The sequence below is a fragment of the Heptranchias perlo genome, chromosome 15 (genome assembly GCF_035084215.1).
Source record: "Heptranchias perlo isolate sHepPer1 chromosome 15, sHepPer1.hap1, whole genome shotgun sequence".
NCBI lineage: Eukaryota > Metazoa > Chordata > Chondrichthyes > Hexanchiformes > Hexanchidae > Heptranchias > Heptranchias perlo.
The window spans coordinates 42,090,306-43,003,072 of record NC_090339.1 but is presented as its reverse complement, the minus strand read 5'-3'; the positions used below and the strand labels follow the sequence as shown (position 1 = coordinate 43,003,072).

Below are 912,767 nucleotides of genomic sequence, written 5' to 3'. Positions count from 1 at the left end.
CGTCTGATCAAACTCCTTGATTTATTTTTGAGGAATTGACATTCTAAGTGGACTGTGGAAATCTCTACGATGTGATGCACCTTGATTTCCAAACAAATATCTGACCAGATTCCAAACAAAAGGTCACTATTTAAGCTTAACACAGTGAGGATTCAAGGTAAACCTGGGAATGGATGAGAAATCGGCTGAATGATAGGAAACTGAAGGGACTTGTTGGAGGTGTTACGCTGAGTCGGGGCAAGTGCTGAGAAGGATGTCCCAGGGATCTGTTGGCGACCCCTGCTGTTTCTAATTTCAGTTAATGACTTGGATTCAGACGCTCATGTAAATTAGTCAAACTTGCTAACAATACCAAACTAAAAGTAACAGTTGAATCTGAGCAGGCACATTGGGAGCTACAAAATGACAGATAAAATTTAATAGACAGAGGTGAAGTCCTCCACTTGGGAAAAAAGAAATGGGAAACAGAAGTACTCAATGAATGGTGTCAAAATATTAATGAAGCTGTAGAGGTTTTAGTGAAGTCAATGTTCAACACATGCAATCGTTGCAGAACAACAATCAACAAAGCAAACAATACTGAAAGATATAGCCAAAACAGTAGAGGTCAGGTGAGAGCAAGTCATGCTCCAACTGTATAGTCTTGCGTACTGATCCAGTTCTGGTCACTGAGAAACATGGAAAACATTCAAGCTCTGGAGCTGTTCTGAGAAGAAGCATGAGAATGATCCCTGTGTCAGAGGACTGAGTAATGAAGAAATATTGAAGAAACCTGTGCTTTTCAGCTTCAAAGGGACTAACTGAGATTATACAAGATTGTAAACGGAATAGAATAAATAAATCAGGAACACTACTTCAAGCCAAACAGCAAGGGAACAGACTATTTTAGATCTAGTATTGTGTAATGATTAACAGGGTTATTTAGTAATCTTATAATGAAGGATCCTCTGGGGAAGAGTGATCACAATATGATAGAATTTCATATTGAGTTTGAGGGTCTTAGATTTAAACAAAGCCAATTACGTAGGTATGAGGTGCGAGTTGACTAAGGTAGATTGGGAAATTAGATTAAAAGAAATGACGGTAGGTAAGCAATGGTGAACATTTAAAGAAATAATTCATAATTCTCAACGAATATACATTCCACAGGAAAAGTGATCCAACTGCGGCGAACTAGAAAAGTTGAGGATAGTTTTAGATTAAAAGAGGCTTACAGTGTTGCCAAAAAGAGTAGTAAGCCTAAGGATTGGGAGGGTTATAGAAATCAGCAAAGGATGACCAAGAAATTGATAGAGGGAGAAAATTGAATGAGAGTAAACTAGCAAGAAATATAAAAACAGATTGTAAAAGCTTCTACAGGCATGTAAAAAGGAAGAGATTAGCGCAAGTAAACATGGGTCTCTTAGAGACAGGAGAAATTATAATGGGGAATAAGGAACTGACAGAGATGTTAAACAAATATTTTGTATCTGTCTTCAATAGCAGAAGACACAAAAAACATAATGAGAGTGAGGAACTTTAAAGTAGTTAATATTAGTAAAGAAAAAGTACTGGAGAAATTAATGGAACAGAAAGCCGACAAATCCCCTGGCCCTCATGGCCTACATCCTAGGGTTCTAAAACATTAGTTGCGGAGATAGTGGATGCATTGGTTTTGATCTTCCAGAATTCCCTACATTGTAGAACAGTCCCTATGGATTGGAAGGTAGCAAATGCAACTCCGCTGTTAGGTAGGGAGTTCCAGGATTTTGACCCAGCGAGGATGAAGGAACGGTGATATATTTCCAAGTCGGGGTGGTGTGTGACTTGGAAGGGAACGTGCAGGTGGTATTGTTCCCATGTGCCTGCTGCCCTTGTCCTTCTAGGTAGTAGAGGTCATGGGTTTGGGAGGTGCTGTCGAAGAAGCCGTGGCGAGTTGCTGCAGTGCATCCTATGGACGGTACACTGCAGCCACGTTGCGCCGGTATTGAAGGGAGTGAATGTTTAGGGTGGTGGATGGGGTGCCAATGAAGCGGGCTGCTTTGTCCTGGATGGTGTCGAGCTTCTTGAGTGTTGTTGGAGCTGCACTCATCCAGGCAAGTGGAGAGTATTCCATCACATTCCTGACTTGTGCCTTGTAGATGGTGGAAAGGCTTTGGGGAATCAGGAGATGAGTCACTCGCCGCAGAATACCCAGTCTCTGACCTCCTCTTGTAGCCACAGTATTTATGTGGTTGGTCCAGTTAAGTTTCTGGTCAATGGTGACCCCCAGGATGTTGATGGTGGGGATTCGGCAATGGTAGTGCCGTTGAATGTCAAGGGGAGGTGGTTAGACTCTCTCTTGTTGGAGATGGTCATTGCTTGGCACTTGTCTGGCGTGAATGTTACTTGCCACTTATCAGCCCAAGCGTGGATGTTGACCAGGTCTTGCTGCATTCGGGCACGGACTGCTTCATTATCTGAGGGGTTGCGAATGGAACTGAACACTGTGCAATCATCAGCGAACATCCCCATTTCTGAACTTATGATGGAGGGAAGGTCATTGATGAAGCAGCTGAAGATGGTTGGGCCTAAGACACTGCCCTGAAGAACTCCTGCAGCAATGTCATGGGGCTGAGATGATTGGCCTCCAACAACCACTACCATCTTCCTTTGTGCTAGGTATGACTGCAGCCACTGGAAATTCCCATTGACTTCAATTTTACTAGGGCTCCATGGTACCACACTCTGTCAAATGCTGCCTTGATGTCAAGGGCAGTCACTCTCACCTCACCTCTGGAATTCAGCTCTTTTGTCCATGTTTGGACCAAGGCTGTAAGGAGGTTTGGAGCCAAGTGGTCCTGGCAGAACCCAAACTGAGCATCGGTGAGCAGATTATTGGTAAGTGCTGCTTGTCTGTCGACGACACCTTCCATCACTTTGCTGATGATTGAGAATAGACTGATGGGGCGGTAATTGGCTAGATTGGATTTGTCCTGCTGATTTGACCTGAGGAGAGATTGAGTAGAATGGGCCTATATTCTCGAGTTTAGAAGAATGAGAGGTGACCTCAATGAAATGTATAAAATTCTAAGAGGGCTTGAAAGGGTTGATGGTGAGAGGCTGTTTCCCTTGGCGGGAGAGTCTAAAATTAGGGATCATAGTCTCAGGATAAAAAATTAGGATTGAGGTGAGAAAAAATTTCTTCAGTCAGAGGGTTGTGAATTTTAAGAATTCTCTACCCCAGAGGGCTGTGAATGCTCAGTCGTGAGTATATTCCAGGACAAAGCAGCCCGTTTAATTGGCACCCCATCCACCACCCTAAACATTCACTCCCTTCACTACCGGCGCACTGTGGCTGCAGTGTGTACCATTCACAGGATGCACTGCAGCAACTCGCCAAGGCTTCTTCGACAGCACCTCCCAAACCCGTGACCTCTACCACCTAGAAGGACAAGAGCAGCAGGCACATGGGAACAACACCACCTGCACGTTCCCCTCCAAGTCACACACCATCCCGACTTCGAAATATATCGCCATTCCTTCATCGTCGCTGGGTCAAAATCCTGGAACTCCAGACTGCAGCAGTTCAAGAAGGCGGCTCACCACCACCTTCTCAAGGGCAATTAGGGATGGGCAACAAATGCTGGCCTTGCCAGTGACGCCCACATCCCATGAACAAATAAAAAAATATATACTCAAAACTCAGATTTGATAGCCCACGGTTCCCTTAGTATCCAAAAATCTATGAGGTGGGTAAGTGGAGTTGAGGCAGAAGATCAGCCATGATCCTATTGAATGGCAGAGCAGGCTCGAGGTGCCTACTCCTGCTCCTATTCCTTATGTTCTTAATAAGAGAGGGGATATACGTTCAAACTATTTAAAGACAAATTTGGGACTGTTGTTAGCAACTAGTTCTTCACACATTGATCACCAGATGGATTGGAATTCCAAGTTGAGTAGTAGAATCATTTTAGAAACCGTTGGATGCCATGATGGGGGTGAATGCCCTTTCTCATTTGTATCTTATGATTATTGGTCATCATGTACTGTGTTAAACTAACAATGTTGCCTACATGTTTGATGCACTCTTGGCTTCCAAGAAAGGCTTAGCCTTAAAATAGCAAATTGAAAAGGTTCATCTACTGGGGCCAAGAGGCCAACATCTCAAGTTATAATCCTTTGGGAGATATTCCAGCTGTTCTACCACATTTGTACATTTGGCTGGAACATAGACTTTCATGTAGAGGCAATATGAGGAAACATTTTTTATGCAGTGAGTTGTAATGATCTGGAGCGAACTGCCTGAAACAGTGGTGGAAGCAGATTCAGTAGTAACTTTCAAAAGGGAAATGGATAAATACTTGAAGGGAAAAAAATTACAGGGCTATGGGGAAAGAGCAGGGGAATGGGACTAAATAGATAGCTCTTTCAAAGAGCAGGCAACAGGCACGATGGGCCGAATGGCCGCCTCGTGTGCCGTTGCTACTTATGATATGCAGCTCACAAAGGGTTTATGTAGCAGCTGTGTCAACTTAGCACACACTTTTAGCAGGAAATTCAATTGAACAACCTATTATGTTCGAATTCATGAAAGGTTAAGCCATTTATTCAGTTAACTTAATTCTGGTTCTGAGCACTGCTTGAACCCATGTATTCGTGTGCGATGAAGATCTTCACACTTTAAATTGTTACTGCAATATAGAGGCAACAATTATGTAGTGCATTTCTGATAACCTGTAGAATGGATACAACTACAATAAAATGTATTTATCCGAACTCTTATGCAAGTAATTTTTGAGACAATCTAGAACAGAAGTTCTCAGTTTTTCGGGGAGCGAGAAGGACTCCAGCTGTAACTCACTAACCGGTTATATCTGCAATACGTATTTTCTCCATTGGTGGCGCTGTAGCACTCCTCAACTTTCAGACTGATTCTCTAAAACTCGGGCATCCTCTGCAAACAGTTCCAACTTTAACAGGTATTTTCAAAATTCCTCAGTTTAATAGCGTTTTTTTCATCTCTGCTTCAAAAATCTGTTGAAAGGTACTTTGCTTCGAGTTCTGCTGCTTTGTGGAGTGTTCTTTTGTCCCTGCATCAAAATCCTCATCAGCCCTCAGGACCCCTGATGCTCAGAGGGAATAGATATATAGCCTTCCTTTAAAAACTTGTCTCAGTCTCAAAAATTACTTTATTGCCCAGTGCTTTACACATTTCTGGAAAGTTTATTTTGCCCTGCTTGAATTTCGTGTTGCTGGCGTCGTCTTAAATTGAAAAATAAATGAATTGCATCCGCACAAAAAAAAAACGTATTTTACCTCCTCCAAATCAACCCAATGGTTCATTACTGCCTGTTTCACTCCCAAACAATCTGACTAAAGGCCCATTGTAGTCCCGCCTGTGGAGGATTGTATAACCTGCACCTAGCTCGCATCCCCAACCCGAAACGAGGCCCGCAGTTTTCCATTCACTTAAGTTGTTGCAGTGTCATAGTACTGGCTAGGAAATTCCTTGAATCAGCTCACTCTTAACTGGCCTTACTTCGGCAGAAGTGCGTCAGAAATCCCGTTTACTCGCAAAGTAACGCCAGCAATACGGGAGCAGATCCGAGGAATTTCCTGTGAGTTCTAATGATATGATTTGGGTTTTAAGATTAAGCCCAAAGTGGAAGGGAGCAGAATTAAACAGCTAAAGTGACAAAACTGCTTAAGTAATTTGGGTTACCAGCGATATTTACACGAACATTAATAATGCAAAAATACTGTTTCTTAAAGAGGGGAGTGCGCATAGCACATACATTTCCAAAGGAAGTCTCAGTCAAGTTTAGGAACCTCTGATCAGGCGTCATTCAAAAAGGGGACGTTTGAACCTTTTAAGATTAGTGTGAATTATCCGAAGTTTGGAGCATAATTGTACCTGTATTAATTAAGTTAGGTGAGGGTAGGTAGGAAGGAGTTAACAACCTGACACTTAGCAGCTGACAATCTGAGAGAGTCCGGTAGACAAGAGCTCTGTTCCACTGGCCCTGTATAAGGATGCTGATATCTGGTTTTATTACTAAGAGGAGGATAAGTCATAACCGTGAAATAGATTTTTTTTAGTTAGAGAGGGATAGGGCAACTTTTGCTGTGCTAGGAGGAGCCACCTTGGATAGAGAGAAGGGAACAGGTGGAAGAAGTAGAAAATTAAGGTCAGGAATCAGTACTACATGAAAATAAAGTTCGGCTTACATTTGGCACAGCATTTGGTGAGCCTGTGATCCTCCAGTTCTGCAGTTCAAGAACAAACTTGAAAAAGTAACTAGTGTTTTTATTAGTAAGCTATAAAAGTAATTGTACATGGCCCTCGAATGTAAACAATTATTGATTCCATATATCTGATATCATTAGCCTCTTACTGTACAGTAATGAAGTATTGTATACTACTGAAAACACACTACTGTATATTAGAATTTTGATAATGCTTTGCCAGTGTCTATGATATCCATACTGTTGTGTGTATAACAGCAGCATTGTAATCACAGCCTTGAGTTTATAAACTTAATTTATGTTGTATCCTCAAAAAATAAATCTTAGCAGTTGAATTAAAACGCTGCCCCTTCCCTGTGGAATAGTGATGTACAGGAAGTGCTTTCACATTTCAAATCATAAAGTCTTTTCAGTATCTATATTTGAAATGTGACTGCCACTTTAAATTCATTTTATTATAGACTTAGTTCTTCTGGATTGGGGCTAGAATTCACATTCCTTCTGGGTGGATGGAAATTGCCATTGTGGAGGAACTGTTCACAGACATTTCATTTTTCATATTCAAGTATGTTTTGGTTGCAAAATTGTTAATAGGTATAACTCAAAGAACCACTAGACACAACTGTCTGCACCCTATGAAGAGCCACTGGAGTCAAAAGTAGTGTCAGAACCAGGTGACAAATTAGTCTGTGTCTAACATTTATTTTGAATCTGTTGACACACCAACGGAGCAACTCCATGACAGCGGATTGCTGTGTAGATCACTGGATAACTTATAGCTTTATTTATTAACAAAAGATGTACATTTGATTTACTTTGTGCAAATGGGCCAGGTAGTATATTGCACCTAAGCAAGCTGTAGCTTTTCATTTCTGCTTGTATCGCTGTACTGCAGCTCACATGAAAGTCAGATGAAACCTCATTTATCAGTTTGTATCACAGACACTGGTTGAGATTTGGTATTAGAGGAACTAGCAAAGACTTTTGTTATTTTTGTACCCAAAAGCTCTAATGAAATGAAATCTTTTATATTCGCTTTCTGCTACAGTTTAATTTTTACTTTCAATAAAGCTGATGTGTCATTTATAGTCTTAAGTCGCACAGTCTGATGGTATTTTTTTGCTGAAGATCAGGAGAACACAAGAGGATTTGTACCATTTTCAATAAGCTAATGATAGTAAAACAGGTTTCTGTTCAACCCTGGGCAACATTACAATACCATATAATGTGTGGATAAAATCACCCAAGTTTGCAGGAAGTTAGGGCTTTCTTGTAGGAGTGGTCTTTGGCGCAGAACATGAGAGAAATATCTGGTGACGGCCTAGAAATGTAACATAAAGCATAGTGGATAGTGCATATTTGTTCTCAGGATGTGGGCCCTCTGGCAAGGCCATACCTAGTTGCCCTGAGGGCAATAAGAGTCAACCTTGCAGTATGTGACCACTCACATGTAGGCCAGACCAAGTAAGGGTGGTAGGTTCCCTTCCCTGAAGGACATTAGTGAACCAGTTGGGTTTTTATTTTCATGGTTTCATGCAGCTTTCATGGTTATTTTATCTGGTGCCAACCTACAAATCACCAGATTTAACTAATTCAGTTCCCCAATTTGCTATGGTGGGATTTGAACTCACAACCTTTGGATTGATAGCACAGTACCATAACTACTAGGCTACCATGCCAAAAAAAACTTGCATTTATATAGCGCCTTTAAAGTAGTAGAACATCCCAAGGTGCTTCACAGGATTATCAAACAAAATTTGACACCGAGCCACATAAACAGATATTAGGACGGGTGACCAACAGCTGAGGTAGGTTTTAAGGAGAGTCTTAAAGAAGGAGAGAGAGACGGAGAGGATTAGGGAGGGAGTTCCAGAACTTACAGCCTAGGCAGCTGAAGGCACGGCCGCCAGTGGTGGAGTGAAGAAAACTGGGGATGCGCAAGAGGCCAGGATTTGAGGAGTGCAGAGATCTTGGAGGATTGTAGCGCTGGAGGAGGTTACAGAGATAGGAGAGGGTGAGGCCATGGAGGGATTTGAAAACAAGGATGAGAATTTTAAAATCGAGGCGTTGCCAGACCGGGAGCCAATGTAGGTCAGCGAGCACAGGGGTGATGGGCGAATGGGACTTGGTGTGAGTTAGGATATGATCAGCAGAGTTTTGGATGAGCTCAAGTTTACAGAGGGTGCAAGGTGGGAGACCGGTCAGGAGAGCATTGGAATAGTAAAGTCTAGAGATAACAAAGGCATAAATGAGGGTTTCAGCAACAGATGAGCTGAGGCAGGGGCGGAGATGGGTGATGTTACGGAGGTGGAAGTAGGTGGTCTTGGTGACAGAGAGGATATGGGGTCGGAAGCTCAGCTCAGGGTCAAATAGGACATCAAGGTTGTGAATGGTATGGTTCAGCCTCAGACAGTGGCCAGGGAGAGGGACGGAGTCGGTGGGTAGGGAACGGAGTTTGTGGTGGGGACCGAAGACAATGGCTTTGGTCTTCCCAATATTTAACTGGAAGAAATTCCTGCTTGTCCAATATTGGATGTCGGATAAGCAGTGTGACAAATCAGAGGCAGTGGAGTGGTCGAGAGAGGTAGCGGTGAGGTAGAGTTGGGTGTCATCAGCGTACGTGTAGAACATGATGTGTTTTCGGATGATGTCGCCAAGGGGCAGCGTGTAGATGAGAAATAGGAGGGGGCCGAAGATACATCCTTGGGGGACTCCAAAGGTAACAGTGTGGGAGCGGGAAGAGAAGTCATTGCAGGATATTCTCTGGCTACGACTGGATAGATAGGAATTGAATCAGGCAAGGGCAGTCCCACCCAGCTGGACAACGGAGGAGAGACATTGGAGGAGGATGGTGTGGTCAACTGTGTCAAAGGCTGCAGACAGGTCAAAAAAGATGAGGAGGGATAGTTTACCATGGTCATAGTCACATAGGATGTCATTTGTGACTTTGTTAAGGGTCGTTTCACTGCTGTGGCTGGGGTGGAAACCCAGTTGGAGGGGTTCAAACACAGAGTTGCAGGAAAGATGGGCATGGATTTGGGAGGCGACAACACGTTCAAGAGCTTTGGAGAGGAAAGGGAAGTTGGAGATAGGGCGGTAGTTTGCAAGGACAGAGGGGTCAAGGGTGTTTCTTTTGAGAAGGGGAGTGATGACGGCAAATTTGAAGGGGAGGGAACCGGTAACAATATCAGCTAACATGGGGGCCAGGAAGGGAGTTGGGTGGTCAGCAGTTTGGTGGGAATAGGGTCGAGGAAGCAGGAGGTGGGTCTCATACATAGGAGAGAAACTAGAAAAAGATGCGAGTTCAGGGCTAGGGGTAGGGAGGAATATTAGGGGAAGTTTGGTTTGGTGGGCTAGGGGAAAGGAGAGAAGTGGCAGAGGTAGCTGAACGGATGGTCTCAGTCTTAATGACAGAGAAGTCCATTAGCTCCAACAAGGAGGTGAGGGCGGAGGGACAGTGGAGAAGTGTTTAAGAAAGCGGTTTGCAGTGGAGGAGAACCCGGGGGTTATCTTTGCATTCTAGGATGATCCTGGAATAGTGAGCAGTTTTGGCAGAGGAGAGCAGCACCCAATAGAGCTTTGTGATCCAGCCAGAATACCCATAATGAACTGTACAGATCAGGCTCCCCATAAGATGATATTCCAAGTTAGCTGAGCGGTGGCCTCAGCATTCATGAACTAGAAAGAGGGGTAAAAAACTGGCTGTATTTCCTGCTCACTGCCTGTGAGAACAAGATCAGCTCAATTTTGATGGCACCCACAGTTAAACAGCCCATTGACATCAGGCTTGCATGTGAAGAAAAGTCAATTGGGAGACATGTGTGACTGCTGCCATGGACCCCACTCCAGCATGAATCACTTTCAGGAGAGGAGAGGTAAATAAGAAAAGTTTGCAGGAGGAAAACATGTGAAGTTGTACTTCATTTTAAAGGAAACACAAACCTTTTTTCCATTATGTCCTAAGTTTGAGATTTTTTTTAAAAAAAAATCACATGATCCCTCTCCATGGTCACCCAGAAGAGAGGCAAGCAGTCGAAGCAACCCTCCAGCAGATCCTTCGCATCCCCGGACCTATGAATGATGGTTTTAGCCAAGCCCAGAAGCATTTTTATTCTTTTCTCCAGGAGAGAAAGTTTGGAGCTAGAGACGGTATTGGAGGGAGTTGCCAATTTTTCCCCCCAAGGGCAGAAGATGAGGGTGGGTAGATTTAGAAACAGGGAATCTATGACAGAAACAGCTTGTGGAGCTGTCCTGATAATCCTATTTTTGATAAAGTTTCAACTCAAAAACAAGACAGTTGAAATCATGTGGTTATTTATTAATTTTGAAAGGAATCCAATTGAAAATTGTAAGCTAAAGATAAATTGGTGATATGAATTAACCTCTTCTCTACTTCAGATGAGTTCTCTCTTCTGTGTGCAGTCACACTTTTGGTATCTCAAACAAGATAACTGATCCTGCAGAGGCGGTCTTGATTTGATGCTTTGGTATCAGCATTGGCTTAGTGGTAGCACGCTCATCTCTTGAGTCAGGTCATGAGTTCAAGCCCCACTTCACAAACAGCAGATAACCTTGGCTGACCTATGACAGTGCAGTAGTGAGTGCTGCATTGTCATAGTTGCTGTCTTTCATCTGAAATATTAAACCAAAGCCCCCCTCTTGGGTGGATGTAATTGATCCCATGACACTATTCAAAGAATAGAAGGGAAGTTTCCCTGGTGTCCTTGCTGATATCCGTCAATCAACATCACTAAAAAAAAACAGATTATCTGGTCATTCATCACATTGCTGTTTGTGAGACCTTGCTGTGTGCAATTTGGCTGCTGTGTTTTCCTTCATTACAACAGTGATTGCACTTAAAAAGTACTTCAATAGCCGTGAAGCACTTCTGGCCTCTTGCAATCGTAAAAGGCATTACAGAAATGCAAGTTCTTTCTTAAAATTGATCAAACACTAACTTGGTTGTATTTATGCTGTAACCTTGTCAATCATTTATGATGTGGAGATGCCGGTGATGGACTGGGGTGGACAAATATAGGGAATCTTACAACACCAGGTTATAGTCCAACAATTTTATTTTAAAATCACAAGCTTTCGGAGATTATCTCCTTCATCAGGTGAGTAGTGAATGAGAGGTTCTCAAATCGCATATCTTATATTAGGCTGGGACACCATCACACCAATCAAAGGTGTCGTTCGTGTTCAGACAGGTTAGCCACGGAAAACAGTAGGTCCCAGTATGCTGAATACACAATGTGTCAAATTACACAGACAGAGAGAAAGAGACCCGAAAGGCAGAGAGAGAGAGAGAATTTCCAGTTGTATTAAAAACAGATAACTTTTTTTCCCTGCTGGTGGGGTTACATGTAGCGTGACATGAATCCAAGATCCCGGTTGAGGCCGTCCTCATGGGTGCGGAACTTGGCTATCAATTTCTGCTCGACGATTTTGCGTTGTCGTGTGTCTCGAAGGCCGCCTTGGAGAACGCTTACCCGAAGATCGGTGGCTGAATGTCCTTGACTGCTAAAGTGTTCCCCGACTGGGAGGGAACCCTCCTGTCTGGCGATTGTTGCACGGTGTCCGTTCATCCGTTGTCGCAGAGTCTGCATGGTCTCGCCAATGTACCATGCTCCAGGTACATTTTCCTGCAACGTATGAGGTAGACAACGTTGGCCAAGTCACAGGAGTATGAACCATGTACCTGGTGGGTGGTGTCCTCTCGTGTGATGGTGGTATCTGTGTCGATGATCTGGCATGTCTTGCAGAGGTTGCCGTGGCAGGGTTGTGTGGTGTCGTGGACGCTGTTCTCCTGAAAGCTGGGTAATTTGCTGCGAACGATGGTCTGTTTGAGGTTGGGTGGCTGTTTGAAGGCGAGTAGTGGAGGCGTGGGGATGGCCTTAGCGAGGTGTTCGTCGTCATCGATGACATGTTGAAGGCTGCGGAGAACATGGCATAGTTTCTCCGCTCCGGGGAAGTACTGGACGACGAAGGGTACTCTGTTGGTTGCGTCCCGTGTTTGTCTTCTGAGGAGGTCAATGCGATTCTTCGCTGTGGCCCGTCGGAACTGTCGATCGACAAGTCGAGCGTCATATCCTGTTCTTACGAGGGCGTCTTTCAGCGTCTGTAGGTGTCCATCGCGTTCCTCTTCGTCTGAGCAGATCCTGTGTAGTCGTAGGGCCTGTCCATAGGGGATGGCCTCTTTGACGTGGTTAGGGTGGAAGCTGGAAAAGTGGAGCATCGTGAGGTTGTCCGTGGGCTTGCGGTAGAGAGAGGTGCTGAGGTGCCCGTCTTTGATGGAGATTTGTGTGTCCAAGAAAGAAACCGATTCTGAGGAGTAGTCCATGGTGAGTTTGATGGTGGGATGGAACTTGTTGATGTTATCGTGTAGTCTCTTCAGTGATTCTTCGCCGTGGGTCCATAGGAAGAAAATGTCGTCGATGTATCTGGTGTATAGCGTTGGTTGGAGGTCCTGTGCAGTGAAGAAGTCGTGCTCGAACTTGTGCATGAAAATGTTGGCGTATTGGGGTGCGAATTTGGTCCCCATGGCTGTTCCGTGTGTTTGGGTAAAGAACTGGTTATCGAAGGTGAAGACATTGTGATCCAGGATGAAGCGGATGAGTTGTAGGATGGCGTCTGGAGATTGGCTGTTGTTGGTGTTGAGTACTGAGGCTGTTGCAGCTATGCCGTCATCGTGGGGGATACTGGTGTAGAATGCCGAGACGTCCATCGTGGTGAGAAGTGTTCCTGGTTCAACTGGTCCGTGGGTGCTGTAGGAAGTCTGTAGTGTCGCGACAGAAGCTTGGGGTTCCCTGTACGATGGGTTTCAGGATGCTCTCGACGTATCCAGAGAGGTTCTCACACAGGGTTCCATTGCCTGATACGATAGGACGTCCGGGTGTGTTGGCTTTGTGTATCTTTGGGAGGCAGTAGAAGTCTCCCACGCGGGGAGTACGTGGGATGAGAACACATAGGATGCTTTGAAGGTCTGGATCGAAGGTCTTGATCAGTTTGTTGAGCTGGTGGGTGTGTTCTTTGGTCGGATCTGCGGGTAACCGTCTGTAGTGTTCCTGGTTGTCCAGTTGTCGGTATGCTTCTTTGCAATAGTCCGTTCTGTTCAGTATGACAGTGGCTCCTCCTTTGTCCGCTGGTTTGATGACGATGTTGCGGTTGGTCTTGAGAGCGTCGATGGTGTTGCGTTGTGCTCGGGTGACATTCTGGACTTCGCACCCCAATACGCCAACATTTTCATGGACTGTCTTGTGAGTGTGGCTGATGAATCTGGCATTGACGCATCTCCTGACAGCTTGAGCATACATGTCAAGCTTAGGACAGCGACCCTCCGAAGAAGTCCAGTTTGACTCTCTCTTCTTCGGTTGCTGTACGCGGATCCCTCTGTCTGCTGTTCCGGATCGTTGATTGTCTCATTGGGTTCGCTGCTGAAATCTTGGGATTTGTGGAAGAATTCCCGGAGTCTCATTCTCCTGATGAATTCCTCTGTGTCCGCCGCGAGACCGATGGGGTCCATTTTGGTGGTGGGGCAGAAATTGAGCCCTCAGCTGAGAACTTCGATTTTGTCTGGTTGAAGGGTGTGGTCGGACAAATTGACGATAGACTTCCCTGTGGTTGCAACCGTGAAACCGGGGGAGGCTTGGTTGATGCTGGTGGTGATGCCGAGTTTCTCAAGCTTCCTGCTCTTGGTTTTCATGTAGGCGGCGTAGTTCCGTTGCCTCGTCTGTTTGGCGGTGTCTCGTAGCTGGTCTGCTGTGTCCTGAGTACAGGTTGAGAGTATGGACTCTATCTTGGTTTCGAGGTTGCGGCGTCTGCTGTAGAGTTGGTGTTCGAGATGGTTGCAGAGTGTGCGAGAGATACGACGGCAGAGTCTCTCAGCGTAATCTGCTCAGACGAAGAGGAACGCCTACAGACGCTGAAAGACGCCCTCGTAAGAACGGGATATGACGCTCGACTTGTCGATCGACAGTTCCGACGGGCCACAGCGAAGAATCGCATTGACCTCATCAGAAGACAAACACGGGACGCAACCAACAGAGTACCCTTCGTCGTCCAGTACTTCCCCGGAGCGGAGAAACTATGCCATGTTCTCCGCAGCCTTCAACATGTCATCGATGACGACGAACACCTCGCTAAGGCCATCCCCACGCCTCCACTACTCGCCTTCAAACAGCCACCCAACCTCAAACAGACCATCGTTCGCAGCAAATTACCCAGCTTTCAAGAGAACAGCGTCCACGACACCACACAACTCTGCCACGGCAACCTCTGCAAGACATGCCAGATCATCGACACAGATACCACCATCACACGAGAGGACACCACCCACCAGGAACATGGTTCATACTCCTGTGACTTGGCCAACGTTGTCTACCTCATACGTTGCAGGAAAGGATGCCCCGGAGCATGGTACATTGGCGAGACCATGCAGACGCTGCGACAACGGATGAACGGAAACCGCGCAACAATCGCCAGACAGGAGGGTTCCCTCCCAGTCGGGGAACACTTTAGCAGTCAAGGACATTCAGCCACCGATCTTCGGGTAAGCGTTCTCCAAGGCAGCCTTCGAGACACACGACAACGCAAAATCGTCGAGCAGAAATTGATAGCCAAGTTCCGCACCCATGAGGACGGCCTCAACCGGAATCTTGGGTTCATGTCACGCTACACGTAACCCCACCAGCAGGGAAAAAAAGTTATCTGTTTTTAATACAACTGGAAATTCTCTCTCTCTGCCTTTCGGGTCTCTTTCTCTCTGTCTGTATAATTTGACACGTGGTGTATTCAGCATACTGGGACCTACTGTTTTCCGTGGCTAACCTGTCTGAACACCAACAAAACCTTTGATTGGTGTGATGGTGTCCCAGCCATAAGATATGCGATTTAAGAACCTCTCATTCACTACTCACCTGACGAAGGAGATAATCTCCGAAAGCTTGTGATTTTAAAATAAAATTGTTGGACTGTAACCTGGTGTTGTAAGATTTCAATCATTTATGGTGCTCGATTGGCTAAAACTTCAGCCTTTGGAATCAGTTTTCAGGGAATTTGATCCCACCTTCAAAATAGAGTCTAGGAGCTGGGAGGCATAGAAGTACAAGGCAATTAAGTGTTCTGATAGAAAAAAATAGAAAAGATTATACAGTAATTAGAAGGGGGGAAAAAAACAATTTTACTACCAACATAGAAACCAAGATTAGGCTGTTCAGTAATGTGGAACATCGTGGAACGGGTCTAATGAAAACTGTGGGATGGGGTGGGGCAGAATTCCCACTCTCAGTATACAGCAATGTGAATTACAGCAACAAATAAAAGTTAGGAAGTGGCACCTGGACATAAAAGGAAGAAATATGTGAAAAGCAGGGCTTTTGGGGCTTGGGGGATGGAGAGAGTCAAGGTGCCAGGACCACCGGTGGGGGAATGAGAAGCCAGTTGCACCACTTTGGGGGAAAGGGAGAGACTTGAAATCTGTAGCAGAAGCCAGTGGCTGCAGCATAGGGAAGGGCAAAGATAGATAAAAAGGAATGTCAGCAGTTGTGGGGGGCGGGGAGGAGAGATCAGAAGTCAGCTGTAGCTAGTGGGGGGGGGGGGAGGGGGAGGGGAATGGGAATGAGAGTATCTAAATCAACAGCATCATGGTAGGAGCACGCAAAAGCAGCACTTGACCAGGGGAATACTGGAAACAAGTTGGGAGCTTTGGTGAGGAGGGGCGCAGGAGAAAATTGTGTTCCCAAATCCCTCTTTTAAAAAAATGTCTTGTGTATTCAGCATGCCCTTTCAAGCATTTGAAGTTGAGAGTGATATTTAATATATATTTACACCTTAAGCTACAAGCCCGTGTCCCACCATAATTTCAGTGTGATTACTTGCTTTCACATGATGTGGAGATGGACTGGGGTTGACAAATGTAAGGAATCTTACAACACCAGGTTATAGTCCAACTGTTTTATTTGAAAATTACAAGCTTTCGGAGGCTTTCTCCTTCGTGTTGGACTATAACCTGGTGTTGTAAGATTTCTTTCACATGTGATAGGTTTTTATTTGAGTTGTCAGTTTTGTTGGGTCTGTGTCTGTATAAAAGCAGATAACTATTTACCTCAACACTCCCAATGTACATGTGTCATTCGCTGTTCCGCATCACTTGCTCACCACGAATAACCAGTCTTTGTGGCTGATAATCTGTCAAAATGGCCGCCTCACCACGCGCAGCATTTGAACTGAGAATCTCCCGCCAAACCGGAGATTGACATCACAACTAACCAATCGGTTCCCGGTTGCCGCCGGATTCTCACGCTCGTTGGATCGTGCCCGCTCTGGATAAACCAATCAGAGTAGGGGCGAGGGGCCGTTTTGTTGGGGAAGCTTCCAGTGCGTGTGAGAAAGAAGTTGAGGGCGTCTGTTTGGTGAACCCCTCCTGCCCCTCACAATCACCGTCCATTTTGTTCACCCCCCCCCCCCCCCCAGGACGATTATGAATCCTGTCATCGCCACTGAGATTTACATCGCCGCCTGCCGCTGTGCGATGCTGATGTCTTCGAGTTGCGGCGCGGAGTTGGAGCAGGTGCTGGCGGATCTGTGTCAGTTGCTGCCCTACCTGCGCCAGTCGCTTTCCTGCGCCGTCTGTGGTAAGCGGGTCGGCAACGGGCAATAAAAGTCGACCTAGATTTGAGGGGACGAAATACGCAAGAAACGGCTTACCTAGGAGTGAGTCAGCCGCGGTGGTAGATAGTTTGGGGGGAGGGACGCGGGAGGTTGCTGTCCACTGATGCCTCGACCGAAAGCTGCTCTGCCCTCTTCGTTGGCTATTTTGAAGGTGCTTGTTGAAGGCGGGCGGAAGGGCAGCACAACCCTGTTGGTATAATTACTTTTGGTTTTCAGATTTTACATTTCAGTACCTCCCCCCCCCCCCAAAAAAAAATCTCCGGTCTGAGATCCTCATCTGTTTTGGTCACTGAGGCACGAGGGAGGCATCGCAGCCCTGAAAATGGTGAAGAGCACGGTTGATCCCTAGGATTACAGCACTGAGTTAAGAGAACAGGCCGGCAGCCAGGCTGAATTGATAACATTCCGGGACTTGAGCACATAATCTATTTTGGCACATCGTTGCATTGCTGAGGAAATGCTGCATATTTGAAAAACGACCTTTTCAATGAAATGTTAAACCAAGGCCCCATTTGCCTGTACAGGTGCATGTAAAAGATCGCGTTGCATCATTCGATTGTTCATAATTTTTGTGTTCTCTTACACTGGCTGTGAAAAGAATAACTTAGTTGTTGCCTCAAATGCAATTTCGTTTTTAACCTGTTTCAAGAATATAAAACTCAACACAACCATACTTTACTGCAAATGTTCTCAGCACAGCAGCTTATTAATTGCATGCTGATTCAGAGTCGTAATGAAGCAGAAACTGATTTCCTGATGCTGGAGCAGCTCTAGCTACATGTTAAACACGACTGACAAAATTTGTTTCAAATGTATGTCAGGTTAGTTTAGGGAAGGGGGAAAGATTTAAATTTCACAGATGAGCAAGCCAATTAATTGTTCAGGGTCTATGTTTCCTTTGCCAACATTTTTGAAAAGGCACATGAAAACATCACTGAAAGATTCTGGTCTCCATCCTCAGTTTAATAAACTCTCAGGACTAAATGTAAATATTGACTAAGCTCTTGTCCCAAGCTGGGTTTCACTATGATGACTTTGGAAATCATTGGATATGCCAAACATTTTTTTTCAGGGAGCAAGATAAACGTATAACATTAAAGACATCACCAATTAATGAAAATCAAATTTGTTGTTCTTGAAACTGCTGTGATCTTGTTTACAAAATGCTCTCTGGTGGAATTTTTATGGTGGGTTTTGATTAATTTGTAATGGAGTATTCAGTAAAATTGACATTGAAGAACCTTTTGGATGTTCAGGGCATTAATACATCAATTAATTAATTTAATACAAAGTGTCAACCTTGGCTCAGTCGTTGCACTCGCACCTCTGAGTCAGAAGGTTTTGGGTTCAATTCCCACTCCAGAGACTTCACATAATCCAGGTTGACACCCCAGTGCAGTACTGATGGGAGGTGCCATCTTTCAGATGTGACGTTAAACCGAGGCCCTGTCTGCCCCCTCAGGTGGATGTAGAAGATCCCATGGTGCTATTTGAAGAAGAGCTGGGGAGTTATCCTGGTGTCCTGACCAATATTTATCCCTCAACCACCATCACTAAAAACAAATTATCTGTTGATGTCATGTATCTCATTGCTGTTTGTGGGACCTTGTGTGTCCAAATTGGCTGCCGTGTTTCCCTACATTACAACAGTTACTACATTACAGAAGCTCTTTGGGACATCCTGAGGTTGTGAAAGGTACCATATAAATGCATGTTCTTCCCTTTTCCTTTACAGTAAACACAGTATACTGCCAAAAGGGAGACAATTTGTGATCTTTCACAATTTTTGTTCAAACACTATTCTGTACTTGTAGACATGCATAGAGAATCTGCAACTTATGGATGAAGAAATTGAAGAGCAGACTGCATTTCAAACTAATGTATAAAGGCCTGCAATGTGTGTGCACATATGGATTGTGGATTCCTTACATTATATTGGTAGGGCTCTGTTTAAAAAAAAAGTTACAACATATTACCAGACTTATAAACTTGATCTGGAATGCTGTAAAGTTGTTAGGTAAAGTAGTAGAGTTTGCCTCTATTTGTTAGCAATGATGAACAATACATGTCATGTAATATAACTAGCATAGTAGGAATTACAGTCTGGGCAAAGAAGCAATAAGGTCACCATTGTGCTCTGCTTGTTGTCACTCTTCCATTCAGATTGTCCTGTATACATCTTTGGTTTTCTGCATGGTATCGTAACATCCAGGATGCATTCCTTAACCTGAGGCAACCTATTTTGCAGCCCACTAGCACTTCACCCACATGCTCATTCTTTGCGAGCGTGCCTAGCCATGTGCACGTGCACTTTCCAATAGGAGGTCACTGGATATCAAGTGAAAGCATAAAAGCCTGAATAGCAAGCGGTGGCTGGTTATTTTACCATTTGGTGCATCACAGTTGAGTCCAATTCTTTGCTCAACTGTTCCACATGTGTACTTTCTAGTTTGGGACACTGGATAGTGATTGAGAGCAAGCCCAGTTGATGTTTTTCCTTGTGTAGCATGGGTTGCTATGGCTTTGCATTGATGTCAGGATCATAATTACAGCCCTCATAGCTCTTCTGACTTAGGAGTTGTTACACAATCTTTTCCCCAACCTGCAGAGAGTTCACCTATCAGCCATCAGAACTTCTTATTCATCTTTGAGTGTACAGCAGTATCCATGTTCATGAAAGGCACCTGGAAAGTCAAATTATTTTGTTCAGTAGCAAATCCATATCTGGGATTTGAATGCTAAGTAAGCTTGCCAGACCCATTTGAGCATCACATTTCTCACATTTAAGAGTACAAACTGCATACTGTTAAGCTGTAGGGATCAGCCAGTATCTGTTTTGATGGTAGTTCCATGCTGGCCTGTTTGCCATTTGCATAGGTTATTAAGAAGCATTCATACTTCTTGCCAAAAATTATATCAGAACTTTATTTTTCTTGGGCGAGAGCAGTGGTGAAATTCTTCCAATAGCAGCTTGCTTCTTACCTTTGAAGGAAATGCCATTTTGTGGTTGAGGGCTTTTGGTGTTTATATTAACAGAAGACATTCAGTATAAAGCTATTATTCATTTTAATTTTTCAATAAAACTTTAAACATTAATAAATTGGTTGTACATCAAGTTACTACATTAGTTCTTTGTTGGCTAGATACCACTAGGGAAATTTAGAGATCATTACACTTGGCCCAAATGTCATGGACCAATATGGAACAGGTTTTTCTCAATACCATCTGCAAGAGAGCTAATTAATGTAACAAGTGTGCTTTAACTAACCATTATGGTCTTGGACTGAGAGTTGAAATTGATGAGCACTTTCTCATTGTTGTGCTGGAAATTGGCATCAACATTTTGGTTGTAGAATTTATCATTTACAAATTTTTGATGCTTTGCCATCATTCATTGTTTTGTTGGAACAAATGAGGAAGAATCTCGGTTTGGTTGCCTTTGGTTTCTATTTCTTGCCCGATTTAACTTTGTGTGTCAGGACATCTTTGATCTCTTTACTGACCTTTCCAGTCAAAGTATGGCTCAGAATAAGGCCTTTATATACAAAAAAGATGAGGAAGAACATCTGACCAAGATGCCCCCTCACATAATGCAAAGTGTTAATTTTTTTGTGGAGGTTGAACAGTGGTCCAAAGGATACTTTTTGAAAAAAGGAGGAATACTTCGCTTCTCATGGTACTAAACTGAATGTACTAATTTAGTTTTTGTTTGGTGGGAGCATGGGAGAAAAGGTTAGAATAATATAGGCTAGAAAATTGAGTGTAGGAGAATGAAGAGAATAAATCATGAGCTAATTGAAATGGTTATCTTTTTCTGTTTACCAGAACTAGCCACCACTGTAGCCAATCTATTCCATTGCAGCTGTGACATTACAATTGATGCAACAGTGTGGAAAAATTGCTCAGGTACGCCTGATGTGCAAAATGCAGAACAAATTAAATCTGGCCAATTACCACCCTGTCAGTTCTTCCACAATTGTCAGCAGGTCACACCTACTTGCCAATGCTCAGTTCAGATTCCGCCAGAACTGCTTAGCTCCAGACATGGATGCAAGAGGTGACTGAAGGAACTGCCCTCAACATTGATATTTGAATGAGAACGGCACCAAAGAGCCATAGCAAAACTGAGGCCAAGGGGAAACCATGCAATGGCTGCAGTCATACCTAACACACAAACATAGTTGTGATTCTTGGAGATCAATGCATTGCAGCCCCAGGATATCACTGCCAGAGTTCCTCAGGATATCATTCTTATCTAACCATCTTCAGCTGCTGCATCAATGACCTTTCCTCCATCATGAGGTCAAGAGTAGGGCTCTTTGCTGATTTTACAACTTCCATTCACAACTCCTGTGACAATGGAGTCACCTATTGGCAATCTACAGCAGGACCGAGACAACATGCAGACGTGGACTGATGTGGTAGGTAATGTTTGTGTCATATAAGGGCCAAGCAATGACCATATCCAAGAAAAGGCCCAACCACTTACCCTAACCTTCAATAGCACCACCATCGCAGAGTCCCCCACCATCAACATCCATGTGGTCACTAGTAACCAAAAGCATACTGGATCAGCCATATCAATACCCATGGCTCCAAGAGGACAGAGGCTGGGTACTCTGCAAGAAGTGGATCACCTCCTGAAGCTCCTCCACAATTTACAAGGCTCAAGTGTGATGGAATACCTGCCTGGGGTGCAGTTCCAAAAACTCAAAACCATCCATGACAAAACAGCCTGCTTAATTGGCATCTCTGCCACTGAACCCAATATCCACCACTGTGCTGTAGTATTATCTGCAGGATGCACTGCAGAAAACTTGCCAAGTGTACTTTGAAAGCTCCTCCCAACCCTGTGACCTCTTCCACCAATCTGGATGAGAGCAGCAGCATCATGGAGACAACTTCACTTCCAAATTTCATACCATCCTGACTTGGGATATGTATTGCTGGTCCTTCATTGTAGCTGGATCAAGATCCTGGGATTTCCTACCTAACATTGTGGGACACCATCAACACAAGGACGGCAGTAGTTCAAGGAGAAGGCCTTAACTTCTCGGCAATAAATGCAGGCTTGCCAGCATCACCCACGTCCCAAGTGTAATTTGTTTTTTAAATGTTAAAACCAGGTTCACTCACAGCTTGTTTTGATATAATAACCCCAGAATAGAGATGCTATTCTATGTTTGGACAGATGGCTGAGGGAGAGATCAAACCATTTAATTCAAATACAAGCATCTTGTGTATTTTATTTGTAAAAATGTTTGGCAGCTGTTTTTGAGTTGGAGACATTTAAATTTTGTTTCTTCTGGACATTTTTTGAAAAGTATTTTTGTCTTGCACAACTTGGGTTGTCCAAATGAAGTCTTCAGGGAGACTCTGGACAACTAGCAACAAACCACCACAGAAAGCTTAATATTCAGGGACCATGTGTTTGATCCAGTTCACGCTACTGTTTAGTGCACCAGATGTGACTGTTATTTTCCTGTCTTCCACGGAGGGTTGTTAAGCCTGTAACCGCTGTAAATTTACACTAGTTGCTCATCCTCTGATTGGTTGATGAATCTGTTTGACACTTTATAGCTTAAGCCACAGTCCAGTGAAATGTTTATTCTACCACCTTACAAAAGAAAGACAAACTCGCATTTTATAGCATGCCTTCAGGATGTCCCAAAGTGCTTTACAGCCAATCAATTTCTTTTGAAGTGTCACTGTTATGTGGACAAACCTGCTAATTTGAGCACAAGGCCTCATGAACAGCAGTAAGATAAATGACCAATACATTTGTTTTGGTAGTGTTGATTGAGGGAGAAATGTTGGCTAGGATACTGGGAAAACACCCTTGGTCTTCAAATCATGCCATGGGATCTTTTATGTCAATCTAAGTAAGCAGAATGGGGCCTCATCTCATTCAAAAGATGAATTTGCGGATTTTTTAAAAATTCGTTTATGGGATGTGGGCGTCGCTGGCAAGGCCAGCATTTATTGCTCATCCCTAAGTGCCCTTGAGAAGGTGGTGGTGAGCCACCTTCTTGAACCGCTGCAGTCCGTGTAGTGAAGGTTCTCCCACAGTGCTGTTAGGAAGGGAGTTCCAGGATTTTGACCCAGCAATGATGAAGGAACAGCGAAATATTTCCAAGTCGGGATGGTGTGTGACTTGGAGGGGAACGTGCAGGTGGTGTTGTTCCCATGTGCCTGCTGCTCTTGTCCTTCTAGGTGGTAGAGGTCGCGGGTTTGGGAGGTGCTGTCGAAGAAGCCTTGGCAAGTTGATGCAGTGCATCCAGTGGATGGTACACACTGCAACCACAGTGGTGAAGGCAGTGAATGTTTAGGGTGGTGGATGGGGTGCCAATCAAGCGGGCTGCTTTGTCCTGGATGGTGTCGAGCTTTTTGAGTGTTGTTGGAGCTGCACTCATCCAGGCAAGTGGAGAGTATTCCATCACACTCCTGACTTGTGCCTTGTAGATGGTGGAAAGGCTTTGGGGAGTCAGGAGGTGAGTCACTCGCTGCAGAATAGCAAGTCTCTGACCTGCTCTTGTAGCCAGAGTATTTATATGGCTGGTCCAGTTAAGTTTCTGGTCAATGGTGACCCCCAGGCTGGTCGGGGATTCGGCGATAGTAATGCCGTTGAATGTCAAGGGGAGGTGGTTAGACTCCCTCTTGTTGGAGATGGCCTTTGACTGGCACGAATATTACTTGGCACTTGTCAGCCCAAGCCTGGATGTTGTCCAGGTCTTTCTGCATGCGTGCACTGACTGCTTCATTATCTGAGGCGTTGCAAATTGAACTGAACACTTCAATCATCAGCAAACATCCCCATTTCTGACCTTATGATGGAGAGAAGGTCATTGATGAAGCCGATGAAGCAGCTGAAGATGGTTGGGCCTAGGACACTACCCTGAGGAACTCCTGCAGCAATTTCCTGGGGCTGAGATGATTGGCCTCCAACAACCACTACCATCTTCCTTTTGTGCTAGGTATGACTCCAGCCACTAGAGAGTTTTCCCCCTGATTCCCATTGACTTCAATTTTACTAGGGCCCCTTGGTGCCACACTTCGTCAAATGCTGCCTTGATGTCAAGGGCAGTCACTCTCACCTCACCTCTGGAATTCAGCTCTTTTGTCCATGTTTGGACCAAGGCTGTAATGAGGTCTGGAGCGGAACCCAAACTGAGCATCGGTGAGCAGGTTATTGGTGAGTAAGTGCTGCTTGATAGCACTGTCGACGACACCTTCCATCACTTTGCTGATGATGAAGAGTAGACTGATGGGGCGGTAATTGGCCGGATTGGATTTGTCCTGCTTTTTGTGGACAGGACATACCTGGGCAATTTTCCACATTGTTGGGTAGATGCCAGTGTTGTAGCTGTACTGGAACAGTTTGGCTAGAGGCGCAGCTAGTTCTGGAGCACAAGTCTTCAGCACTACAGCCGGTATGTTGTCGGGGCCCGTAACCTTTGCTGTATCCAGTGCACTCAGCTGTTTCTTGATATCACGTGGAGTGAATCGAATTGGCTGAAGACTGGCTTCTGTGATGGTGGGGATATCGGGAGGAGGCCGAGATGGATCATCCACACGGCACTTATGGCTGAAGATGGTTGCAAACGCTTCAGCCTTGTCTTTTGCACTCACGTGCTGGACTCCGCCATCATTGAGGATGGGGATGTTTACAGAGCCTCCTCCTCCCGTTAGTTGTTTAATTGTCCACCACCATTCACGATGGATGTGGCAGGACCGCAGAGCTTTGATCTGATCTTTTGGTTGTGAAATCGCTTAGCTCTGTCTATAGCATGTTGCTTCCGCTGTTCAGCATGCATGTAGTCCTGAGTTGTAGCTTCACCAGGGGATGTCATATAACCAGTAGCCAAAATGTACTGAGAAATTTCTGTTCAGTCCTTGGATCCATTCTGCTTTACTTGGATATTAGGTAGGTAAAGGCATAGGGAATGAGAGCTCTCCAACTTGAGTGGTCTGAATCCCAAGAAAAGTATTTAGAGTAAATTACAATATAATCCACATACTGATCCAGTTCCTTTTATATAAAAAATAACAATTGACCCCAAATTAATTGCCTTCTGTGGGAATTTGTTCACAGATCTTCTGTTTTATGGGGGGAGAAAAGTGTTTAATCTTGTTCAATGCTTGCGAATTTTGCATTACCCTATGCTGTCAAAGTTAAAAAGCTTATTTACTTCAACCTCTTTTTTTATTCGTTCATGGGATGTGGGCGTCGCTGGCGAGGCCGGCATTTATTGCCCATCCCTAATTGCCCTTGAGAAGGTGTTGGTGAGCCGCCTTCTTGAACCGCTGCGTAACTTACTATCCTGAGGACTATCATCCTAGTCATTCTTCTCTGAATCCTTTCTAATGTATCCATAACTTGTTTCATAAGATAAATTCAAATGAGGAAGGCCATTCAGCCCCTCTTAATTCATCCATCCAGAAAAATCCCAATGTCCACTCATTTCAGCATCCAATTGTTTTTTAAATGATTGCAGAGTTTTTGCCTCCACAACTCTTATCTGGAAGTTTATTCCACACTTCGATTGTTCTGTGTGTGAAGAGAAATTTCCTGATATTGATCCTAAAATTACTGTGTATTAGTTTGAATCTGTGTCCCCTAGTTCTATTCCTCCAGTTTAATTTAAAGTAATATTCCTGGATAACTTTTTTCTATACCCGTAACAATCCTTTATGCCTATCTGAGGTCACTTCTCAGAGGTGCCCTTTCATGCTGAAAAGCCAAAGTCTATCTAGTCTTTCCTCATAACTCAGACCCTCTGCGCTGGGGATCAACCTGCTAGCTCTTCTGTACAGTGCCTCCTGCACTTGAACGTCTCTCATTTCTTGGTGACCAGACCTGGACGCAGTATTCAAAATGTGGCCTGACCAGAGCACTATGCAGTTTGATCATTACCGCCTTTGATTTATATGCTACTGTTTTTGCTATAGTTCAGCATTCTGTAAGCTTTGTTGGTTTCATTAGTTGGACATGTTTAGCGTTAAGTTTACGAAGACTCTTGGGTCTCTTTTCACTTTGTCCATGGCTGTTTCAATACCATTCATGGAGTATGCGTGTCATCTATTTTTCCTTCCTATGTGTAGCACTTTATACTTGTCTGCATTCAATTTCATCTGTCAGTATTATGCCCACTTATGTTTTTTCCAACTCATTTTCTAATTTTTGAGCTGCCTTTTCCAATTTCACTGCCCCTCTAGCTGGTGTTATCTGCTAATTTGACCATTTTGCATTGAGTTTCTGAATCCAAGTTGTTAATAGAAACAGTTTTGCGTTACCCCTCTTAGTATCCCCGCCCCCCCGCCGTTCCACTGTGGTACAACTTCTCCAGTGAATACTAATTTCCCGCCTTTCAGTCAGTTTCTTATCCATTCTCAGGGTTTTTGCCGAGTCCCTACGGCTCTGAATTTAATGAACGTTCATGTAGAACTTCATCAGAAGTCTTTTGGAAGTTGAGGTACACCACATCATATGGTTTAACACAGTCCACTTGGGTTGTCACTTCCTGAAAGTGAGGAGGTTGGTCAGGCCGGATCTTCCTCTTCTGAATGCATGCTGACTACTGTTAACTTGATTATTGTTGTACAGATGATCCTCAAGTTTACTTCTTATAATCCCTTATTTTGAGGTATGATAACTAAAACTGCATGCTATTTTTGCCTTACCATTGATCTGTATGTCATGTTCTGACTTGTGGAGGGCATTGAAATACAGTCAGTTAAATACCTGACTTGCCTTATTAATGACTGCCTCACAATGACCAATTCTTTGGCCAATCCAGAGCTGCTATTTCAGTCCTCATTTTGTGTAATATATAGTTTTTGTTTTGTCAATCACATTGAAACTGCTTCAAAATATATTTGTATCCATATTTGAAGTCTTGTTTCTTTGATTTAGGTAACCTACTGAAAAATCCAGTTGGTCCCAAAAAGTCAGTCTGCCAACATTTTGTATGTAAAAGATGTACAGGGCAGAAAATGCAAATGAAGCCTTCCTGCAGTTGGTGCAAAGACCATGGAACATTTGTGGAAAATGAGCAACTTCGTATTCTTCTAGCTTGTTATAAGAAACTTTGTGGCTATATAGCTGGCTGTGCCATTATGGAGAATATTTCAGAAAGAAGCACCTTACCAATTAACCTGAATATTTTGTTGGAAGAAGGCATGATGTTGGTGCAGGATGAAATAGAGTCCAATGTGTTGTGTTGCACAGAAAAAGCTATGAAAATAATAAGTAAATTGACTCCACTCCAGGTGGTACAAGTACAGATGGTGCAAAAATCTATTATCTCAAATCAACCAACTGACAGTGTTGATACCAATATAAAAGACAGGAAGAAAGCTGTTAGTGTCTCTACTAGAAAGATTTGCAAACAAAGCATGTCACAGACAAATCCTGATGGTTGTAATGTAGAAGATACTGAGGATCAAAGTTTAATTCAAGCATCCACAGAGCAGATCCCTACATCATACATACCACCATCTGACAAAAGTTCACTTAACTTAAAGAAACCTACTGATAATAGACACAGTAGTGTCACTGAAAAGTTGAAGAACATGGTGAAAAGTTACAATGCTAAATACAAAAATGTAAAGAGGTTAGGCGTTCAAGAATGTGCTAGTTCAGTGAAATCTGTGTGCAAAAAGCCAAGAGGGAAACCTGGGTGTAAATGTGGCCGTGCAGCATGTGCCCCCAGCGTTCTCACTTGCAGGGGGCAGAGGTGCCCTTGTTATGCAAATCGTAGAGCTTGTCTAGACTGTATCTGCTGTGGGTGTAACAATTCTTACATGGAAAATGGTACAAAGAAATTAGAGTCCTTTGCTGTTCCAGAGATAGCTCATAAGCAGAGCAGATTACTGAAGAGTGTTGGTAGTTCAAGTCCAATAGCTCATGCAAAACAACTGTGATTTATTTTTATGGAAATGTTATTAATAAGTGCACCGGTCTTGAAAGTTTTTAATTATGTTTCAAGAAAGACAGCCACATTTTTGAACATACCTAGACAACAAACAAGTTTATATTACAGTTTCCATTTTGTTAAGTGATTTATTATTCTCATCTTGGCATGAAAGAATTTCTACTATTCTAGGGACTATTATACACTCGTTATTCTTCCTACCACTTGAGAACAGCCTTGCTGATTTTTTAAAATAAGGATGTACTGGAAGGAAGCAGAAGTGCTTCCCTGACAAGTAGAAGTTGACCAGCAGTCCCTGATGCATCATTGTCCACTCTTACTCAGCTTTTCAGAGGTGAGGGTTCATTCAAAATAGAGAAAGGATAGTAAGGAGGAAGAGAGGTAAACAGGAAATATGGGGAAATAACATAGAAAGATAGTGACAGAGGTGGGACAAAGATAACTTGTACAAAAAAAACTGAAGAATTTTTATTTTAAATAAAAATGGAACACACTGCAAAATATGGCAATTTTGGAATACCATCATCCTGTAATTTTGGAACTTGTAAATATATTAAAGTTAACCAAATTAGTGAAATAGTTGTCTTTTACTGGACAGAATTTGTCCTGGTACAAGTGTTTCTACTTTAAGAATGCAAAAATAAAAAAAAAAGGAAAGTTAAAGAATTATAAGGGAAGTCCATAATTGTCCTGTTTCTCACAAGTATTTGCTACAACCCCCCTGAAACTATATTGTGACTGGTCATTTAGATATGAGCACATGGACCACTAACATTTATCTTTGGAGTAGCCTGTAAACTTGTGAAAATTATGGTTTGCTCTTGCGTCTGAGAAATTCTCATCTTTAAAATCAACCAGCAAAAAGCGGATTAGCTTTAGAATCTCTTGATTTTTTTTCCCCAACAGTTAATGTTGATAGGTAACATTTTCTCTTTACCTGTGCAGTTTGGAACAGCTTCAAAAGTTTTAGGTTTTAAAGTGATCCAATTGTGCTTTGTTAAAAAAACAATCCTTCTCCAAAGAACAGTGATATGTTGGGGGGAGGGGGAAGCGGGGGAGGAGGAGGAGAAGGAGTAAGGATTTGCAAGGCTGTTGCTTTTATACTATCATTTTGGTGTCAAAATTATTCCTGTATACAGGTGTAAACTTGAGACCAAATTAGCATTGTAACACTGCTGAATCCAAAATCGTTTATTTAGACACTAGTGAAACCCACAAAAGTAGGTAGTCTGATTCTCGAATAGTACTTTGGCTCTGGTATAACTCTAGTAAAGGACACCATAATTTGGTGTGTACCATGCCACACACAAAAACAAATCTATTTGTTTTCCCCCCACCTCCAATCGATAGACTTGTGCGGTGTTTTCTGGCCAGATGAAGAGGATCACGTACGAAATGTTCCAATTTCCTTGAAAACTTGCACAGTGCTACATGCACAGAAGCATTTGTATACTTGTGCATTTGCAGTGGGTCTTTTAAGATCTTGCATTTGCAGTAATGCCACTGGTGTAGGCATTTATAATCCTTTCAGTTGTAAACATAAAGCAGAAAAACTCTGAATTTAATTATTCAGATTCCCTGGACTCTCAATTAGTACATCTTCTAAACCAGTAACTCTGTTTCAAAATATTTCAAAAAGAAGTTTTTAAGTTGGATTTTGTAACTGATTTTTTTAAAGGGGTGAATGCTGATACTTGACACTTTTTTTCTGGGGTAGGGGGAAGCTAATTTTTTTTTGATTATCAACACTGATGGAGTTATTGAACCTGCTCATATGAAGGAATTGAACTGATCGAGGTGCCACCATTCATACAGTGAGGGCTTCAGCCTCTGTCACTTAAAATTTATATATCAGTTCATCATCTTGACACATTATTCCTTCAATCCAATTTCTTCCAATGATTTTTTTCAGCATTTACACATTGAACACATTGAAAGAAATTCAACGAGGAGGGGTGAAGGGATGGTGACGTAGAATATAATTCTTTGCAACTTTTGGATTTTTGAAAGGGTACTGATAAGATTTCATCCATAGATTTATTTGGTGCAATTTAAGTTGTTGAGTTTTATTGGACAGCATTGAAGACCTTGAACTGCCTTCTCCCTTCTCTGCTCCCCCCACCCCCCCACCGAGAGTTACTACAAAGCAACAAGCTTAAATATAGCATTTGAATGAAAATTCAATTTGTACTGATTAGAGATTATTTCCTAACCATCCTTATGTACTTGAGCTATGAGTATAGAGTAGACAAACAGTATTGTTTAACTGTAAGATATTGATATGTTTTAATAGGCTCAGTGCGCGTTGTTTGTTGTTCTGTTTTTGGAACATAAAGTCGCTAAACTTCTAATTCTTTCTCTTCATGGGCCAATAAAACATTCTGCATCCTAAACAGTATGTCATGTGTAATGATTGTAATGCCTAAGAAGCAGGGGATAAAGAGCTTATGGTTTTGCTAAAATGTTATGTCACTTGTGGATCAGGTTTTCATTTTTATTTTTAATGAAAAATTAATTACATTTTGAAAAAATGTGGTACATTCTTTTCATAATGATGCTCCAAGTTTCCTGTACCTTGTTGCTTTCCAGAATTCTCCCCAGGGGAGAAAGGAATCTAAAGCTATATACCTGTTTTTAAAAAATATTATGATTTTTTTTTAAATTAGCATTTTTTGCACCTGCTTGTGAAAAAACATGTTTCTAGTTCCCAGGTGGCTCAGTTTCCGTCCCCGTATAATTCAGTTGGTAAAGGCAACATGCAAGTTAGCCATGCTGACTGGAAGATGTCTAGATTGATTCTTGTAAGGAATCTTACAACACCAGGTTATAGTCCAACAATTTTATTTTAAAATCACAAGCTTTCGGAGATTATCCCCTTCGTCAGGTGAATGAGTGAAAGATTCTCAAATCGCATATCTTATATTAGGCTGGGACAGCATCACACCAATCAAAAGGTGTCGTTGGTGTTCAAACAGGCCAGTCACGGAGAACAGCACGTCCCAGTACACTGGATATACATTGTGTCAATTACACAGACAGAAAGAAAGAGACCCAAATGGCAGAGAGAGAGAGAGAATATTAAAACACATAACTTTTTTTTCCCCTTTTTGCTGGTGGGGTTACGTGTAGCGTGACATGAACCCAAGATCCCGGTTGAGGCCGTCCTCATGGGTGCGGAACTTGGCTATCAACTTCTGCTCGACGATTTTGCGTTGTCGTGTGTCTCGAAGGCCGCCTTGGAGAACGCTGACCCGAAGATCAGTGGCTGAATGTCCTTGACTGCTAAAGTGTTCCCCGACTGGGAGGGAACCCTCCTGTCTGGCGATTGTTGCGCGGTGTCCGTTCATCCGTTGTCGCAGTGTCTGCATGGTCTCGCCAATGTACCATGCTCCAGGGCATCCTTTCCTGCAACGTATGAGGTAGACAACGTTGGCCGAGTCACAGGAGTATGAACCATGTACCTGGTGAGTGGTGTCCCCTCGTGTGAATACCACCATCACACGAGAGGACACCAGGTACATGGTTCATACTCCTGTGACTCGGCCAACGTTGTCTACCTCATACGTTGCAGGAAAGGATGCCCTGGAGCATGGTACATTGGCGAGACCATGCAGACACTGCGACAATGGATGAACGGACACCGCGCAACAATTGCCAGACAGGAGGGTTCCCTCCCAGTCGGGGAACACTTTAGCAGTCAAGGACATTCAGCCACTGATCTTCGGGTCAGCGTTCTCCAAGGCGGCCTTCGAGACAAACGACAATGCAAAATCGTCGAGCAGAAGTTGATAGCCAAGTTCCGCACCCATGAGGACGGCCTCAACCGGGATCTTGGGTTCATGTCACGCTAAACGTAACCCCACCAGCAAAAAGGGGGAAAAATGTTATGTGTTTTAATATTCTCTCTCTCTCTGCCATTTGGGTCTCTTTCTTTCTGTCTGTGTAATTGACACAATGTATATCCAGTGTACTGGGACGTGCTGTTCTCCGTGACTGGCCTGTTTGAACACCAACGACACCTTTTGATTGGTGTGATGCTGTCCCAGCCTAATATAAGATATGCGATTTGAGAATCTTTCACTCATTCACCTGACGAAGGGGATAATCTCCGAAAGCTTGTGATTTTAAAATAAAATTGTTGGACTATAACCTGGTGTTGTAAGATTCCTTACGTTTGTCCACCCCAGTCCATCACCGGCATCTCCACATCATAGATTGATTCTTGGTCAGTGTTCAGCTTGCTGACCTCAGTGAGATGGTTCTTTGAATGTCACAGATGGCCTCAGCGCTCTTGACTTGGAAGCACGGTGGGGAAGGTTGCAACAGAGATCCCAGCCTGTGCTGAGTTAGTTACTTTCAAGATTGTGTCACAAAAATTAACAAGGAGGCAATACCTTCAAGAGGGAAACGGAAAATTGGCTGGAGAGAAAAATAAATTAAAATTCACCACCAGGTCACACATTCTTCCCTGAATTACTCTACCAGTCTTGTAACGCAACAATTTAAAATTTTTTTGAGGCACATTCATCATAATTCAATGTCATCTGGAGCAATGCTTTTAAAAAAAAAATGGTGCAGTATATCTGAATGATAACCAGATGGTTTTGAAGTACTTACATTTTCTGTTTTGTAGTATCAGGACAATTTTCATCTTCAAGCATAAACAGTTCTATTCTAGCTTGTACTGCTTTAAGACTCCCCAGAATCCCAAGTGCTAATAGCATGCAATTTTTGTGACTAGCTTTATTTGCATAATGATTCTCAATTCCAGGTCCAAACTCCACCGGTTCTACGGATGACACCAATGGCAGAGACGAAAATTGCGTGCAAGTCAAATTTAAATGGATGTGAGTGATTAAAGGGAAATGTCACAAGGAGGGGGACAAAAATTTAGAAACCTCTGGAGAGCATTAAAAGGCATCTCAACTAATCAGCAACCTTTGCCGAGACTGGAGGGACATGGGATGAAGAAGTGGCAGGCCAGGAAAAAAGGGAAAGGCACCTTTAGGTGCAAGCATGAGCCTGCAATCAAATGACAGTGCTTCCTAGCACTTGGCCTCCTTTAGTGGCTGCTAAGGTTGAGGTGGTGGTTCCGCAATAGATATTTGCAAGGGAGGTTTTGATCTCTGCTGTTGTAAAGCACCATCCCATAGGTCAACCCTGCATCATGCCTGCAAGAAGGTGCACCCAAGTTTCATGTCATTGCTGGCCGTTAGTGTGCCTCAGCATGTGCAAGCTCTATGATGCTTGTAGACGCTGATGTTTTTGCAGCAGAGCTCAGCATTTTCCCCTCTGCTGAGGCTCTAAGAAGGTAGGTTACCACAGTCACTCCTAGATGGGTTTGCCATACATAGCCTGCAGAAATAGTTGGCATTTGGTAGGTGTGACTAAACCGCAGGCTCCTGATTACCCTGTCATGCTTTCTTTCGTACAATACGACATAAGGCATGACTGCCCACAGCCTAGTTTCCCCCACCAGTTTTAACTGGCATGCTGGAGACTTGGCATACAGCAAACCACTGGGACCGAAAAGCACGCAGAACCTTTCCACGCCCCCTTTTGAATACGTTAATTAAGCTCCCACCTGCTTCCAGCTGGAGCTTCAGATGCCTGCCCCAGGCCCAACTCAAATATCGAATGGAACCATAACTGAGTGGGAATTGGGAGGAACTGATTTTAGCCCGATTTTTATACCTTCTCCATCTTGTTACCACCCAAAATTGGGGCAGTAGCAAGACGAGAATTATTCCCATAGTATATTGTAATAACATGGTAGCAATTTATGTCATTGCTATAGCAAAACAAATTTGTTAAATCCTACTTAATGCGAGCTCTTTTCACTGACAAATAAAAATTGATCCAAGAAAAATAGGGATTTTTTTCTATAATTTATTTTTAAGAAATACCTTGCTGTATAAATCCACAGAAGAAATGTTATTCTACAAAGTAGAATTTGTAGACCCCCACCCCACAAAATGAAGAAATAGAAATGGAGCACCTTAAAAATTCTAGGCGAATGATGGCTGGAAGACAGTGGGTAAATTTGGACTCTTGGGCGGCTGACCGGCAGAGTTCGCTGGTTGACTGCATATTCTGGCGGCGAAGTCACCCCATGATTTTGAGCCTCCGGCCTTATTTGAATTCGCCAGGCGAGCTGTAGGGTGCCAAACAGGTGTCCCAGCACAGCTCACCAGACTGAATACTGCAGGCATGTAGCATTGTGGTGTGCATTGCCCATGTCTGCCCACCATTTTGTTTTTACCCAATTTTCCTGTAGATGAGCTTTATTTTTAATTTAATCTCTTTTAAATTTACTTATTTTCATTTATTTTTATTTATTTGACACCCGTGGGTGTTTCTCCAGCATCCAGCTGGTTTCAGCAGCCATCTGATCTAATCTCTTTTCCCACTTCAGCCATTTCTTTTCCTGCTTTGAGCCTCAGGCCACCTGCAAGCCCAAACTGGTCTCCCATTTCTGGAATTTGGCCAATCTGCAAAAATAGATGTCCACCTAGCCTGCTTGCCAGTGACCTCAAATTTTCTGCCACTGCTTAACACACCTAAAGCATATAGCATAATATGTGGTTATTGACTTGTAAAAGATGACTCATTTATAATACAAAGGCTCTTTAAAAAAAATTGTTACAGCTCTATTTTCTTTTTCCAATAATATTTTCTTTCCAGAAAATCAGGCCTGTTTTATGGTCAGGTTGTAGTGAGTTTTTGAGCCCATATTTTTGTATGTACAAAATTAATTTTGTATCTGTTCATGCTGATGTGTGGCGAATATCCTGGCTTCTAGTTTCAACATAAGCAACAGTTAGTGGTAAAAGGAGACAGTTGGTGGTTTGAGTCAGGTGCTGATTTCAATAAGAATGGGCGTGTTAAAATCCTGCCACTTCTATGTAAATGTTGCAAGAACTCGCCTCTGATACATGCACTTAATCATTAGATTCACAGCTCACTTTCATTTTGAAACTTCTTGAAGTTCTCTTTGTGAGATTATACACAGTATCATGACATTAATATAGAATACCTGTTGACTCAAAAATAGAAAAGTGGGTGTAATAGATTTAAAATGTTGTTTAAAAAATTGACCAACACTATTCCAAAATGCAAGAAGTTCATCAGTGATTTGTAATGATATGACTACTAAGTTGTAATTTCCACAAAGAATGGTGATTTTTCTATTTGCTCCCCCCTCCCCCCCGCCAATTTTCCCCTGAAGACACTGACTCTTGGTTCCAGGGGTACCATCTGGTACCTTGACGAAGTATCTATTCTAAATGTATGAACTTAAGCATTGAGTGTCTGCAGGCTATTCGACTATGAGAATCGTCTTACAAATTGGGGTTTGCCGCAGATATCTGCTTGGCTTTGTTGACATCAGCTGCTCCCTTAATTGGTCAGGTCACATACATACAAAAATGACGGACAGGAAAAGACCTACTCTTCCATTCAGCCTGACCCATATAGTTGTAAGGCCTTGTGCATCACAGTAGAAGCACTCCCCACCCACCATGGAGCCATGTAATATGGAGAGGTGAGAAACCAGATTAAAAACCCAGGCCAATTAGGGAGAAAACTGGAAAAATCCTCTCCAACCTCCTTAGGTGATCAAAACTAGTCCAGGAGGTCACATTTTTCCTGATTTATGTCACAGGATACCAGCCAAAAACAGGTTCAACTGTCGCTTGAAGGAATACAGCGAATCAGCATTCACTGCACAAGCCGGCAACCTGTTCCACAGGTACACTACGGGTAAAGATCCGCCTAATATCCAACCTAGTTCTGCCCTTGAATAACTTGTAAATTTGACCCCTGGTCCTCCACAGCCTAATCAGTTGAAACAACTGGTCAACATAAACACAACCTTGTCCCTTCATTATTTTATAAACCTTGATCAAATCACCCCTAAGTCTACGCTTCTCTCAAGTATAGAGACCAGGGGCTTCATTTTAGCACCCGCTATTGGGTGCGTTCATGGCGGGGGAGCTCCAAAAATCGGGAAATCCCGGAGCGGGTCCGGAGCCCGGCTCCAACCCGCCCACTTCCGGGTTCCCCACAGACGCGCCGAGGTGCACGCGCAGCCCCCGTATGTGGGACCCCCTCATGTGGGACTCCTGCAGGCAATTAAAGCCGGTGGGGGGCCACTTGACAATATTTATCTAGCTATTTCAGGTCATCAACAGACCTGATTAAGGGATTATGTGAGGAGGGGTGGGATTTTAGAGACAACTAGGACTGTTTCTCATACTGGGGGAAACACTCCCAGTTGAAATGGACGTGTTGCAGCTGTCAGCCTGTGGCAGCTGCAAAGGTCCATTTGACAGGTGGTGGGGGGGGGAGACCCTCAGTCATTGCAGGAGGCCACTCTGTCACTTGGGACAAAGTTTGGCCTCCACCACCCTCCTCCTGACAAGAAAATTCACCAACTTGCACACTTACCCCAGGGTCCAGAGACATGTACCTACCTTGCAGACCCCCTCAGATGTACATCTTTCAGATGGGAGCCGCCGTAGCTGCAGTCATGACCTCCTCGGAGGGCGAACAGCATCACCAGCCTCGCCGGCCACGCCTTCCGCCTCTGACAAGTGGAGCTCCACAACACAGTGCTGTGACACATCCACCTGCACAGCAGGAGGGAGGGCAACCGCAGAGAGAGATGCGTCGCAGAGGGCACTACCCTCGCCACAGGGTCCACAGACCGAGGCTCAGCTTCCTGGACCTCTCTGAGCAGCAGTGCATACGGAGGCTCAGAGTCACTCGACATGTAGTCGTGGACATCTGCAGCCTCCTTCATGCCGAGCTGCTCCCGGTTGGCCCGAGCACCATCTTCTTACCTGTCACTGTCAAAGTCACCACTGCCCTCAAAAACTTCTCCGCATCCTTCCAAGGTGCCACCGGGGACATCACCGACTTCTCTCAGTCGTCTGCACAAAAGAGCCCTGCAAATACACCTACACCCACTCTGCAGTGACACAATGGGTGTCATCAGTTGTGGGTCTTCATTGTGATCCTCAGGAAAGGGCATTATTGCACAAACCAGACAAGATTCGCAAAGACGTGGCAGTAGTGGTGCCAATATAATATGTGATGTGAGTTGGTCAGAAATTCAATGTAAGTAAAAACCACGACAAACCCTCAAACACTCTTGTGCATCCCCTTTATGCTCACGACACGTTTGCCTTACGCTTCCTACTGCACATATGCGATGCATGCCCTGTGGCTGCAGCACAGGTAGTGGCAGGTTGAGTGAGGCTGACTGTGAAAGAGATGCACGAGAGGGTGAGTATGAGATCGAGCCATGAGATGGTATGAGGATTGGGTTGAGTGGTAGTGGCGGGATGAGTACTGGCGAGGTGAGTAAGTGCAGGTAAGATGAGGATGAGGTTTGAATGGGTATGAGGGGTGATGTGACAGAGTAGTGTTGGCAGTGCAGAAGGAGATGTGGGGTGGGGGCGGTGATGTGGCAGACGGAGTGTAGGGGAAAGAGTAAGTGTACTCACTTTGGCTGACCTAATTAGGTCATTGCAGCGCCTCCTGCACTGTATGTTGGTGGTGCAGGTGACCTCCTCTGTCATCTCGAACCAGGCCTTCCTGGTGGCAGAGGCAGGCCGCTTCCTCCCGCCCGCCGGGGGGAAGATCTCTGTCCTCCCCCTCCTCCTCACCCCATCTAATGATACCTGGAGTGAGGCATCATTAAACTGGGAGCAGCCTTCCCCCTGGGCTGCTCAATGCTGTAATTTTTCCTATTTGTTGCAGCATCTGTCAGTGGAGGACTGCCCCTTTAAATAGAGCTCCTCCAGCTGACAGAGCTTACTGCGCATGCGCAGTCCGCCCGAAGTAAAGGGAATTAGGGGTTACGGGGAGTGGGCAGGAAATTGGACATGAATTTAGATTTGAGGTTAGGATCAGATCAGCCATGATCTTATTGAATGGCGGAGCAGGCTCGAGGGGCCGATTGGCCTACTCCTGCTCCTATTTCTTATGTTCTTATGACGCGCAGATCAGCAGCGGGGAACCCAGAAGACCAGGTAAGTGGATCCAATTAGGCTGCGATCGCACGGGGGGGCAGACTGATTTCGCCGGGCGCGTTACCCACACGCCCAATAGCCCCCCCGCCACGAACCCGCAGCTCTGGTAACATCGAGCCCCAGCTCTTTGACCATATCTGGGTAACAGGTGTTTTCAACTGAGAATTAATCTTGTGGCTCTCTTCAGCACCCTTTCCAAAACCTCGATATGCCCTACCATATGAGGAGACCAAAACTGGGCACGGTATTCTAACTGAGGCCTAACCAAGGTTTTATACAAGGATAAAATGGTATGTTTTGTTTTATAGTGAAGTGTCCTGTAAATACATCCTAGTACCCTGTTCGCTTTGGCTATAGCTTCATGGCATTGGTTATGGACCTTTAGAGATTAGTGCACTAAAACAGCCAAATCTTTGTCTTTCACCACTGGTTTTAATTCTTTTTCCAGCAGGGTATATATATGTTTAACATTTGACCTTCCCCCGTACGTGCTGCTACGCTTTTCTAAATTGAACATAATTTGCCTAACGGGCCCAATCCTCCAGCACATCAAGATCTGCTTGTAGTAGTTGAGTATCCTCTACAGTCCTAACTATTGCCTATATCATGGGACAGTACCTGTCCCATCTCCTTAAGGACCCGCGGATGGATATCATCCGCACTAGCCGCCAGATCTACTTTAATGTTCCTTATTCTTTCCAAAGCAATATCCTCATCTATTTTAATAACAGTTTTATTGTAAACAGCATCATTTAATGCTGTCAGTTGTGCACCTTCTTCAAGTGTGAACACTGATGCAAAGTACTCATTTAGTATCTGCCATTGCCTGAGGGCCCTTGAGTATCTTTCAGTAGATCAATACAGTCTTTGGATGGTCCTCTGACTCTTCATGTAGCTGGAAAAGCTATTCCCATTGTTACCACAATTGTCCACGATCCTCTTTTCCATTAACTTTGTAGCTGATCCAATAGGAGCCTTAGTTATTTTCAACTGTTTTTGGTACAGGTCTTTGTTTTGCTGTATATTATGTACTTTCAGTCTACAAAAACATTTCTGTTTACACCTTATTTGTCTTTATACATGACCAGTCAGCCACCTTGTCTTCTTTCCACATTCTCTTTCGATTCTGAGGATGTATATGGCTTTTACGTGTTTAAGTTTGCCAAAAACTTGCATTAGTTTCGCCCCACCCAGTAGGTTTGATCAATTGACATGTTCCAAATCTTCTGCCATTCTATTAAAGTTAGCCCTTTTGAAATCTGGAATTAATTGTAGATTTTCAGTACCTTTGGTTCTAATAGGCAATTGAAACCTCATAATATTGTGGCCACTGTTGCCCAGGTGTTCTCCCACATGAAGGTCCAATACCAAGTTATGCTTTTTATGGAAGTAGACTCCTGCTGCCCTATATTTGCTAGCGTAGTGGAACCTGGACCAGTCCCTTTGGACTGGATCCCCATGTCTCTTGCACTTGTACTTCTTCAATCTCTCCGAAGGCAAATCGTTCACACTAGACAAGGCGTCATTTGGTTTATTGCTTTATTCCACAGTAGTATGGTGAAAGTCATTTGGTACAACAAGTTCAACTTCTGTTCACATACTGTTACAAAAATAAAGAATACACATAACCTATCCCACTTGGAGGGTTTCTTAACGTAGAAATATAGATTTGCTCTGTTAGCTGTCCTGCCATCTGAGTCCATATGATAGCTGGTGTGGAAAACGAAAGTGCCGCATTGGTGCAGCTCTTCTGTTGGGGTACAGTAGAGGAAGTTTTAATTTGCTTATATTTATACCTAATGTGGGAAAGTTTGATGCTGACAGTGAGTGCCTGAAATGGAAAGTGTTCAGTCTTCCAGAGTTAACATTCCTTACTTTGAATGCACAAAAATTTAAAATGTAATTCTTTGATTGTATTATCTCTGTCCATACTGATTTTGCTGCTAATGAAATGTAAATGTGGGAGAATCTTCAATGAAACCAAGAACTTGCATAAAAAGGGAGAATTTTCTAAAAAATCAATCTTTTTTTGCAATCAAAATCTAAGTTCCTACTTTAAACATATGATATGGAACTGCTTTTTTTTCCAAATAAATTGTATTTTATGCTGTCATAACCAAGGCTTCTAATAATGAAATGTCAAATTCCACTTTTATTGCATAGAATTCAGAAATTTTTACTGCTGCTTGAGTGTCACATTCCACTATTCCATCCATTATTGGTAAAAAACCAAAACTGAAGCTTTGGTTACAACTTGTATTGCTGTAAGGAGTCGCACAACACCAAGTTATAGTCCAACAGCTTTATTTGAAATCACAAGCTTTCGGAGCTTTGCTCCTTCGTCAGGTGACCTGACGAAGGAGCAAAGCTCCGAAAGCTTGTGATTTCAAATAAAACTGTTGGACTATAACCTGGTGTTGTGCGACTCCTTACATTTGTCCACCCCAGTCCATCACCGCCTCCACATCATGACTTGTATTGCAGTATACTTGTAATTTCTACATTTTTCACCAGATGGCATGAGAGAGCAGTATTACTGGAACAATACCATCCAGGAAAACAGCCTGGAAATGGAGACGCTTTGGCGTAAAATTGGTGTTGCGTATTCGCTGCCCATTATAGAAACCGCCTGGTTTTCATTTCCATTGGAACCGTGGGGCGGCCGATTTGCAACGCCGACTTTAAGCCTGGGTGGCAAGTTGAAAGTCTACCCCAGTATGTTTGAATTGTATGGATACATAATTCGCTATTGAATTGAGTATTATCTTTTTTACTAACCATTAACATTTGATGCAGCTTTTGCAGTAACAGATTTAGGAATAGAAGTACAGTACCAGTATTAGACTATTGAAATTAAACCAAACTCCAAAAGAAGTTGGCTGCTATATTATACAGTAATAACTCAGTAACCCATCATGCGAATGAATGCTTGGAGCACTTTATAATATGGAGAGGAGGATGATGATCAGCAATAGAATACAATATGGAGAGAAGGATGACAAGCAGAAGAGTGCTTTATAGTTTAGAGAGGAGGATGAAGATGACTATGAGGGGTAGGAATTCTTTACAATATAGAGAGGAGGATGACTAGCTGGAAAATAAAAGGAGGAATGCAAAGTATAATCAGTGTTTTGGAGGCTTCTGAACAAAGGAATCAAACTTTCACAGCAAAAATGAGAGAGATTTACAAAGAGCATGGTGTAGTGACTGAAAGCTTAGCTTCCAAAGGTTAAGTGGGGTATGAGTGGAGGTGTGAACTGGCACAAATAGCTGGAGAAGATGATTCAGGTAGGGTGGAACGAAACTGAAGGGATTTGAAAAGAGGACAAAGAATTTGTAGTCATGCCAGGAGACAGGAAACTATAGAGCTTGGAAAGGGGAGAGTGATAGGTGTGCAGGACTTTGTGCAATAAAGAACTTGGGTGACCGATTTCTGAATTAACTGAAGTTTGTGAAGGGTGAAGTAGAGGAAGCCAGTGAGGAGAGTATTTGAGGAATTCACTGAGGCGATGAAGCTGTAGCTTAGGTTTTTGGCAGCAGAATCAGAGGTAGGGATGGAAATGGACAATGTTCTGGAGGTGTAAAAAATGCAGTCTTGGTGACTGGATGTGGATTAAGGAGGTCAGCTAAAGGTCAAACAATGCCATGGTTCTGTACCATTTGAGTGGGCAGCTGGAGAGCTATAACACAAAACCATGGAGCTTCATTACCAGACTGCCCTTGGGCAGATACCCAATAACTGTGATGTATAATGCCTCTCCTTCCTGTTCTTAAAACTACCCTAAAAATTGAAAGAAATAGCTTGCTTTTACTACAGCTGTCATAGGAACCAGCAGAAGAAACCAAATATTAACATTTTGGTAGATGTATCTGTCTAGCCAGTAGCTGGAGGCCACTATTACCAATCCATACAGCAACAAGGGGAAGCTAGATAAACAGATGAGGGAGAAAGGAATAGAAGGATATGCTAATAGGGTTAGATGAAGTAGGAAGGGAGGAGGCTCATGTTGAGCATAAATACTGCCAAGGACTTGTTGGGCCGAATGGCCTATTTCTGTGTTGCATATTCTATGTAATATTTGTTCTCAGGATGTCAGCGATGCTGGCAAAGTGGCATTTATTGTCCATCCCAAATTGTCCTGAGAAGATGGTGGCTGACTGCATTCATGAATTGCTGCAGTCCTTGTGATGATGGTACCCCTATAATGATGTTAGGTAAGGAATTCCAGTTACATTGACCCAATAATGAAGGAATGATAATATATATCCAAGTCAGGGTGGTGTTTGATTCGGAGGGGTTCTTGCAGTTCATGATCTCACAACATTGCTGGTCTTGTCCTTGGTGGTTGAGATCACAGGGGAGGGAGGTGCTGCAGTTCATCCTGTAGATATTACCAGTGTGCCGTTGGTGGATATTGAAGACATTAATAAACTTGCAGAATGGGCGTGTAATAAAGACATTAATAAACTTGCTGAATGGGTGTGTAATTGGCAAATTATTTTCAATATAAGTGTGAGGTGTTACATTTTGGTAGCAAGAATAAGGAGGCCACATACTGCCTGGATAATAGTCTAAATGGGATAGAGGAGCAAAGGGATCTCGAGGTGCAGATGCACAAATCACAAAGTAGTGACGCAGGTTAAGAAGCCCATAAAACAAGCAAACAAAGCAGTGGTGTTCATTTCTCGAAGGATAGAATTGAAAAGCAGAGAAGGTATGGTAAACTTCTATCGAACCTTGGTTAGACCACACTTACAGTAGTGTGCACAGTTCTGGTCTCCATATTATGAAAAGGATATAGAGGCAGTGGAGAAGGTGCTAAAAAGATTTACAAAGATGGTACCAGAACTGAGAGGATATACTTATCAGGAAAGGCTGAAAAGACTGGGGCCCTTTTCTCCAGAAAAGAGAAGGCTGATGGGTGACCCCTGCCCCCCACCCCCCCAGAGGGGTCTTTAGAGGTCTTTAAAATTATGAAGGGGTTTGATAAGGTCGACGTAGAGAAGATATTTCCAATTGTGGGGGAGACTAAAACTAGAGGCCATAAATATGAAATAGTCACCAATAAATTTAGTAGGGAGTTCAGGAGAAATGTTTTTACCCAAAGAGTGGTATGAATGTGGAACTCGCTACCACATGGAGTAGTTGAGGCGAACAACATAGAGGCTTTTAAGGGAAAGCTAGATAAGCACATGAGATTTCTCTCAAACTTTCATCTGCTCCCTCAATACTGTCCCCACCAACTCGACTCCTCAGTTACCTTTGCTTGCATTGCTAATGGTTTCTTTTCCTTAGGCATTGTCTGTCTCACATTTAAAACTGCTGCCATCATTCCCCCTCTTCAAAAAGTCCATCCAGTCCAATTACTGCCCCATTTCTAACCTTCCCTTCATTTCCAAAGTCCTTTAAGCTGTTGTCTCCTTTCAGATCCATGTCCACTTCTTCCACAGTTCTGCTTTTGTTGGCAGAACTGAGACCAACAAAGCAAAGTCACAAATAATAGTCTCTGTAATTGTGAACATAGAATCATACGGGATCTTGGGCTTTACAAATAGAGGCATAGAATACAAAAGCAAGGAAGTTATGTTGAACCATTATAATACACTGGTGCGGCCACAGCTGGAGTATTGTGTCCAATTCTAGGCACCGCACTTTAGGAAGGATGTGAAGGCCTTAGAAAGGGTACAGAAAAGATTTACTAGAATGATTCCAGGGATGAAGGACTTCAGTTTCGTGGATAGACTGGAGAAGCTGCTAGTGGTCTCCTTAGGGCAGAGAAGGTTAAAAGGAGATTTGATAGAAGTGTTCAAAATCATGAAGGGTTTAGATAAAGTAAATAAAGAGAAACAGTTCCCATTGGCAGAAGAGTCGAGAACCAGAGGACACAGATTTAAGGTGATTGGTTCTTTTGCCAAAGGTGACGTTAGGAACAACTTTTTTATACAGCAAGCAGTTATGATCTGGAATGCACTGCCTGAAAGGATGGTGGAAGCAGATTCAATCGTGGCTTTCAAAAGGAATTGGATAAATACTTGAAGGGAAAAATTTGCAGGGCCTCGGAGAAAGAGCGGGGGAATGTGACTAACTGGATTGCAGTTACAAAGAGCCGACACTGGCTTGATGGGCAAATGGCCACCTTCTGTGCTGTAACCATTCTATGATTCAATGAAATCTGTTATGTTCTGGGGTTTCTTTACTCTTTATCTTTTAAAAGTCTTGTTGTGGGGCGGGGGGATTTTAACCTAACCACTTGGCAGGATTGGATGTGCCACCTATTTTACGCCCCGCCTGATTTTACTTTCAAGTGGGTGACCGATCCATTGATGTCAGTTTCCCCCCTGATATTTTTGGATCCTGTATTTCAAACTATTTCTGCAGGGGTGCCCTAGCTCCTTTATGTATTTACTTGCTTGGATATCTAGCTAAATTCAGAGCATACCCAGTGAATGAACAATGAATCCTCTTCAGTTTATTTCAGCCACCGGTTTTATCCTGTGCTTTCACATGATCTTCCTTCTCTTTGGAATGATTCAATACTAGACTTCGATTTAGGCTTTAACTGCCTAGCAGATTTATTAAACTGTAAAAGAACAAGTGTATAGTTGCAGTGACACAACATATATTCTTACAATAGTTGTTGAGCTTAGCTAGCTTCTTGCCTAGTAGAAAATAATAAATAGCTCATAAATGCTGTGCTAAACTATAAGTAATTTTCCTACATAAGCAATTCCCTCCCTTTTCATTCCATCTACGGAGATTATCTGGTCTGACAATCTTTCTGAAGGCTACAACAACAACAACTTGCATTAATATGGCATCTTTAATGTAGTAAAACATGGCAAGACACCAAGCCACATAAGGAGATATTAGGATGGGTGAAAGAGGTAGGTTTTAAGGAGTGTCTTAAAGAAGGAGAGGTAGAGAGACAGAGAGGTTTAAGGAGGGAATTCCAGATCTTAGGGCTTAGGCAGTTGAAGGCATGGCTGCCAATGGAGGAGCGATTAAAACTGGGGACGTGCAAGAGGCCAGAATTGGAGGACCGCAGAGATCTCGGAGGGTTGTAAGGCTGGAGGAGGTTACAGAGATAGGGAAGGGCAAGGCCATGGAGGGATTTGAAAACAAGGATGAGAATTTTAAAATCTATATAGATAGATACACTGATTTGAACAAGATAAGCTGATAATTTAGCTTTCAAAAAAGACACTGGGAACAAGCAGCTATAAATGTGTCTGTTTAAATTCAGGAAAGCTACCAATTAAACACTTAAGGTTTTAATGTACAGATTAACAAAGGTATCTAGTGACTGTTACTTCATCAAATGTATGTTGTAGTTTAAAATTATACAAGTAGCTCTCCAATGGATAAAGGGACCACTGCGTATTGTACTAAGCCATACAGACCAGAAGATACTAGGCTCGATTCCTGATCTCTGCTGAGTTGGCCGATGTCAGCTGGGATGGGTGCAATTAGCCAGAATCCCCACTCGAGATTGCTAGTGCCAGATATGTGTATATGTGTTGATTGGGCTCGGCTGAGGTACCCACCAAAAGTGAAGGCTGCAAAGCCTTGATTCACTATCTAGGTTCACTTTGGCGATTTGAGTGAGGTACCTTATGGGAACCAGCAGCCTTGATACTGAACAGTGTCAGTGACTTCAGGAAAGGAAAGGAGGGAAGAAACCTAGAGAAATACAAAACAAACAAAAAAAAATCAATGTCAGGATTGAGAACCTGGCTACAGCTGAATATAAATGTTAATCAGCATCTTGGTAACCTGATTGGTTACCTGCATCCTTTTGATTCTAACTTACTGAAAATAGATTTGGACATGGAGATACACTGGAATTTCAATGTGCTGAGGCATTGCATTGTATAGCATGCATCGGCACCTGTAATTTTTGGAAAAAAAAGTACTGATTCAGTTGCTGGATTGTGTTTAAGTGGGTTGTTGTAGAAATATTGAGCACTTTCTGTGAACATAAGCGCAGCCTCCTATTATTTGATGACCAGATGCCATAATATAGTCATGATTAATGATGTGTGGTTGTGGTTTGGGTTTCCAGTTCGGAAAGCTCAACCATAGCTTGAGTATTTGTAGTTTACCATTTTGTCTGAGGTTTGTGACCTTTTTGTGTTTTTATAGATGGTATCTTATGGTATGACTTGATTAGACAGATACATTAGTTTCTACTTTAGTACAATATTTGGCATAGAATCATTAAATGTTTTACGCAGTATAAAATATGTATATATTCTAAAAACTAAATTCATTCTCATTTTAAAAATACCATTACACTTTACAGTGCAATACTTCTGTAACAATCTGGTACATCCAACATAAACTAAAAGAATGATCTGTAACATTATGATGCTTGTTAAAGTTTCAAGGCTGTTAGTACTGTAATCTCTTTTGTTCCCATTACCAGACACTTGTCCCCTATTGCCCCTTGGTAAGTCTATATCCAAGAGCTAACAATCACCCTACTTGCAATAATCAGCTTAACAAATTTCCCTCAAAATTGTGGATGCTGTCATACAGACCAGAGTTTCACAGACTGATGCCTCTAATAACTTTATTCATAAATAGCAAAACAAAAAATACAAAATGGCAAATACTAACAATTCACTTAATTAGTAAAACCAAGTCATGATTTTGTATGATAGTCTCTAAATTGATGAACCAATATAAATGCAAGTTGTTATCGTATATAGCACTTCTAACGTAGTAAAATGTCCCAAGGCGCTTCACAAGAGTGTTATCGAACAAAATTTTACACCGAGCCACATAGGGTGATATTAGGACAGGTGAAAAGGTAGGTTTTAAGGAGGAGAGAAGGGCGGAGAGATTTAAGGAGGGAATTCCAGAGCTTAGGGCCCGGGCAACTATGTACAGTTTTAGCATGACATTTCTGACTTGTGTTCAACTGACCTAGCAATAAAATTAAGCATTCTGTTTGCTTTATTGCTGCTCAACAGTGATATCATGTTAAGTGCCAAATCTATTTATCTATTTTGAATTTCATCTGCCACTGGTTGTCCCAGTTGCAGATTTTATCTATCTCTTTTTGTAGGTCCCTGGCTGCTTCATCCATCTCGTCAGCCCTCTCTAATTTGATATCACCTTGACCAATGTGTATTCAGTTTCAGTGTCTAAGTCATTTATTTAGATTAGCATCAGTAGAGCCCCAGCACCAAATCCTGGATCATTCCACTCAACAGCCCCCACCCCGTTCCCCACCCTAACCAGTAACCACTGTTTTTCCCCTTCAACTAATTCCTTATCCACACTCAGTGCTGTCTATGGATTGACTCTGCCTCTGGATAGGGAAACAGTAAAACTGTGTCTAAACATATACACTAAGTTCCCACTGCTTTCAGTTTTACTTGCAGCCTTTTGTGAGCAATCTTATGTACACCACGTCATTTGGTTTTTCACTGTCTACTGGGGTTTTATTTCCTCAGACATCATCTTCCCCTTCAAAAGTCTATTATTTAATAGATTATCCTCACACAACTATTCCTCAAGTTTGTTTCTGATGATTAATTCCATTATTTTCCAGTTATTGAAAATAGACTGATGAGTCAGTAGTTGCATGATTAGATAAGGTAGGTTGCAGGTCGGTTTATTGAATAAAAACAATGTATGTTATAAATAATAGAAGAATATCTAGGAACAGGAAAAGGCCATGGGGCCTAATAAGCCCATTCTTTTTCATCGATTAATCACACCTTCTTTTGAACTCATTTATACTACCCACTTCAGTGACCTTTCTTGGTAACTCTATTACCCTTTAGATAAAAAGGCTCCACTTGACATATGTCTAACTTTCTAATTTTTAATTTGTGTCCCCTGGTATTTGAACTCATCACCGTAGTGAGCAATTTGCCTGGATCAATTTTGTCATTTTCCTAATTGACAATACTAGGTTACTGTGGCATTGATCTGTCTTGTAACTGGTGAACACGGCGTTGCAAAGATCCTAATGCACAAACTCAGAATCTCATCTGCTTTTCAAAATTGTGTCCTCTTTGTTAGCCTCTTTGTGAATGGTCTTGTGGTATAATTACAAGCTTGAAGTCCATTTGATCTGCTTTGTGGTTAGATTCAACCCATTTTGATTACTCTGTGGTTAGTTGCATGAATAGGGTTTGTATTTGTGCATTTTTAAAAGCATATGAGAGGGATGTGATGACAATAATGAATGAGAAAGTGGGTTTGTACCATCCCACTTGTTGATTTTAGCATTTTTGGCCCTTACCACTTCCCCCAATGTGTGTAAGCCTTTGTTCATTACTTGCTAACTAATACAGTACACATTTTTTCATTTTTCATTTATGCAAATTAATAGAAGCATATTACGAATTTAAACCTCTGCTTTTCTCTGCATGAGCCACCTAGCTTAATCCCACTCTCCTTTTAAAATAATGTTTGGACAGTAAATTGTGTCACACATGGTGAGTGTAAAATTTTACAGGATGCCATGCTGTGCCAAATCACTTGCTGTAAATGTGGGCATTTGCCAGTGATTTGCCACAGAGTGAGCTTCTGATTTCAAATTCTTGGAGCAGTTACCAAATGGACTCTAGACGTTTTCCCACAGGAAGAGATGGGAGGAACTATAGTTCCATTGGAAAAACTAGTGGTCCCATAGTTTGAATAGAGCCCTTTCACTTAATCTTTGGATAGTGCTAACTTGTGCTGTTTCTCACTAGACTGCAAGTGAAGACTGTATCTCAGCTCTTATGGCATCCCAAGCTTGGTGGATAATGGATGAAGGCCCAAGAACAAATGAAGAAGCTGTTTTGCAGAGAACCACAGATTTGTATGCAAAATGGGCCATAAAAGGCCTCCAAACCTATTACTGATCTGGGAGAAAAATCAGGTTGTCATCTTTTGCCCTGTCTAAAACCAGGCTGAGAATAAGCTCTGGAAAGATATGCTTGAACATATTCAAAGCTGTAGACAGCTTTGCTCATGAATGTACAGAGTAATTTTTAAGATGTAGGGATTAAAAATGGAATTCTTGCTCTCCAGGTTTCAATTATGAAGGTTATTGGGTCGTCACCCTGCAAAATATTGACTATCCACATCAAAGCCTGATTTTCACCTTAAATAGTATCCAAACATTGGATCTGACTCCTGTTGGGCACAGTTAACTTGTCACACGGACACTGTATATGATGAAGAAGTGGTGTTTTGTTGGCAAACCTCTGTAAAATGGTTTTAAAGTTGAGCTCCTTACAATTTTCAAATGATAAAGTTAACATTGAGTGCATTTTAAAAATGTGCTCTGAATGGTCGAGTTGAGTCGAATTGAGAAATGGAGTCCCTGTGGTAGTCGGATAAAATACATCAAATTGGAAAAAATCCTTTCTGATACAATAGCTTTGTTTTAACAACATGCAGCTGCTTTTAAAAACCTCTCTCTCTTTCAGGCAGTAGTACACTTAACAAGAAACTTAACAATAGAATGATATTTGGACATCAAATTGTTTTATTTAGTCAGCTCTAGAGACCATCTTAATGCAATTAGAATGGTAAAATCAATCTGTGTTGCTCACAAGTTAAATTAAATAGAAGGTCATTGATGCATTCAACAGTGTTTAGCACTTACATAACGGGATGCAGTATTGAGCATATCAAAGCAAGGTTTTTGAATTCTGAGTAAGGAGGAGTTGTCAGGCATTGTACTGGTCTTCAGAAACCAATTCATTTTCTTGACATGCCATAAAGCACAAACTTAGTGTTTTCAGCTTCGACATAATTAGACTGATGTCCACTGAGGAATATATTCTTGGGTTGATTCCACTGTGTGCTCCTGGGCTGAGTGGAAAGCCAACCCCACTGGATTCTAAGTGGTCAGCTCATTTAAAAAATATCAGTACCCTCCCTGTATGTTTCTCTACATAGGGAGTCATGATGTGGAGATGCCGGTGATGGACTGGGGTTGACAATTGTAAACAATTTTACAACACCAAGTTATAGTCCAGCGATTTTATTTTAAATTCACAAGCTTTCGGAGATTTTCTACATTTGCCTGAGGAAGGAGAAAATCTCCGAAAGCTTGTGAATTTAAAATAAAATTGCTGGACTATAACTTGGTGTTGTAAAATTGTTTACATAGGGAGTGTTATTGCACATATGGAGGCACGGAATCAAGAGAGCAACAAGTGTTAGAGATCTGCTGCACTTTTAAAGGCAGGCAACTTTTTTTTGGACCGAGTTAATGAACGTGGCTGGAGGAGCTCCCAGAACTGTGCACTCCATAAAATGAGCCTGGAGGTTTTATGTGAGGAGATGGCCCTGAAAAGAGTGCCAATTTCTTAGGGAAGAGGGAAATCCTCCAAATAGAGCCAGGGTGTAGTAAGCATGGTAGGAGGTTGTCAATTGCGTGAATGGTATCTCTTCAGTGTATTGCTCATGGAGGCAAATGAGTCAAAAGATCTTCCAACTGAACATCGGGAAGACCAAAGTGATTGTTTTTGGGCTTCATCATGAACTCCAATTTCTTGCCACTAATTCCATTCTCCTCTGCAGCCACTTGTTCAGACTGCGCAAAATATTGGCATCCTGTTCGACCTGGAATTGAGCTATGAACGTCACATCCTATCCGTCACCAAAATTATTTATTTTCATCTCTACAACATTATCTGACTCCATCCCTACCTCAACCCCTCTGCTGATGAAACCCTTATCCACAGCTTTGTGAACCTCTACTCGAGGGAGCCAAAAATGCTCGGCCTTTCTGATGCACTCCCATCGTAAGTATGGTGGAAGGGTTGCAAGTTAGGTTGGATGTGGATGCACTAGGTCCCAGCCTTCCCTGGCAGTTTCTGCGGGGCCTTGTTAGGAGCCCTTCTCAAACAAGGCCAGCAGTGTAAGTGGGAATTTCCTTGTCCCTGGTCTGGAAGGATATCAGGTATGTTGAACATGGGGCTTGGGATGCAGCCTGGACCCCTGTAGATAGAGAAAATTCGAGGCTTTATTTCACTCCTCTTTTAAAGGGGCTGATTGGTAACATTGCAATATCTTTCTGATGGAGGCCCCAGCAACCACCCTGAACCTGGCACCCCAGGCAGCAATTTTCAGCCTCCTTGCAGAGTGGGTGGATAAATAGAAAATGTATTTCAATATAGCGAAGTAGGAAGTGGTTAATTTTGGTAGGAGGAATAAATAGGCCACTTATTCCTTGGAAGGTAAGAAACTAAATGAGGTAGAGGGGCAGAGAGATCAGGGACTACAGATAGATAAATTGCTAAAAGTAGCAAAGCAAGTTATTAAGACCATAAAGAGTGCAAAGTATAGGGGTTTATTTCTAGAGGAATAGAATGCAAAAGCAGGCAGATGAGCCCCGGTTTTAACCTAATCCGCCCAGTAGGAATGAGATGGGTTTGGGTTGGACATCTAATTTGCACTTCACCTTATTTTATGCTCCATTGAATTCAACTGAGCCTAAAGTTGGGCGAGATGTAAACAGACATCCGACCCAAACATGCACCATTCCCACCGGTCGGGTTAGGTTAAAATCGGGGCTGTAATGTTAAATTTATTTAGAACCTTGGTTAGACCACACTTGGAGCATTATGTGCTGTTCTCGTCTCCATACTGCAAAAAGGATCTTGAAGCACTGAAGAAGTTGTAGAAAAGATTTATAATGATGTTACCCAGAATTGAGAGGATGCAACTATCAGGAAAGATTCAGCAGGCTGGGGCTCTTTTCTCTGGAAAAGAGAAGACTAATAGGAGACCTGATGGAGGTCTTTAAAATTATGAAGAGGTTCGATAGGTTGGACATGGAGAAACTGTCTCCACCTATAGGTTTGCCCAGAACAAGGGGACATAAATATAAAAACAAAAGCAAAATACTGCAGATGCTGGAAATCTGAAATAAAACCAGAAAATGTTGGAAGTACTCAGCAATCAGGAAGCATCTGTGGAGAAAGAAACATTTAACGTTTCAGGTTGATGACCTTTCGTCAGAACTGGAAGAAGTTGAAGGACATAAATATAAGATGGCCACTACCAGATCAAATAAAGAATTTAGGAGGAATTTCTTTACACAGGGGAATGGTGAGAATGTGGAACATGGAGTGGTTGATACATTTAAAGGGAGGCTTGATGCATATACAAAGGAGCAGTTAATAGAGGGATACAGGGGGCAGGGTGGGAAGAGATAATTTGAGTGGGAGGAGGCTCATGTGGAGTATAAATACTGACATATTCCAGTTGTGCTGACTAGCCTGTTTCTGTGCTGTAGATTTTATGCAATTCTATGTAAATATAGGTTAGATAGGTGGTTGAAGGAAAGGGGGATGAAGGGATATGGGAACACAATGGTTTGTAATGCCAATACAGACTGGTTGAGCTGCATGGCCTGTTTCCATGCTGTGATTTGTATGTAACGCTATGTAATTTCCTGTAATTTTCACTCCAGCATCTTCGGCATCCAGAGTTCCTATGGCAACGGAGGACCTTTTAAAAGTTAACAGCCACCTTAGCCTATGCAATCAATTTCAGGGAGATTGAATGCATCGGCTAAGGCAGTTTGGGACAAAGCTGAAAGAAAAACTTTGCACCTGTCCTGGAGGCTCCCAGGTGCGTTGCACCATGGCAGGTGCCTGAGCCCTGCAGCTACTATTTTGCATCTCCCCCTATTGAAAATAGATACATGTTGGCTTATTTCCAATCCACCAGGAACTCCTTTGTATTCACTGACCCGCTCATGATGACTGACAGCACTTAATACACATTATCCCTAATCACACTTCGTACCTTCCAATATAGGGTTTATTGGTTTTGAGCCTGTCTAGGATCTCTTTGTAAGTGATGTCAAAATCATTAAAGCTACATTTACTTTGTAGCCTGTGTCTTGGGAGAGTTTGTTAACTGAGCTGCTCAGCTACATTTAATTTTGTAATGTACCATTGGTCTTCCAGTAAACTGACTGTACTGTGAGGGCCAAACATGCCCCACATGCACAGGGCTGGCTGTGACATTTTGGCCACTTACATGGAATGGCGATGTCATGACATATGAAATGGGCAAGTTAGTGCCTGATAACCTCCATACCAAATTATGCTGCTGCCACAGTGGTACAACTGGCGGCAGCCAGGATGCCCGGTGAGAAATGGATCTTCCTTGCCAGTGATCTAAAGGAATAGCAAAGAATGTGATTATAGAAGACCTGGACTACAGTAGCCGGCAGCTGAAGAGCAATATAAAAGCGGCTAATGTTTAGTTGTAGAACTTCCTCTGTTGTGTGGCATGCTACTAATGTCGTCTCTAGTGAATACTTCCAGGAAGTAATCATTTAGTATGTTAACTATACTTAGTTTATCCTCTATTTCAACCTCATTTACATCCTTAGGGGTTCTCCATTCTATTTTGACAATCCTCCTGCTGTTCTAATATTAGAAGAATTTCTTGCGATTGCATCTGGCTTCTACAGCTGTTCCCTCTCCCCCACCAACCTCCTGAATGTGGTCAGAATGCTAATTATGCTCAGCAATTTACACTTTTATTTTGAATAACACTTTATAAATTCTGAATTTATGAAATAAGCATTTGGTTTGCTGGTACAGTCTATGTTAATTATTTTTGTGATCTTACATTTGTTCCCTCTCATTACTGTTTTGACGACCATTGGAAATAATCTCTATTTACCCTATAATAGTCCTTCATAATCTTTAAGTCCTTTATCAGGTCGCCCCTTAACGTTCTCAACTCTAATGATAAAAACTCTTTTCATTAGTGAAGAAATGCATCATCTAAAACATTTGCCAACATTCCACATTGGTTTACCCAATAAAATAAATTTCTAAACTATAGAGATGAAAAGGAAAACTGCAAATGTTGGAAATTTGAAATAAAACAGAAAATGCTGTAAATACATTCATCAGCATCTGAAAAAGACTGCTTCATGTTTTGGGTGGAAATTCTGAAGAAGTGTCTTCACACGCAACATGAACCTATTAACCTTTTCTCTTTCAAATGCTGATGGACTTGCTGTGTATTTCCAGCACTGACTATTTTATATTTGTTATAAAATTTGTTTGCTTTATAGGGATGGGTGGGAGAGGGAATAAAACTTGTGTTTAAATCATTTGTATGTTATATTGTCTTAACACAGACTTCTTGGTTTGCGATCTACAATAAAGAAAGTGTGAAGAAAGAAGACTCTTCACTTTAGACCTGTGATCTATCATTGCTGTAAGAATAGTTTCTGGGGAAGTCCCATTCTGTCAAATCATGGAGACCATTTCTTGATAGTCCAACTCATGAAGGTAAATCATGTTCCTATTGTCAATGGGCCAAGATCAACATCTAACATCAGCCTGGATACCTAGATCAGTCTACTGTTCCTAAACCCAAACATAAATTTCTGCATTATGGGTGTGGCAAAAAGAGGATTTTTTTTTGTCCTTGATCTTGTAGAAAGAAAGAAAGACTTGCATTTATATAATGACTTTCATATCCTCAGGTAGTCCCAAAGCACTACATGACTGGTCAATTTTGCGATTCAGGCAAAAATAGCATTCAATTTATACAGAGAAAGATCCAAAAAAACAGCAAATGCAATAAAGAGCCAGATAATCTGTTTTGGTGGTGTTGGCTGATGGATGAATGTTGGCAGGATGCAGAAGGAGTTCTTTGCTCTTCTTTGAATAGTGTCATGGGATATTTTACACCTGCCTGAATAGGGAGATAGGACTTTTGGTTTATCATCTCATCTGAAAGACAGAATCTCCAACAATGTAGCACTCCCTCAGTACTACACTGAAGTGTCAGCCAAGATTGTGTGCTTGAGTCCTGGAGTGGGGCATGAAGTCCTAACATTATATACCTTGAAATAGAAAGGGTGATAGTTCAAAATGGGGCAGTTCTGTTGCCAAATACAAACTAGGAGATTTTGCATTTGTAAGAAATGGGCAGTGTTGTTTGTCCACATAAAGGTTCTCTGATGGGTGGCAGCATGTTAGTGTTTTTTTTGTATCATTCAACAGGCTATAATATATAATTTCTGATTGTTGGCATGTGTTGTTATGCTTATGCACTAGCACCAGACACAGCCTTTTTAAAAAAAAACTTGACAAGGGAGTCAGGAGAACTTGGGTCTCCACTGTCATCCAGTTATATGTACCTGTACAGTATGTTGCTTAGGTATTTGCTTCTGTGAATCATTTTGATTGTAACTGCTCATGAGTTGCCATGTATGAAGTGGTGCATCATTGGGAATATTTTCTGCCTTCCAAGATGTCAGCCTCAACTCAGTGGTAGTACTTTCACTTTCAGATTTAGACAGTTGAAGATTCAATCCTGTCTTTTGGATGTGACGTTAAACCAAGGCCCCATCTGCTCTCTCAGGTGGATATAAATGATCTTATGGCACTATTTGAAGAAGAGCGGGGTAGTGGGGGCTTGTTCTGCTGTCCTGGCCAACATTTATTCCTCAACTAACAGCACCAAAACAGATTATCTGGTCATTTGTATCATTGCTCTCTGTGGGAGCTTGTGTGGAACATGACTATCAAATTTGCCTATATAACAGTGACTACACTTCAAAAGCACTTCACTGGCTGTGAAAAGCTTTGGGACTTCCTGAAGATGTGAAAGGCTCTGTATTAATGCAAGTTGTTTCCTATCTTCTAGCCAGCCAGCTAGCTGTAGTGGGCATCCTACATGTTCTTCAGTAGTACTTTACCATTATGTTAGATGTGGGCTATGATAATGCAATACAGCAGACAGTAAAATACATGGCTTTCAGTTCTCAGGAGTTATGGTCTGTTTTTGGAAGCTTTTGTAAAGCCATTTACAAAAGAAAAGCTCAAGGTGGGAATGAACTGCAGCAGTGAGCTGGGTATCCTCACCATACATGTTATAGATATACTGTCTGCATCGGATAGCTAGGAATGGAAGCATGCAAAGGAAGTTCCTTGGAGCTGGATGACAGAGAAGAAGCAATGGAGGAAGAAGGATGGAACAACTGTATTAAACACTGTGAAAAGATTGAGGAGGATGGGAGGGATAAAGCATAGCAATCACAGTCACAGAGTCATTTGTGACTTTGGCTTAAGGCTATTTTGGTGGTATGAGAAGGATGGCACCTGGACTGGAGGGATCAAACAGAGTCTCAAAAAAAGATAGGCACAGAGTTGGGAGGTGATGACACATTTGCAGGCCCACAGCATCCAGGAGCATTGGACTTTTGCTGCCTGGTTTTATATTAAAAATGGACAGCCACATCAAAAAGAGGCCAAACCTGATTGAGTGGCAACTCTAGATAGATTATTTCAAATGGACTAAAATTGATATATTTGTTTATAATTTCAAATAAGAATTGAATCACCTGTTTTTTTTGGTGATATTTATTTCCCTGTTGCAGTTGTGAAAAGGGTACCTTCTACCTCAAGTAGATTTTCCTGTCAGTGATAATGACAATTTATGTGATTCTGAGACCCTGACAGTTTGATTTTTATTCCAATCACTCACCCAAGATTGGACAATGAATATAATTAACACTGTAATTGTGGAAAGGAACTGTACAGTTTCTAATTATTTAAATGATTATTATGTTGTTGTAACTTGCCTCCAATTTTCAAACACTTTCATTGTATAGAAGTAAAAACTCAATTGACAACTTGCTAATTTTAAAAATGAATGAGCTTGTGCACCGTGTTTTTTCTGAAATGTATACATGTGTTCATAAGGTGGCAGTAAAAGCCCACATGTTAAACTCCAATGTCTTTTCCCCCCTGTGCCTTCCTCAGTTCTCATGCTGCTATGTTGGCCACTGGGAAAGCTTGTGCCACAACCGATGCTGTTGCTGCTGGAGAGGAAACTTCTTCTGCAATATGACTTTTAGTTATTTAACTCTTTCTACTCCGTATAATCTGCAGTGCAAGGTAATGTGATGATGTGTGGCTAATCAAACTATTGTGCCCACCTTTGTATACAAGGTGATGAAATGTTTTGCGAGACGTCCTTTTTGTGTGGTTACGTTGCATTGTTTTTAGATTTCCTAATAAACCAGCATTGAACAATATTGGAAAATGTAGGCTTATTATATATTTTAAAACAATTTTACATAAAGCAGCTTGCAAATTGCATCTTGCCGGTTGACTGACTTCAGTCTGGATTTAAACAGCTGTCTAATTGCAACATTAATACAGCATTATGCAGTGTTAAGGGAACATCTCTAAATTCTCATCATTACATTTCTCCAGTTTATTATTAACGTTCTTCTGCTGAAGGCACTGTGGAATGGTTCTACAAGTACGGGTAAACAGCGTGGTACCTTGCCCAGGTACGTAAACATAGACAAATGAGTGTCAGCAGGTTTTTTGACTCTAGCAGACATCTTGGCTGAACCTGATACTGTCTTTGACGAACCGGATTCTTTTACCCTTAGTCTGGTTCAGCAAAAACTGAGTCGAATATACCTTTAAAGTTCAACACAATTTTATTAGCTGCAGCAGCTGACCTATTCTACAGAATCGATTTCAACTCTGATAGAGTCTTTGTCAATCTCATAGAACAGGCAAAATTACATGCGAAGATCCATACAATTATACATTTTCAGACAGGGGAGGGACATGATTATCAAAGGGTTAACACCAATCATAAGCTGAGTCTGGTCAAGCCAGGCTGAGTGACATAATGGCCGACCACTCACAGGTATTGTGTATGCCAAGGGAAAGGGAGGCTTCCTTATCTCTGGCTTGGTATGTTTTTCGGCCTTGTCTGAAAAGGGAGATCCATTCATTACTGCAGCTGTACAAGACCCCTACACCAGAATTCAGCTTTATCTTATCTCTTCACTTGATTAACACAAGGCATGCTTATACATAAAGGAAATTAATAACGTAAACAGGTGGTCAAAGAAGAAGCTCATTGTTTCTAATTCTAGCTAGCAAAATGGGCTACTTATATTAACCTGTCGTTCACACTGCTACTTGCTATGGAGGTATCTCACTGAACTACTAAAAGCTTATATGCATTTTCATTAGAGGGGGCACCCTTAGACATTCTCATCTTCACCCAATGTCCACACAGGCAATTTCCAACAGGCAACAATGGATGCTGCCACCACCCCCCCACCACCCGCAGCCTGTGGTGCAACTGTAGTCCCTTTACTGCTATCCTGGCCAAGATCAACTTACTTGTCACAGATGAGAATTAAAGCAGGGACTTTTCTCTTAAGATATCTCCCAAGTGCTTAATGTTATTTTTCCTAATTAACTCCATTACCTCCTTAGAAGAGAAGTTACCAATTTTAATTCATGTAATTTGCTTTATTTTAGTTATAGTTCAAAACAAAAATTGGATATCATGATAGAGCAGGTGTTGAAAATGCTGTACAGTAAAGAAAAAAGTTTATTAATATTGGTTTCATTTCCTGTCAATATTGCTACTCCAAGTTATGGAGTTGACTAATTGACCACAATTGTCCGTTGATGTTAGTTCTCTTTTTACCTTTTTTCTTGCTCTGAGGAGCGGTGCCTACGCAGGCAGATTGAGTCTGCAGGCTCCTTGCCCCCCTATCTGATCTTGTCAGTTTGAGAGGCTCTAAAGTCTTCCTAAAGCTGTCTCAACAAAGAACTCTCAGTCTCGCAGTAAAAGTAACTGCTGCCCCCAATTTCTTCGTCTCTGGGTCCTTCCAGGGCACCACCGTTGACATCTCCAGGGTGTCTCAATCATCTGCACATAAGTGTATAAGGCAGGTGACGCGTTGTTTGCCAGAGGCGTCCGATTATGTGTACTTCCCCCACAACGACATCAGCCAGAAAGAGCGGGCAGTGCGTTTTGCCTCTCTGGCTGGCTTCCCATGGGTGCAGGGCGCAATCAATTGCCCACACATGGCAATCTGAGGACCACATCATGAGTCAGGAGTCTTCATAAACTGAAAAGGCTATCGTTCCATTAATGCACAGCTGGTGTGCAACCATAGGAAAGGATTTCTGCAGGTGTGCGCCAGATTCCCTGGCAGCTGTCATTGCTTCATTTTGCTTGAGTCCAACATTCCAGACAGGAGACAGACTTAACGGCTGGCTCTTAGGAGACAAGGGATACTCCCTGCAAACGTGACTCATGACAGCTATAAGGAACCCCACCAATGAAGCGCAACAGCGATACAACCAGATTTACATGACCACTAGGTGTGTCATCAAGCAAGCCATAGGCCTGGTGAAGATGTGCTTTAGAATGCTGGATAGGTCTGGAGGAGCCCTTCAGCATTCACCAGCAAGGGTGTCCAGAATAATTGTGGTGTGCTGCGGCCTGCACAACATAGCGCAGTAGGGAGGCTTACAGGTGGAGGAGGACAAAGGCGTCCATCCATCATCCTCTGCTGGCGGCAACATTGAAGATGAGGATGATGAGGAAGAGGATGATGAGGAGGAAAATGAAAATGAGAGAACCATCGCCAGACCATCCACGCACATTGCTGCCTGCGATGCCAGGGATGCACTCATCTCCACAGGTTCTCATAATAAGAGTTGCAAAATAAAGAAATTGAGATACTCAGGCCGCCTGTCACAACCACCACCACCAGCAACACCCTCCCCGCCCCTCCCACTTCATTTGCAAAAAATAGTCCTTCAACCACACATACACCCTTTACACATTCACCCACTGGGTAACGTCATACATTGGCATTCATGAAGAAGCAAATGAAAAGGCGACTTGGGACGCAATAGTGGGCAAGACGTGGAAGTGGTGATTATTAATAAATTTAATGTACCAATATATAAAAAAGGAGAATGAACAACATAACATTTATCTAAACACCCTTGTGCATACCCTTGGTGAACAACAATTGAACCATAGAACCATAGAAAAGATACAGCACAGAAGGGGGCCATTCAGCCCATCGTGTCCGTGCCGGCTCGAAGAACAACCATGTGCCCATTCTAATCCCACCTTCCAGCACCCGGTCTGTAGCCCTGCAGCTTACAGCACTTTAGGTGCAGGTCAAGGTACTTTTTAAAAGAGTTGATGGTCCCTGCCTCTACCACCAATTCAGGCAGCGAATTCCATACACCCACCATCCTCTGGATAAAAAGTTTTTCCTCATGTCCCCTCTAATCCTTCCGCCAATCAGCTTAAATCTATGTCCTCTAGTTCTTGAACTCTCCGGTAGGGGAAACAGGTACTTCCTGTCTACTCTATCTGGGCCCCTCATAATTTTGTATACCTCAATCAAGTCACCCCTCAGCCTCCTCTGCTCCAAGGAAAACAACCCCAGCCTATCCAATTTCTCCTCGTAGCTGCAATTTTCAAGCCCTGGCAACATTCTTGTAAATCTTCTCTGCACTCTCTCCAGAGCAATTACGTCCTTCCTGTAATGTGGTGATTCAAAACTTCGCACAATACTCCAGCTGTGGCCTTACCAGCGTTTTATACAGTTCCATCATTACATCCCTGCTTTTGTATTCTATACCTCAGTTAATAACGGAGAGCATTCCGTATGCCTTCTTCACAACCTTATCTACCTGTACTGCCACCTTCAGGGACCTGTGCACATGCACTCCAAGGTCTCTCACTTCCTTTACCCCTCTCAATATATTCCCTTTTACTGTTTGCCCTCCCTAAGCGCATTACATCACACTTCTCCGGGTTGAACTCCATTTGCCACTTTTCCGCCCACTCCACCAACCCATTGATATCTTCTTGGAGTCTACAGCTATCCTCGTCACTATCAACTACACGGCCAATTTTTGTGTCGTCTGCAAATTTGCCAATCATGCCCCCTACATTCAAGTCCAAATCATTAATATATATACCACAAACAGCAAGGGACCCAAAACTGAGCCCTGTGGCACACCACTGGAAACGGATTTCCATTCGCAAAGACATCCATCGACTTTTACCCTTTGTTTCCTGTTACTGAGCCAGTTTTGGATCCAATTCGCCACATTTCCCTGTATCCCATGGGCTTTTACTTTTCTGACCTGTCTGCCATGTGGGACCTTGTCAAATGCCTTACTAAAATCCATGTAGACAACATCCACTGCACTACCCTCATCAATCCTCCTTGTCACTTCCTCAAAGAATTTAATCAGATTTGTAAGGCATGATCTTCCCTGAACAAATCCATGCTGACTATCCCTGATTAAACCATGCCTTTCCAAGTGACAGTTTATCCTATCTCTCAGTATTGATTCTAATAGTTTGCCCACCACCGAGGTAAGACTGTTCAGCCTTTCCCTTGTATCCTTTTTAAACAATGGTGCGGACAACACCATGAACTGCTGAGAGTTTGGTAAGTGTGGGAGTTTAAGGGTTAATCTCCTTAAAATCTAGTGTATGTTGCTTTCAACTGTTTAAGTTCAATTGCTATCAACTGTTAAAGTTCAATTTTAAAGTTTAAATTTTTATGTTTCTGTCAGGCTTCAGCAGAGAGAGCTGCTGTAGTAAGTTAATTGGTTAGCTAGATTAAACTGGGACCTGAAGGTGGGGCAGGCCTGACTCATCTGAGTCACAAACTGTAGAAATACAGGGGCCTGTTAGTGCAACCAGCACGGAGTGCGGCAGGACAGAGTGACCTGCTGAGGGTTTGATAAGTGTGGGAGTTCGGTGAGGTGGGGGAAGGAGGTGCTGCTTTGCCTTGCTTTTCCTAACTTTTTCCCCAGAGCAGCAGTGGACCTGAGCGTAGAAGACTGAGATTGGGGAATAAAAGCAGCAGCAGACCTGCAACAAGAGAAAACTACTGTGCGATGTCACAGGTGAGGCAGGAGAGTCCGAGAGGTGAGCACAGTATAAAAGGAGAGACCTAGAGCGGGAGGAGAGTCTGAGAGTCTAAGGCAAGTCATGGCAGCACAGCTCGCACCCGTGATATGCTCCTCCTGCACTATGTGGGAAGTCATGGACACTACCAGTGTCCCTGGCGACCATGTGTGCAGGAAGTGTGTCCAGCTGCAGCTACTGGCTAACCGTATTTCGGAGCTGGAGCTGTGGGTGGATTCACTGTGGAGCATCCGCGATGCTGAGACTATCGTGGATAGCTCGTTCAGTGAGGTGGTCACACCGCAGGTAAAGATTACGCAGTCAGAAAGGAATTGGGTGACCGCCAGGCAGAGTAAAAGGTCTAGGCAGGTAGAGCAGGAGTCCCCTGGGGCCATCTGCCTCTCAAACAGATATTCTGCTTTGGATACTGTTGGGGGAGATGGCTTATCAGGGGAAAGCAGCAAGAGCCAAGTTCGGGGCACCACAGGTGGCTCTGCTGCACAGGAGGGGAGGAAGAAGAGTGGCAGGGCTATAGTGATAGGGGATTCAATTGTAAGAGGAACAGATAGGCGTTTCTGCGGCCGCAAACGTGACTCCAGGATGGTATGTTGCCTCCCTGGTGCTAGGGTCAAGGATGTCACGGAGCGGCTGCAGGGCATTCTGGAGGGGGAGGGTGAACAGCCAGTAGTCGTGGTCCATATCGGTACCAACGACATAGGTTTAAAAAAAAGGGATGAGGTCCTGCAAGGTGAATTTAAGGAGTTAGGAGATAAATTAAAAAGCAGGACTTCAAAGGTAGTGATCTCAGGATTATTACCAGTGCCACGTGCTAGTGAGTATAGGAACCGGAGAATAGACAGGATGAATGTGTGGCTGCAGGGATGGTGTAGGAGGGAGGGATTTAGATTCCTGGGACATTGGGACTGGTTCTGGGGAAGGTGGGACCTGTACAAGTGGGACGGGTTCCAGCCGAGCAGGACCGGGACCAATGTCCTCGTGGGGGTGTTTGCTAGTGCTGTTGGGGAAGGTTTAAACTAGAGTGGCAGGGGGATGGGAACCTGAGCGGGGAGTCAGAAGGGAATAAAATTGAGAGCAGCAAGAGAGGGGAAGACCCAGGGGAAATTTACAATACAAATAGTACAAACAGTTGTTCAAGAACAAGTGAAAGGGAAAAGCATAGAGCAGCGGAAAGAAAGTGTACTTTAGGCACGACAGATAAAATAAAAATTAGAAGGCGTAAAGCGATTAACCCAGCATCAAAGCTGAAGGTCAGGCTAGGGTGTGTGGCCCAACTAAGAGTTCTATATACAAATGCACGGAGTATAAGGAATAAATTAAATGAACTACAGGTTCAAATTCAAATTGGAGGGTATGACATGATGGCTATTACTGAGACTTGGCTGCAGGATGGTCAGGATTGGGAACTAATTATACCAGGTTATAAGGTCTACAGGAGAGATAGGGAAAATGGAAGAGGGGGAGGAGTAGTCTTAATGATTAGAGATGAAATCACTTCAATGATAAAGGGGGATATAACGAGAGGTAAGCAGCCAACAGAGACATTATGGGTTGAATTGAGAAATAGGAAAGGATCTAAGACTATAGTGGGAGTTGTATATAGGAGCCCTGGCAGCAGCTCTGAAGTGCTAGATTGTATAAATGCAGAGATTAGACAAGCGTGTAAGAAAGGCATAGTGGTCTTAATGGGGGACTTTAACCTTCACATAGATTGGGAAAAGCAGACTAGCAACTGTCAGAAAGGTGGTGAATTTCTTGAGTGTGTCCGGGATAGTTTTCTACAGCAGTATGTCCTAGAGGCAACAGGGGGGCAAGCCTTACTAGATTTAGTAATGAGTAATGAACCAGATTTAGTTGACGGCTTAACTGTGCATGAACATCTATCCAATAGTGATCATAACATGATCGAGTTCAATGTAGTGTTTGAAAGGGAAAAAAGTGAATCAGCTGCTAAGATTCTAGACTTGGGCAAGGCCGACTTCAATGGGATGAGACAGAGACTGTCCACAGTAAACTGGGCAAATCTGTTAATGGGTAAAACGACTGATGATCAGTGGGAAATGTTTCAAGAAACATTTAACGTGATACAGAATCGGTTTATACCCCTGAGGGGCAAGAACTCTACTTGCCAAAAAAAAACAGCAATGGACAACTAAAAAGGTAAGGGACAGTATAAGACAGAAGGAAAGGGCATACAAAAAGACAAAAAATGGCACAGATCCTGGCGAATGGGAAAGATACAAAGATAAACAAAGGGTCACAAAACAGATAGTAAGGGCTACAAAAAGAGAGTATGAAAAGAAACTTGCAAGGGATATCAAAACCAATACGAAGAACTTTTATAGTTATATTAGGAAAAAGAGGGTGGTCAGGAGCAGTGTTGGCCCCTTAAAAACCGAAAGTGGGGATATTGTCATTGACAATGGGGAAATGGCGGACATGTTGAACAATTACTTTGCGTCAGTCTTTACAGTCGAAAAAGAGGATAGCATGCCGGAAATCGCAAGAAAGCTTATATTGAATCGGGGACAAGGACTCTATAAAATTAACATAAGTAAAGCAACAGTAACGAAGAAAATAATAGCACTAAAGAGTGACAAATCCCCAGGACCAGATGGTTTCCATCCCAGGGTTTTAAAGGAAGTAGGTGAGCACATTGCGGATGCCCTAACTATAATCTTTCAAAGTTCTCTAGCTTCAGGAACTGTCCCTCTAGATTGGAAAATTGCACATATCACTCCGCTTTTTGAGAAAGGAGAGAGAGGGAAACCGGGGAATTATAGACCAGTTAGCCTAACATCTGTTGTGGGGAAAATGCTGGAGTCTATAATTAAGGATAGGGTGACTGAACACCTCGAGAATTTTCAGTTAATCAGAGAGAGCCAGCATGGATTTGTGAAAGGTAGGTCGTGCCTGACAAACCTGATTGAATTTTTTGAAGAGGTGACTAAAGTAGTGGACAGGGGAATGTCAATGGATGTTATTTATATGGACTTCCAGAAAGCATTTGATAAGGTCCCACATAAGAGACTGTTAGCTAAGATAGAAGCCCATGAAATCGAGGGAAAAATACGGACTTGGTTAGGAAGTTGGCTGAGCAAAAGGCGACAGAGAGTAGGGATAATGGGAAGGTACTCACATTGGCAGGATGTGACTAGTGGAGTCCCGCAGGGATCTGTCTTGGGGCCTCAATTATTCACAATATTTATTAACAACTTAGATGAAGGCATAGAAAGTCTGATATCTAAGTTTGGCGATGACACAAAGATTGGTGGCATTGTAAGCAGTGTAGATGAAAACATAAAATTACAAAGGGACATTGATAGATTAGGTGAATGGGCAAAATTGTGGCAAATGTAATTCATTTTAGACAAATGTGAGGTCATCCACTTTGGATCAAAAAAGGATAGAACAGGGTACTTTCTAAATGGTAAAAAGTTAAAAACAGTGGATGTCCAAAGGGACTTAGGGGTTCAGGTACATAGATCATTGAAGTGTCATGAACAGGTGCAGAAAATAATCAAGAAGGCAAATGGAATGTTGGTCTTTATATTTAGAGGACTAGAGTACAAGGGGGCAGAAGTTATGCTGCAGCTATTCAAAACCCTGGTTAGACCGCACCTGGAGTACTGTGAGCAGTTCTGGGCACTGCACCTTCGGAAGGACATATTGGCCTTGGAGGGAGTGCAGCGTAGGTTTACTAGAATGATACCTGGACTTCAAGGGTTAAGTAACAAGGAGAGATTACACAAATTGGGGTTGTATTCTCTAGAGCTTCGAAGGTTAAGGGGTGATCTGATCGAAGTTTATAAGATATTAAGGGGAACAGATAGGGTGGATAGAGAGAAACTATTTCCGCTGGTTGGGGATTTTAGGAGTAGGGGGCACAGTCTAAAAATTAGAGCCAGACCTTTCAGGAGCGAGATTAGAAAACATTTCTACACACAAAGGGTTGTAGAAGTTTGGAACTCTCTTCCGCAAACGGCAATTGATACTAGCTCAATTGCTAAATTTAAATCTGAGATAGATAGCTTTTTGGCAACCGAAGGTATTAAGGGATATGGGCCAAAGGCAGGTAAATGGAGTTAGATCACAGATCAGCCATGATCTTATCAAATGGCGGAGCAGGCACGAGGGGCTGAATGGCCTACTCCTGTTCCTATGTTCCTACATTTGCAGTCTTCCAGTCCTCCGGTACCTCCCCTGTATCTAATGAAGATTGGAAAATGGTCCTCAGAGCATCCGCTATTTCCTCCCTGACTTCCTTCAATAGCCTAGGAAACAATCCATCCAGCCCTGGTGACTTATCAACTTTCAAGGATTCCAGTCCCTCTAGTACTGCCTTTCTCGTAATGTTTACCTTATCCAATATTTTACACCTCTCCTCTTTAATTACTATGTCCGGATCATCCCTTTCCTTTGTGAATATGGAGACAAAATATTCATTTAAAACCCTACCCACATCCTCTGCTTCTACACACGTTACCCTTATCATCCCTGATAGGCCCCACCTTTTCCTTAGCTATCCTCTTGTTCTTATTGTACTGATAAAACACCTTTGGGTTTTCTTTAATCTTACTAGCTAATATTTTATCATGCACTCTCTTTGTTTTCCTTATTTCCTTTTTTACGTCATCCCTGTACTTTCTATACTTCTCTAGGCGTTCTGCAGTATTTAGTTTTCTGTGACAGTCATAAGCTTTCTTTTTCTGCTTTATCTTTCCCCGTATACTTCTAGACAACCAGGGGGCTCTAAATTTGGCATTGCCACCATTTTTCTTTGAGGGGACGTGTCTGCATTGTACCCGTAGAATTTCACTTTTTAGTGCCTCCCACTGGCTTGCCACTGATTTCTCCTCAAGTCGTTGTGTCCAGTCCACTTCTGCCAAATCACCTCTTAGTTCTGTAAAATTTGCCTTCCCCAATTTAAAATGTCTACTCCTGATTTAACTCTGTCCTTTTCCATAATAATGCTAAAACTAACTGAACTGTGGTCACTATCCCCAATATGGTCACCCACTGTCACTTCACCCACTTGCCCATCTTCATTTCCCAGGACTAAATCTAGAATTGCATCCCCTCTTGTTGGGCTTGTCACGTAATGGCTAAAAATGTTCTCCTGGACACCGATCAAGAATTTTGCGCCCTCTATGCCCCTCACACTGTTTGAATCCCTGTTGATGTTAGGGTAGTTAAAGTCCTCTACTATTATTGCCCTCTTACTTTTGCACTCAGAAATTTGCCTACATATTTGTTCTTCTATCTCCCTTCTGCTATTCGGGGGTCTATAGTACACTCCAAGTAGTGTGACTGCCCCTTTTTTATTTCTTAGCTCAACCCATATGACCTCGATTGATGATCTATTTCACATATCCTCCCTTCTCACAACTGTAATTGATTCTTTAACCAATAATGCTACCCCCCCCCTCCTTTTTTATCACCCACTCTATCCTGCCTGAAAACTCTATATCCAGGGATATTGAGCTGCCAATTATCCCCCTCTTTAAGCCAGGTTTCCGTTGTAGCAATGGTATCCTGCTGCCAAGTGTCTATCTGTGCCCTTAGCTCATCTGCTTTGTTTGTAATACCCCTTGCATTTAACCCCATCAAATTCCTGTGCTGAACACTATTTAACCTTTGCTTCTTTTGCCTTTCTGAGTCACTAACTACGTCACGAACTGCTTTTCTACTTCCCGTTTCCTGGTCTGAATTTGTCCTATCTGTACCTGCCCTTTGGTTCCCATCCCCCTGCCAAACTAGTTTAAACCCTCCCCAACAGAACTAGCAAATGCCCCTGCGAGGATATTGGTCCCGGTTCTGCTTGGGTGCAACCCGTCCAGCTTGTACAGGTCCCGCCTTTCCCAGAATCGGTCCCAATGCCTCAGGAATTTAAACCCCTCCCTCCTACACCATCTCTCAAGCCACGCATTCATCTGGTCTATTCTCCTATTTCTGCTCTCGCCAGCACGTGGCACTGGGAGTAATTCTGAGATTACTACCTTCGAGGTCCTGCTTTTTAATTTATTTCCTAACTCCCTATATTCTGCTTGCAGGACCTCATCCCTTTTTTTACCGATGTCATTGGTGCCGATATGGACCACGACCTCTGGCTGTTCACCATCCCCCTTTAGAATGTCCTGCAGCTGCTCCGTGAACTCCTTGACCCTAGCACCAGGGAGGCAACATACCATCCTGGAGTCACGTCTGCGGCCGCTAATTGCTTTAGCTTAATGTTTCCTACCGCTTCTATGTGGTGCATCCCCTGTGGCTTCAGTAGAGGCAGGCTGCTCAGATCCCTGCCCTGACTGCAGAGATGCTCTTGGCCGACGACCTCTGGACTTTGGAACCCCTGAAGGCACCGCCAAAGACAGCTCCACCTGCACCTGTGCAGGAGTAGACTCGGTCATTTGGAGAGGAGGCAGCATGTGGGTACTGGTTTGGGGGTGTGGGGGGGGGGTGTGTGGTGGTGGTGGGCAACGGGTGAGATGTGGGAGCACCTTGAGTGGAGTTCCCACTTCCATGTCCCCTCTTGCCATCATCCCTCTCCCGGGCCAATGCCACATCACTCCTACCACTCCGCTGGAAAGCAGCTTGGTGCAGATCAGTGATGTGTTGTGAGGCCACAGATAAAGTATCTATCATCCTGTTTAAGGAGGCAGACATCTCCTGCATTGCCATGGTCATGGCCTGCATAGACTCATTTGAGAGCCGTGCTTGAAGCTCCATGAAGGCAGCCATTCTCTCTATTGCAGACATTCTCGCAATTACCCGCAACATCAATCCACTAATGTTGAAGTTGGACTCCTCCACCCTCTCTGCTATTGTGGAGAGTGTGCATGGCACGTTTTCCAGTATCTTGCAAAGGTACAGCTGCAATTCAATCATTCTCCTTCTCAACGATGGCCTCCCGGGATTCAGCATCTGTGTCGAGATGAGCAGAGCTTGGAGAGGTGTGCACCCTCAGATACAGACTCTCCACCGCTGCCCCTGCCACCAGTGCATGCTCGTGCTCACTTGTGAGTGGTGAACACCAGGTGACAACCCAACTATCTGGCTAACAGGCCCCACTGAAGTGGCAGTATCTGTGCTGGTGCATTGCTGTATGTCCAGTGATGGCGCACCCTCGGAAGGAATGAGGTCCTCAGAGGAATTAATTTCTTCCGTGTTGTTGCATTCTTGAGCACGTGAAGGCCCAGAAAGTGATATTAATTATTCATTGACAAAGTGACAATCTTGCCCATCGCCATACTCAGGTCTGTCAGAGTTCAGTGATTGGTGAAATAAAGTCATCTCTTCCTCTACGGTAGACAGGGTGCAGCTGTCCCATTTATCTTCTGGTGCCCTTATTTAAGGAAGAATATACTTGCATTGGAGGCAGTTCAGTGAAGGTTCACTAGGTTGATTCTGGTTTTGGAAGGGTTGTCTTCTGAGGAAAGACTGAACCGGTTGGGTCTATACTCATTGGAGTTTAGAAGAATGAGAGGAGATCTTATTGAAACATACAAGATTCTGAGGGGACTCGATAGGGTAGATGCTGAGAGGATGTTACCCCTCATGGGGGAATCTAATACTAGGGGGCATAGTCTCAGAATAAGGGGTCACCCGTTTAAGACGGAAATGAGGAGGAATCTCTTCTCCCAGAGGGTCGTGAATCTTTGGAATTCTTTACCCCAAAAAGCTGTGGAGGCTGAGTTAGACAAATTTTTGATCAGCAAGGGAGTCAAAGGATATGGGGAAAGGGTGGGAAAGTGGAGTTGAGGTAAAAATCAGATCAGCCATGATCTTATTAAATGGTGGAGCAGGTTCGAGGGGCCGAATGGCCTACTCCTGCTCCTATCTCTTATGGTCTTATGGCCTCCTCCTCCGCATCTGTGAGTGGTGGCCCACCTCCAGTCCCGTCGTCTCCTTTGCATTTTGCCTGCTCTTCTACAAAGGGAGAAAGTACAGACCTGTGAGTGACTGAAGATCACACATTCAGCCGATGGACGCATTGCTTTAGGTGAGGCGGACTATGAAACAGATTCATCAGAGGGTGACATTGCATCACATTGCATCAGGATTGGGGTGAGTGGTAGTGGTGGGTGCACAAATGGGGAGGTGAGGAAGTGCTTAGAAAGTGAAGGATGATTGACACTGAAGCACAACTAGGTATTAGGAGTGATGCGATGAAGTAGGCTTGGCAAGACAGAGTGGGGGGGTGGTGTGGCGCGGGTTCTTATACAACACAGGATGTGGGTGAATCAGCAAATGTACTCACTTTTCCTGATCTGTTTAGGTCATTAAGACCACGGCAACATGCACCTGCGGCTCATCTCTTCTGCCACCTCCAGCCACACCTTTTTGGTGGCAGAACCAGGTTTCTTCCTCCGTTCACTTGGGTAGATGACGTCCCTCCTGCTTCTCACTGCACCCAGCAGTACTTCAAGTGACGCATCTGAAACCTGGTTGCTGCCATCCCTCTATGTGCATCTATCGCTTCACTTCCTCCTTTCTCCTCGAAAATCCATGTTTGCATTGGCCCGTTAAATAGTGGACTTCAGATTGTGTTATGTGGATGTCCAATATGCCAGCTGCGCAGCTTGGAGATTTGAAACCTGGAAGTAAAATTAAGTGCCCTTAATTTAGTTGTAATCGCAGATTCCGACACGCTCACTTTAGTTTCTGGGTTTGCCTAGCAAAAATCTACCCACCCACTGAGTTCCCAGCTCCAGGTAAAAACCATGCCCCTGATACCAAAATAGCTTTCCTGAGGGAGAGACATCGTCAACAGATTTTGTGTTTTAAAAGAACTATGGTAAATTTTGAATCACAACAACCACCTATATTTGCAAAGTGTTTTAAGCATAGAAAAATGTTCCAAATGTCTCAAAGCACTTCACAGAGGTGTAAACAAAAAATGGATGTTGAGCCAAAGAAAGTGATATTAGGAGAGATGACCAAAAGCTTGGTCAGAGATGGGTTTTAAGGAGGGTCTTAAAAGAGGAGAGGGAGGTGGAGAGATAGCGGGATTTAGGGAGGGAATTCCAAAGTGTGGGGCCTAAGCACCTGAAGTTCCGCCTGCCAATGGTCTGGTGAAGACAGGGTGGGTGCAGAAAACGCCAGAGGTAGAGGAACGGCGAGTTCTATGGGGATTATAGGTCTGGAGGAGGTTACAGAGATAAGGAGGGGCGATAGTATGAAGGGAATTAAACAAAAGGATGAGAATTTTAAATTGGAGGTATTGGGGAATCGGGAGCAAATGTAGGTCAGCAAGGACAGGAGTGATAGGTTAACGGGACTTGGTGCGATATAGGATATGGGCAGCAGTGTTGTGGATGAGCTGAAGTTTAGAGTCTGGAGGATGGGAGGCCCACCAGGAGAGCATTGGACTAGTCAAGTCTGGAGGTAATAAAGGCATGAATGAGTGTTTTAATGGTAGGTGGACTGAGGTAGGGGCAGAGGTGGACGCGGTTACTGAGATGGAAATAGGTGAGCTATGTGATGGAGAGGATTATGTGGTTGGAAGCTCAGCTCGGGGTCAAATAGCATGCCAAGGTTGCAAACAGCCGCTCATCTGTAGGTGTGGGGTCACCTTCTACATATATCCTGATCCCATGTTTCCAAATGGTCTGCCTGTCTGTCTCTCTGTCTGTCTGACTGTCTATCTATCTACGTCCTTGAATTGAAATGATTTTTCCTTTTATTGCATAAAGTTCTTATGTGTCCATTTGCAAAAGGAAATTGTTGAGGAAAATAGATAAAGGAACTTGAGGGAGCATGCATTCTGTTTTGCTATTAGAATGTTTGGTGAGTATTGATACCATACAGAATAGCTAATACTGAGAAATTACATGATAATAAATCAAATGTCAGGAATGTTCTTGCAGACTTTTAGCTGTTAAATTTATTTGAAAGAAAACATATATTGATGGCAGTGGATTTGACAGCCTTACAGAAGCAAATCATTTCAAATTGTGGCAAAAAGTCTCGATATTGATGGTTCACTTCACTGGTGCTGCCTGCATCAAAATAACTGTGGTGCACGTTTCTGTAATTTGACAAATGTTTAATGTCCAAAAATCCCATTGTAGTTAGAACATTAATTATTACCATGACCTGATGTAACAAATTAAAACCAAATCATTAGAAATGCCTGCAGTAACCAATCCATGCCATTTCAATTCATAGATTTTTTTTTGTAGGATAATTGAGTTCTGATGAAGGGTTACGTTTCTGAAATGCCATAGCCTGTCTTTTCTCTTTACAGATTCTGACTGACCCATTGTGTATTTCTTAATTTTATGTTTTTATTTAAGATTTGTGAGGAGCAGCTGTGCATGAAGGAGCGTGCAGTTGCCTGTGACCACCTGGCGACTCAATCTAAGCCTGCATAGGCCACTGCTCCTCAGAGAGGTCCAGGAAATTCAACCTCTGCCTGATGACCTTCTCACATGGGTAGTGACTCCTGTGAACTCAGCCCCTCCGTCGGTTCCCTCTTTGCTCTTCTGCAGGTCCTTGTGGTGCACGACTGTCTTGTGCACCGGCAACTCCCAGAACTGCTTGCCGTGCTTGCCACAGATGGTGATGTGCCTCCTCCTCAGATACTGTTGAATAAATCCATTGCGTCCCTAATGCTGTCAGTTTGAGGGGCTCCAAAATGTAGGTAAATATGTCTGAACACAAGAATTCTCAGTGTGAACAAAGAAATCTCAGTCTAATCATGAAGAACTCCCAGCCAAAGGTTTGTCTGAGGGAACTGAGTGCCCTGCTGCAAAAATTCACCTTTTATTCATGTGTGTCGATCACTGGTTTAAAGGTCCAAATGAGGTTCGGCTGCAACTTGTCTGTTTCCAGAGCATGTTTCAGAGGCCATGGGAGGCATGTTCAGGAAAAGTTAAAATTGTTTGCATAACTCAATAAACAAAAAGTTAATCCCCTTAAGAGCTTTAAGTACGTTAATTTGTCCTTTAAATATCGGAAGCCGGCGGGACTTCCGGGTGTCAGAAGCATGCGTGCATCCAAATGCGTCTGGGTCAAACCAGAAAGTGGGCGTATTGGAGCCGAGATGCGGTCTCCCTCCAATTCCTCCGAATTTTCACTGCCCACCTGTCCCCAACCCACCTGTTCTTGGGGTTAAAATGCACCCCTAGCTGTCCTGTGGCTTCTCTGACTGTGGTTGTTGTTTGGTTCCAAATTTTGGGCCTAGTCTTGTGCCCTGAGCCCATGCCTACTAGAAACAGAATTGGAACTGCCCAAAACTATTTCATGCAATAGTTTTGATTAGACCTAAAGTAGGTTTAAGTGGAGTCATTGCTTTCTCTAGACTAAGCTTTAGAAACTGACAGATGAGCTTACTCAGTCTCCTTTTTGCTCTTGACATGCAAGTAAATCAATTTCAGACGGACATAAGCTTTCACAAGAAAACAGTTACAGAAAGATTTGATGAAAGGTGTTAGAATCTCTGAAGTTGTTAATGATCCATATATCCTTTTCCAAATTAGCTCCGTAATCACAGTTTTTAAATGCTAGCCAGTAAATCTGGAAAACTTACAACTATATGGTTTTACTCATCTGAGTTTGTGGTAATGCAGTATATTGACAACTGAGATTTGGGTGGTGCAAAATCTCTAAGCACCTGATATGATATCTAATTAGGGCTCCTTTGATGACTAAGTAGGTAAAGGCACCAGCTATTGTGGTACTGAGCCACTGGAGGGTAGATGTTTCTGTCCTGCATGACCTTTTAGGCTTGCTTACAAAGTGGATGAGAGCTACATTTCAATATGAAAATCAATGCTAATAATATTGAAATTAACATAGGTGTGATTCCTTATTTGGGGAATGTATTATGTGCTCAGATTGCCTGTATAAAATAAGCAATCAGGATAACGCATGTTCTGAGCTGAGGAAGTTGCTATTTAAAGGGACTTGAGCTTATTTGATCCATAAATAAGAATGGATTTCAGTTCCTTCCACCTTACCGAATCCTTCCTGCCTGGCTACACTTTCCAACATTTGCCCTACCCAAACTGCTGTGGTGATGGCATTGCTCGTCATCAAGTCCTACCTCAGCCTCTTCCACCTACTCCACTGGTACCTTTTGTGCACCTCAGCCTTTTCCATCCCTCCTATGTCTCATCTGAAAATTACTATCATCTATTACACTCATAAGCTGCACAGTGTCTTAATCAGAAATCTCTTTCCTTCTCGCTTCCTTTCTTCCCTTAACTGTCACGCCTCATCTTTGGTGATTTCAGCCTACACATAAAGTCTTAGATCTCTCTCCTCCAACTTCTCCTCCTCCAAGGCCCTGGAAGAGGAGGGCTACTAGATTAATGACTTTTGGTTATCAGGACAGGTTGGAGAGGTGAGGCTTTTTACTTTGGAAACGAGGAGACTTCAAGGTGATATGATTGAGATCTTTAAAATAATGAAAGGATTAGACTTTCTCCATGTGGATAGGCTATTTGAGCTAGGTAGGTTAGGGAGAATCAGGGAACACTTTAGATGTTAGGAGGTACTTCTTTTTCCAGAAAGTTGTTGACCTTTGGAATAAGTTGCCGGCAAGTACAGGAAGTATGGATTCACTGTAAGCCTTGAAAAGGGAGCTGGATAAGTTCTTATGATTGGAAAACATCCCTATATATAGAAAGTAGGTGGGTCATTGGGGGCTTGTCTCACCAGTCACCTCCTGAAGCTTGTTTGATTGCCTGGAGCTTGCTTGTTCACCTTTGGGAGTCAGAAAGGAATTTCCCAGAGTTTTTTTCCTAAATTCAACTAATTTTTCTTTTTACCTCTCTCAGGAGATGTATGACTGTGAGATGGGGGTGATGGTGTGTGTAAGCTATATTATGCCCAGATGGAACAGGCCTGTTGGATCAGCTGGTCTTTTCCTGTCCTTTTTCATATATTCATACCTTTCTTGGCCCTGTGCTTTTTGACATTATCGATTGGTCACTTGCTTCAAAACCACTGCCACCATACCTCCCATCCCATTTCATATGAGCCTACCTTTGTCCTGTGTGTTGTCTCAAGCTACTGCCTCAACTTTAACCTTCCTTTTGTTTTCAAGGCCAATAGAACATGTCATCACCACCCAGCTACATGTACATCTCTCCCAGACCTTGCTGTATGGATCTCTTTAGTCTGGCTTCTGTCCTGTCGGAGCACTGAGAACAGCCTGGCCAAAGTCACAAATAACATCCTCTGTGATTATGTCAATAGTATGTCACCCCTCCTTGTCCTCTTCAACCTCCCCATGGTGGTTTGCATAATTAATAACACCATCCTCCTCCATTGCAACACCTCTGTTGTCTAGGTCTGAGAACGCTGTGAGTGGTTCCACACCTGTCTGATTACTGCCTTGTCCTGCATGCAGAGAAATAGTGTTGAGATGTTGGAAATTTGGAGAGCATTGCAAGTACCCATGTTGCATCTCAGTGTGTGAGTAAATGAATATGCTTCAAGCAAGTAGATTGTGTTGTAAGGCTGCTCTAAAGGTTGATCTTTTGAAATGGCAATGCAACAACAGTTCCAGTTTGAAGTGGCAGTAATACATGTGCCCTGCTGCAGAATGGGCATGTATGTGAAGCTTGGAAAGAGCTGCTTTGAGGGCTTAGCGTGCATTGTGGTTTAATAGGGTGAGAGGAAACTCGTTATGACATGCATAACTTGCCAATCTACTTTGTATAGTGGCCAGCCTTACTTTGGCAGACTTGCTCTAAGCTGTTAAATCTTTTCCTCATCTGCTGCCACATCCTTTGGCTGTTGGGTGCAGCCTTTACTCTGTTTGCCACTTCATGCCGAGCAGATTGAAGTTGCTGAGGGGAGGAGGCTATCCTGGTGGCCCAAACAGAGCATCTTGCACGATCATCACCAAAGCAGCATCAGACAATTGAGTTATTTTGCATCCCTGGCCATGCATTTCCGGGTTTGTGTCCGGCAAGAATAAAGGAGCCTCTTTAACTAGCAGCTGCAGCTTTTAAGAACTGTGCCTGCATGGTATTGCATGCTATTCCTTCCCCGGCTGAAAGTGAACTCCAGCTGGCCGGTTTAATCCAGTCCAGGAGCTTGCTATGCATGATTAATGAAGACAAGATCCCAAAATCTAGTGCGGTCAGCCCAGCATAACTTCAGTGAGCTTCAGTTGCAGGACTGGACAATCTGACCTTAGATGTCCCAGGTCTGATTGCTGATCCATGCCCTACTACCAGGTGCAAGGTTCATACTCCTGTGACTCAGCCAACGTTGTCTACCTCATACGTTGCAGGAAAGGATGCCCCAGAGCATGGTACATTGGCGAGACCATGCAGACGCTGCGACAACGGATGAACGGACACCGCGCAACAATCGCCAAACAGGAGGGTTCCCTCCCAGTCGGGGAACACTTCAGCAGTCATGGACATTCATTCCCCGACCTTCGGGTAAGCGTACTCCAAGGCGGCCTTCGAGACACACGACAACGCAAAATCGTCGAGCAGAAATTGATAGCCAAATTCCGCACCCATGAGGACGGCCTCAACCGGGATCTTGGGTTCATGTCACGCTACACGTTACCCCACCAGCGAACAAATGTTATCTGTTTTTAATATAACGGGTCAGTTGCTGTCTTTTCTATGTTTCTACCTCTCTATCTCTGTTTTTTTTTTGTTTGTTGTTTTTTTTTGGTGATTTGTATATTCTGTGAGACCTGGCAGGTAACACCTGTCTGTCTGCACACTGATTGCCTTGGCAACGGGCAGTTGAAAAAACTGTCTGTACTCACCAAGCATTGTTCTGTGAATTATAAATGCGATTTCATTTCGAGGATTTCATTTTCACATCGTTCACCTGACGAAGGAGGAAGCCTCCGAAAGCTTGTGAATTTAAAATAAAATTGCTGGACTATAACTTGGTGTTGTAAAATTGTTTACTACTAGCTGATGTCAGCCAAGGTGGCAGTAGGGACAACAACTGATGTCAGGATCCGTGAGCTAGGAGTCAGCCAGAATTCCCAGACTGAATTGAGATCCAGTGACTCTTGCTGGAAAGGGTACATGTGTGAATGTAGGGTGAGAACAGGATCTGTCTCAGCAATGTTGCCCTCCATCGATGAATACACTGTAATAATCACTGTTTGGGATCATACATTAATAAAGAACACTTGGGGAAGGTACAGATGTGTAACTGGCACCTATGGAACAATATGCTAGCAAAAGTCAGCAATTTCAGGGGAGGAGGGGAGAAAATGGAATATAAGGTGTAACTTGAGCATTAACATTAACTCCTAAGCATAAAAATTACTAAATATTGTCACTAAAAATAAACAGAAATTCTATTTGAGATTAATTCGCTCCCCTTCCCGCCTGACTGTCCTTCTGTTCAGATTAACATTAGTGATGTGACGTGAATCTTGGTGTGAGTGTCAGAAAAAGCATTTCGAGTCTAATGAGACCCATATATGAAGTGCAAAGCAGGTGATGTTTATTATGAAACACACAGCCGCATCTGGTTTCGCACACTCGCTGAGCCCTGGATGTACGTGTGATGTTTTGTATCACCAGATGTTCTGCCTCACGTCTAATCGTAAGTTACTTTGTACTTGCATTTTTAGAGTAGCGCTCTTCAATTTAACACCTTTATTACTGATGTGTTACATCTAGCAGGCTACCTGCATTTGCAGTCATACAAAGTGAAACATAGTTAATGTAACCTAGTTTAGATTAAAAGAAAAAAGTACACTGCTGGAAATCTGAAACAAAAACAGAAAATGCTGGAAGTAAATAATCGAACTGTTGGTATCCGAAAAGAGAACAGCTAAATGTTTCAGGTAGAGAATTTTCTTCACAACCTTGCTTATATATCATATATGATACTATGATCGTTGTTCCCTAAATATTCCCTCACTGACACTTGCTCCACTTGGCCTGCCTCATTCCCCATGATCTCTATCCACAGACATCTGACAAGTTTATATGTGTGGACAGGAGGGGATCAGTTGTGATGCTCCCACCGCCCCTGACAGTTGAATAACCTCCCTACTGAATACCACTTAGGCAAGGTACCAAAGGGAAGATAGCACCTGTGGAAACACCCAGTGCAAATCAATACCTTTTAACAGAGGTAGGAAGGAAAGTTTTTTTTAGGGGAGGGGGAAGAAGTCTTTTTAAAAAAGCTTATGTGTGCTAATAGAAAAAAGATGTTGCAGGTTTAAAATGAATGACTGGTTACAGACATGTGTACAGCATTTCCTAAGATTGAGGGAGATTTTTTAAAAAACAGAATATGCTTCGACACCTTTTGCATTCAAGCATATTTATGTGTGAAAAGAAACAGTTTCAAACCACAGTTTAAAATCCACAGACTTGATCAGCAGGATGTAACATATGAACAACTCAGCCCTGCATATTGAAATGTTCCTTCGCTATCTTTTGACGTTTGATTCTAAGTGATAAAGATCATGTCAGTTACAGAAGGTGACTTTCACTTTTCTGTAAAATCTTAAACAATGTAAACCACTGCTTGAAACATTATACAATCCTTTTCCTTAGCAAGATAACGGGCTAGCTAAATTTTGGAGATCAGGACAGAAAAGAAAGTTAGAATCAGGAAATTACAGGCTCATTAGCTTAATTTCGGATGTAGGCAAGTTGCTACAAGGGATCATTAGGAACACACTGCATGGCCACCTTATGATAAACTTGATAGAGGAGGGGTTATTACAGAGTCTTAACACAGCTTCTGGAAAAGGTCATGTCTCTTCCTCTCTTTGGAGGAAGTGACTAGGTTGGTGGATGTAGGTAACCCAGTTGACATTGTGCACCTTGACTGTCAAAAAGTCTTTGACCAGATGCTGCACATTAGGCTATTTAATAAGATTGAGTCCTTAGGGATTAGCAGGCAGATTTTGGATAAGTAATTGGTTGAACTCTCATCGATAGTAGGTTGTTGTTAATGGTAGGGATTCTGCATGGGGACTGGTTAGATAGAAACATAGGAATAGGAGTAGGCTATTCAGCCCCTCGAGCCTGTTCCACCATTCAATGAGATCATGGCTGATCTGTATCCTAACTCCATTCACCCATCTTGGCTCCATATTCCTTAATACTCTTGGCTAGCAAGAATCTATCGATCTCAGATTTAAAATTATGAATTGAGCTAGCATCTACTGCTTTTGTGGGAGAGTGTTGCACACTTTCAGCACCATTTGCGTGAAGGAGTGTTTCCTAACTTCTCTCCTAAATTGCCTGGCTCTGATTTTAATTTTATGTCCCCTTGTCCTAGGTTCCCCCACCAGTGGAAAAAGTTTCTCTCTATCTACCCTATCAATTCCTTTCAAAATTCTAAAACCTCAGTCAAATCTCCCCTTAACCTTTTATATTCCAGGGAATAAAAGCCTAGTTTATGTAATCTCTCATAATCTAACTCTTGGAGCCCTGGTAACATTCTGGTGAATATGTGATGTACTCCTTCCAATGCCAATAATATCTTTTCTAAGGCGCGGTGCCAAGAACTGTACACAATACTTCAGAAGTGGTCTAACCAGGGTTTTGTATATCTGCAGCAAAACTTCCTCCCTTTCATATGCTAGCCCTTTAGTTATAAAGGCTATTGGCCTTTTAAATTATTTTTTGTACCTGACTACTACATTTTAGTGATCTATGTACATGGACCCCTAAATGTCTTCGGATCCTCCATCGTTCCTAACTTTTCACCATTTAAAAAATACTCGTATCCATCCTTTTTTGGTCCAAGATAGATGACCTCACACTTACCTGCGTTGAAATCCATCTGCCACAGTTTTGCCCAAGCATGCTACATTTACCTATTCATGCCTCAAATTATTCATTGCCTGTATCCCAATTGGATTGATATCAAAGTGATGAAATCTTTGTAGGTTCAGAGGCTCACAGTCGTTTTAAAAAAAAATGAATGCTACCAGTTGTGCTTTTTTCCAGAAGGACGTTGGGAATTTTAACCCGGAAGAACGGGTGGGTTGGGGTCAGGTGGCAAGTAGAAATTTCAGAAATTTGAAGTGCAACCGCAACCCGCCTCCAACGCGCCCACTTCCGGGTTTAACGGAGGCGCATTTGGCTGCGTGCGAGAAACCTACTCGCCAGAGGCAGCTCGATCATTAGGACAGGCTGGTCGGTAATTATCGCAGTCATTTAGATGATTAGCAGATGTTAATGAGGCGATCTTAAATTGAATTCAACAGTCACTTGAATTTAACGCCTCCAGCACGGGTTTCCCAGAGCTCGGGAAACTCGTCGGTGAAACGGAGAAGGGATTGGGCTGCAGTTCATGGGGTTCTTTAAAGTTAGGATTGCCCGATGTGAATAAAAGCTCAGTGCTTACAGCTGGTGTCTCAGTTCCCTCTGACAAACGATTAGCTGAGAGTTCTTGTGATCATACAGCTTTTTCAGAACTTTGGAGGCTTTCAAACGGACAAGATCAGGATGCGGGGTGGGGGGTGGGGGGGGCGCTATGGATGTATTAGGACATCGGATGAGGAAGAGAATCACCATCCATGGCAGCGACGTTGTGCTGTGGTGGAATCGACAGGTGCACAAGGGAGAGGTGCTCAACACAGATCTGGAGAAGAGCAGAGAGGGGAGCAAGGTGGAGAATAGCAGAGAGAGGAGCAGAGTGGGGAGGAGCAGAGTGGGGAGGAGCAGAGTGGGGAGGAGCAGAGGTTGCAGGAGGCACTACCCATGTGAGACGGTCTACAAACAGAGGCTGAGCTTTCTTGACCTATCTGAAAAGCAGTGCCTAGACAGGCTCAGATTGAGTTGGCGGGTGGTTGCAGACATCTACAGCCTCCTTCAAGAAGAGCTGCTCCCGGCCGGACCTGGTGGCCATGCATTGCCTGTCGCAGTCAAAGTCACCACTGTCCCCAATTTCTTTGCCTCTGGCTCCTTCCAGTGCACCACCGGTGACATCTCCAGGGTCTCTCAGTCGGCTGTACATAAATGTATAAGGCAGGTAATGGATGGGTTGTTTCACAGGGCATCTACTTATGTGAACTTCGCCCGCGACGACGATAGCCAGAATGAGCGGGCAGTTAGTTTTTCCTCACTGGCTGGCTTCCCACAGGTACAGGGTTCCATCGATTGCACACACGTATCAATCCGAGGACCACCACATGAGCCAGGAGTTTTTATTAACTGCAAGGGATTTCATTCCATCAGTGCACAGCTGGTGTGCAACCACAAGAAAAGGTTCATGCAGGTGTGCGTCAGATTCCCTGGGAGTTGTCATGATACCTTTACAATGTGCCAGTCCAAATTCCAGAGCTCTTCCTACCAGGAGACAGATTTAAGGGCTGGCTCACCGGAGACAGGGGATACCCCCTTCAAACTTGGCTCATGACACCTGTGAGGAACCCCAGCAATGAGGCGCAACAGCGCTACAACCATAGCCACGTGACCACCAGATGTGTCATCGAGCAAGCCTTTGGCATGTTGAAGATGTGTGTCAGGTGTCTGGATAGGTCTGGAGGAGCCTTCAGTACTTGCCAGTGAGGATGTTCAGAATCATAGTGGTGTGCTGGATCCTGCACAACATTGTGCAGTAGGGAGGGTTTCAGATGGAGGATGACCAAGACGCTCGTCAATCATCTTCTGATAATGAGAACATTGAAGAGGAGGAGGAGGAGGACTAAGAGTAATATGAAGGTGGGGCACCCATCGCTAGACCAGCCGTGTACATTGCTGCCCGGGATGCCAGGGATTCCCTCATATCTCAAAGGTTCACTTAATTAATCAGATTGGGAAAAATAAAAATTGAAATACTCCAGCCCTCTCCCACCAGCACCAACCCCCCCCACCCCCAATTTGCACAAAACAGTCTTTCGACCACACATATACCCAATGCATATCTGCCCAATGGATCCCATCATGTATTGACATTCATCATGAAGCAAATGAAAGGGCAAGTTGGCACTCTGGACCCAATAATGGCCAAGACGTGGAAGCGGTGCTAATCAAGGAGATGCTGTCAAAGCAAACTTGGTGAGTTGCTGCAATGCATCCTGTAGATAGCACATACTGCCGCCACAGTGCATTGGTAATGGAGGGTGTGGGATATTGAGTCCAGTGGCAGGGGTATTCATCGAGCCAAATTGCTGTGCCCTATATGGTGCCAAGCTTCTTGAATGTTGCTGTGGCTGCATCCACCAGTTGAATGGTGAGTATTGTCTCATACTCCTGACTTGATGATGGAGAGGATTTGAGAGGTCAGGAGGTGAGCCACCCATCACAAAGTACTCACTGTCTAAGGTCAATATCACTTTCTAATTTATATATACTGGAATAAGCCAATGGTTTAAATGCTGATTGATTGCTCTATTAAATGAAAACTAACACCACTGGTAACTATCCCTTTAAGAAGATAAATCAATGTATGCGCACTTTTAGCAACGCTGCATTTATTGGCCATCCTGAGATGCACTATCAATCATTGTCTTGATATGGCTGGACCAAATATACTTCTAGTCAATGGGGCTCCCCAAGGTGTTGATGGTGGGGGAGTCAGCAATGGTGGTGCCTTTGAAGGGGTAGGTGGATGGATTTTCTCTTGTTGGAGATGGCACTTATGTAGTAAAAAATGTTGTCTACCACTTATCAGCCTCACTGTTCCACCAAAATTCATGGAGTAACCTGGAAGCATGTACATTTACAGAGATGTCAGAGACTACCCAACCACCCCAACCCTACCCGTGGGCATGGTGCACCTTCTTCCCTGTGTGGGGCCATTACAAAACAGCATGCATGCTTTTTGTGGTGGCAATGCTCATTCACAGCACAACATTGAACTATCATAGTCAAAGTGTTGGTGTGGCCTGCTAAAGTGTGCAGAAATGGCAGAGAGGTTATCTGCATACTTTACATGCTATCTACTTAAGGGTGCTGCAGGTGAAAATTTACATTTCTGCCCTGCCTTTGATTCCTCAGTGATGATAATGTACACAAAGGTGGAAACACTATCCTTGGCACTTCTGTTGAAATCGGTGAGCTTTATTTGCATTTTCTCCCAGGCCCAATTAGCCTGCACTCATTCAACTTGGACTTGTACATTAACACCTGCTCCATAAGAGCATCACCCTCCTTTGCTGTATCTCATACAGCAAGATCCCTTGCTGTACCCTCCAAATGAGTCCTCTAAAAATATGGGAGTTTTTCCCATTGCGCTCATTGCTTACATTTTGGCTAAAATAAACTATTCACTCGCTGTTTTCACAATGATACTTGTGCTGTCATGAAAACATAACTAAAAGTCCCCTCTTTAATGGTGAAAAACAGCTTCTCAAAAGCTGCTACCAGTGATTTTACAACCCCATCCAGTCATGCCACTGGCCAGCCTTCCTGTGCATGTTTTTGATGCCAGTGCAGATGCACTTGTGCCACGGGCAGATGCTGCACTGATTTTGCTGCCCTTGCAACATTGAGGCTTAAGCATCTTGTTGGAAAGTACTTAATTTCCCTATCACAGCTTATCCTAGTTGAGCACAAAAATTGACCTCCCAAAAATTTTAAATGATTTTTTTAAAGTCTAAATTTGACCAAACTTTAACTATATAGGCCCAGAAATTGCTCAGAGTGGCGAACCAACAATAAAGCCGCTCCATAGATTTATACTAACCCACTAACTTAATGTGGTCTTTACTGGGTGCACTTCCTCTAATAGGAAGTGAAGAAGAGCCCAGTGTTCGCGCCAGGGAAGCTGGGACCCAGGGGAGAAGTGAGAGGAGCATTCTCTCCCCTCAACCAATTAGATAGCAGGATTTTTGACAAGCTGTGAACAGTTTCTGCAAACTGGAACCTAAGATCCAGGAAGTGAAAGGTACAACACTAAAATCATTTGTAAAAACAGTTATAGACAGCGAAAAAAAGAGAAGATAAGAAATAATCGAATTAAACAAAAGAGACAGAAGGAAAAAGTAAAAAAAACATTTTTTTAATGATCAAAAACTATTAAAATAAGGAGTAATGAGACTCCACGTTTTTAGAAGTTAATTTTTAGTTGTTTGACAGTCATTAAGACTTACTACGCTATTAAAACCTAGTTTAGACCTGGTATTTTTAAGCGTATCTGTTTTGGGGCTATATTAGTTACTTTCCAGCTGGGCAGAAGAGCAAGTTGGCGCTGGTTGGTTGATTCTGTTGATTTCAGCCAACGATATCCCTTTAATGCTGTTATGCCCTCACCGTTTGTTTTTAAGCAATTTCTGGGCCATTATTAATTATGAAAGTGTTCATAGTACTTTATGCCTAATGATAATGTGTCAATGTGGAAACTTGAAAGTGACTTTCTGAAGAGCATCTTATATCCTGATGTGCAAAAATCTTAATGTTGCATATACATTTGTAAGCTGTGATGGATTGATGACTGCAATGCTTGGTTTCCCAATTTGTGCAGCAAGAAAACATATACAGACAGTATTATGCTTGCAAATCTGCTTGCAGGTGTATTCTGAAACTATGATTTTCAAAAATGTACAAAACAAGTTGCAACATTTTTTTCAGTGCACTGAAATAATTGGAAGTGTAAATGAAAACTGGAATCTCTCAAATTTGTAACATTCTCGGCTCAAAAGAGTCATAATGAAAATCGCCCGCACTGTGTTGATTTGATATAATTTGCACCATTCCTCCTAGAACTGATACCTGTTAATGTATGACAGCAGCAAGTTTGGGAATGGCTTTGCAAGTCATTTTCCCACTGATGATCATGCTGCACAGAGATACCCATAAATATGCTGTAAATAAGTACTAGAGTTTCTTCAAACACTCAATCGCTATTGTTCAGAAAACAGGCCCTCATGAGACTTGTTTGATTTGTGTGGGTGTGCAACTCCTATAGCACATACATTGAAACTCAGTGATATCCCTTTGAACAATTATTTTTATATGCATGGCATTTCTCGTCATTACCTTTTGCTACCTGTATTATTTCAAGCCTAATTACCAAATTGTTATGCCTGTTGACTGTAAATAGTTTTCCAACAAATTCTGGTGTTTTAATGACGAGTTCACTGATTGATGCAGTGGCAAAGGCAGCTGAAGGCATAGCTACCAATGATGAGGCAAAGGGAAGGAAAAGGACTTTGCATAAGAGACCAGAGTTGGAGAAACAGAGAGCTCTGTGGGAGTTGTAGGACTGAAGAAGGTTACGGTTTTAGGGAGAGGAAAGGCCATGAAGGGATGTAAACATGAGGATGAGAATTTTAAATTGGAGGTGTTAGAGGTCCAGGAACCAATGTAGGTCAACAATGATAGGAGTGATGGTGAGCAGGACTTGGTGCAGGATACAGGCTGAAGTTTACAGAGGGTGGAGGATGGGAAGCCGGCCAGGAAAGCATTGGAATAATTGAGCCTGGAGCTGACAAATGCATGGATATAATTTCAGCAAAAGGTGGGCTGAGGCAGAGATGGAGACCAGCTGTCCTGTGTAGATCCTTCCACCATGCTGAAGTTAATGTCTATCTTATATTTGATGAGAAAACTTGCGATGGGTAGCGCCTCTTGAAATCATGGCCCTGATATTTGTGGGGAGGGATCTTGTGGAGGTGGGGGGGGTTTATAGCGGCCGGGAAACCCGGAAAAGTGGATAATGCGGAGGTCCCGTCGAATTTAACGGCAGGACCACATTGAAATTTTTTTTCTCTGTTTCTCTGCCGGCAGTCAGCCGGACTGATAGGCTAGCTGGGTGTCAGGCTAGGCCGCAGTCGGGGAGAGGAAGGAAGGAGGGAGAGAGAGAGTGAGGTTGTAGAGGTCGGGGGGGCGCGGTTGTGGAGGTCGGGGTGGGGGGCGGTTGTGGAGGTCGGGGGGGGCGGTTGTGGAGGTCGGGGGGGGGGTGGTTGTGGAGGTTGGGGGGGGGGGCGTTTGTGGAGGTCGGGGGGGGGCGTTTGTGGAGGTCGGGGGGGAGAAACTGTGTCTTTGGGAGATCGGGAGGGCATCGGATTGCGGGGAGGGAGGCTGATGGAGGAGGGGGTGTCAGCGGATTGCGGGGAGGGAGGCCGATCGCGGGTGGGTTCTGTGGATCGTGGGGAGGGAGGCCAATCGCGGCAGGTTCACTTGGGGTTTGGGAGGAAGCACTCCTGCCCCTCCTGGCCCACAAGCAGCGCTGAGAAGGTCCATACCTGCTGGATCCGGCCATTCTTGTCTCCCTTCAGCTGCTGGGTTTCCCAAGCCCAGGGAAATCTGGCCCACAGCCGTTAAATGTAAAAGTCTGGTAAAATTTGCGGCACGCAGTCTCATTAACATATTTAAATAACTGACCTGCCCCCCAACCCACCTCCGTTAAAACTGGAAGTGGGTTGGGGGGCAGGTCAGTTATTTAAATATGTTGGAGACAGGTTGGGGTTGGGTTTCCGATTTTTGAAATTTTAACCCCTCCTGCCCGTTCTGGGGGTTTAAAATTCCTCCTCATATCTTAATATATTTAAAGTCCACTGCCCACATGATTGAGTTGCACAGAGGCAAAGGATTGATTCTTCAACTGGTAAAATCACCATCTGATGGGTTATGGCATATGTCCACGCTGCAGTCTGGAGAATGGTGGCAATGCACCTGCACGTTTTATGGTGACTTGTGCTATTCACCATGCTGGTCATGAAGAGCTTCTATTACCTGCTGTCCGCCCACTGAGAGCTCAAATCCACATTTGTCAGTTGCCTAATGACCAACTGGTGACTATTCTCCTTGGCAGCAGAGCGTGTAAGCAAGATCTCTTAGGTATTGAATTGGGTCCATTGAGGCAATGCGCAAATGGAACTACAAATACTGCAGCTTTTACTATGAACTTTATTCACGTTTTTCAATTTGATAGTTTAAGAGAAAGGTGTTAAAACTTCAGCCAGTGTATCACATTCAACCCCAGGTCTTGGCCATCCAGTCCTTGAAGCCCAGGCAACTCAGTTCTATTTGTGCTAATATTTCTTATTCACTGATTTGTCCTGATTTAATCTTGTGGACCTGGAGGGCTGGTCTTAGTGCTGTTGTTTCATTGGTGTGTAAATCCTAAATCAGAATGCCAAGATGAGTTAGCATCAGTAAGTGCAAATTAGTAGGTACATGGATTTGAACTTTATCCGTGGTCTTTGGGCTCCCTGGTGAGCACCAATGCAGCCCATGGAAGCAAAATGCTTGGTCACGCCGGCTAAAGGTATTACAAATGTTTTCATAGTTAGCCATAAGGTCACACAGATGTGAGGGCCAATTTTCCTGGGTTTAACATGCAAATAATGCCTGAAAAATAAATGTTATGCGCACAAAAATGGACACTAATTCTTTTCCTCACGTTCTGTGTCTGACTAACGCTGCAACAGAATTTCCTGTATGGCTTTTCAGTTGGTTGAATTACATGCAAATGAATGTCTAAGGCCTCTGCACTTGAATTTCCTGCACTAGCACTGGGTGCAGTTCAGGGGCAAACTACTTCCAGAAAAACCTGGCACTATTTCCAGAGCCAATATTTATATTTAGCTATCAATCTTCAAGGTACAGGCTGGTTTTGCCAGGAAAGGTCTTTATTTTGGGATTTTTGAATAAAAAATGTTTTTTTTTGCTTCTGTCCTTGTTGCAGTATGCACATTTAATGATGCAGCCCACGTTCAGTACTGTGCGGACTGCCCCCGCCCCTTGTGCGATTTGGTTTATTTGAATGCATGTGAGGAACAGCAACCACAAGCTCTCTTGACGGTTGCTGAAGTCATTCATCAAGGCCTCTCCTGAGCCACTAACAGCTGTTACCCTACCACAGAGTTGTAATTCACCCTCCCCTATCTTACACCTGCTCCATGCCACCAGGAATAAAATGAGAGCCTCACGGTGAAACTAGCACCCTCCTCCTATTCTCACACCCACACTTGTTCCTCCATCTATTGCTTGGCACAACTCTGATGCCTTTTACTAGCTCCCCACTAGGCAGACGGCAGCAAATTGCTGCCACTCCAGCCCTTGAACTCATCCACAGGGGACAGAACCTTTAAATTAACATGAAGATACGCATGTCACAGCTTTTGGCACACATGAATTAAATTCAAAGCTTTCCATAATTCATCAGAGGTGTCCAGATGAAAATCCTGCCCCATTACCTGCAGGCAACAAAGCGTTTCTGGCTCTCCCATGGATATTAACTATATCTGTCCCTTTAATGGTGCTGCTGCCTTTAACGGAATACCCATCCTCACCTCTTTATGAGGTGTGACAAAGCCGGCAATAACCAAGAATAATGAAGAAATGTATTCGCTGGGATGGGCATGTTTTGGGGGGGTTCCAAATGTGCTGCACAATTGAGATGAGGAAGAGGAGTTCCTGAATGGCCAGCACATGCAGAAGCAACAACCCCTCAGGTCTTTTGACCACATCAATCACTACCCCTGCACCTGTACCTGAACATGTCAGACGAAACCTAGCTTTGCTATCTCTGCCACAAAGTTGTGCCATCTGCTGCACAGCGAACTGCCCATTACATCTGGATCAGGGGTGCCTCTGCTCATAAAAATGGATGTGGAGATGCCGGTGAAAAATAAATGCCGGTGAAAAATAAATGCCATAAAAATGGAGGTTACCACAGCATGAAGCTACGAACTTGCCATCTCCCTTTAAGAAGCCTGCTTCAGCCAATGAGGTCCTGGGGCTCACGATGCACTAGCTTTTTATGGGCGAGGCTCACACTGTGTAAAATTCAACCTGGGACCAGAAGAAAGACGATTTTAATATTTAAATGAGGCTGTGTATGCCTGTAATGCAACCTTATTATTTTGGTCTAAATTGCCTATCAGAGAAGCAGGTGTGTGAGTTCAGGCACCCAATTGTTCAACCCATAAAGGCTGTGTGCAAGGCCCCATGGCTGCTGGTGTCACCTCACAAAACCTAAACTACAACCTCATCCCTAAAGATACACTTCAAGTCAACATGGAACAAAAGAAGGCTCGTCTGATTTATCCAAGAAACTGCTCCAAACCAAGAAACTGTAAGAAAAACTGAAAGCAGTGTTTACTGTTTTAAAATTACAGTTTGCAGGGAGCAACATCTTCATCACCTTTCCAGTGGGTGCTCTTGACTCCACCAGTTATACATGGTACCCATGTGGGCTTTAGAGCTCTACATATCAACCTCATGGCCTTCATGAAGAGAAAGGGCTTGCAGTCATTTAATGTTCAGGTGACATCTGACCAAAGAAACATCATCATGCACAACAGTGCCTATTAACTAGAGAGCAGCCATATTGCCTTCTTTGTGCAACATTCTACAGTGCCTGCATTATTTGAAGGAGAAGATAGACTTGGTGGATGGCTCTTAGGAGAATAGGGCTATCCTCTGCTTCCATACCCACTGACCTCACTAAGGAACACCCAACAGCAGAGAAACTCCTAAGGCTGGATGCCGCAGCTTCAGTTTGCTGTTGCTCGGCCACCACCTCCAAGAATGTTAGCCACATTGAAAGACCTTGTGCAATAGGGCATTGCTTGAAATGATACTTTTCAGAGGGTGGGGCAGTTCCCATCTTGGGTTTGTTCTGTGCTTGGTAGGTCCTAACAGCTTCTTTTCTCCATTGCCCACCCTCTCCTTAAACCTCCCTGCTCTGCCCCCTCCACCCTCATTCCAACAAATGTGAGGACTTCTTTGCCACGAAGGTTGAGACCATCTGTTCAGCTACATCTGCAAACTACCACATAATCCCCAACATCCCTTTTCTTTTCAAAGTCCTTGAATGTGTTGTTGCTTCCCAAATCCATGCCCATCTTTCCCGCAACTCCGTTTGAATCTAAAAATGGGCGCACTGAATTTCTAGGCCCATAAGTGGGGAATTGGATGACGCAGTGAGTTAGACACTGATGTCTGGAGCATGGGTTCAAATTCCACCTAGACCACTGAGATTATTATCTTCTGTCTGTTAGCGCTAAGTGAAATGAGTTTGGGCAGTGTCAATCACACAGTTCCTAATGGGCATAGGCCCATAGTAGAAAACTGCCCTTAATTCAGCACTGAATTAGTAGTATTACTCAAGGCGCTACACAGCCAATTAATTACTTTTCAAGTGTAGTCTCATTTATTATGTAGTTGAACCTTGGATAGACTCTGACGATGTTTACTCCCAATAATTTTTGGTACTTTTATCTTCATCAGAGTGATTGTCACATGTTAAATTCTCTTTCTGAGAACAAGAGCAGGAATGCAAATGGGATGAAAATGAACACTTCATAGAACAAACCTCAGCAGAGGTCAATGCTTTGGCCGTTCTTTAATCAGATCATCTGAGCTGCCCTGAAGGCTTGGTGGGAAAGACACTGCCTGTTGTAGTTCTAAGCCACACAGACCAAGTGCCAGGTTCAATTCTCAGTCTGTGCTGAGTTAGCTGGTCTCTGCCATGGTAATCATTGGGGCATTACAATTGGTGTCGACACACCGGGACTGGAGAAACAAGTTGCCCTGCATTGAATGATTGCTACAAGAAGGTGTTATATTTCAGATGAGGACCGAATCAGAAATGGCTATGATGCCCTCTGTTTAGGCATAATCTGCCAATATTCACTGTCCAAGCTTATACCTGCCTTTTGGCAGGAGGTTACCCTGGACTGCCGATCCCCATGAAATCATAGCCCTATCTGAGTCAGGATTTCAGAAGGGGGGATTGAAGGGGGAAAAAAACTGGAAAACAATAATAATAATCTAATCGTTGAAAATATTTTTTCTCTAATTCACCCTGCAACTTGTTGTAGTGCCATTGGTTGATGGTAGGTAGAAATATACAGGAGGAGATGATTTTGAACATAAGTAACAATGAAAGCCTTTGCAGACTTGTAGAAAAAATAAAATGAAACCTCATTTCTATGGCTGAAAGGCCAATATCTTACTTTGGAACCAATATTTCTCACACAGTAAAGTGGGGAATGAACAGAAAAGCAACGAGAATTGTGATCGACATTGATGGGAGAGAGTCAGCTGGTGAAGAGATGGTGTAAGGGCTATACACAGTGAATGTGAAGGATGTTTCACATGGATAGAATCATAGAATGGTTACAACAGAGAAGGGGGCCATTTGGCCCATTGAGCCCGTGTCGCTGGACGGCAGAATATACTGTTTTGGGGTCAGGCGCCCTAAAAATTTCCCTTTTGGTATTGTTTTGTCAAGGGAGATTGCCTGTGGTATGTGGAGGGGAATAAATGAAGAACAAATTATTATTTCACTTCTCGGATCAGGTACTGACAAACATCAGAGTGAGACCGAGACATTGTCACACAAAATTTGTTTCTGCATTTCTAAACCATAAAGCTATAATCCTTGTTGACATTTTCTGTTAAAACATTTATGTTTCAGCTGTCTGCAATTTACTAAAATGCTGATATGCCACTATAATTTAGATTCTAAGGCAAGCCTTAGTTGAGATTAAAAGATTGTAAATGCTTTACTAAAAACAGACAATCCTGTAAATGTGCAACATTGGTCAGTCAGCAAGTGAAAGAGAAAAGACGGGTTAACATTTTGGGTGTATAATATTCATCAAAAGATCAACTCCTGTCAGGGTTATTAAATAATTATAGAGCATTCAGTACAACAGTATCTTCTGTTTCACACATTTAGGCAGGCAACGTGTTGAGTATGGATAAGCAGTAAAACAAATTCTGAATCTACCTCGATTTAATTGGAATTTGAACATTTTTTGAACTTCAGTCTCGTTTGAACTCTTTGCATATGCAATGAGATGCCCTTTTCAAAAATACCATCTTGTGTGTGTAAAGTAATTTCCCATTTTCACATCTTCATGCTTCATTTGCTAGTGTCCATAATTACAGCAGAATGAGCAGCAGCAGGTTTGTGACTTTATTTTTTTGTGATTTTCTGTGCTCAATGTAAGTGATGTCAGTATTGGGTAAAGGAAATCTTTTTCATTTTGAGCATCCAGTCTCGGCATCAAGCAGTCCCAAATTGAATGAAGCTTTCTCTATGCTACCCCAATACAATGTCGCAACCCTGGCCTAAAGACCCAAAACTGCTCCTTCTGCATCAGTGCAAGTTGTCTGTTTCCCACATTTTGTTTTTATTCGTCCATGGGATGTGGGTGTTGCTGGTGAGGCCGGCATTTATTGCCCAACCCTAATTGCCCTTGAGAAGTGGTGGTAAGCCGCCTTCTTGAACCGCTGCAGTCCGTGTGGTGAAGGTTCTCCCATAGTGCTGTTAGGAAGGGAGTTCCAGGATTTTGACCCAGCGACGACGAAGGAACGGCGATATATTTCCAAGTCGGGGGAATGTGCAGGTGGTGTTGTTCCCATGTGCCTGCTGCTCTTGTCCTTCTAGGTGGTAGAGGTCGCGGGTTTGGGAGGTGCTGTCGAAGAAGCCTTGGCAAATTGCTGCAGTGCATCCTGTGGATGTTACACATTGCAGCCACTGTGCGCCGGTGGTGAAGGGAGTGAATGTTTAGGGTGGTGGATGGGGTGCCAATCAAGCGGGCTGCTTTGTCCTGGATGGTATCGAGCTTCCTGAGTGTTGTTGGAGCTGCACTTATCCAGGCAAGTGGAGAGTATTCCATCACACTCCTGACTTGTGCCTTGTAGATGGTGGAAAGGCTTTGGGGAGTCAGGAGGTGAGTCACTCGCCACAGAATACCCAGCCTCTGACCTGCTTTTGTAGCCACAGTATTTATATGGCTGGTCCAGTTAAGTTTCTGGTCAATGGTGACCCCCAGGATGTTGATGGTGGGGGATTTGGTGATGTAAATGCCATTAAATGTCAAGGGGGAGGTGGTTAGACTCTCTCTTGTTGGAGATGGTCATTACCTGGCACTTGTCTGATGCGAATGTTACTTGCCACTTGTCAGCCCAAGCCTGGATGTTGTCCAGGTCTTGCTGCATGCGGGCTTGGACTGCTTCATTATTTGAGGAGTTGTGAATGGAACTGAACACTGTGCAATCATCAGCGAACATCCCCATTTCTGAACTTATGATGGAGGGAAGGTCATTGATGAAGCAGCTGAAGATGGTTGGGCCTAGGACACTGCCCTGAGGAACTCCTGCAGCAATGTCCTGGGGCTGAGATGATTGGCCTCCAACAACATGAGCCACTCTTGTGGCCTGCATGAGTGTGAGTGACAATTTGTGCATCGTTGTGGGCAATTTTGTGATTTAAATCCATATTTTAAGGAAAAGGGGAAGAAGTGGTCGTGCAGCTGTTATGAGTCAGAGTTAAGCGATGGTTTGAGTAATGTTGTCATGTTGTTTACTCATGTGAATAAAGGGTGACACAATCTAGTGGAATGTGGGCAGTTTGGACTGAAGACACCGCAGGTCAAGCTAAGGACATACAAGGTTTTCCCAATGGGCTTTCTGCATGTAAGTATATAAATGTATATGTCTTGCTTGTTTGCTATGATTGATTTACCAATAAAATATCAAAGCTGCTGACTCTAGGCTTACAAACCTATTAATTAAAATACAGGAATTAGTGATCTGATATCATACACTCTTGCCTCTGTTCTGGGTTCAAACCCCATTACTGGACTTGAGCGCAAAATTGAGGCTGACATTTTATTGCAGTACTGAGGACATGCTGCACTGTTGGAGGTACTATTCTATCTGACTGGTGTCTAATGTCAAGGCATGCCTGAGCCTGGCCTTTCTCCGGCTTCACTGCTGAGACAAGCCGGGAAGGGCTCTGCATTATGCTTCAGGTTGATGTATCTTGTCTAGTAGTAGCCTTATATGCAACTTTACCATATGAAAAGGTCTAGAGTTTGACATTGCTGGGGAGGTGGCTCTATCTTTGCTGCAGACAGAACTACATGGATGAGAGCATCGCAATGACCTTCACTCAGTGGTCTCCTTAGTGACATCTCATTACTTAAGTCTTCTCTTCTGTGTGACACTGTCTACCTTTGATACCAGAGCTTTACCTCCTTCTCCCTAGTTTCAAATGAATGAACTTTCCCACAATCCAGTATCCAGCCTAGAACATGACAACTGATCAGTCCTTTGCCCCTACATGGGCATGCCAATAATCATCACTTGGTTGAATATGCCAGCATCAAAGAAGTGCACCCTTTCCTGTTTGACTCTAAACTCCATGGGTAATAAAAGCATGATGCCAGTGCAATATTTTATTACAATAAAGTCCAAAGTGAACAGAAGCCAACCTACTCTTTCCTAGCACTGTGCTTCCCCAGGGTGGCTACACGAGCCTTTCTTTCACCTATTTTAGTGCTTCTCCTAGGTGCATCCCAAGGGCCTGTATTGTGAGGGGTGGTTAGTTGCTTATGGGACTGAGGTGGCCCTCCTATCATGGTAGCTTTCTCCTGGCAGGGAGCCATTACTGGTTGCATCTCTGCAGCTTGTTCCTGGAAAAGCTGGTCTCTTACATTTCACTGTTGCAGTGCTCTGAGGGGAAAAGCCTGTGGCTTGGCATGTGCTGATGTCCTGAGAGAAGGTAGTGTCAGGCAGGTGGACTCCAGCCATTGTTATTCCATTGGGACCTGGATCTGTGTACCTACTGAACAGCAGGATGGCTGGTCTAATGGTAGTTTTCAGATCATGAAAGTTAAGAAGTGACCAGGATCCAGTCAGTGACTCCACCTCCGTGGAAACACTACAGATGTGGTAGCAATAGGGAAAAGAATAGATAGCATACAGTACACCAACTTCCTAGACCATGGCGACTGCAATGCATGCTGATGTCTCTCAGAGCTTTCATGTAAAGTCATATTAAAAATAGAAAATAGCATAGAAAATACATTCTAATTGACTTCCGGAACCACACTTTAAAAAAAAAATATAGAAGAAACAAAGGAATTCTGACCTTTAACCAACCTGAGTTCTAACTTAATAACTGATGAAGGAAGAGAAAAAGAGATAGGGGACTAGATTTTCCCTTCTCTGCCTGTTTTCAGGTGATACCAGGGCAGGCAGGAAAGGGAAATCACCTGGTTAGCTGTTCCACTAGTTGAAAGCACTTCCAGGCCTTTCCTCCAGAAGTGACAACAGACACTGACTATGCCCTCCCATATTTGGACAGGCTTATTTAAATAGGAAAGTAATGAAGGAAATAGGCCATTCATTGTATTTTCCTTCATTAACACCTTACCTGGAAGTCAGGAATGGCATTGCTAAGGAGGTACAGATTTTGCCCACTTCTTCAGCTGGCCCTGAGGCAGCTGACCACAATTCTCTGCTGCAAATGCCTAGGGCCAGCAGCAACTGTATCCCTCCCCCACCACCTCCCTCCACACAGTTCACTCTACACCGCTACCAGAAATCCTGCTGACAATATTTAAATTAGCTGGCCCAGGAAAATCCACCGGATTAGTACTGGGAGCCATGGGTGGGTATAAAGCCCATTCTACTGCAGCTCTGGTGGGAATACCACTGAAGAGGAAAATGTAGGTTGGAATATTGTTTTAAGTAATGAAGAGGTGAGAAATAACAAAAACATGCTAAAATATAAGTATTGAGGAGGAAAACAGAGAAAGAATAGGAAAAAATGTTAACAAACACAACATTTTACATTAGAGTAATGTATCCATCTTATGAAATTGCTGGAATAACGCATCTCGCGGTGAGCAATGTGAATTGGACTGTTTTCCTCCCCCTTCAGATTGCACTATATTTACACCGCCCGGTGCTGGAAACGCGAAAAAAACAAAAGGCCATGAAAATAGCTAACGAGAAACATTGCAGAAGCTGGAAACCTGATATATAAAAAAACATAACTGAGTTCTGACAAAGTCTACAGTTGCAGTGTAAAGCTGTATCCCCTTCTTCCAGTTGCCGGATATGTTGGTTTGGTTTGCTGATATTTGAAATGCAACCAATGTGCAAGTGTGCAAAGAGCCAATGAAAGCACATAACTTTTTGAGCAGTCCTTGGCAGAAAGCTGGGACTAATATATTTGAATGAATATTAAATGTCTTATATCTGCATGTACTTTCTGTCAGTTTTTCTTTTATAAATTCCAACAACCACAACTATGATGGAAACTGCCTATGTTCGCAACCGTTTGACCCTGAGCTGAGCTTCCGACCCCATATCCTCTCCATCATCAAGACCGCCTACTTCCATCTCATTAACATCGCCTGTCTCCTTCCCTGCCTCAGCTCATCTGCTGCTGAAGCCTTCATCCGTGCCTTTGTTACCTATAGACTCAACTATTTTAATGCTCTCCTGGCAGGCCTCCCACCTTGAACCCTCTGTAAACTTGAGCCTCCTCCAAAACTCTGCTGCCCGTATCCTAATTCGCGTTCACCCATCACCACTGTGCTTGTTGACTTACATTGGCTCCTGGTCCAGCAACGTCTTGATTTTAAAATTCTCATCCTTGTTTTCAAATCCCTCCATGGCCTCGCCCCTCGCTACCTCTGTAACCTCTGCCAGTCCTACAACCCGCTGAGATCTTACACATCCCCGATTTTCATCGCTCCACCATTATTGGCCGTGCTTTCAGCTGCCTAGGCCCTAAGTTCTGGAATTCCATCACTAAACTTCTCTACCTCTCACTCCTCCTTTTAAGACGCCCTTAACCTCTTTGACCGAGCTTTTGGTCACCTGTCCTAATATCTCCTTATGTGGCTCGGTTATTTTGTTTGATAACGCTCCTGTGAAGTGCCTTGGGACATTTTATTACATTATAGGTGCTATATAAATGCAAGTTGTTATTACATAAACTTGTTATGGTTTAATTACACCCTCCCGCCAGCAGAGGCTCTGCAGTGTCTACCACTATAGAGAGAGTGCAATCACACTGCAACAAGTTTACATAGGCAGTTTCCAGTAAAAATGTGAACATAGGAATTTATAATGTAAATACAAAAATAAAGACAAAATGTGTGACTTTAAGAATGGGGACCGAATTATGACTGTGTACCCTGATCCAATTATCTCCCACCGCTTCACCTAAAGACTACGCTTCCCCATGCTTCCACCGCACCCTAAACACTGGGCCAAAATATGGCAGATGGAGTTTAATATGGGCATCCATTTTGGAACTAAGAAAGATAAATTGGAGTATTTTCCAAATGGTGAGAAATTAGGAACTGTAGAGGAGTGAAGAGATTTGGGAGTCCAAGAACACAAATCATTTAAAGCACAGATACAAAAAGCAATCAAAAAAGCTAATGGGGTGTTGGCCTTCATTTCAAGTAATGTAAATGTCCCAAGGCACTTTACAGGAGCATTATCAAACAAAATTTGACACCAAGCTACATAAGGAAATATTAGAACAGGAGACCAAAAGCTTGATCAAAGAAGTAGGTTTTAAGGAGCGTCTTAAAGGAGGAGAGAGAGATAGAGAGGAGGAGTGGTTTAGGGAGGGAATTCCAGAGTTTTTTTTATTCGTTCATGGGATGTGGGCATCGCTGGCGAGGCCGGCATTTATTGCCCATCCCTACTTGCCCTTGAGAAGGTGGTGGTGAGCCGCCTTCTTGAACCGCTGCAGTCCGTGTGGTGACGGTTCTCCCACAGTGCTGTTAGGAAGGGAGTTCCAGGATTTTGACCCAGCGACGATGAAGGAACGGCGATATATTTCCAAGTTTAGCTGAAGGCACAGTGGTGGAGCGATTAAGATTGAGGGTGTGCAGAATTGGAGGAGCGCAGTAATCTCGGAGGGTTTTGGGCTGGAGGAGGTTACAGAGATAGGGAGGGATGAGGCCACGGAGGGATTTGAAAACATGGTTGAGAAAATTGAGGTATTGCCAGACCCGGAGCCAATGTAGGTCAATGAGCGCAGGGGTGATGAGTGAACAGGACTTGTTGTGAGTTAGAATACAGAGAAACTATTTCCTCTGATGGGGGAAATCAAGAACGAGCAGACGTAATTTTAAAATTAGAGCCAGGCCATTTAGGAGTGAAATCAGGAAGCACTTTTTCACCCAAAGGCTCATTGAAATCTGGAATACTCTTCCCTCAAAAGGCTGTGGATACTGGGACAAGAAGGGTTATCATGTTTGGCACCCTCCTTAAGAGGCATCTATCTGAGTTACATGAGAAGAGGTGGTAGAGCAGGTGAATGTTGTGTCAGCTGTTACAATGTTTTTCTCCTAGATGAGGAAAAATATTAGCACTTTGAAGAAGTTTGCCAAATTGTAGAAACAATAAATCAACAAAATTTGGCTGCTGATTTTATCTCTTTTCAGTGTTCTACTATGATATGACACAAATCCACACTTTCAGCTCCACCAGCTGTATAATTACATGGGATGCTTATCTTAATTGCTTCTTTCGGTCTTTCTAACAGAAGCACAAGGCAACTTATATTCAAGAATAATGCATCTTTCACATATCCAGGAAACCACTTGCTGATGTTCTTGATTCTTCTCTTCCCTCGAGGAATTTGTCATTTACTCAGGCATTCTGCCAATAGGTAACTTACCTGGCATCACAATGTCATGGCATTGCATGGGTGGATACTGAAGGAGTGTCTTCTGGATTGTATTATATGCTTCGTCCTATCGTGTTTCCATAGGGATAGTTCAGGGGCCCATCCCCCTCACATGACACAGTGCCACTCATTCCACTGACAACAAGCATCAGCCCAGGAATATTCTTTCCAGGGGAAGACATAGAGCTATAGTTGAAGCAGGGAGCACCAGATGGAGCATACAGCATTGTTACGTTTCTCTTTCGCCCGAGATTTAGTTGTACAGAATCAGCTGCAACTATTACTTGTATTGGCACTTATTAATTTTTATTTGACTCAGGAGCAGAGGGATTCGTCAACAATGGTAGGGTACGGTAGGGTAGTGGTTATGTAGTAATCCAGAGGCCTGGACTAAAAATCCGGAAGATGTGAGTCAAATCCCATTATTAAAGTTTCAGAATTTGAATTCAGTTTGAAAAAAAGCTGCTGTCAGTAAAAGTGACCAGGAAGCTGTCGATCGTCGTAAAAATCCAACTGCTGCACTAATGTCCTTTAGGGAAGTAAATCTACCTTACCTAGTCTGGCCTATATGTGATTCCAGTCCCACACCAATGTGGTTGACTCTTAACTGACCTTTGAAGTTGCCTAGCAAGCCACTCAGTCATATCAAATCGCTAAAATGCAGCGATTCAAGAAGGTGGCCCACCACCACCTTCTCAGGGCAACTAGGAACGAGCAATAAATGCCAGCCTTGCCAGCAATGTCTGCATCCCAATAATGAATATAAATATATATAAAAAATTGATTTAAATCCTGTACTTAGTTTATTTATTGTTTCTACAATTTGTCATTCATAATATAGTATTATCCTGACGTGACTTTCAACACTCAGCCCTTTCAAGTGCAATCTGGGTCCGCATGGCCGAATGATAGCTTGGTCCTTTTGTTTCAGTGATCCTCCTGGTTTGTCGTTGGCTTCTTTTGTCCCACGACAGCAATTTCACCTATCTTCTTCCAACTTTTATAACCCACTTGCTCGTGACCAATTTTCTTCCTTATCTTATTTTTAACCATCCTCAAGGTTCCTTTGCTTATTAATTTTCATCAGTTCATTAATTTTATCTCATTAGAGCCATTGCAACCCCAACCCACATGCTTCTTTGCAAGTACATACAATTTTTAATTGGTATGGTACTTAACCCTCTCCATGTAGTTCAATTTCTGCAGAAACTTAATTTTAGTTAGCATACCACAATGATTTATAATAAACATGCATATATAATGATATACAATAGCATGAGGCAAGGAGCAGTATTGCAAGTGGCGAGAGCAAAACAGAAACAAGTTGGCCAGAATGCCAGCTCCAGGCCACCCTCAAATGTTGAATGTTGGGATTGGTACCATCCAGGATCTGCTGACAAAGGAAGGCTTTCTGAACACCATCAATTCATTGAATTCTTTGAATGGGCACAAAGATCTCTGCAAAGTATGATGGCTAATAGGAATGAGTCCACTACCTGCATCTGTGCAGTTATGTTTGACCACTTCACAGAACTGAGATCCGTCCTGGAGCGAATCTGCAGGGGAGCCCTCCTTAACCAAGGTCCTAAATACAACAACAACAACTTGTATTTACATAGCGCCTTTAACATAGTAAAACGTCCCAAGGCGCTTCACAGGAGCATTATCAAACAATACTTGACACTGAACAGGGCAGCAAGCACAGCTGTAAGTTCTTTCCGGAGCAGCATAACTGATGCTATAGAAATCTTGGGCTTTGATATCTGTGATCCAATTCTGTCTGGATTCACAATGCTGGAAATTGTTCGGGTAGCACCTTGATGCAAGGCTTCAGTGAGCTCATTGCTGTTCTGCACTGTCTCCACACAGATGGCAAGAGATACTGGGGGAGTGTCCAGTAGCAGGGGCACAGCAGGAGAAAACACAAATTAGGGTACTGTCTGTCAAGGCAACCGTGCCACTCAGCCACCCCACTCGAATGATCCATGTGAGCCAAAAAGCAAGCAGGCTCAGGCAGCCACCACATATCTTGCAGAAGGAGGTACAAGCTACCCCTGTCCCAGTAATCCCTTGGGGACATCATTCTCTCACTAGAGCAGCTGTGGAAATAACGCAGAAAAATTAGTGAGAGATCCTCACCATGCATTGTCACAAAGAGAAACACAGGGGTAAAAAAAACACTGTTAGAGAAATAATTTTTTTGAATTTGGACCTGAACTTTGTGCTGGGAGTTCCTTTGCGTACACGGTGGGAGAGGTACAGTAATGGGTCATGATGTTATGTGGGATTTGTATGACAGTTCCTTGGAAACATGATACAGGAATGTTTATGTTGGATGGGCTTCTAAGTTTTAAGAGAGCTAATTCTCTACTAATTGTTGCTCCATTTGACATCTGTGGGGCTGCTCCTGGGGCTTGACCTTATTGTGTCCATCTTTGGCCCCTTCCTGACCTTCCTCTTGCCCCTGCTACATGATGAGTCCTTTCCTGATAGTATAATTGTGCAGCATACAGCACACGACTATAATATGGACAACTTTTCAGAGCTCGACAAAAGCATTTCTGGAACCTATCCTGATAGATAACTTTGTTTCAGCCACCTTGCTCAATTTGTATCCTTGTTGGAGGGCGTGCGTCATTATGCAGTTGTTGGATTCAAGATTGGTGTTATTAGCCACAGCTGGAGCGCATATCCCAGGTCATCCAGGACCCATCCATCGAAAGTAGAACTGCCCTGAAATAATGTTGGGACTGTAGACTGGCATAGAATAAATGCATCATGGTAACTTCCAGAGAACATGGTATCTATTTGCAGGATTTAGTTCTGATGGTGACATACAAGCTGCATCTTAATGGAACGGAATCTCTTCCTATTTATGGATGCTAATTGAACCCATATGCCCGCATCAGTTCCGTCAATGAGGCCATACATTTTTGGGAAGCCAGCCATTCTGAGAAAGTGAAAAGCCCTCTCATGTAGATGGTCATCGTCCTTAGGAAAAATGATTAAGTCTTTGGGCCCAGCAAACAATGCGTCATCGACCTAGTGTATGCAGCATTCTGCCTGTCAGATGTCACCTGAGGCAGCCTAAAAGGAGCCAGTTGTATAGGTGTTCCAGTCAGCCGTGACATTCACTATCATGGGTAAAGCTGTCCCAATCGTTCAGGAGGATTGAAGGACTAGCTGCAGGAGACTGAAAAGTTCCACAACTGCCTCCCTGTGAAGCATAAGTGGCGATGGCATGGCTCCTGCGACATATCTAAGTAACAGTTGTGTATGCCATATGCCCACCTCCTGAGGTAGGCATGGGTCCACTGAGTCCTCCTTTAATGCAAACCAATGTTCTAACAGGTACTGGCTGGACAAGTGGCAGGAATTTTACCAGTGCTCTGTGCAGGTAGGCTCTGTGCTTTTAGCTGTTTAGATGACATCTGTATCAGTTGCCATCTCCTAGCCTTCGGCAAGGGAGGGGTCAAAAGACAAGTTCCCTGATCTAAATGCCAGCTTGATCCAGTACTCAGCATGTGTACCCTCAGCACATTATGTCAGCACTGTCGTCTCTGAGTCAGAAGATTGAGGGTTCAAGCTCCAATTCAGGGACTTGAGCACGTCCTCTAGGCTGACACTTCAATTCAATATTGAGGGAGTGCTTCATTGCTGGAGGTACCGCTTTTCAGATGAGATATTAAACAGAGGATGGAAGGGAAGTGAATGCAAAAGATCCCATGCCACTATTTGAGGAGAAGCAGGCAAGTACTTTGGCCAATATTTATCCATTAATCAACACCTCCAAAACAGATTCATTGGTTATTTATCTGATTGATGTCTGCAGAACCTTTCTGACGACAAGTTGGCTGCCATAATTGTCTACAAAACAACAGTGCCCACTTGTCAAAGAAGCAATTCATTGACTGTAAAGCAGTTTGGGACATCCTGAGGACACTATCATAGCATCACGGTATCATTTCAGATCGATGACCTTTCGATGAAATGTTAATTCTGTTTTTTTCTCCACAGATGCTTCCTGACTTGCTGAGTACTTCCAGCATTTTCTGTTTTGATTTCAGATTTCCAGCATCCAAAATATTTTGCTTTTCATCATAGTATCTCAATAGGTACAGCATAGGAGGAGGTCATTCGGCCCATCATGCCCATGCTGGCACTTGAAAGAGATATCCAATTAGTCCATCATCCATGGTATCATTCTAGTAAATCTCTTTTGCCCCCACTATAAGATCTTATCTATCCAGTCGTAGCCAGAGAATCAACTGCAATGGCTTCTCTTCCCACTCCTGCACTGTTACCTGTGAAGTCCCCCAAGGATCTATCCTTGGCCCCCTTCTATTTCTCATCTACATTCTACCCCTCGGTGACATCATCCGAAAACATGATGTCAGCTTCCACATGTATGCTGACGACACCCAGCTCTACCTCACAACCACCTCCCTCGACCCCTCCACTGTCTCTCATTTGTCACATTGCTTGTCCGACATCCTGTATTGGATGAGCAAAGATTTCCTCCAACTAAATATTGGGAAGACCGAAGTTATTGTCCTTGGTCCCTGCCGCAAACTCCGTTCCCGAGCCACCCACTCCATCCCTCTCCTGGGCCATTGTCTGAGGCTGAACCAGACTGCTCGCAACCTTGACGTCCTATTTGACCCTGAGATGAGCTTCTGACCACATATCCGCTCCATCACCAAGATTGCCTACTTCCACCTCCGTAACATCGCCCGTCACTGCCCCTGCCTCAGCTCATCTGCTGCTGAAACCCTCATCCATGCCTTTGTTATCTCCAGAATGAACTGTTCCAATGCTCTCCTGACTGGCCTGCCATCTTCCACCCAGCATAAACTATTTTTTATTATTCATGGGATGTGGGCATCGCTGGCAAGTCCAGCATTTATTGCCCATCCCTAATTGCCCTTGAGAAGGTGGTGGTGAGCCGCCTTCTTGAATCACTGCAGTCCATGTGGTGAAGGTTCTCCCACAGTGCTGTTAGGTAGGGAGTTCCAGGATTTTGACCCAGCGACAACGAAGGAATGGTGATATATTTCCATGTCAGGATGGTGTGTGACTTGGAGGGGAACGTGCAGTTGGTGGTCTTTCCATGTGCTTGCTGCCCTTGTCCTTCTAGGTGGTAGAAGTCGCGGGTTTGGGAGGTGCTGTCGCAGAAGCCTTGGCGAATTGCTGCAGTGTATCTTGCAGATGGTACACAATGCAGCCACGGTGCGCCGGTGGTGAAGGGAATGAATGTTTAGAGTGGTGGATGGGGTGCTAATCAAGCGAGCTGCTTTTCCTGGACGGTGTCGAGCTTCTTGAGTGTTGTTGGAGCTGCACTCATCCAGGCAAGTGGAAAGTATTCCATCACACTCCTGACTTGTGCCTTGTAGATGGTGGAAAGGCTTTGGGGAGTCAAGAGGTGAGTCACTCGCCACAGAATACCCAGCCTCTGACGTGCTCTTGTAGCCACAGTATTTTTGACTGGTCCAGTTAAGTTTCTGGTCAATGGTGACCCCCAGAATGTTGATGGTGGGGGATTTGGCGATGGTAATGCAGTTGAATGTCAAGGGGAGACTCTCTTGTTGGAGATGGTCATTGTCTGGCGCGAATGTTACTTGCCACTTATCAGCCCAAGCCTGGATGTTGTCCAGGTCTTGCTGCATGTGGGCATGGACTGCTTCATTATCTGAGGGGTTGCAAATGGAGCTGAACACTGACCTCATCCAAGGCTCTGCTGCCCGTATCCTAACTCGTAACAAGTCCCATTCTCCCATCACCCCTGTGCTCGCTGACCTACATTGGCTCCCGGTCCGGGAATGCCTCGATTTCAAACTCCTCCATGGCCTCACCCCTCCCTATCTCTATAACCTCCTCCAGCTAACAACCCTCCGAGATCTCTGCACTCCTCAAATTCTTGCCTCTTGCGCATCCCCGATTTTAATCACTCCACCATTGGCGGCTGTGGCTTCAGCTGCCTGGGCCCTAAGCTCTGGAATTCCCTCCCTAAACTTCTCTGCCTCTCTACCTGTCTCTCCTCTTTTAAGAAGCTCCTTAAAACCTACCTCTTTGACCAAGCTTTTGGTCACTTGTCCTAATACCTCCTTATATGGCTCAGTGTCAAATTTTGTTTGATAACGCTCCTGTGAAGCACCTTGGGACGTTTTACTACGTGAAAGGCGCCATATAAATGCAAGAAAGAAAGAAGATGCATTTATACAGCACCTTTCATGACCTCAGGACATCTCAAAGCGCTTTGCAGCCAATGAAGTACTTTTCATGTGTAGTCACTGTTTTAATGTAGGAAAAAGTTAGGTCTTTGAAGAGGGTTTAGCCGAGTGTGGGAATCTTCAACTCACAGCCAGTCAGAACCAGGCTGACCAGGAAAAGTTAAATTAGCTGATTTAGTGGTAGATTGTAGCATGGTTTAATATTTTTCTTATTTATTCACGAGCATGGGTTTGAAGTGAAGTAATTGAGTTTTGATTATAACTGTCAATCTGTATGTGCACTTGCTATTGGTAAAATAAAGCAGCTTAACAATTTGTATCTGGCCTTTTCTTACTAAATTGTTTTTCAGTCTGTCTACTGAAAGGTTGGAGAAGCACACATAAGGGCATCTGTGAAAGAGATAACATCCAGCTCAGATCACAATGGGTACTATTGTTACACCCCTGGGTTAAGCTATCGTATTAGATATTGGGAAAAGCGGGAATGCCCAGAAATGCTGAACCCGGGAGAATACATAAGGCAGTCCCAAAATTTGTAATAGTTGGTCACTGGACAACTGACAAATGTGGATTTGCACCCTTGCTAAATGGACAACAGTTACAAGGATCTCCTCATGATTGACATCGTAAGTAGTGCAACCCAATCATACAATATGTTCTTATGTTCTTATGTTATGTGTATGCTTTGCCACCATCCTCCTGACTACAGAATAGACACACGCTATGGCTCATTGAATGGTATTTCCATCAGATGGAGCTGTAGAACTTCAGCAGGATCTGTTTGTCTCCGTGCAACCCCAATTATGGTAAAATTATAGAATTTTATAGCACAGAAGGGCTCCTAAAACTGGATATAAACTGTAATCTAACCAATGATTTGTACAGGTTTAATATGCTTTTACCCTATATGTCTCTGTTTATATCACCTAGGATACCATATACCTTTTTTTTTACAATTTTATCAATCAGTCTTCCTAGTTGCAGTTCCCTATTTTTCTGTTGTCTGCAAATTTTGATATTGTGTTGCCTATACCTCAGTTCAGATCATCTATATATAGATATTTTGTTTTGGCTTCCTACATGAAGGTAATATTGCTTTTGAGATTGGACTGTGCCGTGTTCGCTTTTATCAAATGATTTTTTTTGCTTTCATCTTATACAGTACATATGCAGCGTGTTTGCCATGAGGGTGCATGTGAAGCAAAGTAAAGGAACTGTGGGTGTGAAACTGTCCAGCCAGATACATGCCTGATGCCACTCATCTGGTTTTCTGCATCATATTGGATCGATAGCTATTTTTATTCACAAGTACAGTTTATATTCAAAATCAAGAGAATGTGGTTATTTGATGAAGGCCATCAACTACAAAACCAACTGTGTGGTTTATATAAATAGCTTTTGATCATCCTCTTCCGCTACAGACAACTTAGTCAAAATTAGAGTCTTGCCACATTGAAGGGCACCTCCCATTCCTGCCCATTCAGGTGCAGCCACTTTGCAATGACTTTTCTCATGCACCCACCATACGTCTTATTTTCAGCAAAAGTAAAGGCAAAATCATAAAGACTTTTGGACTGACATTCCATACTGTGAACTTATCATATGATGTTTAATGGGTTTGTATGAAATTCATTTATCTGCTGTTTAAAATTAATTTGCCAAAAATATTAATTGAAATATGAACCCCTGCTTTCTATTGCAGACACTAGCAGACCAGAAATACTACAAAATGCTGCGGTACAGAGGGATCTGGGTGTCCTCGTACATGAAACACAAAAAGTCAACATACAGGTGCAGCAGGTAATCCGGAAGGTAAACGGAATATTGGCCTTTATTTCTAGGGGGATGGAGTATAAAAGCAGGGAAGTCATGCTACAACTGTACAGGGTGCTGGTGAGACCACACCTGGAGTACTGCATACAATTCTGGTGCCCTTATTTAAGGAAGAACATACTTGCATTGGAGGCAGTTCAGAGAAGGTTCACTAGGTTGATTCCGGGTATGGAAGGGTTGTCTTATGAGGAAAGATTGAACAGGTTGGATCTATACTCATTGGAGTTTAGAAGAATGAGAGGAGATCTTATTGAAACATACAAGATTCTGAGGGGACTCGATAGGGTAGGTGCTGAGAGGATGTTACCCCTCATGGGGGAATCTAAAACCAGGGGGCATAGTCTCAGAATAAGGGGTCGCCCGTTTAAGACAGAAATGAGGAGGAATTTCTTCTCCCAGAGGGTCTTGAATCTTTGGAATTCTTTACCCCAAAAAGCTGTGGAGGCTGAGTCATTGAATACATTCAAGGCTGAGTTAGACAAATTTTTGATCAGCAAGGGAGTCAAAGGATATGGGGAAAAGGCGGGAAAGTGGAATTGAGGTAAAAATCAGATCAGCCATGACCTCATTGAATGGCAGAGCAGGCTCAAGGGCTGAATGGCCTACTCCTGCTCCTATCTCTTATGGTCTTATGGTCTGTTGTGTAGTTGCAGCGTTTTCTGTTTTTCAGATTTCCGGCATTCAGTTTTTGTTTTTATCTCTAAGACTGTGGTGATAAGTTCAAACACAAGTAAGATAATTAGATTCAAACATTCCAGATTTTAAGGAATAACATCGAAAACTGATAAATACTGCACATAACTCTATCCTCAAAGAAGACCTTGACAAATTCCTTAATCTTGCTTACTAACTAGCAAATAAACTACTCTGTCATTGCAATGCTTAATCTGTGAACTAGCAGTTCAAAGAACACAATTTGATAGCAAGTTTGCCACTACATGGCATGCTGCAAATGAACAAGAATATTACACAATTATGGTATGAGAGTTGCTAAATGCCACGATTGAATTGTATACTGTTGCACAATTTGCACTAGTTTGTTTACACTGTCTCTCAACAGTGAAGAGGTAAGATGATTTTGAATGTTTTCTTTTAATTTAGAAAGGTTTTCGTATTCTATGTTCCTCCCTCCACCACCCTGAAGGTGCTGACTCATTCTGGATTAAAGTTCCCACAGCTGGGAAGCTATTCTTCATATCTGGCAGGATATTCAACACGTGGGGATATTGCAGCTGAGCCTGGTCGTGTCCTGATCCAATTGAATAGCGGAACAGGCCCGAGGGGCTGAATGGCCTACTTCTTTCTCCCAGAGGGTCGTGAGTCTGTGGAACTCTCTTCCCCAGACAGCGGTGGAGGTAGGGTCATTGAATATTTTTAAGGCTGAGTTCGATAGATTCCTGATTAACAAGGGAGTCAAAGGTTAAAGTAGGTAGATGGGAAAGTAGGGTTGAGGTCACAATCAGATCAGCCATGACCTTATCAAATGGCAGAGCAGGCTCAAGGGGCCGAATTGCCTACTCCTGCTCTTAACCCGTATGTACGTTCGTATGTTCTGTTCCTAATGTTCCAATGTTCCCTCACTGAACATTCACACAAATATTTTCCTATCGAGGTCAGAGGATAATGATCAGAGTGGAAACCTGATTGATTTCCTTCCCTCCTTAACCCAGGGGCACGGTAGCTGAGATCAGCTGACTCAACACAAACTGGCTACCCAGCATTTGGCCTTTTGTTGACATTGTGGGTGGTTTCAGAGCATTGTCAGGAACGCCAAAGCAATTGTTATTTAGAAGCCACATTTGTGACTTTAAGGTGCTGGGTGTGCCCCTTTCCCATTGTTGGGAGAAGGCCTATTGCCGGCTTGTATGGATAGGCTGAAAGCTGACTGTCTCAGAGTCATGGTAGATAAACCAAAAAAAAATGCTTTCTCAGCTGCATGTAGGACATTACTGCCACTCCTCTAAAGTTTGTTATGTACTTTACAGGAGTGGAAATAATGCCCTACCCAAACTATATACATGTAAAGGGATTTTTATCTTTCCATGTTGTAGACTAAATGTGGTGGATTAAGAATAAGAAATGAAACTATACAGCAATATTGTTTATAATGCACCCACTAATAAACATGAAAATATAAAGGAATTAGCACGAGGGTACTGTGGATTAACATTTACTGAATTCTGGCATGGTAGAGATGCCCTCTCTTCTTTGGGATTTTACAAGTTGCTGGCCTCTTAACATAATAATGTTCAACTCATTCAATGGCCAAGTAGGAAATGGAACTACCTGGTATAGTACGAAGCTGGATGCGGGAGTACTAAGCCATACAGAAGGTCTCAGGTTAATTTACCAGTCTGTGCTGTGAAAGCTGATTCAGTTGGCGCTATAATTGGAATCAGCACCCTGACCCAGTACACCATCTCAACTTTGTTCTTTGCACTGAGCCAACTAGCACGGAAGCCCTTCTTAGCCTTTGCTGCTATCCTTATTCTGCACCTGAGAGGCATGTTCTCCAGACAAAGTGCTCATAAAGTGAACCCTATTTCCCTACAAATCTTCAGTGCAAGAAAATGGCCAGGTACTAATTTTAATTGCAATAAAACCGGAAAACTCTGACAATGCACGGCAGGTCTGTCAGCATCTGAAAGAGAAAGATAGATTAACATTTTGATGAAATTCTGATTAAGGGATTCAGCTGAAATGTTTACATCTTTCTCTTTTGAATCCAAGCTGGCCTGCTGTGTATCTCAAACAGTTTCTGTTTTTATTTCAAATTTCCAGCATTTGAGGTTTCTCTTTTTATCTCTAGTAATTTACCTATTCCTGATAGTTTTGATATTTTGTATATTTAGGCAAAAGTTGATCCACCACTTTGACCTAGGCTAGGAATCTGTCTGAAAATATACATCGCTACGTATAAAGGAGCTTGAATAAGATGTTATGATTGTAGGCTGCTTGCAACATCTTAAATTACACATACCAAAGGGCAGGTCTGAGTAATATGCAATGTTGAGCTTATGCATAGTATTATTTATCTGTGAACAGATGGCAACACAGGATATGGCTTGTTCTTCAAACCAATTCAATAACTTATTTCCCTAATCTTTAAAAAGAAATGATTTTGCCTGACCTGCACTCTGCCTGCGTATGGTGGTGGTGTGGTGTATTATGGTGAGTGAAACATGGAATGAAGATCTGTGCTTTGTAGTAAATTATGGTAACTCCCTCTCCCCCTCCCTCCCCCAGCTACACATAAACTGAGGGAACATTTGAGTATTAAGTTATCATGTAAACAGTCTGCACACCTGCGGTTTGAGATAAGACTATGCTGGAAAGTATTCATTTGCATAAGATGACATTTAGCAAGCTTGGAAAATACGCGATGGAAGTTTGCTTTGATCCATTCACTGTTGTAATAGTGAGAAACTGAAACAAGGAGGAAGATGGAGAAAACGACCTTGCAAGTCAACTTAGAAGCACTTAGAAGATATAGATCAGAGAAAGGAAAGAGAGTGGCTGTGCTTGATCACTGCAAATTCAGTAGGTGTAAGTCCTCATTTGGTGCATCTTCCTTTAATTTTAATTTATTGACTGATTATATAACATAAACTTTATCCAAATATATATTGAAGGCCAATCATCTCAGCCCCAGGACATTGTTGCAGGAGTTCCTCAGGGCAGTGTCCTAGGCCCAACCATCTTCAGCTGCTTCATCAATGACCTTCCCTCCATTGTAAGGTCAGAAATGGGGATGTTCGCTGATGATTGCACAGTGTTCAGTTCCATTCGCAACCCCTCAAATAATGAAGCAGTCCGAGCCCGCATGCAGCAAGACCTGGACAACATCCAGGCTTGGGCTGATAAGTGGCAAGTAACATTCGCACCAGATAAGTGCCAGGCAATGACCATCTCCAACAAGAGAGAGTCTAACCACCTCCCCTTGAGATTCAACGGCATTACCATCGCCAAATCCCCCACCATCAACATCCTGGGGGTCACCATTGACCAGAAACTAAACTGGACCAGCCATATAAATACTGTGGCCACAAGAGCAGGTCAGAGGCTGGGTATTCTGCGGTGAGTGACTCACCTCGTGACTCCCCAAAGCCTTTCCACCATCTACAAGGCACATGTCAGGAGTGTGATGGAATACTCTCCACTTGCCTGGATGAGTGCAGCTCCAACAACACTCAGGAAGCTCGACACCATCCAGGACAAAGCAGCCCACTTGATTGGCACCCCATCCATCACCCTAAACATTCACTCCCTTCACCACCGGCGCACAGTGGCTGCAGTGTGTACCATCCACAGGGTGCACTGCAGCAACTCGCCAAGGCTTCTTCGACAGCACCTCCCAAACCCGCGACCTCTACCACCTAGAAGGACAAGAGCAGCAGGCACAAGGGAACATCACCACCTGCACGTTCCCCTCCAAGTCATACACCATCCCGACTTGGAAATATATCGCCGTTCCTTCATCATCCCTGGGTCAAAATCCTGGAACTCCCTTCCTAACAGCACTGTGGGAGAACATTCACCACACGGACTGCAGCAGTTCAAGAAAGCGGCTCACCACCACCTTCTCAAGGGCAATTAGGGATGGGCAATAAATGCTGGCCTCGCCAGCGCTGCCCACATCCCACGAACGAATAAAAAAAAATTAAAGGAAATTTAAATCAGCCGGGTTTCCCACCTCATTATTTCCATCCAGTGACCATGTTCCGTTCTCTCAGAGAATACTTTTATGTTCAGTGAACTCCAGTCTATTCTCGTCACTTGTCATCTGTATTAACTAAAAGAAAAATCCAAAATTTTTTTCTCTTCTGTACCTTTTCTTCCTTAGAGATATCTCCCTCCATCTACATACCAATTCCCATTCATTGATTCTAAGAATGTTTCATGTAAATTGGGGCAGCAACTGTAATATTTCCTATATTCAGTCCAGGGTGGTGTTAGAGAGAACATTATTCACATTAAACATTTAAGATATATTTTTTCTAAAACACCTTTCCAGAAATGGTTGAACTTTAGCTACATTTCATGTGCTTTCTCCAGTCAGTGATTTTGTTAGAAACCTTTTTAAAAAAACAATTTGTGCTCATTGTGCATTTCAGGCACTCAGTGTCAGCATCAAGCTCCCAGGTCAGGCATACCATGGCTAGATGCAGAATAAAGCTCTTTCGACACTGCCACAATAATGTGTCCAGTCCAAGCCTCAGAACAGCATCTCATACTGCACTAACATGACATTTTTTCATTTCCCACATCAGTTACCTTGTGACCTCTCTGATGCCAAATGGGTTCCATTTGTGATGCCTTGCAATTGAGGGAATTATTCCATCTGGTGAAAGCTCTGTACCTTGTCCACGGGGAAAGTGATGAATATGTTGCCCTTTGCAAACATTGCATTTGTCACTTGCTTGATATTTGTGTTCTCTGCAGACTGCTTGATGTGCTAGATGTGGCGAGTGGCTTGGAAGAATCCAGTAGAAGAATTCAGAGCTTCATGCTATGGTAACCTTCACTTCTCTGACAAGAGCTGCCTCTGTTGGCAGGTCATCCTGTAATAAATGGCATAATTCTGTGATAGCCCATCTTGTAAAATGGAGGCAGTTGGGTGGAGGGGTCTATAAGTATGGTTCACGGAGTAGTGACAGGTGTCGCCAAAACATCACAGGTGTCTTTGAACCTACATTTCCTGACACCTCGCAAACTCCTCTTCATCATCTAAATCATGCAGCGCAATAGGAAAATTTCAAAAGTGCAAAATGGAAGAGTGCACAGCAAACTAACTAGTGCATCGAGCACAATGTAATTAAAAAAACAAATGAAAAAAAAACTTTTACCAGCCACTGAAGCTGCCACCTCCCTTTAAGAAGCCTGACGAACAGGCCAGGTCCTGGGACCTCATGCACCCATTTTTTATGGACAAGGTGCATGCTCTGGGCACAACTTTTTTTGAAGCTGCAAGATTCAGTGTGGGATCAGTTTTAAATAATTATTCACTTTAAATGAGGCCCATACATGCTGGTAGGAAGGCCTCAGTTTTCTACATCAAATTAGCTGTGCAAAATGTGGTACATAGTGAATCGGGTACATGCCCAATTTCCCAATCTCTGCCAGCGAGGTTCATTGCTGCCAGTGGGATCTCAGAAAATCAGCTCTTATGTGTTTATACTAAATGGAACTTCTTATAGGAGATCAGTGACTACTTTTACAAACAAATTCATTTTGAATTCATTGTGACTTTCTTATTCATCTGTCTGTTGTGTTCCCTGTGAATGTTATACGCAGTTCTTGTCCCTGTTAATTGAAAACCTTACTATCACCCAGAGAAGGAAAGAAGCGAGTGATAAAATGTTCCTTGTAGTTTCTCCCCCCCCCTCCCCCATCCCTAATGAGTAAAGACACTGTTCAGTGTAGAAAGTCAAAATTTGATTTCCAGTTTGTACTGAGTCAGTTGATCTCAGTTGGGGTGATGCAATTGGTTTAAACGCTTCTGGTCTAGGGAGGAGAAAAAAAATTCAGCTGAGTTCCTGTTCCTCAATGCTTTCCAATTACTCCAGCTGGAAAGTGGTAAAGGGCGGGGGGTAATTTTGACATTGGGTGATAGTGTAAAATGGGCAGTATCGAAGGCAATGGAAATGAAAATCGGGAGAGATGTATAACGGGTGGCTGAATCGATATCGTCCATTTTACACAATCACCTAAAACCAAAATGACCCCCGTCGTGTGTGGCAGTTGGCTGAGAACAGCAATGGGTTTGCCTGCGATACCCTCCACAATCAAATAGCCTGTCAGCACTCGCTGCCTTTGCTCATCAAAGCAGGGGCAGAATTCCTGGCTAATTTTTCCTTTTGGTAGCCCGGGGCACTGAAACTTCAATGATGGTGTTAACTGTTTTTTTGGGGGCTGGGGACCTTATGACAGACAATGGCAGATGACCAGCTTTGCTTCTGTGCCAGACTCCCAGACTCTTCCATCACCATCCCTGGGTATGTCCTGTCCCACCGGCAGGACAGACCCACCAGAGGTGGCGGTACAGTGATATACAGTCAGGAGGGAGTGGCCCTGGGAGTCCTCAACATTGACTCTGGACCCCATGAAATCTCATGGCATCAGGTCAAACATGGGCAAGGAAACCTCCTGCTGATTACCACCTACCGTCCTCCCTCAGCTGATGAATCAGTCCTCCTCCATGTTGAGCACCACTTGGAGGAAGCACTGAGGGTAGCAAGAGCACAAAACGTACTCTGGGTGGGGGACTTCAATGTCCATCACCAAGAGTGGCTCGGTAGCACCACTACTGACCGAGCTGGCCGAGTCCTGAAGGATATAGCTGCCAGACTGGGCCTGCGGCAGGTAGTGAGCGAACCAACACGAGGGGAAAACTTACTTGACCTCGTCCTCACCAATCCACCTGTCGCAAATGCATCTGTCCATGACAGTATTGGTAGGAGTGACCACCGCACAGTCCTCGTGGAGATGAAGTCCCGTCTTCGCACTGAGGACACCATCCAACGTGTTGTGTGGCACTACCACCGTGCTAAATGGGATAGATTCAGAACAGATCTAGCAGCTCAAAACTGGGCATCCATGAGGTGCTGTGGGCCATCAGCAGCAGAATTGTATTCCAGCACAATCTGTAACCTCATGGCCCGGCATATTCCTCACTCTACCATTACCAACAAGCCAGGGGATCAACCCTGGTTCAATGAGGAGTGTAGAAGAGCATGCCAGGAGCAGCACCAGGTGTACCTAAAAATGAGGTGCCAATCTGGTGAAGCTACAACTCAGGATTACATGCGTGCTAAACAGCAGAAGCAACATGCTATAGACAGAGCTAAGCGATTCCACAACCAACGGATCAGATCAAAGCTCTGCAGTCCTGCCACATCCAGTCGTGAATGGTGGTGGACAATTAAACAACGAACGGGAGGAGGAGGCTCTGCAAACATCCCCATCCTCAATGACGGCGGAGTCCAGCACATGAGTGCAAAAGACAAGGCTGAAGCGTTTGCAACCATCTTCAGCCAGAAGTGCCGAGTGGATGATCCATCTCGACCTCCTCTCGATATCCCCACCATCACGGAAGCCAGTCTTCGGTCAATTCGATTCACTCCACGTGATATCAAGAAACGGCTGAGTGCACTGGATACAGCAAAGGCTATGGGCCCCGACAACATCCCAGCTGTAGTGCTGAAGACTTGTGCTCCAGAACTAGCTGCGCCTCTAGCCAAGCTGTTCCAGTACAGTTACAACACTGGCATCTACCCGACAATGTGGAAAATTGCCCAGGTATGTCCTGTCCACAAAAAGCAGGACAAATCCAATCCGGCCAATTACCGCCCCATCAGTCTACTCTCAATCATCAGCAAAGTGATGGAAGGTATCATCGACAGTGCTATCAAGCGGCATTTACTCACCAATGCTCAGTTTGGGTTCCGCCAGGACCACTCGGCTCCAGACCTCATTACAGCCTTGGTCCAAACATGGACAAAAGAGCTGAATTCCAGAGGTGAGGTGAGAGTGACTGCCCTTGACATCAAGGCAGCATTTGACCGAGTGTGGCACCAAGGAGCCCGAGTAAAACTGAAGTCAATGGGAATCGGGGGAAAACTCTCCAGTGGCTGGAGTCACACCGAGCACAAAGGAAGATGGTAGTAGTTGTTGGAGGCCAATCATCTCAGCCCCAGGACATTGTTGCAGGAGTTCCTCAGGGCAGTGTCCTAGGCCCAACCATCTTCAGCTGCTTCATCAATGACCTTCCCTCCATCATAAGGTCAGAAATGGGGATGTTTGCTGATGACTGCACAGTGTTCAGTTCCATTCGCAACCCCTCAAATAATGAAGCAGTCCGAGCCCGCATGCAGCAAGACCTGGACAACATCCAGGCTTGGGCTCATAAGTGGCAAGTAACATTCGCGCCAGATAAGTGCCAGGCAATGACCATCTCCAACAAGAGAGAGTCTAACCACCTCCCCTTGACATTCAACGGCATTACCATCGCCAAATCCCCCACCATCAACATCCTGGGGGTCACCATTGACCAGAAACTTAACTGGACCAGCCACATAAATACTGTGGCTATGAGAGCAGGTCAGAGGCTGGGTATTCTGCGGCGAGTGACTCACCTCCTGACTCCCCAAAGCCTTTCCACCATCTACAAGGCACAAGTCAGGAGTGTGATGGAATACTCTCCACTTGCTTGGATGAGTGCAGCTCCAATAACACTCAAGAAGCTCGACACCATCCAAGATAAAGCAGCCTGCTTGATTGGCACCCCATCCACCACCCTAAACATTCACTCCCTTCACCACCGGCATACTGTGACTGCAGTGTGTACCATCCACAGGATGCACTGCAGCAACTCGCCAAGGCTTCTTCGACAGCACCTCCCAAACCCGCGACCTCTACCACCTGGAAGGACAAGAGCAGCAGGCACATGGGAACAACACCACCTGCACGTTCCCCTCCAAGTCACACACCATCCCGACTTGGAAATATATCGCTGTTCCTTCATTGTCGCTGGGTCAAAATCCTGGAACTCCCTTCCTAACAGCACTGTGGGAGAACCGTCACCACACGGACTGCAGCGGTTCAAGAAGGCAGCTCACCACCACCTTCTCGAGGGCAATTAGGGATGGGCAATAAATGCTGGCCTCGCCAGCGACGCCCACATCCCGTGAATGAATAAAAAAAGAATTACACCAGAAGGGATATTTGGCCGGAAGCTGCTACTGGGATTTATTTTGCCGAATGACACAGGAATACCATTGCTTGTAATGCAACACAAGAGAGGGTTTTACACTTTATTAAAAGTAGTTTTCTATTTAACTGATAAAAAGGTCCACGGAAAGTGATATCATAACTTTAATACACTGGTATAAATCAAAAGGGTAAAACTTCAATCGCTTAATGTGGTACTACAATATTCCTGTGTAGCTATTAACCTATTTATGTTTACATAATAATATGTAAAAATAGTGCACATAGGAATGTAGTATAAGAACTTAGGAACATGGGAACATTAGGAACAGGAGTAGGCATTTCAGCCTCTCGGGCCTGCTCCACCATTCAATTAGATTCATTTTCCCACCTTTGCTACATATCCCTTGATACCCTTACCTAACAAATATCTATCTATTTCATTCCTGAAAGCTCCAATTGTCCTCGCACCCAAAGCATTTTGGAGGAGAGTGTTCCACATATCAACCCTATCAAGTCTTTTTAACATTTTGAACACTTCGAATAATTTAATCACCCCTCAATCTCCTACACTCGAGGCAATACAAGCCAAGTTTATACGATCTGTCTTCATAATGTAGGCCTCTAGCCCCGGTGTCATTATGATGAATATACGTTGCACCCCCTCCAAGACCAATATATCCTTCCTGAGGTGCAGTGTCCAAAACTGAACACTACTCCTGATGGGGTCTGACCAAGGCTATACAACGGAAGCATAACTTCCTCCCCTTTTGCATTCCAGCCCCCTTAAGATAAAGAGAAATATTCAATTAGCCTTTTTGATTCCTTTTGGACTGCCTACTGGCTTTTAATGATTTGTGTACATGGACTCCCAAATCTCTTTACTCCCCTACAGTTCCTAGTTTATCACCATTTAGGAAATACTTTGATGTATCTTTTTTGGGTCCAAAGCGGATGATCTCATACTTCCTCACATTGAACTCCATTTGCCATAGTGTTGCCCAGTCACTTAATCTGTCTATGTCCCTTTGCAACTTCTTGCTCCCATCTGCACGACTTACTGACCCTCCTAACTTAGTGTCATCAGTAAACTTGGATATATGACTCTCTATTCCTTCATCTAAGTCATTAATAGATCCCTAGGGAACACCATTAGAATCATAGAATGGTTAAAGCACAGAAGGAAGCCATTCGGCCCGTTGAGCCCGTGCCAGCTCTCTGCAAGAGCAATCCAGCTAGTCCCACTCCTCCGCCCTTTCTCTGTAGCCCTGCAATTTTTTTCCCTTCAAGTACTTATCCAATTCCCTTTTGAAAGCCACGATTGAATCTGCCTCCACCACCCTTTCAGATCATAACCACTCGCTGCATAAAAAAGTTTTTCCTCATGTTGCCTTTGATTCTTTTGCCAATCATCTTAAATATGTGTCCTCTGGTTCTTGACCCTTCCGCCAATGAGAACAGTTTCTCTCTGTCTACTCTGCCCTCATGATTTTAAACACCTCTATCAAATCTCCTCTCAACCTTCTCTGCTCTAAGGAGAACAACCCCAGCTTCTCCAGTCTATCCACGTAACTGAAGTCCCTCATCACTGGAACCATTTTAGAAAATCTTTTCTGCACCCTCTCTAACGCCTTCGCATTCTTCCTAAAGTGCGGAGACTAGAATTGGATACAATACTCCAGTTGTGCCTGAACCAGTGTTTTACAAAGGTTCATCATGACTTCCTTGCTTTTGTACTCGATGGGCTCGATGTTACCAGGGCTGCGGGTTCGCAGCGGGGGGGCTATTGGGCGCGTGGATAACACACCCGGCGAAATCAGTCTGCCCCCGGCGCGATCGCAGCCTAATTGGATCCACTTACCTGGTCTTCCGGGTTCCCCACTGCTGATCTGCGCATGCACAGTAAGCTCTGTCAGCTGGAGGAGCTCTATTTAAAAGGGGCAGTCCTCCACTGACAGATGCTGCAAGAAATAGGAAAAATTACAGCATGGAGCAGCCCAGGGGGAAGGCTGCTCCCAGTTTAATGATGCCTCACTCCAGGTATCATTAGATGGGGTGAGAAGGAGGGGGAGGACAGAGATCTTCCCCCCGGCGGGCGGGAGGAAGTGGCCTGCCTCTGCCACCAGGAAGGCCTGGCTCGAGGTGGCAGAGGAGGTCACCTGCACCACCAATGTATTGCGCACCTACATACAGTGCAGGAGGCGCTGCAATGACCTAAGTAGGTCAGCCAAAGTAAGTACACTTACTCATTCCTCCACACTCCATCTGCCACATCACCGCCCCCACCCCACATCTCCTTCTGCACTGCCAACACTACTCTGTCACATCACCCCTCACACCCACTCAAAGCTCATCCTCATCTTACTTGCATTTACTCACCTCGCCAGTACTCATCCCGCCACTACCACTCAACCCAATCCTCATACAATCTCATGGCTCTATCTCATACTCACTCTCTCATGCATCTCTTTCACGGTCAGCCTCACTCAACCTGCCACTACCTGTGCTGCAGCCACAGGGCATGCATCAGATATGTGCAGTAGGCAGCGTAAGGCAAACATGTTGTGAGCATGAAGGGGATGCACAAGGGTGTTTGAGGGTTTGTCATGGTTTTTAATTATATTTAATTTCTGACCAACTCACATCACATATTATATTGGCACCACTACTGCCACGTCTTTGCGAATCTTGTCTGGTTTGTGCAATACTGCCCGTTCCTGAGGATCACAATGAAGACCCACACCTGATGCCACCCATTGTGTCACTGCAGAGTGGGTGTAGGTGTATTTGCAGGGCTCTTTTGTGCAGATGACTGAGAGACGTCGGCAATGTCCCCGGTGGCACCCTGGAAGGATGCGGAGGAGAAGTTGTTGAGGGCAGTGGTGACGTTGACAGCGACAGGTAAGAAGATGGTGCTCGGGCCAGCCGGGAGCAGCTCGGCATGAAGGAGGCTGCAGATGTCCACGACTACATGTCGAGTGACTCTGAGCCTCCGTGTCCACTGCTGCTCAGAGAGGTCCAGGAAGCTGAGCCTCGGTCTGTGGACCCTGTGGCGAGGGTAGTGCCCCCTGTGACGAATCTCTCTCTGCGGTTGCCCTCCCTCCTGCTGTGCAGGTGGATGTGTCACAGCACTGTGTTGTGGAGCTCCACGTGTCAGAGGTGGACGGCTTGGCCAGCGTGGCTGGTGATGCTGTTCGCCCTCTGAGTTCATGACTGCAGCTTCGGCGGCCCCCATCCGGAAGATGTACATCTGAGGGGGTCTGCAAGGTAGGTACATGTCTCTGGACCCCGGGGTAAGTGTGCAAGTTGGTGAATTTGATTGTCAGGAGGAGGGTGGTGGAGGCCAAACTTTGTCCCAAGTGACAGAGTGGCCCCCTGCAATGACTGAGGGTCTCCACACCCCCCCACCTGTCAAATGGACCTTTGCAGCTGCCACAGGCTGATAGCTGCAACACATCCATTTCAACTGGGAGTGTTTCCCCTGGTATGGGAAACAGTCCCAGTTGTTTCTAAAATCCCACCCCTCCTCACATATTCCCTTAAACAGGTCTGTTAATGACCTGAAATAGCTAGATAAATACTCTCAAGTGGCACCCCGCCGGCTTTAATTGCCTGCGGGAGTCCCACATGCGGGGGCTGCGCGCACGTCGGCGCGTCTGTGGGGAACCCGGAAGTGGGTGGGTTGGAGCCGGGCTCCCGACCCGCTCCGGGATTCCCCGATTTTCAGAGCCCCCCTGCCAGGAACGCATCAGATAGCGGGTGCTAAATTGGAGGCCTATGCCTCTATTTTTAAAGCCCAGAATCTCGTATGCTTTTTTAACTGCTTTCTCAACCTGCCCTGCCACCTTCAACAATTTGTGCACGTATACCCCCAGGTCTCTCTGTTCCTGCACCCCCTTTAGAATTGTACCATTTAGTTTAGATTACCTTTCCTCGTTCTTCCTATCAAAATGTATCACCTCGCACTTCTCTGCTTTAAATTTCATCTGCCATGTGTCCGCCCATTCCACCAGCCTGTCTATATCCTCTTGAAGTCTATCACTATCTTCCTCACTGTTCACTACACTTCCAAGTTTTGTGTCATCTGCACATTTTGAAATTGTGCCCTGTACACCCAAGTCCAAGTCATTAATATAGATCAAAAAAAGCAGTGGTCCTCGTACCGACCCCTTGGGAACACCACTGTATACCTTCCTCCAGTCAGAAAAAACAACTGTTCACCATGACTCTCTGTTTCCTGTCACTTAGCCAATTTTGTATGATTCTTTTGTAAGCATTTGTCACATCCCGCTTATCAGAGTACCTGTCTTTTATCCCCACTCTCTCTCCTACTTCCCAACCAATTTCAAACTTAAGTCAAAAGGCTCCCTCCAATTCTGTGCACTTTCATTTTTGCTAATAATCTCTTGTGTGGAACTTTATCAAATGCATTCTGGAAGCCCATGTAGATAACATGCATAGACACTCCCTTATCTACCTTATTAGTGACCGCAAAAAATTCAACTAGATTAATCAGACATGACCGATCATATTTATTCAAGTGCTCAGTCACTCTATCCCTAAAGACAGATTCTAGTAGCTTCCCCATGAATGATATTAGACTGACAGGCCTGTAGTTACCTGGGGGCCGATTTTTGGACAGCCAAGCGGGTGCTTTGGGGGCTCGTAAAATGGGGGAATCCCGGAGCGGGCACCGAGCCCGGCTCCAACCCGCCCACTTCCGTGTTTCCCAACGACGCGTTCGGGTGCGCGCGCAGCTCCCGCATGCGGGACTTCCACCGGCAATTAAAGCCGGCAGGATGACAATTCACATACTTATTTAGATAGTTGAGGTCCTTGACAGACCTCATTGACAGGAGATTTTGGCAGGGGTGCAATTTTCAAGTATCCTCGGCGGGTTTCCCGTGCTGTGGGAAACACTTCCTGTTGGAGCAGACATGTTTCAGCCAGCAGCCAGTGGGAGGTGCAAAGGATTATTTGACAGGTGGGGGGAAAACCTCATTTATTGCAGCAGGGCAGTCTGTCACTTCAGACAAAGTTTTGACTGCAACACCTTTGTCTTTCCACTCAAAATTATTAATTTACGCCCTAACCTCTGCTGTGCAAACACATTTACCCACTTTGCAGACCCCCTCAAACTCACACCGTCAGGATGGGGGGGGCGCCATAGCTGCATTCATCACTTCATCTGAGGACAAGCAACATCACCAGCCTCGCCAGGCATGCCGTCCACCTCCGCCATGTGGAGCTCCACAACGCAGTGCTGCGCCACACGCACCTGCACAACAGCACGGAGGGCAACGACAGAGAGAGCGGAGTCGCAGAAGGCACTGCCCTCACCACAGGGTCTGCAGACCAAAGCTCAGCTTCCTGGACCCCTCTGAGGAGCAGTGCATATGGAGGCTCAGACTTAGTCACCGGTTAGTTGCAGACATCTGCAGCCGAGCTACTCCTGGCTGGCCCGAGCAGCATCTTCTTACATGTCGCCGTCAAAGTCACCACTGCCCTCAACTTCTTCGTGTCCGGATCGTTCCGGGGTGCCATCAGGGACATTGCCGGGGTCTCTCAGTCGTCTGCACATAAGTCCATAAGGTAGGTCACCGACGGCTTGTTTTGCAGGGCCTCGCACTATATCAACGTCCCCATGGATGACCTCAGCCAGACGGAGAGGGCAGTCGGATTCCACGCTGTGGCTGGCTTCCCACAGGTGCAGGGTGTAATCGATTGCACCCATATAGCAATACGAGCACCTCCACACGAGCCAGGACTGTTCATCAACAGGAAGGGCTATCACTCCATCAACAGTCAGCTCATCTGTGACCACCACAAGAGATTCCTTCACATGTGCGCCAGATACCCTGGCAGCTGCCACGATTCCTCATCCTCCGGGAGTCTAACATCTCGCCCCTCTTCCACGCATCCAACACCCGCAGAGGCTGGCTCCTCTGGGACAAGGGATACCCTCTGAACACATGGCTCATGACACCTCTGAGGAACCCCACCACCGAGCAACAGCGTCAATATAACGACAGCCACAGCTACCAGGTCTACAATTGAGCATGCTATAGGGCTGCTCAAGATGCGCTTCAGGTGCCTTGATCGTTCCAGGGGAGTGCTTCAATACGTGCCAGACAGAGTGGGACGCATTATAGTTGTCTGTTGTGCCCTGCACAACATGGCACAACAGAGATGGGTGCCCCTGGAGGAGGCCCCATCCACATCTGCCACCCATATTGAGGAGGAGGAGGAGGCCGAGGTGGAGGAGGCAGAGGAAGAGGAGCAACCCATGGGCAGAACAGCGGCTCACCTGGCTGCTCGTGAGGTCAGGGAGTCACTGATATGTGAACGGTTCTCCTAACATCAGACAGTGTGAAGAGTCCAGTCCTCACCACCTGGACAGGGGAGCGGCCACACCAGCCCCCTCCCCACCCCCTGCACAAAATAGTCGTGCAACTACACCTACGCCCACTGTAGAGTTACCCAATGGGTGGCATCAAGTGTGGGTATTCATGGGAACCTCATGAAAGGGACTTATTGCACAAGCCAGTCAAGAATGGGCAAGACGTGGCAGTAGCGGTGATAATAATAAGATTTATTGTGAGTGGAAAAAAAATCAAATATAAAATAAAAAAAAACATGACAAAGCGTCAAACACCCTTGTGCATCCCCTTTGTGCTCACAAAACCTTTGCCTTACGCTTCCGGCTGCTCCTACTTGGTGCTTCCCCTGTGGCTGCAGCAGAGGTAGTAGCAGGTTGCTCTTGGTCATGCCCTGACCGATTAGATGCTTTGGGCCGACGCCCTCTGGGTTTCGGTGTCCGTGAGGGCCCCTCCAAAGACTGCTCCACCTGCACCCTGTGCAGGGGCAGACTCGACCACCTGGAGAGGAGGCAGCATTGTGGGTACTGGTTGAGAGGGGGGCAACGGGTGAGACGTGGAAGCGCTTTGAGTGGCGTCCCCACTTCCATGTCCCCTTTCGCCATCATCCCTCTCCTGGGCCAGGTTCAGATCACTCCTACCATTCTGCTGGACAACAGTTTGGAGGACATGTGTGAAGCCTTGTAAGGCCGGTGCTAGTGTACCTGCCTGCCTGTTTAAGTCGGCAGAAAGTTGCTCACCCTGAGTCCGAACGGCCAATGTCAGGGCTTCAATGGCCTCATTGTTGAGCCGTGCTTGAAGCTCAATGGAGGCTAGCCTTCCCTCCATCGCAGACATTCCTGCACTTACCCGCGACACTATCTCAGAGATGCCTTCACGCCCCCGTGACAGTATCTTAGAGATCCCCTCCTGTACCTGTGCCACCATTCCACTCTTGCAGGAGTTGGATTCCTCCATCCTCTGCGGGATTGTGGCGAGTGCGCGCGGCACCTGTTCCATCATCTCGCGAATGTGCTGCTGCCCCTCGATCATTCTCCTTTTCGTGGATGGCCCCCAGTTCAGCATCTGTGTCCAGCTGAGCAGAGCCTGGAGAAGAATGCTCCCACCGACGCGGACTCTCCACAGCTGCCCTTGCCACCAGTGTCTGCTCGTGCTCACATGTGTGGTGACTCACCATGTGCAATCCCAACTAAGTGATGACGGGGACCCACCAAGGTGTGCGTATCTGCGCTGGTGGATGGCTCGCTCAGATGTGATAGTGCCCCCTCAGAGGCCGGCAGGTCCTCTGAGGAATCGCCCTCCGCCGTCACAGCAGTTGCTGAAGGCCCTTTTAAGAGAACAGAAGGCAATATTAAGCATGATGACAGATGGTGAGGTGCAGAAAATGGCAAGGCATGTTAACATCATTTGCTATTGTGAGTGCTGAATGTTAAAGTTCTGTTACCAGCCGTTTGTCGGGTGGCAGTCTCGGCATTCCCCACGGACAGGCATTCGAGGGTGCGGCTCAATTCGAGAGTCTCCCCCCTCCGGACTTCGCCCTCTCATGTGCATTCTGGGCTCTCTTTTCCTATTAGGGGATAAAGTAGAGAGGCGTGAGTGAGGGTTGGTGACGTGGCCAACCGCTGAATGCATTGGTTTGGATGAGGCTGACCGTGAAAGAGATGCATCAGAGGGTGAGTATGAGACAGTGCCATGACATTGTATGAGGATTGGGTTGAGTGGTAGTGGTAGGATGAGTACTGGGGAGGTGAGTAAGTGCAGGTAAGTTGAGGATGAGGTTTGAGTGGGTGTGAGGAGTGATGTGATAGAGTAGTGTTGGCAGCGCAGAATGAGTTGTGGGGTGGGGCCGGTGATGTGGAAGGCGGAGTTGTAGGAGAATGAGTAAGTGTACTCACTTTGGATGACCTAGTTAGGTCATTGAAGCACTTCCTGCACTGGATTCAGCTGCGGGATACGTTGCTGCTGCTGCTGACCTCCTCTGCCACCTCGAGTCATGCCTTCTTGGTGGTAGAGGCAGGCCACTTCCTCCCGTCCGCCGGGTAGAAGATCTCTCTCCTCCTCCTCACCCCATCCAGTAACACCTGGAGTGAGGCATCAGTAAACCTGGGAGCGGCCTTTCCCCTGGGCTGCTCCATGCAGCTCTTTTGGTTGTTTGCTGCAGAGCAGCATTGGAGGACTGCCCCTTTAAATAGGGCTCCTCCAGCTGACAGCCTGTGATGCGGGTGTGCAGTCCGCCTGCTGCGCAGGTTTCCCGGAAGCCAAGGTAAGTGGCTTTAATTTACCTGCGATCGGGTGGGGAATGCACCGATTTTACTGGGCGGGTTACGCACACGCCCAGTCGCCCCCCGCTGCCAACCCGCCTCCCTGGTTATATCGGGGCCCTGGCTTCTCGCCCCCACCTTTCTTAAATAATGGAGTGACATTAGCAAATTTCCAAACTAATGGCGTAATTCCCGAATCGAAAGAGCTTTGAAAGATTTTGACTAACGGTTCTGCTATTCTCTTACCTACTTCTTTTAATAACCTGTGGTGGAAGTCATCGGCTCCAGGAGATTTATCTATTTTAAGTCCCATTATTTTCTCGATTGCCATTTTGTTACTTATATTGAATCCAATAAGTTCCTCCGCTTGATTTATTTCTATCACTGGCATTTTATCCTCATTCTGTGAAAACAGATACAAAGTATTTGTTTAATAAATCTTCCATTGCTTTGTTGACTATTACATTGTTGGGATAATTCCTTCCTTATGCTTTCAAGAGATTTATAAAACTAGAGACAGTAATATGTCTGAGAATTAACTTAATTTATTCTTGCTTCAAAACATTCATCTTAAAACCTTCATACAGAATAGCACACATTTAGCCCCACATCTAAAACCATCTGTACAGGGAACTTCTAGGGGGAAATCATGAGAATGGCTTATCCAAGCCTATTCATGTTACCTGGTCTTGAAGGTTGGCAAAAGTTCCGACTGAGTGAAACGATTTTTTTATACCATTTTCTTTTGTGGTCTAATTCCTGCTGGATGCAGCACTATCAGGTGTTTTAAGACCCCCAGTTCTTTGAACAGATTGCTAGACAAGGATGAAGGGCCTCATACCATACCGTTACTTCCTAACATTGCTTTTCCTGAGTCATAGCTTTGTTGTACAAACCTTTGATGTTATGCTTGATAGCAACAGGAATCTATTGCCTTTTTATATTGCAGCAATCTCCTCTCTTACAGTCTCACCTGCTGCGATCAAAAGCCTGTGTTTTAAAAGCCTATCCTTACAGTACAATGTCTTCAGCCCTGAAATTCATCCTCTCCAATGTTATCAGCATCATTGAGGGGAAAAGACATGATTTGCGAGCAAACAGTTTAAACCAATTCTGCTACATTAGCAGTTCTGTTTTTGTTCTGCATTAGAATAATGCAAAAACATATCTATGTTCCTACATATGGTATCACCTGCATCTGTCTTTCACGTCCCCTTTGGCCACTGTCTTACTCTTGATATATTTATAAAATCTTTTATATTTATAAAACTTCACCAATCAGTACATCCACAGTACACTTTCATTTCATAAATTGCTATAGAAGCTAATACAAATTTTTCTGAAGAAAAAAATACTTCCAAATGTGTGTTTACGTATTGCCTATATAACAGCTATTACTTTCAAAACTGCAGACACATTAACATTTAACCATTTAATATTTCATAATAAAGGAAGATGTCTTTTTTAGAGGAAGCTGAAACCCTGATGATAGAGATAAAAACTATTTTTGCTGAATTTACTGTCAATGTGTTGTTTTGATTGTTCTTGCACAGCTAAAAAGTTATATTCATAAATTGCCAATTAACTAAATGTTTGGAATTTATTCTAGTAAATCGTGGATACCTTTATTTCTCTTAAATTGTGTGTGTATATAAAATATAGACACACTCTTGTTGATTCTTCATGGTTTGTAGGTGTGCATCCGACTTTGCAAAAGTGCATTAGCTTTTTAGGTTAACGGTTAACCATATGAGACAGATACAATTACTGTGAGTTGTCAGACTTCTTGTGATGCTGAGGGATTATTTGTGACATGATAAAAAAGTCTGGTTGGTGACCTTGAATGACTTGATCTCCTATTCATTCCAATAGGAAAGAGCGGTTTCTCTATCACAGGGCATTATCTGGGTGATCAGAGTGATCATGCAAATGTATTGAATGTGTAGTTTTTCAGATCTTCCAAATGGTTGGCTACAATTCTCAAGTAACTAACTAACTGGGCCAGAAAACTGAATTTGGCCAGTCTGATTGATTCTTTACAACTTGTTTTGTATTTTTCTGTAATCCCTTCACTTTAAAAAAAAATCTATGATGGAAGATTTCTTCTGATCACTGACTTCGTAATATTGTAAATATAGTGGGAACGTTTCCTTTGATTACTACTTTTCGTGAAATCAGGAATGTGTTATTTTAGAACATTTTTACATGTTTTCAAAACATAATGAACAAAAGAAATCTTCCTGCTATATTTATGATATTGTTAACATGTGACAATCATAGAAAATCTTCCACCTGTATGTATTCATGTATGGGGATTCACAGAAGGGTACCTGTAAATTTGAGATGTGGGGAAATTGTAGCCACCACTTTTTTGCAAGAAACTTGTGGTTGTGAAATGAACAATTAAAACAGAACGACATCTGTTTATGATCTATATTCCAGAAGAAAGACTCTTACTGGGAATTTTCTTTGGGGTTGTCCTGATTGGCCACCGTAACTTCAGTGGAAGATAGGCAAAAACCCCAGATAGACGTGTAAATGGGGTGTCCGCTGATCTTTCATCGAAGTTATGGCAGTCAATCAGGAAAACTCCTAAGGCAATTCCCAGCATCTGTCTCTACACAACAAAGATGAAATCTTCTATTTTAAAAATGGATATATATATATATATATATATATATATATAAGCTCCTTTGACAGCGTTGTGACTGTGGGGCATTTTTTTTTATTCGTTCATGGGATGTGGGTGTCGCTGGCAAGGCCAGCATTTATTGCCCATCCCTAATTGCCCTTGAGAAGGTGGTGGTGAGCCGCCTTCTTGAACCGCTGCAGTCCATGTGGTGAAGGTTCTCCCACAGTGCTGTTAAGGTAGGGAGTTCCAGGCTTTTGACCCAGCGATGGTGAAGGAACGGCGATATATTTCCAAGTCGGGATGGTACGTGACTTGGAAGGGAACGTGCAGGTGGTGCTTTTCTCATATGCCTGCTGCCCTTGTCCTTCTAAATTGTAAACAATTTTACAACACCAAGTTATAGTCCAACGATTTTATTTCTAGGTGGTAGAGGTCGCGGGATTGGGAGATGCTGTCGAAGGAGCCTTGGCGAGTTGCTGCAGTGCATCCTGTGGATGGTACACACTGCAGCCACGGTGCGCTGGTGGTGAAGGGAGTGAATGTTTAGGGTGGTGGATGGGGTGCCAATCAAGCGGGCTGCTTTGTCCTGGATGGTGTCGAGCTTCTTGGGTGTTGTTGGAGCTGCACTCATCCAGGCAAGTGGAGAGTATTCCATCACACTCCTGACTTGTGCCTTGTATATGGTGGAAAAGCTTTGGGGAGTCAGGAGGTGAGTCATTCGCCATAGAATACCCAGCCTCTAAGCTGCTCTTGTAGCCACAGTATTTATGTAGCTGGTCCAGTTAAGTATCTGGTCAATGGTGACCCCCAAGATGTTGATGGTGGGGGATTCAGCGATGGTAATGCCGTTGAATGTCAAGGGGAGTGGTTAGACTCTCTCTTGTTGGAGATGGTCATTGCCTGGCACTTGTCTGGCACGAATGTTACTTGCCACTTATCAGCCCAAGCCTGGATGTTGTCCAGGTCTTGTTACATGCAGGAATGGAATACTTCATTTTCTGAGGCGTTGCAAATGGAATTGAACACTGTGCTATCATCAGCAAATTTCCCCATTTTTGACCTTATGATGGAGGGAAGGTCATTGATGAAGCAGCTGAAGATGGCTGGGCCCAGAACACTGCCCTGAGGAACTCCTGCAGCAATGTACTGGGGCTGAGATGATTGGCCTCCAATAACCACTACCATCTTCCTTTGTGCTTGGCATGACTCCAGCCACTGGAGAGTTTGCCCCCCAATTCCCATTGACTACAATTTTACTAGGGCTCCTTGGTGCCACACTCAGTCAAATGCTGCCTTGATGTCAAGTGCAGTCGCTCTCACCTCATCTCTGGAATTCAGCTCTTTTGTCCATGTTTGGACCACGGCTGTAATGAGGTCTGGAGCCGAGTGGTCCTGGCGGAACCCAAACTGAGCGTCGGTGAGCAGGTTATTGGTGAGTAAGTGCTGCTTGATAGCACTGTCGATAATACCGTCCATCATTTTGCTGATGATTGAGAGTAGACTGATGGGACGGTAATTGGCTGGATTGGATTTGTCCTGCTTTTTGTGGACAGGACATACCTGGGCAATTTTCTACATTGTCGGATAGATGCCAGGGTTGTAGCTGTACTGGAACAGTTTGGCTAGAGGCGCAGCTAGTTCTGGAGCACAAGACTTCAGCACTACAGCCGGGATGTTGTCGGGGCCCATAGCTTTTGTTGTATCCAGTGCACTCAGCTGTTTCTTGATATCACGTGGAGTGAATCGAATTGGCTGAAGACTAGCTTCTGTGATGGTGGGGATATTGGGAGGAGGCCGAGATGAATCATCTACTCGGCACTTTTGGCTGGAGATGGTTGCAAACGCTTCAGCCTTGTCTTTTGCACTTACATGCTGGACTCTGCCATCATTGAGGATGGGGATGTTTACAGAGCCTTCCCCTCCCGTTAGTTGTTTAATTGTCCACCACCATTCACAACTGGATGTGGCAGGACCGCAGAGCTTTGATCTGATCTGTTGGTTGTGGAATCGCTTAGCTCTGTCTATAGCATGTTGCTTCTGCTGTTTAGGATGCACGTAATCCTGTGTTGTCGCTTCACCAGGTTGGCACCTCATTTTTAGGTACGCCTGGTGATGCTCCTGGCATGCTCTTCTACACTCCTCATTGAACCAGGGTTGATCCCCTGGCTTGTTGGTAATGGTCGAGTGAGGAATATGCCGGGCCATGAGGTTACAGATTGTGCTGGAATACAAATCTGCTGCTCTTGATGGCCCACAGCGCCTCATGGATGCCCAGTTTTGAGCTGCTAGATCTGTTCTGAATCTATCCCACTTAGCACGGTGGTAGTGCCACACAACACGTTAGATAGTGTCCTCAGTGTGAAGATGGGACTTGTCCTTGACCTCTGCAGCCTTTGACATGGTCGATTACACTATCCTTCTCCAATGCCTTGCCTCCGTTGTCCAGTACAGTGGGACTGTTCGCGCATGGTTTCACTCTTACCTATCCAATCATAGCCAGAACATCTCTAGCATTAGCTTCGCTTCCTGCCCCCACACCATTATCTCCAGAGACCCCCAAGGATCTATCATTTCCCCCTTCTCTTTCTCATTCACATACTACCTCTTGGCGACATCAACCACAGACACAGGGTCAGCTTCCAAATGTATGCTCACGACACGCAGCTGTACCTCTCTACCCCCTCTCTCGATCACTCCACTGTCTCTGTGTTGTCAGACTGATGTCTGACATCCAGTCTTGGATAAGCCGCAGTTTCTCCAGCTAAACATTGGGAAGAACAGAGTTCCTGCTTTAAGTCCCCGCCACAAACTCCATTCCGCTCCCTGGCTATTGTCTCAAGAATACCAGACTGTTTGCAACCTTAGCATCCTATTCAAGCCCGAGCTGAGCTTCCAACCACATCCTCTAGACCTCAAAGGCAGCCTGTTTCTTCCTCTGTAGCATCACCCATCTCTATCCTTGCCTCAGTCCATCTGATGCTGAAACCCTCATCTCATGCCTTTGTGATCTCCAGACTCAACTATTCCAACGTTCTCCTGGCTGGCCTGCAACCCCACACCTGTCGTAAACTTCAGCTTACCCAAAACACTGCTGCCCAAATCCTATTCCGCATTAAATCCTACCCACCTATTACCCCTGTTCTTGCTGACCTACATTAGCTCCCGGGAGCTCAAAGCCTCAAATTTAAAATTCTTATCCTGTGTTTAAATCCTTTAATGGCCTCACCATTCCCTATCTTTGTAACATCCTCCAGCCCTACAATTTTCCAAACTCTCCGTTCCTCCGATTGTGGTCATTTGTGCACCCCCCCCCCCCAATTCCTTCACCCCACTATTGGCGGCTGTGGCTTCACTGCCTATGTCTCTGGAATTCCCTGCCTAAGCCCTTTTGCCTCTTTACCTCCCTTTCTTCCTGTAAGACCCTTTTTAAAACCCACTTCGTTGGCCTATCGCCTTCTTTGGCTTGGTATCCATTTATTTTTGATTATGGCCTTGTGAAGCGCCTTGGGGTATTTTTCTATGTTAAACACACTATATAAATGCAAGTTATTGTTGTAAAGCCACCATCTGATGTGGTGCCAATTTCAGGTTTGTGCTGAGTTGGCTGACCTCAACCAGGGTGCAAGTAGAGTGACTAGGATCTTAACGCCCCTGAACTATGGAGGGAGAACTTCTGCTCACAGTTGTGAACCTTGTGAAGTTTGTATACAGAAAAGGAAATTCTAAAAATAATGATGTCAACTTCAACAAGCTAGTGATGTGAGGATTGGCTTTTGAAAATTATATTTCAGACTTTCATTCTTAATATTACCAAAGCCATCTTCTTGTCACCCTCCAGCTTCCAAGAAACAGATTATCCCAATAAGTCAACATATATCAAGCCCAGTAGCTGTATTCTCTGATATAATACAAACTCTAATACAGCATGCTTTAGATTTTTGAATGTCACCAAATATAAACATGAATGCTGGTGATTAGCATAAATATTGTGTATTAAATGAATGTTGTGTAACAGAACATATATTCATTAAAACTGGAAGTTTATTCATTCTAACTGGTACATAGACCATAAAAGAGGCAACTGCCTGCTTTATATTGAACTGAAATTGCCAGTGCAATTGCTTGGAAGTAACCATTTGGTGATAGAAAGAAACTAAGCAAACTGTTATTACTGATAAGTGAAAATGTGGGGTACCTTTAAAAAGTGCAAATAAACTAAATATATGCAGTATATATTTATTTATTTAGCCATACCTCATACATCTAAAGGAACAGTCTTGCCATCTATTTCCTATTTCTTTTGATTTTTGTTTTGAATTTTTAAAACTCAAATTGTGAGTGCTGTCTCTAATCAGGAATTAGCTGGAGACATCACTAAACCTACTGGGGAGAAAGGAATTCAATTAATATCAGTAGACAGAGGCCCAGAATTTCCTGGAGCTTTTCAGCATAACTATAGCGTTAGAGAGGCCTTACACTGTTTTTCTCCCCGAGGAAATTTGTGTGTAACTGATTTATGCTGGTTTTACAACGAGACGCCGGTACACGCTAGTTTCCTCAATCGTTTGTGCCAGTTTCATGAAAAGTGTGTCAAAACCCTTTGCCACTCATTTTCAAAAACCCCGCCCCCATGCAAACGTGCAGCTCGCATAAGTTTCATGCATTTCTGCCTCATGCGCTGTCGGGGCCGGTGGTGGGTAAAATTATCTGGGGTTCCTGATATTAGTCACTATCCAGTGACGCCTGCTGGGAAGTGTGCCTGTGTGGCATTGCAGGAGGATAGGATCGGGCTCGGCTGTGATACTTCCATCATCGAATAGCCCACTGACATTCACTGACAATGAACAATTGCACTTAGGTGAGGTACTGGAGGACTATCAGCAGCCATGGAACTGCCAACAAGTCAGTGATTTCATGGATGAAGAGAAGAAAATCAGGGGGAAAAAGTGTCAATAAGAAACACACCACCTCAATGACTTGGAATTTGAGCAATCTCACTTGAAAAGGTATAAATAAAATGGTGTCTCTGAATACCAGATAAGTACATACAAAATTCAAATTAAACCTTTAACAATGAATAAATCACTACTGAATACAAATTGTACTGTGAGTCCCCAGGACCTAATCAATAATAAAATCATTAAACCCATTAGAAACAGTTACTCAGGATTGATTATACTTGAAATCCTAATGGGTTTATAATTCCCAGGAAGCTCGTATGAGCTTGATTGTCAGAAGTCTAATTTTAAAATTAGCTTTAAAACTATTAAATGGCAGTCAGTCGTAATTTGCTCAAAAGGGCTTAAATTATGATTATCCAGATTTCTATCTGCCATGTGGCCTTATTATTGCCAGTCAATGGTATTGCACGATAGTGCTCCAATACTCCCATTGGCTATACAAGAAGTACTCCACAGCCAGCGAACTGGAGAGTTGAGCAGTAGAATTTAATCAGAAGGGTTGGAAAAATCCTTTAATTGATGATCTTAGCGTAAAGTCCAGTTTTTCTTTTCTTACCTTGCAAGCCTGTGGCAATTGACCAGGAAAGTAGTTTAGTCATTTACTTAACATTGCCAATGTTATAACTATTAAAACAAACTTAGGTTTCAGAGAAATTGGGGGCAACTGAGCTACCCTGAATATTAATGGGTGGAAATTCTTATGGGGCATGTCTGTGATTTCCTGATCTGTACTCCTGGTGGTTGAAGCTCTGTACCAGGAACAGACATTTGGCAAATCAGCCCTTAAAGGTAAAAACTGGGATTTGAATTTGGACCGGGAACCAATGTAGGTCAGCGAGCACAAGGATGATGGGTGAACGGGACTTGGTGCGAGTTAAGATATGGGCAGCAGAGTTTCCGATGAGCTCAAGTTTATGGAGGGTGGAAGGTGGGAGGCTGGCCAGGAGAGCATTAAAGTAATCAAGTCTAGAGATAACAAAGGCATGGATGAGGGTTTCAGCAGCAGATGAGCTGAAGCAGAGATGGGCATAGGCCGTCTTGCTGATGGAGCGGATATGTGGTCAGAAGCTCATCTCAGTTCACAATCTTGGCATCCTATGTGAGCTTGTCTGGTTCAGCTTTACAAGTCTCTCGCAATACACAGAGCAATGAACACATAAATAATTCGTGGATATGGTAATAAAATGAGTGAACTCAATTGAATAATACTTGGATGAGGAAATCATAAATGGGCTGTGAAATGTATGGCTATCATATACAATGAGATTCTACTATGTTTTCTTTTTGCAGCAAAATCCATGAACAATTGCTGAGATAACTATTCAAAAATAGGAAAACAAATTCTGAATTTCTGCCCGGATGATTGACAGAACAGATTTGGGAGATTTTGGGAGTTTTTAGGGACAGGGTTACAGCAAGCAGGACCAGTATGAGAGAGTCTGTTGGGCTGGGACGATAGGCTATTCCAGGAAAGCAACCTAAATTCTTTGAGCCAAATAATGTTCTGAAGATGATATCCTGAAGATATTCCTCATCAGTTGTGTTATTAAGTTATAATGTTGTTAGGGTTCCTAATAATTCAGCACTGAATGATAAAGATGAAACAACTAGATTTATTTTGGTTGCAAACATCGTCACATAAGCAGCTCCCTAATGGAAGGCTTGGTATTCAAAAATCCTTCATGGCACTGCTGGCAACCTGGGTGGAGAGATTTATGCACTGCCATGCCATGCAAAGAGTATGTAGCAATGCTCCTGCCATGAGTGCACTTTGTAGCCAAAGTAAGATTGTATTCGATGTGTATTTGTAGTCCCAGAGATTACAGCCCCTGTTTCACTATTTGAAGGGGTTACTGCTCAACTTTTGGCTGCATTTCTCACCATTTATATTTATTTTAGGTCCCCCAATATACATAGCAAGCAGGTTGGAAGATCCCCTGTGGGTTTGTTCCTGGGCTTGGTTACATTAATTATTCAGAGGTTCAGGACGTGTAGGTTGCTAAGCATGGTGTTTCCAACTGCATGCCCATGTTTAAAACTTTAACACTTGTCTGGGTAGCCATAGAGTATGATCACATTGGTTAACTAGAAGGCTTTGGTGACCAGCTGGCTGCTACACAGGACTGACTCCTTCATCAGATTTCACAATTGTCATTTGAATTACTTGATACTGATTTTAGTTTGGACAGACTATCTGTTTTACGGCAGTGGTATCTTCCTCCTTCTAGGGGAGTGATTGTAGGTGCTTTCCACAAGCTCAGCTTTTAGCTGTAGCCTTCAACTTGCAGGAGTTGGTCTGGATCTAACCAACTGATGCTTAATTGAAAGATTGATACTTAAATGAAGATCTCTAAATGCTCATACTCAAACTGATTATTCATTACATCAAGAAGAGTGCCTTTGGAGAGAAAGGCTTTGTGAGGCTGCGGGGAGGTTTTGTATCAGGCTGGCAATGAAGTATACTTCTGTAAAAGGTAAAATTGCCTCAAAAGGCAATTGTGTGTGAATGATTAGGTTGGAATGAATTGTGCCTGCCAGATTTAATGGGACTTGTGTTAATGATTTGATTCCATATTTACGTTACAAATGTTGATCCAAAAAAGATGTGCCCAATGGGTGTTGCACAACTTGTCCAGCAATTACAACTGTGTTGTAAAAGGAAATCGGTGCTTGGATCAGTTCAAGGGTAATAGTCAAAAGAATCCATCAAAAATATGTTTAATTCTTTTCCTAAATACTGTGCTGGATGGTGAATGGAATACCTTATATTTTGGGCACCCAGTGTTAGCACCACTCACTCCCAAGTCAGTTATAGCTCAGTTAGATAAAAGAGAAAAGAGAGCAGTTATTCTATCCCAATAATATGACTTAGTTCTACCTCAGAAGAGCAATCCCTAATACATCATTGTGTCATTTTCCATTTCCCACACCAGCCTCTGAAGTAAGATCATCAATTTAGTGCCAAATTAGGGACACTTATCAGCTGTGGGCCTAAGGCCACTAGGAACAGGATTGAGATGCCCAGACTTATTTCATTTAGGAACTTAATTGTACTTAATGGAAATTTGTCTTCTGTTCACAGCAGCAGTGGCTTAAATAAAACTTGCTAATTATACGCCACTGTGACACATAATTCTGATGTAAATCACATCCCAAAATGGTGTTACTGTGATGTTTCAATAATGTGAATAAATAGCACAGGATCTTTTTCTGGCAAGCCAATATCAGCAGCGAATCAATCCTGAGATCAATCTGATTATGTGAATGTATTTTATTGTTTCCATACTTTAGCAGAATCTTTGGAACATTCAAATGGTAATACTGATAATGTAATATTTTGTTTGATTAGGTTCAAAATTTGTGTTTTACCAAAACCCACTGCCACTGATATTGCTTTTTTGCAAGAAATAAAAAGTTAACATTTAAAATGTTGACATTTTCAAATATGCTAAAAAATTGCTTTGTGTGTAATGCAAAATCCTTCAATAGCAATATTCTCTTTGAGGCTGATCCTGATTTTTTGTTTACAAGGTAGGCACAAGAATCTCACAGTGTCTGCTGTGGATACATTTTAGATTAAAACTATCGCACAGTATTAATCCTGGTCTAAATCATAACTACATTATTCTGTTTCAAGGACCCTAAGTGTGAACTTGCTTACTGCCATCTAACCATGGTGTGACCTCCATGGAACATAAATTGGAAAAAATTGATACTGTTCAGAAAGGGAGAGATATCAGGCAGGTAGAGGTTATTAACAAAACAGTAAGATCTCAGTAAAGCATAGTGGTAAACCTGTGTAATTATTGTACTGTGTCCAGTTATTTGTGAAAAGTAACCTGCAGTACATTTGTCCTCCTCCTAAATTAGGGTGGTGTTTGGAGAAAACATTTTGAAATACATTACACGAAGGTGAAGTATTGGTGGTTACAGGCCCCACACTAGTGATGGGAGCAATTTCAGCTTTAAATAGTGTGCAACAAGTATTTCCACCTCAGACAGCTGCACCTTGACTTTGTATGTATCTGCGAGTAATTTTGACCTTGGACGATATTGCAAAACAGGGAGATATCGGATCAGCCGCCCGTTACACATCTCTCCCAAGTTTTATTTTCATTGACTAACAGGTACAAGGCAGTGGGAGTCAACTTCTGGAGAAAAAAAGCAGGCAACCAGACCGCTTATCGAACCAACTGACAAACTGAACCTGAGTAGCTATCTGGAGCAGACCCGAATTCATAACACTAGCTTTACTCAAAGCACCCCACACTGCCGTGTGACATACCTTGTCCCTTTTTAAGGAAACCTTTTTAAATTTGTAACAACTTTTATATTGCATATTCATAGTTTTTAATTAGCACATGGGGTCCATTTGGTAACTTGTATTTATTGCTTCTTGAGATTATTCCCTCTACTGTGTCATAAAAGGATCATTTTATAAACGTGTCTTCTCATTGTAATTGTTTAGGAGCGTTAGCAATTTCCCTGTACTTTGAAACTGATGTAATTAAATAATTTGGATATTTTCTTTTCCTTTACCATTGTTCCCCCGGTAACCAGGTATTATGGGATTACTGTAAAATTCAATTGCAAATAGGCCAGTCAATAAAATTTAAGTTATTAGCTACCAGTTCAGCTGAGTGTGACTAATTAATTTCTGTCTTACAATTTTTTTTTAAAAATGGCTTTGAACACATTAACAAAAAAAGAATCTGACTAATGGTCTCTCTGAGGGGAAACTTTTAGCGGTTAAATTTGCTCAAGTTGGCAACATTTGTTTAAGTTGATCTATAAGATGATAGTTGTATTAATCATATTTATTGGATTTTTGGATTGGAGTCAGGCAATGGGGGATGGTTTATGGTTGGGAAGGGACTGCAGCGTAACCATCCTGCACGGGGCAAATTTTCATTGTAGCTGGACATAGGGCGGGCAACGGCATAGTGATCGGGATGCTCGCTTGAAGTCCCTGGCGAGAGCCCATACCGTTTTCATGATCAGGCCTCAGTTTAATTTGATAGGTGAGCTGCCTAAGGTAGGACTCCTTAAGGGGACACACACGATAACAGGGCCGGGGGGGGGGGGGGAGATTGCGGAGGGACCGGCCGCAGATATTACCATTTTCGTGGGCCCAGGAGGGCCATTCATGTAACAACTTACCACCAGCGTTTTAGGCTACTCCACGAGGAGTCCTTTTCAAAGCAAAACTGTGGAGCTTACAACACACTATCACTAACCCGGATACTCATGTACGACTGTATGACAAAGCCCCACCGGATCTACTGAGGCACCCAATGCGTATATTTTAACATTCTAATTGTGCAGAATGAACCTCATTGTATCTTAGCTCTATAGCTCTACTGAGGTCCAGGGGAACTGCATAGATGCCATCCGTCAAGGCTAAAGGTGTTAACCTTTGTCACCCAGGATCCAGCAGGATGCATGCCTTTCATCTTGGAATAGTGCTGGCACGGTGGACTACTCCTTCTCATCTTTCTCTACGTCAACCAGACGCAGATGAATACCCAAAATGAATGTAATACTGTCCAGGATAGAATAGATAAGTTCTGCCAAATTTGCCAGCCAGACAACAATACACACAATAGAACAAGTTAAGGCGTCATTACAGTTTAATACCTTAATTTACTTTTTACATTGGCAAGTAGGCAGGGTCTTCCTGCACCTGATATCACTTCCAACAGAAAATTGCACAAATGCAAAAATGGTTGTGACCTAGTGGAATGGGTCCTCGGCCCATTCCCTGCCCCTGCCCCAATTACACTGATTTAGCAGCACAAATATAGTGGTTACCATATTTGTCAGGTGTGACTACAGCAACTGGATGCTGCCAACCCTAATGGCTGTGCTCTCTCTACATTATGTTGTAAAAGGCAAAGGATAGTTTCCATTTAATTCACTTATTAGGTGGTTTTCTTGATATCACTAAATATCTTCTGGACCTTATCATCTGGGACCCAGCCTTGACACTAAGTTAAATTTTACATTCAGCTAAATCCAATTTTCAGGCACAAATTGGATATTATTAATAGGAAAATGACCTGGAGCTTCATTACAGTGGATCTCATCCCATTTTCTTCTCTAATTCCATGGTTACAATATCAATGACCCCAGGATGCATCTGCCAATTTATGGGTGAATGCATGCTACTTTCCGGCATTTCTGGTCGTATAGTACTGTTTGCATTACTTGCCCATATAAAATGGGTATCTAGGGTTGCTAGGGACTGAGTTATATACAGAGTTCATTTTAAGAGCCCAGCAAGAAGATTCTTTGAATAGTTTTTAAAGAGGATTTCCTCTACCAGGATTAAAGGTCTAAAGTTAGGAGGCTCTAAGTGATCTCTGACAGTTGTCGTCTCATGCAAGCAGAATAAATGAAGTGAGAAGTTCCAATTGCCAAAGTGAAGCACAGTAATATTCAAGTTTTAGCATGCAACCCATAGTGAATATAATCTCAGTTACATTTAATGGAAGGATTCTTTTGGGCTGAATGTCTGTAAGGATATGGGTGAAGGGAAACATCCAAGCGAAGGTTGGGGTAAGATTAGGAAGTACTTTAGGTCAGTGTGAGGGGAGCTAATTGTAAATGCCATACTGTTTAATACACTGCATTAATGAAAGGTCTAGGATTGTTCTCCTGGTATTACACTTTTCCTAGTACTGCTTCCAAGTCAATGTTATGGTGGAGCTGGCAGTCACACTGTTTGCTTCTTCTCAGGGAGCTGCAGTGATCTGTTGAAGAACAACCCCTCCATTGCCTCACTTCCTCTTTATGGCCCAATCCAAGAAATGGGCTGGTCGGAGTCAGCACATGATGGGGGTTAAATTCGATTACCCCCGAATCTGGACACTGGGGTTGCAGCACGCGATTAACCCGTGCCCAGTCATTCCGTTGCAAGCATGCGAGATTTATGCTGCCTGCTCATTTACCTGATTTCAACGTGAGCAGCCAGGCCTAGCTGCGTTATTCAGTGACTTCTCACCAGCAGGGGGGCCCAGATATCGCATGAATGGCTCACACCTCTTAAAGGCAGCCTGTGCCTCTTATTTGCAAAAAAAGATACGGGTCCGCATGGAGAACAGACATCGCACACGTAAAACACAGATGCAGGAGGTCCCGTCCCTATGTTTACAAACTGCTGAGTTATGTTAAAACACAGAAAAAAGGTTGCACACTACTAAATCCCACATGCTCCAATCTGCACGGCAGACCTCACGGATCTGCCGATCTGAGTTTATACCAGGCCTGCGCGACAGCGTGCACCAAGGTTCTCCGATGATGCACTAGAGGCCATGGTGCAAGAGGTGGATAGAAGGAGGGGCATCCAATATCTGCAGGGGGGGCAAGAGGCCCTTCAAACAAATGCTGAAGAGGCAGTAAGGGACGCAGTCAATGCCAGGCGCACAGCACCACGAACATAGATGCAGTGCAGGAAGAAGTTAAATGCTTTGACACAAGTGGTCAAGGTGAGTGAGGTCAACTGTCAAGTGGCATCTCCTACGAACTGCATCACTAGCTGCATCCACTGCTCCACGCACTACACCCCCCCATCACCCACCTATCAGCAAACTCTTTCAATCAGTACTCAACTCTTCCAATCAGATGCTTCCTCTCACCCTCACACATTACCACTGTTGCAAGCCGCACACCCACAACTCACAGGTCACACACACTGGCAGCTATTCAACCATGACAGCCACATCACCCAAACATCCTGCAGGACACTCACCAACACACATCCCACTATCTTGCAGGAGAAGGTGGCACATAACAGGAGGCAGCAAGCGGCAGTGACATTTAGCCCCTTGAGCCTGTTCTGCCATTCAATGAGATTGTGGTTGATCTGTGACCTAACTCCATATACCCGCCTTAGCCCCATATCCCTGAATACCCTTGGTTAACAAAAATCTATCAATCTCAGATTTAAAAGTGAAATTGAGCTAGTATCAACTGTCATTTGCAGAAGAGCATTCCAAACTTTCACTACCCTTTGCGTGTAGAAGCGTTTCCTAACTTCATTCCTGCAAGTCCTGGCTCTAATTTTTAGGCTATGTCCCCTAGTCCTAGTATTCAAGTTTAGGAGAACTCCAAAAAAAGGTATAAATGCATCAGCAGCCAGAAGGAATAATCCAGCAACTAACCTGTAAATCCTGTATGATCCCTTTAAATAGCGCTGATGGGGGTTCCTCCAGGCCGTCCACGACATGTTCAGCTGTTGGTGGTTAAGACAATATTGATCTAATGCATATTTTCCCTACTTTACATGGTACCAGCGTTTGTTATCTGCGCGTGTGCAAATGTCTTTACCAAGATAGCGTCTGACGCACGTCATGCTAGAAGCGTGCGCGTGCATTCCGGACACCATTTTGGGACTTTAGGAGGTTGCGTAGCACCTACAAAATGGGCACTACACAGTCCAATTTATAGCCTTATGTGTTTCATGGGTTCAGCTATTACATTTCTTTTTTGAATGGGCTTTTGCCCGATTGGAAAAGCTATGCTTCTGTGTCATAGAATCATACAATGATACAACATAAAAGGAAGCCATTCAGCCTATCGTGCCTGTGCCAACTCTTTGAAAGAGCTATCCAATTAGTCCCACTCACCTGCCCTTTCCCCAAAGCCCTGTAACCTTTTCCCCTTCAAGTAATTATCCAATTCCCCTTTGAAAGTTACTATTAAATCTGCTTCCATCACCTTTTCAGGCAGTGAATTCCAGACCATAACAACTCTGCGTAAAAAAACATTCTCCTCATCTGGCCTCCGGTTCTTTTGCTAATTACTTTAAATCTGTGTCCTCTGGTTACCGACCCTTCTGTCACTGGAAACAGTTTCCCTTATTTACTCTATCAAACCCGTTCATGATTTTGAACTCCTCTATTAAATCTCCCCTTAACCTTTTTTGTTCTAAGGAGAACAACCCCGGCTTTTCTAGTCTCTCCACATAATTGAAGTCCTGCATCTTTGGTACCATTCTAGTAAATCTCTTCTGCACCCTCTCTAAGGCGTGGACAGCCTACCTGAAATGTGATGCCCAGAATTGGACACAATTCTCCAGTTGGGGCCTAGCATAACATCCTTGCTTTTGTACTCTATCTCTGTGTTTATAAAGCCAAGGACCCCGCATGCTTTTTAACAGCCTTCTCAATTTGTGTATATACATCCGCAGGTCTCTCTGTTCCTGTACCCCCTTTAAAATTGTACCATTTAGTTTACATTACCTCTCCTCATTCTTCCTACCAAAATGTATCACTTCACACTTCTCTGCATTAAATTTCATCTGCCATGTGTCTGCCCATTTCATCAGTCTGTCTATGTCCTCCTCAAGCCATATCCTCCTCACTGTTTACTACATGCTGAGTTTTGTTTCATCTGCAAACTTTGAAATTACACCCTATACACCCAACTCCAGGTCATTAATATATATCAAAAAGAGCAGTGGCCCTAATACTGACCCCTGGGGAAGACCATTGTATACTTCCCTGCAATCTGAAAACAACCATTCACCATTACTCTCTGCTTTCTGTCCCATAGCCAATTTTGTATTCACACTGCCACTGCCCCTTTAACCCCATGGGCTTCAATTTTGCTATCAAATCTATTATGTGGTACTTTATCAAATGCCTTTTGAAAGTCCATATGCACAACATCAACTGCACTACCCTAATCAACCCTTTCTGTTATTTCATCAAAAAACTCAAACTGGTCAAACACGATTTGCCATTAACAAATCCATACTGTCTATCATTTATTAACCCATATTTTTCCAAGTGACAATTAACTTTGTCTCGGATTATTGTCGCTAAAAGATTCCCACCACCGACGTTAGGCTCACTGACCTTTAGTTTCAGTGTTTATCCCTCTCCCCTTTTTTGAACAGGGTTGTAACAGTTGCGATCCTGCAGTCCTCTGGCACCATCCTGATATCTAAGGAGGATTAGAAGATTGTGGCCAGAATCTCCACCCTTACTTCCTTCAGCAACCCAGGATGCATCCCATCCAGACCAGGTGACTTTTCTACTTTGAGCATTGCCAACCTTTTAAGTACCTTTATTTATTTTTATCCTATCCAATTCCTATACTTCCTCCTCCTTTACTGTGACATTGGCAGCATCCCCTTCTTTAATGAAGACAGATGCAAAGTACTCATTTAGTACCTCAGCCATACCCTCTGCCTCCACAAGATCTCCTTTTTGGTCCCTAATCAGTCCCACCCTTTGACTATTCATATGTTTTATGAAAGACTTTTGGGTTCCCTTTTATGTTATCTGCTAATCTATTCTCATACAATCTCTTTGCCCCTCTTAGTTCCTTTTTCAGTTCACCTCTATACTTTTTGTATTCAGCTTGGTTCTCTATTGTCATATGACATTTATTATAAGCCGCCTTTTTCTATTTCATTTTAATTTCTATACCTTTAGTCATCCAGGGAACTCTAGCTTTGGATGCCCTTCCTTTCCCTCTCATGCAAATGAATCTATTCTCTATCTCCTCTATGAAGTCCTCCTATTAGTCATTTATTGTTTTACCTGCCAATCTTTGATTCTAATCCACCTGGGCCAGATCCCCTTTCAACTCACAAACTATCCCTGCTTCAGTTGAGTATTTTCACATTTGATTGTTCCTTGTCCTTTTCCATAACTACTCTAAATCTAATGAAATGAGGTGTCACCCCTTGCCTGGCACAAAATCAGCTCGCTTTGGAGAAGGTATAACCTGCTGGCAAGTCATCATTTCTTTGACTAGGCCAATAAAGTGCCTTTTTTTTTTGCTACCCTCTGCTTTGCATAGCCAGTTTGGTGGGCACAGCTGCTTTTATTTGAATTGTCAGCTCATTATTCCACTTAAGTATTAAATAGCCTGTGTCATGATTGGGTAACTCTTGGTGCTAAGATGAATATCAAGAGGAGGAAGATTAGTAGCCAGCAGAGATCCGCATCATGTTCACATAGGCAACTACTAATTTCTTTCATTATTACGAGTGTTCCATTAGTCATAAAGCAGATAATTTAGCCCCCTGAATGAGTCTGCGTGCCACTGTCACTCTTATGTTATTAATCTATGGCCACTTTGAACTAGATTGAAACTGCCAAACTCATTTCACATAATGCCATTGCAATCAAGAGAGAGGTATTCATTTCATTAAGTTGGGTTGGACTTAAATGCAGGTCCCCGAGAAGAAAGAACAGTGTGCTAACCTACTACACAATAATGTGCTATGAGAGTTCCTCCCTTCTCATTCTACTCTATAATTTTCAGCACATCATTTCGAAATAGCTATATAAAGTTAAAACCAGTATCTCAAAGTTCCATTTTTCTTGTAGCTACCTTTGTGCTAATCAGATGACATTTTGCTTCAGATTGCGGTTTCCTCCTGACACAATCCTGTCAGGCATTCAGAGCACGTTGGAAGGTGTTGGGACCAACAAAAGGCACTTTTACATTGGCAGCATTGGTTTTAGGAAAGCAGCACCAGGAGGGCAGCTCTCTCCCCATTTATATTTCTACAGCCACTGATTTCCATCAAGGTAATTTGGGTAGTGTTGGTTCACATTCAAGGTTACTCACATGATGGGTTGCCCTTCCTATCATTGGGAGATATTGGATGGAGGCCAGGTGCCTCTCAAAGTCAGAGGTTGAGTCGCTTGGCTCAGGGTTCAAAAGCTGCTTTAGCAAGAAGTAAATAAATAAGAACTAATATACATCAATACAGAAGTAATCTATCAGATTATTAAATAATATCACCAGCCTCCGCCCCTGCATCAGCTCATCTGCTGAAACCCTCATCCACGCCTTTGTTACCTCTAAACTCGACTACTGCAATGCTCTCCTGGCAGGCCTCCCACCTTGCATGCTCCGTAAACTTGACATCATCCAAAACTCTGCTGCCCGTATTCTAACTCGCATCAAGTCCTGTTCACCCATCACCCCTGTGCTCGTTGACCTACATTGGCTTCCGATCCGGCAAAGCCTCAATTTTAAAATTCTCATCTTTGTTTTCAAATCCCTCCATGGCCTCGCCCCTCCTATCACTGGAAACTCCTCCATCCCTACAACCCTCCGAGATCTCTGTGCTCCTCCAGCTGTGGCATCTTGCGCATCCCTGATTTTAATCGCTGCACCATTGCCGGCCATGCCTTCAGCTGCCTAGACCCCAAGCTCTAGAATTCCCTCCTTAAACCACTCTGCCTCTCTACCTCTCTCTCTTCCTTTAAGACACTCCTTAAAACCTACCTCTTTGACCAAGCTTTTGATCTCCTTATGTGACTTGGTGTCAATTTTTGTTTGATAACCCTCCTGTGAAGCACCTTAGGACGTTTTGCTACGTTAAAAGGCACTGTTTATATGCAAGTTATTGATGTTTAGTCTATTATTGAGGACAGAGAGTCAATGATCCTAGGTCACAAAGCACAAATGTTTAGAATAGATCAGAACTAAACTGGCCATAGCAAGAAAATGAGCTAAAAGATAGATCAAAATTTGGAAGAATAAAGGTTCCTCGTGCAGAATTATGAAGATCCTGCTGGAAATTACGATATGGCCAGTAGTTGCCTTTGGTGCAAAGAATGGAAACTGACAATGAGGGATGGAGAAATGTTACAAGCTTTTGACAAGTGGGATACAGGAAAATACACAGAGTCCAATGGACTGTAAAAAGGTAAAGAGGACTAATGAATGGATACTTGAAAGGTGATGAACTATGAGAGAAAAGTAAACTACGATATAGCTAGAGGAGGAGACTACCTTGGCAACATGATCAAGCTGGAAGAAATAAAAGACCAAAGACAAAGGGAAAGATTAACGAAAAGATGACTGATATACGGAACTGTGCAGTAATGTCAATCAGACTGGCATTAGCAACAGTACATGACAGGTAACATTGGCACAAGATCATCCACATGGTTATCATACCTCAGAAATAAGAGGTTGTGTCACATATCACATTCTTAGGTGTTTCTGGCTCCGGCCCCAGTGCCAAGTGGCCCGTCTTTTCTACTAGTATGTATCTCCTTTAGGAGGGCATCCAGCTCAGACTCCTGGAAGTTTGCTGCTTGTCTCTTTGATCTTTGTTGCCCAGGTTATCTGCTTCTTCCAGTGCCACCATTGCCTCTTTAAGTAGCAACAGGTTTACATTCCTGCTTCTGCACCAGGTATCCCCTTCTCCTTCAGTTATTTTCTGCCTCATCTGACAACCACTGAAATTTTATTTGGAACCTCAATTCTGCCCCTTCATGATTTTCCATCGCCCCCTTTCCACCAGTCTATCTGAGACATTGCAGGCATACCTCTCAGCATTTAAATGAGCCGACCCTGCAATTACGGTGGGGTCAGTGCCCGAACATCATGGCGGGTGAATGCCCTGCCTTGCCTCACTTTCAATGATGCAACGTGCCCTCAGAATTTTGGGCCCATAATATCTAGCATACATAATAATATTGAATGTACATTTATAGAGTCAATAATGTGAAATAGCCAATAATTACCACTGGATACTAAGCAAGCATTGCTATAGTTTCCACAAAGCAAACAAAAACTAGAAAGGAAAAGGGAGGGCTGACTTTGTCAAACTGTCAGTAAGAAGCCACTGAATATCATCACTAATGAACCAGCATGTTGCCAAATCTTAGCAGAATTAAAAAATACATACGTGATTTTCTCCAAGGTTAATTAACACCTCCCACATAATTTTAAACCACATTTGGTGTGCTCATATTTCAGAACTGTTGTTTTTAAAACCTAGGCTCACAGTGCTAGAGCATCTGCCAAATTTATATTTTACTTCAAGTGGAAATTGTACCTCAGTATATAGATAGCACATACACAATCTTGTTTTGCAATTTATCCAGATAAAATGAGCCAGTCTTTAACCCAATGGTCTGGGTGAAAGAGAGGGACGATTAAGGACTGGCTCAGGATGAAGGCATCATGACAACTGCCAGGATATTGGGCACAGAACTGCATGATACGTTGTGTGTCATCGCACACCAGCTCTACGTTTAGCAAGTAGAAGCCCTTCCTCTTCATATATGCTCTGGGGTCTTGTGTTGGAGCACATAAGGCCAAGTGTGTGCAGTCGATGATGCCCTGCACCTGGGAGAAGCCTGCAATCCTGGTGCAGCCCAGAGCCTGTCTTCCTGTTTCTTAGCCTCCATAGGGAAGGAGATGAAGTTGTGGCTCTGGCGAACAGTGTATCCATCACCTGCTAAGATTTGGCAGCCCATATCCAAACTTGCACCAAGTCCCATTTACCCATCACCTCTGTGCTTGCTGACTTAAATTGGCTCCCGGTCAACCATTCTCATCCTTGTTTTCAAATCCCTTCATGGTCTTGCCCCTCCCTATCTCTGTAATCTCCTCAAGCTCTACAACCCTCCAAGATCTCTGTGCTCCTCCAATTCTAGCCTTTTGCACAGCCCCGATTTTCATCACTCCACCATTGGTGGCCGTGCCTTTAGTTGCCTCCCTAAATCTCTCCGCCTCTCTACCTCTCTCTTCTCCTTTAAGACGCTCCTTAAAATCTACCTCTTTGACCAAGCTTTTAGTCACCTGTACTAATGTCTCCTTATGTGGCTCAGCATCAAATTTTGTTTGATAACTCTCCTGTGAAGCGCCTTGGGACGTTTTACTATGTTAAAAGCGCTATATAAATGCAAGATGTTTTTGTTGCCTGATGCAGACTTGAACAACAGATTGACTAATGACACCTGCTACAGCTGAAATGACTCTGAGGCATAACAATTTAGGGCCATAGTTACCTTCAGAGCCACAGGCTAGGATGAGTATAACCTGGTGCTGGGCTGCAGTTGCTGATGGAGCAGATAACATAGCTCTGTGACAGCCTCCCTGGTAAAGCAGAGTCTCCTCACAAAGTACTCTTTGCCGAACTGTAGGTACAGTTCTTGGCCTGTACACTCTACTGGGGTAAGGCCTCCCGTAAGCTACACTTCTCCTGCCTCTTCTACCTGCAGCTGAAGCCTCCTCCTCCTCTACCAGCCACAATGGCATTCTAACAACAACACCCATAATGCCAACAAGAAGTCTTGTCAGAAGCCTCTGATCAAAATTTCACTCTAGACTCAGCAAAATAACTTTTGGCAAAATTTCATCTCTGTTACAACAGCCAAAACAGTAAAAGCAGTCAAAATGAACAAACCATTGACTTATCTGAGAGCAGGTGCGGATCTCTTTAAATAACACCAGAAATGACAGCCTCCAAATTGTTGCTGCCCATGATTAGTTTGGTAGCACTCTCACCTCTGAGTTAGGAGGTTGTGGGTTCAAGCCCCACTCCGGAGATTTGAGCATGTAATCCAAGCTGGCACTGTTGGAGGTGCCGTCTTTTGGATGAGACGTTAAACTGAGGTCCCGTCTGCCCTCTCAGGTGGACATAAAAGATCCCAAGACACTATTTGAAGATAAGCAGGGGAGTTCTCTCCAGTGTCCTGGTCAATATTTATCCTTCAACCAACATCATCAAAAAGAGATTATCTGGCCATTATGCCATTGCTGTTTGTAGGACTTGCTGTGTGCAAATTGGCTACCGTGTTCCCCTACATACAGCTCTTATCTCTTCCCAAACAAAAGGTTTATCAAGTGTATAATGTTAAATAAATTTCTTTGAAATTGTACACGTTAACTTTTTGTTATTACTTTTTGTTTATTTCAGAGCTAACATTTTTGTTAAAATAATAGAGAAATTTTATACGAATGGATTTACATGTTCCTTACTGATAGGGCACAGCATCATTTTAAAACAAGTATCTTTTTAATTTACTACCTCAATATAAACTTGGAAAATGTATCCTTGATGTGTAAATACAGAAAATTTTATTGGTACGGTTCCCAAGGTTTATAACAGGTGCAGAGGTGTTAAGGCAATTAGCCGGCTATAAGCATTGGACGGTAAAACCATCGATCGAAAGCACTTTATTACTAAGAACAGCCCCCACCTTTTATGAAGTCTTCTTACTACTCATGAAAGAGTCCCCGGGGTAGATTTAACAGAATTCCCTGTGTTTCGGTGATTTTTGTGACAGATTTTACAGAGTCTGTCACAGGGCTGATCTGAACTCGATTCCCGATCCAAACAGTGTATCGTCTTTTAGAGACACCAAGAGAAAATGGGAACTGAGAAGGAAACAAACAGCTGATTGGATTCCAATTCTGTCCCCGCAGTTACTCCTTGATCAACTAACCAATTGGAGTAAGCGTAGTGCAGCATTTACTTCTCTAATCAACGTATTTTGAACAGACACAGAATTAAACGGGAACTTGGCAGCGCACCCCTTTTAAATAGACACTGCCCGAAATAGCTGACGCAGTTAACATGTTATAAGCAATACCTTTGTAATTGACTCCTATGGTATTGACAAATGGTTAGTGCTATTTGCCCAATATAGGCGGCTGCCCATGATAAGCGTGGACGGTGTAAGTGGTGTGAACTATATTTAGGTTTGTAACTTGCAATAATTTTATTGACAGATGAGGCAGTCCAACTCTGCAAACTATTACTATGCAACCTACATCAGGGAAAAAAGTCCAGAGTCTCTTCATTTTGACGTGTTCCCAAATATGCTTTAATTAGAATCCTGCAGTAATGTTAGGATCTAATTGCCAAACGTTGCTAGTGAGTTTTGTTGGGATGCCTCTTTTTTTTCCAAGCTAGAGAACATTTTTCTTGTTTACATGCTGTTACTCATAGATTTCTCACACTCTGTACTTACTAGAACCATATCATGCCATGCATTGCATCACTTACCAGTCAAAACAGCACTGCTACGTGTAGTTAAGTTTGTTTGTTCTGCTCCCGACTGCATTAATAGAGTAGTTTTACTGCAAGCTTTGGCTGTGGTTCCTGTGTACCCTCAGTTATTGACAGGAACATGGCTTTGGATAAGAGAGGTTTGTTCGCCACTAGGCATAGGGACAAATGGTTTTTGCAGTTGAAGATTTTTTTTTCTTTGTGTGCATAATTACATCTGATGATATCGCCTATAAAGTTTGCCTTGGGGCAATTTTAGTTTGTTTATGAACCTGTAGTCCAAGCAGATCTGTTTCACAAAGAGTTTGCATTCAATGCTTCAATGAGATCAAATCCAACATAAATCCTAATATTTTATTGCAGGAAGTCTAAACTTTAGTTTAAATATCCTTGCCCTTCTTCTCATCCCACAAGAAGACGCTGTGTGTAAGACAAATCATTGGGTGAGATTGTACTGTGCCATATATACATATATATATATCTGCTATTTTAACTAAGGTTTTAACCCATTTATTTTAGATATATTGCAGTTGATTTTGCTGTTACGGGACATCTAATGGCGGTCGGCCATTAGTTAGACTTGCCCTTGCATGTTTAATCGCAATGATTCTTTTGTGACGCAAATTGCTGGAAGTATGAGATGGAAATGGCACGGTGCAGACAGCAGGGCATCAGAGCTACGTCTGGAGGTGACTATGAAAAACTCTGACCACATGGCACTATAAATAGCAACAACACACCCATAATTCAGTTAGGGGTGTTACAGAGAGGTGAGTAATGAACGGTGACTTGAAATGACCCAAAACTAATTGTAAAAAGATACTTTAATTGTAAAAAAACTTTTAAAAACATTTTATAAAAAGGCACGCAAGGTCAGTTTTTAAACAGCAGTGCAAAGTAATAAACAGTTTTTAAAAAGCCGTTGAAAGGTAATACAGCATGCGCTTACTCACAGGGGAAAGATGGCTGAGCAATGGCACATGGGATGGATAAGAAGACGAGGTCTCACAACTTTGCTGATGAAGGCCTGCGTGCACTCCTCCATGAGGTGGAGTCGAGGCATCAGCGGCTTCTGGGGAATGAGATGTCGAGGGCATCACGGAAGTCAGCATATTGGTGTGGAAGGAGATGGCACAGGCCCTGAGTGCAAACTCCACAGTGCCACGGTCATTGGAACAGTGCCAAAAAAAATTTAATGATCGTACATAATCCGTTAAGGTTTGTTAAGATTATTAGAAATTTTAAATGTAAGATTTTTTAAAATCCCGTTTGGTTTCCGATGCACTCAATAGCCAAAGTTTGTTTGAGTGGTCGGGGTTCAATCTAATGTCAGCTGGTCATAAAACTCAGTTGCCATTGGAGACAGGCCTCACTATATGATTTTAAAGATCTCTTATTTGTACTCCAGAGATTTGAGGTGTTAAAGCCAATTAGTGAATTAGGCCCTGTCACCGAACCGTTAACTATCTCTCGCTCACACCAACAAACACAAACTATTTTAAAATTTTCATATCTGTGAAAGATGGTTCATAATGTCTGTGAGTGGTCTACGATGGGTGGCGGTGTTGAAGAAAGGGCCACTCAGCTGCAGGGCAACACTACTAGTTCACTGACTGGTGCCCAGACATTGGAATGAGGCAAGGTGAGTGTCACATTTCTTGCTTTGGCCATCTGCATGTTTAAAACCTGTTTCTTGGCTGCAGGTTGGGAAAAGGAGATTAGAGTGGGAGGATGCTCGGGAAGCGTCTGAGCATTTGGGGTGATTTGCCCTTTTCCATGTCTCACATTGAATGTGAAGATGAAACTTCTGTGATTTGGAAGATGAACATGCTTTACCATTGTAACATTTTGTTCTTCCTCCCCACAGGCTGACAGCTGCCTGAGGAGGCGGGCGGGGGGGGGGCTGCAGAGGGCGCTGAGACGGGGGGCTGCAGAGGGCACTGAGGCAGTGACTGACTGGGAGGAGGAAGGTGATGGCTCCCACCGCAGACACAGTCCAGGCTCAAGAGTACCCGGCCGTTGAGGATGAGCCAGCAGTTTGCCCTCCACCGGACGCTACTTCTCCCCATGTCCCCTTGGAGCAGTAGCACCCCAGCTCCCAACTTCCTGATGACGACCAACAGACCAGTCACAGAGGTTGTGCCCTTGGCACAAGAGGGGTCCATTCACTGGGAGGAGTGAGGTGCAGGAGGGAATAGGGTGCCCCTCTCATGAGCTGACCCTCAGGCACGCTGTGAGGGTGCAAGTCTGTTAAATTTGTTGCTGTTTGTTCTTGTTCAATTGTTGGCGTTGTATCATTTATTGATATCAATATTTCTCTTTTGATTGTTTCCATTATAATTGTTGTTGTGGTTGCTGCTGCTGTCCTTTAAATCATTTAGTCAGAAGTTATTTGGAACTGTTTAAAAAATGTTAATAATCTTAACCAAATTTACAGGGGCCACATACCATGGCTCCAGCGACATTGAGGTTGGGATCCTCCACGTCGTCCATTTCCACTGGCATTTCCTTTGCCTGGTTAAAGGTCAGTCCTTCCTGCAGGGAAAAGTTCTTCAATGCACAGCAGGCCACCACAATCCTCGCCACTTTGGTAGGCAAGTCATGCAAAGTACACCCCAACCTATGCAGGCACCGGAAGCGTGATTTCAGCACCCCTATTGTCCTCTCCACTACTTGGCGTGTGCACACATGTGCATAGTTGTACCTTGGTCCTGCGGTAGGGTGTCATCAGCCATGGCTTTAGCGGGTAGGCCTTGTCACCTAACATCCATCCAGATCCTTGCCTTGCTATGGTGAAGTCATCATGTAAGTTTGAGTGTTGAGGACGAAGGCATCATGAGCACTTCCTTGGTGATCTAATTGACATTCAGGTTGGAGTATAAGAGTAAGGAGGTCTTGCTGCAATTATATAGGGCTCTGGTGAGACCGCACCTGGAGTACTGCATACGGTTTTGGTCTCCTTACCTAAGGAAGGATATACTTGCCTTAGAGGGGGTGTAACAAAGGTTCACCAGATTGATTCCTTAGATGAGAGGGTTGTCCTATGAGGAGACATTGAGTAGACTGGGCCTATATTCTCTGGAGCTTAGAAGAATGAGAGGTGATCTCATTGAAATGTATAAAATTCTTTGAGGGCTTGACAGGGTAGATGCTGAGAGGCTGTTTCCCCTGACTGGAGAGTCTAGAACTAGGGGTCATAGTCTCAAGATAAGGGGTGGGCCATTTAGGACCAAGATGAGGAAAAATTTCTTCACTCAGAGGGTTGTGAATTCTCTACCCCAGAGGGCTGTGGATGCTCAGTCATTGAGTATATTCAAAACTGAGATTTATAGATTTTTGAACACAAAGGAGTCAGGGGTATGGGAATAGGACGGGAAAGTGGAGTTGAGGTAGAAGATCAGCCATGATATTATTGAATGTCGGAGCAGGCTCGAGGGACCATATGGCCTACTCCTGCTCCTATTTCTTATGTTCCTATGATCTGCAGTTGAGCATCACAAAGGATTATCACATTTAACGAATGGTACTCTTTCCTGTTGATGTATGTCACAGGCATGATGGGGTGCCTTCAATGGCACATGGGTTCTGTTGATAGCCCCCTGCACTTTAGGAAGCCAGCGATCCTGTGGAATGTGATAGATCTCTTTCTTTACTGTGCTGGGGACATTTCCCAGCTGATGAAGTCAGAAGCCCTGGGGAATATGGCATCCGTGACCTGCTGAATGCAGACTCTCGCAGTTCTCTGGGTGATGTTGCACATATCACTGGTGCCTGATTGAAATGACCTGCATGCATAACATTTAAGGGCTGTGGTTACCTTCATGGCCACTGACAAGGCCCTGTGGGATTTAGAACATGGCTGAAGGTCCTCTTAATATTTCACAGAGGCGGCCGATTGCCTCCTTACGTAAGCCTCCTCACACAGATCTCCTCCAACCGTCTCGAAAGACAACCTCTTCCTATAGATTCTCTGGGGTAGGTAATTGTTCCTCCTGGTCAGCCTCCGGGCATGGTGCCTGACTATTCATTGTTGTTCCCTGCGTTGGCCTTCCATGATTTACAGTAAAAGCAGAAACAGTGGGATGCTTAGTGGAAAAGGCATTACTTTTCCCAATTTTTTTTGTCTCACAGGCCTCTTTAAGCATTTGCAGGGAGGTCGATGTCACATAAATGTGAAAAAATCTGATGCCCTGCGTCTCACAGATGTTTCTGCAAATAATCGCATAACTAAAAAGCTCCCTTTGTCTGAATCCAGGCTTAATCAAATATGCGTGGACCATAAATGGCGCCAAGACAGGGTACTTGCGTCACTTCAGAACAACCCTAACTTTCTGTGGTGAGTTTAGTTCACATCTACTACACAAATACAGCAACTTCATGCCATTTAATGAATGTCAATGATTAGGCAGACAATGAGATGCTGTTTTTGCGAAGCTAATGGTGGACTCGGACAGAAGTTTTTGGATATTCGCATTTAATTACACATCTGCCCTTCGCCTGATGTTGCTGTACCATTTACGTATAAATAGCGGCGAATGCCATTAGCCTCACTGTTATTTTGACAGCAAAATCTTTACCCAATAATGCTTTGGTTAAAATAGTATACAACACAATTTCATACAAACTAATATCACACAGTATGATTTCAACCCACAAATGTTTTGTTCCAATTTTTTCCTTCTGTCCCCTCCCCAGAAAGCACTGAGGGAGAAATTGGTTAGCTCCTGACTACAATGCACGCCTGAAAAGGTTGGTCTGAGGATCTCCTGAAATCCGTACTCGAACCTCATCTTAATAATTGTAGTGAGCTGCATACCAGTTGCTGTGGGACCAATTTGGGCTTTGGGAAGGGGGAAGAGGAGAACGGAAAATGGGCTAGCGTGGACCGACAGCAGCCCTCAGGAGTGTTGTGGAGCAGGCAGGAGCTCTCTTATCTTTTCCCCCTGGCTAAGTTAGAAAAGATTGACTTGCCTTTTTGGAGGCGGACCCCAGCTGTCGCTGCTTTACACACTGCTGGCTAGGCTGCATTACGATCCAAAAAACAATGACTAATTTAATGAAAAGGTCCCTAAACAAGCGTTAGGCCCCTCATTAACATATCCAAAGGACCTATTGTCTGTTTTAGGCAGCCAGGGATGCCTGAATATCAACCAAGCAAAATAGAGTCGGACATATTTCAGGCACCCTTGTGGTGCTGGACATTTTGCCCCAAAATGGGTCTTCTTGCCTCCATTTTCCACCTGGAAAACGGGCATAATAAGGATCAATTTTCCCCACAATGACTCTTGCTGCAGTCTAATTTTGGTGCTCAACACAGCTCAAGCTGGGAACTGAATGAAGTATGAAGTGAAATCTTGTGATGTTTTTACACATACAAAAAAATAATTGTGCTACATCCTATTCTCAAAACCAGCTGGTGACAGCATGCCAGTTTTCAGTAGTGCAGAACAGCACAAGGTTCAGAACAGCTAATTAAAAATGCTCCAACAGGAGAATCTAACCCACCTATCAATCCATTTAACACCTGACCAAGCTTGAATACCCTACTGAGAAAATGAAGCTTTTCCATATGCTGAAGATGTCAGACAAATGCCAAACGCAATATATTTTTTAAAAAGAATTTTAAAATCTGCACGTGATCATTACTGTAAACATATGGCACGCTGGCACATCTGCAGTTTTATTAAATGCTTTTCTTTTAAAAAGTATTTTCTAATTGGCCAGCGTTATGCCACAGCGAGTGCTTCAAATTCACTTCACTTGAGATAGCTGGGAGGCAACACAGTGGGCGACGAGCAAGTATAATTTTGCTGCTGTTGCTGAACTCACTTTTGATGTTGCCACAGTTTATTGCTGTGAGAAAGCAGGGTCCCAAAGTTGTCTCTTCTATCTCTGACTTTGGAAACCCACGAATGGAGTTTCGTTTGAGATGTCATGATTCAGCTCCTATTTGCTACTGTAAAAGGGGTATTAAAACCTCAACATCGGTGTTCTTACTGTGACTGCGTATCAGGGTGCCCTTTGCCAGTGGCATATCCACAAATACCGGTCTCATTACTATACCAAGTGATAGTATTGATCAATTATTGCTCAACATTAAAGTAGATTCAATTTTCACCAAAATCATTCTAAAAATACACATAACTCACATTTATAAGTGTTCACTTAATGCTCTGCAATAGGGTAGAATATGTCTGAATTTAATTTAAAGGTCGCACAAATGCTCTCTTGTGTCAAAGGCTGTGCTTGTACTTATTCACATTAGGACCACTGAAAATAACAGAAAGAAAACTGATGATTTACTTGAAGCAGTGCAACATGGTCGATGACTCTTGGGACTGCTGGCCATCGTCAGTCGGCAGTAGCGTGCTGAAGTGAGAGAAGCAGTAAAGGACTTTGAGCTACAACATTGTACCAGTGTGGAGGCAAAATGCAAGAGATGGAAGGATCAGCAAAGCAAGAGGGATCAACAGAAGAACCCCCCAGGAATGTGGTTATGCAAGGCTTGTGGTAGGCAATGTCTATCTTATATCGACCTGCATAGTCATCAATGCAACCATCTCTCATGAACTTATGCTCCTTTCATTGTTGGCACCGTCATCCTGGAGTAGGAGGGACACACTATTACTACTACTCCTAGTCCAGGGGCATTCAGGCCAATTCTAACACCCCAAAATCCTAGTCCAGCTGATATCAGCTAACTCAGCACAGACAAAGGGCTGAACATGTGCCCGTCCAGGTCTCTATGGCTGGCTCAGTACCATCTTGCAGAATGCATTTATTAATTGAGTCATTGGGAGCCCCCATTTTTTAATAACTTATAAAGGTCCGTTTATGTTTTGAAAGCACACTACAGTAGAGAATGTATATGAGCTTTGCAGCAAAGGCAAAAAATAAACCAGATGTTTTAAGAACATAAGAACATAAGAAATAGGAGCAGGAGTAGGCCAATCTTTCTTGTTTAACATAACATGTGGCTTGTTACAGAAACATCACAGAAAAGACTGCCTGTTCTTCATATGCAACTCAATGGGAAAAAAAAACAATATGCCAGTAAAGGCAGATGGCATTTCAGTGGTGACCACCATGAAAAAATTATCAGCAGCAATTTGTCAAAGGTACAAAAGCAAATTTTAATTATTTCAATGACCGTGCCAAAGATTTTTGGATCGTCATCATTTCAAAATGGAACATTAAGGTTTTGTAAAACAAGGGATCAGAGAAAGGGTGTAGTAGGGTAAAATGAGCAGTTTCATTGAAATTTATATTTTGTTTCCAGAGTTTTGTTCACTCAGTTCCTTTTAAATGAACTTTGTGCACATCAATGTGCACTCCTGTGTCAGATAGAGTAGACTTGGTACAGAGTAAAGTTCCCACTACTCTTCCCCAACATTATATCTTAGCCCCATTCTCTGTTCCCTACACCAGCTATCCTGTGGACTCTTTGATTAAGATTGCCAATTTTTTTTTTTGCCTTGGGCCTATGTAGCCAGGAACTGAATTAAAATTGCTCAAGCACATTCCCTGTAGGACCCTTACAAGTAACTTTATCCCATCAGTTTTGCTTATTTTCCTGTAGAAGATGAGATGATAGTGGCATTGTTTCACCCCTAGAATCGCAAGTCTGCAACGCTAACAGCTGTTGTTGTGCTGTTGTTGTAATTTGGAACCTTTGTATTACCACAACTTATATTTCTATTGAACTCCTCATACAGAAAGATGTCTTGGTGCTGTACAGTGTGGCGAATAAAAAAAGTGTATGCTGAGCAAGGAGAGGCAATTTGTAGGGTGAGGTGAAAGCACATTAGAAGAAGGAAGTTTGTGAAAGGAGGATGGGAGTTCCAGAATTCAGGAGAATAGCAGCCTAAGAAGTGGTTCACAATAGTAGAGGAGGGAGGGAAGAATAAGTTTTAAGCCAGACTCAGAGCAGGAAAGTATGCAGAGCAGCAAAGTATGTAGGTGGAGGAGATTGCTGAAGTAGGAAGGGTGTGGCTTTGCAAGGATTCATGGGTCTGCGATTCTGCAGCCAGGATAAGGGAGTCAATCTTAGTAGTCTAAATGCAGGTAAACCAATCACAGATACTGGTCTCCTGGAATTTGAAATAAATGAGTACCAGTGTAGGGACAGCTTAACTTCAGGCCATTTCAATTTCTCCGGTTGCCATTCCCAATTCTATTCACATTGGATTATCCATTCATCGATTGATAGCATTTTGCCTACTTTGTAAGTTCATAGTTGTATCATAGTATGGTACAGCACAGAAGGAGGCTATTCAGCCCATTGTGCCTGTGCTGGCTCTTTGAAAGCCCTGTAAATTTTTTCACTTCAAATATTTATTCAATTTCCTTTTGGAAGTTACTGTTGAATCTGTTTCAGGCAGTGCATTCCAGATCATAACAACTCACTGGAAAAAATGCTTCCTCATGTCGCCTCTGGTTCATTTGCCGATCACCTAAATCTGTGTCCTCTGGTTACCGACCTTTCTGCCACTGGAAACAGTTTCTCCTTATTTATCAAAACCGTTCATGATTTTGAACACCTCTATCAAATCTCCTCTCAACCTTCTCTGCCCTAAGGAGAAAAACCCCAGCTTCTCCAGTCTCTCCACATAACTGAAGTCCCTCATCCCTGGTACCAATCTAATAAATCTCTTCTGTAACCTCTCTAAGGCCTTGACACACTTCCTAAAGTGTGGTGCCCAGAATTGACCACAATACTCCAGCTTAAGTGTAACCAGTGTTTTATAAAGGTTTAGCATAACTTCCTTGCTTTTGTACTCCATGCCTCTATTTATAAAGCCAAGGATCTGTCATGCTTTTTTAATGGCCTCCTCAACTTGTCCTGCCACCTTCAAAAATTTGTGTACATACACCCACAGGTCTCCACAATCCAACATTCCCTTTAAAATTGTACCATTTAGTTTATATTGCCTCTCCTCATTCTTCCTACCAAAATGTATCACTTCACACTTCCCTGAGTTAAATTTCATCTGCCACGTATCTGCCCATTTCACCAGTCTGTCTATGTCCTCCTGAAGTCTGTTACCATCCTCCACATTGTTTACTACATTTCTGAGTTTCATGTCATCTGCAAACTTTGAAATTATCCAGATCATTAATATATATCAGAAAGAGCAGTGGTTCTAATACTGACCCCTGGGGATCATTAATGTATACTTCCCTCCAGTCTGAAAAACAACTGTTCACCATTGTTCTCTGCTTTCTGTCCTCTAGCCAATTCTGTATCCACACTGCCACTGTCCCTTTATTCGCATGGGCTTTAATTTTGCTAACAAGTCTATTATGTGGTACTTTATCAAATGCCTTTTGAAAGTCCATATGCACAACATCAACCGTACTACCCTCATCAACCCTCTCCGTTACTTCATCAAAGAACTCAATCAAGTTAGTCAAACACGATTTTTCTTTAACAAATCCGTGCTGACTTTTATTGGTCCCTACTTTTCCAAGTGCCAATTAATTTTGTCCTGGATTATTATCTCTAAAAGCTCCCCCTCTACTGACCTTAGGCTGACTGGCCTGTAACTGCCTGGTTTATCCTTCTCCCCTTTTTTGAACATTTGCAATCCTCCAGTTCTCTGGCACCACTCCCCCATCTAAGTAGGATTGGAAGTTACTCCTTCTGGACATTTCTTCTCTGTGCCAAATAAAACAGTCACTTTTACAATAATTAATTTGAATTCTGAATCAGGAATTTCATCTTTTGTTGGACACTCAGAATCACTGTTGAATCTGGACATTTCCTTTGAGATACATTGCAAGGACCAGTTCCAAGAGCCTGCAGCCAATTTCACCACTAATCACTCTATGTATCATTTACATTCAGTATACACTCATTATCACCTCATTAACGTGCCTTATGTTCTGGCATTGTGCAGTCCGAGCAGGGAAATAAAATGCAAAATATGCAATGTGGTACATAAATCTGTGTTGTGCACCAATTTTGTGCCAATGCACATCATTAGCCCACAAGCTCTGCCGTCCTTCTTTGCCATTGATTTGGCTGGTAAGGTGCTCCATTTTTAACTGGGCTAGCTACAACAGCCAGAAAATTCATGATATATTCTTGTCTTCCTTTTACATAGTCTATTTTCATGTTTTCTAAACAATTAGAATTTTAAGGAACAGAAAAGGCATTTTACACAATGAATAAATTACTTCCTTGATAGAGAAACCCTACCTACCTGCTTTCTCACTGTACCCCTAAATCCCTTCAATCTTACATTGAATTACACAGAATATACAGCACAGAAACAGGCCATTCAGCCCAACAGGACTATTCCCGGGTTTATGCTCCATATGAGCCTCCTCCCTCCCTACTTCATCGAACCTGATCAGCATATCCTTCTATTCCTTTCTCCCTCATGTGTTTATCTAGCTTCCCCTTAAATGCATATATGCTAGTCGCCTCAACCACCCCTTGTGGTAGCGAGTTCCATATTCTAACCACTCTCTGGGTAAAGAAGTTTATCCTTTTTATATTTATTTATCAATAGGACGTAGGATTGGGGAGTGTCATTCTTTTTGTCCAATCACTCCATGTTGCTATGCCTCAATTATTAACGTACCCCAACGATTGACAGTTTAGGCTGTAACTGGAGACCTTTTGATGTAGAAAAGGCCATGTGCTCGAACCATGGAATGTAAAAGGCCCCTTTACTATTTCTGTTTATGGCCTTTCGTGTAGAGACAGTCTCTTCCCAGAATTTCATTCTGCGTAACTATTACGAAGGTAAGTTTTTAAAAATGTACTTACCTTGAGGCTGCATGTAGAACCAAAAAACTGAGTGGAGTTGTATTTGAACTCTGCAGCATAGTGCACAAATTTCTTGGATTTGTTTTTCACTCCCTTTTTGATCTTAAAAACTGATTAGGTCATCCTGAAGTCTCTTTTCCAAGGAACAGAAGTCCAACTTCCTTAACCTTTTCTCATAGCTTACATTCTGGAATCATGATAACTGCTCACCTCTATACCTTCTCAAGGGCAACCACATCCTCAAAAAAGAAAACCATTCTGAGGATTTTACACACAGCTCCTTTTCTACTATGCTATAATACATGTAGGTCATAGAAGAGTATAAAGTATGGAACAAGAAAGGGGTATTCAAACCCATTAAGGATGCCTGAAAAATGTCCGACATAATATTGGCCCCACACGATTTTCAGACTTTAGGCCCCTTGTATATGTTAACGAAGGCCTAACGCCTGTTTAAGGACCTTCAGTGCAATTGGTTGGCACTGAGTGGCACAGGCGTTGGGTCTGCTCTGCTCAGTTTTTTGGTTCTACATGCAGCCTCAAGGTAAATACATTTTTAAAAACTTACCTTCATGTGGAGCTGGGGGGAGCAGGAGTGCTCAATTTTGGGTGAGTCTTGGGCTTCTGGCATGTGCTCCCAGACGCCTATTTCAGGCCTGAAAATGGGCTGAAACGAATTTCTACCCCATTGTGCCCAAGCCCACTACTTTTCAGGTTTCAAAGAAATGCACAGAATCACAGAAACAATCCCCAAAACACTGGTAAAAAATATACATAACAACAACTGAATATGACTTACTCAGCCACTGTAAACCAGTGGGCTTGATCGTGTATAACAAGTTCAAGACCTCAGGGTCTTGTGATCCTGGCTCGACAAGCCACTTTAACAGCTTGGATGATCATCTGCAACGTGACTAATTTAACAAAGTCTGCTAAATAGGCTGCACATTGCATTTCATCTGAACATGCAATTTTTCCTCACTCTCCCTTCATGCACCATTTCTCCCAAACTCAGAGATATGCATTTATTCACTATTATTCAAGGATAAATGGGCAATAAGGAGTAATCACAAGGCAGTGAGCTAATTGAGGAGTTTTGGCAAGGATTAATTTCCTTTGACAGTGCACTGGTTAACATGTCTGGGTAAATTCTAACTCAGTTGTTAACTCATTTATTTTAAATTAAACACCCTAAATTGAAACTTAAGCAATATGCATGAGTCAGCTGAATCCTGAGATCAAATGATGGTGTTGAAATCACTTCCTCTCACCCTTTGTGTTGCTCATTATATTTCTGTATTAATCTAAATTGTTTCAGATGTATGTTGTGTGTGTTTTGTTCCCATAACCTCTCTGTCTCTCTACCTCCCTCTCCTTCTTTGAAATGCTCCTTAAAACCTACCCCTTTGACCAAGTTTTTGGTCACTTGTCCTAATATCTCCCTTTGTGGCTCGGTATCGTTCCTGTAAAGAGCCTTGGGACGTTTTACTACGTTAAAGGTGTTATATAAATGCAAGTTGTTGGAAGGAGAAGAGGAAATGGTAGCTATTCCACAATCTTGTACTAGCAGTGTCTCAACGCTCATCACTGCTGTGCAATTCTATCGTAAATATTCACACTTTTGCAAGCCTGCTGTTTTAACTGACTTGTTAACCTGTATAAAATAAACATCTCCATTAAAACAGAAGACAAATGAATTTGATGCAAAGTTCTGTAAGATCGTATTGCATAGACTCATTCCCAGGTGCATGTGCTGTATACTGTGGAAGAAAGTTCAACTCTGACACAATGGGCCCGATTTTACCAGGGGTGCGGGTTAGCGGCGGATGGGCAAGCGGGCACGTTGGTAACGCGCCCGGTGAAATTAGTGGGTTTCCTGCGCGATCGTGGCAGGCAAACCACTAATTGGATTCACTTACCTGCTCCTCTGGGTTCCCCGCTGCTGATCTGCGCGTCGGGCGGGCTGCGCATGCGCAATAAGATCTTTCAGCTGGAGGCGCTCTATTTAAAGGGGCAGTCCTCCACTGACAGATGGTGCAACCAATAGAAAAGATGACTGCATGGAGCAGCCCAGGGGGTAGGCTGCTCCCAGTTTAATGATGCCTCACTCCAGGTATCAATACATGGGGTGAGGAGGCGGGGGAGGACAGAGATCTTCCCCCCGGCGGGCGGGAGGAAGCGGCCTGCCTCTGCCACCAGGAAGGCCTGGCTGGAGGTGGCAGAGGAGGTCACCTGCACATAGTGCAGGAGGCGGTCCAATGACCTCAGTAGGTCAGCCAAAGTGAGTACACGTAGTCTTTCCCCTACACTCAGTCTGCCACATCACTGCCCCACCCCACATCTCCTTCAGCATTGCCAACACTACTCTGTCACATCACCCCTCATACCCACTCAAACCCCATTCTCATCTTACCTGCACCTACTCACCTCGCCAGTACTCACCCCGCCACTACCACGCAACCCAATCCTCATAGAATCTCATGGCTCTATCCCATACTCACCCTCTTGTGCATCTCTCTCATGGCCAGCCTCACTCAACCTGCCACCACCTGTGCTGCAGCCACAGGGCATGCATCACATATGTGCAGTAGGCAGCGTAAGGCAAACGTGTCGTGAGCATGAAGGGGATGCACAAGGGTGTTTGAGGGTTTGTCTTGGTTGTTACTTCTATTGAATTTCAGAACAACTCACATCACACATTATATTGGCACCACTACTGCCATGTCTTCGCGATTCCTGTCCGGTTCGTGCAATAATGCCCGCTCCTGGGTATCACTATGAGGACCCACCACTGATGCCACCCATTGTGTCACTGCAGAGTGGGTGTAGGTGTATTTGCAGGGCTCTTCTGCGCAGACGACTGAGAGACATCGGCGATGTCCCCGGTTGCACCCTGGAAGGCTGTGGAGGAGAAGTTCGGGAGGGCAGTGGTGACTTTGACAGCGACAGGTAGGAAGATGGTGCACGGGCCAGCCGGGAGCAGCTCGGCATGAAAGAGGCTGCAGATGTCCACGGCTACATGTCGAGTGACTCTGAGCCTCCGTGTGCACTGCTGCTCAGAGAGGTCCAGGAGGCTGAGCCTCGGTCTGTGGAACCTGTGGTGAGGGTAGTGCCCTCTGCGACGCATCTCTCTCTGCGGTAGCCCTCTCTCCTGCTGTACAGGTGGATGTGTCACAGCACTGTGTTGTGGAGCTCCACGTGTCAGAGGTGGACGGCATAGATGGCGAGGCTGGTGATGCTGTTCGCCCTCCGAGGAGGTCATGACTGCAGCTACGGAGGCCCCCATCCGTAAGATGTACATCTGAGGGGGTCCGCAAGGTAGGTACATGTCTCCGGACCCCGGGGTAAGTGTGCAGGTTGGTGATTTTGACCGTCAGGAGGAGGGTGGTGGAGGCCAAACTTTGTCCCAAGTGACAGAGTGGCCTCCTGCAATGGGTGAGGGTCTCCCCCCCACCTGTCAAATGGACCTTTGCAGCTGCCACAGGCTGACAGCTGCAACACGTCCATTTGAGCTGGGAGTGTTTCCCCCAGTGTGGGAAACAGTCCCATGTTGATCCAAAATCACACACAGTCCCTTAATCAGGTCAGTTAATGACCTGAAATAGCTAAATAAATACTCTCAAGTGGCATCCCGCTGGCTTTAATTGCCTGCGGGATTCCCACCAGCAGGGGCTGCGCGCACACGCTGGCGCGTCAGCGGGGAACCCGGAAGTGGGCGGGATCGAGGCGGGATCCGTTCGGGATCCTGGATTTTCCGATTTTCGAGGCCCCCCTGCCGAGAACGCACCCGATAGCGGGTGCTAAAATCGGGCCTAATGTATTTCACAGATATTCTTGGCATGGTGCCAGTTGCACTGGAACTCGTGTTCCATAGAGTATTTGACTGTATGGTAGAAGCATTTTAAGTTACTCCAGTATTGCCAGGAAATGAATAATAACTGCCTTTAGTTTGAAGTTTCAGTTTGTGCCCAATATCAAGACCTATGAGATAAGGCAAGTTGGGTCAAATGGCTGTTCTCATCTGTATTTATCTTCTGATAGGCATAATCTGTGGATGCAGCTTCTTTGAAGACTTTTGCCAGGTATAATCAGTTTTAGGTGCCAGGCTGTTTGCAAACTTGAAAGGAGAGATTTTATGAAATTTATAAGATCCTGCAATAATTCATGGTGTTGCACACCATCGTTACTTTACACATGATATGATTTAATTGCTTTCCATTTCTTAGACAGAACACAATTCAAACACACACAGCTGGCTGACCCCCTTTTCCTGATGTATCATTAATAATCAGTAAAAATTTGCATCCCTCCAATTCCTCTTTAGTTCTGAGTACATGCTGATTAAACACTCCTGGTAAGTCGTTTTTACTAATCTGTCTGTTCAGGATACATTTGAGAAACTGGGGCTTACATGCACAGCAAAGCCATTAAATTGAATGAATTTTACAATGCATTGAATGCAACTGATTCAAAAACAATAGCACTTAACAGATCAAGTGGAAAATCAAAAGTTATAATTGCATTGCACAAGGTCACAAGATAAATACAAATAACAAGGGCCATTCGGCTTATCCTAGCTCATCTGTCCAGTTTTCCTATCATATCATCCAACTGACTCTTGAATGATTCTAAGCTTTTCGCCCCCAAATATGCGGGTTCACCTCCCGTGTACTTACATTACGAAAACCACTTCCCTTATCCTGACAACAGAATCATAGGACTGTATTTTGATGGGTCTATGATGCCATCAGTTTCTGGAACCTGGTTTGTTTATCATCGTATCATATCGTAGGTACAGCACAAGAGGAGGCCATTCGGCCCATCGTGCCTGTGCCGGCTCTTTGAAAGAGCTATTCAATTAGTCCCATTCCCCTGCTATTTCCCCGAGGCCCTGTAAATTTTTTCCGTTCAAGTATTTATCCAGTTCCCTTTTGAAAGTTACTATTGAATTTGCTTCCACCACCCTTTCAGGCAGTGCAGTCCAGATCATTGCAACTCACTGCCTAAAAAAAATTTCCTCTTGACGCCTCTGGCTCTTTTGCTGATCACCTTAAATCTGTGTCCTCTGGTTGCCGACCCTTCTGCCACTGAAAACAGTTTCTCCTTATTTACTCTATCAAAACCGTTCATGATTTTGAACACCTCTATCAAATCTCCCCTTAACCTTCTCTGTTCTAAGGAGAACAACTCCAGTCTCTCCACATAACTGAAGTCCCTCATCCCTGGCACCATTCTAATAAAGCTCTTCTGCACCCTCCCTATGGTCTTGACATCCTTCCTAAAGTGTGGTGCCCAGAACTGAACACAATACTCCAGTTGAGGCCTAACCAGTGTTACAGAAAGGTTTAGCATAACCTCCTTGCTTTTGCACTCTATGCCTCTTTAGACTATCAGTATAAAGTAGACTACTTTATACTATGGAGTGCAATTGGCAGATGGAGCCCAGAGGAGTAATTTTAACCACCAAGAACGGGTGGGTTGGGGACAGATGGGCATTGAAAATTATAAGAAATCCATATCCTGGCTCCAACACGTACACTTTTTAAAAATTCGTTCATGGGATGTGGGCGTCGCTGGCAAGGCCAGCATTTATTGCCCATCTCTAATTGCCCTTGAGAAGGTGGTGGTGAGCCGCATTCTTGAACCGCTGCAGTCCGTGTGGTGAAGGTTCTCCCATAGTGCTGTTAGGAAGGGAGTTCCAGGATTTTGACCCAGCGACGATGAAGGAACGGCGATATATTTACAAGTCAGGATGGTGTGTGACTTGGAGGGGAACCTGCAGGTGGTGTTGTTCCCATGTACCTGCTGCCCTTGTCCTTCAAGGTGGTAGAGGTCGTGGGTTTGGGAGGTGCTGTCGAAGAAGCCTTGGCGAGTTGCTGCAGTGCATCCTGTGGATGGTACACAGTGCAGCCACCATGCGCTGGTGGTGGAGGGAGTGAATGTTTAGGGTGGTGGATGGGGTGCCTATCAAGCAAGCTGCTTTGTCCTGGATGGTGTCGAGCTTCTTGAGAGTTGTTGGAGCTGCACTCATCCAGGCAAATGGATTTGACCCAGACGCGTTTGGATGCGTGCGCTTCTGACACCCGGAAGTCCCGCCGGCTTTAGGTGTCGATATTTAAAGGGCCAATTTAGGCATTTAAAACACTTAAGGGGATTTAATTTTTGTGTATTGAGTTACACAAACGATTTTAACTTTCCTTGAACGTGTCTCCCGTGGCCTCTGAAACACACCATGGAAACGGAGGCGAGTTGCAGCCGACCCTCATTTGGACCTTTAAACCTGTGATTGATACACGTGAATAATAGGTGAGTTTTTGCAGCAGGGCAATCAGTTCTCTCAGACAAACCTTTGGCTGGGAGCTCTTTGTGTTTGGACTGAGATTTCTTTGTTCACACTCAGGATTCTTGTGTTCAGACAAACTTACCTACATTTTGGACCCCCTCAAACTGACACAACATCAGGATGGGGGGTGCGAAGGATCTATTCCACAGTACATCTGAGGAGAAGGCACATCACCATCTGTGGCAAGCACGTTGTGCAATTCTGGGAGTTGCAGCTGCACAAGACAGAGATGCGCCACAAGGACCTGGAGAAGAGCAGAGAGGGGAACAACAGAGGGGCCGAGGTCACAGGAGGCGCTACCCGTGTGAGAAGGAGGACAGACAGAGGCTGAGCTTCCTGGACCTTTCTGAGGAGCAGTGGCCTATGCAGACTCAGATTGAGTTGCCAGGTGGTTGCACACATCTGCACGCTCCTTCATGCAGAGCTGCTTCTGGCTGGGCCTGGTGGCTACGCATTGCCAGTCGCAGTTAAAGTCACCACTGCACTCAATTTCTTCGCCTCCAGATCCTTCCAGGGTCCCTCAGTCGTCTGCACATAAGTGTATATAACAGGTCACAGTTGCTTTGTTTGCCAGGGCATCTGACTACATCAACTTCCCCTGCGACGACATCAGGTGCAGGGCACATTTGATTTCACACACATAACAACCCGAGGACCTCCACATGAGGACTGTTCATCAACCGAAAGGGATATCACTCCATCAATGCGTAGCTGGTTTGCAACTGGCAGAAGAGGTTTCTGCAGGTGTGTGCCAGATTCCCTGCAGTTGCCATAATTCCTTCATTTTGCACGAGTCCAACATCCCAGCCCTCTTCCATGCACAAGACAGACTTAAGTGCTGGCTCCTTGGGGACAAGGGATACCCCCTGCAGACGTGGCTCATGACACCTGTGAGAAACCCCATAAACAGGCACAGCAGCGGTACAATGACAGTCACATCACCACCAGCACTATCATTGTACAAGCTATAGGAATGCTGAAGATGCGCTTCAGGTGCTTGGATCAATCTGGGGGAGCCCTTCAGTATTCACAAGTGAGGGTGTGCAGAATAATAGTGGTGTGTTGCGTCCTGCACAATATCATTCAGCAGAGAGGGTTACAGGCGGAGGAGCTCGAATGCACTCATGAAGCATCCTCATCTGCCGGCAACATTGAAGAAAACAATGAGGAAGAGGAGAAGGATGAGGAGGTGGAGGAGAAAGACAAAGATGGGGAACTCATCGCCAGAGCAGTGGCGCACATGGCTGCTCATGATGTCAGGGGTTCACTCATATCTAACAGGTTCTCATAATGAGATCTGCAAACTGAAGATGGTGAACTTCTCAGACCGCCTGGAACAACCACCACCACCAACACCAGCCCCCCACCTTCCATTTGCACAAAACAGTCCTTCAACACATAGACACCCATTGTACACGTGCCAATGGGTAGCACCATGTCTTGGCGTTCATGATGAAGCACATGAAAGGGCGCTTTTACAAAAGAGACTCAAGAATGGGCAAGACGTGGCAGTGGTTGTGAGAATTATAACATTTAATTTGCATTTAACAAAAAACAAATATAAATGAAAAACATGACATTGTGTCAGACACCCTTGTGCATACTATTGGAGATTACAAAATCTTGGCCTTCCTCTTCCTAGCACTTCCACGTGGTGCATCCCCTGTAGCTGCAGCAGAGGTGGTGGCAGGTTGCTCAGATTCATGCCCTGACTGCTGAGATGCTTTTGGCCTACAACCTCTGGGTTTTGAAGCCTGTGAGGGTATCACCAAAGATACCCACCTGCATCATACAGGGGCAGAATCAGATGTCGGGAGAGGAGGCAGCATTGTGAGTACTGGTTGAGTGGGGGGGGGGGCAATGGGTGAGATGTGGGAGCACTTTGAGTGGAGTCCCCACTTCCACGTCCCCTTTCGCCATCATCCCTCTCCGGGGCCGTGCAACATAACTCCCACCACTCAGCAGGATATTGAGGAGATGTGGCGCTTTCTAAGGCCATGGATGAAGTTTCTGTCTGCCTGTTTAAGGCGGCAGACATGTTGGCATCCAGAGTCCACATGGCCGTTGTCATGGCCTACACGGCCTCATTTGAGAGCCGTGCTTGAAGTTCAATGGAAGCCGCCACTCTCTCCATCGAAGATATTCCCGCACTTACCTGCGCCGTCAATCCACTAGCATTGGAGTTGGACTCCTCCATCCTATCTGCTATTGTGGGGAGTGCGCGTGACACCTTTTCCATTACCTCGATCATTCTCACTCTCAACAATGTTCCCCGGGGTTCATCATCTGGGTCCAGCTAAGCAGAGCTTGGAGACGAGTGCGCTCCCCGACACAGACTCTCCATAGCTGGCCCTGCTACCAGTGTCTGCTTGTGCACACTTGTGAGTGTTGAATCATCAGGTGACAACCCAACTATCTGCCTAACAGGACCCACCGAAGTGCGAGTATCTGCGCTGGTGCATGGCTGGGTGTGATGTGACGGTGCACCCTTCCTCTGAGGAATCGCCTTCTTCCATGGCGCCTGCCTCATCTTCAATCCTTGAAGGCCCTAGAAGAGAACATAAAGCAATATTAAAAAATCATCGCAGATGTTAGTTTGCAATGAGCATACTGAGGTGTGCAACAGGTGAATCATTGATAACATCAATTCATGATGGGTATGAAGGATGTTAAAGTTCAGTCACCAGCCATTTGCGGGTTGTCAGTCTCACCATCTCCAATGGCCAGGCATTCAACCATGTGACTAAGATCCAACGCCTCTTCCTCCGCATCTGTCAGGGGTATTATTTGCCCCCACCAGTCCTACTCCTCTCATGTGCATTCTGCGCTCTCTTCTATAAGGGGAGAAAGAACAGACCTGTGAGTGAGTGAAGGTGATGTGTTCACTCGATGGATGAACTGCTTTGGGTGAAGCTGACAATGAAACAGATGCAACAGAGGGTGACTATCAGACAGATTGATCACATTGCATCAGGATTGGGATGAGTGGGAATGGTGGGTTCACAAATGGGGAGGTGAGGAAGCGATAAGAAAGTGAAGGTAAGTTGATGATGAGACTTAAGTGGGTGTGAGAAGTGATGTGATGGAGTAGGCTTGGCAACACAGAGTGAGGGGCCGGGTAATGTACACCACAGGATGTAGGTGAATCAGTAACTGTACTCACTTTTCCCGACCTGGTTAGGTCATTAAACCGCTTCCTGCATTGTACCCACGACCTTGCCACCGTGCTCCTGCTGCTTAGCTCCTCTGCCACCTCCAGCCTTGCCTTCTTGGTGGCAGAAGCAGGGCGCTTCCTCCAGTCAACCGGGTGTAGTATGTCCCTCCTGCCCCTGACATCAGCCAGTAAGAACTCAAGAGAGGAATCGCTAAAACAGAATGCTGCCGTACACCTGTGATGTTGCATTTTTGAAGTTTCCTCCTTTCTCCTTCAAAAGCCATGGTTGTAGTGGCCCTTTAAATACTCCAGTTCCCAGCACATCATTTCGGTGCACAGTACGCTCGCTGCACAGCTTGGAGACGCGAAACCCGGAAGTAACGTTAAGGGCCTTCAATTTAGTTGCGATCGCTCGAGCCAACATGCAGAAAATTTTCCCGGTTTCCCACACGACTACTCACCCACCCGCTGACTTCCCGCTGGCATATTAAAATCATGCCCTGAGTGTCTATAGTCGGCTGCACTCCTACACAGTGTAAAGATGCAGACTGACCAGAGCACTGTACATTTTCAGAAGACTTATTCCCTATTGATTTAACAATATATTTCAGCATTCTGTCCACTTTAGTTGATTACATTTGAAAAGTGACGTAACATACTAAACTAGCTTACTAATACTGAGAATATTTTATAACTTGCCTTTAGCTAAGTCTACACCGTTCATAGTATAGGCGTGTTGCTAATTTTTGCTTTAGTGTGGAGTACCTTACACTTATATATCAATATTAAATTTCATTTGCTACTGTTCTACCCATTTACAGATTGTATTTAGTGTCCTTTTGCAGATCCCTGGTTGCTTCCTCCATCTCAAACTAACTAGTTTTGTATTATCTGTAAACTTGACCACTTTGCAATGAAATTCTGAATCCAAGTGGTTGATGTAAATTAGAAACAGCAGGGGTGCCACTACTGGTGCATGAGGTACTTCACTCAGAGGGGGTAATTTTAACTTTGGCCGATATCGAATTGGCCTTCCAATATGTGCCTCACCCGATTTTCCCTTCCAGTGACTTCAATGGAAAGGTAAATCGGGAGACGACTATAATGGGCGTCTAATTCGATATTGGTCATTTTACACCGTCACCCAAAGTTAAACTTACCCCCAGAGCTTCCTTTCCTTTCCCCAACCTGACATCAACTCCCCAAACCAGTACTTGCTGCTTCTTTCAGCTTGAATTTCAACCACTTTAAGCTTTAAGTGTCAGCTTGACTCAGTCAGTAGCACTCTCTCACCTGAGTCAGATGGTTGCAGGTTCTAGCCCCATTACAGATCTGAGCACATAATCTAGGCTAACACTTCAGTGCAATACTGAGTGAGTATTGGAAAGCATCAACCAGGAGGCCCCTAGTCCAGAAGATCTGGTAGGAGCTGAACCCACTTACCTGAGGTTCTCTTCAGCTTGCTGCTGGGTCGTCTCAGACCATCCAATCATAGGAAGACTCCAGCACAAGCCCCACCACCAGCTTCTTGGGCACCACTCATCTGGGTGCCCCATGCAGGAAATTGAGATGTCAGGCCAGGAATCCAGTCCATCCCTGTGCATACACAGGTCAAAAATATAAAGAAATGAACACTGACTTGGTGTTTGGAAAATAAATGGATTGCTGTATATACTCTTTATGTGTCCTTATTTTTTTGTTTGCTTTTTTCTCCTCCCACACGCTGTTCATTCACAATGTGGTTATAGTACCATGAGTCCCAAACCATTTGGCATTTCAATCAAGTTGATCTCCATTTTCTGTAATTTATCGGCTACAATCATGACAAAACTCTTTAACTCAGATAGACTTGGGTTGTAGATAGAATGGTTAATAACACCTCCTCCTTATCAAGGATGTGGCTGAGATATGCTTCAGTACGTTCTGGGTTCTGATCATTTGTTATAACAAAAATGTTGTACTTTCTGAGGTGTCTGTTGATTGTGTGACTATTTGCTATGAATTTGCCTGTGCCACTGGAGAAATGTGTGAACACATTACATGTAGATACAGAGTGTGTGACAAGTAATAACAACTTGAATTTATATAGTACCTTTAACATAGTAAAGTGTCCCAAGATACTTCACAGGAGCATTATCAGACAATGGGCTAGATTTTGCTGTCAAAATAATGGTGAGGCTAATGGTGCTCGCCGTTATTTGTGGGTAAATGGTACAGCAATTTCAGGCGAGGAGCAGATGCGTGGTTAAAAGTGAATATCCAAAAGTTGCTGATGGAGTTGTGCCGCTGTTAGCTTCATGAAATCAGCATCACACCCTTAGCCTCTCTGTTCTTTTTAGGAACTTGCTGTATTTGCCCGTTAACTACCCATTAAGGTCACCACAGAAAGTTAAGCCTTGTCATTATGTACCCTTTTAATAACGTGATAAGTGTTAATGACTGCCAATCAACTTCTCTGGCACCGAAAATTAACTATTACAAGTGTGGAGTCTGATTCCTTCATGTTTTTAATTTTTTGGGAAGATTTTAAAAATGTCAAATTTTAATTTTATTTTTTTTTCTTACTTTTCCTTTCTGTCTCTTTTTTCTCTCTCTCTTAATCGAATCTTTCTTTCCCTCTCATTATTTTTCTTTCTATGCTTGGTTTGATATTGAATTCATGCTCTTTAATTCACCTCCTTCTCAGTTCTTCCTGTGTTTATTTCCCAATCCTTAAATCTCATCGGTTAAGGAGATACCCTGTTGGTTGCCCTGTTCACTCAGGTCCCAGATGCCCTGTTTCCCTCGGTCTGCCGCTATCAGCTCGCACTTTCAGCAACTTTGTGGGTAAACAATTTTGAGCTGAAGGGTACACGGACAAGTCTAACTAATGGCAGATGCCGTTAGATGTCCTGCTACAGCAAATTCTGGCCATAATTTGACACCGAGCCACATAAGGGCAGGTGACCAAAAATTTGGTCAAAGAGGTAGGTTTTACGGAGCATCTTAAAGGAGGAGAGAGAGGTAGCGAGCTTTAGGGACAGAATTCCAGTGCTTAGGGCCTAGTCAGCTAAAGGCATGGTAACCAATAGTGGGGCAAAGGAAATTGGAGATGTATAAGAAGCCAGAATTGGAGGAACACAGTCTTTTTTGAGGTTTTTAGGCTGTAAGAGGTTACATGGATAGGGAGGGGTGAGGCCATGGAGGGATTTGAAAACAAGGATGAGAATTTTAAATTTGAGGCATTGCTGGATCATGTGCCAATGTAGGTCAGCGAGCACAGGGCTGTAGGGTGAAAGGGACTTGGTTCGAGTTAGGATACGGGCAGCGGAGTTTTGGATGAGCTCAAGTTCACGGAGGATGGAAGATGGGAGGCCAGCCAGGAGAGCCTTGGAATAGTTGAGTCTGGAGGTAACAAAAGCATGGATGAGTGTTTCAGCAACAGATGGGCAGAGGCAGGGATGGAGACGGGCAATATTACGGAGGTGGAAGTAGATGGTCTTGGTGATGGAGAGGATATGGAGTCAGAAGCTCAGCTCAGGGCCAAATAGGACGCCGCGGTTGTAAACTGTCTGGTTCAGCCTCAGACAGAGCTTACTAATGCTCTGTGCAGGTAGGCTGTTACAGTTTAGATCAAGGTTAGCTATTTCAAGGTTAGCTATTTAAAGGTTCTGTAGGTGACACCTCTCCGTCTGAACACGGTGATTGCCTTGGCAACGGGCAGTTGCAGGGGCAGTCTGTAAACACCATGTATTGTTCTATATGTATAAATGCGTAGGCTTCGAGGAGCTCCTGAGCATTTACCTGACGAAGGAGGAAGCCTCCGAAAGCTTGTAGATTTCAAACAAAAATTGTTGGACTATAACTTGGTGTTGTAAAATTGTTTACAATTGTCAACCCCAGTCCATCACCGGCATCTCCACATCATATTTAGAGAAAGGTAAGAAGTTATGGGGAAAGGGCAGGGAAATTGGATTAAGTGGATGGCTCCTTCAGACAGCCAACAGAGGTGAATGCCCTTCTTCTGTGCTGTGAAATTCTATGATTCCACGCCTCAGTTAGATTCAGTGGGGGATATTTTAACTCCCCCCATGGCAGAAATGGAGAGGCAATGGAGTTAAAATGTATGTGGTAGACTTACCGTTTCATTCCTGCTTTGCCGCCATATTTTCTGGGGCCTTCTGCTAGGCAGCCGAGGCACCTACCTGATTCAGGTAGAAGCCTCATTAATCTATGTAAGTCGGGGTCCTATGATGTACGTAGGACTCCGGTGCCACTTTAAATGCCTACTGGAGGCAGCACCCACCATGGACCCTCTGCTCAATAAAACCGGGTGGAACAGCAGAAGAGATTGTCCGATATTGGACTGGCCCGGAGCTGGCGAGCTGCATTGGGATGCCCGTTTAGCACCCACACCCCACCGCATATATGTTAATGAGACCCGACTCCTGAAATGGACAGGGCCTCCTGCCGACACTATTGGATGGCTAACTGGTGCACTCCATCGGTTGGCACCCAATCTACCCCAATAATTTGAAAAGGACAGGCTGATAAATCCTTCCAAAACACTAAGTGGAGCCAAGCAAAATTTAAATAACCGTTCATTTCAAAAACTGCTAATTAGACATACACCTGAACAAATCACACAGCATGTCTATAGTTGAATTGAGTAGATTTGCCCCTCCCATAAGTATCTAATTGATGACAACCGACTAATCATCGCAACAATGTACCAAATTAACATGGAATGTGATTTCTGAGAGTGATGCTAGTTCTAACCCTTTTTGTAGCATGACAGAATTAAGGAAGGCAATACCAAGGTAAATCTTCGACTTAAATGCTTCATTTTTGTCACATCTATTATAGTGTAATCCATACTGTCAGAACAGTCTCAAGTTCAGGCATCTTGTGCTTAATACTTTGAGTGTATAGGTATAAACACCATATTAAATATAATAACATTTTTTATAGATATTTTGAATAAATTTAATGCATTTCATTTGACTGTGAATTTAAATCCATTTTAAGCTGTACTTTAAGTTTAAAAGAAGGAGTTCTTCACTCTCCGGATGCAAACAAAGCACATTGTTTCAGTAAAGTCAAGGAAAAGCATAAAGATTTCTGTGAACTATAGCCGAACCACAGCATCCTGGTTTTGTTTTTTATATCTGTCACTGCAAAGAAGAACAAATTCAACCACAGTGGCCCTATTTACATGCAGTCATCAACATCACCTGACCTGTTAGGTGGAACTGCTGTTGACAATTAAGCTGAATTATCTATTGAAACATTTGTGCAGAAAATTGAAAATATATCCTGTTTACAGTATTTTATACTTTCAAAATCTAATCTAATTAAAGTTAAAATAAATCTTGTTATATTTTATGTAACGTCCAAAATGGCCAACAAGCCTAACATGGCTCAAACTAAACTGTTCTTTGATCTGGTAATTGATGGGTTGAATTGCAGGAGATAGCAGTTGACCGTGTTTGATTATTGGTCTGGGATATGTAAGTATTTGGCAGCAGCTGCATATCGTAATGCATGTAACTAGCAATGTATACCAAACTATATGATAGGATACTATAATGCTTTTCAAAACGTTGAAAAGTGTCATTTCTTCTGGTAGTGCACTGACACGATTTGTGTAAAATTCATTTGTGCACTAATTGAACACATATGTTCACCTGTTTATTTTACATATTAACTAGTGCACTACTAGGTAAAATGAAACTCCAAAGAGCATATTTCCCAATTATTATATGAACAGAACTTCGGAAGTGCGTAAATTAGCCTGATGGGCTTCAAGAACATTTGTTTTGGAACCATAGGCTTGATTCTCCTTGGTGGAACCACCCATTTTAAAGCATTATAAAAGGAGGCCTGGAGCAGAGAGGCCTTCCACCAAAACTCTGCCTCAAAAAATGGCTGCCACGGTTTCCTTCCCATGACCCTGTCACAGCACTGAACTGCCCACCCTGACATGTACAGACATGTAAAGGGATTTTCCTGACTGACCACCCCTAGAAACCACTGCTATTCTAAAGGTAATGCTGTTGGGCCAGAATGAGATCCCGGAAACAGCAAATAATTGAAAAGGTCACAGGTCACACAGTGAAGCAATCTTATACTTTGTTTTTTTTTGTCAATTTTCTCCCCTTCCCTTTTGACAGTGTTGATTCTTGCTAGGATAAAATTCCATTGGTGCCAAGTACCATCCGAAAGTGCACAAGTGGCCATTCGTTGTGTATAAGTGTCACATTTTGGGATTTCTGACAACACCTCCATTGGGGGCCCTTTGGTGTACAAGTAGGTATAGGACAGTGAGAGCCAATTCCCCAAAAACGTAAGACACTCAGACCACTTACGGGAGTGACTGACACCACTGAACCCAAGACGGCATCTATGGCAGACCTGAATTTTAATAATGAGCCTGGACAGTAACTGTCAGCAGGCTATTATTGAAGAGTTCAGATCCTAACCTAATCTTGTTCTAATCTGTATCTTTGTGCCAGCACTCACAACCTATAAAGAATGACCACTTGGGCAAGGTACCAGAAGGCGACTGGCATCGGTGTAAATGTACTCCAGCATGAGTCTCTGCCTTCACGTGAGGAGAGAAAAAAGGTAGCGCACAAAAAAAATGCACACATTTTACTCTGTAAACACAGTCACCATTATACCATATTTACCAGCAGTGCCTTATTTCTCCCATGAGCCATAGCTGGAACTATTTCGTTAATCCACTAAAGCACGTGTGTTAAGCTGGTTGTGGTAATCATTGGAAAATAAAGCATCTTACAACAGCGGGGCTCCACAACCCACCCACTGCTCAAGGTTGTTGGTTATGTGGTTTGACCTAATGATAAAACAATGTTCACTATCAACTCTCTTTCTTTATTTAGTTTTTTTTTAAAAGAAAGTGAAGACTTTTTGATGTGGCAAACATAGGACTTCAACCACAGTTTTCAGCATGCTGATTATGGGTCAAAAATTCCAGGCAAATAAATGGACCCTTTAGCTGAGAAAATACATCTTATTTTTAATTTGAACCTGTGCACATCCAAATGATGCTAAGGTTGGCATTGGTAGGGGAGATAGCATTATGAAGTATACACAGGAGTAATTGAGGCAGAGACCATTGCTTCTTTTAGAGAAAAATGGATAATTGCTTGAAGCAGAGAAAGATACAACGGTATGGGGAGAGTTCAGGGCAGTGGGATTAGTTTTGTATTGTTGTAGCAAAGAGCCGACACAGCAACAATAAAGTATGACCTACTTTAATACTCTTTCCTCTGCCCAAAGAATATGCCATGGTGCCAACCACAGAAAAGCACTCCCTAGTGCACCAATGCAACATTTCCATTTCCGATACCACGTCGGAGCAAGATTGTCAATTTAGCACAAAATAATGTCTGATTATGGACTGAAATCATGCTCCAGGAGATCAAACTCATTTCACTTAGGAATATTGGCCTAGAAATTCGTTGGCGTAAAACGGGCGCCTAAGCATCCAATATGGCGGTGCGCACATGCAGGCCTGTCCCGCATTGCAAGTGCGCCACCTGCCATATTGGATAGGGCTCCTCCATAGGTCTCCAGTGTTGGAAGTATGTTAAATGGTAATTACAATATTTAAATAAGGTTCATATAGGTAGCAAGGACCTTTCAGACAGTAGGTGAGCTCAAGCAACACTTCCGCTCCCTGGACCGATGAGGGGGAGCTTTGCAGTACAGCACTGAGCGGATATCCAGATTTGTGGTGGTGTGCTGCATGCTCATACCTTTGCCATCTTGAGGGACCAGCCCTTACCACCACCTGGGCATCAGGAAGTGCAGAAGGAGGAGCAGCAAGAAGAAGGTGAAGAGCAGGAGTGGCATCAATCACCAGTGCCCCTAGCTGCCAGAGCTCTCAGAAAGCCACTCATCCAAGAGTGCTTCACGTGAACCATCCCTCCCATCCCCAATACATCAACAGTTCCGCAATCCTTATCACCACTGTCCTCATTACCACCATCCTTCAATCCAGCCTTATTGGTCTTGCCCTGACTTCACTATGCAAATATTAACACCAAGTCCAGATTAAAAACAAATTTATCAATCTACTGAATTCCATCTGTATCTAACAGTTAACAGAAATAATTATGAATCACCCTTGTCCAAGCCCTTAGTGCCTGTCTTCTGTGTTTGTTTTCCTATTCTAGCGCTCCTATGAAGTGTTTCCCCAATGGCTACAATTTGGAAGGTCGAAGGCTGTTGAGCTTCTATTGAGAACACTTCAGATGACCGTGGTGGATGACCTTGAGCAGCTCCGGGCCTTGAAGGCCCAGCAGCAGACTGCATCATCTCAGCATGGGCTGGGGCAATCTAGCCCAGCTGGCTGTGTGGCACTAACAAGTGTACTGGCAGGGGACTATATATGCTGTCATCCTGAGAGAGGACAGAGGTGCCTCACCTGTGGAGCCCAGGCCACTCTCCTGGGACTGCGCCTCAGCACTCTTCCAGCTCTGTGTGAGAACAGAATGCTGGAGTGATGTGACGCTCTGGAAGCCACTGCCAACACTGGCGCCCAGAACCAAGAAGGCAGCTGTGTGAGCTTCCATGGCAACAGTGTGAGCTGCCATCGAAGCTGTGAGCAGAGGCACAATCACGGTAGGTGCCATGGTGCCACTGTCATATTCATGGAGCTGATCACTTGGTCCATGTTAGACAGAATGGTGTCCATGCTCTGCGCAAAGCCATGACAAAAGTTGGAGCTAGACTCCTCCATGCTCTGAGCCAATGTGTGCAAGCTCGCTGACAGGCTGCCCAGTGCACCTGGCATTTCCTTGTGTATGCCCATCAGCTTTCTTTGGCAGCCTGGGCCTTCGAAGTCAGCATCTGAGGAAACTGAGGCCGCCGCTGCAGCAACAGAAGAGACTGTGAAGGGGCAGAAGAGCCCTGAAGAAGGCAGGAGCTAGAGCTCTGTAGGACTCATCAGAGACCAAGGCCTACAGAGGTAAATACATAGGGGCAAGATTGGAAAGAGAGGAGACCCCTACTTGGCCTTCTTTCTCCACTTTGCACTTTGCCTATTGGGAAATCCAGAACATCATAATTTCAAGGCCAGAATGTTTCATGCCCATGAGGAAATATCACATTGTTAGTTCCTGGAACCTTGCATAACGTGACAATGGAAATAAGATCACAGATTTCAAATAAAAACAGAAAATGCTGGAAAACACTCAGCAGATTGGGCAGCATGGGTGGAGAGAGAAACAGAGTTAACGGGCTCGATTTTAGGGTCGGGTTTCCTGCGGGTTTCCAGCGGGGGGGCCCCGAAAATCCCGATATGAGGTCACGTGACCGGATCGCGCCGCGATCCCGACCACTTCCGGGTTCCCCGATGACGTGCGGGGCTGCGTGCGTGGCCCCCGCTGGTGGGAATCCCGCAGGCAATTAAAGCCAGCGGGGTTCCACTTGAGAGTACTTACCTTGCTTGTTGAGGTCAGTTAATGAGCTGAATCAGCTGTCAAAAGAGGAAGTGTGGGATTTTACCTGCATCGCAGACTGTTTCACACACTGGGGGAAACAGTCTCTCTCCAACCAGGCGTGTTGCAGCCAGCAGCCTGTGGCAGGTGCCAAGGTGCACTCCACGGGGGAGAGCCCTCACCCACGCAGGAGGCCACCGCGTCACATAGGGCAACCCCTGCCCCCCACCCCCCCCCGCCAAGCCAGAGGACAGACCGACACAAAACCGCAGCCCCAGTCCGAGGAACCACCCACCTACCCTGCACAACCCCTCAGACCAACACCTGCCAGATGGGTGGTGCGTGGACACCCTCGGAGGACGAACAGCATGACCAGCCCCAGCAGCCTCGCAGTCCGCCGCAGAGACGTGGAGCCCCCCAACACGGTGTTGTTGCACGCCCACCTGCACAGCAGGAGGGAGGGCTACCACAGAGAGAGACGCATCGCAGAGGGCACTACCCTCGCCACATGGTCCACAGACCGAGGCGAAGCTCCCCGGACCTCTCCGAGCAGCAGTGCACACGGAGGCGCAGATTCGCTCGACATGTAGTCGTGGAGATCTGCAGGCTCTTTCATGCCGAGCTGCTCCTGGCTGGCCCCAGCACCAAGTGCTTACCTGTCGCTGCCAAAGTCACCACTGCCCTCCACACCTTCTCCTCCGCATCCTTCCAGGGTGCAGCCGGCTGCACCGCCGATGTCTCTCAGTGGTCTGCGCGGACGAGCCCTGCAAATACACCTGCACCTACTCTGCAGTAACACGATGGGTGGCATCAGTGGTGGGTCCTCATAGTGATACCCAGGAGCGGGCATTATTGGACACAACAGACAGGATTCGCGGAGACATGGCAGTGGTGGTGCCAATATAATGTGTGCTGTTTGTTGCTCTGAAATTCAATATAGGTAACACCCATGGCAAACCCTCCGACACCCTTGTGCACCCCCTTCATGCTCACGAAACATTTGCCTTACGCTGCCTACTGCACATATGTGATGCATGCCCTGTGGCTGCAGCACAGGTGGTGGCAGGTTGAGTGAGGCTGGCCGTGAGGGAGATGCACGAGAGGGTGAGTATGGGATAGAGCCATGAGATTGTATGAGGATTGGGTTGCGTGTTAGTGGCAGGATGAGTTCTGGCGAGGTGAGTAGGTGGAGGTAAGATGAGGATGGGGTTTGAGTGGGTATGAGGGGTGATGTGACAGAGTAGTGTTGGCGGTGCCGAAGGAGATGTGGGGTTGGGGCAGTGTTGTGGCAGATGGAGTGTAGGGGAAAGACTTCGTGTTCTCACTGTGGCTGACCTACTGAGGTCATTGCAGCGCCTCCTGCACTGTATGCAGGTGGGCGATATGTTGGTTGCGCAGGTGACCCCCTCTGCCACCTCGAGCCAGGCCTTCTTGGTGGCAGAGGCTGGCCGCTTCCTCCCGCCCGCCGGGTGGAAGATCTCTGTCTTCGCCCTCCTCCTCACCCCACCTGATGATACCTGGGGTGAGGCATCATTAAACTGGGAGCAGCCTTCCCCCTGGGCTGCTCCATGCTGAAATTTGTTCCATTGGTTGCAACATCTGTCAGTGGAGGACTGCCCCTTTAACTAGAGAGCCTCCAGCTGACAGATCGTACTGCGCATGCGCAGCCTGCCCGACGCGCAGACCAGCAGCGTGGACCCCGGAGGAGCAGGTAATTGATTCCTATTAGTGGATTGCCTGCTACAATCGCGCGGGCAACCCACTAATTTCACCGAGTGTGTTGACCACGCTCCTGAAACCCAACCCGCCGGAAACCCGCAGGCCTGGTAACATCGAGCCCAACGTTTCAGATTGATGACCTTTCATCAGAACTGGAAGATGTTAGAGATTAACAAGTACAGAGCCAGAGAAAAGTGGGTGGGGGAGGAAAGAATCAAACGGGAATGTCTGTGATGGGGTGGAGGATAGGGCTGATTATTTTTCAACATTGCTATTCTTTGTTAATTATACTTTCAAGAGGTTATATTTACATATATATTTTAGGAATTCATTTTACATTTTGATCATACAGGGTTTGCAGGAGGAATACACTGATACATTAAAAATTCTTGGCATGATTTTTGTTTGCTGGTAGCAATATAGGCTTAAGGGTTATTTGCTTTTGGGCAGGGGAATGAAGGGGTCGTGCATACTCGCGGGTCCAATGGATTAGAGCTACGGTCGTTTTTTTGGTGGATCAGTGCTGCTGGTTTATTTCCTCTCATGATCCGTTTTCTCCTCTTGGGGGACGGTTTGGTGTTGGTGGAGGGAGTGGAAAGAGGCTTGTAGAAATTCCTAAGTATAATAAGGGCATTATCTTCATTGAAGATTTGACAAAACCTATTTTTGTTCAGGGAGGGAGAAGAGCTGTGCCTCACTTTTGTCATATTTTGATACAATCTATATCATGTTTTGTGTCTTCGCAAACAAGAAGAGTTTGCCAAACTTTTCTTTAAAGGAGCAGCATCCCTTTAAAAAGATGCTTTGAGTTTTTTATTCATTGCAACTGGCAGTTTCGTCAAACTTTGGCCATACTGTGTAAAAGTGTCAATACTTCGATGTTATAAGATACTTCCATCAACTAATTCAGATACCTGTTGGGCAAACACGGTCCCACCAGTTAGAGGTGGCATGATCCAAGGTTCAATTGAATGAAAGGATCAGAATATTATTGACAAGACTTCCCAGGTCTCTCTTTCGATTTCGGGGGATAGCATCTATAGGAAATCTGATTGCAAAACGTTTCTCTCTTTTGTTGGAGAAATAAGACGGTAGATCTTTTCCCCACGCTACCCCTTCGCGTCAATATGACGTGCTGATCTGAGAAGGTGTCAAACAGCTCAAAAGCGAAGCATCCGCTTCGATCGCTGCAGGAGCATCGCAAACTAAAATAAATAAAAAAGTCATTGACGCGCTTCGGAAAGCAAAACAATGGATCATCCAGTTTATCACGGGAAAATCAACCGAGAGATCGGCGAGAAACTGCTGAGTAGCAACGGCAAAGACGGGAGCTACTTAATCAGAGACAGCGAGTCTCGACCAGGGGTCTACTGCCTGTGTGTGCTGTAAGTACCTGCATCGTAACCTGCACCGCACCTGTACCAGAACCAGCACAGCATGCTCGCACCAGCGCTGCAACCAGTACTTCAGTTCCCAGGCAGTTGTTGCAAACTCGCTCAAGTCACTGAAGAAATCCAAATAAGTGAATAGCAATCGCGTAAAAACAACCTCTCTCTCTCCCCCCCCCCCCGTTTTTGTTAAAGGGACCCCCCTAGGGATAGAGTCATTGTTTGGTTGCATGAAGGATCTAGTGAAGCGTGACAACTTAATGCAATAAAATTCTCGTGAGAATGTTTTTAAAAAGGGTTACGAGGCTCAATTACTAATTTAAAATGATAGTTCACCGACGAGTTTCTAGTAATGTCACTGCCACTCAAATACCTAACTTACTCATTGATCATTGCTTTGCCCCATTGAGAAAGTTGTATTTGCTGACAGCCTGGGAGGACTAATCTGCTGTCTCTTGATTGTGCAACCCAATCCAATCCAAGTGAGAACGTGGGGCCCAATATCTCACAGTTACACGTTTTTTTTGCACCAAATCGAGAAATAAAGTACAATTTTGTTTTTCAAAGTTAATATTTTAAACAGCTGTAGATCAATTTGTCTGATTAGAAATGTTGCAAAAAAAATCCATTTTATGCTGTTGTGAGATTGGGCATTTTATGCACGCACCAGAACCACGGAATGTTCTTGTATACAATCTGCATCTTTGAACTGACAACGGAAATGATGTGAGTATAATTAACTCAAAGAAACATTGCCACTCCAAATGGTAGAGATGAAGATAAAATTGTAAACGCCAGAAATCTGAAATTAAATAGAAAATGCTGAAAACGTACAGCAGGTGCATCAACATCTGAAACAGGAAACATAGGTTAACGTTTTGGGTGAGGACTCCTCAGATAGACCTCTATCAAAACGTTAATTAACCTGCTTTTTCAGTTTCAGACACTGACAGACTTGTTATTCTGAAGACTTATATGTTGGACATGATGTGGAGATGCCGGTGATGGACTGGGGTGGGCAAATGTAAGGAATCTTACAACACCAGGTTATAGTCCAACAAATTTATTTTAAAATCACAAGCTTTCGGAGATTATCTCCTTCGTCATTCAATCATCTGACGAAGGAGATAATCTCCGAAAGCTTGTGATTTTAAAATAAATTTGTTGGACTATAACCTGGTGTTGTAAGATTCCTTATATGTTGGAGGAAGGGAAAAGAAACAGGTGGCCAGGGATTTGCAGATTTGTTCACATTGAGGGAACCATAGAAGTGAGCTTCATGATCCAAAAGAGTCAGGCAGATTGCAAACCCATTTAAACAGAAGGGTAAATTTGACAAATCTGTGTTCCTGGGGTGGAGTTTCATCCACTTGGAGCACATAACTGAAGTTTGGGTGTCGAGGTGAGTGAGCCCTGCAGGATTTCCCATAAATGGAAACTGGCCTCTCAGGATTTTCTGTGCATTAAAACTAATGAAGGGAAAATCCTGCAGGGGCAGTTGACTTCTGTGCCCAAATTACCATTGGGTGAAACTCCACTCCAGAAGTGCAAGTTCATAACATTTATGCCATGAAGCTGTGTTCATTTTTTTTAATAAAGATTGAAATATATCAAAATAGATCTAATTTTTAAACCACTTTGAATAAGCAATGCGTGGACCAAGTGCCATAGCAACCTAAAAATGACAATTGCTACTTGGTGTTGTGAATGTGGTTGAGGTCCACTTTCTCTCTGGTAGGAAGATCTCAAGGTAATGTGAAAGAAAAAAACCTAAAACTGTTGATACTTAAAATTAAATTACCGCCTACTAGTAGGTTGGTAAGTATCTGCACACTCCGTGCAATTTTTCGACCACAGAATAATTTTTTCCAGATTGTGGGTACTTTGTTCTATTGCTTTATTTTTAAAATTTTCTTATTTTTTTCTCCCTTCCTTTCTTTAAGATGCTGTTTCTTGCAGCGATTTGGCTCCATGGGTGCTGGCTGTCCTCTAGTACTTTATCCAGGTTTACGAGCTTGAACAGACAGTGTCAGTGGGTTATTCAAATACTGTAAATTATCCTGTTCTCACCTTGTCCTGCCATTCACACATATGCACTTTCCAGCATGAATCACTGGAGAGTAATCAGGAGCAACAATGTATGTTAGGGATAAGACAAGGCCATATTTTTCATTGAAGCTCACCTTTCTGATTCATTAACTCTCCCATCATTGTATCTGATTGTCTTTTAAATAATCCCAATGTTTTTGCTGCTATTACCTTGGTAAATTACCCCAAACATTTATTGTTCCTGACTAAAGATGTTTTTACTGATATTTTTTCTGAATTTTATTTTTCACTCATTTTTATTTATGTTCTTTGATATTATCTTCCTGGCTTACTATGAAATAATAATCTGGATTTGCCTTATATTTAATATTTAATAAACTTTAAGGACATCCCCATCAAAATAGATATTAAATAGCATATGTATCTGGTATGGAGGACCTGTCTTCGTTCTAGACTATGAAGCGTGAACTTTAATCTTTCCCCGTAGCTCATTAAAAAACATACTGTTGATACTGGTGTTTAAAACTTCAGTCTCATTTCACTTTTAAATTGCACATTCATCATAAATAGGAATTTTGAAAGTAGGTTATAGGTTCACTTCTCACTGTTTAAAAAAGTGTTTTAATTCACTTTTCTTCAAGAAAAAAAACATTCCATCACCATCAAAAGAATCGTAGTGTCCAAAAGTGCAAACAAATGACCTTGAGTCTCGCAAGATCCACCAAATATTTTTAACACTGGAATGAAACATTTCAGCAGACTACAGTGTTTTCAGTTAAGCCTGCGGCCTGTATCGAGTGTGTGTGGGCTTTGCCTGAAAGAACTCAACTTCTGAAGAGTTTCTTTTACTAGCATGCTAAATACCAACAGTGTTAGTGCCTAAAATGAGGAATTGTGGCAGTTGATCAGAAAATGAACTATTTTAGGGAACTAGCTTTGTTTCACTTCTTTCTGTCAGGAATTTAGAATCTTTCACAAAATGTTATTTATATCTGTAGTATTTATTCTATGTTCTGATTGTTTTCCAAATAGCACCCCTCTGCTCCTACCCCTTTGTTTGGAATTAATAATTGCTAACTATCTAATTGAATCTAAAATTTTAATTAACTATGTATTCATTTAAAATATATATATATTTGCAGCATGCAGTCTTTTCAGCTCTTCAAAATGAAGAGATAAACTATTATGATTGATCTGTGGGACAGAATGACACGCACTCAATTCCAAGCTTGCACAACGGTAAAGCTGTGCACTTACTTCTCCCCTGGAATACACAAGTGTTCTGCCATAATACTCTATTTTGGAAGTGACAGCAAGCATTTGCTTGGTTTACAAATTGTTCAGTAGTTTCAGTAATTAAAGCCTACCCTTTTTCTACCACATTGAAAGCATGCTAATGGTTCAAATTCATTTCATCCTTTTCTTTTCTTCCCTTTCCTCATACAATTGCTTACGTATCTACCATGTACAATTTCAGACATTAGCCTAATAGTCCCGATGGACAGTGCAGTTGTAAAGGAAACATTTTGTGAAAAGAGCAAAACAAAACAAGACTAATGATCAGCATTCTCTATAATACGAAACTAGGTAGACTTCTTAGCATTTTGTAGGGACTTTTTCTTGTTGAACATCAAAAGAATGTTTGCCGCTTTCTTCTGCAAACTTCAATCTTGCTGTTTTGTCCTAAGCTATCCTTTTATGTGTACTGTTCCATATTTCTCCTCTAAAAATGAAACCACAATTTTAAAAGAAATTGTTCTCAAAATTCAACTATAAATAAATATCAAACTACTTTGAAAATGATTACCAGTCTGATGTTTATATCTAGTTGAATTTGATAGTTGGATCCATTTTTTTGTAGTGGACTACATTTTCATTGTGAGACTTACTCAGAGCTAGCATTTACAAATCCAAATGGAAAGCAAAGATACTTTTAGTGCCATAACCTAATGCTATGGGATTGAAGTAAATAATCTATTTTATAAAATTGTAAAATTCAGTCCCCTTCATTAGATCTAGTCTTGTTTTCTCCCCCATCTCTCTCTCAAATTATAACAATAAAATTGAAAGTTTAAAGAAACAAATCACTTTTGAATTGTCGGCTGTGATAAATCATATTATAGGTTTAAGTTACATTTGTTTACATTTAAGGCAAAAAACAAACATTCTTGTTTGTAAAAAAAAATCAGAAACTTACTAATATGCTCAGTTTAAACAGAAAAACACTCTATGTCCTTAGGCTAGGGAGGGGGAAAATCAACAGCAATTGTATATCTGTATAAATCAGTCAGGGTATATGACACTGATCACTACTGAGTGAATCCTAATGGAAAGTGCATGTGTGTTAATGTTCAGTGAGAACAGGCTTGGGCTCAGCTGTGATGTCCTCCATGGTGAATAGTCTTAGGCTTACATATGAAGATTGGCCAATTGGGCCAAGCACTGGAGGGCTACTGTTGCACATGGAATCATTCCCCAGCAGGAATTGGTACTTTAAGGAGAAGAGAGAAAATTGGTCAAAAAATCACATTTGCAGCTCTTTTTAAAAGAACCTGTGTTACTGGACCCTCTGTTTTAGAGGAGTGCAGACACTGAGGGCTTGACCCACTTTCAGTTTCATGATTTTATTTGGATTCATTTAGTTGTGTCCATTGTTCATACTTCAGTCTTTCCTGTGCCTCTTCTCACTTTATTTTTTCCCAAATTTTCTGTTGGACGATTCATGTTGGATTGCAATTTCATAGACACTAATGACTCTCCAGTACCTCATCCAAGTGGTCGTTCTTTATGTGGGGACCTAGACAGTGAGTGCTGGCAGACTAATGGACCGTGGATGCATCACAGCCTGGCCTGTTCCTATCTTTGTTTGATCAAACAGATGCACAACCCCACAGGGGTCATTGAATAGCGATCAAGGGCTTGATATTGATTTGCAGAATGTGTTAGCAGAGACCTATTTATTGTGTTGTTATGTTTGGGTGGTAAGTCACCTTCCTTAACAGTAAAGTCTTCTGCAAATAAAAGAAAATTACAGAGGAGGTGCAACTAAAGACTACAGCAAAATACCAATGAAAGTTTAAGCAATATTTCATAGCAAATTGAACTTAGGTTGCACTATAGGAGCATTTGTGGAAATATAATTACTTTAAACAAAAGAAAACGTATGTACATGCTTCAACACAAAAGAATATGTGAATTATGCACCCAAGTAGAGCCTATTTTTCCTGTTAGCAATGAGAATGGTAATGATGCTCATTTAGGAGATAATGCCATTTAGTAAAATGTTACCAAAAAATGAGGTATATACATAACACAGAAACAATAGATTTCAGTCTAAGAGCATCTACTGATAGTTAATGGATGCATCTACTGGCGTGAATTCTTGCTGCGCAATATTAGCACATAACACTATAATGCGTTCATATGAAATTCATTTGTCCACTATTTTAAAGGAGGCATTAACCCATTTATAGCGATCAAGGGCAGGCACCCTGGCTGATTTTCTCCTTGCTTGCCCCAAGGATATTGAGGTCAGTTGAATTTCTCCCATTGTTAACCTGGTTCAACTCAGCTAACTCAGCACAGAGCAGGAATTAAACTTGAGACTTTCATAACCTGTTTCTTACTCTTCTCGATCTGCCCTTCCCTACATTGTTCTTGGTCTCTCTCTTTCCATGTAGTCTCAGAATGTGTTCTATTTGCATTTGTGGCCTCCAGATCCCAGATTAAATCTGCAACCTTTTGAGAATAAACTATTGCACCATTTCTGTGAGACTGCATTTTCTCATTATTCACATAGATGAAGATTTTCGGAAGTGTCAAGAGACAGAGAATTACAGTCCTGAATTACAGGCAGTCCTGCCTCCTATTGCATAGAAAAATTAAATTCAGATCAGATCTGGAATTCACAGGCTACTAGAAATGTATGGAAGCACAATTTATTTTTTCTCTTAAGATGTGCCAGAGATTTTTTAAAAACAGAGAGCTGAGGTGGAGCAGTTTATGCAGGGAATGGTTCAGCCAGTGGGTATCAGGCTGGAAGGTGAGTACTGTTGCAGGAAGATATGTACCTCAGTAACTAATTTCTAGTCTAAATTTTCAAAAATTGGGTGAAGTCTCAAGCCTTTTGAGGTCTGTGTTAGAATTTTGGCTGGAAAATTTAAAAAATATCACAAGGTTTTATTTTAGGTTAAAAAAAGTTCTATAGACATTTACATTCCTCTTAAAAAATGAACAAACATTGGGGGTAATTTTAACCTAACTGGCTGGCGGGAAATGCCGGTTTTATATCCTATTGAACCCAATCTCGTCAGTCTCCTGACGAGCAGGTTAGGTTAAAATTCTCCCCATTACATTAATTTTTTAAATAATGTCACAAGGATTCTGCATTTCATTGCATGGTTTATGTAAAAATACTGTTTAATGACAAATTATGAAATCATATCTTTCAAAGAGTGATCGATAAAATGCAACAAACCTGACCGGATAAGATTATTCCTCATGATGTTTCCTTATAGAAACATAGAATAACGGAAGGAGGCCATTCGGCCCATTGAGTCCACGCCGGCTCTACGCAAGAGTAATCCACCTAGTCCCACTCCCCCATCCTTTCCCCGTCGCCCTGCAAATTTTTTCCTTTCAAGTACTTATCCTGTTCCCTTTTGAAGGCCACGATTGAATCTGCCTCCACCATCCCCTCGGGCAGTGCATTCCAGATCCTAACCACTGGCTGTGTAAAAATGTTTTTCCTTATCAAATATCACAATTGACATTATGGTGAATGCGACTTTCAAACTATGTACTTTAGATCTGATCATTTTACCATCAATCCCTATGTGCTCCCTTTATAATTTTGTAAAATTATACTTCAATTATCTTCCACATGTGAAAGACACTGAACCAAATGGGTATTATCAAGGTGCTACAAATATGAAGGTATTCTCTAACAGAAACCTTGATATTGATTTGAAGAATGTGTTACCAGAGACCTATTTATTATGTTGTTATGTTTGGGTGGTAAGTCACCTTTCTTAACAGTAAAGTCGTCTGCAAATAAAAGAAAATTACAGAGGAGGTGCAACTAAAGACTACAGCAAAATCCCAATGAAAGTTTAAGCAATATTTCATAGCAAATTGAACTTAGGTCGCACTGTAGGAGCATTTGTGGAAATATAATTACTTTAAACAAAAGAAAACGTATGTACATGCTTCAACACAAAAGAATATGTGAATTATGCACCCAAGTGGAGCCTATTTTTCCTGTTAGCAATGAGAATGGTAATGATGCTCATTTAGGAGATAAAGCCATTTAGTAAAATGTTACCAAAAAATGAGGTATATACATAACACAGGAACAGTAGATTTCAGTCTAAGAACATCTACTGATAGTTAATGGATGCATCTATTGGCATGAATTCTTGCTGCGCAATATTAGCACATAACACTATAATGCGTTCATATGAAATTCATTTGTCCACTATTTTAAAGGAGGCATTAACCCCATTTATTTTCAACAAGTTAGCACCTTAGTTCAAATAGAATTTTATATGAATACTTTAAGCATGTGTACACTAATATTTAAAGAGGTTAATTTCAAGACATGTGTACTTCTAAACTTTAGATGTGACGAGACAAAATATTTTGAGCCATTAATACATAACTGCAGGGTAAAGGTCACTGGTGTGTGACTGCTGTTAGGAAAAATTTTGGATGATACATTAAATGTTAAAGTAGCTTAAGTGTGATTTTTCCAGTGATGTATTGGTACCAGTATGCACAATAAGCTGAGTCAAGTCTACATCATGTCTGTTACTCAGTGGTTTTCAGACACATTTGCAGAACTTTTAGAAGGAAATAATTAGTCATTGTTGTATTGTTATACTTTTATTATTTTTAACAATTATTCTGACTCAATAACCAAAACTTTCGGAGAGGATGTGAAGAGATCCTTTAAAACTAAAGAAAGAAAGAACTTGCATTTATGTTGCGCTTTTCACAGCCTCAGGATGTTTCAAAACACTTTACAGCCAATGAAGTACTTTTGAAGTGTAGTCCCTGTTGTAACATAGGGAAACACGGCAGCCATTTTGCACACATGGCCATGAATGGTGGGGCAAAGGGAAGGTGCAATGCACAAGAGGCTGAAGTCAGATGAAAGGTTAGTTCAGGTAACGGGGCTGTGGGGCTGGAGAGGTTACAGAGAAAGGGAAGGGTGAAGCCATGGAGGGATTTAAAGACAAGAACAGGAATTTAAACTAGAGGAAATCCTGTCAGTGTATTGCCTAGCAGTGATAATGTAAATAATATTCCTCTCAGTGTACACTCTAGTAGAAGTAATGTAAATAATGATCCTTTTAGCCAAACATGTTGTCTTCCGTGATCTATTGCATTGTTTGTTCAGTTGTGCCCAATCTTCTCACAGCACCTCACAAATGGTCAAAAATCTCTTCCACCACAACCTGGATTACCCAACAATATTTATTCAATTTATCTACTGTTTCAAATTAAAATACCATGGGGAGAAGATTTCCTCGGATCAATATATATAAACAACATTGTAAACATAGTGGGAAGATTGCTTTTGATCACTATTTCCAGTGAAATCATAAATTAATTTGTTAGAAATATCGAATGTGTAAAATCGTCCCACTGTGTTTGCAATTTCATTAACATATAGTGATCCGAGGGAATCTTCCCTTCATATTACTCAATCATAAACTTATTAAAACAATGAACACTACTATAATATATTATACTTAAATTATGCAAATGACAAAATTACATTTCTTACTTTGAATCAAAGATGAATAAATAATACATTATGCAGATAAAGAATGACCTCTTGCTGAGGTAATGGAGAGCAGCTGACGACATGAAACAGCAGCATGAGCCAGTGCCTTCATTAAAAGAGAGAAAATTGAGGATAGGGAGGAGAGAATCTCCATAAAAATTATATCGCTCTCATTTCATTCGTATCAAACCTACATAAATGATCAAATGCAGCAAACACTTTTAGAATTAGTGCCAGAAGCTTTAAGGGGGAGATTGGAAGAATTTCTTTCCTGCAATGTTTTAATAGAGTACGGGCTGCATTAATACAAGTGGCTATTGACGTGGAATAAATAAAGTTAAATAAACACTTGAGAAAGAAAAAGGAAAGAACAAAGAAATGGGATGCAAGCAGATAGTTCTGATGTGGAAGTAGCACTGGGGTAGATAGGATTAAACAAATGACCTGCTTCAATTATCAGAATTTCTATGAAACGTGATATATAGTCAAATATTCAAAGATCTATTCATGAAGAATAAACAGATTTCATTAAAGCTATATTCAGATTTATTTCCACCGAGAACATATAGCCAAGACCTTTAGTGCAGGACAATAGGAAGGTTAAAAAGAGTTGCAGAGAAGATGGAGTGAATAAAGAAGTAGTGGTTAGGTGATGCCATATTTGGGTTTTAAAAATTATTTAAACATTTAAAATAATGTCCATAGCCTATACCTAATTTTATATCTATCTCATTATTAAAATGATATGTTACTTTATTGTTGGAATACCCAAAAGGCCAAATTGCTATTATCTGTTAGACATAAAATTAATACTATCTATACAAATTCAATCACAGCTGTAAAATGTATTTGTAATCCCTATATCCTATAATTAGCATAATTCGTACTAAATCATAGGTTTTTAAACTGGGTTTCATAGACGGAGGGGATACTACAGAGTCTGTGAGATCATCAGGTTTCTATCAGTCTGAGGCTGGGCATATTGAGTATAGTGAACACAATGTTTTGAGAAATCTGTATTGTATATTTTTTCTGTACTAGCCGATCTGATGTGTCATTGCATACAGCAAGTCAAGCCCAAGTGCGGTATTCAAGTCAAGTAGGGTTAGATGGCAGAGTAAGGGGCAGAGGTGGATAATGTTATGGAGGTGAATGTTGACAGTTTTTGTGATGGAGAGGATATGAGGGCATAAATTCAGCTCAGGGTCGAACAGGACACTGAGGTTGCCAACTGACTAGTTCAGCCTGAGACTATGGCCAGGGAGGAGGTTGAAATCAGTTGTGAGGTACAGAGCTTGTAGTGGGGACTGAAGACGATGGCTTTGACCTTTCCAATATTTAGCTGGAGGAAATTACAGCTGATCTAAGACTTGATGCTAGATAAGCACTCTGAAAGCACAGGGGTGGTGGAAAGATACAGCTGCATGTCATCAATGTACATGTGGAACCTGACCCCATATCTGCAGATGATGTTGCCAAGGTGTTGCATGTAAATGAGGAAGAGGATGGAGCCAACAGTGGATTCAAGGAGGACTCCTGAGGTGATGGTGTGGGGTGGATAGAGAAGCCAGTGCTATCATATCCCAGAAAAAGTTTGTATCTTCACCCCAGGAGCAGAGGGAAGAAAATTGGAGAGGAAAAAACTTTTATCAAGGACATCGAAAAAGAATCACTAATGTCCTCCATACAGGCAGAGTAGAACTGGCACTGAGATAAAGGAACCTGCGATTGTTAGCCACAGGAAATGAAGCGTAGTCAGAGGGACAAAGCTGGAACCAGTTTACTTAGACTAAACCTAAATTGGGCACACTTGTTGGACTAAGTTACATAAACATTAGCATGCTACCAAATTACATCTGAGTGCTCAACTCTACAGTTGGGAAACAAAGAGTTGCTAATGCAAACAAAGCATTGGGGTTCATTTCAAGAGGAACAGAATTGAAAAGGATGGAAGTTATGTTACGCTTCATTTCCTGTTGTAAACAATTTTACAACACCAAGTTATAGTCCAGCAATTTTATTTTAAATTCACAAGCTTTCGGAGGCTACCTCCTTCGTCAGGTGAACGATCGTTCACCTGACGAAGGAGGTAGCCTCCGAAAGCTTGTGAATTTAAAATAAAATTGCTGGACTATAACTTGGTGTTGTAAAATTGTTTACAATTGTCAACCCCAGTCCATCACCGGCATCTTCACTTCATTTCCTGTGGCCAACAATCGCAGGTTCCTTTATCTCAGTGCCAGTTCTACTCTGCCTGTCTGGAGGACATTAGTGATTCTTTTTAAATGTCCTTGATGAAAGTTTTTTCCTCTCCAATTTTCTTCCCTCTGCTCCTGGGGTGAAGATACAAACTTTTTCTGGGATATGATAGCACTGGCTTCTCTATCCACCCCACACCATCACCTCCGGAGTCCTCCTTGAATCCACTGGTATAGAACCTTGGTTAGATCACACTTAGAGTACTGTGTACAGTTCTGGTCTCCATATTACAAAAAGGATATAGAGACACTGGAGACGGTGCAAACATTGTTTACAAGGTTGATACCAGAACTGAGAGGTTATAATTATCAGGAAAGACTGAATAGGCTGGGGCTTTTTTCTCTAGAAAAGAGAAGGCTGAGGGGTGACCTAATAGAGGTCTTTAAAATTATGAAGGGGTTTGATAGGATAGATGTACAGAAGATATTTCCTCTGGAGGAGTCTAAAACTATGGGCCATAAATATAAGATAGTCACTAATAAACCCAATAAAGAATTCAGGAGAAACTTCTTTACCCAGAGAGTGGTTAGTATGTGGAACTTGTTACCGTATGGAGTAGTTGAGGTGAATAGCACAGATGTCCTTAAGGCGAAGTTAGTTAAGTACATGCAGGAGAAAGGAATAGAAGGATATGAAGGGTTAGGTGAAATAGGGTGGGAGGAGGTTCATGTGGAGCATAAACACCGACACAGACCAGTTGGGCTGAATGGCTTGTTTCTATGCTGTAAATTCTATGTAACGCAAAAAAATCCTATTGAAGCTGTCAAACCACACAGCTTTAAACAAAAAATATATGCCCAGACAATAACATTTTGTAAGATAGAAGACAAACTCAAAAATGACAGAGAACTTATGTAAAAAACATATCTAACCAAATAATCAAAGCAATCTAAAAATTGTAGGATCATTGTGCTCATAATCAGTATTTATAGCTTTCTTCCTATTAATCTTTGTTCAGTGACAGATTTGTTATTCCATCTGTCTCTGGACCTCCATTTATAGGCTCAATATTGTAGGGTGTTAAGCAAACTGGGGTTCAGTGCTGTTCCTCTCCTTTTCTTGCGGTCTAACAAAAGGTGGCAAAGGAATGCTGTTATAAGAGAGGGATACACAACCTTCCAATACAGCAAGTAAATGGACCCTATTAAAATAAAAGTGTTGTTCTTGTAATTTTTTTTAATGCTTCGTCTGGGGGAATGTCTGGCCTCTACTTTGCAATTGCCCACCATGGTATGATTGAAGTTAGGACTGAATGGGAAATCGCAAGTGTAGGTCACTTCATGCTGTAGATTTCCTGAGAATAGCCCTCAAGCAAGACATTTGTTAGGATTGTGGCCTTCACCAAAAGATTAGTGAATAACACTGATATACAAAGAGCAGTGATGGTTTTCATCCATGAATAACAATACTTTATAATAGTAATTGTGGCATGAACTTTTCAAATTGTGTTTAAATTATAGAGCTCCTGGTTTTGCAGGTGTGAGTATGAGAAGTTAGTGATCATTTCCTTAATTTTGTGCTTTCTGATCCAATACCAGTGTTTCTGCAGACACTGTCTCTTGAGGAATGTCACAATGAGCAGTAGTGCTCAAACTGGTCATCATTTAACAGCGGATAGCTGTGTAACTGTCAGCAGAGGAGAAATAGAAAGGAAAAAATTGTAGTGGAATATAAACATTAAAGTCATGTATTTAAAAAGAAAACAGCGATACCAGGTGAGGACAGAATTAAACTTGGCTGCAATACCCCTTATTGTCGAATAGCCTTCCGATGTTCAATTTCTCGGCTTACAGATGAAAAATGATCACTTGGCCAAGGTACCGTAGAATAACTGGTGCTAATGTGTCCATATCCAGCAAGGAGCCTATAATGTCAGGAAAGAAACACACGACAGAAGTAAATTGGTATGATATGGAGGGAAAATGGCTAATGGCTAACATAGTGAAGTAATGCTGGTGCTAAGAGAAATAATTCTCTTCCCTTCTCTCCTGAACTCATACGGTTTTATGAGTCCCAGCTCGCCTAAGTAAGCATTTTTCATATGTGAGCCAAAGGGCAAGCGGTTTTTCCCATTGAGGGCTTCATAACTGAGTTTGGTCTTGTCTTCAACTGTTATGGACACACATAATGATACACAAGTAAACCACAAAAAGAAATCCCAGCAGGTTATGGGGTTGCTAACATTAGGTTACGGGAACAAAGGAGACAAACCTCACCGCATGATCCACCTGAATATATTAGTGTTACAGTGACACCTCCATTATTTGCACTCCAATCATCTGCCACCTTAATTATCTGCCAGAATTCTCTCAGGATAAAGCATTTTGTGAGAAGTCATCTCATGGCACAGTCTACTACTGTGAATCTCCTCCAGTCTGATATGATCAATCTCACAGATTAAATTCAGTTTGTTTTATTTGTATTGTCCTTGGTTTCATTTCTATGCCTGCAGCATACCATATATTTAAGACTAGAATTTGGGGGCTCTCAATCATCCATCAATTTCCATTGTCTACCAGGCTGAGGGTTGGCTTGGGGGAACATCCATTGTATCTAATTGTTCAGCAAAGGTGTACGTTCAAAGGTAAAGACTGTAAAAAGCAAGCTAGATGTGATTCCAAGCTTGATTTAGCCCCACTGCATTTACTCTTTTGAAGCATGCAACAAGCGCAGGCGAGGACTTCTTATCACCAGCAAGTCATGATCATTCACTGTTGTTCTCCAAGTAATGGTGAATGGCAGTATTCATTATTTAACAGACTGTAAGACAGCCCAAAGAAAACTGAAATGGAAGACAGTCAATGGGAATGACTTGGATATATTCCACGATTAGACCATCTAGACATAAGTGAAAGCCAAAAGTGAGTTACAAAACACAAGTTGAACATAAATCTTATTTAATAGATCTTTGCAATGTATTTCTTTTTCTAACATACTCATTTGCCCAAATGACTTTTCAAGGTTGCATCCATCTGCATTATCTGCCAATCTATATGAAGGCAAATGAAAAGGCACTTGATGAGTGTAGCTTTATTGGAACTGTAGATGCATAGACCACTGCTTGCTTATGTAAAATGAGTGAAAGGACACACAGCGAGTTGGTAACAAGTAGAACAAAAAGTGCATCCTGTGACTGTCCTAGAAAAGTTAATGCCTTCAGTGATTTGTGTTAAGTATATTTCAGCAAACTGTAATCAATCATAATTAAACATAGGAATGAGCACAGCTTTCCTAATACATACTGGATAAAGGTACCATCTGATATAATACTAATCCATGCAGATGTGAAGGTTCCAGGATTAGTTCCTGGTCTGTGTTGAGTGAGTGCTTCTCAACTGGCTGCTGCAGTCAATACTCCTGGGATAATGGGGGTAGGAAATCAGCCAGGGTTCCTGCAACGGATTGTTATTTTCTACTGGAAAATGCACCTGTAGATGTCAAGTGAGATTGAGATTAGGCTCAATTTGATGCCCTCCGCGTCATTTTAGAAACGATTATCTGGGACAAAATTAATAGTTACTTGGACAAATGTGGATTAATATAGGAAAGCCAGCATGGATTTGTTAACGGCAAATCGTGTTTAACTAACATGATTGAGTTTTTTGGTGCGATAACGGAGAGGGTTGATGTTGTGTATATGGACTTTCAAAAGGCAATTGGTAAAGTGCCACATAACAAGCTTGTCAGCAAAATTGAAGCCCATGGAATAAAAGGGGCAATGACAACATTGGTATGAAATTGGCTAAGTGACAAGAAACAGAGAGTAGTGGTGAATGGTTGTTTTTCGGACTGGAGGAAGGTATACAGTGGTGTTCCCCAGGGGTCGGTACTAGGACCACTGCTTTTTTTGATACATATTAATGAATTGGACTTGGCTGTACAGGGCACAATTACAAAATTTGCAGATGACACAAAAGTGTAGCAAACAATAAGGAGGATAATAATAGACTTCAAGCGGACATAGACAGGCTGGTGGAATGGCGGACACATAGCAGATAAAATTTAATGCAGAGAAGTGCAAAGTGATACATTTTGGCAGGAAGAATGAGGAGAGGCAATATAAATTAAATGGTACAATTCTAAAGGGGATGCAGGAACAGAGAGACCTGGAGGTATATGTGCACAAATCTTCAAAGATGGCAGGACAGGTTGAGAAAGCGGTTAAAAAAGCATATGGGTTCCTGGGCTTTATAAATAGAGGCATAGAGTACAAAAGCAAGGAGGTTATGTTGAACCTTTATGAAACACTGGTTTGGACACAACTGGAGTATTGCACTGCACTTTAGGAAGGATGTGAAGGACTTAGAGAGGGTGCAGAAAAGAATTACTAGCATGGCTCCAGGAATGAGGGACTTCAGTTAAGTGGATAGACTGGACAAGCTGGGGTTGTTCTCCTTAGAACAGAGAAAGTTAAGAAGAGATTTGATAGAAGTGTTAAAAATCATGAAGGGTTTAGATAAAGTAAATAAGGAGAAACTGTTCCCATTGGCGGAAGGGTCGAGAAGCAGAGGACACAGATTTAAGGCGATTGGCAAAAGAAGCAAAGATGGCATGAGGATTAACCTTTTTACACAACAAGTAGTTATGATCTAGAATGCACTGCCTGAAAGGGTGGTGGAAGCAGATTCAATCGTGGCTTTCAAAAAGAAATTGGATAAATACTTGAAGGGAAAAAATTTGCAGGGCTACGGGCGAATGTGACTAACTGGATTACTCTTACAAAGAGCCGGCATGGGCTCGATGGGCCTCCTTCTGTGCTGTAACCATTCTATGATTCTATGAAGTCAGGCGTCCTTGGGGAGGGAAGTCGGACATCATTGTGGGTGGAAGTCGAAACATCGTGGGGGGGAACGTCAGACATCGTGGGGGGGCTGTCAGACATCGTTGGGGGTAGAAGTCGGACATCGCAGGGTGTGTAGAGAGGATAGCTTGGGGGTGCCGGGGGAAGCACTACTGCTCCTCCTGGCCCACAAGCAGTGATATAAATACATTTACCTCATGGATCTGGCCCTTCTTGCATCCTTTTACCTGCTGGGAATCCTGCGGCCTGGGAAACCCAGCCTTCATGGGTTAAAAATAAAATTTTTAATTAAAATGGTGGCACGCAGCCTCCTTAAAAGATTTCACTGACCGACCCATTGGTCGCCTACGCCACCTGACTCGCCTCTGTCCCACCTCAGTTAAACCCAGAAGTGGGCGCATTGAAAATGGATTGTGGTCACGCTTCAAATTTCTGCCATTTTTTCTTCCCACCCAAATTCTTGGGGGTTAAAATTCCCCAAAGAGTCAGACTGCTTTTCTTAAATCTAGACTAAGTGAATAGCAGCAAACTTTAAACATTTTTTATTACATTTTCTTCCATGGTAAAGAAAAGCAGGCTACTGCATTGGTATCACCTGTTCTCCACCCGGCGATAAAAGTGAAAATTACCCCCAGGAGTGCAAATTTATAACATCGACTTTATAGTTTAGTATCCCTCACTCAGACCTATAAAAACCACTGAAACAGTGAGCTTTTCATTAAAGTTATAATTGTCCAAAATTTTTAAAATTGCTTCCCTACAAGAACATTATAAGTTAATTTTTTAAAATGCAAATATATTGTTTCCTCATTTCTTCAGTGAAATCATTTGTAGAATGTATTTTTTTTGTGCAGTTGTTCTATCTTAGGCAGTCAGTCTTTCTTCCATCCTTTCTTTGGGTCAAGTAGAGTGAGAAATATGACAGACAATAATTGTGTCTGTCAGTCTGTCACAGGAAATTGGATCAGGCTGCAAGGAGCAGAAATAGGCTTGTCTCAGCAAATGCATGTTCAAAGTTATGGCTCTGAAAGAATAGCAGGAGTACCTATTATTTTGTAATTTGAGTATATATTGTTTTTTAAATTACATATTTTACATGGAAGAATGTTGGTAGTAGAATTATATTTGCAATTTCATTCCTGTTTAGGTGTACTGCTCCTTTAATTGTTATTGTAAAAGGAAAATCCAATCTTTTGCCATCAATGTATTATTTCACTGTATCATAAGCTGACTTTAAGCATTTTCCAATGAGCTTATCTCCATTGGAGCGGCTTATTTAACAAGAAACAAAACCGTCATCTACATAATAAAAATATGAAGGTGTAAAGACCAGAATCTCAATTTGAACACTATTGGATTGAAATCACACTGCATGATATTAGTAACAAATATGTTAATATGTTTGTATGAAATTCCTCTGTGTAACTAAGACATTAACCCTATTAAAATAAATCGATTAAAGCCTTTGGGGTAGATTTTTAACCTGCCGCCCAGCTCGTCCGCACATTATTATGCCCGGGTGGCAAGTTACCCCTTTGTTAAATTGTGGAGAAACACATTTCATTTGAATGGATTAGTTGTGTTTATTTCTAATATTAAACAACACCATTTCAACCATTCTGAGTGCCATAAGAGAATTACTTGTTTTACAGAATGTAAAAAGTTTGTTCTTATGAAAAAGTTGTTTTAAGACTTCATAACCTACATCATCTTTGCCTACATAACAATAATCATTACACTTTAAAAGTAATTAATTGTGTGAAGAGCATTAAGACATGTAATGTGATAAGTACTAAATAAATGCAAGTGTTATTATTTATTATGATATTTTAATAGCATGATTTCTTTTTAAAGATGTGGAACTCAATACATGTTGTTGTGTTGGAGGCTGTGGATCCACATTTTGATGGTTATTGTCCATCATTACTGTGACAGAAAAACATTGTAAACACACCCTAATCTCGCGTTGATGTTATTACATAACAAAAAAAACATGTGTCGAACATAATGAACTTTCTCGATGGCTGAGGGTTAAGTGTATTAATCAGTGTGGTACTGAGTCCTGCAAATGCGAAAGACCCCAGGTTTACTGCCAATCTATGCTGAATTAACTATTTCATCCAGTGTGGCAGTAGGAATGCTACAATTCATAGAATCATAGAATCATAAAATGATACAGCACAGAAGGAGGCATTCAGCTCATCGTGCCCGTGCCGGCTCTTTGAAAGAGCTATCTAATTAGTCCCACTCCTCTCTTTCCCCATAGGCCTGCACATTTTTCCCCTTCAAGTATTTATCCAATTCCTTTTTGAAAGTTATTATTGAATCTGCTTCCACCACCCTTCCAGGCAGTACAATCCAGATCATAACAACTCGCTGCGTTAAATTTTTTTCCTCATGTCGCCTCTGGTTCTTTTGCCAATTACTTTAAATCTGTGTCCCCTGGTTACCGATCCTTCTGTCACTAGAAACAGTTTTTTCTTATATACTCCATCAAAATCCTTCATGATTTTGAACACCTCTTTCAAATCTCCCCTTAACTTTCTCTGCTCTAAGGAAAACAACCCCAGTTTCTCTAATATCTCCACTTAACTGAAGTCTTTCATCCCTGGTACTATTCTAGTAAATCTCCTCTGCACCCTCTCTAAGGCCTTGACATCCTTCCTAAAGTGTGGTGCCCAGAACTCGCAGAATACTCCAGCTGGGGCCTAACCAGTGTTTCATAAAAATTTAACATAACTTCCTTGCTTTTGTGCTCTATGCCTCTATTTATAAAGCCAGAGATCCTGTAAGCCTTTTTAACAGCCTTCTCAACTTGTTCTGCCATCTTCAAAGACTTGTGTACGTACACCCCAGGTCTCTCTGTTCCTGTACCTCCTTTAAAATTGTACCAGTGTACTAAGGGTAGGGAGAGAAAAAATTATCCAGTGCCTTGGGGTATTTCATCAAAAGAAGGAGAATAATTGCACATAATGGGGTCGATTTTGCAATGGTGGTGGGTTGGCAGGGGGGGTGGAGGGGGTGGGGGAAGGTGGGGTGAAGGTGCGCGTGGCAAATCCGCATAAACAAAACTTACTGTTTCCGACGCGATCGCATGTTGATTGCTGACGCGATTGCATGTTGATTAATGTCCTCTCCGGGTTTCACGCCCGGCAGCTAGCCTGATTGACATGCTGGCTGCCGTCAGGAGCTGCAACGCATGGGGGTGGAGGGGGGAGAGAAAGAGAGAGAGCGAGACGTCATCCAGCACTGGAATGGAAGACCGGGGGGTGGGGAGAGGTGTAGATCGGGGGGGGGGGGGGTGGGGAGAGGGGAAGATCGGGGCAGGGGAGAGGGGAAGATCGGGTGGGGGGAGAGGGGAAGATCGGGGGGACATCGGGGTGGTGAAGAGGGGGACATCGGGAGGACATCAGGGGGGTGAAGAGGGGGACTTCGGAGAGGGAGACATCGAACATCGGAGCAGGGTGCAAAGGTAGGTTCATTTTGTGTTTTAACTTCCTTCTATGGTTTTTTATTTAATTTCTTTTAGTTTCTTTTTCCCTTATCCGGCCCTTCACGTCTGGTTTTACCAGGCGTGAATCAGAAGCGGTGGGCAAGCCGCCCAGATAAGTTAAAAATCGTTACAATTACTTCATCTGTCACAGGTAAAGTGCCTTAAGTACCTCAATGAGTTACATTTGGCACTTTAACTGTCACAAAGCCGGCGGGACTTCTGTGTTCGGGTCGCCCGCGCGCACACAGGTGGGTCCCTGGGAAACTCAGAAGTCGGCGGGTTGGAGCCGGCTTCCGAACCCGAACGGGTTTTACCCAATTTTCGCAGCCCACCCTGCCCCCAACGCACCCACAATTGACCCCTAAAATTGAGCCCAAAATGTTAATTAATCGAAGGTAAATTTTCAACAGATATCCATAAAATAGCACAATTGACATACATTTCAAAAATTGTTATAGTTAGATATGACGAGTACTTGTGGTCTAAATTTAAATATGCAAAAAGATTGAACTTACATACTGCCTTATGTTTCTCAGGAACATTTTAATGCACTACACGCAATGAATTATTTTAAAGTGTAGTAATTGTAGGTTATTTAGGCAAATAACAATGAGATAAATAACTAGCTTCTCAGTTTTCAGTGGGTTGAGAGAGAAATGTTGGCAGGAAAACTCCATTCTCTTTTTTTAAAATAATGTCATATCTTTAACTTGAACCACTGGAACAGGCAGACAGGACCTCAGTTTAACATCCAATAAACACCATCCTCTAACAATGCTGCACTCTTTTAGTATTGTTGACTTGGCCTCGATTATTTGCTAAAGCTCTCGATGTGAACCCATAACCTTCCAACTCTGAGGTGAGCTTGCTATCATGTGAGCCAAGCCGATACACAGATGTCTGTGTGTGTGTATGAAACTGCCTTCTGGCTATATGCGATCGACTAGGATAAAATGCCAGCATATAAATTAAAAATGATTTATTACCAGTTACAGATTCATTATTATTATCTTAAAATATTATACAGAAATATTCACTCATTAAGACACAAGAGCATCACAGATGAGATAAGTGTTTAACTTGTAACCACAACTTTAGTACAAGCAGGATTTCCTGATTCATGGAGCCATAAAGTGAAGTATGTTAATTGTTTTCCAAAATGTTGAAAGAAAAATACTATCTGCCATGATCTGTACTTGATTATTATAGCTAAGAAAAGAGTTTGTATTTGATGGGCCTCTCTAATGGATATTAGCCATAGGCAAGTTTACATTTTTTCTCCTCTCAACTGTAGCAATAAGGCAACTGAAGTAACGACTTTGATCATATTTTTTATTGTTCATAAGATGCTGACTTACCTCTTTTTTTTAATGGAAGCCCTGGGAGAAGACACTAGCCTTTCACCTCTGGAAACTGGATTAAATTCAGCTCCGGCTGATGGGATGAAAGTCTCCTCTGTCTGCGGGCTGTATGGGTCCTACGTGAAATGAATTAAGAATCTAATTCTATAAAACAGCCAACAGTTCAGAACTAAAGGTCAGCTTTGGCTCAGTGGTAGCATTCTCACTTCTGAGTCAGAAGGTCATGGGTTTAAGCTCCCCTTGAGCACATAATCTAGGCCGACACTTCAGTGCAGTATTGAGGAAGTGCTGCATTGTTGGAGGTGTCGTCTTTCAGATGAGACATTACACAGCACAATTTCAACCTTATGAGTGGAGTAAGAGAATTGTTTTACAGAATGTAAAATGTTTGTCCTTATGAAGAAGTTGTTTTAAGACATTATAACTTACATCATCTTTGCCTACATAAAAATAACCACTGCACTTTAAAAGTAATTGCTTGTGTGAAGATCATTAAGACATTTAATGTGATAAGATGCTAAATAAATGCAAGTGTCATTATTTATTATGATATTTTATTAGCATGATTTATTTTTAAAGACATGGAAGTCAATAGACATTGTCTTGTTGAAGCCTCATCTGCCCTCTCGTAAAAGATCCCACGGCATTATTCAAAGAATAGCAGGGGCGTTCTCTTGGTGTCCGAGCCAATATTTATCCCTCAACCATCACTAAAATAGCTTATTTGATCATCTGCCTCACTGCTGTTTGTGGGATCTTGATGTGTGCAAATTGGCAGCCACATTTACCTGTGTACAGTAACTACACTTCAGAAGTACTTAAATGGCTGTGAAGCGCTTTGGGATGTCTTGAGGTCAGGAAAGATGCTGAATAAATGCAAGTTCTTTCTAAATGCGCTAAACTAGTAATCACAGGCACAGCACCGCTGATGTTAGAAATGTGAAATGTTATGTTGATGCTGTAAGGGATGCTCTTTTAAGGTTGGAACCTAGGTACATTGTTGAGGCAGAGCAGAGAAAGCTTTACTCTGCATCTAACTGTGCTAGCCCTGACCTGGGAGTGCTTGATGCCAGCACTGGGAACTGTTTTGTTCCCTAGCATTATAATCAGTCACCTTAATGAACACAAAATGTTCATCTAAATAGTGTCATTAGAAAACATTAAAATGGAGTCCAATTATTATAATACCCAACTGAGAACGTATTACAGGGATATAACACATCAATACATAATTGGGCAGAATAAAGACAGATGAAATTTCCTTCAGAAAAGTAAAATGTACTGCAGATGGGAAATAGAAATAGATAACACATACTCCAAAAATAACAATGAATTAGCTAAAGACAAAGTTGACAAAGATCTATGGGTATTAATAGACTCAACTCTCATATTTTGAACCAATGCAGAGCATCAATCAACCAAGTCAATAGGATGTTGTATTCTATTGTTTTGGCTGTATCGTGCAAGTCAGTGGAAATCATGACCAACCTGTCTCGTGCTCTGGTCAAACCACATCTTGAGTTCTGGTCACTGAGACACAAGTGAAGCATTCGCATGTTGGAGGCAGTGCAGAGAAGCTCTTCCCTAGTCTTAAAGGTCTGAATTATGAGGGAAGATTGGAGAAACTTGGGCTTTTAAGCCTTGAAAGGAGGCACCTGAGAGCTCATATTATGTAGGTATACAAGATAGTAAATGGTATGGAAAAGATAAATCCAGAAAATTACTTTAAATTAAATTGTGAGAGTAGGGCAAAGGGCTGCAGATTCAAACTAGTAAAAGATAAATTTAGGACTATCAGGAAGTTTTTCTTCACACAAAGAGTGATCAATACATAAAATGGATTCCCAGATAGATTAGTGGAGACAAAAAATCTTGGAATCATTTAAAAACCAATTGGATGCTGCAACGGGGGGACTTTAGGGTTATTCTGTATGAATGAACAAAGATGAGCCAAATGTTCCTCCTTAACTAATTATTTTGTGATCTTGTAAATGCTGGAGATAATGTTACAAACTGTAAAGTGACAATTTCTTGATCATGAGATGCATGTTAAAGCCTTTCTGTAAACGTACTGCTGTGTTTTCAACTATTCAACATAATACAAACCAGACTTTCACATAACGTTGTCAACTTTCTTGCCTAGGTAGTATGGGTTTTTTGAGTGGGCTGTCTGGAAATTTTCAAAATGTAAGGTGGACTGATTTTTTTAAAAAAAGCACCAAAGCTCTTTTTGTTCTCGCTTCTTTTTCTTATAATGTAGAGGCATTAGTCATCACTAGTTTTTAATGAATTTTCAACAGCATCAAAGCAAACATCGGAACTCAACTCATGATTGCAGCCTGCCATTTTCCTGCCCACTGCCTGGTTTTGGAGTTCGCAAATGGTGCCAATCATACTTTCATTTCACATTTTTATTGATGTTACAGGGCTTTAACATGCATCTCATGATCAAGGAATTTAGTGATGAGTAGGACTGATTAGAGAATAATTCCTGTTATCTCTGCTTGCTCTCTCTGGTTATCCTAATTTAGCAAAACAGAGGTGTTTCATGCCAACACTGAGTGCCCAAACTGAATGTATTGAAAGGATTAACCCAGTGGTCATGCTTTTCAGCTGTTCTAACAGGCAGGAAGGACGCTTCAGCGGTGCTATTTAAAGGGCTAATCCACTACATAGAGGTTAAACATAGAAATGTAGAAAATAGGGACAGGAGTAGGCCATTAAGCCCTTCGAGCCAGCTCCGCCATTCAGTATGATCATGGATGATCCTCTATCTCAATAGCATATTGCCGCTCTCTCCCCATACTCCTTGATACCTTTTTGTGTCCAGAAATCTATCCAGCTCCTTCTTAAATATATTTAGTGACTTGGCCTCCACAGCCTTCTGTGGTAGAGAATTCCACAGGTTCACCACCCTCTGGGTGAAGAAATTTCTCCTCATCTCAGTCTTAAATGTCCTACCCCATATCCTGAGACTGTGACCCCTTGTTCTGGAACCCCCAGCCAGGGGAAACATCCTCCCTGCACCCAGTCTGTCTAGCCCTGTCAGAATTTTATATGTTTCAATGAGATCCCCTCTCATTCTTCTAAATTCTAGTGAATATAGGCCCAGTCGACCCAACCTCTCCTCATACGACAGTCCTGCTATCCCAGGAATCAGTCTGATGAACCTTCGCTGCACTCCCTCTATGGCAAGTATATCCTTTCTTAGGTAAGGAGACCAAAACTGCACACAATACTCCAGGTGTGGTCTCACCAAGGCTCTGTATAACTGCAGTAAGGCATCCTTGCTCCTGTACTCAAATCCTCTTGCAATGAAGGCCAATATACCATTTGCCTTCCGAACTGCTTGCTGCACCTATATGTTTGCTTTCAGTGACTTGTGTATTAGGGCACCCAGGCCCCTTTTTACATCAACATTTCCCAATCTATCACCATTTAAATAATACCTTTCTGTTTTTTCTTCCGAAGTGGATAACTTCATATTTATCCACGTTATACTGCACCTGCCACGTATTTGTCCACTCACTCAAATTGTCTAAATCGCCTTGAAGCCTCTTTGCATCCTCCTCACAACTCACGCTCCCACCTAGTTTTGTGTCATCATCAAATCTGGAAATATTACATTTGGTTCCCTCATCCAAATCATTGATATATATTGTGAATAGCTGGGGCCCAAGTACTGATCCCTGCGGTACCCCACTAGTCACTGCCTGCCACCCCGAAAAAGACCCATTTATTCCTACTCTCTGTTTCCTGTCTGTTAACCAATATTCAATCCATGCCAGTATAGTACCGCCAATCCCATGTGCTTTAATTTTGCACACTAGCCGCTTATGTAAGACTTTATCAAAGGCCTTCTGAAAATCCAAATAAACCACATCCACTGGTTCTCCCTTATCTATTCTACCAGTTACATCCTCAAAAAACTCCAGTAGGTTTGTCAAACACGATTATCCTTTCATAAATCCATGTTGACTTTGTCTAATCCCATTGATATTTTCTAAGTATCCTGTTATCACATCCTTTATAATAGACTCTAGCATTTTCCCTACTACTGATGTTAGGCTAACCAGTCTGTAGTTCCCTGTTTTCTCTCTCCGTCCTTTTTTAAATAGTGGGGTTATATTTGCCACCCTCCAATCTGCAGGAACTGTTCCATAATCTGTAGAATTTTGGAAGATGGCAACCAATGCATCCACTATTTCCATGGCTACCTCTTTTAGTACTCTGGGATGCAGATTATCAGGCCCTGGGAATTTATCAGTTTTCAGTCCCATTAATTTCTCCAGCACTATTTTTTTTACTAATGCTATTTCCTTTAATTCCTCCTTCTCACTAGTCCCTTGGTTCCCTAGCATTACATGGGAAGTTATTTGTCTCCTCTTTCGTGAAGACAGAACCAAAGTATTTGTTTAATTGCTCTGTCATTTCCTTGTTCCCCATTATAAATTCTCCCGTTTCTGACTGTAAGGGACCTACATTTGTCTTTACTAATCTTTTTCTTTTTATATACTTGTAGAAGCTTTTACAGTCCACTTTTATGTTCCTTGCAAGTTTACTCTCATACTCTATTTCTTCCCTCTTAATCAATCTCTTGGTCCTTTTTTGCTGAATTCTAAACTGCTCCCAATCCTCAGGCTTGCTACTTTTTCTGGCAACTTTATATGACTCCTCTTTGGATCTAATACTACCCTTAATTTCTTTTGTTAGCCATGGTTGGGCCACTTTTCCTTTTGTATTTTTGCACCAGAAAAGAATGTATAATTGTTGCAATTCGTGCATTCGTTCCTTAAATGTTAGCCATTGCCTATCCACTGTCATGCTTTTTAATGAAGCTTCCCAATCTATCATAGCCAACTCACTCCTCATACCTTTGTAGTTTCCTTTGTTTAGATTTAGGACTCTAGTTTTGGATTGGACGACTTCACTTTCCATTTTAATGAAGAATTCTATCATGTTATGGTCACTCTTCTCTAAAGGACCCTGCACAACAAGATTATTAATTAACCCCTCCTCATTGCACAATACCCAATCTAGGATAGCCTGTTCCCTAGTTGGCTCCTCAATGTACTGGTCTAAAAAAACATCTCGTACACACTCCAGGAATTCATCCTCCCCAGTATTATTGCTAATTTGGTTTGGCCAGTCCATATGTAGATTAAAGTCACCCATGATTACTGTAGTACCCTTGTTACATGCATCTCTAATATCCTGTTTGATCCCATCCCCTACATTACCACTACTGGAGGCCTATAGACAACTCCCACCAATGTTTTCTGCCCCTTGATGCTTCTTAACTCCACCCAGACTGATTCTACATCTTGATTTTCTGAGCCCAATATCCTTTCTCACTATTGCTCTGATTTCATCCTTTACTAACAACGCCACCCCACCTCCTTTTCCTTTTTGCCTGTCCTTCCTAAATATCAAATACCCTTGGATACTCAGCTCCCAGCCTTGGTCACCCTGCAGCCATGTGTCTGTAATTGCTATAATATCGTATCCGTTTACATCTATTTGCGCTGTTAATTTCTCTACCTTTTTACGAATGCTTCGTGCATTCAGATACAATGCCCTTTGATTTGTCTTTTTTAGACATCTTAATTTTTTTTCTACTATGACCCTGTTTGTCTCATTACCATTTTTTCTTACCCTATTTGTTAGTGCACTCTTTTGTTTATATGCTCTGCCCCTTCCTGACACAATCTGGTTATCCTTATCCCAATCACTTTCCTGCTCTGCTTCTTGTCTTTTCTCTTTAGCATTCGAGATTTCTCTCTATCAGGACCCTCCCCCCCCCCTTATTTAGTTCAAAGCCCTATCTACCTCCCCAGTTATTCGATTCGCTAGAACTCTGGTCCCAGCATGGTTCAGGTGTAGTCCGTCCCAACGGAACAGCTCTCTCTTTCCCCAGTACTGGTGCCAGTGCCCCACGAATCGAAACCCACTTCTCCCACACCAATCTTTGAGCCAAGTATTCATCTCCCTGATCTTATTGACCCTATGCCAATTTGTGGTTCTGCTTTTTAATTTAGTCCCTAGCTGCGCAAACTCTCTCAGCAGAACCTTTTTCTTAGTATTACCTATGTCGTTGGTGCCTATGTGGACCACGACAACTGGATCCTCCCCCTCCCACTCCAAGTTCTTCTCCAGCCCGGAGGAGATATCCTTAACCCTGGCACCGGGTGGGCAACACAGTCTTCAGGACTCATGCTCCTGGCTGCAGAGAACAATGTCGATCCTCCTAACTATACTGTCGCCTACTACAACCACCTTCCTTTTCACTCCCCCCACTTGAATGGTTTCCTGTACTACGGTGCCGTGGTCAGTTTGCTCGTCCTAAAATCTATTGGACAAGTGCAGGGACTGAGGCTCCTGCAATACTACCTCCTAGATCTCCGTACCTGCCTCACTCGCAGTCACACACTCCTGTCCCTGACCACGTGTCAATTCTAAAGTATTTAATCTAAGGGGTGTGGCTGCCTCCTGGAGCAAAAGGTCCAGGTAGCTTTCTCCCTCCCTGATGTCTCGCAAGGTCCGCAGCTCAGACTCCAGCTCCTCAGCTCGGAGCCGAAGCTCCTCGAGCCGCAGACACTTACTACAGATGTAGTCACCCTGGGCAAAAATGTCCACAAGCTCCCACATATTGCAACAGCAACACATCTCCTGTTCTCCCATTATTTTATTTATTTAATTAATTAATTTAGTGTTAATCAAATTATTTACCTCGTTTAATTTATTGGATTAATTAATTTTGTTTGTCTCTGCTTAAGCCTGACAGAAACTTAAAAATTTAAAGTTTAAAATTGAACTTAAACAGTTGATCTTACTTAAAAGCTAATAGCAATTAATACTAGATTTTAAAAGAGATTCACCCTTACAAAATAGATTAACCCTTAAAACTCCCACACTTACTAAACTCTCAAGTTGTTCACTCTGTGCCCGCTGCACTCAGTGCCGGTTGCTGGTTTTCCTTTTTAGTAGTGTAAGCATTTTGGTAGGTGTAAATTTGTACATTTATCACGTGTAGTGTGATTTGTTGCCCGAGTACCACAGTTTTGGGTATAAAGTTCCCTAGGCAATGGAAATTCTGGTTTCTGATTGGATCTGAGCAGTAACAAATCATTTGTCGCAACAAATTATTTGCCATGTGGATTGCTGATTTAAACTGTAAGCCACTAATTAAACAATACTGTACATGCCAACAGTCAGTGCTTCACACTGGCAGTCAGCATTTGCAAAGTTGTGTCTGCGTGTCAGTATTTGCTGACAAAAATCAATGCTTCCTGCAATGCCTTGCCCCTCTCCTGATGTCGCCCCAACATGCTCTACAGTTTGGTTCTGCGCATGAGCACTCTGGAGCTTGTGCACATGTGCAATCACATGGGTGCCATGCTGACTTGGCACGTAAGGAGCCTCTAAATAAATACGTCTTCTGAATTCCTTGATTTGACACTGTCAAAAATATGTTCAAACTGCTGGCACTACCTTTACATAACTCTATAGGCAGCAGTGTTAGAGGCCCCAAAATTCTTGGGGGTCCATTCTACTTGTGCAAGTACAGTGGAGCAGAATCCCCACCCGCCTTAGCCCCAGACCGGCGACTCCATCCCAAATTCCCGGATGGGTGCTACATGGCTGGGTGGGCTGCCAGAAGTTGCAAGGAAGCATCGGTGGCGACCAACCACTACTCCACCTGAGTTCCCTGGCGGCCCATCTGAGCTGAAGGGGAAAGAAAATATATTTTTGAAGTCTTCGGTTCCATAAGGAGCCATTTGCCCTCCAGGTTCCATCCCATATTCCAATTCCCTGCTCCTCACCACCCCCCAAAACTGGTCAGAGATTGAGCTTTCTGCCATTTTCAGCCTAGGAATTTTGGGACCAGACTCTTTTAACTTAGCAGAAATAGAATATATACTATCAACCTTTTTTAAAGATTAGGATTTAAAGCCACTGCAGAAAAGAGGAAATGCATTGCTATTTGCTGTTTTTTGTGTTTTTCTTCCTCTTTTAGTTTGCTTCCTCCTCACCTTTTCACCCAACTTTGCATCTTTCTGGTCGAAATGCTACAAAGATAAGTTTTTCAAAGACTCCTAGTAATGGCATTATAATTACCACTACAAGGGGGGACATGAGTGAACTGAGTTCACTTACCTCTCAGCTTTACTTCCCTTTCTCTGGTAACGTATTCCTGTTTGGAGCCTGCTCTAATAACCCAATTACGATCAGTAAGATAATATGCTTTGTCCACCCACAGAAAGGGTAGCTCAGTACCATTCGTGCCGAACCTGGGGGAGTTACAGATACACACGTGGTCCTAACATCAATTGGTTTCAAAATATGCAGGGGAAAAAAGCTCTGTTCTAGATGGAGAGTGAAGATGGTTTAATTCGGGTCCAGTTATGGAAATTTTTGCTCTTCTATTGAAAATGTAAGTATGGAGAGCATGAAGAGCCCTATGGAAGTAACACCTGTCATGTTATTTATATCAGTGTTATTTTTGTGTGTATTATTACATCTATTTCAAAAATGTTATGTTATAAGTGAGCCTCTAGCCCATTATTATGTGCAGTTATGATATATATATATATATATATATACATTCAGATCTGCAATTGTAACCTGTAACAACTACTTTATTTTAATATTTATAATATCTGCAATCTTTCCAGAAGAAATTAATTTTGGCTTCATAAACAAAATTACAGTAGACTTCAAAATGATGAAAAATGCACCAAATAAGTGTAACAAAAAAAAAAAATCAAAATTTCCCAGAGGGGTATACCCCAAAGTTCCCTGCTAGGATGTACATTTTATGCCTTCAGTGCACACATCCCCCTTCAGAAACTTTTCAGAAACTTCTAATTCTGAAACTGCAAAAATGCACTTTGTATACTTTAGTTTTCCCATGCAATACGAGTAATAAAATAGTGGGCATGCTGGTAGCTTAAATTACCATAAGCTCACATCTCACTAATTGTTTTTACGTTTCAAAGGCAAGGCCCTTGGATTTCGGTAATCAAGGAAAAATGAACCAAATTGCACACTCTGCTCTCCAAAACAGGGGTAAAAAACCTTTGAATCCGGTGCAATAGAAACAGAATTTAACTTATTCGGCCATGGAAAAGCTAATGCCTTGGTCGTAGAGCTGGCCTCGAAATTTGTTGGCAATGTACCCATTTTGTAGGCGCAAAATGGCACTTAAACATGCAGCATGGTGGGCGGCCATACCAAGTAGGAAGTGTACCACCTGCCATTTTGTGTCGGGCTGTTCTGTAGGTGTCCACGATGGCGCCAGAAGTATGTTGAACGCCGATTAAAATATTTAAATAAGGGTCCAATGCTTGTTGTAGGATATTTTTGTGATATTGGCCTGCCCCAGCGCCTAACTTACCACATGATAAACTCATTCAGGAACTTGTGGTGCTAACATGCTCATCAGCAGTGCTATTTAAAGGGCACATCTACTACATAGAGGTTAGTTGCTGGTTTGTACTTTTAGGCTGCTGGTTAACTTCTGGGCATTTTTGGGCTTATTTTCTATTTATAAATGTTCATTCTGACTTCTGAGAAGAAATTTTTGCTGTACTGTTTTTAGCTGCCTTCAAAACAGTTGTACTGCAGTTATGCAGGTGGTCTGGTAGGACTGCCTTTGGGGCTGGAGGACGTGGGGGAGCAGCTGAGAAGACAGGAGAGAGCAGGAGCTACTGGGAGAAGAGGGGGGAGGAGGGCACTGTGCAGAAGGCCATACCCACAGCGGGTCTTCAGGAAGCACTTCTTCTACCTGAACTTCTCTGAGGAGCAATGTCTTAAGCCCCTTCGCTTCACAAAGGAGGCTATTGCTGAGCTCTCTTACCTGCTGCAGCCATAACTTAAACCTCGAACCAGGACATGGACAGCACTGCCTGTGGCTGTCAAGGTCACCGCGGCCCTTAACCTTTTTTCTCATGGGGAAGAGTGTGTGCAGGCCTCCTCCGGTAGTAGCCTTCTGTCTTAAGTTGTGCATGACCTTCTCTTCTAAGAAAGAAGGGACTGTGTCAGTGAGATCCTTGTGAGGTGTTTAGAGAATGTGCCTGTCATGGTCAAATAGTTGGTATGCAGCATGTAAGATGTGAGGTGTGTGGAAATGAGTGTTGCAATAGTGGCGAGTGTGAGTATGAGAAGGAGGTGGAGTGAAGTCTGGTGCAGTAATTGCAGGGGAGTGGGGGAGGGGAGTATTGTGAGTAGTGAGGCTGGAGGTGGTGGAGGTGTGAGCACCTGCTGTCCATGTCCTGGTTCGAGGTTCGAGGTTTGAGTCGTGGCTGCAGCAGGTGAGATAACTCAGTGATAGCCTCCTTTGTGAAGTGAAGGGGCTTAAGACATTGCTCCTCAGAGAAGTTCAGGTAGAAGAAGCGCTTCCTGAAGACCCGCTGTGGGTATGGCCTTCTGCACCTCTACCACCTCCAGTAAGAGATCAGTATTTTTACCTTGACAACTCTGGTGAGGTCATTGAATGTCTTTGGGCATTGCAGCCATGCCCTGGGAGCTAAACTCCTGGCATTGATCTCCCCTCCTCTTCCCACTGAGGTGTTGCCTGCAGTGCTTTCTGCCTCCTGCGGAGGAATAGGATCTCCCTCCTCTTGTCCACTGCCTGGACCAGGGCCTCCAATGTGGCATTGGAGAACCTGGGCACCATGTCTGGACCTTTTCCAGCCTTCTTCTTGAATCTGTGCCGTTTCCCTGCTGTCTGAAGGCAGAGCACACCTCCCTTTTAAGAGGTGATGGCTGTCTTTAAGTGGCGTCAGAGACGGCGATTTCCCATCCTCCAAACTGGCATGCAGACAATGAATAGTGCGGGTAGTGCTGGCTGCGTGCCGAAATGATTTTAATGAGGTCCCAGCACGAAATTAATGTGCTGCCTGGGACCACATAAACAGGTGAATGCAACGTGCTTCCTGCCCCCTGTGCACCCGCTTTCGGGGGTGATCAAATTTCCAGTCCAATATTTTTGAGTTGTCAGCTGTTCTGAAGCTGTCAGTTTTTGCTAGTATTCTAGATTGCAGTACTGGGATGGAAATTCTTAAAAAAGTTTGTGGAAAAACCTCTTGGGGGAAAAAAAACCCAAATCCTACTTCAGCTAATTGCAAAAATTGTCTTTTCAAATCAAATTCTATTTTCCTTTGAGAGATTCTCAGTTACCTATACGTTTGAATATTAATGAAGCATTGCATTAAAACAGAATTATTACATTGTAAAATTGAATTGTAACTGTAAAACAGTTTTACTGTCCTTATTTTAACATTTCAGACAAAGACTGCAACACCATGTTATTTAGAACCCTCTTATCTGTATCGATTCTCCATTCAGTATTGAACAGTTCCAGCGACAATTTTTAAACACTTAACCCCCTTCCACCAAAAAAATTGTTCTTGCTACTAATATGAAAAGATAAAAACTCAGCCAAAAACAAACACCGAAAATGGGAAAGCTAGAAACCCAATGCCTTAAATACTCTGTTAAAAATAGCACACCAACTCATAATTACGCGAAAAGGCTGTGCTTGCGTGTCAAGTCAGGGTAATCATCTGACCATTTAAAAAAGCAGTCTGATCATACACTAAAAGGGAAAAACTGCAAGTGCTGGAAAGTTAAAACAGAAAGAGCTGGAAGTAAACACCAGATCAGTCAGCACTTGGACTTCGGCAGAAACGTCATAAATGGCGCCAATCTTCATTTGATGTTACGGTGGGAGATCAGCAGAACCCCTGCAGAAATTACTGGCGTCAAACTTTAGTCTGATTGTACACACGCTCAATGAAAGACTAATTCACATATGCAGACAGCCTACTTGTGCAATGATGAACCTTGGACTAGTGGAGACAACTGCTTACTATAACAAGTTTGATAAATTTGAATTTTAAATCCTCTGCACATGCTTGGTGCATTATGCTTCATACATGAACACAACACTTTCCTTTTTACCACTCACTATTTGCCTACAGTTACCAGACTTTTTTGTCTGGTTTTAAATAGCGACCATCACCATGCACCGGACTGTCAAATTAAGATAGGTGGTCACCTTATATTTAATATGCAACTTTTTATTACCTGAGATAATTTAAACTCAGAATCCGTATATCATTAAATAGTCCATATTCTCTGATATAAAAATAGAAAAATTTGCTTTTTAAAAATTCTATGACAATAAGGAAATTATATTAAGTGCTTTTCACTGAATTGCAAAGTAGGAGTCTAACCTTGCAAGGAACCAAATAAATTATTAGAGCTCTCAGCCAGGGTAACAAATTCCATTGACTGTCCTGTCAGCACTCGCTTTCTAGACTTGCACATGAGCAATGGCCACTTGGCCATCTGTGTTATCATACCCAAACAAGGAATTAAGATCTTCAGGAGAGGAGGAGGGAAAATTGGTGGAAAAAGAGAGGAGGAAAAAAATAACCAGAACCTACAATGTGAAATTGTAACCTATTGTTGGTGAAGACACTCCCTACTGTTGTTTTGTGATGCTCCTTTAAATCATTGTAGACTTGAACAGTTATATCAGTGTCTGTGTGGAATTATGCTAATAACATTCTGTACCATGAATTAGTTGAGTAATGAGGCCCCCTGAAGTATTCTTCGCACACTTTTCTCTTGCTTCTTTAACTCAGTATTACTGCAGTCTCTGCATCCACTCACTCCTCTTATTTTGAATATTAGAGTTGCCTGCACCTACCCAATCTTCTTCACCTAAACTTTTTTGCTGTTTCTGTGGTTTGATGAGAAAGTGTTAAGATTGTAAGAAATAAAGCATTTCAAAACAGTAGATAAGTTTAAAAACAAATCTCCATTGTATAAATGGAGAACTGCCATGGAAAAAATGGAAAGATTTCATCTATGCATTATGTATAGCAAAATCATAAACATGTTGTTCGTTAAAATGCTTGTGATTTCACTGGATGTAGTGCACAAAGGAAATCTTCCATGACGGTGTTAATTAGCCCAATAGTGAGGTACACAGATAAAGTGAAATGCTGCAGTTCGCAATGGTGCTCAGAAACTAATTAGAGATACATTGCTGGTGACTGTTATAATCGGACAGCCTTAGGTTGGTTGGATTGCCCAAGTCTTAACTTCTCCCTCCACTGCCCTAATGCAGAGGTTGGAAGAATAATATATGGAGAAGAAACAATCTTTGCAGGGACTGTCTAACAGAATTTGAATAGCAACCTTCAGATCAGCCCATCTGGTATAACTGATAGCTCCTCTGCTAAGCCAATTACTAAGACTGCAACACAGCTGCTGTGTGATCTCAGAGTGGTGCACCATCTGTACAAAAGTAGTTCCATTTACAAGATATTTTAAAACAATCTGAGTATTTTTTCAATTCCAGTGAATATCTTTGACTTAAAATAATATATTAAATAGAACACTCAAAAAGTACTCACGAAACATTACTCTGCCTTTCTGTTTTTCCTTCCGAAGTGGATGACTTCACATTTATTCACATTATACTGCATGTGCCATGTATTTGCCCACTCACTCAACTTGTCTAAATCGCCTTGAAGCCTCTTTGCATCCTCCTCACAACTCATGATCCCACCTAGTTTTGTGTCATCAGCAAACTTGGAAATATTACATTTGGTTCCCTCATCCAAATCATTGATATATATTGTGAATAGCTGGGGCCCAAGCACTGATCCCTGCCCCCACTAGTCACTGCCTGCCACCCCGAAAAAGACCTATTTATTCCTACTCTCTGTTTCCTGTCTGTTAACAAATTTTCATTCCATGCCAGTATATTACCACCAATCCCATGTTCTTTAATTTTGCACACTAACCTCTTATGTGGGACTTTAATCAAAGGCCTTCTGAAAATCCAAATAAACCACATCCACTGGTTCTCCCTTATCTATTCTACCAGTTACATCCTCAAAAAGCTCCAGTAGGTTTGTCAATCATCATATCCTTTTCATAAGTCCATGTTGACTTTGTCTAATCCCATTGATATTTTCTAAGTATCCTGTTATCACATCCTTTATAATAGACTCTAGCATTTTCCCTACTACTGATGTTAGGCTAACCAGTCTGTAGTTCCCTGTTTTCTCTCCCTCCTTTTTTAAATAGTGGGGTTACATTTGCCACCCTCCAATCTGCAGGAACTGTTCCATAATCTGTAGAATTTTGGAAGATGACAACCAAAGCATCCACTATTTCCATGCCTACCTCTTTTAGTACTCTGGGATGCACATTATGAATGAGATCTCACTAGTCCCTTGGTTCCCTAGCATTTCTGGGAAGTTATTTGTGTCCTCTTCTGTGAAGACAGCACCAAAGTATTTGTTTAATTGCTCTGCCATTTCCTTGTTCCCCATTATAAATTCTCCCGATTCTGACTGTAAGGGACCTACATTTGTCTTCACTAATCTTTTTGTTTTTACATACTTGTAGAAGCTTTTACAGTTCACTTTTATGTTCCTTGCAAGTTTACTCTTATACTCTATTTCTCCCCTCTTAATCAACCTCTTGGTCCTTTTTTGCTTAATTCTAAACTGCTCCCAATCCTCAGGCTTGCTACTTTTTCTGGCAACTTTATATGACTCCTCTTTGGATCTAATGCTATTCTTAATTTATTTTGTTAGCCGTGGTTGGGCTGCATTTCCTTTTGTGTTTTTGTGCCAGAAAGGAATGTATAATTTTTGCAATTCATGCATTCATTCCTTAAATGTTAGCCATTGCCTATCCACCGTCATGCCTTTTAATGAAGCTTCCCAATCTATCATAGCCAACTCACTCCTTATACCTTAGTAGTTTCCTTTGTTTAGATTTAAGACCCGAGATTTAGGATCTTAGATTGGACTACTTCACTTTCCATTTTAATGAAGAATTCTATCATGTTATGGTCACTCTTCCCTAAAGGACCCCACACAACAAGATTATTAATTAACCCCTTCTCATTGCACAATACCCAATCTAGGATAGCCTGTTCCCTGGCTGGCTCCTCAACGTATTGGTCTAAAAAACCATCTCATACACACTCCAGGAATTCATCCTCCACAGTATTATTGCTAATTTGGTTTGACCAGCCTAAATGCAGATTAAAGTCATCCATGATTACTGTAGTACCCTTGTTACATGCATCTCTAATATCCTGTTTGATCCCATCCCATACATTACCACTACTGTTTGGAGGCCTATAGACAACTCGCAGATGGGATTTTATGGTCACTTTTTCTGGTGTTAACCCACAAATTAGCAGATTCATTGATTTTAACTCCATAACTGGCTATGGTGGAATTTGAATTCACAGCCTCTGGCTTGCTGGTCCACTACGATAATGACTACGCTACTATACCTGAGCAATGCTGTATGTCTGAAGCACTGATTGTGTTGTGTATGCTCATGGCTGTGTAAACATAACCATATGGGATAGAAAGGGTAGCTTGTTCAGGGTGCTTATATTGTGTAGATAACCATTTTTATACATCATCCTTTCATTGCTTGCTCTATTAGAGTTGTGATATAGTACTTCTGCATTTTATGTAATTGATAAATGCTCGATGATACCATTCATTAATTGGCACTCTCAAGCAACTGCACTAAATGTGTAGGCAGATCACACATAATACGACAGTTCTGACGGGCCACAGCGAAGAATCGCATAGACCTCCTCAGAAGACAAACACAGGACGCAACCAACAGAGTACCCTTCGTCGTCCAGTACTTCCCCGGAGTGGAGAAACTACACCATGTTCTCCGCAGCCTTCAACATGTCATCGATGACGACGAACACTTCGCTAAGGCCATCCCCACGCCTCCACTACTCGCCTTCAAACAGCCACCCAACCTCAAACAGACCATCGTTCGCAGCAAATTACCCAGCTTTCAGGAGAACAGCGTCCACGACACCACACAACCCTGCCACGGCAACCTCTGCAAGACATGCCAGATCATCGACACGGATACGACCATCACACGAGAGGACACCACCCACCAGGTACATGGTTCATACTCCTGTGACTCGGCCAACGTTGTCTACCTCATACGTTGCAGGAAAGGATGCCCCGGAGCATGGTACATTGGCGAGACCATGCAGACACTGCGACAACGGATGAACGGACACCGCGCAACAATCGCCAGACAGGAGGGTTCCCTCCCAGTCGGGGAACACTTTAGCAGTCAAGGACATTCAGCCACCGATCTTTGGGTAAGCGTTCTCCAAGGCGGCTTTCGAGACACACGACAACGCAAAATCGTCGAGCAGAAGTTGATAGCCAAGTTCCGCACCCATGAGGATGGCCTCAATCGGGATCTTGGGTTCATGTCACGCTACACGTAACCCCACCAGCAAAAAGGGAAAAAAAAGATATGTGTTTTAATATTCTCTCTCTCTCTCTCTCTCTGCCATTTGGGTCTCTTTCTTTCTGTCTGTGTAATTGACACAATGTATATCCAGTGTACTGGGACGTGCTGTTCTCCGTGACTGGCCTGTTTGAACAACAACGACACCTTTTGATTGGTGTGATGCTGTCCCAGCCTAATATAAGATATGCGATTTGAGAACCTTCCACTCATTCACCTGACGCAGGGGATAATCTCCGAAAGCTTGTGATTTTAAAATAAAATTGTTGGACTATAACCTGGTGTTGTAAGATTCCTTACACATAATACAGGAATACAAGTATAATTTCAGATATAATGCTATTGTGGTCGTGGCTTGTAGATATGAAGAATGTTGTGCATCAACTGCATTAGTGTAGGTGAAACATCATTAGTGTAGATACGTTATTTAGTGGTTTCAACTTCACTAAGGAGCATGGAGTATAATTACTGCTATTGGGAATCCATGGAGTAATCAGTTATTTGTGACATAAATTTTTTTTTTGAGATTATGAAGTCTTCGGTTTGCTTCTCAGTCATCCTAGGTGTACCCAAGACTCAACCAATGCCACTCTAAGCCAGTCCCTAGAAGATGGGAAAGATATATCCTCCTCCCCTCCTAGCTTTTGCTTGGCTGGTCTTCACAACAAGGTAACCGAAGACAGGAGCTGATTGAATGGAGAAGTGAATCTGAAAACCACCATTCTGCAGTGTTCTGTTACTGTACTGGTGATGAGCCCACCCAATTTTATACTCATAGCCATCTGGCTAAAAAAGTAGCATTGATATCACAATCACTTTTCATGATGTTTTGATTGTATCTATTTATGACACCCATTTGTATAGATGTATGCAAAGACCAGATCCTGATCCAGAATGAGACTACCAGTCCCATTTTTGCAGGTTACAAATTAATTTTTAAAAATGTCCAGTTAAAAGAAATACATTATTACTTCTTCCCCCTTCCATATCTTTCCTGAAGGTGCTAAATCATGGCAGGATAGGGTTGAATGAGCAAATTAGTCTTCCAATACTTCACACAGATGACTATTCTCCCTGTATGAGCCTATGTGTCATTTCTTTTCTTGAACATTCTTGATCATCAGTGACTGTATTCGTGAATCCAGTTATGGATTCTGTCCTTCCAAACATGGGCTGTGTCTGGAGAGAGTATTTTGAGAGTATAGCACTACTGTGAAGTACTGGCAGCTACAGGAACATCATTGGTAGCGGCAGAAGCAAATTGAAATGATACATTAAGAGCACCACATAAAGTGAAAGCATATTGGCTTAAGTGTGATTTTTTTTCTCTATAAAGTGTTTGTACAATCGGATCACAAAAAACAGGTTTCTTTTTAATAAATTATTATTTACAAAGACTACATAGATTTAAAGTAATTGGTAGAAGGAATAGAGGGGAGCTGAGGAGAATTTTTTTCACCCAGAGGGTGGTGGGGGTCTGGAACTCATTGCCTGAAAGGGTGGTAGAGGCAGAAACCCTCAACTCATTTGGATGAGCACTTGAAGTGCCATAACCAACAGGGCTACTAACCAAGTGCTGGAAAGTGGGATTAAACTGGATAGCTCTTTTTCGGCCGGCACTGACATCATGGGCCGAATGGCCTCCTTCTGCGCCGTAACTTTTTGTGATTCTATGATTCTACATAAAATATAATAAATGTCCACAAATATCTAAGGAATGAAGATATGGAAAAACGTTTAAAATATATTAAAACCACACAGCATTTTTTATTAATTTGCAGGATGTGGGCATCACTGGCAAGGCCAGCATTTATTGCCCATCCCTAATTGCCTTGAGATGGGGGTGGTGTGACTTGCTGGGCCATTTCAGAGGACAGTTATGAGTCAACCACGTTGGTGTGGGACTTGACTCACATTTAGGCCAGACCAGGTAAGGCTAGCAGCGTTCATTCCCTGAAGAGCATCTGTGAACCAATTAAGTTTTTACGACAATCTGACAGCTTCACTGGTACCAGATTTTTATTTCCAGAATTTGTTTTTTGAACTGAATTCAAATTCTCAAATTGCTACAGTGGGATTTCAACTCACGTTCTCTGTATTACTAGTCCAGTAAATAATGGTACCCCCTCAACTTGAGAAAAGAAAGGCAACATTTATTTAATAGAAAGATAAAAGATATACAAAGAAATTAATTCACCTTAAAAGTAAAAAAAAATTAAAAACTAAGAAGCACAAAACCAACAGAAACTAATTACAATTCAACAACAGGCCACTTATATTTCTGTACAATTAGCAGTTGCTGGGATACCAGGCTGGGTGAATCAATGACAAACATGGTGTGAAACCCTTTGGCTTTGGAAACTTCCAACACAGTGCCACCTACATATATAACTGGCATTATAGATACTATAATGGAGTTTTTCCTAAGAGCAAGATTCACATGAAAATTTTCAATAAAATATGCACCCCACGTACAGAATTTAATATATAACAGATGTTTTGTCTAAATAGTAGCCATTCATTAAAGCAGCGCTTTTTTCTTGACAGATATTCTGGATTAGTTTACACGTACCGTGTTTTCAAGACGCCTACTGATTCGTGGACTGTTGAAGTAAGAGAAATGTTAATTTTTAAAAAAACTTTTAACATGTCTGTTTACACTGTGCTTCATACACTGGTATCTCACAGAGGTTCTGAGTGTGCTGGTAATGCTGTGCATGCTTAAGCTTTAAGGACTTTTCAGGCACTGTGCATGAGAAGTTTAGAGGTGATTGTTGATTGTGGTTCTGCAGGGAGGGCAAGCAGGAGGTAGGGCAGAGGGACACATTGGACTGGATAACCCTTGCTATGGGCTTTGGGGACCAGGGTGATGCTGTCTTCTGTTACTTTAGATATGCCGGGCATCACCCTTTTATGTGGGACATTGGGGCACTCCTGGGAGTGACTTTGTCAAGTAGGTTTCCAAGAAGGGACCCAGATTTCCTGGTATTGCTCCAATTCAAATTGAAGCCTTCCCACATCCATTCGTAATGGCATATATCCCACTGGTGCTTTATCCATAAGCTTAATGTTGGAGTGGGTGTGCTTTTGACTAGCAATCAGTTTCCATTATCTCCTTCATTGATATATGGACATTCCATTATATGCTGAACCATGGTACAGTTCTAGGGCTGACCATTGACAACTCAACCCAAATTCTCCAGCTCTTTTTGTGATCTAAGCAACCTTGCTGTTACGCCACTTAATATTTTAAATAAGAAATTACATACATCATTGTGTGTTCCTTTAAAATCAGTGGCATTCAAAGTTGTGTCAGTTGTTGGAAACGGAGTAAATCATCAATTTTTCTCCGTACTTCTGGGATTAACATTTAATATTTTAGTAGATTTTCTATAAAAAGCAAGGTAACTCTATAAGTGCTCTCACTTTTAGATACTTAATCATAGATTCCTCCTGGATATAAGTTATTTTTCCAAAATGTTAGTTTTTATTTTAACAGTCTAAACTTACAATTATCCACCTTGTATCCATGTAAACACCCATTTCAGACAATGAATTGGATTAATTTATACACATAGAATGGTGTATAAGGGATTGATTTTAACTCTCACTGCCGGGTGGTAAATTCAGTGTAGCGGATCAGTCGCCCATTATACACCCTGCCGGATTTACACCCATTATACACCCCGCCGGATTTACACCCATTATACACCCCGCCGGATTTACACCCATTATACACCCCGCCGGATTTACACCCCGCCGGATTTACACCCATTATACACCCCGCCGGATTTACACCCATTATATACCCCGCCGGATTTACACCCATTATACACCCCGCCGGATTTACACCCATTATACACCCCGCCGGATTTACACCCATTATACACCCCGCCGGATTTACACCCATTATACACCCCGCCGGATTTACACCCATTATACACCCCGCCGGATTTACACCCATTAGACACCCCACTGGATTTACACCCATTATACACCCCGCCGGATTTACACCCATTATACACCCCACTGGATTTACACCCATTAGACACCCCACCGGATTTACACCCATTATACACCCCGTCGGATTTACACCCATTAGACACCCCACTGGATTTACACCCATTAGACACCCCACTGGATTTACACCCATTATACACCCCGCCGGATTTACACCCATTATACTCCGTGTCGGATTTACACCCATTAGACACCCCACCGGATTTACACCCATTAGACACCCCGCCGTATTTACACCCTGCCGGATTTACACCCATTATACACCCCACCGGATTTACACCCATTATACACCCCACCGGATTTACACCCATTATACACCCCACCGGATTTACACCCATTAGACACCCCACCGGATTTACACCCATTAGACACCCCACCGGATTTACACCCATTAGACACCCCACCGGATTTACGCCCATTAGACACCCCGCCGTATTTACGCCCATTAGACACCCCGCCGTATTTACGCCCATTAGACACCCCGCCGTATTTACGCCCATTAGACACCCCGCCGGATTTACACCCATTAGACACCCCGCCGGATTTACACCCATTAGACACCCCACCAGATTTACACCCATTAGACACCCCGCCAGATTTACACCCATTATACACTCTCCTGGATTTTTCTTTCCATTGACTTCAAAGGAAGGGTGTACAACGTGTATAACTGATCTGCGGTCACCAGTTTTCCGCCTGGCATTGAACGTTAATATCCACCTCACAGTCTCAGAGCTTTCTCTATCCATTTTATTGATACGGTGCTTATCTCTTGGTCCTTTTAAGCCGCAAATAAACTATCCTAAATATTCTTTCTTTGCCCCACATCCTCACTGTGTTGAAACCAAGACTGATCATTCAGTCTCTAATTTATTCTCTTGTAGAAATATTTATTTCTCTCGCTCTTTCCGATTTGCTACAATTTCAGTCTTTTTAAACCCAAGCTTGGTGTCACTTAGTCACTTCTTTCTGATTTGCCTACTCTGTTTGATCTTGGTGGTATCTTGCACATCTTGGTGGTATATTGGTGGTTCTTGGTGGTTCTTCAACGTGTTTTCTTAATAAAAGAAATTGTGTGAATTAAAAACTGCAGTTATTGGTAGTTTTGCTTTCTGTGCACTCGACATTGAGAGATCCAAATATCTTATCCAACACATGGTCTGAAAGGATGGCCTCCCCAATGTTTATTAGGGTAAGTACTGGGGTTTGCGCTTGGAATTAATCTTACACTTTAAGTAGATTACAGCTGTAAAAGTTAATTATGCATAACAGTTGCGGTATCTGGTTATGAAACTCAGAAATTGGGAACAAAATATACAAAAACACTATGATTTGATTTGGTGTTGTCAGTTCATGCCATAAATGTTTGAATCAAAGACTGAAACAAAAACAGAAAAGCTAGAGACACACAGCAAGTCAATCAGCATCTGTGCAGAGAACAGACAGTCGATCTTTTTGGGTGCTTACCCTTCATCAGAGCTGAAAAATAAGATGAACAGGTATATTAATGGAGAGAGGGGTGACAATAACAAACAGAGAGAGGAAGTATCAGTGGAATGATGCAATAGGTCTTCTCAGTCAATAGAAGCATTAAGGAAATAAAAGAGATTAAAGAAATAATCTCTTTATTGGACATGTGAAGAGCTAAGAAGTGAGAGGCCTAAAGAAAATGTGAGAAAATAGGAGAGATGGAAAACATGGGGATAAGATAGGAAAGTAAAACAGCTTTGATATTGAAATAGAAGATGCTGGCGAAGTACAGCGAGGCCACCAGATCCCAAAGAGAAAGAATAGATGAACAGGTGTATGCCCCTACACCAGCATTGTGTTCTGATGAAGGGTCATCCAAAAGGCCAACCCAGATACAACCAGATACAATCTTCCCTCCCCCAGATACAATCAGACCCATTTCCACGTCATCAGCACCCCCTGCTGAAATGGAGAATATAACTAAAGTCTGAGGAGACTGAACAATTAGAGAAGGCCACAATGCGGCTTGGGGAGGGGGGGAATGACCAGAATCCACTAGAGAGATTGATCAGGAAGAGGAAATTAATGTTGGGTATGAGCACCTGAGCAGCAATGTGCAGAGTACATTAAACATTCATTTGGTATTTGACGCAGTACATGTAGTGCGTGTTTGTATTGGTAACGTTGAACTGAAGAATGGGGGGAAGGAGAAGTTAGCAGAAATTCTCAAAAGGTGTTCAAACAGCTTGGGAGAGAAAATGAATAAGCATTTGGTTTTGCATGTCATTTGAATGGCCTAATGTAGTCTCTTTTCTCTCTGAGCTCAAACATTTTGTATAGCTGGTCATTACGAAGTATAGTAAGAAATAGTATACATAGAGTGATTGGATTCTTGGTAGTTTTTTTTTAAAACCTCTCTCCTTTTAAACCTCTACATAATTCCCTGAAAGTGTGAGTGGAAGTAAATAAAGCTATAAAAAAGACCAACAGCATTTTAGGTTTTATACTAGACAGCGAGTACAAGAGTTAAGAAGTAATGATGAATTTATACAAAATGTAGGTTGTGCCATTATAGAAAGGACATTAAAGCCATAGAGTGTACAGTGCAGAACAACCAGGATGATATCAGGTGTGGGAAACTATAGTTTTGCAGAGATATTGGAACTGTTTTCACTGGAGCAGAAAAGGCTAAGAGGAGACATAATAGAGGTGTTTAAAATTATGAAGGGTTTTGAGAGGTGAGTTGGGAAGGACTGTTTCCTCTGGTTGGGGAGTCAGTGATGAGGGGGTCATCAATTCAGAATTGTGACCAAGAGAGTGAGGAGAGAAGTTAGATAAAATGTCTTTACTCAGAGGATTGTTGGAGCATGAAATGCTTTTGCCATAGAGAGTATTTGAGGCAGAAACTATTGCATCTTTTAAGAGGAAATTGGATAAATATTTGAAGGCAGGGGAGCTGCATTGCTATGGGGGGAGCACAGGGCAATGGCATTACTTTTGGATTGTTCTTGCAAAGAGCCAGCACAGACATGATGGGTCAAATGGTCTCCTTCTGTGTTGTAAACATAAGGTTCTATGGTTACTGAAATCAGTGTTCAGAATAGAGGACTGCAGAGTGCTCAGGAGAAAGGCTCCTGAAGTTTTCATAGGAACTTGTGAACAGGAGTAGGCCTTTCAACCCGTCGAGCCTGCTCCACCATTCAATTAGATCATGGCTGATCTGTACCTCAACTTCATTTACCTGCCTTAGCACCATATCTGTTGATGCCCTTACCTAACAAAAATCTGTCGATCTCAGTCTTGAAAGCTCCAATTGTCCCAGCATCCACAGCCTTTTGGGGGAGAGAATTCTAGACTTCTACTACCCTGTGTGTGAAAAAGTGCTTCCTGATTTCCCTCCTAAATGAAGGGAACACTGAACTTTGTTGGAACAGTGTATGAGACAGAGAGGTCAGAATGGGACTGGGATGGGGAATTACAATGGTGGACCACAGGTAGCTTGGGTCATACTTCTAGACAGAATACTGAAGCGGTCACCTAATCTACATTTGGTCTCTCCAGTGTAGAGGAGACTGAATTGTGAGCAGCAAAAACTTTATATAAGAAAGTACACATAAATTGCTGTCTCACATGGAAGGAGCATTAATGCCCTGGACAATTGTGTGGAAGGAAAGGAATGGACTGAAAAGTCCAGGAATGGAAGGAAAAAGTTGTAGATGGGCCATGCGAAGGTGAGGGATAAATGGAAATTGGAAGCATGGCTAATGAAATTCTCAAGATAAGAACAAGAAGCACCATCATCACAACCATCATTGTAACAGATGTATAGGTCTTGTAGGGGGCTGAATTAGAACTGGGACAATGAGTATTCAATATATCCTACAAAAATATGACATAGCTGGGACCCACATGGATTCCCATAGTGACACCTTTTATCTGGAGGAAGCGAATGGAGTTAAAAAGGAAGTTGTTCAAGGTGAAAACAAATTCAGCCAGATAGAGGAAGGTAGTAGTGAATGGTAACTGTTTGGGGATGCTGTTCAAGGCAGTAAACCAGTCCGACCTGGTGAAGGATGGAGGTGTAGAGGGATTGTTTGTCCATGGTGAAAAGAGGTTGAAGAATATGAAATTGCTAAAACTGAAGAAGGCAATCTACGTGAACTTCCTCTAATGTAGTATAAAGTTTTTGCTGCTCACAGTGCAGTCTCCTCTACACTGGGAAACCAAACACACATTAGGAGACCACTTTTCTGAATGGTTCCTTTCTGTCCAAAAGATTGACCTTGGGCTACCTGTGGCACCCCCCTTTAATGACTCTTCCCATTCTTACTTTGACCTCTCCGTCATTGCAATACACTGTTCCAACAAGATCAAAGCAAGCTTCAGGAACAATATCTAATCTTTCTCCTGGGCATCCTGCAGCCCTTTGGTCTGATCACTGACTTCAGTTAGTTAAGATTTTAGCTACATCCTCCATTATCTTTATAGCAGAGATTGCTGGTAAAGTGGGGGTGTGCCTGTTGGTGGCCCGGGGTGGGGGGGGGGGAGAGGAATGAATTGGCGATTTGGTTGGGGAAGCAGGAGATCCTATCTGAGAATATAATGCGGACCGTATTCTTTCACTTTTGGATGCTGGTGGACCTGCTGCAATTTGTCAGCATCTTCTATTTCATTTTAAAGCCTGTTTTAATTTCATATTTGATTTCATTTTGATTCCAACTTTCCTATTTTCCTTTGGCCTCTCACTTCCTTAGCTGTTCACGTGCCCTTTGTTTGTTTAATATCTTTTATTTCTGTAGTACTTCTGTTTAATTGACTGAGATGATGTTATATCATTCCACCGGTACTTCTTCTCTATGTTTATTTCAGTTTGTGTTTTACATATACAATGTATTGCTCCACTTTATCTGATCCTGTTAATATGCCTATCCGTCTCTTATTTTTCAGTTTAGATGAAGAGCACCTGAAACATTGACTGTCTGTTCTCCCCATGAATGCTAGTCAACCTTCTGTGTTTCCAGCATTTCCAGTTTTTGTTTCAGATTTCTAACATCTGTAGTATTTTGCTTTTTATTTGCATAAAAGATGCACTTGATCAGTGGATGAAACAAAAAAGAGCTTTAGAAACACATAACAAATGATTGTAAGACTGTGTATGAAGACAGAGGACTCCAATCTCTGTCTTTTCATCAAATGGAAACTGCTGGAGGAATAATTCTAAAATAGGTTCCCCCACTGTTACCTTTTCAAAAGTCCCGTTGTCATGGAGATTTACACTCTCTCGGAGAGTGGCAACATGGGTTTGTGCCGCCAGCAATTTGAACTCACTTGAATTCACACCAATCATTGTTGATGATAAATCTTTTCTCCTTTCTCTTCACCACACCATCTAATTGCATTGTTAGAAAAGCAGATGGGAAAAGCAGTTAAGTATTGCTTATCAGAAACGCAATTTGAAAACTTTTCAAACTTTACCTTCTGAAATATTTAATTTCTGTCTGAGCCATTAGATGCACAGTTGGTTGTGTCAACCAGAAAATAATGAAAATAGGGATTATGTCTTTGTTACTTCCAGCACAGTGCAAATGACTTTGCATGGTTTCATTCTTACCTATCTGAAGTAGCGATGCATGTCCAACAGTGCCCTTTCTTTCCACCTTTGGACTGTCAAGTCCCTCAAGGATCTATCTTTGCCCCCCATCTCTTCCTTATTTACATGCTGCCACTTAGCAACACCATCTGCAGGCACAGGGTCGGCTTTCACATGTATACTGATGACATCCAGCTCTACCTCTACCTCACTTCTCTTGATCCCTTAACTTCCTCTGAGCTGTCAGGCTGTTTATTCTATTACCAAGTCTTGGATGTCGTAACTTTAGCTCAATATCAGGAAGACAAAAGCCATTATATTTGTGTTCCACCACAAGCTCCGCTTCTTTGCCACTGATTCCATCTCCTCCCCAGCCAGTATCTCAGGCGGAACCAGACCATTCATAATCTTTGCATCCTGAGCTAGCTTTAGACCCCCACATCCTATCCATAATCAAGACCACTTACTTCTGCAATATTGCCTGCCTATGTCCCTTTACTGCTAAAACCCTCATTCATGCCATTGTCACCTGCAGGTTCGGCTACTCGCCGTGAGTCCGAAGGTTGTGGGTTCAAGCCCCACTCCAGTATTTGGGCACATAACCTAGGCTGACACTTCAGTGCAGCACTGAGGGAGTGCTGTATTGTCAGCAGTGCCATCTTTCGGATGAGACATTAAACTGAGGCCCTGTCTGTTTGCTGAGGTGGATGTAAAAGATCCCATGGTATTGTTTGAAGAAGAGCAGGGGTGTTCGCACCTTGTTCTGGCTCACTTTTACCCCTCAACCAATACCATCAAAACAGATTAATTGGTCATTTATCTCATTGCTGTTTGTGGGGACCTGCTGTGTGCAGATTGGTTGCTGCGTTTACCTACGTTCCAACAGTAACAACACTTCAAAAGTCCTCATTGACTGTGAAGTGCTTTGGGACATTCTGAGGAAAGGCACATGTAAATGCAAGTTTTTTTCTTTTTTCTCACTCCAATGCTATCCTTCTTAGCTTTCCATCCTTTACCCTCCATAAACTCTAACTGGTCTAAAACTCATTCGCACATATCCGGTTCTACACTAACATCGCCGGGCATACACCTTCACCTCAGCTGATCGGCTGTTGAAACCCTCATCCATGCTTTTGTTACCTCCAGACTTAACTCTTCCAATGCTCCTTTGGCTGGTCTCCCATCTTCCACCTTCCATAAACCTGAACTCATCCAAAACTCTGCTGCCCGTATCCTAACTCGCACCAAGTCCTGCTCACCCATCAAAACCTGTGCTCGCTCACTTACATTGGTTTCCGGTTCCCAAATGCCTTCAATTTAAAATTTTCATCCTCATGTTCAAATCCCTTTATAGCTTTACCCCTCTCTCCAGCCCTACAACCCTCTGAGTACTCTGTGTTCCTCGACATCCCCCACTCCTTTCACCCTACCATTTCGGCTGTACCTTCAGCCATCTAAGCCCTAAATTCTCGAATTCCATCCCTAAACCTTCACTTTTCTATCCTTTGTCCCTCTGTAAATTTTACCTCTTTAACAAAGCTTTTAGTCAACCCTCCTAATATCTCCTTCTTTGGCTGAGTGCCAATTTTTGTTTGATTTGGCCTTTGGGCCATTTTCCTACGTTAAAGGTGCTATATAAAGGCAAGTTGTTATTGTTGTTGTAATGGAGAGCTACAGCCCTTCAAGAGCTGCTGCCGTGCTGCTATCACCTTCCACAACCAAGTGCGCAACAGGCTAAGCTCGCTGGACAAGCTTTTTAGAGCCAATAGCTTATTCAAATTAAAGGGAAGGACTCCAGTTTGGAAAATTCAGCACAGGTGAGCCTCTGCTATTGGCCCACTCAAACCCACTTCTGTCATTTTCAGAAAATCAGGACTAACAGATTTAAAGAAACTCTCACTCAAACCAGTAATGGTGCAAAATATTCAACACAAGACAAATGAAGTGGAGGTGCATGTTTTAAAGCTCATATTCAAGTTAATATTTCATTAATATTAGAACACATTATTGGCAATAAGACCTCAGATCATTTTGAAAACTACTGATAATATACTGAAATAAAGAAATAGAAATAAAATATGAATGGCTTTGTAAAGGTCGACCAAGATTAAGATCTTATTATGATTTGAAGTTTATCTCCAGCATCTTTACTGTGCTAAAACGTATATTTCATGGCATAATCCTGATTCAATTTATCTTTGTAATTCATGTAAATTTGTCCCTTGATTTCCATCTATATAATTCACGGTCTCTATCAATAAATCTTATTTCTTTTCCCATTATACTGCAGTATATTTATTATCTATAAGTAGATGGGTAAACGTGCAGAATCATTTAATATACTCTGACCAATTAGCTTAACGTTGGTGGTAGGAAAGATAATGGAATCCTGACTCAAAGATGTAATAGAAAAACATCCCATCTAGAAACTGAAAACATAATAAATACTCAGTACAGATTTCAAAAGGGAAGGCCATGCTTGACCAACCTTATTGAATTCTTTGAAGAAGTAACAGAAAGCGTAAACAAGGGTAATGCAGTAAACGTAATATATTTCGATTTTCAAAAGGCCTTCGATGAGGTACCACATGTAGACTCATGACTAAGGCCAGAGCATGTGGAGTCAGGGGACAAGTAGCAGAATGGATAGCAAGCTGGCTACCAAACAGAAAACAGAGAGTAGGAGTTAAAGGTAGCTACTCAGACTGACAAAAGCTGGGAAGTGGTGCTCCGAAAGGATCAGTACTGGACCACTGTTGTTCACAATTTACATTAATGATTTGGACTTGGGAATCAGAAGTACAATTTCAAAATTTACAGATGACACCAAATTAGGGGGTATAGTTAATACTGAGGAGGACTGCGGAAAAATACAGTAAGCTATTAATAAACTTGCAGAATGGGCGTATAATCGGCAAATGAATTTCGATATAGAGAAGTGTGAGGTGGTACATTTTGGTAGGAAGAATAAGGAGGCCACATACTGCTTGGAAAATAAGAGTCTAAATGGGGTAGAGGAGCAGAGGGATTTGGGGGTACAGATAAACAAATCACTAAAAGTAGCGACGCAGGTTAATAAGGCCATAAAAAAGCAAACAAAGCACTGGGGTTCATTTCTAGAGGGATAGAATTGAAAAGCTGAGATGTTATCTTAAACTTGTTTTGGACCTTGGTTAGACCACACCTGGAGTACTGTGAACGGTTCTGGTCTCCATATTATAAAAAGGATATAGAGGCACTGGAGAAGGTGCAAAAAAGATTTACTAGGATGATACCAGTACTGAGAGGTTATACCTATCAGGAAAGATTCAACAGGCTGGGCTTCTTTTCTCTAGAAAAGAGAAGACAGAGGGGTGACCTGATAGATGTATTTAAGATTATGAAAGGGTTTGATGGGGTAGATATAGAGAAGATGGAGGCTAAATTGGTTAACCCACGAAACTGGGTGCGGGTATTGCGATCCGTGATTAACCCGCGCTCGGTGCTTCCGTCACAGGCAGGACGAGGCCTACCTAAACCAAGAGTTCCAAACAAGCGTTGACACGAGGATTCAATGACATTTGCACTTTCCACCAGCAGGGGGAGCCCGAATCTCTGAAAGGCAGGTTGTATCTCTGACAGGCAGCCTGCATCTCTTAAAGGTAGCCAGTACCTGTTGTTTTCCAAAAAGAAGGTACGGGTCTGCATGGAGCCTGAACGGAGATCAGACATCACACATGAGAAACACAGATGCAGGTCCCGTCCCTATGTTTACAAACTGTTGAGTTATTTTAAAACATTGAGTAAAGGTTGCGCACCACTAAATCTCACATCTTCCAATCTGTAAGCCAGACCTCACCAATCTGCCAGTCCGAATTGGTACCAGGCCTGTGAGAGTGCGTGCTCCAAGGTTCTCTGCTGATGCACTAGAGGCCTTGGTGCAAGAGGTGAACAGAAGGATGGGCATCCTATATCCGCGGGAGGGGGGGGGGTCAAGAGGCCCTCCAGACATATGCTGAAAAGGCAGTGGGAGGCAGTAGGGGACGCAGTCAATGTCAGGTACATAGCACCACGAAGGAAGAAGTTTAGTGCTTTGACACGAGTGGTCAAGGCGAGTGAGGTCAACTGTCAGTTAGCACCTCCTACCAATTGCACCACTCGCCGCATCCACTGCTCCACGCACTGCACCCCCCTATCGCCCACATACCAACAAACTCTTTCCATCAGTACGCAACTCTTCCAATCAGATGCTTCCTCTCACCCTTACACATTAACACTGTTGCAAGCCACACACACTGGCAGCCATTCAAACATGACAAGCACATCACCCAGACACACGTCCTGCTTTCTTTCAGGAGCAGGTGACACATAACAGGAGGCAGTAAGATGCAGTGGCATTTAGCCCCTCGAGCCTGTTCCGCCACTCAATGAGATCATGGTTGATCTGTGACCTAACTCCATATACCTGCCTTAGCCTCATATCCCTTAATACCCTTTGTTCACAGAAATCTATCTATCTCAGATTTAAAAGTCACAATTGAGCTAGCATCAACTGCCGTTTGCAGAAGAGCGTTCCAAACTTCTCTCACCCTTTGCGTGTAGAATTACTTCCTAACTTCACTCCTGCAAGTCCTGGCTCTAAATGTTGGGCTATGTCCCCTCGTCCTAGTATTCAAGTATAGGAGACCTTCACAAACAGTTACAAATGCATCAGCAGCCAGAAGCAATAATCCAGCAACTAACCTGTAAATTCTGCATGGTCCCCATAAATAGCTGTGGTGAGGAGTCCTCTGGGCACTCTAAGATATGAATAGATGGTTGCTGTTAAGACAGTGCCTTGATTGGAGCGTTAAGTGCCAAAATGGTGTGTATCACTTTAAATCAGCATTGCACACTGATCTACCGCATATTCTCCCTACTTTACATGAAGCTGGTGTTCGTTATTTGCGCATGCGCAGAACCCTTTACCAAGATAGCGTCTGGCACACGTCACGCTAGAAGCGTGCATGCACATCCAAGATGCCATCTTAGATATCCAGGAGGCCGCATATTGCTGAAACAATGGGCTGTATTCATCTAATTCTATCAGCATATCCTTCTAATCCTTTCTCCCTCATGTATGTATCTAGCTGCCCCTTAAACGCATCTGTGCTATTCACCTCAACTACTCCATCTGGTAGCAAGTTCCACATTCTAACTACTCTCTGTTAGTTTTTCCTGAATTCCTTATTGGATTTATTAGCGAGTATCTTTTATTTATGACGCCTAGTTTTGGACTCCTCCCACAAATGGAAACATCTTCTCTATGTCTACCCATTCATAATTTTAAAGACCTCTATTAGGTCACCCCTTAGCCTTCTCTTTTCTAGAGAAAAGAGCTCCTGCCTGTTGAGTGTTTCCTGATAGTATTAGCCTCTCAGTTCTGGTATCGTCCTTGTAAATCTTCTTTGTACCTTCTCCCATGCCTCTATATCCTTTTTGTAATATGGAGACCAGAACTGTACACAGTGCTCCATGTGTGGTCTAACCAAAGTTCTATACAAGTTTAACATAACCTACTATGGAATTGATCGCAGCCCTGTGAGTCATCATCACAACATTGTAAAACCCTCGATGCACACACGCAGAATGTTGTTAGAATTTTAACTGTGTCCGCTACATGATTCTGCTTCCCGTTGGTGAAATGGTCCATCATTCTACCTAATCTTTGTTTAAAACTGTCAAACTATTTGCAGCATTGCTCCTCTGAACTTTCCTTTTTTGTTCCTTCTAAGATCTAAATACAAAATATGTTGTTCCACATTATTTCTTCTCTGCATTCTCACTGTGTTAAAATCTTGACTCATCACTTCATCTCTTATTCTAATTCATTATTTCCTAGGACCTCAAAACTATGGCATTCTTTACCTCTCCCCTTCCTCCTGCAATTCCAATGTTAGCTTCACATAATTATTATTTCCTGATTTATCATGTCCGTCCTCCTACTCTTTTGATGATCTTAAGGATCAACAAGGTCATCTATGTGCGGAACCACAAGAGATGGGTGAGATCCTGAATGAATATTTCACATCGGTATTTACGGTTGAGAAAGGCATGGATGTTAGGGAACTTGGGGAAATAAATAGTGATGTCTTGAGGAGTGTACATATTACAGAGAGGGAGGTGCTGGAAGTCTTAACGCGCATCAAGGTAGATAAATCTCCGGGACCTGATGAAATGTATCCCAGGACGTTATGGGAGGTTAGGGAGGAAATTGCGGGTCCCCTAGCAGAGATATTTGAATCATCCACCGCTACAGGTGAGGTGCCTGAAGATTGGAGGGTAGCAAATGTTGTGCCTTTGTTTAAGAAGGGCGGCAGGGAAAAGCCTGGGAACTACAGACCAGTGAGCCTGACATCTGTAGTGGGTAAGTTGTTAGAGGGTATTCTGAGGGACAGCATCTACAGGCATTTGGAGAGGCAGGGACTAATTAGGAACAGTCAGCATGGTTTTGTGAGAGGAAAATCATGTCTCATGAATTTGATTGAGTTTTTTGAAGGGGTAACCAAGAAGATAGATGAGGGCTGTGCAGTAGATGTGGTCTACATGGACTTCAGCAAAGCATTTGACAAGGTACCGCATGGTAGGTTGTTACATAAGGTTAAATCTCATGGGATCCAAGGTGAGGTAGCCAATTGGATACAAAATTGGCTTGACGACAGAAGACAGAGGGTGGTTGTCGAGGGTTGTTTTTCAAACTGGATGCCTGTGTCCAGCGGTGTGCCTCAGGGATCGGTGCTGGGTCCGCTGTTATTTGTTATTTATATTAATGATTTGGATGAGAATTTAGGAGGCATGGTTAGTAAGTTTGCAGATGACACCAAGATTGGTGGCATTGTGGACAGTGAAGAAGGTTATCTAGGATTGCAACGGGATCTTGATAAATTGGGCCAGTGGGCCGATGAATGGCAGATGGAGTTTAATTTAGATAAATGTGAGGTGATGCATTTTGGTAGATCGAATCGGGCCAGGACCTACTCCGTTAATGGTAGGGCGTTGGGGAGAGTTATAGAACAAAGAGATCTAGGAGTACAGATTCATAGCTCCTTGAAAGTGGAGTCACAGGTGGATAGGGTGGTGAAGAAGGCATTCAGCATGCTTGGTTTCATTGGTCAGAACATTGAATGCAGGAGTTGGGATGTCTTGTTGAAGTTGTACAGGGCATTGGTGAGGCCACACTTGGAGTACTGTGTACAGTTCTGGTCACCCTATTATAGAAAGGATATTATTAAACTAGAAAGAGTGCAGAAAAGATTTACTAGGATGCTACCGGGACTTGATGGTTTGACTTACAGGGAGAGGTTAGACAGACTGGGACTTTATTCCCTGGAGAGTAGGAGGTTAAGGGGTGATCTTATAGAAGTCTATAAAATAATGAGGGGCATAGATAAGGTCGATAGTCAAAATCTTTTCCCAAAGGTAGGGGAGTCTATAACGAGGGGGCACAGATTTAAGGTGAGAGGGGAGAGATACAAAAGGATCCAGAGGGGCAATTTTTTCACTCAAAGGGTGGTGAGTGTCTGGAACGAGCTGCCAGAGGCAGTAGTAGAGGCGGGTACAATTTTGTCTTTTAAAAAGCATTTGGACAGTTACATGGGGAAGATGGGTATCGAGGGATATGGGCCAAGTGCAGGCAATTGGGACTAGCTTAGTGGTATAAACTGGGCGACATGGACATGTTGGGCCGAAGGGCCTGTTTCCATGTTGTAACTTCTATGATTCTATGATTCTATGATTTTCACCGCGATGGGATCCTACAGGATTGCTCCTTCAAGATGGACTGGATCCTGTTCATATGACAAAAATAAAGCATTTTTGTCCATAGTGGATTATTTATTGGATTATTTCCTTTTGGTACAGGACACACTGGGTTAAAATCAGTGTCTGCTAACTTTTTTCAAGCTGCAGGGAATATACATTGCAGTCTGGCTGATATTTACACCTCAAGATGAGACAGAGACATGTGCAGTTTAGGAAACAAAAACAGAAAATGCTGGAAACACTCAGCAAGTCAGGCACATCATCTGTGGAGAGAAGTGATAAGTTAACATTTCAGGCATAACCCTCTCTCCAGTCTGACTCATGCAGCACTTTTCACTCCTTTCCACCTTTCTAAAAAAAACTGTTCACAGGCTGCAAAATCCATTGGTTACTACTTTGGATTAGCAGTTAGCATATTTGTATGCTTGATATTTACCTGTTTGTACTATATGTATTTCTACTCTTGCTATTGTTATACTCGTACCCTTCATTTATTGTTTTGGTTTTCTTTCTTTTTCCAGTTCTGATGAAGAGTTTCCACTTGAAAAAGTTCTCTCCTCCCCTCTTTCTTTCAGACCATCTTATAAAGAGGCAGTCTTGTCTTCTTTTTTCTAGATCTTTTGAAATATAAACCAGTCTTTTCTCTTTACAGATGCCTAGACTTGCTGTGCATTCTAGCATTTCCTGTCCTTATTTCATATTTTCTGAATTTGTAGTTTTTCTTCTTTTTATTTCTAATATTTGACACCATGGGTAATGGGCTTATCCTGTCAACTAAATTCTTTGAACTGATGATTTGCCCAGAATTATTAGCAGGAGAAAAAAAATGTCATAGCATCCCATGAGGCCATAATAAGTGAGCACAGTGTGGTCTAATCTGGGGAGTAAAACAATTTGAAACAATTACAATTTACAACAGAGAGTAAATAATGTAATAAAAGTAATAATGGTCATCAGTGATGTTCGGTTCCATTTTAAAGTGGAACCTACACTCAGAGCTACATGTTGCATTAACAGGGTTCAAATACCAGTGAACACACATTTAAAAATTGCAAAGTTAGGAGTAAGACAGAAGTCAAGTTATATCTTTTTCACCCAACAGATAATAGAGTTGTGGAATATGTTAGCAAGAATGGTTGATGAAGTAGGGCCATTTGTTCGGAGTTTGAGCTAGCAGATAGAACATCGTGGGCAGCATGCCAGGGATTTTCTGAAATGCATTGCTGGTGGCTAAATTTCCCAGCTGGCAGCACCAACTTGAAAAATGGCCCTTATAAATGGTGCATTTCTGGAGAGAGAAGGAATTGAAGTGAGAAAATGGGTAGCTGGGCCTGATCTGAGACAGAGAGATAAGCTTATTTCGGCATGTTGGCCTTTACCTGTTCCTAAAAATTCTTTTGTTCTTATGTGTTTTCAGACTGCAGCTGGAGTCCATAAGAGGTTGTTTCGTAAAGTGAAGAACTTAATTGCTGCATACCAGAAGGAAGACCAAGGCCTAGCAATACCCTTATTATACCCTGTGTACAGGCAGAAAGGTATTTAAACTTTCTTTTCTGAACTGAATCATATGTGGTTGGAAATTCTGCTTTTCTCATCTACTGTTGATTTGTAAATGAATAAAAGGTACCTTATTTTAACATTTTCCTAGAATCATGTTTTTGCTAACTGGATTTGTTCTGCACATTGAAGATATTGTTGAGGTTTTTATAAAAAAACTTCTTTCAAATTTTTGATAAGTTTTATAATAGTTCCTATTTTTCAGAGCTGTCAAAGTTGTGTGCTTGTGTATGTAGGGCAGGCTGTGGGAGGTTATAAACTGTGGGTCTTAAGACGACAGGTCCCGGCTCTTCACATTGCCCAGTGAAGCCCATCATGCAGTGGAAACTGGAATCCAATGCTAAATGTATATAAGGGGCAAGGCGGAGCACAGAGTTCTCTCCTCAGCCAGGAACAAGGAGCCCACTTCCACTCATATGGAGGCGGGTAGACCTCATCTCACTATGCACTGGCCTCCAGAATGACACTGATTCTTAAGTGAACCACAAAAGCTGGAACTCCTAGCTTAGGGAGTCCCCGTATCTCACTCCCTCCCCCACCCCCGCCAATGACATTTTCTTTTAAGGAGTACGCAGTGGTTCTGTTCCTTACTAGGCAAGCCAGAAGATCCTGGAAACAATGGAGATCCGGCACAGCCAAATCCCCCTGCTTTCTGATGGATTCCACGTTTCTCCAACTCTACCCACTTGTGCATCCCGAAATCTCTTTGCCCCATCTTTGGAGTCCGTGCCTTCAGCCATCTAGGCCTTAAGCTGTGGAAGTCCCATGCCAAACCTCTATGCATTTGCACCACTCTCTTGTCCTTTAAGGCCCTTCTTGAAACCTATTTCTTTGACCAAGCTTTTAATCTCCCCTCCCAATATTTCCTTCTTAGGCTCATTGTTTATTTTTGTCTGAAGTGCCTTGGGACGTTTTCCTGTGTTGAAGTTGTTTTTTTGATGCAAGTTGTTGTTGTAATTGACAGTGTGAGGGATCACAGCTGAGCCCTATGTAGCCTGCACCTGACAGGCACTTTTTGCAGGTGATGTCACTGTATAGCGATCAGGAGTGGAAACTCTAGCTGAGTTTTTTCCTCTTCTTCCATAGCCCAGGATGGGGACTGAAGCCAAATGCACAACTGAGTTTAATACTGACCAAAACTTGAACTGGGAACTTTCTGGTCTTCATGGTTTAGTACTACACTGGGATAGTACCTTTTGCCCAGTATGCCATTGGACAGCTCATGCATAAACTTAACTGTGACTTAAAGATAACATATGTAATTTTCATGCTGCTTTATTAACTGAAAATGTCCTTATAACACTGGATTTTTATTTGTTTTTTCAGGTGTTGAAAAAGAAGAAGATTATCTCCTGATGCAACCAGCTGAATGATTGCATGTGCTTTTTTAAAATTGCTAACATGATGTTGGACTGAACATACTATAAAAGCTTTCTGTTGAAACGAGCTACAGCAGTCAACCTGGATACATCTTCATTGACCCTTGATAGTAGCATGCACTGTTCAACATTCTAAATATTCTTTTCTTTTTTCCAGAGTATCAGATGCTCAACTAGCAATTATTGTTCTTGATATATGTTTGAATCTTAAGTTCTGGCATACTTCAGTACACAGGTTCTTGATGAAGCAGGGGGCTCTTAATATTTCATTTATTTATTTATCTTTTTCCCAAACTTGTTAGAGAAGGGATCTCTACCTTTCATATTGTTCTAAGGCAGCTAGTGGTAAATAATTTTTGCAGAAGGATAGTTACAGTACTGCTATTTTTGAATAATAGCATACCAGTGATACAAAAAGTGAAAACAAATTTCCACTGTAAATATAGACCCTGAATTTCTGCAGGAGTTGTCCTGATCTCTCACCGTAGTGAGAGATTAGTCTCCGGGGTTCTGACAATCTCCGTCCTAGATTATGGCAGGAGATTGGGACAACCCCTGTAGAAACTCAAGGCCAGTGTTTTGCGTGCAGTCAGTGAAGAATTAGTTTCTCTCAACAACTTCCTGAGCTCAACAGTCACACCAGACATACAAGATGTGATGAGCTGGCTCTTCATGGACAGCTGTGGGATTATTATATGCTCAATGAGTGATTTAGTATCATAGATGGAGGACACTGCAACACTTCATTATGAGCCATAGCAACCCACCATTATCAATCTTGCTGTTCTTCACAATGCTCGCCCCCTGAATTTGATTGTGAAATGTTACTAACCAGAAGAAATTATTTCATGTATCTTATTACCAACCAAAAGTAGCAGCAGCACTGCACCAAATGGAGTTACTTTTAGTAAAGGTACATATAAAAGTAAAATAAAAGATATTTCAAGTGTATTAAAGTGAAAAGTAGTCTTGAGACTTGAACATGCCAATATGTGGTTAGGAGGCAGAAGTGCTGGCTATCTGCTTTAATAGATTGCTACTGAATCCTTTTTAAAAATTAGTTTCTGTGAAACAGGCTTGATTTCTTTCCCAATTTTTAAAAATTGATAGATGTTCTAAGATTTGTTTTTGAAGAATTCGAGTGATCTAGCAAACATGTTCCCTTCATCCTTTTCTTTTTTATTGGTGATAGGAGTACATTTTTTTCTAACCAAACTGTGAATTGTGATGATAAATAATTGTTGTTTCTATATATTCATAAAATTATTTGATTTGATGTTTAGAGATTTAGCAACTTGTTTTGCTTTTATACTTTTCATCGAGATCTGCAGGATCTAGTCGGCTTCAGAAATGGAGACGTTTAAAAAACATGTAAAGTGGAAAAGTTAAAAGCTTACATTAAGGCTTCCACATTGCAATCATTTTTATATTTGTACCTTGTATTTTCCCCAATGAAGGCATTGACTTTGGTTGGGTACAATTCCATGGGCACTGCTAGCCCTCTAGTATCTTGATCATTCTTCATGTGACAACCTCGAAATGAGTGTCCACAGGCCATTTAATTGTTTAGAGAATCACAACTGTGATCAATCCTGTTCTCACCTAATGTCCACAAGTACATTTTCCAGCAGCAGTCACTGGATAGTGAACATGAGCAGGAAGCCTGGCTGATATTATTCCCCCCAGTGTGGGATGTTAAGACCAATTGTAGTGGGCCAACTGCCACCATTGCTGAGATCCACTAACTCAACAATCACCAACAATCCAACCTGAGACTTTCTGGCCTGTATGGCTCATTCCTAACCCCAGGCATTGCCTTTATCCACTGGTCTAGCCCATGTCCTTTGTATTTAAACAATGGTTTGCAGCTTATGTGACTTTCATCATTAAAACCAATAAATACGTATGCAGCAATGGATGGGTGAAACATTTTTATTTTTATATTATGTAACTGATGAATTAATAAAAGATTTTTTGGAGATCTTTGTATGCGAAAAATAAATAAAAATATCTTCAATACTGTATGAGTGATGCATCTTTTAACACCGTCCCACCCTACATTTGTCCAGTGTCTCTAATTGCAAATGCAAGTATTTCAGCATAGAGAGACTTAATTACACCTGATTGTGCACTTCTTAATGCATTTGCATATAATTCCTTTGTGTGCTGCTTTAATGTAATAGTTTCCCATTTTTTAAACAGGCTAGTGACTGCGTTAAAATGGCGAAAAAATAAATTTTACTTGAACAAATAGATAATGGGCCAGAAACTGCTCGTAAAAAAACGGTGAGCCTAATAGCGCTCACTGTTATTAATAGGCAAATCGAAGAGCAAGTGCTGGTGACCGCACATGCACAGTCAAACATGGAAACCCGGAAATTTCTCTTCCTCAATTGCTGATGATGTGAAAGCTTCGCATTAAAGGGACCTCGCCAGCTGCAATCAATGGACCAGTGCGAATTTGCTCTCCTGCCCAGCTGGAAACTAACTCATCTCGCCACAAAAAGGTACACTAAGTTTTTTTAGGTCTAAACTAACTTTTAACAGCATAGTAAATATTAATGACTGCCAAACAACCTCTCTGGCACTGAAAATTAACTTTTAAAATTGTGGCATCTTATTACTCTTGATTTTAAAGCTTTTGGACATTTAAAAAAATCTTTTTAAAAAATGAAAACTTTTTTTTACTTTTTCTTTCTGTTTCCTTTGCCGGGAATTGGGTGTGTGTGGATATTGTGTAAAGATAGGATTGAGATGCTTCATTTTTGTCCCAGTGATATTTCTTACTTTTTTCACATTGTTTTGATTTATAGCTTGGTAGCATTACTTGTTGGGTATTGATTCCAACATGTTATGAGGGGATTGGACAAGTATTCATGACCAAGAATCCTTTACATTCTGCAATCTCAATCTGAACCAAGTTGCTGTGGCGGTAGATATGGATCAGGAGACGCACCTCACCACAGGGAGGGGAGAATCACTCCACACCCCTCACAGTGGTGCGCCTCCTAACCAATTTCAGAGCAGAACTGACAGAAGGTTGAGACCAGTTCACTCCCACAATCTCTTGGTCAGGGCTAGAGCATGAGATGGGGAGCCCTAAGAGCCAGGAAGGGGACAAAATAGAATCATAGAATTGTTACAGCACAGAAGGAGGCCATTGGGCCCATTGAGCCTGTGCCAGTTCTTTGTTCGAGCAATCCAATTAGTCCAATTCCCCCGGTCTTTCCCCGTAGCCCTGCAAATTTTTTCTCTTCAAATATTTATCCAATTCCATTTGAAAGACACAATTGAATCTGCTTCCACCACCCTTTCAGGCAATGCATTCCAGATCATAACTAATCGCTGCATAAAGAAGTTTTTCCTCAGGTCGCCTTTGGTTCTTTTGCCAATCACCTTAAATCTGTCTCCTCTGGCTCTTGACACTTCTGCCAATGGGAACAGTTTCTCTTTATTTACTTTATCTAAACCCATCATGATTTTGAACACTTCTATCAAAGCTCCTCTCAACCTTCTCTGCTCGAAGGAGAACAACCCCAGCTTCTCCAGTCTAACTACGTAACTGAAGTCCCTCATCCCTGGAACCATTCTAGTAAATCTTTTCTGCACCCTCTCCAAGGCCTTCACATCATTCCTAAAGTGCGCTGCCCAGAATTGGACATAATACTCCAGTTGTGGCCGAACCAGAGTTTTAGAAAGGTTCAACATAACTTCCTTGCTTTTGTACTCTATGTCTCAATTTATAAAGTCTAGGATCCTGTATGTTTTTTTAACCGCTTTCTCAACCTGTCCTGCCACCTTCAAAGATTTGTGCGCATATACCCCCAGGTCTCTCTTTTCCTGCACCCCCTTTAGAATTGTACCATTTAGTTTAGATTGCCTCTCCTCATTCTCCATGCCAAAATGTATCACTTCACACTTCTCTGCATTAAATTTCATCTGCCATGTGTCTGCGCATTCCACCAGCTCATCTATGTCCTCTTGAAGTCTATTACTATCCTTCTCACTGTTTACTACACTTCCAAGAATTGAGTCATCTGCAAATTTTGAAATTGTGCCCTGTACACCCAAGTCCAATTCATTAATATATATTAAAAAAAAGCAGCGGTCCTAGTACCTACCCCTGGAGAACACCGCTGTATACCTTCCTTCAGTCCGAAAAACAACTGTTCACCATTACTCTCTTTCCTGTCACTTAGCCAATTTTGTATCCATGCTGTCACTGCCCCATTTATTTCATGGGCTTATGTGGCACTTTATCAAACGTCTTTTGAAAGTCCATATACATAACATCTGCCGCATTGCCCTCATCAATCCTTTCAGTTACTTCATCAAAAAACTCAATCAAGTTAGTTAAACATGATTTGCCTGGAAGAAATCCATGTTGACTTTCCTTTATTAATCCACACTTGTCCAAGTGACTCTTAATTTTGACCTGAATTATCGTTTCTAAAAGCTTCCCCACCTCCGAGGTTAAACTGACTGGCCTGTAGTTGCCTGGTTTATTCTTCCACCCTTTTTTGAACAAAGGTGTAACATTTGCAATTCTCCAGTCCTCTGGCACCTCCCTCGTATCTAAGGAGGATTGTAAGATTATGGCCAGCACCTCTGCAATTTCCACTCTTACTTCCCTCAGCAACCTAGGATGCATCCCATTCGGACCAGGTGACTTAACTACTTTACGCATAGCCAGCCTTTCTAGTATCTCTATCAATTTTTAGCCCATCCAGTATCTCAACAATCTCCCCTTTTACTGTGACTTTGGCAGTATCTTCTTCCTTGGTAAAGACAGTTGTAAATTTCTCATTTAGTACCTCAGCTATGCCCTCTGCCTCCATGCATAGATCTCCTTTTTGGTCCCTAATCGGCCCCACCCCTCCTCTTACTACCCGTTTACTATTTATATGCCTATTGAAAACTTTTGGATTCCCTTATATGTTAACCACCAGTCCATTCACATACTCCCTCTTTTCCCCTCTTAATTCCTTTTTCACTTCTCCTCTGTACTTTCTATATTCAGCCTGGTTGTCACTTATATTATCAACCGGACATATGTCTGCTTCATCTTACTCTCTATCTCTTTCGTCATCCAGGGAGCTCTGGCTTTGGTTTTCCTACCTTTCCCCCTCATGGGAATGTACTTAGATTGTATCCGAACCATCTCCTCTTTAAAGGCCGCCCATTGTTCGATTACAGTTTTGCCTGCCAATCTTTGATTCCAATTTATCCTGGCCAGATCCGTTCTCAACCCACTGAAATTGGCCCTCCTCCAATGAAGTATTTTTACTCTAGATTGCTCCTTGTCCTTTTCCATAACTAATCTAAACCAAATGATACAATGATCACTTTTCTCTAAATGTTCCCCCACTGACACTTGCTCCACTTGACCCACCTCATTCCCCAGAACCAGATCCAGCAATGCCTCCTTCCTCGTTGGGCCAGAAAGATACTGATCAAGAAAGTTCTCCTGAATACACTTCAGAAATTCCTCCCCCTCTTTGCCCTTTACGCTAGTCTATATTAGGATAGTTGAAGATTCCCCATTATCACAACTCAATAGTTCTTGTCCTTCTCTGTAATTTCCCTGCAAATTTGCTCCTCCAAATCCTTCCCAGTAGTTGGTGGCCTACAGAATACACCCAGTAGTGTAATGACACCTCTATTGTTTCTTAACTAACCAAATAGATTCTACCCTTGACCCACTCAAGGACATCCTCTCTCTTCAGCACAGCAATATTCTCCTTAATCAATACTGCCACACCCCCTCTTTCTCCCCTCCCTATCTTTCCTGAACACCTTGTATCCAGGAAAATTTAGTGCGCAATCCTGCCCTTTTTTGAGTCAGGTCTCCATTATCGCCACTATATCATATTCCCATGTAACTATTTGCGCCTGCAGCTCACCAACCTTATTTACCACGCTTCGTGCGTTTACTCACATGCACTCTAAACCTATCTTCGACCTTATCGTATTGTCTCTTAGTCTGATCCCACCTAATACTGTACTATTTTTTACTCTAGTGCTATCTGTCTCTCCCAATCCTTTGTGTACCTTGTTTCTCCTTACTAATGCTACATCCTGGTGCCCACCCCCCTGCCAAATTAGTTTAAACCCTTTCCCACATCACTAGTGAACCTCCCTGCGAGTACATTGGTCCCAGCTCTGTTAGATGCAACCCGTCCACCTTGAACAGACTCCTCTTGCCCCAGAACTAAATAACTTTAAAAAAATGAATCCTAACCTTAGCGACAAGCAAATGAACGGGGTAAATTATGATTTCTTATCAAATTACAACATATTTAACTGTGTTTTCCAACTCCAATTAGCTTTGTAGGGATTGTGCCAATGTTTATCTCATGGGGAAGGGTGGGAAAAGAAATGGCTATAAACATGTGAGAAGATGGAATTTCTTAGCTGTGGCTTGATTCTGTTGCATTTGTTGGGAGAAGGTGCTAAATAAAAGCATTCAAACTTCCACTAGACAACGACATTGATTTTAATGAGCATGGTGTCCATGAATTATAAAATGTTTTGTTGATGGCATCTGAATCTCACAACCATCCTACAGTTGTTATTATTCTACACCTAATTCAAGGCGAAAAAATATTTTTGCACAAATTAAATTGAAGGGGAAAAAAATCAAGTTTTTCAGCTTTGCAGCAATCTGACATGTACACTGAGAGAATGCTTTTTATTTTAATATCATATGATTGCATAACTAAGTTAAAACTGACTGCTTCCTGACAGCATTGTGCATAACTTACCCTTTCAGCTAACAGACGATGAAGTTGTAGAAGATTGATGTGGACAGTTTTTGATGTTCTATGTGAGCATTCACTTGACTAGAGAAATAGGATCCTTTCTTGATTTATTACTCAAAAGCCCAGAAATTGGTTTTGCGCATATTCCCGGTGCAAAGTGGGCGGCGTGTCTGTAATGCGAACCCGAAGTCTAAAACTCAAGGTTCACTCCAAATTGGGCCTTGGGGCTCATTTCCATAAAACTGGTGAGCTGTGGGTGTCAATCGGGCATCCTGGTGCAGCTCGCCGGTTGGGGCCTTCTCAAAATCGGCCATCTTGAATGCTGAATGAGCTCACAAGTAAGGAACATGGGAACAGGAGTAGGCCATTCAGCCCCTTGAGCCTGTTCCACCATTCAATTAGATCATGGCAGGTCTGTACCACAACTATTGGCCAGGGCACTGGGGAGAACTCCCCCGCTCTTCTTCAAAATAGTGCCATGGGATCTTTTATGTCCATCTGAGAGAGCAGACAGGGCCCCGGTTTAAAGTCTCATCTGAAAGACAGCACCTCCGACAGTGCAGCACTCAGTAGTGCACAAGACTGTCAGCCTGGATTCTGTGCTCAAGTCGCAGGAGTGGGAATTGATCACCTGACTCGGAGGTGAGAATGCTACCAACTAAACCACGGCTGACACTGAAGGGGAAACATTTGCAGCACTATGAGGAAAGAGCAGAGGAATGGGACTAATTGGATAGCTCTTTCAAAGAGCCGGCAGAGGCATGAAGGGCCGAATGGCCTCCTTCTGTGCTGTATCATTCTCTGATTGTATAATTCTATGATTTGGCATGAACTATGCTCTGTTAACACTATAAAAAATAGCTGAAGTGCCTAATCAGAAGTCTTGGGTTTGAGTCCAGTCGGTGGCTGGACAGCTGAATTCAATCAGGCCAGAATTACAATGCAACAATTGACCTCAGTGCCTGTGGGCTAGGAAGGGGAAAAAACAACTAGGATTCCCTTTCCTTATTGGTACTTAATGACTCCTGCTGGAAAGTGTATGTGGATGTAGTGTGTGGACAGAATTGGGCTTTTGTGTGATGCCCTCGTAATTACTCTTCTTTCTACATTAGCCACTTACAGTCCAATCTCAAGTTCTGCTGAATGCACTAACTGCAGCAGCAATGTTTGCATTGTGTTTCTGTGAGGGAGGTAGGCAGGGAAGGAGGGTGTTGCTAGTTTTTCTCACTTCTTACATCGCTATGTTCCTCTTCCGCATGCAATGAAACCGTGGATGTGCAGGTGAGATAGCTCACAAAATGCTGTGCATTTTCGAACTCCTCAGAGCGAACATATGGAAGACCATATGAGCAGTACAAACAGAGAGCTGAAACATTGACTGCTCTCTCAAAACTTGAGCAGCTGGCAACTGTGAGACTGAATTTAGTACTGTGAATAGGAAGGGAAGTTGAAATGCTGGGCTGGATTTTCCTTTGTGATCCGTCTCTAAATTGGACAGAATAGCGGCAGAGAATGAGAGAAAACTCAGACGGTGAGCATACCATCAGCTCACTGCCCAACCTGTATTTCCCTCCCCAGTTTTAGTTCCCCCATATTTCAAAAGAGGTAAGAAGAATTTACAATTGTATAGTGCTTCTCATGCAAGAAACAAGTCTTAAAAAGTTTGTTATCAAGTCATCGGCAAGCGTTCAGTGGAAAGCGACAAAATAAATACTAGAACTTAAAAAGGTTGAGCTACATAGAGCAATTATGTAGCCTGCAGAGAACAGACTAAGGGGAAACTTGATAAAAGTATTTTAAGATTCTATGATGAAGGGAATTGATAATTTGGAAACAGATAAGCTTTACTGTGTGCAGAATTTCAAAACCTTGATCATTGATTCAAGATAAGGAGACCTAAAATGAAATATGCAACTCAGACAAAATTTCTTTAGCAGAACAATGTTCAACAAGTGGAACAGGTGGTTGGATCGGAAACTTCGGGGAGCTTCAAAAGGAAGCAGCCAAGCTGCTGTGATCTGAAGGGATTCATGGTTAGCACATTTTATGAATAATTGATATAGATATATCATGAAAGAAAGTGACTATTGGAAGGGTAAACTAGATGGACATGGTCTTCTCCTGCTAGAAAGATGTTACTATGTAGTATCCTTCATCAATTCTGATATCCAAAATCAAATCTGTCATCTTCTAATCTGTGTGGCACAACTACAGATGCTCTGGATTATCAGAGGAGCTTAACAAGACAGGCTTGATTTTAATGATTAAAAATAACACTGCTATCTATAGTCTAAAAAATAATGAACTGGTGACAATGCAGTGATTAGAATAAAAATGACCTCATTTTGGGATTTAGAAACGATAAGGTGGTCAGGTTTTATATTATCTGAGGCCCCCATTGAGATTACATTTTGTGATCACTGCTACTGACCAATCTTTTCCAACAATATACCATGACCATACATTCGTCTCTTTATAATAATCCTACCAATCAATCTAAAATTTAATAATTGCACAGCACCAAGGCTTCTGACTGTAATTAACATGATGCTTAGCTGCATTTAATTTAAATTAGTGGCGATTTAATTTATCCGTCACTCACCAGTACCTAAGTATGTTTGGCTTTATTATCATTCAAAACACAGCTAGAAAGCTACCATCATTTTCCATATTTTAGCTGCGGCTCCTCTGGTTGTTGCACTAATTATGTATGGAAGATAAATACTATACCCCCCCACCCCGCCAAAAAAAACCCCAGCAAAAATGCAGCAGTGGAGGAATGGAATTTTGCTATACAAAGATAAAATTACAGGCCGCTAAATTGGGCCGTGTAGCGCCCGCTGTTTTGGCACTACATGGCCTCTCTGGCATCCAAGATTGTGTCTTGGATGCACACGCACGTTTCCAGCGTGGCGTGCGCCGGACGCCATCTTGGTATAGGAATTAGCGCAGGTGCAGATAACGAATACTGGAATCATGCAAAGTAGGGAGAAAATGGCTTCAATCAGTGTGCAACGCTAATTTAAAGTGATAGACACCATTTTGGGACTTAACGCTCAACTCAACGCACAGTTTTGACCCCGACCATCTGACTATCTGTCTTAGAGTGTCTGCAGGACCCACTACCAGCGCTATTTAAAGGGACCATGCAGGATTTACAGGTTAGTGGCTGGATTATTGCTTCTGGCTGCCCAGACATTTACAACTGTTTTTGGACGTCTCCTATACTTGAATACTAGGACGCAGGGACATAGCCTAACATTTAGAGCCAGGACGTGCAGGAGCGAAGTTAGGAAATGCTTCTAACCGCCAAGGGCGAGAGACGTTTGGTACGCTCTTCTGCAAACGACAGTTGATGCTAGCTCACTTGTGAATGTTAAATCTGATATTAATAGATTTCTGTGAACCAAGGGTATTAAGGGATATGGGGCTAAAGCGGGTACGTGGAGTGAGGTCACAGGTCCACCATGATCTCATTGAATGGCGGAACAGGCTCGAGGGGCTAAATGCCACTGTCACTTGCTGCCTCCTGATATGCACCATCTTCTCCTGCAAGAAAGCGGGATGTGTGTCGGGGTGATGTGCCTGTCATGGTTGAATAGCTGCCAGTGTGTGTGGCCTGTGAGTTGTGGGTGGGCGGCTTGCAACAGTGGTAATGTGTAAGGGTGAAAGGAATCATCTGGTTGGAAGAATTGAGTACTGATGGAAAGAGTTTGCTGGTATATGGGTGATGGGGGGTGTAGTGCGTGGTGCAGTTGGTATGAGGCATCACTTAACAGTTGATCACACTCACCTTGATGACGCATGTCAAAGCATTGAACTTCTTCCTGTACTGCATCAATGTTCATGGTGCTGTGTGCCTGGCATTGACTTTGTCCCCCACTGCCTTTTGGATATACATCTGGCGGGCCTCTTGCTGCCCCCCACTCCCCCTCGGATATAGGATGCCCCTCCTCCTATCCGCCTCTTGCACCAAGATCTCTAGTGCATCAGCAGAGAACCTTGGTGCACACACTCTCGCAGACCTGGTACCAACTCAGATCGACAGATTGGTGTGGTCTGGTGTGCAGACGGGAGGATGTGGGATTTAGTATTGCGTAACCTTTATTCAATGTTTTAACATAACTCATCAGTGTGTAGACATAGGGATGGGATCTGCATCTGTGTTTTATGTGTGCGATGTCTGATCTCCGATCAGATTCTGTGCAGACAGTAGACTGTTATTTTCAGCAAATAACAAGTACCAGCCACTTTTAAGAGATTTCTAAGAAACATCCTCCCTCTAAGAGATTGAGCTCCCCCTGGTGGTGGAAAGTGCGAATTGCATTGAATCCACATGCAAGGCCTGGAATGGAATGCTGATTGCAAATGAGTCCTCGGGTGGGCCGAAACTTGGTTCCTGCCTGCTTAGGGGCCATTGGGCGTGGGATAATAGCACATCACGCTACCTACGCCCAAAAACGGCCTCTATCCAATTATTCCCCGACAGTGTTTAATGAACCATTCCAAGATCCCCCCACCCTCAGTGATGATGTTGTGTATACTTGTCACTGTACTGCTAAGCCATGCAGACTGAAAGATCTCAGTTTAGACCCCTAGGTTGTTCTGAGTTGGCCAATCTCAGCTACAGTAGTCATTGGGATTACTACAATCGACCTCTGTGCCCCTGGACTAAAGAGGGAAAAATCATTCCCAGTTGCTGCTCCTAATAGTTATCCGTGACTCTTGCTGGAAAAACAGCATGTGTGGATATTTGGCGAAAACATGATAGGGATTGACCATGATGCCCTCCATTGTCAAATATCCTGCTGACACTCATTGTATAACCTCATAATAGAGAATGGGAATTGGGCAAGGTACATGAAAAATGCAGATACCAACAGAACTACATCTCAGCTAGTATCAGTGCTTTCAGGAGAGGGGTGAAAGAAATTAGAAACATAGGAATCGGAGTAGGCCATTCAGCCCCTCGAGCCTGTTCCGCCATTCAAAGAGATCGTGGCTGATTTGTATCCTAACTCCATCCACCAGCCATATTCCTTAATATCCATGGCTAGCAAAAATCTATCAATCTCAGATTTAAAATTATGAATTGAGCTAGCATCTACTGCTTTTTGTGGGAGAGAGTTCCTCACTTCTACCACCCTTTGCGTCAAGAAGTGTTTTCTAACTTCTCTCCTGACTGGCCTGACTCTAATTTTGAGGTTATGTCCCCTTGTCCTAGACTCCCACACCTGCAAAAAAAAGTTTCTTTCTATCTACCTTATCAATTCCTTTCAAAGTCCTAAAAACCTCAATTAAATCACCCCTTAACATATATTCCAGGGAATACAAGCCTGGTTTATGTAATCTCTCCTCATAATTTAACCCTTGGAGTCCTGCTAACATTCTGGTGAATCTGCGTTGCACTCCTTCCAAGGCCAATATATCCTTTCTAAGGTGCAGTGTCCGGAACTGCACACAGTACTCCAGATATGTCTAACCAGGGCTTTGTATAACTGTAGCAAAACTTCCTCCCATTCATATTCTAGCCCTCAATTTATAAAGGCTAAAATTCCATTAGCCTTTTTGATTATTTTTTGTGCCTGACTACTACATTTTAGTGATCTGTGCACATGGTCCCCGAAATCTCTTTGGACCTCCACTGTTCCTAGTTTATCACCATTTACAAAATACTCGGATCCTATCCTTTATTGGTCCGAAATGGATGACCTCACAATTACCAGTGTTGAAAGCCACCTGCCACAGTTTTGCCCACTCACTTAATCTATCTTTGAATTTTATGCTCCTGTCGACACTACTTACGATGTCACTAATTTTTGTGCCATCGGCAATCTTGGATATATGGCTCTCTATTGTGTTATCTAAGCCATTAATAAATATAGTGAATAGTTGAGGCCCCAGCACAGAGCCTTGTGGGACACCACTCGTCACCTCCTTCCTCTACCGCCTAACCAATCTCCTAACCAGATCAATGATTTGCCTTCAATTCCATGAGCTTTAATTTTAGCTAACAGTCTCTTATGTGGAATCTTATCGGATGCCTTCTGGAAGTCCATATAAACTACATCCATAGACATTCCCCTGTCTACTACTTTAGTTACTTCCTCAAAAAATTCAATTAGGTACATTAGACGTGACCTATCCTTTACAAATCCATGCTTTCTCTAATCAACTCAAATTTCTCTAAGTGCTCTTTCCTTAATTATAGATTCCAAAAACTTCCCCACAACAGATGTTAGTCTAACAGGTCTATAATTTCCTGGTTTCTCTCACCTTTTTTAAATAATAGAGTTACATTTGCAATTTTCCAATCTAAAAGGACAATTCCTAAATCGAGAGCGCTTTGGAAAATTTTGGCTAAAGTATCTGCAATTTCTTCACCTACTTCCTTTAAAACCCTAGGGTGGAAACTATCAGGTGCTGGGGATTTGTTAGTCTAGTGCCGTTATTTTTTCTAATAATGTTTTCTTGCTGACGTTAACTTTGGTGAGTTCCAGTCCTTGATTCATTATTAGATTCCCTGGAATGTCAGGTATATTATCCTCTTCCTCTACTGTGAAGACTGAAACAAAGTAATTATTCAACAAGACTGCCATTTCCTTATTTTCATTTGCAATATTACCTGCATCTGTTTGTAAAGGGCCCACATTACCCCCAACTACCCTTTTTCTTCCAATATGATTGTAAAAACTTTTTGTGTTAATTTTGATATCCCTCGCAAGTTTTTTTTGCAGCTCTCACTATCTTTTTTGTCTTCCTTCGCTGTTCTTTATACTTCTCCCAATCCCCTGGATCTACACTATTCTTTGCATTTTTATATTTTCTTTTATGTTATCTCTCACCTCTTTTGTCGACCATGGCTGTTTTATTTTGTAAGTAAAGCTCTTGTACCTTAGGGGTATATACTAATTCTGTATTAAGCTAAATTCCTTTTTGAACACCTCTCACTGTTCATCTGTAGTTTTACCATATAACAATTTTGACCAGTTTGCTGTCGTCAGTCTTTGTCTCATTCCGTTAAAGTTAGCTTTACCAAAATCTAGAACCTTAGTAACTGTGTTAAGTTTCTCCTTTTCAAACCTAACATTGAATTCGATCATATTATGATCACTGATCGATAAACATTCCCTTACTGTTAGATTAACAACTAAGTCTGGCTCGTTATTAAATCTAGTATGGACTGCCCTCTTGATGGTTCTAGAACATATTGTTCCAGTAAACAACCTTGACTGTACTCAAGAAATTGACTACCTTTCTGAGTTGAGCAACTCTGCTCTTCCCAATCTATATGAAATGGGGGAAACTTAAAATAAAATACACAAATGATGTAATAGAGTACTGTACAGATCATTATCAGTGTCTCATAGCCATTTGCAGTCATTCAAATGGTCTGCCTGTGCTTATGCAAGGACTTCATTATCCTCAATTTGCTTTAGTGTTGGTCAGGCTCGCCATGTTAGAGAGAAAAAAATCTTTCTTGGCTATGGGCCCTGACAACATCCCGGCTGTAGTGCTGAAGACTTGTGCTCCAGAACTAGCCGCGCCTCTAGCCAAACTGTTCCAGTACAGCTAGAACACTGGCATCTACCCGATAATGTGGAAAATTGCCCAGGTATGTCCAGTTCACAAAAAAAAGCAGGACAAATCCAATCCGGCCAATTACTGCCCCATCAGTTTACTCTCAATCATCAGTAAAGTGATGGAAGGAGTCGTTGACAGTGCTATCAAGCAGCACTTACTCACCAACAACCTGCTCACCGATGCTCAGTTTGGGTTCCACCAGGCTCCAGACCTCATAACAGCTTTGGTCCAAACATGGACAAAAAAGCTGAATTCCAGAGGTGAGGTGAGAGTGAATGCCCTTGAGATCAAGGCAGCATTTGACCGAGTGTGGCACCAAGGAGTCCTAGTAAAATTGAAGTCAATGGGAATCAGGGGGGAAACTCTCCAGTGGCTGGAGTCATACCTAGCACAAAGGAAGATGGTAGTGGTTGTTGGAGGCCAATCATCTTAGCCTCAGGATACTGCTGCAGGAGTTCCTCAGGGCAGTGTCCTAGGCCCAACCATCTTCAGCTGCTTCATTGTTGACCTTCCCTCCATCATAAGGTCAGAAATGGTGATGTTCACTGATGATTGCACAGTGTTCAGTTCCATTTGCTCAGATAATGAAGCAGTCCGTGCCCACATGCAGCAAGACCTGGACAATATCCAGGCTTGGGCTGATAAGTGGCAAGTAACATTTGTGCCAGACAAGTGCCAGGCAATGACCATCTCCAACAAGAGAGAGTCTAACCACCTCCCCTTGACATTCAACGGCATTACCATTGCAGAATCCCCCACTATCAACATCCTGGGGGTCACCATTGACCAGAAACTTAACTGGACCAGCCACATAAATACTGTGGCTACAAAAGCAGGTCAGAGACTGGGTATTCTGCGGCGAGTGACTCACCTCCTGACTCCCCAAAGCCTTTCCGCCATCTACACGGCACAAGTCAGGAGCGTGATGGAATACTCTCCACTTGCCTGGATGAGTGCAACTCAAACAACACTTAAGAAGCTCGACACCATCCAGGACAAAGCAGCCTGCTTGATTGGCACTCCATTCACCACCCTAAACATTCACTCCCTTCACCTACGGCGCACCGTGGCAGCAGTGTGTACAGGATACACTGCAGCAACTCACCAAGGCTTCTTCGACAGCACCTTCCAAACCCGCGACCTCTACCACCTAGAAGGACAAGGGCAGCAGGCACATTGGAACAAACCATCTGCACGTTCCCCTCCAAGTCACACACCATCCCGACTTGGAAATATATCGCTGTTCCTTCATCGTCACTGGGTCAAAATTCTAGAACTCCCTTCCTAACAGCACTGTGGGAGAACCTTCACCACACGGACTGCAGCGGTTCAAGGCGGCGGCTCACCACCACCTTCTCAAGGGCAATTAGGGATGGGCAATAAATGTTGGCCTTGCCAGCAACGCTCACATCTCTTGAACGAATAAAAAAAAAATGCAGGACTAAGGAATAACTTAACTTGTTCCTAAGTTTGTACATATTCTGTGGATGTCTTTTGGTAGTTGGTTCCAAATAAGTTAACAAGGCCTTGGTGACCTAATTATAATTTTTTAAAATTATAATGTATTTCATTTTTTCTGAATAAGTTTGTAAATAAGTGAATTATAACAAAATTTTTTGTAAACCGCAAATATTTTTGGAATTATGGCTTTGATAAATTTTTTTCTTAGGAATTAAATCTAAAACCATGTGGATAGCACACTTGCAAATTTATTCTCATAGCTAAGCTTCTGATTATTCCTTTTATTTTAAATGATAGATCATTTAAACCAGGATACAAAGAAATTTTATGTAAATGTGCTGAACAATGTACTACCAGATGAAATGAAATCACTGAGGGTGAGCAAGCCACTTTGTGAAAAGTACTTCACCTCAAGCCCAGGGCTGTCCTAACCAAAGATCGCGCCATCACCAATCAGCTAACTCAGCATTGCGCTCAACCAACACTACCAGAAACAAATTCTGATCATTTATTTATTTTCTCTACACAAATTTGCTGCTGAGTTTGCCTACATAATGGACTGAACTTCAAAAAGTCATCCCTCGACTGTGAAGGATTTGGGACGTCCTGAGAATGATAAAACTTCATCAACCAACCTCACTATAACAGACTATCTGGTCACGATCACATTGCTGATCGTGGGACCTAGCAGTGCGCAAATTGGCTTCTGCGTTCCCTACATTACGACAGTGACTTCACTTCAAAAGTACTTCATTGTCTGTAAAGCACTTTGGGATGTCCTGAGGTTGTGAAAGGCGCTATATAATTGCGAGTCTTTCCTTTTTCTTTAAAAGGTACTATATAAATGGAAGTTCTTTTTTTGAGGAGTAACATTAAACAGTCAGAAACTACTGTGCATTGTTGTATCTCTTTCAGAAAACTGGCCCTACATCGATTGAATACTGTACTTAATAACTGGTTAAACTTTAATCTTTGTCACATGTCTGTTAAATGCCACGATCTTCAAATAGATCAAAATTTGCAACCATGAAATTTCACAAATGTCCAGTTTAAAAGTTACAATACTACTCAGTTCCTGCTGATGGCAGTGCAAAACCTTCAAGATGGGAACTAATTGCCACAAGTGCAATGCTTCAAAGTGCTGTAAAGCCATTATTATCTTCAGAACTTTCATTCTGCCTCTGCAATATCAGGAAATGGAATGAAAATTATAGACTCTCAAACATTTTTGAGTACATTGTAAAATGCATAAATTCCCCTTCATTTTTACAGCTGAGTCTGAAAAGGGAAATAGACAGGTTAGGTGAGTGGGCAAGAAGGTGGCAGATAGAGTATAATGTGGGGAAATGTGAGGTTATTCACTTTGGTGGGAAGAATAGAAAAACAGAATATTTTTTAAACGGTTAGAAACTATTAAATGTGTGTCCTCGTACAAGAAACACAAAAAGTTAGCATGCAGATACAGCAAGCAATTAGGAAGGCAAATGGCGTGTTGGCCTTTATTGCAAGGGAGTTGGAGTACAAGAGTAAGAAAGTCTTACTACAATTATACAGGGCTTTGGTGAGATCTCACCTGGAATACTGTGAACAGTTTTGGTCTCCTTATCTAAGGAAGAATATACTTGCCTTAGAGGCAGTGCAACGAAGGTTCACTAGATTGATTCCTGGGTTGAGAGGGTTGTCCTATGAGGAGAGATTGAATAGAATGGGTGTATACTCTCTGGAGTTTAGAAGAATTAGAGGTGATCTCATTGAAACGTACAAGATTCTAAGGGGGCTTGACAGAGTAGATGCTGAGAGGTTATTTCCCCTGGCTGGAGAGTCTAGAACTAGGGGGCATAGTCTCAGGATAAGGGGTCGGCCATTTAAGACTGAGATGTGGAGGAATTTCTTCACTCAGAGGGTTGTGAATCTTTGGAATTCTCTACCGCAGAGGGCTGTGGATGCCGAGTCATTGAATATGTTCAGATAGGTAGATTTTTAGACTCTAGGGGAATCAAGGGATACAGGGATCGGGCTTGAAGTTAGGGTGGAGGTCAAAGATCAGCCATGATCTTATTGAATGGCGGAGCAGGCTCGAGGGGCCGTATGGCCTATTCTTGCTCCTGTTTCTTATGTTCACCTATATTTTTAAACATAAAGATTGTAACTACTGTTTCTGTTGATTTAATAGATGTGTTCAAAATTATGAGGGTTTTTGATAAAGTACATAGGGAGAAATTGTTTTCACTGGCAGGAGAGTCGGTAACCAGAGGACACAGATTTAAGGTAATTGGCAAAAGAACCAGAGGGGAGATGAGGAGAATTTTTTTTATGCAGCAAGTTGTTATGATCTGGATTGCACGGCCTGAAAGGGAGGTGGAAACAGATTCAATAGTAACTTTCAAAAGGGAATTGTATTAATACTTGAACAGGAAAAATTTGCAGGGCTATGGGGAAAGAGCGGGGAAATGGGACTAATTAGATAGCTCTTTCAAAGAGCTGGCATAGGCACGATGGGCTGAATGGCCCTGTACGATTCTCTGATTCTACTTCTATGATTGTATGCCAGTTGTCAACATGCAAAACCAGTGTGTACAATCGTAAAATTCATCCTTATACTTCCTTCAGTTTAAGTTGTGCATGAATATTTCCTTCCTTTTCTTTTACTTTATGCTATCCTCCTGTCTTCTCTTCCTCTTTTGCTTTCTGGTCTTTAAATTGATACTCTATGCTACTCACCATCAAACCCTAATGAGATTAATTTTTTTTGATATTTAATTAAACTTTGCTTTCTCCTCTTTCTTTTCCTCAAATGTCTGCTGATTAATTGTAGCTGATCCCAACACCAATCAAAATCCATAGTCTTTGTTATTTCCTTCAGTTCATCCTTCATAATATACATAATAAGTGCATATTTCACTCATGAAAAGAATATATTAATAAGTTTATATCACCACATTTATTTCTGATTCAGCATTAGGCAAAAGTAAACTTAACTGTAGGGAATCATTGCATTGTAACAAAAGGAGAAAGACAAGTTTACCATAGCTGATTAATTATTGTATCCTGTGATTGTAATTCGCAAGTCTGCGTAATGTTTCCTATGGGTGCTTAGTTGTTTTAATGGGTGAGTATGTGTGATCTGGTCTCTGCCAGACCAGCAAATTATATTATTCGCCTTGATGTAGGAGATTCTCTGAATTGAAAGTGGTGGCAATCAGATTTTCCTGAGCCTCCTGGTCATACTATTTATTGAAAAGGATGTTGGCAGATACTATTGGACAGAGTTCAAAGATGCTGTGGTTTGTCAAAGACTTTGCCCTCCTATCTCTACCTTCAGCTGGAATTAAAGGCAACAGAACTGAAGTATGCAAACTGGATCAACCTTCCCAGCTGATAAGCTTAATTTTTTGATGAACTTAACTGATGCTTTTCCAAAAGTTTAAACAAACAAATTGTTTTCCTTCTTCACCTCTGCTAAAGGACTCCTGCCAACATTCACCTTTCATTATTTGAGGGGTTTGTTTTTAAATTTTGTTTTTGTTTCTCCCCTATACTAAATATATTTCTGGTCACCTGATGCACAGGGAAAGCAGAGTGAAGGATCTCCTGGTGGGCCTGCTCAAAACAGCCATCCACATGTCCAGGATACGAATGATCGCAGGTAGGCGTCCTTCGACTGCTTGTCCACGTTTTGAGCTATAGTTCATGCTTGGATTGTCCTTGAATACCAATATGCCATGTCTACTGGTTTACGGGACTGCTGGCTACCAGAATGGAATTTTCAATCTAATTTCCCCCAACCTCATCATCTTATTTTGATTTATTTATTCTTAATTTAAAAGTCAGATTATAGTGGACCAGGCTAGCCCTGGAAATATTAATGGTATCATTTGTTTAAGGGGATGCACTTTATTGTGTCCCTGTGGGGCTCGGCTTGCACAGTCCTACATTTCCACTGACCTATCTCAAAATATGGCCCTTCAACTTTGACTGTTCATTATTTGAGGGATTGCTTTTAATTTTTTGGTTGGTTTTTCACAATTCAGTTTATTTTCAGTCTTTTAGTCCTGCGTATCCTGGTGGGGCTGGGGTTAGCCTAATCTCACTGACCTATTTTAAAATTGGATCCTTCAACCTTCCTATTGTTTCTATTTCAACAAGCATTAGCTTATTAATACATTTATCTGCATTAAAATCTACCTGCAACTATGTTGATTGGGTTTATGTTGTCAAAGCCATAATTGGCTTAATTGAAGTTTTTAGTTAACGATTTGTATCCTTTACCCCTTTCTCAACAGGAAAGGCAAGCTGACCTTAAAATATCTCCAAGAGCAACTATTTGTTCCAGGTCACATTTTCTAAGTGGCAAGTAGGCAGTAAAATTACTTACAATGTAAAAAATTGCATCCAATAACTTTCCTCCTTAAATAGCACCAGTCATTCATTCTTTCTTGTGTGTAGAATTTAGTTCTAACAGTAACAAAATCCTTTTGTTGCTCCACAAAGTTCACATAGATATATAGCAATTTCAACAAAGATATCACACCTTAATCTCAAGGGACGTGTCATATAACCTCCTACCTGGAAAGTGCGTCACAAATACTATCAGGTCAGGCAGGATCCTTCAGCTTTAGGGTGAGTGATCAACTTTTTTTGAAAATGGTGGGGAAAAAAACAGCGATACAATGTCATGAGTGAAATATTCTCTTTATCTATAAATATCTCTCTATAAATATTTATCATAAATGTCACAATGGAAAAGAAAATCAGGCAGGATGTAAAACAGTCTGCCAATTCACTTTTGTCTGTTTTGCGCTATTGCCAAAGATCAAATTCACCCCTATGTACCTTCACCTGCCTCCTGCAGCTAGCACAGGTTGTCCTCCACATTATCTTCAGGCTGTTCTTGCTCCTCTGGCTGATCGCCTGGCTGCCCTTGTGCTTTCCTTCTCCAGGGCTGCATTATGAGACATCATTGTAAGGCAAAGTTATACCGCAGGCAGCACACCACCACACTCCTTGAGACCCTTGCTGAACTAGATTGCAGAGTATCCCCAGATTGATCCAGAAATGCATCTCCAGAATTCCCATTGTGAGCTGTAGGATGACTGAGGTGAAACAATGGACATCATTATAGTGATGCTCAGCTGATGTCCTGGGAAAGTGTCATCAGCATGGCTGTAGAGCTTTGATCTTCCAGGAACCACTTGAAGACTTGCCTTTCTGGGTGAAAGAGTGCAGGCATGGTAGATTGCCTTAAAATGAAGACCTGGAGGCAGCTGCTAGGAGAAGAGCATTCACTTGTATTTTGTGGTACTGCTGTTTGCAAACTAGCTGAACATTGAGAACTGGAATCCAATGCTGCTGACATAGGTGAAAGAATTGACCAAGGCAGCATGTGTGGCCACATTGGTTCAATCTGTGATCCTTGGACCCTGGTAAATGCACTTAGTACTCTTAGCTCCATTGCAACACTGCGGGTCGCTGCTGGCCCGCAATCAATACCCCCCTACCACCTTCCTATTCACCTTCCCCCTCCTCAGGACCTACCTGAGGGCCACTGCAGGCGTCTGGAGCAAACCAGTGACCTGACTCTTGATGCCTGATTGGAGCATGCAGCTCACCGGAATTATTCAGATGAGACCTGAAGCACAATTTCAGATGAGCCTTGGGCCTCCAGCTTCTAGCGCGTACTCTGAGCAAGCCGACTACTTTGCGTCAAAAAACAGGCCTAAGCGAATTTCTCCCGCATTGTGTCTGCTTTAATTGCCTTCCCTGGCAATTTACTGCACAACTTTAATTGCCTTCCCTGGCAATTTACTGCACAACTTTATTACCCTTTGGGTAAAAAGTTCCACCTGTCTTCCTTTCTTATTCCTAATTTTCTTATTTGTAATGCATGTACCTGATATTTGAACCCTTCTCTATAGTGAACAATTTGCTTGGAGCAAATCTTGCTGATTCAGCACTAGCACACTGCTAGACACTGTCCCTTTAAGGGCCAAAGCAATTGCAGTGTGAACCTCAGTGAAAATCATGCTTTGGCAAAAGCCTGCACTGATCCACTCGTACATTGGTGAATGAACGAAAGTTAATATCGAGCCCCGTTGTGCTACATTTATTTATAAACTTTCATACAGAATCAGTTGTTTCCACAAATCCAGAACTAACTTCCATCATATCTTGCTTGAATGCAGATTGCATACTCAGTACATGAAAACACGTAACAATTAGCAGGTCGCAATGGCTGGCGTTAGTAATGTCTACCAGTAACTTCACAACATAATTAAAAAGACTAACAGCTTGTCTGGCTTGCTCTTCATATACTGCAAATGTGCGTTGACATTTCGCCAAGACTATATTTTAAAATTAATTACACAGAAGTTAGTTAAGAAGTTACACTTCTGTGTGTACCTCTTGGTATGGTTATACCTGAAAAAAAACAAATTGCTCATTAACCTAGCAATTACACCATCAAATGATTTAAATGAGGAAATAGCTGGTTTTAATGGTGAACAATAAAGGTATGCTTTACTGGGGAAATAATGCACATCAGGCTTTCACCACACCCATCACCATAAGCAGTTTAAAATAGGTGTACTGTGCTTTATACACCAATCGTACATACTCTTCTTGTTCACAGTATTATAGACCATTCACGATTAAATAAAAAATAAACAATATCAAAATTAAACATCTTTAGCTAACATATGTAGCCCAATAATGCCACGCACCCTTAGACAATCATTTTGTGACAGAAAATATGTGACTCTGAACTGTTATGAAGAACACAGTTGGCATTTTTTTCTAGTGGTACATTAGAGACAAAATACAGTATTTAATGAATGCACTCAACCCCTACTAGTGCATTCTGGAACTATAGTATAGATTTATGTCTGATCTGAACTGGTCATTATTGTCCAATGTTACTGATTATGGACCAGATCTGTGGTCCAACCACTCAAAGGAATGCTAATCAGGGGTATTATTAAAATACCATATTTTATCACATTTGAAAGGCAGCTTGAAAATTGACTTGCTTCTCCATCACAATATTTACAGGATATCATTCTAGAAAAGAGTACAGCAAATCAACAAATGTCTTAAAAACAGGCAGTCTTTGGTGACTGAAAGGCAGACGTTTCTTCACCGTTACCTCTTTCCTATTTCACTCTGTCTCATAAACTGGATGTTGTTGGCACTGTCGGAAAGATCCGGATACTGTTCCACAAACAATACAAAATAACCATCGTAGCCTTGCACCTTTCCACTGCTGAGCAGCTGCCGCTTTTCTCCCTCAGTCCAAGACCTGGCACCCTCCTCCCCATCTTGCACCCTGCGCTGTTCCTTTGCCCAGGCTTGGGCTACAGCTCTCTGTCTGGCCATCTCTAACACATGGGTTTTTTCTTCTTCAATGGTGGCACCATATCGAATGTTGAAGCCTAGAGCCCCATACTGCAGTTGAATGTCTGCAAACCTTCTAGTCCTTCTATTCACTACAGAGGTCATCTGTGAGACAGTCACATTAACTCCATTTTCCAGCACGCGACCTCCTCCAGTATTCCCAATTATGGCCAGGTCTTCTTCTAGAGGCCCTGACTTAACGAAGTAATGTGTATCTCGACCATCAATGGTAAAATGGAGGCTTTCCAGATAATCAGCACTGTTGAGAATGGCAGCAATTCGTCTGCTGTCTTCACTGGCGACTCCGATGATGTCAGCAGTTACCTTACCATCCTTGATGGCGAACTTGACTCCTTTGCCAAACACGGAAGGAACTGCAGCAAATCTTAGCCGTTTATCTTGGCATTTCTGGTAGTTCCTTATGTAGGCCTGGGGCAGACGTTCCAGAGAGATGAAACTTTTGAGCTGCTTCTGTAGTTCACACTGTACGCCTAAAACAACCTGAAAAAACAGAGGAGAAAGAGCTTCTGATAAAGTGCACATAAAGAGACAGTAGGGAAAGATTTCCTCTAGTCACTGTGTGTTAGTGAGATTATGAAGATAGCAGGAAGAAATTGTAAATGCTCTCTTTTAGGATACTTTTATGATTTCATTTGAAATAGTGAACATAAAACATCTTTCTGTGTTTATAATGTCACTGACACATACTGACAGGAAAAATATTTCCCCCCATGTGTCAGATATTCTCTACATAACATGCAATTTGCTAGACTTTCTATGACTCCCAAAAGGTATATTTTGGAGGAGATCGATTATATGAGGTAGGTCACAGTATTATTTGAATAAATCCAAAGCTGAATTAGATAGCAGAGACACAATTATTCACAAACTAATCTGCGTTAAGAATCATACAAATCATGCCTGTGCCACTGCCAATTTTCCTGCACTTTCCTCATACTCTTTGATTTTTGTTCAAGTGCTTATCCAATTCCATTTAAATGTTGTGATTGACTTGTTTTCAATTGCCACTTGTGGTAATCTGTTCCATATTCTAATAATGCTTTGTGTGGAAAAACCTGTCCTCATGCACTTCAAAACTCCAATGAACTCCATTGCCGCAACCTGGGATCAAACTATGACTTTTAGATTTTCAGTCTATCACTCTTGCAACTCAGCTATCACAGCCGCTGACCTTGTAAGAAGAATAAACATAAACACTGTAAAACCTATTTAACCTCATCAGGTCACATATTGAATTATTAAACTAAACTAAGAATACAAACTTCTGTAAAAGAACTCCATTTTTATGGATTTTTCAAGGTAAGTTATCACCATTTTTAAAATATATGCAAATACATAAAAGGAAAAATTACCAAACAGTAATATTTAATCAAAGAAAACTGTTTTAACATAAAATTGATATCGCCTGCATGTTCTTAACCTAATATAATTTACTCAATTTTTAGTTCACCTCTTGCTGCAGATGGCTTACTTGCTGATCTCCATCCATTGTCTCACTGATCTCCATCCATTGCCTCGCTGACCTGCACCCATGGCCTCATAGAATCATAGAATGGTTACAGCACAGAAGGAGGCCATTCGGCCCATGTAAGAGCAATCCTTTGTAAGAGCGATCCAGTTAGTCCCATTCCCTCGTAGCCCTGCAAATTTTTTCCCTTCAAGTATTTATCCAATTCCTTTTTGAAAGCCACGATTGAATCTGCTTCCACCACCCTTTCAGGCAATGCATTCCAGATCATAACTACTCATTGTGTAAAAAAGTTTTTCCTCATGTCGCCTTTGGTTCTTTTGCCAATCAGCTTAAATCTGTGTCCTCTGGCTCTCGACACTTCCGCCAATGGGAACAGTTTCTCTTTATTTATTTTATCTAAACGCTTCACGATTTTGAACACCTCTATCAAATCTCCTTTTAACCTTCACTGCTCTAAGGAGAACAACCCCAGCTTCTCCAGTCTAAGATGGGTATAGAGGGATATGGGCCAAGTGCAGGCAATTGGGACTAGCTTAGTGGTATAAATTGGGCGACATGGACATGTTGGGCCGAAGGGCCTGTTTCCATGTTGTAAACTTCTATGATTCTATAACTGAAGTCCCTGGTCCCTGAAACTATTCTAGTAAATCTTTTCTGCACCCTCTCCAATGCCTTCACATCCATTCTAAAGTGCCGGGCTCAGAACTGGACACAATACTCCAACTGTGGCTGAACCAGTGTCCTTTAAAGGTTCAACATAACTTCCTTGCTTTTGTATTCTATGCCTCTATTTATAACACCCAGGATCCCGTATGCTTTTTTAACCACTTTCTCAACCTGTCCTGCCACCTTCAAAGATTTGTTGCACATATACCCCAGGGCCAGGTGTCTCTGCTCCTGCACCCCCTTTAGAATTGTACCATTTATTTTATATTGCCTCTCCTCGTTCTTCCTGCCAAAATGTATCACTTCGCACTTCTCTGCGTTAAATTTCATTTGCCATGTGCCCGCCCATTCCGCCAGTCTGTCTATATCCTCTTGAAGTTTATTACTATCCTGCTCACTGTTTACTACACTTCCTAGGCCTTGCTGGCCTCCACCCGTGGCCTTGCTGGCCTCCACCCGTGGCCTTGCTGGCCTCCACCCGTGGCCTTGCTGGCCTCCACCCGTGGCCTGTCTTGGACTTTCCCTGACTAATGTTACCTGATTTTGGCACAATTCAGACCAAAGACTGAGTTAAGTAGGAAAGAACTGAGTCGCTGCATCCATAGCATTAGATATTAAGGCTTTAATACTCATTCTAGTTTGGAATGATGAATATATGATGAATTTCTAATATTTTGTTTGACATCTTTCAGAGAATAAAATATTTTTTCTTCCTGCATAGCCTGCCAATTCGATTATATAATAGATCATATTAGAATTCTTCACTAGAGTGAAGGAGTCTTATTGTTCACCACAAAATAATATTAAGAGTAAGAAGTAACCTAACGTATCATTTTATATGTAATCAAGGCTTTGTCTAAAGGGAAGAAGGAAGAATCCCATTGCTGCTTAGTAGTTAATCACAGGCTGATGGGAAACCTAGGACAAGGTTTTCTGGCTGGGGAATGGTTCAAGGAGCAGGTGGACTACAGAGAAGGGAGAATTTTTTATATATATGTATGTATGTATGTATGTATATGTATAGTTATACACTTTTAGTAGTTGCGCACTGAGTACATCACAAACATATTTATTCAGTTAGGATGTCATCGTACAACATCCTGGTCATCAACAAACACTGTAATGCTTGTCACCAAAATGACCCTGGATAACTTCATTTTTTTTGCTGTGTGTGGGATTTCCAAGTTCTTTCTTTGAGTTTGGCTCTAGGTGCTGTTGCACAGCTAAATTGTCAGCAGACCCTGTCTTATTTTGGCATGTAAACCAGGACAACCTTTCATCTCTGAGATTTCACTTAGCTAGAAAAATGACCTGTAAGACAGAAAGAGTTTGCATTTATATCGCTCCTTTCATAACTTCAGGACATCCCAAAAGTGCTTCACAGTCAATGAAGTAGTTTTGAAATGTAGTCACTGTTATAATGTAGGGAAACACAGCAGACAATTTGGTCCTGTTGTAGTGGTGTTGGTTCAGGGATAAACGTTGGCCAGGCAGTGGGAGAAAACCCCATCTCTTCTTTGAATAGTACCTAGGGATCTTTAACATCTACTTTAGAGCGCAGACAGGACCCTGTCTTAACGTATATTTCCGACAGTGCAGCACTCCCTTAACACAGCTGAGATTATGTGCCCCAGTCCTGGTGTGGGGCTTGAAACTACAACCTTCTGACTCAGAGGCAGGAGTGCTACCACTGAGCCAAGGCTGACACCTTGTAAACTATAAAGGTGGTTGTCAACCAATGTAAATCTTTCTTTAAAAAAGAACTTACTCCCACGTCCAAAATTGACAGCGTAATGCAGGAAGAAATAACAAGATAAATGAACAATTTTAAAGTTAACTTTTTGGGAGGGAGGGTTATAAAAGATAAGAATTAGATAAAATTACAGTTAAAAATAGGTAAAATAGGAAATGAGATGGAATGGGGAAATACAGAGCAACGGGGCAGGCTTGATTAATTGTTTCAAATGTTTTTCTTACTAGGTTTAATGCTAATATTACAGAAGAAATCTACTGCTGACATCGGACTAGCCTTTTACTGAACTATAATGTTTGTTTTAGCAGAATGTGAGCTAGAAACGTGAAAATATGTCTGTCCAGGGAGTCAGTCATTTTTCTGGACCTGTTAGTCTAAGGGTTGAATGGCCTTACACACAAGAACTGGTCAGATGTTATTTTATGGTTCAAAATGCACTGCTAGCTCTCTGATGGCTCAGATACTAAAGACAGCAAGTAACAGCCATGCAGATCAGGCTTGATTCCAGTGCTGAGTTAGCTGGTTTCGGCTGAACTGGCAATAGGGGAGGTACAATTGGCCTCATCACCCTGGGGTATAGAGGGGAAAATGAGGCAGAGTATTCGCTCCTGATCACGACCCAGTGTCTTTCCTGGAAAATGCAGATGCATGGATGCTGGATGAGGACAGGATTGGGTTGGGCTGTAATGCCCTTCAGAGCACCAGCCTGCTGATGTGCATTGCACGGGTTCATACATGAAGAATGGCCACTTGGATGCAATATTGGAGGATCGATGGTGATTGTGGAACAGGAGCCAATTGCTTTCATGAGAGGAGAGGAGGGGAGAAAATTGGAAAATAAATTGAATAAAAGGTAGAGAAATGTCTTTGCTTATCATACCTTGCTGGGGTCCCAGTCTTGTGTTCTGCTTTGAGTTTTCAGAAGTTCATAGGTTGCTTCCATGATGTTCATTTCAGGCTTTGGAAATCCAGGCACTACATTGTGAAGCTGGAACCCAAAAAGCTCCAGCCAACTGCCAATGTCTATAACCAGAAGAAAAACACCACAAAAAATAAGATGACATGTGTCCATACTAGCACATGTTTGTAAATTATCACTCTGTTTGGCCTCGTGGGTCACAACTATTAAAGCCATTTTACTTATTATTAAACACCGTTAGATGTTCAATGTACACTAAACCTTTATTGCAAATTCTCTCCGGCATACTATAAGCAGATTGATTGCACTGGACAGAGTCAAAGAAGGAAGAATTGTACATGATGTAAGGAGGGAATGAGCTTGATGGTTCAAATGGCCTTTTTTCATTGCGTACTTTATTTGCTCGAGAGATTTGGCCAATATTTACACAGCATCAGATTGTATACCACTAACCTTGTGAACTGTCATGGGTCAGTCAGAAAGAATGGAGCCATGCTTGGAATAGATTGAGATACAGGTTAGAAATAAAAAGCCAGGGGTCAGCAGAGATGCAGAGTGAAAGATATGATGCAAAGTGTGGCCCACCAGGACTGAAAGAAACTGTCTAGGACCACAGAGACACAAGTCAGGGAAGAAAAGATTACTAAAATATTTTACTCAGGCTGTACAACATTTTACATGATGGATTCAAAACCCGGCTGCAGTTTATATGAAAACATTTTTATGAATACAGACATCAAAGGTATTTTTTCATACAATGCCTATCCACATATGGCAAACATCTATTCCTGTAATTTTGAAGCACTTGGAGCGACTGACAACATCTTGTACAGTGAAAACTCAAACCAAAACACAGGAGTGGGCTTGATGAGCAAATCTATTTCCCTAAGTTTTGTTTTTCTAATTTATTTTTCAGTTTGTTCCCCTCCTCAGTGACTAATGTTTGGGTATGGTTCAATGCAGGGCATCAGCCCTCTGATACCTTGCCCATGCAGCCACTCTTCATATATAAGCCTAAATATTGAGTGTCAGCAGGCTATTTAACCATGTAGGGCATCACAGTCAAACTGAATTCTGTTCTCACCCAAGCTCCAGTCATGTATATTTTTCAAGTGCAATTATAAGTGATTTGGGCAGTTTTTTGGAGCTAGGAGAAAGTGCATGTGTGTGAATGACAGGCGAGGACTCGATCAGACTTGCGACTGATACTCTCCATGGTACAATAGCCTGAAGCAATAGTATAAATTTGGTTGGAAAATATTGGAGCAATATTTATTGACTAGTGGATCTTCTGTGCCATTGCTCGTGCTAAGTCAGAGGTGACTCTGTTTTTAATGACAGGTATGCATGTAAAACACAATTTATTATTATATACATACAATAATGGGTGTATTTATGGTCGTCAGAGTCCTTTCTGAAGAGGCTTAACGGGATTATATTGAAGAAAGCCATCTGTTGCTATGATGGAACTGTTATTTACCTGATCTATCCCTTTAAGGTCAGGAAGTATAAACCATGCATTTCTCATTCCTGTAGGAAAATGCCCTACATGAACAATCATAGGAAAATAGCAATAGGAGTAGGCCATTCAGCCCTTCAAGCTTGTTCCACCATTGAATTAGATCAAGGCTGATCTGTACCTCAACTGCCTTCGCTGCATATCCCTAATACCCTTACCTAACAAAAATCTATCGATCTCAGTCTTGAAAATTTTAATTGAGCCAACATTTACAGACTTTGGGGGGAGCGACTTCCAGATTGCCACTACCCTTTGTGTGTAAAAGTGCTTCCTGATTTCACTCTCAAATGACCTAGTTCTAATTTTATGATTTTGCCATCTAGTTCTGGATTGCCTCACCAGAGGAAATAGTTTCTCTGTATCTACCCTATCTAATTCCTGTGTCATTTTAAACACTTCAATTAGATCACCCCTCAACCTTCTAAAACTCAAGAGAATACAAAGCATATTTATGCAACATATTCTCAACGTTTAGCCCCTTAAACCTTGAGATCTTGAGTTCAAATGCAGGCTAATTGCTGTCGCTGAGGGAGGCATATATGTGGCCATAATGATGAATCACCCCATGAGACTCAATAGAAGGGCCTCTAGATTGGTAGTTGCTTGTAAATCTCCAAGTCCTCCCCCAGGGAGATGCTAGGTTATCAAGTTCAGCAAAAACGAGCAGGGAAGACTGGCTTTCTTTGTCTTTTTTTAAAAATCAATTTTTGAAAATTGTTCGGTTGTAATTTGTTGCAATTTTTTTTGAATATTTTGAGCCATTCAGTTGCTATTATGTCAGAGTCACATTTTCAAATGTGACATTTTGAGGTGTCACAGACATGCTTGGCAAAAGATTTATTATATACTCATGGATTTCCTGTCGGGTTGCTGACGGGAAGTCAGAGAAAATCATGAAACCGATGGAGGTAGGAGATAAATTGAATGTAGAAACTTTAATACACTAATTTATAAGAGAAATATAATTATATATTTATTTAAATGCTGTCTGTTGGGTATGGGGGTGACAGTGAATTATTTATTTATTTAAATTTAATGTTTAGAGACATTATATTAGATACAGGATCTGAGAGGAATCATGGAGCAGATGAATTGAATGTGGAAGATTGTATGAATTAATTTGGAACAATGAAAGAATTATTTAATTCTTTAAATTTTGAATTGAAAAATAGAAGTTATAAAATAAGTTTCTGAATTTAAAAAGGGATCAAAAATTAAAATTGTGAGCTTATTTTTTTTAAAAGGAATGGTAGATAGAAGAAAATTAATGACATAAAACATTTTTGGTATTTAATAAATAATTAATAAACTAAGAAACATTTTAAGGAATATTAATTAAAGAAACTAAAGGTGATAGAATAGCTTATTGTATGTAAAATGGATTAAATGTAAAAAAAATTAGCAGTTTATTGAAGAAAAATTAAATGGAAGGTAAGATGTTAAAACACATTTACTTACAGCTCTGGGCTTCCCCACTGTTACTGCAGTTTTTATTGTATTTCATGGTGTCCTTGGCAATCCTGGCTCCATGTTTTGTCCTCTGTTGGGGGAGAGTGGCGAGTTGTCAAGGTGGCGGTGTGAAGAGGCAGCACTATTAGTGTGTTGGCAGAGGCAACTTCATAGCAGTGAGAGAGTGGGCATAGAAATGAAGGAGTGAGTCTGGGATGCTAAGTTGGGGTTGAGGGGGAGGCGGAGAAGTGAATGAGCCAGGTCATAGCCATGAGGACAGCCTGTGAAGAGACCGGGAAGCAATAGATTTCCCTCAGTGGACCTGAAGAGAGCAGCAGGGTTTTCCTGACAGTGGGCCTGTGGAAAGCAGCAGCATCTATATGAGTAGAGCCTGTAGAGGGTTTAGGTGGGGAAGCAGGGGATGGAGATCCAGTCAGAGGGGGATTCCAAGGCAACGGGTTAGAAATGATGGAAAAACATTTAAATTAAAAGAGGTGGCCAGGGAAACAGATACTGGTAAATCTCTCCTGGTGTTGCTCACAGCATGACACTGAAATTTGTATTAGACAGTGTGTGACGTCTGAAGTATTGGGATTTTTTTTTCTACGTTAGACGTTCTATATGCAAGTTGTTATGTGCTAGACAGGGAGTGCAGTCATATATGAAGTTGTTATAACATTACTAGCAGTCTTATTTTTCACTGCACATTATAAAACAGTGCATCCTCTGATTTATTTAGACAGGAATATTAAACCACATAAAACACAATGCATTAGTCTTTTGTTAAAGTAGGTTAAGGTTACAAAGACTAATTGTTGTTAAGTAAACTCTGGGTTCATACATATGTCAAGGAAAAAGCTGCAGATTATTTTCTGTTCCTGCAAAATGTATTTGTTTCTTTATACGATTCTTTGAAGTGTGACATAGAAATTTGAGTGGGACAGAGAATTGTGACAAACAGAACATGTATACCAGATGCACTGTTTTTATAATATTATACATGATGTGGAGATGCCGGTGATGGACTGGGGTGGACAAATGTAAGGAGTCGTACAACACCAGGTTATAGTCCAACAGCTTTATTTGAAATTTCAAATAAAGCTGTTGGACTATAACCTGGTGTTGTGCGACTCCTTACATTTATAATATTATAGGTTTAGATATATATTTTCAATATTGGGGTGAGTTTGCTCTTTATGTTCCAATAGGGGGAGTCACACAGCAGATCTGAATGTACGGTATATGTGGTTGGCTTTCTGGGTAAAGGGAAACTGTGCATTATATTCAGAAGTGTGATGTTTGTGGTGCGTGATATGGTACAAGCAAAGCCTGGTGGGCAGGTCACAAAGATGAAATAAGAATGCTGTTCAGCCATTAAAGCAATGATCTCATCATAATGTGAATTTTGTTTGACTCTCAATCACGACAGCCTTAAATTATGCTGTGGGGTACTGGTATATGAATACTTGATGCATTTATCTAAAATCACTCTCTCCACCATTCTAGGGGAGGTGTTAACCTGTTTATTAACAGGTTAATGCCTCTGCCAAAGTGGTGAAGATAGGAATTTCACATTGCACAACTTCAGGACCCATGTTTTAAAGAGCATCAGATGTTCCTGAAAAGATTTTATCAGAACTTCTCACATCATCCGGTTGTGACATCACTGTGGCACGTACGACGAGGACAAATAACTTGGTGCAGTACAACATCCTGTGACAAACCCTGCAAACTTCTACATTCACCACATGCAGCATCATTTTCTGCACATAACTTTGCATAAAAAGTCTCGGAGGAAGTGACAGCGCTGATTTCTGAGCAGCTTTGAATGACAACAAATCACGCACAGCAAATGATCGGCCCTAAATATAGTGCATGGCTTTTCTGCCTCTTCTAAGTTCCCAATCAAAAGAAGGTTTGGCCCTCACTTTTTTTTCATGAATGACATTTCTCTTTAAGAAGAGTTTACCATGCAAAAACTTTAAGGACCATTTTATTTCTATATATAGAACATAAAACATCTGTCTGTTATGCAAAGCAATATCTCAATCAGGGTCTTATAATTATGTTGTGAATTATGACAACACAGCTCCTGTGGTTATGCAGTCATCAGACTGCATTGTACTGTTTAACACACTCATTGTCGAGTGTTATGCTGTTGGTCTTCGATTGCTCTTGGGCTCAGGACAATTAGTTGTGGCAGGGCTGACAACAGATATATTAAATAACATAGCCAGCCCTCCCCTTTCCTAATTCCCAAAAAGCTCCAGTTCTGCATTTAGCAGTGTTGTTATTTGGCACAATATATATTGCATTATTGCTGCTAATCATTTTTTCTATTAGGTCTCTATCTCCCATTACTATTGCTGGCATTTTCCATCGGAATATTAACTTCAACTACCATGCTGCATTTTTCCATTTGAACAACCTACGGCAGAACCAGAAATGGCAGCAATAAATGCACCATGACTAAAAAGTCCAAATTCTATATTAATGCTACGTAGTGTAAGGAGGTTTTTGGAAAGCACCTTCCTGAGATTATCTACATTTTGTATTTCTTAGAACAAATGATCATTTAGTATCCCTGAAAAGAAAAAGGATGAGTAGTTTACTGATAAAATAGCACTTTTTTTTTTGAAGCAGATTAGTGATGGTACTTGCAACTGTCTGGAGTGTAGTCGATTCCTTTTTAATTTCACACTGATTGAATTCAGTGCATCAAACTATGACATGGAATGAAATTACTTCATCATATGTCTGTACAGCCTTTTCAGTACAATTATCTGTCAGTCTGCCATGTAGTTTTCAACAACCTTAACCGCTTTTAGAAATAAAATATTCATAAATCTGACACATCTGAAATAAGAATGCTGTTCAGCCATTAAAGCAATCAGTCACTCAGGAGCATTTGTCAGAAAGTTGAAACATATTTAACTTTCTGTCTAGATTAACAGTTAAAGGAAAAGCATACTAACTGGAAAGCAACATACTTACTAGGTGGACTCAATGACCTAGAAATTTGGCTGTGCAGCACTCATATTTCGGGTGCTAAACACCCTCCTAAGCCTCTAATTTTGGCAGGCAGGAAGCACAAGCTCATTATGTGTGCCCGCCACATTGGTAAAAATCAAAAAATCGGCATGCAATGCCCATGCCTGAAACAGGCATTAGGATCTTTGCATACCCAAATAAGGGGCCTAACTATGTTTGAGGCCCTCACTGCAATTGGATTGCCCTTAGGCAGCCAGCACCAGAAAATCGGGCCTACAAGCAGCCTAAAATGAACCACCTGTTAGGCCGCAACCAACAAGGTTAGATTTTAAAATATACTTACCTAAATTTGGAGCCGCTAGGAGCTGGAGTGCTCCTCCTGACCCCACATTTAAAGAACATGGACCACTGCCAGCCACTGCTCCCCTCGACCCTGACCACCACTTCCTTCCTGACCCGATCATCCCCCTTCCCATTCACCTCTGACCCAATTGACTCCCTTCCTCACTTACCTAAGGGCCGCTGCTAGTGTCGCAGCTGCCCAATCGTCAATGCTGCTTTGTCGGCGATCTGCCTATTACTGTCCGCAGCTCGCCAGCTCAACGGAAATTAGGCCTGAGGCCCAATATCGGGTGCGCCTTGGGTCTCACTATTCAGGTGCCTTCATCGTTCCCTGTGCCCAAATTTCTTTACTGAACAATATATAGTTCATATGAATATATTGACCTGTGAAGTACACTGGGAAGAGGTATTGTTGTGGTAGGAATTCATCCCATTCAATCTCAATCTACTACTAGGTAAATTAATGTAATGACTGATATTTAGATTAGCAACGAAGCAGCTTAACAATGAAGCTGTGGTAATAGGATCATTTAGGATAGGGAGAGAGTAACATATCTTGATTACCTACTTTACCAACGAGCTGTGTTGGTCTCAAAATTACACTGTATTTTCTTTTCAAATACATGTTAAAGGTTCACATTTGCAAACCCAAACACTGATAATGATTTAAAAAACGTAAGCCTGATTTCCCTCGTCTACTCTCTTCAGTCTTGGTTCTGTCCTATACTTTGGCTAGAGTCACAGCATATGTTGACTGAATAAGTCAAATTCTTGTTTATTACATTGGAGTCCGAGACTATTGCTCAGTGTTGTGGGGATCAAATTCCGTGATTCCATCCATCGTGAGAAAATTTAACTCAGTGGCCTTGGCCTCAGTCCTCAACCTTTGTTTCTCTATAACAACAAAACAAAAATTCCTAGTGGCCCCCTCAAGAGCAGCATAAGTGAAGATTCAAAAGTAGGAGTGAGATTAATAGGTTGATTAATAGGGAATACATTGGATTGAATATGCTTAACAGTGACTCACTGGTAGCACTCATACCTTTAACCTGAAGGATGTACGTTCAAGCACCACTCTTGGCCTTGAGCACATAATCTAAGATGATGCTTCAGTGCTGCATCGTTGGATGTGTTGTCTTTCATAGAATCATAGAAAGATTACAGCACGAAAGGAGGCCATTGGACCCATCGAGTCCGCACCGGCTCTGTGCAAGAGCATTCCAGCTAGTCCCACTCGCCCGCCCTATCCCTGTAGCCCTGCAATTTTTTTCCTTTCAAGTACTTATTCGGTTCCCTTTTGAAGGCTATGATTGAATCTGCTTCCACCACCCCCTCAGGCAGTGCATTCCAGATCCTAACCACTTGCTGTGTAAAAAGGTTTTTTCTCATGTCACCTTTGGTTCTTTTGCCAATCACCTTAAATCTATGTCCTCTGGTTCTCGACCCTTCCGCCAATGGGAACAGTTTCTCTCTATCTACTCTGTCTAGATCCTTCATGATTTTGAATACATCTGTCAAATCTCCTCGCAACCTTCTCTGTTCCAGGGAGAACAACCCCAGCTTCTCCAGTCTATCCACGTAACTGAAGTCCCTCATCCCTGGAACCATTCTAGTAAATCGCTTCTGCACCCGCTCTAAGGCCTTCACATCTTTCCTAAAGTGAGGTGCCCAGAACTGGACACAATACTCCAGTTGTGGCTGAATCAGTGTTTTATAAAGGTTCATCATGACTTCCATACTTTTGTACTCTATGCCTCTATTTATAAAACCCAAGATCCCGTACGCTTTTTTAACCGCTTTCTCAACCTGCCCTGCCACCTTCAAAGATTTGTACACATATACCCTCAGATCTCTCTGTTCCTGTACCCCTTTTAGAGTTGTGCCCTCCAGTTTACATTGCCTCCCTTCGTCCTTCCTACCGAAGTGTATCACTTCGCATTTATCTGCGTTAAGTTTCCTCTGCCACATGTCCGCCCATGCCACCAGCCTGTCTATATCCTCTTGAAGTCTTCCAAGTTTTGTGTCATCTGCAAATTTTGAAATTGTGCCATGTACACCCAAGTCCAAGTCATTAATATATATCAAGAAAAGCTGTGAGGCATACATTTGTTCTATGGGCCTACATTCATTTCACCCACACTCACTTCACTTATGATCCTTCGTATGGGATCTTAAACTGAGACCTTGCCTGTCTGTTCATTTAGATTCAAAGGCACTTTTTCAAAGAGAAGAGTTCTTTCTGTGTTCTGGCCAACACCATTAAAACAAATTAACTGGTCATTCATCTCATTGCTGTTTGTGGGGCTTTCCTGTGCGCAAATTGGCTTCCGTGCTTACATAAGAACAGTAATTAAACTTCAAAAGTAATTCACTGGTTGTAAAGTGCCTTGAACATCCCGAGGACATAAAAGACACTATATAAATGCAAGTTCTAACAAAAAAATTATAATTTTGAAATAAATGTATTTGATGTCAATTGTTTCCTTAAGAATTCATAGACAAAGACAATGTTGACTTAATGACATGAAAAATGCAGCCTTTCATTTACAAGAGATACATACGATGGTGTAAATATCACACCTGACACTTTGGGGAGAGATACAGAATAACACTTCCGCTACTCGGCCCAAGAAAGGGCTTTGGCAGCAACCTTAGAAGAGCACCTGCTACTACAGCAACGTGACATTGTTCCATTTCCCACACCAGTCATAGATTTGTTCTATGGGCCGACACTCATCTCACCCAGGTCTTACGTGCAGAAGCCCAGTGTCAGACCCATTGCCCCACCCAGTCTACTTAGAAAGTGTTGATTAAGGTTGTGAATTTGCATTTAACTTTTGGCTCTTATCCAAAGCATTGCTGTTCTCTATAGGATTGTATCAGGAATCGTGTACATGTGCCTTTGCGGATGTTTGACTGAAGTGATATCTTAGTAGTTTCAGGAGTATAGTACATTATGAATAAAGCCCACTTCTAGCACTGGCTAAATTTATTTTGATCCTATTGATAGCAATGTCTGCTTAAAACATTTTTTTTAAAGAAAGGCTTTGATGTTACCTTATTCATAAACAATGAATATTTAAAAAAATCCATTCAACCTGCTGTGCACAATACAAAAAACTAAACAGTTCTCTTTCTTGAAGGCCGTATCAAAGCTTTTGATTTGAATATTTCTCAGAAGACATCAATTAAACATACAAACAAAGCATCTTTACCTGTGTAACAGGCATTTAAACAGGACAGTTATATAAAATTCAATAAGCTAGAGCTCCTGCAGGACTGAGAGCGTGGCTTTTTAAAATATTTGTTTTTTAGTGTATTTGTTTGAACCACGCTTGGGATACAGGCTACTAAGCCCACTTTTTCTAATTCATAAATTATATCAAAATGTCATACCATGGTATATCAATACACAAAGAAAAATACTTAAGAAATATATACAAGGCAAGGCTAGCACAGGGTATGAAAAATCAATATAGGGTCACATTTAATTGACAGTGCTTTCACTTCTAAAGAGCTATAGGATCAGATCTCAATCACTGAGGAATGTTGGGACAAAGTGGAATTGGGGATTCATTCATCTCAAGGAGGGTGGGCTGTGACAAAGCAAAGGAGAACTCTTGGACTTCCATACAGGTTTGCAGGTAACAGTGCCCATTCTGTCTTTATGGAAGCTATAATGAGATATGCTGACATGAATACATTTCTGTTATTCAGTGAGGTCTTGTTTGCATAATTTATGCATCTTCAGATACTGGAATTTCTTTCATAGTTCCTAGAACTACCTCAGTCAAAGCTTCGCAAAGGTATATATTTTAACTAGAAAAGAACTTTTAACCCTAAACACCCAGGGGGAAAAACTCAACTTGTGCCCAGCGTGGGCAGCAAATTGACAGAATGGTCGCTCTGCACTCCGGTCCAGGCCAGCCTAAGGCCTGAGCCAAATTCGGCATCGGGCCTCATTCGAATGGCTTTTCCAACAGGTGCAACTTGCGGGAAGAAGAGTCGGGGCCGAAGAGGCCCAAACAGATGGATTTTTAAAAACTTATTTTTTTACTTTGCTGTGGGGACAGGAGGAATAGGAATGTTCCTATGATACCATAAGGAAAATTTAGACCTCCTCTTCCTTCCTTACGGATTGCATGGCCCAAAAACCCCATCCCAAGACTTACCTGAGTGCTGGGTACTGTTCCTTTGGTCCCCAGCATCGGCCTCCTGCCGCCTGACATCTCACTCCCACTCACTGGCCAGTTGCCAATTCCCACCGGTTTTGGGCGGGAAACTGACTGGGGCATGGAGATAAGGCCTGGGAGATAAAATTGCCCAGGCTTCACGCTGCCGAGGTCAGGACAGTTTGCTGCCTGTCTCGGCCCCCGCCTGCCCAATCCCCATCCCAAGTTAAAACTGGGGCTATAGTTTCCCATCCCTGGCCTCATTCTGGTGAATCTATACTGTACACACGACACTCTGTGGCATTATTGCAATTAATGGGGTGCCCAAAACTAACTGTGGCCTAATGAAGGTTTAGTTCAAATTTACCATTACTTCTTTACTCTTGTATTCTATAGCCATTTATAAAACTCAAAATCCTGTTGCCTTTTTATGTCTTTATCTGCCTGCACTCTTACTTTCAGGAAATTATGTATTTGAACTCCCAGGTCTCTCTGTTGATCCACACTGTTCAGCCTGTTTCCGTTAAGTGTACACTTCCATTCCTTGTTTTTCCTCTCAAAAGTTATGTTTTGCTATGTTTTTCAGAGCCAATTTCTTATCTATATATCCTCCTCTAGTACACTCACATTCTCACTTCCATCATCATTTTTTGAAAGTGATACAAAATATTTAGTTAATGTCTACTCCATAACTTTTCTCCAGAATTAGACCGCCCCCTTCATGCCTGAACAGTCCTACCCTCTCGAACTATTCTTTTATTTTTATATGCTTATGAAAACTCCTCACTATTTCCTTTTATATTATTTGCTAGCCACTTTTCACCTTCCTTTTATCCCGACTACTCTCTGAGAGTCGGAGTGCTTTTTTTATCCAAACCTATTTTGTGATAGTGAAAAATAAATCCATGCAGAGGCAACTAACTCTTTTTGAGATGCTGTTTGAAGATTACACAAAGTATTCAATGAATGTTCTGAAGTTTCCTATTCCAAACATTTTGGAAAGTTAGTTTGGGGAATTCAAATCCGACACACTCAAACTTCTGAACTTTAGCTGTCTTGCAAACCCTTACATCTTGTAAGACATAATTTTTATTTTCTACTCTTACTGAAGACAGATAATAGGCTTGTAGTTATGCACTATTCCTTACCTGTAGTGAACTGTGTGATGTCCTGAACAGTGCTGACTGGGTTGTTGTTTTTAAATGAGTACAGATTAAATGGAAACAGGTTGCTGTTTAAGTCTTTCCAGAGATTATAATTTGGTGTTGTCCATCGACCAGATACAGCATCGTAATCACGGCGGCCTAAATGTAAAAGCTTGGTCAGTGGATCATAAAGCCCACCGTGAAAACCAACGATAACTTGAAAATCAGAGTTGGAGTCTTGGTAAATATCTCCATAGGGTGTGTATTGTATCTGTTTAATTAATTGCCCAGAATTACTGAACACTGCCAAGGGAGTCCCTGCATTATCACAGGTTATGTAAAACTCTTCACCATTGCTGATCTCCATAGCTATGAGATGACCCTGAAGATCATAATAGAGTGACGTGATTTCAGAGTTAGTGTGGTTATACATATGAGTGACTCTGGTTGGGTTAATGAGATCTGCATAAAAAAACTGCAGGTGTTGTCCGGTGTTTCTTTTACTGGCTACACGCCTTCCTAATCCATCGTAGCGATACAGCATACTCCAACCTGCAATATTACTGTATGCTCTGTTGAGCAGACCATTGGAGTTGTAGTCAAATACGATATCACCCCTCTGCTGGAGGAAGCCATCCTCGTCCATTTTGTACTGCACTTCTCCGAATCTGGTAATCCTATCTCGCAGGTCATATCTCAGTGGAGTTAGATGAGCATTATTCTCATAGCTCATCAAGTTAATGTTTCCATTTAGGTCATAACTGTAGCGCCATTGGGGTTTGTTGTTAATTGAAACAATTCGGAGCTGCCCATCAGCATCATATTCATAGGAATGCTTAGTAAGATTGGTATCAGCTCCCACTCTTATCTCACACACTATCATACGTCCCATGTTGTCGTACTGAACTGTCATCCAATATGTAATGGATCTCAGGATCTCAAACTGGACCTCTCTCACTTGGCCATTGGCGTTAAATCTCTTGGTGTGTGTCATAACAGTGGTGGTTATAATCTGGTTTAGATCATAATAGATCACACTGAACTTTCCAAATTGTTCTGTCCGCCCTGACACATCATCGTGACGATAAAGATCAATGGGCAGCGGAGTTTCATTGATCATAGCCTGCATGCTGGTGATTCGGAGGTTGTTATAACTGTAGTCAAAGCGAGCATTAACAAGGTCTTCATCACTGAACCTGAAGATCTGTCGAGCAACAAGAGGGCCTGATTGTCTAAATCGGACTGTGCACGTGAATCCTTCATGTATCAGCTGGATGGTTTTAATCACACCAGCCACTTCATCATAAGTGAAGTTGACCTGAGTGGTATCGTAAAGAATCTCAGAAAACTTGGACAGTTTAGTGTATTTGTAGATCACCATTCGTCCAGTCCCCAGGCACAAAGATTGAAGCAAGCGCCCATCCTCAGTATAATCCTGTATGATGGAGGCACTACTATCAGGTGGAGTGTAGATGTTCCTATAATATCCTACAGAGCAAATGGTCTGCATGGTATGTCGAACCATACTGGGCATAGTGACTGAGAAAAGTCTGTCAGTCTGATCGTAGTCAAAAATGTACCTTCGTTGGCTATGCAAAAGAAGTGTCACAGACTGTTGAAAAATAAAACTAAAAGTTACTTAATGACAATTTGAGATACCCACACAAAAGATCTTGAAACAATTTCAAAGCAGTAAAACAGAGTAATTTAAGATACACTAACAGTACAATTTTAGTGCTGGTGTGAAGCGGAAAGAAGCAATGTGAGACTCCCTGGAGAGTGTGGTCTCAAACCACATGGCTTTGACACCGCATGGATTGTAAATTCAGTGTAAATCAGGTGCAAAAAGTACTCAGGGGGGTTTCTTGGACTTCCTCAACACTTTTGACACCTACTTGCAATGAATTTAAATGTTTAGACAGTGCAGACGGTGCTGCCCGCACTGTTTAAATATAAAATTAACTGCATGTAAACACACATGAACAGAGCACTATCCTGGGCACCAGAATTCAAGTTTCGCCCAGGCAATGTAAACAGGGTTAAAAACAGAAAATGCTGGGAAACATTCAGCAGGTCAGGCAGCATCTGTAGAGAGAGAAACAGTGTTAACGTTTCAGGTCGATGACATTTAATCAGAACTGGAAGGTGTTAGAGATGCACAGCTTTTAAGCAAGTGCAGAGCCAGAGAAAAGGGGACAGGGAAAAAAAAGGAAAGGTCTGTGATATGTGGAGGGTAGGAGTGATTAAATTACAAAAGTGATGATGGTGCAAGGCAAAAGGAGGTGATAATGAGACAAGTTTGGAAACAAAAAATGGGTCCAGAGGAGGTGCAAATGGTTACAATAGAATAGCAGAGGAGGAGGGAAGCATGGAAAATCTGGCAAAGAGAAGGCTCCCATGGCGCAGGAATGTGACGGAAGAAAGGCAGGTGCAGATCTACTGCTGGCCGATAGGAGATCCCGACCCCAAGTATCAGCCCACATCTCCTCCACATCCAATGGCTCTGGTGCAGCCATTCTCCATTGCCAGCACCTGCTATCTGAGAGAAATTTTATGGTCATGTGTCATTTAACCATCTCCTGCCACTTAAGCACTTTCTTTTCTCATATATATGCGTTTGTGTGTTTTCCCCTCCTTCTTCCTTTTGTTCAGTTCCTTTTTAAATGTTGTTCATCTGTAATATCCTCCAGATTTGACGAAGGATCCACATCCGAAAGGTTTACTCCTTTGTTTCTCTCTCCACAGGTGCTGCCTGACCTGCTGAGTGTTTCCAGCATTTCCTGTTCAAAGAATTCTCACCTGAAGGGACCGCTAGGTGCCCTGTGCCCTGTGTCCAGAACGTTGCCAGTGCTGCTCTTTCATCTGCTGGAATATGCCTGATTGCAGCACCGACTAATTTGCCTTCCGATTTACTCTTCCTCTTTCTGGTAAGATATCTTACCCTTGTCTACTGCTTTCCCCATGCGGTTCAGCAGTGACTGATAATTCATCTGCCCCTCATCACAATGGTGCAATACATTCCGCTGTCCTAGGGGGAGTGTTTGCTAGTGCTGTTGGGGAGGGTTTAAACTAAAGTGGCAGGGGGTTGGGAACCTGAGCAGGGAGACAGAGGAAAGCGTGTCAGGAAGGGACAGAAGGTATGGAGTAAAAGGTAAAGTGTTAAAAAAGGAAAAAGCAGGAACTAAGTGTCATAAAACATATTTGAAAGTTCTTTATCTGAATGCACGTAGCATTCGCAACAAAATGGACGAGTTAACGGCACAAATAACTACGTATGGGTATGATCTTGTGGCCATTACAGAAACATGGCTGCAGGGTGACAACGACTGGGAATTAAATATGCCAGGGTATTTAACAATCAGGAAGGACAGGCAGGAAGGAAGGGGAGGTGGGGTGGCTATGTTAATAAAGGAAGGAATCACTGTAATACAAAGAAATGATATTGGGACAAAGGATCAGGATAACGAAACAGTTTGGGTAGAGATAAGGAATAATAAGGGGAAAAAAACACTAGTGGGCATAATATATAGGCCTCCTAATAGTTGCAACTCTGCTAGAAGAAGTATTAATCAGGAAATAGTCGGGGCATGTAATAAGGGAACAGCTATAATTATGGGGGATTTTAACTATCATATTAACTGGACAAATCAAATTGGGCAGAGCAGCCTTGAGGAAGAGTTTATTGAGTGTATTAGGGATGGATTTCTTGAGCAGTATGTAACTGAACCAATAAGGGGGCAAGCAACCTTGGACCTGGTCCTGTGTAATGAGCCAGGATTAATTAATAATGTCCTAGTCAAGGATCCCCTTGGAATGAGTGACCATAACATGGTTCCATTCCATATCCAATTAGAGGGTGAGAAGGTTGGTTCTCAAACAAGTGTACTGAGCTTGAATAAAGGAGACTATGATGGTATGAGAGCGGAATTGATTAAAGTGGACTGGGAAAATAGATTAAAGGGTAAGACGGTACATGAGCAGTGGTGTTCATTCAAGGAGTTATTTTACAACTTTCAAAAAAAATATATTCTACTGAGGAAAAAAGGGTGTAAAAGAAATGACAGCCATCCGTGGCTAAGTAAAGAAATTAAGGATAGTATCCGACTAAAAACAAGGACATATAAGGTAGCCAAACTTAGTGGGAGGATAGAAGATTGGGAAGTCTTCAAAAGACAGCAAAAAGTAACGAAAGGATTGATTAAGAAAGGGAAGATAGATTATGAAAATAAATTAGCAAAAAATATAAAAACAGATAGCAAGAGTTTCTACAGTTATATAAAAAGAAAAAGGGTGGCTAAGGCAAACGTAGGTCCTTTAGAGGATGAGACCGGGAAATTAATGGTGGGAAACATGGAGATGGCAAAAATGCTGAACAAATATTTTGTTTCAGTCTTTACGGTAGAGGACACTAAGAATATCCCAACACTGGACAAACAGGGGGCTCTGGGTTGGGGGGATGGTGGGGAAGGAGCTAAATACGATTAAAATCACTAAGGAATTGGTACTCAGTAAAATAATGGGACTCAAGGCGGATAAATCCCCTGGACCTGATGGCTTACATCCGAGGGTCTTGAGGGAAGTGGCAGTAGGGATTGTGGATGCTTTGGTAATAATTTTCCAAAATTCTCTGGACTCAGCAAAGGTCCCAGCAGATTGGAAAACTGCTAATGTAACACCCTTATTTAAAAAGGGTAGTAGGCAGAAGGCTGGAAATTATAGACCAGTTAGCCTAACATCTGTGGTGGGTAAAATGTTGGAGTTTATTATTAAGGAGACAGTAACGGAACATTTGGATAAACATAATTGAATAGGACAAAGTCAGCATGGCTTTATGAAGGGGAAGTCATGTCTGACAAATTTGCTTGAGTTCTTTGAGGAAATAACGTACAGGGTGGATAAAGGGGAACCAGTGGACGTAGTGTATTTAGATTTCCAGAAGGCATTCGACAAGGTGCCACATAAAAGATTATTGCTCAAGATAAAGAATCACTGGATTGGGGGTAATATTCTGGCATGGGTGGAGGATTGGTTATCTAAACAGGAAGCAGAGAGTTGGGATAAATGGTTCATTCTTGGACTGGCAACCAGTAGCCAGTGGTGTTCTGCAGGGGTCGGTGCTGGGTCCCCAACTCTTTACAATCTATATTAACGATTTGGAGGAGGGGACCGAGTGTAACGTATCAAAGTTTGCAGATGATACAAAGATGGGAGGGAAAGTAGAGAGTGAGGAGGACATAAAAAACCTACAAGGGGATATAGACAGACTGGGTGAGTGGGCGGAGATTTGGCAGATGCAATACAATATTGGAAAATGTGAGGTTATGCACTTTGGCAGGAAAAAAATCAGAGAGCAAGTTATTATCTTAATGGCGAGAAACTGAAACGTACTGCAGTACAAAGGGATCTGGGGGTCCTAGTGCAAGAAAATCAAAAAGTTAGTATGCAGGTGATCAAGAAGGCCAATGGAATGTTGGCTTTTATTGCTAGGGGGATAGAATATAAAAACAGGGAGGTATTGCTGCAGTTACATAAAGGTATTGGTGAGACCGCACCTGGAATACTGCATACAGTTTTGGTGTTCATACTTAAGAAAAGACATACTTGCTCTCGAGGCAGTACAAAGAAGGTTCACTCGGCTAATCCCGGGGATGAAGGGGTGGACATATGAGGAGAGGTTGAGTAGATTGGGACTCTACTCATTGGAGTTGAGAAGAATGAGAGGCAATCTTATTGAAACATATAAGATTGTGAAGGGGCTTGATCGGGTGGATGCGGTAAGGATGTTCCCAAGGATGGGTGAAACTAGAACTAGGGGGCATAATCTTAGAATAAGGGGCTGCTCTTTCAAAACTGAGATGAGGAGAAACTTCTTCACTCAGAGGGTAGTAGGTCTGTGGAATTTGCTGCCCCAGGAAGGTGTGGAAGCTACATCATTAAATAAATTTAAAACAGAAATAGACTGTTTCCTATAAGTAAAGGGAATTAGGGGAGCGGGCAGGAAATTGGACATGAAGCTGATTTCGGATCGGTCAAGGCCCTGTGGGTGGCGGAGCGGGCCCAGGGGCTGAGTTGCCGGGTCCTGCTCCTACTTCTTGTGTTCTTTAGATTTGAGGTTAGGATCAGATCAACCATGATCTTATTGAATGGCGGAGCAGGCTCGAGGGGCCGATTGGCCTACTCCTGCTCCTATTTCTTATGTTCTTATGTATCAATGTACGGTGATTCTGAGGCCACTGCATGATCTATCTTTAATATTCAGGAATATTGGTTGAACAGAGCAGGTCCTTCAAAATGCTGAAATTATGCCTGCATGTACCACAAACACCATGATGGGAAGTCAGTAAAACTGTTTACTCAAGTCACTAAAAGGTGACTGTGAAACGTTAGCCTGTCTTTTGTCTTTTCAGCTATTGACAGATCTTTTGTGTAATTCGAGCATTTTATGTTTCTCTTTCAGGTTTCCAGCATTCATTTTTTTCTTTTCATCTCTATTTTCTTTTCTTTGTAAGATGAACTGAGGTGCATTTGAAAATATATCAATTAGCTATCCTGATATTAGGTTGCCCATGTTTATTATTAAGCTATACATGTAAATTAGGTGTACATGTAAATTAGGTATAATTAAAAATACATCAAAATGTTATCCTTAACAAAAAAGGCACACATGCTTCACATTTAAAAGAAAGGAAAATCTATTTTATTTAAAATTTGTGCATGCAAATTTGGTTAATCAGAAGAACAAATTACCCCAAACAGTATAATACACTCTAAGTTTCAACTTAATTTTTTGAATTACTAAGGGAATGTCTATTTTATAATGAACTTAAGTTGCACATGCATTTTAGCATAATTAATGCGCTATCCCTATTAGCACGATCAATATAGCCTCCAGATCTTTGTTCATTTTATGCTTTTGTACTGACAAAATGATACAAACTACTATATATTACAACTTTACTACCGATGTGTTATCTGTGTTAGAATCCTTTATACTAAACAGAAACTAAAGCAGTGCCCTTGATGGCTTAGTGGGAAAATGCATTGTTCAGTGTGGAACTGAGCCATCAACACCAAAAAAAAGCCCCAGATTCAATCCTGTTTTATGGCTGAATTTTTAACTCTTGCTATGGCTACAGTTGGCCTTGGACTCTTTGGCACTATCGAGGAGGGAAACCCAGCGAAGGTTCCCATTCCTGATCACTGTGCAGTAAATTCTTCTGGAAAGTGCACGTGTATGGATGTCACTTGATGGTAGGATCAGGATTGGTTGTAGTGTTTCCCTGGTGGAATAGCTTGCTGACACTCACTGTCAAATTCACACACAAAGGATGGCCGCCTGAGTGAGGTGTTTGAGTGTAGTTGGTCCAATAGAAGCATTAGTGAGCGGGAAACAGTGCCTTCGGCAAAGGAGGGGAAAAAATTGTGAGCTGGAATTCAATCATGTTCATAACCAAAAGGTTTTGGCAACTCTGAATAAAGATCATAGAATCATACAGCACAGAAGGAGGCCATTCAGCCTATCGTGCCTGTGCCGGCTCTTTGAAAGAGCTATCAAATTAGTCCCACTCCCTGCTCTTTCCCCATTGCCCTGCAAGCGCTTCCTATTCTAGTATATATCCAATTCCCTTTTGAATCTACTTCCACCACTCTTTCAGGCAGTGCATTCCAAATCATTAAAACTCGTTATGTTAAAAAAAATTCTCCTCATCTCCCATCTGGTTCTTTTACCAATTATCTTAAATCTGTGTCCTCTGGTTATCAACCCACTCGCCGGTGGAAACAGTTTCTCCTTATTTACTCTATCAAAATCTCTCATAATTTTGAACACCTCTATTAAATCTCCCCTTAACCTTCTCTGCTCTAACGGAGAACAATCCTAGTTTCTCTAGTCTCTGCACATAACTGAAGTCCCTCATCCCTGATATCATTCTGGTAAATCTCCTCTACACCCTCTTGACAAGGCCTTGACATCCTTCCTAAAGTGAGAGTACCCGGAATTGGATACAATACTCTAACTGAGGCTTAACCAGTAATTTATAAAGGTTCAGCATAACTTCCTTGCTTTTGTACTCTATGCCTCTATTTATAAAGCCAAGGATCCCATATGCTTTTTTAACACCTTTATCAATGTGTCCTGCCACCTTTAAAGATTTGTGTATGTTAACCCTCAGGTCTCCCTGTTCCTGCACCCCCTTTAAAATGGTACCATGTAGTTCATATCGCCTCTCCTCATTCTTCCTCCCAAAATGCATCACTTTACACCTCTCTGCATTAAATTTCATCTGCGCCATGTGTCTGTCCATTTCATCAGTCCATGTCCTCCTGAAGTCTGCTACTATCCTCTTCATTGTTTCCTACATTTCAAGTTTTGTATCATGTGCAAACTTTGAGATTGTGCCTCCTATACCCAAGTCCAAGTCATTAATATATCAAAAAGAGCAGTGGTCCTAATACCGACCCCTAGGGACATCACTGTATACTTCCCTCCAGTCTGAAAAACAAGCATTCACCACTACTCTCTGCTTGGTGAGTAGTGGTGACAAAAAAATACAGGGCTATAAATTGGTCACGTAGCACCCATTTTGCAGGTGCTACGCGGACTCCTAATGACCAAAAATGGCATCTGGAATGCGCTGCACACTTCTAGCGTGACGTGTGGCGGACGCCATCTTGGTAAAGGGGTTTGCGCATGCGTAGATAACGAATGCCGGCAGCATGAAAGTAGGGAGAATATGCGATAGATCAGTGTGCAATGCTGATTCAAAGGGACAGATGCGATTTTGGAACTCAGTGCATTGGCTGGAGCACTGTCTTAACCTCGCGCAGCTGAACAAGTCATAAACAGCATGGAGGACCCCCCACCAGCGCTATTCAAAGGGATCATGTTGGAGTTACAGGTTAGTTGCTGGATTATTGCTTCTGGCTGCTAATGCATTTGTACCTGTTTTTGGAGGTCTCCTATACTTAAATACTAGGATGAGGGGACAAAACCTAAAAATTAGAGCCAGGACTTGCAGGAGTGAAGTTAGGAAACACTTCTACATGCAAAGGGTGGTAGAAGTTTGGAACGCTCTTCTGCAAATGGGAGTTGATGCTCTCTCAATTGTTAATTTTAAATCTGAGTTTGATAGATTTTTGTTAACCAAAGATATTAAGGGATATGGGGCTAAGGCGGGTATATGGAATTAGGTCACAGATCAACCATGATCTCATTGAAAGGCGGAACAGGCTCGAGGGGCTAAATGGCCTACTCCTGTACCTATCTTCCTATAATAAAGTTTCAATACTCTACAGGGAATGGGCTGGCTAGCTGACAGGCAACAGCAAGGGCACTGGCAGAGTGGCAGGGGTGGGACAGGAATACTGTCATCCTGAGAGAGGACAGCAGGTTCATGTTCCATGGGGCCACTGCCACTTGCTGACTCCTGTTATGCGCCACCTTTTGCAAGAAAGCTGGACGTGTGTCGGTGAGTTTCCTACAAGATGTTTGGGTGATGTGCCTGTTATGGTTGAATAGCTGCCAGTGTGTGTGGCCTGTGGGTTGTGGTGTATGGCTTGCAACAGTGGTAATGTGTGAGGGTGAGAGGAAGCATCTGATTGGAAGAGTTGAGTACTGATGGAAAGAATTTGTTGGTATGTGGGTGATGGGGGGGTGTAGTGCGTGGAGCAGTGGATGCGGCTCATGATACAGTTGGTAGGAGATGCCACTTGACAGTTGACCTCACTCACCTTGACCACTCCTGTCAAAGCATTGAACTTCTCCCTGCACTGCATTCATGTTCGTGGTGCTATGCTCCTGGCATTGACTTCGTCCCCTACTTCCTCCCACTGCCTCGGGAGCATATGTCTGGAGAGCCTCTTGCACCCCCTGCGGATATAGGATGTCCTTCCTTCTGTCCACCTCTTGCAACAAGGCCTCTAGTGCATCATCAGAGAACCTTGGTGCAAGCTCTCTCACAGGCTTGGTATAACTCAGATCGGCAGATTGGTGAGGTCTGGCATGCAGATCGGAGGATGTGGGATTTAGCAGTGCGCAACTTTTATTCAATGTTTTAACATAACTCAACAGTTTGTAAACATAGGGACAGGACCTGCATCTGTGTTTTACGAGTGCGATGTCTGTTCTCTGTTCAGACTCCGTGCGGACCTGTATCTTATATTTTGCAAATAAGAGGTGCAGGCTGCCTGTAAGAGGTGAGAGCCACTCGCGATATCGAGACCCCCTGCTGGTGAGCAGCCACTCAATGTTGCAGCCAGGCTTGGCTCATATGAAACAGCAGGCAGCATGAATGTTATGTGCTACCTGCATCCCAATGACCGGGCACAGGTTAATCACGCACTGCGACCCCTGCACCCGGTTTTGGGGGTTATCCAATATAACCCCCACAATATTTTCAAGCGGCTTTCAAGAGACTCTAACAATTGTACATATGATAAAGTTCAGATTTAGATGTGGTGCTTAGCATTGATCGGATTAATCCCATTTTCACTGATAATTACAATGACCTCAGTCTTTGAGGCTAATTATTAAAGTTGAAGGATTTATTCTTGGAATTTCACCATTTAAAAGCAAGATAAATCAATGTTGTTATTTTTTTAAAAATGGAATAAAATGCTGTTTTACAGCATGTTGTTATTTATATCTTTTGATGAGAAAATTAATTGGATTTTGGGTTTGACTGTGAGGCACAATTGTGGAAGCTTAATGAGTTATTAATCAAGCTACGAAGGATTCGTTCTACTAGCAGAGTGTCTCAAATGGTGGGGTGGGAGTGGAGCTGTAGGAAGTAACACCTGACATGGTGTGTTGCACATCTTGCATTGCAGCAAGTGGGCTTCCTGTCAGTTGGACACAGGCCAGGCACTAGCATTGAACATGTGGATAAGTCTGTGGTTTAGCCATCATTCTAGCTGCAAAAGGAGCACATTAAGATGAAAGCCTTGGAGAAGGAAAAACTTAATTGGCAATGAGAATGAAAATAAACTGCTTTATAGCACTGGGTCACAGTGAGGCATTTTTAACACTCCTGTTGAGCTGTGGAAAGTCTGCATGTTTGACCTGGGCCTACAGTGCAACATAATTTAACAGCACAGTTTTTGTTTTTTTTGCCATATGTTCCTGTCAGTGCAGACTCAAAATCAATTCCATTTTTTGCCTTTCTGATTTGTTTTTTTAAGCACAAGTTATTATGGCTTAGGTTATCAACCTCAGTTCACCCATGTTGCTAAAGGCAGTAAGTTTTCTTAGACAGGATATGAGCAAATGAATTAAAAAATTAAGTAACAGAACAGTGCTTATGTTGTGATACCTTTTCTGAGTAAGTGTAACTCCATATTTTCCCATCTGCCAGCACTCTGGATATAATCCTGCCACTCTGATCATATTCCATTCTTTGAACCCAAGTTCCCCGTTGAATGCCTGTCAGCAGCCCCATAGGAGAATAGGTGACATTGACCTCATTGAACTTGTTGCTGGGCGACCAAAGCACTGGGCGTCCCGATTGGTCATACTGGATCTTGAGAGTAAACTTTCGATGATCATCATAGATCTTTCCGATTCTGGTGACACGGTCAAAGTCTATAGACAGCAGATTTCTGTTATGAGCCTATTGACAAACAAAACTTGCATCAGCAAGAGTCACCTACACAGGCATCATTAATAACAAGGCCATTGCTTTGGCTTATAAATCAAAGTCAATTTAAAATCTAAAACATAAGTTGCATTGTCTGATGTACAGAAAGACTGGTCACTTTTCCGTATATACATTGTAATTTATTTTCCAAAGAATTCTTCATGAAGAGCTTGTGGATCTCAGCAGTGCTGAGTCTAGAATTTCTGTAAAGCATAATAGCGGGTGCGACATTTTTGTACTTTGTCAACAACAACAACTTTCACGTATATAGTGCCTTTAACATGGTAAAAAGTCCGAAGCACTTCACAGGTCCATTATAGAAAAATAGCCGGCAGGATATTTGCCCTTCCAAATACGTGTTGTGTCTGGAAACAGCATTTTGAGCTGTGCAACAGTAGGGTGAAATACTGGTAGCTACAGTTCACTGATGTCACAAAAACATCAAAGTGATGGTTGGGTCCAGATACTTGATCAAAGCACTAAAAAGAAAGGAAAGACTTGCATTTATGTAGCGCCTGTCACGATCTCAGGACCTCTCAAAGCCAATGAAGTGCTTTTGAAATGTAGTCATTGTTGTAATATATAACTATTCTGCCTGAGGCATGATATTCTAATGTACCATTTGAATCCAATTGCAATGAGTATAATTCCTGATCGAGGCAACTACTTTTCTCAAGATCTATGATCTTCAGGTAATTAATTTTGTTTTGATATATGAAGCATATTGTAATGCAGAAATATGCATAAGCAGCACCCCAAGCGTGATAAATTAGTTTGCTGATAAATTTAGTTGCAAACAATTTTACAACACCAAGTTATAGTCCAACAATTTTATTTGAAATTCACAATCTCCACATCATGGATAAATTTAGTGGTTTAGGAGGTATATTGAGGTTATTTAATATTTCTTTCATAAAATAAAAAGACATCCATCAAGTCAAAAAATGAAATACCAAATGTTAAGCCTTATTGTTTTGAAAAAGAAAATGTCACATTTTGTTACTCCAAAAGCAGGGCCCACTTCTCCAAATATGTGTTTATACTACACCTGTCTCAGTACATTTTAATATTATGTTTAATCTTGCCTCAGGTAAATTAATTCTACAACCTTTCTTTTAAGTTTATTATTGAACCATAGAAGTTTGCAGCATAGAAGGAGGTCATTTGGCCCATTGTTCTGTGCTGGTTCACTGCAAGAGCAATCCAAAACTAATTCTGCTGCCCCTGTTCTCAAACATTTATCCAACTTTCTCTTAGAAATATAATGGTCTCAGCCTCAACCACTGCTTGTGGCAAAGCATTTCCTGCTCCTACAACCCTCTATAACAAAATTTCTCCTAACCTCTCTTCTCACTCTTGGTGATAATTATAAATTATGACTGCTCATCACTGACTCTGCAACCACAGGAAATAATTGTTCCCTATTCACTCTATTAAAACCCTTCCTAATGATAAAAAATCTTTATTAAATCTTCTCTTAGCCTTCACTGCTACAATGGAAATAGTTCTAGTTTATCAAGTCCCTCCTCATAATTGGCTCCATCCTGGTGAATCAAAACTGTACATACTTCATAATTTTAATATCCTTTCTATAATAGGGTGCCCAAATGAGGTGCACACAGTACTCTAACTGTGGCCTAACAAATGTTTTGCATACATTTATCATCACTTCTTTACTCTTGTATTCTATGCCCCATTTATAAAACTCAAAATGCTGTTGGCCTTTTGTATGTCTTTATCTGCCTGCACTCTTATTTTCAGGGAATTATGTATCCCTAGATTTCTCTTTTCATCCTCACCTTTCAGCCTGTTTCCATTGGATCCATTCCTTCCAAAATACATTACCTTACACTTATCCACATTAAATTGCATCTGCCATCTGTCTGCCCATTCCGCTAACCTGTCTATGTCTTCTTGAAGTCTTTAACAACCCTACTCACTGCATCTCAAATCCCCTACTTTTGTCTCATCAGTAAGTTTTGAGATTTTGCTTCCTATGCTCAAGTCCAAATCATCTATATAAACTGAGAACAAAAGTGGATCAAGCACTGACTCATAGCATACACCACTTCCAACCTTCCACCAATTTCAGCAGCAGCCATTTAACCTAAATCTTCATTTCATGTTCTATCCATGCTGTTACATTTCCTCATACTAGTTGCATGAATATTTCTAACAAGCCTTGTGAGACACTTATCAAATGCCTTCTGAAAATCCACATACACTACATCTACTGCATTTCCTTTTATCTATCCAATTGGTCACTTCTTCAAAAACTCTATTAAATTTGTCAAACACAACTAACTGGTCTATAGTTTATCTATTCACCTTCTCTCCCTTCTTGAACAAAGCTTTTACATTAGCTATTGCCTTGTCCCATGGCACAATTAGCATTTTTAAAGAGGATTGAAAAATTGTGCCCACAGAATCTGCTATCTCTTCTTTGACTTCTTTCAAAAGCCTAGGGTGCACGCCAATAGGGCCAAACTTATCCATCTTGAGTTTTGTGAATTCCTTTTCTATAGTTATCTCTAACAATGTTTTCATATCCTCCTTGAGTATCCTTAGTTTCAAGATCATTTGAAAAAACTGATGCGAGTTATCGATTTACCCCTTTTACTCTTTATATATGCTTATGAAAACCCTTATTATTTCCTTTCAAATTATCTGACAGCCTTTTTCCTATTTGCTTTTAGCCCTTTACATGTTACTTTTCACCTTCCCAGTATACTTTCTGTATTTCTCATGATTGTATTCAGTATTGTTATCCCTAATTTCATCACTTTAGTTTTAAGCTCTCTAGTAATCCACAGAACGGTATTCTTTGATGCACCCCCTCAGTGCCTTATGGGAATATACTAACTTTGTATTCAATCCATCTCATATTTGAAGATTTCCCAAAGCTGATCTGTTGATCCGTTTTCTAATATTTTTGCCCAGTTATCGTTATTGCTTTCGATTCAAAAGTTAAAAGTTAAAGCAAACATATAAGTGGGAATTTACGAAGGAGAAAAGACTTTTTCTCAGTTTGATTGTTTAAGTCCAATCCATTATTGGTTTGGTGGCTGACATCTAGGTGGATTCTAATAATGAAATTATAACAATAATTGGCACCTGGTGAGTCAACAAACGATACATTACATAAATCACCCTCCTGTCAGTTAGTCATGTTGAGTAAAACTATAATTTAATGTTTTTTTTATTCGTTCATGGGATGTGGGCGTCGCTGGCGAGGCCGGCATTTATTGCCCATCCCTAATGCCCACCACAAACATCTGGTGATACAACGTTAACATTCATCACACACAACATGCATTGACGTTAACAATTATTGGCATATTGAACACCTCAGTATGCTCATCGCAACATGACACTTCTGTGACGATGCTTAATATTGCCTTCTGTTCTCTTACAGGCCCTTCAACACCAAAGTGACGAGAGGGGGCGATTCCTCAGAGGAGTTCCCGGCCTCTGAGGGTGCACCGTCATATCTTAGTGAGCCATCCACCAGTACAGATACTCACACCTCGGTGGGTCCTAGTAGTCAGTTAGTTGGGTTGGCACCTGGTGAGTCACCACACACAAATGAGCACGAGCAGACACTGGTGGCAGGGGCAGCTGTAGAGAGTCCGCGTCGGTGGGCGCACTCCTCTCCAGGCTCTGCTCAGCTGGATGCAGATGCTGAACCATGGGGACAATCCTTTAAAAGGAGAATGATTGAGGGACAGCAGCACATTTGCAAGGTACTGGAACAGGTGCCACACACACTCTCCACAATAGCGCAGAGGATGGAGGAGTCCGACTTCTGCATTAGTGGAATAGTGGCACAGGTACATGAGGGAATCTCTGAGATAGTGTCACAGAGACGTGAGGAACTGTCTGAGATAGTGTCGCACGTAGCTGCTAAAATGTCTGAGATAGTGTCGCACGTAGCTGCTAAAATGTCTGAGATAGTGCCACAGGTAAGTCCGGGAATGTCTGCGATGGAGGGAAGGCCAGCCTCCATTGAGCTTCAAGCACGGCTCACAAATTAGTCCATTCAGGCCCTGACAATGGCCGTTCGGACTCAGGATGAACAACATTCTGCCGCCTTAAACAGGCAGACAGAAACTTTACAACTGGGCTTCCAAGGCATCATACATATCCTCCAAACTGTTCTCCAGCAGGGTGGTAGGAGTGATGTGGGCCTGGACCAGGAGAGGGATAATGGCGAAAGGGGACATGGAAGTGGGGATGCCACTCAAAGCGCTCCCACGTCTCACCCGTTGCCTCTCTCAACCAGTACCCGCAATGCTACCTCCTCTCCAGGCGGCCGTGTCTGCCCCTGCACAGGTGCACGTGGAGCAGTCTTTGGCGGGGCTCCAAAATCCAGAGGGTGTAGGCCGAAAGCATCTAAGCAGTCCGGGCATGGACATGAGCAACCTGCCACTACCTCTGCTGCAGCCACAGGGGATGCACCACGTAGAAGTAGTAGGAAGAGAAAGGCTAAGGATTTGTGATCACGAAGGGTATGCACAAGGGTGTCTGACAGACTGTCATGTTTTTCATTTATATCTGGTTTTTGATAAAGTCACATTAAATGTTATCATTCTCACCACTACTGCCACATCTTGTCCATTCTTGACTGCCTTTTGTGATAGTGCCCTTTCATCTGCTTCATCAGGAAAGGCGAGACTTGATGCACCCAATGGGTGACTTTACAGTGGGTGCATATGTAGTTGCATGATTGTTTTGTGTAGGGGGTTGTGGTGGGGGGGTCTGGTGTTGGCGCTGGCCTTTCCAGGTGGTTTGAGGACTGGACTATTCTCACTTTGTGATATGAGAACTGTTCACATGAGTGACTCCCTGGCCTCACAAGCAGCCAGGTGAGCCGCTGCTCTGCCCATGGATTCGTCCTCCTCCTCCTCCTGCTCCTGCTGCTCCACCTCAATGTTCATTGCAGATGTGGATGCTGGATGAAGGCATGGGGCCTCATCAACCAGCAAACCTCTCTGTTGCTCCATGTTGTGCAGGACACAACACACTACTATAATGCGAGCCACTCTCGCTGGTGTGTATTGAAGCGCTCCCCCAGAACGATCGAGGCACCAAAATCGCATCTTCAGCAGCCCTATCGCATGTTCAATGACTGATCTGGTGGCGATGTGGCTGTCGTTGTATCGACACTGTTGCTCGCTGATGGGTTTCCTCAGAGGTGCCATCAGCCACGTGTGCAGGGGGTATCCCTTGTCCCCGAGGAGCCAGACCTTAAGAGTGTTCAGTGCGTGGAAGAGCTCCGGGATGTTGGATTCCCTCAGAATGAGTGAATCATGGCACCTGCCAGGGAATTTCGCACACACATGAAGAAATCTTTTGCAGTGGTCACAAACGAGCTAAGTGTTGATGGAGTGATACCTCTTTCTGTTGATGAACAGTCCTGGCTTGTGTGGAGGTGTTTGGATTGTTATATGCAATTGATTGCACCCTAAACCCATGGGAAGCCAGCCACAGAGTGGAATCCCACTGCCCTCTCAGTCTGGCCGAGATTGTCCATGGGGAAGTTGACGTATTGTGAGACCCTGCGAAACAAACAGTCGGTGAGCTGTCTTATGCACTCGTGGGCAGGTGACTGAGACCCCACAGCGATGTCATCGGTGGCACCCTAGAATGATCCGGAGGTGAAGAAGTTGAGGGCAGTGGTCACTTCAACAGTGACGGGTAATAAGATGCTGCCAGGCCCAGCCGGGAGCAGCTCGGCATGAAGGAGGCTGCAGATGTCTGCAACCACCTGGTGACTCACTCTCAGCCTTGGTATACACTGCTCCTCAGAGAGGTCCAGGAAGCTCAGCCTCAGTCTGTGGACCCTCTGACGAGGGTAGTGCCTCCTGTGATGGTAGTCCCTCTGTTGTTCTCCACTCTGCTCCTGTGCAGGTGCCTGTAGCGCAGCACTGTGTTGTGGAGTTCCAAGTGGCAGAAATGCATGACATGCCTGGCGAGGATGGTGATGTTCCTCGTCCTCAGATGTACTGGTGAATGCAGCCATCGTGCCCCCCGCCCCATCCTGATGGTGTCAGTTTGAGGGGGTCTAAAAAGTTGGTAAATATGTGTAAACAGGACAATTCTGAGTGGAAACCAAGAATTTTCAGTCTAAACACAAAGATCTCCCAGCCAAAAGTTTGTCTGAGAGAACTGAGTGCTTTGCTGCAATAACTCACCTTTTATCCCCATCTGTCAAACGGGGATTTAAATGTCCAAATGGCTGCCGGCTGAAACCCGACTACTTTCCCATGGCATGTTTCACACAGCATGGGAAACATATTGAGGCAGCGTTGAAATTGCTTGCCTTCATTCTTAATTAGATTTATGGACATTTCAAGTACTTTAAGATGGCTCTGGGTCGTACACGTTCTTCAGCGTGTTGAAGCCGGGATTTCTGCCAGCTCCTCAAAAACCTGATTTTCTTTGTACCTCCCCATCTCGCCACCCCAACACACCCGCACTTTTCTTCTAAAATCGTGCCCAGTGTATCAGGGTCGTGGTGGAGTTTGCTGCTGCCCTGGTGGACTCCCGCAGAATTTGGAGTTAAGTTTGCTGGAAGAGCTGAGAAAATTTGTCTCCCAATATAAATGCATTAGCATGATTGTTACCATCATCACTTAGCACAATTGCAGCCTATTCATTTTTAATTTGTTATTGTCCACCTGATGAAGAAGCATCAACCTGGAACATTGTCCATTGCAACATTTACAACCTTGAGAGAAACAACTTGGAAAATGGTGCATAATTGATAATGTGGATACGGTAATGGGTTTGGTGGTTGTGGGGTCCTCTTATAAATTTGGGTCTGTGTAGAAACTGTCTCAGGTTCAGAGGCGTCAGTTGGTTTCGTAATCATTTTACTGTTATGGGATTTGACTAACTCCGCCCTACCTCTACTTGTACGATAGCGTAATCCAGGAGCATAACAATTGTGTACAGATGTGATCTGGGCTGGATATTTATTTCTTTTGTATACTTCAATCTTACCATTGTCCTGTGGCATGCACTGAGCACATAGAATATATAATTAGTTGCATGATATTTCATCAACAAATTTTGTATTGTTATGGGAATGGTTTCTAATTATCAGAACATCAAGATAATTTTGCATTCCCTTCTAGAAGTAACACAATTTTTCTTTGTACTCACCCTGAATCTCCTTCCAAACACAGCAAGGTTCCCTTTGGCCTGCTCCTTTCTCTGCCTCCACTCCACGATGTTAGGATTGTGTTCAGTAGGCAATGAAATGTTACATTTCCCCATAGTTGGGTTTGCAGCTCCACCCAAGATGTGAGGTTCTGTCTGTAGGGTCAATTCCATCCCGCTGGCAAAAGTTACTCGCAAAGAACCATCGGGGCCGACCCGATAGGTATTTTGAATGTGCTCTGGAAAAAACAAAATCCCCAGAATGATTAATAATTAAATTTACTTTTAATTAAAATAATTCTGCTGGTTCTGCCTTAGTCCCCCAACAATTGAATGATTCCATTCACACCACAGTGGAATAGAATGTAAGCTAAGCTGTGGTTTGCAGTTTGATATTGAGCCCAGCACATTAATAGAAACAAATTCATCAATGCTAGGTTGAGTTTGCTTAACACAGCTGTGAGTGGCTTCCAGTTCATTGGCCCAATATAGCCAAGGGAATATTTTTGAGGACTTGTCCTTGGCACTTTTGCCTCATTTTTGATTAACTGGGGAGAAAACAAATGATTGCTTCTGATCCCTAACCAGTGACCTCACTAAAAAATGTGCCAGTGTGGACATTGGGAGAGGACATAATCGAGCGTGACTGTGATGCTCCTCAGGTTAGAATAGCCTGCCAACTCTCATGGTTTGGGCACAAAAATGAGGAATGGCCACTATAAAGATGTAATAGAGGCAATTGGAGGCAGTGGAATTGCACTTTAAAATAATTAATGTCTTTAGAGGAGAAGGGGAGAAAAATGATCATTGTGACAATTAAGGAATAAATGAGCAGAGCTGTATTTTATGGTGGAGATCACAATATGCCACAAAAACTGCATTCATTGGAAATACATTTGTATAGGTTAGTGGTGCTAAAAGCACTTGCTCGTCATCATTTCGGTCTATAATAAACAGATATGTAAATATGCTAATATATGTAAATATATGGTAACACCCTGCCTTTCAGTTTTTTTACCCCAATTGTTCAGTATATATTTTACTAGGCTAACATACAGCAAGTTCCCTTGAAATTTCCCACCCAGAAATGTTCATTTTTTTGCAATGGGAATTTGCAGACAATTTTTTGTGATGGGGACAGTTTCAACCCTCTGCTTTTCTGTAGTAGAAAATTACACCTTTAAAACAGAGCCCATTATGACTAAACTTTTTGTTAAAAAGAGAAAAGGCCAACATGCTGACATAGATAGGTCAACAGGTTGATACGTATTTGGAATATTTTTGAAGCAGCGTACAAGTATCAACTTATATATTGGAACAATTAATAAATATATATCCACAAATACACAAACGGTCATCTGTAAACTGTTAATTTTTTGCTCACTGAAGCTGAAATTTGCTAGGCACTCACCATAATACTATCATTTGGATCCTTGGGAGACTGTTCCTGCTAAACTTCCCTCATGGTCTGCATCTTGATGATAACCAGTAACTTACCATATTTAAATGACCACTGTGGGACCTTAGGCTTTCTGGTGGCTAATATATGTTAAATGAGGGCCATTTATTTTTTTTCCTCCTTTCCTCTACTGAATCCATTGATTTCATCCTAGGGTCTGGTTACAATGGCTACCAGTAGTCCTTTGGTACCTTACCCAAGTGTCTATTCTTCATATGTGTGCCATTAGTGAGAGTTGGCAAGCTATTGTTGGCTTTTGGCCCTCACAGCTGAGCCTGAGCCAATGCACACCCCATGACCACACATTAGTGTCAATGGATAATGATCAAGAGTAGGAATGCCAAGATATTTTCCTCTTCATAGTCCAGGAGCACATAGGCCAATTGTAGCATTTCTACTGCCATTCCAATGAATTCAGCCAACTTAGCACATCAAACCTGGGACCTCCGCTCTGTATGCTCAGTTACACATTACTATTAGCAATTGAGTCATCGGCAAAGCCACGAAGGCCAGTTTTCAGCACTGAATGAATCTTTCAACTGGCTTTAACAATTTGCATTGGAACTCAGAGTGAAAATCTGTTCTACTGAGGGCAGGATTCCGGTCTCATCTGATGGGAGGCACACTGTTTAGATAAGGGGTCATGCCATCATTGCTACTAGCAGTGGAAACGTGGGCAATGGCCTGGTTGTTCCACTACCCTGTCTGCTTTTGTGCGGACCAGCCTGTAATATCAAAATTTTGGTCGTATCCTATTGCCAGCACCAGAAATGGGGAGGTGGGGGGCGAGTGGTGGAGAACTCTGAAAACAATTCAGCTCTACAAGCAGGATAAAAATGCTGGAGGTTGTCTCCAGCTTGAAATTCCACCAAAAAGTGTGATAATTTATCTATTGGAAGGGGCTGTCAAAAGAAACATGTGCTGTGTCAGAGCTCATCATACATCACAGTTGGAGCAAGGTTAGAAAGAATGTAGGCAGCATTTTCCACTGGAGTTACTTACTTGCATAACTCAAGAAGATGTGGGTAGGATATTGCTCTGGGGTTCAATCTTCACCCTCACCCACCACTTCCAGGATCTGCTGCTAGAAGTGATAAGGGATGTAGAACATGCCCACCTAAATATGGGCAAGTGTGGTCATGCAAATAATGGGAATAGACCACACAACGTATTTCCAACCATTTGTACCCTGGCAACACTGAACGTTAGGAAGGCATATGCATGTCAGGCGTCCAGAGTTGCTATTGTGGTAGGGGGATTTAAAATTTAAAGTGCCACTGCAGCCTTTGCAATCGATCACACGGGGCTCGATTTTAAAAGTAAAAAACAGGTGGGTTGGGACAGGGGGGCATTGAAAATTGCCACCATTTCAGACCCGCCCCCAATCCACCCATTTCCGGTTTTCACTGGGGTGGGAGGCCAACCCGCTACCAGGAGGTGGGTCGGGCCCGAAAACCTTTCAAGGAGGCGTCAGGCCTCCATTTTTAACTAGTTCCCGATTTCAACCCCGGGGGGCGGGAATCCCGGGCCTTCTGTTTTACGCCTCGTAAAGGCGGCGAGAAGGCCCGAGACTGCAGGCAAGTGCCTAGAAAGGCACAGCTTGTGGGCAGGGAGGAGCAGGAGTGCTACCCCCAAGCCCAACAAACCTACCTGCACCGACACCCCCCCAACCCCGAACATCCGACCCTGATCCCACGACCCTCCCCCTCAACGATCGCGGACCCCCGCGATGACTCCCGATCCCGCCCCCCCCCCGTGAATGATCCTCGATTCCATCCCCCATAACTCACGACCCCCTTGCCCACCTATGCCCCTTGCCCACTTATACCAAACTATGCCTCTTGTCCACCTGTGCCCCTTGCTCACCTGTGCCCCCCATTCCCTCCTCACTCCATGCAAACAAAGACTTACCTGCAGATCTCCCATCCGACTAAGACCAGCCTGTCAATCAGCCGGTCAGTCGGACCGGAAACCGACAAAAAAAATAAAAGACGTCCTGACGTCAAAATCGTAAGGACGCCCGGGAAACCTGTACTAATGGGTTTCCCGACCTCAAATTGACCCCCCCTGCCCCCTTCTCGGCTCCATTTCAAAATTGAGCCCATGATCTCTGTGGCCTGCCACAGCTATTTTCCAACCCCTATCCCTCCAGAAGGCTCCCCAATGGAAGTGGTAATTCTGCCTGCAGCTAACCAAAACTAATTTAAATGATCCTGACCCCAGGAAATCAGCCAGGATCAGGGCTGGGCCATTGGAACGGGTGGAATTTTCATCCTGCCAAAGATGCGCTGGGATTCTGCAAAGTGGAAAATCCCAGCCAGTGTTTCTATGGTTTGTTAGAGAGGGGAGGGTGGATGGGAAAAGAGAAATCTGTAGAAAGGTTTAGCAAAATCTTCATTAAATCATTGTGAAATCTGCATTGAGTCTACTGCAGACTGAGCCAATAAACTCAATAAGAATGCAATGGAATCATATACTTTTAAAGATACGCTTACACACAAAGGCAATAATACAGCCATTTGAAACTTAAGCAACACTTCCAGCAGGGGCCACATTAATCCATTTTCTTTTTTTTCACTGTTAGCCTTATTTTGGGACAATTTAAATTTAAATTTTAAAGGACTGATTGACAGATTGATTGTAAGTTATTTGACTGACAGATAGGTCTGCACAGTTCACATCCCATTACTGGTATCTGTAGCTGGAGTGGAGTTAACGAATGATAAGAATGCCAGAATTTAATTTCACTTATAATTTATAATGTGACAGCCATTCTCTGGGTTTATTGATACTGGAAAGGATGAGGTCCCTTTACAATGCTGTGGTGGCTACTTAAAAAATGTGAGTTACAATAGAACACAGAATTCAAACACCAAATCTGACTACTTTGAATTGTTGCTGCATAGGGTTAGGCAACTTCCAAAGAGAGACGTTAAAGAACTTAATTACTGTGTAATTCACAGGGAAAAAGGCAACATTTTTGTGTTCTCTTATCGACATGAGTATTGCATGTTAAATCACAGCTCAGGATCAATAAAGTTGGCTTTTACCAACGTACATCATAATCCCTGTTTTTTTTTTGAGTTCATGGATTGTTAAAAAAATGAATCTTTTTTGAATTTTTAAAAATGAATTCTTTCTGTAATTCTGCCTGTTTTTCATGTTAAAATTCGGGTCCTCAGGTGTGCACACATTTCATTTGTGATAAGAATGGGAAGAATTGTCTTGAGGTGATTTCAGAGTTTAGAAAGAAGAAAATTTTAGCAGTGACTGTTCTGCAGGACAAACTCATTCCAACTGCTTTGCTACGGTCCTTAAAATTCCAGGATTTTGGATGACCATGAGTAGTTGCACTGACAAGCAATTACATTGAATTATTAAGTTAACAAAAACTAGTTTGAATGCTTTTGCAAATTATACTTACTTTGTAAAACTTATATTTAAACTGTCTACAGCTATGCTTACACAGGCAGAGTCAACATGGTTTTATGAAAGTGCTTGACAAATCTATTAGAGTTTTTTGAGGGTGTAACTAGCAGGGTAGATAAGGAGGAACCAGTGGATGTAATATATTTGGATTTTCAAAAGGCATTTGCTAAGGTGCCAGACAAGAGGTTGTTACACAAAATTAGGGCTCATGGGATTGGGGGTAATATATTAGCATGGATTGAGGATTGGTTAATGGACAGAAAACAGATAGGAGGAATAAACGGTCATTTTTGGGTTGGTAGGTTGTAACTAACGGAGTGCAGCAAAGATCAGTGCTTGGGCCTCAACTGTTTACAATATAGATCAATGACTTAGATGAGGGGACTGAGTATAATGTATCCAAATTTGTTGATGATACAAAGCTAGATGGGAAAGTAAGCTGTGAGGGGGATGCAGATGGAGTTTAATGTGTGGAAATGTGAAATTATCCACCTTGGTAGGAGTAGAAAAGCAGAATTTTTTTTAAAAGATGAGAGACTAAAAACTGTTGGTATTGTGAGGGATTTGTGTGTCCTTGTACACCAATCACAGAAAGTTAACATGCAGGTACAGCAAGCACAGCAAGCAATTAGGAAAGCAAATAGTATGTTAGCCTTTATTGCAAAGGGGTTGGAATATAAGAGTAAGGAGGTCTTGCTGCAATTATATAGGGCTCTGGTGAGACCACACCTGGAATACTGTGTACAGTTTTGGTCTCCATACCTAAGGAAGGATTTACTAGCCTTAGAGGCGGTGCAACAAAGGTTCACTATATTGATTCCTGGGATGAGAGGGTTGTCCTATGAGGAGAGATTGAGTAGAATGGGCCTGTATTCTCTGGAGTTTAGAAGAATGAGAGGTGATCTCATTGAAACATATAACATTCTTAAAGGGCTTGACAGGGTAGATGCTGAGAGGCTGTTTCCCCTGGCTGGAGAGTCTAGAACTAGGAGTCATAGTCTTAAGATAATGGGTTGGCCATTTAGGACTGAGAAATTTCTTCACTCAGAGGGTTGTGAATCTTTGGAATTCTTTACCCCAGAGGGCTGTGGATGCTCAGTCATTGAGTATATTCAAGACTGAGATCGATGGATTTTTGGACACTAAGGGAATCAAGGGATATGGGGATAGGTCGGGAAAGTGGAGTTGAGGTAGAAAATTATCTATGATCTTATTGAACGGCGGAGCAGGCTTGAAGGGCCGTATAGCCTACTCCTGCTCCTATTTCTTATGTCTTATGTTACATTTAATTATTTTCATACATTTTTACAGGCCAAAAACTTGTGCTAACTGATCCAAATGTATGCCAAATCTATTATTTCTTCAATCATAAGACCAAAATACAGTGCTTTGTACTTGACATATAACATATACTTCCAAGGTAACAATATAATTCTGCAAACCTCATATTTTTATCAATATGCTCAATTCAGCAAATACTCCCCAAACATCCTAAACTCCGAGAGCATACACGACAATTTAGAAGCAGTGTTTAAGAGACAACAGGAGCACTAATATTATAGGCTCAGTGAGGTCTGAGACTCGAATCACTACAAATTAAAAGTAGTTTCCGATATTTTAGGCAAGTGGTGCGTTCAGTGAATAAAGTCTTGTTTACCTTGCTTGAATATATATACAGCGTTGGTAGCTGAGAAGTTGGTTGTGATAGCAAAGTTCTCTCTGTTGGATAGATTTGCCTCCACTTGCACCGATTTGTCCACATCACTATAGAAACTGCTGACTTGGCCCGTAGGAAAAGTCACATTCGTCAGATGACCATCACTGTCATACCTGGGTAAAAAAACATTAAAAATTTTAAGAAATAAATTAGAAATAACACATGTTGTTGACAACATATAAAGCTGCCTTATTATAGGCTGTTCTGCTCTCAGGAATGAGGGACCAAATATTCAACTTTTCTTTTAGATTAAAATGAGTACTGCAATATCAACATTCATTCCATTGTCATACAACTTGCCAAGCATCACCACAAAAACTGGGCATCATAACATGAACCAAAGTTTTGTAGCTCTCCTCATTTCCCCATTCAAAATAATTGTTGGACTGGGTGATGCAGAAGGTTGATATTAGCCCTGCAACTTTGGGACCAAAGTCTCCTCCGTCTAGGGTGGAATGAGGTTGGGCAGTCTCGCTCTGGTGGGCCTAGAACAAAAGAACAAAACTGCCCCAATTGGCACAAACTGGCAGACTCTCAGGATGGCTAGAGTGAGAAATAGAAAAATGCTACACTGGTGCAATAAGGGCTGCTCTTCTGAGGGCCATTGCTGGGGTAGAAGCTTTATCCCACGTCTAATCTTACTATACCTAACTTAAGAATGCTTGACACTGGCTACAATTAGTCACCTTTATATGGTGTCTGAACTGGAAGATATTTCATCCCTAACACTAACATCTTTCTTAGACATCTACCATCAAGAAACTAGATGGCTCACAGTGACGGGAGAGATAACATTGTACATCATGGTGAATTAACAGTTAAAAAAAATAATTTCACCAGACTATTTTATATTTCAGGGAGAGTGGTGCTATGCAGGCCTGCCTTATTTCTACTTCCACCCACCAAATCTGGTGCTGGTTCCTAGAATGGATCTCTGTTGCTGCTGGAACAAAGTAAGTTGGCCAGTTTATATTTATAACTGTATACGATAGTGAGAGAACATCAGCTGCAATTCTTAAATGTGAAATAGAAAAATGATAATTTGGTGATTAAAGAATGGGTGTAATAAGTATGCAATCAAATTCTTGTAATTCAAGTCTTGTATCACACTCACTAAGATCACTATCATTATTCCCAACAGTCTGGGGGCAATTTTCAACCGCCGCCCACCCATTTCTCACCTGAAAAATGGGTGGCCAGCAGTAGAAAATCAGGGTTGGGGGCCACCTCAGTCACCCCTAAGATGCCCAACATCCATCTAATTTAAACTACTGGGAAGCTGCTTATATCTGCAAATTGAGGTCCTACGCTGGTTGTAGGACCTAGTTTGCCATTTTCAGGTGCGCCACATGTTCTCTGGAGAGTGTCCTGAAGTGCCAAGCACAGTAACCTCTGCCCCTTGCACCCACATCTACTTTGGAAGTCATCAAACCAGGTTAGATTCCTCTCCACTCCATTATTTGGCCATATACTCCATTCCCTGCCTTCACATTGGGTTTCATTTCACTTCATGTTTGCCTCGGACTTCTTTTCCCCTCACCCCTCCACAATCTTGGCAAAGGCTGACAAGTATTTAAAATCCATTTGATGCTTCATAAAGGCTGAAACAATTTTGCAGCCACTTCTCTTTAAGTGCACACTTTACTTTTGTATTATTTCCCCATTAGGCTAGTTGCTGGTGCAAAGCTGAAACTGTCTTGCAAGCCGATTCTTATTATTCAAATTAGCTGACTATGCAAAATTGGGCACAGTCACCTCAGTGTGCTATGTGACAACTTGGTCCAGGCAGCCAGCCACTCCATGCACATATATTGCTGAGTTTGCAAAATTGGGTCTAATATGCGTATGACTAGGTTATATTTGCTGCAGACACTGAGCTCTGTGGTTTTCCCTAAAACTTGTATTACTGTGTATGCGGAAGGGATGTATGTAACAATTTGCTTTGCAGTAGATAACACACACTTTTGGGAGCAGAAACTTGCTAGCAGCTAATATGACAGCTTTGATAAAATTTTTAAAAATTTGTTCTTGGGATGTTGGTGATGCTGGCAAGCTTACATTTATCACCCATCCCTAGTTGCCCAGAGAAGGTGATGGTGGGCCATCTCCTTGAACCATTGCAGTCCTTGTGCCAATGGTGCATCCCAGGATATTGATCCAATGACAATGAAGGAACAGTGACATATGTCCACATCAGGATGGTGTGTGACTCACAGGGGAACTTGGAGGTGATGGTGTTCTCATGACATTGCTACCCTTGTCCTTCTGTGTGTAGTGGGTGCAGGGATGGGAGTTGGTGATGGGAGATGGTGAGCTGCTGCTTTATGTCCTATGGATTGTTCGTAGTACAGCCAAGGTGCACTGGTAATGAAGTGGATGGATATTGAATCCAATAGCAGGACATTGATCAAACAAATTGCTCTTTCAAGGATGGTGTTGAGCTTCTTGAGTGTTGTTGCCATTCAGGAAAGTGGTGAGTATCCCATTACACTTGAGCCTTGTAGATGGTGGTGAGGCTTTGAGAGGTCAGGGAATGAGTCACTACCAGCCTCTGCCCTACTTTTTTAGCTGCGGTGTTGATATGACTGGTCAAGTTCAGCTTTTGGTTAATGGTACGTTGAAGCTGTGGGACTCAGCAGTGGTATTGCTGCTGAAGGTTAAGGGGAGATGGCTGGGTTTTCTCTTGTTTCACTTATGTGTCACAAATGTTACCTGCCACTTGCCAGCCCAAGCGAGATGTTCTCCAGGACCTGTTGATGGCTGGTATGGGCTGCTTCATTATCGGAGGATTTATGAATAGAGATGAACACTGTGAAATCATCTCTTAACAGCTCCATTTTGACCTTATGATGGGGCGTTAGGTCATTGATGAGGTAGCAGAACATAGTTGAACCGAGGACACTTCCCTGAGGACCTCCAGCAGTGATGTCCTGGGGCTGTGGTCATGGGCCTCTGACCACCACAACCATCTTCCTTTGAGTTAGGTCTGACTCCAGCCACTTGAGAGTTTTCCCATTGACCTCTGTTTTGCTAAGGTTCCTTATTGCCATACTCAGTCAAATATTGCCTTGATGCTGAGAGCAAATACTATCACCTCTCCTCTGGTATTCAGCTTTTGTGGATCATGTCTGGATCAAAGTTGTGATATGATCTGGAACCAAGTGGTGCTTGCAGAACCTGATCTGTGCATCAGTGAGCAGATTATTGTTGAGTAGATGTCGCTATGGATGACACTTTTCATCACTTTACTGATGATTGGAAGGTGGCTGATAGGATGGCAATTGGCTGGGTTAGAGCTATCCTGTCTTTTGTGGCTAGGACATACCTGGGCAATTTTCCACATTGTCAGGTAGATGCCTATGTCATAACTGTACAGGAATAACATGTCATAGAGTCATAGAGTCATACAGCACGGATAGAGGCCCTTCGGCCCATCGTGTCCGCGCCGGCCATCAGCCCTGTCTACTCTAATCCCATATTCCAGCATTTGGTCCGTAGCCTTGTATGCTATGGCATTTCAAGTGCTCATCCAAATGCTTCTTGAATGTTGTGAGGGTTCCTGCCTCCACAACCCTTTCAGGCAGTGAGTTCCAGACTCCAACCACCCTCTGGGTGAAAAAGTTCTTTCTCAAATCCCCTCTAAACCTCCCGCCTTTTACCTTGAATCTATGTCCCCTTGTTATAGAACCCTCAACGAAGGGAAAAAGCTCCTTAGTATCCATCCTATCTGTGCCCCTCATAATTTTGTACACCTCAATCATGTCCCCCCTCAGCCTCCTCTGCTCCAAGGAAAACAAACCCAATCTTCCCAGTCTCTCTTCATAGCTGAAGCGCTCCAGCCCTGGTAACATCCTGGTGAATCTCCTCTGCACCCTCTCCAAAGCGATCACATCCTTCCTGTAGTGTGGCGACCAGAACTGCACACAGTACTCCAGCTGTGGCCTAACCAGTGTTTTATACAGCTCCATCATAACCTCCTTGCTCTTATATTCTATGCCTCGGCTAATAAAGGCAAGTATCCCATATGCCTTCTTTACCACCTTATCTACCTGTTCCGCCGCCTTCAGGGATCTGTGAACTTGCACACCAAGATCCCTCTGACCCTCTGTCTTGCCTAGGGTCTTCCCATTCATTGTGTATTCCCTTGCCTTGTTAGTCCCTCCAAAGTGCATCACCTCGCACTTTTCCGGGTTAAATTCCATTTGCCACTGTTCCGCCCATCTATATCGTCCTGCAGACTGAGGCTATCCTCCTCGCTATTTACCACCCTACCAATTTTTGTATCATCAGCGAACTTACTGATCATACCTTTTACATTCATATCCAAGTCATTAATGTAGACCACAAACAGCAAGGGACCCAGCACCGATCCCTGTGGTACCCCACTGGCCACAGGCTTCCAGTCACAAAAACAACCTTCGACCATCACCCTCTGCCTTCTGCCACTAAGCCAGTTTTGTATCCAAAGTGCCAAGGCACCCTGGATTCCATGGGCTCGTACCTTCTTGACCAGTCTCCTGTGGGGGACTTTATCGAAGGCCTTACTGAAATCCATGTATACCACATCCACTGCGTTACCCTCATGGCTAGGAGGCTGGCCGTTCTGGTGGCACTACAGGTGGGATATTGTCATGGCCCCCTGGACTTCATTGAATCCAGTGCACTTGGTTGTTGCATAATGTAATGTGGAGTGAATCAAATCAGCTGGACATTGGTATCTATAATGTGAGCACCTTGGGAGAAGGTTGAGTTCACTTGGCACTTTTGGCTAAAGATGTTTGAAAACACTTCCGCCTTGTCGCTTGCACTCATGTGCTGGGCTCCATGATGGTTGAGGATGGGGATGTTCATGGAGTCTTCTCTTCCAGTTAATTGCCTGACTGTCCTCCACCATTCTCAACGGGATGTGATAGGCTACATAGCATTATTCTGATTCATTGTGGGGCTGCTAAGCTCTGGCTGTAGCTTTCCACTTTTGGTATTTAGTGTGGAGTTATCTCTGTATAGTAATTTCATTACATTGGCACCTCATTCTAAGGTGTAGCCTTATTGTCCTTCAACACTCCAGGGCTGGTCTCCTGGCTTGATGGTGATCGAGTGAAGGATGTGCTGGGCCATGAGGTTACAGGTTATGGTGGTATACAATTTAGCCATTGGTGATGATCCACAGTGCCTCATGGATGCCCGGTTTTGAGGCTTTTAGAACAGTTTGTACCTACAACTGACCCTAGCTGAAAACTTCCTCAAAGAGATACAATGCCCCTTTAAATTTTGCACAAGTGTTTAATACATTGAATACAATTAAGTCACTGACAAAGTTAAACTCTTAAATAAAAAACAACAACACGCAGCTCAAACTAAACTATACAGTTACCAATATGCAAGGTGTACTTGCCAAACAGAGGAGAGGCTGGATGATTCGATGGCTTTACTATTGTCCCTACAAGATTGATGTGAAGTGCCAATATGGCCAACACTTCTGATTTCATTAATAATTTACTGATTTTGTATTATTCTTTGGAGAGATACTTACTTTCATACACCACCTTATGAACGCAAAGCACTTTGCACAATTGTTTTTTGGAATGCAGCATTGTTGTTACACATGAACACGATTCAAAAATAGAAGGAAGAGAGAGATAATTTTTCTCTTTCTTGCTCTTACCCCTGTGAATTGTGCAGATTTACATAAAGGAGCAAAATCCATAAATCGTTAATAAAATTGAGTTTTAGTAAAAATTGAAGCTCTAGCTTACTCCTAATTTGGTAAGATAGCATGCTTAAAAGCAATTGTTCCTATTCATTGACATGTTAAAGGATATTTTACATTACAGTTCCACATTTTTCAAACCTTATTTTTTCAACCCTGCTACTGTACTGTTTCTGCACTTCCCCCACTCGCCTGTAATTTATTCCAATGTGTCATCACACTGCCATCAAACTCAAGTGTCCTCAACCAACAGCAGCTGAATATACCTCTCTGGCAATCAGTTTGAAGTACTCAGTTGAAGCATTATTAAAATGCACCTTCGATGCATTTGCAAAATAAAGACATTTTGTGAGTCCTTGAGACATAGGTAAGTTTGAATAATTTTCAATGCTACTAAGGAATGCACTTGAAAAGCTTTAGTCCATTTATGTTGTAAAATTGATATATCTAGTGTATATTTCCTGTCCATCATACTTTCTGCATCAAGCTCTAGCATCAAATTTTGGTAAATGGCTCAAAAAAAAAGTGATCGATCAGAATTCAGGGAATGTACAAATCAAAAGCTAGAAAGTTATCAGTGAGAAAGTGCCAAAGACTTAAGAGAACAACCAATCCTGAATGACCAGATAGGAGAGCCTACCAATAAAAAGAACATAGGAACAGGAGTAGGCTATTTAGCTCCTCGAGCCTATTCCGCCATTCGTTGAGATCATGGTTGATCTGTGACCTAACTCCACATACCCGCCTTAGCTCCATATCCCTAATACCTTTGGTTAACAAAAATCTATCAATCTTAGATTTAAAATTAACAATTGAGCTAGCATCAACTGCCGTTTGCAGAAGAGAGTTCCAAATTTCTGTAGAAGTGTTTCCTAACTTCACTCCTGAAAGTCTTGGCTCTGATTTTCGGGCTATGCCCCCTAGTCCTAAACTCCCCAACCAGTGAAAATAGTTTTGCTTTATCTACCCTATCAGTTCCCCTTAATATCTTGAAAACTTCAATCAAAGCTGAACCAATCAATTAGCTTAAAATACTTAAAATGTAAATTTTCCCCTTCAGGCTGCTAACTAAGGGTTCAAAATAATGTTTGTAACAAAAATACATTTTTCACAGGTGCATGATTAAACTTATCTATAAGATTGTCTTTTGTGTCTTTGAATATCTTATAAGTAAATGAATCATAGAAATTACAGCACAGGAAGATGCCAATCGGCCTGTGCTTGTGTTAGCTCTCCAGGTGGGGCTACCTACTCTAATTGCATCTTTCCCACGTCACTTTATATTTTTTGTTTTCAAATAATTATTTAATTCCCTTTTAAATGATGTTATAGTCTCTGCTTCAATAGCCTCTAATGGCGAAGCATTCTATGTTCTAATTGTCCTGTATGTGAAAACCTTCTAACTTTCTGAACATAATCTTGAGCCTATGTCTCCTTTGTACTGATCTGCCAAACAGCATAAAAAATCTTTCAATATTTATTCTGTCAAAACTTTTATAACGTTGAAAACTTGTGTTAGATCCTCTGTAACCTGTTCTGTTTCAGTAAAAAGCCTCAATTTTTCAAGCCATTCTTTATAACTTTAACTTCTCATTGCTGGTACAATTCTATGAATTTTTGCTGTAGCCATTCCATAACTCTAATATCCTCCTTAAATTGTATGCCCAGAACTGCACATAATACTCCAACTATGGCCAAATCAATGTCTCGTACAAATTCAGCATCATTTTCTTTGCTTTTATATTCAATATGTCATAGATAAAACTCAGATTCCATTTGCCTTTTTATGGCTTTTTCTCCTGGCATTGCTACCTTTAAAGATCCATGTGTGTGCACCCTTAGATCTCTCTGTTCCTCCATTCTGTTATCTTATCGTTCAGGATATACTTCCATTCATTGTTTTTCCCCCCGCAAAGTGTACTACTTACATTTCCCTGCATTGGACTACATCTGACCACTACCCTAACCTGTCTATCTCCTCATTGCTAGGGCCCAAATTATGGGAACTAAGTCATGTGGTGTATTTCTCCAATTTGCGCTGGGTCACATTACGCACACCCCACTTCAAGTAGGATTTTTGATGTGCGAAAAATGGGGTGGGAATCAATTTTGCACCTTCACTTGCCCGGATTACAGCAGTTTTCCAATGCAACGTTGAAAGAAATTATGTTTGACGTGTGTTTTGCCCATCAGTTCTGCCTAAATGTAAATTTGTTGCGCATTAAAAAAAAATTAACAAAGAGGAAGCAACCTGATTTTTTGTAATGTTCAAAGAAATTTCCTTGTCAGCAGAAAATACAGGCCCTTCTCTCTTAAATATTGTCAGAGCTCTGCCAGCCCAAAATCGTCCCAGACCCCAGAATGCAATCCTACCAATTGTTCCCAGAGATCAACACTCCCACACCACATCCCTCACAGATACTTCTCGATCCAACCTCCCCACTGTCTCACACATTCCAAAACCAATATGTTGCTTCCTCCTTATCCTTCCCTCTCTATTGTCCATGTTGTAACACCTTTCCAACAACCTTCACACACATCTACCTCCAAATTGGTATATGTTGCCTCCCATCTGCCTGCATTCCCTGGGCCTTAAAAAAGGTAAGAGATTGATATTAAGTATATCAGCAAAAGAACATGCCACACAGAGGCACAAGAGACATACAGGAGAGAAAGGAGAGAGATAGGAGACTTGCAGAATAAGTGGAACAGAAACATTGAGAAAAAGTCAGACAGACCAATACAGGTACCACGATGAGAAAATTGTGACAATCATACAGCAGAGAAATCTATTTCTTTTGTCTGTGAGCAATGCCAGTGGGGATCAACTATAGGACAATACATTTTGTGTTACATGCTATTTCGCTCCGGTCATTTTAAAATAGTGTAACCTTGGATTCTATGCTATCTGTCAGTGTGGTAATAAAAGAGTGGTAATAAAAGTGAAAGGGAAAAGCATAGAGCAGTGGAAAGAAAGTGTACTTTAGGCACTTTAGGCACGACAGACAAAATGAAAACTAGAAGGCGTAAGGCGATTAACCCAGCATCAAAGCTGTGGCAGGGGGTTGGGAACCTGAGCAGGGAGACAGAGGAAAGCGTATCAGGAAGGGACAGAAGGTATGGAGTAAAAGGTAAAGTGTTAAAAAAGGAAAAAGCAGGAACTAAGTGTCACAAAACATATTTAAAAGTTCTTTATCTGAATGCATGTAGCATTCATAACAAAATGGACGAGTTAACGGCACAAATAATGACGTATGGGTATGATCTTGTGGCCATTACAGAAACATGGCTGCAGGGTGACAACGACTGGGAATTAAATATGCCAGGGTATTTAACAATCAGGAAGGACAGGCAGGAAGGAAGGGGAGGTGGGGTGGCTATGTTAATAAGGGAAGGAATCACTGTAATGCAGAGAAAAGATATTGGGACAAAGGATCAGGATAATGAAACAGTTTGGGTAGAGATAAGGAATAATAAGGGGCAAAAAACACTCGTGGGCGTAGTATATAGGCCTCCTAATAGTTGGGGGATTTTAACTATCATATTAACTGGACAAATCAAATTGGGCAGAGCAGCCTTGAGGAAGAGTTTATTGAGTGTATTAGGGATGGATTTCTTGAGCAGTATGTAACTGAACCAATAAGGGGGCAAGCAACCTTGGACCTGGTCCTGTGTAATGAGCCAGGATTAATTAATAATGTCCTAGTCAAGGATCCCCTTGGAATGAGTGACCATAACATGGTTCCATTCCATATCCAATTAGAGGGTGAGAAGGTTGGTTCTCAAACAAGCGTACTGAGCTTGAATAAAGGAGACTATGATGGTATGAGAGCGGAATTGATTAAAGTGGACTGGGAAAATAGATTAAAGGGTAAGACGGTACATGAGCAGTGGTGTTCATTTAAGGAGTTATTTTACAACTTTCAAAAAATATATATTCCACTGAGGAAAAAAGGGTGTAAAAGAAATGACAGCCATCCGTGGCTAAGTAAAGAAATTAAGGATAGTATCCGACTAAAAACAAGGACATATAAGGTAGCCAAACTTAGTGGGAGGATAGAAGATTGGGAAGTCTTCAAAAGACAGCAAAAAGTAACGAAAGGATTGATTAAGAAAGGGAAGATAGATTATGAAAATAAATTAGCAAAAAATATAAAAACAGATAGCAAGAGTTTCTACAGTTATATAAAAAGAAAAAGGGTGGCTAAGGCAAACGTAGGTCCTTTAGAGGATGAGACCGGGAAATTAATGGTGGGAAACATGGAGATGGCAAAAATGCTGAACAAATATTTTGTTTCAGTCTTTACGGTAGAGGACACTAAGAATATCCCAACACTGGACAAGCAGGGGGCTCTGGGGGGGGGAGGAGCTAAATACGATTAAAATCACTAAGGAATTGGTACTCAGTAAATTAATGGGACTCAAGGCGGATAAATCCCCTGGACCTGATGGCTTACATCCGAGGGTCTTGAGGGAAGTGGCAGTCGGGATTGTGGATGCTTTGGTAATAATTTTCCAAAATTCTCTGGACTCGGCAAAGGTCCCGGCAGATTGGAAAACTGCCAATGTAACACCCTTATTTAAAAAGGGTAGTAGGCAGAAGGTTGGAAATTATAGACCAGTTAGCTTAACATCTGTGGTAGGTAAAATTTTGGAGTCTATTATTAAGGAGACAGTAGCAGAACATTTGGATAAACATAATTTAATAGGACAAAGTCAGCATGGCTTTACAATGGGGAAGTCATGTCTGACAAATTTGCTTGAGTTCTTTGAGGACATAACGTACAGGGTGGATAAAGGGGAACCAGTGGACATAGTGTATTTGGACTTCCAGAAGGCATTCGACAAGGTGCCACATAAAAGATTATTGCTCAAGATAAAGAATCACTGGATTGGGGGTAATATTCTGGCATGGGTGGAGGATTGGTTATCTAAACAGGAAGCAGAGAGTTGGGATAAATGGTTCATTCTCGGACTGGCAATCTGTAGCCAGTGGTGTTCCGCAGGGGTCGGTGCTGGGTCCCCAACTCTTTACAATCTATATTAACGATTTGGAGGAGGGGACCGAGTGTAACATATCAAAGTTTGCAGGTGATACAAAGATGGGAGGGAAAGTAGAGAGTGAGGAGCAGGTGATCAAGAAGGCCAATGGAATGTTGGCTTTTATTGCTAGGGGGATAGAATATAAAAACAGGGAGGTATTGCTGCAGTTTGCCTGAGGAAGGAGAAAATCTCCGAAAGCTTGTGAATTTAAAATAAAATTGCTGGACTATAACTTGGTGTTGTAAAATTGTTTACAGCAGTTATATAAGGTATTGGTGAGACCGCACCTGGAATACTGCATACAGTTTTGGTCTCCATACTTAAGAAAAGACATACTTGCTCTCGAGGCAGTACAAAGAAGGTTCACTCGGTTAATCCCGGGGATGAGGGGGTGGACATATGAGGAGAGGTTGAGTCGATTGGGACACTACTCATTGGAGTTCAGAAGAATGAGAGGCGATCTTATTGAAACATATAAGATTGTGAAGGGGCTTGATCGGGTGGATGCGGTAAGAATGTTCCCAAGGATGGGTGAAACTAGAACTAGGGGGCATAATCTTAGAATAAGGGGCTGCTCTTTCAAAACTGAGATGAGGAGAAACTTCTTCACTCAGAGGGTAGTAGGTCTGTGGAATTTGCTGCCCCAGGAAGCTGTGGAAGCTACATCATTAAATAAATTTAAAACAGAAATAGACAGTTTCCTAGAAGTAAAGGGAATTAGGGGTTACGGGGAGCGGGCATGAAATTGGACATGAATTTAGATTTGAGGTTAGGATCAGATCAGCCATGATCTTATTGAATGGCGGAGCAGGCTCGAGGGGCCGATTGGCCTACTCCTGCTCCTATTTCTTATGTTCTTATGTACATTTTTAACTCCACCTTCAGATACTCTTTAGTTATTCACGCCCCCTCCAATCCTAGGTTGCTCGACTACTCAACACGCCCCTGAAGCAAGATTCGCTTTTTAAACTAGTCAATGAGCAGTAATAAATACAGAAAGTTCAATTCATTTCACAGAAATATTAACAAGCAGAGTTTCTGAAAGAAAGTAATGGCATACAAGCCACCAGAGGGAGTACCACTCCACTGTGTTTACAAATGCACAGCTGTAATACAGAAACACCCTGGGAGAATTTTTGAAAGACACAAATCTTAGCATTGCTTCAAGTAAAATGGGATATTTGCTGTTGCACAGTAGGATTTAATTCAACATTTCACAGTGTGGAGTGACTAGTCTTTTGTAACCTTTAAAAAAGTCCATCTTTATACGTAGCCCCCTGTCTGCATTTAACATAGTGCATATAATGGACACATGTAACTGTGGCACCAGGGCTTCAGCTGTTTTACTACAGTAACAGAGTTACTAAGCAACAAAGGTTAATCTCAATCATATGCTAATTAAAGGATGAAATGGAAATAAAGTGAAAAGATAACATTAAAATTGAAGGCAAAATGTCTGTAGAGCACAGGACTAACACAAATTAATACTTAAATAATCTAGTTAAATCATTTTCAGTCTTTTTTTGGGATGCCTTTTTAATTGTTAGAGGTAGAAATTGTGCTGCAGAGAACATGCTTATATTTACCAAGTCTCTGCTAATTCGCTTTGTTAGATGTAATAAGAGCCAGAGTTTTTGGTTTTGTTTCTATTTGGAGCCTGGAGAAGTTGACTGTTTGTAAAAATCAAAGGCATGTCCTTCATGCTGACAGGGGCCACAGATACATTCCTTCTACCAAACTGCTAATGATGTCAGGCACTTTTACATCGACAGGAATTAGCAAAAGATACCACTGCCAAGGATTGGAAACATAACGTGCCCAGGGCTCAGCAGCCCATCAACCCTGCAAAAAATGGGGCACGGACAGGCCCATACTGATCAGCCCACCAATACTGTCAGAGATTGGATGTGTATGGACCCTGCTCACCAACAGTGACAGAGATTGGAATTGATCATATGCCCTCTACACTCCAAGGGTAACTGGATGCATCTCGCAATCAATCAGATTTGCAAATTTGGACAGCTCAGTCGAGTTGTCACCTTGTACCCATTCTAACAGGGAACCACTGTGCACATGCATTAAATAGGTCTGCCCGTGTATGTGGAAATGTGAAACGTGTCCGATCACAAGAAGCACAAATGAGAAACAGGTCTGGTCACGAAGATGCAGACATGAAACATGTCTGATTGTGCATACATGAAAGTGAAACAGGTCCGATCATGCATTTGTAAATGAAAATCGGGTCCGCTTGCACATCTGTGAAAGAGAAACAGGTCTGCTCACACATGTATGAGTGAGAAACAGATCCACACTCACATGTATGAATGAGAAACAGGTCCACTCGTACATGCGCGAATGAGACACAAGTTCACTTGCGCATGTGTGAATATGAAACAGATCCATTTGTGCATGTGCAGCTGAGAAGCAGGTCCATTTATGCTCCCATGAATAAGAAACAAATCCAGTTGCGTATGCACAAATTTCAAACAGGCCCACTGGTGCATGCACAGAGGAGAAACAGGTCCTCTCATGCATAGCATTTTTTTAATTCAGTGATTGAAAGAGTTTTTGCTGTCCAGTTTGAGTTATTAAAATTACTTGGCAGAAGGGCAGGCAGGCGGCCACCTTTAACACCAACCTTGTGACCATTGTGTCTTAAACACCCACCTTTGTTGCTTTTTTTCCCAGCCAAAGACAGCACCTGCTTCGCTGGCTTTCAGACATGCTGAAGGGAGCCATAGTAAGATGTGCAAAATGACTGTGTACATGCACAGTGTTAAAGGATGTTCTTCTGTGAAATTACAGTGGTATTTTGTTTTTTTCCCCACTGCATCCAACTCAAAGTGCTCAGAATCTGGGGTATTTCAGTCAGTGCAACTTGAATTGAAAAGCTTCACTGCACCTCCCTCTGGGTCCCCTATTCAGACCAGTTCTCATTTCTGCTCCCTGTCTCACCTCCATTTCCTGTCATTATTGTTATCATTCCAATCCCACGCCTGGCCCTGAATCTCCTGCATTGTGTATTAACCCCATCACAACCCAGTTGTGATGCTGCAGATACTCTCTGTATGACACTTCGCTCTACTTGTTCTATGTCTGTGAATTGATGATAATCAATTTACAGATGATAAGAGAGTGTTAGACCTCTAAAAATAAACTGCATTAAGTTTTTACCATGTATTGGATTGTTTAGGATATATTAATAGTGCTTTATCTGTAGGACACCATGGACTTAGAAGGGATAGTAGCATTTTCTCACTATCACAGCCTGGCAGCGAGATTTTTAAAAATAATCTGTACTGTATTCTCATTCTTTTGATGATTTTTCATGAAGATTGTTTTTGCAACCATATATCAGGAGGTAGGATACAAGGACAAAGATTTATTTTCTTAGATGTTTAAATGGCTGTCTTTTAAATACAAACATATTTCCTCTTGAATTTATGCAATTACTTTGGCCTCATTGTTTCTTTCTAAGAGTTATTTTTAGTCTTATTACAGTAATCCGTCGACCAAGGAGCCCTGCTCCTCAATAAGCTCAGGCTCATTTTGAATTTGTGAAATGGACAGGGAATTGCCTCAATCAGCTACAGTGCACTGCATCTAGAATATACCCAGCTGTAACGAGTCCCTGCCTGTAATGAGTATTTTTGGATGCATTGATTTGAATCCAAAGTTTGCATACAACAAACAGATTCCCTGTTTGTGGCATTATATTTGGGTAGTACTACTATGTAATTTGGGACATTTAAGTTGCATTTATGGTTAAAGAGGCTAGTGAAAGGGGAAAAGATGAGCTGGCTATAAGGATGAGGCTGAAATTTACTTACTGAGACTGTGAAGGAACAAGTGCTAAACACCAGGTGACTGATAACCTTGATGATTGACAGTCCTCGAGTAAGAACGGGAGGGCGTCAAATAATCAACAGCCCCAAGCACAAGCAACCGAGCATCAGATAATCAACAGCAACACACACACGCAACCGGGCATCAGATAATCAACAGCCACACACACAAGCAACCGGGCATCAAATAATCAACAGCCCCAAGCACAAGCAACCAGGCGTCAGATAATTGACAGCCCCAAGCATGAGTGGCTGGATGCCAGATGATTGACAGCCCTAAGCACGAGTGGCCGATTGCCAGATGATTGACAGCCCTAAGCACAAGTGGCCGATTGACAGATGACTGACAGCTCTAAGCATGAGTGGCCGGGTGCCAGATGATTGACAGCCCAAAGCACGAGTGGCCGGGTGCCAGATGATTGACAGCCCTAAGCACGAGTGACCGATTGCCAGATGATTGACAGCCCTAAGCACGAGTGGCCGGGTGCCAGATGATTGACAGCCCTAAGCACGAGTGGCCGATTGCCAGATGATTGACAGCCCTAAGCATGAGTGGCCGGGTGCCAGATGATTGACAGCCCTAAGCACGAGTGGCCGATTGCCAGATGATTGACAGCCCTAAGCACGAATGGCAGGGTGCCAGATGATTGACAGCCCTAATCACGAGTGGCTGGGTGCCAGATGATTGACAGTTCCAAGCTCGAGTGCAGAAATAGCAGCTAACACTAAGTGTAGAGAGAACAAGCACTTTGAAGGGAACTGGAAAGAAGCATTGGAAGTGGTGTACCACAGGGGCCAGTGCTTGGTCCATTTTTGTTCTTGATACATATAGATAACGTGGATTTGGGCATCAGGAATAGAATCTCAAAATTTGTATAAGACATGAAACTGAAAGACACGGAGGACTGTAAAAGACATTAGGAAGAAACAGACAGGTTAGCTGAATGAGCAGATAGGTGGCTGATGCAATTTTAGGAGGGTAAGTGTGAGGTAATATATTTTGGGAGGAAGAAAACAAGGAATGGGAGTATACACTTAATGGAAAGACACTGAAGGGTATGGATGAACAGAGAGACCGAGGGGTTCAAACACATCATTTCCTGAAAGTGCAAGTGCTAATAGTTAAAGCTATAAAAAGGCCAGTGGGAACATAGGAAGATAGGAACAGGAGTAGCCATTTAGCCCCTCGAGCCTGTTCCAACATTCAGTGAGACCATGGCTAATCTGTGGCCTAACTCCATATACCCGCCTTAGCCCCATAATACCTTTGGTTAACAAAAATGTATCAATCTCAGATTTAAAAATAACATTTGAGCTAGCATCAACTGCCTTTTGCGGAAGGGAGTTCCAAACTTCTATCGCCGTTTGCGTGTAGAAGTGTTTCCTAACTTCACTGCTGAAATTCCTGGCTCTGATTTTGAGGCTATGTTCCCTCGTCCTAGACTTCCAACCAGCGGAAATAGTTTCTCTCTATCTACCCTATGAGCTCCCCTTAATATCTTGAAAACGTCGATCAAATAGCCCCTTAATCAACCCTAGTTTGTATAATCTCTCCTCGTAATTTAATCCAGGTATTATTCTAGTAAATCTACGCTGCACTCCCTCCAAGGCCAATATATCCTTCCTAAGGTGCAATGCCCAGAACGGAACACAGTACTCCAAGTGTGGTCTAACCAGGGCTTTTTATAGCTGTAGCATAACTTCTACCCCCTTGCATTCTAGCCCTTTAGATATAAAGGCCAGCATTTCATTAGCTTTTTTGATTATTTTCTGTACTTGTTCATGATATTTTAATGATCTATGTACATGGACCTCTAAGTCCCTTTGGACCTCCACTGTTTTGAGCTTTTCACTATTTAGAAAATACTCTGATCTATAGAATTTTGGATTTTATCAATAGGGGCATAGAGTACAAGAGGAACAAAGTAACAATACATTTCTATTAAACATTGATTAGATCACAGCTAGAGTACTATGTTCAGTTTTAGGTATTCCCGTTATAGAAAGGGTATTAAAGCCATTGAGCATGTACAGCATAGATTCACCAGGATGATGGCAGGGAAAGGAAACTATAGGAGAGACTAGAGATACTGGAATTATTTCCACTGGAGCGGAGAGGTGAAGAGCAGATTTAATAGAAGTTTTTAAAATTATGAAGGATTTTGTGAGGGTGAATAGGGAAAACTGTTTCAGTGATGAGAAGCATCAATTTATAATTGTCACTAAGAGTATGAAGAGAGGTTAGGAGAAATTTCTTTGCACAGAGGGTTGTTGTGGCACGGAATGTTTTTTAAAATTTGTTCACGGGATGTGGGCGTCGCTGGCGAGGCCAGCATTTATTGCCCATCCCTAATTGCCCTTGAGAAGGTGGTGGTGAGCCTCCTTCTTGAACTGCTACAGTCCGTGTGGTGAAGGTTCTCCCACAGTGCTTGTTAGGTAGGGACTTCCAGAATTTTGACCCAGCGACGATGAAGGAACGGCGATATATTTCCAAATCAGGATGGTGTGTGACTTGGAGGGGAACGTGCAGGTGTTGTTGTTCCCATGTGCCTACTGCCCTTGTCCTTCTAGGTGGTAGAGGTCACGGGTTTGGGAGGTGCTGTTGAAGAAGCCTTGACTAGTTTTGCCAGAGGGAGTGGTTAAGACAGACACCTTTGCATTTTTTAAGGGGAAATTGGAAAAATATTTGGAGCAAAGGAAGTTACAAAGCTATGGGGAGAAAATAGGGCAGTGGGATTAGGCTTTTAGTTTGCTCTAACTCTAGCAAAGAGCAGGCACAGATATGATGGACTGAATGGCCCTCTTCTGTTCTGTAAACTACTATGTTTTTGTTACGTGCGGGGTCGACTGCATTTAGAAGTAGAGCCGTAAGAGGTCAGTGTTGTCCAAGATGTAAATACAAATGTTAAAAATAAATGAGTGGGTTCCCTGATTTCCCTGTAAGGCTTAGTTTTGATTAGTCCCCACCATTGTCAGATAGCTTGCTGGTATTCACTGTCCAGGTTCACACATAAAGAACAACCTTTTGGGCAAGGTACTGGAGCATGCCCAGCAACCATGGAATCATAACCTGGCAAGAAGTCAGATCCTTTAGATGAGGCAAGAAAATTCACTTAAACTAAGGGGTTGATTTTAACTCCTAGTGGGTGTGTGTGAAACTTCTTCATTTGAGGCCTGGGATATTTTAATTCCCGGGCCCCATCTGCATGCCGCCAGTCTGCTGCCCACCTGAAACAGGCAGAAAGTAGCAGCTGGCCGGTGGGCAGGAGTGGAGGTTTGGATGGTCAGAGGCAGCTGGCCAGGACCAAAGGATGGCTTGCCAGCAAGCAGGTGAAATGCAGAAAGGGGGTTTCGGGAGGGTCTCACAGTGGGGGGGGCAGAAGTCCAAGGCAGGTAGCCGTGACTTTCCTTGTGGTGCGTGGAGCAGTATCCCTACTCCTGGCACACAAAGGAAAGTTTTTCACTTACCTTGGAGGGCCTCTTCATCCTTTCAGACAGCTGCCAACCTGCCTTCACCAGGCGGGAAAGCCGCAATGGCTTCCCTGCTCAAGCCCAGGTTTAAATGTTATAATATGATAACAACCTGCATTAATTCATAAGGCTCCCTTCTGCTTCCGATGGGCACCTCAGCCACCTAACTGCAGTGAGAAGTTAAAATGGTGGCCAGCTGGACTCCAATGGGAACCGGGCAGTAAGGCAGAACACTCCATTTTAAAGGTCCCCCTTGTCCCGTTCCTTCTAGGTGGAGTGGATTAAAATGAACCCCCAAGTGTTAATGACAAAATTTTATATTGTAGCTGATGCAGTGCAACAGTGTGCAATTCCACCTATCGCACAAGTAGATTTTATAAACTGAAATCAAAAATATAAGCAACACTAACAATATCTTACTCGTAAACTGTTGTCCATCCGTTTTCATTGTTCTTTGTTGCCAGGAGACCGGTGTTGCCATGGTAAGTCATCATTGCTAAGTCGTGACCCTGGGCAGATACCCTTTTCAAGGCCCCATTGTTGCTGATGGTTAACCAATATACCTGACCACCAGGTACCACGAGCCAGAGAGGTGCACCATTAGCATCTCTGCGAATATGTAGCGAATTACCATTGTTGCCAGTGATGGTGCTGATGTCGCCCTCACTATTGTAACTGAAGTTATAAACATAGTCTGCTGTTATCAGGTTCAAGGTGTTCAGGTGGGTCCCATTCATGTTAAAGAGATACAGCTCTTGATCTGCTGGGGAAGCCACTTCATATACGTTCAAGGGGCTGTAGAGGGGTTTATTCCTAGTCACCGCTCGGATACGGATGTTGCCAAGGTCTGCTATGTATAATGTGCCATCTGGAGAAACAGCCAAGGAGGTCGGTGTTTTCAGCTTTGCGTCCTTGGCATATCCACCATCACCTAGACGTGGAGCAGATGCAATAATATTAATAACAACAAAAGTACTTTTTTAATCACCAGTGGAACCGTTAGAATAAATCTAGAATCCCATATACAAAGCTGATGAGAAATTTGGGTGAAAAATGCAGGCCTATCACTCACCCAAAACTTCAGCCATTGTTTGTTACAAATCTCTCTTTCCCCCTCTCATCACTTACCATTAGCTGGAGATGCTCTATTTATTCTGTGGTCATTATTTTGAGGTTTTGAACAGGTTATGGTTAATATATTGCCAACTTCACTTCTACTATGCTTCCTTTATTAGTTACAGGTATTGAAGTACAGCCATTTTTGTAAATTTCTTTTTTAATTTTCTCCTGTTCTGAAAGTGCTGACACTTGCTGGGGTGCAGTGATGCGAGTGCCAGCAGACCACTGATACCTCCCCCGAGAGTCTAAACAGCGAGCATCAACACGTTATTCAACCAATTAGGGGATATCACAGCCGAGCCAGATCCTCCTCACTACAGGCATTTCAGCACCAGAATCCTTGATTGAAGTTTCACTTCCCTCACACAGAGGTGCTGATGCCAATTGTGGTGACTCAAGTGCATCAGCTAACTCATTAACAAACCCCAGGCTATTATGGTCTGTATGGCTTCGTACTACACAAAGATTGACTTTATCCACTAGATCATCAAGAGAGCTCAGCACCTTTGTATTTCATGTAAGAATAAAAAGAATGAACAAGGAACCACCAGTGCTTTTATAGAAGCAACTATTTGCAATCTAATAACTGCTATTCAGACTTAAGCTCACATTCTATTTTTTACCTTTCTCCTCTATATTTGTTCAATAGTACACACTTGCATTATGGGCTATTTAACATTCACAGACAAATTTTGTTGTCTGTTAAAGGGGCACAGTCTTTGTGGAGCAGGTATTGTGGCAAACTTTTATTTTTTGTTTGTTTGCAAACACAAGACATGACAATTTGAATCATGTGTCACCTTGCCTTAGTTGGTTGCACTCATGCCTTTAGGACAGTAGGTTGTGGGTTTAAACCCACAACAGGGCTTGATCTCATAATCCTGACTGACACTCTAGTGCAGTACTGAGGGAGTCATGCATTGTCAGACATGCTGCTTTTTGGATAAGGCATTAAAACGAGGCCCTGTCTGCCTCTACTGGGAAGATAGGAAGATGGTAGGATTGGAAGGATAAGGTCAATAAAATTATAGGCCTTCCTCGTCCAAACTAACTGAACTGAAAAAAAATAAATGCATCAATCCAAGCTGTTCCACTACGATGAATATAATATAAGGTTTCACTCCTTCTGCAAAAAAAAGATAGTCAAAAAATTTTTGTGAAGATACTGCCCCTTAAAAATTTTTTTTTTTTTAACAGAACAAGACTATCAAATTAGAAAGACTTTGTCTGTAAGAAATATTAACTTTCATCAGGGGTACAATTAGATTTTTTAAATTGGCAGCCGATCAGATTATCTGCATATCATATTTGGCATCCTGCCTGAAAAGCTCTCTTAATTAAAACATGTGTGAGTTTCCTAATTTATTTCCTTTGACTCCTGTTTTTGACAGTCTCCTACAGAGTGAAGGCAAGACAACATTTTAACACATTTTACAGGGGGATTATCAATTTTGCTCAGAAGTTAGAACATCTAGAACAAACACAAATCGTTTGTTATAATGGCATTATGCATGGGGATTGGGGGGCACAATGGACAATACATTGTCCTTTCACCTCTGGGACCTGGGTTTAAATCTAGCTCAGATCAATGAGCTGAAAGGTGCTACATAATTGAGTTTGGACAGTCTCAATTCAGTTCCAAATGGGCAGTTCACAGAACTGCATTGGAAAAATGTCACAATGGTGCAGTAGAAGGCACTCTTCTGAGATATGGGTTGATGCATATTGTTGGGAACAGAAAAGCCTAACCTGGGAGTGGTTGATAGAAAAGCCTAACTTGAGAGTGGTTGATATCGACACTGGGTGCTTGAAGATGGAGAGTGTTCCATTCTGCAGCAGCTTCATCAGTACAAACTTTACACAAAAAGAAGTTAAAAAAATTATGAGATTACACCTAACTGATAGTGATAGAGACATTTCATTGAGAACAGTATTATATTTTATTGTTCCTTGGAGTGACGATGGCTGAGGCAGGACAGGGCTCTGTTGTGATGGTCCTCGTGGTCATCGTCACAGAGCCCACTGTCACTCACTATTCATGCTTACAGATGAAGAATAGCATGTCCATGTACTTTCCATGAGTGTGTCTGTCAACCATGGAGCAAGGATCTGAATAAGAGTCACAACCTTCAGGAGGGGTAAGGGAGAGAATAGAAACAATAAGAGAAAGGGAAAAAAAACAACTTATATTTGGCAACAATATCAACCCAGGCTACTGCCTATGGGAAAATCCTGCCTCTTGCACATGAATGATGTATAACTATAGTAACAGATCTGATGTACAAGGTACGATAGCTTTCAGTTTGAAATTCAAGACAATTATTTTACTAGGGTGAGGAGCAGACACAACTCAGTAATACCAATGAGTAATGCAAACCCACAGGCACTATTCTATCAACCTTACTGAATTAAATATTTGGAATTCACTAGCAGTACAATGATACCTGTCTCACTCTTTGACAGTTTCATGTCAGTTGTTTAAAACAAGGCTCAGCTCTGTACCTTAAAATACAATCACTATTTGACTTTGAAAACAATTTTGTTCTAATTTTGTCTCCTCTTCCTCTGAAGGCACTGACTCTTGCTCGCTTATCGTTCTATATACGTTGACAGTCCTCCAGTACTTTGTCCAAATGGCTGTTCTTCATGTGTGAGCCTCGATGGTGCATGTTGACTGGCTGCTCAAATGTGAAGGGCATGATAGATGAGCCAGATCCTTTTCTTACCTAATGTTCGCACACAAATACTTTGCAGCAGGGGCCACTGGACAGAAATCAGGAGTAGGAAACAGAGTCGATTTTTCGCCTCCATATATCACCCACTTCTGCCATGCCAGCTGAGATCAGCTAACTCAGCACAGACCAGATATCCAACCTGGGACCTTCTCATCCATATGATTCAATGATACACCAGATGAAACCTTTGTTCAGTAGAGTGCCAGACAGTTGTTCTTACTAACTCTTAGTCAGGCAGGTAGACTGTCACTTACACTACTTCTCTGGCTCATCTCATCTCGCCCTGGTGGTAAATTGTCAAGGTGCAAAGTCAGCAGCAGAGCTTTTGATATACTGATAAAATGACCCTGCAAACACAAGTATAAGATGTGAAGAAGATACTTGATTTCCGCAAAGAATGAATTACGGGAATTTTGTTCACATAATAAAAAAAAAATCCTAACTTCTAAAGAGAGATTGCAATATTTCAGGATGCACAAATCAAAATTTAAAAATGAATAAAGATTGGCCTCGGTGCTCCAGTAACAATGAGCAATAAAGCCCAGACAGCCCCAGCTTGGTCTTTGCTGAGTTAGTTGATTTGAGTCTGGGTGAGTTGGTGGGTGGGGGCAGGGGGAGGTGGTGGTGGCAGGGGACATAGTGAGAGATACAGTTGGCCTCAATGCCCTTTGTTTGATAATCGCTCCTGTGAAGCGCCTTGGGACGTTTTACTACGTTAAAGGTGCTATATAAATGCAAGTTGTTGTTGTTGTTGGGTGACAGAAGGAAAAGTCAGCCACGGTTTCCAATCTTGATGGTTGTGCAGTAAACCCAGCTGGAAAGTGAATGAGTGTGCACTTAGGGCAATCACAGGATTGTGCTTGGCTGTGATGGCCCCTACGGTTGAAGTGCTTTCCAACGCTCACTGTCTAGGCTAATCCATGAAGGACGGCCACTTGGGCCAGAGACCCATAAGTGCTCATGGAACCATCCCCTAGGATAAGGAGGGGAGAAAATAGAGAGAAAAGTAATACAGAAGTTAAAACAGTTGGCAAGGACAAGCAGTGATAAATGGATGTCTTTTGCTTTTGATACAAAAAAATGATCATAAAGAGTTTGGCAAATGGATAGCAATGTAAAATCTGCTTTATTTGAATACCCTTTTATAACCTGATTAGGAGCATCATTTCCATAATAGACGTTTCAGCCGATTCCTTTGAATCTCATTTGTGCGTTATTAAACCATGGAGCGCACTGCTGTGAGGACTGGTTATGATATAGTACGTGCATTTATAGGCATTCCCTTACTTCAAGTAAGTCTCCCGTTTTGCACATGCCAATAGTAGTGGCATTGGGGAAGCCAGGGATACTTCAAGCTCCCCCTCCCCCAATAAGGAGAACACCACTAATAAATTATGGACACGCTGTCTAAACTAAAAGCCAATAACCAGTTTCTCAGTGACAATTGTTAAATTTGTGCCAATAAAACATTCAATATCTTACAGTCCCCATTGATCATGGAAAGTTTTGAGCAAACAGGTGGAAACCACATGGTCACATTCAGTGGTCACCTGCATGTGTATTACACATCTAAATATGGGAGCCACTCTCCTCAGTAACCTTAGACATCCTGGATCTGTACAATATCAAGGACTGCATTTCTGACAACACCCAAGACCTGAATTTTCATTGGTCCTGACTGTTGCTATCAGAGGCAGTGCTCAACACGTGCTCTCCAATGGGCCCAACAGAGATTGGAAGGACACTGGAAGTTGAAACGGTGAGAGGGGCACAAGTGGGTCACGAGTCTCTGCCTCAGTTCCACTCTGATGCTGTGATAGGTTAAACACAAGATGTAAAGCAAACGTGCGGCCTCATCAATTTTGCCCAGCCACTCAGGATTGGCATCCAACTACAGAATCACTGGAGCTGATGGGCTGCATTAATGGTCAATTTAATATCAACATTTAAAAGTGAAGCCACATGTTCTCGCCCAGCATAACATCTGTGCTAACAGCAGAGAACCTTTAGACTAGGGTCAGTGTGAAAGAAATTGTTGTATTGACTAAATTGAAGTGTCAGGCCAGAAGTCCAATTTTGGATTTGCTTGCAAATTTCTCAAATGTAAACTTGGCTCCTAAACTTCTTTTTAAAAACCAGATTCCACTTTTTATGCTTACTTTTGATTCTCATGATGTGGAAACATTCATGATTAAAGTTACTAATGAATACTTATCAGCAGCAAAGCAAATCTCAGAGCTAAAGCCATGATTCCTTTGTCCTCATCCAGTTTTGGTCTTTGCAAAAATTGACAACCTTAATCACCACTAATTGCCCTCCACTGTAACATTCAGTAGGCTGGTGATCTTGTTTTAAGAGTACTTTGGGATAATTCCATATTGTCTGTAATCTATGTTCTTTGCCTAAATAACCCCAGAGAACAGGATCAAACCAATTGTAGAGTGAATGCAGGATAGGATAGAGTAAAAAGATCCACCCTACGCAAATTTCTGCCTCTGAGTAATCCCTTTATTAATACTTTTTTTTATAAAAGGTACACAGTCATGTGTTATATCACTGCCTATAGGTGATTCCAGTCTAATATCATACACTATCATGTAATCATTAATAAACTTGAACTGACCGTAAGAAAGAACTGTGCTATAAGGTTTTCACCTTTTGTGAAGTCCAAAATGGGGAGGAAGGAGGAATGGAACAGAGATTGGGGTTTAGAGACAAGAGAACAACATGGCTCAATCATCATGCTATATAGGCAGGAACTCTGGTGGAGCAAAGTTTATTTAGAGTGAAAATTGAGAATTCTGTAACTGGACTGGAAGAATGTTTCCAATTTCCATGTGGGTGAAAAGGTATGTGCACATTATTTTGTTGTAAACATGTTTGAAAAGTTATCTTTTACTGTATAGTTTTCAATTATCAGAATTATTGAGTAGCCAGTTCCAAAACTGAAATGTCCACTCAGGTGGACGTTACTCAACTGGAAAGTACCTTTCAGCCAATCAGATCATTCAACTGACGCACAAGTGAACATCATTAATCACTGGATTACAATCATAGAAAGGTTACAGCACGAAAGGAGGCCATTCGGCCCATCGAGTCCGTGCCGGCAAACTGTGGTTTTTGGACAAATCTCGACTGAATACAGCATTACCTGAGAAGCAGTTACAGTTGGGGTCGATCTTGCAGTCACATTCCGTTGACATGCCAGCAAATATGAAGATCTCGCCGTTGGTAGTGACCTGCTGTATACGGTTGATCTTCCTCTCGTCCGTCTCCGCTATGTAAAGTACCCCACTGTGAGAAACACCAATGGCTCTGGCTGACTCCAGAGTGGAGTGAATGGCCACCTTGCTCATGAGGAAATGGTTGATGCCTGGTACCTGGCAGTGGATAGGCCGGCCTGCAACAATCCGTACACGACTAGTTTCTGAGACCTGCAGCACAATGTTGTTGTCAAGCACGTAGAGGGAATTATCGATGGGGTTGACTGCCAGGTCAGTCGGCCATTCAAGGCGCACCTGCAAAGATCAATGATTTGGATTTGAGGCATGGTTAGTAAGTTTGCAGATGACACCAAGATTGGTGGCATCGTGGACAGTGAAGGTGGTTATCTAGGATTGCAACGGGATCTTGATAAATTGGGCCAGTGGGCCGATGAATGGCAGATGGAGTTTAATTTAGATAAATGTGAGGTGATGCATTTTGGGAGATCGAATCGGGCCAGGACCTACTCCGTTAATGGTAGGGCGTTGGGGAGAGTTATAGAACAAAGAGATCTAGGAGTACAGGTTCATAGCTCCTTGAAAGTGGAGTCACAGGTGGATAGGGTGGTGAAGAAGGCATTCAGCTTGCTTGGTTTCATTGGTCAGAACATTGAATACAGGAGTTGGGATGTCTTGTTGAAGTTGTACAAGACATTAGTTAGGCCACACTTGGAATACTGTGTACAGTTCTGGTCACCCTATTATAGAAAGGATATTATTAAACTAGAAAGAGTGCAGAAAAGATTTACTAGGATGCTGCCGGGACTTGATGGTTTGACTTATAGGGAGAGGTTAGATAGACTGGGACTTTTTTCCCTGGAGAGTAGGAGGTTGAGGGGTGATCTTGTAGAAGTCTATAAAATAATGAGGGGCATAGATAAGGTAGATAGTCAAAATCTTTTCCCAAAGGTAGGGGAGTCTATAACGAGGGGACATAGATTTAAGGTGAGAGGGGAGAGATACAAAAGGGTCCAGAGGGGCAATTTTTTCACTCAAAGGGTGGTGAGTGTCTGGAACGAGCTGCCAGAGGCAGTAGTAGAGGCGGGTACAATTTTGTCTTTTAAAAAGCATTTGGACAGTTACATGGGTAAGATGGGAATAGAGGGATATGGGCCAAGTGCAGGCAATTGGGACTAGCTTGGTGGTATAAACTGGGCGACATGGACATGTTGGGCCGAAGGGCCTGTTTCCATGTTGTAAACTTCTATGATTCTATGATAATAGACTGTCTAAGAACAGCAAATTTGCTGTCCAATTTCTTGATATGTATTTGAGCAAAGGCAAACAGTGGAATTTTTTTTTTAGTGGGACAGCTTAAGAGGGAAGCCATTGACTATAATTTTCTTTGACTATTTGTTCATAAATCTTTTAATTAGCTTCAAATATTTATTTCTGTACAATATTCTCTCCAAATCCTCATTCCTACCTTGGACTGATACACAAGCATCAGGCACAAGACTTCTGGAAACACTGATACTGTATGGATCTTAACCTTACTGAGTTTATTTGAATAACTGTTACACTCTTAACGCTAAGCACTGCTTGGAATGGATGAGGCAGTTGGTTTCCAAATGAAAGATAGAGCAGAAAGTGGTATGTACTTTAAAGGCAACAAGCATCCAATTTCTAGACATGACTTGTATTACAGAAGCAAGAAAATGTATTGCCATCCAGAGTGAGAGATTGTAAGCAGTTCAGATCAAGTTAATCAGATTATGGTTCTCGAGTTTCTTTAGGGCACAAAGCGATTAGTGATTTAAATCAGCTTGTTCACACAAGTCTGATTCCATCCTTGTGGCTCCAGCACAGTTGGCTTTGTACCATGATGGAATGGCAATTTATGTTCTGGACTAGCATCTGAGTTAATGTCCTTTTCAATGGAAAAACTTCTTTCTTTTCATTTGAATCTTTAATTTCTCCTACAATCTTCAGATATTTTAAAACTAAGCTTGGTGTCACCAAATTATGACTTCATGATTTACCTTGTCTCTTTTACTCTTTTCAACCTTGGTGGTCATAGAAAGTTACGGCACAGAAGGAGGCCATTCAGCCCATCGTGTCCATGCTAGCTGAAAAAGAGTTATCCAGCTTAATCCTACTTTCCAGTACTTGGTCCGTAGCCTTGTAGGTTATGGCACTTCAAGCGCACATCCAAATACTTTTTAAATGAGTTGAGGGTTTCTGCCTCTACCACCCTTTCGGGCAGTGAGTTCCACCCACCCTCTGGGTGAAATAATTTCCCTTAGCTCCCCTCTAATCTTTCTAATTATTTTAAATCTATGCCCCCTGGTCACTGACCCCTCTGCTAAGGGAAATAGATCCTCCCTATCCACTCTATCTAGTCCAGTCATAATTTTATATTTCTCAATTAAATCTCCCCTCAGCCTCCTTTGTTCCAAAGAAAACAACCCCAGCCTATCCAATCTTTTCTCATAGCTAAAATTCTCCAGCCCTGGCAATATTCTCGTAAATCTCCTCCGTACCCTCTCTAGTACAATCACATCTTTCCTGTAATGTGGTGACCAGAACTGTACGCAGTACTCAAGCTGTGGCCTAACCAATGTTTTATACAATTCCAGCATAACCTCCCTGCTCTTATACTCTATGCCTTGGCTAATAAAGGAAAGTATCCCGTATGCCTTCATAACCACCTTATCTATTTGTCCTGCTACTTTCAGGGATCTGTGGACATGCATTCCAAGGACCCTTTGTTCCTCTACACCTCTCAGTATCCTCCCAAGTATTGTGTACACCCTTGCCATGTTTGCCCTCCCCAAATGCATTACCTCGCACTTCTCTGGATTGAATTCCATTTGCCACTTTTCTGCCCACCTAACCAGTCCATTGATATCTTCCTGCAGTCTACAGCTTTCCTCCTCACTATCAACCACGTGGCCAATTGTTGTATCACCTGCAAACTTCTTGATCAAGCCCCCCACATTCAAGTCCAAATCATTAATGTATACCACAAAAAGCAAGGGACCGAGTACTGAGCCTTGTGGAATCCCATTGCTAACAGCCCTCCAATCGCAAAAACACTCATCAACCATTCCCCTTTGCTTCCTGCCACTAAGCCACTTTTGGATCCAACTAGCTACTTTCCCTTGGATCCCATGGGCTTTAACTTTTTGGACCAATCTGCCAGGTGGGACCTTGTCAAAAGCGTTGCTAAAATCCATGTAGACGACATCAAATGCATTACTCTCATCGAACCTCCTTGTTACCTCCTCAAAAAATTCAATCAGACACGACCTTCCGTTAACAAATCCATGCTGACTGTCCTTGACTAACCCGTGCCTTTCTAAATGACGATTTATGCTGTCCCTCAAAATTGATTCCATTAATTTGCCCACCACTGAGATTAGACTGACTGGCATATAATTACTTGTTCTATCTCTTTCTCCCTTTTTAAATAATGGTACAACATTAGCAGTCCTCCAATCTTCCAGCACCATGCCTGTAGCCTGCAGGATTGGAAAATGATGGTCAGAGCCTCTGCTATTTCCTCCTTTGCTTCTCTTAACAGCCTGGGATACATTTCATCTGGGCCTGGTGATTTATCTACTTTCAAAGATGCTAAAACCTTTAATACTTCCTCTCTCACTATGTTTATCCCACTATGTGGTGTGCTGCATATGGGACTTACTGTGAATTGTCCGAAAATCCACCAAAAAAATTTAAATTTGTAGTTATATCATGCATGTGTAGGCACAAATATATTGAGCTATGTGAAAAATATGGAAATAGAGCAAGCTGATGTTCACTTCGGTCACCTAATAATGGTTGAAATAAGAAATGAAGTTAAACAGAGGATAGAAATTACAAAAATGGCATTTAACAAGATGAAGCAGTTTCTGTGTAATTGTAAAATTAAGCTGTGGATAAGAGGTAGTCTTAGATTAACAGCTCATTCATTATCAATGGGCAGAAAATCCATCCCTGAAAGCTTAAGTGTTATGTGTGCTCAATAGCATTGTATGGATGCAGAAACCGACCTTTTGAACATTGAAGAAAGCAGAAGACTAGAGGCATTTGAGTCACTGTGCATCAGAAATAGACTGAAAATGAAGACTGACTAATGACAGGGCCTTTGAAGCAGTGCAAGAGAGAACAGGTCATCCTTCTCAACCTGTCTGCAGCCTTTGACACGGTTGAGCACACCATCTTCCTCCAACGCCTCCCCTCTGTCGTGCAGCTGGGTGGGACTGCCCTCGCCTGGTTCCATTCTTATCTATCCTGTTGTAGCCAGAGAATCACCTGCAATGGTTTCTCTTCTCGCTCCCACACCGTTACCTCTGGAGTCCCCCAGGATCTATCCTTGGCCCTTTCCTATTTCTCATTTACATGCTGCCCCTCAGTGACATCATCCGAAAACACAACCGCAGGTTCCACGTGTACGCTGACGACACCCAGCTCTACCTTACCACCATCTCCCTCGACCCCTCCACAGTCTTTGATTTGTACCCTGCTCGTCAGTGAGCAAAAATTTCCTCCAACTAAATATTGGGAAGACTGAAGCCATTGTTTTCGGTCCCTGCTGCAAACTTAGTTCCCTAGCCACCAACTCCATCCCTCTCCCTGGCCACAGTCTGAGGCTGAAGCAGACCGTTCACAACCTTGGCATCCTACTTGACCCTGAGAGGAGCTTCTGGCCATATATCCACTCCATTGCCAAGGCTGCCTACTTCCACCTCTGTAACATCACCCACCCCTGCCTCAGCTCATCTGCTGCTGAAATCCTCATCCCTGCTTTGTCACCTCTAGGCTTGACTACTCCAATGCTCTCCTGGCTGGCCCCCCATCGTCCACCCTCCATAAACTTGAACTTATCCAAACATCTGCTGCCCATATCCTAACTCGCACCAAGTTCTGATCACCCATCACCCCTGTGCTTGCTGACCTACATTGGCTCCCGGTCTGGGAAAGCCTTGATTTTAAAATTCTCATCCTTGTTTTCAAATCCCTCCATGGCCTCGCCCCTCCCTATCTCTGTAACCTCCTCCAGCGCTACAACCCCGACATCACTGCGCTCCTCCAATTCTTGCCTCTTGCGCATCTCCGATTTTAATCGCTCCACCATTGGTGACTGTACCTCCAGCTACCTAGACCCTAAACTCTGGAATTCCCTTCGTAAACCTCCCTGCCTCTCTCTCCTCCTTTAAACCTACCTCTTTGACAAAGCTTTTGGTCACCTGTTGTAATATCGCCTTATGTGATTCGGTGTCAAATTTAGTTTGATAATGCTCCTGTGAAGTGCCTTGGGATGTTTTACTACATTAAAAGGTGCTATATAAATGCAAGCTGTTGTTGTTGTTGTTGTTGTTGTTGTTGTTGTTGTTGACTGATTATGAAAAGAAGAATTGCATTCTACAAGCACATCACTCTGGAGTCACAAAAAGTTGCGTTGCTGCTGTCTGGAAAAGTTGACAGTGATACAGCAAGAAAAGGCAAAGAACACCATAGCTAGATAATGTAATGGATAGATGTAACTTCAGGGGCTAGTACCATGCACCTCTGCATTGCCTGGAAAGCATGGAGTAGACTGATCATCAAACTTGCCAGTATGCTTGAGGCTTTCCGTGACCGATGGGCGCCCACAGGAACTGGAGTGCATCCTCGATCAATACAATAAAATTATTTGATTTTGTTTGTTTATTTTTCTTCTTTCATGTGCAGAAAACCAATAAACGCAAAATAAGTGTCAAATTATAATTTTATTATCTCGGTCCAGGATGCACTCCAGCCCACGACTTTGTTTATTTGGTTTGAATTTTGGTTTTTGAAAAGAAAAACACCCTAACCCCCCACTTCTTATATAAGGGGGCCTAAACACACACACAAAAAAAGTTGTAGAACCCTAACAGGAGTTAATTGTATGATTTATATCAATGAGCATTAATTGTATTCAGGTGGTGGGTATCAATTGGGGACTCTCCTGTCTACTTTTTAATATGAGAGCTTATAGTGAGTGAGTTCTATGAATAATAAAAGCTTGAAAACAACTAAAGGCCAGGCTCTAGTAAGCTATCCTTCACCACATGGCTTCCCATTTATAACAGGGTAGCAGAGGATGGTTGCCTAAAGGTAGAGGTTGGAAACTACAATTTTTTTTGGACATAAAGAAGAAAAACTTGAAAGCCTAGTGGCCATTGTGGAAAATGGCCACTTTTAAATTTAAATCGTTGAGGTATGATTTCCCACTGATATTCTCGGACTTTGAAATGTATGACCAGTGGAGGAATGAGGTTGATATGTGGACACAAGTTATGAACTCTGCCAAAGAGAAAACAAGGCATAGCCTTGGTGTTGTCACTTTTCGAACAAAGTAAGGTATTTTCTGAGATGGATGCAGATCTTTTGGATAATGCTGAAGTTTAACCTTTCTAATAGAATTTCTGGATCAAATCTATACGACAGATGACCTGTTAAGTGCCTATGAGGCCTGGTCAGCATTTGACAAATTTTGGAAAATAGATGGTCATTCAATGGAAGAGTATATCATGGACTTTAACAAATTGTACAAAAGGTGGACAAAGTTCAAATTGGAAATCCCTGGATTGGTACTAGCATTTCAATTACTAGATTGCGCTAAGGTGTCTCATATGGACAGGCAACTGGTCCTAACTGATTTCCCATTCTTGGAAAAGGAGACTCTGTTGAATCAAATGTCTGCAGTCTTAAAAAAAATCCTTTCAGCTTTCATGGAACAAATGAGGCCTTCTGATGTGACACAAAGAATGGAAGATTCGATGGTTACCAGTTTTCAAAATATTTCAGATATTAAGTGCAGGTGCCAGACCAGGTTTCAAAATTTTCAAGAAACCGGATGCAGCTGTCAATATGACAGCAGGATTAAAGACAGCTAGATTGGTGATGAAAGCAGGAACAGCAAATCCAGTTATAGCAACAGAAGACAAAATTGGGACAGTGATAACGGGTGACTGAATTCCAGGAATGACCAAGGAAAAAAAAAAATCAATAGATGCTTTTAGGTGTGACTCTAGGTATCATTAAGGTGAATTGCCAGAGTGAAGACACAGGGTCTGTGAAATGATGCATGAAGAAAGTAATTCTGAGGAAGAGGATGAAGATAATGATGAATGTGTACAGATTATACTGGTCACTAGTTTTAATCCTGTGGTGAACGTATTAGTCAAGGATTCCTTCAATTGTGTGATGCTCGTGCATGTACTTCAACTGTATACGGGGTAGATTGGTTAAAATGTTCTCTTGATTCACTAAGTAGTGAGGATCAAAGTAGGGTTAAGGAATATAAAAGTTCTACATGTTTTAGGTTTGGAGATGACAACACCTTGAGGACACTCTAGTAGTAATTCCATGTAAGATAGCTGGATTAAGCCATTTTATAAGTACGGATGTAGTCTCTAGTGAGATACCTATGCTTTTGGGTAAACCTTCCTTGAAAAAGGCAAAAATGAAACTTTATGGAACACGATGAGGCAATTATTTTTGGGAAATCAGTTGATTTGCAGTTCACCCAGTCAGGGCATTATTGTATCCCCTTAATAAAACCTGATGTTTCTCATCAGCGTGTTAGGCAAGTATTAATGGCATCAGGCGATACGGATAAGAGGAAAAAAAGCAACTGTCTTAAAGTTGCATAGACAATTTGCCCACCCTACTTATCAACATTTAAAAATCCCGCTAAAAGATGCAGGTGTAGTTGATGAGTATACGAGCCTAATAGAGATTAGTGAGCACTGTAAGAAGTATAGACGGACACCACCATGTCCTATTGTAAGTGTTCCATTAGCATATGACTTTAACGATAGTTGCCATGGATCTAAAGGTATGGGACAAAGACCGAAATATTTTCATCTTATAATGTATTGAACTGGCTACGAGATTTAATATTTCTCCACTAATATATAGTAAGGAGAAGGTGGTTATTCTCAATTAAAAATTATGGAGAAATGGATAGGGACTGGACTTGGGACACCAGCAAAGTTTTTGACTGATAATGGAAGTGAGTTCACTAATGCGGAGTTCAGAGATATGTGTGAGAATATGAACATAATACAGCAGCTGAGAGCCCTTTTAGCAATGGGCTTTGTGAAAGGAATCATGCTGTGTTTGATAGGTTGGTGCATAAAATTTTGGCTGATCGAACAGAGTGTAAATTGTCAACTGCCCTAGCATGAGCAGTTCATGCAAAGAATTTTCTTTGGATAATTGGAGGATATAGTCCTCACCAACTAGTCTATGGGCGCAATCCCAAATTACCTTCTGTTCTTTGTGATAATCCTTCTGCTTGAGAAGGTACTATTCGTGCCATTTTTTCCTGAGCATTTAAATGTTATGCATGCAGGGCGACAGGCTTTTATCAAGGCCGAGTTATCAGAATTCGTAGCGTACAAAGGCATAGTATTGGACCACGAGAGAAAGTTCAATTCAGGAGATTTAGTATACTGTAAAACAGAGGGTCATAGGGAATGAAAAGGCGTTGGTAAGGTAATAAGTCATCATAAGACTGTAATTGTCCAACATGGCAGAGGTGGCGGTACAGTGATATACAGTCAGGAGGGAGTGGCCCTGGGAGTCCTCAACATTGACTCCTGATCCCATGAAATCTCATGGCATCAGGTCAAACATGGGCAAGGAAACCTCCTGCAGATTGTCACCTACCGCCCTCCCTCAGCTGATGAATCAGTCCTTCTCCATGTTGAACACCACTTGGAGGAAGCACTGAGGGTAGCAAGAACACAGAATGTACTCCGGGTGGGGGACGTCAATGTCCATCACCAAGAGTGGCTCGGTAGCACCACTATTGACTGAGCTCGCCAAGTCCTAAAGGACATAACTGCCAGACTGGGCCTGCGGCAGGTGGTGAGCGAACCAACACGAGGCAAAAACTTACTTGACCTCGTCCTCACCAATCTACCTGTCGCAAATGCATCTGTCCATGACAGTATTGGTAGGAGTGACCACCGCACAGTCCTCGTGGAGATGAAGTCCCGTCTTTGTACTGAGGACACCATCCAACGTGTTGTGTGGCACCACCACCGTGCTAAATGGGATAGATTCAGAACAGATCTAGCATCCATGAGGCACTGTGGGCCATCAACAGCAGAACTGTATTCCAGCACAATCTGTAACCTCATGGCCCGGCATATTCCTCACTCTACCATTACCAACAAGGCAGAGGATCAACCCTGGTTCAATGAGGCGTGTAGAAGAGCATGCCAGGAGCAGCACCAGGCGTACCTAAAAATTAGGTGCCAACCTGGTGAAGCTACAACTCAGGACTACATGCATGCCGAACAGCGGAAGCAACAGAGCTAGGAGATTCCACAACCAATGGATCAGATCAAAGCTCTGCAGTCCTGCCACATCCAGTCGTGAATGGTGGTGGACAATTAAACAACTAACGGGAGGAGGAGGCTCTGCAAACATCCCCATCCTCAATGATGGCGGAGTCCAGCACGTGAGTGCAAATGACAAGGCTGAAGCGTTTGCAACCATCTTCAGCCAGAAGTGCCGAGTGGATGATCCATCTCGGCCTCCTCTCAAAATCCCCATCATCACAGAAGCCAGTCTTCAGCCAATTCGATTCACTCCATGTGATATCAAGAAATGGCTGAGTGCACTGGATACAGCAAAGGCTATGGGCCCCGACAACATCCCAGCTGTAGTGCTGAAGGCTTGTGCTCCAGAACTAGCTGCACCTCTAGCTAAGCTGTTCCAGTACAGCTACAACACTGGCATCTACCCGACAATGTGGAAAATTGCCCAGGTATGTCCTGTCCACAAAAAGCAGGACAAATCCAATCCGACCAATTACCGCCCCATCAGTCTACTCTCAATCATCAGCAAAGTGATGAAAGGTGTCGTCGACAGTGCTATCAAGCGGCACTTACTCACCAATAACCTGCTCACCGATGCTCAGTTTGGGTTCCGCCAGGACAACTCGGCTCCAGACCTCATTACAGCCTTGGTCCAAACATTACAAAAGAGCGGAATTCCAAAGGTGAGGTGAGAGTGACTGCCCTGGACATCAAGGCAGCATTTGACCGAGTGTGGCACCAAGGAGCCCGAGTAAAATTGAAGTCAATGGGAATCAGGGGGAAAACTCTCCAGTGGCTGGAGTCATACTTAGCACAAAGGAAGATGGTAGTGGTTGTTAGAGGGCAATAATCTCAGACCCAGGGCATTGCTGCAGGAGTTTCTCGGGGCAGTGTCCTCGGCCCAAACATTTTCAGCTGCTTCATCAATGACCTTCCCTCCATCATAAGGACAGAAATGGGGATGTTCGCTGATGATTGCACAGTGTTCAGTTCCATTCGCAACCCCTCAAATAATGAAGCAGTTCGAGCCCGCATGCAGCAAGACCTGGACAACATCCAGGCTTGGGCTGATAAGTGGCAAGTAACATTTGCGCCAGACAAGTGCCAGGCAATGACCATCTATAACAAGAGATAGTCTAACCACCTCCCCTTGACATTCAACGGCATTACCATCGCCGAATCCCCCACCATCAACATCCTGGGGGTCACCATTGACCAGAAACTTAACTGGACCAGCCACATAAATACTGTGGCCACAAGAGCAGGTCAGAGGCTGGGTATTCTGCAGTGAGTGACTCACCTCCTGACTCTCCAAAGCCTTTCCACCATCTACAAGGCACAAGTCAGGAGTGTGATGGAATACTCTCCACTTGCCTGGATGAGTGCAGCTCCAATAATACTCAAGAAGCTCAACACCGTCCAGGACAAAGCAGCCCGCTTGATTGGCACCCCATCCACCACCCTAAACATTCACTCCTTTCACCACCGGCGCACAGTGGCTGCAGTGTGGATCATCCACAGGATGCACTACAGCAACTCGCCAAGGCTTCTTCGACAGCACCACCCAAACCCGCGACCTCTACCACCGAGAAGGACAAGAGCAGCAAGTACATTGGAACACCACCACCTTCACGTTCCCCTCCAAGTCACACACCATCCCGACTTGGAAATATATCGCCGTTCCTTCATCGTCGCTTGGTCAAAATCCTGGAACTCCCTTCCTAACAGCACTGTGGGAGAACCTTCACCAAACGGACTGCAGCGGTTCAAGGCGGCAGCTCACCACCACCTTCTCAAGGGCAATTAGGGATGGGCAATAGATGCTGGCCTCGCCAGTGATGCCCACATCCCATGAACGAATAAAAAAAAATTGTTATGGTTAATGCCTCATTATTAATTGGAATTAATTATATATTCTCAGACTCTGAGCAGTTGATAGAAGTAAACAAGGCTTGTGCCTCAGATGTTCATTATTTTTTTGATGAGGTTCCTGAGGTAGATCAAGGGCTGGACAGTGGTAATGTCAATGATCAAGATACACATTACAGAGCTATCACATCCAAAGAACAATTACGCAAAGTGGGTACACAGGCAACATATGTTCCAGAAGGGACTAATGAATGGAGGGATTGACAATTTTTGGATGTGTAGGCAAAGCTACTAGTAGGTTTAGATATTGGTTGAATGTTGAGGATGATGGTTATGAAGTGAGGTCCATGGACTGGTTGAATAGGGTAAAAGAGTGGAGGGTATGAAAGCAGAGTACAAGTAGTGATAGAGTCTGGAAGTGAATCTCATGTCAGAAAACGATTGCTAATTAGAGATGAAAGCAGGAGATTTTGCAGTAGTAGCCCCTACAGACATAAAAGTGGAAATAGAAGGTGTAGCTTGACTAGGTCAGACAATGAAACAAAGACCACAGAACTGTTATGCAACAGAACTGGAAGCAGAAGTCCTCATGATCATGAAGTTTTGGTGGCTGCCAATAAACTTGAGGATAAATGAGTAAGAGAGGCAAAACAAAGGGAGTTAGATAGTTGGAAAAAATTTGGAGTTTATTCTGAGGTAACAGATAAGGTCAACCAGCTTTGTCGCATTGATGGGTTTGTACTGAAAGTCCTTGCAGATAGGACTTATAAGGCTAAAGAGAGGTTGGTAGCTGGGGGTTTTGAAAAGAAACTGGGTGATACAGATGTTGGAGTATATTCTCCCACTGCTGGAAAAGTAATCTTAAAAATCTTTTTGGTTCTTGATAACATATTCATGGGAGTGTATGTCAATTGACATAAAAGCCGCATTTCTGCAAGGTGATACTTTTCAGAGAGAAGTGTTTCTGAAACACCTAAAAAGGCATCAGGTGCGGAAGGAAAATTATGGAAACTAAACAAATACATCTATGGCCTGAATAATCCTTCCAGGGTATGGTATTTTTCAGTGAGATCTGTTTTGCTGAAAATAGGTTGTGTTCAACTAAAATCAGATCCTGCAATGTTTTATTGGTATCATAATGGAAAATGTTCAAGCATCTTCATGGTGATTTCTTATGGGGTGGTAATGTGGAATTTGAAACATTTTGTTATTAAGAAGATTAGAGTAGAATTTAAAATTAGGGGTCGGGCCTGTGGGACTTTTAAATATATTTAGATATTAAGCAGAGTGGGTCTAATTTAACTTTAAATCAACAGTCCTATTTAGAATGACTCCCATCCCGGTGAATCTTACTAGGCCATCACAGAAAGGTGGTGATATATCTAAAGAAGAAACAGAGCAATTACGAAGCTTGATTGGTCAGTTAAACTGGTTGTGCACTCAGACTAGACCAGATGCTAGTTTTGATGTGTTGGAGTTAAATACTTCAATGAGACACCCCATAGTAGAGAATGTTTTAAGGACAAATAAAACAATTACGAAAATTAAATATAGATAAATGTGTACTTAAGTTCCTATCCTTAGGTGACCCAAAGAAAATGAAGCTATTATCTTTAGCGCTGCTTCATATGCTAATCTCCCTGATGGGTATTCTAGTGCAGCTGGTTTCATAGGGGGTGATTTTAACCTCCAAGAATGGGTGTGTTGGGGGCAGGTGGGAGTTGAATATAGTTGTTTTTTTGGGTCACAACTGCAAAATCTTCAGACTTTGCATTCCTAGTGGGAAGCCTGTACTTTTACGCGCCAAGTTAAACCCAGAAATAAAACTGGGTTGCAGTCATGACCCAAAAAAAAACATTTATAACAACTCAAAGTAATCCAAAGTCAAAACATTTCTTTGTAATTCTGTGGTTGTCCACCTACACTGAAAATGTATAGATACTTACTAACATTGAAACCTACCTTTAGCTCAGAAGATAATACAATGCCCAGTGCAGTACTGAACCATTTTGACCAGAAAGGTCCCAGGTTTGATTCTTGGTCTATGCTGAGTTATTTGATTTCCACTGGTTTAGTGATAGGTGAGCTCATTTCCACTCAATTACAAAAATGATAAAATAATTCAAGGTTCCCTTTCCTGATCACTATCCAACAGCTCCTGTTAGGAAGTGTTAAACATGCCCCTGCTGAATGAACACTACAGGAATATTGATATTTGAAAGTTCAGCAAAGCTTAGTGTATGATTTAATTTTGAAGTCCTCTGCCATTTTCTTTCCTCAAGTTGCAAAGGGACATTGATAGATTAATTGAGTTGGCACAACTGTGGCAGATGGAGTTCAATGTGGGAAAGTGTGAGGTCATCCACTTTGGACCTAAAGATAGACCAGAGCATTTTCTAAATGGGGAGAAGCTAGGAATTGTGGATGCGTGGAGAGATTTAGGGGGCCAAGTATAGAAATCACTAAAAGCTGCTGGACGGGTACAAAAAATAATTAAAAAGGCTAATGGCGTGTTGGAAGTTATGTTACAGCTGCACAGAGCTATGGTTACTCCTCATTTGGAGTACACATTCAATTCTGGGCACTGCACTTCAGGAAGGATATATTGACCTTGGAGGGGGTGCAGTGCAGATTCACCAGAATGGTACTAGGGCTAAAAGGGTTCAATTATGAGAACAGGTTACATTGACTAGGCTTGTATTCCCTTGAATATAGAAGATTAAGTGGTGATCTAATTGAGGAGTTTAAGATGATTTAAAGGATTTGATAGGGTAAATAGAAAGAAACTATTTCTTCTGGTGGAAGAGTCCAGAACAAGGGGGACCTTTTTAAAATTAGAGCTCGGCTGTTCAGGGGTGATGTTGAAAAGCACTTCACACAAAGGGTAGTGGAAATCTGGAACACTTCCCGCCCACCCCCCCACCTCCCCCTCACCCCCCCACCTCCCCCTCAGAAAGCTGTTGCGGTGTTGCGGCTCGGTCAATTGAAAATTTCCAAACTGAGATTGATAGATTTTTGTTAGGCAAGGGCTTTATGGGTTGCAGAACCAAAGTGGGTTGCTGGAGTTAAGATACAGTTCAGCCTTGATCTAATTGAATGGCCTACTCCTGTTCCTATGCCCAACTTCAATACCACCAGGTTATGACAAAATCAGGATATTGTAAAAGTAATGAATAAATGCCTGGAGATAAAATCTATAAGACAAGACATGGGATGCTTTCATATTAAGTTTGACCCCAGTTGTACAGTATCACGTTATTGTCTTAATTCAAAAGATTAGAATTTGGAGATGGAAAGAAAGCAACAGATCTCTGAAGACCACTTGGCCACCAGTCGGGAGCAGCTAAAGCATACCTACTTGATATTGTTAATACTGCAATATTGTCTCAACAAGAAATAACAGGAAAAGCACATTGCCTGATATTCCCTTTGGCTTGTCCAGCAATTTGTAGCTAATTGGTGCTATCTTAATGAAAGCCAACTTGAATACCAAAAAAGTCCAACATGTTGAATAGATCAATGTCACATTTGTCAATAACAGAAACCATACTTGAAAATGTTATGTTGCTGGGAGGGATCTGCTATTCCACCATATTTGAGTGTAGCATTAACTTTTATATTGCAGCTTATAAGAAATTAACTGATTTAATAAATAAATAATTTAAAGCATTGATACCTATATGTTGTAAATCAATTTCTGCCGATAGAAAGGCATCATCTTCACTGCAACAACTAACAGAGCCTATTTATTCATACGGTCATGGTTTACATTTTCTGTACCATGTAATATATAAGGTTCCACCCTCTCAGTCACCTTTCAAAATTAAAGAGCCCAGTTTCTCTGGTATTCTGTGTTCGGTCTCATGCTGGGGATCAGCCTCATGGATCTCTTCAGTGTTTGTCTTGTTGACCAAAACTGAACACAGTACTCAGTGTGTGGTCTGGCTAGAGCACTGTACAATTTCAGAAAAACCTGCTGTGACATATTCCAGTGATTTTAGCATTCCTGTTCAGCATTTTATTTGCTTTAATTGCTGTTCTCAGTGACTTGACATGTTGAATGGTGAGTCCACTAACACCCCTGCCTCTCCTTCAGCTCTTCCTGATCATTCATGAAGTATGTATCCCGTTCAGTTTTTCTTCAAATGTATAGTACCTTCTTCTTCAGTTCTGAATAAAGGTCATCAACGGCAACTCTGTTTCTCTCTCCACAGATGCTGCCAGACCTGCTGAGTATTTCCAGCATTTTCTGATTTTATTTCAGATTTCCAGAATCCGCAGTATTTTGCTTTTGTTATACTTAAGTTCTATGACTCATCTTCCTGTGAGCTTGGCAACTTTGCATCCAGTTTCTAAGTCCAAATTGTTGATATAAATTATGAACAGTAGGGTTTTAGCACAGGATACCTTTAAGCACTCCACTGAGTGCTCTCCAAACAAATACCCACTGCTTCCTTTCCTTCAGCCAGTTTCTTACACTTTTTTAGTTCAGCACAAACAATACTTATTTCATTTGAAGATGTATTACCAATTAGCAGAGTTTGTGAGATTGTATGTATTAATTGACAGTTCTGGGGAATATTCCTGGAAGATTCTACAGTTTGTTGGGGAAGATTTTGACTTTGTGTGATAGCGTAAGATGGGTGATAACAAATCGGCAATCTGTTGTGTGTATATATCTCCCCTAATTTTTTATTTCCAGAGATGTAAAACAGGCTGCTGATTTGCTATCACCCATTTGACACTATTGCACAGTCAAAATTACCCCACTGTATTTTTCAAAGCTAAGGTGGGGGAAGAAGTAAACATTATAATTAGATGAGTAGAAATCAGCTAAAGAAATAAGTTGCAGGTCATGGAATTCAAATTAATTGTTCTCTGGTTTGGAATAGGCTAAGCATCTAAATTTTTAGAGAAAGAATTCATGGAAAGACATTAACTAGGTAAACAGACTGCATAAAGTCAATGGGGGTAATCTTTTGGCGATAGTGTAAAATGCGTGACATCGGCTCGGCCACCCGTTAAACACCTCTCCCAATGTGTGTTTCTGTTGACCTCAATGCAAATAAAAATCGGGAGAGGTATTTAACAGGTGACTGATCTGATATCGTGCTTTGTACACCATTGTCCAAAGTCAATTACCACAAACTAGTTTTAGATATTCTGCCTTAAAATCTAATTTAATATATTGATAGTGTAGTACTATGCTGGTCTTTTGAAAGAACTACTACAGTGTTTTCCTCTCTTCTGAAGCCAGTGATTCATGCTGAGTAATGGTTCCATGGGCATCAGGAGCCATTCAGTACTTTGTCCACGTGGCCAATCTTCATGCCTGAAGCTAGACGTTGACTGTATGATATGTGGGGAGACAGCACTGTCAAGTCTGATCCTATATGCGCACACTTTCCTGCAGGGGTCACTGGATGATGATCAGGAGTGGGAACTGATTTTTCTTCTCCCTAGTCCAGTGGGCGCTGAGGCCACTTGTGGTGCCCACCCTTGCCCTGACTGAGATCAACTAACTCAGCACAGACCAAGGACTGAACTTGGGACCATGCTATTTATACTTTGCCAATTAAGATGTCTTTGAACATTTTGAAGACAGTTATCCTCATCAAAAAGCTTTTTTGGATCTAATGCAGTAGAATTACTAATCAATGCAAGTGTTTGAAAAATCAATACTATTTTGTGACAATGTGGCATCTGCCCCTCTCATAGCTATTCATTGTTTTCTCTGGTGACTAGTCAGGTTATCTGTTCATTGGGCTTGGTAGTCTGCCAAAAAATATTTGTAATTCAAGTCACTAACATAAGCGAATTCACCAAGTGCTTCTCCTTTTCCTAGCTGCACTTCGAAAGCCAGTAGTAATGTTTACATTGCACAAAGGTGACAGATTTCAGCATTTTCTTGGCACATGGAAAGTTACATTTAATCATTGGGATGGTGAAAATATGCTCCAGTTGAATTAACTTATAAGAGCACTACAGGCCAGTAATACCCCAGGTTCAATCTCAATGTATGCTGAGTTAACTGATTTCAGCCAGTGACAGGAGCACTGTTCCTGGCCTTAGTGTCCAAGTTTAGGGAAGGGGTGAACCAGACAAGATTTTCTGTTCTGGATAATGCATGTGTATGTTGGAAGAAGAGAGGATTGGGCTTGGCTATCGTGGGTGAGGTACTGGTGAGTGCCTGGTGCCCTGTGGAATCGTACTCCAGCAAGGAGGGCAGAAAACTGGCAGAGAAAATTGGTGGGGGAAAAAAAGGTTGCAATGAAGAGATCAGGGTGACCATGTCCTCTCTGCAAGAGGTGTAGCAAAATTCTAAACCCGTTTCATGGAAATAACAATTTTGTTACACTTAGAATATAGAAAAGCACAATAATACAGAAAAAAATGTAAAATAAAAACTCACTTGGGGTAATTTTAACCACGGGTGATAGTGTAAAATGGGCGATAACAAATTGGCTGCCCGTTATACACCCCACCTGATTTTTCCCTTCCATTGATTTCAGGGAAAGGAAAATTGGGTGTGTTGTATAATGGGTGGCTAATTAAGTATCACCCATTGCCCAAAGTTAAAATGCCTCCCACAGCTACATATTTCCCCCCCAAAAAATTGTGAAAACATATTACTTAAAAGTAGAAATGTTATTTTACTCACCACAGAGAGCATTCATTCTTTCTGCCAAATAGCACTGGAACTTCTCAGATTAAACAACCATGCCCTACAATTTTTGCACCCAATTTTACTCTGCTTTAATGAAAGAAAAAAATCCTGGATTGCATGCAACCAAAACCAGAGCTTGAAATAAACACTTCATTTAAAAAAAAACATGAAAAGCCTAAATATGAATGACTGCATCTTTTTCTGCCACTATGCCCTGAGGAAACCTGTTCTTGTCTTGTATGATTTATTTATGCAGCTGTACATTACTCTGTGTGGGCTCTATTTCCGTACCTCACTGTGTTCTCATTAACATTTCCGTTTGTACACAGCAGTAAGGCTCTCACCTCACACTTTAGTGTGATAGGTTCAAATCTTGGTGGAGAATAAGGATCAAGTTGCAGTCATGTTTGTAATGAATTCATTAATTTTCAATTAACACATTCTACACAGCTTTATTGTTCAGGTTTTACTCAGAAATGCAAACAAATGGCCAATTTGGAAAATCAGAGCTGGGGGTTCTTCAAACTATTCGCAGTGACTTGGGGGAATTTAAAGCTGCTTTTATATTGTTAGTGTTTTAATTCAGATTCTGGGAGACCAGCATCTGTGACTTGGCTCCTGGTGTTATGATCCTAAGTCTGGTTCCCTTATACCAATGGCAGACTCATAAGGCACATAAAAAACTGAAGTCTACAAGTATGCCGGTGAAGAGCCTTCAAGTACCAGTGAAAGGTTCTCTGCTGCCAGCCTTAATGAGAATGTCCCTTTGGTCGTGCCACTAACGTTTATGAGGGAAAAAAAATATGGCACAAGTGTCATTAACCTTTCCAGAGAGTTCTTCCACTTTCAATGTTGTTTCCTTCTATGGGCCCCCAATTACTCCCCATCCTACGGCTTTGAATTCAATTTTCATATATACTTAAAGTAGTTTCTCTGGTGTGCCTAATTAAGTTTTTGGGGTAGAAATTGAATCTTCTTGTGCCTGTTAACGGCCCAATTTTGGGGATCGGTGTTTCCGGAATCCCATGGATGCCTAAAAACGTTTGATTCGAAATTGGGTGGGGCCATTTTTCAGGCGTCAATGGTGGATGCTTACAACAGATGTTAGGTTCCTTAAATATATAAATGAGGGGCTTAGGGCCCGCTTTATGTTCCCTTACCGAAATTGGGCAGTGTTGAGCGGGGTAGCCGTTGGGCCTGCCCCGCTCAGGATTCTTCAGCGGCCGCTGAGTTTTTGAGAAAATATATATTTTTTAAAACCCTCCTGTGGAGCTAAGAGGTGCTCCCCCGACTGCACATTCAGTGTGATCATCTGTCTTTCTTCCCCCCCCCCCCCCTTCCGTTGCCTGCTCCAACCACCCTCCCGTGAGTTAAATTTGGACCGCGCCCTGTGAAGCAAGCAGCCCGATTTTCTTCTAAGTAATTATGCGAGTTGCCTGTGGAGGCGCGACAGACACTGGCAGCTCAAGCAAAATACTTTAACAAGAACTGAGGCCCACTTTCGGGCTGGCCTTGGGCCTCCCATTTGGGGGACACGCTGCTTGTGCAGTGCCAATAGGCCCAGACAATTTTTCACCCCTTTATCTCTTATTAACTTGCTTCTACTTTGTATAAGGTTTCAGAATCATATGCAGCTTTGCACATTTACCTGAGAAATGTCCATTACTGAGTCGCAGCTCAGAGGTTGTGTTGATGTTAGGCCATTGGAACCGATTATTGTTGTGATCACACCATCCTGATCAACCTTTCGAATGGTGGTTCCATCCACAAAGAAGATGAATCCATACTTATCTACAGCAATGCCTATTTAGAAACAGCAATGCAAAGAAAATAAAAGACATTGAAAAAAGTTGGCAATGCGTAATGAAAGAAAGAACTTGCATTTATTTGGCACCATTCAAGACCTCAGGACATCCCAAAGCTCTTCAAAGCTAATGAAGTACTTTCACATTGTCGTCACTGTTGTACTGTAGGAAATATGGCAGCCCATTTGTACACACCAAGATCCCACAAATAGCAATGAGATAAATCACCAGCTAATCTGTTTTTAATGGTGTTAGTTGAGGAATAAATTTTGCTAGCACACCAGGAGAACTCCCTTGCTCTTTTTACATCTACCTAAGGAGGGAAGGCAGGGCGGCACCTTCAACAGCGCAGCACTCCCTCGTTACTGCACTGAAGTGTCAACCTAGATTATGTGCTCAAGTCTTTGGTACGGGGCTTGAACTCGCAACCTTCAGACTCACAGGCAAGAGTGCTACTACTGAGCCAAGGCTTCTTCTACACTGTATCTTACCCTGGGAGTGTTTGATGGGACAGAGTAAAGCTCCTTTTTATACTGTCCCGTCAAACACTCCCACGCCAGTAACAGCACAAGTTAGTGACAGAATAAAGCTAGTAAAGTAGCAGTAAAATGAAGAATTAGTAAAATTGCTGCAACTCAATTAACTATGCCATCCATCCTACTGTATGTACCAAACAACATTGCACTAGAGGCAGTGGCAATTTCCAAACTGTAATTAGATATAATTACCTACACAGTACAGTGCAACAAGTGTGTTTTGGCTAAACATGAATTATTTCTAATCGCAGGCATATACAACAACTGAATTATGGGGGTTCTAATAATTCATAGTCACTTACTGCTTTATTTTTCATTTTTGCATACATTTTTGCAGTCTACGCTTTAAGTATTTTGTTACTAACAAACTGTACTTTTCAAGATGTATTGAATTTGACAGAGGCTTTCCATTGTGCAAGACAGTTTTCCACAGTTCTGACCTATTTCAATATTTTGTGATTATTCTGTTCGACCGGTGAGCTGAAATTTTAAATCAGCGTTTTGATGAAAATAAGCTACCTTCCTTTTCCAATAGCACTTGGTCCCACATGCAATAGGTCAAGAATAATTGCCAGTACTTAAGTCTTAAACATTTGGAGATTGCATTTAGCACATCCAGATCCAACATACGATTAGCATTTTTTATTTTCTTCAAAGTCTACCTTTGCCGTGGTTCAGTGGTAGCACTCTCGCCTGTGGGTTCAAGTTCCACTCCAGAGACTTCAGCACATAATCTAGGCTGACACTTCAGTGCGGTACAGAGGGAATGCTGCACTGTCGGAGGTGCCATCTTTTGGATGAGATGCTAAACCAAAGCCCTATCAGGTGGACGTTAAAGATCCCAAGGCTCTATTTTAAAGAGAGCGGAGTTCTCCCCGGTGTCCTGGCCAATATTTAATCTACAACCAACATCACAAAAAAAAGTAGACTGTCTGGTTGTTATCTCATTGCTGTTTGTGAGACCTTGCTGTGCGCAAATTGGCTGCCACATTTCCTACATTACAACAGTGACTACACTTCAACAATACTTCATTGACCCTAAAGCGCTTTGGGACATCATGAAGTCATGAAAGGCGCTATATATATGCAAGTTCTTTCTTTCCATCAATAGAAAAACATTTATGTATGTTCATAGTACATGTGTTTCTGTTTTCATCATATTCTATTAAAGCTCAGCATTATGTATTAGGAATCAACAGGCACTACTATGTCCATTTAAAGGGTTTAAATCATACTATGTGATACTAGTAAAGAATATGTTTCATGTTTGTATGAAACTTCTTAGCATACTATTTTAATCAAGGTGTTAATTCCATTTGTTAAAATAGCAAAGTAATTTCAAACAAACCTGTTTGCAGTAATTTTGCTTTTGTAAACATACTGATGCTGGAGAGCTGAAATAAAATCAGAAAATGCTGGAAACACACGGCAGGTCAGACAGCTTCCGATTTTGATGAAAGGTCATTGATCTGAAACTCTCTTTCTCTCCACGGATGCTGCCTGACCTGCTGAGCATTTCCAGCATTTTCTGTTTCTATTTCTGTTAACAAGTTTGTTGCTAACATCGCACAGTTTGATTTCAACCCTTAAGTTGTTAACACCAAAAAATCCCTTTCATCTGCATCTCTCCTAGTGTCTTTACCTATGGTGTCCCACCCTTGTAAATGACATTGTTTGACGTGTTCGATCAATCGGGTAAAATGTTGCTTCAACAACTCTTCACATAAAAAAAAATAATTATTAACTTGTACTACCATTCTGACCATTAGGTCAGCAATAGCATTCAATAAGGAGTCTCTAACAGCCTAGCAATACAAAATGAATTATTATGGCATCAGCATAACAGCAAGCTCCAGTGAAGACTTTCACTGCAATAGTTTGTTCTTAACTTCTGATTTATTTTGAGTGGAAAAGCTTGCAGGTCTGATTGGTAATAGTTGAAAAACAAATTGAAAGCAAAAGCATCATTAAAGGTCAAGTGGCAATGTTGAGAAATCTGAGTATTGCATTATAAAGGCAGTTGATTTTTATCTTGATGGAAATGACCTCTTTCATCAAATCCTCCCCAGCAAAATGGGTATTGCCAGTTGTTGTATAAAAATGCAGCGGGCACCACTCGTGATATCAGTGAGTCTCACGGGGTTAATCAAACACTTTGGGAAAGCAAAATCCAATATTTCGGATAATATCCTGCTATAAACTATGGTGCTCTGAGCTTCTGGAAAAGAAAAAAAACAGCATTTCTCATGCTTACTGATCATTTTCATGCAGCCATCAGCTAGACTTACTTTACGAAAATAATACTGGGAACTTGACTATGAACATACTTGAATGCAAGTGCTAGATATTTCACCATTTGACTTTTTGTGCCTGTAAATGACTTGAAATCAGGCAGGTTCTTCTCCAGGAATACCAAGCAGAGAAAATAGTAACAAATCTTTTTTTTTTGGTTAGTGGTACTATGATCAAATTGGCTTATAATCCAAACAATTATAAATTCATATTGTACACTATTCATTAATTCAATATTCATTTTCACATGATAATTAATGAAACCTATCTACGTGCATTTTTATTACTTTACTTCAAATGTCAGAAGAGAGGCTCGTTGCCACAGTAAGCAATAATATTGTATTCTGCCCCATGATCACTTAGCAGTGAGACTGAAACAAAATGAACCCCCGGTGAGCAGAGTACTCTGAATTGTAATGGTGTTCAGGCAGATATGGTTGCCGTTCAAAGAACAGATTAAGCAAAATGAACCGAAGTACATTGGATGGAAATTCAATTTTAACTCTTCTTTTCAGACATTAATGGATTGAAATTGGAGTGTGCAATATTAATAATGAATGCGTAAATGCAGTCATATGAAATTGCTATCTTCACTGTTTTAACAAATGCATTCATAGCAGACAGAGGACTTTCACAGACTGTTTGACATGGACAAAAAGGGTTAAAATGCTGACGCCAGTATTCTAAAGGAACATGGCATGAATGTAGACAGAATATTCAAGTCTCTGTCTAATCGTCCACCTACATTCTCTGGACTTTGAAAATATAAAACTTAATTAAAGTGTGATCTGGAGACCTGGGGAAAAGGAAACTTGTGTACTTTAGTAAGTTGGAGTGTTGATAGCAGGATGATTGAAGGCTGAGTCAGCTTCACCCATATCAAAGGACCAGTGTATCATGTATACTGTAGCTCAGAAATGTAAAGTTGCATGTGAACCAGGTGTGATTAGGTCATGCTGGCCATGCCATATAATGATGTGGAGATGCCGGTGATGGACTGGGGTTGACAATTGTAAACAATTTTACAACACCAAGTTATAGTCCAGCAATTTTATTTTAAATTCACAAGCTTTCGGAGACTTCCTCCTTCCTCAGGCAAATGTTTCAGGATCATTAATTCATCCACTCACAGCATAAATAGTAATCACTAGAATCGTATCTTTGTCAGATTAATGGTTAAAAGCACACTGTGCGATATTATTACCACACACATCTGTGTTAACCAGTTAGCTTTACTTCAGCCAATAACGGTAAGATGACTTGCTCACAAGCAAAGTTCATTGATTCAAGGCATTAATACCGCAAATAAGCGCATTAAGTTGGAGAAATGATGGCCTAGAAATTGGATCGTACTGTGCCAGTTTTACAGGCATGCAAAGGTCCAAAATGACGGGCAGGAGCATGTAAATACATGTAAAATGGACGCAGTGTGATGTAACTTCTAGGCTAAATGGCATTTTGCTAAGAGTCTTGTAAGAAACTAAGGTGTATAAATCAAGTGTATTGCAATGTGAATTTGGATTTGATCCGAGAAGATTGTGCTCAAGAATTACAACTCAAAAGACATTAATTAGCCTAGAAGTTACATCACACTGCGTCCATTTTACATGTATTTACATGCTCCTGCCCGTCATTTTGGACCTTTGCATGCCTGTAAAACTGGCACAGTACGATCCAATTTCTAGGCCATCATTTCTCCAACTTAATGCGCTTATTTGCGGTATTAATGCCTTGAATCAATGAACTTTGCTTGTGAGCAAGTCATCTTACCGTTATTGGCTGAAGTAAAGCTAACTGGTTAACACAGATGTGTGTGGTAATAATATCGCACAGTGTGCTTTTAACCATTAATCTGACAAAGATACGATTCTAGTGATTACTATTTATGCTGTGAGTGGATGAATACTTAACATGCTTTTATGACATTCCTCTGTCTACTATTTTAGTAAAGGCATCAGTCCATTTAAAATAAATGGACTAACACTTGTGTTAAAATAGTGGACAGAGGAATGTCGTACAAAGTCATTAAATGTTCGTTCATTAGAATAACCAATAATTTCTAGGCTTTTCAATGGTTGCTTGTAACAGATAAATTTTAATATTTTTTTCATGAATTCTTTCTTTTGTAAAATCTGTAATTTTCACACAGCAGTGTGAAATGAATATATATTGGGCTAGAAATTGGGGTCAAATGACATTGTCAGGGCCCCTAATGCCATTTCCGTCTCAATCAGCGTTGCTATCACTACTTGCCCAACCCACCCACAATCTATGGGCTGGAAGCAGGACTGGCATTCATTTTTTCTGCAGTCTCTCTTGTTTTGCAAGCCTTAAAAGCTTTCATTGTTCCATCTCCTTGCTGCTGTGGGTGCTACGAAAATTTCCCTGCTCTATTTCACTCCCGATGCTTCCTCCTCTCCTCTTCCAGGTGCTGCTGCAAGCATATGATAAGCGGCTGACCTGCTGAAAGGGCAAGCTGCCTATAAACAGTTCTGGCAACTCACCTCATCAAAGCAATTCACTGGCTGACCAGTAAATTGATCAGACCTCCCGCCAACATTATCAAGAGGGCAGAACTGCCTGAAAGTAGCTATATATAAAATTCACCCTCATTGTGTCCAAAATTGTCTGAATGCATAAGGGATTTGTATCAAATTTCTGCATCCCACACTTCTAACAGACATTAATCTATTTATTTTAAACACGTTAACACCTCCATTAAAACAGCTGACTGGAATTTTACTTAAATGTGTTAACCCCTTGTATGCTGATATCTCACACAGTAATTTCTAATCCAAGGAGATGATAAGCTTTTTATTTGATATGATATGGACCAATTATGATAGTTAGATGAAATAGAGTGGGAGGAGGCTCGTGTGGAGCATAAACAACGGCATGGACCAGTTGGGCCAAATTGCCTGTTTCTATGCTGTACATGTAAGTCTATGTACTTATGAACATGTTCTGTAAATTACTTCATATGCAACTTGAATGTTTGATATATGATCATCTGGTACAGCTGATTTCCTGAATGCCTGACTGTAGCTAACGCTTCCTGTCAGCCACTGAGAGGTGAATAAAAATTCCTTGTGTATTTTAGGTTGCTGAAGTTACATTCCAGGTTGTACTGAGAATGTACTTTACCTCTGGGACTGGTGAGGGATGCTTCAAACGCTTTGCCCCCATCTCCACAATGGTTCTGATCAAACGGGAGACATTGATCTCCGGTTCCTGCCACCACCTGAGAATTCCTCAGGAGGTCTTTGGTTTGAGTAAGGGACTTCACTCTGTACACCTTCCTGCTGCTGGTATCTGACAGGTAAAGCAATCCGGAAACGGGATCCACAGCTAGGTAGTACTTGTGAGCTGGACTATGGCTGAAACAAAAAGAAAAGCATTTCAGAAGTTAAAGAGTTAGCTTCTCTTTCCTGTGCCTTACACAGGCCTGTATTGTACACCTTAACAAAAAGTAGTAAAATGTTAAAAATCTAGCAATGTTTATGGTTAAATCTAGCCACATTAAGGGGCAGCTGTAAAACTGAAAGCAGTTTTCTTATATGGCCGTACTGATATCTTTGTGATTTTCGTCTTGCATTGCACTTCAGGTCAAGGTGACTTCTCAACTGCCATTATATTTACCAGAGATACTTTTCAGACACAAGAGGCCAATTCCTTCAAGAAAATAAATGATTGCCATGACAACCAAACCAAGATCTTGTACAAGTGACCATGAAGTACATTAACACCTCTTTTCCACTGATGCCAGGTAATCTGTAACCATGGTAATGTAATGACACTTAAATCATTCTGGAAAGTTTTCAAGGTTTAAAATAACACCTTCCTCCCTGGAAACAGCAAAAGCAACACGAACTACATGAATGAAGAAATGACCAGGCTAACCACGTAAAACAAACCAGATCCAACTAATTCATTTATTCTACTTCCCCACTTTAGGGGATTAGTTTATGCAGCGTGTACAGCTCAAACAGATTTCTATTGTGTTTGTACAAGGTAATTTTAACTCCATAATTTACAATGATTTTAGTGCACATGTGGAGCTTTGAGCTGCAGTCCCACCATTGTAATATTTGGACGTTTCCATGTCTGGTACACAATACCCTTGGGTGTGGTTGACCATCTGCCATGTTGACTGTTCAGAGACTCCCGGGAAAAAATTCTCAGCCAGCAGCTGACTCCAATAATGAAATATTAGTTCTGGTTGGCTTTAATTCCACTAGTACTGCCAACGAATGAAGAACAACTGATACCAGCCGTGTTATTGATTGACATGAGTGGCAATTTGTGTGTTCTTCTCTTTAAATGGATGACGGATGGCATGACCGAATTTGGTCGGCTAAACACTGCTGTGGTGTCTGCTTTGAGTCCCATTGGACACAAACACTTGATCCACCAGCTGTACTTTTAATAAGTTTCGCCAGGTCTCAGCTGGCATCAAGCTGCTTGCCTGATTGAAGCTAAGCATCTCACCCAACAGGAAATCTGCCGCTTTGTCACATCAACAACAAGAAAATCTCCTATTGGACAAACATCGATGTCTGTCACTTTGTTTACCCTGGTGCTTTTATATTGGTGTAAAATCCAGTAATCTCTAGTGTAAATCATCCTAATTGGACTGTGCCAGCGTATGAACTCAGCCTTCTTTAATCTAAACAAAAGTGCATGTGTACTGGTATAAATGCCGATTTTGTATCGTATAGATAAACAGAGTTGTATCTGAGTATGCAATATGCGCCATTGTTTTCCAAGGTTTTTGCATATAAGCTGACCAGAGCACATCACAAGAGTCAACTGCTTTTCATGCACCTCTCCATTAAGTGAGTAACTGAAACCGTGTTTTGCCATGCACCCAACCACCGATGTACACTTCAGCAGTCACCTGGACCAGCTGAAGGAACAAAACTTCTTCCAAATTGCTAACTTTCTCAAGTGCATGATTAATACTACTCAAAAGCCAGTACTGCTGGGAGTGTGCAAAGAGGAGCAGTGGAATCTGTCCATCACCAATCCCCTGCTTGGCTCAATGGTAGCACTCTCGTTCCTGAGTCAGATGAGCATAGGTTCAAGCCCCAATGCAGAGATTTGAGCTCATAATCTAGGCTGACACTTCAGTGCAGTACGGAGGGAGTGCTGCACTGTCGGAGATGCCATCTTTCGGATGAAACGTTAAACTGAGGTCCTGCCTGCCCCAAGTGGATGTAAAAGATCCCATGATGTTATTCCAAGAAGAGCAGGGGAGTTCTCCTGGTGTCCTGGCCAATACTTATCCCTCAACCAAAATCACTTTTTAAAAAAAAGATTATCTGGTCATTTATCTCATTCCTCTTTGTGAGACCTTGCTGTGTGCAAATTGGCTGCTGCGTTTGCAGCTTTAAACACCTTTATACTGTGCCAAGTTACTCTACTGTAAAGGTTTAATTACAACCTTCAGCTGTGGAATTCAGTCATTTGCTCCTGGCTGTGGTTTAACTGATGTGTTCAAATAATTTCATTAAGGATACTGCATCTGTCATTATGCAATTCATTCATTCAGTGGCACATAAATGCAGAGCGCTATCGATCATACAATGAGGACCACAGCTGTGCACTTAAACAATTTTGGTTATCCTTTTTGGGAGGGGGGGGTATTGGAAATGATTCCAGCCTCCCTTATATCAGAAATAGGCATTATTCCATGTGTGCCAAGATAGGCCATTAAAGGACACAATATAAATGTTTTCAAGAGACGCTTTGATGCATTTCTGGAGAGAGAAGTGATTAATGAGAAAGCAGGTAGGTGGAATTAATAACTAGAAAAAGGTATAAGCTTATTAGGCCTAATGGGCTTTTCCTGTTCCTAAAATTCTTATGATTCTTGTAACCTCATTGAAACCATTCCATTGAAAATGTGAGGGATTAATCTCCTGTCCATAATGCCTTGTGTGCACCATTTCATGGGGTGTTATAGATAGGAAATTGAAGACCTGTGACACTAGGAGAGTAATTTTAACCCCTAAGAACAGGTGGGTGGGGGCAGAGATGGCAGGTAAAAAATAACAGATTTTTGAAGTGGGACTGTAACCCAGGTCCAAATGGCCCAATTCCGAGTTTAACCCAGGTGTGTTTGGATATGCACATGCATCCGAAACCTGGATATCCCATCCCTACCGCGGCGGCTTGTTAAAGGAGCAATTTATCTCATTGCGATAGTTGAGGCAATTAATTTTTTTTGTGGATTACAAAGGTAAAACGTATTTAACCTTACCTGCAAGGGTTTCCCATTACTTCTGATTCTTCTCAGGTGAAAGGAGACAAGAAGGGCCAGATCCATGAGGTGAGTGCCTTTTATTGCACTGCTTGTGAACCCATCTGGTTCACTAATGTCCTTTTAGGGAAGGAAACCTGCCGTCCTTACCCGGTCTGGCCTATATGTGACTCCAGACTCACAGCAATGTGGTTGATTCTTAATTGCCCTCTGAAATGGCCTAGCAAGCCACTCAGTTGTACAATCTCGCTAAAAAAGTCAAGAATAAAACCGGAAGGGCCACTCGGCATCGGACCACTAGGCACCGGACACAACAAAGGCAAACCAAGCCCAGTCGACCCTGCAAAGTCCTCCTCACTAACATCTGGGGACTTGTGCCAAAATTGGGAGAGCTGTCCTACAGACCAGTCAAGCAACAGCCTGACATAGCCATACTCACAGAATCATACCTTTCAGCCAACGTCCCAGACTCTTCCATTACTATCCCTGGGTATGTCCTGTCCCACAGGCAGGACAGACCCACCAGAGGTGGCAGCACAGTGATATACAGTCAGGAGGGAGTGGCCCTGGGAATCATCAACATTGACTCTGGACCCCATGAAATCTTATGGCATCAGGTCAAACATGGGCAAGGAAACCTCCTGATTACCATCTACCGTCCTCCCTCAGCTGATGAAACAGTCCTCCTTCACGTTAAGCACCACTTGGAGGAAGCACTGAGGGTAGCAAGGGCATAGAATGTACTCTGGGTGGGGGACTTCAATGTCCATCACCAAGAGTGGCTCGGTAGCATCACTACTGACCGAGCTGGCCGAGTCCTGAAGGATATAGCTGCCAGACTGGGCCTGCGGCAGGTGGTGAACGAACCAGCACGAGGGAAAAACCTTCTTGAACTCATCCTCACCAATCTACCTGTTGCAGTAGCAGTGATCACCGCATAGTCCTCGTGGAGATGAAGTCCCGTCTTCGCACTGAGGACACCATCCAACATGTTGTGTGGCACTATCACTGTGCTAAATGGGATAGATTCACAACAGATCTAGCAGCTCAAAACTGGGCATCCATGAGGCGCTTTGAGCCATCAGCAGCAGCAGAATTGTATTCCAGCACAATCTGTAACCTCATGGCCCGGCATATTCCTCACTCGACCATTACCAACAAGCCAGGGGATCAACCCTGGTTCAATGAGGAGTGTAGAAGAGCATGCCAGGAGCAGCACCAGGCGTACCTAAAAATGAGGTGCCAACTGGTGAAGCTACAACTCAGGACTACATGCATGCTAAACAGCGGAAGCAACATGCTATTAGCAGAGCTAAGCAATTCCACAACCAACGGATCAGATCAAAGCTCTGCAGTCCTGCCACATCCAGTCGTGAATGGTGGTGGACAATTAAACAACTAACGGGAGGAGGAGGCTCTGTAAACATCCCCGTCCTCAATGATGGCGGAGTCCAGCACGTGAGTTCAAAAGACAAGGCCGAAGCCTTTGCAACCATCTTCAGCCAGAATTGCTGAGTGGATGATCCATCTCTGCCTCCTCTCGATATCCCCACCATCACAGAAGCCAGTCTTCAGCCAATTCAATTCACTCCACGTGATATCAAGAAATGGCTGAGTGTATTGGATACAGCAAAGGCTATGGGTCCCGACGACAACAACCGGCTGTAGTGCTGAAGAGTTGTGTTCCAGAACTAGCCGCGCCTCTAGCCAAACTGTTCCAGTACAGCTCCAACACTGGCATCGACCCGACAATATGGAAAATTGCCCAGGTATGTCCTGTCCACAAAAAGTAGGACAAATCCAATCCGCCCCATCAGTCTACTCTCAATCATCAGCAAAGTGATGGAGGGTGTCGTCAACAGTGCTATCAAGTGGCACTTACTCAACAATAACCTGCTCACCGATGCTCAGTTTGGGTTCCGCCAGGACCACTCGGCTCCAGACCTCATTACAGCCTTGGTCCAAACATGGGCAAAAGAGCTGAATTCCAGAGGTGAGATGAGAGTGACTGCCCTTGACATCAAGGCAGCATTTGACCGAGTGTGGCACCAAGGAGCCCTGGTAAAATTGAAGTCAATGGGAATCAGGGGGAAAACTCTCCAGTGGCTGGAGTCATACGGTTGTTGGAGGCCAATCATCTCAGTCCCAGGACATTGCTGCAGGAGTTCCTCAGGGCAGTGTCTTAGGCCCAACCATCTTCAGTTGCCTCATCAATGACCTTCCCCCCATCATAAGGTCAGAAATGGGGATGTTCGCTGATGATTGCACAGTGTTCAGTTCCATTTGCAACCCCTCAGATAATGAAGGAGTCCGTGCCCGCATGTAGTAAGACCTGGACAACATCGAGGCTTGGGCTGATAAGTGGCAAGCAACATTGGTGCCAGACAAGTGCCAGGCAATGACCACCTCCAACAAGAGAGAGTCTAACCACCTCCACTTGACATTCAATGGCATTACCATCGCCGAATCCCCCACCATCAACATCCTGGGGGTCACCATTGACCAGAAACATAACTGGATCAGCCACATAAATACTGTGGCTACAAGAGCAGGTCAGAGGCTGGGTATTCTGCGGCGAGCAACTCACCTCCTGACTTCCCAAAGCCTTTCCACCATCTGCAAGGCACAAGTCAGGAGTGTGATGGAACACTCTCCAATTGCCTGGATGAGTGCAGCTCCAACAACACTCAAGAAGCTCGACACCATCCAGGACAAAGCAGCCCGCTTGATTGGCACCCCATCCACCACTCTAAACATTCACTCCCTTCATCACCGGCGCACTGTGGTGTACCGTCCACAGGACGCACTGCAGTACCTCCCAACCCCGCGACCTCTACCACCTAGAAGGACAAGAGCAGCAGGCACATGGGAACTACACCATCTGCACGTTCCCCTCCAAGTCACACACCATCCCGACTTGGAAATATATCGCCGTTCCTTCATCGTCACTAGGTTAAAATCCTGGAACTCCCTTCCTAACAGCACTGTGGGAGAACCTTCACCACACAGACTGCAGCAGTTCAAGAAGGCGGCTCACCACCACCTTCTCAAGGGCAATTAGGGATGGGCAATAAATGCCGGCCTCGCCAGCGACGCCCACATCCCATGAACGAATAATAAAAAAAAAGGAGCAGGAGTGCTTCATTCAGGCCCAACAATCTCATCTCGTGCGATTGGATCCCCGTGATGTCACTGACCCTCCCCACCCACGATGTCACTGACCCCCCCCACCCGCGACGTCACTGACACCCCCTCCACCCGCGATGTCACTGACCCCCCCCACCCGCGACGTCACTGACACCCCCCATCCGCGACGTCACTGACACCCCCCCCACCCGCGACGTCACTGACACCCCCCCCACCCGCGATGTCACTGACACCCCCTCCATCCGCGACGTCACTGACACCCCCCATCCGCGACGTCACTGACACCCCCCCCATCCGCGACGTCACTGACACCCCCCCCATCCGCGACGTCACTGACACCCCCCCCATCCGCGACGTCACTGACACCCCCCCCATCCGCGACGTCACTGACACCGCCCCCCCATCCGCGACGTCACTGACACCGCCCCCCCATCCGCGACGTCACTGACAACCCCCCCCATCCGCGACGTCTCCAACCAACCCCCCTCCGATGTCACCATCCAGCCGCCTTCTGCATCCGACTGTTCTCCTGACCTGATCTTCTCGCCCACCGTGATCTTCTCCATGCCCCCCGCCCCCCCATGTCGTCCACAGCCCACGATCTTTCCATCCCTCCCTTCTCTCCGATTCGCTGCTCCTTTTCCTTCTGACAGGCAGTCAGGCTGTTAATCTGGCTAGCTGGCGTGCAGGGAATGAGGAAGCATAAATAATTACCTCCAGTTGAGTCCCATTGCAAATTGCGACGCACTCACTTGACCTCTGGGTTCCCCACATGAACATCTAGCCATGCTCTGGGTTCCCGGCTCTGAGTGAAAATCATGCCCTAGGTTTCTGCCCCTTTAGTGCATGATGTGAATTTGCTGGGGCCAAAAGGCCATGCAGAGGAAGCTTCTACTTGAAACAGATGGGAATTTTATTATAATATGCTAATCATAGAGGAATGCTCTTATGACACTTCCCATGTCTTTTAGCAGCCTGTTAGTCAGGTCATTAATGCATGTGGAGGCTTCAATTCTGCAGGCTGGCTATGACAGCAAGCCTAATGGCACAGACATACGTGAAGGCTTAACTAAACACTAAACTGGCTCGTACTTTAGAAGCACCCCGATTATAGTATGTCATGCCAGGGTGACCTGATAAAAGTCTTTAAAATTATCAAAGGGTTTTATAGCGTAGACAGAGAAGATGTTTCCACTTGCAGGGGAGACCAGAGCTATGGGCCATAAATAAAAGATAGTCACTAATAAATCCACTAGGGAATTCAGGAGAAACTTCTTTACTAGAGAATGGTTAGAATGTGGAACTCGCTACCACAAGGAGTAATTGAGGTGACTAGCATAGATGCAAGTAAGGGGAAGCTCGAAAAACACGAGGGAGAAAGGAATAGAAGGATATGTTGATGGGGTTAGATGAAGAAGGGTGGGAGAAGGCTTGTGTGGATCATAAACACCAATATGAACCTATTGGGCCAAATGGCCTGTTTTCTGTGCAGTACATTCAATGTAATTTATGTGGCACTGCACCAGAGTAGGCATTGCCAGGGTGATCATCAGCCTCAAGTCTGATGGCCACAACCAACAAGTTGCCACCAACTATATTTCCAGGTATTGCTGCATCTATATCCCAACAGCCGTGGGGAAGTGTCTGGGTCAGAGACAGCCAGCTGCAGAGCTGTGCCGTGTGCTGTAAGGATACCTGCTGCTAACATACACCATAAGGATGGCACAGCCATTGATGGAACCAGTCAGCTGTGGCATCAAGCCTAATACAGGTGGGATTTGCTTTCCCTTCATCTTTGTTTGTTACATTTTAATTTGCTGCCCCTTCAGTCTTGGAAAAGACTGCTAAATGGGTTGAGATAACATTTGGGCCTTTCTCTCGGCTTTCAGAATTGTTGTTCTCCACCCCCCTCCACCCCTCCATTGTGACACTTGCCTTTAACTGTTCCCAAATCTTTAAATTTCGCTTAAGCTCTGTATACCTGCTCAACTCTGCACCTCAGTCTATGAATAACTATACAAACAAGATAACCAGGGAAATCTGAGTACTATTAACACCTTACTATTCATGCAGGATTAGCATGAGTTTTTAAACTTTCCAGACATTATGATATTAGTAGATGAAAATCAGTCCCGTGACCATTTGTTGCAATTGTTTACTTTCCTATAAAAATTATTTGCTTTAAAAAGGTGTCTAACTGAACAAATAATTCTAATAAAACAATTTGATGGGGTAAGGAGGGAGAGGAAGGTGTTGACTTTGGGTGCATCCTGACCAATAACTTCATAGAAATTAATTTCTTGACAATTATGGAAAAAAAAACATTGAAGCCAATGGAAACCCTGACCCACGAAGGCTAGGAGTCTAATGAGTGACAAATGTAAAATTTTTTTTTAGGTATTACAGTAATTTGCATATATATTATACTGAATTAAAATTCATGAATTTATTCCGTTGAAATAAATAAAGGCATCTGCTAAGTATCATATAGTCTGGAGTGCTTGCTTATCCCAGAATTTCAGCTCACAAGGATCCTGCACACAAAGGCATTGGCTGAAGAATATCCGCTCAAGAGTTTCCTTATAGAATGAAACTGCCACTAGACCCCAACACAGATTATATCCATTTGTGAAAATCTATTCCTAAATGTGGGTTGCTTTTAAAATGACTAATTAACATTTTGACTTAATCAAATATAATAAACAAATCTAATCAGCTGCAAAACCCCGACATAATAAACAGCAAAATGAAAACATAAATGGACTACTTTGATGTGCTATTCAGCAAAGATAGTGTTGATGTATCTGCACCAGTCAGGGTTGCTTTCATGAACCCCATGTCCCAAAAGTGAAATTGTTGGTAAGTATCCTCTGGCCTGGCCTGGCCTGGCCTGGCCTAGGGAAATGCAGAGTGGAGGCCAGGTTGGATCAGGTAATGGGTGAGAGCAGCCATTCCAAGGTCCAGGACTACGTGCTCAGGGACGCACTGAAGCTCGGTGCGGCCGCCGCAAAGGCTCTGTGGGGAAAGGCAACCATTTAGAGCCTTCCCACCATTGTATACCGAGGGGCTGCAATCAGGGAAAACCACCCCCCCTGGCAGAATGTAAAATTCAAATTTCTGTAATGTACCTGTAATGAATCTGTAATCAATAATCTGTATTGAGTATAATGCAATGAGACGCCCCAGAGTGTCATGAACTGTAATTATGTACAATGTGTTCATTGAACTGTAATTGATATAACCTGCAAATTGTATAATCTGTATTGTGTACGTTTGGAATGTGATATGACAACTGTATTGTATGTTTTGCTGCAAATTTTATGAATAAAGTATATTTTTTGAAAAAAAAGATGGGTGAGAGCAGCCCAGAGCCGAGTTTCATCTTCACACAGCAGTTAACTGTTGCACATTGTCTGGAACTGCTATTACCCACAAAGAGCTGCTTACTCACCCTGGGTCATGGCAGAAGATACATTTTTGGGTTGGAAGGGCACAAATTTTAATAATATATAAATGTTTTATCAATACAAAAGTATATGAATCATTCCCTTCATTAGCAGTGAAAAAATTGTTTTGAAATGTTATTCAATTGGTGATGCTCATTCCAGTCACTTTGCAACCTCATATTTGTAAATGTGTACTTCAGTTGTGGCATCAATTTATTACTATTTATCACGCTCATCTTTACTAAGTCATTTGCTCATTTTTGTTCATTTTCTGTGTCAGTTTTCTCTGCATCCTCTCTTCCCCTGTTCTGTCTCTCATGTTTTGCTTTTAAAGTTAAATCTCGCAGTTCAAAAATAAAATCCAATGAATTGAGAACAGTTTCTTTCTTACATTGGGTCACTATTGAGTCTATGGAACATCCAGTTTCAAACACAACTCTCAGTGAGTTGGGGCTTGCTCTGGTGACTACACATGCACTCACTAACATTTTGCATGTATTCTGTCAATATTATATTAGCCACATACTAATATGCAACACAGTATTGTTCATGAATCTTTAAATATTTGCCCGACACATATAGCTCATTTTATTGTTTAATAGATATAATAGACCTATAAAAGTCACCCAGATGAGATATGGCAGCTTTGAAGCTTCAGTGCACCACAAATGAATGTTATGCTTTTAAAATTTATTAAAGTAGTGTAATTGCTTTTGAGTTGTGATTGTACAGGGGGTTTCATTGCTACAGACATTTGGGCCCCAATATTACCGGGGAGGTGGGATGGCAGCGGGGGTGGTGGGGGGATTGGGCGCATGGGTAACCAGCCCAGTAACATCCGTCCGTTCCCCACGCGATCGCGGGTATATTGAAGCCACTTAACGTGGCGTCCGGGTTTCCCGTCGGAAACCTGCGCAGCGGGCAGACTGCGCACCCGCATCACAGGCTGTCAAGCTGGAGGAGCCCTATTTAAAGGGGCAGTCCTCCAATGGCTGCTCCTAGAGCAAACACCCAAATTACACAATGGATCAGCCCAGGGGAAAGGCTGCTCCTAGATTCAGTGATGCCTCACTCCAGGTGCTAGTGGATGGGGTGAGGGGAAGGAGGGATGTGTTTTACCAGTCAGACAGGAGGAAGTTGCCTGCCTCTGCCACCAAGGCCTGGCTCGAGGTGGCAGAGAAGGTCACCAGCAGCAGCAATATCTCCCGCACGTGGATCCAGTGCAGGAAGCACTTCAATGACCGAACTAGGTCAGCCAAAGTGAGTACACTTACTCATTCTCCTACACTCCGTCTTCCACATTACTGCCCCATCCCACAACTCCTTCTGCACTGCCAACACTACTCTATCACATCACTCCTCACACCCACTCAAAGCTCATCCTCAACTTACCTGCACTTACTCACCACTTCCTCACCTCCCCAGTACTCACCCCACCACTAACACTCAACCCAATCCTCATACAATGTCATGGTTCTGTCTCATACTCCCCCTCTGATGCATCTCTTTCACGGTCAGCCGCACCCAAACCAATGCATTCAGCGGTTGGCCAAGTCACAATCACTCACTCACGCCTCTCTACTTTCTCCCCTTATAGGAGAAGAGAGCCCAGAATCCACAGGAGAGGGCAAGGACCGGAGGGGGGCCGCAGCATCTAGTCGTCCTCACAGACGCGGAGCAGGAGGCGCTGGAACTGAGCCGCACCCTCGAGTGCCTGTCCGTCGGGGACGCTGAGACTGGCACCCGACAAATGTCTGGTGACAGAACTTTAATATTCAGCACACACAATAGCATTTGATGTTAACATGTCTCGCCATCTTCAGCACCTCAACATCCGTCATCGTGCTTAATATTGCCTTCTGTTCTCTTACAGGGCCTTCAGCGACTGCTGGGATGCTGGAGGGCGATTCCCCAGAGGACCTGCCGGCCATCCACCAGCGCAGATACACACACCTAGGTGGGTCCCCGTCCTCAGTTAGTTGGGGTCGCACACGATGAGTCACCACACACGTGAGCACGAGCAGACACTGGTGGCAGGGGCAGCTGTGGAGAGTCCGTGTCTGTGGAAGCATTCTTCTCCAGGCTCTGCTCAGCTGGACATAGATGCTGAACCCTGGGGGCCATCCATGAAAAGGAGAATGATCGAGGGGCAGCAGCACATTTGCGAGGTGCTGGAACAGGTGCCACGTGCACTCTCCACAATCGTGCAGACGATGGAGGAGTCCAACTCCTGCATGAGTGGAATGGTGGCACAGGTAAGGGAGGGCATCTCTGAGATAGTGTCGCGGGTAAGTGTGGGAATGTCTGCGATGGAGGGAAGGCTAGCCTCCATGGAGCTTCAAGCATGGCTCACAAATGAGTCCATTCAGGTCCTGACAATGGCCCTTCGGACTCAGGGTGAACAACGTTCTGCCGCCTTAAACAGGCAGGCAGATACTCTGGCACTGGTCTTCCAAGGCTTCACACATGTCCTCTAAACTGTCGTCCAGCAGGGTGGTAGTTGCGGTGTGGGCCTGGCCCAGGGGAGGGAAGATGGCGAAAGGGGACATGGAAATGGGGACGCCATTCAAAGCACCCCCACATCTCACCCGTTGCCCCACCTCAACTAGCACCCGCAATGCTGCCTCCTCTGCAGGTGGCCGAGTCTGCCCCTGCACAATCGCAGGTGGAGCAGTCTTTGGAGGGGCCCTCATGGGCACCGAAACCCAGGGGGCGTAGGCCCAATGCATCTAATCGGTCAGGGCATGGACAAGAGCAACCTGCCAATACCTCTGCTGCAGCCACAGGGGATACACCACGTAGAAGTAGTCGGAAGCAAAAGGCGAAGGTTTTGTAAGCACAAAGGAGATGCACAAGGGTGTTTGACGGTTGGTCATGTTTTTTTTATTTATATTTGACTTTTGTTCAACTCACATTAAATATTATTATTGTCATCACTACTGTCTCGTCTTGGCCATTCTTGACTGGTTTGTGTAATAAGTCCCTTTCATGAGGTTCACCATGAACGCCCACACTTGATACAGCCCATTGGGGCACTCTACAGTGGGTGTAGGTGTAGTTGTAGGACCGTTTTGTGCAGGGGGCGGGGGAGGGGGGCTGGTGTGGCCGCTCCTCTGTCCAGGTGGTGAGGACTGGACTCTTCACATTGTCTGATGACAGGAGAACCGTTCACATATCAGTGACTCCCTGGCCTCACGAGCAGCCAGGTGAGCGACTGTTCTGCCCATGGGTTGCTCCTCCTCCTCCTCCTCTGCCTCCTCCTCAATGTGAGTGGCAGATGTGGATGGCACCTCAAGCGGCACCCCTCTCTGTTGTGCCATGTTGTGCAGGGCACAACATACAACTATAATATGTCCCATTCTGTCTGGTGCATATTGAAGTGCTCCCTCAGAACGATCAAGGCACCTGAAGCGCATCTTGAGCAGCCCTATAGCATGCTCAATTGTACACCTGGTAGCGGCATGGCTGTCGTTATATCGACGCCGTTGCTCAGTGGTGGAGTTCCTCAGAGGTGTCATGAGCCACGTGTGCAGGGGGTATCCCTTGTCTCCGAGGAGCCAGCCCTTGTGGGTGTTTGGTGTGTGGAAGAGGGGCAGGATGTTGGACTCCCGGAGGAGGAAGGAATCATGGCAGCTGCCAGGGTATCTGGCGCACACGTACAGGAATCACTTGCGGTGGTCACAGATGAACTGAATGTTGGTGGAATGATAGCCCTTCCTGTTGAAGAACAGTCCTGGCTTATGTGGAGGTGCTCGTATTGCTATATGGGTGCAATTGATTACACCCTGCACCCGTGGGAAGGCAGCCACTGCGTGGAATCCCACTGCCCTCTCCTGGCTGAGGTCGTCCATGGGGAAGTTGACGTAGTGCGAGGCCCTGCGAAACAAGCCGTCGGTGACCTGCCTTATGCACTTGTGTACAGATGACTGAGAGACCCCGGCGATGTCCCCGGTGGCAGCCTGGAATGATCCGGAGGCGAAGAAGTTGAGGGCAGTGGTGACTTTGACAGCGACAGGTAAGGAGATGCTGCTCGGGCCAGCCAGGAGCAGCTCAGCATGAAGGAGGCTGCAGGTGTCTGCGACTACCTGGTGACTGACTCTGAGCCTCCGTATGCACTGCTCCTCAGAGAGGTCCAGGAAGCTGAGCCTCGGTCTGTAGATCCTGTTGCGAGAGTAGTGCCTCCTGCGACATCGCTGTCTCTGTTGTTGCCCTCTGTGCTGTTGTGCAGGTGCCTGTGGCGCAGCACTGTGTTGTGGAGCTCCATATGGCGGAGGTGGAAGGCGTGCCTGGCGAGGGTGGTGATGAAGTGTTGAATGCAGCCATGGTGCCCCCCATCCTGACGGTGTGCGTTTGAGGGGGCCTGCAAAGTAGGTAAATGTGTTTGCACAGCAGAGTTTTGGGTGTAAAGTAAGAATTTTGAGTGAAAAGACAAAGGTCTTGCAGCCAAAACTTTGTCTGAAGTGACAGAGTGCCCTGCTACAATAAATGAGTTTTTCTCCCCACCTGTCAAATAATCCTTTGCATCTCCCACTGGCTGCTGGCTGAAACACGTCTGCTACAACAGGGAGTGTTTCCCACAGCACGGGAAACATGCTGAGGATCCTTCAAAATTGCACCCCTGCCAAAATGTCCAATGAGGTCTCTGAAGTACTTCAACTCTCTGACTAACTATGTAAATCAGCTTTAATTGTCAGTAGCAGTCCTGCATTCGGGAGGTGTGCGCACACCCGAATGTGTGACTGGGGAATCTGGAAGTCAGCGGGTTGGAGCCGGGCTCCGAACCCGCTCTGGATTTCTGCCATTTTACGAACCCCCCCCGCCCCCAATGCACCCGGTCTGTCATCTGAAAATCAGCCCCTTGGTTTCAATCTGTGCATCTTGCTTATCACTGGTACTAGCCTGTGGTCTGCGCTGCCAGATCCCTGCAATCACAGAACCCAGAATTACTTATGCAGGGTAGCAGTCCATGGATTTTGTGAAGGAAATGCACAATTCTGGAGTTTCAGCCACACCATAAAAATGCAAAAATCTCCCCAACAGACTGAGGTGTGATTTCAACTTAAGCATTTGAAACACGTCATTTTAAGAGGATGGAATGCCTTTGGGGGAGCATCCCAGCTTTAACCTGGCACTAGCAAATCAAAACATTTCAAAACTTCCACCTACCTGTGTCTCATGTCTCTGTTCCTGATATAGCAAGTTGGAAAATCGCACCACGGAAACAGATGAGGAATGAAAAAGGAAAACAGGGTTTAATTGCTGTGTCAGCCAATTTAAAGTAAACAAAATTAAATAAAACCATAAATAAAAATATACACAAAAAAGTGGGTGAAATCATGCTGTGTGATATTAGTTTACAAACAGTAACAGTTTAGTATGAAAATTGTTCGCCATGTTAACAGAGGTTCTGAACCATTTAACTTAAACTGGTTAAAATGTCTATTAGAGAAGAGGATACATTAAATATTCATATGCTAATACACACAGTGCAATTTCACCCCATAGCTTGTTATGTGGATGGACCTCAGCAAGGGGAAGGGCATCATCTCAACAAGACCAGTGTTTGCAGCCGTACCTGCAATATCTGTTTTTTTTTAACTCTCGGGATGTGGGCATCATTGGCAAGGCTGACGTTTATTGCCCTAAGAAGGTGGCGGTAACTGATAGGCTTGTTAGGCCTCTTCAGAGGGCAGTTAGGAGACAACCGTGTTGGTGTGGGATTGGGGTCACATAGAGGCCAGACCGGCTGAGGACGGCAGGTTTCCTTCCCTAAAGGACATCAATGAAACAGCGCAAGCCCCAAAACTGTGCTACTGCATGTAAAGCGGCCAAACAAACAGTCCTTAAAAGGATCGCTGAAATCTGCCCCCGTCACTGCCTGACCCACCCCTTTAATATGCAACTGCCGTTTTGGCTCCTTCTGCACAACATCTGTCCAATGAATGGGTTACTCAAAAACTGCCCTCCGCTTGTGTGAGGATGTCAGTAGGCCAGTGTTAACTGCCTGCTTGTACTAACTATCTAGGCCCAAACATGAAAAATGACTACTTAGGCAAACTACCAGAAAGCTGCTGGTGCTTGTAGAATCGTAGCTCATTAAAAGTCACAGACTTTAGAAGAGGAAAAACTGCACAATGCAAACAAGTTACATAGAAGTTTCAGTTGTCATAGAGTGACTCCTTATCCTTAAAGCCTAACTGTTATAAGTTAGTTAACCTATTAGTTTGATGCCATGGGAAACTACTGAACATAAAGGATTTGTCACACCATGAGCCTAATTATGCTTATCTTGTGCACAAATAAAAGTATTTAGGAACAAACAAGTATAACATGTGCAAATCTGTTATCCCTATCCCTCTGCACAATACCAAGGACAAAAACACACACTTAGTGTTTCAATAAGAGTGTGCCTAACTATCCTCCCAGCAGGAGACATTTGTATTTCACAGGAGGAATGGAGGGATTGCAGTGCCCAGAAGAGAACAGTACATTTTCTGTTTTTTCTTCTGGTCTCTGTCTTTCTTTTAAAAATTAAAATGTTCCACAAAAGGGACAGTAATTATTTCTAATGTATCTAACTTTGGTGTGGGGAGAAGGGGGAGAGAGAGAGGTTTGACACCCTTCACCACCCCCCCCCCCCAAATAGGTAGCTAGCCCCAGAAAAACTTTGCTCTTAGTGATTGCTTCCGTGCATACCTTTTATATGGCATTGCAAACAAGGCATATTAGAAAACGGGTTGGTACTACAGACAGTAGGATGCTACCAGAACTTAGGCAGCTTCCCCACTTATGGCCTGCACTTTCCAACACCTGCACTGGCTATAACCCTGGGGAGATGGGGGAAAAAAGCAATTCTTGTGAAACAGACACGAAGCAGGGCTTATACCAGCTCTTTACACAGAATCTATTTGCTGCAACTGGAAATAACATTTGCGCTCGAATGCACAGGGGTAAAAAGAATCTAACGAATTCTACTGGGAAATACATACTAAATAGAATTTGCACTTAGCTATACCTTTCCCATCCTGATGACAGTGAGCCCTTTAAAATGTCAGGCTTGTAACAGCTGAACTTTAGGTTTGAAAATCTAACATATAAATCAGTTCAAGCACGTCATACCTCAATTCTAAAATATTTATGGCATTTCCAGATGGAAAGATCCTGCGTACAAAATTGAAATCCCCAATGTAGACACTGCCATCTGGGCCACATGCCACGGCAACTGGTGCATAGAGTTTATTGTCGTGTGCCAGGCTGTTGCAATTTGGACAAGCAACGCTACGTTGACGGCCATTTCCCATGACGCTTGTAATGACGAGTGGCTGCTGGGATATGAACTGGTTTTCTCCATTTCCTTTGTGCAGTATTCCTGAACACAAAATTAAAAAAAGGAAATGACAGAGAGAGTTAACATATTAGTTTTGTCAGACTGTTGTTGTAGTTGGGCAGTTTGTGATTTAGAGCCCGACCTTAGTCCTCCACGTAAGCCATAGCCACAGACTTGAATCAGAAAAGAAACTAGGACAGTGATCAGCATTCACAACCCTCCCCTCCCACCTAGTGAAATGATGATGATGGATATCATTATGAATATGTTCCAATGTGATAAGATATTTAAATGTAGTTATAAACTGAAAACCTTTAGTACAGAATTAACTTAAAAATCATTCAAATTTTAATTTATTGTACTTACCTATTTTTGTTATTCTTATTCCCTAATTTTTTCTCTCCTTTCCTCCTCTCGAGAAGACAGTTACTCTTTTAGGATGATCTTCCAAGATCACCAGCAACTCTCAGCTACCTCACACAAGTGGTCATTCTTCATGTATGAGTTTGGGCGGCTGAGTGTTGGCAAACTATTTGAGTATGGAGGGCCTCACAATAAAGCCCCACTTTCTTCTTACCTGAAGTCCACATGAGCACTTTCCAACGTGGTCACTGGATGGCAATCAGGAGTGGAGACCCTGGCTGCTACTGGTACTTATAGGCAGGGAAAAAGTGCCCATCTGTTAATATTGCAGAAACTATAACCGCTACTTGTGATCTACAAATTCTGATGGCACCGCTTGTAGTGACTAATAATAGGAAGATTCCTAATGTCAGAGAATTACAAAAAGTCCAAAAAAATTGACATACATTGATCAAAGATATGTTTATATTGCAACTTGAGCAGTTCTGTGAAGCAGTTTAAGTTGCTGTGTAAATTCAGAGTCAGGATCCAACCTGGCTGCTGTGAAAAACAGCATAAGACTCCTTGGAGGAGGCAGTCTCATACCACTTAGGTTTGACACTGCATGGAGTATAACTCATGTGTTGTCAGGCAGTTTAAAATGAGCTCAGGGGTCTCTTGGTCCTCCTGAGCATTTTTTAAGCTGACCTGGAGTCAATTTAAAACAAAAAACAGAAAATGCAGGAAATACACAGCAGTTCAGGGCTGAGGAAGGACCTTACCCCTAAAATGTTAACCTGTCTTTTTTCATTACAGATGCTGACTGACCTGCTGCTTATTTACACCATTTTCTGTTCTTGTTTCAGAAATGCCAGCATTTGCAGTTGAGTTAAAAGTAGGTAGTGTAGTCCATGCTCTCTAAACATTTAAATTTTAACCACTGGGAGGGATGCACTGCACATGCGTATGACCGTGTATGTGCAAAGCTTTATCCTAGCAAGAGAACAGCAGTTCCAGCCAGGCAGCATAAAAAGACTACTCCCTGTCTGGAACCCAAAATTTAGCGACTGATCTCAGATCAGTAGCTGCAGTATAAATACTGCATAAGACACTGAAGACTATGAAGGAAAAGGTGTTGAAATGTTAAATTATCATTTTTTTTCATTGAGAAACCTAGTGGAAGGGGCAACACCTGCAGTGTAGGCTATAACCAAGATTGGAAACAATAGAAGGGCAGATGAGATAAATTAAGAAGTAGTGGTTAGCCTGGGTACTAAAAAGCCTGTAATCTACTGATGACTTGTAATTAAGTATGTTTGTGCATTGGTTCTGTTGTTGATTTCACATAGTAACAGCCATTGCTCCACACGGTGGAGGTCAGGAACAACTCAAGCACTCGCAAACACCAATTTGTTCATAGTTTTATTCTGAAAATCTGCCACAACAACGACAACCACCTCACATGCAGGCTCAAGCAGTTTGAACTCGAGCAATACCTTTAAAGGCCCAAAATATTCTTCATTTTTTGTGCGTCCTTATTTGCCTCCATATATCCTCAGCCTAAAGAGTTGGCATAAATGTTACGAATTTTTCAATTGAACACAATACCGTTCAATCTGAAACATCTCTCAATTTTTATATCAACAAGTGAAGGTAGAGGAAGAAAATGGGCTCAATTTTCAAAGTGAAAATCTTTGGTGGGTTGGGGGGGGCATTGAAAATTGCCACCATTTCAGACCCGCCCCCAACCCACCCATTTCCAGTTTTCACCGGGGTGGGAAGAGTGGCAGGCGACTAACCTGCTCCCAAGCGGCGAGTCGGGCCTTAAAACTTTCAATGAGGCTTTGGGCCTCCATTTTTCTGGACGGGCCAGGATTCCCGGGCCTTCTGTTTTATGCCTCGTGAAAGGAGGAGAGAAGGCCAGAGGCTAACAGGTAGGTGCCTAGGAAGGCACAGCTTGTGGGCCTGGAGGAGCAGGAGTGCTTCCCCCAGGCCCAACAAGTCTACCTACACCAACCCCCCAACGATCGCGGACACCCGACCCCCAATTGCGGACCCCCGACCCCGATCCTCCCCCCCACTCTGATCCTCCGACCCTCCCCTGCACTCCATCCTCCGACCCCCATTCTGATCCTCCCCCTCAACGATCGCGGATGATCCCCGATCACGACACCTCTCCGGTGACTGACCCCCGATCCCTCCCCCCATGACTCAGGACCCCCGTGCAAACCTGTGCCCACCCATGCCCCTGTGCCCACCCATGCCCCAGTGCCCAACCCCATCCATACAAACAAAGACTTACCTGAACACATCCTCTCCTTGGCTGGTCTCCTGTCCGACTGAGACCAGTCTGTTAATCAGGCTGGTCAGTCAGACGGGAAACAGACAACAAAAATAAAAGACGTCCTTACATTAAAATCGTAAGAACGTCCGGGAAACCCGTGCTAATGGATTTCCTGTCCTCAATTTGACCCCACAGCCCCCTTCCTGGTTCAGTTTTAAAATTGAGCCCAATGTTTTGCCACATTCTAGGACATTAAAACATCCCATTTTTCTAACACTCTAATATAGATAAGAGTGTTTAGCATAAGCATTGAGGAACCAAGGTGAAGGGCCATGACCCATTGTATAGTGCACCATCAAGGTTGAAAAAAATAGGAGTGGGGGCAAAGTAAATCAGGAAGTAGTGGCGAGATGACACCGAGCTTGTGGTTGAAAGCCTGGAGATTGCAGAAGAAAGGTAAGACTGAGGGAGAAGAGGATTTTTTTTTATATAGTTTTAAAGTACAGGTAAAGATCTAGCTAGAATAGGAGACTGCAATGAGTCTTGATGGTAGTACAGTGAGAATGTAGGGAGCAGGAAGAATGTACAGGACAGCCTTTTTGTTATTCAGGAGGAACAAGAAAGGAAAGTTCAGAAGAGCAGCGACCGCAGTACTACTGACTAAATGGAGAGACAAGAACGGCTGCAATGGAGAGAGGTTGGAGGTTAGAAATGAGAAAGGAATCACCCATTGGGGTAAGTTTTATGAATCAGTGCTACTGGTGTAGAGCTTTGTGCAACCAAAATGCATATTGGGAACTTGTGCGTGGAAGTCAACATGTCATCCATGAATTCCTGTACTGGAAGTGCTAATTTGTAAAATCTACCCCTTTGGATGAGAAACCTTTTTCTTGTATCCAGTCCAGGAGTATGGAAGAGGTGGTAAAAGAGCCTCCACAGACGTGGGAACAGCATTGAAGAATTTTACAGACTTGGGGGCCGAATACATGCTCAGCTGCACTGGTTGTGAAAGTGCAGAACATATGCAGGGGAAGAAGAAAACTGGGGCAAACAGACATTCCACGTGTTATGAGCCCAATGCCTTCTGCCCATCATTCTGTGGCCAGCTGCATTTTGTATGCTAGAATGCTTGCACACATTTCATGTTTAAGCCTCATTAAGGCCTCTGAATTCGTGTCAAAAAATATTTAAATGAATATCTGACTTCTTTGCTGGTACTGCACCCTTTGTGCTCAAAGCCCATTTTGAATGAGGACAAAAGAAGCTCTACCTTTTTTTTGGTTGGAATGTTATCAGTACATTTTTAGTGCTGTGTTTTTATTACCTTTTTCCAATATTTATGATTTTATTAATAATTGCAATTTTGTCATGCTGTATTTTCACTCTGCTGCCAGTGGAGGCACTTGGTATGTTCAAACTGTTGCTCATTAAGTTCACCTTACTGTGAAATGAAGCAGTTTAATATTTCATATCAAGCCTGGCCTCACCTAATGGTAACTCGGTCTGTCATTGGCGAGATAGAAGAAATGCATGAAAGACATGACTATCTGGTCCAGATCATAAGGGGATGTTATTATTACATCCCCAGGTTATGCTATTGTAAAAGTAGATATAGAGCAGTGAGAGTCAATCGCCACAAAAGTAAGACACTCAGAACCTGAGAAGGTGTCTGCAGAAGACCCAAACTTGTAACAGGGCCACATAAGAGACTTATTGTAAAAATTAAGAAACACACACTGGGAATCTCCTGAAGGGTTCTCCTGAGGGGTATCACAACTTTGGCAGATGGTTGGCACAAATCCCAGTTAGGCGGATAAATTCTGCTGAAGTTATGGCGGCTGATTTGGAAAAATCCCCGAGGAAATTCCCGACGATGGTATTGAAGGGAATGTAGCCATATGACAGAGATTTGTGGATATTGGTGTGAGCCAAGTTTCTGTGCTTTTTTATTTTCCATTTATATATATGATTTGCTAAGGCACAAGAAGAACAATATTGAAGTTTGCTTATTGTCAAATTAAGGGCCATGGAAAACTGTGAGGAAGGAAGGAAGAGATTGCAGGGGAACATAGGTAGGTTAACTGGGTGGGTAGATAGACAACAGATGCAATTCAATGCAGAGAAATGTGAAGTTATACAATTTTTGAAAAAAGAATAGTTAAAGGAAGTATCTCCCAAACAGTAAGATTCTTAGAGTGGAGGAACAAAGAGATCTAGGGTTGTGGATACATTTCACTTTTGGCACAGACGATAAACTGGCAATTGCGGACTGCCCAATTTACAGTCCCATTGAAGTCAATGGAAAGGAAAATTGGGCGGGGCATAGAATGGGTGGCCAATCCGCTTTCACCAGTTTACCACCTGCGACATTGATCCTAAAAAGTGGAAGTACGGGGAAAAAAACAATTGGAATTCTGGGCTTTATATGCAGGGAATTGAATACAAAAGCAAGGAAAACAATGTTTTTCTGGGCATCCCACTGTAGGAAGATTACAGCCATGGAAACGTACAACCAAAGATTCATGAGACTGCCAGGTTATATGTCTGAAAAAGGGCTTGAAAAATTGGAGCTTTGTTTCACTGGAACAAGAAGAATCAATTAGAGATTTTCAAAGTTATGAAAGGTTTATGAGTGAATACTCATAAATTGGTTCCACTAGTTGGCAAATGAGTAACAAGGAGGCATAGACTCAGGATTATCACTGGAAGAACAAATGGGAAATCAGAAGAATTTTGTTCACACAGAAGATTTTTAGAACATGGAATGCTTTACCGCAGGTGGCTATTGAGTCAGAGACTATAACATCAAATAAAAAGGATTCTGATAGAATTTGAAAAGGAACAATATAAAATGATATGGGTAAAATGTAAGGAAATCGGATTAGAGTAGATAGGTTCATTTAAACAATAAACATTGACAGAGGCATGATGGGCTGAATGGCCTCCTTTTTGCTGTAATTTCTATGATCTCCGTGCATTTTTGTTTACTCTTGAGCATTAGAGCTGCCAGCCCTATACCCAAAACAATATGCTTCTGGAATCATTTCAAATCCTAAACTAATGAAAATGGTCAACTCATGCACTAGTGCATAAAGCATATGTGCTATAATTATTCACAATTTTAATAAATTCGAACACCTCTGAGCTTTTAGACCAAAAAAGTATTCCTGCAAGATAATGAAATTACAAAGGATCAATAAAATATTAATTTTAGGAACAGGAAATGACCATTGGAACCAACAACCCTGTCCCTTTTACACAAATCAACAACATATAGCTGCCATAATTCTCCATCTCTTTATCATGAGACACATCTAATTGTACCATTTATAACTACTCCTTCACCGTGTTCCTTGGTAGTTTATTCCACAAGCCTTACCCCTTGAGTGCAGAAGTTCCATTTGAGTTCCCATCTTACTTCCAAATTCCTGACTTTTAACATGTGTCCCATAGTATTTGAACCCATCACTATAGTAAATTATTTATTTATACCAATTTTGTCAAATAGCTTTCTCTTTCATTTCTCAGCATAAGTAAAACATCTTACTTTTTTTTCTGTAACACATAGAATGAGGGTTATAAAGTATACTCCCATTTGAAATAACATGCCATACCGTAAAGACCTTGGCAAAGTATTTAAAGGAAACAATAGTGGAGTATTTCCACTCCATCTTTCTACAGAACAACGGAATCTTAATCTAAATCATAAACTAACATGATTTGTAAAATTCAAGTTGTTGACTTAAATAAAAATAATACAAAGGAGTCTCAAATTTCCAGTAATTGGTCTTCGATTTCCTAGAATGTAAAGGTTAAATTGGAGAGTAAAGATTGTACCCTTCAATGCCAGAAATAAGCTACATCTTGCTTGTAAGTGAGCTTAGTCACAATACAAAATGGGAAAAAGTTCCTTTCTCCATTGGCAGCAGACCTCACCGGAGTCATCTGTAATTGTATAATCAAAGCGTTTTATGCAATTCAGAATACAGATGGTGGCAAGATTTTTCTTTTGCTTTTCATTACTACAGCCTTCACACTAAATGAGACATACTAAATGTTATGCGTACCATTATAAGATTTATGTCAGTTTTGACATATAACAGCACAGAGCATCATAAGGGATTCAGTCTCATTTGTTCTGGAATGGTCTTAGAAATCTGACATTTGTTTAATTAGAAAATGTTACAGGAAATTGTTTCTTTATTCAGTTTCTTATCCTGTTGCTTTATTATATTTTAATGGAAATTTTTTAACAGATTATAAAACTGTTATTTCACACTGAAAACGCTGGAGGGATTAAAAATGAATAAAGGCTAATTAGCTTTACTAGTAAACTCTGCAAGCTGTCAACTGCAGGCTTTCACAATCAGGCAACTCCTGAGTAAACCAATCACATTCCCACAGGTGGGCCAAAACCTTTCTCTGTCTGAAAGAAGAGACATTTAACAACTTGGATAAAGTCTAGTTGCACAGTTTACTTTTCTAAGTTTTCAACCACAGCATTATTAAGTAGTGTACTGGAGTAACCATTATGATTTCCAATTGCCATGTGCTTGAATCCCAACAGTGGCCAACACTTGAGCCCAATTCTGTGTTAACCATTTGTTTTTTTTCCTCCAAGTGCCAGGTCCATAAAATACAAACAGGCAAACCAGTGCCGCATGAAATATGAGCAGCCAACATTGGGGGATGGAGAGAGTAGTCCCAGCCAAGTACTGGGAGAGACTGGAAGTAATGCCGATCAGTACCGTAGAAGAGTTGGAGTGGCCCCAGCCAGGCAGTCAGTGCTGGGGAAGAGGGGAACAGCTCCAGCCAGCCAGCATCAAGGGAGAGTGGCAATGGCCCTGGCCAGTCACCATCAGGAGAGAGTAATTGGGCTTATCAGCATTGCACAAAGTGGGCCAGTAGTAACCAGTGCTGTGGACAGCATGTCAGAAACAATTAGCATCACGGACTGTTGGGTTGGGAGCAGCCAGTCAGCATTGAATTAGAGCTGAGCTCAAATCCAAAAGAAAGGTAACTTCTCCCTTGTCAGGAATGGGTACATAAGCAAATTTTTATTTTTATTTCTTTTTAACAAGATCACTGAATAGCACTTCCAAATGCCCTAAATGTGTCATTATCTATAGAATGCGCTGGCTAAAATGTTTTGACAGCTTAATGGCTGTTAGTAATGTGATTCAGTGAGATTGCTGCAGTAACTACATTTTAAATCAAACTTTGTCCTGTGTAGACTGATGTTGTATTTGAAGACAATCACTACCAGTAGTAAATATCAACAACAGGACAACAGGAGTGTTTAGACCATGTAGGGGTTAACATCAAGGTCACAAATTTACAGTGACTGAATAAAAATTTCTATTAAATGGTATTCTGGGACTTTTATTAATACTTTGGATTGTATTTTAATACTCTGTTCCTTATTCTGTGAAAGCCGTAAATAAGTCTCCACTTTATATACTAATTGATCTCCTTTGGAGTTGCATATGGAAAGTCGAGACCAAACGTACTCTTCAGGTGAAGCGGCATTAGAGTGCGGGAGATAATTGGACAAGGGCACGCAATGTTAAGTCAATTTTTAATACATACATTCTATTCTTATTTTCATATTTTTATTATAAATTCCTATGTCTACATTTATAATGGAAATGGCCTATGTAAACTTTGAGCAACAGTTATGATTGGATTCACTTAGTTCAATTGAGTTTAAGAACATAAGAAATAGGAGCAGGAGCAGGTCATACGGCCCCTCGCCCCTGCTCTGCCATTCAATCACATCATGGCTGATCTTCGACCTCAACTCCACTTTCCCACCCGATCCCCCATATCCCTCGATTCCCCTAGAGTCCAAAAATCTATCTATCTCAGCCTTGGATATATTCAATGACTCAGCATCCACAGCCCTCTAGGGTAGAGAATTCCAAAGATTCGCAACCCTCTGCGTGAAGAAATTCCTCCTCATCTCAGTCTTGAATGGCCGACCCCTTATCCTGTGACTATGCCCTCTAGTTTTAGACTCTCTAGCCAGGGGAAACAATCTCTCAGCATTTACCCTGTCAAGCCCCCTCACAATCTTATATCTTTCAATGAGATCACCTCTCATTCTTCTAAATACAGCAGCCAATTTGCGCAGAGCAAGGTCCACAAACAGCAAAATAATGCTGATTGAAAAAAAAATCTAGGTTGTGGTGTGGGATGGAATAAAATAATCTTGCATGGACTCTGGATAAAGTGAATTGAAGGGCTGATTGGCCTTCTCTTGCTCCAGATTTGACATCCTTATTATAAAGTCTCAGTACAAAAGAAAATTCTTCCAAATTCTGGAGTTGTCCCAATTCTTAGTTTGGTATGGAAATGTTCATTAGGTACTTATCCTTTCTTTTGATCTTTAACAGAAGCTTAAGGAGAACATTCCCTTCTTTCCTAAGGCTGCATCTCAACTTACTCCTCAGAAGTGAAAATTAATGACTGCAGTTGGGACTCTGTTCAGTTAGCTCTGTAGACCACTGCATTTTTTTAAAAATAAAAGATGTATCCCTTTCTATTGTGTGAAATTTGTGCTCATCTGTTTGAGGGATGTTGGTGCTTTGGAATTAAACTTTCTATCTCGGGTATTCAGGGGTAGAAATTCATTTGTGCTGACATGCCTGCACTAACAGGGTGCAGGGAATGATCCCTGCGCCTGAATAGATAGGCCTGAAGCATACCCGATATTGACCCTCCTTTAAGTGACACTAAGCTGTGACACCTATTGAGCACCCCCAAGCAGCTCACCAGCGAATAGGTTTTGAATATTGGGCCATTGAGTCACTGGCAGCAGCCCTCAGGTAAGTGCTTATAGGGGAAGGCGATCAGGAGGAGGGGGGGTGACCAGGAGAGAATGGCCGATCAGGGAGGAGGGTCATGGTCATGATTGGGGGGCGGGGGGGGGAAAAGAAAAACAAAAACAAAAAATTGAGGTCGTGATTGGAAAGCAGGGCCAAGTTCGCGATCGGGGGTGGAAGGAGGTGGGAGCAGTGGCCGGCGGGGGCCCGTGGTTCGAACGTGGAGCCAGGAGTACCACTCCTGCTCCTCCCGGCTCCACATTCTACCTTCTGGGCCGTGGGTAGACCTCGTTTTTCTGAACGCAGCTGTCTGCCTTCAGGGCAACCCAATTTTGCACATGGTGTCTCAAACAGGCATTAGGCCCTTTATTTGCATAAGCAAAGGCTCTAACGCCTCTTTCATGCATGGGTCCTGGAAGCCTTTTTTTTGCCTTTCCACTATGGTGGGCAGTGCATTTCTGGCTCGTAATGAGTGCACGCTTTTTTAGGCTCCCATTTTCGGGTGCTAAGTGGGTGTGACACCATAGTACATCTAGGCTTCAGTGTTCACATCAAGGACTCCAAGGTCATGTGCAGCATCATTAAATGCAGATCAAAGCTTCCTCCACCCTGTCTCAACAACATGCCTCAGCACCAAACTCAGAAGAGAACCCCCAATTTCATTTCCTACGCCAGCCATCCTGTGGCTTCTCTGAGTGAGATTGCCAATTGGTGTCAAATGAGAGTTAGGGTTGTGCATTTGACCAATACCTATTAGGAACTGGACTGAGGTTGCCCAAACTCATTGCACATAGGGCCTGTGTAACCAACAGAGAGAAACCTTCATCTCATTAGTATGAGTTGGATTTAAACCCAGGCCTTAGCGGTGAAACAGCATATGCCATTGCTTTTAATGATATTGAAAAATTGACAAAGAAGATACTGATTCTTTATGTCTGTTCTGAATATAACACCTGCATTACACTGTAGACACTTACCACTTTGTATATTCAGGACGTGATGCTTGTCCAAAGACCAGCCGCCTAGATTAGAGGCATCCTTTTCAAACCCCTGCAGAATTGCTGTCCTTTTCTCCCACAGTATCAAGTCAGGACAGGTTTCGTATTCATAACCCACTGAAACTGATAAACAATTAAACATCTTCCAATAAAACATTTTTCATTGTCCACAATCTCTTTAACTCAGGTTTTTGCACTTGATGTTTTTTTGGTGGTAATCTCTGGTATCAGACTGTAACTGATAAAAGCTTAAGAGACAAAAACCAACAGATTAACACTTGGTTGGTTTAGGCCTGTATTTCCAGAGGTGAGGATCACTCATTCACACTCCTGCACTATTTAGTTTTACTTAATTTTCTCTTTACTAAAACTACATCAAATAAATATAGGAAATGCAAGGCTTTTGATGTATTTAATATAATAAAAATAGTTTTATTCAGACCAGACTTGAGTCAACAACTAACGTTAGGCAACATAACCTGACTTTTGGGTTGATTAGCAGTCATGGAGTTACTATGTAGTAGCAAATGCGCCAAATATTTAATATTGTAAAATTTTGGCACTGTATATTTTATGGCATGGGGAACGGTTGGTGAAAATATCTAAAATTGGAATGCAAAAAAATTCAGAATGATGTGAAAGGTTTTACATAATAAATTCACCAAATCCAGGGAAATGGAAGGTTGTTCAGATTAGAAATGTTTTTTCTAACGGCATCGATTCTTGTTAGGATACTGCTCCAAAAACATCAATTGCTCTCCAAGATCTTGTCCAGTAAGTCAAGACAGTGGAAGTCAGCAGGCTATTTGACGATGGAGAGAATGACAGGTGAACCATATTGTCCTCATCCAATGCCCATAAAAACACACTTCTAGCAGGTATCATTGCATAAAAGGCAGGAATGGGAACCCTGAGTAATTTCTCCCCTTTTTAAGCCCAGGAGGGCGGCTGAAGCGAATTGTAGTGTCCCTAGTACTATCCCAGTTGTGATCAGCTTATTCAATACAGACTAGGGGGTAAATTTTTAACAGTGAGCCAGGAAGGGAGTGGGGCGGTGGGGCAAATTTCCGGTAGCAAAACCTGGAAGGTAAGTGGGCAGGTCGTAAGCCAATCAATTGCACTTCTGGGCTTTGCACCTGGCAGCCAGCCTGATTAGCAGGCTGGCTGGCTGTCGGGCAAGCCGCAGCTGGGGATTGGAGGGAGGGACCATGGATCGGGGAGAAGTTCGGCTGGGAAGGGGGGAGGGAAGGGCGCGAGGGACAGATCGGGGGGGGGGGAAGGGCGCGAGGGACAGATCGGGGGGGGGGAAGGGCCGAGGGACAGATTGGGGGACAGAGGAACAGATTGAGGGACAGAGGAACAGATCGGAGATCGGCTGAAGAGTCGGAGGGGGGGGGGGGCTGATGGGGGAGGCCAATCGTGGGCGTCCTGTCGCACTAGGTGAGCTTGTTGGGCCTGGATGAAACATTCCTGCTCCTCCTGGCCCACAAGCAGTGCAATAAAGGCACCCACCTCATGGCTCCAGCCCTTCCCGCCTGCTTTCACCTGACATGAATGGGAAGCGATGGGAAACCCGAACAGGTAAGGTTAAAGTTGTTTTATTATTCCAATACACAAAATATTAAGTAGCTCAAGTATCTCAGTGAGGTACATTGCTCCTTTTAATTATCAGCCCGCCGGATTGAAGTGGGGGCAGGACTTCCTGGTGTCTGCTCTCCACAGGCAGACAAACCTGCCTGGGTTAAACCCAGAAGCAGGCGTGTTGGAGCTGGGATGCGGTCCCGCTCTGAAAACAGAGGCTTTTTACTCCCCACCTGGCCCCAACCCACCCGTTCTTGGGGGTTAAAATTTACCCCAAGGTGTTAGTGCCTGAATGGTATCACTGGTTTCATTGTAACCTGTCGATAAAAGCATTGGAAAATAGGATGGTAAGCCCAGTCCCAAATGTGAAATTAAAACTTCATTAAAGAGGCAAAGAATGGCATCAAGTTTTCCTGTCTATTCCTCCATCTCACAACAGTGAAAGCAGTGACAGCTACTGCTGAAGGACATTTTAAAGGCAACTCTGATATTGGAACAAATGATCTCTCCAAAGCAGCAATTGACTGTTCTCAGAAGGTGGAGAACTTTGAAACTTGTCTTTATTGTGCAGATCAGATAATAAAAATAAATTAATGCCAGGGATTAAATATTACATTGAATAAAAACTGTTTGATGCCCTGAATATTCTCTTATCATTTTAGCGTACACAAACCCCTGTCACACAGAAAGGGAAAAAAATTAAATAACATGACTTGGTTGAGATGCTAGCCCAAAATGAAATATTCAATCAAACAGTAATTCATCACTTTTGACTATTTGTGTGTGTTACAAACAAGATTAACACAGCAGTTTCCAAAGACTTCCAATGAATATTTTATAATATAGAAAATAATTTCAAATAATTACCTTGTGCTTGTACAAATAATGCACAATTCATGGCAACACAATGAGATATATTAAATTACATAACATACCTTCTGCTTCAGTGAGACCAGAAACCTTCTGCCCATAGACATCTGTTTTGTTCCATGTGAAAGTGTAAGCCAGGTCAGGTCTGGCAGGAAACCATTTCTGGAAGAGCCGCCCCTCAATAGCAATCATGAGATGAACCTTGATTAGGCCGGTTGGGATAAAGGCATGAGTCGTGATAATCCTCAATAATGATTTATACCCAGGAGCGCGGCTGCTGAGGTAACTGAGCTTCACAAAGCTAGCTGGGATAGCAATCTCTTCCTGTACAACCTGCCAAGGAATGTTTATGCCTTTGAGTTTGAAACAATTTCGTATCATGCGACAGTAGAACTTCTGACATAATGATGCAACAAAAACTAAATTGTTTTAAGATTATTTATTTTCTGCAATAAGGCTAAAGATTGTTGTTTTTTACTTTGGGAATCTGGGTTCAAATCCAGCCCAGACTGATGGGATGAAAATCTCCTCAGTCTGCTGGCCTGTAAGGGTCCTTTGTGAATTTAATTTGGACAATCTCAAACCAGTTCCAAAAGGGCATAGGCCCAATACAAAAGTGTCCTTAATTTAGCACCAATTGGTAATTTCACTCAGACAGGCCACAGGATGGCTGGTGTAAAAAAAAATCACATTGATGCCAGTAGCAAGTGCTCATGTAGTTGTGGTTGAAACACTTCGATGGGGCAGAGAAGAGAGAGTTTTACTCTGTACCTATCTTTACTATAGCTGGAAGTGCTTGATGCCGACACCAGTGCCCGAAAATGGAAAGTATTTCACTCCCCAGCACTAATGCCTTTCACTTTAAGCACAAAAGACAAGCTGTTTTATTTGACTTAGAAGAGCAGATTCCTAGTTCTTATTATCTGTTTGTCAATTTCAGGTCAGATTATTCAACTAATTAAAACTCCACCCTCAGCTGACATCTGCACAGTTCAGCTTGTGCTCGGCCCCTCATTAAATCAATTTTTGCAATTACATTTTGAATATTTTCTCTTTAAATTTTAAGATGTATGGCCATCTAAATTAAGGCCAGATTTTGCCAGACTCTAGCCAGTGGATAGAAATTAGTTAATACTAAGTACACCAGGCCACTTTGCTGCTTTGCTAAGAACAACTGTGATTCATCAGGTGCTATAGGCACAATTCCATTTGGTTTGCAAGAGAATTGAAGATATTTATGGAGTGGATATCGTAAATTAGTGCTCATGATGCAGAACTCGACATGATGCAAGCACTTATTGGCAATAGGAAGCTCAGCATGTCCCACACGATTTTCTGTCCATTAATTTTGATGGACATAAACCACTGACCTAAGTCGACAAAGTTTAAGTGGCATTTAGCCACAAGGCTTATAGACACCCCAAGGTGTGCAAAGCTACTGCTGAAGTTTAACCAGCGAAAGTTGCTCAGATTACCAGCACAAAACAACGGCACATTTTCGACTGTTTGTGCAGGTATGACCACCCTACACATTAGGACATTGGTCTGTAGGGTTATCTACTGCTGAGTTGGATGAATCCCAGCCCCCAGCGACAGGTTTACTCTTCCAGACTCCATGAATAAGTCAGGCTGGCTAGTCAGTCATGGTGCTGGTGGTACATGAGTGAAATGGAAGCCCCCATAAATTAATATTTACATGTTCAAAAGATGACACTAATGACCATGTAATTCTGTTTTGTGCAATGGTACAGATGATTGTTATTAGTGTCATCATTGATAGAAATTATACAATTCTTCCCTATTCATGGTAAGAAGAGAACACTGGGCTCTGTATCTTACCATTCCTTGGGTCACTGCTGTTCATTGTTTTATTGTCTCACTCAATTGATGGCTTATTATATTTCGTGGATTGTGGATTTTACTGTAGTTTACTATCCAAAATAGGCTGACAGCATGACACAAAACTCAATCTGTGAGGCCATATGCTATAAAACGCAGATTAAATTAGGTCCTATGCCGCTTTCTCAAAGAAATTGAGATTTTAACTTTAACCAAACCACACGGTCAACATTGTTATGGCTACTGAAAGCCTAAGTAATCCTTTTTTATGACCTAGAAAATTAAGTAAATTTTATTGAGGAACAAGAAAAAAAATACACTGAAGACAACTCTTGTTGGCACTCAGCTGCTTACTGATTACCTCAGCACTATTGTTGAAACAAGAATCTGGACCAAAAACTCTCAGACATGTTGGACAATTTTGATCACTGCTTGTTCTGATATATATACCTATGTTCCATTTTCTAAGATGCACATAACTTCTTTTGAAATGACAAAAGAAGGACAAAAATGGAATCAACTTAGACAAAGGACACCGAGCACATTGTTCACTGAAACAGAAATTCAGAAACAGTATGACTCAGACGCCACAGGTCCCAACTACTATCTTACAATATTATATCCAATTTGTAATCTCCCAGAATAAGATAGTTGTATGATGTTCATTGGGGTGACATCAAGTAGTAACTCAAACATGCCTGAATACTTGGAAAGGCAATCAAAAATTAGAAATGATGCGAATCTCCTAGGCAGGCAAGCAGCAGGCATGCGATAAAACATCAAATATATCTGAAACCTGAACAAAATCCCAGAAGTAGGGTAAAAAAGAAAACGTAGACCAATGGAGAACAAGCCCCAGAATATCTACGTTCCTCTTAATACCTAACATTTTTGACACACATGGAAACCCACCACTTTGTTTAAGAGGCCGAAGGCAAATCACTGAAAAATCTTAACAGCAATTAGAAACCATTCAATCTAGAAATATGGAGATGATGGAGTCGATTTTCCTCATGAAAGTCTTTCTCTCTTTCTCAGATTATACCTGACTGTAGAAGGAATTGTAGACACAAACCCATGTCCTTGATGTCCCCCACTACCCCACACACCATTGGTGCTGCTAATCTGCACTCAGTGTCATCCTTGGCTCAGTGGTTATACCCTTACTTCTGAGTCATGAAGGTTGTGAGTTCAAGCCCCACTCCCGAGCCTTGAGCACATAATTTAAACTAACATTTCAGTACTGTACTGAGGGAATGCTGCAATGTTGGAGGAGGCCTAATGAAACATCCCATGGCATTATTTGAAGAAGAGCAGGGGAGCTTTCCTGATGTCCTGACTTACATTTATCCCTCGACCAACATCACTAAAATAGATTATCAGGTCATTTCTCATTGTGGGGTTCTGCTGTGTGCAAATTGGCTGCTTTGTTTCCGTACAAATCCATTTTCAAAGTACTCCATTGGCTGTGGAGCACTTTGGGAGACCGGAGTTCTTTATTTTCTTCTTTGCACTCACAGCAAAGCATTCATAAACTCTTAGTTGCAATGAGAGCATAGGCTACCAATGGGAAAACACTCTGGGGTCCCAGAGTATATACATTTGACCCTGAAATAGCTGGGTAGCCCATTCTAGAGTTGGATCATTATTTGCTTGACTAGAGAATCTGGCTCCCCCCTTCCTGAATTCAAGTAGACACATCTTCTAATTAAACAATAACTCTGTTTGTCCATTGCAGCTTACCTGTTGACATGAATTCAACCTATGACATGAAGGCAAAGGACAAAATTGCTTTGGTGTGAGAGCTAGCATACTTGTTCATGGTTGAATATTTTATATTGCTATGCAGCTTGGAAAATGCAACATGTACTACCTATCAGACGGTGTTTGGATGTTCTGCAGCAATAGACAAAGTGAGCACTGCTATTTTACCAATGCACCTTTTTAGTTTCTTCCTTATGGCTCAAAGTTCAGTACTCTAACCTATTAAACATTTTGATGTTGAAATGTGATATACTGTCCCCACAAATAAAAAAAAATCAATAATACATTATTATTCTAACGCATCAAGACTCTGAAAAAAATTGTTCCTACTTGTATTTCTGGGATGGCTGGTCCTCTCTGTGGACAAGATCCTGTAAATGTGGTCAGGGGCGAAGGAAGGACAATTGGATTCAGAGTAGCAAAGCTACTGAGATCACAGAAAGGAGGATTAGCTTCTATTCTCTTCATCATGACTTTATCTACGACAACAAATCTGTTCCACGGCAACCAAAGGGTACGATTTTCAGTGATGAAGGGAGCACGCTCAAAGACAAGTGTGACAGAGATTCCTCCAATTGCTACAAGATCAAAACTAGTATTAAAGAGAGAAAGAATACCAAATAAGTAAATGTTAAGAAGAAATGAAATATAAAATTGGATCAGACTTTGATCTGAATATGATCTAAGTATTACGGTTGTCATAAATTTCACTTTAAGTGACTATTGAAGTCTAAACCAGCTTTGAACATGTTAGAAGTTTGTTTTGATTGTAGCATTTACTCCTTGTGGAGTATTATTCCACATCAAAAGTTTTAGATTTCCTTTGCACTTAGCTTATAATATTAATATAGAAAAATCTGCTCAATTATCAATTGTACTTTGCATTTTAAACAATCGTTTGAGTCAGACATTTTGCTATTCCTGAGTTGTCCCTAGCTTCACTATGAGTACTGTGCATTTTTATGAACAAATAAGTTTGGCAGTAACAAGAAAACTGATTTACAATTTACACTGACAGGTGTCCTCACAGCACAGAAACTACTCTGCTGAACACATTGAGACAACTATAAAATGGCAGTAAGATGATATTTTATGTCTAATTCTAGGTCCAATGAATCTCACAAGGTGTCTTTCTGTCAGAGAGATCTTGTTAGCCATAACAGAAATGATGGTGTGGGACAATTTCAAAATATATGGTATAGATTTTGCAGTTAAGCACAAGACCATACACAGATAGATTTCAGTATAAGATCAATCTTCTACAGAAGTACTGTAATTAAATGATTAATACACAGTAATACAAATTTCCTTGGAAGCAGTTAACATTTATGCATCATGTCCAAGGATTCTGTGTAAGAATGCATTGACATCTCTCGAGCCATCAAGAAAACCTCATATTCAAAGAAGTGGAACTAAAGCTATTGAACTTGTTCTGTTTTGTACACTTTTCAAATTTTATGAAGACATTTGTTTAAAAATCAGCTGCATTATTTAAAACAGTGCTTGGATAAGGTAGATCCCTCGCCTCAATTACTAACAGAGCACTTGCTAAAGTCTGTCAAGCATGGAGCTTTATTAACATTATAATGTTCAACAGTTTACAAACCTAATTATAAATCTTTGCTCTTGTTGTCAAACTTAAGTCGCTCCTCTTTTCAATTGATTGTTCCAGTTCTTCCCCTGTTTTTAATAGACTGATGATGCCATAGGTTCAGACAACGCTTTTTACATTCTTTATTGAACTCATTAGGAAAGAGGGGAGCAATATCATTTTGGGAACTAAATTTCAGGTCTAAATTCAAGATGGTTCACTTTATAAGATTTATTAAAGGGACCGTTATTTGCCAGAAGTTCCAAAATATCCTGCTTGCTTTGAGGAGTTACTTCTAAAAAGATTCAAGTCCAATGAAGCCCACATTACTTTAATTGGGTGAAAGTTTTGTTAGATTGCACTTGATGTAATAGCGGAATTGCAAAGTGTATGCAGACTGCTTTCTGTATTTACCTCCCCCTTTATAAGGACGTACCTCCCTCAGACAGCCTGACTGAGATTGGTAACTTAAAGTGTTAGAATTCCAAATATCATTAAGATAAGCATAGATGAGGGTTATCCTTCTTTAGAAACCTATGGTCTTCCTGTTATAGTGTCTGTCTATTGAAGATTCCAGAGTTTTTGCCTCCATTAGCATGCCTAAAAGATCATTTCAGGTCTTGATCATGGGGGAAGGGGAAAAGCTTAGCCTTTGTCATCAAATGGTATCACACTAGATTTTTAGTAGTGAACTTCAATCGAACATGACAATAATAAAAAATATTATTCTTTATTCAACCAAATCCCAAGAGTGAAGTAGCCGGTGGTCACTTTAGAACTCAGTGTGTCATTAAATATCATATTATGTAAATTTAAAGATAACAGACATCTGAAGTTAGTTGTTGATCATATTTTTGAGACATTAGTTTTAGAATGTCAATTATGATGCCATTTCTTCTGGTCCCACTTGGATCTAATTTGCTAAACGGTTAGTCTATTAACTAAATTAGATGGGTGGAGGTAACTAAGATTCAATTTTTTAACATTTAAAATCTGTCAACAAGAGGGCACTATTGATTAAAGTGATATAATTAACTCATTTTAAAAAAGACTTCCATCTATTAATTTTTTTCTTATTAGCATCTTACCACTGGATGATGATCACAATGTGTGAAAGCCATCAGGAATCAATATTTTCATTTGCCATGATTGCATTATCTATGATTTTTGCTTCCAGCTTCCCTGTTAAAAATTCACAGCATGTTTCCCCATTAACAACTTCTATCTCAGCCTTATTTTTGTGTCACATTGATGGGCATCCTTCCTTCTTATTTGTTAAATTACCAAACAAATTTGACTCAGGGTGCATCTGTTGGCAAGAGGGTCTGAGGGAATAGGGAGGAGCGTTCTGCTGCACCTGCCATCCTGACGGCTGATGGTGTATCCATAATCATCATGGTGCAAAAAGCTGATGTTCACACCGACCAGTGGGGTTTCATCCACTGCTGCCACCTGTCCTCGAACTACACAAACGCGGCTGAAACAAGACAACATGTACATGAACACACTGAAGAAAATGAGCAAATAATTGCAATTAATTTATTCTATATTTATGATGTGAAAAAACTCAGAGGGCTTTACATCAACCATAATCCTCATAAATGTCATGTAATGTCTGGATTACATTCAAACAAAGATGAATATTTCTCTACAATGGGAGTGCTTGAGAATGGTTCAATGTAATATCCTAATCAGGCGAATGCTTGCGTAGCATATGCATTTATCTCAACCAGCCTAGATGAGATTAGATTAACTGTATATAGCTCTATTAAGTATTCCCTTTTATAGGCTCTTATCTTGCCAGGAGCTCCTTGCCAATGGCATGAAATTGTTGTTTTTAAACAGTCGGCCCAAATTGAAGCATCAGAAATAGCACTGAAGGTGGAAATTCACTGGGACCTTTGTAACAGTCTAAAATGTGTAATCCTCATATAAATAGAGATCTATGACAATCACACATTATAATTCTCCACAAAATAATTATTGCCTAGATTACTGCAGGTTCAAAAGTGCTGCCACTTTCTGAAACTGTAAAAGAATTCTCAAGGTTTATTTAGACAGTTATTTAAAAGAGCTGTTCCTTTTTCAAGACTTTGTGAGAAATTTTTTGCTCATCAAGATGAGGAAGTTTATATTGAAGAACGGATCACTTTCTGTTTCAAGCACCCAGTGTCAGCATCAAGCAATCCCAGGTCAAGGATGGCACGATTAGAAGCAAAGTTGACTCTACACTGCCCCAAAAGTGTCCCTCAGCTTTAACCTTAACCTTAGAAGAGCACTCTTTACTACACCAGTGTGACATTTTCTTTCATTTGGGACAATGCAGTTTAAGAGAAGCAGAGATGGTCAAATGCAATGGATCACAGTTATTGACAATTTGGGTATAATGGATAATGAAGAACTCATAACAAACAGAACAGAATTGTGAGAGATTGGAAAATAACAGAATCATGACTCTTGCTTCTATTTTGCTTTCTTCCTGTTACCAATTTATTCAGCCAAGTGGACACATCTTCTACCCTCACAATTCAGTAATTTCAAAAGGCTTTGTCATCCCAGGAGAGTTTTTAGTAAAATTCTCGCCTCTGAGTCAGAAGGTCCTGGGTTTAAGCTTAAGTCCAAAGATTTAAGATCGCAATCTAGGCTGACACTTCAGTGACGTTCTGAGGAAGTGCTGCACTGTTGGAGGTGCCATCTGTCAGATGAGACGTTAAGCCGAGGCCCAGTCTGCCCTCTCAAGTGGAGGTAACAGATCCCATGGTACTTTTCGAAGAAGTGCAGGGGAGTTCTACCAATGTCCTGGCTCACATTTCTCCCTCAGCCAAAAAACAAAAGCAGATTATCTAGTCATTTAACTCATTGCTGCTTATGGGACCTTGTTCTGTGCAAATTGGGATATTGCTTTCCCCTACACTTCAAAAATACTTAATTGGCTGTGAAGCATTTTGGGATGTCCGGAGGTTGTGAAAGGCACCATATAAATGCAAGCTCTTTCATTATTTTCCATATATAAGCTTTTGACATAATGGCCAGGATTTTGACCCGGGGACGGGAAGGGGTTGAATCGCAGTCAAACCTGGGTTTCCCAGACGTCCTTATGATTTTGACGCAAGGAAGTTTTTAATTTTTTTTTGTCGGTTTCCCATCCAACAGGCTGGCCTGATTGACAGGATGGTCTCAATCGAACGGGAGCAGAGCCAGGAAGAGGAGGTCTTCAGGTAAGTCTTAGATTGTATGGATGGTGGGGGGGGGGAACATGGGGGCACGGGGGCATCGGGTGGCATAGGGGGGAAATCGGGAATCACGGGAGGGGGGGGAGGTGATCGGGTATCAGTCACGGGGGGGGGGGGGGAGGAGGGGAGCTCGGGATCGGGGGTCATCGCGGGAGTCCACGATTGTTGGGGGGGGGGGGGGGCAAGGACTGTGATCATTGTGGGGGGGCAGGTCCTCGATTGTTGTGGGAGTCGCTGCAGGTAGGCTTGTTGGGCCTGGGGGAAGTACTCCTGTTCCTCCGGGCTCACAAGCTGTGCCAGAAAGGCACTGAACTGCAGTTTCGGACCTTCTTGCCTCTTCTACGTGGCATGAAGGAGAAGGCCCGGAAATCCCGGCCCCCATGGGTTGAAATCGCAAAACCTTTCAAAATGGAGCCCCATAGCCTCTTTGAAAGGCCTTAGTGACCAACCCGACTCCTGAGAGCGGGCTGTTTGCCCGCCCTGGTGAAAACCGGAAATGGGCGGGTTGGGGATAGGTCTGAATATGTTGCAATTTTCAATGCTCCCCCACCCCCAACCCACCCGTTTTTCACAGTTAAAATCCTGCCCAACTTTATTTGCACTGGAAAACTATCATTTCAAAATCATACCTCTGTACCCAATGTCATTGGGAAGAACCAATAATAAAAATGATGCTTGGATCCTCCAGATCCTTTTCCTCCCAAATAGTCCTTCAATAAGCACATTTATTTTGTTATAAAATTCAACAACTGTGTGAATAATGTACAGTGACCATTAAACATATTCTGGGCTGGGTGAAACAGTAGATTAATTTTATCCCCTCTGGGACCATTGTTTGAATGCGACCCAGACATATGGAGTGTAAGTCTCCTCCGTCAGCTGCTTTTAAAGGTCCTATGTGAAATATGTATGGGCAGTCTTAATCCAGTTCCTAGTGGGCATGAACACACAGCACAAAACTACCCCTAATTTGGCACTAAATTGACACTGTCTCAGAGAATTTACATTGTAGAGGGCGGTGTTTTTTTAAAAAATTCGTTCATGGGATGCGGGAATCACTGGCAAGGCCAGCATTTATTGCCCATCCCTAATTGCCCTCAAGAAGGTGGTGGTGAGCCGCCTCCTTGAACTGCTGCAGTCTGTGTAGTGAAGGTTCTCCCGCAGTGCTGTTAGGTAGGGAGTTCCAGGATTTTGACCCAGCGACGATGAAGGAACGGCGATATATTTCCAAGTCGGGATAGTGTGTGACTTGGAGGAGAACGTGCAGGTGGTGTTGTTCCCATGTGCTTGCTGCCCTTGTCCTTCTAGGTGGGAGAGGTCGCGGGTTTGGGAGGTGCTGTCAAAGAAGCCTTGGCGAGTTGCTGCAGTGCATCCTGTGGATGGTACATACTGCAGCCACAGTGCGCCGGTGGTGAAGGGAGTGAACGTTTAGGGTGGTGGATGGGGTGCCAATCAAGCGGGCTGCTTTGTCCTGAATGGTGTTGAGCTTCTCGAATGTCGTTGGAGCTGCACTCATCCAGGCAAGTGGAGAGTATTCCATCACACTCCTGAGGTTAGGGCTGAGACATTTGTAGAAGGAACTTTACACTGCATCTAATTGTGCTGTATCTGATCTGGGAGTGCTTGATACTATTTTCCAACACTAGCATCTCCCACCTTGATGAACACAAAATTCAATGTAAAAGTAATGATAGTAAAATCCTTTGGGTATCTATTAAAATTCCAAATGAAATGAAAAGATAGTTTTGAATGACCTTCCAATCAACGCAAGTCTACAGCACAAAGCTGTTCCTAAACTTGGCACAGTTAACATAAATTTGGCAATTATTCAAGAGACCAAAAGGACAGGGAGTTTATGAAATGGAAAAATCACCCTGGTGCAGTAAGGAATGCTCTTCTGTGATTAGGGTTTGATGCAATGTCAAGCTGAAGCGGGGTTAGCTCGGCATAGCATCTGACCCACGGTATACCATTATTGTTTTACAGGAGGCCATTACAAACATAGCATATCATAGCACCATGGTGACAGGCATTTTATTTCAATGGGTATTCAAACATGATCCAACATGTCCTAGGTAGTATAACTGCTATAGATAAAAACGGAGCAATAATTTACCCAAATGTGGAACTATTGAGTCAGTCCCATTATAGATATTAACGAGTTTCAAAGAGGTGCAATCAGTTGGCAGTGTTGTTGGGATAATTGCTAATATTGGGATTCTACCAATAACAAGCTGTCAAATGAGTATATATTTTCTGAAAAAAGAAATAATAATTCAAAGCAATTGATTCCAAGTGGAGTACACCATCTACTCTACCAGGACCACCTTTTGGCATGTGGCCAGAATAAAGGGACTGTGACATTAACATGCTGCTGGTCCACTTCCCACCCATTCCATCATCGTCATCAGGACCCGACATGCATATGTAAAGAATGACTTTGGGTGAGTGTCCTTGCCACCTACTCAGGAGTGTAGGTAAAAATCACAGGCAATGGGATACTGGCAGTGGGTGGGTAAGTAACCTAGGCAATTTTAACTGCCCGTCCAGACATTTTTACTAGATGACAACTGCCTTTAAAAATATCTATTAGGCGGGGAAAATTGTTATTATGTGATAAACTGTAGAGGAAATTCACAGAGGGTTAACCTGGTATTAAACTGTTTATCTTCCGCTGGGCATAACAAATGCACTGCTGGAGTCAATTTTATCAAATGCCGCTAGAAATGATGAAACTGTAAAATGTTTTTTGATTAAAAAGACCATATATGTGATAAATATTATTTTCTTTAATATCCGTCTTATTTGGGCGGGAAGTAATAGAGGATTTTGAAATTAGTCATCCTGCAATCATCACTAGCTATATATTTTAACTGCCTAGGGGAAGCCAGGTTTTTCAGTGTAATATCAGTTTCCAGGTTTTGAGACTAATAGCATGAAGTTGATCCATTTTATTGAGCTTGTTTGCATGATCACACTGATCTCTCTATTTTCTAAATTGTGTTTCCAATTGAAATAACAGTAAGGACTGTCCTCCATACACCAAAATAGGGTTGTTTTTCTGGAAGGATGAGATCAAATGCGTTGGAGGACCTCCTTCATATGAACATATCTTCTGACCATTGCAAACCTGAAGGTGGGCTGTCCTGACAAGAGAGGGAGAAAAATTACACAAAGCAGTAATCTAATTAAGGGGTACAGATATCATAAACCACAAGCTAGAAGCTTTACTTCTTCCGAAGCCCTGGATTAGATTACAGTTTTGACATCATCCTAGGGTAATTGATTTTATAATAGGCGGTCCTGTGTGGGGAATGGTGCTCGCAGGGACTGGATCTGTGGAAAGTCTGTTAACTCTGCTTCTTGTTTGAAGTGCTGGATCATGGCTAGTTAGCCCTACTATCTACTGATGTGGTCGCATTAAAGGAAACATGATTGTGGCATTATTACTATCGGTTCAGTACAGAGGATACTGTTGAATCTGTTTACATTAATAGAAACTACCAGATACCCAGGAGTGACTGCAAGCAGTAATCTCATTAAGGAATTCAAAGAAACTCAATGAGAATGAGAATGAAACTGGAAGAGTTTATAATCATCTGAACCCTAAATTGATATTATAGTCTTAAAGGGACTCCTGTATATCTAGTATCATATGCAATATATGTAATATTAATGAATGTGAAGTGACTATTGCATATTTATTGTGTCAATTTAGTGCTGAATTACCGGGGAAGAACTTGATTTGTATATCTATAATATATTAAAAATCTACATTTGTGCAATCTTTGTCAATTTTTATTATAAATTCCCACGTCCACATTTGTAACAGAAGCCTGTGTCACACTGTAATTATATCCTCCTCTAATGGAGGCATTGTGGTGCCACCACTGATGGAATGGTGTAATTACAGCAGGACAAGGCGACATAGGCAAATTCCATTATACCTGTGGACGTAGGAATTTATAATGGTAATATAAAATTAAGGACATACTGTATACTATAAAAGGGGAACTGAATTACATCTGTGACCTGGTCCAATTATCCCTCCCGCTCTCTAACCCCACTTCACCTCAAGACTACACTTGGTCTTGACACACCATAAGCAATGCCATGGGTGACTAGCGTCATTTTAAATCAGAAAAATTCCACTCTGAACAGGACTGACACAGTAGTTTTTAAAATTATTTAAGAAAGGATGGCAATGCGAATGAGCAGACACATGCACACAAGTATTATTGAAATCATGCTGTCTGATATAAATAACAATGGGGCTGAATTTTGGTTTAGGCAAACATCAGATGGGTGTTAGGTGGAGCTTGCCTGCCGCTTGCCGAATAATAATAGTGAGAGGTCCAACCAATTCTCATGGTCAGGGCCCCATTACCATTGCATTGGTGAGCTGCTTGCGCATTTCAAGCAGCTCGCTGATCAAGGATCCTGAATATCCAGCCCTTCCACCATGGAGCCCAGCTAGTCCAGGTAAGTTAACGGTGGGGAGGGAGGCAATCCTGGGGGAGGGCCGCAAAGCGTCCTCCTGACGCCACAAAAATAATTTAAAAACCTTTCACTTCCCTTTTCTGGAGTGGTCTGCAGCAATCCCTTTAGGAATTGCTGGTTAGGCCACTAAGTTCAAGTGCCACGGATGGGCTGTGCGTGTCTCACGCTCTGCTAATTGGTACCTGTAGATTGCATCTTGGTTCTATTAACGTCATGGGACTCTGATTTGTAAGGGCTAATGAGGTGCCCACCGAAAACAGGTTGCTCATAGCAAAGACCCCACCAAAACGTAGCAACCTGAGCGTCAGCAATAATGGTCGGTTACAAGTGCTGCGCCACTATTTTCATCATGTTATCACCCCGTAACTGCCTGACAGGAAAGTCAAAAATCAAGACCAATTTGTTCAAGCTAGTGTATGGAATTCCTTTGTCTGCATTTTTAATGCCTTAATTAAAATAGCAGACAGAGGAATTTCATTTGAAGGTGTTAAATATCAATGCGATCTCAATAATTTAAAATTGTAAATGTGATTTTTCAATTCAGTCCAAGATATGTTTAGCTTTGAAGAACTGAAAATAAGTATTGATTTGGTATTTATGATATAAAATAATTTGCGCAAACTCTCTATTAAGCCAACATTTTCAACAGTCTACTGTAGGACTTTGTCGAGGAGAAGGGATGGAGGAAGATGGTGAAAAGGCAGTTCGGTGGGGTTGACCATTGAAAGAAAGCAGATGCCTGTTGGGCCTAATAGTCGTTTTCCTTTTCTGACAATTTTTGTATTCATAGAATCATAGAAATTTATGGCACAGAAGGAGGCCATTTGGCCCATTGTGTCTGTGCCAGCCAAGAAAGAGCCATCCAGCCTCATCCCACTTTCCAGATCTTGGTCCATAGCCTTGTAGGTTATGGCACTTCAAGTGCACATCCAAGCACCTTTTAAATGTGATGAGGGTTTCTGCCTCCACCATCCTTCCAGGCAGTGAGTTCCAGACCTACCTTATGGGTGAAAAAAAATTTCCTCAGCTCCCCTCTAATCCTTCGTTCAATTACTTTAAATCTATGCCCCCTGGTTATGACCCCTATGCTAAGGAAAATAGGTTGTTTCTAGCCACTCTATTGAGGCCCCTCATAATTTTAAACACCTCAATTAAATCTCCCCTCAGCCTCCTCTATTTCAAAGAAAACAACCCCAGCCTATCCCATCTTTCCTCATAGCTAAAATTCTCCAGTCCTGGCAACATCCTCGTAAATCTCCTCTGTACCCTCTCTTGTGCAATCACATCTTTCCTGTAATATGGTGACCAGAACTGTATGCAGTACTCAAGCTGTGGCCTAACTAGTGTTTTATACAGTTCTAGCATAACCTCCCTAACTCTTATATTCTATGCCTCGGTTAATAAAGGAAAGTATTCCGTATGCCTTCTTAACCACCTTATCTATCTGTCCTACTACCTTCAGAGATCTGTGGACATGCACTCCAAGGTCTCTCTAATCCCCTACACCTCTCAATATCCTCCCATTTATTGTGTATTCCCTTGTCTTGTTTGCCCTTCCCAAATACATTACCTCCCACTTCTACAGATTGAATTTCATTTGCCACTTTTCTGCCCACCTGACCAGTCAATTGATATCTTCCTGCAGTCTACAGCGTTCCTCCTCACTATCAACCGCACGGCCAATTTTTGTATCATCTGAAAACTTCTTAATCATGCCACCTACATTTAAGTCTAAATCATTGATATATACCACAAAAAAGCAAGGGACCTAGTACTGAGCCCTGCGGAACCCCATTGGAAACAACCTTCCAGTCATAAAAACAACTGTTGACCATTATCCTTTGCTTCCTGCCACTGAGCCAATTTTGGATCCAACTTGCCACTTTCCCTTGGATCCCATGGACTTCTACTTTTCTGACCAGTCTGCCATGTGGGACCTTGTCAAAAGCCTTGCTAAAATCCATGTAGACTACATCAAACACACTACCCTCATTGACCCTCCTTGTTACCTCCTCAAAAAATTCAATTAAGTTAGTCAGACATGACTTTCGCTCAACAAATCTATGCTGTCTGTCCTTGATTAATCCATGCCTTTCTAAGTGACGATTAATATTGTCCTTCAGAATTGTTTCCAATAATTTGCCCAATACCGAGGTTAGGCTGACTGGCCTATCCCTTTCTGCCGATCTATCCCTTTCTCCCTTTTTAAACAACAGTACAACTTTAGCAGTCCTCCAGTCCACCGGCACCATGCCTGTGGCCAGAGAGGATTGGAAAATGATGGTCAGAGCCTCTGCTATTTCCTCTCTTGCTTCTCTTAACAGCCTGGGATACATTTCATCCAGTCCTGGTGATTTATCTACTTTCAAGGATACGAATCCCCTTAATATTTCCTCCCTCACTTGGTTTATCCCATCCAATATTTCACACTCCTCCTCCTCAACTATGATGTCTGCATCGTCCCCCTCTTTTGTGAAGACAGACGCAAAGTATTCATTAAGAATCATATCCACATTATTCTTACTCTAAAATATGCAATCTTGCATTTGTGGACAATACCTTGACTGCAGAAAGATAGATAGAAAGATGATATTAGATACAATGAAATTACCTGCTGTCAAAAAGACCATCACTGGGGAGCACATGTGTGTTGTCCTTCCCAACCAGGAACTTGATTCTATCATAGAAGAGTCTTGGGGGATGCAGAGGAAAGGGCACTTGGCTTTGCTGGATCAGGTCAAGAGGGTCTGGTGATCCTTGGCAGAGCTGACCAGTGTAACAAATAGTTTGCCTGCAACAGTCTGGATCCATGCAGTCTGTTAAACCATCTGGAAGGAAAGAGGAGTGAAATATGAGGCAGAGCTTTTAAAAATTGTTTCTGACTCCAAGATATTCATATTTTGCTGTTGCTGATATGGTGTATATTGCACTGACAAAGAAATTTTCCTTTCAGTTCTAAAATTAGCTTAGATCTGTCAGATGTCTCATTTCCAACCAATGTGTGTCTTAACTTCTTGTATTTTAAAACATCCAAGAAGTGCCTTAAAGAGTATTACACTGCTAGTCAGATCAGAAATTAATCCCTTTTCTCCTGACGGTGCTGACTAATGCTTGGATGTAGTTCCATGACTACCAGCAGCCCATCTCTGGTCATTCTTCATGTGCGAGCAGAGATAGTGTGTCAACAGACTATACAGCTCACATTTTTCCTGTTGTCATCAAATGTCCACATGGGCAGAGATCACTTAATAGTGATCAGGAGCGGAAACCAAGCTGACTATCACCTCCTTAGCTTGGTGTAACTAAGGCCCATTGTAGTATCGCAACTGCTAGCCCAGCTAAGAGCAGCAGTAGTAAAAACATAATCACTGTTGGATATGTTATTTCTCTCTCCGCCTTCCTGTCATACCAGTAATAAGTAAAAACTTTCTCCTGGAGCAAGCAGTGAGAGAAGGGCTGTGTCAGCAGACCTAGCAACCAAGCAAGTGAGTTTTCCTTTGGTTTGTAGTGGAACTATATATATTATTTTTTTGGGCCCTTTACTACTGGGCAGCTTTATACCCACTGCACCCTGGCCTTGGTAATGGAAAATGGTTGACATAACATGTAAAGTCACCTGGATGGATGTTCACACATGTAAACTTTATTGATTTCAACAGGAAGGAACACGAGTGGAGTTCTTTGTTGGAACGGCTGATAGAAACCCATTGATTGCAAAACCCATCATCAAGAAAATTCACTAATAAAAGCATACTTGGAATTTTGACTCCAAAACTTAATCTTCTACCTTGGGATTTCTGCGACCCCCTGGTCTGAACATTGATTTTAGCAACTTAAGGTCTTTGATGTCTCCCAAATTTTCCTGCCAGATTCTTCCATTCACATTCCACCGTTCCCATCTATATTGGGACTGTTTTTCACCTTTTGCCCTTCTAAAGCATTTCACAGATCTGACTGAGATGACCTTTGTATTTCCTTCAATATTGTAAGGATTTTGGACATTGGGCCAAATCCTATTTTACTCTTTTGAACCACTGGATGATTCAACATAAAGAGTTAACCAGTCCCTTTAATGATTTGGACATTCACTTGGATAGTTCATTTACAGTACATTTGAAAGCAAGGGTTGACTTGCCCTGGACATTACAGTATAAATGCACAATTGCAAAATAGGCAAGTGCAGACCCTTTAAACTGGACAGTTGGATATCAGTTTAACAATGCAGGAGCAATACAGTACAGAAACAGGTTGCGACTTTCAATAACAACTGATAAGAAGAGGCTTCCAGAAGGTTTTCGATGTCAACAACAACTGCAAAAGGACAAAGATAACAGGATATAAGGGGTTCATATGGTCCATGAGTGGTCCAACCAGCCGTCCATCTTAATGGTATGGACAAATTGGGCCTTCTCGTAACTTGGTTCACACCTATTTGCTCAGAAGCATATAAAGATAAGACATCATAGCAGTCAAAACAACAGACAACAGAGAAGTTGGAAGAAGCTTCAAGAATTAACAACTGCAGCATGAGCTCCTCCAACGAGACTTTGTTTCTGAACTTTGACAAAAAGACTTTGATTCTGAGCTTTGACCAAACCACCTTGTCTCTAAACTTTGATTTAAAGACAAACCTTGATGAGAAGAACCTCGACACATCACTCAACACATCTCTCAACGACACACATGTTCCTGCAGCCACTGACACCCTACTTCTGGGCCTAGATGGCTGCTTTGATGCAAAAGGTTGCATATGCTACTTGCTCACTTTGCTTCATGCCTGCTTATATGCTCTTTTAAATCATTAAATAAAGAACGTTGTGAACCCCTACTTGTATTATTGGATAGAGTAATCCACGCATTGATTGAGTTGCTTCATGCTTGCTATGTGCTCTTTTTAAAATCAATAAATAAATAATCATTTTGATTAAGGAAATACCGCGTCAGGTGGCTTTCTTTGATCCACAAATCTCTGGGAAAGACCTAAATTCCCTACCTTCCCTATCTTCACCTCTTTCCAAGTTTTCAAAACCCATTTACAGGTTATCAAATCCATAAGCTGTCTTTTTGAATATGTGTACTTTGGACCACCAACTGTTATTCTCCACTCCTTCTATTTGATTTGGTCAGTCCTCTAAGGGGACTCACGAGCCTCTCTTGTCCAGTTAGATGAAGGATTTCTATCTGAAACATTAATCTGTCTTTACTCTTTCAGGTGCTAATGGTCCTGCTGTGTATATCCAGCATTCTCAGTTTATATTTCAAGTTTGCAGCATTTGCTGATTTTTAAAAAATACTTGGAGTATTGTCACTACTTTCTGTGAAGAGCAGGATGCAAAAGTCTACTGTAAGTAAACTTGCTGAAGACAATGATCTATCTTGCATAGCATCCCATCAGCTGAGATCAGCCTGCCCTGCCTGGATAGTGGTTTCAGTGATGCGTCTCTTTAGCTTTTTATGTACACTACCACAACAAACTTGAATTTACATAGAGCTTTTAGTGTAGAAAAAATGTCCTAAGGCATTACACAGAAAATTAAAAATGGATACTGAGCATAATTTTGAGAGCTAGGAGAGGTGACTAAAGGCATGGTTGAATAGATAGGTTTTGAGAAGGTTTTTGAGGAGTTAGAGGAAGTGAGGCAAAGAGAGTTTCGGAGCGTAGGGCTGGAGAAAGCTCTGCCACTGTCAGTGGAACAAAGGGATGAAGGCCAGAGTTAAAGAGAAGGGCTTGGGATGGGGCATAGGAGTGGTGGTCTTCATAGAGGTAGTGTCAGGCCATAGATCAATTTGTAGATGACGATGAGGATTTTGACATTGATGGAGGTATTGACAGAGGAGAGAGGGGCCAGGTGGAGCTTAATGTGGTCAAAGCCAAGCCCAATCTGTTCTCATCCAATGTCCACAAATATGCATTTCCATAAAGAGTCACTGTATAGCAATCAGGAGCAAATATTCTTCTTATTCCAAGGGTACGAAAACCAATTGTGGTGCCCTAATTGCCACCCTGACTGTGTTTAGCTAACTCAGCACAGATTGGAGATGAAACCTGAGGTCTTCCTAGTACGTATAGCTCAGCTACTCACTGGATACACCTGCTGAGTCATGGAGGAACTATTTTGATATATCTTTAAATGTGTGGTACAGTGCCAGATGGCACATGCACAAGTGAAGAGTTTTTTAGTACATTCCAGTGATATAGTAGAACATCAGTTATTATTAGGTTTCAGCTACTAAGCATATTTTAGTCCTCCCATCTTAATAGAAGTCTCACATTACAGAGCACATTAAAAGGTATTACAATCTGGGCCAACAGGGTCAGTTGCAACCTCATTCACAACTAGGGACCAATAATGGAGTCTTTTTTAAAGTTCTAGCGTTCATAAGTGTATAGCTTTCAATTAATTTGTTATATTTATGTTGCCTTCCCTGCTTTGAATGGATTGATCTGCTGATGGGTTAATGGTTTGAAGCTTGTTTATGATCCTTGATCTGTGACATCATTGAGTAGAGCAGCTCATTTTGTATCCAGAGCATTGACACTGACACTGGTACTGAATTGGTATCCAGAGTCCTGATACTGTCAGGAAACTGAGCAGTATATTTCAGATTCATTTTGCTATTGAATATACATCAGGTATCAAAATGGAATAGAATACCAGACTGTCAAGTTTGTTTCCTGACAGCTATTAAAGATATTGTTGGTCTTCCCATTCGAAGTATTGCTTCATTTCAAAAATTCTGTTTAAAATTTTTCATTCATTTAAGTATTATGGGGATAATATTGTAGATCTGAGGAACAGCTCACTTCAAATCTACAAAGCGAGATTTGCTTATTTACAGTTGGACCTTTGTATTATTGTCTGTTAGAATTTTTGCAGCACACAGCCCTATTCAATACCTCACCTCATTGTATAGCTTCCTTTGCTATTTGTATTTTCTCTCCTTTTCTTGATAAATAGATCTGTGTGGTGTTTCTTTTGTTATTGGTACTGTACATGTCATCATTCCACCAGGGGAATTAATGGAGATTCCACTGTATTAATATTCAAAATCAGTTCCACAACAAAAACATAAATTTAACGTTCATTTAACCCAAGAAACATATCATAATAACAGTATCTCAAAATACCTAGTGACTGTGCAAGCTTTTTATAGCTCTTCCATTCAATTAGCTTCTCACACACCTCAGATGTGGCATGAGTAATTCAACAATGATTTGGGTGTCCTTTTCCAAGTAATTACTTTATAGTTCACAGCCTTCAGTATAGATTAACTCCCTTGCTATAAAAAATATCTCCTGTAACCTTAGGTTAGCAATGATGAAGGCAGGGCTGGTTTGTTTCCAATTTGCATCTGACAACACCACTATAAGCATGACAAATCAGGTACGGTGCTGGGTCAGTAGCAATGATATGCGCCCCAAGCCACAAAGTTCCACTTTACAAATCCAAATTCAGCAGAGCATGTGCTGTACTAAATGGTACTTTATTCTCCAATGTCTAAATTCCAGTCTCAAGTCTACTACACTTAGGGGCATAAATGTGTCTTCGTCACAAGGGCAATTGTGAATTGCCAGTTCATTTAACACTCCACCCGACTGTCTTTTCTACCGAAGACAAATTTATACCCCTAAGACTCTCAGGGAATATTTTTGCTGGTGGTCCTCACTTAATTAAACAGTGGGCGTCCTTTAAAGAGGAGATGGTTCGGGTACAGTCTAGGCACATTCCCACGAGGCAGAAAGGTAGGGCGACTAAAGCCAGAACTCCCTGGATGACAAAAGGGATAGTGAATAAGATGAAACAGAAAAAAAGGGGCGTATGACAGATGTCAGGTTGATAACACAAGTGAGAACCAGGCAGAATATAAAAAGTTCAGAGGGGAAGTGAAAAAGGAAATTAGAGGGGCAAAGAGAGAGTATGAGAATAGACTGGCAGCCAACATGAAAGGGAATCCAAAAGTCTTCTACAGGTATGTAAATAGTAAACGCGTAGTAATGGAGGTGTGGGGCCGGTTAGGGACCATAAAGGAGATCCAGTCATGGAGGCAGAGGGCATGGCCAAGGTACTAAACGAGTATTTTGCAACTGTCTTTACCAAGGAAGAAGATGCTGTCAGAGTCTCAGTAATGGAAGACATAGTTGAGATACTGGATGGGCTAAAAATTGATAAAGAAGCGGTACTTGAAAGGCCAGCTGTACTTAAAATAGATAAGTCACCCGGTCTGGATAGGATGCATCCTAAGTTGCTGAGGGAAGTAAGGGTAGAGATTGTGGAGGTACTGGCCATAATCTTCCTAACATCCGTGGATACGGTGGTGATGCCAGAGGGCTGGAGAATTGCAAATGTTACACTCTTGTTCAAAAAAGGCTGTAAGGATAAACCCAGCAACTATAGACCAGTCAGTTTAACCTCAGTGGTGGGGAAACTTTTAGAAACGATAATCCGGGACAGAATTAACAGTCACTTGGACGAGTGTGGATTGATCAGGGAAAGCCAGCATGGATTTGTTAAAGGCAAATCGTGTTTAACTAAACTGATAGAATTTTTTGATGAGGTAACAGAGAGGGTAGATGAGGGTAATGCAGTTGATGTGGTGGATATGGACTTTCAAAAAGGCATTTAATAAAGTGCCGCACGGTAGGCTTATCATCAAGATTGCGGCCCATGGAATAAAGGGGGCAGTAGCAACATGGGTGCAGAATTGGCTAAGGGAACAGGAAACAGAATAGTGGTGACCGGTTGTTTTTCGGACCGGAGGGAGGTGTACAGTGGCGTTCCCCAGGGGTCAGTGCTCGGACCACTGCTTTTCTTGAACTAGCTGCGCCTCAAGCCAAGCTGTTCCAGTAACAGCTACAACACTGGCATCAACCCAACAATGTGGAAAATTGCCCAGGTATGTCCTGTCCACAAAAAGCAGGACAAATCCAATCCAGCCAATTACCGCCCCATCAGCCTACTCTTGATCATCAGCAAAGTGATGAAAGGTGTCGTCAACAGAGCTATCAAGTGGCACTTACTCACCAATAACCTGCTCACCGATGCTCAGTTTGGGCTCCGCCAGGACCACTCGGCACCAGACCTCATTACAGCCTTGGTCCAAACATGGACAAAAGAGCTGAATTCCAGAGGTGAGGTGAGAGTGACTGCCCTTGACATCAAGGCAGCATTTGACCGAGTGTGGCACCAAGCAGCCCTAGTAAAATTGAAGTCAATGGGAATCAGGGGGAAAACTCTCCAGTGGCTGGAGTCATACCTAGCACAAAGGAAGATGGTAGTGGTTGTTGGAGGCCAATCATCTCAGCCCCAGGACATTGCTGCAGGAGTTCCTCAGGGCAGTGTCCTCGGCCCAACCATCTTCAGCTGCTTCATCAATGACCTTCCCTCCATCATAAGGTCAGAAATGGGGATGTTCGCTGAAGATTGCACAGTGTTCAGCTCCATTTGCAACCCCTCAAATAATGAAGCAGTCCGAGCCCGCATGCAAGACCTGGACAACATCCAGGCTTGGGCTCATAAGTGGCAAGTAACATTTGCGCCGGACACGTGCCAGGCAATGACCATCTCCAACAAGAGAGAGTCTAACCACCTCCCCTTCACATTCAACGGCAATACCATCGCCCAATCCCCCACCATCAACATCCTGGGGGTCACCATTGACCAGAAACTTAACTGGACCAGCCATATAAATACTGTGGCTACAAGAGCAGGTCAGAGGCTGGGTATTCTGTGGCGAGTGACTCACCTCCTGACTCCCCAAAGCCTTTCCACCATCTACAAGGCACAAGTCAGGAGTGTGATGGAATACTCTCCACTTGCCTGGATAAGTGCAGCTCCAACAACACTCAAGAAGCTCGACACCATCCAGGACAAAGCAGTCCGCTTGATTGGCACCCCATCCACCACCCTAAACATTCACTCCCTTCACCACCGGCGCACCGTGGCTGCAGTGTGTACCATCCACAGGATGCACTGCAGCAAGTTGCCAAAGCTTCTTCGACAGCACCTCGCAAACCCGCGACCACTACCACCTAGAAGGACAAAAGCAGCAGGCACATGGGAACAACACTACCTGCACATTCCCCTCCAAGTCACACACCATCCCGACTTGGGAATATATCGCCATTCCTTCATCGTCGCTGGGTCAAAATCCTGGAACTTCCTTCCTAACAGCACTGTGGGAGAACCTTCACCACACGGGCTGCAGCGGTTCAAGAAGGCTTGGAAACTTGGAAGGGTAGTAAACAGTGAGGAGGATAGTGATAGACTTCAGGAGGATATAGACAGGCTAGTGGCATGGGCGGATACGTGGCAGATGAAAATTAATGCAGAAAAATGTAAAGTGATATATTTCGGTAGGAAGAATGAGGAGGGGCCAAATAAACTAGAGGGCTCAATTCTAAAAAGGGGTACAGGAACAGAGAGTTCTGGGGGTATATGTGCACAAATCGTTTAACGGGACTGGGCAGGTTGAGAAAGCGGTTAAAAAAGCATACGGGATCCTGGGCTTTATAAATAGAGGCATAGAGTACAAAAATATGGAAGTCATAATGAACCTTTATAAAACACTGGTTCGGCCACCACTGGAGTATTGTGTCCAGTTCTGGGCACCACACTTTAGGAAAGATGTAAAGGCCTTAGAGATGGTGCACAAGAAATTTACTAGAATGATTCCGGGGATGAGGGATTTTAATTACATGGATAGAATGAAGAAGCTGGGGTTGTTTTCTTTGGAACAGAGAAGGTTGCAAGGAGATTTGATAGAGGTATTCAAAATCATGAAGGGTCTAGACAGAGTAGATAGAGAGAAACTGTTCCCATTGGCGGAAGGGTCAAGAACCAGAGGACATAGGTTTAAGGTGATTGGCAAAAGAACCAAAGGTGACATGAGGAAAATCTTTTTTACACATTGAGTGGTTAGGATCTAGAATGCACTGCCCAAGGAGGTAGCGGAGGCAGATTCAATCATGGCTTTCAAAAGGGAACTGAATAAGTACTTGAAAGGAAAAAAAATTGCAGGGCTATGGGGATAGGACAGGAGAATGGGACTAGCTGGTTTGCTCTTGCATAGAGTCGACGTGGATTTGATGGGCCCGAATGGCCTCCTTCTGTACTGCAACCTTTCTATGATTCTGTCATTGGGAGCAAACCTCATCAGTTTAAATTGATGAAAACTTCATGCCTTAATCTAATCAGAACTTTACATGTGAGTTGAAATTATACTGTGCTTTATTAGTAATGAGCGCATCACCATGTTCAGATGAAATTCCTCTGTACACTACTTGTGTAAAGAAACTTTGTACAAACACGCTAATGCATTCATTACTAATATCGCATAGTGTGATCCCAACTCAAATAATGTTCAGTTCATTGAAGTACTTTATACCTTGGATTGTATTTTATTACAAAAACAAATTATGCAAATACAAAATAACAGGTGTGAAAAAGGAAGCCATTTTTACAACACACACTCTGGTATCGTACAGATTGCTTGTAGCTTTCTTAATATTAGAGAAACCGTACATAAAACAGCATTTCTATTCCACGCTGCTTGCCTGTGGTTTTGTTACTATTAGAGAAACCATATACAAAACATTAATTGTATTACAACTCCTTGTTGGAATAGGGTTATTATTTGGCTCCCTAAAGTGAAACGTAATAGGAATGAAAGGGTGCCTGGAATGGCCAATTGGATAATGGCACTGCTCAGTGCGATTCTGAGCCAGACAAACCAACAGGCCCAGGTCTGATCCAAGGCCTGTGTTGAGTTATTCGATTTCAGCTGGTGCAATAAATTTAGGTGATGCAATTGATGAAAGTTAACAGTGTTCATTGATCACAAGCAGGGCAATAACCAAAAGCTGACTAGAAATTGAGAAAAAGTAAAAAAGCATGCTATGTTGTCACACATATATAGGCCAACCTTGAATGTAGGCTATAGCTCAACTTGAACCCTACCCGGGGGAAAAATATATATTAACTTACATATAGATTGCACAACATGAATATTTTGCTCTGAAAAGTGCAGCCGATATGCAAATTAATTGATTTTTTTGATACTGTAAAATATAATCGGGCAATGTGTCTATGTACTCAAAAACTTCAAGCCATTCAGTAGCCTGATTATGATTGGAATCCATTGCATGACAAACTGCCCTGGAGTGGCTACCACTGAAATTCAAACACCGAATTGCAATTTGGGAATTGAACAGGCGATCTACAAATGCATTCACATATTGTAAATGGAACATGACAAAAAAGGCTAACAGTGAAAGCTGGGAATGATGTGCCTCACTGCAGTAATTATTTCTACAGCGTATCATTTTGAAGCATTCACAAGTCATAGCTGTATTTGAAGAAATGAAATTTTAACCTGAAAAATGACAGCCTAAAGGTAGGTATGAATTCCATAGAATAGTCACTTGGCACATGCTTAGTCTACTTCAAACATGCTCCTATTCTTGCGAACATTGTCAAGGGCTATTAAGAAATTCTAGTAATTTTGTCCTTAAGGAATGAGATATATATTCATTGGATATATTTGTTGCAGACACATTTTGTAGTCTATGTGCTGTAGTTAACATTTTACATCCACATTTCTTCGTGATAGATTCTGTTTCTGAATGTCAATTGTATGTAATCAATAATGGAATATATCCTTGTGTGATAAATATTTAGTTTATAGTGTTTGTCATCGATGAAAAAAGGTTACAAAAAATAGTTAATATGCAGCAAGTTAGGACACAGAATTATAAGATGCATCAGTTGCCAGGACCATCTGAGACAGGCAAAATTGTGGGGTCTGTGAGTCTGAAGAGTGTGGAGTTTTAGTCGAGAGCACTTGGAGATTTTCACTCTCCCCAGTGAGGCCTTCTCAGGAGTAGGTATGACATTCCGTACAGACATACCCTTGTATGCCATTATTATGGAGGAAGATTAGCTCCATCCTGACTGTAGAGTCAGGCAACGTTTAAGGAGGATGAACCCCACCAGATATAACACCCTCCCCCCAATAGAATACACAGGTACCACAGGTTATATAAGCACCTTACAGAGAAGTGCATCAGAAGAGTGCGCATCACCAATGAGATAATAGAGTAGCTGTGCCATTTACCACAATGGTCATCTGCCTGTACTGCTCTCTCTGTGGCTATGAATGTGATTACCGCATTCAAATTCTACGTTATAGACTCTTCAGGCAGCCACGGGGGATCACTGTAACACCAGCCGGGGTGCAATAAATGTATACATTTGACAGTTTACAGCAGAGTGGGGGAATTCGTCACCTTTAACACCAGAGCAAGATAACAGCAAGTTAGGGTCATTCAGTTTTATGGGGTTAGCATTATCAAACAAAATTTGACACTGAGCCACATAAGGAGATATCAGGACTGGTGACCAAAAGCTTGGTCAAAGCGGTAAGTTTTAAGGAGCGTCTTAAAGGAGTGGTGGAGATGCGGAGAGGTTTGGGGAGCGAATTCCAGTGCTTGCGGCCTAGACAGCTGATAGCACGGCCGCCAATGGTGGGGCGAAGGAAATCAAGGCTGCACAAGCAGCCAGAATTGGAGGAGCGCAGAGTTCCTGGAGGGTTGTGGGGCTGGAGGAGGTTATACGGGATAAGGAGGGGCAACGGCATGAAGGGATTTGAACACAGGGATGAGAATTTTAAATTTGAGGTGTTGCTGGACCGGGAGCCAATGTAGGTCAGCAAGCACAGGGGTGACAGGAGAACAGGATTTTGTGCAAGTTAAGATACAGGTAGCAGAGTTGGATGAGCTCAAGTTTATAGAAGGTGGACGATGGCAGGCCGGCCAAGAGACCATTGGAATAGTCAAGTCTGGAGGTAATAAAGGCATGGATGAGGGTTTCAACAGCAGATGGGTTGAGGAAGGGGCGGAGACATGCGATATTATTGAGGTGGAAGTAGGCGGTCTTGGTGATGGAGAGAATATAGGGTTGGAGCTTAGGGTCATATAGGATGCCAAGGCTGTGACCAGTCTGGTTCAGCCTCAGATAGTGGTCAGGGAGAAGGATGGAATCGATGGTGAGGGAATGAAGTTTGTGGCAGCTTCGGCCTTCCCTATGTTTAATTGGAAGAAATTTCGGCTCATCCAAGACTGGATGTTCGGTCAAGAAGTCTGACAACACGGAGGCAGTGGAGGGGTCGAGGTGGTGAGATAGAACTGGGTGTCATCAGCATACATGTGGAAACTGATGTTTTGTTTTCAGATGATGTCATTGAGGGGCAGCATGTAGATGAGAAATAGGAGAGGGCCAAGGATATATCCTTGGGGGACTCCAGAGGTAACAGTGTGGGAATGGGAAGAGAAATTATTGCAAGAGATTCTCTGGCTATGATGGGATAGATAAGAATGGAACCAGGCAAGGGCAGGCCCACCCAGCTGGACAATGGAGGAGAGGCATTGGAGGAGGATGGTGTGGTCAACCATGTCAAAGGCTGCAGACAGATCGAGAAGAATGAGCAGGGATAGTGCATCATGGTCACAGTCACATAGGATGTCATTTGTGATTTTGATAAGGGCCGTTTCAGTACTATGGCAGGGGCAGAAACCTGATTAGAGAGGTTCAAACATGGGGTTGTGGGAATGATGGGCACGGATTCGAGGCGACAATATGTTCAAATATGTTGGAGTGGAAAGTGAGGTTGGAGATGGGGCAGTAGTTTGCAAGGACAGAAAGGTCAAGGATGGGTTTTTTGAGGAGGGGAATGATGATGGCAGATTTGAAAGGGAAGGGGGCAGTACCAGAGGAGATCAGTAGGAAGCAGTCAGACTAGAGGTTGCACAGATTAGAATTTTCATTAGGACAGACCTCCAAAATCCATAATGATTGACTTTACGAGCTCCATGAAGCTTGACTTTACAAAACTAACCTCTCCCCAACCGTTGAGTTATACTGTCAAATGTGTTAAATCAAGCGTAAACCACATCTATGTTTTCATATAACAGGTAAATCTATTTACAAATTAGTATAGAGAAGAAGGTACCCTATCTGGGCTGAGTTAGCTGATCTCAACCAGACAAGTAGCACTCAGGTGTTACAGTTGGTCTGCAAAGCTATGGGCTAAGTAGGCAAAACATTCACCAAAGGTCCCCATTTACGATTTCCAAACAGTGACCCCTTCGGCAAAGAGCACATGTGTGGATGTTGGATGAGGACAGGATTGGGCTCGACTATGAGGCTTTTTCTGGTTGAATAATTTTTATACGATCACTGTCTAGTGGTTCACAATTGAAGAATGGCTCCTTTGTTTGGAGTCTGGTCACACAGACACTAGAGAGCTTTCGGCACTTGTGAAATCGTATCACAGCAAAAGTCAGTGCTTTGGGGAAAGAAGGGGACAACATTTGAAAAAAAAGAGTAGGACAGAGGTGCCTTCCCTTCAATTTTAAATTCATAGTGAATTACTGTACCTCCATCGTTATCTCTGTTATCATCACACACCATTTCCATGATGACACTACATCCTGTCCCACTCCAGCCCGCTTGGCAAACACAATGCCATCCGTTCTGGTCCAACGTACATCTTCCATTTCCATTGCACAAGCCAGGACATCCCTCTGTCAGAAATTTTTAAAAATCAATTAATATTGTACCAGTATTATATCCTTAAGATATACATATATGAAAAATAGAATACTTTCAAACAAAAGATAAGAGCTTTTGCTTTAACAGAGACACACTTAGGATGGACACAAGTTAATGCAATCCTAATACCATTTTTGAAAACAGCATATGGAACTAGCAAAAGGAACATGTCTTATTTTGAAATAAAAAACAAAAAAAAAAGTCTGCGGAGAGAACAGGTAAGGTATAACCCTTCCTTGAGTTTGTATTGAGCTTCACTGGAACTGTGCAGGCAGCCAAAGACGGAGAGGTCAGAGTGGGAGTGGAACGGGGAATCAAAGTGGCAAGCAACAGGATGCAAAAGGTTGCATTTGTGGACTGAATGGAAGTGTGTGACAAAGTGGTCACCTAATCTGCATTTGGTCTTCCCAGTGTAGAGAAGACTGCACCACAAGCAGCGAATACAGTATACTAGGTTGAAGGAAGTATACATAAGTTGCTGTTTGGGGCCCTGGACAATGGTGTGGGAGGTAGGGAATAGACAAGGGTTGCATCTCATGTGCATGCCTTATTTTGCCCATTTAATTTTATGTACAAACTCATCCGCTGATATCAACTAGTAATTTAATAGCAAACTATTTTTTATTACACTGGTCATCATTTATAAGTAAAATGATCTGGAATTTCTTGTATTATTGCCAATTTTTCTTCAAATTATGTTTTGCCCCTCTACTCCATTGATCCCTGCCTCAGAGGCTGGGCAGGAAACCTGTTCTCAGATTTCTATCAATGCTACTCTGTGGCTGGTAGTTAAGAGCTAGAACAAAATGTTGGACATTGCCTTTCCTTCCCATTTTCTCTCCCTTCTCCAGGAAAAATACCCTCCTTCACTTTAGATCAAGAGTATTACAGAATACAATAGTCAGCTCACTACCATATTGTGATATTAAATCCACATCAAGAGCATGAATTATAATGGTAATACATTTTTGTTTACTCAAATGATTGATCTTAATGTTGTTGTCTTTGTTATTTTCAACATTCTCTCAAATACTGATGATCTTATATTGGAGGCTTGCTCACTTGGCCAGAACAACCAATCTATAATGAGTTTAATTAATCTTATTTTAATCTAACATTGTTCATCTGTTGTTTGCTTTCATGGGATCAGAATTAAGTTAATAAAGCTCAAGTGAGTCCATTCTGCAGACACAAGCAGTTCTGTGAGGCAAGGTATTTGTTTTTGCCTTAATTATGATCTCACCATTGCGGCAACAGAAAAAGCAAAATGTCTAAGATCTACTTCTAGTTTATGTAAAAGCATCAGATTCCATTTTATAGTAAACAGGGCAAATGGGAATATATGTATGGGAACATTTCAGCAGGATGCTGGAAAATCTTAGCCCCTCCCAGTTTATTTTTGCTTTGAATGAGTAATACCCTCAAAGGGGTAAGGTGTTGTGAAATATCAGTTTGTGGCAAGATAATGTAGGGCACAATTTCGGGAGTATTCTACCCATCCACAGTTGTCCCTCACTAGGGGTAGATTTTGACTGTGTGCCGATTTTTATTACCATTGAAGTCAGAACACCCTTAACTAAACATCTTGTTTTCATTACCCATTTTGCTATCTTTTTTATAAAATGCTGCTGAATAGTTTAAAGAGATCCCAATCTCAAAAAATATTTTGGTTAAAGTTTTCTGTTCTAATGATGTACTTATTGTTATATCACTGTAGATGAATGGAGAGATATTATGGACTCACTCTTACCTTTTACAACATTGTCCAAATGTTGCGCTTAAAAAAAAACAGAAAGATTTTTGAGGCAAGAATAATACAAAGAGTATAATGAATGCCAAATGGAAAAATACTGATAAAATAGTTTGATTTTGGAGACGACAGAGTCTCTGGATTTTTCTTACCAACGGTACAGTGCTCTCCCTCCCAGCCAGGACTGCACTGACATTTGCCATCCTTGCACTTTCCATGCTCAGTGCAGCGTGGGTGACATGTGTGCTGGTCACAAGCTAGGCTACCCCAACCCTCCTCACAGTGGCATAACCCACCTAAACATACGCCATGCTTGCCACAATCCACCTCACAAATTTCTGCAAGAGACAAGAGAATCATTTGCTGTTATAACATCTTAATCATTTGACTACTTATACTTGGCACATTTGGACCACATGACAAATGCCAAGTTAAAATTTTCTTTAGAAGATCAACAGAGGGGATTTTAAAAGTGAGCCAAACTGGATTTCAGTAGTTTACAATTGGGGAAAACTGAACATTTGGCTGAGGTGCTTGGTTTTGGTCCAAATTTGCTACAGAAAGGCATTAATTCTTACACTGCAACAGAGAGTAACATCCCTGTATAATCTGGAAACAGATGGCTGTACTGCTAGTCTCATTTGAAGAAACATATGCCGTGCATGGTGACTGTATATTGGAAGATGTTCGTGTACTGTTTGTTGGCCTGGTTCTGCACTGGGTTTAAGGAGTTCCCTTGTTTCAGACTGAACCAAGAGGAACAAATGTAGGACTTCAGCCAGTCATATTGCATGTGAAAAGTTTTTATCGGGTTGAATTTTGAAGGCACTAAACAAACCTGCTGGATTTTAACTTTCGGCTCCAACCAAGCTCAATACAAACTTCAGGAACAGGAGAGCTGATTCTGTAATGTCAGCAGAAATGGATCCAAGATCACTGTGTGAGTGTGATGTCTCATGGAATGGGGAGCTGATCTCACTCGATTCAGCAAGTCAGCATACTTAAATTCTTCGCATATGGTCCAGGCAAACACTTCTCATGAGTGCAACCAATACTATGAAGGGAGGTGGGGAATGATGAGAGCAGCAGGTCTGGCTCATTTTTCTTCATTTCTTTTCTTTTTCTGTTGTCACTTAAGTTCTAATGAGCCTTTATGCCAATAGTTTTAAAGTTTTTTTTTATTACCCCTTGCGCCATTACTAGCATGAATATATTTCCCAGTGGAAATCCCGTGTCAGAGGTGTTTAGAAGAGAAGGATCACTGAAAGGATGGTAGACAGACCAGGCTGCACGAGAGGTGTTCTTTGGCCACCCACCAACACGTGCACACTCGCATCTGCCAAGTGAGGTGACCAGACACCTTTAGCAAACAATTCATGCATACAGAGGTTCCGGCTTTAAAGGTAGATTGTGATGGCAGACCTGATGGCACAGATATGTGTGAAGGTCTGGATGATTCTTCAGATGCATGTCTCACTTTATGCGGTACTGTATAAAAGAAGGCATGCCAGGATAATCATCAGCCAGCAAAGCCTTATGTGCTATATCCACCAAGATTACACTAATCATATTTACAGGTTTGGTCACACCAACCAGTGGGAACTTCATATTTATCTTCACCTCTATTTATCTATGGCATTGCACTCTTGGCTGGTCTATTCTTATTTTTTAGTGAAATATATTTCTCTTTGAATTTTATCAATCTCTCCTTTAAATATTGCCCACTGTTCGTCTACCTCTGTCAATGTTTTTCTCTAGTTTACCTCCCTTACCTCCATCCTCATCCCCTCAACGGTGGTTTTATCCAATCTATTATTTTGGTCTTTGTACTGTAAATATCTCTCTCAAGCATTATCTTAAATCTCATTATATTGTGATCTCACTACTCCCTATATGTGCTCCTATGCTTACATTTCCCATTACATCTGGCAATGCTTCCTCTCTTGTTGGGCTTCTTATATATTGGGTCAGAAAGGAATCTTGGCCATACACCCACTTCTCCCCATCTAGTCCATCAACTTACCTGATTATTTGCTGGTAGTTGAAATCCCCCATGATTTATAATTGTGTTTTTTTAAAACTAATTTCATCGATTTTCCTACAAATTTTTCCCTCTGCTAGCTCACCACTATTTGGTGGTCCATAGTATACCCTTAATAGTGTGACTAATCCCTTGTTATCCTTCATCTGAATCCAAAATTATGAGGAGAGAGTGGAGAGCTGAGAAGGCTAACAGGAGATTTAATAGAGGTTTTTCAATTATGAAGAGTTTTGATAAGGTGAATAAAGAAAGACTGCTTGCTCTGATTGGAGAATCGATGAGTGATGATAGGTCATAAATTTAAAATCATCTCTTACAGGAGAGTGACTAGCAGAAATGTCTTTACACAAAGGTTTGCATGGAATGCTTTGCCACAGGGAATAGTTGAGGCAGAGATCAATACAGGAAGGATGTGATCGCTTTGGAGAGGGTGCAGAGGAGATTCACCAGGATGTTACCAGGGCTGGAGCGCTTCAGCTATGAAGAGAGACTGGGAAGATTGGGTTTGTTTTCCTTGGAGCAGAGGAGGCTGAGGGGGGATATGATTGAGGTGTACAAAATTATGAGGGGCACAGATAGGATGGATACTAAGGAGCTTTTTCCCTTCGTTGAGGGTTCTATAACAAGGGGACATAGATTCAAGGTAAAAGGCGGGAGGTTTAGAGGGGATTTGAGAAAGAACTTTTTCACCCAGAGGGTGGTTGGAGTCTGGAACTCACTGCCTGAAAGGGTTGTGGAGGCAGGAACCCTCACAACATTCAAGAAGCATTTGGATGAGCACTTGAAATGCCATAGCATACAAGGCTACGGACCAAATGCTGGAATATGGGATTAGAGTAGACAGGGCTGATGGCTGGCGCGGACACGATAGGCCGAAGGGCCTCTATCCGTGCTGTATAACTCTATGACTCTAATGTATCTTTTAAGGGAAACTTGAATAAATATTTGAAGCAGAGGAAGATACAAGGCTATGGGGATAAGCAGGTCAGTGGGATTAGTTTTGGATTGTTCTCGAAAAGAGCTTACAGGTATGAAGGGCCGAATGATCGCCTTCAGTGCTGTAAACTTATATGGCCTGTAACATGATCACAGGTGCTTCTGTTCACACACGCTCCTGTTCATCTGTTTATTGTTAATAAATTATAGACATGCCTGAAATAAAAACGCTGACAGTTTAATATCCAGTTTTTCCTCAATGACTTTTGGAAAAAACAAATTAACTCTTAAATCCTGAAAGGATGAGGGGACATAACCTTTTAACTTTCAACTCCTGTCAGTGCACTGGTTGCATGCTGAGAAATTCTGCAAACTTGAGAAAATCTGAGACCTTAAACCAAAAACTTTCATGAAGGAATTAAAAGACAATTCAATGGGTCAACTGCCAGAAGCTACTTAAGAACTCCTGGATCCATGGAGGTTTCCATGCTTCTATTTCAAATGGACACACAAAGAAAAGAGAGCAAGCCTGGTACAAATACTGCTGGATTGTGCTGGGTGTGAATTTTAATATTTTTGTATAAAATCTGGGTTCTTAATAAGGAAATGGACACAAACACTTCAAGCTCACGAAAAAAAGAGGAACCTGGAAATGCAGGCCAGAAATAAATGGGCACTGAACCTAGTCTTGCAATTCAGTGTTCCCTCTGCGCCAATTCCACACCTGCTTTCCCAGTTCACGGGATTGTAGACTTGATCTTCATATTTCAAAGACTGGACCATGGAATAAGTTATGATCTGTTCCATTTCACAGTGTATCTATTAAGTGTACAGTGAAAAATACATTCAAATTTCCATGCTAATATCTATGCTAGTCTGCTCCGTTCAGTGTATTACAAGGGCCATTTCCTTGTAAGGTCACATCTAAGCAATCCTCAATGCTCATTTCCATCGCAATGATTGATCTTCCTATTAGCTTCGAAGAATTGAGTATATTGTAATCTCTTTAAAAGGTGAGTTTTAGCTCTCTGGATGGCCTAATTGCTAAAGGCACTGTCTTAGTACTAAGCCATAAAAATCAGAAGGTGAAGGATTCATTCCCTTATTTGTGCTGAGTTGGCTATCATATCAGGGGTACCATTAGCAATCTTACAATTGGCCTTGCCTATAGAGGGGGGAAAAAAAAAATCACCCGATGTTGTTCCTTCTGATTGCTATCGAATGACCGCTGATGGAAAATGCGTATGTGGGGGGACTGGTCGGGCACAGGATTGGGCTCACAGAATTAATGCCCCCACAATTGAATAGCCTGCCAATACTTAACTGTCCAGAGTCAAACATGAAGAATGGCTATGTGGATGATGAACTAGAGGACTGCCAATACCTGTGGAAACATTCACCAGCATAAGTCTGTGCCTTCAAGTTAGGAGGGAAGAAAATTAGTGGAAAAAAGGTGAATCTTACTTTCATTATTTCTTTTATAGAAAAAACACAGGTACTCCTGAAGGATTATGATTAACATTTTCCTTCTATTTATTTCTGTTGATCTTTGAATATTTTTATTTAAATCCTACTAATGGTGCTGTTGGCTGAATTGACTTTCAGATTCAATGAACCCAGTAGTGTGAGGGAGCTGAATTATGATCAGTACAGATACAGCCATTAACTGAGAGTGCTTCAGCAATTTTATTAGCTCAAGTGCGTATTCATTCATCTCCCTCACACCAGTGGACTCAGCAACACCTCCAAGTCATTTCCCTGGTGATGTCCGCATGTTCACTGAAAGCAAATATTCCAAACAAAACAGAAGTTGACAGAAAAAAGGACTTAAAGTTAATCAATAATATTTAGAGCTGTTTTAAACTGATGGTGATGCTGATAATATGGTCCCAACGCCATGAAACAAGAGGCTGGCCTCCCCTAACAAAGCAAGTTTGGTTAATTTAAATATTTTAACATTCTTTCCAGCACTTAGCGCATGACCCACTGGGTGCATCTAGTCCTCAATTTTCTCCTGTTAAATATTGGGAAGACCAAAGCCATTGGGCCAGAAATCACGCAGAACAGCAGGACCGCAGCTCCTGCAAATTAAATTAGCGAAAATACTTACTGCAGTCTCTCTGGCATCGAATTGCTTGAATTTGAACTTTAAAAAAAAATGTGCGCTATCAACCCAGACTCTGAGCAGCGTGAGTTGCCGTGCGGCTGGAAAAGTCTGTGAGGAGAAGGCACCCCCACAAAATCTGTCAGGAAGAGAAGTCACGCCCACAGATTCAGGCTGCATTGCTCAAGCAGGCAAGCAGACTTCATTCATTTAAAATTAGTATGCTGTATGTCATTGTAAATAAAAAAAATTTTTATAAAATGGTAAAGAAATAATTGAATTAAAGAGACAAAAGGGAAAAGTAAAACAAAATTAATTTTTTTTAAATTAAAAAATTAATGACCAAAAACTATTAAAATAAGGAGTATTATGAGACTCTACATTTTTAAAAGTTAATTTTTAATTGTTTGGCAGCCATTAAGTTAAAACTTAGTTTAGACCTGGTATTTTACTTGTTTGGTGGTATAATTAGTTACTTTCCAGCTGGGCAGATAAGCAAGTGGGCACTTTTTCAATGATTTCTCCAATTGCAGCATGCGAGGGCCCTTTAATTCAAAGCTGTCATATCGCCGGCGAGCCACTAGGAGCAAGTTCCGGATTTCCGCTTTTGAGCTTCTCCATCATTTCGGGAGCGAATTCTGGCCACAGCCACAATTCTGTATTCTTGCCACTAATTCCAAACCCCTCTTCGGCCACTGCCTCAGGTTGAGCCAGACTGTTCGCAACTTCAGCATCCTATTTGACCCTGAGCCGAGCTTCCGTCCCGATAGCCTCTCCTTCATAAATACCATCTATTTCCACCTGCATAACATCACCTGTCTCCGCCCCTGCCTCAGTCCATCTGCTGCTGAAATCTTTATCCATGCCTTTGTCACTTTAACTCAACTGTTTCAATGTTCTATTTGCTGACCTCTCACCCTCCACAAACTTCAGCTGATCTAACACTCTGCTGCCCATATCCTATCCCATTCCAGGTTCTGGTTACGCATTACCCCTGCGCTTGATTACCTACATTGGCTCCCATTACATTTAAAATTCTTATCCTTGTGTTTAAATCCCTTCATGGCCTTGCCACTCCCTATCTCTATAATCTTCTCCAGTCTAACAACCCTCTGAGAACTCTGTGTTCCTCCAACTCTGGCCTCTTGTCCATCCTCTGTTTCTTTTGCCCCACTCTTGGGGACCATGTCCTCAGCCGTCCAGGCCCTAAGCTCTGAAATTCCCTCCCTAAACCTCTTTGCCTTTCCACCTCCCTTCCGCCCATTAAGGCCATCCTTATAATCCACTTTTTTAACCAAGCTTTTAGTCACCCCTCCTAATAGCTCCTTCTTTGGCTCAGTGCCGATGTCTGTCTAATCATACTTCTGTGAGGTGCCTTGGGACATTTTTTCTATGTTAAAGGCGCAATATAAATGCAAATTGCAGTTGTTGTTGGAGAGCCATCTTGATGATTTTTCCAGATGCTGAACCCAAGGTTTTGGACCTCATTGGAATTGTCTACAAAAGTACTTTAGTAGAATTTCATGGCATCCTTCGAGTGTATTGAGCAGCATGTACAGATTGGGGGCATCAATGAAAGAGTCCACAACTCTCATTTGTGCGATGTTGCATGACTGCGTGGCCAAGGTCATAACACAGGCATAGGTACCATAATTAATGTTAAAACTTGGCACTATACAAATGTTGGGCTCCAATCAAAACAGCCTGTTTTGTATGAATTCACCATATTGGGGAAATCAGCATGAGACAACCATCACAGAGGCTTCAACAAGTTGTTATCCAGTGGTCTGATCTTATGCAGATCTCTATCCTTGCTGAGCGAGCATCCCAGGAACCAGAGGAATGGCAGGAGCTAGCACACATAATGGTGATATCTCTCAGGGTGATGCTACATCCAATCCTCCCAGTCACCCCACTCAAATGCCTACACATATGTGCCCAAACATACAGGCCCAGGTAGCCACCACATCACTCTCTGCAGAGCCTGCAGTTACAGGACCACCCTCAATTCCAGCAGAACAAGGTACTGGGCCACTTCCATCCCTGGAGGCACTCACTAACATCCATCAACTCTTCCCCTTTCCACTGGAGGAACACTTAGAAGATGGTAGAAGACGACACATAGCATTCACCTCCACTACGGGGAGCAATGGGGCAAAATACACTGACATCTGTGTCAAACATTGTAAGAGTTAATTAAAGCTTGGTTGACTGATAGTGGCATGTGTCCTGGTATGAGACGGATTAAGGTTATTGGGGAGAAAATATCTTTATTCATGGGCCTTGATGTACATCCAGGGCCTACTGGACGTGATGCTTTATTTCTACATCTGTGGAGCTGGCTGTTGTGCATTGAAGGTATAGTTAATTAAAGGTTTGGCCAACTGGACCTTCTCTGTTGACTCCTGCAGATTGAGCTGCTCATTGTGTAGCCAATTCCTTTGTCTCACAGTAGGCCTCGTCTTCTTTTAATTTTGCTGCCTTTCTTCTTCTGATTGCTCCATCGTTAGGCTCCTTTGCATGACAAAATTATGCAAGACGCAGCAGGCAACAGTGGCTTGGAAATACCTCAGAACTGCGTCCACTCCGCCAGCGTTAATTCACTGGATGTTGGCGGAAATCCTGTTTATGTGCGTAAACTGCTTGAGGATTCTGGCAGCGTGGAAGCATGGCCGTATTGCACCTCAATTCAGGCCTTCTGCTTTGGCGATGTAGTGTCAGGAGCCTAACAGTTTTATTGGCCCTTCAAATGACGCAGGCACTGTTGATTGTTGCAGGATGAACAAATCACAGGAGTTGCCTGGGCAGTGAGCATTGATGTCCATAATTCTGATCCTAAGGTCGCAGATCACCTGCACATTCTTGGAGTGGTGGCCCTTTCTATTCATGAATGGATTGGAGGTATGGGTGCACATGGCCACGCTGGTGCAGTCAGTAATGGTCTGTACGAGTAGGAATCCTGTTATATGATAGAAATGGGAGTCTGTTTCTTTTAAGTGGTTTCCAGAGAAAAATTGATAAAATCTTTAATACTGCTAAGCAATAGATAAGTGACCTGTTTGATGTAAGTGCGTACTGAAGATTGGGAGATGTGATAGAGATCTTGCCAGAAAGGAACCTGACACACAAAAAAAATCAACGTGGCTGTAATCATCACGGCCATTGACAAGGCTATACCTGTGCTGAAACTGGTTTACAAGGCTGGCTGCAGGCGTGTGCATAGTTCTGTTATTGAATCCTTCGGGAAATTTAGTCTGCGCAGGCCGAGGTATGAAAACCATGAATGGCAGCATAAGGATATGGTCTATTAGAGTGTCTAAGATGCAAACAAATCTGATTGTCATGCCTGTTCTAATTATTTGTAGGTTCTGGGGGAGAACAGAGAGGTATGCCCAGATGGATACCCGGAACTGCATGTAAATGAGTTCGTTAACAGAATTTGACTATATAGTCGAGGTAAGAGATGCAGTCCAGCTTTAAGAAACTCCCAGAAAGACTCAAGGAATTGCCCCACATTGCGCAAAAAACCTTGATTTCCGAAGAGATGCAGCAAGAACTACAATGAATCTTTAACGAGAAGGACCTGACCGAAGTGAACAACTTCGTTTGCAGAGCCTGTTTTATATGGGTGATCAACCTATCGTTCTGTTGAGGCCTTGGGATTACATTTTGGGGATCTCCTATCATTGACATTAGATTTGTTCCATAAATGAGCCTTGCACAAAGACTCAAAGGGCTCGATTTTCAGACGTCGGAGCAGGCGGGTTCGTGGTGGGGGGCTCTGAAAATCAGGGATTCCCGAGGCGGGTCCGGAGCCTGGCGGGTTCCCCAGTAACGCGCTTAGATGCACGCGCAGCCCCCGCATGCGGGACTCCCGCTGGCAATTAAAGCCGGCGGGATCCCACTTAAACCAATTAAGTAGATAGTTCAGGTCGTTTGCAGACCTGATTTGTAGGATATTTTAGGAGGGGTGGGATTTTCAACTCAACTGAGATTGTTTCCGTACTGGGGGAAACCCTCCCAGTTGAAATGAACGTGTTGCAGCCACCAGCCTGTGGCAGCTGCAAAGGTCCATTTGACAGGTTGAGGGGGGAGACCTTCACTCATTGCAGAAGGCCACTCTGTCACTTTGGATAAAGTTTGGCCTCCACCACCCTCCTCCTAACAATAAAATTCACCAACTTGCACACTTACCCCAGACACATGTACCTACCTTGCGGACCCCCTCAGATGTACATCTTCCTGATGGGGCCGCCGTAGCTGCAGTCATGACCTCCTCAGAGGACGAACAGCATCACCAGCCTCATGGGCCATGCTGTCCACCTCTGACACGTGGAGCTCCACAACACAGTGCTGTGACACATCCACCTGCACAGCAGGAGGGAGAGCAACCGCAGAGAGAGATGCGTCGCAGAGGGCACTACCCTCGCCACAGGGTCTACAGACTGAGGCTCAGCTTCCTGGACCTCTCTGAGCAGCAGTGCACATGGAGGCTCAGAGTCACTCGACATGTAGTCGTGGACATCTGCAGCCTCCTTCATGCCACGCTGCTCCTGACTGGCCCGAGCACCATCTTCTTACCTGTCACTGTCAAAGTCACCACTGCCCTCAACAACTTCTCCGCATCCTTCCAGGGTGCCACCGGGGACATCGTCGACATCTCTCAGTCGTCTGCACAAAAGAGCCCTGCAAATACACCTACACCCACTCTGCAGTGACACAATCGGTGGCATCAGGTCTTCATGGTGATCGTCTAGGAAAGGGCATTATTGCACAAACCAGACAAGATTTGCAAAGACATGGCAGTAGTGGTGACAATATAATATGTAATGTGAGTTGATCAGAAATCAAATATAAGAAAAAACCATGACAAATCCTCAAACACCCTTGTGCGTCCCCTTCATGCTCACGACATATTTGCCTTACGCTTCCTACTGCGCATATGTGATGCATGCCCTGTGGCTGCAGCACAGGTAGTAGTAGGTTGGGTGAGACTGCCCGTGAAAGAGATGCATGAGAGGGTGAGTATGAGACGGAGCCATGAGATTGTATGAGGATTGGGTCGAGTGGTAGTGGTGGGCGAGGTGAATAAGTGCAGATAAGATGAGGATAAGCTTTGAGTGGGCATGAGGAGTGATGTGAGAGTAGTGTTGGCAGTGCAGAAGGAGATGTGGGGTGGGGGCGGTGATGTGGCAGACGGAGTGTAGGGGAATGAGTAAGTGTACTCACTTCGGCTGACCTACTTAGGTCATTGAAGCGCCTCCTGCACTGTATGCAGATGCATGATATGTTGGTGGTGCAGGTGACCTCCTCTGCCACCTCGAGCCAGGCCTTCGTGATGGCAGAGGCAGGTCACTTCCTCCCGTCCACCGGGGAGAAGATCTCTGTCCGCCTCCTCCTCACCCCATCAAGTAGGACCTGGAGTGAGGCATCATTAAACCTGGAAGCAACCTTCCCCTTGGGCTGCTCCATGCTGCAATTTTGGCTCCTTTCTGCAGCATCAGTCAGTGGAGGACTGCCCCTTTAAATGGGGCTCCTGCAGCTGACAACCTATGATGGGGGTGCGCAGTCCACCCGCTGCGCAGCTTTCCAGTGCGAAACCTGGAAGCCAAGGTAAGTGCCTTCAATTAGGCTGCGATCGCGTGCGGAGCACCCCGAATTCACTGGGCGCGTTACTCACGCGCCCAGTCGACCCCCCGCTGCCAACCCGCCTCCCTCCTAATATCGAGCCCAAAGTGTTGCCAGAGTAGTCCTCAAGCCTCCTTGCCCATTAAAATGGGGCTCCAGTGTAAAAGTGCATCGTCAAATTATTGGCCATAGCATATTATTCCCCCACCCCCACTTAATTTTTTTTATACTAAAGATGAAATTAAGGTTGATTTCACAATATTCGCAGCCAGTGTGTCAACTTGGAAAATTACCCCGCTGTGTTGCTTCCCTTTTTTCCCCCCTCAGTATTCCCCATTTTTACCCTCTCCTGAAAGTGCTGTCTGTTGTTGGGTATAGTTCAACCAACACCAATCACCCTCCAGCACCTCGCTAACCTTCACTTATAATTCCAGATGTCAAATGTCAGCAGGTTAATTTCCCATGAAGGCCATAACAGCCACATTTAACCCCGTCCTCACCCAATGTCCAAACAATCACACTTGCAGGGGGGAGTTATAGGAGAACAATCAGGAGCAGGAAGGCCTGGCAAATTTCCACCCCACCTCCACTGAAGGGCGCCAAAACTAATTGCAGTAAACTCAGCACGGATCAGAGAATGAACCTGGGACCTTCTGTATAGTTTAATACTACATCAGGCATTTCCTCTACCAACCAAGCCATTAGGGAAGATTGGTGACCTTCCTTTTAAAAAAAGGTTTAATGGTTACTGCAAGTGATTTGTCATGCCACAGAATTCTACATATACCACATGTAGCGTGATTTGTTGCTGCAATTTAGCATAAAAGTGCCTGAGACAGTAAATATATGAGTTTGAGGTGATAGGAGAGATAACAAACGATTTGCTGCAAAAGAATCCCTCCTTAAAATAGGGTACTGACAATCAGATTCCTCTTTAAATAGTCCTGATTTCATTGTAAGATGCCAACCTTAATTTTCACAAGAGACGATGCTGTACTTTTGTTTACCTTTATATAATACAAAAAATATAAATTTTAATGATGTCTTTGGAGGAGTTAACAAAATATGATTGTGAAAAGTTACAGAATGGTTAAAAGAATGGAAATTATTTTATAGTGGACCACACTTTATAAATAAATAGGAAGGATTGTGAAAATGCCTACTGCATTTGAAATAAAAATTCCTGAGCTAGAGAGGGGGAAAACAGATGGATTCCCACTCATGGTAAGTATCCAGCAAATCCTTTTAGAATGTCCTCATGTGTGGACATTGATGGAAAACACGATAAGGTTTGGATGTGAAGCCCACTATCATCAAATTGACTATTAACAATCACTGCCCAGGTTCATAAAATGAAGAATGGCCACTTTAGGTGGTATTGCAGAGAGCTGTAATCATGGCCCAGTCAAAGCTTTCAGGAGAGGAGGGAGAAAATTAGAAAAGAAAAAATATACAAACTCCCCTTTGTTATTTCCAATAATCTCCATATGGAAAAGTTTAAAAGTTAATATTGGGTCACATGCAATAGCTAAAATTAAGTTCACAAACTAATGCAGCAGATATTCTCGTCTACACGTTGTGCATTTATATTGTTCAGAAAGGTTTGAATTCAACACTAACTGCGATCTGCCCAGAGTAAGGATTGTGCTGATCGGAGTATAACAAAATGTTATCAGGCTTTAAGTACTGACAGCATTTGCAGCCAGTGTTAAAATTACACAGATGTCACTGACATTTCAAATCACAGTCTGACTGTTTCCCAGAAATCAAGGCGAAGCACTTCTCATTTCTCCTCTATTGTTAATACTTGGTGTCTGGTTTCAAAAAGTATGGCAATCAGAAATAATGTAATGGAGATGAGGTTATAGATATGGAAGGAGAATTAATTCTGTTGAGATCTTGCACCAATGAGCTGTGCTCTCCCGATCCAAATTCAATTCATAATGAATGTGCTATATTGATTATAGTCAGCAAAGAAGTATTTTTAGAAACAAAAATACGATCAATACATTTTATGGGCAAAAACTGGTAATGGCTACATTGAGTTTGATTCATTACAATTATTTAAGATTCAAAGTCAGCAATGCATAATGCTCTAGAAGCTTCCAGTGCTGTTACATATATCTTCACCTCTTAACATTTTTATTCATTTTACCTCCAAATTTTTCTCTTCGCCCCTCCTCTCTTGAAGACACTAACTCCCCAGTGGTTATGGGTCCATGGGTACTGGACATTCTCCGGTATCTCGCCATTGTTCATGTGTGAGCCTAGGCAGTGAGTATCATTGGGCTATTCAAGCACAAAGGGCTTCACAGTTGATGTACTCCTGTCCTCATCTAATATCCACACATGCAGTTCCAGCAGCAGTCACTAGGAAGTAATTAGACGTGGAAGCCCTTGCAAATTCCTCTCTTAATCTAGGTCACCAGAGGTCAATTGTGCTGTTCTCTCTACTAATCCATGGAATAAGAACAAAAATTGAAAGCAAATAAAAGCAAACACTTATGAACCTTCTGTAATTTTATTCAGAAGCCATAAAGCCCAAGTCCACCTAAGACTTAAATATTGCTCCCATATCAGGGGGAGCTTTTTTTTTTAAAAAAAAGCTCACTTTTACTCTTCCAGGATAGAAGACAAGAAAAAGGCTTATCTTCTGCTGTGCAATCCCTTGCCACCCTCCAACTTCTCTATTTCAAAATGTCTTGTCTCTTTTTTGGATTCTAGTACAGAAGATGATCCTTTGAACTTTCTCCTTGTGCTCCTCATAAAAGGTGCAAATACATGCTCCTGCAAGTATCTTCCTCCCTGTACCCTCATTGTGTTGAGATCAAGGCTCATTGGACAGTCTCCTACTCTAACTTATTCTTTCCCAGCATGTGTAAACTGTGGAACCCCTTACGTCCTCCTTGCCTTTCCTTCTCAGTCTTCAGGCGATTAATACCCAAGGTTGTGGTCACTAATCACTACTTGCACAGTAATTTCATCTTTTACTTTTTTTCAACCTTGGTGGTGTACTATGCTATCAACCTTGGCTCTCTACATTGATTTCACAATTTAAAAAAAGCTCCCATTGTCCTGAGAGTTACTACTTAAATTTAAATTTGCTGTGACAGCAGGACCAGAGTAGAGCAGGCAGATTTGGTACTGATGCTTTTAAAAAATGATGACCTGACGCTGGCATGGACTGAGAAACCTAATCAAATACACCTCTTGCTTGAATCAGGTTATCACTATTATCCACTCAACCCACAAATCTGTGCTGCTAGAAAACCATTTAAGTGCTTTATTTTCAGTCACTCTACACCACTTTGGTTGAGGTTGCATATTGATCTTTTGTGACTGAAGCTGATTCGACAGCGAGATGGTGAGCTGTTGAATTCTCTCTTATTTGGCTGGTTTTGGATTGTGAATATTTTTCTTTAAATAGTGATTCCTGACGGTATGAACAACAACAACTTGCGTAATCAGACAAAAATCGACACTGAGCCAAAAGGTAGAGATATTCGGAGTACGTTTTTGTCACAGGTGAAGGAATATGAAGTGGGAGGTCCAGGAATTCCCCTTCCTACCTCAAGTCCATCGCTACCTTTGTTCTATGCCTGTTGTAGGCAAGTCTCAGGTCTGCCTCTTTGGGGAAATCTCAGAAATGGAGTAAAGACTTGATGTATTTTGGGGCAATTTTGATCTTTTGCCCAATTTTCATTGTGGGTGCATTTCGAGCTGTTTATTGATTGGAGAGGGACAGATCTCCTTTGGCTCCAGTGTAGAGCCCAGCTGGTTCAGGTAGGTGAGAAGAAGGGAGGAGACGATCCAATGGAGGGTTGCACAGGGTCGATTTTTGACAGGTTAGGAGGAACGTTAATGCTCCTCTTGATCCCTCAAAAATCTCTTATACCTGAAACGTACCTGTTCTTTGAGCAGCCTGCAGTGGCCCCTTTAAGAACAGCCTGTTAGGCCCCTCCACACCTGGTACCATTGGGCAGAGCATATGCCGGGCATGCTCTCCTCATTGCTATTGAAAATTGCAAACAGGGTCCCACAACTGGTATCGGACCTTGATCTGCATGGACAGTTAGGCTTCTACCAGTTTTTTTGCAGGAGTGCCGGCCACCCATTCCAAGGAATCGCATCGGGTGGACCTCGGAGGGCCAATGGGCGAGCAAGTTTTTTCCAATTTTTAACTGCTAGCCACCCATTTACGATAAAGTTGAAAATCATCCCCAACAGGTCCTGCATTCTTTTCTTTTCCATTGTGCCTGGGAACCAAGAGGAATATTGGGGGCACAGTATGTGATAACAGCTCACAGGGCTCTTAGTGATTTGCAAATTAGGCTGGTGGAGCAAGTAGTTTAAAATGTGCTAATCAGTTTGTCTTTCTTGCCCACCAAATCCATTATTAAATCATTGGTTTTAATTTATAGTACATTTATAATTTATGCCTCATGGTTGTAATAATTTGTTCACTTAGATACATGAATAAGTTTTCTTTCCTTCAGAATATGTGTTTTAGTAACAGAGCATTAGTCCTTAGAAAATCGTATCATTAATAGAATAGATTCTGTGCTTCAATGTTGGGAAAAAATACCAATGTTTTGAGAGTGGCATTTTTGAGTAGGTCACTGTCACACAGTTTTGTAAAGTTATATCAATGAAAGTCTTTCAAAAACCTGAAGCCGAGTTTTTATTCTCTTTCATGTTTGCCCACAAAACTGGGCTGAGACTGGGAGAGATTATCATGGTAATAATGCTTTAGTGTTTTGGGTGAGGGATGGCAGAAGAGACACAAAGTCAGCTTTGTTGTTTTGTACATTTTTCATTACCTACACCAGCATTTGTTTCTTTCTCTTCTTGACTATCCTTCCTACTCCTATCACCGTGGCATTTGCTTTTCACGTGGCGTGCTTTTTCACTCTTTCCTCAGCCATTCGTGACTGAGTCTGCCCTTGAATGCTCAAAGTAGCCTGTTGTGATGGATTGACAGTGACATTTGTCCAATAGGAAAGTCACCAATTGGAACAAGGTAAAGGTGAATAAGCCATCAGTTTAACATCTCATTTGAATGATAGCACTTCCGATAGTGCAGCTCTCCCTTGGAATGTCAACCAGATATGGAGCTCAAACCTTAAATCCAACTGAACCAAGCTTATTCATTTGGATTACCCCAACTGAACCAAGCTGGTACACATTTAGTCCCAATTATTGCCAAATTAACAGCAGCTTAGATTAATTTTACATTGGAGCTCTATGGCCAAGAGAGGTTTTTATCCCATTTGTCTGGGTGGATTTGAATCCAAGTCCCAGTAATGAAAAGCCAGTGTCTAACCTACCGTGCCACTAAAGCATCATATAGAGTATAAGTGGTAAAAATACTTTAAGTTTTTCCCATTATTATATCTTTTTCCATTAAGCAAAAATATTCATACAATCAAAAATAGGCAGTAAGTTACAATATCAATCACAATTCTTTGTAACTTTTTGTAAAAGAGGAACTGATGGTGAGACTTAATTTATACATTTATATCAGTGTTATAATTGCTAATTACCGGATGATAATTATTCTACCACTTGGACTAGTACAATTGAGAAAGGGTACAATGCTGTGACAATGATGGCCATTTCATTGGCACTCTGCTTTGCATTTGTTACTGAAATATGGCTATGATTAAGATTTACAAATTGCAGGTGCTTTGGTATAGAAGATTTTCTACACAGTACAATATTTCAGAGGTCATATGTTACAAGAGACAGTCACGTCAGAGATCTCATCTTACACTGTGAGAGCAATATCTCTCAGTCTCTCCTGTAAAACAGAACCTTGCAGCATTTCCTTTTCCCTCACTCCATCCCTTTGATCCATCAGATCAGTACCAAATTGATTTCGAGTCCTAGGCAAGGACCTGGATTCAGAAAGCCCTTTCTGGTTTTACTGAGCTCCGAACAGATGGAAGCAATATTAACTGACTTGCCTTGAATTTGAACTAAAACTTGAATTAAAAGAAATTATTGTTAAAACCATTGTGCCATCAAATCCCCAAGGGGGGGTAATATTAACTTTTATTGCCGGGTTTAAAACAGGTGAAAGAAAATGGGCCACCAGTTTTACATCTTGGCAATTTTCTTTTCCATTTATTTCAATTGCAAAGGCACAGGTTTTAGACAGAGAAAATAATCCCCCAAATAGATTGCAAATTTATAAACTTGGTTCCACCACATGTGCTACAGTACTAGAAGCTCATTAATTCTCCTTGTAGTCTGAACGTTGATTCCCATTAGTGTTACTGTATTACACTTCATGCTTGATTCATCCTGTTTGGGGTCATGTTACCAAATATTTACCACTGATTGTGGTATGTTGCTACCGGCTGTAATCAAACACACACTGTAATTACTACTACTCTGCATTGTCCACATTAATATTAGACACAACTTTAACAAAACAGTGAGAGTGACCAAAACTCTGATTAAGACAATTATTGGCGTGAAATCTCATGTGAATAAGTTAGGCTGGTTTTCCCCTACATTTGCAGGATGTTAAGAAAATAAGTCTAGAAATTACTGCTGTTGATATAAGCGGAAGTTTGTCATATTCAGATAATATTCCTCTGTATAATATTTTAATGCAAGCTTTAAACCCTTGACTTTAAACAGGTTAATATTTCCACTAAGATATCGCACAGGCATTTCAAATGAGCATACAAATTGTTTGTCTGTTTATTGGCAACAATAATTTCTAAGCTATCGATTTTAAAGTTAGACTGGAAATACGGTTTAATAGCTCCCATTGTCATAATATGAATCTACTATATCATATAACTATCTTTCTCATGAAATTTCTGAAGCATTTTAAGCAATTTAAGCAATGGGTGATCTTTGAAAATTGTAATTTTGATTGAAGAATACAATAAATTGAATTTAACATTATTGTTTTTTAGTACTGTGCAACAAAGTAAAATAAATAAATTTTTAAAAGGCCAGCCATTTTCCACAGGTATATTTTAAAGAAATCAGAAGCCGTTCAGCTCAACCAATCCGTGTTGATGTTTATCCTACACAGGAGCAGTAGTCATGATCCCATATGCGTGACCTATTCCCATATCCCTTTATTCCTCTTTCCTTCAACTACCAATCTAACTTATTCTTAAAAGTTGGCATTGTCTCTGCTTCAACCACCAAATCCAGTATTGCATTTCACAGCCTCACAACCTTCTGTGTAAACATATTTCTCCTGCTCTCTGCTCATAGAATCATAGAATGGTTCCAACACAGGCGGCCATTCGGCCCATCGAGCCTGTACCGGCTCTTTGTAAGAGCAATCCAGTTAGTCCCATTCCCTGCTCTTTCCCCGTAGCCCTGCAAATTTTTTCCCTTCAAGTATTTATCCAATTCCTTTTTGAAAGCCACGATTAAATCTGCTTCCACCACCCTTTCAGGCAGTGCATTCCAGATCATAACTACTCGCTGCATAAAAAAAGATTTTCTTCATGTCGCCTTTGGTTTGTTTGCCAATCACCTTAAATCTGTGTCCTCTGATTCTCGACCTTCCGCTAGTGGGAACGATTTCTCTTTATTTACTTTATCTAAACCTTCATGATTTTGAACACTTCTGTTAAATCACCTCTTAACCTTTTCTGTTCTAAGGAGAACAGCTCCAGCTTCTCCAGTCTATCCATGTAACTGAAGTCCCTCATCCCTGGAACCATTCTAGTAAATCTTTTCCGCACCCTCGCTAATGCCTTCACATCCTTCCTAAAGTGCGGTGCCCAGATGGACACAATACTCCAACTGTGGTCGAACCAGTGTTTTATAAAGGTTCAACGTAACTTCTTTGCTTTTGTACTCTTTGCTTCTATTTATAAAGCCCAGGATCCCATATGCTTTTTTAACCGCTTTCTCAAACTGTCCTGCCACCTTCAAAGATTTGTGCATATATACCCCCAGGTCTCTGTTCCTGCACACCCTTTAGAATTGTACCATTTAGTTTATATTACCTCTCCTTATTCTCCCTTCCAAAATATATCACTTTGCACTTCTCTGCATTAAATTTCATCTGCCATGTGTCTGCACATTTCATCAGCCATCCCTGAGTCCAGACCAGTGAGGACCCATGAGACACCAGGGGGCAGAACATCAGAGCATAAATCAGAGCATCAGAGCATAAACCGGAGCATCGGAGTTCTAAATTCTGTATCCATCCCCCCTCATTCTAGAACCGTAATCCATTGGAAACAATCTGTTTCTATCTTCCCTGTCCCATCCCTTCATAATTTAAATACCTCTATCAAATCCCATAATCTCCTCTGTTCTTACAAAAACAGCCCCAACATCATACATGAGTGAAATTGCTAATGACTGTATAATATGCTGTGTTGGGCTATGGGCTTATGGCTAGTAGGAACTAGGGTGGGAGTGTCCAAACTCATTTCACTTATGAAAAGCAGAATTAGAGTCTTGACTTTCATCCTGTCAATGAACCCAGCTCCCAGAATTGAAGACAGTGTCCCACCCAGTCCGTGCAGACAGTTTTTTCACACACTGGTAAATAATCAGATTACTATTTTTAACCAAGTGTCTGCAATCATAAGATTGTGTTGATGTCATTGCAATGAAAACAACATGTAATGATTCAAAGTATTTTAGTCATATCTGCTTGTTTGCATGTGTTTAGCTACATGCTAGAATTAATCACTCCAATTTAATCTAGAAGACTCTAAGTCAGAATACTATATTAGAAACATAAAGGAGAACATCATTTAGAAACAGGAAAAGGCCATTGGGCCCAAGTCCCTCCCCCTTTTTCACAGACCAATCCTATATATCCACATTTTTTGTCATATCCCCGTGTCCTTTCTCTTTCCAGAAATGCACCAAATTGTTTCTTGAACCCATTTATATGATCCAGTTTGATGGACTTCCCTGGTGACTTGAGTTATCCTGGGTGAAAAAGTTCCACCTGACTTCCCTCTTCACTTCCTAATTCTTAACTATCATAGGATATTGCACAATCTTGTAAGTGTACTGCATCCTCTAAAGACAGTGCAGCTTGTTATGTAGAATTAAATGAAGATATTACATAACAGGCTTGGCTTTTTGTATATTTTGTTGTAAATGCAGGGAATAGCCTTACAAGAACTTAAGACATGGGGCTCGAATTTAGCAGGCCTGCGGGTTCCCAGCGGGTCGTCCTCCGGGAGCGTGGTCAACACGCTCGGCGAAATTAGTGGGTTGCCCGCGCGATCGTAGCAGGCAACACACTAATAGGAATCAATTACCTGCTCCTCCGGGGTCCACGCTGCTGGTCTGCGCGTCGGGCGGGCTGCGCATGCGCAGTACGATCTGTCAGCTGGAGGCTCTCTAGTTAAAGGGGCAGTCCTCCACTGACAGATGCTGCAACCAATGGAACAAATTGCAGCATGGAGCAGCCCAGGGGGAAGGCTGCTCCCAGTTTAATGATGCCTCACCCCAGGTAGCATCAGATGGGGTGAGGAGGAGGGGGAGGACACAGATCTTCCCCCCGGCGGGCGGGAGGAAGCGGCCTGCCTCTGCCACCAAGAAGGCCTGGCTCGAGGTGGCAGAGGGGGTCACCTGCGCCACCAACATATCGCCCACCTGCTTACAGTGCAGGAGGCGATGTAATGACCGCAGTAGGTCAGCCACAGTGAGAACACGAAGTCTTTCCCCTACACTCCGTCTGCCACAACACTGCCCCCACCCCACATCTCCTTCGGCACCGCCAACACTACTCTGTCACATCACCCTTCATACCCACTCAAACCCCATCCTCATCTTACCTCCACCTACTCACCTCGCCAGTACTCATCCTGCCACTAACACACAACCCAATCCTCATACAATCTCATTGCTCCATCCCATACTCACCCTCTCGTGCATCTCCTTCACGGCCAGCCTCACTCAACCTGCCACCACCTGTGCTGCAGCCACAGGGCATGCATCACATATGTGCAGTAGGCAGCGTAAGGCAAACGTGTCGTGAGCATGAAGGGGGTGCACAAGGGTGTCTGAGGGTTTGTCCTGGGTGTTACCTATATTGAATTTCAGAGCAACAAACAGCACACATTATATTGACACCACCACTGCCATGTCTCCGCGAATCCTGTCCGTTGTGTCCAATAATGCCCGCTCATGGGTATCACTATGAGGACCCACCACTGATGCCACCCATTGTGTTACTGCAGAGTAGGTGCAGGTGTATTTGCAGGGCTCTTCCGCGCAGACGACTGAGAGACATCGGCGGTGTAGCCGGCTGCACCCTGCATGGATGTGGAGGAGAAGTTGTGGAGGGCAGTGGTGACTTTGACAGCGACAGGTAAGCAGTTGGTGCTGGGGCCAGCCAGGAGCAGCTCGGCATGAAAGAGCCTGCAGATCTCCACGACTACATGTCGAGCGAATCTGCGCCTCCCTGTGCACTGCTGCTCAGAGAGGTCCGGGGAGCTGCGCCTCGGTCTGTGGACCCTGCGGCGAGGGTAGTGCCCTCTGCGATGCATCTCTCCCTGCGGTAGCCCTCCCTCCTGCTGTGCAGGTGGGCGTGCAACAACACCGTGTTGGGGGGCTCCACGTCTCTGCGGCGGACGGCGTGGACTGCGAGGCTGGTCATGCTCTTCATCCTCCGAGGGTGTCCACGCACCACCCATCTGGCAGGTGTTGGTCTGAGGGGTTGAGCAGGGTAGGTGGGTGGTTCCTCGCACTAGGGCTGCGGTTTCGTGTCGGTCTGTCCTCTGGCTTGGCGGGGGGTGGTGGGGGGCAGGGGTTGCCCTATGTGACGCGGTGGCCTCCTGCGTGGGTGAGGGCTCTCCCCCGTGGAGTGCACCTTGGCACCTGCCACAGGCTGCTGGCTGCAACACGCCTGGTTGGAGAGAGACTGTTTCCCCCAATGTGGGAAACTCACTGCCTTGAACCTAAAATCCCACACTTCCTCTTTTGACAGCTGCTCATTAACTGACCTCAACAAGCAAGGTAAGTACTCTCAAGTGGAACCCCGCTGGCTTTAATTGCCTGCGGGATTCCCACCAGCGGGGCTTGCGCGCGCAGCCCCGCACGTCAGCGCGGTACCCGGAAGTGGGCGGGATTTCGGCGCGATCCGGTCACGTGACCGGATATCGGGATTTTCGGGGCCCCCCCGCTGGAAACCCGCAGGTAATCCGACGCGAAAATCGAGCCCATGGTGTAGGAGGATGGGCGATTTTTTAAATCATTATAGGGACTATAGGGGTTAAATTGGTTAACCCCCGAAAACGGGCACGGGGATCGCGGTGCGTGATTAACCCGCACCCAGTCGTTGAGATGCAGATAGCACGTAGCATTTGTGCTGCCTGGTGATTTCTCTGATTGTTGCGTATGGCCAGCACTGTTGAGTGGCTGCTCACCAGCTGGGGGGCCCAAATATCGCAAGTGGCTAGCACCACGTAAAGGCAGCCTGCACCTCTTAAAGGGAAGATGCACTGTGGCCGCAGGAAGAGGTGGAAGTCAATGGTGGTGAATCTCTGCAGCAATATTGTGAAGCATGATGATGATGGGAACTCTGGAATTTTTAATGAACAACAACTTGGCCGCTCAAAGTTTGCAGGACTCTTATATTTTCAAAATATAAGATTCGGGTCTGAACGGAGATCACACGTAAAACACAGATGCAGGTCCTGTCCTTATGTTTACAAACTGTTGAGTTCCTTCAAAACATTGAATAAAGGTTGCTCAGCACTACAACCCCTATCACCCACCTACCAACAAAACTCTGCCAATCAGATGCTGCATCTCACCCTCACACATTACCACTGTTGCAAGCTGCTCACCCGCAATTCACACACACTGACAGCTGTTCAACCATGATAGCCACATCATCCAAACATCTTGCAAGAAACTCACCGACACACTTCCCGCTTTTTTGCAGGAGAAGATGGCATGTAACAGGAGGCAGCAAGTGGCAGTGGCTCCATGGATCATGAACCTGCTGTTCTCTTTCAGGATGACAGCATTCCTGTCCCAACCCACCAGTGCCCTTGCTGTTGCCTGTCAGCGAGCCAGCCCACTCCCTGTAGAGTATTGAAACTTTATTATAGGAACATAGGTACAGGAGTAGGCCATTTAGCCCCTCAAGCCTGTTCCGCCATTCAATGAGATCATGGCTGATCTGTGACGTAACTCCATATACCTGCCTTAGCCCCATGTCCCTTAATAACTTTGGTTAACAAAAATTTATCAATCTCAGATTCAAGATTAACAATTGAGCAAGCATCAACTGCCGTTTGTGGAAGAGAGTTCCAAACTTCTACCACCCTTTGCGTGTAGAAGCATTGCCTAACTTCAATCCTGAAAGTCCTGGCTCTAATTTTTAGGCTATGTCCCCTAGTCCTAGTATTCAAGTATAAGAGACCTCCAAGAACAGGTACAAATGCATCAGCAGCCAGAAGCAATAATCCAGCAACTAACCTGTAACTCCTGCATGACCCCTTTAAATAGCACTGGTGGGAGGGTCCTTCATGCCGTTTAAGACATGTTCAGCTGTGCAAGGTTAAGACGAATGTGCGTTGGTTGGAGCGTGGAGTTCCAAAATCACATCTGTCCCTTTAAATCAGCATTGCACACTGATCTATTGCATAATCTCCCTACTTTAGATGCTGGTGTTAGTTAAGTGCGTGTGTGCAAACGCCTTTACCAATATGGCGTCCTGCGCACATCACATCAGAAGTGTGCATGCGCATCGTGGACGCCATTTTGGGTCCTTCGGAGTCTGCATAGCGCCTGCACAACGGGCGCTACCTGGCTCAATTTACCCTCCTAGAAACTTTTGGGGGTGGATATTGATATTTCATACAAGTAAGAAAGAAGATCGGGAGAATGCTGCAAATGCACAGCAAGAGAGTGTGCAAATGAAGAAGATTGGCATGTTAACGTTTCATGTGAACACTCTTCATCAGAGCTAACAGAGTAGGCCAGTATGCCATTTTACAGGGCAAAATATAGACAGGGTCTGGTTGAAACAAGGTGTTAGCTATGCAATGAGCTGAGGCTTCTTCTGAGAGGCCCTAAGTGGGAAAGCCTCCACTGAGCAGGCAAATGTGCACTCTGGGGTTCCAACTTGCAACATCCCTCATACATGTACAAATATGGGCAAATTTGGCTCAGTGCAGGTACATACGCTAACAGAGAAAAACAGGCTCTGAATGTTACTTACAAAAATGGCAGACAAAACATGTGTAATTAATTACCTGTTGAGCAGTCAGACCCTGTCCAGTTGTGGTCACAGTTACAGGTATTTGTTTCTGGCAATAGGGTCCCATGGCCCGAGCATTGCTCATGACAAACAGCTGCTGGGACATCGCATTTGAGTCCTCCCCAGCCAGTAGCACAATGGCACTCCCCCTGTACACACACACCATGTCCAGAACATGTCGGATCCAAACAGTCTTCTAAAGAAAAAAGAAAAAGTAACAGTTTGAGGCAAAGTAAAGAACAACTTGCAATAAAATAACACCCTTAATGTAGAAAAATGTCCCAAGGTACATAATCAGACAAAAATCAACAACAAGCCAAAGAATGAGATATCACCAAAAGCTTGGTCAAAGAGATGGGTTTTAAGGAGGATGTTAAAGGAAGAGAGAGAGCTGGAGAGGCAGAGTGGTTTAGGGAAGGAATTCAGGAGCTGAGAGCCAGAAGGCTGAAGGCACGGCTGCCAATGATGGAGCGAAGGGAGTGGGGGTGCTCAAAAGACCAGAATTAGAGGAGCACAGAATTCTTGGACGACTGTAGGTGGTTACAGAAATAGGGAGGGGACAAGGCAATGAAGGGATTTAAACACAAGGATAAGAGTTTTAAATTTGAGGTGTTGGGGGACCAGCAGCCAACATACAATAGCGAGCACAGGGATGATAGTTTAGTGGGATTTGGTGTGGGATAGGGTGAGGGTAACAGAGTTTTGGATGAGCTGAAGTTAATGGAGGGTGGAGGATGGGAGGCCAGCCAGAGGAGAATTAGATTAGGAGAGGTAGAGGTGGGTGTCATCAGTATACATGTGGAACCTGACCTCAAAAAATCAAAACAAAAAAAGATCAAAGAGGAAATTCCAGTCTCTACCTTTTAAAAAAAAATGTGTGGCTTTTGTGCTCAAAGGGATGTTACTCAGTGACAGGAACAAGCGGTGCCAGGTCAGATAGAACATATATAGCATGATGCAATTCTCACTCGATCCATCTTAACAATGCCAGAAATACAGTCTCTACACTAGTATGACCTTTTCTTTAATTTCCCACATCACCCATCATGTGTTTTTTCTGAGTAACAACCAATCTAGTGCCAATTAATGCCAAATTAAACATAGCTTTGTGCTGTGCTCCCGTTGAGATGGCCCAAACTCATTCACGCAGGAATTTTACAGGCTGTTTCTTACAGCCAGCCAGCAGACAGAAACCATCAAGGGGAGCTTAGTTAATAGTAAACAGACTTATACTGTGGAGTAAGAAATATGTTACACGTGAAGTTGCAGATTAAACACAGGGATTGTACAGGGATGGTCTGTAGTGTTAGAGAGATGGAATATTGACTAAGCAGAGTGTTAGAAGGATGGAGTGTGGTTAAGTTTCTAACTCACACCATGCCTCACCCACCAAAAATTGGCCTGGAGTTAAAATAGGGGTCCTGGACTTAGATGTTTACAAGATACTTAATGGGTTAGAGCACATAAAATCCAGAATAATATTTACAAATAGTCCAAAGCAACAAGACAAGATAGCACATGGTACAGGGTTGTGAAGAGCAAGATCAAGATGGATGTTGGAAGCATTTCCTTACAAAGTGGATAATCAAGAAGGGTGGTTGAGGACAGGCACTGGATTCATTCAAGAAATAGGCACTTGCTATAAGGAACAGGTGATAGGGATGTTATTCTGGAAGGATGAGATCAAATGGACTGAAGAGCCTCTTTCATTCAAGCCTATCTTGTGACCTTGTAGTGCCTGTTAAAAGTAGATTGAAACTTGATAATTCTAGGTGTGACCCAATGTTGGCTGTTAACCAGTTGCTGTTGCAAAAACCGATCAATGAGAGAAAGATGGGACTAGGAGGATGGATTGATTTGTTTCTCTTTAAGAAGGGAAAGATTTCCTCTGTGCGATATAGGTTACAAATTTGTAAAGGATTCCTTTATATATGCATTTCTGATTTTATTACACAACATTCAAAGGAAATCCTCAGGAATAGTTTGAAAAGAAAATCGAGCGAGGTGTAAAACAGGTTGCCAATTCGCTATCGCCCGTTTTGCGCTACGGCCAAATATCAATTTCACCTCCCTGACCTGTGCAATTGGCTGCTGAAAAGTAATTCATTGGTTGTGAAGCACTGAGATGTGATGAAGACATAATAAAGTTTAAAATATGTAAATTCAAGTTCTTAAAAAATAAACTGAAATTATATAAAAAAAACTTGATGGTCTGTCTGCTTAGTTCTCCAGATATTGGGCTGAACCTGAAAATTACATTATGTTCTGCAATGTGTGCTCATACACACTGATTTCTGTCTTTTTTTTTGTTTGGACTCCAAAACTCTCCAACAGAGCCACACATATATGGTGACTGCACAAGTCAAATTCTATTCTTATTAATTCGGATTCTGGGATTTTAATTCTATCCATTTTTCCCTGAAAACTATGGGCTCAATTTTCGAACCCCCGAGCGGGTGCGTTCGTGGTGGGGGGGGGCCTGCAAAAATCGGGGATTCCTGGGGCGGGTCTGGAACCCGGCTCCAACCCGCCCACTTCTGGGTTCCCCGGTGATGCGCTGACATGCGCGCGCAGCCCCCGCATGTGGGACTCCCGCCAGCAATTAAAGCCGGCGGGATGCAACTTGATGTAATTAACCAGGTACTTCAGGTCGTTTACAGACCCGATTGACCTGATATTTTAGGAGGGGTGGGATTTTCAGATCAACTGGGACTGTTTCCCATACTGGGGGGAAACACTCCCAGTTGAAATGGACATGTTGCAGCCTGTGGCAGCTGCAAAGGTCCATTTGACAGGGGGGGGGGACCCCTCACTCATTGCAGGAGGCCACTCTGTCACTTGGGACAAAGTTTGGCCTCCACCACCCTCCTCCTAACAATAAAATTCACAAACTTGCACACTTACCCCAGTGTCCAGACACATGTACCTACCATGCGGACCCCCTCAAATGTACATCTTCTGGATGGGGCCCGCCGTAGCTGCAGTCATGACCTCCTTGGAGGACGAACAGCATCACCAGCCTCACCGTCCACCTCTGACACGTGGAGCTCCACAACACAGTGCTGTGACACATCCACCTGCACAGCAGGAGGGAGGGCAACAGCAGAGAGAGATGCATCGCAGAAGGCACTACCCTCGCCATAGGGTCCACAGACCGAGGCTCAGCTTCCTGGATCTCTCTGAGCAGCAGTGCACATGAAGGCTCAGAGTCACTTGACATGTAGTCATGGACATCTGCAGCCTCCTTCATGCCGAGCTGCTCCCAGTTGGCCCGAGCACCATCTTCTTACCTGTTGCTGTCAAAGTCACCAATGCCCTCAACAACTTCTCCTCTGCATCCTTCCAGTGTGCCACCAGGGACATCGCTGACATCTCTCAGTCGCCTGCACAAAAGATCCCCGCAAATACACCTACACCCCTCTGCAGTGACACAATGGGTGGCATCAGTTATGGGTCTTCATAGTGATCCTCAGGAAAGGGCATTATTGCACAAACAAGACAAGATTCGCAAAGACGTGGCAGTAGTGGTGCCAATATAATGTTATGTGAGTTGATCAGAAATTGAATATAAGTAAAAACCATGTCAAACCCTCAAACACCCTTGTGCATCCCCTTCATGCTCACAACACGTTTGCCTTACGCTTCCCTACTGCACATATGTGATGCATGCCCTGTGACTGCAGCACAGGTAGTGGCAGGTTGGGTGAGGCTGACCGTGAAAGAGATGCATGAGAGGGTGAGTATGAGATAGAGCCATGAGATTGTATGAGGATTGGGTTGAGTGGTAGTGGCGGGATGAGTACTGGCGAGATGAGTAAGTGCAGGTAAGACGAGGATGAGCTTTGAGTGGGTGAGGAGTGACGTGATAGGGTAGTGTTGGCAGTGCAGAAGGAGATGTGGGGTGGGGGTGGTGATGTGGCAGACGGAGTGTAGAGGAATGAGTAAGTGTACTCACTTCGGCTGACCTGCTTAGGTCATTAAAGCGCCTCCTGCACTGTATGTAGGTGCGCTATATGTTGCTGGTGCAGGTGACCTCCTCTGCCACCTCGAGCCAGGCCTTCTTGGTGGCAGAGGCAGGCCACTTCCTCCCGCCCACCGGGGGGGGGGGGGGGGGAAGATCTCTGTCCTCCCCCTCCTCCTCACCCCATCCAATAAAACCTGGAGTGAGGCATCATTAAACCTGGGAGCAGCCTTCCCCCTGGGCTGCTCCATGCTGTAATTTTTCCTATTTTCTGCAGCATCAGTCAGTGGAGGACTACCCCTTTAAATAGGGCCCCTCCAGCTGACAGCCTATGCTGCGCACATGCAGTCCGCCTGCTGCGCAGCTTTCCAGCGCGAAACCCGGAAGCAAAGGTAAGTACCTTCAATCAAGCTGCGATTCCATGCGAAGCACCCCGATTTCACTGGGCGCGTTACCCACACGCCCAGTCGACCTCCTGCGCTCCTAATATCGGGCCCCATAAATCAGTGATGTTGGTTCTGAGGTATTATTTTGTGAGGATTTGGCTCTGGTGTTTAACACCCAGCCCAGTTCTAGCAAAGATTATACATTTCCCATTTAAGAGAACAAAATGAGCTACACAGAAACAGAGCAATTATTCACAGTCTGATGAAATCGGATGTAATAAAGAAAAAAAATATCAATTATAGATCATGTTGTGAGATTAGAGACTCCACTGAAATCCTCCAGTCTGGAAAGTGAACAAGTGACCTTGGTGTGACCTTTTCTCTAGCTTACTTCATCTATGGTGTCTCAGATTGGTCAGAAAGGTTTCTATGGTTCAAGATGTACATATTGCTATGTCTTCCATAGTAGAATTTTCTATTACTAACTGAATGTTTTTTCACCGAAGTGGCAGTGGAAAATAAATCACACGTGTGCAATTACATTTTTTTTGCACTCCACTGTCAGGCTAACAATACATATAACAAAGCACACACCATTACAAATGGCCCAAAGTGGAGATACTGATGCACCAGTGTACTGTAGCACGGAGTGGGGGAATGCAGAGTCATGCCATTGTCCCTTCACACAGAGGGTGTGTGTTTTCTGGGTAAGTGTTGGGGAGAAAGACCAGGCACATTCATCAGAGGAAAATTGGACATGACTAGGGCAAGTGAATTTGTGCGTTGTGACAGCCCAAGAGTAGTCCCATGAATTTTTACATTTACTGTGTAAAGCGCAATTTTTTTGCCAACGTATTATAGTCCTGGAGGCAGTTCAAACTCTGGCTACTGAGTGGACCCGAACAATAAACAAATTACTTGCCACGATAAAGAACACGATCCAGTAAGCCACCTCAGGGTGCTCTGGCTGGTTACAGAGTGGCATTAGCAACGGGCTGGCCACCAGGGAATGCTAGGTGATCTAAAAGAAGGGAATAAAACAAGCCCAAGAAATGGGAGATACGAAATAAATTGTGCACAGAACAACCATAACTCAGGTAAAGTCTTCTGGCTCAAAATTTTCAGGACTCCACTCAGCTACCCGAAAAGTGGACAGGCCTTGCCCAGTCTGTTATAGCCCTCTCCCCATGCAAAAACGGAGGGTTGGTGTCATTTTCAGGGAGGAGTGGGCGGCCATGCCATTTCCAGTGTTATTGGGGCATACTCTCTGGTTGGTGACCAGGAATTTTAGATGGGAACATCACCATTACATTTTATAGCTTTTGTCAATACATATGCAGTGAATGATCCCTGGATATTATTGCAAAAATGCTATTTTACAATGTATTTGAGTTAACAGAATCATTTAGTGATTTTTTTTCTCCACTATTTTCCCCAATGACTCTTGCTGGGATATGGTTCCAAGAGTACATGCAACAAGCAGCACATAGTAGTCCTATACAATCCTTACCTGATGTCCACACATGTACTTTCCACACGGATCATTGGATATTATCCAGGAGTGGGAATTCTGGCTTATTCAGAGTCTGTGCGTCAACATGCATTAATCTGGACCGCTTTCCAACAAGTTTAGGAGGATGGGCACAAATGCTTTAATGTTCCATTAATGCTAACATACCAAATTATTAACATTAAGCCACACTTTGCATGAGTATTATTTCTAATGCGCACAGGAATTACACCCCTATTGTGCTTCTTAATTATTATAGGCTATGAAACAGCTTTAACAAAATACATAAACCTCACATGGACCAACCTTCCTCACAGCTTTCTCCTCGATAGCCAGGAATACAGATGCAAGTTCCTGCGACGCATGTGCCATGGCCATGGCAGGTTGGATCAATACACTGATCTCCTGGTACATCACACTCTGGTCCCTTCCATCCATTGTGGCATAAGCAGTGACCTTTTTCATACTGACCATTTGCACTGCAGAGGACAGGGCAGGAGTCTGAAAATGGGTAAAAATAATATATCAGTACCAATAGAGACCTTCTAAGCTCACCCTTACTTGCTTCACATTTGCTCCATTACAAAAGCAGTTTTCTGAATGTTAACAGCATTACAGATACTGTTGAATATTTCACATTTTTCAGGATAAGGGCAATATTCTTTTAGCATTTGATCATTAAAGGACACGGTCTCTATAATGATCCTAAGAATGATGAAAGAGTTCATGCCATAGTGATTCACCAGAGTGTTATCACAGGCCTTATATCTGGCAATGGTGAAGTCGGCCAAAGATGTCAATGTTTCTTCTTGTACTTTTTTCTAACTTTCTCTCCTCATTTGCTGAAGGAGATGACTCCTTGCCAGTTTACAGTTCCAATTCCAATAGAACTGGTCACCCTCCAATAACCTCATCCAAGTAACTTATTCATCAATAAGCACAAGCACAGACTTTCTGAGACCAATTGTAACACTCAATGAGATCAACTATCTCAACACAGATCTGGGATTAATGCCTGGTCTATATGGCTCAGCTGCTCACTGCCTTAACTAACTAAGACCTTGGTGAGTCTAATTCTAAACATTTTACACCATTTGTTCATGTTGAGTAATGAGGAAAACTGAACACATTGCCTAACCCTAAAAAGGAGACAGATCACAGGGATCATTACAAGATGACCAATTAGCTCAAAATTCAAACTACAAGAGGAGCATGAAATTGAATATATTCACTTAAATTTAATGTGTTCATTTTGAGGCACATCAGCAGTCCTCTCTTTGGTATCTGAAGCCAATCATTTGGGAATCAAACTTGGTTCCATGTCAACAGTTTGCTCACCTCAGTGAAACAAGGACAATAATATACAATTAAGAAAGTTCACTGGATTAAAGTACTTTGCTGTCACCTAAGAATGAACACTGAACCAAAATCTAAATTCAAAAGTGATCTCAGTTGAGCAGGTTCAGGTTAAACACTGAATAAATGAATTTGGCCCATAAGTCCACCTTGTGCTTGGGTTGAAATCGCTCTCTTTATAAAATAAGATGGTATGCATGTACAGAGAGACAAATGGTGTGATTTTCTGAGTGTTCCTTTGGTGGAGGAATTGCTCATGCAATGTACATTACAGAACCCTGCAGTATCTTCTGAATATCACAGTTACATCTTCTATTTGTGAAGTTCATGGAACCAATCAGCACAGGGCCACAATTATCACAGACTAGCAGCCTAGCAATCGCCTCACGTTATGCTCAATAAACAGCACCAAGTGAATAGAATGAGCCAGTGGTGAAAAAAAAATGTAACTTGTAACCTTCACGGTGACATGGAAAGCAATTCTATTCACAGAGAAGTTCCTCACGTTTCCTGCTATCTTTTGACACAGTTCAATAACTGCTTCCGTGGTGAATTTAAACCTGATGCTTCCTTCTTCCGATTTGAGATCTTGGCCCTGTAGACATATCTTTCATATGACTTTCTCCCGAGAGCCCTGCGCCTGTGTACCTGAACTTTGTGTTTATCCTCTCCTGATCTGAAAGAATGATATCAGCCACAATAGGAGCACGAGTCATGTTGCCTCCTTCTTGCAACGTGTTCATTCCATTAGCACAAGCTCTGAGCCGGAAGTAAAAAATATGCACACAGGTACTTTAAACAATCTGAAAATGTAATGTGGCCTGCTTGGATTAGATCTACTGACCTGCCCACTTAAGAAGCTTAACTCATGTCTTTGCAGTAATTTCCAACACTCTAAGCCTCAGTCAAAAACGGATAACCTCCATCCATAATAGATGATTGATTTGATGTGTGTAGCAGTCTTGTCCCTGGGTGTCATTAGATCATTGAAGTTTCAGCAACACCTAGAAATTCAACTCTGAATGTCCCTCTTCACATATGCACTCTAATTTTAACTTTTTTTGGTTCAGATTTCTGCACCATCATAGCTCAATTCCTGGTGTTAGGATCAGTTTCCACATTCTGCACCAGTGCAGCCAAGTCAGTATATGTAGCCTCAGTAATGTACATTTTGTTCATGGGATAGGAGCAATGCTGGCAAAGCCACATTTATTGCCTGTCTCTAGTTGCCCTGACATATTTTCCTCTAATCTCTCCAAGTTGATATAGTTGCTGTGTGGTTTGATAAATAACGACTGCATAGCACAATACATTCATGTTTGCTCAACAACTTGCCACAGCTGCCTTTACCTCGTGCACAGTCAGGCCCAAGAAATCCTGGAAAACATTGACAGTGGCCAGAGATACATTCTCCATTCCCATTGCAATTGGTAGAACATTCATCCATTGATTCTACAAGCAATGACAGCATTGAGTAAATGTTTCATAAATAACTCTGTGCATGAACCAGTTCTTTATTCTATTATAAACAAGATTTAACAGTGACAAATAGATTTGAATAACATTAACCTAACTGTGGTATGTGCCTGATACCATAATGCCCCAACAAGAGTGCAGCTCAGAGGTCTGGGGAAGTACTTATGGATTAGAGAGAGGCCCACATTGTGCCTTCCCACCAGAAACAGGTGGGAGCTTCATTACCATTTTAAGAAGGGGGTGTGGAAGAACTCCATGTCATTTTTGGCCCCAGGGATATGCTAGACACCAAGCCTCTGGCATGTTAGTGAATTCTGGCAGGGGACAAAATCTTTGGTGAACCTGAAAGTGGGAGGATATTGAAGAGTTCCACACACTTAAGGTAAGTACATTAGGCCTTTGCTGTTGTGGTTTTTTTTGTTTCCAGTTGGCATTTAGGCTTTTATGAGCCTTAGTACCAGATGTGGTAATTTATTTTGTCCTGAGTTCCCTTTATTGGCATCAGAGTGTTTGCTACCAGGACTCCCTCAGGTAGGGAAGAAAAGCAGATCAGCTGAAGGATGCCAGGAAGGTCAGACTGCCCTGGAGGTGCTCTGTGCCCTCCTGTTTGCACCCACAGAGTTTACACCTGGAATTGTGAATCATTATGTAAATGAGGTTAGACACAAAAATTGCGAGTTATTAGCAATTGGAATTCTGCTGGGTCTTAAAGCAGTGCAAACTAGAATAGGATGGTTTTACACAGAAAGACAAAAATTTACCATGTGTCTGGAAGAGGGTTGCATTGATGGTATGTTCAGTTGCACCATGTCAGGATGTGGAAGGCTTGGACGAACTAATTGGATGTTTTCATTGCAGTGGCGTTCAGGTTGGAGTTAATATTGAGCTTGAGCTTCCTGATTTATATGCTCTTAATGCAGCTAGTTATTAATAGAAATTTCACTAATTTCTTATTCCCAGCACAAAGTTTGTTGCAACCTTCAGGTACGAGAATAACCAGATAGGTCACAGGGTCTACACAGAAGACATCTAACTACAATACTGCTCCAGAGATACAAGAACTTTGGTGGAACAAACTCATGACAGCTGGCTGGACATTTGCCACTATCATAACTCCAACCTGTAACTATCAGTGTCTATGCGCAGGCTGTGCCCTTCCGTCTTCGACACTTTATAGCAGATCTTTGTTCAAATGATACTTTATCATATATCAGTGGTTTTCAAACTTTTGTGCTTTAAGAACTCCCCTCCCACAGCCAATATTGACACTTTCCCACGGATCCTTTGCAAATATTGACATGCTTCCAGGGACTCCCTCCAAATATGTGTTAAAATTTGCATAAGGTCCCCATGAGTGTTTCAATATTTGCAAATACTGATATGCTCCTAGGAAACCCACGTAAGTACCGATACACTGCCTAAGGACTCTCTTGCAAATATTGGCACGCTTCCGAAGACTCCCTACAAATACTGACACATTCCCCAGGCACCCCATGCACATCCAGAGGCCCCCCTGCAAACATTGAAACATTGGGGTTGATTTTAACCCTACTAGCCTGGTAGAAACTGGGCTGTAGGGAATTAAAATTGACACGGTGAATTACTCGCCAAATTCCCACCTGGATAACCACTGTTTTATATTTTAACCTGTTCTTCTGAGTAGGAGGCAAAGGCAACTGCCTGAAGCCAGTGGGACCCTTCTTTAAATATGGAAATATGAGTCCGATGACATTAACATGCCCCAAGCTCAATATTAACTCCAACATGAATTAGGAAGCCACTGCGGCTTTCCTGTCAGATAAGGTCAACTGAGAAGAGGATCGGAAGCAAAAGAGGACATTCAAGGTGTTTTTTAAATTTTCCTTTGTAGGGCCAGAAAACACAAGTGTGTTCCTCCAGGCTCCACAAGGAAAGTTGCCCCAAACTCCCCCCGCCCTCTACTTCCGTATTGCAAGAAACCCCCAACGGAACCCCGGTCAGCACACTTTCCTGAGTGCTGACGGGCGGCCAAGGGTAGCCCAAATATCCACAGGCCAGCAGCAGCTTCCCACCCAGAACAGGCAGGAAGTTGGCTGGTGGTATGTTAATGAGGTCCGGCAGTTAAAATCGGCATGGCTTCATTTTGCTGTGGGCGAGCGGGAATGTAACTGAAACCAACGGTTTTCCGCTGGAAACCTGTTGGTAGTTGACATCCCACCCAACTCATGGGGACCTTATGCAAATATTGATACAATCTGGGGAACTCTCTGCAAATACTGGAAAGTTTCCCAAGCATCCTCTGCAAACATTGACCATGATCCTGATATCCCTTGTCCTAAAGTCTGAAAGTCGGTAACCCCAAGGAAATTAGTGCTATTTACGCAGAAAGTTTTTATGAATCATTGGTTATGTCTCAGCTGGAGTATTGCGTCCAATTCTGGGCACCACAGAAGGATGTCATGGCCTTGGAGAGGGTGCAGAGGAAATTTTCCAGAATGATATCAGGGATGAGGGACTTCAGTTATGTGAAGAGACTGGAGAAGCTGGGATTGTTCTCCTTAGAACAGAGAAAGTTAAGAGGAGACTTAATAGAGGTGCTCAAAATTATGAGGGGCTTTGATAGAGTAAATAAGGAGAAACTTTTTCCACTGGCAGGAGGGTCAGTAACCAAAGGATGGAGATTTAAGATAATTGGCAAAAGAACCAGAGGGGAGTAATTTTTTTTTTAACACAGCAAGTTGTCATCTAGAATGCACTGCCTGAAAGGATGGCAAAAGCAGATTCAATGGTAACTTTCAAGATGGAATTAGATATGTACTTGAAAAGGAAAAATTTGCATGGCTGTGGAGAAAGAGCGGGGGAGTGGGATTAATTAGACAGCTCTTCCAGTACAGGCACGATGGGCTGAATGGCCTCGTTCTGTGCTGAAAGTTTCTATGTGTATAAACAACAACAGAAATAATGTGCTAGTATGTCAAAAAATATATAATACATTGTTCTAGAAAGACTATGTCCTTGGGTTTTTCCCATCCTAAACAGACAGAAAGTTGATGATTTTGAATGTGTTGCACCACAGTGGAGTACAAGGCATGCTTGCACCTGAAATTCCCTACATAGTGATTTCCTGAGCTCAGCCATGCCATTGAGGCGGTATGAAGGGAAGGCCTGCATCTTCCACACTGGGAGTTTGAGTCACCACTGATCACTCTAGCTCACTTTATAATAGTCAGTTATACATGGGCATTGGTAAATGCCTAGATGAATGTTGCCATCTTATGCTCTTCGCTAGGTTACGGAGTGAACAAGAAAGGGGAGAAAATATAAATAACTATCAATACGATTATTAATAATCATCTTGATCTAATTTAATGGTGATCTAGCTGATGTCCCATGGCATTACAGCACAGATAAAAATAAATGAATTGAGTATCCCTCCTACTGTAATAGTCTCTTTTGTTTCTATCCCACTCGTTCTTTGTCTCCTTTTCTATTCTCTTTGTCTTCTACTCTACAGAAGAAAACATGTTTTTCTCTATAATGGCATTCATAGAAATTGCATGTTTCAAAGGCATACAGACCTGTGACTTGGTTAGCAAGTCATACCCACTCAGAATCCCTAACCTGCTCAATCCTCCAATTCCATTCACTCAGCCTCGTCATCGATTACGTCACCCAATGACCGTGCCACCTGATTTGCCTGACTTGAGTCACAAACCAAAAAGCAAGAGTAACAGATCTTTACAAATGATTTTTAAAAGAAAAACAATGATTTAGAATATTTTTCTAGTACTTTCCTGCACTCTCTCCCAGACTCTTCTTGTCCAGTTCCTAAATGTATTATTATACTAGTATATCTCCTCTTGCATTGTTCACAGGTGGAGAATGAGTCTATGCAAATTATGGTGGATGCAGAGGTCTAGGAGCAAGTGGAGGGCAGGGCTGAGGAAGGGCAGGGAGCAAGCAAGGATCAACACCCAACAGAGAGTGGGTCACTCAAGGTGGGAATAGTGGGCAAGGCGCAAAATCGTAGTGGGAGGCCGAGAGACATTTCGTGTGCAAAAGCATACTAGCAGTACATATTTTATTACTGTGTTACAGTATGAAACTATTGAGGATATACTGACTCCAATATAAAGTTAGTCTTTGCTACTTTTGAGTGAGCGGAGTCTGGAAAGAAAAGTCTGGGGCCTGAGGCAGACCTACCTGGAGCCGAGGCCTGGAACTTGTAAGCTGACAGGTGAGACTGGGAACTAATAGGAAATGATGGCCTGCAGGTACACTGGGCAAGGTGGCAACCACCATGCACTACATCTTGCATCTTTTAAGCACGTTTCCAATAATGGATTGATGGCTATTTGATTAATATAGACCAGATTTTTGCTAGAACTGGATGGATTGTGAATGGACAAAATTGGACAATGTACACTCCCAATTTGTATTTACTGTCAAAACCGTTGTCCTCTGGGGAATTTGAACAAGTGTGAGATATATTACGCAATTGATAAAGTAATAATCCAAATTATGATGGTATGTAAAACACCGACTTGCATTTATATAGTGCCATTAACATAGAAAAACATCCAAAGGCGCTTCACAGAAGTATAATTATAACAAAAATCTACACAGAATCAAAGGAGGAGATATTAGGAGGAGTGACTAAATGCATTGTCAAAGAGGTTGGTTTTAAGAAGGGTCTTAAGGAGAAGAGGGAGATGGAGAGATTTAGTGTGGGAATTCCAGAGCTTAGGGCCTAGATGGCTAAAGGGAGTGGATATATACAAGAGGCCAGAGTTGGAGGAATGTACCCTCTGGTGCACTTCTTTTTCCATCAGGGAGTTGAAAAGAATTAGATTAATAATAAGTTATGTCTTTGTGACCTAGGCCAGAGCTGGCTCCTATTTTACTGAAGTCATTAATCCAAGTGCATTAATGCAATTATAACATTCTTAAACAATAAAAATATGTTAGTCATTATTTAATATTCTTAATGCTAGAGAATAGACAAAATAATACAAGAAGAGAATTGTAGATTTTGTTTGAAAGAAATACATTACAAGATGTCCAGCAATTAATCAATGTGCAACTCCAGGATTTTCCAATAGTCAGAAACAGCACCAGATGATTTGTATTTCTGCAGAACCTAGATTTTCAAAATCCCACACAACGAAAGTATGTTTTGTGCCACCACAATCTTGTGCAATTTATAATATTTGAAAAGTTTGCGCTATGAAATGTTTCTTAAAACTCTTCAAAAGATAAATTACAAGATTGTCTACTTTCCAGCTAATATGCATTCTTTATATATGTACTGTCTGGACTTGTAACCCACCATTATGGCAAAATTGCACACAATTTATTCATAAGGGTGAAATACTTCGCCTGAAGTGACAATGTCATAGCTGATGACAGTATATTATGAAAATTATTAGACTGCTGTTGAAGACAGATCATACATTCCAAATGGTAGATTAAATCAATTTTGAACCTTTTAAGATTCAGAAGATCAAATATAATGTTATGAATAGTCTGCTACAACCAATCAACAGACACAGCATAAACTGTGACTTCACCCTCAACTCCATGGAAAATTAAATCAGTATGAATAATATTAACAATTTTAGAATTTTATTGTAAATAATTTGTTGATCTATTTTGATTGAATACTGACAATTCAATATTGTCAATCATTCTTTCAGAATGATTGAAGATGTGTCAAGCTTTTATAACCTGCAAAGAGCATCACAAAAGATTGTTTTGGCTTTATTTTTTTGTTTGCATGGAACAATCATGCAGTATATAATCAGGAGATTTGAAGGCTATTGTGAAAAAAATCATTAAAAGCTTTAGCTGAATGCATGGTTACAGTAAAAAAAAGCACACCAAGGTCTTGGGTTATATTAGCAAAAGCATATAATACAAATCAGAATGAGATTTTTTTCATCTGCTATTTCAACATAGATGTTAATTTATTTATTTTAGGCTAATACTCAGAAATGGTTGGTTTTATGAATGTATGCTACTGATGAGGAGACTTGCCTGCTGACTGCAAATATTAGAAATTGTTGGTGTGTTGCCCATGATCTTCCAATCATTGAAATGAATGGACAGAAAATCAAGGGCAGCATCTTCTCAATTTCCCGATATACATGGTCAGTGGGCAAGGCTCCTTGCTCATGGCCTGCATCATAAAATCAGCCCTGTAGTGTCAGCTTGGCTCAGTTGGTAGCATTCTTGTCTCTGAATCAGAAGGTTGTGATTTCAAGCTTTCTAGTCCCCCCGCCAACCTCCAAGAACTACATAAACTTTTTTGACCTATGGGTGCAGTACTAAGAGAATGTTGAATCCGTCAGAGGTGCCATCCTTTGGATGAGAAGAGGCCCTGTCTACCTGTTCCTCTGGTTCAGGTATATATTAAAGATCTCATTAGCACTATTTGAACAACAGCAGGAGATCTCAGAATCCTAGCCATCATTCCTCTCTCAACCAACACCACAAAAATTAAATTAACTTGTCTTTTATCTCATTGATGTTTGTTGTATGCAAAAATGGCAGCTGTGCTTGCCATAATAACAGTGACTGCACTTCAAAGTAATTTATTGTACGCAATTTGATGTTTTGGGATGTTTCTGATAGATGTGATAAGGTGTTATATAAATGCAAATTCTTTCTTTCTGTATGAACAGGGTAATTTCAAGTCACAATCTTGTTACTGTATAAAAACTTCCATTTCTATAAAACTCATAGGAAAGAAAGTAGGTCATTCATCCCCACAAGTCTGTTACACCAATCGATCAGATCCTGGCTGATCTGTACCTCAACTCCATTTACCTGCTTTTGATCCATATCCCTTGATACCCTTACCTAACAAAAAATTATCGATCTCAGACTTAACAATTACAATTGACCTCAGCCTTTTAGGGAGAGCGTTTCAGATTTCTACTACTCTGTGAAAAAGTGCTTCCTGATTTCACACCTAAATAGCCTAACTCTAATTTTAAGATTGCGCCCTCTTGTTCTGAGTTCCCCACTAGAGGAAATAGCTTCTCTGCATCTATCCTATCAAAGTCCTTTATCATTTTAAACAGCTCGATTAGATCACCCCTCAACCTTCTAAACTCAATGGAATACAAGCCAAGTTTCTGCAACCTGTCATCATAATTTAACCCTTTAAGCACTGGTATCATTCCATACAGAAAGGAAAATATTTCTCATGGAGGAGAAAAAATGGTGGACATTAAGCAGGAGGGAAAATGAGCAAACAAAGGAGGGAGCATTGCAAAGATGCAGTTAAAGAGTAAGATTTTGAGGAGGTTTTTGAAAGCAAGGAGGGAAGTGGAATGGTGGAGGGATCTAAAGGGGGAATTCGAGAGGGCAGGAGCATTGTGGCTGATGGAGAGGTCACCTGATGGTAGAATGGAAGGAACAAAGAAAAAGTAATCCAGTGCTAGAGGAGTGCCTGGGCAAGAACATACGGCTGGAAAGGATTACTAAATAAGGCCATGGAGACATTTGAAAGCCAGTTCACTGGTGCACGGGGAGCCACTGGAGCTTGGAAAGGAAAGAAGTTGTGAGAATGTGGGACATTATGAGGGTGAGGACACTGGCTGTAGCATTTTGAATAAGTTTTAATGGAGAACAGCTTAAAGAACATTAGAGAGATCAAGACTCAAGGGGACAAAGGCATGGACCAGGATTTAAATAGGAATGGGAGAAAGATAGCAGCAGAAGTAATAATGTATTGGAGGTGGGGTAATGCGGTCTTGGTAACAGAATGGGTGTGGGGAAATAGCCTCAGTTTGGGACCAAGCAGTAGGCCGAAATTCCATATTTCCTGACTCAACCTGAGGTAGTTCTGGAGTCAAGATCAGAAGCACGTAGGTGCTGATGGGAGCTAAAAGAGCATTGGTTTAGCTGACATTAAGCTGGAGGAAACTTTGGCTTATCCAGATTGTAATGTCAGAGTGATAGTTAGAGGACGTAGCAACAGCCTTTAGATTAATGCAGAAGGCAAAAAGAGACTAGTTATGTCCTATCTGGAATGCTGTGTGCATCTTGGTCATAATATTTTAGGAGGGATATTATTGTCTTTGAAAAGGTAAAACTTAGGGTGACCAACATGATATTAATCTTAGGAATCTAATTTACGTTGGAAAAGTTAAAGAAGTTGGGCTTATTCTCACTGAAAAATAAACTTTGAAGTAACCTAATAGAAGCTTTCAAAATTGAGAATGGAATTAATAAAAATTGATCCAAATAACTTGTTCATGCTGGCAATGGGTTCAAAAACTGTGAGGGGGAAGGTGTAATTCTAAAATATTGGTATCAGCAGTAAATAGAGAATTCAGATAAAACTATTTCATACAAAGGGGCTAAATTCCACTGAGTGCAATTTTTGGCATACAGATTAATACCAATTTCTTGTGTGCAATTTTAACAAAGTAATTCACGCTTTTATTTTGCTCACATAAGAACCGTTATTGCAAATCAAAGAATTTCTTTTGGGACTTCTGACATGATAAAGCACCATATAAATCCAAGTTTTTTTTTGCAAGGGGTAATACTCATAAGGAGCAATTCCTGAATGTGCACTTCTGTTGGCAGTGGATATCAGGAAATTACGAGTATGCTCTCCATGATTTTCCATCCATTCATTTTAATGGTTAGAAAACTGTGGGAAGGCTGACTGAAATTTTATGATATCCACTGCTGTTGGGAGGTTCGCCTTTGGAAATGTGCATGTGAGAATCAGTCCCATGGAGTAAGCTATCAGGAAAAGCCATTGAATGAAATAGTATAAATGAGTTACACAGACAATTATGTTTCTAGAGAAAGACGGAATTGAGGGATACAGTGAGAAGGTGCATTGGGATCAATCAAAAAGGGGTAGATCAAATTTCTGTTTTGTTTTCCTAAAACTTATGTTGTTTAGAAAAGGAACTTTGGTCACTGACTGAAAGAAAATGAAATGTTTCTGTTAAGCATAATTTGAATATGTAATTGATGGTAGCTTACCCATCACAGAAGTAAGCACAAAGACCTGTTCCATCTTCTTCCCATCATTGTAGAAGGCAAAGTGCCAAGTTCCTGGATCCACATATTCAATGAATCCTGCCTCCTGAAGGGTCATCAGGATCAAATTCCGTGGTGTGTGTTTTGATTTGTCTGGAGTTTTGGTTTCCTGTTTAATCAACTGCTTGCCATCCAGGAGTTTCACAAAATCAAACTGTGAAGGGACAAGGTAAATCAAATTCTTCATAATTAATAATCTAGGGACTGTAGACACACAACATTCCTCAGGTTCTGTTCTGTGGTCAGGTTTAGCTTAATTTAATGCATTTCATCAAATGCAGGTAACCCATTTCTACTGATGGTTCAGGCAATCAGACTTGTAGACCATCTGTGATCCATTTCATTATTTTTCAATTAGGTCCTCCAGGTGGAACCATTCCACCTCTGGGATAAGTGATATTCTATTAAGCCCTTTTGTTCTGTGATAATTGTGCCCCCTGTCACTTCATTTACATTAGTATTGGTAACCAAAGATTTTGTGATGTCTTTTGTCATGAAGAATGCTTAAGGTAGGCAGTCATATGAGAAGTGGGAAAAATCTTAATTTTCCTATTGTTTTAAGATTCCTTTGATAGTACTTCATACTCATTGATCTTTATCCACTTCAGCTATATGTGTGTACGGTAGTGTAGTGGTTATGTTACTGGACGAGTAATCCAAAGGCCTGGACTAATTATCCAGAGAACTTGAGTCCAAATCCCACTGTGCCAGTTTGAGAATTTGAATTCAGTTTAAAAAACCTGGAAATAAAAAGCTGGTGTCAGTAAGTGACCATGAAGCTATCTAACTGTCGTAAACTGGTTTGCTCATGTTCTTTAGGGAAGGAAACCTGTCATTCATACCTGGTCTGGCCTATATGTAACTCCAATCCCACATCAAGATGGTTGACTCTTAATTGTACTTTGAAGTGACCTAGCAAGCCATTTAGTTGTATCAAACCACAACAAAGAATACTATACAGATTCCAGTGGTCCAAGGAGGTAGCCCACCACCACCTTCTCAGGGCAATTAGGGATGGGCATTAAATGCCGGCCTTGCTAGCGATGCCAACATCCCGTGAACTAATTTTTTAAAAATTGAATTAAAAAAATACAATTCCCTCACCAACAAGTTACTACTCAACTTTGGCAACCCACTCTATGGAGGGGAACTTGCTTAGGCAACATTCTTAATGCTTTGTTGAATGCTGCTGAAACTGATCAACATTCACTTGTACCTACTTGTATCTTAATGGCTGGTGTTACCCCATCAATTAAAACTATTCCAATACCTGGGTGTGTGTGGGTGGAAGGTTCCGTCGACCATAAATCCCCAATAAGGCGTCTTTTGCCAATGACACATTGAATTTGAGGTAGAGCGGATGCTCTGTGGTGACTTGAAATCGCCAGAACAGACCTGGTGGGATGGTCTGCATGACCTGCATTCCGATATCCACTTCTCCTGTGTCAATGGCTCTGCCTCGCTGAAATACATTCACAGTTTTTCCTGAAAGAAATATACAACAGGAAGTGTTTACATTGAGAATAATTTTACAATAGAAACGAGGTCCTTTATTAGAATGTTCCATTTTACAGTTCCATTCTCATTTGCACTAAAATGGAATCACTTCAGAACTATATTGTATTAAATTGTTCTTGGTCAGGTTCAGAACAGATTAATCAAACTCAATCCAACTTTGGACAATATATCTTTCAATGCACCAACAGATTTCATTTTTTTCCCCTCCAATTTTCTCTGCTGCTCAGAAGTCATTGATTCCCTCCCAGGAGTAAGGTTCCATGGTGAGTAATCCTCCAGTATCTGGCCCAAATGCCCATTATTTATGTATGATAGTGAGTGTTGGCAAGCCTGATCTTATCCTTGCCTGACATCTACACATGAACCCCTTCCAGTAAGGGTAGCTATATGTGGTCAGGAGTGGGAACCCTGGTCAATTTTCCCTTCCCTAATCACAATACACAAAAATCAGTTGCAGGGCCCCTACTGTTACGCTGCCTGAGATCAGCCAACTCAGTGCAAATCCGTAATTACATTTAGAAACTTCTTCCTTCTTGATCTATGTAGCTCAGGGCTATAGGCCTTACCACACAGCAATTGTGATGGTTAAAGATTTAAATTTCAAACAGTATCAGGCCATTCAGAACTGATAGTGAAACATTTCATATTCAATTCACCTCTATGCACTGCATCTGCATTCAGTGGGCAGTAAATTAGATTTGGAAAGAGATAATAATTGAATGAATACATTTTAGGAAATGCTTAGAGACTCCAGCTTGACAGTAACAAAACATTTCCCTATTTATTCGCAGTTAAAGAACAATTACCAGTGGCAGGTTAGACATGGTTAAAACTAGGGTTAGAAATTGTTCTAAATTAAGCAGCTTTAACTCTGAATTTCTAACAGTACCGCATTGTACCATATTCTACTTTCACTCTGTAGAGATTCAGCTTGCAATATCAAATAATGTGCAATGTGTGAACTAGCCTGAGGATAGCAACAATCATTTCACTTGAGGCTTGTTTACCATCCATCACTGCTCATTTCCAACAATTCCACCATTTAATGTTTCTGTTCTCTCAAGTTTCCAGCACTGAGTTAGGCTGCCAGACCACTTAAAAGAAATAAAAGATCCATGATGTTTTTTTTTTAAAATCCAGATACAGTTGATTAATTAATACTTTATTTTTGAGGGGGTTGAGGAGCAAGAATCTTTAGGGGAACATTCCCTCTGTTTGCTAATTGTGGTGAAGTCATAAACATGTGGAACCTTGATTATCTGAACTCCCGTTACCCACACCTAAAATTATTCACAGGAATTTGAGGCACTTGGGGCTTTGTTTTATGTTAACCAGCCAAAATACAGTTGAGCGTTATAATTTATTTTTTGCGGGCTCTGGGATCTTGATCCAGCAGGGTAAGTAGTTTTTAATCTGAATGCCCAGTGCCTGGTACAATTTACTATCCACACAGCTCTGATTTAGCTTTGTGTCAAGAAATCAGTGGGAGTCAGGCTGGCAGCATTCGTTCCAAGAACATCTCATTTTTAAATTGGAAAAAAAGTGGATGTTATCTGCATGTGTTGGGAACTTAATGATTAGGTAATCTAAATTGACCAATCTAAAACTTACTTTGCCCGACTACGTATATGAGTACTCTCCGTTATCTTCTGGGTGGGGAAGCCTCCTTCATTATGACAGATAAGCAAGCTTCCACATTATGATTTCACTACAAATAGACAACTGAGGAAACCTACACCCTTAGTTTATTTTCAAATTTACTGTACAATTCATCCCTTCCATGAATGAATAACTAATATTCTCAGGTTTCAGTAAGGCAGCCTGACTTTGATAATCAGCCTCTTCTATGGATATGATGCTGCTGGTTAAATTGTTTATGTTTTAGAAGATATAACCTTAGGATGCATTAATGTTACGGAAACTGTTAAATAATAGCTACTTAGCCGTGAAACAGCTGTGCTTGCCCATTATGGTTCGTTTGTTTTATCTTTTTGTTGGTGTATATATCTGGAAATTGTGCTATGCAATATTATTGTGTGAACATTCACGTTTATCCAGAGACACTATAATTGGCTTCAATCATCCTGGGGTAGGGAGGAGAAAAAATTGTCCAGGGTTCCTCCTCCTGACGACTGTCCATTTACCTCTGCTATAAGTGCCAATCTGTAAGGACATAGTCATGTTTGACTATGATGTTCCTATGGTCAAAAACACTGCAATATTCACTGTCAAGGTGGACACAAAGAATAGCCATTTGGGCAAGTTATGGGAGGATGATTATTGCCTATGGAACCATACCTCAGCGAGGAATCAACACCTTCAGAAGAGAAATAAGAGAAAGAAAATTTGAAGAAAACAACTTCTAATTTCTTATAGAATTAATTCAGAAAACAAAACCAAGTTGAAATTAAGAAGTTAGAAAGGTAGTTCGATTGATTCCACTGAAAATAAATATGCTTCTCTGGAACTGGGTCAAATTTTATTCTAATGAGGTCACAGGAGGGAGGTTTATTTGAATTATCCACATTTGCAGATCAATTCAGTTTGCTATTGTTCTATTCTGTATGGCCTTATAGCAAATTGCTTCACAATATATACACTGCAGTAAATTTTTCCTTAATTCCCTTTCATAAATAACCTGGTAATATCGAAGGCCTTAGGTCACAAAACCAATAGTCTTTGGAGTTCTACATCACTGCTTGTGGTAGGATATCACATGAAACGATTATCTTCAAAAATAACAGTAAAAATGGTAGAAAAATCTACTTTCCAAGAATTTTTTTTGACTGGATATGTAACTGTAAATCAGTGAATTTAAAAAGGTAATCTAATCTCAAATTTTCACACAATGAGAATAAACATCTCAAGTTTACGATATGATCACACTCTCTTGAACAGATTACGGTTCTGTAAATTCACTATGGGATATTTATTATGGCCTCATAAAATTTAAAGCGCAGAAGGAGACAATACAATCTATGCCAGTGCTAACTCCATAACTGGAGCTACCTACTGTAATCCCATTACCCTACAATTTCTCTATCCTTTTACATTCTTCCTTTTCAAATACATATCAATTCCTTTTAAATGATGTTATAAACTCTGCCTCAATAATCACTTGTGGTAAAGCATTCTAATAATCTGCTGAGTGAAAAATTTCTTCCAACTTCCCCTTTGTTCTTCTAGTGATAACGCTGAGTCGATGCTCCCTTGCTAATCTTTCAATTCCTTTCATAATCCTGAGATCGTCTATTAGATTTCCCCTCAATCTTCTCTGTTCCAATAAAAAAATACCCAATTTTTAAGACTTTCTTCATAACTATAACCTCTCAATCATGATATAGTTCCAATGAATCTGCATTGTACCCTCTTTATGGCGTAAATATTCTTTATATAATTGAGTGCCAGAACTGCATGCAATACTCCAAATGTGGGCCAATAATGTCTTGTATAAATTCACTCCCTTGCTTTTATATTCAATATGGGTGGGAGCATAAACACAGATTAGTTGGGCCGAATTACCTGTTTCTGTGCAGTAAATTCTATGTAATAGTCCCATTTATAAAATTTAGACCACATTTGCCTATTTATGACCTCTTCTGTCTCCACTCCATCTTTTAAAGATTCATGTATCTGCACCCCTAGATCTTTCTGTCCCTTCACTCTGTTAAGAATCTAACCATTCAGGGTACACTTTCTTTTCAGTTCTTTTCCCCAAAAATGTACTACTTCACATTTCTCTGCATTGAACTGTGTCCGCCTCCTATCTGTCCTTTCTGCTAAGATGACTATGTCCACCTGTAATCTTTCTCACTGTTTGCCATGTCCTCTAATTTGCTACCAGCACACTTCAATATCAGTCCTCTCTTGCCTATTTACAAATAATTGATATAATTGGAAGAGAGGTCCCAGCACAGATCTCGGTGGTACACGACGACCCACATCCTCCCAATTCAAAAAAAAATCCACTTACTTGCATTCTTTGCTTTCCAATCCCTAGTCATCTCTATATTCATGTAGACACATTTACTTAATATTTAATTTAACTTTTAATTTTTGTAACAATGTTTATAACAAATCTCTTATGTGGCACATTATTCCAACACCTTCTGAAAATTCATATATACACAACATTCATCCCATTCCCTTTATCTATACATGGTGATTTCCTCAAAATGTAATTAATTTAGCCAAGCATGTCAAATTCCATCTCGACTATTCCTGATTAGCCCATGCCTTCCTAAGTGTTTACTAATTTGAACCCACATTATGGACTCCAGGGTGTCTGTGCGATAGTGTAAAACAGGCAGCCCGTTTTACAACTCTCCCAATTTTCATTCGAGGTAATATTTGCCATCTTCCAATCCTTTGGTCCAATCACATTCCCACAGATGTTTGGAAAATGCAGGTTAATGCCTCTAACAGTACTTCCCCAACCTCCTTCAATATTATGAAATGTATACTATATGGAACTGATGACATTATATTTTTAGTTTTATTAACTTTTTTTTAATACTGTATCCTTTTGAATATTTATCTCCAGTAATGACACTGCCACATTCCCCCTTAGGCACTCCAACTGGCTTATTTTCACCTTCCCCTGTAAAATCTGCAAAATACTTGACAGCATCTCCAACATTCCTTCACTCTCAATTACAAGATGGCCACAATATCTCAGTCTTTCTTTGATTATCCTTGTACTTTTGCTGAGCATTTTGGGATGTCCTGAGGAAGTGAGGAGATGGCAGAGCAATTAAACAAATACTTTGATTCTGTCTTCACAGAAGAGGACACAAATAACTTCCCAGAAATAATAGGGAAGCAAGGGACTAGTGAGAAGGAGGAATCAAAGGAAATTAGTATTAGTAAAAAAAAAAGTGCTGGAGAAATTAATGGGACTGAAAGCCGATAAATCCCCAGGGCCTGATAATCTGCATCCCAGAGTACTAAAAGAGATAGCCAGGGAAATAGTGAATGCATTAGTTGTCATCTTCCAAAATTCTATAGATTATGGAACAGTTTCTGCAGATTGGAGGGTGGCAAATGTAACCCCACTATTTAAAAAAGGAGGGAGAGATAACAGGGAACTACAGACCGGTTAGCCTAACATCAGTAGTAGGGAAGGTGCTAGAGTCTATTATAAAGGATATGATAACAGGACACTTAGAAAATAACAGGATTAAACAAAGTCAACATGGATTTATGAAAGGGAAATCATGTTTAACAAACCTACTGGAGTTTTTTGAGGATGTAACTGGTAGAATAGATAAGGGAGAACCAGTGGATGTGGTTTATTTGGATTTTCAGAAGGCCATTGATAAAGTCCCACATAAGAGGTTAGTGTGCAAAATTAAAGCAAATGGGATTGGGGTTAATATACTGGCATCGATTGAAAATTGGTTAACAGACAGGAAACAGAATAGGAATAAATGGGTCTTCTTTGGGGTGGCAGGCAGTGACTAGTGGGGTACCGCAGGGATCAGTGCTTGGGCCCCAGCTATTCACAATATATATCAACGATTTGGATGAGGGAACCAAATATAATATTTCCAAGTTTGCTGACGACACAAAACTAGGTGGGATCCTGAGTTGCGAGGATGACGCAAAGAGGCTTCAAGGCAATTTAGACAAGTTAAGTGAGTGGGCAAATACATGGCAGATGCAGTATAACATGGATAAATGTGAAGTTATCCAATTCGGAAGGAAAAACTGAAAGGTGGAATATTATTTCAATGGTGATAGATTGGGAAACGTTGATGTACAAAGAGACTTGGGTGTCCTTGTACACCAGTTACTGAAAGCAATCATGCAGGTGCAGCAAGCAGTTCGGAAGGCAAATGATATGTTAGCCTTCATTGCAAGAGGATTTGAGTACAGGAGCAAGGATGTCTTACTGCAGTTATACAGGGCCTTGGTGAGACCACACCTGGAGTAGTGTGTGCAGTTTTGGGTCTCCTTACCCAAGAAAGGATATACTTGCCATAGAGGGAGTGCAGTGAAGGTTCACCAGACTGATTCCTGGGATGACAGGACTGTCGTATGAGGAGAGATTGGGTCGACTTGGCCTGTATTCACTAGAGTTTAGAAGAATGAGAGGGGATCTCATTGAAACACACAAAATTCTGACAGGGCTGGACAGACTGGATGCAGGGAGGATGTTTTCCCTGGCTGGGGAGTCCATAACCACAGGTCACAGTCTCAGGATACGGGGTAGGACATTTAGGACTGAGATGAGGAGACATTTCTTCACTCAGAGGGTGGTGAACCTGTGGAATTCTTTACCACAGAAGGCTGAAGGCCAAGTCACTGAATATATTTAGGAAGGAGCTAGATAGATTTCTGGACACAAAAGGCATCAAAGGGTATGGGGAGAGAGCGGGACTATGGTATTGAGATAGAGGATCAGCTATGATCATATTGAATGGCGACGCAAGCTCGAAGGGCCAAATAGCCTATTCCTGCTCCTATTTTCTATGTTTCTATATAAATGTGAATTCCTTCTTTAACCTGTTTATAAAAATCCTTGCTGTTTCCCATTATGTTGACTGCTAGTCTTCTTTAATACTCCCAATTAGTTTTCCTAATGTCTCCATTTGCTTTCTTTCTGTACCTTTTATATTTCTCTATGTTTTTCTAAATTAAGCAGTATCTTATCACTTCATATTTTAAATTCATCCACTGCTGGTCCAATATTTGTTTTATCATTTTTTCCAACAATTAATCTGTGTTAAGTCCCCCTTTATCCCACTGAAAGTAGCTAATTTGGAGTCCAACACCTTTACCTTGGATTCTTCTTTTTCTTGATCTAATTTCAATGTGAACCTAACTAGTATTCAAATATTCTCCTACATTGAGGTCACTTATTTGTCCTACTTCATTACCTAAAAACAGATTCAGCACTGCATTCTTCCTTGTCAGACATGCAATGTAATGATTAAAGAAATGGCCCTGGATGCATACTGAGAGCCCTTTCCCATTTTGACCACAAATTTGTGTCTTATCCCAGTCTAATTCAGGACAGTTGAAGTCCCCCATAATTCCTACTTTACAACAGTGACTACACTTCAAAAAAAAAGTACTTACTTGGCTGTAAAGCACTTTGGGACATCCTGAGGTCATGAAAGGTGCTACATAAATGCAAGTATTCTATTCTAGTCTTACAACTCTTGTTACCACTGAAAATCACTCTAAATTGCCTACGGGTTTCACCCTCAATTTCTTTGGCATATTTAGTGACTATAATATACACCCACTATGATAACAGACTCCTACTATTGAACTTTACCCAGGTCGACTGTGTGAGCACCATAATCATTTTTATTCCCCTTTCAATGGCGGTCATGTCTTCAATCACCTTTCTTTGCTTCCCTCTTTCCCTGAAAATTAAATATTTTCATTTCCAGTCTTGCCCTGGCTAAAAGAAAAATCTTTCTGTCAAGTCTATAATATCATTATAGTTATTGTGCTTGACCTGGACAGCAGCCAAGCAGAAGCAATCCAATAATTCAAACTCATCTTTTAGTTGGGTTTAAATCACTTAGAAAAACAAGCCCAGATCCTCTTTAATATTTTGACTTATATAAAAAAAACGCCACAGATGTTCATAATCACAGGTGTGTTAATCCCAGCTGTTATCCAAGTGTTCACAGAGAACACAGATTTTAATATTTTAAATGTGACATGCCTGAAATTAGGCACGAAGAATTCAGATCTCCAGTTTCTTTCAAAGTCTTTTGAAAAAAGCAAATAAACTCGCAAATCCTCCTCGGATTAAGGAATAAATCAATTTAGAAACCTACTGATGAATGCAAGGAAATTTTGCAAAACTGCACATGCTCAGAATGGTTGAAAACTCCCTTCAATTGTTCTGGGTGAAAAATATTCAGCTAAGGCCCAAGCTTTTGAATCAAACTAAGGCCTTCAAGTAAAACATTTGAAGAAGGCATTAAAAGAACACAAATGACAATTTAAAAGGCAAATTTCATTTACATGTACAGTCGTCCACTTTCCCTACTGGGTCTGGGGGAGGAAAATCTAGGTTGGGTTGAGAATATGGCACTAGGACACCCTTCCCAGTTTTTCCCACTATGTTAGACAACAGGAAGTGAATAAATTTATAAATTCCATTCCATTAAAGAATACTTGCATTGGATACATATAATTTTGCAATAATGAACATAAATATACAATTTCATACTAATCTAAGCATTAGATGGATGACTTCAGGACCTGATGAGTGGCTGAGCCTTTAAAAATCTAGTTTATCCTCGGTCTAAGCACAAGGCAGATGTTATTAGTGTATAGTCACACATTGAAGATTTTATTCCTTTATATTGCCTGTGATTGTTCAATATATCAATCACAATATTACTGTGAAATTAAAATATGCTAACCTAAATTCCATAATCATGAACTTAGACAAAGTTTTAAATGTTAAACCCAATTGGGCATCTCTAATATCAGAGCAGCAGATTAGCTCACAGATCTCGCTCATTTAAAAATAAAACTGGCTAGAGGAACTGGGTGCTGCAGCAAGTTAGACAATTTCACATCTGAGCCCTGGGTTCAAATCCAGTTCAAACTGATGGGACTAAAGTCTTCTGAGCCCTGGGTTCAAATCCAGTTCAAACTGATGGGACTAAAGTCTTCTGAGCCCTGGGTTCAAATCCAGTTCAAACTGATGGGACTAAAGTCTTTAAAGAAATGAGTTTGGACAATTTCAATTCAGTTCTTATGGGCATAGGCCCATAGAATAATACTGCAACTAGTATTGGCAATTGCACGAGGAAAGGGCAAAGGATGGCTGGTGTTAAAAATGAAATAATGTCACACTGGTGAAGTGGAAGGCTGCACATCGACGTAATGGCTAAGGCACATTATTGGGGAAGAGTGGATGGATCTGTTCTCTGCATCTAAATGTCCAAAACCTGACCTGAGAGTGATTAGTGATATTGGGGGCCTGGAATGGAAAGTGTTCCATTCCGCAACACTAACCGCACCTTGATGCACAAAACAAATGGTCAAAAAAGTGAAACTGCTGATAAAAATAAAAGCTTGCATTTATATATTGCCTTATCACATCTCAAAAATGTCTCAAAGCCCTTCAGATACAATGAATTACACTGAAAGTGCAGGACTGTTATTAAGGCAAACATGGTTGCCATTATACGCACAGTAAGATCCCACAGAATGCAATGAAACGAATGATCAATTCATTTATTTTTGGTACTGTTGGTTACGTGAAGAACTGCCTCCTCTAGTTTGAATAATGCCATGGGATCTTTAATGTCCCCCGAACTCCCAGAAAAGGACAATGAGGACTTTGTTTAAAACCTCATCTGAACAGCAGCAACTCCCACAGTGCAGCGCCTCCTCAATACTGCAGTGGAGTAAAGTCTGGGGTGGGGCCTTAATCTACAACCTTCTGACCCAGAGCGTTCATTTGATAGCATCATTTCTCATTTCCTGGCAACAGTTAGGCACAAATATTTTGAGGCTTTCAGGTGAAAAACATTAATATTTTAAAATCCAAGATTTATTTTCCAAAAAAGATAATTCAAATTTACTTGTTAACAGTATACAAATTTAGTTTCCCTTCAAATTGATAAAATAGGAAAGGGACAGATAGATATACAGGCAAACAGAGGGACTGAAATATCAAGAGATTGATAGATAACTAAAGAGGAAACCACACTGTTCCTGGCATGATGTGACATTTAAACAAAAAGTGGAACTGACTACATAATGCACTAGTGGCTTTGTGGTTTGCACTTTATGCCTGGTTATTTCACGAGCTGTATAAGCAGGTTGTAACACACCAGGACCCATTCAATATCAACTTGCCACAATAACTAAGTGACAAGACGGAATAAAATGAAAGCGAACGAAAGGACGCAAGGCTTATCTGCCTATTATTTCAGAAAGTTACCATTTGATAGAAGATGAGAGTAGAGTGTGTGAATCTTGATTTGTATTCTGCATTTCACTTTTAATATCTGAATCTGAATTTTGAAATACAGATTACTAACTCTTTTGGTGTAGCTTCTGGATTTTTTCAGTGTGTGCTGAAAGGCACTGCCTCCACCCATACTAATCTCATTAGCCATGCGTGTCATCTTGAACGAAATGGATTAATTATAGGAATATAGGAACAGGAACAGGCCATTTAGCCCTTGAGCTTGTTCCACCATTCAACAAGATCATGGCTGATCTGTGATCTAACTCCATATACCCGCCTTAGCTCTATATCCCTTAATACCTTTGGTTAACAGAAATCTATCAATCTCAAATTTAAAATTAACAATTGAACTCGCATCAACTGCCGTTTGCGGATGAGAGTTCCAAACTTCTCCCACTCTTTGCGTGTATAAGTGTTTCCTAACTTCACTCCTGAAAGTCCTGGCTCTAATTTTTAGGCTGTGTCCTCTAGTCCTAGACTCTCTAACCAGCAGAAATAGTTTCTCCCTATCTACCCTATCAGTTCCCCTTAATATTTTGAAAACTTCGATCAAATCACCCCTTAATCTTCTAAATTCCAGGGAATACAACCCTAATTTGTGTAATCTCTCCTTGTAATTTAACCTCGAGTGTCCAGGTATCATTTTAGTAAATCTACGCTGCACTCCCTCCAAGGCCAATACATCCTTCCTAATGTGCTATGCCCAGAACTGAACACAGTACTCCAGGTGTGGTCCAACCAGTGCTTCATATAGTGCAGCATAACTTCTACCGCCTTGTATTCCAGTCCGCTAGACATAAAGGCCAGCATTCCATTAGCCTTTTTGATTATTATCTGTACCTGTCCATGACATTTTAATGATCTATGTACATGGACCCCTAAGTCTTTTTGGACCTCCACTGTTTTGAGCTTTTCACCATTTAGAAAGTACTCTGATCTATCCTTTTTAGGTCCAAAGTGGATGACCTCACTTGTCTACATTTGCTGCAGTTTTGCCCATTCACTTAATCTACTAATATCTCTCTCTAATTTTATGCTTCCATCTACACTGCTTGCAATGCTGCCTATCTTTGTGTCATCGGCAAACATGGATATGTGGCTCTCTATCCAGTCATCTAAGTCATTAATAAATGCGATGAGCAGTTGAAGCCCCAAATCAGATCTCTGTGGGACACCACGAGACACATCCTGCCAATTTGAGTACCTACCCATTGGGCCCGATGTTAGCAGGGCTGCAGGTTCTCGGCAGGGGGAAGGCTGCTCCCAGTTTAATGATGCCTCACTCCAGGTATCAATACATGGGCAGGAGGAAGCGGCCTGCCTCTGCCACCAGGAAGGCCTGGCTCGAGGTGGCAGAGGAGGTCACCAGCACCACCAACATATCGCCCACCTGCATACAGTGCAGGAGGTGCTCCAATGACCTCAGTAGGTCAGCCAAAGTGAGTACACTTACTCTTTCCCCGACACTCCGTCTGCCACATCACTGCCCCCAACCCACATCTCCTTCTGCACTGCCAACACTACTCTGTCACATCACCCCTCACACCCACTCAAACCTCATCGTCATCTTACCTGCACTTACTCACCTCGCCAGTACTCATCCTGCCACTACCACTCAACCCAATCCTCATACAATCTCATGGCTCTATCTCGTACTCACCCTCTCATGCATCTCTTTCACGGCCAGCCTCACTCAACCTGCCACTACCTGTGCTGCAGCCACAGGGCATGCATCACATATGTGCAGTAGGCAGCATAAGGCAAACGTGTCATGAGCATGAAGGGGATGCACAAGGGTGTTTGAGGGTTTGTCATGGTTGTTACTTATATTGAATTTCTGACAAACTCACATCACATATTATATTGGCACCACTACTGCCATGTCTTCGCGAATCTTGTCTGGTTTGTGCAATAATGCCCTTTCCTGAGGATCACTATGAAGACCCACAACTGATGCCACCCATTGTGTCACTGCAGAGTGGGTGTAGGTGTACTTGCAGGGCTCTTTTGTGCAGACCCTGGAAGGATGCGAGGAGAGGTTGTTGAGGGCAGTGGTGACTTTGACAGCGACAGGTAAGAAGATGGTGCTCGGGCTAGCCAGGAGCAGCTTGGCATGAAGGAGGCTGCAGATGTCCACAACTACATGTCGAGTGACTCTGAGCCTCCGTGTGCACTGCTGCTCAGAGAGGTCCAGGAAGCTGAGCCTCGGTCTGTGGACCCTGTGGCGAGGGTAGTGCCCTCTGCGACGCGTCTCTCTCTGCGGTAGCCCTCCCTCCTGCTGTACAGGTGGATGTGTCACAGCACTCTGTTGCGGAGCTCCACGTGTCAAAGGTGGACAGCGTGGATGGCGAGCCTGGTGAGGCTGTTCGCCCTCCGAGGAGGTCATGACTGCAGCTACAGCGGCCCCCATCCGGAAGATGTACATCTGAGGGGGTCCGCAAGGTAAGTACATGTCTCTGGACCCCGGGGTAAGTGTGCAAGTTGGTGACTTTGATTGTCAGGAGGAGGGTGGTGGAGGCAAACTATGACCCAAGTGACAGAGTGGCCTCCTGCAATGGGTGAGGGTCTCCCCCCCCACCCCCAACCTGTCAAATCGACCTTTGCAGCTGCCACAGGCTGACAGCTGCAACAGGTCCATTTGAACTGGGAGTGTTTCCCCCAGTTTAGGAAACAGTCCCAGTTTGCTCTAAAATCCCACCCCTCCTCACATAATCCCTTAATCAGGTCAGTTAATGACCTGAACAAGCGAAATAAATGTCTTCAAGTGGCATCCCGCTGGCTTTAATTGCCTGCGGGACTCCCACCAGCGGGGGCTGCGCGCGCACGCCGGCGCGTCAGCGGGGAACCCGGAAGTGCGCAGGTTCGAGGCGGGCTCCGGTCCCGCTCCGGGATTTCACGATTTTCGGGGCCCCCCCCGCCAGGAACGCACCCGATAGCGGGTGCTAAAATGCTGCCCATTATCCCTTCTCTGTCCCTGCCCCCCAGCCAATTTCCTAACTGGGTCAATAACTTGCCCTCAATTCCATGAGGTTCGCCTTTACCTAACAGTCTCTTATGATGTTTACCAAATGCCTGCTGAAGTCCATATAAACAACATCTATAGACATTCCCCTGTCCATTAATTTAGTCACCTCTTCAAAAAATTCAACCAGGTTAGCCAGGCATGACCTACCTTTTACAAATCTATGCTGGCTCTCTCTGATCAGCTGAAAATTTTCAAGGTGTTCAGTCACTCTATCCTTAATTATAGACTCTGGTAATTTCCTGACAACAGATATTAAGCTAACTGGTCTATAATTCCCTGGTTGCCCTCTCTCACCTTTCATAAATGGTGGAGTGACATATGCAATTTTCCAATCTGAAAGGAACGGTTCTTGAATAGAGAGAGCTTTTTAAGATTATAGTTAGGGCCTCTGCAATATTCTCATCTACTTCCTTTAAAACCCTGGGATGGAAAGCATCTGGTCCTGGGGATTTATCACTCTTAAGTGCCATTATTTTCTTCATTACTGTTAACTTGCTTTCATTAATCATGGTGAGTCCCCATCCCCAAAATTAGTTTCCTTGGGGTGTCATTCTTGCTATCCTCTTCCTCTATTTTAAATACTGATGCAAAGTAATTATTTTAACATGTCTGCCATTTCCTTATTTTTGTTTACAATATCACCATTATCAGTTTTTAAGGGGCCCACATTGCTCTTGACCACCCTCTTTTTCCAAATATAATTGTCATAATTTTTTGTGTTGATTTTGATATCCCTTGCAAGTTTCTTTTCATACTCCCTTCTTGTAGCTCTTACTATCTGCTCTGTCACCTTTTGCATCTCTCCCAGTCGCCAGGATCTGTGCTATTTCTTGCATTTTTGTATGCTTCTTCTTTTAGTTTTATGTTGTTCCTTACCTCTTTTATCATCCATGGCTTTTTTTTTGGCAAGTAGAGCTCTTGCTCCTTTGGGGTATAATCTGGTTCTGTATGACATTATATTCTTTTTTGAACTCCTCCCATTGATCTGCTGTCGTTTTACCCATTAATAGATTTGCCCAGTTTTCTGTGGACGGTCTTTGGCTCATCCAGTTGAAGTTGGCCTTACCTAAATTAAAAAATTCTAGTAGCTGTTACAGGTTTCTCCCTTTCAAACACAACATTGAATGCGATCATATTATGATGGCTATTAAATAAACGTTCACGTGCAGTTAGGTTGATAATTAAATCTGGCTCATTCGTCATTATTAAATCTAATGTGGCCTGCTGCCTTGTTGGTTCTGTAGAAAGCTGTCATGAACACACTCAAGAAATTTGTTACCTTTCTGCATGAGCCCATCTGCTTATCCCAAGTTATATGAATGTTAAAATCCCCCATTAAAATCACTTTGCCTTTGCTACCTGCTTGTCTAATCTCTTCATTTATACATTCTGCCACTTCACAGCTGCTACCAGGGGGCCTATACACAACACCTGCTACAGTCTTAACTCCTTTTCTATTTCATACAGGGCTTTGGTGAGACCACAACTGGAGTATTGTGTACAGTTTTAGTCTCCTTACTTAAGGAAGGATATACTTGCCTTTGAGGCGGTGCAACAAAGGTTCACTGGATTGATTCCTGGGATGAGAGGGTTGACCTATGAGGAGAAATTAAGTAGAATGGGCCTATACTCTGGAGTTTAGAAGAATGAGAGGTGATCTCATTGAAACATAAAATTCTGTGAGGGCTTCACAGGGTAGATGCTGAGAGGCTGTATCCACTGGCTGGAGAGTCTAGAACTAGGGGACATAGTCTCAGGATAAGAGGTTGGCCATTTAGGACTGAGGAGGAGAAATTCTTCACTCAGAGGGTTGTGAATCTTTGGAATTCTCTACCCCATAGGGCTGTGGATACTCAATCGTTAAGTATATTCAAGGCTGAGATTGATAGGTTTTTGGACTCTAAGGGAACCAAGGGATATGGGGATCAGGTGGAAAAGCGGAGTTGAGGTCGAAGATTAGCCATGATCTTACGGAATGGCGGAGCAGGCTTGAGGGGCCATATGGCCTACTCCTATTTCTTATGTTCTCCCTCTCCAATATCCTTTTAAGCCAGTTTGAGATGTCTCTCACCCTGGCACCAGGTAGGCAACATACCATGTGAGACTTTCAATCCTGCTTACAAAGGATATAGGACAAAGTCTTCTCCTCCTCCCTTTGGACAGCCTCCCGCTCCAGGGTACCATGGTCAGCATTCTGGCTGTCCTTCCGACAGTCTTTATCCTTAACCTCACAGGTAGCAAGTACATTGTACCTGTTGGATAGGATCAGTTTCTGTGGATTATCAGTCTCTATCTTACCTGGGTTCCCTTTACTCTATGAACTATTGGTCACACCAACCCCATTCTGATCCTATGCTTCTCTACGAGGTGTGACCAACATCTGGAGCAAACTGTCCATATACTTCTACCCTTCCCTTATGTGTCAGAGTGTCTCCAACTCACACTCCAGCTCAATGACTCTGAGCTGGAGATTCGAGATGGAGACATCTACAGCAGATGTATTCACTTGAGATATTCTCGCTGTCCACAAATTGCAGTCCAGAGACACAACCTGCTCTACCGTCTTAGTCTTTATTTATTTATAGATAAAGAGGTTTTTAGTCTGTTTTGGCTTTCTTTTGTTTTTTTTTTAATTTAGCAAGTCCTTCCCCCTCTACACCTAATTCTCAAGTTCCTACTTGATTCACTCTCTTTGCAATTTGCTCTGAGCTTCAGCAAATACCTTCTAATTTATACATCTTTTGATAACACCAGTTACAACTGCTCAATTTCAATTCACCCACTCTCACTAAAGTCTCCAATGCACACTGTGCTTCAGCAGATATCTTCTAATTTATATACCTTTTGAGAACACCAGTTACAACTGCTCAATCAGCTTCCAGCTCACAGTAATTGCCCCCTATTCAGGCAATCACTTACAGCTGATTGACTGTTAACTGTCACTGACTTGCAGTTTCTGTTAACCATTAACTAACTTGCAGTTTCTTTTAAAGTTTTAAAGTTCTAAGTTAAATTTTAAACTACATTTTAATTTCAATTCACCCATTACTTTACCACAGAGTCCCACTCTTACCAAATTCTCAATTGGGAAACATCGGGAAAATCCCGCCCATGACCAATTTGCAGTCAGACTGAAATGTAGCACTTGGCCCAGATGGACATCGTGAGCACAAGAGAAAGAATTATCCTCCAAATGCTCTTGTGCCAGTACATTATTGATCAGTACTGTATTTCAATCCATGTTCACCATTATGCTCTCCATTTACAGAACATCCACTGAAACACATTACCTGAGGAACATAGGGTTCCCTTTGTGTGGCAATCAACTCACTGTAATTAGTCAAGCACACTATGTTTGTATGTTTGAGGTATCACATTTTAATTGTGACCTGAATGTCTGTCTAATGTGCTATTGCAGGAGTGAAACCATAATTTACCATCTCACTTACACAGGAAACAGATGATACAAATGCTTAAGTGACTGGGTAGATTAGTTCTACCCTTTCTCCCCTAAATTGTATTGTGACAGCTTTAATTCCCTGGTCCATTAAACACTGCCTAATCTAAGTTTTATGAGATGACTTGTGCAGGTTTTTCGATCTCTTCCTGCCAGAAGTATCTGTAACGAAGTCTAAATAGTCAGTTGCTGCGTACTTTCAGAAAAGCAATTAAAAAAAAAACAGCATCTTCCTTTTATAAAATTAATTACCTGTGTTGCTTATTGCCATTAATTTTGGCGTCTATGTGCCATGGAAATAATGACCAGGGCAGCATCATGTTTACACAGTGTGAGCTTTACAGTTTTATAAATAGCACTATTCCCCCAATAAAATCAGAGTTTCTTTGTAATCACAGAGGTTGATTAGGGAGTTAAGCTGTGATTCCACTCATTTTTTTTAAGGTTCATTAGGTGCGCAGCTACCTCCAAGACTTCCTTTGTCTTTCATGTCATCTTTGTCTGAACCTTTTCCGCCCATGGGAGGTGAAGTGGTATCCAGGTTTTCCAGCCCAGTGAAAGATTTGCTTCCCCCGTTCTCGTAGAGTTGTCCATGTACTGGCTGCAGCTGCCAGGTTAGGCCAAACAGGTGCACTGCTGTAAAACCAACAGGCAGTTTTATTCATGTACATAGATCTCTGCAGTCAACTCAGATATACTTGATAAAGTGAAACAATTATGACTCATTTGAAATGGGATTTCAGCCTTTAGTCTACCTTGTTTTCCAGTATCATAAATATGGCAAGTGATTTGGCACAGCGGGAACATATTGTGACAAATCCAATAAGTCTCTACACTCACCATGTATGCCATAATTTGTTGCTCGAGTACCATAATTTTGTATAAATAAGTCCCAGAGGCTGTGAAAATGCTAATTTCTAAGCAGGTGTAAGTGATAAATCAGTTGCTGCAACAAATCACTTGCACGAATCATAAAGTGAAATGAATCATTGAAAGAGGCCACTTTACATTATATCTCTGCGCCATAGGTCCTGTTTACATGGAGATACAAATGAACAATCTGTTTCCTAGCATATTGGTTACTGCATTTTTCAAATCTAGTCATTTGACAATTTTTGGTGCAATTGGAATAAGGGATAATACTCCAATTATTTAACACACTATCTAAAATATGAGTGACACTCTGAAACCTTGCTTAAAAGATGAGTGATAGAACTAGCCCGTTGGCCTAATGGGTAAATACACTGTCTGATGCACTGGTATGCCATATAGACCTTGATTCAATTCCTGGGACTCAATTTTAACATTGAAAAATGGGGGAGTTGGGGGTGGGGGGGCATTGAAAATTGCCACCCTTTCAGGCTCGCCCCCAACCCGCCTATTTCCGGTCTTCACCTGGGCAGGAAGAGGGGCGGGCAACCAACCCGCTCCCAGGAGGCAGGTCAGGCCTTTCAAGGAGATGTCGGGCCTCCTTTTTCTGGACTTCCTGATTTCAACCCCTGGGGGCCGGGATTCCCGGGCGTTCTGTTTTTTTACACCTTGTGAAAGGAGGCGAGAAGGCCTGAGACTAACAGGTAAGAGCCTAGAAAGTCACAGCTTATGGGCCCGGAGGAGCAGGAGTGCTTCCCCTAGACCCAACAAGCCTACCTGCACCAACATCCCAACGATCGCGGACCCCCCCCCCACCGATCGCGGATCCCTGATTGCCGAACCCCTCTACCGATTGCGGACCCCGAACCCCAATCGCAGACCCCCCGACCCTCCCCCCCACTCCGATCCTTCCACCCCCGACCCCCCGATCCTCCCCCTCAACGATCGTGTACCCCTGAGATGACCCCCGATCCCGACAACCTCCCCGTGACTGACCTCCGATCCCATCCCCCATGACTCATGATCCCCGTGCCAACCTATGCTCACCCATGCCCCCCCTCCATACAAACAAAGACTTACCTGCAGACTTACCTGAAGATGTCCTCTCCCTGGCTGGTCTCCCATCCGACTGAGACCAGCCTGTCAATCAGGTCGGTTGGACGGATGGGAAACCGAAAAAAAGTAAAAGACATCCTGATGTCAAAATTGCAAGGACATCCGGAAAACCCGTACTAATGGGTTTCCCGACTGCAATTTGACCTCCCCCCCCCCCGCCCCTTCCCGGCTCGGTTTTAAAATTGAGCACCTGGTCTGTGCTGAACTAACTGATCTTAATTTTTTAAAAATTTGTTCATGCGATGTGGGCGTCGCTGGCAAGGCCAGCATTTATTGCCCATCCCTAATTGCCCTTGAGAAGATGGTGGTGAGTCGCCACAGTCCGTGTGGTGAAGGTTCTTCCACAGTGCTGTTAGGTATGGAGTTCCAGGATTTTGACCCAGCGACGATGAAGGAACGGCGATATATTTCCAAGTCGGGATGGTGTGTGACTTGGAGGGGAACGTGCAGGTGGTGTTGTTCCCATGTGCCTGCTGCCCTTGTCCTTGTCCTTCTAGGTGGTAGAGGTCGCGGGTTTGGGAGGTGCTGGCTACAATTGGCTTGAAAGGGGACATACCAGCCAGGATTCCCATTGCTGATTGCTATCCAGTGGCCACTGCTGGAAACAGACATGTGTGGATGTTGGGTGAGGTCAAGATCTGGGCTGGCTGCGATGCCCTCCACAATTGAATAGCCAGACAAAGCCCATTGTCTAGGCTGTCACGTGAAGAATGGCTAATTGGCTATAGTATCAAAGGGCTACCAGTGGGTGTGGAACCGCATCCTGGTAAGGGCCAATACTTTGAGGAGAGAGATACTTTGGTCAGAACAAAAGTTGGGTAACAAAATGTTGGATTGCTTCATAACAAGTAACATTTAGCAAAAAAATGGCAAGCAATTGATTAAGAACACCTCAAAACCTCAAATTTTGTTGGCGTGCCAAGATTCATGTACACACCCAATGTTAATTTGATTTTTGTCTGGTTTCAGGATTATCAGACACGTCAAATTGAACTAAATTAATTCAACAAATCTCACGTACATATCACCGTATGTAAACAATGCTACTAGTGACACCAAAATGATTAATTCAACATGAAACAAATGGTTATGTGGCTTAACACTTTCATGTGGATAGAATCATTTCCTACTTCATGACTAGACGTGTTCCAAAACACTAAACTGTATCCATACATGCCAACCATCAACATTTCAGCCCTCGTGTCAACTTGTTAATATTTTGTAAGAGAGATCAACTCATTTCAAATAGATTGGCGGTTGGAAGTATTAACCAATCAGAATTGGCTGAAGGGTGGGATTTGAATATTTCAGCCAATCAAATTGGTTGGAAGGTGAGGCTGTAGCCTGTTAGAACCAATCAATCAGACATTATTTTCTCCCACTGTTGGTTGCACATGAACTTGAGGCAGACAGTTTTAAAGTGAGCTGATGGTTTCTGAGTCACATCTATATTTATTTAGTGTTTGTCCCCAAATAAGTTATATAAATTAATTAAGCTGTTAAAATAAAGCTTTGATTTTAAAAAAAATTCCTTAAAAGAACCTCCTAGGATATAACTTGCTATTATCTTATATGAAGGTTTCTTCAAAGCTAGTTGCAGCGTTTTGATTTGTGATAAGGAGGATATTCCCCTTTTCTTTATCAAGTCCATAGTTCTATATTTAAAATATCTGTCACCCTTCCAAGAAACTTTATTTTTGGCTTGAAAGGCAAAATTACATTAGGTTCCAAAGTATTGTAAAATACGACAAAAAAAGTGCTAAGAATCAAAATTTTCTGCAAGGAGGTATGTCCCAGACCCCACTAGAAAATAAATCTTATTCCTTCACTATCTCCCTTTAATCATTTCTAAATCCACCACTAGTACAAATGTTGATTTTGTGTACTTTAGGCTTTTCCCCCTGCAATTAAAGTGATTGAATGTTGAATATACTTGAGCTTAGCTTATGTTGAGCCTACGTATCATTTTCAATCTAATTTTTCATCTTCACATATCATAAGGTCTATCCTCGGGGTGGGCTTTGAACTCTCAGCTCTTTTGCAGCTGCTGGTCAGCTTTTGCTAGTTTTCTAGGTTGGGATGTATATGATCCTATTCAAAGCAATGCAATTCAGTCCATGTTATGACATAATAGGATCGATTTTGATCTGTTCTGTCTGGGGCGGAGCACCGAAGAAACTCGGGCAGGGAGGATTGCAAGCTTATAATGGAGCCTGTCCGATTTTCTTCCATTAATTGAAATGGAAGGAAAATCCGAATGGGGCGGGGGGAGGGGCTCCGTTATGGGTGTGTGTTCCTCCCTTCTAGATTTTCATCTCTGTGGTCCACCCAGGAGATACTTTTGATCCAGGTGATACATATGAAAATCTAGCGTAACAAATCCTACTGTGTATTGTAATTTCTCACCAAAAAATGTGATATTTAATGTGAATCAGTTTCTTACCTAATATGGGTATGAGTTCTATAGTCCACGTGTAGATCTTTAACTTCTTCTCTAACTGGCACATATCTAAATAAGCCAATCGTTAATTTGCCATAACACTCACACTTCTTGTGGGTAATGTAAAACTTATGCAAGGCTCTCTCAATGTGTCAGCCTTATCTCAGTAGGTATCACTCTTGCCTCTGAGTCAGAAGAGTTTAGGTTCAAGTCCCACTCCAGAGACTTGAGCACAAAATCTAGGCTAACACTCCAGTGCAATACTGAGGGAGTGCTGCACTGTCATAGGTGGCGACTTTTAGATGAGACATTAAACCAAGGCCTCTCAGGTGGGTGTAAAAGATCCCATGGCACTATTTTGAAGAAGAGCAGAGGAGTTCTCCCCAGTGTCTTGGCCAATATTTATCCCTCAACCAACATCACAAGAATAGATCGATCATCTGGTCATTATCTCATTGCTGTTTGTGGGACCTTGCTGTGCACAAATTAGCTGCCACGTTTCCCTACATTATACCAGTGCTCCATTGGCTGTAAACGGTTTGGGACGTCTCGAGGTTGTGAAAGGCGCTATATAAATACAAGTCTTTCTTTTTTTTCTTTCCCTCAGTGCTTTATCTTACTGTGCTCTTCATCATTTCCATCCTTAGTTACTCCCTTTGCTTCTTCCATTGTTACAAAAGTTGTTTTATGTTAGACTTTCAGTTGACCATCAGTTTGCATTTTTGTAAGTTGTCTGAAAGAATTCATCAATGGATTGTGCCAAATTTTGAAAAATGATGTACTGGACATCTATTTCACAAGTCTAATGATCTATCATCATTGCCTTTAAAGGTTAATAATTGTTTGCCTGATATTGAAATGGATCTGAACAAAAACAGCGTCCTTTTATTCTTTTTGCGTATCATATTGAATATGGTTTGATATCATCAATTCAATGCCTTTCTCTTGTGATCTCATAAAAAATATCATTATGGCATTAATTGTGCTTTGGTTTCTTTGCTTAAAGTAGAATTGATTGCATGTGAGTTATAATCTACAGAGCTCAAATGCTACCATCATATACACTTCTCACTTGCCTTTTCCTTTTGTTCTTTGTTCATAAGTAATCAAACGTGATGTGAGATGTGAGTACAATTTTTCTTAAGCGACAAGAAGTTGTCAGAATGACTTATTCCACAGGGAGACCAGTTCACATTCTACTTCATCTCATATGTTTTTTTCTCTTTTTTTGGAGTGCGATGGGTTGTAACTTTTTCTGATCAACAAGGGATGTTAGTGTTGGGGAATTGTATACTTTCCATTTCAGACAGACAAAATCGGATAACGCTCCCAGGTCAGGTTTAGAATGTTAAGATGCTCTACCCATTCTGCCCCAACAATGTGCTTCACTCCCAATTTCAATTTCTTCTGCGTCATTGTGACAATTTTAAAATTTTTAAATCCAGCCATTCTGTGAGATGCCAAATGGTGCTGAATTAGAGGCAGTTCTATACTGTTGGCAAGGAACAGGATTGAGACTATACAAATTTAGTTAATCTCATAGTGAGATTCAATTCCATCTCATCTATTATCAAATTGTTTTACCTTCATCATAACCATCATTTAAGTCACTTGAAATGTCATTTTTGAATTATTCTAGGCACAGAAACAATTTGCATAGTGTTTTAGACTGAAGAGCTTCACATTACTGGGAAAGATATCATGGGGTAGAAATTAGCCTTGGGCAGTAGTGTGCAAGCCACCTGTTATACACCCTGACTTCAATTGAACCGATAATATCGAGAGGGACTTAAAACAAGAAGCCAATGCGATTCTGCCCGTTTTATACCCCCACATCTTAAATAAATAAATCCCACAAACATCCATAGTATATCATGACACAAATCTTCATTTATCATCTATTACTAGGAATAGGTCGGTACTCAGGTCGGCCAGGAAGAGGGAGTTCAAGAGGACCTCGCGGTGGAGGGTGATGGGGGCAAGCCTGGTACAGGAGAGGTCTAAACTTTCCTTGTGGGGCCTGGAAGAGCACTCTTGCTCTTTCTGGCCCTATAAGGAAAGTCAAAGAAAGTAAAAACACTTACCTTTTTGCGCCTCTTCTGGCCCCGGCTCCTCTTCCCATTAGTTTGGCTTGGCGGGAAAATCACAACAGTTTCCCCATGCAGGCCTCTAATTAAAATAGCAGTCAGGCCCCAAAGATGTCATCGGAGCCAAATTTATATATTTAAAGAAGGACCCCACCAGCAGGTGTCTCTATTGCCTGCTCAGAAGAGCAGGTTAAAACCGGAACCTCCAGGAGAAGTGTGGGATCTTAGCGGCTCAGTCCCACAGGTGATTTTAACTGATTACCCAACTGGTTTCCGCTGGATGGGCAGGGTTAAAATCACCCCTAAAGTAACTTAAAATTCCTGGTTTAGGGAGGCAAAAAATCAGTCTGGGCTCTCACTTCATATCATTATCTAGTGACCCCTGTTGGGAATCTGCCATGTGCATGTCATGTAAGAATTAGATTAACCTTAATTGAGTCACTGCCTAAGCTCACACATTAAGAATGGATACTTGGGCAAAGGACTGGAGGGCCATTGGCACTGATGTCATTCATCATCAGTAAGTGCCTTTAAGGAGAAGAGGGAAGAACAGTGGAGATGAAAAAACTGCAGGTAGAGAATTAGTAATTCAGCCATTTTAAGTATTGAAGATATTCAAGGCTGAGATGGATAGATTTTTGGACTCCAGGAGAATCAAGGGACATGGGGATCGGGTGGGAAAGTGGAGTTGAGGTTGAAGATCAGCCATGATCTGATTGAATGGCGGAGCAGGCTCGAGAGGCCGTATGGCCTTCTTCTGCTCCTATTTCTTATGTTCTCATGTTCTTAAGTAGTGGCACAGGAATGTAGGAACTGAAAATGTCTGTACACAAGCGCAGGGCTAACTATAGATGTGAGTTGGTGTATTGATGGTGGTTGCTGAGTAGACTGGAGCAGGCCATGAATAGAATCCAGGAACTAAGATCAGCTTGGATCACTGACTGGAGACTTTTTCAGAAAATATTATTGTTACCAAATCACTTTAATATCTCAGGAACAAACTGGAATGGGCCTTGAAAACAAATGATTCTTTTAAATGGTTGGGCACTGGCATCAGAGGTATTTATTTTAGCTTTGAATTCTTTTTTCCAATACAAGTTCTACTCTCCAGTTTTAAGGGTCAGACACATTCAATAAATGTCCCCCAATGACCATCAAAGGGTATAGAAGCATTGCTTAAATAAAGTAAAGAGGACAAGAGTTTCTTGTTAATTAGCTCGCTCAGATGATTAAACAGAAGGGATTTGTACATTTGAAAAAAAACAGATCACCTACTGAGAGAATTACATGGCGCCAGAAGAACTACGATGAAAGTCATTAGCAAGCCTAAGCTGTCTTTGATTTGAATGTTGGATTCAATTAGTGGCCAAAGCAGCTACTAGCAAGACTATAGAAAAAATAAGCACAAGTATTTAGAGTAAATCAGGATCACAGTCTAAAAGACAGACAGTTTCAGAGACAAGAAAAGCCCTACTAATTAAATTCATAATTGAGTACTGGCCTATACTGAAATGATATGGGCTGGCTTTACTAATTGCTGCACTATACTCACAGCTTAGATCCATTACAGTCTCTCCACTCATGGTGCAATAATATAAATCAACTGTACTCTTTAAAAAAACATTAAAGATTCCAACATTGGAATGAGATTCAGTTCAATAAGAACATATCTGTAGCTGTTCTCTAACACTAGTTACAGAGAAATAATCTATATATAATTTATGATTTTTTTATAGCTGTTTTCAAAATTACTTCATTTCTTATGATGTGTGAATTTTGTGCTCAGCCAGTGAGGGATGAAATATTGAGATGTTCCTGTTCAAAGAGGCAATTGGAGAGAGATAACAAGAGAAATTAAAATGTTTACATTAAAGATTGCACATTAATTGATTAGAATCATCCTTCACTACAGTTGTTTTCCTGCAATATCCTGTAAAAGTGAAGAAGACATGACTTTGTCAGTCTGGCTGGGTTTTTTCCTGATGTCTGGGGAAGGTTCATACAGACCACAGATGGTCCATGGTCAAACCCAAGATGACAGGCTCAGTACAAATATCACAAATTTCAGCTTCTTATCTTTGCTGCAAGTGTCATCCAGTCATCAAAGGCACCCTGAGAAACCCCATCGATAGGGAAGGGTTTTGGTCCCTCTGACAGCAATGGCATTGGATCATTTACTTTACAGGGTTGCTTTTACAGTGCCCCTGTAAGGTAGATGGAGTCAGTGAAGGAATTTTGCATTGTCCATAGGTATATGAAGAGGGAACCAAAAAACATTGAAAAAACAATTATAGGATAAAGGGAAAAAGAGCAATCAGTAAATTGGAATGCACCACAGACACCTTAAAATATATTTATTTTCAGTATTTCACTATTTTAAGCAAATCTATGCAATCATAAAAATAATTAACCTATTCTTATACAACCTAAAAGAATTTATTTTTATGCACAGGACAAAATGAAGTCAAGAGGAAAATAATGAAGCGATGTAGTGGAAAACAACAAATGGGTTTAAAGAAGAAGCTTACCAATAACGTAGGCGAGGAGGAGTGCTAGTGTTACAGTAATGGCTGTTGCACTCAGAGCAGTGCACTTCCAGTTGCAGCATTTGTAAGGTTTGTTGAAAGTGAAGGTAGGTCTGGAAAAGGTACTTCTGGGAAGGGGTCTTGGAGGCGGAGAGTAAACAGTATTGGAGGTCAAAGGATAGCTTGGATTGGTAGTACCATAGAGACTGGATGTACCAGATCCTGGTTTAAATAGGAAATGCCTACAGGAAAAGAAAGAAAGAGACTAAACAAGATTGAATAAAAGAGATAGGCTGAGACTGTTACTTACTGTTTGGCATCTGTCCCTCATACATCTGCACAATATTGACACCTTGATCACAATTTGGAGTAAAATGTCCTTTGAACTCTCCTTCAATAACATTGTGTTTGAAGGTAATCTTTTTCAGCCTTTGACCTTTTGAAGCAATGTTATTGGAAATAACTCCCATTTGCCTGAACATAAGAAAAGTCAAGGACAAGTAAGGGTCATTCCTCCCACTGAAGCTCATCCCCCTGGTACCCTAACTCTCCTGTGATAGCATTTTGCTGCAGTTTGAACATCCCTACTGTTTTTGCCTCTACTATCACTCCTTGAAGATTGTTATGAACATTTACCACCCTTTGAGTAACAAAGTTCTTAATATGTTTTAAATTTACCTTTCACTAATTTAAACTTATATCTTTGGTACAACTTTCCTATCTTAATTTGTAGTAATCTATTCATTCAAAATAATATTATGTTCATTTGAACTAACATCACAGTTCTGCTGAAATGTTCATATAGTACTTCCACAATTACCCAACTGGCTTAGTCCAATATGATTGTTGATGAGAATTATTATTGGGTAAGAAGTAGCACGTGTAGGGAACTGAGAAGGACAATCCATTAATTAACAACCCACCCGCTCCCAAAAGTAAATAAATAATTAAAAGAGGAAAAGAGAAAAAATTAAAGTTGAAAATTAGCATTTGTTCCACTTCTTATCTGAAATATTTACATTTATAGGAAGTAAACATTAGTAACACAGAGATTTCAGTTTGTACTCATTCCTAGCAGGAATCTTTCCTTATGAAAATCAATTGGAACTTTTACTTTACTAAAGTACAACCAAAGGCAAACAGAAGTTTCTCATGCCGATAACTGTATTACAGCAAACCAACCTATCTTGCCTAATGAACTGCCACTGGATTCATTGGCTCTGCTTCTGGACAGAGAATACTGTTGGAGGGATAGTAAATGGGGGTCAGTGGAGTTGGGAGGCTGGCATAGCACAGGTCTTTTGAACAAGCAATGCAGAAACATATTTGGAGCGTCTTAGCTGCTGCAAGCTTCAGTGAAAGTAATTAGTAGATTTGAACTCCTGACTTCTACCTCCCCTCTTTGTTTTCTTGGACATGTTCTGACTTATCCTAGTTGGTCTTATAAGATTAGCTTCTCCAGTCCGATCATCCCAGTTCTGGGCAAGGGTCACACGTGAAACGTTGTTATATCTTACTCTTTTCATATCCTGGCCGACATGCTTTTGTTGCATTTTATGTTTTAATTTCCAGTTTTCTGTATTGTCAGTTTTCTTTTCACCACCATCATTAGTGATCAAATCCTTGAACACAGCAGCTATCATCCAAAAAGCTGGAACTCTTATCATTAGTTTTATTAAGATTCATTCCTCTTTTATTTTTTGCTCATTTTACCTTTGCTCTGCTTGTGCCATACACTACTGCCCAACTGAAAGGATTGGCAGATGACCCATTCTCAGGCCTAAATGACATGGCAGGCCAAATATGTGAGGTGGCATAATATTATGATTGACAGGTTGGAGGTTGAAATAAATTTTGATATTCCAATATATGGAACAGATTTGCATCATATTTTTGCTGACTGATGTTGATTTCCAGCAAAATAACTTTAAGAGAATGTAGCTTTAATTTGAAACTGACTAGATATAAATGGATGTGTTAGCTCTGACTGCCAACAATCTTGGCATTTTCTCCTTGTATTTAGCGAACAATTTGGCTCTAAAAGTCAGTACATTGAGTTTAGTGGACATTCCTTTCAGGTTGGATTAGAACACTGTCAAGACTTGCCATGAACATTGATTTTTCTTCAAATTAACTGTAGCAAGTTATAAGCACTCGTTCACTCTTAAACTTCTATTATTATATAGCAAAGAGGGTTTGTAGATTACCCTTAATGTCTTTGGACCAAACTTTAAAAATAAACACATTTACAAACATGTATTGATTAAAGCCAAGGTATTTCAGCCCCATCCCGAATGGAGGAGAACCCAGGACCGTTATTTTACAGTGGCTTGTGCAAGTGCTCTCAGAGTGCTGTCATGCACTGGCCCCATTAGTTTCAGTCACATTTTTGATGCTGCAAAAAAATGTGAATTCAGGCAGCTCACTGGCTACCCATTTTGCCTCTCAGGACTGCTGCAGCAACTCTCTGCCACATATTAGGTGTCAGTGGTGGCTCAATGGTCCTGAATAATATTTACCTGAGTTCCAGAGACTATTCCTTCGGTCGCTGGCAGCGACCTCCCGCCACCCGACATTGCACTAATGCCAGCAAGCTGCCACTACCTGCTGGTAGTAGGGGGTGGCAGGGGGCATGCAGATAAGGCCCAGGAGTTATAATCGTCTGGGCCTTATGCTGGTGAGGTCAGAACAGTTTGCTGCCTGCCTTGGCCCCCACCTGCCCGATTCCCGCCTGAGTTAAAATCGGGGCTTGTGTGTCAGAAATGGAATGTGTCCCATCCCCCAGCATTAACAGCCATCACCTTGATGTACTTTTTGAACAAACTGCCAAGATAAGCTTTCACTGTCTTTTAAATAGGTATGTTATCGGGAAAAAAGAATTGATGCAAAATTGGCCATTTAATTGAATAAAGACCAATACATTTAAATAAAATGGATGATCTGAATTATTTCTCCATGCATTCAGTTCACCTCTACAATGCAAAGTATTTAGCCTGACATAACAATGCAGCAAATATCAGATTCCAGCTGTATCAGAATCTCTGCCAAAAAAAAAGGCCTGATAAGAATTTGAACAGAAATATTACTAAAGCTGTATGTGGAATTTTCCTAATGGTGGCATTATGTTACTATGATGCTAGATAAATTGATATTGGCTAACTTTCAATTGTAACCCAGGTAGGGAAGGTGAAAGTATATTAGGGTAGAAAATTTTGTTTGCATGTAATCTGAGTGGGAATGACATAATTTGAGTGATCCCACTCATTGAACTCCCACAGCCTTTCCCACCAGATATTTGTGATTTACATGAATAGTCTTCCTGAGGGAGTGCTTGCAGGAATTTAAGGGACTGCATCAGGCGTTTAAAGGGCTGACTTTTTACTTTAAAACAATGAAAAGGTTCAGAACTGCCATTTCATATAAAATGGAGAGTTATCACCCATCATTCCCAGATTCATAGATCCTACACTTGAAGTCACGCTGGATGAAGTGAGGCAAAGGAGGGCTGCCCTCTTTGGCATTAAAGGGCACCCTCCGGAGAAAGGAAGTGGTCCAACAACATGTACGAGGATCTCTGACAGCAACACCACAAAGACCTGACTGCAAATATGCAAGAAGATAGCAGTCCAGACCAGAGCTGTCGAGGTAAGTTTCCAAAGCCAAGTAGCTTTTCCAAGTATTCATTACCACTAAGTTTTTCTCAGAACCTGTTACCCTTTCACTGCTGATCTATTCAAAACACTCAAGACAACCTTACTACTCTTTGAATGCTTATCATGCATTCAGGGCACAGACTGAAACTATCATCACACTGAAATCATAAAGGGTGTTCATGCATAAAATCCTTCTAACACAAGTTCGTTGCATGATACATGTTTATTTACTCACACATGCACAATGGGCTGCATAATGGGTACTTTCGTGTCACCGTATGAGCTCTTTAAACTTGCAACATTTTAGGACTATTTTGCTGCTTCCAGGACAGGATGACACAAAGATGGAAAGAGATCCAAACAGGAGGGAGGGCTCAGACATTTCAAACACTTTCTACTTAGAAAAGGCCAGCACAGATAGCCTGATTGGCTATGAGATCATAGAAAGCGTGTAGTAAGGTGAAGCCAGAGGCCTCCTGTCATCTCAGGACTACTGCTTTGTAATGTTTTCTCACTCTTGTCAATCATTTAATCACACAGGCATACACTCTACTACAAAGCCATCATACTCAGTACTTTGCAACGCAAACACAGTTTGAAGGTGATTCTTGAAGCCAGCATTATATATGGTCCTCTTCTGTTTTTTTGTAGGCCTGGAAGAACAGCAAGCAGGCACCTCACAGCATGCTGCATCAGTCACACTGACTATAACAAGCACCAGCGCAGCTACGTGCACTTCGGACAACGTAGATAAGGTGGCACTAGGTGAGCCACGGTGCACAGGTGAGGTGGAGAAATTGGTGGCGGCAGGGGAGCAGCAGGAACCTGCTGGCCAAAGGGCTAATTCAGCTGCATCCACAGTGCCTATGGATTCAGATCTCACAAACCTTCCTAAAAATGAGATTGCTGTCTGAGAAGAATTGTCTATAGGAGTCACTTGAGTCTGTCTGCAAGGGCTGGCTGGGTGTGGCAATGGGTCTACATCTGTGCAGTCATCCATAAGGACTTCTCTACACTGCAGTCTCGTAACTCCAGGGTCATCTGCAGCACAGATAGCTGGTTTGACCCAAGTGAAGTATCTCTTATAAATGGTCAGACTGCTACTACAGAGGTCTTGGGCTCCAATGTGCAAGGGACTCTCTTGTCCAGATTCAATGTGTTGGGAGATTGGATGGAGAGTGTCATGAGGAAGGGTTCCACAGAACTCTTTGCCACACTCAGGTCTGCTCCCACACAGATCAATAATCATGCTGAGGGAGCATCCAGCTGCAGAGACTTGGCTGGAGAAGATATGGATGAGGCTGCTGTCTCTCAATGTGACGTTATAGCTAGCCCATCCAGCCCCTCTGCAACAATGATAGCAGATGCGCTACAAAGTGGGCAGGTCCAGCCTACCATCGAATGGTGGACATGGCTGAAGCAGTTACAGGGGCATCTAGGAACCAGTAGGTGGAGGTGTGGGGCCATCTGAACCCCAATTGGCTCTCACTGAAACCCAGAAGCCAGGTAGCACTTCTTCCACCAGGGAATCACTTAAAAGAAGTCACAGGGTAGGAGTTAGAAGTCGCACATGTACTGTAGCTGGTGGGAGGTGAGTCAATTGTTTGTTAGAATACTGATGTAGACTGAGGTTCAGCTGAAAAATAGGTGGCCGAATCAATCAAGTAAAGCAACACGCCTTCTGGAACTAGGGATTAAGTGGTGCAATGGTTAATGCAACATCCTTTCATTTCTGGGACCTGGGCTTATATCCAGTCCAGATGAAAATTAAGATCTTCTCTCTCTAGTGACTGTTGTGATCCCGCATAAAATGAATTTGGGCAATCTCAAGCCAGCGAGGAGGAGTACAACACACAAGTCCCAGCGATTGAGGATAAATTTCCAATCTTACTCAGAGAAGCCATAAGAATGGCTTATGTTGGAAATGGAAGAAAATCATATTGTTTTAGGATTAAGGTATATTATTTGGAGCTTTACTTTACATTTGACCTGTGCAATACTTATTTTAGGAGAGCTCACTGCTAATACCTACTGGGTGCAAAAATTGGAAAACTTTTCTGTTACGTAATACTGAAACAATATCCTTAGCTTTAAGAATACAACAATTCACCAAAAGTATTTTGGGAAGAAGAGGAAAGTTAGAATCTCTTTTGCAGCTATGACATGTAGGGCCAAGACCTATGTCCATTGATCCTCTACGAATTGATGTCAGTTCAATTGATTCTAATTTATTAATAAAAATCTAATTTCTACTCAATTTAAACTATACACAACTATTTCTTTAAGAAGAGTATCAGACTGCAGAAGTAGAATTTGAGATTTTTTTCCACAGCCTATTGTTTTTTCTAACCCACATGCAGCACGTGTTGGTGGCTGGTCCGTCAATCTCTGCATGTTTCCATGTCTAGCTGTGGGGCTCCACCAACGGCAGCTGGAAGAATAGTTGAACTCCCCGGTAGTCCAGCTGGTATTAATGTATTCAATCTGATTATGTAATGGCCCAAGGAAAATACTCCATATGCCTGATCTTTGGGTGTCTAGGGGGCCATGAGTCAGATTTCCATGGTGCACACTGCAATGGTTGAGCGTTTGATTTGTGCCGGGGTGTGATGGTGGAGCTAAAGGAATTGTCTCCCCACAAGTTATTCATCTGCTCTTTTGGTTTTCATTACCATCCTTTAGCCTGGTGATCTGGAGAAAATCTCTTTTCTGACTTGCTTTCCTTTACAATATTACGAGCTGCTCAAATCTGAGCAAATGCAATAGCTGAGCTTGCTTTCACCTACAAGTGGCTGGTTTCTCGCACTCCACTTTCTTACTCTTTGCTTGTAATGGTACATTAAGACCATTTTTTTCACAGTTTAAAAAAAAATTATGGCATTTGAATATCTGAACCTAAATCCAAATGAATTTTCTCATCCTAGAGGTGAAGACACAGCCTTTGAGCTTGCTGCATTATTTAACTTCCCCAAACTTATTTTGTCAGGCTACAGTACCAATGTGCAGCTGCCTATCTTAAAGTGTAGGATACACAAATTGAACTATGTAAGATAATACCACAGTGACAGATGGAAATGTACAAGCTGTTGGGATGTCACAATAGTGGTACCAACATGTATTGGATTAGGATCTATTAAAAAGGACAGAACAAGGAGACAGAGAAGGACAGCCTTAGGTCACTTCAGGGATAGAATTAGAAGGTGGTGAACAATTACAGCTGATAGGTTGCGGCCACTATAGATAAGGAGAAAATGAATGAAATGTTGGCAGTGGGGAAGTAAAGAATGAAAAATATTAAAAGAGAAAAGCGGTAAGAAACATACAAAGGCCAGAAAATGAAAAGAAAGGGAAAGGAAGATAACAGAAAGACAGAAGAAGAAATGAAATAAGATATTTTGTTAGAGGGAAGGGCAAGACGTAATGAATAACAATGACAAAGGTAAGCCTGACTGGCACAAGTTCATCCTTTCAAATTAGAAAGTGTTCCCAGCTGCACTGACTTGGTGTTGTCCTAAATAAAGGTTAAGGGTGACTTATCTCACCAACTAAGAGTTAAAAACTGCTTTTATATTAATCTTCTATTAATTCAGTTTCTGGCAGTTCAGAGACCAAGGACATGATTTTTACATGGAGCCGGGAAGAGTTGGTTGGGGTGGGGGGAGATAATTGGGTGCAAAACCTAGACGTAAAGTTGGCGTGTCGGAATCTGCGATCGCAACCTATTTGAAGGATAAAAATTTCACTTCCAGGTTTTTGTGCCCTGCAGCCAGCCTGTTAACCAGGCTGGCCGGTTGATGGGTGGGAAGGCCTGCTGATCAGAGGAGGGAGGGAGGGAGAGATCATGGGCTGAGGAGGACATCAAGGGGAGAGGGGGGAGTGGCCATATAGAACAACAGTGGCGGGGGTGGGGGGGAGAGGGGGGGCTGTGGAGGACATCGGGGGGGGGGGGGAAGACATTGGGGGTGGGGACCGTGGAGGACATCGGGGGGGAGGGGGGCCGTGGAGGATATTGGGGGAGGGGCTGTGGGGAAGATTCAGAGGTGGGCGGGAGCCGTGGAGAAGAATGGGGGTGGGGGTGGGGCATATTCGGTTCGGGAGAAGAGTTGGTGATCGGGTCAGTGGAAGAGTTAGTAATCGGAGGTAGGGAGGGGTCTCGGACATTGGTTTGGGGGGGGGGGTCAGCCAATCCCGGGCGTCCAATCGTAGCAGTTGAGTTTGTTGGGCCTGGAGGAAACACTCCTGCTCCTCCTGGCCCACGAGCATGGCAATAAAGGCATTTTACCAATGATTCCACTCTTCTCGCCTCCTTTCCACTGGCGAGATTCAGAAGCCCCAGGAAACCTGTGCTGGTGAAGTTACATTTGAAGTTAGGTTAAATTCAAATGAAAAAGTTACTTGACATCGCCTAATGACATAATTGCCCTGCTAACCACCCACCCACCAGCATTAACTGGGGACGCGACCTCGGTGAGTATGTTCCTTGTACGCACCCAAACATGCCCATGTTAAATCTAGAGGTGGGCGCGTTGGAGCCGGATTGCGGTTGCGGTCGTGATCCAAAAAGCTATGATTTCCATCTCCCACCCGTCCCCAACCCACCTGTTCTTGGGGGTTAAAAATCCCCCCCATGAGTCAGTTCCTGGATTAAATTTGGTTTCTGTACACCAGCAGCAGACTTATAGACCCAGGGGGTAATTTTGACTTTGGGTGATAAATTCAAAGTCAAATTTTCTCTGTTAACTCTCCTGTGAAGTGCCTTGGGTTGTTTTTTACTATGTTAAAGGCATTATATAAATGCAAATAGTTGTTGTTGTTGATAGTGTAAAACGGGTGATATCTATTCAACCACCCATTATACATCTCTCTCGATTTTCATCTCCATGACTTTAATGGAAACGAAAATCGGGCCGCCAATCCGATATCGGCAACTTTACACTATCGACAAAAGATAAAATTACCCCCCCATCATCCCCCACAGTTTTCCTACTGGTTTATGGAAAACAGATTTAACAGTATAAATATCAAAAGCTAACACACACTCCAGACCTTTGGAATCCAACTTAGAAAGAAAGAAAGATTTGCATTTATATAGCACCTTTCACGACCACAGGATGTCCCAAAGTGCTTTATAGCCAAGGAAGTACTTTTTTTGACGTGTAGTCCCTGTTGTAATGTAGAAGGCTGATGGAAATGCCCTAAACATGAATGTGTGCATAATAAGGTTTCTACCTATTGCCTAGCCCAAAACTGGACTGGGGTGGGCATTTTAAAAAAAGTATGCATGCACAAAATGGGTCAGAACACATGTGCATAAAATGGTCACTTGTGTATGTCGAATGGTTTGCTTTCATATTCACACAGCCTTTTTCTTAATTACAGATAAACAAGGATAATTTTAAAATATATATGAGAAATATAATAGTAACAGTTAGGAGTTCAACAGCTATTGTGATCTCACAATAGTGGCAACCAACATACATTTATTGTCTGATTTCTTTTCCTTAGAATTACTGGATGGCCACCCTTGAAACTCGACTGTAAGTTTCAGAACTGGATGGGTGACCACTTTAGTATTCAAGGGAACAATTCACAGAACCCTTCTGACTGTAGAAGCTCTCCTCTTGCAACACTTCATTCTAATGTGAGCACACCGACAAATTCATGAGTCGCAGCAGAGTCTGGAACCCAAACCCATGACCTTCTGTTTGGAAGACAAGCGCTGAAGCTATCGAGCCTCTTAACATTACCTTTTAGACCAAATACATATGTAATCTGAGCAATCAGAAAATAAATGAGATTGCATTCCTTTATCCTGCTGGGTAGGCCTCTCTTAAATACACATTTATTGAATTTCATATCTGAATGTCAATAGACAGATCTCATAATATAGCCTGTGCATTTTGTTAAAGCTCCTAGCAAAGGGTAAGTCTGCACTTGCTAAAAATGCTGAGGTGGCTGACAGCTTTGCTTAGCCACACTGAGAATTCCAATAATTAGCAATCAATTCACACTTCCAAGTGACTGAATGGAGGTTTAGTTTGGAGCAAGTGGAACAGAATTAAATAGACAAGTAATTATCTATCAGAGCCAGAGGGGACCCAGATACTCACAGGGTACAACGACAGACAGTCCATATAGGTTATCTGAACATTAGGCCAATCTAGGCCCATACTTACTAATCTATTTCACACACTGGAAATTCAATGCTTATAAGGGCGGTGGGGAGAGGAAAACTTTTAAAATAATTTCTATTATATAAAAATATTTCAATTAGTGCAGAATATTTCCCACAGGATGCATACTGACATCAGGACAGAGTGATGTTATTATAGAAAAAAATACAGATTGCTAAATGTGTTCAGTAATTTGTCATAATTGCTGCTAAATTAAGTACTCATGTTACCAATGCAGTATTCACATATTAAAATTGAAGACAAACAATTTTTTTGTTTTCTCCCCCCTGAAGTTTTCTTCCCTCCTCTACTGAAGGTGCTGAATTTTGCAGAGATGGAGCTGCATGGATGATTGTAGCCCTCCAGAATCTTACCCAAATGGCCATTCTTCATGTGTCAGTCTAGGCAACAAGTATTGGCAGGCCATTTTGTCATGGCGATCACAGCTGAGGACAATTCTGTCCTCACTTTCTATCAGGACAGTGACCAGGAGCAGAAACCCTGGCTGCCTTTCTTTCCCCTTGCTACTGCCCCCAGTTGAGATATGTGACTCCTAAGTCAGTTACTGGTAAAACAAATAGAGGTAGAGTTTCAGTTTGTTTCCGTTATATCAGCGTAATCCGGGCAGAACCGGCCAAACCAGTGCAAAAAAAATCGGGGAATTTTAAACGTAAGTGAGTTATGCCCAAAACCATTTAAGTTCGTGTTTTCCGCACTCTTTTACGCTGGTTCATGATTCAATTCGCCTGAATCAATCCCTGCCCACAAAACTGGCCACACCCCCAGGTTGAAATTGTGCGATTCTGCCGATTACGCTGGTCCGGGAAGGCTCTTCAAATTGCACTCATTTTCTTTGGCGCACAGGCACTAGTAGGCACATTTTAAAAGTTTTTTCATATCAATAAATATTTGGTTTACTGAGAAACTGACTAGTGTACACCAATGAAATTGTTAAATGGTTCAATATTGTTTGTTAAAATCAATTTTAGTGATTTCACTGGTTCATTGAACATTTTACGTTTGTGATTATGCAAATTAATTTTAGCGGAAACAAACTATAACCTAACCAGCTCAATTTCATGCTCATTTTGGGCGCAATTTCCTGATTGCGCCTAAAGTGGAAACTCTATCCCATAGTTTCTGCATCACTTAGAAATACTCAGAGCAAAAAACTGGGAATGCATGATCATTGCATAATTACAGTAGAGGTTAACTGTTAGAAGTAATGTTCTTAGTTTCTGAGAGGCAAGCTTTCTGCCAGAGGAGGGTCAGCAAAAATACAACACTCCCATTATGGAAGGCAAGGGCAAAAAGGTGAAGAAAGTACAGAAGACACAGAATCTGTGCACAAAACACTTAGAAGAAAATGGAAAATTTTCAATCTTGCACTATTTTTGAACATTGCAAAAAGGTTATGGCATTCCTCAAAGGAATAAATGACTCAAATGGGGATGTAGAACTGAAAGTGACGCAAAACCTATAGATCCAACAATTCTGTTATTAATGGCTGAGAGATAAGACTTTCTTGAAAGAAAATGGTTCTTGATATAATACATTCGCATCTATGCTTTCTGCTTTACTCTACAATTGGTAAATCCAAATGCATTTTAGTAGAAAACATATCATTAATGGTTGATGTATATTTCCCTTATTTTGGTTAAGCTGAAATAGGGACGTGCTAGTGAAAAGGAGTCGCAAGTGATAGCCATGTGATAACTAAACTATTAGACACAGTCTTTGTGATATTTCTGGGGTTACCATGCTACTGATGCCGCAAGCCCTGTGACGCAGAAAAAATCAATTACAAAAATCAGTCTACATATCTCATCAAGAAAATGGTAGATAAAAAAAGTCAAGATGCAGCATAAACCTGATTAATTTTCCCAAGAGACAAGCATGGCTGATTTTTGTTTTAATATGATTTGTAGAGAAAAATCTCAACCTTGATAGTTAACCTTGAATATAGAATTACTACACATAAGAACATAAGAAATAGGAGCAGGAGTAGGCCATATGGCCCCTCAAGCCTGCTCTGCAATTCAATCAGATCATGGCTGATCTTCGACCTCAACTCCACTTTCCCGCCTGATCCCGATATCCCTTGATTCCCTTAGAGTGGAAAAATCTATCGATCTCAGCCTTGAATATACTCAATGACTGAGCATCCACAGCCCTCTGGGGTAGAGAATTCCAAAGACTCACAACCCTCTGAGTGAAGAAATTTCTCCTCATCTCAGTCCTAAATGGCTGATCCCGTATCCTGAGACCATGCCCCCTAGTTCTACACTCTCCATCCAGGCGAAACAGCCTCTCAGCATCTGCCCTGTCAAGCCCACTCAGAATCTTATACATTTCAATGAGATCAACTCTCATTCTTCTAAACTCCAGAGAATATTGGCCCATTCTACTCAAACTCTTCTCATAGATGATCAAGAAGTTTGCAGATAATACAAAAATTGGCTGTGCCGTTGAGAGTGAGCAGAAAAGCTGTAGACTGCAGGAAGATATCAATGGACTGGTCAGGTGGGCAGAAAAGTGGCAAATGGAATTTCAATCCAGAGGAGTGTGAAGTAATGCATTTGGGGAGGGCAAACAAGGCAAGGTTGTACACAATAAATGGAAGGATACTGAGAGGTGTAGAGGAACAAAGGGACCTTGGAGTGCATGTCCACAGATCTCTGAAGGTAGTAGGACAGGTAGATAAGGTGGTTAAAAAGGCATATGGGATACTTTCCTTTATTAGCAGAGGCATAAAATATAAGAGCAGGGAGGTTATGCTGGAACTGTATAAAACATTGGTCGGGCCACAGCTTGAGTACTGCATACGGTTCTGGTCACCACATTACAGGAAAGATGTGATTGTACTAGAGAGGGTACAGAGGAGATTTACGAGGATGTTGCCAAGGCTGGAGAATTTTAGCTATAAGAAAAGATTGGACAGACTGGGGTTGTTTTCTTTGGAACAAAGGAGGCTGAGGGGAGATTTAATTGAGGTATATAAAATTATGATGGGACTAGATAGAATGGATAGGGAGGACCTATTTCCCTTAGCAGAGGGGTCAGAGACCAGGGGGCATAGATTTAAAGTAATTGGCAGAAGGATTAGAGGGAAGCTGAGGAGAAATTTTTTCACCCAGAGGGTGGTGGGGGTCTGGAACTCACTGCTTGAAAGGGTTGTAGAGGCAGAAACCCTCAACTCACTTAAAAAGTACTTGGATGTGCACTTAACCTACAGGACTAAAGACCAAGTGCTGTAATGTGGGATTAAGCTGGATAGCTCTTTTTTGGCCAGCACGGACACAATGGGCTGAATGGCCTTTTTCTGTGCCATAACTTTCTATGTTTCTATGATTCATAGGGCAGGCAACCCTCTCATCCCAGGAATCAATCTAGTGAACCTGTATTCATACCTTAAAAAATGAAAACAACATTTTCTTTTTTAAAAAAGTATGAATACTTTCTTTTAAAAGTCATGCAAGCAGTTAACTAAATAGATTCCTTTATCCTCAATATTGTATTCTCTCCACTTTTCAATGTTCTGTGTTATCCCAAGATATCTCTAAATAATGCTGGGATTCAGCAAACCATCTGTTTCCACCAGAGATCTAAGGGTAGTCTATTTGATGGAGTGTGAGTGAGCAAGAAAGTACTCAAAACTAATCATATGGTCTTAAAATCCAATTTATTGTAGTATAGGCTAGAGTAGATCTGTGCTTAGTGTACATTGCTCTCTGCACAAAGTAGAAAAGTAAAAGAACGAAGTGTTATTCCTCTTCCAAGAACCTACCATAAAACACAACTTTTGTGTGTGCCTTTATTTAACATCTCCAGATATCAGAACTGTGATATTGCAAATGGTATGTTGTTCTCTATTGCAAGGGGGTTGGAGTACAAGAGTAAGGAAGTCTTGCTGCAATTGTACAAGGCTTTGGTGAGACCTCACCTGGTGTACTTTGTACAGTTTTGGTCTCCTTACCTAAGGAAGGATATATTTGCCTTGGAGGCAGTGCAACGAACTGAGATGAAGAGACATTTCTTCACTCAGAGGGTTGTGAATGTTTGGAATTCTCTACCCCAGTGGACTGTGGATGCTGAGTCATTGAATGTGTTCAAGGCTGAGATCGATAGATTTTTGGACTCTAAGGGAATCAAGGGATATGGGGATCGGGCGGGAGCAGTCATGATCTTATTGAATGATAGAGCAGGCTCGAGGGGCCGTATGGCCTACTCCTGCTCCTATTTCTTATGTTCTTAAATACAATGAAAAATATTGGTATATTGGATATTCAATTGGAGATGCTTAAACCTTCCTGAGCCAAGGGCTCCAATTTAATTTTTTGGCTAGTGAGTAAAGTCCGCTATAGCCTAGGAACAGTTAATGGAACACCACAATGGCAACTAAACCAAAACAATGAATTCTTTTTCCATGGGTACTCTCTAGTACATTTCTTAAGCGCTCATTCTTCTTATTTAAGCTAGACAGGGGTGGGTCAATTTTAACCCAATCCGCCCGGCGGGAACAGTGAAGGCAGGGGATTCTCCTATGTCAGCGGCTGGGCAGTAAGGTGATGAAGAGCCAAAAGCTTTTCTTGTTCTCGCAGGACCTGTCAGACTTTTGAGGTTAATGGCCTTCTGGCTGTACTCTCCAACAGTAGCGCGAAGGCTGTAAACTGGCAACCAGTCCTGAACCTGCACTTCTTGTGCGTGTGTGTGTTGATATCAGCCCTGAAATTACAGGATACAAGAGCAGTGAATAATGCTTTATATGTCTGCCTGAAATTCCTCTCTCTATTTTAGTGGGGGTGTTTATTTATTTATTTTAAATGGGTTAGTAGCTCTGCTAAAACATCAGAAAGAGGAACTTCAGATGAATGTGCTAATTGTTCATATGTTGGTATTATATAGGTGTAGTGAAAAACAGAGAAATGGCTGTTTGATTTCTTGGGGTTAGAGGAAAATAAGATCCAGCTATATCTTTTCCAAATGGACAGGATGCATTTAATGGCTTGAAAGGTTTTTTCGCTTTTGCCTTTGGCTTGAAAGGCACTTATCAAATCATAGAGTCAAAGGAATTTCTGCAAAGAAGAAGGCTTTCAGCCCATTGTGTGTTTGCCAGTGCGAGATCCAATTCAGAGCAATCTATTTTAACCCCACATCTCTGCTCTTTCCTTGTACCTTTTAATATGTTTTCTCTTCAAATCGTAGATTCATAGATCATAGAATTATACAGCACAGGAGAGGCCCATCGTGTCTGCCCTGGCTCTTTGAAACAGCTATAAAATTTGGAACATAGGAACATGGGCACAGGAGTAGGCCATTCGGCCCCTTGAGCCTGCTCTGCCATTCAATGAGATCATGGCTGATCAATTAATCCCATTCCCCTGCTCTTTCCCCATAGCCCTGCAAATTTCTCCTTTTCAAGTATACATCCAATTCCCTTCTGAAAGTTACTATTGAATCTGCTTCTGGCACCTTTTCAGGTAGTGCATTCCATATCATAACAACTTACTGTGTAAAAAAAATTCTCCTAATTTCGGCTATGGATTTTTTACCAATTATCTTACATCTTTGTCCTCTGGTTATCAACCCTCCTGCCAGTGGAAACAGTTTCTCCCTATCTACTCTATCAAAACCTCTCATAATATTGACTATCTCTATCAAAACTCCCTTTAACCTTCTCTGCTCAAAGGAGAACAATCCTAGCTTCTCCAGTCTATCCACACAACTAAAGTCCCTCATCCCTAGTATAATTCTGATAAATCTCCTCTGCACCCTCTCCAAGGCCTTGACATCCTCCCTGAAGTGTGGTGCCCAGAACTGTACACAATAACCTAGCTGAGGCTGAACCAGTGTTTTATAAAGGTTTACCATAACTTCCTTGCCTTTGTACTTTATGGGCTCAATTTTAAAAGGGCGGTGGAATGGCAGCGGGGGTGTGGGGGGGGGGGTTGATTTGCGGGTGCCAAACCCAGGAGGGAAGTAGGTGGGTTCGCAACCCTAATGAGGCCAATTAAAGCCTCTTCTGGGTTTCATGCCCGCAGCCTGGTTGACAGGCTGGCTGCTGACAGGAGCTATACATCCGAGGTGGGGGGGGGGGAAGAAAGAGAGAGACAGTGACCGCATCGGCCATTGCGCGAGAGAGTGGGGGGGGAGACAAAGATCGGAGTGGGGAGGGAGGGGGAGACATTGGACATCGTCGGAGGTGGGGAGAGAGCATCGGAATGGGGGGGGGGTGGGAGACACGTTGGACATCGGAGAGACATCGGACATCAGAGCAGGGGGGTGCAGGTGACATCATTTGTAAGGTATGTTTATTTATTTTTTTACAATGGGAAATGTAATTTTAATTAATTTATTTAGTTTATTTTTCATTGATCCGGCCCTTCCTGCCTGGTTTCATCAGGTCTGAATCGAAAGCCTTGGGAAAGCCACCCAGCCAACGTCGAAATCATTTTAAATGGCTAATATGCCAAAAATAAACTACCTTAAGTACCTCAATGAGGTACATTTGCTTGTTTAAATTACTTCCGGGTTCAGGAACAGCGCGCGCACCCAGATGACGCTGGGTTATCAGCATTTTACAGCGGGTTGGAGTCGGGAATCCTGCCCACACCGGATTTCTACGATTTTCTTTGCCCCTCCACCCCCAACACACCCGGACTTTGCTTTTAAAATTGAGCCCAATGCCTCTATTTATAAAGCCCAGGATCCCACAAGCTTTTTTAACAACCGTATCAACTTGTCCAACCACCTTCAAAGATTGTGTATGTGAACCCTTAGGTCTCTCGGTTTCTGCATCCCCTTTAAAATTGTACCATTTAGTTTATATTGCCTCTCCTCATTTTTCCTTTCAAAATGCATCACTTCATACTTCATTACTTGAATTAAAATTAATCTGCCATGTGTCTGTCTGCCCATTTCACCAGTCTGTCTGTGTCTATGTTTAATTCCTTCTGAAAGGTTATGGTTGACTTGGCTTCAATAGCCATTTTTGGGAATGAATCTGTTTTCTAATAACCCTTTGCATGAAAAATATTCCCCGAACCTCCCCTTGATACATCTAGTGCTACTCCTACAGTTAAGTCCCTAGTTACCAATTTATCAACTAGTGGAGTTAGAATCGTAGCACGTTACTCCACAGAAACAGGCAGTTTGATGCAGCAAGTTTGTATTAGTGTGTTTCTCGACATAAGCCACCTATTCTAATCCCACCTTCCTGCTCCCTCTCCATCCGTTTGTATTCTTTTTCAAGTAACTATCTAATTTCCATTTAAAAGAGTTTATGGACTCTGCTTCAACAATGGTTTGTGGCAGAGAATTCCACATTTTAACCTTCTGCGTAAAAACATTTTTCTAACCTCGCCTTTAATTCCTTTTGTAATTGTCTTAAATTTGAGTCTTCTCATTACCATCTCACCAAGTGGTGAAAATAATGTAGCACTATTTATTTTATCATCACCCCTCATAATCTTGAAAATCTCTACCATGTCATCCATTAACTTTCTCAGTTCTTATAAAAAGGCCAAACTTCTCAATCATAAAAAATAGCACTTCCTGACTCCCCAAAGCCTTTCCACCATCTACAAGGCACAAGTCAGGAGTGTGATGGAATACTCTCCAATTGCCTGGATGAATGCAGCTCCAACAACACTCAAGAAGCTCGACACCATCCAGGACAAAGCAAACCGCTTGATTGGCACCCCATCCACCACTCTAATCATTCACTCTCTTCACCACCGGCGCACAGTGGTTGCAGTGTGTACCATCCACAGGATGCACTGCAGCAACTCGCCAAGGCTTCTTTGACAGCACCTCCCAAACCCGCGACCTGTACCACCTAGAAGGACAAGGGCAGCAGGCACATGGGAACAACACCACCTGCACGTTCCCCTTCAAGTCACACACCATCCCGACTTGGAAATATATCGCCATTCCTTCATCATCGCTGGGTCAAAATCCTGGAACTCCCTACCTAACAGCACTGTGGGAGAACCTTCACCACACGGACTGCAGCGGTTCAAGAAGACAGCTCACCACCACCTTCCCAAGTGCAATTAGGGATGGGCAATAAATGCTGGCCTCGCCAGCGACGCCCACATCCCATGAACGAATAAAAAAAAATTACGACACAGAAGGAGGCCATTTGGCCCACCATTTCTGTGCCGGCCAAAAAAGAGCTATCCAGACTAACCCACTTTCCAGCTCTTGGTCCGTGGCCTAGTAGGTTACGGCACTTCAAGTGCATATACAAGTACTTTTTAAATGCGATGAGGGTTTCTGCCTCTACCACCCTTTCAGGTAATGAGCTCCAGACCCCCACCACCCTCTGGGTGAAAACATTTCTCCTCAACTCCCATCTAATCCTTCTACCAATTACTTTAAATCTATACCCCCTGGTTATTGACCTCTCTGCTAAGGGAAATAGATCCTTCCTCTCCATTCTATCTAGGCCCCTCATAATTTTATACACCTCAATTAAATCTCCCCTCAGCCTCCTCTGTTCCAAAGAAAACAAACCTAACCTATCCAATCTTTCCTCATAGCTAAAATTCTCCAGTCTCCAGTCTTGGCAACATCCTTGTAAATCTCCTCTGTACCCTCTCTAGTGCAATTGCATCTTTCCTGTAATGTGGTGACCAGAACTGTACACAGTACACTAGCTGTGGCCTAACTAATATTTTTTACAGTTCTAGCATAATCTCCCTGCTCTTATAGTCTATGCCTCGGCTAATAAAAGAAAGTATCACATATGCCTTCTTAACCACCTTATCTACCTGTCTTGCGACCTTCAGGAATCTGTGGACATGCACTCCAAGGTCCCTCTGTTACTCTGCACTTCTCAGTATCCTACCATTTATTGTGTATTCCCTTGCCTCATTTGCCCTCCCCAAATGCATTTCTTGAATTTCATTTTCTGATTGAATTCCATTTGCCACTTTTCTGCCCACCTGACCAGTCCATTGATATCTTCCTGCAGTCTAAAGCTTGCTTCCTCATTATCAGCCACATGGCCAATTTTTGTATCATCTGCAAACTTCTTAATCATACCCCCTACATTTAAGTCTAAATCATTGATATATACCACAAAAAGCAAGGGACCTAGTACTGAACTCTGTGGAACCCCACTGGAAACAGCCTTCCAGTCACAAAAACACCTGTCGACTTTTTGCTTCCTGTCACTGAGCCAAATTTGGATCCAACATGCAACTTTCCCTTGGATCCCACGGGCTTTTACTTTTCTGACCAGTCTGCCATTTGGGACCTTGTCAAAAGCCTTGCTAAAATGCATTTAGACTACATCAAATGCGCAACCCCCATCGACCCCCACCTTGTTACCTCCTCAAAAAATTCAATCGAGTTAGTCAGACACGACCTTCCCTTAACAAATCCATGCTCAAGTGTCTCTTCATAATTGTATCTCCTTGGCAACGTCAAATGCTGCATCTATCCCACTGCTTTTATATCCTCTCTATAATGAGGTGCCTCAAACTATACACACTACTCCAAATACAGCTTAACTGTGGTCTTGTACAAGTTTAACATCCTTGCTTTTGTATTCTACTCCTCTAGATATAATACAAAGGAGTTCTTTTACCTTTTTACAGCCTTACTTACTTGTGCTGCCACATGTGTATCTGCACATCAATGTCCCTCTGCACCTCTAACCCATTTAAAATCTTAAGGCGTATTTCTTTTCCTTATTCCAACCTTCCAAAATGTATTACTTCACACTTTTATTTACATTGAACTGCATCTACCACCAATCTACCTAACCTACTAGGTTATCTTTCAAAATAGTGAGCTTTCATTATTTATTCTCTCAAACCCATTCAAATCTTAAGCTCTTCCATTAGATCTGCCTTAACGTTCTCTGCTCCAGTAAATGCAGTCCGAGTTTTTACTTCCAAGTTTGTCATGATAACTATGCCCTGTCACCCCTAGAATCATCCTAGCGAATCTTTTCCATTTCTTCAATATCCTTTTTATAATGAGGTACCTAAAGCTGTATACAGTACTTCAGTTGTGGCCTATTCAATGTCCTGTACAGGCTCATTGGGGGCTAAATTGGGCCACGTAGCGCCTGTTCTGTCGGCGCTATGCATACACCTAAGCCCCTAAAATGGCGTCCAAGATGTGCACGCACACTTTCAGCGTGACGTGCGCAGGACGACGTATTGGTAAAGGCGTTTGCGCACGCACACCTAACAAACGCCGGCAGCATGTATAGTAGGGAGATTATGACGTAAATCAGTGCACAACGCTGATTTAAAGGGACCACTGCTATTTTGGAACTCAACGCTCCAGCCTACGCACTGTCTTAACCTCGCACAGCTGAACAGGTCTTAAATAGCATGGAGGACCCCCCCCACCAGCGCTATTTAAAGGGATCGTGCAGGAGTTCAGGTTCATTACTGGATTATTGCTTCTGGCTGCTGATGCATTTGTACCAGTTTTTGGAGGTCTCCTATACTTGAATACTAGGACGGGAGATATAGCCTAAAAATTAGAGCCAGGACTTTCAGGAGTGAAGTTAGGAAATACTCCTACACGCAAAGATTGGTAAAAGTATGGAACTCTCTTTCGCAAACAGCAGTTGATGCTAGTTCAATTGTTAATTTTAAATCTGAGATTGATAGGTTGTTGTTAACCAAAAGTATTAAGGGATATGGGGCTAAGGTGGGTGTATGGAGTTTGGTCACAGATCGGACATGATCTCATTGAATGGGGGAAGAGGCTCAAGGCGCTAAATGGCCTGCCCTGTTCCTATCGTCCTATGTTCCTATAATAAAGTTTCAATACTCTACAAGGAGTGGGCTGGCTAACTGACAGGCAACAGCAAGGGCACTGGCAAAGTGCCAGGGGTGAGATAGGAATGCTGTCATCCTGAGAGAGGACAGCAGGTTTATGTTCTATCGAGCCACTGCCACTTGCTGCCTTCTGTTCTGCACCATCTTCTCCTGCAAGAAAGTAGGAAGTGTGTCAGTGAGTGTCCTGCAAGATGTTTGGCTGATGTGGCTGTCGTGGCTGTCATGGTTGAATAGCTGCCAGCGTGTGTGATCTGTGAGTTGTGGGTGTGTGGTAATGTGGTAATGTGTGAGGGTGGGATGAAGCATTTGATTGGAACAGTTGAATACTGATTGAGTTTGTTGGTATGTGGGTGATGGGCGGGGGTGTAATGCGTGCAGCATTGGATGTGGCTAGTGGTTCCGTTGGTAGGAGATGCCACTTGACAGTTGACCTCACTTAACTTGACCACTCGTGTCAAATCATTGCACTTCTTCTTGCACCACATCCATGTTCGTGATGCTATGCTCCTGGCATTGACCTCATCCCCTATTGCGTCTGACTGCCTCGGGAGCATATGTCTGGAGGGTCTCTTGCCCCCCCCCCCCCACTGCGGATATAGGATACCCCTCCTTCTGTCCACCTCTTGCACCAAGCCTCTAGTGCGTCATCAGAGAACCTTGGTGCATGCTCTCTCACAGGCCCAGTGCAAACTCTAATCAGCGGATTGGTGGGGTCTGGCGTGCAGATTGGAGGATGCGGGATGTAGTTTTTGTGAAGCCTTTATTCAATATTTTAAAATAAAACAACAGTTTTTGAACATAAGGATGAGAACTGCATCTATGTTTTACGTGTGCAATTTCTGATCTCCAGTCAGACTCCTTTAAGACCCACATCTTATATTTTGAAAATATAAGAGTCCTGCAAACGTTGAGCAGCCAAATTTTGCTCATTAAAAATTCCAGAGTTCCCTTCATCACCATGCTTCAGTATATTGCAGCACAGATTCACTTCACCATTGACTTCCACCGCTTGCTGCTGCCACACTGCACCTCCCCTTTAAGAGATGCAGGCTGTCTTTAAGTGGTGCTAGCCACTCGCAATATCTGGGCCTCCTGCTGGTGCATGCAGCCACTCAAAAGCGCAGGTAGTGCTGTCTGCACGCAGCACTTATTGAAATCACCAGGCAGCACGTAACATCCATGCACAAGGCATCCATTAACCCACTCGTCAGCATCGCAATGATTGGGCGCGGGTTAAGTGCGCACCGCGATCCCAGCGTCCGTTTTCGGGGGTTAAGCAATTTAGCCCCCATTGTCACCTCCTAGTATTTGTATTCAATACACCTATGATAAAAACACAAAATCCCAATTGCACTTATATACCTTTTTTTCTTTCTACAATCCTGCTTTTAGAGACACATATATCTATATCCTTGATCTCTCTGTTCCTCCACTCCGTTATAAATTTCACTGTTTAATGGTACATTCTATTCTTTTTCTCAAAATCCACTACATCACAATTATCTTTGTCAAACTGCATTCATATCACTGATCTGCCACTCGTAACCTATGTCGTTCTATAGGCCTTTACACAGCTTACCGTTTTATTTGATATTTTTGGTAAATTTTTACATTATTTCCCCTCTTCCCATATGTTCATACACAACTTGTCAACAATTCTTATAGAATCCCTTGCAATCAATTGCTCAATCTCCCTCAAACATAAACTGTGCATAATCACCTAACCATATTATTTGGATATTGTTCTTAGTCAACTTTATTCACACTGCGCCATTTTAGGGTATGGATACCTTGTGTATTTACATAAATTTTCTTTGTTGGCGATTTTAACTGAGGTTTTCTCCTGTTAATCTAAAACAAGTTAATGCTTTTATTAAAATGGAAGACAGAGGAATTTCATACATACATGTTAGGTGCTTGTACATTAATAACACACAATATAGTCTGATGGCCTTAGCTTGCTAAGAAAATTGATCTAATTACCTTAATGTTCATACACATAAATTTTCCCATCAATCTGTTCTTTGCTGCATTGAGCATATATTTTACTTTTTTGTTAATAACTATGATGTGTTTTATTTTATACCAGCTTGTAAACCACGACCCCTTTGGCAGCAGGGGAAATGTCCTCAATAAAACGGTAAGAGATTGCTGAATTAATTTAGTGACTGCAGTTCAAGATGTCGTTGTTCATCTATTTTCTTGACAAAATGCTTTCAGGCATCACATGGGCACCACCTATGCTCAGTTACATGGTTTAAGCCTCTTATTTCTATTGATTCCCAATGACAAGACCTCTATTAGTTGTTCTGACATTCACAACTGGCATTTAATACATTTTGATAAAAATAAGAAAACATTTTCAATTTTGGTGAGGTAATGTGAAAGTTGAGATTTTCATTTTTTTGTGCCAAATATTCAATATAGCATTTCCCATATGTCGGATTGTGGAACATTTTGACCACTGTTCCACAGAAAAGATTTGGAACAAAAGGTTTACTTGAATATTGTGTTTTAAAACGCAATGTATTCATTCAAGTTAAAAAAAGGAGTCTGAAACGATGGTAGTTAAGTTACCGATGAGCTAGCTTCGATACTGCCTTCTCCTAGAATGTAATTAAGCAATTTGTTAGCCCGTCCCAGCATTTGAAAAACACCTCACATTCATTGTGATAGAAGGTGTCGTTGACAGTGCTATCAAGCGGCACTTACTCACCAATAACCTGCTCATCGATGCTCAGTTTGGGTTCCGCCAGCACCACTCGGCTCCAGACCTCATTACAGCCTTGGTCCAAACATGGACAAAAGAGCTGAATCAAGGCAGCATTTGACCGAGTGTGGCACCAAGGAGCCCTAGTAAAACTGAAGTCAATGGGAAACAGGGGGAAAACTTTCCAGTGGCTGGAGTCATACCTAGCACAAAGGAAGATGGTAATAGTTGTTGGAGGCCAATCATCTCAGTCCCAGGACATTGCTGTAGGAGTTCCTCAGGGCAGTGACCAAGACCCAACCATCTTCAGCTGCTTCATCAATGACCTTCCCTCCATCATAAGGTCAGAGGTGGGGATGTTCGCTGATGATAGCACAGTGTTCAGTTCCATTCGCAGCCCCTTAAATAATGAAGCAGTCCGTGCCCGCATGCAGCAAGACCTGGACAACATCCAGGCTTGGGCTGATAAGTGGCAAGTGACATTCGCGCCAGATAAGTGCCAGGCAATGACCATCTCCAACAAGACAGAGTCTAACCACCTCCCCTTGACATTCAACGGCATTACCATCGCTGAATCCCCCACCATCAACATCCTGGGGGTCACCATTGACCAGAAACTTAACTGAACCAGCCACATAAATACTGTGGCTACAAGAGCAGGTCAGAGGCTGGGTATTCTGTGGCGAGTGCCTCACCTCCTGACTCCCCAAAGCCTTTCCACCATCTACAAGGCACAAGTCAGGAGTATGATGGAATACTCTCCAATTGCCTGGATGAGTGCAGCTCCAACAACACTCAAGAAGCTCGACACCATCCAGGACAAAGCAGCCCGCTTGATTGGTACCCCATCCACCGCCCTAAACATTCAATCCCTCCACCACCGGCGCACAGTGGCTGCAGTGTGTACCATGCACAGGATGCACTGCAGCAACTCGCCAAGTCTTCTTCGACAGCACCACCCAAACCCGCGACCTCTACCACCTAGAAGGACAAGAGCAGCAAGTACATGGGAACACCACCACCTGCACGTTCCCCTCCAAGTCATACACCATCCTGACTTGGAAATATATCACCGTTCCTTCATCGTCGCTGGGTCAAAATCCTGGAACTCCCTTCCTAATAGCACTGTGGGAGAACCTTCACCACACGGACTGCAGCGGTTCAAGAAGGCGGCTCACCACCACCTTCTCAAGGGCAATTAGGGATGGGGAATAAATGCCGGCCTCGCCAGCGAAGCCCACATCCCATGAACGAATAAAAAAAAATCCATTGGACTGGAAAGTCTCAGATCCCTTTTTGTGGCTATGAACAGTGAAACAGAAACAGTGACATGGGCTGGCAGTGAGATTTTTGAAACTGAAATCTGTGCAGGATTTCTTTAAGAAACTTTTGCGAAGCAATGAGGCCAGCAAAAGGCTGCATGAAGGATATATGCAGAGAATGATTAGAAATTAATTTGTTTAAATCAAGCAAGGTGACACTGATGTGGGGAATGATCTGGGGCTAGGAGTCATAAGCACAGTGGATAAAGTTACAGATTATTCAAAGCTAATGAAGATGGAAGACTGCAAAGCTGAACCGGATAAGATGCAGGAGTATTTGAATATACTTGTAAATTGGGCAGACAGGTGGCAGGTGAAATTCAATGCAGAGAAATGTAAAGTGCTTCACATGTGGACAAGAAACCAGGAAGGGACCATTTAAATGGAAAGAAAAAAGTGTGCATGAAAAATGAGAGAGATCGGGGGGTTCAGATTGACAATAAATTAAAGCTATCGTAACAATGCTCAGTGACAGCATGTAAACCAAATCAGATGTTGGAATGTATTGAAGGGTCAATATTGAGGTGAAATAGTGAGGTAATCATGCCACTTTATAAATCATTGGTGCGACTGCACTTAGAACACTGTACAGTTCTGGTCAAAGTACAGTACACAAAGGACATTTCAGCTATTGAAAGGATACAGAAGAGCACTACCAGAACGATTGAGGGGATAGATTATGATGAGCGATTAAGTAAATTGGGCATGTTCTCTCTGGAAAAGAGGTTGAGTGGTGATATAATTGCTGTTTTTAGGATTCTAAAGGGACTGGATAATGTAGACCATGACAAGCTGTTCCACCTAGTCCAGAACAGTAGAACCCGAGGACACAGCCTGCGCTTGAAGGGGGCTATATTTAAAACTCATCAACGGAAACATTATTTCAGTGAGCGAGTGGTAAATCTATAGAACAGGCTTTCCTAGGGAGACGGTGGAAGCAGATGGTGTTGATTCATTCAATTTCAAATTAAATAGATTTCTTTCAGGAAATAATATTTTAGGATACAGTTTATGAGCAATATGAGACATGATATTTGGTAAATGTAACATGCCTGGGAGAAACAGATCACTTTGGAGAGAGGTTTCCAAAGCTTTCCACCAATGGAAGTTTTTCTTGCCTCATGTCTGGGTCTGTTGTAGACTAATTGATAGAGATTGATTGTCATGATTAGTCATCAACTCAATTACTGTTGTAACATGCAACTACCAGGATGGTAGAAGGCAAACTGGATGAATCTTGGTCTTTTGTTGTCTAGAAATTCCAATGTTTTTATGAACTGTAGCATTTCATTATTTTTGTATTAGTATATGAAGAAAAGTTGTGCAGATTAAACTAAATAAATCTGATCATAACTGTTACTCTGTTCACTCGCTGATTTGTATTAAGCCTCATCTCACCAAATGTTTGTTCAGAGAGATTGAAGAAGTACATGTGTGAAAGACACGAATATCCAGTTCAGATCACAAGGGGGTACTATTGTTACACCTCCAGGTTACGCTATTGTGCAAGTACATATAGAGAGTAGTGTGAGTGAACTCCCAGAAAAATAAGATGCCTGGACAGCTTATGGGAGTGACTGATGCCAATGAACCTGAGAAGGTATCTATGGCAGACCTGAATTTGTAACACCATGTGGGTAATTTTGACTGTATGATAGTGTAAAATGGGTGATAGCGAAATGGCAGCCCATATTACATTTCTCTAGATTGTTATTTCCACTGAAGCCTAACCATTGCCTTGCACAAATTTATCATAATTTTTGTGTTCTTGTGCTCAAAATCCAAAATACTTTATCTACATGCACTGTCTGTTCCTGCACACCCTTCAGCATCTTTCCGTTGAGTGTACACTCCCTTCCATGTTTTTCCTCTCAAACTACTTCTCAGATTAAATTGCATCTGTGACAGTTTGCCCTGGATTTGAGTGAACTCCATTCAGAAATCACTGGCCGTCACACACGTAACAAAACAAATCACACTGTCCGCGTTTGTTTGAAAGTAGTTTGGCAGTTCTCTTAAGCTTTGCAAGCTGACAAAATTTGCAACATTTTTAAGCTTGGGACAAGATTCCGATTTTGTAAATTCCTTATGACTAGTCACTGAATTAAAGGATCACCTCTGTAAAGCTAAAGCAAGACAAAACTGCTTATTTTTTTGTCACAAGCATCACTGTGCATGATGAGCTCTCCCCAACCTCATCAAAATAGCTCATCTCCATTCAGCATCTTCCTACAGATAGTTTGGTTGAGATTGGCAACTCACAACATGGGTTATTCGGTTGAAGGGGAAAAACTTTAATTCCACCCTTCCATGATGCAGTGCATTGGTGCATCAAAATACTGTGCCTTTTATCTCACTTCTCTAAAGTAAAAAAAAAACTTTCCAGAAAAGTAGATAGGTTCGAATAAAGAAGACTTCAACATCCGAGGCAAATCCTGGGGTGATGTAAAAAGAATACCTCATGTAATGAGTCACCACCCCTTTTTCCTCTCCATAGCACCGGGAAAATGGCTGATCCTCAGGGCCTACATTGAGGAATATTGGGACCATAATCATTTGGAATCATACTACTTCTTTCAGTTTCTGCAGAGTAGTTTTACTTTGTACATTCTGACCGTTATCACTTCATTAATACAGTGCACCTAGGTAACAATACAGGATATTGTATATTTGAATCACCGATTGTGTCTTTGAGATAATATTTTAACAATAGATGGGAATTAAAAGGTACCTGGTCTCCAATGGTATGTTGCTGTTAAGTACCCAGCTGTTATGGAGTTGTGCTGAATCTTGCTGGGCACTGGCCGGAGGCTCTGTGGAAACTGGACTGGGTTGGCTTCGTGCAGTCATTGTATTTCTCTGCAGAGAGTCCAAAGATTGAGTTTGCTGACTTCTACAAGTGCAGCCATGTGGAGGTGGTGGTGGCGGTGGCAGAGGTCTGAATGTGAATTTGCTGTGAGAACCAGCAGGCAGTTCTGGTAAAAGAAAAATGTAAAATTATTGATATCAATTGGATAACCTTCATGTTTCAGAACATCTCTTTACAAATTTTATTATAAACATCAAAAGTGCATAAAAATAATCATAAGCACCCTGAATGAATTCGAACTCAATGATGGTCCCCAATTGCATAAATGCACCCTCTGGTTTTCTATTAAGCCATGGAGAACATGTAGGTTCCAGGTTTGTGCTGGGTTATGCAATGTAAGTCAGACAACCCGTAGAGAAAATACAACTGCCATTGGCACTCTTGGTTTGGGAGTGGAAAAGGAATAGCAGAAATCACAGCTTTTGAGCAGTATCTGATGAGTCTATGGGGGAAAAATTCAACTTCCGCCTAAAACAGGCACATTGTTTATAGAGCGACTGCTCTGCATGCCGGTCCATGCCAGCCTGAGACATTTAAATGTTGCTGGCGATCTGTGGGTGCCAAATGGACAGCCAGCTGCAGTTTGCTGGTCAGGGTGCACTCCTGGCACCACCCCCCAAAAAAACCTCTAAATTTTATGGGCTTTTTTTTTAAGCTACCTCCTGCCAATTAGGCTGCTGAATGACTCGTACAACTAGGCAGAGTGTTCACAGAGCATTTCCACCCAAATGGCGTAGGATCCCAATTTGCACATTTAAGAAGCTTAACGCTTGTATCAGGTGGGCACCCTGGACAACTAAAAGTTGCTTGAGTCAATATTGCATCCTGCGCACTTCTGGCGTGACCCAAAATTTGGAGGTCTAATGCTGATTTTGCGCCGGAAAAATGGGCAGCTATGAATTGAATTTCGTCCCCTATGTGTGTGGACATCAGAAAGAATTAGACTTTGCTCTGATGCTACTTTCATCTTGGTAAAATAGCCTGCTGGCACTCGCTGTCTAGACTCATACTTGAACAATAGCCACCTGGGTGAGGTGTTGTTTTGTTTCCAGACTGTGGGGGGTAGTTTTAACTTTTATCACCGGATGAAGTCAATGGAAGAGAAAATCGGGCGAGGTGGAAAATAGAGTGCCAATTCTTTATCACACGTTTTATGCCTGGCGATAAAAGTTAAAATTATCTTCCATGAGATTAACGAATTCAAATTTTATAACAGACTGGATTTGACTAGCATTTCATCCACGGACCATTTAATTCTGAAAAAGTACTTGGTTTTTACAACAAAAATGAGGTCACTAGTTGGTTGGCAGAAGATTGAGGGATGAAGCAAGTTAGCATAATATCCCTTTTCACCACTGGGATCTCGATTTGACTTCAACCCAGATCAGGGATAAATGTTTCCTCTTGCTATCACAGATCAGGCTGTACTCTAGTTGAACAATGGTAGAGTGTCCAACTTGCAGCCCCAGGGTCTCATGCAGTGCCTGAGCTCTGGCAATCCAGCCCTTAAAGCCCAGGTAACTCAATCTTATTGACATTTATATTTCATATTTGTTGGTTTGACCTGTTTGAAATTTGTGGACCTGGAGGCTTGAAAAGGATTGCTTTTAGTACCGGTGTTGCATTGGTGAGTACATTCTAAATCCAAACACCAAGATCTGTTAGTATCAGCAAGTTGCAATATATAGAAATTATTGGGAAGTTGCATTACATTTTCTGGGGTTATATTAGCATGGCTGCACTGCTAATGCAGACCCTCACTGGATGTGATTGTGAGTTAGAGTTAGGGCTAAAAAATCTATACCCTGATTGACTAATCCATGATCTCATCTAGCGAGGTTGCACTCTGGGAGCACAGCATCCATGAATTCAACCTTGTATGTGGCCATCAAAATTCCAAGGTGGCCCACAAAGACAAAAACTTGGACACCCTTGTACATTGTCCAGCAGACCAGAGGGATTTTCACCCAGCATCTAGCTATGCTATAACAGACTTAATGATGCATTCACTTTTGATGGTGCTGCTACATTCCATTCCCAAGCACCAATGTCTTTTACCTTGATTAGTACAAATTTCACCAAAGATTGTTTCAAAAATAAATCAGATTGAAGGAAAGGTATTCTTATTTGCCAAACAAAGTAATTTGAGCCGAACTGAAGGTATCAAAACAATTTCATAAGTTTGAAGAATTTATCACAGACACTGTAGCAAGGGGCTTTATAAACAGCACCATAACTGACAAAAATAATGAACCTTAAAGGGCGTTTAGGCTATGGTAATAGTTATATGCAGTATTTAGCTAAACATGATAAACTATAGCAATGACAGTTTTTGAATTTTGATCTTGTCCTTTAATCAGCCAAACTATCATGCATTTAGGAAGAAGTACACAAGTCCAAACATTATTGCTTAAAACATAATGATCATTAAATTGATAGTTTTGTGAGGCTGATGGGTTTCACACTCAACAAACACTTCGATACTAACGTAACATTAGGCCTCTGAGGCTTTTGACAACGAATGTAACATTAAAATTCATTTGTGTAACAAAAAACATCAGCTTTCTGTGAACTGCTCTTTGAGAAGAAATGTATTTCCAAGCTTGCAACTAGTCCATAAGGCCGTTTATTAGTAGAAAGTCAGCATTCATTATTTAGAAGTGAGCAAGGAAAGTAACCCCCCACCCCCCCCAAGAAATCGGCACACAGAAAGTGTAAAGCTTAATAGGCTGCGAGATTTCATAGGAACATAGGAACAGGAGTAGGCCATTCAGCCCCTCGTGCCTGCTCCGCCATTTGATAAGATCATGGCTGATCTGTGATCTAACTCCATATACCTGCCTTTGGCCCAAAACCCTTAATACCTTTGGTTGCCAAAAAGCTATCTATCTCAGATTTAAATTTAGCAATTGAGCTAGTATCAATTGCCGTTTGCGGAAGAGAGTTCCAAACTTCTACCACCCTTTGTGTGTAGAAATGTTTTCTAATCTCGCTCCTGAAAGGTCTGGCTCTAATTTTTAGACTGTGCCCCCTACTCCTAAAATCCCCAACCAGCGGAAATAGTTTCTCTCTATCCACCCTATCTGTTCCCCTTAATATCTTATAAACTTCGATCAGATCACCCCTAAACCTTCGAAACTCCAGAGAATACAACCCCAATTTGTGTAATCTCTCCTCGTAACTTAACCCTTGAAGTCCGGGGTATCATTCTAGTAAACCTACGCTGCACTCCCTCCAAGGCCAATATGTCCTTCCGAAGGTGCAGTGCCCAGAACTGCTCACAGTACTCCAGGTGCGGTCTAACCAGGGTTTTGTAAAGCTGCAGCATAACTTCTGCCCTCTTGTACTCTAGTCCTCTAGATATAAAGGAATTCTTGATTATTTTCTGCACCTGTTCATGACACTTCAATGATCTATGTACCTGAACCCCTAAGTCCCTTTGGACATCCACTGTTTTTAACTAATTACCATTTAGAAAGTACCCTGTTCTATCATTTTTTGATCCAAAGTGGATGACCTCACATTTGTCTACATTGAATTCCATTTGCCACAGTTTTGCCCATTCACCTAATCTATCAATATCACTTTGTAATGTTATGTTTTCATCTAAACTGCTTACAATGCCACCAATCTTTGTGTCATCGGATAACTTAGATATGAGACTTTCTATGCCTTCATCTAAGTCGTTAATAAATATTGTGAATAATTGAGGCCCCAAGACAGATCCCTGCGGGACACCACGAGTCACATCCTGCCAATGTGAGTACCTTCCCATTATCCCTACTCTCTGTTGCCTTTCGCTCAGCCAATTTCCTAACCAAGTCCGTACTTTTCCCTCGATTCCATGGGCTTCTATCCCATTGGATACTCCAAAAAGGCTCTTTGTTTGGTATAACAGAGAACTTCTAGATCTAAAAAAAGCAAGACTCTTCAAGGAATAAACTTATAAATCAGTTATGGATTGGCACATGGTTAATTAAAACCATAAGCAGGGTGATTGCAACAGGTTATGCAACCTTAAAATGCATTGGTGTAACAAAGGACATCAGCTTTCTGGGAAGTGCACTTTGACAAGCAAGGCCTTGGAGGGAGTGCAGTGGAGATTTATCAGAATGATCCCAGGGATGAGGGGACTTCAATTATGTGGAGAGACTAGAGAAGCTGGGGTTGTTCTCTTTAGAGCAGAGGAAGTTAAGGGGAGATTTAATAGTGGTCTTCAAAATTATGAGAGGTTTTGATAAAAATGAATAAGGAGAAACTGCTTAAAATCTTTGGGATGTGGGCGTCGCTGGTAAGGCTGGCATTTACTGCCCATCCTTAATTGCCCTTGAGAAGGTGGTCCTCACACAGTGCTGTTATGCAGGGAGTTCCAGGATTTTGACCCAACGACGATGAAGGAACGGCAATATATTTCCAAGTCAGGATGGTGTGTGACTTGGAGGGGAACGTGCAGGTGGTGTTGTTCCCATGGGACTGCTGCCCTTGTCCTTCTAGGTGGAAGAGTTTGCGGGTGTGGGAGGTGTTGTCGATGAAGCCTTGACGAGTTGCTGCAGTGCATCTTGTAGATGGTACACACTACAGCCACGGTGTGCCAGTGGTAGAGGGAGGGAATGTTTAACATGGTGGATGGGGTGCCAATCAAGCAGGCTGCTTTGTCCTGGATGGTGTCGAGCTTCTTGAGTGTTGTTGGAGCTGCACTCATCCAGGCAAGTGGAGAGTATTCCATCACACTCCTGACTTGTGCCTTGTAGATGGTGGAAAGGCTTTGGGGAGTCAGGAGGTGAGGCACTCACCGCAGAATACCCAGCCTCTGACCTGCTCTTGCAGCCACAGTATTTATCTGGCTGGTCCAGTTAAGTTTCTGGTCAATGGTGACCCCCAGTATGTTGATGGTGGGGGATTCGGCGATGGTAATGCTGTTGAATGTCAAGGGGAGGTGCTTAGACTCTGTCTTGTTGGAGGTGGTCATTGCCTGGCACGAATGTTACTTGTCACTTATCAGTCCAAGCTTGGATGTTGTCCAGGTCTTGCTGCATGTGGGCACGGACTGCTTCATTATCTGAGGGGTTGTGAATGGAACTGAACACTGTGCAGTCATCAGCGAACATCCCCACTTTTGACCTTATGATGGAAGGAAGGTCATTGATGAAGCAGCTGAAGATGGTTGGGCCTAGGACACTGCCTTGAGGAACTCCTGCAGCAATGTCCTGGGGCTGAGATGATTGGCCTCCAACAACAATTACCATCTTCCTTTGTGCTAGGTATGACTCCAGCCACTGGAAAGTTTTCCCCCTGATTCCCATTGACTTCAGTTTTACTAGGGCTCCTAGATGCCACATTAGGTCAAATGCTGCCTTGATGTCAAAGGCAGTCACTCTCACCTCACCACTGGAATTCAGCTCTTTTGTCCATGTTTGGACCAAGGCTGTAACGAGGTCTGGAGTTGAGTCGTTCTGGCAGAACCCGAACTGAGCATCGGTGAGCAGTTATTGGTGAATAAGTGCCACTTGATAGCACTGTCGACGACACTTTCCATTACTTTGCTGATGATTCAGAGTAGGCTGATGATTGAGAGTAGGCTGATGGGGCAGTGATTGGCCGGATTGGATTTGTCCTGCTTTTTGTGGACAGGACATACCTGGGCAATTTTCCACTTTGTCCGGTGGATGCCAGTGTTGTAGTTGTACTGAAACAGCTTGACTAGAGGCGTGATTAGTTCTAGAGCACAAGTCTTCAGTACTACAGCTGGGATGTTGTCGGGGCCCATAGCCTTTGCTGTATCCAGTGCACTCAGCCATTTCTTGATATCACGTGGAGTGAATCGAATTGGCTGAAGACTGGCTTCTGTGATGGTGGGGATATCGGGAGGAGTCCGAGATGGATCATCCACTCGGCACTTCTGGCTGAAGATGGTTGCAAATGCTTCAGCCTTGTCTTTTGCACTTACGTGCTGGACTCTGCCATCATTGAGGATGGGGATGTTCACAGAGCCTCCTCCTCCTGTTGGTTGTTTAATTTTCCACCACCATTCATGATGGATGTAGCAGGTGGGGTGATAACCAGAGGACAACAGACTTAAGCTAATTGGCAAAAGAACCAGAGTGGAGATGAGGAGATTTTTTTTTATACAGCGAGTTGTTATGATCTGGAATGTACTGCCTGCAAGGGTGGTGGAAACAGATTCAAAAGTAAATTTCAAAAGGTAATTGGATATAGACTTGAAAAGGAAAAATTTGCAAGGCTATGGGGAAAAAGCGAAGTTATGAGACTAATTGAATAGCTCTTTCAAAGTGCTGGCAAAGACACGATGGGCTGAATGACCTCGTTCTGTGCTGGAAGATTCTAAGATAGCATTTCCCTATTGTTATTAGCTTTTCTGTGTTCTGTAATGTAATACCTTGCCGTCAGAAACTGAATGAAAGACCACCTTTTTCACCCAAAGCGTAAGAGTTGTTCACAATTTACCAGGGAAGGCTTTTGAAGTGGGCACCGGTTTGCACTTGTGACTCCCACACTGTCCGTTGCTTATTTCAATCAGCTGCCATGCAGAGCACAAGCAATTCCCCACAGGAAGAGAAAACATATGGCAATCCTCCTTTAGACATGTTAAAACATCAGTATTGTGAAGTTTGAACATTATCAGCAATGACAACATTGCCGGGAAAAGTGGCTGTTTTTCTCATTTCTTTAGTTTAAAAACAATCTCAGTTTAGGTTCCACCAGGTCCATGCTAACATTCCCAGTCAACTAGTTAACATTTCCATGGATATTGTCAATAACACTCCAACTGGAATGGTGCAAGTAGTAATTTGCCTTTGGATAGTTTCTCCAGGTGGTCCAACCAAAACAGTAAACTCGTCCCCTAAGGTAACCAACCTGTGGTCCAAATGGCAATTGAACCTGTGATTTGAACTTGGATCTCAGACATGGGTGCAACATACTAGCATTTTCTTATATATTTTCAATAATTCAAATATATTACTAAAATGTGGAAGAATAAAGCAACAAGAAAAAATAGCTTTATATTATACACCACCTAATTGCTTATCATACATGGTACGATTCAGCCCCGGTAATGTCACCCCATCACTATTGCTGGGACCATTTATTAATTGGTATTTCTCATCATATGATACAATGGTATCATGACAAAGTCACAAACAGTCAGAAATTGTGATTTGGAGAACAACTCCAGCATCAATATAATTGTAGAATGACTGGAAAGTTTCATGTTAAGTATTACTGTTAGTACAACTGTAACAAGCTGCATCAAGTAGAACACAGGAAAACATACAGGATAGGAAGAAACCATTTCAGTCAAATCAGCTGATCACAAGCTTCAAATAATACCATGCACTACTCTATACCTCTCGGTCACTTTATCTGTCAAATATCTATCCAGTTGCCCCTCAAAATGCTGACAATATCCTGGTCCATAACCTCCCTGTTTTGTGTTAAGTAGTTAAATCTAAACTGTGTACTTTGCCTCTTTTGAATTTGAGTCCTTGCTTCCACAAACAGCAATCTCCTAGTTCTGATCACCAAGGTGCTTAGAAAATCTACCCTAATACATAATCATTCTTTCTGTTTGGTTAGTTTTGGGGAAAAAAAGAATGAAGACAATGGGGTCAATTTTTGTCTTCACTGCCTGGGTGGTAATCTGGTGGAGGTGATCAATAGAATGAAAATCGGGTGGGTTGTTTTGAGGGTGGGCGATCTGCTCCCCCAGATTACCGGCCCAGTGGTAAAATTGTAAATCTACCCAACAGGACTTCCCAGTTAGATACAGTGTTTTTTTTTAAGTTCCTTTTAACACCAATGGTCTATCCATTAAGAATGTGAAGAGTACTATTGTGACCATGGTGCAGGTGTGGGTACTTTCATGAGGCTATTTTAAAAATTCAAGAAGGCTGATAGAATGTAACATTTCCATTTAGCAAGCTCATTTCTGACCTGACAGTGTTTAGTGGTTGCCATTAGAGATGCTGAATGTTTCAAGAACACCAGTGTCACCTGATGCAACAAAAAAATTTTCCCTGTGTTTGGTGCTTAGCAGTGCAGCCCTAAGTGTGATTGGATCTGGTGTTGAAACTCACACATATGTATACGCACCAGGTCAGAGAACGCGCAGCACTATGAATAGATGCAAAAATGAAACATATTTATTCCATTAACCTTTGTACCCTGCACTGTAACAAAACCCTTACAATGTGTTGTTAACCTATTCATAATTGATGTGATTGACTGCTGTTCCCTCCCACTTCACTAGCACCTATGGCAATGAGTCACGCTCTGAGGATTGTGGCTTGAATTGCCACAGACTTCAGTCTAGAAATTTCTGTTTGCATGTGAACGCTTAACATATTGGTATTGCATTTCTCTGTCTGTTTAAACGGAGGCTTTAACTCATTTAAAATAAACATGTTAAAGTCTCCGTTAAAGTACCAAATGGTAGAATGTCATATAAACATGTTAAACAATCATACTGCTAGTAGTAATTTCTGGGCACTAATGGCCTTAGTTTTGCTAGGTTATTGTCTAACAGCCATAAAGCTTGCTTTTATTTAAATTAATATCTTGTGTTTTGCATATTGTTCAATGTAAAATCAAATGGCTTCACAACAATTTATCATTATGTACTAAGTTTCAGATGCATTAGCAACAGGGGAAAGTTAATTCATCAGAAGCAATTTCAGTTGGGATCTTTATTATGTTGGAAAAGCCAATTTAATGCTAAGTAAAATCTATTACAGTTGAATTATGATAAGTGTATAACTAGTTTTCAAGAAATATTACATTTAAACTACGGGGAAAGTTTTGTCTGTCTGCTACTTGCAGTGACATTGTAAATGTGACATATTTTATAACACATAATGCACAGAGGAAATCTTCACTGAAGTACTGAGAGAGTGTTGCATTGTCGGATGTGTCATTTTTTGGATGAGATGTTAAACCAAGGCCATGTCTGCTTGTTTAGATGGATGTAAAAGACCTCCTGGTCTATTTGAAGCAAACCAAAGAGGTTTCCTGATGAACATTCATCCCTCAACCAACACACCAAAATAGATTAATTCGGCATTTATCTTGGTGTTTATGGGTCATCAAAAGCAAAATTAGCTGCCACATTTGCCTACATAACAACAGTTATTATACTTCAAAAGTAATTCATTGGTGGTGAAGAGTGTCAAGATGTCCTGAGAACAGAGCTAATTAAATGGAAGTTCTTTCTATCGTTCCCACTAGGACCGTATTTATATTGTTTTGTCTATAAACTACATATAAAAATATTCAACTTGTACATTTTTGTACTACAGCAACCCAGAGTAAATAAAATAAGAGAAATCACCACCAAAACACATATTTAAAAAAAAGTGAATTTTTACACTCAAAGTGAGGGATGTTAGCTCTGGGATAAAGCATCAAACACTCCCAGGTCAGCCATACCACAGGTAGATGCAGACTAAAGCTCCTTTCACTCGGCTTCAACTATGACTCTCAGCAGAGTGTCCCACCGCAGTCGTGACAGCAATGAGACATTTTAATTTCTAACACCAATGCTCCCGTGATACTCTCTGAGTGAAATTGCTAATTTAGTGCCACGTTAAAGGCAATTCTATATTGTGACAAAATGTATATTTGAGACAAATGCTACAGTTTTTTCCTCTGAGCACTAAGTATGTGAAACTGGTGGGTTACTTTTCGTTTTCATAAGTCATAACATGTTATTTTAATCTGTTAGTTCGTGGGAGTTTGAATGCTCTGTTACGAACACACAAGCAAACAGCTAATGATGTGCAGATACTTTTTCAGAGGGAAGATGCCACATAAATGCTATATTTAGTGTTTGGCTTTGAATCTAGCTATTGCTGGAGCAAATCAATGTGCAAATGAAGTGTAGAAGGAAATGGAAAATATGATTCAGTGACAAGTGTCTCAGCCACAGGAGCACAGAGTGGTCTGATATTGTCTGTGGGATGAAAAAGAACTGCCTGATTAGTGGTGAGTAAAAGAGTTATTGCAGTATCAGCGAACATGGGAGGAACTCAGGAAAACCTGAAGCAAAACAGAAAGGTAAGTACTGAATATTAATGGAACTGGCATAAATATGCCATATTAAGAGTTTAGACAATCTAGCAGATGAGCAGCAGATTTGCTTGTTCAGCTTTCCAATGGAAGTCTTTATGCACAAGGGAATAAGTAAATTGTTCCTATGAGAACAGAGTGAAATTTAATGATGCAGATTGAGGTACACTGGGACAACATCGCACATAAGAAGTGCTCAGAAGCTAACAGCTGATCAAGGGAATATGCCTGCTCAGTTTTTCAATGGAAACCCTTATGCATGAGGAATAAGTCAAGAGTTCCTATGAGAATACACAGGAATTCAGCAGTGCAGATTGATTTGAAGTCAGACTGCATCCTATATAAGGAGAGCTGAGAAACACGCATATGATTGTAAAATTCAGCACTGCAATATTTTGGAAATGCAGCTGGCATGTAATTCCAATATGCCTTCACTGTGCAAGATATCAGGTGCACTTTGCAGCACGCATAGACTGTCAGTACAATATGCCCTCTTTCATAATACACTCTGGTGTTTCTCTTTCAGGTAAAGATAACATTCAATTGCAGATGGGACCAGAAAGCTTACCCCCTTCAAAATGGCCATGGGCAGTCAACATAGGCCTTGAGAGCATGGGAGATGGCGAAACAGGAACAGAGATACTAAGGTGGAGCTGATATCTCTGCTTAAAGATCTAACACCAGCGCAGGCACAATGAATAAATCACCTTTTGCTGTGCTGTAATTTCTATGATTCCCGAGAAGCCAGTCAGTAAACTTACTTTTCCCAGCAGGAATGCTTTTACAGGTGTCTCACGAGGTAGTTCTTGCCAAATAACTTCCTGAGACACATGTGGATTGCACCGTCCTGCATCATGCAAACATTATGTAAAAACATTGGGCTTCCATGATAATTTTGAGTCTCTTTCTTTCAGCAAGGTAAGCAACAGCACTAGGAATGGTAAGGCTCTATACACAGATGTAGGAGCAAAAGAAAAAAAAATGTCTGTATTGGGAAATGGGAAATCTGTGAAATTTAAATTGTTTTGGGGACTCTTCATTGCTGTGGGCAATGAATGTGTCTTGAGGAGAATCTTGATGTGGTGAGCACAATTTGTGTGGTTGTGGGAAATGCTGACTTTCTTGGCTGTGGATTGAAGGTGGTGCTAATTAGAACCAAATGCTGCAGTCTCCCTTCTTGCCCTGCATATTGGTTTCTGTAATACATCATTGTCCTGCTGCTCCTCAACTTCTTCCAAGGTGAGGTCTCTGTATGTGGCTGAATTGTTTAGCATGCAGCATTCGACTGCAGTTTGTGATATCCTGTCTGATACGTACTATAATGAGACCCCTGAGCAATCTAAACATCTGAAGTAAACACAGAAAATGCTGGAAACACTCAGGCAGCATCTGTGGAGAGAGACAGAGTAGACAGAGCTAAGCGTTTCTACAACCAACGGATCAGATCAAAGCTCTGCAGTCCTGCCACATCCAGTCATGAATGGTGGCGGACAATCAAACAACTAACGGGAGGAGGAGGCTCTGCAAACATCCCCATCCTCAATGATTGTAAACAATTTTACAACACCAAGTTATAGTCCAGCAATTTTATTTTAAATTCACAAGCTTTCGGAGACTTCCTCCTTCCTCAGGTAAATGTTTCAGGAGCTCCTTGAAGCCTACACATTTATACATATAGAACAATACATGGTGTTTACAGACTGCCCCTGCAACTGCCCGTTGCCAAGGCAATCACCGTGTTCAGACAGAGAGGTGTCACCTGCAGAACCCCCGAATACACATTCAACAAAAAAACAAACAGGGAAAAAAAACAGAGAAAAAAAACAGAGAGAGGCAGAAACATCCGGAAGGCAGAGAGAGCCAGCAAATGACCCATTATATTAAAAACAGATAACATTTGTTCGCTGGTGGGGTAACGTGTAGCGTGACATGAACCCAAGATCCCAGTTGAGGCCGTCCTCATGGGTGCGGAACTTGGCTATCAATTTCTGCTCGACGATTTTGCGTTGTCGTGTGTCTCGAAGGCCGCCTTGGAGTACGCTTACCCGAAGGTCGGTGGATGAATGTCCATGACTGCTGAAGTGTTCCCCGACTGGGAGGGAACCCTCCTGTTTGGCGATTGTTGCGCGGTGTCCGTTCATCCGTTGTCGCAGCGTCTGCATGGTCTCGCCAATGTACCATGCTCTGGGGCATCCTTTCCTGCAACGTATGAGGTAGACAACGTTGGCCGAGTCACAGGAGTATGAACCATGCACCTGGTGGGTGGTGTCCTCTCGTGTGATGGTGGTATCTGTGTCGATGATCTGGCATGTCTTGCAGAGGTTACCGTGGCAGGGTTGTGTGGCGTCGTGGACGCTGTTCTCTTGAAAGCTAGGTAATTTGCTGCGAACGATGGTCTGTTTGAGGTTGGGTGGCTGTTTAAAGGCGAGTAGTGGAGGTGTGGGGATGGCCATAGCGAGGTGTTTGTCCTCATTGATGACATGTTGAAGGCTGCGGAGAACATGGCGTAGTTTCTCCGCTCCGGGGAAGTACTGGACGACAAAGGGTACTCTGTTGGTTGCGTCCCGTGTTAGTCTCCTGAGGAGGTCTATGCGATTTTTTGCTGTGGCCCGTCGGAACTGTCGATCGATGAGTCGAGCGTCATATCCCGTTCTTACTAGGGCGTCTTTCAGCGTCTGTAGGTGTCCATCGCGTTCCTCCTCGTCTGAGCAGACCCTGTGTATTCGCAGGGCCTGTCCATAGGGGATGGCCTCTTTGACGTGGTTAGGGTGGAAGCTGGAAAAGTGGAGCATCGTGAGGTTGTCCGTGGGCTTGCGGTAGAGTGAGGTGCTGAGGTGCCCGTCTTTGATGGAGATTCGTGTGTCCAAGAAAGAAACTGATTCTGAGGAGTAGTCCATGGTGAGCTTGATGGTGGGATGGAACTTGTTGATGTTATCGTGTAGTCTCTTTAGTGATTCCTTGCCGTGGGTCCATAGAAAGAAAATGTCGTCGATGTATCTGGTGTATAGTGTTGGTTGGAGGTCTTGTGCAGTGAAGAAGTCCTGCTCGAACTTGTGCATGAAAATGTTGGCGTATTGGGGTGCGAATTTGGTCCCCATGGCTGTTCCGTGTGTTTGGGTAAAGAACTGGTTATCGAAGGTGAAGACATTGTGATCCAGGATCACAATGTCTTCACCTCAATGATCCTCAATGATGGCAGAGCCCAGCAAGTGAGTGCAAAAGACAAGGCTGAAGCATTTGCAACCATCTTCAGCCAGAAGTGCAGAGTGAATGATCCATTCTCGGCCTTCTCCCGAGATCCCCACCATCACAGAAACCAGTCTTCAGCCAATTCAATTCACTCCACGTGATATCAAGAAATGGCTGAGTGCACTGGATACAACAAAGGCTATGGGCCCCGACAACATCCGGCTGTAGTGCTGAAGACTTCTACTCCAGAACTAGCCGCACCTCTAGCCAAACTGTTCCAGTACAGCTACAACACTGGCATCTACCCGACAAAGTGAAAAATTGCCCAGCTATGTCCTGTCCACAAAAAACAGGACAAATCCAATCCGGCCAATTACCACCCCATCAGTCTACTCTCAATCAACAGCAAAGTGATGTCGTCGACAGTGCTATCAAGTGGCACTTACTCACCAATAACCTGCTCAACAATGCTCAGTTTGGGTTCCGCCAGGACCACTCGGCTCCAGACCTCATTACAGACTTGGTCCAAACATGGTAAAAAGACCTGAATTGCAGAGGTGAGGTGAGAGTGACTGCCCTTGACATCAAGGCAGCATTTGACTGAGTGTGGCACCAAGGAGCCCTAATAAAATTGAAGTCAATGGGAATCAGGGGGAAATCTCTCCAGTGGCTAGAGTCATACCGAACACAAAGAAAGATGATGTGGAGATGCCGGTGATGGACTGGGGTGGACAAATGTAAGGAATCTTACAACACCAGGTTATAGTCCAACAAATTTATTTTAAAATCACAAGCTTTCGGAGATTATCCCCTTCGTCAGATGAATGTGTGAAAAGGTTCTCAAATCGCATATCTTATACTATGTTGGGACAGCATCACACCAATCAAAAGGTGTCGTTGTCAGATAATGAAGCAGTCTGTGCCTGCATGCAGCAAGACCTGGACAACTTCCAGGCTTGGGCCGATAAGTGACAAGTAACATTCGCGCCAGACAAGTGCCAGGCAATGACCATCTCCAACAAGAGAGAGTCTAACCACCTCCCCTTGACATTCAACGGCATTACCATCGCCGAATCCCCCACCTTCAAAATCCTGGAAGTCACCTTTGACCAGAAACTTAACTGAACCAGCCATATAAATACTGTGGCTACAAGAGCAGGTCAGAGACTGGGTATTCTGTGGCGAGTGATTCACCTCCTGAGTCCCCAAAGCCTTTCCACCATCTACAAGGCACAAGTCAAGAGTGTGATGGAATACTCTCCACTTGCCTGGATGAGCGCAGCTCCAACAACACTCAAGAAGTGCGACATCATCCAGGACAAAGCAGCCCGCTTGATTGGCACCCCATCCACCACCCTAAACATTTACTCCCTTCACCACTGGCGCACCGTAGCTGCAGTGTGTACCATCTACAGGATGCACTACAGCAACTCGCCAAGGCTTCTTCGACAGCACCTCCCAATCATGTGACGTCTACCACCTAGAAGGATAAGGGCAGCAGGCACATGGGAACAACACCACCTGCACGTTCCCCTCCAATCACACACCATCCCGACTTGGAAATATATCCTTTGTAGTGGCTGGGTCAAATTCCTGGAACTCCCTATCTAACAGCATTGTGGGAGAACCTTCACCACATGGACTGCAGTGGTTCAAGGAGGCGGCTCACCACCACCTTCTCAAGGGCAATTAGGGATGGGCAATAAATGCTGGCCTCGCCAACGACGCCCACATCCCATGAACAAATAAAAAAAACAATTGGGACATAGAAGATCCCTGCAGTATCGGTTCATCATGCAAGCTTTCCAGGAATAATTTATTAATATGTATGACCTTCTGCAAATGGTCACTTACCATCTGAATGTTCACAGAGTATACCAATTAGGCAGACCATAGTATTGTGAAAAGGTGCACAAATCACGACATGGGTACAGTCCATGATGTCCTAATTCTGGGGAAGCAACCATAATGGAAAAAAGTTGGTTTACTTCTCCTACTACTGCTGGTCAATTGTAAAGACAATGGAGATTTTGGCATCCCTGAAAGAGCATCTGTGATCTCCCTTGTGAAGTTATGCCAGGCAGATCACCAACTGCCATCTGGAATGAACTTATTGCATAACATTTGAGGGCCATGATTACTTTAAGCACTATAGATACTGCAGTGCTAAAGGCTAGCTGCGTCTGCAGGTCTGCTTTAAGCTGATGGCGCAGATAAATGACTAGTTTTCTGCTCAGGCAAATCCCCCTGAGGTACTACTCGACATTGAGATCCAAGTAGCTGTAATGGCACATGTGCTGCCTAGGGTACTGCCAGATCCTGTACATACTCCGTCTATGTCTTTGGATCTTTATGGATGTAATATTGTTTTGGGTGTACTGACCTCACCACCTGAATTCCTGAAATGCATTTCTGTCACTTGAAACTGTACCTTGGGAGCGCTAAATCATAAAATATACCCCACATTGTCCTTCAGAGCTCTATAGCTCTACTCCCTAGAACTCTGCTAGTTCAGTACACAAGTGTTGTGATAGATTCAAGGATGGGCTAGGACTGCACAAAATGTACAAATTTGAAACCACAGAAAATTTGCACAATTTTGCTTAATTGAATTTGCCACAAAATTTCCATTATTGTTTTACACAATAGGTTGAATTTTGGTGACGAACAAAATAAGGGAAAATTTTGCCCATTGCTCACATCAACATTTCGTGCACCTTGACTTGCAGAATGAAATTAGTCCACCGAGAAATTTCGAGTCAAAAATGTAGTAATTGTTCCAAAATTGCCACTACATCCAAAAAATTGCCAATGGAGTGATTATATTTAATGTGCGAAGCATTAAAACTGGGGAATGTTTAATATCTCGAACGGGCATGGAGTGAATTACATAGAAATTACAACATGGAAAGAGGCCATTTAGCCCAACCAGTCCATATTGGTGTTTATCCTCCACACAAGCAATAGCACACACACGTGTGCCTGCCCTGATCCATATATCTTTAATCCCCTTTCCTATTTAACCTTTACTTAAATGTTGACCTGATCTCTTCTTCATTCACTCACTCTGGTAATACATTCCACAGCCTCACAAACTTCTGTGTAGAAAATGTATCCTGCTCTCTGTCCTAAACCTATTGATTTTAATCTTATATCTATGTTCTCTCATTCTAGACCTCTCAATTTCTGGAAACAGTCTGTTTCTATCTAACCTGTGCCATCACTTCATAACTTAAACACCTCTATCAAATCACCCTATAATCTCCTCTGATCTAACAAAAACAGCACCAATTTTTCTAGTGTTTCTTCACATTTCTATTTCCACCTACTAGGCAGCATCCCAGTGAATCTGCACTATACCATCTCTATTGCCTCAACATCCTTCATATTGTGTGGAGTCCTAAACTGCACATAGAGTTGGGGACAAAACAAAAGTAGGGGATTTGGCATACCAAGGAGCAACAACAACTTGCATATATATAGTGCCTTTAATGTAGTAAAACGACCCAAGGCGCTTGTAAAAGAGCACTGCAAAAGATGTCAGGAAAACATGGACAGGTTAGCAAAATGGACAAGTAGGTAGCAGATGCAATTTAATATGGATAAATGTGAGGTAATACATGTTGGGAGAAAAAATAATGGCCTAGAAATTCAATTGTGTCATGTCTGTTTTTCAGGGTCTAAACGAGTGCCGAAGCCTCTAATATGGCTGATAGGATGCACGTGCTCAATATGAGCCGGAAGTGCGTCACCCGCCATATTGGAATAGGTAAAAGAATAGCCATCCAGAGCCTGGGCCTGAAACAGGTGTTAGTCCCTTTTCATATGAAAATAAGAGGCCTGATACCTGTTTGAGGCCCACTGTGCAAAATTGAGTTGCCCGGCCCCAGCGGCGTTCAGGAAGGCCAGGTCTACATGCGCCCTAACCAGTGGTCCTTACAGAGACTGCTGCAGGCCGCCACCAAAAAGGGGGTAAGTTTAAAAAAAATATTTACCTGAATGTGGAACCGAGAGGTGTAGGAGTGTTCCTCCCAGCTGCACTGCAGTCCCGTAGCCCATTGCCATTCCCTTTAAGCAATTAGCTTAGGCCACTGCTGGTGATGCAGCAGCCTGAAATTCCAAATGAGACCCGAGGCCCAATATCGGGTGCACCTCAGGCCTACCTGTTCAGGCAGTGGGATTGTTCCTGCCAGCATGAATGAATGGAAATATATATATGAAAATTAATGGAATTTCCTTAAAGTGCAAATGTAGGTAAATAAAGCCATAAAAAGGCCAACAGAATTTTGAATTTTACAAATAGTGGCATAGAGTATGACTGAATAAGCAATTATGAATTTATTCAAAACATTGGTTACAGTATGGAATACCCCATAATAGAAAGGACATTAAAGCCATAAAGAGCACACAGCATTAATTCACCAGGATGATGCAGGGATGGGATATTGTTATTTTGAGGTGAGACTTGAGATACTGGACTATTTCCACTGGAGCAAAGAAAGCTAAGAGGAGATTTAATAGAGGTATTTAAAATTATGAAAAGTTGATAGAGTAAATAGGGATTGATTATTTCCTTTGTTTGGGGAGTTAGTGACAAGAGGTCGTTAATTTAAAGTTATCATTAAAAGAGTGAGAAAAGAGGTTAGGAGAAATTTCTTTAAGCAAAATATTGTTGGAGCATGCAATGCATTGCTACAGGGAATAGCTGAGGCAAAGACCACAGCATCTTTTAAAGAAATATTGGGTGAATATTCAAAGCAGAAGAAGATATAAGGCTTTGGGGAGAGAGCAGGGCAGTTGCATTAGTTTTGGATTGTTCTAGCAAAGAGCTGACATATGCATGATGGGTTAAATGATCTCCTTCTATGCTGTAAATGTCCATGGTTCTATACTTAATCTGACACTGTGACTTTCAAATTACTTTGTAGGTGAATAGCACATGCTATTTTAATGGAAGTATAAATCTTTATATTTTAAATGGGTTAATATCTGCATTACAAAAGCGGATAAAGGAATTTGAAATCAATGCATTAAGCATTTGAATGTTTATATCCCACAGAGTAATTTCAAGGCCAGTGCGTTCTTAGCTTCTGATTGGTCAATTTAGATTACCTAATCAAGTTCCCAGCATGTACAGATAAAAGCCATGTTTTCCATTTTAAAAGCTAGACATTCTTGTTATAATTGCTGGAAGCCTGACCCATGCTGATTTCTTGACCCAAATTCTTAGTGCTTTCCTGACCTGAAGCTAAATACCAGAGCTACATGGAAGTAAATTCTACCATTCCAGGGACTTGAGCACAAAATATAGGTTATCACTTCAGTGCAGCGATGAGGAAGTGCTGCCCTGTTGGAAGTGTTTTTCAGATGAGACGTTTATTTGAGGCCCTGTCTGCCCTCTCAGGTAAAAGATTCCATGGCACGATTTCGAAGAAGAGCAGGGGCATTTTCTTTGGTGTCCTAGCCAATAGTTATCCCTCAACCAACATCACTAAAACAGATTATCTGGTCATTATCACATTGCTGTTTGTGGGACCTTGCTATGCACAAATTGGCTGCCGCATTTCCCTACATTACAACAGTGACTACATTTCAAAAGTACGTCGTTCACTTTAACTTGCTTTGGGACGTCCTGAGGTTGTGAAAGGCACTATATAAAAGCAAGTCTTTCTTTTTTCTTTTTACTAGGTACTGGACATTCAGTTGACAACTTATTCTTCTGGATCAGGAACTGTGTGGGTAAATTAACTAAAAATACATGGGGCATGATTTTATCGGGGAGCCGGGAAGGGGGGCAAGAGGATAGACTTCTTGATGGGAAACCTGGAAGTACAGGCTGGCCTCAGTTGGATGGGAGAAGAGAAAGGAAGGAGACGTGAACAAGTAGATGTTAGATGGAGAGAAAGGGGGGTCATTGGAGGGAGGTTGTGGTGAGCAGGGGGGGGAGTCGTTTATGGGGGGGCTCAGTTATCGGGAGGGTCAGTCATCAGGCGTGGTCAGGGTTGGGGTCATCATGGAGGTCGGGGGTCAACCTGGGGGACGGAGATTGTGAGGGGGGGGGGGCGGTCAGAGATCGTGAGGGGTGTCCTTGCAGGTAGGCTTGTTGGGCCTGGCGGAAACACTCCTGCTCCTCCGGGCCCACAAGCTGTGCTATATAGGTACTTACCTGCTATTTCAGGCCTTCTTGCCTCCTCTAACGTGGCGTGAAGTAGAAGGCCTGGGAATCCCGGCCCCCAGAGGTTAAAAACAAGAAAGCTGTTAAAATGGAGGCCTGCACCCTCCTTGACCCGCCTCCTGAGAGCAGGTTGGTAGCCGCCCCTCGTCCCACCTCCATTAAAACTGGAAAATAGGCCGGTTGGAGACGGGTTCGGGGCAGGTTTTAGATTTTTAAAATTTTTACTGCCCCCCCCACCCCCAACCCACCCGTTTTTCTGAGTTAAAATCATGCCCATGTATTTTGGCTGGTTTATGCAAAGCTACACTCTGACTCTAATGAATAATATGTATGTGGACAATCAAAGTTTAATTATATACTTAAAGTTAGTGATAATCTGGATTTAAGTGTATGTAACAAGCACTCTCCTTCACCAATACCTTTTGCCTGTTATCCATAACATGGGTAAGCTGGATAAAATAATCTTAGGTTATATCGAGTATTTGCACCACAAATTTGGGCTCAATCAAGATTCTTAGTTTTGAATTTGCCTCATGGTAGCTGATCTCTACTGGGACACCTACTACTGCCAAAGTTAAACAGTCATCCTATTCAGTCACAGGCTGAGTATACTGCATTTATATTATAGCACTGTGGCTGGCAGCAGGGCTGACTTCACTAACAGTATTGTAATATAAATGACACAGTGCAAGCACCTCTGGAGCACGGATCATTTCAGGAGGTGGTATTTCTCCGCAGTGCCGGAGGCACACTGTCAACTGCCATTAATAGTCCATGAGCCATTGTTTCAATCCATGTGCAGGTCAGCAATGTGTTTTTATGGGTGGGTGCAGTTGTTTTTATTTGGTCCTCGATGCTCTACAATCTGCTGCACAACATAAATGGGGTTAAGTTTGAAATGGCTCTGTACAATACAAGCTGTTAATCAGTGGCCTTTAAAATGATGCTGCATGAAAATTAAATTCCTTTAACTGTTATTTTAACAGAGGCATTAACCCTTTTAATGTAAATTGTTTAATGCCTCTGTTTAAGTAGTGGATTAAGAAATTTAATACAAATGCGTTAAAATGCTTGTACCCTTCTTCACACAGTGTGACTTCAAGACCAATGGTTTTATTGTTTTAAAAGGGGCCCAGACAGATGGTGATAATGTCTGAATTTTAAATAAAGCAGTAATTTGCACAGTGAACACTAAACACCATCATTCATGCCACAACACTTTTACACTAACAAAAATGTATCAATGAATTAATATGGACATAGTCCATATCATTTTTGTACTGCAATACCCTAGGCACAGGAATGAATATGAATGCCAAAAGACATGCTATGTAGTTTTATTCACCAAGAAAAGGAAATGAAACACAAATATCAAAGAAGTTGTGCAATGAGGCAACATTTCATGTGAGCTTTGATCCTGTACACATTCTGGCAGATAATGAAAGTGTTCTTTCTTCAATAAAAAGTTTGAAATTGTTACATACTTAAAGAAAATTCTCGACACATCTATTCCAAAGGAATTGGTTATTATAATAGGGATGCGATCGTGTTATGTCTACTTTATACTTTGGCTTTTCTCTTTCCTTTTGTTTCCCCAGAGTTTTTTTTTGGTTTTCCGTTTTTAGTGATTTTTCAGTTTCAACTCATTCAGTGCTTTTGTACTGTACTGTTTTTACATGACATGAAAGGCAAAATTGAGCTGAGAAAAGTGAATCCCCTTTGTGGTATGATCATAAAGGCAGGATTTTTAAAATCAGACAAATGGAGGTAAGGAGACTACCTAGAATCCTGGAATCATAGAATGATACAGCGCAGAAGAGGCCATTCGGCCCATCGTGCCTGTACCTGGCTAGAATAGTCATTTATTTCTTCTATAATTTTCAGTATTCTTCTGGTGTTTTCAAAATAAATACCAATTTCAAAATATTGTGTTCAATGGGATTTAATCTGTTCACCTGGTAATCAAGAACTCTATGTACACAAAAAAGTTACTGAAGATGCCAAACATGACTGATAGTCACTGCGATCTAACACCTCAATCAGCATAGAAAATGTGGAATCTCCTGGTGATTTTGCCTCTCTTATTTCCCCCTCCATTTGGTCTTTCTAATATGGTTAATATAGGAACATAAGGATGTATAAGACAGGAAAAAAACTTGATGTTCTATATGGCTGGTTCAAGCATCTGGGAAATAACATATCCCAACGTTCCCATTATGCCCCTCTATCAAATTTTTCTCCTGATATATATATCCAACTCCCTCTTGAATTTGCTGATACAATCAGCCCCCACTCCCTCCCTTGGCACCTTCTGCATAGAGCAGTTCACACTGATTTGTCTTTTCACCCTCCCTCTTGTATTGGAGCCTTTTCTCTCTTGTTGTAGAATCTGTTATTATGTTAAACATATTGACATTTATCTTGTTTATACCTTTTACAATTCTGAGAACTTCAATAAGATCAACCCTGAGCCTTCTCTTCTCCAGTGTAAACATTTCCAGTTTCTGCTGCCTCTCCTCAAGACTCACGTGTATAATCCCAGCAATCAATTCAGTTGCCCTTTGCTGCAGCCTCTCCAATCCCTAAGTGTATTTTTCATGATACGGTGATCAGAATTATATACAGTACTCCAGCTGAGGTCGAACCAGCGCTCTGTACCAACTCAGAATTCACTTCTTGAGATTTGTGCTCCATTCCTCTAGCTGCATAGATCAAAATCCTGTTTGTTTTCTTTACTGCTGCTATAAACCATGATAACAGCTTCAGCAATCTATCCATCAGTATCCCCAAATCTCTCTTCTCCGCTGTGTCCTGTAGAATAATACCATTTAGCTTAAATATCTACTGAATACTTTTCTTTCCTAATTTCAGGTCTTTGCACTTGTACACATATAAATAACATTTCCCATTTGTCACCTCAGCTCCACAATCTATCTAACTTTTCATTCCTTCAGAATACCCTCCCAATATTATCTCTACATAGGATGTCATTCTGGCCAGCCTGTAATTCCCCGAGTTATTTCTTTATCCCTTTTTATGGATTGGCATTACATTCCCCTTTCTCTAATCCTCACGCACAGTCCCTGTTTTCAGAGGTTCCCTAAAGGGAACTGCCAGAACATGTCCAATTTCATTAGCTGAAGAAACACCAATACTTTCTTAGAATACTGCACTGAAAATCTTTTGAAACATTTTCAATTTGGTCTTACAGTGCACTTCGTATGCCTTGGATCATTACACTGAAAGGAGTCCAGTGGATTAAAAAAAAGATTCCTGCAAACCGTTGCCTACATAGATGATGACAAAATGGTTTGATTAGAGTCATGGAGTCAAAGGATTAACTTACACTCGAAATGTACCAATAATTATAAAACCAGTAATAAATAATATAACAAAACCTGCTTTTATAAAGTGCCCCATCACATTGAAATGAGGAAAGGCTTCACATAATAAATTATTTTTGAAGTGCAGTGACTGTCATTATGCAGGCAAAATAGTAATTCTGTAATATTAAATACAAAATTATACTTCTGTAATACAATAGGAATATAGCGACAACACTGACAATACAAATATTGAAAGATACAACGATTCAGTTAGATTAATTTTTTTTTACCCATTTTGCATTTGTATTCTCAGTTGCTCATTGATCATTTTAATTTTAAAAGTATGTAAAAAAACTTGAAAGGAATAAAAGAATATATAGTGGATACAATTCACGGAAGGATTACCAACAGTCACTAAAACCAATGTATCAATGAGAAAAGCACATTAATCCACAGTTATATCAGTCCCATCACACAATTGAAGGACATCTGAATAATGTTCTATGAAACATATAATATAAATGTAGATGGTCTTGTGGGACTAAAGCGGGGTCGTTACTCATCACTACATGCTACGCATTTCCTTTTAGTATTTTAGGAGAAGGGAGAATATACACTCAAAGGATCAGGGAACTATTCTGACTCTACCAATCCATCAATCATGAGTTCTATATTTTGTAATGAAACACATTCAGCTAATGAAGTGGGGAGTGCGGGGTGGGGGGAGGGCAAGGGGAGAAATCCTATCAATGCCTCAAAGCTCCCTTGGGGTAAAATCAACTTGCTTTGAATTTTCTGGCTGATTCTGAATTATTAATATTTTCCCTAGCATTACTGAGGATAGGTAATCTTTGAAGTCCACTTTTCCTGCGGTATCTCTCAGGCATGCTTCCTGATACTCTCTCACTCATGAGCAGTGGTTTAGAATGTGAAACAGAACATATTTTTGCTCACAACATCTTCAGTTAATGACACAGTGAGCTAAACCAGCAGATTTAAGCCTAACTGAGGTCCAGTAATTCTTATCTAAGATTTTAAGCTGGCTGATGAATGCATCCCTATCCATATATGCCTCCACTGATCTACAGGGATTTAGACAAATTGTTCTCAATTCTTTATCAGCCTAAGGCTGCACAGACTATTTGGGTCATATGCTATAAGATGATTATCAAGATTTGGAACCAAACAATGATTATTTGCATTTCATGCCAGCGAAGTGACAAATCATATTCTATTAGAGATCTCTGTGGTGCCTATATTCCATGTCATGGCTGTTGATATCTGGAAGAATTACTTCCAGGAAGTAGCCTTGCCTATTGTCATTAACAGATGAACTCAGGTTTGACTGAATGAGCAAATCAGAAAGATCCTTTATGGCGAGGGAGAGAAAAGATGCATTGCTGTAATGGTGCAACTATATGTTTTGACTCAAACTGCATCACAAAAATAACTGAGTATTAGTCAGCCTTCTACAAAGACTGTGCCTCTTTAATGAGAGGGTTGTGCTATAATGAGGTTCATGAAAACTTGAACGGATCCCACTAAGTTGGATGATAAACGGTACAGTTAGCTGATGCCTTTGCACACAACTTGCATTCAGTTTCTTCCCCCAAATTTCTTCCTGTGATCCGTGAATTATGAGTACTTGCATCCCTCTGGTGCACCTCAGTCAGGTGTTCATATTTACTTGTGAGTCTAATTAATAAGTGTTGTTGGGCTTTTAGAGCTTTGAAAATTCATTTTCAGGATGTGGGCGTTGCTGGCAAGGCCAGCATTTATTGCTTTCTTGAACTGCTGCTCGTAGTTTGATACAACTGAATGGCTTCCTAGGTTACTTCAGAGGGCAGCTAGGGGTCAACCACGTTGGTGAGGGACGGGAGTCACATATAGGCCAAACCGGATAAGGATGGCAGGATTCTTTCCCTAAAGGACATTAGTGAACCAGTTAGGTCTTCACAACAATCCAACAGCTTCATGGTCACTTTTACTGATACATACTTTTTTTTATTGCCAGAGTTTTTAAAGCACATTATAGCAGAATCTCATCACACAATTGAAGGACATCCGAATAATATTCTATAAAATATATAATAATGTAAATGTAGATGGTCTTGTGGGACAAAAGGGGGTCATTACTCATCTCCACATAGCAACTGCTTGGATTGATTTATGATTCAGCATGATGAGAGTAGAATTCATGATAGTTATCATACAGCCCACTTATATATTTTCAAAGAAGAATCTACAGCCGTTGGGAATACTTGGATGGAACTTACAAAATTAATTAGGGAGCTCATCTACTGATCACTTCTACTTCAATGGTTCTCCCCACACACTTTCAATTATTTTTCTCTGTATCTCAGATCCCCCACACCATATACCACTCCTCCACTGACAGACAATTTGGACTTCCCCCAGTTGATTTTATAGCCTGAAAGTATGGAAAAGGATTCCTTCAGGCTCAGAAAGCTGAGAGAAAGAAAAGCTGGCGTTCTTCAGAAGCAAACAATTAAGGGCCTGAATTTCTGTAATTTTTGAGGGGAAAAGTTGGTGTAGTTCTGGCGGTGGGGACCAAAATTTGAAGTGTAAGTCAGATATGCTAGAATTACAACCTTTCTAAACTACACATTCAATTCTGGTCAAACAGAATGCTGCCAAAAAGACATGCCTCCTCCAAAATGGTGCATGTATGCAAATGAAAGGATAATGAGGGCAAAACCTCTTGTCCCAGAAATTCTGTCATTTACCCCCGAATTGCACCTGACTTAAGTTAGGAAAGAGGTGTATGTTACCTGCCTTACTTATCAAAGCAAGAATAGTTGAGTTCACAGATTTTGAGAGTCTACAATATTTGTCTGAAATACAGGGGTAGAAATCAGTATGCGTTGTGCCCGATTTTCGGGCTTAAAATGGGCGCAAAGCATACCGATTTAGCAGTTGAACAGCTTGCGTACAGTCTGAACTGGCGTTGTCCCACTGCTAAATTTGGGCAGATGCCTAAAACAGGCATTAGACCCCCAAACGTGTAAAGGCCTAATGCCTGTTGAAGGACCCCATCGAGAAATTAGTCGGCGATGAGTGGGGCAAATGTCGGGCCAGCTCCACTCACGACTCCCACGGCCGCCAACTCCAGGTCAGTTTAAAAAAAACATTAAAAAATTGTTAAACACCCATCCTGTGGAGCCAGGAGGAGCATCAACTTTTACTAAAAGGATTAGAAAAATCTTCTCTTTGCTGTGCTGATAAGAAAGGATTCTGCAGACTGCCTTTCAGCAGTTTCAGGCAGGGAAATCTTGTTCTTCCCACCTTCTGTCATGGAGTTCTTACCATAAGGTTCACTAGTGTCATTCCCATTAATGTCCTTATGATGGAGGCAAAACAGGAGCAGGAGAAGAAAATATCAACGAGGCATACAAGGTAAGAAAACACCAAAGCACAAGATCAACTATGATTTACCGTTCTGCCAGTCTGCGGACAATACCACACCTTTAATGTCATCTCAGAAGAGGTCTGCTAAAGCAGGCAATGTTTCAGTAAGGAGACATAGAAAGAACTGTGTATCCCATTGCCCCTCTGGAGACAGGAAAACATGTTTGAAAAATAACAGCTTTTAAAATAATTAATTTTAATCCAAAGACAACAACACTAAAATCCACAATGGCCCTGGTCGTCAAAAATCTTGATAAATGATTCTGAACCCCAGGACCCTACTTCAATTCTAACTAGCCCGCAACTGCCCCACTGCTGTCTAAGCCCAGAAACCACCAGTTCTGCCAAACCATACTCATTTTCCATCACTCCCCAGTGCTGTTACAGAGCTGCTATCCACCTACAGATACATCTTACCTAACATCTTTACTTTTAAAAAATAAGAGATAATAATTTTGTACATAACAAATCCAACAAATAATAATCATAGAATGATACAGCACAGAAGGAGGCCATTTGGCCCATTGTGTCTGTGCCAGCTCTTCGAAAGAGCTATCCAATTAATCTCTCTCGTACAGACTCACAGAATTCAACCCCCCAAACATTGAAAAAAATCCTAGAATACCATTTAATAGAAATACAATTTGCCTTATTCAATGACTGTAAGCCAGTAGCTTTCATAAAAATACATTGTACATTGCATGTACGACCCCTCCACTGTCTCTATATTGTCACACTGCTTGTACAACATCCAGTACTGGATGAGCAAAAATTTCCTCCAGCTAAACATTGGGAAAACCAACGCCATTGGGTCAGAAATCGCGCAGAGTGGTGAGGCAACACTCAACCACAGCTCCTGCAAATTTAATTTACTGCGGGCTCTGTGGTGTCTTGAATTTGAACTTAAAAAAAAATGTGCGCTATCAACCAAGCCTCTGAGCAGCGTGAGTTGCCGTGCGGCTGGAAAAGTCTGTGAGGAGGAGACACCCCCACAAAACCTGTCAGGAAGAGAAGTCACGCCCACAGATTCAGGCTGCATTGCTCAAGCAGGCAAGCAGACTTCATTCATTTAAAGTTAGTATGCTGTACGTCATTGTAAATAAAAATTTTAATTTTGTTTTATAAAAAGCCGAAGAAATAATTGAATTAAATTAAAGAGACAGAAGAGAAAAGTAAAAAAATTCTCTAATTTTTTAATTAAAAAACATTTAATAATCAAAAACTATTAAAATAAGGAGTCATATGAGACTCCACATTTTTAAAAGTTAATTTTTAATTGTTTGACAGTTATTAAGACTTACTGTTAAAACTTAGTTCAGACCTGGTATTTTTAAGTGTACCTGATTGGTGGCAATAATTAGTTACTTTCCAACTGAGCAGATAAGCAATTTGGTGTTTTTTTCAATGATTTCTCTGATTGCAGCGTGCGATGGCCCTTTAAATCGAAGCTGCCATATCGTCTGCGAACCACAAGGAGCAAATTCCGGATTTCCACATTTCACTGCGCATGTGTAAATGTAGGAACTTGCTCCTTCAATTCGCCACTAAAAACGGAGAGCGCTGTTGAGCACCTCTGTAATTTAGGGAGCGATTTCTGACCCATTGTCTTCAGTCCCTGCCACAAACTCCATTCCCTAGCCACCAACTCCATCCCTTTCCCTGACCACTGTCTGAGGCTGAACTAGACCGTTCGCAACCTTGGCATTCTATTTGACCCTGAGATGAACTTCCGACCACATATCTGCTCCATCACCAAGTCTGCCCACTCCCACCTCCGTAACATCGCCCGTCTCTGCCCCTGCCTCTGCTCATCTTATGCTGAAACCCTCATCCATGGCTTTGTTACCTCTCGATTTGACTATTCCAATGCTCTCCAGGCTGGCCTCCCATCTTCCATAAACTTGAGCTCATCCAAAACCCTGCTGCCCGTATTCTATTCCGTTCACCCATCACCCCTGTGCTCGCTGACCTACATTGACTCCCAGCCCGAGAATGCCTCGATTTAAAAATTCTTACCCTTGTTTTCAAATCCCTCCATGGCCTCGCTCCTCCCTATCGCTGTACTATCCTCCAGCCCTACAACCCTCCAAGATCACTGCGCTCCTTCAATTTTTGCATCTTGCACATCCCCGATTTTAATCGCTCCACCATCGGGGGCCGTGCCTTCAGCTGCCTGGGCCCTAAGCTCTGGAATTCCCTCCCTGAATCTCTCCGCCTCTCTACCTCTCTGTCCTCCTTTAAGACACTGCTTAAAACCTACCTCTGTGAACACCTGTCCTAATATCTCCTTATGTGGCTATGTGTCAAATTTTGTTTGAAAATCGTTCTTGTGAAGCACCTTGGGCCATTTTACTACGTAAAGGCGCTATATAAATGCAAGTTGTTGTTGTTGTTGTTGTTGTTGTTGATGTTTTTGAACTGTTTTACAGGTGCAAAGCAATCTTTAAAAAGAGAAAGACAGTCATTGACCTGGAGCCTGAAATTTTCCTGTGATGGACCTCAGCAGTTTATACATAACCACAATTACCCAGATTTGTCTATTTATAGAGGCTTTAACGGCACAGGCCACATTAGCATCCAAACTTCACAATCTTGCTCTGGACATGACATTACCTATGAGCAACATCAGTGGGAGATCCATTAGTAACAAAAATATTCCTGGAACTGGTTTTAGATGATATTTTACAATTATTTTCTGGTGAGATAGGAACAGGACCTAGCCAAGAACCCCTCAAGCCTGTTTCACCATTCAATTAGATCATGGCTGATCTGTATCTTAACTCCATTTATCCACCTTGATTCCATATCCCTTAATAGCCTTGCCGAACAAAAATAGGAAGAGGAAAATTTGAGAGGAAATCATGTTCAATTGAAGCACAATTTTTAAAAAGTTCAGTTTTGTTAAAGAACTAGATCTATAATGAAAAGGAGCAGCATACCACCCACTTCATGGGTCACAAGTGATATTAACTATCCAACTGTGTTCAGTGTTAGACCCTCACTACAATGACACACTTTAGACCTCATCATTCTGCTGTCGTCACACCAGTAGTCATATGTATACTTAATTTATGATACACATGTTGTGTTTATAACAGAGCTGTCTACATTGCTGAAATATTGGGAGTGAGATTTATGTTTAAAGGGATGAGACAGGTCACATCTGTTTAAATGTATAAAGACATGTTTATTTTTAAGGATGAAATACATCAAAATACAGAATTGTCTCTATATATTGAAGTTAAAAGGACCAGCCAAAAACTTTGAAATATCAAAATCAAGATTTGTGCTCCTGGCTAGGTCCAGGATTGCTAGCCATTCTTCTGCCATCCAAGGCTGCTACTACTGTGGAAACTGGTCCAATCATTCGGTATGAATGGTGTGGTAGCTCTTCTCTCCCTAGCATTACTGGGCAGTGCCAGTCTTTGATTCCCAGTTAGAATGCAGAATGTTCAGAATGGACAGTGCTGTTGGTCTCCATGCCATTGCGTTTATTCTTGTCTTTCTTAATTTTGTCTTTTAAAAAGCATTTGGACAGTTACATGGGTAAGATTGGTATAGAGGGATATGGGCCAAGTGCAGGCAATTGGGACTAGCTTAGTGGTATAAACTGGGCGACATGGACATGTTGGGCCGAAGGGCCTGTTTCCATGTTGTAAACTTCTATGATTCTATGATTCTATTCATTTGAATTTGGTGAGCTCAGCGGTAAAGGAAATGGTGATGTTACCTAATTGGCAGACGTCGCAACTAAGACCAAACCTATTCGTATCTAATGTCACACACACCACACATCTAGCAGGGGTTGCTTGACAGGGATCAGAATCAAAAAAACCCTGGCTTATTTTCCCCTCCCAAATTGTAACACTTCCACTCTGGCCCCGAGTTCAGTGAACTCAGCAGAGATCAGGGATCAGCCCTGGGACCTTCCACAGTTACTCTCTGAATGAACTCACTAAGCCAACGTGGGAGCCTCAGAAGAATATTTTAAAGCTGGTTTACCTCTGCCGTCTCTGATTTCATAGCAACAACTCCAATGCAGAACAAGGAGCCCTTATGAGGGTTGGGCAAATCCATTTGTCTACAAGTATTACCAATTCTTAGCCTTGCTTATAATGTAAAGGAGAGCAAGAATGAACAGTGGAGAGAAGCGTTCTACTTGTGAAGGAGAAGATTCTAGATGTTATATCACTTGTACTTCACTTGTCACAAAGATGAATATAACTTATTGGTGAAGGTGCTTCTTTGGAACGTGTTTTTAGAAGGTACTTTCTCACTTTGAAGTGAAATACTGGAGCTCATACAACCAAGCCAGCATCCATTATCTTGTACATCTTTTTTGTGAAAAATTCATCCCTGCATCAATACTCAGGCAATTCTTTGAAATGAGTTCCATTTCTGATGGAAAGGGGTGAATGCACTCTGTTGAATTATGAAACCATTGCAGGGTATTGATATTTAAACAGCCTTGCTGGATTGATATGGCGACAGTTTCAGTGCTAGGCTTTTATTAAAAATGCATTGTTTTCAAACAAAACCGTGTGTATACTCCTTCATGACCCAGTGATCTGCTCTACTGCATTTTCCTCTGCAGCCCATAGGTCTAGATTGTTCCAGATCTGTTAGGTATATGATATGATTTATATTGTATTCAGAGCAATGTGCAACGATTGTTTTACACAGTCTTATGAAGAATAAAGTATGACTTGCCAAAACATTTATGCAATGCGCTTTTAAAGGGGCACTGTCATCATAACAAAAATCTCTGACTGTTGTTTGTTTGGAAAGAGCAAAGCATTGCATTCATTTATGTCACAATGACATAACACATAAATAACACAATGATGTATTTCAACATAGAAAAGCTAGAAAGTCTCATTCACATTTCAGCTTTGAAAGAAGGCAAATGAAAGGGAAACTTACAGAGATGTATAAGTGAAATAGATAAGATAAATCCAAAACACTATTCTAAGTTGAACTATCACTTCAGAACAAGGGAACATTTTTCATCTTCATGAAAATGTATTTTTCCATTTGCTTATACACATACAAAAGTGTGACATAGTTCATGTCACTAAGTAAGGTGTCAAAAGCAAGATTAGGACTGATAACAGGAAGCATTTCTAGAGGCAAAGAATAATAAATGTGGAATGATCTCCCGAGTAGGCTAGTGAAGGTGAATACTCTGGAATTAGTCAGGAGACAGTTGGATGCTGTGATGAGGGACCAGGGGCTCCTATGGAAGGATGAGATAGATGGACAACATTTTTTTTTTTAAATTCTTGGAATGCTGGTGTCATATTACCCATCCTTAGTTGACCTGAGAAGGTGGTTTTAAAAATATTCAATTTTGGGAAATGGGCATCGCTAACAAGGCCATCGTTTATTGCCCATCCCTAGTTGCCCTTGAGAGGGCAGTAGTGAGCCTTTTTCTTGAACTACTGCAGTCCACGTGGTGAAGATGCTCCCACAATGCTGTTAGGTGGAGAGTTGCAGAATTTTGACCCAGCAACGATGAAGGAATAACAATATATGTCCAAGTCAGGATGGTGTGTGACTTGGAGGGGAACTTAGAGGTGATGGTGTTCCCGTGCACCTGCTGTCTTTGTCCTTCTAGGTGATGGAGGTCGTGGGTTTGAGAGATGCTGTCGAAGAAGCCTCGGCGAGTTGCTGCAGTGCATCCTGCAGATAGTACAACTGCAGCCACGGTGTGCAGGGGGTGGAGCGAGTGGATGTTTGAGGTGGTGGATGGGGGTACTGCTTTGTCCTTGATGGTAATGAGCTTTTTGAGTGTTGTTGCAGCTGCACCCATCCAAGCTCCTGACTTGTACCTTGTAAATGGAGGAGAGGCTTTGGGGAGTCAGGAGGTGAGCCATTGAAGCAGCTGAAGATAGATGGGCCTAGGACGTTGCCGAGGAACTTCTGTAATGATGTGCTAGGGCTGAGATGATTGGCCTCCAATGACCACAACCATTTTCCTTTGTGCTAGGTATGACTCCAGCCATTGGAAAGTTTTCCCCTTGATCCCCTTTGACTTCAGTTTTACTAGGGCTCCTTGGTGCTACACTCAGTCGAATGTTGCCTTAACGTCAAGGGAACATGTCACCTCTAGAATTCAGCTCTTTTGTTTATCTTTGGATCAAGGCTATAATGAGGTCTGGAGCTGAACGATCCTGGTGGAACCCAAATTGGGCTTTCTTCTTGAACTGCTGCAGCATAGCTTTTATACAGCTAAGTGTTTTGCTAGGCACCTTTAGAGGGCAGTTAAGAGTAAACCACTTTGGTGTGGGAATGGAGTCACACATAGGCCAAACCTTGTAAGGACAGTTGGGTTTTTACGACAATCTGACCGCTTCAAGGTCATTTTTACTGACACTAACTTTTTATTTCCAGATTTTTAGAACTGAATTCAAATTCTCAAACCAACATGGTGGGATTTTGAACTCATGTTCTGTGGATTACAAGTCCAGTATTATAACCATTACACTATCTACCAACAGCTTTCATCATCTGTACTTTGTGATCTTTGCGACATGAACCACGTTATCATGAGCAAATGAGAAAAGGTTTCCTAAATACATTTTCATAAAGATGAAAAATAGGTAAACAGATCATGATATATTTTTAGGGTACTAAGTGGTTTAGCACTTTTGTATGCAAGTTGACTTTTTTGTGGGAACAGGAGGCTGTACAGCTTGGCCACTGTGATGAGTACATGTCCCTTTCAGCTCTGGAAACTGGGCTCAAGTGCAGCCCAGGCTCATGGGATGAATGTTTCCTTTCTCTGTTGATTTTAAAGGTCCTTCTTGAATTACTTCTGGGATAGTCATCGGCCAATTTTTGGGTTAACAACATAAAGCTACCCAAAGGAGTAAGAAAAATCTATTGTGGCTGGCAATAATTTAGTAAAAAATAGATGTTGAAATCAAAAGTCATCTCACAGTCTTCTACTCTAACTCATTCTTACCTAGGATCTCAAAACCGTGGATGCTGTGCGGACAACACAGTGTGAACTGCTGAGAGTTTGGTAAGTGTGGGAGTTTAAGGGTTAATCTCTTTAAAATCTAGTGTATATTGCTTTCAACTGTTTAAGTTCAATTTTAAAGTTTAAATTTTTAAGTTTCTGTCAGGCTTCAGCAGAGAGAGCTGCTGCAGTAAGTTAATTGGTTAGCTAGATTAAACTGGTACCTGAAGGTGGGGCAGGCCTGACTCATCTGAGTCACAAACTGTAGAAATACAGGGGCCTGTCAGTGCGACAGCACGGTGTGCGGACAACACAGTGTGATCTGCTGAGAGTTTGGTAAGTGTGGGAGTTGGGGGAAGTGGGGGAAGGAGGTGCTGCTTTGCCTTGCTTTTCCTAACTTTTTCCCCAGAGCGGCAGTGGACCTGAGCGTAGAAGACTGAGATTGGGGAATGAAAGCAGCAGCAGACCTGCAACAAGAGAAAACTACTGTGCGACGTCACAGGTGAGGCAGGAGAGTCCGAGAGGTGAGCACAGTATAAAAGGAGAGACCGAGAGCGGGAGGAGAGTCTGAGAGTCTAAGGCAAGTCATGGCAGCACAGCTTGCAACCGTGATATGCTCCTCCTGCACTATGTGGGAAGTCATGGACACTACCAGTGTCCCTGGCAACCATGTGTGCAGGAAGTGTGTCCAGCTGCAGTTACTGGCTAACCGTATTTCAGAGCTGGAGCTGCGGGTGGATTCATTGTGGTGCATCCACGATGCTGAGACTATCGTGGATAGCACGTTCAGTGAGGTGGTCACACCGCAGGTAAAGATTACGCAGGCAGAAAGGAAATGGGTTACCGCCAGGCAGAGTAAAAGGACTAGGCAGGTAGAGCAGGAGTCCCCTGGGGCCATCTCCCTCTCAAACAGATATTCTGCTTTGGATGCTATTGGGGGAGATGGCTTATCAGGGGAAAGCAGCAAGAGCCAAGTTTGGGGCACCACGGGTGGCTCTGCTGCACAGGAGGGGAGGAAGAAGAGTGGCAGGGCTATAGTGATAGGGGATTCAATTGTAAGGGGAACAGATAGGCGTTTCTGCGGCCGCAAACGTGACTCCAGGATGGTATGTTGCCTCCCTGGTGCTAGGGTCAAGGATGTCACAGAGCAGCTGCAGGGCATTCTGTAGGGGGAGGGTGAACAGCCAGTAGTAGTGGTCCATATTGGTACCAATGACATAGGTAAAAAAAGGGATGAGGTCCTGCAAGGTGAATTTAAGGAGTTAGGAGATAAATTAAAAAGCAGGACTTCAAAGGAAGTGATCTCAGGATTATTACCAGTGCCACGTGCTAGTGAGTATAGGAACAGGAGAATAGACAGGATGAATGCATGGCTGCAGGGATGGTGTAGGAGGGAGGGATTCAGATTTCTGGGACATTGGGACCGGTTCTGGGGAAGGTGGGACCTGTACAAGCGGGACGGATTACACCCGAGCAGGACCGGGACCAATGTCCTCGCGGGGGTGTTTGCTAGTGCTGTTGGGGAAGGTTTAAACTAGGGTGGCAGGGGGATGGGAACCTGAGCGGGGAGTCAGAAGGGAATGAAGTTGAGAGCAGGAAGAGAGGGGAAGAACCAGGGGAAATCTACAATACAAATAGTACAAACAGTTGTTCAAGAACAAGTGAAAGGGAAAAGCGTAGAGCAGCGGAAAGAAAGTGTACTTTAGGCACGACAGATAAAATAAAAACTAGAAGGTGTAAGGCGATTAACCCAGCATCAAAGCTGAAGGTCAGGCTAGGGTGTGTGGCCCAATTAAGAGTTCTATATACAAATGCACATAGTATAAGGAATAAATGAAATGAACTACAGGTTCAAATTCAAATTGGAGGGGATGACATGATAGCTATTACTGAGACTTGGCTGCAGGATGGTCAGGATTGGGAACTAATTATACCGGGTTATAATGTCTACAGGAGAGATAGGGAAAATGGAAGAGGGGGAGGAGTATCCTTAGTGATTAGAGATGAAATCACTTCAAAGATAAAGGGGGTTATAACGAGAGGTAAGCAGCCAACAGAGACCTTATGGGTTGAATTGAGAAATAGGAAGGGATCTAAGACTATAGTGGGAGTTGTATATAGGAGCCCTGGCAGCAGCTCTGAAGTGCTAGATTGTATAAATGCAGAGATTAGACAAGAGTGAAAGAAAGGCATATTGGTCTTAATGGGGGACTTTAACCTTCACATAGATTGGGAAAAGCAGACTAGCAACTGTCAGAAAGGTGGTGAATTTCTTGAGTGTATCCAGGATAGTTTTCTGCAGCAGTATGTCCTAGAGACAACAAGGGGGCAAGCCATACTAGATTTAGTAATGAGTAATGAACCCGATTTATTTAACGGCTTAACTGTGCGTGAACATCTATCCAATAGTGATCATAACATGATCGAGTTCAATGTAGTGTTTGAAAGGGAAAAAAGTGAATCAGCTGCTAAGATTCTAGACTTGGGCAAGGCCGACTTCAATGGGATGAGACAGAGACTGTCCACAGTAAACTGGACAAATCTGTTAATGGGTAAAATGACTGATGATCAGTGGGAAATGTTTAAAGAAACATTTAACGTGATACAGAATCGGTTTATACCCCTGAGGGGCAAGAACTCTACTTGCCAAAAAAAACAGCCATGGACAACTAAAGATGTAAGGGATAGTATAAGACAGAAGGAAAGGGCATACAAAAAGGCAAAAAATGGCACAGATCCTGGCGAATGGGAAAGATACAAAGATCAACAAAGGGTCACAAAACAGATAGTAAGGGCTACAAAAAGAGAGTATGAAAAGAAACTCACAAGGGATATCAAAACCAATATGAAGAACTTTTATAGTTATATTAGGAAAAAGAGGGTGGTCAGGAGCAGTGTTGGCCCCTTAAAAACTGAAAGTGGGGATATTGTCATTGACAATGGGGAAATGGCAGACATGTTGAACAATTACTTTGCGTCAGTATTTACAGTCAAAAAAGAGGATAGCATGCCGGAAATCCCAAGAAAACTTATATCGAATCGGGGACAGGGACTCGATAAAATTAACATAGGTAAAGCAACAGTAATGAAGAAAATAATAGCACTAAAGAGTGACAAATCCCCAGGACCAGATGGTTTCCATCCCATGGTTTTAAAGGAAGTAGGGGAGCACATTGCGGATGCCCTAACTATAATCTTTCAAAGTTCTCTAGATTCAGGAACTGTCCCTCCAGATTGGAAAATTGCACATATCACTCTGCTTTTTAAGAAAGGAGAGAGAGGGAAACCGGGGAATTATAGATCAGTTAGCCTAATATCTGTTGTGGGGAAAATGCTGGAGTCTATAATTAAGGATAGGGTGACTGAACACCTCGAGAATTTTCAGTTAATCAGAGAGAGCCAGCATGGATTTGTGAAAGGTAGGTCGTACCTGACAATCCTGATTGAATTTTTTGAAGCGGTGACTAAAGTTGTTGTCAGGGGAATGTCAATGGATGTTATTTATATGGACTTCCAGAAGGCATTTGATAAGGTCCCACATAAGAGACTGTTAGCTAAGATAGAAGCCCATGGAATCGAGGGAAAAGTACGGACTTGGTTAGGAAGTTGGCTGAGCGAAAGGCGACAGAGAGTAGAGATAATGGGAAGGTACTCACATTGGCAGGATGTGACTAGTGGAGTCCCGCAGGGATCTGTCTTGGGGCCTCAATTATTCACAATATTTATTAACGACTTAGATGAAGGCATAGAAAGTCTCATATCTAAGTTTGCCGATGACACAAAGATTGGTGGCATTGTAAGCAGTGTGGATGAAAACATAAAATTACAAAGTGATATTGATAGATTAGGTGAATGGGCAAAACTGTGGCAAATGGAATTCAATGCAGACAAATGTGAGGTCATCCACTTTGGATCAAAAAATGATAGAACAGGGTACTTTCTAAATGGTAAAAAGTTAAAAACAGTGGAAGTCCAAAGGGACTTAGGGGTTCAGGTACATAGATCATTGAAGTGTCATGAACAGGTGCAGAAAATAATCAAGAAGGCAAATGGAATGTTGGCCTTTATATCTAGAGGACTAGAGTACAAGGGGGCAGAAGTTATGCTGCAGCTATACAAAACCCTGGTTAGACCGCACCTGGAGTACTGTGAGCAGTTCTGGGCACCGCACCTTCGGAAGGACATATTGGCCTTGGAGGGAGTGCAGCATAGGTTTACTAGAATGATACCCGGACTTCAAAGGTTAAGTTACGAGGACAGATTACACAAATTGGGGTTGTATTCTCTGGAGTTTCGAAGGTTAAGGGGTGATCTGATCGAAGTTTATAAGATATTAAGGGGAACAGATAGGGTGGATAGAGAGAAACTATTTCCGCTGGTTGGGGATTTTAGGAGTAGGGGGCACAGTCTAAAAATTAGAGCCAGACCTTTCAGGAGCGAGATTAGAAAACATTTCTACACACAAAGGGTTGTAGAAGTTTGGAACTCTCTTCCGCAAACGGCAATTGATACTAGCTCAATTGCGAAATTTAAATCTGAGATAGATAGCTTTTTGGCAACCAAAGGTATTAAGGGATATGGGCCAAAGACAGGCATATGGAGTTAGATCACAGATCAGCCATGATCTTATCAAATGGCGGAGCAGGCACGAGGGGCTTAATGGCCTACTCCTGTTCCTATGTTACCTATGTTCCTAACCCTTTACTGTTCTCAGTCTTTCCTTGTACTAGTTGTCGTCTTATAAAGCCCAAGGTTGGCACCATCTAACTACTACTTCCCGGAATGCCTTGTCTTCTCTTTTACTCCTTTCAACTTTGGTGGTATCCTGCACTATTGGCCTTTGTGCTTCCTATTGGTTTCTCAAAAAAAAATTCAGTGTACCAATTAGTAGTGAAAATACTGAAAAATGAGATGTTAATTTTTCATCTAATTTGTTTATACATTAGGAATTATAAATGTCAAAATGGGGGTACTGATTATGAAACTATACATTTAAATAAATGCATATATTTACATAACAATTATGTCACCCATGCTTATTTTGATACAACAGCAACAACTTGCATTTATATAACTCTCTCATGTAGAAAAACATCCAAAGGTGCTTTATAGAAGAGTACTCAGACAAAAATGGACTCTGAGCCAAAAAAGGAGATATTAGAAGGGGTGACTAAAAACCCTTACAAAAATGTGGGTCTTATGAAGAGTCTTAAAGGAAGAAAGGGAGGTGGAAAGGGGGAGAGGTTAAGGGAGGGAATTCCAGATCTTAGGGCCTAGATGACAGAAGGCATGGCTGCCAATGGTGGGGTGATATCAGGTTGAAAAGTGTATAAAGAGTATGCAAAATCAATTGGTCTCCTAAATGGGAGTGCACGTTGTCCAATCATTAATTGAAGATTCAGACCTTTAAGCTTTCATTTCACAAGTATTTGATGAGGCTGATTTGGCTGCAAGACCTGCAAGTGTGCCACTTCAATCATATCAGTTCCATCTGTGTTTTATAAGAGTATATTACATTTCCTATATTTCTTCTTTTTTATCTTTACTGTGTATACTGATGCAAAATTAAGGAGCTAGCAATGAAAATTTATGGTCGAAGAAATCCAGAAAGTATTTGTTCAAATGGATATCACCTAGGTCAGTGTAAACAAAAAAGATATAAAAAAATACTGGAAATCTGACATTAAAACAGGAAATGTAAATAATACATAACAGTCCTATCATTATTTCAAAAGAGAAAAGATGGTTTAATATTTTGGGTGGAGACCCTTATTTGGAACTGCATATCCCTAATTGGGCTCCCTGCCTGAAATGTTAATCTGTCATTTCTCTTTTCAGATACTGATACACCAGCCATGTATTTCTGGCATTTTCTTATTTTATCTCAGATTGCACAGTTTTTTCTTCATTGTGGACTGTCAATGGATCAGTTAGCAAACATCTTATCTGCCAAGAGACAATTTTGAGCATATATGCTTACAGCTACGTGGCGACTATTTTTTAATGTTAGGAGAATGTGTCTGGGAGTACTCACTTTTGTATAACATTGTAAGAGCTCTGCAGTTAATATATAAATTGCCCAAGAAGTCTAATGGATCTCACAATCACTTTTTAAACCCAGCTTCATACTGCACTGGAGTTATACACCACATGCTGCCAGACCCAATGGGCTCCTAGAGGAAGATTTTTCAGTCCTTGGCTTTGGTGCATTCAGGAGTCAGATCAGGACCTGGTTCCAGAATTATGCTACTCATTTTGCATTGATGCAAACTCAAAACTACTTTCCATCAACACACAAGTAGAAGTATAATTGCAACCTTATATAACTTTAGGTTTCCCTATTAACTATTAACTATTCAACATAAGCTACAAGCTAATATGATTCCTCTTTAAAAAGGGAGAAAGAATGAGTCCAAGGAACTGTAGACCAATAAGCTTAATGTTGGTGGTAGGAAAGATAATGGAATCCATATTCAAAGATGTAATAGAGAAACATCTAGAAACCAAAAATATAATAAAGAATAATCAGCATGGATTTCAAAAGGGAAGTTCATGCTTGACCAACTTTATTGAATTCTTTGAAGAAGTAACAGAAAGTGTAGACAAGGGCAAAGCAGTAGATGTAATGTATTTGGATTTTCAAAAGGCTTTTGATAAGATACCACATAGTGGACTCATGACTAAGGTCAGAGCATATGGAGTCAGGGGACAAGTAGCAGAATGGATAGCAAGCTGGCTACAAAACAGAAAACAGAGAGTAGCGGTTAAAGGTAATTACGCAAACTGGCAAAAGGTGGGAAGTGGTGTTCCACAAGGATAGGTGCTGGTACCACTGTTGTTCACCATATGCATAAATGGTTTGGACTCAGGAATCGGAAGAACGATTTCAAAATTTGCTGACGACACCAAATTGGGGGGTGTAGTCAATATTGAGGAGGACTGCGACAAAATAATGAATTTCAATATAGATAATTGTGAAGTGGTACATTTTGGTAGGAGTAATAAGGGGGTCACATACTCCTTGGAAAGTAAGAGTCTAAACGGGGTAGAGGACCAGAGGAATTTAGGGGTACAGATACAAAAATCACTAAAAGTAGCGACATAAGTTAATAAGACCATAATAAAAAGCAAACCAAGACTGAGGTTCATTTCTAGAGGTATAGAATTGAAAAGTAGAGAAGTTATGCTAAAATTATAGAGAAGCTTGGTTCGACCACACTTGGTACTATAAACACTTCTGATCTCCACATTATAAAATGGATAGAGAGGCACTGGAGAAGGTGCAAAGAATATTTACTAGGATGATACCAGAAATGAAAGATTATACCTATCAGGAAAGAATATGCTGGTGCTCTTTTCTCTAGAGTAGAGAAGACTGAAGGACGACTTGATAGAGATGTTTAAGATTATGAAAGGGTTTGATAGGGTAGACGTAGAGAAGCTGTTTCCACTTGCAGGAGAGAACTGAACTAGGGGCCATAAATATTAGTCACTAACAAATCTAATAGGGAATTCAGGATAAATTTCTTCACCAAGAGAGTGGTAAGAATGTGCTACCACAAGGAGTAGTTGAGGTGACTAGCACAGATGCATTTAAGGGGAAGCTAGATAAACACATGAGGGAGAAGGGAATAGAAGGATATGTTGATAGAATTATAAACAATTTTACAACACCAAGTTATAGTCCAGCAATTTTATTTTAAATGAATTTTGAATTAGATGAAGAAGGGTGGGAGGAGGATCACACGGAGCATAAACACCGGCATGGACCTGTTGGGCCAAATGGCATGTTTCTGTGCTATACATTCTTTGTAATTCTTTGTAAGAACTGGACTGTTAACAGTCCAGTGAATGTTATATTATGGCATGGCTTATTGATATATAGAGATATAGGGCTCGATTTTGAAAGGGTGGTGGGATGGCAGCGGGTGGGGGGGGGGGGGCGGGTGTGGTCAATGGGCACACAGCAAACACGACAAAAAAAACTTACCTTTCCCCACGTGATCGCAACTCAATTGGTGCCCCTTAATGTGGCTTCCAGGTTTGCTGTCTGAAAGCTGCGCATGATGGGCTGTCAGCTGGAGTGGCTCTATTTAAAGGGTCATTGCTCCAAAGGCTTTTGCTGCAGCAAAGAACAAAAAACACAATGGAGCAGCACAGGGACAAGGCTGCTCCAAGATTTAGTGGTGCCTCACTTCAGCTGCTACTGGCTGGGTGAGGAGGAGGAGGGTACAGTTTTACCCAGCTGACGGAAGGAAGTAGCCTGCCTCTGCCACCAAGAAAGCCTGGCTCGAGGTGGCACAGGAGGTCACCAGCAGCAACAACACCTCCCGCACCTGGGTCCAGTGCAGGAAGTGGTTCAATGACCTAACGAGGTCAGCAAAAGTGAATACACTGACTGATTCTCCTGCATTCCGTGTTCCACATCAACCCCTACCCCCAACTCATTCTGCACTGTCAAAACTACTCCTTCACATCACTCCTCTCAACCACTTAAGGCTCATCCTCAACTTACCTGCATTTCCTGAGCGCTCCCTCACCTCCCCATTCGTGACCCCACCGCTACCATTCACCCCAACCCTGATCCAATGTGATATCTCTGTCTCATACACACCCCCTGATGCAACTCTTTCACAGTCAGCCTCACCCAAACCAATGCATTCATTGCTGGCCACTTCACCCTCACTCACTCACACATCTGTACTTTCTCCCCTTCTAGAAGAGAATGGAAAATACACGTGAGAGGTCGAGGACTGGAGGGTGGCCACAACAAATAGTGGTCCTCACAGACACGGAGCAGGAGGCCCTGGAGATCAGCCGCATCCTCGAGTGCCTGTCTGTCGGGGACGCCAAGACTGACACCCCACTAACGTCTGGTGATACAACTTTAACATTCATCACACACAACATGAATTGATCTTAACAATTATTGGCATGTTGAATACCTCAGTATGTTCATCGCAACATGACACAGCTGTGATGATGCTTAATATTGCCTTCTGTTCTCTTACAGGTCCTTCAGCGACCATAGTGGTGGGAGAGGGCGATTCCTTAGAGGAGCTCCTGGCCTCTGAGGGCGCACAGTCACATCATAGCGAGCCGTCCACCAGTGCAGTTACTCACACCTCGGTGAGTCCTAGTAGTCAGTCAATTGGATTGGCATCTGGTGAGTCACCACACACAAGTGAGCACAAGCAGACATTGGTGGCAGGGGCAGCTGTGGAGAGTCCGCATTGGTGGGCGCACTCCTCTCCAGGCTCTGCTCAGCTGGATGCTGATGCTGAACCCCGGGGGCCATCCTTTAAAAGGAGAATGATCGAGGGACAGCAGTACATTTGCGAGGTACTGGTGCCACGTACACTCTCCACAATAGCCCAGAGGATGGAGGAGTCCAACTCCTGTATCAGTGGAATTGTGGCGGCACAGGTAAGTGCGGGAATGTCTGCGATGGAGAGAAGGCTAGCCTTCATTGAGCTTCAAGCACGGCTCACAAAGGAGTCCATTCAGGCCTTGACAATGACTGTTTGGACTCAAGGTGAACAACGTTCTGCCGCCTTAAACAGGCAGACAGAAACTTTACAACTGGGCTTCCAAGGCATCATACATGTCATCCAAACTCTTGTCCAGCAGGGTGATAGAACTGATGTGGGCCTGGCCCAAGAGAGGGATGCTGGCGAAAGGGGACATGGATGTGGGGACGCCACACAAAGCGCTCCCACGTCTCACCCATTACCCCTCTCTCAACCAGTACCCACAATGCTGCCTCCTCTCCAGGTGGCCGAGTCTGCCCCTGCACAGGGTGAGTTGGAGCAGTCTATGTAGAGGCCCTCATGGGCTCCAAAACCCAGAGGGCGTAAGCCGAGAGCATCTAAGCAGTCAGGGCATGAACACGAGCAACGTGCCACTACCTCTGATGCAGCCACAGGGGATGCACCACGTAGAAGCGATAGGAAGAGAAAGGCTGAGGATTTGTGAACATGTAGGTTATTCACAAGGGTGTCATATATATTTGTTTTTTGTTATATTCACATTAAATATTATCATTCTCACTACTACTGCCACATCTCGGCTATTCTTGACTGGCTTTTGTGATCGCGCCCTTTCATGAGCTTCACCATGAATGGCGACACTCGACGCCACCCAGTGGGTCACTTTACAGTGGGTGTATGTGTAGTTGCAGGACTGTTTTGTGCAGGGAGGGGGGTGGAGGGGGGCTGGTGTTAGCACTGGTCTTTCCACGTGGTGTGAGGACTGGACTCTTCTCACTTTCTGATGATAGGAGGACCGTTCACATATCAGTTACTCCCTGGCCTCACGAGCAGCCAGGTGAGCCGTTGCTCTGCCCATGGGTTGCTCCTCCTCCTCCTCCTGCTGCTCCTCCTCAATGTGGATGGCAGATGTGGATGGGGCCTCCTCAAGCGTTACCCCTCTATGTTGCACCATGTTGTGCAGGACACAACACACTACTATAATGCAACCCACTCTGTCTGGTGCGTATTGAAGCGCTCACCCAGAACGAATGAGGCACCGAAATCACACCTTAAGCAGCCCTATTGCATGCTCAATTATAGACCTGGTGGCCATATGGCTGTCGTTGTATCGATGCTGTTGCTCGCTGATGGGGTTCCTCAGAGGGGTCATGAACCACGTGTGCAGGGGGTATCCCTTGTCCCCGAGAAGCAAGCCCTTAAGGGTGTTCGGTGCTTGGAAGAGGGACGGGATGTTGGATTCCCTCAGAATGAAGGAATTGTGGCAGTTGCCAGTGAATCTGGCACACATGTGAAGGAATCTTTTTGCGGTTGTCACAAACGAGCTGAGCGTTGATGGAGTGATACTCCTTTCTGTTGATGAACAGTCCTGGCTCGTGTGGAGGTGCTCGTATTGCTTTATGGGTGCAGTCAATTGCAACCTGCACCTGTGGGAAGCCAGCCACAGAGTGGAATCCCACTGCCCTCTCTGTTTGGCTGAAGTTGTCTATGGGGAAGTTGACATATTGCGAGGCCCTGCAAAACAAGCCGTCAGTGACCTGCCTTATGCACTTGTGTTCAGACGACCGAGAGACCACGGCGATGACCCTGGTGGCATCCTGGAATGATCCAGAAGCAAAGAAGTTGAGGATAGTGGTGACTTTAACAGCGACAGGTAATGAGATGCCGCTCGGCCCAGCCTGGAGCAGCTCGGCATGAAGGAGGCTGCAGATGTCTGTGACTACCTGGCAACTCACTCCGAGTCTCCGTATGCACTGCTCCTCAGAGAGGTCCAGGAAGCTGAGCATCAGTCTGTAGACCCTATGGTGAGGGTAGTGCCTCCTGCGATGACGCTTTCTCTGTCGTTGCCCTCTGTGCTCTTGTGCAGGTGCCTGTGGCGCAGCACTGTGTTGTGGAGCTCTAAATGGTGGAAGTGCACGTTGTGCCTGGCGAGGATGGTGATGTCGCTCGTCCTCGGATGTACTGGTGAATGCAGCCATCACGCCTCCCATCCTGATGGTGTCAGTTTGAGGGGGTCCAGAAAGTTGGTAAATATGCATGAACAGAACAATTCTGAGTATAAACCGAGAATTTTCAGTCTAAACACAAAGATCTCCCAGGTTTCTGTTGGGTTTCCCTCTCACCTGCTTAGAGGAGCAGAAGCAAATCCTGTGGAATCAGCATGGGACATCGGCGGGTGAGTTCCACTGGTGATTTTAACTATCCGCCTGCCCAATTTCGCTAAACGAGCAGGGTTAAAATCGACCCTTTTGTACTTTTTGCTCCTAAAAAAAAGGCAAAATATTCATCTGGGAGTGCTGAATTTTGTTTGCCACAGCTAATCCCAATACTGTATTCATCCACTGCCCAAACATGTGCATTTTTTATTGGAGAAGGACATCAACTGAATAGCAATCAAGTGACAGAACCACGGCTGATTTTTCACCTCCCAAAAGTATTGTCCCTACTGCTTCTCTCATGGTGATTGGCTAACCCAGCACAAACCAAGGATTTTCTTGTCTGTCCGTAGCTCAGTACTGTCCCCCTGCAGTGCTTTTACCTGCTGAGGCATCAGAGGAAACCCAAATAAAATATTTTAATAACAAAAAGCGTTCAAGGTTGAATTGTGTTAAAAATCACCAGAGAGCTAAAAGGTTATGGTTTGTATTTTCAATTTTTATTCACTTTACATAAATGTTTACTTATTGAGAAGCCACTTAAGGGGAACTCACAGTAATTATGCATTCTTTGCTGACAAATTTTTTCCATTCATTTTTTATTATTATTTTACCTTTTCAATTCCACTTATAATAATGATTTCACCAAATATAATTTGAAAATTCATGTTGTAGAAAATATGAGCATTCCATGCAAGGAAGAAATGCACTGTGAGTTCCTAAATTATTAATATTATAATATGCCATTCTTAGACAACAAGTCAAAGTAATAAAAAAAACGAATTGCATAAACATAGTAACTAAATTAGTTTTTCTAAAACTGCAGCTCATGATTCACTGTCGGCTAGTTTTATTACAGACTGCACAGTGAGGTACAAAGATACTTAGCATAAAAAAGCCCTATTGTGGATTTGCAGGTTACAATGCACCATGGCAACCATGTTCATTTTCTATTGAAAATGTTTAAATTACTTCAGTCACTCTCCTAGAGCAAATACCTTTTTGTCTATATTTTTAATCATTTTTTTTATTATTAAGTTTTACATTATAGTTACGGACCTTGTAAAGCGCAGCATGTGTACTCTCCATAAGCGAACACGTCGCGATGAAAGAAGGCTGCGCAAATAGGGAAAATGTCTGTTTTCCTTAATTATTTTAATATGATTTTAGTTACACTGGGTAAATGTGTTTTAAAAATAATTCTAGTAAAGATGGAAGCTGACTCTCCATACCAGGGACTGAGGCTCAGTAATCAGCATGAATGCAGGTAGATTCTTTGATCTATAGGTGAGCCAAACTAAAGTATTAATAGCTTTTCAAAGACTGAATAAGGTGTGGCCATCTATTTCTCAAGTGATTCTATATACGGGATACAACACAGTGTTTTTGAATTTGATTGATTGAGAACTCTTTTTGATCTAGGATATAGAGATCAACTTTGCTCAAAATCTTTAGTTCTGTTTAGTTTTCAGATTAGTTTCAGTTTCTGGAATTTACACTTGGACATCACATAATGGAAGGAACATTGGCTCAACCATGTTCAATCATCACATCAAGAAGTGTACAAAATACCTTCTTCCAAAACATTTTCAGCTTATAGGGCTCCATAAAAATACATTCTAAAGAAATTAATTTAATTCTTTGCGCACTGATTCAATCTTTATTGTTTCCTAGGTATTATCCTCAGAACTTACTGCATCATTCTGCTTCATGTATAATTTTCTTACTTTTAAATAAATCACACTTAGTTTTAGCCTAAACATAAAGGATTACAGCGTGCTACTTCGTGCCCGTTGGAATAGAGTGGAAGAGTGTGGTGAGCAACCATATGGTGTCCAATTCATTGCACCATAACTAAACAGTAATTGTTAGCCCTGTAGCATGTTATCCCATTCATGACATGCTCAAAGGTACAGGTTTATATTCATAGGAAATTCGATTTGCTCATGGGAAATTGCCTTTCTGTTGTAAATAGGAGTCAAATAAATAGATGCATTTAAGGGCAAGCTGGATAAGTATGAGGGAGAAAGGATTCGAAGGATATGTTGATCCAGTGAGATGAAGTAAGATGGGAGGGGGCTCATGTGGAGCGTAAACACTGGCATAGACCTGTTGGGCTGAATGGCCTATTTCTGTGCCTTAAAATTCTATGTAATTCTACGTAAATATGTTGGGAGGAAGCCTGAACTGAACACACCTTCAGCTGGATTTTTGAAAATAAGCTATGAACTTTGCATACTGTTTCTGTGGTTGTATGTATATCTTTGTGGGAGTGAGTACGAATGGTGGAGTGGGAACACACTAACAACTTGCATTTATATAGTGCCTTTAACATTGAAAAATGATCAAAGGTGCTTCTGACGTAATCAAGAAGATAAAAGGACATTAAGCCAAAGAAGGAGATATTAGGAGGGGTGACCAAAAGCTTGATCAAGAAGGGGCTTGAAGGATGGTGAAGAGGCAGAGGGATTTAAGGAAGGAATCTCAGGGGGACCTCGGTGGCTGAAGGCACAGTCAACAATGTTGAGGCAAAGGGAGGGGGGGATGTATGAGAGGCCAGAGTTGGAGAAATGGAGAGTTTGTGAAGGGGTGTAGGACTGGAGGAGGCTACAGAGATATGGAAGAGCGAGGTCACAAAGGGATTTAAATGGAGTTGTGGAAAGATGGGCATGGATTTGGGAGATGACGTGTTTAAGGACTTTGGAAGGGAAACAGAGGTCGGAGATGGGACGGTAATTTGCAAGATCAGGTGGGTCAAGTGTGGATTTTTTGAGGAGGGGATGATGATGGTGGTTTTGAAAAAGAGGGGTCAGTACCTGAGCAGCAGGAACCATTTACAATGTCAGTTAGTATGGTGGTCAGGAAATACATAATTACTGGATGATACTAGCCCAAAGCTTGGGGAAGGCCACGGATTCACCTTTGATTATTTGATGTTCTTTTGGACAAGGTTGTCTAGCAAGGCCTCCTCCAAGGCAGCCAAGGGCTTATAAATTTACAGTCCTCCATCACTTCACGTCCGCTCCCTTATATTAGGTGCCTTTTTGACAAGCTGTAAATTGAAGAAACCCGTGCACACTGATATACATGTGCCAAACCTGCAGCCCATTCTGTGTTTCATTAAGTGACCATGCATCTTGTAGCTAGGTTGCACTAAGGTGTTTTTATGTGTGAAGCCCTTTGAAGATGTGAATGTGCTAAAGCTTTCAATTCTATATAACTGTGTGCTATGGGGATGCATGGTCAGCAATGAAAAAGCTGTAAGGTTGTGTGAGTGCTTAACATGGGCCAGCAGTAAATGTGGAACAGGGTTGCCTTGCAACAATTCGTGGCATGTATCTAATAAATGGTGCAATTGAACCTAGTGAATGGTATTATTGGGTAGGCATATCTTGGTAGCTTCCTTAAGATGTGCCATTGTTGTCCATATCTGTTCCCAGATCCTGCAGGTAAAGGAAAAAGGAAAGGACTTGCATTTATATAGCACCTTTCACAACCTCAGGATGCCCCAAAGCGCTTTACAGCCAATGAAGTACTTTCATTTTTAAGTGTAGTCACTGGTGTAATATAGGGAAATGTGACAGCCAATTTGTAAAAGCAAGGTCCCACAAACAGCAATGAGATACGTGACCATAGCATCTGTTTTAGTGGTGTTGGTTGTGGGATAAATATTAGTCAGGAGACCAGCAAAACTTCCCAGCTCTTCTTCAAATAGTGCCATCGGATATTTCACGTCCACCTGAGAGGCTGATGGGACCTCAGTTTAACATCTCATCTGAAAGAAGGCACCTCCAGCAGTAGAGCACTGAAGTGGCAGCCTAGATTATGTGCTCACGTCTCTGGAGTGGAACTTGAACCTACAACCTTCTGACTCAGCGGCGAGAGTGCTACCACTGAGCCAAGGCTGACAGGACTGCACACAGCATTAAGCCTGGCTGCCACCTCCTGCTAAACATGTTGTATTACTGTCCTCTGGGGAAGGTGTTCTGGAGTGGCAACCAGGCAACCTTCTTTACACCTAACTCATGCAGCAGCACCTTCATTTTGCCAGCCATCAAACAGGAGGTTCATCAATAGCCCACAAACCTCATTTCTAGCATCCGTATTTATTTTTACACCAACTGGGTTCTTGACAGCCACATTTTGCCCCCAGAAAGCCTTTGGGAAGGCTGAAATATGTGTTTAAAACATTTACAGCCTGCTTCAAGGCTACAGGAATTTTCTTCCCTTTAAATTGTCCCAGCATCCCTTATCAGCAGCCCATTTTCCCTGCATCTTTTGTCAGCAGTAATTGCCCGCTCCCCCTCTGGCGAGCTTCCAAGATGGAGCTCACCAAAATAAATTTTAATGTATTAAATACACCGACCACAGGAAATCCTGTGTAGTTGGCATTCAGGCAAAACAGGTGGCATGAAGGCTAAAATGCCAGAACCTGAAATATTCACTTGAGTGCCGACATAGCTTGGGGTTATTTCCTTCTTGAAAAATTACTTACTAGGTACATTGTCATTAGGAATTTCCAGATTGTAAGCCAAAAAAATTGCTGTATGTAAATAAATTGCTCAGCTGTATTCAATGATGTAGTAGGCTGTGAGTCTGCTACAATCCTTCTAATAATATAATGTAAGGCGCTTATAGTGGACTAATCCGTGCTGAATTGATTTGTCTGGTTTGCCCGATGTCTGTTGTAGCCATACAAATCAGGTCTTTTTACTTTCCACTGTACTTGAATATGTATGTTACATTCACATATTCTTTTACAAAATGTAAATGATTACTGAAATAGAAAAAAGGTTCATTAACATGCTTTTCTAAGTTAAAGGCAAATTATTTTTGTTGTTATGCCCTTAGTTCACATGATGACAAAAGCCCTTCAGTCTATTTGATCTTATGCTTCCAGAATATCAATCCCACCGCCTTCTCAATACAGCTTTAATACCACCTGAATAAATAGACTCAGTTTAATGTCTCATCCAAACAGTGCTCAGTATGGAGAGAAGACTCCTGGAGTTTTTCTGTGTGTGAGATCTGTGCTCCGACTCTCCAGTTTAATACTAACGAGGGTGGAGAATCTTTTTCTCTTCCCTTTAGCTACAAGAAGATGTATCTGCTCTGGACAAAAAAAACTCAAAAGAAATAATGACGGCACTTGCAATAAATTCAAAGATTGGGCTTAGGCAGTTTCCAGACAAACCACACCCAGTCTAAGTAGAGTGCACCCTCAGAGACTGTTTAAAAATTCCAATGTTAACAAGATGATAGCGTTCGTGCAGCTCTCTGCCATTGTACTGTAGTTGGTGCCATTCTTATTGATAACAGCTTAGACTGTTCTAACCTAGTGCTGGAATTGATTTTGTCCTCATAACAATGTTCCTTTAAGTAATGGAAACTCAGTGACATGTAACGATCAGTTTCAAAGAGTTGTTACTGACTTTAGATCTTACTGTTCTGATTTTTCTTTATCCTTACATTCTATTATGAAGGTTCTATCACATTTAAACACACTTTAGAAAAGATGTCAAGGTCTTGGAGAGGGTGCAGAGGAGAGTTTCCAAAATGGTACCAGGGATGAGGGAATTCAGTTATGTAGTGAGACTAGAGAAGCTGGGTTTGTTCTCCTTAGAGCAAAGAAGGTTAAGGGGAGATTTAATAGAAGTGTTCAAAATTATGAGGGGTTTTGATAGTAAATAAGGAGAAACTGTTTCCACTGGCAGGAGGGTAGGTAACGAGAGGACACAGATTGAAGATAATTGGGGGGGTGGGGGGGGTTGTGGAGATGAGGAGAATTTTTTTTATTCAGCGAGTTGTAATGATCTGGAATGCACTGCCTGGAAGCACATTTAATAGTAACTTTCAAAAGGGAATTGGATATATACTTAAAAAGGAAAAAATTGGAGGGCTATGGGGAAAGAGCAGAGGAGTGGGACTAATGGGTAGCTCTTTCAAAGAGCCAGCACAGGCACAATGGGCCGAATGGCCTCCTTCTGTGCTGTATAATTCTATGATTCTATGTGAGTCGATTTCAACATCAGACAGACTTCGAGTGGAAGACAACAGGAGCGCTCACGCAACCCACCCAAAGTCCTTGCCAAGGGGCCCGAGCCATTTTGAGGGCTGGATCTCATTTCAATATGGCCAGTGAGCTGCCTGTGCTGCTCCAGCATTCACAGGTAGCTTGCCATTTGTGGGAGCGAGGCAGAAATCCAGCAGCTTCACACCAAGATGAACCAACAGTTTTATCTTCAGGGGTGGACAGGCCGGCAGAAGGAGAGAAGATTTCCATGGGGCCTGGAGGAGCATTTGTGCTCCTTCTGGGCCCACAAAGATTTAAAAATAAATTACTTTTTCCCAACTGACTTGCAATGGTTCCTTTGAGAACTGCTGGTTAGGCTGCAGAATGCCTGATACTAAAGGGCAGAGCGTACATGATGCATGCTCCACCCATTGGTATCTCAAAATTGCATTGGGGTCCGATTACAAATTGGCTCGCACCTGAATCAGGTCGAGGCCTCAAACAAAATGGCAGCAGGTGGAACGGGGCACAGGGAATGTAAATTGGGGCCATGGGCCCAAAAGGGATAATAAGCACATAGAAGTAGGTGTATTTAATGTTGATTTATGCTTCACAATGTATTCTCTGTATGGATAATTAGTTGTATTTTCCAGTGTCCTTAGAATTAATTAGTGGCAATAAGTTTCTTGTTTAGTCTATTAAAAGTCTCCACTATCAAAACAATATTTTCACACAATGGGTTGAAACAAAACTAAATAAAGCAGTCTATTAATAAACCTCTCATCATGCAATTGTTTTCACATGCATTTTTTTCTTAGTCTTTGTCTCAAATATTCAGTCTCTCACAACTAATGCGGAGGCCAGTCATAGGAACATAAAAAGTATGGAATAGGAAAAGGCCATTAAATCCATTGAGCCTACTCCTTCCAGCAACCCATATACAATTTTTATTACTATAAACTTCATCCAAATAACTTCATTTCTTGAGGCACAGGTAAGATTTCCAAGAAAAAGCTCTGTAAAAATGTCTTCCTGACTCCTAAGGTAATCAAAAAAACAAACTTGAAGCGAACATCATATTCGACATTGTTCCAGCAAGACCAGTCACATATGACTGTTGCATGGTCCCTATAGAACAAAAGCTATAGTATTCCATACGCAATTGATCATGTGTATCTATATTTATCCTCATATCTTGCAATCCCATTCTTAACCAGATATTCATCCAGCACATTTCTAAAAGTGGTAATTGAAACACAATTAACTGTTTTTGACGGTTATCATTTTTACACAATATTTGGTAGGGAAAAAAAATCTTCTACACTCAACTCTCACTTCAGGATTGTTAATTTTATCCACACAGGCCAGGATCTTCCACCTTCCCTCTAACGATTTTTCTGCAGTGTCTCTGCCCATTTCCACACTCATCTGAGTGACAGGTGATGTTCAATATATCTGCCCATATGTGGACGGACATATTGAAATGATATATTTTCAGGTGGCACCAACAATGGTCTGCCACAGTAAATTTCTACCCCCAATCCTGCTGAAGATGTGCCCCAATATCTGGGCTATATTGTCTCGTTGTATGCTCATAGTCCAAGTAGTTTATGACTTGCTTACATTTATGTCACTCGTGCTTCTCTTCATTTTAAAGAGCTGGATTATGTGTCCTCACAATTTTCTTTTCTCTAATAAAAACAAGTTTAGTTTTGTTAGCCTCTCTTCAGAATTAAGAGCACCAATTCTTGAAAACATTCTTGTTGGTCTTCTTTGAATCTTCTCCAATTTATTAACAATATTTTGAAAACATATTATCTAAAAAGCACACAGTTGTGTTATTTGTGGCCCAACCTATTAAATCTCACGAAGAAAAATTCTATAAAAGTTTCCCTGCTCCTGCCTGCAAAGATAAATTGAGTAAAGGTCTGGATTATCTACCTCTCCTTCCATCCCAAGTTATTAATCCTTATCTTACCTTTTCCATGGTCCTATCCAACCAGGAACAACCGTGTTCCACTAAGTTTTTGATCATGTCTACTTTTTCTTACCTTTACCATCTTTAATCCCTTCCTTAATAGGATACTGGTCCAGCTCTTTTTAATGGTGTCAATTGGCACAGCATTATTTGCTATAGTTAGGGATCTATTCCACATTTCCCGTACTATGCAAGAGTAGAAAATGTTCTAATCTAATCTCATGCCTTGTTTGAGGCTTGCTCATGTTCTACTTATGTCTACTAGGCCTTTGTTCACAACCCAGGTAAATAATCTGTTTGCATGTACATTATCCATCATGTTCAAAATTGCAAAGAATATCCGAAATGTGGCTTGGCACACGTACAAGCTTAAAATAACCTGTTTCAATTTATTATCTGTTAACAAAATCGATTCTACCCAGTAATCATACAAATGAACTTTATTTATCAGTGCCTCACTAAAGCATCTGGAAATACTATAATTCTTTCAGTCCAATTATATATCTGCGTTATATGCAACATTAAGTAGAATTTAGAATTTTTCATTTTTCTTTAAATTTGCTAGAAAATGAGATATGTGTACATCACTATCGATTCCTCATAAATTGGACCATTTTTGCTTAATGGGAACAATTGGATAAAGGAACGCATTACTCATCACTGGAGCCTTTCCATTAAGAAGCTTCTTCTGTATTTGTTGAACTGAATTTGATAAGTAATAAGTATATAGAAGTATCCAGATTGGCTGAGAATTATTGTAAAACCCACAATAAATGTATGGTTTCTCTCAGTCTCAGAGCACTTTCATTGCACTAAAAGGGCTGCTGTGAAATCAAATTGCAATGGAAAACAAGTTTCAAAACCAGATGAAAAATAAATGAGGGTGTCCATGCCCATAATCCAACGGCAACATTGAATTGGAAGCAGTGCATCTATATTGGTTTTAGCTCACTGTGGTCTGTTCTAGCACTTGGTTTTGCTGTGTGCCCGAACAATCCAGTGTATTCTAAAACCCATTATAAACACATGACACCTCCTTATTGGTAGTTTTTTGCAATCGAACTGAACCAATGCAATACTTAAAAATATCTAATTTTGCAAGTCATATTCAAAGAGCACTTAAAATATTAATATATAGCAATGAGAGTTATACACATTTTTATCAGTAAAACTGGCAAACAAAGGCCCTCAGCACCAAGAAATAATGAAGTGCTCTCTGGAGGAAAATCATTTTAGCTTTGATCTGTCAAATGTAAAATATTGGTTGAGGAAAGGAATCTTTTTTATGAGAGTCCCCAAGTCTACATAGCTATTTTGTTCATATTGTGGAATTGTTTACACAAATCTTTTGGTTTGGTTTATAAAGGATGTTTTATGTCTCCCTCGAGAGTGACAGATTTGTGTTTTACAATAGAACAGCTGACTATTAAGATCAAATTTGACGGGCATGTTAAAATATCAAGCATCACATTTAATTGGGTTGTTCATCTACCCTTAAATCCCCAGTTAGTCACAAAATTCAGAACATTGGCAGCCATCTCTAATAGTGTTTAATGATTTACTAATGCAATCTTCACAGAATAGATGTAATCACTATTTGAAATACATTGCAAAGTACTGAGGTCTAGAATTATTCTCAGCATACACAGTGCTATTTGTACATTTCAATAAAAAAATGTGTGGCACGTTGTGAATAAACACTATCTTGATTGTAAATATAACGAAGCAAGATTTCAAAACCGATGGAGTTTTATTCTCCATTAGGGAAAAGTGTAATCATTGATGGCTAGCAGGATAGTAATATTTTATTTTAAGGAGACACAGATAAAAATAACAAATATAATTAGAATGTAGCAGGGTATATTTTTGCATTGTTGTTCATATGATCTAATAAATGGTGGCCAAAGTTAACAAAGAGTCATGTTAACAGTAATGACATCGGTTCAGTTAATAATGGTTCAGTTGGTAAAAATGGTATTAAGCTGAGACACCCAGACCAGAAAGTCTCATGGTATCTGGTTCAATTCTTGGTCTGTGCTGAGTTAGCTGACCTCAGCTAGTTGGCAGTAGAAACACTACAAGTGGCTTCAAAATCCCGAGGCTAGGGAAAGAAAGAAATTAGCCAGTGTTCTCACTCCTGATCGCTATCTTGAAAGCCCTACTGGAAAGTGCATCAGTCTAGACCCAAAGTGAGGTTAGGATTGGGCTCAATTATTCCCCTCTTATTCCCCTAAACAACTTGCAAACACTCAAACATGGAAATTACTGCAAGCAACATTAATAATATGAAAGCTTGATATGCTGGTATCAAATTCCTGTCCCTGTCATTTTAACGGAGGCGTTAACTTAATTATTTTAAATAGGTTAACACCTCTGTTAAAACAACAGACTGTAAGAGACATCACAACTGAGCCCAGTTCTATCTTTACCCAACATCTAAACACATACGCACTCCAGCAGGCTTCAACCTCTAGGTTCATGAAGAAAGGCCACTTGGGCAAGGTACTGGAGGGTGGCTGACACTGGTAAAATTGTACACCGGCAAAAGTCAACCTTTTCAGGAGAGGAAAGAGGGGACAAAATTAGTATTTATATAGTGCCTTTCGCATCTTCAGAATATCCCAAAGTGCTTCACAGCCAACAAATTTATTTTTGAAGTATAGTTACTGTAGTTATAGCAGGTTTGCCTTACCCCCAGTGCCATAGCTATTGACATATTTTCTGTGTCTCATCGATCTATTTAATTTCTCTCATTATGCCTACTACTGTCTCATGTTAACATCAGTTCAGCATTTAACTATCTCTTATTTTCCATTTAAGCACAGGTCATTCTATTTCCTCTCTGATGTGTGTATATGTTACTCTCTCTGCCTTTGTTCTGTTCCTTTTAGATGGTGTTCATTTGTCATTTCTTCCAGTTCTGACATAGTGTCTACACCTGATATGTTCATTTATCTGTTCTCTCCATAGTTGCTGACTGGCATGTTGAGTGTATCCAACATTTTAGTGTCAGATTTCCAGCAACTGCAGTATTTTGCTTTAAGTAATTTTTCATATTTTCCTCTCAACCTACTGTATAATCCATTCCCACCTCATACTTATAATTCTAGACAGCAGTGATAGACATTTTCCACTGACACAACTTTGTGCACATTGCTGAATTTGCAGCACAACCAAAATTCAGACATATGAACCCCGAATTCAGGTAGACCTAAAAAAAAGTGTCTGAAATAAGCACTTTATGGCCCTCTGTAGAAGTATAACTTTCTAGTACATTCTATCAGTGGAACTTTATGAATTTCATGATTAGGACAGAACAAAAAATTCAAACGTGCATCCAGATAAGATCCACTGCTGTAGGTTTACGCTTCACTCAAATTTACTTGCAGAGAAGATGAGAAACTTAATTCTGGGTGTCCATCTTTAAATCAACTATTGTCATGCACAGCACCATTTCATATGTATTTTTGCAATACACTCATCTTTCAATGGTATGACTGCATGAGGTCATTGTATTGGAATAAGATTACCTGGAAACACAGTGTATCTGAAAATGCAAATGTCTTTTTGATTCTTTTCATAATATTAGATCTACTTGGATAGACCTGTGCCCAGTTTTATTTTGAGAAATATTCCAAATGATGTATATTATTTTGCTTCAAAAGTGACAACTGAATTATGGCAAAGTTTCTGTGGCATAACTTTCTGCTTTTGATGTTATTATACTAAATAAAAGTAAACACGCATCCTTGTTATGGGCCCCACCCTGGTATACACTCTTCAGATTCACTGCTGCCTATTGGGTTTTTTATGTGCATTTCTGTTTTGCTAATAAGAGATAGTACAGATGTACAAAGTTCCTGGAACAACTAAAACGGAGATAAATAATTTATCAAACTATGCCAGCAAGACACCAATCTTAGCTTCAGAGTTCACAAAAATTTTGGGCCGGAACTTGCTCCAACCAGCGTGGCAAGGCTCTCTGCAATCCTGCAGATAAAAAGTACGAATGTACTCACTGCGTAGGGCACGACGTCCATTTGCTGAATTTTGAAATCTTCTCCAGTGGTGCGCTCCGAGATCAGCGCAAGCCATGTACGCATGCAAAGACTGTGGGAATGCAAGCCCCGTCCACAAGCAGGCAAGTAATACACATTCATTTAAAGTGACATTCCCTATGTTAGTCTAAATAAAAATTTAACATAATAATATACCTTAATATAAAAAGGCAAGGAAATAGTTTATAATGTTCTGAAACATACAGAAATTAAAAGTAAAAAAAAACTTTTACTTTTTAATAATTTTTTTTAATGATCAAAAATATTAAAATAAGAATAATTAGACATTCCACATTTTTAAAATTTCATTTTTTGTTGTTTTGCAGTCATTATAAATCACTGCGCTTTTAAAAATAGTGTAGGGCTAGTATTTTCAAGCGTTCCTTCTTGTGACGTAAGTATCTTCGTTCCAGCTGGCCAGATGGGTAAGTTTACGGATGTTTGCTGATTGTATTGATTGTAGCGTGGGTGGCCCTTTAACTCATAACTGTAAAAACGCCGGTGAACCAATCGAAGTTCGCGATTTGGGGGTTTAAATGTGCATGTGCGTATTCGAGAACTTGCTCCGATGGATTTGACGGCGGTTGAACAGGACACCACTGAGGAATGGCACCCGAGCTGAGTAAATTCTGCCCCTATGAATTTTCTGACTCAAAGAATGTCCCTATTAAGAGGGAAACAAGTGGATTGGGATAATGCAATAAAATAAATTGATTCCCCATTTGCCAGCACTGAGGGTCCAGGAAAATGCTGACAAACTTTATCTGGCTCCATTTCCAGCACTGAAAGTTCAGCAGTGTGGTTGGAAACACGTTGGAGGTAAAATTCAACTTTTACAGGGACACAAAATGAATGGTAGCAGATCGGCCGCTCGTTATAAACACTGTCCGATTTTCCTTTCCATTGACTTCAATGGTAGGGAAAAGTTGGGTGGGTTATATAATGGGCAGGAGATCCACTACTGCCCATTTTGCTCCCCCTCCGAAGTTGAACCTGACCCCCACATTGTCCCCATTTCCCAATTATGAAGATACAGGATAGTGTTGGGAACCACCATCTATACCCATTCCCTAGTAATGAATGCACAAGGCAGTGTCACAAAACGCCATCTGTCACCACTCTACAGTAATAAACGCACAGAACAGAGTGAGGAAACACCATCGATCCCAATTCCTCAGTAGTAAATGCACAGCACAGTTCTGGAACACTCCATTGATTTCCATTTCCCAGTAGTGAGGATGCAGGACACTGCTGGGAGACACTATCCATCCCAATTCCTCAGTTGTAAGTGCACAAAGCATTGTTGGGAAATACAGTCAATCCCCGTTTCCCAGTAGTACATGCACAAGGCAGTGCTAGAAAATACCACTGATTCCAAATTCACAATAATGAGGGTGTAGGATAGTATCATAGTAGGTACAGCACAGGAGCAGGCCATTTGGCTCATCGTGTCTGTGCCGGCTCTTTGGAAGAGCTATCCAATTAGTCCCATTCCACATAATGCTGGAAAACACCATCAATCCTAATTCCCTAGCAATAAATGCACAGGACACTGTGAGGAATCACCATTGATCCTGAATACCCAATAGTGAAAGCACAGGGCAGTGTTACGAAACACCATCAATCCCTACGTTCCAGTATGGAGGGTGCAATAGGCTCTTACATTTTTTCAAGAGAGTACATGCCAGGAAATGTATCATACAGAATATTTTTTATGTTACATAAGTCCGTCCTTGAGCACCACTTTTTGCATGACAGTGCATGGAAGCTTCCTCTGCAGTAGTTATTTTTTTGGAACAAGCTTATCTTGTGGCAAGTTTGTATCATGATATTCCAATAAAGAATCAGTGTGGACCTTATTTGAATAGTTTTCAATGCTCTTCATATATCCAAGATGCCATTAAATGGGAAAAAGCATTAAGGGAAAAGTAACAGTGAAGAATTCCTGCACATAAAATGTCATCAGAATTTCAGAGAAATGCAATGTAGCATCTTTCATCTGTATGCAGTTCCCAGTTTTCATATGACCTTTGGTTCACATAGCAGCCTTCAGTCAAATTTGACAGTTGCTCATATAATTTTGGACAAGAAAGAGCTTTTAGACCAGATAGAAAGAGACAGATAAACATTCCAGTGTTGCCAACATGTTATTGATTCTGCTTAATGAAATGACGTGACAAGGTCAGGCACAGTTTAAATAAATATTCTTGCAGTCTAATATTATTCACTTTTGTTCTGAGTCTGCAACATGTACTGATTTGACTTCTACTGTAGATCCACATTCATGAAGCAATTCATTTTAATTTCCTTTTGCCTCCTCTTTCCTAGCAATTTCTCCCACTCTTCTGAAGGCATTGAGAACTTGTTGGGACATGATTTTATAAGCACCAGTTAACTACCATTACCTCCCCTAATACACCTGCTGAAATCAGCTAACTCATTACAGACTAGTATAAAATCTGGTATCTTCCAGTTCTGTATCGTTTAGCCATCCACTGCATCAACTGGCTGAGTCATCTTCTTGCATGAGTCTTGACAGGAAGTGTCAGCAAGCTATCCAACCAAAGGGGCATCACAACTGACCCCGATCTTATCCCCACCTGACATTCACACACATGGACTTTCCAATAGGAGTTACTGGATAATGCTCAGGAGCAAGAGCCTTGGAAGATTTTTCCCTCCCTAAGGCACTAACCCAAATTGTATCTCAACACCCCTGTCCCAGTTGAATTCAGTTAACTGAGCACAAACCATAACTGAATCTGGGACCTACCTGGTCTGTATGGCTTAGCTACTGACTGGACACACTGTTTGAGTCATTGAGGAAGCTTTTGATGCACTTCTTAGATGTTTCTTATTATACATGAACTTCTAGAGTATAAATCCCAGAAACTAGTTTGAGGTGGTGGAAGTGCAGTGGGTAGGACTTGGCCTGCCCATGGAACCCGCCACTGACCCTGACCCAAAACCCGGGGATTGGATTATTTGAATATCCGGGGCTGGCACTCATATCGTCAGAGGCAGAAGATCTCAGAGTGGCATGATGCCACTCTGAGAGGGGCAGCCGGAGGCTGAAGAAGATTATCTTCATTATACATTAGAGTTGCCTCAGGAAATAGAGGGGCAACTTGGTGACAGCATTTGTTCCTTGTGGGATTGATCACCATTCTCCTTTTTCATGTTGAAGTCTTCACTAGGTCCAGAACTCCTGCTCTCAGCAGATATAAGTCTCACCAGGTCTAACATGGTACCTTTGGGTGGGATTCCCGAGGAAACCTGGGAGCATCCCCAAAGTAGTTTTGAGATACAAGAGGTGGGTGGAAACTGGCAGATCAGGATTCCTTCCCAAATTATGGCCCTCCCACCGGAATCATGAAGCAAAGGCCGCCTGCCCCTCCCCCTTGATCATGCAACTTCTGGGCTTCTATGGTTTTAATTGCTTCATTAAATATTGTACAGATCCAAAGTAAAATTGCATAATTTCATTTTGTAAGATCGCTAAGCTAGGAGAATGTATATGCACCTTTATATTAATAGTGCCCTGCTACCAGCTGGTGCTTGGTACTCCCGTTCCTGATGGTGCACCATAATATAAAGGAAGCAAATCCCACACCTCCAGCAGCATCCGGGTCCTGATTTCATGTAGAACAAGGACAGAAGTTGAAGACATGGAAAATGCAGACCTCTTCCTATCAGAACTCTAATAAGAACAAAGTCCCATTTTAAAGGACACAGTTTTCATAAATAATTTAATAAATGAAAATACACAGCAGGTTCATCAGCATTTGTGAAGAGTGTCAGGCTAATGTTTGGGTAAAGAATCTTCCAGGATTTGAAGGATGTCAAGGCCTTAGAGAGGGTGCAGAAGAGATTTACTAGAATGATACCAGTTATGTGGAAACTGGGGATGTTCTCCTCAGAACAGAGAAGGTTAAGGGGAGATTTGATAGAGTTGTTCAAAATCATGAACAGTTTTGATAGAGTAAATAAGTTTCCAGTGGCTGGAGGGTCGGTAGCCAGAGGACACAGATTTAAAGGGATCAGCAAAAGAGCCAGAGGCAACGTGAGGAATTTTTTTTATGCAGTGAGTTGTTGTGATCTGGAATGCACTGCCTGAAAGGGCGGTGGAAGCAGATTCAATAGTAACTTTCAAAAGGGAATTGAATAAATATTTGAAGGCAAAAAATTTACAGGGCCAGGGGGAAAGAGCAGGGGAATGGGACTAATTGGATAGCTCTTTCAAAGAGTTGGTACAGGCATGATGGGCTAAATAGCCTCCTCCTGCGCTGCACCTACTATGATACAATGAAAGCTCCAGTAAAAAGGGGAGACTGGCGTTTGAAGATTGCAAGTCTGCGCTTCAGCTCTACTCTCCCATGCTCAAGAACAAGTCTAAAAATACCTAATGAGAGATTCTGTCTCAGGGTGCTAGCTGTTAGAAGTAAAACAATGTCATGTCGGTATCTATTAACATGTTAATAGAACACAATTGAGAGGACAAATAAATTACAGAAATATACTTTAAGGTATGATTCATAACATCATCTACACTTGAGGCTTTGTAAAGTAAACAGGATATACAAATACATGGAATGCCTGTATTATACTAAGGAATTGGACCCATTGGAAACTGTTGGGGTCTCGAGATAAATTATTGGATTTGGACCTATTTGTGTTGCCCAGTATAAAGAAACTCTTGAGCAATAAAGATATAAAATTGTTCTCAGCGATATTTGTAACAAACACATTATTCTTTTCATATGAAATTGCTTTGTGTACTATTTTAGTGTATTTGTTAGCCTATTTGTTTTAAATATGTTTATAAATGCATTTAAACAAACACATAGGGGAATTTCATGCAAATATGGTAATATGTTCAATACAAAATATTGCTGAGACCAATTTTACACTCAAAACGCCTAGAGGAGTCGTCTAATCTGTTTTTAGGAATTTTGCAAATATTTACTTCAGAAAGAGATTTGATTAATGTGGCAGTGAATATAAAATCTGCATTGACCTTGGTAGAAGTATTTAATTCCCCGACACTGAGATCTCACCTTGAGCACAAAATTCACCCTTTTCTTTTGCTCCTTTGCGTCTAATACGCATTGGATGACTTGCATCTGAGTTTCCTAGCAGCCAAATGGGAAGGGATTGATTCACATTTCTTGCCAGTTTCAAAGGAGGAAATGTACCTGGAATTTACCAGTGGTTTAGAGGGGGTACATGATGAAGAAGAGGGACTTACATTCATATAGTACCTTTCATGACCTCAGGATGCCCCAAAGTGCTTTACAGCCAATAAATACTTTTTGAAGTGTGGTCACTCTGGTAATGTAGGAGACATGCTCAAGTTTTGTGGTGATATCTTTGGATAATATATTCAGTTTTCTTGGTGGGCTAGTGAAAAGAAGGATATGTCTGAGATCCTTATTAGTCAACAGAAGCTCTCCCTATTCACGTACTAATCTTTGGATTTGCACAAGTAAAACTGTTGAATCTTGAATTCAAATCTAAATCTGCAGAGCAAATTCACTAAAATGTTTAATGAACTCATTAGATGCAGCACATTATCATAATTCACACTATTAGCTTTATTTAATGCAGAGAATGGTCAAGGCCCAAATCATGCACGGCACCAGGGTCTAAAAAAAAGTGGGAGAGAAGATGAGATAAATCAAAAAGTAGTGTTTAGGTGACATCAAGTTTGGATTTTAAAAACCTGTAGGTTTAGGAAGAAGGGAAACCTGAAGTTGAGGTCATGGCAAATGAGAGAGATTAGGATAGTGCCATGAGTTAATGTGATCACTGTTAGTTACAGAAATTGGGTGTGACCTTTTAAATGGATGAATAGGCATTTTTAAACGTTCCTTATGCCCAACCTGTTGTTCTGGTTTCTGAGACATTTATTTCAAGGCACATGTGTCAATCATACAACAAAAAGTACTGAGAGCAAGCCTTTTAAATTCATCAAGTAACCAATTCCTTGTTAACATTCAAAGATTCTGTTCTTTCTTCCAACCCCCGCAGTCACAAGTGTAAAAATAGATGCAACGTTAAGTGCAGATAGCTCAATTTGCATCGGTGTTGAATACTGCAATTGTCTCTCCTTGTACTGTGGAGGGTAACAATAAATATTTAATTATTATTCAAGTTAGCTGAGTGCATGCACATATACTAAGCTGCTATTTCAGGTGCTATTCACAGGAGGATTGGATATGTAAAGACCCTTCAAGCTGAGACACTATTCCACAGGATTCAAACAATTTTTTTTAGAAAAATTTCATTTTTCTCATCAGTTTTCTTCTCTCCTCTCCCAAAAGTGTTGACCCCTTTGAATGTTAACAAGGAATTGGTTACTTGATGAATTTAAAAGGCTTGCTCTCAGTACTTTTTGTTGTATGATTGACACATGTGCCTTGAAATAAATGTCTAAGAAACCAGAACAACAAGTTGGGCATAAGGAATGTTTAAAAATGCCTATTCATCCATTTAAAAGGACATGCCCAATTTCTGTAACTAACAGTGATCACATTAACTCATGGCACTATCCTAATCTCTCTCATTTGCCATGACCTCAACTTCAGGTTTCCCTTCTTCCTAAACCTACAGGTTTTTAAAATCCAAACTTGATGTCACCTAAACACTACTTTTTGATTTATCTCATCTTCTCTCCCACTTTTTTTTAGACCCTGGCACTGTGCATGGTTTGGGCCTTGACCATTCTCTGCATTAAATAAAGCTAATAGTGTGAATTATGATAATGTGCTGCATCTAATGAGTTCATTAAACATTTTGGTCTGCAGATTTAGATTTGAATTCAAGATTCAACAGTTTTATTTGTGCAACTCCAAAGATTAATTGTAAACAATTTTACAACACCAAGTTATAGTCCAACAATTTTTATTTGAAATCTACAAGCTTTCGGAGGCTTCCTCCTTCCTCAGGTAAATGTCAAGAGCTCCTTGAAGCCTACGCATTTATACAAGCTTAATACATGAATAGGGAGAGCTTCCGTTGACTGATAAGAATCTCAGACATATCCTTCTTTTCACTAGCCCACCAAGAAAACAGAATACATTATCCAAAGATATCACCACAAAACTTGAGCATGTTTCCTACATTACTAGAGTGACCACACCTCAAAAAAGCATTTATTGGCTGTAAAGTGATTTGGGGCATCCTGAGGTCATGAAAGGTACTATATAAATGCAAGTCTCTCTTCTTCTTCATGTACCCCCTCTAAACCACTGGTAAATTCCAGGTATATTTCATCCTTTGAAACTGGCAAGAAATGTGAATGAATGTACATGTACATAGGTTCCTTGTTACAAGTGGACATTATTCACATGGGAGCATTGACAGTGAGTGTCAGCCTATTCTTTGACCATGGGGAGGGAGCATCACAGTTGAGCCTAATCCTGTCCTCAGTCAAATTCTGTATGAATAATGTCTAACAAGGTTACTGGATAGTGATCAGGAGATAATTCCAATATTTTCCAATATATAATATGGCGGAAACGGGGCGGGTAAGCAATTAAAATCTATTGGGTGACTTACCCTGTAGGCTAAGCCACCAAAGCAAGCAGGGTCTTTCTTTAAATATGCAGAACAGGGTCCGAGACATCATTGGACTCTGACTGCAATTTTAACTCTGGCCTGAGCGGCGAAGCTGCTGCAACTTTCCAGCCAGGCTGAAACAGGTCAGAAGGCAGAACAGGTCGGGACATGAAGAGGCTCTGAAAGGTAAGTTTTTCACTTTTCTTTCTGGTGTTAGGAGGAGCAAGAGTTTTTTTCTGTAATGTTTCTTTTTCTTGCTAATTTTCACTCCTCCCTCCTTTCTTGAAGGCATTGACTCTTGCTGGGATACAGTTCCACTGGCACTGTCAGTCCTGTGGTACTGCTTCATGTGGCCATTCATCATGTGTAAGCCTACGTGTGATCGTCAGCAGGCTATTCTACTGCAGAGGTCATCAAAACTGAACCCAATCCTGTCCTTACTCAACGTCTACCCACAAACATTTTCAGCTGGAGTCATTGAATAGCAATTAGGAATAGGAACCTTGGCTGACCTCTCCCCTCTGTATCAAGGGACATTATGAAGAAATATAACACATAAAGTGCTGCCTCAGCTGAGATCAGTAAATCTATCATAAGCTATGGGGTAGGCTTTAACTATACGGTGGCCAACCAATGAGGCACGCTGGCCTGCTGCCAGATCGAGGATGGCAGGGGGTCAGTTCCTCATTACCACATGCTAGGGGGCTGCACGTACCAAACAGGTGCTGTGCAGCAGTTCAACTCGGGCCAGCATAATATAGGGTAACCCGGAGGCCAAACTGGCCGGCAGCAAAGTAGGTCCAGGGGAAGACCAGGGGTGGCATCGACCCACATTACTTGTGTGGCGCTTGAAGGAGCACTGCTGCTCCTTTCTGGTCCTCTTTGGCTGTACCATCAAAACTAGGAAGAGCACGCACAAGATCAGGAACCGGGCCGTACGTGTTTCCCCATGATTTTCGGGATGCTACTGCTCCATTTCTGCCCAGAGAAGTAAATGAAAATCTCCCCCCATGAATCAAACTTGGTACCTCCTGGTCTGTATGGCTTAATGCTACACTGGGCAGTGCCTTTACCCACCGAGTTATCAGGAATATGGCAAATGTATTTTCAATCAATCTGCTTCCCTGGTAACCATTGGTTATTGCAGACTTCTAAGTTTGCAATGTCCTTCAGTTTTGACCTTCATTGCTGGGAACTCCCTTCCTAACAGCACTATGGGAGAACCGTCACCACAAGGACTGCAGCGGTTCAAGAAGGCGGCTCACCACCACCTTCTCAAGGGCAATTAGGGATGGGCAATAAATGCCGGCCTCGCCAGCGACGCCCACATCCCATGAACAAATTTAAAAAAAGATGAAACATTAAGTCAAGGCCTCTTCTATCTGTTCTGGTGGTTCAAGCAGATGTTCAAGGTCCCATGGTCCTAATCAAAGAAGAGCAGGGAGTTCTTCCAATATCCTGGCCAACCTTTATCCCTCAATCAATACTCCCAAAAACCTATGTGTGAGATACCTCAGTGCACAAAATTGCTGCTGCACTTGTCACAATAACAGTCACGTCAATATTTGTTTGAATGTGAATTGATTTGAGATGTTTCTGACACATGTAAAGCTGCTATATAAATGTAGGTCTTTTTTGTGTCAGGGATCTACTTTGAACAAATTGCTTTCTCACAACCAACAGGTTTTTAATGGGAAGTGGATGTCTAACTTGTCAACTAATCCTTCATTTTATAATGGGAGATACCTGGACATTTCCCACAGCTGCCCTTGGTCTTGTATGTTTATGTCTTAAAATTATCGATGATATCACTGAGGAGATTCTTTACAAACATTGGGGGTTAAATTGGACAAGGCCAATAATCGGGCGCGGGTACCGCGATCCGTGACTAACCCGTGCCCAGTGCTTCCTGCGCAGGCAGGACGAGACATTCATCCGGCCTGAGTACCTACCTGACAGCAGTGTTAAAAGTCAGGCCTGACATAAGGATTCAAGGACATGCGCACTTTCCACCAGCATGGGGAATCCCAATCTCTTAAAGGGAGGATGTCTCTTAAAATCTCTGAAATGTAGCCGGTACCTGCTATTTGCTGAAAATAACAGTCTGCTGTCTGCACGGGGCCTGAATAGAGATCAGACATTGCACATGTAAAACACAGATGCAGGTCCCGTCCCTATGTTTACAAACTGTTGAGTTATGTTAAAACATTGAATACTGCATGGACATGGGTGGGGGTGGGGGATGCAGAGGCCCTCCAGATAAATGCCCAAAAGGCAGTGGATGGCAACGGGGGACGAAGTCAATGCCAGGCACATAGCACCACAAACACTGATGCAGTGCAGGGAGAAGTTCAATGCTTTGACATGAATGGTCAAGGTGAGTGAGCACAACTGCCAAGTGGCATCTCCTACCAACTACACCACTAGCCGCATCCACTGCTCCATGCACTACACCCCATCACCCACATACCAACAAACTCTTACAATCAGTACTCAACTCTTCCAATCAGATGCTTCCTCTCACTCTTACACATTATCACTGTTGCAAGTCGCACACCCACAACTCACAGGCCACACATGCACACTGGCAGCTATTCAACCATGACACAGACACCCAGACACACATATCCCGCTTTCTTGTAGGAGAAGGTGGTGCATAACAGGAGGCAGCAAGTGGCAATGGCATTTCGTCCCTCGAGCCTGTTCTGCCATTCAATGAGATCACGGTTGACCTGTGACCTAACTCCATATACCCGCGTTAGCCCCAAATCCCTTAATACCCTTGGTTCACAGAAATCTATTAATCTCAGATTTAGAATTCACAATTGAGCTACCACAACTGCCGTTTGCAGAAAAGCGTTCCAAACTTTTCCCACCCTTTGCATGTAGAAGCATTTCCTAACTTCACTCCTGCACGTCCTGGCTCTAAATGTTAGGCCATGACCCCTCATCCTAGTATTCAAGTATAGGAGACCTCCAAAAACAGTTACAAATACATCAGCAGTCAGAAGCAATAATACAGCAACTAACCTGTAAATCCTGCATGGTCCCTATAAATAGCACTGGTGGGGGGTCCTCCAGGCACTCTAAGACATGTTCAGATCGTCGCGTTTAAGATTGTGCGTTGAGTGGAGCGTTAAGTGCCAAAATGGTGTCTATCACTTTAAATCAGCGTTGCACACTGATTGTATCCATTTTCTCCTTATTTTACATGCTGCCGGTGTACGTTATTTGCGCATATGCTACTACCTTTACCAAGTTGGTGTCCGGCGCACATCATGCTAGAAACGTGCGTGTGCAGTCAAGACACCATCTTGGCAATTTGAGAGGCTGCATAGCACCAAAACAATGACCGCTGGACGGCCCAATTTCGGCCCAGTACCTGTGGAACTGTAGCCCAGCAATAGTGAGGGCCATCAGGAGAGATAGAAGAAATGTAGGAGAGAAAAAAATAGCACTTCTCCTTTAATCAAAGGCTATATATTTTTTATCAGGATTGAACAACTTCAGGATACTGCAGCAAGAATGAACGTCAGAGTTTTGATCCATCCGATTAATCTAATTCAGACTTTTGGCACTATCTATGCACATTCCAGGGAGCACAGTAACACATGTTGTGACAGATTGTAATACTAATAAAATAATACTTGCATTTATATAGCACCTTTCACACAAAATGTCTTGACAAGCTTCATTCAATGGATTACTTGTGGAGTGCACCGTTATCTGTGTGAAAACAGCAGACATTCTGTAGCAGCAACATTCCTCAAACAGCTTTGGGAATGCGATAGAAGACCAATTAATCTGTTTCTGGTGGCATTGGTTGAAGATGAATGTTGGCCACAACACTTGGAGAAGTCCAAGTTCTTCTTTGAATAGTGCCATGAGATGTTTAATGTCTACCTGAACCAACTGAATAGTAAGACTGGGTCTTGGTGCAACATTGCATCTGAAGCACAGCACCTCCAATAATGCAGAAGTCCCTCAATACTATAGTGGAATACCAACCTAAATTACAAGACTAGATCCTGCTGTGGGAAGTCTTGAATTCACAGTATTCAGATCCAGAGGTGAGAATGTTACTAATTGAGGCTGATTATTGCTTGGTTAGATTTAGATTTCACAAAAAAAAGAATCCATATTTTGAGTTGGATTGAATTTACTTAGCTCAGTTCTACAATGTGGCCTATTACTAGCAAAGCATGATTTAGTGGTACAGTATATTGTCATAGCTGTACTCCGTGCAGAATTTTGTAAGAAATAAACCACAAATTCTTTCCCAAAGAACCTGCAGTAACATTACCACATCAACATCATGGAGCCAGTGACCATACTATTAGCCACTGTCAGTACAAATGATAGATCCAAGACTGAACAAAACATCCCATCAAATCAACAGCAGATATATTATAAAACAAATACTCTGGATTGATTTCAAGGAAGTAATTGGAGTTCAGATAAGAGTTATAAAATGCTCAGGCATGCTCTCATGGTTTATGACCCCATTTGAACCCTTCAATTTGACTGTAATCTTGTAATCCATCCCAGGTAACCATCATTCTCTACAAGTACAGTAGCCCCTTTCTGTAACACTATCCTTGAGAGCCATAAAAAATGTTTACTGTAGGAAGTGATATAGAGAGTGGGTTTAGTACTGGCGGCCTGTTGCAATAAACCTCCTTTCTAATGTTGTCTTTGGGAGCCATTATAAAATCTTTATTATAGCAAGAGGGTGTTTTATATTGTTCCTTTTTTAATGATGGAACCATAAGCAATCAAAGTCAAATCAGAATTCATGATATATTGGAGTTTATGTTGAAGCACATGGGATTAAAGGGACAGTGGCAGCATGGATAAAATTGGCCAAGGGACAGAAAGCAGAGAGTAGAGGTGAACGGTTGTCTGTCAGACTGGAGGTAAGTACACAGTGGTGTTCCCCAAGGGTCGGCATTAGGACCAAGGCTTTTTTTGATATATATTAATGACCTGGACTTGAGTATAGAGGGTATAATTTCAAAGTTTGCAGATGACACAAAACTCAGAAATTTAGTAAACAACATAGGATAGTAACAGACTTCAGGAGGACATGGCAGATGAAATTTAACACAGAAAAGTGTAAAGAGATACATTCTGGTAGGAAGAATGAGGAGAGGCAATAGAAATTAAATGGTACAATTTTAAAGGGGGCGCAGGAACAGAGAGACCTGGGGTGCACACACAACTCTTTGAAGGTGGCAGGACAAGTTGAGAAGGCTGTGAAAAAAGCATATGAGATCCTGGGCTTTATTAATAGAGGTATAGAGTACACAAGCAAGGATGTTATGCTAAACCTTTATAAAACACTGGTTAGGCCTCAGCTGGAATATTGTGTTGAATTCTGGGCACCACACTTTAGGGAGGGTGTCAAGGCTTGAGAGAGGGTGCAGAAGAGACTTATTAGAATGGTACCAGGGATGAGGGACTTCAGTTAAGTGGAGAGATTGGAGAAGCTGGGGTTGTTCACCATAGAACAGAGAAGGTTAAGAGGAGATTTGATAGAAGTGTTCAAAATCATGAACAGTTTTCATAAAGTAAATAAGGGGAAATTGTTTCCAGTAACAGAAGGGTCAGTAACCAGAGGACACAGATTTAAGGTGATTGGCAAAAGAGCCAGAGGCGATATGAGGAAACATTTTTTTACGCAGCGAGTTGTAATGATCTAGAATGCACTGCCTGAAAGGATGGTGGAAGCAGATTCAATAGTAACTTTCAACAGGGAATTAAATAAATACTTGAAAGGGAAACATTTACAGGGCTATGGGAAAGAGCAGGAAATGGGACTAATTGGCTAGCTCTTTCAAAGAGCCAGCACAGGGCCAAATGGTCTTTACAAATATTTACCATCTATATCAATGACTTGGATGAAGGGACCGAATGTATGGTTGCTAAATTTCCTGATGACACAAAGGTAGGTAGGAAAGTAAGTTGTGAAGAGAACATAAGGAGTCTGCAAAGGGATATAGATAGGTTAAGTGAGTGAGCAAAAATTTGGCAGATGGAGTATAATGTGGGAAAATGTGAACTTGTCCACTTTGGTAGGAGGAATAGAAAAGCAGTATATTATTTAAATGGAGAGAGATTGCAGAACTCTGAGGTACAGAGGGATTTGGATGTCCTAGTACATGAATCACAAAAGGTTAGTATGCAGGTACAGCAAGTAATTAGGAAGGCAAATGGAATGTTGTCATTTATTGCAAGGGGAAATGGAATATAAAAGTAGAAATGTTTTTCTGCAGTTGTACAGGGCATTGGTGAGACCACATCTAGAATACAGTGTGCAGTTTTGGGCTCCTTATTTAAGAAAGGACATAATTGCTTTGGAGGCGGTTCAGAGAAGGTTCACTCGACTGATTCCTGGGATGAGGGATTATCTTATGAGGAAAGGTTGGACAAGTTGGGCCTGTATACATTGGAGTTTAGAAGAAAGAGAGGTGATCTTATTGAAACAAAAAAGATCCTGAGGGAACTTGAAGGGGTAGATGCTGAGAGGATGTTTCCCCTTGTGGGAGAGACTAGAACTAAGAGACACAGTTCAAAAATAAGGGGTCTCCCATTTAAGACGAAGATGAGGAGAAGTTTTTTCTCTCAGAGGGTCGTGAGCCTGTGGAACTCCCTTCCCCAGAGAGCGGTGGAGGCAGGGTCATTGAATATTTTTAAGGCTGAATTAGATAGATTCCTGATTAACAAGGGAGTCAAAGGTTATAGTAGGTAGACGGGAAAGTAGGGTTGAGGTCACAATCAGATTAGTCATGATCTTATCAAATGGCAGAGCATGCTCGAGGGGCCAAATGGCCTACTCCTGCTCTTAATTCGTATGTTTGTATGTCTCCTCCTGTGCTGTACCTACTATGATACATTGTAAAGAGGCTGATGCTGTTTTTCCATTAATGAAGAGCTTGTAACAAATCATGTTAAATTTGAGACTTATGGCACCATTCAGTGGTTATATTCCTTGTATTAATTTAGACTGTGAGGGTCAGTTGGCTATTAACCATGGACGGCATCACATCCAAGCTCAATCCGGTTTTCATCTAGATGCCTATATAATCACATTTCCAGCAGGCGTCATTGAATAATAATCAGGGCCCTTTTCTCCTCTCTAAACAGTGGCAATGTGCCCAATTAGTGCACCACTACCACTATCCTGGTTAAAATCAGCTAACTTGCATAGACTGGAAAGCAAGCCTGGGAATCTTCTGGAAATTATGGCTTAGTACTTCACCTAAGAGTGTCAATTCATGTCTACAGATGCTTACAATAGACTGGGCTCACAGTAGTTTCACCTTCAGAGAAGTCAGGATTCTATGAGTTTCCAGGGACTTCCAGCAAATTCATTCTAAACCGCATACCTCATGACTCTCTGGCACACTGAAATCTAGTGTTAGCCTGTGACTATTTTTAAACTGAACTGTGTGTCATGTCTTTTTTCACCTTGTCATATGGGCACTGAATCTGCATAGGTTGTGCCAAAAGCTCTCTACAATAGATTTTCTAAAGCAATAGTATTCAGAGAAGGAAAACCTCTTCCTCCCCCCGCTGCCCCCGCTGCCCCCCCTGCCCCTCTCCCCCCCCAAAAAAAATAAGGTGGCTTTCCAGTGAAACAGATAACCTGTCAAACCCATGCTGGTGCAGATAATGGATATTCTGTCAGCAACAAGAACCGTGAAGCACCTGATAATGCAAGTAATTATAAAGTGTCACAAACAGTAGATCAAAGCTGATCTTTTTCTTGCCACTGAGTGCAATCATTTCACCACACAGCTTTGCTCTCAGTGCTGCTCTCGTATGGTTCTGACAGGATATAATATTGTCCAATACCATACCAATCAGATTGCCACATTTCAATGGGCAGATGACAACCTCATGCCTGCACCATTAGCTTGTCAAGCCATTAGTTTTCTCACCTGATTTTTTTTTACCTAGCCTATAAAAGCCTTTCTCCCCTCCCCAACACGCAGGCTGCTTTAAATCTAGAAATTTGTTAGTCTATTCCCTAAAGGAACTAAAGGTTATTAACAGTTATTAAAAAAATTAACAATGATCAACCCAACCAAACCATTAATTTACTCAGCATATTATTGGCTAAACCCTTTATTGACAAGAGATTTAATATAAAAAGAAAGAAAGACTCGCATTTATACTCAGGGGAACTGATAGGGTAGATAGAGAGGAACTATTTCTGATGGCTGGGGAGTCTAGGGCTAGGGATATAGCCTAAAAATTTGGAGCCAGGACTTTCAGGAGTGAAGTTAGGAAATAACTCCAAGCGCAATGGGTGGTCGAGATTTGGAACTCTCTTCCGCAAACAGCAGTTGATGTTAGCTCAATTGTTAATTTTAAATCTGAGATTGATAGATTTTTGTTAACCAAAGATATTAAAGGATATGGGGCTAAGTTGGGTGTATGGAGTTAGGTCACATATCAGCCATGGTCTTATGGATGGCGGAACAGGCTCGAGGGGTAAATGGCCTACTCCTGTTCCTATCTTCCTACACAGAGCCTTTCACAGCCTCAAGATGCCCCAAAGTGTTTTACAGCCAATTAATTACCTTTGAAGTGTGGTCACTGTTGTAATGTAAGAAACGTGGCAGCCAATTTGCGGACTGCAAGGTCCCACAATCAGCAATGAAATAATGACCAGACAATCTTTTTTAGGTGTTGGTTGAGGGATAAATGTTGGCCAGGACACTGGGGATAACTCCCCTGTTCTTCTTCGAATAGTGCCATGGGATCCGCCTGAGAGGGCAGTTAGGGCCTTGGTTTAATATCTCATCTGAAAGACAGTACCTCCGACAGTGCAACACTCCCTCAATACTGAAGTGTCAGCCTGGATTATGAGCTCAAGTCTCTAAAGTGGGGCTTGAACCCACAACCTTTTGACTCAGAGGAATGCGCGCTACCACTGAGCCAAAGCTATGTTTCCGAAATAATTACTTTTTCCACAATTACATGAAATGAAACAAATTTTTGATACTGCTTCAGCTAAACGGCCATCAACATGAGCAATTTGTAGTATTCAAACTGTTGATTTCTCTCTGCATGGAGCTAAAGGTTCAAACTATTAAAGAAATCATGTGTGAGAATGTTGTAATTTTTATTGTTCAGTTCCTTTGAAGTTTCCTCCCAGTGAAGAGAAATTAGTCATCTACGGGGTGCAGTTTATACCAGTCAATGTTAGTCCAGCATTTTTACAGGCCTCTGGATAGGTTTTCTATCTTTCTGGCCACTGTGTGCAGATAGTTTCTTCTTAAAAAGGCAATTACCTAAAAAACGAGATGTGACCTGAACAACAAAGACAGTATTGACTCGAGTCTTTGGTAATTTGGGTGGATGGAAGGCTGGTGGGTGGTATTTCTTTACACAGAAGGAGATCAATAACTGGAATGTATTGTCAGGCTTTGGGACCAGGGCACAGTACTCATTAAAGAAACAGCTAGAGGCTGTGATAGAGAGATGGTACTGTTTGTACTCTGGAAGGATGAGATCAATGAGCCAAAGGACCTTTATCATCTGAACTTATTTTATGACCTAGTGAAATAGTTTTAAGATTGAAATCTATATGCAAAAGCGTTTTCTTTTAAGACTGCTGCTTTGAAATGGTCTCAACACATCTTTACAGTAAAACTGTTGCAGTTAAATGCCTATTACTATCTTTGGTGGTCTGAATGCCTTACTGTTTGTAGATAGGGAATTTTTGGTCTGCAAGCGAATGTCTTCTGATGTGACATACACTATTCCTCCAATTTCATCTGAACTTTAATTCTTGAGATCTTCAGACAAGACAATCATATTTTCAGATCCCCAAACACAGAACAAATAAAGAAAGAAAGGAAGAACATGCATTGATATCGTGGCTTTCACAACTTCAGGACATCCCAAAGGGCTTTACAGCCAATGAGGTACTTTTGAAGTGTAGTCACTGTTGTAATGTAGGAAACACGGCAGCCAATCTGTACACAGCAAGTTCCCACAAACAGCAATGAAATAATGACCAGATAATCTGTTTTTTTAGTGTTGTTGGTTGAGGGACAAATAATGTTCCAGGACACCAAGGAGAACTCCCCAGCTCCGCTTCAAAGAGTGCCATGGGACCTTTTGAGTCCACCTGAGAGGTTTTAATGTCTCATCTGAAAGAAGGCACCTCTAACAGTGCAGCCCTGTCTCACTAATGCACTGAAGTGCCAGCCTAGATTATGTGCTCAAGTCTCTGGAATGGGACTTGAACCCATAACCTTCTCACTCAGAGGCGAGAGTGCTGCCACTGAACCAAGCTGATACTTGTGAAGAATAGAAAACTGTGAAAAATGATAGAAGATGCAAGATAGAATAATGATTGAAATCAAAGTCTCATTAGCATGTGTCAGCCATAGGGGATGGTTTAGACCTCCTTCTCTTGGGGTCCAAACATCAAATTTTATTTAAGTTTAATATTACTGTTTAATTTATGCAAAACAGATTTCTGAACTGTGACTGCTAAGAAGACTGTTCATTCTAGCACACATCAGTTCCTCCAAGTATTAAATACTGTATAAATCTTTGAAAATTTGTGGGAAACCAGTCCTTTTATAAACAAGGAGTTACCAGCCACAATAAGTTTGTTTTACATGCGTCCTGTTATATGGCGACTTGTTATATTTGCATTAAAAAAGGTTTCTAAGTGCTTTTTGTTTGTGGATTGGAGAATGATGTCTGCTGGCTAAATGATAATATGATCCCCAGCCATGATCTAACTGTGTGTGGGTCAAAAAGATTCTTGCGTTTGCACAGCAATTTGTTATGTTGTTAATAAGCCTCAAAACACTTCAGTTTGGAGTGCAGTGACAGTTGTCTTGCCACAGCCATTCTGTCAGGGCAATGCCCCACAAACAGCAATAACGTGAACGATGAACTATCAAGGTTTTTGGTGGTGTTGCTTGAGGGAGAAATGTGAGCCAGGACATGTGGAGAACTCTGCTTTTCTTCCAATAGTGCTATGGGATCTTTACTGTTTGCCCTGAAAAGGCAGACAAATCTTCAGTTTAACATCTCATCTGAAGGACAGCAGCTCTTGCAATGCAGCACTCCTTCAGTCATGCATTGATGTGTCAGCCTATTTTTGTCCTCATGTCCTGCAGTGGGACCCAAACCCACAACTATTTGATTGAGAGATGAAACTGCTACCAACTGAACTAAGTCGACATATCTTGGGAGCTGGTTAATGCTTGGGGATGCAATGTAAGAGGTAACTACAGGAGCTAACTACTAAATTTTAGGTTGTTTTCATATTGTATTAATGTTTAACATTTAGTGCTTCGTTTTTTTTTTATCTGTTGCAATTTTGATTCTGAAAGAATTGGCCTAAATATAAATGGTGTCCAATGAATTTGGGGGAATGAGGATGATGACTATGAGACTGGTTCACACATTCTATCTGGGCTTTATTGCTGGGGTTGTTGAGAAGTTATTTTGGAAGTATTATTACAGACTGATATTAATCCATTGTTCCACAGATAAAATCAGTGAGGAAACATAACTCTTTCTCGGGGTTTACAAGAGTTATATCAAGAATGAACCTGTCTCTGTACTCAGTGAATAAGAAAGTCTTGCACCGTTGACACAAAAGTCATTGTCAGAATGCATTGTCAGTGCCGAGTGGATGATCCATCTCAGCCTCCTCCTGAGATCCCCACCATCACAGACGCCAGTCTTCAGCCAATTCGATTCACTCCACGTGAGATCAAGAAACGGCTGGGTGCACTGGATACAACAAAGGCTATGGGCCCCGACAACATCCCGGCTGAAGTGCTGAAGACTTGTGCTCCAGAACTAGCCACGCCTCTAGCCAAACTGTTCCAGTACAGCTACAACACTGGCATCTACCCAACAATGTGGAAAATTGCCCAGGTATGTCCTGTCCACAAAAAGCAGGACAAATCCAATCCGGCCAATGACCGCCCCATTAGTCTATTCTCAATAATCAGCAAAGCGACAGAAGGTGTCGTTGACAGTGCCATCAAGCGGCACTTACTCACCAATAACTTGCTCACCGATGCTCAGTTTGGATTCCGCCAGGACCACTCGGCTCCAGACCTCATTACAGCCTTGGTCCAAACAGAAGAGCTGAATTCCAGAGGTGAGGTGAGAGCGACTGCCCTTGACATCAAGGCAGCATTTGACCGAGTGTGGCACCAAGGAGCCCGAGTAAAATTGAAGTCAATGGGAGTTGGGGGAAAACTCTCTAGTGGCTGGAATCATACCTAGCACGAAGGAAGATGGTAATGGTTGTTGGAGGCCAATCATCTCAGCCACAGGACATTGCTGCAGGAGTTCCTCAGGGCAGTGTCCTAGGCTCAACCATCTTCAGCTGCTTCATCAATGACCTTCCCTCCATCATAAGGTCAAAAATGGGGATGTTCGCTGATGATTGCACAGTGTTCAGTTCCATTCGCAACCCCTCAGATAATGAAGTAGTCCGTGCCCGCATGCAGCAAGACATGGACAACATCCAGGCTTGGGCTGATAAGTGGCAAGTAACATTTGCACCAGACAAGTGCCAGGCAATGACCATCTCCAACAAGAGAGAATCTAACCATCTCCCTTGACATTCAACGGCATTACCATCGCCGAATCCCCAACCATCAACATCCTAGGGGTCATCATTGACCAGAAACTGAACTGGACCAGCCACATAAATACTGTGGCTACAAGAGCAGGTCAGAGGCGAGTGACTCACCTCCTGACTCCCCAAAGCCTTTCCACCCTCTACAAGGCACAAGTCAGGACTGTGATGGAATACTCTCCACTTGCCTAGATGAATTCAGCTTCAACAACACTCAAGAAGCTCAACACCATCCAGGACAAAGCAGCTCACTTGATTGGCACCCCATCGACTACCCTAAACATTCACTCCCTCCACCACCAGCGCACAGTGGCTGCAGTGTGCACCATCTACAGGATGCACTGCAGCAACTCGCCAAGGCTTCTTCGACAACATCTCCCAAACCCACGACCTCTACCACCTAGAAGGACAAGGGTAGCAGGCACATGGGAACAACACGATCTGCACGTTCCCCTCTAAGTCACACACCATCCCAACTTGGAAATATATTGCCGCTCCTTCATCGTTGCAGGATCAAAATCCTGGAACTCCCTACCTAACACCCTACCTGTGGGAGAACCTTCACCACACGGACTGCAGTGGTTCAAGAATGTGGCTCACCACCACCTTCTCAAGGGCAATTAGGGATGGGCAATAAATGCTGGCCTTGCCAGCGATGCCCACATCCCATGAACGAATAAAAAAAATGTTGATATCACTGGTCAATTTTTTTTTAGGATTAAAAACAGAAAATGCTGGAAGCACTCATCAGTTTAGTCAGCACTGTGGAGAAAGGAAGAAAGTCAATGGGCTTGATTTTACAATGGTGTTGGGTTGGCAGCGGGGGGGTGGGGGGGTGAAAGTGCGCGTGGCAAAACCGCATGAACAAAACTTACCGTTTCCGACACAATCGCATGTTGATTGATGGTGATTAATGTCCTCTATGGGTTTCGCGCCTGGCAGCTAGCCTGATTGACAGGCTGGCTGCATTCAGGAGCTGCAACGCGAGGGGGGGGGCGGGTGAGAGAGAGCAAGACGTTATCCGGCGCTGGAACAGAAGCCCGGGGTGGGGGGGAGAGGGGAAGATCGGGGGTGAAGAGGGGGACATGGGGGGGGTTGAAGAGGGGGACATCGGGGGAAGATCGGGGGTTGAAGTGGGGGACATCAGGGGAGTGAAGAGGGGGTCCTCGGAGCAGGATGCAAAGGTAGGTTCGTTTAGTGTTTTTACTTCCTTCCATGGTTTTTTATTTAATTTATTTCATTTCTTTTTCCCTGATCTGGCCCTTCATGCCTGGTTTCACCAGGTGTGAATCAGAAGTGGTGGGCAAGCCGCCCAGGTAAGTTAAAAATCTTTCTAATCCCTTCAACTGTCACAGATAAAGTGCCTTAGGTACATTTGGCTCTTTAACTGTCATCTCACCTGCTTTAATTGCCGGTGGGACTTCCGTTTTCGGAACGCCCGCGCGCACACAGGTGGCTCCCTGGGAAACTCGGAAGTCAGTGGGTTGGAGCCGGCTTCCGAACCCAAACGGGATTTCCGCGATTTTTGGAGCTCCCTCTGCCCCCACCGCACCCGCAATAGCCTCCTAAAATCACCCCCAATGTTTCAGGTCTTCTGACTCTTAATCAGAACCGGTGGCGCATGGTGGAGAGGCTGGATCTCGTGAAGTGGCAAGAGCTTTCATTGATTGCTGTCTCTTTCCCTTCTTATGTTTGATCATGTGTTGGCTAAAACTTGCTTTCACAGCCACACCCTCTTTTCTCAGCAACCGTCTCCGGTTCGTTCCACATGGGCTCCAGCTTAAATTCCACCCTTCCTGTTTTGGATCCACCCTTAGAGGAACACCGAATATCACAGAGATACCTGTGCTCAGGGCTGGATCTGAAACAGAAAGGGTGGAATTTAAGCTGGAGACCATGTGGAACGAGCCGGAGATGGTTGCTGAGAAAAGAGGGTGTGGCTGTGAAAGCAAGTTTTAGCCAACACATGATCAAACACAAGAAGGGAAAGAGACAGCAATCAATGAAAGTGAACAGGGTAAAAGAGACAAACAAAAATCACATCGAAGAGAAGAGAGAACTTCTTCAATGTGGGCATTCCCAGGAGAGAAGTGCCAGTGAATTAAATAATAAAACAAAAAGCAAAACACTGCAGATGTTGGAAATCTGAAATAAAAACAGAAAATGCTGGAAACACTCAGGCAGCATCTGTAGAGAAAGGAAATAAGTTAACATCTCAGGTCTTGTGACCCTTTGTCTGACGGAGGTTGAGCAATATTGTGGAATTAGGAGGGTATAAGTATAAAGTGGCAACACTGAAATTACACAGTGCTATGGTCAGCACAAGAATTTTTAGGAGTAAAAAAAGGCATTAAACCCAATCACGCCTGTCCTTTTTTCATAGATCAAGCCCTCTTATTGACACCTCACCATATTCCTCACTCCATTTCCTCTCCAGAAATGGATCCAATCTCTCCTGAATCCATGAATTCTGTTTGCTTCACTGGTCTTCTTTGGTAACATTGGAACATAGAAACAGGAGTAGGCCAATCAGCCCTCGAGTCTGTTCTGCCATTCAATTAGATCATGGCTGATCTGCACCTTCTTTCCGGGGACGAGGGGGTGGACATATGAGGAGAGGTTGAGTAGATTGGGACTCTACTCATTGGAGTTCAGAAGAATGAGAGGCGATCTTATTGAAACATATAAGATTGTGAAGGGGCTTGAAGTGGATGCGGTAAGGATGTTCCCAAAGATGGGTGAAACTAGAACTAGGGGGCATAATCTTAGAATAAGGGGCTGCTCTTTCAAAACTGAGATGAGGAGAAACTTCTTCACTCAGAGGGTAGTAGGTCTGTGGAATTTGCTGCCCCAGGAAACTGTGGAAGCTACATCATTAAATAAATCTAAAACAGAAATAGACAGTTTCCTAGAAGTAAAGGGAATTAGGGGTTATGGGAAGCGGGCAAGAAATTGGACATGAAGCTGAGTTCGGATCTGTCAAGGCCCTGTGGGTGGCGGAGAGGGCCCAGGGGCTGAGTGGCCGGGTCCTGCTCCTACTTCTTGTGTTCTTTAGATTTGTGGTTGGGATCAGATCAGCCATGATCTTATTGAATGGCGGAGCAGGCTCGAGGGGCCGATTGGCCTACTCCTACTCCTATTTCTTATGTTCTTATGTCCTTTGATTCATATCTATTGATACCCTAACCTAACAAAAATCTATCGACCTCAGTCTTGAGAGTTTTAATTGAACTTTTGAGCCTTTTGGGGGAGAGAGTTCCAGATTTCTACTACCGTTTGTGTAAAGAAGTACTTTCTGATTTCACTCCTGAATGGCCTGGCTATAATTTTAAGATTATGTCCCCTTGTTCTGGATTCCCCCACCAGAGGAAATAACTTTTCTTTATCTACCCTATCGAATCCTTTCATCATTTTAAACACCTTGATTAGATCACCCCTCAATCTTCTATACTCAAACGAATACAAGACAAGGACAGCAACCTGTCCTCATAATTTAACCCTGGTGAATCTGCACTGCACCCCCTCCAAGGCCAATTTATTCTTTGAGGTGCGGTACCCAAAACTGAACGCAGTACTCCAGATGGGATTTGACCAAGGCTCTATACAACTTCCACCCCATTGTATTCCAGCCCCCTTGAGATAAAGGCCAACATTCCATTAGCCTTTTTGATTGCTCTTTGTACCTGTCCACTTGCTTTTAATGATTTGTGGACACCCAAATCTCTTTAATTATTTCACAACACTGTTACATTTAGGGTGACTGACTTCTTAATTTTTTTAAATGTTTAACTTGTGTCTCCTTTATCATAGTGAACATCTATATCCAAATTCTGCCAAGTACCATCATAAAATGACATTTTAAACATATTTGTGGTGCTGCTTTATAAAGCACCAGTCCAGCCCATCAATTTCATGACTCGTGCATACAACCTCCACCATCTAAAAAACCATGACTGTAAAACTTTTAGATGACAGTTCAAAAACTGTTTGCACTCCATTACCTGGTTTACACTCAATGTTCCAGTATCACAACAAATAGAGGATGTTCTCTACTCTGTCTCTTGGACTGCAGCTCAACATGGTGTATCTGACAAGATTATGTACTGTTTAGTATAGAAACCCAGGACTAGTTAAGATATATATGCAGTCACAATAAAAGTCAAGGTTAGCTAATGCTATCTCACTCAGTTGTTATTCTGTCAGCAACAAATACATCAGGCCACATCTCCAACTATCCAATGCATAGTTGCTATTCTAATTAGACATGACAGCAAATTTCAAGCTGTCCAAATTCAGCATCTCATCAAGGTATTAAAAACAAAGGCTGGTCCTGTACACATGTACTGTCATTCAATGTCACGACTACATTGAGAAAACATTGGGGGAGAAATTCAACATCGTTGTCCCCCCTTTTTGGGGCATATAATCAACGTTCGAGTTGCAAACTCCTGCACCCACCTAAAACAGACTTTAGGCACCTTGCATACGTAAATCGGAATCCTAACACCAGTTGTAGGACCCGATTGAAAATGGTTTGCAAATAGACGGAGCGTTGCACTGTGCAAGTTCCACCCAGTTGTTTCCGGACTTGAGCAGCCTGTGCAATATTGGGCAAAAGCAGAGTTTCTCCAATTCAAATTTTGGAGTCTATTTGCATGAATCTAGTGTAATTAGGTGCTAATCATAAAAATATGTGCAATTGCATTTAGTTAAAAAAACTTCTAAACAGTCAATCTATCCTACATCAGAGAGCTTGGTGGATAGAACAGAAAACTGCAACAGAACTATGTTTCAGTATAGTTAAAGGCGTTCGAAAAATAATGCGTGCATTGCAGAGTCCACTAAGACTGGCTAGCTTGGCCATTTCTATGATGCCTTTCTACTTTTATTATTCTGCAGGTGTACTACTGCAATAGATGTGGTCTTTATATCAACTCTGTACTTGTACACTTCAAAACTGATGGTTTATGTTGAAGCTTTTTATATAATTATATAGGATTTGCACAAAATCTCCAGTGCAACTGGGGTTTTAGACACACATAAACAGTGACCTGCTCCGACCTAACATATTTCATCTTCAGTTTAACGATGCATCTACAATGACGATATGTTCTGTTGGTTTTGTAACCTGTTAAATTACTAACTTATATCAGCATTGCCTCTTCTGACTAATAAATTTATTACTATGACAAGAACAGTATATTGCTATTGTCATTCCCAATCACAGCAAATCTGATAGCTTCAATTAGTAAACATAATGAAGTAAATTAAACTCAATTGAGCAAAACATTTTTTAATAATCATTTAATTAACACTAGCGCAAACAATTACAAGACAATTGACTTCAAGGGTATGGCAGTTCATAATGGAGTATGGCATAACACATTTTATTATAAACCCTTAGGCACAGGCAAAATAGTTTTTCTCATCAGACGGTCCTCTACAGTCACACTTCTCGCAGGAATGGAATAAAAGCAATGAATGGTGCTTAGCAATGAAAATCTGTTGTGTATCGGTAAGTCCAAAATTCATGTTTTCATGAGTTGATGAATACTGTCAAGGTGGTTCTGTAAATATAGATGGCATTCTGCTAAAGGTGCCAGTTTGAGACTGGTATGGAGCCAGAACCAAGTTCTACTGCTGGACCTCCATCATTCTCCGAACAGGTGAAATAGAGCTTGGCACGTCAGATGCTACCATAAAGCCAACAGGATGGTCAACTCTTTGATAACTTTGAAGAGATTAAAATGAAAGGTCTGGGATCTTTTAAGGTTTGCTTTACAATGGTTGCAGTTACATTGCAGCTAATATAAGACTATAGTGATATATGCCTGTCTCCTAGAACTAATCTCACATCATTTTCCAAAATTCGATTTGGGCCACTTCATACCTGAATTACACAGTTTTCACCAATGAAAAGCTGAAACCACTTGATAGTGAAGCAGAATATACAGTATAACAGGCTTATAAAACAAGTAAACCCAGTATCAGAGTTTGTTGCTGATAAAAGTTATTGAAAATTAAACTTTTGGTTGCGCCCTTTGAATTCTACTATCTGTATACTAATATTGGGCTGGATTTTGCTGTAAAAATAATGGTGAGGCTAACAGCGCAAATCGATCAGCAACTTCCGGCAAGCGCACATGCGCAGTTAAATGCAGAAATCCGAAAGTTGCTGTATCAGATGCGAACCTCCTCCGCAAGCTCCGCAAAACGGCATCTCGCCGTCTGGCTCCCCATTCAAACGAATGGAACAGCGTGAAGTTCCTGCACTGTTGTTGATACGGACTAATCTAGCTTGTCTATTCTGATGTGAGTACCCTTTTAATGACGTGGTAAGTCTTAAATACTGCCAAACAACCTCTCTGGCACTGAAAATTAATTTGAACAAGTCTGGAGCCTCATTCCTTCCGATTTTAATTGTTGTTGGACATTTAAAAAATATTAAATATATTTTTTTTTACTTTTTCTTTCTGTCTCTTTAATCTGTCTCTTAATTTAATCTTTCTTCCCCTCTCTTTATTTCACTTTCTGTACCTGATTTGACCTTGAATTCACTATTCTAATTTACACTTCCTAGTTCAGTCTCTGTGTGGCTGATCAATGATGCTTCAATCTAATTGGTTAAGGGGATACACAGTTGCTTGCCCTGTTCACACAGGTCCCAGAGGAATTTAGAGGAAGTTGACGTGCAAAAGCTCATAGAAAGTCCATTGGCAAGTGCAAGACTAACGAAAGGTGGGCGCCATTCATTTGCTGCTCACAGCAAAATCCGGCCAATTATGTTCCAGATTTATTGCAGTACCTGAACTGCAGCTTCAGTAGAGCAAGATAACGTACCCTGGTCCTGTCACAAAGGTTGACATATATACGTCCACTCCCCCAATGACCTACTGGGAACGTCTAGCCTAGGATATAGACTGAAGGTCCCATCTTCAATTTTCATTCTGTGCTGAGTAATCTGATCTCAGGTGGGGCAGCAGCAAGTTGGCCTGAGCTCCTGGTCTAAAGAAAGGATCAGCTAAGCCTACATCCTGAATTTCCTTGTATATTCTGCCCCTGCGCTGCCTTAACCGCTTTGGAAAAATTACAGAAACCCTGTTTACACACAAAAATGGGGTTTCCGGAGCACTTCTGATAAAGACACGGTGGTGTGGTAGCAGAAAGTCTGAGGGAATGAAGGGCCATGACCTCTACAGAGAGTCCTGCTGGAAAGTTTACAAATTTGGATGTTGGGATTGGGCTCAGCCGTGATTCCTCCATGTTTCAGAATCCTGTGGACAGTCGCTATCTAGCATCACACATATGAATAAAGGGCATTTGAATGAAAGCTACAGAAACCTATGGAATCATACCCCAGCATGAGTCAGCACCTTTAAAGACAAAGGGAGAAAATTGACAAAAAAGACTACTTCCAGAGAATATGAAACCGTGCAGATAGTTCTGAAGTTAGTACTTTTGGCTTCAATCTCTGCTAGTTAGAGAGGGAATGGGTGCACTCACAGCCAGGTACAGGTTACTAGACATCCAGGCCAAGGGCGCTAAATTGGGCCGTGTAGAGCCCATTGTTTTGGCGCGACATGGCCTCTCCAACATCCAAGATGGCGTCTTGGCTGCGAACGCACATTTCCAGTGTGACTTGATGGGTGCAGCTCCAACAACACTTAAGAAGCTCAACATCATCCAGGACAAAACAGCCCACTTGATTGGCACCCCATCCACCACCCTAAACATTCACTTCCTTCACCACCGGCGCACAGTGGCTACAGTGTGTACCATCCACAGGATGCACTGCAGCAACTCGCCAAGGTTTCTTCAACAGCACCTCTCAAACCCGCGATCTCTACCATCTAGAAGGACAAGAGCAGCAGGCATATGGGAACAACACCACCTGCACGTTCCCCTCCAAGTCACACACCATCCCGACTTGGAAATATATCGCCGTTCCTTCATCGTCACTGGGTCAAAATCCTGGAACTCCCTTCCGAACAGCACAGTGGGAGAATCTTCACCGCACAGACTGCAGCGGTTCAAGAAGGCGGCTCACCACCACCTTCTGAAGGGCAATTAGGGATTGGCAATAAATGCCGGCCTTGCCAGCGACACCCACATCCCATGAACGAATAAAAAGAAACGTGCGCTGGACGCCATCTTGGTATAGGAGTTAGCGTAGGCGCAGGTAAGGAATGCTGGAAGAATGTAAAGTAGGGAGAAAATGGCTACAATCAGTGTGTAATGTTGATTTAAAGTGATAGACACCATTTTGGGACTTCACGCTCAACTCAACGCACAGTCTTAACCACGACCATCTGAATGTGTCTTAGAGTGCCTGGAGGACCCCCACCAGCGCTATTTAAAGGGACCATGCAGGATTTACAGGTTAGTGGCTGGATTATTGCTTCTGGCTGCTGAGACTTTTGTAACTGTTTTTGGAGGTCTCCTATACTTGAATACTAGGACTAGGCGACATAGCCTAACATTTAGAGCCAGGACGTGCAGGAGTGTAGTTCGGAAATGCTTCTACACACAAAGGGTGGGTTTGGAACACCCTTCTGCAAATGGCAGTTAATGCTAGCTCAATTGTGAATTCTAAATCTGAGATTGATAGATTTCTGTGAACCAAGGCTATTAAGGGATATGGGGCTAAGACGGGTATATGGAGCTAGGTCACAGGTCCAGCATGATCTCATTGAATGGCGGAACAGGCTTGAGGGGCTAAATGCTACTGCCACTTGCTGCCTCTTGATATGTGCCATGTTCTCCTGCAAGAAAGCGGGACGTGTGTCTGGGTGATGTGCCTGTCATGGTTGAATGCCTGCCAGTGTGTGTGGCCTGTGAGTTGTGGGTGGGTGTCCTGCAACAGTGGTAATGTGTAAGGGTGAGAGGAAGCATCTGGTTGGAAGAGTTGACAACTGATGGAGTTTGTTGGTATGTGGATGATGGGGGGTGTAGTGCGTGGTGCAGTTGATAGGAGACACCACTTGACAGTTGACCTCACTCACCTTGACCACTCATGTCAAAGCATTGAACTTCTTCCTGCGCTGCATCCATGTTCATGATGCTGTGCGCCTGGCAGTGACTTCGTCCCCCGTTGCCTCCCACTGTCTTTGGATATATGTCTGGAGGGCCTCTTGCATTCCCCTCCCCCTGCGGACATAGGACGTTCCTCCTTCTGTCCACTCTTGCACCAAGGTCTCTAGTGCATCAGCAGAGAACCTTGGTGCACACACTCTCGCAGGCCTGGACCAACTCAGATCGGCAGATTGGTGAGGTCTGGCATGCAGATTGGAGGATGTGGGATTTAGTAGTGCGCAACCTTTATTCAATGTTTGAACATAACTTATCAGTGTGTAAATATAGGGATAAGATCTGCATCTGTGTTTTAAGTGTACGATGTCTGATCTCCGTTCAGACTCCATGCAGACAGTAGACTGTTATTTTCAGCAAATAACAGGTACCAGCCACCTTTCAGAGATTTCTAAGAAACATCCTCCCTTTATGAGATTGGGCTCCCCTGCTGGTGGAAAGTGTGAATTGCATTGATTCCACGTGCAAGGTCCAGAATGGAACGCTGTTTGCAGGTTAGTACTTAGGCCAGCCGTAACTCGCGTCCTGCCTGCGCAGGGGTCATTGCGCATGGGGTAATAGCGCATCACGCTACCCGCACCCAAAAACGGCCCTTTTCCAATTTTTTTCCTCCACAGTTTTTGTTTAGCTAAGCAAAAATTGCATTATATGCTTCATCAGAGAAACAGCAGCAATATACCCTTTGCATAATACCATGTTTGAATACAAACACAGTGTCATTTTGCTTCAATTGGTAGCACTCTTGACTCTGAGTCAGAAAGTTGTAGGTTCAAATTGCACACCAGCACATAACATAGACTGACAATAAAAGCATGAGTCTTGACTCCGGCTTTCTCTGGTGGTGATGCTAGCCTTCCCAGCAGGTTACCTGTTGCTGATGTGTGCCAGGAGTGCAGACTCAGAATATTTAGTGCACAATTAGTGAGTTTGCTCATTTATATAGTCTTAATAAATATAACTTCCAGAAACAAACAAAAAATTCCTCAGAAAATGCTCAAAGTTCAGCTTATAAGCAGTTTCCAAGTGGATCATTTTAACTTTAGGTGATGGTGTAAAATGGCCAATATCGGATCAACTGCCCGTTATACATCTCTCCTGATTTTCATTTCAATTGACTTCTCTTCCTCAAATAGTGCCATGGAATTTTAAATTTATTCTTCATAAGAAATTTGATTTTACATAACAAAAAAACAATAGCCCCGATTTTAACTGGGGCCAGTTTTTTTGCGGGTGAGTTTTGATGTTAATTTAAAACTCGCCTGCTGCAACCAAAAACAGGACCAGGTTATTTTAATATCTGGGCCTCATGTAATGCTGCTGGCCGATTTCCTATCCCACTATCCCACCAGTTTTGGGCAGGTGTCCTTGCCACATACTCAGAAGAGCAGGTACAAATACAAACCTGTCAGCTCCAGCAGCTCTCAGGCGGGTAAGTAACTTTGGTTATTTTTAACCACCCACCCATCTAGATTCCACCAGGCAGGAAGGAATAAAATCACCCCAATAATTTTATCCGATGATAATTTTCTTCCTGATTTTCGGTAATGAAAATAACACTAAGCAGACAGCTTTCAGTATTCTTTAGGGGTGGGACTGAATGGCTGTATCAATAACTCTCATTCTGAGACAGATTCATATACACATAGCCAGTTATTCCATTGTGTAAATTAAAAGGTAACATACATTTATAAAGAAGTACTGAAGTGTGACAGAAAATATCATTCTATATTGTCTGATATATGAATTTTAAAGCAAAATATTTACTTGCTATTTGCAAGAGCATAAGATAACTACAGGTGAGGAAGGCCATATGGACCATTTTAGTTTACCCATCTAAATAAAGCTACTGCCCACCCACCCCCAACAGATCCAAGGTTTTCAACAAATCCAAGGTATTCACTTCCACTGGTAGTCTATTCCAAATATTAATCACTCTTTGCATGAAGAAGAACTTCCTGACATTGGTCCTAGATTTGCCTTTATCTAGTTTGAACTTGTAGCCCCTTATTCTATTTTCATGACATACCTTGAAGTCTTGCATTTACTTTTTCTATAGTATTTAATCTATATCCTTTCCACCTCTATAATGTCCTCTCTCAATCACCTCCTTTCAAGCATTACATAGGATTGTTTTAGATAAAAAAGGCATCTTGCAATGCAGAAATGAGAAATGCATCTGAAACTAATGCTCGTGAAAATAGCTTCAAAGGAAAATCAGCTTTGTTTGAGCCTTAATGAGTGTGCTTCAATAATATAGTCATAAAGAAAGACAACTCAACTCTGCAGCAAAATGCATCGGTAAAAGAAAAGAAGAATAATTGAGAGCCAGTTCACATAACAAAATCATTTATAGTTCAGTTCCTGTTTGGTTTTTGCAACAGTTTGCAAAAAATATTGCTTCAGTTCCTACTACTGTCTACCCTTTATGGGGGAAAGAAAAGAGCTTAAAGATGCTGCATTAACTGTGCGGCCAGCCAAGGAATTAAGTGAACTAACAACCCCGTCACAGAAAAACCAATGAAATAATATAGTAAAATATACCACAGTTCCACTATTGGGAAAAAGTCAATTATAGAGATGCTGAGTTAGAGATTTACAGAGAGCTCCTTACTATATTAGTTATTATAAATGAACTATACTCATACACTACTTCTGTTTCATTGCCACTTGTAGCTCTTTGTTAATAATTCCACTTTTCAGAAATGTATTTCTTTGTGATTGTGGAAAAATCATAACATATATTTTCCATTTTGTGCTGGAAAGCACAGTTGGCTGAACATCAGATTGGAAGCCAGGAGGCCCTGGGTTTGAATTCTGGCAGGTTTCACTTAGTCTTTCATGACTTCCAACATGGATAAAATGAGTACTACATCTTAGAATATGGGGCAGAATATAACACCGCAGGGACTGCACAGCATTTGCCTCGGACATTCCAACAAAAAAGAGAGATCAACATACTTCATGCTATCTTCTGGTGGTGACAAAATACGTTTGCCTCTTTCTCTCCTTTATGGTATTGATGTTCTACTTTATTTCTGTCTTTTTTTCCATTTATTTTCTACTCACTCATTCATATTGTCCTGGGAGGTTGGCAACAAGTTATGGACTACTCAAGAAGCTGCATCATTATTCTTTCTTCTTGATTAGCTGCTGGAAGGTGGCGAGGTTAACTGAAGTGACATTTGCTCCTGAGGTTGGCCACCCTGTGGTCATGATGTGCCATGAGATAAGAGATAAACTCAGGATCACATTTTATACATGTTGCTGATAAGGTTTGAGTGTCAATCAATGCAGATCCTCAACCTATGCCTACAGCAAAGTAAGAACGTATTGCACAATAAGGATGAGTTTCCTGTGGGTAAGGGCACTGCTCAGCGTAGTACTGAGCCATACAGATCCCAAATTCAATTCCTGGTTAGCTGATCTCAAATGTGGTAGCAATTTGGGTGCTGCAATTGGCTTCAGGTCGAGGGAGGAGAAAAAGGTTCCTATTTCTGATTGCTCCCAAGTGACCCCTGCTGAAAAGTCCATCAGGTAAGGTCAGGATTGGACTCAGCAGTGGTGCTCGCCACAGTGAGATAGCGCACCGACTGTCATTGTCTAAGATCACCCATGACGAATGGTTATCTGGGCATAGTACTGGAAAGCTACTGGTGTGCATGAAATCGTACCTCAGCAACAATAACTTGCATTTATATAGCACATGTAATGTAGTAAAGGGTCCCAAAGCACTTCACAGGAGTGTTATCAAACAAAATTTGACATGGAGTCACAAAACGAGATATTAGGACAGGTGACCAAAAGCTTGGTCATAGAGGTAGGTTTTAAAGCAGAAAGGAGGAGAGAGAGGAAGAGAGGCAGATAGATTTAGGGAGGGAATTCCGGAGCTTCGGGTCTAGACAGCTGAAGACACGGCCGCCAATGGTAGGGCTTAGGTAATCGGTGTTGCTCAAGAGGCTAGAATTGGAGGAACGCTGAGTTCTTGGAGGGTTGTAGGGTTGCAGGAAGTTACAGAGATAGGAAGGGGCAAGGCCATGGAGGGATTTGAACAGAAGAATAAGAATTTTAAAATAGAGGCGTTGCTGGACTGGGAGCCAATGTAGGTCAGTGAGCACAGGGGTGATAGGTGAACGGGAGCCAGTGCCTTCAGGAAAGGAAGGAAGAAGGTAGAAAAATGAAAAAAAAATCAAATCATTTAATAATTCTATTTCTAGATGCCCAGACTAGTTTACCTTTGGGTTTAATTTTGATTAAAACATGCCAACAAAATGATGTGAGATTATAAATAGACTTAGTAAATCAATCAGCATCAAACTGATTGAAGTTCATGGCAGTAGAGAATCAAACAATAAAAAATGAAAGAGAATTTTCAACTGATGTTATATGTGGCTATAGTACAAAAAAGAATCAATTCCATTTGGATAACATTGTTTGAATAATAAAAAACACTCCTTTCCATGAGCTAGCCCCACCACCAGCTCTAATGCACCGTATCAAAGCATTTAACCTACACCACAGGATACATCAGCACTCTCCTCTCTGTTTAAGTAACCCTAAGGCTGCCTGTCTTCTATCCATTATTTAGTTTTTCTTCATCTAACTTCCAGACAGTCTCAACACCCATTTTAGAGCATCTGCACTTCATAGTCTGAACTGACACCTTGATATATTTTCCTTTCCAACAGCTTGTATTGCGGGACATTCTGGTTTATCTCTCTCTCAGGTAGAAAGAGTTCTTTTCCACTCAGGCATTGAAAAGTACTTTTTGTCTGAAGAAGAAAGAAGCCAAAATGAAAAAAAAACGTAAATGTTATAAATATACAGCAGGTTCTTAACCATTTGAAACAGAAAAGGCAGGTTAATGTTTTGGGTAGGACCTTTCATCAGAATCAGCACTGAAACTTGAAATCCAGAAAGGTTTCCACCCGAAGGATTAACCTACCTTTTCTTTTTCAGATGCCAATATACATTTCTATTTCACATTTTCAACATTTGCAGCAAGTTCTTTTCATTTCAGCCAATGTATTATACATGCATGTTGGCAGCTTCTATTAATCAGCCTTTGAGAACCTTTTAGCTCTGATGAGGTATCGAGTTATACACCTCGCCGGATTTTCCTATCCATTGACTTCAATGGAAGCAAAAATTAGGCGAATGTATAACAAGCAGCCGACTCACTACCGCCCGTTTTGCCATCACACCACCATGTCCTGTTGGGTTTTGTGATCCCAGGGCCATGGTCAGCATTATTCTTAGTAAATAAGATCAGGGGAAGGGTTAGGATTAAAACTTTGGGGTTTAAAATTAGTGTTTAGGATTTTGGGCTGGGGCTTAGTGTTAAGGGAAGGATTATGGTTTGCAGTTACATTTAGCATCTGATTTAGGGTTAGGCCCTTAATTAGCTTTAGAATTCAGGTCTGCATATGTTCAAGGAATTAGCATTGGAGATTTTTAATTACAGATATTGTTCTTTATGTCAAATTTTAGTTTAAGCCATCCCATCTGGTGTTACATTTTATCATTTTTCTAAGCAGTCTCTTACTTGTTTTTTCCTCTAGAAGAAGTAGAAACAGAAAAATAGGTCCTTAAGCCCACCACCTCAGATCCTGCCCCAATTGCCCCCAGGCCTTCATCAGAGTGCCTCAAGACCTCCACAAGTGTCTCTATGCCCCAAGTCGGTTCCAAGTGTTCATAGATCACTCTGCTCCTAGGACTGCTCACTTTATTCACAGTCTTAGTCCCCATGCCCTTCGCTCCCAGGCTATGACCACCTGCAATCTGTCGGACATGGACACCAGCCTGCCACTTGCCTCCCTGATCCTTCCTTGCCTTCCCGTGTGCATCACAATAGGTGACTGACAAATGCTGACTGCCGCTTGCTTTTAAGCTGCTTAACATTGTGAGCTTCCTTGGAGCAGTTCAGCAAAGGAGGCATCTGGACCAGTATTGGGATTGCGTGGACAACAACTCCTCCCTCGCCTTTTGCAAACTCATCTCTCTACTTTCCAAGTAAAAAAACTAGATCAGTCAAATGAGATTGGGAGGTGGAAGGAGTGATCTACAATTTGACTATCGTGTTTTTGTGGTGACTGAAACCTTGCAAAAGTCATTTCTGGATTACACTGATCTGTGAGAAGAGAGTTTGGCTTTGTTCTCAGGGAATGCTGAGATAATGTCTGTGGCTATCCGATGATTGTCTCAAGGTGACTGATGAAAAGGTGAGAGGTGAGAGGAAAAAGAAAGAATGAAATATACACAAAGTGAAAGGGAGAGGAAGTGTGTGAAAGAGACATACAAAGCAGATAAAATACAGAAAGGTAGAAAGATAAAGACATGAAGAGAGCTATTTGGAGAGAAAGGAAAATATAGAGGAGACATGCAGGGGGAGTAAGAGACATGCAGGGGGAGTAAGAGGCTTACAGGAGAGAGAGGAGACAAGGGGAAGGAGAGAAGAGAACAAGAAAAAAGTGTGAAAAGCATATAAAGAAAGCAGAAAGATTGGAAGCAAACAGAAAGACAAAGAAAAGGAAACAGATTGGTCTGAGAGTGGGAGAGAAGTAGAAACACAATTACAGAAAAAGAAAGACACAAATTTGTGATCAATGACATGAGAGATTAAGTCGTGCATTGAAACATAATTTGATTATTTGGATCAAAATAAGACCGTCTCTTTTTACTTATTTAATTAAAATGAAACTTTAAAAAATGTTTAAATAGCTTGAAAAATTAAATTGACTAATTTGAACTGCTGCCAGAAATTCACTCATTACATTTGAAACTGTCTGTCAGACATATGAATATCAGTAAAGAAAAATATTTCTAGCTTCTTTGAAAGCCCAGTGGGTAGAGGCATCATCTGATGTAGTACTAAGGCATACAGACCAGAAAGTTCGAGGCTGAATCCCCATTTTGTGCTGAGCGACAACTGTTTGTAGTATGTCTAGGTTAGGGAAGAGAAAAGCAGTTGGGGTTTCTATTCCTGATCCTTATGTAGCAAGCCCTATTGGAGGTTCTTATCCTCCCCTTGACATTCAACGGCATTACCATCACCGAATCCCCAACCATCAACATCCTGCGGGTCACCATTGACCAGAAACTTAACTGGACCAGCCACATAAATACTGTGGTTACAAGAGCAGGTCAGAGGCTGGGTATTCTGCAGCGAGTGACTCACCTCCTGACTCCCCAAAGCCTTTCCACCGTCTACAAGGCACAAGTCAGGAGTGTGATGGAATACTCTCTACTTGCCTGGATGAGTGCAGCTCCAACAACACTCAAGAAGCTCGACACCATCCAGGACAAAGCAGACCGCTTGATTGGCACCCCATCCACCACTCTAAACATTCACTCCCTTCACCACCGGCGCACCGTGGCTGCAGTGTGTACCATCCACAGGATGCACTGCAGCAACTCGCCAAGGCTTCTTCAACAGCACCTCCCAAACCTCTACCACCCAGAAGGACAAGGTCAGCAGGTACATGGGAACAACACCACCTGCACGTTTCCCTCCAAGTCACACACCATCTCGACTTGGAAATATATTGCCGTTCCTTCATAGTCGCTGGGTCAAAATCGTGGAACTCCCTTCCTAACAGCACAGTGAGAGAACCTTCACCACACGGACTGCAGCGGTTCAAGGGCAATTAGGGATGGGCAATAAATGCTGGCCTCGCCAGTGACGTCTACGTCCCATGAACGAATTTTAAAAAAATGTGGATGCTCGGTTAGAACAGAGGCCTGGGGTTTCCTCCTTGGGCACAACCTGAAGATCCACTGAAAATGGAACCAAAGTTGCACCCATTTTGCTGATGTCACGTTATGCCCAAGTTTCCTCGTAATCTCATTAGAATACACCCAAATTTAAAATGGGTGTAAATGGGCATAAATCAGCAGAAATCAGTGTAAACAATCAGGACTCAAGGAAATGACAAACCTACATCAGTATATTTCTTCTTTGAGTCTTAAAATTTAAGTTTCAACTCATTTGACCATCATTCATGCACATCAGGCACAACATGCTTCAGAACCTACAATCTGGGAAGCTTTTCAATTTTATTATGTGACTTATATTTATGCCATAAAAATGCATTAAAAAAAACAGAAAATACAGAGCAGAGGATAATTTTTTTAAAAAGGGTCCAAAAAAGTGCAATTAAAAGACCATAAAAATGACTTTGTTTCCTGCTGCACATGGAAATCTGATCGCAATGTTCAGAGACCCCAGAACAAACACGTTTGGAGGATATTCACATTTGAGGGTCGGGGGCATGGCCAGTTTTGTGGATGGAGATTCGTTCGGACAAAGGGGTTGATGGACAGATGTAAAAGATTCAGGAGACTTGGGCGTAATGTAGCTATGCGCATAACTCATGTCCAAAATTCTGTGATCTTTTAAGCCACGTAATTTGTTTGCGCCCAGATTACGGGTGTGTCTGAGTACAAGTGGAGAGCAATCTCCAGCCCATAATTTGGTTTGGAAGTCCTCTCCACAGTTGAATAGTCTGCCGGCACTGAAAATGTAAGAGATTACTTTAAGTTTTCAAGCAAAGACAGGTCAAGAACAGTAGAGGCATGGGTTAACAAGAGGTAGAATTTTCTTCTCATTTATAAAGAAATAAGGGAAAAAAGTATTGACCATGCTGTTTAAAAATGTTCTGCTGGTTTTGTAATGTCTGCTAACTAAACTAACAAGTCTTTGTAACTGTGCAATAAACAAACCATCTTGTTACTTTCTCCTGAGACTCAGGTGGTGTCATTCTGCTTTGTGGACATCAAAGTCAGTTCTGTTACCCTTTCATGAATGTCATTTTGACACTCCTGCCTGGCATTAATATTCTGCTTCCAGCACTTAGTCTCAACAGTACAATCATAATCACATGCGTCTTCTACTCCTTTTGTATTACTTTCAAAATGCACTTAACAGATATTATAAAAAGCAACAGAGACCAGGAGGCAGTTACACATTGCAGTTCAATCTCAGAATTCTGCTGACACCCAGAAATCACCGAAGTGATAATTTCATCACAAGGTAATTAGAGTGAGGAAGCCCCTTGTGGAAGCCAGTCTAACCTCATCCATCTAGAAAAACGTACAGTCTCCTCCTCTCCATCTCAGTATCCAACTGCCTCATAAATTGTGTGCAAGATTTTTGCCTCCACTACTTTACGTGAAAGAATAGTGCACTCTGCCTGAAGAACTTCTTGAAATTGATCCTAATTTCAAAAATCCCTTACCGTGTCACAGTGTTGATTATTTCATATGTAGTACCCTCAAGCCAGTTGAATGATGAAGAGCTTATATGTGCACATGTCAAAAAGGGTTTTAATCATACATTTAGACATGACTAAGAAAACTAAATTTAAATAAATCCAATATTTAATTTTTTTAGGTATAATATTTTTTAAAAAATCTATTAAAAAAAAGCAATAGTAGGATGAATGGTCCAGCTCTAACAGATTTCTGTGTAGGATATACCAATTCGAATCCCAGTCTTGAACTAGTTCAGATTTGGCTTAAAAGGCTCTTTTACATCAGGTGAGTGTGGTGATGGCAAACAGCAAACAGTTCTCCCACTGGTGCTGTATTCGAAAATGTAAATGATCAGCATGAAGCCAGAGTATCATAGTTGTGATAGATCTACAAATCTGCTGTGATTTTCGCAAGCTAAACACACGTTTGCACTCTAACTCAATTAAGTCTTCGTATTTTGCATCGGAACACAACTTGTCTCTAGAGATTGGCATTCAACAACAAACATTAATAGCATAAAGCGATGCACAACAGACACTCTTTTCAGATGGGAACAAAGAAAATTATAAAGTAAAAGATCTGAAGAGTGAAGGGTAGATTTTCAACTGGTCACTCGGGCGTAAAACTGGTGCTGCAGTTCGACCGCCCGTTTTAGAAACTGCCTGATTTTCATTCTCGTTTTGAAATGAAATCGGGTGGTGTCTATAACTAACGGCTGATCTGCAATGCCAGTTTTATACCCGAGTGACAAGTTGAAAATCTACCCCCCCCCCTCCGAGTCTTCCGTTCTTGGCCTGCAGAAGGAGGAGAAAAATGATGAGGGTAATCCTTATAAGCACTGCAAAAGTGCAGCTCCTGATAATCTGACCAAGAGGCAGCCTTACTCTTCCGACTGTGGAAGAGAATGTTGGGACTGATTGAGAACAAAGGAGGCAAAGTTATATTAGCTGATATAAACAGAAAATGTTGGAAATCCACAGCAGGCCTGTCAGCAACTGAAAAAAGGATGGTTCGACATTTCAGGTACAGACCCTGCATCAGATGCTCACTAACCAGTACGTTTTGTTGTTATTTCTGATTTTCTTTTTATTTCTAATGTTATTCGACATCTCTGATCAAGCATTTACTTGACAGCTCATTCCTGTCCTCCCAGTAATGCATATTTCTTTTGAAGATATCTAAGCAATTAATGTTTTATTGTTAAAATCAATAGCAATTAAAAGTACCTTTCACTGATTACATTGATTATTTAGTTTATTACTCATGGTGGCAATACAAATATGTGTCGCTGAGATTGAAATTGAACACTTGTTTTTAATTTCAGATCTGTTGTTGGTTATTAATGAGATCAGGGAGAAGTAGCAATTCTGACATTAAACTCTTCATAAAAAATATATTTCACCAGATACAACTGAAAACAATCAGCCACATATTTTAAACAAGAATGAATAATGAAGAACAGTGAGACCTACTTTTGAGTCAAATCTTGAGAGTAACCTCCCCCAATGACCTAGTGGGTAAAAGCATTGACTGGTATAACATTAAGTCATAAAGAAGCCAAAAGGTCCCAGGTTTGAGTCGCGATCTGTGCTGAGTTAGCTAATCTCAGTTAAAGCAACAGGTGGGTAACTACAATTGGCCTGAGTGCTCTAATTGCTATCCAGTGACTCCTATTTGTATGGGTGTTGTGCAAGAACAGGATCAAGCTTGGCTGTGATTTCCACACCTGCGCACCCCACCCCCAGCCCCCCCATCCCACTCCCTCGCCACCCTCTGAATTAAATTGCCTGCCAACACTCAGTAATCAGGCTCACACATGACAAATGGCTGATTGTGCAAGGCACTGAAGTGCCTGTGGGACTGCCTCTCGGCAACAGTCAGTGCCTTCAGGCGGGCAGATAATTGAGGCAAAAGAGATTTTAAAAAAAGTCTCATATTTTGAAATTGTCATTCTGAGTAACAGCTTTGGCAAACTGTAATCTAGCAATATAAAATGGCATTAATATATAAAGTAAGCAGGTGGCACATGTCCCATTGCCACAGAGAGTTTCCAAATGCCATTCTTGACACAAGGCCATGGAAACAGAGATGATCATGTCCTCTGACAGCATGGTCATGTGCAAGATGCCAGACCTTATTGTACAATGAGAGTAGCAACCTATATAATAATTGTTCTAATTTACCTTAACATCTAACTAGTTAATGATCATTAATGACACCGATAACAGTCAAACTATCAAATATGAGTCTACGCACATCTGACAGAAGAAGCTCATGCTTTTGGACTCAGTCAAGCTACACGCAGCCAAAGAGTAATAATTCTGCACACAAACATCGTGGAAATTCTAGTAATCAGCTAATTACAACAATGGAGTAAGTGACTTGAAAAATTATGTTTTAGAGTTGATAACATTGCTCCTTTCTTTTATAAAAGACCCAAACATACAATTAGGCTGATGTTAAGGTGGAAGTTCAACCTCTTATTTGAACAGTCATGTGCTCTATTGTTAGATTCTAATCCACTGACTACGGTTTATTTTCTGTCCTATCTATCCAGGACTTGGATACAATTTGATTTCAGGCAATTGTGTATTCAGCCAAGGTTAGCTTAAGCGAAGAACAATTCTGGCCTACTAATAAGACTACTGTATAATAACTTGCTGTTTAATGCCTCCTGTCCATGCATGTGTGTCCATGTAATTAAGGTTGATAATAAGCCTAATGGATGAAATTTGGCAAAAGTGTTAATTCGTTACTTAAGTACCTGTTATTACACTGCAGATTTACACAAACAACAGTAACACTCTTTAAAAAAAATGCTGATAAGCGTTCTATTAAAATGCATTAGGTGCTCTTCCATGACAGACCATAAACATGGCTGACAGTCAAAGAGCTTAATTAACATACACAGTTTAAGTTACCTGATCACTGAACCCGACTGCCTATCTTCTCATTTTACTGAATTTCTTCCATTTAATAACAGCTGATTTCCAATACCAAATCTGCCCCGTTTATATTACAAAGTGGACTCAACAAATAACAAAGAGCTGCACATACATCAGATTCATGAATGTGAAGTTGTTCTGAAGTTGCAAATATGATTTTAAAGCAGTTGCAGCTGTGCAAATCTTGTGCATTTTTTGTTAGTACCACGCTGATGTTGCAGAAAGCTATGCACATGCTGTCAAGGCTAAAAGTGCATTTCTGGACTGTATGGATGAGTTATGCCATCTTAAAATGGCAACCCAATGCCAATTGCACTGGCACAAAGTACTGATATTTTCAACTGCCAGCATTTTTGATCGGGGGTAGAGAGTAAGACCCCAACCCAGGAGGGTTTCATTGCCTCTGATGATGAGACCATGAGGTCATTTATATTACAGGATAGTCCAGATGGTGCTCTTGCTCTCAGAGGCAATCTTATAGTGTAAAAGGGCAATTAGTTTAATGACTATATCCATCGAGGTTCACTCAGCTCCTTTACACTGTCGGGCTCATTAACCACATCGAACTAGAGGGTAAGCTCACCGATCTCGCACTCCCAGTATGGAGCCATCTTCAAAGGGAGCGTGGGTTGCAGATAGAGTCACAACACTTCAAGGATGGCTTCCTGATGGGAGTGCAGGATCTGTGAATTAATCCTCAGATCTCTGAAGATGCTATTAGCACAGAAAGATCCGCAACAAAAGTGGCCATAAAAGAGCAAAAAGATATTCAGAATTCTTAAGCATTGAAAGTCCTATTTATATAAATGAGTGATGAAACAAACTGTTACTTTTTAAAAAAAAATTGCAAGTCAGGCTACCTCTCAGAGGTCTCATAACTGCTCTACATATAATCATATACTAGACTGCCAGCAACACAGACCAGGAAAGGCAGTAAGGTCCATGGTTCAATTCTAGGATCTCAGCTGAGGTGGGGGTAGGGTGCTATTGTTGGCATCAGTGGCTAGAGATTAAGGGAACACAATCAGCCTTGGGGTCTTGCTTCTGATCCCTATCCATCAATTCATTCTAGGAAGTGCGTGTGTTCGGACATCAGATAAAAATAGGATCAGGTTATGAGGCCCCCTATGATTAAATAACCTGATAACGCTCACTATCTTGGCTCACACAGGAAGAATAGCTATTTGGGAGAGGTACCCACTGAACTGTATTCCTGTAAGAGCACCATTAGCAGACGAGGGGAGAAAAGAGAGAGGAAAAAATGCGAAGTATGAGTTGTGCAGGTGAATGGATGGCAAATGAAATTGTGAAAACTATTCTATAATCATTAATATCATTGATACATTGATGTTGCTAATAGGATTTGCATATGCCAAATGTTATTTTATTTGGAGACATACCCAAGTACACATATTTTACATCTGCATTAGCATCTTGTTCTGACATATTGTGGCTACTGTGGGATCAAAAGAGGATTGACTGTCCAAGGGCCACAGGGATTTTTCCAATATGTGATGGCTTGCCAGTTAATCACAAGTACTGTTTTGGAACCAAGTCATAAACTAGCACCAAGCGAAGGTGTAAATGCGTTCCATTTTCACCTTTGATTTTAGCACTGGTTTCAATTTCCACTCAAAATCATTTCCGTTCAAGTGACCTGCATGATGAGAGCTAAAATGTCATGAAGCAGAGTATAAGGAATATCTAGGAACAAAACAATACTTTTTATGAGAATGGAAAATGAAAATGTGATTTAGCTAACAATTTATTGATTTTACACTATTGCTTTAATGCATGTGATTCAGAGGATAGAAGGGAGAAACTATATGTCTTGAGACAATAGTGCAAAATCAATAAATTGTTAATAAAACTGTGAGCATTGGCCAAGCTGCAGATTGTTTAATTGTAGGTTTCAAGTTGAGAATTTTTGCAGTTAGGAATGTTTTTGTCCTTTGTCATTTTTTTAACTTTATGATTATCTCAAGATATAATAATATATATATTATAAACTATGAATGTTTCCAGGGAATGCAATAGAAATTGTGCAGCAAATAACAATTATTTATTGGATCAAAATTTACAAATTAACTTGGTTAATAAGAATAACTACTAATCAACAAATTGAAATGCTAGTGATGCCACATGAGATGCCGATATATCAGCCTAATCTCAGAACAGTCAGCTCCAAACATAGAATTACATAGAATGTACAGCACAGAAACAGGCCATTCGGCCCAACAGATCCATGCTGGTGTTTATGCTCCACACGAGCTTCCTCCCTCCCTACTTCATCTAACGCTATCAGCATATCCTTCTATTCCTTTCTGCCTCATTTGTTTATCTAGCTTCCCCTTAAATGCATCTATGCTACTCACCTCAACTAATCCTTGTGGTAGTGAGTTCCATATTCTAACCACTCTCTGGGTAAAGAAGCTTCTCCTGAATTCCCCATTGGAGTTATTAGTGGCTATCTTATATTTAGGGTCCCTCATTCTGGTCTCCCCCACAAGTGGAAACATCTTCTCTACATCTACCCTATCAAACCCTTTCATAATCTTAAAGACCTCTATCAGGTCACCCCTCTTTCCCAGACAAAAGAGCCCGTTCAATCTTTCCTGATAGGTATAACCTCTCAGTTCTGGTATCCTCCTAGTAAATCTTTCTTGCACCTTCTCCAGTGCCTCTACATTCTTATAATATGGAGACCAAAACTGTTCACAGTACTCCAAGTGACGACTAAACAAGGTTCTATGCAAGTTTAACATAACTTCACTGCTTTTCAATTCTATCCCTCTTGAAATGAACCCCATTGCTTGGTTTGCCCCCTTATTCTTCCTACCAAAATGTAATACCTCACACTTACCTATATTGAAATTCATTTGTCAATTACATGCCCATTCTGCAAGTTTATTAATGTCTTCCTGTATTTTGTCGCAGTCCTCCTCGGTATTAACTAATTTGGTGTCATCCACAAATTTTGAAATTGTACTTCCGATTCCCGAGTCCAGATTGTTTATGTAAATAGTGAACAACAGTGGTCCCAGCACTGATCCTGGCGCAGTACCACTTCCCACCTTTTGCCAGTCTGAGTAACTACTTTTAACCCCTACTCTCTGTTTTCTCTTTTGTAGCCAGCTTGCTATCCATTCTGCTACTTGTCCCCTGACTCCATATAGTTCTGCTACTTGTCCCCTGACTCCTTAGTCATTAGTTTACTATGCGGCACCTTGTTGAAGGCCTTTTGAAAATCCAAATATATTGCATCTACTACATTACCCTTGCCTACCCTTTCTGTTACTTCTTCAAAGAATTCAATAAGGTTGGTCAAGCATTACGTTCCCTTTTGAAATCCATGCTGACTATTCATTATTATATTTTTGGTTTCTAGACATTTTTCTAAGGATTCCATTATCTTTCCTATCACCGACGTCAAGCTAATTGGTCCATAGTTCCCTGGACTGGTTCTATCTCCCTTTTTAAATATGGGAATCACATTAACTGTCTGCCAGTCCTCTGGTACTATTCCCTATTCTAATGAATTTTTATACATATGTAATACATATGGCCTACTCCTGCTCCTATTTCTTATGTTCTTATGTGTAAGGTTTAGGAAATTGCCATTTATTGTCAAAAACACGTTGGGAGAAACCCTGAAAACTAGGATTAAAGTACATAAGGCAGCTCATGGATGTCACGAGAATCAGAGGCTGGCCAACTTATAGAGCAGAGAAAGCATTAGTACAATTAATACATGAATACAATGAATGGAATGAGTAGAATCAATGCAATGAATCCAACAGCAATGAATGCAATGACAATGACTGCAATGAATACAATGACAATGAATGCAATGACAATGAATGCAATGAATATAATGACAATGAATGCAATGACAATGAATGCAATGACAATGAATATAATGACAATGAATGCAATGAATACAATGGCAATGAATACAATGACAATGAATGCAATGAACGTAATTAATGCAATGACAATGGATGTAATGAATGCAATGAATAGAATTAATGCAATGAATACAATTAATACAATGAATGTAATGAATGCAATAAATACAATTAATACAATGACAATGAATACAATGACTACTCCCCCCTGGGCTGATTCCTTATGGGATAAGGCAAGAAGGGACAGCACTACATGGGAAAGGGGCTTCTGGCTTTCAGATTGTTAATACAAACAGCAAAGAGAGCTTCCAGCGTCCATCACACTCTCAAATAGAGAATATTTTATATATATTAAAGATACATTTTTTTATACAGCGAGTTGTAATGATCTGGAATGCACTGCCTGAAAGGGTGGTGGAAGCAGATTCAATAATAACTTTCAAAGGGGAATTGGATAAATACTTGAAGGGAAAAAAATTACAGGGCCTCGGGGAAAGAGCAGGGGAATGGAACTAATTGGATAGCTCTTTCAAAGAGCTGGCACAGGCATGATGGGCCAAATGGCCTCCTCCTGTGCTGTACCTACTATGATAATAGTGCCTCTATTAGCTCTTCCCTAACTTCTTTTAATATGCGTGCATGCAATCCATCCGGACCAGGGGCTTTATCCTCTCTAGGTTTGATTAGTTTATTGATTATCTTCCTCCTTTCCATCTTAAATATCTTTATATCTCTTTTGACCTCTTCTTCTAATGTCATGCCCACCACATTAGTTTCCCTGGTAAATACTGAGGCAAAGTAATTATTTAATATTTCTGCCATTTCGCTGTCATTTCCTGTGAGTTTATCATGTGTATCTCTTAGTTGCCCTATCCCTATCCTGATTTTTCTTTTGTTATTTATGTGTCTGGAGAATACTATTTCTTTTTATATTCTTTGATAATTTAATTTCGTAGTTTCTCTTTGCCTTCCTAATTGTTTTTAAAACTTCTTTCTTAACCTTTTCGTATTCCCTTAAGTCATCCTCTCCCTTGTTGTCTATGTACTTAGTGTATGCCTTTTTCTTTAATTTCAATTTTGCCCTTATTTCTTTATTCATCCATGGTGCATTGTTACGAACTAGTTTGTTCTTGTTAATGTCACATCTAAATTTTGTTCTAAGTTATAATATTTTTGATGCTGACAGAAGGATTCTTTCAGCAAACATAAAAGGACAGTTTAGCCTCATTATAAATATTCTTATATCCTAATTATGACCCAATTTCCATGTAGGAATGCCCCACGATTCAATCCATTTCTCTAATTGCACTTGATAGCATTCATAAGGACATAAAATAGATAAAAACAAAAAGAATCCATTTAGCTCATCAAATTGAATACGGTCATTCATAGACACACATCACAGCCACACAAACCAGTGAATTTCATGCTAATCAAAATGAGGGGATATGCTAGTGCTGGGGAATGCAACACTTTCCCATTGCAAGCAGCCAGGAGGTAAACTTCAATGTCGTTTCTCCAGCTAGTTAGAGGGTATTCTGAGAGACAGGATCTACAGGCATTTGGAGAGGCAGGGACTAATTAGGAACAGTCAGCATGGTTTTGTGAGAGGAAAATCATGTCTCACGAATTTGATTGAGTTTTTTGAAGGGGTAACCAAGAAGATAGATGAGGGCTGTGCAGTAGACGTGGTCTACATGGACTTTAGCAAAGCCTTTGACAAGGTACCGCATGGTAGGTTCTTACATAAGGTTAAATCTCACGGGATCCAAGGTGAGGTAGCCAATTGGATACAAAATTGGATTGACGACAGAATGCAGAGGGTGGTTGTAGAGGGTTGTTTTTCAAACTGGAGGCCTGTGACCAGTGGTGTGCCTCAGGGATCGGTGCTGGGTCCGCTGTTATTTGTTATTTATATTAATGATTTGGATGAGAATTTAGGAGGCATGGTTAGTAAGTTTGCAGATGACACCAAGATTGGTGGCATTGTGGACAGTGAAGAAGGTTATCTAGGATTGGGCCAGTGGGCCAATGAATGGCAGATGGAGTTTAATTTAGATAAGTGTGAGGTGATGCATTTTGGTAGATCGAATCGGGCCAGGACCTACTCCGTTAATGGTAGGGCGTTGGGGAGAGTTATAGAACAAAGAGATCTAGGAGTACAGGTTCATAGCTCCTTGAAAGTGGAGTCACAGGTGGATAGGGTGGTGAAGAAGGCATTCAGCATGCTTGGTTTCATTGGTCAGAACATTGAATACAGGAGTTGGGATGTCTTGTTGAAGTTGTACAAGACATTAGTAAGGCCACACTTGGAATACTGTGTACAGTTCTGGTCACCCTATTATAGAAAGGATATTATTAAACTAGAAAGAGTGCAGAAAAGATTTACTAGGATGCTACCGGGACTTGATGGTTTGACTTATAGGGAGAGGTTGGACAGACTGAGACTTTTTTCCCTGGAGAGTAGGAGGTTTAGGGGTGATCTTATAGAAGCCTATAAAATAATGAGGGGCATAGATAAGGTAGATAGTCAAAATCTTTTCCCAAAGGTAGGGGAGTCTATAACGAGGGGGCATAGATTTAAGGTGAGAGGGGAGAGATACAAAAGGGTCCAGAGGAGCAATTTTTTCACTCAAAGGGTGGTGAGTGTCTGGAACGAGCTGCCAGAGGCAGTAGTAGAGGCGGGTACAATTTTGTCTTTTAAAAAGCATTTGGACAGTTACATGGGTAAGATGGGTATGGAGGGATATGGGCCAAGTGCAGGCAATTGGGACTAGCTTAGTGGTATAAACTGGGCGACATGGACATGTTGGGCCGAAGGGCCTGTTTCCATGTTGTAAACTTCTGTGATTCTATTCTATTTGTTAACTTTAACTTTGGTGGAAGAGGCATGGAAACTCAGGTAAAATGCAGTAAATGCTTTTTTACCAAGTTTCTATGATTCTTTCGCCGAGATTACCATGGATAGTAGAAGGACCCCTCCCGCCGCCCCCCTCCCATCCTCCACCCCTTCAGTGTCTGCATTAACCATACCCAGGTCATGTATAATGCAGTTAGTTGCAGAGTTTTGAATTTCATGCTGAAATAGTATTCTAGTCTTATTAGAGGGTAAAACTTTATAAGATAGTTGCTTGTTCAATTTTCTCTCTATCTGCTTTGCAACATTTAAATTTTAGTTTTAGTCTTGTCTCTTGACCTCAACTTTTAGTTTTTTTTAAAATTTAATTTATAGTCTTCGGAAGAAACTTAGCTCTAATTTTTCTAGTCTTTTGTTTTCAATTTTTTAACTCATATTTTAGTTTCAGCCTTGGGAAAAAATTTAGTTAAAGTTTAGTTTTTGATTTCTATAATTTTGTCTTTTCAGGATTTCTGTTTCAACTTTTGTTTCAAAAAGTGCCATTATTATTGCTTCTCTTCTCACCCAAACCACCAGGCCACAAAAAGTGTTGACAAGTAATAAATTGTGACCTGAATTACATTTAAGGTTTCATTCATCCATCTGTTCCAAAAGCTGTGGACTACTCACCAGTGTGGTTTGGTCCGAGAGATCATTTCAATTTTACTTTCGGTTTCCTCTCTTTATCTCAAATTTTAGTTTATAACAACTTGCATTTATACATTGCTTTTAACATATAAAATTGGCCAAGGTGCATCACAGAGGCGTAATAAAACAAAATGAACCCTGATCCAAAGATGGAGCTACTAGGAGGGCCTTTGTTAAAGATGCAGATTTTAAAGTGGGTTTTAATGGAGGAGAGTGAGGTGGCGAGGCAGAGAATTTTCAGGTCATAGTCTTAATAAGAAATTTAGTTCTAATTTAATTCATTTGAAAAGTGCAATCATTTTAGTTATGATTTTCCTCCTTATTCTAATTAATGAAACAATACTGATCTGCTACAAAGAAAAATAAAGACGTACATTTATATAACACCTTATTATGTCATTTAAAAACATTTCAAAGCACTTCATGCACGATTAATTACTTTGTAGGCAAACAAAGCAGCAATTTTGCACACAAAAAGATTTCACTGTCAACAATAACCAAGGTGAAATGTTGGCCAGAATACCATTCTTTAATTTTAATTGAATAGTGTCATGGGATCCTCAATGTTAACGTGAACCAGCAGAACAGATTTTTGGTTTTGTTTTTAACACTTTAAGGCCAATTTAGATTCTTAAAGTGAGATTTACTGTTCAAAATTTGATTGCTTTTTTTCATTTAGCATTGATACTCGGTTGCATTTTGCTTCCTGCATTAGTATTTGTTCCTAACGATTTCAACATTTTTGCATTTTTAGTTCCTTTTTTTGGCAGTACTTTCCTACAGCTTTCTTGTTTGCTGCTGCAATTGAAATAGCACCAAAGTTGTGAGGATTGGAATTCCTTTCTGGGATCCTAGAATGCTCAATAATTTAGATCAGAAAAGACAAGTTTGAATGGACAACAAATGCAGGGGCAGTGACAGAGGAGATGTAGTGTTCACAGCTGTACTTTGCCCAGGATCTATATTTGGGTTGCAGACCGTCCTTCCTTGGCCTCTGGTTCACAAAGAGACTGAGACATAACTATGCCATGCAGACAACATGGATCACAGAAACAGCTCTTTCTGTTGGCATCCATTAAACCTTTACACAATCAGAGATTTGTGACATGTGCCATATCAATCAGTTTGCTGTCTGCAAATGCATTAAGCAAGGTGGTATCAGCTCAATGTGGCACAGAGTATGTTCCAAGTAGATGGCACCCATGCATTGGAAAACCATTAAGCCTAGCCACCACCTACTGATAAGCAAGGTTCATTGCTGTCCTCCAGGGAGAGTGGCCTGAAGTGCAAAACAGGGCAACCCTCCTTGCACCCATCTCAGGAAGCGGTGCATCCACTTTGCCAGCCATCAAACAGGGGCAGGGTGCTGTACCACTTATTCATTTGTCCACAGGCTCCTTTGCATGCCTTCACATTCCTTTCACTTCATTTTGCCTGATACTTTCCCTCCAACCTAGCTTTGGCAAAGGCTGACAAATATTTAAAATTTGTTATGAAACTTTGTAAAAGCAGAAACAATGTTCGCCTCCATATACAACCACTTAACTTTTAACCTCTTTAAGTCAGAGCTGCAGGCCAGATTTTGAGATTCCCTATTAGGCTGTAATTGGCACAAGGTCAAAGCTGTGCCGAGAGCTTATTCAACTGGGCTGACCCCATAATATTGTGTACAGTCACCTCAGTGCACTGTGGCCTCAGTTGTGTCAGCCAGCCAACCAAACAATTATTCCTGGCACACATTTCATTGGTCTTGCAAAATCAAGGCTCTTAACTGAAGAATGGCCCCTCAGACAATGTAGCACTTCCTCAGTCCTGCCTAATGTTAGCTTAGACTAGTATATTACTCAATAGCAATTCAACTTCATGAAATTAGGCCTTCATGGAAAAAAAGGCCATATATCCCAGATATATATATATATATTTGCCACTAGCTCAGTGCAATCTTTTGTATTGCAATGATGTCAAAGATGTCTTATAACATTGCTGGAATGAAAGCCTGGCATCAGTTATGGGGCCACTGGGGTACATGATTTTACTGCTGGCACTGCATTTTGGCTCCATCATAACCATAGTAGGTGCTTTTGAACTTAATTTTGCTTGTTTCAGTAGCTAGGTGAGTAAATGCAATGCCTAGTGTGGGATTGAGTCAATATTACAGGTTTGTTCACAACCTTGGCGTCCCATTTGACCCTGAGCTAAGCTTCCGACCCCAAATCCTCTCCACGACCGTCTACTTCCACCTCCGTAACATCACCCGTCTCCACCCCTGCCTCAGCCCATCTGCTGCTGAAATACTTGTCCTTGCCTTTGTTACCTCCAGACTCGATTATTCCAATGCTCTCCTGGTTGGTCTCCCACTTACCACCCTCCATAAACTTGAGCTCATCAAAAACCCTGCTGCCTGTATCCTGACTCGCACCAAGTCCCTCTCACTCAGCATTCCTGTGCTCGCTGACCTACGTTGGCTCCTGATCCTGCAACACTTCAATTTAAAAAATCTCACCATGGCCTCGCCCCTCCATATCTCTGTAACCTCCTCCACCCCTACAACCTTCTGAGATCTCTGCGCTCCTCCAATTCTGGCCTTTTGCGCATCCCCGATTTCCTTTGCTCCACCATTGGCGGTTGTGCCTTCAGCTGTATTGGCCCTATACTCTGGAATTCCCTCCCTAAATCTCTCTACCTCTCTCTCCTCCTTTAAGTCGCTCCTTAAAACCTACCTCTTTGACCAAGCTTTTAGTCACCATCCTAATATCTCTTAATTTGACTCAGTATCAAAGTTTGTCTGATAATGCTCCTTGAGAAGTGTTACCACATTAAATATATAAATGCAAGTTGTTGTTGTTTAATCCCAGTCTAGGCTGATCTAGCTGACCTCAGCTGGGGAGGCTGTAAGGATTGGCCATAGCAGCCTTGAGTTTTTGCAGGGAGATTTTTCATTAACTGGTTGATCTCCCATTGTACACGGTAAGTCGGAGAACATGACCTCTCTTTCTCGTCTGCGTGTTACTGTCTTCTTCTGATTCTGTCCCTCTGCTTCCAATTTTGTCTCTCCTTGCTCTCCTCCTAGCTCTTTTTGTTTCTCTCTCTGTTTTCTTCTGCTTTTGTCTCTGTATTTTTCTTTTCTTTGAGATGGGAAGAGTCGATTGGCTTGGCATATCGTGGCATGGAAAGGAGCTATTAACTGCCGCATGCTGCATCTGGGAAATGTGACGCTTTACGCCCAAAATGCCGACTATGAGGTTCAATATTCATGGAGACATTTCAGGAGTATTGTAAGTTGGAGAGAGCTGTGGTACAGCTAGCGATTTTCTCTCCTTCAATTCAAAGTGTCATTTCTTCTCTTTCTTGCACTGTGCGACACAGTGTGCAATCTGTAAAAAGCATTCCGGTTGCTATGGACACCAGGATACTGTGACTGCATCCCTTGAGCTGATCTGTGGAGTCTCTTCCAGAGAAATAAATGGTGGATAAAAATCTATTTTCTTTATGTCAACTGGCAACCTAGCTGAGTCTCACATTTACATCTACTCCCTTTGTTTCATAGCGAGCTGTGCCTCCCTCCAAACATTCCTCTTCTCAATTATTTATCACTATTGGGTAAGGAAAACAGCCCAAATCAGTGGATTTTCCAGTCCCATTGCAAACAGCATGAATGGGGGATGGAAAAACTGACTTGTCCACTTGGCAAGTAAGGAGAATGCAATGAAAGGTGAAATGGAGAAAAATGGTTTGACAGTTAAGGACTGAAGTTCAGTCAAGAGGACTGAAGGGTATCCAGGAGGAAGAGGAAACACAGTTGCAAGGTGACAATGTTTAATATAACCAATGTATAGAAATAATTCATAAGGTGAGGAAGTGATTTTGTTTCATGAGAGACCAAGGTGAAGGGCTAAGGCCGACAGTCGGGCACCACCAAGGAAGTAGTGATTAGGTGACTCTATGCTTGGGTTTTAAGAGTGTGAAGATTGCAGGAGAAAAGAAATCCTGAGGGAAGTAAGGAGTTCAACAGTTTTGAGCTCCTGGGGTAGAATGAGTTAGAGCAAGAAACAGTACAACGAGATTTGGTTTTAAGTGAGGATGCAGGGAGGGGGAAGATTGTGTGGGGCAATCTCAGGGTTCAGATAGTATTGTAAACTATACAAACAAAACTCAGTCATTGCCATTTTACCCTCACATCAGTTTTATACAAAGGGTATTTGTTTGACTTCCTTCTCCCAAGCAGGGAGCCTCGCCCCAATGAGAGCACATATCAGAAATTCCTTTATTTTTAAAGCTCACAAAATCGGCATTTCTGATGTCCGCTCTCGATGGATGAGTCTCGCAAAGTTAAAAAGAAACTTCTGTTATATGCATTTTATAGCACATGTGAATAGTTTTATTTTGTTTCTTCCATGGTGATGACCATCACTGGTCCATCAAGAGTTGATGCTGATGACATCCTTATTCAAGAATTACATTTGTGACTCAATCACTGCAAGATGATCGTTTAGTCTATAGTGGATTACTGGCAAATGACACTTCTTTTCTATTATGTGAACAACACTACAGTTATTAAATAAGTCAAAATTTGTTTTTATTACATGGGATTCTGACCAGTGTTTCAGAGATCTCATTCTGTGATTGTCTGTTTTGCCTTGAAAATTGAAAACCAGCAGCTTTGATTATGTGATTTTAAGTAGGGGGCTTTGGTTAATAAATACCCTTTTAAGACGATTGGCTTTGTTCCTGGCCATCTGTTCTGAAGTTTAAATTTTTATTAATCTGTGAAAATATATTGATTCTCAGCTGAAATCTTTGTTAGATGAAGAACTACTCCATTCCCCCCACCAATCCAAGGCACACCCTTGTTAATTAGTAATCAAACAAGCCTGAGAGAGGAAACAGTATGGTTTCACACACACATACTGTTCTGTGATAATGTAGCAGTCGGTGGTGAGCTGCTAAGGTCATAACATTATCAAGCTTGGCATTTCAACTAACAATGTGGCAGTTGCTGATGGCCCCACCTCACAGCAGGTGACAGGACCTGAAAATTTGAAATATAATGTGTAAATGAAGGCTTGAATCTGACAAAACACTGTTGTTTTTCAGTTTTACATTTCCTGTACTGTATAATTTCCCCCATTTAGGGATGATACGAAATCCAAATGTCAAAACGAGTCAAGAGACAGACATTATGGTCCCAGAGGTTGGCATCAAGAAACGTGGGCTCTAAATCAAGCTACACATGCAGACAGCAATGGGAATATAAAGCTATAGAATATTAATGTACATAAAATGAAAGCGGAATAAATAGATAATATGGATGCATTTACTGATATCCTTTTTCTAAGGCAGAGGACTCTGTTAGACATAATGTAAATGTCTGTAAGTTGGAAAATGAAATATTTCTGATTTCTTTGCAAATCTGCGAAATGCAGCATTTGCACAGGGGTGACAAATGGCTGGATGTTAATTTCTGCAAGGTGTGGGGTGAAGTCCTTCAAAGTACAGTCAGAACACTTTAGCATCCTGGTTAAATGGACTGCCTGCTTTCAATTTCTGACCTGGTTTCTGAAGCAGCATCTTAAAAAATAGCAGGCATAAAATTACACTGTGTAATATCATATAAATGCTTACGGTATTCTTCTGATTGCTATTTTAACAGAGAGGTTAACCCACAAGAATAGTGGTCGAAGACATTTGATATGAATGCATGAAGCACTCCCCCCAACTTCCTCTGCTCATTTCTTAAAAGTGGCAACTCTTGTTGTGTGCTGACTCTTGTTGGGATACACTTAATATGGGCACTGGCTGCATGAGCCCAGTCAGTGAATGTCAGTAGGCATTCAATAATGGAAGGCATCACAACCAAGCCTGATACTCACACACTCACCATTTCCAGGAGGAGTCACTGGATATCGATCAGGAGCAAAAACCCTGACTGATTTTGCCATCCTTAGCTGGGCTCCTGTTATCCCAATCATTGTCCCATCTAGGGTCAATTTACTCAACTCAGGCTGGGGCTCGACTAGGATGTTCCTGGTCTAGTTAACGCATTTCCATAATGAGCAGCGTATTTACAAACTGAGCCAAGAGCAGGCTTAAAAATCATATGTTAATATAAATGACAGTATAATAATGTTCAGACTATAATAGTCTTTTTTCATGATAGTCTTTTTACTTTCATGTGCAGCAATTAAAATCACATTTGAAAATTGCATTTCCATTTTACTATGACTGGTGCACACAACCAGTAATTTTGACAGGTATGATTTTATCTTTTTTGGTGCAGCTTTAGAAACTGGATTAAAAATAAAGGGAAGCAATGCCTGCAGATTGACAGACTTCCAAACTTACGTTAACCAAACTGATATTTATCTTTAGCTGAAGTATATCAATGTGTGTTTGAGTTATTCACTCTTACAATCATAGAATCATAGAATGGATACAGCACAGAAGGAGGCCATTCGGTCCATCGAGCCCGTGCTGGCTCTTTGTAAGAACAATCCAGTTCATCACATTCCCCGTAGCCCTGCAAATTTAATTCCTTCAGGTATTTATCCAATTCCTTTTTGAAAGCCATGATTGAATCTGCTTCCACCATAATTTCAGGTAGTCCATTCCAGATCATAACTACTCCCTGTGTAAAAAAGCTTTTCCAAATGTCGCCTTTGGTTCTTTTGCCAATCACCTTAAATCTGTGTCCTCTGCTTCTCAACTCTTCCGTCAAAGGGAACAGTTTCTCTTTATTTACTTTATCTAAACCCTTCATGATTTTGAACAGTTCGATCAAATCTTCTCTCAACCTACTCTGCTCTAAGGAGAACAACCCCAGCTTCTCCAGTCTATCCACTTAACTGAAGTCCCTCATCCCTGGAAATATTCTAGTAAATCTTTTCTGCACCCTCTCTATGGCCTTCACATCATTCCTAAAGTGCGGTGCCCAGAATTGGACACAATGGGCTCGATATTGCCAGGGCTGCAGGTTCGCGGCGGGGGGGGCTATTGGCGCGTGAGTAACGGGCCCAGTGAAATCAGTCTGCCCCGCGTGCGATCGCAGCCTAATTGGATCCACTTACCTGGTCTTCCGGGTTCCCCACTGCTGAGCTGCGCGTCGGGCGGACTGCGCATACGCAGTAAGGTCTGTCAGCTGGAGGAGCTCTATTTAAAGGGGCAGTCCTCCACTGACAGATGCTGCAACAAATAGCAAAAATTACAGCATGGAGCAGCCCAGGGAGAAGGCTGCTCCCAGTTTAATGATGCCTCACTCCAGGTATCAATACATGGGGTGAGGAGGAGGGGGAGAACAGAGATCATCCCCCCGGCGGGCAGGAGGAAGCGGCCTGCCTCTGCCACCAGGAAGGCCTGGCTCGAGGTGGCAGAGGAGGTCACCTGCACCACCAACATATCGCCCACCTGCATACAGTGCAGGAGGCGCTGCAATGACCTAAGTAGGTCAGCCAAAGTGAGTACACTTACTTATTCCCCTACACTCCATCTGCCACATCACCGCCTGCACCCCACATCTCCTTCTGCACTGCCAACACTACTCTGTCACATCATCCCTCACACCCACTCAAAGCTCATCCTCATCTTGCCTGCACTTACTCACCTCGCCAGTACTCATCCTGCGACTACCACTCAACCCAATCCTCATACAATCTCATGGCTCTATCTCATACTCACCCTCTCATGCATCTCTTTCACGGTCAGCCACACTCAACCTGCCACTACCTGTGCTGCAGCCACAGGGCATGCATCACATATGTGCAGTAGGAAGCGTATAGGAAGCATAAGGCAAATGTGTTGTGAGCATAAAGGGGATACACAAGGGTGTTTGAGGGTTTGTCATGGTTTTTACTTCTATTGATTTCTGACCAACTCACATCACATATTGGCACCACTACTGCCACGTCTTTGCGAATCTTGTCTGGTTTGTGCAATAATGCCCTTTCCTGAGGATCACAATGAAGACCCACACCTGATGCCACCCATTGTGTCACTGCAAAGTGGGTGTAGGTGTATTTGCAGGGCTCTTTTGTGCAGACGACTGAGAGACGTCGGCGATGACCCCGATGGCACCCTGGAAGGATGCAGAGGTGAAGTTGTTGAGGGCAGTGGTGACTTTGACAGTGACAGGTAAGAAGATGGTGCTTGGGCCAGCCGGGATCAGCTCGGCATGAAGGAGGTTGCAGATGTCCACGACTACATGTCGAGTGACTCTGAGCCTCCGTGTGCACTGCTGCTCAGAGAGGTCCAGGAAGCTGAGCTTCAGTCTGTGGACCCTGTGGCGAGGGTAGTGCCCCCTGCGACGCATCTCTCTCTGCGGTTGCCCTCCCTCCTGCTGTGCAGGTGGATGTGTCACAGCACTGTGTTGTGGAGCTCCACGTGTCAGAGGTGGACGGCTTGGCCGGTGAGGCTGGTGATGCTGTTCGCCCTCCAAGGAGGTCACGACTGCAGCTACGGCGGCCCCCATCCGGAAGATGTACATCTGAGGGGGTCCGCAAGGGAGGTACATGTCTCTGGATCCTGGGGTAAGTGTGCAAGTTGGTGAATTTGATTGTCAGGAGGAGGGTGGTGGAGGCCAAACTTTGTCCCAAGTGACAGAGTGGCCCCCTGCAATGAGTGAGGGTCTCCCCCCCCCCCGCCACCTGTCAAATGGACCTTTGCAGCTGCCACAGGCTGAAAGCTGCAACACGTCCATTTCAACTGGGAGTGTTTCCCCCAGTATGGGAAACAGTCCCAGTTGTTTCTGAAATCCAACCCCTCCTGACATATTCCCATAATCAGGTCTGTTAATGACCTGAAATAGCGGGAGTCCCACATGCGGGGGCTGTGTGCACACATTGGCGCGTCTGTGGGGAACCCGGAAGTGGGCGGGTTGGAGCCGGGCTCCGGACCCGCTCCGGGATTCCCCGATTTTCGGAGCCCCCCCCCCGCCAGGAATGCACCCGATAGCGGGTGCTAAAATGGAGCCCAATACTCCAATTGTGGCCGAACCAGTGTTTTATAAAGGTTCAACATAATTTCCTTGCTTTTGTAGACTATGCCTCTATTTATAAAGCTCAGGATCCCGTATGCTTTTTTATACTGCTTTCTCAACTTGTCCTGCCACCTTCAAAGATTTGTGCACATATAGCCCCAGGTCTCTCTGTTCCTGCATCCCCTTTAGAATTGCACCATTTAGTATATATTGCCTCTCCTTGTTCTTCCTACCAAAATGTATCACTCCGCCGTAGCTGCAGTCGTGATCACTTCTCTGTGTTAAATTTCATTTGTCATGTGTCCACCCATTCCACCAGCCTGCCTATATCTTCTTGAAGTCTATTACTATCCTTCTCACTTCCAAGTTTTGTGTCATCTTCAAATTTTGAAACTGTGCCCTGTACACCCAAGTTCAAGTCATTAATATACATCAAAAAAAGCAGTGGTCCTAGTACAGACCTGAGGAACACCACTGTATCCCTTCCTCCAATCCGAAAAACAACTGTTCACCACTACTCTCTGTTTCTTGTCACTTAGCCAATTTCTTGTCCATGTTGCCATTGCCCTTTTTATTCCACGGGCTTCAATTTTGCTGACAAGCCTATTATGCGGCACTTTATAAAACGCAAAAGTCCATATACATATCAACCACCGCATTGTCCTCATCAACCCTCTCTGTTACCTCATCAAAAAACTCAATCAAGTTAGTTGAACATGATTTGCCTTTAACATTCCATGCTGGCTTTCCTTTATTAATACGCACTTGTCCAAGTAAATATCAATTTTGTCCCGGATTATCGTTTCTAAAAGCTTCCCCACCACCGAGGTTAAACTGACTGGCCTGTGGTTGCTGGGTTTATCTTTTTTTGAACAAGGGTGTAACATTTGCAATTCTCCAGTCCTCTGGCACCACCCCCATATCTAAGGATGATTGGAAGATTATGGCCAACACCTCTGCAATTTCCACCCTTACTTCCCCCAGCAACCTAGCATGCATCCCATTCGAACCAGGTGACTTATCTACTTTAAGTACAGCCAGCCTTTTTATTACCTCCTCTTTATCAATTTTTAGCCCATCCAGTATCTCAACTACCTCCTCTTTTCCTGTGATTTTGGCAACATCTTCTTCCTTGGTAAAGACAGATGCAAAGTACTCATTTAATACCTCAGCCATGCCCCCTGCCTCCATGAGTATATCTCCTTTTTGGTCTCTACCACCCTTCCTCTTACTCTCTGTTTACTATTTATATGCCTGCAGAAGACTGGATTCCCTTTTATCTTAGCTGCCAGTCTATTCTCATACTCTCTCTTTGCCCCTCTTATTTCCTTTTTCACTTCTCCTCTGTACTTTCTATATTCAGCCTGGTTCTCACTTGTATTATCAACCTGTCATCTGTCATATGCCCTCTTTTTCTGCTTCATCTTACTCTCTATCTCTTCCATCATCCAGGGAGCTCTGGCTTTGGTTGCCCTACCTTTCCCCCTCATGGGAATGTACGAACCATCTCCTCTTTAAAGGCCACCCATTTTTGGTTTACAGTTTTGCCTGCCAATCTTTGATTCCAATTTACCCAGGCCAGATCCGTTCTCAACCCACTGAAATTGGCCCTCCTCCAATTAGGTATTTTACTCTAGATTACTCCTTGTCCTTTTCCATAATTAACCTAAACCTTATGATACTATGATCACTGTTCCCTAAATGGTCCCCCATTGCTCCACTTGACCCACCTCATTCCCCAGAACCAGATCCAGAAATACCTCCTTCTTCGTTGGGCTGGAAACATACTGATCAAGAAAGTTCTCCTGAACACACTACAGAAATTCCTCCCCCTCTTTTGCCCTTTACAATATTACTATCCCTGTCTATGTTAGGATAGTTGAAGTCCCCCATTATTACTACTCTCTGTAATTTCCCTGCAAATTTGCTCCTCTAAATCCTTCCCACTAGTTGATGGCCTATAAAATATAACCAGTAGTGTAATGGCACCTCTATTGTTTCTTAACTCTAACCAAATAGATTCTACCCTTAACCCCTCAAGGACATCCTCTCTCTCCAGCACTGCAATATTCTCCTTAATCAATACTGCCACCACCTCCCCTCCTTTGTTTCCTACCATATCTTACCTGAACACCTTGTATCCAGGAACATGCAGCACCCAATCGTGCCCTTTTTTGAGCCAGGTCTCTGTTATCTCCACATTATATTCCCATGTGGCTATTTCTGCCTGCAGATCACCAACCTTATTTACCATGCTTCGTGCGTTTACACACATGCACTCTAAGCCTATCTTAGACCTTCTTGTATTCTCTCTTAGTCTGATCCCACCTGATACTGTACTATTTTTTACTCTAGTGCTATCTGTCTCTTTGTGCACCTTGATTCTCCTTTCTAATGCTACATCCTGGTGCCCTTCCCCCGGCCAAATTAGTTTAAACCCTCCCCACAGCACTAGTGAACCTCCCCACAATGACATTGGTAACAGGTCTGTTGAGGTGCAACCAGTCCACCTTGAACAGGTCCTTCCTGGTCCAGAACTGGTCCCAAAGCCCCAAGAATCTGAAGCTCTCCCTCTTGCTCCATGTCTCTAGCCATTCTTTAACCTGCCTTATCTTCCTATTTCTGTTCTCACCAGCGCGTGGCACTGGGAGTAATCCAGAGATTACTACCTTTGAGGTCCTGCTTTTTAACTTCCTCCCTAGCTAGTGAAAATCTGACTGCAGGACCTCATCCCTTTTCTTTCCTATGTCGTTGGTATCCACATGCACCATGACTGCTGGCTGTTCCCCTTCCCCCTGCAGAATGTTCTGCACCCTCTCTGTGATATCCTTTACCCTGGTACCAGGGAGGCAACATATCATGCGGGACTCACATCGGCCATCACAGAAATGCCTGTCCGTCCCCCTGACTATCGAATCTCCTATGACTATGACATTGTGCAGTCCTTTGCCCCATGTTGCCATGCAAAAGACTGCACTCCTTCGTGGAGTCGTCACCCTCACTGGTACTGGTTAGAGAGTGCCACACACCCACAAGATCCCTGCACTGCCTGCCTCTTCCTACCCTTTCGGATGGCCATCCACTTGCTATCCTGAACTCTCTGTGGCTGCGGGATGACCACCTTCTGGAAAGTATGATGGAGGAAACTTTCAGCTCCTATGCTCTGCAGTCACTCCAGCCACCCCTCAAGCTCAGAAACCTTCAGAGAGGTTCTTCTGGAGTTTAACTAACTAAAACTGAGCAGTTTACCAGCAGAGAGCTTCGTGCTGCTTGTCCAGCTAGGACCATCCTGCACATTAGACTGGGATTGTTCTTATTGTTGAGGGACATCTGGAGCAAGTAGGAAGAATCTCCCAGCTACCAATGACAGGTTATATCCCTCCATGTCCCATTAATGAGTGAGACGAGCTGGTCAATCACTAGAACGCCCTAGAATACTTGGACCTGTCTGGCTCAGGTAGCAAGTCTGCCATGGAGCATTGGCTCAGCTTTGAACTGTGTCATTTTGAAGCCAACATGACCCCAAAGAGCCCTTCTTACAAGGGAACTATAAGGTCAACTAGCAATGTAAATAGGAATGAGATCTAAAATTAATTCCGACTCTGGAATGTCCCAGTTTGCCTAATTTCAGATTCATTCAAAAGTAACCCAAATGTTACTCAATTTAGATATCTTGAGGTTTAGGTGGTCTATTTTTTCATGCTACCCGTAGTGAAACCCATGGTATGGGTTCCACGAGAGAAGGGCGGGATTGCTCTGCCTGAAACTGTTGAAAAGCAGAATCCTTTCTTGGTGTCACAGCTGAGAAAAGATCTTATTCTAAAGCATCCTTTGAAGGCCTTTTTTCCAGTCAATCAAATTCTGACATGATCATAGTATTAATTTTTGACACATTTTTATCCATGAAACTGGGAAGAGGGGCCCTAAGCAAATATACTCGTCACTGGTCCCTAGGGCACGGCAGCACCTGACGAGAAAATCTGTCTGAATTAAAATAATATTCAAGAATAAGATTAATCAATTACCTTATCCTTCAGTATTCACTTCTAAAAATGCACCCACATCCCACATTTTCAAACACCTGCCACTGAACATCATGATTTTTCAGTTCCTGAATACGGAGGGAGTGATATTGCTCCTTTTGATAATTTAATGAAAAAATCAGGGTGAGTAAATTATTGACAGGAGGAATATCAGCCCTCTCCACCCTCCACTGTGTTACAGAGGCAATCCCCATCTTAGCGATCAGCTTCTGGGAGTTTTTTTTAAAACAGTAGGTAAAGACAGCTGCAAAACCTTCTTTAAGTATCTCTCAATTGTAGAGTTCAATGAAATGGCAGAGGATGCTGTAAAGCTGACAGTTGGCAGCAAACAGCATGTTTCAGCTCTCAGCCTAAGAAAGAGCGATGGACGGCAGCTCAGATTAAGAGTTCAACCGGCAAACAAATACTTGCACTCGTAGGAGGAATAATCAAAGATTGGCTTTTCTTCCAGTGTCTCTCTCCATAAAAAAAGGTATTCATTTTGCCCACTAGGTGGTTGTCCGATAGAAGGTAATTCAACTCAAGTGGTTTGGTTAAAGCTATTTTCTCTGGTGTTTTGATGGTGAACATGTCCATTTTCCCAAGCATTTTAGTGTATGTGGGAAGGGCATCTGATCACTGTCGGAGCAATTTGAACTTCTCGTGCCTGTCGTCAATGGGGCATTAACAGCCTCGTAAATGGGGTCAGTAACCTTACCGATTAGTTCCACGGGTGACAGAGCTGAAGAGTGCTCCTCCGGGCCCCACAAAAATAATCTGGGCCACTGCCACCACAGCGATCGCACCCCTCTCCCCCCCCACTGACCTTGCTGCCCGATATTGGCTGACCTTAATCTGGTGGGTTGCATTGGGATGCCATTTGGCACCCTGCAGTTTGCCAGATCAAAGCAATTGTGGTCAGGGCTTCAGAATTGTGGCCGTCTCTTTGCTGCGGGCATGGGTAACCAGCCGACACACTCCGCCGGTTCGGGGCCTAAATGTCAAAATTGACCCTGGGGCTGTTCTCCTTAGAGCAGAGAAGGTTAAGGGGAGATTTGATAGAGGTGTTCAAAATCATGAAGGGTTTTGATAAAGTAAATAAGGAGAAGCTGTTTCCAGTGGCAGAAGGATCGGTAACTGGAGGACGTAGATTTAAGGTAATTGGCAAAAGAACCAGAGGTGACATCAGGAAAAAAAAAATTACGCAGCAAGTTGTAATGATCTGGAATGCACTGCCTGAAAGGGTGGTTGAAGCAGATTCAATAATAACTTTCAAAAGGGAACTGGATAAATACTTGAAGGAGGAAAATTTGCAGGGCTATGGGGAAAGGGCAGGGGAGTGGAACTAATTGGATAGCTCTTTCAAAGAGCCGGCACAGGCACGGTGGGCCAAATGGCCTCTTTTTGTGCTGTATCAGTCTATGATTATATGACCCTTTTGAGTGCAGTTTATTGTGTGTTCACCTAATCTCTTGGGGGTGAAGGGAATGTGGCTATGTTGTCTGATACTCCTTACCCCATAGGATTGTGATGAATTGGATCTGTGTGAACACACAAAAGTTTGGACCTTCAAAACCAATATCACAACCTGAATCCGAATTCTCACTCCTAGTGTAAAATTAATGAATTCCTGATTCAAGAACAAGATTGACGACTGAGACAAAAGTCGATCATGCCTTTAATGCCTTAAAGGTTTTCACATCTCAATTAAATTCTGTTGGATTTTTTCCAACCCAATACAGAAGTTAGAACACTCCTTTTAACTCCCAAGAGTGAAATCTGAATATTAAAAGAGGTCATGGAATAAACAAAGTCTAAATGTACTTAATTTGCTGTTGTCACAGTTATCAGTCAGACAGATTAAAAATAAACAGGGTCCGACTCAAGTTAATGACTAACTGTGGAGCTGTGACTTAGCTGGTCACAGCTTCCAAGAGTGAATTGTGCTACATCATTCACGCACCCCCCCACCCCACCTTCTATTAACAGTGTCTAAAAATACACAGCCACAAACACATTATCGCTCAAATTCAGAATTAAGGATATCTCACTTTCAGTGTTCTATTCAGGTCTGATCTTGTTTTTGTTAAGTATTCTTTGTCCTGTTTTTCAAACCTTTTATTCTCTATGTGAGGGCTTTCCTGTGCTGTAAGCCCATCACCACTGATCCAAAGAATCAACAGGATCTTGACAATCCCACTTTCTAAATGGATGGTTCTCACCATTTCAATTTTCCCTTCTGGCCTTGGGGGAAATCACCTCAACTTCACTCTCTACCTCCCCAGACAGTCTTGCCTGCAATTGCAAATTTAGTATGTGGGGATTTTCCTCCATTCTGTGCCAAAGTCCATTAATTGCCACTGCACCGTACCACTGAGCCATTAAATCAAATGCATTTTTAATCATATCTGAGGTAACAGCTACAAGTGGACTGCTTGAATGTGAAGGGCATCTTGAGTGAGTTCTCCACTTTCAAATCAGGACCACGGGCTTGAATACAATTCAGCCCTCAAGGGAAAAGGTATATATGCGCCCAATCAAGTTAAAGAGCAGCCAGGTTATCCCTACGATAAAGTTAGAATAACTGTGAGGGTACAAAAACTGGATGTCTACTGGAGAAAATATTTTTCATTTCAACCTATACAAAACACTCAAAATAACTCACAGATCAAAATTAATAAAAATGACCATCTTTCCTTAAATCGTCATATTGTAACAGAAAAAACAGACAAAAACACCAGTTAAAAAATTAGAAACCATCCAAAAGCATTAAAGCTTCATTCTGATGTGAAATTACACATGAATAAAGTGATGCTCATGTAGGAAATTAATCTGAAGTACCTGAGATGGAGACAAAAGGTTGGAAATTCAAACTGAAAATTCAGCTTGTATAATGGATGCTAGCTCCTTTGGTGGTTCAGTTAATAAGATCAGTGTGTAACTGAGCCATACAAACAACAAGGTCCCACAACTGATCCCCAGTCAGGGTTAGCTGACTTTGCCCAGGACAATAGTTGGAGTGGATCAAGCTTGGGATTTATAACTATATCATCTCGGAAAGATCTTGGCATAATTTATATTAAAATACTATTAAAGTTAGTTCTCAAAAGATTTGTTTCACACAGTAGCCAGTGCTTAGGGGAGGGGTGGTGTATTAAAGCTAGACAAACCAGTTTATGAATAGATACTTCTTGCATTCCACTTCAGTTTGAGACAATGGAAGTCACACAGTCCTTTCTGTGGACCATCCTTTAATCATATCAGAATTGTCTTGTTCAGTTGTGAACAACAGGAGGAATTTCCAGGGGCCCTCATCCTAAGAGGTGGGGGAGATGATTTAATTGGCAGCCCACTGACCAATCCCTGGACATGGAGAGTTGGGAGGATGTCAAAGGTCAAGCTGATGGCTTCCTGTTCAGCTGGGGAATGAGGAAAGAAAAGGGCATGCATCTGGTCAGTTGTGTAAGATTTAGTAAGAGACACAGTGAGTGAGCAGATACTCTTTTTAAGATAGAGAGAACCAGAGTCAGAGGAAGAACTGGCCAGAAAAGTTATATTAACTAATTAAAAGGGACTGGGTGACATGTTTTGTTATTTTCCATACAAAGAAGGTTACTGAATTAAGCTGAAGTAAGGTGAGGTGTACAATAAATGTTCTCATCAATTATAAAGAAAACCAGATTGTTGATTTACCTTTGGTGTGTCTCACGAAAGTGTTAATTCAATCTGCCTTTTGGAAGACGAGCATATGGAGGCACAAGTGAGATTACAGTACCCGTTTCACAAAACAAGGGCTTCATTTCTGCAGCTCCCTGGATTGTGTTATCATATGACTAGATATTGGGCAGTAAAGGTGAACTCCTAATCATAAGAGGCATAGGATCTGTTTATGGGAAAAACAATAATGCTGAACCCAGGACAGTTTATAACTGGATGCTGCAATTGATCTCAGCATCCGTGAACCAGGAAGAGGAAAATATGCCAAAATTCATGCCCCTGATGGCTGGCTAGTAACCTCTATTGCAATCATATTTGGGTGTTGGGTAAGGATGCTCAGCTTTGTTGCCCTCCATGGTTGAATAATCTACTGACACTCACAGTATATGTTCACACAAGACAATTGTTTACCTGTTTGAGGTACCATGGAATGGGACAGTGCCTCAGCAAGAGTGAGGAGGGAAAAAAATAAAATTAGAAAAATGGTGGAAAAACAATGAAGGAATCAAGAGGATATCATAAAATCCAAAATTAGATTACCACCTTGGAATCACTGCCTGCTATCTGTTACTGTTCACAATTGATAGAAGTTCAATTCAATGTGAAAGGCATGTTCTTGGTTAGTTTTTGTGTCAGCATTAATAGTCAGTATTCTCCATGGCCTTGACATGTGATGACATGTTCATTAGGATAACAGTTTTTAGGCTTTCCTCTCCTAAGGGTACTGACTGTTACTGCTGTAAAGTTCCTAATCAAATTTTTCCTTCATTGGGGAGCCGAATAATAGGTTTATTAAGAAACAAGCCTGATCTCCCATGGTCTTGCACATGGTGGAGGTAATTTTGACTTTGTGCGATAGTGTAAAACAGGCGCTAGCAAAGTCAATGGAAATAAAAATCGGAAGACACAGGCTGCCGATTCACTATCACCCATTTTACAATATTGCACCAAGTCAAAATTACCCTCGGTGAGTCTAGACTAAATCAAGCCTTCAGGTGAAGCAGGGATAGAGGGTGGGGGGTAATTGGACCAGGGCACAGAGATGTAATTCAGCCTCCATTTAAAGTCATACATTCTTCCCATATTTCTACATATCCATTATAAATTTTAATGTCCACATTATAATAGAAACTGCCTATGTAAATTTGTTAAACTGCTAGTCATGGTGCTGCACCACCTCTACTGTTGAGAGGCTGCAATTACAACATAACAAGTTTACACTGGCAGTTTTTTATAATTTCATAATGTAAAAAATTGATAGGATGTGGGTGCAGATGTAAGATTTTTGATCTATAATAGATATTGTGCAATTGATCACTCGGATATTCTAAATAACTTTAAGAAAAAAACAACATATTAGAAGCATAAAATTAGGTAGAAGTGTACAATTATAAGGAGCCATGAGGGGAACCGACATCAGGAATAAGAATCATGATGGAGATATTTAAAAACACAGACTACTAGGAACAACTCCCAAAGGACACAAACAAAGGTGAACACAGCACAACAAACATAAAACAAGCACTATTCTTTGTAAAGCAGTCCAGATGATAAATAACATTTGTTGCCTGCTGTTAAACCCCATAACCAATACTGACTGAGTGCTAGACAAAGAAATCAATCCAAAACCGAAGCCTGGAAGCCAAAGACTCCCATGAAGCTGATTAAATCAGCATACCAAATATCTAGCCTGAACAAAGTGAAGTATATCATACATTTTAAATAAACAAAACAAGCAAATAATTGGAAAGCAGCAATTAAAACATGAATCAAACACCATGAGATTCAAAGTTGTCTAATTGATGGCAGATTTAACACCCCCCTCTGAAAAAAATGAAAGCAAATCTAAACAAACCAAATTACAAAAGAAATAGAAACCCCTAAACAACAGGATTCAAACAGTGGCCTCAGGCATGCTTGTAAAGGGACAATTCATGAGAAAGTTACAATCCAGGGAAGTGAATTTGATGAGCTGTTTCTCTTAAACCCTTTCCAATAATGTTAGTGAATGCAGCTGAATTTTTTTTACTCGTTCCTGGGATGTGGGCGTCACTGGCGAGACCAGCATTTATTGCCCATCCCTAATTGCCCTCGAGAATGTGGTGGTGAGCCACCTTCCTGAACCGCTGCAGTCCGTGTAGTGAAGGTTCTCCCACAGTGCTGTTAGGTAGGAAGTTCCGGGATTTTGATCATGCAACGATGAAGGAACGGCGATATATTTCCACGTCGGAATAGTGTGTGACTTGGAGGGGAATGTGCAGGTGGTGTTGTTCCCATGTGCCTGTTACCCTTGTCCTTCTAGGTGGTAGAGGTCGCGGGTTTGGGAGGTGCTGTCGAAAAAGCCTTGGTGACTTGCTGCAGTGCATCCTGTAGATGGTACACATTGCAGCCACGTTGCGCCGGTGGTGAAGGGATTGAATGTTTAGGGTGATGGATGGGGTGCCAATCAAGCGGGCTGCTTTGTCCTGGATGGTGTTGAGCTTCTTGAGTGTTGTTGGAGCTGCACTCATCCAGGCAAGTGGAGAGTATTCTACCACACTCCTGACTTGTGCCTTGGAGATGGTGGAAAGGCTTTGGGGAGTCAGGAGGTGAGTCACTCACCACAGAATACCCAGCTTCTGATCTGCTCTTGTAGCCACAGTATTTATGTGGCTGGTCTAGTTAAGTTTCTGGTCAATGGTGACCCCCAGGATGTTGATGGTGGGGGATTCGGCGATGGTAATGCCGTTGAATGTCAAGGGGAGGTGGTTAGACTCTCTCTTGTTGGAGATGGTCATTGCCTGGCACTTGTCTGGCGCGAATGTTACTTGCCACTTATCAGCCCAAGTGTGGATGTTGTCCACGTCTTGCTGCATGCGGGCACAGACTGCTTCATTATCTGAGGGGTTGCGAATGGAACTGAACACTGTGCAATCATCAGCGAAGATCCCCATTTCTGACCTTATGATGGAGGGAAGGTCATTGATGAAGCAGCTGAAGATGGTTAGGTCGAGGACACTGCCCTGAGGAACTGCTGCAGCAATGTCCTGCAGCTGAGATGATTGGCCTCCAACAACCACTACCATCTTCCTTTGTGCTAGGTATGACTCCAGCCACTGGAGAGTTTTTCCCCTGATTCCCATTGACTTTAATTTTACTAGGGGTCCTTGGTGCCACACTCGGTCAAATGCTGCCTTGATGTCAAGGGCAGTTACTCTCACCTCACCTCTGGAATTCAGCTCTTTTGTCCATGTTTGGACCAAGGCTGTAATGAGGTCTGGAGCCGAGTGGTCCTGGAGGAACCAAAATGCAAAAAAGAAAATGATGTCATGTGGCGTAAATCGAATTGGCTTATGACTGGATCCTTTGATGGTGGGGACCTCAAGAGGAGGCCAAGATGGATCATCCACTTGGCACTTCTGGCTGAAGATGGTTGCAAATGCTTCAGACTTGTCTTTTGCATTAAAGTGCTAGGCTTCGCCATCATTGAGGATGGCAATGTTCATGGAGCCTCCTCCAGTTAGTTGCTTAATTGTCCACCACCATTTGTGACTGCAGAGCTTTGACCTGTTCTGTTGGTTGTGGTATCACTTGCTCTGTGTATCGCATGCTACTTCTGCTGCTTAGCATGAATGTTGTCCTGTATTGTAGCTTCATCAGGATGGCACCTCATTTCGGGTGATGAATGATGGTACAGTCCTCCCAGGATTTTCCTCCGTTAATTTAACCTTTTGCTTTTCTATTGTCTCCCGGTTACACATATATAATAGGGAATCATCAGCATCAACCACTCAGAACACATAAAATAAACAAGAGATACAAAATCTGGAGTGCCAAGTTTCACCAGTCACACTGGCATCACTAGAAATACCAGAGACAACTCCAAATCTACATTTGATGATGTCACTACACAAAGGGACCAAAGAAATTTATACCCCATGGTGGTAGAAATTAATGAACATTATTTTTAATGAACCCGTTAATGTGTTCAGATAAATCTCCTGTGAACAAAACTTTGTTAGAAGAGTGAGCACAGGTATACTGAGCCAAACTTTCAACTTCGATAGGGATATAAAATGGTTGGTAGCAAATCGGCCACCCATAATACACCTTCCTGATATTTCTTTCCATTGATTTCAGTGGAAAGGAAAATCAGATGTGAAGGGATTCGCAAAATTTCACATGTCCCCCCCCCAAAGATTTATTGGAGTTATTAAAGAAACCCTGGTATGACTGTTTTAAAAGATCCAGGGTCTTTCAAAATGGCTGCGGTCAGACACATGGCCAAGGGCCTGCAGCATTTGAAATTGGATTCTCTGACAGCTTGGCAGGCTCCGTGTTTCAGACAGGGCTCTTTGAACAATGCAGTTGCATTCATGCCCTGAGGCAAGCCATCAACATTGCCGGCCTACACAATCAAAATGCAAGCAGGAGTAATCCCAGGACTAAGGTAACCCATTAAGTAACATTCGGAACAATGGAAAGCAGTTATGGAACAGATCAGTACAGGTACCGGCCATTAATGTAAATGGGCCAAGATCGGGACCCTTTTGTCTTACGTTTTCACGCCCAAATCGGACAATGGAGCAAACTGATGAGGCGTGAAAATAACCTGTTACCGGGAGGGTATAACTGGGGGCATCCCAGAACCTCTCTCTCCTTTCTCTTCGCCTCGGCCCAGCGTCCTGCTTGTCTGCTAGCAACCAAGAAGGAAGGCCGTCCAGTAAACATCGCAACCACATGTCAATGGCAGCAGCAGGACAAAGTGGCAAGGCCTTTTCATCTGTTTCACCGGTAAGCATTATTTTTTTTCTGGCCGCCACAAGACAACCTAGCTAGGTGTAAGGGTGGGAGTTAAAGGGGTATTGCTAAAATTGTGATTTTAGAATTTTCCCTCGATGTGTCCCTTTCTTCCACCATGTTAAGTGTAAGACTGTATTGCATCCATAGCGATTCCTTTTCTCTTCTGTATAATACTGTTTACCTTGTAGTTTTAGTTTTCTTATTAATAAACATTGGTTTTCCTTGCACCAATCCACTGGTCTGTTTGTCTGTCCTTATTACCGCTCGAAAAGTCCTGAGCTCAGAATCAGGAAGGGGAAAGCGATTCGAAACTGCACAGCGGGCAGGGCAGCCCAGGAAAACATAACTGCCTGACCTACAATAAGCCCCTGAAACAAAACCCCTTACAGATGAGAGGTATAACAGGCGGCCAATCTGCTCCCACCCGTATTACTCCCCTGCCGAATTTGAAAGTTCCATCCCTCATTTGAACGCATCAACAACAAACTTGTGAAAACTGTAATTTTGCTGCCTGACCTGCTGAGTGTTTCCAGCATTTTCTGTTTTTATTTCAGATTTCCAGCATCCATAGTATTTTGCTTTGTTAAAACTAGTGTACAAAGTCACTTCTATCCCATAGTTAGCCAGCATAGCAGGGACCAATTCAATCATGTTCTTCAGTGTATTGTATTTTTAAGCTAGGCATCTTTTTCTAGGTATGTATTTCTAATCAAAAGAAAATGTCATTCTGCAAAAGAGAAGAATTAACAAAATGTAATGCGACATGGAATAAAGAGCTATGGGGATGCACATCAGGATAAATGAAATGTCATTTCATTTTACTGCAATAGACATTCAAGCCCGACATCCGTAAACTCATACTTATATTCTGCAAAGCATTGCAAACTCAAATTCTAATCAGTCGTTGCTGACTGGACTTGTATATTCTGATTATAGGATTACGACACAACTAATCATCAGAGACTGATTGAAAAACTGATCAAAGAATTCACCACAAATAAGTGGCTCAAAAATGATGCATTCTGTGCATTCACATGATCCATGTGATGTTGAAGTCTGTGCAGGCAGACTCCATTTTTATACCATTCACTTTTTATGTCAATACAGGTTACTTTACTCAGGAGAAAGTTTGGTAGTAAAATTCAACGTTGGTGGGGGTGCAAAATGGGCAGTAGCAGATCAGCCGCCCATTATACACCCTGCCCGATCTTCCTCTCCACAGTTGAATTTCACCCCTTTAAATTAAAGGTTCATACCAGAATGAATTTCTGTTGGGAAGAATATAAATTCATTAGCATAAAAAAGTTGATATAGCTGGGGGAGGGGCTGTCCAAAATGGTAAAGGAGGATGTATAATTTTCAAAATTACAATTTTTGAGGGATAATTTTAAAAAGTAAACGGAATATGATCTTTGAAAAAATACAAAGCATTATTGTACAAACCATTTTTGATCTGACTACTTCATCTTCAATACCCTTCGGTACTGCTTTTCTTCCCAGATGTAACTGTTCTAAATAGAATCCTATATGAATTTTTTTCACTTTTAAGACAAATTTTCATGAAATATAAGTGAAATTCATTAGGATGTGTAATGGCTTTGTATCCGTTTTAAATGTCTTTTGTTCCATTAATGACCAAAAATACCAAGCAATCACCTCAAAATTTAATAGCCTATTTTTACAAGGTTAAAATTGACTTCAATTTCAATCAGTAGCAGAGATTTTTGTACTAGAATTTGATAATGGGCCAGATTTTGCTGCCTTTAGTTAGGCTTGCCCCTGCATCCTTCAGCTCAAAACAAATTTGCCCACTAAGTTGTTGAAAGTGCAAGCTGATAACAGCGCAGTGAGGGAAACAGGGCATCTGGGACCTGAGTGAATAGGGCAACAGGGTATCTCCTTAACCGATGAGATTTAACAATTGGGAAATAAACAACGGAATGACTGAGAAGGAGGGTGAATTAAAGGTGGTGAATTCAATATCAGATGAGGTACAGAAAGTGAAATAAAAGCCCTGATATAAGAATGGAGGCAGGTTGGCAGCAGGGGGGTAGGCGGGGTCAATGAGTGCTCAGGTAACCCGCCCAATAAAAAATGTCTGCTCCCCACTTGATCGCGATTTAATTGGTGCCACTGAACGTGTCTTCCGGGTTTGCTGTCCGAAAGCTGCACAGAGGGCAGACTGCGCACCTGCATCACAGGCTGTCAGCTGGAGGAGCTCTATTTAAAGGGGCAGTCCTCCAATGGCTTTTCCTGGAGCAAACACCCACACACCACAATGGAGCAGCACAGAGGCAAGGCTGCTCCAAGATTCAATGATGCCTCACTCTAGGTGCTACTGGATGGAGTGAGGAGGAGGAGGGATCTGTTTTACCCCATGGACAGTAGGAAGTGCCCTGCCTCTGCCACCAAGAAGGCCTGACTCGAGGTGGCAGAGGAGGTCACGAGCAGCAGCAACATCTCGCGCACCTGGGTTCAGTGCAGGAAGCGCTTCACTGACCTAACTAGGTCAGCCAAAGTGAGTACACTTATTGATTCTCCTACATACCGTCTTCCACATCACTGTCCCCACCCCCCAACTCATTCTGCACTGCCATAACTACTCCATCACATCACTCCTCACACCCACTTAAGGCTCATCCTCAACTTACCTGCACTTCCTCACCTCCCCATTAGTCACCCCACCACTACCACTCAACCCAATCCTCATCCAATGTCATGGCTCTGTTTCATACTCAGCTTCTGCTGCATTCATCGGTTGGCCATTTCACCATCATTCACTCACACATCTGTTCTTTCTCCCCTTCTAGGAGAAGAGAGCGCAAAATACACGGGAGAGGGCGAGGACCGGAGGGGGGCTGCAACAAATCATCATCCTTACAGATGCGGAGCAGGGGGTGCTGGAGCTCAGCCGAACCCTCGAGTCCGTCAGGGACACCGATACTAGCAGCCCACAAACGTCTAGTGACACAACTTTAACATTCATCACACACAATATCAATAAATGTTAACATGCTTTGTCATCTTCAGCACCTCAGTAGCCTCATCACAACATGACACATCTGTGATGATGCTTAATATTGCCTTCTGTTCTTTTACAGGGCCTTCAGCGACCACTGTGATGGCAGAGGGCGATTCCTCAGAGGATCTGCCGGCCTCTGAGGGTGCACCGTCACATCTTAGCGAGCCATCGACCAGCACAGATACTCACACCTCAGTGGATCCTAGTCCTCAGTTAGTTGGGTTGGCACCTGGTGAGTTACCACACACGTGAGCATGAGCAGACACTGGTGGCATGGGGCAGCTGCGGAGAGTCTTCAGCAGAGCAATCCTCTCCAGGCTCTGCTCAGTTGGACACAGATGCGGAACCCTGGGGGGCCATCCTTTAAAAGGAGAATGATCGAGGGACAGCAGCGCATTTGCGAGGTATTGGTACAGGTGCCACCTGCACTCTCCACAATAGCGCAGAGGATGGAGGAGTCCAACTCCTGTATCAGTGGAATGGTGGCACAGGTACGAGAGGGAATCTCTGAGATAGTGTCACAGGGACGTGAGCAACTCTCTGAGATACTGTCACAGGTAAGTGCGGGAATGTCTGCAATGGAGAGAAGGCTAGCCTCCATTGAGCTTAAAGCACGGCTCACAAATGAGTCCATTCAGGCCCTGACAACGGCTGCTCAGACTCAGGCTGAACAATATTCTGCCGCCTTAAACAGGCAGACAGATACACTAGCTCTGGCCTAACAAGGCGTCACACATGTCCTCCAAACTGTTGTCCAGCAGAATGGTAGAAGTGATTTGGCCCCGGTAGAGGGGAGGGATGATGGCAAAAGGGGACATGGAAGTGGGGACGCCACTCAAAGCGCGCCCACATCTCACCCTTTGCCCCCCTCTCAACCGGTAGCCGCAATGCTGCCTCCTCTCCAGGTGGCTGAGTCTGCCCCTGCTCAGGTGCAGGTGGAGCAGTCTTTGGAGGGGCCCTAGCGGGCTCCAGAACCCAGAGGGCATAGGCCCAAAGTATCTAAGCAGTCAGGGCATGAACATGAGCAACCTGCCAGTACATCTGCTGCAGCCACAGGAGATGCAACATGTAGAAGTAGTCATAAGAGAAAGGCAAAGATTTTGTGAGCGCAAAGGGTATGCACATGGGTGTTTGACAGATTGTCATGTTTTTCATTAATATTTAGTTTTTGTTAAAATGACATTAAATTTTATGATTGTCGCCACTGCTGCCATGTCTTGCCCATTCTTGACTGGCTTTTGCGATAGGGCCCTTTCATGAGGTTCATCATGAACGGCAACACTTGATGCCACTCATTGGGTCACTTTACAGTGGGTGTATGAGTAGTTGCAGGACTGATTTGTGCAGGGAGGGGTGGGCGACCTGGTGTGGGCACTACTCTTTCCAGGTGGTGTGAGGACTGGACTGTTCACACTTTCTGATGTTAGGAGAACTGTTCACATATCAGTGACTCCCTGGCCTCATGAGAAGCCAGGTGAACTGCTGCTCTGCCCATGGGTTCATCCTCCTCCTCCATGTGGGTGGCAGATGTGGATGGGGCCTCCTCAAGCAGCACTCCTCTCTCTCTGTTGCCCTCTGTGCTCTTGTGTAGGTGCCTGTGGCGCAGCACTGTGTTGTGGAGCTCCAAGTGGCGGAGATGGATGCCGTGGCTGACGAGGCTGGTGATGTTGCTTGTCCTCAGATGTAGTGGTGAATGCAGCCATGGTGCCTCCCATCCTGACGGTGTGAGTTGGAGGGTGTCCACAAAGTAGTTAAATATGCGTGAACATGAGTAACGTGCTCGACAGCACCTCCCAGACCCATGACCTCTACCACCTAGAAGGACAAGGGCAGAAGGCACATGGGAACAACAACACCTGCATTGTTCCCCTCCAAGTCACACACCATCCCAACTTGGAAATATATCGCCGTTCATTTATCATCACTGGGTCAAAATCCTGGAACTTCCTACCTAATAGAACCTTCGCCACACGGACTGCAGCGGTTCAAGAAGGTGGCTCACTACCACCTTCTCAAGGGCAATTAGGGATGGGCAATAAATGCTGGCCTTGCCAGCGATGCCCACATCCCATGAACGAATAAAAAATACAGAAAAACTTTGAGTGGAAAGTAAGAATTTGCAGTGAAAACACAAAGATCTTGCAGCCAAAACTTTGTCTGAAAGAACTGAGTGCCCTGCTACAATAGGTGACCTTTGCTCCCCATCTGTCAAATAAGTATGTCAATAAAAATGTCCCACCGGCTGCTGGCTGAAACACATCTGTTGCAACATGGAGTGTTTCCCACAGTACGGGAAACATGCCATGGAAGCTTCAAAATCGCACCCCTGCCTCAATGTGGAGAAAATTAAGTAGTTCAACTACTTAAACTATCTAAACAACTGTGTCAAGTATCATTCCACCGGCTTTAATTGCTGGTGGGACTTCCGCATTTGGGAGGCGCACACGCACCCAGAAGCGTCAGTGGGGAACCTTCAAGTCTGCGGGTTGGAGCCGGGTCCGAAACCGAACGGGATTTTTCCGATTTTCGGAGTCTCCCTGCTCCCAACACACCCGCAATTTCCCGGCAAAATTGAGCCCAAAGAGAGGGAAAGAAAGATTGGCTTAAGAGAAAGAAAAAAGAGAGACAGAAAGGAAAAGTAAGAAAAAAAAATTAATCTAATATTTGATATTTTTAAAATCTCCGAAAACAATTCACAACCTGAAGGAATGAGACTCCACACTTATAATAGTTAATTTTTGGTGCCAGAGAACTTGATTGGCGGTCATTAACACTTATCAGATTGTTAAAAGGGTACTTACGCTTGTAATTATTAGCTCTAAATATCTGCGGTGGATTTAATGCGTATCCACCATGCAAATACAGCAACTTCACGACATTCAATGCATATCAATGGTGAGGCAGACAGCGAAGTGCCATTTCCATGAAGCTAATGGGCGCAGCGGCGAAACTCAGACAGCCACTTTTGGATATTGGCATTTAACCGCGGATCTGCCCCTCACCTGAAGTTGCTGTACCATTAACGCATAAATAACGGTGAGCGCCATTAGCCTCACCGTTATTTTGACAGCAAAATCTGGCGCAATAGGTTGCCTATCTTTCAAACAACAATGATTTTCAGTATTTACTGCACTGTACTTTTCAAATTACTCCTCTTACTAAGATTGTTATACTCCTTTACAGAAATTTCATTCAGATTAGTAAAAAAAGAAATTTTACATATAAGCACTTTCAGTTTAGGTCAAACTTTTGCATTTGTTAATGTACATTGTTGATAAATAAAGTTGTTGCTTGATTTTCCAATGTGATGAAGGATTCCTGCCATGAAAGCATTATTTATGCCACTTGCACATCATATTAGTGTGCTGAAAATGATTTGTCTTCCTACCCTAAAATGGTGATAATCCCATTTAATAAGCACGTCATGTAGCTGATGTTGGAAAAGGTGCCAGTAGGGGTACTAGAACTGGTCTTAGCGATCTAGGCACATGAGGTGGAAAATCAGTTAGGGTTACCACTGCAAATCATTATCCAATGAGCCTTGTTAGAAGTATACATCTGTGGATGCCAGATGAAAACCAGATCAGGCTTGGCTGTGATCGCGCCACCTAACAAGGTTAAACAGCACAATGGTATTTCGGGTGGGGTATCAGAAGGCTGCTGCTGCCAGTGCAACTTTACTTAGCATGAGTCACTGCACTGAGGGGAGGAGAACTAAAGGTAAAGTGAGAAACAAATATTGGAGAACATAGGAACACAAGAATGTACAGGACTGGAAAAGACCACTGTGGTCTATCTGAAGTATATTACTCTGCAGTTCTTTGGCTAAATGCTTAATTATTAATCATAATAAACACAGAATTTGGTGAGGTGTTTCAACATCAAGTTGTGCACAACTCATACAAAATGCCCAGGTCATTCATCCTCCTGTCAGAACCCTTCGCTCCCCTAAGTCTAAGTCTGTTCCAACTGTTAATCATTTTATGTGTGAAGAAGTATCTGGCTTCATTTGCAGCTCCTCTGATTCAGTCCTGCTCGCTGCTTTTGCTGTTCTTGTTCTTTACCTGTTCCAGGCCATTCACAAACTGGGACCATTATATTCTAAATATATCCTGAGTAATTGACTCTTGAAAATCTATGTTGACCAATATTATTATTGTTTACTAACCAAGTATTAAGCTACTCAACAACAGTCCTAACATATATTGTATTTTCCATGATGTCCTCTCCCACAAATGTTGCTTTGATTGCAGAATGAAGCTGACTGAATAGAAAGTCTCTGAGGCAGTCTTCAAATAAAGTGTCTGTTTTATTTCTTCTAACAGAATTTTTATTGGTGGAGGGTTGTCAGAATCCTAAGGAGTTCCCTGAGGCAGTCACTGATTATTCTTTACAGAAGAAATTTTACAGCATGGAGCCACATGGGCTCTATAAATGAACCAAGAAACTCTCATATAATATGTCTGTGTTATCTCTACGTCTCAAATGACTGAACACACAATTTTTCCTTTCCCTGTCTATATCTTGACTTCCCCTTAACTCTTGTCCTAAAAGGGAGTCAAATCCTTCTTCAATGAGAAACACTTGAATGTCTATTTTTATCCATAATTAATAACCCACTAACAAAATCACAGGATGAGCAACGTTAAAATGTATGATTGCTGATGACACAATTTTATTTGTGGGAAATCAATTATGGAGAAAAACAGATATTTTTCCACTGTTTTAAAAAAGAGATAATGATCCCCTCACTGTGCGCAAATTGGCTTCCGCATTTCCCTACATTACAACAGTGGCTACACATCAAAAGTGCTTAATTGGCTGTAAAGCACTTTAGACGTCCTGAGGTTGTGAAAGGCATTATATAAATGCAAGTTCTTTTTTTCCAAATGAGGACTTCCCTTTAATCTTAAGATTACTATTTCAGAAAGTCAAATTGCAGAATGCAGTGCGGAGGGGTGTTTTAAGATTCTATATACCGCCCAAGAGTTGAGTTAAAAATAGAAAGTGCTGCAAATGCACAGCAGGTTAGTCAGCATCTGAAGCAGAAAGATAGGTTAGCTTCTCGGTTGGAAAATCTTCAGCAGATGTACCTGGATTGTATTCCCAGCAGTTTCTGTTTTATTTAAAATTTCTAGCATTCACAAATTTTTGTTTTAGCTCAATATGTAACACATGTTGTCTATCTGATGACTCATGTTGAGTTGTTAGCCAGCTGAAGATGACAAGGAACATGTAGGCTACCACTGTGATCCATCTGACCAGTACCATATATTATTCTATTTCTCATATCCCCAGTCCCTTTTTCTGGCAGATATAAATTAAGTTCCTCTTGAATTTGATGACACTATCTGCTTCTCTGGGTAGTCTGTGTATTTAACATATGCAAAAATGAGCTAACAATGAACAAGAAGACTACAGTTTGTTACGGGTTTTACATGGCACGGTCATTTTCCCAATAGATCACAAATTTGCACAGTTTCTATATATATTTTTCTTTTGGTGATATTTGTTGCAAGGTAAAAGATTTCAGCTCTGGAGAATGGAATATTCTTCCATCTTTTGCACCCAGTTGAGACTATCGAAAATTATTTTACAGTTAGCAGAGAGAATCCAAGTCCAAGATATGAAAAGAATCAACTTTGTCATCCATGCTCTCTTGATTTCGGTAAGTGAAGGCACTAATATATCTTGCATCTAACAGTGAGTTGGACCCTCCTTTACATCTTTCCAAGATTTAGGGTATCAAACAAAGGCTGAGATATTGAAGATTTTAATGTAAATCTTCAAATTTCTTTTCTAGTTTGGTCTTAGTCTTCTTTTGATGCTGTACTATAGGCATTTGCATTGAGTTTCCCATAGGCTATTATACTTTGTACTATAAAATTAATTAAATACTCCAAGCTATTAATGTTTCTGCAATAGCAATCATAATCTAAAAGTTAATATGCACCAACTGCTTTTATCCTGTTTATAGATGAAAAGTTGTTGTGTCCAATTCCATGGGCTATCTTATAAGAGACATTATTAAATGAAATGTTATTGGGAATAAAACACTAGAGGTTTATTATTATAAATAATCTTTCTATTTGAAATTAAGATTATAGCCACATGAACATTTCCTTTCTCTCAATAGGCACTGTCAATGATTCTCAGCAAATGAGATACATGGCACCAGAGTTTCAAATCTCTCGTGATTTGAATGAATATAAAGATTTATCCTGCCTTGGATCAACACAGACACTTGCCAGAAGTTCTCAAATTCAATTGAAATGAAATAGTTATTCATCACTGTGGCTATAAACTATACTACCTGTTGAAACTATCTAGGACGCCCCTCTCTTCAACTTCTACATATGTTGGAGTTTACTCCTCACTGGCCACCCTTCAAAAACTAGCCAACATGCATCTTGTCTCGCACTAAGTCCTGCTCATCCATCATCATTGTCCTCGCCAATCTCCCTGTCCCCCAACACACCAATTTCAAAGGCTTTACCTTCATTTACATATACCTCTATGCCTTGCTCCGTCCTACCTCTACAACATCCTCCGGTCCTATGTCCCAGCTCATGTCCCTCAGTCCTTCAAGTCCCACCCTCCCTCCCTCCCTGTTTCCCATTGGCAGCAGAACTTTCAGCCTTCTTGATCCTAGGCTTGGAACAACCCACAAAGCCTTGCTACCTCTCTCCCCATCTTTAAGATCCTCCTCAAAACCAAATTTTTTGACCATGCCTTCAGTCATCTCTCTTATCCTTTCCACTACTGCTCGGTGTCTGTTTCTCTACTGTGAGGCATCATAAGACATTTTCTATTTTCTATATTGAAGGTGTTATATCATTGCAAGTTGTTGTTGTTGCTAATTTATTAAAGAAAGATAGTTTGTTAGCCCATTTTAACTAAATTTTAGCCCAGAGCTGGGAAGACAGCTGGGGTGGGGGGGAGGTGGGGGGGAATTCCTGACGGGAAACCCGGAAGTACAATTTTGGCATAAGGATGTCTTTTATTTTTTTTTGTCGGTTTCCCGTCCCTTAGGCCAGCCTGATTGACAGTCAGACGGGAGAAGAGCCAGGAAGCGGATGCAAGAAGGTAAGTCTTAGATGGTGGGGGGGTGAAGGAGGTCGGGGGTAATTCATGGTCAGGGTTGGGGGTCATCAGGGGAGTCGGGGTCAGGAGTCATCGGGGGGGCCATAGTTTGTAGGGGGGGGTTGTTGTATATCATGGGGGAGTGGAAATCGCTGCAAGTAGGCTTGTTAGGCCAGGGAGAAGCACTCCTGCTCCTCTGGGGCCCACAAGCTGTGCTATATAGGCACTTACCTGCAGTTTTGGGCCTTCTCACCTCCTCTCACATGGCATGAAGTAGAAGGCCTGGGAATCCTGGACCCCAGGAGTTAAAAACAAAAAAGCTCTAAAAATGGAGGCCCACAGACTCCTTCAAAGCTTTTAGTGACTGACCCGCCTCCTAACAGCGGGTAGGTTGCCCGCCCCTCATCTTGCTATCATTAAAACTGGAAATGGGCGGGATGGAGGCGGGTTTTAGATTTTAAAAAATGTTGTTGTTCCCCACCTCCCCGCCCACCCCCCAACATCGGCCCCAACCCATCCGTTTGTCTGAGTTAAAATTTTGACCTTTGTGTTAGAAACATTTATCTCTGGCCGACTAGTAAGATAGCAGAGGCAACAAAATGTTTTTAAGGATTTATCCCTTAATTACATGTCTGATCCAGTTGCATTTTAAGATTTCACACTAGAGCTCCCAACTCATCCCACCTTGACTCCGTCAGTAAAGGTAGAGTCCGGCCAAGTAATATAGGCCAAAAAAGTCCCAGGTTCGATTCCCACACTGTGCTGGGTGAGCTTATCTTTGTTATAGTAGCAGCTGGGGCACAACATTTGATTTAGAAGAGGAAAAAAAAATTCAACCAAAGTTGGTGTTCCTCCAGTGGCTCTTGCTGGAGAGTGCGCATTTGTGAATGTTGAGTGTAGACTTTTCCCACAGTTAAATAGCCTGCTGGCAGTCATCGTCTGGGCTCACACATGAAAAATGACCATTTGGGCAAGGAATCAGAAGATGATCTACACCTGTAGAACCATACCCCCGAATGAGCCAATTATCTTCAAGAGGGAAAGATTGAAAATTGGAGGGGAAAACAGAACAGGAATACACATCAAGTAGACTGATAGCAATTGGCTCAGGTTTTCCATAGATTTCTATTGCATTCTCACCCAAATGTGCAGGAAAAGATGAGCGGAGGATTTTTTTCAATATTTGTTCTCAGGATGTGGGCGATGTTGGTAAGGCTGTCCAAGTTGCCCTGAGAAAGCCTTTTCTTTGATGTGGTTCCTATGATGAGAAATTAAATGATCTTCTTCTCATAAAGTGGCTAACTACTGGGAAAAACCAAAAATTGTCTCAGTGAGACTGAAAATAAGATTGTTATTCACTGGTATACAAACTTCAAACTTTGGAGAGTTTTAAATGTGGAGACAAGAGGAAGATAACTAAAACTTGTTAATGGATCAAGTTTTGGCCTGGATTGGTTGTGGTTAACATGTACAGTCTATCCTATAGATTGCAACTCTTCTTGAAGTCAGAAGGCTGTGAATTCAAACTCCACTCCCAGACTGGAGCACATAATTTAGTCTGACACTTCAGTGCAGTACTGAGGGGCACTGCATTGTCAGAGGTGCCATCTTTTGTAAAAGTTGTTAAATCGAGGCTCTAAACATTAAAGATACCAGGGCACTATTTGAAGAAACGCAGAGACATCTCCTAATGTCCTGACCTACATTTCTCCCTCAACCAAACCATCAAAAATAGATTATCCAGCTATTCATCACATTTCCTTTGTGCAACAAGACTGTCATGTTCTTCTAAACAACAGTCACTGCAATTCAGTAACTAATGTTTGCAAAACACCTTGGGACACTTGTGAGAGATGTTATCAGGTGCTATATAATTCAAGTCTAAAAAAATCTCTCTTTAAAACCACAGGTTAGATAGTTTTGACAGGGGTCTTTCTCTAGCACAGTTAATGATGGGATGGGCTTGTCCCCCCAGCTGTCTCTTTCACTGTCCAGCAAGCGAAAGAGTGCCCTTGCAAATCCCACAGTAACACAGGCTGCAAAGAGTGAAAGAGGGAGACAGAGAAAGAGGACAGAAGAAGAATGCATTCATGGTACTTGCCATTCCTTGGGGGGTCATGTGAAAAATGCAGTTTGCGGTTGTTTGTCATATTTGTTTTTGGGGATGAGTGGATGCCTCAGGCACCTAATCTATAACTCAAATCCTGACATGTATGCATCAAACTTTTAAAAAAAACTTTGCCAGGTTTTCTAGTAGAACCAAAATTTCTTCTTAATAAAATCATTGTTTGCCGTGTAAATTTAATCAGCTCATCTCCACTCGGAGAAGAATCAATTCTTTTTCAGTCAGAATTCCCTGGCAAACTAGGAAAACTCAGAACGTGTCTAATGAGAAACCCAACATCAAATCAATCAGAACAGATTCTGTTTAACCAGAAACTAATCAGACAGTGAAAGTAAAGAGTGGAAGGGAAGATTAGGAACGTGAGCGAGCATAGGGAATGAAAAATCAACAATTATATACTCCAATCTCACCAAAGTACCACACGTAAGTTACTGAGTGCTGAAGTGATGGTTCTACATTGAGGACTAAAATAAATCAAATTTACAATTCTTTTTCATTTTTTTTCTAAAAATATTATGAATTAAATATTCCCTGATTTCTCTAAGTCATGTAGCTTTCAACTTTTTTTCTTTCATCACCAGTTTTTTCCTTGCTCCTCCTTTCTTGAAGATATTGATTCCTTGCTCCTTGTTCTTCCAGTTCCTGACCCAAGTGACCATTATTAATGTGTGAACTGGCAGACTACTTAACTGTAAGACATAGCTAGGCCCAATCGTGTCCTCAAGCAACGTCTGCATATGTGCACAACCCAACCAATTGCATTGAAAAGTCATTAGGAGTAGGAACCCTGATTTCCCCTCTCTAACCTGGGGCATTAAGAGCAATTGCAGCACCTCTCCCACCACCCCAATAGAGGTCAAATAACTCAGTATAAAACAGGAATCCGACCTGGGACCTTTGTGTTTTTTGTGACTCGACTATTCAGTGGATCAACACGACTGAACGATGGAGGAGTTGCGTTTTCAGTTGCTACAGAATCTTGGGTCAAAAGCCATAGAAAGTGACCTTTAGAATAAGTGTAGGATCAGAATAATTCCAAACTGTTTTTGCATAAATAATAACAACATACATAAGTTGCCTCCCTTGAGGAATGTTCTGAATTCTTATAAAGTCTTGTATTAATATAAATCATTGTTTAGCTATTTTTAAAATTAAGAACAAAATTAACACCTTTCATTCTGTGGTCTATAATTATTATGTCCAGATGAAATATTTACAGGAATGAGTAGTTCATGCATTTTTTAAAAACTGCTCCAGGAAGTCAGAATATGTAGGAGCTTTACCAAGAAAAATAAAATCCAATTTTAGGGATTCACTGGAATTGACCATAGATCCAATATTTTAGAACCTCATGATTTTTTTCTCTGATTTCAGCCCTCCTCTGCTGAAGGTACTGACTTCTGTTGGGGTACAATAGATACCAATTGCTTTCTGGTACCATGATCAAGTGGCCATTCGACATGTATGACACTAGACAGTGGGTGTTGACAGGCTACACATCCATGGAGGGCATCACAGCTAAACCTGATCCTGTTCCCACCCCATGCTCACACATGCACAATATCCAATAGGGCTCGCTGGATAGCAATTAGGATAGAGAAAACACGGGCTGATTTTCCCATCCCAATCCAGGGCTACTGATGCAAAATGTATTGCCCTACTCTTAGTGCCCCGGTTGAGGTCAGATAACTCATCCGACACCAGAGAATGAAGCTTGGAAAACCTTCTCTGCATATCTAAGTGTTATTCTGAAATAAATTCTCAGATGAACTTCTAAATCCTGTTCATATTTTTCTTAGAAATTCATGGATAGCCTCCACTCCCCAGAGAGATGACTACAGTATAACTTCACTGTAATGAGTCCTGCTTATAACGAGCCCCCGGTTTTAACAATCCCAATGACAAGACCCAATTTTTTCAATGGAATTCAGCTCTACTACAATGAATACTTAAGCAGGATCGACCCAGACCAACCCAGATTCAACAACGGAATTCAAGCTGAGGCTAATTGAACGACAACCTACTGTAATGCGAAACCCTCTGGATGTACACGTTCGTTGCTTGATAAGATGGTTCGGCATCTGTACACAAACAGCAATGAGGCATGTGAGCAGGTGTCAGAAACGTGTTTTGTGAACTGTTTTAAACATGCTCGATGGTCTGCAGTATATGGTGGTCAAAAGGAGATGCCGTCTGTTAAGAGCGGAATGTGATACACAGAGAATTTCAGAAACAAAATAATAGAAAATTGAATTTGAAGAAAACCAGGCCCCTCTCCGAGTAACAATGAGAGGTGAGGACATTATTGAATCAGTGATATTGAGTCAGGGAAAGGATGAGGAAACTTCTGGTGACGAGGACAAGGAAGGCACAGAATCAATCTTTGCTTCACTGGATGAGTTCAGAAAAGTAATCGCAACTGTGTGACAATTCATACAGTCGTTATCTGGAACTGAAGATCTTTTTGGACTGGTTAACAAGATAGAAACAGCGTGCATTTAAGAAAAGCATGAATAATATTAAGCAGTTCAAGCTGTATAGTAGTATTTTTAACAGAATAAAACGACGTTCAATTCAAATTGGTCGTCTCTTCATTTTTCTGATGCAGCAAATCGCCAAACCTTACTATAGTGAACACTCTGATATAGCTATCTTTTTTGTCGGTCCCAAGGGGGTTAGTTGTAGTGACATTCGACAGTACGTATTGCTATTTAAGGCACTAGGAAATGTGTCTGAAAAATATCACTATCTTACATTTCAAAACTCAGAGGATTCTTGCCACCAGCACCCTTCAAAAATCAAACAGCCACAAAGAGAGATTCATTTCAATATTTTCCTGTTAACTTCAAAAATATATTTTTGCTTAAACGAAGTGCAGATGGAAGTTATGATTGAGGTCTTTAAAATGATGATGGGAATAGATTCTGTTTGAGTGATAGGTTATTTGAGCCAGAAAAGTAGGGGAGGACTTGGGGGCATAAAACAGAATTAATTCCTTCAAAATAGTCTCAATAATATAATCAACACTCATTGCCTTTTGGTTTGTATGGCTTAGTATATGCAGGTGCCTTTACATAACAGGCCATCCGAGAGTTCACGTCAGAACTTTGAAGGATATTTTTGCAGCAGCTGGGTGATGGAATAAAAGTGGGTGTATGGTGTGTTTTTCTTAAAGCTGAAAAGGTCTTTCAGTATTCAAATAGAATAATTCCTTCACCATGGTGTTGATGACAATGTTTTCACGGTGCCATGAAGTTGTCTCTGACTTTACAAATCTTTTCTTCCAATAAAAACAAACCAAATAGAAGTATTTGGAAGAGTGACATCAGAGCACAGCAGGTTGGAGACTGTTTGGTGAGTAAAACATTTTTTTGCTCTCTAAGCTAAGGGAGTGGTTTAAACTAGGAACCTATAATTTGCAAATACTTTATTAAATTAATAACTCAAACTAGATAAATTAATTAGTTTAAAAAAATAACTAAAAATAAACCAAATGAAGTAATTACATAAATACTTTAATTAAGTAAATACATTTTAAAAAAGGTTAGATAGAGATGGCAGTGCAGGTGGTGTGCCGTAATTGCAGCATGTGGGAGTTTGTGGAGAGCAGCGTGATCCCAGGCAACCACATCTGCAGTAAGTGTCGACAACGCGAGGAACTCAGAATTGCAGTGCTGGAGTCCGAGGTGCAGACATTGCGATGCATCAGGGAGGGGGAGAGTTACCTGGACACTTTGAGCCAGGAGGCACTCACACCCCTTAGGTTAGGTAGTGGTTTAGATTTGGTCAGTGGTCAGGGACAGGAGGATGTGATTGCGAGTCAGGCAGGTATGGGGACCCCAGATGCAGTGGTGGAGGAGCCTCAGCCTTTGACCTTGTCCAATAGGTACGAGAAACTTGCTACAAGTGTGGATGAGAACAAAGACTGCAGTGAGGGTGGGCAATTTGATCACAGCACAGTGGTCCAGGAGGCCATTCAAGTGGGGGGAGCAAAAAGGAATGTGGTAGTGTTCGGGGATAGTATAGTTAAGGGGATAGATACTGTTCACTGCTGCCATGACCGGGAGTCCAGAAGGCTATGTTGCCTGCCTGGTGCCAGGGTTAAGGACATCTGCTTACAGCTGGAGAAGAACTTGAAGCAGGATGGGGAGGATCCAGTTGTCGTGGTCCTCGTAGGAACCAATGACATAAGTAGAACTAGGAATGAGGATCTGCTGAGGGAGTTTGAAGAGCTAGGGTCCAAATTAAAAAGCAGAAAACCAAAGGTAATAATTTCTGGATTACTACAAGAGACACGCGCAAATTGGCATAGGGACAAACAGATTAGATGGCTAAATGCGTGACTGAAAGAACGGTGTGGGAGACAGGGATTTCAATTCATGGGGCACTGGCACCAGTACTGGGGAAAGAGGGAGCTGTTCCGTTGGAACGGGCTGGGACAGTGTCCTGGTGAATTGAATAACTTGAGCAGTAGATAGGGCCTAAAACTAATTGGGGGGATGGGCGGGTTCAGTTAAGGGTAAATTTATAAGTCTAAAGAGAAAAGTCAAGGCTGAAGAGCAGAGTAGCAATTTGGATAAAAACAAGCAGAGGGTATCAGGAAGGGTCAGAGGGCTAGAAATTGAGCCGTGTAGCGCCCATTGTTTTGGCGCAACGCCTGACGCAATCTTGGTATAGGTATTAGCGTATCCGCAAATACCGAACTCTGGAAGCATGTAAAGTAAGGAGAAAATGGATACAGTCAGTGTGCAACGCTGATTTAAAGTGATAGACACCATTTTGGCACTTAACGCTCAACTCAACACACAGTCTTAACCACAACCATCTGAACGTGTCTTAGAGTGCCTTGAGGACTCCTACCAGTACTATTTAAAGGCACCTTGCAGGATTTACAGATTAATGGCTGGATTATTGCTTCTGGCTTCCGATACATTTGTACCTGTTTTTGGAAGACTCCTATACTTGAATACTAGGAAGCGGGGACATAGCCTAACATTTAGAGCCAGGACATGCAGGAGTGAAGTCAGGAAATGCTGCTACATGCAAAAGGTGGGAGAAGTTAGGAACGCTCTTTGGCAAAAGGCAGCTGATACTAGCTCAATTGTGAATTCTATATTTGAGATTGATAGATTTCTGTGAACCAAGGGTATTAAGGGGTATGGGGCTAAGGTGAGTATATGGACTTAGATCACAGGCCCACCATGATCTCATTCAATGGCAGAATAGGCTCAAAGGGGTGGGGGGGTTGGGGTGGGGGTGGGGGGTGTGCTGGGGGGGGGTTGGGGTGGGGGTGGTTGGGCGGGTGGGGTGGTTGGGCGGGTGGGGGGGTAGAGTTGCCGCTAGGATCGGTGCTTGGGCCTCAGCTATTTACAATATATATCAATGGCTTAGAAGAGGGGACCGAGTGTAATGTATCCAGGTTTGCTAACGATACAAGCTAGGTGGGAAAGTAAGCTGTGAGGAGGACGCAAAGAAGCTGGCTGCAAAGGGATAGCGACAGGTTAAGTGAGTGGTTGAGAAAGTCACCAATGGAGTATAATATGGGGAATTGTGAAATTATCCACTTTGGCAGGAAGAATAGAAAAGCAGATATTTTTAAAAAGGTGAGAGGCTAAGAAATATTCGTAAGTCAGAGGGAATTGGGTGTCCTTGTTCACGAATCACAGTAAGTTAACATGCAGGTACAGAAGGCAATTAGGAAGGCAAATAGTATGTTAGCCTTTATTGCAAGGGGGTTGGAGTATAAGAGTAAGGAGGTTTTGCTGCAATTATATAGGGCTCTAGTGAGACAACACCTGGAGTATGGTGTACAGTTTTGGTCTCCCTACCCAAGGAAGGATATACTTGCCTTAAAGGGGGTGCAACGAAGGTTCACTAGATTGATTCCTGGGATGAGAGGGTTGTCCTATGAAGAGAGATGGAGTAGAACGGGCCTATATTCTCCAGAATTTAGAAGAATGAGAGATGATCTCATTGAAACGTATAAAATTCTTAGAGGGCTTGACAGGGTAGATGCTGAAAGGCTGGAGAGTCTAGATCTAGGGGTTATAGTCTCAAGATAAGAGGTCGGCCAATTCAGACCAAGCTGGGGAAAAATATCTTCACTCAGAGAGTTGTGAATCTTTGGAATTCTCTACCCCAGAGGGCTGTGGATTCTCAGTCATTGAATATATTCAAGACTGAGATCGATAGATTTTTGGATACTAAGGGAATCAAGGGATATGGAGATAGGGCAGGAAAGTGGGGTTGATCTTCATGCTCTTGCTGCCCTGCCATTCAGTATGGCCTACCCTTGCTCCTATTTCTTCTGTTGTTACTAATTAATTCAATAACAGAAGTAGGGTTTAAAAAGTAGCCGATGTGAGACTACCTACTGGATTCCATGACACAGTTTACATTTACTTATTTTTATCTTGCCAATTTTTCTCCTCTCTTGTCCTCTCCTGAAGGTTTTGATTGTTTGCTGAGGTACAGTTCCTCCCACATTCAAAAAACCTGCCAACGTTCATTGTCAAAGCTCACGTGTGGCCATTATTTATGTGTGTGCCTTGATGTTGAGTGTCAGCAGGCAGCTCCAATGAGGAGGGCCATACAGCAGAGTATAGCCTTGTGCTCTCGAGATCACACTTGCCAGCAAAAGTCACTGGATAGTGATCAATATTTGGAACACAGGCTGATTTTTCCTCCCTAAACCAAATGCACTGGGGCCAGTTATAATCCCCTGCCCTCTACTGCCACAGACAGATCAACTAACTGAGCACAGATTGGGGATCCAATTTGGGACCTTCCTGGTTTGAATGGTTCAGCTAAGCTCACTGAGCCATCGGAGAACTACATCATCCTTTCTGGAATCAAAATGTCTTTTTCAGGAAACTTTCAATAGGTAGCAAAAACCCCATATTATTACCAAGGACCACAATTATCTTAATTCATTCTTGTAGAACTATAAAGTGAAGTGCAGTAAGAGCTCTCAGGAAGATTGCTCAGCTGATGTTTGTCTTGTTTTTGTTCTGCATTTTGCAGGACCAAGCACAAAGAGCTGTATAGATGAGGATTTGAGGCGCTGCAGTAATTATTACAGATTACTGATGTTGCCATGGCTATATGTTCCATAAATACTTTAAATCAGTACTATATGCACTGCTTTATTTTTGAAAACCTAATAAAAAAGATTCTGGAGAGTTCTTGAGTGGCTTAGTGAAAAGCTCTTAGTCTTTATTTGATAGTGATCCATTCTAAGATGTTCTGTTGATAGGTTTGGTGAATGACACAGCACATTAGTGAACTCTTGTGATATGTCACAGTTTGTTAGCAGAGGTTTAAGTTCCTGATTCACCATAAAAAAGATTTTTTACCCCATTTTCTCCCCTGCTCTCCTGAAGGTGGCAATTCTTGCTAGGGATCAGTTCCATAGCCATCGATGGTGCTCTTTATGGACAATGGGTGTTAACAGACTATTCAAGCGCAAAGGGCATCACAACTAAATACGTTTCCCCACCTCACTTAATGTGCAAACTTTCTGGCAGGAGTCATTGGATAACAATCCAAACAGATTTTTTCCCCCCCTATTAGCCAGGTGCAGCCACTAATAAGTTTCTCCTGATATCAGTTGTCAGTGGATGTGAACAGTGTTGGTAAAACAATTGCCATTGGGAAGAAAAGGAATGAATGAACTTGGGCTACTCTAATGCCTCCTGGTGACTGGTTTCAGAATTACACTGAGGCCAAATAAATGTTTACTTAATTGAGGGTGACGTGGAGACTGATGATAAGGGGAAAGGAATAATTAAAAACAGTATAGTAGGAGGAGGAAATTTCAAACTGATTATTTTCAGACGTCCTATCGAGATACTATTTTTTTTTCAGTAGACGTTTTAAATATTTCAGTGAACATTTTGGCAACTTTGCAACATTTGTAGAGTACAGATGTTTTTTTTAAAAATGTGAACACACATTCCCCACTGACTGAATCAAAGCAGCCAAAACCTCTAAAAGAGTTCAAACCCACTTTAATTCAATTTATTGACCGACTTTGACTCAAGTTGTTTTCAATGTAACAAAACTTTAAGGAAAAGCACAAAATAATTCAAAATAAATGAATAATTAATAGACACAGTTGTCAAATAATATGTCATTTATCCAACCTGATCTGAAAAAAGGTTTGACTGCAGTTCAGTATAATCCAGAGCTTGTTCCATTGAATGGTTATCCCATGGAATGATAGGGTGTAGGAAAGTTCTTGATCTTTTCAGTGTGATCATTATCAAGAGAAAGGTGGTAAAAAATCAGAGGGGAAAGTCATCCTGGGCCCAATTTATCAGGCCTACAAACACACTCGCGTTCAGTGGGAGTGTCACACATGACCACTTGACTGCCTGCCCTCCTACTTTGGAATCATAATCTCATTCCTGCATGGGCAATGATGATAATTACAGTGAATTTCAATCGGTGTCTCTTGCTACAGCTATAGCTGGTAGGTTATCTTTACCTTTTCATGGCCTTGTCCCTATCTCTACAATATCCTGCCTGTCTGCCATTATCCACCCTTTCCTCTTCTGACTCTGGCCCCCTTTGCATCCACCCTCTCAGTTGCAGAATCTTCAGATGTCTTGGTCCCAAGCTCTGGAATATTCTCTCCAAATCCTTCTAGCTGCTTACCTTTCTTCTCTCCTTCGACAGCTTCTTCAAAGCCTAAAATTTCTGACCCTTCCTTTGGTCACCTGCACTAATGCCTCTTGCATCACTGGTCATCTTCCCTTACTCTTTGGCTCTGAGTTTCTCTGACCTGTTTCATGTCTCTCTCCTCATCCCACTTTTTCATCCCCGTTTATTTTTCACTTGTTTTCGAGATGTTTTTGCTTAAAACTCAACCCTCTCTTTTTACTGTTTCTTGTTTTACCTCAAACCCTTCAAGCACTTCCACCCACTTAAAGGCAACTCAAAGCCCCATCTTTACCCTTGGTCACAATAACCACCCCTTCTCAATCTTGCTTTCACAATGACAGAGAACTGTATGTGGCAAAGTTGTCCCAGCATTATCAGCATAAATTAATGATTCTTACCCCTTACACTGTGGATATTGGGTTAGCCATGTGACCCCCTTATACTCCAAGTTTCCCTGTGATAGTATGGTCAAGAAAAGGCAATAGTCTCAATGAAGTATGTGAGAAGAGTTTGGAGGAAAGACATACAGGTGAAGGAAGACATGGAGTCAATAGTCAGATACCAAATTGATCAATATCAAAATGATAAAAACCAGCTATTTCTTGGGAGTAGCTGACAAATTTTGACACATACAAAGCAGAATATTTTTCTAGAAAGGGTAGTGTGAAATAAATCTTCCTTAACTAACCTTCTGTTATCTGATTTTCATATCATGTACATTGAAAGATAATTTTGGGGTGGGTATTTTATTTTCTTTGTGAGAAGTATTGTTAATTGTTCAGTATTTTGTGTTGAAAGATTATGAGAATTAGGAAAATATGAAAAAGTTAACACATTTCAAATATCTTTAAATTGAGGTGACTTCTATTATGCACCTGTTTTGGCCAAATAATTAAAAATCCTGTTGCATAAAAAGCAGATTCAAATAAGCATGTATAAAGAAGTTGGACTTTGTCTTGCTTCCACAATTAACGTTAACACAGTGTTTACAGGAGGAACAAAAAAAAAGCCATGAACCTACGATTTTCTTACAAGTTTATAAGATAGAGATGGGTAAGGAAAGTGCTTCAGCCCATATTACCTCATCCAACCAGAAAGAACCCCACAACAACATCTAACTGCTTTAAATTATTCCAAGCTCTTGGTCTCTGCTGCCTTACCCAGAAGCCTATTCCACATATTAATCACTCTCTGTTGGCCAGGACACCGGGAGTTCTCCTGGCCAACAGATTATCTGTTCATTCATTTGCTGTTTGTGGAGCGATGTTGTTTGAAAATGGTTACTATGTTTAGTAGCATTGCAAAAGTTTCAGGCAGGAGAAGACCTTTGGTCCATCTAGCCCGCCCATCCAAATATTCCCTTGGTGAATTTCTAATAACCCTGAATACCATCTGTTGACAAGAAGCTACATAACAACAGTAACTGCATTCAAAAATAATCCATTGGTTGTAATGCACTTTGAAACATTCTGAGAACGTGATAGGTACGACACAATGTAAGTTCTGCCTTTCTTTGGCCCCAATATTACCAGGGAGGCGGGATGGCAGCCGGGGGTTGGGGGGGGGGACTGGGCCCGTGGGTAACCTGCCCAGTGAAATCGGTCTGTTCCCCACCCAATCGCGGGTACATTGAAGGCACTTACCTTGGCTTCCGGGTTTCCTGTCGTCAAACTGCACAGCAGACGGACTGCGCACTCGCATCACAGGCTCTCAGCTGGAGGAGCTCTATTTAAAGAGGCAGTCCTCCAATGGTGCTCCTGCAGCAAACAACCTAAAGTACGGAATGGAGCAGGCCGGGGAAAGGCTGCTCCCAGATTTAACGATGCCTCACTCCAGATACTACTGGATGGGGTGAGGAGGAGGAGGGATATTTTCTACCCAGCGGACGGGAGGAAGTGATCTATCTCTGCCATCAAGAAGGCGTGGCTCGAGATGGCAGAGGAGGTCACCAGCAGCAGCAACATCTCCCGCACATGGATCCAATGTAGGAAGCACCTCAATGACCTAACTAGGTCAGCCAAAGTGAGTACACTTAATCATTCTCCTACACTCTGTCGTCCACATCACCGCCCCCACCCCACAACTCCTTCTGCACTGCCAACACTACTCTAACACAACACTCCTCACACCCACTCAAACCTTATCCTCAACTTACCTGCACTTACTCACCTCCCCAGTACTCACCCCACCACTACCACTCAAGCCAATCCTCATACAATGTCATGGTTCTGTCTCATACTCACCCTCTGATGCATCTCTTTCACGGTCAGCCTCACTCAAACCAATGCATTCAGCAGTTGGCCACGTCACCATCCCTCACTCACACCTCTCTACTTTCTCCCCTTATAGGAGAAAAGAGCCCAGAATGCACGGGAGAGGGTGAAGACCGGATGGGGGGGGGGCCGCAACATCATGTCGTCCTCACGGACATGGAGCAGGAGGCTCTCGAACTAAGCTGCATCCTCGAGTGCCTGTCCGTGGGGGACGCCGAGACTGCCACCCGACAAACGGCTGGTGACAGAATTTTAACATTCAGCACTCACAATTGCAAATGATGTTAACATGCCTTGCCATCTTCAGCACCTCAACATCTGTCATCATGCTTAATATTGCCTTCTGTTCTCTTACAGGGCCTTCAGCGACCGTTGTGATGGCGGAGGGTGATTCCTCAGAGGACCTGCCGGCCTCTGAGGGGGCACCGTCACATCTGAGCGAGCCATCCACCAGCGCAGATACACACACCTCGGTGGGTCCCCGTCCTTACTTAGTTGGGGTCGCACATGATGAGTCACCACATATGTGAACACAAGCAGACACTGGTGGCAGGGGCAGCTATGGAGAGTCTGCGTTGGTGGGAGCACTATTCTCCAGGCTCTGCTCAGCTGGACACAGATGCTGAACCCTGGGGGCCATCGTTTAAAAGAAGAATGATCGAGGGGCAGCAGCACATTTGCGAGGTGCTGGAACCAGTGCCACGCGCACTCTCCACAATCATGCAGAGGATGGAGGAGTCCAACTCCTGCATGAGTGGAATGGTGGCACAGGTAGAGGAGGGAATCTCTGAGATACTGTCACAGGGACGTGAGGACAAGTCTGAGATAGAGTCGCGGGTAAGTGCGGGAATGTCTGTGATGGAGGGAAGGCTAGCCTCCATCGAGCTTCAAGCATGGCTCACAAATGAGTCCATTCAGGCTCTGACAACGGCCGTTCAGACTCAGGATGAGCAACTTTCTGCTGTCTTAAACAGGCAGGCAGATACACTAGCACTGGCCTTACAAGGCTTCACACATGTCCTCCAAACTGTTGTCCAGCAGGGTGGTAGGAGTGATGTGGGCCTGGCCCAGGAGAGTGACGGTGGCGAAAGGGGACATGGAAGTGAGAACGCCACTCAAAGTACTCCCACGTCTCACCCGTTGCCCCCCTCTCAACCAGTACCCTAAACGCTGCCTTCTCTCCAGGTGGTCGAGTCTGCCCCTGCACAGGTGCAGGTGGAGCAGTCTTTGGAGGGGCGCTCACGGGCACCGAAACCCAGAGGGTGTAGGCTCAAAGCATCTAATCGGTCAGGGCATGAACAAGAGCAATCTGCCACTACTTCTGCTGCAGCCACAGGGGAAGCACCACGTAGGAGTAGCCGGAAGCGTAAGGCAAAGGTTTTGTGAGCACAAAGGGAATGCACAAGGGTGTTTGATGATTTGTCATGTTTTTTATTTATATTTGATTATTGTTACTGGCACATTAAATATTATTATTGTCACCACTACTGCCACGTCTTGGCCATTCTTGACTGGCTTGTGCAATAAGTCCCTTTCATGAGGTTCACCATGAACACCCACACTTGATGCCACCCATTGGGTCACTCTACAGTGGCTGTAGGTGTAGTTGCACGATTATTTTGTGCAGGGGGAGGGGGCTGGTGTGGCCGCTCCTCTGTCCAGGTGGTGAGGACTGGACTCTTCACACTGTCTGATGTTAGGAGAACCATTCACATATCAGTGACTCCCTGGCCTCACGAGCAGCCAGGTGAGCTGCTGTTCTGCTCATGGGTTGCTCCTCTTCCTCTGCCTCCTGCTCCTCCTCCTCCTCCTCCTCCTCCTCAATGTGGGTGGCAGATGTGGATGGGGCCTCCTCCAACGGCACCCCTCTCTGTTGTGCCCTGTTGTGCAGGGCACAACAGACGACTATAATGCGTCCCGCTCTGTCTGGCACGTATTGAAGTGTTCCCCAGAACAATCAAGTCACCTGAAGCGCATCTTGAGCAGCTCTTTAGCATTCTCAATTGTCGACCTGGTAGCGATGAGGCTGTTGTTATATCGAGGCTGTTGCTCGGTGGTGGGGTTCCTCAGAGGTGTCATGAGCCATGTCTGCAGGGGGTATCCCTTGTCCCCGAGGAACCAGCCCTTGCGGGTATTCGGTGCTTGGAAGAGGAGTAGGATGTTGGACTCCCGGAGGATGAAGGAATCGGGGCAGTTGCCAGGGTATCTGGCACACACATGAAGGAATCTCTTGTGGTGGTCACAGATGCTCAGATGTTGATAGAGTGATAGACCTTTCTGTTGATGAACAGTCCTGGCTCGTGTGGAGGTGCTTGTATTGCTATATGGGTGCAATCGATTACACTCTGCACCTGTGGGAAGCCAGCCACAGCGTGGAATCCCACTGCCCTCTCCGTCTGGCTGAGGTTATCCATGGGGAAGTTGGTACAGTGCGAGGCCCTGCGAAACAAGCCATCGGTGACCTGCCTTATGCACTTGTGTGCAGACAACTGAGAGACCCCAGCGATGTCCCGGTAGCATCCTGGAATGATCCGGAGGCGAAGAAGTTGAGGGCAGTGATGACTTTGACAGCGACAGGTAAGAAAGTGCTGCTCGGGCCAGCCGGGAGCAGCTCGGCATGAAGGAGGCTGCAGATGTCCGCGACTACCCGGCGACTGAGTCTGAGCCTCCGTATGCACTGCTCCTCAGAGATGTCCAGGAAGCTGAGCCTTGGTCTGTCAACCCTGTGGCGAGGGTAGTGCATCCTGCAACTCCGCTCTCTCTGTTGTTGTCCTCCCTGCTGTTGTGCAGGTGCGTGTGGCGCAGCACTGTGTTGTGGAGCTCCATGTGGCAGAGGTGGACGGTGTGCCTGGCGAGGCTGGTGATGTTGCTCGTCCTCGGATGAAGTGATGAATGCAGCTATGGCGCCCCCCATCCTGACGGTGTGAGTTTGAGGGGGTCTGCAAAGTGGGTAAATATATTTGCACAGTAGAGTTTAGGGTATAAATTACTAATTTTGAGTGGAAAGACAAAGGTGATTGCAGCCAAAACTTTGTCTGAAGTGACAGACTGTCCTACTGCAATAAATGAGGTTTTCCCCCCACCTGTCAAAGAATCCTTTGCATCTCCCACTGGCTGCTGGCTGAAACACGTCTGCTCCAAAAGGAAGTGTTTCCCACAGCACGGGAAACACACTGCGGATCCTTCAAAATTGCACCCCTGCCAAAATCTCCAGTCAATGAGGTCTGTCAAGTACCTCAACTATCTAAATAACTATGTAAAGTAGCATCCCGCCAGCTTTAATTGCCGGTGGGAGTCCCGCATGCGGGAGCTGTGCGCGCACCCGAACCCAGAAGTGGGCGGGTTGGAGCTGGTCTCCGAACCCGGTCCGGGATTCCGCCATTTTAGGAGCCCCCCCCCACCCCCCAACGCACCCACTCGGCCATCTGAAAATCGACCCCTTTATGTGAAAAAGAACTTGCTGACATCACTCCTAGATTGCCTTTCACTAGTTTGAACTTGTCTTTGTCACAGGTTAGCTTGATGTAATGTTCTAGATTTATTTTTCTATACCATTTACTGTTATATATTTCTAACAGGTCTGCTTCGGGTCACCTCCTTTCAAAACTGTAAAGCATGAGTTTCTCGTCTTTCCTCAGAATTCAGTGCTCTGACACTAGGGATCAATCTCATAGCTCTTCTCTCAATTGTTTTCAGGGGCCGAATGCTTCCTTTGTGCCTCAGCGGTCAAATTGAACACAGCACTAAAGGTGCATCCTGGCTCGAGCACTACTATTGTGAGATACAATATCCTACAACTTGTATATAGTTCAGCTTTGTTGATTGGCACCAAGGCTGATAATACCTCCAGACCTCTTTCTATCTCATCCTTGGCTATTTCAACATCATTCATAGGAAATGTACATTGCTCATTTTTCTTCCTCTGTGAAATACTTTATTTGTCAGCATTACTTTTCATCCGCTGCAGTTCTTACATTTGACACATGACTGATTTTTTCATATTCCAAGTGAAACTGAAATTGAGTAACTGGTAGAAGGCGTGCTATCTATCTTTTCCTTTGTTTTGAATGGAACAACCTTCATCCCAGTTAACACTTTTCTGATTTCTCCCTGCATTTCCCGCCATTGGAAATATCTCCCCGATCCTTCTTATTTTATCATAACATTTCTTTACCCTATTCCCCAAAATGTAGCAGTTAATCCAATTCTCCCATATTGCAATGAAGATGCTTCTCATTGCAAACACAACAAGACTTACTAAAAAAGATTGTTTCAGGCTGCAATTTCAAATATCTGCAGGTATTTAGAATTGAAATATACAGAGATCCATTATTTACCTCTGAGCTAAGTAGGTTCGATCTTAGTGGTACTATTTCACAGGTCAGTTACAATCTCAGTAGTGCACCTGTAATGCAGTATTATAGGTTGCTAAAAATGGATAATCCTTGCCCTTTGCTCCACGTTTTCTAGCCTTTTCCGTACAGCAGCAGAAATGACTGAGAATCGAAAAGAAAATTAAGTCCGCAAGGCTGTAATGAGCAGAGATTGAGAGAAGTGCCTCCCAAGCTCTAGTCGGTGTCATCTGATGTCATTACAATTTAAATCCACCATTGATCAACTGCCTTTATTTGTTTCTGTGCCCAAACCACGTGCATCATTCGAAAGTATTATTCCAACAAGAGCTACAGCACATGCCAATGAAGCAACTTTGGAACAAGGGAGAGTAGTTTGAATCAATGAACAATGCTGTCCAAGAAGAAGGTGTAGAAACAATGGGGGTAATTTTAACATAACCCGTCCAGCAGGAAGCCGACGGGACTGGATCGGCCGCTCATTGTGCACCCCACCCAATTTTACTTTCCATTACTTCCATTGTCCTACTGGGCGGTTAGGTTAAAATTACACCTACTTTTTCTCCTGATTTTTGTTGCTTTTCCTACAGATTTCGAAGAGATGCATTTGCATCACACTTTATCATGTCACTCAGAAACAACTCAAAGCAATTCACATGCAATGAATTGCTTTGAAGGGACCATTGTCATAGACCTAAATGCAGCAACTGTTATGCATCCAATAAGATCCCACAGATCATAAATGTGATAAATGAAAAATTAATCTGTTTTTTGGTGGTATTTGTCAAGGGAAGAATGTTGGTCAGGGCACTGGGACAACTCTCTGCTGTTCTTCAAATCGTCTCATGGGATCTTTAATGTCCACCTGAACCACTGAAACAAGTAGATAGGGTCTTGATTTAATATCTCATTCAAAGAATGACATCTCCAACAATGCACCATTCCCTAATGCAATAGTGGAATGCCACAGAAGCATAGAAAGAGGCCATTCATCCGTTTAAAAGTTATTATAGATTCTGCTTCCATCACTTGTCCTGGTAGGGCATTCCATATCCAAACAATCCTCTGCATGTAAAATAAATTATAGAATCATAGAAGTTTACAACATGGAAACAGGCCCTGCGGCCTGTTTCCATGTTGTAAATTCTCCTACCCTTTCCCTTCATTCTTTTGCTGATGATCTTAAATTTATACCCTCAAGTTACTGACTTACCGACCAGTGGAAATAGCTTATCCCAATTTACATCATCAAAACCTCTCATAATTTTCAACACCTCTGTCACCCTTCTTAGTTCTAATGAAAGGAGCCCCAATTTCTCAAAGCAATTGTGTCAGTCAGGCCACGGTGAAGGACTTTGGGATTAATTGAGGACTTGAAACATGCAATACAAATGAAAATTGTTTATTTCTTCTTTACCCAAAGCTCTCCCCCCCTCCCATCCCACCACAAGGCTCCCTGTACAATGGAATGTCTGAGAATGGAAGGAATAACTTGTATTAAAGATTCATGTATCTGGCAGCATTGACCACTGCAGTGAGACAGTCTGCCTGGGCGTAAAACTAGTGTTACAAATTAGCCACCCATTATAGAAACTACCCGATTTTCATTCCCATTGAAATCAATGCCAGTTTTATGCCCGGGCGGCAAGTTGAAAATTAACCCCAGGATCTTAACAATTACTGTACTGGGTAGATTTTAATAGTTTCATTTTGATTTGAGGGATTTTTTACAAATAGGAAACTGAATTAAATTTGACAAGTAGAAAGAGACACTGTAACAAAGTTAGGGACAACGTTTACTCTGAAGCTATTTCATCACAATGAGGTTTATTTCCTGTGTTTATATATGAAGTACACTGAATCAAGCAGCAGAATTGCTGTGTTCCTTTTTCAAATGACCACCTTGTCAATTTCACATCAGTTTCATAAATTCAGAATCAACGAAGCAGCAATCTCTGTTTGTATAGATTGACTTGGAAAGGAAAACCAAGTGTCAGTGAGACGATGACTGTAATAAAATACGTTCACTCTGTGTGCATAGATCAAGGGTTTGAGATTCTGCAGTTATTTTATCCCAAAGTGGGAACAATGTATTTTATATAGTTTGCAAGATCGGACTATAAAACATCCAGGCAACTTTCCAACACATTACATTTTTAAGATGGGATCATAAATGATCCAGGGTACTGGACCCTAAGAGTGTAGGTCTCGTTTATCGAAGAAAACAGCCAGAACATCATCTCATTTTCTGCAGTCAGTTCTTAGCTGATTTTTGAGACCAATTTTTCACGTAATGAACGTCCACAGAATCAACAATGGATCCCAGATACACCAGGTTGGGATTCTTGATTTTTCAGGCGAGACCTCCTCAGCTGGCGGCATCAGCAATTCGAGGCGCCTCATAACAGGAGCTGCCTTCATGGATGGTTAGGAGAGTAGATTAAGCAGATGCCAGTATCTTTACAGTGTACTTAAAGCAGTGATGTATCAGCAGATGTGCTGCATGGAAGAGTTCAGGATACCTCAGATAATTAATGAACAAGAAGGTAGCTTGAGCTCTTTAACTGATCAGCTGAACTTACATTTCTTCCTACCTTTCAACTGACCAGTATACCTTATGGTACAGGTGAGTTGAAGCATAGCAAGAAATGTTGGACATGTGAGACAGTTGAAGGGCACTCTCAACTTTGCTCCCTTGTTTCTTCTGAGCTCCAAGTACACTATCCTACAAGATCTTCCTCCTTCCTGAATCTTCACTAAGTTGAAATCAAGACTGATTGTACTCCTGCTGTAACTCATTCTTCCCAGGAACTCGAAACAGTGCAATTCCTTATCCCCCTCCACCTTTTATTCCCTTTACAATTTTCAGACTTTTAAAACCCGAACTTGTTGTCATCGGATCACTATTTCCCAATTTACTTTGCCTTCTGTTTGGTTCTTTCAAACCTTGGTGATGTCTTACATTATGGGTCTTGGCAGTTTACCTTGTTTCGCCCCCTCAGAGTACATTTCAGGAATTAAGGTGCACGTGTGCAAGATTTTCCATCCAGTACTTTTAATTTTCCATCCATTAGCTATGTCACGAGCACAGATTTCTTGCCCTCCTTCTGTGAACCATTGAATGCTGGTTGCCTGATCCCAACAGGTAGCCCATATTCAAACTGGGCAAATAGTGGTAAACACAGCTCAAGTGGACTTAATGGACTGGCCATTTATTATGCTACCAGACCCATCTCTAGAAAAGAAGGGTGGCAACGTGGGAATGTGGTGGAGCATGTCCTCAAGCACATTTCCACCACTGCCTACCCAGATTCACTGGAAACCCAGAAGGGTCAGAAATCCTAGTGTCTAATCCCACAATTCTACTTCCCCTTAGAATCAGTGCTGAACTGACTGGAGAGCCCAGTCTGAATGGCTTTGGCCATTTCAAGTTGATTGATGAGTACTCTAAATCAAAATCAAAATCAAAATCAAAATACTGCAGATGCTGGAAATCTGAAATAAAAACAGAAACTGCTGGAAATACTCAGCAAGTTAGGCAGCGTCTGTAGAGAAAGAAACAAATTTAACATTTCAGGTTGATGACCTTTCGTCAGAATACTCTATTCTGGGTCAATTCTGGTGCTTATGCTGCTGTACTTTAGAAAAGATGCCGACATGCAGTCACAAAGGAGAAACAATCATACTGGAGTCCCCTGTTTTATATCCATAACACCTAGCAATTTACTGAGGGGGGTCTAACAATGAGTGGAATTCTTTATGGTCTTGTTTGGGGGAGGGGAGAAGGAGGAAGAATCATCAACATTCTACTATTATCTAAAGATAATTGTGCATTCAATGCTTAGCAGTCCATAGGGGACATGAACAAATTGTTTTGAGGGTACAGCTTTATTTTTGAATCTCATGATCTCTCCGAATAAATGCAAACACTAACTGTAAACTCGCCATGATATTAAGGTCCTCAAATTACCTCAGCATTCAACGAAAATAATCATGCATTTTTAAGCAAACGGGCTTTTCATCTGGGGAGGGAAAATGGGAATGGCAATATTGCATATAATGTTGATAATACATAATTCCAAGAGGAAAAAAAAAGTAGTTTGGAATAAATACAATAATACTGGAACTTTCATTTTACCAGTGCTTTGGTGACAGATATAGGAACAGCAGTGGTGGCTGAAAAAACAAATGTACAAAAGAGGTCTGCAGGAAGATTGCAGGTAGTTCTGTAATGTCCAGGTATCACTCTGCTGTCACATCACAGTTAGATTAGTCTAATCTTCAGTTACCAAAGCCAGCATTTGATTTGCTCTTTTGTTTCAAGTTGATTTCAGTTTTCTGTCAAAGTTATCAGTTTATCTCCCTCCTGAAGGTGACCCTACAAGGCTATTTTGGATTAATCCCATGTGCTTTAATATTAAGAACACAGACATTGACAGTTTAGATTAAACCCAGAAAATTAATTCAAAAATGTGGATTTATCAGACACCATCATCTCTGGCCAACACTGCTGTCATGAAATATTAAAAATTAATTGTGTAACATTATTGAGCTGTGACTGCTGGGCTATCTTTTTCATACATGCCAAGGTTTTTTTAAAGCCTATTTTAATTTTCATATGGGGGATTGAAAATATACATACCAAAATAATGTGATTATACTCAAACAATTTTCATCTGGATGATTGGAAAAAAAAGCTGCAATTCCAATATCATGAAAGTGCGCTTGTAGTGCTGTGCTGGAAAGGAAAGTGTTTTTCAAATACTTTTGGCTCGCACCACAACGGGGAAATGAGGAAAGAAAGAACTTGCATTTATAAAGCTCCTTTCATGACCTCGGGACATCCCAAAGCTCTTTGCTTCCAATTAAGTACTTTTGAAACATAGTCTCCGTTGTAATATAGGGAAACGCGGCAGCCATTCTGCACACAGCAAGGTCCCACAAACAGCAATGAGATAAATGACCAGATAATATGTTTTTGTGATGTTGGTTGAGGGACTATTTTGACCAGGACACCAGGAGAACTCTCCTACTCTTCTTCAAATAGTGCCATGGGATCTTTTATGTCCATCTGTGAAAGAAATCAGAGCCTCAGTGTAACATCTCATCCAAAAGACGGCATCTCCAACATCGCAGCACTCTTTCAATACAGCACTGATTATGTGCTGAAGTGCTGGAGAGGCTTGAACCCATGAACTTCTGACTCAGAGGTGAGAGTGCTACCATTGAGTCAAGGCTGACACCTGAGGAACCAGCAAGTCAATAAAAAGTTGGACACATCTCCAATTGATCATACAGTGAGTTCCTTTTTCTTACTTTTTTATGCTTATTAATGTGAGGAATGTTAGTGCTGGGGTATGCAACACTTTTCTTTTCAGGCAATCAGTATCACCAAATCAGGTATATCACAGTTACATGCAGAGTGAAGATCTCTGTACTCTACTCTAACAATGCTTCTCAGCCTCAACCTCACAATAGTATCCCTGCTACACTGCTGTGACCATTTTCCAAGGCAGTCTGTGGTCCATCAGAGTGTGATTGCCTGTTCATTGCAGTTTTTGGGTTGATCTTATGCTGTCTGTTGATGCTCACCAGGAACTGAGGTAAAAATGCTGAAACTCATTTCATGTAGGATCCTTACAACCAACAGATGGAAATGTTCATCTAATCCGTTTGTGCGTGATTTAAACGCGTGATTTAAACCGAGGACCGAGGCCCCCCCCCCCCCCCCCCCCCGCCACATACAAGTTTCTAATCTCAGTACAGAAGTAAAACAAGAGAGGTGATACATGGTCTCATGTATCTCCCATCATCTGTTACAGGTGGCATTGGCAGAGGCCCCGACAGATGAGGTCTGCATTTCCTCTCTCTATGTGGGAATATAAAGAAAGGGAAGAAAGTAATCAAATGAAGGGAACATTTTTTTTTGGTGGAAAAACACAGTGAGAATGGTACATAATAGTATGCCAGGACAAGGGTTCATACCAGTAATTCCCTATGTTGTTAGTCAACTGAGACACCATGGGGAGGAACCAAGTGGAGGCCAATCACTTCCTTACAAGGAAAGAGGTAAGAATTAAAGGGCCAGTCAATATTGCTGCTCTATTGCACCTCTGAGCAGTCATTCATGAATCAAACAGAATGAAGAGGGTTGGGAAAAGTATCCATTTATCGATTGGGACAGAGAGCGAGCAAATGGGGAAAGGGGAATGGAATTCCTAAAACGTGTACAGGACTCCTTCCTCGAGCAGTATGTTAGTAGGCCTACAAGAGCAGAGGTGTTGCTAGATCTGGTTATGAGTAATGAAATAGATCAGGTAGATGAGCTAAATGTGGGTGAGCACCTTTGGAGTAGTGACCACAATATGATAAGATTTAAGATCCAACTAGAAAGGGAAAAAAGTCAATTCCAAACTAGAACATCAGATTGCAATGGGCAAATTTTGGAAAGATGAGGAGGGAGCTAGCTAAAGTGAGGTGGAAGGAGAAATGTGACAAATTGACACATTGCAACAGTGGGATGTTTTAAAAAAGACATTGCAACAGTACAGAAGAAGTATATTCTATTAAAAGAAGGAAACTAGTAGTATTTTTAGGATGACATGGATAAACAAAGAGGTTAGAAACCAATTATAATTGAAGAGGGCCTATGAGGACTATAAGAATAGTAATGATGAAAAAACTGAAGGAGAATATGAGAAAATAAGAAAAGAGGTCAAGAGCAGGATAAGGAAATCCAAGAGGAAAACATTAAAAAAATCAAAAGGAACAATAAGGTATTTTACAAATATATCTGTAATAAGAAAACTACGAGGTGGGACCATGAGAGAAGAGGATGGTTAATTTGTACATCAAAAAATGGCAGAGGTGTTTAATAAGTCTTTACTAAAGACAAGGATATCGGAAAGGAGGTGAATACTGAAATAGCTGAGATTGAGATAAGTGATATTGTGATGGATAGGAGGAGAATTTTAGATAAATTTGTTAAGCCAAGGGAAGACAAGATGCCAGATCCTGATGGGATACAACCTAGGATCCTGAAGGAGTTGAGGGAGGAAATTACAGAGGCCCTAGAAATTATATTTCATGGCTGTGTTGAGTGTGGATGTGCTCTGGAAGACTGGAGAGAGGTCAATGCAGTATCTATTTTTAAAAAAGGGAGACAGCCAGACTGGATAATTATAGGCCAGTTAGCTTAATATCTGTGGTTGGGAAATTTTTAGAATCGTTAATTAATGATGAAATTACCAGATATCTAGATAAACAGAAAATAAAAGTAGCCAGCACGGATTTCAAAAGGGACGGTCATGCTCTATAAACTACAGAATGTTTTGAGGAGGTAACAGACAAGGTAAATGGGGGAAATGCAGTGTACATGGACCTTAAGAAAGCCTTTGATAAGATACCACATAGGAGATTACTAGAGAAGATTAAGGGGTCTGAATTAGGGGGAAGGATAGCAAACTAGATTAAAAAATGATTAGAAAGGAGAAAACAGAGTAGAAGTTAAGGGCAGGTGTCCCTCTTAGTTCAGTTCTGGGGCTACTTCTGTTCACTATGTATGGCAATGATTTGGATATAGACTTAGAGGGAGTGGTGTCGAAATTTGCAGATGATACCAAAATAGTAGGTATTGTTAATTCTTTAGAAGACCAAAGGAAACTGCAAAGGATAAGATGGGGGAATGGGCTAAAAAGTGGCAGATGAATTTCAATGTCAGTAAGTGTGAGGCGATACATTCTGGTTAAAAAAAAAGCAGTAATCATACTTAATGGAAGTAGGCTCAGTGTTACAAAAGAGCAAAGGGACTTGGGGATACAGGTTCACAGAACATTAAAGGCAGCACTTCAAAGCTAATAGAATTCTAGGTTTCAACTTAAGAGGTACAGAATATAAAACCCAAGTGGTAATGATGTGCCTATGTAAAACCTTAATAAGACCTGTTAGAGTAACATGTGCAGTATTGGGCTCCACACTATAGGAAGGATATTGAGGTTTTAGAGAGGGAATAACGAAGATTCACTACGATGCTGCCTGGTACGAGAAAATACAAATACAGAGTTAAAGACTGGGTCTTTTTTTATTAGAACAACACAGATTATGGGAATTATAATAAAAGTGTTTCAAATTATGAAAGGATTAGACAGGGTAGATAGAAGCAGACTTTTTCCATAGCTGAGGAGTCAAGATACAAGATTAAAGGTAAGAGAATTAGAACAGACACCAGGTGAAACTTCTTCACACAGAGAGTTGTGAGGCTGTGGAATTCACTTCCAGGGTTAATGGTTGAGGCAGAAACTATGTCAACATTCAAGATTTTTTCAAATAAAATTGTTGGACTACAACCTGGTGTTGTAAGATTCTTTACATTTGTCAACCCCAGTCCATCATCGGCATCTCCACATCACAACATTCAAGATTACGTTGGATAGGTGAATGAAGAAAAGGGGATTAGAGGGATATGGGAACAGGGTGGATAAATGTGATTAGAACTATTAGCTTGCATGGAAGGTAAAAGCCGACATGGACAGGTTGGGCCGAATGGCCTGTTTCAGTGTTGTAACTTCTAAATATTTGTGTGTACTGCAGTTCACAGCCCACATAAACATGTAAATTATGGATCATAGGGGATGCTGATCTAGCTGTAGAAACTGCACTTTGCTGTAAACGTGAATAAAGAGAGCTAGGATGGAGCCTGAAATGTAACACTAACATCCCTTACACGTTGATAAGCACAAAGTTAACAAACAGAATTTTAAAAGGTTGCACTGCCAACTTCCACTGTGTCCATAAATAATAGATATATATTGAGATGGCATATGATAGTTGGAAGGACCTAATTCAACCTAATTGAATAACATACAAGGTTACCAGTACGTTGCGACACTGAATCTGCTAATTGAATGAATACTGTAATTAACAGGACACTGACCTGTTTTATGTTAAGGGTTATGTTAACTGCATGTGGTGAAGGTCGAAAGAACTTGTGTGATGAGCTGATCATGCAGTTCCCCATCATTCTTTTCCTTCAGGAAGCAGGTGTGCTGTTCATGGCAGCACTGGAAGGAAGTACTTTGGGTGACGCGTTGTGCTGGAGTAACTTATGAGGACCATTTGCATGTCTGTCAGTTCATTTAAATTAGCCTTACGGTTGCCTAGTTAAAATTAAGATTAAACTAGTGCTGGTAAAATGTTAATCCAGCCAAAGTCATTTAGCAGGTCTAGAGATCCAAGTGATGGTTTAAATAAATGATATTGCGCATTCTACATTAACTAGCGCTTCTAAATCATGTATTTTATGCCAGAATTTTTCAGATGGTCTGTTATCAAGTCAAGAGCAGATCAAGTTCAATACTTAGAGTATTCCCAAATGAGGAAAATGCAGCATTATAAATCACATGGTGAGTATCAAATTTATGTGATCTTAATCTTTATTGAACTTTAAATTCCATTTCTTTTCACCTAAATTGAAGATAGAAAGCCGCAGTATGCATAAGTACATATTACAATGTCAGGACAATCTATCAAACTGGTCCTAGGAGATGGATACCAGGTGGTTAACATATTTACAATAATAAGGTACCACAATCATGGAACATCTCATACTCCTGAGTGAGCACTACTGCACGGGAAATGGCGTGTTACCTGATCCGTGAAGGTCTTCTTCATGAGTGAAAGAATAACAATAAGCAGTGGGATCATCTTCCTATTCTACAGTCAATATTTGTTCAGATTGGCCTTCTGGCAACTGCTGCATACGTCTGTCCCATTAACTCTTTCACCTGGATACTCCTGTATTTATGTCTGAGTAATCTGCACACCAGGTGACACGAACCTTATTGTAGTTCTGTTATTTTAAAAATATATATAACTTTGATCCCATTTGACATTCTGTACATTAAATTTATCTAAAATAGATGGAACCCAACATGAATTTTAACAAAAAATCATGGAGAAGAAATGTAATCATTACGAATGTTCTTGGGGGTTAAAATTACCCCCTTAGTGTTCACAAACTGATCGACTGCAGAATGCATCAGAGTTAAACCCAATTCTGCCCTCATCCAAAGATACTTTAGCTTAGAAATTGGTACAAACTGGGTGCAAGGAACGACCCCTGCACCGCAACGGGTAGGCCTGAAGCCCACCCAAAATTGTTAAAGGAGGCCAGTGAGCTGTAGACACCTGCTGGGTGTCCCCATGCAGCTTGCTGGCGAAGACTGTTTGAATTTCGGGCCATTGCATCGCCAGCATTGGTCTGCAGGGAGATCTTGGAGAGGGCAGGGGAGGGGTGGTGTCCAGGAGAGGGAGAGAAGCAGCAACTGGGAAGGGGGGTGGGGGAAGGCAGTGACTGGGTATGGGGGGGGGGGCAGGCAGCAATTGGTAGGGCGTGGGAGGCAGCGACTGATGCATGTTTTAATGCAATTTTTGTAGGTATCTTTTAAGTGATTTTGTTTACATTTATTTAAGTTGTGAAGAAGAATGTACACAGTCCCTTTTTTAAACTTGTGAAAAAATGCACTCGGAGGTTTCAAAAATACAGTCGACTTGACTTTTTGGCTTTTGTATTAATGATCGAAAATGACCTTTTCTTTAAACAGTTAAAGGTGCTTAAATGGAATTGAACTTTTAATTAGTATTGCGAAGCCAGACAGTCTTTAGGATCAATTAAGCAGTACTAATAGCCTGGGACTTATTTACGAAATATACTCTTCCCCTGTAATCTAATATTCCACACTGGGTTAAAGAAACACATTTGGTGCTGTATGACTAGTGTACATCTTAGTGTTACTGCCTTCTTATGCTGTTTATATGGGATTTCCGCGGCTCTTCTGCCAACGTTATGGCAGATGTTTGGGAGAACCCCCATGGAAATTCACCCGCATTGGTTTGGTGCACTAAAAGGCTGGCTACCTCCATTTTAGTATATTAAAATTAGTCGCTAGCAGCATCGGCAAGTGCAGAAGTGGAAGCTCCTGAGATCACAATGGAAGCTACAGTGCCTTAAGGTATGGGAAACAGGTACTGCCCCTAGAATCCACCCACAAAGTTGTCAATGCACTGCTTTTAAACCCTAAGCTCATATAAAGTGGTGACTAAATTTGAGGCCAAAATATTTTAAATATTGCTGCTTATTCTGCCTACCCCAAAGATGAACAACAAAGGGTGTTTTTTTTTCAGCCAACTGGAGCCTAGGAGTCTAAAAATTGATGTGGTTTGTCACTGATGTGACCAAGGTAAAATCTGGTACATTTGATGCAGCCATTGTTATTAATAAATATATAACACCATGATGGTGGCAGGAGTACCATGCATCTACTACCGACAGCACATTATCAATATAAAAGTGCCTTTTAAGAACAAGACAAACTCTGGTGGAGCTATTGATTCATTGATTAATTTGCCTGACATAGCAGAGAGGTATAGCAGCTATATAAATGACATGAGCCTCCTGTGCTGATTTTATGTAGTGTGTATTATACCTGTCTACAGTGGAGACACCATTAAAAATAGGATTCTATCAGAAATAAATCTGCAACTTAAGTACAGTAAGTGCGCAGCACTGTTTCTATGTTCTACATAGTACTCTGTTAAAAATACCATATCAATGAACATTAAAAAATACAAAGCAAATCTCAAAGGGCTTATTTTCCCCTGGTAAGCACTATTTAACACTTGGCTGCCAAGCTCTGCATCCTTCCTCACATTTAACTTCTCACCAAGGCCTCTCTCTATCGCCTCTGAAAAACTGCCTGCCTCCCTGCTACTTTTTTTTTATTCAGGCCGCCATTTATTGCCCATCCCTAATTGCCCTTGAGAAGGTGGTGGTGAGCCGCCTTCTTGAACTACTGCAGTCCGTGTGGTGAAGGTTCTCCCACAGTGCTGTTAGGAAGGGATTTTGACCCAGCGCCGATGAAGGAACGGCGATATATTTCCAAGTCGGGATGGTGTGTGACTTGGAGGGGAACGTGCAGGTGGTGTTGTTCCCATGTACCTGCTGCTCTTGTCCTTCTAGGTACTTAAACCTTTATTACATCAAGTCTCTATTTTTCCAATGAAGGAGCTCTGAGGAAAATCGAAATGATTCTGAAAGGCGAATATGCAGTTCCAGCACTATTTTGACAGCAAACTAACCAAGGATGAAAATCTCTCTCTTGGATCTCTCCCCATGAACTCATCCCACCCTATATCAGCAATCTTTTCCAGCTATGCTTCTCTACATGCACCGTTTAGTCTTCTGACAATGTCCTGCTCCTTCTTACCCACTCCCTGGTCTTTGCCACCTGTGGTTATTTCTTCAGCCACTATACGCCCACCTTCTGGAACTCTCTCCCTTGTCACCTCTGTCCTGTCATCTCCTCCTTGTCTTCAAAAATATCCTTAATAGTCTTCTTCTTGACTGTGCTTTTGGGCCAGAAAAACCAGCCCTTCGAAGCTCAAGAAGGCCGTGTAGAAGAGTTCCCAAATCCAGGAAAAAATGCATGTGCTGCCCCAATGACTCAGTGAGTATCTGGAGCCTAAAGTAATTTAGAAGATAAATTGAGGAGAAAAAAAAGACAAAAAAACAAAGATTTTCTTGCACTTGTTTACAAATTTTGTTCTGTAGACCTATCAACAGATTCCATGTCAAGCAGTTGTGCTTTAAATAAATGGTGACATTGATGAAGCAGTTGCAATATGTCGCTGTCCACACTGTTGTTGCAGTGCTTCTTGTGATTTCTTTAAAAAAGAATGACCTGAGAACACCAGCTAAGTGCGATGGTCCATTTTAAAACCGAGGTTAGAATTGTCCTATTTAGTAAGTTACATTTCTTTTTAAATGAAGGTACCAAATCTCCTGTTCTATTTATAATAATCTAGTAATAAGACAATCATTCCAGGCCTGCATTCTCTACTTGTTCCACAGATTTTTAGCCTGATGTTGTATAGCAACATGTCAGACACAATGGGAAATATTTTCTCTATGTGCTATATGTAGCACACAATTTGCTAAACTATACCAAAGGCAGCCCTTAAGGGGGTGCCTATCTATCTATAATGGGCCCAGTCTAGTACTGTGCAATTCTGTAGACAGCCAGTCTTTTCACACATTGTTGGTACTAATTTAGCAGCTGATAGCTTGAAACTCTATAATAGGGAGTTCTAACCTAAAGAAAGAACTTGCATTTACAGAGTGCCTTTCACGACCTCAGGATATTCCAAAGCGCTTTACAGCCAATTAAGTAATTTCTGAAGTGTATTCATCGTTATAATGTAGGAAATGTGGCAGCCAATTTGCGCACAGCAAGCTCCCACAAACAACAATGTGATAAGGACCAGATAAACTGTTTTAGTGATGTTGGTTGAGGGATAAATATCGGCCAGGGATAACTCCTCCACTCTTCTTCGAAATAGTGCCATGCGATCTTTTATGTCCGCCTGAGAGAGTTTAATGTCTCATCCAAAAGACAGCACATCCGACCGTGCAGCACTCCCTCAGTCGTGCACTGGAGTGTCAGCCTAGCTTATACAAGGATCACTAATATAGGAATTTTTTGTGAATGAAAGGATCTGGATTGGGGACTCCATTGGTTGGAAACCTAACAGCTAACCACCAGACCAGCAAGCCTTAATGGACTGAAAGGATAACCAGTGACAATTAATTCCCTGTGCTGTAAAGATATTGTAAGCTAGATTTCTCCTGAACAGACCAACTGCCTTTGGTTCAAAGCAGTCTGGAAGGGATTTTGCCTGCGTAAGCTGTTGAAGCATACTGGTTCATTTTAAACCAATTATTACTATATCCTTTGGTTTTAGGTTAAGAACATATAATTTTTTAGGAATTAGAAAAGACCATTGGGCTTTTCAGCTATCCATCTTCAAAATAAATTTCTCAACACCTTCTCTCTCCAGAAAAACATTCAATTGTCTCTTGATTTCATTTATATTACCCACGTCAATGGTCTCTCCTACACCCTTATTCCGCAACTCCATTACCTTTGGGTGAAAAAAGTTGTGCATGACTTCCCCATTTACTCCTAATTTCCAAATGATTAAACTTGTGTCCCCTGCTATTTGGATCCAATTTGATATTGAACAATTTACCTGATCAATTTTTGAGTTCTCTTCAAAATCTTTTAAACTTCAATTTATTCACCTTGTTCCCAAGACTCAGATGCAACTTGATGCTAGGAAGGATGAGAGAGTGACCAGGTTGACTAAATTTGTGATTTTTTATTGCTCCTTCTGGAACTGTATTTTGCCTTTGCTCACTCCCTCCCCTGCAGACCCAACAGAAATCGGGGATCCGCACTGAGGTGAGTCACAGTTACCACTTGCTGTTATGTCATTCGAAAAATATTTCCTCCACAACTTATTTTGATGAGTTTTCTTTTCTGTCCTTGTCAAAGCTAAGATGCCAGTACAAGAGAATGAAACACTATTCCACTTTGAGCATCCGCTGTCAAACCACTCCCAGGTGAAGTAGAAGATGTCCAGATGCAGTGTAAACTCTCCTATTCCCGAACACATTAAGCTGCTTTAATTGTAATCCCAAAAATGTGCTGCCTACTGCAGCAGAGTGAATTTTACATTTTCCACACAGGTAAGCTCCAAGGCATCTTTGAATAAGATTATCAACCTTTGCCTCTTTCAGCTCTACCCTCTTCCAAAATTCTTTAGCTGAGTTTAGGAAGTCTATGTGAGGTTGGAGGTACAGAGCATGAGTACATCACTGCACTCTGCCATCGAGTTGGGAAAAGTTCACTGTTCTTATGTTCTTATTAATCAGGAAGTTTAATGCTGGTGTTTAGTGCAGTTTCTGTGATGATGCTTCTTCAGCACACATCACAGAACATAAGAACATAATATATGAACATAAGAAATAGGAGCAGGTGAAGGCCATACGGCACTTCAAGCCTGCTCTGCCATTCAATAAGATCATGGCTGATCTTTGACCTCAGCTCTACTTTCCCGCCCTATCCCCATATCCCTTGATTCACTTAGTGTCCAAATATCCCTCGATCTCAGTCCTGAAGATATTCACCAACTGAGCATCCACAGCCCTCTGGGGTAGAGAATTCCAAAGATTCACAACCTTCTCAGCGAAGAAATTTTTCCTCATCTCGGTCCTAAATGGTCGACCCCCTAACTTGAGACTATGACCTCTAGTTCAAGACTACCCAGCCAGGGGAAACAGCCTCTCAGCATCTACCCTGTCAAGCCCTCTAGGATTTTATACATTTCAATAAGATTATCTCTCAATCTAATTTCTCATTTAGATCACCTTCTAAACTCCAGAGAATATAGACCTTTTCTACTCAATCTCTCCTTATAGGCCAACCCTCTCATCCCAGGAATTAATCTAGCGAACCTTCATTGCACCCCCTCTAAGGCAAGTATATCCTTTCTTAGGTACGGAGACCAAAACTGTACAAAGTACTCCAGGTGTGGTCTCACCAGAGCCCACATAACTGCAGCAAGACCTCCTTATTCTTAAACTCCAACCCCTTTGCAATAAAGGCTAACATACCATTTGCCTTCCTAATTGCTTGCTGTACTTGCATGTTAACTTTCTGTGATTCACGTTCAAGGACACCCAAATCACTCTGAATACCAACATTTCTTAGTGTCTCACATTTTAAAAAATATTCTGCTTTTCTATTCTTCCTACCAAAGTGGATAATTTCACATTTCCCTACAATATACTCCATTTGCCACCTTCACGCCCACTCACTTAACCTGTCTATATCCCTTTGCAGCTTCTTTTTGTCCCCCTCACAGCTTACTTTCCCACCTAGCTTTGTATCATCAGCAAACTTGGATATATCACAATCGGTCCCTTCACCTCAGTCATTAATATAGATTGTAAACAGCTGAGGCCCAAGCACTGATCCTTGCTGCACTCCACGAGTTACAATCTGCCAACCCAACAATGACCCATTTATTCTGACATTCTGTTTTCTGTCCGTTAACCAATCCATGCTAATATATTACCCCCACTCCCATGAGCCCTAAGTGGCACCTTATCGAATGCCTTTTGAAAATCCAAATATACTACATCCACTGATTCCCCCTTATCTACCCTACTAGTTACACCCTCAAAAAACTCTCATAGATTTGTTAAACACGATTTCCCTTTCATTAAACCATGTTGTCACTGCCTAATCATATTATGATTTTCTAAGTGCCCCATTACTATGTCCTTAATAATAGATTCTCGCATTTTACCCACTACTACGCTAAAACTTCAGCATCCTGGAAAGGCTTGTCAGCAAAGTTGAAGCCCATGGAATAAAAGGGGCAGTGGCAGCATGGATACAAAATTGACTAAGTGACATGAAACAGAGAGTAGTGGTGAACGGTTGTTTTTCAGAGTGGAGTGGTGTTCTCCAGGGGTCAGTGCTAGGACTACTGCTTTTCTTGATATATATTAATGACTTGGACTTGGGTGTACAGGGCACAATTTCTAAATTTTCAGAAGACACAAAGCTTGGAAGTGTAGTAAACAGTGAGGAGGATAGTGATAGACTTCAAGAGGACATTGACAGGCTGGTGGAATGGGCGGACACGTGGCAGATGAAATTTAACACAGAGAAGTGCTAAATTATACATTTTGGTAGGAAGAACGAGGAGAGGCAATATAAATGAAATGGTACAATTTCAAAGGGGGTGCAGGAACAGAGAGACCTGGGGGTATAGGTGCACAAATTGCTGAAGGTGGTAGGGCAGGTTGAGAAAGCGGTTAAAAAAGCATACGGGATCCTGGGTTTATAAATACAGTCATAGAGTACAAAAGCAAGGAAGTTATGATAAACATTTATAAAACACTGGTTCGGCCACAACTGGAGTATTGTGTCCAATTCTGGGCACTGCACTTTAGGAAGGATGTGAAGGCGTTAGAAAGGATACGGTAAAGATTTACTAGAATGGTTCCACGGATGAAGGACTTTAGTTACGTGGATAGACTGGAGAAGCTGGGGTTGTTCTCCTTCGAGCAGAGAAAAGTTGAGAGGAGATTTGATAGAGGTGTTCAAAATCATAAGGGGTCTAGACAGAGTAAATAGAGAGCAACTGTTCCATTGGCAGAAGGGTCAAGAACCAGAGGACATAGATTTAAGGTAATTGACAAAAGAACCAAAGGTGACATGAGGAAAAACATTTTTACACAGCTAGTGGTTATCGTTTGGAATGGACTGCCTGAAAGGCTGTTGGAGGCGGATTCAATCGTGGCTTTCAAAAGGGAATTGGATAAGTACTTGAAGGAAAAGAATTTCCAGGGCTACGGGGAAAGGGCGGGGGAGTGGGACTAGCTGGGTTGCTCTTGCAGAGAGCCAGCTCGGGCGCGATGGGCCGAATGGTCTCCTTCTGTGCTGTAACCATTCTATGATTGGTATGGATAATTTGCTATAAATGCAACTTACCATGTTAATACTTCAATATATCCTGAAAGAAACATATTTGTATACTGCCTTGTCACGTCTCAAAGCATGTTACATATAATGAATTGCTTTAAAATGCAGTGACTGTTGTTAAGTAGGCAAATGTGGCAGCCATTTTGCAAATAACAAGATCCCATAAAGCAGCAATGACATAACTGAGCAGTTAATCATTTTTGGTGGTGTTGGTTGAGAGAGCATTGTTGACCAGGACACCAGAATTTCCTACTATTCTTTAAAAAGCGCCATGGAATGCTTAATGTCCACCTAAACCACCAGAACAGGCCGGCAGTAGCTCACAACAACAACTTGCATTTATATAACATCTTTAACTTAGAAGAATGACCCAAAGTGATTCACAGAGGTGTAATCAGTCAAAAATCGATACCAAGACAAAGAAGGAGATGTTAGAAGAAGTGATTAAAGCATTGGTCAAAGGGATAGGTTTTAAGGAGGGTCTTAAAGGAGGAGAGGGAGGTGAAGAGGCAAAGAGGTTTAGGGAGGGATTTCCAGATCTTAAGGCCTACACAGCTAAAGGCATGGCCACCAATGGTGGGGCAAAGGGAGTGGGGCATGCACAAAAGTCAGAGTTGGAGGAATGCAGAGTTCTTGGAGGGTTGCAGGGCTGGAGAAGGTTACAGAGTTAGGGAGGGGTGAGGCCATGAAGAGATTTAAATACAAGGATCAGAATTTTAAATATGAGGCATTGGGGGACCAGGAGCCAATGTAGGTTAGCAAGCACAGGGGTGATGGGTGATGGGTGTGAGTGGGATAAAATATGGGCAGCAGAGTTTTGGATGCGGTGAAGTTTATGATGGCTGGAGGATGGGAGGCTGGCCAGGAAAGCATTGGAATAGTCAAGTAAAAGGCATGGATAAAGGTATCGGCAGCAGATGGCCTGAAGCAGGGGCGGAGACGGGTGATGTTAAGGAAGTGGAAATAAGCCGTCTCTGTGATGGAGAGTATACAGGGTCAGAAGTTCAGCTCGGGGTCAAATAGGATGCTGAGGTTGGGAATAGTTTGGTTCAGTCTCAGACTGTGGCGGCGGGGTACGGAGTTTGTGATGTTTAACTGGACAAAATTGTGGCCCATCCATCACTGGATATCGAAGAAGCGGGTTGACAACACAGAGGAATTGGAGAGGTTGAGAGAGTTGGGAGACAGGTCATCAGCATACATGTGGAACCTGACCCGATGTCTTCAGATGATGCCACCAATGGACAGCATGTAAATGAGGAATAGGAGGGTGCCAAGGATAAGTCAGGGGGTCTCGATGTAATGATGCAGGGCAGGAAGAGAAGCCATTGTTGGAGATGTTCTGGTTACAATTGGATGGGTAAGAGTGGAATCAAACGAAGACAGTCCTACTCAGTTGGACATCTGAGGGGAGGCGTTGGAGGAGGACTGTGTCAAAGTCTGCAGAGAGGTCAAGAAGGACAGTACATCATGGTCACAGTCACAGTCCTTTGTGACTTTGATTTGGGCCATTACAGTGCTGTGGCAGGGGCAGAAAACATGGAATTATGGGATAGATGAGCACAGATTTAGGAGGTGATAGCACGTTCAAAGACTTGAGAGGAAAGGAAGGCTGGAGATGGGGTGGTATTTTGCAAGGGTAAAGGGGTCGAAGGAAGATTTTTTGAGGGGGGCAGGTAATGATGGCAGTTTGGAAAAGGAGGGGGTCAGTACTTGAGAAAAGGGAATCATTTACAAAGTCAGCTGGCATGGGACCAGGAAGGAAAGTTGAGTGGTCAGCAATTGAGTGGAAATGGAATCAAGTGAGCAGGAGGTGGGTATCATTGCCAAGATGAGCTCAGAGAGGGCATAGGGGAAGATAAGAGAGAAATTGGAGAACAATGGGGTTTCAAGGCTAGGGCAGGGCAAGGGGGGTTGCGGTCGAAGTAGCTTAACGGACGGTCTCAATCATAGTGCAAAGAAGTTCATGAGTTCCTTGCACTTGTTGTTGGAAGTGAGTGTAAAGGGAAGGGACAGAGGAGACAGTGGCAGTGGAGAAGAGAAGCCAATGGTTATCTTTGCTTTGCAGTTTAAAAAGTCATCCAAAGGATGACACCTTAGACAATGCAGTGTTCTTTCAGCACCACACTGAAGTGTCAACAGAAGCAAAATGTCTGTTGGATGTATATGATGTTAATGTTTGTTGAAGTATCCTAATGGAGACCTTGGATACTATTTGACTGATGTCACCAGTGACTTTTTCATCTTACAATGACAGACTTTGCTTGCACCACAGGAAGAGTTTTACGTTAGGATATTTGCTATGCCTTAGGTTAACATCTCATATTTGAAAGAATTGAATTTTTTGAATGGAATTCTTAGTATACATAAGCAGCAGAAATGGTTGATGGTCTGGAAATACTAAATTAACAAATACATCAACGTTTAAATTTTCATTAGGAAATGTCTGGCAAACAGCTTATCTCGGAAATACCCTAATAATTGAAAATTTCTATCTTCAGAGTTTTTCTTGTACAGGGAAGCCAAGACCCACAGTGTAAGATACCATCAATCTTCAAAAGAGTAGACTTAGTGGTTTGATGACTTTAAGCTTGGGTTTTAGAGTAGAACACTGTAGAATGAGACTTGATTTCAACATAGATAGGGTGTAGGGAGGAGGAAGACTGTGTATTATGGCATATTTGCAACAAAGAAGGAACAGTGCAGGAAAGTTCTGAGGAGTATTGACTATAGTAGCAGTAATAAATAGTGAGAGAGAAGAAAGGTTATAATGGAGAGAAAGATTGCCTATCAGAAGACAATAAACTGAATCTAGTGCAATTATCTGTAGTGAAATCTCAGTGAAGGTAGTTTCTCAACGCAAACATTTTTTCCAAAAGCCACTGCAAACTATAAATTGCTTTTCATTTCCCTTCCCAGATTTGTTCTTATTTATTTATTCGGTGGAGGGAGATCCTGACATATCTAGCTGCATTTTCTGTTGAAGTGAAAATGTTAAATTTGACAAGCCCATCAGATATGGACCTCATGACCTCATGTCAGCAATGTCTGGATTGTGAGCTGAACCCACAGAGACATACACAGGTAAGCTGTGATAAATAATAAGATATTTATATAACATGGATTTTATCCTCTCAGTACCTATCTGCTCTGAAACAAGACACCAAGACCATACATCCTCTGATAATTGCACACTATTAACACCACTAGATTCAAAGTTTGAACAATTTGTTCAATAAAAATAGAACATTTGTGTTTGTGTATGTGTACGTGGGCGGGGAGGAGAGAACTGCTTCTTAAAAATATAGGGGCTGAAATTCCTCATTAATTAGCCAGTCTCCTGTTGCAACTTTCACAGGAAAAATGGAAAACAGTGGAGACCAAATTGCAGTGGGGGGTGTCTCTCTGATTTCCAAGAGTTTCCAACTTGTCTTGTAAGGGGTGGAATCTCTGTCCATGATATGTCGAGTGAGTTAAAGTGTATCAGCTTCCAGATAGGCAAATGTGGGCTCCACTGGTGGGGTACAGGCCAGGGAGGTGGGTCTAGACCCCCTAAGAAATGGCTGTTTAAAAAAAAATCAGATTGAGGACCAACGGAGACAGGCTTGGGATTGGGGGTGGGGTACCTGGGCAACACCCTCTCCAATGCTGGGCAGGTGACAGATTTTTCATTACATGGGGCAGGCAGATGCTGGAGATGTGCCCATAGTCGTGCTTGCACCCACCTGCCATAATCAATGAGGTGCCACTAATCCCGTAAGCACTGTGAGCACAACTGTGAGGAATTTTGGCCCTATATTCTCACAAAAACATCAGATTTTACTATTGTCATGCCTTCTTATCATTAATTCCTAACTATTGTCTCAGTTCTCTTCAGTGAATTGTTTAATCATTTTGGTCTCCGATCTTGTCTGACAATTATCGGGTCAAAATTCTCCTGTGTGACATTTGTAATGTATTTGCATAAAATTTCCTGGTTTGCTAAAGTTGTTAACTTGTCTATTTTGGATGGTTAATGAATGTTGAAGTAGCAGAGAAGGATTTTACACGAACGAGTTAATCAATATGTTACAAATATCACACCGTGGAATTTAAGCTCCAAAGTTTTGTGTTTCCGTACAAAATATTGATGCACAATATACATGTTTTCTTATTCTAACAATTAGGTCAAATGTTTCCAATCTGTTCAGATGACCCTTGGAATGGGAAACTCTACAAAACTGCACTAGAATTTATAACTGCAAAATATGACCCACCATTTATTGTAAAATGATTCACCCTGAATGCTTTTCAGAGGAAAGAGTGGAAATCCAATTATTGCAGCTTCAACTTTTACAGTCAGAAATCTAAAAGTGATAATTAACAGTGATCTACTGAATTTCTATTTTTGTTCCCCCTTTTCTCGCCTGTTCTTTCCTCTATCGACCTCTCTTGGAGAACACAGTTCCATGGATGCCAATCACCCTCTCATACTGCATTCTTCTATGAAGTTACCATTCTTCATAGGCTCATGAACCTAGACAGTGAGTGTTAGTAGGCTATTCAACCACGAGGGAAATATCATAGCCTAGCCTGATTCTGTCCCCATTTATGTCCACTGATATTTCCTTCCTGCTGAAAAATAATTGTAAACTGGAACTGTGATTGATTTTTCCCCTCCCTAACCTATAGGTGCTAAGGCCGTATAGTAACTCTACCACTGGCCTGGCACACCAGGAATTGAACCTATAGCCTATCATGGTCTGTATAGCTCAGTGACTAACTACTTGAACCAGCTGAGCCATAGTTTTAGTTTACTAAATAGTTTATTATATCATTGAGGTGCTAATAGAAGTTTCTAACACTTGTAAAAATAGTGACTGATCTCACAGAAGAGAAAATAAGTTAACTAATGCATAATAATACTGCCGGGCTTCGTATGAACCTATCTCCATCACTTGTTGAATTTCTACTAATGACTCTTTGTTGGCTCTCAGATGCATCCTGTGCTAGAAGACCTTTCAGATTAAACTAAAGGGCCCCTAAGGGATACTCCACATGTTGTCTCCAGGTTTTCTATCAATATGCTATTGATTTACAAAGGTTACTCTATTTTACATGAGCAAATTCGATTTTATGCAGCTGTGCTGGCTGTGCTATTCCAGTGCCAATATATTTGTTTAGATTCCTCCTCTAGAAGCTTTGGGTACTAAAGTGTGCTTGAATTAGCCAGATATAATCCTCCTAATTCCATCTGCAATAATTTCTTTAATTCCTTGCCATTAATTCTTAGGAAAACCTAACATTTCCAAATATGTACTTTAGAAATCCTCATGCCTAATCACTTTAAATGCTGATGCTTGTTCATCTCTGTACCCAGATGATATCTGCAAAACGTGTGAGCTATCTCATTTTATTAATAGCACAGTTAGTTAACTCAGCTGCTCTGGTGATTGGAATTGGTGCTAGTGTAATAATGCTCTGGAAGCCTTTAAAGAAAAATAACAAAGCAAAATGTCCATCTGATCTTTTTTTCTTGATTCTTTTTACTTGTTACATTACAATTGATGCACTATAATTGACAAAGTGCATATACAGATATTGGCCAGAGTATAAATTGACCATGCAAGTACTCAGTCATCTCATTCTCTGCTGCTAATTGCAATTCTTGACCTTCTACATGGTAGGATAATACTTTTCAGAATGATGTATATTAACAAGAGATAATCTCAGATAATTAAGTTATGTCGAAATACCAGAAGCACTCTGGCTTCCTACTGTTGACATTCTCCTTCACCTCTCCTTATTCACTTGAACGCCTTCTTTGGGTTTGATGAAAATTATTCAATCTATTAGATTAGAATCTCACAGACATGAGAGAGATGGACTTGGTTTTCCTTCAAATTTATTTTCACCCAGATTTCTCAAGAGAGGTGTCAAGATAAAAAAATTATTCTGCAGTTTGCTTTCGAGCATGCTTAATCATGCCAAAACTCCCCTAAATAAACCGGGATTTTCAATTTTTCGATAACTGTAAATGTCCTAAGGTGTCTAATCAAGTTGGAATAAATCCAGAAAATGCCAAATGCATTTATTTAATCTCATATGTATTAGATTACTAGCAGATTTCCCATGCTCGTGTGTGTGAGCGAGAGAGAGAGATACCTGTATACTAAAAAGAAGAAAATCATAAATTAGCTGCTGAAACACATTGCAGAGTCCCAGTGTCCAAGGCCAAACAGCTGATTCTGTAGTCAAAAAAGAAAGTGCTTTTACCCTTATGACACCTGTGTTTAATAGTGGGTCTTTGGTAGGTATGCACTGAAGTCTATGGTGGCCATGTTGTGTAAATGCATGGGAGTGCTAGGGCAGGGTGGATCTAATGGGGTCCAATACCTGCTCAACTAGTTATTGGTGAAAGACATTTCTGTTGCTGGGTAGTCTAGCAGTGCATGGCATCTGATCCCAAGCAGTTCAGTGGCAGATCTGATCTCAGACAGCGGAATCTGTCCCATGATTGACAACTAGCCTTCTTCAGTTTTCAGTTATATATTCAGAGGGTGTAAGAATTTGAATGTTGGGCTCACCAAATCCAAAGTGTGAATTTATTTGACTGACTGTCCTTAACTCTATTAGCTGCCTAATCTATATAGAACATAGGAATATACAATATCAAAAGAGACTATTGAGGTCCATCTGGCCAATCCCAAAGTTTGAAAAATGCCACACGCTATCCTATCTCTCATTTTCTGTGCCAAATGTCTATTCAGTTCTCTTTTGGCTTGCCAATACTATAAAGATTGACAAAACACTTTATAGTCACTGAAGTTTTTGCAGCAATATCTTCATTTAGGCTGACACTCTAGTGCAGTACTAAGGGCATGTTGTATTATTGGATGTGCCATCTTACAGATGCAATATTAAACCTGGTGGTTCAAATCCCATGGCACCATTCAAAGAAGAGCAGGGGGTTCTCTCAGAGTGCTAGCATCAGTCCAAGATAACCAGCAATACATTCCTACCTCAATCAACACCACCAAAAACAAATTAATCGGTTAATTATCTCATTACTGCACGTAGGATTTTGCTGTGTGCCAAAAGGTCGCTGTGTTGACCTACATTAACAACAATCATTGCATCTCAAAAGTAATTTATTGTGTATGAAGCTTTTGAGACCTTTCTGAGGTATGTACGAAGGCAACATATAAGTGAAAATCTTTTTCTCTAATACCTTCAAATCTAAACAAAATAGTTCTAAGGGTCTGCAATTGAAGATTAAGGGCTTTCTTTTCTATATATATGAAAAATAATTGTTGTTTATGGATTTTGGAGGGATTGACCAACTAAAAAATTAGTTTTTGTATGAGTCGGTCATCCATCTAATAGTCTGCAAAGAAGTCAACAAAATAAACTTCAATTGGAAACCTTTCATTTCTTAAGGCTTTCCCACTGTATATAATGATGAGTTATTTAGTTTTTTTCACGGGGCATTCAATTTTGCTTGTTCCAGATCATAGGGCAATGGAACCTGAGTTGAATCCAAGAAAAGTTTGACATGACTGCTTAGGAACCTAAAGACTCCAATTGACAAAAGGACATGTATAATTTCAAAAATGCTAATTTCTTTACAATTAGTCACTGGTTACTTGGTCATTTGATGGTTTATATTACCTGGAAAGATGGGAGGACCTTTGTTTTGGAGTTAATAAGCAAACAATTTATCAACTTTGGTTTTGTGTGGCTGATAAATGTCAGTAAATTTCTGTGAAATGTGCATGAGCAGAAAATTTAGTTCAGCTTTTGACTGGCCATTTTTTTCATCAGGAATTCTGTTTAAAAAACAGCTTGCAACTATGTAAAGGTAGAAATTCCTGTCAAGGTGCGATTCTAATAGGAATGGATGCTACCAACTTTACTTGCATGGCTGCTGCCACCTAAAGTTTGTGATTAGCTCCCTCCCTCCCTTCCACACAACATAGTTGTGCATTACAACAATGTTGTGGAGAAGATTGCACAGGTAGGGTGGAACATGGTTATACAGTGATTTGTATTGGTTAGTTTTCCAACTGAGTCACTCTGCCCTCTTCCTGGTTCATTTTCCATTCAATTTGTTATCCATATCCACACTGGATGTCATAATTGAGTTCAGGCCGTTTCTCATTGAACGGAGAAAATGGCTGCAGAATCCTAAATTATTTCACAAAATTGTCGAATTTACTAAATATAAATATGAACAGTGTTATTTGTAAAAAGGAAACCGGCCAGCCAGTCCTTTAATTTCTCCCTCCATATAATAACCTCAATTGCTGGGAGGGTATAGGAGGTGGAAAAGATCCCAATAACCTTACCATCTTGTCCTAAGCATAGGGCAAAAATAACTACAAAAACTATTAAAATGCTCAGACCATGAGCCAACTATCTCAAATCATGAGAAGTGCATTTGAACCGCCAAGCATCAGTCCAAGATAGCAAGCCATACATTGATCAGAGACAGGTCTTACATTTCAAGTAGATAACCTAGAGTAATGGACCACAAAATGGAAAAGAAACCTAAGGGAAGAAAGAACTTTAGTTTTCTAACTTCTTTCCACGTACGTCCAAATAAGTCTTAAATTAGGTTTTCATAATTTAACCGTGTAAATTGAAATTCTTTGAACATAATGAATTTCAGTACTATACCTAATTAAACTAAACTTCCTGTCTTAATGCATTAGTCTTGCTTGACATGGAAACTGAATGATTTATTTATAATTCTGTAGAATCTGAATATTTGATTGTTTTGGGTGAATTAATCTACATGTCATCTTGTTCCTTATATTGGCTCATTTACCCTTCAGTACCTCTACTTTGAAACAGAAGGCTCCTTGTGCACTACAATGTATTGGTAATTCAACCTGCTCGAAGCTGACTACCCACATTAATTGGTGATTAAAACAAAAATCTCCTTAAGACTTAGCAAATGTAACCAGTGAATACCTGAGCCATATTTTTTTAAAATTCGTTCATGGGATGTGGGCGTCGCTGGCGAGGCCGGCATTTATTGCCCATCCCTAATTGCCCTTGAGAAGGTGGTGGTGAGTCTCCTTCTTGAACCACTGCAGTCCGTGTGGTGAAGGTTCTCCCACAGTGCTGTTAGGAAGGGAGTTCCAGGATTTTGACCCAGCGATGATGAAGGAACGGAGATATATTTCCAAGTCAGGATGGTGTGTGACTTGGAGGGGAACATGCAGGTGGTGTTGTTCCCATGTACCTGCTGCTCTTGTCCTTCTAACTGGTAGAGGTCGCGGGTTTGGGAGATGCTGTTGATGGAGCCTTGGCGAGTTGCTGCAGTGCATCCTGTGGATGGTACACACTGCAGCCACAGTGCGCCGGTGGCGAAGGGAGTGAATGTTTAGGGTGGTGGATGGGGTGCCAATCATATAAAACAGAACATCCCACGTACAATTTTTTGGTCAATGTTGAGTTAGCTGATCTTAGCTAGGGTGGTGGTAGTAGTGCTAGAATTAGTTCCAGCACCCACTGAATCTGAGAGAGGAGAAAAAAATCAGCCAGCGTTTCTGCTCCTGATTGCCAACCAGCACCTCCTGCTAACTGTGTGTGTTTATGTGAGTGTATTCACGTGAACGTCAGGTGAAGACAAGATTAGATTTACAGTGGTACCTCCCACCTTCTGCAGTTGAATAGCCTGCTGAAACATATTGACAATAGCTACTTATGTGAAGTACTGGAACTCCAGTAAAGAATCAACACTTCAAAGGGAGGAGTAGAGGGGAGAAAACTGGTGAGAGAAAAATACAAAATAAAAGTTAGACTAACACTCCCCAAATAACTGTAGATGAATCATTTACTTGGCATTCAGCAAGCATGGAAGATAAAATATGATAACAGAGAGAAATGTCCCTCTAAACCAAAAAAAAGAAAAATTAAAAAAAACAAAAGAAAATGCAGTTGGTGGCATTGAAATAACTTATCACATGGCCTTCACTATATTTGGTACAGAAGTATATAAGTAACATGATCGACCTTAGAATTATTGACTTATATTATGGCATGCAGAGTTACAGTTTACTATGCTCCTATATATAGTATCTTTGTTGCACTGGATTTACTAATTGTGTTGCTAAAGGAACACAAGCCGTGAAATTGGATTTGTGCCAGAAACCGACGGCAATTGGGCATTGCGATTTGAATGCACCCCCCCATGACGTTGGCCCGAGGCATGCTGGAAATTGGGCCTCAGGCATCATTTTCCTAAAACCGGCAAGCTGTGGACGCCAAACGGGTGTCACGATGCAGCTGGCTGGTCGGGGTCTTGGGAAATTTGGCCAGCTCTGATGGTGAGCCAGCCCTCATTTAAGTCCAGGGGCAGGAGGCAGTGAACCGGTGGGGAGCGAGCCCGAGCCTTGCCAGGTATGCAGACATTGTGCATAATTTCAGAGTGACCATGGCCTCACTCCACCCCATCCAAGTAATCTTCTCTAGCCATACCTTACAACTTGCATCCTCCGTTCATCTGACTCCAGATGACTGCTCGTTTATCGTTCCCTTCACAACAGCGTTGGTGAGGATCATTAAGCCTCGACACCACTGCTCTCTGAAGACTCCTTCCCAAAACTACTTCATCCGGCTTCTTCCCTCCCTGCCATCAAAAGCCTCTTACAAACTATTTTCTTTGACTGTACCTGAAGTCTTTCCCTCCACCCCGACCCCTCACCCATTCCTCCTTTATCCTACTTGGTGCCCTCCTCTCCACCTTATAAAGACTTTGAGATGTTCTTTTGCACAACAAGCATTGTACACAGGTTGTTGTTGCTGTAGTGATTTAAGTATCAATGTAAAATGAAAATGGCTGCGGCCATCCTGATCTGGGGGACTACCAGCAAAAGATTAAAACATAAAATAAACTGTTGAAGGTTAGTTTCATTTTACATATTACTGTCTCCCAGTTCTGAAGGAAAGGCTCACAGGGCCTGATTCCCTGATGTATTCCTTTAATTTTTGTCTTCTAATGTTCCTTTAGTTGAGTGAGTGACACAGCTTGTATAACTCTATGGTTATAATTGACAAGCCCCATTACTTACTATGTACTCGATATTGACAAGACTGGTTACATAATCTGCAGTGATCGATAGTTGTGGGGAATAATCCTGAAAGCTTATGGAATCTATTCAATACCATTCCTCTCGAAGTTATGGTCAGGTTATTGTAAAAATATGAAAATGAAGAACTATCTGAGCATAAAGGTAAAGCAAGTATGGGACATTATGTTCAATAGCTGAATAGTTCTGTAATTCAGTAAATGAGTTGTAGTTACGTAATGGCTAGCCAAGTGAATAATGTGTTCTATAAAGCATCTATCATTAATTTATTGAATAAATATACATTAAGTATATTTTACATACACAGTCAACAGTGCTTGTATGCAAGTCCAACTGACTGAACGAAAAGCTGCATAGAACGGAACTGCATACAGCAGGAAACCTTGATTTCCTTTTTCATCCTGCCTTCGTGTCAATCTCTGGGGTGTCAAGCTGATGATATTAATTGCTAGTGTGTAGATTTAATGCTGCTTTTTCTCTTTCTTGCTTTCCAGGAAGAGGAAGAAAGAGAATGCTACTAAGAGGACAGGCAACCTCACCATTCATGGTTCAAGTGAAAAAGCTCCAGTGAGTGAAGGGAGTGGAGGTACAGAAGGCAAATTGATTACTTCCATACAAATAGATTTAGAGGCAAACAATAAGCAGACAAATAAGCAAAACTATGTTACAAGGGATGTGATTGATTTGGAAATTCAAGAATTGGGCATACAAATAAGATATGAATGCAAGCAAGTCATGCCCAGGTCATACTCGCCTCCTGACTCCCCAAAGCCTTTCCACCATCTACAAGGCACAAGTCAGGAATGTGATGGAATACTCTCCACTTGCCTGGATGAGTGCAGCTCCAACAACACTCAAGAAGCTCGACACCATCCAGGACAAAGCAGACCGCTTGATTGGCACCCCATCTACCACCCTAAACATTCACTCCCTTCATCACCGGCGCACAGTGGCTGCAGTGTGTACCATCCACAGGATGTACTGCAGCAACTCGCCAAGGCTTCTTCGACAGCACCTCCCAAACGCGCTACCTCTACCACCTAGAAGGACAAGAGCAGCAGGCACATGGGAACAACACCACCTGCACATTCCCCTCCCAGTCGCACACCATCCCGACTTGGAAATATATCGCCGTTCCTTTATCGTCGCTGGGTCAAAACCCTGGAACTCCCTTCCTAACAGCACTGTGGGAGAACCTTCACCTCAAGGACTGAAGCAATTCAAGAAGGCAGCTCACCACCACCTTCTCAAGGGCAATTAGGGATGGGCAATAAATGCTGGCCTTGCCAGCGACACCCACATCCCATGAACGAATAAAAAAAAAATTATATTCTTCTTCAGCTTGTCCAGGATATATGTTTAGGTTTATTGGATGACGTACTATTGTCATATTGGAGATGATATAGCTGATGGTTCCCAGTTCTCTTGAGCAGGGTGTGGCTGTTGTTGGTTTCTTAATAACATTTTCTCCAAGGGTGCCACTAGTACCCTGAGATGCTCATCTATCCCAAATCGCTGGAAATTCCTGAAATCATCAGGTTATTTATCTGCCACTCAGCACCCCCAACGGTAATCAAGCAAAACTCTAGGATATTAGTCTAACTTTAACAACCTATGCTATTCATCTCTAACCAGTTGCACCATACAAATGACACAAACCACTATGTTCTGTCAAGACAAAAGCAAATTACTGACGATGCTGGAAATCTGAAATAAAAACAGAAAATGTTGGAAATATACAGCAGGTCAGGCAGCATCTGTGAAGAGAGAAACAGAGTTAACGTTTCAGGTCGATGACCTTCTGTTCTGACAAAAGGTGATTGGACCTGAAATGATAACTCTGTTTCTCTCTCCACAGATGCTGCCTGGCTTGCTGAGCATTTCCAGCATTTTCTGTTTTTATTTTATGTTCGGTCAAGAATTTGATCATCCATATCTTTAACCGTATATCTTTCAATTCCATTCTTAGCCGGATATTTATCCAGCTCTTTTTAAAGAATTTCATGGTCATAGTGTTAACTGCTTTTGCTGTGAGTATCTCATATTTCTGGGGTAAAAAGTTCCTATGACCTTTAGTATTGCTTGAGGCTCGATAATTTTGCACTGTGTCTTCTAGTTTTGTGATCACAGTCTGTGTTACATAACAGGCCGTTATCTCCATTATCTATGATTCTCATCATTTTCAAGATTTAGATTATCCTTTTATCCTCTAATGAAACTAAATTCAGTTCTGTGAGTTTCTTTTCATAATCTAAGGTGCGTTTACATGGCAGCTTCTGGTCGGAGACTGCAGTTTGGGTTCCAGCCAGGCTGAGCCCTGTTTACATTGCTTGGCTCCTGCTTGGCTGGAACTTCAGGATAGAGCTCTGTGCATATCTGGATATATGAATGGACAGAGCTATCTTCCAAAAGTTAAACATTTAAATGTTAATAGAGAGGTGAGAATCTCTGCTCATTAAACATTTAAATTAAAGCAAGTAGGTTTACAGCATCCAAGGCGTCAAAGTACAATGTCAAATCGAGGTGGAATAATACAAACCGTCTCCAGGGTTTGTATTAATCCACAAGTCAGGTGCTGCATTGATTCTGGATTTAAACTGCTAGTTTATCATTGGTGCAAAGCTAAAATCACTTTACACTGCCATTAAACTTAGTGTAAATGCACTGTTAAGAATATTAAGTCCCAAAATTATCTTGGTCTCACTTCCCTCAACTTTACCTGATGCATCAATATCATTTTTTAACGACAGGATCCTCAATTTGCACCCAGTATTCGAAATGTGGTCTCACCAATTAGCTTCACAGGGTTAAAATAACCTGTTTTGATTTAAATTCAAATGGCCACAAGATGTATGCCAGTAACTGATTAGTCAAATTGATAATGGGTCTACATTCTTTGAATATTTTCAATGAATACTCAATATTCATACCCAAATCTTTTTCTACATTTGTTAATGAGCACCCATTTGTTGCCTTCTATGATCAGTCTAATGGGATTGATATACGAGTGTAATGCAGTTTTATATGTTAGCTGCTCAAGTTTTATCATAAAATTGGGAGAAGGCAGTACCTTTCAGTCTATTGGCTTATCCCTGTTCTCCTAGAAAATAACTTATCCATTTCACCCTGAGTGAGACAAACGGTGACCAATATATTGATGATATTTGGTTAAAACAGCAATCAGTTCTGGATTATATGAGTAATTCTAATGTTATAACAGCATAGTATGGACAGTCAGTTCTAACACAGTCATAAAAATGGTAATGGATGTTCTCTTGGCAATGCATAACTCATTGACTGCACGGAGGGAGGGGGCAAAGAGTCAATTGTGACATTCAAAGGAAACTCAATTGGGGGCAATTCAGCAGACAAAATAGATTTTTTAAAAAACAAGAAAATCATCTGCAGCATTTAAAAAAAAAACTGATGGCATCAATAGAATAATTAATCCACCAGAATAAAGGAAATCTTTGGACAATAATAGCAGAGTCAATAAAGATGAAACAAAATATAATGGACATTAAGAACTAGATGCAACATGCAGAAGGGGAATGTATATTCTGGGATGCCCATAATATACTGAGCAGTATAAAGTTTTTTTTTCCCCTGCTGAAAGCGCCAACACTTGCTAGGGCAAAATTGCATGGTGTTGGTGCCCATTCAATATCTTACCCAAATGCCATTCAAGATGTGAGAGCCTAGATATTGAGTGCTGGCAGGCAATTCAGTCACACAGGGCATCACAGCCAAGCCCAGTCCTGTTCGAATCCAGTGTCCAGAGATGCACTTCCCATCAGGAGCCACTGCATAGCAATCTGAAGTGGTAATCCTGAAGTGGGATGCTTTTTACCTTCCAAGTTCAATGCAATGTTAGAGCAATGGGAGGCATTCAAGGGGAAGATTAAAGGGGTGCAGAATAAACATGTACCCACAAAGAAAAAAGGTGGGGCTGCCAAATGTAGAGCCCCCTGAATGTCAAGGAGCATACAGGGTAAGATAAGGCAGAAAAGGAAAGCTCATGTAAGACACCAAGAACTCAATACTGCAGAAAGCCTAGAAGAGTATAAAAAGTGCAGGGGTGAAATTAAAAAGGAAATTAGGAAAGCAAAGAGAGGGCATGAAAAAATATTGGCAAGTAAAATCAAGGAAAACCCAAAGATGTTTTATAAATACATCAAGAGCAAGAGGTTAACTGAGGAAAGAGTAGGGCCTATAAGATACCAAAAAGGTAACCTATGTGTGGAGGCGGAAGATGTCGGTATGGCTCTTCATGAATACTTTGCGTCTGTCTTCACAAAAGAGAGGGACAATGCAGAGATTATAGTTAAGGAGGAGGAGTGTGAAATATTGGATGGGATTAACTTAGTGAGAGAGGAAGTTTTAAGGGGATTAGCATCTTTGAAAGTAGATAAATCACCAGGGCCGAATGCCATGTATCCCAGGCTGTTAAAGGAAGCAAGGGAGGAAATAACGGAGGCTCTGACCATCATTTTCCAATCCTCACTGGATACAGGCATGGTGCCGGAGGATTGGAGGACTGCTAATGTTGTACCATTGTTTAAAAAGGGAGCGAGGGATAGACCTAGTAATTACAGGCCAGTCAACCCAATTTCGGTGGTGGGCAAATTATTGGAATCAATTCTGAGGGACAGGATAAACGTCACATGAAAGGCACGGGACAATCAAGGACAGTCAGGATGGATTTGTTAAGGGAAGGTCGTGTCTGACTAACTTGATTGAATTGTTTGAGGAGGTTATAAGGACGGTTGATGAAGGTAGTGCATTTGATGTAGTCTACATGGATTTTAGCAAGGCTTTTGAAAAGGTCCCACATGGCTGACTGGTCAAAAAAGTATAAGCCCATGGGATCCAAGGGAGAGTGGCAAGTTGAATCTAAAATTGGCTCACTGGCAGGAAGCAAAGGGTAATGGTCGATGGGTGTTTTTGTGACTGGAAGGCTATTTCTAGTGGGGTTCTGCAGGGCTTAGTACTAGGTGCCTTGCTTTTTGTGATATATATTAATGATTTGGACTTAAATGTAGGGGGCATGATTAAGAAGTTTGCAGATGATACAAAAATTGGTAGTGTGGTTGATAGTGAGGAGGAAAGCTGTAGACTGCAGGAAGATATCAATGGACTGGTCAGGTGGGCAGAAAAGTGGCAAATGGAATTCAATCTGGAGAAGTGTGGTTGGGGAGGTCAAACAAGGCAAAGGAGTACACAATAAATGGGAGGAAGCTGAAAAGTATAGAGAAAGTGAGGGACCTTGGAGTGCACGTCCACAGATCCCTGAAGGTAGCAGGATAGGTAGATAAGATGGTTAACAAGGCATATGGAATACTTTCCTTTATTAGCCGAGGCATAGAATATAAGAGCAGAGAGGTTATGCTGGAACTGTATAAAACACTGGTTAGGCCACAGCTTGAGTACTGCGTACAGTTCTGGTCACCACATTACAGGAAGGATGTAATTGCACTAGAGAAGGTACAGAGGAGATTTACGAGGATGTTGCCAGGACTGGAGAATTTTAGCTATGAGGAAAGATTGGATAGGCTGCGGATGTTCTCTTTGCAACAGAGGAGGCTGGGGGTGATTTCATTGAGGTGTACAAAATTATGAGGGGCCTAGATAGAGTGGATAGGAAGGAACTATTTCCCTTAGCAGAGAGGTCAACAACCAAGGGGCATAGATTTAAAGTAATTGGTAGAAGGATTAGAGGGGAGCTGAGAAAATTTATTTTCACCCAGAGGGTGGTGGGGGTCGGGAACTCACTGCCTGAAAGGGTGGCAGAGGCATAAACCCTCAATTCATTTAAAAATAACTGGATGTGCACCTGAAGTGCCGTGACCTACAAGGCTACAGACCAAGTGCTGGAATGTGGGATTAGGCTGGGTGGCTCATTTTCGGCCGGAGCGGACACGTAGGACCGAATGGCCTCCTTCTGTGCCGTAAATTTTCTATGATTCTAATTTGAATGAGACCAGGACTGCAAATAATGGCACTGTATGCAGTAACAGAGCACAACTGGAGACAATTACAATACTGATAATTGTCTCAGAAAGCTGATCTCGGTGGTTCCATTGTGTTCCAAACCTTAAATACAATATTTGCTACCACAAGGAGTATTTGAAGCGAATAGCACAGATGCATTTAAGGGAAGCTAGATAAACACACGAGGGAAAAAGGAATAGAAGGATATGCTGCTAGGGTTAGATGAAGGAGGGTGGGAGGAGGCTCGAGTGGAGCATAAACACCGGCATGGACCGGTTGGGCCGAATGGCTTGTTTTCTGCTGCACATTCTGTATAATTCTATGTAATAAGGGTACATTTTGTGAGGCTCTGCTCCTGATGCGGAGGGACTGGAAAATCAAGAATGCTGTGAATGGAGTCCACTAACCTCCTCACCTGATACCCCGACCCACACTCCTGCTGAGCGAGGCTCTGCGCAAAGTTTTGGAGCCTCAGAATTGTAAACAGTTTACAAAATATACGGAGCAATAAGCATTCTGTCAATCAACTAAAGATTCTGTAGGAGTTATATCATAATCATTAATCCTGTTGTGTGAGAGCCATTGCACATCAAGAAGATGGATTGGGTAATTTTATGAGTCCACACTGCCAGCAGGGATCCTCACTTGCCAGCAGTGCAAATTGGAAATTCTGGCACGCACTACCCACGATATTCAGACCATCAAAAACTTATTGTGGGCGAGCTACTCCCACCAGCACCAATGACGTAGGAAATTATCCCTGAATGTGCTGAAAGTCACTCACAGCAAAAAGAATGACTTAAACAACAGAAATGAAGACAGAATAACTCGCCTTTCCCCACATAAAACTCAAACAGTACATATTAAAGCGACACCAGATAAAACGGAATGATTTCAAGGCTATAACCTAATCTCAGTGCAATTCATGATGTCATTTGAACCTCTTGATTAGATTGCTGTCTTGAGAGTGTGCAGCATTCTATATATAATTCACTCACGTGATCACATCTGGTACTGCACAGCTAGTGTATCTCTCAATCTTAACTGGAGCAGAGCAGCTGATATTTGATAGCAGCGTAAGCTGTGTTGTTTGAGGGATGACCAGCATTCATTTTTCATCTTTCTAGTATTTCAGATGGGCACAGCACTCACATTAATGACAAACATTTCCCATACAAACACCTTAAAACTCCTGTACAAGTAGCATTTGGCTTCTGCAATATAATTGTTATAACAAATCCCTCCTTTTTTGGCCCACTTGGTAGCACTCCTGTTCTCTGTGTCAGTAAGTTTGGAGGTTCAGGTCATACTCCAATACTTGAGGTTATAACCAAGGCTCACATTCCCATATAGTTTTTTTATTATTCATTCATAGAATGCGGGCGTCGCTGGCAAGGCCAGCATTTATTGCCTATCCCTAATTGCCCTTGAGAAGGTGGTGGTGAGCCGCCTTCTTGAATCGCTGCAGTCTGTGTGGTGAAGGTTCTCCCACAGTGCTGTTGGGAAGGGAGTTCCAGGATTTTGACCCAGCGATGATGAAGGAATGGCGATATATTTCCAAGTCGGGATGGTGTGTGTCTTGGAGGGGAACGTGCAGGTGGTGGTGCTCCCATGTGCCTGATGCTCTTGTCCTTCTAGGTGGTAGAGGTCGTGGGTTTGGGAGGTGCTGTCGAAGAAGCCTTGGCGTGTTGCTGCAGTGCATCCTGTGAATGGTACATACTGCAGCCACTGTGCGCCGGTGGTGAAGGGAGTGAATGTTTAGGGTGGTGGATGGGGTGCCAATCAAGTGGGCTGCTTTGTCCTGGATGGTGTTGAGCTTTTTGAGTGTTGTTGGAGCTGCACTCATCCAGGCAAGTGGAGAGTATTCCATCACACTCCTGACTTGTGCCTTGTAGATGGTGGTGACGAACCGGATTCTTTCCCCTCAGTCTGGTTCAGCAAGAACTGATTCGAGTACACCGTAAAGTTCAAACAACTTTAATAGCAGATCTTAGTCTGTAGCTTCAATTCAGATTCCTGAGAGAATCCGAACGATTCTAACAGAATAAGGAGACAAAGACAAAGACAAAGACAAAAACTCATACCTTTATACAAATCCATAGAGGTTGGAACATCATTAACACAAGAGTCAACACCAATCATAAGCCGGGCACAGGTTGCCATGCGGGGTTACATTATTTCCGGCCAATCATAGACAATCCATATGCTGACCATGTTGCTATTAGACATCAAAGGGGATACTTCCTCACTTTCCAACTTGGAATGTTCTTCCCTGTTCCTTCTGTTCCTTATCTCCCAACCTGGAATGTCTTTCAACTTTGGCTAAGCTCGTTACCTATATTGATCTGCCATAAACATGGAGACATTCAGACCAGTCCTTGACTCACATCAAAGACCTATCATTGATAAGACAATGCAAGCCTGCTGACTAAGCAAACATATGGCCCAGCAGGAGGGCCAGGCCACCTGTATCAATCTCAGTTACTAACTAATTAACCCTTTCTAACCATTTTGCATTCTGCTTCTTTGCCACATAGGCATTTTAATATTTTACTAAAAACTGACCACGTAGGGATTCTCATTGGAAAGGCTTTGGGGAGTCAGGAAGTGAGTCACTTGCCACAGAATACCCAGCCTCTGACCTGCTCTTGTGGCCACAGTATTTATATGGCTGGTCCAGTTAAGTTTCTGGTCAATGGATGTTGATGTGGGGGGATTCGGTGATGGTAATGCCGTTGAATGTCAAGGGGAGGTGGTTAGACTCTCTCTTGTTGGAGATGGTCATTGCCTGGCATTTGTCTGACGCGAATGTTACTTGCCACTCATGAGCCCAAGCCTAGATGTTGTCCAGGTCTTGCTGCACACGGGCTCAAACTGCTTCATTATTTGAGGGGTTGCGAATGGAACTGAACACTGTGCAATCATCAGCGAACATCCCCATTTCTGACCTTATGATGGAGGGAAGGTCATTGATGAAGCAGCTGAAGATGGTTGGGCCTAGGACACTGCCCTGAGGAACTCCTGCAGCAATGTCCTGGGGCTGAGATGATTGCCCTTCAACAACCACTACCATCTTCCTTTGTGCTAGGTATGACTCCAGCCACTGGAGAGTTTTCCCCCTGACTTCCATTGACTTCAATTTTACGAGGGCTCCTTGGTGCCACACTCGGTCAAATGCTGCCTTGATGTCAAGAGCAGTCACTCTCACCTCACCTCTGGAATTCAGCTCTTTGAGACATGTAAATGCTATATATTTTTTAATTTCATCTTCTCCTCAAGTTGTAAGCTCTTCCTGGGGTACAGTTCATCGGGTGCTAACAACCCTTTGGTACCTTGCCCAAAAGGCTATCCCGCACACGTGAGCCTAGACAGTGAGCATCAGCAGACTATTCAACCGTGAAGGGAATCACTGCCAAACTTAATCCTGTCCTCACCCAGCATTCACACATGGGAACTTTCCTACACTGATCACTGGATAGCAAACGTAAGTAAGAATTCTGGCTGACTTAGTCTGTTTCCTAATCACGGGTGAGCTGGGAACAATTGTGCAAATTGTCACCTTTGCTGTGATCAACTTGCTCAGCACAAATTGGAAATTTAACCATGGACTTTCCATTCTGTTGCCAATTTTTTTTTGCAAGAAATACGCTACAGTGTTGTTCCAGTGAAGAGTGCGTGTGTGACTCACAGATACATGTACACATGCAGAACAATAACAACATATGCCTGCTTCTTCTTGCCAATAACATAATGATAATTGCTCTGAGGTACAAAAGTGCAAGAAGGAAATTGTTACATGACAAAATGTTAGAAGATGAATTGTAATTGTTTTTTTCCACCAGCTGTGCTGTTACGTAGAATGTAAAAATAATTTTAAAAAAGAATGCACTACTCTAAAATGTTTCTTTGAAATGAAGTGCAACGGAATGTAATTTGAAATGTATTTACAAAGTCACCGAATGTGGCTTTTGTTCCTGCCGAACTCTTTTCAATGGTCCAACATTTCTATTCCACTGTATCTTTTTGATCACTGAGATTTTAAACTGCAATAGGAATTTCCTGTTAAGGTAATACATAAAATGTGATAAGCCCCTTTAAACAGCTATCCTTCCATCAAACACTTTCACTAATGGAAGATTGTTTCCTTTTGTCTTGATAGTGTTTCCTGTCTGGCTTATTTTCTATCCCTCTTATTGCTAGGTCTTCCCATGTTGCACATTGGCCCAGAAATTGCTGTAGCCAGTCAACAAATGGCACCTGATGTTAGTTAGACTTGCCCTTGCCCATTTAATCTCCGTGATATTTTGCACTGCAAGTTGCTGTAAATGGGAGATGAAAATAGTGCAGCACCCCCTACAGGGCATCTGGGATCTGAGTGAACAGGGCAAGCAACTGTATATCTCCTTAACCACTTAGATTGATAGATTGTTAAATGAACAGCACAGTCTGAACAGGGAAATGTCAGTTAGAATGCTGAATTCAATGTCAAATCAGGTACCCAAAGAGAAATAAAGAGGGAAAGAAAGATTGGATTGAGAGAGAAAAAAAGAGGCAAAAAGAAAAGGTTTAAAAAAATTTAATTAAAATTTTTATTAAAATCTCCAACAATTTGCTGAGGCTGGAAACTCAGTGCACAGGGAATTGCGGGCACAAACCTTCCTGCTCTGTGGCACAGCGCATTGGAACTTCAACGAGCTGTGTCACCAAATTGCCTTTGATCACAGTATTCTCAATGCAAATTTAAAATTGACAAGATTTTTCTTTGTCTATTAATAATGAAGATAAAAGTAGCAAACTGGCACATTGGCCGCATGGACTCGAGATGTTCTCCACAGGGTTGCTGTCTTTAGCAAATTATTCAATATGGCAAAGGATTCAAATACCAGAGGACATAATTTCAAAGCTGTGAGCTAGAAGTAAGAGAAGTCAGGCAGAAAATTGTTGTCACGCAAAGGATAAGAGTTGTGGCATTGCGGTCCGCAATTAACCAGCGCCCAGCGCTTCCGATGCAGGCAGCATGTGAGATTCATGCTGCCTGGTTTTTGACATGATTTCTACATGCAGCCAACGCTACCCGCGCTGTTGAGAGGCTGCGTGCACAAGCAGGAGGCCTGAAATGGGGCGTGGCCAGCACTAGTTCAAGGCAGCCTGCACCTCTTAAAGGGGAGGTGCACAGTCAATGAGAGCAGTGCAGGATGGCAGGCAGGATTGCTGGACCGATAAGACAGCGCACACCCAGGTTCTCGGACAACGCACTGGAAGCCATGGTGGAGGGAGTGGACAAATGGAGGGCCATCCTGTACCCGCAGGGTGGCAGGAGACCCTCCAGATGCCAGCTGTGGAGGCAGTGGGAGGAAATGGCCCAGGAGGTGAATGCCAGGATCACTGCACCGCGCACGTGGGTGCAGTGCCGATAAAAGTTCAATGATTTGACAAGTGTGGTCAAGGTGAGTGAATGCAAGTGTCAAATGGCACATCCTACCAACTGCAACACTGCTGCACGCATCACACTCCCCGTCATCCACCCACCAACAAACTCGGCCCATCCATACACAACGCTGCACTTTGTATGCTGCATCTCACCCTCACATCGTACCACACTTGCAGGCCACATAACCACCACGCACACTGGCAACTATTCAACCATGACAGGCACATCACCCAGACACCTTGCAGGATATTCACTGACACACTTCCCTCTATCTCGCAAAACAGCGGGCAGCAGGAGAGACCTGAGGGAGGATAGGCACTCCTACACGTCCTTACTCCCCAGAGGAGATAGTGTTGCGCATCATTGGGTGGGCCGTCGCTACGGACGTGGACACCGGCAGCACTGGAAGTCCTGCGAAGGGGGTCTCTGCATGCCTAATCCTCCTTCTCGTTTCCCACTTCTCCCTCATCCCACAATCTTTTCTGACTCACGTGCTGGAGATGGTGTCAGCACGCAAGCCCTACTCGCTCCTATCCTCGCTTCACAACTCAACCTGTCTCCCTTTGTCATTGAAGATACCCAAGAACTGGAGCCGGCACTGTCCAAGGTGGAGGAAGAGGAGGAGGACACTGATAACAAAGCCGCACCATCACTCAATCTGACATTCGCATCCACTAGCACAGATACTGACACTGCGTGTCCTTTAGATGCTAGGTTAGAGGAGGGATCTGCACGTGGTGAGACACCAGGCACAAGTGCGCAGGAGCCAGGGTTGGGGGAACGGATACCACAGGTGCCAGCTCGTCAGAGGGTGAGGTTGCACAATGGTTCTGCTGCTGAGGGGTCAGATGACGACTTTGATGGGCCAGGCTATAGAAGACGGCTGATGGGCGTACACCACCAAATGCTTGGTGCATTGGAAAGCCTGCTCACAATGTCAAGGGGCATGGAGGTGTCCACCTCCAACTTTGCACAGGGCTTTGCACAGAGCTTGGAGCCCATCCTTACCCACACGGAACGGGTGGTCGGTTGCATCAGCACACCTATGGAACCCACCATGATGCAACATCTGATGGCCGACGTCGCAGCTTCCATTGCAGCACAAACAGCTGCCATTGCAGCACAAACCGATGCGATCAAAGGTCTGCAAACTTCAGTTGAAGCTCAGACTGTTGCAATGGCAGCTCAGACTATTGCGATGGAAGCGCAGACTGCTGTTATAGTGGCTCTGGGTACCACAGTGGAACGGGGCTTCCAGGACATCACAGCACTCCAGCAATCCGTTGTCCAGCTGATCACCAGGATTGCTGAGGTGCCGCCCCTTGCGAGTGGCAGTGGCACCATGGCAATCGAACCCACTGTCCTCTGTCTGGATGACAGCATTCCTGCTCCCACCCCTGCCACTTCCCTTGCTGTTGCCTATCAGCCAGCCAGGCCAGATTGTTGCAGCCCATGCCGAGATGGCACAGTCTGAAGCCGGGCCCTCCCGGCCCAGAGCTGCTCGAGGTCGTCCTTCACGACCATCTGCAAGCTCCTCAATTGAAGGTCAGCAATCTTCCACCACCCATGCTCCAGCCACTGGGGATATACCTCGTAGGAGCTCTAGGAAAGATAAAGGCACACGAACAACAGGCACTGAGGGAATGCACAAGCGTGAATAGTCTCATTTTGTTTGTATCATTTCATGTGTTAATTTATAAATGTGAATTTGAATTTGCATTTGGTGGTGGTTTTTATTTCTGTGAGCTGAGGGAGGAAGCAATGTGTAATCATATGGAGGGCAACTTGATGGTCATGCGGGACAGGATGGGTGGGGAGTATAGGACTGTTGGTGACTTGGGAGATATCGTTCACGTTGTTGATATCGCTCACGGAGCACGGAGCACACAGAGCCCTGGAAGACAGGGCCAGTGTTCCTTGTTGCCTTCTTGCGTCTTCCTCCATTTCCCCCTCTGCCTCCTCCCCCTCAACCTCAGCCTCTTCCTCTAGCTCAGAGTCTTGCCGTATAATTGGTGGCAAGGGCTGTTCCCTCATAATGGTGAGGTTGTCCAGTATGCAGCATACCAACACAAAGCTTGACACCCTCTCAGCTGAGTACAGCAGAAAGATCCACACAGCAGAAACGTTGCTTTAGGATGCCTATGGTGTGCTCAATGACATTGCGTGTGGCAGCATGACTCTCGTTGTAGACCTGCTTGGCACATGTGCCTGTGTTCCTGACCGGGGTCATGAGCCACCTCATGAGGGGCTAGCCCTTGTCACCCAGTCGCCAACCTTTCACTTGCCAAGGCGGTTCAAAGATAGCTGGCACGTTGGACTGCCGCATTGTGAAGATGTCATGATGGCTGCCAGGTTAGCGGGCATTGAACTCCATGATGCGCTGCGCGTGGTCACACACCAGCTGCACACTCAGGGATTGGAACCCCTTTCTGTTCACGAAGATGGCTGAGTTGACATGTGAAGCACACATGGCAATATGCATGCAGTTGATGGCACCCTGCACCATGGGGAAGCCTGCAATGCGAGCAAACCCTCGTGCTCATTTGTTCTGCTTCTCTCTATCAAGAGGGAACATGATGAACCTGTTGTGCATCTTATATAGTGCCTCCATGACCCCCCTTATGCAGCAGTGCACTGCACACTGCGAGATGTTGCACAGCTCGCCAGCAGAGGCCTGAAAGGATCCAGAGCCGTAGAAGTTCAGTGCCACAGTTACCTTCACAGCCACAGGCAATCCTGTTCTTGTCTTGCCTTGAGGCTGTATTTGTGGCTGCAGGTGACAGATTTCTGTCATGGCCTCTTTGGTGAACCTCAGCCGTCGGATGCACTGATCCTCGCTCATCTGGAGGTGAGAGTGGTGTTCCCTGAAGGCCTTCATGGGATATGGCCTCCCGCTCAGTGTCCTGCGCCTCCTCCTCCCTCTCCAACTTGACCTGTTCTGCCTGGCCTCCCTGGTTGCTCCCAGTCGTGTTCTATGCCCAGCGGGAGCCCTAGGAGACCACCCATGGTTGCCAGGAATCTTGTTCAAACACTGTTGGAAATTATACCAACCATAAAGCATACCTGCTAAACCACCCTCAAATATACGATAGCAACTCTATGTAAGTATAGAAAGCTTCAACAAACATGTCCTATTCTACCAGCAGCCAGAAGCAATAATCCAGTAACTAACCTGCAACACCTGCATGATCCCTTTCAATAGCTCTGGTGAGGGCTCCTCCAAGCACTCTAAGACATGTCCAGGTGTTCGTGGTTAAGACAATGCATTGAGTGGAGCGTTAAGTGCCAAAATGTTGTCTGTCACTTTAAATCAGTGTGGCGCACTGATCTAACGCATATTCTCCCTACTTTACATGCTGCCAGCGTATCTGCGCATGTGCGAAGCCCTTTACCAAGATGGCGTCCAGCACACGTAACGCTCGAAGCGTGCACGCGCATTCCGGACACTATTTTAGAACTTCGGGAGGCCGTGTAGCACTGAAACAACAGATGCTACACGACCTAATTTCTAGCCCGTTATCAAGTTTCCTGTTGCTCCAAAGGCCACTGAAATGTACAGAATAAATGAGTTCGAGAAGCAACTTGGTGTATTTCTGGAGAGAGAGAAGGGCGAAGGTATATAATCCAGTATCTATGACACAGCCTTCAGCCACTATGTCCCTATATTCTGGAATTGTCTTTCTAAAATGCTCCTCTAAACTAGCTCTCTTCATCCTCAAAAGCATTCTCAAAACCCACTGCTTTGACCGTGCCACCCTCACCCCACCTCAACTTCTCTCCCTCTTCCAGCTTGGGTGTCTTGACTTTGTAAAGTGCCTGGGAATCTTTTGTTACATGAAATGTATTATGAAAGTGCAAGTTTCTGTTGTTGCAAGTGTCAACTTGCCTCAGTAGTAGCACTTTCACCACTGAATCAGAAGGTTATGGCTCAAACCCCACTGCAGTTCCTGAGCACGTAATCAAGGCTGACACTTCTGAGGGAGTACTGCATTGTTGGAGTTGTCAACTTTCAGATGAGATGTTAAAACAAGGCCCCATCTGCCAGGTCAGGTGGACATAAAAGATCCCACAGCACTTTTTTTTGAAGAAGACCAGGGAATTCTCCCAGTGTCGTGTCAACCTGCATTCCCTCACCTACCTCCAAAATGGATTAACTGGTTGTTCAACTCATTGTTCTTTGTGGGATCTTGCTGTGTGCAAATTGGCTACCCCATTTACCTACGAAACAGTAATTACAATTTAAAAGGAATTGGTAGTGAAGCACTTTGAGACATCCCGAGGAGGTGAAAAGCACTATATAAATGCTAAATCTTTCTTTTTTTGTTGGATTGGAAATCAATCAAAATGGACATGCTTGTTGCACTTAAATGACCTTTTCGTGTTCCCCAAACTCTGATGTTCTAACCATACAAAATCTTATTATATTGAGGGCTCTAATAGAAAGGGAGAATTGTATATAATGTCATTACAACTAACTGGACCATGGGCTGTGTCTGACCATTATAGTGAAATGATGATAAATGAAACATTGCCAAATGTTTTCCAGAAGTCCAAGTGCAGCATAGTTTTCCACATCCACTTGGCATGTTATTTCCTCATAGAAATCAAGGAAGTTGGTTAGGCAGGATTATCCCCTTCTGAATCCATGTCGACTGTAGTTGTTATTAATGTATATATATATATAATCTTCAAGTTTACACCTGATAATCAATTCCATTATTTTACAATGGATTGAAGAAAGAGTAATGGGTTTGTAGTTGCCTTTAGAAAGGTTCCATTCATCATACTTCTTGAATATATATTGGTCTGCTTTCAATCTCCTGGTATCTCCCCAGTGACCAGTGACTCCCTCATAATGATTCTCAATGCCTCACAAATCTCTCCCTACTCTCCTTTAGAGCTGCACGATAAATACCAAGCATCTCTGGGGATTTATTGCTTTGAGCCCTTGTAGCCTGTCTGGGACTTTCATCGCAGTGGTTATTGAAGTCATCAGTTCTGCCTGTTACTTGTGTTTGAGATGGGCACATTGCTCATATCTGCCCTTGTGAATACTTTGAGAAGTAGTCATTCAGAATGTTTACCATCCTGTGCTCATCATCTTATTTTGAAACTGTTTGCATCTTTTATGGTTCTCCTCTTCTCTGACTGCCTTCTATGCTACACCCTCCATAAACTTTAGTCCCACTCACCCATTGCCCTGTGCTCACAGACCTACATTGGTTCCCGGTCCCCACTGCCTCAGATTTAAAATTCTCATTCTCATGTTTAAATCTCTTCATGGCCTTGTCCCTCCCTATCTCTATAACCTTTTTGGCCTTTCAACCCTCAAAGAACTCTGCATTCCTCTGACTCTGGCCTCTTGTGCATCCCCACTTCCTTTGCCCAGGCTTTGACAGCCATGCCTTCAGCTGACTAAACCCGAAGCTCTGGAATTCCCTCCCTGAACCTCTCCGCCTCCTTCTCGTTCTTTAAGACCCTCCTTAAAACTGACCTCTGTGACTAAGCTTTTAGTAACCCTTCCTAATATCTCCATCTTTGGCTTGGCATACATTTTTGTCTGAATATACTTCTGTAAAGCACCTTTGGACATTTTTCTACATTAAAGGCACTATATAATTGCACGTTGTTATTATTGCCCTCACTGTTGAAATACAGAAAGATTTTCTTACTGTTAGAATTTGCATCTGAAGCTATGCTTTTTATTCTAGATCTCCCTTTGGCTTCTGAGCACTCTTTTCAACATATTTCTGCATGTTAGACCATAAGACCATAAGAGATAGGAGTAGGAGTAGGCCATTCGGCCTCTCGAGCCTGCTCCGCCATTTAATGAGATCATGGCTGATCTGATTTTTACCTCAACTCCACTTTCCTGCCCTTTCCCCATATCTTTTGACTCCCTTGCTGATCAAAAATTTGTCTAACTCAGCCTTGAAAATATTCAATGATTCAGCCTCCACAGCTTTTTGGGGTAAAGAATTCCAAGGATTCACGACCCTCTGGGAGAAGAAATTCCTCCTCATTTCCATCTTAAATGGGCGACCCCTTATTCTGAGACTATGCCCCCTAGTTTTAGATTCCCCCATGAGTGGTAACATCCTCTCAGCATCTACCCTATCGAGTCCCCTCAGAATCTTGTATGTTTCAATAAGATCTCTTCTCATTCTTCTAAACTCCAATGAGTATAGACCCAACCTGTTGAATCTTTCCTCATAAGACAACCCTTCCATACCCGGAATCAACCTAGTGAACCTTCTCTGAACTGCCACCAATGCAAATATGTCCTTCCTTAAATAAGGGCACCAGAACTGTATGCAGTACTCCAGGTGTGGTCTCACCAGCACCCTGTACAGTTGTAGCATGACTTCCCTGCTTTTATACTCCATCCCCCTAGAAATAAAGACCAATATTCCATTTGCCTTCCAGATTACCTGCTGCACCTGTATGTTGACTTTTTGTGTTTCATGTACGAGGACACCCAAATCCCTCTGTACCGCAGCATTTTGTAGTATTTCTCCATTCAAATGATATTTTGCTTTTTTATTTTTCCTCCCAAAGTGGATGACTTCACATTTTCCCACGTTATATTCCATCTGCCAAATCTTTGCCCATTCGCTTAACCTCTCAATATCCCTTTGCAGACACTTTGTGTCCTCATCGCAACTTGCTTTTCCACTTATCTTTGTATCATCAGCAAATTTGGCCACAAGACACTCTGTTCCTTCATCCAAGTCATTGATATATATTGTAAATAGTTGAAGCCCCAGCGCTGATCCTTAAGGCATCCCACTCGTTACAGATTGCCATTTTGAAAATGACCCTTTTATCCCAACTCTTTGTTTTCTGTTAGTTAGCCAATCCTACCCCCAAAACTATGAGTTCCTATCTTGTGCAGTAATCTTTTATGTGGCACCTTACTGAATGCCTTTTGGAAATCCAAATATACTGCATCCATTGGTTCCCCTTTATCCACCATGCCCGTTACTTCCTCAAAAAACTCTAATAAATTTGTCAGACATGATATCTCCTTCATTAAACCATGTTGACTCTCCTTGATTGTATTTTGAGTCTCCAAATGTCCTGCTTCTACTTCCTTAATAATCGATTCTAGCATTTTCCCAATGACAGATGTTAGGCTAACTGGTCTATAGTTACCTGCTTTCTGTCTCACTCCCTTCTTGAATAGGGGTGTTACATTGGCAGTTTTCCAATCCACTGGGATCTTTCCAGAATCTAGTGAATTCAGGAAGATTACAACGAATACATCCACTTTCTCTGTAGCCACTTCCTTTAAGATCCTCGGATGCAAGCCATCAGGTTTTAGGTACTTATTTATCCTGCATACTCAACATTATGCCTTTAAAAGTGTTCCAGTTGTTCTCTATTGCAGCGTTGTTGAACAGTCTCCCCAATCATTTAAAAATTCTAGCTTGAGATAAGCACTACCTTTCATAGCTTCTCTGATGCACTTGATCATCAAGCATCATGCATTGCATTTATCAGTTGTGACTACACCACAGGGTTTTTCCAATTTACATTAGATTGATTGAAATCACCCATTAAAATAACTTTTTTGTTCTCATACACCCTTCTACCTCTTCATAAAACAAACTATCTTCCTTCTTGTGCTGATGTGGAGGTCTACAGCATTAGCTTGAATTTTTTCCTCTTTGAGACGTCTACCCAGAATAGTCCATTATGTAGTTTTCTTTCTCCCATTGAAACAACTTCTTTTGCCTTCCAGGTCTTTGACATTTATGGCTACACCACTTCCTTTTCTGTCAACTCTCTTTTCTAAGCACTTTATATCCTTAACAACAATCCTCTGGATTTAGCCAAGTTTCTCATGTTCCTACTAAATCGTAGTTCCCTGTTGTCACAATATATCAATATATCTCTTAATATAAATCTGCCTCCTTTCATGACTGCCAGTGCCTTTTCATATGTGTGTCTCGAGTTACTGTCTCCATACCAACTGCAGACAACTTTCTACACTAAATTAAGTCTTGTCTGGGATCTGTTTACCCCTGCTCTCTCCCCCCAACATATCTAGTTCAGATGATTATCGATGCTACCTACCTCAGTGTTCTTTACAGATCTCTTTCTCCTTATTTGGTCTCGGTGCATCCCTTCTCTCCTGTACTGGTCCCTTATGTTCTGAAAAATGTTACACTTTTTTTTTTGCACCATGATCCCAGGATTCATTTATGTCCTGGATTGTCTGCTCCTTTCTAAAACATTGGAACTATACCAAAAAACATTACCTTGTATCCCCTATCTTTGAGTTTTAAGGTGATCATCATGTAAGTGACTTTTAAGGTCCATATGTTGATGCATCCTATGTCATATTCAAAGAACCATTTCTAGCAGCCAATGTCCCAGACTCTTCCATCACTATCCTTGGGTATGTCCTGTCCCACTAGCAGGCAAGACTAACCAGAGCTGGTAATATACATTTGGGCAGGAGTGACCCTGGGAATCCATAGCATTGACTCTGGGTCCTATGAAGTCTCATGGCTTCAAGTCAAGGAAACTTCCTGATCACCAACTGACAAATCAATATTCCTCCATGTTGAACATCACTTGGAGGATGTTCTGAGGGGAATAACGGCACAGAATGTACTCTGAGTGGGGTCTTCAATGTCTGCCACCAGAAGTGGCTTAGTAGTATCACCACTGACCAAGCTACCCAAGTCCTGAAGGACTAGATGCCAGATTTGGCCTGCGTCAGATGGTGAGGGAACCAACATGAGGATGTAACCTACTTGACCTCATCCTCATCAACCTACCTGTTGCAAACATCTCTGTTCACAATAGCATTAGTAGAAGTGACCACTGCACTGTCCTTGTGAAGATAAGGTCTCATCTCTGCCATCTTCTAGTGTACAAATGTAAGGAATCTTACAACACCAGGTTATAGTCCAACAGTTTTATTTGAAAATCACAAGCCTCATTGGAGAATGCTTACCCGAAGATCGGTGGCAGTCGGGGAACACTTCAGCAGTCAAGGACATTCAGCCACCGATCTTCGGGTAAGAGTTCTCCAAGGTGGCCTTCGAGACACACGACAACGCAAAATCGTCGAGCAGAAATTGATAGCCAAGTTCCGCACCCATGAGGACGGCCTCAACCGGGATCTTGGGTTCATGTCACGCTACACGTAACCCCACCAGCGGAAAAAAAAGTTAGCTGTTTTTAATACAACTGGTCATTCTCTCTCTTTCTCTTCCTTTCGGATGTTTCTCTCTCTCTCTCTCTCTCTCTCTGTCTGTCTTTGGTTCTGGCCGTTTGTATATTCAGTAGTCTTGTATCTAATGTCTCTCTGTCTGAACACTATTCAATTCCTTTGATTGCCTTGATAACGGGCAGTTGGAAAGATTATCTGTAATCACCAGGCATTGTTCTCTGACTACATATGCGGTAATTTTCAAGGAATCCCACACTCAATGAAGAAGGAGAAAGCCTCCGAAAGCTTGTGATTTTCAAATAAAATTGGTGGACTATAACCTGGTGTTGTTAGATTCCTTACATTTGTACACCCCAGTCCATAACCGGCATCTCCACATCACATCTTCTAGTGTGGCACTTATACTGTGCTAAGTGAGACAGACTTAAGAACAGAACTCGGAGCCCAAAACTGGACATCCATGAGGTACTGTGGCCCATCAACAGCAACAGAACTACTTCGCACCACAATCTGTAACCTCACGGCCTAGCATATTCCTCACACTGCCATCACCATCACGCCAGGAAACCAATCCCGTTTCAATACGATTGCAAAAAGGGTGTGCCAGGAGCAGGATCAGACATATCTTAGAATGAGGTACAAACCTAGAGAAGCAACTGCACAAGGTTACCTGCCTGCTAAATTCCAAAGCTATAGACAGAGCTATGTGTTTCCACAATCAATGGATCAAAGCAAAGCTCTGTAACCCTACTACATCCAGTTGAGAATGGCGGTGCCATGAACATCCCCATCCTTTATCATTGTGAGGCGCAGCACCTGAGTACAAGTGACAAGGCTTCAGCCAAAAAGTGCCACAGGAATGGCCCTATTTAGCCTCCTCTCTAGGTCCCCACCATCATAGATGCCAGTGTCTAGCCAATTCGATTCACCATGTGACATTAAGAAGCGGCTAAGTGCACTGGAACTGGACACAGTGAAGGCTATGGGCCATGACAAAATCCTGGTTGTAGTGCTGAAGACCTGTGGAACATTGAAGTCAATGGGGTCAAAAAGAAAACTATCCAGTGCCTGGAGTCATACTTGATGCAAAGGAAGATGATTATAGTTGTTGGAGGTCAGTCATCACAGCCCCAGCACGTCACTTCAGGAATTCCTCAAAAATGCAATTTTGGCCTAACCACCTTCAGCTGCTTCATCAATGACCTTTCCTCCGTCATGAGGTCAGGTGTGGGGATTGCCACTGACGATTCCACAGAGTTCAGCTCCATTCACAACTCCTCTGATAATGAAACATCCTCTGCCAGCCTGCAAAAGGACCTGAATAATATCCATTCTTGAGCTGATGAGTGGCAGGTAACATTCGTGCCATATAGGTATAATTTAATGATTATCTCAAACATAAGAAATTATAGTCATCTTCCCTTGACCTTCTATGCTACCACCATCGCTGAGTCCCCCACCATCAACATCCTTGAGTCATCATTGACCAGAAGCTGAGCTGGACAGGCCATATCAATGCCATGACTACAAAAGCAGGACAGAGACTGGGTACTCTGCAATGAGTGGCTCAACTCCTGACCCCTCAAAGCCTCTCCACTGTCTACAAGGTTCAAGTCAGGACTATGATAAAATACTCATCATTCGCCTGGATGAGTGCAGCTGCAACAACACTCAAGAAGCCCGACCCCGTCAAAAACAGAGCAGTTCATTTGATTGATGCCCCTGCCATTAGACTCACTATCTAGCCCCTCTCTCACCAGCATATTGTGGTTACAATATGTACAATTTACAGGATATACTGCAGCAACTCACCAAGGTTATTTCAAGAGCAACTCCCTTCTCTGTAACCTCTACCACCAAGGGCAAGAGCAGCAATGTTGTGGGAACACCATCACCTCCGAGTTCACCTACAATTCACACACTATCCTGATTTAGACACTTATCATCTTTCCTTCACTGTTGTTGTGTCAGAATCTTGAAATTCCCTATATAACACCACTGTGGAAGTACCATCACCACATGAACTGAAGTAGTTCAAGGAGCGGGCCCAACACCACCTTCTCAGAGCAACCAGGGATAAATGCGGCCTTGCCTGCGCCATCCACATCCCAAGAACAAATAATAAAAAATATACATGCCAGCAAAGTGAAAAGTGCATTGCTGGCCTGTATGAGTGGGCTGAGATACAAAAAATGGCAGACACTGGCAGTCATGTACTTACCTGGCACTTACGTGGTGCAAATGTTACTTGTCACTTGTCATCCCAAATCTACATATTATCCAGATCCTGATATAGGATGCTTTGTATCAAAGGAGTGGTGAATGGAACTGAACAATCTGGAGTTATCAGCAAACAGCCCTATTCCTGACCTTATAACAGAGAGAAGGTAGTTAATGATGCAAATGAAGGTGCTTGGGCAGAGGACGTTTCCCTATGGAACTCCAGCAGTAATGACATGACACCGATGACCATGACCATCTTCTTTGCATCAAGTATGTCTCCAGCTATTGGAGGGTTTTACTTTCACCACCACTGACTTCAGTTTTGCTAGGGCTCCTTGGTGCGATCATTGGTTGAATGCTGCTTTGATGTCGAAGGCAGCTACTATTACCTCTCCTCTGTATGGACCTATTCAAGTCTTTAGGAAGGTCTGTGGCTTGAAAACAAGTCACAATCATGATATACACAAAAGCTAAATACCGCGGATGCTGGAAATCATGATTTGAGCAGCTGTGCGTACCTAATCTCACTTGCATGCAGTTTACTTGTCTAATGCTGTCAGTGCTTTGCAATAGTCCTATGTAAACAGATCTGATTGCAGAGCATCAGCAGCCAAGACAAATACAAAGTAATATGAAGGCAACATAAGATTGTAAAGCAGGCAATACTTCAATATGTTATGGTTTGTGAAGAGTTTGAACTAAGTCTGTGGTAAGAAGGGAGTTAATTGCTTTCCCTGAAGAGACTACTAATTGTTTCTAATGACACAATTAGCAGGTGGTGCAAAGACAAGGGGGAGAAGAATTACAATCAACAGTGCTTGGTAGGAAGTCAAGTGAATTTTAATTGCCATTGGTACCAAGCTCTCTTGGCCACTCCAAGGAACGGATCCACGAGTTCCAATTTTGAAACAAATATGGCTTCTACACTAAAGTAAGGGGAACTTTAAAGTTACTTGGTTTGGCTTTCCTGGCAACTTCTTATTGGCAAAAGGTAATGTCTGTAGCAGAGCTTTATGTAAGAACCAAAATATTCCATTTGCATGAGAACTTCAGAAGGCTTGTTTTTTTACTTCAGTCAATGGTTGAGTACTTTCTTCCTCCATTTATCTGAGACCGAAACAATTGGGATGTTTACCATGTTGTTACAACTGAAGGCCACACACCCATCAACCCTTTGAAATGCAAATATTCATATAAAACTACAAAAGTACAACTAGCATTACAGTGATCTCTCTACTTACAACGTAACTGGTAAGATCTTAGGTATGTTCACAGTATCTCAGACCACAACTGTAGGCGAGCCTATTACTGGTTATGTCATGCACCCTCATGTGACTTCCTTGACTATAGAAGGTGGTAGAACAAATATTCCACTGGGCCATGGCTTAGGCTATAAACTGCCAAACAGATTTATTAATCAATAAATGGATAACTGAAGAGTAGCAATGACACGCATGACACTTGACAATGACACGAGATTTATAGTAGTTAAATACTCAACTATCCCTCTTGGGAAGATAGGAAAAGTAATGAACAGTCACATCTGCTGCATTAAACCTCAATGTGAACTGGATATGGCACAAGGCCTATAAATATTAACCTTATGTGGCAGCTCACTGCCGACCACCCATTGAGTCTCTCTGGCCTATCTCTCTGATGGACTATTCAATTGGAACAGGACAGGCCAAGATATACTTCGAAAATTTGACTGGGACAAAGGAAATTTAAACATGTGTCTCCTAAACTCAACTAGAGCTGCCAATCACACACCTGTTCAAACAAAAACCTATGGGATGCTTCCTTGTGAATAAATGGCTTGGCATCTCCCTTGGCTACCTGTCACAAACAGAACATCTGTTCTTGGCCTACTGTGTAACAAAGCAAGCTGGACCATTTTCTGTCAAAGACCTGGTTCTTAACACTGTATGCACCAAGACAGAAAGAAGTCAATAACAATGATAAGGACAGACAAAAATGTTTTTTTGTCACATTATATCAGGCATAAATATATTTTTATGTACATGAAGACTATACAGCAGTTATGTATGGCATGTGATGTGAAGAGGATTCCTTACTTGGAGATAATGGTGCACAAGTCATAGGCATGTGCACAAGGAGGGTGTTTTACATGCATGATGCATGTTGCTGCCACTTAGTGTCACTTGTGATAAATTATAGCATGGAATGAAGCAAGAGTTTTTTTCTCTCCGCCTTGCTTCAAGGTTGAAAACTTGTATAAAGTTTACACGTGAAAATGTAGCCATGGGTCAGAAGATTGAGGGTTCAAGCTTCACACGAGGACTTGGATGCTAGAACTTGGCTGACAAACCAGGCCAATACTAAGGAAGTGCTACATTGTTAGAGGTGCTGTCCTTTTGTTACCTGATCAGGTGGACATCAAAGAACCCATGGTGCTTTTCAAAGTTAAAGCAGAGTTTTCCCGATGTCCTGGGACTTCCTCCATCAACCAACATCACCAAAACAAAATCTTATTAACTGGCCATTCATCTCATTAATGTTTGTGGGACATTGCTGGCATTGAATAGTTGCTGAGTTTGCTTAAGTAACAGGCATCACTGCAGGTCAAAGTAATTTACTCGGTGAAGCACATTGAGACATCTTGGTGATATGATACCATGTAAAATAAATGCGAATATTTTTTCTCTTCAAGTCTAATAAGATGTTATGATTATAGACTGTATTTGATCAGCAAGTTTCTGTAATACAGTAAAGATGGGATACAATGGGCACAATTTTAATACGCCGGCGGGAAGACTTCGGGGGTGGGGGGGTATTTGCGAGCGTCAAACCCAGAAGGGAAGTAGGCGGATGCGATCGCAACCTTAATGAGGCCAATCAAAACCTCTTCCAGGTTTTGTGCCCAGCAGCCAGCCTGATTGACAGGCTGGCTGCTGACAGGGACTACACATCTGAGGTGGGGTGGTGGGGTGGGGGGAAGAAAGAGAGAGAGAGAGACCTCATCGGCAGTTAGGATAGAAATGCGGTGGTGGGGGGGGAACAAAGATTAGGGTGGAAACATCGGACATTGGGATCAGAGGGCAAGCATCGGACATCGGGATCAGAGTGGGGGGAGATCCAGGCAAAATTGTTTTTTAAGGTATGTTTATTTAATTTGTTTACAATGGGAAATGTAATTTTATTTAATTTATTTAGTTTATTTTTCACTGATCCAGTCCTTCCCATCTGGTTTCACCAGGTGTGAATGTGAAGCCGTGGGAAAGCAGCCCAGGCAACATTAAAATCTTTTTAACTATCCAATACACAAAAAATAAACTACCTTAAGTACCTCAATGAGGTACATTTGCTCCTTTAATTATCAGCCCACTGGATTTAAGTGGGGGCAGGACTTCCTGGTGACTGCTGTACGCACGCACACAGATTTGCCTGAGTCTCATTCAAAAATGTGCGGGTTCCAGTCTGGATGTCTGCCCGCTCCCAAAAGCAGTGATTTTGATTGCCTCTCCAACCCCAACCCACCCGTTTTTCCTTTTTAAAATCGTGCCCCATGTCTTAGACCATGTTTACCAAAGTGAAGATTGATGAAACAGGCCAAAAATTGGGCACTATTAAGATCATGGATAGCATCGTATTTCTGAAAATCAGAAAACTCAATTGTGTTTAGCGTTCACAAGATTGTAAGATAGACGTGGAGGAGTAAAGCCATTCAGCCCATCCTAGCCCATGCATTCAGAAAGAACCTACAAACCCATCACATCATCCAATTATTTCTTAAATGCGTCCAGAATTTTCACCTCCACTACTCTATAAATGAATATTACCAGTTTCTTCTGTACTCCATCAACTTTGGTAAAGAGGCAGTGGTACAAGGGGAAGGGGTAATGGTGGTTGTGAAAATTAGGCAATTCTGAGGCTTTCCTTGAACCCTCCAACAATTAAAAAGCTCAGTGCAAATTGTTTTAAAGGGAATTTTCTTCTTGAACTTGGGTAAACTTTTTTGTTTGGAAAGAGAAAAGAACTATGAGCCATTCATGTCACGATTGCATCTCACACAGATGGGCGATCATGCATCTAGGTGACATTTGCATCACTGCATCCTATGTTTACAAGTAGACTAAAAAAGTTTTTCTCTGAAGACAATGGCCCTTTTTCCTCTTTTAAGGCTTGACATTTATCACTACAGTCATTAATAAGACTTTGGGAATTGCTTATTAATGCTGTGATACTTGGGTTGATGCTCTTAACACTTGTTTTTCTATATATTGAAACTTCAAATCAATCAATTGAACGGGCAACCTTTCTTCATACAGGAGACCCACAGTCAGATGAAATATGATATCACTGCTGCAGACACTGATACTTTCATAGTATTAATCGATCATTATTTGAACAATTATTTTAATCTGGAAGTCATAATTCTTTTCAATACCCAATAAGTTCACTATTCCCCTCTCCTGCAGTTGCTGACTTTTGCTGTGGTACAGTTGAGATATGGAGACAAATGATCATTCTCCAGGATATATTTTCCTCTGTGTACTAAGTTAAAGAAAAATAATTTTACCAAGCTCTCAGTTAGTGAAATAAATTTTTACATCTTTGCACACAAAGTGGTAAGAACTTGCTACCACAAGCAATGGTTAAGGCGAAAAGCATAGATACATTTAAGTGAAAGCTAGATAAGTACGTGAGGGAGAAAGGAATAGAAGGATATGGTGATAGGATGAGATGAACTAAGGTGGGAGGAACCTCGAGAGAAACATAAACACTGTCATAGACCTGTTGGGCTGAATGGCCTGTTTCTGTGTTGTAAATTCTATTTAATTCTATGTAAAGAAGAAAATATATCCCTATACGTCTGAGTCTAGACCGGAAGTGTTGCCAACATATTTTATCATGTGGTGCATCATGGCCAAACCAAAACTAAAAATTGATCTGCTCAATGAGTTGGATCAGATCTAGAAAAAGATGTGAAGTTTTGTAATTGGAATTTTTTTCTCTATAGTTCTAAAGACATAAAAAGTAATGTACTTCAGCTTTAATTTAAGCAAAGAAGATGGCAGTCACAATAATAATCTGTTTATCTGTTTTTTTCTGATGTCATTCTGAACCATCTAAACTAGGAAGATCTCAGGGTCAGCTGAGGCAAGAGTTGGCATACCACATCAGTATTTGCAGTGTATGCAAATAGACTTTAAAAAACTGGTGAGAACATTAAAAGTTGTAAAGGGACTTGAAACCGAGGATGATTACTTCCTCCAAGTATTCAAAAGGGAAGACATGAACAATAAGCTCGCCCTTGGAAAAAACTTGGATATTAATGGGATGGAAGTCCTGGTCAATCTGAAAAGGCTTAAAACAAATCCATCCCCAGGGATGGATGATTTTTATTCCAGAGTGTTGAGAAAGACAGGTGAGGTGGATTTACGTGACACTGGTCAGCGTTACGAGGAAGTCAACGGACACTGGAGAGTCACCAGCGGATTGGAAACAGGCTAATTCAGTATCCATATTCAGAAAGGGTGACAAAACAGACAGACAAAGAAAGACCCATTAGTTTTAGTTCAGTTCCATGTAAAATAATGGAATTGATAAGGAGAAAATTTCAGGTATTTGCGTGGAGCACTAACTTAGTAAACCGCAGTCAAGGTGGCTTTAGATGGAGAAGATCCTGCCTGACCAAAGTCCTAAACTTCTTTGAGGAAGTGACAACCCAAGTCAACTATGGTAAACGTTATGGCGTTATGAACTTAGACTTCCAAAGGCATTTGATAAAGTTCCACAAAAAAGTTTACTAATTAAGCTCAAAGCTGTGGGGATTAAGGGCAAAACTTGGGTATGGATAAGAAATTAGCTGAAGGGTATAAAATAACAGGCACTGATTAGAGAGGTAATGTCAAGGTGGGGGGAACGTACTGAGTGGGGTACACTAGAGCTCAGTATTGGAACAATTGCTGTCTCTAACTCACATTAATGACTTGGATCCAGAAACTCAATGCAAATTCATCAAATTGTCAGATGGTACCAAAATCAGTAGAGGTTGTAGCAATGAAGGAGGCGGGCCAGAAATTACAGAACGGGCTAAGCAAAATATGAGGGTGGGCTGAACAATGGCAGATAAAACTTAATACAGAGAAGTGTAAAGTATTACACAAAGGAAGGATAAATGGGTGACACACGTACTCCATGAATTACTGGAATAGCTAAGGATGAGGTTGAAAGAGATCCGGGAGACATATTAGATTCAATGCTGAACCAATACAGAGCAACAATCAACAAAGCCGCTGGCTGCTTGAGACCAAGACCAATATAAAATAAGCTAAACTGGGCAACTGTTTTAGTAATGGGACAAGCTGTTCTAAGTTGGCTATTTGTGGCAGCCTCCGGTGAACAGTGATTCATTTTCTAGATGTTCACAATTGTATTTATCATCACAACGTGAGGCAACAATGCAGTCAAAACAAAAATAATTAACATTCTTTAGATATAAAACCAGTTGAAACAGTCAGTGGAACATAATGCACATCACAGGGAAGATCAATCAGATTCTAAAGGTTCTAAAAAATTTAAAGAGGTACTCTGTCTTCATGAGACATTTTCTTAATTTAACAAAAAATCATTTTTATCACGATTTTACATACAAATGTGTGATTTGAGTGATTTAAATCATGATGTATTTATGGAAATGTATTATTTTTATTTGCTCACAAATATGATGACTTTTCCCCCCATCAATTTTCTCTCCTGTCCACCTGTCCTGAGGACTTTGCCTCCTACTGGGGTATGGTGACCATTTGGTACCTTCCACAAGTGGTCTCTATTCATGCGTGAGCCTAGAAAGTGAATGTAAGCAGGATATTTGACCACCATCACAACCAAACCAGTGTCTGTTCTCACCAGACACCCACAAGTTGCACTTCTATCAGAGGTGGTCAGGAGTCAGACTCTGGCAAATTTCAATCCTCCTTAAGCCTGGGGCACCGAAGCTAATTGCAGTGCTCCTACCACTGTCCTGGCTGTGAAATCAGCATTGACCAGCAATAGAAACTCAGATCTTCACTGGTCTGTATAGCTCAGTTATTTACTGCTGAGCCATGACGTGATCCCAGATAGTACCCATTTGGGTGTCTGAAAGAGGAACAGACATCTGTCATTTTCTCACAGATAAGGAAGGACAATCAGCAGGAATTTTATCCCAGACTATTTGCTCACATTCAAGAATGCTGGATCAAGATTATCATCAGTACAGACCTGGGAGCAGGTTGCATTCCTCCATGCCTTCACAGCATAATGTATGGAATAAATAGACCCAACAAGAGAGAGGCAGAGAAGCAAGATAGACAAAATAAAATAATCTCAAATGGTTAGTGCAAAAGCAGGAAGTGAATCCAAGGCAGTGGCAGAGACTCAGATGCATATCCATCACGTGACCATCACGAATCAAACACAAACCTCCAAAACCAAGGAAAACAGGCACCAGCTGCAAAACCAATACGTGAAGGGTTAAAGACTATCACCACAAATGAAAGAATTAAGTTCTTAGAGAAAGAAAATAGGGAAATCACCTCTTTTTAGAGGACAATCCAAGACCCATCATCTTGCAGTGTGGATCTTCCAACATGATTGAAAATTGCAGCATTCACGAGGGTTACCACCTGCCTGTTTTGGAGCATACTGTATGGAGATTTTATAACATGCAAACCAGACACCAAGGGGGCAATTTTTAACTGTCAGCTGCCTGTTTCTGACCAGAAAAAGAGATGGGTGCCTCAGGTGCACCATTGATGTCCAAGATCCATCTGATGCAACGTTCAGGTGGTCCTGTAAATGGGCAAGCAGCCAGTTTCTGCTGAGAGGCCGCTTAAATATACAAATCAGGGTCCTAAATCATTTGTAAGACCCCGGTTGCAATTTTCAGGTACAAATGGGCAGAGCATGCGCCATGCATACTCTGCCCGTTTGTACCAAGCATCGAGCAGCTTAATCAGCAGTCCTTAAATGGAGCAGGAATGCTCATCTTGGACCCACAAAAAAACTCCGGCCTGTTGCCTGCCCATGCGAAGCCCCTCCCCCCAACCCCGTGATCATCTTCCCAGCCCCGGTCCAGCCTTCCTGGCCGGCCAAGCATGAGAGCCAGCCTATTTCCCGTTCTCCCACAATGAGTGGCACTGCCAGTCCTGCCCCTCCACCTACCTCGCACACATTTCGGGTGAAAGTCGGAGATCGCGCACCCCCCCCACAAGATTCTGACCTCATTATTTATTTACTTATATGTTGTTGTATTAACTTTGAAATTAGAAATTGATTTTCCATGTATGTTTAATAACCGTCAGTTTCTATTTACATCCACCACAGATTTGGTCACAATGACAAGAGGGTCAAATAACTAGGAAGTTAAGTCAAAAATTAGGAAGGTAGCAAAGGAAGTTAGCCAGAAGTTGTTTTTACTGCAAAGGCTAATCAGATGTCAGAAATCATTTCTCAGAGAATGGTATTGAGGCAGATAGTACAAATGTGTTCAGGGGAGAGAAGGTATAGAGAGTTATATTGAGAGGCCAAGTAGGTGGGTGAAAACTGATGAACCACAGGCACATGTTGCATTAGGGAAAGGGGCATGATATAATAGCATTCACAGAAACATTGGGGTAGATTTCTTGTCTTCACCACCTGAGTGTTAAGCATCGCCTGGACAATACACAGAAATGAAAATCTAGCAGGGAAGAATGCATGCTTCTTACAGAACACACCAGATTTTCCTTCCATTCATATTCAGGGAAGGAAAATCAGGGGGGGCTCTGTTATTGATGTGCGATCCTCACTGGCAGAGATTTTTTTCTGCGTCCTGCACAAGCAGTACTTAATGCCCTGGTGGTAAAGATGAAAATCGACCAGGTGGCTTAAACTAAGGCAGGACTGGGAGGTAAAAGTTCCTGGTTAAAAAATATTCAGGAGAGATAGATGTAGTTAGAAAAAGGAGGGGTAGCAACATTAATCAAATATTCCATTACATCATTGGAACATAAGGATGATATAAAGGATGGTACAGTGAAGAGAACTGTTATGCTATTGGGAGTTTATTATAGACCACCAAACAGTGGAAATAATTCTGACAAACAAATGAGAGAAATATGTAGAAACAACAGGGCCATAATAATGGATGACTTTAATTATTCAAAGATACACTAGGGTAAAAGTAATTTAACCAGCAAAGATGGGGAAATGTTTCTACAATGTGTCCAGGATTGCTTTCGAAATTAGATTAGTTTGCGTTTAGTCCATAAATGGAGGCAGTGCTGAATCTAGTTCTAATAAATTAAGTGAGGCAAGTAGACAATGTAAAGGTAAGGGGAATGTCAATGGAACAGCGACCATAATTAAGTTTGATATACAAACTGAAAAAGCGTCAAAGATAAGGTACATCATTGGAAAAAAAGCAAATTTCAATGAGATAAAAGGGGAACTAGGCAGTAAAATTGGAAAGAAAAACTGGCAGATAAGATAATGGATAAACAGGGTACACTTCCAACAATAGGATTAGGATAAACACCAAACATATTCGCACATAATGAAGAGAGTGCAGCAAAAGTTGGAGTTCCTTGGATAAGTAGAGAAATTAAAATTAAAATGCGACTTAGAAGAGAGGCATATGACAATAATAATTCAAAACCAAATCAAGCATCATGAAGAAAAGAGAAGGGAAGCAAAACGATTAGAAAGAAAGACTAGCAGGTAACATAAAGGGAAATAAAAAGCAAAAGAAAGGGACAAATTAGAGATAAGAAAGGAAATATTCTAATGAGAATAAAGGAGTATGGTAGTGGGAATGAAAGAGTGCAAGTGGAGGAGTTTCAGCAATTAGATAGGATAACCATAGATAAGGAAGTAGTACTAAAAAAGTTGGTGGAGCTCAATGCTGAACAGGCACTGGACCCTAATGGCAAGCATCTTCGAATGCTGAAGGGAGTTAGAGAGGAAATAGCAGAGGTTCTGACCACCCATTCATACATCTTTAGATATGGAAGTTGTGCCAGAGAACGGGAGCATTACCAATATAACACCTATATTGAAGAAGAATGAGATAAACCAGATAATTATAGACCAGTCTAAGATTAATAGTGGGTAACATTCTAGAGGCAATAATGTAGGATAAAATTCATACTGAAATTCATTTTGAAAGTCATGGCTTAATTAAGGACAGCCAGTACAGATTTTTAAAAGGCAACTTGTGTTTGACAAAAGTAATGGAATTCCTTAGGAAATAATGGAGTGGATGAAGGAAATGCAGTGAACATTGTGTATGTGAATTTTCAAAACAATATCTGATAAGTGGTGTAATGGAGGTGTGTTGTTAAAATGAAAGCAAACTATTAAAAAGCAAATGTAGCAGCATGGATAGGATTCTGACTAAATGACAGAAAACAGAGAGTGGTAGTTAATTGATGTTTTTCAAACTGCAGGAGATGTAAACAGTGTGTCTCTCAGGGGTTACTGTTAGGAACACTGCTCATTTTATGTATATATATATATAAATGATTTGGACTTGGATATAAGAGGTATAAAAACAAAATTTGCAAATGATAGAGTGACTGAACACCTCGAAAATTTTCAGCTGATCAGAGAGAGCCAGCATGGATTTGTGAAGGGTAGGTTATGCCTGACGAATGAATGTTTGAATGTTTTGAAGAGGTGACTAAAGTAGTGGACAGGGGAATGTCTATGGATGTTGTTTATATGGACTTCTAGCAGGCAGTAGATAAAGTCCCTCATAAGAGACTGTTAGCTAAAGTTGAAGCTCATGAAATTGAAGGCAAATTATTGACCTGTTAGGAAATTGGCTGAGCAGCAGGATACAGAGAGTGGGCATAATGGACAGATACTCAAATTGGCAGGATGTGATTAGTGATGTCCCATAGGGATCTGTGTTGGGGCCTCAACTATTCACTGTATTTATTAATGACTTAGATGATGGGATAGAGAGCCACATATCCAAGTTTGCCGATGACACAAAGATTGTGTCCATTGTAAGCAGTGTAGATGGAAGCATAAAATTACAGAGAGATATTATTAGATTAAATGAATGGGCAAAACTGTGGCAAATGGATTTTAATGTAGGCAAGTGTGAGGTCATCCGCTTTGGACCGAAAAAGGATAGATCAGAGTACTTTCTAAATGGTGAAAAGCTCAAAACAGTGGAGGTCCAAAGAGACTTAGGGGTCCATGTAAATAAATCAGTAAAATGTCATGGACAGGTACAGAAAAGAATCAAAAAGGCGAATGGAATGCTGGCCTTTATATCTAGAGGACTAGAATACAAGGGGGTAGAAATTATGTTACAGCTATACAAAGCCCTGGTTAGACCACAACTGGTGTATTGTGTTCAGTTCTGGGCACCACACCTTAGGGAGGATATATTGGCCTTGGAGGGAGTGCAGCCTAGATTTACGAGAATGATACCTGAACTCCAAGGGTTAAACTACAAGGAGAAATTACACAAGCTAGGGCTGTATTCCCTGGAATTTAGAAGATTAAGGGGTGATTTGATCGAAGTTTTCAAGATATTAAGGGGAACTGATAGGGTATATAGAAAGAATATTTCCGCTGGTTGGGGAGTTTAGGATTAGGGGACATAGCCTAACAATTAGAGCCAGGACTTTCAGGAGTGAAGTTGGGAAACACTTCTACATGCAAAGAGTGATAGAAGTTTGGAACTCTCTTCTGCAAACAGCAATTGATGCTAGCTCAATTGTTAATTTTAAATCTGAGGTTGATAGATTTTTTTAACCAAAGGTATTAAGGGATATGGGGCTAAGGCGGGTATATGGAGTTATGTCACAGATCAGCCATGATCTCACTGAATGGCGGAACAGGCTTGAGGGGCTAAATGGCCTTCTCCTGCTCCAATGGTACAAAATTGGCCGTATGGTCAGCTGTGAAGAGGACCACATAAAATTTTGGTTAGACAGAGACAGGTTAGTAGATTAGATAGATAGATATCAAATAAAATTTAATGCAAAAAAATGTAAGGTGGCCCATTTTGGGAAAAACCGTAAGTGAAGAAAAAATGAGAGAAAATATATACCAAATGATATAACTTTGAAAGGAATAGAAGAGTGAATTATTTTGTGAATGGGGAAGGAACAGGTAGCAATTTTTTTAGGACATGAAATGCCCTACCAGAAACAGTAGTGGAAGCAAAAACTATAATAGCTTTTAAAAACAAAGTGGATAAATATATGAAAAATAAAAAATTAAACGAGCATGGGAAATGGGACTAAATGAATAACTACATGAGGGCGGAGGGGTCAGGGCAAGGCAGTTTATGGAGACCGTTTAAAGTGGAGAAAACAAGCCAGAGGTGATCTTTGCATTCCAGGATGATCCTAGAGTAGTGAACAGTTTTGGCAGAGAAGAGCAAAGTTCGACAGTGGTGCAGCCAGATGTGACAATGGCTGGCTAAGCTAGTACTTGGACTTGAGGGAGCAAAATGGGGGCATACCTGAGAGAACAACCAGGGTGGGAGAGAGTAAGTGTTTTACTGGGGACAAGGGCATCAATGGTGGAGGTGAGAGAGGGATTGAGCAGATCAACAGCTTCAGATGTATTGTGGTGACTGGAAGGCCAAAGCCTAGGCAATTGGGAGATTGAAAGTACAGTTGTAAGTGACTTCAAGGAGAGTTTTTCCAAGGGCTAATGCAGAAGGTATGGAGTTGGAAGGGATAGGAGTAATGAGGAATACGAGGAAGTGATCAGCAATGACCTTGTCTATAATCGAGATAATGGGAATAGAGAGGCCTCTTCACATGGCAAGGTCAAGGGGATGGACGTGAATATGGGTAGGAGAGTTTATACAGAGGGAGAGATCAAGGGAGGACAGGAGAGCAGTGAACTCAGAGGAGAGAGGGCAAGGTGAGTTGAGATGGAGACTGAAATCATTGAGAATGAGGAGTCGCTCAGTGTAGAGGCTGAGGGAGAAAAGGAGGGAGGATATTTCAGTGAGAAAATTAGGATGAGGCTTGAAAGGGGCAGTAGAGAATGAAAATTTTAAAGGAGAGAGAAATCAGATGGTTTACTGGGCCCCACCTGCCCATTGTCGGTTACCTGTGGCAGGATGGTAAATAGGTGGCTAAGACAGGAGGTGGAAAATTCAGATCAGGTTGGGGAGATGGTAGAGAGGCCTTCCGAGCCCAATTTTCCTCTGCTATACCACCCAATTTTGCATGGTATAGTGGAGAAAAATCCAGCTCCAGAAGTGAGTTAGTGACCTGCCAGCCCAGTACAAACTGTGGTGGTGGAGGTTGCCGGAGCTGTTTTCAACAATACATTTGAAACTTTCTGAGCTACATCTATCCTGAATCTTTATTCATTAAAAAGATTGGCTGAAAATATTACGACATGTATAAATTGAATATCTCCCAAAACAAAAAAAGGTAAAAAATACATTTTTCATTAAAAATAACATGCATTGATATTGATTTGGTCCTTGTCGTATTTGAACAGGCAATATAGCCAGTCCTGTACCAGGATAGCAGTTGGAAAAATCTGCTCTTATCCATGTGTGGGACAGGTTATTTTCCTATGGGACTTTCTCTGTAAAAATACCAAGTTAATGCTAAATTATGGATGGTTTTGTGATTTAGATTTATAGTCACTGGGAACTGAATAAAGATGGCTAAACTCAGCTCAGTTAGGACCCTTAAGGATATTAGCTCCTAATGTGATGTAATAAAATTTTCATACCCCAGTAACCACCTAATGTTTTGGCATAATTTTTAACTAAATGAAGTACTTAAATAGTAACGTCATACGTTTGAAGTTTTGGATTTGAATAGGTTTATAATTTCATAAATATTAAAAAAATTTGCACCAATTACCATCTAGTTCCACAGAGCTTTGCAATATGAATTTTGGTGGTCACTTAAATCTCTTGGTTCTATAAATACTTTATATCCATTAGGATCTGTTATGGGATTAGCTAATCAAAAATTGTAGCCTTTTAAAAAGGAATATTTGAATGACATTATCATTAACATAGTACTGCAGGAAGTTAAATAGTTGAGAAATCAAACTCCAAGTACTTGGTATAAAAATATTGCTGGAAATACATAGCTGTTCAGTCAGCAACCGAATAAAAAGACAAGTTAATTTTTCAGGTCGACATTTTTCATCAGGATTCTGAAAAAGTGTACCGACCAGAAATGTTAACCTGAAATTTCTCCTATGGCCTCCTACGAATTAGCAGCATTTTCTGTTTTAATTTCCAGCACTCACAGTTTTTTGTCATTTTATTTCAGGCTGTTGGTAATCACTGAATAAGGAGAAAATGGCATAGCTCCATCTTAAAATAAAATAATGGTAGCCTACCTGTAAAATTTCAAACTCATGAAGCTATACCACGTGCTGCACAGTCATTTAGTACAATGGTGAGTCACCTTAAGCACAATCAGAACTAATTTTCCTTTCAAATTTATCGAATTTTACCATGGGTAGCAGTCGTGTGGGCGAAAGTGGAAGCGGGCAGCAAACCATCCCAACCTTGGAGTGTGAGGCCGAAGAGATTTTAACTCCCTGTCCTCATCTGAACAGGTCCCGTCAGTCTCCTGCCAGAAACTGGTGGGAAGCAGCAGCTGGCCAGCTGGAAGGAGGAAAATGTCGCGCAGTACGAGGCCGCTGAATGGAGACTGAAAAAACACTCCCCAGCACTCAGGTAAGTGGCTGGGAGGGGGTTCGGGAGTGAATCGCAATCGGGAGAATTGGGGGGGGGTGCAAGCCTGATCTTTCTCTGCAACTCCTGGTCCCAAAAGATAATTTAAAAAAAGTAAAAACATTTACCTTTTTGGGCCTCTTCTGGCACCAACCCTCCTTCCTGCTAGATTGGCCTGGCGGGAACGCCACAATGGCTTCCTGCACAGGCCTCAGCTTAAAATGACTTTATCACAGCTCAATCTGTATATTTATGGATGGACCTCACCAGTTTTTATAAGAACATAGGAACATAAGAAATAGGAGCAGGAGTAGACCATACGACCCCTTGAGTCTGCTCCGCCATTCAGTAAGATCATGGCTGATCTTCTACCTCAACTCTACTTTCCTGCCCTATCCCCATATCCCTTGATCCTCTTAGTGTCCAAATATCCATCAATCTCAGTCTTGAATGTACCCAACAACTGAGCATCCACAGACCTCCGGGGTAGAGAATGCCAAAGATTTACAATCCTCTGAGTGAAGAAATGTTTCCTCATCTCGGTCCTAAATGGCCGACCCCTTATCCTGAGACTATGATGCCTAGTTCTAGGCTCTCCAGCCGGGGGAAATACCTCTCAGTATCTACCCTGTCAAGCCCTCTAAGAATTTTATACGTTTCAATGAGATCACCTCTCATTCTTCCAAACTCCAGAAAATATAGGCCTATTCTACTCAAACTTTCCACATAGGACAACCCTCTCATCCCAGGAATCATTCTAGCGAACCTTGGTTGCACCCCCTCTAAGGCAAGTATATCTTTCCTTAGGTAAGGAGACCAAAACTATACACAATACTCCAGGTCTGGTCTCACCAGAGCCCTATATAAATGCAGCAAGACCTCCTTACTCTTATACTCCAACACCGTTGCAATAAAGGCTAACATGCCATTTGCCTTCCTAATTGCTTGCTGTACCTGCATGTTAACTTTCTGTGATTCATGTACAAGGACACCCATTATTCTGCTTTTCTATTCTTTCTACCAAAGTGAATAATTTCACATTTCCCCACATTATACCTTTTCACCTATTCACTTTTTTTATTCATTCGTGGGATGTGGGTGTCGCTGGCAAGACCAGCATTTATTGCCCATCCCTAATTGCCCTTGAGAAGGTGGTGGTGAGCCACCTTCTTGAACCGCTGCAGACTGTGTAGTGAACGTTCTCCCACAGTGCTGTTAGGTAGGGTGTTCCAAGATTTTGACCCAGTGACAATATATTTCCAAGTTGGGATTGTGTGTGACTTGGAGGGGAATGTGCAGGTGGTGTTGTTCACATGTGCCTGCTGCCCTTGCCCTTCTAGGTGGTAGAGGTCGGGGGTTTGGGAGGTGCTGTCGAAGAAGCCTTGGCGAGTTGCTGCAGTGCATCCTGTGGATGGTACACACTGCAGCCACGGTGCGTTGGTGGTGAAGGGAGTGAATGTTTAGGGTGGTGGATGGGATGCAAATCAAGTGGGCTGCTTTGTCCTGGATGTTGTCGAGCTTCTTGAGTATTATTGGAGCTGCACTCTTCCAGGCAAGTGGAGAGTATCCAATAACACTTCTGACTTTTGCCTTGTAGATGGTGGAAAGGCTTTGGGGAGTCAGGAGGTGAGTCACTCGCTGCAGAATACCCAGCCTCTCACCTGCTCTTGTAGTCACAATATTTATGTGGCTGGCCCAGTTAAGTTTCTGGTCAACGGTGATACCCAGAAAGTTGATGATGGGGGATTCGGCGATGGTAATGCCATTGAATGTCAAGGGGAGGTGGTTGGACTCTCTCTTGTTGGAGATGGTCATTGCCTGGCACTTGTCTGGCGCGAATGTTACTTGCCACTTATCAGCCCAAGCCTGGATGTTGTCCAGGTCTTGCTGCATGCGGGCATGGATTGTTTCATTATCTGAGGGGTTGCAAATGGAACTGAACACTGTGCAATCATCAGCGAACATCCCCATTTCTGACCTTATGATGGAGGGAAGGTCATTGATGAAGCAGCTGAAGATGGTTGGGTCAAGGACACTGCCCTGAGGAACTCCTGCAGCAATGTCCTGGGACTGAGATGATTTGCATCCAACAACCACTACCATCTTCCTTTGTGCTAGGTATGACTCCAGCCACTGAAGAGTTTTCCCCCTGATTCCCACTGACTTCAATTTTACCAGGGGTCCTTGGTGCCACACTCGGTCAAATGATGCCTTGATGTCAAAGGCAATCACTCTCACCTCACCTCTGGAATTCAGCTCTTTTGTCCATGTTTGGACCAACGCTGTAATGAGGTCTGGAGCCGAGTGGTCCTGGCGGAACCCAAACTGAGCATCGGTAAGCAGGTTACTCGTGAGTAAGTGCCACTTGATAGCACTGTCGACGACACCTTCCATCACTTTGCTGATGATTGAGAGTAGACTGATGGGGCGGTAATTGGCCGGATTGGATTTGTACTGCTTTTTGTGGACAGGACATACCTGGGCAATTTTCCACATTGTTGGGTAGATGCCAGTGTTGTAACTGTACTGGAACAGTTTGGCTAGAGGCACGGCTAGTTCTATATCCCTCTATCTATATCCGTCTATATGCCTTTGCAGACTCTGCGTCCTCCTCACAACTTACTTTCCCACCTTTGTATCAGCAGCACACCTGGGTACATTACACTCGGTCATTTCATCCAAATCATTGATATATATTGTAAACAGCCAAGGCCCAAGCACTGATCCTTGCGGCACCTCACCCCTCCAGTTACAACCTGCCAACCCGAAAATGATCGGTTTATTCCTACTCTCTGTTTTCTTCTCATTATCCAATACTCAATCCTCGCTAATATATTACCCCCAACCCCATGAGCCCTAATCCTGTGTAACAACCTCTTGTATGGCACCTTATCGAATGCCTTTTGAAAATCCAAGTATACTGCACCCACTGGTTCCCCTTTATCTACCCTGCAAGTTACACCCTCAAAAAATTGTAATAGATTTGTCAAACATGATTTCCCTTTCATAAAACTGTGTTGCCTCTGCCTAATCATATCATGATTTTCTAAGTGCCGTGTTACTCAATCTTTAATAATAGATTCCAGCATTTTCCTTACTACTGATGTCCGGATAACTGGCCTATAGTTCCCTGTTTTCTCTCTCTCTCCTTTCTTGAATAGCGGGGTTACATTTTCTACCTTCTAATCCATAGGGTCCGTTCTAGAATCTCGGGAATTCTGGAAGATCAAAACCAATGCATCCACTATCTCTGCGGCCGCCTCTTTTAAAACCCTAGGATGTGGGCCATCAGATCCAGGGGATTCGGCAGGTTTTAGTCCCTTTAATTTCTTCAGTACTTTTTCTTTGCTAATCTTAATTACTTTAAGTTCCTCACTCTCATTAGACCCTTGGTTCCCCATTATTTCCGGTATGTTTTTTGTGTCTTCTATTGTTAAGATATATACACAGTAATTATTTAACGTCTCTGCTATTTCCTTATTCCCCATTATAATTTCTCCTGTCTGTCTCTAAGGGACCCACATTTACTTTTGCTTATCTCTTCCTTTTTATATACTTGTAGAAACTCTTATCATTTTTTTTTATATTTCTTGCTAGTTTACTCTCATATTCAATTTTCTCCCTCTTTATCAATTTCATAGTCAGCCTTTGCTGATTTCTAAAACCCTCCCAATCCTCAGGCTTGCTACTCTTTTTGGCAACATTGTAAGCCTTTTCTTTTAATCTAATATGATCCTTAACTTCTCTGGTTAGCCAGGGTTGGATCATTTTTCCCATGGAGTTTTTATTTCTCAAGGGAATGTATATCCGTTGACAATTTGCCATTGTTTATCTACCGTCATATCTTTTAATCTAATTTCCCAATCTACCTTAGGCAACTCACCCCTCATACCTATGTATGACATCAATGCAAAGTAAAATCAGGCGGGGTGTAAAACGAGCAACCGATCCGGTCAGTTTCCCACCGGGTGGTTTAGGTTAAAATGATCTCTCACGTTGAAAACAGAACCTTCAGGGAAGTTAGTGGGACCTCACTGGCTAAGTCCCACGGGCGACTGTAACTGCATGACTGCCTGGTTTCCACTGGGGGTGGGCGGGGTTAAAATCACGACTTCTGTATTGTTTTACAAGAATACCTAAGATAGTCTGCCATTCGATCAGCAAGGCTGGAAAAAGAGATTCAACTTTCCAATAAATTCCTTGAAAGATTGAATACCTTTTTTGGTTTTCAACATACACTTATGCACTTTTTAAGATTGGTATTAACTCAGATGTTGATCATTGTCAAGCACATGGCTGTTGAAAAAGATTAACATTTTTCGTGCAGTTTAGATAGGAGTGACACTTCTATAAATATTTTGAATTGTCACCATATTTATTCCCCGTGCTTCCCCTACCTTTCTACTCAGAGACGCAGGACTGGATGAAAACAAACCATGACAGACAATGAATTTGAGGTTATTTGCCTCATTCCCTCCTCATTGTTTTATTATAAAATTCCAACATTTTCAAAAATACAAATGCAATTCTGAGCTCACTGGGGACTGGAATCGAATTGTGAACGATTCCTTTTTTATATATAAAAAAATGTAGATAGTGCCAGTGAAGTATTGTACCTGCAGTCAAGACCCAGACAACTCTATGGCTCACATTCAAACTTGATGTTGCAAAATATATTTTGCTCTGCTACAAAAACATTGGAACGTCCATCATGTGTGAATTTCTGTAACTGATGATGATAAAGTAAAACTGTACAAGATCTTAGAAATGTAACAATTGACAGAAAGCTTTGGATGTACAAATAGTGTTTTGTAAATTATATACATAATACTGCAGAATTATTACACAGGAGTGGCTGGATAAGGACAGGAATCCTATCATTATAATATTCATGCAATGAATTGCTCTACAAGGTTAAACTAAACCATGCCTTACAATACCACTGGAAATACCTCCGTTCTTAATGTGCATATGTAATTGAATTTCATGTCACCTGAAGACATGTCACTGCAAAACAATATTTTACAGAACTGCTTAGTTTAATTCCTTACCATTTTCTGCATCAGACTTCCTTTCCTGTTCAGTATCAGTGAGGGAAAGCATTGAATTCGCACGGCTCGAGAGACAGGAGCTATGTTCTGATTTGATTTCTCTCATCCATAATCTTAAAGCGTGATCTGGAGATGCAGCCCCTTCCGTCTCGGTATCAACATCAGATCCTATTATCATAGGGTATCCGTGCTGGGAAGGATCACACATATCTGTCTGATATCCACCACACAACACCGGTGGAGCTTCACAGAATTCCAATGCTGAAAGAAACAAAAGGAGAGGGAGAGAGAGAGAGAGACAGTGTGTGAGAGAGAGAGTCAGACACTGAGCTTATCAAAAGAATGTATCTGAAGACAGGTTAACAGGACAATATGACGAGCTGCTTTTCAACCTATCTAACTGGAAGGCTTTAAGGACAATCTCTACAGTTCGACTGAATAAAATTAGCACTACGTTGACTGGGCATACACGCATCAAAATTTTAAAGAGGTTTATTGAATCATTGCATAGAAATCTCCTTTTGTTAGCTGAAACATATATGATATAAAATCATTCCAGTACATGCCATAATGTAGCCCATTTACATCAAACTTTTATAGCACACTGCTTTCCCATAATCATTTCAGGTAGTCCATTACTGATCCAGTCCTCATTTCAACTTTTTTTTGGCTGCAACGATGAAGGTCCTTTTGCTCCATTTGATCTCATCCTTCCAGAATACCAACCTCACCATCTTCCCATTATTGAATCTAGCTGTATCTTAAATTAGTCCAGTGTCCAGGCCGCAATCACTTGTGCTGGCAACCTGTCCCAATAGTGGACTTCAGCTGACTCCCAACATTCAAATATGAACACTTTTGCAGCAGGTAGAATCATAGAATCTGACAGCACAGAAGGAGGCCAGTTGGCCTCTTGTGTCTATGCCGGCTCTTTGAAAGAGCTATCCAATTAGTCCCAGTCCCCATAGACCTGAAAAGGTGACACTGGATATAAACAGGAACGGAAGCTATATCTGATTTTTCTTATTCCTATCTTGGAAGCACTGGGCTAATCATAACACCCCTATTGCCTGGATGAGGGCCAGATAACTCAGCACAGACTGAGTTACTAAGAATCAATCCTGGATCCTTGCTAATCTCTGTGGCTCAGTAGCAGCCCAGGCCAAAATATTATGTTGTAAGGCAACAGGTGAATGTGGGGAATATGAATGTACACTTATCATCTTGATGGTTGGAGGAAACAGAGAAAGGTTAGGTGTTCTATTTATTTTTAGAACTAAATTCATAATCCACTTTATTTACACTGTCAAGAGCATGCATTTAATAATTAACTAGAAAATTTTTACTTATAAATCATTAAATAGTTGATTCAAGATAAATGGACCAATAATTAGAGGTGACAATAATATTTCTCTTAACAGGATTTAAGGCATTGATCTTATGTGGATGCAGTTTGTCAATAATCAGAAGTTACTGTAGTATTTCAGTGAGACATTGTGTGCACAGTCATTTTCAGAAAATAATACATTTGCAACCTGTGATAAAATTAAAGAGGCATAAACCCAAATATTAATTCATGGGGCTAGTTTCCTGCTCTCTCAACCCAATTTCCACTAAACTCCTGACCACCAAAATTCCCTTCCTGGCTCCCCTGCTTGCTGACATTTTCTTTTCATTTCTTTCTTGGGATATGGGCATCGCGAGCAAGGCCACATTTACTCGCCATCAATAATTGGCCTGAGAAGGTGATGCTGGGCCTTTTCCTTGAATCGCTGTAGTCCTTGTGGTCGGGAATTCCAGGATCCTGATAAATTTTTGGTGAAGGAACAGTAATGTATGTCCAAGTAGGGATGTTGTGACTTGGAGGGGAACTTGGAAGTGATGATGCCCCCACAGCATTGCTGCTCTTTTGCATAGAATGTACAGCACAGAAACAACCCATAAATATGTTATTAGCCTCAACTATTCCTTGTGCTCGTGAATTCCAAATCCTAACCACTCTTTGGGTAAAGAAGCTTCTCCTGAATTTCCTATTGGATTTATTAGTGACTATCTTATATTTATGGCCTCTAGTTTTGGACACCCCCGCGAGTGGAAACATCTTCTCTACGTCTATCCTATCAAACCCTTTCATAATCTTAAAGACCTATATCAGGTCACCCCTCAACTTTCTCTTTTCTAGAGAGCTTCTTTTCTTCTTGGTCATGATGTGGAGATGCCGGTGATGGACTGGGGTTGACAATTGTAAACAATTTTACAACACCAAGTTATAGTCCAACAAATTTATTTTTAATTCCACAAGCTTTCGGAGGCTTCCTCCTTCGTCAGGTGAACGGTATGGAGAGGTTGCAGGGGAGAGATGTGCAGTTTAACTTAACTAAGTGAGTTGCTGCAGTGCATCATGCAGATTGTACATACCGCAACCACAGTGCACCAGTCATGGCGGTGGTGGATATCGAGTCCAGGGTGAACTGCTCTGTCCTGGATGGTGTCGAGGTTTTTGAGTGACACTGTGGCTGTACCCATCCAGGCAAGTAGTGAGTATTCCATCACACTCCTGACTTGGGCCTTGTAGATGGTGGAAAGGCTTTGAGGGGTTAGGAGGTGAGTCACTCATCACAGAGTACCCAGCCTCCTCCCTGCTCTTGTAGCTATGATGTTGATATGACTAGCCCAGTTCAGCTTCTGGTCAATGGTGACCTTCAGTATGATGATGGTGGGTTACTTGGCAATTATGGTGTCACTGAGGGTCAATGGGAGGTAGTTGAGCTTTCTCTTGTTTGAGACAGTCATTTATGTGGGATCAATGTTATCTGCCACTTGTCAGCCTAAGTCTGGATGTTATCCAGGTGCTGTTGTAGGCTGGCATGAGCTTATTCATTATCAGAGGAGTTGTGAATGGATTTAAATTCTGTGAACTCATCAATAAACAGTCACATTTCTGACCTAATTCTTGAGGGATGCTCATTAATGAGCAGCTGAAGATGATTGGACCAAGAATGCTTTCCTGAGGAACTCCTGCAGTGATGTCCTGCTTCAGTGGTGACAGGCCTTTGACAACTATGGCCATTTACCTTTGCATCAGGTATACGAACATATGAATTAAGAGCAGGAGTAGGCCATTCGGCCCCTCAAGCCTGCTCTGCCATTTGATAAGATCATGGCTAATCTGATTGTGACCTCAACCCTACTTTCGCGACTACCTTTGACTCCCTTGTTAATCAGGAATCTATCTAACGCAGTCTTAAAATTATTCTATGACCCTGCCTCCACTGCTTTCTGGGGAAGGGAGTTCCACAGACTCACGGCCCTCTGAGAGAAAAAAAATCTCCTCATCTCCGTCTTAAATGGGAGACCCCTTATTTTTAAATTGTGTCCCTTAGTTCTAGTCTCTCCCAGAAGGGGAAACATCATCTCAGCATTTACCCCTTCAAGTCCCCTCAGGAACTTATATGTTTCAATAAGATCAACTCTCATTCTTCTAAACTCCAATGTATACAGACCCAACTTGTGCAACCTTTCCTCATAAGATAACCCCCTCATCCCAGGAATCAGTCGAGTGAACCTTCTCTGAACCGCCTCTAAAGCAATTATGTCCTTTCTTAAATAAGGAGACCAAAACTGCACATAGTATTCTAGATGTGGTCTCACCAATGCCCTGTACAACTGCAGTGAAACATCTCTACTTTTATATTCCATTTTCCCTTGCAATAAATGACAACATTCCATTTGCCTTCCTAATCACTTGCTGTACCTGCAAATTAACTTTTTGTGATTCATGTACTAGGACACCCAGATTCCTCTGTACCTGAGAGTTCTGCAATCTCTCTCCATTTAAATAATATACTGCTTTTCTATTCCTCCTGCCAAAGTGGACAAGTTCACATTTTCCCACATTATACTCCATCTGCCAAATTTTTGCCCACTTTTTTAACCTATCTATATCCCTTTGCAGATTCCTTATGACCTCTTCACAACTTACTTTCCTCCTACCTTTGTGTCATCAGCAAATTTAGCAACCATACATTTGGTCCCTTCATCCAAGTCATTGATATGGATTGTAAACAGTTGAGGCCCAAGCACTGATCCCTGTGGCACTCCACTCGTTACATCTTGCCAACCTGAAATTGACCCATTTATGCCTACTCTCTGTTTCCTGTTAGCTAACCAATCCTTTATCCATGCTAATATGTTACCCCTTTGACCATGAGCTCTTATTTTATGTAGTAGTCTTTGATGTGGCACCTTGTCAAAAGCCTTCTGGAAATCCAAGTACACCACATCCACCAGATCCCCTTTATCCATGTTGCTTGTTACTTCCTCAAAGAACTCTAATAAATTAAAGGTATTGGTGGAATCCAGCCATTGGAGTGTTTTCCCTTTGACCCCCATTAACTTCAGTTTTGCTAGTGCTCCTTGGTGCTATACTTGGTCAAATACAGCCGTGATGTTGAAGCAGCATTCAGTGTAAATGGCTACCTCTACTCAGGCGCTGTCCCCCTTTCTTGCAAAGCTGTCATCACCACTTCTCTCCTCAAAATACCCACCCTTGATCCTTCTGTCTTTGCTAACTATCGCCCCATCTCCAACTTTCTTTTCCTTTCCAATGACCTGGAACGTATTATCACCTCCCAGATCCATGCCCACCTTTCCCGCAACTTCCTGTTTGAATCCCTCCAATCTGGTTTCTGCCTTTGCCACAGCACCGAAACAGCCCTAACCAAATTCACAAGCAATATTCTCTAGCACTATGGTGCATTTCTTCCTTACCTTCTCTGCACCTTCAGCATGGCCAATCACACCATCTTCCTCCAATGCTTCTCTGTTGCCCAGTTTGGTGGTAATGCCCTTGCTTACTTTCAATCTTGCCTATCTGACCATAGCCGTAACATCTCTCGCAATGGCTTCTCATTCCACCCTAAACCTTTACCTTGGACGTCCCCAAAGGATTTATCCTTGGCCCCGTCCTCTTCCTCAGATACATGCTGACCTTTGACATTTTGTCCCACCACTAGTGATTTCATGTAACATGATTTTGTTTGAGGGAACAAAGAAAACCGGCCTTTTATAATTTTGGGTCTTTTGGCGTGTCTTTGGATACTTAAGTTTCTGAATTTCTAGATTGCTCTCATGGGTGAGTGTTAGCGCCCTACAGTCTTGGGAGTATTTTTACTGTCTTAATATCTAGGTAAGTTTCTGATAGCAATCCTGAGGTCACAACCAGAAAACCTTTCTGCTCATTACTTTACCAACTGGATTTATTGGTCTCCATAGGAATTTTCTTCCATCTTCAAAATGGAGTAAATACAAGTAAATTTATTGAACAAAAGATAAACAAGTGAATATATAACTGTAATACAATACACATATATTTACAGAATATATTGTATTGACCAGAACAATAAAAGGCCACAATTTAAATGCTAAGCAATTCTGTTGCCATTAACTTCTATATGCAAGGCTTTATCTTACATTCTTTTCGAACTGCAAAAGCCAACCAGTCTCATCTGTCTTCCACTGAGGGTTCTAACTAACTCAACTTAACGCCATGTAGTTCAACTCCACTCCACTCAATTCTACTTGTTGAAAACTTCAGCTTGTTAAAATACTCCTGAAAACAGTTACCAGGGCTTCCTAAATTTGTCAGGCACATTCAGAAGTAACTGGCTATTATACACTTAACAAACAAATCAGACAGCATATAGAGTCATAGAGTCAGAGAGTCATACAGCACGGATAGAGGCCCTTCGGCCCATCGTGTCCGCGCCGGCCATCAGCCCTGTCTACTCTAATCCCATATTCCAGCATTTGGTCCGTAGCCTTGTATGCTATGGCATTTCAAGTGCTCATCCAAATGCTTCTTGAATGTTGTGAGGGTTCCTGCCTCCACAACCCTTTCAGGCAGTGAGTTCCAGACTCCAACCACCCTCTGGGTGAAAAAGTTCTTTCTCAAATCCCCTCTAAACCTCCCGCCTTTTACCTTGAATCTATGTCCCCTTGTTATAGAACCCTCAACGAAGGGAAAAAGCTCCTTAGTATCCATCCTATCTGTGCCCCTCATAATTTTGTACACCTCAATCATGTCCCCCCTCAGCCTCCTCTGCTCCAAGGAAAACAAACCCAATCTTCCCAGTCTCTCTTCATAGCTGAAGCGCTCCAGCCCTGGTAACATCCTGGTGAATCTCCTCTGCACCCTCTCCAAAGCGATCACATCCTTCCTGTAGTGTGGCGACCAGAACTGCACACAGTACTCCAGCTGTGGCCTAACCAGTGTTTTATACAGCTCCATCATAACCTCCTTGCTCTTATATTCTATGCCTCGGCTAATAAAGGCAAGTATCCCATATGCTTGAGTTTAACTTTGCTCCTCCTTCCAGATTTATAGTTAGACTATCAGAGTAACATTAATATTGAATTAAGCAGGATATAATTGATTTTCAACTCCTTGTGGCTTCCAACTGAGTTAAAGGAAGCTCTACCACATTAAAATATTTCATTTTGTTGCACTGGCCAATCAAGACACACCTGTGATAATCATTCTTTTATACTTCTCAAGGTGCACTGTGACTGAAGGAAGAGCTGGAAATCGTTTGGCAATGACCTCTGTGCTGTAGGATGGTGCACTTGCGGCCTTGGTGGAAGAGGTGGAGGCATGTAGGGGAATCCTTTATCTGCAGAGGGGCAGGAGGCCCTCCAGACAAGTACTTAAGAGGCAGTGGGAGGAAGTCATGCATGAGATAAATGCCAGGAGTATCGCACCATGCATATGGATGCAGTGCAGGAAGAAGTTCAAATGATTTCACAAGAGTGGTCAAGGTGAGTGAGTTCAACTGCCAAGTGGCATATCCGACCAACTGCACCACCAGCCTCATCCACTGCTCCACGCACAAAACTGCACCCCCCACCCCCCGCCACCACCCTTCATATCACCCATCTACCAACAAACTCTTGCAATCAATATGCAATACTTCAAATCAGATGCTTCATCTCACCCTCACACATTACCACTCTTGCAAGCCACACACCCACAACTCACAGGTCTCACACACACTGGCAGTTATTCAACTATTACAACCACATCACCCAAACATCTTGCAGGACACTCACTGACACACTTCCCTCTTTCTTGCAGGAGAAGATGGGGCATAATAGTAGGCAGCAGGAGAGAACTGGGGGAGGACAGACACGCCTACACATCCTCACCCCCAAGGAGGAGACAGTGCTGTCCATCATTGGACGGGCTGTCGCTGTGGGCGTGGCCACTGGCGGTGCTGGAGCTATCGATGATGAGGGTCTCTGCATACCTAATCCTCCTTCTCGCTTCCCACTTCTCCCTCGTCCCACAATCTTTTATGACTCACGTGCTGCAGATGGTGTGAGCACGCACGTCTTACTTTCTCCTCTCTCCTCACCACAACTCAACCCGTGTCCCTTTGTTATTTCAGATACTCTAGAACTGGAACCGGCACAGACAGAGGAGGCAGAGGAAGATGACAGTGATGATGCAGACACACCGTCACTCGATCTTACACTCACAGCCACCAGCTCAGATGCTGACACTACAAGCACTGTAGAGGCTAAGTTAGAGGAGGGATCTGCACGTGGTGAGGCGCTGGGCACAAGTGCACAGGAGCTGGGGTGGGGGGAACGGATACCACAGGTGCCAGCTCGCCCGAGGGCGAGGTCACACATTAGTTCTGCTGCAGAGGGGTCAGTTGATGGTTTCGATGGGCCAGGCTACAGAAGATGGCTGATGGGCGTACACAACCAAACGCTTGGTGCACTGGAAAGCCTGCGCACAACGTCAAGGGGCACAGAGGAGTCCAGCTCCAAGTTGGCACAGGGCTTTGCGCAGAGCTTGGAGCCCATCCTTTCCCACATGGAACGGATGGTCACCTCCATCAGCACATATGTGGAACCCACCATAATATAGCGTCTGATGACCGATGTCACAGCTTCCATTGCCATCTGCCATAAACATCTGCCATCCAAGGTCTGCATGCTGCATTTGGAACTCAGACTGCTGCTTTGGAAGCTCAGTCTGCTGCATTATAGGCTCAGACTGCTGCTATCGTGGCTCTGGGTACCACTGTGGAACAGGGCTTTCAGGGCATCACAGCAGTCCAGCAATCTGTTCTCCAGCAGATCACCAGGGTTGCTGAGTCACCGGCCCGGGAGAGTGGCAGCGGTGCCATGGAAGACGAACCTGCTGTCCTCTCTCAAGATGACAGCATTCCTGCTCTCACCCCTGCCACTCCATCAGTGCCCTTGCTGTTGCCTGTCAGCCAGTCAGGCCAGATTGCTGCAGCCCAGGCAGAGTTGGTGCAGTCTGAAGCCGGGCCCTCCCGGCCTAGAGCTGCTCGAGTTTGTCCTCCAAGGCCATCAGCACGTTCCTCAATTGATGGTCAGCAGCCTTCCACCACCCATGCTCCAACCACTGGGGATTCACCTTATAGGAGCACTCGGAAAGGAAAAGGCACATGAACGACAGGCGCTAAGGGAATCACAAGGGTGAATAGTATCAGTTTGTTTGAATCATTTGATGTGTAAATCTATAAATGTGGTTATGAATTTGTATTTGGTGTTGGTTTTCATTTCTCTGATGAGCTGAGGAAGGAAGCAATGTGTAATCATAAGAAGGACGACTTGATGATCACGTGGGAGAGAAAAGGTAAGGAGTGTGGGACTGTTGGTGAATGGGGAGGTGTCGTTAAGGTTACTGGTATCACTCATTAATCATCTGATCACGCAGAGCCCTGGCAGAGAGGGCCTGTCTACCTTGTTGCCTCCTTGCCTCTTCCACCGCCTCTTGCTCAGGTTCTTGTCGGATAGGCGGTGGCAAGGGCTGTTTCCTCTTAACGGCAAGGTTGTGCAGCATGCAGCACAGAACGACGAATCTTGATACCTGCGCAGCTGAGCACTGCGGCGCTCCTCCAGAGTGGTCCAGGCAGTGGAAGCATTGCTTGAGGACACCTATGGTGTGCCCGATGATGTTCCATGCGGTAGCATGGCTCTCGTTAGAGGCCTGCTGCGCACGTGTGCGTGCGTTCTGGACCGGAGTCATGAGCCACTTCATGAGGGTATAACCCTTGTTGTCCAGTAGCCACCTTTTGACTTGCGTACTGGTTGAAATATAGGTGGCACGTTGGACTGCGGCAGAATGAAGGAATCATGACTACTGCCAGGACAGCGGGCATTCACCTGCATGATGCTGTGCGTGTAGTCGTACACCAGATACACATTGAGGGAGTGGAATCCCTTTCTGTTCATGAATATGGCTCAGTTCAATGGCCAGAAAATATCTTCCAGTAAATGGACCACACATCCTTTATGATCCTAAATGTGTCTTTTTGCTTTCTGTCCCTGCAGAATGCAAAGACCTGCATAATATCAACTGAGGTAAAGTGCAAACTTAGAACAGAATTTTTCCCAGTGAACCATCAGTCCATTTGGGTAAGCAGAAATATTGCATGCAGAATGGAACTGAAACAACTCTTTAAATGCATTTACAGAATCAGGTAGAGTGAAAAAAAAAACAGCAAATTAGACTAATATTAGAGTACAAGACAATGTGGATTTCAAACACAAAGCTCATGAGAGCTGTCATCAGCAGTTAAACAGTTTTTGGAATAAAGCAGATTTCCTCAGTATTGGCGCAGTGAATGATGATAGACTTCTCATGTCCACTGGTAACAGAATATCACCTTATCCTCAAGTAGGAAGTTTCATGTGGAATAGATGAGCAAAATGCTCAAAGCACCCTTTAAACAGAACACTGATCAGAATCTAGAAAGAGCTAAAGGAGCTGCAGCCAGCGGTCAGATTTAGATCATAATCTCCTCTGACGTCAGAATCCAAGTCAATCTTAATGAAAGTGTCTACAGTCAACGGTTTCATCTAACATTCATTTGTGTGATTGCTTATCCAGATGAGCTTCGACAAAATCGATAGTTAAAATACGATGTAAAATTCTCTGTTATAAACCTTGATATCTCAAAATTACATGGATACACCCTCCAAATTATTGGCGCACTAGGTTGTTTTGGGGAAAAACACTTGGCTCTTTCACACAAACAGTCCAGTCATTCATAACACAAAGCAACAAAAACACAGATGTGATAAGCTACAAAATGCCAAAATACATATATACAATTCCTGATTCAGAATTGAATGGCAGGGATCAATTTGCAGCTTATCTTGTTAACAGCTGCAAAACCCAGGCCCTCCCTTTTTCAAAAAAAAATAGCATTTATACTTAGCAACGGAAAATGCTGGCAATATACAGTTGGCCAGTCAGCATCTGTAAAGAGTAACTAGTTAACATTTCAGGTATATATACCCTTCACCAGAACTGCAGACTCGTCAATCTTCATGCTCTTTATAGGTGATGGCTGACCTGCTGTGTATTACCACAATGTTCTCTTTTTATTTCAGATTTTTGTCATTTGCAGTTGCTACGTTTTATTTATAATTAGTATGTTAACTTAATTAACAAAGCTAATTTCCGAAGAACAAAGGCAAGTAACCCCTTGAAATAAAGAAAACAGAGCCAACATTTTAATGTGATTACTACACTTTCCAGTACATCTGTTTGGCTCAATAAAAGACTAAAGGGATTTATTATTTTTATCTCTGGTTTTGCGGTGAATAAAATGGTGTTGTAAAATCCGGAAACACAACAATCAGTAAAATGATGCCATTGCAATAATATTTTCACACATGAAAATAAAGTTGTGATAAGCTAAAGTTAATTTTAATGCTATCTTTTCTGAGCCACATTTGTAGAACTGAATTGAATTAAATAACTGATGAAATTGAATTTGTATCGTTATGATTTTTGAATGGTAATACCTTAAGTTTGAACATCATTCACCCAAATTAAAACATATTTGAGAAGGTTTTAGAATAAGGAGAAGAAGATAAAGGAAAAGGGCAAACTTGAAGGAGAAGGGCAAGTTTTGGTAAGAATAAAGATGATTGCCACTGAAATGACAACTACAAATGACTTATGAAGACTAGCCTGAATCAACAAATCAATGAAAAAGACGAAACTGCTCAAGATCCCAGCTGGTCTGCAACCTATGAAAGAGTTTGCATAATTTCATAATAACCTTAAAGTATATCAATGTTACTTTGGACTCTGACATTTACAGGCTATAGTCTTGGAAACTGATTTATTACTTTACACTATGTGAAGTTGATCTCAGATAATACCGTGATATTGTAATTTTGAAAATCAAGTCTATTTGTGCGCCTATCGTGATTTAGAATCTGTTGATTTATATTGAGTATCAGCTGTAACGATGTTATGATTCTATGATTCAATATGAAACAACAAAGGCACAACTTGCTTTCTCTCTGAGCATACATCATTAATTTCTGTGGGTGTTCTCCTGATGGTCCTCTGTAATTTTGGTGGAAGATCCATGGAAACTCCGTAGAAACAACATAAATTAAGCAGAAACTTGCTTTTGCAGCCACAAACCAGTTTAGTTTCCCTTGGCTAAGCTGGCCCTCTCTTTTTCTAAAACATAAATAGTCAACTGGCTATGGACTGTGAAATTCACTCACTGATTGCTCAATGAAAATTCACCAATTCTGGTTGTGGACAATATAATTCTGTAAGAGAAAGGTCTGCCCTCCCCCCACCCCCTTCTTTTCTTAAAAGGCCTCAGAAACTGTTGTCAATCAAAGTCATTGGGGCCAGGGCCTCTTTTGATCTGTGCTCCAGTGGCTTGTGAACACCCTGACAGAGGCAGGAACAAAGCAACAAAGAGCTGCACCTCTCACAAGTATTGCCATTCATCAACATTAAATGAAAGCAATCTCCAACAACGGTTTAAGATCCTTGTCATTAAATGTGCCAACTCTGGCCAATTGACACCTTGAATTTACTACTGTTCTGAATCTTGTCAATTCGCACTTATGAAGGACACCATAGTGAGCTTGTATGGAACGGAACTGATCTGTTTGTCTTTGCAAAAAACATTGTGTGTTCCTGTTTTTATCTCTTACATGCTGATTCTAGCAATAAAAAATATATTAAAAATTCAGCATAGACAAAAAATTACATTTTTGTCACATTGTGGAAATCCAACTGAGTTCTTTCCCTTGCTTTTCAAAGAAGAATGTAAAAGTGAAAGGGTACAATAGAAGGGGCTACAGCAATTGGATAGAATAATTATAGATGAGTATTAAAAAAGTTGGTAGAACTCAAAGTGGAAAAGGCACCAAGCTCTGCCAGCATGCATCCTAGAATTATGGGGGAAGTCTGAAGAGGAAACAGCTCCAAGCACAATTTTCAAACATGTTTGATTATGGAAGTTGTATCGGAGGACTGGAGAGTTGCCAATGTAACAGCTCTGTTCAAGAAAACAGAAAGGGATGAACCAACTATAGACCAGTCAGCCTCACATCAGTATTGTACCAGTAATAGCTTCCCTCTTACAAGCATAACTACATTTCCTAGATCCGAGAGAGTGGTTAGAATGTGGAACTTGCTACCACATGGAGTGGTTGAGGTAAATAGCATAGATGTATTTAAGGGGATGCTAGATAAGTACATGAAGGGGAAAGGAAAAGAAGGATATGCTGATAGGGTTAGATGAAGTCGGGAGGGAGGAGGCTCGTGTGGAGCATAAACTGGCATAGACCAGTTGGGCCAAATGGCCTGTTTCTGTGCTGTAAATTCTATGTAATCCCTGCTGCCAGTTAGATTATTTTTAAAGGTTTTTTTTCTTTTTTGCCAGTTTTCTCTTCTCCCTTCCTTTCCCGAGGGTGTTGACCCCATGTTGTGGCACAATTTCGAGGGAACTTGGCACCATCTTGTATCTCGTGGCCATTATTCATGCATTAGCATCACCTGGCATCCACAAGTACCCACTTCAAGCAGGACCCGCTGGATACCAATCTGGAGCAAAAACCTTGTCGGATTTCTCCCAACCCAAACCCAGGGGCTTTAAAACCAATAGTAACATCCTTACCATCACCCTGACAGAGCAGGAATTACACCTAGAACTCCTTGCTCAACCATTGGGGTGCATTTAATCCCACAGGGGAAGATATATATGCACCTTTATTAGCCTCTACATGTATTGTTAATGGGGAGAAATCTAACCAGCTGAGGACTCTGCTACATTCTGCAACAAATGTGACTTTTTTTGCTTCTGACAAGCAGCTAAACCTGAGATACTTCTTTTATTACATCACTAACTTTCCACTCCATTTGAAGCTGTAGTATTAGGGCCTTGACAAGCCTAACTCTATATAGAAGAGAGATTCATTTTGCTTAAAACTGCAAGCTGCACTCATGTATCCCACACTTTCAAAATGTACTCTGGGGGTATGCATAATTCAACACACTTGTAATCATTTTCAAATATGTGCTCATAAAATCTCACAGTTTGTAATATACTGATATTGGCAGCTCTGAGTGTTATGCAATTATCATAATTTTAAAAAGTAGTACCCAAAAGTGCTTATTGTTCACAATATAAGCCAAAAGTCACATGTCAATGTTCTGTTTTTTCTGCAGCTTTTGTTTGTACCAGTACTGTTAAGGCTCACTCCCAGGTTCTCTCTGATGAAGATCGTAACTTGTCTGTTTCAGTGTTCTCCTTGGCAGTGGTGATTTCTCTAAGTATTGTTTCACTGACAGCTCACCCAAAGTGTTCTATTTGATTTCTTTAAAATGTACACTGGAGATAAGCAATTGGATTCTGGAGACAAGCTCTTAGATTCACTATTCTTTTAAGCATAGATGGTTTGAACTGAACCACAAGGAAGAATGGAACATGAAGAGAATCGTCATGGAGAGCCTCGCTAGACCACCAGAGAAAACAATTCCTCTGACACAGAAACTTCCCTAGACCATGTGAAAAAATAAATATCTCTAACATTTAAATCCTTCCCAGACTGTCAGACACTTTGGATAGGAAAACCCATGTAATCCACTGGTGAATGTGTTCGCTGCCTTATTTGTTGCAGATATACATGCTGAGGATAGCATCCAGCAGATAAAATAATTTACCAAATGGGATCCACACTGATAGTAATGGCTTTCCACTAGTATAAGATGGACAGGGCAATTGGGGACTAGCGAAATTACTGCACTGCTCCCCTATTTTCAACTTTTCCTGAAACAGGGCCTATGAGGGAAGACAGGATGTTCCCTATCACCACATCACATATGTTTTAAATGCCTCTCTCCTCTTTTGTGCAGATGGAATTGTGTTCTCATTGGGTTGAGGGGTGGTGGATTTGGGGGGGGGGACAGGTTGTGATGGAAGAGTGAGGGGCATAAAAAATATTTTGAGTTTTCCACCTGGTCTACCCTTTATTGATGGAGTATAAGTTCCTCCTGCACTTTTCTTTTATCAGTATGTTTAGATATGTAAAACAGAGGCAGACTGGACTGCCTAACATCATACGGACCAAATGCTGGAATATGGGATTAGAGTAGACAGGGCTGATGGCCGGCGCGGACACGATGGGCCGAAGGGCCTCTATCCGTGCTGTATGACTCTATGACTCTATGACTCTATACCAGTGAGTTCTTATGATTGCCAACAGGGAACCTTGGTCCATATCTACCAGGCCTTCATGGGAATCAGCCAGAATGGACATAAACCACAGAAACAAAACACAAATACAATAAGAAACTGTGACTTATCATCAGCTGCCACCAAAACACAATCATACATGAACCACGGAGACATGTCTGATGTGTCGCCACCAATATGTTATCATGTAAGTAACGAATTTAGATTGATTTGCATTCCTAAAAATACTGGTTTAGGTGCCATTAAACCTTGTTTAATGTAATCAAAGGAGGCACCCTAGAAGTACATAAATAGTTGAATGGCCCCTTCCCATTTCATACTTTTAGTTCTGATGACTTAAATCATAGTTCTAATCATTGCTTTATGATTTATTATAAATATAATTTATTTTTCAGCCAAGGTAAGACAACTTAAACCAAACTCTCTAACATAGATTCCTCTGAAAACATGCATTGTTTGACATTCTCAAGTAATTGAAAGTTTTGAGCAATGACCTTTTAATGTGGATAGAACATGGACTGTGAAAAGTCATACTTTTGATAAAACATTAGTTGCTAATGTTTCATTTATTTACAGGATGGAACAATACATTAGAAAATAAATACACATTGATCAACAAGGCCAAATATGGTTCTTTCGATAAAATGTTAAATAAAAGTCCTGTCTGCCTATTCAGCTGGACATTAAAAATCCCATTCCATTATGTGAAGAGTTGGGAGGTCTCCTGGTGTCCTCTCTCAACTAACACAACCAGAAAAGTAGACTGACTGGTCATTCATCTCACTGTTGTTTGTGAAATACTGTTACTGCAGAATGGGTGCTGCATCGCCTACAAAACAAGAGTCACTGCACTTCAAAGTAATACATTGTGTGAAACAAATTGAAAAGATGCTATATAATAATAAATATTTATTTTTATATAAAGACCGAGTTAGTGGAGTGAATAATTTTAAACAGAGAAGTTGCCATGAGCATAAAACTGTAAATCCCATATATTAATTGTATGATTTATATCAATGACTTAATTGCATTCAGGTGGTGGATATCAATTGGGGACTTTTTATAGGAGAGCTTATCTAGGGAGTGGTGTACAACAGCCGCTTGCCTACATTTCTTTCTCAGCTGAGAAAGTGAAGAAAAATGTTGCAAGCGCAACTGCCAATATGTCTGACCAGTGATCCATTGGTGGAAAATTCTTCATTTTTCTCTGGCAATTTTGAAGGGATGATCAACCTGGGAGGGAGAGGGGATCTTTTTTATCCCCACTGGTTGATCTGCTCACAATTTATCGCAATCTAGGGAAGCTCACACAACAGCTCTTTGGTGTCAGTTTAACCAAGTTGATAGCACCTTTACCTTCGAGTCATAAGGTCTTCGGTTCAAGTCCCACATCAGGAATTGAATGCATTATCTAGGCTGATAGTCCAGTCCACTTTAGTCCAGTTCAGCGCTGAAGTGTCATTATTTGGATGACATGTTAAAATAAGGTCCTGTCTGTCTGTTCAGGTATTCATGAAAAGATGGTATTATTTATATTATGGAAAGGTAAGGTTAAATGGACTGAAGGTCATCTTCATTCATCGTAGCACATCTTTGAATTCAGTTTGCTAAAAACACAAAGTTTACACCACCAAATTCAAAGCTAAATTTGAATGAAAATTTAATTCTTACTCCTACCATTCCTTCCCACTCACTGTCAGATGAAATAATTTGCTTGTTTGCAAGTTTCTATCTAGCTGTTCAGCTGAGAACAATTCACTTCTATTAAACTGTTTAGTTGATTCTCCATCTATCCTATCATATTTGGCCACCTCCATTCTTTCCTTACTTCTGTTGATTGGACAAATAAGATTCTTGTTAATCTGGAACATTAACTGTCTGAGGGACTCTTTGGCTGAGATATCAGAGGTGCAATTATCGAGAGACGAGAGATGGAGTTAATAAGGATGAATGTGCTACCAGGCTAAAAATCTGATGAGGAAAACTCTAACTTTGATTTAAAAGCTCAATTTTTGCCATTTAATGATAAATCTCATGAGATTTAGATATCTTCTGACAGAGATATTGAAATCTTGCAAAATGTTTATATTTCCTGAGGCAATACTTTAGACTATTAGTAATAAAGGTTTGCTGCATCCATTGGGGGAGTGACTTGCAGTATCTATCAGGGAGTCTATAGTATCTGTTTGAGAAGATCTGGGATAGATTTTCGTCTACGTATAGATCAATTATAAATGATTGAAATCTGGTGGGAATCTGGTAGAATGGAAAAGTGCGAAAAGCCCTCAATTTTCCAGTTTAAGCCTGTTGGGATAATTATTCACAGATCCAAGAGCAGATGGATAGGTCGAGGGCACATACTAGTAGTGGGACAGGAAAACTGAACATAAATTAAACTTAGAGGTAAGCCTAATTAAAGGGGAGTGCCACAATCGGGGTGGGGGAAGCCTTTTGAGACCCTGAAAAGCCATCTGAACTGATTAGCCACGTTTGCCAAAGCTGAAGGGACAGGGGATTAACAAGTGGTTGTAAAAATGAAGGGAAAGGGCACCCTAGGTGCAGGCATGAGACTAAATGTGATGGAGGAGCCCAGCGCAAGAGCCTCTGATGACTGGTGGAGTAGAGAGGGTGCTGCATGGGGTGGTACTGTGTTGCATTCCATGGTACCATCCTCATAGATTAGCTTTGCAGCATGTTTAGAAGGAAGTACAACCCAGTTTCAAGCCAAAACTGACCATTACTGTCACTGGATGTGCCAGCCCTATGCAGATGTCCTTGTAGCAGATGGCACAACTCTGTATCTGCTTTCCTGTTGACTCAAATGTTGAGAAGATATTGCCATGTAGGTGCAACAATGCTTGGAAATATAGTTGGTGACACCCTGGTGGATGTGGCCAATCAGGCTGACTGATCCTGGCATGCCCTTTTTCATGCAGTACGAAAGAAAGTATGGCATACGGTCATTGAGATGAATGAACCTTCAGCACAATGATTAGTCAGGCATCCACGTAACTTAGCGACGCCATTGTAAGTCTGCTGTTCCAGCTTCCTGTGGGAAGAGTAACCAGGGTTAAATCTGTCAAAATGAGATAAATAAACCTTTGTTTACAGATGTGGTTGTGCAGATACCAGTGGATGGGAACCTCAGAGAACCTCTAGTGCAGCCTGACTTGCCTGACATCTCTGTAGGTCCTCTTCTTCTTCCAAATATAAACAATTTTACAACACCAAGTTATAGTCCAACAAATTTATTTTAAATTTCACAAGCTTTCGGAGGCTTCCTCCTTCCTCAGGTGAATGTTGTGGACTCCATAACATTCACTTGAGGAAGGAGGAAGCCTCCGAAAGCTTGTGAAATTTAAAATAAATTTGTTGGACTATAACTTGGTGTTGTAAAATTGTTTACAATTGTCAACCCCAGTCCATCACCGGCATCTCCACATCATGTCTTCCAAATATATCAGCTCAGAGGATTCTGGACATTAGTCCATTAATGCTCCAAGTGGATTCCAGCCTGTCTACAAGTCAACTTCATCCCCATCAAAGGAACTCAAACTTTAGCTTTGGACTCTCTCATATCGTCTCCTCCCTATCCTCTGTTTGCCTCGCCTAATCTTTGCCATGCCTATGTAATGTGAATTCCCTCTGTGCCCATTTGCATGTGCATTTTGGCTGCCACTATGGACCGAGCCCATTATGTCTATCTCCTTTTTTTCTTCTTCTTTTGACCCCTCTTGGAGCCTTCTCTCCAGTCTCCTCCCCTTCCTGTTACTCAGTCTTGCCAACTTTAATTTCTCCCCTCTTAGGTACTTTGCCCCCCCAATCGTTACCCCAACCCATCACTACTCTTCTGTCTTCCAACTCTCCTATTGCCATCCCAGTCTTGAATCCCTCAGCCCACAGATAACCTCTGAGCCTCTCTCGTCATTTATCGAAGGGCCCATCAAGGGACCCATCACTGTATCCATATAAGCAGCAATACCAATTGCTCCATCCTGCTCTCATTAAGCAGCATGCCTGCTGGAGGCAAATTTCACCGATGTACTTGTTGATCCGTTCACCCTACCCACTACTGCCCTCTTGGACTCTGCAAAGAGATCAACAATCATCGCCTATCTCTGCATTTTCCTCCAGAAAAAGTGTTAATTCAGAACTTTATTGTGGATGATTGCATTGACATAATGGCCTAGAAATTCAGGCGCAGGGAACAAGCATTATTGGGCTTTTCTCTTCTCTGCCAAAATTGCTCACTGTTCCAGAATCATCCTAGAAAACAATGATAATCCCCCAAAGACAATTATCTCCTTTGATCCCTCTCCCCTCACCTCCAACAACAAGTTCATAGACTTCTTTGTACCCAAGAATGAGATCATCTGTTCAGCTGCCTCTGCCACAGCCTTTCCCTTGCTGCCATGTCAAACCTCCCCCAAGGTTCCCTCTGCCCAAGCCCTAAAGTTGCGTCTTTCTTCAGTTTCTCTCCTCCATACTGTCTCCGAGCTCATCTTGTTCATGTGACTGATCTCCTGATTTTTTTGAACCCATTTCCACTAATCCGCTAACCACCCAACTTCCATTCCTGGCCCCCATGCTAGTGGCATTGTGAATCCTTCCTTTCAAAACTACCGTGATTACCTCCCTTCTCAAGAAACCCACCCTCTATACTTGCAAATTAACACCCATCTCCAATCTCCCTTTCCTCTCCAATGTCCTAGAACTATCGCCTCCCAATGTGTGACCATCTTTCTTGCAACTCCACGTTCCAATCAGGTTTCTATCCCTGCCACAACACTGAAACTACCCTAATCAAAGTCACATCCTCAGTGATTGTGATTGTGACCATGGTGCACCATCTCTCCTTAACCACCTCGACCTCTCTGCAGTCTTCGCCATGGTGGACCACACCATCCTCCTCCAATGCTTCAACTCCATTGTCCAGTTCAGTGGCTTTGCTCTTAAGTGTCCAGTTGTACCCAGAGCATATCTGGGAAAGCTAATCAATTGGGACGGATCTTTGCTAAAATTCTTAGTATGCTGCACCTTGCCTGAGCCCATTTTCGTGGTATAACACTGAAATCAGTTTGCCTGTGTCTGTTGAGACAAAATTGCGATGTGAGTTGGAAAGGTAGGGTATTAAGTACCGATTGAGGCATTCAGTTCAATAGGGCAAAGAGGAAAGCTAATCTTGAATTATGGACACAATGTAGTTGACTGACAAATAAGGGTACTTTGGAATAAAGTGCCTCAGGAACTGTAGGTTAGTGTTATATGGGGAGACAAATAAATATTAATTCTAGTAATAGAAGACCTTTACCAGTTTATTTATTCCTTCTAACTATTCCTTAACATAGAATGCTTCAACTTGCATTAAAGAATACTATCACATGCATAACACTTCGGATTACTGGTCATCGGTAAGATTCAAATGTGTGCGTAGTTAACATTTTAGTGACCATACTGTCAATCGAAACATTTCTTCCTTTGTTCTTCTGAAGCTACAAATATGCTGTACAACATGCTCTTCCATGTTGAAATCAAGACTCATTCTTCAAGGATATCAAAACCAAAGAATTGCTTGCCTCCTGTCTTTTTTATCTCATATAACCTTCAGGAAAATTTGATGTCACCTAATAGCTTCTTCCCTACCTCTCCTATTGTATTGTTTTCAACTTTTTCTTGCACTATGGGCATTAGCATTGGTTTCTTAATTTAAAGAAAGCTGTCAGATTTTATATTTAATATTTGTTTGAAATCTAGTCAGTGCAAATAAAAATATATGTTTGTCTTTTAAAATTTCTTCCCACAAAATCTCTTTCTCACTCTTCAATGTAGTCCGTGTCTCATAAACATATATTGGTTGCCATTTTGTAGCTCTAATCTATTTGATAACAAAACCACATCTCTTGAGAGAAATGGATTCCTACAGTTTGTGAGGAAAATTCATTCTGTACAGAAAACAATCAGAACACCATATTTTGTCTCAGTCCCAAAAGAATTCTGACATTGTATCCTAGATTATCGTTGCTCAAATGAATGGATCAGCAAAAAATGAAACAGAATCTTTTTTATTTTGCAACCCATCAGTCTGGTTGGATAGGCTAATTTCTTATCAAAAGGCACATTTGTTCCGTTGTGATAATACAGGGCAATCTTTCTCCCTTGTTTTGAATTCTTTAGCTTTGGAGACATAAAATTTTCAACAAGGTCACTAAAATTGATGGGTCATGCGTGCGTGATATGAAATTGATCTTTCATAGTAGCTGTACTATTCTATGCATTCATCCATTTAATGAAATACAATGTGCTGAAGACTATTGGCAATGCATAAGACGATATCCAGTTCTAACACCTTGAATGCTCACTCGTGTTGAAATCAAGACTTGTTCCGCAGTCTCCTACTGTAACTCATTCTTCTCCAAAACTGTAGAACTCTTTACCTTCCTTTCACAACTACTACAATCTCCACGATTTTAAAACCCAAGCTCAGCAAAACCTAATTGCTACTTCCTGAATTATCTTGTCTTTTCTCCCACTCTTCTCAACTTCGGTAATATCCTACGTGATGAGTCTTAGCCCTTCACCTTGGCTTCTCGATAACATAAAAAAAAACCTGGAAAATTCCCAAGCCCATAACATCGCTGAAAGAAGTCACTTTGACACAGGCAAGCCTGGGAACACTAATTTATCTTTCAAGATCTCATTAAAGTAGCATTATTAAAATTCTATGGAATTATTTTCATTTTTTTTGCTGTAATGTTAGTTTTGGAAAACAGGTTACAGTATATTATAGATGTAATTTTAACTTACTGAATTGGGGCAAAAAGGAAAAATATACCCTCAGGTAGCAAGAAATTTAAACAATTGTTATTCCATGAGTAGCCATAGAATAACATCACAGCTGGAACTGTTAATTGCTCCCCCCTCTAGAGCTGTTGGGCTACCATCAGGAAGATTCCCTAAGATGGAATTTATGTTAAAGAGTGGGAGTTGATGAGAACATTTTATTGCTCATATCATAGAGCTAATGAATGCTTTTGGCTCAAAACTTGGTTATAAATCAGTTTTATATTTCAGACTGTAATGTAGATGCAGTAAAATGTCAAGATCGAAAAGGAAAGTCAGCATTTACTTACAGTATCTGTATTTGAAAGTAGAATGCAGACATTGTCAGTTTGAGTGTGTCTGGTTTCCAGTTGCTCTAAAGCAATGCAGAACTTAGAATCATACAGCACAGAAGGGGGCCATTTGGCCCATCGTGTCTGTACCGGCTCTTTGAAAGAGTCAATTAGTCCCACTCCCCTGCTCTTTCCCCATAACCCTGCAATTCTTTTTCCTTTTCAAATAGATATAACATGAATGGGCTTAGCTCCTGGCCAGTGAAGGGGAAGAATGAAAATTTGTTTAGTCCCTTGTCAATGTAACATGACACAGAATATGAGTCTAAAGTCGATATAATATGATGGGGAATGAGCATGAGAATGGTGAAATGGGATATAATCACCACGGCCACTCTTTGTTCACTCTGCAGGCATATGTACAGCAGCTATGGGGCGAGACAGGTATTAATGTAAAATGACAACCTTCCGACCCATTTTGAAAGTGGAGAGACTTATTACACTGACACCAGCAGGGCAATAGTTGGTGCACTATAATTGGGCTCAACACCCTTGGCAGGGGAAAGAAAAACAGTAAGGGTTCCTGCTCCTGATCACCATTCTCTGACCCCTGCTGGAACTTTGGGTGAGGATGTAATTGCTGTGATGCTCTTCTTGACTGAATAGCCTATGAAATTCAATGCTTAGGCTCACACATGAAAAAAAGCCACTTTGGTGAGAGACTAAAGGGCTGCTGGTGCAGTGGAACTATATCTAGCAAAGGTCAGCCCCAAAGAGAAGGGAAGAAAATGGATGAAAGTTGGAAAGAAAGTAAACAAATGAAACATTTTGCGTAATTTTTAAAAATCTGTTTTGACATAACAGGTGCTAAAACATTTTACCTTTGTTGATACTGAAGGAGCCTTACAAAAATCTGTAATTCAAAAGCTGCAAAGCCTCAAAAATAGTGTAAAGTACTTAAGTGAACCTGGACACTTCAAGACCCTTATCTTTGTGTAACATTTGGCTGAATGATTCAGCAGAATCTCTTTATAAGGATGTCTGCTATACAACTGTCTCTGTACAATGCACTCTTTATGGTTCCCTCACTAACAGAAAACCTATTTAAAACACCTCCTTTGTAAGGAACCCATTCTAACTCGCTCTCTATCTAGGTCCCAAGGGCCATCTTAGGCAGAAGATTTACTGCATTGACATTCCTTTTCAACCTCACATAACTCAACAACAACAACCTGCACTTATATGCAGCCTTTGACATACCGAGGAACTTCATAATTAGGACTGAACACGAAGCAGAAGTTGGGAAAAGGATTAGGGAGGCGACAGAAGGGGCAGTTGAAGTGGTAGGCTTTAAAGAAGCTTTTGAAGGTGATTAGAGATGTAGCAAGGTGAAGGGGTTTAGGATGAGAATTCCACAATGCACGAGTATGATGGGTGAAGGATCTGCCGCCAATGGTGGAGTGGAGGGAGGGGAGAAGCGCAATAAATGACAGGATAATGAGCGGAAAACCTGCTGTCCCAGAAATATTGTCATTCACACCAGGCTGACACCTAACTTAACTAAGCCCTGTAAAAAAAGAGGGGCAATTTCCTGCATGATTTGTCAAACCAGGAAATGTTTGCATTCACAAACTGTCCGCAAACCCTCTCTGAAATATCAGCTTTGACAGGAGCGATTAGAAAAATATTTTCTCAGCTGTGCTGCTAAGAAAGGATTTTGCAAACAGTCTTTCAACAGTTTCAGGCAGGAAAATCTTTTTCTTCACAACCTTCTGTCATGGAGTCATTACATGGAGTTTGCTGTGGGCATTCCTATTTATGTCTTTCTGATGAAGGCACAACAGGGAATGGGGGGTGGGGGGGGGGGGGTGGAAAAAGAAATGAGAGACATGCAAGTTAAAGCTACACAAGCAAAAGGCCAACTAGGAGGAACCCTTCCAGCAGAGTCTACAGACCACACTGCTCCCCCGAGAATGTATCAGAAGTGGTCCTGCTTAAACAGAAACGCTTCTGTTAAGGAGGCATAGAAGGAACTGTCTGGCCCATTGCAAGTTGACCTCCAAACCTCCTCTCAAATAGAATAAATAAAGAACTGGCATATTTTACAACACTAGCTCAATTGCTAAATTTAAATCTGAGATAGATAGCTTTTTGGCAATCAAAGGTATTAAGGATATGGGCCAAAGGCGGGTATATGGAGTTAGATCACAGATCAGCCATGATCTTATCAAATGGTGGAGCAGGCACGAGGGGCTGAATGGCCTTCTCCTGTTCCTATGTTCATAAGGACTGCATTTTACTGAGTGGCTTTACTGTACACGTATATATTTACAACAAATGCTTACTTTTTCTACTGTACCTACTCCTGGTGCCTCTCTCTGCTGTTCTCCAATCTATCCTGGTGATGCACCGTGATGCTACTTGAGGTCTTGGCTGCACAGTGGTATCATGAGCCTCTAGAAAGTGAGGTGGCCTTTTTTCTGGAGCTTTTGAGTCCCAGGAGAATTCTTTAGCAGGATGTGCTGCTGATGCAAGTCGGTGGGCAGCCTGATCCTGTATCCTGACATGTACATGAGCAGGCATCTATGGGAACTGGCTAGGTAGGTCGCACAAGCTGTCATCAGGAGAGTGGACGACATCATGAAGGCAGATTCTACCCACGTCACTTGTGCTAGGTCCTGGATCTGAGTACCCACTGATCAGCGAGATGGCAGGCCAGATGGCATTACTTGAATCCTACAGACTGTTATACATAGGGAAGAATTTTCACTTCCAGCCAGGAAGGGAGAGGGGAGGGGAAGATTATCAGATGCGAAACCCGGAAGGTAAGTGGGCAGATAGCGACCTTAATGAGGCCTATAAATTGTACATCAGGGTTTCACACTCAGCAGCCAGCCTAATCGACATGCTGCTGGGAGGGGTAGGGAAGAGTTCGGTGGTGGTGGGGGGTTTGGGAAGCAGATTGGGGGGGTGGTGGGAGGAAGAAAATCGGAGGTCGGGTGATGAGTCGGAGGTAGGTGGGGGGGTCCACCATTGGGTGGGGGGGGGTCCACCATTTTGAAGGGGGCAGCCATCGCGGGGTTCCTGAGCTTGTTGGGCCTGGATGAAGCATTCCTGCTCCTCCGGGCCCACAAACAGTGCAACAAAGGCGCTCACCTCATGGATCTGGCTCTTCCCGCTTGCTTTCACCTGACGTGATTCGGAAGTGATGGAAAACCCGAACGGGCAAGGTTAAATTCATTTTAATGTTCTAATACACAAAATATTAAGTACCTCAAGTATTTCAATGAGGTACCTTGCCCTTTTAAGTATCGGCCCACCAGCTTTAATTGGGGGTGAGACTTCCTGGTGTCTGCCAGGAAATCTCACCGTGGTTTGTCTACATGTGGCTGTCCATACGTAGACAAACCTGCCTGGGTTAAACCCAGAAGTGGGCGAGTTGAAGCCAGGATGTGGTCCTGCTCCAAAAATTTTATGTTATTTTAACCTCCCACCCGCCCCCAACCCACCCATTCTTGGGGGTTAAAATTTACCCTATAGTGCCCAGATTGCCATCATTCTCTCCAAACTAGTGGTCAAAGCATCCACATTGGACACGTTGACTTGTCTGGAGGCCTCTCTGTCAGACGGACGGATACAGGTGTCTCTGGGGTCACCACTTATTCCAACTAGTGCTGCATTATGTCAAATTGTTCTCCGATATTGGCACTGTGGATGCAGACTTTTACATGACTCTAGCAGGCTTTTTTAAAAATTCGTTCTTGGGATGTGGGCGTCGCTGGCAAGGCCAGCATTTATTGCCCATCCCTAATTGCCCTTGAGAAGGTGGTGATGAGATGCCTTCTTGAACTGCTGCAGTCCGTGTGGTGAAGTTTCTCCCACAGTGCTGTTAGGAAGGGAGTTCCAGGATTTTGACCCAGCGACGATGAAGGAACGGCGATATATTTCCAAGTTGAGATGGTGTGTGACTTGGAGGGAAACGTGCAAGTGGTGTTGTTCCCATGTGCCTGCTGCCTTTGTCCTTCTAGGTGGTAGAGGTCATGGGTTTGGGAGGTGCTGTCGAAGAAGCCTTGGCGAGTTGCTGCAGTGCATCCTGTGGATGGTACACACTGCAGCCACAGTGCGCCGGTGGTGAAGGGAATGAATGTTTAGGGTGGTGGATGTGGTGCCAATCAAGCGGGCTGCTTTGTCCCAGATGGTGTCGAGCTTCTTGAGTGTTGTTGGAGCTGCACTCATCCAGGCAAGTGGAGAGTATTCCATCACACTCCTGACTTGTGCCTTGTAAATGGTGGAAAGGCTTTGGGGAGTCAAGAGGTGAGTCACTCACCGCAGAATACCCAGCCTCTGACCTGCTCTTGTGGCCACAGTATTTATGTGGCTGGTCCAGTTAAGTTTCTGGTCAATGGTGACCCCCAGGATGTTGATGGTGGGGGATTCGGTGATAGTAATGCCGTTGAATGTCAAGGGGAGGTGGTTAGACCCTCTCTTTTTGGAGATGGCCATTGCTTGGCGCGAATGTTACTTGCCACTTATGAGCCCAAGCCTGGATGTTGTCCAGGTCTTGCTGCATGCGGGCTCAAACTGCTTCATTATCTGAGGGGTTGCGAATGGAACTGAACACTGTGCAATCATCAGCGAACATCCCCATTTCTGACCTTATGATGGAGGGAAGGTCATTGATGAAGCAGCTGACGATGGTTGGGCCTAGGACACTGCCCTAGGCTGCCATTGGAACAACAAACACTTTTGATCTGCTAAATGCACTGAGCTGGTTAAGTGCAACATGAGCACAACTCATGGACAGCATCAACTCAGCACCTCAATTAGTAATCACCTCGCTTAAACTTTTAAAAAATAGTTGAAAAAAAGCATAACTCTGCTGCCAGCACATTTGGAAAATATAATTATTTTGGGATACTCCATGTCAGCGCAGATAGGGCACTCCACACATGCACAGAAGAACTGGTCTTCATATACCCAAACTACCTCAATGAGACTGTCGGCAGATTTCAATATAAATATGAGAGAGTGACAGGAAGTCATTTTGCCATTGCCCTCTGAGGGTCAGACACCACTAAGCATTAAAATAAAATCAGATAGTGTGAAAGATATGTTTCTGGATGCTCCTTTCTCACCATACCTACAACACATCAGTTTTACCTTTTAATTTAGGTCCCAGGATTCCAAAATAACCTCTGCTCATTCCTGTCCTATGCTTATACTGTCATCAACACCTGTAAATCTGCTAATTTGGAAAAACAGAGATCTGTTCAGGGCACGGGACGAACCTGGGTATATTAGGTCATAATGCAATTGCATGTCATGGTGCATACAATGGGCTTGAGAATCAACACTGAGCTGGTTCCATTCATTGAGGGGATGCATCGATTACTTGGTAGCACACTCATCAAAATATCAAAAACGTGCAGGTTCTAGCCCCACATCAGGACGTAAGCTAATAATTTAGGTTGACATCCAGTGAAGTACTGAGGAACGGTCTGTTCTTTGAAGGAGATATTAAACCAAGATCCAATCTACCTGATCAAGTATAACTGAAATGTTACAGCCCTGAAGTTCAATGTGCCTGTTTTGAGCTAACGAGCCTTGACATGTGCCTGCTGATTTTCTGCAGGGCTGATCCCACTCTGATTTGCTGAGTTTGCTCATTTAAATATCCATTGGTGGTTCAGTAAAATGTGTAAAATGGGAGTAATGTGCTGGGGAGGCTTGGAAGTTAGAGTGCAGCCTTAAATAGCCAAGAATGACTCAAGATTGCAGCACCAGGCTGGAGAGCATCAAATAAGTAGAGAAGTGCTGGCTCAGTGAATTGACTGTCAGCCTCATGTATAATTCTTACAGATGCAAGAAGACAGTAAGGGACTGCAAGGAGATAGAACACACAACTTTAATGAGACTGATCTACAAACCCACCTGGATAAGATGCAGTAAAGGGAAGAAAGACTGCTGGATGCCCACGGGGGAAAGCCACAGAAAAATATCTCACCTGCCATGTGGAGAGAAGTGGCAGTGGCAATGAATGCTACCATTCTTGCCCCAGAATTGTAGACCAGTTCCTGAAAGAGTTCAATAACCTGACGAAAGCAGGCTAGGTAACACATGGGCCATTGACCCTTTTCTCCTTGAGCACCAGTGGGCACCAACACACTCTTCACCATCTACGATAACTGCACAGGCTCCATGTGTAACCCTTCACACTGCGCTGTGGTTAAGGGGAACACTAACTTGAGATTCTACAGTATGTGCCATCTTTCCCAACAGCAAATACTTGCATGCAAAACTTTGCAACCATTTCCTCTACATTCACAGAGACTAGCAGATATATAACATCAGCTGCCTCTTGCCACCTAGGAAACATCCCTCAATTGCTAGCCTTTACCTAATTCACTTAATCCTGTTGCAAGTGAAACTTACACACAATACCTATGAGAGGTAGGGAACCAGAGGAGGCTCTCCAGCAAAGCATATCAGTTACCTGATGAATACATGCCCAGATAGGCACGCTAGTTGATATTACACAGATGCCCCCGATTGCCTGTAATGATCCGTTGGCATAAAAGTTGAGAGCAGTTGTAACCTTCACAGCTACAGGCCGAGCTGTCTGGGCAGATGATCTTGGCCGCAGGTCTTCATGCACAATTCTCCAATTACCTCTTTTAAGAAGCACACTTTTCTAACACAGTGCTCCTCATTAAGATCTTTATATGACCTGTGTAGCCTGTAAATACATTGGGCTGGGGTAATATCTTGTAAGATTGAAAAGTAGGTTGCATCAATTCTGCGATATAGAAATACTGAAATCGGCACTGAATTTCGGGGACCCCTATGACGTTCATCAAAGAAGAGAAGTCAGTTCCTCCTCTTTTCCCGGCCAACATTCCTCCCTCAAGTAACCTGATAAAGAAGGTTAACTTGTCATTCAATTCATTGCCCTTTGTTGCCAGTTCAGAATAGCTGCTGCATGTGCCTACATATTAACAGTCACTGAAAAATAATTCATTCGCAAAGCATTTCAACATGTTTTGATGTGATAAAGCACTTTATAAATAAAAGTTTTATATTATTATATCAGGACACCAATCACATTGACACACTGAATGAGCTCAGCAGGTTTACTACGCCAGAAGATAAGACACTTAATGTGACAGCAGAACACAAGACCTACAAATATTTTGACGTGCCCTACTGTTGTTTTTCCACAGGCTAGGACACATAAGTTTAGGAGTGCCAACTGCAGACAATGACAGTCTGTCAAGGTAAAAATGCCTTCAGACAGTGGACTGACCTGTCAAAATAAGGCATGATAGTAACGAAAATACAACTACCTAATGCAAATGAAAAACAATTACTTGTTACACCAAACCCTGCCTGGTGAAGCTTGCTGAATTTTTTATATATCCCAGAAACGGACAGCACAAAAAAACACAGAATAAAGCTTTCATTGCTCTGCCCAAGCAATGCTGCTTTACCCAAACCTCTGAAGAGCATCCACTTCACCACTGTTCTTCCACTTCCTGTGTTAACTGTCCCTCTGACCTCTCTGAGTGAGAGTGTCATTTTAATACCAATTAGTGCAAAATTATGGGTGGCTTTGTTTTGTGGTCCTGTACGCAGTAGAACTATATTAAGATTACCCAGATGAGGAGTTTGACCTCTGTAGTTGAAATGTCTGTGTAATTTTACTATCAAGTATATCAATTGTATTTGCAGTTTGTAAGTGGATTATAGCAATAAAAATGTAAATGTCTTTATAAGAAAAAGAGTGGGAGGCAAACTGTACAGAGGCAATTGCAGACAATCATTTTGTTACAGACATTAACAAAGGTCTTCCAAAGGCCAAAAATAAGGATATTAAAAATGACTTTGCAGTTGAATCAGGATAAATGGACAACTATGGGATATGATTTCCCCTGGTTGCTATGTGTTAGCAACACCATAAATATAGAAGAAGAGTTTCTTATGTTCAGTATTTGGAGCAAAACTGTAAAAGTGTTCTAAAAGATTACAATTACAATTCACTAGAAACAGAAATCAGAGGAAATATTCCCGCTATTTTGGTATTCTAGCAAAATTTTGTCTTTAAGATAGAAATGAAAAAAAAGGTACAATAGCAAACTATGTGTGTGTGTGTGTGCGCATACACATACCAATAAATCTCTTATGTGTTGCTCATAATGTGTTGAAAGATACACTTTCTGTTTCTCCTACTTGTCTTCATGTTGAGGAGAGAAGAGTGCATCCATGTGTGTTTCTTTCTTTGTCTTTTTCTCTTATATTCCTCTCTCCTTTTTGAGCCATCTGTTCACCTTTCAAGACCTCAGGACATCCCAAAGAAATTTTGAAATGTAGTCACTGTTGTAATTTAGGGAAATGCAGCAGACAATTTGCACACAAGAACAAAATTAAGATAAATAAACAGATAACCTGCGTTTTAGAGAAGTCGGTTGAGGGATATATGTCAATCAAGTGCCAAAGGATCTTTTATGTCCACCTAAAGGATAGACAGGGCCTCAGCTTAACATCTCATCTAAAAATGGTACCTTCAGCAGTGCAGCACACCTTCAATACTGCACTGGACTATCATCTGAGATTATGTGCTCAAGTCTCTGGAGCGAGGCTTCAACCCACGACCTTCTGACTCAGAGGCAAAACTGCTACCACTGAGCTAAGGCTGACACCTGGAGTACTGAATTGATAATATTCAATTTGCCAAGCAACAGAAACAGAAACAACTGAGATACATTAAAGTGTGGATTATAATGCCCAGGTAGGGGGAGCCAATGGCCTTCCCGCCCTGGTGTCTTCGTGGGAGGCCTTGGCAAATTTTAACATCCTGCTGGCCAGCTGCCTGCCTGAAATGGGCAGAAATGGGCAGAAAGAGACAGGTCAAAATCATAAACAATAACAATTCATCCCAGTTTGACCAGACTGTAGTAATTTTTTTCCATCTCTTTATTATTCCAACTACTGGTTTATGTCCTTCTGTGATGTTCCACATAATAGTAAGGTTGTTTTAAGAATATTTTGGGATTGTCATATGCTATCTAGCAGTTAGTAAGCTACATGGTTTGCTTAAATACACAACTGCTGAGAATAGGTTCAAACCAGCTTGCACAGAAAGTGCAATAAAGCAGAGAATAAAAGATTCAACCTCCTTGCAACCTTTGTATAATTTGTCTACAATGACACACAGACATTGCACCTATCTCATGTTATGTCACAGTGACCTCAAGCTACATGCACAGATACAGCATGCTGCCCATCATTCCTTATCAGAGTCAAGGCCGCACGGTGCTGTATGATTACCACACTATTAAGTAAAATACAGCTCCCTAGTATTTCTTTTCTTCTGTCTCTTATGCCTTCTTTTGATTTTGCTTTTACCTATGACTTTTATCTGTTTATCTTCCATTCTACCTTCCCTCCGATTTCCTTCCCTCCTTTCCTGAAGGTAAGGTTTCTTGGAAACTAGCAGCTTTTCGCTACCTTGTCGTACTAGCCTGGACAGTGAAGGATGGCAGAGTGGTTAAGCCTAAGGGGTGTCATGAGTCTGACCCTTTCCTCACCTGATGTCCAGACACACACACAATACAAATAATACACACACATTTTCAGCAGTGATTGCTGGATAGTGATCAGGGGTGGGAACCCTGGCTAAGTTCCCTCTCCCTCTCCCTCCAACAACTCAAAAGCACAGAGGCCAATTTAGTATTTAATTATAGGGTAAATAGTGAAAGATTGTTTCCATTGGTTAGTGCGTTGGTAACAAGATGGCACTGACTCAGAATTATCACCTGAAGAATGAAGGTGGAATGTAGAAGATTTTTTTTTCCACACAGATGGTTATTGCAACATGAAATGCTATTGGGGCAGAAATTATATAATCTACAATGGAATTGGATTAGATATTTAAAAATGAAGAAATGATAATCCAATAATGATTTTTTTTTACTTAAGCCCTCTACAAGCTGAATCCGTTGTATAACGCTTATAACATAGCATTTCATTGATGTGAGAGTCACCATTCTGGTATGTGTACCTGCACTCTTCAACAAAGATGAAATTAGCCTGCAAGATTTATACACAGCTTTTCTCTGCTGTTTGGACTCGCATATTGAGATTCTGGTCACAATCTCCAGAAATTCGAGCAACAGGTCAAACTGATATCAATAAAGTCACAAATCATCAGCTATTTCAAAAGAGCAGCTGATAATGTGACATGTGCACACAAAATAATGAACCTGTGTGACAGGTTTACAGACCTCAATCAATATTCTCCTGCTAAGTCTTTGTCAGACATTTCAATGCCGCTGTTTCTGAACTCTAATCCGACCTGCTCCATCTCACATGGAGATGCTACAAGTTGATCTCCCTGTTAATATAATGAAAAGCTGCTCAATTTTTCAAAAACAGCAAATTTCAGATGTACGTTACAAATAACACAAGGCTGGAGTTTCTGTTCAGCTCATCAAGATAAAGAGTTATAGTCTTGCCCATAAATTCACCTTCCCTTCTGTCTTCATATTAATTTTTCATTATTAATTTTCACTGCCATTGAACTGAAAGCTGACATAATGTCAAAATGTCTTAAAAAAATAGGAATTGCTGGATGAAATAATAAACAAGATCCACCCTCCTAATTCTCCCTCTACCATCCTGGTAGTTGTGTGGTACAATAATAATGGAGTTGTTGACTAATCATGGCAATCAATCTCTAACAATTAGTCTTAATCATGAGCTGAGGAAAACCCCCATTGTTGGAAAGCAGGTCCAAAATCACATGTTCCTCCCAAGTATGCCACACTTATCATATGTCATGTTTCAAATTCCTCATATACTGTATCCGGAAATATTATTTTGAGAAAGAAATCTAATCTGCCTTTGAATGAATCTTCCTCGGGAGCCTGTTCCATAGAGTTACTATTCGCTCACTGAAATAATGTTCTGTCGGTCAGTTTTGAATTTACCCCCCTTCAAGTCCAGGCTATATCCTCTATTTCTACTGTTCTGGACAAGCTGAAATAGCTTGTCATGGTCTACATTATCTAGTTCCTTTAGAATCCTAAAAACAGCAATCATATCACCTCTCAATCTTCTCTTTTCCAGTGACAACATGCCCAATTTATTTAATCGCTCCTCATAATCCAAACTCTCCATCCCCTCAATCATTCTGGTTGTCCTGTTCTGTAACCTTTCAATAGCTACAATATCCTTTCAGAACTATACACAATATTCTAAGTGCAGTTGCACCAATGATTAATAAAGTGACAGGGTTACCTTTATTATTTCGGCTCAATATTGACCTTTTAATACATCCCAACACCTGATTTGCTTTACTCGCTACCACTGAGCATTGATGCGACAGCTTCAATTTATTGTCAATCAGAATCCCCAGATCTCTTTCATTTTCCATACACATTATTTTCTTTCTATTTAAGTAATAATCCCTTCCTGGATTTTTTTTTGTCCCCATGTGAAGCACTTTGTATTTCTCTACATTGAGTTTCATCTTGGCACAAGTGCCAAGTATATTTAAATCCTGCTGTGGATTATATCCTGTTCAGCTTTGCGGTTTCCCACCTTCATTAGAACCATAGAAAAGATACAGTGCAGAAGGGGGCCATTCGGCCCATCGTATCCGCGCTGGCTCGAAGAACAACCAGGTGCCCATTCTAATCCCACCTTCCAGCACCCGGTCCGTAGCCCTGCAGCTTACAGCACTTTAGGTGCAGGTCCAGGTACTTTTTAAAAGAGTTGAGTGTCCCTGCCTCTACCACAAATTCGGGCAGCAAATTCCATATACCCACCACCCTCTGGGTAAAAACGTTTTTCCTCATGTCTCCTCTAATCCTTCCGCCAATCAGCTTAAATCTATGTCCTCTAGTTCTTGAACTCTCCGCTAGGGGAAACAGGTACTTCCTGTCTACTCTATCTGGGCCTCTCATAATTTTGTACACCTCAATCAAGTCACCCCTCAGCCTCCTCTGCTCCAAGGAAAACAACCCCAGCCTATCCAATCTCTCCTCGTAGCTGCAATTTTCAAGCCCTGGCAACATTCTTGTAAATCTTCTTTGCACTCTCTCCAAAGCAATTACGTCTTTCCTGTAATGTGGTGCCCAGAACTGCGCACAATACTCCAGCTGTGGCCTTACCAGCGTTTTATACAGTTCCATCATTACATCCCTGCTTTTGTATTCTATACCACGGCTAATAACGAAGAGCATTCCGTATGCCTTCTTCACAACCTTATCTACCTGTACTGCCACCTTCAGGGACCTGTGCACGTGCACTCCAACATCTCTCACTTCCTCTACCCCTCTCAATATATTCCCGTTTACTGTGTATTCCCTTTTACTGTTTGCCCTCCCTAAGTGCATTACCTCACACTTCTCCGGGTTGAACTCCATTTGCCACTTTTCTGCCCACTCCACCAACCCATTGATATCTTCTTGGAGTCTACAGCTATCCTCTTCACTATCAACTACACGGCCAATTTTTGTGTCGTCTGCAAATTTGCCAATCATGCCCCCTACACTCAAGTTCAGGTTTGTATTTTCTGCAAATTTAACCACTGTGCTTGTGAATCCTAGCTCCAAATTATTTATGAAGGGATTAAACAAAAGGGGTCCTAAAACAACCTCCTGTGGGACCCCATTGGTAACATTCTCCCAGGCTGATGACAATCCCTGCACTACCACCCTCTATCAAAGACCTTTCTGAAATCCAAGTACACCACATCCACTGCCTTATTCCTATTAAGCTCCTCTGTCACACCCTTAAAGAAAACCAGTAAATTAGTTTGGCAAGACCGTCCCCTTCATGAACCCATATCGGTTATCTTCTTATAATTTTGATTCTACCCAGATGCTCCATGATCTTACCTTTATAAAGGGTTTCCACAACTTTATCCACAATGGAAATTAAACCCCGTAGTTTCCTGGGTGATTTTGTCACCTTTTTAAAAAATAAAGAGTAAAATCTGCTATTCTCCAGCCCCAGGCACCTTTCCAGTATTCAGTGATTTCTGCCAGAGTTCCTGCAATTTTCTCGGTAACAACTGAGGCGAAATATTTACTTAGCACTTTTGCAGCCTGTGTAGCACCTGTTGTCATGCCCTCACCCGATCCCACTTTCAGAGGTCCCACTCCATCCCTCCTTTTTTCTTTTTCTCTTAATACAACTAAAAAAAATGTATTATTATCCTTCACTTTTCTTGCCATATTCAATTCAAATGTCTTTTTTGCCATTCTGAAGCCTTTTTTTACACTCTTGGCATGCTTTTGGTATTGAATCTGTGCCATTTTATTTCATGGCCTTAAATGCCTTTTTTTCTTCTTTATGAGTTGCCTGGGTAGTTCCATTCAACCAGGCAGGAGTGTCTTTAATCTTGGTATCTTTGCATGTGTACACATTGGTCCACTGCATTTAGAATCACCTCATTGAAAAAACTCCACAGTTTCTCCACTCACCTAGCCATATTCAAACCTGCCAGTCCTACTTTGACAAGATTTCTCAAGGGCATAAAGTTGCTCCTCCTAAAACGGAACAATTTTGATTCCACCCTTGTAATGTTAAGTGTGATCACATTATGATCAGTGGTACTTAAAGCCTTACCCACCTTTGTGTTGGAGATTTGATTGTCCCTATTACTCAATCAAATCCAAGATGTTTTATCCCCTTGTTGGCTGTTTTACAAACTGATTCATAAAACAGTCTTCCACTAACTCTAAAGATCCATTCCCTGTCTTACTAGTAGATACATTATTGTCCCAATCAATTTCTTGTAAGTTAATCTCTATAAGACTAAACCCAAAGAGTGTTGGAGCTGAACCACAAATGAACATCAGTAGAAAAAATAGTGGAGAACTAAGAAGCTGTTCTTGACGTTATAAACCCAACCCAAGTTTTTAAAAGGATGACGCTGATTCATCCAGTGCTTCAGTTGATAAAGACATTGTGTAACCAAGCCATACAAATCAGAAGCTACCAGGTTTGATTGCCAATCTGCACTGAGTTAGCTAATCTCAGCTGCAGTACAATGGTTATAATTGGTCTCAGCATTATTGAGCTATCGCACTGTTGCAACAGAAGGGAAGAAGGGTTGAGACATATTGCTGAGGTAGAGTAGAAGTAGATTTTCCCTGCACATAACTATGATATTGATACAGGGGGCAAAAAATAGAAGGCTTTCCATTCCTCAATATCCCACTAATCCTGCTAATATCCCAAACCATTCTCCTGGCAAGTAAAAAAATTAATTAAAAAAATACAATATTAGTGAGTTACGCTTTTCTGCTTTCTTCCAACATTAAAGCAAAGTTTATGTTTCGTTCTGAATCAAATGTCATAATTGCCAAGGCTTATCTCTTCTGGCCACAATCAATAAAACTTGATAAACTCTGTGGCATTCTGAATAAGAACACATAAAACAAATGGAATTCAATAAACTTTTAACAAAACTCTTAACTTCCAGTATGTGGTACAGCACCAGGTGGTGTCGGAGCTAGACAGGAAGATTGCACTTTATAATAGTGACAACTTCTCTTTCATTTCCATGCTACTTTTACACACAAAGATGGCCACCCGATGAACTGAAATTTAACCTTATTGGCTTTTTGGATGTCCTGAAAAAAACTCATTAGTCGCTCTTCACAGATTGCTGATACTTCTCTATATCATACAGGAAGTCTGAAGATATAATAACCTGGTTCAGTTAGGATCAACAGTAATCGCTAGTTTTAAAAAATCACCTCCGAAGCTATAATCACTGACAAAACCATTTCTGATCACTACCACATCTGCCTCTCCATCCATATCTACTTCGACCTTCAATTTCACCTCTCTTACCCTATGTCTATGGAAAGAAATAGCTCTCCATCTACTTCACCAAGATTCTCTTAAACTCCTAACTCCCATACCTCTGGTCCTTCACACATCATAACACCACTGCCACTGCTTGCATTGTGTCCCACACTAAGACCCACTCACCCATCATCTCTGTCCCTGCTGACCTCCACTGGCTCCTGTTCCTCAAAATACTGAATTCATGATCTTTGTCCTTGTTTAGATATGCCTCTGTGGCCTTGCCCCACTCAACCTCTGAAACCTCACCATACCCTAGCTCCGAGCCCCTGCCTCCAACTCTGACCTCCTATGCAATGCGTCACGTGGAGCTCTCACTCAGTTGCAGGGTTTTCAGCCGTCTACTCTTTAGAACTCCCCCATCAACCTTTCATCTTGCTGCTTTTAAAGGCCCCCTCAATACCTTTGTTTCTGAACATGCATTCAACTCCACCAATTTTTCTACTGTTGCTTACTGCTCCTAACTAAAGGACCTTGGGATGTTTTACCAAGCTAAAGGCACTACACAAATGCATGTTGTTGTTAATCTGATTTCACGATATACAGTATGCTCCTTTTAACTTCTGTTGGCACCAAATGGAATCCATGAGCTAAAAGGAGTCATGAATCAGTTGGTATAAATATGGTTACGGCCATGTTAATCTGCTACTTTCACTACTTTGTATTATTCTAGGATGAAAAAGTTTCCTGAGCACCATCAAGGCAGCTTCATGAGTTGAAAAATAAAAGGGTATGTGCATTGACAAACTGACCATACTGAAGACCATAATGTCCTTCCTACACCATTGTTCAAAGACCCAACAATCCTTCCATGTGAGACAGTGATTTACATGTACCTCCTTCACTCTAATACATAGTAATTATTGTACACAGTGTGCTTTCTCCACGTTGGGGAGACCAAATGCAGAACCCCTCATTTCTGTCTGTAAATGTGAGCATGACTTCCCAATGGCTCACCACTTTAACTTCATCTCCCATTCCCACTGTGACCGCTCTGTCATTGGCCTCCTACAGGGTCAAGCAGGGGAGGCGGGTTGCCATTTTGGGTACAGATCCTTTGCCAGAGCACTATGGAAAGGGGTCTGTGCCCTGGATGATGGCCTGTCTTTTCTCTCTTTGGATATTGTGCATTCTGAGGATTTTCTGCTTTCATTCCAGGCTTCTTGCATCTGCATGTTTTTTTTTAAACACTTCTCCTTATGTGAGCTCCTTCTAGGGTTGCCAATTCTGGTTGGAGGTATCACTGGAGATTTGATCATGTGACATTCTGACCACATAACACCTGACCACGTGACACCTGACTCTACAAATGTTATTGCATTTACCATATAAAGTTTGGATCCTCTGTAGTTAAGTATTTTTGCTCGTGGTTTTGCGCCAGCAGCTGTTGTGCGACAATTTCCAAGAACCAGGAGGCAACCCGTGAGCAGGGAAATCGAGAGTGGGGAAAGAGGGGAAAGCGAGGGTGGGGAAAGAGGGGAAAGCGAGGGTGGGGAAAGAGGGGAAAGCGAGGGTGGGGAAAGAGGGGAAAGCAAGGGTGGGGAAAGAGGGGAAAGCGAGGGTGGGGAAAGAGGGGAAAGCGAGGGTGGGGAAAGAGGGGAAAGCGAGGGTGGGGAAAGAGAGGAAAGCGAGGGTGGGGAAAGAGTGGAAAGTGAGGGTTGGGGAAAGAGGGGAAAGGACGGGTGGGGAAGAGGGGAAACCGAGAAACCCCCCATTTCAGAGACCTCCTCTCATTGCCAAGACCCCCTGAATGCTGACACCCGCGAATCACAACTCCTCAGCCCCCTTCTAACTGCACTCCATGTGGTCGCGGCTCTGCGGGTGACGTCACCGAGCTGGAGGCCTCTCGAACAGCAGAGGGTGATGTCACCGGGCCGGGAGGAAGGGGTGGGGGCACTGCTGCAGGAAATTTAAATAGCTGATCTTGCGGGCCGCAGCTCTCGGGGAAAGTACCCCCGATTCCGGGAAACTCCCAGTCATTCCGGAGAGGGGGTCAGTGGTCGGGAACCCTAGCTCCTCCTATGCCTTTTAATTGTCTTGCTATTTTCACATTCTTTTGTTCTTTTTTCATTGCCTCACTCATCCTTTATATCATCAACTGGTTTCCTACTTTTCCAACATGCCTTTCAAACTATAAACTTCCTTCTCGACCATTTAGGGGCTTTTATATCTTTTAGTTTTCAGTTCTGACAAAGAGGTATACCTGAGACGTTAACCTGACCTTTTCTCTTTACAGATGCTGATAGACTACTCAGCATTTTTCTGTTTTTAGGTCATAATGGGGAGGTGACCAGGCACAAGGCCTCAGTGTTCCCTATGTAAAAATGGCAGTGAATTGGGTGTAATTCTACAGTTGACAGCAGACTGAAAGAACTTGTTAAATCTCAAAAAATGAATACATTTCCTTTAACCTAACATTTGTAAAGATGATTACTTGTGCTTTTTAAAATGACAAATAGTAGAATTAAGAAATGCAGAGATGGCAATCTTGAATAGCTCAATGTGCCAGGCTGGAACATAGGAATTGATATTAGATTCAGTATCAGAGGCACTTGACCCAAATTATAAACAACAAATTTTCAAAATTCTGATGAATAATGCATTCCTCATTATAATTCTAATGATAGAAGGATTTAATACACGCGTTAAATTTTATTACCAAATTTATACTGCTCCTCTTGTTTGATGGGTTAAGTCTTAATAATGCAGCTTTCACTATCTGTGCATCTCACGATATCACCGCGTGCAACTCATATTAGAGCACCTGTGACCCTTAGCAGACCTGTTAATCTGTGCATATTCACACACTACCAGATCTGGGATATATGTGTATTTGTGGAAGAGATAAACGCTTTCTGCTGAACTTCCACCAGATTTACAGTGATGGAGCAGGAGAAGCCCTAAGAAAATTTCCGGCCACAGATGTTTAAAAGGAAAAGTTTTGAAAAGAATTAGGCTTGTAGAGTTGCTTTCTCCTACATCTGTAGGAGTGACCCTCAAGCAAGTTACTTCTCATGACTGTGGCTCCCAACAAAAAGTTACTGAGTAGTCCTGATCTTGTGAACCAATTACCAGGAGCAGGTAAGAGCATCATAATTTCGGCAATAAAGATTAAGGTTAGCACTTTAAACTCTTTAGCACTGCAGTATAATTAAAGAGCCATTAGCTGTCAGAATTTAATTGTGAACTGGTAAATCAGTGCTTAAGTAACATACAAGATAAGTAGAGTAAGCTGCTCAAAATTAATTACTGATGTGTCAGAAACAGTTTTTCTGAAGGCTGCCTTTTAATGATACATCAGTTATACATCGAGTTACATCAACACTACAGCACAGAAACAGGCCATTTGGCTCCACTGGTCTATGCTGGCGTTTATGCTCCACATGAGCCTCCTCCTTCCTGACTTCATCTAACCCTATCAGCATGCCCTTTTATTCATTTCTCCCTCATGTGTTTATCTAGCTTCCCCTTAAATGCATCTATGCTATTTGCTTCAGCCATTTCTTGTGGTAGTGCATTCCACATTCTTACCACTTTTTGGGTGAAGAAGTTTCTCCTGAATTTCCTATTGGATTTATTAATGAATATTTTATATTTATGACCTCTAGTTTTGGACTCCCCCACAAGTGGAAACATTTTCTCTATGTCTACTCTATTAAACCCTTTCATTAACTTAAAGACCTCTATCAGGTCACCCCTCAGCCTTCTCTTTTCTGGAGAAAAGAGCCCCAACCTGTTCAACCTTTCCTGCTAAGGATATCCTCTCAGTTCTGGTATCATCCTTGTGAATCTTTTTTGCACCCTCTCCAATGCCTTTATATCCTTTCTATAATATGGAGACTAGAACTATACACACTACTCCAAGTGTGGTCTGACCAAGGTTCTATACAAGCTGAACATAATTTCTCTGCTTTTCAATTCTATCCCTCTTGAAATGAACCCCAGTGTTTGATTTGTATTTTTCTGGCCTTATTAACCTGTGTTGCTACTTTGTGATTTGTGTATCTGAACCCTTAGATCCCTCTGGTTCTCTACCGTATTTAGATTCTTATTATCCAAGCAGTATGTAGCCTCCTTATTCTCCCTACCAAAATGCACCACCTCACACTTATCTATGTTGAAATTCATTTGCCAATTGCACGCCGATTCTGAAACTTTATTAATGTCCTCTTGCATTTTCATGCAGTCTTCCTTTGTATTAACTTTACCCCCCAATTTGATGTCCACAAATTTTGAAATTGAACTTCCTATTCCAGAATCCAAATCGTTAATGTAAATTGTCAATAACAGTGGTCCCAGCACCGATCTTTGTGGAACACCATTTCCCATCTTTCGCCAGTCTGAGTAACTACCCTTAACCGCCACTCTCTGTTTTCTGTTTTGTCGCCAACTTGCTATCCATTCTGCTACCTGTCTCCTGACTTCACATGTTCTGACCTTAGTCACGAGTCTACAATGCAGTACCTTATTGAAGGCCTTTTGAAAATCCAAATATATTACATCGACTACATTACCCTTGTCTACACTTTCTATTATTTCTTCAAAGGATTCTATAAGGTTGGTCAAGCATGACTTTCCATTCTGAATTCCATGCTGGGTGCACTCAACAAATGAAGCCTAATTCTCCCTTTGCCATCTTGTTTGCACCTATACACAGGGCAGTAGTGGGCAGGAAATGATAGAGGGATGGAAGATGCAAAGGAAGCAGAAGGGATTTGCCAGCAACATGCCACCACAGCTCACCAGCCATTATAGGAACACCCCATGCACACAAATGCTTTAAATAATATTATAAGTTTATTGACAAACAGAAAGGTCTACATACTATTTGTCACCCTGTTGTGACCCCCTGTTACATGATTGAAATGTTCTTTTACCTATTCTAATGCTTCTACCAGGAGCTTTACAATGGGAGGAAGAAGGCTGCTGTGGCTCAACATAGGCTCATGATATGTTCATGGTTTGTGAGCTCTTGGAGCTTGGGCATGAGAGGGTCCAGCTGTAGGTTTGACATCTGCCAGGATAGTCTGGCACAGCCTGCTTTCTTGCACCGACGCAGGCATTAGTTGTGGGGGTCACAAGGGTACAGATGTGTTATCATGATAGATGGCACTATTCTCCATTCCAATTGCACAACTGTCCCTGCTACTGGATGGCAAGGAAGGCTAAGGGATGAGCTAACTGGAAAGTCCACACTCCCAGAGATCTTGGGCGAACAGACTCGAAATCGCTAAGCTGAGTGAAGCCCTTATCCATTTGATCTCCCAGCCATACCAAGGTCCTGCATGGCTCCAGCGCGAGCATTTCCGCAAGATGCTATTACTGGTTCAGCTGCAAAGGTCCTTGAAGTGACCACACACTCCATGGTTGACTGCAGAGTGTTGATGCCATGGCGACAACCACATATAAGACGACAATGAACTCCATGTTTTGAAAACACGCTGACAGACAATCCAACGTCTTCAGCAATTGCTGGTACACAGAAATTATGCTTTTTCTAAAAAAAAAAATGATGTGCCCTTGAGATTTCTGTCCTCCTCAGCAGAGCTAAGATGTGAGCTGGCCTTCCAGATTTGCTGTCAAACTCACTGTCTAAGTCACACGGGAGACCAATTTCTGTGCTGGTGTTTGGCAATGGTAAGAGCAAAAGTTTCATCAAAGCTTTTATCTTTACTCTGTCTGACACTAGCATCCAAGTCATCTGATGCATCAAGTAAAAGTTTGAAAGGGACAAGGATTAAGATGTAGTATCAATGCCAAGCACATGTCAGATCACTGGTAGCACCATATATTGCTATGCCAGGTTGTCATGCTCAAGAGTAAGTGACATTATGAGTGAAAAAATTAAGTAGGGAGGGAAGAGCGAAAGACAATACCCACAAACTCTGCAATGAGGCAATACCTCCAGCTTTTCCTTATCCAATACTAACTGTCCTATCTCGTTGCATGATGCCAATGGTAGCCTTTTCCATAGAGAGGCAGCACCTTCCCCTGTTCTGGTTGTCTCCTTTCTGTCATGGAAAGAGTGGAAATGGGTAAATATATGCCTTGGGCAATAGTGTTCAGCCATGCGTGCTCACCAGTGTGCACAATGGCCGGATGAAGTGGCAAGTTTGGCCAAGAATGAGAAGTAGTTGTGAGGGGAGCCGCAGCTTTTGATGGTGCGAGTGACAGCAAGAAGGAGGTACAGCACAGTTTTCCCGACTGACTTTTGGATAACCATGGGAGGCAGAGAATTAAATGATGGATTGTACAGTGGCAAAAGTAGGGTCTTGAGAGGCTGTGTAGAAAGAGTAAGAGATGTAAATAAGATTCTTCCCTTGGCAATGCAGGTAAGATCATTAAATTTATTTCTGCATTGCAGCCAGGTCACATGCTATACCATCTATCGCTATGCCCATTCACCGACTCGCCTTGCAATCTGCCAACTCTCCTCTCAAGAACTTGCTTTGCCAGCGCTTGCACAGCTCACAGCTTTGAGATACTGCTGAAATTTTTCTTGCTCACCAGATATCTTCCTGCAGCTCTACAATGTTCCCTTCCCTGCCTTGACCAGAAAGAATACATCTCCCCTTTAAGTTGTTAGAGGCCCTAAAGATCCTGCAGCAGCACTTGATTTCCTGCCACCTAATCAGCAAGTTACCTAGAGTTAGCGTGTTTCATGATGGTAGCTTGCCTGAAGAATGCTAACGAGGAGTCACCCATAATATCAAACAAGTCCCCCATCGACTCCAAAAGTGACTGTTCCATTCACTTTGCCCACCTCCCACCCATTTAATGTCTAGAGACCAAAATCGGGCCCCATACTCTTTTCAGATGCTGATGGATTTGGTACGTAGTCCCAGCCTTTCCTGTTTTTATTTCAGATATCCATCACTTGCACTTTTATCTCTAATTCAAAGATATTAGTATGTGACTTATTTAAATTTACTTCAATTTTCAAATAGAATAAAATGTAAACAATCTAGGAAAGTCATTTAATTGCTGAAGTGTTTTGTGTTTACTTTCTCTCACACTGTGCATCCATTTGTATTTCTCTTTCTTTTTGGTCTTCTCACCCCAGTGCTCTGTACAAACTCAGAATCATTTCCTAAGTTTCGTGCTCTATTTCTCTGGAAGACACCAGTCACTTTCAAATAGAAAACATTTTTTTTTTAAAAGATGTATAGTTTCAGTTCTGCAATTTTTTTTTGTATCTGAAGTAATTCACATGGCAAGAAGAATTAGCAGCTGAATGTGCATGAAAACAAGAAAAAAACTCAGCAGTTCCTAAACCCACGCAATAGGATCTTGGTGACACGACCAGACTTCTCTCACCAATGTAATAAAAACAGCCAGAAAAGTTGCTTACAGGACACTCATGGTTTTTCAACTGCTAAAGGGAAGCAAATGGATAGATTTTTTTTTAAAAAGTCAAACAACAAATATCATTTTCTTCTGATTATCAGGTTAACAGAAATTGATGGGGGAAAAAAAATTGGATAAGGCCTATTTTTGGGTGGGGGTAGCGCAATCCGCTTTTGCCCCATGTCCAATCCCCCTGCGCAGGCAGGATGAGACTTCCATGAGGCTCAAGGCAATGTTGCAAATCAGTGTTGACACAAGGATTCAATGCAATTTGCACTTTCTACCAGCAGGGGGAGCCCCAATCTCTTAAAGGCAGGCTGTCCCTTAAAAATCTCTTAAAGGTAGCCGGTACCTGTTATTTGCTGAATATAACAGTTTGCTGTCTGCATGGAGTCTGAATGGAGATCAGACATCTCACATGCAAAACACAGATGCAGCTCTCGTCCCTATGTTTGTCAAATGATGAGTTATGTTAAAACATTGAATAAAGGTTGTGCAGTACAAAATCCCACATCCTCCAATCTGCACGACATACCTCACCAATCTGCCGCTCTGAGATGGTACCAGGCCTGCGAGAGTGTGTGCACCAAGGTGCTCTGATGATGCACGAGAGGCCTTGGTGCAAGAGGTGGATAGAAGGAGGAACATCCTATATCCACAGGGGGGTGGGGGGGGGGGTGCAAGAGGCCCTCCAGACATATACCCAAAAGGCAGTGGGAGGCAGCGGGGGACGAAGCCAATGCCAGGTGCACAGCATCATCAACATAGATGCAGTGCAGGAAGAAGTTCAATGCTATGACACAAGTGGTCAAGGTGAGTGAGGTATTCAACTCTGCCAATCAGATTCTTCCTCTCACTGTTTTCAGTGGCTAACCTGTCTGAACACCAACAACACCTTTGATTGGTGTGATCGTGTCCCAGCCTAATATAAGATATGCGATTTGAGAACCTTTCACTCACTCACCTGACGAAGGAGATAATCTCCGAAAGCTTGTGATTTTCAAATAAAACTGTTGGACTATAACCTGGTGTTGCAAGATTCCTTACAGGTACTTTTATACTGAGCTATGAGGTCTCAGGAAAGTGGTGCTTAAACTGAGACTGTGACCTCAATGCCCTACACTTCTCTTCATTTTACATATTGGAAGCTAGAGCAACAATTACAATAATGAAAGCAAGGCAATCTTCCTTTTAAAATGGAGACTTACAGCAGTTTATGAAATCTAAGGAAATCAGAACAATGACTATCAAGTCATTTATATTCACAGGAAATGGAAATCTGCACATTTGCCATCGGTTGTTCTCTTCAAGGTGAAAGATGGTCTTGAAGTTCAGGTCCCTTTACTGAGGCTCAGTTTAAAAAAGAGTACTTATTGTAATGGCATTATTTTCAAATAGTCACATAAAATTACTTTGCATGGCAGAGTTTAATAGATAAAATTGTGAATTGCATAAACCACAAATGCATTTCATTTAAAATGAAAATTGCCCCCATTAAAACTAATTTCTCTCAAATTGTAGAGGATGGGTTGTGCTGCAGTATCAGTGAATACTCCAGATAATGAAAACTAAATCAGCTGACAGAAATCTGTTGATTCTACAGGACATTGAAGCCACTAATGATATGAATCGGGACTACTTTCGTTTTACTTTGATATTGTGCCGACAGTGGCACATGTGGTCTTCCTTTCACTGCTGGCACCCAACAACATAAATGGCCCCAATTTCAGGTCTTCAGCCCAAAATTTTCCATGGTCCCGAGATCTGCCTTCAAAAGCATTGCAAAACACAAGACTGTTTTTATTGGCATTCCATCAGGCTCATTAAGACTTGGCAGCACAGTTAGGAACATAGGAACATAGGAACAGGAGTAGCCATTCAGCCCCTCGTGCCTGCTCCGCCATTTGATAAGATCATGGCTGATCTGTGATCTAACTCCATATACCTGCCTTTGGCCCATATCCCTTAATACCTTTGGTTGCCAAAAAGCTGTCTATCTCAGATTTAAATTTAGCAATTGAGCTAGTATCAATTGCCGTTTGCGGAAGAGAGTTCCAAACTTCTACCACCTTCTGTGTGTAGAAATGTTTTCTAATCTCACTCCTGAAAGGTCTGGCTCTAATTTTTAGACTGTGCCCCCCACTCCTAAAATCTCCAACCAGCGGAAATAGTTTCTCTCTATCCACCCTATCTGTTCCCCTTAATATCTTATAAACTTCGATCAGATCACCCCTTAACCTTCGAAACTCCAGAGAATACAACCCCAATTTGTGTAATCTCTCCTCGTAACTTAACCCTTGAAGTCCGGGTATCATTCTAGTAAATCTACGCTGCACTACCTCCAAGGCCAATATGTCCTTCCGAAGGTGCGGTGCCCAGAACTGCTCACAGTACTCCAGGTGCGGTCTAACCAGGGTTTTGTATAGCTGCAGCATAACTTCTGCCCCCTTGTACTCCAGTCCTCTAGATATAAAGGCTAGCATTCCATTAGCCTTCTTGATTATTTTCTGCACCTGTTCATGACACGTCAATGATCTATGTACCTGAACCCCTAAGTCCCTTTGGACATCCACTGTTTTTAACTTTCTACCATTTAGAAAGTACCTTGTTCTATCCTTTTTTGATCCAAAGTGGATGACCTCACATTTGTCTGCATTGAATTCCATTTGCCACAGTTTTACCCATTCACCTAATCTTTGTTGCCACAAAGGTAGGGAGAGTGGTGATCCTAGGTCAAGGCTCACAGGTCAAGTGTCGGTCTCTGTGTCCTAACCCACAACACAAAACATTTCTGTCAATATCGCAGTGGAGTCAGAGCATATATTAGGAAACTGCTCAATATCTTTGGGAAAAGGATCCACCGATTCTAGAGCTAGTCATAAAAGGGGTGAAATCATGCTGTCCGATATTAGTATATGAACCAGTTAACTATGTTAAAATAAATGGGCTAAATCCTTCATTAAAATAGTGGTCAAAGGAATTTGGTACAAACACATTATATTAACATACAAAGGTTAACAATTTCGTGAGCCAATGTGATTTCATTCCAAGAGTGTTCATAGATTGAACAGTATTTTGCCGCAGTTCTGGAATTCTCCCACATTGCTAAAATGTTCCCATCTTTAGTACACCCACAGCACCATGTAAACCTTCCTGGGAATCGTGTTGACAAATCTATTAGAGTTTTTTGAAGGTATAACTAGTTGGGTAGATAAGAGAGGACCAGTGGATATAATGTATTTGGATTTTCACAAGGCATTCAATAAGGTGCCACACAAGAGGTTGCTTCACAAGATTAGGGCTCATGGGATTAGGGGTACTATATTTACATGGATTGAGGATTGGTTAACGGACAGAAAACAAAGGGTAGGAATAAACGGGTCATTTTAGGGTTGGCAGGTTGTAACTAAGGCGGGGGAGTGGTGCGACAAGGATCAGTGCTTGGGCCTCAGCTGTTTACAATATATATATCAATGACATAGATGAAGAGACTGAGTGTAATGTATCCACACTTGCTGCCGATACAAAGCTAGGTGGGAAAGTAAGCCAAGAGGAGGACGCAAAGAGGCTGCAAAGGGATATAGTCAGCTTAAGTGAGTGGGCGAGAAAGTGCCAGATGGAGTATAATGTGGGGAAATGTGTAATTATCCATGTTGATAGGAAAAATAGAAAAGCAGAATATTTTTTAAAAGGTGAGAGAATAATAAATGTTGGTATTGTGAGGGATTTGGGTGTCCTTGTATACAAATCACAGAAAGTTAACATGCAGGTACAGAAAGCAATTAGGAAGGCAAATGATATGTTGGCTTTTATTGCAAGGGGGCTGCAATATAAGAGTAAGGAGGTCTTGCTGCAATTATACAGGGCACTGGTGAGACCACACCTGGAATACTTTGTACAGTTTTGGTCTCCTTACCTAAGGAAGGATATACTTGCCTTAGAGGGGGTGCAACCAAGGTTCGCTCAATTGATTCCTGGGATGAGAGGGTTGACCGATGAGGAAAGATGAAGAAAATGGGCCTGTATTCTCTGGAGTTTAGAAGATAGAGAGGTGAGAAGTAAATTTCTTAGAAGGCTTGACAGGGTAGATGCTGAGAGGCTATTTCCCCTGGCTGGAGAGTCTAGAACTCGGGGGCATAGACTCAGGATAAGGGGTCAGTCATTTAGGACTGAGATGAGGAAAAATTTATTCACTCAGAGGGTGAATCTTTGGTATTCTCTACCTCAGAAGGCTGTGGATGCTCAGTCATTGAGTATATTTGAGATTGCGATGGATAGATTTTTGGACACTAAGGGAATCAAGGGATAAGGGGATAGGGCAGGAAAGTGGATTTGAGGTCGAAGATCAGCCATGATCTTATTGAATGGCGGAGCAGGCTCGAGGGGCTATGTGGCCTACTCCTGCTCCTATTTCTTATGTTCCTCAGTTCCTGCATTCAGTGCTGCAGTTCTTGTGCTAATGTTTTGCAAATTACTCGCTTTGAATTAATCTCTTAGGGAGAGTGGAAATTATTTTTGAGAGCAATAGGTTTGGGCTTTTGAAGACACTTAAGGATTCCAACCCCCCTTTGGTTTACACTTAACCTTACACATTTTATATAACTGCTAAATAATTTATGGAGTTTTCAAATCTTCATCAACAATCAGTTATCTCTGCTATCCCGAATGCTTTATAATATAGTTTTGATTAATGACACCTCTTTTCTGCTGTAAATCGTGGGTTTTTCATACTGAGAGAACGTGTACTCACATGACCTGGTGCTATAAGCCGAGTGGACTTGAAGCAGAGTGAGTCAAATAGTCTAAGAACCAGATTCATCAATTATGAAGAGCAACTGCCACAACACTGTGAAGGTTGCACAGGTTTATAATAAAACATTTAGGGAAACTGATCGACATCAACTCATTTATTCTTCTCCATATTATGAGTAGCTCAGAGTGAGGACCTGAAGTATTCAAGTAGAAAAACAGCTGTGCTTTTGACTGAGCTTATCACAAGGATATTTTATCTTCCTTAATTTTCTCCCGTCGGCTGAGCAAAGGCCAAGAAATTTGATCATGCTGCTCCCGTTTTACAGGCGTGAAACAAGTGCTTAAGGGTCAAATATGGCGGGCCACATGCGCCACTGATTCATTCCACGCCAGAAATGCGTCACCCGCCATATTGGATCAGGCTCCTCCGAAAGGTATGCAAGAGTAATAAAATGCTCATTGAAATATTTAAATAAGAGTCTTACGCGTGTTGTCGGATCCTTTTGTGAAATTGGTCTGCCCCACTGCCTGACTCACCACGTGATAAACTCGCTCAGGAACTCATGGCACTAAAACAGGAAGGACTCTTCAGCAGTACTATTTAAAGGGCTCATCCACTCCATGGCAGGTTAGTTGCAGGTTTGTCCTTTTCAGATGCTGGTTTACTTCTATTTTGTTTGCCTATTTTCTGCCAACCATAACTGATTTATGACTTCTGCTAACAACCTTTTGCTGGTGCTGGATTGCTTTTGCCTGCCTTCGAAACAGTTTTATTGCAGTCATGGATAGTCTGGTAGGTGTGCCTTTGGGGCTGGAGTACAAGGGGGAGCAGCCAAGACAGTAGAGAGCAGGAGCAGTTCAGAGAAGATGGACGAGGAGGGCACTGCACCGGAGACCATACCCACATTGGGTCTTCAGGGAGCACTTCTACCTTAATTTCACAGAGGAGCAATGTAGCAGGTGCTTATGCTTTACCAAGGAAGCTATCATCGAGCTATGTCACCTGCTGCAGCCACAACTTGAGCTTAGAACCAGAGCATAGGCAGCACAGCCTGTGACTGTCAAGATTATTGTGGCCCTTAACTTTATACCACAGGGTCATTCCAATTGCAGCAGGCAACATCAGTGACATCTCCCAGTTTGCTGTTCACCATTGTATCAGGGAGGTGACCGAGACACTCTATGCCAGGAGGAACGCCTACATTACTTTCCTAATGAACAAAGCAAAGTAGGATAAGATAGCATTAGGCACGCTTGCATTGCAGGCATTCTCAGAGTCTGAGGTGCCATAGACTGCACCTACGTTGCCTTACGTGCTCCCCATCATCATCCACATCTTTCTGAATAGAGAAGGATTCCACTCCCTCAACATCGAGCTTGGTTAAACCACAGGCAGCACATTATGTAGGTTTGTAGCTGGTTTCCTGGCAATAGTCATGATTCATTCATCCTGTGCCAGTCCTCTGTGTCGCCTTTATTCCAACCAGGCTGTCAGGTCGCAGGCAATGGGTGGCAAGGGGTATTCCCTTCAGACATGGCTCATAACTGCTGTCAGGAACCTGGGCACATCTATAGAGCTGGCCTACAATGAGAGTCATGCTGCCACCGGAAACGTCACCGAGCAGAATGTCAGCGAGCTCATGCAATGCTTCCACTGCCTGGACCATTCGGGTGGAGCTTTACAGTATACCCCTAAGCATTTATCCAGATTGGTGGTCATCTGCTGCATAACTTTGCGATAATGAAGGATCAACCTTCACCACCACCTGGGCAGCAAGAAGTAGAGGAGGAGGAAAAGGAAGAAGAGCAGGAGCAGCATCAACCACCAGTGTTCCAAGCTGCCAGGGCTCTCAGACAGCAGATAATCCAAGAGCACTTCACATGAATCATCCCCCCCCATCCCCAATACGTCAACAGTCCCACAATCCTTATCACCACTGTCCTTGCTACCACCATCCAATGGCCTTCCTTCAGTCCAGTCTTATGGGTCTCACCCTCAATCACAACAAATAGTAACATCAATACCAAATCCAGAGAAATAAAACAACTCAGTTCTATCTGCATATCATATTTAAGAGGAATAATTAAGAATCACACTTGTACAAACCCTTAGTGCCTGTCTTTTGTGCTTGTTTACCTATCCTTGTGCTCCAATGAAGTATTTCCCCAGTGGCGACAGCTTGGGAGGTGGAAGATTGTTGAGCTTCTATAGAGGACACTTCAGGTGGCTGTGGTTGTCGACCTCGAGTATCTTTGGGCCTTGAGGGTCCAGCTGCAGACTACAGCATCTCAAGGTGGGCCAGGGCAGTCTGGTTCAACTGGCTGTGTGAAGGTGTGGGTGGCAGGAGAGCAGGCATGTTATATCCTGAGAGAGCTCCCATGAAACCAAGTCCACTCTCCTGGGACTGTGCCTCAGCAGTCCTATTGCTCTTCGCGAGAACAGAGTGCAGCAGTGATAAAATGTTCTTGAAGCTCCCATCAACACTGGCCCCCAAGGCTAAAATGGCAGCCATCTGAGTTTCCACGGCAGAAGTGTGAGCTACCATAGAAGCTACCATAGGAGCTGTCAGCGAGGCCTCACCATGGTGGATGCATCTTCACACCTTTTTTCGGAAACATTCTAATTTCTAGGCCATTGATTGGTGCTTCTGGGACAACTGGGTACAGTTCCATGAGTATCAGCAGCCCTCCTCATGCAGCTATTCTTGATGAGCAAGCTTGGATGTTGATTTTCCATAGACAGCACCACAATTGAGCCTGTTCCTATGCACAGCTGACATCCACACACATAAGTTATAACAAAAGTCACTGGATAGTGATTAGGAGTGGGTACCCTAGCTGATTTTACACTGACCTAGCCTATGATGCTGCAGTCAATGGTAATTCCCCAATTGTTGCTGTGGCTGAGATCATTTAACTCTGGATAGACCGAAAATCGAACTTAGGACCTTCTAGTTTGTATAAATTTGCCCATTTGCCTACTGATGGAACTGAAACAAAGACATTTTCAACCAATTCCAGTAGAATGTACTGGACTTTTTTTTTCCCCCCACGCATGACTGTGGAACTATCTTACAAGAATAGAACAATATAAGGAATGATTTTGTTTTTCTTCCCTGTCTTAATGCCAGAGAATAAATGGAATACTATCATCTACAAGGAGTGCCCAGATTCTGAAAAAATTATACTTCATTACATTGAAGGTTAGTATTATCAAATCCCATCAAATGTTCATTGGAGTCTGAATTGCATTTCACAGATGAACATAGTAAGTGCGGCAGTTTGTTATCAGAGAAAGCTGACATATCATTCATAGTGTTCACTAGGCTCATTACAGCGAAAAAAGCAATTAGTGTAAATTTAGACCATGTTCAGACAAGGCTTGTATTTGGCATTAATCATTCTGACAGTGAACTTTCCCTTTCAATTGCAAAGGTGTGCAAGCGTGCACGTGTGCGTGAACACAAATTTGGTAGGGGTTGAGATGGGGGTTGGCAGAGAGAACAGGGGACCTGGTCCCCATCAATAACATAATGGACCTTTCTTTTATTCTAACCCCTGCTGACTTATAAAACAAAATCCATCAGCCAATTGAGGTGAACTCCATTTCCTTCCCCCTGGGAAGACATACCCTAGTTCTGCTTCTTAGTGGACCAGAGGAAAAATAAAAATCCATTATTAATATTAACCCTGACATCACAGCAACACACTTGTATGTAACCTTTCTTATTTTAGTTTAACTTCGACTTCAAAGTGTAGGGCCAAGTCCTATAGTACAACACACCATCAACGCTGAAAACAGTAGGAGAGAAGATAAGCTAAACCAGGAAGCACTGATCCAGTGATGCCAAGTTTGGTAGGAAGTAAGATTATAGGAGGAAAGGAAGATTGAGGGGGTGAGGAGCTCCAGTTATGGCCACAATAATAATCACTGATTTTGAAAGCAAACCTGCACATTGAAGCTATGCTGTGCCCTTGGTGAGGCTGTACCAAAAAGGTACTTTTTAAAAGACGTCGGACTGAAAATCCTTGGACCCACTATGTTGCCACCAATGCAGCGGAGCAAGAATCCTGCCTTGCCACTGACCTCTGCTCCTGACACTGCCGGAGTATCTGGGGTCAGGACTGTGTCATCTATTTTAACTATTTCTGGCGAGCATCCGCATCAGCACAGACGCAACTTAGGTTCTGCGTTCAGTTCTGGGCACTGCACCTCAGGAAGGATATTTTGACCTTGCAGGGATTGCAGCGCAGATTCACCAGAATGATACCGGGGCTAAAAGGGTTAAAATATGAGGACAGGTTGCATGGACTAGGCTTGTATTCCTTGGAGTACAGGAGACTAAGGGGCGATCCAATTGAACTGTTTAAAATGATTAAAGGATTTGATGGGGAAGATAGAGAGAAACTATTTCCTCTGGTGGGGGAGTCCAGAACCAGGGGGCATAACCTTAAAAAATTAGAGCTAGGCTGTTGAGGATGACATCAGCAAGCACTTCTTCACACAAAGGTAGTGGAAATCTGGAACTCTCTCCCTCAATAAGTTGTTGAGGCTGGGGTCAATTGAAAATTTTAAAACTGAGATTGATAGATTTCAGTTAGGCAATAGTATTAAGTGATATGAAACTAAGGCAGCTAAATGGAATTGAGATACATATCACCGTGATCTAATTCAATAGCGGAACAGGCTTGAGGGGTTGAATGGCCTACTCATGTTTCTGTGTGCTCAAGTTTGCTGATGATGCAAAACTAAGTGGGAAATTAAGCTGTGAGGAGGACACAAAGAGTCTGCAAAGGGATATAGACAGGTTAAGTAAATAGGCAAGAAGAAGGCAGGTGGAGTATAATGTGGGGAAATGTGAGGTTATTCACTTTGGTAGGAAGAATAGAAAAACAGAATATTTTTTAAATGGTGAGAAACTATTAAATGTTGGTATTCAGAGAGATTTGGGTGTCCTCATGCAAGAAACACAAAAAGTTAGCATGCAGGCACAGCAAGCAATTAGGAAGGCAAACAGCATGTTGGCCTTTATTACAAGGGGGTTGAAGTGCAGGAGTAAGGAAGTCTTACTATAATTGTACAGGGCTTTGGTAAGACCTCACCTGGAGTACTGTGTACAGTTTTGGACACCTTAGAGGCGGTGCAACGAAGGTTCACTAGATTGATTCCTGGGATGAGAGGTTTGTCCTGTGAGAAGAGATTGAGTACAATGGGCCTATATCTCTGGAGTTTAGAAGAATGAGCGATAATCTCATTGAAACATATAAGATTCTGAGGGGGCTTGACAGGGTAGATGCTCAGAGGTTGTTTCTCCTGGCTGGAGAGTCTAGAATTAGGGGGCATAGTCACAGGATGTGGGGTCGGCCATTTAAGACTGAGATGAGGAGGAATTTCTTCATTTCGAGGATTGTGAATCTTTGGAATTCTTACCTCAGAGGTCTTTGGATGCTGCATTGTTGATTATATTCAAGGCTGAAATAGGTAGATTTTTGGAATCAAGGGATATGGGGATAAGACATGAAAGTGGAGTTGAGCTCAAAGATCAGCCATGATCTTATTGAATGGCAGAGCAGGCTCAAGGGGCCATATGGCCTACGCCTGCTCCTATTTCTTACGTTCTTATACAGAAAGATAGAGGAGGAGGAGAGAGAAAGAGAAAGAGAGAGAGCGAGGTACAGAGAGCAACAGAGACAAAGCGTGCTGCAGACAGAAAGATACAGACACAGGAATTAATCACAAAACACTAAATTCAATGTTTGCAATGTCTTGTAGCACCTTACAGTCCAATGCTGCCAAACTCAGGAGATCCCCCATCCCAATAATGTCAAGCATATGGGCTCTGATCACTGATCCCAGGGAACGCACAGTAAGCCAAACCCAATATTCCATTGCCAAATTCTGCCAAACACCATGCTCCCTCTCCACAGTGATGGAAGAGCACAGGACCCTCATGTTGCCAAGCCAAACTCCAGGGCCCACTACTCCAATTCTGCTAAGCTTCAAGAAGATCCCTTTTGCTACCAATCCCCCCACCCCCAATGCAACCAAACCCCAAACTCCTCCCCAGTACTTCTAAATACCTGGATCCACATGAGATTTGCGAATTCAAAATAAAAACTTAAGTATCTTGGAGGTTTCAAGACATAAGTTTTGGGGATAAAATTTCTGTTGTCCAAAATATTTTTCAAGAATCCTGTTACGCACTCGCACTGATCTTTTTGCTTTAATTATGAGCAGGAAGATTCTCATCCTCCTGGTATCAAGTCTCCAGCAAAAATGAGAGGGCTTCATTGTCACAGATAATGAGCTCACCCAAACCCTTGAATTAGATTACTGCTTTGTAATCATTCTCAGATATTCATTTTGCTACGCATTACTTGCCTTCAACCTAAATAACAATGCAGAAAATGTTGCCAAATGCCAGTCAATGTCTAAAAAAAGACAGAATAATGTTTCATGCAGGATCCTTCTTCAGAACAACCCACCCAAAATCTTTTTCTTTCAGATGCTGATTGACCTGCTGTGCATTTTTAATACCTTCAATTTTTATTTTTGGCTTTTTCAGTTTATTGCTCGTTATTGATTCCCAAATATCTGTTATTTTACATATATGCTTTTTTAATGATTGAATAATACTTATTAAGCAAATAATTTTCTAGGTAATAAGAACACAAGAAAAGACCAGCATGCTCAACAATTAATTCCTTTTTCAGGGCACCCCACCTATTCACACAGCCAATGGTTAGGATCTGGAATGCACTGCCCTAGGGAGTGGTGGAGGCCTTCAAAGTACTTGAAAAGAAAAAAATTCCAGGGCGGGAGAGTGGGACCAGCTGGGTTGCTCTTGCATAGAGCCGGCGTGGACTCGATGGGCTGAATGGCCTCCTTCTGTGCTGTAACCTTTCTATGATTCATGTTCTCCACATACGCCTTAATCCTTTAACTTACCAGAAATGCATGCCTGACTTCCTTTCTTAATCCTAGCTTCCTTATTTTTAATTTCTACCCTCTGGCATTTGTACCTTTCACTTTCATGAGCGATTTGCTTGGATCAGTAATGAATGACGTGCATTTATCATAAGTTAAAGTGCATCAGAGATGATTTGACATTAGGAAAAGCTGAAATCTCCTTAAACACACACATTTCGAGTTCCTGACTGCCATTAAATTTTCGATGTGGGGCATTATAATTTATATACGTTCAATTCCTGTTTGGCATTTTCTCGATTTTCACTATAGCAGCTCTAATGGAGAGAGTTGTAAAGTAATGTAACTGAGTGAAACTGTGTTTATAAATCATCATGGCACTCCTGAGCAATCAGAATCACTTTACAAAGTAAGGAGACACCTTCAATGAGCTGAAAAGATGCCTGCAGCACACGGTGTTAACCCGACAGACTTCAATTTCCACAGCAACTCTCAAGGCTTTTTCAAAAAAAATTTCAAGCCAATGATTTTCTTCCAGAAGGAGAATTCTAAAACTAAATTTGCATACAGCAATTGGTCCATCTATTTGGCCTCCTTATCTTCTTGAAATTGTATCTTATTACCAGGAGTCTTTACATCACTTGGTACTCAGTGTTTTGATGATTTGTAAAAATATCGGAATAGTCCATGGGGGTTCTTACTTCTTACTTGTGAAGATGATGCATTTTCTTAACTTCCTCCTCCATCATACAACCATTCAAACAATATTTCACAGTTCCAGAGACCTGGAAGATGTCTCAAGATAGCAATCTCCAGACAAAGATAAGTGCCTCCATTACCTTCATTAAATTACAATATCAGAGCCTTTACAATGGCTCCAAGTCGATCAGAACCCTACTTTATCTTGCCTATAAATCTGATAATGCTTTCATACCATGTGCTGCCTTTGATGAGTTGAAAGCATCTCACCGATGTCCCGTTACCTTTCTGATAACACCATCAGCTTTTATCACAATTTGAGGCTATAGATATTTCATGGAATCAAAAACAACACCATCATATCGGAAAGTCTGGTTTGATATGACATGACCTGCCTGCATAGTCTGGATCATTGTCTTCTCATTGTATCCCTGACATTTTATGTTGCATGATTTCTATAATGGGAGTGATATTTTCAATACAGAAAAACATTAATAGCCACCAAAAGTGCTGCTGTGAAACGTCTTTGTATCAGTCACATAAAATCCTGTGACACATGACATTAAAAAAAGGTTATGCTTCTCATAACTGATGGCACCATTTGGTAAATAAATAATTTAGCTTTAGAGTTCTGACTGGAGGCACAATTGACAGCAACCCCTGTAACCACAACAAGAAGAAAAGGAAGACAACAGAAGGGAATAAACTACAGCTAGAAGGCTTCATTTCCCCGCGCCCCCCCCCCCGCCTCCACCGCCTCTGTCTTTTGGCACTCCTCGCCTGCAGGTGTTTACTCATATTGGAGAACAGTTCCACAAGCACTAGCAGCCCTCTGGTACCTCTCACAAGCAAACTTTTTCATTTTGAAACGGACAGTACAGTCAGTAGGTTATTCAAACTGTGTACATCATCACAGCCAAGCCCAATCATGCTCTTAACTAACATCCACATGATGCATTTTCCAGTTGAGGTCACTGGGTAGAGATCAGGATCAGGAACCCAAGCTGCCATTTTCTCCTTCCTAGCCTAAGAGGGTAAAGCCATTTGCAGCATCTAAGCTAACTCAGTAAAAGTCTGGGGACTATTTATGGGACCCTCTGGTTTGTATAACCTGTTGCTATATTGGGCAGTTTCTTGATCCACTAGGCTATAAGGGGAGCTAGCTCAAGTCTAAGTGGGAGTCTCACTGTAAAGACCCTTTTTACAATGTAAATACAACAAAACAAATCCTGGTGATGGGCTAATTCACAAATACCTGTACCAGTAAGAGCACTATAGGGACTCCCACTCTGCAGACCTGCCAAGATTTCATAGGGAGAGGCACGGGCTGCTCTGGCAGAGTACTCAAAATGTTCCTAATTTCCTTTTTTGTTGCTCCCACACTGGTAGGCCCATATTCAAATGGCAATTGATCCATCTGCAACCCAGTGCAGTATGTATCCTTGCTGCAAGAAGACAACTTAAAAAAAAATTATACTTAAAAGAATAAGGCTTCTCAAATTCCTCTGAGCTGCTCCCACTGTAACTTTGCCACAATGCAGCCCAAAAAAATGAGGTTTCTGTCATACTTCCAGCAAAGTTATGGCAATGGAGTGGGAGCGGCTCTGAGGAAATTCATGATCAAAATCTATGGAGATGATCTTTGGCTAAGTACTTGACAGCAATTATGCAGAAAAGTTACTTTCTTTAAATAAAGTCCTTCTACAGAGGAGTGCTTCATTTTCAAAGATGTTTCAACAACAACAACTTGCAATTATATAGCACCTTTAACATAGCAAAACATCCCAAGACACTTCACAGGAGCGATTATCAAACAATATTTGACACCGAGCCACATAAGGAGGTATTCGGACAGGCAACCAAAAGCTTGGTCAAAGAAGTAGGTTTCAATGAGCATCTTAAAGGAGCAGAGAGAGGTAGAGAGTTGGAGAGGTTTAGGGAGGGAACTCCAGAGCTTAGGGCCTAGGCAGCTAAAGGCATGGCCACCAACGCGGATTAAAATTGGGGATGCGCAAATCGGGGAGGAGTGCAGAGATCTCGGAGGTTTGTAGGGCTGGAGGAGGTTACAGAGATAGGGAGGGACGAGGCCATGGAGGGATTTGAAAATAAGGATGAGAATTTTAAAATAATCCAACAAACTAAGGTCTTGTCTTTAGATTCCAGTGGTTCAAGTGGACTTTTAGGTCCCGTAGCACTAGTTGAAATTCTCTGGATGTTTTGGCACCATTTGAAGTTCGCTCTGTATCCTGGTCAAAATTCCTCCCTCAATCATTACCACCACCAAAAAAATAGATTAACTAATCACTTATTTTATTGCTGTTTATGGGATTTTCCTGGTGCAGAATGTCAAAAAAATACAACAGTTACTGCAGCTCAGAAAAAGTAAGTTATTGTGTGAAGAGCTTTCAGATGTTTTGATGATATGATAAGATAGATCTGGTTCAGTATTTTCTCCAACCCCTGATGCTCACTGTTGTAATATCGAAATAAATAGAATAAAATCATCCAAGTTGAACATAAGTTTACTATTTGATTTTTTTTGAGGAAAAGTCCCTCTTTATTCTTTATTCAGAAGCATCAATTTAGAACCCTCCCCCCCCCGCTATAGCTCAGTTGGTAATGCGAGTGTGTAATTGATCAATAGCACTGGATAATTCCAGGTTTACTTCTTGATCTGTGTTGAATTAGTTGTTGTGGCAGTACTACCAACTTCAGTGAACCTGATCTAATGAGGGGAAAATCAGCCAAGGTTCCCACTCCTTGGGCATGATTTAAAAGTGAAGAACGGGTGGATTGGGGGCAGGGGGGGCATTCAAAATCGCAACCATTTCAGACCTGCCCCCAACCCGCCCACTTCTGGTTTTCACCGGGGCAGGACGAGGGGCGGGTGACCAACCCGCTCCCAGGAGGAGGGTCGGGCCTTAAGACCTATCAAGGAGGCTGCGAGCCTCCATTTTCTCACAGTTTCTGATTTCAACCCCGGGGAGCCGGGATTCCCAGGCCTTCTCTTTCACGTCACGTGAAAGGAGGCGAGAAAGCCCAAGACTAACAGGTAGATGCCTTTCTGGCATAGCTTGTGGGCCCGGAGGAGTAGGAGTGCTTCCCCCAGGCCCAACAAGCCTACCTGCAGCAACCCCTCAACAATCGCGGACCCCCACCCCCGATCTCTGCCACCTCCAACAATTGCTGACCCCCGACCCCTATCCCCGATCCCCCCCAACGATTGCGGACCCTCGCGATGACGCCTGATCCCGACACCTCCTCCCCCCCGTGACTGACCCCCGATCCCTCCCCCCATGACTGACTCGCCCCGTGACCCCCGTGCCAACCCATGGCTCGTGACATCCCATCCTGCGTGCCAACCCATGCCCCCCTGTGCCCCCATGGCACCAATCTTTGCAGTTAAGCACATATGTGTCGACAGAGGGGTTAGGACACTGCTAGGCTTGGTTATGATTCACCCACCATAACAGCCTGCCAACACTCAGGTCCTAGGATCTCATAGGAGAAATGGCCACTAAAACAGCCATTTGGGCAAAGCACCAGAGGACAACTGGCACACATGGAATGATACCCTATGTCCGCACTTATTGCTGATCTCTGAGCTATCTTGAAATAGTAGAATTGCTTTTTCTTGTTGATACCTGTTTCTCATTGAACTTTGCAACCAGCTTCAGAAATGACTTACCTCAGTGTGGTAATTAACTGGGCACATTTCAGAACACTTGTAACATGTGCTGATCTACTTTTTTGTAATACAGTAGCTGCATTAAATGTCAAGTTTCATAGACTGAAAGCAGGACATATTTCAATATTCTTTTAGCATTTCACATCATGTGACAAAAATAGCTAATTAGGGTACTAAATTTTCCAATTTGAAAGTACAACTATTGTATTGGTTACCTGAGGCATCCAGACTATTGTGAATTCTGACCTCTGTCTATCTTTACAATAAACCTTACCTTACAATAAACCCAAGTTTATAACACAGACCTCCCATGATGGTCTGGTGGATCAAGACAGTACCTGGTATAGTACCAAGTTACATAGACCAGAGGTAATAGGTTCAATTTTCAGTCTGTGCTAGGTTAACCGATCTCGGGTGGGTTGGCATTATGGGTGTGTAACTGGCCTCGGTACCACTGGGTTAAGGAGAGGAGAAAAATCAACCCATTGCTGAATACAATTTTGTGATTTCTGTTGGAAGGTGTCCATCATGGGAGAAACAGCTTACCAACATTTAATGCCAAGGCTTACAAATGATTAAATAGTGCATATCTTAGTCTGCATAATCCAGAACGAACAATGACCCTATTTAAAAATAACTACAATTTTAAATGTATGCAGTATTCTCACTAGTTCTCCTGCCTATCCAGAAGTTGGGCAATATCAAACACCAGATCTGCTTCACACAGGCTAAAATGTATCACAAAAACAATTTACAGAACAAATATATTAAGCAAATATTATACAGCAGAACAATTGTGTAAAAAAATCTAGAAATATCTAGAAGATGAAAATTGGTCGAAACAGTCTAGCAAAATTTCTTCTGCACTTCTTAGTTTCTTAGGATGAAACAGATGAGCCTTTGATAGGTCCATGGAGAACAGAATGCAGTCTCTAGGTGGATCCTTCAAATAAAGATAGTGCATTTGGAATATGTGAGCCCCAAATGTTCACAGAGTTTCACGCTCCTGAACATATGCGTGAAACAGACACTATGGCCCTGATATTTATAGGGAGGCAGGGAGGGTGCAGGGGAGGCCGAAGAAACCAGCACGGTCACATGGAGGTCCTGCCGAACTTAATGGCAGGACCTCATTATAATGTTTATGATCCACTTCCCGCCCAGCAGCCGCCCAAACCGATAGCCGCGGGAAAACCAACAGCAGGAGGCCGCAGCCAGGACGTTCCTCAGCCATCAGGAGGGGGGAAGGTGGGCCATCATGGCTTGGGAGGTGGAAGAGAGATCGGCCATCGCGGCTTGGGGGAGAGATCGGTGATCACGGCAGGGAGGGAGACCTATGACCGTGGCTGGGGGGGGGGGCGCAGAGAGATCGGTAATCAGGAGGACTGGGGGAGCGTTTGGGGTTGGAGGGAGGGAGCCTGAAGATCGTCGGGGGGGAGGGGGGAAGGCTGAAGATCGGGGCTGGGGGGATGCTGGAAATCAGGGCTAGGGGAGAGAGGCCTTAATTGGCAGGGGGGAGGCCAAAAGCTTCCTTGAGGTGCCTGGGGGGAGCACTCTGGCTCCTCCTGGCCCACAAGGAATGCTCGAAAAGGCACTCATCTTGTGGAGACGGCATCTCTCACCTCTCTTTCACTGCCGTGTTTCCCAATTGCACTGTTGAAGCCCAATTTAAATATGTTAATGCAGTGTCCCGCCCCTCCACGACAGGACACTTGGACGTCAGGATATCAGCCACTGTTAAAAAAAAGTGGTGGGCACGTGCACGGTGTGTTGGGGATGCATTTCCCATAATTAAGTCTTTAGCCCATCCCCCCGACTCTCTCCCATCCGATGTAGTGGGGGTCAATGTCGAGGTCTACATCAACACTGCTGAATAATGAAAGATGTGCAACCCCAATTCCTTTGAAGATAGGCGGGTTAACCAATCATGGACAAAAGAAAGATAGTGCAGATTCTGGCAATATGATCAAAATATTATGAAGACAACTCCATGGAAAGCCGATGAGAAACATGATCTAGAACTTTAGCTGGTTCCACACTTCCATATCACCATGCCACTTTCATGCTCATGAACCAGCCTTTCTTGATACAAAAACTACACTGAAAACACAATTACGTCTGATATCAATGCATTAACAAACTTCTTATAAACAATACTCCAGACATACAAAATTATTAACTCTGATAGGACACAAAATGTCACCACCCTCAAAGAACGGTAACCAATTATGTTAATTCAGGATAGGGTCGACCAGCCCTTTTGAATTACAGACTCTCGTCTGGAATGCCAGAACAAAGCATTGGGTCATAGATGGCATATTTAAAAAATATATTGACATAAATTTTACAGTTTGTGACAGTTGGTAAACTGAAATGTATTCCTTATAGAACCTGAGTGCTTTATTATTATTAAGGTTGGTGCAGTATAATGATAGTGACACCGTACGCTCCTTTTTAAAAGGAACCAGGCTAACACATGATTCCACTTTGGATGAGAGTTTCAGTTGGAGCTATCTTTCTATTCCATCTGATTGAAAGTGTGAAAAAATAATAAATTAAGCTAATTCCAGATAAAACTCCATTAAACTGTGTATCATAAAAATACAAGGAGTTAAATTGTCTGACTGAGAAATGTAGAGAAAAACAAATTAAGCACATTCCAGGCTTGCCTTATTCAGTGACCCCTTTTAACTTGCAGATTTCACTTGATTCCTGACAGGCATGAGTTAAGAAGAATGTATTATATGTCTAGATATACATTTAAAATTTACATATATACACACAAAAACATATACATACCTTGTCGGGATTCTTCCACTGTTTGCATGACGTCTTTCTTATGACTGTTGTAATTCATCCTCAGTTCCTTATTGTATTCATGAACTGTTTCTCTAGAGTTGTAGGATTTGTGGGGACTTCTGTCATCTTCACTTTCATCTGAAGAGCTTGTGTATGCCAATTCCATCTCGCACCTAACTTTTGGCAGTGGTTGGTAGGGTTTACAATCCATCTGATCCATTCCTTGTAAAGCTGGCACACAGACATTAAAACAGGGAGTCCAGAATTCTTAATCGAGAATGACCTACAAACACAAAGGAAAAATATGTAAGGCCAAATAAATTGAATTTCCTGATTCCCAAATTTTCAAAATGGCAGATGTGGTGGGGGGGCGGGGAGCATGTCGAACATCTTCACACTATCTCAAGAAGATGAAAATCCATCTACATCATAGATGGATTATAATACATCACAGAATCATAGAATTATACAGCACTGGAGGAGGCTACTCAGCTCTTAATGCCTGCACAGGTTCTATGAAAGAGCTATCCACTGAGTTGCATTCTCCTGTTCTCTCCAAAAAGACTTTTAAATGTTTATTTTCCAAATATTTATCTCTTTCCCTTTTAAAAGCTATTCCTGAATCTGATGGGCATTCCACGTCTCAACATCAGTCTTTGTTAAAAAAAAATGAAATTCTCCTAACCTCTCCCTTTGTTCTTTTGCCGATGATCTTAAATTTACGGCTTCTAATTATAAACTCACTGGTCAGTGGAAACTATTTTTTTCCTATTTGCCCTGTCAAGCCCCTCATAATTTTGAACACCTTTATCGTATCTCCTCTTCACCTTCAGTCTCCGCTTATAAATAAAGCTTCTCATCCCTGGTATAATGTTAGTAAATCTTTTCTGCATTCTCTTTATGGCCTTGATGCCCTTCCTAAAGTAGGGCACCAAAACTGGACACAATATTCTAAATGCAGCCTAACCAATGATTTGTACAGGTTATGCATACTTCTTTGGTTTTGTAGTCTACACCCCTATTTATAAAATCCATCCTATATTCTTTTACTTATTGCTTCATTGACTTATCCTCCTTCTTTGAAAGATTAATGTGTCTCAATTTCCAAGTCTCTCTATTCTTCTACTCCTTTTAAAGTTTTACCATTGAGTGTATATGACCCCTCCTTATTCTTCTTCCAAAATCTAGCAACTCATATTTCTCTGTATTAAGTTTCATCCAACATCTATCTGCTCAATCTAATAACCTTTATATGTCTCCTGAAGCGGCTTACATTCCTCCTAACAGTTAATCATGCTCCCTATTTTTACATCATTTGCAAACTTTGATATTGTGCCCTCTATTTTATTTATATATATATATATATAATAAAAATATAAATATATATGTACATATAGAAGTGCAATGGTCCCAACATTCCTGTATACTTTCCTCCAGTCTGAAAACATCCATTAACAACTGTTCCTTTTTCTGTCCTTCAGCTAACTTCCTATTCACACTGCCACATTTCCTTCAATACTGTTGGGGCAGAAATTCATTTGTGCCTGCTTGTCGATCAATCCCCACACCTTTACAATTTGGGCCAAGGCTCATCTGATATTGGGTCTCGAGCCTCATTTAAATTACACTGGCAAGCTGAAGACACCTACTGGGCATCCCCAGGTAGCTCACCAGCGAAGAGGCTTGGAACATCAGACCACTGCGTCGCCAGCAGTTGCCCTCAGGTAAGTCTTTAGGAGGGTACAGATGGCGATCGAGAGGGGCGATCAGGATTGGGCGACCGGGAGTGGGCTTCAATCAGGAGGAGGGTGATTGGGAGCAGGTTGAGATTGTGATGGGGGAGTCTAGGTCGTGGACGGGGGGGTTCTAGGTTGCGATCTAGGTGGCAGCCTGCAGTGGTCCCTTTAAGGACCACTGGCTAGGCCGCATTTGGACCTGGTTTTCCTGAATGCAGTAGTAATTGCACTGGCTGCACTCTGGGCAACCAGTCTTACACAGGGGACTTCAAACAGGCGCTAGGCCCCTTATTTGCATTAGTAAAGGGCCTAACACCTGTTTCAGGCATGGGTCCTGGATGCCTATATTTTTACATATAGCGGTGACATACGTCCATCCCTTAATGAGCGTGCACTTCCTGCCTGCCATATTGGAGGTTTAGGCGTCCATTTAGCACCTGAAAAATGGATGCGGCACCTTTGAATTTCTAGGCCCCGATGCCTTAATCTTATCAGCAAGCCTCCTGTTAAATACCTTTTGAAAATCCATCTGCACAACATCTGCTGCATTTCTGTTATCAATACATCCCATTATTTCCTCAAAAAACTCTATTAAATTTGCCAAACGCATCTGTGGTGATTATCTTTAATGAACTCATGTCTTTCTGAATGAGAATGAATTTTGTTCTGAAGCTGACCCAGTTAACTCTTTCTCCTTTCTTGAACAGAGGTGCTACATTGGCAACCCTCTAGTCCTCTGATGTAACTTCTACATCCAAGGATGTTTGAAAGATTGTGGTCAGATTCTGCCATGACTTCCCTCAGCATTCTAAGGTGGATGCCATCAGAACTTGGTGCCTTGTCCTCTTTGAGTTCTATCAGTGTTTTTAGTGCTATTTTTCTATGTATAGTTATCCTATCTAATTGTTCAACCTCATCCTCTTGTATCCTTTTATTTCCACCATCACACACTTCTGTGTAAATGGAGACAAAGTAATTGTTTAATATCTCCACCATTCCTTCATCCTCCGTGTGATTTCCTTATTAGTCTCCAAACAGCTCAACATTTTCATGAACTATTCTTTTACTTTTTGTGTATTCCTAAAATCTTTTAATATTTCCTTTTTAGGTTACCTGCTACCCTTTCCTCATACCCTCTTGATCTTTTTATTTATTTTTTGTTTCCCATCTACATTTTCTATACGCCACTTGATTTTCTTTTGTATTTTAATCTTAAATTTGTCTTAGGTTTCTTCTTTGAGTCTCATTTTAATTTTATGATTTGCATTGATTGCCAGTGTCAGGCAGCAGCTGCAGTGCCACACAAAAGGGACTGAACCAAAAAAACGATTCCACTCTCAGTCAGTCAATTTTATAAGGTAATAGAATTGGCCAAGAAAGGGAAAAAAATGTCTGTCCTAATATTTACAATACATTTAACACAGATCAATCTGTGCTTTGAGTTCATAAACACCTCTATTTTCTATATTGAAGAGAAACAGTTTGTATCAATGCAGAGAGACGTATTCCTTTGGCAGACAACTTGGGATTCTTTCAGTCACTTGTATTCACAATGACAAGGGACCTCAATGTCTGACCTATCAATAAAAGGCAGCTTATCACTATTTCAATCTTTTAAAATTGGTGCTTTAGAGAGCTATCAGCTTATTTTTCCCTAAGAGGTATTATTTCCTGCTATACAATCGAGAACAGTGTCTGAACATACAATAGAGGGAGAGAGAGAGAAAGAGATCTTTATTTGACACAGAAATATATTTTTATTTTTTGCAGAGGTCTTCAAGAAGTGGGTGCCTGTTACTGTAAAGGAGCTGTATCATCTTGCAAACAAACACTGTCTGTTTATTAGTATAGAAAGTAGAATGAAACAATTATCACTAAACACAAGTATTGTGAGAACTCCTTTAGGATTTATAGTTATATGGTTTGTTTTGTATCAGTGTAAAATAGTTTAAGGATGTGAAAGTGTCACCATAAGTCCAGAATGTACTAAAGCCGAGTTCAATAAGAGCCCCTCCAGGTACTCCTCTCACACTTCTTGGACTTGACACATGTGGAATCTAACTCCAGTGCGGTGTGACGTTGGGTTTAAAAAGTGCTGAAATGATCCTTTGGATCTCCTGAGCATTTTGTAAATGTACTACGTCTTTTTAATGTTATGAGAAAGTGGATGCTCCCTCCTGCTTTCCTAACATTAAAAAATGGCCACCAGTGGAACAGAGCTTTGCTCATGCCACTTACTCAAGTACAGAACTCACTCCTAGAAGAGTGCAATTTGCAGCCAGGCACAGTCCCCAGTATAACTTAATGAGTGCTCCCAGCTGTGCTTCAAATTCTACGGGCGCTAAATTGGGCCATGTAGCGCCCATTGTTTCAGTGCTACATGGCCTGTCGAACTTCCAAGATGGTGTCTTGGCTGCGCACGCACATTTCCAGCATGACATGTGCCAGACACCATCTTGGTATAGGAGTTAGCGCATGCGCAAATACTGATTGCCGGAAGCATGTAAAGTAAGAAGAAAATGGATACAACCAGAGTGCAATTTTGATTTAAAGTGATAGACACCATTTTGGGACATAACGCTCAACTCAACTCACAGTCTTAACCATGGCCATCTGAACGTGTCATACAGTGCCTGGAGGACCCACACCAGCGCTATTTAAAGGGATCATGCAGGATTTACAGGCTGGTAGCTGGATTATTGCTTCTGGCTGCCGTACATTTGTAACTGTTTTTGGAGGTCTCCTATACTTGAATACTAGGATGTAGGGACATAGCCTAACATTTAGAGCCAGGGCGTGAAGGAGTGAAGTTAGGAAACGCTTCTACACGCAAAGGTTGGGAGAAGTTTGGAACACTCTACTGCAAATGGCAGTTGATGCTAGCTCAATTGTGAATTCTAAATCTGAGATTGATAGATTTCTGTGAACCAAGGGTATTAAGGGATATGGGGCTAAGGTGGGGTATATGGAGTTAGGTCACAGGTCCATCATGATCTCATTGAATGGAGGAACAGGCTCAAGAGGCTAAATGCAACTGCCACTTGCTGCCTCCTGTTATGTACCATCTTCTTCTGCAAGAAAGTGGGACGTGTGTCTGGGTGATGTGCCTGTCATGGTTGAATAGCTGCCAGTGTGTGTGGCCTGTGAGTTGTGGGTGGGCGGCTTGCAACCGTGGTAATGTGTAACGGTGAGAGGAAGCATCTGATTGGCAGAGTTGAGTACTGATGGAAAGAGTTTGTTGGTAGGTGAGTGATGGGAGGTGTAGTGCGTGGAGCAGTGGATGCGGCTAGTGGTGCAGCTGGTAGGAGACGCCACTTGACAGTTGACCTCGCTCACCTTGACCACTTGTGTCAAAGCATTGAACTTCTTCCTGCACTGCATCCATGTTGATGATGCTGTGCGCCTGGCATTAGGTTCATCCCCCACTGCCTCCCACTGCCTTTTGGGCATATGTCTGGAGGGACTCTTGCCCACCCCTCTACCCCCCCATGGATATAGGATGTCCCTCCTCTTGTCCACCTCTTGCAACAAGCCCGCTAGTGCATCATCAGAGAACCTTGGTGCACACATTCTCGCAGGCCTGGTGCCAACTCAGATCGGCGGATTGGTGAGGTCTGGCATGCAGATTGGAGGATGTGGGATTTAGGAGTGCACAAGCTTTATTCAATGTTTTAACATAATTCATCAGTTTGTAAACAAAGGGACAAGACCTGCATCTGTGTTTTACGTGTGCGATGTCTGATCTCTGTTCAGACTCCGTGCAGACAGCAGTCTGTTATTTTCAGCAAATAACAAGTACCGGCTACCTTTAAGAGATTTTTTAAGAGACAACCTGCCTTTAAGAGGTCGGGATCCCCCTGCTGGTGGAAAGTGTGAGTTGCATTGAATCCTCGTGGCAACGCTGATTCAGAACGCTGCTTGAACGTGAGTACTGAGGCCGGGTCAAATTCTCATCCTTTCTCCGCAGGGGCCATTGGGCACCAGGTAATAGCTAATTGTGCTACTCGTGCCCAATAATAGGCCCTATCCAATTTTTTGTTTTCCCCTCCATATCCAATCTCAGACTGATACTGCACTTATACCTCACTCTTAGAGCATATCCCTACTCTTTCAAAGCAGCAAAATAATGGCATTGCAAGTGTTTTGCAGCACCCTAGGGACTCTAACATTTACATCTTCCCTATTTATCACAAGACATTTAAATATGTACATACTTCCTCAAAGGAATGGTTGTGCATGGACACCAAGGATGGCTGTTAAATCCATCCGTGACTGTCTTGGACTTTATTTCCCATGTGGCATCTTGGAAAAGATATGTAAGTATTTAAATAAATACAAATTGTTTGTCAACATTATTTAGAGTCTTTGGGCTCACTGTGATCCTCACTGTAAAACTCAGACAATATATGAAGGGTTAACACAATGGTGCATTGATGAAATGTTGCAAGACACACCATAGCACTTCTGCTTAAATAATCCATGGTCACGGTGTTGCATGTCGATGATATAACATTCCTCAGCAAGCTTCCAGTTGCTTCCTCCCTCCTAATGTCTCAGGAATTGTTATATTGGGAATCATGGATTGTGAATCCTCATCCTGTAAAACTGAGCCTCCACATAGTACATCCTCCTTCATGAAGAAAGGAACTGACATTCAGAGCTACATTTTTACAGAGCTCTGTTAAAATACTGTTTGACATTCTAAAACAAACCAATTTCAGAAATCTGCATGGACCCACAGTTCTGCATACTATCTTCCTTTGTCTACGTGAAAATCCTTGCCGATCAGTATCAGCTTGATAGTGTCAGCACAATGGATAAAGTTCTTCAGATACACAATTCAGTGACCTTTGAATGAGCTACTTAATGCTTCTTGCACACAAAGGAATGATTTTTTTGTGACCTTTCCATCATATTGCTGATGGGAACAATGTCTACCCTCAGAACTCTGCACACTACTGCAAAGATTAAATGTCCAAACCATAGTGTGCAGGGCACTATGTACCTCAGGAAGCATACAACGTTCACCATCACAACTGTAACATAGTCTGTGTAACATTACTTGCCTGGATTATTTCCCCCAAAGTATGGTGTGTTGGTGTGTAACATTTTACCACTGCACCAGTGTTCAGTATGGTACTTCAAGGAGCCTGAGGACTGAAACTCATGACCTTCTAGTTGGGGAGTCCAACCTACTGTCAGTTAAGCTGTTATGCCAATTCTACATGTCAAATGTTTCTCTGCACTTTCTCCCTTTGAAGATAACTGTCCAACTTGCATCTATATCCAGTTGGGGTGACAAAGTAATTTAATCTACACGTTTCGCAGACCGAGTTAATACTTTTCTGCTGCCTACCCATCACAATTAAAGTGAACAGTGCCAGTTATTCTACCTCTGAACAAAAAACTCTCTCCTGAGTGTGACTCTCTGCAGAAATGCAACCATGTAATGGGATGTGCCTGACAGAGATAGATGATTTCAAGTGATAGGCATCTCTAGGATTCAAACCCACAAAGTACTGGTGTTCTAAAAAGTAGATGTTAAACCATTCACTGGCTTCTTCCCATTAGGAATGACTTACTAAATTGAATAATTTTGTTATTCAAAGTATCTCATTTGCAGAATTTATTCAGGTATGGGGACTGGGACTAATTTGCTCCTCAGGACATCAGAACTGCTGCATCGAATGCTTTGAAAATTACATATATTAATAATGATTTCCTGTATGACTCCTACTGTACTGTAAGTATAAATATATTTTAAAATCATCAATTTGGGAACAATTTGAGGTAGAGAATGCATTCCTGATACTGATAGTGGTAAGGCTGATCACTAATGTGCTTGAAGTCTTGAACATTTAGTATCCCAGAAATCTGAGCTGGGGGACCTTTAAAAATAAGGGCCCAGAAATTCCACTGGGGTTTTCTGGCCTCCCATTATAACTTATATAGGAGAATGATGAAACTCTCAGAGAAATGGCCAAAATGGTCATTTTCAGTCAATTACGCCGTTTCTCTGGGGGTTCTCCTGATCTCCTGTCAAGACTTGGGTCAGGAGACCAGGAAAACCCCGACAGAATTTCAGGGCAAGTATTTTTTTTACTATAATCCGCACTTCCAGAATTTTCCTTACTTTACTTGGTCCTTAAGAATTCTTATGTATTTATTTATATAAGGGTTGACAAAATCTTCTAGAAACAATTGTAACCTCTAGTATGCCCCCAACTCAACCTCTTCTGAACCTGGAAGTCACTTGAGTTAGCAATAAGAAGATGCATTCCCTAGCTGTGGTGCAACTCAACATCTCCCAAAACAAGCAGATGGACAAAGCAACTGTGGAGTATTTGCCAATCTGAGTGTGTGGCGTGCAGTATGCTGTTCTTGGGTCTGGGCAAGCACCAGTAGGTGTGGGCTAATTTCAACCTGACGCAGCCAACTCAATTATCCACCCTACAAAATCTCCTTAGCCCCCCACAAGGCCATTGCTATCCTCATCCCCCACTTGACACAAGTTTCTCAGTAAAGTAACGACCTTCTGCCCTGTCAGCAAGTAAAACCATTCAAAGATACAAATTTGTGCAAGAACTTGCAGGTGAAATTTTGCTTTGCACACAGATAAATGTGAGTTAAGGTTTCCGCCCTTTTAAAACGATTCTAACAACACATTACTTTTTGTGATTTGTGGACGTTCAAATGCATTTGGGTGGAACAAATTGTTTGCGTAACAGTGTACAATTGTAAAGTACTAGCAATCATAGAATCATAGAATAATACAAGCCATTTGGCCCATTATGGCTGTGCCAGCTCTTTGAAAGAGCTATTCAATTAGTCCCACTCCCCTGTTCTTTCCCCAAAGTCCTGCAAATTTTTCCCCTTCAGGTACTTATCCAATTCCATTTCGAAAGTTATTATTGAATATGCCTTCACCACCCTTGCAGGAAGTGCATTCCAGATCATAACAACTTGCTGCATAAAATTTTTTTTCCTCACGTTGCCTATGGCTCTTTTGCCAATTACCTTAAATCTGTGTCCTCTGGTTACAATTTCTGCCACTGGAAACAATTTCACTTTATTTACTCCATCAAAACCCTTCATGATTTTGAACTCCTCTATCAAATCTCGCCTTAATCTTCTCTGCTCTAAGGAGAACAATCCCAGATTCTCTAGTCTGTCCACGTAACTGAAGTCATTCATCCCTGGTACCATTCTATTAAGTCTCCTCTGCACTCTCTCTAAGGCCTTGACATCCTTCTTAAAGTGTGGTGCCCAGAATTATTGATGTTGAACTCATTAAACAGCTGCCTAAATAGTATAAATAGCATACAATGCACCAATCCAACTATTGCGTGTAACCTGAAGAAGGATGCAAAGGTAAACAATGAGGATGACCATGAAAAAATATAAGAAGCAATACATGGAGGCTGCCAGATACATTGGAATCCATTTACGTCAAAGTAAGTTACAGGTGTCACATGTATTTTTTGAAGTAGCTTAGTATACTTCACCCAAATTGATACCAAAAACTGCTGGAAATACAACACAAATGATGTAATGACAATTGTTAAGAATTAGTAGAGCCAGCCAAAAAAATGAAAACATAGAAAGATTCATGTGAGAAAGATTGAAATTGGACGATCATTATTCACACAACAGCTGACAATTCCAATGCACTTAGTCAGCCCTCACAACATTCTGAACACATGGCACTTTACATTCAGGTAAGCGGCACATAAAATCATAATATTGTACTGCTGTTATAAAAAACATGGCACAGGATATCCATTCGTTCTATACAAACCGTTCTTCTCCTTGCAGAAAAAGCAAGGCCAAGCGAGCAGCAGGACACAAGGGGGGAGAAATATTCATAGTGCTGGAAAGCGGCGTGAAATGGCTGTCAGCCCGTATTGCGCCCCCACAGACATTTGTCCAAGGCTTGCTGAAAATTGGACCTCAGGCCTCATCTCCATAAAAATTTGCATAAGCTGACGTTGCCAATCGGGTGTCCTGATGCAGCTTGCCGATCCGGGACTTAGGAAATTCGGCCAGTGCCAATAGTGAGTCAGTCTGCAGGTGATTCCAGGGTTGGGGGAAGAGGCAAATCGGAGAGGGGTGAGCTCGGGCCAGCAGCAGCTGGGAGTATTTTTCTTGAGACAGGAGCTGCACTCCTTCTCCTCCTGCCTTCAAGGAAACTAACAATAGTTAAATTACCATTTTGTGGGTGGCCTCCAGCGGCATCTTTAGGGACCGCTGGTTAGGTCACTGTTGCCCAAAAAAATTGAACAGAGCATGATGCCCCATGCTCCGCCCAGTTGATGATGAATTTCGAGCAGGGTCCTAAAATAGGCATTGGACCCTGATTTGAATATTGAAGGCATCTAATGCCTGTTTCAAGCGGGGCCTGGAAACTTGGAAGTCGTCGGCTTCCAATTTGGTAGCTGCCGCATTTCTGGGTGAGATCGAGGCATGAGAACTCACGACCTACAGTTGGTCTAACAACGCAAATGTTTCACCCGAAAAACAGGTGCGACAAGAAACAATTTCTCCTCCAATCAGTCAAACTCCTAGCTCCCTTCGAGAAGGTTCTAATAGAGTGCATGGGGTGGGGTTATACATAAAGTGGGCAACACACAAGCTGAAGAAGAGTACCATGCTCCTGGTTTATACAGTGATACTCACATACCTTAGCTCTGTGAATATGTTCCTGCAGGGTGTAAAGAAGTGCCTATGTTATGCCACAAATTGTCCCATACACAAATTGTGCAACAACAGCATGCCTAACTCTGTGCTTTTACATTATGGGCCTTTAACTCCTTTTTATAGATATCCTTGAACCCCAGGAGCAACAAGCAAGTCCCTTTCAGCAACTATCCTCACCACAGCATTTAGCTTCACCACCGCTGCTAGAAGCAGGCGCAAGCCCCTATAAACACACTCAGAGGAGTTCAGTGATTTACAGGATGAAACACAAGATGAGGCACTTCTCATGGGTGTGGAGAGGGCAGAGGAAGTGGCTGAAGAAGGACTAGTTACTGAGAAGGGGCATAGCATCACCACAAATCATGTTGAGTCACTTTATCATTTTGACCTCAGCCAGCTATGAAATGAATGACACTTCATCAGCAGAAACTAGTTCATTAGTTATTTGCCTCCTAGCAGACCAAGCTGCACACTATGTTTGCTGCAGTTGCAGAATCTACTACTTCATTAAGCATTGTTGTGAATCTGTTCTGCAGATTGGAATTGAAGAGAATGCAACATTGTTTACCAAATTAATGGCATCACCGTGGAGACCTCAGGCGCATAGGCTGTGCACATATTTGGAGGATCCCTAAACAATACTCCCACTAATGATGTTGAGGTCCACAATCCTTGATAAGATAATGTCTGGCTTGAATTCACTTGGAGACAGATTACAGAGAACCACGAGTGAGGGATTCAGAGTCCTTACTGCAGAATAACCATCTGTGCTCAAACAGATCGGTGGTTGATGTGAGGACGAGACTTCCAAACAGGAACATGTGGACCGAGGCACAGCAACACACAACTGGGTCTTAAATCACTATCAGTCTCCTGCCAGTATCTGCCTCTGAATAAGTGACAGGAAAGCCATCCAAAGTAAGCAGGGCTCTGCAGATGGAATAGGACGTGCTATTTATAGCACACTGGCAGAGTCGGCAATACATTGAAGTAAACAGCCAATGGAATCACAAGGAGTTCCCTACAGGGATTGTTAGAAAGCTTCCACATGTGCTTACTGGAAGGAGTCAATCACATGAGTACTACGAGAAAGCACCCACAACGCACCAGCACAAAGGGAAGCACAGTACCCATGCATTAAACACACACTACACCATCACTATTGTTGTCATTGTTTTCTTTTGAAATTTATGCTTTCCTCATAAACAACAATCATAAAGTAATGATTAATTAAAAGAAAACATCAAATTAAACATGAAGGGTTCCTGAATAGGGAAGGGAGAAAGCTGTAAAACCTAAAGCAACTAAATGGTATGTTTTTTTAAAAAGGCTGGATCAGGGTTCTAATGTCAATCATGAATGAGGAGGCATACATGTGTCAGGGCTTTTACATGCCAGTGATGCAAATCATCTTCTCCTCCCTTCAATTTTTCTCCTGAAGACACTGAATTGTACTTAGGAGTGGTTCGATCAGTCCCCCTTCAGTACCTCTGGTCATTCTTCATGTGAGAGCCTAAATAGTGCATGTCAGCTAGCTATTTTGTCAAGGGGACATTGTCGCTGAATCAGCTTCAGCCCTCACGAATCTCAGGGGACTCTGTGGCACAGTTCTTTCACCTTCGGGCTTTGGGTTTGAGTCCAACCTAATTGTTGTTGTGGATATTACAACATTCACAACTCAAAAATCCCATAAATTGGAAGTCTGAGTCTGAGATTTTTTTTATTATTCATTCTCGGGATGTGGGCATCACTGGCAAGGCAGGCATTTACTGCCCGTCCCTAGTTGCCCTTGACTGAGTGGTTTGCTAGGCCACTTGAGAGGGCAGTTAAGAGTCAACCACATTAGTCACATTTAGGTCAGATTAGGTAAGGACGGCAGGTTCCCTTCCCTAAAGGACATTAATGAACCAATTGAGTTTTCATGACTATCGAGCAGTTTTATGGTCACTTTTACTGATTCCAGTTTTTTATTTCCAGATTAAAAAAAAACTGAATTCAAATTCTCAAACAGCCATTCACATTCTCTGGATTATTAGTCCAGGCCTCTGGGTTACTCGTGCCCACTATCACAAGAATGGCCAGTATAGAAGATAGAAATGGAATTGTCACAATATTGAAAGGTTCTTTCTGAATTTAGAATTAAGGCATACTACTCAGGAAAAATAGAGGGAGCTTTGTTCAGAATTTGACTTGGATTATACCTGACCTGGGAGTGTTAATACAGGCACTATTATATTCTCCAAAATTGACAATCCTCACCATGATGTCAAAAAATAAATATGTAAAATTGAAATACAACTTGACAATTCCATAGGAATCCCTGTACAATTATACAGATCCTAGTCTGCAACCTTTAGCAACATTGTTATTCAATGCACAAAAACCATTTGATGTTTCTTTAAATTGGGGACTCTTAAGTTTATCTTTCAAGCAATCCCATATTTAAGGATAAATTCTGCAATTCCTGTCTTTATGAAGCAACAAACCATTTCTACAGTCCAAATAAATTGCAGGACTGTGTGTGCAGGAGTGTTTTTGGTTGACTACACATAAAAATTCTAGTGTTGATCACAAAACGCAACTGAATAAAAGCAAGATTTGAGTCTGAATATTAAATGCAAGAGATAATATCTTCAAGTGTTTAGCTCCTCTTTTTACCGTATCCTAGCTATCTTTTTTTTCCCATGATAGACTTTACTGTTCTATTCCCTATTCTACAATATTCCTTCCATGTTAGCCCAAAAAACTTTTTAATATTTCCACTATAAGAAGCAAAGAACCTGCATTTATACAAAGACATCTCTGTGCACTTCACAACCAAGTAGTCATTTTTGAAGTGCAGTTATTGCTGTTATAAAGGCAAATGCAGTTGCCACTTGCACACAAGGCCCACAAACAGCAAATGAGACGAATTACCAGTTAATCTGATCCAATTTTTTGCGGCATTGTTTAAGAGAGGACTGTTGGCCAGGCTACCAGGAGAATACATTTGTCATCTTTGAATAGTGCCATGGGATCTTTTACTTTCACAGATCATGGAGTTGAAGCCTCAGTTTAACATCTCATCCGAAGGCACCTCCAACAATCCAGCACTTGTTAGTACTGCACTGATGTGTCAGCCAAGATTATATGCTCAAATCCTACAGTGGAATTTGTGCCCATGAATGCACACCAGGAACTCCTATGGCTTTCTGATAACAAAAATTAATGGACAAAAAAAATCAGGGGAGCATGCCCTAATTCTTGATATGCACCCTTGGTCGGCAAAGCTCTGTGTCAGGTATACAAATTCATAAAATTACCCCTACTGTCTAGACTTAAGACAGATTGACCACTTTGCTAAGGCACCTAAAGGTTGTTGGTGCACTGAAATTGTTCCCTAGCAACAGTAGTTGCATTCAGGAGAGGTGGGAAGAAAAGGAGGAGGGGGAGGGAGACATAGTAAGTTATTTCTAATAATATCTGACAATTATGTCTATTCTACATTTACACAAAGTTGTAATGGAAGTGGTGAGAATCAAATGGTTGAATTTTGATATCACTTAACATGCTGATTCTTTTAATTATATCCTAATAGTTTCTTCAATCAGAAACATTAAAAAAATACAGGGAATGATGCACACGTGTCATCTGTGAGGAACAAAACATTTTATGAACTTTAATGTAAAGCAATTAATCTTTAATAGAAAATCTGTACATTTAAAATATTAATGATTAGAGAACATGATACCCAACTACGTACGTTTGGTTTAATTTTAACATAAATTAAAAAGAAGTGCAAGATAGATTATTCACAGAATGCCAACAGGATTCAACAATTAAAAATCGCTATCAGTTATACAAAAAGCTGGGCTCTTGGCAGTCAGTACTAATGTGAGACTAATATGATATTGCCATAGAACAGCCACATAATGCTGCCCAGTTTAGTCCCACCCACACTGACCATCACAAAATTAATTGGAATAATTTCCCTGGCCTCCCCCAATGATCTTGAATATAAATGTAAGGAATCTTACAACACCAGGTTATAGTCCAACAATTTTATTTTAAAATCACAAGCTTTCGGAGATTATCTCCTTCGTCAGGTGAGTACTCACCTGACGAAGGAGATAATCTCCGAAAGCTTGTGATTTTAAAATAAAATTGTTGGACTATAACCTGGTGTTGTAAGATTCCTTACATTTGTCCACCCCAGTCCATCACCGGCATCTCCACATCTTGAATATAAAGACATTGTGTAGTACGACACTACATCAATCCGAAAATCCCAGGTTTTTATCCTCAGTCAACTTTCATCCTGGGCAGTATGTACAATTGGCCTAATATGCCCCTGGGCTAGGGAGCAAATAAAAGCAGCAGGGTTCCTGCTCCTGATTGTTATCCAATGACACCTGCTGGAAAGTGCACTTGTGGATATCAGATGAGGACAGGATCGGGCTCAGCTGTGATGTTCTCCATGGTCAAATGCCTCAGACACTCACTGCTTAGCCTAAAATATGAAGAATGGACATTTGGGCAAGGTACTGAAGGGCAGCCTGTGCTCTTGGAGCTTTATGCTAGTGATCTCAGAATGAGGGATGGGGGAGGGGCACTGGGAAAAAAAATTAAATGACCATTATTTCCCCTGTGACACCATATTTCTTACTATCAGAAATTCTCACACATATTAGAGGGGTCAAATGAGCATTGTAAAATTGATTTATCATTCATTTCAAAGCCACTGCTACCAGTGATCATCACTGAGCAATGTGCTAATTAATTTTATCACTGCAATCTGCTGCACTTGATGGTAATGATTAAAAATAGCCACACTAGCAATTCAAAACTGTGCTTTTGTGTGTAGGATGGGATTCTATTGACATCCTCATGATATCACCCAACTGCAGCTTTTTATTTGAATCTGCTACTGATGCATGAAACAAATACAATCAATAGTAAACTGTTTTGGACAGAATCTTCCAAGTTGCAGCTGAAGATGCTGTGTGAGTAGATTTTCCTCTGATTTTGAGAAAAATTTCTGCCTGCTATTCTCCTCTGCACTATCCAGTAAGCTGATACCTAAAAATTCACTTGCAGAACATGGTTTCAGCTGTCAGAAAAATAAGACATCTGATTAGATGAAGGCATAATCAACCACTGCTGGCAGGTAATGACTCCCGTGACCCCTATGAAGACACATTCAGAAGATCCTGCTTTCATATCCAGACAGCAAAGTGTTGAAATCTGGGCAGAAACCCAAGTACCCAGAGAGCGCTGGAACTTTCAGCAATAAGGTCATGGCAAGGAGGATTACAATGTTTTGGAAATGATAAAGAATCCTTCAATCCCAAATCCAGAAGGGATGCATGACAGGTCATTACTTGTAGAGTAAATGTAATGTCCACAATTAAATGAACCTTGCAGGATGCATGCGAAAGGTTCAATGACATTCAGTGAGTTGCAACAGAAAAATTGGCCTTTAATAAACGAATGTCCAGAGGAACAGAGCTGGACCTCAAAAATTGCCAACTGTAACAGAGGAACACCATCTACAATCCTCCTGCTCAGAAACACTGACTGAAATTAGAGATGAAAGAAGTTCTCCAGATTTAGGTAACCATGATCAACAGATGAGGTAAGATGCAGCATAAAGCTAAAAGAAGAGGCCTACACAAATGCAAAGAAAAGTGTAAATCCTGTGGACCAAGGGAGCTATAAAAAGCAATAAAGGGATACAAAGAAAGTATTAAGAGCTGCAAAAAGGGAATGTCAGTTGTGGGGGAAGTTACAAGAATTTGTCATTAGGATAGAGTGACTGAGCACTTGGGCAAATTTGAGCTGATTAGAGAGTCAGCATAGATTATAGAATCATAGAAGTTTACAACATGGAAACAGGCCCTTCGGCCCAACATGTCCATGTCGCCCAGTTTATACCACTACGCTAGTCCCAGTTGCCTGCACTTGACCCATATCCCTCTATACCCATCTTACCCATGTAAATGTCCAAATGCTTTTTAAAAGACAAAATTGTACCCGCCTTTACTACTGCCTCTGGCAGCTCGTTCCAGACACTCACCACCCTTTGAGTGAAAAAATTGCCCCTCTGGACCCTTTTGTATCTCTCCCCTCTCACCTTAAATCTATGCCCCCTCGTTATAGACTCCCCTACCTTTGGGAAAAGATTTTGACTATCTACCTTATCTATGCCCCTCATTATTTTATAGACTTCTATAAGATCACCCCTTAATCTCCTACTCTCCAGGGAAAAAAGTCTCAGTCTATCCAACCTCTCCCTATAAGTCAAACCATCAAGTCCCGGTAGCATCCTAGTAAATCTTTTCTGCACTCTTTCTAGTTTAATAATATCCTTTCTATAATAGGGTGACCAGAACTGTACACAGTATTCCAAGTGTGGCCTTACCAATGTCTTGTACAACTTCAACAAGACATCCCAACTCCTGTATTCAATGTTCTGACCAATGAAACCAAGCATGCTGAATGCCTTCTTCACCACCCTATCCACCTGTGACTCCACTTTCAAGGAGCTATGAACCTGTACTCCTAGATCTCTTTGTTCTATAACTCTCCCCAACGCCCTACCATTAACGGAGTAGGTCCTGGCCCGATTCGATCTACCAAAATGCATCACCTCACATTTATTTAATTTGTGAAGGGTATGTCATTTCTGACTAAACTAGTTGAATTTTTTGAAGAAGTCACTAACATGGTGGATAAGGGAGTGTCTGTGGATGTTATCTATTTGGACTTCTAGAAGGCATTTGATAAGGTGCCATGCAAAAGATTATTCGCAAAAATGAAAGCGCACAGAATTGGAGGCAACCTTGCAACATGGGCTGGAAATTGGTTGGGAGGTAGGAGACAGTGAGTAGGGATGAAGGGTATGTACTCTGATTGGTGGTATATGACAAGTGGCATTCCCCAGTGATCTTTATTGGGGCCTCAGCTGTTCACTATATTTATCAATGACTTGGATATAGGAATAAAGAGTTGTATATCAAAGATTGCAGATGACATGAAGTTGGGAGGCACTGAAAGTAGTGCAGATGGGAGCAGAAAATTACAAAGGGACATAGACAGATTAAGTGAGTGGGCAAAACTATGGCAAATGGCGTTCAATGTGGGGATCTGTGAGGTCGTCCACTTTGGATCCAAGAAAGACAAGTCAGGGTATCTTCTAAATGGTGGGAAGCTAGGAACTGTGGAGGAGCAAAAAGATCTGGGTGTTCATAAACACAAATCACTAATGGTTAGTGTACAGGTACAAATTGCAATCAAAAAAGATAATGAAATGTTGGCTTTTATCTCAAGGGGACTGGAAAACAAAAATGAAGGAGTTATACTTAAGTTGTATAGAGCCTTGGTCAGACCCCATCTGGCATACTACATTCAGTTCTGGGTACTGCATCTCAGGAAGGATATATTGGCCTTGGAGGGGGTGCAGGGCAGATTCACCAAAATGATACCGAGCCTTGAAGGGTTAAATTATGAGGACAGGTTGCATAAACTTGGCTTGTATTCCGTTGAATATAGAAGATGGAGCAGTGAATCTAATTCAAGGTATTTAAAATGATAAAAAGATTCTATAGAGTAGATAAAAAGAATCTATTTTCTCTGGTGTGTGAATCCAGAACAAGACTTCATAATCTCAAAATTAGAGCCAGGCCATTCAGAATTGAAATCAGGAAATACTTCTTTACGCAAAGGGTAGTAGAAATCTAGAACTCCCTCCCCCAAAAGGCTATGCATGCTGGTTCAATTGAAGCTTTCAAGACCGAGATCAAAGATTTTTGTTAGGTAAGGCTTTCAAGGGATATGGAGCAAAGGTGGGTATATGGGTTTGAGATATAGATCAGCCATGATCTAATTAAATAGCTGAACAGTCTCGAGGGGCTGAATGGCCTTCTACTGCTCCTATATTGTTGAATTTTTTATCTCCCCTCATTACTATGCAACAATAGTTATATATGCTCATACAGTAATATTATTTATGTCAATGCATTGAATATACAGAGTGATTACACAACCCCACTACTCCCACCCCTCCCTCCCCACCCTTACTGGGAGAGTAGGATAATAAAATCATCCTTTTAATGTAGACAAACATATATTGTGTAACTAAATCATGGGGGAGCATTAGTGATCATAATATCATCAGGTTTAGGATAGTTATGGAAAAAGACAAGGAACAATCAAGCGTAAAAATACTTAACTGGAGGAGGGCTAATTTCAGTGAGTTAAAAAGGGATCTTGCCCGGGTGGATTGGAATCAGAAATTGGTAGGCGAAGCAGTAATTGAACAATGGGAAGCCTCCAAGGAGGAGATGGCTCGGATACAGAGTAGACACATTCCCTCGAGGGGGAAAGGAAGGGCATCCAAAGCTAGAGCTCCCTGGATGACTAAAGATACAGAGATTGAAATGAAACAGAAATAGGAGGCTTATGATGAATGTAAGATTCATAATATAGTAAAGAACCAAGCTGAATACAGTATGTACAGAGGAGATCTAAAAAAGGAAATAAGGGGGGCAGAGAGCATGAGAATAGATTAGTGGCTAACATAAAAGGGAAACCAAAAGTCTTTTATAAACATATAAATAGTAAAAGGATAGTCAAAGGAAGGGTGGTGCCGTTTAAGGATAAAAAAGGAGATCTTCTTGTGGAGGCAGAGGGTTTGACTGAGGTAATAAATGAATACTTCGCATCGGTCTTCACTAGGGACAAGTATGCTGCCAATGTAATAGTAAAGGAGGAGGTATTAACGACATTGGAGAGGATAAAAAATATGTAAAGAGGAGGTACTTAAAAGGTTGGCAGTACTCAAAGTAGAAGTCACCCGGTTCAGATGGGATGCATCCTAGGTAGCTGAGGGAAGTAAGGGTGGAAATTACGGAGGCTCTGGCAACAATCTTCCAATCCTCCTTAGATACGGGAGTGGTGCCAGAGGATTGCAAATGTTATACCCCTGTTCAAAAAAGGGGAGAGGGATAAACCTGGCAATTATGGGCTAGTCAGAATAATGTCGATGGTGGGGAAACTTTTAGAGACAATAATCTGGGGCAAAATGAATTGGCACTTAGGAAAATATGAGTTAATAAATGGAAGTCAGCATGGATTTGTTCGAGGAAAATCATGTTTGAGTAACTTGATTGAGTTCTTTGATGAAGTAACGGAGAGGGTTGATGATGTTGTGGACTTCACATTTCTCTACGTTAAATTTCATCTGCCGTGTGTCTGCCCATTTCACCAGCCTGTCTATGTCCTCCTGAAGTCTGTTACTATATGGACTTTCAAAAGACATTTGATAAAGTATCACATAAGAGACTTGTTAGCAAAATTAAAGCCCATGGGATGAAAAGGACAGTGGCAGCGTGGATACAAAATTGGCTAAGGGACAGAAAGCAGAGAGTAGCGGTGAACGGTTGTTTCTCAGACTGGAGGGAAGTACACAGAGGTGTTCCTCAGGGGTCAGTATATATTTTTTTAATATATATTAATGACCTGGACTTGGGTATAGAGGGTATAACTTCAAAGTTTGCAGATGACACGAAACTCGTAAATGTAGTAAACAATGTGGAGGATAGTAACAGACTTCCGGAGGACAGGCTGGTGAAATGGGCAGACACATGGCAGATGAAATTTAATGCAGAGAAGTGTGAAGTGATACATTTTGGTAGCAAGAATGAGGAGAGTCAATATAAACTAAATGGTACAATTTTAAAGGGAGTGCAGGAATAGAAATACATGGGGATGTATGTACACAAATCTTTGAAGGTGGCAGAACAAGTTGAGAAGGCCGTTAAAAAGCATTTGAGATCCTTGGCTTTATTAATAGAGGCATAGAGTACAAAAGCAAGGAAGTTATGCTAAACCTTTATAAAATATTAAGCTGGAGTATTGTATTCAATTCTGGGCATCACACTTTAGAGAGGGTGCAGAAGAGATTTACTAGAATGGTGCCAGGGGTGAGGAACTTCAGTTATATGGAGAGACTAGAGAAGCTGGGGTTGTTCTCCTTAGAGCAGAGAAGGTTAAGAGAAGATTTGATAGAGGTGTTCAAAATCATGAACTGTTTTGATAGAGTAAATAAGGAGAAAGTGTTTCCAGTAGCAGAAGGGTCGGTAACCAGAGGACACAGATTTAAGGTGATTGGCAAAAGAACCAGAGGCGACATGATGCAGCGAGTGATTATGATCTGGAATGCACTGCCTGAAAGGGTGGTGGAAACAGATTCAACAGTAACTTTCAAAAGGGAATTGGATAAATACTTGAAGGGAAAAAATTTACAGGGCTATGGGGAAAGAGCAGGGGAGTGGGACTAATTGGATAGCTCTTTCAAACAGCCGGCACAGGCATGATGGGCCGAATGGCTTCCTTCTGTGCTGTAGACACTACTACTATGATACATATTGTCTACAGATGTATAATTATGCACAGAACTGAGGATACGAAGATTATAAAGGTCCAACAACTCAGGAAGCGAAATATTGCTCAGGTCATTGATTATCTGTATCTACGCTTCCCTTTATAAACCTCAATGCCATCCCTATATGTAAAGATGTTAATCAACACATTAAGTGCTTGTTCTAAGAGTCTATTCTGCATAATTGCAGCTCCATCAGAAAAAATAATTCTTCTCATTTCAATGTTTATTCATTTTACATCCATGGCCTCTAATCCTGCACCCACGGTCCAAGTTAAATTATTTGCATGCATCTACATTATCCATTCATCTCAACATTATAAAAATGTGTATCTCATTTTCTCTCACACTTCTCTTCTCCAATGAAACCACATTTAATTTAATTCTGAGCCCTTAGTGCAAGAATCATCCTTTTTCCTCCTCTCCAAACCCACTGCATTGCATCATTGTCATTTTGAAGGTAGCTTGTCCAAAATCCCACACATTATTGAAAATGTGGCCAGACCGGTGCTCTATATAAGGTTCGGATCATTTGTTTTGACTTACAGTCAAATGCTGCCGAAATCCATCCGAATATTTGATTGGCTTTCTGGACAACAGTTTCACATCACAATCAAATCCTCTTCCTTTTCCATCTATGCTAATATAGTCTTCTCAATCATGTGCACATTTCTTGTTTCCTGTTCCAATATGCAATACTGTACACTTAAAAATCCAGCTGATATTGCTTTGGGCCATTCACACAATTGGCTCAGATTCCTTTAAATGCTATTAAACTCTCACACTGATTATCATCAATAAATGCTATATTTTTTCAATACCCTGCTCCAAATCAGTCATAAATAATGTAAACAGCATTGAATGCAGAACAGACTCTGTGGAACTCCACTTGTCACTGCCCTCAGCCTGAGCTTCTTTTCCTGACCATTTGCTTCCTATTGCCACATCAGTTTTCAATCCAGTTAGCCAATTTGTCATCAATTCTTTAATCTTCCCTGTAAACCTGGTAGTGAAACCTTATCAATATCGTCTAGAAATCCAAATGTGCTATATCCACTGGATTTCCTGTCAACCAATTTAGTTACCTGTACAGAGGATGCCTGCAGATTTGTGAGACATGGGGCTCAATTTTGAAATGGTGGCAGGTTGACAGCAGTAGGTGGGGGTGGGGTGGGGTGAAAGTGCGTGTGGCAAACCCGAATAAAAAAAACTTACCTTTTCCGATGCGATCGCGATGTAATTGATGGTGAACAAAGTTGTTTCCAGGTTTTGCGCCCGGCAGCCAGCCTGATTGACAGGCTGGCTGCCGACAGGAGCTGCAACGCCGATGGTGGGGGGGAAGAGAGAGAGAGGGAGATGTCATCCGCGGCTGGAACAGAGAGTGGAGGGCGCTGAAAATCGGGGGTGGGGGGTGAAGGGGGAGATCGGGGGGAAGAGGGGAAGTTCGGGGAAGGAGAGGGGAAGATCGGGGGGGAGTAGGGGAGATCGGAAAGGGACATCGGGGGGAAGCGGGGGAGGTCAGAAAGGGAAACATCGTGGTGGCGGGGAGAGGGGGACATCAGAGAGGGAGACATCGGAGCAGGGTGGAAAGGTCGGTTTATTTTGTTTTTTAACTTTGTGCAATGGTTTTTTATTTAATTTATTTTTGCCTGATCTGGCCTTTCACGTCTGGTTTCACCAGGCATGAATCGGAAGCCGTGGGAAAGCCGCCCAGGTAAGTTTAAAATCGTTTCAACTATCTACTACGTCAGAAATATAGTAACTGAAGTACCTCAATGAGGTACATTTGGCTCTTTAACTATCATCCCGTCAGCTTTAATTGCCAGCGGGACTTCCGGATTCGTGAAGCGCATGCGCACAGGTGCGTCTGTGGGGAACCCGGAAGTCGGCGGGTTGGAGCCAGCTTCCAAACCCGCTCAGGACTTTCGCCATTTTTGCAGACCCCTGCCCCCAACGCACCCGCAATTTGATTTTAAAATTGATTCCATGATGTGCTGTTTCTAAATCCATGATGACTATTAGATTAACATTAACGGCAATCTATTAAATAGTCTTGTTCATTTTCCCCATTACTAATGTCAGGCTTACTGAATTAAAGATTCTGTTTCAGCTGTTATGGCATTCAGAATTCTCACCGTCAAACTTTTCCTGTTCCTATTGATGATGCAATGCTTCAAATGGAATCTGTTTACATGCCTCCAAATGTTACAAATCCATAGCACTCTTTAAATGCAGTTTTGTAAACCGCATACTCCAGCAGCCCTGGACGTCCACATAATGAAGACAGATAGATGACTGAGTGCCATACCAGTGTAAATGTTGGGGAATTGACTGCACATCTAAATGGTTTTATTGGCAGTTCATTTTTATAATTAACTGCAAACTGACAGGCACTGCTGGTGCAACACAAAGCTTGACCAGAAAATTGGATGGGGCATTAAACAGGTGAAAATATCACATAATAGGGTGGAAATTCATCCAGGCCTCATTTCATTAAGTTTGGCGAGATGCCGGTGCCTGCCACTCCTTCACAGGCAGCTCGCCCATTACAGCTTTTTAAATTTCAGGCCACCTGCCTCAATAGCAGCAGCTCCAAGGGTTGGGGGGGGGGGGGGCGGGAGGAGAGGTGGGAAATGGAGCCGATCGCAGTACTGTGGAGTTACGGGGACATGCCTTTCATCAATGGCCGTGGAGGCCACTGAAGAATCCTGAGTGGGGCAGGCGTCACTCAGGGGCAGACCAATTTCTGGACGGGTCCTTCAACAGATATTAAGCCCCTAAGGTACATATTTAAGGGGCCTGTTTAGGCATCCACCCAGGACATTGCCTTTGTAAAAAAGTATCAAATTTTTTTAAAGTTTGCTCATAAACATATATTGAGTGACACAAATTACAGTGAAATGCATCATTATTGTCATTTTCAAACTTTGTCATTGTGATGAAAATGAAGCAGGACTCTTGCATTTATATAGTGCCTTTAATGCAGCTTAAAGTGATTCACAGCGACGCTACTAAAAAATGGCTGCAGAGTCAAATGTGGAGATATACAGAGGGGTGACCAAAAGATTGGTCAAAGAGGTAGGTTTTAAGAAGGATCTTAAAAGGAGAGAGGGATGGAAAGTTTAGGGAGGGGAATTCTAGAGTGTGGGGCCTAGGCAGGTGATGTCACAGCCACTAATGATGGGGCAAAAGGAAGGGGGAACGCACAAAAGGCAGGACTCAGGCACGGAGAATTCGGGGGGGGGGGTTGTTGTAGAGCTGAGATAGGGAAGAGTGAGGCCGTAAAGGGACTTAAACATGAGAATGGGTATTTTAAATGTGAGGCATTGGGACAAGTAACCAATACAGGCCAGCATGGACAGGGATAATGGATGAGTGGGATTTGATGTGGAATAGGATATGGGCAAGAGAGCTTTGGATGAGTTGATGTTCGCAGATGGTGGAAGAAGGGAGGCCAGCCAGGAGAGCATTGGAATCGTTGAGTCTGGAGGTGACAAAAGACCCCATGACGACTTCAGCGGTAGATAGATGGGGCAGGGGCGGAGGCGGACTATGTTATGGAGGTGGAAGTAGGCAGCCATTTTGATTGAAAGGACAGGAGATTGTAAATTCAGTTTGCGATCAAATAGGACACAGAGGTTGTGAACCGTCTGATTCAGCCTGAGATAGTGGCGGAGAAGGAGGATGGAGTCGTTGAAAGAGTACAGAATTTGTGGTAGGGTATAGAGTTTATTTCTCAGGATCTTACAACAACTTCCATTCATATAGCACCTTTAATTTAAAAAACATTCCTCGGCAGATGTGATGCGTTCTGTCCTCAGTAATATTTCATTGATTTTTAGGGGTAGAGAAGTGGGAGGGCACTGACCGTTGCTTAAAAGCTAGTCTTGCTATCAGTCACAATATTTTTTGGGACCTGCAGAGATAGATGCTTGTTGGTAATTGTGGCTTGCTGCTTTATTGAGTCTCTTCAGCTGACAATGATAGTTCTTGGAAGCTCTATTAACTTAAGCCACAGGCTTCTCACAAAAGCCCAGATCTTTGATGAATAATGTTGGGAGACACAACATAAATACAAAAAATGCTAATATATAGGTGTTGGTGTTTTGATGTTTATATTCATAAAAATCTACATGATAACTGCCAAACACCATTGTGGCATGTTTCATTTTTGGTACTGCAGTAGTTTAAGCATCAAATCATTTTCAAATTAATCTACTTACTGACTAGAAATGAGTCCTCCTTTATCCCAGTAGTGATAAACAATGAGAAATGGCAGTTAGGCTCCTCTGATGGTTTAGTGAGTTTATCCAGTAAATAATAGCCATACAGATAGGAAGATCCCTGGTTTGATTCCTCGATATGTGCTGAATTACCTGATCTCAGCCAAGGAGGCAGTAGGGCACTGTAATTGGCCCAAGACCCGGAGTCAGAGAAGGAAAAGTCATCCAGGCTGGCAATTCCTAATCACTGATCAGGACTCTGAAAGTTCACATTTGTAGACATCAGGGGCTCGATTTTAAAATCCAAGTGCGGGTGCATTGGGGGCGGGCTCCGAAAATCAGGGAAATCCCGAGCGGGTTCGGAACCCGGCTCCAACCCGCAGACTTCCAGGTTTCCCACTGACATGTCTGGGTGCGCACACGCTTCCCAAATGCAGAAGTCCCACCGGCAATTAAAGCTGGTGGGATGACAGTTAAGAGAGTTATTTAGATATTTGAAGTACTTAATTTTGTGCACATTGAGGCAGGGGTCCGATTTTCAAACATCCTCAGCGTGTTTCCCATGCTGTGGAAAACACTCCATGTTCCACTTGGCAGTGCAGAATGAATTGGGTGGGGGGGGGGGGTGTGGTGGGACGGTGATGTGGAACACAGAATGCAGGAGAATCAATAAGTGTACTTACTTTTGCTGACCTAGTTAGGTCATTGAAATGCTTCCTGCACTGGATCCAGGTGTGAGAGATGTTGCTGCTTCTGGTGACCTTGTCTGCCACCTCGAGCCACGCCTTCTTAGGGCAGATGCAGGGCACTTCCTCCCGTCCGCAGGGTAAAACACTTCCCTCCTCCTCCTCACCCCATCCAGTAGCTGCTGCAGTGATGCATCGCTGAACCTTGGAGCAGCCTTGTCCCTGTGCTGCTCCAATGTGATTGCTGGGTCTTTGTTTCTGCAAAAGCCTTTGTAACAATGGCCCTTTAAATAGAGCTCCTCCAGTTGACAGTCTGTGATGCGGGTGCGCAGTCCGCCTGCTGCGCAGCTTTCGGACGGCAAACCTTGAAGCCACGTTAAGTGGCACCAATTCACTTGCGATCACGTGTGAAATGGACATATTTTATTAGTCGGGTTACCCAAGGTCCATTCACCCCCACCCCGCTGCCATCCCGCCTCCATTCTAAAATCAGGACCCAGGTGAGGGTAGGCTTGCTGTGAACATCTTATTTGCTCCTCTGGTTGGCCATTTGATCTCATTATGATGGCTTAAGGGTGAGATGCTGGAGGCAACAGGTGCCCATGGAACCACATCACAACAAGAAGCTAATGTTTTTATGAGAGAGGGTAGGAAAGAAAAATTGGTACAGAAACTTAAAAAGGAAAAATTTTAAAAATGGAAGGTCAGAAAACAATGCTCTAAACCAGAAGAGATCAATCTGTTGATGATTAATAGAAATAAAATGGATTGAAGCCAAGAAACATACCAATGAATATGCAGGTGCCTGGGAACAAATTGCAGAAATGGCTAATGGTGGTTCTAAAATCAAAACAGAATGGTGCTGACAACAGAAAAATATCTAAATGATATCAAAACTCCTGTCAAAGAGAAAATCAGCTTCAACTGTCTGTCTGACAGCATAATTAGAAAAAAGATTGCCAATCCATAGATTGTTCACATCCACAGAGTAATGGTATTGTTTTTCAGACTGAATACGATAAAGAGATAGAAGGGATGTCGGTTGGAATGAAAAAACAACCATACCGTCGTAGTTTTGATTGAGTTAAGAATGAAATCCACAACCTAGAGACAACACTTCCCCATGACAATTTGTTTTGTTCCATTCTCAGTTCAGCAAATTGAAATGTTGTAAGTAAATGATGAGCCTGAAAGAGCAAGTGGCCAACCAGAGGAGCAAACTCTACAGAACTTCTACAGAATTATCATGTTGGTGTTGTAGCATGGAATAGCATCAATGGTAATAAAGAAGTACCACAGTTCTAGATTATTTAAACATTACCTAGAGACTTCTTGAGGTTTCAGGAAGCAAAGAACTCTGAGTGAAAGGTTGCTGTTGAAGATTTATGGGCTGTTGTCGGAATGGCTTTGCACTTAACACTCTGCAAGGTATGAAACAACTATACAAACTGATTAGGGAGAAGTGGATGAGCAGGTTGGCTCATGGGCCAGCCCATTAGCTTCATTTCACCCCCCCACCCCCCTCCACCCACAGTTGGACAACCGCTCCATCCAGCTCAGCTTGATACCAACTTACCAACTAAATCATTCAAGGAACCAGACAGTTTAGCTGATGGATAATTATGGTAACTTCATGTTACAGGGGCGGGAGTGCCTCACAGTTAACAAAGTTTCTAAACTGACTTTTCTCTCTACCAATACACATTAAGCAGCACTAAGCTGTTAATGTCTCCAACATTACAAAGTAGAGAAGTTTGTCAGGCTCTAATTTTCAAATTGTCTTTTCTTCACAATTTTTAAAACTGTGTGTTTGTAATTAAAGCTATTCCAACTTTCCTGATGGTCTAGTCGGTAAATGCATTATCCATTGTGAAACAAAGCCATACCAGGAAGGGCTCCAGGTTTGATTGCCTGATTTCTGTTGGGTTTACAAGATCATTCTGGTTGAAGAAGGCCATTCGGCCCATCTTAATCCATCCAACTATCCGCTCTAGTATCCGATTGTTTCTTAAATGATTCCTGGTTTTTGCCTCACACCATCTAGAAGTGTATTCTGCAAAATAATTGCTCTGTTTGCAGAAGAAATTGCTGATATCAGTACTAACATTACCTTTTACTATTTTCAAGCTATCCACCCTAATTTCACACCCATAGTTTAATTGAAAGTAATTAGCTGAGGTTTTGTGTTGGGTACTACAATCGGCCTCAATGCCCCTCAGATAGGGAGGGGTTAAACAACATCAGCCAGCATTTTTACTCCTGATCAATATTTAACTCCATGATGCCCTCTATGATCAAATTCTCTGCTGATCTTTATTGCCTAGGCTTACCAATAAAGCATGACCATTTGGACGAGATACTGCTGCCAACTATGCCATGTACCCCAGTGTGATGGAAAGCCTTCAGGAGAGGCGCTCAAGAGGACGAGGAAAACTTGTTAATTCCATTGATTGACCTTCTGTGTTTTCTTTGGCATTTTCTGTTCTACCAAAGTATTATCAGTCTGTGCGGTGCTTTAGAATGCACTGTACTTTCACTTTCAGTTCATAGTTCTGTCAAATACAATGAGCCTTTTTATTGTAGTCAGGGTTCCTCGGCTGTGTTATTTACTGGACACAGTGGACTGATTGATGACTGATTTAAACAGCACAGGATGTTTGGAAGGAGCAAGCATCATTGTTGCCGTCACATTAAGAGCAACACAGTGCAAATGATAATATATTTACTATTTTTGAAAATCCTAACAGAAGTTTTTGAGGTGTTGTCAAATGAATCTGAACAGCCTTAGGCATTGCTTCCATTTAGAACCAGGCAATTCATGCAGGTCTATTAAAAATGCACTTGTACTTTAATACCTCCTCCTGGACTGATCATCATGTTCGAGCTGTAGTACAGCTCCTGCTGCATGAGTGGCTTCAGCGGAATCTGCTTCTGTGAGCACTTTTACAGTCCTCTAATGTTATAAGACCAACTTCAACTTGGCCCAAATGCTGACAGTCATTAATGCTGGAATTTGTCATTGAAAATTAGGCATAAGTGTTTATTTTCTGCTGTTCCGCCCCCTGATTATGAGTTGAAGTGGCTCTTAATCACTCTGGTGTTAAGCATTACTACTGGTACATTGCACTATGGAAACTTCAAGATGGTATTAATGCATCGCATGCACATTTATCATTGAACAAAACTATGTTACCACGAGAATTAAATCCTCCCAATTGCTAACGCCAATTGGAAAATCTAGGCCTTAATTACTAACTGTCCAAAGCTGAGTAATTGCATCCAGTAAAATCTCAAATGGTGTTTGCATCCAAGTAAAATATGTATTACAGTATAGGTGAAGAAGCATTACTGACAGTATTTAGGTAAGCAGCTATTCAGTTCTCAAGGGCATTGCAACATTGAAAAGCCCATGGCCAAAAAGATGCAAATTAATTTTGTAATCATCCACTGAAAGAAGCATATACAGTATGCAATGAGCTATACCAGCTAGAATGAAGTGCCCACGCGCTGTAGAGTGAAACAGCAGCTGAGAATGGCAAAGGCCTAACATGGATTTCTTAAAATTTGGAGAAGAATTAGCATTTTCTTTAAGAGCTCATACTGTGGAAGTGCAATGTGGATATTCATGATGCCAATCCTGCTTAGAAATCTCAACTTGCAGTCTTAGAAATCTATTTATTTAGATAGAAATCTGATTACTTTGAACTAATTGACCCCTCTGGTGCTTGTGATGCCAAAGATGAGGATTAAGAAAGGGGTTATACAGTCTGTTGAAACAATGGGGTTGATTTTAACTTGCTGAAATCAGCAATAACAACCTCAAGATGGGTTCGGTAGACTTAACCCTTCCCCCCCCACCCCCCACCACCATTAACACCGACACTCTGCCGGCTACCACTTTTACAGGGGCTTATCACTAGGTTGTCAAAGCGCCTGCCTATTTCAGGCAGTAGACCCCTTTTATTTTGCAAAGCGGGGCCCAATGACATACATAGGACACCAATTGCCATTTTAGGACAGAACCTATGTTCCAAATTGGTCAGACTATATGCCGTGCACTCTCCGACTAGTTTCACTGGCGATGCTAGTGTTCCCCTGGGTCCCATAAAAGTAATCTGGGCTGTTGTCACCCCCCTCCCTCTCTCTATGATCGTGACACCCCCCTGGACTTACCTTGTTGCCTGCTCAGCGGTCTCCAGGCCACATGGTATTGAGCCGGCCTGAATCCGACAAGATGCAATGGGACACGCATTTGGGGCGGGCAGCTCGCTGGCTCTAGGCCTCAAAATGTCTCCAGTTTCTGCACTGCCCGAACAGGCGAGCTGCCGGCACATTCTGCTGGTCAGCCGCCCAAAAGTTAAAATCAACCCCAATGGGTGAAACTTTCAACTTCGGCAAGGAGGTGTAAAATAAGCGATATTGGATCGGCCGCCCATCATACACTCCACCCAATTCTCACGGAAAGCTTTGAGTTTTTCATTTTCCTAATGGTGACTTTCAACATGAGCACCAGTGACCTGTGCACTATTTGTCTGATACGTGATGCTATCCACACCCAAGGATTGATGTCTGTAATGTAATGACTTCAGATGTACAAGAATAATTTCCAGTTCATTGCAGGGAATTAATAAACAGAGAATAAATGAAATGCAGGAGAGATCACAAGATAATCCCATCCTTGAGGGGTTTCGATGATATCATAAGCTTTGAGAAACCCTCAGGCTTATAACTGTCATCTGTAAGATGAGATTGTTGCTTTGAAATCACTTTCCCCTATCAAGTATTTCTTCTGATATATACTGAGGATTTGGTACAGCAGTTATTCACTTTTTCCTTCATTTAGTTTGCTATCAGAAGGTGTCCTGCAGTTGATGGACAATAATCTCCACACTGGAGGATTAATGATTGTAATATAATCACTGATGATATATCCAGTGATATCCTACAGTTAATTACAGGAAAATAACAGTCAGTTAATATAAGATAAGAATCTTTAGAGCAACCACAGACCGTGGAGACTAACATATGCATTTCAAAGATCAACTCCACTTCCTACGTTCTAATATCCCTCAATCCCTTCTCTCTTATACATGCATCCAATTGTCTCTTCAACTCATTTATATTATTTTCTTTAATGGCCTTCCTCAATGTAACTCAATTACTCTTTGGGTTCAAAAGTTCTGCCAGATTTTTCTTTCATCAACTTTCTAATTCCTAAGCTTCTATCTCTTAATATTTGAACCATTCACTACTGAGGATCAACTTTCTCAATTCCCTTCATAATCTTGAAAAGTTCAATTAGGTCACCTCGAAGTTTCTTTTCCAAAAGAAAATGAACTCAACTTTCTTAATCTTTCTTCCTAACTTAGATTTCCTTACAATGGGGATATTATAAAAGTATTGTTATTTGCAATTCTAAATAGAAGTTGATCTTTTTGTCAGTAACCCAAAAATAGAATTACCAGTTGTGTACAGTTATAAACTTTGGATTTTTCATGGTCTGCAGCCTATACTTTTGCACAATTTCTGATTCTGGGGGTAATTACCATCTACATTGACAAGACCACGTCTGATGCAACCTACCTGGAGTACAAATTTTGGTTTTCTTAAAATTCATATATGCTTAGCTGTCAAGTAAAATCATGCTGAAATTTCAGAAACCAATTAGAGCTTTTCACAGATTGTCATTTATCACTATTTATTTAAAAAGTGCAAATTGACCTGTCTCAGTCTTAGTGCAGTCAGCTGTACCTTCAAATGCATGAAACAAGCTGACAACAATGTCAGTGGCTACTGAGGAACTTGTCAAAGGCACTTTAGAACTGTCACTTCAGCGTGTCATTGGTACCAAACTAAGGCCACCTTGAGCGCATGATGTTTATACACTAACTTACAAGCTCCATTTAGAAAAGCTAGAGAAAATTGACTTCACTTTGAATCTCGTGTCCACAAAGGTCAGTTCTGAAGTCCAGAGGTAAGATTCTGAAATCTATTTGTGATTTTCTGTTGGTTGCAACTCGGAACTAATTATGCTATGACCTCATTCCAAAGCCAGATTTTCAAATTTCCTTCCTCCGCCAGTTAGGGATCTGGTGGTTGGTAATGGGTACAAAGAAGCTCTCAAACATCGCTTTCTGATTAAAATAGTCCACAGGTTTCAAAAAAAAATTGCAAAAAATAAAAATTATCCAATTACAGTAGCCTATTTAAAAAATTTCCATAATAAGCATTCCTAGTTAATCAAATCTCATGGTGAGATGTTGTATGTATATCTTTCTATCTTGTTATTAGCCCCTTGAGGGCTATAGTAGCCTTTCTGCATCAAACTCAAGAATAAAATAAAGTTCCTCCGCTGTTCTAGAGGGTGTAGCATGAAGACATATTGACCAGAAGGTTGTAGGGTTTGAATCCTGTCTGCTGATTTAGCTGAGATCAGTCTGGGTGACAGTTGGGGCACAATAATTGACCTCAGGATCCCTGGGCTAGGGAGCCATTTAGAGCCTTCCCGCCATTGTATACCCAGGTGCTGCAATCAGGGAAAAACCCTCTCGGGCAGAATGTAAAATTCTAATCGATGTCATGTAACTGTAATGAATCTGTAATGAACCTGTAAAGAATCTGTAACGTACCTGTTATCAATAATCTGTATTGAGTGTAATGCAATGAGGCACCCTTGAGTGTCATGAACTGTAATTATGTCCAATGTGTTCAATGAACTGCACTTGATGTAACCTGAAAATTGCATAATCTGTATTGTGTACGTTTGGAAGGTGATTTGAGAACTGTATTGTATGTATTGCTGCAAATTTTATGAATAAAGTATATTTTTTGAAAAACAAATCCCTGGGCTAGGGAGAGGTAGACCAGCCAGGCTTTCCGTTCCAGGTCGCTATCCAATAATCCCTCCTTGAGATTGCTCATATATGTATGCCAAGTGAGATCAGGATTTGAGCTCAGCATCTCCATGATCAAATAGCTTGCTGACACTCACTGTCCAGGCTCACACTTGAAGTTTACAATTTGGATGAGGTACTGGAATGCTGTTGGCACCTGCCTTCAGGAGATCAGGGGAGAAGAATTAGTGGCAAAATAAATAAGATTACTATATCTTAGCTAATTCTCAAAGCACTGTGTACTAAGCAATATTGATTATTGTTGAGTGTCTCTAAATTCACTTTATATCACTGATCGTTTTTGGTCAGATGTTCCATGAAAGAGTTTTAAAAAAATAGAAGCCAGCAATGTAAAGGGTTAGAGAATTGACATTATGTTCCAAAATGTTTATGGGAATACCTAGATTATCTGTGTGCATTACCAATTATGTAGGTGCTATGTTGTGATGCAATAAATCTCTTGTAAACAATTTTACAACACCAAGTTATAGTCCAGCAACTTTATTTGAAATTCACAAGCTTTCGGAGGCTTCCTCCTTCCTCAGGTGAATGTTGTGGAAAAAATAAATCTCTTGGCAGAGATGCAACAGTGTTGACAGCTGCAAAGCTGGAATTGTCTAGCTGTACTCATTCAGCCATTACAGATAACTTAAACTTTCATTTCTACCTGCATAGTATTGTTAATTCCAGACTTCAGCTTAGCCTATTAAATTAGCAGTGTGACAGAAAACTACGTAGCCAGTAGTGAATCTGGAGTCAGTGGGAAGACTTGCAGGGTGAATACTGATGCTCCATGATGAGTTTTCTAAGGATGTACATGAATAACGCTTACATATTCGATTTAAATCATTGTATATCTGAGGTATTATTGTCAACATTTCATGTTGATCTGCATAGTTTTCCACTTTTAAGTACTTTAGTGCAATTATACCAAGGTAACCCACAAAATATGTAAATTAATGTTTAGATGATGAATTAAAAGTTGAGGGTGTGCAATTTTATGTTTGGAATTTATGCTAAGATAGTTTTCCACATCCGTATCATCACACAGGCTGTGTTTTGTCATTATAATTCCTTCAAGTCGCGTTTCTGGATTATTTGACCATGTTTTCAAGGAAAGGATGTGGAAATTAGTTATTTTAAAATATTCTTTTGTCGACACTTGTTTGAAAGTGATTAAATCCACAGGACAGTAGGGCTGGCAGATATGTATTAGGTTTCAGACAGGGCATCTGAGCCTGATATCCTGGTGACAATGAGAGATAATTTGACATTTCAGCGACTGTTCCTGTACATTTCTGCAACAATCCAATTCATTTGAACTCAGCAGGGTTCATTGCCAAGTTAGGCTGGCGGATTCCACTCTATGGGCAGGGGGAAGGGTATTCACTTTTGACTAAAATCTAAAACTGCTGTTAGGCTTTTAAAAAAAAGGAGACACAGACATCAGAGTCAGTCTGGCTTTTAGAAACAGGAGACTACAGATAGTCAAGCTGTAAAGTGCTGTGGGAAATTTGAAAAGACAGTAAACTCGAGGAAGAGTGGTTCTGTCCTGTAAGACAAGATGCAGAGAGCTTATTTTGTTTGAGTAAAATTACCCAAATAACTGAAGTGAGAGTGTTGTGAGAGTGCTGTGATTTATTTTGTATCAGTACACAAATATAAATTGTGCAGATTGAACTATGATCCTACCTATTACTCAGTACATTTCACCTTACTGTGGAATAAAGCAGTTTTTGATTCTAACCAAACTTTACTTCATCTAGGGTTGATTTCCCCCACAATTTCCTCCTCTCCCCCTTTTGCTGACAGCACTGATTCTATGCTGCGGTCCTGTTCCATTGATATTGGGCGCACCCTGGTACCTCACTCATGTTGCTATACTTCATGTGTAAGCCTAGATGCTAAATATTAGTGGGCTATTCAACCATCATAAAGCATCACAACTGAGTCCAATCCTAGCCACAAATGCCCACGCACTTACTCACACAATCTTCCAGCAGGGCTGCTGAGCCTAATCGTGATGTCCTCATCGTTGCTATATCTCATTTAGTACCCTTAAAAGGTTTAAATGCAATTAATTATCCGAATTATTGAACTTTGGAGGTTCTTGTTTCTCTGTAAAATAATTCTAACAGACACCTTGGGTAACCTTAACCAACTTTATTCTTCTTGATGATAGCAGGACCAAAGAACATGCTTTTACTTTTCTACAGTTTTTTTTTCTCTCCCAGCTAATCTCTACTCATATAACAGGAGCTTTTTTCCCTAAATATTTATTGTCTAATCCATTCCTTATTTCTGATTATCTAGAATACCTCAGCAACACCATAAACATGGATTACTCTAATTTAGTTCAATCTCAGGATTCTCTCCTCAATGGCAGACTGTTATGTCGTCAATGTAAACTCCCTACTCCATTGTCTGGTAATTTAAAATTATCCTGCCTAGTATATTCAGAACTTAACGTTTTGCAGTCTTACACATTTGAACTTGGCCTTATTTAAAAAAACAAATTCTATTAAGGTTGCATAGAAAAGAATTCCTCGAAGACATATTGATTTTATTCCATTTAAGGAACCTTAACTTTCTCCCCCCATTTTATTGTAATATACGCAATATTTTTTTAATGAAAGAGGTACGTATCTCTATATAGTACCTTATTACATCAAACATATTAAAGCACTTAGAATCATCGAATTTTACAACATAGAAAGAGGACATTCAGCCTATTATGCCTGTGCGGGCTCTATGAAAGAGCTATCAAATTAGTTCTACTGCCTGCTCTTTCCCCCAAGCCCTGCAGTTTTTTTCCTTTTCAAGTATATATCCAATTCTCTTTTGAAAGTTACTATTGAATCTGTTTCCACCACCCTTTCAGGCCGTGCATTCCAGATCATAACTCGCTGGGTAAAAAAATCTCATCATCTCCCCTCTGATTCTTTCGCCAATTATCGTAAATCTACGTCCTCTGGTTACCAATCCATCCAGCAGTCGAAACAGATTCTCCTTATTTACTCAATCAAAACCCCTCATAAACATGAGCACACTTTACACTGAATTATATTTGGAATGCACTGGCAGTTGTTACTTGGACAAAAACAGCAGCAATTCTGCACCGGCAATAGGAGAAGAATGAGTTGGAGAAAGAATGTTGGCCAGGACCCAGACAGTACGTTTTCACCCTCAGGGCTCCAAGTACTCAAAGCTCTGCACTGGGAATTATGAAGACAAAAATCTAACCCTAGGAGAACTTCCTAATCTTCTTGGAGTAGTGGCAGATGATCTCTAAAGTGCTCCTGAACAGGCAGATGAAGCTTCAGGTTAACATATCATCCACAGTATGGCACCTCCAACTATGCAGCACTCCCTGCAGTGAAATGTCAGGCTAATTTACGCTTCCAAGTGCTAGTGTTGGGTTTGAAAGCAATGTATCATGCCACACCGATTAGCCTGCGTTGAATCAATTAAGGTTTAATGTCATTTGAGCAGAATGGGCCTGTTGTGTATGGTTCAAAATGCTACTTCTGCAGAGCACATATGCAACATCATTAAAATGTCAACAAATCAATTTTAAAATGCAATTTATGCTGATTATGGGTTACTGGATAACTATAAATTATAATCATGTAATCTCCATGGAAATAAAAATAAAAAAGAAGCAATAAATAAACAACAAAGACAATCTATGACTGTTATTTAAAAAGTAATGAATGAAAATGCAATACAAGGGTAATTAGATTGAGGGCAGACTGGTCAATAAATAATTTTTCTATTTTGTATTCCACTATAGTGCAAAACAACTTTGAAATCAGTCAAAATGCTGAATGCATCAACCTAGCAAAGCACAGTCATAACCAGCATGGAACAACTAAGCAAGTCCTATTTCACACACATCTCCATCACTGCTAGAAAAGGACAGGATACAAGGCTGGTCATCTAAAGGATAATCCATCTCTCATCTCCAGCTTCTCTTTCTTCATCACTTTCTTGTTTCTTCTTTATTCATACTACTATGATCATTGCTGCTTCAAACTTTCCTTTCTTCATAGGAACATAAGAATAGAAGCAGGCCATTCAGCCCCTCGAGGTTTTTCCAACATTCAATTAGATCATGGCTGATCTGTATCATAACTCCAATTACCCACTTTGGTTCCGTAATCCTTAATACCCTTGCCTAACAAAAATCTATCAATCTCAGTTTTGAAATTTTCAATTGACCTAGACTCAACAGCTTTTTTGTGGGGCGAAAGTTCCAGATTTCCACTACTCTCTGTGAAAAAGTGCTTACCGACATCACCCCTGAAGTGCCTAGCTCTAATTTTAAGATTATGCCCCTTGTTTTGAACTCCCACTCCTGAGGAAATAGTTTATTTCTATTTACCTCATCAAATCCTTCAATCATCTTAAACACCTCAATTAGATCACTCCTTAATCTTCTATATTCAAGGGAATACATGCCAAGTCCATGAAACCTGTCCAAATAATTTAACCCTTTTAGCCCCTGTATTATTCCGGTGAATCTGCGCTGCACCCCCTCCAAGGACAATATATTCTTCCTGAGGTGCAGATGTCCAGAACTGAACACAGTAATCCAGATGGGGTCTAACCAGAGCTTTCTATAACTGTAACATAACTTCTACCCCTTTGATTTCCAGCCTCCTTGAGGTAAAGGCCAATATTCCATTAGCCTTTTAAATTATTTTTTTGTATTTGTCCACTAGCTTTTAGTGATTTCTGAACAAGGACCCCTAAATTTCTCTCCTCCTCCACAGTTCCTAGCTTCTCACTATTTAGAAAATACTCTGATCTATCTTTCTTAGGTCCAAAGTGGATGACCTGACACTTTCCCACATTGAACTCCATCTGCCACAGTTTTGCTTACTCCCTTAATCTATTAATTTTCCTTTGCGACTTTCTGCTCCCATCCACACTATTTACTGTGAGACCTAACTTAGTGTCGTCAGTGAACTTGGATATACAGTTCTATTCCTTCGTCTAAGTCATTTATAAATTTAGTGAAAAGCTGAGGCCCCAATACATGTCCCTGAGGGACCACGTCCTGCCAATTTGAGTAGGTACCCATTATCCCTACTCTCTGCCTCCAACCTCCTAACCAATGCCCTATCCTAAATGCTCCCTAAATCTTCACTATGTTGAAATCAAGGCACCATTTCCTGCTCTAATTCATTCTTTCCCAGGAACTTAAAAGTGCAGAAATCCAGACCTTCCTTCTATAATCTTGGTAATTTTAAAACTCAAGCTTATTAGCTAATTCCTGAGCTACCTGTCTCCTACGCTTTCCAACCTTGGTGTTGTCCTGTACGATGGATCTTGGCCCTGCAGGCCATACCTAGATTTCTAAATTTAAAGCAGTGAGGAAGAAACATGCCTCATGAGTGGTGATACCGTGAGTGAGGTACAAAGCCCTGCTCATGAATAAGATAAAATGGTTGCTCTGTTGTAAATATTTTATTTACATCACAGGTAAAATATATATTTATAATTACACTAAAAAAAAATATTTTTAATACTCTCATACAGTTGTAGGACTGGATACTGGCTAATGTAAATTATTTGCTCTACTATAGATTTATCATTGAGAGTAAATTTTGTATTTCCCTTTGTAAAGTGGGAAAAAAAAAGCAATTTTGCACTTAAAAAAAGGCATGTTTTCCATCCCAGTATGGAGTAGGGGTCTGGGGCTTATCGACCGTAATGCTTTGGAACTTCCCGCCAGGCCAAACTATTGTTATTTTCTGGAGTTGGTCTAAAGAATTATTTATAGCAAACTCACAGCCCATGGAATCTTGCAAAAGGGCAGGCAGGAAATAGCACCCATCAGCAGCCCTTAATATATTGCTGCTCATATTTTAAAGGAACGTGGCCACTTAAAAAATAGTGGCCAAAAATGGGATAAAAATTATTACAGCCTTTACGTAGACTGCAAATATTTTACAAGTATATTTCAACATTTGCAATGGTCGTAAAGGTAAAAGAAAACTGGAGACAGGACATGGAGTCTGTGGGTAAATGATGGAGTGGCTTAGTGCCCAAATCCCCTGTTTGATGGCTGGCAAAGTAGAGATGCTGCTACATGAGACGGTTGCAAGGACAGTTGCCCTATTTGACACTCCAGGGCATTCTCCCCAGAGCATAGCAATTCAATATGAATGGCCAGGGTCAGCACTGTGCACAGCACCATTGTAGTTGGGAACAGATGCAGAAGAAAATCATTTAGAGGCTGAGACAGGAGAAATTAAATTGGGGAATAAGGAAATGGCAGAGACGTTAAACAAATATTTTATATCTGTCTTTACAGTAGAAGACACAAAAAGCATACCAGAAATAGTGGGGAACCAAGGGGCTAATGAGAGTGAGGATCTTAAAGAAATTAATATCAGTAGAGAAAAAGTACTGGAGAGACTAATGGGACTAAAACACAATAAATCCACTGGACCTGACGGCCTACATCCTAGGTTTCTAAAAGAGGTGGCTGCAGAGATAGTGGATGCATTGATTAATATCTTGCAAAATTCCATAGATTCTAGAATGGTCCAAGCGGATTGGAAGGGAGCAAATGTAACACCGTTATTCAAGAAAGGAGGGAGAGAGAAAACAGGGAACTACAGGCCAGTTATCCTGACATCAGTCATTGGAAAAATGCTGGAATCCATTATTAAGGAAGTGGTAACAGGGCACTTAGAAAATCATAATATGATTAGGCAGAGTGCACATGGATTTATGAAAGGGAAATCATGTCTAACAAATTTATTAGAGTTTTTTGAGGATGTAACTAGCAGGGTAGACTAACAGATCTAACTAGCAGTAGTCGAGTGGTTAGGATCTGGAATGCACTGCCTGAGGGGGTGGTGGAGGCAGATTCATCCATGGCCTTCAAAAGGGAACTAGATAAGTACTTGAAAGTAAAATGTTTGCAGGGCTACGGGGAAAGGATGGGGGAGTGGGACTAGCTGGATTGCTCTTGCATAGAGCTAGCGCAGACTCGATGGGCCGAATGGCCTCCTTTCGTGCTCTAGCCGTTCTATGATTCTATAAAGGGGAACCAGTGGATGTAGTGTATTTGGATTTTCAAAAGGCATTCAATAAGGTGTCCCACAAGATGTTGTTATGCAAGGTAAGGGCTCATGGGGTTGAAGATAATATATGAGCATGGATGGAAGACTGGTTAATGGACAGAAAAGAGTCTAGGGATGAACGGGTCATTTTCAGGTTGGCAGGCTGTAACTAGTGGAGTGCCACAAGGATCAGTGCTTGGGCCTCAGCTATTTACAATCTATATTAATGACTTAGATTAAGGGACCGAGTTTAATGTATCCAAGTTTGCTAACGATACAAAGCCAGGTGGGAAAGTAAACTGTGAGGAGGACACAAAGAGTCTGCAAAGGGATATAGACAGGTTAAGTGAGCGGGCAAGAAGATAGCAGATGGAGTGTAATGTGGGGAAATGTTTGCTAGAAAGAATAGAAAAACAGAATATTTTTTAAATGATGAGAAACTATTAAATGTTGGTGTTCAAAGAGATTTGGGTGTCCTCGTACAAGAAACACAAAAACATAGAAACATAGAAACATAGAAAATAGGAGCAGGCGTAAGCCATTCGGCCCTTCGAGCCTGTTCCACCATTCAATATGATCATGGCTGATCCTCCATCTCAACACCATATTCCCACTCTCTCCCCATACCCCTTGATGTCTTTTGTGTCGAGAAATCCATCTAGCTCCTTCTTAAATATATTCAGTGACTTGGCCTCCACACCCAAGAAGTTAGCATGCAGGTACAGCAAGCAATTAGGAAGGCAAATGGCATGTTGGCCTTTATTGCAAGGGGTTTGGAGTACAAGAGTAAGGAAATCTTACTACAACTGTACAAAGCTTTGGTGAGACCTCACCTGGAACACTGTGTGCAATTTTGGTCTCCTCATCTAAGGAAGGACATACTTGCTTTAGAGGCGGTGCAACAAAGGTTCACTAGATTTATCCATGGGATGAGAGGGTTGTCAAATGAGGAGAGATTGAGTAGAATTGGCCTATGCTCTCTGGAGTTTAGAAGAATGAGAGGTGATCTCATTGAAACATACAAGTTTCTAAGGGGCTTGACAGGGTAGGTGCTGAGAGATTGTTTCCCCTGGCTGGAGAGTCTAGAACTAGAGGGCATAGTCTCAGGATAAGGGGTCAGCCATTTAAGACTGAGATGAGGAGGAAATTCTTCACTTATAGGGTTGTGAATCTTTGGAATTCTTTACCCCAGAGGGCTTTGGATGCTCAGTCGTTGAGTATATTCAATGCTGAGATTGATAGATTTTTGGGCTCTAAGTGAATCAAGGGATAAGGGGATCGGATGCGAAAGTAGAGTTGAGGTCGAAGATCAGCTGTGATCTTATTGAATGGCGGAGCAGGCTCGAGGGGCCGTATGGCCTACTCTTGCTCCTATTTCTTATGTTCTTATGGAACATCTTAAGAAAGTTGCCCAACAGGTAGATGCCTCAAGTATGCACGCATCTGAAAGTAATGTTTGCAATCTGTTCCACATTTCCTGCTGGCCCACTCCAAGACCTCAAACAACTTTACAGATCTTCTGCTGTTTAATATGCACGCCCACACTCTAGAAGGGCACATTTTGAAGCGTGTGTGCCAAGATACCCTTGGCACACACGCTTCTTCAAAAGGTACCATACATAAAATCGCTGTAATACAACCTCGTATGATGCAGTCATGTAGGATGGTCACGAGCTGCTCTCATATAGTTGTAGAACTGGATACTGGCTAATTTAAATTATTTTGCTCTACCATGGATTTGTCATTGAGAGTAAATTGGGAAATGTAGCAGTGCAATGACATTGAGCAACTGTATAATGCTGCTGTTGCTATTTTGTGGGAAAGGAGATGAAAGTTTCATAGCAATCCTAACTAATACTTCAGTTGCATGTTGGCTGATACTGCAGATGACTACTGTGCTAGCCTAGAAGGTGATGGAGACAAAAAAGTTGAGGATGTGGCCTTTAGTACCCATGGAAAGAGTAAAACTGAAAAATATTTGATAAAAATGCCAAAAAATTAATAAGAATCCAATATTAAAAATGCACTGTGAAATGGGAAACTTAAAAAAAACCTAAAAAGTCTTGTGGGTTGAATTATTTTCAAGCCCTTTCCCTCCCCATGACAGGCTTATTACCTGCCATATTAAAAATTTGGGTGAGATCCATGGTTCTGCATGCACAGTTGCATTAGATTAAAATGCACATATGTAGGGGAAAATCCAAGCTCTTCGGCCCAGTGTGAAGTCAGCGAGCATCGTGCTCGCTGTACTCCAGTTCTGTTGCTTTAGCACTGGGATTGGAAAATATACATTAATTTTTATTGTTAGCCACAAAATCAAAATAACATTTTGCTAAAGTAATATAAACCGGATGGTTAATCCTATTCTCTATTGTTTTGCATTGACAGCCTTTTGATATACAATTTTGAATGGGATTTGGAAAATAGTTGAGGAGTGAACAGTGACATAATCCATTGGTAACAAGGCAACGTGTGAGTTATGTGGATCATTGCCAGAAAAAAAATCTCTTATGTTAGTGACTTATTCAACAGCTCTGTGACTCAACCTATCTGACTTCTTGCCATATCCTTCCTTCTATCTCTGGAAATGCATCTAATTGTCTTGTGAACCTATTTATATCGTTTGCTTCAAAGCCTTTCCATGATAAATTATTTAATCATTCTATTACCTTTTGTAGAAAGAAAAGTTCTTCAGTTCCTACTTTTTACTCGCATCCCTGGTATTTAAATTTTTTGCCATAATGATAAATTTGCTTGTATCAATTTTGTCAATTCCTTTCGTAACCTGCAAAATTCACTTAACCCATCCTCATAAGTTAAATTCTTCATACACAGAATTATTTTTGTTGCTTTCTAATGTTTCACATTTTCAAGGGAGATAATATCCTTTCTATGATTAGGGGAACAAAACTGCACACAGTCTAGGTGGGGGTCTGACAAATACCTTATTTAAATAACAATGTAACCTCTTTTGATTTGTATTCTATGGGTGAAGTTTAGTGAGATCCCACGCTACTGGTGGGATCTTGTGGGCGGCGAGCAGTTTGCAGGAAATTCCATTTGCTCAGCCTGTAATATTCCATCTTCTCAAATCAATTTCCTAATAAGACGCCCGCTGTGTGAAAGGGTCCACCAGTGCCATGAGGTCATGGAACATTTTGCCCTCTTCCCTCTGCTAATATGATGTGGTAGGATATTTGCTTTTCCACTGCGGTTAAGTAAGCACTGCACTAATGCTTCACAGATTCACTTACGAGTGACATTTTTAAAAATTAATTTATTAATGTGTAAAATAAACATGTGGTTTTTGTGGAGGGAAAGACTCCTCCTTTTTGATCTTTTGCTATCTGATCGGGCTTCATGTTCCAGCAGTTTTAGTGTGGTTCCATGAGAATCGAACCAAAATTTAAAATCTCAGTCAACACTGAATCTTTGCTAAACTGGTTTGAATTTGGCTCAGTTGTTATTAAAATACAAATATTTATCATTATTGTGAGAGTGTGAGCCTGAAAGAATGCAGTGAAAAGCTTGATTTCATTTTTCTCCCCCATAATTTTCTTCCCCTTGTCCTGAGGTGTTAACTATTGCTGATGTTTAACGATTGTCAGCAGCTTTCCAGTATCTTGTACACTGGCCATTCTCATGTGTGAGCCTAGACTGTTGAGTGTCAGCAGGTATTCAACCATAAAGTGCATCATAGCTAAGCCTGATCCTGTTGTCATTGAGATCTTCAGAAGGGCAGTTTCCAACAGGATTACTACCTGAGCCACGTGCAAATTGGCATAGAGCCAAACAGATCAAAGAGTTAAATGCGTGGCTCAAAGAGTGGTGTGGGAGGAAGGGGTTTTAATTCATGGGGCACTGGCACCAGTACTGAGGAAAGAGGGAGCTGTTCCGAGGGGACGAGCTCCACTTAAGCCAGGCTGGGACCAGTGTCCTGGTGAATTGAATAACTAGGGCTGCAGGTAGGGCTTTAAACTAAAAACGGTGTGGGGGGGGGGGGGGAAGGGGTCAGCTGAGGGGAAATTTAGAAATCTAATGAGGAAAGTTAAGACAATAGAACAGTGTAGTGACTTGGGTAAAGATAAGCAGAGTGGGGCAGGAAGGGACAGAGAGTTTACCAATAATAGTGCAACAATAAATAAGGTCAAAGCAGGAAAAAATGGTAAAAAGTCAAAATTAAAGGCTCTTTATCTGAATGCAAGGAGCATTCGTAACAAGATAGATGAATTAATTGCATAAACAGAGATAAATGGGTTTGATCTAATAGCCATTACAGAGATGTGGTTACAAAATGATCTAGGTTGGAAACTAAATATTCCAGGGGACATGACATTTAGAAAAGACAGGCAGAATGGAAAAGGAGGGGGTGTGGCCCTAATAATAAAGGATGACACAAGGACAGCAGTGAGAAAGGATCTTGGCTCAGAGGATCAGGAAGCAGTATGGTGGAAATAAAAAATAACAAGGGGCAGAAAACACTGGTGGGAGTAGTTTATAGGCCCCCTAATAGTAACTATACCATTGGACAGAGTATTAAGCGTGAAATAATAAGAGCTTGTAACAAAGGTAATGCAGTAATCATGGGAGACTTTAATCTGCATATAGACTGGGCAAATCAAATTGGCAAAGGTAGTTTGGAAGACGAGTTCATGGAATGTATTCAAGACTGTTTCCTAGAGCAATACTTCATGGAACCAACCAGGGAGCAGGCTATTTTAGATCTTGTATTGTGTAATGTGATAGGGTTAATTAGTAATCTCACAGTAAAAGAACCTCTGGGGAAGAGCAATCATAATATGATAGAATTTCACATTGAGTTTGAAAGTAACGTACTTAAGTCAGAAACTAGAGTCTTAAACTTAAATAAAGCCAATTACATAGGTATGAGGGGCGAGTTGTCAAAGGTAGATTAGGAAATTACATTAAAGGGTTTGATGTGGAGATGCCGGTGATGGACTGGGGTGGACAAATGTAAGGAATCTTACAACACCAGGTTATAGTCCAACAATTTTATTTTAAAATCACAAGCTTTCGGAGATTATCTCCTTCGTCAGGTGAGTAGTGAGTAGTGACAATTCACCTGACGAAGGAGATAATCTCCGAAAGCTTGTGATTTTAAAATAAAATTGTTGGACTATAACCTGGTGTTGTAAGATTCCTTACCTTAAAGGGTTTGACAGTTGAAAAGCAATGTCAAACATTTAAAGAAATATTTCAATATTCTCAACAAATATACATTCCATTGAGAAATAAAAAATCCATGGGAATAGTGATCCACCCGTGGCTAACTAAAGGAGTTCAGGAGAGTGTTAGATTGAAAGAAGTGGCCTATAATGTTGCCAAGAAGAATAATAAGCCAGGGGATTGGGAGAGTTTCAGAAACCAACACAGGATGACCAAGACATTTTTTTTTTTATTCGTTCACGGGATGTGGGCGTCGCTGGCGAGGCCAGCATTTATTGCCCATCCCTAATTGCCCTCAAGAAGGTGGTGGTGAGATGCCTTATTGAACCGCTGCAGTCCGTGTGGTGACGGTTCTCCCACAGTGCTGTTAGGAAGGGAGTTCCAGGATTTTGACCCAGCGACAATGAAGGAACGGCGATATATTTCCAAGTCGGGATGGTGTGTGACTTGGAGGGGAACGTGCAGGTGGTGTTGTTCCCATGTGCCTGCTGCTCTTGTCCTTCTAGGTGGTAGAGGTCGCGGGTTTGGGAGGTGCTGTCGAAGAAGCCTTGGCGAGTTGCTGCAGTGCATCCTGTGGATGGTACACACTGCAGCCACAGTGCGTCGGTGGTGAAGGGAGTGAATGTTTAGTGTGGTGGATGGGGTACCAATCAAGCGGGCTGCTTTATCTTGGATGGTGTCGAGCTTCTTGAGTGTTGTTGGAGCTGCACTCATCCAAGCAAGTGGAGAGTGTTCCATCACGCTCCTGACTTGTGCCTTGTAGATGGTGGAAAGGCTTTGGGGAATCAGGAGGTGAGTCACTCGCCGCAGAATACCCAGCCTCTGACCTGCTCTCGTAGTCACAGTATTTATATGGCTGGTCCAGTTCAGTTTCTGGTCAATGGTGACCCCCAGGATGTTGATGGTGGGGGATTCGGTGATGGTAATGCCGTTGAATATCAGGGGGAGGTGGTGAGACGCTCTCTTGTTGGAGATGGTCATTGCCTGGCACTTATCTGGCGCGAATGTTACTTGCCACTTATGAGCCCAAGCCTGGATGTTGTCCAGGTCTTGCTGCATGCGGGCTTGGACTGCTTCATTATTTGAGGGGTTGCGAATGGAACTGAACACTGTGCAGTCATCAGCGAACATCCCCATTTCTGACCTTATGATGGAGGGAAGGTCATTGATGAAGCAGCTGAAGATGGTTGGGCCTAGGACACTGCCCTGAGGAACTCCTGCAGCAATGTCCTGGGGCTGAGATGATGGGCCTCCAACAACCACGACCATCTTCCTTTTTGCTAGGTATGACTCCAGCCACTGGAGAGTTTTCCCCCGGATTCCCATTGACTTCAATTTTACTAGGGCTCCTTGGAGCCACACTCGGTCAAATGCTGCCTTGATGTCAAGGGCAGTCACTCTCACCTCACCTCTGGAATTCAGCTCTTTTGTCCATGTTTGGACCAACGCTGTAATGAGGTCTGGAGCCGAGTGGTCCTGGCGGAACCCAAACTGAGCATCAGTGAGCAGGTTATTGGTGAGTAAGTGCCGCTTGATAGCACTGTTGATGACACCTTCCATCACTTTGCTGATGATTGAGAGTAGACTGATGGGGCGGTAATTGAGCGGATTGGATTTGTCCTGCTTTTTGTGGACAGGACATACCTGGGCAATTTTCCACATTGTCGGGTAGATGCCAGTGTTGTAGCTGTACTGGAACAGCTTGGCTAGAGGCACAGCTAGTTCTGGAGCACAAGTCTACAGCACTACAGCTGGGATGTTGTCGGGGCCCATAGCCTTTGCTGTATCCAGTGCACTCAGCTGTTTCTTGATATCACGTGTTGTGAATTGAATTGGCTGAAGACTGGCTTCTGTGATGGTGGGGATATCGGGAGGAGGCCGAGATGGATCATCCACTTGGCACTTCTGGCTGAAGATGGTTGCAAACGCTTCAGCCTTGTCTTTTGCACTCACGTGCTGGACTCCGCCATCATTGAGGATGGGGATGTTTGCAGAGCCTCCTCCTCCCGTTAGTTGTTTAATTGTCCACCACCATTCACGACTGGATGTGACAGGACTGCAGAGCTTTGATCTGATCCGTTGGTTGTGGAATCGCTTAGCTCTGTCTATAGTATGTTGCTTCCGCTGTTTAGCATGCATGTAGTCCTGAGTTGTAGCTTCACCAGGTTGGCACCTCATTTTTAGGTACACCTGGTGCTGCTCCTGGCATGCTCTTCTACACTCCTCATTGAACCAGGGTTGATCCCCTGGCTTGTTGGTAATGGTAGAGTGAGGAATATGCCGGGCCATGAGGTTACAGATTGTGCTGGAATACAATTCTGCTGCTGCTGATGGCCCACAGCACCTCATGGATGCCCAGTTTTGAGCTGCTAGATCTGTTCTGAATCTATCCCATTTAGCACGGTGGTAGTGCCACACAACACGTTGGATGGTGTCCTCAGTGCGAAGACGGGACTTCATCTCCACAAGGACTGTGCGGTGGTCACTCCTACCAATACTGTCATGGACAGATGCATTTGCGACAGGTAGATTGGTGAGGACGAGGTCAAGTAAGTTTATCCCTTGTGTTGGATTGCTCACCACCTGCCGCAGGCCCAGTTTGGCAGCTATGTCCTTCAGGACTCGGCCAGCTCGGTCAGTAGTGGTGCTACCGAGCCACTCTTGGTGATGGACATTGAAGTCCCCCACCCAGAGTACATTTTGTGCCCTTGCTACCCTCAGTGCTTCCTCCAAGTGGTGCTCAACATGGAGGAGGACTGATTCATCAGCTGAGGGAGGACGGTAGGTGGTAATCAGCAGGAGGTTTCCTTGCCCATGTTTGACCTGATGCCATGAGATTTCATGGGGTCCGGAGTCAATGTTGAGGATTCCCAGGGCCACTCCCTCCTGACTGTATGTCACTGTACCGCCACCTCTGGTGGGTCTGTCCTGCCGGTGGGACAGGACATCCCCAAGGATGGTGATGGAAGAGTCTGGGACGTTGGCTGAATTGATAAAAAGGGAGAAAATAGAGTATGAAAGTAAACTAGCGAGAAATATAAAAAAGAATTGTAAGAGCTTCCACAAGTATGTTAAAAAGAAGACAATAGCAAAAGTAAACGTTGGTCCCTTGGAGGCTGAGACAGGAGAAATTATAATGGGGAATTAGGAAATGGCAGATGCGTTGAACAAATATTTTGTATCTGTCTTCACAGTAGAAGACACAAAAAGTGTACCAAAAATAGTGAGGAACCAAGGGGTAAATGAGAGTGAGGAACTTAAAACAATTAATATCACTAGAGAAAAAGTACTGGACAAACTAATGGTACTAAAAGCCAACAAATCCCCTGGACCTGATAGCCTACATCCTAGGGTTCTAAAAGAGGTGGCTGCAGAGATAGTGAATGCATTAGTTATGATCTTCCAAAATTCTCTAGATTCCGGAATGGTCCCAGTGGATTGGCAGGTAGCAAATGTTACCCCGCTATTCAAGAAGGAGGGAGAGAGAAAACAGGGAACTGCAGGTCAGTTAGCCTGACATCAGTCATTGGGAAAATGCTGGAATCCATTATTAAGGATGTGGTAACAGGGCACTTAGAAAATCATAATATGATTAGGCAGAGTCCACATGGTTTTACGAAAGGGAAATCAAATCTGACAAATTTATTAGAGTTTTTTGAGGATATAACTAGCAGGGTAGATAAAGGAGAAACAGTGGATGTAGTATATTTGGATTTTCAAAAGGCATTCGATAAGGTGCCATATAAAAGGCTGTTAACACAAGGTAAGGACTCATGGGTTGGGGGTAATATAATCGCATGGATAGAGGATTGGTTAAAGGTCAGAAAACAGAGAGTAGGGATAAACGGGTCATTTTCAGGTTGGCAGGCTGTAACTAGTGGGGTGCCGCAAGGATCGGTGCTTGGGCCTCAGCTATTTTCAATCTATATTAATGACTCAGATGAAGAGACGGAGTGTAATTTTCCCAAGTTTGCTGACGATACAAAGCTAGGTGAGAAAATAAGCTGTGAGGAGGACACAAAGAGTCTGCAAAGGGATATGGACAGGTTAAGTGAGTGGGCAAGAAGGTGGTAGATGGAGTATAATGTGGGGAATGTGAAGTTATTCACTTGGTAGGAAGAATAGAAAAACAGAATATTTTTTAAATGGTGAGAAAGTATTAAATGTTGATGTTCAGAGAGATGTGGGTGGCCTCGTACAAGGAACACAAAAAGTTAGCATGCAGGTACAGAAAGCAATTGGGAAGGCAAATGGCACATTGGCCTTTATTGCAAGGGCGTTGGAGTACAAGAGTAAGGAAGTCTTATTACAGTTGTACAGGGCATTGGTGAGACCTCACCGGGAGTACTGTATACAGTTTTGGTCTCCTTATCTAAGGAAGGATATACTTGCCTGAGAAGTGGTGCAATGTAGGTTCACTAGATTAATTCCAGGGATGAGAGGGTTGTCCTATGAAAAGAGGTCGAGTAGATTAGGTCTATACTCTTTTGAGTTTAGAAGAATGAGAGGTGATCTCATTGAAACATATAAGATTATGAGGGGGCTTGACAGGATATATGCTGAGAGCTGTTTCCCCTGACCAGAGAGTCTAGAACTAGGGGGCATAATCGCAGGATGAGGGGTCGGCCATTTAAGACTGAGATGAGGAGGGATTTCTTCACTTAGAGGGTTGTGAATCTTTGGAATTCTCTACCCCAGAGGGCTGTGGATGCTGAATCATTGAATATATTCAAGGCTGAGATGGATAGATTTTTGGGCTCTCGGGGAATCAAGGGATATGGGGATCGGGTGGGAAAGTGGAGTTGAGGTTGAAGTTCAGCCGTGATCTGACTGAATGGAGGAGCAGGCTCGAGGGGCCGTATAGCCTACTCCTGCTCCTATTTCTTATGTTCCTATGTTCTTAGGAGCCATTCAATAGTAGAAAATCACCCCTTGTGTGTTTTTTTTTGCACTTAAAATGCTGCTTCATCATTTATCCCATTCTTTTTCAATTCTGCCTGTGGCTATATAAATATATCTACCCTGGCAATCTACATCACAAATGACATCCTTCCCATCACTGTAAAATTTAGGAAATTAATCTTTGACGATTACTTCAATCAGACCTACCAACACTTGCTCATTTTGAATTAGACTCACTCATTTTGGTTTAAAAATGCCACCTATTTTGAAATAGGTCAATCTTAATAATAAGCATAGCTCCAAGTGTTTAAATGAGTTGATGATTATTATATATCATGTGATATATTTGATCATATATAAATCTCACTGCAAACATTTCCCCAATATTGACAGCTCCAATTTTAAATAGTTTTATAAAGTCTGATGCAATGTCACCTGTTCAGTCTGTTAAATAATTATGCCAACTTGAGCCAGAATGGAATAATTACATTGCATATCTCTCCCTTTCATTAAAACATCAAATATACTGCAGCTCTTGGTGCCAATCAGTAGCTTAGATGAAAAGAATCACCTTTTGTTGTCTGCATTTCAAGAAGGAACAAAGTTATCAACAGCCCAGGGTAAGACTGACAAAAAAAATAATAATTTTCCTGTTAAAGCTCTGCTCTAGTTACTGACAGATGCGAAAAATACTCTGTTTAGGTTTCATTCATTTCCATTGTTTTGAACCAAAAGGGAAATGGATGGTTTCAATCTGAAGTATCACAGTCGGCGTATTATAAATGATGAATTTTAGTGCAAACGGAGAATCCAATTTTTATTCCTCATTTTTGCTGCTAAACCAACGTGATGTTGTAACCCTTACCTGAAGGAGGTGGAGGGTTTTGTTTCCTGAATTCAAACTCATGAGGGAATCTCTTCAATAATAAAAGAAATCGCACATATTATGAGACATTTAAAAAGATTAACAAGCTCTATGTCTAAAGTGTAATTGAATTCTTTAAACTCGGGTATTATAAAATTGATATTTGATCTGGATTAAGGGTGTTTGCAGAACATTATGGCCATGAAATTCGATAGGAATTCTCCCAGGATCCTGCTTTATCTTCAGCAAGAGATCAGCGGAACTGCCAATGGCAGGAGATTGGGAGAACCCCCACAGATATCCAGGCCTATGCATTAGACATTGTGATTTGTCTTCAATGATTAGCAAAATTATCTGTTTTACGGGATTGTTAAAATATAGTTTTTAGTGAAAGGTGTTTGAAAGAACATACTATAATAGAGACATTGCGTTAGTGGAGATTCCCCACTTCGAATAAAGAAAGCTTATTTTGAATTAATACAGGTCTCACAGAGTATAGCAGCTGACAGATGGAAACAGAAATATGACAAATAACACCTCACATCTTTTTCAATAACAACATATTATGAACTCCACAGATCAAAGTCAGAAGAGATCTTAAAGTACTAGCCTCAAGGCTATTATTAAAAAGTGCTGGAAGTCCTACACTAGATTCTCACTGAGTCCAAATATAACACCCAACTGCTGTCCCAGTGGAAATTAACTAACTCAGCACATACTGGAAATTAAAGTTGCGATTTTCTGGTCAGTGTGGCTTAATACTACTTCTACATGGTGCTCTATTGTACGTTTTGCATCTGTAATGTTATAGGCAGACCTATAGCTCCTACAATCCAAAACATAATATCATATGCATGGAGTGAATAGGAGAATCTGTTGTTGGATTAACAATTGCTCTTTTACTGAGTTATTTTGGATGAGAATTCATCATGGGTTGACCATATGTGTTCCTGCCCTCTTTGATAGGCAGAAAAAGACTATGCTGTCAAAACTGGCTTAGTGGCAGAAGGCAGAGGGTGATGGTCGAAGGTTGTTTTTGTGACTGGAAGCCTGTGGCCAGTGGGGTACCACAGGGATTGGTGCTGGGTCCCTTGCTGTTTGTGGTCTACATTAATGACTTGGATATGAATGTAAATGGTATGATCAGTAAGTTCGCTGATGATACAAAAATTGGTAGGGTGGTAAATAGCGAGGAGGATAGCCTCAGTCTGCAGGACGATATAGATGGGTTGGTCAGATGGGCGGAATAGTGGCAAATGGAATTTAACCCGGAAAAGTGCGAGGTGATGCACTTTGGAGGGACTAACAAGGCAAGGGAATACACAATGAATGGGAGGACCCTAGGCAAGACAGAGGGTCAGAGGGATCTTGGTGTGCAAGTTCACAGATCCCTGAAGGCGGCGGAACAGGTAGATAAGGTGGTAAAGAAGGCATATGGGATACTTGCCTTTATTAGCCGAGGCATAGAATATAAGAGCAAGGAGGTTATGATGGAGCTGTATAAAACACTGGTTAGGCCACAGCTGGAGTACTGTGTGCAGTTCTGGTCGCCACACTACAGGAAGGATGTGATCGCTTTGGAGAGGGTGCAGAGGAGATTCACCAGGATGTTACCAGGGCTGGAGCGCTTCAGCTATGAAGAGAGACTGGGAAGATTGGGTTTGTTTTCCTTGGAGCAGAGGAGGCTGAGGGGGGACATGATTGAGGTGTACAAAATTATGAGGGGCACAGATAGGATGGATACTAAGGAGCTTTTTCCCTTCGTTGAGGGTACTATAACAAGGGGACATAGATTCAAGGTAAAAGGCGGGAGGTTTAGAGGGGATTTGAGAAAGAACTTTTTCACCCAGAGGGTGGTTGGAGTCTGGAACTCACTGCCTGAAAGGGTTGTGGAGGCAGGAACCCTCACAACATTCAAGAAGCATTTGGATGAGCACTTGAAATGCCATAGCATACAAGGCTACGGACCAAATGCTGGAATATGGGATTAGAGTAGACAGGGCTGATGGCCGGCGCGGACACGATGGGCCGAAGGGCCTCTATCCGTGCTGTATAACTCTATGACTCTATGACCATATCATTCAGGCTAAACATCTACATTTATTACAAGGAAGAAATTCACACAGTAGCAAAAATAATCCAGGAGTTAACTGGCAACAAGCTTAATTTGCACCAATTCTTAAAACTTGTTTCCAACAACAAAGTATTTGAAATTTTTTAACTGAGGCATTTAAGATTTCTTATGTGGAGAATACCTCAGTCTCCACAAAGGCCTGCCTCATTACAATGATATGGAAATATGGCTGAAACAAGTGAATTAGAGATATAACAAAAGGCTATACTGATACACTTGGTCCAGGCAGTTTCTAATATCTCAGAACAAAAACAAACCTTTCATAGTAGGTGAATGTTTTAAAATAATCCCAAATCCTTTCTTAACAGCTTGATAATATGAATTATTTCTGTCGTTTAGGTAGATGAAAAGTTGAAACTGTCTGATGAGTTGTTTACTGGTCCAGGCTTGAAATAAAACCTTTTGGACTATTTGACTGATATGACATTCCCTTTAATGGCTTTCACAAACAACCAGTTCTAGTCTGCCCTTATCCACTGTTACATAGTGGTTCTATCCACATGCAGTTAAAAGGACAAAAAAATCCTCATTGTCATAGATCCAAATTATAATACCAAGCCTGGCTAAAACTCATAAGAAGAGATATAACACAGAATATTTTACAATATGACGCAGAACAGAGCTTGCATCCATCACTGGCTCCATCAGCTGTCTTCCTTAATTTGGTGCAAGTCAATGAGACATGAAGACTTTTTTGTCTCCAAGGAGGTATATAAATAATACGAGATCTGACGAGTGATCAAAAGGAAGTAAAGATATTATAGACTATTTCTGATGGTTAATAAATCCTCAGCTCAGATTGTATGCCATAACATCCTTGACAAAAATAAATAAAAATTCTGTGGCTGGGAGATTCTGAGCAAATATCCTACCTTAATTAACAGAGGGAATTCATGTCCCCTTTCCTACTTCTTTATTAAAATGCCATCATTAGCTGGAAGGACAAATTGAACTGAATCCAAGTATGTGGAAGCAAGATTATTAAATATAATTGTTAAATTATTTGGTCCAGATGCTATTATGTGGGATAATTAAACATGAAAAGAGCTGTGTTTTGTTCATCAAAAGATCAACTTGTTCTGTGTGATGATGTACACTTTTGTTACTAAGTTCTTTATGCTTCCTGGTAGTAAAGCTGCTGTGCATCATATGACACTTTGCGTTTCTTTTCCAGTCTAATATTTAATATTAATATAGTTTATGCCTCAACCACCAACTCTGGAGTAAGCTTGCAATGGGAAGACTGGGGCAAGAAACAATGTAATCTACAGTGTAAGTTGCAGATCGAGCTGTTCCTGCAAATTCTTGAACTCCATCTGGCACTATTCAGCTTATTCACCCATCTTACCAATATCCATATGCAGCTTCCTTTCATCTTCTAAGGAATTAACTACACCTCCTACTTTGGTATCATCTGTACATTTTGACATTAGTTCATCTAGGCAATAATTGATAATCAATGAAAAAGTTCCACCTGCCTGCTCGCTGTACGTTCTCATTCCAGTTCTCGGTGGGCATGGGCCCACAGAACTGCTTCTAAATTGGCAAATTCACTCAAAATCTTGCAAAATTAAAACTACTCTTCTGAAATTAAAACTGAGGCATATTGTTGCGGCAGAGATGAGGGAGTTTTATGCTGCATCTAACTGCTGTACTTGATCTGGGAGTGCTTGATAACTTTGGTGCCTGAAATGGAAAGAATTATGTTCTCCAGTATCAATACCTCTTTGCCTTGATAAGCACAAAATGACTAAATAAGACTGTAATCCTTTAATAAGGAAGACAGCATAAATTACTGACATGAAGAATTCTCGCCATCAACCTCATCTAGATACCTAAGCCAATTAATAAAAGAGCACAAACAAACATAATGGAATATAATTACTCTACCGACTCAACAGAATTGATGATAAAAATAATAATATACATGGGAACTGAATATTTTCTCAGCAGCAATCTCATCTCAAGATTCATATAATGGTACTAATAGCTTGAATATTGTTTTTATGATTTATGATTCCATCTGAACTGCTCAATGAGATTACTGCCTGGAAATCAGTCAGGTATCTATTATTCTGAATTTATTTTTGACTTAACTATTTTTATCTCAAAAAGTATGAATAGCTGTGTCTAATATTAATACTTGGATTTATATAGCATGTCAAAATTTCTTAAAACACTCCATATGCTTGAATGCAGTGACAGTCATTACGTAACAGATGCAGCAAGCCATTCTGCACCAGTAGTTTTTCACAAATAGCAATGAGGTGACTAACCAGTTAATCTGGCTTTTGAAAGTATTCATTAAGGAAAGGATGTTGGGAAGAACACCAGGAGAATAGCACCATGGGCTATTTAACTTTGAATGGTGCCACCCAAAGCAGATGGGGACTAAATTTTACATTTTATTTGAAGATTAGAAACTCCAACAATGCTGTACTCCCTCAGCACTGCATTGGAGTATCATCCTGAATTATGAGTGGAATCCCTGATGTGGGGTTCAAACCCAAACCTTCTAATGCAGAAAGCAAGGGCTTTACCAACTAAAAAAGCCGACACACAAGTCGATCCCTCTAAAAGGCTTTTTGAATGTTGAAACATTGGATATTTTTCTGCACAGCTGGTGTAATATTTTTATTCAATAAATTGTAATTTCTGGGTGAGTGACAAGTCTTATGACTGATGTAATACTAGTTAGTACTGACTTATAAGCACCTCCTTGGTTGAACAGTTATCATGTCCAACTGGAATTTTCTTCATTCACCAATTTAAATAAGTATGGACGGCTTTTCCCAGCAATTTTGCAATTCATCTACCATCAAACCTGCAAAGAGAGTTATCCTAATTAAACAACTATAATTGGTGGTTAAAATTAACTAATAGAAGTTGAAACAAAAAAGTACATCACTGATGCCAAGTCAACAGCTAAAAGCATGGATATAGAGCTTAAGACACAAGGTATAATTCTTTAGACCCTATTCTACAAAAGCTTGTATAAAAATAAAAAAATCACTTTAATGGGTTTTGGTCTTTCTGTGAAATTTGTAAGGTGCTAACTAGATGATAAGCTTAGTTATTTGGCCCCATGGGTAGAGCTAGTTTGCAACTTGCAAAACAATAGATGAAATAGCCTCTTTAAGTCACAATTTGTAACTCACTTTCCTTGCTTGCAAGGAATATTTTTACAAAGATTCTGGAAGATTCCATGAAAAAGAAAGACATGATGACAATTGACAGCTCAGTTTTAATTATACAGTAAAATCAGTCCATAAAAAACATCTTTGGGCTGAGTTTGTGCGTACTTTATAAATATGTGAGGGTAAATTCAGCAATCCCATGAACCCAGCAAGGAGATACGCTCGAAGGGAGCGTGACTCAGAGAATCAGCGATATAGTATAATAGCCCTATTTGATGGACCGAATGGCCTCATTTTGTGCTGTATGATTCTATGATTCTGTTCCAGACTCTCACTCTGCTCAAACACATAAGCACTAAATTCACCTTATGGTCACCTAATAGAGGTTGACATCTGAATCACTAGTTTGGTGGCATTAATATTACATGCTAGCTTGTATCCTGCCATCAGTGGCAGAGCCTTCAATCATCACGGCCCTACTCTGGAATTCACTTTCTAAACCCATCCGTCTTGTTTCATCTTTCCCCATTCTCAAAAGCCTCCTTCAAATGTATTTCTTTGACCACACCTTTGACCCTCTCGCTTTACTCTTCCCCCCCAACTTCTTGGTGACTAACATTGTCCTTCCTCCCTCCCCCCATATAAAGTTACTTGGGACATTTTGCTGTGTTAAGAGTCACCATATAAATTGTTGTTAGGTAATCATTATAAATGGGTTGATCTTTAAGACAGGGTATATTAAACATTATAAATTACCTGTCTAAGGTCATGTGGTGAAGCTGCATGCAATTTTGCATGGTTGGTGCAAAGCTCAATGAGTTCTCTATTCAAATATGCAATCAATCAGTTCTTTAATTGACAGTACTATTCAAATCTAAATAATCAACCTGCACATTCTGAGCTGTAAATCCTGCAGAATTCTATCCTAAAGTAGCCAGAATAAATCTCACAGAAGTCCATTGACTTCACTAGATTAAGAAGGAATATTTTAGATTCACAAAATGTGCTGTAAGAATTGCTGCTCCAATAGTCCATTCACCATTAGTATGCTCCCTCACCTGGAGATCTGACTTTTCAATGTCATCTCATGCTGGATTCCTTTCATTTCATTTCTGAGATACTTAGTTATTTGGTTGTCTTGTGTGAGAAACCTAGTTCCTGTGAGAATTGAACCCTGAATAGGAGTTAAGCTGGATTTGGGATGATTGACTGTCTACCTCTAGGCTTCAGTACAGTGATACAAGGCTTATTTGCTGCTACTAATTGAGCCTATTTCTCAGATCAGATATGGAATGGCCAGTTACTGAGCAGGGCAAGACATGCATATGAAGATAATTTGCCACTTCCTCCATAAATGTGAATGCAATTATTTGACAATCTTTCCATCTTAATGTAGAATGTGCCAAAAATGAACTTAGCTTTTTAACCATTGAAGTTTCATTTAGAAATGAGTAAGCCAGCTTGTCTTCATTTCTTTTGTTCAATTAAATGAGTTTGACATTTATCTTAACTAAACCAAAGCAGCTGAGCTGATTCAGAGAGTACAGCAAGGCAACGATTAGAGGGCACTGTAGTGCTTAGTTCCACTGGTGGCGGTTGGCCTTCAGCACCTCACCATTTTTTAGGTGTGAAAAGTAAGCTTTGACAGGCTATTTTACCATGGGGGGTATTATAGATATATCATGTTCTGTCCACATCTGACATCCATATAGGTGCACTTTCCATCAAGTGCTACTGGATAGTGATCAGGGGCGAAGGCCAGAGCTGATTTTCTCCTCCCTAGCCCAGCAGCATTGAGACCAGTTGTAGCTCCACAATTGCTACCCCAGATAAGATCAGCTAACATACTGAAAGTGGATTAAAGGCGCCATCGAATTTCTAGGCCACCAAATCTAGAAGATGGAGGTATATTTTCAACTTACTATCTGGGCATAAAATTGCTGTTTCAGATCAGCCACAACAATAGAAATCAATGGAAATAAAAATCGGGCGGTTTCTGCAGAGCAGCCGACCCACAACACCAGTTTTATGCCTGGGTGGCATGTTGAAAATTCAGACATTGTACAGCTGTTGACTGTTGATGAATATAAAGCAGCTCCCAACCTTAATCTATTCTTTTATTATTATCTTGGAATCTCATTAACTATAAAACAAGTTCAACATAAAGTTAATACAGAATTGATGGGGTTTACACAACTAAAATTGTGCTGACCCATGGTAAATTGAGTCAGTCTTTTGTTTTTACCTGGAGCTGATTGCTGCCGGTGGACAGGGGGGCGGGGAAGGTATCTGACCTTACTTTTGTTTTTTTAAAGCTATAGACATAACTGTCAGTATAAAAGGTGACAATTCACATTTGGGACTATGTAGAACTCTTTACATGCATGTTATAACTTGATTGGAAATCGCTCATTGTAAAGAATGCCCCAATTTTTCATGTAGTTTGTAACAGAAAAAATGCATTTGAGGGCTTTAGCATACATGCTAATTAGGTTAGGATATGCGCTACCTAGTGTGCAATTTTGATCTCCATTCAAAAAATCAAGCCAACCACTGAGAATTGACTTTACACTCATGTACCTCAGAGTTCATGTAAGAATGAAATCTACATGTTTTTATCTCTGATGGGGAATTGTGAGATTGGAGTATGGAACTTATAACAGTAGTTTGGTTTGAGCATATAATTTAGAGACAGTTTTATATCATCAGTAAATACTGTATTATTGTTACATGTAGGCAATAGGTTAGATCCAAACTGAACAAGGGAGAGGGGAAAAAATTTGTTTGCATCCAACAACAGGTGTGCAGTGGGCTCAGGGAACAATCCCTGCACCTGAATGGATAGGCTTGAGTACCATCTAATATTGGACCACGGGACTCGTTATCATTGAACCAGCAGTTGCAAACACCTAATGGGTGTCCTCAAGCAACTCACCGGAGAAGAGGCCTCAAAGATTGGGCCGCTGCGTTGCCGGCAGCGGCCTTCAGTTAAGTCCTTACAGGGGACTGGAATGGAGGGTAGTGGTGGCCTGGATCAGGGAGGATAGCGGTGGCGTTCAGGGAGGGCAGCGGCGGTGGCAAATGGGGGGTAGTTAAGATCGCGATTGGAGAGGAGCGTGAGGGGCGGCCTGCAATCGTTTTAATGTGGGGTCATTACCATTTTGACGGCAGCCTGCAGCGGTCCCTTTAAGGACCATTGGTTAGGCCGCATGTGGACCTGGTTTTCCTGAATGCAGCCGGTGCTGGCTGCCTCAGGGCAAACCGATATTGCAGAGGGGGCCTCAAATGGCATTAGGCCTTTCATTTGCATAGGCAAGTGACCGGGACGCCTTTTTGCCTATACCAATATGGTGGGCGGCGCACTTCTGTCTTGTAAAGAGCGAGCACTTCCTGACACAATATTGCAGGCTTAGGCGCCTGTTTAGTGCCCACAAAATGGGTGTGGCACCATGGAATTTCTAGGCCACCAAATCTAGAAGATGGAGGTAGATTTTCAACTTACTACCTGGGCATAAAATTGCTGTTTCAGATCAGCCACAACAATAGAAATCAATGGAAATAAAAATCGGGCGGTTTCTGCAGAGCAGCCGACCCACAACACCAGTTTTATGCCTGGGTGGCATGTTGAAAATTCAGACATTGTACAGCTGTTGACTGTTGATGAATATAAAGCAGCTCCCAACCTTAATCTATTCTTTTATTATTATCTTGGAATCTCATTAACCATAAAACAAGTTCAACATACAGATAATACAGAATTGATAGGGTTTACACAACTAAAATTGTGCTGACCCATGGTAAATTGAGTCAGTCTTTTGTTTTTACCTGGAGCTGATTGCTGCCGGTGGACAGGGGGGCGGGGAAGGTATCTGACCTTACTTTTATTTTTTTTAAGCTATAGACATAACTGTCAGTATAAAAGGTGACAATTCACATTTGGGACGATGTAGAACTCTTTACACGCATGTTGTAAAGCAGGCACCTTTGATGTTCATGAAAGTACAGCAATTGATCTGAGAGAAGTGAAGGAAAAGTCAATATTGTTTCAGAAAGATACAGCAATTCTTGTACAGATTTTGTGTAGGCCTCATATAATATGTGTACCATGACCTGTAGGTATCAATGAAATGATATTCAGAGGTACTAATAACTTAAACTTTCTCTACTCAACCCTTTGACCAAACCATTCAGACAGGTAATAGGTTAATGAGATAACATATTACAAGTTACTCTCCAAAGATGCAGTCATTATTTCGTGTTTTCTTTCAAAATGTTGTGTTTATTACACGTGCTTTTATGTGAAAGGCACTATATAAATGTCAGTTGTGCTTATGTATTGAGGGACAAATTATTGCCCTATCCCATTTTTTTCTGAATTTTGTGCTCAACAAGGTAAAGGTTGTTTGCTTCCCCAGGAGGCAACATTACTAGAGGTTGTACTGTCCAATGGATAGGGCAAGAGGGATGGGCCTGATGGTTTTTTTCTCATCCTTTTTTTTGTGTGTTTGTGAGGATAATGCTGGGGGGGGGGTGAAACATTTTCCTATTTCCAATTACAGTGTCAGCATTACTGCAGTTAGTTGTAGAGTAAAACTCCCTCTTACTCTGCCCCAAAAATGTACCTCAGCCCCAACCTCTGGAAATCAAACCCTTGACAAAGCCCATTGTATTTTTCCATTTCTCACACCAGGCATCCTGTAGTTCTGTGATTGAGACTGCAAATTTGGTGCCTGTCCAACCACCTGAGCCCTACCCTCTCCCTAAACTTCCGTTTGACTACTTCTCTCCCTGCTTTTAAAAGTCTCCTTAAAATCTATCTTTTGCCTTCTGTCATCTCTCTCAACTCTTTTATTACTGCTTGTTGTCTAAGTTCTCCTATGTGAAACACCTTGGGATGTTTTATTATATTGGATGTGCTATAATAATACAGGTTGTTGTTGGGTTTGGGGCAGTTTTGTGCTGTGGGCAATTGCACAATGGAGACTGTTCTGAACACGTCCAAACTCATCTCATGTGGGACCTTTACAGCCATCAGTCAAAGGGAGCTTTCATGCCATCTGTCTGGGCCGGATTGCCTGCCCTATTTTTTCATTTGAAGTTTGTAATCATAACCTCTTTAAACTCACTTAAAGAGACAATGAATTCATTAAAAAAGCATTAGACAGCCCTTTCCTGGGGGTTTAATAAATAAGAAGTGTCAGGAGAACCAAACGTTATTTTCTTCACTCTGACCAGTATTTCTTCAAAATAAACTGGTTACCGAGTGTGCCAAAAAAAAGTGCAACTTAAACCACTTGTTTATCAAGAAAAATATACCCAGGAGTTTTTGCATTCACAGGAGCCTCAAAAATCATCAGCTACTCCACAGATATTACAAAGATGTTTCATTCTTTATATTTAAAAAAAATTCCTTCCAATTTTCTGTATATAAGGAAGATACTGATTTGTGCTGAGGTAAGAATCTAAAGGTCCAAGTCACCCTCCAATTCTTCATTCAACTGGTCATTCTTTATGTGTGAACCAAGACAGTATTGGTGGGCTGTTCAACTGTGGAGGACGAACAGTCAACCCCCATATCTGTTGTCACCCAACATCTGTGCCGATCTACTTACCAACACAGTCACTGGATAGTGATCAGGAGTGGGTAAATTGAGTGATCCCCTCTTCCACCCACCGCACAGGGGTCCTACTGTTGCTCCAGTTAATATCAGCCAGCACCACACAGACCAGTTATAAAACCTTCATAGCTCGGTATCATGCCAGGTACTGCATATATTAACAGAGACATCAGTGGAATTTGTCAACATTTTTTTTGGGTTTTCTGGGATAAGCAGCTGTAGGTAAGTGATAAAGAGAAAAGCAGCCTTTAGCAATGCAGCAGAGACATGGAGAAAGATCTGGGTATGAGGAACTCCATTGGACTATACTATAAACTTGTTCAATTAGGATTATTCATTTATTAGCTGCGTGCTTTGAAATAAACTTTTAATTTCCACCACTAAGGATGGCCAGTCAAAACCCTTGCTTAGTGGTATCTAAATTCCCTGCCCTTAATCGTTACACTGAAATGGAATACTCTTCATGACAGCTGAAGATTTATAGATTTCAATGCAGAACCGACAGTACAAAGCTAGCCTCCAGACAGAAATTCAAAGGAGAGTACCTAGAACTCACATGGGATTAAAATTAAGTTCAAAATCTAACATGCATCAATGTTCTGCCAGCACAGATCCGATCATTCTGGCTCAAGGTGCAGTCACTTCAGGGACTACAGGAGGCTATTTTCTCAGATTCTGGAGTACAAATTGAAATACAGGCTCATTAATCATTGATTAACTAGAGAAAATAGTCAATGAATCATACATGTCAATTAACATTAATCATTGAAACTCCATGCAAAATATTTATGAGCTAAAGTGGTATAAAAGTCAATTAATAAAACAAAAGCAACAGATATGATAAACTGAGAAGATTCAAATAAACCATTTGTAGCTCCTCCAAAAGCCCATCAGTAAAGGGACTGACCAAGAAACCGAGCCCAGGTTCAATTCACACTCATGCTGAGTTAGATGACCTTAGCCAGGATAGCAGATGACATTATCACTGGGCTACTTATTTAAAAAAATAAACCTTTTGAATAGTGCAAGTTTACCTTTAAGTCAGAAGGTTTTGGGTACGAGCCCCACAAAAAGATTTCATCACATAATCTAAACTGACACTGTAGTGTTGAGAAAATGTTACTGCATTGTCAGAGGTGATATTCTTTGGATGAGACCAATGATTTGGATATAGGCCTAGAGGGAGTGGTGTCAAAATTTATAGATAAACCAAAATATCAGATATAGTTAATTAATTCTTTCGAAGACGAAAGGAAGCTGCAAAAGGATATTGATAAGATGGGGGGAACGAGCTAAAAAGTGGCAGATGGAATTCAATGTCAGTATGTGTGACATGTTGTCTTGCAAAACAAGGTGCCAATGCATTGACTCACAAATTAGTGAAATGTGGGTCTGCACACTCAGTTCCTGATCATCATGTCGTTGAGGAGAAGCATTGAAAGGGAATTAAGCGCTCTCTGCAGGAGAGAAGATATTGGAAGTGAGTTATCTGTGAGGAACGCTCATGAATCTTCACCAGTTGGTTTTAAAGCAGATTGCTGGGTCTGTCTGACTGCTCATTCTGATGCTGACAGTCCATGGAACGGGTAAATGAGAAAAAGGGGAAGGGTAAGGAAAGATCATAAAAGTAAAACATTTCGATTTTTAAATGTTAATGAAAAAATTGCATTTCCTCTAAATACTCAACAACTTTCTTAATGGTGTGAGCAAGTAGAGGAAAATACATTCCATATTTTTTAAGTTTAACATTCATTTCTCAACCACCAGGATTAAAAATTATCTGGGTCAGTTATTTGTTTACTGTTCATGGGAACTTGACGTGGAGAATTTGATTGCCACGTTTGTCTACATAACAACGGTGATTACACTTCAAAAATAACCAATTGGCTGTAAAGTGTTCTAGGACAAAGGGAAGCACCTCACCCATGTGACCATTCTTGACTTGGAACTTGCACAGTGAGTGTCAGCAAGCTATTTAAAGATAAGGAAGGGGCAGCCAAATCCTGTCCTCACTAATACAAGTTATTTTCTTTCTTTCTAATTCTGGTTCATACATTCAAAAGAAGAGAAGAGGTGTCAGTATCAGCTTTTATTTAAATGATATTGAAAACCAAGTCAAATTTTGAAAGTTGCAAAAAAGACTTATGCACAGGACTTAATAAGGTGCACTTCAAAAGAAAAATACAAGTGATGGTGTTCCCAAGCACCTGCTGCCCTTATCCTTCTAGGTGGTGGAGGTCGTGGGTTTGGGAGATGCTGCCAAAGAAGCCTTGGTGAGTTGCTGCAGCGCATCTTGTACATAGTACACACTCCAACCATTGTACACCAGTGTTGGAGAGAGTGAATGTTTAAGCTTGTAGATGGGGTGCCGATCAAGTGGTCTGCTTTATCCTGGATGGTGTTAAGCTTCTTGAGTGTTGTTGCAACTGCACTCATCTTGGCAAGTGGAAAGTATTCTGTCCCCCATGATGCATTCAAAACTATCGTTCACAAAAGAGATTATGATGCTCATAGACTTGGACAGATGCTGCTGGTGTCATGGTGAACCTGCTTCATCACTTTGTACACCTAGATCGAGTAACTCTTCTTCCTCAACTTTCAGCCCTTCCTGTCGCCCTTTCGACACTGCTTTCTTGCCACTCTTCTTCAGCACTTCTGCTTTATGCTCTTGCATTGTTACTTTGACTAGGTAGTGCCAAGATCAATGAAATGAAAGCTCCCCCTGCCCACTTGCTGTAAAGGCCCTTTGTGAATTGGGGCACAGCATAAATCTGTCCATAATTTGGCAGAAATTGGTGGTCTCACTGAGATGGAGAAGAGCAATAGCTCTAATGGGAAATGGAAAAGTGTCAAGAACAGGAACTGTCGAACATGCTGAGGATAAAATGGGAAGCAATTTGTATTAGTGAGGACAGGATTGGGTTGGCCTTTCCTCATCTTTGAATAGTTGCTGACCACCACTGTCCAAGTTCACAAATAATGAATGGCCACATGGGTGAGATGCTGTCCCTTGTCCATGGATATGGAGACCAATTATAGCACCCCAAATGCTGATTGGGATGAAATTAGCTAACTCAGCACAGACCAGGGAGTAGAGATTCTTGCTATTCATTCTTGTCCTGCACCACTGTAGTTATGGATAGTCTAAAAGCCAATTGTTATCTGAAGTCTGCAAACATCAGCACTGTTTCAAGTTTCTGATAAGTTTATATAACTTAAAGGATACCTAACAATAAGAATGAGAAGACATTTATTTCAATATAATATGCTGTCTGTCTGTAATTAAAAAATCACATGAGTTTTATTTTCTCTTCTCTTCATTATGCCTTGTACATGTACTGCCATTTGGAAGATAATAAAAACTAATGATAATAACCATGTTGTGATTCACTGATGGATAGCTGTAGCAATATTTGCACAAGTGCATGAAGAAATGGAATAATGAGGCAGCCCATAATACACAAGGTAGATGTTAGGAATTTAAATTGCAACATTCAGACACATTTGAAAGAGGTTGTTCTAGTTATTTTGATTGCTTGCGGCTAATGTTGTTCTGGTAAAATTGACATTGGTCTTCTCATGTAATATTCTGCTGATCTCCCTGCACAAACTAAATGGACAGTTTCCAAAACAAAACTTGAAGCGGGATTGCCACTGTATGAAGACATTGTAGAATCCCCACTTACAGTCTGAATTTGTTAAAACAAATTCTAAATCTGCTACAATGTGGCCATTTGCAATTTTCTTCCCCGCTCTTTTCCATTTTTCCTCTCTCTGTCACTGTAAAATCTCATATGACTGATGATTTATTATTGCTTCCTCTGCCACATGGGATGAGGTTATTCATTACTGTGTCCTAGGAGGTTATAGGCTTTTCCAGATTTATAGGTCTATTCTCTCCATGACAATAGGCAACAGATGATGTATTTAACCCTTTGCTCTCCAATCGTTCTTTTCAGTCAAATCCCAAGTAGCACTATGTGTGACTGCAAGCTATTTGATGGGGGAAGGGTCATCATGGTCAAGTCTGACACTGCACTTCAATATTTTTCCCCCAATTTTCTCCCCCACACTCCTAGTAGCATTGACTTTCTAATTTTGCGTTCTATGGATCCCAACAGGACTCCAGTACATTGCAGGAGCAGGCTATTTGAACATGGGAGGCAATACAGCTGAGCTGATTCTGTCCTAATTCAACATCTCCGCACACATCTTTCAACATGAGTCAATGGATAGCAATGGGCACAAATGCCAATTATAGCATTGCAAGTGCCACCTCAACTGAGACCAACTAACTGAGCATAGATTGGGTGTCCAACCTTAGACCTTCTAATTTATATGGCTCAGCTACATGTCATTTTATCAATGAATCCAACAGGGATGGTTCCCTTTTGTCTTGATGCATTACTTTCAGCTAATCAATAGTACCAGTGATGAGTAAATGCCATTTTTCTATCCAGAATCAAATTCAATTAACTCAATATCTTCTTCCTTGATTTCCATATAACCAGACAGCCCCAAAACATGTGGGCATTGTCTGCTTTGCTATCCCACATCCTCGGCATCTAATTTCCTCCAAGGCAATAACAGTAATTTTAGTCTGTATTTGATGTAAAGTTTTCAATTGCGACATTTTCAGGTGCAAATTAAACTAATCTGTTTCCACAGTTTAATGTTCTAACAGGGAGGTGGTAGGACTACTATTCTGGAAGGAGATGATCAAATGGGTTGAATTGCTTTCCACATCTAAACTTATTTTGTGACCTTATCTTTCCATGTTTTGTCTATGTCACCAATAGTGTTTATTTTAACCTATTGTGATATGCAGATTCAACTATGATGGGGCTCTTGCCATCCTCATAAGTTTGGAGTGCATTCATCCTACAGATTTCTTTTGCAATAAACCAGATGTAGCTAATAATCCATTTGGGAGAAATGATCCTACATGACCTTTTTAAAAGTTAAATGCTCCAATTCAGCAGGATATACAGGCTGCTTGTTTTTAGTTTTGACATAATTTTATATAATTTGTTAGAAGAGAGACAGTGGAATAGTAAAAATGTCACAGCGATACCTATCCCATCATTGCAGAAGCAGGCTAGGAACCTTGCAAGACTTAGCTCTAAAGCAGCCAACAATATCACTTCTAGATTGTTAATGCCTTTAGTAGCTAATTGAGTTGGTACATCATTATCTTAAATAGCTATTTTAATTTTAATTTTATGAAAAAAGATGTTTTCCTTTCAGTTTAATTTGCAGGTTCTGAACGTTCCAATATTCCTGTCGGAAATGCCGTCTTTTGGATGAGATGTTAAACCGAGGCCCTGTCTGCCTTCTCAGGTGGGCATAAAAGATCCCATAGTACTATTCGATGAAGAGCAGGGAAGTTCTCCCGGTGCCATGGCCAATATTTATCCCTCAGCCAATATATAAAAATAGATGATCTGGTCATTATATCATTGCTCTTTTTGGGGCCTTGCTGTGTGCAAATTGGCTGCCGTGTTTCCCTACGTTACAACAGTGATTACACTCTAAAAGTACTCCATTGGCTGTAAAGCACCTTGGGATTTCCGGAGGTTGTGAAAAGCACTATATAAATGTAAGTTCTTGCTTTCTTTATTTATTTGTTCTTAAGTTTAAAGAAGTCCATTCATTCCTACCTGCAGTATGTCGATTTTCCACAGTCATTTAAATATTACATAATTACCCTGCTGCCCTTTTAAAAAAGAACATATGATTGCATTATTTAATATCACAACTCCTGTGGGATTCCACAACATGCATACAGCTGAAGTCCCGTGACACCAGATCATGTGCAGTCGACAGGGTCTAAATGTAGGGGGAGCAGTCTAATTTCTAACACAGATCAAATAGAAGGACTAAACAAACTAGGCCAATGATCATTTCTTTGAAATTTGTAGGTGTCTTTAACAAAAGAAGTTGAGCAAAAAAACAATGGAATCCAAGCTTGACGAGATGCAAAAGAACTTCTTTGCACACATCTCATTAACCACTATCAATATTCATCATGTCTCATATCTCATGCCAAAATGAGGAGGTTTTCACTTCAACACCTCTGATACTTATTGGGAAATACAGTACATGCATCACCCCAAGGGATTTACAGCACTGATATTCCTGTGAGATGGTGTCCAGAACTTTGCAGACATACTAATGTACTTTATACTGATTATCTTCTTTGACTGATGAGCTTTCAGTGTCACTTACACCATGCTAAAATGATGCTGTATCAGGAAAAGCTTGCACAGATACTTATCTTTAGTTGGCGACAGGCATTAATATATAAAAGGAAAGAGTCACTGAAAACCGGATGAAAGCCAAAATATTAATGCATTTTAAAAAATCATATCCACTGGATAATCAACCCGTGAAGTTTTAAAAGTCAGTTACGTGACTTGAACAAACCTATCCCTTTTAAATTATCCACATTTAGCCAGACATCCATCAGACGTAATTGGCCAGATTTTGAGTCAAGCTAATAACTTGTATCATTATCAAAAAACAGATTTTCTGTAGAGTTCAACTAAACATAATAGATCAAAAGTTAACATTTGTTAGACTAGCAACACTGTGTGAATAGTATTCTCTTTTAAATAAATTGGTTAACGTCTCTATTAAAATGGCAGATGAAGGAATATCATATGAGTGTGTCAAACATTTGTACGTTAATATTCGCATAGAGTAATTTGTTTACATAATGAACAATCGGGATATTGAATTAATTGTGAGCAGTTACTGAGCACATCATTGTGAGGGAAAGTTAATATCAGTAGAGAGAGTCAAAAACCCTTATTAACTATTCCTCAGCACTTCATTTAAAGACGTAATTAGTTACAATTTTAAGACATATTTAAGCTGCTTGATGGCTTTGTGGGTAAAGGCACGACCCGATGTCGTGCGAACCCAGAAGCTTGAAGATTTGATTCCTGTTGTGTGTTGAGTTAGCTGATCTCAGCAGGGGCAGCAATTGGGGTACTACAATTAGTCTCAGAGCCCGACAGCTGAGGAAGGTGAAAAAAAAATCAGCCAGTGTCCCTGGTACTGATTGCTTTCTCATAACCCCTGCTGCCAAGTGCATGTGGGAGATATCAGATGAGAACAAGACTGAGCTTGTTAGCTTCCACGATTTAACAGCTAACACTGAAACATGGATTTTAACTCCTGGCGGAAATTCAAGGCGAGCTGCCGAGCTTCCCTCCTGGGAGCGTCCATGGTAAGCCTGGCCGGTTTTAACAGCCATGCATCTTTAACATATCACCGGCCAACTGCCCGCCTAAAAACGGGCACAAAGAGGCAGCTGGCCCACTGCCGACAGGGGAAGATTAGTTGGTCTGGAGGCCAGCTGCCAGGACTCGTACAACTTGTGGGGTGGTGGGTTTGACAGGGTTCCACAGGTGAGCCGGTAGCAGCAGAGGCTCAGAGTTTCCTTGTTGGTCCGAGAGGAGCACTCCTGCTCCTCCTGTCCCCCTCAAAGCAAAGTTTTTTTCTTACCTTTTGGTGTCTGCACTGAGTTTTTGGTAGTTTCACTGGTTAGAAAGACCATGAGGGTCATTCCAGCCAGTAGGCCGTTAAAATTGAGCGATAGGACCCTGATTAGTAGATATTAGTGAGGTGTCCGCTGGACTCAGGCGGCAGCTGCAACTGCCCAACGCCAAAACCGCAGCAGGCTGATATCAAAGTGGGAAAAAGAGCCACTCTATTTTAACTCCCATTCCTCCCAGTTCCCTAGATTCACACCTGAATAATGGCCACTGCAGTGAGATACTGGAGAGTACCTCAGAAATATACACCACCAAGAAAGGGAGAAGGACAGATAAGAACATTTTGAAAAGGAAAATTAAATGTATTCAAAAATTGAGAGAAAGCAAAATGAAGACAAAAGGTTGTCAAAGTTAATTATTATTTTCTCAACTATTCAGCTTTTAAAAAAGAGATACTGATGGCTGATGGTAAAACATATTATCATGTACACAGGATTGAATAGATACCAGAAAAGAGCCAAGTTTTTGAAATCTCGTGCCTCTGCAAATAAAAAGGAATCGCATATATTCATTTAAATTACAGAGGAGCAGGGCCATCACACTTCAGCTTGTGGAAGCTCTTCAATGGCACCATCTAATATCATTTTGGTGCCCTTTCCTCATATCTTTTTTTATTCTTCCTTTACAATTCATTCCTTTCTTTTATATGCAATGCCCTATGTCTAAAACCCTTATCCAATTTCATTTTAATGAAGGTTCTGCTTCAACAGCCATTTGTGATAAAATATTCCATGTTCTAATAAAACATTTCTTCTAACTCCTCCCTTTGTTCTTGTGATAACCCTCAGTCTAATCCCTGGTTACTGATTCACCGAGCAATGGAAGCAATTTTTCACTACATAGCCTCTCAAAGTCTTTCACAATTTGAAATTTCTATTACACCCACACTAAACCTTCTTTGTCCCTGTGATAAAAGTCCCAAATTGTGAGCTTCTCTTTATAACTATAACTTTTTATTAGCGTTTCATTTACTGAACCCTTTGCATGGCTCCAATATCGTTCCTATAATGAGTTACCCAAAACTGCACATAATGCTCCAACTATGGTCTACTAAACAATGTCTTCAACAACTGCTCAGATGAGGAGGAACGCGATGGACACCTACAGACGTTGAAAGACGCCCTCGTAAGAACGGGATATGACGCTTGACTCGTCGATCGACAGTTCCGACAGGCCACAGCGAAAAATCGCATAGACTTCCTCAGAAGACAAACACGGGACGCAACCAACAGAGTACCCTTCGTCGTCCAGTACTTCCCCGGAGCGGAGAAACTACGCCATATTCTCCGCAGCCTTCAACATGTCATCGATGACGACGAACACCTCGCTAAGGCCATCCCCACACCTCCACTACTCGCCTTCAAACAGCCACCCAACCTCAAACAGACCATCGCTCGCAGCAAATTACCCAGCTTTCAGGAGAACAGCGTCCACCACACCACATAACCTTGCCACGGCAACCTCTGCAAGACATGCCAGATCATCGACACAGATACCACCATCACACGAGAGGACATCACCCACCAGGTACATGGTTCATACTCCTGTGACTCGGCCAACGTTGTCTACCTCATACGTTGCAGGAAAGGATGCCCCGGAGCATGGTACATTGGCGAGACCATGCAGACACTGCGACAACGGATGAACGAACACCGCGCAACAATTGCCAGACAGGAGGGTTCCCTCCCAGTTGGGGAACACTTCAGCAGTCAAGGACATTCAGCCACCGACCTTCGGGTAAGCGTTCTGCAAGGCGGCCTTCGAGACACACGACAATGCAAAATCGTCGAGCAGAAATTCATTGCCAAGTTCCGCACCCATGAGGACGGCCTCAACTGGGATCTTGGGTTCATGTCACGCTACATGTAACCCCACCAGCGAAAAAAGAGTTATCTGTTTTTAATACAACTGATCATTCTCTCTCTTTCTCTTCCTTTCGGATGTTTCTCTCTCTGCCTTTGGGTTCTGACCGTTTGTGTATTCGGTGGTCCTGTGTGTGGTGTTCTCTCTGTCTGAACACTATTCGACTCCTTTGATTGCCTTGACAACGGGCAGTTGGAAAGATTATCTGTAATCACCAGGCACTGTTCTCTGACTATATATGCGGTACCTTCCATGGAATCTCACACTCACCTGACGAAGGAGAAAGCCTCCGAAAGCTTGTGATTTTCAAATAAAACTGTTGGACTATAACCTGGTGTTGTAAGATTCCTTACATTCAACAAATTGAACATCACTTTCTTGTTTTTACATTCAATGCCCCTATGCATAAGACCCAGAATTCCATTTTCCCTTTCATGATTCTTTCTACCTCCTTTTAAAGAGCAATGCCTCTGCACCCCTAGATCCCGCTGTTCTCCACTCTGTTAAGATTCTTACCATTTAGGGTATACTTCCTTTCACAGTTCTTATTTTTTAATATACTATTTGACATTTTTCCGCATCTAAGTGCAACTGCCACTTAACTTTCCACTCCACACATTGTGACCATGTCCTCTTACAATCTCCCGCATTCTACCTTACAGTAAGCCACATCTCCAAATTTGGTATCATCAAAAAAAATGATGGGCTAGAATTTGCTGTTAAAATAACAATAAGGATAATGGCAGTTGCCATTATTTATGGGTAAATGGTACAGCAAATTCAGACAAGGAGCAGATTTACGGTTAAATGTGAATATCCAAATGTTGTAGTCCGAGTTGTGCCACTCTGCTGTTAGCTTCATGAAAATGTCATCTCACCCTTAGTGTCCCAGTTTTTTTTTTAGAAACTTGCTGCACTTGGCCATTAAACTCTCCACAGAAAGTTAAGTCTTGTAGTTACAAGTGTGAGTACCCCGTTAACGACATGATAAGTGTTAATTACTGCCAATCAACCTCTCTGGCACTGAAAATTAACAATTACAAGTGTGGAGTCTCATTCCTTCATGTTTTGAATTTTTCGGGGAGATTTTAAAAAGGTCAAATTTTACATTTTTTTTCTTTCTTTTCCTTTCTGTCTCTTTTTTTTTCTCTCTCTTAATCTAATCTTTCTTTCCCTCGCTTTATTTCTCTTTCTGTATCTGATTGAATTCACCCCCTTTAATTCACCCCCCTTCTCAGTCCTTCCTGTGTTTATTTTTCAATCCTTAAATCTCATTGGTTAAGGAGATACCCTGTTGGTTCCCTTGTTCACTCAGGTTCCAGATGCCCTGTTTCCCTCGTTACATTTCTCTGGACTTTCTTCCACCCAAAGCAGGTGGGAAAGATGTGACAGCTGGTGGGCAAGAGCGGGAAATCAGGTTGGAGGCTGATGCCATAGGGGACTCAAAGGAATACTCTAATGCAAGCTAAGTGAGAAGGGGGTTTTCTGGGCCGACCACAGGCTGAGAAGTGGCCGGGGTTGGGGGGTGGGGGCGGAGAGCCCGGGCGACAAGAGGCCCAAGGTTTCCTTGTTGGGCTAGGAGGAGCATTCCTGCTCTTCCTGGGCCACAATGAACCTTCAGAAAATGCAAAATGGGTGTACGTACGGGAATACGTGTGGGTATACATGCAGGTGTACAAGGATGATGCAGTGTTCTTTTTCCAGCTGGTTTAACAGGAAAACTCAGATCTTGCCTTGTAGGATCAGGACTGGATCCGTGACTGTCATTTGCAAATACCCAACTTTTATGGATTTCAAAACCAAAATCATATAAAAAAATCTCAAAAATACTGATCCCTAATGTGGATACATCTTTTACTATATAGCATAACAAAAGCAGCATTTGTAATTTCCAACCCATTCCAAACAACAACATAACCATGTCCATGAATTCTAATGTCACTGCAATGGTTCAAGAAAGCATACATGAATATTTATCTTTCTATTTTAAAGGCTAGTGCAGTATTTTATTGACATGCTTTATTTCATGATTTATGATACCTATCTCTGTCAGGTGCTGACTTTTCTGTGTTAGATAAGAGCAATGAATGGTATATAACTAGAATGAGCAGAACTGTTCAGCTGTCAATTTAATATTCTACACAGAAGAGTGCCTGAAGCAATACTTTCTTATTGTACCCAACAGATACTAGTAATGGATTATGGTTAAAACAACAGGTTAACTACTGTTCATTTTTTTAATGATTCTGATTGTTGTTAGATCTACTTAGCAGCAGTAGGTCGAGAGAGATAAGGTAAAGAGAGAGAAAAGTAGTAAAAAGATACCTTGTTGGTCAGTGCACTGTTGAGCCATGTGGACCAGAGAGATTTCAGGTTCAATTCCAGTCTATGCTGATTTCAGCTAGGGTGGTAGCATTATTATTAAAATTGGCCTCTGCACCACTGAGCTAAGGAGAGAGAAAATGAACCATGTTTCCAACTTCTGATCATGATCCAGTGCCAGTGATTCCTGTTGGCAGGGTGCATGTTTGTGGACGTGGAGTAGGGTGAGAACAGGACCAGACTGAACTGCGATGCCCATAGTCAGGTATGGTACCATAGTGATCATGGTTTTGGCCTATGACCCAGGGGTTATGAGTTCATTTCTCACCAGGAAATTGAATTGTAGGCTGGCACCAGAAAAAAAATCATGAAAACCCAACTGGTTCACTAGGGAAAGGGAATCTGCCACCCCTACACATGAGTCCAGTCCCAAACTAGCTGGTTGACTCTTCATGCCCACCGCAGTTGCCTAGTAAGTCACTCTGTCATAGTGCTGCAAGCGACACCCACATCCCAGTAAGATACCTAAAAAAAAGGGTTGATTGTGCTGCCTACCCTCTCTGTCTCAACTCACACATAAATAATGATCATGTGGGCAAGGTATCAGAGTGCACCCCACCATCACCCACTCAAGCATCCACAATTTTTTTTATTAATTCCTGTCACACCAGTGTCTGTGGAATCATAACTCAGCAAAGGTCAACAGCATCTTCAGGAGAGGAAGGAAAAAGTTGTAAAGTGAATAAATAGTAAAATGAAAAAGAAAGAGAGAAAAATCATGAACAACAAAGAATATAATGAACAGTCGCTTGATGTGCCAGCCTGATACATGTACAAAGAGTTACATTGCTGTGTTTTTTTTTGAAACATTGAATGCACTTATTGATGAAAACGGCTCACAGTCCATAGAGCTTGTAACCCGTGGCACTATAACTATGAGCTGCTCTGTGCCAAAGGGATCAAATCGTAGTATATTTGCTGCATATGTGCCAGTGCGTGAGAGACCAAATGTCTATACAAGGCAGGCATCATGCATAATGAATCAGATATGCTGTGTCTGATCTTTTTAAGATTCTGAGTGTGCCCACAGAACGATGAGTGACAATGTAGCCTTATCTTGCAGAAAACTTCTAAAGGTTAATAGATTCTGGCAAGGAAACGTTTTGGTACAATGCGCACATAAATTCTGAATCATGCACACGCACGAAAACAAAGATACTGTAGATAGTGGGTATCAGCAGACAAGGAAAGATTGAATACTGCCTCAAGCATCTTCTCAGTGAAAGCAGCAAGATTTGTGGCAGTAGTCACTGCTGTTTGTTAGAATCAGCCTTTATTAACCGTTAGTTGAGAACACTAGTTTCTACTTTCTGTCAACGTTTTATTGAAAGCAGATTTCAAACGGTACAGTCGCTTTCACAGGGAACAGTTGATTAAGGGGATTTGCAATGGATCATTCTAACCTATCCATCAACAACTATCTTCATTCAGCATAATAAACTGCAGAGAGGAAACCTGTAAACCAATGTCCTAACGGGTGGGTTGGTCCCAGCTGGATGACCAGCAGAAGGTTTACCATTGCTCTGCGCTGGTAAGCTGTGCAGCTTTAACTGGTTAAATCCACCAGGCACCCCGATGCACACTTCAGGGTCCCTAAGCCTTGGCCTTTGCCAACCTGTACATAAGTTCTTCCAAGCGGATAGGGTTTGGCCCTATACGGGGGGACTGTCCTCTCCTCATCAGGCAATCAGAAACGTATGTGGATTGGTTTGGTTTGGAGAATGTCAAAAGTGGCATTGGGTTTTCACACCAAAAAATATTCTACAATCTTATTTATAGACTTTCCAGGACAGAGAAGACCAGGGAATGGTTTATGAGGTCTGATATGGTGACATGGTTTAAATGGATCTATCTATATTTTCTGTGATCCATTCATTTTGCCTGTTTCTTGATAGATTTGTTTTCCTTGTGAATAAAAGACACTTCCAGTTGTAATGTCATGTGTAATCTGTTTGTGTGTTGATCACTGAAACTTGAATACCTTCTGGTCGTGACTTGATATGGGAAAAATTTGTGTGGAATGTTGGCTCTTGTCATTAGAATGTCAGTAATGAACTCTTGTTACCACAATTCAGATACTATTATTGCACCTGTCTGGTGCTCTGCCCCAGCTCTGAATCAGGTTCACAATACTTATAATGACCCCACCTAAACGTATGAAAGTTTTAGGATATACATAGCAGGGGGGAGGGATCGTGGGGGGAAGGGATCGCTGGGGGGGAAGGGATCATGGGGAGAAGGATCGCAGGGGGGAAAGGAAGGGATCGCGGCGAAGAAGCCGCGGGTGGGAGGTCACGGGTTGGAAGTCGTGGGGGGAGGGATCGCAGGTGGGGGGGGGGAATCGCAGGGGAGACATTGGATCGCGGGCGGGTCGGCAGATCATGGGGAGGGGCAGTAGATCGTGGAGAGGTCAGAAGATCACGGGGGTGGGGGGTCATTATATACAATATCAAACATTTAAGACAATTGTGAATAAATCACCCTTTGTGAGACTTGATGGTCCAGTTGTTATTCCGTTCGCACAGCTGGGGGCTTAGCTAAAGCAAGTGTTTCTGGACTCTTGAACATGCCCGATTTTCATCGCTGCAACATTGGCCACTGTGCCTTTAGCTGCCTCTGCCCCAAGCTCTGGAATTCCCTCCTTAAACCTCTCTGCCTTAACCTCTCTCTCCTTCTTTAAGACGCTCCTTAAAACCTACCTCTTTGACCAAGATTCGGGTCACCTGCCCTAACATCTTCTCATGTGGCTTGGATGCTCCTGTGAAGCGCCTCAGGATATTTTACTACGTTAAAGGCGCTACATAGATTCAAGTTGTTGTTGTTGAACAGCCTCCAGCTCGTACTTAAAACGGTAGGCTTTCACTACAGGGCTGTAACTATGATTGATAGCTCGGTGGACTGAGCTTCTCATCTCAGAGACTTATGGGCTTCAATTCCTTAAGCTTACTCTCTCTCAGACACAAGGTAATCTGTGTTCTCACCGCCTGTGTTTTCAAAAGTCTAAAGCAGCTTACCATTGAAAGGTTAAGTTAGTGAAGGTGAATTCATCTTTATAGAGTTAGTAAGTTGCAGAGAAAAATTGGTTATTCTCACTGTGAAAACTGGAAACTTTACAGAAAATAAACCAGCTGACGGTTTGACAGAGTGTTATTTCAGTCCACCTTCTGTAAAGAGGGGAGAATTCAGGTGGCAGCACGTAATGCATGTCAGTAGCCGTTATATGGAATTAGGGTTCTCTGTTCTGACCTCTTGCTATCATTCAACTAGATATTGGGTTGGAAATGGTGCACTCCAGAGTACGTAAGACCTCCTGTAAGACAGGTCGATGATAATGAATCCTAGAAAGTATCCATTGCAAAACCCAGAAAATTGGGTGACAGATGCATTACGGGGCAATCAATTCAGCTACACCACAGTCAGATGCACCTGGCACTGCAGTAAAACTGTCACACTGTGGGTTCTTCTGCCATGCAGTCTGATGTAGTTATACATCATGTTTGGTCTAGTATTTGGTCTAAATTCAGAGCTGGTCAGTAACCAAGGTATAACTGGCAGATGATGCCCCTCTCTGAATTACATTAAATGAAGGTATATTGAGGTATATGTTGATTATTTAAGCCATCACCTGCTTCATTCAGCTTCTACTCTGTCGCCTGAACCTGGCAGCCAAACTACAATTTATATAGAAAATATCTAATTGTCCGATGTCCCTGATGGCCGAGTGGGAAAATTCACCTTAGGTGTAACATGTAGCTCCTCAGACCAGAAGATCACAGTTTCGTTTCTGTTCCGTTCTAGTGACTATCCTCTATGGGGCTAGGGAAAGCAACATCTCTTTGGGATAAAATTAGCTACAATTGCCAACCCAGTGGTTGGAACAAAGTTGATCAGGTCTATATTACTCTACAGAAAAGAAAGTAAGACTTGCATTTACATAGTGTCTTTCACGACCTCAGGGCGCCCCAAAGCGCTTTACAGCCAATGAAGTACTTTTGAAGTGTAGGCACTGTTGTACATGACATCTAGTTCAGGTCTCAAGGGAGTACTATTATTACACTCCAAGGTTCACTATTGCATGAATAGATATTGCTGCACACCCCTGAAGTTAAGATACTTGGACTGCTTGCAGAAGTGACCAACACCACTGTATCCAAGAGAATACTTAAGGCAGACCCAAAACTTTTAATAATGCTTAAACATCGCAATGGATTGTCACACAGCTGCTCCACCCCCCACCTAAAAGTACACAAAGTGATTTACAGAATTTGCAGAATGGAGAAGACCGGGCAGTGATTTACAAGGCCTTTTATGGTAGCATTGTGATTTCAGATGAGTAATGTTGGTGGCCATTACATTTCTGAAATGATTTATTGAGTTTAGTAGACAGCATGATCTGGCTCATTACTAGGCTGAGTTAGTTTCTTGAATGCTCTGCAATAGAAAAGTAACTACATAAAACAAAAGTACACTTTGCTTGATCAGTCACTATTGCTTGTAAATAATAAATCAAGTTAGCGTGAAATTCAGCAACCATGCAAATTGTCAACCAATATATTTATCTGTGTCCAGATTGTAAATATCAATCCTTGTTTTGTGGAGCACATTGCTGTACAGTGATTACAGAACACAATTGATGTCACTTGCTGCTACAAATGGAACTAAATGCTCACTCTCACCTCTGGCCTCCAAACTCTGCATTGCAACTTTTGAATCTCTTTATTTTGAGATGTACCAGTTAAACTAAATTTTATTGTATTCATTGAGTCACATTATCATTTCCTCTCTTTGTTTCCATTCAAAAATCACACTAAGTGATCTTTCCAATATCTGCATGCTTATGCGTGCATACCATGTCACAGTGTTTGACAGCAATTTTATCTCATGTGAAAGAGGTCAAATGGATCAATATCACTTTGGAATCTGCAGCATTTATACGACAATAGAAATGGATGAGGCCAACCAACAACAGATACATTTTTACGTTGCATTATTGCTAGGTCATACACATTCACATTACATGAATGGCTCATACAAAGCTTTAAAGACGAGTTTCGTCAGAGTATAGAATATATCAGGGAATATAAAGCTCAGATTGGAAATTCTATGGTATAAATATTGGAATCCCAAGTCTTGAATTTCTTTGTTGATGAATGTTTGCACTAATTAAGATGATGAATGTGACTCAAATATTTCCAGGTCAGTTACATCACAATTAGATGCATAGCCCAGCTCCTCCTCATCTACCCCAACAATATGCTTTAGCCCCAATTTCAGAAGAGCATTCGATACTGATCAGTCTGAATTTTTCCATCTCCAGCTGTCTTTTTTGTATTAAAGCCAGACAAGCCAATTTGGGGGATGTCATAACTCACAGTCGATTTCAAACTGATGCAACAAGGAACCAATGTCTCATCCCAGGCCCATTAGCCAGGATGACCATGGACATTAAGCAATTCATCATCTCCTTGCAGGTGGTCAACAGACAATTGATCCCGTTGTGGCGAGAATGATTCTATTCATGTGGGCATATTCATTCAGTCACCTATCTAACCTATTCTTAAATATTGACATGGTCTCCATGCTGCACTTAAAAGTTGTCCAGAGAGAAAGCCATACCAAAAACTAATAACCAGCCCACAGAGGAGACAGGTTTGTGGTTGATTATTTTTTCACATTTTCTTGAGGAGAGGAGTGAGATTGAGTTAAGTAAATGGAATTTTCTTTGACTGTGAAATAAACCAGCTAATGATTCATATCTGGCCTTGTTTCAACAAGTATTTCTCAGTTCTCCTTTGAATAGATTGGAGAAGCGTACATAAAGGCACTGACTAGAGACCCGATATCCAGTTTAGATCACACTGGGGTCAGTTATTACAATGCGTTATGTTATTGTATAATTAGATATTGGGCAGTATGCACACACGAGTGGCCCGCACTGCTTTACCTGAGAGAATATGCAAAACAGACCCTGAACTTGTAATAACAATATAGACTGTTTTTTTTTGTTATCTATTCACACGTTCGTCTCACTGGGGAAGTGCCTTATTTATGCGTCATGATTCCTGCAGACTGGGAGCAGGAACTCATTTTCTGTGAAATCACTGCCACTCCTGGCTACTATCTGATGCTGCTCCAGGAGGTACTGAGCTCTGATGTGACTGGGAATTTCTGATCTCATAAAACTGTCAGAATTCCCAGTCGATTGAATTATGTTACTTGTGCAGTGCTCTTAATTTGTCACTTCAAATTTAGAGCAGAAACCAGGAAAGACTTCTTTACTCAAAAGATGTTTTTATATTATGGGGGTACAGCCAAGAGAGACATGTAAGTTTCCCTTTATTGGTTGTATCCTAGAGTATAGATGGCCTGATATTCGGGGAACCAATCACCTTGTAGATCCATGTGAAAAAAATGTGTGTCTCTTTGGTTTCTTAGGCACATCCCTGTCAGGTCCTCATCAGTCCTATATAAAGGACTTCTTCATCCTGACAGTGCCAGTGCTGAACAGACACATCTTGCTTTCGCTTTCAGATGCTGATTGACCTACTGTCCATTTCCAACATTTTACATTTGTTTATTGTTCTGTACTTAATCAAAGCTTTCACTCCAAAGGCAGAAGTAGTCATAGGCAGACAGCAGAATAGGTGCAAAGCTTAGACTTTATTAGACTTTGTTGATAACATTCCTTTAAATGTTACTTTAGAGAAGGACTAGAAGATTTACTATATTGTGCTACAGCCAATTTAGTTGCTACATTTGGGCCAGATAAAGGAATGATGATCCCTAGTTATCTTTCTACTGCACATTTATGTTACTGTATAATAAAACTCAGTAGGGCCTTAACCTGTTTAAAATTAGATGTCATTATGTATGACAGAGTTTCTTTTAGTGGGGCAAAGTTATTCAGAAAATAAATTCCAATTAAGCCTTTGCTATCACTGGAACACATTTTATATTATGGAAAAGGTTTTAATAATAGCTTTACTGTATTTTTTCCTGAAATTAATAAGACACAATACAAGAGGCATGAAGCACTGTAACAAAGGCATAATTGCAGATATGTTTGTAGATAAACACGCAAAACAGGAAGCTTATATTACTGCTTAAACTATTACCAATATTCGGTATAGAAAGTGAAAGCTAGGTGTAAGGGAAGGATAACCATACTGGAATAAAGGAGACTTAGGGTGAGAAGGAGAATTATGATTTACAATCTCCCTTTTTATCCATTCAGCAAGTTACAAATCTGTACACATCACGTTGTCAACAATTGAGTTTTTACTCTTCTAATTTAAAAGAATTGTCTTGTGAGAACACCACGCATCTCAAGTTTAGAAAGAGGTTGTTTTTTTGAAGAAATTGTGCATCCAATTTGGCAGCTTATCAGATATGCCACAAGAGTTTAGCTTTCCATGAGATCACGATGCCTCACCATAACAAAGCTTCTAGAGATCCTGAGGGCTTCATGCTGGACGTGAAAAGAATAAGGTAGTATTGAAAGTAGACACAGTATTTGGAAATATTTAAGGTAGACCCTCCCATCCTCTCCTCCTTTGTAACTTAACCTCCCTCCATTTCCCCACCTAGTATATCCCTGATCACCCATCACCCTGCGGTTTCTCTACAGCCCCCAGCTCTCTCCTCATTCATTTCATCTATGAGGCTCAGATTTTGTCCCCTTTGATCCTCTCCTCACTTAATTTACCCTCCTGGCTCCCATGCTGGTTGACACTATAAATGGTTCCCTTTCCTTATACTCCTTCCATCTCACTTTAAAAACTGCAGTCATCAGCATTTCTAAAAAAAGACACCCTCAATCAATCCATTCTCTTCAATGACCATCCCATCTATAATTCTCTTTCCTTTCTAAGGTTCTTGAACATGTCATTGCCTCCCAACTCCATGCCTATCTCTCTCAAAATCCCATGTTTGAATCCCTCCAGTCTGGTTGATATCCTGCTCGGTGCACTGAGATAGCCTTGGCCAAAGTCACAAATGACATCCTCCATGATTGCGACCATGGTGCCTTATCCCACTTTGTCTTCTACGATCTCTGTGCAGCGTTTGATATGGTGGACCACATCTTTCTCCTCCAATGTCCACGTAGCCACACATTTGGAAGCATGAAAGGTAGACATATTATTTGCTATATTGTACGGTGCTAGAAAAACTTCAATTAATGATGATAAAACTCTTTTACACAGGAAAATAAATATAAATGAATGGAATACCTTATTTTACTTTTAAATGTTAGCTCATGTGTTGGACTGGCCTATCAGTCCACAATTTGTCCAATAATATATTTTTTCAATAACAAATCGAGTCCACCCTGCAACCCAATTGATTGAGTCTCATTCCAGACCTGCTGAGGGAACAGCTGAGACAGTACATTTTTCATGTATTCGGTCACTGTACATTACTTGGGAACCTGGATCAGGCTGCAGGTAAACAACAATGGGTGAAAAGAGTTTTAAAAAATTCTTAGGTTCAAATATCTGGCCAGGTGGGGAAGCACAAGTGCTGCCCTGCTTTGAATGTTGAGTTAAATAATGAACAAGAATTATAAATGTGTATGATTGTATAAAAACGTTGGAAGCAGAATCACAATATAGTAATTCACAATTAAGACATATCATTTCATTCCAGTAAGAGGGAGCAGCCTTAACTTTTGTTGATCAGTCAGTGCCTGATTTGTAGATTCAAAGCCACAGTACTTTCATTCTGCTGATGAGATTCATTTCTACTGAATCTTGTTTGTTAACATTGCCAGGTTTAATTAAGTGAATAAAAATAGAAGTTTTATTCCAGAGCAATAGCCATACAACCAATAAATAATATTTGAAAATCCTAAACTGAATGGGTGCTAAATTGGGCTGTGTAGCGCCCGCTGTTTTGGCACTATGCGAGGTGCCAAGGTGGCGTCTTGGCTGTGCATGCATGTTTTCAGCGTGATGTGCACCGGACACCATCTTGATATAGGAGTTAGCGCATGCGCAAATACTGAAAGGTGGCTGAATGTAAAATAAGGAGAAAATGGATACAGTCAGTGTGCAACGCTGATTTAAAGTGATACACACCATTTTTGCACTTAACGCTCAACTCAATGCACATTCGTAACCCCGACCATCTGAACGTGTCTTAGAGTGCCTGGAGGACCCCTACCAGAGCTATTTAAAAGGACCATGCAGGATTTACTGGTTAGTGGCTGGATAATTACTTCTGGCTGCTGATGCATTTGTAACTGTTTCTGGAGGTCTCCTATACTTGAATACTAAGATGAGGAGACAGAGCCTAACATTTAGAGCCAGGAAGTGCAGGAGTGAAGTTAGGAAATGCTTCTACATGCAAAGGGTGGGAGAAGTTTGGAATGCTCTTCTGCAAATGGCAGTTGATGCTCGCTCAACTGTAAATTCTAAACCTGAGATTGATAGATTTCTGTGAACCAAAGGTATTAAGAGATATGGGGCTAAGGCAGGTATTGAATGGTGGAACAGGCTCGAGGGGCTAAATGCCACTGTCACTTGCTGCCTCCTGATATGCGCCACCTTCAACTGAAAGAAAGCAGGACGTGTGTTTGGGTGATGTGCCTGTCATGGTTGAATAACTGCCTGTGTGTGTGGTCTATGAGTTGTGGGTGGGCAGCATGCAACAGTGGTAATGTGTAAGGATGAGAGGAAGCATCTGATTGGAAGTGTTGAGTACTGATGGAAAGAGTTTGTTGGTATGTGCATGATTGGGGGTGTAGTGCATGGAGCAGTGGATGCGGCTAGTGGTGTAGTTGGTAGGAGACACCACTTGAAAGTTGACCTCACTCACCTTGACCATTCTTGTCAAAGCATTGAACTTCTTCCAGCATTGCATCCATATTCGTGATGCTGTGCACCTGGCATTGACTTCGTCCCCTGCTGCCTCCTACTGTCTTTGGGTATATGTCTGGAGGTCATCTTGCCCCCCACCCCCCACCGCGGATATTGGATGTCCCTCTTTCTGTCCACCTCTTGCATGTAGGCCTCTAGTGCATCATTAGAGAACCTTGGTGCACGCATTCTCATAGGCCTGGTACTAACTGAGATAGGCAGATTGGTGAGGGCTGGCATGCAGATTGGAGGATGTGGGATTTTGTAGTGCGCAACCTTTATTCAATGTTTTAACATCATCAGTTTGTAAATATAGGGATGGGAGCTGCATCTGTGTTTTGCATATGTGGTGTCTGATCTCAGTTCAGACTCCATGCAGACAGCAGACTGTCATTTTAGCTAATAACATGTACCAACTACCTTCAAGAGAATTTTAAGAGACAGCCAGCTTTAAGAGATTGTGGCTTCCCCTGCAGGTGGAAAGTGCAAATTGCATTGAATCGTCGTGTTAATACTGATTTGGAACACTGCTTGAAGGTAAGTCCTCAGGCCTCACGAAAGTCTCGTCCTGCCTGCGCAGGGGCCATTGGGAGTGGGGTAATAGCGGATCGCGATACCCACACCCAATAATAGGCCTTATCCAATTTCCCCCCCCCCCCCCAACTTTGTGTCTGCACACGGAATATCTATTCTTGTTAACTGAATCATTTTGCATGCAGATTCATGTTAAATGAAAACTTTTCAATACAATCACACAATTTAACAGCTTTCCAGCTCATATTGCTCAGGACAATCCAGGCATCAAACCTTGGATTTCACAGTCTACTGAGCTCTGTGGTGCCGGGGTGGGGGTGGGGGGGGTGCAGTGGGACTTATTCTGAGGGGTCACTTTACCCCTCCTCCTTTCCTAAAAGCAATAATGGAGTTTGCATTTAAATGCTGAGAAAGATTCGATAGAACTCTCATCAGATCTGCCCTGGATTTTATGGCATATTTATTTATTTTTATTTCCTCCACTCCTGAAGATGTTGGTTCATGGTACGGGATGTTTCAGGGATGCCAGGCTACCTTTGCTATCTTGACCTAAGTGGCCATTCTTAGTAACAGAGGCATTGAAATTGTGCTGTGTGAAGATTAATGTATGAACACCTAATGCTTTGTATTAAATTCCTTTGGCAACAATTTAATGGAGGTGTTAACCCATGAGTTAACGCCTCCGTTAAACCAGTGGATGAAGGAATTTAATAAGAATGCATTAAGTGGCCACTTGCCAATTTCAAGGGCAGTAGGTTATCAGTCCATCTGGCCTGCTCATCCAATTATCCCTCTTCTTTCCTGTGAGATAATTCTATATCCCTAGAGGGTCTTTCATGATGTTACTCGCAGTAAGCTACAGCATATATTGTTTTATATCAGCAGGAATGCTATATCATGAAATGCACAATGTATTATCTAATAGAGGTTGATCTCCTACAGAGTTGCCAATGGACAAAAAAAAATGTCTTTCTCTCTTCTACATGTCTCCCTAATTCTTTGTCTCCCTCTCTCTGTCTTAGGAACATAAGAACCTAGGAACATAGGAACTGGATCAGGCCATTCAACCTTTCAAGCCTATTGCGCCTTTCAATTAGATCATGGCTGATCGATATCTCAACTCCATTTACCCACCTTTGTTCCATATCCCTTAATCCCCTTGCCTCACTATCAATCTCAGTCTTGAAAATTTCACTTGATCCATCATCCACAGCCTTTTGAGGGAGTGAGTTCTAGATTTCCATTACTCTTTGTATGAAAAAGTGCTTCCTGAATTCACTCCTCAGTGGCCTAGCTCCAATTTAAAGATTATGCCCCTTTGTTCTGGATCCCTCCACCAGAGGAAATAGTTTCTCTGAATCTACCCTATCGAATCCCTTTATCACTTTCAACACCTCGATTAGATCACCCCTCAAACTTCTAAACTCAAGGGAACACAAGCCAATTTGATGCAACCTTTCCTCGTAATTTAACCCTTTAAGCCCTGGTATCATTCTGGTGAATCTGCACTGCGCCCTTTCCAAGGCCAATATATCTTTCCTGTGTTTCGATGCCCAAATCTGAATGCAGTACTCCAGATGGGGTCTGACCAAGGCTGTCTACAACTGAAGCATCACCTCTTCACTTTTGAAGTCCAATCCTCTTTGAGATAAAGGTCAACATTACATTAGCCTTATAGATTACTTTTGTCCCTGTGCACTAGCTTTTAGTGACGTGTGCACATGGGCACCTAAATCCCTCTGCTCCTCCACAGCTCCTAATCTAGCACCATTAAGAAAATATTCCGATGTCTTTCTCAGATCCAAAGTGGATGAACTCACTCTTCCCCACATTGAACTCTATCTGACATGTTTTGCCCACTCACGTAGTCTGTCAATATTTGATATGCAAAATATGCTGTTGCTGCCATTTAAATTTTAATGGACCCTCCAACACCAGGGTGAACAGGCATCTTGTGCATCCAGCATTGCCAGAGTGCAAATGATGGAAATTCCATCATATGATGTATTTCCACAATTTATACAGTGTCATCCTTATTTGGGTGCATGTATTTCCTAGCGGTCTGGAAGACAGCCAGCAGATTGGCTCCTAAGGAATATTTCATCACATTTCACTATACACTGGGATCATCACTGTAACTTTCAGTGGAAAATATATGCCAAAAATTGCATGAATGGGATATTTATAGAGTTAAAGTTAATCAGCCAGTTACAAATTCAAAGACATTTATATGATTTTAATTGGAATTTTTGAAACGACGTGGGATTTTTGACTAACGTTAATCAAATTAACTAGAATGTGTTTAATTGTAACTTAAAGCATTTAAGATTAGTAAGGTATAAAAATAAAAAGAGGGAAAGATCAATTTAGAGAAAAAGAGACATGCTGAAGATTCATTCAGCACATCAAAACACGGGGCAGAGAGTCTGAACTGTTTCTATAAATCTCTTATCTGATAAAATGGTCATTTGGTTTCATATTAATGCTATCTAAGTCATACAGTTAATGCTAAAACCATATGGCTGTTACCTTGTTAAACAAAATATAGCGGGTAGATTTTCAGAATACTTGCCCACTGTCAGTGCATAATAGAAAATCTCAGTAATGCTGGTTGAGTTAGGTGAGGATTCAGGAAACCTACCTTTAGAAGTTAACTTTGCAAAGCAAGCACTGACCCTTGGTGCTGATCAAGGTTATAATGATTTTTTTTATTCTGCTAATTTATGATAGATACCAATCACAACTGAACGACATATGACTATAATGTTTGAAGACTGAGCCTTAGGGGTAATGGTAACTGAGTCCTAACATTGTTGGATGTTATGATTGTAAGTTGAGTATAGTAGTTACTAGTAATATAGTCAGTTTTATGTCACCTTCAAACTGAGTTAACAGCCAATATTAAAGAACTTGCATTTATGTAGTGCCTTATTACATTTCTCAGATGCGTCTCAAAGCACTTCACATGCAATGAATTACTTTGAAATGCAGGTGCTGTTTGTTATGTAGGTTAACACGATTTGAACACAGCAATGTCCTAAAAAAAGCAATAAGATGAATGACCAGTTAATCCCTTTTTGATGGCTTTGGTTGCTTAAAAATTGTTGGCCAGGGCAGCAGGAGGACTTCTGCCCTTCTTCAAACAGTCATGGGATCTTTAATGTCCACTTGACTGCAGAGATACTGGGCAGGGAGGAGGAATAATTTTAACCCCCCAGGACGGGCAGGAGAGGGGCGCAGTTTAAAATTTCTAAATCGGAAACCTGACTCCAAACCGCCTACTTCCGGTTTTAACGGAGGTGGGTTGGGGGCTGGGGGAGTAACCTGCTCTCAGGAGGCGGGTCAGTTATTTAAATATGTTAATGAGGCTGTGTGCCTCAAATTTTACCAACCATAAATTTAACAGCTGCGGGCTAGGTTTTCCAGGGCCCAGGAAACCCGGCAGCTGAAGGGAGGCGAGAATGGCCAGATTCAGCAGGTAAGTGCCTTTCCAGCATTGCTGTGGGCCAGGAGGAGCAGGAGAGGAGCCCCCGGCCCCCAAGCAAACCAACCCCGCAATCAATCTCCCTCCCCGTGATCCGATGCCCCCCACCCTCAATCTCTCCCCAGACCCTCCACGATCTCCCCCCCCACCAACCCTCCAAGACCTCCACCCCTGACCTCGCTCCCTCCACGACCCTATGCGATCTCCCCACCCGACCCTCCATGACCTCCGCCCCTGACCTAACTCCGCACCCTCCCTCCCCGATCTCCATCACCCATGTCCCTCCCTCCCCAACTCTCTCTCCCTAATCTTCCCATCGACTCTCCACGATCTTCCCCCAGACTCTCCTCGATCCTCCATGAGCTCCCCCCTGACCTCCCCCCAACCCACCACAATTTCTCCCCTCCCTCCAATCTCTCCCTCCTCTCCCTCACTCCCCATCTGACCTCCCCCCAACTCTCCCTCCTCTCTGCTCCCGAGCTGCGGCAGGCCTAACTGCATGACAGCCAGCCAGCCTCTCAATCTGGCTGGCTGCCATCCGGGAAATGGAGAAATAAAATTAAATGAGGTCCTGCCGTTAAATTTGGCAGGACCCCCACGCTACCCGCATGCCGGGTTTCCCAGCCATTACCTCCTCCTCATCTCCCTGTAAATATCAGGGCCATGATCTGTGCTTATCATCTTACCTGGCACCTCTGACAATGCTGCACTCTCTCAGTATTACACTGAAATGTGTTTGTTTTGGAACGGGGCTTGTGTCCACAACCTGACTCAGGCGAGAGTGTTACCAACTGAGCTAAGTTGACAAGCACCATGTAATTTTACGTTATAATTACAATAATTCATAGTTGCAAAAGTTTATTTGGACAATTATTATGGCTCTGCGTGATTTTAGATATCACAGTATAACCCTAGACATAGATATAGATATAAATCTTGATCAAATTCTGCTACATATAAAACTGCTGCTCAGTGTGATCCTCCAGTACATCAAATACACGGAGTGAAAATGATCGGCTTATCAAGTCCATTCCTTCCACAGACCAAGTACTATCAGCCCTATCATAATCTTTATCCAATTCAATACTTCCCGAGTAAAGATTCTGCAAATACACTCCCACACCTCACTACTACCAAAGGTAGTAAATCAAACCAAACTCCAGAATATCTATCTAACATTAAACCCAACATTATTCATTCTCGATCAGTTACTTCCTCAGCATGGCATTTTCATGATTCCAGCAGTTATGTTCCACACAGGATTCAATTATCTCTATTCATTTTATCCTTATGACCTTCAATCTTATTCCCAGATATTTAAACAGCTGTCTTTGAAAGGCATGAATTATTGCTTTAAGAGTCTGCTCCAAACATGCACTATTCTATGGACTGGGAGGGGGGGGGGAAATGGGGATTTAATTTCAAATCTTGCTTGAGCATTTTTAATAGTTTTATACTCATGCCAGCTAGTTCTGCACTCTCAGTTGAGTACTGTCTCTGCACTAGACGACAGTTATGTCAATATAATGGTAACGCTGCTGAAGTCAATGGATCCTCATATAATCTAATGAGTGGTAAACGGATGCTGCTGCCAACAAAATAGTGGTGGAGAGATCAGTCATCATCTTGTTGAGTCATGATTTAAAATGAATTCATATAGCCTGCACCTTCTCATAAGAGCTTCCCAGTATGAAAATAGGCAGGTACAAGGCCAGCATTTATTGCCCATCCCCAGTTACCCTTGAGCTGGTGGTGATGAGCCTTCTTTTTGAACCCACTGCAGTCCTGGCGGTGAAGATGCTCCCACAATGCTGTTCAGTAGGGAGTCCCAGGATTTTGATACAGCGATGATGAAAGAACGGCGATATACGTCCATGTTAAGATGATGTTGACTTGGAGGGGAACTTGAAGTTGGTAATGTTCCCACGCACGCGTTGCCCTTACTCTTCTAGGTGGTGGAGGTCACTGATTTGGGAGGTGCTGCTAAGGAAGACTAGGCGAGTTGCTACACTGCATCCTGTGGATAGTACACACTGCAGTTACAGGACACCGATGGTGGAGGGGCTGGATGTTGAAGCTTGTGGATCAAACGGACTACTTTGTCCTGGATGGTGTCGAGCTTCTTCAATGTTGTTGCAGCTGCATCTATCTAGGCAAGTGGACAGTATTCCATCACACTCCTGATTTGTGCCTTGTAGGTGGTAGAAAGGCTTTGGGAAGTCAGGAGATGAACCACTCATCGCAGAATATCCAACAGTGTACACTGCTTTCGTTGTTCGACATGCATATAGTCTTGTGTTGTGGCCACCTCATCTGCACGTCTGCCTGATGCTGCACCCGGCATGCTCTTCTACACTCTTCATTGTACCAGGGTTGGTCATCTGGCTTGATGGTAATGGAGGAGTGAGGGATATGCCGGGCTGTAAGGTTATAGGTTGTCTTGGTGTGCAATTCCAGTGCTGCTGATGACCCACTGCTCCTGATGGATGCCCAGTTGTGAGTTGCTAGATCTGTCCCACTTAGCATAGTGGTAGTGCAACATGACATGATGGAGGCTGTCTTCAGTCTCCACGAGGACTGTGCAGTAGTCATTCCTACCAATAGACAGATGCATCTGTGACAGGTGGATTGGTGAGGACCAGGTCAAGTAGGTTATTCCCTCATGTTGGTTCTCTCACCACATGCCGCAGCTAAGTTCTTGACTCGGCCTTTGTCATTACCTGATTTGATTCCTAGTTCAAAGCCAAGTTGACTGTCCAATTTGATTTCTAGCGGTTTGATACAACTGAGTGGCCAGTGTAGTCCTTCCAACACACAGAGAATCTCAGCGCCACCGCGAGCTGCCCTCGAGGCTGCGGCGGGGAGAAAACCGTCGTCCATCTCCTGATGGACTGCCTCTTCGGGCAGAGGGTGTGGCGAGAGATGTGTTGGTATCTGTCCCGGTTCATCCCAAACAGTTCGGTCACACAGGACGCTGTGCTCTACGGGCTGTTCCCAGAACGCACACCGAGACAGATGTTACCTGCGGTGAAAGAGTCCTTTGGTCTGCCCGAAACCTGCTGGTCTTCCAGCTGAAGGAGCTGCCCATGACCAAGTATTGCTGACTGGCACACTCCAAAGTCCAGGAGTACGTGCTACGGGATGCATTGAAGCGAGGTGCGACCTAAGCAAAAGCCCTACGGGGAAAGGCCACCATATAAAGCCGTCCCACCTTGTATTGCACAGAATGTATTAGAAAATATGTACGGTGTTCTAAAATTGTAATAAAGAGATTATAGTGTATACGATCTGCACTGTATTCCTTGAACTGTTATGCTGCTTTTTGTGTCCTTTATTTGAACTGTACGTATCTTTAAATTTAATGGAAAAAAGTATATTTTGAAATTAAAAAAATGGTGGGTGAAGAGACAGGAGATGTAGACAAACATTGGGTAGGGTTAAAGGACTGAAGGATGTGGGAAGGGAAGCAAGGCTGGAGGAGGTAAAACTATCAGACAGAGGAAGTCCACATGATCACATTCAAAGCCTGCATGATAATATTGCAAATGACGGGGGTTAAATTGGTTAACCCCCGAACCGGGCATGGGTATTGCGATCCGCAATTAACACGAGGCCAGTGCTTCCGTCATAAACACTTACCTCAGCCAAGCGTTAAAAAACAGCATTGACACAAGGATTCAAGAACATTCGCACTTTCCACTAGCAAGGGGAGCCCGAGTCTCTTAAAGGCAGCCTGCATCTCTTAAAGGTCCCCGGTGACTGTTATTTGCTAAAAATAAGGTACGGATCTGTACGGAGTCTGGACAGAGATCAGATATCGCACACGTAAAACACAGATGCAGGTCCCGTCCCTATGTTTACAAACTGATGAGTTATTTTAAAACATTGAATAAAGGTTGCGCACCACTAAATCCCTCATCCTCCAATCTGCACGCCAGACGTCACCAATCTACCGATCTGAGTTTGTACCAAGCCTGCGAGAGTATGTGCACCAAGGTTCTCTTCTGATGCACTAGAGGCCTTGGTACAAGAGGTGGACAGAAGGAGGGACATCCTATATCCACGGGGGTGGGGGTGGGAGGAAAGAAGCCCTCCAGACATATGCTCAAAAGGCAGTGGGAGGCAGTAGGTGATGCTGTCAATGCCAGGTGCACAACATCATGAACATGGATGCAGTGCAGGAGAAGTTCAAGGCATTGACATGAGTGGGTCAAGGTGAGTGAGGTCAACTGTCAAGTGGCGTCTCCTACCAACTGCACCACTAGCCGCATCCACTGCTCCACGCAATACACCCCGCCTTCACCCACCTACCAACAAACTCTTTCAATCAATACTTAACTCTTCCAATCAGATGTTTCCTTGCACCTTACACATTTTTTTTTATTCATTCATGGGATGTGGGCATCGCTGGCGAGGCCGGCATTTATTGCCCATCCCTAATTGCCCTTGAGAAGGTGGTGGTGAGCCGCCTTCTTGAACCGCCACAGTCCGTGTTTGAAGGCTCTCCAACAGTGCTGTTAGGTAGGGAGTTCCAGGATTTTGACCCAGTGATGATGAAGGAATGGCAATGTATTTCCAAGTCAGGATGATGTGTGACTTGGAGGGGAATGTGCAGGTGGTGTTGTTCCCATGCACCAGCTGCCCTTGTCCTTCTAGGTGATAGAGGTCACGGGTTTGGAAGGTGCTGTCGAAGAAGCCTTGGCGAGTTGCTGCAGTGCATCCTGTAGATGGTACACACTGCAGCCACCGTGCACCGGTGGTGGAGGGAGTGAATGTTTAAGGTGGTGGATGGGGTGCCAATCAAGCAGGCTGCTTTGTCCAGGATTATTTGTCCTGCAACATTACCACTGTTGCAAGCCACATACCCACAACTCACAGGCCACACACACTGGCAGCTATTCATCCATGACAGACGCATCACCCAGACACACGTCCCGCTTTCTTGCAGGAGAAGGTGGCGCACAACAGGAGGCAGCAAGTGGCAGTGGCATTTAGACCCTCAATCCTGTTCCGCTGTTCAATGAGATCATGGTTGATCTGTGATCTAACTCCATATACCTGCCTTAGCCCCATATCCCTTAATACCCTTGGTTCACAGAAATCTATCAGTCTCAGACTTAAAATTCACAACTGAGCTAACATCAACTGCCATTTGCAGAATAGAGTTCCAAATTTCTCCCACCCTTTGCGTGTAGAAGTGTTTCCTAACTTCAATCCTGCACGTCCTGGCTCTAAATATTAGGCTATGTCCCCTCACCCTAGTATTCAAGTATAGGAGACTGCCAAAAACAGGTACAAATGCATCAGCAGCCAGAAGCAATAATCCAGCAACTAACCTGTAAATTCTGCATGGTCCCTTTAAATAGCGCTGGTGGGGGATCCTCCAGGCACTGTAAGACATGTTCAGCTGGTCGCAATTAAGACAGTGCGTTGAATGGAACGTTAAGTGCCAAAATGGTGTGTATCACTTTAAACCAGCGTTGCACACGGATCGAATGTATAGTCTCCTTACTTTACATGATGTCGACATTCGTTATTTGTGCATGCGCTAAACCCTTTACCAAAATGGCGTCTGGCGCACGTCACGCTAGAGACGCACATGCGCATCCAAGACGCCATCTTGGATATCAGGAAGCCACATAGCACTGAAACAATGGGCGCTACATGGCCCAATTTAGCACTCCACAACTTTACCCTTGCATAGTCTTGACAAATATAACCTGGTCTGATCTAGTTTTACTGGGTGGCCATGCTGTCACTATCTTTCCCCCAGTTACTTTAACCTACAGCTTTGAAAAGAAAGAATGGGAGCAAAGGATTAACCATTTATTCCAGTTGTCCAAGTATAGTCATCCCACTGGGAACAAACTAATGAACAAGCTGCCATAATAAGCCATTTATAATGCTTAGTCCAGGTAGTTCTTTTACATCATTTTACTTAGAAGAATGAACTTACTTTAATATAGCAACTTAACCTGTCCTTAAAATATCCCAAAACACTTTTGAAGTGAAGATATTGTTGTTATGGAGGGAAACATGGCAGCCAATTTGCACACAGTAAGATGCCACAAATAGCAAATGATATGAATGACCAGTTAATCTGTTTTTGGTGTTAGTTGAGGGAGGAATGTTGGTCAGAGGCCTTGGGATCTTTTATGTCCACTTGAACAGGCAAACTGTGGCCTCAGTTTAACATCTCATCTGAAAGACAGCACCTCCAATACGCAGCACCACCTCATTACTGCACTGAAATGTTAGTTTAGATTATGTGTACAAGTCCTGTGGTGAGGCTTAAACCCACAACTTTTGACTCAGAGGTAAGAGTGCCACCAATTAAGCCAAGCTGATATATAGTTTTTAATATTCAGAAAAATCCAAATATATGTAGATAAATAAAGAAGCATTTAAGCTCTCCATTACGAAAGACATTTCCCCCCAGTGCTCTCCTGATGGGCTGCTTTGACTTCAATGGAAGATCAGTGGAAAGCCCATTTATAGAAAGAAAGAATGAATTTGTATTTATATACCACCTTTCACAACCCCAGGATGCCCTAAAGCACTTTACAGCCAATGAGCTGTTGAAGTGTGGTCACTGTAGGGAAATGTGGCAGTCAATTTGCACACAGCAAAGTCCCACAAACAGCAATGAGACAATGACCAGATAATCCTTTTTAGTGATGGTGGTTGAAGGATAAGTTTTGGATAGGACACCAGGGAGAACTCCCCCAGTCTTCTTCGAATAGTGCCATAGGATCTTTTGCATCCATCTGAGATGGCAGACTGGGCCTTGGTTTAACGTCTCACCTCCGACAGTGCAGCACGCTCAGTACTACACTGACGTGTTAGCCTAGGTTATGAGCTCAAGTCTCTGGAGTGGGACTTGAACCCAACTTCTGACTCAGGCGAGAGTGCTACCACTGAGCCAAAGCTGACACCCAATGCGTGCATCTTGGGTTTCCAATGATTTTCCACCGAAGGCACAGTGACCAATTGTGATAACTCCCAAGGAAACTCTTGCCTCTCATGTTTTGTTCCAATTTCACAAGTTAGCTGGACTAGAGAGGGAAAACGAGCACTGTTCCAATTCTTGATCGCTATCCACAGAGTCCTGCTGGAAGTACACTTGTGTTGCTGTCAGGTGGGGTAGGATTGGGCTCAATGGTGAAGCTCTTCAAGATCAACTTGAATTTCTATTATGTTATTGACGTAATGAAATATCCCAAGGCATTTCGCAACTGGGTGTAAGGAAAATGGACACTGAGCTAAGAAGGGAGTGAATTAGGAGGGGTAACTTGGCCAAAGAGATGGGTTTTGAGGAGATTTTTAAAGGTGAAAAGAGAGCTGGAGAGGCCTTTCAGAACGTAGGACTGAGAAGGTTGAATGCTCTCCACCAATGGTGGGGCAAATGAGAGGAGGTAGGCACAAAAAACTGCAGACAGAGGAACCTTGGCCTAGAAATTCAGGTGAGCAAGGAGCGCAGGGAGCAATCCCTGGACCTTTTCGGTGAAACCCTATGCGTTCCCGATATTAAGCCACGGACCTCATTTCCATCGAACCGGTGAGTTGTGGAGAGTATTAGGCAGCTCGTCAGAGAAGTCGGATTGAAGGTCGGGCCGCTACCAGGCCAGCAGCAGCCCTCAGATAATTGAGGTAGGGGAGCGACTGGGTTGGAGGGTAGCGGTGGATGGGGGGAGGTTGAGGCCGGCAGCAGCCTGCGTTTTGTTAATGTGGGGTAGTACTCCTCCTGGCTCCATGTTCAGATAAGTATATTTTAAAAACTTACCTTGTTGGTTGAGGCCCGACAGGCGGTCCCCTGTAGACCTGGTTTTCCTGAGTGCAGCAAACCAATCTTGCAGTGGGAGCCTCAAACCAGCGTTAAGCTCCTTATTTGCATGGACAATGGGGCTAACACCTGTGCACGCCTATTTTTTGGCCTTTATCAATATGGCGTTGTCCAATTTCTAGGCTATGGTGTTTGGGCGGGGTAATAATTTTGGAGGAGTTGCAGAGATAGGGTGGGGCAAAGCCATGCAAGGATTTATAAACACGAATAAGGATTTTAAACCTAATGTAATGGAGAAAGGAGAGGCAGTGTAAGTCAGCAAGGATGGGGGTGGGGTGGGGGGAATGGGGGTCGTGGGATGAGCGAACAGGATTAGGTGGGACAAAATACGAGTGGCAGAGATTTGAACAAGTTGGAATTTATGGAGGGTGAAGAATGTGAGGCCAACAAGAAGAGTATTGGAATCATTGAGTCTGGAAGTAACAAAGGCATATATAAAGGGGTTCACCAGGATTGAATAGCTGACCAGCATTTACTGTCAAGGATCTTACATGAATAATGACAACTTTAATGAGGTACTGGATGGCTAATTGCCCCTGTGGAACTGTATCCTAGCAAGGAGCCAAAGCCTTTAAGCCTTTAGCAGTGGAGAGTAGGGTGAGGGAGAAAAATTGATGATAAAAAAACAAAAAGAAAAATGAATATCACTGTAAATAAATGTTTAATGTGAATTCTTGGGAGTCAGTCACCTAATCCACTTCAACAAATCATTTTATGCAGGTTTAAACCCCTGACTGATTGAATGGCTAAGTACTTTCTGTCCATAATCACTTTGTATACTGCAGACTTATATGCTTCCCAGCTCTTCACAAATCAATTATAGCTGTGGAATTATAATCCAAACAGTCCAGGTAGAAATTCCACTTAAAACACCAGATTCTGTGTTTATCCATCTCAAGCTTACTATCCACTTATAAACTGCTTTGTCATCATGTCAGTTGATTCTTAAATTGCAAAGTCGCAAACGGAATGATGGCTCTCAACAAAGGGAACACACAGCTTCCATGGTAATCTACTGATGTTATGGATTCAAACTCAAAGATTTTTTATTTATTCATTCTCGGGATGTGAGCTACGCTGGCAAGTCTGCATTTATTACCCATTGGGACATAATACCTGTATACAAGGCAGTCGCCCGAGACGCCTGAAAATTGTCCCAGGCTAATACGGTATCAGACGTATTTCCGGCGCTCTTCAGGCACAGGACATGACCCTGCAAAATGGGTCATTTTTGCCTCCATTTCCGCCTGGAAAACGAGCATAACAAGTGCCAATTTGTACCCCGTGGACTTTCCCATGGAAGGGAACTTTTAAGCATCATCTCATTGCCAATAGTGCTGACCAATGCCAGTCAGTCTCTCAAGCAAGGATGGTGCAGGTTTCGGGAGCTGAAATCCAAAAGATCCCAATTCAAATCCTTTGGGTGACAGCTGTGCTATAAACAAAACTTCAAGGAACTCTGTATCACATGTGATGATAATGACACTAATGCAGTCCGATGTCAGTGGTTCTACTGCTCAGAGAGGAGCCAGATCAACCCAGTCCAAAATAACTACCAGCAGAAACTACCAATCAAACACAATCATTCCATTTATAATTTTTATACCAACTTTTCAAAAGTGCCATCTTCACAGATAATCTGAGAAAAAGACTTCAAACAATTGTCAAATTTGTCTATCAAGGGAAAAAAGGTTTCCAATCCTGGGCTTCATCTTGAAGTTTGGAATCCTCTCCCTCACACCCCCATTCACTCAATGGAGCTTCCACAGGAAACAGTACAAAAATCCTTGTAACGAAAGGACAATTATAAGAATCAACTTTGCTCAGTTTTTGCCTCTGGGTTAGAAGGTTCAAACCCCATTATAGACTTGAGCACCTAATCTAGGTTAACATTTCAGTCTGTGAGAGTGTGGCATCATCAGAGGCCTGGAGATCCTCCCCCTATGGCCTCCACCCTCATAGTCCCTCAACCCCACACAGCCCACTTTTACCTCCTTCCCAAGATCCACAAACAGGACTGCCCTGGGAGACCCTTCGTTTCAGCCTGTTCTTGCCCCATAAAATTTATTTCCTCCTATCTCAAGTTTATTTTTTCTCCCCTTGTCCAGTCTCTTCTGACCTACTTCCACGACTCTTCTGACGCCCTCCGTCACTTTAACAGTTTCCAGTTCCCCGGCCCTAATCATCTCCTTTTCACATGGACGTCCAGTCCCTCTACACCTCCATTCCCCACCAGGACGGCCTGCAGGCCCTCCGCTTCTTCCTTGAACGGAGGCCCAACCAGTCCCCATCCACCACCACCTGCATCCGCCTGGCTGAACTTGTTCTTACATTGAACAACTTCTCCTTTGACTCCACTCACTTCCTCCAAATAAAAGGTGTCATTATGGGAACCTATATGGGTCCCAGCTATGCCTGCCTTTTTGTGGGATACGGGGAACATTCCAGGTCCCCTCCCTCACCTCTTTTTCTGGTACATGGATGACTGTATTGGTGCCGTTTCCTGCTCTCGCCCAGAATTGGAAAATTTCATCAACTTTGCTTCCAATTTCCACCCTTCCCTCGCCTTCACATGGTCCATCTCCGACTCTTCATTCCTTTCCTCGACTTCTCTATCTCCATTTCTGGGGTTAGGCTGTCAACCAATATCTATTATGAGCCCACCAACTCCCACAGCAATCTTGATTACACTTTCTCCCACCCAGCTTCCTGTAAGGACTCAAATCCCTTCTCCCAGTTTCTCCGTCTCCATCGCATCTGTTCTGACAATATCATCTTCCACACCAGTGCTTCCGATATGTCTTCCTTTTTCTTCAACTGAGGAATCCCCCCCACTGTAGTTGACAGGGCCCTCAACCGTGTCCGTCCTATTTCCCGCATTTCTGTCCTCACTCCCTCCCCTCCCTCCCAGAACCATGATAAGGACCCCCTTGTCCTCACCTACCACCCACTAGCCATTTCCGCCACCTCCAATGCGATCCCACCACCAAACACATCTTTCCCTCCCCTCTCCTTTCAGCATTCGAAAGGGACCGCTCCCTCCATGACATCCTTCCACTCTTCCATCATCCCCAACACCCGCTTTCCTCCCCACAGCACCTTCCCGTGCGAGCGCAGGAGATGCAACACCTGTCCTTTCACCTCTTCCCTTCCCACCATCCAGGGCCCCAAACATTCCTTCCAGATGAAACAGCGATTTACTTGTACTTCTTTCAATTTAGTATACTGTATTCGCTGCTCACCATGCGGTCTCCTCAACATTGGGGAGACCAAACGCAGATTGGGTGATCATTTTGCTGAACGCCTCCGCTCAGTCTGCAAGCATGGCCCTGACCTGCCGGTCACTTGCCATCTTAATTCCCCGTCCCATTCCAACTCTGACCGATCTGTCCTCAGCCTCTTTTCCAATGAAGCTCGATGGAAGTTCGAGGAACAGCATCTCATCTTTCGATTAGGCACTTTACAAACTTCTCGACTCAACATTGATTTCAATAACTTCAGATCATGACCACTGGTCCCATTTTTTCGGACAGCAAGTGCTGGTAATGGTTCTGATATTGCCATTCACAGCTCCTCTAGACCCATCCTTTGTTTCTTTACTTGTCCCATTACCACCCTCCTTGCCTTGCACCATCATCCCTTTTGTCATTTAATCACACCTGCCCTCCATCCTATCAGAGACCTTCCCTTTAGTTCTTTCCTCCCCTCCCCTTCCTCCCCCCTCCTTTCCCTTGCTCAGTACTTGCTTAAAAACTGTTTAATCTTCAACTTCTTCCAGTTATGACAAAGGGTTATCAACTTGAAATGTTAACTCTGTTTCTTTCTCCACAGATGCTGCCCGACTTGCTGAGTATTTCCAGCATTTTCTGTTTTTATATCAGAGGTACTATGTTGTATTGGCCACAATGCTGTACTTTGAATGAGACATAACACTGAGACCCATTTTTCTGCTCAGACTGATGTAAAAGACGAGCACTATTCAAAGAAGAGCAGGGAAATCTTCAGGTGTCCTGGCCAATATTCCGCCTTCAACCAACACACCAAAAAAAAAATATTTATTCATTTGCTGTTTCAGGGATCTTGTTTTGGTCAGACTGGATCTTGTGTTTGCCTACATAACAACAGTGATTGCACTTCAAAAGTAATTCATTGGTTGTAAAGTCCTTTGGGACTCATGGGTGTGAAAGCCACTATATAAATGTAATTGTTTTCTCTAGATATAAAAATTAAGATTCACTCACATCAAAATCTATGAAGTTTTTGGAAGAAACAAAGCAGATTCCCATTTTCCACAAATAAACTAATTATGACTAAGGCCCACTTTCAACAATGTCTATGGTGTTACATGGATCCCCATTGCTATTGTAACAGTGATCAGCATTCTGGTACTCCACCCCCAAGATGTCTTCGATCTTTTCAGCAGTTAGAGAATGCACTTCATACCATAATGCAATGACCTGTGAATCATAAGAGACTGATTTGTAAGGTGGAAACATGGCAAAGTAATTAACTTAAGGGCCAACTGCAACTGCATTATTTAAAGACTTCAATTAGGCAATATTTAGTTGCTTACTTAAAATAAGCAGTGTCAGCACCTTAATAGCTTTCTACAGCTCAAAGAGAAAGAAAACCATCCACTCCAATAATCTATTTCAAAAAAATACATCAGATTAAATAGGATTGGCACAATGCTATTACATTTAGATGCGATAGTCCTTTTCAGAACCTGTCTAAATGGAGTTATTTAATTTCTTAAATTTTATTTAAATTACATTCTATTTAGCATAATGAAAAATTACATTGTCTGTAATACATCTCAGATAATTTTTTGAAAGCGATTTGATCTGTACTAATTGGGTCTTGGTGTGTTAACGCTGCGCAGTCCCCTTCATTAGTGGAAGGAGGTTACAATTTCATCTTATAGAGTTACACATTTAATAAAAAAACACATTTTTTATTTTAAAGGTTGCTCATACCTTGCTCATTCTTCAACTCCAAAGCTTCTACGAGGTTTTAATTGCAGCTTCAAACAAATTCGTTACAACATTCACGAAAATTAACTGTTCAAATTATGTGTATACTCTATTTTTCATAGTATATGGCAAAATTAGGGATTCCTGATAATGGCAAATATGCTTTTAACTTACAAAAGACAATGGCAATAGCATTCTCAGTCAAATCATATCAGGCACTAGCATAACACACACTATTCTGAACATTTCAAAGCTGAACATTCTTGTTTTTATACCCAATTGAGAATACGTTTTATGATCCAGGCTGGATCAAGCTCTCTGTGTTTGCAGAGCCTCCAACAGTATTTATTTTGGATGCCAACAAGCCAGGAAAGTGAGCTTTTAACAAAAAGATCGTAGAAGAGTGTTCTCAAAACTATTTTAAGACATGATCGAATAGCAACAATGTAAAATGCTATGAGTTGTGCTGGGGGAATTGAAAAGAGCCATATCGATTGCAGAAACTCAACCTGGGAGCCTTGTCCATCAATCAACCTTCCTATCCTCCGGTAAATAGTGCACTACATGTGGGTGGAAGAAACTGCTTAAATGTAAACTAGTTTCCAACAATGCTATCCACGTGTTAACACTTTAAAGGCTGTAGAAGCAGTTTTGGGGAAAACATTTTGCCCATTCTCAAAACAAAGCTTTTCTTTTATTGAGAGGGTATTCCACTTGAAATGTGCTCTGGTTCTATAAAAAAGAGACTGGCATTTATATATTGTTGCTGCCTTATCCAGTGAATTAAATTGACAATACAATCTCAAAATGTTTCACAAATAATAAATTGTTTTGAACTAGTGATTGTTGTTTTGTAGGCAAATGTGGCAGCCGTTTTGCACACAACAGGATCCTACAAATAACCATGAGATGAATGTCCAGTTAATCTGTTTTTGGTGGCGTTGGTTGAAGGAAGAAGATCAACCACACCAGTGGATCTCACTGCTCTTTTCCAGATCTTTAACATTGACCTAAACCTCTAAAACAGGCATACAGGAGCTTGATTTAAAGTCTCATCCAAAGGACAATACTGCAGCACTCTCTCAGTATTGCACTGGAGTGTCAGCCTAGAATATGTGCTCAAGTCATTGAGGGGGACTTGAACACACAGCCTTCTGTACACTTCAATGTTTAAAACGTTCTTGCGTCATGCACCATACTTCAGTCAAGAGGCAGGAACTTCTATCCAAGCTACTCTTCAATTATCCTCAAGGAATTACACAAGAAAATTTGTGCTTTTCCAATTTTCTCACCTTTCTTGGCTTCCATTTGATGCCTTCCTGTAAGAGCATAGCTGTACTCAAACTCACCATAAGGGAAATCGTTGTAAGTTTTTCTGATTCTTGCTAGAGTTACCACTGATGGCCTAGTGTTCAGGGTCCCCTACCTGCAGCAGGCTAGGAAATTGCAAATTTCATTTTCTGTCTGTGTTGACTTATCTGATTTCAGCAATTGGCCGCTACAATCGGCCTCAGCCGGTCTTGGTACAGGAAATAAAATCAGGTGCAGTTCCTATTGCTGATCACCGCCCAGCAACAATTATTAGAAAGTTCACGTGTATCGATGTTGGTAGCTTCTGCAGCTGAACAGCCTGCTGAAACTCGCTGGCTATGTTCACCCACGAAGAACTGCCGATTGAGTGAGGTACCATACAGCAGCCAGTGACCATGGCTCCATACCCCAATAAGAGTCAGCACCTTCAGGGTAAAAAATTGACAAGATTCCCGCTTTTGCAACTATTATGTTACAATGTGCGCATTTTGGAAGCTCCAGTATAAATTTTGTACCCAAAGGGCTATAAGGACATCGAATTGCTTCAATGTGACAAGGATTTTGTATTGACATGTTTGATCATCTGATTTTCAGCCAACTAAACAGGACAGATGTAGTGAGAATGTCAGTATGTAATCCTGAAAAATAATATAGAAGGCAACAGCTGCTCGCAGTTGAACCAGGCTGCATTATCTTCAGCGGGATTCCTTGTTGACCACTGGCTCATGCTCAAGTAGGTGATACAAATTCTTAACTAGCAGCTCATTTACCATCTGGTGCTCAGCAGCGTCTTTTATTTTTATGATGGCATTCCGTGTAAGTAAACTCGAGACTAAGGGCTGAATAGAACTTTATTCCGCCCGATGGGAACTGAGTAGTGGCGGAATTAAAATGGAGATGCTGGACTCACTCCTCCACCCCATTCCCGCTCCGTCACCATTTTTCCTGGGGCCTTCCATTGGGCGGTTGAGATGCCCACTTGAATCAGTTGGAAGCCTCATGAAATCACACAAATCGGGATCCTACGGTCCACATAGAACTCCGCTGGCATTTTTACGGCCAACTGGGAGGACGGTCCATCTGGAAGAAGAGAAGAGGCCTTTCAAGGCAAGTGCTAAAATTAGTTTTGTAAGGCCAGGAGGAGCAGGAGTGTTCCTCCAGACGCCACAAGAATAATGTGGGCCATTGCCGTCCAGAACTTCCCCGTCTCTGCGATCGCAACCCTCCCCCCCCAACAAATTGTCATAGATCTGAAACATTAACACACCCATTTTTCTTACTCCGCAGATTGCTTAGAGTTTGCAGCATGTCCAGACTGCAGCCCATGCAATCATGAAATCTTTAGCAGCCGAGGCATCAATGTAGCCATTTTCAAGCACCAACATTTGGTGCTTGAAAATGGCTACGTTGATGCCTCGGCTGCTAAAGACTTCATGATTGCATGGGCTGCAGTCTGATTCATAAGATGACTAGTCAAATTTGTCATATTCATTTGTAAGGGCATTTAGATTCCATGCCATTGCAATGTCTTTACTTGAAATGGATTATCAGAAATGAACCCGGTTAAGATAGGCCAAATGCACCGTAGTGTCTGCTTTTCGAGTGGACTAACTGAAAATTTTGAAATGTAAGGTCAAAGTAAAAGTTATATTTTTAAAATACAAGTCAATTTTCCACTTATTTCTCAGACATATAATGTGCCCATATTAATTATTAATGTAATTTAGGTTTTGAATGAATTTTCAACATTACCAAAGCAAACATCAGAACTCAAGCAATGAATCCGACTCTTGGCCTCATTACCCAGAGTTTTTTTTTCCTAAATTGGCCTAAGATTTTTTCTCTCAGGATGGGACCAGTTCAATCAATCAGCTTGTTGTTTCCTGTCCTTTTTCAAATGTTTGCTTGTTCCAATTACAACAACTGGCATTTTTGTAGTGCCTTTCACATAGAAAGATATTCCAGGCCTATTCCACCCCCTGTCGAGCTTGGACTTGGAAAAAGATGAGAACCCTAAATGTATAATAATGGTAACACTCTACAATACCCAGGCAGATTTTGTGGGAATGATGTGTATAAAATATAAAAGCAAGTAGTAATGTCATTGTGCACTACATTATTTCAATCAGTGACCCTGCCATTCAATTACAAATGGACTTATTTTGTGTTATATTCCCATGCTCTAACCAACTCTACTTTTCTGCTTTTCAGCTGCCCCAAATTTTGCTATTTAAGTACAAATAATAATCAAAGTATTACATAAAAATAAAGACATCATGTAGGACATTAAGATGGGAACTGAATTACATTGTGCACCCTGGTCCAATTATCCCCAGCCCTCCAACTCAACTTTGCCTGAAGACTATACTTGGTCTTGACTCCCCATGTGGAACCTGACAGGAAATCAAGCAGCATTATTAAAATGTTTTGAAAAGAGGTACATTTGGGAGATATGCTTCGAGTTAGCTTCGAGTTAGCATCTTACTTAATAGCAGCAATACTAAAGTATTTTGCTTGCAAAATAGAAATTCACGGTATTTCAGTTGACACAAGAAATCCCACCATTAAAATCTAATCTGCATAATTTAATGACATCCTTTCCATGTTTTGTAAAAATAACATAATTGTCGTGTAGTTTAAGGAAAGTCTAGAAGCTAATTATCATAATTTACATAAGATATTAAATATACTTTGCACAACTGATCTAATATGTTGAGATAAAAAGAAAAACTGCAAATGCTGGAAATCTGAAATGAAAACAGAAAATGCTGAAAATACATAACAGATCTATTGGGATCCAAAAGAAAAAGGCAAATTAGTGTTATGGTTAAAAACTCATCATATCCATTCTGATGAAGGATCTGTATTTTCGAATGCCACTGAACTTGCCTTGAGCTTCCAGTATTTTCTGATTTAACATGTAATCAAATTATTAGTTAGTGCCAAGCTGAATTTCAAAAGATCTAATGTTGCCCAATGTGATCCACTTTAACTTCCAACTCCGTACCTTCTCCATGATAAAGACTGCCTGCTGCTATCTCTTCAACCTCGTCCGCTTCCGCCCCACCTCAGCCCATCTGTCATTAAAATGCTCATTAATGCCTTAAAACTCACACCCACACTTGATTGCTTCAATGGGGTCTACTGGCTAACCTCCCATTCCTCACCTCCATAAACTTCAGGTCGTATAAAACTCTACTGCCTTTTTCCTATCCCACACCAAGTTCCGCTCACCCATCGTCCCCATTTTCACTGACCTACATTGGCTCCCAGAGCCCCAACGCCTCCAATTTAAAATTCTCACCCTTGTGTTTAAATCACTCCATGATCTCACCCTTCTCTATCTCTGTAACCTCCTTTAGCCCTGCAAACCTTTCCCCTCCTCCTGAACTCTCCATTCCTCCGAATTTAGCTTCTTGTACATTCGTCCTCCCTTTACTCCACCATTGTCAGCCTTCAGCCACCTAAGCACCACACTCTGGTGTTCCTTGCCTATACAACTCTGTTTCTTTGCCAAGCCAAAGAATGAGAGATTGGTAGGGGTAACCAAAAGTTTGATCAAAGAGATGGATTTTAAGGAGGGTCTTGAAGGATGGGAGGTCACTCTCCAATCTTCAGGGCACTTCTGCCCCTTTATGTCCCTCATTGGATTATGTTGGAATACCGAAGTTTCCTGGCTGGCAATGGTGGGATCCCCCTTGACAACAAGAATCCCGCTAGGAACCTGCCACGCACATCTAATGAGGCCAACCCAAGAAAATAGCTCGGAGTGAAGCAGACATGGAGGGTTGACTGAAAGTATCACCCTGCAAAAACTCTGCCCCGAACAGGAAAGTCTAGGCCTGAGTTAAGTCCCATTTTGGTACAGGAATCGAAGACATCATCCCAAAACTCCCAAAACACCCGACGATCCAAAGTCTTTTGTCCTAGTACATGTGGCTAGTAGTTTTTCAGTCTGAAATCATTGTAGATCAGCTGTGTCTTTATGCTCTCCAAAGCAACACTTGAAGTTTAACTGAATGTAACAGGGCCAAGACTGAGGGAATGTCTTTAACCTCGAGAATGTGTGTTATCACATTAAGTGATGTGTAGCTTATGTAACAGGTAGTATGCCTGCAGAATAGAAGGTGGTTGATTCTATAAGGAAAGCAAATTATTTTCTTGACCTAACTGCCATGTGTCTGCATTAATCAACTGCCTTTGGATCCAACAACATGCCCTGCATTCCCGCTGAACCTGCAGAGTAAGGGTCACAGTGGACACAAATATGAAGCATGGAGCATAGGTCTGCTTGTGTAAAACTCCCTATTACACTTTTCAATACTGCACCATCATTCCAGGATAATTACTACTACTCATGTCAAAGTACAAGTCAGCGAAAGTTTCCAATTTGAGGGCCAGTTTCTGCATCTGGGCCTCCACATTGAACAACAGTGAAACTGGAATGGTTAATGTTGAGACCTCTCGAGAATTGCAGTACTCTCATTCTAAAACCAATACTAACTCATTCTGAATGTTATGGATCTTCTCCCAAGTGATACATTTAGCTACTTTAGTCATTTTGAATGCTTTCAGAGGCTCGGAATGATAAATACGATTATCACAAATTCTCTGAACACTGCAGCTCAACTAAAAGCAGACACAATTTCAGATCCTCCAAGCCCATTGCCAGGGCATATTATGTACCTAACACAATGAAATGGGGAGCTTCTGTGCCATAGCAGGCTCTCAATATCACCTGTGATTCAAGTGCTTATTGCTTTGTATTACCTTGCTCCTAGCACATTTCTACATATCCTGGCTGCCATTCTAAAGTGGCAGAGCCAACCATAAGCTGATTTAACAATAAGGTTGCATTGCACCAACAATATATTAAAAAAAGCCTTCTGCTGATGTAGAGGATGTAATCAAAATTCAGTTTAATGTGCACTGCAGAGCGCTAATACTTATAGTCTGGATTGATTGCACCCACTTATGCTCACAATGATGACAAACATATTTGGATCTTACTTGAGCAACTACGACTACATCAATAAGAAAGAGATTTTTAAAGTTCAGTTAAAATTGAAAATCCAAAATGAAGGGCAAGTCCCATAGTGCCGGCCATTATCAAGTTTGAAAATAATATATCTTAGCCTCTTCCCTTACACCTTAGGCACTTTCTCATCCTTTATCCTTTTCATTTCTCCCCCATCACTTAAAACTCTCAACAATTACAGCCCCTGCAAGCTCTACACCAACCAAGCCTCTGCACTGAGCAACACCTCATCCTTGGTGATTTTGTTTCACACTTAAACTCTTCTAACCCCTTCTTCTTTTCCAGCTTCTCTGCTCTGTCATCCTCACTTGGTCGAACCCTTCATTAAATTCTCCAACCCACACACAGCCACCACTCAACTTCACACTTTCACATAGCCACTCCACCTCTGACAACTCAATCACTGATGAGGTGTCCTCTGACCATTTCCTTGCCTCACTTATGATCCACATTCCTTGCCTTCTTCAAACCATCTCATTCCTACCTGTGCAAATTCCCTTGCTCAGCAATCCTACAAATTCTCTCAAATTGTCAACTCCTCCTCCTCTAGCCCTTCACCTGGCATGCCATCACTGCTGCCCTTGACTTCTTTGATTGCTCCCTCGCATCTGCTTGTCCTGCCCTTGTCCCAACCAAATCTTTCACTGTCACCCACCCAAACATTTCACTGATATAGTTCCCATCTTTCTCCTTCTGAGAACCACAGCCCTGAGTGCATCCTGGTACAACTGGTCTAGTCATTCATCAGCAGGACATGCCACAGCTCCTTTTCTCCATGATGAACTGCCTGCTAAGACCCCATTTCCCTACCTTGTCCAGTCTCCAGAAGAGGTAATCGATTCTTCATCTTTAAGATTGGGATTGTCCATGCAGCTCCCTCTGCCATTACTTCCCCAGTTTCTTCCCTGTTCCTGACCATCACACATTCTACCCAATCCCTTGTCAATCTGCAGCTTCTTTCCCATCTCTCCCTGTCCTCTCTAAGCTCATCTCTTCCATGAGATCTACTTTCTACTCCCTTGATTGCCTTCCTATCTCCTAACGACTTGATTACCTTTCTGGGCCCCTAAAGGTAGCAGTATTGCTTTGTGTAAGCACTCCCTGAAATGCAACTTTCAGAGCAACTTAAGGAGGTCTGCATGACTCTATGGCTTAAAGCGTGCTTCCATTTTGCAACGTTGGTCCAGCAGACTCCCACCGGAGTTAGGGTGAGAGTTTGCCGCAACAGCCGAGGAACTTCAGTCCTATTATCTTTAAACTGTTATTCATAGCTCATACACTATTAAGTATCTATGCAACGTTGGTTTTACATCCCACCCAATTTGGAGTCAAACATAAACATATGTTACCAGTGATTATGGCCACCAGCTGAGCTCTCAGCCATCCAGAGAGGTCAGCCATGTGTTTTATTCTGTTGCCGGCCTGTGTAAAATTTTTTCCCCATCATGAAAAGCTGCGATCTGCAAACAAGCAGTTGTCTCAGTATTCCTGCTGGTGCTATAAAATCTGCCCTATAATGTAAATAAGTTGGATCTTAGAGCATCTGGAGCAGAAGCACATTGCAGGAACTGTTGAGTAAAAGTGTTACAGCAATATAAAGGCACTGCAGAATGCCATGAATTAAGAGCTGTATAGATTGGCTCAACTATTTTGTTTCCTGGGGCTGAAATGCAAATTGGATTTAAGTTCAGTCCACTTACTGCCTGACTGCTTTAAAAGTGTTTGTAACCAGAGGATGTCAAATTCACTCCATCACATTTGTCAGTAACAACTTTCACTGATGTTGAACTCTACCTATGGATAATGATGGGGAATCAGCAAATTTCAGTGCACAATATAATGGAAGTAGCAGGAAAATGCATCTTAAATAGTATCGCCAAGACCTTACTATGTTACCACCTGGTACAGAACCAGTGATAGGTATAAATTCTGGAGGAATTCAGTATGCACTATTAATATTCCACAATAATGATTTGAGAACCAGCCAAAGGGGGCGTAAAGATCTATGGTCATGTCTAAATTAGCACTTGCTACCTCAGGTCAGTTTCCCACTGACACAAAGCAGACTGCCATAAATACTTTAAAATTAGTACAATCACAGGAATAGAGGAATAAAATAGAAAATGCTGAAACTGTACAGCAGGGAAAACAACTTCTGAAAGGAAAAAGTTAACTTAAAGTCGGACCCTTCACAGTGTTGTTGAGGCTTATTTAGCATGTAGGTACCATTGCAACATAGGAAAAATTGGTCCGAAGCCAATATACTTCAATATTATGCCAATACCCTTCTCGCATGATATTCTTTATTCATCACCTGAAATTGCTTAACCCCCGCTAGTGGCACACTTGTGTTATATTTTAGTGCTACACAGCTCAAAATGCTCTCTTCAGGTACAAACCAAATCTGGAAGGATAAAATTTATAAATGTACTGCTGGATAGTTTTCACAATTTAAGAAAACATAATAAACCAAATTAATATGCCTACTGAAATCTTAATGAAAAAATCCCATTCACAGCGCAGCTACATCATACATTATGAAATTCCTAGTGTAAGAATATTGGGGATAGGGACTCAACATTATGCTCTGCAGGCTATGCTGCTTATTTTGCTGAACTGTAAAATACTGACCTTTGACTAATGGCTGAACCTTGTCATCCCCATTACGAGACAAGACAGCTATGTGATAGAAAAAGGAACATTGAGCCAAAAAGCAGAACAATAATCGAAAGATAGCGATAGGAAAGGGACAATGGTGAGACAGCTAGATGAGTAAGGTTAAACACATTGGCCACCTTGAGTTCTGTGAAAAACAACTTTTTAAATCGATAAGGGTCTTGCGAATAGCAACTCCAAATATGGTGTGAGGGTCCAGTCAAGAGGCTTTAAAAACCCAATGTCTCCTGAGCTTGGGGCAGAGGATCCGGAGAATACCACCTAGCTGTTAGAAGTACACCTGGCTGTCAGAAATAAACCTAGCTGTCAGAAAACTCGAAATGACCACGCTGCCAACTTAAATACGAACTTTGCCCAGAGATCAAATTGGGTAATATTGTTTTAACATTCTTATTATCACTGTCTTCTAATATTGGGTACTTTTACATGTTTGATTTGAGTATTAATAAATGAGACATTGATTACCATTTGGCATCGTGGCTGAATCTGTTACATTAGTGACAACAATCCTTCTTCAAAACTGGTGAAGATTTAAATTCAAAATATTCATGACTTTTTCTCTTTCAGATGATCTACTAATTATTTCTAGCATTTTTATTTTTTCCAGCATTTCTGCTTTTTCTCTTTACTGCTGCCAAAATGAAAAATGTGGGAAATCTTGAGAGATATAAATTAAAAGACTTATTGGTGGAAAATTGTGGCAGATCCAGATGCTATATTCAACCTGTACATGCCTGCTCTGGGACCTCTTAATGCTTTCACTGTATGCAATCTGACAGGATATATTACTGTCAGTATTATCATCCTTCTTGTACATGCATGGTGGGGGATTATGTAATCCAATATATGTCAAGAACAGATCTTTAGTTATTCAAAAGTTTGGCCTACCTCTCGCGGTATTAAGGTAGTATTGCAGAGATTATTTTACTGCAGTATCCCAGTATATTGAAGACATACTTGCATCCAATGATATCGGGGTTCTTCAGCCTTGAAAGGAAATGACTAAGAGGGGCTGTTATAGAAACCTACAATACTAAAATGGCATAGATATGGTTAATCTGAAGCAAAATCAATCCAAAGTATGCCAGGATACTAAAACAAGGGTCATATTTAAGACTGATGAAAGAAAGTTTAGGACAGATCATAGGAAGAACTTCTTCATGCAGAGAGTGATCTTGGAATGATCTAGTGATAGGGTAGTGGAGGCAAAAACCTTGAACTCATTGACGGTTACTTAGATGTCATGATGAGGAAGTGTTAGTCTTTTTTATTCTGGATGAATGAGTTAAGGTGGACAAATGACCTCCTTCATTTCTATCTATTATGATCAGACCTTCCCTGCAGACTACAGATTTATTCTTGTACATTTTCCTGTGACATAAAACACAGACTTTTTTCAATAAGGAAAATATTAGTCTTTTTAATTTTTCCCTTTTTCATAGATCAACCCCACCTATCTATCTTCTCAACACGTCTCAATCTTTTCTCTTTTCAGCAGCACATCCAAATGTTACTTGAACCCACTTATGCTATTTGCTTCAATGTCCTTCCCTGATACCATATTCCATAACTTTATTATCCTTTGGATGATAAAGTTTTGGTGATCTTCATTCTTCTCACTTAGTGTACTATATATTTTTCTGTGTATACTGTTTGGTGGAATGCACTAAGTATGGAAAATATTACATTGTTAAGATATTTTAATGCAAGATGCATATGTAGAGGTAAATCACCATGGGATTTTTGGCTGGCAGCATTTTCTCCAACAAAACAGTGACAACATTTCAAAAGCAATTCATTCACTCCAAAATTGGGCCGCCTTGAGGATGTAAAGGTACTATATAAATGCAAGTTCGCTCTCTCTTTCTTTACATCGTTGCTTTGTTGATTGTCTCTCTTCTTTGTCTCTTCCTTTGTTTTAATTTTCTCACTTTTATCATGCTGACCTTAAAGGTATGGAGCAGGGAAAGGACTGCGGGAAGGAATCAGAAATATATGGACAACATTTGGGTTTGGGGAAGGAGGAGTTGGATGAGCCACTTTGAAGTTCAGCAGCAATTTTTAGAAGTCAGGAAAATGCTATTCAAACTCACCCAGTTAGATGAATGGAGTGTGTTGCATTTATGCTGCATCTGTGATGGGACTAATGGTTCCTCTTCAACTGCCATAAATCTGGGCCCACAGTATGCCATCATGAGCCTCTCCCACAAAGAAGATAAAATGAAGATGAAAAACTGTAATTACCATGATGCTGTAGAAACTTTTTAAATGGAAAGTATCAATATTTCAATTAAGCAATAACCAGATGAATCCAGGTTGGATAGTTCAGTTAGTCTGCAAGATGGAGATTGTAAATTAATTGAAATTCTGTTAATAAGTCACGTCCACACGGTGCTCTGCATTAATATATTGCAGTTGGTAGGTGACAGATTGAGAGAGGTAAGGAAAAGGAACTGGAAAGTCATCTCTCATATTTCTCAAGTTTTTGTTTATGTTTCTGGTTTGGGGAGAGTCTCTTGAATCTTAAGTTGCAAGCTGCCCCATACACTGCATTGATTTTTTTATTAGTGGACATAATTTGACCCACGAAGAACAAATGTAAAGCAACACTACTCATTTCATTGCAAGGGATGTAACATGAAGAAAAGGGTCATTAGACAAGTTGACGATGGGTTGGAAAGTCATCTGGGCCTTGCACAGTGCTTGCACAGGCAGCACGCCCCAGTATTGGAGGCCTGAGACTGGCCCAAAATTGGGCATTGGGCCTGATTGAACAAATTGCCAGTATCTATCACATCTCCACAAGTAGCTTGCACATTTACTTAGAATATCAGTCCATTTGCCTTGCTGGTTAAGTCTCGGGATGGGGGGGGGGGGGTGGTTGAAGCAGGGGATCGAGGTAGAGGGGGCAATTGCGATGATTGTGGAGTCGGCAGGAGAACTCCTGCTCCTTCTGGCTCCACGGGAAGGTTTTTTAAAAAAAAAATTCTCTCAATAACTTACCTTTAGTTGGCGGCCGTTGCTTAGGCCGTAGCGGCTGCTGAAGAATCCTAAGTGTCACACTCTAATTTCTGTGAGGGGACCTAAGACAGGTGTTAGGCACCTTATTTGCATATTTAAGGGACCTAATACTTGTTTTAGGCAGCTGCCAGAGGCCCCTGAAAAATGGCCTGACCCAATCTTGTGTCAGACGTTTTTGAGGCATCCTTCCAGCGCAGTACATTGGTCCCCGAAATTGAGCCTCATTGTACCCATTTTATGCCTGTAAAATGGGCGCAACCTGGTCCAATTTCTATCCCGATATTTGTTTTTTTTTGTTTTGTCACGAGCCTTCAGTTTTCCTGCAGTGTGTCCTGTACTATATTCACACAGTGGAGCAAAATTCAAGTCTTACATATATATATATATATATATATATATGCTTGACAGTTGGAGTCCGTAAAGATAGGAACATACAAATGGATATTGAGAGAAAGATAAACAGAATAAGACTGAAGGTGCCAGAGGAAAACAAAAGAAAGAATGATAGACCCTTTGAAAAAAGGGAAGATTTGGTCAGGATGGAGATTCAATCGGAAGATAACAGGTGGATAGAGCAGAGATTACTGGAGAGAGGGATTGAAACCAAGATAATAACAGAAAACGTAAGATTGACAGAGTCCGTGATAACGCAACAACCAGACAAAACAGAAGAGAGGAGGGGGGTGATTTTAAACCCCAAGAACAGGAAGGTTGGGGACAGGTGGGAGTTGAAAATAATTGTTTTTTGGGTTGCGACCACAACCCGGCTTTATTTCTGGGTTTAACTAGGGCGCGTAAAAGTACAGGCTTCCCACTGGGAATGCAAAGTCCAAAAATTTTGCGATTGCGACCC

The 912,767-nt window shown here is 42.2% G+C and overlaps 3 protein-coding genes and 1 long non-coding RNA gene across 8 annotated transcripts; 3 read left to right on the top strand and 1 right to left on the bottom strand.

The window, feature by feature from the left end:
- Positions 1 to 16,687: 16,687 nt before the first annotated feature.
- LOC137332739 (E3 ubiquitin-protein ligase MSL2-like) lies at positions 16,688 to 27,801 on the top strand. The gene is made up of 2 exons (XM_067996680.1): positions 16,688 to 16,841; positions 26,792 to 27,801. The coding sequence occupies exons 1-2, from the start codon at positions 16,688 to 16,690 to the stop codon at positions 27,799 to 27,801; spliced, it is 1,164 nt and encodes a 387-aa protein (XP_067852781.1).
- Positions 27,802 to 77,079: 49,278 nt separating this feature from the next.
- LOC137332738 (uncharacterized) lies at positions 77,080 to 136,541 on the top strand. Its single transcript, XR_010965734.1, has 6 exons — positions 77,080 to 77,135; positions 92,793 to 92,887; positions 105,852 to 105,961; positions 107,127 to 107,337; positions 111,425 to 111,496; positions 135,792 to 136,541. It is a non-coding gene; the product is annotated as an uncharacterized lncRNA (long non-coding RNA).
- Positions 136,542 to 181,255: 44,714 nt separating this feature from the next.
- On the top strand, positions 181,256 to 240,948 carry LOC137333038 (SH2 domain-containing protein 1A-like). The gene is made up of 4 exons (XM_067997126.1): positions 181,256 to 181,531; positions 221,179 to 221,242; positions 237,408 to 237,525; positions 238,874 to 240,948. The coding sequence occupies exons 1-4, from the start codon at positions 181,398 to 181,400 to the stop codon at positions 238,918 to 238,920; spliced, it is 363 nt and encodes a 120-aa protein (XP_067853227.1). The 5' UTR covers positions 181,256 to 181,397; the 3' UTR covers positions 238,921 to 240,948.
- Positions 240,949 to 260,839: 19,891 nt separating this feature from the next.
- On the bottom strand, positions 260,840 to 800,013 carry tenm1 (teneurin transmembrane protein 1). Of its 5 annotated transcripts, none has more exons than XM_067997123.1 (34): positions 799,794 to 800,013; positions 737,028 to 737,288; positions 732,710 to 732,713; positions 721,881 to 721,899; positions 657,321 to 657,333; positions 638,965 to 639,016; positions 511,062 to 511,283; positions 483,668 to 483,906; positions 475,101 to 475,262; positions 457,939 to 458,153; positions 456,612 to 456,822; positions 447,495 to 447,596; positions 445,095 to 445,289; positions 438,927 to 439,127; positions 415,150 to 415,335; positions 414,998 to 415,024; positions 413,073 to 413,219; positions 400,251 to 400,467; positions 391,264 to 391,383; positions 388,646 to 388,907; positions 384,778 to 385,045; positions 382,241 to 382,384; positions 371,606 to 371,855; positions 369,653 to 369,673; positions 354,776 to 355,008; positions 348,647 to 348,801; positions 329,046 to 329,412; positions 322,461 to 322,971; positions 303,912 to 304,084; positions 297,370 to 297,605; positions 289,879 to 290,175; positions 278,573 to 280,181; positions 266,913 to 267,055; positions 260,840 to 262,622 (listed from the first exon to the last, which is right to left on the bottom strand). In XM_067997123.1, the coding sequence occupies exons 1-34, from the start codon at positions 800,011 to 800,013 to the stop codon at positions 261,870 to 261,872; spliced, it is 8,235 nt and encodes a 2,744-aa protein (XP_067853224.1). In that variant the 3' UTR covers positions 260,840 to 261,869. The 5 variants fall into 5 exon arrangements, with proteins under 5 accessions (XP_067853224.1, XP_067853225.1, XP_067853226.1 ...); XM_067997124.1 differs by having other exon boundaries at positions 475,101 to 475,259; XM_067997125.1 differs by lacking the exon at positions 369,653 to 369,673.
- Between the last annotated feature and the right edge of the window lie 112,754 nt (positions 800,014 to 912,767).

Coding starts and splice junctions, on each gene's coding strand:
- tenm1 (XM_067997123.1), bottom strand. CDS start 800,013: ATGGATCAGATGGATTGTAAACCCTACCAACCACTGCCAAAAGTTAGG. Junction 280,182..289,878: donor GTTACACTTACTCAGAAAAG/GTATCACAACAT, acceptor ATTTTTCAACAG/TCTGTGACACTTCTTTTGCA. Junction 262,623..266,912: donor AAGACTGGGACCCCAGCAAG/GTATGATAAGCA, acceptor CTGTTTTTTCAG/GTTGTTTTAGGCGTACAGTG.
- LOC137332739 (XM_067996680.1), top strand. CDS start 16,688: ATGAATCCTGTCATCGCCACTGAGATTTACATCGCCGCCTGCCGCTGT. Junction 16,842..26,791: donor GCTTTCCTGCGCCGTCTGTG/GTAAGCGGGTCG, acceptor TCTTTGATTTAG/GTAACCTACTGAAAAATCCA.
- LOC137333038 (XM_067997126.1), top strand. CDS start 181,398: ATGGATCATCCAGTTTATCACGGGAAAATCAACCGAGAGATCGGCGAG. Junction 221,243..237,407: donor CTGATTCGTGGACTGTTGAA/GTAAGAGAAATG, acceptor ATGTGTTTTCAG/ACTGCAGCTGGAGTCCATAA. Junction 237,526..238,873: donor CCCTGTGTACAGGCAGAAAG/GTATTTAAACTT, acceptor TTGTTTTTTCAG/GTGTTGAAAAAGAAGAAGAT.